This window comes from Lissotriton helveticus, chromosome 6 (assembly GCF_964261635.1).
Source record: "Lissotriton helveticus chromosome 6, aLisHel1.1, whole genome shotgun sequence".
Taxonomy (NCBI): Eukaryota; Metazoa; Chordata; class Amphibia; order Caudata; family Salamandridae; genus Lissotriton; species Lissotriton helveticus.
The window spans coordinates 768,939,994-769,943,797 of record NC_136067.1 but is presented as its reverse complement, the minus strand read 5'-3'; the positions used below and the strand labels follow the sequence as shown (position 1 = coordinate 769,943,797).

Genomic DNA, 1,003,804 nt, shown 5'->3' with positions numbered 1-1,003,804 from the left:
GAGAGACATATCTTAAATACTCACTATTCATTGTGTGCCAAAACACACAATGACAGTTTACGGTATGTCTCTCAGTCTGATTGCTTCACTGCCAGAAAACGTGTTTGAATTGTTAATTAAATATTTATCTGGTTATTAAACCTGCCACATTTATTTTAAACAAAATGTTATTGTTTTCAGCAGAAATAAGCAATCATTGTATAATAACAGTGATTAGTAGAAATTCCAAGGCATATGGCAGTACATAGACATAGCATCATACAGATATCTCAATGGATGTGAATATACACTTATGATAAGCTGTCAGCCGCCAGTACCAAAATATATTGCAAGTCACACACAGTCATAATAACATTCCCTCCCTTCACCCCCTCCTCCCTTCGAGTATATGCAGAGATCGTGTGCCACTGTCCACTCCAAATTCAAGTGCAGGTTTTCCACTCACATCAAACCCAAGCCTAGTCTTTCAGCACCCCTCTCAAATCATCCATTGACTGCTAGTTATCTACGTGTGTATGGTCTGTAGCTATGGAATTATTAGGGTAACCAGTTCTAGGCACCCGCAGGTACTCCACCAATGTGTCCCAAGCTTTGGCTTTATCAACCGTGGTATGCTCCCTTCTCATCTCCGAAACAAGAGCTCTCCTTCATAGCCCGCCCACTTCAAATGGACAACCCTCCACTTTTGGAGTTGGGGACTAATGGAGGCCTTCCATTTAATCGTAATTTCCTGTTTCACCTCTATTACTATTATTGCTAAATCAATTAACTTGGAGGTGTGTGGTAATGTAATCCTTTGGCTTAGAATGTCCAGTAGTTAGAATGTGTCATGAAGTCACTGAAGCTCTGCATTCTGATTGTGAGCAGTTGCTCTAGTGCCCCTTCATGAAGAGACCTGTCTCCTTAAATAAATCTACAAGAACCACCTTTGACTGCCTGAATTCATCTTTATCAGATTGGCGACGAGGATGGGATAATTTTGATGCCTTTCACACAAGCTGGATGCTGAATTATTAATGAAAGGGGCCAGAGAGCAAGCCGGTAACTATTCTACTTTAAAGATATTGCTGTTCACCAGTTACCGAACAAGCAAGGTGAGATATTTATATTTTCATTTTTTTGTCACTGTCTCACCTCGTCATACAGCGGAAACCTGTGAATTTGTTTAATTTCGCACTGTTTTCAAGACTACTACAACGCTTAAAAATGTTACCTGGCAACAAGCTCGAGCATGGCTATGTGTCTCAGCTGTCAATTGCTTTGCCTCTAGCGCTCTTTGTCTCGCGCTACAACATTACGACATATCAGCTGTTAGAGCCATTTTCTGCTTCTACTGAGACAGCAGACAAAGTAGAAATGTCAAGCGCATTCATATATGCTTATCTCGCACTTCATCTTGATTGAGTATTTCAAACGCACGAGAGCAAAGTCTCTGCCTGTGTTTTTTAAGAAGTTCATTATATCGCCTTGCTGTCACTATCTGTGCCGTGTGAAGAGTGCAACCATCAAATTGAACATTATCTTCGGTTATTAGTGAAGACTCTTTTAAAATTTCTCCTACCTGCCGTTTTCTGCTGTGCTTATTCTGCTTCAGCTGTCGTCATCAACAGAAAGTGTATTTTCTCATACTTTCGCACTCTTGACACCCTGCTGTCATCATGTGGTTACTTGTCGTACTTCATCTTAAGCAACATGTTCCAGTATTAAACAGCAGCTGATCATACTTTTGCACTCTTTCCTACTGGCACACCATCGAGTTCTTCTGTGATATGCACACAATTTTAATCTCCGGTGCAGATCCGAATTCTTCAACAATTTACAGTGTTTGTTTTTATTCTACAACGCTTTACATGCCAGTGCAGATCTACATTTCAGTGATTTGCACACTCCTTACATGCCAGTGCAGATCGACATTTCAGTGATTTGCACACTTTATCCTGTGATGTGCACACAACCACATCATTAAGTGCATATCAATATCACCAGCAATTTTCAGGCTTTGTTTTTGCATAACTTCCACCTGCAATTGCACACTTTCTTCTGTGATGTGCTCACAATTATTTCATTAAGTGCAAATTAACACTCTTAGCGATTTGCACGCTCTACGCAACTTTATTCAAATATATATACATATATATATATTTTTTTCTTCTTTTCAACAAATTGCTCAATTTTCCAAGAACCATGCAGAGTATGCCACCTCCAGCCCCTTTTCTACAAGAGCCTGGTGACCCCATACTTGAGTGGAAACTATGGATTTGTTCTTTCAATGCATATTTAGTGGCCATTGACGGCACTAAATTCAAACCAGATAGAAAAAAAGGTTTAATGTATTACCATTTAGGAGTTGAGGGACAGAACATTTTTGACCATTTACCGGACTACCCTGATATAGATGAAACCGATCTTGATGAATATCAACTTGCTACTGCCCAACTTGATAAATACTTTTTGAAGTAAAAAAATCTGGTTGTTCATAGATTTAAATTTGTCTCCAGAGTACAAAAACCTACAGAGAGTATTGACTCATATGTTACTGCTTTAAAAGTTCTAGCGACAACTTGTGAATTTGAAGATTTCACTTCACAGTTGATAAGGGATCAACTGGTAGTTCGTTGTAACTTAAAAAAATCCAAAAGCGTCTTCTCACTTGCAAAAACCCATCTTTGGATAAGGCTGTGGATATAGCCAAGAGTATTGAAGGTTCTTGTGAGGATGTGAAGTTTTTAGAAGAATCACTTAGCAAAACAACTATCTCTGGCGCTGTCATCAATAAATCCATTCCTGTTTCTCATATAGGTGACTACAAAAAGAACAAAACTGTCTTTAAACCTATATCTCAAACCCATCCTTTTTCCCAAACTCGTAAGATTATTTGCTTTAGATGTGGTTCACCAAACCATGTTTCTTCTTTCAGGTATTGCCCTGCTCTTGTACAACAATGTAAGAAATGTGGGAAAATAGGACATTTCTCCAAAGCTTGTAGGGGGAGTAGTTTCAACAAACCTAATCCTGTTCGCTGTGTAGTTAACGAAGACCATGATACTGATGATAACAACAGTGATGTTTTGATTAAAGAATTAACTTTAGGTGTCAGATGTGTTAAACAAGAAAAAATGTCTTCAATTTGTGATCTTGAGATAGAAGTAAAGATCAACAATGTTCCTACTACACTTTTAGTAGATACTGGAGCACGCATCACTATTATAGACCATATCAAATATTCACAGTTGTGGAGTTCACAACATCTTATGCCACCTGATGTTATGACAGTAGCTTGTGAGGGCAGTAAAGTAGATTTGATGGTTTATTTTTGGTCTTTCATCCAACTATTACACTCTTCTATAAGTGGAAAAGTTTATGTATCACGTAAAGGCATAAATGTCTTAGGACTCATTCACCAAGCTGAGTTTAATCTAACTATTAGACCTGGTTCTGATAATCCGATCACCATTGAAAAACATGACATCAAATCTGTTTCCAACATTGCCAATGACTGGGAAAACAAATTTCCTAAGGTATTTCAAAGCAACTTAGGGAAAATCTCAAATTTTGTATATTCTGTAAAAGTCAAACAAAGACATCATACCTGTCAAACATAAATTACGCAATATTCCTTTTAGTGTCAGGGAAGATTTATCCAACATGCTGTCTGACATGTGTACTCAAGGTATCATTGAGAAAGTAGAGGGCACTTTATGGCTTTCTCCCATAGTTTTGACCAAGAAGAAGACAGGTGAACTGAGAATGTGTGTAGACTTAAGAAGTGTTAATGAGGCTATCTGGGTAGACAACTTCCCCTTACCCCGAATTGAAGACCTCATTACGGAAATTGGTCAATCTAGTTGGTTCACCAAATTAGACCTCAGATCGGCTTACCATCAGGTGGAATTGGACAAAGATTCTCGTCACCTTACTGCATTTGTCACACCTGATGGTACCTTTCAATTTTGCAGAATGTCCTTTGGTATAGCCTCTGCGGCAGCGTTTTTTCAACGATTAATGTCTGAAATGTTTTTGGGTATTTCACAAGTAGTTGTCTTTCAAGATGATATTCTATTGTTTACTAAAAATGAATCTGAACATGACATCTTAATCACAAAAATGTTAAACATACTTCAATCCAGAGGCGCTACTCTAAGAAAAGATAAGTGCATATTCAAAGCTAAAGAAATCAAATATTTAGGACATGTATTCTCTGCTCAAGGAGTTAAACCCAAACCTTGCCTTGTCAAGGGTATCACAGATGCACCCGCCCCTAAAAACCGAGAACAATTACTCTCCTTTTTGGGAATGTGTAAATTCTACGCCAAATTTCTGAAGAACTTTGCCAATTTGACAGAATGTTTTAGACCTTTATTAAAGAAAAACACAGGATTCAAATGGTCAGAATCATGTGATCAATTTTCAAGCTAATCAAACAAAGAATTGTAAATGTACCTGCTTTACAACCTTTTATTGAAGTCAGAACCACCATTGTAACTGTTTTTTTTTTTTAAATATGTTTTATTGATCGCTCAATATACAGTTACATCACTTTGGACATATCTGAATGAGGAAGCATAAATCAGGTTAGCATGTGCATTACAGGTGTAAACATAAACAGCAAGTATTCCGAAGAGTTCAATCGCCACATAACTGGGCCGTTAGCATCAATGGGAGAAACTGACAATTGTATCAAATAGCATTTCCTCGTTACACATCATTACATGTGGCGTCATCTATCTCACCAGAGTACCCGGTGTATCATGATGTTCAGGGCGCGATCTGTAGCTCGCTGCCCACTACGCACCCCTCGTTTCCATACTCAGTGTTGCGGAGTGATGTTTCCCTGATAAGAGACCTCTCTGGGTGGACCGGTCCCTTTGTTCGGTATGGTGATGTTGCTATCTGTGAGCGCATCATGGCTGCTGTGTTACGTCAGCGGAGTAATGTGGTATGTGTTGCCGTACGTTATGTACCTGTAAGTGTGCTCGTGAATCTTGAGAGTACAGCGCTGTCAACTGGGGGGCAACAGTCTGTAGAACCAACCTCCGAACAGAGGGAAGAAGTAAAGAATATCGGGGAGGGGGCAAACATTAACTCAAATGAAAGAGGGTGCTGCGTTACGATTCTGGTCATCAGAGTCCCGTAGTCAGGTACCGTGTCCATGCGTGTCGCGGATGTTCCGCAATTGCGGATCGGTGTGTGTGGGTGAGTGGTGGGGTGCGTCTGATGTCGGGGAGTCGCATTTCTGCATCGGTTAGATGCGAGATCGGTCATTCCCGTGGGGAGGGGGGTTAGGGGGAGGGGGGCAGGGCCATGCAGTGACTCCGCGTCCTGTGTGTGTGTATGCGCTCCTCGCTATATCCACCATTGTAACTGTTGACGCTTGTGAGTATGGTCTCGGAGCTGTTCTTACCCAAAATGAAAATGGACGTGAATTCACCATAGGATTTGCTTCCAGAACTCTCAGACCTGTTGAACGTAAGTACTCGATGATTGAAAAAGAACTACTTGCCTGTGTCTGGAGCGTAGAAAAATTTAAAGCATATGTTTGGGGTATACGCTTCATACTCAAAACTGATCATTCTCCTTTGGTAAATATACTTTCTGGTAAGAACATTAAACGTACAACAGCTCGTATCTCAAGGTTGGCAGCAAAACTTCTTGAATTCTCTTTCTCCATCCAATATATTCCTGGTGGAAATAATTCTCGTGCAGACTGTCTCTCCAGACTTCCTATTGAGGAACATGAAAACCAAGAGTGGGAAATAGAGATTGAGGAGGGTTTCATTGCATACATAGAAGATGCTACTTTCTCTGAGAAAGAGTGGATTACTGCCATCCAATCTGATCTTATTCTTAACCAAGTCATTTATTTTGTAAAATCTGGATGGTCAAAAAAAAAACCTTGCTACAACATGAACTTCAAACATTTTGGAAAGTTTTAGACGAACTATCTCTTGAAGGTGACATTTTAGTTCGTGGAGAGAAATTAGTAGCTCCTTCTTGTTTTCATCAACGCCTAATCAATTTAGCGCATGGTGGTCACTTAGGATCCACTCTTACCAAGAAAAAGTTTAGAGAGAGATTCTGGTGGCCTCGCATGGACTTTGAAGTTGAACAATTTGTGTCCAACTGTGCCAAATGCAAAATCAGTGACAAGGTCTTAATAACCGAGCCTGAAATTCAATCAATCAATCTCTGTCCCATGAAAGCTTGGCAACGCATAGGAGTAGATTTTTTAGGTCCTTACCAAATTCTTCCAAACTACATGAAGTACTTTATTGTAATGGTTGATCACCTATCTAGATGGGTCGAAGTTGAAGCAATTTCTGAACCTACTACTAAAAAAAGCAATTGAATGTTTTCAAAGAGTGTTCTCAAGAGAAGGTCTTCCTGGTGAGATTCTTACCAAAAACGGAGTCCAGTTTACTTCAACTGAAATGTCTTCTTTTTTAGAAAAATGTGCCATAAAACATCTTAGAACACCTCTCTACCATCCCCAAAGTAATGGTCAAGTCGAACGTTTTAATAAGGTACTTGTGGAAGGCATACAATCATCCATCAAAAGTAATTCCTGCGTTGCTAAGTCCATTCAGGAACTAGTTTGGTCTCATCATACCACTCCACACTCTGTGACAGGGAAGTCTCCTTTTGAACTGATGAGAGGTAGAGAAGCAATAACTAAACTTTGTCCGTTTTGGACCACAAAGATTTCTAAGAAAGATGGAACTATAGATGACTGGTGGAAATCAGCTGAACTTAATTCCAATCTCGCAAACTTTAAAAGATCGACCAAAGCCAACCACAATTTAAAGAAAGAATGTAGATTAAAAATTGGTGATTGGGTTTGTGTGAAAAACCCAATTCTTCTCAGTAAAGGTCTGTCCAAATGTAAAGATCCTGTCCAAGTTTGTCAACTAGGAAAGAACTCTATTAAGCTTTCTGATGGAAATTGGTGGGGTATGTCTCGAGTAGCACTTGTTCCTCACAATGTTATACCTAACAACACTGAAAAATGTTCATTACAACACTCTTCAAAGGACATCAAAGCACATCCTAAAAATAATTTAATCACTAGACAGAGTTTCTGTACATCTGTGCGACCTAAGAAATGGAATGATTTTGTCAGTTATTGATGTTTTTTTTTCTCTTCTTCTCTTTCTTGTCTTTATCCTCTTTTTCATCTCTTTCCTCCTTGATTTCTTTCTCTATTTTTAGGAAGGGGGGTATGGTACAATGTTTTACAAGTATTATACTTTTGTTTAGAAACTTCTTTGTTCTGTAAATAGGGAGATGTGTGGTAATGTAAGCCTTTGGCTTAGAATGTCCAGTAGTTAGAATGTGTCATGAAGTCACTGAAGCTCTGCATTCTGATTGTGAGCAGTTGCTCCAGTGCCCCTTCATGAAGAGACCTGTCTCCTTGAATAAATATACCAGAACCACCTTTGGCTGCCTGAATGCATCTTTATCAGAAGGTGTTTTGTGTTTAGCAAGTCTGGGGAATCTCCCAAAATACACACCAGTGGACTACCAAAAATCTCTTAGAGCAGGTGGACCATCTCCAACCCCTAATCTGCGTATCGGGGTCATGCCGGTTTGGGTGCTCTGCATATCTGTTTTATTTCCCCCGGGGTTAGGTACACACTATGTAGGTAATAAAAGCTGATTCAATTAAATTTGGCATTTCGGGAAACTGTGTGTTAGTGTTGCGGACCAGGGTGATTCTGTGATCGGTATCCCTAGGTCTTCTTCCTACTTCTGTTGCAGTTTATATCAACCCTCATTTCTTGATAAAGTAGGGTTTCTGCTCTACTATTCCTGGTTGTGGTGCATGACATTGGACTGCTGTGATGGGTGGGAGGGTTCCACTAGTCACATTCGCCAATGGTCCCACATGATTGCAAAAATTGTCCTGGAGGTAGGTCATACTGTTCAAATAACACTTCAAATGACATCAAGGTGCCCTCCTGGTATACGTCTCCTAAGCGGGTAATACCCAGTTCCACCCAATCAACCACTCTCTCCAGCGCTCCCGCTTTATTTAACACAGCTAGGCATTGCACTGGAATGTCAGGTGAATATGGTTGATGAGTGTGCTGTAAGTAGTGCCTCCAGGCATGCCTCGCAGCTCACAATTCACCCGAACACCAGGCAAAGAGTGGGCAGGGGTCAGGAGGATTTGGGAGAGCAGAGACTGCTTGGGCACTCCCGAAGCAATGATCCGCGGGGGATGTAAATGAATGTGTAGCCATTGGTTAAACCTCTGAGTCAGTGCCACTATATATGTCTCAAAATCAGGGGCCGTCCGAGGTAGGTTTCTACAGTTTGGCTAAGACCTCCCCCTGAGTGTCTCCTGGCCCCCCAAGACCAGTTCCCCCAACAAGGCGTCTAATTCTGGAAACATTCCAGGGGAACCACTAGGGGTAATGTTGTGAAAAAATAGTAGGCGGGGAAGCGCCACCATCTTCGAGATCACTATGGGACCGGCTACCGACAACGGAAGCCTGTTCCAGAAACCCACACTGGCCCGCAATGCTCTAATTGCCGCCTTTACATTGCCATCGAGCACATCTTGCTTATCGTGATATAGTTTGACTCCCAAATATTTCACTTAGGAGCCCTCCCATGATAGTCTCTGTAAAGCGGGCGGGGCAGGCATGCTATGCATAAGGAGAAAAATGTATGATTTCTGCCAGTTAATGCAGAGACTGGAATGGATCCTGAATCGCCTCAGAAAAGAAATCGCCCCGAGTAGATCCCCCTCTATATTCTTCAGAAAAAAAGAGCATATTATCAGCATAGAGAGCTATTTTATGGGATGTTCCACTCTGATCCAGTCCACTGTATTCGTCCCCCAAGCATGCTCCACTGGCCAGTGGCTCAATCTCAATGGCATACAATAGGGGGGGGGGAGAGAGGGCATGCCTGCCTGGTACCACTATCCACTGGATACATGTTGGATATCACCTATGAACTTTGAACCCTACCAGTACATACTCTTGCGGTAGGATTGAAGTATAGTAATTTGGTCCACTGGCTGAATCCTCTTCACAGCCCCATTTTATCCATCCCCTGATAAAAGAATGCCTTTTCTATGTCGATCGAGACAATCACCGCTCTATCCGCCTCCTGAGGGAACCTCCATGATCGACAGTAAGTGAACATTTAAAGCTATGTTGTGCCCTGGTATGGAGGCACACTGATCAGAATGAAAAGTGTTTGCATATATGTGGGAGAAGGCGAGTGCCTAGGAGGTGACTCAGGGTCTTATAGTCCATATTTAATAATGAAAGTGGCAGATAGAACACATGTCTCGAGGGGCCCTGCCCAGCTTCAAAAATGGAATTACAATTGCCTTGCTGGTTGTAACCAGAAGTCTAATAGCTTCACAAGCCGAGTCACAGAATTCAACTAGTCTAGGAGCCAATTCTTTCAGGTGGGCGGCATAGAGTTCTGTCAGTCCCTTGAACTTTGCCACAGGCCATGTTATTAACTGCTGTGCATATCACCTGGAGGGTTATTTATTTATTTATTTATTTATAGGCTTGTATAGCACTGGACTCGACTCCCGAAAGAGTATCTCTGCGCTTTGTTCGCCCAGCAGGTAGAGGTATGGTGTTCACCAATTCGGAGACAGGGAGATAATCAAAACAGAAAAGTCTTCAGCATTTTTCTAAAGGCTAAATGATTGGTACACTGTCTGAGGATAGAAGGCAATTTGTTCAAGAGGGCGGGCCCAGAAATGAGAGAGCTTTTCCGCCCAGTCTCGACCTGCTTATAGAAGGAACCTGAAGAAGGTATTGATTGCTGGAACGGAGGGTACGTACTGGGTTATACAGGACACATTTCTCAGCCAGGTACAGCGGACAAGAGCCATAGATACTCTTGTGGATTATGCAGCAAGTTTTAAATTGTAACCGTGCACAGATTGGTAAACAGTGCAATTTATCCAGAAGAGGGCGAGAGGGGGTTCTCGGAGGGGCATTGAGAACCAGCCTTGCAGCGGTGTTCTGGACCACCTGAAGCCTACTTAGCGAGTTTTCGGTAGCTGATATCAGTAACCCATTGCAAAAGTCCAGGCGGCTAAGCACTAGAGCCTGGACCAAGGTCTTTCTAGATGTATCCGGCAATGAGGGAAACACTCGTCTAAGGAGTCCAATTACATGCAGGCAAGATCCAGCTGTTTGGTTGACATGATCTTTCAGCGACAGTCCCTGATCTAGTCGAACCCCCAGGTTCTTTACAGTCTGCTTGGGAATAGGGACGGGACCCAGATCTGATGGCCGCCAATCCGGTGACCACAGCAGTGGCACATCTCCAAATAGCATGACCTCAGTCTTCCCTACATTACATTGTAGGAAGTTTGCGGTCATCCATTGGGACACAGCCCTCATCCCTTCCGAAAATGAGTGTTTAGCTGCAGTTGTCAGGGTTTTATAAGGAAAAGGAGCTGAGTGTCATCCGCGTATGACACCGGGATAAATCCATATGATCTCATGAGATCCACTAAGGGGGTCACATACACATTGAAAAGTGTGGGACTTAGGCATGAGCCCTGTGGTACCCCCTTAGTGAGCTCTATCGGAGCCGAGCGAAAGGCACCCAGATTGACACTCTGCGAGCGGCCAGATAAGAAGCTCTTCAGCCAGGACCAGGCCAGACCCCTAACCCCCATCTCCTGCAATCGACCGAGTAAGATTTCGTGTGATACCGTGTCGAAAGCCGCGGAAAGGTCCAATAGCACTAGAATCACTGAGCTCCTCCCATCCTGTGACATTCTGATGGTATCTGTCACAGATAGGAGTGCTGATTCCGTGCTAAAATTGGGCCTAAATCCGGACTGGGAGCGATCTCATCCTCCGGACAGCTCGATGAAACTCGACAGGTGGATGTTAATGTGCTTTTCAGTTATCTTACTCAGGTAAGGAAGGAGAGATATAGGGCGGAGGTTGGATAAGTCCGACCAGGGGAGAGCAGATTTATTTCGGATTGGGTTTACAATGGCCTTCTTCCAATCCCGTGGTACCTGGCCCTCTGCAATAGAGCGATTTACCAGAGTTTGGATCAGAGGCCCAAGGGAGTTGCCCATGGTGGAAACAATTCTAGCCGGGATGAGATCTAGCGGAGACCCTGTCTTGATAGGACCAATAAGTGCCTCAATGTCACTTAAGTTGGCAGCTGGAAAGACTGTGAGTGTCTCCGTGTCCATAACCCGGAACTGAGGGAGGGCCGTAGGAGAGGAATCCATAGGACAGATTGTCTTGGAGATTTTATCATAGATCAGCTCTATCTTATCCTTTAAATAGAGAGAGATGTCATCACATAGGGATTGTGAGGAGACGTCCAGACTTTCACAAGCCGTAGGTTTTGTAAAGGCTTGTAGAATCTGGTATAAGGCCTTCGGGGAATTGCCCGCCTCTGCAAGTTGTGAGGCAATGTGATTTTTCCTTGCTGATCTAATGTTTTTATGATACATGGACAGGGCAGCATAATAGCCTTTTTGTCTGCTTCCTGATGACCTTTCCTCCATATTCTTTCTAATTTCCTACAGGCTTGCTTGTCTAAGCGTAGTTGGTCAGTATACCATGCTTCATGACGAGAGGAGGGGCGCTGTTTGCATAATTTCAGAGGGGCCAGTGAATTGATAACAGTTGAAATTGCTGAATTAAATTTGGATAAAGCTAATTCAGTATTGTCAGAGGCAGTTATAGAAGGTTCAACTAGAGCTCTCTGGAAGTCCTCTGGTGTCACTTTATGCCATTGTCTACGCCAGAGTGAGGGAAGGGGAGTCCTTTTACTAGGCTTATCCAACCCAAATAAGGAGAAATCAATGACAAAATGATCTGACCAGTTCACCTGGGTGGAAGGATGGCATACAATCTTAGAAGAATTCGAAAAGATCATATCCAATGTATGGCCTGCTAGGTGAGTAGGGCCTTTATTATGCTGTGTAAGCCCTAATAATGACAGATCTGCAAATAAGGATAATATCTCAGGGTTATTTGAGAGCTCCCCATGCACATTGAAGTCCCCTAAAAGAAGGAAATCAGTTCCGGTTTTAAAGTGCGGGGCCAATACCTCCACTAGGGAGAGTGCGAAATTAGCACTTGGTCCCGGTGGACGGTAGACAAGAGCTCCCTTCCAACGGTTATTGGATCTGGTATTGATCCGAAAGATCATAATTTCCATCAAAGGAGTACTTTTTTGTTCAACTATTGAGACATTGATCCCCTCCTTATAAATGATGGCAATGCCACCCCCAATTTTAATAGGACGGTCCAACCTTACAATTTTATATCCCACCGGGATGCCCAGCGTAATGGCAGGTACTGTGTGGGGTTTTAGCCACGTCTCTGTCAGAAAACATATCTCGGGCTGGGCAGTGGATATGAGATCCCAAATTTCCGTATGGTGTTTCGGTAGGGAGCGGACGTTACATACATAAAAAACTCTTCCAGCCAGTCGCCTGGTGTGTTTCTCCCCCGTTACATCCCGGCACAGTGGACAGGTGGGAGGCCTGAAACCGGCAGTATCTACACGAGATAGGGCCTTCCAGACTTGGCCAAGAATCACGTGCACAGCCAGGTAAAGGCACTGTCTGAAGAGTTACTAATTTGTGAGCTGAGTAGGTAATACGGTTAACCGCTACAGGATCTATACTAACCTGGACAGGGTCCATGGCCCCTGGCCCCATCCTGTCGCGGACGGGTGCAGACGGGCTACTCTTTGGCTACTCTTCGGCGCTTCCCTGCGCGCAATCGCTGCGCGCTTGAAGACAGCCGAGGGCTAAATAGCCCAGATAGTCCTCCAACTAGAGCGCTAACCGCTCCAGTGTCAGGGCGGAAGTGCCTGGCTCTCCCTGACCCGCCCTCCGCGCAACGGTACTGGCTACCGCGTCGGACCGGGGCGGGCAGGAGTAATGACTGAGCCCAGGCTTCCAACAGTTACTGGTGAGTGCCAAGCCCCCCTTTATATTTCCCAAAAGGCACAGGTATCGTTTTTAAAATAATCAGCTTGTGAGCAATGAAGAGGCAGTATTCAACACGATAAAATTTCGATTTAAAAAGCAGATTTCAGTTTTGGAAAATCACAATGTCAATGTGAGGAGCAGCAATTTATTACCTGTGGCGCACAAGCGGGTCGGGAAAGACACTGCCACCGTCTTCCCTATGGGACCCCCCTAGTTCTTCGTAGGCATCTCTATTAAGCTGCAGGAGTTCAACAGGGTCCAAGAATTCCCTGAGGGCCTTTTGCGCCAGAGGGAACACATACAATTCTTCATCGAAGGTATCATGGATATCAGCCTGTCCATATAGGAATACCCCAGTCGTCGATTTGATCTCAAGTATTAGGGAGTACCTGAGTAGGGGATTAGCCAGCCACGCCATGCCAATAAGGTGCCAGTTTTGTCACGTTCCGTGAGGGCCCTATTCATAAATTCAATAAAATCATAAATTTGCGAAAGTGGAAGCAGCGGAGCTTCTCCATACAAGCAGCCAGCAATTCCTGTGCCTCCAATAGTGGGCGCTTTAGGTCCTGTCGCTCAGGGTGCTCCCTTTCCAGCTCCTGTACTGCGCTCTCCTGCTTCTCTATGTCAGAGATCAGGGTGCACCTAACCCCCACCACTGCTGAGATTGAATTGCCCCAAATAACAGTTTTAAAGGTATCCCACTCAGTAAGAGGAGAAGCCGTGGTATGGGCGCTATCTGCTAAATACAGGCTGATGGCCTCACCTATAGTCTATCAAAATACTAGGTCCACCAGTGTTTTCACCTTATGATGCCAGTCAGTGCTCAGCAGACGCCCTCTGTGCCAATCCAGCATAATCTTGATCGGGTTGTAATCATATATCATGTGACAGAGATATTTCGCACGGCGCACACAGCCCAGTACATCAGGGGAGCACAGAAAGGTGTCCAGCCGGACATGTAAGTCATGCATCCCCGATAAAAAGGACTAATCCCACTGTCAAGGTGCAGCTGCCTCCAGGAGTCCACTAGGCCCCATCTCTGTTGCACTCTTTAAAGGCCCGGCTGTTCTGATCACCCAGGAGTGGATGAGAACAGTTTAGGACTGGATCGATCATCCTATTGTAGTCCCCTCCCAACAGGATAGGTTTAATGAGGTGCGTGGCTGATGTTCCTGATAAGTCTGCAAAAAAGCCTCCCAGGGCAGTGTTAGGCATATATTTCCCTACCTCACGTGCGCCTACAAAATCCTCCACAACGCTGGACCTGCATACTTAAAAAACCACCTCTCCTACACTACCGCCAGACTTCTCCACTCCACCCAACTGGCCCTGGCCACCATCCCACAGATCCTAAAGACTACGTCTGGAGGAAGATCCTTCTCCTACCTCGCTGCGAAGACCTGAAACCTCCTGCCTCTGCACCTCAGGCAATCACCATCGCTGCCGCAATTCAGGAAGCACCTCAAGATCTGGCTCTTCGATTGAACCACAGATCCGCCCCCTCCCCCCCATCTGCGCCTTGGAACCCTTACGGGTAAGTAGTGACGCTTTATAAGAAACTTGATTCATTGCTATGGTTAAGTCATGCCCAGCCAGTCTACCAAATACCACCATATAACTCCCACTGGGGTCTATGTATGCACTTGTTTTTTTGAAATGGGACACCAAGCCTAATCCACACCAGGACACCCCATGCAAAGGCAGAGTATGTGGTTGTGAACACCTGCCCTCTCTATGTCTTATGTAATGCATCTTTCTCTGGACCAGTAAGGTGGCCTCCAGCAGGATGGCACTTGGGCACCTCGTTGTTTGAGTTAAGCATGTACCGTGTAACGTTTAGCCAACCTATGCAGCCTGTGATATTCCAGCTAATAAACGTATAAATCATGGGGACGCCATAAGAGAATGTCACTAGGGTGTGTTGTATTAACTGTAAGCAAGGGTTGAGCTATGACGTGGTCAATATGTGTGTATTACCATGTGGGGAGGGGTTCCACGGGGGCGAGGGGGGTGCAGCAAACGATCCCTGTAAACTTAACTATAACAACCCAACTCCCAAATCCCAGGACAAGAAGAGGATTAACCCCCATCCAAACCAGTCAACAATCTGACAACTTTTGTGCGATATTCTTTCACACAACTATGTAGTGCGGGGGTGACTTCACTCTGGCACCTCCTAGCTTCGCTGCACACCATCCCATTGTACAATAACAATGAGCCTCTTTTTAGCCATCCCACCCCCTGCACCTTATTTAACGATAGTGACCATACAAACCGTGGAGACCAGTAACACTCCCTCAAGGTATCGATACAGCTCATTCAGTTCAAAGTCATCAAATCAATTCATCTAGGGAGCCAGGCATGACATGTGGGGGAAACATGTCTGTGTTATGTGAGGAAATTAAACACAATCTGAGCCAGAGTTCTCCTGTTCCTCCTCATTCTGTTCTTACAGTGGGCTCGAGCTCTTCCCACTCATGGCCACCACCACCTCGATCACCCTTTGGAATTCCTGGAGAGCCGGAGACTGGGAAGGAGCTGCTGTTACACCGCTCTTCATCTGTTTTCTCGGATGACTGTGGGCCTCTGGGCAGGCCCCTTTGCTGGGTTGCGCATCCTGTTGGACTCGAAGGAGAGCAGGAAATAGCATGGCATATTTGATTTCCATCTACCGAAGCCACTTTTTAGCTTAATTGAAGGATGAGCGTTGTTGCTGTACTTCCCTTGTGAAGTCTGGAAATATCATCACTTTTCTATTCTTGACTATTATTTCCCCTTTGAGTCGGCCCTGAGTCAGGATATGATCTCTAGCTTTAAAATGGAGAACCTTGGTCACTACAGATCTGGGGCCCGCACCTGGCTGTGAGGGTCGTGCAGGCACACGATGTGCACACTGAAGTGCGAAACAGGGGAGAGGCCCTCCAGAGCAAGTCAGAGCGGGTCTAATGTTCTAGGTAAGTGGTCTTATCTGCCTGCAGGCCCTCAATGCATTCCAGTAGACCAATTGTACCGATATTGCTCCATATGGCTGTTTTTGGCGCCTTCGGCTAGTATTTCCAGTCTTTATCCTGCGTTCCATAGTGGCCAATGATTCTCTCAAGGTAGTGACTTCTGGCTGTCCATCTCCCAGCGTGCGCTCTGTGGCGGATACTCGTTCCACCAACCTTTTGTGGTCTTCTCTTAGGAGGCCCTAATCTGCTACCAAGGTGTCTATTTTGAGTTTGAGTGCCTTGTGTGATGCTGCTATAGCTTGCAATGTAATGTCCAAGGTTGCTCTTGAGAGTCCATCCTGCAATGAGTGTAGCACCATGGTCTCACTGTCCGATGTGTTAGGAAGAGTCTCTTGGGACTGTGCAGGATCTTGTGAATCCTTTTTCCTTACATATTAACCCTTGCTGAGGTCACTCCTTTAGGTCCTGTCCCTTGGGGCTCAGTTTCACCACTCCCACTACCCTCACCACACATAGCCTATTACAAACAATACAGTGCTCCCGTGTATTCACAGGTCGAAGCATGTCCCGCCCCGTAGAGGGACGGGAAGACCCCAATGATGAAGCATGACACTATGGGATTCATAGTGTGTGAGGGGTATTTTAAAAACACATAGTGCTTGTCTAGGGGAACTCCTAGATCAGCATTTTCTTTCACACACATCACTAAAAACTAAAAATATATAAAAGTATAGAGGATAGAATCTTTTTGGCATCCAGGTGATTGTCTTACCAATCAGTTCCAGTCACATCTGAGAGGGTGGGCCCCTCGGCACTTCGCAGGGCCCATCTTTCGCAATGCCAAGGCACTTGGATGCAGCGGAGGTCCTCCCGTCTTCCTCCCTACTGCCTCACATTGGCGTCAGGTACCATCCCATGGGCTTCACTTACTTGTGCTTGGACCTCACTGGGCCACACTTCTCAATGGGGTGGGGACTCAGGTAAATGTGTGCCACTATATTCTTGCTGAAACTTGATCTGCTCCCATCGCCAGGGAGAGACCTGTGCAGCCGGGTAGACTGGCATGCCAGTGAACCCAGGTACTCGCGCGATGTCAGGGATACAGGCTCTCACAGGGCCTCCATGGCTATGAAATGGCCGTCCCAAGTCTCCTCTGCACTGCCACTCGGTTCCTCTCCTCTGGTGCTTGTCAGATGGGGCTGCTCGAGCGACTTTGCGTTGCCACATTCAACATGCTTCCAATGCACCATTTGCAAGGGTAGGGTCACTCCATCTCTGCTGTTGCTTAGTAATTGCCAGCAGGACCGCACTGTGCCGCAATTTTGCACAGCAGCCACTGCTAGTAGCACCGGCCTCAAACACCTCTGCTTATGCTGACACTGTCCAGACTGCATGTCAACCTTCCCCAGAGCACACCATGCTCAACACTAAGTGTTGTTCGGGGTGAGATCTGCCCACCGAGGCAGGATGGCATAGGTTGGCAGTGCTCGGCTGGGAGCACAGTAGTTTCATGTATTACTTAATTGGCATTTGGCCACGCCCCCTCATAACAACTGTCATATGTAACAAGATGGCAGCAGACTGAGAAGGAGCAACCCACGGACACTCCCAAGGCAGGGATAGCAATCTGCGTAAATCCCTCCGAAGCCCAGTGCATCGAGACTCTCCTTTTTAGCATTAAAAAGCAACATAACAATTAGCAACAAAAAAAATCAAAGACAAGTGGATATCAAGAGCATTACTGACCGGGCCCCGGCCCGGCACCCATGACGACAGAGAGGCCAGATAGGACAACAACAGCTGCTGTCCACCCCTACGCTCCCGTGACCTGGAGATCCGGAGACCAATGCACCCGAGGCAGAGGCATCGTCACTGCTGCTAAGGTGAGAGCCCACCGCCTCCAGTGTCTTGAATTGCCTGCATATCAACTCTCTCAGTTGACTCCAGTGCCTCTGATCAACCCCTTTTACAGGTGCTGGGACGAGCTTAGCCCGATGTAACCATAGAGTGACCAACTGTCCATAAATTTCACGGACCGGCCGTAATTTGGACCTTACATCCGTTGTCCGTGAGGATCCGATTTACAGACTACTTTTGTCCGTAATTTTGGGCCTTGCAGGGAGTAGAGCTGTTCCTCTGTGAGAGGCCTCAACTCCCTGATGGGGCCGACTCTCACTCATCCTCGGAGCACAAGAGCAGCCCCACCCGCCCACTGTCATTCTGTATACCGGCTGATTGCCACATACAGAATGACAATGGGCCAGTTTAGGGTTTTACAGCATGTGGTGGGTCTCCTCCTGCTGTGGTCCAGGGAAGGGCATTCTATTAGGGTTAGATGGAAGAAATGTACAAAACAAATCTACAAAGTTAAAGAGAAGAGGTTATAGTTTTTACACAGTCTCATCATTGCAGAGCTGAAGCATTTTTATTATTATATAAAACAAAGCCATAGTTGCTGCTTTTTTATTTATTTTGTGCAACTAACATCCATTGACGAAGCCAATAGTCATGGCTTGTTGTAGGTCTAATGTTACTGGATGCAATGATAGAAACAGCAAAATACCACTCAGGAGGCACATTATGCTCAGCACATATTTTTAGCTGAGGTGTTTTGAGCTACACCCTTAATTACATCAGACACGCCCCTTGGAGAGACCCCCAGTTTTTTTATCACACTTAAAAGCCTTGGAAACAACACCATGTCAGATTAACCTCACATCCTGGCACAGTGCATAATGCTTGACTCATGACTTCCAAGTTTTCAGATTGCTTATGTGCAGGTGCATAGTGAACCCTCCCCCATCCCACCCCACCCCAAGCTTTAGGAACTACAGCAAGGGTGAAGTTCTTGATTGGCCTCTTCTGTCCGCAACTGGATTGGTGGGTGGATAGGTGAAGGGTGGATGGAAGGATGGGTGGCTAAGTGAAGGGGGAATGGAGAGAGAAAGTGAGGATGGATGGATGAGTGAAAGCATGGATGAATAATTGACAAAATGGATGGGCGAATGGGTGCATGGATGAGTGAAAAGAAGAATGTAAAGATGGATGAGTGAAAGAATGCATACATTAGTGAAAGAGAGGGTGGAGAGCTGGAAGAAAGAATGGATGGATGGATGAGTGAAAGGGTGGATGAATGAGTGACTGGATGGATGAGTAAGTAAAAGGATGGGTGAAAGGGTGACTGGTTGGATGGATGGGTGGATGAGTGAAAGGGTGGATGGATGAGTGAAAGGGTGGATGAAGGGGTGGATAAGTGAAATGATGGATGGAAGGATAGATGATGGATAGGTTTCCAAATGGTTGAAAAGGTTTGGATATGGATGGGCACAAAGATGGAAGGACAGAATGAATGGTGAAAGACTGAATGGTGGATGAAAGAATTAATAGATGACATAATGTAAATTTGAAATGGTGGTTATCAGGGGTTTGATGGAAGGATGAATGGCTAGCTCCATGGACAAGAGATCTCTTCTGGGGAGGGTTGTGATGACTTACTTTGCTTTCTTGGTGCCTTAAGAGCTTTAGTCCAAAGTAGGAGGCATTTAGATTTTCTGTCTACTCCCTTGCCTACGTGTTACTGTTCTGTATTTGTTCGGTGCTTATGTTTGGGATCTATACATCATGCATAGACATTTTCAGTGACACCCAACTGCTACTTGAATGTTACACTAGTAATTGCAAATGTTTGCATGTTTTGTTTTAGGTGGAAGGTGTTAGGGAGAGCCTCATAGTGCTGTGCGCTGTGCTTGAGATGTATATTGTGTTTGTAGCAACAGGCAAGGCATAAAAAATAAACTATGTAATAGTGTATCAACAGTGCATTCTTAAGAGACCTGCAGGGAAAAGCACCTTTGTGACTTCTGTCAGCTTGTTCAACTCTCTGCGAAGCCCCCATAAGCATAGTCAGATTCCATATTTTAAGTTCCACTTCCTGAAACACCCATAAGGTGTTCCCTATAGAGGGTTCATCACAGCAATCCTCCCTTTAATTCACCTATGCGTGCCGCTTTACATCTCACAATGGCACTCAGCTATGAGATGCTAGTAACAAAGTCTATCCAAGCAGATCTTCCTGACCACTTCTCTCACCAAACATGTCTGCTCAGGACCATGAGTTGTAAACTAAATATCAGACTGGACAACCCAGTGCAGTAACCATATAAATAGATTATTATCATATGAAGTACCACAAAAAGGCCTGCACAGTTACTCAAAGCTGCACGAGTACCGAAAAAACGTGAAGTGCATGATTGTCTCAACCTAATATAAAACTTATTTTGACTTGTACTTAAGTGGTTGGCTATTTACTTACTTTTATGCTACAACTTCCTCTGATGTGTCTGTAAAACTTACATATTGTCCTGAAGTTTTGTCCTGAATTTTGACCTTCTGGCCTGAATTTTTGCCCTGGATTTTGACCCTCTGTCCTGAATTTTTACACTTACAGTCCTGAATTTGCAACCATGCCAGTTGGTGACCCTATGTAACCCCCGCACCTATGTAGGAGTCCGGGACGATATTATGCTGACTGCCCATCAATTAAGGTTATTTTCAGGTCTCAAAAATATCCAGTTGTAAAGGAGTTAGACACTACTGGGCTGATTCTCAAAGAACTGTGAAGAGGTCTACACTGCGGGCACTCAAAATGTGAATCATGTCAAGAGAGGGGAATCTGAATTTATAGTGTGAGGGAGACGGCTGCGGTATGAAATCAGTCAATTGTGTAGAATATATCCTTACTGCTGCAGTCAACAATATTCACATTTCTCACTTTCCATAACCTTAAAACACCTGGTATATTGTAACTAGATGCAGTGCATTACATCAGGCTTATATCATTGATTTACCAACCCTCCGCCATGCAATAGCCCATCTTCCCAATTGCAGATTTACCTATTCCTCCTTTCCAAGCTAATGCAAATTATACCATCCCGTCACATCACTCTACTACGTTCACTAATTGCTCTGGTGCAATTCCTCTCAACACTGAACGAGAACCAACTAGAAAAATGTAAATACTTGCTCCTAGTTAGTATGCCATATATTTATTCATATGTTTGCTTAAATATACGTCCTTCCTTTGTTGCATCAACATTCTCCTGTTTTCTTTCAGTATGTACCTGCTTCCGGTCGTTTTCACACCAGGCGTTTGCTCTTTATCTCAATTTGAAAAAATGTAAATACCTGCTACTAACTTAGGAAACATCTATTGTCTTCCACTTAAATCATCTCTGTTCCCTTATTTTTTCTAAACTCTTCAGTTTTCTCTCAATTTCTACAGGTTTTCTAAACCTACCCCCACCCAGTACTCACTTTAGTTCTTTACCTCAGTCTGTCTCTCTCTGCCTCAAGCTATAGTTCTGTTTTCTACTGTTTCTAAATCAAATTGTCCTATGTATAAAACTTCTATATCATATGGCACCTTTACCGCAATGTGCTATATAAATATTTTAAATTATATTTCTTTATTTGTAATTTTCTAGGCATTGCATCCAGACTCGAGAAGTTTGGAAGAGAGGACAGGTCGGGAGATGTAAAAAATAAATCTATCTGAACCCAATTCCCTCAATAAATCACAAAGCAGACACATGTGTGGAAACATATATAAAATATCGAAAATGTAAAAAAAAACAGAAGGAAAAACCTCTCCTTCAAAATATTTTTCTATTATGCTAATTGGAGAAAATGGCATCCTAATGTAATTTAGAAACAGTACATAAAAGACTTAAAGGGAAAGCTGATCTATAGACAAGTTACGAACATGAAGGGCCCAGGGTGGAGCAAATGAACGTACAATACATAATGATATGTCTTTATTTCATCAACAGAAATTGTGTCTAGACAAAATTCAGTTAACACGAGCAATTCAAATGAATGAAAATCTTTTTTTGCACAATACTGTATTTACAATGAATAAATGAAGTTTTTAATTCATTAGTTGATAGCAACATATTTTTTCCCAAAAAGGTAAAAACTCTTAGTAACAGAATAAGCATAAACATCTGTTTCATTTTTTACAATAAAAACCACAAGAAACCACAGTCACCTAGAAAAAAATAAGACAAGCTTAAGAACTAGTACAATAAAATGATGCATTGTATTAAGTTACATAAATCGCATAGAATCTGTGTAAAAAGTATGTAGAAAAACACCTGATGTAACCTGTTACAGTCATTGACCAGTTATGAGAGGTACGGAGGAGTATACAGGTAGATATGTGTGAAAACTGTCCGTGCTGTTTAACCAGGGGAGAGAGAGGAAGGAAGTGACCCCCTTGCATACGATGAATAGAACCCTGCTTCGAAAGCGGCCTCTGGAGCTTGTAAGGCAAAAGAGAAGAGAAGAGGTTCTCTTGTACACAACTGGTTCTGGAACAAACGGGCAAAAACTTTATGTTGACCCTGAAACTGAGGGTGGGGTCTAATCTGCAGTCGGCACCAGAAGGTAACAAAATAACGGGAGATCGCCCAGGGGGGTTCGTCTTGCCAATGATAGATAAAGGTGTCTCTTTCTGGATCAAAGAGCAACCTCAGAACGCAAAAAGTGTTTTCTTTATAAAATTCCCTCTTTATGTTAAAAGTAAAAAAAAAAAAAATAACCAATTCCACCATGATTGTGGATAGCAAAACAATTCTCACTTTTGGCCGCCGGAGAGTTTCACTCTTGAGAATGTGAATGCAGCATTTTTGTCAAAAATGTTCCCTCTTCTGCTCTCCAAGCCATATCTGAGATTCTGCAAAGTGGATGCATGAGCTGCTACTTGTTCACTTTAAATGATGCATTTGCCGAAAACAGACCCCCAAACGCTGCTGAACACTACATTACAAAATGTTATAACAAAAATAGTAGGCCAAAATGTGATAACAGAAAAAATAGCAGTTAGTGATTATCGCACATGCTTGCCATCTCCTTGTTCACACGAGCATATAACAGTGTCCTTAATTTCTGTAGAAGTCACAATAAAGAATTTAGTATCAAAATCATATTCCATAGAAAAGTGGAAGGGTGGGGCAAACTCCCCAAAAGTCAACGGCTTCAATGTTTAGTAGCTAGCAGCATTCCAGTCCGCTTATAATGTATAAAAGGGATGGTGCGGAAAGGAGGCAAGTTTCAATTCTTGAAATCTCAAAAGGAGGGAAGTTTCAATTCTTTAAATCTCAAACAATCTTTTGCATCACAGATTAGTTTCAGGCAAATCCAGTGAGTACACAATGGGCAAACCAATTTCCACTGTAAAGCCATATGGCTTAATTTATTTGGCGGACGAGTTTCTCCATCACAAACGTGACGGATATCCTGCATTCCTTATTAAAAGTGCCATATAATACAATGCACTTGTAATAAGGCGTACAGGATATGTGGCATATTTGTGACAGAGTAATCCATCAGCCAAACTCTAAATCAGACCCTTAGTCAGTTAACTCAATGGCTCATATGCTTTTGATATTACTAATGGAATTTGGAAGGAAAATAAATGACCAGAAGCTAAAAATGTTAAATAGACTAGAAGTTTTCTTTGAATCAAATGTTCAGTGTCTAGCAGGTGCCATCTTACGTCCACCTAATCAAAAACATAGCAGGGATTTGCCACCTCCATACACACTTCTCAGATTCCTCAATAGCTTGAAAACTGAAACCTGTACCAATCCATTCAACTTATTATTTCACCATGTAGGGCCTTCATTAACTATCAGTCCATGAAATATTTGCAAAACACTCTGGTGGTTATACAGTGCCACCCCTTGAGATGCAGGAAGTCCTCTGACATCTGAGGACAGACTCCCTTGATCATTGAAGAGGTTACCACCTCATCTGGCCAGCTCTTGGTCAGAGTCTGTTCAAAGCATTCATGGGAGACCATAGGGCCATGGACAGGACAAAGGAAATATTCTGAAAATTGTGCATTTAGCTTTTGCGCTGGAAAGAATGAGGTCAACAAAACTATATACACATATGCATTGGGCAGACTCATCTAATTTATTTGTTAATCTTTGAAAGACACAGCTAAATCTATTAGTTTTGAAACTGGCCGACAAATACTAGGATTATACAACTGAGATTACTAATCTTACCTCCGCTCTAACCTCTCCCCTGCTTTCACTTTTACCATTGGTTAAATGTGGGACCACCCACCTCTGTCCTTATGTCAGCCCTTACTTAAACAGCATTATTTCGTTCACTTACTGCATAGAATTTCTTTTAGTACCAGTGCATCCCACAGTGGAAGGAGTTGATGCAGTGTTTAAAGTAAAATAAGTTTACTCCTTTAAAGAAAGCTTTAATTCATAAACTCTTAAGGTGAAACTTAAGAGCCACATTCAGAGTTTTGAAAGTGGAGAGAGTGCACTTATCCTGACATGAATATCAGTTTTGGGATTCAAGCACCTTTTGAAAAGGTGTGTCCTGCCCTTCTTAGGACAGTCAGCTGCTACAGGCCAACAGTCAGTCACACACATGCATGCCCTCACCCACACATACACATACTTACACACACACACACACACAAGTGTTTTTATATATCCATTATATACATGCATAGCACTGGCAGTTTCTGCTGAAATACATTTTTGGCAACCTGAAGTAGGACCTCAAATGAGGCACTTGACATGGAATAAGGATGGAAGGAGTTGCCCTGCCAAACGAGAAACTTCTAAGTTTATAACCTAAAGAATTATCTTTTAATGTCCTCGGCAGGGCAAGACATGATCCTCGTCTGGTCAAATGTACACCTGCTCAAAAACCTGGTAGTCAAATCATATTTTAGCAACCAAAAAGACTGTAGGAGTTATTAGTTGTATATGACATTGGCAGAGCGGCATACCCTTGCAAAGGTAAGTGCATTCAACAGTTCATATCATTACTGAATTAGTCTATTATTTACACTGAATACAACATTCAAAGTTAGAAACACCAATGAATAAATATTGTCATCTGAAATAAATAGTTGCATACTCTCATAGAACAGAGATGATGATCTTCATCTACAGTATACCGTGTTTCTACAATGCAGAGAGTTGCAAACAACATTATCATTATGACGTACACTGGCGGCGAGGCTCTCTGACCAAACAGCTTGACATGAAGCAAGTGTAAACATGTGTGACTCGTAAAAGTTTTGAGATGTGATCATGCAAGGAAATAACCAATCTCACTGCCATATTTTCCCATATAACGGATGTTTAGACAGGGCTACAATTTTCTCGTTTTATAGCCTCTGGAGAGATGTCACCCATCACATGTTTTTAAAACACGTACAAAGCCATTGCTCCATAGGCCTTTAAACAACTAACTATATGCACAAAAAGGGGAGGTATGACTTTATACACCAGAGAGAAGTCTATACAATTTATAATGTTTACATCCCGAGACAAAATTTCTTGTACATCATACCTATTTGTTAAACTAAAAAACGTTCCCATCACACACTTCTACTTCATTTGCCACGTACTGTGCACTACTTGCTACTGCTCTGAGACATTAGAAGCCCCCCATTTTCCACATTAACCACAATCTCTTCATTGACATTTCCTACTTGTGTTTAAATTCAGATTGCCCACCCTGCAAAACAATTTGCTGAGTTTACTAAAATCAAGACATTTTACTAATTTTATGTTTTTAATTGTGCATTGTGGCTCAAACAATTGCCTTAAACACAGCATACAGGAAGACATCTTGTTCTTGTCCTTATCATTACAGGAGTCCCTTCATCAATAACTTTTCCCCTTTTCTACATCCTGATCTGTTTTGCTAGAAAATGTATACTAGATTAAAGAAAGGAAGTGGGGACACAGTACATTTGCCACACTCAGTTGGAAGCTGTAACATTCAGCCCCTGAATGTGAGATGGCTACAGTTGAAAAGGCAATTGCTTCCAACTTTAGGATTTATCTGTCAAAAAATAACATAATTTGTTTACCTCTTCTTGTTTTGCCAGAAGCGTTACACCTTTATGACTTTCCCCTAACATGTATCTATCTTCCTTTGTGTGTTTTTTATTCCTACCTCCAGGTTCCATCCTTATGAGTCCAACTAGCTGTGTGCTAACAATGCATAAATGGAAATTTATAGTAGGGTTAACGTAGAATAGTGCATAGCTGCTTGTCTATAATTTGTAATTACCTTAGTACTAGAGTTCTCATACAAGTAGGTATGGAGGGTATGCACAGAAGAACATATAGTAGTCAGAAAAACTTCAACTAAAAGAACAGACCTGGTGAATGCACAAAAATCTCTATATGTCTTTTCTTTATGAATCTGGCAACAGATTAGCCAAAAATGAATAAAACATTCATTAGAGAACACACTATTACAACCATCTAATACACTATACTCAAAATCACAGGCAACTTTCAAATTTCGAATTACTGCCACCAATAATTACACTGTGATACAAGATGGCTCCCATGATAAAAACAAGAAATCAATATGTGGCATTGTCACTGTCAGTGGAAGGAATAAAGTCTAGATACTGTAAATCAGACAGCAACAGCAAGAAAAAATAAGGGCATGCCATTGGTGTGGTAGGGGAATTGAGCCTTCTTGTCAGTTGACAAACATCACCAAAAAGTGCAACAAAATGTGCAAACATCCTCCGAGTGATGATGGCAACTAAATCCCAAAAAGTGAAAGGGACTGAATATAACATACTTTTGTATTACATTTCAAATGTCCACAGCATGTTTAATGGACATTTGACTGTAATCAGAGATGAGTCCAACATTTAACCAGAAAATAACAAGAGCAAACTTTGCATTGTTAACACATTTTTCATTTTGCTGCCAACAATAAGCCTTTTAAAGACTCCACTTAATAATTTGCCTTTGTAAAGGCTATTCTAAGACCTTCCTCACTGCATTGAGAAGATGGATACAAAATTTCACCTCAATTGAGCTATTGACAAGTATTTAAAATGTTGCAGAAACTTGTAAGTGCTAATTATCAGAATCGAGAGACTGAATCACTAAGAGAGAGCAATTTATTCATGGTCATACGGTGTGCCAAGTGTCAAATCTGGCACAGGCATCACCAATTCGCAACTTCACACCCAATGTGGTACTATCTGGACCGAAATACGAGTACTAATTTCTGTTTGCAAAACCCATCTACTATCTCTTACATTTTTCAAACTGTTTTAGTCAATATTAAAAAGATGGTCAAATTTCCCACTGTGCACATTTTGGAATTCAGTCAAAATATTTTTACCCCATATATGTTCTTCCTCCTGGAACACTGCTAAGACATTAGACTAAGACTACTAGGTATAAATGCTACTTAAGGTTTTACCTAAGGTACCTAATGCTCCTTTTGCCACAAGCACTTCCTTTATGTCCCTCATTGTGTTTTCAGTACTTCCTATATCAATTTATTCATGTACCCCTAAATTTCTGTGGACTTTATAGCAGCCAAAATGCAACACCCAAACATGAAGCGGACCACAACTTGTGCACATGACATGGTCAAGTGCAGTGCCGAATGTTTAGAAAATGAACTCCAAAAAAGTCAGCATCGCAAAAGGATGCAGCAAGCCCAGCTTATGTGTGGCTATTGAGTTCTATCAAAACGTTATTACAGGAAGTTAGTCCATTTAATGAAAATCGTGTAGGAAAGAAGGCATTTGTTCTTGGACAATGTAATGCAAACTGATCCCATCAAACCTAATACGATTTACTTTTTAAAAGTCCAAAAGTCCTGTCACAATTTCTTATTTTTTGGGATAAACAAGTACATCATACAGTCCACTGAGAAATTCTGCATGCATGATGCCAGACCACAGCTGGAGTTCATCAGTGTTTAAGAATCACCCTAAATTAATATTTTCAGGTATGCGTGACTGACGCAACTAGCTTAAAGAAATATTTGAATTTCAGTGCAAAAGAATGCACTTGTTAAATAGTTACGTTCAATAATTTAACTTTCCACTGGTTCAACTAGAATGTTTGATACATCATCCCAATTGCTTGACAGTGCTTCAATTTAACTTAGATGGATCTATTTGATACTGAAGAATTCACAAATAAAGACATATTTTCCAGCAACAAATGAGTGATTCTATGAAGAACTGCTTATAAAGCAAAAAAAACGTATAATGCACTGATTGATTATATGAAGAAACCAGTATAACCAGAAAGAAAATTCATGAGAATGCAAGCCTTACGCTAACTCCTACTCCAACCCCTGTTGTTGCACCTAATGTTAAAACAAGTCAGAGCCCTATTCGAAGCCCTAGCCACTATTTTCCTACCCCGGAGTTTAACTCTAAAGCTATTGTGATTTGTAAACCAAATGTAACACTACAATGCAAACATCATCATTACCATAAAACACTTCTTAGCCGATTTATTGTTTACCCATTAATAAAACTACACATTACAATTCGGAATATTCATCTGGTTTCATTTTCTAATTTCCGTTGCTTTCTACAGGATGGTTCCTTCATTTTTACATAATGCCGGTAGGTGATAGTGTGAAAGAAAAAAAAATTGTTTGAAAAAAACACAAGTGGAAATAAATAATTCTATTCATATTATTAAAAAAAAAACTCAAAACTGTATTCAGGCATGGTGGAAATCCGAAAACTGCTAAAGAGCTGTGTTTTGCCAAATAAAAGTAAAATTCTTAAACCTATGGATCAATTGCAAGGCATATTTCTACACACTCTTTCCTCAAAGTTATACGGTTAACATTTTTAGACTGAAATACAAAAAAAACTGTAGCAGCATACATTCGAACCTGAAGGTCCGAATGTCACATTACAGAGGAGCAGAAAGTAGGGTATTTTCGGCAGATTTAAAACCGTCTTTGCAACACAATACAATTTTTGGGTGGGTGACTGATTCACTGTGTACATTCTGTGTTTTAAACTTGAGACGACATGGTTATTTCTCTTCTTGGGGAAATAAACATCCATTTTTGTTTACATTTCTTACAGGAGCATCCCTAATAGATGTTTTACATGGATACTTTTTAATTTCTTATTAAGACTTGCCTACATCATTTTATTGTCTGTTTTACAAACGACAAACAGGACGCATGCAAATAAAGGTACGAAAATCAGTTTTAGGAGGTCATTTGCTTTGTGATTATTTTTTTTTTAAGTTTTGTGTTCAATGGCATAGAGAGAATTATAGAAATATAATGGGATTCTGATCTGCATGTTGCTTTAAAATCTACAATACAGCTTTCTGAGTCAAGAATTTGAACATTCAAACCAAAAAGGCAGTGAAGGAAAATCAACAATTGGCTCCCACAAGTTTAAGTCTCATTCTGATTTTTTATAGAAGTCTCAAGGAACTCTATGAGTTCTCTACAACACTATGGTTTTATAGGAGGGAACACATGTGTACAATTTACTTACGCAGTATTACCACCAGGTGGAAAAGTCTACATATGGAACAATGACACCGGTATTCACCAGCACATTTAACTTATTTTTTATTTGTTTCTCTCAGTGAAAATGCCTTTCAAGGAGGAATCCCCTCCTTTTCGCTTCCATTAAATATGGGGATATTTCCTCCCATTCTCACTCTGGAAATGCACTTAGTCCTATTATTTGACAGGAGGAAGTTAGTGACATGTACAGGGTGAGAAATACTAGCAAATGGATTGTGCATACAAACCAACTTACGTATGTGTGAGTTTGCTGGTGAGACCCTCCTGCCAAGTCCACAGAACTGCCATGGACACTAAATCTGAGGATGCAGAATTTCTGTCAAACTGGCATAATTATTTCCCAATCCACAGATCTCAATTCACCACTGTGAATTATATGAATCACTATTGGGGTTCTACATTTGTAATCAAATCTATTTTCACATAAAAAAAAATTATAAAAAAATCTATTTTCACATTTAAACTCAAATTAAGGGTGTAACAATCTTTATGAACTGGGCCTTAGAGAGTTAATTAGGAAATTAACATTAAAATGTCTACATTAAATATCTCATCAATTGACTCTTTCCTAATTTCCTAGTTTATTAAGTTAATAGGACAGCGGGTATCTAAGTGCATCAGAGTTCTAGCATTCACTACCAAAAAGAAATAATTTATTTGAAACTTATTTTTGCTTTAAAAAGTGCTGAATTGTTAAAGTGATGTGGAACAATAGAGTAATCTGGCTGCAAATCGAGAGAGCAGTGATGATATCTGTAATGCTAACTTGCGTTGTGCGCTATGCGCTAATCACCTATGACCCTAAGCTCATTAATTATAGGCCATGATGGTGATAACTTAAAATGTGATGCACTGCTTATCAGAATTCGCCTAAGTGCTTTATAAGGATTATAGGAATGGGGAGATGATCCTATGGAATTGGAATGATGAATAAAAAAACACCCACCATCCACAGAGATCACAGTAAACCACGAAATGTGATGGTAGAAAGACATACAAGACGACAAGCCCCTGTTGGAAGCAAAACTTGGACATTGTTCAGATAAAAAACTCCGGAATTCCTTTAGGTAAAAGAAAGTTACTGGCCATTGAGCAAAGTTTTATATCTTCATCTTTTCGGATACCATGTGCATCCATACTGCTTCACGTTACGCCTGGGTACATAGGTGAAAAGAAAGTGTTGTCCAGAAACCCTTGTATTCATAGCCTTTTTGTATTAAACCTTTAGAGCACAAAAAGACACTGAATGTTTTTATCGTGTTTTCAAGTAGATTGCTAAAGAGGATTTTACTATTCGCAAGGAAGCTTCAAAGCTTGAATTTAAGAATCATTATATTTGCCCTTGAAAACAAATTGAAAACATTGGCTTTAATTAGGGAAATCTGCAAGCCCTGGCTATTATCAATCATCTTCTGGTGTTGGGAGGCCATGAAAACAGGAACTGAGAACAAAGAAAACTAAGAGCCTTATTTACTTTCTTATCTTACTCTTTTTTTAACGTTATTTATTTCCTTGACCTCCTCTAAAGCCCTCTCCAGCAAATAGTAGGCTCTGGATGGGCTAAAGGTGAGATGTGGAGTCAAACCTATGATGTGATCAAAGGTTGTGTGATGTCCCTTTCATGACCCCTCATATGTTGGTGAAAATGTATCGATACTTATAACGCGGTTTGACCATGATAACTTGAAATTTCTTCTGAACCTGTTCACTTATGAACCCCATGAACAAAAGTAACCTTTTTTAAATAAATGAAGGAGACAAGCAGGGATCCTGGTGAACTCACAGCAACCAAATGTACAACCGTGTGTACCTACAAATGAAGATCATATCAGTATAGAGAATAACACAAGGATAACATGAAAAATAACACAATGGTGCATTGCCCAAAACAACACACCTTACTAAACACATTTAATAAATTAATCCTATAATACAAAAAAAATAATAGGGTTTATTCTACAGCATCTACTGCGATGCCGGAGTCGCATGATAAAAAGCCAGCATTATAAATACTAGGGATCCATTGGGAAATTACCTGCACATAAGGTTTTGCTGCCATTTTGTTCCAGAATCAGTTTGAAAAGAACTTCAGTCTATTTTTCCTAAATCAAGGCACCCCTCGAAACAGCGAAGACAAAGAGATGATGGTGCAGTATTTACTGCACAAAGTGAAGCAAGCTCAAGTGAAAATGGTGGGAAAAGATAGATGACAAAAGCAAACGGATGAGGGACACAGGTGACAGAATACTGGCCGAGTCTACGGATGCAGACGGCAATGAAAGATGCTGCACACGTACAGTCTTCTATGCTAAATCATTTTGCTCCTACTGTCCAAGCACTTACAATACATTGTGTTTTTTATGGTAAAAGGTGTTATGTGTATAAAGTTGGCACCATAATCAAAATTGCAGCTTTTGGATTCTACTTTACGGTGTAGGATTTAAGCCTTCTCTTGACCTGCCAACAAACGCCTACAAGAGCAAATTAAAGTCCAACCTTCTATCACATTCTGCAAAGGTGTCTCCCTCTAGCTGCCATAGTAACAGTTTTGACAGATGCATGGTTCAGGAGAGTAAAACGACATATAATGTTACATAGAACCATGAAACAACTGCACTGTGAATGTTCTTTAACATGCTTGAATGCAAACATATAATAGTTTAAGCAGCAGTTTCAATACATGGCCCCACTAACCAAAGAAACAGAGGAAGCCCAGCTGCCACACCCAGTTCATAAGCACGCTACACCAAAAATAAACATCCAGGGTGATCCACAGAATAACAAGTTGGCATCTTTCATTGCAATCAGCACAGGGCCAAGTCTATCAGTTGCACTTGAGTTGAAAGACAATCAATATTCATATAAGAGAGCTGGCAATGCCTTTTCCTCATCCGTGAAAATACACTACAGTTAAGAATAACAAAAATAACCACCAAGGATTCCCGCTGAAGGTAAGCTTAAAAAACAGGTAGGGGCATTTTAAATACTGCCTGAAAGGCCTGCCATGCGTCTCCCGCATCACTGTCGTCGGCACTTCAGGCTCTGGTGTGATTCACATTTTAGATTTTCTAGGCTAGCTTGAAACACCAGCTGACTGATCCTAAAAGTCCCCTGCAAAACATAACACCCGCACCACAGTAGGAGAGCCTAGCATTATTAGCACATTCAAACAACATAACACAACTTTTTATAAATAGCTTATACTTTGTTTCTAAAAGAAAAAAAGTTGATGACTTGTTTAACTTTTAACAGCTTTTTCAACCATTTCTTCCTAAGAGCATGATACTTAGCTAGCCCCTTTCCCTTCTCCCTTCATCCTTTAGCTAAAACCACAGGTTCAAGCTCTGTTGACTTTCTCTCCTAGTAAATACATTAATGGCAAGATGATATTTGAGGCATAAAGTGTGAAGAGAGAATCAAAAGCTGCCCATACGTTTTTCATTGCTAACACTTCTTTTGTGGAATCTAATCGGATACACTTATTTTTAATAGTCCTATCCCATGCCTCACTATCTTTTGGAGACAGGAAATCAACAATTGTTTCCCAAATAAAAATAATTACCAATGGTGATCTGGACCAGCGTAAACATTTTCAGTCAGAACCGAGAATATTTTTAAATGGTGCCCTTGTAATAACACCATTATTACACATGTTTTAACATGCAAATCTAACATTCAGAAACACAAGTCTCGCTCCTGGAAACCAAACAGGCCCGCCTCCTTTAATTTTATTGTAGATGCGCGGTATGGTTCCCTTGATCCCAACTGTCCAACATATATAGTGCGGAAACCACTGCAGCAGAAGCATACTGTACCTTGTTGGTCCTCTCTTCCTTAGTGGCAGGTTTGTTAGAAGAGATGCAGTGCAACACTGTTGCCAGACAAGGTGGCTCCCAGAAGAAAATTAAATATCTGAAGGGTGATAACTGATTCCTCATCCACGGGAAGACGCTAGTGCCCGCAGTGCGGGGTCGAACGCTGGGAGCAATTTGGCTTCATGTAAACACAGAAACCCACTGCCCTTGCCGGCTACAGAAAAAAAAGCTGTCTTACAGGTTTACTTGCAATGGGCCGAGGTCAAGGGTAGGCGGTGAGAAGCACCCACAAGAAGGGCACAATGACAACAACTACCAAGCCCCATTGCTTCAAAAACAGTGGGCCTAGAAAGCTGTATTTCAACCTAATCGGAACAAAATATTGTGTTTTTCATTTCAACATTTTGTGCCAGATTGTCACATATTTTACTTAGAGATTCTCAGGAGCTGACTGGACCAACATAGAGTTTCAAAAGACATTTCTGCCACACCATTCATAAAGGTTGTTTTCGCAGCAAGAGGGCAGAAGCTTACAGTCTTTCATGGGAAAAACTCCTGTTTTTTTTGGCTCTGGCAAGAAATGCATCTTGGAGAAGAAAGGAGGTAAATAAAAAATAGGCTGGAGTCTATAAAGTTGTCTAGCATCTGAACAATGCCCAGCCTAAATACAAGCATATTTTGGTCCTCAGTGTTAGCTTCAGTATAATGCAACCTCAAAAGCCTCCCTGGAGGCAGTGGAAAGAAGGGGGCCCGAGTTACTTGGGCTCAAGGAAGGCAGATGTTATACCTCATCCCCCATCTGGCCTTCAGGATTAGCCGGGCAATGTTTCTGAATAGGGAATCCATACCTGCAAAACAGCTGCAAAAGGCATGACGGGTTGCCTTAAATAGTAATACAGATCATTATGGCATTTTTGTATGCCACAAAGGGTCTAGAACCAAAGCTGTGGTCACGTTTTGGATTAAACAAAGGGCAGCATGGGAGGACAATGTTCGACTGTTTATGCAATGTATGAGGAACCGTCTATTTGGCAAGATCCAGCTCGGACTAAATAACTGTCTCCTGAGTGCTATCCTATTGTTACAGTTGCATTGAATGCTTTTGTACAAAGTACCAAATTTCATAATGTTTGATCCATGGAAGTCACACCTTGGCTTAATAAAAAACAAAATAAAACGTTGACTCAAAATCTCAGTGCATGTGGCAACACTGACCACTACTGTACAGTTTATGCCAGCTAATAACACCAAAAATGTTCAAATGGCACCCTAAGAATAGCTGGGCCAAAAACTTCAAATAAGTATCCAACAAGAACTTTTTTCATAAATAAGGACAAAACGAATGGTACTGATGAGCTGTGGAAAACAGTGATCCAAACCATAGCAAGCTGCTCAAGTCAGTAATAGCATCAAAGACTAAAAAGATGAAAAGGGAATGTTAGAAATTGCCCATACAGCTGAGATTCCAGTTTCAGAATGAGAATATTAAGGGGAATGGGGGACTTTGCATATGGTGCAAGATATTTAAACTATTTACAATTTAGCTATAAAACTTTGATGTGTGTATAAGCGGTCTTCCAAGAAAAAACTGAACATTCAGAAGAAATTCCTGAGATAGGGTTGTGTGACATGGGTCACTGAGAATAAAAGCTGCTGTAGGGTCCTCGGAGGTATCGTGTCCAACCTCTGTTAAGTTTTGAAATTAGCATACAAAACAACACACACAAAAATTGAAAATAAAAAATGCTAACAGTGTTGCCACTGTTGATTCCCTGCCGGAGCAAGGCATAGCACCATTGTGAAGAAAAAGACTCCCCACTTTCACGAGAGGAGGGAAATACTTAGACTCAGTATTGCTGCTAAGACCATTGTAGTGTGCACCAAAACTGGTTCACTTGGGCAACAAATGAACACGTCACTGGCCAAATGCAGGTACCCCCCTCCTCCTGACTAGGGGGGACATCAGGTCAGTAGTCACGAGGTGAAGCCTTTCTCGGGCAGTTCATCTGTTGTACACTTTTCGGTCATTTCCTGACAGAAGTCCACGGTCACTGTTTGGCTGTTCTGTTCAAGAGATAGTCCCCTCTCTAAATATGTCCCATGGTCAATGCCGTCCAGCCTTCGCCCTGTTGTACAATGTTCAGATCCATCACTGGGCAGCCAATGTGCTCCAATCTGCATGGGGTCTTGCTCAGAGCAGCACTGCATACTTTCTGCAGGAGCTTGGGACCCTAAGCTTTGATCGGCTCCGGAGGGCGAAGAATTGATACTGGAAGCAGCGGGAAGATCCACAGGCCGGAGAATGGGGCAGTATCGGTGAAGGGCTTGTATCTGTTCTGGGCTTTGCATATCTCTACATACTTCTTGGGAAAGGCAGGAGAAGTTATCCAGCAGTTCACCCATGCATGCTTTTAACTGGTTCCTCTCTGTTAGCAATTTTTCTTTTTCGCATACCTAAAAAGAAAGAAAACACTTTTAACATTTACAACATATGGCTCTTAAAACAAGGCAAAACAATGAATGATCATTTCCTTTTTTACTGGGATACATTTCAAGATATAGAGATGACGATAAACAACTGAGTCTCAACAGTTGCAACATAACAAAACCGAAAAATACTTAAATCATTGCTTTAAATATTTTGAGACCTGTGATCCACAAGTCAATCCGTTTAGAAACCCATTAGAATAGTACAACATTTTCAAAATAGTCCTTCAGTAGCACGCTGGATTGTTTTATGCGGGATGAACAGAAGTTTACTAGTTAGGGTTAAATCCCTCTCCACTATTTTCAATAGCGGATTGTTCTTGCGAACTAGTACTAGTAGTGTTCCAACAGGACTCGGTACCATTTGTCAACCATAGAAGAAGAGATATCAATACCCACTCAGGTGTCTGTCAGATGATAAGCAGAAAATCGTAAAAATATGAAAAAGGAACATGTCTCACCGTCTGGGATATCAATGCTCAGTGCAACAATACAGAAGCGGTACAGTCCAACAATGATCCCTAGCTGTCGCTCACTCTATGTATTCTTTCAGACTAGGGGTGGGGTGGGTAGTTATTTTCCTGTAAGGATGCATGTCAATATTTTCCCCCGAAGGGTTCTGTGGTGCTTGAATAGTTTAAGAACTATTCACAAAACATGCCAGTTGTTACAAATTACTGGGTGGGGAGAAAGCGCAACTGAGACAGACTGGAAGCAGGAGAGACCAGTATAGGGATGGGGGACATGGGCACCTGGACAGGGACAAAGAGACACTCGAACCGGAAGACAGAGGCAAGGCAGAACGTTGAGACTGGGAGACACAGGGGTTCAGACAGGGATAAAGGCACAGCAAGGCAAGGGCTCTTACACTGAAAGGACTCACGCTCTGGGCCAGGGAGACTCAGACACATGGGTATGGATGCAACCCAAAACACAGATCAGAGAGATGCCGCCTTAAGGTCAGACATAAGCTCGCACTCGAACAATAAGGCATGGATGATGGATGACATAGGGAAATAGGGGTCACTGGGACAGAGGACCTCAGCCACTGAGAGTGGGAAATACTGGCCTTGGGACTGAGAGATGGCAGAGTCTAGGAACCTCGGGCACATATGTTGGGAGAGGGTGACACGGACTGGGAGATACAGATACTGGACGCAGCATTAAGGCAACTGGAACAGAGAGAGATGGAGAGTAAGAGAAAGCTAGATGGGCATAAAGACAAATGGCAAGGCCAAAGAAGCAAGGAAATACAATGAAACAGGGCAACAGGGGTTCCAAAATGGGAAAACCTTAGCTACTGTTAACATAACTACATGACACACTGGGTATTAGGGAGGCTTACAAGATCCAACACTTTTTCAGAGCTTCGGAAACCTATTTTACTGTACATATAGTGTACTAGCCATCCGTAAATATACACACACACAGACACTTGCACACCCACACAGTGCTGGGAAAGCTCACCAGTCAGTAAATACTATCTTGAAATGTGCAGCAAAAAGTATCAAGGGCAAAGGTGAGTTTACACTGAAAGATTTCAGAAATATGGTACGTGAAAATTGGGAACTTCGGATAACATTGCTGCTGGCATACCAAAACAAACCCAAAAACCTAACAGACTTCGACTTAAAAATTCCAAACTGTTGTTCTCTATCTTCAAGGCTTACCAGGAAAATAGGTTGTACTCAATTTTCGTGTTTGAGTGATTGCTAGCCCTTTTTGGGCCACGCGTTATACAGCACGCATGGATAGATTTCTGTGACCGACACATGGCAACTGAACACAAGCTACTGTGGCCGATGAACAGCTTGTACGCATCCAAGATGGCAGTGTTGGCGATACAGTAAAGTGTGAAAATCCCATCCAAGGAACCATGAAGGACGGCTCATCTGTGGTAGGCTGCATGTGAGCTAATATACAGATGGTGTGCAATTTCAATGCTGCAGAGTTAAAACTGGAAAACAGCCAACACGTCTTACCTCATGATGCTCAAGTATAGTTTATCACGCATTTTGATTTGAACATGAATATAAGGCAGGGCAGATTTTCCTCCGAACTGTGCTGACTTTTGAGTCCAGAGAACAATTCTCCATAAGTAAACATATGAGATTAGTAAGAATTGCAACTAAAACATCCCTCTTCCAGCTTATTCCTATTTCTACCTTTGTCATTGGTGGATACATGTGGTGTTTGTGTCCAAGCCCCTTTTATGAGGCAGGCGGGCTCACGCATTCAGTGTTTGTAGGTGCTGATGTTAGAGAGCCCAAGGCTAAATGCCTGATGCCACTTTTGTCTTCCAGGATATATCTGAATTGGCTTCATTCATAGTCTTCTTTTTTAGTAGTTGCCATGCTGTGGAGTATCAAGGCTTTGAAGTGTGGAAGAATAGGAGGCCCCTGATATGAATCATGGTGTTCTATAGGCCTAACTCTCTGCCAGCTGTATTAAAAGCCAGCCAGCCAGTCAGTAAAACTTTTTTCGGTCGAATCTGGCCCTAAAATATATCCATAGATTAAATATCCAATTAAAAAACACATTCTGCAAACAATATAAAACTAGAACAGTACAATACTAGCTAAACAATCATTTGCAATGCAATAGGTCTTGCATTTACGCGAGTTTGAGCTATTGACATTGCAAATGACAATGCCTTTTATTTTTGTTTTCGTTTTTAAAATATAAATAAAAGGTATTGTCATTTACAATGCCAATAGCTTAAAGTCGCCTAAGTGCGAGACCTATTGCATTGCAAATGCTTGTTAAAATATGCAATGGCCACCGCAAAGTGAAAGCCCTGCCCTTTGAGGTTACCCAGGAGCAGCGATGCCACATTGAGAAAATGGACAATTTGAAGGGTGGAGGAGAGGGGACAGAAGTAATAGAGCCTGGATGGTGGTTAAATTAATGAGGAAAATAGACTCTCTCTGGAAGCTGGGCTCAGCCTGCAGCGTCGGCAGTTCCTCGCGCTCCCCTGTGCCATGGAGCCTTGAGACCGACCAGCCCACACATGCCTCGGCTAGCTATGTACACACAGACATGCTCACCCCCACTCAGCGCCACTGCACAAACCTCTGTCACCGGAGCTGCCTCACTCACTCCCCAAGATATAGATAGTACCTTTTGAACTTACCAGCAGTGTGAGACTTCCTGTGACTCGGCTCTGCACAGCTCCAGTTGATGCTCAGGGGGTGTCAGGCCCAGGAAAGAGAGGGGTGTTCAGTGCAGCCCTTGGGATGCCGGCAGACAGACAGCTGATCAGTGGTCCGACAGATGCTGTTTTTCGTCCGATAGTTCTTCTGTCCTCCGTGCTCATGCATATGCTCTTTGGTGCGCATGCGTATAGTGTAAGAAACCCACATAAGGTCAATCGTCCATGGCTGCAGATGTGATCACGCACAGCACAAAGCATGCAGGGTTGGACCTCCTCCCTGTACCAAGAAACCCGAGGAGGCGAGACTAAGGCACGGAGAGGAGGGGAAAGCGTATGGAGAACGAAATCAAAACACACATCACTGCATACACCGGTTGGAGATGGTCCACCAATGAGAGTGCTTATCTTCCATTCGCTAACCAATGAGATAGCCGACTAGTGCGTGCTCCAGGCGTGAAGGCAGCGTTGTTGCAGGAAGCCTGGAGCGTGCAGTACACGTGACGCCTCTTAAAGATAAGAAGTTCATTTGGAACACACGGAAAGCAGACGAGCCAGTCCGGGTAGGTCGTACCAAAAAGCGACAGGGAGGCAACCTAAACAGCTAATTTCCAATGGCAGCCCACCGTTTACCATAAACGGTGACGCCAGCCAATGGAAATGAGGGACAGGGCTTCAAGCCCTCTTCTCAAAGTCCTCGTTCACAATAGATCTCGCCGAGCGCGCAGCACATGCGCTGCAACGCTAGATGCCACCTAAAAACGGCTTGAGATAAAATGCAATCTTTTGCCGCAAGAATAAAACTACTTCTCAAAATCTGGCAGTGATAAAGCCTACAATCACTGTATTGGAACAGTTCACTGATAGGAATCTAAAAGAATAATCCGCACCGGGGGAACTAACCTTCCAGCATCTCACTGCAGGTTTGTTAAATTAACTGACCCTAAAACAAACATCAGGGCTATTTAAGAGCTGAAGGTGAAATAAAGCGTTCCTACATTTACGATGCCCTACAGAATTTAATACGGGGGTAAGAAAACACAGAAAAAGAGGGTAAAAAATGTTACCACAAAAATATAAGAAATGCAGCAAGGTTTGGTCTGCCAAGTCACATTATCTGAGATGTACTGTAGGTTTAGGTTTGAACGCATGATAACATTTGAGCTGGGGGGGAGATAAAGTAACCTTCGGCAAACTCGATTTTCCTCATCTTGGAAGCGTTATGATGCCCCCAGATCCCTTCACCATTTACAGCAGCGGAGACACACTGAATATTATATATATTTAGAAGAAGGGAAATGGTCTCTTTCCCTACAGCCCCTGGTAGGTTGAATACTGCTCCGGCCACTCTACTAAGCTTGAGTCATAAACTGTTGAGCTGTGGTTGCCACGAGCCCATGGAATTAAAAAGAATCCCTAAATAGCTGAATTTACTCATGCTACTGAGCGATTTACCTTTCACTGTAAGCTTGGTTGTGGTTTTTTAACCTGGCCCACAAGCCATAATGTGTTACTATCCGTAAATGGTTAACAGATCGAAGCTGCTCATAAAAAAAATACAAAGCAGTCCGCTAGTACCCAAAGAGCAATTGAGGTTCTTGCTAGTAGAATTGCGATGCAGGCATATAATCATGCGAGCACCTGTGTGTGAGTGATTTTAGGGATATCTACTGAGGCCTTAATCAGGGAGGAGCACAGTCCGTTAATATAAATGATAAAAAGTAATGGGGCCAAAACACATCCTTGTGTCACCCCTAGCACAAGGGAAAAACATCTGACATTTCACTTGCCGGGTAAAGCTGGCACTTGTTGCCATAGGCCAGTGTAGGTCGTGAGGTGCCCACAGTGGAAGGGTCTCAACAACTGCCTCACTATTTTCAGACCAAGATTGCGAATATTCAAGCCAGCCTCCTTCCCATCCAAGCAGTTGGAGGAGACCATGGGGAGCTTGTTACACCCTAGACCACAGCTTGATTCCTCTAGGGCTCTCGACAGGTTTACCCCGATCTCCATGGAAGACTCTTTTACAGCAATCTGTACTCTTATGTCCAGCTCCCCATCTGACCCGTGTCCCCCTAGCCTCTTGGCCTTAGAGGCAGGTATCATTAAACCTCTGGCTAATAAACTTCTAAATGCTTCTTTGTCATCAGCCGTAGTGTCGGTGCTCAGAAGCAGGCACAAATTCTGCCTCTTCTGAAGAAACCCCAGACGGACCCTGGCAAACCTAATTACAGCTTGCCCTCATGAAAGATTTGGAGAAGCATGTTAATTACCAGCTCTCCCAGTATTTGGAAAGTAAAAACTTATTGCATTGATGCCAATCTGGTTTCCACCCCAGTTTCAGTACAGAGCTGGCGCTAGTGGAAGATTACATCAAAGCTGCCCTGTATGTCAGGACAGGGCTGTGTGGATCTGCCAGCAGTCTTCGACACGGTACCCAACTCCACTCTGCATGCCCGCCTTCAAGCCATTGGAATTAGGGGGCTTGCATGGGGCTGGTGAGCCTCATTCCTAGAGGAAAAAGGTCAGGAGGTATGGTGCCCCCCTTGTTCATCTGGGTCTAGTGAGCTGCAAGTGGGAGTGCCATAGGGCTCGGCTCTGAGCCCGACACTCTTTAATATCTATCTCACTCCCCCCTTGCTTTTTGGCAGAGGCACTGGGAGCAAAAATAATTTCCTATGCTGATGACACCCAGGTACTATTTTCATGGGGCAGGGATGAAATGTTTGGGGTTGATAAAATTAGAATCTGCTTAACAGCGGTCTTTTTGGGAGACTTTGAAGTAATAGGGGACCCTCACGTTCTGGAGTAGAGACCCCTCACACATGACCTAGGCTGAGAGCAGAGAGGTTGAGTGACTTCAGCGCACCACATACTATGAAGTGGACATTAGCCAGATAGTATTGCTCATCCCCGAAGGTTTTGAAGCACCCTCCCACCCTTGGGCTTCCGGCCAGAGGGAGCAGGCCCTGGCCACTTCGGGACCCACACACCTAGACATTGGAAATGTGATGATTAAATACTGGCTGATTGTTTCCCATGTATGCGGCTCTCCTGATTTTTGTGTTTTGTTTCTTTTACATTCACATTGTTCAACATCGTTTATTGGCAAGGTTTGTTACTATACAGATGGCAGCCTAGTCTTCTCTACGTGAACACTCGTAGCACAAATACGATACCCGAATGTTCCTTCTTCGTAAAAGTAAGGGGATGCTCTCGCATACTAAATGTGGTGGTTTACTGTTTATATTAATTGGACCTGTTTTTGGTCATATTAACAAATGTAAATGCAAAGGCTGTAAAATGTATGTTTTCTGCTGTGTTTCGATTTGTAAACTACTGAGATGACATGTAATAACATAAAATGCCAATAAAAATATCTACACAAACGAACTGCGGTCTTTCAATGGCTGACTCACCATCAGCTCAAATGTAATGCAGAAAAAACTGAGATACTCTTCTTTGGTGTAAGGGCGCAAGAGCCCTGGCAGTCCGTTTGGCTGGTGGATGCTCCTCCTCCACTATGCCATGCCAGTACGATGATTTTAGGCATTAAGTTTGATGACGAGCTATCCTTTATGCCTCAGGTTAAAGCTGTGGTTGGGACTTGCTTTAGTCTACGGAGTGTGTTAAGGAAGTTCCTGTGCTTTCTCTCTTTCTCAGCAAGGAAACAGGTTGTTCAGGCCTTAATAACATCTAGGCTTGACTATGGTAATGCACTGTACTTGGGCCTGCCTGAGTTCCTGATTAATACATTGAAGGTGGTCCAAAACACAGCAGCCTGGATTCTTCTCGGTCTGCCTTTAACCCCTTAATTGCTGCCGTCGGCCAACGGTCGTCACGGCCACTACCTCCCCAGTGCTGCGCACGACCGTTGGACGTCCAGTTCAGCACTGGATAATGGACAGCGCAGCACTGGGGAGGTTTGTTTACAAGCTCTAAAGGGGTTAAGAACATGTTTCCCCTTATTTAAGTGAAGTGCACTGGCTTTCCATAAGGAAGAGGATTATTTTTAAGACCCCACTACTTATACATAGGGCTCTACATCAGTCTGGTGCTGCCTATCTTAGAGCAAGGATAGACTTCAATGTTCCATCCAGAGGCCTGCGCTCAGCCAACCTATTTTTGGCCAAAATTCCAAGTTTCCAGTGGTCCAGGACGGAAGGCAAGTCCGTTTCGCTTTTAAGACCTACATTCTGGAACAAACTCCTTTGGAATTATGGAACATTTCAGCCACCACCCAGTTCCAAAACAAATTGAAAACTTGGCTTTTTAATCAAAACTAATAGTGTGGAGTGATAGAGTGCTTTATAAATGCCTGTTACATTACAAAGCAGACTTTCGAAGCTAGATTTTCATGTAGAACATGTAAAATTTCACTATTGCCACCTCCACCACAAGATACAGTAACATCAGCCACAGCTTGGTTCTGTTGCTGCAGTCAATGGCTGGGGAGAGGGCCGTAAAGGCTGCGGAGAGATCCATGAAGTCCAGGTACAGTGGGCAGCGTTTGGCGCTGGTATATTTACTATCAAATTCAGATTAAAACACTGCTCCACCATACCCAGCCCAGAATGGAAGCCAAATTGGAAGGGATATAGGATATTAATATCTTTGGCCCATAGGATGTAAGGCGATTGAAAACTACCCTGCCAATTAATTTCACCATATAATCAATAAGGGAGATGGGGCGATAACATTTGGGCGACATGTGATCCCCTTTTTTGAAAATGGGTACGATGGTTGATAAAGCTCATGTGCGAGGGATGTTATTGCTCAAAGAGTGGTAAGACATTGATGATCTGAGGTGCGCATAAAAAATACATATACCACAAAATGTGGTCCATTGCTATCTCATCTGGCATAGGGGCTTTTCCACCTGAACTCTGCCAAACAGCAACCTCTACTTCCAGTAATGATACAAGAAATGGTGCTGAGTGGGATAATCTGCCTGCAAAAGTTTCCCCAGACTCTTCTTTTCCTCTAAATAGTAGGTGGCACTAATATGCGAGACCCACTCTGGACCCAAGATGCTACAACGCAAGAGTGGGTATTCCGGGGCATCCCCTTTACCTAATTTTCTTGACTGTACCAGAACATCTTGCTATTGTGTGCTACCGCGGCATTTTACAGGAACTCCCAGTCCTTCATGTGCATTGCATCCTTCCTTGCCTTCAAGGTGTTTTTATAAAACTTCTGGGCTTCTCAAACCTTGTCCTAGTCTTTCGGGCTAGCTACAAGGGCCTTCCTTAATCTCCGGTTGGCTGCCGAGTAGTGTATCAAACCACTGGTGGCCCCACTGGCTAGACTGAAAAAGTTTCGTAAACAGGTGTCTGATACCCTGGTTTAAAGTTACATAATGAGCTAACATAGTGTCCCCACTTGTGTCTGACAGACAATTAAGGAAAAGCCTCAGTTGTCTCTTCAATAATGTGGCCAGGGTATCCCCTGGTTCCTCTTTATGTCAGATAAGCCTGAAACCGTCATTATTATTATTATTATTATTATTATTATTATTATGCATTCTTATATAGCGCTCGATTACCCGTAGGCATCTCGGCGCTTGCCTTGGGAACCCGTCCTGGCTTTTTTCCCTGTGAGATACCCGTACTGTGCATCCCCAAGGTGAAAGCCAGGCATCCCGCCGCAGGGGGCCGTAGTGGAGATTAAGCAGCTAATGCCCAGAGCTGCAGAGTGTGAACCCGTGATTCGAGTAGGCACCGAAACGAGAATTATCGAGTCCGTGGATATTTGGGCTCAAGACCCTGCCGCGTCGGGAATTGAACCCTGGTCCCGGGTCTGACCTCTGCTTCAGGGTCTGCCTCTTCTAACCAGTGAGCCACACTTCTCCATTAGAATGTGGGGTGATAGAGATGACATCAATAGGACGACTGATCCTACTAATCGGGAGCTGGCCCATATCTAAAAAAGCATTATGGTCCCCCCATTTTGTCTCCATGACCACCTCCTTAGAGAACCAGACAGAAAGGTTCCTCATCACGAACATATAGCCCATGATCGAGGCCAAACCATGTCCTCTGTATGAGGCTATGGGTAACCCGTCCCATCCAAACATATTGACAAGGTCACATGCAGCTATATATGTACCCAGCTCCTCAACTCTACTATCGTATTGCTCCCTGGATGATGCCTCATGTAACAGCCCTTCAAACTTTGGGTAAACTGCTAATTTCGCATTGAAGTCCCCACACAAAAAATAATAGGGCTGGACGTTAAGCCAGCCCCTAATGGCAGTAAATTTGAAAGGAAAGCAAACAAATGAGTAAAATGAACACATACAGTAATAGAAAAATTATTATTGTAAAAAGGAATTAAATAAAAATAAAAAGGAGACCATTTATCCTGAATGAACAAAACTAAAAAGTAGGAACTCCCATAGTCAATGGTAGTCACTTCCACTCGCAGGCTCAAGTTAACCCATATTGAGAGGCTGTCCTTGGCTTTGCCACAGGAGGAAGGGATGGTGGGGCAAGAATAGCAAGCATAGCCCTCGCAAGATAACCAAGAAGTATCCCAGGTTTCCTGCATAACAACAAAGTCAAACTTGGCAATATAGGTGAGCTAGGCTGGGTAGGTAATCTTGTTTTTAAGTCCTGCGATATTCCAGCTCAGTAGAGTGAAAGGACAAGTCATACTTTTCCCCAAAGGTTCCTTCTTTGTTGCCAAAGTTTCCTGGATGCCAATAGTTGAAACACCCTGTATAGTACCATCTGAAAGTCAGTTTGGTCTGGAAAGGGCTTCACAACTGTTTGCACTGGGGATTAGAAATTGATTCCTTTGACTTGGGGTAAGAACTGCCGCGCCTCGGGCCTGACCTACCTTTAAAGGAGCTAATGCAACCAGGGTGGCAAAGGTTGCAGATTCCTCACTTTCTTGTTGGACCGGGTTACCGTGGATTCCAGATAGTAATCATTTGACTGTAGATAAGATACACTGGGTTTGTAGAAATAGCCTAATGAGACAAAGGTAATATTACTCTCTGCTGTGGTGCAACTACAAGGCCCAAACAGGAGACTTTGCATCAAAAAAGGGGATCAAAGTTCACTGTCACACATTCCCCTGGTGGTTCAACTGAATTCTGCCCAATCCAATCACACCTACGGGTCAGTAAAATGCCTTTGGCATAATGGAAAGGCAGCCCTCTATAGCGCACAAGCCAATGAAAGGTCTTGTTATACAGCTCCTCATTGTTTACCTTCTGCCCAATACGTAGATTGGGAACCCCGATAAGAACAATCTTGTAGGGGCATGGGGGAGATTAACTGTGACCTGGTTGGAAATAAAAGATGGTTCACCGTTCAAATGCCCCATCCTTCGTGAATTGCTCGGGGCACCATCAGCTTCCTCTCTGCCTGAGTGGAGTGATAAACTTAGGACTTGGCTGAGCTGCGGCAAGAGAGCAGGCTGACTGATTAAGTGGTTTCCTGTGATCGGCACTCTGGTCGTTCGTGGGCAGATAAGTGAAGGGATAGAAGGAAACAACTATAAAAGCTATGGAGTGGGTGCCTGTGGGATCTCTCTGACCGAGCGATATAGTCGGCAACGTTTGGAAGAAGCGAGTTTGGTAGGGCTGCAAACTGGGCTTCAATAGAGCCAAAACGAGAAATTGAAGGCAACATTTTAGCAACCAACAGTGCCCCGAGTTTCTTGAAACAGCCCTCTATAAAATGTTCCATACATTGAGGACTGAGGTTTCCACAGCCCCTGTTGAGGGAGATGGAGAGGTAGAAATATCTCTGACCTCCATCTCCATAACCAGTGTTAAATTTGCCTGAGATACTTTGGTGGTATTAGCATTATTCTTAATGTGAGTACCCCTCTCGCTATCTGTATCGTGTGCTACCATAGATGTTGAGTTGGTAACATCAGTAGAGAAGCAGTAAAAATGGAAACAGTTGTAGTGGAATTGGGGGAGCCATCGGGGGCCCAGAAACAATATCAGTCGTAGGCATACCACACGCTGCAGAAGAACTGCTACCTTTGATGTAATCCTGTAATCTGCCAGGAGCCCGTGGTAGCTGTAGTCCCAAGCACACGCAGCAACAAACAGCAACCCGCAGTGGAAAAGGCATCACATGCTGCAAGAGAACTGCTGCTTTTGATGTAGCCCTGTGTTCCTCCTGAAGCACCTGGTACCTGTAGTACCAAAAACAGGCAGCAACTAACAGAAACCTGCGGTGGAAAAGGCTGTGCAAAAGTACACCAATTAAGTGTTTTCTAGTGTTTTCTACCTTCACAGCCAGTTCAACAGCTGCTGATCAGCTGTCCCAGGCTAGCCATGTAGGTACAAATACACGTATAATAGTGTGCATGGGATCCACTTCTGGGCATAGATGTCCTACTTAGAGCGACACACTGAAGGGTAAACATCGTTTACCACGGATGTGATACAATGCATGCCATTACAACGACCGTGATGTTACATCACATGCCATTACAACGCTAGTCATTACAATGACTTGCTGTAGGGGGCAGAAGGTGTTGGATTTAAAATCCAACACCTTCTCTACTGTTGCACAGACTGGAGTGGAATAGTAAATTATACTAATCCAAAATACAGATTCCCCCCAAGCAAGTGATTGTAATGACTTATGTCGTAATGGTATGCGATGTAACAATGCAGTCGTTGTAATGACCGCGTTGTATGCGATGTAACGTTGCATAATCAATACTGAAGTATACAAAAAGTGATGGATGGATTGGAATGCTTGAATTACTCTCGCCCACTGGTAATTACCCAGGCTACATCCTAGTCCCTCGTTATTTTGCACACCATGCCACCTCAGTTTGGGGCCAGCCATATGCAAATCAGCTTTGACACTGCTCGAATGGGAACAGTCCCAGCCCCAACAGTAAGGCCAGGTCCTTTTCCTGAACTGGAACATAAGCAACCTAGGGCCTGTTTAATCTTGGTTTGAGCTCATCAGCCAGGTTTAGCTTGGTTCCAATGACACTGTATGAATAATACCTACATCTGGGCATTCTTGTGCCACTAAGGGCAACACACTAAAGTATACAAAAAAGTGATGGATGGAATGCTTGAACTAAATTGATGCGAATTGGCAAATGGACCACAGGAGGAGAGAACTAGGAGGCGAAAAAAGTAGGAGTAGGTGAAAGGCTGTCAGTGATTACTGGACTAGGCTAAATCCAATTAACATGGCCACTCATTAGGTCCAGACTAGCTATTAATTTAACATGTACAGATGAATATCAATTTGGCTAAATTCTGGGCTTCTTGAGGTCGGCCCAACAGCAATACCAGGACAAGTATACACCTGATTCTGAAGCTAGCAGCTGCTCCACACTGTTGTGCTTTAGAGTATTACCAACTTAATAATACTAGGGCGGCAGGACAGTTCACAGCCTGCATTCAACACATAGAGGATCAGCTAAAGAAGGCACAGTTACCACAAGAAGGGAAATGCACTCAATTCCCAAACATGCATTGCCAAGCTTTTATTCTGGGATACATAGCTGCAAGGAACAGCACTCTAAAAATAACAAGCATTTACAATGCAACGGTTTCGGCTTTGCCAAAATTAGAGCTATTGGCATTGTAAATGACAACATTTTTATTTATGTGTTGGTTTTGAAAACAGATAAATGGCATTATCATTTACAATGTCCATAGCTTAATCTCTCGCAAATGCGAGACCTATTGCATTTGCACCCACCCACTCACCCACACAGAGCCACACACACAGAGCCACACACACACAGAGCCCCCCACACACACAGAGCCCACCACACACACACACAGAGCTCACCACACACACACACAGAGCCCACCACACACAGAGCCCACAACACACACACTGAGCCCACCACACACACAGAGCCCACCACACACACACACACAGAGCCCACCACACACACACACAGAGCCCACAATACACACACACAGAGCCCACCACACACACAGAGCCCACCACACACACACACACAGCCCACCACACACACACAGAGCCCACCACACACACACACAGAGCCCACCACACACACACACACAGAGCCCACCACACACACAGAGCCCCCCCCCACACACACACACACACAGCCATTTGTCAGTTACATAAAGGAGGAAATGATATCAAGTACGCGATTATTACTGTTAAACCTTGTCTTACCTATTTATATTCTAGTTTAGATGAGTTTATAAGTCGTTTCCGGAAAATAACTTTTCAGAAAATGGGATTCTTAGGTCACCCGATGTCAAATTCTGTGACCACGTAAAAGCCAACGGATATGCGTGACGCAATTTATTGAGCTTTTTAGAAAAGCCTGGCAGCAATTGCAAAGTAAAGTTATGTATTCCAATAATGTATTGGACATGAACGGTTATACTGAACAGGGTGGAAGTGTTAGGTCTGTTAATGTGCGTCACTAAACTATTATTTGTTTTACGAGAAACTATTTTAATCTTGTTCTTGTATTAGCAATTGTTCCACTTTTCTGCACGTAGCACCTGTGACAGTAAAAAAATTAATTGCACACAAAGCGGCTCGTCGCCCGTCAGCCTTGATGTTGAGGCCCGTCTCATTTAATCAGAGCAAGAGCAATAATCACAACAAAGACCGGTATATCCTTGCGACCAAGCCCTTTCACTGTGCATCGTTCTACTGTTCACTGCGTTTCTTCAATCATTCCTTCTTATAATCTCATCAAACAACCGCCAAGTGTTTTTGACAAGACATATTTGAGTGAGTCAAGCTTATTTTAGAAAGGTTCTGTCGAACAGCCCAGCATCCCTCCACAGCCCCAGCATCCCTCCACAGCCCCAGCATCCCTCCACAGCCCCAGCATCCCTCCACAGCCCCAGCATCCCTCCACAGCCCAGCATCCCTTCACAGCCCGCAGCATCTCTTCACAGCCCCCAGCATCTCTCCACAGCCCAGTAATTTTCCACAGACCCATCGTCACCCCACATCCCTAGCACTTATTCTTAGCCCTACATTTTCTTCACATTGCAGCGTCACTCCACATCCCCAGCGTTTCTTTCTGACCCCCCCCCCACCCCCGCCCCCCTTCTCTTCGCAGCACATCAGCTCTCCTGGATCCACGGATCTCTTCACCCCTCTACAGCCCCGACATCACAGCACGTAGGATGAATGGTTCATAGCACACATTTTCCCTAAACTAGGTTTATATTCGTAGAGGATGAGGGGCACTGGGGCAATGACAGCTAAGCAGACACGAGGATGAATGATGGGGGCCTCTTCTAAGAGTCGATAAAGGGGGGGGGGGGGGTTTGTCAGTTTCCCGCCCACCCCTATCTCTCGCCTCAATTGGGGTAAGGGTCAATCCGACCTGAACCCAGTTTAGCTGGTCTGGGGTCGCTCGAATATCCCCTGCTGCCCCGTTGGCTGAGAAGCCGCTTTGATGGCCCCTTCACACCTCTTCAGCACCTGAGAAGTGCCCGCCCAGGTGTGCCCGGCGCCTCGAGGCTGAGTGACGGCTTCTGGCCGCTGACAGTCCTAGCAGGGGGTGCGGGGACCGCGGTGCGACCCCCGCAGTGGGCACCAGTCTGGCTCAACCCGAGCCCTTAACAGCTGGCACCTTCACGGGGGCACACTCGGTGATATTAAAGAGCTTCTGGCGCTGCAGCGGCGTCTTAGTTTATTTGATGATGCTGTGCCCTAAAAATGTATGGGCAGATTATGTTAGTAAACGTATATCCTCTGGTGTTGTTACAGAGACGCCTCCTTTAACGTCCCTGCTGCACTCGACATCCCCAAAGAAAGAATTGAACATCCCTCGGCTCCAGGAGCGTGGCTAGCATTTGGTGCAGCGGGTGCAGTGGCACTGGCGCCCAATGAACCTGGGCAATGCTTTAGTTACTGCCCGAACTGCAGTCAAAGGGAGCATTTTTCTTGCTTATTCCCTGGACCCCTGGGCAGACATCCCTGCTCCCCTAATGCTCGCCCCTCTCTGTGCATTTTATGTATAGCTCTGCAACCTCCGGCTAGTGATACCCAAGTACTAAGTAAAGTAAGGAGTGGATGGGTTAATGGGGAGGGAGACGCAGTCTAGGGACTGGTGACAACCATGGGCCATAGTTTCTTAACTTGGATGACAAGATACACTTGTGGTTGTAAAGAAGCACCACATTAACAGGCAGCTGATCACCCATCGTGAGGGTGACGGTCAGCAAGCCCTGGTTTTTCAGGCCGCATTCCTAAGCATGCTGGGACTTGTAGTGTAGAAAACCATGAGAAAATGCCTCAAAATGTAGAATCCAGCATCTGAGGCTTGGGGTGGCGAGAGGGACCCGGAGTGATACAAGCAATACTCCAAGCCCTTTGTTTGTCTCCTTGCTCGCCGGGACATCATGTTTCCAGTTTCTTACTCTTGCTTGACAGCCCAGTGGTTTATGGGGATTGTAGTCCGAGTTTGCTTGTATTGGCACTGTTGGTCAACAAGGGCTTTCTTATCTCCACGCGCGAGAGTATATTTTGTTTCTTTGCATTCTGGTCTTTATAGTTGTGGTTTTGTCATTTTAGAGAAACCACCGCCTGACCGAGGCACTCCGACAAGTTTGGGAGCTCAGTGCTGTCGACGAGGAGAGGGAGCTATTATATTATTTATACAGCGCTTTATACCACTTTTTTAGAGGTCGAAGTGCAAGACAAGGAGACATTTTTCAAGACAAATGTTGATGCGTTGCATTTTCCAGTTGACTTAGAGGCGGAGGGACGACTTATTTCGGAGGCAGAAGTATAGAAAAGGAAAAAAAACAACTTTTTTGTTTTTAGCCCAACCCAGTTGTCTTCCGTGTCTTCAGCGGTGATGCTGCACGGGCCTGTTGCGGCCTTTAGCACTGTACCGCCGTCCCGGTAATGTACGCATTGCCGTCCATCTCACTAATACGTAGTTAGCCTTACGGGGGCGGGGGTGGAGGCAACGTAAACAACCGGAAATTACCATTTTAGAGTTCTAGATTAATGCACGTGTGATCTGTATAGTTTAGGCTCTACTCTTGTGATAATAACACTTGGCCTATTTTGGGGAGGGGCCCGTCGTCACCCTAACCGGCACGGAGCAAAATACTATTGTCTGCTCACAGCCTGCGGATCGACGATGCCTGCCTGTAACTGCAGAGACAAAAACGGCTTCTTGCAACAGGCCCATCACCAAACCACATCTCCAGAATGTATGCTAGCAGAAAAAGCTCCCTCACGGTAAAGGCCTCTTATCTTGGAGCCAACACTCACCGCAGGCGGCGCGGGGCATCGGTGCACGGTTAAGACCGGCGGTGGTCGGGGGGGAAATGGCAGAACAAAAGCGCCGCCATATTCGCGATTCAGGGGCGTGTTTTTAGCAGTTGAGTGAAGGATGATGTCACGGCTTAAAAACTGCAAAAAACACGCCCCCGAATCGCAAAAAGACGGGGCTTGAACTGAGTGACGCCCCTCTCCTCCAATGGATAGCCTCTGTTTAGGAAGCCAGCCAATGGAGAAGAGGGGCGGGTTCAAGCCCCCATATTGCCAAAACAAAAAATCTCGGACTCTGCCCACTGCTTACGCAGTGCGACGCTAGTCCGAGACCTAAAAATGGCACTCACTAGGGCACTGGTTTCTTGTTTTTTGCCAGAAAGTTAGCCTCACTCATCCCTCGACTTTCTTGGCAGATGTGGATATACAGTCATACCCTACACCGGGGAGGGGGGAGTTGCTGGAGGGCATGTCTAGGTACGGTATCACACACTTACCAAAGCTGCAACAAGGATTTCAATGTCCAGCTTGAAAGCTAGACACACAACCCTTAATAGTAACCCAATAGATAATAAACTGATCAGAATATGTCATATGTAACACCGGTTACTGAAATGGTATGAAAGGCATGAAGCACTAAATTGGACTTATTACCTATATCTAGACTCATAACAAGTTAAGTCAAGGGCGCGAAGCTCCTGGATTAAAATGATAACGAAGGAAGAAGAGGAAAGTTGTGCTTCAAGAGGTTAGCTTTAACTACACATGACCAAATTATTCATGATAATATATTATAAAATAAAGCTTATGTTATTTCCTTAGGACTGTACATCACAGAGTGCTGACAGGTAGTTTCCTAAGATGTTAACCAAAGGTATACTCACGGGCATTAAGAAGCTGAAGAGAAACACATGCATATGCGCATGAGATGTTGGAAATGGAAATGTATTGAAAACTGCATGTACATAAGTTAATATTGTATCAGTTTCAGTCTTAAACTATAATATAGTGAACACCAGATGGCTGGAACTTACTGAATGCTAATGATTTTCTAAGTACCTTTGAGTATTAACTCTCAGATATGTACAAGTTAAAGAAATGTGTTAGTATAATTGTATGCTTATAAAAGAAAGACAGAGTGAAGATTCGTAAGGTCAAACACCATGTAAGGATTATTCCTTGAAAAGATGCAATAATTGACAGCTAAGGGGCAGAAATGTCTCAAACCAATCGGTAAAAAGGTATCAGCCAAAATGCATGCTACCAGCATTTGGACTTATAAAGGCTGGAACGCCCAAGTAGACACGTCAATTTACAACTTCAAGTGCTTAATATACAGTGCTAAACTGAGGAGGGCAGCTCCCAGTTCTGTAAGACAAAATACTTACCTTCAAGATCTTCACCACTTCAATATACTACTGCCAACCAGGGACATTTGGTGGCTTAGGATTCTCTCCAAAATCGATATGGCCTTACAGGTCTTTGTGTGCTCGGGTAGAGTAAGGTACCAGAAGCAACAGGAGGCGGGAATTCAAGACAAGGCACAGGGCCTTCAACTCCAGCAAACAGGTGTGCATAGCTTTGTACTCCTCTGACATGAAGTCATGGCTTATGAACAAGCCACGGTGTGAGTGCTTCAGCTAGCTAAACTGATTGTTGTGACAGAGGCGGGAGAGTCTGGGGCCTAGGGGAAATCACATCTGGCGTTGTTTTCCTCCAGGACCCACTAAGATTGTGCTGAGAGGATATCAAGAGAAACTGAACACATTTTAGTAAAAGGATTGTGCATTTAGAAAATGTGAGGTGTAAAGTCTCTCATTTCATGACTTGGAAGTGGAACATGACTACACAGGATCATCATACAGAGGTTCTTACACCACCACCTTGGTTTCTGAGTCCCCGTCTTAACATGAGAGATAAGTGAGTTCTCATGTCATACATCTCCAGACAGGTGGTAAACTCGGGTAGTCCGAGGCAGACGCCTTTGGGAATGCTCCAGCGAATATGCTGACGTGTTACTGAAAACTCGTGGGGACTTGTCAGCAAACAGGTCTCTCAGCCCCACTTTGCTCATGTGCTTAGAGAGTCTCCCCTATACTTGAGCAAGTACCTAAGAAACAGAAAAGAGTAGGTGCAGTCGCTGACTGCACCTACTCCCTTGGGAGCCCCATAGGGTCCCCCTGAAAGCCTGAGTTGAATGCTGTCCATGGATCAGCACTGACAGCACCATTCATTGCTGCACAGGTGAGAACTGAACCTGAGACGTTCAACTCTTACTGAAAGTTTCTAACTACATTCAATTTCCCTGAGAGGGGTTCACCAGGGTGTTTCTGAAGCTCTAGGTACCCACCTCTCACAAAGCACACAGGACGGGTGTGGCACATGTGATACCCCTCCGCAGAGGTGCATATTCAAAGTGTCCCCTGGGCCTCACCGCCATTTGGACATCCTTCAATAATATCAGCAAGAACACGGGTAAAAGTAATCCCTTCAATTGTATACGGCATTAACTTCTTACAAAAGAAGGCATATTTTATTTTAATTGTGCACCTGCTCTGGCCTCACAGTTGCTTTTTAATCCATTTGTGCCAGGTAGGCTTTTATGGCCTTATGCTCCTAAACACCTCACTTCTAAGAGGCATCACCTATGCGGGGTTTGATAATCTGGGTCTTACTCTGGTATGCCAACTAAGCCAAAGTGCATATTTCTGAGCAATTTAGGACAAGGGATACATTCAGAGGGAGCAAACAGGATCAGCCAGGGCTGGTGTTTTATGTATTCACCAGATGAAGCCATGCTCAGCAATGGGTTTTTCTACCGACACAGCACAACACCAGGCGCACAAGGAGGTAATGTATATTCCCCCAGCTTGCCAGAAAACTTCAAAGTGTCACGGCAAGTTCCGTGAGACAATGGGCAAGTAGGTGGTCTTGTTAACAGATGTCCAAGGACAACCTGGAGGGAAACCACCCCCATGTGCAGGTATAGCCTGTGTCCTCAACAGATACTGCACACGGTTACAGTCATGGATATATATAAGCCGTGCCACACGCAGCACACTGCACACAAAACAGCATGGTTGAACGTAAGAACCATTCAGTTAAGCAGATTCCGTTGCTTCTAAGCAGTAAGGCTGGTAAGCCTTCCTCCTTTCCTCAGTGTATTTTTTTTTCTTACAGCCTGTGCTCTAAAATTAAAATTAGCTGCCAACAAAAGTCAGCCTCTAAGGGCCCTATATAAGGAGGTAGTCGCCACCCTGAATAGCACCGAAGAACGTGAAGCACTTGCCAAACACTTACAGACTGTCAAGTCCACTTGGGGGAAACACAGGTCAGGTCAGAAAAATGCCAGGGGAGCACTTCTTCCAGAACTATGTGAGGACTTCTCCTGCCCATATACTGCTGAAAAGGGAGATGGCGGTAGTCAAGTTTGGAAAAATTCCGAGACTGAATATGTATTTTTTATGTTTTTAGAGCCTCAATGGGCTGAGACAGTATGAAGGCATGAACAGACTGGAAGGTAGCAAATATCAGCTTAGAGCTGAGACGAGGTTTCGCTGTGAAATGACTCTTTTGATATTAAAAAGCTTTGCCTGTGATTAGGGAAAGGGTGATCAACAATCTTGTCTGGGCTTTACAGAGAGGGAAGGAGGGAGAGAGATCGGTCATAGTTTCTGAATAACATTACTCGGTCAGCCAAGCACATAACAATGTATTTATTTATTTATTTGTAGAGCGCAACATTTATCCCGGGGGATGTCACGGCGCTAAGGACTATGGTGATAGGTGGGGTCTGTGGGGTTGACCAGGTGTCAAAAATCATTCTTTAGGGAAGAGGTGAGTTTTGAGTTTCTTTCTAAAGATGTTGTAGTTGTTGGTTAGCCTGAGTTCCAATGGGAGTTCATTCCAGTGCCGTGCAGCCAGATAGGAGAAGGTATGTCCTCCCGTTTTGGTTTTGGTAATTTTCTTTGTTTTAGCAAGAGCGAGGTGTTGTGATCTTAGCGGTCTGGCGGGAGAGTAGAAGTGTATTCTGTTGTGAAGAATCGTGGGTCCTGTGGCGTTGAGTGTCCTATGGGCATTACCGATTAATTAGAAGCAGGCTCTTTGGCGCATGGGCCGCCAGTGAAGTTGTTTTAGGCATTCTTTGGCAGAGCTGTATTTGCCTTTATTGCATACTAGCTTAGCTGCGGCATTCTGCACTACCTGCAGTCGCTTGAATAGGTAGTCTGGCATGCCTACAAAGAGGGCATTGCCGTAGTCCAGTCTACTGACCAGCAGGGCCTGTGTGACTGACTTCTTGCTTTCCAGGGGGATCCATGGGAAGAGCCTTCTCAAAAGTTTCAGAGTGCTAAAGCTTTTTCCACACAGGGTTCGAATGTGGGCCGGCATGGATATTGTGTTGTCAATTGTAATGCCTAGGTTTTTGGCCGAGTGCTTGGGTGCAGGGGCGTCTCCCAGTGTAGAGGGCCACCAGGAATTGTCCCATATGTGTTTTGCTTCGCCGAAGAGCAGAATCTCGGTTTTGTCTGAGTTTAATTTGAGGCAGTGATCTCCCATCCATGTGGCCATTTCAGTAAGGCAATTGTTAAGTCTCATTTTGCTGTCTTCATACCCCTTCCCTAGCATAATAGTGAGTTGCGTGTCGTCCGCATAGGAGCATACACCAAGACCCCATTTTGTTCCAATTCGTGCCAAAGGTGATACATAGGCATTGAACAGCGTGGGGCTGAGGGATGCTCCCTGCGGGACCCCTCATTTCAGTTGTTTCGGATTGGATAAGAAGGCTCCTAGTTGTACTGTTTGTGTTCTGTTATGTAAAAATGAGCTGAGCCATTCAAGGGCTTTCCCGCTTATCCCTTTTTTTTGTAGGTTTTCTAATAGGAGGTGGTGGGAGACCGTGTCGAACGCTGCCGACAGGTCCAATAGGATCAGAGCCACAGCTTTGCCCTGATCCAGGGAATTTCCAATGCTGTCCGTGACAGCCAGCAGTGTAGCTTCTGTGCTGTTTGTGGCTCTGAAACCTGTTTGAGTTGTGTCCAATAGATTATTGTCTTCTAGATATTTTGACAGCTGTCTGTTGATCAGTTTCTCCAGCACTTTAGAGAGATGGGGTAGTTGGGAAATGGGTCTGTAGTTGACTGGGTTTGTTACATTTGAGACTGCTTTTTTAAGTAATGGAGTGACTATGGCTTGTTTCCATATCTCCGGGAAGACCGCTGTTTCTAGGGATTTGTTGAAAAGCTGAGTGATGGCTGTGGTTAGGATAGGTATGAGCTGTCTAAAAATAAAATGAGGGCAAGGATCAAGAGGTGAGCCAGATTTGATTTCCATCATGGTACTGGCAACTTCTGCTTCTGATATTGGGGTGAAGCTGTTTAAGTTAATTAGGTTTTTAGGAAAGGATGCAGATTCTTTCCTACTGGTGTATGAGTTAAATGTGGCGTATATTTCCTCTATTTTAGCTGTGAAATAATTGTTGATCATTTCGCAGTTCCCAGTTGAGGGGTCCAGAGTTTGGGACAAGCAGTTAGGTTTGCACAGTTCATTTATGATTTTATATAATTCTTTGGCAGAGTTGCCATTTCCGTTTATTCGTTGTGCATAGTGTATTTGTTTTGCATTCTTTTTGGCTAGGAAGTATGCTCTGAGCCCAGCTTTATAGGTTAGTTTATCAATGTCTGAGCGGGACATTCTCCAGGTATGCTCCCTTGTTTTGCAGTTTTTTTTTAGAGCTTTGATTTCTGGGGTATACCATTTTTGGGAGATGATTATTTTTGTGGATTTCGATTTGATTTTGGGGGTGCATAAGTCCAGAGTGTTACTAATCTCTGTTTCGAGGTTTCGGGCACTATTGTTTGTGCAGGAGGTGCCAGGGAGGTCTAGACCGTTGTTTGCAGGCCAGTGGTGTTCGAAGACTTCTGGGGTGACAAGTTTCCAGGGTCTATAGAATTCTGGCATTGGTAGAGATGGTCTGGTGGGTAGTGAGGGTTGAGCAAATGAGAAGGAGATTAGGGAGTGATCCGTCCATGTTACTGGTTTAATCTCCTCAATCGAGGTGGTATCCATGTTGGAGAACAGTAAATCCAGTGTGTGGCCTGCACTGTGTGTGGGGCCTTGAATCCACTGTTTGAGCTGGAGGATGGTCATGTCATTGTTAAGGTGTGTGACCGCTTGGCTGTCAGATTTTTCGAAATGAATATTGAAATCTCCAATTACCATGAAGTTTTTATATTTGAGGCAGGCAGGGAAAATTTGTGTGAGTAGCCTCGCACTGAAATCTGCATGGTGACCAGGGGGATTGTATATTACAGTTCCTCCTAGAAGGATGTGGTTGTCTTTGGACACTTGAAAAGCTAGTAATTCGTGTTCATCATACAGGGCAGTTGTGATGGGGAGACAGTTTAGGGTGTCCTTGAATATTAAGGCGAGTCCCCCTCCTCTTTTCCTTTGTCTGTCCTGGTGTATCTTGGGGGAGGGCAGAGGCAATATCAGGGCAGTTGTTCTCACTTAATCAAGTTTCGGTGATGAAAACTAGGTCGGGATTATCATTTTTTATTTCCTTTCCATTGCTCGAAAGCACTGGGTACGGTTCAAAATATATCAGCCGGTCGGAGTAGAAAACGTGCCAGTGTTAAGAACATACGCTCACAGTTTACTTTCTATTGGTGTTTAAGCGCATCAATGCTTGTATTCTAATTTTTTTAATGATGGTTGAAGATTACCCTCACCAGTTCTCGATGTTCAGTAGGCTTAGGACCATCTTTATTTGAGCAGAGACTGTCAAATAATCTAAACAACCTAATCTTAAACAAATCTTTGTGAGAGTGCATATATCCGAACTAACACGGTGCCACCGTGTGACACACGATATCGGCTCCCATACCACGGTCTTCCATTGAGGAGCTGATATCACACAGTGGCAGGAAAAACGAGCTGAAAATCACTGTGAATAGGAAACTGTAAATAGTGGTTTTCCAGCTTGTTTTGGAGGCTTTGAACTGTGACGTCCACTAAGGGATATGACAACACACCAGGACATCAGCACCAGTCTGAGTAAGTTCTTTTTAGAGAGAAGGGGGCAGGGTGTGGTTCACCAATGCCTTGTCCCCACCTCACACGGTGAGATTATGCTTTAAGTGGGCAGGTATGAGAGTGAACAAATGATTTGCAGCCCTCCCCACAAGGTAAATCCATAATCCATGGCGAACAGGGCTTATTGTTCCGTTTTTTTATACTTTGTTCTTTAAAGATAATTAGAGCATTAATTTGGAGTTGTTGTGTGGCCCGTGTTTATTAGCAACCAGAACACTAACTCCGAGGAGGAAGGGGCTCACCAGGATATCGCTGTTCAGAGCAGAACTATCCCGGCAGTCTGTTTAGTAACAATGCAATGAACAGAGGGGTGACAGTGGTCTATCATTCAGGCACTGATGTTCTGAATGACCTTCATGAAAGAGGCTACGTAATTTAGATGAGATGGGGTGGAATTGTGTTATATGGAATAATACTTGGCCACATATTTATTGGAAGTGTGAACATTTCTAGGATGCCACTACAGAGGACTGTAGCATGGTCAAAGAGGTATGGTACACAATTGAGTAAAGACACTTGCACTGGGTGTAGGGGGCCACAGCACTAGGTTTCATGCTTACGAATGCTCTATGTGCATGTCGCAAGATATTAAGGCCCTGGTTAGATCTAGTGGGGCAATCAGGTACACTCTGCAGTTTGCGCTGTACGGGTGGGGTACAAACTGAGCCTTGATATGAGTCTGCTCCTGTGACTCATATAAAATAAAACCTACTACAAGTCACTGGGGCAAACTGCATAATTACACCTTGCACACTTTGAAATGTGTATTTTTTTTATCAGATTCATGGATCTGTACTTGATATCATGTACAAATGGCTTAATGTCGACCCATTATAGCAGCATGTAGTGGAGGTGTATATTGCAATTAAACTGTAAAATACCCTTTGATAGGACGCAGTCTTCTACATCTCTGCGAACCATTCCTCATGCAACAGCAATTGTGGAGAACGTCAATGTCACAGAATACAAATCTTGGTAGCTATAAGGGCAGTGACAAGCAAGTGACCGGAATGGCGGGACATCTCAGAAAGGTCCGATAACTCATGGAGGAGAATTACCAGGTCTGGAAGTTGTGAGGGCAAATTCATCGATTCACGGAGCGTAGATCCCATTGCTGTCCAGAAGGGGCGATTGGCGGGACAATCCAATAAGATATGAACAATATCACAAGGCGCATGACGGCATCGTCAGCAGGCAGAGTGAGGAAGCAACCTGAAACCATGTAGGGGTTCAGTGCCAGCGCTAAATAATCTTAAAAAGACTGAGCTTCATCCTTGCCTCCCGAACTCGTCGTTCCAGGGCCTCCAAAAGCTCTGCCCAATCCTCTTCATTATATTCCACCTACAGGTGGACCTGGCTGCCAGGTCGTCCTGAGACTAGCCAATTGTGGCTGGGAGTAGAGGTAGCGAATCAGTAGGTTGTAGAATCCAGACATCACACTTTAATCTGACCCCAAGTATTAAGGTAAGAGAGCACCAGGGAACAGTGGATGGTTCAGGGTTGGGGCGCCAGTTTGCCCAGCAGGCAATGGCGTAGTTGTGTATAGCCCATTGTTGCATATGTAGCAGACCAAATTCGCCCGAAGCATCTCAAAGGACTTGAGTTCGCCGTCTGAGATCCAGTCTGTAAGAGTCAGGATCCTAGCTCTACACCAATGGCCCCAATCAAGCATGGACCTCTCTCTATGCGGATACCTGTATTGTTTCAAAGTGGAGCTTTCTCATGGAGATACGCAGCCACAGAAAAGAGCTTGTGAGCCTGCATCCAGGTGGCATACATGGCTTTCAGGATGGGATTGGAGGACCCGGCGGAGGCGGGGCTAGTAAGATAAGAGGGCCTGTAGTCTCAACGAGGCCTTCTGGAGTCTGCGTTCGATCACAGCCCGTGACAGGGGGTCTTGTACCTGGGGGTGCATGTGTGCCAAATGCAGGACTAGACAGTAATGCTCCACAGAAGGCAGAACCAGTCCTTAGCTGACCTCTCAGTGATAAGCTTTCAAATTGGCAGGCGAGATCTCAATGAAGCCCAGATGAAGACCTTAATGGTTTAGTCTATCTGTCGGAGGGTCGAGAGGGTTATTAATTGGGGAAGCATGCCCAACACGTACGTGAATCAGGGGAGGGTAACCATTTTCACTGCTTGAGTCTGTCCCCAGAATGAGAGATTCAGGTGGGATACCTTTACAAACTTTAATCGCATTCGCTTCATAAGTGGGTCAGGTTATCTGCCACCATGTACTTCAGACCTTATGATGCTCCTTGCTCTGCCTATTGGACAGGGCAGCATCCCTCAACAGTTGCTCCCTGATGGTCACCTTCGATGCCGCCCACAACATCAAGGAAGAGTCAACTGAGCTGCCATTGTGCTCTGGTACGCATGCAGGTGGATTTAAGCTGGCTCTTGCCCATGGGTGGTTGTAGCAGGACAAGTTGAGACACAAGGGCTTGAAAATTGGCTGCGACAGACCCAGATTAGCCTGCAGGACAATAGGGGAGAGGTCTGAAAGTGCACCCTCTAGTATTGAAGTCTCGCAGAGAACTGGAACAAGGAGATGGCCTTCAGGAAATAATCCAACCGTGATTGCGGGCCATGAACCGGTGAGACGTATGATTATTCCCGGTCCCTCGGATGCAAGAGACGCCATACGTTGAGAAGGCTATGATCAGCCCAAAGATCTCCCAGGAGGGCTGCGTCCGCATTATTGGAAATGTCAATTGGACTGAAGAGGTCTAAGATCGCATCCTGGACCAGGTTCAAATCCCCAACTACCAGGATGCTAGCGGTATCTATCTGCCAACAAACTGTTCTAAGATTTGGAGTTCTATCTTGCAATCTGTTCTGGGTTTGGGAGGCCTTATTGAGTACTTATAGCTTTGGTTGAAGATTTCTTGGATAAGGTCTAAACAGGATTTGTACTTCGTTGTTTAGGTGCGTTATTGGACAGCTAGGGCCAAATAAGGTCTAGTGTTTGCACCTCCGCACGTACTTGTCCCAGCAGTTCTTGTGCTGGGCTATAATCCTGTTGACCTAGCCAGATTCACGCGCTCAACTAAGCAAAGTACATACAGTGTGATTTATATGGGAAGGAATGTCAAACCCACAGCTCAAGGCTGACTGAAAGACAGTGGAAATTATATAGCCCAAAAACCTTTGGCTCACCATGTGATTAGACAAAGAAAATTAAAAATCAAAAAGCTAAATTTCTATTTTATTCACATTCTTCCCATACTAGACTTGTATTTAAATTAATAAAGCTGAAAGCTTACATTCAATCTTAGAAAACTGCCTTCAAGGAACCCTGAGATCTGTTAGGTGGGGAGATATAGACGGTCGTAATGTGGGGAGGTGTAGAAGACTGTGAGGTAGGAAGGGAGAGACACAATGCAGCCATGGGCATGCTCACCAGCTTGTGGATTTCACATTCTAGGTTCTGGATGCAGTCTAGCTTCCGCTTGCGGCAGCGCTGGGCGGCGATCCTGTTTTTGCTGCGGCGGCGGATGTCATGGATGAACTCGAGCTGTTCCGAGGTCAGCTTATGCATCTTTATCATCATCTGGAAGTCGTTCCTTGGAAGATCTGTGATTTGATCAACGGGAAAGGGGAGTTTCACCTATACAAAAAGAGATCAAGAAAAAGATGAGAGAAATACAGGTGCACTTTGTGCCCACCATGATGGGCTCTAAACAACAATGGCCTTATTCAGGGAAGATCAATGTTAGAGAGGGAGCTACCCTTTTGACAGGAAAAGGATTGGGTCAACAATCTTATGAAAACAAAAAAAACTCCTTCTCCTGAGTTTGGCAAATGATTAGTAATGCTAAATTCCCATGAGGGCATTTACATCAGTGGGGAGGACTAAATTATTGCGTAGGTTACCAAATTTACACCTCAATATGTATCAGACAAAAAATTAGCATGAAAATATTGCAAGCACAAAAATTAAAAGTTTCGTTCATTTATTTTAAAATAATTTACAAATAATAACCACACATTATTACATCAAAAACAATTTTGTTGAATGCGCAAAAAATTGTTTTTGATGTAATAATGTGTGGTTATTATTTTTAAATTATTCTAAAATAAATGAACGAAACTTTTAATTTTTGTGTTTGCAATATTTTCATGCTAATTTTTGTTTTCATAAGCTCATTCAGGGAAGAGCCTTCAGCGAAAAAGCTTTAACCTACTTTTTAATTCTCTTTTTTGTTTTCAGGAAAAGGCAACAAGTGTGTTAGAGAACTATTTTTTCTAGGCGTGCTCTAGTTAGGAATGTGCGAATAGGCTAAAAAACATTCACGAGTAGGTAGTGTAATTCTTGCGATTGGATTTTACTCATGTTCTGTGAGAGTGGCAATCAGTGTGAAGACGGAGACTCTCATGACACTTTTAACTTGCAAGACTCTTATTTTCACCTTCTAAAATGTGAACATACTTGACCTGTGTACCTGACAGACTGACAGCTGCTAAACACAACCAGTTTCACAGTTGCCACAAATTCATGCTCAAACCAACTGTCCGTTGAGATAATAGTATGATGTTGGCATAGCTTATGGTAAACAAGAAATTATGCATGCTATGAGGTTATGCTCACATAACAAACATTACACACAGGCCAAACTCTACCTACCAATAAAGTGGAGAAAAAACCTTGAAATATACACTTTTTATATAAGACCTTGGAAACAGGGTGCCCTGGAAACATCATTTTAGCATTTTGCTTTTTGCCCAGAAGATGAGTCAAGTATTCATCTACTGGTAAAGCACGAACTATTGTTTGCAGCCATCCTAATGCTGGGACAGCATAGAACCACAAACAAATGAAGGAAACACAACCTCACAAGCAACAGAGGGAAAACATCAGCTGGACAAACATAGCGGCACAGAAGAAGGACAGAAAATAATGTAGCAACAACCACAACAAAACAGAGAGTTTTCAGCTTTCCTAGAAATCTGGTGGCAGGTGGTTTGACCAAGATCAATGTAATCTTTAGGCCCAAGGATTCGGAACGACGTTAACCTCATTGGGCCTTGTGAAAATGAGTGCTTTAGAGCAATGAGAGGGATCCTTATCTAAAGAGCCTGCGTCAAAGGCAGGGTGAAATCAAGGAAAACAGGAGCTTTGGGCTCTTAGATAGTAGGCCCAATGGACCAAGCAGAGAACCTTGAACGAGATACACTGTCTAACCGACAGCCAGTGCAATGCACTGTGGGCTTCAGATATATGACCGAATCTCTGAAACCCAGCCGCAAGGCTCAAATAGGCATGTTTTAGATCCTCTGCAACTTGCCAATATAAAAGTCTGTTATAGTCAGAGGAAGAGCACTGTCTTAGTCAACTTGAGATAAGATGATCGATCTGATCACTCCTGTCCTCTTGTTCCGAACAAGAAAGTATGTGATTTTCATAAGGGCTTTTAGTGCCAAAAAAAGCATGGCTATGTTTTTGGATATGGGTATTAAATGAGAGGCCCTGGTAACACCAGACCTCAATATTTTATGATGTTGACACTGGGCTACGGAGCAACCAGAGCTGAGGGATAGAGGTCCTCCAAGCATAGGGACTGTCACAGAAAATAAAAAATTCAGTTTTATCAGTATCCAACTTCACAAAGTGAATCCATGCTTTTACACCTATAAGACAGTCTCTGGGAAACGGGATCTGATCAAATTGGAATATAAAACTTGACAAATAACGTGCTGTTTCAGCAGAGGTCAACAGGTTAAAATCAAAACTCCAGATCGTTGTTCTTAAATGTTGAAATTAATCTGACAGAAGGAGGAACCTTACTAAACTCTTCACCACCCCAGTCAGGCCTTGGCACAGTATGTGGCCAGACAGAGCTTGAGAGCACTATTGTAAAAAGCAGATGAACCAATTTAAGGCTGATTCAGCCAAGCCAGTTCTCCACATAAGATTCACCAGGATGGAGAGGACGCCCAAATCAAAGGAAGTGGAGCGGTCCAGCAGCAAGAGGGCAGCCGGGACAACAAGATCTTAGTTTGAGTCAGTGGCAGTGGACAATGTGACTTCGGGTGCTGTGTCCTAGCTGGAAACGTGCTTGATTGGGTCTAGCCAAGGAGATAAAGAGAATCCAGGCTAAATGCAAGCCTATTGGCAAGGACATTTTCCATGTTTTTATTTTAGAGAAAAATAAGAGCAGAACAACTGGTCTAAAGTTCTTAAGATCCTTAGTACTGAGGTCAGTTTTTGGCTAATGATACCCTTTATACAGGAGCAGGGACATGCCCAGAACTAAATAGGCATTTGTTAGCCTCACAGAGAGTTGGGTGACTTAAGAACAGCTGGGAGACAGTCCACTTTGAAACCACCCTCTCCCAAACTACTCACCGCTACCAGTGGAGGCCCCTAAATAGTTTGCCTCCAGCCTGTTTTAAGCCGAATCCTTGGCCTTCCTCGCCCTTAGACAATGAGGTTCTAGATCACAGCCCCTGTTGCGTCCTTCCCTGGCTGTTTGTTTTCTTTTTAGGAGTTGGTGGGAGGAAGGGTGATTATCTGTTTATTGTTCCCTGAATGTTACCACCTTCCTTTGGGACTATGTCATCCATTCGTGCTTGTTGACTCAGCTTCTGATTGTCGATGTTCCGTACTTTGTTTTATATATTTTTTTTAATGTTAAATAAAAAGATTTCCAACAAGAATAGCTGGGAGGCATAAGGGTATTCAGCTGGAAACAAACACAGAGAATAATTGTTAATACAAAGAGGGATTTATTTTTCTAGCTTCCCAATTTTTATGACAGCACATAATGAGTGCAAGCAGTACACAAACACTGATGTGTCTCCCTATTTCTTTAATGTTCTTTCTTTGTCATCAAAACTTGTCCAATTAAAACATGACCAAAAAAGTAATTACTAGCCAACAAAAGTTTGACTTCAGTTTATCAAAGTAAATATTTTTGAATGCGAGGGATTTTTAACTTAATAAGCACTTGAAAATCCTGTCATTACAACCTGGCTTAGACTAAAGTCCGTTCCTGAAGTAAATGTACAAAGCAGAATATCTAGTTTTTCTTAAATAAAGTTTGTCAAAATGTGTATTTAAAGCTAAACTTTGAGCCACCTCTCTTTTAAAGTGCTAGGCGTCGTTCTGCACTCTGGTGCCAACAGACGGCTCTTTGGGTCATAAAACATTTAAATTGATGTTTAAGACTTCTTTGACTTTGGTCGGAGACACTGGTCTCCAAAAAGAAGCTCATAACATCAGTGCAAAGGTTTAGCAGGATAGAGCTGTGGGGTGGGGGAACACATGGAGCAACAGAGCATGGGAGGAATGGAGAGAACAATGAAGATAAGGATGGATAGATAGAGAGAAGCAAGTATGTTTGGCATTTTTGTCCGCTCAGTGTCATTTGAGATATAGTTCAAAGCGGTGGTATTTTATTTTTATGGCTACCTCCTCGGGCTCAATCAATGAGACAGCTCGTTGTGATGCAGCCGAAAGCCTACCATCTTGTGGAAATACCTCAATAAATTGTACACTCGGCTAATTAGAACATTTTGTTGCAGACTGGTAAAGATGCAACGTCTACTGGTGCACCAAGCTTGGACGCACATGGAAGCCTGTACGCAACCTAGCTTTAACTGTGAGAAAGTAAAATGGGTCATCGTTAATAACATAAACATCATTAGAGTATAAATGCAAAGTGCATTTCACACATTCAATATACATGCTCCAGCTGTGTGAAAAAAACTCACACTATTTTCCTCAGTGTATGTATCGCTTCTCCCTCGTAGATCAATCCAGGGCATCATGTGCTACTTTAATATAAACACACGGTGGCGCTACACACCCATTTCACAGGTCTGACCAAAAATGGGAATGTTTGACGCCAGCTGCAGGACACAGTAGCCGAGGGTGTCAGACACAACTGGGTGATAGAAAATCAGGTCACAGTACGTTACAGATTAGGAGCTTGGTAGAAGCAATTTAGAATTACGTGTGCCTTTTACACCCGCCAGCACACCCATTCCTTCGGTTTCTTCACCTCTCACTCCCTTCCTCCCAGACTCATCTTTAAGTCTCACAATTACCGTCTGGAATGACAAGGCAAATGGGCAACCACGTTCCTCTCAGCTACTTTTTCACACTCCACCCCAGAAGTGAGTCCATACTTCAAACAACTCAGTGCTTTCACTGCACTGATTTCAAACAAATCAGTGCTTAATTTGCAAAACAAAATTAAGTGTCAGGGCCTTTTTCGGAAGGCCACTGCAGCCTGCACCACCCATACTCTGCCAGCATTGCCAATGGAAGTACCAACATAACACCTAACCATCACACTCCTACAAGTGTGACAATTCAGACTATTTCAGGCCACACAAAGCCATAATAATGGCATGAGAGGCTGTTGTGCTCATTTCACAATTAAAAAAACAGCGCCACCATGTGGTGGACTGTCAATAGAGCCGGTGCTGACAATTAAGCGCCAGAAACCACCTGCCCAAATTAAGCACTGCCATAATTCCATCATCTGCACTCTCCACTGCCCCCCCTCCACCCCCTGACTATACTCCCCGAACGAAAGAGTGCACTCTGTAAAATATCTTAAGGACTGAACAGCGAAATTTCTTCCATCTACGACATACATTTTCTAAGGGAAAGAATTAATGATAAATTCTAATGAAACCGGAATTTTCAGTTGAACTAGTCTGCAAGTGCCCACCAAACACATGGCCATAAATGACATAGTCTTGCTTTTACTGCTAGTATTGCTGCTGACTAATTTAACATTTCACAGAGCTAGAAAAGAAACAGAGATAACTGTTTACAGGAAAAAATGGAGAGTCAAACTAAGCTGTTATCAATAACATCATGGAATGCGCCTGAGATACAAAGCAGGTACGGACAAAACTGTGGTCAACTAGGATTCCATATTATTGGAACAGGGCCCTACGTTGGACGATATCCACCATAGACTGCCGTTGTTGGGTATTGTACTCAAATCATGACACAGAAGCTTTGAATTCTTATGAGTAATTTATAGACACTGTGGTAGAAGACATGCTGCTTGGTATATTCAAACCTGCATCACACCTCGCTAGATGCAGGTGAGTCCCTACTCACGTTTGATAGCTTATTTTTTGGACAGCGCTGGATAGCTCCTCAACTTGAATTTATTTTGTTGCGATTGGCATGTTGCTCATGCAAGCATGTAATTAAGGTACTAACAAAGCTTGTTATTCATTTTCAAATGTAAACTTAAATAAAGATCTTTTTTTAAATCAATGAAGAATTTGATTAAACATTAGAAAGTACTAGCCTATCACTTTTGTATGAAACTCATTTGAATGAGTCTGAATAAGAAAAGCTAAAACACAATGGGTGAGGAATGAGGACAACAATTGCTTAATGTTCATCTCAAGAAGTTTAAGCTCTTTTTGAAAATAAAAAACAGCTGAATTCACAAGCAATATGATGACAAGGCATTTGGAAGGAAGATAGGTAACTGCAAGTTACATGCCCGACTTCTAAACAGGATTTCGTCCAAGAAGAGGCACAGAATTTGCCCTCATCGCCATCTGGGATGACCTTAAAAACACAGTAGGAACATAGGAACTGGGTAGCTGCACTACCTCTCTAGGATCTTTCAGCTGCCTTCGATACAGTTGACCATGAAACTCTAATCCAAAGATTCTACAAAGGCGGCATAGAGAGGACTGTTCTTGACTGGGTCACATATTACCTACAATACAGGACAAATGTCTTCCATACTCCCCATTTTCATCTAAACCATATTCATTAAAGCAGATGTCCCTCAAGGCTCTATCATCTCATACATGCTTTTCAACATAAAGTCAGTACCACTAATGATCAATGAATTTCAGCTCACATGCTAAAACTATGCAGATGACGCATAAACACTTCTCAAACTGGAAAGCCCAAAATACATTGGAAACTGAAAAGTCTTCAGTTGCCTCAGAGTTGTGGATCAGTGGATGACATGGACCCACCTCAAACTGAATGCTTTGAAAACAGAAATATTCACATTAGGCAATTAGAAAAATTATGATCCACTTTACGCCTGGCCTGACGATCTGGGAGCACCTCCTAAAGTAGCTAAGGAATTAATAAACCCGGGAATTACCATAGACTCCAAATTATCAATGAAAGCCCAAGTAGACAAGTTAGCAAGATCAAGCTTCATTACCATGAAAACTCTGCAACACATCTTCCCCCATTTAAGATTTCCACACAAGGTCCAAGCCACTGTCTCTCTTGTACTGTCTAAACTTGATTATGCCAATGGCCTCTACCACGGCTCATCTTTATCAACTATGAAAAAACAACGAGAAATTCAGAGCTCTGCTGCCAGACTACTCCTACATGCAAAGCCACAAGCTCACATCTCCCTGTCTTGAGGACCCTACATTAGTTTACCGTTGCCAGAAGGTCCACCTTCAAGATGCTTTGTATCACCGAGAAAGCAAGACTTGGAACAGGACCGATTTGTTCCAGGAAGAAAGGGGCATATGTATCAAAAAACCACAAGCCCAGAGGTCATGTATGTGCGCCACATGGCACTTTGAACAAGCATTTACAATGCAATGGTCTCTGCATTATTAAAGGTAGAGCTATTGGCATTGCTCATGACATTTTTTTTCATTTTTTTTTTAAAAACATAAATAAATGGTATTGTCATTTACAATGGCAATAGGTGAGCATTAGAGAGTAGTAGAGAGTATTCGCGGACACAGAGCCACACACACACATACACACACACACAGAGCCCCACACACACACACAGAGCCCCCCACACACACACAGAGCCCCCCCACACACAGAGCCACCCACACACACAGAGCCACCCACACACACACACAGTCACCCACACACACACACAGAGCCACGCACACAGAGCCACCCACACCCATACAGACCCACACCCATACAGAGCCACACCCACACATAAGCCACCCACACACAGCCAGCCACACATAGCCAGCCACCCACACACAAAGCCACCCACCCACACACAGAGCCACCCACAAACACACGGTCTCGCCTTTGCAAAAGTTAGAGCTATTGGCATTGTAAATGACATTTTTATTTATGTGTTGGTCTTGAAAACATATAATTAAATGGCATTGTCATTTACAATGCCAATAGCTTAATATCTTGCAAATGCGAGACCTATTGCATTTGCACCCACACACACACACACACACAAAGCCACACACACACAGAGCCACACACACAGAGCCACACACACACACAGAGCCCCACAGACACACACACACACAGCCACACACACAGAGCCACACACACACACACACACACAGAGCCACACACACACACACATACACACAGAGCCACACACACAGAGCCACACACACACACACACACACAGCCACACACACACAGAGCCACACACACACAGCCACACATTGCAATGATTAATAAAAATTGATTGTCATCATTTTTTTTCAATAAAGCCTTATAAAACAATAAATACACTGTGCCTCTGAAACTCCTCATTTGCATTCTGTCACCTACCATGAAGAGTGCCTGCCACCCCGGACTGGTTTGTACCTGCTGTTGATGACAAGTAGAGAGTGCTCGCCTGTGATCGGAGCCAGATATAAGCATCAGGTGACCGGGAAGTAAGAGGGCTTTCATGGTAAGAGTAAAGGGCGGTAGTAACCGAGTCCCACAACCAAAGGAAGCAAATACTAGAGCAGCATAGTTGTATCATCGCATCATACAACTGGTACAAGTGCCCCTGATGAGGGAGTTGGGTTAAGTTTGGCGAAGGACAGGATCATAACCTGTGAAGGACAGCATACCAAACATTGAAAATCAACCAAAAATTCAAAATATTATAACGAACAGGGCCAAAAGGCCCTAAAAATATGCACAGCAAAGCAACCGCTCCCCCACCCCAAAAAACATCAGGAGACATGCCAAAGGGTAGAACACACCACGCACCACAAAGCGAGTGAGGCAATGCTCATATGTCCAGAAACTCCCAAAGGAGCTGCATCTCTAAAGAGACAGTCCCCTAAGTAGCAACAACTAAGGACTAAAGGTCTTCAACCACTAAACCATATAGAACCCCACGACAGCAATTCACACACTAAGGTACAGAGAGACAGATACACGCCCAAGGTAACAACGTCCCAAAGCACAGAACCTCCAAAAGTCAGCACTAGATTGACTATAGCTCCGCCCACAAGGTGGAACGCCCCCACGGACTGCACCCCTCTAACACCACCTCCTGTGGCATCCCAAGACCCCTGCCAGCCTCACCTTGCGCACGCCTTTGTAGATATAGAAGTAGAGCTCACGGCCCACATTGAAGCAGACCAGGTCCCCGTTGCCAGACTGGTCGTTGACATTGACGAAGGAAACCTTGACAGGGTTGGAGCCTTGCGAATTAAAAGGCACCCGGTTGGGACGGCTGTACTCGGAGTGGCTCAGCAGCTTGTAGAGGCCTTCTCGCGTGGTGAACTGGGTCTTAATCTCGTTCATCTCCTTCCGTCCTCCCTCCGCCGCCATATTGGGGAGCAGCATTCATCCTGCCCTATGCCCAACACTAACACAGTGCACGCGCAGATCTACTTTGCTTCACTGGTCAATTCTATAAAGGCATGGAAATGGAAAGGGGACACGGATGCGTAGCTTACAAGCTAAGGTTTTTAATAACAAGCTTTCACCTTAGCTTCCCTCTTGTCCCGGTCTGCGCATCACTGCCGGCCGTGTGTGTGGCTTACAAACAAGCACAAATCAGGGTCAGTAACACCTACCCCTAACAAGTCCAGACACCGACACGGGGTGATGGTATTTTTATGTATTTAATGCTTTTATATATAGCGTGGACTGTACCCGAAGGCGTCAGAGCGCTTCACAATAGGAACAGTAATGATACATGAGAAGATTACTAGTGAACAAATTACAAAAGCAGACGTATGTTAAGTTACATAAGGCAAAAGTGACAATTGTGAGCAAACAAAATACAAGAGGTAGCAAAAGGTACATTACAGGAGGAATAGACTGGGAGCTCGGCGAGAGGGAGGGTGTAACGCCCACCACTAGAAAAGGGGCGGGGCTTACAAAATAGAAAGACGAGCAAGAAAACACCCCTGAATCCGAAAAAGACGAGGCTTGAATGGAGTGACGCCCCTCTCCTCCAATGGCTGGCCAGCATTTACGAGGCCAGCCAATGGAGAAGAGGGACGGGTTCAAGCCCCCTAACTAAGAAACATTAAATCTTCGGACCGAACTGCGCAAGCGCAGCCTACGGTCCTCGACCTAAAAATGCAAAAAAGTTAAATTTTCAGGGAAATCGCAAATTACCACCAACTTGAAGTAGGTGGTCATTTGCGATTCCTTAAGGCCAAATATGTTCAAGTGTTTCCAGAATAGTGTTTAAGGAATCTCAATTTGAAATTCATTAAATGCATTCACAAAATAGGGAATCACAAATTTTGAGATTCCTATTTTGCGATGGCCTTTTGGGATGATACATCCCAAAAGGCTTTTTCCCGCTTGCGAACGGGAAAAAGGCTTGATACGTATGGCCCAAAATCACCAAATACATACACCAAAGGAACATCTACTCAAGATTGCACATATGGAACTTTACGCAATACAATTTTAAATCTCTATATTATTTTCCTTATACATGTATACCTTTTCTATGTAGTTCTATATGTACATATTTATTACATTACTCCTACAGAGGAAAGAAAGAAAGCAAGGAAGGGAGAAAGAAAGAAAGAAAGAAAGAAAGAAAGAAAGAAAGAAAGAAAAAAAGAAAGAAAGAAAGCCTAAAAAACCTTCAATTGACTCCAATGCACTACTCCAGAGGTCTTCAAACTTTTTGATGCTGAGACCCCCTTGTCAAACTTTTTTAGGGCTAAGGACCCCCTTCTGACAAAAATTTCTAGAACCATGTACTCTTCATCATCGATCACTATCGACAACTATAAACGCCCCCAATTCCTACAGCAAATAATCTTTTCTGTGGGGAAATAATATTAACAGTGTTTAGCAAACCAAAGGTAAGTGAGCGTGGGGGTGGGTATCCAAATGGGTAGATAAAAACAAAGGGCCTAATTTATGAGGAATTGGCGTATTTATGAATATGGTGCATTCCTGTCCTTTTCCCTTGCGTTGGTGCACAAATTGCACCAACACAGGCAGGATTGTTTTTGTACAGGAAAGGGCACCTTCCTTCACAAAAACAATCCAGAGAGGCGTCTTTCTCTTTCTATGTGAGCTGCAGAATGCAAAACACATGGAAAGAGGAAACAACTAGGAGAAATAAAACCATCTCACCTTGTTACACCTCCACTGGGGAGGCATCTGTTTTTTGAGCTCCCCAGATTTACATGATTTTGCAAATATGGGGAAGCATCAAAATGCATGGGTGTAGCGTGGGAACCACACACATAGCCCATGCAACACCTCCTTGACTCAAAGTATTTCAAAGCAGTGACTTGGGCTGCTATGTCTTACTCCATATCTAAGAGCCCATGCAAAGCCATGCAGGGTGACTTTGCCCCGCTCATGGGTATGGTTGGGAGGCTTGCGCCACTGGAGGGGAAAAAGTGATGTTCTAGCAATGCGAGCCTCTCATAAATAAGCCCCAGAATATTCTGGGCCTTACTTTTGAAGGCTTGCCACACTTTTTCGCCACCATTGTGTCACTTTTTGGGACACTGTGGCGGCGTAAATAATGCGCCATGGTGCACCATATTTACAAAGGGACACATTTAATCAGATGTGTCACTTTGTAAAGGCCTGAGCTACATTATACCCATGTCAGGTATAATGTTCGTAGGGTGGGCGTTGCCCCGCAATAAAGGGTTGTAGAAGTGATGCAGTGAAATCTATGAGATTTCACTGCAACACTTCTAGGACACTACTGTGTCAATATCTTACACCTGGCTCACAGCAGGCGTGAGACTGACAGAGGCCCTTTCACATGGGGCTTGCCCCCATGTGAAAAGCCCATTGCTGGAGTTGCATCTATTTTTAGACACACCCCAGCAATGTCACTTTTGCCCCTACATATGTTAGAAATACTGTAGTATCTGTAATTTCTTCCAACATGGTGCACCGTACATTAAATGCGGCACATCCATTGTCACAAGGAGGGCACAGTGAAAACTGTTGCCTCGCTGTTTTGTCGCAGCGATGCAACAATTTACATAACTGAGGCCCTCTGTACGTTTTTGAGGTCTTTCATCATCATGTATCGAAATAAAAAACTAATGGGCAGCCTAAATAAATAATACATTGAAAAGTTGTTACTCAGTGCGAAATGCACTGTAGGAGATAATGAAACCTCTATTAGTGAATGCACTGCAGAGGTCTGCGTGTAACCGGAGAGCCACAGAATTACATCTTGGTAGGTTCAGTGGAGAATAGTGATGTGGTCACCTGCGTGGGTCTATTGACATCAGGGGGAGGTCTGTCCTTAATGAGAAACGCTACCCCTAGCCGCACCCGCTTCGCGGGCGCCGCGTCGCCTGTTTCACCAAGGAGCTGATCCCTTGAACCCCACCTGTGTTCCTGCTGCCGTTTGTTCTGCGGGGGTGTTGCTGGTTTCTGGCTGTGAGGAGAACTGTGCCGGTCCTCGCAGGGACTCAAAGATCCAGGAGTCCCTGCTCGAGGTAAGCGGAGACACCTGAGCACGTTTGCCAGCCCCTCCCACTGGACGCCTCACGAACTTAAAAGTGCCCAGTTTCAATTCCTCTGCGGTCACCTGCGTGGGTCTATTGACATCAGGGGGAGGTCTGCCCTTACTGAGAAACGCTACCCCTAGCCGCACCCGCTTCGCGGGCGCCGCGTCGCCTGTTTCACCAAGGAGCTGATCACTTGAACCCCACCTGTGTTCCTGCTGCCGTTTGTTCTGCGGGGGTGTTGCTGGTTGCTGGCTGTGAGGAGAACTGTGCCGGTCCTCGCAGGGACTCAAAGATCCAGGAGTCCCTGCTCGAGGCAAGCGGAGACACCTGAGCACGTTTGCCAGCCCCTCCCACTGGACACCTCACGAACTTAAAAGTGCCCAGTTTCAATTCCTCTGCGGTCACCTGCGTGGGTCTATTGACATCAGGGGGAGGTCTGCCCTTACTGAGAAACGCTACCCCTAGCCGCACCCGATTCGCGGGCGCCGCATCGCCTGTTTCACCAAGGAGCTGATTCCTTGAACCCCACCTGTGTTCCTGCTGCCGTTTGTTCTGCGGGGGTGTTGCTGGTTGCTGGCTGTGAGGAGAACTGTGCCGATCCTCGCAGGGACTCAAAGTTCCAGGAGTCCCTGCTCGAGGCAAGCGGAGACACCTGAGCACGTTTGCCAGCCCCTCCCACTGGACGCTTCACGCGGTATATACCCAGCGTATGATACACGCTGCGCGTGAGCGCGCGGGAGTGCGCCGGGCTAAGCCCGGGCAAAGGGCGGGCCCTCTGTGGCCCTCATAGGCCTGAGGAGACTGGACTGGCCCACGGCCCTTGTATCTTTTGGTAATATTAACAAGTGTGTCTGTGGCATTTTCTGCTAAGTCTTAAACCTCTGGTTAGCTTTGTGTTGGCAATTAGTATTGCTTGCTGTTCCCCCTGAGGATATCACTCTGTTCATTGTTAAGTCCTTGTACACTGCCTTTTGTTAGGGGTGAATCTATATCATTATAGGCAATCATGTCTAATGTTAACAACCCTACTAAAGGCCAAGGAGTCTCTACCTTAGATAACTATCTTCTAAAAGTTGTTACTAAAATTAATAATGACCGGAGAGTCTCCTTGGGGAAATCTAGTTCACCGGGAGTTTCTCTTCTGGATTCCATACTTGTAACATCTCCTGTCACTGTTGTGGATAATATGGATTTGGGTTGTAAGGATGTTTTTGCTGCAGATGTTCAGGTTCACCCTCCCCCACCAGCATCTAATCTAAGTGTTGACATAGAGGTGTGCGTAGATGACCCAGTGGACACTAAGGAGAACACCTCTAAAGGTGCGAGAGCAGTTCGAGCCTGTAGGAAAATGCCACCTAAACGTGGTGGCGGTAGACCTAGAAAGGCTTTAGATAGTGTCCCCCCCACGCAAAAAGAAAGGTAAACAGGTAGATGCAGAGTTGTTGGATCCTGTTCCTAGCTGCAATACGGACACAGTGTCCTTGGAACGGTTGGGTGTTTTAGAAGTGAAACTGTTGGCAAGAATGGCAGAAATCATCATACCTTTGGAGAAAAAAATAGATTTACTAACACTGGAGGTTGATAGATTAAGTAACCTCGTTTCAAGACAGCCAGGTCAGACTGATGAAGGGAGTGCCGTTAACAGGGCCCATGATGAGAGGCCGAGTCAGGTGGCCTCTAGTTCAGCTCCACTGTTACAGCAAGCGCCAATACTTGGTAAAGTGTTGCAACATAAAGCCAAGATTGTTCCAGCTACCCAAGGGCCAGTAGTGTATAACAAACCTAGTGATTTTACTCTAGTGGTAAATAGTGGCGCTCAAACTAGAATAGATCTTCCTCCAGAGGCAGCACCCTTTGTGTGTATTTTCTCAGGGGTCCCCGAACTTAAAGAAGGGAAGACTGAAAGTCTTCAGGAGTTAAAAAACAAAGTAGCTTTCTGGCTTACAAAAAATAGACCACTCCCCCCTGCAATTGATGGTTGTATTCTAAATGTACGTAGGGTGGGGTGGTTAGGCCATATGCCTAAAGATATTCCAGGGGACTTGGTTATTATAAACTTTAGAAATAAGTATGTAGTACCCTTTCTTAGAGGTTGGAATTCCCAGGCCAACGATGGCCCTATCGTAACATGGGTACTCTCGGATTTTTATCCAAAACCTCGCCCCTGTCCTATGGTGTGCCCTTCTTTGCCACCACGGCCAAACATTTTCCCTTCTCTGGGCCCTGTTAATACGTTTTGCATGGAGTCCCTGATCGCTGCGGGGAGATATGCACCATTGACCAATTTGGATGAAAAGGATTGGCTCTTTGTTGGGCAGGCTTTAGGTACCTCGGGGGTAGAAAGTGGTCCCGTTAATATTGTTAAAATCACAGAGGTTCCATCTGTTGCCCAACGTTCGAATTCCACCATTACAGCTATTTTACCATTGGCATATGATGATAATGGAGTTCCTCTATTACAGGATGTAGTACCCTCCCACTCTAAGGCCGAAACTCTTGTCCTGGCGGTTTCAAACGGCACCAAGTTTGGTAGTTGGAATATAGCTGGGCTTGAGTCCCGTATGTGTATCCCGGACTGGGTGAATTTTATACAACAAGGTGATGTTTGGTCATTTCAGGAAACCTGGGCACTCTCATCGGTGTTCCTTGTGGGTTATTTAAACTTCAGTAAACCTGCAACTAAAGGACGCAGAGGGCGTGCTATGGGAGGCTTGACTACCTGGGTTCGCCAGTATGAGGGCGTCAGAGTGGAGGAGGTTCCAATTGATAGCCCTGATATATTAATGGTTAGTATAAGATCTTCTAAAGGCCTTAATATTCTTTTGATTAACATATACGTTAGGGGCATCCAGGGCGGAAGGGTCTCTCCAACCCTCCGCCTCCTGGATGACTTCTTATCAGGAGCATCTGTAGACGGGTACACGGTTGTGATGGGGGACTTTAACACCTGTTTTGAACCCCTGAGTTTAGATGATGGCTCACTCACTGAGGTTGAAGATATGACCTGGGGGATTCCCCAGCTTGAGTTATCCCCGATTGGGAAATGGACACAATCCGCAACATTTATTAAAGGGTTGTGTCTGGACCAGGGACTGCGAGCATTAAATGGCAGAGTGCGATCAGATAGGACGGGTAGGCATACCTTCAGCAACGGCAGACACAGTAGCCGTATTGACTATATTCTAGTCGATGTGAAGCTGTGGGCTGCAGTTGTGGATATGGTGGTCATGACCCGCCCGGAAAGTGATCATGATCCGCTGGTGGTGGAACTAAGGGACCACAGTTTCCTTGGGTCTGAGAGCTGTAGGTCTAACGCTGTTCAGGATGAAGTCGTACTCAGTAACGATATGAGAAGGGTATGGTGGCCAAAAATTTCTGCTAATGTAGAGGCACGTAAGGAGATTAGATCCCTGGTGTCTAACTCTCTGGAAGAAATATCTAGTTGTGGGTCACAGGATGATATTATTGCTATAATCACTAATATTCACACACGTCTATTTTTGGAGTTGAAAAAGCTGTTTGTGAAGTCTATCTCCAAGCAGGATAGGAGGGGGGAACCTAAAGTTATAACCTGGTATGATGAGGAGTGTCGTCGGACTCATGGGGATTTGTTTAAAGCAATAAAGCAAAAAAACCATAGCCAAATTAGGACTTGTAGGAAGGCATATAAAGATGCTAAGCACAAAGCCAAGATTAATTGGGATGAGGAACGGTGGTTATCACTAACCGAAGCATGCAGCTTTCGAAATATGCAACAGTTCTGGCATCTTTTAAAATGGGGTAAAACCCAGGAAGATCGCCCAAGCCCTGCTTCGGTTGGCCAACATCAGTGGGTATGTTATTTTGAGGAGCAATTTAGGAACTATAGTAGTGCCCAGGTTGACATTCCCTGTCTTGCCCTGGTTGATCCCCTTAAGTTTACGAGTAGTGAAGTAAAACATATTTTGCAGTCTATTCCGAGGGGTAAGGCACCAGGCCCGGATTGTATACCTGCTGATTTATTTCAGCAGGATCAGGATCTCTGGGTCCCCTATATAGTCCATTTGGCTAATGCTCTGGCCTCTGGAGCTAAGGTTCCCGAGTCCTGGTTTGGGGCAGAAATTCTGCCAATCTACAAGAAAGGCGATCGGTCGGTTCCTTCCAACTACCGTCCGATCAGCCTCATAGATGCGGTGCAAAAAATCTCATCCCGCCTTGTTCTTGGCAGGATTCAGGACTGGATCAGTGAGTTCGACATTCTTACACCACTCCAGGCTGGTTTTCGGTCCCATGTGAGTACTTTAGACCAGGCTTTTCGGTTCATTCTTCTTTATTGGAAGACTGTTATCCTAGGTAAAGGTATACTCTATGCAGCCTTTGTGGACTTAAGGTCCGCGTTTGACCTTGTCCCAAGGGCAAAGTTGTGGGATTGTTTAGTGAAGCTGGGTATGCCAGCTCCCCTTGTACGTCTCTTGGTGAATTTACATGCACAAACTTTTGCCCAAGTACGCTGGGGAAAACCAGGGGAGGTAACGGATAGATTTCCAGTCGCTAAAGGTGTAAGGCAAGGGTGTGTCTTAGCTCCTACCCTGTTTTCTTTATATATAAATGGGGTTACTAATTATTTTGCTAATCACCCCACTGATGCCCCGTCCCTGGCTGGAATGAAAATCCCTTTGCTCATGTTCGCTGACGACACTCTTTTAATCTCCAAGACCAGACAGGGTCTTCAACAGGCCCTGACAAGGTTTGAATTGTTCTGCTGCGAGCATGAGCTTGAGGTGAATGTGTCCAAAACAAAATTCATGGTACTAAGAGGACCCACTCCGATCAAAGCTAGGATTACTATGGGGGGCACAACCCTGGAACAGACTAAATTGTTTACCTACCTTGGAGTTACGTTTAGCGAGACCCTTAGTTGGTCTCAACAGGTTGACTTATTGGCATTAAAGCATGCGCAGATAGGAGGAGCCCTTCTTAAAGAACACAAAAGCTCCTATACCCGGCCTTTGTCCCCATTAATGAAGATTTATGGAACGAAAGTTATACCCTCTGTCTTATATGGGGCGGAGCTCTGGGGCTACAGCAATCTCGATCCTCTGAAAGTTGCCCAAAACATATTCCTTAGGGTGGCCATTGGTCTCCCGCAGTCAACACCGCGGATCCCACTCTTGTACGATCTTGGGTGTCAACCAGTGGAGGACCTAGCCAGATTGCGACCGTTAGCGTTCTGGCGCCGCCTTTGGACAATGCCCAAACTTTTGCTTTATGCAAGAGCATGCATTGAGGTCAGGGATCTTCCTGGCTCCTCTAACATAGGTTGGTTCAAAGATTTAAGAACTACATTGTGTGCCATGGGGCTAGGAGAACTATGGTTAAACCCCGATACTGCAACTTTCCCCCCCAAAAAGGAGTTGAAGTTACGATATTGGGATTGGGTTGTAGGAAAAAGACATTCAGGATTGACCGTTAGTAACCTTATTGGTACTTTTGTTGTTATGAAGGATGTCTCCTGTCTTGAAAAGTACTGGGATGTTATAACCAAGCCCCTGGACCGTAAATTATTTCACCAATACAGATGCGGTTCATTGCCATTAAGGGAGTTCACTAAAGCGTGGGGTAAGGGTGGGTCTGGGTACTGTCCTATGTGCTCAGGGCAGGGTGAAAGTGTAAATCATTTTCTTTTTGTTTGCCCGCTGTATGTTGCCCCAAGACTAAAGTGGTTAAGTCCAGTTTGTAGAAGCTTGGGAACTCGCTCAGCAGCAACAGCCAGTAGGATATTAAAGACAGATCTGTCGCCCGTGATTGTAATTGGAGTAGCAAAATACTTAGGCTGGGCTTGGATCTTAAGAGCAAGGTTTATCAACTCGACTTAGGCCCTAGCCTAAAAATCATAGGCCTTTTATTGACAGTGTGCAAATGTGTAATTAGTTAGTGTGCCCAAATTTACTATGGTTATTTAACTAAGGATCTATTGTAAATTTTTAAAATAACTTTCAAACGAAGTTCTGTATAAATGATTTAATATGGTCTTAGATTGTTTTTAATACTATTTTAAATTATTTTGATAAATAATACATGTATTTTAGCCATTGTAAATTGTGATGCATGTCTTTTATGATGTAATAATCGAATAAAGACTTCCTTGAATTGAATTGATGTGTATTTTTAGTGCTACGAGTTCATCAGCCTGTGACAGAAAGCACTGTGAATTGGTAAGTCATTATTTTATACTTACATTACACACAGTGTAAGATATAATGCTGCAAAAGGTATGATAAAATGGTGCTCCCAAAATGTAGATTTTAGTAATACCAGAGTGTATGTAATGCAAACTTTTCTCCCCCCATAGCTGTCCCTTCAACACCTCTTTAGGGGTACTAAGGGCTATGTAAATGCAGTTCAAATAATTAGAAGCAAACACTTCCCAGCCCAGTTGTTAACGCTTTGCACTTCCACTCATAAAAACACATTGTTTACCACCACAAAGCTTGGAGGGATTTAATTAATTAAAGCCAGAACTGCTCCCAAGCATCCCTTACACTTTTACATTTGCATTTCATCCAGAGAAGCAGCTGATAACAATCTAAATTAGCCATCTTAGGAGGGCTGTCTTTTTTCAAAAGGAAAGTACACATTTTGATTTGCAGGGAGAAGTGAATCTGGGGAATGCGCGTCCCCCTTGCCAGGGCTCCAAGGCCCCCCCTGGGGGTCGCGCCCCACAGATTGAAGACCTCTGCACTACTCTATGTCTCATCCTATCCTCTCTCAATATATACTCTACTTCCACTCTCTGACTCATCCCACATTTCATTCTACTACTATGATCCCCTAAGATCCTTTCTTGATTCTTCCCTCCTCTATCCCTCCTTGACTCACCCAAAACTCATTTTTCTACTATGATCTCCTGAATAACACTATCTAGACCCTTCCCTCGTCTATCCTTCCTTTAGCCTATTCAATCAAACAGACTTATATGTTTATCGCTCAAATTAACAACTTATATTTCCCTATACAAATCCACCACTAATCCTTTGGGTTCTAGAGTAGCATGCTACTTACTGAAAAGCACTTCAATGCCTTGGCAAGGGTAGTAAGCACTATTTAAATACAGTTACAATTACAATGTATAAATGATAAAAAATAAGAGTGGTAAACATTTACTATCTAACAAAGTAACTTAAAGTCTTTGTCTAATACATTAAGAAGAAAATTGGCTTCTTTTTTAGAGGAAATGATAATTATCGTACATCATTTTAATGTTCTTTTGGACTGCTTGTTAGATAGAATTCCCCAAGGACAAGTCAGAGATCAGAAGAATATGCCAGAAGTGAAGATATTGATGGCAGAAGGCCATCTGATTGATGCCTGTAGATTAGACAAAACAAAAGAAAGACTATACATATTATTCCATGGCACACAGCTGCTCCTCTTGTGTAGACCAAATTTTGTGGAACAGAAATATTTTAGAAGTGGCAGACATAAGACAGAAGTAAACATGTAGCAGATATGGTGCAATAGTACACATGGAAGCTCTATGAATCATAATGGGAAATTAAACATGAACACAAAAAAACTGAGAAAGAAATAAGTTACACATTGAGAATGACACACAAGTGAAAAAAGTTTACCATTGCTTGGAAAACCTTAAAAGCTTCATAAAATCTTATCTAAGTACGACTGTCATAGCTTATGCCTCGAGGAAGTAAACCATAATAAAGACAGAATTGGAAAAGTTGCACAACGATTTGCCATCATTAGAAAAATATTTCAATTAAAGACTCCCAGATGGCACTGTGAGAAAGAAACTGACACAAGTAAAATTTGAAAAAGAAAAATACTCCAGCAAGAATGTAGCATTTGCTTGGAAGACTGTTTGCTCATAAGATGAATAAATTAGCTAACTCCAAAATAGCCTCAATGAAAGGATCCAACTCATAATTAGAAATAAAGACGCTGGTGGTAAATTGATTTTTCCCCAATTATTTGCATAACACCAATGTATGCAATGATCAATATATTCGTGCTTTCATTAAAAACAGACTCAACAGGATGTAACTGGATTGAGAATAAGAAGGGAACGTGAATGTTATAGAATAGTCAATCATGTGGTTGTGAAATGGATAAGAATTATGCCGAGATAAACAGGAAGTCAACATCAAAAATGCACGAGGAGCAGGAAATGACATGATGTAAGTGCCACGTACCCATGCTAAGTGCCACGTACCCATGTATTGATTTCAGTTAGACAAAGTGGATAATTATATTGACGGACTTGTTGCACTTCCTTGAAAAAGGAATGTAAAGAGGTTCGAAACACGATGTGGGATGGTTAGCTAAATACATACAACATCGAGTTAGAATATCACAATTTGGGTTTTAGAACATGTTGAAAAATCATTGGAATGTCATGCAAATATGTACAAAGCTGTAGCGTCCTGCTACAATAAACACAGACGCTGTGGTGTGTTCTTACTGGAGCTTTATTCATGCACAACTTCTCTTGTCCCTGTCCCTACTCTGACTGCCCTTTCCTATTCTGTCCCCTCCTCTTCCCCTCTGCCCACCTAGCTCCGCCCACCCCAACTACTGAACTGCTAACTTCATTACATCTCCCCCTTTCTTAATGAAACAACAAATGAAAGAAATAGAGATTAGTCCATCTCTGCAATCAGTCTCTTAGGAGGCTGCACGTAACGGCGGGGTCTCGCCGGTGCGGACACGACAACTGCAGGCGAGAGTTCTTCTGCACGTGAAGGTTCAGTGTCAGGTGTGACAGTCCCAGGGTCGCCCCTGCTTTCAGGTGTGGGGACTATAGGTGCATTTTCAGCGATCTCAGAAGAGCACTTCTTGAAATGAGAGGCGTTGCGAGTGACTCTTCGTGTCTGTGATCCGGCCGTCACCATGGTGCCCTTTTGCCGGGTGATTGTTAGGGGCTCATCTTTGAAACGACAATCAGTCTTGTGGCGTTGTTCTTGCTTGACAACAACTCTGTCGCCTTCCTCCAGGGAGGGGGACCGGGCCCTTCGCCTGCGGTCCGCATACTCTTTCATTTTATCCTTGCTGTGTCGATCGGTTATGGCCATGTCTCTGTGTTGTTGGTCGGACGGAGGTTTTCCCAAGGCTCCGTCCCATGTGGGGATTCGATTCCTCATTGTCCTCCCCAGCATGAGGGTCGCGGGGCATTGGCCTGTTGTGGAATGGGGAGTGGTTCTATAGGCACTAAGGACCTCATTTAGTGCCGACTGAAGATCTTTCTTTTCGGCCGTGGCTTGCTGGAATGTTCTCTTAATGGTGGACATGAATCTTTCCACGGTGCCGTTGGCCTGAGGTCAGAGTGGCGTGACTTTGCGATGTTGAAAGTCCATGTGTTTCGCAAAGTCGCTGAACTCATGGCTGTTGAATGGGGGCCCGTTGTCTGTCTTGATGATCCGGGGGACACCCCAAGTTGCGAAGACTTCTTCGAGCACTTTGAGGGTGCAGGCGGCACTGGTGGATGATATGAACTGGGCCACTGGGAATCTGGAGTATCCGTCCAGGATGACGACCACATATTTCCCAGAATGCAGGGGGCCATAAAAGTCCATGGCGACTTCTTGCCATACTCCATTAGGCAATGGAGTCATCTGTAGGGGTGCAGGTGGATTGCTGCGGCTGGTCAGTTGACATGGGTGGCAGTCTTTCAGTGTGTCCTCAACCATCTGGTCGAGGGCTGAGAACCAGACACGTTCTCTCAGCGCTCTCTTGGTGGAGACGACTCCTCGATGGCCTTCGTGGGCCAAATCAATTACTCCTTGTCTCAGGGTCGTTGGTATGACTAGTCTGTGATCTCTAAGGAGGAGGTCGTCACTGGTTACAGATAGTTCGTCGGAGACATGCCGGAAGGCTCGTAGTTCTTTCCTGACAGCAGGACTTTCCTTTTCCTCCTGCGGGTGATATCTCCACCTGTTGGTTCGGGTGCGCTCAATCACCGTTTGTAAGGTGCTGTCTTGGCTGGTCGCTTCCCGAATGGCGTGCATGGGGATGGCTGGTGGACGAGCATGGTTGGTCACAAAATGAATGTATTCTTCCGCAATGGAAGGCACAGTCTCTGATGAGTCTCGGGGGTGGCGAGACATATAATCGGCCGGATTCTCATCCTTCCCCGGTTTGTGAATAATTGAGAATGTGTACTCTTGCAGCCGCAAGCCCCATCTCTCAATCCTGGGAGGCATTTTGCACTTGGGATTGCCATAAATCGTGACGAGCGCTTGATGGTCAGTTATGAGCGTGAAATGTTTCCCATAAATGAAAATGTGGAAATGTTCGCACGCCCACACGACGGCTAGGCTCTCCTTTTCCGGTTGGGAGTACCGTTTCTCGGGGTCTGTTAAGCTCCTGCTGGCATAGGCAATGATTCTTCTCTGATCCGACTCATGGTCGTACTGTGCCAGGATGGCCCCTAAGCCCACCGGGCTTGCGTCCACGGTGATCTCTGTCTTTCTCCTCGGATTGAAGTAGGAGAGGCATTTGGCTGATTCCACAGCGTGTTTGATGTCCTTGAAGGCACGCTCGCACTCCGGAGTCCACACAAATTGTGCACCAGCTTTCGTGAGGAGCCTCAGAGGGTGACTCACAGTGGCGTAGTCACGAATGTAGCGGGCGCAGTAGCTGGCCATTCCAAGAAATGAACGCAAGTCGTTGACGTCTGTCGGACTCTTGGTGTTGTTGAGTGTGGCGATTTTGTCTGGGTCCGGTTTCATGCCACTCGCAGAGAAGATGTGTCCGAAAAACTTCAGGGTCGACTGATGAAACTCACACTTCTCTCGGTTGAGAGTCAACCCAGCCTCCATCAGAGCGAGGCAGACACGATCAAGGGCGGTGTCATGCTCCTGCGTGTCTGAGCCGTAGACCAGGATGTCGTCGCTGTAGTTAAGCGCGTTGGGGATGTGGTGGATGACAAGACGTATGGCCTCCTGGAAGATCTCGGCGGCCGAAGAGACGCCAAAGCTGAGGCGTTTGTAGCGGAAGAGACCAAGGTGAGTGGCAAAGGTCGTGATGGGGCGGGAGCTGTCATCAAGCTCGAGCTGATGGTAGCCCTTGTTCAGGTCCAGTTTTGAGAACACGGTCGCCCCGTTAAGGGCCGTGATCATGTCGCTCAGGAGCGGGCCTGGGTGCCGCTCCCGCTCAATTGCTTGGTTTGGCAGGCGCATGTCCACGCAGAGACGGACTTTGTTCTGCGAGCCTTTCTTGGGGACAATAACCACCGGGGACACCCATGGGGTGGGGCCCGCCGTGCGCTCAATGATATCAGCGTCCAAGAGGTCCTGCAGTTCACGCTCGACAGCGGATTGCAAGTGGAATGGCACTCTTCTCGGGTGTTGGGCCACTGGTTTGATGTTTTCGTTAATATGCAGGTGGATCTGACGGCCTTTCAGCTTCCCCAGACCTCGGAAGAGGGAAGGGAACTTTCCAGCGCAGTCCGAGATGTCATGGACGTTGAAAAGGATGTGTACCAGTTGAAGACGTTCCGCCGTGGGGAGGCTCAACAGACAGTCAGCTTCAGGACCCTTGATCACGTGGATAACTGCTGGGATGGAGAGGTCGCCGTGTGTTAGGGTGGTGTCAAATTTGCCCAAACATTGGAGAGGTTTCTTTGCCATCCAGGTGTAGACGCGGACAGGTGCGAAGTGCAGACGTGGCTTGGGGTCCATACGGTCGTGTTCAGCAACAGATATGTAGTTAAGTGATGCTCCGCTGTCCATCATGAACTTAGCTGCATGATTACCCACTTTGATGTTGAGGCGTGGATAACGTTTGAACTGATCGTGGTCAGCAAAGTTGACATATTCGGTGGTGTAGGATGAGTGCCTGGAGGAGGACGATCTTGAGTCTTTTGAGGGGGAACGACGGTCCCAGCGGGAGCGCCGCGAGTCACGACTCGAATGCGAGGATGTGGGAGATCCAGAAGGCTCTTCCTGGACAGCTCTGATGTGGTGACGTTTGGCCTCCGAACGTGAGGGCCGCTGTGATCCTTCCCGTCTGCCGCCATCATTGCGTTTTTCTTTGTGGTAATCCCCACACATGGCCTCAAAGTGGTTGGACCGTCCACATTTCCGGCACCGTTGGCCCATGGCAGGGCAGGAGTCAATGTGAGGATAGTCGTATCCGCACCTGAAGCATCGTCTCGTGCGTTCAGGCCGGCGGTCTCTCCTATCGGATTCCTTTCTCCTGTAGTCCGGGCGTCGCCTGGGTGAGTATTTGGAGCGCCTCGATCGGTCTCGCGGGTGGCGCCGTCCACTGTCGCGCCGATCCTGCCGTCCCTGCCGTCTCTCAGTGATGCGGTTGGCGTGCTCACGGCTGGTGCTGGGCCCTGTTTCAATTTCCGCTGCATTTTCCTCGGCCTGGTCGTACAGTCGGGAGTTCTCTTCGATTTCCGCAAGTTCTTGAGGTTTTCGCAGCAGTCGCCGTCTCAGGGACTCCGAATGGCACCCCGTGATTATTTGAGATTTGATGGCTGCATCCGGCGAGAAGTTGGTAAAATCACAGTGTAGGGACTGCCTCCGCAGCCGATGTATGAAGGAGCTCAGTGGTTCTTCCTTACCCTGGCGCTGCTGGTGGAATTTATGCCTCTCATAGTCGACGTTTCTTTTGTGCAGAAAACGATTGTTCAGAACAGTTCTTACTTTGTCATATGTATCACCATCTGTGGCGGGAATCTCTCGTACGATCTTGCTTATTTCACGCCCCCCAATTTTGGACCCTTCGATGTAGTCCTCAAAGTCCTCGAGCCATTCTTGCCATTTTAGTCCCATGCTGCTTCCTGTCGTAACTGACAACGGCTCTGGGGCGCGCAGGTGGGTACCTCCCGTGACATCCTTCTGCGCGGGAGGGTTAGACATCGTGGCACTGAGCTCGGACGCTTGCGTCTGCCTCTTGCGTCAGCAACTGACGTGCGTTTCCAAGTTTCGTCACTTGTGGCTAGCAATGCTTGTTTGCCTCTTGCAACTGTCAATGCTTGTTTTCTCTCTCTTCTTCCTTTTGCTGCTTCCAATGCTTGTTTTCCTGTATTATATGTATATTTCCTGATGCCTGACTTCAAAATGGCCGCCTCTATTCTGCACAGGGAGGTCGTCCCAGAAGGCGCCTGACTTAAAGATGGCCGCCACTAGGGAAGTCTCGTGTCTCACAGAGTTTCATTCAGGCTCTCATTCTCCACTTGGCACTCACCGGCAGCCAGCCTCTTCATGCAGCTCGCCCTCTGCACCTCTTCAGACGCTCCTCGGGCACCAGAGCGATCGGACGCGATCCAGGCGAGCTCCCTGCTTACCGCGCGTCAGGTAAGCGATGTCTCACGCATCGGGGGTGAGCTTTTCCTCCGTTTTGGCGCGAACAGCGCTCGGTTAGCACCGCTTGGCAGGCGGTCTCCGTGGGGCGCCGTCCTCCACGCGAGGGCACTTTCTTTCCTCTGTTGGGGTCTGGCAGGGTCAGGGTAGGCTCCTGGCTTCTGTTCTTGCAGCGCTGGCTGGACACCGCGCTTTCTTGCACAAGTCGCGTTTTGGCGCGACGGGGTCACTTCTGCCTCGGGCGTTGCGACGCCTGGTGCCTTGGCTCCCTCTCGAGTCCCTCCCAACTATTGGGGGGGGGACAGGGTCACCTGCCGCTGGTCACACTTGACTGGTCACAGCTTCGTCTTTCTGGTCAGCGTTGCCGGCTCCTCGAAGTACGCTGGGGACAGGGCTCTCTTGTGAGGGTCTGTGGGGTTCATGCAGATCCCACCCTCGTCGCCAGCTGTAGCGTCCTGCTACAATAAACACAGACGCTGTGGTGTGTTCTTACTGGAGCTTTATTCATGCACAACTTCTCTTGTCCCTGTCCCTACTCTGACTGCCCTTTCCTATTCTGTCCCCTCCTCTTCCCCTCTGCCCACCTAGCTCCGCCCACCCCAACTACTGAACTGCTAACTTCATTACAAAAGTGAGGTTATTAATTTAGGGAATGATGAGTATCAGATTTAAATTAATAAATGAAATAAGAATGAGTAAATATTTTGGAACATATTTTAGTAGATTTAAATCTAAAAGAGAGTAAAAGCAGTGCAGGAGGGCACTAAGCGGCTAGCTAGGTGCATTAAACATTCCTAGAGGAATTACTCACACCTGCTTTAGATGATACTGATCACAACATGTTGGAAGCTAATATTATCGATGTGGAAGGTAAAGGAGCTTCCAGCACGATATGGTTTGGCTGCCCTTTGGAGCTGTGATGCATTTTCAAGGACATGTTTATAAAAACTTTTTTATTAAATACTTCATTCCTATGTAAAGTTTACAATTTGAACAAAAGCAGAGGAATATTAAATATTTAAATGAAAAGCACATTTACATTAATTCCTACCAGAAATCCGTGCGAGTAGACGGATTATAGGCCAGACTGCTAGAAACCTGATGCTTAGAATTAGATTAAATGATTTCGTTTGGTTGTTGGTAATCTGACAGTAAAGGTTGCCCTACATTACAGAGAAGATGAAGATGTTTACTCAGAGTGTGGAAAGAACTCAAGAACTTCAAGTGTGGGTTTGGCCACTGAGAAAACCCAAAGTACCAAATCCAACTGTGACACATTGGCTGGGGTGCGCAATGTGGAGTCTCTATCTATTGGACCAGTCAGGGTGCTTTAAGATCTCCCTCTGTGTTTATGCATGGGAGGGCACTGGGTGACCCCATTTCCCTGCACATAGTTCACTTTTTTTCTTGACGTTAGCCTTTTCTGTCACTTTGTTTTTCTGCCCCTTTCCACCACCTGCTTTATTTTTGCAGATGTACATCATCCACGATCCTCTTTTTTTTAAGGTCGCAGTGAAATGGATGTAGCAAGCGCTTGAAAACAATCAACATTTCGAATGAATTGTTGTACATTTCTGCATACATTTTTAAGATTTCTATAATCTTCCAGACCTGGAATATTATTCCAGCTTTTTGATGTTTCTATTGGTTTTTTTCCGTTACTGGCTATTCAAATGTGGATTTTATCATAAAATCATTATTGATATTTTGGATTCCGATACCTTGTATTCTCGTGATTGATTTTCCTAATAACTCACATACACACAAATTATGATTGTACTCAGGACCTTGACGTACAAGGGTGCAGGAAACTCAAATACATCATTGCTAACTTAATGTGGTCCCATTTAAGAAGAAGCAGCACTATCATTCTTTGGGCATTCCATAACTCTGGGGAATTAGCACTCCTAATCTCGAACACATCACAGACTTTGCAGATCTTATCTGTGCTTATTCCAGTGTGATCTGTGCATTGCAGTTTCCTAATACAGCTCAAATTAGAAGCGTTGTGAGGAATGTTCTTGGTGCGGAAGAGTGGATGAGCATGGTTATAAACTTTCTCCATAAAGTAAATTATCTCTGGTCTCTGCTCTAAATAGTGATCCTCACCAGAAAAGAAAATTGCTTTCAATTTACTATGAAAGGTGGAGTTGAAAAATGAGTCTGGAATAAGCAAGAAAGGCCATTTGTAACTTGGAATTGTGATCTGAAAAGTTCCTATCCTCTTATGGGAGTGTTAGTTTTGCAGTTTTAAGTTGAGCCAGGGCAGAGCATGTGCTGCTCTGTGAGGAATGCTGTATTCAAGTATGGAGTTGAAGCTCCGCCCATATTTCTCATTGGCTTGTGTCATTGTCATTTGTAAATACTGGTTTCAGATAGGCTTGTTAGGGCCTCCTTAGTACCGCCTTGTCTTCATTTGTAACCTCCCATGAGGACTGGTCCTTTTACTTCTGTTGTTACAAGGTATCTCTTATTTAGTCTGTAAGCACTATTTTCTTTAATGAGATTCTCCTACTGCAGGCATGACATGCTTTCCGCCAACATTCAGCACGCCATGCAGGCTTTCACTTTCCAAGCAGCCCGGGACAATGGCGGCGGCTTCTTTGAAATGGAATAGGTCTCGCATTTACAAGAGCTTCAGCTATTGGCATTGTAAATGACAATGCCTTTTATTTATGTGTTAATTATCAAAACAGATAAATAAAAGGCATTGTCATTTACAATGCCAATACCTTAAACAAATGTGAGACCTATTTCATTGCAAATGCTTGTTTCTTCTGCCGACCAGCAATCCCAGAAAGGGCACAGGCTGTACGATTTATTTATAGGGATTATTAGGGGCTTCATTTCATTGAGAACACACTATGGGGCAGGGCACAGAATATGAAATGTGAATCTGTCAGAAACTAACAGGAAATAAGCTATCATCACACTTTTGGTGCTGATATGGTCACTTTTCTGTAAGCTATTCGCTACTCTCTGAACTAGATAAAGTATTTAAAGGTTTGTTTTGGATGACCTCACTCCGAGCCCGTAAAGGCATTACAATAGTGCAGTTGGGCATTAAATATGTGACCCCTGCCACAATAGGCTGGTGAAGACTATGTGTACTGTCATATATGTTATAATGTCTGTTTTTTAGCCTTTCCCGCTTTTATTATATGTTATTGTCGACTATTTGGTGTTTATATAGTTTCCTCCGTTTTTTGGGTATTATTTATTGTACATAGAAATTGTATAAAATGTATATAGACTTTCTCTGTTGTATTATGAAATGATGAAGGCACAAATACTTTACAATGCAGGAAACTGATGAGAGTATTTGTTTTTTATTGTTCTTTCAGCCCTGAAGAAACTCCTTGGTAAGGAGTGAAACGCGTTGGCTGAACTCGTGATATTTCGTATTGATAAATTGTATTTTTATGGACAAAAACAAATAAAGGACATTTTCATACTTATTATACTTTGGACTTCTATTTTTGGTGCGCCACCAACAACGCAAAAAACTATTTGATTGATCTGGAGAACACAGCGACGCCATACAGCAGCTGGTGTCGGGGTTTGGCAGCACAGAAAAAAAGATAATTGGAAAAATTGATGATTTTTTTGGAACTGAAGCTTAGGTGCGGCGATTTTAGGTCCGCTGCTGTTCTTTCATAAACATTTATTTGTTATCTGGACCAGCAAGCACTAACAGTCATCCAAAAATAAAAAAGGAACTACTATGGCCAATTTTGACGATAAACGTGAGGAAATGGCGCAGGATCTATTCGGGAAAGACTCTTGTACAAATGCCAACAAACCTAATACACCGAAAACTGGAGGTCTAAAGGCATTATTTCAAAAATTGGAAAGATTAAGAAGACAGGAACTTTCACGATGGTGGGACGGTGTAACCTTACAACAATATATCCATCAGAAAAAAGCACCACGTGGACTACGCATCTTAATCTTCCCAACATTCGAGGATTTGAGTGAAGAACTGTTAAAGGACTGGGAAACTAATTTGGAGGGTGCGTCATGTGTTATGATGCAAATATTAATCAAACACGCTGAAGAGAAGGGGGCCAAATTATTGGTTGAGATAGAAAGTGTAGTTAAGGAAATTGAGGCGTGTGGGAACCCTGACTTGGCTGAGAAAAACTATGAGATTTTGAAAAAGGTAATTGATAACCACCAGAATTATTTAAAGGACAAAAAACTAAGGAAAATAAAACGAGATGATAGGGACTACCGCGATGGCCGTATATACACATTCGCGAAGAAGTTTGATAATGTAACCATAGATGATCCTAGTAAAAAACGCATGAGGGAGGACAGTGAAGATCTCAGATCAGTGGATAGTACCTCTCTTTCTTCATTAGATAGTGTATCCTCTGCAACTGCCCCAGGTGGACTCCCTTTAGAAGTAGGTCCCTCAACCTTCCAGAAGGAAATGGAAAGATTAAGAGTAATCGGGAATCAGGCCAGAAAAGCACAAAACCAAAAAAGACAAGGAGGGGTGGTAGGAGGCACCAAAGGTCCAACAAGAGAAGAGGGGGAGGACCAGTTGAGGAGATCAGAGAGGGGGAAGAACAAACTCAAAGAGCAAGCGAAGCAATAAACGGCAGCGAAGGGAATGAAGACACAGAAGGCAACAACCAGTCAGAATTGAGAATAGTTAACCTTTCTGATAGGTGTTTGGATCTAGATGAAAAAACTTTATTATGCAAGGGGTTGGGGTTTTGTCCTACACAGGATGGTGACTTTTCTGATGTACATGTAGACCTGTTTAAATTCACACGACAGTTGAAATTAAAAGAATTTTTTTGCAACAAACCCATGTGCAACTCAATATCTGAGAACCAGGGGTTGGAAGTAGAATCTGTGGGTATGTCGATTGCCGAGATAAAAGGGTTGCAATGCCTAACATCACTGAATGAGGATATGGAGGTGGGCATAGACACCATCCGTTCTGAATGTAAGATCTCTGAAAACTTGTCTGTTGATAGTGGACTACATCTCAAATCCAAGTTTCTCCCCGGTACATACCATCAAAACATCGACTTATTCAATGAACGTGTTACCTCTGGCCTACATAAACTAGAAAGGGAAAGTAGGGCACAACGATATAAGGATTCCAACCTCACCAAAGGGGAGAGAGATGCATTAAAAAGACTACGGGAAGACACTAACATAGTAATCAAGGAGGCCGATAAAGGGGGGAATATCGTGATTATGAACAGAAGGGATTACATTCTTGAGATAGAGAGACAGCTGGGGGACACGGAATGTTACGAGCGGGTGCCATTCAATCCGACGGGGCAACTTACTATCGAAATCAATTCCAAACTACTGGATTGGAAAGATATGGGGCTCCTCAGTGACCAAGAATACCATTACCTATTAGTATCCAACCCAAGATCCCCCTGCATCTATACCCTCCCTAAAGTACATAAAGGGGGTCCTTTTCCACCCGGACGCCCCATTATCTCAGGCATCGGCTCACCCACTGAGAAAATATCCGAATACATAGATCTCAAACTCAATAAACATGTCCTAAATCTACCCTCTTTTGTTCAAGATAGCAAAGATATTCTGAACAAATTGCAAGATTTCGAATGGTCAAATGATCTTTTCTTTGTAACTCTAGATGTTACAAGCCTGTATACGTGCATACAGCACGACACTGGCCTACGAGCTAGCGAATTCTATTTAGACAAGGAAGGGGCGGACCTGCTCCACAAGAACCAAATGGTTTTGGAAATGATGGAATTAGTATTGACAAAAAACTATTTCCTGTTTGAGGGCACGTGGTACCACCAAAAGAGGGGTACTGCGATGGGGACCAAATTTGCCCCATCGTATGCCTGCCTCTTCATGGGGCAATTTGAAAGAGAACATGCTTGGAATCAGAGTGCCTCCCCCTGGACAAATAACATCGTATTCTGGGGGAGGTACATCGACGACATCATCTGTCTCTGGTCAGGATCAGAACCTGATCTCCTGAACTACTTCGGTTACCTGAATAAGAATCACATGAATGTGAAACTTACGATGGAATACAGTAGAGAGAGCATACATTTTCTTGACTTAAAGTTCTATATCAAGAACAATAAAATTGAAAGTACTCTCTACCGCAAGGAAACCGCCTGCAATGCGGTATTGCACGCAAGCAGTGCACATGCTAGTTCCACAATAAAGAACATACCATTTGGAGAAATGGTACGCATAAAACGCAACTGTACGGAAGAAGTATTTTTCGATACCAATCTGGAAACACTCAAAAGTCGTTTTGAAGCGAGGGGATACAGTGAAGAGGTGATCCATAGAGCTGAGAGCAGGACGCGTAAGATCCCTAGAAGTGAGACCCTTAAGACGAAGCCATACAAAAATTTGAAAACCAATGCAGATGTAAGATTTGTGACGAAATATACTAGACACAACAGCAATATATTCAAAATCTTGAAAAACAACTGGTACCTCCTAAAAGAAGTCCCAGGACTACAGACACATGTGAGAAATAATCCATCAGTAACATACCGTAGAGGTAGAACACTACGCAATCAGCTATGCCACAGCTACTTAGAACCAAAAAGTGACACTAGTGCAAACTGGCTACCACAGAAACCGAATGGCTTCTTCACATGCAGAGACTGCAATATTTGTGAATATGGTAGGGACAAAACAAAGCAATTTGCATTCAATGGCTCACAAATGTTCGATATTCTATCCTTCGTCAACTGCGCAACCACCTTCGTGGTGTATGTACTGGGCTGTACCTGCGGACTAATATACGTGGGCAGCTCGAAACGCAGTTTGCGAATAAGAATCCAAGAACATAGGCGAGCAATTCTAAATAAGGATGTCAGATATGCCCATACTAAACACTTCTGGGAGAAACATGGTGGCAAACCCGATTTCTGGTTCCATGGGTTGGAACATGTACACACACTCACTAGAGGAGGGAATCGGGAAGCACTCCTTAGACAGCGGGAGGCAAGATGGATATGCAAATTGCAATGTATAAAGTACGGTATGAACTTGGACAATGAGATGTACCATTTTCTGTAAGTTTGTGATAAGAGAGTTTACTCCTTTCTGTAGAAAAAGCCTTCTTATATACACACTTCTTTTTAATTTTTTCTTTTTCTTTATTCAGGTAATACTGTAAATAATTCGCTGGTATCAGATTCAGATACACTTCAAAATTTTGGGTTATTGCTCTCCCTCTCCTTACACCTTTCAGGAATGAGCACACATATGGAATATATTATAGGCATTGGTTGATGTGACTACCTCGATCTATATACAATCAAAAATCTATGGTGAGCACATGTAAATCGTCACTTATTTAGAACTGGAGTATCCCTTAAAATAATGCAGCGTGACTCTGTTTGCAAAGAATACTTAAAACAACAATAAAAATAAAACACGAATAATATTCTTGATACTGGTACTAATTACAAACTGAGCAATCACCCGTTAGGAATTTATATATACTAATATTCAAGATCTACCCGGCTTAAATTGGGAAGACACTAGACTCCCTTACGTAATTTACCACTCTAAGATGGCGCCTGCCGATAGAGACAATGGAACCCAGTGGCGATCGCGTTCACTATTACTAATATACTCTGCAATGTTCGCCTTAAAACAAAAGGACTGGCAGCTAAACAATACACGGGGGCCGTAGTATTGAAGGATCTGGCGCAGATATGGTAGCCTAATATATGAATAGGACGGAACATTATAATCTGATGTACTAGTGTGCACACAATCGAGCAATGTACAGAGTAACGATACGTACATTCCAAATAACAATACCATTCGGACTACCTCAACATACATTGTTTTTTAGCTTTTGTGTATATATATATACACTTCGTTAACTGTGTGGGTATTAGAACTATGGCCCACCCAAAGATGGCGCCTATCTATGCCTATGCCGAGCCAGGCATTTAGTGCATTTCCAAGGCGGAGAAGCGTCTGTCCAATAGGTGATCTCGCCCTTTGAATATAAGGCGAGTCTTGCAATGGCTACGGCAGCTTGGAACCAGCCATGCCGAACCTCTGAAGACGAACAACGCCACAACAGGTGAGAGATTAGAAACCAGCAGCAGGGGATGTTTGTCATAGCGTAAAATGGGGTCTTTCAAGAAAATAGAATACAGAGTATAGGAATATGGCGGTGTTTTGCTCGTGCAACTTAGCTCTAAGGGGCATTCGGGAGTGGGAGGGGTTGGCGGTCGTCGCAAAGACAGTGCGGCGCAACGCTCTGGGTCCCCCCCCCCCCGCCCCCCTACTTGGAATGTAACAGGCTATCTTTAAATAACTGTGGGGCACGTAGTCGAGCAATATGGATGGAACCCTTCCCATTGCTCATTATAGTTACGGGTAGTCACGGATGGTTGTGAGAGTACAACAGAGAGTTGATATTGGCATTGGATAGCATGGCTATACGCGATGGGCAGCACTTATATGAAAATACTGCCCGCAACCAGGTAATATGGGCTCGTTTTGAGCCGTCATTCGTGATGTTTTACAACCGGAATAGGGCCCGACTATCTATGCCTAAACAGCTTTATATATATATATGACTAAGGGCAGCAACTTACAATTTGCCTTCTCCTCTACTTAGTATTACAGGGACTCCTGATCCAAAACAATAGTGGACCACTCGTTTTATTGCAAGAGCAGGAGAAAACAAAACCACAGATAAGGGACAACAGGAACCATAGCTCATTCAGGTATGCAATAAGGGAAAGATGGGTGTACATATCCCTATAGACCCTTACAAGCATAAAGAAATTATATATAGATGCAGACAGTCTAAAACAATCTTTTCTTTGACTATGCAGGACTATGTCTGGGTGATCAAAGAACCAAAGACCTATATGATCAACAGGAAAAATAAGAAAAAACTAATGTACCAACAGTGGAAACCCCTGCAATAGAACATTCCAAAAAAGAACCTTATTGGTAAGAACCATACATATACTATATGGATATAGTTTTTATTACAAAAAAAAGACTGCACTTTGTCCCACCAAATGTGACGCATGGAGGGGCCCCTGGCTCCAAACTTGGTCCTTTAACCCAACGTAATGGTTGCCCTAAATCAAAGTGTACAGCTAAATACAATCTGGTATGTGGACGTGTATTGGTATTCTGTGTTACGCTGACGCAAATATATTTTCTGTTGAGAACCACAAACTGAAGGGCGTCATTAGGATACGAATCTGAAAAACGATTTGAGAAACCACAATGTGTGTTGAGAACATGTGAGAGGGTTCGTTTTGTATATTTTACTTCTTGTCCTAGAAATTGGTTTGTTATGTGCTCTGGGTAAAACGTATGTCACTTCAGATTTCAGTGGTGATAGATGTTTGATATACTCATCCGTGGCTTCCACTAGAGGGCCCTTTTTGTAACTATGTCTGTTATGTGCATTAGGCAACATATATATTTTTGTTAGGACCTATGCAATGATAGATCTGTGACATATTTGTTTTCGACTGCCACTAGTGGACCCTAGCTCTAATTACCAATGTGGAGTGGTGTCCTTATGGGCATTCGTTGAAAAAGGTGTAATTGTTTTGCTTCTGTGTGACAACTGTCAACTGTTTCAAGTAGGTCTGGGTGGTGTTGGTGCACTCATCCCTGGAGGCTTATAACAGCCCAATAAGCTATCTCTTAACGTTGTTTTCTCTTTTCTTGACGGTCTTCTATACCACCCTCTTCCCCTTCTTTGGTGGTTAACTGTTCTTGATTTGGGAAAGGAACGACCCGCAAAATTGAGAGAAAAAAATGTGGTGAAGACTATGTGTACTGTCATATATGTTATAATGTCTGTTTTTTAGCCTTTCCCGCTTTTATTATATGTTATTGTCGACTATTTGGTGTTTATATAGTTTCCTCCGTTTTTTGGGTATTATTTATTGTACATAGAAATTGTATAAAATGTATATAGACTTTCTCTGTTGTATTATGAAATGATGAAGGCACAAATACTTTACAATGCAGGAAACTGATGAGAGTATTTGTTTTTTATTGTTCTTTCAGCCCTGAAGAAACTCCTTGGTAAGGAGTGAAACGCGTTGGCTGAACTCGTGATATTTCGTATTGATAAATTGTATTTTTATGGACAAAAACAAATAAAGGACATTTTCATACTTATTATACTTTGGACTTCTATTTTTGGTGCGCCACCAACAACGCAAAAAACTATAGGCTGGAAACTGTTAACAATGAGTTAGTGAACAATCCCGTCGACATTTAAAAAAATAATTATAACATAATAAAACGAATTTGGAAGTGAAAGGACATTGCTGCTTTAAAATAACACCCAGTATTTTGACTACACCAAGATAGAAGTGAGTAGCTCTAATAATTTGTTTTGCTGGGTGTAAAATTCCGCTGCTCTCGCAGAGTTTGCTGAGGTTTTCCCACTACGCGTAGAACACGGCGTTCCGAAAAAACTCTGCGTAGTGGAGCTTTTCCGCTCCCATGGCTCGAGTGCGTGCGAGGAAAATCCAATGCAAGACCACCTTCTGGCGACATTTCTCAACGCGGATGGTCGCGGTAGGTCGTTACCGCTCGTGCTGAGAAACCAGTCACTCGCGTTGAGGAAGCTGTCCCTCGAGTAGAATATCTACTCAAGCAGAAGAAAAAAGCTGCACCCTCTTGCGTCCTGCGTGATACCGTTCATGCTGTTTTTACAGAACGTTACAAAAAGGGGGGTTGAACCCATGCAGTCGCGGGGACCTGGGCGCTATGTGGTATGTGTCAAGAAGGGGTCCCCGCAAGGAGAACGTGTTGTGTACACCACACACTAACATTGTATAACACAAACTTTAGTCAAAAACCATTAATCAGAAGGACTTGTAACAGGTATTTTCCTTTATTTTACAATACCAAATTTCAATCATTATGAAAAACATTCACATTTAATGAATAGCCCCAGTTGGGGAAGGGGAGAAAGGGAGGGAAGAGTGTGCTCAGGGCGGTGTAAAGTCAAAGAAAAGTAAACACAGTCAAAAAGAATGCGAATTATAACAATCTTAAATGAAAATCAAAACAAATCAGATATAAAGAGCCTAAACTATTAAGGCATCCATTGAGAAACTGTTCAACTAAGGACATTCAACGGTCACATACACAGTTCAGAGTAATCAGGGGCATGTGCCGGAGGTCCCTGATTAATTATCACCCCAGAGGTATGTCACAGTACTTTTGTGCTTTCGACTAGGTTGGTACCCTTCTCTAGCCTGTTACCAACATGGTCTTAATTGTATCCTTACAGCGACCTATAACGTTGCAAATTGTTACCAGGAACAACGTCTCAAGTGCAAAGACTACCAGCGCTTTTCACCCCTGCATGTCGTATCTAATGTAAGTTATGAGGTGACCTACACGCCACAATGTTGGCTTCTGTTACGAATATCACCCGACTAATTCAGTCTTATACCCTTTTGTCAACCCACAGCCTGTGTACTTTAACGGCATCTTGCCCTTTGGGATATCGACGACTGGGATTGTACCCCACAATACTTTCACCTTGGCTGATAGGTTGCAGCCCATGTGAGTTGAATCCCGATATTAAACCAAATATGTAATTATGCTTGACAGAATAATTTCTAGAACATCCTCTAATTGGTTGTTCCTATCCCACATTGGTTAATTCTCCCCTTTTGTTACGATTTGATATCGCTGAGTTTGACCATGACCATTGGCTTGGTCTCACTCAATTCCCACGTTCAGAGGCCTGTTTTTGGCCCGGACTCCATGGTAATTTGTAGATATTGTATTGTAGTAATGTCAAATAGGATGACGTTTATCAGCTCTTGCAAATACATTAGTCTGACCTTTGGTTTTAATTTTCACAGATAGGACCGCCCCTCCTAACTCCTGCCTCCCCCCCCCCCTTTTTCCTGCACACGTCCTGATGAAGACCCCGTTTAAGGATCTAACATAGCCTACGGCTAGGGGTCGAAACGTCGACGGCTCTTTTTCTTCACCTTGGACCTCCGGCACATGCCCCTGATTACTCTGAACTGTGTATGTGACCGTTGAATGTCCTTAGTTGAACAGTTTCTCAATGGATGCCTTAATAGTTTAGGCTCTTTATATCTGATTTGTTTTGATTTTCATTTAAGATTGTTATAATTCGCATTCTTTTTGACTGTGTTTACTTTTCTTTGACTTTACACCGCCCTGAGCACACTCTTCCCTCCCTTTCTCCCCTTCCCCAACTGGGGCTATTCATTAAATGTGAATGTTTTTCATAATGATTGAAATTTGGTATTGTAAAATAAAGGAAAATACCTGTTACAAGTCCTTCTGATTAATGGTTTTTGACTAAAGTTTGTGTTATACAATGTTAGTGTGTGGTGTACACAACACGTTCTCCTTGCGGGGACCCCTTCTTGACACGTTTTTACAGAACGGACCAAACTCATGGCGCTAAAAATCAGCACAAGCAGCGCAACTTACCTCACTCCACAGCTTGTGGAACTCTGCGGTGTGCTGCAGTTTGTCTGTCACTTCACAGAGTTGCACATAGTGGAACTCCGTGAACCCACCCCAGGACTAATCATTTGGTATTTCTTTGGTAGTCATTAAATGTAGGGGGTTGACGGAAATTGTATTTAACATAAAATCAGCGTTGGTGGGATTTCAAATTTTGTGGGGGAAGTGCATAGCTACCAAATTTTGCAGGAACAACATAATTAAGATTTCTCCTACTTCTGCAGTCGGATGTCCTACCAACGTGGACAGGAAATCAGGTTGCAGGAATTTATGTTTCGCTTCTGTCACCTGAGTGGAAGCAGGGAAAACACAATGGTTGCCACTCAGCCATACCACTTTTCTCTGTTCCTTAAAACCCTGTCTTTGACATCCAGCAGCCGGGACGGAGATAGAATATGGTACCACGTAGGAAACGGTTACCTGTTGCCTCTCTAGAATCTCTGCTGCAGCAGGAACTTTCCTGGTGCAGTGCAGGGACCATTTTAGGTTATATTTTTTAACCGCGTGGTTTATGAAGCTGGATAATTTTAAAAGTAATATAAACGGTTGTGAGGCCTTTCCATTGAATTTTATGAATTTATCATTATTGTTTTTATTTCCTCTCTTACAATATGGTAGGTCATCTTGTACATTCGGTCTTGCACCATCCACAGAGCAATTGTTGTTTGTGAAACAGTCAACACAGTTCACATTTATTTTCACTTTACCTCCTTGGGTAGTATTCTGTTCTGTACATATTGCTAATCTCGAGTAATTTATATGTACCCTTGATCAATGTGCTCTCTAGGGAGTTATCCCAAACCTCAAGTAAGGATATATTCAAACTCAGCCATGTCAACTTTTAACTAAACGTGTTTTTGGTGTGTCTCCCAGTGACCCCCCCACCCCCCCGCACTCCCCAAGTCCGCGCTATATTGCTTCTTTTAATAAGGATTATTTTACTGTGGTTCGGCTGTAAAGTGATCTGTGGTCGTCTTCAGTTGGGTTGAGTAGGCCTTTGCATCTATGTCGACCATTAGTTCTTACCTGCCTTCGCACTTGCTTTGAGTAGCTGTTGGCAAAACCGCAGCCAGGCGGAGCTTGGTTTTGCTGTCTGAGCAGTCTACTCAAGCTTCCCTGCCGCTGACCTTTGGCATCATTCCCTCTTCACTTGTGGAACTTCCCCTATCAGACAGGTTACGTAACCCTTCCACTGTAATACGGCAGACTTTGCACACGTCCAGCACACCATGTCAGAAGAACTTCCAGAGAAAACAGTGTCTGTGGTTACGGGAACACTGACCTTAGACCTGGTGATGTGGCTCTTTTTTTCGTTGGGAAACATTTGCTAATTTTTAGGTATTGGGTGACCTACCTTTTCAAACAAGATTTCAGTGCCAGCCGTGTGAAAATCAAAATAATCTGTCTGATAAATATATCAGTTTATTTCTACATTAGGAAATTATGCTAGAGCTTCGAAAACTGGAGGCTTGTTGGCCGCTGTGCATTCAAGGAACATTGTTATTTGAAGTAATATACTTCAAATGAAATTCCACCTACCTGCTGGAAAAGCTTAAATTCAGGTGGACTTAAACAGCGGAAGGTTGAACAAGGCAGCAGCAGACGTTTTTAAATAGAATAAAATGTTCTGCTAGGAAATGTAAATATTTATTACTAATGAATCTATAGTCATCAATTCTATAGGTAGAGAGTAGCCAAAAAGAAGAACGCACCCTCATGATATTTAAATTCATGTGGATTCCGTATTTGTTAATGTTGGAAATTGAGCCGGTCAGCTGTTTTTAAATGTACGAAAATGTTACTCTAGTAAAAATATCGTTTTTCTTATACACAAAATAAAGACAAATTATTTTGCAATGACTAAAAATTGCTAAAGCGAGGACTCAGAGATCTGTAAAGGAAAAAGAAGGAGTCTAATGCTGAGTTTCTGTTAATCTTGTTTATAAATCCGTAAAAAGGTTTAGTTAGTTAATGTGCCCTAACCAGATAATTGTGGGCAGGCAGGGCCAACTCAGGCTTTCGCTATTTCAAGGTCAATAAAATGAGCACAGCTGAACTGTTTTACAGAAGAACCTTCTATGCTAATTTCCTGTTGGCATCACCAGAAAAAAATCAAAGGTCTAATAATATAGGGTTGTCTATGTAAGTCGGTTGCAGTTTGAGCGAAGTTTCACTGACAAGTTTAGAGACTTGTGGAGTTATTGTAATCTCGGTGAGCAAAAATTCCTTTATCAAAGCCCTGTTGAGGCTCTCAAAGAGTGCCCTTTTACTCCCGCTAAGGTTTGATCTAAAACGTAGACAATTCTCTGACATTGCAAACACAACAAAATGATGGACGGAGTGCTGAAACTTTTCACCCCCAGTCACGAGATCTGGGTTTAATTCATGATTCTTTTGCTCACTATGCCAACCCAGTGTGGACCCAGCCATATTCAAATCAGTCTTGACCCTGCTTCTTATGGGAACAGTGCAGCCTGAACTGCCAGGCGAGGTTTTCCATGGACCGGAAACAAACATCCTGGGACTGGTTTTGGGTATCACCCCTCATCAGTCAGGCTAGCTTGAATTCAGTGGCACAGTGAACAAGGGACCCACGTCGGGGCATACATTTTGCCCCTTAGAGCGAGCATAACAAACACAACAAGAGGAGAGATGGAGCGCTGACCGTTTTCAACCACTCACCCGGAGTCATTCTTCGGACATTGCCTGTTTAAAACCCATTTTGTATTGGGTCAGGCTATGGATGACAGAATAACTAGAGCCATATAGAGATTGCCTAAGGGAGATACTGGCTAACAATTGAGCACATACAATCCTCTGGCTTTTGCATGTAAAAACCTGGTTTACTAGGCTAAGAATGAGAGAATCCTGTCTCTCCCCTACTACAATCCCAAGCTATTTGATATTTGAGGGGGTATTTCTAAAGCGCAGCGTTCGCTCCGAAGGGATCATCATGGCGGTCAGAATCCTGAAGGCCCAGTCGAGGAGGCTGACGGAGGCTAGATGGCTGCTTTGGTCCAGTCGTCGGGGAGGTTAAAGATCCAAGTCTTTAGGAGTTTTCTGAAGGGTTTCTCAAGGGTCTGTTGTCTCAGGTGTTTGGGCATGCTATTCCAGGCTTTAATGGCCAGGAAGCTTAAAGTTTTTCCACCTTTCGTCTTCAAGTTGTACCTAGCGGGGGACATGAGGTTGTCTTGGGCAGAACGGAGGGAACGGGTCGGGATGTAGTGGGGAAAACGTCTGGTTAGATATTTAGGACCAGTAGTGTTAAACGCCCGAAAGGCGATGGTAAGTATTTTGAAAAGTATTCTTTTATGGAGGGGGAGCCAATGCAGGGATCTAAGAGCTGCAGAGACAGATGATTTACGGGGTAATTTTAGAACCAGTCGGGCAGCCGTGTGAAGAACGCTTTGAAGTTTGGTCAGAGTAGACTTTTTTGTCCCTGCCAGGAGGCCGTTACAGTAATCTAGGCGTGAGATTATGAGGGCTACTGTTACTGTTTTCCTGGCGTCAAGTGGCAGAAAGTCGAAAAACTTTCTTAGAGATTTTATTATACCAAAGCATCTGCCGGCAACATTCCTGGCGTGCTGATCGAATGATAGATCTGAGTCGAATAGTACACCAAGGTTTCTAGCTCTTGTTACGGTCTGGGGAGGGGCAACAGAGTTATCCGGCCACCAGAGGGCTGGGCAGAAGGAGGTGTTCTTTCCGATGGGGAGGATCTCTGTTTTGCTAGAGTTACATCTAAGATGGTTAGTGTCCATCCAGTGGAAGACCGCTGTTAAACAGTTTTTAAGATTGAGCTCAGCTTTGGTTGAGTTGTCCTCTAGGGGTACAATCAGCTGCGTATCATCGGCATACGAGGTAACCGGTATGCCGAATGATTCAATCAGGGATAGGAGAGGGATGAGGTAAATATTGAAGAGAAGGGGACTCAAGATGGAGCCTTGGGGTACTCCTGAGGGGACCTTTTTCTCTTTGGATTGAAAGGGGCCAAGAGCGACAGTTTGGCACCTGTCGGTAAGGAATGATTTAATCCATGATAGGGCAGTATCTGAGATCCCTATGTCCGTCAGTCTATTGATCAAGATTGAGTGGGATATGGTGTCGAACGCTGCTGTGAGGTCGAGAAGAATAAGAATAGCCTTCTTCCTCTGGTCTTGCAGCGTTTTTATAGTATCTGATAATTCAATCAGAGCTGTTTCGGTTGAGTGTTTGGGACGAAAACCCGATTGTTGCGGGTGAAGTATATTATGAGCTTCCAGATAGATTTTTAGTTCTCTGTAGACCAACTGTTCGGTTATTTTTCCCAAAGCCGGGAGAAGAGTGATCGGGCGGAGATTGGTCAAGTCCACCGGGGATTTGTTAGCCTTCTTCATGAGAGGTTTGACTAAGCCCATTTTCCATAGGTGAGGGACCGATCCGGTACTGAGTGACGAGTTGACTATGTCATTAATGATAGGGTTCACCACGTCTATGAGTTGGTGGAGAATCTAGGGAGGGCAGGGGTCGGAGGGGGAACCGGACTTACATAATAGGATAGCTTCTCTGGTTTGAGCTAGAGTGACAGGGGTGAAATTTTTAAGTCTACCAGCTGAGGATTCTAGTTGGTCAGGAATAGGAGGCCCTGGAGGAGTATGTGGAGGGGGGAAGTTCATTTGGATGGAGGCGATTTTTTCGTCGAAGTAGTCTGATATTTTGTCGCAAAAATCTTGGGATGGGGGGATTTCAGGTTGAAGTGCTTTAGGCTGGGTAAATGATTTAACTATTGAGAACAAGGTTTTTTGTTTCTGACTAGCTTTATTAATGGCATTGACGTAGAAGATTTTCTTAGCAGATTTAATGTTGGAAAGGTAGTTTTTCCTTTGTTGGATAAAAGAGCGACGGTCGTCATTGTCGTATGTTCTGCGCCATTTACGCTCAGCTTTCCTGCAGAGTAGGTGAGCGGTAGCTAGGGCAGGGGTAAACCAAGGGGCATTGGTTTTTGTTATTTTATGAGTTCTACAGGGGCGATTGGTAGGGTTCCGGTTTTTGATTTCTTGTGAAATCCAATTATGGAAGAGGTTTGCGTCCAATTTGATGTTACCAGATAAAACGGGGAACTGGGATTGAAGGATGGGGTTAAGAGTAAGGTTTTCTTGGACTGTTTTCCAGTTGACGGAATTGACGCGATGTGGAATTGTTCTATTAACGGTTTGAGGGTGTACATTAATAATATGGAATGGGAACAGGCTGTGATCTGTCCCTATCTGGGGGAGAGGGGGTGAGGTGATAAGTGAAGGGAAATTTGTGCAGACACCGTCGAGGGTGTGTCCAAATAAATGAGTTGGCAAAGTGACACTTTGTTGAAGATTGTAGATTTCGAGGGTCTGTAAGAAGCTATTAGTTTGTGAGTCAGATAAGGACTCAAGGTGTAAATTAAAATCCCTAAGCAGAGTAAAATGTGGGTAACGAAGTAGGAAGTGTCCCAGAGAGTCGCTCAGGGAGTCTAGGAACTTGGAGGCGTTTCCGGGAGGACGGTAGATCAAACCACCTGAGAAAGAGGAGGATTGACTGAGTTTAATAGAGAAGCCCAAGCCTTCTGTGTCAGTTAAAGGGTCTAAATTAAACGTGTGACAGGTGAAGGTATTTTTCAGTATAATTGCGATACCTCCCCCTCTTCCTTTTAGTCTATCTTGTCTAAAGAAGGAGTAACCCTGGGGTAGGGCACTGGCTATATCTGGGTTGAAGTCTTCCGTTAGCCAGGTTTCCGTGATCAGAAGACAGTCAAGATCAAAGTCTAGGATGAGGTCGTGAATGTCTTGGCTATGCTTACACATAGACCGGGCGTTTATCAAACCGCCTTTAAAGGGCGGCAAGGAATCCTTGGGAAGGGGTAGGGGGGTGGAGGAGTGGGCTGGGTTTAAAGTGAAGGGCCAGCGGCAGTACTTGCAGCTTACCGAGCCGGAGACATTGGGCAAGTCAATTTTGCAAGAGCAGTAGTTGTTACCCAGCAGTAGGTGGAGGGCGCTAGGAAGGTACCTGATGTGCGTGGTGGATTGGGCAGAGTTTCCTGCGCCTGTCGCGGTCTTGGCGCGGACGGGCGCAGACGGGCTTGCCTTAGGTGCGCCTTCGGCGCGCAAACGGCGCTCCCGCTGCGCTCGTCCGCTGCGCTTCCTATGCATGCACATTTTCTAGCAGAAAAGGGGGCGTGGCCTGCACGGGGGCGTGGTCAGCGCGCACGCCTGGGCTGATGGCGGCCGTTTAGGGAGTACGAAGAAGGCGCGACAGTTTGCAAGATCAGCTGTGCGCTACAAGCGAAGATTGCACAATTATGAGAGCAGTATTTTAAAAACACAAGTAAGTGACACCACACAAGATATTTCAATTTTTAAAAGCAATGTGAAAGGATTTCACGAGTACCGCCAGCTCCCGGCTTTCTCGCCTCAGGACTGGGACAGGAGAGTTCTGTCAGCCGCTAGTGTTCAGCGGTTAAGTAGTCAGATAGGGGGCGTGGCCTGCACGGGGGCGTGGTCAGTGCGCACGCCTGGGCTGATGGCGGCCACTTAGGGAGTACGAAGAAGGCGCGACAGTTTGCAAGATCAGCTGTGCGCTACAAGCGAAGATTGCACAATTATGAGAGCAGTATTTTAAAAACACAAGTAAGTGACACCACACAAGATATTTCAATTTTTAAAAGCAATGTGAAAGGATTTCACGAGTACCGCCAGCTCCCGGCTTTCCGCCTCAGGACTGGGACAGGAGAGTTCTGTCAGCCGCTAGTGTTCAGCGGTTAAGTAGTCAGATAGGGGGCGTGGCCTGCACGGGGGCGTGGTCAGCGCGCACGCCTGGGCTGATGGCGGCCGCTTAGGGAGTACGAAGAAGGCGCGACAGTTTGCAAGATCAGCTGTGCGCTACAAGCGAAGATTGCACAATTATGAGAGCAGTATTTTAAAAACACAAGTAAGTGACACCACACAAGATATTTCAATTTTTAAAAGCAATGTGAAAGGATTTCACGAGTACCGCCAGCTCCCGGCTTTCCGCCTCAGGACTGGGACAGGAGAGTTCTGTCAGCCGCTAGTGTTCAGCGGTTAAGTAGTCAGATAGGGGGCGTGGCCTGCACGGGGCGTGGTCAGCGCGCACGCCTGGGCTGATGGCGGCCGCTTAGGGAGTACGAAGAAGGCGCGACAGTTTGCAAGATCAGCTGTGCGCTACAAGCGAAGATTGCACAATTATGAGAGCAGTATTTTAAAAACACAAGTAAGTGACACCACACAAGATATTTCAATTTTTAAAAGCAATGTGAAAGGATTTCACGAGTACCGCCAGCTCCCGGCTTTCCGCCTCAGGACTGGGACAGGAGAGTTCTGTCAGCCGCTAGTGTTCAGCGGTTAAGTAGTCAGATAGGGGGCGTGGCCTGCACGGGGGCGTGGTCAGCACGCACGCCTGGGCTGATGGCGGACGCTTAGGGAGTACGAAGAAGGCGCGACAGTTTGCAAGATCAGCTGTGCGCTACAAGCGAAGATTGCACAATTATGAGAGCAGTATTTTAAAAACACAAGTAAGTGACACCACACAAGATATTTCAATTTTTAAAAGCAATGTGAAAGGATTTCACGAGTACCGCCAGCTCCCGGCTTTCCGCCTCAGGACTGGGACAGGAGAGTTCTGCCGAGATACTGTTAATACTCATTAATGGGAATTTTCTGTTTTGTTCCAAAATTTCATCAGTGGCTTCGGGAAGCTTAACAGACTCTTACCTGTCCTTTAAATGTGCCCCTGAATTTGAGGAATTCATGGATTACATCCCGTCTTCACGAACCCTTATTATTATATTTAGGTAAGGGGTTTGACAATATCCTCCTTTACTAGTTCATGGTCTAAAAATGTTACTGGCTCTACCTTATGTCCCATGGGCTATAACGACGTGGAAAACGGCGAACAACTTTTTTTTCTGAAGTGTTTATGTAAAGTGAGAGTTATACAACAATGGGGTAACCCGAAAGGCCACTGGACCCGGGTAATTTGCGGTACAGAAAAATAACGTCACAGTGGGAAGCAATTATATACAGAGCAAGAGAAAATCATTACTACTTCAATCAAAATTAGACACCACCATTAAGTCATTCCATATATGGTTATGGGTTTATTACATCACAATGTTCGATTGTATCAAATCTTATGAACAAAAATTTATTTCTCAAATGTTTTGAAGAACAGGTGCTCAAGGGACGGGTGGTGAGTGCATGAAGGGGATAGTGAAAGTGATGTGAGAAAGGATTGTAGTGTGCATATATACATCAACATTTAATATTTATAATCTATCCAGCAAGATGCCTTGCAAATACACGAATGATAAATCATAACATAATATATTAGATTCAGATAATACATCTCTGTCATCTGATGTCTGAACATAAAAGGAAAAGTCTATGTTTCGACCCATAAGCAGAACAGCGAACTTTACGCCTTGGGAGTGGGGTCTTCATCAGGACTGTGGTGGAGGAAGTGAAGGCACCGTGAAAGACAGCAAGAGAACTTCAGGGTGAGGATTTGATAAGCTGGGCCTCGTTGGTGCTCAAAGTATTCACAGTTGTTTGTGGATAACGAAAGGATGCCAAGGTTGATCAGTAACCTCTGGCTTCTGGATGCTTAAGAATTCCGTCATGACAGTTAGCTGTATCTTCATCTAATATATTATGTTATGATTTATCATTCGTGTATTTGCCAGGCATCTGGCTGGATAGATTATAAATATTGAATGTTGATGTATATATGCACACTACCATCCTTTCTCACATCACTTTCACTATCCCCTTCCAGCACTCACCACGCTTCCCTTGAGCACCTGTTCTTCAAAACGTTTAATTGAGAAATACATTTTTGTTTAATAGATTTGATACAGTCGAACATTGTGATATAATAAATCCATAACCATTTATGGAATGACTTAATGGTGGTGTCTAATTTTGATTGAAATAATAATGATTTTCTCTTGCTCTGTATATAATTGCTTCCCACTGCAACGTGTTTATGTAAAGCAGCACGCCTGTTGGATTGCTCCTCTCTGTCGGCTATTTAAACTTGTAAACAAACACTATGCACTAAGAGTCTGCAAGTCAGATAATGGGAACAGTATTGAGTACTCAATATCCAAGCACTTAAGTTCAATTTGGCAAATTAGAGTGAAATGTGTTGGTAAGAACATGTGGTTATATGGTCATATTGTTTTATTCTATTAACGTTTTTAGACGATTTTATGCACTATGTAAATCAATTTTGACCAAGTTTGAAAATATCTGAGAATTATTTCGCAATTTGCTAGGCCCTATAACATCATCCCAAATGGCATAGCAGACCCAGCTTTGAGTCCATTCTTGGTCTCACATTGAGGTTTTTGTGTTCAAGTACCAGAGATAGCATGGAGGTATATCAAATTGTAGTTGTTCTAAATGAATAAATCATGATTTTAAATGGCTACTGTATGGACTTTAATGAACTATGGCCCTATTTTGTATGTTTTATGTCTTTTTACTTGTTTTATATTGTACTTTTATGGTTCTATAAACCGAAATAAAGTTAATTAATGATGATGGCTCGATTCACAGAACTAACTTAAGACAAAATCATAAACGTACTACCATTTTGGTGTTCACAGAAGGCACTTACTCATTTTGGTATTCACAGAAGGCACTTACTCTTTTTGGTATTCACAGAAGACACTTACTCATTGATGAGTAAGTGCCTTCTGTGAATACCAAAATGACTAAATGCACTTACTCATTTTGGTATACACAGAAGGCACTTACTCATCAATGAGTAAGTGCCTTCTGTGAATACCAAAATGACTAAGTGCCTTCTGTGAATACCAAAATGAGTAAATGGTAGTAAGTTTAGGATTTTGTCTTAAGTTAGTTCTGGGAATCGGGCCCGATAAGTTTAAAAACTCTTCAAACATTATGGAGAATTAGAGTTCTAATAAAGCTCAGGGTAAAAGGATTATGTCAACAAGACTGGCATCAATGTGAGGCATTTCAGATACTAAGGTTGGATGCAATCACTATCAACGTATGAAGTTGAATCTTGGATTTACAGGACATTGTCTTCCCAGCTTCCCCTTCACCCCCAGTCATTCAAATGCGCTGATTTGTTTGATTGAGGGCATTCTCATTAGGCATTCGTTGTCGTAACATCATGTTGTTTTAGTACTGATCCCCACCAAAACACGCCTTGCTGAGGTAGCACTTATGATATTTCAAGCTGATCTCACTACTGTCACGCTCTTTGGGCCAGACGTTGAATTACATGATTATACAGTCCCGTTCCGTGCACTGATTGATACTGAAGCATACATTTCAGGTTTATATTTAAGCATGCAGATATGGTGTTGATTTTAATTATGGGCCGGTGAAGGCAATTTCCTTCTTGTTGATGGAATTCCCAACTATAACGGTAGCGGGCCTTTTAACTCCCAAGTTGGAAGACCTGTCTGATGATCCTACAGAAAACCTTAGTAGATCTCCGAAGCATCCATGACAATCACCCACTTTGCTCATGGCCTGATTCACAAAAATGGTTATGTGCCATTTGATATTTCTATAGAGTCTTCCTAAATTCTGACCCAACAGTAAGTGCTCCAGTTGAGGTTAATGGCCTTCCACCAGATTTCAAACAGCGGAGTGGACTCAGTTTCCTTTTTTATTTTTTTTTTATATTTTTCAACTCAGTTTCCTTTTTTGATTTACATGAAGAGAAATGGAAGTTTATACAAAGTCATTAGACATTCAGATTATCAGGGGAAACATCTGCCGACTTCCGTAAATCCAGGATATTTTTGTTTTTCTTGACATTCGTTTTTGACCTTAGCTAAGGTTATGGTCCTCTGCATCTTTTCTAAACCATTGCGTGTGTCTCAGATTAAACAACAAACATGTGACCATAGCACAATCCTGACCTGTAACACAGGCCCAAAGGCCCAGAGGTGCTCTGGAATATAAACTTGTGTGATCGAAAATTCTTTCTCAGTTAAATAGCAATCTTCTGAATAAATTATAAAAATCCGAAGCGCTTTTAACTATCTACTCCATAAGGTTGCTCTAATCCTGCTGGAATTTGATTAAGTCACAACTGAGGCACATATGGAAAGTTTTATAGACCGCAATATTTGTGATTTTTGAGTAATATATGGAACTTAAACTTTTGCAACTCATTAAGTGCATTCACTAGACTGGAATTGTTCCTAGAAACGGCTGCTTTCTGTTGTTTTGAGATTCCAAAAAGAGAAGCGTGTTCATCAGCGCAGGATTAAGTGGACGTTTTCTGTAGGAAGGCAAGATATCTTGTAGTAGCCGGCCATGTTCTACAGTCTGATCAGTGACTCGAGCCAAGCCTGTAGATGGCTACAGGCAGCTACTGACACTTATTCACACTTCTCTGCCGGTAATCATGTTTCTTGGTGAGTGAAAGTCAAGTGAGATTTGGATTTACAGTAAAGCATATCATGAATGATTTACTCACACATGCAGGTATGGTTTAATTTTAGGGAGATATACCATCGGGTTCTTAAAGGATCAAGGCTTAGGTATTTGCATAAATAGTGCCAATCTTCAAACACTTAACATCCCAGAGGTCATGATTCTTGCCAACAATCCCACTGAGTGGATCCAGCGCCCACTGATCATGTTTCGATCTACAGGGGTGCCTTCATTTACATGGACTTTCTTAGACATCTTGAGAATGATTTGCTAAGCATTTGCGTTGAGCTCGGATCTGGAGACTTCAAACTCACGTTAGAGTTCATCTGTGACCTGACCTCCTCCCCTTCTATTAAGTGAACACAACACCGATATTTCTTTTAAAAGAAATACATTTCCACAGGCTAATATGGTTTACTTACAAGTTGGCTAGTTCCTTGATTTGGTCCCACTAAAGAGTGAAAGCTCTGCTTGAGCAAATTAAAACTCTCATCTCTAGTTTGTCAGTGACTCTTTAAAAATCCTTACTCAATCAATTTGAGTAGTGCTGCTTATGGCCAAGAGCAAACTTGGTATTTTAATGGCATAAATGTTAGCCCGCAATCAAGTGGGCATCAAAGTATTTTACAATCTAAATAATATAAATATTGTCAAAATGTAATTAGGAATTTAGTTTGCAGTGTCATTAAAACCTTCGAACAACATACATTAAAATGTAGGCTAAAGAAAGAATGAACTCTTTTATAGATTTCTATATATGGGTTAAATTCTCGGTGTATCTAGGAGTGCCAAACTTGAAGCACAAAACTTCAGTTGGTCGATCTGAACTGGAAAGTAGGATTAATATTGCTAACTTCTATACAGGACAAATTTGGCCCTCATAAATATTTGGCTCAATAAACACAAACGTTTTGTAGGCATAGTGGACAACTAATATTGTATCACAAGACCTCAGAAGACATCCGAGCAGACACTAAGAGTGGAAATTAGGAGCTCAAAGCAAGAAAAATCTTTGCAGGCACAGAGCTTCATGCCGCATGAAATGGAGCTTCTACAATAATTCAAGTGGACATTATCACTAAAGACTAAATATATTGTTATACTGAGAGCTGCATAAATGAATGGAACACGAGCCACATAAATGAATGCATCTTAGGCACCACCTAACACAACCTCACGTGGTACTGTGAGACCATAATTACAATTTCTGTCTAGTCAAAATTACATTTTAACCACTTCTGCTCCCCAGATGATTTGCACCACATGAGTCAACAAGGAATTTTTCACAACAGTGCTCTTACAATAAGTTACATATTTGTACAACCTGCATATTATTTGCACTTTAGATTATGCCACTGAATGATGGCCACCAACAGTGTCACATTCACAATTAAGAATAGGTTCCAGTATATCATCTCAGAGAACCTATTGCTACTTTCCGGGTTGTCCTTCATAGAACAATGACAGTCCACTGTACAGCTATCTCCCCATGTAGCACCACTCAGATAACCTCACCCATTTCAGCAGATGTCAAAACAACACGAAATCATGAACTGTGCCTACAGATGTAATGCTTACCGACACAAGTATAACAAGACTGCCCCATGTCATCTCCCAAAATAACAATCTGATAGTGAGACTGGCACGGACTATACTAACATTAGTACGGATACCAATATTAAATAATATTCAGATTTAATCACTCAAACACAGTTCAGACTGAACTGGGAGGGGCAAAATGAATCGCAATATCCATTCCCACTGGCCCCCTGAAATCAAACAGTGTAAAAACCAATCACATAACCAAAGTAGAATTAAAAAACAACCAGAGGAACAATTTTGCTTGGCACGCCTTATGCAAAGAGATCATCTTTAAAATCTCATTCTGCTGGCACCGCACCGCACTGGACTCAACACCATTAAACCCACACTTCCTGATGCTTGTCAGAGGAGTTGTGGTGAGGTGGGCTCCCTGTTGCACATCCTATGGTCCTGTACCAGGCTGGGAAAATTCTGGGATAAGGTGTTTGTGGTAAAATGAAGATCCAAATCAGGAACAAGTGTTGAACAAAGCCAAAGTTTATTTTCATAAGATAATTAATCCCTTCGACGCTCATGACGAGCTCAGCTCGTCATGAGGGGGTCACCTCTCGTACGCTCATGACGAGCTGAGCTCGTCATGAACCGCGGGTTTTTTAAATTTTCAGCCCACCGCGGAAATCTGCACCGAGTTGATGCGGTTAACAAACTACAGTCTTCTCCGAAATTGCACAGATTCACAGCCACAACACAGACAAACTGCCCGAGATTGCTCTGCTTGGCAGACCATCAGAGGGTATGTACCCACTTCTTTCCATGGCACGCAAAAGGATCTCCCACCTCTTTTTGGCATCCACACACACTATCTTATCCTTCTGGGGTAAGACCACTACACCAACATATGAGCTCTGGCTACATAAATTAATGGAACTACTGGGACATGAGAAATTAGAGCACGACCTAGCAGATAAATCTGAACTTTTCAACAGGTTATGGACCCTGTGCCGATCTTGTTTAAACAAGGACAACAGACAACCTGCCCGCACTCTTTGAGGACTTTGGGACTTATTGATCACACTATTGTTTCCTGGTTTGGAATGACTGTGGCCTAATAAGACTGATATGTGATGGAACTCTCAACTGTGTATGCATGAGTGGTTTAGGGTGGAGGGGTGGTGATTTGAGGTTCAGGGCGTTGGGGGGGTTGTTATCAGTGGATGCCGTTACAGGATGGTGATTTATTTTGTTTAGTTGTCCTGCACAGGAAAATAATAAACACTATTGAAACTAAAACATTTTTTTCAAAACACAGATATAAAACAATTTGGGTCCAAGTGCACAACTCTACAACTTTGCAAGCCCAGATCTGAGGTATCAACTAAACCTGGCTACACTAAAAAATGAAAACTTTTAGGACAAGCCTCCTTGGAGGTGTTTCCTGCCATTCCTAATTTCGATGCCTCCTTCTCTCCTGAGATACAAGCATCCACCAAACAAGAATAACGTCCAAACATCTTAGAAGCCACAATCTTAAAAGATGAAGACTTGTCTCCCTTATCCAGGAGTTTCAAAAAACTCCTAATGCAACGAAGAAGAGACTCACATGGTGGATTTTTTGGGCAGAAGCTACCAATTTAAATCACAATTAAATAAATAAAGGACATAGGGAAATATTGGACCTGAGCACTCGTGGCTGTGACAGGCAGATCCAAGCCTCACACTTTTTGGTGATGGCACAACATAATATTGCAGATTGCAACCCCATCACTGGCATACAGTGGTACATGGGAGCTACAGAAACCAGCTCTGCTGGCCTGACTCCCTCTATGGATAGGTGTGGAACAGCAGCTTAAATGTATAACAACACGTTTTTGGTTACTAGAAAAACATCGGAAAAGGTTGTAGATCCTGATTTTTTGGATCAGAATCAGAATCTAGTCGCCTCACGCTTTTTGCACAAATCACTGTGATTTCCTTATGGAGAAAATTTTGAGAAATATACCATCACTGATTTTAGTCCTAGATGGTCTTCACAGTTTACGAAATGTGCTTTAAGGAGCCGAAAGGACCAGATTACTGAGGTTGATGCAATATGTTTTGGCATCTTGAAATTTTTCTAGAATAAAAAAAGAACACTGTGACAAAATGCCATCCTTTCAAATCTGTTTTTGTGATGAAGGGACGCTGCATTGAGTACACACCGCACATTGGAAGTTAAAGCTCTTAAAACGTCTTGTTCTTTACATTTTCCTCAATGTAAAAACTTTGGATAAGACTGAACTTCGTGCACTATTTAAGATTTGACAAGAGGTTGGTTACTATCCGCCTGATTCATCAAGCTAAATTGCACTCGCAAAGGGCAAGATTCTCAGAATCTTGCCTTTTGCGAGTGCAATTTTTGCATTTGGGATTCATCATCCCAAATGCAAAATTCGCTATTTAAGAATTCGCACATTTGCAAAGAATTGAATTTAAGGAATCTCTATTTGAGATTCCTTAAATGCAATTCATGAAGCATTTTAAAATTGCGAAAATGCAATTTTGGGCCGCTATTTACCGAGAGGTCAGACCTCTCGGTAAATAGCAAAAACTTAGAAAAATGCTTTTAAAAGCATTTTTCTAAGTTGCATGTTGCACACACACATGTCCTTTGGACATGTGTGTGCGCAACACCTGTTTCAATTTGCATTTAAGGGGTGCTACAGGGTGTCCTTTGGACACCCCTGGCACCCTTTAAATAGCTATCTTATTTGCGATTAGCTAATTGCTAATCGCAAATAAGGAATACTCCCCATTCATTCCTATGGGCCTTTTGGCCCATAGGAATGAATGGGGAGTATTCCTTTTTTGCGATTAGCAATTTGCTACTCGCAAATAAGGAATGTGTAGGAATCGCTATTTATTTAGCAATTCCTACATGAATACCGTTTTGCGAGTCCTTAATAGCGATTCGCTATGAATCGCTATTGGGGGCTCGCAAAACGGCCCGTTGATGAATAAGGCTGCAAATCACCTGAATTGATGGGCTACATGTGGACAGAAATTAGTACCTGTTCGAGTTCCCACTGTATGACATTTGAGGCAGCTCTTCATTGGTCTTTTATTGGCAAGACTGCTTTCAAAACAAAGGGCGCACGGAAATGGCCGCATGGACAGACTTTCTGCAAAGATACTGCCTCAGGGTAGGTCAAAGTGATTGCATCACCCAACAGACAGGCGGTGGACTTAGTAAAAAAAACACAAATCAATGTGATGAACTTTCCCCTGCATTCAAGAGCTAAACTCAGACGGCAACCTGTACTTTGCCCACTTCTAATCACAACAACAAAACGTGACCGGGCAATGTGAGCTGGCCTCCACTTGGGAACGCGTATTGAAACAATCTGAGCTGGCTTCCACTTGTGAAGTTTCAAAGTAGTCAAAATCTACAGAATCTCTACTGACTTCATGAGAAGTTATGTTATAGGCCATTATTTAGGGCCAATTTGCCATTAACATGGACTTGTAGCGATGTCCGGGGGTGCCTTTCCCCACAATTTCAAAGATTTTATCTCAGACTAGAGTCAGAGTCATGAGTATTTTGTTTCGGCCTTCATTTGGGACAAAGTGGGGCAGTATAGGTTGACTGGTGTGTGTGGTTGGGCGTTGGATTCATGTGCGAAAGGAAGATCTATGGTCATTTTTGATGGGTGGCAGGTTCTAACTTATTGGGTTTTAGTTGTGTACTTTCAAAGCTGGAGAGAAGTGACTGGATGGCTACACTAACTGCTTATGCATCTCATAGGTCATGTCCACTTCCCAGCAGTCTGACAGCGTTCGACACATCTATAATAATCCCACAAAATGGCACCCTACAACTAATAATACTTGAATGCCACAATGAATATGAATACATTCAACTGCAATCAAGTTTTTTTATTTACCTTCCCTCAAGTTCAATTTGACCCCAATTGTCTTCTTTACTGTAACCTTTGCCCTAATGCATAACTTACTTAAACTAACCCTTAAAAAAACCTTACATCTAACCTCAACTGTCCCTCTTCAACTTAAGTGTAACTCTAATCGCAATCATAAATTATCTATGACCCAACACTCATGCAAACTTCATACCCTAGTAGTAAGAGTAACTGAAACCATATGGAAGCTCTTTACCTTATGTTAGTTAAAACAATAATAATGGTTAAACATTTATAGAGCACATGGCTGCCACAGCAAGGCTTCTCAGGGACAACTAAGCCAGCAACATGAAAACAGAAAGTTCATTGCTCCAAAGAGCCAGATTATAAGCAACTTCTTAAAATGGTCCCACTGGGGCTCATGCGTGACAGGAGTGGGAGATAATTCCAGAGTTTGGCAGCTAGAACCTGAGAGGAGGGGCTGCCCGTACGGGCTCTGCTCGCACTCGGGACATAAGAAAGCCTGAGATTGTCTGACCGTAGGGCCCTAGACTGGTTGTAGGTTAACACATAGACCTCCTTGCTACAAGAGAAGAATCAATTCTAATGAATAGCCTGATTTTTTTTTTCCAATGACATATCGTGAGTGGCGGATTTCTGGAATGGGTTTCTGTGACCTGGATTTTTTTCTTAACATAATATAACCTGGTTTGATCGTGGTGTTGCTGGCTATCTGTATGTATGAGCTATACTGAAGATTTGTGTGATGTTCCGTCTAATGTGGTCTTGTATTTGTGACTGATATGTCTTCTTAGTGTTGTTAGTGTCCAATATTTGTTGTGAACCGATATATGCTGAACGCTCTCTATAATGCATTTTGTGTGTGACGGATAGTATACTAAGTACGGACCTGATACTCCGCCTTATGGCATATGTGTGTTCTGGTGGATGTTTGTCAAGTGTTCCGTTTTCCAAGCATTAGGTTAGTAAGAAATTTAATGCGGTGTTTCTGTGCATCATATTTTGGTGGTTAATAATATTGGGAGCTATTTGGGCGCTATCAATGTGGTATATATTGGTGCAGTGTTAGGTGCATGTGTGACACTCTTTCTAATATGCTCTTTGGGGGATTCTTTTCTAAAACACCTTGTTGGCTAGTGCTGTTGGGAGTAACGTGGAACAAGACTGTATGCGCAAGCCTGTGCTCTGTTCTATATAAGTGAGACTTGACACCTACTGCATTCTATAGGACACTTTGTGCCATATCTTGGTGGCAAATGCAGCTGGGTTCAATGCGATCTCCGTTGATATGTGCTGTGCTAGATGTCTAATGTGGTCTGCCGGATGTTTGTGTTTATGTTTCTTACTGGCTAGTCCTCTTAGGAGCAATGCAATAGCCGACTACAAACCTTATCCATGGTGTGGTGTTGAAAAGTAGTCTCTAAAATGTGAAAGTGCAGAAAAAGGAAAACACTTCAAATAGCCGTTGTGTTGTTCTGCTGTCATAAGTATGAAACATGGGTACAAATGATGGACTTACCGTAGTGTAAACACATACACTCACGTTCAAAGGCAGCTGACAACGCCTACAAGCAGAACATTTTGAACCTTCTAGTGTGTGCATCTGAAGCATGTATTGCCTTCCAAGCACTTTTATATAACCACAGTCCTTGCTAAATATATGTTTTGTGCAGGATGCAAGGAGTTTAAAATGCACTCACACCTTTTGCTCTGTATGAGATGCAGCCTTGGAGAAGGAAACTTCACACACAGGAGGATGAGGCTTGTAGAGCACAATGAGAGTTAGCTTTTCTGTGGAAGTATGTTTGTGCATTCAATGCCATCTGAATTTCTTACCTCAGGTCCCCGGTCCTGTGTAGGACAAGACTCGCTATCTGCTTCAGAGAAGGACCCAGATTCATCGCTGGAGTTCGTCCCATAAGATTGCTCACATTTAATCTGGGGTCGGACTTGGTTGAAGAGTGTGTCCCCCATCATGCCCGTTTCTTGATGGTCAGCAGCCAGGAACCGGGGTCCTTGCGAACAGGGAGAGGAGGAGAACTCGCACAGCGGGAGGCTGCAGGGTGAGCCACCGCTGCCGTCCTCTGCATACGAGTATGAGGAGCAGGAGCTAGATGTTCGCGTTCGTGTCTCTAGTGGGGGAGACCGGGGGCAGACTTTGATTGGCACAGGGCAGCTCGTGTTTGGCCGCATCCTTCCAGGCAAGTGATCGGAGAGTAATCCGCTGTGGCAATAGGTATGTGAACTGGGAAGAGATTGGCTAGCTCCTGCCCAAAGACCCTTTGGCAAATGCTCAGGAAGTTCTTTGTCTAAGCTGTTCACACCAGGGTAGGACTGCACTGGGGTGCCTATTTGGTCACAAGCACTTGATGAGAAAATAACACTCCTCCGGTCCAGTTCACCTTCTTGCTTACAGACCGGCTCAAACCCAAGCCCCTTGAGGGGTGACCCCACCGTGAAGTTGGCTGCATCCCTTTGAGGTGTACGGGACCCCCTATAATTACCAGTGAAAGGGCCGTGGTCCGTTTTATGGTCACCCTGAGTTGCTCCCTTGTCCACAGGGCATGATGGGCTCCTGACAAATTGCTCCTGGGAAGAACTATGAAATCCAGCCAACTCCACCCCTTTCGTCCTCTTGAAGAATGATCTTAAACAGGAAGGGGAGGAACCACTTTTTGAGCTATTGATGCAAGTGGGACTAGGCTGCTTTCTGTCCATTTCCATGTCTCCTTCTTTTTCCCTGATTTCAGACTCATCGGCAGACAAGCAAAGAGTTATGCTCTCCTCGTCATTCTCCTCAGTCTGAGGTTCGGTCTTAATATGGGCCAGAGGCAGTCCCGGCGCGAGGCCATTGCCAGGACTCGTGTCAACTAATGTGCTTGGAAAACCTGAGGTACTAGTGTGTGAGGCGTCATAGATATTCTTGGTACAAGCCAGCTGGTATTTCTTATATCTCGGGTACCGCGTCACGGGGTCTTTGTCTGCAGGCCCCTTGCCATCTTTCTGCATCTCGGAATTGGGCAGCATGTCTTCCTCCTTATCCGCCAACCTGCTCGTGGGCTCAGAGCTGAAAGGCTCCAGGTCCACTTTGTCCCTGGGGCAAGATATTTTGGAGGTTTCAGACTCCATGGTCTCCTCCTCGCCATCGGAGATTTCTTCCTCCTGCATTTTCTGGCAGAAAGTGTCTTTTTTGCACAGTAACAAGCCATCCTCATGATTCAGCAGCTGCGTCTGGAGAAAGCGGAAGCAGGAGTCTTCCAGGTTGTGCATGCGCAGGAATTCAGCACAGCGGATGACCTCCTGGATGTTTTCTCTGCTGAGTAACAGCTTAGCAGTGTAGGCAAACTGTAACAATGGACCAAATCCCCTGGCTGTGACCTGCAAAAAAGAGGGAAATTGCCAGCATTAGTATCAGCACTGCTATTGTTCCAAGTCCCTCAAGTGTAGTTAGACAACCCGACAGCTCTACTGTGCCCAGATAAATACTGCAAAGTATCAGCTAATCTTCATCGTGGCCGAAGCCATACTACTTACATTCACGAGTGCCGCCTCCATACGGGATGCTGCTTTTACATTTCATCATCCCCAAGGTAATAACAACAAGCACTATTAAGTGGCTCGTTATAAGGGTGGTCATTTATCTATGCTGCTTAAAGATCACACTTTAGAAACAACCATTCATCATGCAAACCATGAAAGGATAACATGCACAGTTATTATGACAAATAATGAGATGCAGAGCCACTAACAAACAACCGATCACTTTTAGTGTAAGTTTACTATTTTTTGCTATTCACAAACTACGAGTGTAGTTTTACGTGTATCTTTACCACTTCAGTGACTATCTTTTTACATGCGGAGTCCTCCACAGTTGTAAAGCTACTACACTAAAACTACACTCGTAGTTTGTGAATTGCAATAAAATAGCAAACTTACATCAAAAGTGTAAGTATACCTTTGTGATTAAGGCCCCATTAGTATAATGTTAGGTTAGCTCCTCTACCACAGATTTCTCTTGAAGAGTCTACATTTTATACCGTGGAGAGCAGAGCAAAGAAGGACATGTAAAAGATCCTAAAACTTTGTCATTAAATGCAACAAAATGGTACATGTTCCAGCAATTTAACAAACAAACTTAGCGGAAGTTGGACTTGTCTCCATTTCTACTTACCTGGTTGAAAAATCAAATGTTTAGCAATTTCGCCCACAGCTTTGCCCCAGGTTTTTGACCACCCCTTGTAAATAGGCATCCACGCCTCACTTCATGAATAACGGTTAGCAGTGGGAACAGTCATTGGTGCTACAGGGGTTGCAGCTACGCCTTTATCAATATAATCTGTTACAAAACACTTGGTGTGGGCTTCCCTCTTAGGACCCAAGACTGTGGACCTTTTTACGTGTGAAAGGAATAGGCATAGGGGGAAGAGTTTCAGAGTGTCCCGACTGGGCACCTGTAAGCAGACCCATACCATGCTATTGACTTCACCATTACACTTAAATCCTACCTCACTTCATCTCGAGACAGAACAGAGTTTTGGAGGGGCTGAGTTTCAACCCACACTTGCTAAGCCACTGTAGTGAGACAATCCCTTCCTTCTTTCCTAAAAGCCACAGACAAACATTTCAGGATGTGATGTTTTTGTTGTGAGGTGCCATTATATGACATATCCTGCAAGAAATATGTACCTCCTTTTCTGTTACCTTTTTAACCCTACACAGCATGATAAGCATACATGATCGGGGCCTTTAAAGATTTAGGGCCTACCCGAGATTCACCGTCGCCCACCAAATTAAATGTTTTTTGAAGTCTGGTGGGTGGGCGGCGTGGAGGTCCTGTGGCTGTGATGTTTAAAAGGCTCATTGTGAGCCTGACACAGCACCGCTGCGGGCCCGCCAGTGCGCGTTCCTGCACAGGAAGAAATACACATGTTGTGCATTTCTTCCAGTGCAGGAACTGGGGGTGCAGAAATACAGGGGGGCACATGTGCCCCCCTGCATGTACCTCCATGCACAAAGGCAAGATCACCGCCAGCCTTTTCACTCCATACACCGCTGGAGGTGAGGAAAGTAGTAATATGCTTGGCTGCAGCGGTGCAATGGCGGTCAGACAGCCAGACTCGTAATAAAGCCCTTAGAGACTAGACTAATCTCTATTTGCAATGGCCCTACAACAATCTGGGCCTGTGATGATTTTCTCATGTCTGTTTGAGCTTTCCCGGAAAAATCCCACATTGCTCATAACAGTCCATCTCAGGGATCCATAAGACTACCAGCACCACTGCCAGAGCTATGCATCAAGAACATCAATTTGGAATAGCCAGGGAGCAGGTGCCACATTTTGGTATCTCCGACTCTGCTATTGCTATCCCTTGTCACGATAGTCAAGTGGACAGGCAGAACCAGAGAGTAATTCTAAAAGCTCAAATTATTTTCTGTAACTGCCCTTACTCTAAACCATGGGTACACACAAACATTTTCCCGGGAGCCGTAAAGTATGGTCTTTGGTGTAACTGAGGGCTGCACTGATGCCAGCAGGGAAGGAGGGGGTTGTGAAGTGGGTGTAGGGGAAGCAAAGCATGTATATTTACTGACTGAACTCAATTGCGCAGTGTGCAACCAGAAAACCTGGGATAAATCCCGGCTTCCACACTTGATCAAATTGTGTTACCTTGGGCAATTGCTTTATTTCAATTTCCCTCCTTTTTCTTCATTATCACATGTAAAAGGACCTCGAAATATATGACTTCAGGATGCGTGCTGTACAAAACCATCTCCTGTGCTTGGATGTAATCACTAATGGCATTGTTATTGGGGCAGGGTGAAAAGCATGAACTTTTCTAAATTCATGTTTGAAAAACATCACTTAAAAAAATACTGCTGAATGCACTGCTATAATTTGATTTACTAAGGTGAAATAGTTCTACAGGTCAACGAAATACACTTTTTGAAATTTTCAAAAGACTATCATATTTTTACATGTTTGCGCTCTTTGAAAATAAAGGTGTTCCTAAAGTTAAAGGCCAAGTTACTTCCTTTTGTTTAACTGCAAATAACCTTAAAAATGAGTGTATGCTATATATTTTAAAAAATTGCTTTAATGTTAGTGCTGAGTCGAGTAAACAGCAGCCCAGTGCTGCTGCTGCTCAGGGGCTGCATTTAAAGGTCAGGAGGGCCGCATGCGGCCCCGGGCTGTACTATGAGTATCATTGCTCTAAACTATGAGTAGCAAATAGGAGGTTGTTGATGTGCCAGGGTTGAGGCAAGCGATATACTCTAATGTCATTCTGGGTTAAACCTGAGTGAAGACACATGTGAAAACTGGCAATTTTGAATTAATATCCATCGGAATGATCAAGATCATTTTCGGCTCGTACCTGACAGCATAATTTGGTCAGCCAGCAGTGTCTCTGGATCTAAGGACCAATCCTTACACTTCAGGAGGTGTGTCAATATTGTTCTGAGGTAACATCTAATGGCTATCACGCAACTGACTAAAGAAGCAGCTTTCAAATTCAGTTTTACTTTGACATAGTGGAGGGCCACTTGGTTTATCCTAGCCCTGTAGTTTTCAAGCTTCTGTGTGAGTTAATAAGGCACGTTAGTAAGGATAGGAAATCTTAGCTGGCTTCGAAAAATCTACTTACCCACTCGATGTGGCGAGCCAGATTTTATCAGGTCGGGCTATTATTAGGACCTATTCATCCATCCTGTTGAGTGAATTTAAGCTACAAAGGAACAGGTGTTCTGAGCATTGAGAAAGTGAATGAGTAATAAAGATTGTTTAAATCTTGTTTTTATCTTGACACATTTGCTGCTGTTTGTTAAAGGGCAGAGGTCAAAGGTCAGCCTTTCTTTTTACTAATTGCTGCTCATATCATCCCGGAAAATGGTGTTTACTTTTCTCTCTCTCAATGCATTTAAAGGTGTCAAGTGAGCTGTCTGACATTCATAAAAATAAAAGGCTGTAAGATGTCAGTTGTTTCTAACATATTTAAATAGCTTATAAATGGAAAGTATAAATAATTCATAATATATCAGGAATTACAAAATCACTTTTTGTTTGTAATTCAGAAGTGTGATGCAAACAAAGATTTAAATAGGAGCAAAACAAATAAGAACACTTTACCTGGTGATGTGCAAATGAAAAATATTTGCGGAAACTCAATTTCCAAACATTATTGTTTGTACACTATATAGTTTTATCAGAAAAACTGCATGCTACAAATCCGTGAGAAAGTTTGTGGCCATTTCAATGGGAAAATCTGCTGACTGCAAATGACAGTGTGCTACCACTTTATGCTTAAGTTATGTATTTAGTAAAAAGTTAAGTTTTTTAAACTTAATTTGGGAAACATTGCTGGCCCCTCCCAGATGACCATACTGTTAATGGACTAAAAAGTAGGTCAGGGGTCACGTATATCCTATATGTGGCCAGATGTGTATTATATATGGAGCAAACGTTTAGTCTATTAAATCAAACAAATTCTTTTTTTTCAGCAGACATGCTGAACTTGCACATTTGAAAGGTGCTCTGATATGTGCTAATGAAGAAAATGGCAACTCAGTGAATTTAATTATTTGCCCACGATCACAGAACTTGAAACCAGTGTATAGGTCAAGAGCATTACAATTAGGGCTAATAAAATATTTAAGTCAATAGACCTGGAGGTCTAGTAACAATTTTATGATTTTTTTAGGCCTGCTTAAGGAACATCCAAAATGTCTGTTACAAGTTAGCATAATGCAAGCAAGGCTGCTTGGCTATTTGTGAAATGACTTCATATATCCTCTGTACTAGCAACTGAATCAATTAAGTCAAGTTGATGAAAAGCTGAATTGAGAAAGCTGCAGTCGAATGAAACCAGAGGGATTTAACCTCAAATGCATAAAATGTTGTTGAGATCCACAAGTTCTTTATTGCCAAAAACTGCACGCTATTCATCAAAATGAAAAGGACCTATATTAAATCCCAGGTCTGACAAAAAGGACAATATCAAATAAAACTTACAAATGTCCAACAGTTTTGCAAAATACAAAAGGGAGGATTTAAAGGATAAATTAGGTAAGAAACAAATATGGGGAAGAAGGAAGTTAACAAGCATTTGCAACGCAATAGGTCTCGCATTTGGAAAGTTTGAGCTATTGGTATTGTTAATGACACATTTTTTATTTATGTGTTGGTTTTGAAAATAGCAAAATTTATAGCTTTGTCATTTACAATGCCAATAGTTTTAACTTTAGCAAATGTGACACTTATAGCATTTGTAATGCAATATGTTTTGTATTTACGTGACTTAGATGTATTTAGTTTAATAATTAATACTTCAATAAAAGTTATTGTAATTTATAATGGCAATAGCTTAAACTTTTGTAAAATAACTTTTGTGAAGATTATGTTCAGTGTATTTTATAGTGACGAAAATTCTAGAACAGAAGTTAAATATTAACATCTTTTTGTGACATTTGTAATAAAGCTTGAAACATTGAGAGAACAGATTTTAACCAGTTGTTGTTGAGTGGTGGCGACAGAGTGATGCTGTGAGGGTGACAGAGTGAGGGAGATAGAGTGAGGGCGATAGATAGAGTGAGGGAGATAGAGTGAGGGCGATAGATAGAGTGAGGGCGATAGATGGATAGAGAGATAGAGTGGGGCTGAAGCCATTTGAGCCCAATGGGGGTTGCATGCCTGGCAACAGCAGATGTGGGGAGGCGCACATGGCACAAACACATACCAACAGACCAGCAGTACTTCGATTTCCTTTGGCAGCAGCCATAAAGATTAGATGCTTTGACCCGGCCCCCATAAATCCACCAGTAGAAGTCAAGAATGCAGACAAGGTAAACAAAGCAATGGGGGATGGAGGGGCTGCAAACAACGTGCTGGAGAAGCAGTCTTCCATAAACACAATTACTAGCTACATCTCTAAAATAAAGATTGGTAATGGCAAGAAAGCGAATGAAGGCAGCACGATATCCAGTCCTGAACTTTTCATCTAGAAATTCATGATTTCGGGGATGTTAATCTAATTGTCTATAGATTCCAAACAACTACAACATCCAGTATGCTCTATTGGGTAACACAAAAGTCCAGGACAGGAAACTACTTGCGTAGTGACCTGGAGGACAGTGGTAACTCTACATGCTATTTTGCAAACTTCTTAAATAAAATTTTAGTTAGCATTAAAAAGCTGAAATACTTATCCAAACCTTGGCAAATACTCAAGGACGGCTGTTATCTAAAAGTTAAAGTATGAAAAAGAAGGGTGGGTGGGGGCCGTACTGGAGCAGCAGCTATTTGTGAGCTAGGACGGTAATCCAGAGGTAAAATGGAACCAGGCTCAGCTCACGGATTGGGATCGCAAGGCTCATGGATGCGGGTCTTAAAGATACAATTCTTCATGCTGTGTGCTTGCAGCAACAATAGGATAAGTTAGAGTCTAATGCATCAGCACCCTTCCAGCTACTGCGAGAAAATATTTAAAAAAATAAATAAATAAATTGCAGCTGAGGCAGACTGCGCTGGAAAAAATAAAAACAGACTGCAGCCTCAACGTGGGAGTGGTGTGGGAAGCAGGAGCAAGTGAGGACGGGAGAGGAGGGGAGACAGCCTGCTAGAACATGCACACTCATGGAGCACAATCGCATCTGCCTCCCCGTCCCCACACACAGATACAAAGAAACACACACACACGTACACATTTGAAAACACAGACACCTGCAGCACAACACACACAGATACAGACACACACGCGCACAAGAGAAGATGCATTTACACACGCATGCACCAATACAAGCACACACAGGCATTCCTACATACCTATGCATATGTGCACACTGAGACAACATGCATCAATTAATGTACATGCACATAATGTTGTGTCTGTGTCACTCTTTCAAATGAAGTGATTACAATTAAATATTTTACACGTTTGAAAAATGAAAGCATTTTAAGTGTTCTGACTGGGCAGTGGGAGGGTGGAAGCAGCCTCGATGTGGGAGTGGTGTGGGAAGGAGGAGCAAGTCAGGACGTGATAGGATCTGCAGCGGCCCCCTCACGAGAGCCCTGGCGCAGAATTCTTTTTTCAAATTAAACACTACTGAAGATGGCAACATCTCGCATTAAGTCCAATTATCCTCCTAGTAATCCGCCGCAATAATATTTGCACATGATGAGTTAACATTCTGCCTCTTGGGTTTCACTTTTAATTGGATTGCTGTCTGCTTTCTTAGCTGCGGTTACCTTTGGCTAGGGACCCTAAATTCATCGTGCACAACTTTCCCACGACAAAGTCTGACTTGAATTTCCAATTTAACGACTATCATTCGTAAAGGGCTAAAGTGAATTACTGCCTTTGTAGTCGGTTGCTTTTACTTTCTGCTAGGAAAAGGACACTACTAAAAACAAGAGAGCGTAGGCTGGAATAACAAGCAGCATCCAAACACCTCTGAAGGGAACCATTCTCGTCACTCACCCGTGTCCGGCATTGTCTGCTTCGTGACCGAAAGAGCTAGCGGAAGTCAGGCAGCCTTCGTTGGGACGTGGGCGGGCCTGCAAAGAAACAGGAAGGAACTGCCGGGAGAACGTCCTGGAACCCTGCACGCTGAATGCTGGCTGCCGAGGGACACGCGGAAAGAGCCCGGTGAGTGGAGGGGGAGGGGGGTGTACGCGTGTGGGTTTGTGTGTGTTCGAGTGTGTCTGTGCGTGTGTCTGTCTGTGTGCGCGTGGGTCTGTTTAAGGGGGGGTGCGTGTGTGTATGCAGTGTGTATGTGCCTGTGTATGCGTGTGGCTGTGTATGTGCGCATGCGTGAGTGTGGCTGTGTGTGTGTTTGCGCACGGGAATATGAGGCACGAGATGGGCACGGTGCCGTGCGCGCCCACGAGGTGAAATCTGCGCTCGTGCCCCTCTCGTGTCTACATTCCCAGAAACGGATAACAATAGTCGTCGAGCAGACGCAACGTCTGCTCGACCTAAAAAAGCAAGGTCTATTTTTTCTGTTGCTACCACAATAAAGGGACAGAGTTCAAGCGTTGGGAGATAAGAAGGGAGGAAGAAGCATACACACACACACACACACACACACAAGTTTGCAGGCATGCGTATATTTATCAACAGTACCATGGAGCAGAAGAGAAGAGGGGTGTAAGCCTGAAAGACATGGACAAATAGGAGATATTAACAAGGGAAATGAGGTTGCAAAAGACCAACGATCCCCAAAGACTGCAAAAAATAGGATTAGATAGAAGGAGAAGTCAGAAGGGAAGGTATACAAAAAAGATAAAGAAAAGGAGCAGGGCTTCTTCTCTTCTTTGCATTGGAGAAACCAAAATCTATTGAACAAAATAAGCATAAACTGTTTCGTCAACGTGGCCAATGCAACCAAAACCAAAATTTGTTTTGTAGAAATGGATTTGGGCAATCTTCTTAAAAAATTTACTTCAAACTGCTCATATTGGTTTTCTGCTGAGCCCCTAGAGGTGAATGAGTCAATAAATTAATAGGAGGAGCCGAACCAAAGCCGAGCTAGTGGCCTGGTTTGGCTCTAAGAGTCTATGCATCAACTGAGCCCTGAAAATATGTATCATAGAAATCCTGCAACACACATCATGTAAATATGTTAGTCTCCTCAAAATTCAAAAAAGTGTATTTATTTAACGTGTAGAATCCTTTCAGCTTAGTATATCAGATCATATCACTGCATTGAGACATTAACATAGCAACCTACATGCCCCTCTCACCCCGATGACAATGCCATTAGGGAACTAAAAGGCAAGAAAGAATACACCTGGACCCTATTTGAACACCATTGCAGTCAAATAAATCAAGCACAAGAGTGTTTTACACAATTCACATACTGACTCAAGTATTTGAAGGTGTCTCATACGTGATAATGAAGAAAAAGGAGGCTTGGCAAAATAAAATATTCACCTAGGATAACACAATTTGGTAACGCAGGGAAGTCAAGATCTTCTGGTTTCACACTGTGCAATTCAGCCACTAGAATGGCATCTCTTTCTCTCTTCTGTTTTAAATGAAAGGGTATTTTCTTTTATCTTGGCAAGCAGAAGCCACCTGAAAGCTTGCCTTGTTTTTGGACGCCAGAGGTCCTCGAGCTAAGTCAGAGTCAAGCATCTGGCTTGACAATCTCTGTGAACACCGAGTACCTAGGAGTTGTGTAGGCCTTCTAGGCCCATATTCAGTTCACCTCCTTGCTTCTGGTGACGTTTAGCATTGGTTTGCAGGACGTCTGCTAAAAAGCATTGTCCATAAAAACCCACAACAAAATGTCAGAGCCTTATAGCTGCTATAACATATTTTTTTTTTCTTTTTCTTAATTGGATTGTACATGTCCAGCAGGTTATTAATGGGGAGGTAGATTTACAACAGAGAATGTAACTTTCTCTCCAATATAGAAATCATAAAATAAGTCATAAACAACTAATTTAACACTCCCTGAAACTGAATTTACCAGTAATTTTATTTTTCAACAAACCAAGTGGGTGGGGTGGTGAAAAATATCATAACACAATGAACATTTTAGAATTACTGTATTACTTCTAACTAAACACAACAAAAAAGCACCCAAAGCTGTGTCTATACATTAAGTATATGAAGTGTAGAATCTGGACTTAAAAAGTTTTAGCTTCCAATGGCATCTCAGATAGTGTAAATCCAAACCTTCCATTTATTTTATTTATGTATTTATTTGCTGGTTTTTATAGCGCTATGAATAGACTCCCGTAGGAGTATCTCCGCGCTTATGACAGCCGGCCTGAGAAACTATAGAGGTGGCAAAGATATTGAATTTTGATTTTATTTGTTCAAGACAGAATCCGAATAAACGGGAAATTAGCTAAAATAAGCTAAACAAACACGTTTTCAGATTCTTTCTAAAAAGAAGATGGTTGGAGCATTGTCTCAATGACAGTGGGAGCATATTCCAGTATTGGGACCCACCACAGACAAAGCCCTACCGCCAAGCCTGGTTTTACTGATCTTAGGTACATTTAATAGCAACTGTTCGCTGGACCTAAGGGTACGGACAGGAACATATGGGACAAATTTTTTTGACAGATATTCAGGTCCTAGTTCGTGAAGACCTTTATGAATAGTACAGCAGATCTTGAACTTCACTCGTAGACGTATGGGCAGCCAGTGAAGTTTACGTAATAGAGGTTTAGATGGAGATCTGGGGGGTGCATTAAGCACCAACCTGGCTGCCGTATTCTGCACTACCTGCAGACGGTCTAGAACCTCTTCATTAGCGCCTGCTAACAGACCATTGCAGTAATCAAGACGGCTGATCACTAGAGCCTGAACTAAAGTTCTTCTGTGGGAGTCAGGGAGGAAAGGAAATATCCTACTGAGGAGACCTATCACGTGGAAACAAGATCCCACAGTGATGTTGACATGCTGTTTCATGGTCAACTCCGGCTCCAGACGTACCCCCAAGTTCTTGATTACTGATTTAGGTTCAGGGACTGGGCCTAGTTCCAGAGGCCACCAATCAGGGGACCATTGGACCCTGGCTTTACCGAAGAGCATCACCTCGGTCTTCCCAACATTACATTGAAGAAAGTTGGAGGACATCCATCGCGCTACTGCCTTCATCCCATCGGAGAAAGATTGTATAATCTCCGAAGTAAGTTGTTTAAAGGAGAAGAGTAGCTGCGTATCGTCAGCGTAGGACACTGGGCAGAAGCCAAAGGCTCTGGTTATTTCTGCCAAGGGAGCCACATAGGTATTAAACAGGGTCGGGCTTAAACACGATCCCTGCGGGACCCCCTTGGTGATCTTAACCTCCTCAGACCTAAATTCACCCATGGTGACGCTTTGGGTGCGGTTGAAGAGGAAGCTTTTAATCCAACCCAGTGCCTTACCGCCGATGCCACTCACAGACAGTCGTTCGTTCAAGATGTTGTGTGAGATGGTATCGAACATTGATTACATTTTAAAGACACAGCCCCATTGAAAGATAAAAATGCACATAACACGAGAGATGCAATGCATAGTTTTCATTTTCCTTAAAGTTCCTATTTGAACACAAACAACCCCAAATGGTATTGCATTGCATTTATGTGGCATTTACTACCCTGACAAGTAATTCCAGCACTTTACGGCTAATAGCAAGCCACTCTGGAACCCAATTTTAGTAGTTAATCCAGTGGTTATTGCTTTCTGGGATTAGTATTGTGCTCCCAAGGAAACCATTCCATGCATTTAACCCAATTTATTTGTGGTAGATTAAATTAATATGAGTTAGGCGTAATCATTCGTGGGGGCCATGTTACTTTAGGCAAATGGTTAGTGGGACGTCTATACAGGCACAGAGTAAGTAAATATGTTGCAGGGCTAAGGTTCCAAAGAGGGAGTGATTGTGATCTATGAAATGAGGTGAATGCGATTTGCAGTAATACAACAAAAGTGATTAAGGGAGTCGATGTGATTTAAGCATGGACGATATTTAAATTACACTGGTATAATTTGCGTAATTTCAGGAATTGAAATTCCTGAAATTACGCCATCATGCCACTTGACGTATGTATGCACCATTCATGGTAAAAATGTGCTGCTAGTGGCACAATTTATTGCAACCGCATGAGAACAATAGCACACAAGTGACTGTTTGCGATGCTTAGTTGAAATGTATCCTCGCATCAAAAAGTTGACGTAAAGATGCACTTTGCTCTCACAGATAGAGCAAAATAATGGATTTGCATTTCACATAATTATGCATAATTGCTTATTTATGCAAAAGCAAATCATGCACATTTTGCACACCTACAACAATACTTCGAATTATCTGAGAAAGGAGCCATTCAGAAGAAGGAGGGTAAGAAGAGGGTCCTTTGATTTGGATCCCGGGGATCGCTATTGTGCCTCTTGGAAGAACTTGGGGAACACGTTCCGAGAGAAACCTCCATGGGGTGGCTTGTTTGGTGGAAGTGAGAGATATCGCTCGCCAGTGGGAGTAACCTCGCCCCCTCAATGTTGTCATGGCAAAGAGGGGTTGACTGGTGCGCACACCAGGAGAGCCAATATACGCGACGCTCCAAAAACATGATACATTTGGAGGAGGTGGTGGGCATATTATGGGACACCATGTTTGAGAGGACTACCAAATTCAATATTGTAATCCTAAGCTGCTATAGAAATTATAATTGTGTAGATGTGCATGATGCGTGTACCATTAAACATAATAAAATGTGGTTATAAAAAAAAGAGGGTCTTTCCATACAGATAAAGGAGAGGCAACAACCGAAAGTTTTAAGTCAGGGTTAATTATTCATGCAGGGTTTTAGGAATACAGAAGAGGCTTTTGAGACAGCATGCAATCTAAAGTATGTACAAATGTAGGAAGAAACAGGTGTTTAAGATGTCATAAAAAACAAAGGTTTCAATTTTTACTTCTGTAAAGTGTTATGGTTACTACTACGAAAAAACCCTGAACTATATCGCGCGTGGGGCTACTCAGATGTACAACCCCATGTCGCACATGTTCAGAAAGGGCACCTGTGCAGTTCTGTTAAAATACATTTCAACTCCCCTCGGCAGCCTTCGTTTGCTATAGTGCGAACAGCTGCTGTGCAACATGGGATTCTCTATATTTATTTTGCACTGCTGGTCTGCTATAAAAATCCCCTTCAGCACATTAATATCTAGTTACATTTGCTCTTCGTGCTCACGCGGAGCTGGGATCCTTTACTTGCGCGAACACATAACAAATGACGTCGAAGTGGAGACCCAAAGAAACCACTAGGTGGCGCACTTGCCAAACCTCTAAAGCTCTCGACCTGCATTCCCATGCATGATATGACATAGCGCTTACACGGCTTTTTCAAAACAATGACATAATTCTAACAAATATAAACTCAGGGGTGTGGACAAACATTCGCAGCGAGTAGATTCCCCTCGAGCCTTCGCAACATGACCGGCTGAAGAAATCGTCATAAAGACAAAAGCAATCAAGACTTCATTCAGGGGGAGCACAGCTCCTACGATATCGGGTTTTCGCCACGGGGCACCAAACCCCTTACTAATTACGTCAGAAGCTTGCCCTAGATGTTTTTACTTGTTGGCCACGTCCAGCTTGCATACACTGAGGGTTCTGTAGTGCGCTTGGCATGAATAGAAAACAGGCTTCTGTTTCATGCCCGAATACAATGTCAACTGCCAATGAACCTAAAACGTGCTAAGGCCAACTGGGGCCAAAGACAAGGACCTCATGTAGAAAAATGACTCCATCAAACAAGCACAGCAATGAGAACAAAACTATAGCCTTTGGGGGTCCTGATAGCCCAATTTAGTGCGCGATTCTCAATCTGATTTACAGGGGCGGCTCCTTCATGAGGGTGGCAGAGCGTCGCCCCACTGCTTTCTCACAGTGCGAGGAACAGAAACATAAAATGGTATTATAAATACCATTTTATGTTTCTGCTTCTGGCACAGCGAGAAACTAGAAGAGTTTGGTTGGGGGTGGGCGGTCCTGCTCTAGGGCAGGGGAGGAGTGGCTTGCCCACTCTGAGGGTGCTGACTGTTGGGCCGACCAAACCAGTCATACGCCCTCTGCCTTTTCTCCGGAGTAAATGGCCTCCTCATAGACCCCTGTGTGGTTGGCATCACAAACAATCACTACGCTGTCATTGCAGCGCTGTGATTGGATTAGGGGATGGGAGGGAGGGAGGCTGCCTGCTTCCTGTGAGGAGCAGAGAAGACGCCAGACAGGACTGGGCTAAGGTAAGTTAACTTTTTTTTCTTTTTAAATTAACCCCCCGCGTGACATTAAATTCCTTCTTTTGATAGCACATCTTCAAAAAGAGCATACACTAACACAGATTGTTGGAGACTCCAGGGTTTGAAGGTACCCTGGGGCTGCCAGGGGAAAATGGCGTGGGAAGAAAGGTGGCGGACGGGCAGGGATGGCAGACAGATCGCCACCGCCTGCATGGCGGTGGCGATCCGTCCGCCGTCCTAATAGACCCCATGGTTTGAGAATGCTCTACTGGTGTAGTCTGAAATCTCATTAAAATTGCCCCCAAGGATACATTTATAACCATTTTGCAGCGAAGCTATAAGTTCCTCAAGTCCAAATATTAAATCAGACAGCACTTTAAGGTAAGAAATATGGTTGGAGTCAAAATAGCCATTATAAAAATGTATTAGGACAATACATATACCCTTCCTAATAACGAGTCGCAGAGGCATGTATGATTGATAGTTTAACGCCTACTTCAAGTAGGTAGAAAACCAGTCGCCTTTGTGAATGGTAGCGAAAATGTTTTTAAGAGTAGGCAGTGGTACCATGGACCACTGCCTACTCTTGAAAAATAAAAAGGAAACTTTTAATTTTTCTTTTTTTAACGCATCTCGTCTTCCTTTAAGGAAAACAGGCTGCATTAAAAATAAAATGACTTTATTTAAAAATCAATCACAGACATGGTGGTCCGCTGACCTCAGCAGGCCACCATCCCTGTCATTACAGGCCATTCCCAATGGGTTGCAAATTGTGACCTACCTCATGAATATTAATGAGGTAGATCATATGCAACTCCATTGGGAATCACTGAATGTGTCTGAGACACATAGTACATTTTACTTTGCGACTCACAGACCTTGATGACAGCACATGGGAAACTGGAGCACCAATAAAATGACTATTCTTTCCTGACCAGGGTGTGAGAAGATTATGTCGTTCCCATGTCTAGTGTGGGACCTTTAGCAAATGTTGTAGTGTGCAGTGTGTAAACAAACATGGACAATGGACTTTCTATGATGGTGTGACCAAGGGTTTGTCACCGATGGACTTTATGGATAATATATTGTTCACCCTGGCTTAGAACTGCCCCAGAAGGAGAACTCTCCAGAGCTTTGCTGAACCGTCTGCAGATTTCTTTGCTCAACTCTCCTTTCTGCAGATTAAAGTAAAAAAAGTAAAGTCCACATTTGTAAAGCGCACAATCACCCGTAAGATTCCATGCAGAACTTCTTCTTGGAACTCTTTTCATAATTCCTCACTACCCCTACCCCTTGAATGGACTTTGAGATGTTTAGACTTCTATGCTTCTTCCGGATTCTGCCTTAAATGTGGTAATGGCTAACAATTATCCCTGACCCAACTAAGACACTTGACTGAGCTTCTGAAATGCTAACAATTGATCTACTTAATTTACCCTGCCCAGTCCCTGTTTCCTACATGGAACTCTTTGATTTCTAAGACTATTTAGATTTACTGAACCATCTTTATCCTTTGGACTGTGCTTGGGATATTTAGATTACTAAAGTATCGACAGGAGAACCTAAGATTTTTTTCTAAGCATCAAATACTGATGTTGTTATTCTGCATTGCCACCACTAAATTGATTGTCTGTTTAATTCTGGTCTGCCTTAATTTCTTTTGGAGACTTGCACTACCGGTTGTAATACTTTAACTTTAAAGCATGGTATTGAAAGTGATCTTTGATTATTAATTTATAATAATCTTATTAAAACTTGGCTACAGATTCCTGGTCCTCATTGTGCACACAAGTGGGTTGCACTGTAATATGAATGAAATTTTCGTTATGAAGTACTAACTCTCTCGCCCCTCAGTGCGACTAAAAAGGTCCATAGGAGGACCAAGAGTAAGTAAAGTTTTGGCCCAGAAAAACGCTGGATCAAATCCATTGCTGTTTCCAGCCAAAATGCGTTGATGTTTGTCGCCAGCACGAGGAAGGGATTGGTTGTTAAGTTAACGCTCTTGTAATTATATCTAGCTATTTAATGCCTGCACTAAAGGAATGACTCCGAAATGTGAATAAATTGCTTAAACTATGCAAGTCAACAATTGATCACCACCTGTAAATTACTGGTATTAAAAAATGTATGACAAACTGCCTTTCCAATACAACAGTGTACCAAATGCATTCAAGATCGTATGAGGCTCGACAAAATAAAAATTCAATAAAGTGTGTTTTAAAAAAAAAATTGTCACTAGCACTATGCATGAATAAAATATATTGCACCATATATTGAGAACGGGTCTTTACTGTATGTATCACAGTCACGCCATAGGGGTTCAGGAAGGAACCGCCATGTTTTTGTGTAATATATATATATATATGTATATTTTGAGAGTAAGAGACGGATACACACACTGTTGTGATAACATTTTGGACAGTTACTAATAATTAAATGTCATTTTTCAATTAAAAGCAACTTTCAACTAGGTTTACTATAAATTAAACAAAATAAAAATGGTAGTGAGTGTAGGTAATTTTTCTCTAATTTTATTATTTAAAAATTATTTTACAAGTTAAATACCCATGTTTTTTTTTTTTTTAAAGCAAGACTTTATTAATGAGTTCAACAGAAATACACTCACGCGCCTACATCCCGGAGGCCGGCTGAAAAAGCGTCATATGTACGATATGTAAACAATTACGTCTATCCCCCCTGAATGTGGCCTGTCTACGAATCATTACACATGTTGTTCCTCTAAAGCGCGTGGTACACAGATAGTAAAGCCGCTTGCATTTTATATTTTCTATAAATAATAAAGAGAAAAACCAAAAAACCTGACTCAATATCAACACCCTCAAGTGTACCTATGCGTTCCCGTACCTATTACCTGCCACTGTGCAGCGCCTCTGTATGTTTCATTCGAACCCCCCTCCCCTTGTGTCCAGCCCCTTCCCGTTGCATATCCTGTTGCACAGTCTACCTTAGGCTCGCATGCACGCTATAACATAACCCCGTGTGATTAAATATTGTCTATCTCATCATCAGAACTGTCGCTATCGTCCTCAGGCAATGGCTCGCATATGTCCCCTCTGTAGGAGTTCCACTGTAGCCATACCCCATTCCACTTGCGTGGGTTGCTTCTCATCTTATACACTGCCCTCTCCGTTACCATGAGTGTGTCCATGTTTCTGCTCCATTGTGCCAGTGTGGGGAGCTCTGCCGTCCCCCATTTTTGCGCAATGTCTCGTTTGGCCACCATGCAGCCTATCATGACCCAGAGCTTACCATAGTGTGTCAAATCCGTGGGCCCCCAGATATTTAACAGGCATATATGTGGGGCCAGGGCCATAGTGGTGTTTAGCGTCTGTGCGATGGTACGGAGTACCCGCTGCCAGTATCCCATGATGCGCACGCAGCTCCAAAGTGTATGTACGAAGGTGCCCTCCTCACCGCACCCCCTAAGACAATAAGGATGATCCGCCCTCTGCAATTTATGTAGTGCCACCCTCGTGTAGTAAATCCTGTGCAGGATTTTCAGCTGTACCAGGCGGAACCTAGCTGATATGCCAGCTTCGCGGGGGGATGCAATAGCAGCGTTCCAAGCAGACTCATCAAGATCCCCAAGGTCTTCCTCCCATTTATCCTTTAGCTTTCCCAGTGGATCACGTAGATTATTGAGTAGTTTACGGTACGTTAGGGAAGTCGCTCCCTCCTGCATACAGTCTGTAAGTAGACGGTCTTCCAGCGGGGAGGACTCCGGGGGCGTGGTGCCCGGTGGGAGCACTGCCAGGAGGGCATTTCTGATCTGTATGTATCTGTAAATACCCATGTTTAATGTATTTTTGACTGCGGTGCAAGGTTAATTTAAGAAGTAAATGTTCTGTAACCTTTGTTTTATTATTTCTAGGTTAATATGGATGATTTTAAATTATTTGACACTTATTTTTCATTAACCCCTTGCATGTGGCGTGAATTTTCGCGCTGTGCAGGCAATTTAAATAGTGGGCGGGATTCGGACGGCCCCTGCCCGTCCTCCGCACACGCCCACCGTGATGCATGACGGCCGGAGGCTGTCATGAGCATGCAAGGGGTTAAAGTGCACATATACTGTTACATAAATAAAGTGAAATACATTTCCCTATCATTTCACACAGAGAAATCTAAACTAGCAATTGAAAAAGTACTTACAGTAATGTTACACTTATAAACTCTGTTGTAGGAACGTCCACCACTTTGCTGGCGGGGCTAGAGAGATGCAAGTCTACACCTAGATGTAAATCTCCACCTGGAACTTGTGAATAGCAGAAAATGGAGAGTTACATCCAGTTGCAGGAGTAGATCAATATGTGAGCAAATCTACACATGATATTTAGTTTGTGAATCGGACCTATGGTCTTCTTTAGCATGTCTTGCAATTTTTTGATGGTGGCCCAGGCCCTTGATAAACCCAGTGTAACATTAAACTTGCCTGCTTTATGGAGAGTATTTAAACGTATATGACACATTAATTATAATATTTGAACAAGTAACTACTCCTTTGCCTCTGTCCCAGACTACTGCTTTACCCATTCCTCCTTTCCTCTTTGGTTATTTACGTATTATTTAACAATAAAATGAGTTGATAAAATGATGTTTTCTATATTTGTTATCAAAAGTAGGAATCGCATAGCTAAATATACAATTTAAATTGAAGATATAAGCGCTGTTTTGTGACAGCGCGCTTGCCTCACTATAAAGAATCGCGGTCATTTCAGGGCACATACTGCAGAGGTGTTCTAAATGTGTGTTCTGTTTTTGTCAAATCCTTTTTCAGAGCAATGTTGCGGTTTGAAATAATATGTTGCTGCTGTGGTAGTGATGGAGCAGGATTTTCACAAAATAAACCTGCTTGGATCAAAACTCGTTCTTCGTAAATTTATTAACAAGAGTCCTGAAATTAACCGAACAAAATATTAACACAGGGTATTTTGATTTCTGCAGGTCGCAAATAATTTCTGCACAAAAGGTAACAGAGAAATAATGTTAAGATTTGAGCTTTCATGTGCAAATGAGAAGAGACTAATTTTCTTTTATGTACATTAGAAGTTACACAAAAACGTGGAGTGCAAACCAAATAAAACGCGTTATTAAAAAAGAGCTTTACGTGAAAGATGTTCTTTACATATATATGAGAGTATTAAAACGTAGTATAGAAATGTTTGAGAATATTTGCGTCTATATTAGAACAGAGGACTAAAATGAATAACTTAGGAGAGCATTTTTCCTCGTGAACAATTAAGTAAAATCTGTTTATTTTTTACTAGAGAAATGGTAAACTTTACAGAGAAGGCCTCAAATCACGGTCAGAATTAATTTTCTTTCTAAAACGTAGGCTGCAAAAGAATGTATTTTGTCCTTCACTTAGAGGTAAAGTATTTCTTGTTGGCAGGTAGAAGAGATATCGGTGGAACTTCCTTACTGTTCAGGGAAATTGTTTAGTTTTGTGGACAACGGCTCTAGTAAATGTTGCGAGTGTCTGGAGAAAATGAGCGTGAGCTTCCGAAGGAGAAAATCTTGATTTCCTTTTGCTGAAGGGCGATGACGACAGCCTGGCTTTATCAAAGAACTCATGAAAATTAGATGCGATGGAAGTGGCATGACAGTACACCCTATGCTCCTGAACCAATGAAAACTGTGGATGCTCGGGATTTTGATACAAGGTAGGGATGGACTTTAACGTTAAGGTTATAACTACTAGTGTTAGAATGTATTCTTTTAGGAGAGGCGAATGGCTAAATGGCTGATGGCTAGATGAGGCGAGAGTGAAGCTGTTTCCTGTGAGGATAAGATAAGATAGCATTTATAGAGCACACTATACCCATAGGTGTCAAGGCGCTAAGCAGATACAGTAGGGAGTAGGGCACACGGCCACCAGTTAAGAGGAAAAGCTGTGTTGCTGTTTCCTCCAAGCTTCTCTATTTAGATGGCTGCTATCTCTAATCCTGACTCTTTAACTTTGCTCCTCATAGCTTTGTGAGGTTGCCTCAGCAATTCCCTTCCGGCTGGATGGTTATCTCTTCTAACTATTAGCACGCTGTGTAATCGTTATTTCTTGGGTTCATGTGATTTCCTGAAATTGCATTAACTGCATGCGTGCGGGCGGAATTCCGCTCGTACGCTGACTTTTTTAAAAGCGCACTTTACGTGACGAGCTGGGCTCGTCATGAGCGTGCGAGGAGGCTACCTCATGACGAGCCCAGCTCGTCATCAGCGTCGAAGGGGTTAATATTAGTGCAATGCTCTTTTATCTCTTCTCCTATCCACTCACATGCGTATTGTTAGAAGATTAATTATTGAGTTTTACAACACCTAACATATTCCTAAGAGCAGTGAGACTTGACATCATCAAACAAAGAAATGAAAGGAAATAAAAGGGTGCATGTGAGGTAAGGCCCTTGAGTGTGCAATTCATTTGAAATAATTTAGGTTAGTGATTCTAAACTACCCTCATGACCTCTGGTCCCCTCGTCGCCTACGGTCATGTTGAGCTGTGTCAAACTGTGGCACATGTTTCAACAAAAGCGCACAACTAGAGGATCAAAACAGCTGGCCTATTGCTGGGAAGTTAGGTTGTACCCCAAGCGCGACCTCCACAGAAGGTGAGTCCATTGCTTTATATTGGCTATTAAAGACACTAGAAATCAGGTAGTTTGGTTGCACTCATGGAAGACGAATGAGTGTTCTCCTGGAAAGGACTCAATAAGAAGGATCAAACTGCATGTTTGAGGGATCTAGGATTTCAGGCGTGGTTGGGCTAAGCTCAAGAATCGCAAGTTTGTCAACACTTTTAACTGGCATCTTCCTATTAGGTTCTAGGTGTATTTGTGCTGTGGTGTCTCATGTGGTGCATACTGCTAATGTTCCTGGAAAAACTAAACAGGACAGTTTCTTTAGGTAAATCAACATGCAGCCAGAGCACACACGAAAGACAATATAACAGCCTATGGCAATCATATCATGGCACATAAATCCAAATCCAGTTATCTTCTTCTTTATTTTGTTCTGTTTGGTTGTCCAGCCAGCATGTGTTTCGTCATCTGGATCAATCACCCACGACTTCCTCAGGGCTGTATTGATATGTCAAAATGTTTTGAACCTCTGTACCGGTTGTACTTCTGTCCCGGCCAGTAGAGTAGTATAAATCAGAAAAGTTCTACGAAAGTTTCAGATGCTGAAGACAATTGTGTCTCCACGTAACAATAGGCCCCAAATGCGATACATCTCCAAACATAAACCTCGCACCGTGTATCCGTAAATACTCACGATCTAACACGGACGCGGATCCGCGTCTCGTAGTCAGTAATAAGCAAGGAAAGGGCACTGAGTACGGCCCAAACAATGTAACCCTCTTAAACGGAGGCCTGTCTACATCCTATCGGCTCAGTATCTCCCACCGTGTTATACTGCACAGTGAGAGATACTGAGCCGACGGGACGGAAGTACAACTGGTACAGTGCCACAGCACCTGTCACGTAGTTTCTAGTTTCTTTTAATAAGTTTTACTGCCATAAGCACAATACATAGTATTTTAATTCTGCTGTTCACTTAACAAATATTGGTGTTTGATTTAGTCTCTACTTGCTCTTTAATGCCTGATGTCTAGTCTGAAACTCTGAATATTTCTAAAGGCTACTGAAAATTCTAAACTATTAAGAAAAATGTTTGCCACACTTCCTCCCATCCAGTTTAATGATTTTAAAGTAGCAGGAAATCCATAAAATACTTCTGAAAACGTGCTCAACAGGAAGTCCCAGAAACACATCGTTTTGCAATCGTTTTTACTTATTGCTGTTTCCAAAATCGACTTCCACAAAGTGCTCAACCAATGCTACCTTGCTATATGGTATCTTAAACGACTCCTCTCTTCCCTTAGGAAACTACCTTTGTTCCAACTTGAAACATCCAAATGGAAGACTCTTTGCAAATGACCTCATGGAAGGAGGCATTGTGTAGAATGGGCAGGGCATTAAAATTATAATCACTCCAAACTCATCTCTAGTTCAAAAAACCTCTTCAACAGTAAAAAAAAAACGCACTAGTGGCGCGGTACTGCCATTGAAAGTAAAGGAAGAGAACCTTTAGACGCCATTTCATGAACTTGTATTTCCAATAATCAAACCTTTAACATTGGCATGCAAATCTATTAAGGACTGTCTAATTTTCTATTCCTTTATTCTCATATTCGGGCCATTGTACTGTTTTAATACTATGAATAGTTGGTTTTGAGTGTATACAGGGCCTGCTTTAGGGCAGTGCGACTGGTGCAGCCGCGCTGGGCGCTGACCTGTGGAGTGGGCGCTGACCTCAGGGTGGAGAGCTGTGTTTAGCAATAATTTATGATTGGAGAGATGATAGGCACTTTTGCTTGGTGGTACTGGGAGAATCCGAGGAGCCGGTCATGGAGTGTGGGGGCGCCAAAAATGATTGTCGTACCGCGCACCACCAGCACTAAAGCCGGCCCTGAGTATGAATATATGTTTGCCAATGCCCATTTTCAGAAGAAAAGTTTTAAGATGTAAGCTTAAGGTGTACTGCCATTTCCCCCCAATTTTGGCCACTCCTGAATTGAAAGTTTTGGACTGGTTTTCAGAATTGTATGGCGTCTTATTGCATGAAAACCTGAAACTATGATTCAAACTTCTTTGAGGAATGTTTTAGCAATATAGGTTTTGGTGACGAACTGAACGGGGCCACAAGTTTGTAGTGGCTTAATTTCTAGTGTTTACACAACAGACAAGTGAGGTAGAGTGTTTCAGGGCCTCTTAAGGAGAAGCAAACAAATTTTAAAAACAGCTTGAGGCTTGCCAAGGAAGAAGCCATTTCACTTCTTGACCAAGCAATAATACCACACGCATGTGGTTATCTATGTGCCATTTCTTGCTATGTTATTTATTAATTATAGAGCGCTCATATGCAAATGACCTAAAGGTGATAAAATAGTAACGTATTCTGCCATATTGTGAAATGAAAGAAACAATTTGCTCTGTAAATATACATGAGAGAATTCCAACTCCTAGCTGCAGCTAGGGAGACCTATCTATCATCATAGGTGACTGTCCATGACTCAGGGAGAGCAAGAAGGAATTGCTGGGCTCATGTCAGACAAAGTTAGAAGACATGAAGTTGAGGGGAGCTTTGGTGAACTGTCCAATGTACAATGGCCAAGGATTTGAGGACTGCATCATGAGCCAGTCCAGTTGCCTCAGTATGGAGGTGTTATGGTTGCACCTGTTCAGACCATTAATCGGGTGGGCAGCAGCTTTCTGCACCAGCTCCACAATGTTTATGGGGCCACAAAAATAGATAGCATCGTTGGAGCCCAGCCTTCACTGTACCAGGGCATTGATATCTGGAAAGGGGAGGTGTATTTCAAAAAAGGTAGAATTGTTTCCAAAGTCTTTAGTTGAAAAACGCAGGAGCTGGACACCTTAGTGACTAGGGTGTTAAACACCAGATTGGAATACAGATGGATGCCCGGACTTGGTACCGAAGCAACTGGTGTGAGAGGGGCTTCATTATTTGAGGCCAGAGAAGAGTTTGTAATAAGACTGAGTCCTGTCTGGTCTTTAAGAACTCTGAAGTGTTGATCTTCATGCAAGTTGACACCAAGTGTCAGTAATGACGGTCGCCCACAGAGATGCCAATGTGCAGCTTGCATAGAGGAATGATCCAGCCCATAGAGTTGGGTGCCATCCACATTGAGGTACAATCGTGCCATAGCAAGATGTCGATTTGCTGATTGTTAAACAAAAGGGCTGACAGAATCAATTAACAACTGATACCTTTGAGCTTATAGCAGGATGGAGGAAGAACAACTGAATACTGGCAATCTCCCAAGAATGTTTTAGTCATGTTTGAGCAGTTCCTTTAACGTCAGAATTAATCTTGTGGCAAGAGTGATTTAGATGATGGCTTTGAAGGCTGCTGATAGGTCTGGAAAGATCAGAGCTCTGACACCACCAGCACCCACAATCTGCAAAGGTCATTCAATACTGACACCAATACTAGCCCTGCACTTCTGTCAGGGCCAAAGCCTGCTTGATGGGAAGCTAATAAGGTATTTTGCTTCATGAACCTCTGAAAATAGTTTTATGATAATTCCGCCAGCAACTTGACCAGATGGGAAAGTAATAAAAACAGGCTGAAAGTTGTTCATATCTGCAGTATTTAGAGGAGATGTTCTTGTATCTAAACAATTATTTGTAAACTTTATACAGCCCTGTGCTTTGCATTTTAGTATCGAAAATGACCAACCAATTCTGCCTGCACTCTTCTGGGGGTTCTCTTTAGGAATTTATGATGAGCTTACACAAGGGCTGTCTTCCAAAGGAACAAAGACAATTTATGGAGTGTTTAAATTTCCCAAATGTGCACAAGTAGCTCATCCATTGAGGGGTTTTTCTTTCCGTTCTGGTACTTTCAAGTCCTGGATTCATAAAATGATGTATAAAAATGCAAAAAAGAAACCCAGACTTGATGAGCTATTCACGCATGGATCTTGGAGGTCTGCACATTGTGTTCTTTAATTTTTCGTAGCGTAAAATGGTGAACGCTGAAAAGCAAGACCGCTCCAGACCAGATTGTTAATTTTTCCTCAGCCTTGCAAAAAGATATTTGAAAATAATTGTGGGAAAGTTTTGAATTTTTCCAACTGACCTTATGGTAGTCAATAAAAAGCTTTCCCTGTATGGTGCATATGCCATACTACTTGAACACAAAAGTTGGCTTGCAGGAATAAAAAACTGGATCTTCTCACTTTTCTTATGCAGGCATGACCCGAAAAAGCATTTGAAAGGGTCGCAGGTGCTAAGCACACAATGCAAAGAGAGTGTATCATCAAAGACGGGAGAATTGTAGGCAGTGCCTGGATACATGGTGCCGGGGAACAGCTCTAAGTCGCAAAAGATCAGGTTTGTTGTGGGATTGTTTGCAAGACAAAGAGATAGGTTTTCATCGCTTTCCTGATGGATAGAAGCGAAGCACATAGGCAAAGGGCTGCTTATCAGTGCGCACAACTCAACTCCTTAGAATGAATGTGAGAATCCTGAGTGGAACATTATGTGGTAAAAGCTGCAAACACTCTATCCCTGAACTGCAAGACCAAGGCTAATAACGAGGTAAACCTGCAGAGAATGTGTGCAGCTTTGGAGAATGGCATACACCCCTTCATAGGAACACGCACTTTAGACCAACAACCTTTCTACATATAACCATAGGCTGTTTTCTGGAGAACGTGGCACTCTAGAATGTCTGGAAGAGCCTGCTGAATAGTACAATTGGATGGACTTTGGTTATCTCTGAACAAAAAGCTAAAAGTTGCTGTTTCCAATCTTCTCTGACACTAGAGCTTAGTTGTCCGCACCTAACTGTCTTTTTCTGAATTTTAGGTTTGGTAGGAATCAACATTTGGCTAGTGGAAAACACACTTGGATATTTCTCGGACAAGAAAACTTTGCCACATGTGTAAATCAAATTATGTTCAAGCTGATGGACGCATCCTTTGGGAATATGCTGAATTGAAAAACTTACCCTGCAAATTTCTAGCTCATGATTTTAAAGATTTTTTATAATTTTACATGCCAGAACTTTCTGGTCCTTTTTGTGTAAATGTGATTAGTTTCCAGAATGAATTTGATCAGTTATTGAACATCTGCTAGCTACTAAAATGGTCACTTCTTAAAGGAATTTGTCAGTGATTGATGCCTAAATGGATTAAGATGTGGAAATATTATTTTTATATTGTGCCTTTTTTAAATTAGTAGTTTGAATTGTTTGTTAACTAATCAGAATAAACTAAACTGAATATTCAGATATCTAGCCTGAAGTTAGCTCTGCTTTCAAAATATAAATACCAGAGCCATATAAACCTTGGAAGAAAAGTTCCAGTTCAATTATTTTCTGAGATAAATTAAGTGTGACCATTGCACCTTTCTACCAATTACCACATGATATATATATATATATATATATATATATATATATATATATATTACCTACTGGCGGTCGCCAGTAGGTATATATAGTTAGGATTTTTTCTCTATGGGATTTTTGAAAATTCTATGTCTAATAACTTTGGCGTTTGTGGACGGAATTGGCTGAAATTTTCAGGAAAATGGCACATTTTGTTTCTGAGCAGCCCCTGAAAATTGGGTGGGGGGTTCGTCCAGGGGGGGGGTCGAGAAAAAAGGGGGTCCCAAAACGTGTTTTTAACATTGAGTTTTCCATAGGGCGGTTGGCCTCACTTTTAGCCCGAACGGCTGAATGGATTTGCACGAAACTTGGCAAAATTGTAGGGACTGGTAGCCCGATGTGCCTTTTGTAGGTCTCAATATATGTGCTACAGTGGATTTTGAGAAATTAACGTTCAAAAAAAGATATATATCTGTAACAGCGGACCGGGCAGCGCTCCAGTTCGCGGACTTTTCGCGCAACGGATCTTTGTGAAGCGAAGCTGATTGTTTCTCTGGCGTCTGTGAACATTCCAAACAGTCCGTAGCAGCCGCCATCTTGTCTCTCGGTAGGATCGAGAGACAAGAGGAGGCCAAAGCGAAGGGGCAAATGACCATAAGGGGGTATAGTAGATCCTCGCTGACCCCCTAGGTTTGATGTGGAGGTTTTAAAAGGGCTCGCGGGGCAAAAAAAAATAATAATAATAATAATCGAACGGCTGAATGGATTTGCACGAAACTTGGTAAAATATTAGGGACTGGTAGCCCGATGTGCCTTTGCTAGGTCTCAATATATGTGCTCCAGTGGATTTTGAGAAATTAACGTTCAAAAAAAGATATATATCTGTAACAGCGCTCCGCTTCGCGTAACGGAGGTTTGCGAAGCTGATTGGTTCTCCGGCGTCTGTAAACATTGCAAACAGTCCGTAGCGGCCGCCATCTTGTCTCTCGGTAGGATCGAGAGACAAGAGGAGGCCAAAGCGAAGGGGCAAATGACCATAAGGGGGCATAGTAGATCCTCCTTGACCTCTTAGGTTTCATGTGGAGGTTTTAAAAGGGCCCCGCGAGGCAAAAAAAAAAAATATATTAATAATCGAACGGCTGAATGGATTTGCACGAAACTTGGCAAAATTGTAGGGACTGGTAGTCCAATGTGCCTTTGCTAGGTCTCAATATATGTGCTCCAGTGGATTTTGAGAAATTAACGTTCAAAAAAAGATATATATCTGTAACAGCGCTCCGCTTCGCGGAGATAAAATTATATCTGTATTACCTAGCTGTTGCTAACACCAGTTGTGGCGGCCATCTTAGGTGAGGGGTGTGCGCTCCAGTGGCTCAGGCGACGGACTCCTCTTAAGGGAGGTAACCTAGAGGCTCGGTCTTTCCATCCTCAGTCCTGCTGATTGCAAGCTAGGACACGAGACCTACCCTAACGCTGCTCGGCGGCTCGCTGTGCTGAGGCGCGCATTCTGGCAGCATTTTAGCGGCGCTTTTAAATAATCCTTTCTCATTATTTTTGTTGAAGTTTAATTCATTCTCCCCTGTTTTTAGCTTATCCCCACTCACCTGCACCATAATTGTGCCCTCCACCGCGCTTTTGCGGGTCCCGGTTCCTGTGGGCGGGCTGTGTGTGGAGGAGTGCTTTGTGGCGGCCATCTTAGGTGAGGGGTGTGCGCTCCAGTGGCTCAGGCGACGGACTCCTCTTAAAGGGAGTCATGCTTACGCGCAGCGGTTACGCGCTGCGGGTACGCCGGATCACCGCCGGAGTCACGCCAGAGTCTAGCCCGTCTGCGCCCGTCAGCGTCCCGGAGGCGGGCGGGGCGGTGGCTAGGACTCTTTCACCTTCTGACTCCGGTATAGACTTGTCTCGGCTTCATTATACATCTGGTGAGTTACGCTCTCTTTGCCCTTTTCCCTCCCCTCAAGGGGGCTGCCGCACCGTTTACCCTGGTCGGTTTCTGGGTAAGTGCTGCTGCCCTGGATGCGGCTGGCGTTTGAGCCGTGCTGTGTCCTCCTCCCCCAGTAAACCAATCATGGATGATGGCCACCTGTGCATGCTGCTTAACACCAGATCTCTCGCTAGACATGCGCAGGAGATTTTTGACCTTCTAGAGCTGGAGAGGCCCCTCTGTCTCATGTTAACTGAGACGTGGCTGGGGGAGTTTTCCAACCCTGACGTGGTTGCGGCCATCCCTCCTGGCTATAGTATTTACAGGCAGGATAGACCCTGGGGTAGAGGTGGAGGAGTGGCCCTGGTGGTACAGGAAAGCGTGGTTTGTTCCATCTTGCCGATTGATGACATCCGGGGCTCTGAGTCCCTTGCTTTCTCCATCTCCCTGGCCCCTCACCAATCCTTTAAGGGTTTGTTGGTGTACAGACCACCTGGCCCTTTGGGCACTTTTCTCGAAGATTTTGAGTCTGTCCTATCTGGGTTGGTGTTGAAAGCGGCTCAGTGTATTGTTGCGGGAGACTTTAACCTTCACATGGATATTCCATCAGACCCGGATACTATCAAACTCCTGGAGGCCACCGCCCCCTTGGGCTTAACACCGTTTCTCGTGGGGCCCACCCATGTGAAGGGGCACACCCTGGATCAGGTTTTTTCTACCTTTCCCCTCGAGGTGAAGGAGATAATACCGGTGTTGTGGTCTGATCATTGGTTGGCCAAATTTTTGGTCAAGGGTGTGATGAGACCTGTTAACATGGGGTCTCTGCAACAGCGGCGCGCCCATCGGGCCTACCACTCTGTAACACCAGCAATGCTAGCGCAGGCGGCTCTTGAGCACCCGTGCTTTTGCACAGGGAATCTTGAGAAGGACCTGGAAGCTTTGCAGGGCTGGTTAGTGGATAGACTCAATGATCTTGCCCCAGTGATGGCCCCCCGTTCTACGATGAAACGGGTTTCGGCCCCGTGGTTTACGGCGACACTGGCGTCAGCCCGGCAGTCTTGCAGGGCGGCGGAAAGAGCTTGGCGTGCTCAATACGATCCTGAGGCTAAACTGCTGTATAGATCTGCGGTGAAGGCCTATCAACGGGACATCCGTGTTGGAAAAAGGGTTTACCTTGCTGGGAGAATTGAGGCTGCCGCTAACTCCTGCAAGGAAATCTTTTCCATAGTGAGGGAATTTACAGCTCCTCGCTCGAATGTTGTCCACGATACGCCCCCAAAGTCTTGGGCGGCGGACCTTGCCAAGTTCTTCACGGACAAGATTAAGCTCATTCAGGATTCTCTCCACCTGGTGGCGCCTGTGAGTGCAATCTGGATAAGGGAGGACCCCCTCCTCGCCGCCACATCTGGCCCGTTGTTGGCAGTCTTTCCTCCCCTGTCGGCCGTTGAGTCGTTAGGACTCCTGGGTGCTCTTAAGTCTGGCTCGCCCTTGGACCCTTGTCCGGCAAAGTTTCTTGCTAGAATGGCGGAAGTTCTTAATCCTCTGGTCAACCCTCTGCTCAACATTTCATTGAGCCAGGGTTTGGTCCCATTAGCCTGGAAGCAGGCGATGGTGATCCCTTTATTGAAAAAGCCTGGCCTCGACCCGGAGGCATTGGTCAATTATAGACCAATTTCACTCTTGCCTGCCTTGATGAAAATCCTGGAGAAGCACATTCAAATGGTGCTCTCCAATTTTTTGGAAGGGCATGAGCTTTTGCATCCGTCCCAATCAGGCTTCCGCCCTAATCTCAGTACTGAGACCGCACTTCTGGAGGTGTCAGAAGACATCAAAGGAGTTTTGGACTCCGGAGGCAGGGCCATGCTGGTCATGTTGGACCTGTCGGCGGCATTTGACACCGTCCCCCATGAACGCCTGCTCTCGAGACTTTTCGAGATAGGCCTCAGGGGGACGGTGCTCAGCTGGTTCTCTTCATTTCTAGCCGACCGCCGACAAACGGTCTGGACCACGCCGGAGTCTGCTGTGATGCCGCCACTGGGTGTTGGGGTTCCTCAGGGCTCTATTTTGAGCCCGACCCTCTTTAACATCTTCATGACCCCTTTGGCGGCTCTGGCGGAGTCTTGCGGGGCCCGGATCGTGTCCTACGCAGACGACACTCAGCTCCTCTTCTCCTGTGAGAGGGGAGGAGATTTTAATGGGGAGAGCATCCGGGATTGCCTTGGGGCTGTTTTCAGATGGTTTAATCTGAGTGGCCTCAAGTGCAATCCCGAGAAATCTGAGGTGCTCTTCTTTGGGTGTACGTCTGATCCTGACTGGCATGACTGGTGGCCTATAGACATGTCTCCCCCTGCCGTTCCATCTGCAGTTGCCAAGAATCTGGGTGTCAAGATGGACAAGGGTCTGTCAATGAGAGCCCAGATTCTGGGAGTGACGGGCACCTGCTTCGGTCTCCTGAAGGTATTAAGAAAGTTTCTACCCCTGTTGTCGGAAGAACACCGGAAACTGACTGTGCAGGCTCTGATTGGGTCCAGGTTGGACTATGCCAACGTCCTATACCTGGGCCTGCCGGAGTATCTGCTACAGCGCCTTCAGGTGACACAAAACGCGGCGGCGAGAGCCATCTACGGTCTTAATAGGCGAGCTAGGGCGTCATGTCTCTTGCAGGCCCTGCACTGGCTGCCTATTCGCAAGCGTATTATCTTTAAGACGCTGACTCTGACCTATAAGGCCCTACACTCTGGAGGTGCAAAGTACCTCCAAAGGAGAGTGTCCTTTTACCAACCGGCTCGGGCACTTAGATCTGAGTCACAGTTTTTGGCGGTTGTGCCGCGCGTTCAAAAAGCCCGCATTGGGGGTCGCTCCTTTGGTCTGCGTGCCCCCCAGCTGTGGAATGCTCTGCCGCTGACACTTCGTGGTGCCACTAGCTTGCTGGCTTTCAGGAAAGGTCTTAAGACCTGGCTGTTTACTTTATAGGTTTCTTTTTCTGTTCATCACATTTTCTTTCTGCTTTGTTGTCGTGTTGTGTTACTTTCTGTAGGTCTCGCTGTGAAAGCGCCAGGATACTCTTTTTGAGTCGCTGTGCGCTATACAAATAAAGTGTAACATAACATAACATAACATAACAGTTAGCGACGGCTAGTAGGAGATAGCGACCATCTTGGGCCCCACTTTGCATGTGAGTGATATTTATCACTAATGACATGCAAAGTGGGCATGCCAAGATGTTAGCGACTGGAAACAGTCGCTAACATCGCTATCTCCTATTATCAACTTTTGGAAATATTCGCGATAAGCGCGAATATCTCCAAAAGCTAGCACCTGCCCTGAGCAGTTCTAAGGCATGTTATCCAATGGGAGGTGGATAACATGGCTAAGAGCATTAGCTCGGTAATGCATGAATATCGCTGAGTTTTCAGCGATATTAATGCATTGCGGTCGTTTTTTATCGTATTTGCGATAAACCTTGATAATAGCAAGGTTTATCTGCGATAATTTCTGACGATGCTTAGCGGTAAAAAAATCGTTGCTAAGCATCGTTAGGGATAAATATCGCTTAACTTTGGTAATATGCCCCAACGTCTGTTAACGTTCGATTCGAAGGAAATCAGGAAGTGTTGAAAAGATTGTCTGCGCCATCTTGCCTTTTTTCAAATGCCACACTTTTGTCGTGCACGGCAGCCATTTTAGATGCCTTGACCAGACCCACTCTCTGCACGCTGTCGATCCTTAGCATGGCTCCCCACCCTCGCAAGCATCTCCCCCAGGCAGTGGTCACCCCCGCTCTCTGTCTTATGCATGGGTAATAAACCACCCCCCATCTGCGCTTCTCTTCCCTGAGAATCACACCCTGTGCCCGCCCGACACCTCCCTTTCGCCCTATTCACTACCGCACCCTCTGACACTCCTTTTCCTCTGTGTCCGATTGTCCAGGCCGGTCCTAGGGTATCAGCTAGCCCTGCAGATGTAGTTTATGGCCCCAGCTGTAAAGAATCACCCCTCTTCAAAGGAGTTATAGTAGATCAAGGCCCACACTCGATGAGATCCGTCACAGCAGACGCGTTCCTATTATCTGAAAACCATCCTGTATTGTGATTGGGGAGGGGACCGAGCCTGAAGCGGAAGATTCCAGGGATGACTCTTTGTACATCAAAGTTTTTACAATTATGTGTCACATTAAAAATATATAGCACTCCAACAAAGTAGTAAGATTATAAAACTTTAATAACTTATAAATATATACAAGAAAACAAAAACAGTAATAACATATAAACATTTTTAGGGAAAAACAACGAAGTAGCGGTCGGCTGTGCGAATAGTCCCAACGCAGCACAACGTCCAGATTTCTGGCGTGGGGCGTCGCGGGGGTGGGTCATCAGTAGCAAACTGTTGTCCGAATAGTTCCAAGGCAGCAGAACGATGGCACCAAGGTGATGTCCAGTAAGTTGCCGCACTGGTTTTGGTATCCTACAATGCTGCTCCGAATAACGGCGTGGGGCGCCCCGGGGGAGGCGGCGTGAACGGGCCTCTCCAGGTGGAGTGTCATCTGTTGTAGTGGGGCGCCCCTTTACCGTTTCAGTTGCCATTCCGTCCGTTTTTGGTCCACTGTGTCAAAAGCCGCAATTCAGCTGAGTTGCGCCCACTCTTGCGATGCAGCGATAGGCGGCTGTCACAGGACTCTCAAAATGGCGGCAGGCTCTTTTCTTTTTGGGCCTGGTCCACTGAAATGGCCCTGGGACACCTTGGAAATCGGACGCTTGTCTGCTAGGTCTTGGACCCCATTCTCGAAAGCGTCCCCTCCGCCTTGAGGATTTATCAAAAGTTTTGGGGGCCCCCGACTCCTGTAGGCTTCTGGTGGGGAGCGGTTGCCATGATTGCTCGCGGAATGACCACGACGGAGCTACGAGATGGTGGTGCTCTCATGCTGAAGCCAGCTTCAGTCTGAAGCATCCAGAAACAAGGTGGGGCTTTCATCGTTTGGGAAAAAAAAAAGTTTTCATCCAATGAAAAGTGTTGTTTTTAGGTCATATGATCAAGCCTTCCATCATTAGGAAACCAAAAGTAAAATGAACCAATGAAAAGTTTTATAAACAAGTCACATGACCTGTTATGCGGCATAGGGTATAAAATGCGGAGAAAATACGTTGGCACGTGAGGCGGCATCTGTAGCGGACCGATGTGCGAATAGGCCGAAGGCAATACAACGCGCCAAGATCCGGATGGCACCGAGGTGGTGTCCAGCAAGTTGCAGCACTGGTGTGGCCATCCTACAATGCTGAAAGTCGGCGTGGGGCGCCCCGTTGGCCTGTGAGTTTGCGTCAGTAGCGGACCGATGTGCGAATAGGCCGAAGGCAGCACAACGCGCCAAGATCCGGATGGCACCAAGGTGGTGTCTAGTAAGTTGCCGCACTGGTGTGGCCATCCTACAATGTTGAAAGTCGGCGTGGGGCGCCCCGTTGGCCTGTGAGATGGCGGCAGTAGCGGACCGATGTGCGAATGGGGCCAAAGGCAGCGCAACAATATTTTCGGAATAGAAGACACCACAAGGCGCTGAGATGCCAAGATCCGGATGGCACCGAGGTGGTGTCTAGCAAGTTGTGGCACTGGTGTGGCCATCCTAAAATGGTAAAAGTCGGCGTGGGGCGCCCTGTTGGCCTGTGAGATGGTGTCAGTAGCGGACTGATGTGCGAATGGGGCCAAAGGCAGCGCAACAATATTTTCTGACTGACACCACAAGGCGCTGAGATGCCAAGATCCGGATGGCACCGAGGTGATGTCTAAGTTGCGGACCGATGTGCGAATGGGGTCAAAGGCAGCGCAACAATATTTTCTGTATGGAAGATACCACTAGGCGTTGAGATGCCAAGATCCGGATGGCACCGAGGTGATGTCTAGCAAGTTGCTGTACTGGTGTGGTCATCCTACAATGCTGAAAGTCGGCGTGGGGCGCCCCATTAGCCTGTGAGATGGCGTCAGTAGCGGACCGATGTGCGAATAGGCCGAAGGCAGCACAACGCGCCAAGATCCGGATGTCACCGTGGTGGTTTCATAGTTGAGAGGCACTTCATCTGCAGTGGGGCGCCGAGATCCGGATGGCACCGAGGTGATGTCTAGCAAGTTGCTGTACTGGTGTGGTCATCCTACAATGCTGAAAGTCGGCGTGGGGCGCCCCATTAGCCTGTGAGATGGCGTCAGTAGCGGACCGATGTGCGAATGGGGCCAAAGGCAGCGCAACAATATTTTCTGAAGAGAAGACACCAAGAGGCGCTGAGATTCCAAGATCCGGATGGCACCGAGGTGGTGTCTAGCAAGCTATGCAGTTGAGTTGTGTGCGCACTTGCGGCGAATAGGTCGAAGGCAGCATAACAATGTTTTCTGAATAGAAGACACCACAAGGCGTTGAGATTCGGTTACCACCGAGGTGATGTCTAGCAAGTTGCCGCACTGGTGTGGCCATCCTACAATACTGCTCCGAATAACGGCGTGGGGTGCCCGAAGGGGGGGGGTGGGAGGCGGCGTGAACGGGCCTTCCTAGGTGGAGGCTCGTCTGCTGTAGTGGGGCGCCCCTTTACCGTTTCAGTTGCCATTCAGCTGAGTTTCGGCTGCTCTTGATGCTACAGCGACAGGCGGCTGCAACAGGACTCTCAAAATGGCGGCCTGTTCTTTGGATTTGGGCCTGGTCCACTAAAATGGCCCTGGGACACCTTAGAACTCGGACGCTCAATTTTTTTTTCCTTTCCTGTACATGCAAAAAAAGGTAAATGCCCGGTACGTTACACGCTTCATCTGCCACGATGAACTCTCCAGAGGAACCGAAAAAAAATATAGTTATGGTAACTATACCATGCATCGTCATATGGAGAGGTGGCACCAATTAATTATAGTGCTGCATAAAAGAGAGATTTGGAGGAGAACCCCTGACCTGCTAGTACATTAATCAAAGAAGTGGCACTGACAGCATCAGAGGGAAGGGAAACGGTCCCAAATATTTAGAAGAACTTTGGAAAGATTAAAAAGACATGTTTAGATTGTGGCAAATTAATTTCATGTGGACAGATGAGTGTTACTCTAATAAATACAGCATATGAACATCATCATAGTCGATGGTTGGTAGAGACATTTTGACTATATCCTGGACCTGCCCGTCCTCGCCCAAAATGGCGCCGGAATAAATGGGACTCGTAACTCCTTGTTGTGTACTGGTTGCAGAACCTTGAAATCACGAGATACGTATGCAGTTTTGAAGCACATGGCGGGCGGGGACGAGAATTGATTGAATATTTCGACATCCCTATTGATATTAAGTTCTGATGTGTTATTGATTACTGTACTATTGAAAGTTCGAATTAACGTCACCCATGGTACTTGCCCGCAAATGTATATCTAGATAATTTTATTGTAACTGGCCCTGTCGTATTTTAATTATAAAATGTACGTCCACCGATTCCGTAACTGTTAGACACCTTAGTTCTTGCAACCTAATGGCCCGCCCGTTACGTTCCTCTACAGTGTAAATGTCTACTCATCATATACGATTACAGTTTGCTCCGTGGCCGGCCCACGTGGTTATAGGCTCGTATTTGTATAATGAAATTTTCACAATAAAGGTTTTTAAAAGAAAACATGGTAGTAGTATATACATTGGTAAAGTTTTTAATAATAGTCACTGTTTTAGAATCATTAAAAGGCAAGTGAAATAAAGCAGACCAATTACATGAAGGGTAAAAGGTATAATACGAAGGAACGCAGTAAAGATAAATGGTCAAGGGCTGTTGTGTTTTCTATTCCTGCAACATAAAGTGATCGATAAGAATCTCATATTCAGGCGTATCGGCGACTAAGACAGCAGGTCGACCCTCTTTTGCTCAACGGCTCCGTCATGGGACGAAGAAACGCTCTTTTTCTCGAAAAAAGAATATATTTTACTTGCAGGACAGTTGTAAATTTTCCGGGAAAGTACATTAGCCTGGAACATTATAACATATATTTAAGAAAAAATAATGTTCGGAAGTAATAAAAAGCGTAATTTTTAGGTCATATGACCAAGCCTTTCATCATTAGAATAAGAAAAGTAAAATGAACCAATGAAAAGTTTTATTAACAAGTCACATGACTTGTTATGCTTACGTTACGCGCTGCGCGCCCCGGATGACTTCCGGATGCGCTAACGCGGCGCGTCATATGACGCATTACGCGACAACGCAGGTCCAGAATATAGTCAAAATGTCTCCACCAACCAGCGGTCGGAACACAACCCCTTTCAGCAGGCTAAATAGTTCTGTTAAATGACAACAGAAGGGACAGGCAACAAGAACCATTAGTCAAAGAGGGGAGGGCTAGTTCTTCTCTACCGGGTTACATTGGGGCGCTACCGGAACTGATCGAATTGGTAGTCTACAGTGTTTCTGGATGTTTCAGACTGAAGCTGGGGTTAGCATGAGAGCAGTACCATTTCGTAGCTCCGTCGTGGCCATTCCGCAACCAATCATGGCAGCCGCTCTTTATCGTTATTTTGGGCGGGGTGGGTGGCGGAGCCGAGCTGTTTTGCAGCCATCATTGTGTGGAGTTCAGTTCATTTCACTAGTTTTGTATTTGTCATGAGGGGTTGTTCCTAATGTTTCTATTTTAGCGAGGTAAAAAAGAGATCCCGTTAGTGGCCTACTGATTTTGCTCGATTCCTTTACCTTTTTTTTTTACACGATTTTTCGTTATCTGCAAAGACTAAACAGAGTATTGCGACTCTGTGTTTGTTTGTAAATAGAGAATGAACCAAAGAGAACCACTTCTAAAACAGTAAATACTTGGATAACAATCAATCAAATGGAGAGAGAAGCAGGCACAACGTATTACAACGGGGGCAAAGGCCTGCGTTAACTACCCTTCACTATGTGCAAAGAGAGAGTACTCCTAATAGAAATGAGGGGGGGGGGGACACCATTCAAAGCAGATCAGTGTGCATAAACACGAAAATGTTTTCACTTACCACGTACTTGACATTCGACAGCTTATGATATTTGCTATTAAAAAACCATTGAAATTCACTGAAAAAACCATAGGTTATAGACCATATATAGTTAGGAATTAGCATTTACAAAACCTTGAAAATTCACTGAAAAAACCATAGGTTATAGACCATATATAGTTAGGAATTAGCATTTAAAAAACCTTATTTTACTCACACAAAACCATTGAAATTCCATATATAGTTAGTTGCACTAACTATATATCGCGCACCCGCAATCCACTGCTGATGATGTCACATATTACATCATTCATGACATGGTCAGTGACATCACTGATGACATCACTGATGACATCTCAAATGACATCACTGATGACATCACTGATGACATCTCATTTGACATCAATGACCACATCACTGATGATATCATTCATGTGACAATACAATGCATCTCCTCATATTTTAATATAACCTCTGTTTCACCCAGTGTTAAATACAGAGTATAATTTTTGAAACCATTGACACACCAATACTAGTTACTACATATGTACTCACTGATTCCTACGTCTACACACACATTCACTCATTCACCCATACAATCATTCATACATACAATCACTCATCTTTACAACACTATCATATGCACTCATACACCTATACAGACACTCACGCTCTGCCACTCATCCATGGAGTTACTCACACACCTAGTCAGTCCTGTAAAGAATCAATCACACTTCCATTTTCTTGTCTATACAGTTAAACATAGAGCACCTTATATTTTCAAACATATACTAACACATACTTACCTTGTTATACAATCATTGATATAAGTACACATTGATCTGCACAGAGTCACACACCTCCCAGCCAGCCACACACACACTCAGTCTCCCATACAAATACTTGGACAATCAATCAATAACCCATATAGTTACTCATATAGCTATTGATCAACACATGCAACAGTTTACAGAACAATAGACATAATGATGCACAAATTAAGACAGTTTAGTCACTAACCCATGCACTCAGTGAGACACATTTAATCACTCACTCATACAGTCAGTCATGCACCTACTAAATCCTTCATCCAGACACTTCTACATCCACTCATTCTTCAATATGTAAGACATATTTTAACTTTACAGAAACATACAGTCACTGGATGTTGTCATCAGTGATGTCATCAGTGATGTCATTTGAGATGTCATCAGTGATGTCATCAGTGATGTCACTGACCATGTCATGAATGATGTAATATGTGACATCATCAGCAGTGGATTGCGGGTGCGCGATATATAGTTAGTGCAACTAACTATATATGGAATTTCAATGGTTTTGTGTGAGTAAAATAAGGTTTTTTAAATGCTAATTCCTAACTATATATGGTCTATAACCTATGGTTTTTTCAGTGAATATATATATATATATCTCAACAATGCGCTCCTGCCCTTTCGGAAGGGCTCACCATGGCGCACCCTGACCATCCGGCCTTTTGTTTGCTCCCTGATGACTTCCCAGCCTCCCTCCAGTTTGATTAAAAAGGTCTGACGCGTTTTGGGGCAACAACGCCCCTTCCTCATGGACATTGACACAGAGGCATACTCGGCTCACCTTTGGAATTCAAATGCAATTTATTTGAAATGGTCCGCCCACGGATGACACAAAGAGCACAGAGGCACACAACCTACTTAAGGCAAATAATAAACACTCACCTGCAGGACTACAGTTACCAGCAACCCTGGCGACAGAACCTCGTGAGCCACACCCACTAAGGGCGAACCAATTCAAATAAATTGCATTTGATTGCATTGCATTTCAGGCTGGTTTCGCTACACATCAGAAGAGTCTTTTTTCTCAGCTTCAATCACCGTCCTGAAGATGGTCTGATGGACTGAAGCCGCAAAGACCGAAATGTCGACTCCACCCTCTATTCCTAGGAAATGTTGTTATTCCAGAGCGACACATATTCTCATTATGAGATTTGTTGCCCATGATTAAGTTGGAATAGTTGTTTGTCATGTACTGCTAGGCTAATTTGATTTTACTTCTTTCCATGACTTTTTGCTGATTGATTTTATTTGTTTGTACTCCTTTTATATTGCTTACTATACATAAACATTTATATTTTCTAACTATTAGGTCTTCCCGTGTTGTCTATGCTAACAAATTTCATTGATTGATGTTGTCTAATGACACTTTGGTGTGTTTCGTAAGGACTAACCCTCTTAATAATCGTTTACCAATACAAGTCTGTTTTAAATCAATTCCCTTGTAGGCACCTCTTACCTTTTATTATCAGCCATGTCAGGCAACATTACCATCAAACCTCTTAAATTAACCCACTCAGTACAGAAGAGGATGGACACTTGGGCAGATCAGCCACATACTTCATGCATCTTGGAGGACGTTATTACAGTCCACCTGTGCAGGTCATGCTCCCGTCCCTCATTAGATTATCACTGGACACTCTAAAGAATTACAATTCTTTAATAGCAACTTATTTAACAGGTAACTGAAGTAAAGACCCACCAGGCAGATCTCTGTCCTTTTTCTCTTCTCTAGACCTTCAAGATTTACAAAGTGATTTTCTAATTGCTGTATACAGCAAGCGAAGCAGATTGCATGCTTTTTGGTAGTGACAATAAACCAGACACAGCGTTTGCAGAGTAACCTATAGCAGCGAACTATAGTAGCGAACTATAGTAGTTTAAAATCACTCTATCTCTCACTCATTCTTCTCATATTATAAAGCGTGAGCTGTGTCCTAAGACACTATAGGTGCATCACTTTGGTCACTCACGTACAACACCGAAACGCTTCCCATATAGGCCCACAAGTCCAACACCCTTCCAATGAAGCACTTACTCATGATGGAGCATGCCACCCATCCAATAATGAGATTCAGCACCACACAATGGGGTTTGATGTGCTATCCAAATGCAATTGGAGTACAATAAGATATAGGCTAAATGGGCAGGAATTAGGTTCTACAGTGAAAATAGAGAGGAAGGTTGATATTTAAGAGCAAGCCATTCTCTGGTCCCACTCAAGGCTTTGCTTCACTGCACATCAGTTGCATCAACTTAGTAGTTGGAGTGCATGTGGAAGTGGCATTGAAGAAGGGAAGGTAGACTGGCATGTTGCTGGCAGTCCTGATTAGAGGCAGATATAGCACAGATTAAACACTGAAGTCACATCTCTCACAACATGTATTACTGTGCCTAGCTTATCTGGGATCTATAATTCAATCTAGTAACAGCACTGAGGAATAGGCCCACGCTACTGAGCATCAAATACAAAGCTTGTTTCTGCAGTTTTAGTTGTATTTATCACCTAAATATCATAGTGGTTGTCATCATAGCTGCACATAAACAGGCCTTTGCATCCGAAGCCTATATTGACAGACTGCACACAGGCAGGCATCGATGCACAGAATATGCCATCCACTCCCAGGTTTGGCAATACCATCTTAGTGTATTGTCTCTCTGCAGAAGGAGGCAAAGCTTGGCATGAAAGGGTAGTAACTGTGAGAGGAGCATTAGGCAGTGCACTCAATCAGCATGGAACCAACCCTATAATCAATGGAGCTGGCAGCCAATAATGTGCTCAATAAAGTCATGGTCTGTTTGCCCCACTGTGAATTCTATATAAAACCCACTTCCACTGAATCATGTAATCTGAGACGACAAAATAATTTTACTGATAATTAAGTGGCAACATACAACAGGAGCCTCATGATAGTTGAGATCAGCACCAAAATGTACTAAAATACACACAAGATATTAATATAATAAATTCTAATGTAAGCAGAGCGCTAAAAACAAATCCAATAATGAAAGAGCGTCCAGGAATTCCTTCCTCTCAGCTTGTCATTGCCAGGGTCACCTGTGTTTTCGGTGACCTGAAGATAAAACATGTTTTCTTCATGTATTCCTTCCTATTTGTTACAATAGTACTACACTTATAGCCAGCAACAAGGTAAGAAACACTGCTGTAAACTAGAACAAGTGTGCCTATTCAGCGCACTACGGAACATACCAACCACTTGGCCATTCACTTAATGTTGGTGTGGCCCTAATTGACTGTGAGTTCATTTGTTGTTATATTGACATCTCTGTAATATAATATCTCCTATTTATTTACAGGGAAATAAACAGTGGCAGTACTAATACAAGGAACAATATCTCAAGCGGATTCACTGAGAAAGGCAAGTATACGTGCATGTACAAGACATTACAAGAACACGAATAAAAGGAGAGACTCTCTGTATCAATTGTAGAAAGTGCAAGTAGCATCATATATTAAAATCACATCTTATACAGGACAGTTGTGAAAGTACTGTTGGCATAAAATGCGATGGCAACCCAAGGGGGCTTTGTGCACTTAGTGCTTGTGAAACAAAGAGTGACGGCGCGCGTGACAGGTGGGAAAACCCAGCGAAGGACGCAAGGTGACAAGGTGAAAAACACTATGTACAAAAGCAATGGTTCGTCATCACTGAATGGGTAACAGATATACGTTTGGGAACCAAAGTTGAGGGTGCGCCGTGAGTCGCACTGTACGTAGGGTCGACGGCGTCTCGATCCTATCTAGTCAGGATCTTCATCAGGACCTGGTTGCCAGTTTGGACAGAGCTGTGTGGGAAAGGAGAGGTAAAATAAGGATAGCGGCCGGGGGAAATGGGAGGTGCTAGCGCTATGTATTTGGGGGCAGAAGTGAGCAGGGGCAAGAGAAGTGGATCAACTACTGGGGGACTGGGAGTCACAGGGTGCTAGGCCCATGAAGTACATAGCAGGTAGGGAGAAGGTGCAGATGGGAAGGGGGAACATTTTTTTTTGAGGGCAAAGACCAGGTGGGGGGTGTAAATGGGGGTGCGGGCAAGGAGGAGGGGTGAGGGGGAAGGGGGAGGGGAGGTGGGGGACAATGTTGCAGGAGATCTGGTGGCTTACAGGCGGATGCCAAGGACTGCAAGGGATCAGGCGCGATGAGTGGGCCCCAGGCGGTGCACATTACCTGGGTGTGTGGGGTATCACGAATGAAGGTGTTTGTGTGTTGATTCAGGGGCCACGGGGTTGCGCTGGGCTGGGGAAGGGGGATAGGGAGGGAAGGGGACAGACACGTGAAACCCGCGAGTTGGTTGGGGATGTCAAGACGGTCAGGGCGGGACACGCGGGAGAAAGGGAAAAGGCGGTGTGGGCAGGAGGCCCGCCAAGGACTTACATGTGGGCAATAAGCAGTATAATATGTACTGTCTGGTGTACCGTTCATTGAGGTTAATCAAAAAGGGCCACCTCACATTGGGTGGATGTGTATCCAGATGTCATTGGAATACACCATCTTTGTTAAAATACCCCTCACACACCAAACGGGCCCTTGGTGTCATGCTTCATCATCGGGGTCTTCCCGTCCCGCTGCGGGGCGGGGCAGTGCTGCGACAAGCGGATACGCCGGAGCACCTTTAGATGGAGGTGCTATGTGTTGGGAGTGAGTGTCAGTGGGGTCAGGAGTGATATAAGTGTGGGTCGTTAAAAAATACCTGGCCTCGTGCTTCCTCCTTCGTCTGCGGCTTCCGTGGATGTCGGCGAAGACGAAGGAGGAAGCACGAGCGTGCTAGGGGCTCATTGGGACCCCACCATACCCTTCTGTCTTAAGCTGGCTCATGAGGCATTGATTCCTCCACTGATAAGCATACTACATTATTAGTGTGGTAGCATATATGTGTTGTAATTATTAATTGTAGTTACTCACATAGTCTATTTCCTTTTTTCACTTTTTGTACATACACTTTTTTCTACCTCTGTGGAGAAACACTAGTGAGTGACAGGGGGATCTCCCCTATGTCCTGACGAAGAGGCCCCGCGCCTCGAAACATGTTGACCCACTGAGGAGAGAGAGCCCATTAACCTGCTCCATCTCTCCGCTTCACTTTTCTTTTAATAATACCAGCCAGTGTTTAATAAAATTCCTTTTTTCCACTAGGCCAGGTATTTTTTAACGACCCACACTTATATCACTCCTGACCCCACTGACACTCACTCCCAACACATAGCACCTCCATCTAAAGGTGCTCCGGCATATCCGCTTGTCGCAGCACTGCCCCGCTCCGCAGCGGGACGGGAAGACCCCGATGATGAAGCATGACACCAAGGGCCCTTTTGGTGTGTGAGGGGTATTTTAACAAAGATGGTGTATTCCAATGACATCTGGATACACATCCACCCAATGTGAGATGGCCCTTTTTGATTAACCTGTATTCCTGATAAGAGGAGGACGTGCCCACCTCGGTGCCCACCGGCACCACCTCTTCACTCCCTCTTTTGATTTCCTTAGTACCGTTCATTGAGACAGGCGGTTAGTAGGGGATGTCAAGGCGGTCAGGGCGGGACATGCGATGAAAAGGGGAAGAAGCGGTGCGGCCGGGAGGCCCCCAAAAAGACTTAGGCAATGAGCAGTATACTTTGTACTGTCCGGTGTGCTGTTCTTAAAAGCTCGGGAATACCCGATGCGGTGTTCCTGTGAAGTGAGAGACAGGAGTGAGTGCGAGCTGCTAGGGGGGGCAGGGGTGAGGTGCTACGGGCGGGTAAACTTACATTTGAAGGACACGATTTGGAGAACAAAGGGTGGGCGGTTGGCGGAGGTGCAGTCGGGTGGCTATGAAGTCTCGATAAGTGATTGCAGTCACGCTTGGTATCCAAGTGAAGTGGCGTGGCCAGGGTGATCAGTATGGTCTCTTTGGGTGGGCGTGGCCTCCGACCCGGGGAAGTGCATGTAGGGAATGAGGGGCTGGGAACAACCGGTCACGCGCTTCAGAGGCGAGGCAATGGAAGAAGGACTGCGCGTGATTGTCGAGAAAAATAAGCCATGGTCAGGAGTAGTCAGGCGTGTGAAGGAGGACGAACGCATTTGGCTCATGAAATATGTAATATAAGGGTACAGGTTTTGGATTTGTGAATTAAAGAAGAAATTATTTCCATGAGCATTTTGATTATACGCATGTAGTAAATACGTTGTGGCTTATGAATACGTTTGTACACACAGTGGTTATGTACACAATAATCAAAAGTACAAAACAATTACATAAATTACATTATAGCAATGTGCTCTAGGTCGCTGCAACGATAAAAGACTACACCCCCGCCAACCCTTAGGAGTAGTCAGGCGTGTGAAGGAAGTCGAACGCATTTGGCTCATGAATCACTCTTTGTTTCACAAGCACCAAGTGCACAAAGCCCCCTTGGGTTGTCATCGCATTTTATGCCAACAGTGCTTTCACAACTGTTCTGTATGTTTTTAAAAACAACTGCTTTACTGTAGCCATCTTTAGGCCACGCGTCTGTACCACATCACCCAACACCTGTAATTCAATCCCTCTACTTTCATCAACTCTCTTTGGTGCAGTCCTTCAGACAACTCCATCTCTTAAGGCCTCGTCATATAAAATTGGAAGAACTTCTAAAAACAGTCAGCAAAATTCCTGTACACTCTATTAATAAATGTCCTTGTTTGGCCCCAAAAGGCAGGCTGAGAACTGCCGCATAATGTGACCATTGTGCACACTTGCTATTCGCACTGCATTCAATGCACGGCTTGGCTTATCCCTGCTGGGGCTCATGTCTCTGAAATATACTTCCTTGCCTGACCCACATCCTCATTCTTCACAACAGCACAGGATGATGGAAATAAATGCACCACAATTTACCTTAGGTACCAAGGCATCGGGGACAGCAGCCTCATCGTACCACGCAAACATGACTCAAAAAATTATTAATGTCCTAGGTCCTTGCTAGCTTTTATTAAAATTGCTGGTAATGCGATTTTTATTTACCCTAATCATGAAAAAATGGTCTCTGAATGGATGCATTTGAAGTGGCTCCAGCCTGAAGCCTGGGTGAAGGCGGGGCTCCTGGCTTGCAAGCATAAGAGCAATCCATTTGATTGCAACTGCGTGAAACATGTCCCTGGCAAGCGGTTCAGCCATCAGACTCTCGGAAGCCAGAGGCTGCCTAAATATTGATTTGTGCTCCAGTGTGGATAACTCCGCAGTGTAGCAGCTTATATTTAATTCATCGCAAAACGAACAACATAGCAGAGCGCGAACTCGCCTGAATTATTTCACATTGCAGTACGTAAATCCACGAGTAATTTAAAATGTGCATGTCAGAGGTAATTTTTACTGCCAAACATGCAGGTGCCGACGTTGAAAACAATCAGATCAAGTGCCCTCTGTAGGAACTTGTTACACCTACCAACGAGCCAGGCTCTCATAAAGGCATCAACTGTGTTACTACTTGGCACCCTCCACAGAAGCTCAACCACAGAGCAGCCAAGAATTAACGAGCAGGGAATCTACTCTCGCCTAGATATTACGAATTGTCCCTCATGTGAATTATGACTAATTCACCTCGGTCGTATTGTAAACTTGGTTTCAGAGAGCAGCTTTATGTAGAAACTATTTTTATCAATTGTTTCAAATGTATAGAGAGCGGGCTTTGACTCCATCCACAGGACTATCCCGCTCACCTAATCCTAATGGCCATTTAGTGTATCATTCCGGCTTCCACTGAAAAGCATGAAGCACTATTTTACATTTGAAAAGTACCCTAATCATTAAAGTGTTTTTGTTAATGTTAATGTTAATGTTAATATTTATTTATTGAGCGCTCGTACGCCCTAGGGCTTCATGGCGCTATAGGAAGGAACTCGACCCAGCAGTTAAAAGTAGAGACGGAACAGCTCAGCAATAAGCCTGGGAAAAAAGCCAGGTTTTGAGAGAGTGTCTAAAACTCAGTGTGTTACCGCTCAGTTTCAATTGAAGAGGAATAGAGTTCCAGAAGTTGGCTGCAAGGTGATCAAAGGAGCAACCGCCTAGACGCTTCCTCTTGTAAGAAGGGACACTCAAGAGGGATTTGTGAGCGGAGCGAAGATTGCGAGAAGGATCATATCTGATGAACAGATCTCTGACAAACTTAGGGCCAGAGTCATGTAGGGACTTAAATAGAATGCACCCTGTTTTGAAAGCAATTCGCTGCTCAACAGGCAGCCAATGTAGCTGTTTCAACCCTGATCTGATAGACTGCCTTTTAGAAAGGTTCAGAATGAGTCTCGCAGCCTGGTTTTGGACCAGCTGGAGGCGTTTTAGCTCTCCAATTGGGAGCCCGAGGTAGAGGCTGTTAGAGAAATCTAGTCGCGACAGGACCAAGGCAATGATGATCTGGGTAAGGGCATCCGAAGAAAAGAAACAGGCAATTTTCTTGATTTTCTTTAGTTGAAAAAAACTGGATGACACCACCGCGCCTACCTGTTTTTTCAGGGACAGATCCTCACTAATAAGTACTCCCAGACTTTTAACTGAAGATGACTTGGAGGGTGGCGCCCCCATGCTGGATGGCCAGAAGCCTGGGTTCCAGCTAAGTACACTCTGCCCAGGCAAGACCAATTCAGTCTTGCCAGGGTTAAGTTTCAAATGATTGCAACTCATCCAACCCTGGATGTGAGACATGGTATTTTGAAATACCTCCACTGAGTCCTTGGTGTTCAAAGGGAAGATGAGTTGCAAATCATCAGCATAATTAAAGATGGTGATTTTCGCTTTTCTTAAGGAGTGCAATAGGGGGCGTAGGTATAAATTAAAAAGTAAAGGTAATAATGATGAGCCCTGGGGTACTCCAAGTGGTGGAAATGGTAGGGGCTGTAAAAGAGCCCAATCTTACCGCTTGAGTGCGACCAGAGATAAATGAACGAATCCAGCTCAACGCAGGGCCCCTAAGGCCAGCTTGCTCGACACGGTTGACCAAGATGGTGTAGTCAACCGTGTCGAACGCGGCCGAGAGGTCCAAGAGCACCAGAGCCTGGTGGATCCCGTTATCCGCGTTCCGCCTCAGAGTATTTTGTACCGCAAGGATGACTGCCTCAGTCGAGTGACATGGGCGAAAACCAGCTTGGTTGGGTTCGAGGTATTCACTTTCTTCAATAAATTTAGACATACTGTCACAAACATAAGCCTCCAAAAGTTTAGCACAATACGGCAGCAATGATATAGGCCTATAGTTAAGCGGGTCGAGCGGGTTTGCTCCGACCTTCTTAATGAGGGGAATGAGTAGCGCCTTTTTGAGGTTGTTGGGGACTTTTCCCTGTGAAAGAGATCCATTCAGCATAGAGAGTATGCCCTCAGGAATAGCAGTTCCCACCTCTCTGAGGATGTGTGGAGGGCAGATGTCATCGGGTGAACCTGATTTCACCCTAGTAAGCAGCCTAGATAGAGTATCACCATCAATGATGGGAAATGATTCCAGGGTCGAGGAATTATAATACACATCAGCCAAAAGGGGGGAGGGCAGAGTAGTGGAGATACTTTGTTTTATAGTGCCGATTTTATCCAAAAAGAAGGAATTAAGTGAATTACAGAGGTCCTGAGTAGGAACCACAGGTTGAGTAGTTCTATCACTGCCACTAAGACCTTCCACAATTTTAAACAGTTCTTTTGATTTGTTATGGGAATTCAGATTTTTTTTCGAAAAGTAGTCTGTTTTATGTTTTTGGACAAGTTTCAGATAGTCCTTTCGAGCCCTGCAATAATTGGCTTTATCTAGTGCCGAGTAATCCATTCGCCACTTCCGCTCCTTTTGACGAACTTTAAGTTTTAAAACCTTCAGGTGAGGTGTAAACCACCTGTGGGCGTCATTGGGGCGGGAGCGGGGAATATTAGAACAGGGAGCATGGGCGTCAGCTGCTTGACGCAGCCAGTTGGTAAAGGCTTCTTCAGTCCCATCAATGTCCTGATCCAGAGGGGGGAGGGATGAAGTCAAGGTGTCAATAAAGGCTGAGATGTCAATATTCTTCCATACTCTGACTTTCCCACCTTTCTGGAAAGGCTGTTTTCTACTTTTCGCAATGGTGATAGTGAAATGTATCAAAAAGTGGTCCGTCCAAATACACGGAGTAATGGAACGAATATTCAAAGGGATATTCTGTGACCATATTTGATCGAGGCTATGCCCTTTTTCATGGGTGGGTAAATGAATGTGTTGAATCAGGTTCAGGTCTAATAGAATCTCTTTCAACGCGGCTGCCTGGGTGTCCAGCGTAGTCGAGTTCAACCAAAGATTAAAATCACCCATCAACACGATTTTTTTGTGATTGATAATTAAAGGGGCTAGGTATTCTGCCAGAGATGCCGCAAAAGTAGGCATATTTTGAGGGGGGCGATAGATAAGGATCATTAATAATGATCCACTGTCAGTGTCCATTTTGAAGATCATGTTATCTGATCCTCTAAGGTCCAAAGATGGTAAGAGTGAAAATTTGTGGGTGTTGCGAATAATACCTGCTACACCTCCACCTCTTTTGTCAGCAGGTCTATTAACATTTAAAATGTAGTAATTCACATTCAATTCAGAGAAAAACAATTTTTTGCTATTTTCCCCCAGTAAAGTAAATAGGCCTGGCTTCAACATCCTAAACGGCATTTAAGCGTGTAATACTTGGAAATAGCATTCGTGCATGCATCAGCACACTGACCCCAGTTCGACTGGCTTTGCCGATCCTTGTTTTCTATAAAATCTGGTACTTTTTTTAGTCGTGATATCGCAGGGGGAAGGAAAAATGCAATTACCAATATGAATAAAGGCACTACATGAAGTAGCGCCACTGGACGAGGGACAGCTTGGCTATTCTGCTGTCTAGACCACGAGCAGATGTTTTCACCCCGCCCCGGTGTTGGGCCTTTTTTAAGGAAACCGAATTCAGACCTGCACTCCCAACAACCATATTTGATCACATTTGGCCTAAAATGGGTATCATGATGAGCAAACAAAAAATCCCTAGTACAAAAAAATTATTGGTGCAGGGAACCTTCTCACCATCTTTGTTTATCGAACACCAGCTTGCCCGCACGTTCAAGACATTAGTAATCGCCCTCTCAATGGAGAAACAAAGAGGATGCTCACGTTCCCTCCAAGCCTGGTGAAATATTCATGGTTTCGCTCAGCTTTCCCTACTTCCCAGGGCTATGATTACAGCAATATAAAACATGCTTGGAATATACATGGAGATGAGAAGCAGCCAGCATTGCCCTGTTTTGCTTCCAAGAAGCTACCAAGAAGCGAGCATGCCCCTTCTGGAGATTTTATGTTTTTACCTTTGTCAGAGTTGTAAAGATGTAAATGGGGATGAACCGGAAATCTCGACATAAGTGATAGGAAATAAGAACAAAAGAATTCAACAACAAGTAGAAAAATATTAAGTGAGTTTCATGGCCATTGAAATAAATAAAACAGTACTTTAGAGGATGCCATCTCTTTCGGGGAATCCAAATTGGTGACCTGATCCAGCTATTGGGGTTGACTGCGTCAAACACATGGCCCCGAGTGTAGGTGCTATCACACCTGGTAAATTACAACGCCAATGGGTCCTGCATTAAGCAAGTGCTTCACATAACATCTATTTCGAGTTTTGGGAAATAACATGCAGATTTTGGTATTTAACATAACAAAAGCAGCATGGAACGGTAAATATCGTTGTTTGAAAGAACTATCCAACACAAACTTAGAAGGTCAAAGATGACCGCTGGGGATCTATGTTCACAATCAGAACTGATAACCTACTGCGATATGTGCAGAAGACAGCGAAGCTCGATGCAACAGGGCGCAAATGGCTAGCTGCTTCACCCTTGCCCAAAATCCACACACAGTATTGTCTTAATAAGACTCAATCGAATGATAGATTGATGCTAATGGTTTATCCAGGAAAATGCATCCATATACATCTACAAAGAATGTGGCTTTACTATCTGAATAAGGAGTTATATCCTTCTGTAATATAATAACTGATCAGAAACAGACTAAAATTAATAATCAGCCATGCGCCCTACACTGTTTGGCAATAAAATCGAAAGCAGTAACAGATGTATACTGCAAAGCTGTATACCTCGAAATGACAGAACTACGCATCAAACAAGAACAGATGTCTGATCCTGGAATAACTAAACTGCTCAGTGCCAAGGAGAACAGACAACCAGCATAAGCAGTGAAAAGACAATTTCAAAAGCACGAATACTCTTAAGAGATGTCAAAAAATGTATTGATTCTTTGCACAAGATTCCTTCTTGGATAATCAACCTATCAGGATTAAAGGAAAGAATTACATATTGCAAAACAGGAAGCAGGCTTTCCATGCTCCCCTTATGTATGTACATACAGTACATATTCACTCTAATTCCCTCTCTTTCTCTCTCTCGCTCTCTTTTTCTCACTCTCTTTCGCTGGGCAGTGGAGGCTGGGAAGATAGAATAGGCAGCTAATGAGTTTAGACATACTTCATGGTTAGGTGTTCATTTTCGGGTTGACAAAGAAAGTATTTAAATCACTCATTTCAGCGAAGAAGCTATCTAGAAACTATTCACTCTGTTGTATTGGTCAACTTCCTGTTTAGTTGGTCATCCAGCTTTCTGTTTTTACACTATTTCCAGCACTCCTGGGTACCCACAGGTCCTTAGGATACAGATTAGCAGATTTTTCACTGTTTCGGTTTTATTTCTGCTTCTGGTTTGGTTCTGGTTTAAATTTCTTTGCTCCTTGGAGTCTTGGGATTCTCTGTAGGCCTAGGCGGAGTTCATGGAGTTTTGCAATGCGGAAATCCACGAAGTGACCAAAAAACTCTGCTGCGCAATGTGGAGTTCCGCAAGCGGCGGAGTGCGCTAGGTCTGGCCGTTTGCGCAGATTTTTAGCGCAGGAGTTTGTCAAGTGTTGGAAAATCTGTGTGAATGGCACCATGCGTAGCATAAGAGGGCACTGCTTCTTTCTGCCACTAGCGTAGAGGTTCTACTGGAGCGGCAGCTTCCTAAACATGAATGTAAGTATTCTCAACCCGAGCGGTAGAGGCCATCCGCGACCACCCGCATTTAGAAATCTCACCAGTAGTTGGTCTGGAGTGAGATTTTCCTTTCGCGAGCAAGGAAAAAACTTTGCTCTACGGAGAGGAGGTTTTTGGAACTCTGCGCGCTACGCAGAGTGCAGATAACTCTGCAAATGTCACAAAAAGAGCATAATTTCACGCCCAGGCCTAGTTCTCTGCCAGTTCCTAGTTAGTGTGAAGGCTCATCAGTGCTCCATCCAATTTGGAGCTTGGTAAGTAATGAAACCTGCTTCCTGTGTAATATGTCTATGGATTATACTTAACCAGTCTTACATTTGTGCTACCTTTCTTGTGGTGTGCTAACAAACACCATGAGGGCTACTTATATGAAGACTCCGGGACTGAACCTTCTCACTCTGAAAACGGCTCCGGTGTCTCTTTCCCTTCCCTTTTTCTCCTCACATCTACATTAGTTGTTTTTGCTAGGAAACATCCTTTCGAAGAGCGGGTCGGATTTATATCATTTGGCAAAGCTTGATACAACCTTATGATGAAAACAGACATCTAGGAATAGACAAGACTCTTTAATAATAATAATGAAATTCCATTGGCCATACCCGGAAAGAAATATGTAAGATTACAGCAAAAAATGTATTTGCTGCATAGAAAAAACAATACCCAGGCCAGCTGTACCTACTTGTAAAGTTCAGGGTGAATGGACTTTGTGTACACTGACCTTGTATCATTATAGATGAATCATAACATTCTGGTGATGAAAGATCATATTTCCAGATATGCACAAGAAAAAAAGAAAAAGAAAAGAAAAAAGAAACGTACTTGGTCGCGCCAGTCGCCAGCCACTGCCATTCCTCCACACAGGAACCAGGAAGCAAGCACCGAGGATCCCAGCCAATCACTATGCTGCAATGCAGAATTGTGATTTGTCCGAGCACTGTGGTTCGGCGCTCAGATGGGGAATGGGAGCCTGGGCATGTTCTCCACCCAGGCTGTAATGCAGAGGGCCGACCAAACCTACATGCGCACATAAGGTGCAGCCACCACTCCTCCTCCCTGTGCTACGGGGAGCCCAGCCCAACTGCTTGAACTGCCAACTCAGTACAAAAGATTAAATAATGATAATGTAGCGTTATTATCATTGAATTTTTTTTATTGCATTTGCAATTGAAGCGGTGGGGTCTCGCTCCTCTGCCTTAGCGGAGGAGCCACCGCTGATAAAAGGCACAACAGAAAACTGTCAAATATTTTAAGTACTACAGTGGAACCTGTTCCAGCTGAACTGAACGCAACGAGAAAGCTGTAAAAGGCAAACTGAGAAGATTAAAGATCAGATAGAGGATGAGAATTCAAGCCAGCATAATGAATCTGAGTCTATGTTTGTTGAGGTCTTTAAGATTTCAATGTACCGGAGCCACCAGCAATGGAAACCTCATTCACTGAATAGGCATGTGATAACCCAATGATGGAGGTGCATATGTAGGTTGATAGTGAGTCCCCTGAACTGGGATTCCAATAAAAAATAGCTAACTTGTCTAATGAGCATAGGCTAAGTAAAAAAATAATAATCTGAGGATGAAGTTCCAAAGCTAATGTGAAAGATTGAGAGGGAAGTTAGGCATGCAACCTGGTATCATCACCTCAACACAAAACGCAAAGCTGCACTTGGATTGTGCTGATCCAGCCATCCTTGGGCTGTTAAAACCCGAACACAGAAGGCAAGTGTTGGATTCTGCTGCACTTGCCCAACTTGGACTGCCAATCACCAAAAGCAGCTCACATTAGGAAATGCATAGGTATATTGCAAGAAGCATCAATTCTCATCTGGAATCAGCATTATCAAGACAAGACCCCCGAGTTCAGCCCATGACAGGTTGCAATGTCAATGAACTTTTGGTCAATAGATGGTCATGGACATATAACACAGGGTCTAGCTACTGCATCTAAGCCGCAGACAGGCCAGACTGTGATTTCCACGTGTGAATGCTGCATTAAGAATATCTCAAGCCTCTTTTGTGGCCGCAGGAGTTTCCACTGATTTACTTGGCGGGAAATGTCATCGGAAGACAGAGAGGTGTTGGTTCGTTGCTTGGATTAAAATGTTTCCCGTTCTGAGGATGGATATGACAACATCTTTTGTGAAGCTCAGTGAGGGGCAATATTGAGGGGTTCCATAGGGAATTTTGGTTATGTTTGTTATATAGATGAGTAGAAATACAATTTCTCCACTTCACTGGATGTTTTGAGTAGAAACAAAATCAGTCTTTTGAATACCCTTGTTTAGTTGTTCTGGAAGTTGTTTGAGGAGGTTTATGATTGAAAATTTTCATAGCAGCTTTGGAGATATTTCTTAGATAATTAATGCTCCAAGAGTTTAGACCGTATCTCTCAGTGACAGTGGTGTGAAATTTGGGATCAGAGCCACAGCATAATGGTAGTACTTAGTAATGGATCTGCATGCAGGTGAGTGGTGATGAATATGAGAGACAAAGGACTGGGCAGTGGGAATGAGTCCCCGTATGTCTACAGTTGGACAGAGTTATGCATTTAAAATGCAACGGATAGCTGTTAATTAGTGTGGCAGAGTAGGCTGGTGAGAACGATATCAAATGACTGCCCCTCAGCTAGGCCTCTTTTGAATTCACTCCTCCGCTCTTGTGAGTAGGGGCCTTCGGGTAGTCCTCTTTTAATTTCTGGCTGGAGGAAGTCACTTCCCCTCTCTCTAAGGTGGGAGTCTTCAGGTAGTCCTCTTTTTGTGTTTAGTTGTAGGAATTCCTCTTTCATTAACAAATTATCTGAGGGGGAGTGTCTCTCCTCCCAACAGTAACTACTGTCTGATAGTCTTCATACAGATCTTTTATAGGAAAAGTCCTCTTTTTTTGTTGACTTGTGGGAGGGGGAAGTATCCCTCCTCCCATCAGCATCATTTTCTCCTGCGCCCAAACTCCCATCCCTGGCCCATTAGTGCTCCTCACTTCCCAGTTTAACACAATTGAGGAGGAACAAGAGAAATGTACAAATATGTGGCAGATAGGGCTGTGTCAAGAGCATCGCCATTCCCGCCGTGAAGCACAACATTCAGGGCAAAGCAGTTCGGGCATAGGCACTCCGCATTCCATCCCTCCCCAACTGAGCATGGTTCCGTGAGTCAAGGTGGTGATGGAGCGGTGATTTAATTGTTCAACTCCCTGCTATACTAGATTGAGGTACGTCAGGCATGTGTAAAGATCAGTCTTGGGCTAATAACAACTGAATGACCAGATACCCTAAAAAGACGGTAAAGATTTGTTCCCCTTGTTGTCTAGAGCTGAGTCGGAACAAACTAGTCTGTTGCAGGTTGCTTTCAGTGAATGACCTGAAATACTGAATTTTTACTTTACTGCCACTCCCAATTACACAATTATATTTGGTATACATTTGCTCCAGTGTCACTAGCAACCTAAATTGGAGACATAGTCAATCGCTATGACAATAGCACAATATTGTTATACCCATTGTGTTAAAAAGGGTAGCCTTTAGGGACTTCAGGAAACTGCTGTCAAAGATGAAAATGAATAGGATGTGAGCACTATAGCCTCCTTATCTTCAGTTCTCAAACACGTTCTGGGTTATCTGATGTGTTTGTCAAACCTTCAGAAAACTTGCTTCTACTGCACAGACCATACGATCCTGCTTCAGAGACTGATCCCAATGCAGTAATACCATTTGGTAGAATATATTAATTGTAGGATGTAGAAAGGCTGACTGTCAATGAATATCTTAACAATGATATCACTACTGCTTTCATTGTACACTCCTGTTCTCCAGCAGTAGCTCTCTTGTTTTTTGGTACCTAAAAACACAAGATCTTGTGTTATATATCCCGAAAATGTATGGATTGCATCTTTTTTTACAATATGAATCAATTTGTCATCATCTGTTTAGATGATATCTTGTTTTTTCAAGTTAAAAGATACATCAAAAGAATGTAAGAGAAGTACTTAGCAGACCTCGTTCACATTATCTATCTGTGAAACCAGAAAGGTGTAAAAATAATACTCTGTCAAGTATTTGGTGTTCTTAGTCATTACCACTAGATTATATATGGATCCCTAGAAAGTAGAAGCTTTCTTATATTGGCCATTGCCATCGAATAGAAAAGACCATGTCCTAGGGTTTTGAAAAGTGTATAGGCCATTCATTCTAATGTTTTCCCAATATGCTTGTATTATAACGCCCCTTCTCGAATCAAAAAGCCAAAAGACCCTTCAGGATCTTAATGAAGACACTTACTTCCGCTCCCATTCTTTTCCAACCACATCCTTAGAATAAATCTGCTGTGTATTCTAACCCTTTTCAAATAATTGTTAAACCGTACAACAGGATGGAAAGACACATCCAGTGCTTTACCTATCACACACTGTAATCTCTTATGAAAAGATGTATCCAATAATTGAAAGAAAATTGTTAGTTATAAAGCATGATTGTACTGAATGGAGACCCCTATTAAATGAAACCAAGGAGCCATTTGAAATCAGGACGGATCATCATAATTTATAGGAATTAAGAAGTGTTCACAATAGAAACAGCAGACAGGCAAGGTTGGCAAATTTTTCACCCATAATTATTTAGATGTGACCTATATTCCTGAATCTAAGAATGTTGCTACTGGTGTTTTATTTAGACATTGTCCAAAGGGTCAAGAACCAGAACAATGCAATATCATTCCAAACGCTAAGACTGTTGGATTGGTTCAGTCAGTCTTCAAGAAAATCAAAACATCCTTTACTGACAAATAAACCAAGCATCTATAGGAACTAAGAACTACGATACTGTTGACTTTAATCAATGGGATATACTTTAAGCAGAGAAATATAATCTTACCAACCAGTGAGCTATAAAAATAAGAGACTTGGCTCCATGGCTTTCCTGTAGCTGGCTGAGTCGAGCCACTTTGCTGCTTTTGTCTCAGTAGTTTTAGGGCCTACAGTGCAGAATGATATTGATAAGTGTGTTCAATTTTGTGCTGTTTGTGCTCAGAACAAGTCAACACAGAAGATACCATTTGGATTATTACATCTTGTGTCTGTACTTCCTGAACCGAAGTACACTTCAGTTCATCAATGACATAGCCCCATCTTCAGGTTACAATGCAATCAGGTTAATTGTTGATACCGTCTAAAAAATATCACATTGTTTTCTCTATGAAGGAACAGCCTGCAGCTACAGAATTGGGACATAGTTTCTTGAGTGACTTTTTTGTCTACATTATTTTCCCATTGTGATTAATTCACATTGCAGAACATAATATACTTCTGGTTGTTGGAAAGCAGTTTGTCGTTTCTTAGCAATATCTCAAGTTCTAACCTCTGGATATCATCCACAGGCCAATGGACAAAACAAGCACACTAATCAATCTTTAGAACAGTATGACGAATCAAGTACAAATCAAGGTCCACTGAAACACAGACGGAAACAGCGATCAATTGACAGAGACGAACAAGTAGGTAAGAACTATGCAAATTTTGTATTTTAGAACGTTTTTGAAATGACGTTTTTTTAATAATTTGAAACCATGGTGGAAAGCTCAAACTGTGAAAATAAAAAGCTATTTTTGGCAAGATTTTCACAAAGAAGGGTTAAATGCTGCTTTGAAGTATGCATAATTGAAAATTCTTAACTGGGCACCAATGCTGTGCTGAAAGCTATTTGTTATATACTGTAATATACATTAAATTAAAACTGGAAAATCAAAACTCAAGATCAACCAGGCTATAAAAGAGAAAGTTTAGACTATTAATATTTAAACCTACATAGTGTATGTGTGTTCATGGCGAGGAAACATTGTTGAAACACAGAGAGAAATACACAGAAAAGATTAGAAGATGTGCATAACAGCAAATGTGTGTTGATTTAATACATTGACTGAACTATAAAATTGCAATTAAAGTAATAAGTTGGCACATATAGTATTTTAGAGCAGTTGAAATTTATTAAACTGTTTACTTTTATTTTTTCAACAATGCTAATGAATTGAAATATTTATTTATATGTTCTTTAAATATGTTTGTGATTTTAAATATTAATGTTTACTCTGCTGCTATGTCTGCATACAGTGTTATTTAAAGGAGACTTGCCGATTTTTGCATATGCATTTGTACACAATCTTCAATATTGTTTAGTCACATCACTGTGGATGAAGGCATGAGATATTTAGAATCCTCCTGCTTTACAAGTGCTCATGCTATGTACAGAATTTACCCTCTTAACCTCTTTGCTGCTAGGCCTTCCCCCACCCCGTGCTAAGCATTTTTTGGCTATTTGGGGTAGTTTGCTCTTTGGGCCCTGCAACTTTTTGTCTAAATAAGTGTCCATGTCAATTTTGCACACTTGTCTTTTAACTTCCTGAGGATCCTAAAGGTACCCAGGGTTTGTAGATTCCCTGGGAGGGGACCGAGAAATTGGCTAAACTACAGGTATATTTTGGGAAAGATGAGAAAAAAGTGCTGCAGAAGAAAGCGCCTGATTTCTTCACTGCAAATTGTATCAACAAAGGATTTGCGGTGCTAAAATCACCACCTTTGTCGGAGAACCAAATGTTTCTACACAGTTATGGGATTTTACTGGGACATAGCCTATTTTTCCTATTTGGGTGTTTTCAACCGCCTTCCAGTTAGTGTTAGAAATGGGTGTGAAACCAATAATGGATCCCAAGTAGCGATACATTTCGGAAAAGAAGACAACATTCTGAATTCAGCAAGAGGTCATTTGTGTAGATCCTTCAAGGTTTGCCTGTAGAAAGTAACAGTTCAAATACAAAAATGTTGAAATTGAGTTGGAAAAAACACAGCCATTTGTGCCTACGTTTTCACCTGTAACATCTTCTAAGTATGGCAGTTTTTTTAAAGCAATATACCGTTACATCTGTTGGACCCTTCTGGTTTCGGGGATATATAGGACTTGTAGATTCACAAAAACCTGAGCTACCCAGAGCCACTTACTGAGCTGCACCATGCAATGGTTTTTTATTGTGTTTTGGACATACAGCAATTAATTTGGTAAAATATAAAGACTGAATAGTAGGTATCAAGGAAACCTATGTATTTCCGAAATGGGAACAACATTCTGGGCAGCCTAACCCCTAAATATTGTCAAATTTGTCACTGGTGTCTAGTGGCAGATCGGGTTGTTGCCCATATCTGCCCACAAGGGGAGGGGGGGAGGGCAGGAAGACTGCGCTCATTTTGTTGGGGGGGGGAGTTGGGGGCATTAGCCCCTACCACTGCACAAGGGGGGAGATTGGAGGCTATTGCTGTGATATGCTACCCGGGGGTGGGGAGGGGGAGGTCGGAAAGAGTGTGCCCCTTTTTTATGGAGCTGGGAGCATTTGCATGCCTACTCTGGGCAGCCCCCACCCCTACACTAAGACAATACTAGTCCCTAGTGCCCAGAGGGCTTTCTGCCCCCTCCAGGGGGCAGATCGGGGGTTATTGCCCCCATATGCCTCCGGGGAGGGCAGAAAGTCTGTGCCCATATTTTTCGGGTGGGGCATTAGCATGCCCATGTGTGCAGCCCCACACCATGTTTATAAAAAAAAAATCATCCCTGGTAGAAGATTGGTGGCTACTACCCCCTTCTGCCCTCAGAGGGGACTAAGAGACAAAATATGCCCATATAAATAAGGGGGAAGCAAAGGCCCTTGCCCATGGGGCCACTCCCCCTTCTCTGGTGTCTAGTGGTGGATCCTTGCTTGGGGATCGCCCTCCTGCCGTGATCCCCATGCAGGGATCTAGTAGGGAAGGGAACCATTGTAAAGGGGAGATTCTTCCCTTTCAAACAATACCTCTCCCATGTGTTTCAGAGCTCGGGGGCTGAGATAGCCCCGTGAGCACCGAAGCAGAACCTGAAATGAGACGATCGCCTCATCTCAGTTTCACTTTCAGTGAATGACGTCAGCAAGACATGCGTGAACAAAAATACCTCAGGAGGTTGGGGAAGCTCTTCCTCAGCGCCTGAGGCTCAAAAAAGGCTCAAAAACAAAAAGGAAATTCCTCTGCTGTTTACAGGAGAGGGATTTGGTGGTAGCGTGAAAAGGACCGAACGGTTCTGTCCTTGGCATACGAGCACCATGGAGGAGAACGGAACAGTTCGATCCTTTGCACCAAAGGGGTTAATAGTTGTTCTAATGCTGGAAGAGCTCAGGTCAACCTATCATCAGTCTAGCTGAGAGCACAATCCATGGCACAGAATACAAAATAATCAAGAAGGCCATGGGGGGGAGGGGTGAAAAGAGCTGTTGTGGTAAACAGAGACACCCACTGAATGCTAACTGAACATACACTACAGAATAATGAAGGGCCTGGCGCATAAGTGACCTTCGGAATCATCACACAGGCTCAAAGTATTGACATCCTGCGCCAAAGGATATAATGCTTTCATTCAGATTAAAAAATCTGCATAATATAGTTCTCAAATGTCGCACATTCGGGAGGTCCGTCAACTTAGCTAGAGGCATATCTGACCATTCACCGGTATGGGCTCATCTACTCGTAGATCACACGCGGGTGGGTCGGGTCGCCCCAATCAACCCCTGGCACCTTCGTAATCCCAAATATATGTAAAGAGCTCCTGGTCACCACGGACAACTACTTTATGGGTAATGTAGGCACTGTGTCCTCTTGCCAAACACTCTGGGAGGCCTTTAAGACGGTGATCAGAGGGGAAGCCTTGTCTTTAATATCAGGCCACAAGAAAGAGCAGCAAAAAGTAGTGACTGACATAGAATCTGACATCCTTCGGATAGAGGAAGAGCTGGTTAACAGTGACTCCCCTGATCTGGTCCATTTACTCCAGCTTAAACAGTCTGAATATAAGTCCCTTGTTACTGACCCAGCCCGTGCCCTGGGACAGGAAAAGCTTGAGCGACTTTATGACTTGGGGGACAAGGCAGGAAAATTGATAGCTTGGTTAGATAAGCGGGAGTGGTCCCAGTCCTCCACGATGCATTAAACACCGACATAGTGGACCCCCAAGATATAGCTTCTCGTTTTGCTACACACCTTGAGGCGGTTTATAGGGCCGGAACGCCTTACACAGAGGCGGACTCTGCCGGCCTGCTAAAAGATATTGCATTGCCCACCCTTACCTCGGCTGATAGACAAATCCTGGACAGCACTCTAACTACGGATGAAATTACCCAAGCCATTAGATCGCTCCAATCTGGAAAAGCCTCTGGCCCTAATGGTATACCCATAGAATTATATAAGCTCTGTTCGGATAAGCTATCAGCGCACCTGAAAGTCATGTTTGAGGAGAGAGGGAGCTGGGGGAACTTCCACTGGACCAGCGCGTAGCTAACATCATCGTTATCCATAAGGAGGGCAAACCGAAGACCGACTGTACTTCGTACTGGCCCATTTCTCTTCTTAACCTTGAACCAAAAATCCTTTCGAAGGTCCTCGCAAATCGCCTGGTTAAGGTCATATCAACTCTTATACATCCTGATCAGTCAGGCTTTATTCCGCACCGGAACACGGCACTAAACCTCCGCCGAGTCCACGGGATACTTGGGAGAGCAAACACGATATGTGAACCGGCAATCTTGGTTTCTTTAGATGCTAGGATGGCGTTTGATATGGTTGAATGGCCTTATCTCTTCGCTGTACTCCAAAAGCTGGGATTTGGCCCAACTACATTGGCTGGGTCCGCCTTCTGTACACGGCCCCATTAGCAAAGGTAGTTGTTAATAACAAACAATCAGACACCTTCGCTCTGAGCCGAGGCACCCGTCAGGGTTGCCCGCTCTCCCTCCTCCTATTTGCCCTGGCACTACAGCCACTAGCAGCCTGGATTCGACAGGATCTGATGATCTGAGGATTCCGCTGGTCGGCGGACTGGGAAGACAGGATTTCTCTATACGCCGACAATATCCTACAATATCTCACCAACCCTCGAAGATCTTTGATAGTCCTAATGGACATATTGGAAATCTTTAGGAGGTACTCTGGATTCAAAATCAATTGGACCAAGTCTCACCTGTATCCACTTCAAGGGGGAGTGCCCGTTCTGCCCTCCAATTGCCCAATTCAAATCACTAAATCGGGGTTTAAGTATTTAGGGATATTCGTATCCTTGAATCCTGCACTCCGCTATAAGCACAATCTCCTACCTCCTTCCCCCTCTCCACCGTTTGCAGAGGGATATTGCAAGTTGGCAAACTCTCCCATTATGCCTATTGGGGAGGGCCGCCCTTTTTAAAATGATGTCCCTCCCCCGCTTCCTCTATGCCCTGCAGTACTAGCTGGAGGCCGTTCCCGCCACCTATTTCAAAGAAATTGAACGACTTCAGAGAGAGCTTCTGTGGGATGGGCTGCCACGAATAGCCTTCAGTAAACTGACTGAAGTGGTACGATGGAGGAATTGCCCTTCCTGACACCAAGAAGTACTATTGGGCCGCCCACCTGGCCGCCATCAACCATGGTACCTATGGATCACCTGACGATCCTGGCTATCGAATGGACAGGTGGCTACTCTAGGGAGGTAACTATAACAGAACTCTATATTCTAAACCCGTTCGCCCAGCTTTAAATCGGCCCCACAGGGCACTCAGTGTCCGTTTGGCATGCCACCAACAGATCTCTTGGCTGGGAGGGTAGACTGACGCTGGCCACCCTCCTTTGGGAGTCAGCGAAACTGGGTAACCTATGGCAAACAGGTTTCGACAAATGGGACATGATAGGCATCTCCCGTATTCAAGACATGTGGTACAAGGGAGACATAAAAAACGTTCGCATCCCTACAAAACAACATGAGCTGGCCAACACAGAAGGCTTTCGCTACACACAAATACGACACGCCTTGCTATCAGCTGTTCCTGTTGGTTCATCCCCCCCTGAGTCCTCCCCACTGGAATCTAGGGTATTAGACGGGCGCCTCCCGGAGAAATCGATCTCCTTGATTTATAATAAACTAATACATAATATGGAAGACCCCCTTGCACAGCTTCGGCAAAAATGGGCAGCAGACGGTTTCGAGCTAGATGATGAGGACTGGCAGGAGGCTGTATCCTCCCCCAGAGTGGTGGGTATCTCTGCTAGACTGCGCCTGGACCAATTTAAAATCCTACACAGGATATACATGACCGGACCTAGACTGGTGTTGATGGGCAGGGCACCTACGGGGGATTGTTGCAGGCGATGTGGTCAGTTGGGAACGTTCCTACATACCATCTGGGAATGTCCAGTTGTTCAGTCCTACTGGAGGGAGGTCCACCGAGTAGTGGGGACGGTGTTGGGAGTCCCCCTGCCCATGGAGGCACGTAGGTGCTTGCTTAATGTGTAGGAACCCACGGACTTGAAGACGCACCAAGCAAAATGGGCCACGCTTGGGTTTATGGTGGCCAAAAGGAACATAGCCCAAGCTTTAGGGGGCAATTGACCCTCCTTCGCTACGAGACTGGAAGGCCAACATGGATTTAAGCATGTTCCCTGAAAAAAAAGTCTATGTGGCCCGAGGCTGCCCTAGGAAGTGGTCCCGGGTATGGGGGCAGTGGAACCACTATAGAGGTGACATCTGCACTCCACCATTGCAACTGACCCCCGAAGACATGCATTCTCCTTGATTTATCTCAATGACTGTGATGTGTTATAATGTGATTCAAAACTCTGTGTCCCGGATTTAAATGTCTATATGAATATACTGTGTGCTATTTCCTGACTGTAGTCGATGATTGTTAATAAAAAGATTTTTTTTTTAAATCTGCATAATAAATGTAATACTAGTTCATTTCTCAGATAGAAACATCTGTGCCAGGACAACACAGCTCAGTGACTTCTAAAATGTCTCGTTCTCCCTCTGATTCCTTCTGAATTAACCTGGTCTCAAAACCTAAACACAACCTTTGAGCGCAAAAGGACAGTTTCTGCTTCCCTTTCTTATGGGGAGATGAGATCTTTCTGGGCCAGAACCAATGGATACAGAAATAATCAGAATATGGGATGTGAAAGGGAAAGATGAATTCTCAAAACATGCTAGTAGTTGGCCTGTGAGTGAAGCCGGAGGTGACAAGTGACCCTCTAGGATAAACACCACTGCAAGTTGTACCCACTCATATGCAAAGACAGAGCTGTCTAAGACAACCGATGAGAGCACTCACAGTACTCAAAGCCATTGGAATTTGAGGGCTCTCTACTCCAACGATGTTCTACCTTTAGTCATTCTAACCAACCAATTTTAGTCTATGTGGAAGAAGTGTACACTGCCACCGCAGAAGACAAAGGCAAAATCTGTCACATTTGCCAACCACCGCGATTCCTGAAACCATGCTGCTATTACTAGTCTTATCCATGCTACCGCAGGTAAAACAACTGAAAGGAAATTCAATAATAAATCCAATTCATCCTTTTAAAAATTTTAATTTAAAGAAGGCATTTGTAAGGGATGTAAGAGCTTTGCACATTTCAGCAGCCTCTCACCTTAACTAGAAAACACAGCTTGAAAGGGCTGGTGTTTCATCTGTTGTACTACTTCTGGGTGAAAGATTGCTAAAAGGTTTTATGAGCTGTCAGTGTTTGGTTGCAAAGTCACATTTTATATTAGGATAGTAACGTTAGCTTTTCCTGGAACCACTTAGGCCAATAAACATTAAATTCTTCAATATAAAAGTCCGAGCTGAAATCCCTCAGTAGGTCTGCAAATTGGCTGCAAGTTATGAGGATATTTATGGACATTCAATGTTTTCTACTGTGCTTCAGGCGGATCAAACTCAGTCGATCAAGTTTTACACATTCCGCGTTGTCCTGAGTCAATGGTGGATATCACAGCAAAATGTGTATAATGACACTGAATAGTGAGTCACATCAACTCTCCTGGTTTACCTAACACCAACAAAAGCCACCTTGCATGTAGTGTTTCCTTTCATTTATGCTGATCTTCCACTTGTATTTTCTTGAAAAGGACATGCAAAAGCCCGCAATTAGAAACAACCTGGTGAAGCTTTCCACCCCAATTCTCGTGGCCCTTGTAACTGGGTTTGTGTAATTGTGAATGTTGCTTCATTGTGCAGTATTTTATACTGTTCGCATAGGAGCCAACTCGCCTCGGGATAATTGTGGTGAAGGACATCAGGCACTTCTAGCCACAAAGGCTCAAGACCCCATACTTCTCCAAAGACAGAAGAAGCCAGACATCCCTGAGAACAGACTCCAGCTTTGGTTCTTGTCACTACAAAGTGTGACCAGGGATCAAAAGCGATGTTTTTTATTAAGAGAGTTTTCGTACCTGCTCAGCATACTGTGGGGTGTTTTTTACAAGAAAATCTGCTATGAACCTACCTACCCTGTGAATGATCCAATCAGTCTGATAGCAAAAAGAAAACTGAAATGTGAATGAATTAATGTCTCTGAAATGAGACAACTGCTCCTGTCAGTGAATTCTGCATGCGTGGTCAGTTACAATACAAAAAAAAAATCAAGCCATAAGTCTCCAGGCTTGGAAGACTTCTCCATATAAAGATTATTATTTTGTTCAGTGTTTGAGATTCCTGTGCTGAATACAGCCCTAACGTGGCAGGAAAAGGATGCTGAAAGGTACTCAGCGGGAGGGAAAATTGTTGTTTTGCAGACTTTCTACTGCACATCACAAAAAACATCTAAGAGATGAACTTGCAATCAATACCACCCTCAGTCATCTAAAGGATTTGGTAGATATGAGATGATAATCATACCCTTTTGATCATTGACAGTGAATGTATATTTGGCTAACGCAAGCTTTGTGGGCCTAAAACGTATTTTATTTAAGACTTTTTACATAACAGCAGCATGTTGCGTTCCTGCCGCTACACGGTACCTAAAATGATGAGTGTAACAGGTTGAGGCAAACGATTGTAATAAGGAAATCTTCTAGCAATGGCAGCTATCTCAAGAGCATCAACCTCTTGGTATAGAAATGGAAGATTCATTTCAAGTTGCTGATCCTGCTTACTGCTGGTTTAGATGTCAGATGGTTCTAGAACGCGAGAAGGCACTACTAAAGTTTGATATGTTGAACCACGAACTGCTGAACTATATGCTTTCACTACTGTGGCAGACCACCTCAGGCAACTATCAAAAGCTATGAAAATCCAAAGGTGTTTGGCCAGAACCCAGTTAAATGTACAAACTAGGGCAGTGATCAAATTATGTTTGCTTAGTGAGGTATGTACTACTGGAAATTAGATGTGTAAGCATTGACATGACGTTAGCTTACTGATGCTGATTCTGACTGGAAAACATTAAACAGCAGAGAGCCTCTGTGATTTCTGTGGCCGTCAATAGTATATGCACTATTCAGCTTTAAACAAAACAATGTAATACATATTTACCAGAATTACAAGTCTGCGTTCCCACAAAGATTCAGATCAGGGCTAAATAAAATTCTGAAATTATAGCCACATGGAAACAAAAGCAATGACCCGATTGGAACTACTCTGTTTCAATCAACCCAAATCAATACATTAGTTAAACATAGTGTGGGAGCCCAAAGGGGGTAACCCAAAATTTAGATACCCCGAAATTTACATCAATTAGAGTGGCAACATTTCACTGGATCGCAGACAGTGTTTAGCCACAATTCCATGAGGCATTGTGTCCCCACGTTAAGGCACCTCCCAAAGCATCAAAATCAGAAAATACAATTCATTAAGTAAACGGATAGGCCTTCTCAAAACTGTTTTCTAGATCAATAAACATAAATGGTTTTTATTACAGAAAGTGGTACAGAGTCAATGTTATAAGGGCTCTCAGGGCTGAGTTTTACTGAGTATGCAAAAATCTGAAATTATTATATGCCCCAAATGAGCAGCAAAATCAATATAAAAACACACGTAAAGCATCCCTAGCAGCATACAGGTCTTGAGAAAAATCTTTTGGCTCACCCTCAAAATGAAGGGAGTTTTATACATTATTCTTGCAAATAAAATTACAGGAATCGCAGTTTGACTGTGGTTTGAGCAAATGTAGCCTTTCATCAGCATATCAGAGAGCAGAAAATGCTAACGTCGCATTGCCTTAACAAATAAGCACTAATCCACTCTTTGAATATTTGTTCAGCACCCTCTATGCTAATGTAATCTAGAAATGCTCAAACAGAACAAAACACATTAAAAACGTGTTATGTGACTGAATAGATCTCAGTGAACAAATGGAAGGATGTTGCAAATCTTTTAGCTTATAACTAAACTGTGCCGGAACCTGTGAGGAGAGTAGGTTAGCAGGCAGGGACGCACAGAATGAGTGCAACAGTTATGACTTCCATTTTGAACAAGATGGAGTTTGTACAAAAATGTGGCCCAATTAACATATCAGAAAAAATCAATTCTACTCATCATGATTTTTTTAAAGTGTTTTCAGGGTGAGGGAGGGAGAATTATTGTTTCTAAATTAATGTTTAAAAACTATCACTTTTAAATTAATACTTCTCATTGTGCTGATATAATCTGAGGTACTAAGATGAAAATGTGTTTCTGTATGATAATTACATTTTTTTTGATTTTGAGGAAACTTTGTCATATTTTTTAACTTCTGCTGAATGAATAAAAAGTTATAAGCTAAAGAGAATGTGGGTCGTCACATACATGCCAAAATTTTGGAAGCGGAAAGTGGGAGATTTAATTTAATTTTTTTTTTAAAAGAATGTATTTGCCCTATTGACTTCTATTGAGGCAGATTACATTTCAGGAGGGAGACAGCCAAAATAAAGCCATTTTTGGCATAGAAACTGGGAATGTCCCGTCTGAATCGGATCTACTGGTTTGTATGAACTAGCCACTGGCTACAGCTAGCAGTGAGGCAGCAAAATGACAGCCAGCTAGCAGCGTCTCACAGCTTTTCTACACAGTGCAAGTGGCAATGGCGCCTTTTCTCCCATCAGCAGTGCGCCATTCTGACAGTAATTTCCCAGGTCAGAACTGTTGACAGCTGCGATTACCTTGCACACAATCAAAGTGGCTAATGTTAGGGTGGTCCAGGGAATTACAGAACATCTGCAGCCCCTTAGCCTCTACGTCTCATCCTTTGTGGTAAAAGAATATCATTCTACATCTGCACAAGTACGCCTGCTTTGGCCTACCTGGATCACCTTCTAAGCCTTGCCCAGCTGAAATTAATTGGCAAACGAGAAACCAAGTAACAGCAGTAAATTATTAGAGATAGGAACTGTAGAACCACAGGCAATCTCCAACTGACAGCAACTGTCAACCCCTGGAACCTCCTCACCAGAATTCCTTTAAAGATTCCATGAGTCCATTCAATTAAAACATTCATTAAAGACACCACATCATCCTTCAGCCAACCAATACCAAGCAAAGCATTCCCCATAAATAAAACAGATGTACAATGATATACAAGTACCAGCTCAGACAGCAGTAACATTATCACAATATAAACTTATGTCTAAAGTACAGAGTGAAAAGAGAAGCATAATGGAATACCATAGGATGGAATGCTCTAAATATAAGGGATGTGCACAAACATTAAGTCGTCAATCCATATTATCTTCAACACCATAAGTCTAATTTCAAAACCCAGTCAGATGTCAACCAGCACAACATCATCTTTCACCCTTGCTACTCTTCTTGGTGCATAAAATTTGCTTTAACCAACCTGCCAAACCCTGGACCCGACCCCCCCCCCAACACACCCATTCTGAATCCCATGGAAGACTGTGTATTTTTATTCAACTCTTCTTTGGCAACTGGAATTGTGCCTACGTCTCGGCTCAAGCGGCCTACCTTGGACCATTATTAACTGAATATTCAGCCGATTTACTTATTCTTCTTTGGTCTTAGAAAAAAGTAGTAATGGTTAGGCTGGAAAGCTTTGTTGAGAATCAGGGCCGGACTGGCTACCGGGCATTTTGGTGTGCTGCCGAGCTGGGGGCTAACTTCGTTGATAGGGACCTGCGTGTGTTGAACAATGTTCGTTTTGCTTTTTTTATTTCAAAGGGCACGCAGGTCCCCATCAACGAAATCAGCCCACACAGCAGAGAAATTAGCCCCAGCTTTGCAGCACACAAAAAACGCCCGGTAGCCAGTCTGGCCCTGTTGAGAATAATGATATCCGAGACCACTGCCAATCAAGTTTCAGACCTGGAGGAAGCAACAATCTTGTGGCTTAGAGGTCTTGGAATATGTTTGACAGGAGGTAGATGAAGATGGAGTAAGGGTCCCGATTCTTCTTGCTCTTTCTGCCACTTTTGACACAGTTGAACACCTCCTACTAACCAAAATTATTTATGACACTGGCATTGTACACTGGCATTCATGTCCTGACTTTATACTTGATTACTTTTTTTCCTAAAACGGAGTTCCTTTCTTATTGACCATACTCAGAGGTTGTATTGTGGGTGGGAGGCTCTTCCTCCCCTACAATGAGTTAAAATGGGGTGTCCAGCATGGGGCAATCTCACTGCCCCCCATCGTTTAATAGCAACTTGCAAGCACTGAATTGTCTTGTCTCGAACTGTGGTGTTACATTTAAGGAGAGGACACTCCTCATGAACTCAGCTGTTCATTTAAAGACATACCCAAAAGTGAGTTGTTGGATGTCAGCCAGCTTTTCAAGCAACATCAATACAAATCGGAGGATGTTTTGACCGACTTTCCCTTCCTGCTTTGGTTATCCATTAGGTGGCCCTCTGCTAGGAGACGCCATGCCAGTTAAGTCAATGAGGAATCTACACATTTCCCTTAACAGTGAAGGTGACAAGTTCCTGATTGCTGATGATACTCATCAGCATCCATCCAACTCTCCAAACAGTCACTTAAATATTCTGCCACCTTGACGTCGAAAGAGCACCCTACACAATGTCCTAGGCACACTTCCAAAACAGCAGTCACCCAAATACAATGCTGAACAGTGGCCAGGTATTGAGGAAACAACAGGACCATCCATACAGTTGCGGAAGTGTTTTTAAAATCTATATTTGTGTGCCATAAATAATAATTAATATTAATAATTTCTATGTTGAATCCAATATGGTAATGATGTGTTAATATGATTATAGTTGAAATGAGATTGATATGAGGTATAGAAGTGAGTTTATTAACATAAATTAATTGTGCCACAATTATATAAAACTCCTTGGATAAAATGGATGCTGATTTAGTAATTCATTCCTGCATTCACACCCTCCCATCGTACTCCTGCTCATCTTCTCTCCTCACAAGTTCTGCAGAAGTGAAGACAGATGATGTATTGATCCCCACTGCTGTTTAGAGTACAAGTCTTTTCAATAAAATGTCTAGTATTCCTGATATGTCGTAACATCCAAGGTCTTTTCACAGTAGTTCCGCTGGATAAATAAATTCCATTCATTTGTATGAACTGATACTTTGAAATGTTTCATATTTGGTTTGAATAACTCTAGTTGGCAGTAGCACAAAAGGTGCTGGGTGCTTTTTAAAATAGTGCTAATGTGTCAAGGTATTGACGCTATTTCTTCTGATATGCTAAAACTTTGTTACTAATGATCATGCTATGGTGAATCTGGACTTTTAGCTAATTTGTTATGCAAGAATTGTGTATATGAACCCCTTGATTTTGGGGGGTAAACCGGAAGGCTTTCCCATTCTATTAGGGATACTGTCCAATTTCTTTGAGATTTTTGAGATTTTTAGAAAAGACTCTCCCATTCTGCTAGAGACACTGTCCAATTTCTGAGATTTTTGAAGGAGAATTTCCCATTCTAACAGAGACACTGTCCAATTGTCTGAGGTTTTAGAGAAGACTTTCATGCTCTATTGGGGATGCTGACCAACCCTTTTTTCTGAATGTACTGCGTATTAGGAACTTTGAATGATATCTGACTAGTCTGTAATAACTCTGCATTAAAACATTTCGCTTGATTTTGACATTTTTTTAAAACAACTTTTAACTTTTGCTTCAGTTATAGAACTCAATTAATGAGTGGTCCCAGTTACCTATTTTCAGTGAAGACGCTCCAAATAGGGTAAATGAACTGTGACTTATACAAGGTCAAATAGCAACTCAAGGAGTCCACACTGAGAGGCAGCTGCAATAAGGTATGCACACGTCAAGCAGGTCCACACATGCAAGTGGTGAAGGTCATTGTGACCTCCCAGATGCACTCAGCAAGTGCTGCTGGTTGTGGTTTTAACATGCAAGAATTACACAATTCTAGCAGATTGTTTGAAATCAGTGAGGAAAAGTGGATGCTGACAGGTAGCACTGCCGCCGGAGAGCATGACGAGCTCGGAGGGTATGATTCCAACTGGATGCTGAAAGATCCCACTAGGCAATCCAGAGCCATGGGTGTTGTGCTTTGAGTCTGGGCAGTGGGCCAAAGGTCCCTATGTTCTAATCCAGCATTATTGGTATAGTAAGCACATTGCATATTATGTGTGCTGTTCAGAGGCAGCTGAAGAGGAGAGGTGGTAAAGAGAAGGCAACTCTACTACTGGGACATTCTGAATATCCCAAAGTTCAAGAGCCTATGATTGTCGTTTTGGGTGGCTTGATCTGGTGTGAACAAGTCTAAGGAACGTTGTCTGTCTCTGTAAGTGTGTCAACAACTTTTCTACCCTTAGAATGATAGGAGGGTCTCATCAGGACTGAAATTGCCTGGGGTTGGCTGAGATTGTTGGAGCGCTGCTCAACAAAAACCATTAAGGGTTTTGGAATCAATCCTACTAGGTGAGCTAGCATCTACCCTGAATTGGAACCTTGATACAAAGATCCTGTATCCTGTATCCAAGAATTTGCCCTGAAGACTATTTTAGACAGCTACTAATAGATCCCAGTGTTTTAGCAGATGTCAGGATTTGTCACGAGGCAATCATAGATTCCCGAGTAACTAAATAGCTGTTCACACAACCAGCTACCGACATTTTCAAAGAGCCTCTCACACTTTTAGCCACCTACTCCTCTAAATGGACAAATGCAAATGTTCCAGTGCATTCAGTCAACTGCACTTTCGTTGAGATACCCGCATGCTCAGCCACTTACTCCCCCACAAAATGAAATTCACACATTCAGGTGCTTGCACTTTAAAATAGAAGACAACATTCAGTCAAATACACAGACGCTTAATAAATCTGACACCCACACTTTCAAAGAAACTCAGCAATCTACAAAGAGGGCAGGGGACAACTGTTTAGGTATTTATTGGAGAGTTTGTAGACAACTTTGTCTTGCCTTCTGGTAACTCTACAGCGCTACTAGTTGTCAGCCCGGCCCAATATTTTTCATCTCAGTTCCCACATGCAGAAGGTTAAGTTGAAAGCAAACCACAAACAAGGCTTTTATTGAAATGGATCAATAGGGCACCGCACACAGATCTGGGGGTCAGTGGATTCCACAATTTATGGGCCCAATATATCATGGTCCTGTCTCCGTGCGTGATCAGTGTGAATGCCCTGAGATGAATTAGCCATATAGAGGTGGAGCATAAGATCCTGTTAAGCATATAGTGATAGCCTCTTTGTAGACGGACGTATTTGCGCACATGCATCACCCCAGCATACAGCAGGATGCAGCTACCATTTTGTTCAGATGGCGAATGTTAATCTGAAAGTGGTAAAAAAGAAAACTGAAGTGTGCAAAATTGTTTTTGAAAAAAGTTGCGGCCAGGGAGCTGTCAGATCCTCTAAAAAATTTTAAAATATTTTTTTCAAAGGACGAAACGAGAAGGATGGGAGCAGGTGGAGCAACGGAGGAGTGCTTTGGGTATATCCAAAGGAAGTGGAGAGCGGCAGGAGAGCAATGGAGGCGTTTGAGGTGGGGGGGAACATATTTTAAAAAGCAAAACAAATACTGAAGAGGGCTGGGGCAGAACTGGACGAGCTAGGGATTGGGGGAGAGGCATCAACTAAGAGCACACAGAAGGCAGTACACAAGAGAGAGCGCAAGAAAACACGCAATGAAAGAAATATAAAAAAGTACCCACATGAATGTGAGCAGTAGAAGGATAAAAGTCTTCGAATCAAAAGGCTACGAACGAAGCTATGTACAATGGAGGCGAAAGGGCAACCACAAACAGCGGAAAGAAAGTCATCAAATAAGCAAGCAAAGGAGACTGACAAGAAACCCAATGACTGGTAAGCAATAGGCTGGCCGTAGACCCACTGTCAGGTTTTGGCATTGTCCACAACTAGCCTTTCGATGACAGACATAGAAGCTTGTCTGAATGCAAGAGCTGAAAATGATCATCGACTAATTGTGGAGTATAATGCAAGAAAATAAAAATCATCCTCGGCTAAATAGTTCACCCCACATTGCATGGTGATGATGTCCATAGGGAAAGAGCTACCAGCAAAACAACCTTCTCAGAGTGAATAATTGTACAGTAAAACAAAGCGTCGAAATACGATCTCGAGGACTGCAGAGTCCAATGTAAACCACTGCACCGAGCTCACAAGCTCCCTCACAAATAGGATTATTTAATTTAAACCTCAGATCTGTCAAGCGTCATTACTTCAGACGGAGCTCGGCGTTGCTCGAGTTCATTAGGAATCAGGATTACATTACAATCAGGCCGGGTAAAAGCTCCTAGACTAGCTACACCAGGACAACCCAAACAAAAAAAAAAATTACGCAGCAGTCAGTAAATTGAGCAAAGTCACTGCGCTACACTGCGAGAGGCAAAAAAAACACAGCCAGCCTGCTAACTGAGGATGCAGGCTGTCCTATCAAAAGCGAGCGCCAGCCCGCCACTAATAAATAGAAGGCCTCTGGGAAAAGTGCTGAGCGCTCGCTGGCTCTATTTTCAGCTTGCATCAGCAGCTGTTGCTCCTGGGATCACATCTTTACGCGTACCCAGCACCATATGCAATCACTCCAGTGCTGCAACCAGGAAGATAATGAAAGAGCGCCGCGCGCCCCGCGACTGGCGCGGAATACTAAATGACGGGGAATAGCACAGAAAGGAGGGGGGATAAAGCACATTTCCAAGTCATTAAGACGAAAGACTGGCATATGAAGTGCTGCTACCATTAATAGCACTTATCATATAGAGTGGAGACAAAGAGACAAATTAATCAAACTGACAGAACTGGGCCATTTTATGCTAATGCCGGCTCCTGAGTTGGAGACTGTATTCCTCGGTGCCACTAAAACTGATACCATTACAGGGCAGGAAAACTGTACCAGTGGCGCGCAACAGATCAGAAAAAAAATCTGCGCTGCAAGTGCAGAGTTGCCGACAAAGACCCTGAAAAACACAAGGATGGTTGGAGGGCGGGGGTTAGCCAGGCTCCTAGCGCCTGCTAGTGAATACAGATCAGGACAGGGATGTTTCTATTCGTACATAATGAGTAGAAGGGGCCTGTGCCTCCAGCGACATGCAGGAAAATGCAGTAGGGAAAGCCTTCACGACCTGAAGATGGGGGTGGGGCTATGAGGGAGTGCCAGGAAAGCTTTTGTTTCCATTTGTAAAGGTTCTGCTGAATGCTCATTGTAATCCACTACCAGATATGTTATTCCGATACGTAAAGATAATTGCATTATGTACGTGATTCAGAGGACAAGGCATTGTTGGATTGAACTCATTCCTAGTTGTTCACCCCTACAGACATACGCACAGTTGTACTATTCCAAGGTTATATACTATTAAAAAATTAATACAAATATCCTACAAGCACTGTGTGGCAAGATCACCTGGAGATTATCGTGTCCAATGCCCCCCAGAAAACCTATAGTTCAAAACTATGTTAACGTACTCCTTACTATACTTCATTATATGTATTAATTTATGTATGCATTTTCTATAGCGCTGTATGTTAACCTTTTGGTCACTTCAAAGCGCTTAAAGGATTGCCTAGTTGCTACAAGAACCTCTGGTTACGAGCATCTCTGTTTCGAAAGCAGAAGAATTTAAACTTTCTGACTCCTCCCCCTAGTATTATATGTCAAGGAAAATAACTCTATTTGAGTGGTATTTATACAGTGTGCATATTATATCCGCCGGATGAAGGAGAACTGTCTTAAATTAAATTTGGATAAAATGGAGGTATTGCTTTTTGGGAATGAGACCTCCTTCTGGAATGCATCCTGGTAGCCCCAGAAGCTGGGTGAACTACCTAAGCCGGTTCAAAAGGCTAAAATCTTGGGAGTCATCTTTGACACCAAACTATGCTTTGATGCTCAGCTCAATGCAGTGACCTCTGGGGGCTACTTTATGTTACGGGTCTTCAAAAAAAACCTTCCTTTCATTCCAACCGATCTTCAGAAGACCGTAATGTCGTAATGTTGGCCCTCATTGGCTCTAAGCTAGACTACTGCAATGCACTTTATCTTGGCACCTCGAAATACCTGGTAAAAAAATTGCAGTCTCTACAAAATGCGGTGGCCAGAACCCTTCTGAATATCCCCAAGTTTAAACCAGTGTTTCATTTATTACACAGCCTTCCCTGGCTACCAGTAGAGAAGAGAATCTCATTTAAAACTCTGCTTAATGCACAAGGCTCTCCACAGTACTGACCCCCTTTATTTCCAGGAGCCATTTACCTGGTATGCGCCCATTAGAACACTTAGATCTCGCTCTGCGCAAAAGGTCGAGATTCCCAGAATTAAACGAGTAAACTGGGGCGGCAGAACACTGACATTCCAGGGGGGGAAGTTATGGAATTCCCTTCCTCTAGCCCTCCAATCCCAACACAGCCTGAAGCTGTTCAGAAAGCAGCTAAAGACTTGGCTTTTTCCTCCGGTAAATAACAAGTTCTCTCATACCTAACTTGGTTGATGCGCCCACCTCAGCCCTTGATCCGCCTAGCGCTAAGACACCGTCGGGTATTGTGCGCTCTATACAATTATTTCATTCATTCATTAATTAATATGGTCTTGCAGTGCCCCTGGATTTCATTATCTCATCACAATGATTTTGAGGATTCAGACATAGTCCAGAGTCTGATGGGTTAATACAGTGTAACATCAATAGGGTGTTGGTGGTACTCTTGTTAGGTCTTGCCTAAGCAACATATGCGCTGTCTCGTTCGAGGCATGCTGTATCTATTCTGCTGGGTTTCATTATGCCCCTAGCTTTTAATTGGTGCTTTTGTGTGTCTTTTAAACGCTGTTTTTTGGGTGGAGAAACCGTCCCAATTGTCCCGTATTTGTTGTCTTTGTTTCTGCCCATGACGACTGGCCCTTTCACATGTTTTCTTTCTCCTGTGTGCATTTACGTTGTTTTTGACTGACTCCTTTGTTAGTTTGGCTAATTTTTTTAATTGGTACCGTGCTGTTTGTTCACTGGGAGAGACGATTCCGAGACTCGTTCCGAGGTTCCCTAGTCCCAAAGACGACAGCCCTGTATGTTATGCCACATTCCCTCAGACCTCCACCCTGAAAAACAAACTTGCTTTGATGAGTATATCCATTTTTAATGCCTCTCTCCCTTAAATTTTCATTAAAGTGCTATTCTGCATCGAGCGCATGAGTCATTTCAGCCCCTTGTGCTCCCGTATTTTTTTAATCTCCCTGCATCTTTGCCTACCTGTCCTAAAAGGCAGCAAATGCACTCGTCGATTTTACCCATAGTTGAGCACGCTGTGAGTAGGTAGTGGAACAAGTTTAGGGTTAGGTATTTTCTTATGCTCTGGGATCTTTAAAACCCAGCACATGTGGGTCTAGTACATGTTTTCTATTTGTCACACCAGGCCCGGCAAAAGCCAGAATATGCATTATAGCCAAATCTGGCTTCCTTCATGTGGTGGGGAGCCCCCTGTGCTGCAGCTGTCCTCTGAAACCGCAGCATGCTATTTGAGAGCAGATGAAGGGAGGCTCTTTTTTTATTAGCTTCCTGCTCGTCTTTGGCTGCCACCTTCCCAATGTTTTATTTATCTCACCAGCCTCCCAATGATCTCCCCTTTCACACTCCTAAATGACATCACTCATTATATCACTGATGACTTCACCCAAGCTTTTTTTGTACACATTACTCTATAAACCTGTGTTGCATTAGAGGCCTGAAAGTATGTACAAAATAGTTCAGAATAATATGAAGCATCATTAATACCATCACAGATACAACTTCCTTAGGTGTAGCAATCATGTGTAACATTGACCCTATACCATACACTTCATGGGTAGTCTTGTCCACATTAACAATCAACCACCGATAGACCCTTATTTCACACAGTGTTCAAACTGTATACAACTACTCAGAGAAAACCAAGTTCCTCCAGATACTCAACTTCTGTTTCATAACTAATGCCCTTCCATGGATAGGATTTATCTGCATCAAACCCTTCACAGTCAGCGAACCTACAGTGGGAAATGAAGTGGATATGAGTAGAAAAGTGGACACTGTTAACAGTGTTTACTCTATCCCACACTATTTGAAGACCATGACACTCTCTTGAGTAATACACCTTAAAGTATTAAAAAGTATCTACTAAGAAAAAAAGACAGAATTCAGTTAAAATAACCAAGGCCTGAAGGTGCTAAAGATAATACTACCTGCAGCCTTCATACGTTGAAAACTTTACACATATACCATTTTCTGAAACAAAAGAAGCACATGTACATAGGTTAAGTCCCTGGTGCACGCAATCTTCTATGTTATGTAGAAAGTGTCATGCTGAGACAATTCTGTCTAATAACTCAAGGCTGCTTACAATACTTAGGGCCAGATGTAGGTAATTTTTATTTACCGACCTCTTAAATACCGAGTCATACCGACTCGGTATTTAAGAGGTCGGAAAATAAAAATACCGAGATGTAGGTAATTGCAGATGTGCAATTACCGAATCGGAAACAGTCGGTAATTTCCGATGTGGTAAATACCGACCAGTTAATGCCCATGCATTCCTATGGGCTTTGAAGCCCATAGGATTGATTGGGCATATACCGGTCGGTATTTACCACATCGGAAAATACCGACTGTCACAAGGGTGCAGGGGGTGTCACTTTGACACCCTCTGGCACCCCCAAAAGAGGCTCGGGTGCCATGTGGCAGGCATACCTGCCCTAAGGGCAGGTCTGCCTGTCATATGGCATAGGTGTGCATGCACACATGTGCATGCACACCAGAAACGGTATTTTACCATCAAGTAGTATTTGATGGTAAAATACCGATGTGGTACTGCTTGTGGGACTCAGAAGAGTCCCACCTACATACCAATTGTCCGGAATCAGTAATGATACCGACTCGGTATTTTACATACTCGGTAAATTTACCTACCGGTAAATTTACCGAGTCTGTAAATTACAGGGACCTACATGTCAAATTGCTTTTACCGGGTGGTAACGGCCGAATTCGGCCGTTACCACCCGGTAAAAGCCTACCTACATCTGGCCCTTAGTATCTACAACATAGAATCTTTGCCCTGTGGGAAACTTCTTCAGAACCAAAAAACCTGTGTGAAACATTCCGTTTACAAGTTATCAACTGTCATCTGCACACAGAGTTACTCTTCAATACAAAGACTTATAACATGTACATTACCTCTACACACATGATGCATTAGCAGAATGTGTGTTTTGTAAACACTTGCACCATTTGCTAGACATGGGTAGTACAAAACTAGGTAGAGAAGCAATATGGTAGTTGCCCACCACTATGTAAACTATGAAATAAACTAGCACACCCCTATGATAATGTCATGAGTGATGTCACCAAGGTTGTAATTTAAGATGCCATCAGTGATGCCATAAATTATGTCAAGGAACATGTCATGAGTGATGTAATAATTGAGGTCATAAGCAATGCATGGTGGGGATATAAGTGGGTGAATGTCTATGGTTTTTGAGTACAGAACGTTAATAATGTCACTGACATATTCACCTAACTATAATGTGACTTTCATTTCTGTTTTGTTTTTCAGTGAATTTTTAAGGTTTAAAAAAACAGGTTTTTTTATCACACAACTATTACATCAACCTTCGGCTTTTTCAGGATATATATATATCCAGTGAGTGTTTTCTAAAACATGTTCACACTGAATAACATATACTGACGTACTGCATAATTAAATTCATATTTTTTTATGTAATACTAATGAGTTTTAGTATTTTTGACATATAGTATATTAAGTATAATTTTGCTTATAAAGTGGGTGTAATATTTACCAGTGGACTAGTCTGTACACTGACGTGTCTCCTGGTGATCTATGTCTATGGCAGTATGCTGCAACAGTCTAATCTGTTCATTAAGACTTCACTCTATAGTGGTGGCTCAGTATAGTTCGGTTTTATGACATACCGACTAGTTTCCTTAGACCTGCTTCCTTTGTGATGAATAACTGTAGTAGTAGGTTATTAAAAATGTATTTCTTTACTAAGACCTTTCTGTAGGATGATGGCTTAGTGTAGTAGACTTTTGCAAAAGACTTACCTCTCTGCTCACACCTTTCTCTAGTATCAAGAATGAGGTTACTAGTACTTTGTGACATTGTGCTTTGTCCACTAAGACCTAAGGGTGTGTGTTGTAGTGCTATGTGTAAAACAGAAATATCCACTAAAACCGCTTTCCACATTGATCAATGATGGTGTTCTAGTTTGCGATAGAGTAACCTGTATGGTTTTAATTGTTACTTTGTTGATTAGTTATTAGAAAAATGAATTTCAAGAGGCAGGACTATCAGCAAACAACACTCTCCTGGGTAATTGCTGTTTATAGTACCTGTTAAGTGTACAGTGAACCCTGTGCTGTATGTCTGTCATCTTTTTTTTAATTAATTATTTTTTAAAACAATGTAATGGTATTATATAAAATATATTGAATTTTACGTTGGTGGATGATGTCATCAGTGATGCCATCTTTGGGTTTTTTCTGTGAATTTCTAAGACTTTTACATTTTTATTTCCTAACCATAATGACCCTGCAACCTTTGTTTTTTTCAGTGAATTTCTAAGTTTTAAAAAAAAATAATTCTTTACTATAACATCCCTCTACCCTTTGTTTTTTCAATTAATTTCTGACAAGAGAGAACCCACTCATCACAGTCACTACAGAAGAGATTGGGCTCCGATAGATCAACGATGCATTCACCCACATCAAGGAGTCAGATCTTTTTTCAAGGTGGAATTGCCAAGAAAACACACTTGCTATGCCTTTACCAAGCCCAAGAAGTTAGGGTAATTTGTCCTTTACAGGAGGGGAGCTACAACTGGAACACCTGCTATGTATTTATTTGTAGGTGCTTACCGTTGAGTTTTAATTTCTTTGAAATGATGACCAGGGCCAGAACGAAACATCACCTGCCCATTTACCCAGAAAGAGTTCACAGTTTTGCACAAAATGTCTACCCATCTGGAGTACTTTTTACTGGTTATTTATTTAGTGCTACCTCATTGGGTAAATGTGTAGTGTATATTCTACACTACAGCTGTGTAATGGACTACGTGCAAATGTGTCCAGTGACTGTGTGTGAGTTTAATTTCGTTGATGTGATTGTTCCTCGAACGTCTTCTTGCAGAAATCTGCGAAAACATGAATCCTCATATAGAGAAGACCAGGAGACCCCCAAGAGGGTAATCTTCAACAAAAAGGGTACTTCTTTTAACTATATAAAGTAACTGCTTCTTTGGTGGAGATGTCCTCATATTCATCCCACGCTACCAAAATCAGCGAGAAAATGCTTGTGGAGACTTTAGGTAAGCTGTTCATCAAGCTGGGAAAAGGCAGGAAGTCTTTTGCCTACTACTAAGGAGGATGGTGCAGGGCCAAATGGGCGTAGCTTGTTAGTGATTTTGCGCATTTGCATACTCGTACAAAGAGTAAGGAGAAACACTGACTTAACTCGCACCAGAAAACAACAAGAAGAACCCACTTGTCACTACAGAAGAGATTGCTTTCCAATAGATCAACTATGCATTCACTTCCATTAAGGATTTCAGATCATTTTTCAAGGTGGAATTGCAAAGAAAAAACACTTGCTTTGTCTTCACCAAGCCCAAGACGTTAGGATCATTTGTCCATTACAGAAGTGCAGCCGGCATTGCTCCTGCACGCCGGGAGTAGCAAAAAATGCCGGACCTTACGTGCAGGAGCAATTTCTTCATCTGTTTCCCTGCCCGCTTCACTGCAGGCAGGGAAACAGATGAAAAGTTCACTCCTGGCACGCAGGAGCATTTTTACTGCTCTGCGCCCGCTGGGAGCATACTTACTGTTTGCTCTGACTTGACTAGGGCTTCAAATTGATCCTGCCAAGCAACAGCAAACAGGCGGGCACGGAAATAACTATGTCCGGTGGGTGGACACCCCGGGACATAGCTGGAGCCTGACCCTGGGGGATGGGTTCCCCAGGGTTATTATTGGCTCCGGGAGAGGCGCTGAGCAGCCCCCCTCCCTTTTCATGGCATGGCTGGGACCCGGGGGTTGGGGTCCCAGGGAGTGGGGTTGCATGGCCCACTCCTTTCGCAATGCATGGCCGGGCCTTGGGGGAAGGGGTTCACGGGGCTGATCGTGGCCCGAGAGGGGGGCTGTGTGGCCCCTCTACCTATGTTGCATACTGGCTGGGCCCCAGGAAAGCAATTCCTGGGGCCGAAATCGGCCCAGGTGGAGAGCTGTGTGGACTTCCCTCCCATGTCCTTGCACAGGGGAGTCGTGTTCCCAGGGCCAAAATCAGCCCGGGAGGGGAGTTGTGGTCCCTGGGGCCGTAATCAGCCTGGCGAGGGCGGCCACATGCGCCCCTTAATATAAAAGGTGTTTACCCCGAACATGTCCCACCTGGGGAACAAAGCAAGCACGGGAGACCGTGTTTTTTTTTTCCAATTTTGTCGTGGGTTTGCGGATCCACCGCGTATTTGTGGCAAAATTGGGAATAAAAAATGTTTGGGCCCCTGGCGGGTTCCAAGTGTGACCTCGCCACCAGGCCTAGGGAGTAAGGGTATTCCTACCGTGTCCCCTTTTGTTAATATTTGATTTTTTGGGGGGACTCGGGGAGAGTCTCAAGTCGCAAGATGGCTGCCAACACTTCCTGGTTGAAGTGCTGGCAGACAATCAGATCTAAGCATGAGATCTGTCAGATCCACTGAGGATTTGCATCCCTAGATATACTAATTTATTTTTCCTTTTATAACTCCAAAACTCCAGAAGAGATTTACATCAAATTACAAAAATCACTCTTTCTGGACAAAGATCTAGCTTTCTGCCAAATTTGGAGTATTTCCGTTCAATAGTTTGGGCTTTATACATGTCTAAATTCTCTAAGGAAATTTCTATGAGGAAAATGTGTTTTGGGACCCCCATATTTCTCGTGCCCCCACTTCAGGAATCATCCTGAAACTATCCAGACAGCAGCTGAAATGAGTTCCATACTAGTTTTGAAAATTTATATAAATATATGTTTCCCAATGTGCCTGAAGCTATTTCGGGAGGCACACGACAGTCCTCCTCCCCTCCGGGCTTCACGTGCAGTGCGCCTCCCCACCTGGCATTTCTGTAGCCCAACGCGTTTCTGGGAATTTCACCCGTCGTCAGGGGCTTTGCAACCAAGAAGCACTCGTATTTACACCATATTTACGGATGAGCCAATTAATACAGGTCCCTTGGTGGGCGTGTGTAGTCCATCTTTATACCAAGATTCTTGGGACTTGTAGTCCGTTTTTGTGCAATATCCAATTAAGTCGAGTGTCTTTAGGAATTGAATGTATCCTTAAACTGCCTATAGTAGGCGAGTGCTTCTTGGTTGCAAAGCCCCTGACGACGGGTGAAATTCCCAGAAACGCGTTGGGCTACAGAAATGCCAGGTGGGGAGGCACACTGCACGTGAAGCCCAGAGGGGAGGAGGACTGTGCCTCCCGAAATAGCTTCAGGCACATTGGGAAACATATTACTGGCGGCCGCCCGGTCGTGGGAGAGCACCATCTACCGCAGTGATAAGCAGCTTTACTGCGGCCGAGGCAGAGTTTCCAAACAAGTTGGAAACGTGAGCACAGGACTCCCGTGATGATTTTCAGCGTGCCAAACCACCCGCAGCCTACTATAGGCAGTTTAACGATGCATTCAATTCCTAAAGACACTCGACTTAATTGGATATTGCACTAAAACGGACTACAAGTCCCAAGAATCTTGGTATGAAGCTGGACTACACACGCCCACCAAGGGACCTGTACTAATTGGTTCATCCGTAAATATGGTGTAAATACGAGTGCTTCTTGGTTGCAAAGCCCCTGACGACGGGTGAAATTCCCAGAAACGCGTTGGGCTACAGAAATGCCAGGTGGGGAGGCGCACTGCACGTGAAGCCCAGAGGGGAGGAGGACTGTCGTGTGCCTCCCGAAATAGCTTCAGGCACATTGGGAAACATACATATATATATATATATTACCTACTGGCGGTCGCCAGTAGGTATATATAGTTAGGATTTTTTCCCTATGGGATTTTTGAAAATTCTATGTCTAATAACTTTGGCGTTTGTGGGCGGAATTGGCTGAAATTTTCTGGAAAATGGAACATTTTGTTTCTGAGCAGCCCCTGGAAATTTGGGGGGGGTTCGTCAAGGGGGGGCCGAGAAAAAAGGGGGGTCCCAAAACGTGTTTTTAACATTGAGTTTTCCATAGGGCGGTTGGCCTCACTTTTAGCCCGAACGGCTGAATGGATTTGCACGAAACTTGGCAAAATTGTAGGGACTGGTAGCCCGATGTGCCTTTGCTAGGTCTCAATATATGTGCTTCAGTGGATTTTGAGAAATTAATGTTCAAAAAAAGATATATATCTGTAACAGCGGACCGGGCAGCGCTCCGGTTCGCGGACTTTACGCGTACCGGAACTTCGCGTAGCGAAGCTGATTGGCTCTCCGGTGTCTGTCAACATTCTAAACAGTCCGGAGCGGCCGCCATCTTGTCTCTCGGTAGGATTGAGAGACAAGAGGAGGCCAAAACAAAGGGGGAAATGACCATAAGGGGGCATAGTATATCCTCCCTGACCCCCTAGGTTTAATGTGGAGGCTTTAAAAGGGCCCCGCGGGGCAAAAAGAAAAAATTTTTTTTTTTTGTTTTTTTGCGTGGGTAGCGCCCGGTTCGCGAACCGGGAAGCATTCTGGGCAGCGTACTTCCGGGTGCGCTAATGCAGCGCGTCATAAGACGCATTACGCGTCAACGTGATACGTCGCGCTTCCGCGACGCGTCACGATGTTGATTTCTAACGCGGCAGTTGCGCTAACGGAACGTTTACCGGTTCGCGGACCGGGTCGCGGCATCAAATTGAGCTAACGGAAAGCTTCCCGGTTCGCGAACCGGGAGCGAAACAAAAAAAAGATTTAAATTTTTTTTATTAATAAACATATAAAATATATTTCTGGATTTAAAGAAGAATACATTTTACAGCTATAGATATTAGCTTTTAAAAAACCAATGAAATTCACTGAAAAAACCATAGGTTATAAACCATATATAGTTAGGAATTAGCATTTACAAAACCTTGAAAATTCACTGAAAAAACCATAGGTTATAGACCATATATAGTTAGGAATTAGCATTTAAAAAACCTTATTTTACTCACACAAAACCATTGAAATTCCATATATAGTTAGTTGTACTAACTATATATCGCGCACCCGCAATCCACTGCTGATCATGTCACATATTACATCATTCATGACATGGTCAGTGACATCACTGATGACATCACTGATGACATCTCAAATGACATCACTGATGACATCACTGATGACATCTCAAATGACATCACTGATGACATCACTGATGACATCTCAAATGACATCACTGATGACATCACTGATGACATCTCATTTGACATTACTGATCACATCACTGATGACATCATTCATGTGATAATACAATGAACCTCTTCAGACTCTAATATAACCTTAGATACACTCAGTGTAAACATACACTCACAGACTGTCACTCATCCATGGAGTTACTCAGACACCTAGTCAGTCATGCAAAGAATCAATCACACCTCCATTTTCTCAACTATACAGTTATACACACCTTACTTATTCAAACATATACTAAAACATATTTACTCTCTTATACAATCCTGGATACAAGTTCACAATGATGCATACAGCCACTCACACATTCACTTGCTCCTATGCACAGTTATTTATATATGTCAACTCTCACATGTACTGTATTTTACATATGTACTTACTTTGACATGTAGCACTGAGATATCCATTCACTCACCAATACACTCATGCACACAGTCAACCGCCCATACAGCTGTTTCCACATGCACTTTTGAACCCATACATCTAGTGAATCAACTGCTCACACATATATGCACAGAGTCATACACCTCCCAGCCACCCACACACACACTCAGTCTCCCATACAAATGCTTGGGCAACCAATCAATAACCCATATAGTTACTCATATAGCTACTGATCAACACATGCAGCAGTTTACAGAACAACAGACATAATGATGCACAAATTAAGACAGTTTAGTCACTAACCCATGCATTCAGTGAGACACATTTAATCACTCACTCATACAGTCAGTCACGCACCTACTAAATCCTTCATCCAGACACTTCTACATCTACTCATTCTTCAATATGTAAAACATATTTAAACTTTACAGAAACACACAGTCACTGGATGTTGTCATCAGTGATGTCATCAGTGATGTCATTTGAGATGTCATCAGTGATGTCATCAGTGATGTCATTTGAGATGTCATCAGTGATGTCACTGACCATGTCATGAATGATGTAATATGTGACATGATCAGCAGTGGATTGCGGGTGCGCGATATATAGTTAGTACAACTAACTATATATGGAATTTCAATGGTTTTGTGTGAGTAAAATAAGGTTTTTTAAATGCTAATTCCTAACTATATATGGTCTATAACCTATGGTTTTTTCAGTGAATATATATATATATATATATATATATATATATATGTCAAAAGACGCCATCCATCATGCTCCTCTCCACAACGGCAGCAAAAATAACGTCAGAGCGAAACCGCAGATAAGTGCACATTTTCAGTGCTTTATTTGTGATCTAAATTCCAGCCAGCAACTGTCATGACGCGTTTCGCCTCTCGAAGAGGCTTAATCACATGATGTGTCAATGACACAAATGAGGGTATATATAGTGGAATCCACTTAAACCAACAGCAGCTGTGTGACATATTCAAACAGTAGACATAATAGAAATACTGCCAAAAATGTTAGCAGCAAGCAGCATATTCAGGGCATAGTGCCCAAGGTAATGTAAATATATACCTTTCAAATGCTAAGGAAAACATATACTATATACAAATAAATATGTGAAAAATAGACGATTATTAAAAGCCATTTTTACATATTAAAAAAACCCATTAAATAAGTCATATTTACAAGGCAATCCAAAATTTCATATAACTTAATATTTACATTGATTTTACCAGAATAATGCAGAGCCTGGTGAGGATAATGGGAGGAGTGGATAGTCTTGAATGAAATAGTATCCTGCCTCGCAATCCCAAAACCCCACCATTAGCCTAAAACTGTTCTGATCTAAAGATCCTAGTCTCTGAATGTCGGCTAGGATTAGTGCATAGCTGTTGGATATCCTAATATCCCCCATAAGAGTACTGGGAAAGCCACCCAACGTGAATGGAATGTGAATGTGGTTTAAAAATAATTGCATTGGGGAAACAGACACTCTAGGTATATCATTTTGACTCTATCTGGTCCCAGATATGTGAGTCACAAACCAAGAGTTGATAAACTAGCACGTAGGCTGTCATATTATTGAAGATATTGTTATAGACAGGTGTACATATTCTCACTGGCATTGAGGCCTCCCGGATTCTTGCTGTTAAACTCCAGGATATATCTAGTCTCCAGTAGTCGTAATTTCGCATCCCTATTGCCTCCCCTCTTGAGGGGCGGGATTGTGTCGACCAGATAGTATGTTAATCCATCCGGGTTGCTGTTATTGGTCGATTCGAAATGCCGTGCTACTGGATAAGATGGATCTTTTCCTGAGATGGCTCGAAGATGCTGCAAGATCCGTTTGTGGACGGGCAGTCGAGTGCTGCCCACATAGCAAAGCCCACATGGACATTGCAGCACATAGACTACATACTCTGTTTTGCATGTAAGTCTATGCTTTATGGCAATTGGTTTGTCGTGAAAGGGAATGGAGTAGTGAGTCTTGTTAACACCTTGTCGACAGGCTTTACAAAATGGACACTTTTTGAAACCCTTATTAAGGTCCATCCAGGTCCCTGATAGTGGTTTGTCCAAGTTGTTGCTCACTAATGCGTTTGCCATTGTCGAAGACTTGCGAAAAGTCAATTCCGGCCTGTTGGAGACTAAATTACCTATTATTGGGTCTCTTTTTACCAGGTTCCAATTTCTACTGAAGATCTTCCTAATCTCAGCATGTTGAATGCTGTAGGTGACAATGGCCCTTGATTGTACAGATTCGGCATTTGCCACAATGGTCTGGTCTTTGCCCTTCAAAGTTTGTTCCCTGGGGATGCTGCGTGTTCGTTCTATGGCACTATCCACTAAGTCAGCACTGTACCCTCTCTCCAGAAAGCGGATCTTACTCTCTCTTTGGGCTTTATCACATTCCCAGTCGGTACTACATAACCGTCTCATACGCAGCATTTCCCCGTAAGGGATGCTGCGTATGAGATGTCTAGGATGCTGACTCGTGGCATGCAGCAGTGTATTCCCCGAGGTTTCCTTCCTGTGCAATTTTGTCTCCAAAACATTGTCCTTGATATACACTTCTACATCTAGGAAGTTAACTCTCTCCTTATAAATCTCAGATGTAAACTCTAAGTTGTAGTTGTTAATATTAAGTTTTTTAACAAAGTCAGTTGCCTCCTTCATGGACCCCTTCCAAATTAGGAATAAGTCATCTATGTACCTCAAATACATGATTACATTGTTACTCATTATAGCTTCGTGGTCCCCCATGAGGACCCGCTCCTCCCACAGTCCCATATGCAAGCACGCGAAACTGGGGGAAAAGCAGGCCCCCATGGCCACCCCTCGTAGCTGTTGGTATATCTGGCCATAAAACATAAAGTAATTTTGTTCAAGACAAAGTTTTAACATGCCAATAATCATTTTGTTGTGGTGTACATAGTTCATAGGGCGTTTGTTTAGGTAGTGTTCAACTGCTTTGATACCATCACTGTATCTGATGGAAGTGTATAGTGACTTCACATCTAAAGTCATTAACAAATATTCGTCACTCCAAACCACTTGTTCCAATTTGGTTAAAAAATCTGTTGTGTCTCTCACATATGATTTTAGTTGTATTACCCATTCTTGCAGGAAATAATCGACGTACCTCGAAATATTTTCGGTGGAGCTACCAATTGTTGATATGATTGGCCTTCCGGGTGGAACAGAAATGTCTTTGTGCATCTTTGGCAACAGGTAGAAGGTAGGAATTACTGGATAGTCTTTTTTCAGGAATTGAAATTCATCCTTGGAAATTAACCCACCACTCTTCCAGGCAATCAATTTGGAGTTTTGTTCATTCCAGGCAGCTCAGTTGCTCTTCCTATAGCAGGATGGGTCCCCCAACTGCCTTTCTGCTTCTTTTATGTAGAGGTCTCGCTCCCACAAAACAATGTTGCCGCCCTTGTCGGCCTGTTTTACTACGACACTTTTATTCACACTTAATTTCTTTATTAAGTTTTCGTAGTTTTGATTTTGTCTGTAAATAGCAGAGTATTTTTTGTTTGTAGTTGTGTATAGTTTTTTCAAGTCCTCTATGATAAAGTCATGGTAGACATCCAAGTTGTCATGGGGCATAATTGGAAGGAAAGTTGATTTTGCCTTGAACGGTGTTGTGCCAGTCCCTGTCCCAGCACCTGTTAGTGTAGTTTCCATAAGGCTAACATCAGCCCCTTCTTGTTGCAATGACCAGATTTCCTGAAAGGAGGATGCATCGCCTGCAGTGAGGAGGGATGGGCTCTGGGGAGGTACATGCTTTGTTCTTTTATATGGTTGCATGCGGTGGAACTTGCTCAATTTTAATTTCCTTATAAATCTAAAGGCATCCATGCGGGTAGTTGCATAGTCAAAGTTCCTGGGGGGGCAGTATGATAGTCCCAATCCCAGGATGGCCACCTCCTTCTCAGATAAAACAATCTTCGTTAGATTTATAATGGTTTTAGCCCCAGAGCCACTTATTGTGTTTTCTTCCAATTTCCGCGTTTGTTTCTCCTCGTGCCGCCCCTGTTTGAATTTGTGGCGTTTGCGGCGCTCGAGCCGCTTGCGATTGGCTCTTTGACGCCTTGAGTGGCATTGGCATGTGTCTTCTGCCGGGGTCTTAAAGTGTCTCTGCGGTTCTCGCATAGGCAGCTTACTTCCTGAGCGAGAGAAAGTTTGGTAAACCCCAGCTGTTCCGTTCTTGTGGGGTCACCTTCTGCATCACTCTCAGCTGCTGAACTTAAGTCGATTGAAGAAGCTGAAGTGGATATTGTTCCTTGTACTTTTTGTGTTACATTGCCAGCCCTTGCCTTTATGTTATCGTACCTGCGGGCAAAGGTAAAGACCCGGCCATTCAAGTAGTCCAATCTGTCCCTTTCAAATTTGAACGCCTTGCGTTTCTTAATGATATCCTCCTCTTTCTCTAGGCGCTTCCGCATATCCTCCCTCATTTTTTTGGTACTTTCGTCACCGCCCATTTCTTTCAATTCTTCCTCAATGATTTCAATCTCGGATTGTAACTTCATCCGATCTTTCTCTGCAGATTCTACCAGAATCCCCATTAATCTGGCAGAGTGTTCCAAATTAGCCACTGCCCATCGCTCAAGCATCTCTGGATCGGGATTGGCGTAGCTCGGCGCTAAAGTTATTCGCAATCCCCTTGGAACGCGGCCAGCTTGTAAGTAGCGTGTCAGGGACTTTTTTCCCACCACTTTGCCTGTTCCTTTTTGATCTGTTTCTCCAATTTACGAAAGAGATCCTTAGCTGTCGGATTAACGTTTGCTTTCTCTACATGCTGAGTAGTCCATTCCCCGCCCCCAGCCGGGGGCTCAAATACCGATTCCGAGGCTTCCTCCCTCTGTCTCAACACATCAGCAGACATCGTTGCTTGGAAAATGGCTTTTTCACGTGTGCACTGCACAGAAAAACCGGTAAAGACACGGGTCCACAATGTGAAACAATGTCACCGGGCACACTCCCCACTGCGCTTTGCGTAGGCTTTCCCTACCTGAGCCAGGCTGTCCGCAGATTCACGGAGAAAACATCCTCGGTGTTGTGCCGACTCCTATGGTCTCAGGCGGCGTGTGCCTATCTCGCAGGGGCTCTCGCGGCTTCCTCCTACCGGAGTCAACGATACGGTTCCGGGTTACAAAACCACAGCTTCCTGCCGCTTCTTGCCCACTCAGGGAGGGGTTTCGCTCGCACCACGGACGCTGTTAGGTGATGATTAAATGTCAAAAGACGCCATCCATCATGCTCCTCTCCACAACGGCAGCAAAAATAACGTCAGAGCGAAACCGCAGATAAGTGCAAATTTTCAGTGCTTTATTTGTGATCTAAATTCCAGCCAGCAACTGTCATGACGCGTTTCGCCTCTCGAAGAGGCTTGATCACATGATGTGTCAATGACACAAATGAGGGTATATATAGTGGAATCCACTTAAACCAACAGCAGCTGTGTGACATATTAAAACAGTAGACATAATAGAAATACTGCCAAAAATGTTAGGTATATATATATATACATATATATATATATATATATACCAAAGGGATTGGTTATGCATACTATACATTTTGGTTCTAGCTGCATGCACCATGTGCAAATTAGAGTGTACATTTTATGCCTTTACACAGTTCACTAATATTTGTTAACTGTCAAGTGATAAACGTTGACAAATTCACAGAAAATAATAGGCAGGCTTATTTGTGGGGATGATGTTCCTCCTATAGAGGTTTATATACACAGCCTCACTATGAGATATAGTGACAGCCTTTAAAATGCAAATCAATGTGAAATAGCCCAGTCATTATGGATTTCTGTTACAAACACAGTGTGGTTATTGCTGTTGACTGCATCCCTCACATCAGTTGGTACGCCAGTAAGCCGCATAGATATTTTCCTTGGCACGGTTCCATGACTACATTGTGTTGGTGTTTCTCTGCGGTTGATGGGTAGCTGTGCAGAGATGAAACGCCACACCCTTGTCCAGGAACCCAAACCAGAGTAAGGGTTTCTGCCCAGGAGGTGGTTAGGGTATATGACACCACCACCAAGTACATGATCACCACTACCGTGAACAAATACCATGACCACCTCTCAAGAAAGCGGTAAATTTGCCTCAAGCCTTTCATAAACCCAACTGAATTCTGCATACTGCATTACCACGAGCCCTTTTGTGATGTACCACGAGCCAAGGGCTGCTAGAGTGACTGGTGGGCTCACCTCCCGTTTCGGCTCTCCTCTCCCCCGAGCTCTCCTCTTTCATGGAGTCTCTATTTTCAGGAAGAAGGCAGAAACTAGAGAGAAAATCATTGCTTCCCATCCTTTTGGGCTCTATGTCTCGCTGCACGCGGCATACTACGATTCAGATTTCCTGGCAAATATATGGCATGAACAGCAGAAAAAAAACAGAAAAGCTCTTCTGAGAAGCAGTGGCTCTCCCTCGAGTGAAGCAGCATTACACTACGAGTGACTCCGATCATCTACTGAAGAGCTATTACTTGCAATGATGAAACGACGCTAATTGGATAATGGCTCGCTGCCAGCTAATATTGGCATGACCTACAATAACCTTGGCTGAGTGCCACGTATGCTGCGCGCTAACACCTTTAAAAAAAAATCTGTATGGGGAATGGAAGCCATTTAAAAAAATCTCCCAAGTGGTATTTAACTTCTTATCATGAATTAGAAGCTTAATTAAGTGCCTTGTTAAAGAAGGCAGGGTTTCTGCGATTAAATAAAAACGAAATCGCAGGCATGAATACTGATCAAATGAATAACTTTGTTGCCTCAAACATGTTTTGGGATGCGCTCGGTTAGTTATTGTAAAATTTCCGGAATAAAAAACATGCTAAAAGTGGTAAACAATGACCATTTTAGGCTGTGTTCTAAATGCGTGCTTTTAAGACAGAATTTAAAAAGGGGTTAGTTTAAAGTTCACTGATAATACTGCACACCACATCATGTCATTAAATGAATTGGGACAATGACTGAAGAGAGGAGAAGCTTTGAATACTTCATGATGCCCCTCAATGATTATATAAAGCATATTACCCTCTTCACAGCTGCATTGATGGTTTGTGCCATGGCATTTTTTCATACAAATTAGATTTATGCATTTAACCAAAACCAGGATGCAAGGGGGTAAATTTGTCCCATAAAGTAATATGATGCATGGGAGCCCGCAGTTCCTGAATAAAATCATGTTTCTTCTGATGTCTCTAGTCACCTGTAATAATTAAATGACTAGCCGCTCAACTGTAATACAGTATTACAGTTGAGTTCTGACATCATAATGCCAACTGCCAGAGCTAGCTGCAAAACAGGATACAAAGGGTAACTGCAGCTGCAGATTCAACAAGCATTGAAAATGCAATAGGTCTCGCCTTTGATTAAGTAAAAGCCATTTGCTTTGGTAATGGTATTGTATAGCAAAGCAAATAGCTTTAACTTAATCAAAGGCGAGACCTATTGCATTATTTTAATGGATTTAAATTCCATCTACATGTCCCTCACAAAGTAATTTGATGAAGACCCTTTTCTTAAGGCCTCCATATGGGTGGTGACTGTTCAGTAATGGTACGCAGAAAATGTAAGTTTTGTTAGGCCAGAAATGGACACAGACCTTCAACCCTTATTTTGTTAAATCAAATTGTATTAGCATGCTGTCATATTTATGCAGTTAATTGCATCACTGTAACGCTTGCTGCCGGGTTGCATAGTAAGGAACTTGAACAAATCGGGTGGCAGGGTAATTGTATGTGAGGGGCCCATCCCTTGTTTGTTGGGTGGGGGGCTCTGCTCGCTTTACTGTGCAGAGGAGCCTCCTAAAGTCTTGTTATGACACTGCCCTCAGGCTTCCATTTACATGCAGTGCACGCGATTACAAACAGTGAGTAAACTGTTGTCTAATTTGAAAGAAATACTAAACTAATGCTCAGCCCAAGATGGGATGAGCATGAACTTCTAGCTAGTGTGTGCATTGACGCTCCAAGAAGCACCAGTGAGGGAGCAGGCCTTGCACTACGCTAAGGAGGACCCAGACTGAGAGGGACCCACAGTAATAATCAACAGAAGGTGCGTCGTTATATGTTTCTACCAGCAGAGGGCAGCTTTAGACAGAGGAACAGTTTTATAGCTTTGCATTAGCATGCATGGAAAGTACAAACTGAGAAAGCTGAAGCGTTCACACAGGCATTCAGAAAAGCAGTGATTCGCAGTTATTTATCATCACAGACAGGCGGGCGGGCCGGCGGGCGGGCGCACGCGAACACCTGCTAAGCACAGGCAGACGCACACAAGGCTGGGGTCGGAAGAAAAAGTGTAAAGAGGGATAAGACCGCGCAGTCAGCAGAGGCGAAAAAATGGTAACTGAGTCCAGAGCAAGGAAAATGGCACGCTTATCCCGCAGCCGTGAGAAGCTTTGATTTTTGGTGCAGTAGGCCACACATACCTGGCCCTGGTGCCACTGGACATGCTGTATTATTGATAGACACGCTTCTGATAGATGACCACAATGGTCTTTCACACTAGCAGTGGCGTGGGTGGGGCACAAGTCTTTGGTGCGGCAGCCTACCCCCTTACCTGCGGTCATCGAGGGGCGGCAAAGGCAGGTATCGCCACCAGCCCCTTACACCCGCAATTACATTCAGCCACCGCAGGCGTATAAGGCCTAGCAAGGCCACTGTTTCACAGGCATCCAGAAACACAGAGGCAGAAAGGCAGAAGAAGTAACACTGTTACATACACTGTAATTAGCAAATGTACTTATACTGGGCACAGACACGATGGCTAGCACACAAATTAACATAGAGGCAGAGAGATTGTGTATATTTTCTCCTCTCGAAGGTTGTGGGACTTGAAGGGATTTCAATTCTTTAGTTTTCTCCTGGGAAGGCCTCTTCGCGAGTTTGGGTGATAGCTATTGGCGCGGCCGTGAAAGCGATACGCTAAGTGAATGCACGCGCCATGCGAGCGTGTGTGAAAGCTATTGGCACAAGCAAAACAAGATGGCGTTGGACTGTCCACTGTCCGTACGTACACGTGCATATGTTGCTTTGTGTCAATGGCGAGAGCAGCCCTGTTTGTCCATCTGTACGTGTGCATGTTCAGCTTTGGCTAAATTGATCGCAAAAGGCCCTCACGTGGCGAAGGCAGCTCATGCGCGCTGCTAACGCCAGGCGAGACCTAAAAAGGCACAGATACTAGAACTGGCAGTCCATTCTTATGGTCCTTTTTTCTAAATACTGTGAAGAGAAGAAAGATATTTATGGCAATATGTTTATTTTTGCATACTCATCTCTGCCTTTTTCTACACATTCCAAGCCTCACTTTTTAAATCTGACTTACACTAGATTGATTTGGTCTGTTTTAGTCCTGAGGAAGACCCCGCCATGATGTACAGTGAATAACACTTGATCACAGGATCGAAACGTCGACGAAATTACGTTATGTCCTATGTCAGCTATCCTTGGAATATGTAAAGAACATATAAGGATACACTGAGTAAAACATTTTTGGGACATTTGATTATTTGTGGTTCCAAGGTCTCATGTTTGTGTATGTAATCACCAGGAGATTGGTAATTTTCACTATGTATATGTTAATGTGATGTATTGTTCTTTATGTTCTCTGGACAGCCATTGAAAAGAAAAATATGGAAAGAGTTAGATATACATGTTTTGATATATGAAAATAATATATTTAAAACAAGATAATGGTTGTGTTGTGTCAGTGGTTTTTGTAAATAATTTGTCTTTAAAGATTTGTGTTTTATGAGTATGAGAAGTTTCACACATGTTTGAAGGATCCTTTATAGGCCCTTTTAGCATTTAATGAAAAACCTTTTACAATTCCACTTGAGGAGATTTCCTTCACCCGACGGAACTCTTTGTAGCTCATAACTGCATATCCAGGTTCTGAGGGACACAGGGTAACACATTATATTTAATGGTAGAGTGAAGTTGCATCAAATGTGTCAGGCAATTACCAAACTACACACAGTGCATGTATTTCAAGTTCTGTGACATTCCAAAGAGAGTCAAAGTTAAAGAGAAGGCGAATTTTTTTTTTGATATAGTTATAACTTTGTTACGGGTTGATGGATCTGCACAAAGGTTTAGAACTTATCATGTGTAGCCTACTTTTCTCAATATTATGGCATTTCTTGGTGAATCTGTAAAAAATTCAGAAGCTCGCAAATTAAGCCTAGTGCAAGGCCAGGGAGGCCCTGCAATGAACCTCAGCCGCACACAGCCAAAGGGAGTTGGGTGCACTGCAGAATGGGCACATAGCAGGTGAGTGTGGTACATCATACAACATGCAGGTGTTTAAAGTAATCCCGAAAAGGTGAAAGCGAGGACTGGGACTTTTGAAGAATCTTTAACTAAAGAGACAGTTCCACCATGCCCTCTATTGGGGACAATATGCCATCTCTTTGGATGACAAGAGTCTCCCAATAAATGTATGTAAGTGTGGATGTTATGTGCTGCTTGACATTTGGCCTCTCCAGGCACCCACTTCCAACACTCCTGGACCTGGGGATGAACAGAGGGCTGGACCTGCTGTCTCTGACCAAAGAGGAGTCCTGCAGGACTGGATCTGCCCTCTCTTGTACCCAGGACCAACAAGTGGATTCCAAGGGTCAGTAGGCTGATCTTGTCAAGCTACAGGGACACAAGCTACAAGAGGCCTTTCTTCCAACTGCCCAGCTGACCAGTGACAACTGGACCTGCTGTTGGTCTTTGCCAGACACCCTGTGAGTCTCCAAGGGGCAGATAACGAGTTTGGCGCAGTGGTGCCAGCTCTGCTGCACCAAACCCGTGCATGGACTGCCACCCGTATTAGGAGTTGTATAAGTACAACTCGTAATATGGTTGCCTTTCCCATGCGTAGCCTTGAAAATAGGCACAGCAATGGGAACAGCCAAAAAGTTCCAGCACGGTATGGACGGTGACGTCCATGCTGGGCTGGAACTCGAGGGAATACAGACATGGGGACACATGTTTTGCCCCCTTAATGTATCCGCATGGCGGGGTGGACATGGGACCCTGTGGGATCCCCTTTGTTCCTGCACCGCCCGTCTTTTCATGGTGGGGCTTCACCATGAAAAGGCTGGTGGTCCAGGAACTCAAAATATGCTGCCAGCATAATACGTTGTGGTGCTCCTGCGCAACCACCAGGGAACGTCTGTTTCCTGGCGCAGCCGGCGGTCCACTGCAGATAAGACTTACAAAGTCGTAATCAGCAAAACGGTGGACCACCACTCCGGTGCCAAAGCGAGTCTGGCGGTCGCTAGACCGCCAGACTTGTAATCAGGCACCAAGTGCCTTGCTTAGGTCCTGGGGAGACTTTAAAAGTTTTCTCCTATGGTCGATTGGGACTTAAAGGGACTTAGAAAGTAAAATGTTTGACCAGGATGAACCTGGTTGGTGTAACCGACCTGCGGTCCATCGTGGTGAGCCTCGAACTGCACATAGGTCCAGTCTATTGCAACCACTAACACTGGCACTTTATGCTTCTTGGTACTATTCTTCCCTAAAACATGAAAAATTCATATCGCCAGTTTCCCTTATTGGAATGTTGTCGTTTTTGTGTCATTACATTTATTACATTTTACTCTATTTATTTTCATTCTGTTTGGGATTTTTATTGTTTTGCATTTCTACTTTATTACTGTTTGATTACTGCATAAATACTTTACACATTGCCCCAAGTCAAGCCGGTCTGCTCTGCACCATAGTTACCATGGGGCTAAGCTCAGGTTAATTTAGTGACAAGATGTGTGATAATTCCTTGAGGTGGGTAGTTACGTACCCCAAATAGTAATCCAATTCCTTACACTCCCATGTTAGGCTTTCGCTGTAGTTAGACACCCTCAGAGTACACAATGAACCTCTGACCTAACCCAAGACCTTCACAGAGCTCTCACAGCGTGCCTCTTTCCTGAAGTAAATCGCACACCTTGGTACTGAGACGATCACAGCAATCTTAAAAGTAATGTTGGCACAACACATTTCAACGGAGGGTGAAAGTACGCCGACCTCTGCAGTAAGATAGCTGCATAAGAGAAAGCACCCACTGCAGAAAAATGCCTAACCTGCACGTTCAGAGATAGGAATCTTGAGTGTGCTGACTCGCCTTTTTGTTTGACATTACCACTCCTTTGGGTCTCGCTCCTTCGTTGTCGGGCTCGACTCATGAGCAAGGGCATACATTAGATCAGGTGTTCTCCTCTGTTCCCCTGGTGAATATAGAACTCCTCCCTGTACTTTGGTCAGATCATAGACTGGCCAGATTTTCCATTCAAGGGAGTGATCTGCCATCTGGCAGCGCTCCGATCCATTCTGGACCCGCTTCGAGGGGGTTACATAGAGTCACGCCGGATCTGCTTGAGCAGGTATTTGCTGACCATCCCTGTCCTATCGTGGGTGACTTGGACCGGGATACGGAGACTCTGCAAGCATGGCTGCTAGAGAGGTTGGATGACCTGGCCCCTGTAAGAGCTCTTCGATCAGGGGGTGAGCGACAGTCTGCGCCGTGGCATACCGGGGCGCTGCGTACTGAACGCAGCTTGTGCAAGGTTGCGGAGAGGGCATGGCGCTCTCAGTACGACGCGGAGGCCAGACGCACCTATCGGTTGGCGGTTAAAGCGTACCATCATAACATTCTGTGCGCAAAAAAAGAGTACTTCGCCAGGAGGATCGAGGCGGCCGCCAACTCCTGCAAGGAGATTTTTACCGTGGTTAGGGAGTTCACAGCCCCCAGGTCGAATCTTCAGCAAGCTGTTCCATCTGAGACCTGGGTCAGTGACCTGGCTAGGTTTTTCACTGATAAAATCAGAATGATCCAGGCCTCCTTTTCTGTGGAGTCTGTGGATGGGGCTGGCGGCATCGGGGAGGGACGTATTCCATCGGCTACGCCAGATGTATTTCTGGCGGAGTTTCCGTCGGTCTCCCCAGATGCTTCCCTTGCACTGTTGGCCACGCTCAAGTCTGGGTCGCCACTCGATCCCTGCCCGGCCAAATTTTTGGCCAGGATGGCGCCGCTGTTCAACCCCCTGGTGAATCCTCTCCTGAATTCATCTTTGAGAGAGGGGCGGCTCCCTCTGTCCTGGAAAAGGGCGATGGTGATCCCCCTCCTCAAAAAGCCGGGATTGGATCCCGGGGTTCTGGCCAACTATCGGCCAATCTCTCTTCTGCCGGCTCTTGCGAAGCTCACGGAGAAGCACGTGCATGGCGTGCTCTCGGGTTTCCTCGAGTCCAATGATCTCCTGCATCCCTCGCAATCCGGCTTTCGGCCTAATCTGAGTACAGAGACGGCACTCCTCGAGGTGTCAGAGGTCATCCGCGAGACTCTGGATGCAGGGGGGAAGGCTGTGCTTGTCATGTTGGACTTGTCGGCGGCCTTCGACACCGTCCCCCACGAGGCTTTACTCTCCAGACTCTATGACATCGGTCTGAGGGGGACGGTGTTCCAATGGTTCACCTCATTTTTGGAGGACCGTCGACAAACGGTCTGGGCTACTTCGAGCTCCGCTGAGATGCCGCCACTGGGAGTCGGGGTCCCACAGGGCTCTGTGTTGAGCCCGACCCTTTTTAACATCTTTATGACCCCTCTGGCGGAACTCGTGGAGGCCTCGGGGGCCCAGATCGTGTCCTACGCGGACGACACGCAGCTTCTCTTCACCTGCAGGAAAGATCAATCATTCGACGGTGAGAGCATTCAGGGTTGTCTGAAGAGGGTCTTTGGCTGGTTTCAGCAGAATGGTCTTAAGGCCAACTCTAGTAAATCAGAGGTTCTGCTTTTTGGGTGCGCGTCGGAACCGGAATGGCGTGACTGGTGGCCGGCTGACATGTGCCCCCCCGCCCAGCCGTCTGTGGCTGCCAAAAATCTTGGTGTCAAGGTCGATAATGACCTCACGTTCAGATCGCACATTCTTGGTCTGACGGGCACCTGCTTTGGCATCCTTAAGATGCTACGGAAGTTCCTACCCCTGCTCACAAAGGAGCATAGGAAGATCATTGTCCAAGCTCTTATAGGATCTAGACTGGACTACGCTAATGCTCTCTATTTAGGGCTTCCGGAGTATCTGATCCAAAGGCTGCAGGTGGCGCAGAACTCTGCGGCTCGCGCCATCTACGGCCTTCCTAGGCGGGCAAGAACATCGGGGGTGCTACAGTCACTCCACTGGCTCCCTATCCGAAAGCGGATAATGTTCAAAACGCTGACGTTGGTGCATAAGGCACTTTCTGGCTCCGGTGCTAAGTATCTGCAGCGCAGACTGGCCTTCTACCGTCCGGCCCGCTCCTTGCGGTCGGAATCTTTGTTCCTTGCCGTGGTGCCCCGTGTGAGGAAGGCTCGCATCGGGGGTCGTTCTTTCAGCTTTAAGGCCCCCCAGTTGTGGAACTCTTTGCCCCTTGCTCTACGCAGCATTCCGAGCCTGCTCCTGTTCAGGAAAAACCTGAAGACCTGGCTTTTTAATCTTTAGGCTATTTTTCTTTTCACCTCATTTTTTGTTTGTTTTTTGTCTGTTCTCTGTTATGTTTTTTTAACTGCTGAGCCGCCCTCTGAAAGCGCCGGGACACTCTTGTTGAGTAGCTGTGCGCTATATAAATAAAATCATAACATAACATAACATAACATTTTCATCCTTTCGAGGATGATAACATATTATCAAGTTGGTAATTAAACCTCGAGTTAATTTAGGTCGAACGTGCTGAACAAGGTCTTTCTATTTCATTGCGGAGCAGATTTCTGTACAAAGCATTAAACAGAATGGGTTCAACTTGCCCTGCAAACAAATGGAGGATTCGTTGCAGTGATCACGCGAGACAGCTCTCTGGGGTAAAGGACATGCTACAGAGATCAGGGTGTAACTGCAGGTTACCGATTCTGATTCAGGAAAAAAAAGGCTAATGTACTAAAGATATCCGGTACACAGCTTTCAGTGTGACTTGCAGCTTGAGGTGCAGCACCAATGAGGTGGTTCAGGGTTACATTTTCTGCTTTGTAGTTGCGTGCAATCTGCAGTTCCTGGTTGGAACCTCGGCAAGGTAACTCACCGGGTTAACACGCCTGCTGCCAAGATCTGTATGTGTTCTGCAAGTAAACTATTGCAAACCCCAGTTATTTAGTCTAGAGTCATAGTGTGCTCGACCCTGGGATATGTATGTGAAAGCACGACATGTGTATTACATGGAGCTCGATTACAGCAGCAACAATATTCTAGAAGATGGTCACATGTTGGAAGTGTCTTACGATCAAAAGTTATTTATCAAAGTCACATATCGTTCACCTACATCTGGAGTATATCGCAATGTCCTATGTTGTAAAATCTGCTGAAGATGCGGGTGCCTATCTCAAATCAGTAGCTGTGCACTGGTTTCCGGAGGTGCTCGTGTTTTGGCCTTTGGTATCAGTCATTCACATAGAAGTACAATGAACTTTTTTTTTTATTAGTGGGCCTCTAACGGGCTGTCAAAATGTATGCAATTCGAGCCAAAGGACTAGTCTAACAATCGGTTGTCACTTTAAACATCCTCTCAAATAGTTTACCAAAATCATGAAAATGTTGTCTTTGTCTCTTGGTTGCACCTAGATACTACCCCACACCCCCTCCCGGGATAAATTATGCGTGTTATAAATTAAAGTATCATAAAATAAACACAGAAAATGTTGGATTTGGGAGACTTTTGGAAATGGCTGGCAAAAAAAATGTCCTGCTGTATTTCAAAATAATATGGAAACAATGCATCGATCGGGGGACACTCTTGTCATTCACCAATGTGTGGCCTAAAATATTTAATGCCACAATCTTTCCCAGGTGGAAGATGGACACGCACAGTCACTCACAAAAGGATGAAGGTTTGTATTTCGACTATTTACAAATAACTATGGGGTTCTGGGCTGCCGTGAAATCAATGGACTTGAATGAATGAATGAATGAATGTTGGATTTATAGAGCACGTGGTTACCCTGGAGTGTCCCAGCGCTGTACCACTGGGGAACCCGTCCTGGCTTTCCCTGTGAGATGGTCCCTTCACTGGGCATCCCCAGCGGTGGTGGGGCCGGAGTGGAGATTAAGCAAGCTAGCCCAGAGTTGCAGCGCGGGACCCCATGGTTAGAGTGGCACAGAGTCGAGATTTATCGGGCCCGCTGACATTGGTCCTGCACCCGGCCGCGTCGGGAATTGAACCCTGGTCCCGGGCCGACCTCAGCCTCCGGGTCTGCCGCCTCTAACCGTTGAGCCACACTTCTACACTTTCCTCCTGCCCCTTTGTCTTCCAGAGCACACCATCATGCTCATTATCACAGTTGGCGCGCACAGAAGCAATGTGCAGGTATTGTTGTCCCTGGTGACACTTCACTTGCAAGTTTACTGTACTCCTACACACGGTCCCGCCTCTTAGACAAAGAAACATTGATAATTGCTCCACGTGCCTGGCCCATGTAGTTTTGTGGTTGTTATTCATGTGGGATCAGAAAGTCTGAATTATGCCTGTTTATTTCTCGCATAACGCATAAACTACTATGTCACAACTGATACATCTCCTTATGGGACTGCCTGCCTCACCCGGCCTCCTGGCCACAATGTCCAAATACATTTTCTACTCATTTTTCCAGTGTGCATAAATACCAGATAAACCCAGAATCAGTCCTAAGGAAACCCCTGAAAACAGTGAGGGGTTGAAAAGACAACCTGAAGAAAAATATGAGGAGGCTTGATGCTGGTTCTCCGCCTCAACCAGTCCCAGCCACACCAAGTTCCTTTACCTGCTTACAGGAAAGAGGCGCTTTGTGATTTAGAAAACTTTGTTTTCCATTTTCCATCCCCCCAGATGGTATTGTAGCTTGACATTACTTGTCAAAATCTGTACTTTTCTGGCTACTACAATTGTTGGATTTATTGATGTAATGGAGGGTATGAGTGATTTCAACAACATTTAGCTGTTTGGTATGTACACATATTGGGATGTTATTTTGGTAACTATATATATATTGAACTGATGAATTAGATTTTTTTTTAAATCCAATCATCAGACTTCTTTTAGTTATATTCATGTGCCCTTATTATGGATCAGCCAATGAGAGGAGGCAGCAGTCCCTTACTTGTCACAGAGTGGGATGGGGTCAGTGACAACGCTGGCCCAACCCCACTCTGTGACGAGCGTCGCTGATGGACTGTCAACCCTGGGCATTTCAGGGCTTAAAACTAAAGTGCCAACGTCTGTATCTACCTGTGATGGGCTCCCTCATCATGAGGAGGGAGGACCACTAATCACTTGCCTGGCTGAAGATGTCACGCCCACAGGGCTGTGAAATTATCAGCGATGCAGAGTTCAGCCCAGGCAGACAGACGCCTGTGCATTTAGCCCATGTATACTGCCTGGATGCCTGAGTCCAACATAAAGAGTGTCAGGCTGACTTTTATTCTTCCTAACAGACATTCTTCATATCTCTAAAAAGATGGGTGGGAAGGCCTCGGCCCTTAAGGACGGGCCACTACTGGTGCCTGAACATTTTCAAGTTATTTTACAATGTTATGAAAGGAGGGAAGCACAGAATACCGCCTAAATGTACATTGAAGGCAAGTTACCATATACCACAACAAACGTACATACTCCCCTTAACCGCTGTTTGTTCTCTACTGGGTCCTGCTATGTTTTAGGGAAGAGCCACAGACGCGTCAGAAGTGCTAGCAGGGGATGTGGTGGAAGAGAACAGCAATCCTGGTAACAGCAGCAGCATCTGAAGTCTTTGATTGACAAAGAGCCCACCCTACGGTGTCATTCAGAAGCCAGTATATATGCCTGCATGGATTTTGTAAAAATCTGGATTTTAATGTACGTGTGCGCTTAGCTAGCTAAGCCGAAGGGAGACTATCAGAAAATGTATTGTGTTCGCATGTTCGCAGTACAGGCACGCGTCCCTCTCAGTCCCTCCTTTTCTTCCTTCACATGTGCCGCAGAATGTGCTGACTGGCCCCCAGGGCAATGATGCGGAGCCGACACATTACAGGGAATGGCATTGCTGTGGTGTTGCCATGGTTACAAAGCAATTATGCTGCAAAAAATGTCGCTGAGACTATATCCCTGCCTTTGTACTGTCAAGCATGCTAAACTGGGTTGTTCTAGCTGCAATTAATTTGCCCTGATTGTTCCTTTGATTTTCTAAGTCCAGTTGCCCAGCTAAAAAAAAAAACAGAAAAATAAATGACCATGCTTAACCAGAAATCAAGGTCATGCAAGGAGATTAACTTATCTTGTAGATTCAAGCAACAACTGGGCAATAACCAGTGCACGTCAGTACTACTGTCATCACACCCCCATTACAGAGGCCATCAGTGACCATCGATGAATGGCCCCTCAGCTGTGCATTTCACAACTACTTAAAACCATTTTTGTGGTGCTATATTTAGGCACATAAGTGTATTAGAGGACACACCTTAGTTTAAAGCAATACAGACATTGCACAAAAGAAAAGATTTGCATTTTTTTTCAGGTCAGATCATCATATGAAAACGTTGATATTAATAAAACCTACTATACACCCCCGTAATTGTACCATTCCTACTAAAATAATTATTATCCCAAAGGATATACCCACCATCAGATAAAAGATTTTTGACATAACATCGAAATTAGATTATACCTCTGTTGCAACTGATACAGTCAGCAGCAACTTACACACACCTTATCAAAAATACAAAAGTATTAAAAATACTGCAAAAAAAATCAAATGGCAACTCCTGCTCCAACAGTTAGACGGAAAAGTATAGGCTACGCGGAGAAAATCCATATATACACTGCACAAGTTACACTATCCTGAGGACAGTAAAGAAATATTTCTTGTCATGTCTTATATCAGTTTCTTCCAATTCCACTAGAGATAGTTTCCAAATACTAAGACATCTTCCTGGTACACAGATGGATGCATCTCTTTATTAACATAACACACAATAAATGTGAAAAACAAGAGTTCAAATCCAGCACATGTCAATGTTTTGAGGTGAAACCATATATTGGTCTGTGACACTTTATTCCTTCAAACCCACAAGCATCACTACTACCATTAAGACAAGAGAAACAATAACCTAACATAAAATGTCTCTACCTCTACAAATGTAGCAGCCGTTTCTTGATATTCCTGTATTTGGCAGGTATAGATAGGTCTTAAGCTGGGTGAATGTTGCTCTGCTTCACCGGGGTTGCAGGTGAAAGTTACACCCCTGAAGATCTGAAGACACACTGTCCAGGTGGAGTGGTCTCCTTGGTTGTGTTAACGTTTGTTCTGCTGAGCTATACCCCCCTAGCCAAGTTACCGTTCATACTTGTGCCTTTCCTTCAACATTCCATGATCAGAAAAAATGTCTCAGATTTTTTGATGTTCTCTTATATGAAATTAGCATTTGCAATGCCATTGGTCTTGCATTTACGTGAGTTTGAGCTATTGGCATTGTAAATGACATTGCATTTTATTTATGTGTTGTTTTTAAAACAGATAAATAAAAGGCATTGTCATTTACAATGCCAATAGCTTAAACTGTTGCAAATGTGAGACCTATTGCATTGCAAATACGTTTGGCACCCGTGCTATAATAAAAAAGCAAAAGCATTAGTAGAGAGGGTGTCCTGCCTGCAATAGCAGGCAGGACAAAGCAATTTGGGAAAATAGTGTTCGGAGGCTGTAATTAAAGCCTACTGAGTAACAACACCTGTAACAGAGGGTGTCGCCATGGGAGGTTACAAAATGAGACACGGCGGTACTAAGGACGGACTACTAAGCCTACTGACCAATGAACAGCCACAGTTTACAGTGGACACTGACACAAGCCAAAGAAAAATGTGGGCGGAGCTTCAAGTCCCTACCAGAATACAACTGACAGCCACGCACAGCACTTGAGGATGTAAATGGTCTGTCTCTTTGAACTGGATGACTGTGTGATTATTGCCGTGCTAGCCTACTTAGATGTGTGCTGTTTAGGATGCAACAACGGCCATTACACCATCCTCTGTTCGGGAACTACTGTGGGTGGATGGGATAGAGGTGCAGTATTTCTTAACTTAACTCTTGTATGTAATCAAGGTTAGCTCTTTGGCTTCTGCTTTTGTTACATTAAATTATATGCTAAAAACAACTCCCCCTTGCAAACTTTTGTATATTGTATTTGTATTGCCCCTCCGCAGCCTGCTAATTTTTAATGGAGTGCCTTTCCATAGTTACGAAGATTCAGGCCAAGCTTTCTTCAAAATCAGTCACAACTAAAAGAATTGATTGCACAGTCTGCCACTGTGCAGGGACACCATCAAAGCTCTGATGAAGAGTGATAGGACAAGATGCAACTCTGACCAGGCAAGCATAAATAATATTTTTTCCAAGATCTAATCTAAAATAACACTTGCGCAGCTTTCCTAGCCAGAGGCAAAAGGAGATCCCCTCCTGATTTGCAAAAGTAAACCAGTTTGAGATGTTCCTCAGTTTATGGTCTATTCCAGACACACTATTATAACTCTCAGTACTGTAAGTTAATCCACTGTCCCTGTGTGAGAGGTGGAAGTACTGCCCTGGACATGTAAGCAAGTAAAGGGATAACAGTAATGGACCATCTTCTGAGGATTCTGATTGGCCGTCCACAGACGGCCTTCCATTCAACTGTGATCATTTGTCTTTGAGTACAGAAAGGGTCCTTGACACCATGATTGGAGGACAGTCACTGAAAATGTGTCTACATTTAAAAAAAATACAGCACATCTTCTAGTTCCACTCATAATGAAGTCATACCTCATCTGGCAGGCTCACAACCAGGTCAAGCTCCATCTGTCCAACAAGAGCCTGAAAGAAGTAGTCACTGCACGCAGCGAGTACTGCCCGGTGGGCCCGAAATTCTTTTCCCTCCACGATCAAAGTCACATCACAGAGAATGCCTTGCTTCTGCTGGTCGTTGAGGCACAGGAGGATATTGGTACAATGGACTGTTGACTCATACACGTACATGGGCGATTCAGTCTTCTCATCTACCGACATTCCGTTTAGACCCTGGAAGAGAATTAGCATGACAATGACATTGCAGAAAAATCCAGCCAAGGGTGAGACAGTATCTGAGGTCTAACATCACAGCATTAGGGCTACATGATCACTAGCAAAGGATTATACGTTTAATTTTAAACGAGAAAGAGTAAACTTTTTTAGATGAATATAGGAAAATCCCCAATATAATTATAGAGTGGTCATCACTAAAAATTCACAAAATGAGAAAATGTAAGTCCCAATTTTTTTTATTACTACTGCTGAGAGAATGGGTGTACCTGAGATAAAAGGAACATATATGCAGCAGCATGTGATAATGTGCATGATTGGGAGCTGCAATCTTTTATGAATAGCGCAAAGAGTTTGTGGTGTGAAAACTAAATATGCCGCAATGTGCAAGAAAAAAACAGATGGGGCTATTTGAGGAAGGGGTAGAAGTCCAAAGATGATGTGGTTTCAAGTGAGTGGTTGCAAGTATTTTTTATTTTATTCTAAAGAAAAACAACATAAACGGAAATAGAAGAACGCTCAAGAAACTTTCTGGAGATATCAAGAAGGCTTCTCTACCCTGAGTTCTTGAAATAATTCCAGCAAAGGGCCTCTCCTTCAAGATCCCACCCACCTCCAAAGATATGCCACAAATAAAGAAAAATAATAACCAGGACCGATGGAGTAATATGTTTCCTCAACCAAACTGCTTTTCACATAATTCTAGATTTGCTACATTTTAAATCTGCAACATCTTCTGCAGATTTCAACAAAAGTGCATTTTGCTCACTCAAATGAACTTTCAAAAATGTTGCAGATGAAATTAAATTCAACTCGTGGTGCTTTGCAACAGTTAACGATTCGATTTCCACCAGTTGAGTACTATATTTGTCCTTAAAGATTCAAGACACCAGACTTTACTTGAAGCAAATGTTTTAGAGAGCCCTCGTTAACTGCTTTGAGTTGAGTCTAAACACGAATTGGCATCATCGTGACAATGAACGAACCCTTCTTTCCACCCAGTTTTAAACATATTTAAAATGCAGGGTTTTCTTACTTGCTATGGACAGAAGCGTTCCCACACCAATCTATTTATTAGGGATTTTACGAACCCCGGGGAGAAAGTTCCAGCTCTTTAGTGCCTTATTGTGACATTGGAATGTTGGGAGCTCCATTGAAAATAATGGAGTGCTCCGGGCTTATACTGGCTGGTATAAGCCTGGAGCTCCAACATTCCAATGTTTCTTTGTTCACAGCTCTGGCTGTGAACAAAGGCTTCAGGGAGCCTGAGGGGATTCCAATCCCCTCACCCTCCCATAAGGCGTTGTTCTTTTTGTTAGAACATTCTGCCCTCTAGAGGCAGAATGTTCTAATAGCCTTACAGCCCTTCGTAGCTGGGCTATAACGGCTATTAAAGTCCCTCTCACTTGTTAAAGGCCCTCTGGAGAGAGCCTTTAATAGCCGGTATAGCCCTCTACGGCGGGCTATTAGGCTATATGAAAGACACTGGTATAATGTTTAAGTTACATGTGCCACTATTCAGCAATTTAACATATTTCTTAGGCTAGAAAGAAGAGGTGCATCGAGAAAACCCAGCATGAACACAGAATAAGCCAAATAGTAAGCTTAAGGACAAGGTTTTTTAAACATAGCTATGATGCACAGATTGGGGTAGGCATAGTGTTTATCACACGAAGAGTGAGGAGTGCTACTTGTCTATACAACTGACAAAGTATTATTCTCTAGGGGACCGAGAAGACAACAATAATAAAATGGGGATTGTGTGCTTTCATGCAAGCCAAAATCATTTTTGAGTGAATTACATTTAGGAAAGCCTTTGCTTAATATGTTATGTTAATAAAATTTATATAGCGCATTGCTGCGCCATTGAGCCACCAAAACAAGTAGAAGCTACCCAGGAGAGAGGGTAGCCATCCTCTAGTAAGCAAAGAGCCAGCTTTTGAACTTTTTCCTAAAGTGAACATAGTTCTCAATATTCCGGAGCTCGAGAGGCAAACTGTTCTAGAGGGCCGGAGCTAAAACTCAAAATGAGCAGCCACCCGCTCTATTTGTTTGGGACCGTGGGATGACCACCAGGTTGAGCTTGCTGAGCGAAGTGCTCTTGTTGGAACATTGGGTTGCATGAGATCTGGCAATATGGGAGCACCTGATCTTATGTGCCGTACTAAGGGATTTAAACTGAATACGTCTCTCAACAGGGAGCTAATGGAGCCTGTAAAGAAACCTCAAAGTAAGACAGAACTTAGGGAGGGAAAACAGCAATCTGGCCGCCACGTACTGGATCGATTTTAGCCTCTTTAAGATTAATTTCTTACTGCCTAGATAAAGAATGTTACAGTAGTGCAGTTAAGATAAAATGCGAGATTGAATAATCATCTAATATAGCTTTATAGGCCGCTGTAGAGGGCTATACCGGCTATTAAAGGCCCTCTCCAGCGTTAAAGGCCCAAGCCAAAGGCCTTTAACAAGGGAGAGGGGCTTTAACCCCTTCGACGCTCATGACGAGCTCAGCTCGTCATGAGGTACACCTCTCGTACGCTCATGACGAGCTGAGCTCGTCATGAACCCATAGGTTTCCGTTTGCGCTTAGCGAAAATATGCGCCGCACCGATGCGGTTAATAGCAGGTATAGCCCAGCTACGAAGGGCTATAAGGCTATTAGAACATTCTGTCACTAGAGGGCAGAATGTTCTAACAAAAAGAACAAAGCCTTATGGGAGCGTGAGGGGATCGGAATCCCCTCAGGCTCCTTGAAGCCTTTGTTCACAGCCAGAGCTGTGAACAAAGAAACATTGGAATGTTGGAGCTCCAGGCTTATACCAGCCATTATAAGCCCGGAGCACTCCATTGTTTTCAATGGAGCTCCCAACATTCCCATGTTCTAAAGAATATGAGGTTGAAATAGGCCAATAACAGGTTTCAATCCTCCCAACAGTCCAAAACAGGTGCCAGCTAGAGTAGTTGCTTGTGTCTCAACTCTGAGCGAGTCAACCAACCAGATGCCCAGGTTTTTCACAGATGTTTTCGGTAAGAGAGGGGGGCCCCACTCGGTCCGGCTACCAGGAATCTCCCCAAGCTCGACTATGTTTACCAAACCGCAAGAATATGTTTTCTTTCTTCAGAAAGCTCTGTATTTTCGAAAGCATTTGTACCAACTTATATCACCACCTGTGTGCCTCATATCAGAGGGCGCCTTTCACTCTAACTCTCTGGTGGGAGGTAGCTTTCCAGTGATTTTTACCCTCTCTGGCAAGGTAACATGCCAGCTTTTGAAGCATTTTGTGGAGAGGGTTGTATGATTATTTTTTCCTCCAGTGTCAAGGAATGTTAGGAAACCTGTTTCGGGTACAGTTATAAACACCTGGCACTGGCAGTGCCAGTCTTGGAATGTGGTATCTGAAGAATGCAAGGTCTAAGATGTTCCACAGTTAGTTGAAGACCATCCTATCCAAGTGTCAGGTACAGCTACAGAGTAACTTTCATTCCATGTCTGCCAAAGTAGTACTGGCTTTCTCCCCTATGTCCTGCCTGGACTTGATTTATTCAGAACAACGGTGTCTCTTTCGATGGGAGCAAGGTGGAAGCGAACACTAGGCAATTTGGGCAGCTGGCGCGGCTGGATAGGCAGATGGGGAGGGTATAGGGAGAATTACAACCTTTCAATATAACTAGGATAGAGGTTCAGTGCTGGAGAAAGTGAGCACTTACTTCCGATATTAACTCACCAGTTTAAGGAGAGAGCAAGCCAGAATGCTTTGTAGATTCATTTAGGAGAGCAAAACCTTGTATAGCTAAAGAGGATTGCCTGCTGGATATGAAAACAGTTCCTAAATTGTTGAAACAGTTGTGGGGAGGGACGATAGTGATATGAAACCAAACTGATTTTGAGAGCATGAGAGCCACAAGCGACAGACAAAGGTTGATGGAACGTGAACTGCATAGTGAAATATTTTGCAGAGGAATGGTCTGCAAGAGCACCACGCAGAGAATTATGTTGTGAGGACTATCATTTGCTTCATTCCGACAGGGTACATTTTTTGTTATTTGGCAATGGAGTCATATTTATTAGAAATGGGATTCAAATTGACAATGCTGTTAAGGGACAAGGCTTAATGTTGAGTATAAAATAGAATGTGGGGCAGAAAAACTTGTAGGAAGAGCATTTTTTGAGTGGCAGGTTTTAGAAGGACAGGCTTCATCTGAAGGTTGTTTTTCCATTAATATGCTAACAAGCTGAAAGTACGGGAAGGAGGTTAAAAGGAAATTGACAATGATGATTTTTAGTTTTGATAGATGGAAATTGGAATAGCCAAGTGATTGGATAATGGAGTGAGGACAGATACTCTTTGGGTTAGGTAGGTAGCATTTGGGAAGTTCACAGGAACAGAATGTTGAACTGTTTAATTCAATGGAGAGGTTAAGGTGAGGTTTAAGGGTTGTGGATTTGCTAGGTATGTTTTATGTATTGTGAGGTTCTTGTTAGGATGTAAGGCACTCACCACTGTTCTTATGGTTTATAATGCACACCTGTCACTTTAAAGTAGCATTTAACACATTACTGACAGCCCTGTTGTACTTGCGTCTGATGATGTTCGGAGCAAGGCCATCTCGAGAACCAAACCACCAGGCAATTCACCAGGCAGGTGGTGTGTTCATGGGAGGGGATTGGGTGATTCATTGGCTTAGGTGGGGCTTAAAGGCTACAGGGAATGATGAGGAGGTGAGAGGCCTTTTCTCTTGCCATACCTATCACTGCTCACCCTCAGAAGTTAATTTCCCACCTTTTTATTAGTTTTTTTCCTGTTGGGATTAGTTTTTGCTTCAAAAGATGGAGCGACTATGGAAATATGGAGCTGATGTGCAGTGTAGTGCATTACCTAGATGAAGAGGCTTTTTATGTGACATTTATTTAACATAAAGCTAGATGCGTTTTCCTGTGAGGGAGAAACGTCCCCACTGTGCACTCTACTGAATTATTTGAACAAGTTTGTCCAACTCATCAAATTTCTCTGGTACTTCTTCAATTTATCTAGTCAATTATTCACATTGCCTAGACACTAGGCATGTTATAACTTCATTTAATGACAAGAATTCTTCTGATCACATATCCCATGAATCAATCTTCCCAATGCATTTCGGGACTATTCTGGCCGGATTTTGTTTCTGTCAAGCAGCATCAGCGTGCAGTTTAATTTAGTGTTGGTCTCCGTGTGGTTCCATCTCCAATATCTTGGGGCAGAAGAGCATGGCCAGGTGCTGAAACAAGGTCCCTTGGTCAGAGGGGAATACCCGTATGCACCCAATACTCAGTACGAAGGTGGACTCATCTTCCGTTATAGTCTTCAGTATACAATTTAGGAGTTCGACTGTCTTTTCATTAGTATAGTTATTTAACAGGAATATGTGTTATTGTTGTTGCTGGTGAGCAGGTAAATTGATTGATTGTTAAGTTTAGAAAAGGCAGGTTTTAGAAGGACAGGGTTCAGTTGCAAGTTGGTTTAGGTACTGATCAGCTGAACCAACTTGATGAGGGAGAGTGGGAAGACTGATAACAACAGTTTTCGAAGGAAGTCAATGAGACTAACCAGAGGTTGGGAAAATGAGTGAGAGCACAATACCTTTAGGGTGAGTAGATCACGGTTAATAGTCTGTAGGGAACATGATTTGGAATTGGTTGATTTAAGGGAAAAGGTTAATGATTAAGGGTTGTGTGTTTTTAGGTAATGTTTTAAGTATTTCGAGGCTCTTGTTAGGTTTTAAGGTACTGGCCATGGTTTTAATAGTTTGTGATGTGTTTGTCATTCCTGCTCAATGGTGCGCGAAAGAATTTGTCAAACTATGCATTTGTAATGTTAGTTTGTAAACTGTGCAAGTTTAATTGCTTTTAAAGTCCACTGAAACGCAGAATGTGATTAGCATATAAAAAGTTATGGTGGAGGCATCTGGTTATCCTCCAATCTGCTCATAAGTCCCTCGTTGCCCAAACCATTCAGCAGAAACCAAATACCCCATACCAGAAGGTTTTGCTCCAAAGGGAAGCCGCCTACTGTTCAGACCTGGGCTAAAAATAACTACAAATGTACAGCACCGTATGTGAAGAAAGACTCGGTAGGGTAAGTGTCTCTACTAACCAGGGGAAAATAGAAAAGGAATTGCTAAACAAACACAAAAGCTTTTAAGAAGTCAGCAATTAGCGCAAAATGTGTATGGTTGTGTGACTTCAAACAAATCTATATATCCCTCGCATCATTTTCCAAAATCTATACCAGTGGTGTGATTAATATTCATTTAAATGTCAACAAGAAGAAAGGACATGACATTTCTCTGTTAATTATACATTTATTGAACCAAACTGATATCAAAGGGTTAGCAAAATAAATATTTAAAAAATCTAATTATAGGATAGAATCCACAGACTTCAAAGTGTTGGAATTCAGCCCTGTAATAGACACGGCAATATTTGACAAAAGTGACTTAAAAATCAAAATATTTCACATATTCCTTAATCTCACCAAATGTACAAATGGACATCTCTAAAATAAATTTGTTGCTGACACACAATTTCAGAAGTATGTTGGACGGCTTAAAGGCCCTGCTGACTTATTTTAAATATGAGACACATATGTAGCATCCCGGTCTGTTTTGAAGAGTAAACTATAGCTGCACGTGCAGGTACAGAACCTCCGTGTGCGTTCAAAGAAGCAGACACAATATTGCTACAGCAACATAACTTGCGTAGATTTAACTCAAAAGGATCATTGTTTCTTGGCATAGCTAGTGCACAGAAGGCTTCACGGTTCCACAAGTCTCCTTCTGCAGATTTTACAATGAGCCACACAGCTCCCTGAAAGAAACTACACACAATCATAGCAAAGTTTAACAAGGCGGCACAGTCAGCGCTTTCAAGGAACCTGAAGCTTCTCAGGATTTTTTGGAAACCAATTTATTATCAATTACTCAAGCATAATACACTAGCACAATTAAAGAAATAATGACATTTAATTACACATCATTCTGGTGAATGCCTGCAAAACACTACAGAGCTGATTCTGATTAATAATTCATTCCTCACTAAAGTTTCAGGAAGGATAATTGTACAGTGCGGCAGTGCACACACTGATTTCTGTAATTACAGATTACAGCAGTGGAAGCAAAAGAAAATGTTGGAAAACTATAGTAAATTGCAGTCTCAGCCCTTCGCCCCAAAAATGGAAGCGCACTTTTTTTCTGAAAATCACAATGAACAGCTAACAAAATCAACCTTCTGCTATTTTCTGGAGCAGACAAGGACAATCATCCAAACAAACAAGCATTGCTCAATAATTAAGTACATTAATATTTTATTGGTTATGTACCCTCTTCTGCAGAAATAAAGAGATACACCTGTGTTAAAAATTCTTTCTACCACCCTTTCTCAATTTCCACTATATATAGATCTTTCAAGAGCCCCTTTCAGAGGGCCACAGGGCAATCACGAGTTACTAGACCCAACCGTGCTGGTTGAGACTTTTTACTCCTAATTTTCCAGGTCCGGCCTTCTATGGGCTCTAAGCAACTGGGCCAGGTACCTCTACCGCCCTTGACAACGAGTGATAGCGCGAGTTTAGCGGTTTAAGGCATCTCAGGGAGGAGGCAGGTGTAAGATGAACACCGGCTAACAACCCAATTCAATAAATGAATGTCCAGGAAATACTTTCTATTATAAAAATTAGTATTTATATACACAGAAAGCAATATAAGGTACAAACTAAATATTCGCACACTCTTCATAAGGTCTGTATTCTAGCACTGTCAGCACAGGCACCAGCGTTCTGCTTTTCTAGCTGCAGATTGAGGATGCTCCCTATTTACTTGAAGCAACATCCAGGTTAGGCCCAACTAGAAAATATAAGCCTTAGAAGTCCCACAACAGCTATTAAAAGTCCAAAGTATCTCAGCGCCTTTGGTGCTTCAGTCAGAGCCGATTCCCCCACAAAGTCTTTGTGACAAGGTGCAGTCTTACCCACTCCCACTGGAGATAAAGTAAGATAAAATACGCAGGAGTGTTCAGTGGTCCTAGGTTGTGGTCAATGTCAGTTGGTGAAGCCGATCAGAGGTAATGGTTTCACGGCCGGTATAGGGTCTAGATCTCCACGGCGCGCCTCCTCTGTCACGGTAAGCACAGTCTGCCTCCGGTTACAGACCTGGGGTTGCAGGTCTGAGTTCACAGATGACAGCCTTCGGCTTACATTGATGCTTGCCACCTGGCATACGGGGTGTAGTGATTAGACTACTCCGGGCGTTGTCCCTCTCTGGGCCACAGCTCTGATCAGGGCAACACCCTTATTTTCACCACAGCATCGCACCAAGGAGATGGTCCTTAATATTCACATTGGTACCCACCTAACATAATGGGGACGCGTTCCACGAACATGGGTGGGTGGCCCGATTAGCGCAACTCTCCAGACTGACCAAAATCTAACACTGTGCTCTGGGATCCATTAGGCAGGATCCCCACTGGACCTCACTGCCTCCAGGCAATTTCCTTCTCCTCATAGGGTCCATCTGGTGTTAGGTCAGGCAGAGGCTGATGCCCCAGGAGAGTGTTCTTGATTCTCCAGGGTGATGTCCCCTCAGTCAGAATGAGACACTGGCAGACCCTCAGTCCCCAGTCTTGGTCATAACTAGCAGAACTCTTGATGAGCTTCTCTGCACTGATGTACAGCTTTAGTTTGACAATTTGGAAATTTCACGCTCCCCATTCTATAATCCATTTCCAGACACACATGTGATTTAATGTCTCTGTCTTTGAAGTTCATAACCTGAGGGTTGCCCACTTTGAAGTGCCCACTCTTCTGTTGTGCTCTTCCTACAGAAAGCCATCTATTACAGCCGGAGTGTCGCCATACTTGATAGTCTGAAACACATGCCAGGGGAGTGGCAAGAGGATCACACCTGGATGTCAGCCTCAGTGATATGTGTATCAAAAGGTCTCAAAAGCCATCTTTCCTTCTCTTTAAGACTCTATTATCAGTCCCATCTCCTTCCTGAATGTGTCCAGGCCCTTTCACAAGTGACTTCTTTCAAAATCACAGAGTCCAGCGGCGGTGTACTGAAGATCCTGGTTCTTCCTTCCTCTAGTGTGTGTGTCCCACACAGCTCTCAAGAATGTAGTAATCTACAAATCTTTCTGCGGAGCCCCTTTACCTCCACATGTTCTTCCTGCAGGCCCTGGGTCTCCCAACATGGGAGCCGCAGGCCCTCATGCACTGCACCCCTCACAGGCACCTTTGCACCCATACCGCTGCACGGCACCACTGGTGGGCACATGCGCATACCAGCGTGATGCACACTAACCTGTACGTATTCTCTCCATGTGCTGTAGCTCTCACAGGCCCACACACACACCAGCATGGTGCACTAGCACCTGCAAGCACTGTCCCCATGAACAATAGCACTCATAGGCTCATGCACATACCAGTGTGGTGCACTCCGAGATGCACGCGCTGTCCCCATGTACTGTAGCACTTACAGTATCACACACATACCAGCGCAGTGCACTCACATGTGCACGCATTGTCCCCACATCTTCCCTTATGTAGGCCATGGAGGGGCTGAGCACATATCAGTGGAACATCTATGAGTGGACAGTATGCCCCACTCCCATGACAGAGGTCAGAAGGCCGGGCCATATTACCGGATCACTCACTATAAAAACTGTATGCTGCCACCATCACACAGGTGGTCCTCCGATCTCGGTGAGGGTGCTAGCCCTCCACCACACTATGAGGGTAGTGTGCCCATCTAGGTCTACTCAGACTGCAATCTGTGAGACAGGCCTAGGTCCTGGCACACATGCATGGTCTGTGCTCGTTCATGATCAGAAATTGTTACCAAGAACCCAGATATCATCGCAGTTAGGGTACACAAAGCGACGGTTCACGTCTACTACCATGGAAGGGACTTTTCTGTCCCAACAGGATCGAAGTTATCCCTTTCAAACCTGCTTCATTCACAACAGCATTACTGTTGGTTACAACTCTACTTGTTGGCAGAATTCCTCTGGATTGTAAAATCCAATAAGGACCATGGACAGGAGCAGCTTTGTACACATGTAGGCGTTCTCTACAAGTCCAGAGTATTAACAAAATACAAATAACCAGACACTCTCTCATTAATTTACACTGCCGAGTGAATATCCGACTAGTCGAGGATGCCAATTTGCTCCTTCGTTGGCAGCCATGCTGGGTTTATCAGAATTTTCCGAAAGAAATCAGCTGAAGATAACTAATAACACAGGTAGTTACAAATTTGGATAATTAAGAACCAATTGGCTATCCTTTTACACTATAATTCATAAATTTTTTATCACTATTTACATTTCATTTTTGATTACAGTGGTTGCAAGTATTTTATATACAACTGCTTGTTCATTTGAAGATAATGTTTTTGAATTTTATTGTGAGCAGAATTTATGGTGTGCGGACCAGACCTATGAGATGTTTGAAGCAAGGGACATAGGAAAAGGGAACATATAACCCACATGTGAGGTTACAGAAGCATGTAGAGTATTTATGGCAATTCTAAAAGATTTTTACCGCGAGAGGAGGGCTACAGTGCGTTGGCAAGACCTGTGATAATTAAACAGCTGTGGGGTATATTCTATCACTGATGAAAGGCGCAAGTTATACTCAGCTGTGTAGGGAGAAGACCACAGGTCTTGTTGGGGCTTTACATGTAACGTGTGTTCCAGAAGTGGCGTAAAGACCATCAAGATACATGATTGTGTGATCGCTGTGATACAAGCAAGCATCTTTAATTACAAAATGGGTATCCACTACTTTCAACAGACCTTCATAATAGATGCCAGCAGATATTTAAAGCAAAAAAATGGTATATCAATGTTATATTTGGTGTTCTTCTGACCACAACAAAACCAGTAAAGCTAATAGGTCTGGCATTGGCAGCCAACTTTTGGCTTTGCCAATAATTGCATATGTATATATTTTTGTAAAACTGAACAGAGACTACTTTTGTGTATAAGTGCACATTGCGCAAGAACAGAATGTTGTCACTCACAGAAAGGGATGGAAAGGACTGAAATGGGTTGACACCTTACCACATGCTGTATGCGGAGGTGGGTGGAACAAAGAGGTGCATTTCACACTAACAAGAACAAGGGATGAATACAGTTGGCTGAAACCAACTCTGGGTACGTTTATTTTACATACAGAAGTTTTTCAAAAATCAAAAGGTCTTGGCCTGTGCCAAACCTTCAAAACGCTTTACATGCCTGGCAACCCACCAGAGATATCTCCACACAACAGCAGCATTCGCCAGCACAGCGGTCCCTTCTCGGATGCAGTTCTTCCTCTTGTAAAGATGATAAAATGCTTTACAGTCCATCACAGGGTGAACGACAGTTCACAAGCGTCCCCTAATAAAACAGTTCAAGTTCATTCCTTTCGCGGCGAGGCTTTCAAGCCGTAAATCGCCGGGCTGCAGCTGGCGGTGTCATGGCGGGTAATTAGAATGGGCAGCGTGCTGCACGCGCATCAACGCAGGAAGCGCGTCGGAAGCGGCACCGGGAGCACGTGCGCCGCTCCCCGCGCCCTTGAACCCAAAGACGAGGCCCGCAGTGATTTACACCCGCACATTCAAGTGTCTCCATCTCCCGGCCGGTGAGTGTGTGTCAAAACACAGTAAAACCCCGAGTTACGCGCCCATCCTCCAGTCTGTCTTTCCAAGCATTGGTCCATGCTACATTTTCCTTTTTTAATTGGAATTTTTGAATGGATAGACGGTCTAAATCACAGGAGACTGCCAGCTTCAAGAAACTACGTTGTATGTAAGCAGGGCAGGCGAGAAATCGCGCTTTTGTCTGAAAACGTCATGACCAAACCGCGGGTTTGATTTAATGAAACTCCACATAGAAAGTCTTTTCCCCTTTTTGCATGGCTTGGACGAGTCTCTGCAGCTGCCCCGTTGGATTGAACCAAACCTGACCTTCTCGCTTCACTGTGGTATCATACACTTCAAAATCTTGAATTTGTCAAAAGGCGGGCAATATTTATAAACAGCAATCAGAAATCCATCGCCGAAGTGGTGGCTCGTATATGTACCCTGCATCCAAGTGAGGTAACAGTTGAAACTATTGTAACTTGTTTGAAAGCCAGTCTTACAATACATATAAGTATAAACTAATTCTATCGTTAAAAGGCCTCCAAGTGTACGCAAAATCACGAAATAATCAAAAATTGGCAGGGTCTCTAGTTCGGCCTTTGTGTCCAGGACAGAAAGCTTGCGTTTATTGAGTACTACAAAGGTACCGGGTCTGCAAATCCCAGCATACCTCACCCCCTTGGAAGACCCGTTTTCTATCCTCTCCCATGGACTGCTGTGCTGTCCCTGTCATGAGTGTTCGGCCTCACAGACAGTCCATTCCAGAGAGCTCACCAGTGGGGTAACACAAAACAAAGGGGGCCTCCAGGACAGCGTGATGGGATACCCTTGGGCTCTCATATCTCACATATAGTCATATCCTGAGTGGTGGGTGGGGGGCTGCTACATCGCAGGGCTGCAGGGACCTGTGTTACATCCCTGAAGCCCACCTACCTGTCACAGCTCAGAGGTCTGTGAGCAAACCTGCATGACATTCATTAACACTCTAACCGGAGACACAACAGGTGGAAGGTGGGGACTGGGCGGGGAGGAGTTGGGGGTACGGGAGTAATACAAGCGCTTACATTGTGCCACATGTTAAGGAACCAGCACTAGAGGCAGTGTGCTTCTAGTTTAGGCAGGTATATATATTTAAGGCTGGACTAGCCTGCCGCCCCTTTGTTGCTGTTTGCTTTGGACGCGTGCTCTACAGCACTGAACATCCCACAGATACAAACCAACAGGGAACCCACCTTACAAAAACACAGACTGAGGCCTCCATGAGTGGCATGCTCGGAGCATGGAGAGACATATGCGAACCTATCCACTAGGTTACAAAGGAACTCCCCCTCAGCTTTCTCTCATTCTTGGGACTTCTCATCCCTGTCTGATCTTAAGCTGCGACCCATCTACCAAGTCTCTAACTCTATGTACGGGGAGTCAAATAAAGAACAAAACACACACACATTCATTCAGGTAAGCAGGCAGACAAGACAGTGATGAAGAATGGTGGCCCCTGCGGTCAGCAATTCACAGGGCTTTGGCGTGGATGAAGACACATGTTGTTTCAGGTGGTCTATTCTAATTGTTTACTCTTGGTTTTAGGTCTTGTGCTGTGTCTATAAGGAAGGTATTTAGAAAGAACACAAACAAAATTAAAGAGAGGATGTGGATGTTGTGAGTAAAGAACATTGGTACAAACATTACTGAATAGTTCACTAACATCAAACGGGTCACAAATATAAACCATGTATATCGCATTCACCTCTACTCAAACATCATTCTGCTTGAGCCGTCTACAGTCTTTGACACTGCTGACCTTAATATCCTCTTTCAATCAGCATAAAACCTGTGTATTAAACAGTGGCTGCTCCTCACTGCTTTTCAGCAATGCAAAGAAGGAAAAATAAAATGACAACAACACAATGTTCTTATTTAATTTTTCCGTGCTGAAGCAGGTTTTGGGGCAGGGGGTGCTTGGCTGTCGTCACAGTCAACAGGGGGAGGAAATATGTGGACTTAAGCACCTATGGTGGTTTGGCTGTCCGTCTTGGGCCAGCCAACCTGTCATGCACACTTAGCATGTCCTCAACTGGGCTGTATTGCACACTCTGGGTGGGGAACATACCCAGGCTCCCACTGCCTGTCTGAGTGCTGAACCACGGTGCTCAGACCAATCACGACGCTTCTGTCATGCTGACAGCAGCGTCATGATTGGCTCGGGGAGCCTGTGTGCTTCCTGACTCCGGAAGAGAAGCAGATGAGAGACAATGTTGGAGGAGAGTCGACGGCCTTACAAAAGTACGTGTTCTTTATTTTTTTAACCCCCCGTCCCACCTACCCCATTTAGTACCAGCCTTCTCATTCTATCTTGACTATCAGTCATAGAAAGTGTCTTGGTGCTCAGCAATATGGTACCAGACACTCTTTCTGTAGGAGTTTCCTAGAGATCAAAGCTTAGTTTCCCCTATTATTTTCCATACCACTCTTCTTTGCCCCATCAATACCTCATTCCTGTTCTTATGCCACCATTTTCTAATGACACCTTCCATCCCTATCCCTCACCCCTCAACTTCAGAAGTGGGTTACTGACTGCCTCACGGTTATTAGAACAGTTTCCTTCATTTTCATTCACACGGACACAGTACTCCTCGGGCCCTGAATCTGGGAGTTCATTACGACTGCATAATGCACCCATTCACTACCATCATCATCACTCTTGCAACTCGACATCCATTCAACATAAAACAAGCCTGCACCGACTTCCCATTCAGGTCAGCCAACATGTTCAACAACATTGTTCCGCTCAACTCTTTCTTTAAATAAACTTGACAGTTTCACTTGACTCTTCCTCAGACTCCCGCCACATGTAAAAGTGTTAAACTTGACCATCTGCACCCTATTCAGTCCACAGTCTGGCAGCTCGGTGAATCAAGTGTTCAGTGGTGCAGCTGTGTAAGAGCTGCAGGTCACAAGTTCTAATCACAGCATGACAGATTTAGTCCTTCCCCATATGAGACAACAGTACTGGAAATGCAAGATTGACATCCTAATTATCAATATTATTGTTATTATTACCACTACTATTATGGCCCAGATCGAAAAATCCCCTAGTCTTATAGGCACCCAAAAGGCCAGTTCTCAGAGAAACACTACACAATCCTCACTTTTGTAAACAAAGCTATTTAGTAAGAACTAGACCCTTCTAACCTCCCAGAAATCTTATCACCTGCGCCCCCACCTGCTCATTGCACGTCCTCACCAAACACCCATTTATATAATCCCAAAACACTGAACCAATACAAATTCAGATAATACGCAGATTCCGCCTCACTCCACTGGAATGCCTGCTTCCTGGAACAAAGACCCAAACCCCTTAATACGACAACTTCAAAATGGCAGTAAAGGCACACTTCCTATTTATCGAGTAATGGTTTTCAAACGTTTTATTCTGAGCTAAGCTGGAGTAAAATAATTTAGCCACAGTTTCTAACCCCCATGACATGACTATGTGCTCATAAATTATATATAAAATATTACTCATTTCGATCAACTGGTTGACATCAGAGAACATTAAGTCCGAACAAGTAGACACATTCATATTTGCTGGATTTGATACCTATTGTCAATATAAAAATTGTACGCAAACTCCAAATTTGAAGAAGGTCTGAGGGAGTGGTAGGCGCCTTAAAAGAAAAGTCTTGAAATTCTGTTCTGAGCTGAATTTTTTTCCTCACAAAAATAAATACAGTGGAATTTAAAACATCTCTGAGCATTGGTGGGCACAATGGGATAGAGGGAGAGCAGATAAAGACCATCCTCTGGGAAATGTTTATATTCAATGTGAAATTACAATTTTTTAACCTCTTCAGCGCGACCGCGATTCCCCCTCCGGTGCTGGGCCCTAATAAAAACGGGCGTGGTCATGACGGAACGGTTCCGTCATGAGCACAGCTCAACCGTAGCTCATGACGGAACCGTTCCGTCATGAGCATCGAAGGGGTTAAAGCACACAGCATTTCAAACATTGCAATAACGTGCAATTAGCAATTAAAAATACATTTTGGCAAGCACTCTGTTCGTTATTAGTTTTCAAAGAGTATTATGGAGCGGCTAAGGTATAATGGTTCCTCCTTGCTGCTGGGCCCTCAAGTTCCACAAGATCATGCCTATGTGTCTCTGAGTCCACCAGTTTCAAGAACATTGAGCCTCAACCACTAAAGAGCGTACTGTCCCATTACACACCATAACAAATTCTCATATTAAGTTAATTTAGCAATATTCTCTGTTATTTAGATGTTGGTTCTTGTTCAATGTACAGAACTTGGTGAATCACACACAAATAGACAAGAACAAATTATCGCCCCTCTTGCCAACTATTGAGTGTCTCAAACTGCTCCTTTCTTGGGAAAAGAGCTGAAAACGGTGGTACCTTCCTACTATAACACTGTCTTGACAGCAGCGACTTTCTCATTGTTAACCATATTGAGATCAGATGCGGAGCAGGGGGTTCTCTTGCACATATTGCTGATGAGCACATTGGGTCAGAAAAAGTGAATAAAACTTGAGAAGGTTTTAGGACCATTTCATCAGAAATTTGAGATTTTCCAATCCAATATTTCTGAGGTCAATTAAGGATCAAATAGGGCATTTAAATGCACATTAGCACAATAACGTTGGTGAAAACATGGTAGGACTTAAAAACACTGTATATAGGTTATGGTATCCCCAAAGATTGGTGGTCTCTGATGCGTTTTCAAGCACATTATCATTTCGGAAGCATAAGTTTTAATTTCATAGAAGTGTAAAGTCCTCTTTGCATAAGGTGTGGGATTTAGTTTTGTAGCTTAGTGGTGTGTGGTGCTTTTTAAAACGCGTGGCCACCAACACAGGTGAAAACTTGGCAGGACTTAAAGATCATTTTACAAAGGGTTTATGGCCCTTCCCCAGTGATTATATGGAAAGTGTATTGACACATGGTACATTTTAAAGTACATTATGCAAGTAACACTGGTTAAGAGGTGTTACTTTTTAATTCCAATTTTAAGGGAGATCAGGGTTTTTCCCACAAAGAATCTTCCCTAGCCATGTGGCACACATAAAAGTGCCATAAGGGAGCTATAAAGCAGCAACGTTTGTAAAAATAAAACTGGTAGGATTTGAATACTATTTTAAATGGGTGGTTTACTGGTTTCCATTACTGTACTAAGAAATGCTTCAATTGTTTAATGGTAAATTGCAGATTTTTACAAAACTTGATCAAAACTGCCAACCACTTAGCTGATTATACACCAGCGGTCTCCAACGTGTAACAAGTAAACAGCAGAGGGTCCCTGAAATCTCAATCAGGAGGAAGAGAGCAGGAAGATAAGCACAGGCAAAATACAAAATCTTCCCCCTAAAAACTATAACAGTATTGATGATTCATCCAAAATACATTTATAGTTGTTCCGCAGATTCAAAACATTAAACATTTTATTATTTTGATTTTATCAAAAGTATGGCACAGTGAAAAAAACGAATGTTTAAAAATAATTATTTTCTTTTCACAAACATTTGTCAACAATAAATTCATACAAATGTAGAAGTACGCATTAGTTATAGAACAAGACTTGACAAGGAACAAATACAAACAAAACAAATAACCAAGTCTCACAAAACAAAAATAAGTCACCCACATGAACAATACACAATACAATAATGCAATAAGGTGGTAATGCAAAAAGACAATACAAAGAGACAAAATGCCGACGCGCGTTTCGGAACACTAAGACACATGCATAGTTCTTTCTTCAGGGCGTAAACTTTTTAATGCTTTCAATATTGTAGGGCCATCTGTATGCAGTGAAGCGACCACTGAGTATGTGGTATGAGAGCTCACAGAGAACACAAATTAAATTTTAAAGGAGCAAAAGCTTGGAAGGGGAATAAATCTTCCTGCTCTTGGTATCACCAAATATCCATGACCAGTGGTATAATAACCATCAAAAGTTAATGCAGGACAGAGGATCTAAAGGGGGTCCAGAACTAGTATGCCGATAAACACTTCTAATCATGCGGTACTAAAGATCTCTCGCGATGCGATCCATGAAAGTGAATAATAGAGGCATAAAATAGTGTACTCCCAATATGGTATCTTGGTTAGAAGAAATACGAAGGGCATGGGGAGGGATACCCTGGTACTAAATGTTACACTCCAAACGATCTGACTCTGAATAATAAATTGAGGATCACAATTACCTGTGAGGCCGTACGCATCCCTGGCCACGTAAATCAGGAGTTGCTGGCAGTTTACCAACTCACTGGAAGTAACTTGGGGAAGAGAAGCCCAGCCCATTAGATCATATATAAGGCCTGGCAAGTTGAAGAAATTGATGCTGCGCTTCTGCAGACCTTTGGAATCGCAGCCAGCTGAACCAATGGCTGGGCTCAACGTTAACAGACCAACATACACTGTGCAGTCTGGGAGTGGGCCCCACTCTATCAGTCCAAATGAGTGAGTGAACATTGGGTCAGGAAAGAATAATGTCAGCAGTAGCCAGAGCAGAGTCGCTTGACTGCCGATGGTGGTCAATAACAATATTTCCACATGAGGGGGTCACAGCTGCAATCCTATTGGATACGGTCTCTATTGCAACAATGATAATATCGATAAGTAGTTCAGAGTTCATAAGTTGCTCTTACCATAGAAAAGGATAGACCCGCTGCTTACACAATAAAGTATCAGCACAGTCTGCAAGTTTTCATAATGGCCTAGTTAGCGTACAATAGTTTTTAAGATAACATTATGTCCCCATTACACACACTTTGCAAATTCCATGAAACCAAAGGTAGTACTTTTTAATTTGACAAGTTTCCAAAATGGTTCATCAAGCACACTTTGCAGTTTTACATAATACTTCACAGCATATTGTGATGTTAGCTTCCATAACTCCCTATTTCACACAATTTTACATTTATTCAATGCTCCAGCTACCTCACTTTTTATTTTCTACGAACTATCAGCTAGCAAGATACACTATTCTCCTTGAAGCCCAAGTCAGCATTTTGACCGAGACGGCATGGCTTTTACCTGGCAACCTTTAGTGAACTCCTTGTTGGTAGGGTATTTGCAGCTCGACTGGAGTAAAACTCCCTGAGGTGGAGATGGGATTTCGGTGTAGCTGAATGCTGCAGGGTCCACTTAAGAAGTTCTGGGTGGGAAGGGGGGCGGGGGGGGGTTCTAAAGTTAGCCTGACTATAGATGGCTGCCTGATCTGGGGACCACGCCAGCCCAAGGAGAAGCTGCCAGCCCTGGAAAGCCCCAAGCAGTGTGGCAAACGGGGGGCTGGACGGCCGGCGGAGAAGAAGCAGTAACACTTTCGATCTGTCGCAAATTCTTCCAAGATACTTGGCCCTATGACCGCCACAAGCTCTCGACAACAGGGAAATCTTGTGGCCAAATCGACAGAAGACCAAGCCACATTGCCTGGGGCAAAAGAACTTTCTGCCAAGGCACTAACCTGTGAATTTGTGTAATAAGAGCAGCCGCTCAGAGGGCCACCAATCAGGCAAGGTATCACATCCTTCCCGTAAAAGTAAACAAAGGCTTACACCAAGCAGCACTCACTAAAAGCACAGAGGGACGCATTCTCTGTGAGAAACATTTTAGATGCCTTGAGCATGCCACACACAGAGGGCAATTAACTTATAATAAGAAGGGATGCCAGTTACAGTTGTACAACACCATAACAATTTCTTGACTGTATTTGTCTAGACATGCTTTTATCTTTTCAGTTCTGGATTTTGTAAACTTTCACTCTCGCCAGTGGTTGTTGTAAGGTAGGATGGTTTATTATTTTACATTTTTATGTAGTACATCTGTACTAAAAGCAGGTGTTACTGCGCTTTACAGAATTAACATGCATGGTGGGATGAGGAATGTCTTACAATGAGCATTTACACAAGCTCAATGGACACAGAACAAATAAGGAACGATTATTAGAAATACAAACACAGTCTATTAGGGTAGCATATTAAATATGGAGACGGCTTACTGGCGGATACTAACAAGAGTGTGCATAATAAAAAAGAGAAAAATGGAGGCTGGAAGGGGAGAGGAGGGAGGCTACAGCAAGGAGGTAGTGGACACTGATACACGATCTTATGCAGGGCACAAGTCCTAAAAAAAAGAAGTGGGGGATGCTGACATCACGACAGAAAGTGACATCACGAAAGGTGGCTTGCACTCAGTTGCAGTTTATAGTTATCGAGCTCCCAGGAAAATAAGTGGGTGGTACCCCGACTCAAGCCCCGATCTTATGATAAAGGGAGACAAGATGGGGATGGAAAGAAAGTAAAATGAAAAACAGATGACAAAGCAGGAGACACTGCCAAAGGAACAAACAGGGTGAAGCAGCAAGTAAGGCAAGTTAGGGAAGATGCGGAAAGCGGGTTGGCCTAACGGCTAAGGCGCTCGACCTCGGACCTGGGGATCTGGGTTCGAGTCTCGGTAACGACGCCAACAAACCCCTGTGATTCTGGGCAAATCACTTAATCTCCCCGTGCCTAAAATGAAAGTGTGTCCTCATGTAACGTAACTGGTGCTATGTAAAGCGCTCTGATAACTGATTCGGTTCGGTTCTAGTTCGCGCTATATAAAACTCTGCAAAAAAAAAAAAAAGCAGTGGAAAAGAAAGGCGACATGTTGCGGCCTTGCCCAGAAGTTCCTAATGCATCATGGTAGACAAAAAAACATAAAAGTTTAATGAAATTGTATGAGATCTTTTTGTCATCAGAGGTCTGCCAATCAAGAATTTCACAGGCAGTGGTAACACCAGAGAAGGACAGGGAATTAGGATAATTCTTTGATTCAAGCCTGAATATATCTGCTTTTGAGACTTTTCTCCCCACTGTAGGTATTTCTTGAGGATAGCATGATGCTATTTATTGTAAATAGATTACTTTAAAGGTGATGCAAGCAAGTCTGAAAATGATTCTGGCTTCTGTTGAAAGCCAGTGTAGGCCTTGAAGGATAGGTGTAATGTGGTGGAATATCTTGCTCATCTAACATATGATATAAAATGATATGATAAAAATTATTTATACAGCGCACGTACACCAACGGTTTGTTGGCGCTTCAAGGACAGGCTGAGAACAAAGCAGCGTGGTATGATCCGTTAATTGTAGGCTTGGGAGAAGAGCATGGTCTTCAACGCCCTCCTGAATTGGGGATAGGAGGGGGTTAGACGAAGAGCTGGAGGGAGTGAGTTCCAGAAGAGTGGAGCCTGTGAGGAAAACCTCAGGCCACCATGTTTCCTGCGTCTAAAGGTGCATGTTGACAACAGGTTTGAGCATGAAGATCGTAGGACCCGAGAGGGAACGTAACAGTGGATCAGAGACGCAATGAAGGCCGGGCCTTGCAGAGAGAGAGCCTTGTGATGGCGGCAGAGTTCATTATGGCCTTAACTTGTACAAAGGAAGACCTGCACATACCGGGTGGGGGGCATTTTTGTAATCCAGTCGTGATAAGATGAACACTTAAAACGAAATGTAACGGGGTACAAGAAACGGGTTACATTTTCTTCGGCAGATCGTAGGGTATTTAGAATATGAAATGGCATAGAAAGCTATGGGTCTAACCAAAACCCCAGAGATTTTTCCTCACAGGTGAGAGTTGAGGTGAAGTCTTCAATGCGAATGAAGATTAGATAAAGCCTGATCAAATTTCAAATCTTATTGGCGGCCTAAAAGAATTAACACAGGGTTTAGCCTGAGAACATTGTTAAACAACCAACTACAAAGGATAGAAAGACAGTTTTTAGAAATCAAATGTCAGCAAATGAGGATAATTACACTTTCATGGATGAACTTTAAAACAATACAGAGTACTTTACATCAGCTTTGACTGCAAAGAATAAAGAATAAAAAAGCACAAGAAGGGATACAACCAGTATCAAATAAAGTGCAAACAGGTGCACAAAGCAATATTGTTTTCTACAGTAAGAAGTAGAAAGGAGGGTGGAATGCAGAAGAACATTCAGAATTTCACAGCGCATTATGGGTTTTGCTAGTACAGAACAGTGATTGGTAACAATTTTTTCGTTCGCAAGCAGATGCTCTATAGAGCAGCTTACTGTGTTAGTGTGAAGCCGACAGGTGGTGTATGCATAATTATCCACGACCTAACACACCGTACTCGCTTTTTTTTAATGCATATTAGCATAAACTTGTGCTAAGCAATTATGAGTATGCAATCCTTTCTGTCAACAAAGATGTGGCTTCGACCTTCCTCTCGCATTCATGTAACAGTAATGCTGTACTCCTCCATCAGCGAATCACATTGAAGAACAGATGAGCAGAAACTCATGTGCATTCAAAGATGGCGGCATTTACTGAACTCTAGATATTGTCGCCAAGCAATGTGGTCCCTGACTTACAGCATAATAGGCACAAGTGACACAACCATCTTGCCAGTAAAGGACATCCAATTACAGTCAATTCCACCTGTGAGAAAGTAAATATACGGAGAGCAAAGAAAGCATGATATATATGCAATGCTGACTAAGACATTTTCCAAATATTGTCTGCAGCCCAAATTATGCTGCTGGCCTTATTAAAGAGACAGCAGCAAAGCACCAACCTCAACGAACAGGCAAAAATGACAACCAGTTAAAACGTGGTGCTTCACAGACCACGGTTTGTTAATTCCAAATGGAAAAGATGCACTGCTGCTCATTAGTGAACATGTCTCCGGTCTGTAAAGCATGCAAGTAATGGAGTCCTCTCTACTTGCAAACTCCAACTTCTTTGAAATTCAAATCCATTCAGTGTGCAATAAGGATATGGTCTATCTATCCAGTCTGTAGCCACCAACAAGAGATGTGTTGCACCAGTCGAGGGTAGCCTGTATCTCCCGTTGCACACATTTAACTGCTCTTTACACCCGCATGCTTGTTTTGTCCCAACACTTTACATTAAGGAATCTTACTCCTGGTTCCATTTGTCCTTCAATCCACTTATTGAATGAAAAAAACTTTTTAGTTATCGTGTGTGGACCCGTGTGACCTAGCACATTTTTAAGAGAACCTTTCATCAAAAGGCTATTTTTAGCACATAGTGGTTCCTTGGTACGAAGAACTGGCACCGGCCAATCTAAAAGGAACAGAGTAATGCAGCAAGACATTGTATGATATATGGTCAGATTGAAAGCTGAATCTCATTAAAAAGCCTATAAAGTATAGAGGGTTTCTGACATGCTAGATCACCACTGAGTCAACTTAATGATCACATTATGACTTTGTGACCCAGAGCGCTGAAATATTTTCTTGCCGTACCGTTTATAGCTGCACCTGACATGGCTGCTTTCAGTGACCTTGGTAACTCTACAAATTTACAACAATACAGGCATAGTGATTCATTTCTGACCTCCAGCGAGAGGTACACAATGCTTCAAACAGATGCAATATAAAGCACGCACATGCATTCATGCGAGTTTAACATGCAAGAAGACACATCGCTGATCCACAGAATAAACCAAAGGGGTCTGTTCTCATTTTCATTGTCGTCTTGGGAATTTCAGGATATAAACAACAAAACCTGTTTATCAGTAATTAATGTGCACTCTAAATCCACATCATCATTTTCTTACTCTCCCAATGATGGAAATACTATGAAGAAAATGTGAGTGAAATCTTAAACTACGGACTTTTTTTAATAACCGAACAAGGGATTGGACAGTGGTCTTTTGACCCCTTTCATAAAATTGATGTATTACTTGGATGCCTCCATTAGATTCACAACTAGTCTGTAAATTATGTCATCTTGTGGTCCCCAACATAATCTAATATTCCTGCTCAAAAGCACATAATTGAACTCCTGGCATCAAAACACAGTTGAGCCCACACTTCCCTTACTTCAAAATTCCTACATCAGACAGATGGATTTAAAGAAAGCTGGATCCAAAGCTGTGTATAGGACCACAACTGAGCCAAGACTACCTAGATTAACAAGTAGTCACCTTATGGAAGGTACACGTATATGCAACAGGTTGGGACAAATTGTACAGTGAAAGAATGTTGGTTCGTACAGGCTGGGCAACACCAATGAGTCGCCAGGCTAAGAGATTTTCACTCCATATCTGACCAAATTGTCTGTAAACTCATGGCCTGCGTTTAGAAAGTAGTGTTGGCAGAATACTAGAGTCTAGCTAACGGAGCTTACTTATAAATCATCCAGACAGGGATATACTTTTGAATTGTCATACATGAGTCAATCTTAGCAAGACCTGAGACTTATGTAGCACCTGCTTGAGGCATTGATGCGCCTGACTATCCTAAAATAAACCACATTGCAAGCTCATTTTGTCTCTACACAAAGAGACTCAATGAAATTCCTTCAACCTCTCTTATTGAACCTATGTTATATGTTTGAGAATTTCCACATTCATAGCCTCTGTGATTTCTGGTGTGAAAACTGTGCTAAAGAATAAACACACATTTCACACTACTTGCCTGCTATTTTGTGGCACTAACGGGAACAATAGACACTAGCTAATAATTCTATATAACGCTAATAGAAGCACAGTGGAATGTCTGTTTTAGTATTTGCCAGCATCGGAGACATGACATTCCAATTGAGGCACATGCCGGGCAAACGTAAGGTAATTTACTTTTGTCTAGGGTTTCTTTTAGAATTTTTTCTGAAATTGTTAATGAAGATGAGGGTATCCTCAAGGAGATTCTAAAATCCTGCTGTTTAAAACCAACTGCATCACAAATGAGCTGAAATCGGATAGCTGGCGTGGGGTGTCTATATGTGCTTTTGCAGTGGAAGAGGCAACATCTGAGAAGAGCATCTCAGTGGGTTGAATTTTTCCATTTTACCCACCCCAATGATATGGCTTGGGAATATTTAAAGCTAAATCACAAAATCAAAGATTAGTTAGCTATGTCATGCCAGAAATATCCACTGACTTCCGGTGTGGGTTGACTCATCAAACTATGGTAAACCTTCTTGACCGTGCCTGCTTGCACATTAGTCTCTACACTAAATAGGCTGGAGAATTGAGAATGAGCTGGTATGTGGCCTCCACCCACGGTGAATCACAAGAAAATCACAAATCCAAGACAAGCGAAGCCTTGTTCAACTCATTTAGATTTACTACTTGCTTCATGCATTAGTCCAACAGAATTTCAAGTTGCCTTTCCGTGTAACAAGCTGAGGTATGTGCTCCTCATTAAGGTATGCTACCTCTCAAAGAGGACGTACAAGAGGAAATTGCCTCAAATAATATGTTGTTGTATCATTCATCCTCATGAAAGAGGAATTAGAACATAACATACTTTTCCCATTAAATGGGGATTACAACCAAGAGGCATTTGGTATTTTTGAGGTTACACCTAAGACATTTAAAACAATCAAATAACAGGTCAGATAGATATAAACTGACATTTATTAATCAAATTGGCTTTCTACTCACAGCACTACTAACTGGAGCTGAATGCGCATTGCCTTCCTCTTCTCCCTTCTGTGGAGCAGGACAAACGGATAAGCACAATGCAATTCCAAAATGGACGATATTACTTTTTAGTACCCCTAGAATTTTATGCCCATCCTTCATGAGATCAAAATGTACTTCTGTATAGTTTCACCCTCGATGCTGAGAAAGCACCAAGTCATTATTTCTTTTAACTCTGTTCTCTCAACCTGTGCTTTTAATTGTTCCTCACTTTAAAAAAACACAGTTCTATCCACCCAGGCATTTCCTCGGGTGTTAATTTTGAAATACTTTTTTTGTTCATCTAACGTATTGGTTCCCTAATAAGGCAATCTACTGACATTTAACCCTCTTTCCTGCAAAGTATTTTGTCCGTATCTATTGTATTGTCCTCCTTCTTAGGGAGATACTCACAATTGCTCTCAAATCCTATAAGACGTCTTACTGTTAATTTAATCCCCTCAGATATGTGTTCTCTGGTATCTAGGACAGACAACAAGAAAAGCAAAAACAAATACGACAGAACATATGGGCAACATCAGGGTAAAAATGTGACATTACTAGTAGTTAAGTATTTTATATAAGCATTTGATAATAGCAACTACATTCGGTTTCTGATTTGGGAGGTTAAGGAAGCGTTACCACGAGAAGAAAACCGTAAGAAAATTTGGTACCACAGGAATAATTTTTAATGGAAATTAACTTTGAGGGTATTAGATAAACAGCAAGACTTATGCTTCATATTTGATCATAACAAGTGTGAACCGCTCCATAAGAATGAAGGCGCTGCAACATAAACAAATTTCTATCACCAGTAAATACACATTGTTTGTTGTCAGCATTTCTATGCCAGCACATCACCACCTGCTTCTCCTCCCACAACTCATACTGAGCAGAATAGCCGCTTCGCACAAGCAGTACATTTTCATTCACCTTTTCTTCAGACTATTTATGTGGTGTGACTACATCAAACTGGGAGCCTGTGTCTTTGCTTAATTAATGAGTGTTCCTATGTGCCCTGTTGGCTTAGTGGGAGGAGATGTAATGAAATGAGGAACAGGTCTTCTTTAGGAAAATAATTTGAAAAACATTGTTGCCTGTTGGTTCCACCCATTTAAACCTCCTGTTGCTTAGAACTATTACCATACAAAGCAAGTACCACTTTTACCTAAATTATCCCCATAACTTGGAAACGGAGGCTTCTTTAAAGGTCCAGCAGCGTCAACGCTTACCTTACTGTTGCAACAACTATCTATAATCAGATCATCGCAGTTTGCAAAACAATAGGTGTCAGTAGAAGTTAGCATCAATTTCATTCGCTAGTGGGTGCCCACTCTTAATAGAGCTGGCCGGAACAGCTGGTATGCATTCAGTTAGAGGAAATTGTCCGGTAGGTAATGTGAACGGGATCTGATGTACTTTTCTTGGCCTATAGCAAGGACTACAGGATGGCCAAAGTTCTGCTCAAACCAAGCAGAAGTACTCAAACCGAGCAGAAGTACCAAAGAACAGAATCCCAGAAGTCACTGGAACTGGAGAAATATTACATCAAGACGGCAACCCTCATTATCTTCTACTGTTAGCATCTGCACCCAGTGAGAAAATGAAATTAGAGAAAAAAACGGATGAATTAATTTTCCTGAACTATAAAGCAGACAAAGTATGATTCAAGTCAAATTTTGCTGTTATAATAGGATGACCAGGAGCGACCCAAACACGCCACCTCACTGGATAGACCTGAAACCATGTGTAAAATCCTTCTGTATAATCAACAACAAGGAATGTGGGATAAACTATACCATAACAACATTTTTTACCTAAAAGAAATTGCCAAGTGGGGCTGGAGGTCTTTGGCCTGACATGCACATTACTCTTATCCAGATTATAACTCCCACTGTAACTTAATTCTTCATGTAAGTTAGTAAGTTAAGAGTTGATATACCATTCACCCAACTCGCAGTCAAGCCTAGTTCCTCCCAAAGAAGTGACTGTCCGATGCGACTTTCAATAAGCCAGTACTGCTACTAGCCCAGCCATTCCTAGTTGTAACTAATAATACCACCGTTGACCACCGCTCCTAAATAGGGAACGAGTAGTACATGATTATTATTCAACATTGTGTTGTACAATAGAAAAATTGTACCAGTGCACTTCCCTACTCGTTGCTTTTATCCAATTGACATTCAAATCAGATCATCCAATAATCGACGAACGCGGAGGAGAAACGCCCTGCGAATACGCGACATTTTCGCTTTGGCGATGCAACTTATCATGGCTCCTTAATAGCTCTTATCAGACGTGCCGAACTGATTTCTAAATGGAACTTTTGCACAAAAACTACATGGACCGATCTTCACATCTAAAACTTTAGAGGCTTCAAGGACTAATGACTAAGAGACCGACCTTTTTTATTATTGATTCGGCTGAATCAACGCCACTCACCATACCAATTTCTCTTTGCCTTGAAAAAGCCCGCGGAGGGCGAAACGCGCGTCGGCTGTGACGATGTGGCAAGAAAGAAATCAATAAATAAGAATATTGAATATTAATGGACTTTGTACTCTTTGAATATTTTTTGTGGACTTGAAGAAGATTGAAATTATTGGATGATCTGATTTGAATGTCAATTGGATAAAAGCAACGAGTAGGGAAATGCACTGGTACAATTTTTCTATTTATATGGCTCATGAAACTCTACCACACTTTGAGTGGGTAGAATATCTTGGCTAAATTGCTTAAGGGTGAATAAGCATGTTATCAGTTGAGCACTCCTAGAATGGTGATCTAATTTGTATTGTATTTACTAATAACAAGGGAAATATTCAATATTGATGTGCTGATGATCGTAGTAAGCAAATTCACCCTTTGTTCTTTTGTGGATATTGTGTTGTACAATCACGTGAGAAGAACTTTTAGTGATCATCATGCCTATAAAGGCCAGCATGCATCAATGATTAGTCTTAATGGCCCAAGTCCACCAGTCCATATTAACTGTGGCTGACAATATGGCACACAGCGGGAATGCCTCAAGCCACCATTGTGCACCACATTCAACACACACTATGAGCTGTTGCCCACGCATTTGGAGTGTCACCGTCTATGAAAATTAAAATCCCTCGCCGCTCCTGCAGATGCTCGACTACTGTATCTTGTCAGACAAAAAAAAATCTTCCCCTCAGAGCTTTACACACTGGATACATTTTCTTCTTAAGTATAGCTGAGTGATTTGATTTTTGGGGGGAGTTATGCATAAGTGAACCAGTATCAAATTCTGGGAAACTGGCTTCCATCTACCGGGGAGGAAAAAACTGGTGAACCGCCGCTGTGCAAGAACAGCATGAACCGCCAATTTTGAGGGCAGTTCGGGTGATTCATCCTGGACCTCGGTTTTTGCAGCCCAATTTCAATCTGCAGAAGAATTTAAAATAAGCTGTTGGATTGTTTATGTTTCACAAAATAATTTTCGCCCAGCTCTACTAATTATATAACTTCTTGTCGGGGGACACAATGATCCAGTCCTACAGGTTCCTATGTAAACAAAAGTAATCTGCAACTTTTGTCCTATCAGTTCAATGGTTATGAACTAAGACTACAATCCTCCGAATGCATTAGGTTATTATAGACTGCAGCATGAAGTCGCCAAAGATACTGACTAACAGATAACCATAGTCTTAAGGGTAGATAGAGGAAACACCTCTATTCTGAATATGCTGCAGTGATGGCAAAGAAAATGGGCAATTACTAACCAGTACTTCATTACCCCAATTCGGAATCCTCCTCATTCCAGTCATAACTTGTGAGGTGTTTCCACCTGTGACGGAGATTTCTACGCTAGGGATTATCAATCCCTTCTGTTTAAGCTGTCTTGTATCTCTATGATAGAAGTATAAAGCCCCTCACCTCCCGCACATTGTCCTGTCTGAGAAAAAACCTAGTGGAGGCGCACACAAGGCCGGGAGGGAGGGATGTAGACTGGGATGAGAAGGAGTCCGCATCATGGTAATAAAAATTACCGGTAATTAATAGGCCATTACCCCCTCATTTCCATCCTCCTTGTTTAAGTCCTAACTTGTGAGGATATACCAAGCAAGAAGTACACTGACACAAAATCGGATGCAAAGGCCTTTATTGAAAAAACAACATTTATTCCATTACCGTTTTTAAAACAGACATTCCAAAAGAATGCTCAGCCCCAGACAAATCAAGGCAATATTGACATACAAAGGTCAGCTGGGAAGACCAAGTTAGCAGCACGCCAGATCTGAATAGAAGAGCCACCTACCTCAGCCCAGGAGGGCAGCTTGCCACTGCCAGAGAAGAAAGCCCCTGAACAATGGAAGGAGAAAACTCATCCGCAGAACTATAAGTCTGAATGATAGCCTGTCTGATCCATCTGCCTATAGACTGGGGACAAACCTTGGTACTCTGATTGACTTAAGCAAAAGAAACAAACAAACTCACAGATTTGCAAAACTCCTTGGTCCCAGACAAATAGACAAACAGTGCTCAACCCACGTCCAGGGAAGATGGACCCCCTCCACATCAGAGGGGAAAACTGGCAAGACAATCTCCTGAATGGGAAGAAGAAAAAAGTACAAGGAGGGAAAAGAGGATAGAAGAGCCCCTAGTTCACCCAAACGCTTTGCAGATATGATGGTCACCAGAAAAGAAGTATTAGCAGACAGCCAGGAAAAAGGACAAGAATCTAATGTTTCAAAGGGAGCCAATTGGAGACCCATAAGAACAGTAGACAAATCCCAAGAGGGAACGGAGTACGTCAACACAGTGACGGTAAGAAGGACACACAGGAGGGAAATGAAATCAAGGGAAAATAGCCATCAGAACAATGTCACAGGTGGATGAGGCATGTACACACAATGCAAATCAATAACACATAATGAAGACACTCCCAATACATTTTCACATGTGAAAACGGGGGTAGTAACAAACAGGTCCAGATATTGTTAACGGGAAGCACAGAAAATTAATGTAAGCTGAATTATTCGTTTCCATCTGTGCCCAGCTCATCCCCTTCAGAAGAGGAGCCAGAATGAGAGCCCATAGGATCAACGAACCTGGTGAGGAGAAACACCCACACCCCCAGAACCTCCTCAGCTTTATCATCTGTGTTGACGTGCTCCGTTCCTTCTTGAGATTTGTCTACAGCATCTCAAGTGAAAACTAAAGCATAACTGCTTAGTGTGAAATCCTTTTGAGTAGGGTATAGAGCAGATACCTTTTTGACAACCTCATTTACTGCACTGTGTCACGTGACAAATAATGGAGACAGGAAATTCTCCTGCCGCACAGACCGACGATGACCCCGATTAGTAAGTCAAAGGGAACGAACCTTGAAAATCCTTAAAAAAGCAATATTGGATCAGTAATATAATGTGCAAACAAAATTACTCTATCGTTCTTTGGAGCGCTCTCATACTCACTCCAGTGCAAGGTTCATATCTGTGGAATCCTTTCCCAATGCACCTCAGCCTGGAAACTGGCTTTGTTAGATTCAGAAAGTTGCTAAAACCATATATTCAGGCAGACATGGGTATTCTATAGCAGTGAGCTTGTCCCTAGCTGACTCGTGCTTCATCTGAGGCCTAACTTACTGAACGCCTCTAAGTCAGAATCCCCCCTAAACTGTAACGTTTACCCAGCCCAGCTTCAACCTTGGTCCCTTATCTGACGTAGTCTTCTTACTCACTCTACCAAGACTCTAACGTCAGTCATCTCGTGGTCAAGGGCTCTCTTTAATCTATTTCCCATCACCTGTACGCTGAACTGCTTCATCCGATCCATACTGCGCCAAGACTACTGTTTATTTATTTATAAAGTTTTATATAGCGCGAACTTGACCCAAGAGGGTATCAGAGCGCTTTACATTTAGGATTGTTGCGTTACAAGTTACATCAGATACAAGAGCATAGTAAGGTACAGTACACATAAACAATGTTTCAATATTTCGTAGGAGGGATTGGAGGAAGGAGTAATAGCGGGAAGACGAGGAGGAACAATGCCCAATGTCCGGCTGGGTAGGTGACGGTCAAGGGGGAAACCAATGCCAATCTCCTCCTTAGCTGTCAAGCAGCTCCACCGGTAATCAGCCATGTTGCACAGGTCTCAGCGTTCAGGAAAAAACTGTTTTTATTTTATTTTATTGCGAAGGTTATATAGCGCTATCTAGACCCGGAAGTATCAGAGCGCATAACCAGGGGAACTTTGCATTAGAAGGTACATAAAAAGGATTATAAAGCACTGGCTAGACCCGAAGGTATCAGAGCGCTATAACAGAGGAATATTGCGTTACAAATTACATCAGTTACAATAGTGTAGTAAGGTACAGTAAACAAACAACGAGGTTGAGAGAATTTATAGGAAAGGAGGGGAGGAAGGAGCCATAGCAGAGAGACGAGGAAGAACTGTGTCCAATGTCCGGAGAGACAAATAGAGAGGGAAAGGGGAGGGGTGGAATGAGAAGGGAGAGGACGAGAGGGAAGACGGAAAAGAAATAAAGGGAAAGTCAGCCCAAAGACCGAGTGGTTAGGTGACAGCCAGGGAGATAATCCAAAGCCAGTCTCTAGGAAGCTCCAACTGGCATGGGTCCGACAGCTGGAAAGAAAGGCGACGAGGAGAAAGCAGAGCGCCAGAAATATTAGGAGGGTTGTAGCAATTACTAACCCCACCCCAAATAAATAAATAAATAAATACTCTTAAAATATGTGTTCTTCATTTCAATGTAACCGTACATCAAAATATGTTCTAGAGTTTCAGAGAAGGCCTGTTGTTCCTCGTACCACTTCAGCTGGCTTCCAGTCACATATTCGATATTTAATTCGAAGTATTTTATTCAGCCTTGTTTGTGAAAGAGAACTTTGAAATGTCAGCGCGCGCGGATTGCTTCACAATGACCCTCATTTGAAGACTAGATGGTTATGTCAAAGATGAACAAGGGAAGGCATTGTTTGGTGAGCAGATCTTCAAACGAAAGTATACGCTCCGAGGGTATTTGCATATTTGCTACTATGTCAGAACAAAAGAGCCTTTTATTGCAGTAGGGGGAACTTCATGCAAATGGCAGTTGTAGGCATCCGTCAACTGTCTAACAGTATTGAAATAACACATTTAAAGCTATCAAAAATGTTCACGAGATGGCTTCTTTGATAATTTTAATATTTAGAAAAATGGCGAGCAGCAGCCTCCGGCGCGAACCATCACAGTTCAGGAAAATAATAAACTCATTTCAGGGCAGGATTAAATATGTTAAAGTTGCTAAACACCAAAGCCAGTGCACTCATGGCGTTCTGGTATGCCTTATTTTTTAATTTAATTGTATTCGTTTTCGAATATCAGGTCTTGCCCCTCTATGTGGAATGTGCCTGCGCTTCACAAAAAATATATATAGTTTGACACAGTATTAGAGTTAACCAGACACACGAGAGAAGCAAATTCAACAAAGTGGTACAGTTACAGAACACAAAGAAATATATATTCAGGGCCCTTGGGCTAGCAAAGCACAGCCGAGTAAACTGGAAGAACGTCTCTAGGCAGTAGTTATTCTTTTGACCGGTTACTGACCTGAAAAAGACTGCTGGTGCTGAGGCAAAAGGCATCACTTAGCCACTCACTTGTACATCTTTGGATGAAGAAAGGGGACACATTTTATATGTGCAGCCATCAGCTGATGTAGTCCCAACCTGAGCTCCTATGCACAGAATCTGCAAGTCTTCTGGAATCCTCAAAAACTATCATACTCTTCATCCCCAGAATAGGCCTGCTTTGCTAGTGGTCTCAATGGGGAGGTGCATATCATCTGTGACAAAAGGTTCTGGAATGTCCAAACTAGGCTTTGGTGTGAAATTTCTCTCCGCTCGCGGAGTTTTTCCCACTCCAAATAGCGCGTGGAGTTCCAAAAAATTATTTCCTCGCGTTGGCGAGCAGGAGGGAGGAACATCCTACTCCAGACCACCTCCCAGTGAGGTTTCTCAAAGGGGCAGTCACGGATGGTCGCTACCACACACAATGGGAAACCTTCAGTTTGAGTTGAAAAAGCTGCAGCTCGAGTAGAACATCTACTCAGGTGGCAGAAAGAACCAGCGCCCTCTTGCGCTGCACGTGGGGCCTTTCGCGTGGGACAAACATCCGGTGCTAAAAATCAGCACGAATAGTGCAACATAACGCATTCTGCCGCTTGCGGTACTCCGTGTAGCGCGGTTGAGTTTTTGGGTTAATTTGCAGAGTCCGCATAATGGGACTCCGGCCAGGCCTAGTCCAAACAAAAAGCCACTGATTAGTGAAGAGAAAGGCACTGCAAGAATGTACGGCTGAAAACATTACTTAGTCATTAGGCTATCATTGAATCTGGAAGACTCCATGTTTGTAGTACACACTGCATATAGGCCAGCACTATATTGCACACAGAGAATATGCTTGATGCAAGGTATCAAACAAGGCGCTAATAAAGACGTACAGGCTCATCTTACAGACCTACGACTCACGCAGGAACAGACAAAGGCTGTCTTCAATGGAGCCACTGGAAGGAGCTGTAATGCAGCAGTGGCCAGTATCCTCCCATGATACAGCAACACCAATATATTCTTCTGGAGTTGCAATCTTGCAATGTTCATCTCAGCAGAAAGGGCAAGAGCAGAGAGAAAGGAAGTGCCCTGCTATAACATTGAAAAGCGCTGCAGCAAAGACTTGAATCACCAGCTTACAGGGAAAATGGCATCACTCTAGTTCTGTTAATGGGACATCAAGTGGAAGGTTAGTAATAAATAAATTGAACTGCTCCTCTACTCAGGGCACTTACGGTGTTAATTGCCTGCCTTTCAATTATAGAACCAAGAGGATGGGGCAAAATGATGGTGGAAGGTAATTAACAGCAGTTAACTTCCAGCCACACAAGTGCACCTCAGCTATCAGCGCCCATAATCTACACCTCATCTGCACATGTACACATCACCCGGAATTCATGTGCGTCTGCTCTACTCTTTTACTCCAGAAAGTTTAGAACATACACAAATAGTGATCAACATACCAGAATTCTTAGCCTTCTTATTCCATAACCCAATACCAGCATTCCGTAGAGCAGCCCTCTTCAATGAGTAGCTCCTGAGAAACTGCAGGCTCTCCTGCTGCCTGGAAGAAGCTTTCCAATAAGCAGCCCAACCTACGTAGTTTAAAGCTTGTGCTTGGATGGAGTCTTATATGTATACCAAAATTACAAAACTAAAATATGTGCATTTTCACTACTCATCAGCTTAGATTTGAAGAATATGGTTACATTTCACAAAAATATTTAAAGCCGATATTTGAATGATAAATCATGCTGCACTGGAAAGACGTATCATTAATATCCTTACCTTGGTGCCAGGAGCATTCTAGTTATGGCTAAATATAACCTATGCAGAAACATTCTAAATTGGTAAATCTTTTTTTACATTACTGGTCGCAAGCCTGACAGATGCACTAAAGTGATCACAGCTGGAAATCTAGTATATGGGGCCACAAACATGATCCCTGTCACACAATGGACAATATTAGTTCGTAGCTTAGGATGTTTTTCCTGGAACGTAAGTGCATGTTGTTAATGAAAATCCTTTCTGAAGAGGGTTTTACCATCGACCCTATGTTGTTAAACACACTTTGAATTTTAAAAACAAAATTTCGAATCTGCAGGTGTAAAAGAAAAGTTATGCAAGGAGGGACAATTGTGTAGTAACAAATATACTGGCATTTTTTTTAAATATAGGCACTGTGCATACTGCAATATATACTCCATGTCTACAATGTAACCCTCTCCATTGTCCCACCCTAATTCCTGCTTCCCACAGCCACATGTTCTCGTCATACACATTCATACTGGGACACTTTTTAAATAACTGTTACTAACTTAGCGGCATAGTAAACAGGAATGTGCCCTGGCATGTGCATAGAAGCAGCTGTTTAGTGAAGGGACTGATTTTCTCTGCTGCCTTTTTCATACCAGAGACATGCACATGTTATGAAAGCAGTGTTTCAAGTGCATATGATTGGCAGAAGAGCCCCACTGAGTGCAGGATCAAGGGGGTGCAGCCAGCTAGTCAAATACTGCAGTAGAGAAAATGCATTGGGCGAACCTGGAATGTCAGCGGTAGTATGTAGTATTTGTATAGCACAAACCTAACTGAAAGGCAATCGATCACTGCACAGGGTCAAAGCCAAAGATACAGTCAATGACTATTTCAAATGGAAGCTAAGTTCTAAGAGTCGGAGTGAGCTATTACTTCAACATGGTAGATGTAATAGTGTTCTTAAGAGAGGTGCATCTTCATCTCTTTTCTAAATTGGAGCAGGGTGCTAGCGGTCCTGATAGATATGAGAATGCCTTAACCGACCCTGGGTGCACAGTCAGAGATGCTCAGTTGCTTTGTTTTATTTTCTCTCTCTGTTGCCTCCAGTCTGATGGTTCCTTCCTGGCTGTGGGTGTGCTAAGATTTACTGGAGATGGTCAGCTTGTTAATTAAGTAGGTGAGAGTGCTGGTCATGGCGACTTTGTAAATGATGTGATCAAGCAAGGGGATTCTGTGGAGTTCTAGCAGGGTGAGGGTAATGTGGTCCTAATTCTTTGAGCCTTGAGACTGTGCCATGTAAGATGCCCTGAAGGGCATCTGTGTGGAGCCTTAGAGGACCGGGAGCAGGGTGATGCCAGCGTCCAGATGCAGGAGTACAAGGGATTGAACAGAAGCTAACTTATATTGAACAAGCCAAGTTTTGGCACAGCTATACCAGGTTTATCTTTTTAGGTACTTCTCGTATAACTAGCAACTCAGCATCTGTGTTAACGGCATGGACAACTGCAGGTCAAAACAGTCTTATGGATTTCTTCCCAACTTTACACCCCACTCTCTGGTGTATAAGTGAAACACAGATATAGACATTACCACCACAAGTTGTGCAACTGTCTTACAGCGTTGTACCACAATCAATATAAAAGAAGGACACATAATTTTGTGGCTGATCATTGACAAATCACATTGCAAGCCATAGATACTTTGCCAAATTATTTCAAATTAATCGATCAGTCCACTGCCTCTCTTGAGCATAAAAACAGTCGCAAAAGAGCAAGCATAGCACACCACCAGTTTTGAGAGTGGGTGGGTGTTATATGAATGCTCAGTACACCCTATGTCCATTTCCTATTGAGAAATAAGAGGTGGGGGATTTAACTGCACTCCTAAATTACATTTAGCACAAAAAAATGTAGGCCTGGTGAAGAGTATTTCCATCCAGATTTAAATGTCAATTCCCTATGCAAATATATGCTTTTGTGAATCAGAATGTATTTGCTGTATTATAATTAGACAACTCAGAATGCGTGTGGTGAAAAGGTAATGAGACATGGAATAGTGAAATATAAAACTTTGTATATGTGTGTCCATAATGGGCCCACACAGAGTAACATTGAGAAGGACAGTATATGGAGTATGTGGTAGAGCTGGAACAACCGGTGCATATTTCATGACGAAAGATACTGAGCTATCAATCCTAAAGATCCAACACTGGCCACTAGAGGGAGACGGGGGCCACCTTGCTTCCAGGTTCAGATACTGAAAATGTACAGCCTTGTTACCAAGTGCTGGATGCAAACCATGAAACTCCCACAGACTGTGGAGGCTCTAGTGCACCCTATCAATGCCAGGATTCAGTTTAGCTCTGGCAGAACAGTCTGATCAGCAGCAGCAGGCTAGAAAGATTCTAGGTAGCCAACTGGACGCCTCAAACATCCTATTGGAAGCTGTTTTTCGCAGCTCTGCACACTGCGTGCATGAGCAGTGCTGGGGTGTCTTTGACAAGCCAGTGTTTGTTTACAAGGTGACTATTTATTTATTTATTTAAAAAGTTTTGTATAGCACGAACATGACCCAAGCGGGAATCATAGTGATTTACGGAAGTGCAACTCACAAACGGGGAATCAGTGGTGGCAAAGCAACAGCAATATACAGCAAAAGGAACGGGAACGTAAAGACAAAATAATGGAGGGTATCGGAGCCATGACATTGCAAAATAGCATAGGTCGGCAGAGGTGCAAAACAAGGACGGCAGAGCCTAAGTTTTTAGCGCAGAGTAGTACTCATAAGTAAAGCTTTCACTTCCCTTTTGAAGGACTCTGTTGATGGAATGAGTCTAATTTCTGTAGGTAGGGAGTTCTAGATTCTCAGGGCAATACCAGAGAAGGCTTGATTGTAAGTTCTCATTTTATTAAATGTATTTGGTTTAAGTAACAAGGTACTGGAGCTCCTGGAGGAGTGGGTACCTAAAGAACTAGCTTATTTGCAAGGTACAGAAGAGTGTTGAAATGAAGTGCTTTGTGGGTCTTGCAGGTAAGTTTTAGCTGTATCCTTGCCTCAAAAGGTAGCCAATTTAGACATTTCAAATCCGGAGACATGTGGCTGGTTTTCTTGGAGCCTGTGATGATCCTAGCAGCAGCATTCAGTGAAGAGCTGAGAGGGGCAGTCTGTACCTTGATACATCGCAGAGGGTTGCACTGCCATATTCCAGTTGAGAGATAACTAATGCTTGCACAGCAGATTTGAGGTCATCGGGGAAGGAAGGGTTTTAGTTTCCTAAGGATGCTTAATTGAAAGTTCGCTCCTTTTGTAGATGCGCTGATGTGATCTTGTCTGTTCAAGTTCTTATCCTGCACTATTCCAAGGGATCTCATAGAGTCTAAGATGTGTGGTGTGCAGTTGAGAGCGGAGAGATTTTTCATATATTTCTCCACAAAGAGGGCTTGCTTGGTTTGTGAGATAAGGAGGAACTCCATTTTGAGGGTGTTTAGTTTGAGATGGTTGAAGGTTAACCAGTTTTGGGTTTTGTGCAGGGTTCCGTTGACTGTTTTGATTTCGTCCGGTGGAGAGATATTCATGATTAGGAGAGGTTACAGCATAAATGCTGTCCTGCAACACACGGCTTTAGGAAAACATTTTTTTGCCTTCACAGATGCTGAGAAGGAATGTGAACACCAACAGTGAAGCGATCCTAAATTGTCAGGGCATCAGACCTACACAGTAGTGGAACCAGACCCAAAGTCTTTAATGTCGCTGAACAGTCTAACTCTGCCACTAAACCTAGGAGGAGGCTGCACGTTCTTCATACCACACATGCACAGCCTATTTCAGGCACTAACTAATCTCCTGCTAGAACATGCATACATTACATCATTAAAACGTGTATCCATTCCCATTCAACTATTATTTCTGTCTTTTGCTTCATTTGAAGTTACATGAGAGAAATAATGAGATATGAGGCGTATAAAAGATTTCTGGTGTAAATAATTAGAAGTGTGTGAGTCACTGAAGGCTCGAGCCAGGTTCAAGCCTGATGTCCGGCTCTGGCTCAACTCGAGATCCTCTAGGATTCTGAAGCCGAAAAGGAGTCAAGAATACATGTGGATTCTGCATGCCACCCACACCATAATGGTATGCGCCAAGGACAGAGAAAGAGATGCCAGACTAGTGGCTGAATTGCACAATTGGAAACTAGAAAACCTGTGATCAATCCTGGCTTTCCTGAGTGTCCAAATTGTGTGATCCTAGGTGAATATTCTATTTCACTGGGCTTCCTTTTCCTTCATGATAACACGAAAGAGCAATGTGAAATATGTGATTTCACCGTGTGGGATGAAAACATTTCTGATGTTTGATATAATAAACTATAATATTTCTCCATGTAGGTCACATATGGGTACATATAGAATGCTCGGGTCGCCCTGTTAATTGTAAAATAGAAAATTCTCGGAATTCGTGATGGCCCAGGTGGTTGTAATGTATCCAGTTCTGGGTATTTCTTTGCATTCTAACTCCAGCTAAAAAGAAGAATGCAAAGCAAAGAGATATTGGGTGATCTACTCGCTTCTTTCGTGGATCACGTCTATCACTGCTAATCAATAGATTACAGAAATGTAAAAAAATTACGAACGTTTAACGGCAATTATTTCTCATACAATAAAATATCACTGCCTCCAGCAGTCAGTCCTTCAGTGGTTCTACTCTGTCTCAAAATTCCATCAGATGCAAAATAAACTCATGAATAAACAAACAAAAACCCGATAAGACAGGCACCCATGCCTCCTTCGTCAACCCCTACCGAAAGCACGCACTTCCAAGCCTGCAGCCAGTTGTACTGTAATATCTTCTGCTTTGTGCTGACAACCTTTTCTTCCTGCACTCATTCAAACACAATGCCTTCGGGTCTGTCTAAGTAATGTAATTTACTGGAGTGGAATTCCCTGGGTACCTTCTGCAGCACTCAGTGGCAGTCTCATTTATACTCGATGCTGTCATGGCGCGACACTGATACATGGGGCTTTCGCCCTGCCGCGCGCGCAGGTTCACCTTCCATCCTGCCCTTATGAACAGCACGTGCACACATTTGCTCCATTCACCCTTAATTGCGGCGCGCGGCCCAGGAACTGGGTGCCGCGCGCCGCAGCGCCAGTGCATAATTTCCTAAAGACGTGAACAATTGGAGCAATACACCTGACGGGTTGGGCCAGGTGAGCTCGCGCAGCACAGAAGCATCGCGCGCCCCCTAAAATACACGGTCAAAGCCAATCTCCTGCGTCAATGTTTTGCATTATTCAGATGAAGTCATAACGAGTCCACGGCGACAGGCTCGAGCTTCCGCCTCCCACCCCGGCGCGCGCACAGAGGCAGCCACGCGCCTGGCTCTTTTCTGAATTAAAAGCGATGGAGTCATCCGTGTCAAGACTATTTAAGGCTCACTCTTTTGGTGCGCGCGCCTCATACCACGATACTCTGCTTCACTCTGACAAACGCAACCTATAGACAGAAAATGTAGTTGCATTTTTGTAAACCATATTTTTTTTCCGTTGAAAGTTTTTATCTAGGGTCCTAACGTGCCATTCCAAAGTAACTCTTAGGCCTTTAGATCTCTGGCACATCTAAGTGATGAATAGGACAACTGTAGGAGAGAGGGCGCCCAGAGAAATAAACTGGCAGTGATTTCAGAGGAACAGCAACGTTGCCTCAGGGCTGAGGAAACATAAAGGCACAAAAAAAGACACACGACTAATATCCCTCGGTGTGCTGTAACAAGGGAATTTCCATAACCCTTTGCACTGCCAGAAGGGTTTTTACTAGAGACCTCCCCCAACAAGAATTTACAGAATAAAATTCCCAATTCACTTTACTTTAGCTGCTGCATAAGAAACCGTGTGTAAAAAAAAAGTCATTTTATTTTCTCACTTTAAAGATCGGTTGTCATGGCGATTCATATTTTTCGTGCAATGCTGTTTTTTTTCTCTGGCAGTTCAAGATCAAACAAGCGACTGACTGCAAAACATGCATAATATTTCTAACACTAGCAATTCACTAGTCCCCGCCTAATAATACTCCTCATATACAGTACACCTCTACGTAGGGTTAATTGCTGCAAATGTATTTCTTCTGTATAATCGAGTAATGCTAACATCCTAGTCATTTCAGACGGCTCCACGTTAGCAGGACACCATTTTACCAAACAGGATGATCGCATTTTGTAAACCACTGCCATCAGGTGTGAGAGTCCAACAGATTTAATTGGCGCTCCCAGGTCATACAATGCACTGCTTTGGTAAAGGCTATCACAGGCCTGGAAACACAGTGTCCTATTGGCATGAGCATTTTAGTGTTCTTTGGTGTGGCAAGAGATTGCTGTATCCCTGTTTGGGATCCTTCCGAGACTTAACAAAGGGAATGTCACTATTGCTTCACTGATAGGAATGTTATAACCAAGGCCTTCACAGTGCCAGTAATAATTACACTGGTTTACCTCAGCCATAAGCAGTTTCTACTATGCAAAACATGAGGTGGAAGGAGGCCTGCTTCTCCTCAGACGGCACCAGAGCGAAACTGAATTTGGCGCCCTACACAAGCCACCTTCCCCACCCTTTCCCTCAGTCCCTTCTCACATTGATGATCCTGGTGGGGGCCCTTTTGTACTCATTGGTCAGTCCTTGCTGAATACCTCAGACCAGTGAACAGCCTGTTAGCACACAATTGCCCCTTGTCGCCTCACATTAATCAACTGTTCAGTTGCTAAACTGGAGGTGAGGGTCAATGTGATGAAGGGAGAGTCCATGTGAGGAGGTGATAGTCAATGGAAGGAGGTGAGGGTCAATGGAAGGAGGTGAGGGTCAATGGGAGTAGGTGAGGGATAATGGGAGAAGGAGAGGGTCAATGGGAAAGAAGTGAGAGCCAATGGGAGGGAGAGAAATATTGGGAGGAGGTGAGGGTCAATGTGAGCAGGTGAGGGTCAATGGGAGGATGTGAGGGTCAATGGGAGGAGGTGAGGGTCAATGGGAGGAGGTGAGGGTCAATGGGAGGAGGTGAGGGTCAATGGGAGGAGGTGAGGGTCAATGGGAGGAGGTGAGGATCAATGGGAGGAGGTGAGGGTCAATGGGAGGAGGTGAGGGTCAATGGGAGGAGGTGAGGGTCAATGGGAGGAGTTGAGGGTCAATGGGAGGATGTGAGGGTCAATGGGAGGAGGTGAGGGTCAATGGGAGGAGGTGAGGGTCAATGGGAGGAGGTGAGGGTCAATGGGAGGAGGTGAGGATCAATGGGAGGAGGTGAGGGTCAATGGGAGGAGGTGAGGGTCAATGGGAGGAGGTGAGGGTCAATGGGAGGAGGTGAGGATCAATGGGAGGAGGTGAGGGTCAATGGGAGGAGGTGAGGGTCAATGGGAGGAGGTGAGGGTCAATGGGAGGAGGTGAGGGTCAATGGGAGGAGGTGAGGGTCAATGGGAGGAGGTGAGGGTCAATGGGAGGAGGCGAGGGATAATGGGAGGAGGTGAGGGTCAATGGGAGGAGGTGGGGGTCAAGGGGAGGAGGTGAGGGATAAAGGGAGGAGGTGAGGGATAATGAGAGGAGGTGAGGGATAATGGGAGGAGGTGAGGATCAATGGGAGGAGGTGAGGATCAATGGGAGGAGGTGAGGGTCAATGGGAGGAGGTGAGGATCAATGGGAGGAGGTGAGGGTCAATGGGAGGAGGTGAGGGATAATGGGAGGAGGTGAGGGTCAATGGGAGGAGGTGAGGGTCAATGGGAGGAGGTGAGGGATAATTGGAGGAGGTAAGGGTCAATGGGAGGAGGTGAGGGTCAATGGGAGGAGGTGAGGGATAATGGGAGGAGGTGAGGATCAATGGGAGGAGGTGAGGGTCAATGGGAGGAGGTGAGGGATAATGGGTTGAGGTGAGGGATAATGGGAGGAGGTGAGGGATAATGGGAGGAGGTGAGGGATAATGGGAGGAGGTGAGGGAGAATGAAGGGATAGTGGGGAAAAGGTAATTGGAGGGAGGGTTTCGAAAGCATAGAGTCTGCACTGCGAAGGTAATGAATAGAAGGGCGGCCTGGAATGAAAGTATTAGTAATGGCAGCTCGGGAGGTGAACTACGTGTGCGCTTATCAAACTGTAGGCCCAGCTCACCTGTATCTCCCCTGTGCCTGGCTCATCCATGCCAAATGCCGGCTTTGGGTGGATCACACTATTTGTTAATATGAACCACTACCTCTTCAACTCTACAGAGGCTCTGTACGAGCTCCTATCTCTCACTGGTGACAGAGGTGATTCTAAATCTAGACGATCTCCAATGCACCTTAATTACCTCACTGTTGAAAAACAGCTTTGCTAGGTCTTAAGGGCATACTTGTCGAGTTTCTGCCAAATTGGCATTCTGCTCTACATTACTAAGCAACGCAAATTAGCGGTGACAGAACAGGTGAGAGATGTTTTGATGATGAGACTTGGCCTTCCCGATAGTTGATTTTAGTATACTGATGGGTTATCGGGTTTTGCCAAGGCACAATTTTTTTAACACATTTATTAGATTTTTATACAAAGACAAGCATATCGATTGACAACTGTGTACACCTGTCTTTGTCAATCGTCATTTGACTACCAGCCCGGGTTGGGCCCTAAAATCACACAGTACTTTTAAATTTGTTTCTAGTGGGCCGACTTCAGTGGGCAGTTCCCTGACTGAATTGCATTATTTGCATCTGGAAGCATGCAAGAAGGAGCAATTAGTCTTGAACATCAGCATGTCATATGGCATGGGTACTCCCTAACATTATCCCAGGGGCCACAAAGTTTGGTCTGTGATGTGATCGAGGGCCGCATTGATGCCAGCAGGGTGGTGGTTGGGAGTGGGGACGAGGGTGTGGTGACGTTAAGTAGGGGTGTAGGGAAAGTGAAGCATATACACCTAGTGTATGAATTACACAATGTTAAACCTGAATTTTGGGAATAATCTCAGTTTCTCAACTTAACCAAATTTGTGTGATCCTAGTCAATTGTTTTATTTCACTCTTCCTCCCTTTTCTTCCTAATCGCATGAGGACCTCAACATACAGGACTTGAGGATGTGTCCTGCACAAAAACCATCTCCTCTGTTTGATTTAATAAACTATATTGCTGTTCATGTATAATAGAAACACATGCCACTGACTTGCCTCTTAATTCATTGTTGCCATTTATTGTCAGGGTGCGGTGAAAAATGAGTGTTTCTAACTTCATGCTTGAAAACTATCATTCTTTAAAAAATACTTCTTAATGCACTGATAGAATCTGATGTACTAAGGTGAAACAGTTCTGTATGTGAATGAAATACATTTCTTCACTTTTGAACAAACTTTATATTACTTTAACATTTTTGCTGCAAGATAACTTTAGAAATACCTTCATTTTTAAAGGCAAATGGTGCAGGATACCCTAGTTACTTCCTTTCTTTAACTTAAATCAACCATTAAAAAACGCTTGCCCGTTTATTTAATCTCTTTTTGACGTTGGTGTAGAGTTGAGTAAACAGCAGCTCAGTTCTGCTGTTGATGAGGGGGCTGCATGTAGAGGTTAGAAGGGCCGCATTTGGCCCCGGGCCGTACTGGGAGTATCACTGGATAGGGTACAAGTCCACAGGGATTTTTATGATCTCGTTCTTAGTTAATCTGACAACTGGGCATGCTCTCTGCTTCCCGCAGCTCCTTATATTATACTCGCATCGCAAGAGCAGATCATCTTTAGGCCTGCTGGTCATGATAGATTGTCAGCATTCGGACTCAATGATTGCCTTAATGCTGTCAGTAAATAGATGAAAACCCAATACATGAAATCTAAAACTGATCAAATGGAAACAGAATATGGTGGTTGAACACCTATTTTCTGATCCACCTCAATAATCTCTGCTCAGTCTTAATTACCAAAGTAACAAGCACTGGCAAAGCCAATAAGTCTGGGGTTGCCTGCAAGCCTTTTGCTTTGTCAATAATTGTTTTATTTTGTATAGTTTCTGTAAAACGTTATTATTGGGAAAGCTGCCAGGCCCTTGTTAATCTAACAAAACTGTAGAAGTAAAAATATTTTTTGGGTCTCAAACAGCACTTAATGCCATATTAGTCTCTGGCACTTAATTAAACTACTTTGTGTGAAGTTGTGCTTCTTGTAAAAGGGCAGAATGCCGCCAATCATAGTGAAGTTAGCCAATGACTCAAGTGGGCTGACCTACTGCCCCATGCCGTAGTGGGGTGGTAGAAAAATGTGAATGACACAACAACAGACCGATGGATGATGAGAGCTGGCTTAAAGCCCCTAAAAATAAGTATACTATTTATATAATTTTAGTAAAATCAGAAGGGTGTCGGCTAACACCAGACTTAAAAGGGCCATCTTTATCAGGGTCCACTATCTATACTACCGCAAGTAAACACGCTGACTGAATAATGCAGTTTTACAAAAAAGAAAATCACTTTCATCCACAAAATTACAGCCCGAACACAAATCTCTCCAGGTTAGATTACCAAAATGGTGTATGCTTGGCACTGCCAGCATAACTGTCATCTTCAGGACATCCAAAATTCTGAATCTACCTGAAATATTTGGGTCTGATGGCTCAATGGACTAATGCATTAATTGCAGGGATCTGTCTCTGACCTAAAGGCCAGCGGGTTTGAATCCACAAGAGTCTACTCAGTGTTTTATCCTCCTGAAGTTGATTACATGAGTTCTATTAAGTTAAGTAATCATAGAAATTAGTTATTCAGCACCTTGATCCCACGGATGAACACAAGGTTTACATATACACACTGGGTTCTGTAGTGTCTAATACAGTAATCACCAGGTAAAAAGAGACTCGATACATTTTGCAAAACTGCTAGGAGCTATGTTGCATTGCTTAATAATCTTAGTAACATGCACTCCATTTGAGTAAGAGAGATTGTTGCTGTTGCAAAATGTAAATAATGTGGATTATACATTATTTGGCCAACCATAATTTGGAATTTACCACAGCACTGCAGAGTTCCAATGAACTAGTCAAAGGTCTGGTGCATAGCTGGCATTGTTCAAGAGCACAGTACATGCAATATGGTGATCAATACAATCTACATAATCATGCTCTGCCCATTAGTGGAGCAGAGCTGGCTCCAATCTATACGCTGTCTTATGCAAGATGGCACTCTCAGGCCCTTTAAATACACAAAGATGCTTACTAAAACGAACACTGGTTGCTAAAGGCAGGACAATCTGCAAAGCAGACACGTGTCTTAATAAGCATCTGGGCGAACAGACATTTGTATTGTACACCACCTACATATGTATGTATGGGGTAAGAGGAAGAGGGTGTGTGTGCATGGGTGTCTGTGCGTAAAATAACACAAACACCTTCTCCAGAATGTCCCATAAGATAGGAGCTATTCTGAGGTACTCTGTCTTCCCCTTGCCTACGCTGCCTCTGCAATCAGCAGCGAAGGGGGAGCCAAACCCTTCAGTGCCCCATCTCTATTCAGCCTAAGGCTTATGCATGTCTGTGAGACATGGGTGTCTCGGAGACCTCTCACTACATTCTGCAGGGGAGAAGGCATCATCTTGCCTTACGCCACTGGCGATCAGTTCCGTGCCGCCCTGAAATCGCAAAGTAGTCAGGTGTCCTCCCACACACTCCACCCGGGGCCTGTATTATGTAATGGATGCACATCCCTGCTGTTTGCGTCAAAATGCACCTTTAAGCAGGTGTGCCGGGTGCAAACAGAGACGATGCGTCCCTACTACAATCAATGTACAGCCCCAGGGAAGCTGTGAACTTGTGCTGCCTTGGGGGCAGCACATTCAGTGAAGTACAGAGCAGATGCTTACAATCCGCTACGAGTTTCACAGTATGGGCTGCACTTTCAAGAGCGGACAGTGAGTGACTGCACCCGCCTGTAGAGGGATGTCTATGGGTCCATGGGATCCCTTTGCCTGCTCTAGAGGGCTGCGCACAGTGAGTACACTGACAGTGCACCACTTTTTGTGGCCCACTGTCAGTGCGTCTTATAAGGAACTGTTTGCCTCTGTGCTCGTGCCCATAATACAGCACAGACACTGAAGCAAAGTGTTTTCTCTTCTCTGGGTATAATAGGATGCCTACTCTCCCATCCAGATCTTCCTTACCCACTCCCCGGGTCACCCTCACTCGCTGCACTGCACTCCCCACATAACCTCGCCTTGTTCTTTATACCACCTGTGTTAGCCCATTTTAAGTCGGTCATTCAGGGTCCCAGTACCACGTTTGATGACCCGCCTTCAGAATACACACCAAGCTCTTTAGCGCATTCTATTGTAGCCCCGATTGCACTGGGATCCTTGGTTTGCTGGATGGCCTCAGTGAGTACACAATGGTTTGTATAGACATGTTCTTTTTTGCTCCTGTTCAGGTTAAGTTCATCTGGATTGAGATCAACAAGATGGGCACTGTGGACTCATTGGTTATGTTCATGGAGATGTTATTGTGCCTCCTGTTTGTGTTATGCATTGCAATGCATTACTCCACTCTATCCGTTCTGGCAAACACTGTTGTGACTGAATGCATACTGCTGCCTCTCATTTTGTTCACGAGTGAATTGTAACTCATGCAAATAAATATGACAAAAAAAGAGAAGCAACGCGCTATCAGTATTACAGAAGGTGTCACACAAGCGCCTGTAGCCCCGTCTGTAATACCGCTGCCCTATGGGGGCACACAAGGCAACTGCACACGCCCATTGCATCCCATGGAATAATGCATATTATGGTCTCTGAAGTCTCTTTTGCCATTCCAAGGCCAGTGAGGCTACATGAAGTAACACTGCTCCCTACGTTCTCATCAGCTATACATTAATAGGATTTCTGCATTTTCAAGGGCACCACCCGACAAAAAGAACAAGCATATGCTGGCTTCGTGGCACCTGGACATAAAAATCTGATCACCACGCGGCCTTCATAAAGAAAGAGCTGTCTGTGCACAGCTGAGCGCTACAGCGTCACCCCCTATGGAATGGCAGCCGCTGGCACCTCAAGGGATTCCATCAACTCCCTCCAGCTGTGCGCGAGCAGCAGGTACAGAAATGAACACAGATGTCTAAGCAAGAAAATCGGCTATAAAAAAAGTACATTTGAAGGGTCGTGAAACGAAAGCAAACACAACGCGAAGGAATTCCGCATCACAATAGCCCTGAAAAAACATACTGAGTGCTAACGTGCCAAGTTTTTTTCTAAGAGTGTTTTATTTTTAAATCATCACAAAAACAAGAAAAGGTTATTACTGCCCAGTCATTTTAAAGCTGTTAAGAGAAACATCACAAAGCCAGCAGTCCACCAAACAGCTGTTGCCACTATACATATTTGAGTAACCCATGAGTGACACAACATTAAGGTCAGAGAACGTTCTTGTTTTTTCCAATCACATTATTGTTGGTGCCATATTTGTCTGGGTCACGAGTATTATTCATCCAATAACAAGCAGAGCCCTTTTCACACAATTCACCTTATAACTATTCAAGAAGGCCTAGTATCCTGTGGTTACAAAAGTTACTGGCGAAAGGCCGTCTGTTCTTTCAGGCCTTCCATGAGTTTATCATGCTTCCCAAAACATGTTCGATGTCTGGGTGTCCATGGGATCCCTTTTCCTGTAGCTCATTCATCAAGGGCTCTAAAACACTCAGATAATGTAGGTGATTCCACACTCACCTGTTTAACAGCAGCTCTGTGTTTAGCCTGCACTAACGGCAGTAACATTGTTTTCGTTTTGTTCGAGATTTAATTTTCCTTGTGGATAGTCTGAGTACACTTGCTTTAGATGTGATCACAAGCAGTATCACGGTCATGTCAACAGTTCTAGTTAGAGTGGCTCTCCAGCCTTCAACAATACCTGGGAATTTCCATAAAGTGTGGTTCAAAGAAATCTCTAGATGTCCACACTTAAGGCAAATAATTTCCCATTTTGAGTTCCCTCTTAATTAGGATTTTGGTCCTTCTTTCCTCAGTGCTTCATATAATCGATATAGCATTTTCACGCCAGTTTCCAAATCTATCATGCAAAACTATTTTAAGAATTTAATGTTATCTACTTTTAAAAATTACTGCAGTTCAGAACAATTAGCAATCTGCAGATAGAACTCCTGTAATAAAAAAAATACATAACACACTGCTATAAATCTCTCTGTCTCCTGTATCACCACATTACAACTCACCTATTCCTCACCTACCGCCTGAGTAATCCCTCCACTGTATCACCACCACAGTCTGGTGATACAGTAGGTGCATAAGAGCCGAGCAATAGAAAGAGGCAACAAATATTTTCAAGATGATGAACAGGTTGCTCCAGATGAAGTATTCCTCATTCATTAAAAATTCTACGTGGAAGGGATTTCAGGGCTTAGACACTAGCTACTGAGGTTGGCAATCCCCAATTTAGCCTCATAATGCCAGGATAAGTATTCTCTGCTACTCAAACAGCCACAGTAAGGCCATTTTCTTGGCACACCTGGCCTCTTGGATAAACTGACACAGCAATACAAGACAACCTGCTCTGCAAGGCATGATGTATTAAGGTATGGACATGAAGCTCCGTCCAGTTTGTCATTGGCTTGTGTCACTGTCCATTTTAAACTGTGTTTTTTCATTAGTCAATAGGGTTAGTAGTCCCTCCTTAGTACCACCTTTTCCCATTTTGTAACCTCCCATGAGTACACCCCCTGTTAAGTGTGTTGTTGCTCGGTAGGCTTTAAACACAGCCTCCGCGCACTATTTTCTCAAAGAGCTTTGTCTTGCCTGCTCTTGCTGGCAGGAAAAGGCGGGGCACGCTCTCCCCTAATACATTTGCAATGCAATAGGTCTTGCATTTTGCGAGAGTTCAAACTAGTAGCATTGTAAATTACAATGCCCTTTATTTTATTAATTTTTTTTAAACATAAATAAAAGGCATTGTTATTTAAAGTGCCAATAGCTCAAACTGTGGAAAATACGAGACCTATTGCATTGCAAATGCTTGTTAGACAGAGTATCAGCAGGTAGAGCTTGTGGGCTTCCTGGGGCAAAAAGCATGGCGATTTTAATAATGGTAAGACACACCTTCAAGTTCCTACTGTAGAGTTGATTTCAAACGGATGGAAAACTGCGATTCTATTACAGGACCGGAGGCTTCTGATTATGCTTCTCAATCTTTACTGCATTGAACATAGCAGCCAATGAAAATGTATATTTTCACAGTAACAGTAAAACAAAACTTCATTTCCCATGAACACCCATGGCATAGGCACGCGCCCACAGTCCATAAGAACCCCTTGCGTGCACTTCACTTCCTCTTTCTTTGCTGCTCAAGTCAGAGTTAAGTGCACCTCCCCATTGGTCCCCTCACTCTGCTTGTTGTTGTTTGGGGTTGTATTGGGGTTATTGTGTTGAATAGTGTACTGACGGCGGGTCGATCCGCTATTTAATGTATTCATGGTGCTGTAGTTTGCCAACAGTTTAGTTATGACAGTGTGCGCGTAATGGCTAAAGCGCTACTGCACTTTTCTGACATTTAATGGGCGTACTTGCAGTGCCGATCGTTTTCATTGTGATGGCTCCCGCGGGACCACGCGCTTCGTGAGCGCCGACATCTACGGTCTTTGACCGGCAGGGGGGCCGCCGCGCACCTCACATGAGCCCGGTACCGGCAGCCTGAAGGCGCGCAGAGGCTTCCCTTGTACGCCCTGACGCTCAGGCCGGGTGGCTCTCGGCCGACGCGCGCGCCCAAAACGCTGACTAATTGGGCTACTTTTTGGTAGGATTAGAAGCGTTTGGGCTGCGCGCCTCGGTGTGACTCCTCGGCTTCCTGGAACGCGGAATTCGTTCGTTCCACACACCGGCTGGACCCCCTGTGTGATCGCCAGCGCTATTGAGCGCTTCGGTTGTAAAATATCTGTGTCTCAGAGTGTGCACACGCTCAGAGAATTGAGGAGCCTTGGTCACTGACCTTAGACTACAGCTTTGCTGAGGGGGTTTGGGAAACGTTACCATCATAGTCATTACACCAGTGTGCTTGGGCTGACCCCCCCCCCCCCATTACCCCCCCTGAGTGTGCAATCCCTGCAGTGTTTTGCCTTGTATACTGTGAGTACCTTCACCATGGAAGAGTGGGTGCAGTACCCAGATGAAGAAAATGCTGATGGGGAGGAGATTGTGGATAGACAGCAGGAGGCTGTTCTTGAGGACAATATAGTAGAAGCTTTGGATGCCTCGGTCCAAGCTTCAGTGACTCGAGCTATGGAGACGAAAGTCCCTCAGACAGTGCAGCAGGCACTTGCGGTGGCTCTGCGTCCCATACGGAAACAGCTGGAGGGTTTTGCAAAACGACATGGGTATGAGGGGAAGAAGAAACAGAAGCAGGCAGCCTCTTCTTCCGCCACAGGCTCGGCCGAGCAAACTCAGTGGCCGCATGCGCAGTCTTTGGCCTCCCTGCCAGCAAGAGGATCTTCTGATCGTCCTTATTTGGGTGGAAAGGCGAAAGCTAAGCACCCAGTTCAAGTGGATACGGATACCACTACGACAAATACGGACACAGGTACAGACACTGATACCTCGGAGGAGCAGTCTCCTCCTCCGAAGAAGGCCAGAATCGATCCCAAGTCGGCGGAAGACAAGGTGGTCAAAACATTTAGCTTTGACCCTTCGGACATAGTTCACCCTCGGTCTTCGGACTGGGTCCCGCCCCCAGCGGTCTCCGAATACCTGCACGAGAACCTCAGGAAGGGCTTCAGTAGGGAGGTTCGTAACCGTTTGAGGTCGGAGTGTCCGCGCCCAGAGGTTCCGGATAGTGTGGCTGACACGCCGGAGATTGATGCAAGCATGCTTACATTTTTGAGGAAATTTTCAAAAGATCCCAAGAGGGGGTTGGACAGGGCTTGGCGGGGCTGCCAAGACAAGATGCTGGACGTCGTTGGGCCCCTGGCGAAAATATTGGAAATGGCCCTGAAGGCCAAGGAAGGAGCGGTGCCAGTGGATCCGGATATCTTGGCGGGCTGGGCTCAGCGCGCCATTTGCCTAGTTGGCAACGCGAATTGAGCGATCTCTTCGGAGAGGCGCAAGTCTTTATTGCTCAGGATGGACAGCAACCTGACGGAACTTGCGGAAGCGGAACCAGGACCCCTGGCTGGTGGTTTTCTGTTTGGTGACAGATTCGTCAAAGATGTCACAAAATATGTAGGGACATTCACCGCATTGGATAAGGTCCAGAGTGGAATAAAGCGAGCCGTTACTCAAGGGGTTTTCAACAGGGCCGGGCGAGGCGGGGGTCGCTCGTCAGGCCGAGGATTCCAGCAAGGCTCCGAGCGTGGAGATTTTGGTCGCGGACGTGGAGAGTGGGACTCCACCCGCGGTGGAACATTCTATCCGTCTAAGAGAAAATTCAACAGAGGACGTTTCCAGTCGGGAAACAATAGAGCAAGCTTCAAGTCGCATCAGAATTCCGGTGAGTCTCAAAAATGTTTCCCTTCTTCCATTGGGGGGGCGCACGCAACACTGTCTGGCGCAGTGGCAAGTTTTGACGCAAGATGCGTGGGTGTTGCAGACCATCCAAGGGTTTCAACTGGAATTCTACTCCCGCCCGGCGCAAGCGTTCCCCCCGCCTCCTCTCCATTTTTCCCAACTAGATCACAGTTTCATTGGCGCAGAGGTGGCAGACTTGCTGAAGAAAGGCGCGATCGCTCATGGCCAGAGGGGTCCTCGAGCTTTCTTCAGCAACGTCTTCCTTGTCCAGAAGAAAGGGGGTGGCAACAGGTTAGTGCTCAACCTCAAGGATTTCAACCAGTACCTAACTTACAACCATTTCAAAATGGAAGGTATTCATCTGCTAGCGGATTTGCTGCAGGAAGGGGATTGGTTTGTCCGACTGGACCTCAAGGATGCATATCTCTCTATACCGATTTTTCCTCCACACCGCAGATTTCTACGGTTCATGTGGGACAACCAGTGTTACGAATACTTGGCTCTTCCCTTCGGTCTCTCCTCGGCTCCCTGGTGCTTCACCAAAGTGATGAAACCAGTGGTGGCATACCTCAGAGAAAGAGGGGTACGACTGATCATCTATCTAGACGATGTCCTGCTCATGGCGCAGGATCAGCACAGTCTTCAGCGACAGCTGACCATGACTACTTCGCTACTCCAGAGTTTGGGGTTTGTACTAAATTTAAAGAAGTCTGTGATGGTTCCGACACAGGTAATAGACTTCCTGGGGTTCACGATCAATTCCCAGACAGCGCAGCTGTGTCTTCCCCAAGTCAAGTTGAGGGAATTGAAAAAAGAGATAGTGAGGTTGTTAGAAAAACAAGTGGTCACTCTCAGGACGCTGGCCAGAGTAGTGGGTATACTGGCATCGTCCATTCAGGCCATATTCCCGGGGCCTCTGCATTACAGGGCCCTCCAGCGCCTCAAGATTCAGCATCTACGGAGGGGGCTCTCGTACACCGACTCGGTTCCCCTATCGGAGGAAGTACGAACGGCGCTGCAGTGGTGGCTAAGCCACGTGGATACCTGGAACGGCAGGGCGATCTTCGGATCCCAACCAGAGGTAGTGATCGAGTCCGATGCCAGCAGGTGGGGCTGGGGCGCGCGCTGTGGAGAGGTTTCCACAGGCGGCAGATGGTCAGCACAAGAGCTCGAGTTGCACATAAATTGCTTGGAGCGGCTGGCGGGGTCGTTTGCGATTCGCACGTTATCCCCGAGGCAGACATCTTGTTGCATCCTCCTCCGTTTGGACAATGTGTCCGCGGTGAGGTATATCAACAAGTTGGGCGGCACGAGATCATCGATGCTTGTCCAAATAGCCAAGGACTTTTGGCATTATTGTCTCCAAAACCAAATCTCAGTTGTAGCGGAATACATTCCGGGACAGGCCAATCAGGTGGCGGATTGGAATTCCAGACACCTGAGGGATTACAGAGATTGGAAGCTGCTCCCTCGTGTCTTCCACTGGCTACAAGCGAAATGGGGTCCGTTTCAGATGGACCTGTTCGCATCCAGATTGACGTTTCAGATTCCCGGTTCTTCAGTTGGAGACCGGACCCCTGGGCGACGGCGACAGATGCGTTTCTCCAGGACTGGTCGCAAGGGACTCAGTATGCCTTTCCCCCCTTCCTCTTGATTCCCAGGGTGATGACTCAGGTGGTCAGGCAGAAGGCGGAAATAGTCATGGTGACTCCGTGGTGGACGTCGCAGGCATGGTTTCCCAAACTTTTGCAGTGGAGCTGCGACCGTCCACGTATGCTACCGGACTCGAGGTGGTTGTTGCAGGGCCCTCTTCAGGAGCAGCACCCGTTGCTGTTGGAGGGCAGACTATCGCTGATGGCATGGAGGCTTTCCGGGAACAGTGGCAATTGCCGAGAGTTTCGAGCAGGACTGCCGAGTTCATCAAGCAAGCATGGGCGCCTTCCACCAGGAAACGTTATTCCACGGCCTGGAAGAACTGGGTGGATTGGTGCGTGGGACGACATTTGGATCCCGTGGGGGCAGAGTTGTCCCAAGTCTTGAATTTTCTGTCGGAAAAGGCCGGAGACGGCTTGGCGTACCGGTCGGTCAATAATTTTCGTTCGGCTATTTCGGCGGGGCATGCTCAAGTAGACGGGAAACCGGTAGGCATGCACCCGGTGGTGTGCAAATTGCTAAAAGGCATCAGGGTGGCCAACCCGCCCAAATCCAAGTATACCGGGTTGTGGGACGTGTCTCTAGTGTTATCATTGCTCAACAGTTGGCCGGTCAATGCCCTTCTGTCTAGAAAGCAGTTGTCGGCGAAATTGGCTATGTTGCTGTGTTTATCTTCTTGCAGAAGGTCTTCGGACGTGAGAGCACTCGACGTAACAGGTAGAGTGTTTACCCCGGGAGGGGTTTCTTTTCATATTACAGGTCGTACTAAAACTTTGTCTCGACACATTTCATACAATTCTTTTCCTGACAATGAAAAATTATGTATGGTTCACTGTTTGAAAACGTACGAGGAATGTACCAAGGCCTTGCGGCCGCAGGGTTGTACTCAGTTATTGATTGCTCTTCAAAAACCCTTTAAGCCAGTGGTAGCTGCCACGATAGCTAGATGGCTTCGCTATGTGATGAAAGAAGCTGGTGTAGATACACAGATCTTTGGTGCTCACTCTGTGAGAGGCGCTATGGCGTCAAAGTCATATGGATTGGGGTCAAGTATCCAAGATATAATGCGTTGTGCAGATTGGTCTTCTGAGTCAACGTTTAAAACGTTTTATTACAAGCCGGTGGGTGATATTACTTCAGTGGTATTTAATCAGCGTTAAACTAGCATAATCAGAAGCCTCCGGTCCTGTAATAGAATCAAAAATCTGCTAGCATTCGCGACAAGAATTTTCAATTCTATTAAGGACACGGAGGCGAGGATTATCCCACCCGGCTTAATGTACAGTATGTCATACGCTTGCCCACCCGAGTATTCAGTGATTACGGTGGTGTTATTTCCTTTATTTCAGGAGCTGAGAAAAAGTCGGACTGAAAGACGATGGACGTCAAGATGTTAATCTGAAGTTGTTCTTCCATGTTGGAGGATTTGTTATTGTTCAAGTTATGGACTTATCGCCTCAAAGAAAGAGGAAGTGAAGTGCACGCAAGGGGTTCTTATGGACTGTGGGGGCGTGCCTATGCCATGGGTGTTCATGGGAAATGAAGTTTTGTTTTACTGTTACTGTGAAAATATACATTTTCATTGGCTACTATGTTCAATGCAGTAAAGATTGAGAAGCATAATCCTCGCCTCCGTGTCCTTTATAGAATTGAAAATTCTTGTCGCGAATGGTAGCACATTTTTGACTCCAGATCTAGGTTACTGGCCTTAGAAAGCAGTTGGCCTTGAAGCAGGGAAATAACCCGGAAGCCGACACTCACATGGCAGGAAGTGTATTACTCTGCTTTACAATGTAGCCACTGAAATGGAACAGTAAGTCACTTTTTTGTTGCGAAACGCTTCCACTATTGACACTGTTGAAATCAAAGTCATTAAACAATTCAACTAGAAAGAAGGTGCTGATAACCCTGAAATATTGCTCATTATATAAATAAGACGTTCAAATTCGTTTCTCTTAAATGTGAGAGGACCTGTTACAGAACGAGAGACAGAATATGTCTGTCCTTCTGAGGTTGATAACATGATGAACAATCAGACTTTTGTTAACGTATCCGTCTCTATAAGCATCGAACTAAGATACATTGATCATTGTATAATTTAAAAAGTATGACGTGGCACTAATAAAAAAAATAAATGGCAGCGTTCCTTTAGAATTCTGGGTCGCTTAAGCAGAACTCTACACTGCCACTGTACACAAAAGTAACAAAATAAAAAAAGAAACACAACAGGAAGTCGGAGTTCTCTGGTTTCCCTCCGCCTGACTCGTCGATACCAGGCCGCGAAGGTCAGCGCTGCGCACCGGAGGCCGCGCGTCCCCCCACGGGCCCGTCTGCGGCGCTCCGGCTGCCATTGATTTCTCCTGAGGTGGCCTCTGCCCGTCTGACGCCCAGACTCCGGCGCTCCATCACGGTCACGGCGAAGGCAGGAAGCTGGCAGGGCCTGATGTCTGCCAGACTTCGGACTTCTGTCAGCACAAGTGGCGCGTCTGGGAAATCCGTCCACGGGGGTAATTTGCAACGCTGGTCCTGAGAGCCAGCCAGGGGACTTCCCTTTGTCAAGCAACCGCTCCTGTTCAGGCTGGAAAGCCACATTTTTTTTACTACAGGCCTGCCCGTCTTTCTATGCTTTGCCTGCACCCTACAAAAACAATGCTGCTGAATTTCATTAACAATTCTCTAAAGTCTGCTGCTTCAGGGGCGTTTGTGAGAACTATGAAAAGTGAAAGAATTAATTACGAGAGAGAGAACGTTGGAAAGTGCGAGTTTTGTTAGAAATTCCACGTGCACCAAAGTACACACCATTTAATAAAAGATAACATAAACTAATAGAAGGATGACGCATTTGTCTCTGTAAGTACACCAGGTATAAATAACTACGTCTGCAGAGAGTTTTACGTTTGGGGGATGGAAGCAGACAAGACTACTTAATACAACAGGCAGTGTGCATCAGGCTGCATGGCTCTGAACTCTTCAGAGCTAGGAGAGTACCTTAGTTAAAAGTATAGTTTGATCATGAATGCAGTAATCTAACCGGGTGAACCACTGCAGGGACCAAGCCCTTTTTGAGGTAGCTGAAGTAAGTGGAGGTCCCTCCGCAACAAAACGAGGAAGGGATATATTTTGAGGACTGCGTTTACTTCAAGTGGAAAGGAGAGGTTGCAGTCACACGTTACTCCAGGCAGGGCCGGCTTTGGTGGCGCCCTGTGCAACAATGTTTGTTGGCCCCCCCAATGACCACCACTGACACGGATTCCCTCACCACCACCATTTAACAGTGCCCCATAAGTCTCCATAAGCACACTCACTCAGATTCATTTCATATGTGTGTAAATAAGTATAGAGGAAATGCTACCTACATATAAGACTGAGGACTACAAGGTGTAGGAGTCCCAAGTCATCCATACCGGTAGGCAGTATAGTTTAACAGTGCTTGGTTTGGAGACGCACAAACTCAGAATTTAAAATGTTACACCACTGTTAGGGGTTCTCTTTAATAATAAGAATTGATTTCTACCCAAATGAACCCTTTTTACAAGATTAGGATAATGAAAGATGGGGCAAAAAAACATAGCTCTAATACATTCCTTGCAGTTTACATGCAGCTCTTTGAAGACAGTTGCTCACTATTTTATATTAGGATTTTAACTGACAAACTACAAGTAACAAAAGAGTCTCTCTGACAAAAGCAGTAACCCACTAACCTATTTACATTATATGCACTTTGTGATCTGCATGGCACACATTCTTTGCAGCAGGCACATTAACCCTCCGCGCTTCCTTGTGATGAGTTATAACTTCCACTAGACAAAACTCTGGTCTCTCTCTAGGAAAAACAGTAATCACCGGAGTTATGTTGACATTTTTATTGATTCTTGAAAATTGCTGGAGGCAAGGAACGCGACAGCAGGTGCTTTTAAAACGATAATATATTTGTCAACATGGCGCCCCCATCCCAAGTCATTGCCCAGTGTGGTGGCACTGGTCGCAACGCCCTAGAGCCGGCCTTGATTCCAGGCTTCATATCTTTTGTTCAGTCATATTCTGTCCAAGAGAAGAGCTGCTGGCTTTTTAGACTCATAAGTAATAGTTCTTACTTTTAGGCAATAAGGTAGAAAAAGTATTATTGCATTTACCAGTCAATGCGTTTCAAAAGGATCGCCACTTGCACTGGATCGTTTGATCCCTCCGGAAGTGATGGTATTATCAGCAAACATGTGATAATCAATGTTTTAGACCCCAGGGATACAGGACAACTTCCCCTTGTAAAGGTTGAAGTCTATTAAACAGAGACCATTCAGAAGCAGGTGATGATAGTCTTGGACAGGAACGAGTCCAGTTAAATTTGTGTGTGTTGTATTTCAGGATGGAAGAGGATTGTTCAAGTGGGGATTGATAATCCATTGAGCCAACCAAGCAGTGTATCCTGGCCAATGGTATCAAACTCTCCTTCGATGGCCCGTAACAGGAGCATTGGTGCATGGCCACTATCTGAAGAGGTTTGAAACTCTGGTCTTTCTACAGTGGTGTGGGTCTCATGTGAAGAGATTTCAATATTTTTGCCATTTTTGTTGGGTAGCCTTATGTCAAATCTAATCATCCATCCTACATTTCGGCAGTGAGTTTTACCTTGCCTTGCTCTTCTTTCAAACTTTCAAACTCAAATTATAAAGTTATAACCATAACATCAACAATATGAAAAATAACAATGATCGTGAGGTACACATTGCAATTACCATATTTAAGCACCAATAGTTAGGGAATAGTAGTATCTGGTATTTATTCAGTTTCAAAATGGCAGCTGTGTGGCATTAAGCAACATCTAAAAAAAAACAGTCAGACAAAATTGTCATTATAATGAAAATAATACTACGAGTTTGCGTAATGGGTGCTATTAACGATCCTCTCCCCAATATTCTAATGTTTGGAGGAAGAATGCTATTTAAAGCACTATAAAGAATTACAGGACACGTGTCTGCTAATATTATCAATTTGCTTCTACGTTGCCTTGGATCCCGAAGTCTTGCTGTAGTGTAGCACTCTAAATAACCGGTGTTATTAACATCCAACTCAAATTTACTTCATTTATCAACCCTGGCACGCTGAAATGCTGAGACATCCAACCATTCAAATCTACAATTTGCACAGAGACATTTGCAGCATGTGCATAAATCAACTAGGCTATTTTACAGGTTTTTCCTTGTGCCCATTGATCTAACCCCACTGCCATCTCTACTCAATGAGAGCCGCCGTTAGGTGGAGGCTGCCTGCACGCAGAATAAGCAGCCTTCCAGCTACTGTGGATTGCAGAAGCAAATGTCTCCTTAGCATTCACAGGGGGTTGACAAGAGCAGAATAGAAATGTGCACGGTAAGCTGAGCACATTCATGACAGGTGCGCTAGCATGCCAGCGATGGGGCTCACGCTTACTCTGTCGACACCATAGGAAAGACAGGAGTACATGAGCAGGTGTAGCATTGGGTGATTCCACCTGTGCGCCGTAGCACTGCGTGGGAAAGATGTGCACCGGTGCCATTTAATTGTAATCTGAAGCCACCCGCCTCTGCTTCTGAAAAAAATGATCTTTACTAAATTCTATCTGCTTTCACAAATTCTATCCGTAAAGCAACTACAGTCTAATTAGCTAAAAGAGCCACAACATTTCATTCATTCATAGAGACAAATCATCAGCAATGAGGGATATCAGAGGTGCAGATCTACAAGGGATAGAATCTAGAACTATTCAGAGCTAAAGGACAAACTCTTACCTAGGTAATAAACCCTTAGCTAGGGAAGTCATTTCGAAAAATGTTTTTTCCTGAGTTTATGAAAGGGATCCTAATCACTACAATGAATTCTTTTAGTTAAGGTGATAAATCGCAATTTGATGTAGAGAATTCCCCTGGTAAGGGCAGATCGTTTAACTGGTAGAATTTCTGATCACAGAAGGGACTTGGATAGAAGCAGACACATTCTCATTTATTACACCACCTAAGCAATAGACTCCTGTTCGATGGTGCAAAAGCCTGCCTCATTCTTTCGGTGCAATTCCACCCAGATGTACCCAAGTGCTGGTGCTCAAAGCTCTGCTCAGAAGCTTGTGACCGGAATACTAAGGCTGCATAGTCTGGAATCGACCTCATGCCTATTTAATCGACTACGAGACAATCACTGCTCTTTTTATATCACTCTAGCAGGTTCCTGCATTCTTAAATTTGTGACTTTTTTCAGTCATTCTTTTTCTCCTTCTTGCATTTTCCCTCTCTTACTCTCAGGAAATGGCTGATGATGAAAAATAAGCGCTGGTCCAAAAAAATGAGTGTCGGTGGCCCCCACCGCCAACCACCTGCTCAAATTAAGTAGTGAATGAACCAAAGAGAAATGCCAGCCTTCTCTGCTTGATGGACCACGAGACATTTTGTTTTCAATTAAATTGAATTTGACATTTTCTGAATTATATACATAAATAATTCTTAGGAACTGGAAGAACTCACTAAAACATCGGCTTTTACTTTCTTTGAACATATTTGAAAATAGTTAAAAAAAGAGAAACTATAAATAAGAAGACAGAGCAAAAAATAAATATAGTGTTAGTGCTTTGAAAAGCTTCAAAATTTGCAAGTAAAAATAGACGGATACTTCTCTTCCTGCACCTGCACTTATTTATCATACTATTAACGTCAACAGTGTTGACACAAACATGTTCATGTATCATCATAACTTACACACACACACTTCCCACCTCCCAAACATAAATAGCACGGTCTGTAGTGTTTACTCACGATATTGTTGAGTATTGCCATTGCCATTGCTGTGTATTGCTGTTCTGGAAACAATTTAATAACTTACTAGAAAAACATAAATCTGTAGTTTTCACAGGCGATTTTTTATTTCCAAACTAAAGGGATACGAGGTTTCTATGGCCCAAAATTGTATTCCGGGTCTATATCTGATCAGTACAGATGTGAAATGAACCATTACTTTAGTTGGTGGTGATTGAATGTATTATGGCAAAGTGTAAAATTATGTTGAGTATGAGGCGCTCCTCGGGTGCTGTATCACTGATTATGTATGCGCTCTAGAGACCAATGGGTTGATACACTTTGGGTTGCTGCACATAAATACGTGACCACAAAGTACTCCACAACAGCAGGCCTGCATACCTTAACCACCACCTCTCCTTCTACACTCCCACATTGACTGAACCGCCAGTCAGTTATCATTGCTCAACAGTTGGCCGGTCAACGCCCTTCTGTCTAGAAAGCAGTTGTCGGCGAAATTGGCTATGTTGCTGTGTTTATCTTCTTGCAGAAGGTCTTCGGACGTGAGAGCACTCGACGTAACAGGTAGAGTGTTTACCCCGGAAGGGGTTTCTTTTCATATTACAGGTCGTACTAAAACTTTGTCTCGACACATTTCATACAATTCTTTTCCTGACAATGAAAAATTATGTGTGGTTCACTGTTTGAAAACGTACGAGGAATGTACCAAGGCCTTGCGGCCGCAGGGTTGTACTCAGTTATTGATTGCTCTTCAAAAACCCTTTAAGCCAGTGGTAGCTGCCACGATAGCTAGATGGCTTCGCTATGTGATGAAAGAAGTTGGTGTAGATACACAGATCTTTGGTGCTCACTCTGTGAGAGGCGCTATGGCGTCAAAGTCATATGGATTGGGGTCAAGTATCCAAGATATAATGCGTTGTGCAGATTGGTCTTCTGAGTCAACGTTTAAAACGTTTTATTACAAGCCGGTGGGTGATATTACTTCAGTGGTATTTAATCTGCGTTAAACTAGCATAATCAGAAGCCTCCGGTCCTGTAATAGAATCAAAAATCTGCTAGCATTCGCGACAAGAATTTTCAATTCTATTAAGGACACGGAGGCGAGGATTATCCCACCCGGCTTAATGTACAGTATGTCATACGCTTGCCCACCCGAGTATTCAGTGATTACGGTGGTGTTATTTCCTTTATTTCAGGAGCTGAGAAAAAGTCGGACTGAAAGACGATGGACGTCAAGATGTTAATCTGAAGTTGTTCTTCCATGTTGGAGGATTTGTTATTGTTCAAGTTATGGACTTATCGCCTCAAAGAAAGAGGAAGTGAAGTGCACGCAAGGGGTTCTTATGGACTGTGGGGGCGTGCCTATGCCATGGGTGTTCATGGGAAATGAAGTTTTGTTTTACTGTTACTGTGAAAATATACATTTTCATTGGCTGCTATGTTCAATGCAGTAAAGATTGAGAAGCATAATCCTCACCTCCGTGTCCTTAATAGAATTGAAAATTCTTGTCGCGAATGGTAGCAAATTTTTGACTCCAGATCTAGGTTACTGGCCTTAGAAAGCAGTTGGCCTTGAAGCAGGGAAATAACCCGGAAGCCGACACTCACATGGCAGGAAGTGTATTACTCTGCTTTACAATGTAGCCACTGAAATGGAACAGTAAGTCACTTTTTCGTTGCGAAACGCTTCCACTATTGACACTGTTGAAATCAAAGTCATTAAACAATTCAACTAGAAAGAAGGTGCTGATAACCCTGAAATATTGCTCATTATATAAATAAGACGTTCAAATTCGTTTCTCTTAAATGTGAGAGGACCTGTTACAGAACGAGAGACAGAATATGTCTGTCTTTCTGAGGTTGATAACATGATGAACAATCAGACTTTTGTTAACGTATCCGTCTCTATAAGCATCGAACTAAGATACATTGATCATTGTATAATTTGAAAAGTATGACGTGGCACTAATAAAAAAAAAATGGCAGCGTTCCTTTAGAATTCTGGGTCGCTTAAGCAGAACTCTACACTGCCACTGTACACAAAAGTAACAAAATAAAAATAGAAACACAACAGGAAGTCGGAGTTCTCTGGTTTCCCTCCGCCTGACTCGTCGATACCGGGCCGCGAAGGTCAGCGCTGCGCACCGGAGGCCGTGCGTCCCCCCACGGGCCCGTCTGCGGCGCTCCGGCTGCCATTGATTTCTCCTGAGGTGGCCTCTGCCCGTCTGACGCCCAGACTCCGGCGCTCCATCACGGTCACGGCGAAGGCGGGAAGCTGGCAGGGCCTGATGTCTGCCAGACTTCGGACTTCAGTCAGCACAAGTGGCGCGTCTGGGAAATCCGTCCACGGGGGTAATTTGCAACGCTGGTCCTGAGAGCCAGCCAGGGGACTCCCCTTTGTCAAGCAACCGCTCCTGTTCAGGCTGGAAAGCCACATTTTTTTTACTACAGGCCTGCCCGTCTTTCTATGCTTTGCCTGCACCCTACAAAAACAATGCTGCTGAATTTCATTAACAATTCTCTAAAGTCTGCTGCTTCAGGGGCGTTTGTGAGAACTATGAAAAGTGAAAGAATTAATTACGAGAGAGAGAACGTTGGAAAGTGCGAGTTTTGTTAGAAATTCCACGTGCACCAAAGTACACACCATTTAATAAAAGATAACATAAACTAATAGAAGGATGACGCATTTGTCTCTGTAAGTACACCAGGTATAAATAACTACGTCTGCAGAGAGTTTTACGTTTGGGGATGGAAGCAGACAGACTACTTAATACAACAGGCAGTGTGCATCAGGCTGCATGGCTCTGACCTCTTCAGAGCTAGGAGAGTACTTAGTTACAAGTATAGTTTGATCATGAACGCAGTAATCTAACCGGGTGAACCACTGCAAGGACCAAGCCCTTTCTGAGGTAGCTGAGTAAGTAGGAGGTCCCTCCGCAACAAAACGATATATTTTCGAGGACTGCTTTTACTTCTAGTGGAAAGGAGAGGTTGCAGTCACACGTTATTCCAGGCAGGGCCGGCTTTGGTGGCGCCCTGTGCGACAATGTTTGTTGGCACCCCCCCTCCCCGATAACCACCACTGACACGGATTCCCTCACCACCATCATTTAACAGTGCCCCATAAATCTCCATAAGCACACTCACTCAGATTAATTTCATATGTGTGTAAATAAGCATAGAGGAAGTGCTACCTACATATAAGACTGAGGACTACAAGGTGTGGGAGTCACATGTCATCCATACCGGTAGGCAGTATAGTTTAAGAGTGCTTGGTCTGGAGCAGCACAAACTCAGAATTTAAAACGTTACACCACTGTTAGGGGTTCTCTTTAATAATAAGAATTGGTTTCTACCCAAATTAACCCTTTTTGCAAGATAAGGATAATGAAAGATGGGGCAAAAAAACATAACTCTGATACATTGCTTGCAGTTTACATGCAGCTCTTTGAATGCAGTTAATAGCTCACGAGTTTAACTGACAAACTACAAGTAACAAAAGAGTCTCTCTGACAAAAGCAGTAACCCACTAACCTATTTACATTATATGCACTTTGTGATCTGCATGGCACACATTCTTTGCAGCAGGCACATTAACCCTCCGCGCTACCTTGTGATGAGTTATAACTTCCACTAGACAACACTCTGGTCTCTCTCTAGGAAAAACAGTAATCACCGGAGTTATGTTGACATTTTTATTGATGCTTGAAAATTGCTGGAGGCAAGGAACGCGGCAGCAGGTGCTTTTAAAACGATAATATATATGCCAACATGGCGCCCCCGCCCCAAGTCATTGCCCAGTGTGGTGGCACTGGTCGCACCGCCCTAGAGCCGGCCTTGATTCCAGGCTTCATATCTTTTGTTCAGTCATATTCTGTCCAACAGAAGAGCTGCTGGCTTTTTAGACTCACAAGTAGAAGTTCTTACTTTTAGGCAATAGGGTAGAAAAAGTATTATTGCATTTACCAGTCAATGTGTTTCAAACAGATCGCCACTTACACTGGATCGTTTGATCCCTCCGGAAGTGATGGTATTATCTGCAAACTTGTGATAGTCAATGTTTTAGGCCCCAGAGATACAGGACAACTTCACCTTGTAAAGGTTGAAGTCTATAAAACAGAGACAATTCAGAAACAGGTGATGATAGTCTTCGACAGGAACGAGTCCAGTTAAATTTGTGTGCATTGTATTTCAGGACGGAAGAGGATTGTCCTTCTGGTTCAAGTGGTTCAAGGGGGGATTTATAATCCATTGAGCCAATCAAGCAGTGTATCTTGGCAATGGTATCAAACTCTCCTTCGATGGCCCGTAACAGGAGCATTGGTGCATGGCCACTATCTGGAGAGGTTGAAACTCTGGTCTTTCTACAGTGGTGTGGGTCTCATGTGAAGAGATTTCAATATTTTTGCCATTTTTGTTGGGTAGCCCTATATCAAATCTAATCATCCATCCTACATTTCGGCAGTGAGTTTTACCTTGCCTTGCTCTTCTTTCAAACTTTCAACCTCAAATTATAAAGTTATAACTATAACATCAAACAATATGAAAAATAACAATGATCATGAGGTAGCACATTGCAATTACCATATTTAAGCACCAAAAGTTAGGGAATAGTAGTATCTGGTATTTACTCAGTTTCAAAATGGCAGCTGTGTGGCATTAAGCAACATCTAAAAAAAAACAGTCAGACAAAATTGGCATTATTAATTGAAATAATACTGCGAGTTTGCGAAATGGGTGCTATTACTGATCCTCTCCCCAATATTCTAATGTTTGGAGGTAGAATGCTATTTAAAGCACTAGAAGAATTACAGGACACGTGTCTGCTAATATTATCAATTTGCTTCTACGTGGCCTTTGATCCTGAAGTCTTGCTGTAATATAGCACTCTAAATAACCGGTGTTATTAACATCCAACTCAAATTTACTTCATTTATCAACCCTGGCACGCTGAAATGCTGAGACATCCAACCATTCAAATCTACAATTTGCACAGAGACATTTGCAGCATGTGCATAAATCAACTAGGCTATTTTACAGGTTTTTCCTTGTGCCCATTGATCTAACCCCACTGCCATCTCTACTCAATGAGAGCCGCCGTTAGGTGGAGGCTGCCTGCACGCAGAATAAGCAGCCTTCCAGCTACTGTGGATTGCAGAAGCAAATGTCTCCTTAGCATTCACAGGGGGTTGACAAGAGCAGAATAGAAATGTGCACGGTAAGCTGAGCACATTCATGACAGGTGCGCTAGCATGCCAGCGATGGGGCTCACGCTTACTCTGTCGACACCATAGGAAAGACAGGAGTACATGAGCAGGTGTAGCATTGGGTGATTCCACCTGTGCGCCGTAGCACTGCGTGGGAAAGATGTGCACCGGTGCCATTTAATTGTAATCTGAAGCCACCCGCCTCTGCTTCTGAAAAAAATGATCTTTACTAAATTCTATCTGCTTTCACAAATTCTATCCGTAAAGCAACTACAGTCTAATTAGCTAAAAGAGCCACAACATTTCATTCATTCATAGAGACAAATCATCAGCAATGAGGGATATCAGAGGTGCAGATCTACAAGGGATAGAATCTAGAACTATTCAGAGCTAAAGGACAAACTCTTACCTAGGTAATAAACCCTTAGCTAGGGAAGTCATTTCGAAAAATGTTTTTTCCTGAGTTTATGAAAGGGATCCTAATCACTACAATGAATTCTTTTAGTTAAGGTGATAAATCGCAATTTGATGTAGAGAATTCCCCTGGTAAGGGCAGATCGTTTAACTGGTAGAATTTCTGATCACAGAAGGGACTTGGATAGAAGCAGACACATTCTCATTTATTACACCACCTAAGCAATAGACTCCTGTTCGATGGTGCAAAAGCCTGCCTCATTCTTTCGGTGCAATTCCACCCAGATGTACCCAAGTGCTGGTGCTCAAAGCTCTGCTCAGAAGCTTGTGACCGGAATACTAAGGCTGCATAGTCTGGAATCGACCTCATGCCTATTTAATCGACTACGAGACAATCACTGCTCTTTTTATATCACTCTAGCAGGTTCCTGCATTCTTAAATTTGTGACTTTTTTCAGTCATTCTTTTTCTCCTTCTTGCATTTTCCCTCTCTTACTCTCAGGAAATGGCTGATGATGAAAAATAAGCGCTGGTCCAAAAAAATGAGTGTCGGTGGCCCCCACCGCCAACCACCTGCTCAAATTAAGTAGTGAATGAACCAAAGAGAAATGCCAGCCTTCTCTGCTTGATGGACCACGAGACATTTTGTTTTCAATTAAATTGAATTTGACATTTTCTGAATTATATACATAAATAATTCTTAGGAACTGGAAGAACTCACTAAAACATCGGCTTTTACTTTCTTTGAACATATTTGAAAATAGTTAAAAAAAGAGAAACTATAAATAAGAAGACAGAGCAAAAAATAAATATAGTGTTAGTGCTTTGAAAAGCTTCAAAATTTGCAAGTAAAAATAGACGGATACTTCTCTTCCTGCACCTGCACTTATTTATCATACTATTAACGTCAACAGTGTTGACACAAACATGTTCATGTATCATCATAACTTACACACACACACTTCCCACCTCCCAAACATAAATAGCACGGTCTGTAGTGTTTACTCACGATATTGTTGAGTATTGCCATTGCCATTGCTGTGTATTGCTGTTCTGGAAACATTTTAATAACTTACTAGAAAAACATAAATCTGTAGTTTTCACAGGCGATTTTTTATTTCCAAACTAAAGGGATACGAGGTTTCTGTGGCCCAAAATTGTATTCCGGGTCTATATCTGATCAGTACAGATGTGAAATGAACCATTACTTTAGTTGGTGGTGATTGAATGTATTATGGCAAAGTGTAAAATTATGTTGAGTATGAGGCGCTCCTCGGGTGCTGTATCACTGATTATGTATGCGCTCTAGAGACCAATGGGTTGATACACTTTGGGTTGCTGCACATAAATACGTGACCACAAAGTACTCCACAACAGCAGGCCTGCATACCTTAACCACCACCTCTCCTTCTACACTCCCACATTGACTGAACCGCAGATCCAGCTCTTCCTCCCACCTAGCGCCTTGAGACCCTCACAGGTGAGTAGTCACACTCTACAAGACACTGATTGATTGATTGACTAGAATTTGAAACTACTGTAGCCTCTATCTTCGGAAAATAGGTTGGTGCATCCTTTGTATCCTGGGCATAGTCTCTGGGAATAGTGATCCCTGTTGGAGTTTATGAGATACAAGGTTTTGATTGATAGTGCATGTTTCGATACATCCATGTCCATAGAGAATTTCGGCTTTCTCTACTTGTCCTGGACATGATTTGCAATAATCCCAAGTTGATCCCATGCCAAATGGAAACAGGAACACGTACAGAATGAAAGGTAATGATATAGAACAAGATCTCACCTCCGGGGAAGAGGGCAAGTACAGCAAGTATAAAACTCAAGAAAGAAAAGACCACACAAGGTTCTTTCTTCGACCCCGAAGAATTTTGGAATCACTTCCAATCTCTTCTGTTCGTAAGTATCTTCATGATATAAGCAATGTTCGAAGGCATAGCCCACAAATCACGACAAGAAGTTAAACGTGCCCTCAGCAAACAAATATTTAAGCAGCACCATTTTTGCATGGATCTAATGTACTAAAATATTTTACATGCTGTATTAAGTGAATTGAAAACTTGTAACTCTTTGTCACTTGATAGTGACAATTCAGAATGATTTTGCAATGGACTGAAATGTATTTCCTTGATTGAAAAAAAGAACTAGGTGTTTCTTGTAAGCAAGAAATAGGTCATGCCCAGTCCCTAGATTGGAAACATAGAAGTGCAGGAATTCACTACTACAAGTTATCTATTTGATGCTGTGAAGTGCTAGTACTCTCCTATTGAACGTTTTGAACCTCTTCTGAGAACTGCAGGTACTCTCTCTTTAAAATTAAAGAAGTGTAGGCACTCAGTACCAGACAGTCCCTGCCAATTTAAGGTACTGGTCATGCTTCTTCAGACTGGTTCTTATTTACTTTTGTTGTGCAAGTAAATAAGCCGGAACTAGCCACAATAAGCTCCATTATGTGTAGTTCAAACACCTGATCAGGGCCATAAACATTTAAACAAAATATCTAAGGTTGGACAACCCATTGCAGCAAAAAGCTAAGTGGGTGATGATCATAGTAAATACCATGAAGGCACTGCAGAGCTGCGCAAAGCTGCCAGCTCAAACTGTACATCTATCGCTCACACCTCTTTGTCCACCACACTGCAAGGTGCTGCGTCCCACAATATGAGAGAAGCACCTTGGTAGCCATCAAACACAACATGGAAACACTTCAACCAGATCCCACAATACAACAGAAGCACCTTGGTAGGCGCCACACACAACATGGAAACACTTCCACTATAGGATAAAAAAAGCCAAAGACAACACCCTTTAAACCACACACTGTGCATGGCATATGATGCTCCTCATAGAGAGTAAGTGCTTCAGTGCACCACATAACAGTAGCAAGCACTACATAAATATTGCAATACAAATGCATTCTGCCAAGAGCTTTTTCATACAACCCAAGTAGCCAAGACAGATGAGTGTTTCTCTTACCTGTGCTCTCTGGTACTGCAGAACCACCCGGGTGATGGCTGTGACATTTCGATGGAGTGACCTCACAGATCCACCCTCTAACAAGCTTGGTACGCGCAAGGAGAGGTGCTGAGCACTGGCTGTATATCGATTTTATCTCAAACAAATCTCTGATCTGTCCTGTAAACCCGTGGGCTCCTGGTTATTATGAATAAAATGGGTCACAGCAGACAGCGCAATACGCCACACCGCCCCCAAACATGGACAGGATGACTGTACGGCACTGCGAAAACCAGACAGGAACAGGCGTATCACCGAAAGCACAGCCTTCATGTGGTGAGACATGCTTCAAGTTTTCACTGCTCTGGGTTAGAGAAAGTGGATTTCACTCTCATTTCTTTAAGCCAACTGCTTTTCGGTGTTTTCCTTTTCTTACAGATTTATGAATGCCTGCAGCTTTCTTAACTTGCCTCTCCATCTGGCAGGAATGTAGATGTTCGACCGGGGTCGAAGTGCATTAAAAAAAGTACGGGAACTGTGATGCTGCATGCAATGGGGGTGGGGTCAGAGCACGTGGGGGCGGGCTCGAAGGTGTGGCTAAAAGAGACAATATTCTCTACTTTTTTGGGGTAGTTTTCCTTCAGGTAGGTACATTTGAAGTAAAACGCAGCTTAAGTGAGAAATATATAAATAAAAATGTAAGTTAATCCATGGGAAATACACAATATTACGTAATGAACCCTCTATGAGTTAATGCACTGCAGATGTCTGTGCCTGTACCCAGACAGCTACAAAGGTGAATCCTTGTTGCTGTGGGTAGTAGTGACTTGTGTAGGTTTAGGGTTACGAGGTCAGCCTGTGACAGAAAGCCCTGTGGCTACATAAGGCATTATTTTAAACTTGCATTACACACAGTATAAGATAGACTGCTACAAAATGCACAAAATATTTAAAGGTAAAATAAATGGTGCTTCCAAAATATAGATTTTAGTAATACCCAGACTGTACGTAATGCAATTTAAAAAAATACAATTGTCCATTAAAAGCACGCACTCTACAGCTCAGCTGGTAACTCTCTTGCACTACCATTCAAAAACAATACATCTTTGTCCTCACAAAGCTTCAAGTGATTCCAATAATTAAAGAAAGTACCACTTCACAGCACCTTTTATATTTTCAGATTGACAGTTACATTTCTTTCAGGCAAACAAGCACTATGGCAACATGGCTTGTTTATTGTTTAACTGTCTGACCCTCCCTCGGTTTCACAGCACAATGACACTTTAAAGCATTTAAACTTTCAGAATGAACCACCCCGGGACGGTTGTCTTTTCACAAAAAAGTAGGGGAACGTGCACCCACGCAGGATAGAACGTTTTCAATTGCTGCAGTTCAACATCATATGAGAAATTTAAATAGGACGAAAGTTTACATATGCTGCATTACTTTTCTTCTTTGTATTACTTCCGCTGATGTTTCATATGGTTTCTTTGACACTTTCTGTTTTGGTACAGATATTTGTTTACAGATTTTTTTAATCACTATTGCTAACATTGAATAAAGAATTGAACTACAAAATAAGAATAGGACGAAAATAACATTGTAGCTTAAGGACTTTGAAGAAGAAGACGTCAAATATAAGCTCTACCTCTAGTGAAAAACCTGTGTACAGGATGGAATGAACGCTTGCTTGTGCTGCATATTATTGGGAATTTGTAAAGCGCACGGCTGCCCTAGGGCTTCCCAGCGCTAAGCAGTCAGGTCCTGAGTAAGGGCAGATCATGCCTTACAGATATTGCATAAACAGCCAGGCATAACACGCCCATGCTCCCCTCTGCTGCTGTCACGTAGCAGGGGAAATCCGTAAAATTGTTCAACCATCCTGCTGATCTGTACTGACATTTCATCACCAGCAATCTCGCCGCTGCTTGTGCAAGTAAAGGTATTTCTTCTTTCGGTTCTATTTTGGTAGCCAGCATCGAGAGCCGAGGGCGCGGCACCATCAAGGGCAGGGTTATCAGGGTGCTGGTGTTTAAACCGAGACTGAAGGACCTCGGAAGAAGGCACTAATTCTCTGCAAATCTGCAGTTGCAGAACAACTTCTGTTCTAAGGCATCGAAATCAAACTGCTGATGAAGACGACACCCCTTCAAAGTGGGGTCGCCTTCCCGACAAGAAAATCCGGGCAAGTTGGTGTATTTAGTAGAAGTGGGAGAGACAACACGTTAACAGGGAGAGCAGAGCCGAGCCAATGGTCTAACTTGGATCTTTAGAGCTCGTGCACGAGTCGAGCCCTATAAATATGTATTATGGGGCTCTCTCATTTATCGCCGGCCCGTTTCTAAAGCCAGCTTTTTAAACTCCATTAGCTCCTCACTCGAGGCAGATATCTGCAATGCCAATTTTACGGTCCTCTGGGATTTAAATTTTTATTTAGAACAAACAGAAGACAAGGATACAGTCTCATTAATAGAAATCATGAATACCTTTGATCTTGAACTCCTTAGTACAGATCCCACTCACCGTGGTGGTCATACGCTTGATGCGCTGTTCTCGAACAACAATGATATCTCTAGTCTCAAAGTACTTCCATTGATCTGGTCCTGTCACTCTGCCATCTTCTTGAAGATACATTTCCCTATAACTAATACAGCCAGAATAAGAGGTCTATATCAGCCCAGCACAGATCCTGGGCAAAAGTTGATCAAAATCAACTAGAGTAACTACTGATTATTTCACGCCCCCGGTGGTGGACAATTCTGAACTCGCAGCTGAGACTTATTCCACCTGGCTCAACTCTGCCTTTTGTCATTTAGTCCAGACAAAAATAAGTTGCTTAAGCAGGACCCGTCTGTCTGCTCCCTGCTTCTCAGAGGTCCTTTGACTTGAAAACAAGGTTGTAGACGCCAAGAGAGGAAATGGAGAGTCCAAAATGACTCCACGATAAAGAAACGTACAAATGCTCGTTAACTTAATATAAAGCCCTATTGGTCACAGAAAAGGCAGCCTACTTCTCATCGCAAATTGAATCTGCCAAAAACTCTATCAAGTCATCAACAAACTTACTAAAAAATCAGAGTATAAAAGGGATTGGGTTAGCCAGTCCTTTTGCGATGAGATTGCTTCGCACTTCAGGGGTAAAATCGACTCAATTTTTAACTCATTCGGTCACAGTGGTAATCTTTCGCCGTCCACCAGCCAAGATATTGTGGACACCGTTTCCGATAATGATTTGTCCACTAATGGCTTCAAGTCATTTTCCCCTGTCTCTAGGTCACAAGTAAAAGACCTCATCCTGACCATCAAGTCAGGTTCTCCGGACGATCCATGTCCGCACTCATTGATTAAGCTGGTCCCTGACATTATTGCAGTCCATCTTTCAAACCTGTTCAATAACATGTTCAGAACTGGTATCTTTCCATCCCAATGGAAGCGAGCCTCCATTCTGCCTTTATTGAATAAAACTAATCCGGACCTCGAAGACCCAGCCAATTATCAGCCTATTTCTAGACTTCCTTTCCCTACTAAAATAGTTGAGAAAGTGAAGAACACTCAATTAAATCAGTTCATTATGGACTCTAACTGCCTCGATCCCACTCAATTCGGATTCAGATCCAAACATAGTACAAAGAATGCCTTGATCAAGGCCACTGATGAGCTTCAATTCATCGTGGATGAGGAGGGTCCGCCCCCCTAATCCTGCGGGACCTGTCTGCGGCATTTGATATGGTCAATCATTCCATGTTGATCCACCGTCTGAAAGCAAAAGGTATAAAAAATCCTACCTTGAAACTAGTCTCATCCTTCCTGTCGAACGGGGAAAACATAATCAACATTGATGCGGTCTCCTCAAGCTTGTTTCGCCTGCCCTGCGGGGTTCTGCAGGGATCCTCTCTTAGCCCTACTCTTTTTAATATATACGTTACTGCTCCTCTGGTAGAATCCTTCGGGTTCTCTCTCACATCTTATGCGGATGATGCACAAATTGTGCTATGCGCCTCCAATGATGCCAACCACACTTGTCTTTGCATCCACAACTGCATTACATTTATTTATGGCTGGATGAACAAACACCGCCTTAAGCTCAATGCTGGAAAGACCAAGGTGATTTTACTCAGCAATAACCCCAACTTTTCTGGATGGTTCCTTGCTGGCCACCTGACATGGGCCCCCTTCCTGCACCCACCAGGAAGACCAAGAGTTTAGGTGTCATGATTGACTATCGTTTACTACTAAGCAATCAAATCAATGCAGTGGTCTCCTCTTCGTACAATACCTTGAGAAGACTTAAAAAAATATTAATTTCCCTGCCCATCTCAGTCAGAAAATCAGTCCTCTCCACCTTGGTATTGTCCAAGATTGACTACTGCAACGGGCTCTACATTGGCCTACAAGCCCAATACATGAACAAATTGCAAATACTTCAAAATTCGGCGGCCAGACTCCTATTGGATTTGCCTAGGCACCACTCTTCATTGGTTGAGAGTCAAAAACAGAATCAAGTTTAAGGCCCTCGGTTTGACATATAAAGCCGTCCACGCTGCAGGTCCTTCCTTTCTGAAGAAAGCCTTACCATAGTACATTCCAACAAGAAACCTAAGATCAGCAAGCTGCTTCAGAATAAAATGTAAAAATGTAAATGGGGTGGTAGCAGCGTTGCGGTTAGACCAGCCCTATCCTGGAATCTTCTCCCACTCAATCTTAGGTCAGCTCCTTTCCTGCCCCAGTTCAGGAATCTTTTGAAAACTTGGCTCTTCAATAAGTAGGTATTCTCTTCCACTCATCGTTGCTTAAAAAACATCAGTGCCAAGACACCTCCGGGTATATGCTGCGCCTTACAAAAAGCTTAACATAACATAACAGATGAGCGAAGAGTCCAAATTCTGGATGACATGGAGATGGTATAAAAGATAACCCAGAAGACCTAGCTAGGTGGATTCGAGGCAGCACTGGAGTGTGAGTGTGCATTAAATGCTGATGCAGTTGGCTTAAGAGAGAATGGGGAGAGATGCTAAGCAGGAAAATAACCAGACAGACCAGGGTCTACGGAAAGGGGCTTGCTTCTTGGTGAATCACACAGGCTCATAAACAGCCTTGCAAATGGCTTCTGCAACAGGGAAAAGCACAAATAAAACCCAAACATTTCAAAATGTTTTTGGTGTGCTCCCAAACCAATACACAGGCAGTGATTTCAATGTCTGTAATTTTCAGAAAAAATCTCGGGAGGGATTGGACGATGCATCAGTTAGTTTGCATCAGATGAACAGTGGGTTTCTGCTGCTACATGGGCCTTATTGTGAGCCTACCCGTCCTGCTTGAACAACAGCTCTCCATCACTACTTGCCCAACTGTCATGGGTATACCAACATGGCGTAAAGAGAAGGTCTCTGGCACCACCCGCCTCTTGTCATGGACCTATCGTCCTGCATCAACAGCAGGCCTCTGGCTCATCCACTCCAATTTTATGGGCCTACTCACCCTGCATTAATGGCAGTTCTCCATCACGAAATACCCACTTGCTGTGGGTCTACCCACCCTGCATGAACAAGAGGACTCTGTCACTCCATGTTGTGGACTACCCACCATACATGAACAGCAGGTTTCCATAACTCCATGCACATACACTGTTGGCCTACCCACCAAGTATGAACAGCAGGTCTCTGTCACTCCATGCCAACTTGTTGTGAGTCTAAACACTCTGCATGAACAGCAGGTCTCTACCACTCCATGTCATGAGAACAGTGCTTAATTTGAGGCGCTGGTTTCCAGTGCTCAGCACCGGGACTTCATTCTTAACGCAGGATCTTTTGACAGTCTGCCAAATGGTGGAGCCGTTAGGCTATTGTTTAGATAAGCACACCAGCTGTTTACTCATTCAATATACATAAAAAATGTATATTAACTGATGACCACGCGATTCTTATACCTTTGGGTCTCCTGGAATAGTCTTGGGGTTAGTAGTTGTATTGGCACTGTCTTTGGCAGCGCTGGCAGGGGCAATGGGTGGTGCAAGCTGTAGTGGCCTCCTGAGAAAGGTCCTGGCACTTACTTTTGAACAAATTAAGCACTGCTTGGGACTACCCATTTTGCATGAATAGCAGGTCTCCGGCATATCCAAGCCCCTTGCTGCGGTGTTCCTCGCTCTGCATGAACAGGGACTCCACATGTACTTACACATTCTTCTAGGAATTGCCAGCAAGGACTGTTGTTTGATCCAGATTGAAATCAAGCACTGGACTGCACAAAGCCTTATTAACTAGTGATGCCCTCTCACTTACTGATGGACAGCAGTACGACTGTTAAACATGTTTTTGTAATGTCGCACTATGTTAGAAAGTAAATTAATGCACTTTTTTTCATGTGTAAGCGTTCTTTGGAATAGAGTTAAGTTCTGTTAAGCAGGCCTGAACTGAGAAACTAGATGTGGTTAATTCAGAAAATTAATAAGTAGAGCAAAAAGGCTTGGTCCTGAAGCCAAAGTACGAGCTGATTCGTCAAAGTATTCGTCCTTCAAAACGTTCTACAAACTTCATGTCAAAATATGCTAAAGATGCTTTAACATTTAAAAAAAGTATTCTACTTTAAAATTCGGCAGTGATTCAATTTATTGTATTGGATTAGATTACTGAACTGAGAGAAAATGATTAAACGTGGTATTCTACTTTAACCTGAACTTAGAAATATTCTTGAATTCCCCACCTCCTCCTGAAGATGACGCATTAATGGCCCAACAGACAAGTCAATCACCCCCCCCCCCCTCCCCAATGTGTTGCGCTTGTCATTAAAGATGGTGCAACATTATAGTTCATTGCACCATATACAAGAGGGAGCTTATATAGTGTATATCTTACGATGAATTAATTTAAAGTGCTCTCAAAAGTGCCAATCAAGAAAAATTTGAAGTTAAGTGGTTTGTTTAGATTGACGCAATATGGTTAAGTGGGGAAGCCAAGCTTTGTACCAGGTTTCCTACTTACAATATGTAACCATTCAATGGACATATTCCTTTACCAGAGTAACCCCCAAAGGACAATGCTATGTGTTCAATTCATCAAGGAGCTAATTGGTGTTAAATAAATATGCATGTTACATGTTAAATCAATCTGACAAAAGAAGTCTTTCAGGTAAGAAGTACAAAGTTGATGGAGCACCTTTTTTTGTTTCTATCGACAACTTTTTCTTACTGTATACATAAAAGAATTGCAGAAGGGGATGAACACCTCAATAACAGTAAAGACATATATTATCAAAACAAAAAGATGTCTTGGAGCCAGAAGACTTAATTTAGAATATCGCGGATCTGGACATCTGCCAAAGAGTCGAGGATGTCCTATCTGCTCTACTTAGGAGTACAGAGAAGGCCTAAATGCTCTAAATAGGGCAGGTGGGTTAACTGCTATCTATTGGCAGACGTCCCACATCCACCAAACTCTAAATAAAGCCCCGAGTTTGCTCTTGAGTTTCAGGTCTTAAGTGAGAACCAAGTGCTATGAAAAGGTTGGCAGCTGTATGACTTTTAGGCCCATGTTCTGCATTTGAACAAACAAACAAGCACTGGCAATGCCAAAGGAATGTTGGATCATAATGTGATGCATTATCAGTAATTAGCATGGGAATGTAAACATAGTCTGTGGAAGCAAACAACTGTAAAATAATATTGGTATAGGTTAAAAGGTCATGCGACAGTTACACTGTCAAGCCAGACCTAAACATCCATCTTGGTTATCTACAGTCCTCTGCTCATCTGTGCTGCTGCTTCCAGATTAAAACAACATAAATGATCTTGTTATCCAAGACACATTAATAGCATTACAATGTCATGTGTGTGCCCCTGAAAGTTCAAGCTCGGGAAACTGCATAAATAAACAAAATGATCCCAGCTGTGTGGAAGGTAAGCACTTTTTGTGGAAGCACACATCTTCTGTCCAGTCAAAACATGCACTCGTGACTCCCAACATGTGGGCAAAGAAAAGCCATGCTCACTTAATTGTCTGATGACAGACCATAAAAAAAACATTGGCACTAAGCAGTTTTTACATTTTTAAAAACTGAATGATGTTGGGAAAAGGACTGTGCCTGGGATGCCGTTCTGGCTCTGTTAGGGCTTGCGGTCATCATGGGGCAATGGTGGGGCCACAGCAAAGTATTCAGCCTGAACCTGACTCAAACTTTGCTTGGCTTCCCAAAAACAAATCTTTAGTGTAACATACCTTCATTGATATGTCCATAAGAACGTGTCCAGAAGTGTGGAAATGCCTAAATTCACACTGAATGTACTTAACAATGTGTTATAATATGTGTGTTATTGTATTTAATGTCATAGGTACTTTACAGGTGTAGCATCGACGTAAGAAGCTTTGGCATGTAGTGCACACAAAAAAAATTCAAAAAACATACATATAGCTGGTATGCTGATTAATCTTAGCCCAGTAGCCAATTTCTGGTTTAGTATAGAGAAACTCTAGTAAAAGAGAGGGACCCAGTCACCCAAAGGAGTAGGGTACCAAAAGACAAATGTCAGAAAATAATTCCCCCTTGGGCACTATTGAACCTAGGCATTCATTCAGCTCACCGATATCAACATAAAAACTTCATACATCACATATAAAAACAACTGAGGAAATGCAGAAAATATGAATGTATAAAAAGAGATACACAATTTATTTAGACAAGTTAAAACCAACTCAGGCTTGTATCCAATGAACCTGATAAGAACATATTTATACACATACATATATATAAGACATCTTCATTAACAACTGATCAAAAAAGATAAAAACAAATCTCGGGACAGAAAATAAGGAAAAATTGATTCCTATTAATAAAGGGAGAAAATACACAGGTAAATCAGAGATCAAATACTGATCATTATTATTATTGTTTCATCAGATTTTTTTCTCCCAATACTCAGAGTAGTTCTCCCTTTCTTGTGCATCGACGCGTTTCGGTGGGCAATCAATAAGTTGCCATCACCTTCTTCAGGAGAATAGAATAACCCATCCCATTAAGAAACAAGCCTTAAGCTTTCTCTTTCACAGTCATACAACTAAAAACACGCCCCTTATCTGGTGGGCAGCATCCTTACTCAGGGCATAAACAATGTCTCAGAGGTATACTCGTAGCGCTCTTTGATGAATCTAGAGCGATCTTAATAGTAATATCGCCAGAAAATATCACCAGTGTAGAAACGGCACGATTGCGGCACAAATATTTATCTGGAACACAGAAGAGTCAAGATATCCTCATTAGCGAACCCCCAATTCAGGTGGAGTTCTAAAAATACTTGGCAAATCGGACGGGGCATACGCCTCCAGGCCAGGAAACAGCTTAAAAGATTATTAATAGGAATCAATTTTTCCTTATTTTCTGTCCCGAGATTTGTTTTTATCTTTTTTTATCAATTGTTAATGAAGATGTCTTATATATATATGTATGTGTATAAATATGTTCTTATCAGGTTCGTTGGATACAAGCCTGAGTTGGTTTTAACTTGTCTAAATAAATTGTGTATCTCTTTTTATACATTCATATTTTCTGCATTTCCTCAGTTGTTTTTATATGTGGTGTATGAAGTTTTTGTGTTGATATCGGTGAGCTGAATGAATGCCTAGGTTCAATACTGCCCAAGGGGGAATTATTTTCTGAGATTAGTATAGAGAAAGCCAGCGGCAGCCACTCCTGCCACCAGCCGCAAATAAAATGGGTTTCTAACCCAATTTATTTCCTTGTTATTTTAATCCCCCTGGACCCGCCACCCCAGGACTCTGATGAGCCTTGCGGGCAGGTCCAAGGAGATGACACTGTGGTGAGGGAATGCTTTCACTGCGCATGAGGTGTTTGGCCAGCTGTTTCAGGCCAGCCAAACACCTCATGCGCAGTGAAGGTTTCTCCAGCCCCAGCTGCATTGCTGAGGCTAGAGAAAGCAGGCACTGTCTCCCAGTCTGCCTGGGAGCGCCAAGTTGTTTCGCTCAGGCCAATCTCCTGCAGCGTCATGATAGGAGGCAGTGCAGTCTGGGAGGCTAGCCTCTCTCAGAAGCAGGAAGAGGGGGATGGAGCGGAGGTGGCTATTAAGTAGGCTTTTTTTTACATTTTTATTTTGTTCCTGAGTTTTCCTAATCCCCCCAATAGCTCCCTCCTCAGACCCGCCCCGCCAGTTTGGCAGGGGCGGGCTGTGCCTGGGGAAAGCATGACCCCGGAAATACTGTTACTGCTTATGATAAACTGCTGTTCCCCTGTGCTGTAGTCTGATTGATTTTTCATCATGCCGTGCAGAAAACTAATGCTTGATGCCTCGCTTTGTGGATTGAAGTATCTTGAGTGACCGATTCCTAATCCTGTTTTTGCTGAGTCCTTACTGGAGGAAATGTACCTCGAAGATTCAGATTGCTGTACCAGATTCAATCATGGCTTGCTGAGCTGTGTGAATTTTAACAGTTCTAATGATGACCCCAAGGGCTAGCTTCAGTGCTGGTGGCACCTGGCGCAAAAATCCATTATGGCGCCTACCCACCAATTACCTCCTTCTCCACGGATTCCTTTACTACCACCCTGCAAAAGGGCCCGTCATCTCTCCATAGCCACTCTCTCACATGAACTTCATTTGTTTTATAGTGCTACTCATACCAGTGTAGGATGTCAGTGTACTTTACATCACCCACACATTATACAGAGACAATGAATCATACATTTTAAATCAGTGTATAGAAATGCTACATGAGATAAAGAGGATGACAAGGTGTAGGAATCACATGCCATACTACCAGTCAGCATATTTTTAGAGTGTTTAATATGAAAAAACACAAAAGCAGGACGTAAAACATACCCCAGTGGCTGGGGGTTGGCTTTACTAATAAGAATACATTTCTACCCAAATGAACCAGTTTTAGCAACATTAGGGTAATGAAAGACGGGAAAAATAATGTTCCAACCTATACTATGCAGCTTGCATGCAGCTTTTTGATGACCGCTCATTGAACTACAAGCTTTATAAAGAATTATAGATGGGTAACAGTGAATTATGGGGATGTTTTCCACCAAGGTGTTCTGAGTGACATCAAATAGACAATGAGAGTGAAGCTCGAGTTGTCTCTGACGTTACTCAGTACCCAGGGTGAAAAACATCCCTGCAATTCACTTTTGACCCATCTATGATTTTTGTTATGTATAGCCCCCAAAATAATTTGCCCCTGTCTTTAACTACTGAGCAGGGGCAGAGGATAATGAAAGAGATAAACAAACATTCCCTCTCTTACCTGATGCAAACATAAAAAATAAGTATCTTACCTGCTATCCTTAACCAAAATCCACTTATTTTCCTGCTTTCCTTCCTCCCTCTAGCAGCTGTGCTTTCTGCTTTCAGTCAAAGCAGATAAGTTGAGCTGTGCTGTGATGACGTGCTCTCAGAGAGCCATGTCACCTCACCTGGAAGGCCTTATGACATCACAACAGTTAATAACCAATTTTGTTTATTTTTAAATGTTAATTGTTTTTAATAGTGCAAACATGACCCTTGCGGGTACCAGAGCACTTTACAAAATTAATGCATACTGAGTAGTCAAAGCAGTAGTAACATATTCATTACAAGTTCACTAACAGTCGAATAACTGTTGTGATGTCATAGCAAGGAATTATGGTTTTCAGAAACTGAAATAAATGGTAGAGGCAGAGCCATACATAACAAAAAGATCTCTGTGGCAAAAGCAGTAACCCACTGATCTATCCACATAAAATACATTTCTGTTATCTGCATGGTACACATTCCTTGCAGCAGTCATGAACCCTCTGTACTACTTTATGATGAGTCAAAACTGCCACTAGACATAACTTCCCCTCTCTACAGCAGGAACATTAATCACCAGAGTAATCATGACATTTTTATTGTTGCCTGAAAACTGCCAGAGAAGTCTGCAGCAGGTGCTTTTAAACAATTAAGGTTAAACACAGCCCCTTCTCCCAAGTTCAGGATTTGGCTGCACCGGTCACCGTACCCTAAAGCCAGCCCTGATGACCAATAACAAGGCTAGCGCCAAAACGTCATTAACATAAAGGGCAAGTGGAACCTATATGATTGTATCCATTGATGGACCGAGAATGAAATGGACTTTAATGAACATCGATTATCTGCACTTTGGGTTCCTTTGCCCATTTTATTTGTGTATGCACTGTGTTATTTGTTTGTCATTTATCACTGTGTGAAGAATCATGAACACTGAACATTGTTTGTTTAGCAGTACAAAATTGGGATACTTCTTTATGAGTCGCTCTCCTTCATAAATTGTTTTTGAAATTTTGTTGAAATCTGTAAAAGAACACATTTCTTATTAAATGAAACTGTTGTTGTTTGTCTAGCATATGCCACAGGTTATAGGTATTATAAGGACCGCCCCTTTTCGTTAATTACTGTCCACCCAGAGGCATTTTAGAAAAGATGACAAGGAAAGATACAAGTGACATGTAATGATGTGCAACTCCCTTTAAGTTGCATTTTGTTTTGATTAGCTGTAAAATTAATTTTAGAAAGCTATTTAAAAAAAAGAAAAGATGCCAATCTATATTACTCTGACATTAGGGCGTTCAATTCTGCATTTATGGCACAAAAACAAATCCGTTCCTTCTACACGATCAACCTTGCTTCTATTGCCTGTGATATTAAGTGACAGAAAGTAGATTTAGACATTTTAGCTGCCATAGCAACTGTCCCCTGGAAAGCTCCTGTGGTGTAAATATAAAAGACAGACTAAAATGTTACTAACAGTGTCACTGTGGTGAGACGTTGGAGCGGGGTTCTAGTTTGGCCTTTATTCTAGCCAAGACATCAAGGAAGGTGAGTTCATCCTGTTGACATTTAGTATTAATTCCAAGAATGTTTGAAATAAGGAAGTAGTTTACGATACATGAGTTCCTCACTTGATATTTGATCATGAAGCAGTATATTATCATCAACAGGTGCATTAAATATGAAATGTTGTTTTATTTTTTGAAGCCATGATTAGGATAAAACTGCAAAATACAAGTTGATGGAAAGAATGGTTGAATTAATCTCATTCACTCAGGCTGCATCCCTGATCATCGTTTCTCACCCACTGTGCAATTCTAGCCAGGAACTGACCTTATGCAAATCCAGTGGCGGCTCCTCCATAGGGTTGTGCGGGCATCGCCCCACTGTGCTTTCTCGCAGTGCGAGAAAGCAGAAGTGCCTGGTTGACGGTCCTGCTTGAGGGCAGGGGAGAGTGGCTTGCCCACTGTTGTGGGTACTGACTGGGCCGACTAACCCAGTCATGCGCACTCTCCCTTGTTCTCTATGTAGGCTGCCTAAATAGAGAAAATGGCCTCCATATTAGGCTCCAGGCTGGGGAGTTCTCCACTGCGCCTCACAAATCACAACGCAGCCATTGCAGTGTTGTGATTGGCTTAGGGTTGGGGAGGGAGGCTACCTGCTGGCTGCTACCTGTTCCTGCAAGGACACCGGGGACCCTGCTGCACCATTACACTGGCCAGGAGCGGAGGCAGTGCGGTACAGTACGTAACATTTTATGTATTTATTTATTTTATTTTCCTCCCGCGAACACCAGCGCCCCCCCCTCCCTCCACCTCCCTCCTGCGAGCATGCCGACCGCAGGTGGAAAAAGCTTGCTACAGCAGCAGGCTATGGTGGAAGTGTTATGGGAGATCTCGCACAGCAGCGCTCAGTGGTTGGTTATGATAGCAATCAATCAATCAATCAATCAGGTCATTTATATAGCGCACTACTCACCCGTAGGGTCTCAAGGCGCTGGTATGGGGGGGGGGTGCCGTTACTGCTCGAACAGCCAGGTCTTGAGCTTCTTCCTGAAGGAGAGGTGGTCTTGGGTCAGGCGCAGGTCGGTTGGGAGTGAGTTCCAGGTCTTGGCGGCCAGGTAGGAGAAGGACCATCCTCCTGTTGTCGCTCTTCGGATGCGGGGGACGGCGGCGAGGGCGTGGCTGGTTGATCTGAGGAGGCGCTTGGGGGTGTAGAAGTTGATCCGGTTGTTGAGGTAGCTTGGGCCTTGGTTGTGTAGGGCTTTGTGTGCGTGGGTGAGGAGACGGAAGGTGATTCTCTTGTTGACCGGGAGCCAATGCAGATCTCTCAGGTGTCCGGAGATGTGGCTGCGTCGGGGGATGTCGAGGATGAGTCTGGCCGAGGCGTTCTGGATCCGCTGGAGTCTCTTCTGGAGCTTGGCGGTGGTTCCGGCGTAGAGGGCGTTGCCGTAGTCCAGTCGGCTGGTGACGAGGGCCTGGGTGACCGTCTTCCTTGTCTCGGTGGGGATCCACCGGAAGATCTTGCGTAGCATGCGCAGGATGTAGAAGCAAGACGAGGAGACGGCGTTTACTTGTCTGGTCATGGAGAGGGAGGAGTCCAGGATGAAGCCCAGGTTGCGTGCGTGGTCCGTCGGTTTGGGTGCAATGGCTAATGAAGCAGGACTAGTGAGTCAGTGGCAGGATTGTGCACACGATGGTATAGGAGGGAGTACGGCTGAGCTATCTAGCTAGGGCGGCAGCCCCCGGAGGCATGTCTGTGAGAAGGTGGGAGGAGGGGCGGGGGTTCTTGAATCGGGCTGGGGACCTTCACCAGGGCTTTTGGGGCCGAGTTCGGGCATCGTGAATATGGTGGTCTGAAAAAGCATGGGACTAAGGTGGAAAGGATCGGTAGACAGACTAGGAAGGTTGAGGCGAGGTTGGCAGTGGCACTCATCTTTATGCCTCCATCAGCTCGGCTGAAGAGACAGGGTAACAAAAGACTCTTGTACTGTACGTTTGTGAGTGCTTCTGTTTACAGCCCTCTGCAGATCCAAAACCTATGTGTGGATGACGTAGTTATGTTTCTTGTTGATGTCTATGGCGCGGTATACCACCGCGGGGTCACATCAAAGCACTTACTTACCGCATCTTTCATGTCACTAAAGCATCATGAGCCCTCGTCTGCGGGGTCCTACTTCCAACCAGAGGCCAGGGAAGAATAGCCTTCCACTACAGGGCAGAGGATGGAACCCCCCTGTAACAGGGGTCGCCGGTCTGGCACCTGCTTTCATCACAGACTAGATTGTAATTACACTGAAATGTAGGGTGTAGTTTATCTTGGCCCACAAGAGTCGAGAGGTCTGACTGCCCCACCATGTTAGGGCTATATTCTTGCATAGCGATATAAGGGTGTAGCTGCCCTGAACATGGGGATTACAGATTGCGCCTGCGCTCCATGCCCCTGTGTACGCATGCACCGAGGACGTAGGAGTAGTGACTGATGGCAACAGCAGAAGCAAGGTGCCTGTTTGGCTCCATGCACTGGTTTCCAGCTCGTATTGGCCCGACTGCCCTCTGCCCGTGCAACGGTTGTTTCCTAGAAGGAGGCGGTGAGGAGACGGCCGCCGCCATTCCCCCATGCAACTGCTCAGCTTCTGCCCAGAGGGCCGCCACTCCCGCTTGTGGTAGAGGGTTGATGTTGTTTCAGTAAAGCCACATTTCCCCTTGGTATGCCAACCCTCAGAGACTCTGATTTCTGCATATTAATGTTCACCCTAGCCACTGAAATCCTGAAATTCTCAGATAAATGGTCACTATAAATGATGGGGACTGCTTCTTTCAAAGTTTGGTGGTCCCGAATGGGAAAATTCAGAAATAACCTCAAAACTCTGGGAGAAAACTTCCAGCTGACAGTCATTTGTTTTTTTGTTTGACAAAAACAAACGGACACTTTGAGAGTTTTTTTTCGTAACGCTAAAACATTACTGTGCGGGTAAACTGAACAAGGCGCTGCACAGAAAGCTTCAGCACCCTCAGAGGAGCTGCTGTGGTGGTGACTCTTCTGAAGACTCAGACGTCCGTCTAGCAGGTGGAGATCGCCAAATATGGCAGCCTGCAGTCTGCAAGGGCAGCTGCGTGCATCCCTATGCTGCCCTGGCAGAGTGGCGCCCAGCACACCAAACTCTAAATAACCCCCTAAGTTCTTTACTTCTTAACTGTATTGTTGTTTGGTGAGTTATGGTCACCTGCATTTCACTGAGAACGCCTTGAAGCAGTAGTCGACTATGAAAGATGAGCGAGACATTGCTCGTAGATACCCGGTAAACATTTTTGGTTGAGGAGCACAGCCATAGCTCATATGAGGCACAAAGAGGCCTCAAAGGCCAGTTCACAGCGTTCTGAATTCACACAAGCAAGCAGTGGTGAGCACTGTAAGGTGCTTGAGGGCAGTGTGAAGCTGGCACTGGTGGGCAGAGGTGAGCTGGCTCTCATGGGCAGCGTGTGAAGGTGGCATTGGTGGATAGTGTGAGGTGCCAGAAACAGTGGATACTGTAAAAGTTAGCACAGGTGAGCTCTCTCTTCCACACTCTATCTTGCTGTCTGTTACCATAATTTTTTTCTGCTGCACTCTCAACATCTCTGTGTGGTCCTCTGTGTAATAACCTCCCCAAAAAAATCCAACACCCAATCAATCAATCAATCAAGGACATTTATAGAGCGCACTACCTACCCGGAGGGTCTCAAGGCGCTTGGGGGGGGGGGGGTGCTGCTACTGCTCGAACAGCCAGGTCTTGAGCTTCTTCCTGAAGGAGAGGTGGTCTTGGGTCAGGCGCAGGTCGGGAGGGAGGGAGTTCCAGGTCTTGGCGGCCAGGTGGGAGAAGGACCTTCCTCCTGTTGTCGTTCTTCGGATGCGGGGGACGGCGGGGGACCCAGCAATATCTTAAATAATTCAATCGTATTGCTTTATCGACCTTCCTGCATCCTCAAGTTTGCTTGAAAATGCATCATTTGTCCACTCTTTTTTCAAAATTGCCTCGGGGGAGAACCCCCCCCCCCCCGAATCCCCTGTAGGTTGTTTGGGTTCGCTCGCTCGCCATAGTGCAGTACGACAATAATGTTACACCCTCACCACTTTCAAATGTCACCAGCCACCACTGTGCAAATCCGCTCGAAAATAATCAGTATGACCTGAACTGCCAGGCTAGGTCCCCTCCACATGAGAGCGCAAGCTAGCCCAGACCAGTTTTTTACTTCTTAGGTCTCATCACTAAGGTATATCTTGAGTCCTATGGCACAGTGAGCATGGGACCTACGTCCATCACATTTCAGGCATATATTACAAAATAGACAGGACCAAGACTGACTTGCATAACGCATGTCTCTGTCTAAAATGGCACAGTGTGTGAAACACGATGGACTGGAGTGCAGCCCTGAGCGATTGCCAGGGGCTGAGATTAATTCAAGCATTCCTTCCATCACCACCTTATTTTTTAAGGATAACACTGCGGCAACAGTTCCATATTCTCAACGTCAGTTCCTTCACTGCAGAACAATGCCAGTGTTATGTTGTTCATTTACCAAGCATATTGAATTAGGAAAGCTGCACAAAATTGCTCTTAGTTAATCACAGAACAGTCAAAACGACATAGAGATGCCAAACCACAAATGTGTCAGAGTTTCCATGAACATTGCACTTGCAAGGCAAACGGGTGGAGAAAATACAAAAATGTGGCAAAAGGAAAGAAAGTACTACACCAGGCAAAGTTGCATATCAGCTGGAAAAAAAGGACACTGGTCACAAAAATAAAAGCTAAACAGAAAACATGCCCACAACAGATTAACTCCCATTCCTAAATCGGAACCTGTCCAGATATCTATATTACTGTGGATTTGTTCAACAGGGAATTATTTGTTTCATTAAATTACTGCAAAGAGAACAATTAATGCATCTACAGTGCAGAGATCTGGACCCAAATCCATCTTTTTTTGCTCACCACGCCATTCCAGTTAGACCCAGCCATTTGCAAATCAGCCTTGACCCTGCTCCCAATGGGAACAGTCCTGTCCGAACTGCCAGGCCAGGTCCGCCCTGGACCAGAAACAAGCATCCTGGGACCGGATTTGGGGTATCACCCCTCATCAGCCAGACCAGCTTGACTTCAGAGGTATGGTGAGCGCGGCAAGGTTTGCTTCAGGTCCAGGGAGGAACAGGCCTGGAAGTTCTATCTGGACTGTTTCCATGGGGTTCAGGTTCAAGGCTTAATTGCTTATGGTAGGGACCGAACTGGAGCAAAAAACAGTGGATTCAATCCAGATCTTTGACTGGGGGTGAATGTTCGAATTGTTCAGCATTCCGTCCATCATTTGTTCTTTTTGCGTTTGTCACCCTAAGTGGGAAGGGTATGCCCTGAGTGGGAAGGATATGCCCAGACATGGGTCCTGTGCTCACTGTGCCACTTGATTCAAGCTAGCCTGGCTGATGACGGGTGATCCTGCGATCCGGGGCCCAGGATGCTTGTTTAAGGTCCAGGGAGGACCTGGCCAAGCAGTTTGGAGTGGACTGTTCCCAGGGGGTGCAGGGTCAAGACTGATTTGCATATAGCTGGGTCCAAACTTGGGTGGCGTGATGAGCAAAAAACTATGGATTAAACCCAGCTCTGTGACTGGGGTGAATGATTGAATTGCTCAGCATTCCGTCCACCACTTGTTCTTTTTGATAATTAAATTACTGTACAATATTAGTATCAACTATTTACTGCACAAAGTGCACAAAAAAGACCTAGTAATTCCTTTGTGCTCAAATAATAATATAAGCGTAAGCAGCCAGCTATATTATGCTCATTGCCCTCGAAGGTTGAAAGGCTATGTTCCCAGGGGGTGCAGGGTCAAGACTGATTTCCATATGGCTGGGTCCAAACTGGGGTGGCGTGATGAGCAAAAAACTATGGATTAAACACAGCTCTGTGACTGGGGTGAATGTTTGAATTGTTGAGCATTCCGTCCATCACTTGTTCTTTTTGATAATTAAATTACTGTACAATATTAGCATCAACTATTTACTGCATATAGTGCACACAAAAGACCTACTAATTCCTTTGTGCTCAAATAATAATATAAGCGTAAGCAGCCAGCTATATTATGCTCATTGCCCTCGAAGGATGAAAGTCTATGGCCTAAACTGAAATTGTCGCATGGCTCTGAGAGAAAAAACAGTGCAGCAGGTGCATAGCCCACTGGTCTATGCTTGTCAATGGACCAGACGAGAAACAGCATCCATGGCAAAGACTTTTCTCTGTTTTTGGTAGAAGATTGGGTGGGGCATTTCAGGTACAAAATGCCAGGTGCTGGAGGCCCTCTTGGTTTTAAGAACTGGTCAAAAATGTATCTATCTTTTACTATCCGTCCAAGAGGCAGGGGCCCATTTCCATGCTTGGTTTTGCGTCACGACGTTCTTGCTGCGTCACTGCACCGGGCCCAGCAGTTATCCGGCCTCCGTGATTGCGGGTCTGCTGCTGGCCACGCGGCCCCCCTCAACGGAAGCGCCGCGCGCCTTCACGCGCAGCCTCCGAGAAGCGCTCGCGCTCCGCGGCGTGCGTTGCCATGTCTACAGTTTAAGGACAATAAATAATGTTTCAAGGTATGTAATTTGCGGCGCGTGACAAATATTCTTGTTCAGGAAAGTACTGCAGGTGGGCGGAGAGCGCCGCCGCTTTCACCGAGCGCCTTCATCATTACTTTTGATACCTGCCTAACAAGCGCGCGTCGAAATCGGTTGTTTTTCGCCTCATCTCATGTTCCGTTTCGTGCTTGTTCCAAGTACCGCTGTTCTTTCTACCCACCTGCACAGAACACGCCGTGAGCGCACCCCACACAAAACAAGCATTTGTCGTTTCCGCTGAAGAGATTGCCGTCCAAAGTCGGAAATTCGCGCGGTTTTAGCAGTGATTGCTTGTGAGGGTTTAGTGACAATGGGTACAGACAGACTGCGATAAACAAGTGCGCCGTCCCATTATCGACCGGGTAAAAAAAACACAAAGGATTCCAGCACAAGGACCTGGTGAATATAGAATCGCATACATGTTACATTAGAAAAGTTTTTAGAAAACGTCAAATAAGCCTTCAATGAGCTGCGAGACCAGAGAAAAGAAAGAATACATAGATTAAAGGGTTTTATTATTTTATTTTTAGGGGCAGATTTATAAGCCCCATGCGCCACTTTTGCGTCACTTTTCCCATGTTAAAAGTGACGCAAAAGTGGCGCAAGAGGCTTGTAAATCTGCCCCAAAGAGAGGAAGCAGACAGACTGGCTGAGAGACCGTGATGCGTGGATCATGATTCATGACTGGATGAGCACGTTCTGCAAAACCGTTGTGTTTTTGTTTGTGTGCGGACCTGCTGGCTGCTTATTTTGACTTCCTATAGACTGAGTGCAGGTACACAGTGTGGCGTATCCGACTGCCAAACACCTCACACAGGATGTAGAAAACCTAATCCAACATTGGAGCAAATGTGCATTTTAGGTTTCGGCATCAAGTGAGATGGTAGCGCCCACCAAAAGGAATGAGTTAGGCGCGTCAATTCAGCAAGCCCTATGGGACCCATTCTTTACTTTGCAACAAAAATATATATATATATGTACGGGGACCCAAAGTGGTTTTTTTTAGTGCTTGCTGTCAGTGATGCAGAATGTATGATACATTATGCCTACAACAAGCCAGGGCTATTGGCTTTGCCAAGGGTTGTTAGTTGCACAAAATAAATAAGCATTAACTATGGCTTTGCTGAATATAATATTGAAAATGCTTCAGTTCTGAAATTATGAGACTGTAAAAGAACTAAAACGATTCTCTTCGGAGTTACGCCAAAGGCTTTGAGCAGTGGTATTGCTAGAGTAATGGTTTGTTATTCACCCCGAGGGTGAGGGCAAAATTGGAGAGGCCGATAGGGACCCTTCTCAGCACCTGGTCTTAAGAACTGCCGGTGCTGAGCACCCGCAGGACCTGGCCCACTTAAAGCCCTGCCTGGGTTGCTGAAAACAAAACTGCCTACTCTTGATTCCACTTCATGACTCTTTCACGACCCTAGAGTACCACCCCAGTGCCTGATTTATGAGTGGGTTGTTGTTTTCCGACCCCTGCGTACACCCGTTTGCTCAAGGATCAGAATTATACGTTTGCTTGTATTCAACACATCCAATAATTATCAGATGAATTAAATACATCAACCTTCGTTAAATTTCTGCAGGTCAAAGCTACCGAAATCTAACAGGGGAAAGTCATCCGCTATTTACTGTACCATGCACATTTTGGTGGGTTAAACATCATAATCTGCATGTTGTTCCCCACAAACTTGCAATAAGTGTTATTTATTTCGCCCAATAAATAACATACCACATGGTATTGTTATTTATCAGGTCTAACAAAAGCCCCAATGCTTGTAATTAGGTCCCTTAATTAGTCATTACACGAATCTCAAATAAGGAAAAATTAGATCGCATTTGATTCTGAATATCTGCATGCAGAAATGACAGAATGGAAGAAAGAAATACAAGTCTTGAGCTAAACTTTCATGTCCCAGAAGCATGGACCTAGATGACGGCTGAGTAAGCCGAAACTGGATTATTGGTAGCCATTGACAGACTAGCAACTACGAAGCTAAATTGTGGAGATCAGTTTACACAAAGCAAGGGAGCACTAGGACTGGATTCCTTCCAACTCTTTTTTAGTACAAATCCTTAACACTTGCTATGTTCTGTAAAAAGTTTCTATATGCCGCACGTGTCTCTCAGGGGAATCCTGGCACAAACAGATGTTCCGGGTCCTGGCTGAGACCTAGTTGAACAGCTAGGTTTTGAGTTTCTTGTGAAACTGAAGGACAGAGCTAGAGGTCAGTGGTTGTAAGGCATAAATACACGTTTTTTCTCAGCTCTGTTGGTATTTTTGGCAGAGTGCTGAAAGGTGGTGAAAGATCTCACTGGGTAAACATCTCGCATGAGCATACATATATCTGTCACCATTTCATTTGACATCTATCAGTTGCACTCCAAGTCTTACACGGTTGTATGACACTACAACGAATGCCCTTACCATGCATATGCCTTTACCACGCATGGCTTTACCACGCATATACCTTTGCCATGCATGCCTTTACAACAAAATGGTAAGTATATATCAGGTAAGTGAATTATACATATACACACTCCCTTATCAACCCCTAATCCCTAAATGCATTCACCCCATAACCCTAATAGCACCCTTAGCGCCCAATACCGTTGCTCACTTCTAAACCATAATACCACCCTTACCACATAATACCCTTACCCATCCCTAAACCCTAAAAACACCTTTTCCAAATCCCTAAAAAAACCATATATACAAATATATATGCCCAGTCGAAGGCATCATACCAAAACGCGTTGGCCAGAAATGATTTCTTTTTAACTTTGCACGTTTGTGAAGAGTTGGGAGCACCCAGTGGAGTTCAGTGCAAACTGTTTAATAAATCAATCTTAGCACCCGAAAAGGAGTACTGTGGTCTCTGGTTTCGTCGTGTTATGAGTCCAGGGAGTGAGGACCTGAAAGAATGAATATAGTGATTGCGTGGTAAATGCCGCATTGTAAAGACTGTTTCCCGCCTTACAATGACCTTTCCACCACTCTTCCCCTAGCGTGCAAACCTTCTGCCTAAAGATGGCCTAAAAATCACATCGGTGGCAGACTGCTCAAAGACACTGACCTGACTTCGCCTTCCTCTAACTTGTGTGCACAAACATGGCGCTCGTGACGGCAACATCACGTTGTCGACCGTGCGCCAAAAAACGTGCCTGTCATCCTTTGAAGTATATCCAAGTGGCGCAGATATTTTCGTCACAATAACAGGACAGGGAGCCAAAGCTAGTCAACAAAGGAAGTTATTTAAGAGTTCCTGTTGCTTTTTTGTTTACTCTGATTGCTCCACCAAGCGAGAGTGCGGTAACTGAAAGAATTTACTTTTAACTTGTATTTGCTTGACGGTCCACGTCATTTTACAGGGCTTAAGGACGGATGCTCGTACTATTATCTTTTAAGGTTGTGCTCTGAGTTTAAAATACCAAAACATCATTTATAAAGGCTTTGTAGATCAATGGAGAGAGAGGACAGCCATCATATTTTTTTTAGCGTATGAGTGCTATGAGCAATGCTACCAGAAACATTGTGCTTAGTAACAAGTGGTACAGATTAGGAGAAGAAATTCAGGATGAAGGAGGAGGTTACGAGTAAAGATACTGACAATGACAAAATATCCCGCAATATAAACACACAAAAAACGGTGGCACCAATGCAGTACATCACCTGACACAAAAGAGTTGCAGGGAATAGGCATATTTGGCTTGTCTTTCAGTAAATGACTTGTGTGTCATGCATACTCATGAGGCAATCTGTAGTGGCTACTGAACCACAGCGATGACAGTTAGGAGCTCATGCTTCACTGGGCCTCAAAATGGCAGCAGATTTGTTATGGTGGCAGTTGCATTCTACTGCTTCATCAGTCGCTATTCTAGAAGCCAAATGTTGTGCTTGGAGAAAAGTGCAAAACTTGGCGCTAACTTTCCAGGCATAAATAATTTCTTGGAACTATGGCAAAGAAACGCTGCCGCACCATGTGAATCCCCTTGGACTTAGCTTTGCTTCTTGGGCTGGAACACAGACAGATGACTTCACAAATGGTCTGATTCTCCTCTTCACCAATCTGAAGTACGAACCTACATATATGAATGAGTAAATCACATTCGTACTTTATTGGTGAGTATAACCCAAAAGCATTAAGAACCGTTCTCTACTGGCACTAACTGGTGGAAACACCAGTCTTAAATGCCAGCACATTGTATTACAAATTTAACATAATTAAGTCACTTAACAAGTCCTGATACTGAATGGTTCTCTTCTCTAGTCTTTAGCTATCGTGGTGCTTGGAACAGAGTTGGCGGGTCTTCAGGGCACTATTAAATAGTCATAGGGAAGAGACGGCTCGTGGGCCTCAGAGATGTATCTCTACTTGAGGGTTCCTGGGTGGCAGAAGCAACAACACCTTAATGGATCCATGGTTACTTAGTGAATGTAAGTTGTGATATGGGGAACTTACGTTTCTTGTAGGCGTCTAATGGTGGTCTTTTCAGAGCAATATCTGGAGCAGTCCACTCAAAAACAGTGGAGATTAGATTATGAAACCTATAGGATGCATTATTTTTGGCAGATCACAAGCCGCAGCAGAACTCTCCCAGGAGGCTGATCTTCATCAGGCAGATAAGGAAGGACGGGCGGGGGAATCCCTCCATCACCAATCCAGGGCACGGAGTGGTTTTGTCTGGAGTGGAGGACTAGTGGCAGTGGTTCATTTTGATACAGTTTAATGTTCAAACACTATTTTTGGTGGGGAGGCGCAATCTGCTGAGACTTGTTCATGAAGCTGCAACCAAGAGGAGTAGCCAAAGCTCCCAGGCCGCCTGAGAGTATGGATGCCCTAAGTGATAAAAACAAAGCTCCAGTGGCATTGGTGGACTAGCTACATCTTCATATGAACCAGTGGGAGTGAGGGCTTCATGGCAAAACGCGCCCAGGGCCTATAAATAGATAAAACACAATGACATTGTGGACTTGGTTCTGATACTTAATCTATTTACAGTCCATTAAGATTTTGTAATACCTCTCAAAGGGAAAGAGTAATTGCTGCATGTACATATGCATTGAAACGGCAAACAGCCCAAATGACAATTAGATCCAAAAACCGCTTTGGAGAGCTTGGGAGCAGGGCCAATAGGCAAGAAGATTTTGAATGAGTCACTTTCTTGGCCCTTTTTCATGCTGTTAGCATGTTCAGAGGAAAAGAACCTGTGAGGAGAAGCACACTTTGCTGTAGAGAGCTCAGGCTTCTAATCACTCCCATTTTGAAGATTAATACCCAAGGCCCATGGAGAGGTGGTAAGCCGCCCAAGATACCATGACAAAGTGGTTGGATGTTAGCCTAATGCGCCCTTAATCCAGCAACTACTAATGAGACCATAGCTCTGCTCCTTTGTTCCAAGAGACCTTTATATTTATCAACTCACCCATTTAAGAGTCATTAAGTGAGCAGATACTAGACCATGCTTCTCCATTTAATCCACGAATGGCTTGCCCAAGACAACATTGCTAACTGTGATGAAATGTTTGTTTCTTTCTCTGGCACTTCCAAACAAAACACGGGTAGACAAGACTGGTATTTAATTTTGAAAGGCAAAAACAACGTATACTAAATGCCACCGGCTTTTGTTTACAATAGCAACCAATGCTAGGGCGGCCATGTGTGCCAGTTTTTAGCTGATATTTTTTTAGTAGGTTTTCGCCCAGTTTTCTACACGTCTTAAATAGGTCAGGTCTACTTTATTTTAAACTCTGCCTCTTGACTGAGCTCCAGTCAAGTGAGAAACAGCCCTGCCCAGTTTAACAGGTCCATGCGCGATGTCCCGCTCCAGTCGATGTTTTTTTTCTATTAATTTTGGATCTGTAGTCTTGTTAATTGCATTATGAATAAAACAGGACTACACATTCCAGAATTCAAAGGAAAAAACCTGGACTGGACCAACACATCACACAAGGACCTGGGAAACTTGACAGCAATAGTGAAAGCGACACCTACATTTGTTATTTCAACTTGTATGGATTACTGAGCTAGCTCCGAGCCCGAGTCATGCAACTGTCTTTGTTTTAATTTATTAGAATGTACGCAAACCAAAACGGACAAAATAAATGCGAAAAATCTACCTTTAACATAGAAGTCATATCCATTTACATTTAAAAACAACTCCCTCTGCTCCTCGATTAGAAATTAATTTGTTAAGCAAACTGGAGTAAAATTACAAAAAAAAATCACAATTTTTAAATTAAAAAAACGGCATTATTTAGAGTTGGGCAGATGCAGGGCACCTGTCAAAAATTGGCAGAACTCGTGTTTTTGTGATTAACAGTGCATAAACGTCAAATGCACTCTAGAAACGGCTGACGGAACATCTGACTTTCTCTTTCGGATGTCCTGCTATGCAAACTCCAGCCAGTTCGAGCTGGAATGAATAGAAATTCTGTTTCTGTGCAGAAAATTTGGAAGTCCGAACCATTAAAGTAGCTTTTTTTTTACCAAAAACTAGGAAAAACGTTCTTAAAGATTCGATGCCTAAATAAATTTTTTGGGACCCAATACATACAAGATTTGTTGACAGAGATAAGGACTCGTAAAAGGGGAGCACAGTTTTCCAAGGCTGCACCAGAGAGATAGGCCTGCTGTACCTGCTGAGAACTGTATTCCAAGTCCTTACAAGGGGGCAGCGTGTATTTTACGTGGAGTCACAAAAAACACAAAGTAATCTACGCATCATTGCAGGCTCCCACCTCCAGTGTCTGTTGTGGTAATACGCATCGGCGAGTGCAATTTTGCTAACCCACACTTAATCTTTTTCCATGTGGGGAAATACCTTAACCCACAGCCCCGAAAATATGCTGGGAGATGTAGGAGACCTATTCACACGAATTTGCACACTTAATTATGATTTTTTTAGCAGAAAAGTTAAGTGTGCAAATAGGGTGTGCAAAGGCAATGGGACTGCTTGTGAATAGCGACAAAGGTCTGATTTTGGTTGTTCACTACCCTCTCGCTCAGCAGTGTGTTGGTGCGGAGGAAGTGCATAGCTTGCCCTTAGGTACACTATCCGCTCACCATCAGGTATGATTTGAAATGCAAGAAATAAAAAACAATACTGTCTCAGCATGCTTTTATGAGCCTTTGGGCAAATTAATCGCTAGTGAAAGGCACTGTGGTACAGCCTATATAAAAAATATTAAAAAGTGCCTGTTCTTATATACCTTTTCAGCACACATGTACTTCAGTGTAGCAAACACACAGCATTGCTGGCTCTGCGCAGACTAAAACTGAGGCCACGGTGGAATAGATTGGGAGTACAGTCCTGTAGGCAGGCAATCATTGCGGCATTGAACCCAGAGAACACCACTTTAAACATAAGTTTTACAATCTTTATCCACCTTGCATATCGCAAGCTTAACAAGCCAACTCTAGGCCCTGTACAGAAACCAAGGAACGTGCACAGGTGCCTAAAATAACGGTATATCTACGAAGCAGCATCCTAGCAAAATCTGTAAACTCTGCCCCTGTCACAATACAGAACGCGAACGTAATGACCTGTCATCGAGTACTGATAATTGACTGCTGTCATTCTGAACTGTACATAAACTTTGGGACACTGTTTTACAACTTGGTGCTTTATCTCTAGTTTTTAGAAGTAACCTCATTTTCCTTTTTTAATATTATTGTTTTTAACCCCTCCCATGCTCATGACGAGCTGAGCCCGTCATGAGCCACGGTGCTCCGGTGCTCATGACGAGCTCAGCTCATGACGAGCTCAGCTCGTCATGGCCCATGGAACGCTCAGGTGCGGGGAGAATTCCCCTGCTGTGCTGAGTGTTCCACGGGAGCCGGTGCATCTGTGACGAGCTCAGCTCGTCATGAGCACAGGAGCGCCGTGCCTCATGACGAGCTGAGCTCATCATGAGCATGCGGGCGCTGTGCGCGTCCCCTCGCCCCCAGCACAGCGGGGGAATTACCCCCGCAGCGAAGGGGTTAACGATACTATGTTGCCATGTGGTTTTACGTAAGTGATGGTTACCTTGTATTAGAAGAAATTTTATATCAACTACTTTAGTGCTTTATTTCAATTGAGGATGATGGGTGGTCCCTAGTGAAAAAATAATTTTAATGTTTTTCTACATTTCGTCTTTTTACATGTGGATTGTAATGATTTAACAAATCAAACAATAAATACATATATACCAGGATACCTGTCGGGTGAAAAATGATTTTACGATGTAATTCTCCAACACAAGTGTAATGCAAATCCGCAGTAGTAATCCCAAAGCAAGGGATGGAGATTGGGAAGAAAATGGCGTGGTTTGCCTTGTCAGTCTGTGAATGCCCCTTAACTCACGAGTTTGGGAGCATTAAGGGTCTCCTATCTGACACTTTACCACCTTGGATATGGCAGTGCTTTACTACAGGAGAGGGTGGGAGTTAACTCTATTCCCACGCTGGAAAGAAAACTGACCAGCCTCAAAACCTGGTGGGGATTTAGTGGAAGGGATTTCTCCACAAGGAAAAATGTTTCCCCCGTGAGCCAAAAACAATTAAAAAGAAATCTGCCTTTGCACATCGAGCTGCTGTACATTAAACACTTGGGGGCAGATTTATGTTGCCTGACGCATCTCTGCAAATCAGCAGAGATGCACCAGGAACGATGCGGCACGCAAGTTTATCCTTGCACCACCCATGATGCGCCGCATTTACAACGCGGCGCACCATGGCGCTGGAATAAACAGATGCGTGTCGCATCTATGGCGTGAAGTTGGCGCAGTGCTGAAGTTGTGTTGCATGTGGCACGCAACTCCAGCACTTTTCCAACTTGCCCTATCTGTAACGTGGTGCATCAAGCCTTACGCCTGCTTCAAGCAGGCGCAGGGTTGGTAAAGTGACTCAGAGAAATCTTGTAGATTTCACTGAGTCACTTTTCAGGGGCGTTCCTGCGATGGAACGCCCCCCCCCCCCCCTGTGTGGAAACGCCCACATGAAAGCTGACGCAGGTTTCATGTGGCGCAGGGTTTTACAACGTGACGCATCTCCCAGATGCGGCACGTTGTAAATACCCCGCACCATGGCGCATCTTTTGCGCCGCCGCTGCGTCACAAAGTGACGCAACGGCGGCGTAAAAGAGGCGCAAGGGTCTTGTAATTCTGCCCCTAAGTACAATTTAGAGCTGGGGAAATAACACCCCTTAAAAAAAAAATTCACAAACTCAGCAGGACGCCCATAGCGCTGCTCCTGCTCCCAAGCGTACTACTACAGAGTTATTTTAGACTGAGGGAAAATAGTAAATCTTCAACCGTGAGGAATAGTCCTTCTGTAAACACAGATTTACAAGTTGTTTCCGGTCGTACACTGAATTACCCCACTCGGATCATCGCCAAGTTCTTGGCAGCCGACAGAACTCACTCTCTGGCTCTCAGTTTAGCTGTTGCCTTTAAGCCTCACGAGAGCTGAAGAGGCTTTTAAGTGCACATAAGCTCACTTTCGCGAAAATTAAACCTTGCAAACACAATCGCTAAAGTGACTTCTTTCCCAGGTGTAATTATATGAACGCTTGGTATGTGGAAATGAATCCATAGCTGTGGAGAAAACATTAAAGGGTTGCATTTCAAGTATGCTCTCAGGGACCGAGCCTTCAATTAACTCAGCCTGAATCATAACAGAAAAGGGAGAATGCAAGACAATAAAAGGCAAAGAATATTAGTCTGGGAGCTGAGCACCGGGCACGACTCTGCCCACGGCAGCAAAAGAGCAGCACACATATGGCTGAATGTGTGCAAGCGGTTGCAAGTAGCTGGCACTGGAACTCATTTTTGGCGACTGGGATCTATTACTCGTCATTATACTCTGACCCGAAGCAACAGAGAGAAAGACAAAATGGGAGAAAGCAGGAAGATAGATGTGGGGAAAAGGAGACAAAGGGAAGGAAAAGAGATTAAAAAGAAGCTGCAAAAGTGACATAAAGAGACTGATGGTGCAGTACTGTGATGGGAGAAAGAGCCAAGAGGTGGAATGAAAACTAGGCAGAGCTGTATTTGGCCCCTGTATTTATTTGTTTATTTAATTTTTAGCAAATTCAGCACTGAACACAATATTGCGCATGTGATAATCTCAAACTCTCCTGAAGAAATGGAGAATGGGAAATTATGCACAACTGATTGCAACTTTCGGACCATGGAAATGAGGCTCCATCTATTTCTGTGACAGATGATACAGGACAGACCCGTGCACCGTTTTCCCTTGACAAATTTCAAAAGGTGAACCTGTTTTTCCATGTTTGCAGATTTTTCTGGCACATTCTGGAAGTAGATAATCATAAATTGCAACAAATACTTAGAACTATAATAATAATTTTAGATTATCGCCCGCTGCCGAAGGCTATAACAGTTGTTAAAGGCCCTGAACCCGAGTTATTGGCCTAAGCTGCAGGTGTGGACCTGTAGCACTGGAGAATGCCTTTAACTACTGGTATAGTCCAAGCCAGAAAGACCATAATACTATTAGAACATTCTAGTCACTGAGGGTAAAATGTTCTAACATAATATGTCTGCAATAAAAACTACTTAAAAAAAAAAAAATAATAATAAATACAGAGAAACAAAAACACAAGCATTAGAATGTTGGAGCAGGTCTACGCCATCCGCTATCGGCCCCCAGTTGTTTCGCTGTCTTCATTGGCACTCCTGACATTCTAATGCTCTAATACACAGCTTGCTACATTAGTCGGACCTGCCAGGCACAAACTGCTAATGTTTTGGAAGGGCTTCAAATTCATTTCTAAGGTCATACGCAGTGACCTTGCAGAGCCAGGCAATCAGGAATCAATGAGGCAGGCAACAAATTAAAGTATATCCACAAATCTGACTCTGTAAGGATTAATCAAGACCGGTCTGCCCTGGAGCTAGTGATCTAACAATATGGTGGTGTATAAATTCCCACCCCAAATCACACCATGTCAGAAAGTAAAGTGACCAAATCTGGCTTCCTCTTTGGGGTTTCGGTGAAGGCCTTGAAGGTGAAACTCTCCCGCACCCCAATATAATTTTTTTAAACATGGGGCAAAATAGTGCATTACTATGTTCACATAAATTAATTCAAAAAGCCCTAGCTAAGAGATACTCAGGAGATATTTTGATAGTGTGCCAAGCAAGAGTCACCACCACCTTCCTTCAAGAGTGTTTAGTTTTCACTCACAAGAAAATGTTGATAAACGATGGCAAAGTTATGCATTTTCAGGACACAACGCCCACAATTTCATAAATGATACAGGCAGCTCAGAAAATGCAATTTTCAAAAGACCTATTATATTCATGGCATCATCTATTACTCTTCTACTACTGCCACTTAAGAATAGATTCTGCCTTTTATATCTGAAAAATCCAACTCCTTCCATAAATGCCCCAGAATTACCACCATTATCACAGGGTGCTGTTCTATGGATGGATACTCACTTTTGTAGTCTCACAAAATATCCTTCGCCTGAGATCGAGACATTTAGTTCTTGGTTTAGTCCTGCGATCTGCATATGGCACTGCTACCTTTTGAAGACTGTGTCTCAAAACCCACATACATTTATACTGAGTCCTGGTAGAGGGACGGACCCCGTCTAGCATCTTAACTGTATGCTGGTCACCGATTCGTTTTAAAGAGGTTGCTCCAAGCAGCGTTGACAGCTTTCTACAGGATTAATTAATATCATCATGATTAAAGGTCATCATTCTCTGGAACACCCAGATACCCCTGAGGCGGCCCTTGGAACATAATTTATGTCCAATTATAATGGTTTTGATAATGTTATTTACTGTGGTTTCCTGATGAAGGCGCCAAGTTCGCCGAAACGCGAATCGACACTTTGAAGAATCAGCGCCACATTAATCAATCCTATTTATTGTTTGTTCTCCCTATGTTCTGTGGCTCACTATCTGCCTTTGTACTGTTTTTATCTATTGTGACCTTTATCTGTATCTAAGTGAGTTTTTTGTGACTACGAGATCCAAAATCATTTATAGTTGCATCATTACGAATAGGTATACAATTTCCAAGTATTATGATGGTACACTGTGTTGTCATTGTTAAAACATGTTTCGCTTATCAATTGCCGACTTTTGAGCCATGCTTTTAACAGTTTTCACTAACAAAAATGAGATATTTTATAATTGTTTGGTACATTGAGCTAATCTTTATCAATGGTTAAATTGAGGTTGGCTATAATTTCCAGTAACCCACACATTGCCTAGTGATTTTGGGTTGCCAATTAAATTTTCCATGTCCTAGGACCTTATACTCGTTTCAGGGGGTTCTTATTTTCGCATTATGGATACTCACTTTATGCCATGAAATACCACTATTATGTTAGTCATGACATTATAAAAGGGGTGTGTGCATCTCACATATACAGCCAGCTTTAGCTCTAGTGGCGCCCAGTGCACCAATGTTTTGGCACCCCCCCATGACCTACTTCTCCACAGATTCCCTCACCACAACCACCCTTTAACAGTGCCCCTTATGTATCCATACCCACTCTCTCCCACGTGCACTTCTTTTGTTTCGAGTACAAAAGTGGGGGAGTGATTCAGTTCAGGGATACAGAGGCTGGAATCAATTTGATAATAGCTAAACAGAAAATACCTCTGAAACTATAAATGAGACATTACTTATGCCACCGTAGTCCTTTTTATTAACTCTGGGATTCATTCATTTGAATTATTTTCAAACTCTATTCTTGGAGAGCACAAGAATAGAGTTTGAAAATAAATCTACGACCTCTCTAGGACCTATGAAATAGACAACATTGAGGAGACAAACGCAAATCAGTAGGACAACAAGTTCTAATGAGAATCTTTTTCTTTTTTGAAAAACTTTTGTATAAAAAACTCAGAGGTGTATGTGTTAAGGTATCACGTGAAAGGAACCTTCACTTAAAACAATGGAAAAATAATTCAAATGAATGAAGCCCAGAGTTAATAAAAAGGACTACTTTGGCATAAGTAACATCTCATTTATGGTTTCAGAGGTATTTTCTGTTTAGCTATTTCTTTTGTTTCATAGTGCCACTCATACCAGTGTGGGGTGTCAGAGCACTTTATATCACACAAACACTTTACAGACAATGAATCATACATGAGTAAATCAGTGCACAGGAAATGTTACATAAGACAGAGGACTACAAGGCATAGGAGTCGCATGTCATCCATGCTGGTAGATAGTATAGTTTAAGAGTGCTTGGTCTGGTGAAGCATAAACTCGGAATTTAAAATGTAACTCCATTATTTGTGATTTCCTTTACTGATAGGAATTGATTTCTACCTAAATGAGCCCTTTTTACAACATTAGCATAATGAAAGACTGGGGGAAAAATCATAACTTTCTAACTCATACTTTGCAGTTTGCATGTAGATCTTTGATTGTATTTATATCGGTACTAGCGACCATCGATTGGGGTTCTATCCCAGGACTAAGTGGTTGTTGTAATTATCTCAAGAACAACCAGGTTTTCACCTGCCTTCTGAGCTTTAGATGTTCCTGAATGCTTCGAATCTTGGATGCGCTGAGTTCTAGAGTTCGTTAGCTTGTACCCAGAGAGCGGTGTCTCCTATGGATTTCTTATTGTAAAGAGGTATGATGACTCATGGTGGTAGCCCTGAATGCAAAGTCCTATTTATTTATATTGCTTACATTTAATGTTTAGGTATCTTGGTTCTTTTCTTAGGGTGGCTCTGTGGATGATGCAAAGAGCCTTGCACCTTGAATAATCAGCTACAGGAAGCCTGTGGAATGCTTGCAGGACTGGTTTTCTAGGGGGTGAAGGAGGAGGATGAGTCTTGCCTCGTTTTGGACTGGCTGTATTTTGCAAATGATGAAACGGGACATTGGCATATTTGAGCTTGGAGTTCACAGGAGTATGGGTAGTTTGTATTTTGGTTATATATCTACGGTATAGAAATATGCATTGCAGTGCATTAATTGTGTAGAAGGTGCTCCTTCAGCATATGGAATCGAGAATAGATCTGAGTCCATGGTTGCCCCTAGGTTTCTAACCTCTTATCTTGCCATTCATTGTTCTAGCTGTCCCGGTACCTCCTCTACTGGACAGGAGGTATCTTTCTTCATTGACGGCCCGATGCCCACTCAATTCCTCTCCTGAAATCAAAACAAACCTGCACTGTACCCACCGAAATACTGTAGCACATCAGGTCCTGTTATCAGGATGCCTTTGGTTCCCCCTGCCTCCAACCCAATATGCCTTTCTAGTGCAGCTAAGTTCCTTACTCAGGTGCCCAACAACTTCATGTTTGTCTTTGATTCATAGAGTCCATCTAAACCCATGAGGTCATTAGTTCTTTCATGTTGCAGTTGAATCAGCTTTCCTCTTCTACTGTCAATTCCTTATATTTTCTTGCACACTCCGGCTGTACCTTCAGCACAGTCCTGGGTACAAGTGATCATCAGCTCCATCGGTTTGGTTTATTCCCCAGAAGTTTCAAACCGCTGCTCACTTTGCAATGTGGTGGCTTGAAATGATATGCTGCAAGGAAGACCCCAGCAAAATATGATTTCCTTTGGGGTAGTGCTCTTCCACCATGGATGGAAGGTTTTCCTCTTGAGGAGGGTAGTCTGAGCCAGGACCAACAGAAGTAGTACGTCCTTGTTAAACAACACCAGGCTTCATTGTCTAATTGCCTGAGCAACGTATTTAATTTCAGGTGGGTTGTTTGTGTAGTGCTCGGGCAATATTTAGCTTAGGTCAAAGCACTACAAGGAAACAGGTGAAGTAAGGCTCAGATAAAAAGGGCAAGAATGCCACAGAAAGTGGTAAGTAGGAACAGGACCCAGGGTAGGATTGTATACAGCAGATAGAAACTGTGAACATGAGGTGAAATCATGTTAGTACAATTGGGCAAGCCAGATAATTGGTGGGAAGAGCCAAGCTAATGCGGAAGCAGGGGCCTGGCTTTGCTCTAAGATTTAAACCAGGAGCTGAGCTGGAATAAAAGTATCGGGTAAAAGCTTTCTTTCAATATCTATCCATCTTGCTGTTTGCTTCTCATTTCCTTTACTGCCTCTTTCCATCTCTATCTCTCTCTATCGGTTTCTACTTCTCCCTCCTTTCTTTCTGTCTGGTGTTGTCAGAATAAAGCCCTTTTTAACATGTGCATCAGTGGTTTAACTGCACTTCTTTAATTAGGCAGAGAGAGTGCCTGCACTTGTGCAATGCAGTTAATGGGAAAGTATCAGCAATTCTCAGAAGTAAATAGGCACTCTGGGGTAGTGAGTACATTTGAAGCACTAATGTGCAATGCTTGGTAGTCAAAGGGGTATGGAGCAAAAGTAGTGCCATCGTATTGATTTCTTTATGACTAGGCACTCCAAAGCAATAGTATGTTTAGAAAGAAGCATCACCTATTTTTTTATGCGTTCTATTACACTTCTGCTAGCATGTATTTTGTACACACACACATTTTCAAGACTAATATTTCACTGTAATGCAAACAAATGTATACAGGCTTTTGATATAATTCATCATTTCAAGCAGTTATTGATTCACACCATCAAATGAAGAGTCCTCCAGTTCTAGGGTTGACCTTCCTATATCCGCCCGAAATAGTGTTCTGAGAGCATTACAATGGTGATTAACTCTCTACAAATAGAAATAACATAACACATCACGAGAGAACATAAAATGAATGGGACCAGTAGAGCCACAGCAGTCACTATCAAAAGACATTTTCATTATATGCCCAGAAGTGCAATCATACCCCTCTCTCACAAACATGCAGTAATACCACCATGCATATCCACACACATCTGTACATGTATACCCTAGTCCCCTTCATGTTAAGTCCCTGCAGCATCATTTGATGTTCTTCTCCTGTGCTCGAGCCCTGTCACAGCCATGGCCCAGGGTGCAGAACAGCACAGCCTCTCACTAAGTTTGTTGGGCCTGCACCCGGTGGGTTCTCCTTCAGAGGAGCCCACCACTATTCCCAGGTTCTTACCTTTTTTCCTCATTGGCTGGCAGGGTGCATGGAAAGAAGTAAATCACATTGAGCATGTCCACCACTCCCAATAACATCTCACATCTTCCCTTTACTAATCCATCTCAGTTAACCTATCCCTATTGAAAACACTAGAGTAAATGCATGAGACCACAAGAGCACAAACGCACCACAACCTATTCTAAACAGGAAAATGAATAACACATTACTAATCTACTACCTAGTTACACCTTACCTTGGGTTCCAGATTAGCCACAAAGCGCTTCAGTGTATCATCAGAGTAAGCACTATATAAATATAATTTACATTTGTCTGACTTCCAGCCTGCAGCAATGGTCTAGGCTCCTCCCATAATTTACATATATATTGTGCATGAGTGCTATTGCCAGTACTGGAGACCCGCCACACAAATGCAACGGTGATTCCTCAATCATATGCATTCGAAGCAATGGGATATGTCTGAGGATGTCGTTCACATAGTTGTGAGAGAAACTAAACTGATTGTCTAACCTGTTTAAATGCCTAGTCGTCAGTAACCAATGGCTGGAATAATTCGGGAGAGGGAAGAACAGGGGCGGAGCCCAAGCTGCCCAAATGGGACCAGCAGCTCCAGGCACACTTCTTTAAAGATTGTCCTGCCACTAACTTGTGTACTCTTTAAGACAAGTGCCTCTGTCATCTTGATGGCAGAAGGTACATATCTACAATAGATCCAGGATCGTGTCAACTATACATTTTTGGGGAACCGGGTTCCTGGAAACAGTAAATGATTTGCCTTTCCATCACCCATTTTATATTCTCAACTATATAATGCTTTTGTATGTTAAAAAATGCACGTACAGCGGCCAGTAGGTGTCCAGGCACATGGGCATGTTTGTAATGTTCTTAAAAATGCAAATAAAGAAATGCAAAAAAACAAACTATACCATTTCTTTTCTTGAAAAATGGCACAAATGTGGTTTCTGAAATAATCACCGGACAAAAATTTCCAACTGCCAGCCTTAGCATCACAACCATCAACGTGCCACAGACAGATTTTAATTTCTATAGGACTAGTTAATATAAAAAAGAGTTTATGTTGAAGGGTCTCAGTGTGATGAACAAAGACAAAAAGACTTGGCAAAATCCTATACGCTTGCTATATGTGCTCAGAGATAGAGCATGGGGTGACATCTCTGACTGGGTTTAGCCAGAGAGATGAGAGAGCTACTGGAAGCAGGAGGCAAGTCAGAGTTTGTAACATAAAACCTTGGATGGACAACATCGAGCAAGACATGTGATGATCGACATACATTTGGCACTTATCTACATTTTCAAGGACAGAACATCAGACTTTAAAAAAAGTTAGACGTCTTTCTCACTCTCTAATCTAAGGCTCTAAGAATATAGCACCAGATTCCTACTTCAGGGAAGCTAAGGAGTTGTCAAAATACGCTGGTGCTAATGCTTTGTTGGGGTCCTGGGTAAGTAACTACATCAATAGGCTGCTTTTGGCTCTTGCCTGCAGACAGCTTTAAATGGGTTCGGCTCCGTCCATTGCTTATCACTGGTTGGCTTTTTGGTCAGTTTCATTTGATTCTCATTTAAGGCTTTACTTCCTCTTCTTGTGTTTATTCCTTTACCAGAACATAACGTATTTACCATTATTTTCCCTGGGTGACTTGCTTCCTTCTATTGCTTACATTCAAGGAACTACATTTATCTTTTGCCTTCAGCGGCCCATGGAAGTGATGTTTTCTTGCTTTCTCTTTTGTGTGTTGCTTTCCTTTAAATCTGCCCCACGTGTGTTGCTCCCGCCTTCTCCCTCAGCTATTCTGTTGCTTCTCCCATCCTTACCTGTCCAGCTTTTTCCTAAAATTTTAAACTCCACACATGTCTATTGCTACCCCTTCCACACTCCTCCAGCAAATCTACAGTGTAGATTTGGTCCTACCACTCACTCCTCAGTTGCCCTTCTGCCACTAACTTGTATCTACTTGTCATTATCTTTAAAAAGAAAAGTGTGTATATATCGATATATCATGTTGGTAGGGCCGGATCGGTCCTCATAGCGTGGGTAAACCCTGACAAAAGCAGACAAACACTTTGTGAGGACCGATGTGTTAGGAAGACCGGTCCCGGTATTGTGTTTAGGTACTTTCGAGTGAGTGTGTCAAAAAACTAAAAGTGCAGTTATATTTGCCTTAGTCCGCTTTATAACCTACCTTACTATGCGGGCCAGCAGCTGCAATTTGCTACCTGACTGCTCCTTCCTTATTCATGTGCTTTTGCACCTACTTTTAAAATTCACTTCCCAAGATTAGGGGCTGCCATCTTCAAACTGTAAATTAAAAATTTATAATAATCGCCGCGCAGGGACATAAAATCAGCGTTGACAAAAACCACTGGTAAAGCCAGTATGTCTGCATTGACGAATCCAAAAAGCGAGACTGATTGGCTCTGCAAATGCTTGTTTCATTTCCTTCTGCATTATCTACAAGTCAGTCCCAACCCGCACAGCATTCTAATTAGTGGAAAAACTCAACATCCAAGGTGGCCAGTGCAACATGCATAGAAATGTAAAAAGGAAAGGACAATAAAACATGCTATCTCAAGTTATGCACCCAAAATTTAGAGCATTTCATTACAGATCAAGCTGTCTCCCTCATTACTCCAAATCAGAAGACAACTAAAAACACCAAAAAAGTTAATTCTAGTTTATTTAGATCTAGAGGCAGTACTGTGAAGATAACGCTTCCTCTCCCCGGTACTGCTTTCCGAACTCATTCCCTAGCTGTTCAATTATATGCAGTGCTATGTTGTTATATAGCTTGATGTGTTCTACATACATTCCAAAGCATGCCTCCAAGCATACTTTCGTCTAGGTCTCACTACATTTATTCTCTGTTTATCTAGTGTCCAAAGTGCTTACTTCTATTGAACTTTAGTGCCATCTGGAAAATACTTTAAGGTAGCATCGGTCACCAGGAAGCATCCAGTATATCTAGGTTTTCACAGCCTATGAGATGATGCAAGATTTAGCTTATTGCAATGGTCCTGAAAACCCATAGAACATAACTGCTGATTGCGCGATATGTCCTAGGGTAGCTTCTGCAAGCGAGGAACTAATGTGTGGTTATCCACATCCTCAGTCTCCATAATTAACAATTCATGAGAGAGAGTTTGTGTTAAGTAGGTAGAGGTAGGAAGAACAAAGTCAGAGTTGTTTAATATCAAACCTCCTGAAAAAGGGTTTTAGGTTTCATCTATTAAGTGGTATCAATGCCCATCTCTGGAAATGATATAAAACTACACATATGGTCACTTCCTGAATAAGGCTTTTCAGATCTTATTTTAGATTATTCCATCAACTTCTAGTGGTGTCAAGAAACAAATGCTCATGCAGAAGCAAAATCCAAGAATGATGATACTTATGTTCAAAAGATTTAGGAGCACATGAAGGTATTTTAAAGATGATTTTCTGAATCATTAAAACCAACATCCACCAAAAACAATTTTGCATTGCGGCATGCTTTGATCAACTAATGCTTTGTTATCTGACCAAAACTATTAATATCCCATCCATGTAACTCCGAAAGCCTTAAAAGTAAATTTACAATGTATGTTGTTCTCAGCATGTACTGTGTAGAGTTATCAAGATATCAGTAGGGGGACATTACCAGATAACTCTCTTGCAATCCTAGCACACCTTGATATTTTGTCTATTACACAAGTGTGACTCATCTTCCACCACTCCCGCACACAAAAGCGTGGTGTCCCTATGCTGTTCCACACAGTTTAACAGTGGAAAGGGAGGGAGGGTGGAGGAAACCAGAACGCAGTCTTTTAGCTATTTTTACAATAAAATATATTTCCCTTATTCTCTTGCTCTCCCACGCACAACATCCTGTCTGCCAGCTGAAGGAGGGGAACTTGTATGCCGCTGCCCGCCCACACATGCCCTGCATTCTGCAACTAATTTGTTATGGGGACCTTTCTGACCTTAAAAAACCTATATGAAGTTATCAAAAATTTCACAATCACAACCCTCAGATAAGGGAAGAAGAACCAAATTCAGAGGTCTCCACTATCCACTCTCCCCTGTGCTCATGGATTCATTTCAACCTGAGATACAAGTGACAACATGAAGATTGCATAATCCTCCGGCATAAAATATTACGCTTGGCTGCTACTGTAGTTTCATACACAGCAGTTACTTCAAAACTCCTATTTCACATGAATTATGTCCAAACTGTAAATTATTTCTCTGTATATGTTTAGAATTATACAATCATGTGAATTACAGATTGCAATGAAAAGAAATCCTATATTATTTTACTTTGTAATTTTCTCTGATCCCATAATCACATCTTTAGGCTGTGGGGACATTTGCAAACCACTCTCCCTATATATTTATGATCTATTATCGTGTCACCTAATGCCCTATTAAAATTAGCATTCTAGGACCACAATAAATGGTTTGTCTTTTTAACTGCTTAGTGTATCCTTGAGCATCAAGCCTATACGGATGACACATAAATCTATCTTCAGGTGCTATCTACGCTGAACTACTGATCCCACTTGCCAGAGTGCCTTGGCACCAATATGGATTTAACTCAGAATTGCTGCAAAATCTGAAGTCATCTTAGATCTCAAGGGAGAAGGACTAATACATTCAAGTTTTAAAATGCCCCTCTTTCTGGAGCTATTCTGGAAAATGTGACTCCTTCCTGTAGCGGAAGGCCTCCTTGTTTACATCTTCATTATCACTACTTGTTAACCAGCCCTGTATTTACAATGTGCCTGTGAGCTCCATCAGCAAATGTTTCCAAATCACACCACAAGACAAAATTCCACAATTCAGATGTGCAATCTAAAATAAAGTAAGTATTGAAATATGTTTATTATAAATTATTTATAACCATCATTGCCCTGGCAATCAAGCAAGTTAAAACTGTTGATTGAGCTTCAAATACTGAAAGTATGAATCTCTTGTACAGAATCTAAAAACCATGTTAGACCATAATATGGACTTCTTGAGGAAACAAGAGAGAAATAAAATAGCACAAATACCAAAGGAAGTAAGCAAATTCTTCAAACTTTCTTAGCATGTTCAATGAGAAAGCTTTAAGGCAGCACAAGCAAAACGATGCGAGTTCACAGTAATAATAAGGCTATTAAATACAAATTGATTGACATTTTTATATATTACATCCATATATTCAAGTGGTCTTGCAAGCACATGCAATTTTCCCACTAAGGCAGGAGACTTTTATATACTGTCTTAGTGGAAGAATGTATTTATATAACAAGCATTTACAATGCAACGGTTTCGCCTTTGGAAATGTTAAAGCTATTTGCAATGTAAATGACAATGGCAATTATTTATCTGTTTTCAAAACCAACACATAAATACAAATGTTGTCATTTACAATGCCAATAACTCAAACTTTTCCAAAGGCGAAACCGTTGCATTGTAAATGCTTGTTTGTTTAGGCTGAAACAAAATCTAGGAGGCCTGCTGTCACACGGGGACCAGACGTAGAACAAGGTTGGGAGGAACCACAAAGGAGCGGTGGGCTGTATGCTATGGGCTTTTCTAATGTGGGTCTGTGGAATCCTCTTGATGTCATAGGCACTGCCTGGGGGCCTTGGGCGGTGACATCACGGGGTTCCATGTCAGTTTGCGGAGCGGATTAGTAAAGTGCCTGGCAATACAGACACAGGTTGTTTGCTGCCATTACATTTTAGTGAAGACTTCTTTAAGCGTACTTTGAATTATTATTGCAACAACACAAGAAAACATGCTGCAAAAAGGAACAAAACTCATTGACTCAACATGGAATGTCAATAACAAAAGAAAAAGTAAGCCCTTGAATGTTAGCAGTGGGAGAATACAAGCCATCCAATCAAGAAGACGGTCCATCAAGGGGAGAGACAAACAGAAGAGGAGGAGGAAAGCAATCGAATTAAAATCAAACAAATGCGAGTGACCAAAAAAACAATAGTAAGCAATAACTGTAACCCCCCTTAAGGTTTGATAGGGTCCACGAGTCTTTTGACAAATCACAGCTAAAAGCTGTCTGTAGGAGAGACCCAAACACTAAAAAGACAAACTTGTCTTTAACTCAAATGATAATTAATTTTCCCATTGCTTATTTAATCGGCGGTTTCTACTGGCACATAGCCTCCCTTGATAAATGTGGCTGTTCTTTGTTATCAACAAAAACGTCCCGTTATGATGAAATGCGGAGCAGGTCTGAAGTACCCGAAAGAATTCTTGGAAGACAGTGAGTGGTCCTGTCAGCTGAATGCTGTCGATCTTGCAGCTTTGACTCCGTACAGCGGGTGAGGCACCCTCCTTACCGCCAGGGGAAGCGACTGCTGAAATTTACTTCTGTACGGGACACCCAAAGCAGTGTGTTTTCTACTCATAAGGTGTCTCCTCACTGCATTAACTCCGGGGTCACAGACCAGCGCCGCCAGGCCCTCGCCACCTCGGTGGCCTCCCTCTGGGGCAGCCGGGCGCTCTCTGAGGACAACCTTCTGCCGCCTGCTTCTAGAATCTTCTATCTCTGACGTATGAAGGGCTGCCTTATGACGTCACGTGACGTACTTCAAACACTTTTTTTTCTGAGCGGTGTTATTACATATCCTCGGTGGTTAACAGCGGAGTGTTCTAGCGAACACTTTTTACCCCAGTATCACGAAAGTGGCTGTGGTAGTCTGTGACGCGCATGTCTACATACATGAGGCAGAATCAGTCCTGCTATGTTTCCTATGTCGCCGCATGGCTAGCTGCTCCAGTCCAGGTGTGCTTTTGTTTTAGATGTAGGTTTGTGTATTTCACTACGAGTTCTAGAATTCAAAGGAAAACAAGCACCTACGAGGACACAGGGGTCGGGAGACGACACGGAGGGCGGGAGATGACACGGAGGGCGGGAGGGGGGCGGGAGACGACACGGAGGGCGGGAGATGACACGGAGGGCGGGAGGGGGGCGGGAGACGACACGGAGGGCGGGAGATGACACGGAGGGCGGGAGGGGGGCGGGAGATGACACGGAGGGCGGGAGGGGGGCGGGAGACGACACGGAGGGCGGGAGGGGGGCGGGAGACGACACGGAGGGCGGGAGGGGGGCGGGAGACGACACGGAGGGCGGGAGGGGGGCGGGAGAGGACAAGGACGGCGGGAGGGGACACGGACTGCAGGAAACGTGCACAGGACAGCGAGGGTGGGGCGGGGAGGCACACGGAGGGGGCGGGAATGGACAGCGCATCTCCGCCCAGGGAAAAAATCTCGGGAACGCCCCCGAATCTGGTCCGGCCTTGACGGACAGATCCGGCACTCAATGGCTAGCCTCCATTTATGGAGCTAGCCAATGAGAGCCGGGGGACGTTCCCGAAGTGCTTAGTGTAGACATAGGATTTCACCTGCGCTGAAAGTCTGCGCAGAGCGCAGCCTTTCGGCAGGCGAAACCCAAAAAAGCTTCCACTGAGGCAGTATATAAATGTTTCCTAACAGGTAAGGACACCCACCACAAAACCACAGACTTTAGAGCTGTTCTAAAAGATGAGCACATACACAAAGCATGTCCCATGGATTTCTTCCTAGGCCTACATTTACAACTCTTCCACTTATGGACCTTTCCACGGCTCCCAAAACTATAGTGCTAGTATTAATACAACCCTGTCATAGAAATGCATGCCCTGTGAGAGGAGACAGTGAATCATGAAGAATGTAATATGATAACATCCCATCTGAATAGCTTTTAAGTACACTGTGAGCATGCTTGCAAGGCTAAAGCTTATATTGACAGGTAAAGACTTCAACACCAAGTTACTAACAATCTTTCAGGGATACATAATTAGTTCCAGCATTCCACCCCTACTCACTTTCCAGGTTCTTGAGGACAGCCTGTAGACATCTTAATCATGGGTTTATATACTCACCGTCTGCCTTAATGGTCTCCTACCAGATCTGTTGCCTCGAAGATCTGTCTTTAAAATGCTTGATTATATGGCATGATTTATAAACCAAGCTTCACCAGCTAGCATTAGGTTTTGTAAATAGATTTCAAGCTAGAGTAGAACTTGAATGGAGGAATCCGCAATACTGAATAATGATTTGATGCTGTTTCTTTGAATCGGGTACAATCAGTCTAAGAGTTTACCTGGAAGGCTTTGCACCCATAGACCAGAGAAGCTTAACACAAATAACTAGAGAAACAGATCTCAGACAACCAATTCTTCCACAATGTCTTCTTCCATAAATCCTTCCCTTCAACATCCAATAAGGAAACTGAGCAATATTTGAAAGGAAGTGAAGAATCAACCTTTTTAACAAGCATTGGCAAAGACAATAGTCCCAGCTTATGAATGAAATTGCCTTTTGTGTCATTGATGGGTTTAGACACTCAATAAGTAATGAAACATGCACTCTGTCACTCATCCTTGCATTCATGCATCCCTTCATCCATCCTCTGACTCCTCCTTTCATTCGCCCTCTGACACAATATCAATAAAACACACACAGACTCAACAACATATGCAAGCTAAATTAAAAGAATAAAGTAGCTAAATGAAAACATACTGCAGTCTAGTCTCAGCAGGAATATTCTTGCAATAATGAAAATAAACATAGTAATGGTATTGTACATCATCTATCATTGTTTTGAAAGTTCCAGATTGGCCACCAAGTTTAGAACCAACGTGTTGGACATCTTGGAATGGTAAAGCAAATATACCCTTTGGGCAACAGCTTCCCACAATGGTCACTTGGTTTAGAGATAGTGGCCATAATGGTTGCAGTGCCCTGCAGATGAAATGAGCAGCATGGAAGTGGCCCTGTAGCACTGCCTGTGATGCTGTAAGTTGAGAGCTATAATATCCTCTTAAGAAAAATTAGCATAGGAGAAACAAATAACTGAAAGTCGAACTATAAAAGGAGAACATTGAAAATTAAAGAACTTCAGGTGTCAAGCCAACCAGCCTGACACTGAGGAGCACTCATTTTCAGGAAGATGTGCACATGTGAACAGAAAATAGTGTACTTATAAGGGCAAGAGAGTTAATGACTTATGTGGACTGTACCATAACCCCATGCAGTACATTGTAATTGATTGAAGCAGAGTGTAAATAACATTCGGATAGAGCCATGGCAAAAGAGTTCGGAGCCATAGGCTCTCAAAGCATCCATATTAATACATATCTATATATTGATGTTGGTACTATTTAAAGATATTTGTATTACAAGATACTGACTGACAGATAAACCAGTCAGCCATTACTAAAATATTCTAGCAAGTATTATTACAGTGCAAATCTTCTACCGCTAGTGTTTGTCAAAGGGGGTACCAACACAAGATTCTTTCCTACAAAGGTAATCTGTGAGAAAAAACTGATGGCAGGCTTCAGCACAGTGCAAAAACAATCCGCCCTTAAAGACCTATTGGCTTTACCATATGTATGCATAGTAAATAAATCAGGCTTAATGCATGTGTCATAAACTTTCATATCAACAGCTCAGACTTATGGCATTTGAAATACTTAGGACAACAGCACCTCCAGATCGTGCTGTAGAGTTACTGTGTAAATACTCTAACACAGCTACTAGATGTCTCCCTTGGATTATGGATATATTCTGCTATGGTAGGGGATGCCTGAGTGTAGGTATTCTTAGGACAGCCACTTCTCTCTTGCACAAACCCCTATTGCTGCTATATCCTTAGAAACCAAAGTTTTGAGATCGGGTGAGCAAGTAACAATCTACAACTCCCTCTGTTCAAAGTTTTATAGTTGTTGGTCAATTTTAAAACAGGATGGATGGATAGCACCAGGCACTTAATCTTTTCTTTAAATATTTAAAACAGGTATTTGATGAATGGCGCACCAACTGTGATTCTTTGATTGTCAGCCACGTGGCTCTGTAATCTGATGCAACAAAGGTATAACTCTGTAAGATGCAACAAAGTGAACATATCTTAATATATGCTATGCACCAGTTAACATAAAATAATAAAAATAGTTTTTGAAAAAATATCTTGTGCTTCCCCTAGACACATCATCAGGGTGAAATATCAATCTACAATACATAATGGAATCTCAAATTGCTGAAGGGTAATCTACAGTATGAGATTCCCACTCACCTTTGGTATGGATAGTGCAAGTTAAATTTAAATGCTGGTATCCCATGGCGCTTATTGAACCATCTCGACCAGGACGCTCTGTAATTGTGCCTAAACTGTCCTTCACCAGGCAATCCTCCACCAGAGACATCTCGGGTGGATTTGGCCCTCACCTTGTCTGCCACTGATAAACCTGCTAGTTGTTACTCTTTGTTGAGGTCTCTTCATTTGTGTACGTGTGTGGTGTTATATGACATACCTAACTTGGGTTGTTGCAAGAAACATTGTTGCAGGCGTTAACTGTCTAGACAAGTGGTTCTTTACCTATGCTCCAGGGACACTTGGAGGTCCACAAAACCTACTCGGGGGTGGGGGTCTGCGACTGCTTAGAAAATTAAATAATCTTAACATATTAGTAAAGTCTATTTCAATACAGCAATATATGAAATTGACAATTTTAAAACTTATGTAAATATGAAGAAGAAATTTGAAATTGAAGGCACAAAAGTAAGTTGCAATACTCAAGATGAATTCATGGGAGCAATGCAATGCAAATGCATCAAAAAGACTATTGTATGGATGATAAGTGGTCTAACTTGAATTTAGAAAAGCTTCATCATTCTCTTTAAAATTAAAAACATATATATATTTGTTTGTGAATTAAATATTAAATAGTTCATCATTTGGTATTGTTTGATGAATGCTTCTTTCTGTATTTTTCAGTGTATTGTTTTGGGTTTAAATCATTGAAAATGCTTAGGTTGGCTTCCCGGCTTCTAGTAATGACTCAGTGGGGGTCTCCAGATTCCAATAATGATTTAGTGGGGGTCCCCGGGTTCCAGTAATGATTAAGTGGGGTTCCACTAAGTCAAAAAGTTAAGAACCACTGGTCTAGACGTTGGTGGTTTGGGCGCTATCCTATCAAGTCTTGTAGGTACTGTAGAATTCCCCAGTTTACAACTGATGTGGGCACCTCGTACCACGTTATATGTTATTAGCTTCCCCAAAGTCTAATTTAAGTGGTGTGGAAAAGGCACTAAGTGAGTGTAGTGTCTCAGTTACAGACTATTGTATGGATTACACTACTAATATTTTTCTGCTCTTAGTAATTAAAGGTGGCTTTTCACCATCTTTTTCAGTTAATTTCAAGAGTTTTGTATCCCAGAAAGTTACTTGAGTAGATTTCTTACTTGTCTTTTGTTGCACTGCCAGTGCAAAGTTTTCTGCTTCTGTCCATTTAGGAGGCTCACTCTTCCAGTGTGTCACCTGTGGTGTCCTATTTGATTGGTCAGTTGTCTCTGGGACAAAAGCAAGGGCAGGTCTACGACTTTGCAGTCAATGTTTTCACGCCATGTTTTAGGATTACTGATAATTGTCTTGGTGTCTATTGTCTTATAGATATCTGTCCAGTGTTGCATTAACACAATGAAAATCTAAAACATGTGCATCAAGTTTCATTGTTACGTCTTGTAGATACACCGGGTATCGAGGGGAACATTTTGTGTGGTCATCTGGGTGTTATATGCATGCTATGCTTTATGTTATATTGAATTAGTCAAAATCTGGCAATTCCCGTCCCATGTCTCTCTGAGCAACTGAAGGCTGAGATACCACTCGTTTGCTAGCACGCAACTTGCATATTACTTTCAAGACAGAATGCACCCATAGCATGTCCATTCCACAGGACTGAAATAAGGCCATCTTGCATCTTCGCATACTAAGCATGCAACAGTGGCAGACTTTTCTGACCATCCCCTAAAGCATGCTGCATACAAGGGAGAGTGCCTCATTTATCTGTAACCCGGGTGCAGGTCTAATTTTCAGTATAAGCAGAATAACACATCCTCCTTTCCCACCTAATTTGGCAAGGAGGCATACGTTATTATAGTTGGTCGATCTGAATGTCGTGTTTAACCAAGCAGCCAGTTAAGCGACTTCACACAAGCACTCAGGGTGGAAACCATGTTGTGAAAATGGAATGGCTGGCAGTGCTGGCGATTGTCCCATGTTTCTCTAACAACTATAGGTTCTCTTTGATCAGTAGTTCTTGGCATGAGGGGGGTTAAAGTTACATGTGAAGGAACTGAGAAAAATCATGTCTGGCTCTCTTGAGGTGGAAAGTTCAGAGATTTCTTCTTAAGATTTCCTTAAAGTTAGAGATTGTGGTTAAAGACGTCCCACACTCAAATCTCCTGGTAAGGAACAAAACTCAGTAGCTATATCTCCTGCGACCATGTGCTGGGATTTGGCACAGTGAATGTACACTTAAGCCATCGAGCTAGAGCAAAAGGAGCAGATGCCTCGTAATCTACCTCAATGGCACTGACCGGCTTTTTGGTCAACAGGCCACAGAAAGTTTGGGCAAAAGTTAAAAATAGCCAAAGAAGTAGGAGTGTTTTTTCCTGTCATATGTTTAACCACCTGATTGATTCTTTCAATATCCCTGGCCCCTAGGCCTGGCTGTACAGAGGCTATATTTCTTTTCAACCAGGTATGCCTCATTCCACACCCATTAAAAAGAAAAATAAAGTGTAGATTTCACAACCTCTCACCCACCTGCAGCAAGAAGAAGCCAAATGCTCTTTTGGCCCTTTGCCATTAGGACTACTGACAACAGACTTACAGCAGTTAGCGCACTTTCTCATGCGCCACTGACAAGCTGTTCCTGTGGGCATTAGACTTTTATGAAACATTTGAGTATAGCATGTCTCTAGCACACTTCTCAACAGTGCTCCTTGTCAACCCCCACTGTTGCTCCTTTAAAGGTCGGCCATGTTGAAGTTGAAGCTTGTGATGCAAGATGATAACCACGGAAGAATGTGATGTGTACAAAATGCATGTGGCTTTAGTTCTGTAAGTGCTGCTCTTTTGTGGGCATTGGGATTTTAAGGACACCAGGAGAGAATCACACGAAGGCACAATTCTAGAGAACCTCGCCCAGCAATAGTGCCTGCCCTTTCTAGGTGGCTCATGACTTTTTACAAGATTATTCCTACGATAGAAACATTCTTTCCAGGATTACGAACACTATAGCAGTGAAGAAAAGCTGCTTTATACAACTACTGGCAATTGTACATTGTTCACAGCAATCTCTTGTAAATGATAGAACCTGAACAATTTAAACAGAAAGGCAAACTAAACAAGCACCTGTAATACAAAAGTAAACTTTTTACTGGAGATAAAAGAATTAGAAGGATGTTTTTCAAGTGCGGCATTGCCAAAATGTTTTAATTTTACTAAATGTATAGGCTTACTTATAGGGGCTTTCAGTTAGCCCTCATCATTCAATGGTCTGTTATGTTATTCACAGTTTTCTTCTGCCCACTACAGCACACAGCCTGGGGCAGTGAGTCATCCCACTTCAGTCACTGGCTAACTTCATTGTGAGCGACATCATTCTGCTCTTTAACTAGGAATACATCCTCACCTAAAGTTGTTATAACAATTTGTAGTGCGCACTAATACCCGCAGGTGTCTAGGCGCTCATGGTCTACCATACTGTGTCAGGCAACGCTAATTTCTAAAAAGCCATGTCTTGAGCAGTTTCCTGAACTCAAGTAGGGAGGAAGTCTTCCTAAGGGAGAGCAGAAAGGAGTTACATTCCGTTATTATATTGTAACTGAAACTCCTTCCCCCCAATTTGTCCTTTTAACTCTGGGGGTGGGCATCAGGTGGGCATTTGCAGAACAAAGCAATCTATTTGGAGAGTACTAGCTAAAAAGGTCCCAAAGAAATTGTGGTCCTTCTCTGTGCACGGCCTTATGTGCAATACTAAGAGCCTTGAATTAGACTCGCTGACCAACTGGTAGCCAATGTAATTCCTGAATCCCTGCTCTGATAGAATGGTATTTGGGAACATCCAAGACCAGTCGAGCTGCTGTATTTTGTACTGCCTGCAACCTTCTGAGTAAATTGGATTGCACATTAAGATACAACCCATTACAATAGTCCAGTTTGGATAAAACTAGGGAGGTCAGTACTGTTTTTCTGGTATTTAAGGGGGTAAAAGGTAGTATCTTGTGTAAGATTCTAACAGTAAGAAAGGAAGAGGACACTACTTTGGAGACTTGGGACCGAAGATTGAGTTTTAATCTATAATGACTGCCAAAGTAATGTGGCAATGTGCTTTTTGAGATCCCAATTTCTTTTTTTTGTAATGTTCTTATTTGGTTTTTGCCTACCTGACAGCGCAAGGTGTCAGGTTGCGAAAGAATACTGATAGCTTACAGTGGTCTTGCAGCTCACCCATTGTTCACAATTGGTTGGCGTTATTGTCACTTTTATTTGCTTGCTTTTTATTCAATAGTTTGTCTTTCTCTTCTTGTGTTTGTTCCTCCCCTGGAGCATAGCCTCTTAACGATCCTTCCACTTGTATCCTTCCACTGTTCTTATTTAGGGAACATTTTCTTTCTTTTTCCTGAGCATGCATGTGTTTTCTGGCTCCCATCCTCGTGTGCTGTTTCTCCCCTCAAATATCATCTGGGCTATCTTCTGGGCTGTGTTGCTCCCAACCCTCCCTAGCTTGCCTGTAAAAGCACAGCAACAGGGACAATTTACTGGAGTATGGCTGAAGAGCAGATTTTAACGGTTGTTTTTATTTTATCCCTTACATTCTACACACTGCATGAAAGCACAGGCCTTGGCACACAAGGCTTTCATAGAACTGGAGGAAGCACCACCTGCTGTACTCCCTCAGCTGATGTCTGAGGCAGAGGGTGTACTTACCATGACACTTCTCCAGAGGCCCATAAATATGCTCCCTTCAAATGACTAAATCCTTTGGAAAGTAAATTAGGCATTGACAAGAATTTCCCTTTGCAATCTGACACTTCCTTATTCTTTTATAAATATTGAAAACATTGAATTCAATGTTCCGTTTTTGAGATAACATACAATATGTGTTTGCTTTTACTCCAGTATCTTGATTTTTGTGCGTTTACTTTTTTTAAACAATACTTTGTAGACAAACAATATCAAAGCCAAAAGCTCGGCACTCACATTGTGAAGATGAGACATATTGCTTTGCCAATACTTGTTTTATATTGGTGAGGGTTAGGCAGCCCCTCAACATTAAAGTTTAAAAAAGACAATAACCAAACAAGCATTAGTTTAAGTTTAGTTTAAACTAAGTTTACTCCCTCTGACAGCTCGCTGTCCTGATTACTTCTTAACACAAGGTAACACATAAGGCACAAAAATGAAACTAGAAAACCCAGGTATTTCCTTCCTTACAAAGACCTGGGCTGATGCTGCCTCTGACACAGAATTCTAAACAGCCATTCCAGAAGGTTATGGCCTAATCAGAGGTCAGACAAAACAAGCGAGGAGGTGGAATTACAGTTATTTATCGCAACCACTTCAAGGCTACCTTCAAGCCCCTCTCACACCTGAACTGTGAAGCCCTCATGTTTAACTTACAAATGAACAATACTTATCCCTTCAATTACCATTTGGTTTATCACCCTCCAGGCCCCAGGGAGAATTTCACCTGATAATTACTGGAGCTAATGGAATCCTGTATAGATTATCCCAATTTCTCAATTTTGGGGGATTTTTATTTCTACTTGGAACGTACAGAGGACAAGGATACATTGTATTTAGTATATAGTTGTATAGCTCCCAACCTACCAAGTCAATCATAAGCTTGAGGGAATTTTCACAAATAACCCCCGTCCTAGTGGTCAAAAAACATGTGTCTCTGATCTGGTCAAAACCATAGGGCGATAATGTTTAAATTAACAATCCCGATGAAACTCTTTAACTTCTAAGACACCCATAATACTAAAATATCGCTCCTGGAAAACAATTGAAAATATGAAATTAAATAATCTGCTGAGGGAGTCTCACTACATAGTTAACAGTGACATTGAACAAGCCTCTGCCCACTTTGTTGCCTGGATTGAAGCAGCTGTCACCAAGTTATCTCCCCTCAAAACCAGGACAAACCACAGGTCCATGCCCTTGGCACCATGGTTCTCCCAGAAGCTTAGAGAGTTTAAGCAGGAGTGCAGGCGTCAGGACCAACTCTGAAGACTCATATACAGCCTGGAAGAAAATAAAATATAAAGCCTGGATTAAGGAATATAAAACACAAATAGGCGCAGCCAAAACTAAATTTTTTACAGGAAAAATGTATGCAGCCAGTAAATCCACTAAAAAGCTTCTACACTGACGACACTCAGATAGTAATGTCAGTCTCTTTCAAACTAGAAAAAGTAGTCAAACAATTCAATATCTGCATGGGAAACATAGCTGATTGGATGCAGAAGAATTGTTTGAAACTGAATTCTGTAAAAAAAACTACAATATCACTCTTTGACAACGACACCTCTTTCTGGAATATTACCTGGTGGCCCCCTAACCTGAAAGTCGCTCCAACCTCCAGTCCAAAAAGCAAAGAATTTAGGGGTTATTTTCGACCCCAAGTTAGCATTTAAAGACCATATTAAACAGGTAACTTCTTCCTGTTTTCTTATTTTGAAAATCCTTAAAAAAATTCTTCCCTTCCTTCCAATGGAGTTGTGGAAAACACTTACAATAGCTTTGGAAATTTCAAAATAGACTATTGCAATGCCTTTCATGTTGGCGCCCAAATTCGCCTACAAAATAAACGGCAGACACTTTAAAACGCAGCAGGCCGTGTGTTGATGAATCGCCCTAAATTCTCTCAAACCATTAATGATCTTTATTGGTTATCAATCAGGGAGCGAATCAAGTTTAAAGCCCTGTGCGAGGCTCACAAGACCCTGCACAAGGAAGGCCCTCTCTTCTTTCAGAAGATCTTCAAATGGTTTATACCTACACCTACCCTGCGGTCAAGCGCGGCGAGACAGGTAGTCATCCCGAGAAATAAGAAGGCATATTGGGGAGGAAGAAATTTCACTCATTCCACATGCAAATGGCGAATGCGATGCCTGAACACCTCAGAACACAGTCAAACCTCCTAAAATTCAGAAAACAACTGAAAACCTGGCTTTTCTTCCACTGCATAATTGCTCCTTCTGCCACCTTTTTCCTTAGGGTTCATGTCTGACAGTGACACTAGCGCCAAAATACGCCGATTGGCATTCGCGTGCTTTACAAAATATTAACCTAACATAACATTAGCAAAGCCAAAAGGCTGCCAGGCAACACCAAACCTATTGGCTTTGCCAGTGCTTGTTTACCACAACCTGACCTCGTGGGGGAGGAGGCAGAGTAAAGAGGGTTTATGGAGCTGTTAATACGTCAAGGACTGCCGTTGTTTTTGGCGGTTCTGCACTTCTGCAGCACATCTCTTCCGCCCACGTGCACTCGTTTGGCTCTGCGTGGTGTTGTTTTACGTCACTTGTTTGTACTCGGCGCGCTGCCGGCATTCATTGTGTTTCTAATCGGCTCCTTAGCCTGACTCAGTCGTTCTGTCCAACACCCTGCGCTGAAGAAATAAACTTGCACCATCACAGTAGTACATTTCCTAATCTCTCTTTGTTGCAGAATCAACACACACGCTGTGTCTGTCCTAACAAACAGGGAGCCGCTGAGTCGAATAAGGCGTCACTCCCGTTTTATGCTGACAAAACCAGCATCCATCTGTTGAGAGCCGAAATGTGTCTGACTTCCTGAATGACTGTAAGCAGATCAACCGGGCCCTGAATAAGCCATCGGCTCAGCTCACCCTGACATTCTGCCAGCCCCAGCTTAGATTTAATCAGGGCAGTTAAACAACACAAAAACCCTGACGCTTCTTTTCCTGGTTCATGCCTCGAAAAGCAGAAGTGGAGTAAAACGTGAAGGCCCGCAGGCAAAACAAACAGGTTGTAGCTGCCTTTCCAGACTCATTGGCAGATTTGCTCAATCAAGCACACTAGGGACAGAGTGTTGGACCAATAACATGAAGTCTTCGGGTAGAAGCGGTCTATAAAACTAACTAGGTGCCCCCAATTCTCTAACCATGCATTCACTCATATGCCTCCATTTCTCAAAACGATCATGGGTCAGCATATCGACTACAAAAATAGTATTCAACCAAATCATTGTGGCCTGAATATTGACTATGGATTTACTATCCCTCAGATATATCATCACAGTACATTAAGGTGAGATTATATATATCTATAGTTATACTTACCTTCATATCATTGTGATAGTCAATATTTTGACAATTATATGTTTAACATGATATTTAACACACACTAGTCGGGTAGAACACTTGTCAAAATTGTTGCAAACACACATTTTTGCGATTTTTAAAATTAAAATGTATTTTTGTGACATTCTGTACCTTGTATACACATGACTCAAGAATCGTGGCGCAGGCCACAAGGCCATCCTTTTATACTTAGACTAAGCACGTCTACACACACACAATCGTACAAGAGTTGCACACAGCTGAACGTGGAAAAGTAACTTTAGAAGAGCAATTTGTGAGACCCTTTCTTAGGCATAATGGAGTTCCACTCTCAACAACGCAGCACGAGAAACCACCACCCAGCGAATGAAAAGTATAAAGAAAATATAATTGTGCCCCTGGCCAAAAAAACCCATAGTACCCTCATTTGCCTCCAGTAGGGCAATCACAGTAAAAGGGCGGCTGAATCAGGGAAAAAGGACTGCATGTTTGGGGACCTCTGGGAAAACGAGGCAACGCCGACGAGATAAACGGATGTATGACGTTATAACGCATACTATTACTCTGCAGACCATTACAACGCGACTTTTACTCCGCATACCGTTACAACGCATAGCGCCTTGGGGCGCTGGATAGTGGTAAGTATAATTTACTATTCTAACTCCAGTCCCCGTGGACCCTAGGGAAGGTGTTGGATAGTAAATTATACTTATTCCCTATCCTAGAGCGCCCCCCCAGCGCAATGCGTTGTAATGGTATGCGGAGTAAAAGATCCGTTGTAACGGGTGTATACCGAGATAAACCAAAGTATAGATAGGAACATATAAACAAGCTTCTGAGATTTAACCCCTTCCATGCTCATGACGAGCTGAGCTCGTCATGAGTTGCGCCGCTCGCATGCTCATGACGAGCTCAGCTCGTCATGTAACGCGGCTTTTTAAAAAAAAGCCACACAGCGCGAAAAAAGCCGCCGCACGCATGCGGGTAAAACAATCAAAGAGTGAGCCATTGTAGGAACCTCTCTCCCTCCAGATACATTTACTGCCTCACTGCATGGAATTTGACCATCTTAAATTATAGCGGTATGGATGCAATGCTCTTGACAGCCACCCATGTACAATTTTAAGTTCTTTGTGGTCCTCAGAATTCTCTTCCTCTTTTTAGCTGATCCCATGGAGCAGCAGGGTGGGAGTAAGAAGTCGTGGATGAACCATACACAATATGGCGTCAACCTCCTCCAGAATCCTTCTTCTCAGCTGTACTTTAAAAATGTACACTTCGTGTTCGCCATCCTGTGCCACCATACTCTCCCGATCCCCTGCCAACATGTTTCTTAAAAAACGCACCCTTGTGACCACCCAAAGCATGACCCTGGCCTCTCCTCCTCCAAATTGTCTTGCCAAACTCCCTCACCATCACGACTTTACCCTCCAGTCACTGCATCCCTGGGTGAGGCAGCTGACCAACATCCTCCTAAGCACTGCCTATCGGAGGCTGTTTATTTGTTGCTACATTTATATTAGAGCAAAGAAGAAAAAAAAACTATTTTTCAGTGTACTTACATCAGAGCAATGAATAACCAGGTTTCAAAACCAGTGCTTACAATTCGGCTCAGATAAGTCTTACCTAACAGAGAATTGCAAATGGCCGGCTATCAATAAAAGGCTTATTTTCCAATGTGGGGTTAAAAGTGATATCAAGTGAGCAATGAGAGGTAAGTATCTGAGATAGCTGTACTTATATTTTAAACAACTTGTACAAATCTAGATTAAACTACAGGACAAAATGATGCCCCACCCTCCCCTGCAGACTGTGGTATGGTGCCTCTGAGCCTTCCATATCTTACAGATATTTATAGGCCTGTGGCAGAAAGGGGGCTCCCTGAAAGGTAGGGTCCCCTTTGTACCCCAGGGGCCTGCATTACGCCCCTGCCAGCCAGTCTGCCTTGAGCTTTTAACATAGATGTAAATGGAAGAAACGTGAATGCAGGATGTAGGGCATGCTGCAGAACAACCCCGACAAAGCCTACTGTGCAACACAACGGATCCACTGATTGTCCAGAAAAGACCAGACAGCATTCTTATTCGGCAGTCCTTTGCCTGAATCAAGAGGTCCACACAGTTCTTAATCTGAGCCGGTGGTTTCCGGTGCTCTTTATCAACACCAATGCTTTTCATGAGCACCAGTTAAGGACACATTCATTTAGGGGGTGATTAAGTGATTGACCCAGAATCACAAGGCGTTGAGCCGAAGCCGAGACTCAAGCCTACTTCACAAGCTTTAAAGTCAACAGCTCTGGCCATTTCACCACATCCTCCCCCCACTTTCATGGTTAGTAGTGGTTAGTAGTTGGTTCTGTTTTAGGCGGCGCTAACAGGAGAAATGGGCTGGTGCAAGCTGCCTCCTCACGAGAGCCCCGGCACTTATTTTTTTTTTACAAACTAACCACTGGGTCCTCACCCCTGCTACACAGGCCAGGTCGTCCTGCGCACCTGCTCCTATGGACTCTGCGACTGTCAACTACATCCAGTGAACAAATCTACTCAAGAATGTCCAGGGGCTAACCACCTACTGGACCACTTACAAGAAGACTACTCCAGCAGTCCCCGCACTAGCCAACACACGGAAAACCAACACTGCACCATCACACCATCGGTCAAACAAGTGATCCGACGTGGTCTCCAGGTCCCACGTAAAAAAACAATAACATTATCAAAATATACATGTTTTATCATCCAATGATGTAGCCTAGGTCCCAAGGGCCCTAGTGCAAGCGAGAAGACATGCACCCATCCCAGAATTTTGTAGTAAAATTGTGGTATGAAAGGTGCTTCACAATCCAGAGCCCCGGTATCGCTGCACCTGCAGCACTATTGACATCGATCATTGCATCTGAGTGAAACAGAGATTTGAGGACAAGAACTGACTATCGTGCTCTGTTTCGGGAAGGCTGGCAAGATAGGAATAATGTGCATGCAGGTCTAAGAACAGAGAGAGCATCTCTTTGGAGACGGTGGGTCACATAGAAGGGCGTGTGGGTGTGAGCACACTCCCGTGCAGGAAAAAATAAACACTACAGGCCATCTCAGATGTAAACACGACTGTCACAGGCTCGATGCACTACAATAGACAGTCTAGGAATATAAAACGTACCCAGGCGTAACACACCAAACACCAGCTAATAAAGGTGTGCACTCCAAAGCACGAGGCACAGAACTTGAACTGGATTAATGAAGTTATGGGGACAGAGCGAGAAGAGGGCGGGAGGCCGAGGGAGAGTGAAAGTGCGCCATTTTCCGTGGAGCTCGGCTCCTGGAAGGCGTGATTGATGGCTGCTGCTGCTAAAAGTACGGGACCACATCCCTAACATGTCATTCTCGTCCGCTGACATCTTCCGCCCAGATTGCTCCCTCTGCGCCTTAGATAGCCCTGCGGTACACCGGATACGCGCGTGGGCACGGCATCAACAGAGAGGCAGCCATCATCTCACGAGGCACAGATTCACACGAGGACAGAGGGAAACCCAGGCCGTGCCTACTCCCTGAGTGCTGGAAGAACGCCCCTCCTATGCTCACAACCGCCCCCCACAAAATTTGCATTTCTACCATCATCAAATGCATACTCAACACACATTGGCAAAGCCAGTGGGTATGACCTTGGTAAGCTGGTGCAATGGCATGATTTGTAAAATTATTTTTACTGCAAGCTTGCATCTCAAAAAGTAACAAATCCGACCAAAATGTGGCTCCAGAATGCTTGCAATAAAAACTTAAAAAATATATATTCTTATCAATGTAATAGAAAAGTATGGGTGCTTCTTAGAACAGAGTTTACATAATAGAGGCAGAGAAATCCGTCTGAGTTTTTATGCACATCGCAGAAAAATATGATTCTTATTGGCACAAAGAAAATGGCACTATTGGCTATGACTACATACTGAAGACATAGTTTAAGGACAAAGCAATGACTAAAAGAGGAAAAGAATGGAAAGAAAAAAGCACAGTGGAGTAATGGTCTACCAGCCCTCGCATTGAAGAGCAGTTCATTTTAGGCTGATGTGCACGTGCACAAAACACATGCAGTCATTGAAAGGACAAGAAAGGCAACAGCTGAAGTAAGCCTACCCACCGCTGCTCCCTGCTGTATGCTACGGTGGGCGGAAGCAAAATGTGAATGACAGCTGAACAGGCCAATGGATGAAGAGGGCTGACTCAAAGCTTTTCTTCTGAATACATGAGGCTGGCTAGACAGCCAAAGCTATTTCTAGACCAGACGTTAAAATGAGGAAGAAAATGACATGACCTCAAAGTCTAAGCAGTTCACCCAATAAGATGAATTAGCCGCTTTTGCAAGCAACCATACCATCAAAATGGCACCTGTGGATAGCATCACAGAGGAGTCACTTATACTGGGCCAAAAATAACTTCTGTATATAGTATGTAGTACTGAAATTTTGAGGGCAGTGCCTTTAATGATAAAAGTCAAAATGTATAGTGTATATTACTTTTGTCCGAAGGAGTAAAAATAGCTTTTCCATGTGATAACAAAGCTATATGAAAAGCTGTTTGCACAAACATAGTCCATTTGTGTAAAGGCAAATACTTAGAAAGTTCTTTATTTTTTTTTTAGTTTTATATAACGCGAACTAGACCCAAAGGTATCTGAGCACTTTACTTAAGCTCGGAATCATAGGATTTTGATCATCCCTGCCGAGAAACCGGTTCCCCAGCTTCGAGGTCGACTGTTCTAGTTGTTAGGTTCGTTAGCACATTTGAGTCGGGAGCGCCCAACGTCAACCTTTGCCCATCTTTACAGCAGACCCCGTCAAACCTATAAATAAACCCAATATAGAATATGTTTCCTGGATGGCTTCATAGGGGAATACATGGAACAACTATGAGCAAATCTTCTTAAGAATTACACATTTGACCAGGAAGTGATGCAAGACTTCCATATCTTGGAGATATCACACAAGATTACTAAACACAGTGGTGACTCCTGCATGGCGATCCATGGAACTGCTGCTCCACCATGTAATTTTCACCATTTACCTATAGGTGGCCTGTTGCTCATGGCAGGTTTTGTTATTAACTAATATCAGGCGGGTGTTTGTGCATGGATGACTTTGTATGGAGCAGTCCCAATTAAATATGGCCATGACACCGTATTATACCCACCTCCAGACGCTGCTGACTACTTATCCCGAATTAGTGTTAGAATAGATACCTGACACTGACGGACCACGCCGCCCCCCTTTGTTTGAGAGGGCTTTCCACAGCAGTGTTCCGAGCAGCTAAAAGGATCAGAACCTTGTGGGAGCATGTGGCAGTATGTGCAAGGCGAGAAGGTGTACATTGGCTGATCACAGCAATCAAGCCCTGCTTAACACAGGAAACACTATAAGTTACATGCTCCACATGTGTTATGTCACAAATTTGGTGAGGTATGCTGTGCTGAGAGATTAATCGTTTCGTGGACTGGGTAAGTAGCTTGTAGTATGTCCTTTAATAAGCACATACCATCAGTGGTGGCTTCTCCGCTAAGGCGAAAGGAGTAGCGCCACCCCTCTCAGCACCTAAAAATGGGAACAAATAAAATGATAACTTAATGTTATTATAATTTTATTTAAGCGTACTGGCTCAGTTGGTTTGGGGGCGGGGGAGGAGTGGTAGGCACTTCCTAAGTGCGCATGACATTTCGGCCGGCCATTTGGGACCAGCCAAAACGTCATGCGCACTCTGCATGTTCTCCACTCAGCCTGCATTACAGCCTGGGTGGAGAACATGCCCAGCCTCCCAGCCCCTCTATGAGTGCCAAACTACAGTGCTCAAACCAATCACAATGCTGCTGTAAGGCAGCTTAGTGATTGGTCAGGGGAGTCTGGGAGGCTGCGTGTTTCCTGTTGCCCCCGGAGAAGAGGACTGAAGAGAGGCGGCCGTCTGGCCGCATCCAGGTAAGTGAATTTTTTTTTTCCGATTCCCCTCCTCCGGTCCCCCCATACCCGTTTGGTAGCAGTTGCTACTGGATACCATTTTGGACCGGTGTGGGTGAGCACTAAAGTTGGCTAAAAATGGTATGTGTGGTGAAATTGCTAATTCTGTCATTAGGAATAAACACAAGTTTAGAAAAACCTTTAGTATCCTGCTACAGACGTTGGTTCGGTTTATCGGTGTCGTCCCAGAGCAGCCTCTGGCCCAAACATGACCTACAGCTGACAGAAAGAGCAGCTAAAAATACCTTTTGCTTTACAACAAATTGTTTGTAGCAAGATGGCTGAAACGAGGCTATACTATGACTTGCGGCCTGTGTTTTCTCTCTCTAGACAGTGCATGGGTGCGACTAAGATGCAGCAACCAGTAATTGGGACATAGACAAATCTGACAATTTTGATGGGGGCGTCTACAAAGAATTTGGTGTAATGGAATATTGCTTGAAGCGTTGTGTGTGCAACAATAAGCAACACCACCTACAAGACCAGAACATTGCCAGTAAATATAGAAAGTCTACTGTCAAAATACTTTTTAGAGTACTGAAGGAACTGCCATTGCTGGAAAATAGCTTTCCAAAAGGGCTAATTGGAACCCAAAACAAAAGGTAAAATGAAAGCACTGAGGAGGATCTATATTGTTTTATCATTTCAGTAGAGACAAAATAAATTGGAGTGAAGTTGTTCCAAGTGTCACGAAGTAAAGACCCAAGCTGAAGAGGGCATGAGTATATCTGATAATGCTTACACCCTTTTCAGACTTTTTACCTTTAGAGTTGAACAGATGCAGAAGTGTGTACCCGTGGAGTGTACAGTTTGAAAGCAAATTACTTCTATTTTTAAACCCTGACATTCAAACTAAAAAGTACCTAATATGCATCATCTGTACTTCAGTTGAGATGGCAAATCTCATATCCCTCTCTGTGACATGGAAACTCAAGACACCAAAATAACCTGTAAAGTGTTAGTTTTTCCACTGTTCTTACTTAATCTCCATAGTTATTGCCCCACATCAATACCACTGCCATGAACCCTTTCACTGGTACCCACACATCCTTCCTTCCTCTTATTTAACAATAACTTAAAACAGCTGAAGATTTAAAATGCAAGAAATAAAAAAAACTGGCGGTGCCAATCTGGACTACAAATGTGTATCAGTAATCTCAATCAAAGTCCCAGGTTATCCTCTCTGGACACTGGCTCAATTTGGTAACTGTAGGATTTATCTACCAAACGATGAATCAGCCACCGCAATATAAGAGGATTAGCATTACCCACCAGGTTGAGACAGAATCAAAGGTCTATGTAAGACCAATAAGGTTGTACAGGGAATTAGCAAGTCCAATGAAGTTATTAGAGCAGAATGCTATTGCCCTTTGATTAGACAATGGCACAATGCAGATATTTTGAACCTGGCAATGAACGACACACAGTTTTCTAATGAACCTTCATATCTTCCCATTGCTGTACCCGTATGCTCACAATATGGCTGTTCTGCAACCTCCATCCCTTCCACTCTTAGTAGATCAGTTAAACCTATTTGTGCCAATGTCAGACACTTCCCACAGTAGATGAACCTCATATGCTTGAAAGCAATGGATGGATCAGTATTAGATTTGATGCAACATCACTAATGAAAAAAAACTGAGGAAAACTAGGAGGCTACTGGGAAGATGCCAAAAATTGAGCACCTCAGTCTTGTCCAGGTTCAGTGCATTATATTTGTAAAGCAGTCAGTAATGTCAAATTACCCTATCAGGGGCATATAAGGAAGGGCTCCAGTCCCAATACCTATGTAAACCCCCAGCATTTACCATAAACACTTCAACAGATGTCTACTGACAAAGGGAATGGGTGCCCTTCTTGTGCCAGTCGATGATGTAAGGAATCTGTGCATCAAAACAGATTCCAGTTTGTCCCTCTCTAACCTCTGATCTCACAAGTGGTAGCTACAGGGCCCTTCCAGATGAAGAACTTGTAGGAATGTCCGACGTCATCTAATTAAGATGGGAAAAGATTGGCTGTGTCACCTATTATAGGCTCCATGCTTGACTGCACCAATTCAGTCTATCTTGGTTTACTACATTATCTTTTAAAAGGGATTAGAGCTCTCCAAAACCATGCAGCCCAGATGGATTTGCGTGTCCAGAGATTTTGCCACACATTACCTTTCCTTTTCTACCTCCGCTGGGTCCCTATGAAAGAAAGCATTTGTGTTATAGTACTATGTACTGTCACAGGGCCTTATAAGGCAAAAGAGAAAAATCAAGTTTTTCGGACCACCCAGAAAACACTCAGGTAAGCAAAAGACATCAGCTTGTCAGGGAGCAGCTTCCAATATCTGGTTGCTTATGCAGAAAAACTATGGAGGTACAACCTTGCTATAAGAATTCAAGGAGTGAAGCGCTCCCCGAGGTTTATACTAAACATTTAGGCCTTGCCTTGCTGGTCTAAATTTTCATTGCATCTACAAGATGCCTTTGCATACAGCTAATCTAAATAAGAATCATTTACATAGTAAGTAGTCATCCAGATTATTTAGCATGGTTTTCTGGACAAGTGTCTCACTCTCTTTTCCGCAAGGATCTCAAGACTTGGCTCTTTACAGAGACTTCAGTTTGAGCTCTTCTCTTACTTCTGCATGACAGTCCCTCCTGCAGAGCCTGGACGCCTCTGGGCTAAGTTTGCGCTTTAGAAGTCTAACATTCATTCATGCATTCATTCATTGTGGACACACTTGATCTATATGGGTAGAGGTGTTGTGCAGCATCCAGAGTGGCTGACTTCGGAGTGCAAGGCTCACGTTCGATTCCCGGCACTGGCGGCAGCTCGGTACTCTGGGCAATAGCTCATTTAATTTCCATGACAGCCCCTAGTGGCTGGAAGCCTTACGGGTGATAAGTCGTGCTTTGCAAAAGTGTAATCTATTTTATTTATATTGTACTGATCTTCTCCTTCTTCACAGGCTAGGTAGGATATTATCTGAACAAAAGAACTTTGAGGTTAAGGATGTGGGTGCAAGTAAGGAAGGGGAAGGAACACTGTGGGTGTACCAAATGTTGCAGCGGCTGCAATGGAAACATTGCACGTATTGCAAGAGTTCAAAGGGCAGCTCGAGGTGAAGGATGTTACAAGTAAAGACATGCGTGAAGCCTCAGCTCAGACTGGTTAGAAAGGAACCTTTCCCACAGAGAATGGGAGTTCCTTTCACTCAGATATCTAGTTCCTTGATGCCAAAGAGACCATGTGAAAAAAGACAACTATGTGAAAGAGTACGCCAGTGGCGAAACGAAACTTGCCCCCCCCGCCCCCTGCAAAGTGCATAGAGGGAGCCCCCACACTTGGCTCTCAGGCCCGCCCGTCCACAGTGAAGCAGGGAGTCCCATGGAGCTCGCCACCCCAGAGGAAAGAAAGGAAACCTGCAATATTGCACTGCTAGACAGCAGTGTACTAGTGAATGGGCACTCTTGTCAAAGAGGTTTGAAAGGAAAACATATTACCAAGAAAGGGGGAAATCGGAAGTTCTCTTTATTATGACCTGCTAATGCAGATTCATTAGGTTGGGTGCATGGCAAATGATTCACCCAGGAACATGGTCTTTAAATTGAACCTACTCTGAATTTCACTCTCACATTTCATCACTTAACTAGAATAACCACTTAGTGGGAGAGCAGAGGTGGCCATAGATCAGGAAGTAATGCCTAGTCTTCATAGACTGTTCCCTCAAAAGTGGATATGGCTGAACTCTCCTCATCGTGCATGGATGGTTTCATGACGACTATTGCAGATGTACCCACGTTTTCTGCAACCAACTACTAGAAGAAGTAACCTTCCTTTCATTACTGTATAACTGTTTGCAATTCCTGCAACCATGGGCCAATGATCCAGAAGGCTCTTCGGTACATGGCTTTCTAGCTTTTTTTTTTTTTTTTTAAAGAAACTCTCTGGCTATCTCTGCTGGCGGATGTTTTGACTCTTGAGGTGTGGACCACACTTTAGACTTCATATGCAAAGATACTATGAGACTTTCACATACTTCAGCTGTCCCAATCACCTAACAGGATCATTTGTTAATAAACCCTCAAGTAGACCCAGACTTCTAATGCCATCGCAACTAGTGGCCATGTTAGAAGGAAGTCACAGGAGTGCGAAAAGTTCAGCATAATTACAAGATCTTGGTTACATTAGATATCTTCCCTGGAGTAGTTACCTCTGACCCTGAAACTCCTCTGTGACTCAGAGGCGGTACTTTAAAAAAAAAATGTTTTTAGAGTTTAATATAGCGCGAACTAGAACCGAGACATCGGGTATCAGAGCGCTTTGCATGGCACCTGTTTCATTACAGAAGGGCACATTCATTTTTGTTAGGCACGGGGAGATTACGTGAATTGCCCAGAATCACAGGATGTTGAGCGTCGTTGCCGAGACTCGAACCCGGTTCCCCAGCTTCGAGGGCGACCATTCTGGCCGTAAGGCTACATCCTCTCCCCAATTAATTTAAGCCTGTGGTTTCTGGCGCTCGGCACCAGCACTTAATTGTCAACACCGGCGAGCGTGACAATCTGCCAAAAGTTGGCACAGTTTGGCTTATTTAGAGATGACCATAACAATAGTTAATTATTAATTCAATATACGTAAAAAATGACTATTACGTGCCGCCCAAGCCATTCTTGTAGCTTTTGGGGGCCTGAAATAGTCCGAATTGTCAAACTTGTAGGAGTCTGACTCTGATGGTGCGTAGTTGTGATGTTACTATCATTGGCAGCGCTGGCAGGGGCCATGTGTGGTGCAAGCTGTAGTGGTCTCCTTATAAGAGCCCTGGCACTTTTTTTCTGCTTGTTTTTTTTTTTTACAAATTAAACACTGCTCGGAGGGTATGGCTGTGTAAATACTCAAATATGATCAATCCCACCAAATTAAAATGTGAATCTTACAGGTGTAAACCTACATCCCGCTTAGAAACTAAGCTTGCCTCTAATTCTGCGGAGTGCATTTTTTCCAAAAGCAAGCAGAGGAACCTAAGCACAAGGCCGTATTGCCCGGAACCCATTTTATTATCGAGCAATAAGCACGCTGCAAATGAAAAGCACAACATATTTACATATTTAATATTGTAAGTGCCTCTTACTGAGACAGCTACGCAATCTGTTTAAAGTATGCCAGAACTGGTAGAAGATGTAGGGAAGCCTTAAAAAGCAAAGAAGCTAACATTTATGATCCTATTTCCCCACAAGCACCCATATTCCCTTGGAATTTTCTACAAAACGTTTTACTGGTTTTATTTGCTTAGAGTCCTCATTTTCAGATCAATTGACTAAATGTATTATTACCTTGAAATCTGGCTCTTAGTTTGATAAATTGCACACTAAGATTCTCGACGGAACTGACAAATGCACACATGCATTGTGTTAGTCATCTACTGGAAACTGCCCAACTGTCTGGAGCATCTGGGACGCACTTAAAAGTGATGGAAGTCGCTCAATGACATATTCATGGGAATAGTTTGCTTCATTTAGAGAAACTACAAATTCACCATCCATAGTGTTCGTGAAAACTGAATTAGAGCTTTTCTTATATTCCAGAAGAAGCTCAAAACCTTGCCTTTTACCTTTGTATGGGTCACCCTAACTTTTGTAGCAAGATCTGTTCAGAATGCATTTTAAAAAAGTACATATAATTTGATATAACCCACACAGGCGGCACTGAAAAAGTGCTCAACCAAGCATCTGCAGTGGTCCTGAGAATACTGTGTTCTCATCACTCATTCATCTATATGACACTGACAACAGATTAATTATTCAACCACTTTTGAACATCATAACTCCTATATTCAGTGAGTAGCTGTGGAATGATTACACGGGGTCCACTCCATTATAGGAGTGGAGTTTAATGTTGACTACAGTTTCTTTGAATCAGAATATAAGGTCTACATTAACAACAACTGTGTTTGCGTACCCTTGACGGTGCTGTGTGGCACTTCCAAATAGAATTCTTGGTTCCATACCTCCATCTAGTCATCAATCTCTATCTAGCTACTTATCCCTCAGTACATTCTCCATTTAGCTATTATTATCAATCTCTACAATATAATTCCTTCTTACTGATCAACCTATGAACTTGACTATCGACCTACCTGCTTGCCAGTAAAGTATCAACCTGCCTGTCTGTCTATATCTATCAATCTATATAACTATCAATATATTCATTTATCTAGCTCCTTTCTCTCATTCCCATTCTACCAATCCATCTAGTTATCCGTGTTATTAATCTGCTTATCATTCTATTTGCTGATCCACCTATTTCAGGTTTCCCAAGCGAGTAGCTCCTGAGCTACTGGTAGTTTTTCAGGTACCCAGAAGTAGCACTCCTGTGTGTAGCCAACCCTACTAAATTAGAAGTTATTGCTTGGCTAAAATAATTTACCTATACCAAAATTAAGAGTATGTATTTGAGATGAAAATGTGTCGATTTACAGAACTCATGGGCTTATATTTTAAGGCAAATGGCTGAATTGCCAAAATATATTTAAAGTTGATATTGCCATATTAAATCATGTGGCATTGAAGAGACATTTTGCGCATGTTATTACCTTGGTAATAGAGGCACTACAGCTATGGCTGGAATGTAATATGCATGTAGAGGCATTTCATACTGACAAAGGCGTTTTAAAATTACTGCTGGCAGCCATGCCTGATGAACTGAGGTGATTGCGGATAGTAAACCGCTAGAACCTTGCATATGGTTGCCACTATTACTATGCTAATATTAGAAGCTCTCAATAAGTTTCATTAAACATAAGTAGCTCTCAATACAGAAAAGTTTGGAGATCCCTGACCCATTCCATCAGTCTTCAATCTATTTTTACTCGTCTGCTCAAACTAGCTAATGGTGCAAATCAGGACAAGTGTAAACCTCGTGTGGCTATGATCCTTTCCAGTTTTGCTGGTCGCCTATTGATGCTTCCTTGAAGATTCTTTCTTGGGTTATTTTTTGTAAGATCAGTAACTGCATCTGAAGGTAAACATCATGTTGTGAACCTGACCTGCCACAGCAGGGCTGTACAGGATGCATTAGTGCAAATCTCAGCTGAAGTATTGGACTCTAATCACTCATTTATTCTTTCAATATCACCACAGCGGCCCTGAAATCAATGCCGCAGTTAGCGCATCAGCAAAGACATATTGCCAATAGACATTCACACTCATCTACGCCCACTCTTGGCTTCATATCCAGCGGATCAAAAGGTGTGGCAAGTCCTGATGATAATACATTTGAGTGATAAACACATATTTGTGGCGAGGGGAATTTTTGTAAAATTAACTGCCTTTTCACACATTGTCAAAATGCAAAACTGGAATCCACAGTCCTTGTACCAGCCCTTCTTAGGCTCTGCTTGCAGCACTGCCAGCTGCTTCTTCTATGGTGTGATATAGACTGTTAAAATCTAAAGATTGAGTGAACACCCATGTTTCCACTTGAGCATTTAATTCTACGATTAAGACACAGGACAGAGCATGGAGAAGCCAATTATCAGGATTTCTTCGCCTGCCAATCAATGTGCATGCCCCCTCGACATTATTTATTCGCCATCATATTGAAAAGGGAGAGGCCGTACAAAAAGCAAAGGCCCTATGTCAGTGAGCAAAAAATACATTTAAATAATTGTCTTGCAAAACACTAATCAGTATTAATCAGTTCAACAAGACATCAACAAAATCAAATTGAACATGATCACAAAAAATATTGACACCTGAAGTAAAATATGATCACAAAAAATATTGACACCTGAAGTAAAATATGATCACTAAAAATATTGATACTTGAAGTAAGCCCGACAGCTTTAGGCCCTCATGCCAACCACAGCTTTGGTCAGAGTAGTTCAAGGTTACGGCAACGTTTGTGCAGGGTAACTTATCAAGATTACACTCCCAACGTGAGTTAAATGCAATTTTCATTGACTGACTTTGAGGACTAGCTTTTGTTTGCACTGATTCTACAGAGAGGCTCAAAAGGTCTACTCCCTGTGCCGACACCACCATTCACTCAAGGCTGTTTCCTCGCTGTTCTGCGTGGGTGGGACCAATGATGTATCTCCTGTGCAGAAACAGAGAGTTGAATGCATACAAGTACCTTTGTTTGCCTACGTTTGGAACAGAGAAAGTAGTCTATTATCCCAGCACCTCCTGAAGTAACTGGGAGCCGGAAAACAAACACCTGAGGCCTAACTTTCAACAGGCCCTTCAGATGCCCAAGTCACGCGCAGAAAGCCTCTGACAAAGAGCGACTTGTGCGGCGGGAACCGCTCTCTTAACCACAAACACAGCTTAGTGCGCACAAAGCCAGCAGTGTAGTTTAGGATAATTCCACGGGGGAATGTAGCAATGTTTCCTTTTTTTTTATTGGTGTAATGACCTCACAACTACCGACATCCTGTCTCACCTCATTATTCCAACAAGTCCTATCAAACATCACAGCAAGATCAGAAGGAACGTGCCTCCGTGAACTCATGCACAAGGAATTCAGGTCTTGATCCAGAAATTATAGGTGCCAGACACTTCTGACAAGGTTCAGTGGCAGAGTTATTCTGCGAGCACCATCTGATCAAAGGGACGGGACAAACCAAGCTAAAAATGAAACCTATAAATGCTATTTAGAGGTAATTGGAAAAGAATGACTTTGTGGTCAGCATATGATTTTGTGTTTCTTGTTTTGAAGCTGTCACTTCCTGCCGCTACACCGAAAGGGCCTCCATGTATCGCTTTCTGAGTCACAACCCCGGAGGCAGAGGATCCAGAATGACTCATACCAATAATGACGCGCAGCTTAAAGATGGTGGCGCCAATTTGATGGCAGCGGGACCTCATTCAGTTAAAAACACTACATGCGCTCTACTGAGACAGCGGCAGCTGTGGCAGCCACGTTTTTTTTAGGGCTACTTTGGCCACACAATTTTCTAGAAACCACTTGTAGCACAGATCACCACTGATGCGCACAAATGCATGTGCACACAATCACAAACACCAGACTACCATTCTGAGTCAGAACTCTAGAAAGCCAGTTCCGGCATCTGAAATTCTTAACATGGCAAGAACTTTCGAAATAAATCGGAGGGCGTTCTACAAGCCTTAATCGCAACACATTCCTGAAAAGAAGCGGAAATCCGAAAACAAGAGGTGGCGGAGCTGCTCGTTTCACTTATTAGTCCCCCTGACAAGTGCAGTTGCTTTCGCTCTTCTCGTTGACATGCATCCTGAGACGCTCATGTAAGAGCCTTCTTCAATCTAATTACCTTCAGTAAGAGCTGCGCAGTGATCGTGCAGCGATGCTATTTCGTGCATCCATTAGCAAAGTTTTACAGGCACACAAAGTAGTTACTGCGTTGTTGTGGTACGCGCCATCTCATAATGGAGTATCATCACAATGAGTGGCAAAATGAACAATTTTGAAAATAAAATGGATGCAGCGGCTTGATGTAGCATGAGCTCCGTGAGAACACTGTGGCCTTAATCTGTCAAGGGCAGAATATTTTATACTTTGTTTTTATGGAAACCGCGTTGGGTTCAAACTCAGTTTGAGAAAAGGGAGCTGGCAAAATGCCTAGGCGAAACGACGTCATAAAACCATGCTTGAAGAATCTATAATGCATGCCCAACGCTACCAATTGACTGCATGATCACTTGCTAGCCAGCGACAACATTCAGGGAGTGTGCCTACCATTGTCAGGCAACAAGCATTTTACTACCCGCTCCTACTGGATATGCATGGAGACAGAAGCTTTGCTATCCAATGTCTACGCTTGCCATTGCTTATGTGTTTATTCACATCCTTTTGCAGACATTAAAAAGGAAAGAAAAGTAAGAGGCAAAAAAAGGAGTAAGAGGTGAACTGTATTGTGGGTGTGTGAATAAGCCAGTACACACCACTACATTAGTGCCAGCTTTGGAGGGTTTTGCAGCAGGAATAACTAACAATGGGTTGTTCGCCTGGCTTGTGACCATTGAGTGCGGCGTTAAAGACATTAGGTCATTGGCGTGCTGGTGTACACAGGTTCCAAAAGAGGCTCATCCGCTTCCTAGTAATACATCCTTTCTATGCTCTACACAAGTTATACAAATTCTACAAGATGTGCAAGGCAAGCCAGGAGCCCATTTTGTCAATGTTCAGCCTTCTTTAATGAACCTTTATCTAAAACAGACACATCAGATCATAAGGCAAGGAAGGACAGTCGAACAGGATGAAATGTTACCTTTAAATGGTGCCTCTCTCTATTAGTAAACATTTTCTTGCAGCCCAAGAAATGCTACTCATGTAAGAGATGGCCTTGTTGCTGAAAAGGTCTGCTCCTGGACGTCATTGTGGGCTCATGGAAGACTTGGTCACGGCGTCCAGGTTCAATGATGTTGCAGCATCTACAAGAAATGAGAACAAGGTTAGACATTTGAAAATAGAAAATATGGAGAAAAAAGAATCAAAAAAGAATCAGTTAAGATGGAATATAGCTACTACACTGACAAAGTCTGCTACAGAGAGAATTTTTTTTGGGTTGGCATCAATGAATGAATTGGCATAACTTAAGCCTATATCAAACTATTTACCTCGCACTTATCCACCCAAGATTTTAGAGGCGTTCTGTCATCGCACAGGAAAAACCTCCAGATCACACCACGCTGCTGCTAGCATGAAAATGATCTATGCGTTCCTTTGGCTTTTCATCACTATGTTTGATCAGACATTGTGTGGAGGTAGGCCAGCCCACTCAGGATGATTAAACGAAAGGTCATGCAAACCGTGATCACATGTGGCTTGTGTACCGTCGCAGTGTAGGTTGATATCGTCTTGAGGCTATGTAGAACGCGGCAAGACCCTAGTGGGTGTCGGAGCGTGGTAGATTTAGGAACGAGGGTGTAGGGAAGGCATTAGTGTGTCAATGTGGGCCAGGTGAGACAGAGGGCTTTCTCATAAGGCAGTCGTTTTCTGTCACCATTAACCACATTAGATGAAGTGAGAAAAAAGGCTGGTTTCACTTTAGAATGTCTACAGGCACAGTGACTCCTGGACATGAGGCATCTGCACAGCCGCGCAACACCCATTGGCCTCAAAGGGCTTCAGCCCCCCCACCCCCCGTTGTGTGTGGCAGCCTGGGATGATACACTTCTGGGGCCCGCTCACAGCCGCACCCGAGCACTTCACAGGTCTTTAAAAGACCTTGTGCATGATAATGGGGCTTTGTTGTTGTTTCTCCCCTTCTAAGAGCCCCTGCAGCTCCACTCTGCCCATTGCCTAAAGATTCAGCCCCCCCCCCGAAATTTTTTCTTAGCCCCCCCCCGAAATTTGACTCTAGTTGAGCCTCTGCATCTGCACTCCAGAGCCAAGGAGCTCCCTGGCCTGGGGAATAGGCCATCTACCTGCAACCAGACACGCCTCCTGCCATTTGCTCACGGGGTGGTGAGAGAAACAATGAGATGGGGATAGAGATGTGCATGAGTATGTGTTTGTGTGCACTGTCAGTCAGCATATTGGTTTATCCTGTTTTTTCTCTATGGAAAGCCTTCTGTGATCCAGAGCAGTATGCTGGTTCTTCTCACACACAGCCATGTGGGTTTCACATCCCCAAAGTCCAAGCACTGTACAAAAAAAAAGCCAAAACATGGAGGGTTTGCTCAGCTATCATTGTATTTTAGGACTACATATTGGTACATATTGTTAAAGATTGTGGAAATGATCTATCAGGATATGCATGGTAGAACAGAAATGCACACATTTTAGCTGTGGTTAATTTGTAAAAAAAAAAAAAGTGCCGGGGCTTTTATCAGAAGACAACTTGCGCCAGCCCATTTCTCCTGTTAGAACCGCCTAAAACACAACTATGAAAGCAGGGAGAGGGTGTGGCATAATGGTCAGAGCTGGTGACTTCGGCGCTTGCGGACCAAGTTTGAGGCCTCGGCGGCGGCTCAACATCCTGTGATTCTGGGCAAATCACTTAATCTCCCCAGGCCTACCATAAATAAATGTGTCCTTAACTGCTGCTCAAACAGCTGCTCATGAAAAGCGCCTGTGTTGATGATTAAGTGCCGGTGCTAAGCACTAGAAACCACCTGCTCAAATTAAGCACTGTATTCCAGTTAGGAAATAAGAAAATATATGCCTGGCTGAACCAGGGTGCTGATCAGGAATCAACAACTTTTAATCGACTCACAGCCAATTACTTTGAATGATTTTGACATCACATGATAAATAATGAGCTGACTTCATCTGAAATTAAATCTACACATCAGAGGAGTATGGCACCAACAAATTGAGGAATTGTGTAAAAAGTAGAGACCGTAAAGCCAGGTTGCACTCCAAGGTTAATGAAACATACCACACCATATTTGTAAGTAGCTCTACCATGCAACTATCCTATGTATAGTTGTTTTACTATTAAGTTTTCTCTATTGTTGACTGTGGCTGCTTTGGTTTATGTACTCCATCATGCCTACTTAACCATGTACCATTATTGTCCTCACTTAAGACATTTCTTGAAAACATCATATTACTTTTTTCAAAATAAATACATGAAGGTTCCACATGCAATCGAAAATATACCCAATCAGTGTCGGCGACAAGTGCGGGTATGTGAGTGGAAAGTAACAGTGGCAGAGGGGCGTGTTCTCACACATGAAATCAAATAAGTACCTGTGCGATTTAGAAACACTGAGTTAGCATAACTGTAATAACCGGAGCAGGTTTCTTGCTCAATGCTTTTACAATTCTATCGAGCTGTGTCGTATCTTACGCATACAGCCTCACTCTCGTGCCTGGTGACATAGACGAGAATTCTTAAATAGCTTGTCAGCTTCGAAAGTTTACAATTTTATCTCAGTTTTGAAGGTGGATTGTGTACTGTCCCATGATTTCAGCTTCTCCATCTGCACTGCTCTTTCATTTCAGCTACATCACATGACTTACATTTGAGTCCCTTAAATGAAGACCTATACATTTGTATTCTGTGCATGTGTTTTAACTTTATGCTCACAGCGTGCCAGTGGACCCCTTCTCGCTTGGCTATGCGATCCACTGACTATTTTGTTTTGATAAAAAACATTTTCAGACTTCAAATTTGGCATGAGTGCTGATGTCTTTGAAGTACCCTTGTGATGCTAACGCTATAGGGTAGGTACCTAAAGCAGCAGTGTGGCTGCACAGGGGTCTCCAAGTGCCTTACTTAATCTTTGACAACTGCCACCGATCTAGTAAACTACTTATTGTGGTGTATTCAGGTTTTCACAAAGCGGATCTGTCCTACACCCCAGGATTGTCCTCCTCACTCTGAAGACAGAGTTGAGCTGGTAACTCCAGTGTATCCTTCAAGGGGAACATCAACGTAAGGAATCGCTTCATCTGGAAGAAGACTCTGCTCCGTGGAGCATCTCCAGTGTTGACACCACAGGGTCCCAGGATGTTCCGTGGTATCGTTGCATGCACCTTCCGCACTGTAAAGTACTTTATTAAATCTATCTATAACCATCAGGCTTGTGGCATCACTGAACAACAGGTCTTCCAAAAGCCTATACACTTTTTCTTAGTAGATAATACAGGTAACCCCCGCCCAAACAGTATTTATAGCATGTGCCAGGGAATTCTCCCACTTACTTCCTATTTCGACAATGAATACTGCCGTGAGTTTCTAAAAAGCCCCCACTCCACAATTACTGCTCTCACACATTTTTCCACAATGAAGGGTGAGAAGTTATTCTCTCATGGGTCAGCGGGGGAGCGTCAGAGACATGGACCAGTGTCAACAGGCAGCCACACATTTGAAGCGGCAGAGAAGTACTTTATTATGCATCTGTGTGTTTTGCTATTTTGTTATTGTGGCATGAGCGCTCCATTTAAAGTAACAAAGTAACATAGGCCTCCCATTTACTTCTAATGTGTCAATGCGAGAAAGATAGCCATTGTCAAGAGTCAACTTTCGGCTGTGAAAGTGTGCAGAAAGTGAAAGAAGTTACAATGGATCAAAATAAAACAAAATGTTTGGCTCTCTCTGGGGTTTTTGTTTTTGGGCCTATCAATGGCAAAAAAGTGTTAGTTGTAACTTCCTCTTTAACAGCAAACTACAAACCTCGAATATTCACTTTTATTTGCGACGATCATTTAACCTAGGGGAAGAATTATTTTCGATTCAACCGTGAAAGTGCAACAAGAGACGTCCTCTGATAATCCTTCGTGATACTGAAGCAGCAGAGGTGGGGAATACAAAAGGTATTTAATAAGTGGAAGGAGTGGTCTCACCTCCTCTGATACAAGCACTATCCGAGCATGTGAATGTTGTATATTTGACCCCCAATGGGTGACTTTGCTCTCAAGATGGCTGTGTTTGTATTTGAATAATGCCATTCATTTGGTGATGGCAGTATCCATAGAAGAGTTCATTGTTTCTAGAAGGTTCTAATGTAGCTAACCCTTAATTGCAAGCAGGCTAGTTGTTGTTAAAGTGAAAGTAAGCAACAAAGAGGTGTTGCCAGTAAATCTTTTTGTCTTCTAGAGGATTAGCAGCTCTTTTTGTAACCCCTCAAACGAACATTTTTCCTGCCACACCTCCTTTATTTATTTTTTTGCTGCAGTTTTACCAAAATGATTGGTAAAATGACTATTCTTTTGCTTTTTGGCGCGTAATCCAAGGAGGTCCTTTCTTTCACACTCCTGGACTGGCTCGGGTTTGCCAATTTCATATGAATAGGCCTGTGTGGGCTTAATCTGATAAAACGTGCGCGCATGTCCTGACATTCCAGTTCAGCTGATGAAAGAACCTGAGAAGACATCTTCAAGTACAGTCAAGGGTTCCTCCACAATCTACTCCAATGCACAGGTAGATCAAAGGACACCGAGGGGCTGATTGCCTGCACCCCGATTTTGTTCTTAGCAGACAAGGTCATCCACCCATCACTATCTCTTTACCCCCCCCCCCCCCCTCCTCCCCCAACACAGAAAGGAACAACAGTTCTGCCAGTACTTCAGGTGTCCATTTCTAAGTGCTCCATCTTTTCAAGGTCATACTTGAGTAACGTATTTAGTGCTAGTTTTGTTCTTTCAAGATTGGTCCTTGTAGTGTTATTTTTCTCATATCTTTTAAATGCAAACCCAAAAGCTCCAGAACGCAAAGAAAGAAAAAAGAACTAGATGGGATTCTGATATCTGACACTGAACAACTTGATCGCTGCCAGCCTCAGGCAAGTCACAAAGTGCCCATCACCCTTCTCGAGTGTCCTCAATGGAGAGGCGTTGGCCTTCCATGGCAAATAAGCCAACTCAATAAAAGAAGAAAGTAGAGCAGCAATTGTTGTCCATGTCCAGGGCAATCACAGTGGAATCATGTTAACCCCAGGCTAGGCCACAAACACCAACCACAGGAAGCATTGAAGTTAATGTTCAACATCTCACAGCAGCACTAGTCCCCCGCAGTATCAAAGCAAACACTAATCAGAGAACCAAGGGATCTGTGATGGGTGCAGGCCTCCCGCAGATTAGGAAAGTGCTTCAGAAGCTACCTAGGAAATAATCTTTCAGCATGCAAGATTTGAAAGTCAACTTTTAAATACTATCCTTTTTTTTACCATCCTCCTTGAGCTTTCCTCAAATGTACTTTTACCTTTGAAAACCGTATATATTTCCCAACCCAAAGTTGTATAAGTGGAAGAGTGGGTATGTAGGTGGTGGAGTATAGTTGTGTAGGTAGAAATGTAAGTTATGACAGTTGTTGGGTGTGAGCGTAAGGTTATAGTGAGTGTGGATGCATGTGGTACATCAAATTTAGGCATGAGGGTGCATGTGGCAGTGGTGGTTTTCGGGTGATGGAAAGGAAACAAGATGTTAAGGGAGATGAAATGCAGTGGACAGCAGTAAGATGTTGGGACAAGCATGAAGTTGTGTACAAGTGGCATTTAGGCTCAACTAAGTGTTGTAGCTGGTTATACAAGTGGTGGTGTTGAGTGCACAGGAAGAGCCGGTGTAAGCTAAGGTGTGGTGGAGGGCCAGGGTACTGATTGTTTTGGTCATGCGGTGTGAAAGATGTACAAAGTGGTGCAGGAAGTGGTGGGGTAGCACAGGAGTGTATTTGCATTTGTAGTATTTCTAAAGCGCTATAGACCAGAAGGCATCAAAGTGCTGTGAGTGGCAAAGACCAGTTTGAGTGGGGACAGCCCAAAGCAGAAGGAACCTCAGCAATCCAACTACTAAGAGAGGGGACTAATCAGCGAAAAGCCACATTTTAATTGACCTACGGAACATAGGGAGCAAACTTAGGCTCCAGAATTTTTCAGGAAGTGAGTTCTAGAGCCTGGCAGCCGCCACTGTGAAAGCACATTCCCCCACCAGATTTTCTTGCACAGAGGAATCACCACCATATATCATCCAGCTGATCTCAGAGGCCTCCTTGCTGCATTCCAGTTCTGGGCCGTCCTTGGAATAACTCCACCCTGGAGATTGAAGAGCTTTGTGTGTCAAGCAGTGAGTTTTAAGGGTCTCCCGCTTCTTAACTGGGAGCCAATGAAGGATCTCAATCCTTTCCTGATAGGCGAGGCGTTTAGGTACTCCCAGGACAAAATGTGAAGCAGCATTCTGAATGATTTGGAGCTTATTTAAAAAGTATTGGTTGCCATTTAAACATAGAGCATTACAGTAGTCAAGGTGAGAGGTGATAAGTGCAATGACGACTGACACCCTGAGCTCTTCTGGGAGTAAAGGCAGTATTTTCTTCAAGATCCCAGTCATCCAGTAATAAGAGCTCACTGTTCTATTAACCTGAGTGACAAGATGTTATCAAAATGGGTGAACATATGCTTTACAAAAGCACATGTTATTTTATGTCTGCAGTGCGTAGGAGCAGGATGTAGTTGGTGTACAAGTGGAAGTAAAGGGTTCAAGATGTAAGTAGTAGTCTTGGTCAGCCCCAACCCCTCACTGCTGCCTTCCATTTCGTTCTCTAGAGGTCTTAAAGTATGAGTAACAACTACTGAATTCTTCTATATAGATGAGTGGTTCATATGATATCAAGTTACCAGGAAGCTGCAAAAACCACAGTGTAAAAAAACACAACGGGAAGAGAAACCCAATGACGACAAGAGGGCTTCAGTATAACTCCAAGTCATCATTGCAAAAACCAGATTTTCTTACTGCTACTCGTACATTACATTTAAATATGAGAGGCCACTTAGTAGCTTGATTCCAATTATCTAAATGCATACAATGAAGAATAATTGTATTCACACACCCCTCATCAATAAAGTTGATAGTAAATCGCATGATTTTATAAATGATGTTGTTGGTGTTTATCGTGCCCCTTTAAATCAACAGGTTTGTGGAATGTAGAACTACTAGCGAAAAAGTGACGCCCCTTTAATAGAAATATATAAATGAAGTATTCCTTGCAGCCTTAACTCAACCAACTTTGTAGGAGTTTGAGTGAGCAGGAGACCTTGGTGTGCGGCTAGTCTGCATAGGCAATGGACTCAAGGCCGCATATCAAGATATTTGCTATACTGCTCTTTGGTCGAATATATACCATCATATCCTTCTCCCTTGGCAGTGTGATCCGCAGTAGGCCCACCAAAAATGTTCTGTAAATTTGCATAAGTCACACTATTACACATTATGTAAATTCAACAAATTGACCAATACCTTGAAAGTGTAAAATGTGTACGGGTTTCAGCAGGAAGTGGACTGTCTCGCAGGAGAGATATATGAGAGTAAAATATGTCACGTGACACATTTTCTCCATGCACAAGCTCTCATGCTGATATCTCGGGCAGTTATTGAATGTGTGTAAGCATTATTGCATAATTTTCACTCAAGAAACCCGCAAAAACATTTTCGGAAATGTGTGTAATGTTCACTTGATTACAGTACCAGAGGAAGAAATTACAAGATTTCACACCCTTAACCTTCACTTTAGGCTGGGACTGAATACTAGTTGTGTCTTTTATATGTCCATGGTCAATAATGAGATCAACAGAGTAGCTACCACTATGTGAGTGATAGTTTTGCTAGTTGTATTCCAAGGTGACAGTATTTCTGTGTGTATGATCTGCTGCCGATAATTAAACTATGGGAAGAGGATGTGGTGTAACGGCCAGAGCTGCCGACCTTGGAGCTGGAGAACCAGGCTCGAGTCTCAGCATCGTCTCAACGTCCTGTGATTCTGGGTAAATCACTTAATCTCTCCGTGCCTACCAAAAATGAATGTGACCTTGTGTAACATAACTGGTGCTCATGTAAAGCTCTCCAATACCTTCGGGTCGAGTTCACCCTAAATAAAACTGCAAAAAAAAAAAAAAAACTATTTGGGCATCATGGCTAAGATTTTTCTGAAATATAAATTAAGTATGTTCAACAAGATATATATCACTGTTACGGACTGCAGACACCCCTAATGTCTAGGTCTGAGCATCCAAAAAAGAGATGCTATGCCTCTGTGGAATCAAGCGCCATGGTTCACAATGCTAATGTATGGTTTGGTTTGTACTGGTTTGTTTTGGTACCTAAAAATGACTTAACCATCACTTCCCAGGCCTCACACCTATCTGTGAATATTTCTCCCTATCTTTTTTTGGCATGGTTTTCATCTGCGAAAGCGTGCCTACCAGAGATTATGTGCTGGGTGTCGAACAAATATAAGAAATGAGGTTGCTTGTGAATTCACTAGGGCAGCCGTTCTTAACCTGCTGACGTCTGTGTACTCCCAGTGAATGACTAACGGAAGCTGGAGACCACTGCCTAAGAAATTTCTACGATTTGAACTTCAAGACAATGCACAAAAATACAGAAACAAGTACACATCAAACAAGCACAAACATTCTGAAACATTTTATATAATTCAGGTATAAAAGTATGCAAAAGGTAAAAATTATACTTCAATGGGAAGGTTGGAGCTTTTCAAAATGCAATTTTATTTCTAAACGACGAAGGATATACTAGACTCCAGCTATCGCTATCATTTTACCTGCTAATGCATGTTCTCTTTTTGTCAGAGCATACTAGTACTTTAGTTGAATTGAGCCACCAATCGGCTGTACTAGATTTCGTTTGCTTTGCTTGCACTGTTCCCATGAACCAAACTAAGGACACCTATTGAAATTTTAGTCTCCAATTTCAAATGACTTCACATTTACATAGTGTTAAACGTTTTAAAAGTTTTTTTTTTGTGTGAAATGCTTAAAAAATGTGCTGTTAACATTTGAGTAGGCGCATATACCCCAGGTTAAGAACATCTGTTCAAGTGGAATTCAATGGAAAAATTTGAAACTTAATGCTATTTGTATAGTTTTTTGCTTCAGGACATCAGTGTAAAAATCCTGATTTTTTCCACAATGTATCACATTTTTAACATTATAAAAAATGTTGATGCTGATGTTATGCTCTGTAGTAAACAGGTAGTATGTATCTACTCATTAATGAAACTGTAGCTAAAAAAGCTGATCAGAGCGTAAATTTGCAGTTTAAATAATGCATATATTTTCCATCAGTGGACTAAATCAAACTACAGTACTACAATTATAAGTTTGGCATTGCTGATCCCAAATAGATGGACAATTATTTTAATGTGTGGATGACAATCGTTGTGTGTGGAAAGGGAATTAAAAAAAGTTACTCAAACTAGGTGAAAAACGAAAATTTGAACCATTGCCACAATTTGAGGGTACGAAAAGATTTTTCACATAACTACTAACATCCTTTCGCTGGTAATGATTCTCACACTTTTAATTTTCTAGCTGCCTTTTAGAAGATATTCGTGTCCAAACTAATAATGGAGATGATAGATGCACGTCTAATTTTCTATTCATTAAAGTTTATCTTTCAAATTTTGAAAGAGAAGATTTGGTCTTTTGAGAATTCTACCTAAGTGTGCTTGAAACATCTTTTTCCCCATGTAACCGAGGAAGCTATAAGCACTAAGAGCCTACCTGTAAAATGTACTGGGTGTTATCACAGTAGTCTTAGTTAGCAAAAATGAGATTGCTTATACCATCTTCCAGAACTCACCCATTTATCCCATGAGACGTCAACTAGCACAAGTGTTATTAGCGAATACGACCTGTGCTTCTTTGCAAGTCATGTGTCATATTTGAGTGGAGCTATCCACAATACTTGCTCTGGGGCTACCCACTGTTTGGGTATTTTATGGTTGCTCTTAACAGTACTGCAGTCTAATAATATTATATGGTTTTAGATCTTAATCACCAAAATTTGAAATGGGGCCAAAGCATTGCTAAATATCCAGAGGTTTTGGGAGCAGTGATCGCCTTGCAGTCATCTGAGCTACTGAGAAGTGCTCTGAGAAATGCATGACTCATGGGGGCTATGCTTGTGCTCCCTGCATACCTCAAATAATTAAAATGTTTATAGGGCATTGTAGCTGGTACAGCTTAATCACCAACAGATTGTGCACCAATTTTTGTTCTGCTGAGGTATGACATTTCCTCTAAATACATGTGCGGAGCATATGTGCATTAGTGGTGAACTAACAATGTGGCTTATCCTTTGAAAAACAAAACAATGTAGAAACCAGAGAGATGCATCCAGCATTTTTCAGCCAGAGAGGGAGCTCTTTTTCTGAGTTTAGGGTGAGGGCACACAGAAATCCAGCAGGTAATTTCTGATTTCCTATTCACAATAGGATTAGCCTAAATTGGTTTAGCATACATCATCCAAAATTATCATCTCCAATTTGCAGTTTCAAATTAAAAAAAATGGACCTTGATCACGCCTGTGCGTTCTCACCAATAGGCAGAATCACTTATAAATCAGTTAGACGATCTTCCCAACAACCTCCAAAGGACGGAGAAAGATGGATAAAACCAAATGTGCACCATTAGTAGAGAAAGAACTACTGTCTCGACCCAAACAACTATTAATATTCAAAGGTTCTTGCCCAAAAGTTGGAGAAACTCAATAAATTGAAAAAGTAAAAGAGGAGCATAACATAACTTTGCTACACTGCACAAAGACTAGCACACTTTAGTTAAGTGTTGCTGTGTGTTACTAGAAATGTATGTAAATACCAGTTATGGTTGCTGACTCTCTGTAATAAGTCAACAGCTGCCCTTAGAAATCTTAGAAGCAGCTATGATTAAGAATAAATGGGTGCAAGTGAGTGCATTTGTGCAGTTTTACTAGATGCCAATTATTGACCACCCTGTTCTTCTGGTATCTGTTCAGTGGATGCTCTGATTGGACCAGAGATCCGTCAGTTACTATACCGTGACTGCAGATTGGCCAAAAGCATAATTTGCTACACAGAAGCATTCAGACTTGATAAGGAATAGACGGAAGTTCGAGTGAACATAACAACCCAAAAATAATTGCAGCAAATTGCAACTACCGAGCCCTGCACAAAAGTTAATAAGAAAATAAATAGAGAGGCAATGGGTTAGGGGTAGAGGAGCAACAAAGCGGAGGCAGGGGGCAGGACAAGTAAAGGCTGCCGAGTGGCCAGGGGCAGTAAAGAATGAATAGAATTACATTAAAAAAATTACAAATGTACAGAGGTAAGGGAAGCAATGGATGAACTTGTGTGGGGGTGGAGGTGGCGGAAAACTCAGAGATTTGTAGGTGGATGGAGAAGTGAGGGGTAAAGTAGCCTTCGGAAAGATAGTATGAAAACATGCACTACCCAGGCGTGCAAAGGAAAAAGTATAAAGTAGTTCCCTGAAAGTGAGCAGTGGACGTGTACAACTCATACAAACAGGAAACGTGCTCTAGGGAGAGGAAAAACACAAGGAGGAAAGCTATTTAATAAGAAGCAAGAAAATGAGAGTGCAAGAAAGCCAACCAGTACCGAAGCAAGACGTCCTACGAGTTAAAATGCACCGATTGAGAATCTGCTGGTCTTTAATCTGTATATAAGGACTTTTCCTAGCATTTAATATGTAAAAACGCAGCAGAACCGCATAAAAGTCAGGGCAAATAACTTGCCATTTATTTTCTGATGGTGCTTGACTGCAAGCTCCCCTCTCCTTTTCAATTACAGTAACCAGCTGGGTAGACCAAGAAATCCGAACATCTATTGAGTTGGAGGACTATGCTCGCCAAGACATGACAGAAATTCAGATTCTGCAATGGAATAGATACTGAATAAGAACCAAGTAAAACAAAACGCTGTCATGGGAGAACTTTTATTTTATCAAATTCTATAAAGACCAATTGACAATTTAAATGTAGAATATGTGTTTCTTGTTTGTTTCAGAAATTCTTAATAAGGAGTTGATTTTAAGTTTGTATATTGTATTCATTTTCACCCTCATGTCTCACACGTTCTTTCAGTTCCTTGACCCTTCCTCTTTGAGTGAGGCCAGGTTGCTTATGTGTCCCTCACTCAGTCAGTTGTAATAGGTTAACACTTCTGCAGAGTTCATTGCTCATGTCACTTTTTAATTCTGCGTGCATTCCTAAATGCCATTTATTTGGTAATTAGCTCTCCTCTTTCAAGTCGCTCAAACACTTGGACAAAATCTGATGGCCCGTCCCAAGAGTTATTGTGTAAAGGCTTGGATCCCTCTTTTACTAATCTCAAGTCCACCATCAGGACTAGAGCTGAAAATGGCAAAAAGAAAGTTTGAGAGAACCCAACCGTGAACAACTGATGAGCAGATCAAAGTTAATCCTCCCTCCCACGTGTCCCGTCTCTACCCACCATCAAGTGCGTCATGAGGTCTGCGGTCCTGTACTACAGGGTAGGCCTCTCGAGGGTGGCTATAGTAGAATAGTAGCTTGCACAGGGAAGGCATTTACATGACATAAGTTAAATACTATGATTTAAGGCTCTTGCTTGCAAATTAATATTACAGAAGTACTTGGCCTACCCTTTTCCCATCAGCTTGTCAGTTGTTCGTTAGTTGCCCTCAGTGAAGAGACTGTTCCGCCTTACGATACATGTTCTAATTAGGCCGATAAAGCATTTTATTCTGCTCTGCTCAACTGCGTATGTTAACTGGCTTTTACTTTGATGTGATTTAGTCAAATACAACAAATGAACACAATCAGCCAAAAGTAACTCTTTTTCAGATTATCCAGGCCATCCAAATTTAGTGCTTGAAAATGGCTGGTTGCACAAATTTCTTTACTTTAGCACGAGGAATGGTACTTAAGGATTACCTAATCCTTAAGGTAAAACTGGTAAAAACAGAATACATAAAAGTGGCAGTGGAAAAGCATGGCACAAGTGTATTTGCATCTGACAGGGGAGGTGTATACAGGCAGCTTTTTTAAACAAAAAACGTAGTCTCTAGAATTTGCTAAGATTTCATTAAAACTAATTGTAAACATTTCAATGTAAAAGTTCACTAGCAACCTAACACCGGATGGGACTTAAGGTTTACACTCTAAAATATAAGTAAGATAGTATAAATGTTATGAGAGTCAACAGAGCTGTGATTAGACGGCAGGTAATCTCCTGTGCCTTTGCACTAAAAAATGTAAGAAGAGCATCTGAGGTCACACAAGTGGTGTCTGAACTCATCAAACACAAGAATGAATACCTAAGTGCAGATGACCCAGAATCAGGCAACCTTTGCATCTTAAACACCTGCAGTATCATGTACTGTCCCGCTATGACACATGTAGCCTCTTCCTGGGTATTTCAGAATAGACTATATGAAGTAGGGAACAAGGCTGGCAAACTACTAGCATGGCACTCTGGGGGAAGACAAATGAAGATAGTAGATGGGTAGGGGAAAGAAACACTATTGACAGCAGCCTGGCACAGGGTAATGTTGACACTATGCAAGCATTTGCGGAACACTTTTACTCTATGTACACTACTATGCTGGGGTCAGGGGACCCAGGCGTGGGAACGTTTGTGTCTGACCTGCCAGTCACTGCATTTGCTGCCTGGTGGATGCATGTAGGAGCGAGGGGGCCTGGGGTTGCTGGACATTCCCGCAATGCTGCCCCGCATGGCCGCATGTAAGAGTGTGCCGCCCGGGGCAGACCTCCCCCCTTGCTATGCCACTGACAGGAATTTGCTGGAAGTAGACCACTCTTGTGAAGAGGTGATAGACGATGCAATCTGGGAAGGCACCCCGGCCTAATGGCTTACCATCAGAGATTGTCAAGAGACTGTCCATCAAACTGACTCCATAACCCCTTGGCACTGTTTGATAACCACAAAGGAGGAGGAATAACTTTCTTCTGATTTGCAGCTGGCCATGGTGGTAGTCACAGACAAAAACGGGAAATGTGAGAATGAGTGCTCATCAGACAGACCCATCTCTCTCCTCAATGTGGAGAGTAAGATATTTGCAAAATTAAGGTGGACACCTGCCTGCGTAGGGTCATAGAAACCCTCATACATCCTGACAAACCATGGTCCATACCAGAAAAAGCAAGACAATGAATCTGAGGGGGTTTTACAGATGTTATGGCAAACACAGAGAGGGTTGTTAAACTGGCATTGATCCCGCATCCTTACGTGACTAGAGCCTTCATCCCTGTCGAATGGACATACATATTTGCACTTGTCATGGCTTAAAGCACTGTAAATGCAGCCAATGACTAGGGTCAAGGTAAATAGCATACTGGTAGAACCCTTTGTGGCAGGGGCGTCCCTTCTGTCCAATGATATTTGCTCTGGCACTGGGGCCCTTGATGTGTTGGGTCAGGAGGGATGCTTTCATGCATGGCTTGAGATCAGAGGACACATTGGACAGATGAATATTGCTTTATGCTGATGACATCCTTCTCTTTATTGTTGAGCCTGATAATATCTTAAATAGACTGCTGAAGATTTCTATGATTTCTGGACAATATTATAACATCAGAATTAACTGGGGTAAATCTGTCTGACTGATGTCCAAAGCTGAACTACGTTTGCCAACTCGTCATAGATCAAAAGGGTTTCAAATATCTAGGCATATAAATCACTTGTGATAAATAAGTATTTTTGACCACAACCTCTATATGGCATTAGATACGCTTTGAGAAGATGTGCACCACTGGAAGAAATTTCTCCCCTTGGCAAATCAGCCCTGGACCCCAGAGGAATGTTTTGAACAGTCAGAAGTTGACTTGCACCTGCTGCTCTGGGATGGTGGCACTATGCAGATTTCTGCCTGGACGTTAAGTAGATGGCTGTAGGATGGAGGGATAGCATTGCCTAACATTTGTAAAAATTACTTGCTGGCCCAATTAGTGATGGCAAATTAATAGATCTTCCACCCCAAGGATGAACCCTCCTGAGAACAGACAGGCATGATATGAATCTCCAGTCATATAGTAAGAAAGGATTTAAAGTTCTTGAACACGCATTGGCAGTGGTAAAGGCATGGAAAATCATGAATGGGCATCTGACCAGATCAAACACCCTGACAAAAGGTACCCCCACTGGGAAAAAGACACCTTATTTAATAAATTAGACTATTGTAAGGATTTTAAACATGGGATGTTATAGGACTCAGCAGGCTGGGTGATTTCTGGGATCATACTGGATTGGCATTGTTTTGTTTTAGCAGACACCAAAGTGTTTAGATCTCTGCAACTTGGGGATGCCCTGGAAGTCCATGGTCTGGACAACACCATACTAAGGGATAGCTTCCCAGTAGAAGACAGAATACTGGTAGAGCAGTTGTACAGAAAAGCAAAAGCGTACATTTGTAAATAGATAATCAACAACTCACCAATTACACTGAGGAAGCTCAGAAAAAAATGGGCAAGTGAACTGGGTGAACTTGAGGACTTGGACTGGGAAAAGGCTGCTCAGTGCCCAAGGAAGATGGCAATTAAGTAAAGTTTTAGACTTGTCCAAATTAAACTTTAGCACTAAGTTTACCATATGAGAGCTCATAGTCGAATTTAACTGACCTCTGCCCCGGAGGATTCAGTCAGGTTGGAATCTACTTTCACACTCTGTGGTAGTGTACCTGCTTACAACCCTTCTGAAAGGGGATCCGATGTAGCTTGGCAATGGTGGCAGAAAACTCCATGAGCAACAATGCTAATCTTTCTCCAGCTGGAAGTTGGGGGCAAAGATCCTCCTCCCAACTATGTGATGCTCCTATGTAACTTGGGCCTGATGATAGTGAAACACAATGTCGCTCACCACTGTGGGAGCTGCTGGTTCCCCCAAAGTAGATGAGTGTAAACTCAACATGGACTGGTGTATCAGCAGAAACATATGAAGGTACCCGAAGAAGTATGACAAGATTTGTGTCTATGAGGTGAATATCTCAGTCTACCTGACACTTGATTGTATCAGAAGGTGGTAGTGATGTCCTGGTCCGGATTCCCTGCCCCATTGGTCTGAATACCATGCTGCTATGGAACTGTGAAATGTCCTTCTCAGTGTGTACATGTGAATTTAAATTCGAAATATGTGCACACTGTCATCCATATATCATGGGCAATGCCTACCTGTGATGTTTCATTTCTTACTGAAAACTGTGTTTGCAAAAAATAAAAGAGAGTGGAAATATGCTCCAATTATAAACTTGATACTAAATATAGCCCTGAAGCTAACTTGACCCCTCTTTTAAAAAAAACCCAGAAATGGCTTTACTGTGTTGACTGCAAAAGCCAATGAAGTTTTTGATATAAAATAAGTCCATTGTGAATTGCATAACATAGTTAAATGGTTCTTCAAAAAACAAATGTATTTTTCGCTAATACAGTCTTGCCCAGCAATGCGTTACATTGTTTTACGGCAAAACCTATACTAAGTAAGCTGGAGTCGCTAAGCCGTCATGAAGGCAATAGCATTCCTGAAGCAATGGCCAAGTTGAAGACCAAGTAGAATTTGTAGGTTTAGACTCAGGAGAAGAAAAAACACTACATATTAATTAAAATCTGCCTTCCAGCAACCAGGGTCAAATCAAGCAGAGCCGGCCTTAAATGGACCTTAATAAACCTCACGGCTGCCCTACATGCCCAGGGATCACGCAGATTTCTCCCATTTAGAGTGGAACTGCGCACCAATATTAGCATTTGGGGGGAAGTTTTTCACCTTCTCGCTTTGATGACTGACTGAGTTAACCCCTTCTCCATTAATGGCTTTGTTAGGCTATATTAAGCCATTGAATGCTGGTGTTCGTCGATTCACTGCCATCGCCTTGCTCCTCGCCAAGAGGCACATTTCTAAACACTGGGATATCTCCACAGTCCCAACAGTTAAGGCCTGGATGAGAGATTTAATGTATTGTGACACCACTAGTGACGCTTATGCTGCATTGCAACCACTTACCTCCTGGCCCAAAAATATCTGGCAGCCACTTCGCTCTTATTTATTACTTCATCCAGAGGAGACGGAATAAACGTGTGTTTGGTTAGATCTGGTATGTTGGCTCGTATATACATGTTAATGGAAATTGTATACATTTTATCTCAAACTTTGAAATGCAAGCCTTATCCTGTATGATGTGATAATCTTGCTTTGATACGCACTCTTCCATTGAGCCATGACATTTGGTCTACCCTTACCTCTTGATTAAAGCCAAATTACCCCTATTCTGACCATGATGTGTTTAGTACGAAGAGTGGCGCTAATATTGAGGTCGAATGTGTCATTTTGGATATCCCTGTGTGGTTCTTCTTTGTTCTCCCTCCCTCTTTCTTTTTAATACTCACCTGATATTTCTTGAAAAAATGCTGTAAATAAAAAAAAGTTTTTTAAAGCAGAACCGGCCTTTAGCATGTGTGAGCTGGGTCCACGACCAGGGCGCCAGACTCCAGAGGAGCGTTACAGCTCCCTAGCAGCAGCCTTCCTACGATTAGGTCCAAAGAAAAGTGTGGGAGGGGCACCACATTTGGTTTCACACAAGACACCCTCTAAGCAAAGGCCAGTTCTGAACTCAAGCATATCTCATAATTCAAATATAAACCAAAGAATTTATGGAAAGGAAGAGACTAGACTAGTAAGTTGGTGCAAATAATTTTCTCTTATGGGAAATAAACTGTTGAAACTAAGCATGTACAGGAGTGGTAGATTACAAAAAAATGCTAACCTGAATATAATTGGAGATAACAAAGAGGCCTTCAGGACAAAATCCATCAAAAATGAAATTGACACAGTCAGTCTAAACAATTAATGACAAAAAAGGACACAAACTATTAAATATAATATAGTTCCCTAAACCTAAGGCAATACAGACACACATCAAGTAATATTTCGCTGAGGTTTGCTTGCAGAGCACGCGGCCTGCACGCCAAGATCAGCAGCACACACTGCAAGTAGAGCGATGACTGAGAGGCACGCGTAGCTGAAAATCAATTTATTTCTGCAGCACTTGAGATCTTTTATTGTGTTCTCTGAAATGTAAATGATTACTCTCTGAAATTAAATGGAAGCGATGCAGAGACATTGAGACGGCTACTTAGCGAGTGTTCTATACCCTTACGTCATGCAGCCTGCTGGGAGGACATTATCAGCAAGCCCAACTGAAGTGATATCACCCATGCTCAATTAGTCTAGATTACATCTCCAAATGCAAAACAATCAAGTGAAAGAAGTCATCAAGGGGTTATAAATATTAAGAGGACCTCTGATCGCATCCTCTTCCGCTGGCCCCAGCCCAGCAGCCTGGCAACTGGGAGCAAGAGTGCGAGCCCGCCCATCTGACTTCATGGGGCTGCAAATTGCTTTGCAACCATACCCGGTTTTGTACGACTGAAACTACTTATTGATCGAGCTGTTCGCTGATAAGAATGCTGGAGTGAAAACCATGAATTAAGCGATAATTATTTTTATTGCACCGGCGCCACTCAAGCTGCCAGCTCCATCTGTGTGGTGCCAGCATTTCCATTACAAGCCTATTACGTTTCAAGTCTTTGAAATCTATCAGTGGAGCGGGCGCCCTAAGACTACCAGTAATTATATGCATAGAAATAGTCAGACAATAATGAGTTAATGCTGTTGCATCAAGCACTACTTTCAGCTGACCTTCAGAAGAAAAACCTTAGGTCATAGTTTCTTATTCCTCAATGTGCTTTCTTATGTATGCAGAAATTGATTTGATATGATTTAGGACTCTGTACAAGGTATTCACTTCTTTCAATCATAGTCCAGCCTTCTGGATTGGCCTATATTATTTCTTCTTAAATGTTTGATTGTCCAATTTAATCCCATCCTTGGGTAATTGGTCTCCCCAACTTTGGCTCTTCAGTAAATACTGCATAAGTCAATGTAGACGGAGACCAGAGAACACAAACAAACAAACAAACACACATGAACATTCTAATCTCTGTCCTTTACTGAACGACTTTCAACATGTATCACTTATTCATAGTTTGTTGATTGCTGTAGAAATGGCTCAATGAAGTCCTAAGAATGAGGCATGAAGGCCGACATGAGGCGGTTCTCATTTTTGTGATAGAATAAACCTCACATTGGTATTTTCATCAATCTGATATAACACTGATCCAGATTTATAGGGTAATTGTTGTGGTGGGTCAGTGTAGATTTGAGAATGCGAGTGAGTCTATGATTGTTGAATGCTAAAACTGAGTGAGATTTAAGGGTTTTCCGTAGAACATTTGTGGAGTATGCCTTTATTACTTACGACAGTTATTGCTCCAAACAAAGGTTTTAAAGAAGGAGTTGTTTACTCCAGGCTTGGAGAAGGTGAGAGTAAAGTGATTTTTTAAGCTGTAAAAATGCCATTTTTATTCCAGATCGAGTATTATTTAAAAAGCATATTCACTGCGGTTATTCACATTTTCTCTATAACTTGCAACTTATGCAAGTAATAAGGGGTCTTTTTCACACTAAAGCCTCGCTTCAATTTTGGCACAACAGTATTAGAGCATATTTTTGTGGCACACCACTTCATTTCTAACTGACCCAGGTGCATATGTAGGGCAGTACAGAAGGAGGCCTGGGCACAACGGTTTTCCATCACTTCCTATTTTTTAAGTTAAAGCTTTTGTTCGCCTTATTATAAAGAGCAAACACATTGGCAAAACCAATAGGTCTTGGCATCACATCACAGGAACCATCTGTCACACTGTAAGTGTATTTTAGCAGCAGCCCAGCAGCAGGAGAGAAGGTACTGCCGGGTATCATGAATCTTATCAGTGGCTTGGCGGTAGAAGAAATCACGCTGCGGGGAGTAACAAATGTGGTTGCTTAGGAGCCCAAAGGGTCATTCCTCTAATGAAAACAACACTACCACTAAAGGAACTGGAGGACTATGGCATCCCCAGCAACCACATCCTGTCACTGAAGCCAGTCACACGGCATGGAATGGAGCACATGACATTATCAAAATCACTGGAGGTGTGTGGGGGTTCTGGCATAGGTGAGAAAATAGGGGCGGAGCAGCATGAGGAAAGAGGGTGCGGTTATTTAATCAAGTGCTATAACAACTATCTTACACCCCATCGCCAAATCCTCATTAGAAACTCAATGGCACTGTACATGAAAATGAAATGCTTTTAGCTTGACAGACTTCAAGCAACGACAGTCCATGAAAAATACGAGAAAGGTAATGGCTGAAGTGGGCTGACCCAAATCCCACTCTTTCTCTATATTTCTTTTTATTATTCTTTTGATCATTTATGACATGATCTCCTGTAGCAAACACCTAAAGCAGAGAAAATGTATCATTCGTGGTCCTGGAGCCTCAGACCTGTTCCAACCAGGCGGCATCTGTTGGGGACTCTCAAGTGCGTTTGAAGAGATCAGACAAGATGGGAGTACCACAGGGTTCCATCTTGGGTCCGACACTTTTTAACCTTTATGTGACCCCTCTGGCCAAAGTGATTTGATCCTTTGGTTTTGAGGGTTGCCGACGACACTCAGGTCTTGGTCACTCTCGGTCCAGACACTTTGGAAACTAAGTCACGCTTCAAAGACTGTATGTCTCAAATCGAGAAGTGGATGTGCACAAACCATCTTCAGTTGAATGGTGGAAAAACCGAGATAATGCTGTATGGCAAGGCGGATGAGTATTGGACACCTGATTGGTGGCCCTCTAGGCTTGGCCTCTGTCCTACTCCAACTCAGTCAGTGCAAAACTTGGGCTTCTCAATGGACAATAAATTGTCAATGAAAGACCATGTTAATAAGACCATCTGCGCCTGTTTTGGAGTTATGCGTAGCCTGCGTAAAGTTCTTAAGTGGATTCCACTGGAGGCAAGAAAACCCCTGGTCCAGGGATTAATCATCAATCGTATGGTCTATGGGAATGCCCTACTGGCTTCCAACAATGAAAACCTTCTAGCAAGGATGCAGGTTCTGCAGAATACAGCAGCAAGGCTGGTACTTGATCTTCCACCTAGATCTCCATCGGCTCCCAGTCTGAAACCTTTACACTGGTTGCGGAGTTGGTGTCGGTCGCGGCCTCGGGGGTCTTGGAGGAGGGCGGCGTTCAGGTGCTCCTCGGTGACCTTACTCCAGTTCCGTTGCGGCGGCCGTGGGGCCGGCTTGGGAGCGGTGGTGGTGTTGGAAGTGAAATGGACGCCGTGGTGGTCCGTCCAGAGGGCCTGGGTAGTGTGGCTGAAGATTTTAAGACTCAATTCAAATCTCACCAAGAACATGCTTAACTATTTTATTTTTCTATCTCCTATCTAAATATGATATACACTATAAAGAACGGATGCCTTAGGGTGGAGGCTCATGGGGAAGCTCTATCAAGAGTAGTTTCCTGTGCTACCTAGCAAAGGAGCCTCAAAGAAAGTGAAAGGAGACTTGGGTTCGGAGGTCTTTCGTACAGGTATGGACTGAGGTTACCTCACGGGGGCGGGGGAGTGGGTGGCATTATCTAGTTTGCTTTCTCCTTTAGCCATCTATATTATTTTCATGTGAAATATAGTTCTTCACATTTCATGTACATTTGGTTAGCTCTTGGTGCCCATTTGTATAGTCCCGTAACGTTTTTGGAATTAGGATGCTTTATAACCTTTCTGAGATATTTGCTGACTGCAGTCAAAGTGGTCCAGTTATGTTTCAATTGGTTTGTTTGTATTGTTTCGAGGACGGCAATATTGAAGATTGGCTGTAGGGTATTACACTGTTTAGTGATCTATTTATGTTAACATCTTCTGAGACTGTGGCATATAGAATTGTGAGCAGTTGTGGACATGTCACTGAGAAGGCAAAAGCTCTGCCGGCTCTAGGGCTGGGAGCTGTGCACCTGCTGGTGCCAGATGTGTTGAATGTCTACAATTGGTTTAGTGTAAAGTACGAAACTAATAGTGCTATGATGCTGATGCAACACAGGCTTGGCCAACTATATTGCTTGGAGCGGTGTTGTGAATATGACGCAGATGTTATGAAAGGTAATACAATAGAAACAAGATCACTTACTACAGGTGTCTGGTGACACTCCCTCACTAACACATGCCTCGCCTCTTCCACCTTGCTCACTCTCTATGCCCCTGTAGTGTTCCAGGTCAGTTAAAGCTTAACAATGTCTATAAAACAGCAAAGGCATCTTACTATTTACAGACAATCCTTTCAGAACCCGACATATCAAAGACAATTGTCTCAGTAATAAACTAGCTCAGAGCAACAGCAACACAACAAACTGAACCTGGATCAGTTGTTTGTTGCACCCTATTTATTGATTATTTTATGGATAAAATTCAAACTACCAAAGATTCCCTCATCTTTGATTCCACCTCTAACAGGCTTCTGAGGTATACCCAGTTCACTCCATTAAAGGAGCAAGATAACAAAGATTTGATAAAGATCTGTAAAGCTTAAGGCTCAACACTTGATCACCTTTCCAGCACAATTCTATAGAAAGACATTATTAACTTTACAATCTCATGTTCAGGCCATTATTAATTCTTTTGTAATCTCTGGTATTGTGTCAAGAGATCTGAAGAAATCTCCGGTAGTCTACTTAAAAAAACAAAATCTACAAAAATCCAGTCTCCAAAAATACTTCACATAGTGCAAGTTGGCTTTCGTGCTGGCTGCAGCAGAGAAGGCATGCTGATATAGATGATCTACGCCAGTGGCTCTTAACCTTTTGACTTCTGTGGACCCCTACTTAATCAATCCGGAAACCCAGGAACCCCCACTGAATCATTATTGGAATTCAGGCACCATCACTGAGCCATTACTGGATACCGGGGAACCCAGCCTAAGCATTTTCAACGATTTGAAATGCAAAATAATACACAAACAACAAAGAAACAGGCATTCATCAAACAAATACACAAACAATTAAATAATTTATTTAGTTTACAAACAATAAAATAAAAATAGAAATTTTAATAGGAGGGTTGTAGCGTTTCTAAATTCAACTGACGCCACTCATTGTCCATACTATATTCTGTTTGATGCATTTGCACTGCTCCCACAAATCAATCTGAGAATACTACCAACTTTTAGCCTCCAATTTCAAATTTCTTCACATTTACAGAATATTTTTTCATTTTGTACATTTAGCTTCTTAATATATACACACTTGTCCTGGTTTCTAAGTTTTAATTTGGATATATGAAGGTTTAAATGTATCCCCAAGTATCAGATATAAAGCCTGTTTTGTATGAGGTCTCACAGCGATCACCCTTACTTTTTAACCTATATATGTTTCCACTGACACAATGAATTCAATCATTTGGCTTCACACTGTCTATCTATGCTCATGAAAGGCAGATCATCTAGGAGGTTTACAGTCCTCCCAAACTAAAGGCCTATAAATGTTATGAATGCATGCCAATTTCAATCTTTATTTCGGCCAATTTGACCATCAAAGATGTACAGTAAAACACATGTGATACAATATAAAACCTTGCCAACGAAAAAATAATGCTTCTTAAGTAACAGTAGATGAACAATAAATAAACGATCATACATTAAAATGTATTCTTGTACTTAAATAGTCAACTGCCACTTTAAAATACGGGTACGGGTATGCCAGACGCTTGTAAGGAATTTAGCTAGTGCAAACACAGTTGATCCAGAGACATCAGTTTTTAAAATTCTATACATCGGGAGGTATTGCCTACAACCAAGGTTTCTGATAAGGGGTAAAAGCCAATATTTCCTAGCGGCCTTATAGGTTGGACAAAACAGAACCACATGTAGGTCGCTTTCCTCGACACAAGTGCATGCCGGGCATTGCTTGGTGGAGGGCGGTGACGTCCAGGAGCTGGTGTATGACCGGAAGGGCAGTGTGCCATATCTCCATTGGAGAAATAGCTTCCTGGTCAACCCCAGAGTCATCCCATCCAAGACCCTCTCCATCCTATAGGAATCCTTGCTTTGTGTAAATGCAGATGTTAATGACCCCTCGCGCTGGGAATCTAAAACAATAGCCAGCTTCTGTTCATAATAAGCCTTGGCCAAGACTCTTCGGGGGATCATAAGTGACGCATGTGTTGGATCGGACCATAGATCTGGGAACCCTAATCTCTCACAGGACATTTTTATATATTTTATCCAGGGAATCTGCAAGGCTTTAGGGTGGGTTAGAAACTCCCTCAGTTCTGCCCTGTAAGTAAAGAGCTCCTCACTGCTCCATAGCCTTCGCCAGTTCATCTGCTATGGGTCTCAGGCCCAAGTCCATCCTCAAAGGGAGGAGCGGTGTACTAGACGGGAGTGCAACTATCTGTCTAATGAATTTATTCTCGGTTATAGACAAATTGTGGGCAGGTGTATGGCCCCACAATTCCGCCCCATATGTGATGGCACCCCTGGCCTGTGCCTTGTAGATTTGAATGACCGGCCCCAGTGGTCGATATGTGGAACTTTTCATCATCCGTGCAATGCCACCTGTGGTCTGCACTAGTTTGAGGTTAGCCCTAGTCTGGTGTGTTCCCCAGGGCATGGTTTCATTCAATGTTACACCCAGATATTCGAAGGTGGAGACTCTCTCTAAACGTGATGATCCCAGCAAGGGGTTCGGACGTGATCTTAGGGTTGGGTTCAAGACCATAAACTTAGTTTTATAGCATTGATCTCTAGCCCCCTTTCTGTGCAGAAAACCACAAAAGAATCAAGGATCCTCTGTATCCTCATGGGGGTTTTGGACGGCAGCAGGGTATCATCTGCAAACATAATTGCAGGTACCCTGCTGCCGTTCAGTTTGGGGGCATCAGTATATTCCGTGCCATTGAGATGAGCGATTACCCCGTTGACAAAGAGGCAAAACAGGGTCGGTGCCAATACACAACCCTGCCTCACCCCTCTGCCAACGGGGAATCTATCCGTTAATTCCCCAAGCTTCCCACACCTAACCCGGGCATAGTTATTTTGGTGCAGTCTCTGTAAGGTTACCAGAATGTCCGGGGGGACCCCCATCTCGGCCAGAACACTCCAGAGTTTCCCTCTAGGCACCAGGTCGAAGGCGGCCCGCAAGTCCACAAATACAGTGTACAAGCTGCCGCCTTCGAATATCGCCGTCCTCCAGTAGATAATATTCAGACGAAAGACCTGGTCTACTGTGGAGACTCCCTTCCTGAAGCCCGCCTGGTATGGGCTAAGGGCGTCGGTTTCATCCACCCAATCCTGGAGACGATTCAATAGTATCCTACCAAAAAGCTTCTGGGGCACGTCAATCAAACTGATTGGCCTGTAGTTGGCTGGGAGCAGAGGCGAGCCCTTCTTAAATATAGGAACCACCTCTGCCCCCAGCCAAGTACTCGGGATTTCCATACCTTGCAGGACTGCATTAAATACAATAGCAAGGTAGGGGGCCCAAACATCGGGCTCCTGCTTGAACAGGTCCCCAGGGAGACCGTCCAATCCTGGCGCCTTGCCCGATGCCAGTCCTGCAATTACTGCCTTGACCTCCCCTACTGTGATCAACTCCCCGCCAAACTCAGCCAGGCCATTATCGAATATAATGGGGGTTTCTCCCGGCTCTGAACTATAAAGTGACTGGAAATGTGCCTGCCACACCCCTGCTGCAATATTTGGCTCTATTGCCGAGTGGAGGCTCCCCGATCCCCCATTTACTACCCGCCAAAACATTCGGTAGTCCCTTGTTGCGAGAGAGCTGGTAAGCTCCTCCCACTGGCCCTCCTCCCATTCAGTTTTGGCATGGGCAAATGTCCGGGGGGACCCCCATCTCGGCCAGAACACTCCAGAGTTTCCCTCTAGGCACCAGGTCGAAGGCGGCCCGCAAGTCCACAAATACAGTGTACAAGCTGCCGCCTTCGAATATCGCCGTCCTCCAGTAGATAATATTCAGACGAAAGACCTGCCCGCCTATTTTCACGTAACTTCTCTCCACCTATTCCCTCCTTGATGCTTCTAAGAAGATCTCCCTTCGCCTTCCTACAGGCTGCATTGTACCATGAGAAATTGTGTTGTTGCCTCCTCCTAGAATTCTGTACCTTACTAAAGAGCTCACATGCCGCTCCCTTTATAAGATCCTCATGGGCCTGATATAGTTTATTATGGGAATCTTTATTGCCCACATCAATGGCTAAATCTCCCACTTTTTCCAAAATTGGAATTAGTCCTGCGTAGAGCCTCGGGAGTTTCTCTTGGCTCGTGACTAATTTTTCCCACCTGATTCTTCTCCTGTTGTTACCCAGTAGAAGTTCAGGTTTGTTCTCCTCCTTACTTGAGTTAGAGGCTTCCATACCAGAGTGGATAAGATCTAGTTCTAGGGCGTTGTGGTCACTATCTAGTCTTTCGGTAACCCTAAAATCAAGAATGGATGACCAGTTCGCTAGCTGAACAAGGGCGTAGTCCAAGCGGGACTCTCTTCCCACTCTATTATACGTGGGTTTGCTTGGTATGTCAGACTTAATACGCCCATTGCAGGCTCTGATTCCATGCTTTAAAGTTAGGGCAGTAATCTGGAGTGCTAGAGGTGTCCATGCCTTCGGGGGAGGTGCTACTACAGAGGGTACTGACCACCTGACCTCTTCTTCCATGGGAATCCCTCCAGAAGGCCAACCAGTGGCTCAAAATGAGAATTTAAGTCCCCTCCAACTACATAGGGGGTGCCCCTTGGGATTTCACATAAATGAGCTGAAAGCTCGCCTATAGTGGGAGATTCTCGCGAAACCCCCACTGGCCTAGAATAGATGTTTATCAGGGCAAGTTTCGCTAGATTTGTCCATGCCAATAGGACCACTAAAATGTCATCCGATGGCACCGGTATGCATGAAGCCTGGCACCCAAGATGAGATGCCACCCAAGTTGTAAGTCCACCCGAGGGGCGGCCCTTACCCTCCCACCTTGCCGGGATGGAGAATGAGAGGTAACCCTGCTTATTATATTCTTCCCTTGCCCAGGTCTCCTGGAACATACAGACGTCCCCAGTCTCGATATAAGTAGCCCACTCTTGTGAGTCCAGCTTATTAGCTAGACCGGCCACATTCCACCAGATTAGCCTCAGGTGTGGTAGTTTGAGGGGTGCGAGGTTGGTGGACGGATTAACTGCAACTACTCCCATTGACGCACCATTATTATTTTTATTGGGCGCGCCCTCTCTTAGAGGCCCTGTCCCCACGTTTACCCGTCTATTAACTTTTTTGGCTCGCTCCTTCCCACATGTACGGCCCTGATCGGGATACAGGGCCGGTGCTTCTTCTATAGGCTTGGGATCTGCCACATCCCCCACCCTTGCGTGATCGCTAGGTACCTTCAGTGCGAGCTCTGGGTCCTCCCCCCATACTATCTGGGGGCTAGGCAAGTGTAGCAATGCATCGCCATGCAGAGGGGGGTAACTATGGGGGAGGGGACAAATGATGTAATAGGTAAGTATAGGGGACTTCTTTGTTTGGTAATGGTGACAGATGCTAATGGTCAGTCCACCCAATCTAGACATTCATACCTGTTGGCTAGTGGTGGACCACACCATCCCAATGATTGAACGGGGGGCAGGTTCCTGTTCCTATTCCCAGCCCACCCCCCCCCCCCCCGATCCCCGCGTCTATCCCAATTCCCTACTTGGGTCCACCCCCAGACTGAGCCTGTATTATATCCGGGTGCTGGGGGATAAAAATAAGACAACCTATTTGTCCCTATCCCATCCATGGTTACATGGTCACCCCACGAGCAAATGTGCTCCACCGTATTAGGATCCACGAAGTTGACAATAATGCAGTCGCCCTGAATGTTTTTGAGCACAGCGCCCAACCATGCTACCCTTCTCACTGACGTGACTCTGCTGTCCACGAATGGTGGAAGGGGTCTATTCGTGGACAGCCAATGCATCACTTTATTTTTGAGCGACCGGGGAGTTTCGTGGGCGTCTCCCACCAGTTCAGGGACACCGGTCATGATTACCACATATGGGGTGGATTCGGGGGGAAGATGAACAGGTAACACTCCCCTGTTTCTGTTTCTAAGAGTGGATTTGGGAGCTGCAGGTGCCTTAGTTGTTACAGGGGTAGGGATTTGGAGAGGCGCAGGGGCCTTAGGGGGTGGTGGGGCCTGGCAGTTTGTGCGGGGACTTTGGGGGGTGGCGGTACCAGAGCAGTTTGTATTGATGGTTTCTTCTGTTGCACTGCTCCGGTCACGCTGGGTTTTTTGGGTGGGAGAGGCAAGCCCTCCTTTGGTGTTTTTGGGTTAGTTTTAGGAGGGGCAATTTGTGTGGCCCTAGCATCTCTTTTTACTGAAGCTAGGGTCAGTTCCGCCAGCTGCTTTTCCACCCTCTGGAGGGACTGCTCTAGCGGTTTTAAGTGAGTTCTAATTAGGTCCCAGATTTTTACCAAGAGGAGATCATTGTTACTACATAATTTGCATTCCCCATCTATGCTAGTGTCGCGACTACTCACACTTTGATTAGTGTTGTCCATGAGCGTAGGAGTTACAGTTTGTGCAGGTGGGTCAGTAGCTCCCTCCTGCGACAAACCCACACCTACAAGCTGCGTGGTTGCAGATAATGTATGGAGGGGTTCAGGGTTAAGGCAAGTCAGGGGGGAAATGGTTTTACGGGGGTTATTCCCTTTATTATTGCCCTTTTTCCTTGTCTTGGGGATTGCACCCTCTTTTAACCCCCTGCTTGACTGCATGGTCAATGTGCAAAGACAGATGACCCAAAATCAACTTAAGCTAAATGGTTCAAAGACCGGAATCTTGACACCTTTACAGCAAACTACAATCTGGAGCCATCTTTTGTATATATCATCATATAGGCCAAGAACCAGAACCACTGTACTTGGTGAAACGTTTAGGTGTTCACACAAATCATCACCTTACAATGAAAGGCCAAATACATTCGGTGTTAATTCATATTTTTTTCAGATGTCGGATGTGAGTCTTAAAAAGGATAACACATCTACAAATCAGAGAATTCAGATCTTCAATGCATGCACTTGTGTAATCAAAATTAGACTATTGTAACACATTGTACCTCACACTTCCTGCAAAACAGGACAGAAATTTCAATGTGTGCAAAATATTCCAGTTATAATGGTACTGAATTTAAGAAATTTTGATTTACTGGGATCTACAATGACAAATCCACACTGGCTTCCAGTCGCTCAAAGAACTAAATTCAAATCCTTATGCCTTGTGCGTAAAACCCTTCATGACTCCCACCCAATCCTCTAGTAGGAATATTTACCTTCTGGAAACCCAGACAGTGTCTGAGGTCAGAAGAGCTGCTCTTTTTCAATACTCTAAAATTGAAACGAGTCTGCAAAATTGTGGAATAATTGGTCTTTTGATTTATGAAAAAAACAACCTTTTTAAATTCAGAAAGCTACTGAAAACATGGCTTTTAAATGCTGTAATATAAAGCAGCATTTTATGATAGCAATATTTTCTGTAAAAAATGGGTTTTTGTACCAAGGTAGCTCCGAGTGAACGATGCACTTTATAAATTACACAAATAAATGTCATTAGAGAAGATGAATTATCTTGACAAGAAGCTTATCTCGAAAAGAAACAGTAAAAAATGTTTTTGTTGTTGCAACATTCGCAAAGGACTATGGATATCTTTGTAACTTAGGCAAGGTTGCAAAATGTTTTGCTTTGCCATCTGCACATGGAAATCAGGCCTTCCGCATCTCTTTGTTGCACGTCTTTATTTAACTCTAACAAACTGGTTCTGTATGAGATGTGTTTCACAGGAAACGGGTTGTCTTCTTTTCCTATGTAACGCCATTGTGCGTAGAAAAGCTCTGCAAAAGTTTTTAGAGAGGGTCGACTTGAAAACGGTGGGAGGTGCCTTTTTAGGTCTCGGCCCGCGAAAGACTGCGCACATGCGCAGTCGAGCTGGCGAGATTTAATGATATAGGGTATTTTCTTCTAGCGAGGTTAAGCCCCGCCCCTCTTTTCAATTGGCTGGCGCCCTAAACGGTGGCCAGCCATTGGAGAAGAGGTCCTAGTGACGTTCTTCTTTCTCTGTAAGCCCTGTCCTTTTCAGACTGACTTACTTGACTTTCTTCTGCTGTAAAAGATTTGTTATCTTTATGGGGCCCACCCCATAACAATTAGAAACCTTTTACAGCAGAAGGAAGTCGGGGGAAGAGAAAGGCTACGTCAGACAACCGCTACGCGAGCGCTTGTTCTGGTTGGCTTACCCCACCCCACTTCGACCACTCCATTTCCTGCTTGCTAAACAAGCATTCCTGATTTTGCTGCTACTAGTTTGTAATTCAAACAGTAGCTTGAGGGGCACTTTACTTTCCTGGCAAAGGACTGGACACACTGGGTTCTCTAGTGGTTCAGTCACCTAATTCCATGGTTACTGTCCGTCCGATCACGGGGCTGCGTTGGCACCGTTGCCGCATCAGACGGTCCTGTGTTCTGTGTCCTATTTTTACCGCGTTTTGCGGCCTGTTGTTTCTCTCACAAGTTCTTACCTGCACGCGCCAGCGCACCTGGCGCAATGAGTGCTGTGACAGACCTTTCCAATGTCGCCATCTGTTGGCAGTGTCGCCGGCCGCACCTGCCCTCCCATGGAGTCGCTGTCGAGTCCGTCCAGTCTGTCCCCGCGCTACGCCTGCCCTCGCCGCTGCTCCCGGGAGTCGCTGCAGGGGTTGGGGCAGAGGCCGATGCTGTTGCCAGAGAGGTGGAAACTGCGGGTTTCCTTCTCGTGTTTGTGGTTCGCGTTGTTTCCGATCACGGGGCCCATCTAGGCGTCTCTCCTGGGAGGGAAGCGCAGCTCCGTGGCCCAGACGGGGCCGGCGCGTGGCGTCGGGTGCGTTTTTGGCTTGAAAGTGACATACTTTCGGTCCTGAGAGGAGCTGCTGCTCTCAATGGAAACTCACATTTCACCTCCTTTTCACCCCTCTGCGTTTTTTCCTTGGCAGAAATCCCAGCTGTTTGCTTAACCCTGAGGTGCCCGTGGGAGCCGGGCCTGCAGACTGGGTGGTGGGGGTCTCTAGACAGGGGTTTGACCCCCTGCTCCTCCTTCACCTCCCATGGTGCACTTCGGTCCATTCGATGAGGTGACATGGTGCTGGGACACTAAACTAGAAGGGCAGAAGTCACTTTATAAACTCGAGAACGGGGCCTATTGCTGCGTCCCTGAACGTTTCATGCTTGGTTTGGCCTGCAGGCTTGGGTCGGAAGCTACCGGCCTTCATCCTTACTGCGCTGTGCGACTGTAGGCGTTTGTAAGTGCTGGCTACATTTATTGAAGTGCCTCAGGTGGAATGTTCACTCACTGGGTGGCTTGTGACTCGTGCATCTCGCTGGGCAGGTGAGGTCTCAGGCCTGGGAGGCTTGTGACCCCCTGCACGTCCCTTGCTTGGCAGGTGAAATGATCACGCACTGGGTGGCTTGTGATAACGCACGCCCCTCGCTGGGCAGGTGAGGTGTTCACACACTGGGTGGCCTGTGGTTTTTAATCCGGTAAAGTTGGGGTACACACAGCGTCTAGCGCTGCCTGCTTTCCCTTGTTTTGATGAGTTTAGCTCGGCGCTGTAATCTCTTAGGCTTAAAGTCTAGCACCAGTCTCTCAATTTCTGGGAAACTTTCAGAGCCCGGAAGCCTCCCCACCCCATGAAGAGTGCCATGGATGTTATCCCCTCTGCTTCTGTTCTAGAATGTTCCCAGTATCTGTGCTGAGTGAATGCACCCCCCCCCCCCGTCTCCGGTCTGCACATTTCCCTGTCTGTGCACAAGTGCAGGTCTCTGTACTATCAAGATATCTCGCTCTCGGCGACTCCTTCGTTCGATCCTAGCTGTTGGGCCATAAGCTTGTTGCATTCTGGGACTTGTAGTGTCTTTTCGCGTTATACTGTAAGCCTTCAATTCCAGCATGACCCATGTGGCTGCGATATTTGAGGGGTCCTGTAGGTGGCTAAACTAGTAGCTAAATCCAAAGAGCCCCCAGCTCTGTACTGCGGGGGCTGCAAGCAGCTCTGGGTCACACGCTGGTGACCGCTTGGTTTTCCCTCACCCATTTTCTAAGAATTTGCTTTTTCTGCTGTTTTATTAGATATCTGGTCGCGGTCCTCAGTTTACTAAAACCGTATTCTTGGTACAGCATGAAGCGGTTTCCGTTTTTTTGTCTAATTGCGTAGTTTGTTTTTTATTCTTTGCAGCATTAACCGTATTTCAGATTTTTCTACGATAAATCCCTGGGACCATTGTTTTACATATACCAAGGGGGTGCGCGCACGTCATTCACAGGGCAGGGATCAGTAAAAGGACGAGAAAGTATAACTCTTCGTTTGGATTGAGCGCCACTTTTTTTTTCAATCGACCATGAATGAAAATGAAGCAAAGGAGCTGTCAGCGCCTCCACGTAGCCCTGGATGCTTCTTCACAAGTAATTTTCTAACTACATTGGCTCTTGGAATTATGCTCTGTGGCTCTGTGTATGTGTGTGTAGCTGTGTGTGTGTGTCTCTGTGTGTGTCTCTGTGTGTGTGTCTGTGTGTGTGTGTTTGTGTGTGTGGCTCTGTGTGTGTGTGGCTCTGTGTGTGTGTGGCTCTGTGTGTGTGTGTGGCTCTGTGTGTGTGTGTGGCTCTGTGTGTGTGTGGCTCTGTGTGTGTGTGTGGCTCTGTGTGTGTGTGTGGCTCTGTGTGTGTGTGTGGCTCTGTGTGTGTCTGTGGCTCTGTGTGTGTGTGGCTCTGTGTATGTGTGTGTGGCTCTATGTGTGTGTGGCTGTGTGTGTGTGTGTGTGGCTCTGTGTGTGTGTGTGTGTGTGTGTGTGCACATGCAATAGGTCTCGCATTCGCGAGAGATTAAGCTCTTGGCATTGTAAATGACAATGCCATTTATTTCTCTGTTTTCAAAACCAACACATAAATAAAAATGTTGTCATTTACAATGCCAATAGCTCTAACTTTTGCAAAGGCGAGACCGTTGCATTGTAAATGCTTGTTATGTTTACCAAAGCAGGGATAGCTAGCAGCTGTTATAAGAAAGCAATTTAATTAACAGGCATGCTACTGCCTGTATAAGTTGTATTTTATTTATGTTCTTACTGACTCTTCTGTAATTCTCTGGTGAGCGCTGTCGTTCTGTGCACTTTGTTGAAGTACAATTGTAGTCCTTCTATTTTTGTGAAATGACCCGGCTTTTGGCTTTAAATTTCTGGCCGCCCTAAACAAACAGATCTGATAAACATTTGCTATTGTACATTGAAAAGTTATGTTTGCAATTTTCAGCTTGTCTGTGTATCATTAGAGCGAAAATTATTTCGCCACAAGAAGATTCTTCTTACAATGTGGTAAAAAGAAAACTGCTCAGGCAAAGGTGAACTGGGAAACTGTGAACACTTAGTGATGTGTGAAAATCGGGAACTTCACTGGTTAAAAAAAAAGCACCCTTTGCATATCCAAAATGAAGAGCCGAGTGGAGTATTGAACAGTAATCGTGCAAGCCTGATTTCTTGAATGAATTAGACACAATCATTTCAGCGCTCGGGGTGTGCACTGTGCCTGTAACATCTGCAAAGCCCGAGCAAGCATGAAGCATAACAGTTCATTCTCTCCAACCCTGCAACCGCCTACCGTTCTATAAAAACAGATGCTAAACAGGAAGTAACAGTGTTTACATTCACGGTGGCAAGCTTCCGGTACAGCAGTCAGGTGTGCTGCAGCTGAGCTGTCAGCCGTGCTTCAAACTGCTGCCTCATGCTATTGGGAGCGAGGTCGGTGACTGACCTACTTTCGAGGAAGCGCATTAATTTGTTGTGTTGGCAGGGAGGCTTGCAATCAACGTCGGAATGAGACAGAAAATAGTCCCGGGCACCAAAACCGAAGTGGCCCCATTAGTGCATTAGTTCGCTTAAAAAGTGGCCCACGTTTACACATCAGGGCAGTTTTGAACTTGTAAGGACGCGTTGAACACGTGTTTTGCAAAGTGTGGGAAGCTGTATATATTTGTGCTTGCTGCAGGCAATGTCTGTGGTAATATCAGGGAAAAGAACAGTAAAAATAGTCCCCACCAGACACAAAACATGCACACACACTAAGCTGTCAGACCAGCCCTGTGGGTATTGCCAGCTTGCCCTGTTGGATAGTGGGAGTCTGCTTTCTCTATCAGATTGTGCTCAATCATATCAGATAGCACACACATATTTAGGGCCTCACTGCAAGCATTTAGGATATTACAAGATCTGCAGTAACTGCTGCAGATCTGAAAGCAGTTGCTGACTTAAGTTGAAACTCGGGGAAACAATTAGGTATCGCCAGGGGGAATTAGGACCTGAATTACTGATTTCCCCGTAAATTCCTCACTTCTGGGGACCCTCAGGGTCTCACTTGTAATACCCTGCAGTTCTGCCCCTAATCCCAAAAACTACCAGTTACCCAGTATCGGTAACTTCGGGGGCAGAGACACCGGAGAAGAGAACGGGAACGTCATAACGAGGTCCTTAAAGACAAAAAAAAAGTAACAATGAAATATTTTAATTGTGAGACATTTTAGATTTAAACCCAGTAGTAAGTCTGTTTTTTACCAGAATTGCTATCATTTAAAACAATGTATGCATTACTTTTAGGTTCAGGTTAATATCAGCACTAGACTTGGGGTCAGACTCAAAGCAAGGGTTCTTTTCAAGGTTAAGATTAGGTTTCGGCTCAAGGTTAGTGTTAATCATTGGCTCATGACACAAGTTAGGGCGTCACTGTAAGGTTATCATTGTACTTATGGCCAGAGCTATGGTTCGTTTCAGGCTTCTCATTAGCCTCAGGTCTGGGATTAGTGTTAGCCTACAGGTCATTGTAGGAGAGTGCCCTTTTTGTATGGTCACAGCCCCCACACTTTTTGTTCCAAATACTGATGGTTATGACTCAGATCGTGCACTGGATTCTGCTGCCAGACCCCAGTGCCTGTGCTTGGGCAGGAAAGAGGTCCCACCACCCTTCTCCCAAGCAGGCTAGTGAAGTGGAATATCAAGGCGGTGAGCTTCAAAGTCTGAACCGCCTCTGATATCAGGGATGTGGAATTCCTATAGCCCGACGCCCATGACATATACAAGGGGGGGCCAATAGGCCCCCACGCAAGCATGGCGGGGCCCGGTCCCTCCCATAACCCGTCCCCTTCGGGGCCGCGTTCCCCGCCCCCCTCGCCCCGGAAGTACTGGTGTGCTTCCGGGGCGAGGGGGCGGGGTCGCGGCAGCGAAGGGGTTAAGAGCCTGGGGAGCGCGGGAAGCGGCCTCTTTGTGCCCGCGCTCCCCAGGCTCGCTCCTCGCCCCACCGTGGGGCCGTTTAATTTTCTTTGTTGTAATTTCAGGTGCTGTTCCGGCTCGTAGCTGCGGAAGACTGGATTACAGGCCGACGCGTCTCTGAAGCGGAGCGGGAGTGGTTGCCAGGAACAAAGCGGGCGTGGCGGTCCGAGAATCCTAACTTCGGGGGACTCCGGTGTCTTTTTTCGAGGAGATCAGCCCGACGTCCGTTGGAAAGCGGGGCAGGGAGAAGTCGCCGTGAGCAACAGTGACCTGAGCCGAGCAACAGCCCGGACTCGATTGTGCATCGGGACACGAGGTATTTGGCGGGGCGGGCGACTAGACCGAGGCTCATCGGAAGAGCAGAGACAGCCGCTTGGTAGCGGGTAAATATTGTGGGGCTGGTTTAGCTCAGCGGTTTAGAACGTGGTGCTAATAACACCAAGGTCGCGAGTTTGATCCCCGAGCGGGCACTGATAGGCGGGCAATAAAAACGCACGGAGGTGTGATTTAAACAGTATTAACTCGAGTAGGTAATTAAAGACGGTACAAACGAGTCTGGCGAGCGCTGTTTTGGCGGGGGTGTGCTAGATTTGTTTTCTGTTTGCGCATATGGCAGAGTGCCAACGAAGGTAAGCCGTCTGCATTGTTTCAAAAGCGCTGTGTAAACGAAGGGTAAACGCGCACAAAATTTTAACCTGCTTGTCTGCCGTCTGCATTGTTGTGAAAGCGCTGTGTCAACTGAGGGTAAACGCGCTCGATTTAATAAACGCGCTCGAATTTATAACCTGCTTGGGGCCCGTTTTGAGATCACTGTTGAAGCGCCGTGTGGACTCGCATGACCTGCCTGGGGTGAAGGTTTAACGCGAGGCAAAGCAGGGACAGCTAGGGCACAAGGTGGAGGGGAGACCAGAGTGCGTCTGGCTAGAGGGAGACGTTTTTTATGGTTTAAGAACGTGCTTTTAAGATAAAAACATTGCAGGTGATCCACTCTGTCAATAGACAAAATTGAGTGGGTTTTTTAACTAGCAGATATTGTAAGTTTATTAGAGAGCTATTCAACTGTTTAGTTGCATGCTAATGAGCAATATTACAAGGAGCAAGATTTAAGTTATTGGGGTGTTATTTAACTGTGGTAGGGGCTGATTGCCTGTATTTGCTTGTTTAAATAAGAAGTAACGTACTTTCTAATTTCAGGGGGACAGCTTGGGACCTAGGTCTGTGTGATCCAGCTCGGGCACCTCCAACTGGGTCAGGTACGGAGCACGGTGTGCTCATAAATATGTCTCAAAGAAGGGGGCGTGTCAATCCAAATGTGGGTATATTGTTACAAAAAATGATGCGGAGAATGTCTGCAATGGATAAGAGACTGGGGAAGGTTGATAAAATGGATAAGGCTTTAGCGGACCTGGGGGCCAAAGTAGATGCCCAGGCCGGTCCATCTGGAAGACCCAAGCGGACGATAGTACCGCCCAAGCCAAGGGGCGTCTTTGTGACACCACCCAGGCGGGTAAGAAATAAGAGGGTGGGGGGGCAGCCACAGAGTATTACTCCCATCCTACCTCCTGCTGCACCAATTCTGCCACCACAGGTACCCCCTGCTGCCCCACTCCCGCCACCTCAGGTCCCGGTGCCCGTTCCAGCCCCGGTGCCCCAGTTGCCAGTGGCACCAGTGCCACCCGTCGCGCCACCACAGGCTCCGGTGCCCCTAAGTGCGGGTCCTGCTCCCACTCCCGCGCCAGGGCTCGCGCCAATAGACCTGGCAGCTCAGGTGGCAGCTATTCTCCCTTGGTTAGGGGGGGGTGCGTTGCCGGCCAATACCGCTCTGACAATGGAGCAACAATCATTGGTGAATCAGATATTGTTGGCTAGTGGTAGGGGCGCAACGCCGCCTGCACCGGTTTCTCCCCAAACAGGTCCAGCGAATGATGGAGGCGGTGCCAAGACCGCGGACGCAATGTTACCCAGCGACAATGGGAATGGTAAGGAGATTGCCCTGCCTTTGCTGGGCGAAGGAACATTGCCCTCTAGGGGTGAGTGCTTAGCGCAGCATGTGTCACAGTGTGTAAAGGAAATGATATGGGCCGACAAGTATGTGAACATGTTTTCTTTGCTGATAGATAACAGGGAGTGGGAATATGCAAAATCACAGAAGGAAATGTTCTTGCCCAGTGAATGGAGAGCGAAGTTGTACAAGTTTAGGGTGGAAGAAAACCTCATCAACTGGCTGAGAGCTTTTGCAGTGTTCGGCGCAGTAATGGGCGAACGTTTTAAGGGGATGCAACCAGCCATGAACTGCTACCAAAGTAGGATAACAATGTTCCATGAGAATCATGCAGGGGATGTATGGAAGGAATATGATGTTGCTTTCAGGAAGTCCAAGGAATTTGATAAAACTTTATCATGGGACAAGGTAGACTCCATCTCATGGCACAATCAATTCGAGAAAGGCCAGGGGGCAAGCACAAGCACAAATGCGGGTAGAGGGTATTTACCCAGGCCGCAGCAGGCGTTTCAACAGCCCTTTCGATCTGCACCGGGAGGGGAGACGGCCCAAAAGCAGAAAGCAAATGGAGGGGCGAAGGGAGTATGCTGGGACTTCAATAGGCGGACATGCAACAGGGCACCAGGTACCTGTAAGTTCAGGCACGCATGTAGCGTATGTGGCCACACTTCCCACCCCGAAACAACATGCCGAACAAAAAATAGTGGTGCAGGAAGCAGGGGTAGGAGGAAACCTGAATAGTATGATCCATCCGCTGATAGCACATTCACCCATCCAGCTGTCAGCAATGATCCCCTGGTTGAACAGGTACCCGAATCACACGTCCGCTAGATTATTACAAGAAGGTTTCACACAGGGTTTTCGAATTCCTGCTGGGGGGTATGTAGGGAGACCACAGTGTAGGAATCAGCTATCAGTCTTTGCCAATCCAACAGTGGTGTCAACAAAAATAGCTAAAGAAGTGCGTTTGGGGAGGGTAGCAGGACCATTTCACGGCATTCCCACGCAGAATTTTGTGTGCTCTCCTCTGGGGGTGGTGCCTAAGAAAGAACTAGGGGAATTTAGGCTCATCCACAACTTATCCGCACCAAGGGGGGCATCATTAAACGATGCTATTGATGATACGATTTGCTCAGTGAAGTATGCGTCCTTCGATCAGGCAGCGGGCATGCTGAGGAGTTTGGGTGCAGGTACACTGATGGCTAAGTCAGACATTGAGTCAGCCTTTAGACTACTCCCGGTTCACCCACAGGACCAGCACCTGCTGGGTTTCTCCTTTAAGGGAAAGTACTACATGGATAAGTGCATGCCCATGGGTTGCTCAATTTCATGTGCTTATTTTGAACAGTTTAGCTCCTTTTTGGAATGGACATTAAGACAACATACGGGTCACCAGTGGGTGATGCACTACCTGGATGACTTTCTTTTCCTGGGCCCGGCGGGTTCCCGGGAGTGTGCGTCGGCATTGCAGGAATTTTGCGTGCTCATGCGCTCTTTCGGGGTCCCGTTGGCACAGGGGAAGACGGTTGGACCAGTGACATGCCTGGAATTTTTAGGCATCGAACTGGATTCGGTTGAGGGGTGTTTTAGATTACCAGCAGAAAAGATCCAAAAATTCAAACAGACTCTAGAACTGTGCTTACAAGCGAGGAAGGTGAATTTAGGGCTGTTGCAGCAGACAGTGGGACAGTTGAATTTTGCGTTGAGAGTAATTCCTATGGCTCGCCCATTTTCACGCTCAATTGCACAGGCCATGAGGGGTCTTCGTGAAAAACATCACCGGACACGGCTGTCTGCTGAGGTGCGCCAGGACATGCGGATATGGATGGCATTCCTGGCGGATTTCAATGGAAGAGTGCTGTGGGGTGCACCCACGGTGTCTTCAGAGGACATTGGTTTATGGACAGATGCGGCGGGCAGTGTTGGGTTTGGGGCCATCCTTGGCAAGAAATGGGTGGCGCAGAAGTGGCCCGCCTGGTGGGAGGAGAACGGGCTGACGGTGAACATTGGTTTCCTCGAGCTCTTCCCAATCTGGGTGGCACTGAAAGTCTGGCCAGAGGAGCTGGCCAACAGATCGGTAATATTCTGGTCAGATAATATGTCTGTGGTTGAATGCATCAACCAACAAGCTGCAAGGTGTCCACTCATTTTACGCTTGATGAAAGAGATTGTACTGTGTTGCATGACAAGGAATGTACTTTTCAGAGCAAAACATGTCCCAGGGGTGTTAAACAATGCAGCTGATGCCCTTTCTCGCTTTAAGATGCAGGTGTTCAGGGATCACTTGCCGGAGGCAGAGACAGCGCCAGCCCAATTCCCAGCGATTCTTTGGCAAATTGGTGCCCCCAACTACATGACCTCGTGGCAGGCAGCCTAGCACCCAAGACCAGGACGGCATACGAAGGGGCGTTCAGGTCTTACTGTCACTTTCTGGGACAGGGCTGGGAGAGTAGTTGGACTATGGAGGCTAGCTTCAATGAGTATTTAGGCAGCCTACACAAGGAAGGGCGCACGGTGGCAACAGCCAGCAGGCACAAGGCCGCTATCTCCTTTTTCGCACGGGCACGGGGGGGCAGGGACCCTACACACAGCTTCCAGGCCCACAGGGCACTAAAGGGATGGCGGCGCATGCAGCCCCCCTCCATAGATTCCAGGAAACCCATAGGTTTTGAACGTCTGTCAGCTGTTCTCCTTGCGCTGCCGGACACTTGTAGCTCTACATCTGAGGTGGGCCTATTTAAAGCGGCTTTCTCGTTAGCCTTCTATGGGGCATTCAGGGTAGGTGAACTCGTTGCGGCCAACAAAGGTGATAAGATAGGCGGCCTTCAGCTGCATGATATCAGCATAAGGGGCGACACTATGTGGATCAGCATCAGAAAATCTAAAACTGATCAGGACGCTAGGGGCCAAAGTTTGGCGTTACATCGGGCAAGGAACAATCCCTGCTGCCCGGTGACACACGTGGAGGAACTAATAAGACAGCGGGCACAGGAGTGTGTGGGGTCACTACTGATGCATGGGGATGGGACTCCTCTTACCAGGTTTCAGTTCCAGAGGGTACTAGCAATGAGCATGGCAAAAGCTGGTTATAACCACAAAGAGTTTGGGACACACTCCTTCAGGATAGGGGCAGCCACAGAAGCAACAGCTAGGGGTTTGACCACAAAGAGTGTGCAAAGAATTGGGAGATGGTCCTCAAGCGCTTATAAACGCTACGTGCGGTTGCACATGTTGTGAGAGCTGCCGCCTTATGGAGTATTGCTAATACCTGCTGTTTTTCTGGTTATTTACAGTTTCACGGGCCTGTGACGCAGGACGGAAACTACCCATGGAGCATCAAGGCAACTCTACTACAGCATGGAGGGACCAGGAGGACAGACAGAAGACCGTAGTCATTTGGGTAGTGGGGCATTCATATGTCAAACGTGCTAACAAACTTTTTCTTGCAGGTTCAGGCAAACAAAGGGTGGAAAGGAGGGGGTGCAGGGTCTCCTTCCATGGCAGGGGGGGGCTCCGCCTCAATCAGTTCAGGGACTATATGTCGGACTTACTAGCGCGACATACTACACCACCCTCGGCGGTAATACTTCACTTAGGGGGGAATGATCTGGCAGGTCTGGGCAGAAGGGTCCTCCTGGAAGAAATTATATCTGCAGCGGGTTGGCTAGCAAAGCGGTTACCAGGTAGTGTAGTAGTATGGTCACAACTGATACCAAGGATGCAATGGAGGGGGGGAAACTCAGTCAGCGCATTGAACAGCTCGTTAAAGAGGGTCAACAACAAGCTGGACAGGTTATTTAGGACTCCGGTCTTACAGACCATCCCTCACGGTTGCATTTGGGGGGAACACTTCTACTTGCGGGATGGGGTGCACTTAACAGAGGAGGGGAATGCCCTTTTTATAAGAAACATCCTGGCATGGGTGGAAATTTTTGCAGGGGGAGTATGACCTTTCTAGAAGGGGGGGGGTTTTGGGGGGGGGCCAGATAGTCGGTTAACTATCTGGCCTGTGGCGGTAAGGTCATTAATCGGTGAGCAGCATTTTAAGGTCCTTACGGGGGGGGCGGACCCATTCACGAAAGGGGCCGCCCGCGGGAGGGGCCATTTGGTCTCTCTCAGAACTTCAGGGGCAGGAGATGGTCTCCATTAATTTAAAGGGTGCGGGGGAGGGAGTCTACGCTTTCCTCAGGCTGGTAGCCACCCCTCACAACACTATGACGTCACTAAGGTGCGCGAGTGTCTGGGCCCTCCTGTTATGGTTAAATGGAGTTCGGGGAGCGCACGTGGGTGTAACGTGCCCTGGGTTGCGCATGCGCATCTTCAACGCGAGAGCGCAGCTGTAAAAGGATCTGACACCGGTTGGCGACCTTGCCGTAGGCCTTTATTAAAGTTAATAAAAAGTTATTAAAAAGTAATGGAATTATTAGAATGCAGTTTAATTTTCAGGATGACTAGATTACGTTAGGAGACACGCTGTATTAGCTATTTGTTAAGGTTAGCCCATCATACCATGTCGAAACGGATGTCAATCTAATATTCTGAAAAGTGTGCATTTTAATAATTGTCAGAAATGTTTATTTGATTAAAATTTTTGATTTGTTTTTATATTTTAATAAATACGGCCAGGGGGGGGGGCCCCGTACCCCCCCCTTGACTTCCAAAGACCCCCCATGTGTTGACTGGTTGAATTGGGTAATTCAGTCGGTGTTCAAGGGGGGAGGTGGCCGGCAGTCCAAGACCATGATACAAGGGGGGGCCAATAGGCCCCCACGCAAGCATGGCGGGGCCCGGTCCCTCCCATAACCCGTCCCCTTCGGGGCCGCGTTCCCCGCCCCCCTCGCCCCGGAAGTACTGGTGTGCTTCCGGGGCGAGGGGGCGGGGTCGCGGCAGCGAAGGGGTTAAGAGCCTGGGGAGCGCGGGAAGCGGCCTCTTTGTGCCCGCGCTCCCCAGGCTCGCTCCTCGCCCCACCGTGGGGCCGTTTAATTTTCCCCACCCTCCATCCCTTATTAGCAGACCTTGGGGCTTGGCAAATGGTGAGTATCAGGTTTTGTCAATGTGCCGGTACATAGATATAAGGGGGACTTGATCCAGTAGGCCTTGAATTTCCTGTTTACTGGAAGGAAGTACAGAAGTTGAACGTGGGTGCAGTGCCGTGATTTTAACCAGTTCCTTCCTTAGGCCCCTTTTTCCCGCTTACAGGAGTAACTATATATGTAGATGTTTATGCTTTGCTGTGTGTTAACAATTTTATCCTTAGGCCTTTTTTCCTTTTAGAATAGCATTGTCGTATTTATTATGTGTGTCTGGCGGTAAGGTCATTAATCGGTGAGCAGCATTTTAAGGTCCTTACGGGGGGGGCGGACCCATTCACGAAAGGGGCCGCCCGCGGGAGGGGCCATTTGGTCTCTCTCAGAACTTCAGGGGCAGGAGATGGTCTCCATTAATTTAAAGGGTGCGGGGGAGGGAGTCTACGCTTTCCTCAGGCTGGTAGCCACCCCTCACAACACTATGACGTCACTAAGGTGCGCGAGTGTCTGGGCCCTCCTGTTATGGTTAAATGGAGTTCGGGGAGCGCACGTGGGTGTAACGTGCCCTGGGTTGCGCATGCGCATCTTCAACGCGAGAGCGCAGCTGTAAAAGGATCTGACACCGGTTGGCGACCTTGCCGTAGGCCTTTATTAAAGTTAATAAAAAGTTATTAAAAAGTAATGGAATTATTAGAATGCAGTTTAATTTTCAGGATGACTAGATTACGTTAGGAGACACGCTGTATTAGCTATTTGTTAAGGTTAGCCCATCATACCATGTCGAAACGGATGTCAATCTAATATTCTGAAAAGTGTGCATTTTAATAATTGTCAGAAATGTTTATTTGATTAAAATTTTTGATTTGTTTTTATATTTTAATAAATACGGCCAGGGGGGGGGGCCCCGTACCCCCCCCTTGACTTCCAAAGACCCCCCATGTGTTGACTGGTTGAATTGGGTAATTCAGTCGGTGTTCAAGGGGGGAGGTGGCCGGCAGTCCAAGACCATGATTGTTTGGGGTCAAGGACAACAAGTTTTAATGTGTATTTTGTCCTTGGGACAAGTAGGCACAACCCCCTGCAGCACAAACCCTTTGGCTGCCAGTTTTCAGTAGCACATTATGGGCCAGGGAAGGGCACTGCCTGAAGTTAAGTTATTATTTGTGTGCCTATGTTAATGCTGTTCAAACTTGTATTTATGGTTCATTAATTGAAAGCCTTTATTATTAGAGTGCGCGCTCTAAGTAAATGTAAGTTCTGACTGCACTACTGACAGTGGTTACAGTATAAAAATGTGTACTCACGGTTTCAAAGTTTAGCAATATGAGGCTATGCATAATGCTCCTAGAATGCTCTCTGATTAGATGCAAATATTTGTAGAAGCTTGATAGCAAGATTAATGACTGTGCTTTCAATATCAAATATTCCTATAAAAATGAAAGTAGGAAAAAAAAACATTTGCTACACTACTGTGAAATGTCAGGTACCGTTTCTTTGCAGCATCATTTAGTAAGGTGTGTTGATGCATGTTAGTATTTTGCAAAAATTTTCATATTGGAAAATCAGTGTAACCAGTTTCAATAAGATTATGAGTAACAAAAATAAACAAGCATTGGCAAAGCCAGTAGGTCTGAAATTAGTGGTCAGCATTTTAGTTTTGCCAATATGTGAATTGTTTTGGCATGGTTTTTGTAAAGCCTTCTTGATGTGAGAGCTGCCGGGCCCTCACCATTATAACAAACATTGGCAAAAGCAATAAAAAAATTGTTCTAAAAAAAGCACACTGCCACATTAGTTACTGCCACTGAACAAAACTACTTTGTGTTCCAATATACTCCTTGTGAAAGAGCTTAATGCCGTCACTCATAGTGAAGCCAGTCGATACAGAGAGAGAGAGAATTTTTAATAAACACAAAAGGTTGTGGTTAACACCAGACCAAATTAAGGGCCCCATTATTAAAGAAAGTCTCAAAAGTGCACCCTTGGAATATGTTCTTGCATTAAGTGCAGCTATATAGCTTTCGTGAATTTACAAGAATTTATAGAAGTAGGGCAAGAAATGTACACCTCGAAAATATTTGTGAACTGCAGTTTATCATGAGCAAATATGCATGTGTAGATTTGCTCATGCGAAAACCCGAGTGTTTGCAAGGTCATTTTCCCATCAACCACTTTTTTCCCAACCCTGGAAGAAGGTTTACGTCTGCCATTGTCAGGAGTAAATTTCCAACATTTCTCAGTATGGGACAAGATTAGAGAAGAGTTAATGAAAACCCTTAAACATGCAAGTTAGTAGATTTGCACAGATTTAAAGGGCATTCCAACCCTGGAACTATTGCTTACCACTACCTTCAGTCCCAGTATGTAAATCTGCAGAAACGTGGCAACATAAAGGGATTGCTAGTATTCAAAAACTACTACGGTATGAGTCCTGTCATAATCAGAGAGGCTATATAAGAGCTCTTATATAATGAGATTGCTGCCATAATTTGTCACCGAGCCACATGGCACCAAATGGACAAGTGGATTTTGTTACAGGACAAGTAGATTTATTAAGCAACTTGCCCCATGGACAAGTAGATATTTCAATAAATTCCACACCCCTGTGATATGCATCAGGGTTGATTCCAATAGAAGAAACAGCCCTCCCCCTGTCCCAGGCACATCTGCACTCGGGTAGGTAGAAAATTAGCTAGAGTGAGCAACCTGATCTTTACACTACAATTTGATTTCTGCCATATTTGGAATGGCATAATAGAGGGTTCTGGGTAGAAAAGGTGACCCACACTACCGGATGTGGTCACCCCAGAGGCTGACTAGCTGCAGGGACCAGCTGCCCATGGGCTACTAGCTCCCACACTCCTAACTGCTCTAAATCTAGGATTTAAGGGACCCTCCTGACACCAGAACCTTAGTTCTGAATAACGTGCATCAAGGAAGGACCAAGAAGAGACCAGTGACGGCGACAACAGTACTTTGCTCGCAGCACCAAAGCAAAAGACGGATCCTTTGTCCCTGTGGCAATAGCCTTGGAACAGCGTGACTGAGCATCATCCTTGGCTAAAACTTGGCACTTCCTGGCAGAGGGACCCCTGTGGAAGCCAGAAGCACCCTGAGACTCCCAAGGACTAGTGGAACATGTCTCCTGCAAAATGCAGGTAAAAACACTCATCGGATCAGAAGAATCGCTGACCTTCGGACCCTCCGTGGGATCGCCCAAACCAGATGGTCCAGTGCATTGTGGGAGTTATAGTCCTGCCTGCCATGAAGTTTCAGACCGCTAACTCGCTCCCCATGACCCCATGAAGTGCTTTTTACTGGGCTTCCCGCTGACAAGGCTTTATGGTCACCAATCCGGCAACTAGCCCCCACACGCGACGCTGCACCTACAGGGAACATAACGTGCAACCTTCATCCAATGTCAGCAGCCGTGAATCTGTTGTGTTTTTGCATTCTGTTTTCTTGCAGTACTGTGTAAGCGGTAAAACCAACACCCCTTGGTTCCCGTTCATCACTACGGAAAACCAGACCAACTCTGCACCCGGACTCCATGGGCTAGGTACAATTTAACTGACTGTCTTGGCCTGGTCCAGGGGCCTGCATGACCGTAACCCTGTAAGTGTTTCATGTAACTCAACCTGTAAGTGACAGATTGTCACTAGTGTTTTTCACATTGACCTCAATGTTATATTTCTATGTATTATTTTGGACTGATTTAATATTGCTTCTAAAATCTGATTATCTGTACGCTATTCTGCTCGTTTTGGTTTCTAAATTAAGATAACAATACACTTTATTTTTATAAATTGGTGTCGTATTTCTCTCGAGTTGTATCAATTACTTATTGCCCATGCAGATATTCTGAAATGCTTAACACATGTTCGTCTTGTAAAGCCTCACTGCTCTTTGCCACTCTATCAAGACTGAGTTACGGATTTATTAGTGTGAAACCAAGGACCACCTTTTGGGTATTGTGATAGTCTTACATGGTGAGGTCTAGCCCCCACACCCCATAATACTCCACTTTCCTCCAGTCATGGCACAAGCCCACAGTTCCTTTCAGGGTTAGGTTGGGCATACTGCACAGATACCAAGATGACTCTCCTACAGTGATTTGTATTCTTTCTAAAGTTTCTGCTCACCGACAATGGAGAGACTGCCTGACCAAAAGTAGAGAATTCATTCTAATATACCTTTGAGCAAGGAAGAATGTAGCCAATGCAACAAGGGCAGATGTGAGCCTCAATAGGAGCACAAAAGAAGAAACAGGATGAAACATTAACAGTTTGACAGTAGAGAGAAGATGATTTAAGCATGTATATGCTAAAGTGACTTTCTGCCATCAAAATTAGGGAAGATTAAAAGGTGGGGTTGGTGGCATATACCTTATATGCAAAGATTTTTGCATTGCCGAAAAAGCTCCTGGCCAAGCAACCTGAATGCAGATAAATTTAAGGCATAACCAGAAACATCAGCCAGGATCCCCTAGTCACTGTTTACATCACCAGATGTAAACAGTGCCTTGGTTCTAGTAATCTGGCACTTAACTCTTAAACCCCACAGAAAAGGAAAATAAGCCTATACCTATCCTCGAGTTAACATTTCACTTTAATTTTCTTTAAATGGCTTCAGTGGCGATAGTAGGAGTTAGTGCCTCTATAGCGCCACTAGGTGTCCTGCTGAATGAGCTGGTACCAAGGCATTACCTTCAAGATTCCAAAGAGACAAGCAATAACCAACTGTAACATCTAGTGTGGAATCACCCTTTTGTCAATTCTGAGGAAAATCCTAGCAACAATCAATATACAGCGCACTTCTGATACAGTGAACAAGCAGAAAAGAATAGGCTTGGTTTCACAAGCGCAGAGTGAGTGTTGATCAGAGCCTTACTCTACACAACAAAACACTGCACGGATTGTCAGACAAAACTATACATCAAATTCACTATGAGTCCTAGAGAAGTTCTGAACCCTGCTAAATATCTTTCCAGACAAGCTCCTCCCATTCCCTTGGCCTGTTACACCTCTGGGGTAGACAATTTCTGTCCATGGGTGAAACAAGATAATAGATGTAGTCTGTCTGTTATGGAACCAAAGCGGACTATAACAAGACAAAATCTCTACATATCTTCCCAGATGGATCTGAGGTCCTTTTATTTTGCAAGCAGGTGTCTTGCCACTAATCAATGGTTTGGGAATACACTGAGTTGCCTTCTGCTTGGCCATCGTCATGTATTTGCAAATCGTCGATAAGCATGTGAATTGATGTTATATGAACAAGCCTACAAGATCACAAGTTACAGAACGCTTAGACGTAATATGACGATTTTGTTAAAGAATAACTTGCTGGTAAGTCCGACTATGTTTATGCAGATTTCTTTCAACGCAACTAAACTACTTTTTATGCTAGTCGAGTTTGTAATTACATTTTATTCTTCTTACGTTTAGTCCTTGTGACAGGGTCTTTTCAAATGTCACTCTCTGGAACGTATTCTGCAGCCTGAAAACTCTTTGCGTCACTCATTCATCCGGTATTAGTGAGGATTCCTAGCTAATTATAACATTCCTAGCTAATTATAACATCTTGTTTGCCTACATTCACATGGCAGTATGTGAACTCTTTTATTGAGTCACCATTTTTCCACATTTAACCATGGTCTCTAACCAAAATGGGCTCACTCTCCTTATATTATCTAACTTACCACAGTGAGAAGACGGTTAGTTGCAGCTTCTAGTATCACTTATTCAAGGGCAAAGCTTGATTTTTTTTACGTTTCTGTCTTATGTGACTTCACTTTCCACATTTTACGTAGGTCTTTACCTACCATGGTCTCATTCTTTTAAAATTCCCTTAAAATTGTATATTTCACCACATTGTAGAGACAGTTAATTGTGGCTTCAATTATCACTTACTTCAGAGCATCACCCTCACTATTTTTCTCAAGCTATGACGAGGCTACTCCAGTTCTTAGCCTTCTTGGTCTTTCCCTCACAGATTCATCTATCGTTCTCTTGAATAAACAGTACTATGCGGCTGCTATCACGACTACCTCTAATACATTATAATCAATACATTTGGGTCTATGCTAAAATAGAAATCTTTTTCCTTACTCCCATTTGATATTTATATGTAATTCTATTATATCTCTCCTTTTTGCTTATGCACATATCGGAGTAAGGTTCTGTGCTCAGCGCTGTTTGGACATGCACATCCAAGGAACACAGGAGTCTTCCAATTGGGCCTATACTGTTGAGTGACTAAAGAACAGGTATTGTTCTGCTTCTTTTTCATTGTTACACTATGTTGGCAACACAAGGTGTTTCTGAGGGTTCTCTAATATAGCGTTTGCATTGGATTTGAACAGGGCATATTTCCAATGATTTAAGTCTGTACTTAAATTCTTCTTGTTATGGGTCTTTATGGCCTATCCTCTATTGGTATGCAAATCGTGCGTACCCGTCAATCGGGGGCGTCCCCTCAGGCACAACCCGGTCCCAATGGGGTTCCTAATGTTTTCAAATACACACCCACAGTGCACACCAAACTGTTTAACCTATGGTCAAATTTCAAGGCTGTGCGCGATCCACTACAATTTTGAACTATCCTCTATAGGGTCATCTGATACTATGTTTTGGGGTAATCTTTGAATTGACTTTTAGTATATTTCTTTTCGGACTGTCATTTTTACCTATTTTTTTTTTTGCTTACCCGCCCAAATAATGCTCTTCTAGATAAAAGAACCAATTAAGACTGTCCTTCTACGTGTCAACGGGTTTCCTCCTCCAGTCATACTTGGTGAGGAATTTTCTCAAGTGCAGCTAACTGTCAATAATTATACACAGTATAACTTTGTCACTCATATTTTTCCTCAGTGGCAAATATTAATCCCATCACAAACCAGATATTAACTCATGCTTTTAACCTTAGTCCTATATTGAATATTTGGGTGAAACTGCATCCATATATGGACAGCCCTAGAAATAATGAGTATTAAATCTAGATTTATCATGAATTTTTTAAGGGCTCTTCCTGTTTGCAACCTGTTGAAATAGTAAGACTATAAGAAACTAGAGCAAACACTATTAAACACTATTAAAATCATGAATACATTCATAGGGAACCACCGCATTAAATATACTAAATTGTTTTTAATGATCTGTGAGTGTCATTTGAATGTGCATTTATTATGTATCCGTTTTGGTAGAGTGATGTTACTAAGTATTATTTCTGTCTAACAGCCTTGAAAAAAGATGACAGGCGTCATGAAAAAGGTGTTGGCTGCATTGGGACTTGATACACTGAGTCATGACTGTACTGACAGTACAAGTAAATAATTTGTTCAGAATTCTTACTGCCTGATTGTGCAGATCGCTTTGTAATCTGAAAGAAATCTGATAGATAAAGTAACTTGTTCTGTAAAAATTACAAAATGAGTTCGATCACAATAGTACAAAAGGCTTATTGTTCAGTCATATCATTATATACCTCTAAGTGGACTACAAGCTTATATAGCACTATGGCATTCAGTTATTTAATGTAAATGTATAACAAAAAGGATGACCTGCATTCTGGATTATTTACTTTAGGGGTCGCTTATAATTATGTATACACCTTTTAAAATGATTTGTTATAGAGGGGTAACTATCACCTTAGAGCCGCCTTGCGCTGGGCATCAGCTCTGTAATTCTATCTCCCCTTTATTTACTAACATAGTAATGGGCGGAGTTATGCCCTGGAGATGCTTTTCTAAACCACCGCTGCTGTTTTCTTGACGTCACACTATGACACAAGTATTAAGGCGGGGTAATGCCTTCGGTGGCTCGTGCTACGGGGTAGCTAGACACTTATTTGGTAATGTTGCCGCAGCCCTCGCTCTGCAGGGTGAAATGTAGTTTTACAGCTGTCCACGTTGCAGCGCAGCCTGAGGGTCCGGGGAGCGTCGCTTGCTGCTATTTTTAGACCTGAATTCATGGCGCTGCACGGCAGTCCCGCGCGCGCAGTGCACTCCGCCATTATTATCGGAGGAGAATGCCTAGAGCGAGCAGTGACTGCTGGGATGTGTGCCTTGCTTCCTCGGCAGCGCAGGACTCCCTGGTGTGACGCACAAAAGAGAACTTCCAAGATTAGGTTTAGAGGCACCTTTCTCATACTGGTAATTTTGATGTGTTTTGGAGATCTGCAAGGTCCAGGAGATAGCACTTAAATACAATACATTTTATATTTGTAAAATCCTCATTTAAGAAGAATCTAAACAACATTACAATTCATGTGGAGTGTTTGGATCTTATATTTGGGGTATTCAATTTTTTAGTCTTAAGGGGAAAACCCCCCAGATAATAATGATTTTCTTAACTTTTTTACCTATCTTAGCACATACATACTGGCCAGGCCGGAAAATGACGAGTGGCAACCCAGGCCCGAGACGAAGCAATAGTTAGGACTCTGTTTGGTTTTAAATATGCCAACGTAGTCTTGCACACCCCAATTACTGTCCTACTCTTTCAGCTTTCCCCCATGCCTACACAATAGCACAGTTTTCTCCTGCGAGCGTGAGTTGGCACCAATAACTCAATACCTTTCTGTATGCAACTGCATAACCAGGTTTTGCGCCGATCGGCTCTGCTAAACCCATTAACCTTTACCTCTAGTGCAGTGATATACCGTATCCCGCACCGCAGCTACTTCCAGCCCAGGAGCCCGTTCCTGAGTCCCACCTTACATTATACTTTTCCCTGCTGTTCGACGCTTGGATGTTTGTTCAGGTTCCTTAAGGAAAACGGTCGCTTACCCACTACATTCCCACACCTCCTAATCCTCCTCAGCATTTCATTATTCGGTATGGTAACCTCTGCAAGCTTGGCCACACTGGATGAAGGCCAAGGCCCATTCAATGCTTCTAGACTCTGTGGGGATCAGAAATGGACTACCAGCATCCTGCGCAAGCAATCCGAAAGAGTCCCAAAGTATGTGGTTATTTCTCTCATTTTCAAGTGTCCCACCTGTTCCATCACTCTAATTTCAATGTCCTACATATACCATGGTGGAGACTCACTTGCGCTCACCCTGAATTCTCACCTTGCTATGGTGCTACTGAAAATATCCTGCAGACTGCCACACTTGGAACCCATCGCTTATATCTGTGTTTTAGAAGCAGAGATCGGACATGTTGGAAAGGACTCAGGCCCCTTAGTCAGCATGCTTTGCTAGAAAAACCAGCAGTAGGGACAAAAACCACCATTAAAAGATTCTCTATTGCTGCAGACCCTGACCAGCTGGTGAAGTGATTTCCATTCTCGTCTACAAAGACAATATACGTCCTACCTTCATACTAAACCACCACGTTGTGGCCCTCATTTAATTCTGTTAGTTTTACACCGAATGGCTCACTATTAAGTGGCTTCAATGTCTATAACTCCACTGGTGGGGCTCAAGGAACACCTGGTCTCAGTTTATTTAATAGTTCATGCTTTCTCCCAACTCTTATTGAGGTACTTGCACCACCATGGATGTGGAGACACATCTGTAGTTTTTAGCCCCATAGCTTTTTTTTCGCCTTTGCTATTTAGTCTCAGTTCTTAGGTTTTGCCGTGTGGGAAAAACTGAGCATCTACATTCTATGGAGCCTCAGGTTGTAGGCTCTTGTACATGGATTCAACGGGAACAAGCTGGGGCCGAAGGGAGAAATCAGTGGGGCTGCCACTTCTCCCATAGTAGGAAAGGGATAGTCAGTCAGACACGATCTGGTCTTAGTTAGAGGAAACGGTACAGGCGAAGATTAATAGAATTATACAGGCTGATTAGTGGTGAAGAACACAAGCCGGGCATACATTTGAGGACTCTGGATCCAGTGTTCTGAGATTCTACGCTATGGTTGTGCCTACTCTGAGACACAGTTATGGAAACTGCATCTGTCGTTCTCTCTCTACATCTCCTGGGACCTCATTGACGATTGAAGCACCCAATACTAGAGGAGGCCTCCACTGACACTGGCAAGAGATTGATCCATACATCTGAAATGTGTACAGCAGGAAAGAGGGAGGACTTGGTACCAAAGCTGTTATCGTCATTTACATAGAGCACAATTGCCTAACCCTCTTCTCCTTTCTGCCCATGTCCTGCAAGGAAGGTGGGAGCTTACTGTGGGGCGAAAGAGGGCTGAATATCGAAATATGGCAAAGAAACGCCAAACTTCTGTAGACTCCCCTTCTTGGTTTGCTTCTTACGCTTCCACTGAGCAAAGGTTAGAGGAAGTATATTTAAGAGGCTTGGCCGAGGCCTAAACTACGCAAAAATATAGTGTCTTTCAAATGTCTGATGTAGTGTTTTTTCTATCTTTTTGACGTCAATACCTCTGACATCAACATTATAAAGTGTGGTTAGGTGCTTAGTCAGCTTCAATGACTGTTTAATAAATCAGGTGTTCCATTTTGCAGGGGTGAACTAGGACTAGAAAAATACACACAGCCCGAGCTCTGAAGGCACCCTTTTCATACCACACTAGGCAATCATCTATTTCTAAAGGACTATCGTTCTTGCTGCACTACATGCACGCAGATGAGCTTCCGCGATTGCTTCTGAACCCCGTGGTGCTGCTGGCAGGTGCAGCACGCCAAAACCGCACACATCCAATTGCTAAATCTAATGCATATGTTTAGCAACTGAGTAGGAGGGTAAATAAATAGCGCTCCTCTCTGATTGGGCTTTTATATAACCTTCCCAAGGCTAGGACCATAGACCCAGCTCTTATGTGTGGGTTAGAGCAGATAAAAAAAAATCTACCCCAAGTAATTTCCTTCTTTTGCTTCAATGCAACCTCGTCAAACCAGGAGGAGGATGCAACACAGGCATGCTGCTAAGCCCACATCGGCTGAGATGCAATAACTGACCACTTTAGAGATTTGCACACCCGCAGGAGCGCTTCACAAGGCCCTTTTCAAATGTAAATGAGATGCAAAGCGACCACCTGCGAGGGGATACATGCTGATGGTTGATAAAATGGATGCTAACGGTCAGGATTTCTGGAACTCTTCATTGACGGGACCGCATTTTTTTTTTTGTCACTGAGCGCGACTCTACTGATCCTCCTACCTCCATTTTGAACATAACTAATTTGTTTAGAAGTAGGGTGCTCAGATAGCTCCAGAAGACTAGAATCCAGAAGACCAGGTTTCTAGTCCTGGGCTTTCATTAAACATATCAGTGCCTTTTGGGAGCGGAACTCTAGCCTCACAATGACCCAATCTGTTTATGAGTCCTAATATTTTGTTAAATCACAGCGTACACTGCGCGATCTGTTGCTTTGGAGCCATGAGTCCTTCTCACTCATGACTTATAACTGATTGATCAAGGCTCAGCAGGCAACACCATTAAAGTCCTATACCAATGCCCTGTAGCCCCTATATATGTACGTACAACTGCACAGAGGCCCAAACTCATGGGTTAAAGAAATAACACTCTGTGAAAACAAGAATCTCTAACACCAAAGAAAGTTCTGCCTTGCAGGGTCATAAAATAGGTTCCATGGTCACAATTTACAGTCTCCACTTAAGACACTTTTTTCCATTGGTCCTTTTCCTGCTCCTTTAACCGTGACTCCTGGAAATTGGCAGAGGAACAAATGAACAGGTGCTGTACTCATTAGGTAGAACCTACCAGACAGCACAGTTGTCTGGCTGCGCAAGACATATTGTGTCCTTACAAAGAACACACAGGGGCTTGCAACCCACCCATGGTTTACCATTTGTTGGCCTTCCTGACACTCTCATGTATCTGCTTCTTATTCGTGTCCCACTTAGTTAGTCTTGGGTTTATTTCTTCCATTGATCATAGCCTCTTTACCATCCCTTTTGAGTGGCTGGCTTCTATGTTTTTACTGCTTGCTTTTCATTTAGATTAAGAATCCCATGGATTGCATGTGTTTTTCAGCTGTCTCCTTCATGGTCTTCTCTCCCTCTGTATTCCGTGTTGCTCTCTGGTCTCCGTGTGCTTCTCCCCACCTCCTCCATATTGTGCACGCTCTTGTGTAATTCTCACATCCCTGTTCTTCTCGCCCACCCTTTCCTGGTTGGTCTTGCGCCCATTGTTTCTCCTCCCGGGCTGCGCGCCCTGTGTTGCCAATTCCCGCATTTCAAAAAATGCTTTTGTGCATTTGTTTATTTTTATTTGCCAATCCAATGTGGATCGCAAATACATTTTGTAGGAGCATGCATGTCTGTGCGGACACCCACAAATTGAGGCAAATGGCTGTATCATAGGCTTTTGTCCTATTTGGCCATGCTGCATAGTATTGAGAATGTTTGCCACAACATTTGCACCAGTGATCACCTCAGAGCAACAAGAAAGGTTGTCTGCAGTAATGTAAAAAAGGATTTGTCAATTTGGAATGTCTCTACCTGAGTAACACATAAGTCATAGCTGCAACATCCCTAGCACGAAGGTAATAATATTGGAAATAAGCCTTCCAAACACAAAATAAGTTATCACTCAAATATCAGCTTTTAGTATATTGTGGAATTTCAGCTATTTCTTCTCCAACATCAGCGTAGTAGTTCTAAAAAGACACACTTTTCAGTTTTGGCATACATATAATTCAGCCAGACAAAAGCTTCTAGTTGAGTAGGCTGTAAAACACACAGGAGAGCTACTTAGAGGTACCTGGAGAGCTACCAGTAAATAGCTCACGAGCTACTCCTTGGAGAAGCCAGGACTAGACCAAATGCAGATTTCTGTGGCAAATAGGGCATCTTGTCTGCCAAAACCGGTGCCGCTCGGCAACGGGCAACACCAAAGCCCATCTGAATAGCTGTACTAAAAACCTGGGCAATGCAGTGAGGACTACTGATACCAGGCGAGGAATGTTTCCGTTCCTTCTGCCCTCACTTTTTCTGTAGTTCATTCCTCTATGCCCGCTGTAGTTCTAAGGCAGCCTAGTAAAGCAGGGCGTGATGACAGGTAAAGGACACACACTGTCTGAATTGTCAAGTGAGACGAAAGACTCAAACTCACCAGGTATATCTAAATGTGGACTGACTCACTGACTGACTTGTACATGGGGAAGTTTTAGCTCATTTATCAGTACGTTTCCAAGCTGGCCATGCTCCCCAACTCAAGTCTCACTTAAAAAATATACACAACGTGTCTGGAATGCTGCATCTTTCCCCCGCTTGAGCCAGGGAGCTTGGTTGCTGGTCAAGACATGGGAGATAAAAAATATTCAATGTGCAGAGGGAGAGTACACATGTATGCCTGGCCCCCAACCCCTTGTTGAGATGAATATGAGGAAACTCCGATTGCAAACAGAGTTTATACTTGCTTTCACAAACACCTTAAATTATTATATGGAGCTCATCGTACTCAATAAATCCGGCTCAATAAAATTTCCAACCCATTTTATAAAATTTGTATTTCAGCAAAGCTCTTAAAAAGTAGAGAAACGCTCCTGTGTGGTCCTACTCGATAGTCCCATGAGGCCACTGAAGTTTACTAGGTGTCCATTAACTGTTCAGAAGGCTTCAGAAGTTGTGTCTCAATTGTATCAGAGAACACCCTGTCCTCCAGGCAGCTTGCAGGTGCACCCTACATGGTTTCGAGATTTACAGGCATATACCAAAGGCAGTATGAATGGGCAGTTCTGACAGCGGAAACATACTCTTGTCTCCGTGGAACCTTAGTAAAACATGTTCAGAAGTCCAGGATAGAAAAGGTACTTCCTCCTTCAGTCTGGTATGCTGGTTGCAGACCATTAGAAAACTGTGGCAAGTTTGCACCCACGCTCCTATTCTGCCTCATGCTCCTTTCTATGCACTGTTGTTTTTATGCACAAGAAGCTTAATACGCACAGCTGCACTCTGCACAATTACCTAATGGCAACAGACCTTTATGATCAAAGGCAATCTACTAAAGTGCTATCCGTGGCCAATGTTCCTTATGCTCAAATCTTGCCCTTTGTGTAACTGCACAGAGCTCCACAGTGAGAGTGGTTCCATATTCCAGGTTGTGGGATCGAGCACGGCGTGCTGGAAGGGGATTCTCACACCGCGAAGTTAGGGGCTCTGCGTGGTTGGCAATAGGCTGTTATGGGATCAATAATGCACTCAGATCAATCCATCAAGAAATCATAAATAATTTGGCCATGTTAAAAATGGGGGTACTGGGATCACTACACCATATAACCGGTACTGGGGTCACAACACTGTAACCTGGGAAAACTGGGCCACGTTAGTAAAAAGTTTGTCTCTTTTCTGTACCTATCATTACCTCTTTTTGGTCTCTCACTTCTATCATTACCCCTCCTCCTCCTTTATACATCTCTCCACCTCTTCTCTCTCTCTACTTCTTTATCGACATCACATCTCTCTCTATCTCAGCCTCTCTTGCTTTTTGTCTGTATGAACCTCAGAAAATATTTTTACTTCATGTTTTTCTACTTTGCCTATTTTTACACTATACCTGTTTTCTTATTTTACCCATCTCTCTCTCTCTTTTCAGTTCTCTCTGCCTCATTACTCCATCTCACTATTCTGTATATCCAACCCATATTTATATACCTCTTTTCATGTTGCTCCTCTTTATCTGAGCTATCGTTGTATACCTCTTTTCATGCCTCTTCTTAATGTGCACGTCTCCTCTGCCAACATCAAGTCTTTTTAAGTTTATTTCACTTTTGTCCACACAACTCTCTTTCTATCTGACCCTCTCTTTACCGCGCACCGTGGTGTACAACACTTTGCTTCCTCTCTTACATTTTCCTCTCCCTAACTCTAACTCTTTATACCTCTCTGTCCTACTCTAACACCATAACATTTTCTCTACCTCGCTTTACCTACCACTTCCTCTTTCTACCTCTCGGTATCTTTCCCTCTGTCTACCTCATGTTTCTCTATGTACCTTATCACTCGCTTTCTTTGTTTACCTATCTGTCTACCTGGTCTCTATCTCCACCTCCCTATTCTACTTCACCTCTTTTTCTAAACAGTTTTTTGCCCTTGTTCTATCACCCATGCCCTCTGGTTCTCTTATTCAGTAGAGTCTGAGGCAAATGTCTAGCCACAGAAGTGCACAAATAGAAAGAGGAGAGGAGGGACAAGACAGCGGAAGAGAAACAAGGAGAAAATGATCAGATTTAGCACTATGCAATGGTGAAAATTCTCACAGCAGAACTTTGATTTGCACTGCTGCAGCTAGAACAGCAGCAGTGACGTAGGATTTATTTCTCATTATGAATATCTGGCAACTAAAGCTACAATTTGAACCACTATCTTCATATGACTTAGTTTGGTATTATTCTCAAGTGCACTAAACATCCTCCACGCTACCCTTACCCTGTCTTTAGTACAATGGAAGGAAAATGCTACTTAGACACCGAATTCCATGTAAAATATTGTTGCTGGTAAAAAAAAAAGATCCAAATGAAAGCGGAAACAGCTACATCAATGCTTGCTTAAGCTTTCTTTTAGTACTGTTGGGCTGGTAGATCTCAGGCAGCTTCAGTTTTTGAGGTGAGTGTATAATTAAGGTATAATTACATTTTGTTTGGGATCATAAGGGCTTTGGTCATAAAATTCAAAGTTGTGCCAAACGGAGGACCCCAAAATATATCATGCCCAAGGCCCAAAAATAAGCTGCTCCTGGATACGAACGCTTCACAACCCTGATTTTGGGTTTGAAGTGAACGGAGTTGGACCACCCAGATAGGTCTTTGACATCACACAGGAAAAATAAATAAATGTTTAATCATATACAAGTGTCCCTTTTGAGAGCAATACCTCTTTTAGAAAAAAATATTTAACGAATGAAGCAAGTTTCAGAAATTGGGTCTCTTCTAGAAACCGCTTTGAAGAAAAAGTAGAAAGCTAACATAAATTCGAGAGTTTGGAGTGATCTTGAAATAAAGAGACATGTTTTTAATTGAAGCCAAGAAAGTATAGTTTGTAAATTAACTGGCAAGACTTCTGTTTAAGGAAGATTCTATAGTACTATTTCCTAAGTGTTGCTTTCATATCCGTTTTAAAAAAAAATATATATATATTTTAGCTTACCCTCCTCTGAACCATTTATGGAACATGTTTTCTTTTTAAATGGTTCTTAAGATACATTATGCTTCTTCCCTGGCCATCAACATTTGTCATTTAAAAAAATATGACAATGTTATTATGAATATAAACCAAAATACAATTCTGCGTAATGTCCCGGAGAATGAAAATGCAATCTCTTTCAAGAGCAGCACAGCATTACTAAAACCCTCTGATCAGAAGCAACGAGAAGGGGCAAAAATATCCATACAGACCACTGCAGAGCACCAAAATAGAGTATTTATAAGAAACTACGAAACAGAGACCGAGTTTCTCCTTCAAGCTATGCAAATGGTTATCGACAGTTGGACTCAGACTTCAAACATCTGTGCTTTCATTCTGCACAGAACGGGCCGTTGTCGTGGGCTCTTCCTGAGGCTATAACTGCGGATCGCTTACTTGGCAAAAGCAGATGCCGTTAAACTGAGCGCAAAAGTCAATTACGCCCACTCAGCACTGCCTTCCGTTAAGTGAAGACGAGCGTTAGTTAATATTGGCATTGATCTTCAGTGCTGGAGGGGTCTTGGGGCCCTCCAACCTGAAGAAACATTGTCTACCAGCCAGATCAATGGGGGAGGTGGGACTAGGTTTCTTTTCAAGATGGTGAAGAACATGGGAGTGGTGCAGGCTCCAATGAGGACCTTCTGCTACTTCGAACTGAGTCCACGTGTGATAGGGTTTTCAAAATCTCATGAAAACCACATCAGCTCTTTCGTGCATCCTTACATAGTCGGAGCAGCTGAAACAAGAAGTAAGGTCTCTTACGCTCAACTTTCCTAATTGCAGTCAGCAGCACCGGATCTATGTGCTCGCTGATTAGTTGGGTAACACAAAAACCTGAATGCACCATTTGTAAATCAAGTTCCAAAAATGGTTGTCGAAATTAGTCTGAGCCACTTAAATATCACTGTTAGGGTAACTATGTATGTTAATGGATTACTAGAAAAGTGCCAGTGCCCAGAGACGCGAAGGCTTTCTATGAACTCTGTCAAACTGGGCGTACAACTTTAAGAGTGGCTGTGAAAGTATGATCTCTAAATTAAGTTGTAAAACTGTTAACACTATACTTAAAATCCTTCCCTATAAAATAAATTAAAACTCTTTACACCCAGTACATGGGTACATTACTGTTCTGTAGTTGAACAAGATCCTTGCTGACTCTTGATGTGACGCACAGGTAGGTAAAAGCTAGCGGAAGGCGGATTGAACGTTGTTGAGGTCTATCTGCACCAGTCGCAGCGGAAGAATTGGCCTCCTGTTCAAGACACACCCATTTTACTTTATGCAACTGCAAATTAACGCAGATGCTGATTATAACAAAACTACAGCAGCTAAACGCCAGCTGAAAACAGGTGGTCATGTTTACAAACACAAGACCTTCTGTATGCATTTTTGACCAAAACAACAAGCTTTCATTCCACTCCCTCTTGGAAGTCATATCAGCTGCGAACACTAAAACAACCTTGGCGGTTTACACCGTGAGGGCTTACTTTCTGATAGGTAGGGTCTCACTAAAAAGAATACAACTGCCAAACGTATGGAGATGCGAAACTAGGGACAGGTAGGCAATTGTAAACAGCATTATGTGAAAATCATAAATGTTACCAAGAACACCAAAGCCATGACTACTCCCCACAAAAACATAAGCAGAACAGTAACAAGTGGTAAATATAATGACAACAAAAATGTGTGTAACATGGCAGCTGGATAGAAATAGAAAGGTAGCGACTGTGGAATCAAAGAAAAAGGAAGTAGTAATACAGTAGGCACCTCCCCAAGATTAGGACAGATGAGGCAGTAAACAGTTCTGGTCGTAGTTGTTTAGAAACCCTAGCACACCACGGTTTCTCTCACATCAGATCAACTTATCAAAATCAAATCCAATTAGATCTATCAATACTTCATTGCAGAAGAAAATGTGTACACTTTTTTCTTGGTAAAAAATAGTTGCTACACCTACTTGGAATGGATTTTGATTATTTCCATATATTATGAGATTCTCATGGTGTGCTAACATTTCTACACCTACTTCTATTAAGCATAACTGTAGGCTTTAAGCTCTCCATCCAATTATCAGTAAACAAACCCTGCCACACAGCTAGAATTTGTAACTTTTTCAATTACGCTCCAAAAATATTCAGTAAAAGTCCTTGTTTACGTATTGTATTGCACTGTAGCATTTCTATGGCACTTTACCACCTCTTGTCAAGTAATGAAAACACTTTTTGATAACCAGTTACTCCATTTGTTGTGTACTGTCAAGAGAAGGTGCTGGTAGAGGAGTCTACTATAAGTAGTGTGTTTTAGAGTTGTTCCTGAGGTCATTCCCAATATATTACAATTCATCTAAATATTCCAAAGCAGCATAGCACTACATTGTCAGCTTCTCTCCAAACATAAACAAGCATGGGCAAAAGCCAGTAGGTCCAGTGTTGCCTGCCAATCTTTTGGCTTTGTCAATGCTTGTTTTAGTTTGCCAGTATTTACAAAACGTTATTGTTTGCAAAGCTAAGGAGCCCTCAGCAAGCTTAAAGAAACATTGGCTGGAAGCAAAAATATTCTTTAGTTCACAGAAAGCATGCATTGCATATTAGACTGTGGAACTGAAGGAGACTATATTGTCTGTGGAGTTGCTCCTTTTGTGAGAGCAGAATGTTGTCACTCACAGTGAAGTTTGCCAGTGGTTGAACTGGGTTGCTCCACTGCCCCTTGCTGTATGCTGTAGTGCACGGAAGAAAAATATGAATGTCACAATTAAAGGCCAATGGATTGATGAGGTCTGGCGGAAAGCACCTACAAGTAATTACTTATAATTTTAGTACAATCTAAAGGCTTTGTCTAATGCCAGACCTACAAATGAATAAGTGCAACATATTTGTATTTGGGAAAATTTTAGGAAGGGATTCTGGAACTATAAAATACTTGAAGAGGGTGACGGTCATGAGACAGGGTTTGTGAGGTGAAAGTCCCTACAGACAGTCGCTAAACAAGCATTTACAATGCAACGGTTTCGCCTTTGGAAAAGTTAGAGCTATTGGCAATGTAAAGGACAATGCCATTTATTTATCTGTTTTCAAAACCAACACATAAATACAAATGTTGTCATTTACAATGCCAATAGCTCAAACTTTTCCAAAGGCGAAACCGTTCCATTGTAAATGCTTGTTAAAGGAGCCATCCAGTTGATGATGGCAAAATGCCTCAAAATCTCAGAGACGTCATTAAGCAACACAGTATTGTAGAAAACTTCTTGCTCGTGATTGTTAGTGATGCTGTAGTGGGTAAAGAACTTTTGCTATTGCTCTACCCAAAAAGGGCCCTTTAAGCCTGCTGTGGGCGAGCAGTAACTCTTGCATCTTTTTCGGCACCAAAGCCCTGCATTGTGTTTGCTCCAATGTCTACTGTGTAATCTGCGTGCCCATTCTGAGGTGGAGTTGCAGAATAATCCGAATACAATAAAGACAGCCAGCAGTGATAAACACGGAAGGTAGCCTCAGTTTGATACTCGATGCACAAAAGGCCTTCACAGCGTGGGATTTTCGGAATAACGCCGCAGTGCTCTAAACCAACGGAGAGATTTCAGAAGTAGTTGCCCTCCGAAGAATCTAATAACCTTTAGTGAAATAAGAGACTGTGAAAGATTTATCATTAAAGTTCAGAGAAAGATTGTGTTTAGATTGAACGTCCTGAGATGATTAAAGAACAGACTGTCAACAAACCAACTTCATTGCACTGTGCAACAACACACGCAGCTTTCCGCTCCACAGGAGTGTAGACGCTATTTTGAGGTAGGATCAAGTAATGTCACTGCTATTTACATAGTAAGAACAAAACTGTAAAGCTAACTATTTCGTTTTCTGTTATGGCTGTACAGTTAAACGGAAAGTAAAGACTACAAAAAAGGAATTTGCTTAAAGTCAGTTTTTAGTCCTTTAAAATCCACATTTTGCATCTTTTTTTGGCCCTTCAAACCCCACGCATTTTGTTTTTTTCATCTAAGCTGGGAGAGCGATCATGTCGATGAATAACTTCAAGCCAGTCTCCATCAAGGCAATTTGTTTGAGTCGGTCTTATGTAGATAATTAATCCATGCTCTCTCGCAGTACATTCTGGCTGGGACAGCGGCCATTGTTTCAACGTGCTCTCAGCGGTCTAGTCGGCCAGGAAGTGAGCCGCTGGAGAGACAACACTGTTTGCCAAGGACAGGCGCCTCTGGCTTCTGCAGGCCGAAACTCACACCAGCCTTCTTCTCTGGGGCCAGGTGTAAGATTACCGCGTCATCTGCTCATTTTATGTGTCAGCAAGCACTGAGAACGTCGCCTACCTCCCTAGAAGCAGCTTTTTTTTCCCGGCTTGTGATATATTAAAAAACGTCCAAATGCTACTACATACACAAGTGCTTCGACGCCTCGTCAAGGGTAGTAAGCGCTATATAAATGCAATTACAATACAATACATGCACTGCAGCTGAAAACGTTACTCTCGCCTGAAGCTGTCTTTAGGTGAATTTAGAAACCCGATTGAAAGCACATCACTTAAGTATAGTGACTGTTGATTGGTGTTTTCTACAGAGCCACGCGTGCGGCATTACTTTTCTGCGCAAACACACACCGTGGTCTCTCCTATGTGCGATTAGTGAAGGTTAGATCGATGTGAATATATACATAACCTGACACATTTCTGAGCAACTCAATTGTGTGTGTTCTGCCTGGGACTGTGGTACAGGATACTGTTTGGGTCGCAGGCAGTTGGGAGCCACGCCACAAATGACAAACAGACATCACACTTGAACTATTCAGAGTGGGCTAACAAGAGAGCAACCCCTTGTTTGCCAAGACTGCAATTATTCACTCCCAACTGTCAGTGGGAGTGAATAATTGTATTCTTGTATGTTACCCATTAGCGGGCGCCTATCTGTGGAAGTTTCTGTTTACACGTACTCATGTTATCAAGTGTGCAGGCAAAACTGAAGAAATTTCACGCTGAGAAAAGTGCGCTTGGAGAAAAGCCTGAACTGAGCGAGGCAGCGAGCTCCACGTAATCACAGCCGGTCCCCGGGAGACATGTGCGGGTGGATGGATGGGAGAGCGGCGAGGCAGGCCGAGAACACCATCGGGAACCTTTACTGTGGGTAAACAAACAGCACTTAACAGGAGGCCAGTAGGCACGGAGGAAATACTTCATCCTTACTTACTACCCCCGTTATTACTCTCAGCTTATCTCCTTTCCAGCTCATGGCCCCTCCCCAAAGAAAGATTAACTCGCACTAAAAAGCTCTGGTCCGCCCAGCCCTGAATCCCATCAGGAGTATCATTCCAGATTACTCTTCACTGACATCTAACGCCCCTCCCTCCCCTATAGACGAGATCAGCATCAAAAGTTCAAGGGCTAAATACCACACATGGAGCAAGGCTCCGGCCAAATCCACACCCATCTGCTGACCCACCCAGTCTATGCTCTCTTCTAACCTTCTCCAGGGTTTGAGCCACCTCTCCCGGGCTCCGGCCCACCCCCGATAGAATCAGATGTATCCTTCCCAAATCCGAGGCTCCCTCCAAAGTTGCATCTTCAAACCCCCACTAACTGTGCTTTTTAAGTCATCCTCTCTTGTTCTATTATTTATTTTTTTATTGCGATTTTATAGAGTTGAAACCATCAGTTAACTCTGCCTGTGCTCTGAACCCAATGACTGCGCGACATTTTCCTATATTCCGAATATACATCCGCTCCCGTCTCCCGGCGGTGCTCTTACCCATGCTGCTGGCGGGCACCGTCCCTTCGCCAGCCTCCTGCCCTCGGTGCTGCCCGCTCCTTCCTCCAAAGCCCCCAGCCGGGCGGGCTCAGAGCTCCGTGCGCGGCTTCCTAGCCAGGGAGACACAGCCCATCCGTGGCTGCCCTGCTGACAAACACCACCCACGTCCCGTCGCTCCCGTGCCCAGTCGCTCCGGTGCGTTCCAATCACCAACAAGTCAGGTCCCGGGCCGCGCTGTGATTGGCTGACGTCACGGGGGTGTCCCGGGCCGGCAGCCAATCACAGCGCGGCCCGGGAATGACGTCACGGGGGTGTCCCGGGCCGGCAGCCAATCGCAGCGCGGCCCGGGACAAAGGGGCGGGGCTTAAAAAAAGCACCAGAAACGCCCCCGAATCGCGTTTTCGTGAGAAAGCGCGATTGACAGCCTCTGCCTCCCAATGGCTAGCCTCCATTTATGGAGCTAGCCAATTGGAAACAGAGGCTGTCCTAACCTCACTACTAACAACAAAAGATTTCGACTGGGAGGGGCTTCGCCCCTCGCCAAAAGTCGAAACCTAAAAACCAACTGGTGTGAGGTAGCGAAATTGAGATGAGGCACTACATAATAACGGATGGTGCTACGCTAAAAGAGAGGGTGATTTGGGGGAATGGGTTTCTCCTAAAATAAGGGAGCAGATGTGGCAAAAAACAAGCAGAACACATCATTGTTGTCATGGTGCTCTTTACTTCTGGATTGTTGTTTTGATACCTTCGGGATATTTTTTAATACAATGTTGTTAGTGGGAAGGACCTTATTACAAGGAGATCCATTTCAAATACTAACCTCTACTCTACCTTTTTTGCAAAAACATTAAAGAGATATGATAACTTTATAAGATGAGGACGGGGTTAATGGCATCACTTCCCATGGCTTTGGCTGTATCTGCTCTGCAGTTCCGCCACTCTCTCTTTCTGTGAGTAAATAGAATTGACAGTTTTCCCAATAAACCAATTAGTCATTAATGAATGAATTTCTATATTCTTCTTGGATATATCATATAACATCTTCCTTCATTTTATTAATTCTTTAAAATTTCAAAACAGGGATCTTCTGTTTTACTTTGAATCGAGATTATATCAAATAATACTTTTCATTCACCACTCATAAATAGTGGCCTGAGTGCTGGACTAAACTTTCTTATCCTATCCGTAAAGAGGACTGCAATTACTTGTTAACTTATTTCTTTGTCATTATTATTACTAAAGTTTCATATCGCGCGAACATGATCCCGTTTATGCTCATAGGCACACGAAGAGCTGCATATAAATTGTCATATCTAGATTTATTTATTTATTTATTTTCAAAGTTTTATATAGCGCGAACAAGATCTTCACAGATATCAGAGCGCTTTACATAGAGGGGTACATGAGGGAACATAGTTAAACAGTAAATCAATAGATCATACAGTACAGATAGGTGGCTGCAAAGCCCATCACGTGAGTAATAAGACAACTCAAGACTATCTTCTTCAACCCTAAATGTACGCAAAACTGATTTTTTGTCTATTTGCAATGCACTTCCCCCACTCAATTAGAGTGCGTCAATGTTGATCATCTCTAACCAAATCCTGACGGATTACGAAGCAAGAGACTATGGAAACCTGTGACTAGCAACATCCATCTCAGAATCAGGAACAATAGAGCTGCATTTCCGTTTAAGGGGAATCAATCAAATAATTGTGCTGAAATGACATTGCTATTGAACCAATCTCCTACGGAAACAACTGCAGAGCAACTAGGCTGCAAAAGTATGACATCATCACTGCGAACCAAGCAAAGACTTCCCCACCAAGCAAACATACTTTAAGTTGCACCTTAATTTTCACATAATTGAATGGTTAGGGGTAGTTTCTCCATAGAATCGTAGGGGTGTTGACCCCCTATCTGCGAGCCATTACATCCCACACATACCTTTTTTACTACAAGTGGATTCCTGTTCTTCTTTATGTGGCGGGGCTACCAGGAAGCGTCTCTTGCTCTAGGTGTTGTTTATTGCACCGACCAGCTGGGGCTGTGTAACTTAACTGCACATGTTAGGTTGGCTGTTATTTTGCTATCGGCCAGCCCAACATGCGTAGTTCAGGCTTCCCCAGTCATTGCTGTAAAGGTGTCATGTAGTTCCTATTAATCTATATAGGATCTGCGTGTTTAGACAACATAAACTGTGGTATCGGTGTCCAGAATGATTACAGACACCCCCACCGGATATGTTCGCCTGTATACCAGCTAGCTCACAGTGCCACTATGAACTCCTCTTACCAAGGAGAGAATGGTTTTGGGCAACTATCGAACATGAGTACCCTGACCCCTCAGGGATTGTGGAAACAGTACAGTACTTTTCGCTCAGTCGCTTGTGCTCACTTTGTCTCAGAAAGATTCACAGAATAAACAATGGGGACGTTTTCAATAAGCATTTATTGAGCTAGCGTCATTCTCGTGTAAAATATGTGTGCTGCAACAACCATAAGACAGAAACAGATATAAACGATTATAAGCACCAAAAGAGTAAATGGATGGTAGATTTCTACCATAGTGCTAAAACAATGGATATATGCAGGTATATAGATCGATGACAGTAAAAATGCGTACTCCTACGATGCTAACCCTAACTAGATGTACCTAGAGGGACCCAGCATGTATGTAGGTGTAGAGCCAAGAATCCCCTTAGGATGAAACCAACCCCATCACCCTCCTTGGTCTCGAGATGGACCCGCGAGGGATGTCAGACCACTGCGTGCTGGAGTGCTGGAGTGTCTGCATGCAGGAGCTTTAGCATCTCGTGTCAGCATGGATATCTTTCTCCTCTGCCTGCCCCAGCAAATTAATGTGCTTATATACCCAAAAGGTACCCTCAGGGGTTCTACCTTGCTGTGTCATGTCGGCCGAGGATGACGTAAAGGATGACCCTTATAGATAGTTATTGTGCAGAAGATGGTAGTCCTGCTGTGATTCTGAGAATCCTCATGCATAATAAATTAGTCTCGTTTTCGGAGAAAACCACATGAAATTTATTCAGCACCTAGCTAGGTAAAAGGTCAGCACAAACCTGTTATCTAGTAAAATGGCACAGTAAATGTAGGTAAAAGGTTAGGTGACTACCCAGGCCTATATTGGGGTACATTACAAATCATAACAAAGGGAGCTGGGAAGAAGAGACACAGCCACATCTGGAGCACTGTGTTCACCCGTCACAGCCAATTCTTGCACAGCTCTTATGCTATTTACTATTATAAAGACAATAAAAGTAGTGCTTTCACTGGCTGAGATGCGTAATGCTTTAGTTTCCGCATGCCCGGCATTCTCAATGCTTCAGTACAGCCAGGCGGGTGAATTTTGATGAAGATCGGCCTGTGGGAAACAAGGAAGAGTATCGCCAAGGAAGGATTATTTTTTAAAATATAGTTTGGAAAGTATTGTAATTGGTACTCACTCATATAGTGTCTGTTTGAGTTTGCGTAATATGTAAAAACTGCACAAAAATAAACCATGTTAATGCTTGGTTTGAATGCTAGGGCAATATCTGTGTGTTTGTGACTGTGTGCGCTAGTAGCGTCATGACTTGTTGCCAGTTAATAACAGATATATCAGCAGAATCCCAAAATCCGGAATGCACTCAGATACATTTGATCCCGAAATGTGTCTGACTCTGCCCAGTCCCGCCCACTTCTCAGATAAAATGGCGTGTCAGAAACTCTGGAGATCTCACAACAGCCTGGCTGCCTTGGCCATAACCTTCGGAAACTGACTTCGCATAGCCAAAACTGCCACTTTTATAATGAAAACGTGGGTATTCGCTAATTTTTCTAAAACTGCTCCCTCAGCTTTTTGGTGAAGTGCCTTGCAAGTCGGTGTGTTGTACATCTGAGGGCGCACTTTCCTTTCTGATGTTAATTATTACTGCTTCTGCTAGGTGAGGGGGTGAAAGAAGATATATCTACCCTCTATATGAGAGACGGGGTGCAGAGGGAGGTGCAGCCTGCAGCCAGGTAACCCCTCAATAGAGGACGTTGTCAACACTCTTGCGAGCAACGAACAATCACTTTTGATTGTGTGAGGCCATCATCCCGGTATGACCCCTGAATCCAGACAAGAGATACTTTTACAAGGTAACTGGGTGTCACTGCAATCACAACGGTCCAGCGGCAGCCTTTCACTTTACAACCGGCACCATGGTGCCAACAAGCATTTACAATGCAATGGTATCGGCTTTGTTAAAGTTAGAGCTATTGGCATTGCAAATGGCATTTTTTCATTTTTTGTTTTTTTTAAAACATAAATAAATGGTATTGTCATTTACAATGGCAATAGGTGAGCATTAGAGAGTGGTAGAGAGTATTAGCGGACACATAGCCACACACACAGAGAGCCACACACACACACACACAGAGCCACACACACACACAGAGCCACACACGCACAGACACACACACACACACACACACACACACACAGAAAGCCACACACACAGAGCCACCTACACACACAGAGCCACCCTCACACAGAACCACCTACAAAAAAAGCTACCCACACAGAGCCCAACACACACACACAGACAGAGCCACACACACACAGAGCCACACACACACACACACAGACAGAGCCACACACACACAGAGCCACACACACACAGAGCCACACACACACACAGACAGAGCCACACACACATAGACAGAGCCACACACACACATAGACAGAGCCACACACACACACACACACAGACAGAGCCACACACACACAGAGCCCAACACAGAGCCCAACACACACACACAGATCCCAACACACACACACACACAGATCCCAACACACACACACAGAGCCCAACACACACAGAGCCCAACACACACACACAGAGCCCAACACACACACAGAGCCCAACACACACACAGAGCCCAACACACACACGCACACAGCCCAACACACACACACAGCCCAACATACACACAGAGTCCAACACACACACACACAGAGCCCAACACACACACACACACACACACACACACACAGACACACACAGACATCCCTCAGTCTAGGTCAGCCACACGCCCATCTCTTCCCAGTAACGCCCCAGGGAACAGAGGCACTAAAAAAACGATCACAAGCAGGGAACAGAGGCACTAAAAAAACGATCACAAGCAGGGAACATAGGCACTAAAAACACACACAGAGCCCAACACACACACAGAGCCACACACACACACACAGAGTCACACACACACACACACACACACAGAGCCACACACACACAGAGCCACACACACACACACAGAGCCACGCACACACACACAGAGCCACACACACACACACACACACAGAGCCACGCACACACACACAGAGCCACACACACACACAGAGCCACACACACACACAGAGCCACACACACACACAGAGCCACACACACACCCACAGAGCCACACACACCCACAGAGCCACACACACCCACAGAGCCACACACACCCACAGAGCCACACACACACGCACAGCCACACACACACACACACAGAGCCACACACACACAGAGCCACACACACAAACAGAGCCACACACACACGCACAGCCACACACACACACACACAGTGCCACACACACAAACAGAGCCACACATCTGCAGCCCACCCAGCAGGGCACAAGGCAGGAGGCAGTGCCACCAGCCTTCCTGTGCCAACACCAAGGGGAGCCAAATGGGCGCTGGGGAGGGTGTGCCAGAAAACAAGGGTTTGGTAGACAGGGGGGTTAACGTGTTGTCCATATGTAATAAGCATTCAGACAGTCGGATCTGTGACACCTCGGGAGATTGTCTGATTTTCTTTTGTCATGCGAGGCTTCAGGTTTGCCATTGCCTCGGTTCTTTCTCTTTCTCCCCCACCGGTGGCCGCACCATGGCTTTCATCAGAAAAGCTTACCAGCATGAACTGCATGTTGTGTGCTTGCGTCTGATACAAAGTAGCTGGCCTGGTGATCGTCTGCTCTACCACACATTATCTCATAAGAAATAAAACAATCTCAAAGTTGCGCGGGGTGCACTTCCCCCCGCCCTGGCGCAAGGGCTTCTGCTACGAAGTTCGACTCGTGCGTGGTCAGAAAACATTGTTCGAGCCCCTCCTGCTCTGCTCCTTTCGTGGTTCATAAACTGGAAACAGCCGGGGGAGGGGGCTACACTCTTCAAACAAAAGGAATCACGTGTTGTGTAAAGGATTTGCACAGTGTCACGGGGTTAATTCAAGTGGCACGGCGCTGGGTATGCAACGCTCACAGACGAGCCCGTTGAGAGGGCACAGCACATTCAAGGCGGTGTGCAAGAAAAAACTGGCTGGTGCAGTACATACATACTACTTACCATACATGCCAACGTGGAACTCTTTGGGCACTGAACATAAAACACACTCTACGAGAGGTGGACATGCCAATGTGAAACCCTTCGGCTACAGAACTCGCTTGGACAGTGGAGAGCTACGTGCCCATGTGAAGCTATCTGGGCAAAGTCCTTCACATACGAGAAGATAAGTGCACACCAATGTGAAAGAATCTGGGCACAGGACATACTGCACATGCAAGGAGACATGCATGTTAACAAGAAACTACCTAGGCACAGGACAAACATCACAATGCAGCAGTCGTGCATGACAATGAAAAACTATTTTGGCACAGCAGAATCATAAGTTAGCAAAGCATTTGGTGCATCGGGCCCTACTGCGAGCAAGAAGTGCCTCCATTGTGCCTGCTTTAAATTGTGATTAAAAAAGTGGGGGCCTTTAAAAGGGGCGTGGTTAAAGAAGCATCACACAGAATCTTTTACAGGAGGCATAGCCTACAATTAAGTGTGTGACAAAACTATGGGGAAACAAATCCCGTGCTTTATACACAATGCTACCTGACCAGTACTTAGGTGCCTTTCTGTGAGTTTCTGTTAGCGCATCCAGGCATGTTATACAGCAACAAATATATGTACCTAAAATAAGCCAGCCCTATTGGCTATGCAAGTGCTTGACAGCAATAATTTTCATTCAATATCAGATAAATAGGTACCAACCGTGAAATTGTCATGAATTGCTCAAATTCGAACTATTTCAATTCTGAAAACACAAGACTTTGAATGAAACATTATAAAAGTCCATGGAACAGGGAGTAGTCTCCTGGGGAGTCATTCACTCTTGTTGTCCCTTTCATATCACTTTCCTCTGCGATCTCTCACTCTATATTAGTCTCTTACCGCATTTTTCCCCACTATATCTATCTTTCCGAAATCCCGAATCTGCATTTCTCATTTTTTATCACCCTCGTTATCGCTACTTAACTATTTCCTTCTGCATGTACTTTCTTATATCTCCCACCTTTCACCATTCTCTCTCTTAGCACCTGGAAACACAGCATTATCAGCACCTGTTAACACAGCATTTTATTTTCCTTTGGTGCCAAGAATATTCCAACATCTCCTTCATACGCTTTAGCTAATAATGGTAATTGTCAAATATGTGACCATAGTTCTGGCTCACTGCAGAGAATCCAAGTATTGGATGAGCATGGAGCCTGAGCACCTCATGGCCCACTAAAAGGCACTGTAAGAAACTCTCACTGCCTTCAGCCTCAACTCTAGAGCTCTCCATCATTCATCATTCCTAGTTATGAACATCCATCCACAAGGTAAATTCACTCTGGCAACCACAGGCACCTGAGAAGTATGATCTATGCAAAACTCTTAGTAGGCATGAAAAACAAAATTATAGCAAGACAACATCTGGGAAAAGCAAATGCTCCTAGGTAATGAAAAATGAAATACAAAGTGTGCACTGTAAACAGGGACAGCATCACTGGCATGGATGACCATAAGGGTTTGTACAATTGCTATAAAAAGATATGTGCATTGCCTGAAAACTTAAGGACATGAAAACACTGTCCGAACTTGAATTACTTCCACTGTAGAACACTGGCAAGACCTGCTCCACTTGAAGCCCTATCCATGTGTCCTTGGTGGGTAGTAAAACGTAGACATATTTGGAGTGCTATAGGCCCCTCACACACATGGGCTTAAGTGCCACTTTAAAGCCTTAATGATCACAACGACCCAAGGTGTGTGGATATGTCAGCATAAACTAACTGGGCAAAGTATCCACATCGCTGACTAGAAAAGACGTGTTTATAATTGTAAAACTATATGTACACAGTACATACAACGATAACTAGGAAACATACACACGACAGCCATCGAGACACAGTGTAAGCACTGTTTACTAGGAAACGTGGGCATGCCAATAGAAAACCAGCTGGCACAGCACATACAAGGAAAGATGTACAAGCCAACGCAAACCTACCTGGCACGGTGTATGCAGCACATGCAAGGAAACATGCGCGTGTCAACGCAAAACTACCAACGCAAAACTACCTGGCACCATGCATGCAGCACATGCAAGGAAACATGCGCATGCCAACACAAAACTATCTTGCACGGTGCATGCAGCACATGCAAGGAAACATGCACATGCCAACGCAAAACTACCTGGCATGGTGCATGCAGCACATACAAAGAAAGATCCCCACACCTTTCATACCGGGAGCAGTACAAAAAGCACTTACAAAGCAAGATTCGAGTGCCAGTGCTAGGACACAGTAGGCACGGCACATCCAAGGAAGGATGAGCGAGCTGACGTGAAACTATATGGGGCAGAAAATTCTACGTGCCAACGTAGAACTATCTGGGAAGTTAAACTATGTGGGCGCAGTACACACAGCTGGTAGGAAGCGCTGCCCAGCACTAGTGCCAGTCCAGTCCGCACAGTGCTTCCCAGGAAGAGATGTACGTGGACCGAAAAGTTGCCCGAGAGCCGAACAGAAGCTGCTCATACAAGGTGAAAACCCTACAGAATCAGAACAACACTGCCTGCTGGGTCTACCTATCCAGCCAGTAACACCCGCAGCGGCCGCTGCGGCAGCTCCGGGGCGAGCCGCCTGCTTGGCGATGCTCGCTCACATCTGAACTTCTGCGCGGTGCCCGGAGGTCCCCAGCTGCCCCGGAGTGGAGGCGCCTTACCTCGGAGCTGCAGTCCGCCTCCTTGCTGTGTCTGCCGGCAGTCATCCCAGCCTCGGAGCCCACACGAGACATTCACCTTCAGCCAGTGGGGAGAGCCCGACGAGAGCCGGCTGCAGAGACGAGGAGAGCCGGCAATGGAGGACGGTGGCCGCACGCACCGAGTCCCGGCAGAGCTGCCTCCGCATTTTCCAAGGCCGTCATGCCTTGGAAAATGAGAGCTTTATGTAGGGGGTGCTGGGGGTCAATCCTCCTTCCTGTTTTTGAACACGACCATGCCATGAACACGACCACGTTTCTCCGAGGCAAAGCAGCGTCATTTTCTGATTCGGGGGCGTGGTTTTCTTTCTCTCCTCTTCCCATTGGCTGGAATGTAAAATTCCAGCCAATGGGAAGAGGAGAGAAAGCAAACAGAAAGAAAGTAAAAAACACACCCCGCATCCCGTCTTCGACGGAGTGACGCCCCTCTCCTCCAATGGCTGGCCTCCGTTTAGGAAGCCAGCCAATGGAGAAGAGGGGCGGGTTCAAGCCCCCATACTGTAGACATAAAGTCTCGGAGCGAGACTGCGCAAGCGCAGCCTTCGCTAGTCCGAGACCTAAAAAGGATCCTCTGAAATAAAACCAAACTACAACTCCCAGGTGCATTAGGTTTCTATATTATATTGCATTGCACTTTATTTTGCATATATAAAGCACATTGCTGTCTCTAGTGTGGTATTGAAAGGATGTGCAGACTTCGTCCGTTTTGCAAGGTGTGACTTGTCTGCATGAAAATCCCCAACATTGTGGCCTCACTTCCCTAAAGATAGATTCTTTCAACAATAGGATGTGAAATGCTGTAGGAGAACCCCCTACGCCTGCCGGTCTCCGTGTGAATTGTGTTTGCAGCCCCAAAGACTCTCCGCATTGTGACATTAGACACAGTGGTGGCTGGTGACATTTGAAAGTGGTGAGACGGAAACTTTCTGTCAGAGTGCACCGCGGCGAGCGTTTACTTTGTATATCTGACCTTTTTCAAAATCAGATGAGAGTCAGTGAGTGTATAGGGAATTTCACCTTCCCGGTTCCCTCAAAAAAATGTTTTAATGTGAAGTGGACACACAGTAATAGAAAATGGCTTTTGACAAACCTCACAATGTTGTTTACTTTGTTTGCTGTATGGATGATGGAGGCAGACAAAAGTCTTCTGTTTTTTAGTTTCAGTAAATTAATTAAGGAATGGGTCAGTCAGTACGAGTGAGGCCATTTCTGCTGTATAAGAGGGGCCTATGTGTGCTAATAAAAGCCTGCCCTTTCCAACACCTTTGTATGCCCCAGAAAATCCACTTTATTTGATACTGCGCAAGGCACATGATAATTGCAATTGTCTCTGATGGTCAGAGAGGAGGCAATTAGAACAACTGCAGGACAGTTAGTCGCACAAAGCATATGGGTCCCTTTCACTTCCTTGAAAGTGTTGCGCTTCTGGATCACAACCATGCCTTGACTCCCAGCAGCAACTAAAAGTCCATGGAGTCAGCTGCATACATTATTTAACACACTTGTGCCCTGTACCCTCTTTCAGCTGGATGGATGTAGTCTGTATACTTGCTACATTCAGAGAGAGCATCCTACTTTGAATGACAATTGGAGCCTGTGCTGTGATCGAAATTACCCAATCTGCAAGTGCAAAATACTGCGTCAAGTCAGTGGTAACAAAGGGGGCAAAATATACTTAAAGACCATTTGCATACGTCCTTAGCCTTGAACTAAATTGGGAAGGGGAGGGGGGGGGGGACCATCAGGAGCATCCAACACAAATATTATTTCTATCAGGGTCTAGACTGAAATGGCCTCATGTCATGGTTTGACCCTTTAGCCAGTCCTCAGTCAGTTATTTCTCTTTGTCAAGTGATGTGCTCATGGGGCGGTTTCTGTTTGAAAAATGTATTCTTTTATTGTCAAACCAGAATACCACGCACTGCCAGCGTACAAAACACTGCCGATGCTCAGCGCGCCGCTCTCCGCGTTGCTTAGTTTCACCCCTGACCTCACTCAGTCAGTCAGATCATGAAGATCTTATTTTGTGCTTTGTACTAAATTGCGCAGCAAAAGTAAAAGCAGATCCAAATAAGAAATAATAACCTCCGAGTCTCACATACCACGGTGAAGTGACACTGCACACGAAGTCACACACTCCCATTAGGAGCCCGAAGGGCTCCTAATGGACATGCGCAAACAAGCGCAAACACAAGTGCGCATGAGTGGGCACGGTGCGAAAATTCGCCCTCCGTCCACACTCATGCGCACTTGTGTTGTGCTGCTGCCTGTTCCCCCCACTGGTCTGACAATCATGTCAGTCAACATGACGCCAGACCGCCCACCCCCTTCAGACTCTGAAGGGGTGGGCGGTCTGGCGTCATGCTGACTGACATGATTGTCAGTTCTCCCTCGGCGTCTTTGAACTTAAGTAAACTGAGAGTTTACTTAAGTTCAAAGACACCGAGGGAGCTGCGGACGGGGGGCTACGCCTCAATGGACGCACCGCGCCTGATTAGACACCAGAAGAGTGCAAAGACGGCAGCAACCATGGACCTCATACTGAACAGGTTGAGTCCTGGACTGATCATCAAGACCCAGCGGATTAACGGATTGATCCACAATGCAAATGTAATGACGGTTAACATGAACAAATCTTCTGATTAAGTGGAGTGGGCTGAAGGAGATGCGACCAAAGGGAAAGAGATAAATAAAGAACAATGCAGCAGCAGCAAGTACCCAATGAGTGCTCCACCATTTTTGAGAGCCACCAACCGCCACTATGAATGGTACCACATAAATCAATCTAGACACTCCAATCACAGGTTGCAAGACTCATGCACTAGTCGAGGTCTTCAGCCCAAAGGCAAATGATGCAATCACACAAGGCTGCAACAAAAACAACCAGAGCCACAACACCGCATTCCCAACAGTCAAAGCTACCATAGGCAACGTTCAATTCCTACTGCCCAATTTAATGCAAAATCAATGACATCAACTTACCAGATACCTTCACCTGGTTTGAGAATGTAACTGGGCAGGCTTTACCCATGCTACTCTTCCAGCAAAAAGAACATGCTCCGGACAGATCACAAACAAAAATCTGCATGCCAGTAATAGACTAATACATTCAGAAAGAATCCCACGATAGGTCCTGGTCTGCAAAAGTTACTCTACGGTTTTATTTTATGTGAACACCAACTTCCAAAACAAGGGTAGCATTAATCCCTCATAATCAACAAATACTTTACCTAATCCGGAAACAGAACTTTGTATCATACACAGGCGAGCTCTGCCTGTCAAGTGAGTGCCCAGATCTCTGGTTTTATCAATGTCTTCATTAAAAAGACACTACCGGTCACATGTATAAAATGTTATTAATTGCCTCATCTCTAAGGAATACACCCTACCTACTTTACTCCAACAAACAATAGGCTCTTTTCGGTGGCCCCACCTGCGGAGGAGACAGGCTCGAACTCTCTGGCAACCGCCATGATTGCCGAAATGAGATCTGGCTTCAAAGCACTGGACGCCCGCTTTGATGATCTCGATAAAAAATTGGCAGATATGGGCGTTAAAATCCAAGGCCACGACCGCAGGCTCGATGTGGTGGAATCCAGGGTCTCGGACCTTGAAGATGGCGCTTCTTCATCACTGAAACGACTGGAGAGGGTCGAGAAAATCCTCAAGGATGTAGCGATGAAGAACGAAGATTTGGAGGCAAGGGGCCGGGGCAGCAACATCCGCCTTCTTGGCGTACCGGAGACGGCGCCCACTGGTCGGCTGGACATATTCGTGGAGAAGCTCTTGTCCGAACTATTTGGTAGAGAGACATTCACACCAGGATTTGTAGTTGAACAGGCACATCGATCACTGGGCCCTCGCCCTCGCCCGGGCCAGCCCCCCAGACCGATTATTGCTCGTCTAATGAACTTTCGTGATCGGGACTCTGCCCTCCGAGCGGCTCGTGAGAAACGGAACATCCAATGGCAAGGTAACAACTTATCCTTCTTCCCAGACTTTACGCTTATAGTACAAGAAGCTAGAAGGAAATAATAGAGCGTTAAGGCCATGCTGAGAAATCTGGGGCTCCGGTATGGCATGCTCTATCCTGCCCGGCTCCGAGTGGGCTTGGATGGCAGACCTAGAATATTTGACTCTCCGCAGGTTGCACAGGAATTCTTTCACAATTTTAAACATAAAAAAAGTGGTCAAACGGCTCTTTCTCGTCCTCCCTCCCCGTCACAGCAGTCTTCACAATCCAGCGTAGACCTTTTTACCCATTCCGGGAGTGCTGAATAATTGCTTCCGATTACTCCCTTGGTTGACCAAATGTTTGATGGTTGTTGCTCGTTCTAATGCATAGTTACCATTCTACTGTTTAAATGCTCTAAATGCTGGTTGCCTGACAGGCGTGGCGTCGCCATGCCCCATGGTGAATACCTCCATGGTTTATTTTTGTGGGAGCGATGTTTGGGTATTCTTCTTTCTAGTTAGGGAGAAGGTGGGTGGCGGGTGGGAGGGGTCCTTCGTTGTGGTTATTTTTTTTCTTCCTTTTTTTGGTTCTTTTGAATACCTATTGTAGTTTGCAGAGCATGAGGATGTTACTGAGTATTGTGGGTCACCGATGCTTTTCTTCCAATTGTGCATTATTCTTAATATGGTTGTGCTAGGAAATGTACCCGGTCCATCCGGACTATCCTTGTTAACTTGGAATGTACGGGGTTTGAACGATAACCGGAAGCGGAGACAAGTCCTGGGTTATGTCGCACGTCATAGAGTAGACATCCTCTTTTTGCAGGAAACACATTTAACTGCCGCCTCGTCCTGCGGCCTTGCCTCAGGATGGGGCCCACATAGGTGTTTCTCTGGTTAAAGCTCGTATTCACGAGGAGTGGCTATCCTAGTACATAAGCGCCTCCAATTCACACACCTTGCCACCCACTGCGACCCAGACGGTCGTTTTATGATCGTCACGGGTCAACTACTAGGTCATAGGTTATCACTGGTCTATGTTTATGGCCCCAACACTGACACTCCCTCTTTTTTTCAATCCCTATCCTCCCGTCTCCTGGCAACAGACACAGGCCTCCTGATTATTGGTGGGGACTTTGATCTGCTCCTGGATCATGATAGGGACACTACCGCCTCCACCCCTGACTCCAAACCTCATTCCCGCCAGGCCCTTCAAGATATCTGCACTCATTACTCCCTAGTAGACATTGAGGCACAATCACATCCGATCTCCCCCGCCTTTACCCACTACTCCGGATACCCCAACACTTGGACCAGACTGGACTACTGGCTAATATCCCTTACGATTGCTGGCTGGTTGGGTTCAATCCACACTCTCCCTCGCACTCTCTCAGATCACTGCCCGGTTGTCCTTCGACTGTTGGTTCCAAGGAAGGGAGGATACGAGAGAAGTTGGCGCTTCCCCGGTAGGGCATTATTAGATCCCGTCTTTACAGAGGAGGTGCGCCAAGCTATAGAGTACTACTTTGACTTAAACACTGGCTCTGTGGACACATGGGCGGTCCTGTGGGAGGGTTTTAAGGCATATATCAGAGGGGTGTGCATCTCAAAACACGCTGGGATCCTCTGGGACCTGCGTTCCAGCTTAGATAAACTCGAAGACGACATTTCCGCCATAGATCGCGAAATTCTCAATGCCCCCTCAGAAACACTATCAGACACTCGCCTAACACTTTATCTTAAGTTTCGTGACGCAGCAGATAGGGAACTCTCCTTTCTAAACAAGCACTGCGTAGCGCGGCGTTATGGAGAGGGCGAGCGCCCTGGTCGCCTGTTAGCTAACGCACTGCGGCCTCCTAGAAGCCCAACCTGTATCATTTCCATGTTGGGACCAGATGGCTCCCTAATACACTCCACGCCAGCAGTCTGCGAGCTCTTCCTCGCATACTATAAGACCCTTTACACCTCACGCCTCTCCGGGAATCCTACTGAGCAGGAGGAATATCCATCAGAGGTGGCCCTTGTGTATCTGGAGCGCTACATGCAAGAGTTCCTTTTAGTCTCTATTACCTCAGACAGCATCACTGAGGCCATTGATGCCTTACGCGGCTCCTCTGCCCCCGGATTGGACGGCTTCTCTGCCGACTTTTACAAAACATACAAGGACCTCCTGGTGCCTCGCCTGGTTGAAGTCTACGCGGAGGCCCTGGAACTCGGTACCCTCCCTCCGACTTTTCGGGAAGCAGTGATAATTCTACTGCCCAAACCCGGGAAGGACCCTCTTCTTTGTGGCTCATATAGGCCGCTGTCGCTGCTGTACATAGACTACAAAATCCTAGCCAAAGTAATGGCTATCAGACTGTCGCTTCTGATGGAATCCCTCATCTCCCCAGTACAGTCAGGGTTTGTTCCGCATATATCTACTTCCCTCAATCTCCGTACCTTATTTACTACCTTACACCGTATCGATCCTGCCACTCCAGCTGCTGCAATTTTACTAGATGCGGAGAAAGCATTTGATTCACTGGAATGGCCTTTCTTTCTATCGGTCATGCGCCGTATGGGCATGCCAGAGTGCTTCGTCGCGACCATATCTCTTCTGTACACCAGGCCCACTACACGGCTGCGGCTTAATGGCACATTATCAGATCCCTTTCCTTTGTCGCGGGGTACAAGGCAAGGCTGCCCCCTCTCCCCTCTTTTATTTATTTTAGCGCTCGATCCATTGGCCAGGCAGTTCCAAGAAAATCACCTCCAGCGCGGGCTGCAGTTCCGAACTGGCCCGTTATTGATGTCTATGTATGCCGATGACATGATTCTATACGTCAGACACCCCCACAGCAATCTATCACCGTTAATACGGGAAATTATTAGATTCGGTACATTCTCAGGACTAAATATTAATTGGCACAAATCGGTCATCTTTCCACTTACCGCCAGCACCACTCCCTGTCCACTTGAGTTTCCGCTGAATTGGTGCCAAGATTCCGTTAAATACTTGGGAATACATATCCATCTAGACACTGCACTGCTGATACGGCTAAACTATGGCGCTGCAGTCTCCAAACTGGAGACACAGATCAACAACCACTGGATAAATTTACCCCTCTCCATGGCAGGGAGGGTCGCAATCATCAAAATGGTGGTACTCCCACGATTTTTATATTATTTTTTTAATATACAGGTTCCCCTAACCAACACATTCTTCAAACAACTTCGCTCCCTTCTTCTGCGCCTGGTGTGGGGTGACAGCACTCCCCGTGTCAGCTGGAGAGTCCTGACCATGCCTGCTGATAGAGGTGGGCTGGGTGTTCCGGACTTCTATTTGTATTATTTATTGGCCCAATGCTCCTATTCCTATGCATTGTTCCACCCGGATGCACGAATTCCATATCTACGTCCGGAGGCAGACTTAGTTCTCCCTAGACAGCTACTCACAATTCTCATCACGGGCTTCCCCCGAGACCCTAGTGACATACAGATGGTGTCTACCACAAGCTGGGCCTGGGTCAAACTACGTAAATTACTGGGGCTGACCGTACTCTATTCGTCTGCGCTTCCCCTTCCTAACGCTTGCCTTCTCCCCATTACAGAGGAGGAGTTAGTGAAACGCACGTTAAGGAAATTTGACATTAGCACTATCGGCGACCTCTTCCCCGAGGGTCACGTATTCTCTGTGACGGAGGACACCCGATTCTCTGACCGCTCCTTCATGGACACGTTTGTCCTCACACGGCTTCGATCACCATTGAGAAGATGTTTCCCTTCCTTTCCTCTAGCCCCTGACGAGGTTCCCCCACTTACATTAGTGATACAGAGCACATCCAATGCACACTTAATATCAAGGTTATATCAACAATGCACTTCGCTTAAGCCTAATGATGACTCTAAAATTAGAGCCGACTGGGAGGCAGATCTGGGCGGTCCTATATCAGATGAGCAATGGGCATATTGCTGTAGAGCCACGACGGAGGTCTCCTTAAATAGCCGACACAAGTTACTGCAGTTTAAGTTTCTCTGGAGACTGTATTTTACCCTAGCGCGTGCCCACCGGATAGACAATTCCCGGCCCCATCACTGTCAGAAGTGCCATTTCCCCTTCGCTGACTTTGCACACCTGACATGGACTTGCCCCAAGATACAGCAATATTGGCTGGAAGTGCACTCAGTCTTGGGGGATCTACTCTCTATTCCTCTTCTGCCCACACCTGAGATTGCTCTGTTGGGATACGTCGCAAAGTTTCCCAAGGGCATTCGTAAGCTGGCAGCAATTTGCTTTATGTTGGCTAAGAGGGAGATAGCTTTGCACTAGGGCAGTGGGAAGGTCCCCTCCCTCCAAGCGTGGCTACATAGTTTGGCATTTTGTGATATTAACTGTGTAGAATACAGCACCCTTCTCCCCCCCACCTCCCGACCGGTTGATATATGGGAACCCTATCGCGCCTACATTTCCCGGCAACTAATAGCACAGGAAACCCCGACACAATCCAGCATCACCCCGACTGGGGTAGGTTGACCATCCCCAGTTTCTGTATCAGGGCAACACGATACTGACTTCTGCTTACATATCCAGCTGGCATTGCATTTATAGCGTTAATCGATTACTATAAGTCATTGTAACGTTATGCACATTCCCATTCAGTGTATCGCCCTGGATGTCATTTCAAATTTGAGTTAGCAGTATACTCCCTCTGCAGACCATTCTTTCGCTATGTGTCGATTCTGTTTTTATTTTTTGACCATGTATTGCTGCATTATTATTATTGTCAATGCCCAATGTAGTTTTGTACTGCTATCGCTAATCCATGACTGTATTGCTTTATCATGTTTTTTTATCTCTTATGTTTATTTGCCAATTTTCAATAATCTTTTGCTATGTACATGCTTCTATAACTTTAAATAAAGGTTAACAAAAATAAACCAATAGGCTATTTTAAAACAGAACTAGCCTCTTTCTGAGACGAAAATGTGCCTTACAATTCCCTCACTGACTTGCCAACCATATTGAAATTCAATGTTACCATTTCCAACAACCTGCACCTTCTGGCTCACACTGATAGATCAACCCCATATGCCACACAACATGCAATGGCATGACAATGCCTGATGTGTTATGAAGAAGAGCATTAACGGAGAGTTAAAAAAACAAGCCTGACTAACCGATGCACCCAGAACATGGTTCTACGATGATGGGCAAACTCCATGCCCCCTCTGCCCTTGCTGCTGCACCCTGAAGCAAACTCCCCCACTGCTCATTCTTCTACCCCGCCAGTGTAGAGAATCTTGAATCGCTACGTGCCCCCAAAATTATGAACATCACTCAATTCTTTTTGTACAGGTATATTCTACCTAATTCACCACAGAAACAAAACATACGTAGAACTTTCTATGACTTGTGCACAAATGTCTACACAAACTTGAGAAAAAGTGTAATGATCTTGAACGTCTCTGAAGTCATCTCAAACATATTCCCATCTTTACGAAATAAATGCACAACATTATTCGGAAGATGTGACACGATATTCACCATGATGACTGCGAGGATTACTATGTCACTGGGACACACACACATCAAGAATACCAGACCTGAAGAAACAAAATCTGCTGACTGCCGACCCCAACCAAGTGAAGATTCAAAGGGTGAGATTTAGTAGGTGAGAAAGCTAAACTTGATGGTTACTCTACAGCCTTGCATTGCAGTGAAAACTGGGGTCTTGCCCCATGCCTGAGTTATGTGGTACAAGGGAAGCATGGGAAGCGATGGACAGATGTCAGTGGATTAAGAGTTCAGGAATTGGATTATCTCTCTCTGTCTCAGCAATCTTTAGTAAGACACTTTTTCTCCATTCACTTTATGGGATTATCCAGAATCTGCTATGCTGGCAAGCAGTTGTTCTTTACAGTTCACAGTTATAATTACATTGAATATGGGTAATAGTATATATACTTATGTTGGTAAATACCCTGGGCTCTGACCTTCACTAATCTCACGAGTAACCGATTTAAGAGACAAGAGGAGAGATCCAAGAAGCTTCAAAGAAAACAAGCATTGGAGAAGCCAATACTTCTAGCCTTAGAAAGCTGGTATGATGGTTAATATATTTTTAGTTTTTGTTTGATGAAATTTAAAAAAAGAAAATTAAGGAAGAGTATTCTAGGGGCCTTTTATTGCCAAAATGAATATATCTTCTAGGATCTGTGGAAAGAAGGTGATTTGTATAAAGACCGTCCTGGCACCTGCACCAGGGGAGCATAGCGAGAATGACAGCATGCAGTCTGTGGTGTGTAAATACAGTTTGTCATACTGGGTGATGGAGGCAATTGGATGGGTTCTGTTGACTGCTTTTTGTTATGTTGGTTTTTGAACTTGCTGACATACACACATGACTCCCGGTATGATTTACACATCAGTTCCATCTAGGTGGCTGGACTGTTTACCACCACTAGCCAGAAAACCAGTGCATGCTACACCATTCAGACATGGTGCAGCACACACTTTTCAACATTGTTTGTAAACACAGGTCAAGACGAGTAGGGCTGGGTCGGGTACGGCTGAGAGTACGCACTACTAAGCTTTTTCCTTTCCTCCCCTTACTACCTCTATTTGTGGTGCTTTTTAAGGTAAATTGCGCTTGCCTGACTACACTGGCTTGTCGGCAGAAGTAAAGTTGTGACAATATTTTGATTGTCAAATGCACTGCAACCAATATTTCTCATGAGGCTCCCTGTGTATCTACTCAAATATTGATTAAGTGGACGCGGTCCCAAATCATTGTCACTTCTCTGTGTTTCCGTTGTGGGGGCTTGTGGAATTCAGCCGCACTTTATGAAGACTATATTGAGATTCCATGCATGCTGTACAGGAGAGACCCAGACAGTTTCTTGCACCACTCTTCTGCTTCTTGACAGCTGACTAAGGATGGACTGCAATCTCAGTGGGACAGCATTCCTACACCTCTGACTTCCTCTCCTCTTAATGCAGCTCAGAAACTATCATCGACCATCCTTTATAGCCTGCAGTAGCTTGGTTTTGATTCCTTGACCAAGTTGGAGGGCCTTGTTTGGACAGCAATTCCATCTTCCTCCTCCCTCTAACTGTCTCTGAACCTTCTTCAGCCAGGACTCAAACGATTACTACTCATAAGCGTTGCCCGGATTCTTGAATTCCTCCATTTGAATCCAGGACACAGATCCCTCATAGCAGTGGAGCTCACAGAACAGGCTCTTACTTCTCAGACCTTTAGTCTACAACAACTCTTATCAAAATATATATATAAAAAGGAAAATAACAATGATATACTAAACATGTAAACAAGAAACACATGTAGCTGGGTGCAGTTAGACAGAAACAATATTCTGCTCGGAACAACTCTGGTCTTTCCCAAACCATGATCGGGAAATCTGTGTAGTCTCCCGGCGCTGGAAGAGCCTGGCTCCAGTAGTGACTACATATGTGAAACTCCTGTGTCCTTTCATGAACCCTTGAGCTTGCGGTGGTCTGGTTACTGGCGAACTAATTCTGGCCTGGACATCTCACACTGGATTAATCCACTCTTTAGCTGCGCTCCATCTCTAGTCAGACTTGGCAGACTGCCTCTTGGGCCTTCGTCAAGAATATGGCTGCAGCTTTCCTGACATATGTGGAGCTTTCTCTTCTAAAGAGCTTAAAATAAAAGGAGATTGCATAGTCAAACAACAGGCAGGTGTCGATAAACAAGCGCTAGGTTCACTTGCAGAGGTAACAGTCAAACCAGACACAAGGAGTAGCTTTTGCGGTCATTTGCTTAACAAGACACGTTTCGGCCAACTGAGGGATTTTAGGGGACCATCACCCTGCTTAGGAAAGGCCAAGGATTTCAAAATGAATGAACACGTAAAAAGTAGATTGGTTGATACTGCAATACTCACACCACAAAAGGTCATAAATAAGGTAACTTGCTGATGAGTGTGCAAAACCTGTTCAGAAACATTTGCAGCCCGGTAGATCAAAAAAGGATGAAAAGCCAGTAGGTGAGATCTAAACATTTACATCTAAACACGATACATGCTTGGACAGCAAGGACAGATAATCTTTGCAACATGCTGTAAAAGAGTAAAGCCCATGAATGGTATACCATTATCGATCCTGCGCTATTTCACACACTGGCTGAGCATGCATTACTTAGTGTTCCAAGTTGTTAAGGAGGTTTCAGATTTCCAGAATCATGGTCTGATAGTCTAACGTGTGAAGTTGTATTCCGCATTATGGTACAATGTAAATTACGTGTATAAGAGTGTAGATATTTCTTCCTGACTCATAGCTGTGGGAGTCAGGGGATTCCATGTTTACTCAACAAACCTTCTGTGAGACGGTAGGCTGGGCTGTGCAGCTACTTGGCAAACTCAACTGAATGAAGACACAAGTTTCGGATAGAGTATCTATCATCACAGTCCTTACAGCATGCGAGGTATACAATTTTCACCTAATCTAAGTTGCATTAGGATTCCACATCAGCGAACTTTCCCCCGTAGTATCACACTGGCAGCCCGTGACAAGTGGAGATCCAAAAGAGGATCCTTGACTGAGACTTTGTAGGGCAAGCAGGAACACAGAGGCAGCCCTGAAATAGTAGCGACAAAAAGCCCTTTTACCCTCCAAGTCCGCTTGCAAGGCTAAGACTCATGAAGTTGGCTCTCTTTCCACCCTGCAGGCCTCTTGGACCCAGCGAAGTTCACTGCATTTGGTCCCTCAGCCGGCGTGTCTAAGATGTGCGCTGAAAAACCAGTGAAGTTATAAGTGAAGTTTTGTAGAGCAACAAGCACTCATTTATCATTCGGAAACCTCTCTTCCCTAATGGTACTCAGCTATGTAAAGCCAAGCCACCACCTGCACTCCCGACACTCTTAACTCATTCTAAGGGTTATTTTGTTTTGTTTCTACCTATGGTTTTTGACATTGTTGGAGCCGATGGAGAGTGGGGTTGATTTCTTGAATCCTATGCTTTTTTATAAATTAGTCATCAGGTTACAAATTAGTAGCAAAAGTTAATTCACCTACGTATAAGTAGTCTAAAAAAAACTCCATATATATTTTCTGGACTCCTTTTTCAATGTCCATGTTCTGACTATGTGTGTCTGGATAGTGGAAACCGTTGGGCATCACTATAATTTCCAGTAGGTTGAGTGTGTGAAATTATCCCTTCTTTTGCCGCTGGGTCACACTTACTAATCTGCTCACCAACATGTACACTAGTGGGGCACTCCAGCAGAGACCATTTTCTATTTGAATGCAGAAGAAGCATCACAATTCGTGTCGATCATTTACACTGACAGGTGTTTCCTCTCAGACAGAATCTTGTGCATGCACAGAGGCGATAGACATCCAAAAAGAATTTTGCGGTTGCAAACCCTGTGACTCACAGAATCCCTTTGTGTAATTTAGAAAAACCATTTTGTGAATCTGAAAAGTTTTTCAGAATCCTAAAATGGGTTTTGTGGCCCATACGGAGACGCAATTTGATAGAAGCTTGAAAGGTGAGTTTCTTCCAAATTGCAATTCTGTATGGTATGTTTCAATGGTTTGCAGCTGCAATTCCGGTTGCAACCCACTGAAAAGTTACAGACTTCTCAAAGGCATTTGATTTGCAAAATGGAAGGAGGCCACTGTAAACACCTTCCCTTGTGGGAACTGGGGTGGCAGTTGCAATGGTCCTGGAAACAATTGCCTGCTCTCCTTTAGGTTAAGGTTTTCTAAAACAAAAAACGTTCTTTTTGTTCAAAGCAGCACCGGTTCCTTTAAGGAAAATGTGTTGCAAGGGCTGGTGGTCTTCGGTCCCTTGCAGGACACCATTTCTGTGATTGAAACCAATCACAGGGAGTCGCAAACTGTGAACTGCCTAATGCATATGAATTCGCCATGTTGTTCTGCAACCCCATAAGAATGGTGATTTTGCGAACAGACCTAATATTACCTAGGTCAGTTCCATCCCCAAAAAGTCATTGTGCATTTTGCAATTATAATTTGCTAATTGAATCTTTGTACATTTATTCCTTAATAAATTAATTACATGTGTGCTCTACTTATCAGAATGTTTTGCGAATCATCTAATTAAACAAGCGTTAGGAGGGTACTGTCACCTCAAGAAACAACCTGGTCAGAAAAACGGGGCATCTCCTGCTAGCCCTGTATGGCGACAACCTCAGGCATAATTGCAGAAACCTAACAAGAAACATCACCAGACACATCTTGGGAAAAAGTAATGAGGGGTATCCCCAATTGCTACAGTTCCTGTTTCTTTCTGTTCTGTGTTAAGGCGGAGTTTTGAAACCCGGTCTCAGATAAGTTTGCTTCATACAACATTGTTATTTTAATTTATTAAAGTGTTCATTTTAACTGTGTGTTTCTACCTACATTTTCTCAGGAGTTTCTGCCCACTCCCGATGACTTTACACCTCAAAGCATTGGTTTACAGTGTTCTATTGACATAATAACCCTACTGGAATGCCCTGTATTCCAAGCTGTCCTTGTACCTGACAAGGATCTTCCACCCAGCACCCGTGCTTCATTTGAGCCAGTGGTTGCTGGTCGGAGCCACCAACCCTTACTTTTGGGGACCAGCCCTTATTGGTCCACATCAGATATCTAGTAATGGAAAAACACACAAATCCGAAAGCTGGAGAAAGAGAAGGACGAAAATCTGTCACAAAGGGAGCACGGGGAACCTACAGGAGTGAGATGAAGGAGCAGGGAAAGTCTGGTAGTGAAGGTGGATATGAGACTATCAGCCTTGGTATTCAGCACGCCGACTTTTAATTAGACTGACCACCAACTTCTAAGCAGTACTCCAGGCACCGGTACTCTTTCTTTTACAAATTAAGTACTGCCCACCACAAAACACAACAGCTTATTTAAAACATATCACGCCCACCTGCCTCCTTTGTGTCACATTGACGCTGCTGATGCAGCGCTACTCCAGAAATAATTTCTAAAATCATATCATCATCATCATAATTCTTTATTTCGGTAAAAATTTTCACCATAAAAGACATTTATAACATCGATAAAAGTACTTAAAAAATAAGATTTATACTTTATAGGGTCACCCATGACCGTTAAAAACAGAGTTTCGTAGTACAAATGTCACATTCTTGGTACGTTAGAGTCAGTGGGCGGCCTTAAGGCATTTTCTTCTCAGAAACCAAATGGCACCCAGGTATTTGGCCACTGCAAAAACGATGTGGTCCGACAGATCTGATTTCAGAACTCTAAAGGCAGCTAAACACTCTCCAAATCCCAAGTTTCTGCATAGATGGACTATCCATTTCTTGCGAATCTCATGGTAGACCGGGCAAAAAAAAGAGTATATGGAGTTCGGACTCATGGGACATTCTACAGGCTGGGCACACACTATCTGATTGTTCTCTCCACTTGCTTGTGAGTGCTCGAGGTGGGAGGGACCCGTGCCTCCATTGCAGATAAAGTTTCCTAAGCAAGGGAGGATACAATTTATCTAGTACTGGCTCAAAGCTGTAGGTGTCCTTAATAAGTAGAAATGACTCCGTTAGTAACCCGGAATTTTGACGGTGTAGGAGTGCCATTAATTTACTATCATGGTATACCTTTGCTTGTGTCCTTTTAGGAAAAAGTGGACAAGTGGATAGAGGATCAGACCACAACTTTGGGAGGCCCAGGCCCTCCAGCTCTGATTTAATAAATTTCAATCATTTAATTTTCCCTGCATTGGGCATAGCGAGCACCTCCTGGAGTCCCTGTCTATAGCTGATCAGTTCGGGAATTGCCCACAACCTACGCCAATAAGCCAAGGGTCGAAAAGCCAGTTCTTCATCTAGGGGTCGCATCCCTAGATCTAGCCTTAGAGGGACAAGAGGCGTACTGGGGGGAAGTGCTACAACCCTCCGAATTAATTTATTCTCCTCTTTTACCAGGTCTGGGGGTACTGCATGGCCCCAGAGCTCAGACCCATACATGGCTGCCCCCCTTGCCTGTGCCTTATAGATCTGTATGGGAGGACCAACGGGCCGAATGGATGACTTGCTTTTACCCAGAAGCTTCATGGTGCCCCCCGAATACTGAACCAATTTGAGGAGTGCTTTCTCCTGGTGCGTGCTCCAGGATAGTCTCTCATTTAGCAATAACTCCAAGGTACTCAAAAGTTCTCACCCTTTCTAATCTACTCTGTCCAATTTTAGGGCTAGAGCGAAATTTCGGTGGGGGGTTAAACACCATGAATTTGGTCTTTAGGGTGTTAATTTCTAGACCATGTTCCCCACAGAAGTCCGCAAAGCCGTCGAGGACACGCTGGATGCCCATTGCAGACTTTGAAAGCAACAGGGTGTCATCGGCGAACATGATCGCCAGCACCCGGATACCCGCCAGTTTTGGAGCATCGGAGTTAACAACCCCATTCAGGTGAGAGATAACCCCGTTGACGTAGAGGCAAAACAGGGTCGGTGCAAGCACACAACCCTGTCTTACCCCCCTGTCAACGGGGAACCTATTCGACAAAGCTCCCTCCTTACCGCACCTCACCTTTGCAAAATTGGCATTGTGGAGCCGAACAATCATCTCCAGCAAGCCCTCAGGGACCCCCAGTTTGGCCAACACCTCCCAGAGCTTTTTGCGGGGGACCAGGTCGAAGGCCGCCCTCAGGTCCACGAATACAGTGTAGAGGCTGCCACCCTCCAACTGCACCGTTTTCCAGAAAATGAGGACGAGCCGAAAGACCTGATCTATAGTTGAGACCTTCTTCCTAAAGCCCGCTTGGAAGGGACTCAGAATATCATATTCCGTCATCCATTCCAACAGACGGTCCAACAGCAACCTGGCGAATTCATATCACCTTTCCCTGAATCACCAAATCATGCATTTACTCATCAGTGGGGCCCATAACACTGTGAGCTACTCACAAAACACTTCCATCTTACTTCATGGATCGGTGAGTTTCAAAGGAGAGCTGCTGTATCATAGCGGAGTGTCTAAATTAAAACTAACTATTTATATTATTTACACCTGCAGTTTTAAAGAGCTTTATCATGGTTTTTATTAACAAAACATTTTTCTTAGACACACCACCATTATGGTTGATGAATCTGCTAGTAAAAAATTAGGCGTAGGAAAATACAAGACCAGCTTTAATTCTCCATTTATCTAATTTTTATTAAAAGCAAAGTTTAGCATGTCTAACAGTGTATTCACTTTATTTATTTCTTTACTCAAAAGATGACTTTAAAAGAGTAAAAGTTTTACCTCAATCAGTAATATTAATTTTTATTTCAGAGGTTCGAAAATAGACATTATTATTTTAGATTTCAGAACACAAGTATTAGCAAAAGACAGATAGTTCCCAAAATTCATTTTCTCCTAACTTCCCTAACTAATAACCTCATCTAAAGCTCATTTCTTATTCAAAGAAAATAGCCAATTATTCAAAGTCTTACATCTCAGGAAAAATCAGCATACCAACAGCATTTCAGGAGGAAGTCGGAAAAGAGTTTTCTCTTAAAGAAAATCAGCACTTTTTATACCTTTTTCACTAACTTTATCTATCTACAAAAGTAACTATCAGCATAAACTCGAGTTCTGATTGGACAAATTTGGGGTGGATGAGCATCACCTCATCATTCTAATATTCAATTTCCGTTGCGTCAGCTGAATTTTAAAGAGTCCTTTGTTTAAGAAAGTCTTTGGCCTAGTCACATCCTCAACTAGCAACTCCATGAACTTTTCCCACGTTCAGTAACTCAAACGTCCATTCTTTTTGGCAGTCATCAGGACTTCCAGGGCATGTTGTCCTTGAACTGGTTTCGTTCATGCATAAGCAGCTCACATTCAAACTCTGACTTGGGCTGCGCATGCTCAGTTTGTCTTCTATTCACAGTTAATAAAGCAGCCATATTTTCACTAGGCCTCACAGGCCAGAATGGGAACTATCATAGAAACAAACACAAATAAATGTTAATTATTGAAATATAGCCCTTCTGTTTACCTCCCCCATACTAAGGTTTCCCTATTAGTTGTTACCTAGCAAAATAAGCAACACATATGCTCACCTGTCTTCATGTTTTTGCCACAAAATACATAAACAGAAAGCACATTTATGCCGCTTTTAATTATTTCAAAGCTTTTGCATTATTTCACATCACAACAATAACATTAATTAGTTATATTTTCGCCATACAAGCAGATTGGTATTCCCACGTGTATTTGTGTGTGTATTTTATATTATGTTGGTTAATGTTTTCCACATCATGAAATTAATAAAGGTTACAGTTAGGAGGAAATTATTTTGCGAGGGGTATACTAAATTTTGTTTCTCCACCTCGCTCCATCACTGCACATATTGACTTTCCAAATTTTGCCAAGTAAGGGTTCTTTGTATCAACGGTCTCGTTTGATGAGCCTGAGGACTGGACGCTACAGACGCTGGTCATCCAAGTGTGTGCGCTTCACCATGGGCAACGTTTTTCATCAGAGACTACCAAGTTTAATTAGTGTGGCTCTAACAATGGCCAACATATTTCTACCTAAACAGAACAGCTTCCCTAGCAAAGCCTCAAGAAATAATGTTTCCGTTTATGAAGAGTACTGTAGCTTCACGCCAAAGAAGTAAAACTATATTTATGTAAATTGTCGATTGAAGCATTGCAGTGGTATCTGTATTAGTGTGAAAGGTTTGGCCAGGATAACACATCCTGCTAGAGAAGGTGATCCTAAGACAAATAACTGGGACACAAGTTTAACTAAGAAAAATACTATGTATCCCCAAATACACGTGCTTCTGCTAACCAATCATCTTTATTTTGGTGTCAATTTGACACACTTCTGCTAGGTTACCATTTGGACAGCCATGTCCCTTCACTTATTGTACTGTATTGTAATTGAATTTCTATAGCGCTTACTACCTCTCCCGAGGCATCGAAGAGCTTTTTCGGCGAGAAGCACACTACTCTGAAACACACATAGGATTAGTGGTGAATACTTATGGTATAAGCAACAAACTGAATTATAGCATTAAAATAAATATTTGCTGTTCACAGGAAGTGACGTCTCTATAAGTAAATTTTATGGAGTGCGCACATTGGGCAACAGAAATATTTACATTTGACTTTGTATGTGTGCCTATATATCTATGTTTAGATATATACATATATAAAATGTCACATTTAAACACTTTATGCAGACAACACTGCTTTTCCATCAAAGGGGGTTGGACAAACTAATGGGGTGTGTGGTAAGGCGCAGTGTTTATTTTTTCTGTCGCCTCTTGGTACATACAGGAGCTCTACTGGTGGAGCACAGAGTTGGTTGCGAACAAATAGAGTTGGGGAAGGGCCCCTTCTCCCTCCCTCCCTCTAGAGACTGCACAGTGCAAGAATCTGTGAAGTCTCCCAACCACTGCAGCAACAGTCTATTCCAAATATTGAATGTAGATGCTGGGGCAGTACTAATGATTCTATCTCGTTAAAACAGATACATGTTTTACTATCCCAACAAGCCTCTTTTTCAGCTCATTTGGTATGTGGACTCCTGATAAGCCAGTCTTGAAATGTGTACATTGATTGCAGTGGTAATTAGATTAACATTTAAAATTTGTTTTCTATTTTTAGAGGGAGGGGAAACACAACGGGTGAAAAAAGTCTTAGAATATCAACCCTAAATCCTACAATAGTAAGGATGCTGATCTGGTTATAGTGACTCGGGTGAAAATGCCTGTAGCCAAGGATATTTCATGGGACAAATGGACACACCAAAGGAGATCTACAAACCCCTTCCACACACAAGGATTGCTCATTAAACCTCCCATTTCCAGGTCGCCATCAGAAATAACTTCCCAGGTCGATCCCCAATACATACAACCATTGCATGCCAACCAAGGATTCCTGTCTGGTGGGAATGCATAGTAATGACAGTGATAAGATGATCAACGGGGTTTTCCTAAGGGCAGTGACTAGTAATGAGTACAGACCATCTTGATCACCTTTCTTCTATATGGGGATTCAATGCTTTAAATATATTTGATAACAGGTGTACCAGAAATATATAACAAGCACTGATAAAGCCAATTGGTATTTAAAAAACGAGTGCCAAACTATATACTTTGCTAATGATTCCTTTATTTGACAATGCAAAAATTGAAAAAAAATTGTAAGTAAGCACCAGTGTATCACCAAACAGGTGGCTTTCTGGGAATGCTTTTATTATATGAGAAAACTATTCTAAGGAGGCCACCAGGGTGTCACAACACACATGCACATATGAAAAGCCATTTTGCAATGGCTTTTATCATGTAGACAGATGTGCAAGATGGTTGCCCATTTGTACGCATGGATGGTGATGCACCAAAAGGTCATTTGTGTCACTTTCATTAAAAGTTAAAATTATCATTCCAAGATGGCCATCAGCTATTTAAAACATTCATTCAATAAACAAAACGTATGCACAAGAGCGCATAACAATAAAAGGAAGTGGCCAGGTAGTAATATGCAGCTGCTGGATTTTAATAACTTTAAAACTTTTTTTTTTAAAGAGTGAGGAAATCCATTGGGCTCCCATGGAGTGCTAACAAACAAAAGTAAAAAAAAGAATTCTGTGAAGTGAGGAGTGGAATGATACAATTCATCCAGGCAAAATGCTGGTACAAAAGCTATGCTTCAGCGGTGGAACAAAAACACGAATAGGGAGGAAAGCCACCAAATCAGAAGCACTGAACTGAGATAGACAATGCCATCCAATCATAAGCATAAACAAAGTGGAATCCACTCAAGGTGGTGGTGATCCTTAAAGTGATGGGGAGACACACAGTGTTGTTTAAATGCCCCACACACACCAACAGGCCCCTTGGTGTCATGCTTCATCATCGGGGCCTTCGCACCCCTCTACGGGATGCGGCGTGCTACGACTCGCGGATACGCAGGAGCACTTTGAAGTGAACTATGTGTGGGGGTGTGTGTATATAGATGTGAGTGAGGTGAGGTGAAAAAAGTGAAAGGTTAAAAAATACCTGGCACGTGGGAAGAAAAATTATTTAATTTAATCCCCGGCTGGTATTACTAAAAGAAGTGCAGGGCGTGGTTAGATAGATACGAGTTAAGGTATCAAAAACCACTAGTAAAGTGTCAACATGTTTCGGAGGTCACAGCCTCCTTCTTCAGGACAAGGGTTGTGCACTTACCCTCCCCTTACTCACATGCAAAATGTAAAAGTGTATTAAAAAATTAACAAAATTACCACAATGTGTAATATTCCTAACAGTGTTTTATAGTGTTAGCGAATGCAGTTGCGCCCAGTTGGCGAAGAACCTGTGGAAAGAAATGCATAGATAAATACATGCATATGTCACAGACAGGTCACTGGAGAAGAAGAAACCTTCTCTGAGTGTCACCAGGTCAACCAAAAATAATGGGACCCTGTGAGGAAAAGAAAAAACACACAAGTGGACATACCAGTACTGAAACACACACATATATACAAAACACAGAATTACTCTCTGCTCTGATGGAAAGAGAGCACTTGATAAAAAGGAGAAAGTCTTACTTAGAGTTCTACAGTATAAGACCTCATGAGCCTAAGCGTGTATTGGGGATCCCTCCTTCCTGCTCAGGAAAAACCTAGAAATAAACTAGGTTCAGTTGGAAAAAAAGGCAAAATATTCAATCTACCAGACTACAGGGAAATGCTACTCCTTTGTCACCCATAGACTCACGGTTACTGCATTGGCAAATCGCCTGCCTTCCCTCAACGCGGCTCCGATGAAGTGAGCCTGTGTAGCGTCAGGGCCCTTATATATACTGTCCCTCATAGTAATTGGCGATGGTAAATTGGTTAATTGGAATCGGTGTATGCCCAAATTCGGAACAAGGAATCACAGCAGGTCCGGTGTTGCGCTCACGGTGAACGCTATTGGCGCGCATGCGCACAACACCCTGTCTCATGCGCATGCGCGGCCGAAAAAGGCGACCGCGCATGCGTGGGGCAGACGCGCTACACATTATGCCGCGATAGACAAGCAGGAACAAAACATGCATTGCCTCTACCTTGCTCACAGGAGCGTAGTTTATAAAACGGGCAAAGGTCTCATTTTGGAATTACGAGGGACAGTAAAGTGTGATGTTAGATAGGTATTCAATTAGCACAATACTGTGAAGAAGAAGCGTCTAATACACAGTAGTGTAAAAAAACCATAATACCTAGACCCCAGAATTGATTCAAACAGTGGAATACCGTATTCTAAAAGGTTGTAGGGGGAAAGAAAGGAGAGACACTGCCAGGGTTGGTACCCAGATGGAAGTCAGTTGCAGGGCATGGAGGCCATGCGCACATGATGAGGTGATGGCTATATAACCTGATAGACCAAATGCATCATGATCTAGGGTGTGGGCAGAACAATGTATAAGAGATAATCACTATCTCAAAAGGCTCCAAGGGATGGAGTCATTAAGCCCCGTTGTGTCAGTTCCCAGCCTGAACACCCACCGTTGTTCCTTTTCCAAAAGGCCCACCTCTGAGGGTAACTGTTCAATAACAGTCCACTGCAGCTCATTCACACAGTGTTGATGTTCAATGAAGTGGGTTGACATTTTGGTAGTGAGTTTCTTACATCTGATGTTACTCTTGTGTTCATTTAATCTCACTTTAACAGGTCTTGTTGTCATACCAACGTATTCTTTTCCACAGGGGCACGTGATCAGATACACAACATTCTTGCTGTTGCAATTTGTGAACACACGTTGCTCCCATTGTGTCCCATTTGAGAAGGTCAAGGTCAAGCTTTTTTTAGTGAGGTGGCAGTTGTTGCAATTACCACATGGATGGTGACCATGTATGCCCTGAAGTCTTGTTTGATCTTTTTTTATTGGAGGGGGTCTTGTGTGGACCAGCATGTCCCTCAAGTTCCTACCCCTTCTATGGGCAAACAGTGGCTTCTCCAAAGTTAAACCGCTACTCGTCAGAGTGCGCCAGTGTTTGTTCACCAACTTTGTCACCTGATTGGTAACTGGACTATATGTGGTGACACATACTGTTCTTTTTTCGGCTCCCTCCCTCCGAGGATTATCCTCAAGGAGGGCCTCACGATTGTTGTGCCTCGCCCTTTTCGATGCTTTTCTGATTACAATTTCAGGGTATTTCCTTTGTCTCAGTTTCATACTTAGATCTTTAGCCTGAGATTTGTACTTGGCAATGTCACTACAGTTCCGCCGAAGACGCAGGAACTGTCCATAGGGAAGGTTCTCCCTCAGATGACGCGGGTGGAAGCTGTCGAATCTGAGGAGACAGTTCCTGGCCGTTGGTTTGAAATGTGTTTCTGTTTTGAGCATTCCTGCTTCACAATAGATATTTAGATCCAGAAAGACCATGCTTTGGTTAGACATCTGGTGAGTAAATTTTAAGAAGGCATTTTGGTTATTAAGCCAAACGGTAAAGTCAGTTACCGTAGTCACATCTCCTTCCCAGATGACCAAAATATCGTCTATATACCTCCGCCAGGTGAGAATCCTCGTCCTGTATGGGTTGTCCGGGTGGAGGATTTTAGTGGACTCTAGGTGATGAACATATAGTCCAGCCAGACTCGGGGCAAAAGTACTACCCATACTGGTCCCATGTTTTTGCCAGAAGAGGGTGCCCTCATACTCAAAAAAATTTTTGGTAAGCGCCAAGGAGATGCATTCCAGTACCACACTTCGTGGGGTATGGTATTTCCAATTTGTAGAGTATAATACCTCCTCAATGATTTGTAAAGTCTCCTCGTGTGGGAGACTCGTGTAGAGGCTCTCCACATCAAGACTGAGGAGCATCTGGGAGCTGGGATCAAAAGTTTGGTTGTTCAACAATTGAAGTACTGCCTTCGTATCCTTCAAATATGTGTTAGTGGCCTGCACAATTGGTCTGAGAAAGGCATCCGCAAATTTGGACAATGGTTCCAGAATAGATGAGATGCCAGAAACAATGGGGCGACCGGGAGGGTTGTCAAGGTTTTTGTGCACCTTGGGTATGGTGTAAAAATATGGAGTACGTGGGTTCTTTTGTATAAGAAACTCCGATTCCTTTTTGGTAATCCAATCATGGGCCAGCGCCTCTTCCACCATGCCTCCTATTTGAACTCTCAGTGATTCAGTTGGATTTTCAGTGAGGATCTGATAGTTCCTATTGTCAGAAAGGAGCCTCCTGCATTCTTTATCATAGGCTATGGTGGTTTGAATAACCACTGCGCCACCCTTATCCGCGGGTTTTATGATCAAGTTCTTATTCATCCTCAATTCCTTGATGGCCTCACTTTCTAGTCTCGACATGTTTTGAAAAACCCTCTGTTTATTTTCAAGACATTTTAATTCTTGCATTACGGCTTTTTCGAAGGCCAGGACCTCAACCGGGAGTTGATTATCCAATGGTGTAAAAGTGGATCTCGGTTTCAAACCGGTGTCAGAGGTCTCTGTGGATGGTTCTTTGTCTTTGAAAAACGCCCGTAGTTTAATAGTTCTAATAAACTCTTGCATTTCTTTGTGCAGTAAGAAAATGTCTGGTTTGTTCGTGGGGACGTATCCCAGGCCTTTGTTCAGTACCTCCCTCTGTAGATCTGTGAGGGGCCAGGGAGTTATGTTAATAACTAGGTCCCCCTGTTGCTCGATGACGCTTGATTCGCAGTCATACTCCTCGTCATCACCACCCGTGGGTCTGCCTCCTCTGTGGGTTGCCAATTGACGTTGTTGCCCTTCTTGTTCCGCCCTCTGCGGGGTCCTGGGCCCCAGGATAAAAAAGGCTGTTGGTTCTGGGGAGCATTGGTTTGATCCGGGACCCATTGGGGGTACATTTGTCCCATTTGTGGTGGTACAAATTGGTATTGGGGGAATTGGAAAGGTGGTTGATAAGGATTAAATTGGGGTCCTTGGAAACCTCGCCAGCCTCTCTGGCGTGGGAATTGGGCCCTTTGCTGTCGGAAACCTCCCCGTTGTTTTCTTTGTTGAAAACCTCCTGACTTATTGCTTGAATTACTGCCATCAGAGTTGACACTGTCAGTATCACTCGAGTTATCCTTCATGACATAGTCAGCTCGGGTGTAGGGGTAGGCTCTCTCAGGGGTAAAGCGATCTTTATCTTTTTTTAATTTATTAAATTTGCTTTGTTTTAAGGTAGCCTCAAAATCCTTCATTTGTTGATTTAGCTCCTCAAGGCCTTTTTTTAAATCTGCAGGGGAAATGAAAGCTTTAAGCTGTACTTCCAGTCTTTGGATCTCAACTTTTAATTCCACTGACTTCCTTGCGGCGGTTTGGACTATGAGTACCAGCCAATCCCTGGTACAGTGCCAAGAGATGAGTGACCACGCCTTTTTAAAAACGAGGTCATCTTGGAAAATAAATGGTTCTGTCTTGACTAGTAGGCCTTGTGGGGCCATCTTGCTTCGTAGGTACTCCCTCATAAGTAAGCCATGGAGGGCTGTCCTAATTTGGGTTTTCCGGACATTCATTAATTCATCCCAATCAGCCACAGCAGGGCCAGGGTCACTGTTGCTGAGGCCTTCAAAAGGTCTGTCATCAGCCAAAATACGGTCGATGTCATCTTCACTAAAGGTCAATCCATGTTCATCCTCCATGTTGTTAGGTGAGGAGAGCAGGAAGGTTTTATGGAACTCACGTGTTTTTGTATGTGTGTCTAGGTACGCCCAAAAGTGAAAATAAAGATGGGAAGGGGCTCCCACAGCTGTGCGCTGTCAATACACGAAATATAACAGAAGGGGGGAGAGAGAGAGTCAGTGGATTCAGTCTCCCTGAACGTATACATAAACAAAGTGGAATCCACTCAAGGTGGTGGTGATCCTTAAAGTGATGGGGAGACACACAGTGTTGTTTAAATGCCCCTCACACACCAACAGGCCCCAAAGACTTCAGGGCATACATGGTCACCATCCATGTGGTAATTGCAACAACTGCCACCTCACTAAAAAAAGCTTGACCTTGACCTTGACCTTCTCAAATGGGACACAATGGGAGCAACGTGTGTTCACAAATTGCAACAGCAAGAATGTTGTGTATCTGATCACGTGCCCCTGTGGAAAAGAATACGTTGGTATGACAACAAGACCTGTTAAAGTGAGATTAAATGAACACAAGAGTAACATCAGATGTAAGAAACTCACTACCAAAATGTCAACCCACTTCATTGAACATCAACACTGTGTGAATGAGCTGCAGTGGACTGTTATTGAACAGTTACCCTCAGAGGTGGGCCTTTTGGAAAAGGAACAACGGTGGGTGTTCAGGCTGGGAACTGACACAACGGGGCTTAATGACTCCATCCCTTGGAGCCTTTTGAGATAGTGATTATCTCTTATACATTGTTCTGCCCACACCCTAGATCATGATGCATTTGGTCTATCAGGTTATATAGCCATCACCTCATCATGTGCGCATGGCCTCCATGCCCTGCAACTGACTTCCATCTGGGTACCAACCCTGGCAGTGTCTCTCCTTTCTTTCCCCCTACAACCTTTTAGAATACGGTATTCCACTGTTTGAATCAATTCTGGGGTCTAGGTATTATGGTTTTTTTACACTACTGTGTATTAGACGCTTCTTCTTCACAGTATTGTGCTAATTGAATACCTATCTAACATCACACTTTACTGTCCCTCGTAATTCCAAAATGAGACCTTTGCCCGTTTTATAAACTACGCTCCTGTGAGCAAGGTAGAGGCAATGCATGTTTTGTTCCTGCTTGTCTATCGCGGCATAATGTGTAGCGCGTCTGCCCCACGCATGCGCGGTCGCCTTTTTCGGCCGCGCATGCGCATGAGACAGGGTGTTGTGCGCATGCGCGCCAATAGCGTTCACCGTGAGCGCAACACCGGACCTGCTGTGATTCCTTGTTCCGAATTTGGGCATACACCGATTCCAATTAACCAATTTACCATCGCCAATTACTATGAGGGACAGTATATATAAGGGCCCTGACGCTACACAGGCTCACTTCATCGGAGCCGCGTTGAGGGAAGGCAGGCGATTTGCCAATGCAGTAACCGTGAGTCTATGGGTGACAAAGGAGTAGCATTTCCCTGTAGTCTGGTAGATTGAATATTTTGCCTTTTTTTCCAACTGAACCTAGTTTATTTCTAGGTTTTTCCTGAGCAGGAAGGAGGGATCCCCAATACACGCTTAGGCTCATGAGGTCTTATACTGTAGAACTCTAAGTAAGACTTTCTCCTTTTTATCAAGTGCTCTCTTTCCATCAGAGCAGAGAGTAATTCTGTGTTTTGTATATATGTGTGTGTTTCAGTACTGGTATGTCCACTTGTGTGTTTTTTCTTTTCCTCACAGGGTCCCATTATTTTTGGTTGACCTGGTGACACTCAGAGAAGGTTTCTTCTTCTCCAGTGACCTGTCTGTGACATATGCATGTATTTATCTATGCATTTCTTTCCACAGGTTCTTCGCCAACTGGGCGCAACTGCATTCGCTAACACTATAAAACACTGTTAGGAATATTACACATTGTGGTAATTTTGTTAATTTTTTAATACACTTTTACATTTTGCATGTGAGTAAGGGGAGGGTAAGTGCACAACCCTTGTCCTGAAGAAGGAGGCTGTGACCTCCGAAACATGTTGACACTTTACTAGTGGTTTTTGATACCTTAACTCGTATCTATCTAACCACGCCCTGCACTTCTTTTAGTAATACCAGCCGGGGATTAAATTAAATAATTTTTCTTCCCACGTGCCAGGTATTTTTTAACCTTTCACTTTTTTCACCTCACCTCACTCACATCTATATACACACACCCCCACACATAGTTCACTTCAAAGTGCTCCTGCGTATCCGCGAGTCGTAGCACGCCGCATCCCGTAGAGGGGTGCGAAGGCCCCGATGATGAAGCATGACACCAAGGGGCCTGTTGGTGTGTGAGGGGCATTTAAACAACACTGTGTGTCTCCCCATCACTTTAAGGATCACCACCACCTTGAGTGGATTCCACTTTGTTTATGTATACGTTCAGGGAGACTGAATCCACTGACTCTCTCTCTCCCCCCTTCTGTTATATTTCGTGTATTGACAGCGCACAGCTGTGGGAGCCCCTTCCCATCTTTATTTTCACTTTTGGGCGTACCTAGACACACATACAAAAACACGTGAGTTCCATAAAACCTTCCTGCTCTCCTCACCTAACAACATGGAGGATGAACATGGATTGACCTTTAGTGAAGATGACATCGACCGTATTTTGGCTGATGACAGACCTTTTGAAGGCCTCAGCAACAGTGACCCTGGCCCTGCTGTGGCTGATTGGGATGAATTAATGAATGTCCGGAAAACCCAAATTAGGACAGCCCTCCATGGCTTACTTATGAGGGAGTACCTACGAAGCAAGATGGCCCCACAAGGCCTACTAGTCAAGACAGAACCATTTATTTTCCAAGATGACCTCGTTTTTAAAAAGGCGTGGTCACTCATCTCTTGGCACTGTACCAGGGATTGGCTGGTACTCATAGTCCAAACCGCCGCAAGGAAGTCAGTGGAATTAAAAGTTGAGATCCAAAGACTGGAAGTACAGCTTAAAGCTTTCATTTCCCCTGCAGATTTAAAAAAAGGCCTTGAGGAGCTAAATCAACAAATGAAGGATTTTGAGGCTACCTTAAAACAAAGCAAATTTAATAAATTAAAAAAAGATAAAGATCGCTTTACCCCTGAGAGAGCCTACCCCTACACCCGAGCTGACTATGTCATGAAGGATAACTCGAGTGATACTGACAGTGTCAACTCTGATGGCAGTAATTCAAGCAATAAGTCAGGAGGTTTTCAACAAAGAAAACAACGGGGAGGTTTCCGACAGCAAAGGGCCCAATTCCCACGCCAGAGAGGCTGGCGAGGTTTCCAAGGACCCCAATTTAATCCTTATCAACCACCTTTCCAATTCCCCCAATACCAATTTGTACCACCACAAATGGGACAAATGTACCCCCAATGGGTCCCGGATCAAACCAATGCTCCCCAGAACCAACAGCCTTTTTTATCCTGGGGCCCAGGACCCCGCAGAGGGCGGAACAAGAAGGGCAACAACGTCAATTGGCAACCCACAGAGGAGGCAGACCCACGGGTGGTGATGACGAGGAGTATGACTGCGAATCAAGCGTCATCGAGCAACAGGGGGACCTAGTTATTAACATAACTCCCTGGCCCCTCACAGATCTACAGAGGGAGGTACTGAACAAAGGCCTGGGATACGTCCCCACGAACAAACCAGACATTTTCTTACTGCACAAAGAAATGCAAGAGTTTATTAGAACTATTAAACTACGGGCGTTTTTCAAAGACAAAGAACCATCCACAGAGACCTCTGACACCGGTTTGAAACCGAGATCCACTTTTACACCATTGGATAATCAACTCCCGGTTGAGGTCCTGGCCTTCGAAAAAGCCGTAATGCAAGAATTAAAATGTCTTGAAAATAAACAGAGGGTTTTTCAAAACATGTCGAGACTAGAAAGTGAGGCCATCAAGGAATTGAGGATGAATAAGAACTTGATCATAAAACCCGCGGATAAGGGTGGCGCAGTGGTTATTCAAACCACCATAGCCTATGATAAAGAATGCAGGAGGCTCCTTTCTGACAATAGGAACTATCAGATCCTCACTGAAAATCCAACTGAATCACTGAGAGTTCAAATAGGAGGCATGGTGGAAGAGGCGCTGGCCCATGATTGGATTACCAAAAAGGAATCGGAGTTTCTTATACAAAAGAACCCACGTACTCCATATTTTTACACCATACCCAAGGTGCACAAAAACCTTGACAACCCTCCCGGTCGCCCCATTGTTTCTGGCATCTCATCTATTCTGGAACCATTGTCCAAATTTGCGGATGCCTTTCTCAGACCAATTGTGCAGGCCACTAACACATATTTGAAGGATACGAAGGCAGTACTTCAATTGTTGAACAACCAAACTTTTGATCCCAGCTCCCAGATGCTCCTCAGTCTTGATGTGGAGAGCCTCTACACGAGTCTCCCACACGAGGAGACTTTACAAATCATTGAGGAGGTATTATACTCTACAAATTGGAAATACCATACCCCACGAAGTGTGGTACTGGAATGCATCTCCTTGGCGCTTACCAAAAATTTTTTTGAGTATGAGGGCACCCTCTTCTGGCAAAAACATGGGACCAGTATGGGTAGTACTTTTGCCCCGAGTCTGGCTGGACTATATGTTCATCACCTAGAGTCCACTAAAATCCTCCACCCGGACAACCCATACAGGACGAGGATTCTCACCTGGCGGAGGTATATAGACGATATTTTGGTCATCTGGGAAGGAGATGTGACTACGGTAACTGACTTTACCGTTTGGCTTAATAACCAAAATGCCTTCTTAAAATTTACTCACCAGATGTCTAACCAAAGCATGGTCTTTCTGGATCTAAATATCTATTGTGAAGCAGGAATGCTCAAAACAGAAACACATTTCAAACCAACGGCCAGGAACTGTCTCCTCAGATTCGACAGCTTCCACCCGCGTCATCTGAGGGAGAACCTTCCCTATGGACAGTTCCTGCGTCTTCGGCGGAACTGTAGTGACATTGCCAAGTACAAATCTCAGGCTAAAGATCTAAGTATGAAACTGAGACAAAGGAAATACCCTGAAATTGTAATCAGAAAAGCATCGAAAAGGGCGAGGCACAACAATCGTGAGGCCCTCCTTGAGGATAATCCTCGGAGGGAGGGAGCCGAAAAAAGAACAGTATGTGTCACCACATATAGTCCAGTTACCAATCAGGTGACAAAGTTGGTGAACAAACACTGGCGCACTCTGACGAGTAGCGGTTTAACTTTGGAGAAGCCACTGTTTGCCCATAGAAGGGGTAGGAACTTGAGGGACATGCTGGTCCACACAAGACCCCCTCCAATAAAAAAAGATCAAACAAGACTTCAGGGCATACATGGTCACCATCCATGTGGTAATTGCAACAACTGCCACCTCACTAAAAAAAGCTTGACCTTGACCTTGACCTTCTCAAATGGGACACAATGGGAGCAACGTGTGTTCACAAATTGCAACAGCAAGAATGTTGTGTATCTGATCACGTGCCCCTGTGGAAAAGAATACGTTGGTATGACAACAAGACCTGTTAAAGTGAGATTAAATGAACACAAGAGTAACATCAGATGTAAGAAACTCACTACCAAAATGTCAACCCACTTCATTGAACATCAACACTGTGTGAATGAGCTGCAGTGGACTGTTATTGAACAGTTACCCTCAGAGGTGGGCCTTTTGGAAAAGGAACAACGGTGGGTGTTCAGGCTGGGAACTGACACAACGGGGCTTAATGACTCCATCCCTTGGAGCCTTTTGAGATAGTGATTATCTCTTATACATTGTTCTGCCCACACCCTAGATCATGATGCATTTGGTCTATCAGGTTATATAGCCATCACCTCATCATGTGCGCATGGCCTCCATGCCCTGCAACTGACTTCCATCTGGGTACCAACCCTGGCAGTGTCTCTCCTTTCTTTCCCCCTACAACCTTTTAGAATACGGTATTCCACTGTTTGAATCAATTCTGGGGTCTAGGTATTATGGTTTTTTTACACTACTGTGTATTAGACGCTTCTTCTTCACAGTATTGTGCTAATTGAATACCTATCTAACATCACACTTTACTGTCCCTCGTAATTCCAAAATGAGACCTTTGCCCGTTTTATAAACTACGCTCCTGTGAGCAAGGTAGAGGCAATGCATGTTTTGTTCCTGCTTGTCTATCGCGGCATAATGTGTAGCGCGTCTGCCCCACGCATGCGCGGTCGCCTTTTTCGGCCGCGCATGCGCATGAGACAGGGTGTTGTGCGCATGCGCGCCAATAGCGTTCACCGTGAGCGCAACACCGGACCTGCTGTGATTCCTTGTTCCGAATTTGGGCATACACCGATTCCAATTAACCAATTTACCATCGCCAATTACTATGAGGGACAGTATATATAAGGGCCCTGACGCTACACAGGCTCACTTCATCGGAGCCGCGTTGAGGGAAGGCAGGCGATTTGCCAATGCAGTAACCGTGAGTCTATGGGTGACAAAGGAGTAGCATTTCCCTGTAGTCTGGTAGATTGAATATTTTGCCTTTTTTTCCAACTGAACCTAGTTTATTTCTAGGTTTTTCCTGAGCAGGAAGGAGGGATCCCCAATACACGCTTAGGCTCATGAGGTCTTATACTGTAGAACTCTAAGTAAGACTTTCTCCTTTTTATCAAGTGCTCTCTTTCCATCAGAGCAGAGAGTAATTCTGTGTTTTGTATATATGTGTGTGTTTCAGTACTGGTATGTCCACTTGTGTGTTTTTTCTTTTCCTCACAGGGTCCCATTATTTTTGGTTGACCTGGTGACACTCAGAGAAGGTTTCTTCTTCTCCAGTGACCTGTCTGTGACATATGCATGTATTTATCTATGCATTTCTTTCCACAGGTTCTTCGCCAACTGGGCGCAACTGCATTCGCTAACACTATAAAACACTGTTAGGAATATTACACATTGTGGTAATTTTGTTAATTTTTTAATACACTTTTACATTTTGCATGTGAGTAAGGGGAGGGTAAGTGCACAACCCTTGTCCTGAAGAAGGAGGCTGTGACCTCCGAAACATGTTGACACTTTACTAGTGGTTTTTGATACCTTAACTCGTATCTATCTAACCACGCCCTGCACTTCTTTTAGTAATACCAGCCGGGGATTAAATTAAATAATTTTTCTTCCCACGTGACAGGTATTTTTTAACCTTTCACTTTTTTCACCTCACCTCACTCACATCTATATACACACACCCCCACACATAGTTCACTTCAAAGTGCTCCTGCGTATCCGCGAGTCGTAGCACGCCGCATCCCGTAGAGGGGTGCGAAGGCCCCGATGATGAAGCATGACACCAAGGGGCCTGTTGGTGTGTGAGGGGCATTTAAACAACACTGTGTGTCTCCCCATCACTTTAAGGATCACCACCACCTTGAGTGGATTCCACTTTGTTTATGTATACGTTCAGGGAGACTGAATCCACTGACTCTCTCTCTCCCCCCTTCTGTTATATTTCATCCAATCATAAGCAACAGGCTAACCCAAAGCCCACTCCATGTATTAGTGTATTGTAGAAAATGGCTCCTGGATCATAACTAGATAAGCTGTCTGGTGACCAGACCTAATAACATGTATGTGGATGTTTACTCCCATATTTCCCATCATCCCATAATCGTCCATTTCCTCACTCTTCTGTGTCTGCCTATTTTTTGCCTGTCCAGGATTCCCCTGGTATATCTGTGTTTAACTCATGCATCCTCATGACTCTTAACACCATCACCACCAAATTAGAGATATGGATCTTTTTAGGCCTGGGGTTTGACAGTGCAGATGTCAGAGACCAATTGTCTCTAATATATTTAGAATAGACTTTGGGTCTGTCACTTTCAAATTTAGGCTTTTTTTCGGACTAGCCTCTTTCGGATGTTGGATTAAGATTTTGTCAATCACATCTTAGCCTAGAGCATCTGATGCTAGTGGCTGTCAGGTTGTATCTCCCTAGCTCCAATAAAGAGATTCCATAGAACTGCATGACGGATTATTGTACATCTAGAGGAATGGTGTGCGATAGGCCTCTCTGTCAATTCCTCGATATTCGTTCCTACATATTCCACTTCCCATCTTGTATCTGCTCCTGCTGGTTTCCTCTCACCTCCCTTTCCTCTTGTATCAGCTCCAGTCGGCTTCTTCCCACCCCTCCCTCTCTCCTGTGGGCCTCGCTCCTCATTCCTCCTGCTTGCCACTAACTATTATTCCTACCTTTTACCTCTCCCTCTTGTGTTTAGCTCTTTCTCACACACAATACGCTCTCTAGTTCCTGCTTCCCACCTTCCCTCTTTTCCTTTCATGTTTCCCTGCCCTCTGTTCCCTCCTGGTGGCATCTCAGCAATACTGTTTGGGTTAGGTATTTTTCATTTTCATAAACGCAGACACGCAAGGCTGTCTGTATTGAAGGTTCTCCACGAAACCCTCCATGTCACAGAAACCAAAGCTGAACTATAAATACGGCTCCCAGTTTTCTCTTTAAACTGATTTTTACTAATAAATACAGACAGAAAATAATTTGTTTCCTTGTCTGCATTTATTTTTAAAAGCTGAAAAATACAGAAAATTGGTCTTCTTATGATTGACTCTCCATGCTGGCCTTCATGAACTCTGGGCGAACAGCTGAGCAGATAGACAGCATAGGGAGTCAAAAATACAGGATGAGATTACCTTAAATGAAGATATGTAAACATATATTTGTATACTATGCTAACATTTACCTGTGGTGTAGTGTTTTGTTATATTTGGCTGCATAATTTTCTAAAACTTCACAGGCATCAAAGTATAGGTGCATGTTTATCAGTTACATGTGGAAATGTACCATTTAAGGCTCCATTTATTTTCAAAACACAAAATAAATATGGATAGATATACCACTAAGATGACCAAAAATTAGGGGGAGTCCGGCCAAACACAGAAAGATTTGGGGCAAATGGTTGGGCCAAGTGGAATGAAGAGGTTTTCCCTTTCGAATTGTAGATAGGTATGGCTCGCTTCTTAAATCTGTGCCCAGCTGGTGATAATCAATGTATCAAATTGGGACTGCATATCAGTGCTGTGTGTTACTTTTGTTTTTCCAAAAATCAATAAAATTGTTAATTAAAAATAATGACCCAAAAATAAATATGGATCAATACAGACGGAAATCTTTTAAAAAAATGCCATAAAACCGGGAGCCCTAACTATAAAAATTATCTCTTGCCATCTGACCATAATCTGACCCAGAAACAAATACAGAAGTGGTTGAAAGGCAAAGATTGTTCAATATAGACCGACTTTCGTTTGTTAAATGTGCATGGCTTTACCATATTAATCCCAGAACTACTGCTTTTGCCAGTTCTTGTTTTTTCTTGGGTTAACAGAAACCACATAGTCCAATTCAATGCAGCCCTAATAAGAAATAATGAGAAAGAATGGAACCTTACACCTTTTGACCTACTACGATCGAGTATCCACTCCAAAAAACACAAAAAACCTCAGGTGCCATTCATGTATTTTTCCTAATTTGACCCTGCAGAAATTGGTTCCTTTGAGTGAAGCAATAAGGGCAGATCTCCCATATATGCCAACTTTAAATCTACCCTGAAACTCAAAAGTTGTTACCGTTGGCTCAGCAACGGTTTCGTTAAGGCACATTAGTGCGAGGGGGGGAACATTGCTATTTTCCGTAATGACTGAACTACACTCGGTGCCTTTGTGCGGCTGGGCTCGCATGATACACATTATTAAAGCCTATTAAAAGCCTCGCTATTTGGCAACATTAGTAACTCGCCTTTAGGGAAATTATTACCAAAGTCAGCGTGGTTCGAAGTACAAGTGTTCCACATTCCTCTGGCGGCTCTGCAATCCGCAGGCCTATTTTTAGCTGCATCCCTCTGCCAGAATGGTATAATCCTATCCTACGGCCGTCCACAACCTGAAACCCCCTTTGTGGTTGTAAACAGAAAAGGGCGAGTGCAGGGGCAGGTCGAGTTTTACGTTGATGGGGCTTGTTGATATTCTTTCCACTGGTGGTGCGGGCGGCATTCGCTTCCCCTCGTTCTGCTAGAACCGTCTTTTATTCCCGCCGGACCTTACCTTAAATGGCTCTCGGCCACTAGGCCTCGATTCCAAGAACGGAAGGAAAGACGTGTATCCAGACCAAGGCCGAAGACAAAGCTGTTCTTTGAAGCACGGCTGGGCTAGCCGTTAAAAAATATACCATTCACTCAGGCATTACGCTTGGAATAAATGCAAGACATCGATTTGACACCTTTTTCAACAATTGCTTACATGCAAAGCGAACATGGTGGTTTTTCAGATTGAGAAAAATTGTTTACAAGCAATACAAGGGAAAATCTTGATTTCGTTTAGCTTCTAGCAAGCCTTTGTACCTGGAACAAAATATAAATAGGCCTAAAACGAGCTACTAATGTAAGAGAACCTATTACACATATGTACAAATATGATACAAAATAGGCAGCCACTCGTCTGGCTCCAACATGGCTCGAGTTTCTATTTGAACGGCAAGTCAGGACCGAGCTAGCGCTGGTCTTTCTCTCGCTTCTCAAATTGTATTGTATTGTATTTTAATGTAATTGCATTTATATAGCGCTTACTAATCCTGATGAAGCGTCGAAGCGCTTTGGATCATATCTGTGGTATGGGATTTGGGATGAATGATTGAGTGGATTTGGAGGATATAGTGATAGATGCAGTTTTGTTACATTAATTGGAGTTGTTGCAATGCAGAATAGACATAATTTGAATCTGAAATGTCTGTTTTTCTGGTTTCAATTAAATGACCGTTTTAAATAAATGAAAATATTTTGCTTTGAGCATGGGCTGGAGAATGCAGTCAAAAGTCCCTTGCTCAGATCAGTGAAAGCCTACAGTCTGAGACGAAGCTCCCCAAGACATCTACAACTTCTTGATCCCACATGGTTTGCCTCCCTTGTTTCCAAAAAGATGTATTGTACTGTGGCAGGTTGATTTATGACAGGGTTCTCCAAAGTCGGTCCTGGAGAACTGGATCCAATCCAGATTTTTAAAATATCTCCATTTACATAAATGTAGTTATCTTAAAAATCTGGCATGGATCTGGCCCTCCAGGATCGACTTAGGAGAACCCTGATTTATGACGTGATGAATATACTATGCAAATCTGCTTAGTTGAAAATAGTGCAAAAGCTTTGTGCTTTGTTTGTAAATGTAGAGAAAGGAGGCACTACAATTTTTTTTTTTTGCAGAGTTTTATATAGCGCGAACTAGAACCGAACCGAATCAGTTATCAGAGCGCTTCACAGGGCACCAGTTACGTTACATGAGGACACACTTTCATTTTTTAGGCACGGGGAGATTAAGTGATTTGCCCAGAATCACAGGGGTTTTTTGGCGTCGTTACCGAGACTCGAACCCAGATCCTAGGTCGAGCGCCTTAGCCGTTAGGCCAACCCCTCAATTGTGTGTCTTATTTACAAAATGTGTGACGGAGAAACCTGGGCTGAAATTTTAAAGATTATTATTACATTTCTGTATGTCATCTGTAGCACGATTTACCTAATCATTTATTTGATGGGTTTTACATTCTGTTTTAAAGTATAACTAGATCACTTGCTTGACTCGCCATTTAATGTTTGTGGCTCCTAGTAAATTATATTGAAGAAAATTACGGTGAAGGATTCAAAGTACTTTGCATAACTAGTGCGCGTAGAAAACAGCACCTTCTCTGGTCCACATGATCACATACTCGTTATGAATCCAGCGAAGGCACGCTCGCATCGAAAAATGCTTTAAAGTCGGAAAACATTATCTGAATCATAATTAAAGACGAAATGAAGCCAATTTGGAGACGCAAGTTTAATTATCAATTATGATAACATCTAATTATGCATTCTTTAGGTCTGGCTTGGTAGACATATTGTTACCAATTTGCAAGTAAGCCACAGACACTGAACCCGGTCAAGATTCTCCCAGGTTTCTAGTTCCAAAGACAGATGTGGTTAAAAAGCACTTTCTAAGAAGGGTTCTAGTCTGGGTTTTTGATATGCTAGGAAAAATTAGACAATAGTTTAAGGGGAAACGTTGTGCTCCTATCACACATTGGTGAAAGCAGATCATCATGAGACTGTTACAGTTGAAATGCTAAATTAGAGGTTGAAAACATCTTGCAACAATAGAGTACAGGTGACTAGAAACACAGAGTTAATACATACAGATATGTGGTTGTTCACACATGTGAACACACTCCATTGGTCTCAAGATTAATTCACACTTGGCATCAAAGCAGTAAAATTCAGGAGGGAGATGTGAGCTGGAGTGATTCAGCAGCCACTCACATGGTGTTCAAAAACAAGTCCTTCTCCTACTCTGTCAACATTTCAATGGCCAACTTTTGGAACACCTGCAGTGTTTTTCCCCCCCAAGAAAAACAATTACACGTATTTATTTATTTATTTATTCAGTGTTTTGTATAGCGCGAACTAGAACCCGTAGGATATCAGAGCGCTTCACAGTACATGACATGATAACATTTTCAGTGCAATATTCTGTATAGCAATTGATGTATTAAAGTACAATTCAAAACTGTCATATCCGCTTCTCATGCTAAATACTATAACACATTCACAGTAAGTAAGACTATAGGAACCATATCGTCCGGGGAAACAATATTATGAATAGTGATTGACATATTACGGTACAATTCAAAGTTGTCACAGACCCTTTTCTTGATAAATATTATTAGCATATTTACAGAGTGTGAGACTAGAGGAACCCTATCATATCATCAGTGGAAACAAGAGCTTGTTATGAACAAATGAAATTAGTTCTGTGCAGAAACAGCTAGTGGCTTTAAGATAGCAGATTTGGGTGAGTCTTACGTGGTCATGGTTACGGTAGGTACTTGCTCATTAGATAGATCTTGGTTTCTTTCTTGAATCTTGCGTGGTTTGGTAACCTTCGGATGTCTCGAGGTAGCGAATTCCATATTCTCGGTGCAGCACCCGAGAACGCTCTGTCATAAGTTTTTTTTTGCGGAAAATCGTTGGCTTCAGCACTAGGTCTCTGGCGCTCCTGGGTTGTCTGCTTCCCCCCGAAATCTCCAGTTTCTGAACTAGATATCTTGGTGACTGGAAGTGTGGAGCTTTGTGTATTATACACACCAGTTTGGGCTGAATTCTGGCTTCATAAGGTAGCCAATTTAGCGCTTTCAAGTGAGGAGATATATGGTCAAATTTTTTTGAACCTGTTATGAGCCTTGTTGCTGCGTTGAGGCATGCTTTTAGAGGTGCTGTAGCAATTTTGGGGAGCCCAGAAAGTGTTGTGCATCCGTATTCGATCCTCGAGATTACTAATGCCTGAACTGCCATTTTGAGGTCTGCAGCTTCGATGAATGGTTTCTGAACTTAGACCACAACATTCCATGAAACAATTGTCACTTATCTGTTATACACTTTGGCATAGAAAAGAAAAAATCTTTCTTCACCTAAACCACAACTCCCATCTCCATGACCTATACATTTTTATTTTGCGTGATGACTATGATGGCTTTTGCTATTATGATGCTTATTTCTGCTTCAGTAAGGTGTTTGTTGCCATTCCTCCTTACTCCCTGCCTTAACTACACAATATACATAAAAAACTGTTTGTGAACCATCTGACAACCCTGGGCTTGGTTGGCATTATCTTATACTCTGTGGGAAGAGGATGAAAGTAATAAAGAGAGGCACCCGTCCATCGACTTTTCAAATTCACATTTTCAAGCTTAATTGTCAAAGTATTCACCTACAATTTTCAAATTACTTCTCAAACATGTCCCAAGTGCTGTACAGAATATAAATTCCATCCAGATATATCATTAGATACTTCTTAAAGATGTCAGAGAAATTACAACCAAAAGAACCCCTGTAAAGAAGCTAGGGTGCAGAACACCCAGTGGGCATACTCCCATGTTCACAGTAACCAAAGGAAGTTGTAAATTCCATTTTTCCTAATACTTACTACGTTAAAGGAACAGCATACATACAGTTTAAGGGAACAACGGTATCAGGTTCAAATATATAGCACAAGGATATTACTACGTGAGGACAAGTGGTGCTGCTTCTATAACTTGACTCAACATAAGAGTAACACTTTAAAGAATCTTAACAATGGCAAGCCAAAGCTGGGTGGTGTCTTTCTTACCTTTCTTCTAAGACAACAGTGGCCGATTCTTTCAGTTAGGCTGACCTCCTCTTTGGAGACAGGTAGACCAGAGAAACAAGAGAAAACTGAAACCAGTCGGAGAAGAAAGTGTCACTGACAAAAAAGAGGGTATCAAACCAGAAAATAATCGGACATATCATGGACAGTGTTTAATCATTTCTTCAGCAGACACGAACATTACTGAATAAGAGGCCAGCAGCAAAAAGGGATGAGAAGACTACAGATGGAATTAGAAGTTGGCAGCAGTAGGCACAGATAGGGGCCTCCAGCTGGAAGGTAAAACTCACAGCTGCAAGCAGAGAAGAGGACCTTCACCGGAGAAGGACAAGCTGACAGCAAGAGACACTGAGAAGTGACATTTATTGAGATTCTTCAGGCGCGAGATAACAAGTAAATCCAAAACTTAAAAGTGTTGTTTGGATGCGATGAGTATTTCATGCCCAAATAAGGGTGTATTGAATTTAAAAAAAGTAATTCTATTTGAACTCCCTGCCCACTGCTTGACACAGCCAAAGGGATATCATATACACAAATGCCTTGAACCCCAGTGATATAAAACACTTCAATACGTGAACAGATGGCGGAATACCCAATTGGTCTATCCCAGTTCACAAGTGGCCAGAAATAAGGTCTACCGCTACTGTGTTCTAGACTTGCATGTCACATAATTAAAATGAATATAGGATTATCTACAGTTTGTATACGCCTCTTGGTAAATTTTGCCTTTTTTCTAGACATTCACCCCAGAGCAAATTTCTCAGGTTTTTGCAGGTGATCTGGCACAGAAAAGTAGGGGAGAGTGGTAATTATCACACTACTCTTAATTCCAATATCAGTGAAAGCTCCTGTTTACACCGGGATCAGAATTTTCCCCAGTACTCAGCATAGGCCATGTACCTTTGTCAAACTCAATATATGTGGTTTATTTTACAACTTGCTCAAGTTCATGCCACTGAAAATTCCACCATAAGCCTTACTAGTCGCTGTGAGAATGATCTTGTTTTCTTTTCTGCATACCAAAGTCACACACTTTGCTTGAACCCTGAGACAAGAGAATGGAAAGGATGTCCTTTGACCACCAAGACTTTAAAAACACGGCCTTTAAGTGGGATTTAGGTGGAAAAAAATCCTATGAACGGAAACATCCTCCACTTGTTACCTTGTTGCATGGTATGCTTCCAGTTCAAGCAGGTTGAATTTAATGCTGCAATGGCACCTGTTGTACTGAACAGGGGCAGCAAAATGGCCCACAATGAAATGTGTGCAATGCCGTCACAATGCAGCGCTAAAAAGCTCATCTCCTGCCGGCTGGAGGTCACGGTGAAATATCTCACACAAATCCACAGTGGAAGAGCCATCTTCCACCACCTCTCATCAGGTGTCTTTCACAGTCAAAAGAGAAAGTATAACTTTCCAGAGGTCCAATAAAAGATCACTTCCAGGCCAAAGAATAAATCCTCAATCCCACTTCCTCCCTTCTAGTTGGGTTAGAATATTTTAAAGACGTTTTCTAATCCGAAGACTAGGCCTGGGAAATAGTCTCCACGTTGGAAGAAAGTAATTCAAGAGGCATAGAGAATATAATATGATAAATGTACAATAAAGAGAACAAGTTGGGATTAGGTAATGGTCATTGAAGGTTCCATGGGAATTCAAGCCATGTGGTTGAGGAAAATTGAATTTTGCCTTGTCATGTGTGCCTACGTGTTCCCCATCCTATGTTATATGTGCATGATCGATATGCATATATCCCCCTATGATCGATTAAAGACGCAATTATAGTTGTGTCCAATGTTAGTATGCCAGTTTCCAGTTCTCGTGAAAGCAACGAGTATTATGCCTATGTTGCCAACGTTTTATATTATGCACGTTAATTCATCGAATTGTCCCCGTTACTAGGCCTCAAAGGGCCTGAACACCAGATTCAAGCTCCAGTCTCCTGAACCCACTCCGAGGAGCGATGCAGCCCCTCCCGCATCCCTGACCCTTCGCTTACTTCTTGCCGCGCAGCGCGGTGCCCGGCCTGGCTCTGCCTGCCTGTCTGCCAAGAATATGTTATGCCTCTAGTTATCAGTTCAGCTCTCCGTCTTCACATTCCTAAGCTAACGAACTGCATAAACATCTTCAGCTATAGTCTAGTCTTTCTGTCTCCATGCAAGAGAATTACTGTATTAATATCCATAGAGGATTCATAGCACACGCAATACACGTAGAATATATGCATGTACCAGCCTTAGTGTCAAGTAGCCTTTGCCCTGATAACTTTTAGATTCTATCAACATGTTCTCCAAACACCAGATACCAGATATGCTATAGGTACATGTCGTCCTGACATCGCAGACTTTAGTCTCCTCTTTTAGTGCAGAAGTCAGAGCCCCCAGCTCTCCCTAGTTACACGTCATGGCCCGTTTGCGCGCACCGCTAGGTTAAAGGTTCCAGCTGCCCAGGTAGCCCCCTCCATGTATCCACCCATTTATGACACTTCTGTGACGTTCTCATCACATGTCTACGTGCACGCCCTGTGCGCGCCTTCTTTGTACGCCCATTTGTTCTTATCTTACGTTTGTCACTTGTTACGCCTACTGTATTCAATGTAATTGTACTGTTTTACTATATATATCATGTACTGTTAATGAGACGTTGCAGCTGCCATTCCATGCCATTCTATTACAGGCTGTTCCGATCCTGTCCCTTCCCTTGTGCCTGATTAAAGCCTGTTCAACTCAGATACCCCGGATCCTGCCTCTTATTTTATTGAGCTATCTGTTTTATTTAATGCATAGAAAAATAGTACCGGTAATTAATTATTTATTTACCACATAATGGCGCCCGAATAGGGACGAGCCTTTTCCCCACGCGCCGGCGATGTAACGCAGGCCCCCTGACCTTCTACAGCCGTGACGGAACCTCTACTGCGCACCGGCAGATATTTCTGCTCAAGTCTCCCTCAGGCCCACGGAGGAGACGGAGACTGCGGTCCGGCATCCAGACGAGGCGGTGAGGAATGCGGTTCGTCCCGACCAGAGCCCAAGCCGAGAGAGCAAGGTCCGAGGTATCCGGAGGCCCACCTGTTTCTGAAGCCCGAAGTTCGAAGCGCATGCGTAGTAACCAGACGTCGTAGCAGTCCAGTCCAGTCCGAGGCCTTCAAGTTTTGCTTCCCGGTGAGTACCGTTGCTGGGGGAGTATCTAGACGGGGTCATTAGTTTGTCTCCGGTCCGATGGGTTTGGGTACACAGATCCAGTCCGACGTGTCCATCTAGGTGGATACGGTATGACGTGTCTCTTTATGAGACCGGTATGTTCTGTACTGTTTTAGCAGTGCATCCAGTAATTCTAGTAAGTCCGTTCTCGAGAAATTCAAGTATTATGTTTTCAATGTATCAGGTAGTATTCTGTTCGAACTGTTATTAATGTATTTTTTTTATGTTGTGGTATGAGTGATTTGTTTGCCATTTCATTACTGTGATTATTGTGTATTGTGTTTAGTTCAAGTAAGACTCGATTATGCCTCTGTTTTCGAAATTACGCCAGATCAAAACCAGAAAAGGGTTACTCGAAGAAGCAGTTCCTGTCCCTCCTAGGGACAGTCCTGGACATTTTATGTATCACAAGCATGGCTTAGATGCCATATTATATCTAGACTTATGGGTAGATTATACAAAGAATCTTGAAGAGAAATACAGATGGCCTGTATCAGGTACATGGGATGCCGAGTGCATCATGCGAGTAGAAGAAGCATTATGGAACAAGAAAGCTAGACAGTCTCAGAAAGATGCCATCGAGTTATGGCGCAAAGAATCTCATAGAAGAACCGAAAAAGAATTCAGAAAAGCAGAATTAAGTAGAGAATCCTCAGAAAAAGCCCAAGAAAGGGAACTTCTAGAAGAAGGTGAACGAGTTGGAACAGAACAATCAGACAGACAGAGAAATGCCCTAATTAAAGGTATGTATCCTCTTCTTGCCGAGGGCTTGCCGAAGGCAACCCCGGAAGCACCCTGTAATTTACCGCCACCATTGGTCCCGATTAAGCTACGTCATAAACCGACTGCAGCTGAAATTTTTCTTTCGTCCTACTTGGACGATACAGTCCCAGAATATGCAAATCCTATTCCGCCTGCTCACCCGCAGCACCCTGTTAATAATGTAATTCCTGTTCCTCCAGTCACTGGTCCCGGGGACCACGTTAATGTGCCAGTACCCCCGGACCAGCCCACATTAAGTGTGCCCGTTTTGCCAGTCACTTTACCAGCACGTTCAGTATTAACTGACGATTCCAGTTCAGGAGGAGCGGGGGGAGGTGCTCCTATCACCCCGCCTCAAGTAAGACGACTGACGCCGAGAGAAGCGGCGTTACAGCGTACGCCAAAAGTGGCTACATACGCAGACCTCAAGCGACATCTTACTGACTGCATATACGATTCAGTTCCAGGCGAAGATCACATGATATTATATTCAGTACGTTTAAGGCGAGTTGCCAACTTTTTGGCCACCCTGCCCGACATGAAAGAACATCTAGACAGAATATATCATTTTGTCCGTACAGGAGAGAATCCCGGAAGTATTCACGAAGCTATGGCACACAGGAAAGCCGAGATTCAAAATATGATTTTACAATTCTTGATTAACTGTTTAATAAGAGAACAAGATTATCCTGATAAAGACAAAGACGAGATGAAAGCCCTGACTAGGTGGAGTGACAACATAGCCGAGGGAAAACACAAGACACAAGGTAGTATAGAAAGTATGTACAGGAAAATTCGTAAGGAAATTATAAGTATACACCAGAAGGAGGAAGCAAAAAGAGCAACCGAGAAAGAGAATGACTCTTCAAGTGAAGAGGTAGACAGCGAGAATCCCAGCAGAATAGCGTATGTAGGTAGAACGAGACCGTCAGATAGACATTCACGTCTAGATTACAAGAAAGTTTTTCCTCCTCCCGTACCAGAACAGTGTTCTCTTGAACAAGTATTCCAGGCTACCGATAAGGTTCTGAAACTACGAATAGGTTACCATGAACTTAGTACCATGCATGAACAAGAACTAGCCCGATCAGCAGTCCGATGGGTTAGTGATTCTACCACGTTTCCAGACGAAGTAGTGGCTCAAATGTTTCTGAAACTACCGCCAGCCGAGCAGCGACTGGTGGGTATGTATATGATCCAGCACCTCATCACACTGTATGAGGATCAGCATTCTGATCCAGGTCCTTTACATGATGTACTGAACGAGTTACTCCTAAACAGATGGAAAGGTCTAGGTACCGATTTAATTAGTGTTATTTTAGAACAGCGCCACAAATACAGAACGTTCCTGAATCCACATTTTGTTCCTGTTCCACCCCCAGTAAGAAAATCATTCTACATAGACAGACAGAATCCGTTGCGAGAAGTACATCCTGTTAAAGGAACGGGGGTGAGCTCGAACGAGTATTTGTTTACACCCCTATCACGAAAATAGAACTACTAGAAATGAAAAAGTTAATACCCTGTCACGATAAAGATCCAGCAGGGTTCCATCGTGAATTAAAGGACATGCTCCGTATGGGAGAATACACGTATCCCGATATCATTAAAATGTTAAAGGTCCTGTTGCCTGCGGGCATATATGAAAAACTCAAAGAAAAAGAATGGGAGGTGGGAGAGAAAAAGATTGATTGGACCGCATTAGAGACTGAAGATAACACACGAGTTCCAGGTACCGGTCTTGGGGAAAAAGCTAAAGCATTGCCCGAGTTGTTAATACAAGTCTTGCCAAGATTACTAGCCACGAAAAAGGAAGACTGGGATGCCATCTCAGCCTGTAAACAGAAACAAGATGAAGACACTAGTGATTTTTATTCTAGATTTGAGAAATGTTTCATTATAAATAGCGGCCTGAAAACAAGTAGTGAATCGTATCCACATCTTTTTGTTACCAAACTAGTTGAGAATTCTTTACCGCAAGTTAAAAATCGAGTACTGAAAGTCGAAAGTACTTGGCAAGCTAATACTCCATCACAAATGCTCCAGATGCTACAGTATCACCAGAACAGAATCAGGGAAGAGCAGGAACATGAAAGGAGACGTATGAAAGACACGAAAATGAAAGTACTGGTTGCACAGTCTGTTCCACAAGACAGTCAGAAGAGGGTTCCGAATCAAACTAGTCATTCTACAGCTCCCGTTAAAGAAACCTGCAATTACTGTAAACAGCCAGGTCATTATATAAACGAATGTGCAGTTCTGAAACATAAAATAGCTACAGGTAAGACGAAAGAGAGACCACGTCCCCCTAGACAAGAACATGTGCCGCAAAATGCCCAGCCACCGCAGAACGCACAACAGACAGTTACAGTACCGCAGCCTATAGCTGCCACACAACACGTAACACAGCAGATGTATCAGTACGCACAGTCAGATTATCCAGAATATCAGCAGTATTCATGAAACAGCCTAGAGAGGGAGGTTGGCTTGCCTCTCATCGAGGTTCCTGTAGATCAAGAGGGTCCCTATGTACACAGTCAAGTATTAGGGAAAGACAGAAAGTTTCTGATTGATACAGGGGCAAGTAGGACTACCATCAGTCATGACGAGGTTCCAGGGGCTCCACTCTCAGGCTCTAGAAATGTTTCCCTTGGATTTTCAGGAAAGCCTATTGTTAATGAAATATCGAAACCAGTTTCCCTAGAAGTTGGTCCATTGTCCCGAACTACAGACTTGTTACTTACGAAATCATGTAAGGAAAATTTACTAGGTATTAGGACCCTGAAAGAATTAGGAGCAGTTATATGCTGTTCCCCAGAAGGCGTGAGATTGTTTTTACGTGATTTTAAAGGTCATTATGTATTGCGTGATTTTGATCCAAGACTACTGAATGTACCACAGCATTTATGGGCGCAAGGTCCAACTGATGTAGGTTGTATGCACATTACACCCTATCGTGTCACTCTGAAGCAAGGTGTTGTATTACCACGAATCCGACAGTACAAATTGCCACCTGAGGCTGTAGCAGCCTTATCCAAAATTATTGACGAGCTCATTGCTCAAGGAGTGGTTGTAGAAACTGACTCCAATGTATGTAATTCTCCTATCATTCCGATTCTTAAACGTACTGATCCAAATGCACCTCCAGTTTATCGATTAGTGATTGACCTTCGAGAACTTAATAAATGTATCATACCCCAGTACCCAGTGGTTCCAGATATCTCTTCCCTATTGACTGCCATTGATTCCGAAGCTACGTTCTTTACTGTTATTGATCTCAAGAACGCATTCTTTAGTGTCCCCATTCATCCAGACAGCCAGTTCCTTTTCGGTTTCTGTTTAAATGGAAGAAGCTATAAATTCACACGAGCTCCTCAAGGTTTCACAGAAAGTCCTAGCATTTACAGTCAAGCGCTTAAAAGACAACTAGACAGTATTCACATGCCAACTGACACTGCCCTGCTCCAGTATGTCGATGATCTATTGATCACAGCCCGTTCTGAACGTGACTGCGAACGTGCGTCACTTACAGTCTTGTATTTTCTGGCCGAGATGGGGCACAAGGTGTCCCCTTCGAAACTGCAATTCTGTGTCCAGCAAGTGGTCTACCTAGGACACTTACTGTCCAAGAGGGGTAGACAGTTGACACCTGACCGTATCCAGTTAATAGCACATCTTCCACAGCCCAAGACTCAGAAGGAGGTGCGAGCTTTTATCGGCCTCACTTCTTACTGCAGACAATGGATCCCTCAGTACGCATATCTAGCCAAGCCACTGATACAGTTAACGACACAGGAGGCAGCCACATCGACTGTCCTCCCTTGGACCCAAGAACATACACTTGTTTTCAATGAGTTAAAGAAAGCTTTATGCCAAGCACCTGTGTTAGCGACACCAAACTACAGTAAGCCTTTTACACTTTTTGTCACTGAACGTGATGGTACTGCATTATCTGTCCTCACACAAGATCAAGCAGGACAATACAAGCCCTGTGCTTATTTCTCTAGCACATTAGATCCGGTGGCCCAGGCTCTGCCTGCGTGCCTCAAGTCAGTTGCAGCCACAGCCCTAGCTATCAGACAAAGTGATTCCATAGTGTTAGGACATTCCCTGACAGTACAAGTTCCACACTCCGTGGAAGTTCTTTTGAACCGAACACAGACTCAGCACTTGACAATTGCACGTTTAACAGGTTATGAACTGACATTGTTTCAGCCACACATAGAAATCAGACGCTGCAACATTTTAAATCCCGCTACACTATTACCCTCAGTTACTTCAAATCCTGCCACACATGACTGTGTGGAAGTTGTTAACACCATGACAAAGCCAAGACAAGACTTGACAGACATTGCATTACCTGACCCCGACCTGACACTTTATGTGGATGGTTCATGTATGAGGACAAGTACAGGAGAGTTAGTAGCCGCGTATGCAGTGACTACTGAAACTGAAGTTATAGAAACACATCGTATTGACACCCTGTCTGCTCAAGCAGCAGAGCTCATCGCTCTGACTCAAGCCTGCATACGAGCCAAGAACCTGAAAGTAAACATATACACAGATTCACGTTATGCATTCGGAGTCGTTCACGACTTTGGAGTACTCTGGCAAGAAAGAGGTTTCATGACTTCTCATGGAACCAAGATTCAGCATGGCCCCCTCATTCAAGCTCTGTTAGACGCAATACATTTACCGACAGCTATCGCTATCATGAAGTGCAAAGCACATACGAAAGTCACTGACATCATTTCCCAGGGTAACGACCTGGCAGATCGAACAGCCAAGCTTACAGCTCAGACTCCAGACATTCCAGTTAACACGATCAAGACAGACGTTCCAGTTCAGACGACTTGTATGACAGTTAAGGACCCTACACAAGACGTACTAGATATACAGTTACATGCTACCCCAGATGAAATCAAGAAATGGTCTGAACAAGGAGGGGTCCAGACAGATCAAGGATGGTTGACGAAGGGAAAAGCCACATGGTTTCTCCCCGACTCTATGGTTCAAGTCATTATTAACACCGCACATAGTCCAGCACATTTAGGAGAAAAAGCCATGTTAGACAGCATTCAGAACCTCTGGTTTAACAAGCATTTACGAGCAGCAGCCAAACAGAAAGTGCGTACCTGCATGATATGTTGTCAGTTCAATCCAGGTAAAGGTGTTCCGGTGGAACAAGGTGGATTCCATCCTCCTGACCACCCTTTTGAAGTCCTCCAGATGGATTATATTCAGATGGATCGATGTCGAGGTTTCAAGTATGTCCTCGTAATTGTATGCGCTTTGTCCAGATGGACAGAAGCATATCCAGTCCCAGATTACACTGCCGCGACCACTGCCAGGCAGTTGGTTCGTGAGTATTTCCCTCGCTATGGATTACCGAGGGTCGTGTATTCAGACAACGGCCAGCCATTCTCCTCCGAGCTCATGAAACAAGTATCCCTTCTGTTAGGGTACCAGTGGAAGTTCCACTGTGTACGACATCCTGAAGCAGCTGGTCTCGTAGAGAGACATAATCAGACCCTGAAAATCCGCATTGCAAAGGTATGCGCAGAGAAAGGTGTAGATTGGATGGTAGCACTGCCAGTCGCCCTTTTTTACATGAGAATGGTCGCTCACTCCAGTTCAGGTCTGTCCCCTTACGAGGTAGTTTTCGGTCGTCCCCCGAACATGTGGGGTACACCAATGCCACGTAAAATAACTGATGTTGACAGTAATATGCTGACAGATTACCTGGCTTCCTTGATGTCTGCACTACTCTCTTGTCGTTCACAGGTTGCCGCTGCTTTTCCAGACAACACTCAAGTGAAACCGCACGAGGTCATACCAGGCGACCTCGTTTTGATTAGGAACTTTGATCGTTCAAGTCCGCTGGAGCCCCGCTGGAAAGAACCGAAGCTCGTACTGATGACAACAAGGACTGCGATCAAGGTGGAGGGCCGCAAAGGCTGGTTGCATTCCAGTCACGTGAAACGTTTCCATGGACTCCGTCCAAAGACTTTTTCCGAGGACTGCCCCGTTCTCAAGGACTGCCCAGACACTGACTCTAAACTTCCCCTGTTAGAGAAAACTCCACAGCAGGAATATAAAGAAAAATTAAGGTCTAGTAAGTCAGCCAGTTTAATTGTCTAAGTCCCTCTCGGGTGAAACGGTTAGACAGGTTCCTGACATGTATGAGATAGACCCCCACAGTGAGAGAGTTAGTGAAAACTCTAAGAGAATACGTTATTGTAAGAATCTTCGAAGTCGATGCATTGTTACTCTATTATTCATGTTATTTCTGAGTCTTATGGTTTCCTGCATAAGTTATGCCTTACATCTATGTTTTCCTATCGTTTCACATGTACATTTGTCTTCTAATGTTACAGTAGAGCACACATTTAGTGAACTGCCTCCTCACGAGTTATCCTATCGTCTTGCTATGCGCAATAATACTTTTATCCGAATGTTACACTATTCACACCAGACTAGCAATGCCACTAATTGTTGGGTGTGTGGTCGACTCCCCCCTTTCCAGACACCGAAGGGAGTTCTGCCACTCTTTCCCTATCCGTTTTCACACAATGGTTCATGTGGAGCATGGTTTACGATAACGTCATCCACAAACGATATGTCCCTTCTGAATAGAACATGTTTCCCAGACAAGGAAGGTCTTTCCCATAGAACACGGTTAGATCTAGAAAATGAAGTATATGATCTAGGTAATTATTCCTCAAATTTCATGGTTTTGAATGTTCAGTCCGAAACTACTCCAGATTTGCCAGCTATTACAGTTCTACCAGTGAAAGGCGAATTATGTGTCCGAAAGAATGGTTCAGTACATCTAGGACACAGTGATTGTATTACTGTGGTCGAGTATAGTGACAGTGGGAAATCTATTTTCAAAGCCTCACGTCATTCGTATTTTGTATGTGGTCAGACCGCATATGTACGTTTGCCCCTAGATTGGGATGGAACATGTTACATTGCCTTCTTACTGCCACCAGTTTTTCTAGCCCCATCCGATTATCACAGAAATACACATCTAGTACACATCAGACATAGAAGGGAGATCGAGTCCCCCATTGTCGATCAAACGGAAACTGCCTTAGAACAGTATCAAGACTTCAATAAAGGTTTCTTTTTCTTCATAGGTCCTGTCCAGAATAGTAAGCTAATACGTAGGCTAACCAGAACCCTTGAAGCAGTAGTGAATGAGACTACTTCCGCTCTAGGTAACTTAACTGAAGAACAATCTGCTATGAGATTTGTCGTGCTCCAAAATCGTCTCGTCCTTGACGTCATACTGGCCGATAGGGGCGGAGCTTGTAGAGTCATCGGATCTAGTTGCTGCATTTTCATTCCTAATAACGCACCGTCTGTATATTCAGCTATAACCCAACTTCATAAAATAGCCCATCAGTTACACCAGAATCCAGGCACCTGGACATGGTCCGGTTGGCTCTGGAGTATAATATCTGCCTGGGGATGGAAAGTATTGTCATTCCTGGGTATAGCAGTAATGATCATATTCAGTTGCTGTCTTTGTTTACAATGTGGCCCTGCGATTTGCGGCTTGTGCGCTACATCTTGTATTCCTAGTCCTAAGTCCCGTTCCAAGAAGATTCGAGACGAGCAAATGATGCTCTATGAACAGATAGATGGTATCATGAATATTGATGTTTCCTGATGGAAACGTAGGGCACAAGGAGGGAATGAGGAAAATTGAATTTTGCCTTGTCATGTGTGCCTACGTGCTCCCCATCCTATGTTATATGTGCATGATCGATATGCATATATCCCCCTATGATCGATTAAAGACGCAATTATAGTTGTGTCCAATGTTAGTATGCCAGTTTCCAGTTCTCGTGAAAGCAACGAGTATTATGCCTATGTTGCCAACGTTTTATATTATGCACGTTAATTCATCGAATTGTCCCCGTTACTAGGCCTCAAAGGGCCTGAACACCAGATTCAAGCTCCAGTCTCCTGAACCCACTCCGAGGAGCGATGCAGCCCCTCCCGCATCCCTGACCCTTCGCTTACTTCTTGCCGCGCAGCGCGGTGCCCGGCCTGGCTCTGCCTGCCTGTCTGCCAAGAATATGTTATGCCTCTAGTTATCAGTTCAGCTCTCCGTCTTCACATTCCTAAGCTAACGAACTGCATAAACATCTTCAGCTATAGTCTAGTCTTTCTGTCTCCATGCAAGAGAATTACTGTATTAATATCCATAGAGGATTCATAGCACACGCAATACAAGTAGAATATATGCATGTACCAGCCTTAGTGTCAAGTAGCCTTTGCCCTGATAACTTTTAGATTCTATCAACATGTTCTCCAAACACCAGATACCAGATATGCTATAGGTACATGTCGTCCTGACATCGCAGACTTTAGTCTCCTCTTTTAGTGCAGAAGTCAGAGCCCCCAGCTCTCCCTAGTTACACGTCATGGCCCGTTTGCGCGCACCGCTAGGTTAAAGGTTCCAGCTGCCCAGGTAGCCCCTTCCATGTATCCACCCATTTATGACACTTCTGTGACGTTCTCATCACATGTCTACGTGCACGCCCTGTGCACGCCTTCTTTGTACGCCCATTTGTTCTTATCTTACGTTTGTCACTTGTTACGCCTACTGTATTCAATGTAATTGTACTGTTTTACTATATATATCATGTACTGTTAATGAGACGTTGCAGCTGCCATTCCATGCCATTCTATTACAGGCTGTTCCGAACCTGTCCCTTCCCTTGTGCCTGATTAAAGCCTGTTCAACTCAGATACCCCGGATCCTGCCTCTTATTTTATTGAGCTATCTGTTTTATTTAATGCATAGAAAAATAGTACCGGTAATTAATTATTTATTTACCACAGGTTAGAATAGGAGACGTCTTTCAGTAGCTGATTGAAAATGTGAAATAATGGTGGCAGCCCTGTATGTAAGGACACAGTAATCTATATTTTTAATTCTTGTGCAAATATTTTTGTACCTGGAACCAGGGAACTGTTAGCCCAAGGTTACTGACTAAGTCTGCTTCCCCCTGTAGAACTGCATGTTTGGGTACTTGGGAGAGTTATTCAGTAGTTCACTTTCACAATCAAGAGCAAGAGTACCTGGGATGGAACTGCCATTTTAATATCACCATCGGTAGTGAAAGACTTCTATTGTTTGAGAAGGTTTAGTTGGTCGAAGATGTTTTGGATAGATTTTTAATATGAGGTTGTAGACAAAGATTTTTGTCTGGCATGAAATCTAAGGATTTGGCAGAATCAACAATTCTGGAGTAATGCCAATCCCCTGGAAGGCATTTATCTGGCTGTTAATGGAACTGCATTTCTTGTATGGTAATAGCATGAGTTATCCTGCTTTGATGTCATCTAGTCTTGAGTGCCAGGTTCACAAAGCTTTTATTTGGATAAAAAGTTTTTCAGGATAGCTGTTTTCGTATCATGTGTGTTATTTGAATCTGCAATTCTGTGAAATCAGTTTATTGCATGACATTGAAGAAGAGTTCTTTTATGAGGGGCTCAACATAGACGTAGGACCAGACAGATGCAATAAGGGAATTCTTCAGGGCTCTGCAATCTAGTAAGCTCCTCTTTGAAGATTAATTGTTTATATTTTTAATTTTCAATTGGAGAAGTAGGACTCAAATATTTTATGAAGTTTCCAGTGTCAAGGCAAACAACAGATTGCATAGAACGAGAAGGCAGATTTCATTGTTGTCAGCCTTGTGGAGTATGTGGTCACCATGTTTCAGGGTGGTTGTTCGTGTTCTGTGGCATTAGCGGAAACCAAACTGATATCAACTGGTCTGAGAGAACCAAACCACCTTTTTTTAGACAGATTAAAAAGGTTGGCTCCTTTTGCTGTGGGGGATTTTTTTATGTTTTGACAGGTTGTGGTAGGTAAAGAAGGCTTTGAGATTTGGTGTGGCTGTCTGTTACCTTATAGGTTTAGTTTCAAGTTAAAATCCCCTACAAATAAACTGTTTCAGCTGGTGCAGGGGGTGCATAAGGAGGCTTACAGTCTTGAACCTATTTCAGAATTTTGCCAAGACAATGGTACTGGGAGAGAAATCCATTGGGGTGTGTGGTTTTGAGCTTTATTTCATTAAGAAGCCACTGGAAGGGCATGTTTGTGGGATTACTGAAGATGGAACAGGTTAATCAGGTCTTGTGGATAATATCTACTCTTCCCCTTTTTTCTTTTATGTACCGTTAATGTTGTTGTAGTAAGTGGCATCTTTCTGGGAGGCGGATGTCAGGTAAAGGGTTGAGATATCTGGGGTAAGGTCTCAGTAAGGAATAGACGATTCAGGTTGTCATTTTTAATAATATCAGCTATCTATGCTAGAGCCAGTTAACAGTTTAGATTGGCAACGTTCAAGAGAGTGAGGATGTCTGGTTTTGGGCATTGCTTGGCTTAGAATGCTGATAGAGCGGTTGGCAGACGTTTGGGAGCTAAACTCTGTTTTGGTTTCCTCTCGTTACGATTAACAACAAGATACTGAAAGAAAGACGTGCTCTCTTGTAGATTATATGGTCTGCTGTCACAACACTACAGCATATGTAGAGTTTAATCAAAAGGTTGTGATGAACTGACATAAGGCCCCTCTCTATATGTACAACACACCGCCTTGTTTGACAGCTATACCCAAAGGGCAGTCACTTGCTTTAATCCCCTTCATGTACACAAAATGTGAGCTCATGAAGCACCAGCACAGACAGGGCTAGTCAAGAAAGAAAACCATGCAGATGTGGTCTTCTTTTAGTGTCTGTTTAATCAAAAGACGGAGGGAGAAGCAGAGATTCATTCTTGTTCTGCCTATAACTTTTCAAGGAGACGAATGTTGCTCCTTCGGGGATGGAAGAGGGGATTCGCCCTATGTGATGTCTCGTTGGCGCTTCGGCTGACTCTGTCCTTCATGCCCCGGAAACAGAGCAACATTTGTTTCCTTGAAAAGTTATAGGCAAAAGGTGTACCTATAACACACATAAGAAGTTGAGCGATTGAGCTCACTGATGAAGAGGGGTAAGTGATTCACTTACTCATTACAAGCGACCTAAAAGGTAGCCAGCTTCACTTTTGATCCTGAAGAAGGCTCACAGACCCGTCAGGGCAAATGAGGGCCAAAACATGTTGACCTACCATGACCTAACACCAGGCGCGGTGGATCATTAACACTTCCACCATAGCACCACCCATCCGTTTCTAATATTGCCCCTTCCTTTGTAAATGAAAGACTGAACAAAGGAATAGAGGTAATTTAAATTTTTCCCCACCTCTCTGACATTTTTCACTCTATAAGCATAACTGTCTAAAAAGCAGGTGGAGGAACGCAGATCACTTGGAGAACTGAACACTCAAGTGATAAAAGACCCAATGATGATGCTATTCACAAAACCCAGAGGGCGGAGAATCAACATATACCGCACCCCGAGTTAAATGTGAATGTGGGTCTCCATAACACAAGTTCCTGTGATTCATTCCTGACTTTTTAATAGTCATCATCGACAATCACATTCGGCAAAGCATTTGAGCTTTTTATAACTATAAATTCATTACAATGATGCTACGAATATGAATAAAAACTTCACACAGTTAAAAAAATTGGTCCGAATATGGGACATTTAATTTATATAGAACTAGCAGCCCGTCCCGACGTTGTCCGGGTATGAAATAGAATGTGTGTAATGTGTGTATTTGGCAAGGGCAATTTATTTCAAAATCTCGCGGTAGACAACATTTTTGGTTTCATTAGAATAGGGACGGAGAAGGCCCAGCTGCAGCCCTGGTTAATGTTATCAGGCGCGTGTAATTAGTGTACTGATCTGCCGCCTGAGCCCGGCTAGAGCCCTGGTTGATGGTAGCAGGCGCGTGTAATTTCGTTGAATGAGAGAGTTCAGTAACAGCGCGCAGGAGAGGCTGCAGTAACGTTACTTACCAGGCCTCCAGGTGAACGCGTTTGTCACGGCCACAGCAGACGAGCTTCTGATTAATGTACGACCCACATGGCATGAAGGGCGGAACGTACCACACGCCCCCAGCGTTTCTCATGCCCCCAGCATGCCTCTTGATGCAGCGCAATTGCGTTCACAAAGCATGAAGGCCGACACACGCCCCCAACGTTTCTCATGCCCCCAGCGTGCCCCTTGATGCTGCGTAGCAACGTAATTGGCGCTTGTATGTACGACTCACATGGCATGAAGGGCGGACACACGCCCCCAGCGTTTGTCACGCCCCCAGCACACGCCCACAGCCCACAATGTGATGGCCGTACCACACGCCCCCAGCGTTAGTCACGCCCCCAGCCCAGGCCCACAGCACAATGCAGACACGCCCACAAGGGACTACTTTGATGGCACGGTTCTTTTACCTTTTAAATGTATAGAGGAGTTGGCCTAACGGCTAAGGCGCTCGACCTCGGACCTGGGGATCTGGGTTTGAGTCTTGGTAACAACGTCAAACATCCTGTGATTCTGGGCAAATCACTTAATCTCCCCGTGCCTAACAAAAATGAATGTGTGTCCTCATGTAACGTAACTGGTGCTATGTAAAGCACTCTGATACCTGATTCAGTTAGGGTCAAGTTTGCGCTATATAAAACTCTCCAAAAAAATATATATATATATGATGGCCGCCTGCATAGCCTATGTCCTTCTGCTGCAACTGCCCTTTCCAACGCTGTATTGGGTGTTGTGATAGATGCTGTGATACTGAGATTACCCGCCTCAAAGGTTTGGGCTCTCTCTTTATAATATTATAGTATAAGTATAAGGATATGGATTTCATAAGTGGAAGTAAATCAGAAGGTAGGAATGCCTTTTTATAAATAGCAAATGATCAATCCCCGAATAAGGATTTCAAATTAGAAAGACTGTGCTACATCGGATATTAATGAAGGCACTAACTTTCATAGCAGTTAATTACAGTAATAGCATCTTAAATGAGTTGACTAGGAGTGCTAAAAGCCATAATGCCTCAAACATTTAGTTAATACGCAATTAGGAGATAAGTTTAGAAAAGGGGTGTCCAAGGTATGGCCAGCAAGACGAGATCTGTGACAGATATTCAGGATAACTGTTAAGTAATTTTTTTTTCTTAAGAATCACAATGTAAATTTATTTTATATTAATGTAGTGAAAATCTGGCATGGATCTGGTCCTCCTGTAAACAAAAGACGTTTACATCATTTCCTCAGCTATGGAATTCTTGCATAGTTCTGTATGGCAACAGCTGGAGTAATTTGAGGAAACGTTTGGATTTAGCCAAGTAAGTTGCAAGTTGGGGGGTCTCTAGATTTGCACAAGTAGTGTCTTTAGGGCCAGATGTACAGAGCATTTTTCTGGTCGGAAACAGTTGCTACAGAAAAAATGCTTTTTTAAATGTGCAAAATGCGATTCGGTAACTTGTTACCAAATTGCACTTTGCATTTGCGATTCGGTATTTGGAAGGGACGTGTTGAGGGTGTCCCTTCCAAAATTCTGAATCGGTATGATTACTGTTTTGCAACTGAATTGAGGTCACAAAACAGAAATACTTTACTACGAGTTTAAAACAGGTGGTAAACCATTTGCAAAAGGGCTTCCCTTTGCAAACGTAAAAAAATATATATATTTGAAGAGTAGGCAGTGGTCAAACAGACCATTTCCTACTCAAAAAATAAAACTGCAAAATTTCATTCTTTTTAAATACATCCGTTTTCGTTTAACCCCTTCTGCTGCCGACGGCCGTTGGCTGTCGCGAGCACTACCTTCGTAGTGCTGCGCATGTTCAACGGCCGACGCAGCCCCACCCACGCATGGAAACGCCCGCACCGCGGCAGGATTACCGCCACGGTTAACGGGTTAAGGAAAACAGGCTGCATAAAAAACAAGCATTTGCAATGCAATAGGTCTCGCATTTGGAAAGTTTGAGCTATTGGTCTTGTAAATGACACCATCTTTATTTATGTGTTGGTTTTGAAAATAGCGAAATTAATAGCTTTGTCATTTACAATGTCAATACTTTTAACTTTTGCAAATGTGACACCTATAGCATTTGTAATGCAACATGTTTTGTATTTACGTGACTTAGATGTATTGATATTACAAACAAGAATGGCTGTTAATTTTTTTATAATTAATACTTAAATAAAAGTTATTGTAATTTAATAATGGCAATAGCTTAAACTTTTGTAAATAACTTTTGCGAAGATTATGTTCAGTGTATTTTATAGTGACGAAAATCCAAGAACAGAAGTGAAATATTAACATCTTTTTGTGACATTTGTAATAAAGCTTGAAACATTGAGAGAACATATTTGAACCAGTTGTTGTTGAATGGTTGCACAGATTGATGCTGTGGTGGCGCGGATTGATGTGGTGGCGACAAGTGATGCTGTGGCGTTCAGTGATACTGTGGTAGCGCATAGTGATGTTGTGGTGCCCCTGAGTGATGCTGTGGTGCCCCTGAATGGCCCCTGAGTGATGCTGTGGTGCCCCTGAGTGATGCTGTGGTGGTGCGATCGATAGAGTGACGGCGATAGAAAGATAGACAGAGTGAGGGCGATCGATAGATAGAATGATGGCGATAGATAGAGTGAGGGCGATAGATAGACAGAGAGTGTGAAGGCGATAGATAGAGTGAGGGCGATAGATAGAGTGAGGTGGCCTCGTGGTGGACGTGGTGGTGGTGAACATGGTAGTGGTGGAGGACGTGGTGGTGGATGTGTTGGTGGAGGACGTGGTGGAGGACGTGGTGGTGGACGTGGTGGTGGACGTGGTGGTGGAGGTAGGGGTGGTGGAGGTAGGGGTGGTGGAGGTAGGGGTGGTGGAGGTAGGGGTGGTGGAGGTAGGGGTGGTGGAGGTTGGGGGGGGTGGAGGTGGGTGTGGTGGAGGTGGGCGTGGTGGTGGTGGTGGACATGGTGGTGGTGGACATGGTGGTGGTGGACATGGTGGTGGTGGATGGGGTGGATCCGGTGTTTGTGGACGTGGTGGTGGATGTGGTGGATGCAGTGGTGGTGGAGGATGTGGTGGTGGACGTGGTGGTGGTGGACATAGTGGACGCAGTGGTGGTGGATGCGGTGGTGCCCAATTTTCAGAGGGGACTGGCCCCTTCACCCAGCAATAGTTGTGTTTACACAACAGAGCTGCTGGTTGCTCTGCCAGTTGTTGTCAAGGGTTGTTTGGGTTTAGAAACCGGTTCTGTGGCACTTCAAACAAGGTGTGCGTAAACAAGCACTTTGTACTTATAGCCCTTTCTTATGAGAAGCAAAGCTGGCAGTCTCTGTTACTGACAGCCTTGCGTATCGTAAGCAAGGCTTATACGTACAAAGTGCGTGTTTATGCACCGCTCCAGTTCCCAGCATTGCAGGTGGGTGAGGAACTACACCCACATTACGCAGCTGCTGCTACTTAATGGTACTCACTAAAGACATCTCACCCAAGTCTGTGGATATTTTAGCTCCCTTCACGTAAACCCACAAAATAAACTAATAGACACGAACACTGCCAAGAACGCCATTCACCTCAAAATTAAAAAATCTCCACATTAAGCAAGTCACACAGCTTAATCATCGTGTAATATACAAATGGCATTTAAATGTGTACGCATGAGACATACAACCATTTTGGTTACTTTGGCTGAGAGACAACTGGATATATTGTGCAAGAACATCACCAGAAGCACCCCATCACAGTGATCGGAAGTACATGTACTTGACGTCTTTCAATACCCATGTAGAAGAGTTATACAAAAGCAGGTTTTTTTTTAAATATATGTACTGTTCAGTTTCCAGGGCTTTAAACATGTGCCATTCACTGACAAGTCCCAACACCATTATGAAATACGATGATACAAAAATTAACTGCGACTAGTACAATATTGTGCAAGAACATCACCCAAAAAAATGAAAACATATTTCACAGTGGGGACGCCACATGAGAACCTCAAACGCTCAATACCAAACGGTTAAGGCGCTTTAGGAGTGTACCAGAACCGGACATTCTGTATTGTGACTCAATTCTGCCTGTGCTTAAGAACAGAACCCGTAAAATGTTATGAGCCTTTAAGGTTTAGCAAGGGGAAGAAGATGTCCGTTTTATGTTGTGACATGACACAATCACAGTCTACGAATGTACAGCGTGTCCTTCATGATGTGGCTGCAATGGTTCTTTCAGGACATAAAACACAGTTTTGGACACCTCCCCGCAAGCCATCGCGCAACGCTGGCCAAGTCCCCTTTCAAAAGCCTTTGTAACAAGTCTAGTGGAGGTGCCACGCAATCAATGGTCCATCGGGACGGTTTGGGACAACGTGCAAAGCGCCTACCTGAAAATGATGCGCCTTATGGCTCATCGCACACTCATTTTGCTCCTCCGAGCGGCTGGGTTTACGCAGCAGAGGGTGCAGCTCGGCGCAGGCCAGCAGCTTCAGCGGCCGCCACAGGCCACCTGACCTGGATTGACCCCCCAGGAGGGTGGCCAGCAGTGCGGGGCCCCATCCAATGTCCAGCGCCCGCCGGCCCCTTCGGCAGGGCTCCTCCTGCCGTCTCTGGCTGGACTCCTGGCACGTCATCAGGCAAAGTATAAATAACGGAAGTTCCGGAGCGTCACGTCGTGGGGCGGGACGTCCGCTTTTTGCGGAAAGCCCGGCCCACGGAGAGCAGCGGTGGCGCGGGGCTCCCAAGCATGAGGGAAGCCCCGCATGTGGTGATGCGGCGGAGAAAACACCAGGGGAGTGCGGAGCCTGTAGAGCGCAGCGAGGCGACGCGACAAAAGAACACGGTGAGTGGAGGGGGGGGATAGGTGTGTGTGTGTGTGTGCGCATGTATGTGCGTGTGTGTGTGTGTGCGCGCGTGAGCCCATGAGTGGTGGGGGGTGCGTGCGTGGCTGTGTGTGTGCACGCGCGTGAGCCCGTGGGGGGGGGGGGGGGGGATGTGTGTGTGCGCTTGTATGTGCCTGCATGTGTGTGCCTGTGTGTGTGCCTGCCGGCGTGTGTTTGCGCGCTTCAGGGAATCTGAGGCAGGAGATGTGCACGGCGCTGGCCTGGACGTGCGCGTCCACAGATACCAATCCCCGCGCTTGTCCGACCCCTGTCTCAGATTCCCAGGAGGCGGGCAACATTAGTTGTCGAGCTGGACGCAATTCAGCTCGACCTAAAAAAGGATCCCACTTTGCTTTGCCGTTAATGCTGAAAGGCATACTTTAAGGTTCTTTAAGACCTTTACCATCAAAAGATATACGCAACAGCATTTGCAAAAAAACCCATTATGATGTTTGCATTACTTACCCAGTATATTCTCCCAATTTGCTTTGATCATGAGGTCACTGCTTTGTACAAGCGCAGCCTAAAGCTTTTCATATTTTCCTGTATATGTGCCCGTTATTACTTACTTTAAGCTTAGAGTTGATCAGCAGCCCTTGTTGAAGGAGGGACCTAGCAATAGCCTGGCCCATGAACAGGCTGTTCGTCTGATTTTAGGGCCTACCAAAGGTGATTAATATAGCAGTACCACTCATGCAAATAATGGAGTTTCTTTCTACATTTTTGCATCCTGAGGAGTGGAGGCAATCTCAACTCTAAGTTTCTAAAATTCTGCATGAAAATTTTGACCACGACTCAAAACTTCTGATTGTTGCCTTTTCTGCTTTCTTTTCATTCTGCATGCCTCCTCTCTATGAGAACAGCCTACTTTAGGGCCATGTCTGTCTGAATCTCTGCTATTGTATTTTCAGCAAATTTCTAACATCTCATTTCAAAGATCATAACCTGTCTTTCTTTGAAGGTTAAACCTTGCAATCGAGCAATACCCACTTTCTTCTAACTGACCTACTAATCCCACCAACCATTTGCATTACCTCACATACCCCCCCCCCCACTAATGATCACACCTAATCGCTACTAATTTAATCCACTGCAGAGACACTGAAATAAACACACAGAATTGTCTCCTTCAGAGCACAAGACAAATCCAAATAATAAACACTGCATTCATCATTACATTTTGGGTCTGGACTAGTGTGTTGACCAGTGTAAAGCACTTTAACACCTCGTAAAGAATAGTAAGCACTATATAAATGAAATCACAAGTGAAAAACTCTGCTGCTCCAGTAACAGACAGAAAGGCCTATGGGTGGGCATAAAAGAAATCACATTGATGCAAGTCTTGAAAAAAAATTGGCAGCATTATTTAAAACTTCTGGCAGCTGTTGAATTAGCGGATAACAGCATGTTTCTGCTACAACTTCCTAACTAAATGTCTCACTGAAACAAAAGTATGCTAGCTCTGAAGTCAAAATAAAATATAAGCCACTTTCCAGAATAATGTAGTGACTAAGAGAACATCCTTGACACCCACTGTTCAATATTTACGTGTATTGCAGTCCAACAACATTGTCCATTTCAAATAGCATGCTGATGACAAACATCAAAATTCAAATGGAGAAAACAACGGGAGCAAAAACAAAGATCACAGGCTGCTGTAAACCACGTACAGTAAGTAGTGCATGAAGAAATAGCTTGTCTGCGCCAAGGAGCACAAAAACCTTTTAATTACAGCCAGGTATCTCAAAAGGAACCTACCTAGACCCTCAATCTGTAGGATAAGGGCAACACCAACACCTGTCTGCAGAGTGGGAAACATCTAGGTAATCTTTGATTTCACTTTTCTTTGTAATCCAACATAATACAGCAACAAAGGGAACGAACAATCAACTGGATATGCTCCAAAAAGGTAAGAGCTGTCTTTTTAGCGCTGTGTGCACACAACACAGTGTAGGTAGGGCCGGACCACTCCTCAACAATGATCCCAAGAACAAATAAATAAACGATACTTGGAACAGATCAGAGCTGCAAGACAGTGCTTTCGCCTCAATAACACATGGAAACAGCCTGGAATTAGCTTCTTTGGCCCCCAGCAGGGAAACCTCGAGTTCAAAACCATCCACAATATGCAGAAAGCATTTCCACAGAGGAGCCAAATAACCTTAAACCAAAACAACCCCAAAAAAGTCTGTGCCATGCTGCAACCAAACTTGGAATCTGGATGTCAAATCAGCAGTCCGTCAAAAAACATCCAACAGGACAAGACATAGCTGGGTCACTCCTGGTAAAAGGCCCCTCCCTCCCTGGCTCTGCACAGCCATAGAACCCCACTCACAGGTCAGGCAAGTCGGTAGGAGCCAGCCAATCAAAATAGGACGGTACCCGACAGATCATAACAGGTAAGACGCCCTTGGCTAAACAACTGCCGCACCACAGCCTAAGGACCCAAAAAAACTATGTGGAGTTCAGGACACTCAAAGACAGCTGCCTGAACGAGCAGAGCCGACAGACGCTGCCTCTTGCATCGTACTAAAAGGCACTACACAACTTAAATACTGAAGTCATGTATCCCTGTCTATACCTCGTAGCGACTACTAGTGCCTCCCCATATATGCGTTTGTCAACACTATGTGAGTGCCATTACCGCAAGATAGCCTGTTAGCACTACACGTCTAAAGCTACTTTCTGCAGCCACCTTTGCAATCTGTACTGCATTAAAAGATACCCTCCTCTTCTCCTCACATTCTTCTGTAATGTGTGCCCCGTTAGAAAGTGCACGCAAAATGCACCTTCAACCCTCCTCTGTGTAAGAAAGGACAACGTTAGCCTGCGCACCTGCCTCCATGAGAGGAGTAAATGCCCGCTACTTATGCCACCCACAATCCTGCCAGTCAGCCCCCGCAGCCTTGATAGCATGGATAATAGCAGAGATCGCATGAGAGGGGGCTCCAATGTTGGGCCAAGCACATCCTTGGGAGAGAATGAACATTTTGCCAGCCAGTCACCAGCAAGGACAATATCTCCGAGAGCGCGAGGCGCCCCCTGCCCTGTACAGGTGTCAGCTTTAGACCGCTGGCTGCCCCTCTATTAGACTCCGTCCTCTCCACAGGGCCTAGCGCTCTGTTTCTGTAGGAGTTTCAGGACTCCCTGAAGGTCACACAGCTCCAAGATCACTTATTAACTCTTTACTGCGCATTTGAGCGGTGAATGACTACCCCACAACCCCGGCTGCAAGGGGGGAAGGGAGGATGGGGGAGGGGAGGGGAGGATGGAGAAGGGCAAGAGAGCACCCACCTGTGCTGTATGTCGGCCGGGTAAACTCAACCCCACCCTTCACAGAGCAGGAGAGAGTTCCGACCGATCTGCTCCAAGTTAACTATTATTTACGCTCCGGGGTCTTCGCATCTCCAAGGGGTGCAGGTGTATTGGAGAACAAGGGTAGGGCTCAATGCTGAAGGTGTGGGAATGCAGTCTGGGGCAGCTAGTTTCTCCGTGGGGTGGGGGGCGATGGGCCGTGCTGTTCGAGGATTTAAGGACGTGCACGAAGAGGAGAGACCAGCCTTTCACAACCCCACCCCCTCCTTACCTGGCTTTCTCCTCCCGAAGAACCAGAGGTTCGGGCCCCAGGGCTCCTCTTGCGCTGGGCCTTGCCCATGGCAGGAGGGCGCTCTCACATGGTGGGGGGAGCTGCAGCGCCACAGGGGCCGAGCGGCACGGGAGCAACAGCCTGAGCGCTGTCCCTGTACACCCCGCCCTGCGGAGGGAGCAACAACCTGCAAGTTCCCCTGCGGATCCACCGTGCAGAGAGGGAGGGGCCGTGCATCGGCACAAGCTGAAGATCGCCGAAGACAGCCGACCTCCGAGTCTGCCTGCTGCCGAGACGGACCTGCTGCGAGGACACGTGGAAAGAGCCCGAGAGAGAGAGCTCGACCTAAAGAAAAAAATGGTAGCGGACCAGAGAGGGAGCATCTCTAAAAGGAGTTCTGCCTCCTGATTGGCTGTAGAGGAGCCGACGCGGGAATCCTGATTGGCTGTAGAGGAGCCGACGCGGGAATCGAAACCTGTGGTGCGCGCGCACCAGAGGAGCGGGGGCAAGGGAGCGCGAAGACGCCGAGACGAGGTAGGGGATGTGCGTGTAAGCGCCTGGGGTTCTCTGTGTATGTGTGTGTGTGTGTGTGCGTGTGTGTGTGTGTGTATGGGGGGGTTCTGTATGTATGTATGTGTGTGTGTATGCGGGGGGGGCTGTATGTGTGTTGTGCATGTGTTGTGAAGAGCCTGTTGATGCGCGCGACCTGATCCCGGCAGGCTGCTGCTGCTGCTGCTGCGTGCGCGTGACAGTCTGTTGTCCTCTCCGGCTCCCTTTCAGTCCTTGAAAGCCGGAATGATAACAATAGTCTCGCTCTGCGACAGCAGGCCTTTGGCCTGCAATCGCAGGGCGAGACCTAAAAAGGATTGCTTTATCAAAAAGCAGTCACAGACATGGTGGTCTGCTGACCTCAGCAGGCCAACTATCCCTGTGATGGCTGCACTTCCTAATGGGTCTCAAATTGCGACCTACCTCATTAATATGCATAAGGTAGGTCTCAAATTGTGACCTACCTCATTAATATGCATGAGGTAGGTCTATTTGCGACCCACTGGGAATTGCTAATGAAACTAAAAAGAGTTTTGTACATTCGGAATTCGTAATGTTAGTACATCTAACCCTTGGTCTCTAGCAATATAATATGTTTGAGGTATGTTCTAAAAGACGGAGATACAGATGTGTGGCTAGCATGGTGTAAAGATAACTTTCTGTGAGCACTTGAAAGATAACATATGAACAGTTAAACTTGTGAAAATAATGTGTATCTGAGAATGTAGAACGTTGCCATGTCAAGACATGTAAAATCGCACCCTTTCCTGAGTTACAGAGAAGCTTACATAAATATATGCAATATAACTTGATTTCTTTCTGGGAATCAAAAACTGAAGATTTCTTCCAGAAAGGGAAGGCAAGGAGCGCTGTGGCAGCCAGCATAGATCTGGCATGGTGGGATGGGGAGGGGGGGCGAGGGGGTAAGGTGGTATAAGTGTAAAAAAAAAGATAAATTCACGTACCTCCTCGCCGCTCTGTCCCATGTCGCCTCTCCTCCACCGAACAGGAAGCAGCAAAGCTCCCCAGAGCCAATCACAACACTGCAGTGCAGCACTGTGATTGGCTCCCCTAAACCAATCACAACGCTGCAATGCAGCGTGCGTTTGGTCTGAGCGCCATGGTTCATCACTCAGACAGGAACTGGGGGCCTGGGCATGTTCTCCATGTGGGCTGTAATGCAGCCTGCATGGAGAACATGCTCAAGTGCGCATGCCTGTTTGGCCGGCCAAGAGAGCCAATCAACGCATCATGAGGCCTTAGTGTTTCTACCACTCCTCACGCCTGCTCGGTCAGCAGAGCAGGCCCACCCGCCCTCATGCTGCAGCAGCAGGGAATAAAAAAATTAGAATAACATTGCGTTATTATAATTAAATTTTCCTTTCTTTCACTGCTGCTTCCGCCATAGCGGGGGAGCCGCCACAGGGGAAGAGTTGTAAAGCCTCTGACACACCCTCTTCCTAAAAGCAACTAGTTACCAGTTCGCACAAATGCTGAATATGTGTTTTGCAGATAAACAGCCCTGCGGCCTCCCCTTCTATTATCACTTTCTCCAAATCACAGTCTTGCCTCATTGATCAAAGCCTGCAGCCTAAAATGGCACATATGAGGGAGGCAGTCAATTCCCCCTCAACTGGCAAGTGAAATTTTTTTTTTATAACCAAATTAAAACCCAGCATTTGTGTGGGTTAACTTAGTTGTTATTTTGGTTTCCCCATTGAGCAATGTACAAAGCAATTGATGACAAATATCCCCATGGAATTTGTGGGGAAATGAAAACTCATCAACAGAGAAAGAAGAAGGTGTTGCCCCAGGCAAAAAAGGGCCAAATGGGAACTCTTTGTGCGTTTGACGTCGAAAAGTACTTAATGTTGTCCTCGGAGTTCTGTAAATCATAGCTCATACCGTTTCCATGGAAATTCTGAAATAATAGGTTTATGCGTGTATCTGTAAAGTTTTGTGGGTCAAGTAATTATTTGCGTGGGAATTCATGAAGAGAGATTCTGAATACCTTAAGGAAGACAATAATAATTATTAATAACAATAATTATAATATGCAGGAGGGAGAGAAGTGGGCTCTAGGGGGGGAAGGTGATCTCTCAGAAACTTGGTCTTCCCAAGGTTTAGAAAAATGTTCAATTCCAGAATCAAGTGTGATATATGTTTATATATATATGTGTGTGTGTGCGTGTTTGTATATAAATTTGCATTGAAAAAAGCAATGGTTAAAGTGACGTTATAGTTAGGTGTTATGATGTGACATGAGCTAATGCTACAAATCACAAAAAACACTGAATTACGCCAGTTAAAGTTTAGTGACCTAAACTATAACTTGCACACCCATCATACACTGCTTATGATCTTATATATTGCACCACTCATGACATAATAAATGTCATGACATCATTGATGACATCACTGATATTTAAATAACAGCATTGTTGAAATTACTACTGAGATCAACAAAAGAGTCTGAGAGCTTGCTATAGGCTTTGTGAAAGAGGAGTAATATAACAATATCAGTCTGATAAGCTAGTCTGTAAGCTTTTGACAGATGCAGAAAAAGGTCTATATACTACAGAAGTGAAGCCCTTTTGATAGATGGCCTATTGTTTGTATTCAATCAAAAACTGAGAGAAGTGGGATTAGTCACTTCTGGGGAGCTGGCATCTGAATATCACTAACAATTGGTTAACCCTTGCTGTGAAGAGTTGAAGGCTGAGCAAGTATGTGGGGTGTGAAGTGGTCATAGATGGGTGGGCGCAGGGCCTGGCTATCCCACTGCTGAAGATCATGCCCAACAGTGGTTGGAAACATGTGTAGGGTTGGGGGCAGGGTCTGGCATTAGGGCAAGCCCACCACCCAACCCCCTATTGTATGTTGAATGCAGGGTCTGGTGTGATACCAGGCCTTGCAGACATCCTCCACGGATTAGGTCCAAAGTGTATGCATAGTGGGGATTGGCTGCTTGTGGAGGGGTAAGTGCAGACCCTGGTCACAAGCTAAGCCATGTGTCAAAGGTATTCTATGTATGGCTGAAAATCGTGTGCAGTGGAGGTTTGATTCTTGAGGAGAGTTGAGTGCAGGGCGTTGCCTAGCCCTGGGCCCTCAGTATAAGGCCAGATGTGGATTGGATGCAGGGTCTGGCCAGAAGAGAGGACTGAGACGTCACAAGTCAGGTCATCAATGGTGAGATTTTGTGAATCTTGTGATATATGAGGTCATAAGCAGTGCCTGATGGGGGTACAAGTTATAGTTAGTTCACTAAACTATAGCTGGCGCATCAGGCAGGAAACTCATTGACTTTTATATACTGAAGCTGGGTCTATCACACATTTATGTTTGTGCTTTTTTTGTTCTGCAGAATATGTATCATATACGGCATATTATTGGGTGAAGGATGTCTTTGCAGGATATCATTGGCAAACCATTAAACTTTGTTCCCCATTTGCCCACTTGAGCTTGACTATAGGAGTAATAAGCCTGGTGTAACTAAGATTGATGGCCACAGGCTTGGCTAGCAACATGGCCGAGTGAGTCGCACTCTGCGCCAGCTCCGGCTAGCCAAACTAATCCGACATCAATAACTGGTTCCACCGACTTCTAAAAACCCACAAGCTGTGGCGAATGCCTGGCTGATTCCAGCGGCTGCCTTTGCCATTCCTCCTGAGCCGCGAGGACGCAGAAATCACCGAAAAACAGCGACCGGGTCCGGAGCTCGAGCCGGATTCAAGATGGCGGCGGCCGCATCGGATTCCCGATTCCCCAGGGTTCGGACCTGAAGGCCGCCTGAGGAGCTGTGGAACTGCGGCCCTGTGGCGTTGAACAACTTTGGGGCTGAGAACTGCCCCGGAGCCCTCCTTTGACATACCGGGACCGGCCCGGACATTACGGGGGCAGCGGACCAGAGGAGCGAGACCATCAACTGCCCCTCCCCCCCGTGCAGTGCTGGGGATTGGTGGGCGAGGTGCCCCGGAGCCGGCCCACTGTCAGGACCCAGGAGTGCGGGCTGCGGTGGAGGGACCCCCTGCGAGCTCAGGAGGTGGGGCCCCAGTTGTATCCCCGGGGTGAAGAGACGACTTGGCCTGCATGCGCCCAGAGCCACGGCGCACCCCTGACGAGAGGAGGCTGACCCCGCTGCTGCTCGGAGACCGGAGGAAGAAGGCAGGTTAGGAGGTGTGCGGCGCGGGGATCTTTCTGTGCAGCCTCGTGTCGCACTTAATATGCCCAGTGCCCATAATACCCAGAGGGCTGAACCAGACCGGGAGACTGCCTAGGAACAGGCGAGCACAGCCGCATCGAACACACGGACCACCTGCCCCTTCGGCTGTGCCCCCCCACAGGGCCGAGAGACACCCCTCTGGACCCGGCCTAGCCAGTAGTTCCGGCTACGCCACTATCCCTGCCCACCGCGCACAGAAGTAGATTGCTGCGGTCTGGGGCCCTCGCCTGCCGGGCCACTCCCTAGTGACTGCTGGCGCTCTCCCCCGTGCGCCCTGTTGGGCCCCCATTCCGAGAGCACGGTGGAGGGCAGAAGTGGTCTTCGGGCTAATACTCGGTCCTTGGACTCTACCCGCCCTCACCCTCCCTCACCCGTGACAGAGAAGCCAGTCCGCCATGGGGAAGAAGGAGGCGGTCGCGAAGGCACAGAAGCAAGGACTCATAGACAAATTCGCAGTGGCGCATCAGACTGGTGGCGTGATGCGACGGGATCGGGCTCGGACACAGCTCTCCTGATGAGTGCGATACAGGCTTCTAGAGCAGACATTCAGGTGTCCAGAGCGGCCCTTGAGGTGAAGATCGGTGAGGTGGGGGTGGAGGTCAATCTACTGCGGCAGGACTTTAGAAACCTTACGGAGAGGGTCACCACGGCGGGGACGCGGTTGGGGGAGGCGGAGGATGTCATACACAGCCTCCGGAAAGACGTTAAAGACTTACAAGCGGCCCACAAACAGCTCCTATGGAAGGTTGATGATGCAGAAAACAGGGCAAGGCGAAACAACCTCCGTTTTGTGGGATTTAGAGAAGGTATCGAAGGGGCCGAAATGGCGGCGTTTCTACGCACGTGGCTGATGAGACTATGTCCCGGCCGCACTTCTCCAACTGCTTCATCATTGAAAGGGCGCACAGAGCACTTATGGCCAAGCCACTGGCAGGGGGGCGGCCAAGACCGGTCATCGCAAGGTTCTTGAACTTTGCTGACAGAGAAATGATTCTGCGAGGAGCCAGAAAATTGGGAGAGATTCGACTTGAGAATGCACAAATAATGATCTTCCCCGACTACAGCCAGGAGGTACTGAAGGCTAGACGCTCCTTTGACACAGTAAAGGACAAACTCAGAGACTTGAAGATACAATACATGCTCCTCTTCCCGGCGAAACTAAGGGTCATATATAAGGACAAAACGTACTTCTTCGTCCATCCGGATGATGCATGGCAATGGTTGGAGGAACGCCCACCTCTTCGCAGGCGAGAGGGGAATAAGATGACTGCGCCGAGGACGGACCCTGTAGTCGGAAACCTGTTGGAGCGAGTACAGCCACGGAGGAGGCATAGATCACGGGGACTGAGGAGGACACAAACAATGCCATATCCATTGCAGAAGGGATCCCCTGCTAAGGAGCAAGACTCTGGCTCATCACGGCTCGAAGGTCCAGCGGGATCTAGGTTCAGCGCCCTTCCTGTGGAGGAGCGTATGGAGGTGGAGAGTGAGACGGGAGGAGAAATATCTGGGGCTGAGGAAGGAGAGGACCAGTCGCCCCACCCATTGGCCCTATGCATCACGTGATCGCACCTCACAATATTATGAGTGTATTTAAAAACGGCGCTCGCGGCTGGTACGTGCCTGATATTTCTCGTGTGGGACGCCGTTTTCTTGACACAAGCTCCAAGGTATCGGATACAAATACCTGGAACTTTACGGAGCCCCGAGACTTCATATTTTGAGTGGCTTTATATTTCACCACCTTCCATTGGTTTGGACTCCCTAGTACACGTTAATAGTCATCGTCCTGACTCCACGGATGACTTATTTTCAGATACCTATTACTTGATGCTTTTACATATTATGCATCTTTGGACTGAATGTTGTGAAGAGTTGTGAATATACATCCTTTTAACTTGCCTGTAATTGTCTTGACCTTATGGATGATTAACTGACAGACACTTATTACTGTACGCAACTGCATATGGTGCATTTCTGAAATTAATGCTGTGAAGATTTGAGAATATTCATCTTTCTAGCTTTCCTGGAATTACACGACTTCTGCCTTTCCTTCGCCAGCTTGTCTCCACAGCAGACATTATCTTTTCTTCAGCCTTGAGAAAGTTATGGTAATTATTTAGTACCTACGAAACACGTGTCGGCTGTTTTCATTATGATGATCTGAAGAATAAAAAGAAAAGAAGATTCTCAGATTCTGAAGGATTTTGACTGATTTTTTCTGTCCTGTACTATTTATTGACATAAAATATATTGTTTAATGGTGATTACTAGATTCTCTATTTTTATTACTGCTATTTAGGATGGTGCACACTTGACCCAGTTCTTCTTTCTTGATACTTACTTGTTGAGTTTCTTCTCAACATATTGGTCACCCCTGGTAGTGAGTGACGTGGGTTGTTGTTGCACTCCGCTAGTATCATTATACTAGTTTAATATTTATTGTCCTTCAATTGTTCTCAACACTACATGTGCCTGTGATTGTGCTGATATTCCTCGTAGAGGGACACCACTACCTTCTTTTCTGTGTTTTTCTTGCTCAACCCATTGGCATTGGCCATCCAAGAACTGGAGAGTGGGCCTGCCACAGATGGCCCCGTGACGGCACTTGACTAGTCCGGATGGTGGATGAGCACGTTATCGGCTAGAACGCATGGAAGCACGCACGTGACTCACACGCACCTCTAATTTTTTGTTCAATACTGAGTTATTTTTGATTGTTTTCTCTTGTTCTATCTTCTTCCTATAGAGAACTTACACTCAACGCTGTGGACTTTGGAATACCAGGCCGCTTTGGCCATTGTTTGATTAACGAGTTCGGGTAGATCTACAGGGGGGGAGATACCGGGGAGGACGACAGACCTTTTCCTGCCAATAAGGCCTATCGCACGGGGAGGTAGACAGTGGGCATGTTGGGGGAGGAAGGTGGGGTGGGAGGAGAGGGGAAGAGTTGGGGAATGTTTCTGAGTTGGCTTAAGCACGTAGAAGGCAGCACACGGGGAGGGTGAGGGTGTTGGGGGGAGTTGGGGGGGGGGGAAGGGGAAGGGAGTCCCACAACACGAACGATGCATTCACTTATCAGGAAGGCTCGCGCATGGTGCAACACACTCCACCGCAATCAGTCAGATGTTCTCCGATATTACCTAGCATACTCTACCGGACGACGACTTAGAGCCCGCATCGACCGCCCCCACTAGATATCCGGGCCCTTATTCACTCAGCGCCAATATGATGATGGGGAACCCTGAAGGAGACACTGGACTTAGGGGGGAATTTAAGGTGATGACATGGAACGTGAACGGCTTGGGTTGCAGGATTAAACGTGGCCTAGTCAATAATTACGTCAAAAGGTCTGGGGCAGACGTGATACTCCTCCAAGAAACTCATCTGCAAGGCACTAAGTGCGCATTTCTGGCGAGAGGACAGTATAAAGTTCTAGCACACGCAGGGTTCACTTCGGGATCCAGAGGGGTTGCAATAATGATTAAAAAACACCCACCAATGAAAGTGACACAGGTTTGGACTGACCGTCAGGGCACCTACGTGGGAGTAAGAGGGACATGGGGAAGGAGAGAATACACATTTATTTCAGCCTATGCTCCGCTTAAACTACAGGCGGATACTATGAAGGGAGTGTCAGACATCATACTCAACACATCAGACACGATCAAATCATTGGGGGGGGACTTCAATGACGTGAAGAGTACGGCTGCAGACAGAACAGGTGACCGATATAGACCCCACACTATGGCCCCACTAGCCAAAGTTATGACGACACTAGGCCTTCTGGATGTGTGGCGCTGGCTACACCAAGACACACAGGCATACTCCTTCTTCTCGGGAGTACACAAAGTCTACTCCCGCCTGGACTATATCTTTATGGCAAGACAGGCACTACAGGTGACAGACTCAGCGGAATATTATGCCCGAGGGATATCTGATCAATCACCCCTGGCGATACAGATTGGTAGGCGGAGGAGGGAAGGCCCACACTCCTTAGACTTTCAGCTTGGAACTTGCAGGACCCGGATATCATAAAGGGGATGAGAGCTGACGTGAAGGTGTACCTGGCAGAAAACGTGGGGACCGTGGACTCCCGGGTAGTGTTATGGGAGACGCTTAAAGTAGTGCTTCGAGATAGGGCTCACTGTAGACTGGCGGAGGCTAGGAAAAAGAGACAATCTGAGATCCAGATCTTGGAAGCGCTAATATTGCAGCTGGAGAGCGAACACCTACTCAAGAGGGATCTAGGGACACAACAACGCCTTGTGGATACACAGGCCCAGTACAGACAACTAGTGACAGGGGAGGCTAAGACGCAAGCCCTAGCCACTCTCCACCGCATCTATGATGTGGGAGATAAATCTGGCAAACTTTTGGCATGGCTTAGCAGGAAAGAGAGAGATGAACGTTGGGTCGACAGACTGCAGGTGGCTCAGGTCGGCTGGGTATGTACCGACGACAAGATAGCTGAAGCATTTGCCGACTATTATGAAACCCTATACAAGGCCCATGACTTGGGATCCAAACTGGAGGCATTGCAATACATGACAGCCATCAACCTCCCGACTCTTGAAGACACTGACCGAATGGATCTAGAGTCCGATGTCACTGAGGAAGAAGTTAGGGTGGCTCTGACTAAAATCCGAGTGGGAAAAGCCCCGGGCCCCAATGGATTCCCGGCAGAGTTTTTCAAGAAGATGGCTGACCTCCTGACCCGACACTTACAGGGCCTCTTCCGGGATGTTGAGGAGGAGGGACAGTTTCCGCCGGACATCAGGCAGGCCACGATTGTCCCAATTCATAAGTCAGGGAAACCGGCGGAGGATTGCGCATCCTATCGCCCCATCTCATTGCTGAACGTGGAAGCGAAGATCTATGCCACGATACTGGCTCTTCGTATGAGAAGGGTCATCCCGGGGTTGATCCATATGGACCAGACGGGGTTCATCCTGGAAAGGGCAACTAGGTACAACCTGCGAAGAACACATAATTGGCTTCGTGAGGTGGAAGGCAGAACAGACCCACATTGGTTGTTGTCATTGGACGCAGAAAAGGCATTTGATGCTGCCCATTGGCCTTTCTTGGAGGGAGTGCTAGAACAAATGAGCTTTGGACCCAAATACAGACGCAAAATTAGTATACTATACGCAGGCCCTAGTGCCTGTGTAAGGGTTAACGTGACAATGTCAAGGGCCTTTCCCATCCAGCGGGAAACTCGCCAAGGGTGTCCCCTATCGCCCCTGCTCTTTGCCTTGACTATTGAGGTGCTGGCCTGCGCGGTACGACAAAACGAGAGGATCACGGGGTTCCGGGTGGGACAGGCAGATGTACAGGAAGAGAAATTATCCTTATATGCCGATGATGTTCTGCTATATGTCACGCAACCGAAATGCACAATACCGGCGCTGTTCGACGAGCTGGCAAGATATGGCGCTAGGTCAGGATACCAGATAAACTGGCACAAATCGACGCTCTATGTCCCCCGAGGACGTAGAGACTGGCCCCATTTGCCACAGAGGCTACAGACGACCGAAGACGGATTTCAGTACTTAGGGATATTTGTCCCAACTGACAGCACCGTCTCATATGAACGAAATGTTAACCGAGTTATAAGTGACTTCAAACTTGATGCCGGTAGGTGGCAAACGCTCCCATTGACAATACTTGGAAGGGCAGCAATGTTCAAAACGATCTCACTCCCAAAATTTCTCTACGCCTTTCAAAATGAATATTTCCCAGTACCTCCTAAGACTTTTCGGGACATTCAGGCAGAGCTCCGGTCCTACCTATGGTTGGGAAAACACCCTAGAGTGGCACTAGCAACATTGCAGCGACACCAATATGACGGAGGGAGTTCCCTCCCGGACCTTGAAGCTTACTACTGGGCAGAGCACTTAACCCCCATTAATGACTGGATACACGCACCCGCCACACATCCCACATATGCCCTAGAAAGGTACACCATGGGTACACATTCATGCCTCCACTACGTATATGGTGGGAAGGGTCAGGCCAGATTATTACCGGCTACTAAAATCACGCTGAGGGCATGGAACAGAGTCTCGAATATCACTGGGTGGGCACATAGACCTACAAAGCAGACCCCACTGTGGGAATGCTCCTGGCTCAAAGAACTTGGCAAGTTGAGGCGTTTCCACTCTGGGGGCTGTAGCCAAAAATGGAGAATTAAAACCCTTTCCCTCCCTACATGCTGAATTTGGACTACATAAACATAACGGTGTGATAGGACCCAGGGGAATATTTAAAGACCAAACTCTAGGAACCAGCCCCAAGAATATATGACAACAAAAGAGTTCCAGAGGGTCAAAAACAGAGTGTGAATCTACAGTGAGCAGAGAACAATCAGAAACTGAATGACCCCAAACCGACTATTAAGGCGGTCCACAGTGACAACCTAGTGGATAATCAGGAATACAGTGGATGCCCGAAAATACCTATCAGTCACCACTCGAGACCGCCCTTCATCATTTGGGATTTTTTGAAACCATCCATATAAATAGGTAGTGCCCAAAACGTGAGGAGACTAGATGGTAAATAGTACTCCCCCGCTGAATAGTATAGGTATGGTTTATCACTTACTAAGACTGGTAAGTGGTTAAGGCGTGGTGTGGCTGAGGGTGTGCAGTGCAAACCAAAGTTAATGTGAAAAAATTAGAAGAAAATGTGTCTAAAATTGGATAAGGGAGCATGGAACAGACTTTATTGAAATAATGCTCGCTTTGCCAAATTAAAAGTTATTATGTGAAGACAGTTTGAAAAATGCGCTGTCAAGAGGTGGAACCAGGCCAACATGTTTCAGCAATTCACGGACATAGTTGTCCTTGCTTTCATCAGGACCTCATAATAATCAAGTGCTACTGCAACCAAATTAAATAAGTGAGTGTAAAAAAGACAAATATTACAATTCACCTGCAGTCTCCAGGTAAAAAGAGTTTTGTCCTAACTCACAGCTAGTGTCGTTCACTGTAAAATCAAAAAGACACGGGTCAGTTCTCTGACTGATTAAATGCTCACTCCAACTCACATACAGTGGAACTAGGTATACATAGTGTAGACCTTAGATCAAGTCAAACAAATAACTGCTCATACTCTTAAAAGTAGTTAGGTTAAGTACTCAATATCAGGATATTAATTTGTATGCCCAATGGAATAAAGACACATCTTACCATAGTCTGTGGGACGTGAAGACCTCACCCCCACCTGGCACCGCTCTAAGAAACATGCAAACCAAGGGAAAACATGTTTACCACACTGTGCAAACAACCTTATATCAACAGAGACCCTCCGTCACCCCACTAGAGGGTAGAGCGAGTCAAGGGTATTATTTCACCGCCCAATGTTTTAAAAGTAGTAATAGGCCTAATAAAATTATCAAATGATGCAGCGCCCAGTGTAAACACTGATGCGTTCTTTACTGAATTCTGGGAACCAAGTCTCTATACTTAAATAGTACAAAATCTGCTAAGATGGGGACGCGTTTCCGCGTAGACATTCTTGTGCACAACCAGCGAGAATGGATTATAAAAAGCTCAAATTAGTGCAGACTAAACTCAAAAAATACCCAAGTATTGGTTCGCGCTAGTACAAGACTCACCTAACCGTCGGTACTTCCTAGCCGGCGTCTGAACCGACTGGGGAGGCACCGAACGGCTGGGAAGTCCATTGTTAAAAGGAGAACGTTGATTGGCTCAGCGTTCACGTGACCGGCATATACTCGGTTCTGATTCGTTGACGCGAGTAAAGAGATCGCGCTGGCTATTGGTTATTAGACTTCACCATGGTAACCGAAGTCAAAATAATGCAATCCGACCGATTCTCGGTTGTATTAATCGTATGTAGTAACTTTTATTGTCACATGATGGAAGATATATCATATGAGTCAACCAGAATACTAGTGAAAATAGTTGTTATTGTTTCATCTTTAGAAAACCTTGATTAGCTCAGCGTTCACTCGACCGGTCTATACTCGGTTCCGAACCATAGACATTAAAAAGGGAGAGAGAGATATCGCGCTGGATGTTTTGTTGATAATCATCACCACGGTGACCAGAGTCAAATGGTGCAATCCGACCGATTAACAGTTACATTATATCGTATATAGGAATAGCTATTGTTGTCACATGATGGTGGATATATCGTATGAATCAACCAAATACGATCATCACAATATTTGTAAAAAATGTTTTGTTAAATTCCCTTCTTTTTAAACAAGAGGAAAATAAGAGCAAAATTAACAGTGAAGCCTGGCAGGTATACAGAATAGTAAATAATGGTTTTATAACTATTTGCACCTCTCAGATGCTTATTACTGTTCAGATAACCGTAGACCCATGGGCAGTGACACTGATAGGGAAGTACTGCTATTCAAAAGTGTTTCAATTTGAAACTATGAAATTATAGCTCGAAACTGCAGCTCAGAATTACAAACTGGACCAAGGAATATCGTCATTGAGTCCCTGTTTATGAGTATTAAGCTTCAGGACCCATTTTTGTTCCTTGACCAAAAGAAATTTAGCTACATCTACAGTGTAAGATGGAATGAAAGGTTGTTCTAACACAGTCCATTCAAATTCGGTGGGCAGATGATTTACTTCCAAAAAATGGTTGGTCAGTTTGGTAGCTTGTCTCCTGCACCGGATAGTGCTTTTATGTTCCGATATTCTAATTCGTATCTTTCGAGTGGTCATCCCCACGTACTTGAGTCCACAAGGGCAAACGATCAGATACACTAGTCGGTCGCTGTTGCAATTTGTAAATTTCACTTGTTTCCAAGGTCTTGATGATCCTATATCCAGCTCCAACGATTTGTTTGTTTGTGGACATGCCTGACATGTACCGCAGGGATGGTGTCCTGCAACCGGAGGGAGATCCCAAAGTGATCTAACGGCCCTAGGTTGGACTTCAAGAGGTCTGGTGTGGACTAATCTGTCTCTCAGATTTGAACCTCTTTTAAAAGAAAACAAAGGCTGCTGTAAAGTCAATCGTCCAGAATTAAGAATGGGCCAATGTTTTTTGGTCAATTTTTGAATTCTGTTCGACATAGTTCCAAATGTCTGGACAAACGTGAGTCGTTCCAGTGGTGCTTTCGGAGTCTTGGGCTCTAGAAGGGCTAGACGGTTGTTGTTCATAGCCCGTTTCATAGATTGTTTATCCAGCTTCGGTGGATAATTACGCATGATCAACTGATCGCATAAGGTGTTTGCATGTTCTTTATAGGCTGCAGGTGTAGAGCAGTTTCTTTGAACCCTCAAAAATTGCCCAAAGGGAAGATTTTCCTTCAGGGATCTGGGGTGGTGGCTATCGTAAAGTAGAAGTGAATTTCTTGAAGTTGGTTTTCTATACAGTTCTGATTGTAAACCCTCCGATGTAGCCAATATTAAGAGATCAAGAAATGCAAGTTGGTGACCACCTATCTCGATGGTGAATTTGAGAAAGGAGTTCCTGGTGTTGAGCCAGTCGAGGAACTCGAGACATCTCTCCCTGGTGCCACGCCATATTACTAAGACGTCATCGATATACCTTTTCCAGGTTTTCAGGTTATCGATGTAAGGGTTGAGATTGTTGAAAATATGTTGCTGCTCGAAGGAATGCACATACAGGTTCGCTAGACTGGGAGCGTAAACGCTTCCCATACTGGTGCCTGATACTTGCAGGTAGATATTGTCCTCAAATTGAAAAAAAATTCGTTTCATGGCCAAGGTGGCACAGGCCATGATGAAGTGTACCGGTGTTATACTGTTAAGGTCATGGGAGTCCAGCAAGGAGTGGATCACCTCTAAGGTCTCATCTTGAGGGATGGAGGTGTAAAGCGCCTCAACATCGAAAGAGACAAGTAGATCTGTGGTAATCTCGAATTCGATGTCGGGTAAAAGACGTAATAAATCCGTAGTATCCTTGAGGTAAGTGGGCATCCTTTGTACCATCGGTCGTAAAAAATAATCCACAAAAGTGGAAACCGGTTCCAGAGCTGATCCTATGCCTGAAATTATCGGGCGACCAGGGGGAGGTCGTTGCTCTTTATGAACCTTGGGCAGGATATAGAAGTAAGGCATTTTAGGATGTTCATTATATAGATACCCAGCTTCTGCTTGGGTAATCCAGCCCTCGGTTACCATGGTGAAGTCTAATAACCAATAGCCAGCGCGATCTCTTTACTCGCGTCAACGAATCAGAACCGAGTATATGCCGGTCACGTGAACGCTGAGCCAATCAACGTTCTCCTTTTAACAATGGACTTCCCAGCCGTTCGGTGCCTCCCCAGTCGGTTCAGACGCCGGCTAGGAAGTACCGACGGTTAGGTGAGTCTTGTACTAGCGCAAACCAATACTTGGGCATTCTTTGAGTTTAGTCTGCACTAATTTGAGCTTTTTATAATCCATTCTCGCTGGTTGTGCACAAGAATGTCTACGCGGAAACGCGTCCCCATCTTAGCAGATTTTGTACTATTTAAGTATAGAAACTTGGTTCCCAGAATTCAGTAAAGAACGCATCAGTGTTTACACTGGGCGCTGCATCATTTGATAATTTTATTAGGCCTATTACTACTTTTAAAACATTGGGCGGTGAAATAATACCCTTGACTCGCTCTACCCTCTAGTGGGGTGACGGAGGGTCTCTGTTGATATAAGGTTGTTTGCACAGTGTGGTAAACATGTTTTCCCTTGGTTTGCATGTTTCTTAGAGCGGTGCTTCACTCCAATCCTGAGCCGCTGCCAGGTGGGGTGAGGTCTTCACGTCCCACAGACTATGGTAAGATGTGTCTTTATTCTATTGGGCATACAAATTAATATCCTGATATTAAGTACTTAACCTAACTACTTTTAAGAGTATGAGCAGTTATTTGTTTGACTTGATCTAAGGTCTACACTATGTATACCTAGTTCCACTGTATGTGAGTTGGAGTGAGCATTTAATCAGTCAGAGAACTGACCCGTGTCTTTTTGATTTTACAGTGAACGACACTAGCTGTGAGTTAGGACAAAACTCTTTTTACCTGGAGACTGCAGGTGAATTGTAATATTTGTCTTTTTTACACTCACTTATTTAATTTGGTTGCAGTAGCACTTGATTATTATGAGGTCCTGATGAAAGCAAGGACAACTATGTCCGTGAATTGCTGAAACATGTTGGCCTGGTTCCACCTCTTGACAGCGCATTTTTCAAACTGTCTTCACATAATAACTTTTAATTTGGCAAAGCGAGCATTATTTCAATAAAGTCTGTTCCATGCTCCCTTATCCAATTTTAGACACATTTTCTTCTAATTTTTTCACATTAACTTTGGTTTGCACTGCACACCCTCAGCCACACCACGCCTTAACCACTTACCAGTCTTAGTAAGTGATAAACCATACCTATACTATTCAGCGGGGGAGTACTATTTACCATCTAGTCTCCTCACGTTTTGGGCACTACCTATTTATATGGATGGTTTCAAAAAATCCCAAATGATGAAGGGCGGTCTCGAGTGGTGACTGATAGGTATTTTCGGGCATCCACTGTATTCCTGATTATCCACTAGGTTGTCACTGTGGACCGCCTTAATAGTCGGTTTGGGGTCATTCAGTTTCTGATTGTTCTCTGCTCACTGTAGATTCACACTATGAATTTGGACTACACCGCTCCCAGTTCTTTAAATACATACAACTGAGACATGCATGGCGGGCAGAAGTAGCACTAAAAGAGCCGCTCATCGAATACGCGCCACTAGAGGGCCGCTTATTGCAGGAAAGGATCCCGAAAAGGCTGTATCCCTGACCTACAAGACGATCATGAATAATAAACCGGATAAACTGGAGGGTCCTCGAGTCACATGGAAACAAGACGTGGGGGCGATGGATGATGTAGACTGGGGGGTGATTCTGATGCACCCTAGGGAAGTGGCAATCAAGTCACGCCTACGCCTGATCCAGTTCAAGGTCCTACACAGGGCAGATTATGATAGAATACGGCTCTTTAAAATGGGGAGAGTCTCTGATCCTAGCTGCCTGCGTTGCGGACATGATAGCGGGGGTTTCCTACATATAATCTGGTCCTGCCCAAATATTCGGGTGTATTGGGTTGCGATTACCGCTGAATTAAGTGGAGTACTGGAGATAGACATTCCGTTAGACCCGAAGCTCATCCTCTTGGGAATGACTAATGATGTAGACTTGGCCCGGCCACTGCTAATCTTCCTAATGTTAGCCTTAGTAGTGGCTAAAAGGGACTTAGCTAGGAAATGGGGGGTGCCTGATACACCCCAGCTAGAGGAGTGGAGGAGGGGTCTCGACCTGTACATGGCGGCTGAAAGGGTCACATACAAAGCGAGAGGATGCCCGAAGAAATGGAATAAATGGAGACACTATCATGGCTTAGACGGTGGCCTATGAAGGGACCCGAGCATACACATGCTGACCTATTGTGGGAAGATATGCTGTACGAAGTCGAGATGATGGGTGGAATTATGGGATATACTGCTATGAAGGAACATTTGAACTATGATGATGGGACATTGCAATCTTACAGACATGGAGGGGATGTGGGGTGGGGGGCGCGGGGATACTGCTTGATGGTGACATGCAAGTTCTGTATTTTTCTATGTGGAAAAAACAATCAAAATGTTTAAAAAAAAAAAAAAAAGATTGATGGCCACAGTACGTTACAATGAGTGTACATTATGGAATTGGGGATAGCGCTATGCAGAGAGAGGCATTTTGAGTCAGGGAATTCTTAATCAATTTTGATGTAAAAAATGTTTAACTTTTCTGCCACAGAATTCGTAGTATGTTGATTAAGTTATTATAATTTCTGCGGTGTCTGCACTTCCCATTTGATTTTTGTCATGAAAGATGATCAGGGTGGTATATTCCATTAGAAATTCACCACCCCTGGATCTTTCTAAGATGGCCCCAACAGTGACCGATGCACAGTTTGTCCTTTGTTGGTTTTGTTTCACTATTTGACTTGTACTGTGTTTGGTGGTGCCATGTGATCAAGGCCACAAGAAGGTCGAAACGCACCGCCGTTTGTGCTGCACACAGAAATATATATATATAGGTGTGATCAAGGGCATTTGTGCCTGAAACGCGTCACCTGATGCTGATTTGGTAATAAAGAAATCTGTTTGCCGATGAGAGTGGTCTGTTCTCTTACTTTGCTGGTTTCATTGGGACTGGAGGTGGCTCTGAAATCGTTTCTGATATATATATGTGAAGCAACAATAAACTAACTGTACAAGTGAACCCAAGCGTCCTGGTGCTTGTTGTTTATACAAGCAGGCGTTTTAAGGATATATATATATATATTCCTCCACTGCTTGCTCAAATTCGCGGTTCTGGCGCTGCTTGGGGCTGTGCGTTGCCCCGCGGGCGAGCAGCCCGCTTCCATGTATATCACACTTTTCCTATCCTTGAAAAGCAACGGGTCGCACACCAGCAAACCAATTTTCCTATCCGAGTTTATGTCTCTAAATACATGTTTGCATGTATTTAGAGAAATAAACTCGGATTGGAAAAAAGGTTTGCTGGTATGCGACCCGTTGCTTTTCAAGGAAAGGAAAAGTGTGATATATACATATATATATATATATATATCCAACCAAACAAGTTGCCTGTGATGGAAGGGCCCACACAGGTAGGTTTTGCCACAATTCTTTAATGAAGGATGCCATGCGGGTACAGCGTCATGCCACACAGAGTTACAGTCCAGCCACCTGCGTTTTGTGCTTACGAGCACTTTCTCATGGGCTGTGGGCTTGTGAGGAAAAGTAAACGGCAGTTTATGGCATCTTTTCATTTAAAAAGGTGCCATAAACTGCTGTTTACTTTCCCTCACAAGCCCACAGCCCATGAGGAAGTGCTCGTAAGCACGAAACGCGTCAGGCTGGACTGTTACTCGGTGTGGCATGACGCTGTACCCACATGGCATCCTTATTAAAGAATTGTGGCAAAACCTACCTTTGTGGGCCCTTCCATCGCAGGCAACTTGTTTGGTTGGATATATACATGTATTTATAAAAACACAAACACACAAACACAAACACAAAAGTGGCAGCCACTGTGTAGTTTAGTAATCCTAGAGTTTGCATAGTAAGACTTGACAGATCACCCTGAAACTTGCTATAGGAGCTGAGATGGATGAACCTTCTTTTTGTAAAGCTTTGGGAAGATATGTCAAGCAGCACCAAAGTCATTAGCAAAACAAAAAATGCTCTTTCTATGGAAACTCTGACCACATTGAAAAGTGCCATTGTGTAATTTATATAACATGTTAGGAAGCTTTTAGAGCACAAAATGCAGTGACATAAAGCCCATACTTCTTCGGGATCTGCCAGACATGGATATATTTTAAGATTCTCTGTGAAATATGTATTTTGTCATCATAAAGCAGAGCATTACTGTTGTCAGGGCTAGTAGGATTATGTGGCATAGAGCACCAAGTTCTGGCAAGGTTATCTAAATTATGTAGCACAAAATGCAAATTACGCTGTACATTCTCTGGCCCTATTATTTTCATACATTTGAGTGAGACATTTTTTGAGAAATCTGTAAACTATGCAAGTTATGTGGCAAAATATGCAGCAAATACAGTAAATCTATACTTGTATAATAAAGACTGTAGGCGCAGAATTGCATAAATCTACTGCTCTCATCGCTGTCCATTGTTTTATTAACAAGTTATTTATGAAATGTAAACAAAATCTAAACATTTTAATTACAATCAATGCCCAATGATAGCTGCACTTTGATTAAAAGAGCTTTTCCCAAACATCTACGCAAAATAAACATGTAATATGTGGGATACAATATACCGTGCAATACATTTGAGATGTCATCAGTGATGTTACTGACCAGGTCATTAGTGATGTAATATCTGAGGTCATAAGCAGAGCATTGCGGGGCCGTAAGTTATAGTTAGCTCAATTTCACAGTTTTTTATGAGTAAAATCTGAGCCTAACTATAAGATCCCAGTAAGGCTGTATAGGTCAGTGAGTGGAGGTGTGCATGGCTGTATAGATCTGTGAGTTAGTGTGTGAGTGTTTCGGTGTGCAAGTAGTTATGTGAGTGGTTGTATGCGGCGGTGAGTGGGTGTGTGAGTGTTTTGGTGTGTGAGTGGCTGTATGGGTCTGTGAGTGGATGTGCGAGTGGCTGTAAGGGTCTGTGAGTGCTTGCATGGAGCAGTGACTGGGTGTGTGAATGGCTGTATGGGTCTGTAAGTGGGTGTATTGGTGTGTCTGTGAGTGGGTGTGTGAGTACCTGTGTAAGTGTGAGTGCATGTGTGGGCCTGTCAGTGGGTCTATGAGTGCCTGTGTGGGTCTGTGACTGCCTGCATGAGTGGGTAAGTGAGTGCCTGTGTGAGAGAGTGGATGTGTGAGTGCCTATGTGGGTTTTTGAGTGCCTATGTGGGTTTGTGAGTGACAATGGACTCTGCTCTCACCAGGAGACGACAAGAAAGAAACTACTCATCAGAGTCTTTACACATCGGATTGTGCTCCAATAGATCAATGATGAATTCACCTCCATTATGGATTTCATAAAGTTTTTCAACGTAGGATACGAGAGTCCTTTACAGAAGTAGAGCTTCAACTGGGGCACCTGCTATGTTTGTATTTGTAAGTGCTTCCTGTTGAGGTTTAATTTTTGTGAAATGAGTATCAGGGCCAGAACTGAACCTCACCTGTCCATTTATCCAACAAGAGTTCACAGTTTTGCACAAAATTTCTTCCCAACTGGAGTACTTTCTACTGGTTAATTAGTAAGTGCTACCTTGTTGGGTAAATGTCTAGTGTGTATGCTACACTACAGTGCATTAATGGACCATGAGGAAATGTCTCCGGTGACCTTGCTTGCGTTTTGGCAATGTGATTGTTCCCCGTGCATCTTTATCCAGTAATCTGTGATACATGAATCCTTCTATAGAAAAGACAATGGGACTACAAAGAGGTAAATCTTCACCAAACAAGGGTCCTTCCTCGTAACTATATGAAGTAAGTTTTTTGTTTGGTGGAGATGTCCTCATAGTCCTTGGCATCAAGAACATGTCACCAAAATCGGCAGGAAATGCTCTGTGGGGCCTTTTGTTAACCTGTCCATCATCCTGCCAAAGGGCGGGAAGACCTTTACATTCTACTAAGGTGAACAGGTGGGGCCAAACGGGCAGGGCTTCCAGGTGATTTGTACATTTGCATACTCGTAGTAATTTAAAGGGAGACCATGGACTCTGCTCTCACCAGAACAGAACAAAAAACTCACTTGTCTAACCATCGGGGAGGGGGGGCCGCAGGCGCCCTTCCCCGGGCCAATTTCGGCCCTGGGACCCCATCCCCGGGACATGGCAAAAATTCATGGGGGAGGGGGAAAGCGTGCCCCACTTCCGCTAGCAGGCCAATTTCGGCCCATGGGACCTCATCTCCCAAGTCTCAGCCTCTGTCTCATGGGTGCCCTGAAGCTCACCCAGTGTACTACGTTGGGGACTGCGAAGGAAGCCTCAATGCCCCTGTGGTCCCTGTCGGCTCCCTGCTCCATTGCTCCCACACGTAGAAAGCAGCAAAAAAAGCTGTCACTGCATGTGGGAGCAATTCTGTCATCTGTTTTCCTGCTGTGAAACGGAGGAGAACTCCGCTCCAGCAAGCTGGAGCAGTTTTATGCTTCCACCTGCTGGTAGCGGAGTTACTGTTTGCTCTAGCTTAGCGAGAGCTGTCAAAGTTTCTGCCAAGCGAGAGCAAACTCCTATCTTCAGACGGTGGACACCTTGGGAGATAGCAGTAACCGGCCCTATGGGTGGTCCCCAGGGCCATTAATGGCTCATTTCTGTTTGAAGGTCCTGCCCCGGGGAGATGGTCGTCCCCAGGGCCATAAATGGCCCAGGAGGGGCCACGCTGCCACCCTCCCCCTTTCAATTTCATTCAGGCCCTGGGGAGGTGATGACCCCTGGGCCCTTAGAGGCAAAAGGAGAGAGTCTGCACACCGCCCTCCAATTTTATATTAATCCCCCAGGGCGGTGGTGGTCCCCAGGGCTCTTAAGAACACATGAAGGGGGTCAGTGTGGCCCCCTCTCCATTATTTACATAAAGCCCTGGGGAAGTGGTGTTACACGGTGATCAAAAGAGCACCGCCTTCAAAGTTTATTACATATGCAATGCCCCTGGGACCTGGCCCACCCAGGGGCTAATCTTTAAAGAATCAGGAGGGACCACACTTGTTTTTAATTTTTTCTATTTTTGCTGCAAACACTTGCGATTGCATGGCAAATCTTTTTTTTTAATGCTTTTTAGCCCTGGCGGGGTCCATGGGGAACCCCAGCATCAGTGCTAGGGTGTCAGGGTATTCATACCCTGCCTCCTTCTCTTTATTTTTATGTTGTTTGTTTTTGGGACTTGGCTGAGGCAGAGTCCCAAGATGGCAGCCGAGCTGAAATGATACTTTATTTGATTTAAAAAAAAAAATCATAAAAGGGTGGACTTCCCACCATGCAAGCGGCATTTACATCATAAAAACAACACAAAATCAACTTTAAATCAAGTTAAAAATTAATATCATAAAATATGCAAAATTAGCGGGGAAAGGTCTAAAAGGAAAAGAATAAAAGGAATAATGTGAGTTCTTTCTGGGGACACGTTAATTTTGACTCATGATGAAAGGGAAAGAAGTAAAAAGAATAAAAGAATAATGGTAGTTCAAACAAGAGGCACGTTATTTTTAACTCATGATACAAAGAGATAACCGTTTGGAGAGGAGGGGAAGAGAGTGGAAAAGTCCGTGGCCTGCCAGAGCCTGGCCTATTGTCCGGAGACCTCTTTGGTTGCTGCCCTTTTTTCCAGCTCTATGGCGGCGAGATTCAAAAATTTTATGGTATTACATGAGAGTTCTATCCAAGATCCACTTAGGCATCTTATCACCGCCGCCCTGCAAGTTCTCACCTGCGCTTCTCTTAGAAGTGATCGAAGAAGCGATTTTCTTAGATTATGAAGTGCAGGGCATATGCATATAAGGTGCAGTAAAGACTCTGCGCCGTTGCCACAGAGGCGGCAGTCCGGAGTTGCCCACAAACGTAGAAATTTAGGAGTGAGGTCTTTGGACGGGAAGCAGCCCAGCCTTAAAAGGCTTAATTTTCTTTTGTAGTGGTCCCTGAAGCATTCTTTCAAATATTCCTGAGGTTTTAGGTAGGTATATGACGGCAAAACGATCCAGGCATGGCTTTTGCCAGCCACTGCTGCTTTATCCATGAGTAAAGATGCTTGTTTGACTGCTTTCTGGGTTATCAGCTTGAAGGCGGAATAAGTCATGGGCAAAAGCCAAGATTCTTCCAGTTTTAATGCCTCCAAAGCTTGCCTCAAGATCTTGTATGTTGAGTCTGGTAGCCCGGCCTGTTTTTCAACCTCTGACCAGCAAAGGTGGGCCAGGGATTCGTCTTCTGCGTCCCTCATGCGCCAGTAATATTTGGCGAGTGCTCCTTGTCTTGCTGGGAACTGGTTAGTAAGACCGAACTCCAAACGAATTTGGGCTTGCGAAATATGTCTCGGGATTGAGAAAAGAGTTTTGAAAAGCCTGGATTGGGCGAGATTTAACGCTGCGGCATCCCAGATTGCCAGTAATTCAGAGCCGTATGTTAGTGATGGCAGAAATTTAGCGGCTGCGATGTTAAGAATGTGGCCGGTGGAATGTCTGTTTAATTGCTTTTGAACAGTTTTGAAAGCAAATTGAAGCTGCTTAGCTTTGGATTTCCCCTGTTCTAGGTGCTGTTTAAACTTTAATCCATGGTCCAATACAATTCCCAGATATTTATAATGGTCTACCTGGATTAGAGGGGTAGAATTTATCTTCCAGACAATTTTTTTTTTTTCTGGAGCCACAGAAGCATAGGATGTTAGTTTTCTTTAGATTTATAGTCAGTTGTGCGTTCGAGAGGTACTGCGACAGTTTGGAGATCAAGCGTTGTAGACCGATGGGGGTTTTCGAGAGGAGCACAATGTCGTCTGCATACTGGAGACTTATTATAGGTGAGTGGGCCAATTTTGGTGGATCTCCCTGGATGGTACTTAGGTCACTTTCTAGGTCCGCGGTATAGATGTTAAAGAGGCTTGGGGCCATTACGCAGCCTTGCTTTAAACCGTTGGTTGTATGGAATTTCCTTGTCAGGCGTCGACCATCTCCTTTTTTCACTTGGACCCAAGTGTCTGTGTAGAGCTCAATAATTGCTCCCAACAACTTTGGCGGCACGCCCCAGGCTTTCATTTTGGCCATAAGATTAGATCTGGGCACTTTGTCAAAGGCCGCTTTTAGGTCCAGGAAACAAGTGTACAGCGGGGTGGAATTGTAGGTAGCTTTGTTAACAAGGAGGGTTAACGCAGATAGATTAGTCAAGGTGCCCAGTCCTGGCCGGAAGCCTGTTTGTGTCCGGGGGATTATCCCTGTACTGCTCACCCAGGATTCCAGTTCTACCAACAAGTTGGAAGCATAGATCTTAGCCTCCACGTCTGTTAAGGCTATTAGCCTATAGTTGTTAGGGTCTGAGCGGGACCCGGATTTATAGATTGGATGCAGAATTCTACCTCTCCATGATTCGGGAATGTTCCTGGTCTTGAAACTCTGACCAAATAGAGGTGTTAATTGGCTGGCCCAAAACAATGGGTCTTTCCTAAATAAGGCGTTGGGAAGCCCGTTTGGTCCGGGCGCTCCGTCTGCTCTCAATGATTTTATGGTATTTGAGACCTGCTTTAATGAGAACAATTCCATGTCTCCTGTATTCTTTGGTGTCGGTAAATTCCCAATGATTTTTGGAACTGGCGTTTTACTCAGGCTGGACCGGAAATGCTCCTCAGGACGCTCGGCGTTTTTATCCATAGGTAAATTATACGAGGAATTGTATAATGAGTCGATGTGACTACTCCAGAGCTGGTCCGTCATATCTGAGTTAAACTGGCGATGTTTGCCATTTAGCATAAAGTTTATTTTTGCCCAAAAATCTTTTGAATTCTGCAATTTACTTGCATGGAGTATGGAGCATCCTAGTTTTTCCCTGTGCATTCGCTTGGCCAGATTAATTTCTATTTTTAGTTCTTTTTTTAGAGATTCGATTGTATTCAGCGTGGGTTGTGAGAACTGAGGGTCTTTTTTTGCGTTCGGCCCTGAGGAATGCGTTTATTTGCCTTTTTAGTTGGCGCAGTTTCGGTGTGTACCATTCCCCACCTCTTTTTCTTATGGGTTTGCGTCCTCTGTTGTTGGATTGGTGTTTCTTGTTGATCTCCATTACAAAGTTTTCCCAGGTTTTAACTATGTCTCTCGATGTTTCAGATGGTTGGAGCAATACGTGGCATGATGCCATTAGGATAATCTATCGTTTTTTTGCACTCCACACCACCCTGGGTTAGACACTGGCTATATGCAAATCAGCTCTGACCCTGTGCCTCATGGGAACAGTCCAGTCCGAACTACCAAGCCATGTCTTTCCCAGACCGGAATCAAGCATCCAAGGACCGGTTTCTGGCTATCAGCCTTCTTCAGCCTGGATAGCTTGACTCCAGTGGTGTGGAGAGCCTGGGACTCATGTCTGAGCATCCCCAGCCCACTCGGGGTGAAATTGCAAAAAACACAGTTGATGGACAGAATGTAGAACAATGTCATACATTCACCCCAGTACAAGGATCTGGGCCTAAATCCATCGGTTTTTTTTGCACTCCACACCACCCTGGGTTAGACACTGGCTATATGCAAATCAGCTCTGACCCTGTGCCTCATGGGAACAGTCCAGTCCGAACAACCAAGCCATGTCTTTCCCAGACCGGAATCAAGCATCCAAGGACCGGTTTCTGGCTATCAGCCTTCTTCAGCCTGGATAGCTTGACTCCAGTGGTGTGGAGAGCCTGGGACTCACGTCTGAGCATCCCCAGCACACTCGGGGTGAAATTGCAAAAAACACAGTTGATGGACAGAATGTAGAATAATGTCATACATTCACCCCAGTACAAGGATCTGGGCCTAAATCCATCGTTTTTTTTGCACTCCACACCACCCTGGGTTAGACACTGGCTATATGCAAATCAGCTCTGACCCTGTGCCTCATGGGAACAGTCCAGTCCGAACTACCAAGCCATGTCTTTCCCAGACCGGAATCAAGCATCCAAGGACCGGTTTCTGGCTATCAGCCTTCTTCAGCCTGGATAGCTTGACTCCAGTGGTGTGGAGAGCCTGGGACTCACGTCTGAGCATCCCCAGCCCACTCGGGGTGAAATTGCAAAAAACACAGTTGATGGACAGAATGTAGAACAATGTCATACATTCACCCCAGTACAAGGATCTGGGCCTAAATCCATCGTTTTTTTTGCACTCCACACCACCCTGGGTTAGACACTGACTATATGCAAATCAGCTCTGACCCTGTGCCTCATGGGAACAGTCCAGTCCGAACTACCAAGCCATGTCTTTCCCAGACCGGAATCAAGCATCCAAGGACCGGTTTCTGGCTATCAGCCTTCTTCAGCCTGGATAGCTTGACTCCAGTGGTGTGGAGAGCCTGGGACTCACGTCTGAGCATCCCCAGCCCACTCGGGGTGAAATTGCAAAAAACACAGTTGATGGACAGAATGTAGAACAATGTCATACATTCACCCCAGTACAAGGATCTGGGCCTAAATCCATCGTTTTTTTTGCACTCCACACCACCCTGGGTTAGACACTGGCTATATGCAAATCAGCTCTGACTCTGTGCCTCATGGGAACAGTCCAGTCCGAACTACCAAGCCATGTCTTTCCCAGACCGGAATCAAGCATCCAAGGACCGGTTTCTGGCTATCAGCCTTCTTCAGCCTGGATAGCTTGACTCCAGTGGTGTGGAGAGCCTGGGACTCACGTCTGAGCATCCCCAGCCCACTCGGGGTGAAATTGCAAAAAACACAGTTGATGGACAGAATGTAGAACAATGTCATACATTCACCCCAGTACAAGGATCTGGGCCTAAATCCATCGTTTTGTTTGCACTCCACACCACCCTGGGTTAGACACTGGCTATATGCAAATCAGCTCTGACCCTGTGCCTCATGGGAACAGTCCAGTCCGAACTACGAAGCCATGTCTTTCCCAGACCGGAATCAAGCATCAAAGGAGCGGTTTCTGGCTATCAGCCTTCTTCAGCCTGGATAGCTTGACTCCAGTGGTGTGGAGAGCCTGGGACTCACGTCTGAGCATCCCCAGCCCACTCGGGGTGAAATTGCAAAAAACACAGTTGATGGACAGAATGTAGAACAATGTCATACATTCACCCCAGTACAAGGATCTGGGCCTAAATCCATCGTTTTTTTTGCACTCCACACCACCCTGGGTTAGACACTGGCTATATGCAAATCAGCTCTGACCCTGTGCCTCATGGGAACAGTCCAGTCCGAACTACCAAGCCATGTCTTTCCCAGACCGGAATCAAGCATCCAAGGACCGGTTTCTGGCTATCAGCCTTCTTCAGCCTGGATAGCTTGACTCCAGTGGTGTGGAGAGCCTGGGACTCACGTCTGAGCATCCCCAGCCCACTCGGGGTGAAATTGCAAAAAACACAGTTGATGGACAGAATGTAGAACAATGCCATACATTCACCCCAGTACAAGGATCTGGGCCTAAATCCATCGTTTTGTTTGCACTCCACACCACCCTGGGTTAGACACTGGCTATATGCAAATCAGCTCTGACCCTGTGCCTCATGGGAACAGTCCAGTCCGAACTACCAAGCCATGTCTTTCCCAGACCGGAATCAAGCATCCAAGGACCGGTTTCTGGCTATCAGCCTTCTTCAGCCTGGATAGCTTGACTCCAGTGGTGTGGAGAGCCTGGGACTCACGTCTGAGCATCCCCAGCCCACTCGGGGTGAAATTGCAAAAAACACAGTTGATGGACAGAATGTAGAACAATGTCATACATTCACCCCAGTACAAGGATCTGGGCCTAAATCCATCGTTTTTTTGCACTCCACACCACCCTGGGTTAGACACTGGCTATATGCAAATCAGCTCTGACCCTGTGCCTCATGGGAACAGTCCAGTCCGAACTACCAAGCCATGTCTTTCCCAGACCGGAATCAAGCATCCAAGGACCGGTTTCTGGCTAGCAGCCTTCTTCAGCCTGGATAGCTTGACTCCAGTGGTGTGGAGAGCCTGGGACTCACGTCTGAGCATCCCCAGCCCACTCGGGGTGAAATTGCAAAAAACACAGTTGATGGACAGAATGTAGAACAATGTCATACATTCACCCCAGTACAAGGATCTGGGCCTAAATCCATCGTTTTTTTTGCACTCCACACCACCCTGGGTTAGACACTGGCTATATGCAAATCAGCTCTGACCCTGTGCCTCATGGGAACAGTCCAGTCCGAACTACCAAGCCATGTCTTTCCCAGACCGGAATCAAGCATCCAAGGACCGGTTTCTGGCTATCAGCCTTCTTCAGCCTGGATAGCTTGACTCCAGTGGTGTGGAGAGCCTGGGACTCACGTCTGAGCATCCCCAGCCCACTCGGGGTGAAATTGCAAAAAACACAGTTGATGGACAGAATGTAGAACAATGCCATACATTCACCCCAGTACAAGGATCTGGGCCTAAATCCATCGTTTTGTTTGCACTCCACACCACCCTGGGTTAGACACTGGCTATATGCAAATCAGCTCTGACCCTGTGCCTCATGGGAACAGTCCAGTCCGAACTACCAAGCCATGTCTTTCCCAGACCGGAATCAAGCATCCAAGGACCGGTTTCTGGCTATCAGCCTTCTTCAGCCTGGATAGCTTGACTCCAGTGGTGTGGAGAGCCTGGGACTCACGTCTGAGCATCCCCAGCCCACTCGGGGTGAAATTGCAAAAAACACAGTTGATGGACAGAATGTAGAACAATGTCATACATTCACCCCAGTACAAGGATCTGGGCCTAAATCCATCGTTTTTTTGCACTCCACACCACCCTGGGTTAGACACTGGCTATATGCAAATCAGCTCTGACCCTGTGCCTCATGGGAACAGTCCAGTCCGAACTACCAAGCCATGTCTTTCCCAGACCGGAATCAAGCATCCAAGGACCGGTTTCTGGCTAGCAGCCTTCTTCAGCCTGGATAGCTTGACTCCAGTGGTGTGGAGAGCCTGGGACTCACGTCTGAGCATCCCCAGCCCACTCGGGGTGAAATTGCAAAAAACACAGTTGATGGACAGAATGTAGAACAATGTCATACATTCACCCCAGTACAAGGATCTGGGCCTAAATCCATCGTTTTTTTGCACTCCACACCACCCTGGGTTAGACACTGGCTATATGCAAATCAGCTCTGACCCTGTGCCTCATGGGAACAGTCCAGTCCAAACTACCAAGCCATGTCTTTCCCAGACCGGAATCAAGCATCCAAGGACCGTTTTCTGGCTAGCAGCCTTCTTCATCCTGGATAGCTTGACTCCAGCGGTGTGGAGAGCCTGGGACTCACGTCTGAGCATCCCCAGCCCACTCGGGGTGAAATTGCAAAAAACAGTTGATGGACAAAATGTAGAACAATGTCATACATTCACCCCAGTACAAGGATCTGGGCCTAAATCATCGTTTTTTTGCACTCCACAGCACCCTGGGTTAGACACTGGCTATATGCAAATCAGCTCTGACCCTGTGCCTCATGGGAACAGTCCAGTCCGAACTACCAAGCCATGTCTTTCCCAGACCGGAATCAAGCATCCAAGGACCGGTTTCTGGCTATCAGCCTTCTTCAGCCTGGATAGCTTGACTCCAGTGGTGTGGAGAGCCTGGGACTCACGTCTGAGCATCCCCAGCCCACTCGGGGTGAAATTGCAAAAAACACAGTTGATGGACAGAATGTAGAACAATGTCATACTTTCACCCCAGTACAAGGATCTGGGCCTAAATCCATCGTGTTTTTTGCACTCCACACCACCCTGGGTTAGACACTGGCTATATGCAAATCAGCTCTGACCCTGTGCCTCATGGGAACAGTCCAGTCCGAACTACCAAGCCATGTCTTTCCCAGACCGGAATCAAGCATCCAAGGACCGGTTTCTGGCTATCAGCCTTCTTCAGCCTGGATAGCTTGACTCCAGTGGTGTGGAGAGCCTGGGACTCACGTCTGAGCATCCCCAGCCCACTCGGGGTGAAATTGCAAAAAACACAGTTGATGGACAGAATGTAGAACAATGTCATACATTCACCCCAGTACAAGGATCTGGGCCTAAATCCATCGTTTTTTTTGCACTCCACACCACCCTGGGTTAGACACTGGCTATATGCAAATCAGCTCTGACCCTGTGCCTCATGGGAACAGTCCAGTCCGAACTACCAAGCCATGTCTTTCCCAGACCGGAATCAAGCATCCAAGGACCGGTTTCTGGCTATCAGCCTTCTTCAGCCTGGATAGCTTGACTCCAGTGGTGTGGAGAGCCTGGGACTCACGTCTGAGCATCCCCAGCCCACTCGGGGTGAAATTGCAAAAAACACAGTTGATGGACAGAATGTAGAACAATGTCATACATTCACCCCAGTACAAGGATCTGGGCCTAAATCCATCGTTTTTTTTGCACTCCACACCACCCTGGGTTAGACACTGGCTATATGCAAATCAGCTCTGACCCTGTGCCTCATGGGAACAGTCCAGTCCGAACAGTGTCTAACAGTGTCTAACCCAGGGGGGTGTGGAGTGCAAAAGAAACGATGGATTTAGGCCCAGATCCTTGTACTGGGGTGAATGTATGACATTGTTCTACATTCTGTCCATCAACTGTGTTTTTTGCAATTTTCACCCAGAGTGGGCTGGGTATGCTCAGACGTGAGTCCCAGGCTCTCCACACCACTGGAGTCAAGCTATCCAGGCTGATGAAGGCTGATAGCCAGAAACCGGTCCTTGGATGCTTGATTCCAGTCTGGGAAAGACATGGCTTGGTAGTTCGGACTGGACTGTTCCCATGAGGCACAGGGTCAGAGCTGATTTGCATATAGCCAGTGTCTAACCCAGGGGGGTGTGGAGTGCAAAAGAAACGATGGACTTAGGCTCAGATCCTTGTACTGGGGTGAATGTATGACATTGTTCTACATTCTGTCCATCAACTGTGTTTTTTGCAATTTTTATCCCGAGTGGGCTGGGTATGCTCAGACGTGAGTCCCAGGCTCTCCACACCACTGGAGTCAAGCTATCCAGGCTGATGAAGGCTGATAGCCAGAAACCGGTCCTTGGATGCTTGATTCCAGTCTGGGAAAGACATGGCTTGGTAGTTCGGACTGGACTGTTCCCATGAGGCACAGGGTCAGAGCTGATTTGCATATAGCCAGTGTCTAACCCAGGGGGGTGTGGAGTGCAAAAAAACCGATGGATTTAGGCCCAGATCCTTGTACTGGGGTGAATGTATGACATTGTTCTACATTCTGTCCATCAACTGTGTTTATTGCAATTTTCACCCGAGTGGGCTGGGTATGCTCAGACGTGAGTCCCAGGCTCTCCACACCACTGGAGTCAAGCTATCCAGGCTGATGAAGGCTGATAGCCAGAAACCGGTCCTTGGATGCTTGATTCCAGTCTGGGAAAGACATGGCTTGGTAGTTCGGACTGGACTGTTCCCATGAGGCACAGGGTCAGAGCTGATTTGCATATAGCCAGTGTCTAACCCAGGGGGGTGTGGAGTGCAAAAAAAACGATGGATTTAGGCCCAGATCCTTGTACTGGGGTGAATGTATGACATTGTTCTACATTCTGTCCATCAACTGTGTTTTTTGCAATTTTCACCCCGAGTGGGCTGGGTATGCTCAGACATGAGTCCCAGGCTCTCCACACCACTGGAGTCAAGCTATCCAGGCTGATGACGGCTGATAGCCATAAACCGGTCCTTCGATGCTTGATTCCAGTCTGGGAAAGACATGGCTTGGTAGTTCGGACTGGACTGTTCCCATGAGGCACAGGGTCAGAGCTGATTTGCATATAGCCAGTGTCTAACCCAGGGGGGTGTGGAGTGCAAACAAAACGATGGATTTAGGCCCAGATCCTTGTACTGGGGTGAATGTATGACAGTGTTCTACATTCTGTCCATCAACTGTGTTTTTTGCAATTTTCACCCCGAGTGGGCTGGGTATGCTCAGACGTGAGTCCCAGGCTCTCCACACCACTGGAGTCAAGCTATCCAGGCTGATAAAGGCTGATAGCCAGAAACCGGTCCTTGGATGCTTGATTCCAGTCTGGGAAAGACATGGCTTGGTAGTTCGGACTGGACTGTTCCCATGAGGCACAGGGTCAGAGCTGATTTGCATATAGCCAGTGTCTAACCCAGGGGGGTGTGGAGTGCAAAACAAACGATGGATTGAGGCCCAGATCCTTGTACTGGGGTGAATGTATGACATTGTTCTACATTCTGTCCATCAACTGTGTTTTTTGCAATTTTCACCCCGAGTGGGCTGGGTATGCTCAGACGTGAGTCCCAGGCTCTCCACACCACTGGAGTCAAGCTATCCAGGCTGATGAAGGCTGATAGCCAGAAACCGGTCCTTGGATGCTTGATTCCAGTCTGGGAAAGACATGGCTTGGTAGTTCGGACTGGACTGTTCCCATGAGGCACAGGGTCAGAGCTGATTTGCATATAGCCAGTGTCTAACCCAGGGGGGTGTGGAGTGCAAAAAAAACGATGGATTTAGGCCCAGATCCTTTTACTGGGGTGAATGTATGACATTGTTCTACATTCTGTCCATCAACTGTGTTTTTTGCAATTTTCACCCCGAGTGGGCTGGGTATGCTCAGACGTGAGTCCCAGGCTCTCCACACCACTGGAGTCAAGCTATCCAGGCTGATGAAGGCTGATAGCCAGAAACCGGTCCTTGGATGCTTGATTCCAGTCTGGGAAAGACATGGCTTGGTAGTTCGGACTGGACTGTTCCCATGAGGCACAGGGTCAGAGCTGATTTGCATATAGCCAGTGTCTAACCCAGGGGGGTGTGGAGTGCAAAAAAACGATGGATTTAGGCCCAGATCCTTGTACTGGGGTGAATGTATGACATTGTTCTACATTCTGTCCATCAACTGTGTTTTTTGCAATTTTCACCCCGAGTGGGCTGGGTATGCTCAGACGTGAGTCCCAGGCTCTCCACATCACTAGAGTCAAGCTATCCAGGCTGATGAAGGCTGATAGCCAGAAACCGGTCCTTGGATGCTTGATTCCAGTCTGGGAAAGACATGGCTTGGTAGTTCGGACTGGACTGTTCCCATGAGGCACAGGGTCAGAGCTGATTTGCATATAGCCAGTGTCTAACCCAGGGGGGTGTGGAGTGCAAAAAAAACGATGGATTTAGGCCCAGATCCTTGTACTGGAGTGAATGTATGACATTGTTCTACATTCTGTCCATCAACTGTGTTTTTTGCAATTTTCACCCCGAGTGGGCTGGGTATGCTCAGACGTGAGTCCCAGGCTCTCCACACCACTGGAGTCAAGCTATCCAGGCTGATGAAGGCTGATAGCCAGAAACCGGTCCTTGGATGCTTGATTCCAGTCTGGGAAAGACATGGCTTGGTGGTTCGGACTGGACTGTTCCCATGAGGCACAGGGTCAGAGCTGATTTGCATATAGCCAGTGTCTAACCCAGGGGGGTGTGGAGTGCAAAAAAAACGATGGATTTAGGCCCAGATCCTTGTACTGGGGTGAATGTATGACATTGTTCTACATTCTGTCCATCAACTGTGTTTTTTGCAATTTTCACCCCGAGTGGGCTGGGTATGCTCAGACGTGAGTCCCAGGCTCTCCACACCACTGGAGTCAAGCTATCCAGGCTGATGAAGGCTGATAGCCAGAAACCGGTCCTTGGATGCTTGATTCCAGTCTGGGAAAGACATGGCTTGGTAGTTCGGACTGGACTGTTCCCATGAGGCACAGGGTCAGAGCTGATTTGCATATAGCCAGTGTCTAACCCAGGGGGGTGTGGAGTGCAAAAAAAACGATGGATTTAGGCCCAGATCCTTGTACTGGGGTGAATGTATGACATTGTTCTACATTCTGTCCATCAACTGTGTTTTTTGCAATTTTCACCCCGAGTGGGCTGGGTATGCTCAGACGTGAGTCCCAGGCTCTCCACACCACTGGAGTCAAGCTATCCAGGCTGATGAAGGCTGATAGCCAGAAACCGGTCCTTGGATGCTTGATTCCAGTCTGGGAAAGACATGGCTTGGTAGTTCGGACTGGACTGTTCCCATGAGGCACAGGGTCAGAGCTGATTTGCATATAGCCAGTGTCTAACCCAGGGGGGTGTGGAGTGCAAAAAAACGATGGATTTAGGCCCAGATCCTTGTACTGGGGTGAATGTATGACATTGTTCTACATTCTGTCCATCAACTGTGTTTTTTGCAATTTTCACCCCGAGTGGGCTGGGTATGCTCAGACGTGAGTCCCAGGCTCTCCACACCACTGGAGTCAAGCTATCCAGGCTGATGAAGGCTGATTGCAATTTTCACCCCGAGTGGGCTGGATATGCTCAGACGTGAGTCACAGGCTCTCCACACCACTGGAGTCAAGCTATCCAGGCTGATGAAGGCTGATAGCCAGAAACCGGTCCTTGGATGCTTGATTCCAGTCTGGGAAAGGCATGGCTTGGTAGTTCGGACTGGACTGTTCCCATGAGGCACAGGGTCAGAGCTGATTTGCATATAGCCAGTGTCTGACCCAGGGGGGTGTGGAGTGCAAAAAAAACGATGGATTTAGGCCCAGATCCTTGTACTGGGGTGAATGTATGACATTGTTCTACATTCTGTCCATCAACTGTGTTTTTTGCATGTTTCTTGAAACAGCAGTATTTTGAATTGGGTTATAAACTCAATAAAGTCGTCTTCCTCCAGCTTTGTCTTTAAACCATTGATGTTCCATGAGCAGATCATGCAGCCCTGCTTTTCCCCCATCGTTGGTCTGCTATCAATTCAAGCTGCGTTCCTGTGGGATTGTGCCTGAATAGCGTGTTGGGGCCATTCGGGCATATCTGCCTCTTGATGAGCGAAAGTGATTGTAATATGTCTTAGTCGCTGCGCTTCCACTTCGGTGCTGCTTCTTAAATCTGGCCCTTTGGCATTTTTTAAAAGGCTTGTTTTTGGGTTTTGTTTTCGCAGCGGGCTGGTATTTCGGGCAGGCTCCACTTTTTTTAGTTCAATGCCCCATGCGGAAAAAACCTCCCTATGAGACAGGATTAGATCTGTGATGGTATGATTGATCCAAGTTGTAATCGTCGAGTCTGATCCTAATTGAAGAGGGTTTGGTTTGAACTCTATTAATTCAAGGTCGCTCCATTTCAGGTGTTGTAGGCCTGGGAGTTCTTCTAGAAGTCTTAAAATGGCCCCTCTATTCAAGATGTCATGGGACCCTCTTGAACAATATTGTGGAATAAACTCGATTTTGTTACTTGACGTGGACCGCTTTAGAATTTTTGATAGTCTGCTCTCTTCATTAAGTGGAGCGGCCGTTCCTGCCTGGTCAACCTCTAGCTCTGATGTGTGTGAGTTTGCCATCTGTACGCTGTTGGCGAGGTCATGTCCGTTGGGGACTAGAACATGAAGTTCGCCGCCCTGTGTGTCTCGTAAGTTGACTCCATTGATCTTTGCGGCATTAACTAAGATGACTTGGCTATTGATGTCTGGGACTTGGCTAGATGAGTTGTTGTCGCTTAATTCCTTCCGTTGATTGATGTTTATGTTGATTCCAGGCTCTTGAAGTGGTACCTTACAATCTGGGTTTTGTCCCGCAGGTTTAAAGATGCTGAACACTTTTAATGCATTCTGATGGCAGCCAACACTTCCTGGTTGGAATGTTGGCAGCCAATCAGATCTGTGCCCAGAATCGGGAGTATTCGCAAAGTATTTGCAATCCTAGATATACAAATTTTGGATTTTCTTTAATATATCCAAAACTGCCAATAGGATTTACACCAAATATCAAAAAGGGCTCTTTCTGGACCAAGGACAACCTTTCTGCAAAATTTGGTGTAATTCCATCCAGCGGTTCGGGATGTACTCATGTTCAAATTTCCATTTGGAATTAACATAGGAAACCCACCTTATTGACCCCCCTTTTTCTCAGGCCCTGCTTGACAGATCGCCCTGCTACTTTCTATGTACAATAAGACCCAGTGACAAATGTTTTTGGGAAAATTTCGTGAAGCTTCATCTTATGGAGCCAAAGTTATAGGCAGTCAAAAACTCTTTTCCTATGGAAACTAGGTCCTAACTATAATTACGTACTGGCGACCGCCAGTAGGCACTATTAGTTTATTATATATATATATATATTCTGAGAAAAAAAACAGACGTTAAAGTAACATTAACTGAGGTGAAAATGACACTGATAATGTAACATTGTAAACTCAAAAAACTCTGAAATTCACCAGTTATAGTTATATATAGTAACATGGTTACATGGGCTGGTGGGAGGAGACGATTGGCAGTCACATTCATCTCTTTAATGAACACATGGTGCTCTGGGCGAACTACAAAGATGATATTTTTATCATATGGAAGGGATCCAAACAGCTTGCAGTGGACTTTGTCCATGAACTGAATAGTAATGACTGTAATTTGAATTTTACAAGTCAAATTCACAATACATCATTGGAATTTTTTGGTCTTGAGGTTTGCAATTCTAAGTTGGAGACTAGGCTGTTTCAGAAGAAAACAGCCGGCAATCGTCTGCTATATGCTTCAAGTAATCACCCGAAGAATTCAATTCAAATTGCAGCTGAGATGTGGCATTTCAGGAAGAAAAGAAAGTCTTGCTTGACAGATTAAAAAAAAAAAAAAAGAGGATTAACACCTAATATATTGATGAAAGCAGTGCAGAAAATGGACAAACTCAAAAGACAGGATCTATTAGTAGAGGGAACTAAGAAGTCAAACGAAGCAGAGTCTATCAGATTTATCAACACATATAGCAATAAGACACAAAAGGTCAGAGGGATTTTCAAAAACATTGGTACGTTCTACACACCGATGAACTATTATCTAAACATCTAGCTAGGCATCCTAAAATCTCCTTTAGGAGGAGCAAATGACTAAAGGATATTTTGTATAAGATACTGATGATAGACAGGACACTGTTGGATTTTTCACTTGTAAAAAATGCAAGGTATGTCGATTCAATATGAATGTGAATAAATTCACTCTATTGCATATAAATCATAATTGTGTCTTTAAATGTACTTGTAACAAGTACTATGTAGACAGTGCTGTCCACAAAGCGAAAAAACGAACCTTGGAATACGTGAGGGCTATCACCTGGCACGATGAGCAATTTCCGGTAGCTAGACACTTTGAAGAACATCACTCGAGTGATATTAGTCCACAGCAATTTTGCGTGTTTGACAGGAATATTCATGGGGCAATAGAATTTTAGATTTGCAGGAGTCTCAGTGGATTATTCACTTTACCACACTGTGCCCTTCAGGGTTCAGCCTGGATGAGGAATTGGCTGTCCATTTGGGTTGATCATTTTGTTTATTGCCATGATTGATTTGAAATGTTGTACAGTTATAGCAGTTGCTCTCTAAATTAGCATGCAGGTGCTTTAAATTATAATTATTTTTGTTTTCACACAGGTGCACTTTGTTGTCTGCGACAAGGACACTCGGTCTATTGAGCTAAGAAACCAAATTTTGTTTATCATTCCGTACATTATTTGATTTTGCAATTTTGATCCATGTTGCTATGTTTTAATCTGTGAAATTAGGTCCAGTTGGGCTTGCTAATTGATGTATTCGTGCACATGGGTCATCATGATGAATGTATAAAATGTGTCCACTTGGGGGTGAGTCATATGATCATTTTGATGCTTTGCCATGAGAATATTCATATCAGGGGCGGCCTTAGGCATGTGCAAGCTGTGCACCTGCACAGGGCTGCCAAACCCCAGGGGCCACCCCACCAAGATATATATCCTTATTATAATAATCCTCTGAGGATGGATACATATTTGAGTGGCGTCACCTGACAGGGAATTTTGCGGCCTCCGGCTCTGTTTGACTTCAACATTTAATTAAAACACCTTCCTGAGCTCTGGGGGGCTCCGCCCTGCCCGGACCCCCTCTTCCGGGACCCCCTACCTACGCTCCCTGCCCAGGGCTGCCATGAGCCTAGAGCCACCCCTGTTCATATACCTGCAATTTATAGAGGGGATATTGTGCATGATGTATCATTACGATTTAAGTGATTTTTAATCTTGGGTCATGTAGAGTAAATTGCCACTAAATACTGTATGATTAATTGTAACTAGACATGGGAGCACCAACAGGGTGTTGATTGGTAAATACGAATAATTGAGAAAAGTGATGCTGCAATATGTTCCACAATTAATCATACCCGTCAGGGTGGTCCTCATTGCATCGAGAATATATATTGATTAGTTGGCAAACTAATTTCATTATTTATGAACCGATACTACATGACAATGAAATGTTCTGCATTTTAATTTAATTTCTTTAAGTAGGCGCCCTCTTTTCCATAATATCGGACTCACTAGTTGCAGTCCTTTGTTTACGTTTCACTTGAGCGCTTAAAATATCTGTTTTTTACTTTCTTAACCATCTTGTGATCAAGGTGGTCCACGCCAAAATGTGTTGCCAACTAAAGAATTCATAATTGGATTTGCACTATTGAAGTGTGCATGCCTTTTGTCTTACAGCGTTAGAAGCTGTTTTAATATATTTCGGGTCCCAGTCACGTGCTTCTGCCTCGGGGACGAAGGTCACTGTGGGGTGAAGCTTGTTTGTATGTGTAAGAAGCAGAGAACTCTGGGTAGTTCCCATATTTAGGTGGAGAGCATCTCCTGCATAGAGAACCCTTCAAGACAAGCATACTCTTAATCTACTGACCGCAACGGTCGGTTTTTCTAGAACAGCTTTTAAGCATAGGATTAGCACAGTGCCCTCCACGCCGAGCTAGAACGGGACAAAGTTTACATTTTTTGCGTAATTTATGCAGCATTCTAAGCATGAAAGGGTATTGTTTTGCTATATAGTTATATATAATTTCTTCTCTAAAAAAAAATGGTAAAGTAACAATATACTTAGGTGAAAATTTCAGTAATAATGTAACGTTGTAAACTGATTCACCTGTTATAGTTCTCTTAATTAACTATAAGTCGTACCTTAAAGTAACTATAACTCACACCCCCCACGATGCATACTGGTGTCATCAATGATGTCAGTTCAACTGTCATCATTACCGCTATCAATGATCTCACTGAACATGTTATGAGTGCTTTATTATGTGAGTTTATAAGCAGTGCATGTCGAGGGCGTGAGTTATAGTTACTTTAGGGCATGGGTTATACTTATATGAGATAACTTTAACATGTGAATTTCAGTGGTTTTTTTTCAATTTAAAACTTTATGTTGTCAGTGAAATTTTCCCCTTACTTGTATGTCATTTTAACATTTGCTTTTTTCACTGAATTCCTGAGAATCTTGTCATGTAAAGTAATATTTTTTTCCATATGTCAAGCTGAGTATTGCGTGGGGTTGGCCCCCATTGCGTGGGACTGCTGCCAGGTCCTGCATCCAATCCCCCTGTGAGCAGGCATCCCCGCCACACACAGCCAAAGCCCTGAGCCCAACCTCCCACTGTGTATGGCTTATGTTTAGCAAGGGGTTAGGTGCAGGACCTGGCAAACACATCCCTGTGGGTGCACATGGTTAAATATAAGGGGTGTCATTTTAAGCAAGGCAGAGCTACTGACTTTGTCAAAGGGTCAGACCACCAAAACATAAAAAGTGGGCCAATTGGCTTTATGACGGGTTAGAAAGAATATAAACATATTTTTGACAGAAAATGACCATTAATTATAATGAAATGTATATTTCATTAATTCACGGAGTTCAATGTTTAATAAAAGTGATTGTCATTAAAAAATATTTATAATGTTTTATTTAATAAAAAAGTTAATGTTTGATTTCTTTAAGTCTTTTTAAAACAGTTTTCAGGCTACAAAATGCGGCCAAAGACCCAACCACAAGGGGGCTATGCACCCCAGCTAAAGACCACAAAGCTCCATCTAGGAATGCTTTAAAGAAATATGGTAAACTCTCCTAAGGGCATGGATTTAATGACCCAGGAGACTGGGGGCTGCTGCATTGCCTACAGCTATAAAAATGCTTAGTGGTGCCCCACTCTATTCTAGTGACACCACCAAGATGACAAAAAGATTTTTTTTTAAAGCCCTCACAATTCTTTATGGGATGCTCCTTCAAGGAGCAGTGAATAATAAATGAGCGTCTCCTGCCACTCTTTATATATATTTGTATTCCGGGGCCCACCTGAGATGCCCTTTTTATCATTATTGGGGAGGAGGGCCCCACCAGCTCCTCGCACACAGCCATGCTGGGTTCAGAGGGAGCGGCTTTGCTCCCACCTGGTGGAAGGAGGTATTTTTCATTGCTCCTGCCGGGAGAGAAGCAATCTGAGGTTCCCTGCACACAAAAGCACTGGAAGCAAACAGATGTCTGCTCTCAGCTCTCGGTGGCAGACAAGTTTTCCCTGCCCATGCTTTTGTGGGCAAGCAAACAGTGTCCAGGGGTGGGCTCCCCAGGACACCACAACACAGCTGGCCCAGGAGCCAAAATTGAGACAGGTAGCCGGGCTGTGTGCCCCACTCCCCTTGTATATTTATGCCGGGCCCCAGGGGATAGAGACATCAGGCCATGATCGGCTTACGGAGGTTGTAGCGCACCCCCTCCCTACTGAATATTGGGCTGGGTACTGCGGAATGGGGTCCCCAGAGCTGTGATAGTCTTAGGGGGGGCTGAGTGCCCCCTCCCCTTTCAATATTTTGGAGAACTCTAGTGGATAGGGTCTGCTGGACCGTAATTCTGCTCAGGGAGGGGGGCTGCGTGCCCCCCTCCTCTTTAATGTTTATGCCGGGCTTTAGGGGATGGGATCTCCGGAGTCATGATCAGCTCAGTAAGGATAGCTTTATGCCCCCCTCCCCATTCATAAAGATGTCAGACCTCAGGGATGGGGTCCCCGGGGCGAGATTGGCTCAGGAAGAGGTGGCATGCATGCCCCCTTCTCACTGAATATTGTGCGAGGCCCCAGGAGATGGAGTTCCCGGGGCTGTGATTGGCTCAGGCATGGGGCTGTGCGCCCCTCATCCCCACTGAATATTGTACCGGGCACCAGTGTATGGTAACCCTGAGGTCGTGATGAGCTCTGGCAGGGTGGCCACTCGCCCCCTCTACTTTGATTATTGTGCCGAAACCCAGGGATTGTGGTCCTTGGACTGTGATCGGCTCGGGGAGAGGGGGCGATGCGCCACCCTCCCCTTTAATATTTATGCCGGTCCCGAGAGGATAGGATCGCTGGGGATATGATTGGGTCTGGAAGGATGGCTGTGCACACCCCTCCTCTTTCATAAATATGTTGGTCCCCAGAGGATGGGGTTTCTGGGGCCGTTATCGGCTTGGGGACAGTAGCCCCACACACATCTACCTCTCCAAATATTAGATTGCATTGACCCCCTGGCCCACCACAGGTGTCATATCTATTTTTTTAAATGGCAACTGCAATTTTGCCCCCCCCCCCCCCTGCAATCATGCGGGAGAACCGTGGAATCATGGAAAAATGTAATTTTATCCCTACCCTGCCCTTTATATCTTTTTATTTTTTAAATTCTGGACATGGGACTAAATACCCGAGGCCTGTAACAGCTGCCGCAACATTTCTGTACATGCTGTGACCAGCCTATCAGAGCCCTCACTCCTGCAGGATATTCACTCCTACGGCAGCGAGATGGCCCAAGGGGAAAATGATCCCTTATCAAATCTGAACATTCTATTTTTTTTTTCTTTTAAATGTGTTTCCTGGCCTCTTACAAAAGGCCCTCAAACCGAACGGTCCAGATATAAAAATATCTTGGTATCTAAATTTATTTTAAACTACTGAACAGATTTACAGCAAATCACAAAAAGCATGGTTTCTGGACCAAGGTCTAGCTTCCTGATGCATTTTGTCTAATTCTGTTCTGCCTATTTGATTGTAGCCCTTTTCAAAAATCCCTATGAAATGTGCATGGGAATTTTGCATTTTGGGAGCACCGCTTTTCCTCGACCCCCGCTTCACAAATCACCACAAAACTTTCCATGAAGAAACTAAGTAAAAAAGAACACTTTTTGGAAAGTTTTGTGAAGATTAGTCAAACAACACCAAAGTTATTAGCATACGAAAAAAGGCATTTCCTATGAAACGCAGACCTAACTACATGTGGTGACCATATATATATATATATATATATATATATATATATATATATATATATATATATATATATATATGGGAGGGACCTTCACTCATGACAGTGGTGAAGCTTTAAGTGTGTCATAATGCCCCTTATCTCTCCTAACAACTGTAATAATTAGCATATTGCGCGGTGGATCTGTATGTATGGTTTATGCCACGCTACTTCTCCATGTCCATTACTACTATGAGCTAAGGGACTGATAAGCAAACCTATTCAAAGCTCACAAACTCCCTGACTCACAGTTTCTGACTGCAATTTAGATTGTTGCTATGCATCAATCACATTTTAGTAGTCTGTAAAATTTAACTGACTGCAACTCCATATCGATTCTCTGTTTGAAGTGGCATGTGTTGCAGGCGTCCCTTCCAAATACCAAATTGGTAGGAGAAGCATCAATGTTTTGCAACCAAAAACGTGTGTTGCAAGACATTGTAAACTTACCAAAATCAGATTTGGTGTTTGCAAAAGGGAAGGTGTTCCCTTGTGGGCCTCTTCCCCTGTATGAATGTAAAAATGAAATTTGATGGTGAAAAGGCAGTGTTCAGGCAGTAGTCTTAAACCATAGGTTGGATCATGAACTGCTCCGAAGAGTAACTTTAAGAAATAAGATATTAGTACACAAGTCAGTTCATAAAATTGTCAACTGGTTGCAAAAAATACACGTCACAAATTGCAACCAGTTTTTGTGACCGGTATTTCAGATTTTGGCTTTAGGTTATTTAAGCAGTGTACAGCCTGAAGGTCTTCGTACAGCAAGATCCAGATCGAGAAGCCCCAGAAGAGGCAGGTCTAATATGAAGAAAAAAACCTGGATTTGACTTTTGCAATGAGGTAATAAATGCAGTAGCGGCTGCTACTGAACAAGCCTGGGGGGCGTTGGAGGGGGGGAATAAAAAACAACACTTACCTGGATGCGGCTTGCCAGCCAGCTGGCTGACCTCCGCCTCTCTTCCGTCCTCTTCTCTTCTACCGGGGCAGCAGTAGGCACGCAGCCTCCCAGAATCCCCTGACCACTCACAACGGTGGCTTACAGCAGCGTTGTGATGACCTGAGCGCCGTAGTTCGGCACTCGTACAGGGACCGGGAGGCAGTGCATGTTCTCCACCCAGACTGTAATGCAGCCTGGGTGGAGAACATGCGAAGTGCACATAACATTTTGGCCGGTCCGAGACGGCCAGCCAAAATGTCATGCGCAATACTTCCTACCACTCCTCCCCCAGCTTCTTAACAGCCCGCTCCATCCCGCGCCTCCCCCAACCAACTGAGCTAGTACGCTTAAATAAATTGAAACGTGAAATTATTTTCATTTTATATTTTCTGTTCTTAATTGCTCAGTGGGGCGACGCTCCTCCGCCTTATTGGTGGAGCCGCCACTGCATAAATGGCTGAACTGCTGTTCAACTGTACGCTTTCTTCAAGTAACATACATATATTATGTTCACGAAGTTGTGCTGTTCAACTCTCAATTAAACATCGTGGGAGTAAATCTTATTCAGAGTTCTTGCAGTTAATGTTGTCTCCTACACTGTCAAATGGTGCACAGCCATCACACTCCCCCACAATGCCCCCTCCCCCTGCAATCCCTCTTAGTGCTTCTCTATTCATGCTAACATCAAAAAGAACGGATTCCAATTACATCACTGAAAACCCCAATTGAATTTCTCCTGCAGTTGCACATTTCCTGCTAATGGAATCCTGTGCTGTCAGCAGAATGCCCTCCGCTTGGGAGCTGTCTTTTTGTGCTTTGCTTTTTTTTTTTTTTTTTTTACAACTTGAGTCTCCACATTTGTTCCACTCGCGCTGCGAGCTAGACATTACCTTATACAAGAATGAATCTGCTGCATTCCTCTGTCTAGCTTCCTCGCAGCACATTCCCCACACTCACCACTGCCAGACCAGCCGAGGCCGCCGCCCCCTCCTGGCCTCCCCCTTCCTTCCTTTCCCTCGCTGCCCGTGTGTGTTTTTTTGTGTGTGTGTAAATGATCTCACATGACTCAACAAATCCAACTGCCTGCAGCAGGCCAAGTTCGGAGCCTTCCCAGGAGGGGAGGGGAGGGGCCGCTTTGTGGAAAGGACCTGGAGCTCTGCCCTTTCTCTGGCTCAGATTACCCGCCTGTCAGGCCTGACGGATCTGGCTAAAAATAAAAGGAAGCGGCCCTTGAAAAGCAGATGAATGAGCACAGCAGCTCCCCCACACAACACGACTGGTGCTGCAGCCTACAACCTTCTGGAACATCAACTGCAAATGTTTCTCATTCATGCAGGTTTAACAGTGCAAAGCAGGCATTATGAGCCAACCTAACCAGGAAATGCAGGAAGATAGATAGATAGATAGATAGATAGATAGATAGATAGATAGATAGATAGATAGATAGATAGATAGATAGATAGATAGATAGATAGATAGATAGATAGATAGATAGACTATTTTTAGTTATTTCAAGTAACTGTAACTCACCCCATCGCCATGCAGTGTTGTCATCAATTATGTCATTCCAGATGTCATCAGTGATGTTATCAATGATATCATAGAACATGTCATGAGTAAAATAATATGCGAGGTCATAAGCAGTACATGGAGAAGGCGCGAGTTATAGATAGACGAAATAATTAAAACTGGTGAATTTCAATGTTTTTTTTTCAGGGTACAATGTTAATTAAAACGGACAATTTCACCTAACTCTAATGCCACTTTAGTTTTTTTCAATGAATTTCTTAGGTTTTTCTTTTTTTTTTAAAGAAAGTAAGATATTACAATACCTAACTATAACATCACTTTGACCTTTTTCTTTTTCAGTGAATTTCTAGAGGACTTTTTTAAGGTATGTTACCATGCATAACTATGCCAACCCCCACAACCAATGTATAAAACAAACAATATCTCAATTGGATTCACTTGTGTAACAGATAAATTTGCATGTACAAGACATTACAAATGATCTGGCCTAACGGCTACGGCACTCGATCTCGGACCTGGGTTCGAGTCTCGGTAACGACGACAAATATCCTGTGATTCTGGGCAAACCACTTTATCTCCCCGTGCCTAACAAAAATGAATGTGTGTCTTCATGTAACGTAACTGGTGCTATGTAAAGCGCTCTGATAACCCGATTCGGTTCAAGTTCGCGCTATATAAAACTCTAAAAAAAAAGAAAGAGAGACTCAGAATTTTACGTTTTTGAAAGTGCATATAGCATCATGTATTTAAGGACAATTTTATCAAAACAGTAAGAAAATTAATATATAAAAAATCAAAAGGCAAAAGTTAGGAGAACAGCACTTAAGGAATATAATGCGGTGGCAACCCAAGAGGGCTATGTACACTACGTGATAGTGAGACAAACGGTGACGGTGAAAGTGACATATGGGTGAAAACAGCAAAGGAACCAATAATCTTGTATATATTGCTTTTATTTTTGTCACTTTGCGTCCGTCGCTGTTTTCACCCATATGTCACTTGCGCCGTCACCGTTTGACTCACTATCACGTAGTGTACATAGCCCTCTTGGGTTGCGACCGTATTATATGCCTTAAGTGCTGTTCTCCTAACTTTTGCCTTTTGTTTTTTGATATAAATATTCTGACTGTTTTCGTAAAATTGTCCTTAAATACATAATGCTATATGCACTTTCAAAAACTTAAAATTCTGAGTCTCTCTTTCTTTTCTGTCCAGATCATTTGTAACGTCTTGTACAGGCAAATGTATCTGTTGCGCAAGTGAATCCAATTGAGATATTGTTTATTTTATACATATGCACACCCAGGTCTCAATCTGGCCTACGGGAAATACTCCTGTTGCATCCGCTTCAGGGGCATCGCACTTTCTTTCGCTTTTTTTTTACATTTAAACTTGAATGCTGATTGCGGCGCCTGCTTCAGGGAAACCACGTGCTGTTTCATTTTTTGTATGTTTTACTTTCAAGGTGAGCGTGGCGCCCACTTCAGGGGCACTGGGCTCTGCTTCATTTACTTTAAAAAAAAAAACTTTAATACTGAGCGCAGCGCCCGCTTCAGGGACACCGTGCTCAGTTTTTTTTAAATTGTTTTTTAACTTAATGGTAAGCGTGGCGCCCGCTTCAGGTACATCGCGCTCTGCAATACAATAGGTCTTGCTTTTGTCAAACTTTGACCTACTGGTATTGTAAATGACAATGCCTTTTGTTATTATAAAAGGCATATCCATTTACAATGCCAGTAGCTCAAAATATCGCAATCGTGAGATCTACTGCATTGCAAATGCTTGTTTTAAATGTTTTTCTGAACCGCAGGACTCTTGTGAGATTAGGGAGACCGGGTGGTGCCCACAAGAGTCTCCCTGGAGCGCAGCAACCCAAACAAAATTTAGGATATATTTAGCCCCACCACCATGCCCATGGTGTCAGGATACCCTTGCCTTGTCCCCTCGCACCGTTTTTTTCAGGAAATGTTATTTCACCCACAAAGTTATATATTTTTGCTTTTTCGTTTTCTGAATGTATCACATTTTCCTTCACTTTCGCAAGTGTTTTACTGCTTGGCAACATTACTTTCAGCCTGATAGTGTAGCAGGAGTCACAGTTGTATCACGGATGTCTCGAACTGTAAAACAATGTAGCATTTTGCAGAGACCACAGAAAGGCTGCCTAAAGAAACTTGCACAACTGTAGTAAAAGGATAAGATAGTCTTAAAGCGCCACAAGACCACTGTCCGAGCACAATGGTCAGGGTGTTCAGCCTTCTTTCAAAAACGATTTGTCATCATTGAGTTCTAGAAGGAGAGAGCCTTCCAGCGTATACAGCCTTGCTTATCGAGCAACCTTCCCCTAAAGTCAGATATAAGACGTTGTTGAAGTCCAAACTTAGGTGTTCAGATGTTGTGGCAGCTTTGTCATGACGTTAGGACTATACAATCATTCAGACACAATATGTAGAGTTTTGAGCTTGATTTCTGAAGAGCCTGAAAGAAAAGTCAGACATCAGTTCCTAAAGGATTACTCATAGGAAATTTTGAAACATGTTTCAAGTTGAAACAGATTTATATTTTTTATGGTTTTACAAAGAATTAAGGGAGTAATCCAGGAAATCTACAGCAATCGAAGATTTCCTACAGTACTCTAAAACAGAAAATTTACTCACATAGAATTTGTATAAGGTAGGAAATTCTCCAAGCATAAATGTAGTTCAAGCCTACTTCTTCATATGCAGCATTCTTCTCCTTGACAAAATGAGGGTTCACTCTTTGAAGAAAGGTGCTCCTCTAACCCTTCATTTAATATGAGGGTGTTCCATTCCCACACCCAATACGGAAAAAAGCACACTGCAGCCTTTTGCAGGAGCAGATTTGTATGTGTATCCACAGCTAGAAACTACAGTCCAAGGATATGGGAATGCCTGTAATTGTATAAGTTAGTCGGTGATACCTATTTTTGCCCACCATCCACCATCCTGCACCTTAATAAACTTCTGATCCCGCCAAAAGACTCATGTCTAGGATCCAATTCATGGAGACAGGTGCAGAGCCCAATGATTGGATTACCAAACATGAAGCAGACTTCTTGGTTAACCCATTCTCCTCTACATTTCACCAAAAATACACAAGGGGTCCTCCCCCCTCCTGGAAGACTGATAGTCCCCTTCTTTGAGCAGCTGGGCATGTTCTTTGACCACTTTCTGCAGACACTGGTCGCTTAGACTTTCTAAAAGATATTAGGGATGTGTTGAACCTGATCACAGATACCAACCTTCAACGGGGCATCGGCTTACTGGTAAACCTTGACAAGGAGGGCCTTTATACAAACATCCCAAGATGCCACCATTAAGGTCATCGAGGTAAGCCTTTGAGCAGAAGTCTGAACTTCACCCACTCCTATTGCTTTCATTATTGAGTGTGCGACAATCGCACTGAAAAATAATTTCTTCAAGTTTAAAAATCGTTCTCATCAGAAACAAGGACCTCTATGAGGAGTACCTTTGCCCCAAGCCTAGCCTGTGTGTATCTAGCTAGTTTTGAAGGAGAACATATCTTCACAGACATAAATCTCGACAGGGCATGTCATGGTGTCATGGTGACGCTACACGGATGATATTCTCATCTTCTGGAAGGGCAACACCACTATCAGCCAAGAATTTTGCCTATGGATCAATTATGTGAATCGATTTCTGAAATGTACCCAGTCTGTCTCAGATAAGAAATCACCTTTCCTAGACCTACTGATCTCCATCAATGAAGGTACTCTATCCAGCCATACTTTCAAGAAAAGCATGTACTGCAAGTCTACTTTTGTTTGACAGTCACCACCATAAGGCCTTGCTGTAAAAATTACTGTATGGACAATTTCTCCACCTTCGAAGACATTTTTGTAGCATAAAGGACTATGACATCCAGGCCTAAAATCTGAGGACCAATCTTGAATCCCGCAACTACCTTTCTAAAACCATCAACAAGGCCTGCAGAAGGGCATGGAATAACCACAGTGAGGCCTTGCTAGAAACCAACACCAGCCCCTCAAAGGATGTTCTGACCTGTGTAACCACCTTCCCTCCCAACTCCAACTGCATACAGCGTATCATCATGAATCACTGGGCAATTTTAAATTCAGGGTCCTTAGATATTCTACATCCAGGCTTTGCCTTCAAACGTACCCAGATGTAGAAGGATCGTTTAATACACACTAGACTCAGTACCAAACCCATACTAAAGCAACACTTTCTCTGGACTCACCCTCCAGTCAGGGGCTATAGCCATGCGTTCTTGTGGGGTATGCTACCTGACTAACTGCAACTGAACCAAAAACAGATTTAGACACAAAGGAGTCACTCTAATTGCAATATGAAGAATTGTGTCACCTGCCCCCATTACCAACAATATGTGGGCATGACCACTATACCAGGTAAAAACAAGACTGATGAAATATCACAGTAACATCCAATCCAAACACAACACAACAAAAATGTCTGCCCACTTCTGGAATTCCAATCACATCCCTGATGACCTTAGGTGGACCATTTCGGAGGCTGAGAATTAATGGAGTAGTACAACACTCTTCAGAAGAAAGCAACAATGGGTTTTCTGCCTCTCCACCATTACTAAGGGACTAAATGATGATATACCATGGTGTGAGTAGTAACTATTTGTAGGACGGAATTCCCTCACAGACATACTGTTGCGTCTGCAGAGCCAACCCTCTAAAGAGGGATCTTCCAATGGACTTCTGCCCCATCAACACCATGTTAGTGAAGCTATTCATGAGCCTATATACCACTTAAAGATCTGAGTCACTGACACCTTCTGGGTTTTCTTGTGTTGGGTGATGAATACACAAGCATCATCATGTGTCTTTTCAGCATATAGATACAAATAAAAATACATTTCTTGACTTTTCTTCTGCTATACATTTTGACTTATTCAAGCCCATACTGTGCTTTTTATACAGGTGCACTTTGAACTGATTGGCCTACAATGATGGGGTAATTTTGTCTAAACCCACTTAAATGTGGATACATTTATGCACCGATTGTCCTCTCTATCAGCTTTCCAATAAGGGGAATACACCTTTGGAACACCTTCTAATGTTGCATCCCTTTTTTAAACTGACTTTCATCTTTAATAACACTTTGTTCATACATACGAGCCACCGCATATACGGTACCCTGCCTGGGATGATGCTCTGGCCTTTTCACCGCTTATATATGACATTTCTAATATGGCGGCCTTTCAAACGTTGTTGTACGTTCACCAATCATGCGTCTTTGCCCATGCACATATCAGGCCACAGTCATACTGATACCCCTTCCCCTGGGTAGGCAATTGTTTGCTCAATAACCAATGATGCATCATTACCTTTTATACCAATACGGTTAATTTCCATGAAATCACCTCTTACAGTCGCCCCAATGTAAATGTATCCTCCTATTTTCTTCAATATTTAAGCCACCACATATACGGCCCTCGGTCCCAGAAGGGATTCGGGCTGTTTCACATCTGTGCGCAACATACCCAACACGACGGCCTCATTTGGACATTGTTGTCCATACATCACGCATGCATCTTTTCTCATGCACATGCAGGGACACAGTTGCACCAATGGATCTCCCCGGGTAGACAACTGATCTGCGGCAGCGACGCCCAATCACAATATGATGGCCCACACCAGGGACACCATTAGGAACACCTGGCTACAATTATGGGGGCTAACTTCACCTTAAATGCCTCGTGCTCGCTATGCTGCATTCTGATACTTATTCACTGTATCTTTCAGTCTGTGTGCAGCAGCGTGCAATCCTATGCTTCTGACCAAAGGGGCCAGATAGATTAATTCAACAGGATAAGATCCTTACTCTCACCTATGGGGATTTCACTACACTATACTTATCTATGTTATATGTTGTATGTCTTTATTATGTGAAGTTTTTAAAGCTTTCACGTATTGTCACTTGCCTGGCCTGCTGTATGTATGAGCACTTACCACTTGATGATGACTATTTAGCGTCTTTGAAGTATGATTATGTCTACCATGAGGAGACTTCAGCAATCAGTGTAATACACTAAGCAGCATCTACTTACAAATGTTATAAGCCTGTATTTATAACGTCTATCTACTTTATCTAGGTTGGACAGTCATATACTGAGGTATTTTCCTTTTATGGGAGTATCTGGCACTACACATCCCTCTCTAGGTGTAGGATAGGGACCTTCTAGGTCCTGAAGTAATGCCAAGAATCTAATTGGACCAACAGGCGTGAAACATGTTGACCTCACATACTCGCTACGGCTCATGACAACCCCTGTTTCATTTTTAGGTCGAGCCTATGCATTTTGTTCCTAGACGATGGGCATTAAGAACCGCCCATGTTTTCAATTGGCTTCTCTTATTGTCCTTTGTAAATGCACTCTTTTGATAGGTGGATTGGCTTATTAGTCCCTCCTTTTGGGCTTATGTATCCTTCCCTGAAGACTGCCCCTGTTACTTGTGCTAATAAATATCCCGTTATTTCCTGAACTTCAACAGCAGTCTTTGGTTGCCCTGCCTCTGCTCATGCTCCTGACCTGAAGCCTTCAATGCCGCTTATTATTATTTTTTTTTAGCTTGTCCCATCACTTAATCTTTTAATCTCCTTGTGCCGTTCCCTACACCACCTCAACCCTCCCACAACAGGGCATGCCAGCCCCCACCAACCCTCCGAGGTTGCTGCATCTTCCGACTTATGGTGGTGCTTTTTCAACGAGACCGATTTCCTTGCAAGCTCACCACGGCGGTATGGATCCCTACGTACTGCACCGCCACAGTATTCATCCCACAACTACAGGGACCGTGTAGTAAGTATAACAGTGTGGCCATTGCTTTTATGCTCCTTACCATGCCCCGTATAATTCCTTAGACAATTTGCAGTCCTTAACGGTATATGGCACTTAACTGTCCGCCTTTGGGTGTCATTTGTCCTGGGCCCACACCCTTACTGGGATGGCACCTTTGTGAATGGAGCACTTCCACAAGCAACGGTTATATCTGCAGATGGTAGAATAAGCATTTGCAATGCAATAGGTATCACATTTGCGAAAGTTTAAGCTATTGGCATTGCTGCCAGCAGTTACTGCCAGCATTGTTTCTCGTAAGCAACGACTAGAAGTACAAAGTGCGTGTTTACGCCCTGCTTGCAGGTTTTCAAAACATGGCAATAAAAGGCATTGTCATTTACAATGTGAATACTTCAAACTCTCGCAAATGCGAGACCGATTCCATTGCAAATGCTCGTTTTTATCTTTGTCGAGGGAACAATCATATTCAAACTAATTAGGCATCCCTTAGACAGTTTTAATTTGTTTAGCACTTCATTTGCACTCACTCCACCCTACACATTCCACATCCTCACACACCTTTGTCATTATGGCTAAAAAGTTCTCTGATAAAGAGCCCTCTTGCAGGGACATAGGGCACTGAAGCACCGGCCCAATGAGGAGCACACCCTATGATTAAGCATAACGTCCATTTGGATGTGGGAGGGTATCAAGGAATAATCAAAAGGAATATCCACTTCCAACTTAGCTTTCCTCTTTCTTTTCTCTAGGATCAGTACCTTCTAGATTCCCTGTTAACAGACTTGTACCAGACACTCAGGGGTATAAACAGATCAAATGTTTAAGTGCTTCAGAAGTCCAGTCTTTAGTAACTTTTTTAATATGGCTGCTATAGCTGCAAAGATGGCCACTGTGGTTCTGGCGTCTCTGTGCCTGAAACAAAAGAGGAACCATGGACAAATGTCCATCCCTTCAATCCACAAGATGAGGACAAGAAAACAGAATGTGGACTCCTGGATTTCCTCTGGATGAACCAGCACCATGGGGATTGCCCCCTGACACCTGCAGGAGTGCTGTATTTCTGTATCTGATGTCCCCCATGTGTAACCTTAGTCAACTGATGGGACTGAATGGTGCTGTCAAGGAATACAGAGGCAAGATATACCATGTACATCGTGGGGCAGATTGGTCTCTGTAATTAAGCCACAAAAAGAAAATAAATTCAAAGCGTCAAAAGACAAACAAGGTTATTCCACCCTTGAAAGCACACAGAAAGGCAGGTGACTGGGGTACCTATACAGGAGTATCCAATGATAGCTAACTTACTATAAGGAAAGTCCTTCTGAATGAATTACTGAAAGTCTCAAATGCCACTACACAAGCAACAGAATGCCCAAGAACAAAAATAACCTTAAGTCCTAGGACTCGAATCTCAGCAGAGACAAAGACTTGTGTCCAGGGTCATGAAGAGTAATTGGTAGCTATGAAGGGCAGTGGTGAGCCACACTGTGAAGAAGCTAAACGAAATGAATCATTTAGAGAGGGAGCAATGGTGGCTGTTGTGAAAACAGGCTGAGCCTGAATGGCTTGAAAATATATTGAAGGCTCAACAAATGTCATACTTGACTCTTAACCATTTCCTGGGTTTGAGTACCAGCTCCTTTGCCTTCTACAAGTTGAAGTACCTCAGAGTGAACCAACAACCCCACTGAAGATCCAGAAATTCTTCAGCATTCCTTTGAGAGAACCTGACCGAAAAACCCCAGGAGCCAGCACTACCATTGCGAGCTTGAAAATTCTAATATGTCCTTGATCTCAGATGAATGACTCAAAGGACTCAGCAAGATATGTAGCCTAAGGAACTGAGCTTCTTTGTGGAGTATACTTTTTCACTCCGGTTCAAGCTGCCAGAGACTCTCTAGACTCTAAATGTGGAAAGTATTCCACCACTCACTCTGGGGGCTCTGTGATTTGATTGATTTAGTAGTGGCATGTGACCGACATAATGCAAATTTTTCACCCGGTGATGAGTTGTCGGAGAGCTAAAGTTTGCTTTCTTGTTGATGTTGCATAACATGTTGTGTTCCTTCTGTCTCTGCCTTTACCTCCCACTTTCCCCATGTGCTCCTTTGTCTACCAAATATGTGAGGGTGGGGATTTTGACCACTTTTTTTCAGTGTCTAGTAAATCTAGTTTTTAATAGATTAGTATGCTGTATTTATAGGAGTCTCAAAAAAAGGAACAAGGGAACTCCTATAGTCAAAAGGGACCAAGGGTAATAGTAATTATTAAGAGACAGCGGTCCCTTACGAAGTGAGTCAATATAGGTAGCACAAAATTGCAATCAAGTTTGAGTCTGTTTGTGTTAAAATAGACAGGTTACAATTTTAATAAGCATATAATTAAGGCAAAACAATCCTTAACAAATAAATGAGCAGGTATGAAGGGGTATTGGGAAATCAGACTATTTTCTTACCACAGGCAGGTGAATTAAAAGTGACTTGTACGGTGAAGATGAAAATAAGCTGACCGTGAATCGCATCGCAGTATCATGGAACCTGCCAACGAGCCTTGTTCCCCACGTCCCATCTTCCGTCTTCATGCTCTCGCTGACCCCCCACCTTAACCAAGGTTGGTTTACCCTCCGGGCACACCATTACAGCCCTCACCGACACGGGACGGTCACTATTATTTAACCTCAGGAATTGCGCGACTTCTTCCCCCGCCTGAGGATTACTTCAGACCTTCCATACGGCCAACCCTATCCCAGCCCATTGAACTCTTCCAGCTGCCATTTATCTTCACTGCTGCAAGTCCGTGACCTCACGGTGGTTTGCGATTATACAGGACTGACCGCCCCAAGCCTCATTCGAGCAAAATCCCAGGTATTTTCTTTACTTCTCAGTCCGGATGATGATCCCATAACCAAGTTGGGGATCCAAACGTCATCGACATTTGCATCTTAAACTTTAAACTGTAAATTGTGTATTTTGTGGAGTACAAGATGTTTTTGTAATCGTGACTTCAGCATATTTTCATCTTCACTGTACATGTCACTTTTAAGTCACCTGCCTGTGTTAAGAAAATCGGCTGATTTCCCAATACTCCTTCACGTCCTGCTCACTTATTTATTATGGATTGTTTTGCCTTAATTATATCCTTATTAAAATTGTAACCTGTCTATTTATACACAAACAGACCCAAACGTGACTGTTATTTTGCGTCTATCTATATTGACTCACCTTGTATTTATATGAGTGGCAATCTGAACAATGTGGTTACATAACTAAAATTTCTGATCAGCAACTCAATCCAAAGATTTAAACCCAATCCGACACAAACCATTTGGTCATGCACTCTGACGCCTGAGTTCAGAGCCTGACCCTGCACCAGCCCCATACTACCTCAGACAGCTGTGATCAGCCTTCATCCATTCCCAGACTAAGTCCAGGCACCTTCTGCAACTCTCCTTCAATCAAACCCACTGCATGTACGTGGCTTTTAGCTGTGTGCAGTGACTTTGTGGTGAAGGGCAGGTAAAGCGCCAAAACCTCTCTGATGCAATTAAGCTGCACAAGGACTTCTGCAATGCCTAATACCTGATTGGTACAGGGCTTGGCCTACAATCAGGCACTGCAACAGTCCATGTCCCACCTAAACCAGCAACACAATGCCTTTAGCCAAGTGCATCAGGCCATGGTAGTAGGGCTTGGACAGAGCCCACGATCCACCTAAATAAGCTTTGCACAGCCTTTAGCAGTGTAAAACAATATTAGTAAGCAGGGCCCTGCCTATAACCAAACCTTGCCCTAGTCTCTTTCCCATCATAATCAGGTGCACATGGCCTTTTCGCCATGGGCTACAACCTCAACACAGTGTTGGACCTATGACCAGGCCTTGAAGCCATTCACACGGAACCAGTGCAACTGGCCTATGACCATGCACCAAGGGCCCCAAGGGTTCTGGAGACACTTGCAAACCACTCGGTGTCTGGCCTTGTGGTTTTTGAGGTCCTCGGAATCACTCAATGGCAATATAGGACCATCCACTACTCAAGACCAAGGACATCTAAATGGCTAATAAACCTAACAGATAATACTTCTGATAGTCCACCACATTGAACATGAGGCTGTGTAGTCAGATCTACCTGTCAACATATAGAAAGGCAAAAACATGGCACATTAAACACCACAGGGAGCTAGGGCACGGCCTAGAGTTGCAGAAAAATGGCTTCTGGAGTTGTGAGAAATGTTTTCATTTACAATATTCACAAATGTAGGTGACTTTAGGCAGACTAGTGCAACCGCATGACAATAACATTGAAACATTTTTATCCTAAATTTCCATTTTAAAGGGCTAGAACTCTTCACCAAACTGTTTAAATTATTTGGTCGACTAGAATGTGCATAAGGAACACGGGTTGAGAAGGCAATACTTGTAAGGAGGGATGTTCCTTTTCCAGATCTAAGTGGAAAGTGCATGGCTGGAATGCATGCAGTGCACAAAAGCTAACTATTCTCTGTGCTTACTGCAGACAGGTCATGACCACAGTTCATACATAGAGTGCACAGACTAAGGCTCGTTTACTGCAGGTAGGGCAGGTTTAAAGACAATGCCCATTATGACTGGTGTAGGTTGTGCCTTGTGTAGTGTGACTTATGCATGACTATAGTGTGTACAACACAAAGGGTTGGGCTCTATGCCCGGAGCGTTGCTTACTGCACAGAGGTACGTAGGAAAGGAACCAATGCAAAGTTCACAAAATCAAATGAACGAAAAAGCTTAAGGGGCGTCATGAGGTCTATACTGAGTACACATATACTAAAAAGTTTAAAAAATGTACATTACATTAAAAAATGCAGCTGACGGGTCGTTAAGGTTGCAAGACAAATGAGAGAGCGCAAACTGATATAAATGTATGAGTACATCACACTTACCTATAGTAAGCACAAGTCATGATGAGAAATGCCATGAGTGCTAATAGTATCTGAAATTATATTCTAAATGTATAGCTAATATAGAGATTTAAGTAGAAGTGGAACTAATACAGAAATGTGTGACATTATATGATTTTATTAGACGTGATTATTTTGAATCTATGTCGTGTAGCTGTTAACATATAAGATGGTCTGTGGTAAAACGCAGAACGTGGTAGGCCTCAGGGCCAGAGCTGGAGCTAAAAGGGAAGGTGTTTCTTTTCACGACACAGATTGTTTAACGTTTTTGGTCATTGCATTAATGGGCCATGATTTAGAATAATGTTTTCTAAATAATAGAATAAGAGTTTAACATGCTTTAATTAAATGAAGAATTTGAATGCTATAATCATAATGTGAAATATTGTAGGCCTGAAATGTTTTAGCAGTGATTTACACGTACATGTCTGGGCTGAGAAATGTTGCAAGCCTTTTTAGAAGTCTATGAGAGTTGGGTTCTTGGCGGCAGATATCTGTCTGCAACAGGAAAGGGGGGATCCAATTATAAGTGAATGAATAGAGGTCTGTTCAGTAGACGGCCCAGACATGGAGGAGGGTTCTGGAATGTTTAAGGGGTATCAGCGGGCCGGAGAAGAGACTGAGAAGCAAGGTCAACTCTAACGTCTGAGGCCCAATACAAAGCATCATGGAAAAAGCCTGAAGTTGCACCACGTGAGAGGCGTTTCGCAAGGGGCGTCTCAAATGTTGTTGACTGTTTTGTATTAGGGACAGCACCCCTGGGTGGAGTTAGAGCAGAGACCTGAGGACCCTTTAGAGAGCGGATGGGTAGGCAGTGAGGGGTCATGACTGGAGAACTTTAGGTTTTCACCAAGAGACTTAGAGTGGGTGACTTCCCTTGGGGGTCATTCATTGCTGACACCTTTGTTAGGTTGGGATTTGGTTAAGTAGGGATACCATCTAGAACAGGGTAGGGACGCCTAACCTGTGTTTGTTTTCCTCCAACCTAAATGAAGGAGAGATATGCGTCTATGCTGATAGCTTTGCTATTTTTAGAACTTGTGTTAGTGATTTCTGTTGCTCGTCTGAGGGCTTTTCGAGAGCACATGTATGTAATTGGACCTGTGTATCTCGTGAATCTCATTCTGAGATGCTTGTATTTGCAGCTCATTATATCTTTACAATAAACTTTTGAAACCTAGAAGTTGTCCGTGATCTTTAAGAGTAGAGTCCTTTATTGGGTGAACTAACTTGCAGATAGGTGTACTGTTTCCTTCCAAGACAGGCAATAAAGGTTCAGTCGACCAGATCGAGGTTTGGATCAATAGATATAAGGTATCGATCAAAATCTCGCCCTTTCAGTTGGTAGCTATAGAGGATGGTTGCCTTCTTGAGGACGGTGACCTAGGCCAGGTTAGCTTACCCCAAGGCCCCTAGAAATCGATGATCGGAAGAACAGCCCGCAGATGAAGATCCGGATGACGTGAGACAGAAAAAGCAGCAGTATCAGAGAGAGTGAGTATAAAGGGTTATGCGTGTTAGATTGCGGTGTTTTGTATTGTATCTATGTTGTAATGTCTGGCGGAGTTGAATGTCTGTAGAGTGACTGTGGAACAGGTTGTGAGCGCGCGCAACCGGTGGAAATCTTAAGTTCAAGGAGAGCTTAAGTGGTTCGGGTGTATCGGACACCCAGAGTAATTGTCAACTAGAGTGAAGGGGGTCATGAGGTACCATTGATCACCCGAGAGACCGAGATAGGGGGAACGTAAGAGTGAGTGCGTGAGTAACGGACGCTGGTCGGAAGTTACTGTGTGTGTAAGTAACCTATCAGAAAGACGATAGACATCTCGTCAGTTGTGTTGACAATTACAGATAGACTGTGGACGTACAGTCGAGAGAAGTGACCGCTTGGTCGGAAGTAGTCATTTTTCAGTGTATGAATGGGACGCATGCATAACCGGGAGACGAGTTGAGAAAGGAGGGGTGCTGCTGCGAAGCGGAGAAAAGAGACGTCAGGTGGTGTCGCGCAGTGATTGGCTGACCGGAGAAAGACCGCGCTGTGATAGGCCAGCTAGCGAACACGTCATACAGGGTCGCGACGTGATTGGCCAACAGGAGAAAGACCGCGCTGTGATAGGCCAAGCTAGCAAAGCCGCGACAGGATTGGTGGATTGTCATCAGGAAGTAAACAGAGTAGCGAGGCTGGATTTTGTGCGCATAATTATGAAGTGTTTTAAATGGTTGAAAGCGCTGTTTAAGAAAGAGAGGCGAGGATCGTATGAAGGGGAAGAAGCCCCGCCGGAGGGTACGCCAGCTCGTTATATGGCAGTAAATGTTGGGTTGCATACGATCCTTTGGATATCAGAGTGGAGTAAGATTACTGAAGGAAACGAGGAACTGACGTTCCCGAAGTACGGGACGTTCAGATTAGAGGTGTTACATCGATTGAAATCAGTCATGACCTCAAAGAGACCCTTGCCTAGACCAACCCAGTTTGAAGCCCTTGAGGCATGGCTTAGGGCAGCGCATGAAAGGAATATGAACAGACGACAAGAAAGGGTGAAACGCTCGGTAAGGGCAGTACAGGATGCCAGGTGGGATGCGGATGCTAAAAGATGGAGAGTGCATAATTTGGAAATAAATAAACTGTACCCAGTGTTAGAGGCGCCAGTAAATAAAAGCCCCCTAGAAGAAGATGATGAGAGCGAAACAGAGGACAGCCTGATAAACAGATTACTGACAGACAGGCCACCCCCGTATAATAGAGCAGGGGGAGAGGTCGAGAATACTGAAGGAGAAAAGGGGGGCAATGCAGGAGAGCATAGACCGCTTCCCAGTTCACAGTGGGATCCTGAGCCAAAGAAAGAGTTGCTCCAGCCTAGTCAGGTGCAACAGGTGGTCGGTAGGTTTGTGGTACAAAGAGCGCCGGAAACGGAAAGCGCCACATCCTACCCATTGCCAGATGCACTACAGGTACCTGTTACCATAGGTCCTATAATATCGATATATGACCAAGAGAGAGCAAAAGGGGAAGAACGGAAACGGAAAGACAGAGAAAGAGCAGAGCAGGCAAGGAGGAACGATACCACTAATTCCCCAAGTCAGATGCCAATACCCAGAGAGTGGAGTACCCCGATGCACACAGCAGGGGACCCAGGAGGAGATCCTGGGGGCCCTAGATGGCCAAAGGATCTGAGGGGATCTGGACGAAAATCCTTTCAAGAGCTAAATGAGTACATGAAGCAGTGGGATGAGGCAGTGAAGGCTCAAAAGTGCATCAATGCTGCAGAAGCAGAAAGGGAAAGTCAGGACAGCAGAGCACGAACTCACTGCGGGGCTGGGGAGAGTAGCCCGGAGTGGGACTGTAGAGGGAGTAGGGGAGTCACCCATTGGGCCCGAAATGGAGGTAGAACAGACCTGGAAAACGGGGGCCCCGGGAGTGAAGGGGTGGCGTGCCCAATACTCAGTGAAGGGGAGAGGAGAGCGCAAGAGTACAGGAACAGCTTTAAGTGTCCACACTGTGTGCCTGGCACCAGAGAACAGAATGGGAGTTGTGAGAGGTCGCACCATAGTCCCTGTGATGACAGAAATGAGCGCAGCCCAGGGAATATGGGGAACCAGGAAGGATCGTATCGGATACTGAGCGATACGAGGCAAAGGGAGTGTAGCGACCAGAGGGAAAATAACAGAGAGATGTGCGGTGAGAGGAGAGAAGAAGACGAGAGTGGGCAGAGAGAGAGTAGGGATAAAAGGCCCGTGTTCCATCACCTTCCAAGATTGGATGGCCGAGCATGGGACCTGGAGAGATGGGAGCAAGGGAGGCCACCCATTAATTCTCCTGAGCCCAAACGCAGAGCTCGAAGTTGGGATGGTAGGGAGACCAGTGAGCCCCCTTCAAAAGACATATTGCGAGCTGAAATAAAAGCCAAGAGACTTGATGTCTCCAGCTTAAGGTCAGATCTGGATGACATGGTAGATGGTACCCTGCCTTTAGAAAGAATGGAAATGTATGAACAGGATGAAATACTGTATATGGCAAAGGACATCACACGAAAGGCGAGAGCAGTCCATGAGATGGTGGACTTGTCAAGAACCAAAGCATTACAGGGTAACCACAGGCTACATTACTCAGATCGGGACCTAGATGAGAGGAGAACGATTGGGCTGAAAACACACATAAGGGAACTGATTACTGGAATAAGGACATGGAGGGCACTAGATAAATGGGAAGAGAGGTGGTCCAAGAAAGGGACCGGCAGAAGAAGCATGATTGGTATAACACCAGGACAGCAGGGAATAGAAGCTTACCCTTTGCGTGAAGTTGCCAATGGGAGCTATGTACATGTCCCTTGGAGTAGGGGAGATTTAGCTGCTTTTACCACATCTTTCCCCAAGTTACGAGAGAGCCCCGTGGAGTGGTACAAGCAAGTCGAGAGGTTTGTAAAGATCTCAAAAGTCCTATGGATAGATCTGAACACGCTGTTTGACATTGTAGTACCAGGAGATCTGTGGACAGCATGCAAGGTTAGCGCTGAGTGGCCCACAACGGAGCCAGAGAGAGATGCTAGGACTAATGGGCCGTCCGAGATCGTGATGGCAAAATTCGAGAGAGTGATGACTTGGCTGAAAGAAAAAGTGCCAATGCAAGACATAGATTGGGTCAGAATAGACAGAACGAGACAGGAACCCAAAGAGACAGTCCATGAATATTACGAGAGATTGCTGAAGGCGTTTAAACAGTATAGCGGCTTGGATGTAATGGATCCAAAGGACATAGGGCAATTTGTGTCCAAGTTCGTCCTGGGACTGAGACCGGATATTAGTTTAATGATTCAGCAACACTCGATTTGTTGGCAAAGTAGACCCCTAGATGAAATACTGAGATATGCCAGGTACTGCTGTGATGAGGTAGACTCCAAGGCTAAGAAACTAAAAGAGAAGCTGATGGTGGTACAATTGCAGGCAGCAGGAAAAGGGGGACCGCAACAACAGCAGCAAGGGACAGGTACAGGAGGTAAGAAGCAGTACAGTCAGAACAAGGGTAATGAGGAGAGTACTACCTTCAGACCCAGAGTAGACATAGCTACCTTGAAGAAAACGACTAGGTGTCACCAGTGCAACGAGTTGGGGCATTGGAAACGCGAGTGCCCTTACAATGTAGAGATAGGAGAGCAAGAGATAGAGGAGGAAGAGGTCCAGAGCGCACCTATGAGAGGGGCGACGCCATACCAAGGAAAGGTGCTCAAAGGGGGGGGGGCTCCTCCCCGAGCCCAGTTCCCGCAACCTCCTCGAGTAGGGAGTATGGGTAAGACCTATAGACAAATGCCCCTGTTTGTGGAAGGTGAAGAATGCTATTATGTGGACCCATTAACCGGACAGAGAGTGGAAAGAGAAGACTGCACCCTTGGGGCAGCCTTAGAGGTAGATCAGAGGGGACCCTATGTGGAAGCAGAAGTAGCAGGGTGCCCTACGACATTTCTGGTGGACACAGGAGCCACTAGATCCACGATCAGATCAGCTGCAGTTCCAGACCTGCCCATGTCTGGAGAGACCATACAGGTGGTAGGGGTCGCAAACAGGAGAATAACCAGCCAATTGACAGAACCGGTACAGGTGAAAATAGGGAAGTACAGCGATGAGCACCAATTTGTGGTTTGCGATTCAAGCCCTGTGTGTCTGCTAGGAAGAGACCTGTTGTGCAAATTGAATTGTACTATATATTGTACACCCCAGGGAGTGGAGGTATTGACTAATGATGATGATGCAGATTTCAAAGTTGCAAACTCAAGAATATGTGTGGAGCTGTACCCTACTTTGACAGTAGACGAGCTTCCCTGGGATTTGAGAGAGACAGTGGCATCAGAGGTATGGGATTTCACTGGGGAAGAGATTGGATTAGTCAAAGGGGTGGACCCAGTGAAAATTGTAGTGAAACCGCATGCTGAGTTCCCAAGAACACCCCAGTATAAATTGACTCCAGAAACGATTGCAGGCATAAAACCCGTGATCGAGTCCATGATTAAACAGGGAATACTGAAAGAAATCGTGGGTAGTCCATGTAACTCCCCGATTATGGGTCTGCAGAAACCAAATGGGAAATTTCGGATAGTGCAGGACCTTCGAAAGATTAATAACATAGTCGTTTCATGTTGTCCAGTGGTACCGAATCCATCAGTGATACTGTTTCAGATTCCATTCCAAGCAGAGTGGTTCACTGTGATAGATCTTTGTCAGGCTTTCTTTTCGATCCCTTTGGACGAAGATAGCCATTTTCTTTTCGCATTTAAGCTGGAAAATCGCGTCCTAACATGGTGTCGTATCCCTCAGGGGTATACAGAGAGTCCATCGATCTTTAACCAGCTTCTGAAGAAAAATCTTGAAAGTCTAGTGCTGCCCCAGAAGTCAGTTCTGGTCCAGTACATAGACGACCTCCTTGTGGCGTCAGAAACAGAAGAAGCTTGCAGGGAAGATTCCATTGCTTTGTTAAATCACCTAGCTGCCAATGGGCACAAGGTGTCCCCGGGAAAATTGCAGTACTGCCTGACAGAAGTACAGTACTTAGGACACAGAATTGAGAAAGGCAAACGAAAGGTGTCACCAGACAGGATAGAGGCGATCATGAAAATGAACGCGCCTCAGACACAGAGAGAGGTCAGGATGTTCCTAGGGATGGTGGGTTATTGCCGACAGTGGATCGTGAACTTTTCACTGAAAGCAAAGCCCTTGCAAAAACTGACGCACAAAGAGGTGAGTGATCCGGTACCATGGGACAAAGACTGTTTGATGGCGTTCCTACAGTTGCGAGAGGACCTGTGTCGTGCTCCGGCATTGGGAATGCCTGATTACAATAAACAATTCTTTCTTTACTGTTGTGAGAGAGAAGGTTGTGCGTTGTCTGTGTTGGTCCAAATCCATGGGAATGCCCGTAGACCAGTTGCTTATTTTTCAGCTACTTTAGACCCAGTAGCCGCAGCGTTGCCCGGATGTCTCAAATCCGTTGCTGCAACGGGTGTCAGCATTGAGAGATGTGAAAATATCGTTATGGGGCACCCGTTAGAGGTGTGCGTGCCACATTCTGTTGAACTGTTGATGACCAGGACCAAAACACAGCATCTGACCAATAGCAGGCTCACGCGCTATGAGCAAGTTATTCTTGCTGCAGAGAACGTGACCCTCAAGAGATGCTCTGTTTTGAACCCTGCTACCTTAATGCCACTTCCAAATGATATTGATGATGATGATGAATATACAGACCATGACTGTCTCGATGTGACTGAACTATGCACCAAACCCAGACCCGACATCGTGGATGAGCCACTGACGGACCCAGATGAAGTTTTCTTTGTCGATGGCTCATGTGTAAGAGACGAAGTTGGGCAGTTGAGAGCAGCTTATGCTGTTTGTACAATTGAAGGAGTTGTGGAAGCTGGGTGCCTGGAAGGAGTACACTCCGCTCAGGTAGCCGAGATTATTGCCCTAACACGTGCTTGCTTAGCAGGCAATCAAATTCGAGTCACCATCTACACCGACAGCCAATACGGGTTTGGGGTAGTTCATGATTACGGGCAGTTATGGTCTCAAAGAGGGTTCATGACTTCTTCAGGCTCTCCCATTCGCAATGGAGAGTTTGTGCGCTTGTTGTTAGAAGCATTGCAATGTCCAGCAAGTATCGCAGTTGTAAAGTGCATCGCACATACCAAAAATGAGGACTTTGTTTCGAAAGGCAATAGATATGCTGATGAAGTTGCGCGGTATTGCGCAGAACAAGGTTACTCTTTCACAGAGGTGGATGTGGGTGGAATAAATGTGAGAACTGAATTAGCCATGATACTGGAAACTGTTGATACTTGGGATGAATTGTCAACCATGCAAGAAAATGCTCCTGATTCTGAGAAAGAAACATGGGAAAAGGCAGGATGTGTAATGGGTGAGACTCATTTTTGGGTCTCAGCAGACGGCAGAGCAGTGTTGCCCAATGAGATGGTGAGTCCAATGGCTAGACTCATACATGGTCCCGTACACTTAGGGAGAGATGCTATGCTGAGAGTGTTTAGACAGACTTGGTACAATCCTAAGTTTAGAATAGCAGCAGAAGCAGTGTGCCAGCGTTGTGTGACCTGCCAGCAGCTGAATGTAGGGAAAAGAACACCAGTTGCACTAAGTCACATAGGAAGGTCTGGAGGTCCATTCAACAGAATGCAGATAGATTTCATTGAAATGCCAAGATGCAACCGCCTCCGCTATGTCTTGGTGGTTGTTTGTGTGTTCTCCAGATGGGTTGAGGCATACCCTACACGTAGGTGCGACACCCTCACAGTGGCTAAGTTACTGCTTAGAGAACTTATCCCTCGGTTCGGGGTGCCGGCCTTTTTGGAATCAGATAGGGGAACACATTTTAACAGCGAGCTTGTGAAGATGATTTGTGTTGCACTGAATATCGACCAAAAACTCCATTGCAGTTACCGACCAGAAGCCTCAGGAATTGTGGAACAAATTAATGGCACGATCAAGTCCAGAATAGCGAAGGTTTGCTCCTCAACGACCCTGAGTTGGCCTGACGCCCTGCCATTGGTACTCATGAGCCTTCGTAGTACCCCAGACAGAAGAACAGGGTTGTCACCACATGAGGTGTTAATGGGGAGAGCAATGAGACTGCCATCTATTCCAGCTACTGCACTGTTAAATATCACAGATGATATGATCCTGGACTATTGTAAGGGGCTGTCTGACGCCATGCGTTCTGTGTCCCTTCAGGTGCAGGCTGCAGAGGTTCCAGCGTGCCAGGGCCCTTGCCATGACCTGTATCCTGGGGACTGGGTCCTGGTGAAGAAACATGTGAGAAGAAGCTGCTTGGATATTCGTTGGCGTGGGCCCTACCAGGTTATCCTGATCACAAGTACAGCTGTAAAGGTGGGAGGCCTGCCCAACTGGATACACGCGTCGCATACGAAAAGGGTTCCAGCACCTCTGGAAACAGCTCCTCTCTCGGATGGACGTCCAGCTGAGGACCAAGAAGCCATAGAGGGGGCTAGCCAAGCTGTAGAGGTGCCAGTGGAAGCAGGGAACGAGTCTGACCAAGCTGAGGACGGTCAGTACAACAGCGAAACAGAAGACGCTACAGAAGGAGAAGACAGCTGGGAGTACGAGTCTGACCCTGACAGGTCTGAAAGAGAGCGAGAACAGACCAGAAGGAGAAGGAGTAGAAGGGCACGTGGAGAAGCAAATTGGCCGCAAAGAAGAAGTTCTAGCCTGAGGTCAACTCCAGAAGCAACCCTTCCTCCGATATCAGAAGACTCAGACCCAGAAGAAGGTGCTCAGGGCGCTGAAGCACCAGACCGAAGAAGGTCAAGAAGAGTGCGTGTGCCTAACAGAAGATACTCCACACCTGAGTGGACATATCTGGCGACAAATGTCTGTGAAACCGGAGACAGGGAGGATCCGAGCGGTGGTGGTGTCCAGTTCTGAGCCCATTATCACCGTGGAAATACAACTGTTGGTACCCGGTGTCGAACAAGAAGGGTCACTAACATTCGTGCTCCCCAGACCTCCCCGCCTCAGCAAGTTAAAACACATGTTTCTTACAGAATTGAAATTCCCCGACTTTGGTACCACGATAACAGCACATGAAGAGCATACTCTTCGCATGGAAATATTGAACTATGCTATTGAAGCTGCAACCACAAATCTAATAGTCGATTGTTAAAGGACTTTGTAAATAAAGCAAGCAGAAGAAAAGAAGATTACCTAGCGCCCAGGAAGCAGAGAATTTTAGGGAACCCCTTGAGTGGATGGAGAAGGGCTAGGGTTGTCTTTTTGAACTGTGAAAGGACTTTTTTGCGAAAAAGGCTGTCAGCCTCCAGCTGTGTGGATTCTAAAGACAAAAAGGGATTGAAAGAGACTGTAAAGGAACGAGAGGAAAAGAACTTTTTGCAAAGAGAAAGGGAAAGCTAGATTGTCTGACGAAATGGAGGCCGGCACCCCGAACCGCAGAGCTAAATGTATAATAGGTACACTAATAGTAGGAGTGATAATATTAATAGCTTTAGTGGTAACAATTTCTTATGTAAAGGGACATGAGGAAGAGGTAAAGGTAACTGATGCGAATTCTGTAGTAACACTTACACCCACTGTTGCAGGTGAGAAAAGGGAAAACACTCAAGAGAAAGCGTTATTGGCTGCAGAAGCCCGCAGGTTACATGTAGACGAGTCCCAAGGAGACTTTAGGTCAAATGCTTATGCTAAACTTTTGTATGAATACGTGGATGCCATGGAGGTTAAGGATTGCTACGTCTGCATGCAGTTGCCTGCGTCTGTAGATGAAGGAATTCGATATCATCACCTCCCTCTGACATATGGCATTACATGTAGCTTATTGCTTAGTATATTTTATGAGAGAGATAGTTTTGAATACTATTTCTCCAATTATGATTCTGTGTTGCCAGAAGTCCCGAATTATAAGCAGATGAATAAATGGGATTACTGGAAGAGTGAAGACAGATTGGCCAAATTCTTCATTCCTTGGATTACCTTAGATACTTCACATGCCCGTAGAAATAATCTGACATGCAAGGTGTCAGAAGTCGAGAAAAAGTTCATAGGGCAGGTGGATGATCGTTACAGGAGACAAAAGATTTTGAAAAAATCAGGACAAGGGAAATTAGATTGGACCGAGGAAGAGAAGTCACATAAGAGAAAGGGTAGTAGTGGTCCAATAGCTTTAGATAAAGCGCAGAAAGGAAAGTTATGTCTTCACCGAGCCAAAACGTATTATGAAAATGTATACGTGGGTGAAGTTGACTGTGAACATGCTTTTAATTTAGAGTACTACACTAAGGATTTCCTGAAGGGAATGCAAGTAATTCCAAATGTGTATTTTGTATGTGGAAGAAATGCTTACGTGAGACTACCTGACAACTGGTATGGATCATGTTACTTGGCAATTGTCTTCCCCAAAATATATCATGCACAAGACTTATTGATCATTGAGGGCCAGACATCATCGAGGGGAAGGAGAGATTTAGGCGATGCAGAAATGGTTGGAGATGTCTTTGGAGCTATGTTCCCTCTTTTGGGAATAATCCTTAATGATGTTAAAATTAGACGACTGGCAACAGTTGTCGACAGGTTGTCTGCCAGCACTGCTCAGTCCTTAATGCTGGTAGAAGGAGAGATGCAATCGATAAGGGCTATGGTTCTTCAAAATCGGCTTGCATTAGATGTCTTATTAGCAAAAGAGGGCGGAGTCTGTAAGGCTTTGAAGGTTCAGGAATGTTGCACTTACATTCCAGACCTTTCAAAACCCCTTGAGAAAGTTATTAAGAACATAACTAATATACACAAAGAGATCGAAGACTTGAGTAGAGAAAATGTCTGGGAAAAGGTGGGCCACGGAATGAGTACAGTTGGAGGGTGGTTTTCCACCTTAGGCAAAAGCTTTATTTGGTATATCCTAAAGCCTATCATCATAATATTGATCTGTGGGATAATATTGTGGGGATTGGTGAGGGTATTCAAATGGTACAGAGCAAGAAGGTCAGAAAGGGCCCAAAGAGAACAGTTGCAGAGATTGGCTGCCATACAAGATAATCAGTACAGGAGCCTGAGAGCTCTGGAAGCGCAGAGAATGCCAGCAATAACTGCAGTTTAAATGTTAGTGATGACCCCGAGAGGTCATCAAAGGGGGGAACTGAGAGAGCGCAAACTGATATAAATGTATGAGTACATCACACTTACCTATAGTAAGCACAAGTCATGATGAGAAATGCCATGAGTGCTAATAGTATCTGAAATTATATTCTAAATGTATAGCTAATATAGAGATTTAAGTAGAAGTGGAACTAATACAGAAATGTGTGACATTATATGATTTTATTAGACGTGATTATTTTGAATCTATGTCGTGTAGCTGTTAACATATAAGATGGTCTGTGGTAAAACGCAGAACGTGGTAGGCCTCAGGGCCAGAGCTGGAGCTAAAAGGGAAGGTGTTTCTTTTCACGACACAGATTGTTTAACGTTTTTGGTCATTGCATTAATGGGCCATGATTTAGAATAATGTTTTCTAAATAATAGAATAAGAGTTTAACATGCTTTAATTAAATGAAGAATTTGAATGCTATAATCATAATGTGAAATATTGTAGGCCTGAAATGTTTTAGCAGTGATTTACACGTACATGTCTGGGCTGAGAAATGTTGCAAGCCTTTTTAGAAGTCTATGAGAGTTGGGTTCTTGGCGGCAGATATCTGTCTGCAACAGGAAAGGGGGGATCCAATTATAAGTGAATGAATAGAGGTCTGTTCAGTAGACGGCCCAGACATGGAGGAGGGTTCTGGAATGTTTAAGGGGTATCAGCGGGCCGGAGAAGAGACTGAGAAGCAAGGTCAACTCTAACGTCTGAGGCCCAATACAAAGCATCATGGAAAAAGCCTGAAGTTGCACCACGTGAGAGGCGTTTCGCAAGGGGCGTCTCAAATGTTGTTGACTGTTTTGTATTAGGGACAGCACCCCTGGGTGGAGTTAGAGCAGAGACCTGAGGACCCTTTAGAGAGCGGATGGGTAGGCAGTGAGGGGTCATGACTGGAGAACTTTAGGTTTTCACCAAGAGACTTAGAGTGGGTGACTTCCCTTGGGGGTCATTCATTGCTGACACCTTTGTTAGGTTGGGATTTGGTTAAGTAGGGATACCATCTAGAACAGGGTAGGGACGCCTAACCTGTGTTTGTTTTCCTCCAACCTAAATGAAGGAGAGATATGCGTCTATGCTGATAGCTTTGCTATTTTTAGAACTTGTGTTAGTGATTTCTGTTGCTCGTCTGAGGGCTTTTCGAGAGCACATGTATGTAATTGGACCTGTGTATCTCGTGAATCTCATTCTGAGATGCTTGTATTTGCAGCTCATTATATCTTTACAATAAACTTTTGAAACCTAGAAGTTGTCCGTGATCTTTAAGAGTAGAGTCCTTTATTGGGTGAACTAACTTGCAGATAGGTGTACTGTTTCCTTCCAAGACAGGCAATAAAGGTTCAGTCGACCAGATCGAGGTTTGGATCAATAGATATAAGGTATCGATCAAAATCTCGCCCTTTCACAAACATGACACAACTGAGCCAATGCTACCATCGGGCCGCAGCACGGCTCATGACCTCACACACAAAATACCACAAATGCTTTTTAAAAGAACTCCACTTGTCATGTTGCTTCTCTAAGGATGAGGCAACATTGTGTTGATCTGGGGGGCATGGCGACGTCGAAGGTGCTCTGGGGGGTTCAAATGAGTTATTGCCTTTTCAGGGTCGTTCTAGAAGGAACTCTCTATGTCCTGTCGGCCGGGGTTGGTGACAGAAGTGTGGCACTTTAGCAAAATCTAATAAAGCTAATTACGAAGACAAAGGGGAGGGGCGGGTTCTCCGTCTCTCTCAGAGGGGGCGCGAGGCGTGGAACTGAGGAGAAGAGAAGTACAGCACGCGCCACAGATAGGGAGGTCGATGCTTCACCTCCGCAGGCTCGCGCTGCTGCTTACGCTGCAGTTTCAGCGCGAGGTCCTTGAAAGCCGCGCACCGCATGATGTCAGATCCGCGCGCGCTGCCAGCGCGGGGCTAAGCGTCGTCTGTGTGCCGGTGCCCGCAATAGGCATTAAGCACTCACTCTGGCAGTGACATAACGATCCGTAATGAGAAGCTTTCCGCACAGCCATGGATCCGAGAGAATTTTTTTTCTAACCATTAACCATATGCTTGGCTTCGCCGCCATGGAGCGGGCGTTCCAGCTCGCCATCTGGTTCCCATCCACATACGTATCCGTGAGGCGCACTGCATTCCCCCTTCGTAGCCACACTACCGCCTCTCCCTCTCCCCCAATGCCTTCTCATTCACCCCGTTCCATACTTCCAACCAAAACCTGCCAGGTACCGTTTATTTCAAGTAATCTATTTACATACAGGTAACGTAAGGTACTTTAACAACATATGGGCCTGATTCACACACTTACACTTTCGTGTAAGTCTAAAATTACTTACAATTCACAAATTTACGAGTACTTTATTTACGAATGCGGAGTCTCTGCACATAAATAGACCTCTGTTTTCATATGTGGAGACTCCGCACTCGCAGTAGCGGCTCCTGGAGGGATTGCTACGGGGCGGGGGAGGAGCAGGGTGGGGGTAGTAAACTACGGCATACGTCCGAATGGAGGTAAGTAAACAAATAAATAAATAAAACTAATTTCATTGCGCGCGCTGCATGGCCAAATGCAATGCAGCACGCGTAATGAAATTTATTTATTTATTTGTTTTCGTGCCTCTGTTCGGTCGTATGCCGTAGTTTACTACCCCACATCCTGCTCCTCCCCCGCCTGCCCCCAGCATCACTCCCTCCAGGAGCCGCTACTGCACACTCGTAAAGATACTACTCATACTCGTAAATCCCTTTGTGAATAGCAAGCACTCGTAAACGTACACAAAAGTGTACGTTTGCCTTTGTGAATAAGGACCATAGTCTCTACTCATCACAAACTGTGCGCTATGAGGCACACATGGTTATATCACGTGTGCCTCTATCACGCATCCCAAATCACAAAAGTGTCTTAACCACGCATTACTTTACCATGCATCCCTTTACAACGCAATTGGATTGTAAAGGCATGAATGGTAAGGGGGCATGTGTGGTTAACTTTGCCACTACCCGCCCCCCCGCCCTAAGTCCTAAATTACAAACCCCCTACATGCCCCGCCCGAGGCCCAAAACCTGCCCTGAAAACTCCACTTTTCCTCCCACTGCCCTGAGGCCTAAAACCCTGCCCCATAACATACACTACCCTACCCCGCGTGCTGTCCCTCAAGCTACCCCAACACCTTCCACTGCCCTGAGGCCTAAAACCCTGACCCCAATTAAAAAAACGACCCTGATCCCCGCCCTAAACCCTAAAGCAGCCCCATTCCTAAAAAACTTTCCCCAAACCCAGCCATTAAAACTCCCCCAACCCCATCAGCCCTAAAAACCTGCCCCTTCTTAAAAGTACCTCGACCTCCTACCCAAGCCCTAAAAACTGGCCCCCTTCCCAAATGTACCTCGACCTCCCTACTGAAAGCGACCCCCAGACGTGGCCCCAGACCCACTTTCCTGGCTGCGTCCGGCGCTACCTGTTCGGACGCTTCTACCCGAGTCCCCGCCCATCCTGAACACTAGAGCGCATTTGCCTTAAGCACGCATATTCATGGTTAAGGCAGATGCGTTGTTCGGGCAAGCATGGTTAAGCTTGCAGTGTTCCAGGATGCATGGCTCTAGCCCCATTGTTCCAGACGTTTCTTGCGTGCCATTTTAATTGTTCACTGGTTTCAAAGAAAAGTTTGTTGTCGGTGCTAGCCCAATCTTAAGCTATAAAATAAACACCCCAAGTCGCTAAATCTTTTGTTGGACCAACAAAAAAATAAATATGCCAAAGTAGTTTAATGCATAATCTTACAGAATCCTTAAAGCAACTTATTCACAAACACACAACCACAGTTTCAAACACATTTTACCTCATAGAGCGCTAACCATGCCCACCCACCTCATGCCATTCCTATAAATAACCAAGAATGCATGGATGCAGGGCTGTAGTATAAACAAGGAGAGCAGGCTGGCATTCCTATTTGTAGACTGCACAAGCCTAGGCGCTCCCTTTGCATCAGATAAGGGAAGCTAGCCCGCCAACTCGACACTTGATCCTGCGAGGTTAAAAACAGCAGCACATTCTTGGTACATTCATGGGTTGCTGTGGCGCGCTTCATACTCCATTCGCATTCTGGGAACTGGACTTCCAGAAAAAAGTCGGACAGCTTTTAGCTGGTATTACTTCTGCTCCCAGAGCATGACACTTGAATTTTGAGAACCTTTATAGAACCACTGTAATAACCAGTATTTGGCTAAACCCAAACCTGTCGGGGTCCGATGTCAAGCCATTATCATTACACCTATTCTTGGGGTTATTCAACAATGTTTATTCTAGCCAACTGGCCATACAGAATTTGAATGCATGAGTTTTTTTCACCAAAATAGAATTCCACAACAAAAACATTATAGAAATTAATGAGGGAAATATGGATCATGAAAACTAAATAATTGGAGGGCTTTGTTGGTCAGCAAGGCGTAAACGAACTAAGATACATTTTGTTAGGTGGAACTGGATTAATAGTTGCCAACCACTGCAGTTCTAAACTCACTTTAATGCTTTTCATAAATCCCAACTGAACAGAAGTAATTGCTTAAGTTACACGGCAAAACTCGATATAGAATAGTAAGCGTCAAATGTCACAGGTCAACATAAGTCAGAACTCAATGTACATTTAATCAACATCTCAGCATAACATTTGAGAAGGGAACAACGTAACACATGGCATCAAGTGTCACAGCTTAATATAGGACAACTCACAGTCATATATCTTAATACTGGAAAACAAAAATTGTACCTCACATCGTGTAACAAATGTCACGATTCAACAAAAGTGTAACAAACAAGACTGCTCAACAAACGTGATTGCGCATCACAGTTCAAACACATCAACAAGTGTCACAATTTAACATAAGTTGCAATCCCAAAATACATAACTTGAGCAGTGCATTCCCAATGCTTTTTATCTTTAAGACCAAATTGAACTTGATAAATTCATAAAATGTTAACTAATAAAGGTGCATTAAATGTAACTGTTGCATGCACTGCGAAATGCAGTGAATAAATATTTAATTTACTTATTTGCCCACAGCATAAGAAGGTAACACAGATAATTCTCAATTCCCAGTTCTGGAGTAGGACTCTGCTTGTACGTCATAACGTACATTTTTTAATATTGTCTCATGATATTGTAACACAAATGTCAACAACCAAAATACAGAGACGGTAAGTATAGATTTACTACACTTAACTTAACATCTATGTATCTATAGTGTTAAGGTATACATATGTGGAGGTAAGTATAGTAATCCAGTAATTACCTTATTAATATTTTGGTTGTCAATTTATTTGGTATGAAACTATGGTAGCACAATTTCAAAGACTCAATATTATGGTCCATTAAAAACATCCATTACAATCTGTAGGGCAAAATTATCTTCAGCAAGAGGAGACAACTTTCCTTAACTGTTAGAAAATTAGTCCTTCATCAAGCAGTCAACATGTACCATTGATCCAAGGACACATGTAGTGCTCACAGCCAAGATAACTAAAGCCCCAAAAAGAATCCTGATGATTCTTTGGAAGACCACACAAATGGGACCTCCAGATACGGTGATCCTTGGTGTGTCAAATCAGAGATTTAATAGTCAAACTTGAGTACTGAACATCTGCAGATCTGGGATCCGGGAGCCGGTTTGGGGCCTCTAGTTTCTTGGACGAACAGAAAACAGAGGTATTTTATCCCAGGATCTTCCTCGTTGAGACGTCCATCAAGCGTAGAAGGGCATTGTTTAAAAATCAAAATAAAAAACTTTGCCATCATGACAATGGATGTGATAGGAAAAACTGCACTCTTGAAAGAAACCAGTGATTGTGGTCCCTAGAAGTTCAGATGCATCTTTAGAGGTTGACGGTTCACTCTCCTAGGAAAAAAGATCTTGAAGTATCTGCCTCAAGACTAGAAGTCAGCTAATTACACTTCTTTAGCGGTCTCTCCAACACATATTTTACAGCTGATCCTGGACGCCGCCACTGTCTGTTGCTGAACTGATAAGTAATTAGTAATATTAATAAGCCGCTGATAAATTTTTCCTTAGTAGCTTTCATACAATTGTGCAAACCGGATGTATGACGTTACAACGCATACTTTTACAACGCCTACCTTTACATCGCATTTTTTACAACGCATACCATTACAACGCATAATGCTTTTGGGCGCTGGATAGTGAATAGTTTAATTTACTATTCCAACTCCAGTCCCCGTGGACACTAGGGAAGGTTATTGGATAGTAAATTAATCTATTCCCTATCCTAGAGCGCCCCCAAGCGCTATGCGTTGTAATAGTTTGCGTTGTAAAAGTTGCGTCGTAATGGTAGTGCGTTGTAAAAGTTTTGTTGTAAAGGCTGTTCACCGTGCAAACCTGAACAAGAACACCGGGTGGCGCTACTTCATATCATGCGCGAGTGGAAGACAAATAGCACTTACTGTATAAATGCAGTCCATTAGCAGGGCTAGGGTACTTGAGTATATTTCAGGATACTAGCTTACAATGAGAATCTAAAAAGCGGTACACTGCCACAAAGGGGCCTCCCGACTCTCTGTAGTTCGTATTGTTGTTATATGTACACTGTGCTTCACGCCCACAAGCTCCCTGGCTCTTCAGAACACTTTATGATCCCCACTGCTCCTGCAGTCAAGAGGCCAGTTAAGCGGGTTCTATGCAATAGAAAGCCATGAATTACACTTTACAAAAGGGATACAAAAAATAACGCACAAATAATACTTTCAACTCAGCAGGAACACCAAGTTGGCAGAAACCTTCCACCCACTCTAGGGAAGCTTTGTGTGGGCCATCGTCCAAAAAGTTACAAATATTTTTAAAAATTCCCAATCTTGTTGTCTAAAAGCCATTTTTGAGTGCAGAAACTAGGAACCCTGAAACTAGTCTATACATACTGCAAACTCAAGACTGACAACATAATGACAATAAAATGCAAGAAGACAGAATTGAGGAAATGCTGTATTGGGCTGTGATGGGCAGCACATGGAAAGAAGAAGACATTGTGTGTAAGCTGAAAACAAAACAGTAGAAAACTAAGCGAAAAAATTGAATGTTGGCTAAGAAAACTTTAGTGTTAATATTCAGGGCGATGGGAAGGTGCAAGGTAATGAGAAAAACTGTGTAAATCAAGGCAGAGTAGGTTAGTGCATGACAACGGAAAAATTAGGGGATGGGAAGGAAGCACAGAGAAGCAAAACGTGAAAGCCAGAAGCGGGAGAAGCAGGTAGAAGTCAACTAAGTTAGCCTAAAGAAGCTTCATCCAAGCAAAGTAGATTGGTTGCAAGAGTCCGTCCAGTAGCAGACCTTATCAGTGGGGAAGGGAAACAGAAAGGAGGAATCTAGAAGAAAAACCAGGACGCATTGAAGGTGAGATTTAATTAAACCTTCGAGATTTGTGTTACTCGAGGAAAGGTCAGGGAAGATTATTTTTTATCTAAATTGACTGAGATGGTACGTTTTTAGGAGACTAATGAAAAGTCCAGTTAAAGGAAGTCTCTGAAGCAATGTCAGGGCACTTGGCAGTGGACGACACAGTGACAGCACAAGCAGACAGGTGAGCAAGTGACCTGGACAGAAAGGGTCTCCATAAAAGCCGAATGTGGAATCGAAGGGAACAAAAAACAGAATATGGTAAGTTTGAGAACCTGATGTCCGCAGAGCTCCACGGGCATTAGGAGTAAGTGGAAAAGGAGCAATATTTTAAATAGAAGAAACCAAAGGCATCAAAGTTTAAGGGACAAGAAAACAGAAATGACTAAAATAAAAACGCTCTGAAGAATATCAAAGAAAAGATACTGAGGAGGGGAAGAATTGGCTTTCCAGGGAAGGACACTGTGAGGAGATTGGAGAATAATTAGCAAACAAAGAAATTAACATGAATGCAGATTAGAAAGGTGTTCCATGAGGTTAAAAGCATGAGTGATAGGGAAAAAGTGTTGTATGTGTTACCATGCATGGTGAAGGGCGTAAGATTCATGGGCCAAAAGTGTGTAAAGAGAGTGCAACTCGAAACCGAACGGATAGCGAAAGGAGTGAGGATGGCTCAAAGAACTACAACAGGTAGTGAGGAATATATTTCAGGATCTTGAAAAGAAAGTTCAAAAGAGCAATACAGGGCAACGATACGAGTAAGATTCTTAAATTAACTTTGGGCACAGTTCAAACAGGTAGATACGACCTCAACCCAAGCGCACTGGGCCACCGTCGTATATAAAATTAGATACATGACTGAGCGAACCTCGCCACCAACAAAGACTATGTGAGAATACGCTACTGTGCATAACTTAATTAAAACAGGCTGAATCCTCTTAAACTATTATTATGTAGAGTGTTTCTGTTATGGATGAATGGTATGTCATCTCTTATCAACCCCCCTCCCCTTCCTCATCTGGCCTAGACTAATCTTGCTCTAGGCAGTTAAAAATGGGGACTCTGCATAAGCCAAAACAGAATAATGTACCTATGGGCTGAAACATGTTTGAAATTAAACAGGCAGTTCTGGATTGTGTAAATCTCACTGCTGAGCCAAGGATGGAGTATTATTTTTATCCCACTGCGGGGAGTCAAATCTCACAGCATTTAAAAAATGCATTCGATCTTCTCATGGTGTCATTTCAAAGCAGATGCTGGCTTATTTTAGTGAGCGTGCTGCGATTTTCTGTAGAGCAACCTCTTCTGTAATTAATTTTCAAAGAGTTATATCCAGAATCTGCTAATTCAAAGTAACTTTTCTAATAGAAAGACAGTTTGTTGCCATGTGGTATTGCCAAAGTAAGAGCTGTGTCAACAAGGAAAGAGTTTCGCTTGGGAGGGAGCTTAGAATCCACTTTAAAATGTCAGGAAAAGTCTAGGGTCAGCGCTAATCAGAAACTTTACCTTGACTGTGTAAAATCAACAGTATACAGAGAAAAGAAAATCTATTCAAATTTCAACTTGACTCTCTAAATTGATAGTTGCAATGAGACTCTTTACTGGGTTCTTCATAGATCCATAAGCAGAAAGGTGCGCTCCTTTCTTCCTTTAAACATACACACACTATACAGGCCAAATGAACTTCCTGTGTACTAGTCTACAAATAAATGGCTCAACTCGTGGACTTAAGTTTTTATCTTGCAGAAATAATTATTTTAGTGCCAATCCCAATCATGTAAAGAGTCACTTCTTATGTGGGAAGAGTTTAATGTTGCATGCATCTGCCAGTTACAGGCCATTTAGGGCTTTTCCTGACATATGTGTTGGTGGATGTCGGTTTGACCTCTAAGGGTCGTCTGTGGATGACACCCCCTCCAACCCCCCAGCTCCCACCCCTCCATCGCTATCTTACCGCTTCGTGCTATGTTAAAGTTTGCATCACGCAGCATTTTTTTACCAACGAGGTTCCAGGTCTTCAGATAGGTCTTTAACGCTGTGTTTAATGTATTTTACACTGATTGTATTCAACATTATCTTACAGTTATTCTGCTGCGTTCCTGTTTCTAAGGCTAGTCTACCCTTTTTGAATTTCACATTGAACTTACACCTCCTGCTCACTTCTTCACACCTACCCCACTTGCTGCCCTACATTTCTGACCAGAACTGCACCCTGCAGCACTTTTGTGGTGTATAAAGGTTGTGCTGAAGTTCAAAACTTGTACTGTTATTAGTTAAATGGAAAGGCGGATAGGGTGTGCCTTTAGGGGACTTCTGAAATATCGCGAGAAATATCAATGAAAATGGATGTTTGTGACACAGCCTGTTTATTCCTTAACAAACGTCTCTTTTATTTTCAAGGCCTAAATATTTCACAAAGTCAGGATTTGCATATGGCAGTGCCTCAGCTGTTTATTTCATGACATGCCAACGGTAATAACTAATAAATGACGTGGGGCAATAAAGACGTGGCATCAATCTTCATAGTAAGTTCAAAGACTGCCAACAAAGAAGGTCACGTGCTTCGCGTTTCGAGCCTCTTCCTGTTCCACCTCGGCACATTTATACCCAGAGCCAGAGAGTGTTTTGATTTGGGAATGTTTTGCTCCCTGCGTTTGGAAGCTCGAAGCATACTCATTTCTTAGAGAGCAAAAAACAAATTCTCATTTTTGAGGATAACAAATATTTTCCCTGTAAACCATGGGCATGCTTTCCAGCAAGCCGTGCTTTCTTTGTAGCTGGTAATTTGCATACATTAAGCAATGTATTTAAAGCCAAGCTTCAGAGCGGGCCACAACAACAGTAAAGCGACTCATTGTCCCCAATGTAGACACACAAGTACAGAAGTGCGGGTGACAGTTTGGGCAGGCCGCTGTGTACCAGCTTCGCTATTTGCATGTTGGCATTATTTCTGCGAGTATATAGTGTAAAACATGCCAGGAAGCTGCTTATCTGCTGGTTTGACAATGCCCATGAAAAGATCCTAGCCCTGCGAATTGCTGATCGCAGGGGATTCCCACAAAATAGTCAAGTTACTGCCTAAACTTGAAAACTGATAATTCTGCAGTGGGCAACACCCATGGGGCAGTTGTAATCTACATTTCAGGGTACTTGTGCCTGGATTGATGCAGCGCTTCATCACCCTGAAGATAAGGGTAAGAATGTTGAGAACTAATGTGGCTTGACTGATCAAATCACCTGGATTGGCTTGAGGTTTCTATGACCGTCCTACCAGAATGGATAGAATTTTTAAAGTGCCAATATGTGGTTTAGCACTGATTGGTCGGAATGTATGCTATTAGCTGGTTGGCTGGGTGAGAGAGAGGCTCTCAGGGTAGGAGTAGTGTGTGGAGATTGTAATAAAGCCTTTTGTGTCCACTGATCTCCTCAGAAGGCGGTCTGTGCTTTTAGTTCAGCCACCGCTGTTTCATCCTCTCACAAAAGCTTGACACAAGAATGATGGCGCGCCCCACCATGAGCCTATCAGTGGGCTGGTCTGATACCCAGCCTGGTCAGGCAAGCGGATGGAGCGAGAAACAATATCCTATAGAGAGAAATGTACATTACAAAACAGCAATCCAGGCGTGAGAACAGATGCCACGTCTACCCCCCCCCCCCCCCTTTGACAACAAAGGATGCATTTACAGTACTCTCTTTAATCAGGACTCCAGACTTAATGCTACCAATGCACACAATTCAGACAAGTGATCTGTACAATCTGGACTCGTGCCTTTTTTGCTACAGTCCTCAATGACAAAGTGAAGGACCCACAATATGTAGAATAAGTGACATCACCTGTTTCCATAGCAACAAACTGATGTCACGAACAAAGGGTTAGAATTTTCATTAAAGGATAAACCAGGAGAAGGTGCTTTGCAAGCGAGGGATTTATACCGAGAAATCATCTTCAACGCGCAGAAAAAAGAAGAAAAAAAACAGGTCAAGGAGCTTTGTTTAATTGTCGCGCGACATTGTAGTGCTTGAGCTTAAACAGAGGATCTGACATATGAACCGTCCTTGTCGGTCGGCTTCCCATGTGCTGATAGCGCTCTATCTGAACACATGAATTACATTAGCGCGCGACACAATCTGCAATCACTTAATACGTCACCAGAGGCTCGCGCTCACTTCCCTAGCACTCCCGCACGCGCCAGTGCGCCGGAGGCCCGTGCGCTAATGGCGGCTCGGTGGACGTTGATGGAATGCTGGCCGGCCCACTAGCCTCACCACGCCTCGAGGAAAGAGAAAATGAGAAACACCGAGTCTGTATGAGGCCACCAACCCCAGTGAGATGGTGGAGAGTGGGGGTGTTACTGAGACTGCTGCGCTGAGGCTTGTAAGCATCCTGGGGCTTAATTTGTAACATTTGTAATTTGTAAATCAATAAGTGGCAGGACCCTTGTCATGAGGCCACTACAGCTTGCATCACCCATTGCCCATGCCAGTATGGCCAGTGACAACTGCTAACCATCATACTCTGCCTACAGGTGTGACAATTCGGACTACTCCTGTTCCCCAAAGTTATAAGAATGGCTCGGGCGGCAGGTGACCGTCTCTTTTAATGTATATTGAATTAATAAACAACTGTTCTTGTGCTCATCTGTCAATTAGACAAGCAGCGCCATCATGTGGCAGACTGCCATAAGTGCTGGTGCTGACAATTAGGTGCCGGTGCCAAGCCCAGGAAACAGCCAGCTCAAATTAAGCACAGACCTCAGTTAGTAGGTGTGGCTTATGGCTGGGAGCAAGAGACTGCACTGAGGCTATTCATCAGCCACAGTGAGACAGCACAGCGCGCGATCTGGAGAGGGAGACTGCGCTGAGGCTGGTCACCAACTGCAGTGAGACGGCCCACGTGGGACTGGGAGCTAGAGGCTGTGCTCAGGGCCGCTCTGGCCGCAGCGGGCACCAGGCATTTCCCCGGTGGGCCGCCAGGGCTGGGGCCGGTTTTGGGCCCCTGGGGGGGCGATATTGTTACAGGGTCATTTTTGCAGCATAGCTGCAATATCAGCCGCTGTAATGAAATTGCCAAAACCGGCTGTGGCAAACTGGTGTGCCGTAGGGTGCGGCTTGGGGCTGGGAGTGGGAGACAGTGTTGCAGCTGGTGCAATGTGGGTCTGGGAGCGGGAGACTGTATTACAGCTGGTGCAATGTGGGTCTGGGAGTGTGAGACTGTGTTGCAGCTGGTGCAATGTGGGGCTGGGAGTGTGAGATGGTGTTGCAGCTGGTGCAGAGTGGAGCTCGGAGTGGGAGACTGTATTACAGTTGGTGCGGGAGACGGTGTTGCAGCTGGTGCAATGTGGGTCTGGTAGCAGGAGACGGTGTTGCAGCTTGTGCACAGTGCAGCTGGGAGTAGGAGACAGTGTTACAACTGGTGCAGAGTGGGGCTGGGAGAGGGAGACAGCGTTGCAGCTGGTGCAGAGTGGAGCTGTGAGTGTGAGACGGTGTTGCAGCTGGTTCAATGTGGGTCTGGGAGCGGGAGACGGTGTTGCAGCTTGTGCACAGTGCAGCTGGGAGTAGGAGACAGTGTTACAACTGGTGCAGAGTGGGGCTGGGAGAGGGAGACAGCGTTGCAGCTGGTGCAGAGTGGAGCTGTGAGTGTGAGACGGTGTTGCAGCTGGTTCAATGTGGGTCTGGGAGCGGGAGACGGTGTTGCAGCTGGTGCAATGTGGGTCTGGGAGTGTGAGACTGTGTTGCAGCTGGTGCAATGTGGGGCTGGGAGTGTGAGATGGTGTTGCAGCTGGTGCAGAGTGGAGCTCGGAGTGGGAGACTGTATTACAGTTGGTGCGGGAGCGGGAGCGGGAGACGGTGTTGCAGCTGGTGCAATGTGGGTCTGGTAGCAGGAGACGGTGTTGCAGCTTGTGCACAGTGCAGCTGGGAGTAGGAGACAGTGTTACAACTGGTGCAGAGTGGGGCTGGGAGAGGGAGACAGCGTTGCAGCTGGTGCAGAGTGGAGCTGTGAGTGTGAGACGGTGTTGCAGCTGGTGCAATGTGGAGCTGGGAGTGGGAGACAGTGTTGCAGCTGGTGTAATGTGGGTCTGGGAGTGGGAGACGGTGTTGCAGCTGGTGCAATGTGGGTCCGGGAGACGGTGTTGCAGCTGGTGCAGAGTGGAGCTAGGACTGGGAGACAGTGTTGCAGCTGGTGCAAAGTGGGGCTGGGAGTGAGAGACTGCGTTGCAGCTGGTGCAGAGTGGAGCTGTGAGTGTGAGACGGTGATGCAGCTGATGCAATGTGGGGCTGGGAGTGGGAGACTATATTGCAGCTAATGGAGAGTGGGGCTGGGAGTGGGAGACAGTGTTGCAGCTGGTGCAGAGTGGAGCTGGGAGTGGGAGACGGCCACCCAAAGACACCAAATACATGCATTCATCAAACTTCTAGATTTAAACTCTGACTGAATTTAGACTAGGGTTCCAGAAGGCCTGGTGTCTGAAAAGTTTAGAGCCTGAATGAAGAGGAGAGTTAACTGGTGGTATTTCTAGAGATTATTCTTTAAAGAGTAGGTCACGAACATGCCATGGAAGTCAAATCTGAATTGCCCAGTGCCAAGATGTATATGAAAGTACATCAAGGAAGGATAACACGTGTGAAATGCATCACCGCAAAACTAAAATCTTTCTTGCAAGCTGAGGGAGTGTTGGGTTTATGCAACAGGCTTCTCCTGGGTGCAGATAAAGATGTTCCCTTTAGAAAAGGTATCATTATCAGGGCCTCTTAATTATGCGACTGTGCGGTGATTTTTGCATAAGTATAGATTTGCTGCATTTGCTACATAATCCATCGTCCTGTCTGCAGATTTAAAAAAAAAAAAGTGGTTTGTAGCCTAAACGGTTAAAAAATTACTTAAAGCGCAGTGACACGTTTTGCTATGCGATGGGAGTAATGAGATGCACCCAATGCCCAGACAGCGTTAACAAGTTTATAATTAAAGAATGAAATAATATTACCCAAAAAAGGGCCGCATTTTGCCACATAATTTGCCTGATCTTTCTGCATAATTTCCTCAACCATGCTGCATACTTTGGCCATCCCCTGCCGCATAATTCCAGTTGCCCTGATCATTACTAACTCTCTCCATGACATCTAAGTAAACCCTCACCAAGATACAGGTACAAGAGGTGTTTTGGCAGCCAGCAGTGCATAATGGCGCATACTTGCTTTATCGAGAGCACTTAACACTATAAATCTGAGGCTGGAATGATTGAATGGCCCGCATGAAAGGCCAATCTGCAGTGGGATTTACTCGGCCAAAGAATGTTCTCATTCCACAGTTCAAATATGCAGTTGTAAAGAGGTTTAATTATAGCATATGGACAGAGGTCAAGTGTCTGTCTATGTTTACAGAGATCACTTGTGATTTTTGCAGAAATATTCACATGGGAAGATTACTCATAAAGGACTGCTTGTGACAATGGAGTTAAATGTGTGTCATTAAGTGGTGAGAAGTATGTAATGCCCTGGGGAATTAAACATACCTACACTTTTTCTTGCATACCATAGTCCAGTTTTTTAAACTGAATGGAGCCCTACAAACGTCTCCAGGGTTTAAAGGTACTGCATCTTCAATATTTTCTTCACACCTGCAACCAGCTCGCAAGTCAGGCGGGTGGACATCAATAAGCCATGTTTGTTCAGCCAAAAGCACTGAGCAAAATAGGAACATTCTTACTATTATTTTTAGGGCCTAAAAATAATGCCCTTGGGTGTAAAACCGGGAAAGGCTGAAAGTCAACCTCATAACGCGAGGTCAGTAGAAAACGTGTTTATTCTGGTGGTTGGAAGGAACGAACAACGTTAAGCATGGGTGATCGCCGCTCGCCTGCAACCCACTGAACTGTTTACAAAACAAAGGAGCATGAAGTAACCATGACTCATGTGTACAACCAGGCTTTCTCCGCTCTTCATTCAAGAGCCACCCACTCTTAAAACCCAGCGCGGCCCAGATTAGCACATGCGCGCACTAGTCTTTGACAAGAAACAATGGACCCTTTTATGCCTCGTTGCATTCTGGGAAGAACACTGGGCCACCGCGCCATGGGAAAAAAATATGAAGGAAACACCAGCCGAATGTATGTGGAAAACACTGCTTACATCATGGGGGAGGGGAGAGCCAGAGGAGGAGGGTGGAGGGCCAGGGTTTGAGATATTCATCAACTCACACTGGTAAATAAAAGGACACCCTACAGGTCGGACAGCCACTGCCCTATGGAATTCCATAGTTGGTTGTTTTTTGCCGAGTCCACAGAACAGTGGATGAGATAATGTGGCAATTAGGACATGCTAGGACACGAAGAGCACAAGATAACAATAATAAAAAAAATGACATCTCAATCTGCCATCAGATTACGCAGAGATAAAAAAGAATACGTAGCGCTGATGTTTCATCGCCATGCAACAAGACCAATGTTATTAAAGCAATTGCACAAATGCATAGAAAATAAGCAGAACAAATTAAATAGGAGGGTAAAACATAATTCTTTCTTGGAAGTAAATTAGGTTGCAGGTTTATTAAACAAACTAATGGGTTAACTAACTGGAGATACAAAAGCAGCCAGGGATGATACAACCTAAGATGGCTGCCAGACTTATTGACCAATACGCTTCAGCGCTACTGGGTTTACCCCGCACTTGAAGACCACAGTCCAGGAAAACGTAGCTACCACCGAAGGAGGAGCGCTCACAACTGCCTATGGGAATATAGGGACGCCATTGATTTCTCTGGGGCCCGCCCAATTATTACAGTGGTATTGTCATGAAGCCCATTCTTTTGGGCACATTTTCTTGTCTGATTTTGAGTTGGCTGGCCGTGTGACTCCACCTGCAATGCATAAAACTGTACACACAACAAGAAACTCAAGATCACAAGGAGCATGCACATTAATTATATGCGTAAAGATAAGAGGGTGGGTTCGATGCCTGCATCCAAAGAGGCTGGACCAAAGCCTCAGTCTTAAGCGCCCAGGTCCCAATCTAAGTAACCTAACCAGGAGGAACGGCCAGAAGGGTCATAGGGCACAATTCTTGTCTTGCTGCAGCCCCATTTTTGAGTCATTCAGGAGAGGTGTAAAGGGAATGCTGTGCTAAGCTGCTCTCAGTTAACTGTTTCTCCTTGCCTGAGACGTGGGTATCCACAAATGTTTGAAGAACAAAACTGCACCTTTAGTGTAATTACCAGGCTCTTTAGCTGTAATGTGCAGCTGAAAATTTAAAAACATGACCACTATTTGAAGAATACAATTGGTAAACCAAGAAGTTTTCACTCCACCACGAGTACCACAATCCATACTTATGTCAAGTATAGAAGCTCATTGTGGAAAACATGTTTCGTTACTTCATGTGACCAAAACAACACTGGTTTTATTAAACCTGTCCCGCACTATATCTTTTTAATTCTTACCTCCTCCAGATCATTATTAAGAGTGTTCAATGGTGGCTGATCACAAATGGAGGTTACACTCCAAGTTATCACAGCTGAAGGTACAAATGGATATAGTAACCTTGAGATGTACTTAATCTCTGGTGTCAGTGCCTTTTGGGATGGATTGTCACTGACTGGTTTCTTTTGCTTTGCTCTGTTTGGTGGGAACTTCATTGTGTTACCCTTAGCAAGGTGTTATCGCGGACCCCTGATGCACCTCATCCTGGCTTCAAAGAAGAATGAAATAGGATCAACAAGATTCTGAGGATGAGCCTCAAATTCAGGACCACTCTCGGAATCAAGTGGATAGAGAATCAGAGAAGTAGAAAACAAAGCCAGACCAATCTAACAGGAACACTTCTCTCAGAAAGAGTTCCCTGCACATTCAAGTAGCAAAGTGCACCTGCACTTCAGCCTGGAGGCAAATAAGCGCATCATGGAAACCCACATTGTGTGAACAATGGGGAGTTTGCTGAATTGTTCAGCTCCCATGCTCAAGAGGCTTGAACATTGGAAGCAACCACTAGATATATGGCTGACAAAGCCAAGATGTATACTTTGAGGGTAGACAACTGTTGGTGGGAATGAGTGCGCACATACTATTAATGTACAGCTAAGGCAGCGGAGCAACATTTGCATGCTGTGCATGGATGGTAGAATATTTTTTTTTTTTAGATAAGAAAAGCAAAATGCAAGTCCCTAGGACAACACTGGTTGTGCATCTGCAGATAACATATGGCATCATCTCAATGCTCAGAGGAGGCTCCAGTGGTGGGAAAGGTAGACCAAGAAAATCAGATTTCTGGTACCTTTGATTGATGACATCAAAAACCTCTTCAGAAAACAGAATACAGACAGACTGAGGGTCAGGCACCGGCCGCTTCGAAATGCCAGATGTACCTGCATCATCCTCATCTTGAGAAGGTTCTTCAGAAAATGCACCTGTTTGCCTGATCAATGGCAATCACTGGCTCTGGCAGCGTGAAGACCATACCACGCTGGACTGCGCTGACAAAGAATAGACTTTCTGATGACCGAGAGAAGACTTTGCCACATTCAGAGCCAATCAGACGAGGAAATGCAAGATAAAAATCCACTTTAGTGAGTCTAATAGATTCCAAGGACAGGGGACATAACTGACTAGTGATCTAGAAAAGGGCAGATGAACACTCCTTCCTCATGAAGAAAGGCAGCTACCTTATGGAAGAAATTAGGCTGGTCTCTACCCAAAGTCGAACATTATGTACAGGTAGTGGATAGCCTTATGTCACAAACGCCCTCACATTGGCTATCATGAAACACTAATTGTTAAGGATGATTCTGAATGAAAAATATAGGCGTCAAGTATGGTTTGGTTTTTACCTTTTACAGTAGATATTCTCCAAGAAAAAGAATATGAAGATTAACCAAACCTTACTGAACTTCCACCTGAAGGTATTGAAAGGCTGCCTGGGAGGATTTGGGAAATTGGTGGAAGGTGATAGAAAGTCTGACTTCTTTACCCACCAGCAAATGGAGTCTTGTGTCCCAGGTCATGGACTTAAAACCTTCAACTGAAGAAAGGCTTTGCACCCCCAACATGTGAAGGATGTTTCCTGACCCATATAGGGAAGTCAGTTTTGTGCCTTTCACTCAGTAGCAGTAGATGTAGTGTCATCCTCTATGGGCTGCTGGGATGATCCTAAAGAAATCTGCGGTGGTTAACCCAAGAAACCCCTGCAAGCAGCAGTGTATGACTTGTAAGAAGACTTCCCTATTCATTTGAAGGGTTTCAAGGTTGGCTTTGAGGAAATAGCAGGTACCCACAGGGTTATAGTAGCTTCTGATTTACATGTAGTTAGCTTTTTGTCGCTTAACTCTAGAAACTGCTCTTTCCCATCAAAGAGAAAGTACAACATCAGCTCCTGATCTTCCTGTTTACAGTATGGCTTGCTCAGGCAGCCTGACAAGGATCCCCCATTCCTAGATCCATGCCCCCAGCAGCAGTGCTGACATGCCCTCAAGGAGAACTGAGCAGAAAAATTACATCCTGCTGCCTGTCACTCAGAACATTCTGAAAATATCCAGGGTCATTTTGGTAAGACAGGTGAAAACCATCTATATCTGACAGTCTAGTGAAAGTCCAAAGAGGCATTGGGTAAATATTCTTGACAATGAGTTACTCCTACTTGTGCAGAGGGGCTGAAGTCAAATATGTTGGGCTCTTGCATCTGTTCAGGGCTGTTGCAACTGCAGGACTGTACCGGTGGATGAGTAACCATTCAGCTACTCTGTCCTGAGATATGCCTTTGTTTGCAGTTTATTTTCTTACTGAATGGTGGAGATGAGCTGAGCCGATGTATTGCTAGAGAAAAGAGTTTGGAAGCACCACATACTCATAGGCTTAAATGAGGACTCTAGTGTGACTCATGCTGTGTGCAATAGAATGCCCTGACCTGTGTTAGGGTAGTAGTCATTCTCTCTGACATTAGTATAAATATACATCACTGTACAAAATACTCTGCTAATAGACTGCATTTGTCATTCGAAGCATCTGCTAGAGTGGACTTATCGGAAAAATTGAGCAGGGAGTGAACAATATCAAAGATTTATTTGGCAGAATTAGGACTACGTTCAATTTTTATCACATTATTATAGTTTTTTATGGCAGCTGAGTAGATTCTGTTGAGGTCATATGATCTATGCAACGCACGTTCAAGAACTTTATAACTTTTTTTGAAATCTATTATGACATTGTCAAACCAGGAAGCAGATAGTTTCGATTTCAGTTTGACCACTCTTTCAGGGATAATTGTGTCAAGCACAGTGATGATCCCAAAAAATCATTTCAGTCATGTATTCTTCAGAGTTAGAGTCTATCACCGGGGGAACATGCATTACCAACGTACACATTTTTTACTGCTCAAACGTATTCCAGAGGCTGCTCACTTGGGATCCAAACATCTTCCGAGATGGTAGATTATTTATCACCAGCCTTTGAGGGACCGCGTAATGACCCATCCAGGTTAGTGGAACAGGGGTCTAAACATTCAAGGAGGCTAAGTTAGAAAAGACTGGGTCCAGAATATGTCCTGCTGAGTGAGTATAAGCTTTCACTAACTGAATTAGCTGAATGGCTTTTAAATCACTGACCAGAGATATGGGCACAATGACCAGAATCAAAACGTAAAGCCAGATCTCCTAATACGAAATTGGCTGATTTCATTGTGTATGGTGCAATACCCTTTACCACAGTTTTTAAAAAATTATTTGCGGGACGGGGGCGATGCACAAGAACTCCAGAGAAAGTAAAGTTCTTAGAGTAGCTAATAGAAAATGAGGTGCTCTTACAGTCTAGGATAGTAAGCTCCTCTACTGTGCAAACATATCTCTCTTTACAGATTATGGCTATAACTCCGCCACTTCTACTGATTCTATCCAGCCTCCTAATGCCGTATCCTTACAGAAGAGCAAGACCTGCATCATGGTAGCCCATTGGATAAAGCCATGTGTATGTTAAAAATTAAATACCAGAACCATGGCCCATAATGAGATAAAAAAAATATCAAAGATTGGCAATTAAGACATAACATAACTGGTGTTCATGCCTCCATGGCCACAATCAGAATTAATTCAGGGTTTTAGCAAAATGTCACGCACATTACACTGATTTTCCCACTTGCCAGGATTAATAGAGTGCCTACAACCCAGCACCAAATTAGGGTGAAGCACATGTAACTGAGCAGAAATATAATTTATCTTGTATGTGGGGAAGCAGACATAATGCTTGGCCACTGGTGCCATGCGGTCATAGACTGGTGTAATAGTCTTGCCTCTGGCACGCCCGCTCCATGCATCGATGCATCGGCCTTCTTTTTAAGGGCAGTGAGGACAACTAGACCGCACACAAAACAAAATGTCAGTTGGAAAAGGAACAACCAAAATCGCTGCTCTCGCTCGGACTCCCTTTGCAACTGGCGCAGACAAGGGAGTAGAGCAGAATGTGACTGCACACAGCAGCAAACAGTTAAAAAACACAGTTATCAATGTCTTGTCAGAATCGAAATGACACATATAAAACATTTCACAATGCAAAAACAATAATCACTTGTTCAGCATCTAGCTGCCTCACCTCCGGTAAAACCTCTTCAACCATGGGTGATCGCTGAGCAATAACTACAGGAATTTAACATCTAACAAAATGAAGAAACTGTTTTGTGACAATATGAAACTCACACCACTGAAAAAATAAATTGATGTATGTGTGTATGTATGTGGTATTTCCATATAAAAAATCTAGTCAAAGGCAGAAGACCACTTTAAAGGTTCAAATGCAAAATCGAGCTGGCAATACACATAGGGAGGTTTGAAGTTCGAACTTCAAACTTCTATGGGGAGAGTAACAATTTGTCTTCCTTCCAAAATTAAAAAAGGAAGTCTGAAATGTTCATAGAATTGCCCTGACTTGCGACCTTGACAGACTATAAGTCAATGTCAATAGTATTTTTTTACCCGTTGCTGCCGTACTCTCAGACCTACATCTAACCCCATTCTGTACACTCTCTGAAGTGCATGCAACTGTTCAAGCTGACCAATGTAAGTGTTAAAAAAAACCTGATACATCACTATGACCCAGCATGGCGTAGGTCACTCATGAAGCCTACCTCTAAAAACAAACCTACTATCCAACAACCAGCATGATAGTGCTGGGAGTTAAGCACTGGCGGCTTACATCTGTCTAATCTGAAAATTAGTGATTCAAACTCCGACATGGAAGTGTCAATCATTCATCCTTCCCAGACCAATGATCGGCGTGAATAGTATTTTTAACAATATGAACTATCGCTCTTCCACAATAATAACCAGGAAAAGAAAAATTAAATAGGAGTAAGGAAATAGAGGAAATCACCGGACCAAGCAGACCCGCTGACAAAAAAAAATTACATAAAGATCTGAGCAGCGAAAACGGGTTATCATAAGGTTCTACAAGTGCCGTTACCTTTTTAACCTCAACATCACTCGCTCAACTGGGTTCCCATTTTACATTTGTGCAGAGGATTGCCCATGCTACAGTGATAAAGGCCAGATATTGAAAACGCTTGTTGTGGTTTTTTTTTTTGGGGGGGGGGGGTTAATTCGCATTCTCTTACTGAACATTTGGCTGTAAAAAACTCGTTTTCAGAATCATAGGCAGGGGCAGGCAGGGACTGCCATGAAAAACAAAGCTATCCTTCACCTGAGGGCTTCTGCTGCCGTGAAAAAGAGCCTTGAAAGGTCGGATAGGTTTGAAGTGTGCACACCACTCCAAAAACAGCACACATTTTACTTCACAGCAAATAAAATATAAATATTTTGGTTAGAATTAGGAATGTTTAGTTAACAGTGAAGGGAAAATAGGTAGGAATAAAAAAAAACACATAGTAAATGAAATCATAGCCCTAGGGGCAGGCAGCAGTGAGAACAAGTTTTGGCGGTGCAGTCAGGTTTTCATGATATTTTCTTTTTTTATTGGAAGTTTTTCTGCGATTTATATTTCATTTGATGTTTTGTTCGAGTTGCAATGTTGGACTGGGTTATGTAGCATGATGTTTTGGTATCATGTCCAGGGTAACATAACGGCAGTGACTTGCAGAGTATTTTGTGCTCGGCGGGACACTGTCTTAAGTGATGTTTGCCATTTTAGAGCTGTATGTTGTAGATTTTGTTGTTTGTGCTCTGTGGTGTTCTGAGAGGAGGAACTGAGCACTTTACTTTAACACGCCGTTGTCTACATGCAATAGGAATGCTAATACATGCCACAAAGCACAGTATTTCAAGCCTAAAAACAGGAAACTGCTTAATTTATCATGGTTATGAGCAAGCAACAGGGATTTCAGCAAGGGAGAAACGCCATATGATATTTCCTTGTGCTATGATTGAATTCTAAGATGGCCACCATATAAGAACCCCACTCCAATCTGGAAACTGAACACAAACACAATTTCAGTAGGTGCATTTCCGAATGCAGCCCCTTTCTATCAGATGATTCCTGTTCTAGGACCAGCCCCTTCCTGTCAATTGGTTCCTGTTTAGAGACCAGTCCCCTCCTGTCGGTTAGCTCCTGTTCCGCCAGTATGTGAGAGCCTCTGATCAGTGTCTCAGTGTGTTGCCACCCCCCAAGTTTTTTCCAGTAATTGGACTCTCACCCAGCCCTAGCCCTGTTTTCACCCAGATCCAAAACTTGAGCATTGGAAGATCTGGCTTACAAACAGAATAGCAGCACCTTGAAGGTTGTTTTGTTTGGATTTGGGCTTTTTATACCCGATTCTGTAATAAAATACTTTCCTGAGGGCATGCCTTCTGTATCTCATGTTACACCTCGTGCAGACAGTGTGGCTATTGGAATCGGTCGCCATTTCCTCAGAGCTTCAAACAAAGTTGTGAAGAACCGATCCTCTTCATCATGCCCTTGACATCACTGCCTTTCAATACATTATCACATAACAGTGGGTACCTCAGTCTTATGTACTGATAATGTGTTAAGAGATTTCAGCAGCTCACAGTTGAATAACATAAAATGGCCATTTTACCAAAACACCATAACAGGTGTTGCAAAGGCCTGGCCTCTCATTTAGTACTGGGCAGTATATGCACACATACATTTTTTTAATTCGATAGAGAAGGCGAGGTAGAAGACAAAGGGGCAGAGATAGAGGAAGGTGATTGGATCTAGGTTATCACGTGACTGAAGGTGCCTGGCAAACACAAGAAACAAGAGAAGACAAGAACATCAGATGTACTTTGTATGATTATCATAATCACAATAGGTTGTATCATAGCCCACCACTAGAAAGATCCCAAAAACCACCCTAAAAAAAATGTGCTACCACCGCTGTGCATCCCTTTCCTGCATCATATTTATGCCACGTAGTACGGCTGCAACTTTGCTTCAGTTTTGTGGCCAAAACAATAAAACAAGTGTACACTTTAGGTCCTGCTAAAAGTAGCCTGACAATAGAAAAATGACTTCACCATCATACAAGAAGCCAAGGTTCAAACTCACAAAAACACAGAATCACCCACATTCCTAAAACAGAGCAGGTCTTATTTGCTTTGGCCGACCACCAACTTCCTGGTGTCCTCGTGGCCTGACCGCTCTACCTGCATTAATATAGCGAATAAACAAAAAAGTATGTACGCTTGCAAACCAGCGCCAGTCCCACGCCAATCCATCAGATGCCTTAACATTACTACTCCCCACATAGAATTGCGCCTACTCAGTGCTTCTGCTATCCCCACAATTCCCCCAGCACCTCAAATCCCTACAAACTTAAAGAAACAGCATCTAATGGCTGGGCTAGCTTCACTCTCAAACACAACCTGCCACACCACAGAGGCGTTCTCCCCTTCATGTCTGTGTGCTGGAGTGTTAAAGAAACCCACACAAACTTTCCCCAGAGATTCCTTCACATAGATAGCTCTCTACCAAAACACCACATGATACCAATCCCACTGTCGCCTTTCAGTGAACCTGACATTCAGACAGCTCCTGATTAGATTACAGGCATGAGTTATCTGGAAAACACGCCGGAATGCAGCCACAGCCCTGAGTGAATTAGGCACAGTTAAAAAATGATAACCAGAGCAGACCGACATAACGGTCAAAAATATCCAAGAAAAGGAAATACCATCTTCCCTTCTCCCAGCGTGAAAGTCCTAACTTTACAATAGTGCACACTTTAGAGCCAGGCACTTGAATACTGCCGAGAAAAACCAAAGGGAATGGGCCGGGTTCCAAGGAAAAAGTAAACACACAGAAGCTTCCCGCTACGCTGACACGATGCAAAACATGGGAAACCCGCATTGTCAGATCAGGCGCCATTTTAATATCCGACATTAGTAAGGATGTGGAAAGACGTTTTAATTACACCAATCAAGCCGCCCTAAATACAATTATGTAAAAAGAGCCGTTTGGCTATCGATTACATAAAAAAGCGCCCCCACCCACCCGAGAATCGTGGGATTTTTTGAGTTATGCACCAAACGTCACGATATTTTACCCCCCAAAAGACTTGTTGATGGTTTTTACCTGATGTTGAGCTCCAATGAGCACCTCTCCAGCTCAGCAACTGAACACCCGGCGCAGCCCTGCATTTGAGTCCTCTCCAGGCTGATGTCTTCAGTTTATCACCAAGCATCACCTATAGAAAGGAACAAGCGGTTAGAAAGCTTTACCTTCAACAACTGATGAATTCTACGGATATCACACACGCGGTCCCTACAAATGAATCTAAAACACACTGACGAGTAAACATAGTGCGATCCACAAGGCCCACTGTGAGGTGAACACACATTAGAGTACGCCAACATTAGAAAATGTTCTGGCCTCGCAAGTGCAACCCATCATATATGCTAACCACAAGGAATGTGCCCCCTTTAAATGTATGCCATATTATTTACAGAAATCACATGGGAATAGTTCGTTTTGAAAGTTAACCAGGCTACCATTAGCCACTTAAGCATGGCTGCCTCAGACCTCACAACATGAACCTTCCTATGGACTGACATTATGTTGTACTATGGTGCGGCAGTACGCAGCACTTGCTTATTTCACCTGTGCTTTCCTATACCATGTAGGAATCATTTATATAGGGTTCATTTTTGGAATCTGTAAAATCTGGCAGTCATCAGAGGCATATAGTTCGATTGCTTCATTTAATTTGTTTATGTAGTGGTGGAAGGAGTGTGGGACGTTATGGGGGGTCAAGTACAAGTAGCCTGTTTATTTTGTTTTGACAAATGTGTTTGCACCTTCCTTTCAAGGTAAACAACCTTTACAACGCAACTTTTACATCGCAGAGCCTTTACAACGCAACCATTACAACGCAAACTATTACAAAGCATTGCTCTGGGGGGCGCTCTAGGATAGGGAATAGGTTCATTTACTATCCAATAACCTTCCCTAGTATCCACGGGGACTGGAGTTGGAATAGTAAATTAAACTATTCACTATCCAGCACCCCAAAGCACTATGCGTTGTAATGGACTGCGTTGTAATACTTGCGTTGTAAAGGCATGCGATGTAAAAGCATGCGTTGTAATGTCATACATCCCCCTTTTCAAACATCCGTTATGTTGTGAATTTTTTCAGAAGACCAGTCATTTACTTGTCAGTCTTTTGCTGAAGTTTCCCCTGTGGTTTGAAGCTCAGCATATAACCAAGAAATATGTAGTAGGCAAAGAAGTCGACAGGATGACAGAATGTTGGTGTGTTGGTTTGAAGGTATTCCCAATCCATGGTGTTTAGGGTGTGAGGGGAAGGTCCACTTAACAATAAATCCTGGAGCATTCAAGGTTAGTAATGGAGTTAGTTAACCATTACTTATTTGTGGCCCCTTTTTAATGGTAAACCATGCAGGGACTGCAATTACACAGAACTTCATAAATATAGATTCACTTTTGTTCCATGCTGCAAAGTTTTGCACAGATTGGTCGGGAAGTGAAAAGTTATGGGGACTGGGTTCCAAAACAAAAAGGAGAGGTGTCTACGAATTTTTATGATTTTTTTTTTGTAAAAGTCTTGCGAAAAAAACAGCAAAACAGAAAACTAGCAAATTGTCACTTTCTTCTGTGTGGTTTCTGTGCCACTGGTCCCATTACATGTAACACTTTTATTGCATTTTCATATATACAATGCTTTTCATCTGGCCAGGAACAGCAGATATTCTGCAAACATCCACAGACATGAGGTCCTGCAGGCTAATTTGCTGCTTGGAGATGAGATGGTTTTGACTGATCATGTTTAAAGAGGTGGACTAGAGTCCTCAGACTTTATCTTGCATACGGGAGGTATGCCAGGTACATAATCTCTACAGAGGACACCAGGACTCACTCTAATGGAGAAAAATGCCATAATTCATCACAAAAAGGCCCCCCTTCATGCTCTTGGGTCTGCGGATATCAAAACAAATGGCTAGATGTTCAAAGAATGGACATGTTAAAGATGTTACCGATTGTGCAAGGTCTTTTACCGAATTCATTCTGTTTTTGCAAACTGACCTAATTATTAAGTCAGCTAGCAAAAACCCGGTTGGTATGGGCCGTAATGCAACCTACTTCATGTAAATTAATCAGGAAGGTCACAAATTGCGGGCGACTATGAATGGCTGACATGACAATGATGGTGGCCTGCTGAGGTCAGCAGACCACCATGTTTGTGGATTGCTTTTAAATAAAGCGATCATTTTGCTTTAAACGAAAACGGGACACTTTTATAAGAAAATGTTTAACATGTTTTAAGAGTTAAATTATGTTTTCTCAAAATTCACAGAGCTGAAGCGGGTCACTGGTGGACCCCTTCCAGTTTGCGAATGCCAAACCACCACCTTTCAGTCGTAGGTAAAACATGAACGTTTTTGCCCTCGTATTTCAGTCGCAAAACATTAATACATATCATTCATATTCGGTATTTAGAAGGGCCCCCTTAAACACAGGCCTTCCAAATATCGAGTCGGTATGTAGCCGCAAACCCAAATTGCAATTCAGTAACGTGTACTGCAAACAACCTTCGTTACTCTGGCCCAAAATTTTACAAACTTGGAAAATGACAGGATATGAAAGCATACTTGAGGACTTTTAATGTTACTGTTACTGTGATTATATAATTACAGGAATAATGCACTTTAAATGTAGCAGTGAGGCGCATAAATATATAACTACAAAACCCAGCACTCGAAAAAAATATTTCATGGGGATATTACAGTTTAGCAACCAGGGCTTTAAGTGGGATGAAAAAACTGGGGGAGGGGGTCTCTCAAAGGGGCTTGGCAGATTTAATTAAGGGCGTGGCTAAAAACACGTAAGCTAAAAACTGTGCTCAGCATAGTGTGCCACCCGACATGTCTTTTGCTGTTTCTGTCATTGGATCCAGATATATGATACAACAAGTAACATCCTACCTACAACAATTCAGGACTATTGGCTTTGTCAACGTTGTTAGTTGCATAAGATAAATAAGCAGCAACTATGGCTTTTCTATAATATTGAAAAAACTTCCACTTAAAGCCCTGGTGACACCATGACAATGTTGCTGCTCCTGCATTTCAAAAAGAGCAGGAAAATCCAGAGGGAAAATGACTCTCTTTAAAGGATTTCCCTTTCCCTTCCCCTTCAACGCTCACCTGGCACGACGTCATGCTGTAACTTGTCCACTAGTGAGAAGTGAGCAGTGTGAGCACGCGCACATCGACGTGCCTGCTGTCACTGCAGTCCCCCTGTGCCAGGGCACAAACCAGTGCCTGATAGGGACCCGTTTCGAGGCCTCCTTTAAACAAGCACTGGCGTTGCCAATAGGTCTCGCAGTAGGAAAGTTGGAGGTATTGGTTTTGTAAATGACAAAGCCCATTATGTTTTTAAAATGAAAACAAAAATAAAAGGCATTGTTATTTGCAATTGTAATTTGCAATGCAATATGTCTTGCATTAGGAAAGTTTGAGGTATTGGTATTGTAAATGACACAATTTTGATTTATGTTTTGGTTTTGAAAATTGCGAAATTAATAGCTTTGTCATTTACAATGCCAATAGTTTTGACTTTTGCAAACGTGACACCTATAGCATTTGTACTGCATTATGTGTTGTATTTACATGACTTAGATGTATTAATATTACAAATAACAATGGCTTTTTTTATAATTAATACTTAAATAAAAGTTATTGTAATTTATAATGGCAATAGCTTCAACTTTTGTAAATAACTTTTGGGAAGATTATGTTCAGTGCATTTTATTGTGATGAAAATCCAAGAACAGAAATGAAATATTAACATCTTTTTGTGACATTTGTAACAAGATGGCAAGAGAGAGAAGGAAGGGGGGAGAGAGAGAGTGAGGAGAGGGAGGGAAGGGGGAGAGAGAGAAGGAAGGGCCGAGAGATGGAGGGAGGGAAGAGGGAAGGGGAGAGGGAGCAAGAGAGAGAGAAGGAAGGGGCGAGAGAGGGTAGGTAAGAAGGAGGGGGAGAAAGAGAGAGAGAGGGGTTGGAGGGAGGGAAGAGGAGAGAGGGAGAGAAAGAAAGAGAGGGAAGGAAGAGAGCAAGAGAGTGAGGGAAGGAGGGACGGGAAGAGGGAGTGGGAGAGGGAGAGAAAGAAGAGAGGGGGGATCTAAAAAAATTACTCTCTCTCTCCATCAGAAAATACTTAGAAGGTCCCAAAAGCGAGACCTATTGTCTATGCCAATGCTTGTTTTATTTTCAGTGGGAAGAGGCTCAGAGGAAGCAGCGATGGAGGAGCTGGGTGTTGGGGATGTAAACAAATGGGGGGGGGGAAGCATTTGGTTGGAAGAGTAACATAGAGAGCGGGGGCAGGGATGTGAATGGGCAAGCAGCAGATGGCGAGGAAAGAGCAAAGCCAGAATTGCAGAGGAGCATACGAACTGTCCCTGAGGTGAAGCCGGGCACAGAACTCTACCATGTTTTGTTACAATCATCATCTAAGCTGGGTAGCAGTGGTTATTTATGGCGCTTAAATAGGGAGAGTCTTGCACCAGCGTTATATGTAAATACATTATTCTTTCTATAATGCTTGGTTACCGCCGGCTTCCTTTGTTAACACAGAGCACACTGTCTGCTCGTGTGCAATGGAATATTTACTAACTCATCTCATATAAACATAGCGTTAAATTCCCTTTCATCAACACATAGAAGCTGTTTCATAGGAAGCGCCTAGAAAGCAATTTTATCCATGCAAACTCTGTTTCAAAACATACTGTATTTTAGATTGTCCTTGCTGCCTCTGGGCGCTAGCAGGCGAAAGGAGATAACTGATCTCTCTACCTTCTCCCAACCTTCCTTATATCCATATGTTGACGAGTCGTAAAAAGCGCCTAAGGTTGCTTTAAGGCGGTTTGGGGAAGAGCGCTTGTGTACAGCAGAGTTCTTCACTGGGGGTGTCACTGTGCGGGGGAGCACACCCGCCTGGCAACATTTCCCATGCAAATATGATTCGATCTGTAAGGGGCTCTTTGACAACTCCGAGCAGCGCTTGGAAGGCCTGCTATATCAATGCAATTACAATACATGTACGTAGAATCAAATGCTGCTTTGTTTCTAGCATTTTAAACATGTACAATAACGTCGTACTGCAGGTGTGAATTATAAAAAAAGCCTGTACGGTACAGGGTACTTACCTCCGGGTTGCAAGCCTCGCTTTGGCATTGCCCCTGTAAGGGCCTTTATGCTGTGGTGTAGCGCTCTACATATGCTCGCCTTGGAAGTTAGCCGCCCATTTAAATGGAGGTATAAAGTGAGGCCATTCATTCAATACTGGCGTGCTATTACCCACCTCGCGCCCACCGCCGTAGGCGCACAGTACAGTTGTGCTGGTGAGCTAATGGCCGGGGTCGATGTAATCACAGTATACGCTGACCTCTGGGGAGTGCAACGGGAGCCCCTCTAGGACTGTGCGTTGCTGACCCCGGTAATTACAGGAGGTCAGATCTCGGTAGCGGTGAGGAAAGAAGTTGAAGGCTGTGCTTAAAGTGAGCTAGCAGCTCGATCGGACGGACAAAAAAATATAAAATGTTAAGAAAAAAACTAGCGCTGTGCGCCTATGGATGCAGGGTCCCGAGGCACCCAGATTCCTTATGTTGCAGCACCACTGACCCATCCTAGACAATCCCTAGTGTGGGGTTGTCTTGCAGCTTGGTGAGCAGAGACCTCCTGTCTCTGTGTGTACCATTGAGCACCGATGTTGGGCTTTACCTCTGCAATGTGCAGTGCACTGCACGGCTCCGCTGTTGTGCCCGGTGCACACCGGATAACTTTATCTCTGCTAATAATTGCCTTTTTATTGCGGCGCTTTCTATGACTTCCTGTTTCCTCCTCTCCCTGGGGCCCTGTCTGCAGGGCTTCTTTCAGTGACCCTGTCCAAGCAGCAGATGGCGAGGAAAGAGCAAAGCCAGAATTGCAGAGGAGCATACGAACTGTCCCTGAGGTGAAGCCGGGCGTAGACACACCAGTCAGTGTGGGGGGTGTGGCGTACGTGTATTGAATTAAAGCGCTTCAAAGCCATGCCAGGGGTAGCGAGCGCTATATCAATGCAATTACAATACATGTACGTAGAAAGGCTGTGTTTGCGGGGAGAGAGAGGGGAGGTGCTGGTGTGGGAGGGGGGAGGTGCTGGTGTGGGAGGAGTGCTGCTAGGGCAAGGCTGTGTTTACGGGGAGAGAGAGGGGAGGTGCTGGTGTGGGAGGGGTGAGGTGCTGGTGTGGGAGGAGTGCTGCTAGGGCAAGGCTGTGTTTGCGGGGAGAGAGAGGGGAGGTGCTGGTGTGGGAGGGGTGAGGTGCTGGTGTGGGAGGAGTGCTGCTAGGGCAAGGCTGTGTTTGCGGGGAGAGAGAGGGGAGGTGCTGGTGTGGGAGGGGGGAGGTGCTGGTGTGGGAGGAGTGCTGCTAGGGCAAGGCTGTGTTTGCGGGGAGAGAGAGGGGAGGTGCTGGTGTGGGAGGGGGGAGGTGCTGGTGTGGGAGGAGTGCTGCTAGGGCAAGGCTGTGTTTGCGGGGAGAGAGAGGGGAGGTGCTGGTGTGGGAAGGGGGAGGTGCTGGTGTGGGAGGAGTGCTGCTAGGGCAAGGCTGAGTTTGCGGGGAGAGAGATGGGAGGTGATGGTGTGGGAGGAGTGCTGTTACGGCCTGGGGGAAGCTGGCTGGGGAGGGGGAGGAGAAATGCAAGTTTATGGCCCAAAAGCGCGTGCCTGTGGCCATGTGAACGTCATGAAAACCGCAGCAAAAAGCTAGTGGTTTCATGAGGATTTTGAGCACTTGAATTCTCGATCCCTCAATGCGCTTGCGCGCATTGTAGGTCACGAGACCTAAAAACTGCCTGCGCTCAGCACCGGTGAAACCCATCCAAAGCCTTGGCTCCAACACTAAAAACAAATGAAATGGACTCACTATGGTCGCCACACATAACGCAATACCCGTACTATGAAAGCAGGAATATTATAGGTGAAATGTTGGCCACAACTAGATAGAGATTTTTGTAACTATGCATAACCACCTTTAGCGTATGTTTTATTCATAAACACACACTATACCATATCAATGCAGATACATCTAGTTGCGAAAAACAAAGTATTTGGAACAATTACTCAAACAAAAAACGCACATTCACAAACTCAGACCTCAGTGCAAAGATGGAATTCATTGTTCATTCACTTAGTACAAACTTTCTAACTTGAGGCATCATTCGCTGGCTCCAATATCCCAGGTTAAAATCATTTTACTGAGGAAAGGCACTGAGCCCATAATCACAAAGGCTTTTTGATGATATATGGTCTTATTGTATGCATGTAATCCCTGGTGCAGTAATACTTATTAATCACATTTTTTCCCACATATTTTCTACACATGAAACAGCAGCATAGAATAAACCAAGGGTCTCCACACTTGTCTCTAATAAGAGCTTTTTATGCTGAACATTATCCCATGCTACTAGTATTATTAGTGTTGGAATCGTGATCACAGCAGCCAAGATTTACATTAGTGCCCACCTTCTGCATGATTACCATGGTGATCTCCTCAGTGCATCAGGCAGACCTGCCAGTAATAATGTGAAAACGCTTTGCCAAATTAAAATGCCTGCACGTGGGGAAGGCCATAGCTGCAATGCCATTAGTACCAAGGTAATAATATAAGTAATATGTCTCCCAAGTGCTGTACAATGTATCCCTCAAATATCTGCTTTAAATATATTTTGGGAATTCAACTATTTTTCTCTAAATATCAGCGGTTGAGTTCTGATAATGCACAAATGTTGGTCTTGAACACATGCATTTGAGTTTTGATATGAATGTATTCATTCTATCAAGAAAACAAGTCTAATTTAGTAGGTTGCTCACAGCAGACATACTTACAGGGAGCTGGAGAGCTACTAGTAGATTACAAGCTACTCGTTGGAGAAGCCTAGAGTAAACCATATGTGACTATCCGCTAAGAATAACATGCAGTTTATTTCCAATTTTGAAGACAGGGGTACCATTGCGTACTCAAGGCCACCCTCACACTCAGCAATGCTGCTAGCATATTTGCACTTTGCAAATATGCATTTATACGAATTTCTCGCACAAACATTACAACTACCAATTACATGCTTCAATTCATTTACAGAACGAATAGCAATTATTTTTAAACCCATCATTCAGAGGAAAGATAATTTGTGGGGGGGGGGAAGAATTGCTGTGACTTCTGGAATTTATCCAAAGGGAAGCGAAACCTCAGTCTATCTTGCTTCTGACCTTCTAAAAAATCTCTAAGCACAACAATGCATGTAGTTGAAGAGAGCATTAAAACACACTGTCCGCATTGTTTCCATGAAGGGTGACCAATATCCTGAACATCCTATCACAATCAGCCCATTGTTAACTGAGTGTTGCAGACTGCCGCTCCAAAACCTTGCAGATCTACAGACAAATGGACTCAACACAGTCAATAGATTTTTCAAAAACTAATATAGAAACCAGAGGGAAACGCCTTCTTCTCGGCTACAGATGGAATTAAGGTCATTTATAAGCCTCCATGCAATTCCTTAATCCTAGGATTCCAGAAGCAGGAAAATAGTACAAATCATCTCATTGGTTGCCCTTTGTGTCGGAAGGTTCCCTCTAACGGTATATTTTCATCACCAGCGTCTTGCAAGAAGCAACCTTCACCACCATGCCACCAAAATTAGTGCACACTTATTATCTGTAAATAAATTCCTAGGTTTACTTTGTGGGCTGACCCCCTCCATATTTTTACCCTGATTGTGTATTATTAGCAATTATTTATTTCTTCTGGAAAAACACATGCATATAATTAATTATTCATGCTAACCTTCTCCAATGTTCTTGCCGAATAGCAGCCTTCCATAAGTAATAGTCAAGCTTAGCCAATACCATGTATTTCTATGCAAGCTGTCTGATTTCATTATCACATTTGAAAATGTTTGGTGGATCCTAAGAATTCCACTGTCTTACAATCACAAGTTCAGCACCTGTATACTCTCATGGGGGAAAAGTAGCGCTCTACAAATCTACTGATTGATTGCTTGATAGATACCTTTTAACACTGTGAGGCCAACATTATCAAAATGAGTGCAACTAAAGATTACACCTGAGTGCAAATATTCAGAGTGATCAATACAAAAAATTGTACAAACCAGAGCAATATCTGATATACTTCTTAAGAAATGCCGAACTTCTTGCCAGACTTTATTGCGTTGAAGACATGTTGCAACACGTGTAAATGATCGGCATTTGATGATCTACACCTTGGACAACAGCTATTGCTCTTTTTGAATATTTCATTCACCTTAGACAGGTAATGCAAGAGTGGTGTATTAAAAAAAAGATCTGCTTCCCATGCTTCATATCTGTCAGGGTGGGGTGCTTTAATGCAATACCTTTGCACCACAGGAGGAGGCAATACTCTGCTTGTCTGACTGAAATTTCCAATCTGCACACTCTAGTCACCAGAGGACCTTGGTTCCTGTAATTTTCAATGAAACGAATAAATTACCTTTTCTGAATGCTCACAAGCATAGACAGCTGAAATAAATGGATGTTGAGTTTTCTCCAGTTCCAAGCAGATTTTATCTGCCCCGACCATAAAATTATCTGTGATTTGGTATTTGCCACTGAGGCTCGAATAGATCTCCAGAGCCAGAAGTAAATTAATCAGCTTTAATCTACTCCCCCAGAAATATAACAAAAAATATAGGGTGGGCTACACCAGCTTGCTTTAACCTATGTGATTATTTTGTGAGATGAACAGCGGTTTTTGGTGGCCGAAGTAAAGGCATCTAATGTTGATTCTTACCTTGGAAAGAACGAGGTTCTGTCATAAACCGGAAGATGTTAAACCAAAGAGATTAACTTTGGTAATATTGTGAGTTTCACAAATTTGACCCAGTCTTTATTTGCTATTTACCCTAAGGTATTTCACATCAGGTTGTACTCGATTATGCCAATTTAGCACAATCTGGCCTCTAAATCAGGTCATAACTTCAGACTTTTCATTTATCCTACACCCTGAGAAGTTTTAAACTCAAAAGATCCGGCATCAATGTTGATAAAGTACTAATATACTAGTTGAAATGATCAAATTGCTACAATAATGCTGATATTACACAGGGATGTCTCTCAGCTGGAATGGTGATATCTTCGTGTTTGAGTGCAAATTGATCGCATGAGGTTCAATGCAAGGGGTAAATAGTAGTCACACAAGTCACCCTTGACATGTACCTCTACAAACTCAGAACTGATAGCTTAAATGACCATTCATAACCAATCTGTCCCGAGGATTGGAATAGAAGGAGTATTAATATAACTTTCAGGGAAAGAAAAAAACCTCTAATGCCTGCCTTATGTAATCCCACTATACCATGTCAAAGGCCTTTTCAGCATCAACCAAAAACCCTAATATGAGACAGGAGAGACAGACTTGTCTATGATGTGGTGATGTTCTGCTCTCGTAATGCCCCCCCCAAAAAAAACAAATTGCCCTACATAATGCTTCCTCTTAGAAATAGGGGTATCTAATTGGCAGAGGTAGATTCCTTTGTCTAAGTAGGGGACTTTATTCCTAGTCAGGATAAGGAGTTACACTCCTAAAGTAACGCCTGCTCCCCCCCTTGGTAGCTTGGCACGAGCAGTCAGGCTTAAATATATATATAAATTCCTGTACATTTACATATCTCAGAGGCTGTATGTAAAGCATTTGCGCATAACCAACAGTAATACAGTGAAAACACTACAAAAGGACACCACACCAGTTTAGAAAAACATTCAATATTTGTATGTATCCAAAACAAGACCAAAACGATAAGAATCCAACATACAGTACTTAAAAATATATAATTGCAGAAATATCTCAAAAACACAATTCTTCTGAGTCGGTAGCTCAGTCCGTTACTGCGATACTGAATCCAACAGTTCCGTCTGACCGCGTCAGTCGGGGTGTTGGTAGACTCGTAAACAGTACCTTTTGTGTTGCGGCTGACACGTTGGTGCGAGCCGGTATTGGCAACCGTCGTGGTTGTGATGGGAAGTGAAGCCGTGGAGCGGGCAGTGCCCTCAAGGCACAGTGAAGGCAGCTGCACGGTGACGGTCGTCCAGCGGTGTCGGTGAGACCAGGGCTACAATGCGGAGTGAGGCAGTGCTCGTTGCGTTGCTGGTAGGTCATGGTGCAAGTGATAGAGCCAGTTAGCAGGAGCTGGCGTTAGTCGGCCCAGCTGCATTGTGGGACGAAGGCGGTGTGACGTGAAACTTATGATCGGTGCCCCCAGACACAATGTGGCCCTGGGTGTCGAAGTCAGCAGGCAACGACTGCGTCAGTGAGACCAGAGTGGTGAAGTGAAGCAAGGCGTTGCGGAGTGCGGTTCCCACAGGTCACGGTGCAAGCAGAGACTCGGTGGCGGCGGATTTGCCGTCGTTTTCGATGAGACCAGGGTTGCGGTGCAAAATGTGGCAGTGCCTTCAGGACACAGAGCCAGCGACGGAGTCAGTTGCCTTTTCCTTCTCTGTGGCAACTGAAACAACGGTTCCAGAAGAGGTACCCAGAGATTGGCGAAGTCTTTGCAGTCCCAGAGATTTTAGAACAGGAGGCAAGCTCTACTTCAAGTCCTTGGAGAGACTCATCACAAGTAAAGAAAGTTCAGTCTAGTACTTTCACAGCCCAAAGCAGAAGTAGAAACTGCAGGTCAACCCAACAAATCAACAACACAGCAAAGGGGCAGAACTCCTCCGGCAGCTCTTCCAGCTCTTCTTCTTGGGAGGTTCCTTGATTCCAGTGGGTTCTAGGGCCTGGGCCCCAATATGTATACTCAAAATCCCTTTGTTCTCTCAGTCAGAGAGTGTCTGTGCTTAGTCCAAAGCTGTTTGGTCTTCTCTGGCCCAGCTTCCTAGCAGGAGGCGGAGACAGCATTGTCTAGAGCAGACCAGGCACATTCAGGAGCAAGGAAATCTCCTCTCACTACTCTAAATGCAGCCCAGGCCTATTCAGCCCAGTCCAGTACATGTCCCACCTTTAACATACACAGCACCCTGCTCATAGGGATACCTTGGGTCTTCCTTGGGGGTGACTTACATGAAAGAAAAGGGAAGATTAGGGCCTGGCAAGTGGGTGCACTTGCCTGGTCGACATGGCAGTTTACAAACTGCGCGCAGACTCTACAGTGGCAGGTCTGAGTTTTATTTAACCGTCTACATCTGTGGGTGGCATAATCAGTGCTGCAGGCCCACTGTAGCATTTGATTTACAAGCCCAGGGACTCTCAGTGCACTGTACTAGGGATTTACCAGTAAATCAAACATGCCAATCATGGAATCACCAATCCATAAACACAATTTACAGGGAGAGCATATGCACTTTAGCACTGAATAGCAGTGGTAAAGTGCCCATAGTCCAAAAACAGTGGGCCAAAGAGCCAAAGGTCTGGGGGAAAACCCGCTGAAAAAGCCACGTCTATCACTTTCCATGGTCTCTTGCAAGGGGCTTGCCAAAATTGGTTGGACATTAGGTAGGGGGAAGATAAATATATTTTCCTGGCTGTAATAAAAGGATAATACTAGCTTCTTGTCAGGATACCAGGAAATTCCCTAATAAGCGAATGTCTTGTCAAAGCTGATGGATTTTCATAATTCAGCTGGTAAACATTCAGGTCCATGGATTCTCAGGTTCTTTGCTTCCACTACACTGATCAGGATTTCCTGACACATGATGGATTCATCCAGGCAATTTTGTTCCTCTGATGCCAGAGATGGGATGTTTAAATCAGAATGAAATTGGCTACAAGCTAACTGATTAAAGGTCTCAGGTAGACTATAAATGCCAGTCATATAACTAACTAACTCCTATTGATGCTGCTGTCTTCAAACAGACGGGACCGTGTACATAAAGACATGTGATATGGTTTCTTCTGCCAAGACTTCTCACCTGCCACATCAGCCTTTACCATATTTTTAAGAGAGTTCATGTAACTCATTCTCATGGCCTGCGAGTCTCTTACTTCTACTGATGTTAACACACTCCTTATATGTGCCCTTTTAGGTGTTTCTAAAATAATCTTTGGTGTTATCCCTGTGTCTGAGTAGTTAAGCATGTTCTTTACTACTTGGTGAAGAGAATTAAAAAAGATGCTTTCTCCTTTTTCTTATGTATGCTTTATTCTTTTCCTACTGTATGCTCTGTGATTAAGCCCCTTAGAACCACCTTGCGTGCGTCGCATACCATGAAGATATGAGTGTCCTCCACAAGAGTTTGGACCCAAATGTATTGCATAGCTCTCTAGTCACCAGGCCGCTGGACTGATGACTCCACAAGGTATGCTCTCCTGGGACAGATGCAGACCAGCAACCCACTTACCTCCAGCATGGAGTTCCTCTTTCTGAAGGTAGCGTACAGTTCTGTTGCACAGGTCTTTTTTCACATTGTCGCTGCATAGAAGGAAGCCAGCAATCATAGATCCTGGCTCTGGATCAAAACTGCTATGAGTCTTGCTGGTGTTGACTTACATAAATTTCAAGCTCATTCCTTAAGGGGCGCTATAGCCAGTAAGTCTCTCTGGTCTGGAGGTAAGTTAGATGACATCCTTAAGGCTGCGGATTGGTCTAATGCAAGTACATTTGCTCGTCATTATTGTAAACCTATTGAGCACATGTCTAATGTTGTTTTAGAAAGCTACCAACATGCATAATGTAGCCTCCGGTCTTGTTATGAAATTGCGATTCTCATATTTACATGTCTAGAGAATCTGGATTTCATTAAAGACACGGAGGCTGACATTATCCCTCCCTCCCACCCTCTGGTGGTGAGTGTTATAATCGATATTATTGTTTGTAATATTTTTTCTCTAAATGCAATATTTTGCTATACTGCTTTGTTATTTATTACATTTGATTGTAATGTATTCTTTGTTGTATTGCCTTTCTGCAAATGTGTTCTCCGGAACTTATTTTCTGATTTCCTTTTCAGAAAATCCTTGATTCCTGCTTCTCTTCATTATCTTCGTTGGATTTCCTTCCACCATCTTTATTATCTTCGTTGGATTTCCTTCCACCATCCATTTACTCATCGTTTACACTCTTCTTCATTCGTGTTTGACCTGGATTTTACAAGTTTCTGAAGTTCTTCCTTTCTTGGACTGTTCATTTAAAAGAGGCAGATTATTGCTGTCTCATGGGCTTTATGTGTTGCCATTGTTCTGTTTTAGAGCTTAGTCTATTGTGATGTATGCGGCTGCTTGGGTCTGCAATAAAAGACTTTGCATAATGTCAGCCTCCGTGTCTTTAATGAAATCCAGATTCTCTAGACATGTAAATATGAGAATCGCAATTTCCGCCCACACTGCAGGGTAGGTTCTGGCATGGGTCAATGAGAATATAAACAAATAAATGAATCCGTGCACAAGCAATTTGCAAAAATGTTCAACGTTGTAGCGTGCAACTTGAGGTATCACTCTCTAGACCATAGAGTGTGAACCGAACATCAGTATATGGCGTCCTTGAACCTCAAGGGCGACCCTCAAGGCACTGCAAGACTGCGCGCAAGCGCTTAAATCATTGAATACCAAATGTTCTTGGATAGTTTGCAAAGCTTTCCTTCAGCTTTATTTTCCAAATTTTTTAAATTGTAATGTTCATATCATATGTTCATTATAAATTCATCAAATGAAGTTAATCCATTGAAACAAAGCAGTATTCAAACAAGTTCCCAATGCATTTCGTGCGTCTAGCGCACTTCATCAGGGGAATCTGAAAGTGAAAATAACTTGTGGTTAGGATGCATATCCCCGTCATTCCATTTAGCAACATATAAAATTAGTATAGTCTCAAACGAAACTCTGGCATAGCTAGACATTGTCAAATTAAGATAGTACCATGATACAATGAAGCAGGAAAATTCAGTCACATAAGAAAATACCATAAAACAAGATAAATACCAACAAACCAACTCAAATGCATCTTGTGCTGTCTTATAACTAAATGTAAACATTGCCGCATAGTCATGAGCTGATGTTTGTGAATTACATGTAAGTGTGCCCAATTAAAAACAAAAATGCAAATGTATTTAACTCAGGAAGACTTGAAACATGAGAATATAGGCATCTTGACCTGGGTAACTACCCAGTATTAATCCTAATTTTGTAGGCAACAATATGGATTCTAGAGATATCGGACCAACAATTAGGAATTGCTGAGATGAGTGAAGGAGCAAGGTAATGCTACTTTTAGCCATTTAGAGCACTGTGTTGGTAGTTCAAATGGTACACTGCAGCCTAGTGGCTCAGCTGTTTATGTGAGAAGATACTGCTTTTGCTGTAGATACTCACTGGCCTCACCATGCCCTTATATGCAGGTGAGGGGCAATGCAGAGGGAAGAGGAGACATTATTTCATCATGTTGGTAATAATATAATGAAAGGGAGTGGGCCATTAAGCAGTACTTCTTGACTTCTCCCTATCCCTAATAACTATTGATGGCATTTTGCTTTTTGCTAAAAAAAAAAGGCAGTAGTGAAGTGGTCAGTGCCGTGTATTGCACCTTGATGGAATTGCCCCAAGCCTTTGACAAGGTCAGTCACACTTTCCTGTGGTGTACACTACTGCACTTCGGGTTTCTGAGGGACCCAGAGGCAATCAAAAAAGACACAGGTCAGAATATATGAACAGAGAAGGAACTCAAGTTTAAGAAACTGATCAATGGTAGCGAAGACCCAGCAAGGATAGGCTGCGGTACCACTTTAGCTAAATCTATATCCTACATTACAATCACCTTACAATTAACTTTCTAGCCAGATTTAATATGCGTTTATCTGGTATCTGGTGGACGACTATTCTCAGACCTTACATCTACAGGTCTATAACAAAGTTTTATTGCATTAGAGCAATTAAGCAAAGGGATACATTTAAAATAAATCAAGAGAAAACCAAAATAATGATGTTTTATGAGAAGAACCCTACATTTAAATGGAAGTTGGGTGATTCCTAGATTGAGACAGTTAAAGAGTGGTCATGCCTTGGCACTATGTTATATCTAAGCTTAACCTGGCACAAACATTTGCAGCTGATAAAAAACAGAGCCAGAGCTGGGAGTGATGCAGTTATGACTCCGAACGTGCAGGACGTTACTTAGTCTTGCCGAATATTAGGGGTGAGGTACTTTTACACAACTAAGTGGAGTAAATGAATGGTAGAGACAATGGGGTCGATTACGATGCCGTTCAGAAGGGTTTCGAATCGGATTTGGGTTTGCTGAAACCGATTCGGAAAACTTGTTTCCGACTGAATCGTACACAGTTCCCAACAACCGATTATGATGCCCGGAAACCGTTCGGGCTGTCCGATTGGGTTCTAAAATGTGTAGTACAAAGCTTATTGTGTAGTTAATTAAACCCATGACAATATAACACATTTAAAAGACATGTTATACAAAGAACAGTGGGTCCTTGCGATGTCCTCTAACATGACTGACAAATAGTACCTAAAGATAAACCTCATGATGTGAGTCGCCTTTAATTAGCTCTAAGGTAAGTTGGCTGTTTCAAATCCATTATAGATACACCAAAGTAAAAGGTATGTCAAAACAGTAAAAATAGTTTAAATCCACTACATTTAGGTTGAATACATACAAATTGTTAAAACTTGATTACAAAAAGGTCAGACTTTGCTATGCCTAATGTCCGTAGTAAAGGAAGTAGGAGTTATCACTCAGCAGTCATCTCTGCGCTTTGTTGTTTATTTTTAAGAAGGTCCTGCACTGCTTTAAAAAAAATTGCTAATTCTTGCCAGTTCAAGGGGAACCATGGTGCTAAAAAGACAGTTCAATGCGTTATTACATGTTCTTATGCCATGGATTTTAAAAAGTGGCTTTAATAGTGTTAGCTGAAAGTGGAGCAACGTCGGACAGCAGCAAAGTAAATGTGTAAAACTTTCAGATTTATAGCCGCATAGTCTGAACTTAACAATCTTAGAGAGCAGTGGTCCATTTGGCTTCACATCTTTAATTTATAATGCCAACATCCTTTCTGCCAGAATTTGGGTTAGGCAGGTTTTGTCGATTGCGCAATTAAGATAAGATTGTGCCTGATGGCCAACACGGCAGTGATTGTTGTGTGATGCTGTCAGGGCCCTTAGCAGCAGTGTGGACTTGATAATTTCTATGTCCGCGATCTTCGAGAGAAATGTTATCTGTTTTTTCAATATACTTTTTAATGCAGTGTGCGTAAGTGATGAAGTGTTTAAAGCAGTCAGATCTATTTGAAGAGTGGCTGCTGCTGCTGTTAAATAAGTGAACCAAGGGTTATTTTTATATTTGAATATATTTTGCAGAATAAATTTCAACGTGCATTCAGACAGGTCGAGTCTTTTGGAGCCGAATCGTACAGCTCTATGGACACAGTTTCAGAGCGAGTGATTACGATTACCGATTCGGACAGCTCTTTCGATTCGGTTTGCCTGAAATGAAAGGCCTGTCAGAATATGTCTTTGGGGGCAAGTAGCAGGCCCCCCTTCACCCGGGGCCTTCTGAATCGGGCCTGTGGGGGTACCCAAGGGACCCCCCTGTCCAACCATGCACAGTGTGGCAGGCACCATGGGGTGTCGGCCACAGGGTGCACGATTTTTCCCAGCCACCCCTTTTTTCAATGGGAGGCTGTGTTCTTGTTTGGAACACAGGCTCCCAATGAAGTCAATGCGAGTCTTACCAAATCGTATCCGGAAGCATCACAATGCATTGTAATCGGTCAGTCGGACTAACAGAACCCGATTCGTTTGTAAACTATTCTGAAACCGATTCAGTCAGAAGGGTTTCCTAACAAGATCGTAATCCCCCCTATGTAGTTATCCATCTGAAAAGAAGTTCTTTATTTGTTAAGCTCAGAATCACCAAACCCACAGAGGAGGATAACACAGCATTCAGACACAGCGAGTATGCACTTGACAGTTCCTCTCACCTACTCCATAACTGCCCTTCATCCAACATCCCAGAATGCTCAACACAATATCGAGAAATTTGAAACAAAAAGCCTCAGTATGCGCTGCTCTAAATCACTGGTAGAAGGTGGACATATCAAGCTCATGTGTGAAGGATTAAATTGGTTTTGACTTAGTTAGAGTGAATCAAATGTATAACAGAAAGAGAAACTAATCATGAAAAAAATATCAAGATGATGAGGTCTGCAAATTGGAAGATGTACATTATATCATGAGGAAATAATGAAGGGTATGCTTTACAAACAAGAACATAGCACAGGAAGATGAGTTCAAAGATGCATGGTATCAGTAATTAACAAGTGTGAGCACCTGACACTGAGCCAGCAGAATGGCAACCACTGCTGTTGCTCCAATGAGGAGACAAATATTCATGTAGGTTTATTATTACATTTTAAAGGAAAAGAAATATATACCAAGAGAAAACTATAAAATTCATAACTTGTCATGGCATTAAGTGGGATGTTCCACTCAACATGTTTCTGGGCACGGAATTATGGACCAAAGGGAATCATTCAGTTATTTGATTGTTTTCAATGCAACTATTGTCACCTTTTCAGGTCAAGTCAAGTGAATGAGAGGCACATGTTTTTTAATTTTAATTGAAGCACTCACACCATTACATAGGAGGTTCAAACCACTTGTAGAAGTTAGCCATTTTCATAAGTCTTGCGCCTCTAAGTTTCATGTAAAAAAAAAAGTGCTACAAAACAGCCACACTTCACTGGGTTATAGCACTTTTTTATTTTTTTACTTTCAGCCGTGCTGCACCTCAGACACTAAGCTGTACAATACGGCTTAAAAAACACTAACAAAGCCAATAGATCTTGCATCGGCGAGACAGGCTTTGCCAAACCTGGTTTTAAGTAACTAATTATGCACCATAATGCACCACACAGAGTAGCATGCTAAAGTATCCCCTTTCACCTCAGTATATGCAATCAACGGTCCGGTGGAGGAAAATGAAGTGTGTTTCAGTTAGAGGTAAGAACGATGGGACATGATTATGACAGACATTAACCTTTTAAGTGGGCAGACTAGGGTTGGGCATGAATGGTTGGGTAAATGAAGAGAGTGACTGACAACTTCTGTTTTTTAGGTCAAGCTTTGGCAGGCATGCGCTGCTCTGCGAGGCATGCTGTATTCAGGTAGGGACTTGAAGCTCCGCCCACTCTCTGCCCATATTTTTCATTGGCTTGGGTCATTGTCCACTGTGAACTGTGGCTGTTCGTTGGTCAATAGGCTTAGTAGTCCCTCCTTAGTGCCGCCTTGTCTCATTTTGTAACCTCCCATGAGGACACCCCCTGTTAGGTGTGTTGTTACTCGGTAGGCTTTCATTACAGCCTCCAAGCACTATTTTCTCAAATAGCTTTGTCCTGCCTGCTGTTGCAGGCAGGATACACTGTCTCCTAATGCTTTTCCTTTATTTTTATAGCACGGGCATGGACGCATTCGCATAGGTCTAGAATTTACGAGAGTTTAAGCTATTGGCATTGTAAATGACAATGCCTTCTATTTATCTGTTTTAAAAACAACACATAAATAATGGCGTTGTCATGTCATTTACAATGCCAATAGCTCAAATTCTCGTAAATGTGAGACCTATTGCATTGCAAATGCTTGTTAAACAAGGCAGCAACGATGATGGGAAAAGCAAGAAAAAAAACAAATGCAATTGGAGCCTACATCGGTTATTTAGGCCACATTTTCTTTTATTGTCTAATTTACTGTGGCTCCACATACGCTCGCTTTGAATTATAGTTCGGTATAACTAATACAATAAACATCAGTAAGCACAGCAGTTCACTTAGTGGGTCCACACAGCGTTACCATTGCAGCAGCCTTGTTACATAAAATTCGAAAAAACTAATATTACGCAGAGGCTGCCCTCTTCTGCGCTGCCACTAAATTCAAGTCCAGACTAGTGTCACTGTAAAGCACTATTTAAATGCAGTGTATTCTCATTTAGGGGTATAACACAATGGTAAACATAAAATATAGTCTAGAAGGTAGCTTTGATTCTGCATAAATAGGGAAGTGAGCAGCAACAAAAACAATGGAACAAAAAGAAGCTAACACAAGAAGAAACAACAAGTAAGCAACAACAACTGGGAAAGGAAGAAAAAAGTACCTGAATTGGAGAAAGGGCAGCGGAAGAACACTAATAAAGAAATTAGTCAGTACTTGGTCATGCTGCATAGGATAGGACAAAGACACGACGAGAAAGTGAAACCGGCATACGCTAACCAATAAGAACCATGGAAATAAGAGTAACTATTTAGCCAAGCAATAGTAAAGTAACAGGCTGTCTCTAGGTCCCATTTAAGGTTTAGTTAATGAGAGGTCATGCAAGTGAGACCTAGCAAAAAACATGCAACGAGGCTGACTATACACAGAAAAATGTTTGATATAGCTTGGCGCAGCTGTATCCGAAGATTTTAAAATTGTTTTTCAGAAGCTTAAATTAATCTCAGCCACTGGTAATGACTCTGGGCAGCCTTCTAGGCCATTGTTTGTTTACTGTGCTACTACAGACAGGAACTCACCATATGCAAATCAGCCTTGAACACACCCAATAAAGATGCGTTATCACAAACTTTTAGACTGCCGCCCAGCTGTAAGGAAATTGAAATAAGTCTTGAAATGGGGTTACTCAGTGAAAAGAACAAGAAAGTGATGGATGAATGGAATGTGTGAAATCATTTTGGCCAAAGGTAATTTTTCTAGGCTGCATTCGAGTACAATTATTTGTTTCATCCCAATGCCACCAACAGACAGACCCAGCAAGGCCAAAAGATATCTGAGGCTGATTGTGCTCCTGTTCTGAGTGAGGCTTGGCCAAAAAAAAGTATGTTAGACCGCTGCTTTAAAGGAAGGATAAAAAATTATTTGCAGATGGTTGGTGTAGTGTAATGGCACAGGCGAGCTAAAAGCTACATAGCACCCTACCCAATGGGCTACCTAGGGCCATAACAAAATATTTGATGCCGCTAAGCATGAAAATGTTGAAATCAGTGTTCAGATATAGTTTCACACAGTGGACCAGTTAAGACTTTAGACGGTACTCTGTGCGATGAATTACCTGGATGACAGGCATTAACGAGTCCTGAGAAATAGAATGCCTTCTGATGAGAAATAAAATAAGCTAACCTTAGAATGCCAGAATAAGCATGGGTTCCTTGGGGGCCTTCGAATATAAGAATGGCTAGTTGGCAAGACATGCCTATTAAAAAGGATATGAAAACTGCGCTTCCAGGTGGAATTTAAAAATTGAGGTGTGATTTCTAAAAGTTAAATGTTTGATTTAGCAAGTGTGCGTTGTTCAGCTAGAATGTTTAGGCTTTTTGTTCATTTCAACAAAAATAAAAATGTAGCTGGAACTTGTAGCTCTGCCACATTTTCTTAACCAAGAATCAGTTAATCTACCAACACAATACAGGAATATCAAGGAACAACTTAACATTATTTCACCCAAAGAGACCTCAGTAGAATATTGTTTTAGGACTAGAGGGCCTGAGACTGGCAAATATTGGGTTTGCGCAAACAGCGCCAAAGAACTGATGATGGCAGTCATCCCTTTCTTCCACCATCTCCGATGAAGTGAAATAAATTCAGATGCAGCACAAGAGGCAGTCATGCTGGGGATAGAATATCCTCTACATCTACTGAGGTCTGCCAACACTTCATTGCAGTGCCTGGGCATTGAATGACCAGTGCAAGTGACATCATGCGCTGATGTCATCCCAGGGTTAAACCTTTGCTCCACGCTCAGCCTCCTATAGCTTTCCATGGACAAAGATTGATAAACATGGAAATGGAGCCCTCTGCACTTTCTTTTCCTGCTGCTGCCTTTGTGAGCCCTGATGCCACGGGTAGCAAGGTCACTTGCCGGGGTTCCAATGGGCGAACTAGGTGTAGCATATGCTAGCTCCGTATATTATTAACCGACATCCGCCCTAAGATGCCTGCAGAAGAAAACAGTCCAATAGCAGCTGACAAGGTTTCTCTTCCTAAAGCCCACAAAAACATAGTTCCCTGGCGAAGTTGCCTGAGGAAGGTATTAGGACTAGTGGGGACCATTCAGTGGCTTATCATTATTTTTTTTCAAAGCATTTCACCCTTCAATTGTCAAAGTTAGTAAATCTATTTGCCTTGAAAGAACTGTACTTCTGATTTCTTGTAAAATAATTGTTCACAGGAGGTAACATGACCACTGTCCTAGCAGGCTCCTCTTTATTTGGTGGGTGCTGTGAAGCCACTATGTCTATGTGGGATGTAATGCCACCTCTGTACTTTCACTCATCAAGCTGGCATCTAAGACTGCCTTAGATGTGAGGCGGAAGCCCACTGCTCGTGAAAGCTGGGGTGTAAGTCTCTTTTTACAGAAAGGTATCTAAGCATCCATCCCATCAAGGAATCACAGACTGGATGTCTCATTCATGTGGAACAAAGACGCTCTAGCAAACACAACAAGATGATGGACGGAGTGCTAAAACTTTTCAAACACTCCCCCCCCACCCCCCAGTCAAGTGATCTGGGTTAAATTCATTGTTCTTTTGCTCACCAAGCCACCCCAGTTTGGACCCAGCCATATGCAAATCAGTCTTGACCCTCCCCCCCATCGGAACAGTCCAGACCGAACTGCCAGTCCAGGTCCTCCCTAGACTGGAAACAAGCATCCTGGTACAAGTTTCAGGGGATCACTCCTCATCAGCCAGGCTAGCTTGAATCCAGTGGCCCAGTGAGCAAACTTTACAGAGGAAGAGGTCTGTTTGAAAGCAACTTGCTTTTGATGGCATCTGCCACAGGAATGTATGCCATGGTGGGATTAGATCAGCGTTCTCCAAAAGTTTATAGGAGGGCCTGTTAACATTTGAGGTGTTCAGGATATTCACTTAACATGTTTCACACACATTTATTCTAAATTGAAGTCATTAACTTAATCAGTGATTATCTGAATTAGATCAGGTGCTTGTGCTGTATTAGTGCTTTGACACAAATAATGATGTGTTTGCTTTTTTATTCAAATAATTGTATTGATATTTAGGCAGTACAATAAAACACGTGGGTAACAAGAACATACCCTATCCATTCCGTGGAGCCCCCCCAGTGCCCCTTTTGCCCTTCTCTCAGATACACTCTTACACAGTGCCAGCCGCAGCCGGCAGTGGCAGTACTTGCAGGGTAGTGATGTGGTGAGGGGGAGGGGCAGGGTGGGGGGTAGTAATGTATGGATTACGGAGCTTCCCAGGTAAGTAAACATTTAAATAAATAAAACGAATTTCGTTGAGTGCACTGAATCACCAAATGCGATGCAGTGCGCGCAACGAAATTCGTTTTATTTATTTAAATGATTACTTACCTGGGAAGCTCCGTAATCCATACATTACTACCCACCACCCTGCCCCTCCCCTTCCCCACGTCACCGCCCTGCAAGTTCTCCCACTGCCGGCCATGGCTGCACAGTGCTTTAAATGGGCCGGTACTGTCCAGTGCTGGCACTAACTTATTTCGAGACGGAGAGTACCGGCACTTCTCAAGAGAAATGCAATACTTTTAAATGGAGAGTACAGGCACTTCTCAGAAGTAATCGGGTACTCTGGTTACAGAGTACCTGTACTTCTATTTTTCCATTTCAAGCACTGCTCTTACATGTATTGTCTACTCATGGAAGGCTCTGTCCCAACATATTGCTCCGCCACTGCCCAAATACCTATAGCAAAGCAGTTGTGGTACAGATGTCAACCCATTACATAAATAATTGCAAGGCCCTTTATCTTAAGTGGAGCAAAGTGTTGATGATCAAGATTGGTCGACCTCGAAGCTGGGGAGCCGGGTTTGAGTCTCAGCAGGGATGCTTAACATACTGTGATTCTGGGCAAATCACTGAATCTCCCCGTGCCTCACAAAATGAATGTGTCCGTCTGGCAGGGTTGGATTGGGATTGAAAATCGGCCTGGGCACGTTAAAAAAAACAAAAAAAAAACGGCCCACATTTGCATAATCACTCCTCAAATCACTGTTTGGCGTAATCTTATAAAAAAAACTTTAGGAGGCTGGGGCAAAAACATGCATGCGTTAAGTTTACAGTGGTGAAACAAGTGAGGCCACTTCTACTCAGGTCCCTTGCCACCACTCAGTATGTGCACACATTAATGGGGCAGCCAACGAGACAAAGGGAGTGACACCTCTTGCTAAACGGAGGTAATGAGCACCCATCTGCCTATAGAAAGGCCACTTAGACACCTACGGGGCCGCTGGCTGATTTCGAACAATAGAGACAGCGCGTTAATGGCCCCCCAGACTGCTAAAAAAAGAGGCCCACAGCAGCACTCGGACACCGGCCCCTCTGGCATTGCCCGAATGCCCGAGTTACCAATCCGACGCTGCCGTCTGGTGCTCATGTAAAACTCTCGGATACCCTCAAATACAGTTTGCGCTATATAAAACCCCCACCCCCAAAAGTCTGGATAAATACTGTATCAGCGTGGACCATATGGCTGCAAACTGGTTTTCTGCATGGCTCAGATCGTGTGTTCATTTTTTAAGAGCCAAGAGTCTCAACAGCTTTCCCATCTAATGCGCCATACTCGGCATGGTATTCTTTTTCCAGAAGGTAGCTAATAGAGTGCTTGCCGCTCCCAACAAGGGCTATAAGAACATTATATCGCTAAATGCAGCGAGTTCAAAATGTTCCCCCTGAAGGCCCAAGAGCACTACCCCTGGATTGATGTGGTTACTTTAACATGTCACCACCATGTTGGAACCAAAACCACAAATGTTTAGTGGAGAACCTCCAATTTGCGTCACAGAGCTATATATAGCAGGGCCCTCTAATCGAAAGCAGCAATTGCAAACGGTCTTTGAATAAAATATGACCACTCAGGTTCCTAACTGTCTGTCTAGGCTGTCCGATGAACCATCCACTGTACAATAGCATTCAGGCATTTCCAGTGACCATTCTCACGCATTATTGCACGCTTGCCAACCCCCTGCAGAGTTTTTTTCATCTCTTAGGATACGAGCACAGAACCCTGGCATGCATATACATATGCAAATTCCTTTACTAAGAAACGCCCACATGTGCTTGGAAGTCTGCTTCAGAAGACAGTCTATGCATGTTAAGAGCTCCACGTGTTAAACGGTACACTGGCAGATGGCAACGCATCCTCCCCCGGGTCTAATGGAGTATTGCTAGAATGAAACCTGGGAGCTGGCTCACACACCCTTCCGTCAGGCTTCGAGTTGTGGGGCGGAGGCGGCCGGTGATTGTGTCAGGATGGGACAGCAGAAGGGGAAAGCCACCCTCCGCCGAGTGCGTTGAGGTCAATGTGGGGGTAAATGGTGGAAACACCAGCACGGAATCACAATGCATGTGAAGCGCATGCGCAGAGCTCTCAAGTGACGGGGCACGAGGCCGACTTGAATATGTAAATGTAAATCTTTTTGTACTTGTATAGCGCACAGCTACCTGCAGTGGGTTTCCCGGCGCTTGTACGAATACCGCAAGGGAACCCTTCCTGGCTTTCCCTGTGAAGTGTCCACTCCTGGGCACCCCCATGGTGCAGACCAGGCATCCCTCGCGTTGTGGGGGCCGTTGTGAAGACTAAGCAAGCTATTGCCCAGAGTTGCAGCGTGGGACCCATGATCAGAATAGGCACTGAGGCGAGAATATCCGGTCAGGGGAATTAATGAGCCCGAGACCCGCCGAGGCGGGAATCGAACCCTGGTCCCTGGCAAGAGCTCTGCATTGAGGTCTGCCTGCTCTAACCATTGAGCCACACTTCTCCACAGAGTAGTAGTAGGTGAGGTAGGATGGGAGAGGGAAGACGGTCGCAGGAGGCCCTGGGCTCGAGTCGGGGTACCACGCGGGTGCACGGCGTCCCCCCACTTATTTTACCGGGAGTTCGATAACTGGAGCAAATGGAGTCACACATTCACTCTTTGGCCTCTCTGGGGCGAGATCGGAGCACATTCCGAGCGATGCGCACGCGCTGGCTTCTCTGATGCAATCGCATCTAAGGGGTAAACGAGGGGAGGCAATGAGTCTGATGGTGCAAGCCACCTTTCGTGACGTCACTTCCTGTGGTGACGTCAGCGTCCCCCCACTTCTGTTTTTTAGGACTTGTTCCCTGTGACTGGAGGCCCTAACCAGCTGTGGAAGTAAAGGGGCACCTAGTGCTAATAAACTGGCGTGAAAAGGGGGATCTGCTTTTGGAGGAGGGGTTGTGTTGTGACGAAAAAAATCACAGACTGAATCTCCACATCAGATTTCAAAGTCAGAATTCAAAGACGTATATAAGCATGAAGTTTAGACATAGGGTCGGCGTGTTTAAGAGCCTAGCTGTGAGGGAGAGGAGGGCGAGCCCTAGTGATCATACTCTGGTGCCTGGGAAGTGGTCTTGCTTGCCATTTTTTTCAGGTTAGCACTTTCGGTGACAGGTTCGTCATATTTTAGTCCTTGCCTGAGGTTCACTTACACTGGGCTTCAGAATGTGACCACCTGAGGGGAAGGTGTGTATGGTTAGACCTGCAGGGAGAATGCAATAGGAGCTGCTGACTCAGCTGGCTGCCCTAGATGTTGGAATCCCATGCAGGATCTCCAAGGCAGGGAAAGAAGGTCGGACTGTCAAAAAGTGCCTGATTGGTTTAGGAATAAGCAACAGGAACACCACGAGGCTACCCAGAGGGAACCAGCTTCCTGGGCCTTCGCCAAGCAGATCAGGCGATGAGGCAGCAGTTGTTCGATCACAAGAGATGGATCGGACCCAGTTGAACTGACACCTTAAAAGTTGTTGGGGGCAAGGGGTGAATCGGGGCACAGTATTCAAGATAGTTGAGATGTCAAGTCACCAGGCAACACACTTCACAGAAGCATACAGAGTAGGTATACCTATGGGGCGAGATAATCCATCAAGAGGTGGGCTGAGAGGTGAGGTTGAACCATCAGGCTACAAGGCGAGTACAGTGTTTCGGGTCCCTGTGGGAGTAAAGTGTTGGCGTGGACTTAAGGAGTTGTGGTACAACCTTCGGCCACAACAGCAGCCACTGGAAGGTCCAACTGAACTAAGTGCCTGGATGGAAGCCTGATGCAGGTGGAAAAGGGAAATAAAGTCATAAGAAGGGTATAAGCTATTTAGTGAACAGCAAGGGTAGAAAAAAAAAGACTATGGTTAAAAAGGAGAGTAAATAAGATAGCAAGAGGAAGAATGCGCCTTTCAGGACCATGTTACTTTAAAAAGGCTGTGATGTACATTTTCAACTTTTCTCACACATTAGTAAATGCTGCCATGTTTGGAGCAGAATGACATGCAGGTCTACACAGCAGAGAATGTTTCATGTGAATTGAGCAAAAATATGGTCATAATACAGCAATGCAGCATTTAGGGCTTTGTCACTGCCTTTTGTTGAACACCTGCTGTGAACAATACAATATGTACGAGCATTGGCACATCCAATAGGTCTTAACTATGCAAGAGCTTTGACAATGTGTTTTAAGCATTATGTACACCAGTGTGGCTGCTGATCAGCCTGGCTAGAAATCAGTGCCATGGGGTGGGGTAGATTGGATTGCGGTAGAGTGGAATGGGGTAGATTGGGGTAGAGTGGCGTAAAGCGGAGTGGGGATAGACAGATAGAATGGAGTGGGGTGGATTGGGTAGTGGGGGAATTGGGTAGATTAGTGGGGCAGATTGAATTGATTGGGGTAGATTCAGGTGGAGTGGGGTAGACTGTGGTAGAGTGGGGTAGACTGTGGTAGAGTGGGGTAGATAGGAGTAGGGTAGAGCGAGGTATACTGTGGTAGAGAAGAGTGGGATGCATTTGGTTAGATTGGAGTGGGGTAGATTGGGGAAGAGCGAGTGTGGTGGATTGGGGTAGAATGGAGAAGAGTTGGGTTGACTGCAGTGGAGTCGATTGGAGTGGAGTGCAATAGATTTGGTGATAATAGTAGGGTAGAATGGACTGGAGTTGTAGACTGGGGTAGTTTGGAGTGGGGTAGATTGGGGTGGAGTGGTGTAGATTAGGGCAGTGTGGTAGATTGGAGTTGTGTGGGGTAGATTGTAGTGTAGGGGAGTGGAGTAGATTGTGATAGATTGGAGTGAGGGAGTGAGGTCTATTGAATTGGGTATGATTGGGGTCAAATGGAGTAGACTGAGGTAGAGTAGGGTAGATTGGAGTGGAGTAGATTGGGGTAGAATGGTGTGGGATATTCTTGGGTAGATTGAGTGGAGTGGGATAGATTGGGGAGGAGTGGATTGGGGTAGACTGGAGCAGAGTAGGGTGGAGTGATGTAGATAAGAATGGAGAGGATTAGAGTGGAGAGGGTAGATGAGGGTGGAGTGGGGTGGATTAGAGTCAGACAGCTAGGAGTGGATAGTGTGGAAAAGGGTAGATTGGAAGGAGGCAGATTGGTATAGGTTAGCTTGGAGTGGGGTGGATTGGGGTGCAGTGGGGTGGATTGGGGTGGAGTGGGTTCGTTTGGGCTGGAGTGGGGTAGATTTGGGTGGCATGTGATAGACTGGAATGAAGTGGAGTGGGGTAAATTGGGTAAAGTTAAATGGACTGTGGTAGATTGGGGCAGAGTGGGTGGATTGCAGTGGGGTAGATTGGGGTAGAGTGGAGTGGGGTCGATTGGAGTAGAATTGGGTGGAGTTGGATAGATTAGATTGGAGTTGGGATTGTAGTGGAGTGAGATAGATTGAGGAATAGTAGAGTGGGGTAGATTGGATGGAGTGTAGGGGGGAGATTGGAATGGAGTGAGGTAGATTGAAGAGGGATGATTGTAGTGGGGTAGGTTGGAGTGGGGTGGGGTACATTGAGTGGGTTGGATTGGTGTGGGGTGACGTTGCAGTGGGGTGCGGTGGAGTGAGGTAGATTGGGATAGAGTGAGGTAGAATAGGGTAGAGTGGGATAGATTGGAGGGGAGTAGATCGGGCTAGATTCGAGTGGTGTGCGGTAGATTGGGTGGGGCTAGATTGGGGAGAGGTAGATTGGGGTGGATTGGGCTAGATATGAGTGGAATCGGGTAGATATGAGTGGGGTGTGGGAGACTGGAGTAAAGTGGAATGGGGTATATATGGGTAGAGTGGAGCAGAGTATGATAGAGTGGAGTGGGGTAGATTAGAGTGGAGTGGGGTAGATTGGAGTGGAATAGGGTAGATTGTGATAGATTGAAGTGGGGTAGATTGTGGTAGATTGGAGTGGGTAGACATCAGGTTCAAAGCTTGCCGTGCTTACCCCCCTGCCCCTGCTCTGTCCTAACACTTATCATCAGGTTCAAAGCTCGCTGTGCTTACCCCTCTGCCCCCGCTCTTTCCTAACACTTATCAGGTTCAAAGCTCGCCGTGCTTATCCCCCTGCCCCCCACTCTGTCCTAACACTTATCATCAGGTTCAAAGCTCGTCGTGCTTACCCCCCTGCCCCCGCTCTGTCCTAACACTTATCATCATGTTCAAAGCATTCAAGCATTGGCATAGCTAATAGGTCTCGCTTTTGGGACCTTATAAGGGTTTATCCATGCAACAGTTGATGTTGGTGCACCACGGATATTGTGCTGCATTACAAAAATACTTATAAGGTCCCAAAAGCGAGACCTATTGGCAATGCCAATGCTTGTTCCCATTGGCTTGCGTCATCTTTCATGCTAAACGCGAGCTTTCGATTGTAAATGAGGCTTCTTAGTCCCTCCATGTTACCACCCGGTCTCCTTTTGGGACGACCCATCCGGAGTGGATCTTTCACTTGCGGCATTATCCGGTCTGATCTTTGGGGAAGGAGGTGATACGTGGTGCATGTTAATGCGACAGGGGCAACGGGTGCTGTTAATGCGTTTGCTGACTAGATCGTACCCTGTGGGGAGCGTGTCCCTCCACTGCAAGGGATCGCTCTACAATTACCATCAAAAGGGATCGCTTTGATGACACTGGCAGTGCGTTATATCTTTAGCACGCAGCACGATCCGTGACCGGAATCCCTTCCAAAATGGCGGCACAGTGAGTTTTGTTGAGCTGCGTAGGTGGACAAAGCGGCACCTTGTTCTCCCGCAGCTCAGGTCACGCTGGCGGGGGGGGGAGCAGTCCTACAGAAAGAAACCTCACCGGAGCGGGTAGCCTGACTCCAACATGGCGCCCTCATTGGACAATAATAACCGACAACTCCAGCTACAGCACAGGACATCCAATATCCTGCTGCCTGAGGTTTTATACTCACAGCATCCGGGTTTAGGGAGCCTTTTTGAGCAGGCATGAGTGGGAGTGGATCGGCGTGAGGACCTAGGCATTATCGAGGGGGAGGGCCATGCCTGACCCTGAAATTGAACTGGCCTGACTCGAGGGAGGGCATCTACATTATTTTACTTCCAAAGAAACCCAAGCAAGTCCTTTTCTTGCTTTCTTCCTTGCCTAATGCAATCAAGCCCTTTCACCTCACCAACCTCCGTCCTGCCTCAGATGCTTGACCTTAATATGGCGGACCTTCCTGCAATCAACCACCACCAAATTGGTCTTCACCCACCCCCTTCTCGCTCCACAGGGCTGCAGCAAAGAGAGAAGCCCCTCCAACCACACCGGACTACATGGACTACTGGCTCTCCGAGCTTACACCAGCGAGCCTAGGGATGCTCTCCCACCATCCTCCCCCACTCGGATCACCCATCATTACACTGAATATGCGAGTCATCTCTTTTCTTTAAATGTTTTACTAGTAACTGATGTAACTTTTTAACTGATGTTAATTTTGTAACATTTTGGAACCTCTTGTACAGCGCTCTGATACCTTCGGGTCTAGCCAGCGCTATCTCACAACCCTAACACCCACCTACCTTTCAACAAACAGCTCCTCAAGACCTGTCATCATTTTTTGTTGTGGCTAATTTATCGTTAATTGAAGAGTAAGAGGGATATATTTTGGGCAGATTTTTCCCTTCGTCTTTCTGTCGTATCTCCCCCTACCCTGTTACCCCACCCCTTACCCCTCTACATTTTCTCTGACCTCCTCCTCCAAGATCTCTATATGTTCTCCCTTGCAACCGAGGTAACCTGTGACTGATGTAATTTTGGAACAAAAAGGATGTCATGTAAAGCGCTTTGATACCTTCAGGTCTAAGCTATTTTATTCCTGAATTTTGAGACCCGAGCAACATTGCTGATGCTGGTGGAGCTGCTAGACAGCTAAAGAGGAGATTGGTCCTGGTTTCCTCCTCGACCGTCACCTACCCAGCGGACATTGGGTACAGTTCTTCCTTGTCTCCCTGCTGTGGCTCCTTCCTCCCCTCCTTTCCTTCGAATTCTTTTAACCTCGTTGTTTGTTTAATGTACCTTACTACGTTACTACGCTATGGTAACTGATGTAGCTTGTAACACAAAGTTCCTCTGGTAAAGCGCTCTGATACCTCCGGGTCTAGCCAGCACTATATGAACCTATCAAATCAAATAAATTCAAAACTTGTTCCACTGTTCGCGGAGACCTGAGCAACATGGCTGATTTACGGTGGAGCTGCTAGATAGCTATTGAAGAGATAGGCCCTGGTTTTCCCCCTGATCGTCACTTACCCAGCTGGACACTGGGCACAGTTCCTCCTCGTCTGCCTGCTACTGACTCCTTCCTTCCCTCCCTCCTACGAATTCCTGCAACATTATTTTTGTGTACTGTACCTTTCTATGCTCCTGCAACTGATGTAACTTTTAACGTAACGATCCTAAATGTAAAGCTCTCTGATACCCTCTTGGGTCAAGTTCGCGCTATATAAAACTTTATAAATAAAATAAAATAAATTATTTACATTGTCTCCTTTATTATTGGGTAAGCACTCTTTTGTGCTCATTCTGCTTTAGCAAGGCCGCTCACGTGTCATGGGCCGCCATGTACCGCGTTAGAGCACAGTGCTTGTGTTTTTTTTATTGTCTAATGCTTCTTTTATTTATTTATTTACTTTGTTTTTCACTTTGGCGGCACATGCTCTTTACCTTCAGCGATGTTAAGCTAAAGTGCGGGTGCCGCGATTGTTCAAAAAGTAAAGAAATTGATTTTTTTCTATTTGTTTACTTTTGCTACAATCGCGGCACCCGCACTTTACTTTAACATGGTTAAAGGTAAAGCACAGGTGCTGCGATTGTTGATAAAGTAAACAAATAGAAAAAATCTATTTCTTTACTTTTTCAACAATTGCGGCACCCGCGCTTAACTAAAGTAAAGCACGGGTGCGGCAATTGTAGCAAAAGTAAACAAATAGAAAAAAATCTATTTCTTGACTCTATCAACAATTGCGTGCCAGTCTCTACAAACAGCTGAACGCTGCTATAATTCCAAGAGTGAAAATTAAAAGTGTGAGAAACTCAATCCATTCCTAAAGGTTCACACAGCGACTCTGCCCCCGCTCTATTGACAGGATAGGGACTCCCATCACTGTATTTCCCAGGGGGTAAACTTTGCCCTGACGAAAGTCCAGGACCTACACGGCCAACCCAGGACTGAAACAGGTTGGCACTAGGGTCTTAAGACCATAACACTCCTATAGACCCGTTTTTAAGATTTTTTAACAACCCTGACAGACCCAAGAATAAAGGGAAACCAGGGGTCTGCCTGAGGTTTTTTAATCTGTAATATCCCTGGTCTTCATTTATCAGAAGAGCTCCCAACACTGGTTGAGCCCACCTCGACTTGTAGGCGTCGGGGTGACCCGATGATAAAGCATGACACCACTAGGGTGTGTGAGGGTAATTAAACAAACAGTGTTTTCCTTCCTCCTGTTCAGGTTGAGTTAGGTGTATCCTTACAGTTGATAGTTCCCCCTTTTTACAGTTTGACAATCTGTTCTACTGACCACATGCTGGTTCATAGGAGTATTTTTTGTGATTTAATGTTTTGACATAGGGAGGCATACTCCGACAGAGAATCCTCTCAACCCTTCAGGTACGGGAAAGTTCCCCTATAACCTTATTGTACACACATAAATTATCTCCCTTTGAAGTCAGAGAAAGAAAAGTAAACACCAAGCCCCATCAGAAGAGAGAGCTTGACATCTGACCAAGATAAGAACAAGATTTAAAGGCCTGTTTACAGAGAGCAAGTTTGTGAAAGAATACAGTAAAGAAGGTTTGGGCAACAGGAAAGACAAATTCAAGCTGGACAGCCTAACGCAAATAAAGGCAGCAAATAGAAAGCCAGAAAATGTGAGTCACAAACCCAATGGTAAGGAATGGGCGGAAGACATTCCTATGTCCTCAGTATGTCTTTAGCTGTATGGTACGCTGCAACCAAAAAAGAGGGCTTTAGGGAAGCCCCTATTTTGTGATTGGGCATCTTTATAGTCTACGTTCCCGGCTCTTAATTTGATGTCTTTCCACCCTATTTTTGCCCCTTCCTTGGACAACGGCTTCTTTACCATCCGTTAGATATTGCATGAATTGTATTCATCTACTCCTGACATTTTTTTAGCCATCCATCGGAGAAAATGTTTTTTCTTGCTCTCTCCCTATCTCCTCATTTGCCTCACATCCCCACCCCCTGTCTAGATGCTGTCCACCTCCTGCTCCGTCCTTTGGTCCCTAGCCCTGACTTTCCTCTACTGTACGCCTTATCTATTTAAAACATTTTTGTAAAAAAACAATTGCTGTTGCGAGGGCCTGACAGCTGTACATTACTGCTGGGCTGCTCACTTCTTTTTCATTGCTTTGCATTGTGCGTGTACTTTTTTGGGATTTGGGAAAACAATTACTATTCTAAAAAGGCTGCTGGCTTTCTTGGAACAAAAAATGTAAGTTTAAAACAAAATACCGAAATGGCCACTGGTGCATCACAATGCATGGTCCTGCCCTGGTGGCCATTTGTTGACGTTTTTTCTTTATAACGAAATCCAGTCCAAGATGGTCACTATTGCAGACTAAAATATCGTAGGCCACCTTGAAACGATTCTTCTCATAAAGAAAAAACATTCCAAGATGTCTGCTGAAAACTGCACATGCACTGTGAGGCGACAGAAGATATTTTGGATTTTTACTTCCAGCAATGGAGACAGGCTTTGGCAAAGCTAATAGCTTGCCAATTGTCTGTCAAAGGTGAGACCTATTAGTTTAAACAATGAGCTATTCCCTTTGCTGATGCTGTTGCCAGGGAGAAGAGAAAAGGATGAGAAATGCACCTCACAGTTCAAGGATACGTATTTGGAGTGAAAAAAACTCCTAAGAAACAGTAACTGGAAGTGTGGTAGGTAGGTAAATAAGCAGCCCTGCCAAGTACCATGCATCAAGCGTTAGACTAACACATTTCAGTGTGGTGGTCAGCATTACTGCACTGAAATGTTAAGTCACGAATAATAGTGTCTCCTGAGCGACCAAGGAGTGCTAGTAAATGAACATAATCAAGCACCGAAATTGGAGTGGCAGCGCGCTGTGTGCAGTCCTCTTGAGAGGCTGGCTCGGAGTCCGCAGCTCTCAGCTGTTAACCATTTAAGAATATAGGATCATTGACCCCCCCCAACACCATGGGTATAGGGTATATTTCGAAACATAAAACCGCTGTGAGCCTGAGTGCACATTGGCTACTACGTAGACATTAATCACAGCCTGGGGGTGAGGTTTGTGGCATACACAACAGGCGGAGGTGAGGTCACGTGAAAGCCTGCCTCCGCGGCGGCACGACCAGCATACACTTTAATTGAATGAAGTTTTGGCAAACTGCGGCTGCAGTGGCAATGGAAGCGATGCTCCTTCCATACCGCGTTATTTGTTTAAAAATGATACAGCAACCGAAGGGACCCGTCCAAACCACCAGACACTCCAGCGACTGAGTAAGTAGCCTAGAGCACAAGTTCGGCCAGCGTTTGCCACGGAAGCAATCGCCGCCCCCATGAGGTGGACCGCACAAATTGCCGCTCCCACGTCTGCCTTAAGTAAAACCAAGTAAGTGACTGCTCCGCGTAATATTTGCCTAACCATAGCGCCAGCGTGTGGCAACCACACCAGCGATGGTCTAACCCTCCGCACAGCTGGCAGCAGCGTCAGCTAAGAGCCCGGCGTTTGTAGTGACCTCATGACAGCCACCGGAGCGATTCGGCGTTGCGGGGCTGGGCAGTGGCACACTCCACAACTAGGCCAAACTATCCTGCGAGGCCCCAAAACCACTTGCCACAAAATCTCCCGAGCCACTTTGGGATGCAGGCTCGAGCTGCACAGCTATTCATAGAGAACTGGCATGAGATACCTCCTCCCAGGACCAAGAGAGCTCCATAGCCCCAGGCAGCCCTAATCAGTGCAGCGCACGGTGACAAAACTGGTGCCTGTCAACTTTCAGCTCACCCGGCATCACTTAGTCTAAGTCAAAAGCCTGGTGTTTGTAGTAGCTGTGTGACAGCCGCACTTGCATCCTACTGGTAGATCTGGTGCTGTGGGGCTGGGCAGCAGGCAGCAATGAGCTGACTGGGGCAGACACCGCTCAGCAGTGCTGGTAATCACTTTTATCAGGGTTGAACTAGCAGTACAATAGTCAAGTCTAATGCAGCGTCCTGACTGGCTGTAATGTGTGCCTCGCTCTCCTGATTTCTGGTGCTTTGCAGTAGTTTTAAGATCTTAGTTTCTCGAGGCTCAAATGGGTGTAATTTCTGATATTTAGGTTTCCTTTGTCTTCATTGCTTGATATTGTTTGTGAGAAAGTGTCACTCAGTCGTTGGAATGTCACTCATAATTACACTGAAATTATGAAAATTTCACAAATAGCAATCTGAAGCCTTGGCAGCTGTGATGAAGCTTTATTTAGTTTTGAATCAACTATAAAAACATACAAATATTTAAGATAATGAAATACATACATTCAGAGATATGTGCAATATATTATCGGCTGATAACTGGAAGTGTGGCTGGTCCATCATGACACTTGTTGCTTGAGAAATTACCGATCATGGTACCTGGCTTGCCATAAAATCACGAAGAGGTTCATAGATTTTATCAATGCAACATGGTGCATGACAAGAGCATGGTAAAACACATGAAAATAGGGATGTACTGGCAGTTGAATGTTCAGCAGTTTAGGCCGGGGGCAGTGCGAAAACTTTGCATCAATGCACTAGGTGCATATTGAACATAGAGATGCGATGCACGAGGAATCCTCAGAACAGAAAAGCGGCCTACAATCAAGTAAAAAAGGATGGGGTATTAAAATGGCACTTTCAGAGTGGGCAGATAGGTTTGGTCTTTCCGAAGAGGTTAAGTGGTGTGAGATAACGTGATTCAGGTGGTGCAATGGAATGTTTACCAACCCTAATAGAAGCAGAAGCCATTTGGAATTCTACACATCAAAGAAATCATAATCAGCCAGGGAACATACCAGTGGGGGGGATGGGGGGGGGGTGAGGAGGGGTGATAATGAAGCAAATCGGTTTGTGAAGACCTGGAGGTCTTTTTGATAAAATACTGTTCCAAATATTGTGTCATTGCTGAGCTTCCCACCTAAAATGAAGCCAGTGAATTCAGGATGATACGCCACTCGTGTCACCCATAGGTAAACTCAGTACATCAGCATCTGTATAAGGTAGACTGTTCTGTGCTGTATACTCTTCTTTTGGTGAGGCTTTTGGAAAGTGGGGGGGGGGTCAACGCTGTGGTTGTGTCAGGTTTCAGGTAATCAGTTCAGGCTTAACATGTGTTGTGTGTTTGTTTAGTAATCAGAGATTTCAGTACCTTCCTAGAGTGGTTGGAATTAAGGAAAGCTTTATTGTTTGTGGAGAAGAAAGACAAGGATGTGTGAAAGGCTATGGGATCTCACTGGCACCAGAAAAATATAAGAGTTCTTTAACTTGTTTGCCCTTCCTGAGAATCAAGAGTGATTCGAGTAATTCCGTGGACAAGGCAGGGGCTTCCAGGGATGCTTTGTCATGCTGCATGCTTGCCAAGATGGTGGCTCTTAACCAAGTGCAGTCACTCTTGGATCAGGCTATTTTTTGCCAACAAGGTGAAACCCTCGGGATGCACTTTCAAGAAGACGGTTTACAGAAATGATGGGACGGCAGCAAAGCTCGCACCGAGCAAAGCTCCAGGTGTGAAAGGAGATCCTATGGGACTTCATTGTTGTTGGAAGGAGAGAAGAAGAGTAACAAACAGTTATGGTTACAGATGAGGCTGGCAGCCTCGACAGTGCTGGGAAATAAATGATATATAGTGAAGCAGCCTCACTGGTTGAAGAAGAGGGTGTGTATGGAACAACTGCTCATCGTTTTCTGAGCCTAGCAAAGAAAAGAAATGGACTTTGAAAACAGGACCATATCAGGCCCTCTACTCCATCCCTTCACCTCCTAAAGAAAATATTCACCCTCGCAGGGAAATAGCACAAGCGAGTCCTGCTCTGACTTTGGGTAAAGCCAGGACTAGATGTCAATGTCCTGGACCATATCTACTGGTGGCAGGAGTGCTGTCTCCTCGCCCAGCCGAGTGGACGTGAGGTCAGATGTGGCATCACTGCACCCAAGTGATTTTTTTTGTACCCTTATTTCCTTGCTGGGGAGGACATCCTGTGTGAGCATGATAGTATGTTGCGGGTCCAGAAAAATGCACCACTGTATCCCGTCCAACAAAATAACTCAAAATAGTCTCCAAGGACACTGGACTGGATAAGAATTAAACTTACCAGCGCACACTTTAAAATGCACTATACAGGAATAAAAGGCAATGCCTTTTTTAAATAGCATATTCAATGCAATCTGAATAAATTGCACAACATTTTACCATTACAGCATGTTTTGGTTTTCAGCCCTTTTACGATTCTTTGCATCATATACACAGCTTACAAGGGCAAGGGCCAGAAAACCTAAAAAAAAAGCCCCATAAACACTACTGCTCAGAACCCCACTTCCAGCAACACTAAGTCAGTCTGCCAGACACACTGTGTGGAATAAGGTACAGGCGAATGCACGGTAAAACACTATATAGGAAAATACCTTGAATGTAAATCTCTTACAGGGAAACCCTTGGGGCACAATCTCACTGCTTTCATTTTCAGGGAGTCCTTCAGCATACCTGCGCATAGGAAGGCCGAGATAATGCACAATGATGCACTAATTGGTGATGCCCTCCCCCGCCATAGCAAAGAGAAGAGCACATACATTTTTACAAAGACATGACAAGGGAAAGCAACCCAAAAGAGGCAGAACAAAGCAATAAGCATAGTATTAAATGCACACTGTCGCCACCATTCTCATGTATCGCTAAAGGTGGCGCACCAAAAAGAGTGTTTATTAACTATACGACATTATGCGCTGAAATGTGTACAAGGAAGTAGCTGTAACCATGGTACATGTAACCTAGAGAATAATTCACCTGTCTTAATAACCTGAGGCCAAGGCCAGGCAGCAAAAAATAGAAATGTGTGCTGGATAGGCACATTTTCACAGGTTACCATAGAAACAAGCCAGGTATAAGCGCTTACATTACATTTGCTGAATAATTAACTTATTGGATTGTTTGCGTAAGATGATGGAGGATGCATTCACCCCGCTCTAGCCACAAAGCATGTTTTAAATAGTAAAAATCTGTGTATTTAAAAAGCAGATTTCACATCCACGGTTATCTTCCGCTGCAGAACAACATCAACAAAACAACCTCTGCAGGGTTGTTAAACCGATAAGACATAAGACCGTGCTGTTTCAGTACTGCATGCACATGTGAACAATAATTGTTCAGGCAGTAAAAAACAAGCTGAAAAACAATTATATTCCGTGACACCGAGTCCTTACTTGCCTCCACAACATTTTTTCGGCTGTGCATAAAAAAAGAAAGTCACTTAGCTCACAGCAAGCCGGAAATGTGAGTGCACGTGGCAGTAAGGACCAAACAATATCCTGCCTCTTTGAGACAGGCGGCTTTTCTCTCTAACGTAATGTATCTTCCTAAAAACAAAGTTTCCTCTAATGCTGAGATCGGTTCCTGAACAAAAACAAGTCCCAGGTAGGCTCTGCGTGATTTTTCATCTCATGCAGACGTGTGTGGAAAAATATTAGCAAATAATTATTTGAAGAAAAGCGAGAGAGAAAGCGTAGATATTAATTGAGACCGTTGGTTGTAGTTCCATCATGATTTCACTTGCGAGCTCAGTAGCATCAAATGACTCCTATAGATGGTAACTGCCCCAAAGTTAAGTGACCTGAAATCAAGGGTCATGGCCAGCCCAGTGATGGAGAGTGGACTGACTGCCTCTTGCACTGGACAGAATTATCTATCACCTGCCGTGCAAAACAGTTCCAAATACTCACTTCAACTGCACATTACATTTTATTCACAGACTTCAACACAGTTACACAAGCATTGGCAAGATTCATTTGCTAGGCATTCATCTTGCTTGTCTTGCCATTCACCTAGAAAGTCTGCAAGCTGTTTGCATCATTTGACTAATGTGGCCAGGCAAACAGTATACAATGAAATTTATGTAACATCTTTTTTTTTTCACACACAAAATTCTGACGGCTTTATTATGTGAAATGCTGTGACTTAACACACTTAACATCATGTAACCGAGGACCATGGCCAAATAAGGCATTGTGTCTTCTTGCTAAACAAACTTTTTTGTAATTGAGTTACCTGATGAAATTCATTAATAAAATACAATGTTGTATAAACAAAACACTGACTATGCTGAACAATGTACAATTTCAAAATAGCTATTCATTATTTTCTTACTGTGAACCGGGGTCTTAATAGATTAATTTTATTTCACCTGTAAACTTCGTGAGCAAATCAGAAAAGGTAAGCAAACCGGTCAGGAGCAGGGTTGGTAGGAACTTTATGGAGGCAGCATCTACAGTTCCCTTCCACAATCAACGCAATCATATTTTACTGCTAACCTACTTAGATGGTCTATGCTTTCGTTCTCCCAATCTCATCACAGTGTCCTATGAACCGGAAGCTGGCACTGCGGTACAGAGGTCAATAGTGGAAGCTAAGCAAAATGGCTGCTCTTGTAGTAAGGGTGGGAATGTGAGAAAGCGGAAAATGTAAAACTCGCAGTATGCCTGGCAAAAGCTACTCTTTTACTGCAGAACCCGATCTCAAATCTGAATGATGCTGTCAAACAGCAGCATAAGCTCGCCCGCTGAAGGAATGGAGGGCTGCATGACACCCCGGCACAGCTCTCTGCACACTGAAATTCTTTACCGAAGGACATCCATGTTGGCTAATGCTTGAAAAGTATGGATATATGAGGGAGTGTCACAGAGTAATGGCACTTCTTCAATTAAAGAAATAGTAATTATCTCTTAGGCCAACATTACTGTAACCAGTGGAACTGAGAGAAATCAGCACATAACGCTCTCTCACCAGGCTAGTCTATAACCCGTCTTTGTCTAAGACTGATGGGTGGCACCAGGAATCCCCAGCCGCGTGATAACACCCAAGTAGGATATACTAGTGGAAAGGTCTAGCTTTGTCCTAGCTACATGGCAACTCTTTGAACCCACTTGGCTTTGGCAATGTTTGTATGTAAGGTGGAACCTTGTAATATTGTTTGACGAACAACATCTAGAGCGCCACTTCATGTCTCCGGTCATACACATTTTTTATACACTTAAAACTTTGAAATTCTCTCAAAATCTACAAAAATGTATAAAGCATGAGATTATGTTAGTAACTTTATGGGCATATGGTGCGAAGAATAGAAAGGAAACAAGGAAAATGTAAACATAATAATGCATTTGATACTTGGACAAAATTTAAATAGCTATTTCTCATTTGAAAGGGGTACAGATCGATTGACTTGTCCATTTTGTTTTATTTGGTAGGACAGTTGGTGGTGTCCCCAGTTACAGCTCTGGACTTTTCGGTAGGCAGAATGGTTGTTCACTAGACAAAAAAAAAGTTGCCCAGTCAGACCTTTGTCCTGGATGATGGGCCAGAAGACACAGCAATAGGAAGCACTGCACCCATTCGCAGGCTGATGAAGATGGCATGGGTAGGATGGCTCGGTTTCCCGTGGCTTGCAAAAAGTGGGCAACAAGGTCTACTGACACGGACAAATGCTATCCTGCCAAATGCACAAGCCTACCTCTCAAGCAGATGAGCCAGGCAGGTTACTTCCTAGGCACCAGCCAAGCAAGGAGATCTGAATTATCATGCAATGATGGGAACATTTGTATTACAAATGTCTTCCGAGATCTAGGCTATTTCTGCCACTGGTGTTCTCAGGTCTCTCTAGTTCATCTGGGATCTTACATCAGTGTTGCTTTCGGAAAGCTCTGCCTGTCGATTTGCTTTGCCTCTTCCCTTCCAGTGCAATACTGATCGGACCCAGGAATGCAGTTGGACTCACATTATCAAAAATCTACCTACACTACTCGTGTCAGCTGTGTGGGATTCCAGATCCGAATTGCTCTTGCTAATTAATACCTTTTTTGCATTGCTGCACTATTGCTTCTGCCGGGAAGTAAATGCTGCTCTTCCAACTTGCCAAGTTTGCCCTTTTGACTTGCGTAGGCACTTCTGCATCCTTCCTGAGTTTTTCTTCTTACTTCATCTGCAGTTGTCACCATACCAAACATCACTAGCTGCGGAATAGAAGCACAGTGTGTTGCCACTTACAACTACACAGAGCCAACCTCTTGAGATCCATACTCTAAATTCTTTATAGCTTTTTCCTATGCAATCCTAGGACACCCTCCTAACTTATTCCTTTCCTGTGCGGTAATCTTTTGTGTAATTCCAGGCTTTAGAGGATGAGTAATAGGAATACTGGTTGGCATTAATCACGGACGTTACCTCTTGAGTGTGATCTACAACATGGGGGTTGCAGAAACAAGATGCCAGAACGGAAACTCCAATCATGCCGCTTATTTCAAGAAAGCTTCATCTTCTGTGCTTCTTTGCTTAGTCACAGTAGTCTAGTAAAACAAATTAATACTTATACCCAGAAATTGAACTTGAAGGAGACTAGTGCCAAAGATGCACCGAAAGTGCTTTGCAGATTAATTATTTCTAAACAGAAGTTTGTCACTGCTTTAGCTCAATCTCAGCATACGAATACTCTGAATCACAACAGCCTACTTCATACTTCATACAAATAATATAGTATGCTAAGGTGATCCAAGTGTAAGCTTTCAAATTTCCAAAGATGTCTTCAGGTGTTACGAACTCATAGCCCAGATATTTAGCCAATAACTAGAGGAGTGGCTCTGGGTAGATCCCACATTTCCAGGTAATACCTGGTGAATGAGGACTATAATTAGACACAGCTTCCATACTATCCTCTAGCGGACTGTGCATTATGGTTCATTCAAACCAAGCCGATGCACCTATTCATGCATAATCACATATCCTTCGGGTTCATGTACCCTCTTTCAACTCTACAACGGGCTACAATAGAAAACATCTGTAAGAACTGTTACTATTCCCTTATTCGCATTTACGCCTGTAATCAAAGATATTACTTTCAATTATGTTACAAATAGTTGAAAGAAAATTATTGATCGGAAAATACACAACAAGTTTTTCACTTCGCTTTTGTTTTTAGCAAAGAAAATACCCAATTAACGGCAACACAGCAAAGCAGCACTTTCCAGTGTGGTATAAGAATATCATTCAATCAAAAACAGGGGGAGGTAGAGGTTAAGGTTAGGTTCCCCCTCCTTACTGAATACAGTTCCACACCATCCGGAATACCGGCATAAGAAACCTAACCATAGGAGGAACAGGGATTCCACTGAACATGTGTGAAAAACCCTGTTTCCAGAAAGAAAAATTATTTTCTATAGTCCACTCACCCACCAGGGTTGCCCCTAGGTGGAATGCTTCATCATTGGAGTCCTCTCAATCCGCTGCAGATTGAGGCGTGCTGCAACTTGCGAAATTATGTAGGAGCAAGTCGCAGCACGCCTCAATCCGCAGGGGTAACCCTGGTGGGTGAGGGGACTCAAGAAACTAATTTTTCTTTTTGGAAAGAGGGTTTTTCACACATGTTCAGTGGAATCCTTGTTCCTCCTATGGTTAGGTTTCTAATTCTGGTATTCCGGATTGTGTAAATAGGAATATCATTGCCAGAATATAATTTAATAATACTATCATGTCCTAGATATCACCTACATAAATAACCCCCCATTGGAGTTAATACAAAAACTACACCAATGGGCATGATATTTTTGTAGACTATATTTAAGATATGGTATTTACGTCAGACGATATTTCTGTGTACAGTATTCTGAGATGCAACCCATTTTCCTTCTGCATATATGCTAAGAGGGAGGGCAGGGGAAGACAACTGCACAAGACACACAAGAGGTCCTGTGGAAGTAGAGGGCAGAGTAATCTGCCTTTTCCCTTCAAAACGAACCAAAAAATATGATGTTTGGGGGTAACGAGTGGAACTCCATCTTTCAAACAGAACAGATGACGCAGACTACTTCAGCAGCCATCCGCAAAAGTACTAGTTTTCACTTCAATTAGAAGCGTTCGAGTTATTTAAGGCATACAATGTTTTTTATTAAGTATTCCAACATAGATCAGTTTTAAAAAACAAACATGCCAAACACTTCTACCTGCACTTTGAAAATTTTGAAAACCACAGCTATTTACAAATTTGCGATCTAACCAAATTAAATATGAAAAATGTCTATCAGAAAAACGAGCTAACTTTAGGATGGTCTAGGGTTCTAATGGTTTTTTCATTCTCTGGTCTTCAAAAGGTTAAGGTTCCACCTCACATCAACACTCGCTTCTTTAAGTTGTACAAAGACTTCACTGAACAGCGCTTTAAGAGCTTCTTTTTTTTCCACAACGTGCCAAATAGTTAAAAATTTGCGGACAGCCGTTGCTGAGAAGCACAAAACATACTGGAGGAAAAAACAAGCTAAAACCGTATAGCAGGCTTAATGTATGAAAGATTCAGAAAAATAGACATTTTAAGAATGTAATCTGTAGCTCTGCAATGTTATAAAATTGTTAGATCTCTGAGAATTACAAATCTCATGAGTGGATTTATAGTCTTAAATTGTTGCTTCAAAATGTATTTTCCAGACTTCGTTTGTTAAAATAGTCTTTTCAACGTCAAAAATTTGTCTTAATGTGGTTGATCACAATCAACAGAAGAATTGTTCTAACTACCACCAGTCAAAAACTGTAACAAAAAGGTGTCTTCCCAACTAGCTAGCAATTGTGGAGATTCTAATATTGGGCTTAAATCTCATGGCAATTGATTTAATTAAGCCAGAACTCATAAAGTCACAGAATAATCATTTGTTAAATTAATAATTAAACACTGGGTAATGAACTCTGTAAAACAGGACAAATATTTAACAACAGTTTATTACAACCACTTTAACAGATCGGTGCTCCAATTATTTAATTGTCTCAGCAATTTCAGTCTCAATAAACGTTTGCCAAAATTGAGAAACTAGCAAAAGCCTCTCACATTGCGAACAAATTCATCAGTATATTCAGCTTTCTTTTATCCCAGTAAAAACCCTAGCTGCTTAAACAGCTACCAGTATTGTTCCAACTAATGCCAAGATGTGCAGAGTGCAATAAAATATGAGAACAAGTGTCCATCTGGGCTGCATTCTAAAACCTCCACCACCTTTCAGATCTGGGTATGTGTTTCCAGGCACCAGTCATTTCATTGGCTGGAACATGAACTAATGAGAAAGAAACTAACTGATTGATAAACCCTCTCTCTAGCCATAAACAAATCCAAATATTTAGGTTTTGCATCCCAGAAATGTTGTTGTTATACGAAATCTAAAAGCTCTTACAAGAAATAAGCTAGCAATCCATCCAATAAGGAAGCCACTGCATTTATCTTAAAGTCTTCAATATCAGCAAATACATCAAGCTTCCTGTAGTAAAGAGTGAGTTATGACACAGATGAAAGAGCTTTATTTGAAAGTAACCCAATAAGGCAAGCAATTCCAGATCACTTAATAAAGGTTCTTATTGCATCTGAACTTGGGGCAGTGAGATATTTGTGACACGAAATGGGTCAACGTGACTAAAGTCACAACTGGAAGAATCAAACCAGATCTCCCTGCCCTTACAATGACTTTGTTTTCAGCAAACAGGATAAAAATCTATCAACCATGTGGCGACGCTGAAAAATACAGTTGCTTGCATTACAGAAAAAAAACTAAACAGCTGGAAAATTAAACTCACACCACAAGACCTGCAGTTGATCAGGGGTCGAGACCGTGGCCTTATTTAAAATCCTAGGCTTTTTTTAACACAACTAGTAAAAAGACATCAAAATACATAAGTCAAACTTTAAACACATGCGTGATCTGTTCCACGTCCAGGACTGAATGTTCGTTCTAAAATGATGTTTTGCCTACAAAGCTGAACGCAGTTTTATTAGCTGGCCACAGTTATGGAGCACAATGCTAGAAAAAAAGTTTAAAGCTCGTCTGTTCCAGCACCATTTATTCAGGTCTGCAAATATGGCCGGTTCAACAACACAAGCGCTTGGAGAGACTGAGGGGCTTATTTATGAGCGTGCGTCACTTTTTGTGACGCACCAGCAGGGTATAAAAATGCACCATGTTGCGTCATATTTACAAAGTGACGCATCTAGGTAGATGCATACCTCTGTAAACCCCTGCACCACATTATACCTGCGCCAGGTATAATGTATGCAGGGTGGGCGTTCTGACGCAAGTAAGCCTCATAGAAGTGAGGCAGTGAAATCTATGAGATTTCACTGCCTCACTTCTAGGAGGCAAATGCGTCAATATCTTACACCTGCCTCACAGCAGGCGTAAGATTGACGCAGGCACATTTCACATAGGACTTGCCCATGTGTAATGACCCATTGCTGGAGTTGCGTCAATTTTATGACACACTCCAGCAATGCTTCATTTTTGCACCTACAGATACGTCAGAAATACTGACGTATCTGTAACTCCTTGCGACATGATGCGTCATACTGTAACTATGACGCATCCAGCATGTCTCAAGGAGACCGCAATGAAAATTGACGCATCGCTGTTTTCACGTAGCGATGCGTCACTTTTCCTAAATGAGGACCTGAGTTTGCAGTGTGCCCTGCATAACCACTCATATCAAATCCAGACAAATGTCTTTAGTGCCAGTTTCAAGAATTTCATGTTTGGTTATGATTTACAAACAGCTTTTAAGATGTCAAATTACATATAGTCCAGGAAGTAGCGGCACGTTCATATAGGCTGAGGGGCCAAACCCCCACCTTTTACCTTTTTCCCAGCAAGAAGAGTGTCTGCTTAACAGAAACTCTTCTTATTCAGGTCAGACAGCCAGGAGCTAGACACGCACTAAATGTGCAGGCTCCTGGCTGCCTGAGCGGAACTTTGCCTGGCTGAAGATTTCACAACCCTGTAGGTGTGACCTCCTCAGCCTGGCAAAAATGCCTCGAGGGCCTCCCCCTCATGACGAGGGGGAGACACTTATTGCCACGGGCCTGGGCGCTTTAGTTTTAAGCCCTGAAATGCCTAGAGCCGTCTGTCTATCAGTGACACCTCATCACAGAGTGGGGTGGGGTCAGCAGTCTCACTGATAACATCCCACTCTGTGACGAGTGAGGGACTGCTGCCTTCTCTCATAAGCTGGCTTTAGGTCAGCCAATGTGAGATGGCAGCAGTCCCAACCCTCCTGAGACCTCTGAGGCCTCCCTCTCTACAGTGAAGGTAAGTTTTATGTTTTTTTAAATGGTTGGTCCGTGCGTGTATGTATGTGTATTTGTTAGTGAGCTTTGTGAATGGGTGTTTGCATGCGTGTATGAATGAATGGGTATGAGTTGGCATCCCTGGTAAAATTATCAGCCGTCACCGAGTCCTGGTGAATATAGAGGACGCAAAATAGATAGAATCCCTAAACTACTGACAGCAATTAAACATTTTTTTCCCCTTTTTTAATCTTTTGGAACTGATGCTCCAGCTGCGCATTCATTTCTATTTTTTTTTTCTTTTTTAAGAGTTTTATTTAGCGCGAACTAGACCCGAGACATCGGGTATCCGAGCACTTTACATGAGCACCAGTTTTGTTACAGACGGACACGTTCATTTTTGTTAGGCACGGGAAGATTAAGTGATTTGCCCAAAATCACAGGATGTTAAGCGTTGCTGCGAAGACTCAAACCCGGTTCCCCAGCTTCGAGGTCGACAGCTCTAACCGCAAGGCTACATCCTCTCCCCATTTCTTTCTCTCCTGATGATGAACTTTTGATTATTTCAGTAGGGCTGAAACATCGATAATGCAACTGACCAGGATAAATTACAATTGTTACTGTTACGACCGTGCCACACTGGATACACTGAACTATCTCTGATCTCCTCTTACATCAAAAGTTACACAGACAATGAATTTGTTGTGATTGTTGTTCTATGCAGAAGACCACGGGAATAATAACATTATAACACAATAGCTTCAAATTGTTAATAAATATATGTTTGCATTACAGGTCATGGTTTCCTGTTCAATAACCCATTACATGATTCCCCTCCCTTTGAGCATAACACATTTCGACTGGGCCCAAAATACATGAGTAACCCATAGAAACATACAAGAACACGCTGTTAGTTGTTCCTGCAAAGAGAGAATAAGTCTATTGGGGCAATTGTTGTTCCCTTCACCCAAAATGATCTGGCCAACCGTGAGGGCCCTGGCTCCGCTCCCTCATGGACTTGGCACATAAACACATTGCTGTGTAATGGTTCCCACTCTGACAGACATGCACAATTGTGCAGATTTGTTCGCTCACTGCAGTTAATGTCAGCATGGAAGACCAAGACTATTTTGGTCTGTGGTTTCAACAGCACTGGGCGGCAATGGGATTCATTGAGCATTTCACGTCTGCAGTTTTGTAATTTAGTATTTTGTGGGGGTTCCCCTGAATCACATGTGGTTTTTAAAAGTTCAAAAAATCCAGAGAAAATAAAAACGTCACTAAACAAAAATCAAAATGAATTCTGCTTTCAGGTATTGTCACCTATCAAGTGAAAGGATGGTATAGGTTTTCTTACTACAGCAAGAGAACCAGATTAGAACAAGCATTGGGAAAGCCACAAGGTTTTGCCTATCTGAGAACTACTGGCGTTGGCAATGTGCTGTTGCACACCAGTGTGGCTGCTTTTCAGCATAGCTAAAAGTTAGTGGCAAGTACTGGAGTGAGGTAGTTTGGGGTAGAATTCAATAGGCCGGATTGAAGTAGAATGGAGTGGGAAGCTTGCGGTAGGGTAGAGTGAGGCAGATGGGAGAAGGGTAGATTGGGGTTGAATGGGGGTAGATTAGAGTGGAGTGGGTGGTTTGGGGTAGGGAAGATTGGAGTGGAGTGGGATAGAGTGGAGTAGGATAGAGTGGGGTAAAGTGATGTGGGTAGATTGGGATGGGATGTAGAGGGGAGATTGAGTGGGGTGGCTTGGGGTACAGTAGATTGGGGTAAAGTAGACTGGAGTGGAGATGGGTAGATTGAAGTGAAGTAGAGCGGGGTAGATTGGGGTTGGGTGGAGTGGGGTACATTGGAGTGGAGTAGAATGCGGGAGATTGGAGTTAGGTACATTGGGGTCGAGTGGAGTTGGATAGATTGGAGTGGGGTAGATTGGAGTGGAGTGGAGTGGGATTGATTAGGATGAGTGGGGTAGATTAGGGTGGAGTGTGGTAGATTGAGGTGGAGTGGAGTGGGGTAGATTGGTGTAGAGTGGAGTGTGGTTGGTTGGAGTGGAGTTGGACAGAGGGTGTAGAATGGGGTGGAGATTGGAGAGGAGTGGGGTCGATTATGGTGGAATGGAGTAGATTGGGTTTATTAATGTAGGGTAGATTGGAATGAAGTGGGGTACATTGGAGCAGGGTATATTAGAGTGGAGTGGGGTAAATTAGAGTAAGAGAGGTTGGAGTGGGGTAATTGGAAGTGGGGTAGATAGTGGCAGATTGGAGTGGAGTGGATTGTGGTAAATTGGAGTGGGCTATATTGGAATTTGAGTGGGGTAGATTGGAGTGTGGTAGATTTAGGGTACATTGAAGTGGAGAGGAGTTGGGTAGATTGGAGTGGCGTGGGGTAGATTGGGGTGGGGTAGATTGGGGTGGGATAGATTAGGATGGAGTGTGGTAGATTGAGTGGAGTGGGGTGGGGTGGGGTGGCATAGATTGTTGTAGAGTGGAGTGTGATTGGTTGGGGTGGATTTGGATAGACTGGTGTAGAATGGAAATTGGAGAGTAGTGTGGTAGATCAGAGTGGAGTGAGGTAGATTTGGTGGATTAATGTGGGGTGGACTGGAATGGAGTGGAGTAGATTGGAGTAGTGTAGAGTAGGGTAGACCTGAGTGAGATAGGTTGGAGGGGGTAGTTTGGAGTGGGGTTGGTTGTGGTAAATTGGAGTGGAGTGGGGTAGATTGGAGAGAGTTAGAGTGGAGTGAAGTTGGGAAGCTTGAGTTGGAGTTGATTAAAATGGGGTACATTAGAGTAGAGTAGGGTGGATAAGGGTGGAGTAGGTTGGAGTGGGGTAGATTGGGGTGGGGTCGATTGGAGTAGGGTAGATTAGAGCGAGGTAGACTGGAGTGGGGTAGGGTGTGCATTCGGGTGCAGTGGATTAGACTGGAATGGGGTAGAGTAGGTTAGTTTAGGGTAGAGTGGAATGGAGTGTGGTAGATTGGGGAAGGGTAAAGTGGAGTGGGATAGTTTGTAGTGGAGTGGAAATTGCAGTGAGGTGAGCTAAATTGGAATGGAGCGGGGTATATTGGACTGGGGTAAATTTTGGTAGAATGGGGTAGACTGCAGTGGAATTGGGTAGACTGGAGTGGGGTTGATTTAAGTGGCGTGCAATTTTCTTTATTTATTCAGTGTTTTGTATAGCGCGTGAAGTCGGGTAGATTGGTGTGCGGTAGACTGGGATAGTGGAGAGGGGTTGGGTAGAGTAGAGTGGGGTAGATTGTGGTGGAGTTGTGTAGATCGGGATATATTGGAGAGGGGTAGATTGTGTGGGATAGGTTGGGTTGGAGCGGGGTAGGGTTGATTGGGTTAGACCGAGTGGAGTAGGGTAGACTGGAGAGGAGTGATGTTGATTGTAGTAGGATACATTGGAGTGGAGTACATTGAGGTAGATTAGATTGGAGTGAGTGGCCTGGGGTAGATTGAAGTGAGCTAGATTGGAACATAAGTGGAGTGGGGTAGAGTGGACTGTGGTAGATTTAGGGTAGATTGAAGTGGAGAGGAGGGGGTAGATTGGGGTGGGGTGGATTGTGGTAGGTTGGTTTAGACTGGATTGAAGTGGAGTGGGGGAGATTGAGATGTATGAGGTAGATAGGAGTGGCGTATATTGGAATGGAGTAGGGTAGATTGGAGTGAGGTGGATTGGTGTGGGGGAGATTGTATTGGGGTAGAATGTAGTGGAGTAGAGTGGATTGAATTGGGCTACACTGGAGTGGGATAGATTGGGGTGAAGTGGGGTGGAGTGGGGTAAGTGAGGTGGAGTGGGGGGCATAAAGTGGAGAGGCAGAGAGTAGAGGGGCTTAGAGTGAAGTGGTGTAGAGTATAGCGGTGTGTTGTGGCAAGGAGTGGAGGGAGGTGTCGTAAAGAGTCTTAGAGTGGGGGGACGTAGAGTGGAGCGGCATGTAGTAGAGTGAAGTATCGTAGAGTGGAAGGCCATAGAGTGGAGTTGAGTGTTGTACAGTAAAGTGCTTTAAAGTGGAATGGCGTAGTGTTGAGTATGCATGAAGTGGTAACCTACATGCATTAAAGACAGCACATTTTCAATTGAAATTGACATTACATTTGCAGAGACCTATAGTTTTACTGCGCACAAACGATAATGTGTGGAAATGTCACCAGCTAATGTACTGATGTATTTTGATCTTATTCAAATATTTGTTTTGACCACACTTCTGAACTGTTAAAAATATGCTTCATTTGTACTGTTGTAATTCTGATATATTCTGAAATATTAACACAGTAATTTCTTTTGTTGTGTGCTAGAAAAAATACCATCTTATACCGTCCCCTTTCACATGGCGACTCAGCAGGATTCTCACATAAATTCTCACCCTCTGAAGTTAGACAAAGAAAAGTAAACACCAAGCTCCCTCAGAAGACAGAGTCTGCCATTTGACCTCTCTCTTTTAATGCATAGCACAGCAAATGTGACAAGACAAGAACCAGATTTAAAGGCTTGTTTACAGAAAACAAGTACTCGGAATAATACAGTAAACAAAATATGCTCTTGGGAGGAACAAACTCAAGACGGACAGCCTAAAGCAAATAAAGCCAGCAAATAGAACGCAAGCAAATGTGAGCTACAAACCACAGAGCCAATGGCAAGCAATGAGTGAAAAGCATTTTTATGGAAACTTTCAGAATGCCCACTAGAAGTTGTTAGCATGCCAGACAGAGGCTCTGATCTAAAAAGTCAATTAAGGGCGAAATAGAACATCTCTATTAAGTATTGAGAACTAGTTCTGAAAAAGGCAAGTGTGAGAAAGTACATCTATGCTCACTATGAAAAAAGATAATCTGTTTTGAAAAGGGCAAACAAGTAGAAGACATTAACTCTTTACTCACTTTAGCAATGAAAACCAGTTTTGAAAAATGCCACTTAGGTTTGAGACACTTATTTCCAATGATCAGTTTGAGGGACCAGGAACTAAAAATGACAGAGTGACCCATTCTCAGTTCTTGTATGACATGGCAAAGGGATCAGATTCTGAAATCCAGAACTGAAGGGCCCATCCCTAGTAAAGTACTTGCACCTAACATGATTTCACATGACACATACAATTATCATATCTTGAACTTAAAAATGATAGCACACCTATTGACTGCTTTAATCTTCATAAATTTAAGGCGAACCACTTAGCTTAGGTTTAGTAATCACAAGTTTAAACACTGCCAAACATATGATTGTCTTTTAAAACCAAAATTCCCCTAGAGGTTGCCCCACAATCTTTTCGTCCCAGAATGCACTGCACTATGGATGATGCAAATAAATTGCAAAACGTATTTACAAATAGTTTTCACTCGTAAAAATGTTGCATCGAATGCTGGTAATACATGATTTTATTTACTATGCAATGGCATATGCAGGAAACAGATTCACCAAAAGTCTTAGGTGGGAGTAGTATTACATACCAAAAGTAGCAGTCACTCTCTCATATGCTGCCTTGCATCCAGGATTTCAGAAGCAGCTTGAGGAGGTGTAGATTAATACCTAGAGCCAATCCAGAAACCAGAGTGCTTATTCAACCATGGAACACTCTCTCTAGAGAATTAATTTATTGCCATCTTCTCTTGGTAGCGCGACTAAGGTCAGGAAACAACAATATCCAGTTGTTTCTAAAGGAAAGGTCTTTGTTCCAGGCTGCAGCCCATGTCACGTAAATTACTATTCCAAACACTGCCCTGGCTCATTTGGGAGCAATGATTTTGGGATCAGATGCTGCTCAAAATTGATGTAAGAAGATATTTTTGGATGATCTTTATTTTTCCACTTGTGATTGGCTACTCAAAATGCTGATATTTGCCAAAAGACCTGAAACAATAAGACTCATCTATAAACCTAGAAATGACAAGCTCATAGATCCGTGCTTTTTTTGATACCCATTTTAGAGATGAGGGTTGAGCGTAATACAACAGAAGGTCGTACATAGGAATCATACTACAGTGTTCAGCTACAGCACAAATTCACTCTTTGGGTTATCGAATGGCATTGGTGATTTTAAGCATTTTAAGCTTAAGTAATAGTATTAAGCTAGAAAAAAAAATAATTACTATTCTTTTAGATGCTAAAAAATGTCACTCAATTTGAGCAACATCACCACCAAAACTCATAGATTGAGTAGTGAGCCATCAGACAATATGGTCAATATACCATGTTTTGCTAGGTGTGAGAAACCTTCTCCGTCAAATGAGATCACATGATAGAAGTGGTCATAGAAAACAGTGCAGACACAGGCAACTCTAAAAACCGCACTTTCTTGCATTCTCTTTTTTCTAAATTTAAGAAATGTGTTTGCAAAGAAATGTATAAATAGTGCCCCTTGGTTCTCACAGAGAATGTGCATGTGAAGATGATAAATGGGAACAACTGTTGGCATTGCCAGAACGAAAGAGGCATGCGAGTACATATCTTCTGGACATGAGAAATGGTTACATATTACTACGGTGGCATCTCTGAATACATTTCGTTAGAGAGACAGATCAGTGGAAGCTAAATGGAAAGATTTTTTAGCTGGGTCATTGTTGGTGTTGACAGAGAGCCTTGAATGTGGCAGGGTGAAGCAATGACCAAGCTATTTTAAGGGATATAGTAAATGCCCATGAAATCATGGTTCATGAGTATGATGTTTTGATTATAGTACTTTCGCCAACATATAAAGTGACATGTTTTTATTAGTTTCTTTGATCAATTTAAATATAAGATTGTCTGATTTTACTTTCTGCGCCTTGGTCCTTGCATAAATAATGTTACTGTAAATATAAATGTTTGAATTCCTTTAACAAACAATGAACTATGCACACAGACAATAAAACCCCAAAATTCTAACAGTATGCATTCAATAAATTTGCTTTTCCAACTTCACATTCTGTTTAATTTTACAACCCATAATTAATTGTTTTTTTGATGTTGTCTTTCTCATGCATTATAGCCCAACCTTTCAACTCTTGAAATGCATGGTCGTGGAAACTGTATGCTGTCCTGCAGAAAGTTCACCTCTTTTTTTTTAGATCAGTTGAAGGCCATTGTATGTTTTATTTATTAGTTGATTATCTTTCTATTTAAACCTGTTGCTACTGAAGGCAGCTGTTTGTAGATATTTGATAAAAGGGTACACAGGATGAATATTAGATCAGATGGCCTATATATACTCCGACTAGGTGAAAACCCTGGCAGGGTATACTTGGGTCATCTGACTTAAAATGACAGTGGTATGGGTTTTCCCAGCATCTAAGACCCACCTGCATGATGGTACATGTTTTGTGCAAGCAGATGACCCTATTTGCATTGTTACCTCTTCTGCTTTTCAAGAGTATAACTCTGTGACAGCTATGGAAAAGAAATATGCTAGTTATTTTGTCACTTCCCACCTACACAGCATGGAAATCAATTATTTCTTAGTCATTCAAGTAGTGGACACCTTACTGTCTCATCTGCAGAGTACTATTTAGAGGCATGTGTGTCCCTACTCTCGATGTTGCGTACGTCCACGCCAGGATTTGACAGTACTGTAAAGGTGCAATGGATCCTGTATCTGGACTGATAAGTGTCAGTAGGCATGTGAAGCCCTAGAGCGACGATTGAACTTTACACATATATTGCCGGTTTCGGACTATGGTCAGGCAGTGTACAGATAGACAATTCTGACAAAGGGGTTATGGAACTAATGGCTGAATTTGATGAGAAGAGGAGGGAACATTACGTCATATTTGGCTTTTTATTGACATTCATCAACAAAGCACAAGGGTCTGCTGGCAGGTGGGCCGCCCCAATTGAGTCTCACCCACACTTAGTTGAGTGGTTGCTGCCCCATATCACACAGTAAGGGGAGAAGGTTGGTAGAAGATGATTACAATTAACCTCCGGTGGAGAAAAGGCCAAACTGGGTCTTTTCTGTAAAACAGCCTCTCTCATACTTACGGTTTCAGAGAGACAGCCTTTTACAGTCACAACTGATGCAGTGATGGGTCTTTTGAATGCCCCATGTCACACAGATGCAGCACCTCACCAAACAACCACCATAATTGTATCTGGGGTTGGATAGGTAAGCCTGCGAAAAGTGACCCAATCTTCTGTGTTTTGCGTCTTTAGTCATTTTAACTTCTATGCTTTCTTATTGTCAAATAAAATACATTTCATATTTTAAGGTTTGGCTCAGGCTGGAGATTGAGTTTACTGACTTTATTTCCTGGTGTCACACACTATCCAAGTTCCAAATCCTTTACAATCTCCAGAAGTAAACTATCGATGCTGGTCAATGCTAACCATGCATAATCAAGAGAATAACTTGGCTTTCCAACAGGAGAGAAATAGTACAAAAGGCCTTCCGATGCCAATGGTAACAACAGTGTATACCATGGCTTCTGCCCTGCCGCAAGACACTTAAATGCTCCTCTTTTATATCATTCCTTGCCTGCTATGAGCTGCCTAGCCCTTTATTAGTGGTCTGCATAAATGCAATGAAAACCCATCTTTTCATGTTTGGTTTTCGAAAACGTGCTTGGAGATTAGGCCATTGTCCTCCATATAACAGTGTACACATAGTGTATGAATTAGGTTTTCATATTCAAAACTCGCTTATACTTTGAATGTTGATTTTGTTTTACTACTATAGCTTCTTTGTAATTTCAAATGGTTCCCATACCGCTTTTTATGGTCTGGCTTGACAGCGCAGCTGTCACCGGACAATTACATGAATATCACTAGACAGGGGATTTGGCTCTGCCCACATTTTGGGAGCCAGGAGTGCATGTTTTGATTTCGAGGAAGCTGTGCGCTTCCACCAAAAAAGTGTGTGCCCTCCACGCTGCTGTGATGATTTTGTTTATTTATTCATCTGCCTACATTTGAAATTTCAGGGGCAACACATGCCACTGGAATGCTATTAGAGCGTCTTAGATAACTAGATAATGTATGTTGATTTTCTCTGGCAGCGGCACAAATACGACGAGGGCAGTCCTTGCCCTAAATGGATTTTCAGGTCTAGCGTGACAGTACAACTGTCAACTGATCTTTTAACCTACAGCAATATTATTCTATAGTTCTTTTCTTCCACATAAATGCATATCGATTTGCATGCTTTTTTACTTGCAATGCTTCACATTACCATACAACATTCCTTTAATGTCAGACCTCTTGCGTTGCCAATGCTTGTTCTTTTTTATAGCACAAAATGCCCGCCAGCCTGTAAGTCTAGTGCACTTTTCAAAAAAGTCAAGACTAAATCTCATTCTTAGGGCAAGAACGACTGTGCCTCGTGCCAAAGCTTTGGCAGAGATTTGTCAGAGAACAGTGCCACTCTCAACCCAACTACTTGATAATATCAGTGTCCTCGTAACAGCCAGACAGGAGGTCCCAGCCTGATTTAGGAAAGAAACAAAATACAGGGTGCAGAGTTTACAATGTGTCATAGGACCAAACCAATACACAATGCAGCAGCTTTTTTATGTTCATGAACTGCTCTGTTCTATATGAGTGACTTGTCTATGGGCTAGTGCTCATGTCTAGAAGCTTCTTCGGTGGAGGATAGAAACAAGCACCTGGGATCATTCATGAATGTCTAATCATGCTGCCATTTCCCAGAAGTACACTAGACGTTAGTCCAGATGCGGTTTACTCACAATGTGATCTGTTTTCATACTAGTATCTGATGCTTCTGAATAATCAGTTCCACAGGGACTCGAAGGCCAAATCACTGTCATACATAATACCTTTCCGTTTCGAAAATTTCAAAAGCTATTAATGAACACAAGAAGTTCAGTGCGTCAATTGAGACGCAAGTGAGAATAGTCTATTGAGAGTTTAATCAAATATTTTACAGTTGGAACCGCATTTTTTAGTACCCCAAGATCAGCAGTGTTGTGAACCTGAGTCAATTTTCAATATTTCCTTATGATTGCACCTTATGATAGGTTGAATTTTCCCAACATAATCACACAAGATGACCCCACCAGCTTTCTGCCGTCCCACATGGCAGTCATGACCTACTGATTTGAGAAGCTCATGCATGGAACACAACGCCAATCACCAGAATGGGAAATCAAGAAAGGGAAAGGTGGCCTGCTTGAATCAATCCAGTCAGTGATAATGAACTTATGCATCATTTCAGTGTGCAAACTTTTTTTGTGCACGATGCGGCTCTCAACAGAGACCAGCAATATGAAAACCGGGTTTGGTCCAGCTGCAATACAGACAGCCCATCCCAAACTGCCAAATCCGTTCTCCTCTAAATGCTAACAGGCAACCCCAGACTGGTTTCTGGCCTACATAGAGAGAACATTCCCCAGCAATTCAGACAAGAATCTTCCTACCTACTGGTGCAGCACCACTGCTGATTAGCATGTGGAGGGTCTTGGTCTAAATGGGGGAAAGAATGGATTGGAACGTAGCCAGAGTATCTACCAGTGGCTGAAATTAATTCACACATTCCAACCATCACTTTTTTCTTTTTGTATGTGAGATGTCCTAAGTGTGACAAGGTGTATGTGCATTGTTCTCATGCTCATTGTGCCATTGTCTTCAAGCAGTACCTCACTGATAATGCACAATAGGCTAAAACTGGTCTCAGCTCTGCCTGTCTGGATTAGAACCAGGTCTGATTTTCCTGATGTGTCTTCGTTTAGTGTGGCATGGTAGTCAAATAACAAAATCATGCACAGTAATGTGGCCAAGAATAATTATCAGTGCTGAGATTAATCCAACCATTCCATACATTTTCTTTTTTTTGTTTTTTAAGGGAGACAACGTCAAAATGGAGTAACTGCATATAAGAGTTCTAAAGGGGGGGAACAGCCGTCAAACAGTTGGCCACCTAGACCACTTTTTCCAAAACCAAGAAATAAAAACGTGGACACCTTGGACATTTTTGCAGAAACAGAAGAGTTCAGTCAGAATGAGCTTTCATCTAGAGATGAAGGTCATGAAACATTTCCAGTTTTACACCTATCACCAACCACCTTGTCCACCATTAGGTCTTGCATTAAGAGAAAACACGGCCTTCTGCACTGGAACTAAGAAAGTAGTTGACAGAGTTAAAATTAAACTGGTTCATATTGTTAATAATATGGTGGTAGCAGAAGCTAAACATATCCTGAAGTGTCCCACATTTTTATAGTGTCCTCGTTTTCAGAAGCACTTTCTCGTTCATCATTGTATTTCAATTTTCTATTGCCCTTGTTTTTCTGTTGTATACAGTAGCTGCTGCATAACATTCACCTTTACTACTGCTAGCAAACCCAGAGCTTATCATGTCGCTTTAATACCAAATGCGGATCCTAAGATTTGTCAGGATTAAAATATTTGATAAGGTCATTGTCTTTGACTAGATCACTGGTTAGAATATTGGCAACTCTATTGCATACCAAGTACCATTGAGTTGGGAAACAATAAAAACCTGTTATTCAGCACCAAGATGCCCACGGGTGATTTATTTAATGAGCAAGCCCCAAATACTGTGAAGGGACGGGGACACGGTATGTCCACTGGCCTCTGATCTGCCACATTCTAAAACATGGAACAACATAAACACTCATTCAAATCTTGCACCACCGGCAATTAACATTACATAGATGAAAAGGACCACATTATCAGAATTTGAGTTTAAAATGGGCACAACGGCCATTCCCCAAAAAACTAAAATTATTGTGGGATTTGGAGGTCTTCTGCACTCCAGCTGTGTGTTGCGTCTTCCGTAATAAGATAATTTTTGCATTCTGCTCATCAGGATTCATCAGTGTCCTCAGATCGATATCTCTTTTCACCTAGACATCATCCCCTTTGTTTATTTTGTTCTACTCCTTGTCCTGCTCACTGCTACTGATGCGTCAGGCACAGCAGTTTTTATTATATTGACTCATTCGGGTGTCAGTCATAGGTTTACCTCCAGTTAAAGTTTACTGATAGTTAAGGCTGTGATTGTGACAAAAAAAAGAGATGTTGAAAAGGTGGATGACTGATACAACTCCTTCTGTGGAGAACTGGCTCTTGGATATAAGAACAATTTTTTTTCTTTCAAAATGTGTCACTTTCAGATAAATATGAAGGAAATCTTTTTATTTTGAATGAACCACATGCATAATACGTTTTTGTGCATATAATCTTTCATATTTAGGTCTTGCCTAAAGACAGCTTTCGTTGAAAAACCTATTCTGGACACTGCCAATGCTTTCAGTTGGCTTTGGACTATTCCACTGCTTAGCATTGGTTGGCTTGCTTGACAATCCTATTTGCTTGTTTCTTATGTGATGGCTTCCCATCCTCTTCTTGTGTATGTCCTCCCCTAGGAGCATAGCTTCTTTACTATACTTTTATATTGAAGGACTGTTATCCTTTTACTGCTTCACATTCAGGAAATCACTTTTTTCTTTCTCTTTTAGCACTTCAGGGAAGAGCACACATGTTCTTGTTCTCTCCCTAGTGGCCTCTTTTGCTACTTGAAGGATTTTGGTGGTTTCCTAAGGTCATATTTTTCTGTGATTTCTGTATCAAGAGCGGGTATATCTATGGGTACATTGTTTCATGTTGGCTACATTTTGCTCGTTTGGCAAATCTAAAAGTGGAAACATTCAAGAAGTAATGTCAATATGAAAGGTGTGAGAAAATGAATGACTTGAATGTGAAACAAATAAGCTGGGAAACACATGCTGGAAAATGAAAGTGCATGCCTAACCAACGAATTCTGTGACAAGCACAGAAGCAATGACAGCAAACGCCTGCACCCACGATGGCTACTGTGAACAACAGCCTCTTTCAAATAAGGTGCCAATGGCATGGCGAAATCCCCATTAAAGCTAGACCACAAATCGCCATATAGCATGCATTCCTTCCTCTCAATTTACCTTTAACTGAACTGCTCTGCCGATAAAGCCAAATATACACATATGATAAGTTAACAAACATCTCTTTATCACGTTCACTGCGTCCAATCTGTAACAAAATAGAAATACATCCATGATGCCAAAAGAATGAAAGATTTCTTAAAGGGGGATGATCTCAGCTTCAGTCTACTGAAACCATAATGCAAAGTGAAGTATCATGGGGGGGGGGGGGGTAAAAAAGACATGCACCGCTGATAGATGCTAGTACCACACCCCTACATGAGAACCAGTGCCATCTGAACATTGCACAGGATATCGGCACATCCATTGTCATTGAGCATATTAGTACGCAATCTACATCAAACTACATTAAGGTTTGCCTCACTCTCGGTCTCTCCCTCAAGCTCTCTTCCTCCTAAAGTGCTGCTGAGACCTTCTAAATTAATTAACCCTATAAAACACACTGGTTACAAGCAACTAAGATCTGGAATTGACTACCAGCCAAGATTGAAAACATCCAAGAGTATTTACAGGTCAGAAAAAGGTGGAAATAAGGTTGTATCCAAGAAAGGTACACCATCCCATAACCCTGAGAAATCGTAATAACAATCCCTCCTTCAAATGAAATCTACAGTTCCCAGATATGGGAAAACTCACCCAGCATAGTCTCTTCCCATTGGCAAACACGTTCTATGTCAAGGTAAGTTCTTAAGGGCTGACCCGTGTCGAGCTTGGATATTATAGACTAATATAAACTCATACATGACCCTCCTAGCCATCACAAATACAAATACCAAGACACTTGACAGTCAAGCAGCGCACTGTAGTTCAAACAAGCTGCAAATGAATACCCTTATACGGTTGACTCTCTTATACTTACATAAGGAAGAGCCAATACAGGTCATGTCTGTTATTACTGTACCATTCCACAGCAACAAACCACCTATCATCAACTGAACAGGCATGGAATAACTGAAGACACGTGCCACTGGCTATGACGGCAGGTTCCAAATAAGTACATACTGTGACAGCTCCATCACATCTCACAATGACAATCATACAAGGGATGACCGTAATGAAGTTAATCTCAGAAGATCTCCTGATCACCTCTCTGTCCAACCGATGCCTGCTCAGGACTAAAGCAAAAATCTCAGAATAGGCAACCAAGTGCGGTAACCAGCTTAGCGGGCTACTCAAAGCTGCCAGCTTCCTGAAAACCATAAACTGCATGTCTATCTCTAACACTTCAGCACCCATCACACTGGTGAGCACTGCATCCCATTACATAATTGCACCCGAGTAGTCATCACTCACAACATGGAAACACTTCCCACAAAGTAACAAAACAAACACAACACTTTTACAACCACCCACTCTACCCGGAGTAGCATTCTACCCATGCAAGCAAAGGTTTCAGCACCAAACACAGAGGTAGTAAATGTCATATAAATATTACAATATGATACACATGTTCACATATAGCTGGCATTCAAGTTAAGTTTTAAGAAAGATTAACAGGTTTTATTGTTTGTATTTGCAGTGTTGAATTGCCTAGTAAGCAGGACTGCCTTGCCTAAATATTGCAGTTAGCAATGTACCTACTGTTCAGAAAGAATAAATAAGTCCTCCTTTTTTTCTCACTATTTAGACTATCTAAGTCCTATTGATTCCTTACTTTTCTTGGACTTACCGTACTTCATTATTTTCAAAATGTACAATATTGTTTTTACCTTAGTAAATCTGGATGCGGAAGACGGTAAACGGTAAAAATGAACCAATTTTCTCTGCTGGTCCCTGTGACACGTTGATGCATAGTGCAGTTACTCAGGAGGACAGGAAAATCCAATTTGCCTGGATCTAAAGCACCCAGGAAACCCAATTTTCCAAAGGAGAATATGTATGTTCCTCCTTGAAAGAAGAAAATGGAAATCTGGCGACGAATGGCGTTTCGGAAATGCCACTCCAGAGGAAAGGCCGAAGTGGCTTCAGCGTTCAGACAGGACTTGAATGCGAAACACAGCTATATCCCCCAACGGAATACTTTCACCACCCCCAGTCCATTCTAAGTCGACGGCGGAGGTGCTGGTCTGATGGATCTTGGTCTTTTATTTAAACCAGGTTTCTATGTGATATTGCTTCTCCTGAGAAGTAGATGATGCCTCATTATAAATCGCCTGAAAAACGCACAAGCAGCTTAAAAATCATTACTCAAAAAAAGCAGCGGGTTTGCCCGGTGAACCACGGGGAATATGGATCAGAAATGTTACACTTTCCAGCAATTTTGTGATACTTTCCAGCAATTTTGTGTTGCATTCTAAATTAACATTTCAGCCAATAAAATAGCAGTTTGGGACCGGGAAGAACACAGGATCAGAGTTCCGGGATAAAGTAGAAAGTGCGGGGTACCAAAAGGTGGCGAGTAAGGTGGATGGAAGTACAGGAGAAAGGGTCAGGCACGAACTAAAGAAGGGGAGGTGATGGGGTAGGAGTGAAATGGGATGAAGATGGCCGAAAACAGTCCATGGAAACTAAATAAATGTGAATTAGCCTAAGGTGGGGACAAGGGAGATGGAAGTAAACATTGGGAGACCCACAGAGGAGTTGCAAGAAATGAAGATAGAACAGCAGCAGACAGGAGGCTGCAAAAATCAAAGTGGGCTGAGCATTGCAATGAAGCCGGGCAAGAGAAGCTATCAGGGGGGTAGTAGGAATTAGGGAGAAGAAATTTAGATTGGTAGAGCAGTAGGCCACAGAAATCATGAAACAGAAGGAGAAAGGAATTTTTCATAGCGCCAACACATCAACTAACAGACACTTCAGAGACCTGTGTGGCAATGCAACATTACAGAAGTGACGTATGACAGAGCAATCATGAAAGCCATGCGCTTGGCTACACAAAGTATGCCTCTGCTTCAAGGGTCATTGCTCATGTATTACAGTTTGTTTCAATGCACTTTTGAATGAGTTCCTATAAAACCAGCAGCAGATTTTGATAACCTCCAGGGAGACCCATTTCCAAATATCCACAGAAAGAAAAGCAAACAGATAGTCTGCATTCTGATTCTGAGGATAACCATCATAATGAAGGAAATAAGTTGAAAATGATTGAATTAAAATGCATGCCCAAAAGAAGAAAGGGGGGGAATGGACAGAGGTTCTCCTACTGCCCTGAAATGGAATAAACCACTCAATGCGGAGGGAATCATGAATGAGCCCTCATTCCCGATTCCCGCTAGTATCACGCCATTTTTTGGCCCTTGCTTGTTTCATTCCAGCACCCACGACTGACTATTGCAGGTTCCTCACAGAAGTCCACTTTGGCCCATGGACCTGTTACTGCCTACTCCACCCTGGTCGCGTCTTCTACACCCAGACCAGGACACTGCCCTTGGTGCACAGTGCAGCCACACCTGCTGCTCTCTTCAGCTGATTTATTCCATTCTGACTTTGGAATTCTTGGATCTCCATCTGGAACACTGAGGATGTCCAGCATATTTACCACATGTAATATGCTCCTTCAATTTCCTTCAAGATAGCCCATAGGTGGACTTTCTGTTATTCTAGTTCCCCAAATCACCTCCTGCTTGAATGATAAGTGACATAGGATCCGCTGAGTGCTCTATCATTCTCTCCGTCCTGATGACGGAGTGTTGAAACACCACTGCCATTTATAGCAACAATGACGTCCTTAATGAACTCATTCCATATAGAGCATAGGGATTATAGTAATTTGGACTCCATTTCAAACCATTCTCTGACAATCATTTCACTTTTTTATATTCTGCCTGTTTTTACATTATGTACGCTCTTATCACATTTTCGGGCTATAAGTTTTTAGGTCATCACTATCACTGTGCGTTTGCCATCCCATTTGAACCCTATTTTTCATGATTGCAGCACATGTTTATTTTCCAACCATAAAGTTGATATTTTTCCCTCTATCTTTGGTCTAACTTGCATATTATTTACATTAGGTGCATTGGGATAGACGTCTTTAGAATATCCCTTACTATGAATTGTTTTTGTTATTTTGAATGTTACCTAGTTGGACCTTGTTGTTATGATACCTACCCATGTCTAACTTGAGTGTAGAAGTTGCTCCTGTGGGTTTTTTTTTATACTTCCTATTACGGAATTATTTGTTAGGTTAAAGCTGAAGGTGTGAGCAGATCGTATAGCCAGTACAAAACCTGATAAGACTGCGATGAATGGAGATTGGATTGAAATGTACATAAATCTAGTAAGCGTTGCACGTAAGAAAGAAACACGCCTTTTAGCTAAATGAAAACTTTGAAACCGATTTACCGACACCAAAGAGAAGATAAACTACAAAAAATCAAGTGTTTTCCAAAATGGCCCAAAATGTATTTGAGTAATTTCAAAAAGGTACAGACATATAGGATACTGGCGTATAGTACCATGATTGTTTTGTGAACTGAACGCAAGGCGAGATGTTTGGGTGTGAGTCAAAACATGCTATTCAGACACAAGAGAGGAATGCGTCGTTCGCCCTTATCGTTATTTAAATGAAAACGTCCTGTTTATTCACAGTCTTGTGAAGACCCGGTGCGTTCTGAAACAATAAGATATGTCTTACAGTCAGGTTCTTATGCCACGGAGGTGTGACGTGCTGATACAGTACATATAAAGGGGGTTTTATTATAACGACAACTTTTAAACATTTTACCAAGCCCAGTCTCTTACATCAAGGAGACTTTTTTTGGCAGAGAACTCTTCGACCAAGTACAAAAAACAAAGCACAGTCCAATACAAACAACTAAAATCCTTTCTATGGAAAGCGACATCATAAAATGCGCCTTGGCGGTCCATGAAAAAGGCAGTGTTTCTAGCCCGTTCCAAGATAGATTTCATTAAGGGACTGTGAGGTAGCAGATAACACTTTCACACTTTTGGTAGTGGATAACAGATGGCAGGCTCGTGTGGCTCTCTAATTTCGTAATCGTTTAAAATTCCTTTCAATGATGATAAAATGGGTGCATAAATAGAAAGTAATCTGTGACTTCTAGGGGTCTCCACACAGCACAGTAGGACATATCTTCTGCCAGAAGCACCAGATGGCAGTTGCTATAACAAGATTTGAGTGACAACCTTCCTCATCTGGCTTGGCGTTTACTTGGTCAAGGCACCCAACTGGGCTTTTTGCGCGTTTCATTTCCTTCTAACAGCTGCCATCTTACTCATGAGTAAGCTGTGTTGAGGTGTTCCGCTTTCCTCGTACATGGCTATAATAGGTTTTCTTGGCTAGCAAAACATGACAACTCTTCAATCCCAACTATTATCAGCTTCTCCTACAATCAATCAATCTAGGTCATTCCTAATGATGGAAGATAAAGAAACTCCCAGTGGGCTCTCTCACTCAGGCAAGAGTTGCTGGGTTCTAAGATACATCCAACATGGCCTAGATAAACCACATAACTGCCTATCACTGTATCACTTGCCACCAAGACACCGACAATGCTCACCAGCCTGCCCACGCTTTCATCATCCACGCAAGGTACCATAACCCGTATCACGGATGTACTTCTTGCATACATAACAGATGAATGACCCAAGTAATGCAGGTCCACTCAAGTCCTTGGATACATAGGACCATTACGTCGTTTGGATTAGGCTCAAAAAGTGCATGTTGACTTGTCCTTTTGGCATGCTTTCTCGGTGTACTGTTTCTCCCTTTATATACCTACAGGGATACACGTGTGAAATTATGCATGTTTGCTGCATTGAGGAACAAACATTTGCAAAGCCATTAGGTCTCACCTTTCTGTCCTTATGGATTTGCCAATGCTGTTTACCGATGCTGCACAATATCAGGGGGGGATGGAAAAAAGGCGCAACAACGTGATTGCTGTTGCCAGTCGCATCATGGAGTAGGCACACACATGCATCACCACTCATGCACACCATTTTCCTCTTTTTATTTACCATTCCAAAATGACGGATGCTACTTGGATCGCTAAGTAAAAAAAATGGTGAAGCGGATGGAGGAGATAGGGAAAAGCAGCACACGAGGAAGAGAGCAACACAGGAGACAGGCAGATAATCACACAACGGAGAGAATAGCAAGAAGCCCATGGGTGGGGGAGAAGTACACTAGAGAGAAAATGAGCAGCACACAACAGATAGAGAAACAAAGGGGGAGGGAGGAGAGGCGTCAGGGGGCAGGGGAGTTTGAGGGAAGAAGCATATGAGATAGAGAGGGCAGCGTGGAGGTGGGGGCAAAGCACAGATGGGATGGAGATGGGAAACACATTCAGTCTCATGGACTGCTTACCCAAACAGAAAACTGAAATTTCCTAAAAGTCAGCGGCAGAAGGTTACAAGTAAACAAGCCAAAAGGATGGTGAGGAGGCTGTGTTCAATGGGAGGAACAAACACCAGAAGAAATAGACTAGCCAACAAATAAGAAGCAAGCAAGTGAGACTGACTATAAAGCCAAGCAATGGTAAGCAATGGGCGGGTTGAAAACCCAGTGCAAGTCTTTTGTAAGCCTAGGACAGGTCTTTTGCAACCAGACAGCTTGTGCAGTCTACTAGGCAAGACCAAAAATGGAAGCGGACTACTCAGGCACAGAGTAAATGGTCCTTTAGGCTGGGAGATTATCCTAGACTCTTAAAGAGATAGAATATGAGAAAGAGTGCAGCTTGAAGCTAGAGTTATCAACTAGAGTCTAATGAGGCACTATCTGAAGCACTATTTGAATCATAGAGGTGATTGGGAACCCTACCATACAGGGTTATATGGCCATGCAGGAGAGAAAGCATAATTTAGTGGGCTAACTCCATGACTCAACAAGGAGACATTATAATGACACTTAATTATTTTTTTGAGTGGACAACATATTTTACTGTTGGTGTCATCCACTCCTGTAATTACCCATCAGAGGCAATGTGGTCGAGCCTAATGAACAAGTCTAACCAAGCATTTTCTTCTCTGGCAAGAGAAATAGCAACCCCACAGAGTTTTTGGGGGATGGGCGGCGAACCAAACTTTGGTTGTTGAAGTTGGACATTTATGTGATCTTATGAACATTCACGGGGGATCCAGATGGTACTTCAAGAAGTCTGTTGGAATACGATGGAACTTAAAAAAGGGGTTGTCTCAGGGCCCTCCAGAACTGAGGAATCAGGGAAGAAATTTCTTTTAATAATGCACTTCTTTGATATAACTAGCTTTACCATGGACACACAAGAAGGAGCTCACATATACCTTTATGCTGATCCCGTTGGAGATCAGCATTCCTGTTAGTACCTCCATACAGCTCAAAATGCAATATTGACAATATGACAGACTGAAGAATCTATAAAATGTGGTCGGACGTACTACCACTCAATAGCGGGCTTATTAATTGCTTGCCTTGAATAAGCATGGTTTTGTCCTGTGAAACATGTGTTAGCCATGTAGTATATATTGAGCTGTTTGGATGTATTTTTCCTATTGAAGAAGTCAATAAGCGAGATTCGCATCTGTTTTGCAAATGTTGGAATGATTGGATATACAGAGCACATCAGAGTTATTAACAATCAGGAATTGCAACTATTCGGTTCCTTTTTAAATGCCTGTGACAAAGGGCACTTGGACAAAAAAATGATTTTTAAAAAATATTTTTTACACTGTCTTACGAAACAGATTAACACACAATATATAGTGTATGTTTGTATGATGTTCCTGCAAAAATGTTTCCTTACATTAGAATATTCATGTTATGTTGTCAAGGAATCATGAACATCCTCTTGCTAGAAAAACAGATTAATACATCTGAGCTCAGAAAAATAACTTGGAGCTCAAGAAAATGGCTGCACAACACGCTCTCTTCAGGCATATCATGATCTTTGGAACATCCAAGGGGAATCTGGATGGTACTTCAAGAACTATGATGTAACAACATGAACTCGAAAAAAGTGTCTGTCTCAGGGTCCACCATAGCAGTGCTTCAAACCAGAAGAGACAGAATTTCATTTTAATTTACTGAAATTAGGATCTTCTTTTGTGTCCCAATAACAGGCCGCCAAAAACCCATGTGAAAGATGGAATGAGCTACATGCAGGCAGAAGGCCATCAAGCAGTCTGTCGGTGAGACCAAGTAGACGGCATATTGTGAAACGGATGTCTGCTTCAGTAATGTGGTAGGTCATCAGCAGGGACAATAGAAGCTATTCTAGCCTTTGGTATAAGGCCGATCCTGTGGCCTGATGCCTGTGAGTTAAACAATGAACAGATATGAACTAGATGGCAGGTACAATACCCAGGTGAAATGGTGTCCAGAAACAGCAGTGGTCTGTGAAATGGAAAACAGCATTCTTTTCAGTCATCTAGGTAGCTGAGTTTGTGGCCTTCAGAGGGATGATGTGCACTGGCAAACCAGCCAGTACTTTGGAAATGATACATAGAATAGTCATGATGGAAGGGCCCTGCATAACAGTGTGATGGTGGAAAGATCTTGTATAAAAGAATGCTAAGTTTTTTCCCTTGAGAACTTTTTTACAAACTCTGGAAAACTCACAAAGGCTGTGATGTATCAATAAATCAATCAGGGGTTTATAAAGTTTGGCTACTCAATCGCGAGGGTCTCAAGACCCTAAAAGATGGGAGGGGGGTACTACGTAGCGTGCTGGGGTAAGTCGAAGAGCCAGGTCTAGAGGTCTTTCCTGAACTGGGGCAGTGTGGGGGTTTGCCACAGGGGCAGGTCATTCCAGGTCTTGCCTGTGAGGTAGGAGAAGGAGTTCCCTCACGTTCTGGTCTTGTAGATGTATGGGATGGTGGCCATAGAGAGGTCAGCTAATCGGAGGTGTCTCATTGGTGCGTGGAAGGAGAGACGGTAATTTAGGTATGCTGGTCCGATGTTGTGGAGGGCCTTGTAAGCATGGGTTGTGGAGGGTCTTGTAAGCGTGGGTGAGGAGCTTGAAAGTTATTCTTCTTTTGGTGGGGAGCCAGAGGAGATCGCTGAGGTGTTGGGTGATGTGGTGGTGGCGGAATTTGTCTAGGACTTATCTGGCTGCTGCGTTTTGGATGGTTTGAAGCTTGTGAAGTAGTTTCTTTTTGATTCTGGCGTACAGAGCATTGCCGTAGTCCAGTTTGCTGCTGGTGAGGGTGTGCGTGACCATTTTTTTGGATTTGTGTGGGATCCATCTGAACGTTTTTCAAAGTATGCGGAGGGTGTTGAAGCATGCAGAGGATACGGCGTTGATCTGGCGGTTCATCGTGAGCGCTGAGTCTAGTATGATGCTGAGGTTTCGTGCATGGTCTGTCAGGGTGGGGTTCTGAGGGCAGAGGGCCACCAGGTGTCGTCCCAGGCGGAAAGTGTGGAGCCATGGATGAGGACTTCCGTTTTCTAGGAGTTGAGTTTCAGGCAGCTCCTCTTCATCCAGGTGGCGATGGCTTTCATCCCTTCTTGAAAGTTCTGCCCGGTGATCTTGTGCTCTTTGGTGAGGGAGAGGATTAGCTGGCTGTCGTAGGCGTAATAGACTATGCTGAGTCCGTGGTTTCTGACGATGGTTGCGAGGGGGGCCCTGAAGATGTTGAACAGGGTGGGGCTGAGGGAGGATCCCTTGGGCACTCAACATCTGGTCTCTGCTGGTTCAGAGAGGGAAGGCTAGAGTCTGGCTAGCTGAGTGCTGCCCTTGAGAAATTAACATATCCAGTCATGGGTCTTTCTGCAGATGCCGGCGTCGTGTAGTCTGGTGGATAGTGTGCGGTGAGAGATCGTGTTGAAAGCAGCTGAGAGGTCCAGGAGGATGAGGGCTGCTGTTTGGCCCTGGTCGAGGAGAGAGCGCATGTCATCGGTGGCGGCGAGTAGGGCAATCTCTGTACTGTGGCTGCTGCAGAATCCGGATTGGGAGACGTCCAGGACGTTGTTGGCTTCGATGAAGATTGCCAGCTGGGTGTATATATTATGGGGAACATTTAACATTGTCGTGCAGTGAGTTTAATGGAAAATGTCACTTTCTGTGGGATATGCCTTTCAAAGAATAGCTTTGGAAAGAAAACTGTTCTGAAATCAATGTTTTTCAGAATTGCAAAAATGTGCAAGCTCCACTGGCAAAGTGTATATTTTGTTGACCTCTGTCTTGTAGAGAAGGAGGGTAATCACTACCAGAATTTTCAAATATGTGTTTCCCACGTATGCAGTGCCCAGTAACACATTTGTTTGGAGTGTTCTAAAACAAAATACAGGGTAACAGTACTAAATATGAGTTTGGTCTGATTTTGAGAAAATAAGCACCAGACTGGAGGAATCCCACCTGTATTTTTTAAACTACGATTTAACTTTTTCATTAGAATAGTTTTGAATGTGTTGAGTAACTTGAACTGTACCAAAGGGTGCAGCAGTTTTACAGCACTTCTATTTTGACAGAACTGGCTATCTGCCTTCTTTATGGCTTTTAACACAACTAGTGTTATTACAAAACTCATTCAAACCAGTGCTTTTTAGCTCCAATTCTGAGTGGCTACACAAACACCCAACTTTTTACCTCACCAGAAAATATTATGGACGGCCTAAGCACTACAAGCACATACCAATGGCATAATGTGCGATATTCAAATGGAGTTGACTATGCAACTGAATCTCATTTAAATACACCGTATGAATAAATCTTGTGGCTATTTTGAGAATCCGACATCAATGTTGCCCCTGTATTGTATCACTGTGTATGCATAGTTGTGATAAACTGCACTGTGTTGGAAACCTGTAGTGCCAACTGCAAACTAAACTGTTACCGGGCACTGCAGCAGATGCCAACAATCCACCGGAAAGCTAGATTTGTCACCTGGCCGTGTTTTTTTACCGGGCACCACTGGTAGTCCCAGCCGTCACAAAGATAAGCAGAATTACCTAAAGCCAGTATATGTACATACTTCAAACAGCAAATATAAATTGAAAGCCCTTCTAAATGTGTTCTAGAGCTGCGCTAAGGGGCCCTGATTAATAATTGCAGGAAACCAAGGCAGAAAAGTCCTTTTACAAATAAATACCTACGATTTTGATAAAGTCATATGTAGTATCATGTACGGGCCTCTTCAGACGACAGCCGGACAGTAGTTTTCTGTTAGAAAGGAAGCAACCCTGGGAAGGGCAAAGTGGCAGTCTTTCTAGAACAGATGGGCTTTAAGGCCTGACAAATGCACATCAGAGATCGAATTTTGAAGAGGAATAGTAGCAAGAAATTCTTCAGCTGTGGTTCGGCGACAGAGAAACATCTGCCTTCTCTGGAACATCCAAAACTAAATAATCAGCAGAAACACGCAATCAGGTGTTTAATGCCAGATATTCCTAAAACAGGTTGTGACTTAATTCACAAAGACATTTAAATGTCAGTGAGAGTAGTTTAGATTCAACTCACGAACAAGGTGGTAGACAAGTAATCGATCTAAAGAAGGCATGAACAAGAGTGTGTTTCTTAAACCAAGAAATCAGACAACCATTAGTATGGTTATCAATAAACAAAACTCCAAATTCCTCTCTGAGATTAAAGCTCGGTAGAATTTCAAACAGGAAATACCGTGTTGGAATCCATCTTTGTAAACAAGTTTCCCTCACAATGATCTATAAATGTCACCGCTTTCCTCGCGCCCCCCACTGCGTTATCAAGTGTTTTCAGTCCAGTATCAAGGTGCAAGCAATGAGTATGAAGTGTAGTGTTTACGTTCTAGGCATTTTAGAGTAACGGCATGAAAGGGGGAGGGTCACGTTCTACCTCGGCTTCACTTCCGGAAGGTCTCCTAAAGCACGACACATGGCAGGCTTGAATTCCAGCATAGCTTCTTTTACTTCCGCTTTGTTCAACTGGCAGAAAATTGCACCTGTTTTAATTATTTCAAATAGCATGTGGTACCCGAAACTTGCCTCGTGAGATTATCAGGGCATCCTGTTGTTCTGTAACAAGCAGACTTTTACTGAATGCGTTCAGCTTTGTAAGACAAGATGGCTACACCTGCAGCTTTGCAATACACCAACAGAGGCACTTCATATACTCAGCTGATCTTATGTTAGCATGGTGGGCTGGACAAAAAAAATACGGCCGACTCGAAAGTCCCTTCAGTGACCAGAGTTTGCCAACCTTAAAACATGCTTTTTTACGTTCTCTGTGGTGCCCTCAATGTGACTGCGTAGCTCCTCAGCCACTAAGGACAGGCCATCACCCACAAGAAATTATTTGGGAAACTCCAATAGTTACAAACAGGGGCGGCAGTTTTCTTCCACTAAATGCTAAGTTTCTTTACCCATTTCTGAATCTATGATGGAATAGAGGAGATATAAAATTCGAATCAGCACAAGCAAACTCCCTCTGTCCTGTGCCAACAAGGGACAGGCAATATGTGTACATGTATAGCCAAAGTGGAGGTGAGTGGCTAACGCATGTAGAGGAAAGGTGTGAAAGGTGCACTAAACAACACGCAGAAACATTCTGGGACCGTACTCTACCCGTCTCCCACCAGTACTGGACAGACGATACACACCTGTCTAAATCTCAAGCTCTCAAACATGTGATGATTTCTTATCAATCTTCATGTGCATCTCTGGCCTCCTGCAACCATGGTCCACGATACACAAAGCAACCTATTTTTATGTATTCAATTACCTTAGCAATTCGTGGCAAAGAGATTTGTACCGGAGTGAAGGTAAGGAGAACACACTGTGCTGCATGTTCTTAGACACCTCTAAAACTAAACGTTAGTCCATATAGATTCTCAAAACGTCCCCTCTTTGCAGCTGCTTATGTGCTGGTAAATGGGGTATGCCCTCTCTTTTACTTCCACATGCTCAAACAGTTTATTGCAACAGCTAAATGTTTCGTCAACCAAAGAACCATTTCAAACCCCCTAATTACATTTTATATGTTAATCCACTTGCATTGCTGTTTATCATTGTCAAATTGAAAGTTTGATCACTTCAGGCTGTCCAGCATCATTTCTTTAAAGTCAGGTGGCCCAAATTACAGTAGGAAAAGAGAATGGGGTCACACCGTCCATGCACCGTACCGAGCTTCTAGTAAGGGCACAAACGTACAAATGGCCACTCATTGAACACGAGGGCTCTCCGATAAGCACGATCCTACTCTTGCACCATGGTGTTGCGGATGGATAGCGAAATGCCATACAAACTGGAAAATCTTAGCTGATAGCTGTCTATATCTTCTGGACTAGGAGGAAAGAATGCTGAAGGCAATGGACAGCAGCAGATCAGGAGGGATGTGGTTTGCAGGGCGGGTTGGATCTGCTCAAGGCAAACCTTTGGTAGACAAGATTTGAAAAGTTTGCACTACTAAATGCATCATAATATCAAGTTATATAGTCCATTCAGACCAGAAACCCAAGTCACAGCTTTTCTGATTTCACCACATACGGTGCTCTGTTGAAAGCAACAAGTAATGTATTTGTCTTAGAACAATGAGCTTCAAAGACCTTCCTGCATAGATTTGGTGGAAGAAATTAATTCAATATTTCTTCCACAGGAATAGGAGCTCTTTATTGGCACTTCCTTCAAGTACCACGGAAAGTTGTTTTAAAGGAATGTAGCACCGAAGCATGGATCGATGGCCCATCAGGCAGCAACAATGTATAACAGAAATTAACTCTCACAAGCAGCAATTTGGCTACATTCTAAGGGAACTCAGGTCCCACCTGGGTGTAACTAAACAATATCTTGAGTATTTCTCACAGGGGGTTAGGCCGTAGAGACCGCCTTGAAGTGTAACCAGGCGCTTTAGAAACTCAGAATTATTATTATTATGGGTGATTCTCATCGCAATGGTATGTTTTAAGGTGGAGGAGAAAGAATGCTGACACTCTGTATCCCACCTTAAAGAGGAGCAAACACAAACCCGAAGTCATTGAAGGAAGAGGCCAGATGTCCCACTGGCATGTGGTTGACTAGGGCTGTAGGGGAGCAGGTGAGACCTACCTGAGTGAGCGAGCACAGTGGCTAGATGACCACATTGGTCCCTGATTGTGGAGGGTGAAGTGCAGTGGAGACGCTTGCTGCTTCTGGTCATCTGGATGGGGCATTGTGTTCAGCAATGCTGGGGTCTGTGAATTGTGAGAGGCAAGCAACAAGGGCGAGGAGATCTCAGGAGGGGCTCCCTTGTGTCCATTCGGCAGACTCATACTAAGCAGGCAGCAGTGAAAAGGGGCCGATGGTGCAGATAGAAGCATTGTGAGGGCAGACACATGAAATCTACTGAAGATTATTGATCCTGAGACTGTGGGTTGAGAACCCAGTAAAGGGGAGGAGGATACGCAAGAAGAGAGGGAAAGCGGATAGCCCACATTCCCTAAGGCAGTGGTGAGCAAAATTAGACCACAGTCAATCTCTTTCCTTTATAAGACATCAATAAATATTTCTCATGATAAACTGGATTGCCTGACATTGAGACGTGAAAGAGATGTAGGGTCACTTGAAAACGTTGACTGTCAGGATGTTCAAATGCACCCGAAAGATGTAGCAGAAAGGGAAAGATTTTGTCGTTTCCGTTTAAAATACTACACAGAATTTAATAATCTAGGATTGAGACGCAGTTATTTGACAGAAGTTCCACAGCTACAGACTTTGCAGTGCGGAAGGTACTTTCTATCATATCCACCAGCTTTATCTGAAGATCCCAGTTTTCTCCGACAACATTAGGAAGATGCTGTTTAAGATTTTGACAGTGCCATTGGACCTGCAGATAGAACATATTTTGTTGGTGAAGAGTCTGACCTGCCAAGATACTGCAGGCTGTTTGCTAACCTACCCATGCTGGTGACACACAAGAATGTTGCATGACTTTGGGGCTACCGACAGCCTTCTCCGTTTGAAGCATTGTGTTTAAATATGTACTGGTACACAGCACTTGAGATGGCAACATACATGAGAAGAATGTACCTCAATAACTGGCAGAAGATATGGGACCCTGGATGCACAATTTAGGCCTTAAATGAACTATACTGTGCAATCGGATAAAGCATATTAGGTTGATTGGTGGTGCTAGAAAGAATCGCTTATTGTATTGAATCAGCTTTAATGTATACCATTGTGTGGAAGTCTTCAAGAATTTGTAAAACTGAACTTTTCTACTGCAGGAGTTGTGAGTGAGATTCACTGTCACACTGCAGTTTTGTTGCTATAAAACAATTAGGTTGTTGAAAAAAAGAGAGAAAGAAGACAATTTATCAAAATCATAAAAACAAAAAGAAATGCACTTAAATCTGAATTCTGGTTCCAAGGATGAGGAGTCTCGAATAACCAATAAATCAAATGCGGGTTCTCATACGCGAACTCCACCTTCATTGACCCTCTTATAAATTATATCTAAGGTCCTGCTTCTTGCAGCAGAATGTCTAGAAAAAGCTCGGATCAATCCTTTCCTATAAGATATTAAGTTCTAACTCATGCTCAATAGTTTGGGGACTTGACTTTCTTTGCAATTTGAGATATGGAGATGGGCGTTTATTAAATTGTTGAGGAAAGCTTTTAAAGTCTGCTTTGACAGCACAGTTGCCTGCAAGACCTACTGTAACCCATAGAGTAGGATTTTGCTCTGACCAGCGGAGTATTTCTTTCTCACCTCATGCTGTTGGCTGATTGTAATTGTATTGTATTGTAATTGCATTTATATAGCGCTTACTACCCCTGACGAGGCGCCGAAGCGCTTGTTTTCGGCAGGCAGCACGCTACTCCGGGACCCATTGAGGATTAGTGTTGAATTAGGATAGTGAAACATGCAAGTACATTTTAAGTGGTGGATAGGTTAGTCAGTTATTTGGATTTGGAATGATAGCAGAAGGATAGAGGAGGACAAAGGTTTGTATTTATTTATCGCTTGTTGACGCACGTTATTCAGGAAGCCTATAAAGGATTAGTGGTGAATTTATATGGTGAAATATGAGGTCATTTCAGTGGTGGATATTAGTCTGTTAATTGGAGTCAGAAGGATAGCGTAGGGATAAAAGGGGAAGAAAGATTTGCATTCATATAGCACGTGTTACCCCTGATGGGTGTCGAAGCGCTTTTCTGGCAAGTAGCACGCCACTTCGGAACCCATAAAGAATTAGTGTTGAAAATTAGTATAGTATAAATATGAAGTAATTTGAGTAGTAGATATGTTATTCAGTTATTTGGGCAGCATATTAGTATAGATGAATATGGAATTTGAGAAGTGAACATGTTAGTCTGTTAATTTTGATTGAAAAGGATAGTGGAGGGGTAAAAGAATGAAAGATTTTTTTTTAGGTCTTAGCAGTAGGAAGATGCTTTTGGATGAGTAAAAAAATAAAAAAGAGTTTTGGAGTGGAGGAGTCAGAGGGGAGAGTTTAGAAAGGTTTTTTTAGGGGATCGGTGTAGTAAAAAGAGGTGTCAGATGATGCAAGGGGGGTAGAGCAGGAGAGAGTCTAGGAACGGTTATTTTGGCGATCATAGTAGTGGTATGGGGTTTGAGATAAATGAGAGAGTGGATGCAGAGGATATATTGATGTATAGGATGAGAGATAGGGTAGTGCATTGGAAGGAGTAGTAGAAAGAAGTTTGAGATGAGTCAGTAGGTTGGGATAGAAGATATATTGAGCGAAGTATAGGCTGAGAAATAGGGTAATGCATTGGAAATGATAAATTAGAAGAAAGTGATAAATATATAGATCCATAAGTACATTGAAAGTATATAGATACATAAAGGGAGTAAGTATATTTAGATTAAATATATTGATAGAGGCACAGGATGAGAAATAGGGTAGTGCATTGGATATGCTTTTTCAGGAGAAAAGTAACAGACACACAGATCCAAGTACATGGAAGGTACATAGATGCACAATGCTCTGTTTGTGGAAGTGGATGGTGTGGGCTGGGTATTGCTAAATGAGAAAAAGGGCAGCATTTCTGGCCCTAGTCCCGACCAGTCTTGAACAGGCTCAAACAGGCAACTACTCTTGTCCTCTTCGCCCTTAACAGGCTCAAACAGGCAACTACCCTTGTCCTCTCCGCCCTTAACAGGCAACTACCCTTGTCCTCTCCGCCCTTAGCCTCGACGTCCGGGTTGAGACACCCTAACCCTGGCCATTTATAGCCCTAGTAATCAGGTGACCCTTTCAGCCAATGGGAACCCTAGCCCTAACACTATCCAATCACAACACTAGCCCTAAAATTTAGAACCAATAGGAGACCAGGACCTTACAGCCAATCTTAGCCCTAGTCCAAGCACCCAATCAGTTCAAAAACCCTGATCTCTACATCCAATAAAGGCCGTAGCCCTACCAGTAGTCCCAACCCAAGTCCAAGCAGCCAATGGTACAGGTAGCCCTAGTCCCTACTTCCAATAGAAAGCCTAACCCTACTCTTAGTCCCACACTAGTCCAATAACCAATCACACCAGAAGCCCTAAATAGCTACTTCCAATTAAATGTCTAACCCTAGCCCTAGTCCCACCCTACTCCCAACAACAAATAACGTAGGTAGCCCTAGTCTCTACTTCCAATAGAAATCCCAACCCTAGCCCTAGTCCCAACCCTACAATGATTGAATCACAGACCCAGAAAACAATAAGAACCCTCAAATACCCAACCAAGGAGGACATTAACCCTAACCCAATAGAAACACCAGATTCAACCGCCAGTGTACACATGTGCCAACCACTAGCAGACCATATAAGGTCCCAGCGACCTCAGACAAGGTTTGCTGGCCAGGGAGTTGGAAGCTGCTTCTCCTGTTCAGAATCGCCTAGGAGACAGACAGGCTCAATCCACACTTTGAACTTCTGCAGGTAAAGGCTTCACTAACTCGAAATCTAACCATACTGTTTGAATAGAGCTTTACTCCCCCTGCTGGTCAAAAAACAAAGTGCACAGGCCCCAGTAAATACAGTTTAGAAGCACCCTCTGATGTAGAATATCCCTGTTTCCGGGGGGGCGGGGGGGCAGGGGAGCTGGCCTCACTGGCTTGTAGCCTGGACTCAAAACACAAAACAGACTTATTGGTTTTGCCAATCCTTGTTTAAGGATCTGCCATGAATGATTCCCAGCTCAAATGTAAAAGGGTGATCTGCTTGTTTTGTGCCGGGTCAATTTGTAAAAGCATAAACTTTAAAAATTAAATGTAAAAAAACAATATCTGCCGGGAAAATAAGCACAAGTTCGGCCAAATAACTCAAGATACAGGTTGAAGTTAAACAATAACACCTCTAATAACATTTATAAAACGAAGACAGTAATGACAGTGCTTCCAAAGAAAATTCCAATATGTCTGAAATGTTAAATAGTCAAACGGCCCTTTAAGTGATGTGCATTCTTTGGTGAAAATTGCAAAAAACACAGTTGATGGACAGAATGTAGAACAATGCCATACATTCACCCCAGTGCAGAGATCTGGGCCTAAATCCATCGTTTTTTTGCACTCCACACCACCCTGGGTTAGACACTGGCTATATGCAAATCAGCTCTGACCCTGTGCCTCATGGGAACAGTCCAGTCCGAACTACCAAGCCATGTCTTTCCCAGACCGGAATCAAGCATCCAAGGACCGGTTTCTTTTCCCATGTGGCAAAGGGTCAGAGCTGATTTGCATATAGCCAGTGTCTAACCCAGGGTGTTGTGGAGTGCAAAAAAACGATGGATTTAGGCCCAGATCCTTGTACTGGGGTGAATGTATGACATTGTTCTACATTCTGTCCATCAACTGTGTTTTTTGTAATTTTCACCCCGAGTGGGCTGGGTATGCTCAGACGTGAGTCCCAGGCTCTCCACACCACTGGAGTCAAGCTATCCAGGCTGAATGAAGGCTGATAGCCAGAAACCGGTCCTTGGATGCTTGATTCCGTTCTGGGAAAGACATGGCTTGGTAGTTCGGACTGGACTTTTCCCATGTGGCAAAGGGTCAGAGCTGATTTGCATATAGCCAGTGTCTAACCCAGGGTGTTGTGGAGTGCAAAAAAACGATGGATTTAGGCCCAGATCCTTGTACTGGGGTGAATGTATGACATTGTTCTACATTCTGTCCATCAACTATGTTTTTTGTGCATTCTTTGGTGCCATTAACCATGAGTCACAAGATGACAGTCACATTTTTTTGTTCTGCTTTAAAACAATACATCTTTGAAATACCAAGGACAAATGTTCGAAAGGCTTGCTGAGGGTAAAACAGGTAAAGTGAAAAAAAAACACTAACACTCCAAACCATATCTCAGATTTCCATACCTAAAAAGGGCATAATAACCACACTCAAAAGCCCTCGAACTAAAGCAGGCAGAGGAACAGTGTGTACCTCAAAGCAGGTCATGAAAAAGTTCGAGCCGTGAGCGTGGCTTACAGTACGTCACGGTGCGTGCGGCGCAGGAAGTGGGTGTGCCCCCTCTGTACTGTAACAACAACAATCCCTCTGCCCTGCCTGAGACTCCCCTCACCGCGCCTATGTGACCACCTGTGCCGGTCTAAAAGGAAGCAGCAGGGCCCCCCTAGCCACACGCCTCACAAACTCACATACATACTTTTCAGGGCATCGTTGCTCTGTCAAGCAACCACTGTGGTAAAAATAGGCTCTAAAAATAAACGTACCAACAGACCAGCACCATAAAAAGCGTACTGACAGTTCAATTCCAGGTCACAGCCAACTTCGGAGTTCATCTCTCACACACACTGGTAAACAAACACCCGTCTAAATGGCTCACAGTACAGGGCTTAAATTTGAGTCACTGGTCCCCACTGGCACTTATTTATGGGCACCAGCAGTTATTTACCCCCAATCAGATATTTACCAAGTGCAAGAGCACAGATCGGGAAGGCGGAGGAAGAGAACGAGGGCAAAACTGTCCCAAAGGGAGAAAATAGGAGTCTGCAAGAGTGAGCAAAAGGGGCAGGGAGTGTCTGGTGGAGAATTAAAGACTACTAGCCTTGGTATCTGGTGCACCGACATTCAATTTCACAAGCCGCAGGATCCTTAGCAGAGCCTGGTGCACCGTCACCCTTTCTTTCCCAAAGTGCTTTGCTTTTTATGGAAGACCCAGATAACACCAGTAGCGGCTCCTCCGCTAAGGCGGAGGAGCGTCGCCCCACTACCTTAATACAGCAAAAGAAAGGAAAAAATAAAATGATGATAACTATCATTTTATTTTGTCCTCCTGTTGCGGCATCTTGCATGAGGGGGCGAGCGGCAGAGCAGGGGTGGAGGGTACAACCCTCCTAAGTGAGCAATGACTGTTTGGTTGGCCATCATGGGCCGCCCAAAACAGTCATGCACACTTTCCCTGTTCTCCATGCAGGCTTCATTACAGCACCTGGCTGAGCGCTGTGGTACGGTGCTCAGAACAATCACAAAGCTGCATTTCAGTGTTGTGATTGGGAGCTGAGAGCGTAGGAGCCATGGCGCTTCCATGGCGCTTCCTGCTTCCTGTTTCTCCCAAGAAGGAAGAGGAAGCAGGAGAGGCGGCAGCGGTCGGCCAGCAAGGAGGTAAGTGATTTTTTTTTACCTGATCCACCCCCCTTAGCCCCACCCTTACTCCCCCGCCTGCCCCACTGCAGGTGGGAGGTAGCAGCCGCGAATGGAATACACATAAAATAATTCAAAATTAGAACGTTAGCTGATTTCATTGGCGTTCATCGATAATTAAAGGAGTACTTTGGGGAAGCTGTAACTGTTTCAGCTTTTTAATGATACTCATATGCTTAAATATTTACAAACTTAACTAAAACAAGGGTCCATGTATACATGCCTAAAAATAATGCACTTTAAACCTTTTATTTTTCTTTTTCCTCCGCCATCGAGATAAAATCCCTTTACTGATACCATCACAAAATTTTAAGACATGCCCTCCCTGTTCCCACCCTGCATAGGGACTAGCTCTCACTCTTGTCAGGAGTAAATCACCACTAGGATACACAGTGGAAGTTTGTTCGCCAAAACTATTTTGTTGGCCAAAAGTATTTTGGTCTATGTCCTTAACCCGTTCCATGCTGATGACGGAACCGCTCCGTCATCAGCTGCGGTTGGGCTGTGCTGATGACGGAGCGGTTCCGTCATGGCCCCGCCGCCGCGCCTGCGCGGCGCTGATTTCGCGCCTGCGCGGCGCTGATTTCGCGCCTGTGTGGCGCGTTCTATTGAGCGGGCGGGGCCATGACGGAACCGCTCCGTCATGAGCAGAGCCCAACCGTGGCTGATGACGGAGCGGTTCTGTCACCAGCATGCGGCCGCCGCACGGCCGCCCCGCCCCCTTAGCGCTGCGGCAGAATAGCCGCCGCAGCGATGCGGTTAAACACCCACAAATCACCTCGAGAAGATCTGCCCACACTTAATGTTACATTAGACTGGTGTAACCCTACATGTGAGCAAATTCATTTACAATATTATGTTAAAACATTTTAACAAGAAGTCATCACTTGTAAATACAAGCTGTTTGTGCACTAATCTTTATCTTAGCAGGGCATATACCTTTGTGAATTAGTTCCTACATGGCTTGAACCCAAAAAAATATTGTCTCCACCAAGAAGCTTAAATACATGAGCCAAATAGTTTTATGGCCTCTATGAAGTCCTCAAATGGGAGGCAACATCAAAATTCCAGCTGAAAATTATTAGTACTTAAAATGGTGCCCTCTGCTAAAGAGCAATGGGATGAGTTGGCATAGAAACAAGACAATATTTCCACCCGAAAGAGAATGCTTCGAGACAGAGGGAAGCACCGATGGTGAAGTGCGGGAAGGCTTCTCTGTTCAGGATTAATCGCAATTTTCTATAGAAATATCCGCACACCACTTAGCTTGTGGACTGCTTTATATTATAAAATTATACTGAATAATTTGATCATTCATCCATCACTGAAAACGTCCATAACTTTAGCTCTTACCTTAGTTCTGAGGTGGAAAAAAACACAATATAGGAATACAGATAAATGCTACAGTGTCCTAAAATTTATGGGCAGGATTCGTGCCTACTAAATAGCCCGAGTAAAGCAGCTCATGGAATACTGCCACCAGACCATAGCTACATTTTAGAAGGCAAGTCCCTAAACTGGTTCAACATCACTGAATATTTTCAGACAGCTGTATCATAGCATAATTGTCTCAAGCACCACTCTGATGTACCTGACTTTAGACCCATACACAATGCTGTGGTTGCAATGGAAAGTGAGCAACGATCTCATAAACTGGATCAAAGAGAATTCCTGCAACAATTACTTGTGACCATATCACAACACAACCTACTTTGTCAAAGCTTCTTGTTTCCTTTGTACAATGATTTCCATATTACAGAGGACCACAGACCAGTGGGCTTCAAGCTAATATAAACAGCTCACACTTGTGTGGAGTCTGAGAGTGAAGAGAACTAACCTGACACAGAGACGTGCTACTGTTACCTCAGGCCATGTTGGCCACCAATTTCTGTCACAGCAGCCAAAAAGGTGAGGACGCAAAGCTTTGTTCCCACTTTCCCCCCCTTTTGCTTCAGTTCCTTGTATAGTAGTCTTCAGTGGAAACTGCCCCGCTCCTGGTTCCTTGATCTTTCGATGGAAACCGGAGGACTCATCTGATGTCGGACAAGGATCAGACAATTTTGACATCTCAGTACCACTCATTCTAGGACAAAGCATCCCAGAGACCTAAAGCATGTCAAGGGGCAATTGCTCACCTTGACTTTAACCCCTTCCGTGCTCGCGTCGGCCAACTCCCTCCCTGGTGCTGCGCACGACCATTGGCCAACGCAGCCCTGCCCACCCTTTAGAACGCCCGCACCGTGGCGGAATTTTTGCTGCGGTAAATGGGTTAAGGCAGAAGAGACCAAGTCAATAATGCTCCATTCACTGACATTTCTGCCTTAAAGTTTGAGGTTGGTTGGTTTGAAGAAGCTTAATATAGCTTGTGGTAGTTTAATATTCTGGACAAATACTTATGATATACATTAAGTTATGCATGTTAATGCTTGCTCTTCCTCTCACATGCATGTATTTATTCATTTCAATGATAAACCTCTAGTCTCTTTCTCAATCGAACTTAGTTGAGGGTAAGTCCTTATTCAGTTTTGCCCTTGCTAGAATTCACTCACTGCTCTTGTTATCATCTGCATTGTTGACTTGCACCACGCATACCGACAGAGCAATACAGGTGGGGCTAAGTGACAGAAATCATAAATTGTTAGGTTCAACTTGAAGATCACCCTGATTAACATGAGTCGAAGACGGGTTTGAACATGTACCTGAACGGTTCGAATAGCCAGCCATGTCCAATTTTAACTCAATACCACCTCCCACGGGCATCTAGTACATATTTAGAATGGTTTGCTAGATTTTATACTTGTTTTTAAATAATTATGCGATTTCAATCACAGGAGATGTAAACTTGTTGCTTGAGTATATTGACATTACCTATCATAGGACATTTCTGAGACCCAAGAGGTATTTGGGTTCTATTAGCCTAAACTTATCACACTTAAAACGACAGAAATCATATAGGACTGACCAAAGAAAGCAAAATAGTGATCACTGCACTTGCAGTTTAAGCCCCTATGGTGTCATATGATGTTTGCAATAAAATAATGCTATTTCAGCGATATGCTTATAAATATGTCAATTAAATATTATTATTGGCTGGCTAAAGGACTCCAACCCAGAGGTCACTTGTTAAGATCGTTGCACTTCTCACTCAAACTTTTACCCTTCTGGTGCAGATAAAATGAGTAATATGACTTGCATTTTTGTTATAGTAAATTCCTTAGAGCTGCGGACGTTATTCCAAATACTTGTGCATCACCTGATAATAAATTCACCAGGTGCTGGAGGGCCTGGTTGTGCCTTGGCATATTGTGACATCATTATCAGTACACTAAAGAGGAAAAGCCTTACAACTGATAAACTCCTAGTGTTTTAAGAGGTCTCAATATATATCAAAGTGGGAAGGAACCTGCCCCCAAGGGAATCGGTGCAACCTTGCATTAGATTATGTACTAGTAGGGCCCTCACCCACTAGTACCACCAGGTGCATGCTTCATCATCGGATCCTCACCCATTGCATCGAGTGTGAGTGGGTGGGCTCTACGCGGTTTGCAAGCGCATTCCGTATTAAAACCTAAGTGCAAGTTAAAAAAGCCTTCAGGAGCCCAATTCTTGTTTATTAATGAGGTCCTTTAGCTGGGATAAAAACACTGTGATGTTCTATGAGTGCAATGACCTCTAACATCTATGGCTCAGTAAAGTCGACATGTTACAGCCTGTTACAGGTGCCACTCAGGGTCAGCAGGCTTTCTTCAGGACTATTAATGTTCTTTACAAAATTTGAAATGAAACCATCACTCTAAATTGCAAATTTTATAGCATTTTATGCAATAAGTACAATATTCATAAAGAAAAACCATCAGACAAGTGCATTGTGTCTCAAGTGAAAACGAACCACCCTAAATCAATGATATGGATATGTGTATATGATTGGACAATATACACACAAACAACACTTATAAGCTCGATTCTGGAACAGGCTTAGGCTTATTATACTTAAGGACTTTCTAAAAATACTTTAGTTGTTTGTGGAACACAATTTGTATTCATCATTATTTGGGTATGTTTTAATTGTTGTTTTAGAGTGGTTAGTTTTCACATGAGACACAATGTGCTTGTCTGATGTTTTTTCTTTATGAATGTTGTACTTATTGCATGAAATGCTATGAAATTTGCAATTCGGAGTGATGGTTTCATTTCATTTTTTTGGAAAAGAACATTAATTGTTTACAGTCATTGTTGCTGACCAAATTGAAATGTTTGTGAATATTGATGCCAATGCGAACTGTTGTGTTTTGAATATATTGCATACGCAGGTTACCATGGGAGTAAGGGTTGCCTTTGTATGACATGTATACTAATGGAGGGACAAGCACATAAATGGAAGGCGAGCCTATGGAAGCTGACAAAAAAGAAGCCATCAACAACGACAATGAAGTCAACCAATGATAAGCAATGCATGCCTTTTAGGTCCCCGGTAAAGTAACAAACGTATCACAAGAGACAGAACATACTCGTTCTTAGCCGAGACCTAAAAAACAGTGCAGCCATGATGTTTTGGTGGCTTGCTCAAAATATAGAAACTCCAGTTCTCTATGTGTAGTAACATTTGATATTTCCATTCTATTTCCCTTTAGTGATGATGTAGAGATCCCATTTCTGTGTGTAAGATTCATGCATTTTGAGTGCTATGGGGAGGGGGGTCGAGAGGAAGGGAGGATGAGCCTGTTCTCCTCTTCTGCTACTGCTCCCCCTTGCATGACTGTTCTAGCCATTGTTTGGGAGCTAAGGGAGAAATTGTAAGACATTTAACTTTTAGTAGTTGCCTGTTGGGCCAGCTCCCTCCTAACCTTTTCTAGCTCCCTAATCCATTCCAGTTTCCATCCTCCTCATTATCATGGTCAGTGCTGTACAGCAGTGACCGCCATAAACAAAGGGTGGTCCGGTGGAGTCGTGCAGGGGTTAGAAATACATAACTTTTTTTAAACGTACCTTTTGCCACTGGCCGCCTCCAGTGTTGAGTCACGTTCGCCGCCTCTCCTCTTCCTGGGTCGCAGCAGATCCTGGGACCAAAACTCCCATCCAATCCCCGTGCTGCAGAGCTGCGCGGGGATTGGTCTGAGAGGAAAGAAGCCCTGCTCAGACCAGGGAGTCTGTGGAGTTTCTCCAGCCTAGCTACTAAATGCATCTGGGCTGGGGAAAACCTAAGTGCGCATGTGTTGTTTGGTCAGCCTGAGACACCCCTCCCAACACTGCTGGCTAAGAGCTGGCAACTGCAAAATAAAACGATGCAAGAACACCGTTTTATTTGACATTTGCTGGCTCTGAGCCAGACAGTGAAGCGACGCACCTCGGCCATTCAGGAGGAACCACCACTGGTGCTGTACCAATCTTTTGCAAATGGTTTACTACTCAATGGGTGACGCAGAACAACACATTTGTAGTTTGTGGTTCAAAATGACATGAGATAGATGCGATTTAAACGTTTGTTCAGTCGTACACTGGCAGCACAAAAGCTAGGCCAAATTGAGATCTGTGGAACAAATGCTATTGAAGGAACATATTACACTGTGCACGTTTTAGTTCACAAACGTTTAATTTTAGCTTGAGGTTCAACCCTGCACCCACGCAAATCGTATGAAATATATATATACATATACATATAGCTCCCCAGCGCTTCCGCTTGATGGAATTAAGCAGGGGGTGAGCAAGGAGAATGAGGTGTCTATGCCAAACTTTCCTTTATTTTAAAAAACTACTTCCATTTGTTTGACCCAAAACCCCATATCTGGAAAATGTTGTGCACAGAGTTTCTACGCTGCAGAAGGCAGAGCGCCTAGAGACTGTCATAGCGCATGCAGAGGCTGGAACAGTCACGCCGAGCCATGATAACAGTTCAAAGGCCTCCGCACTTGAGGTGCTGCGAGGCTCAGAGGTGCGAAAGCTGAAGAGTAATATTTTCCGACCTTTCACCATGTGCTGGGGCCAAAACCACACACTTTAAAGGTCTTGCACTCTTTTATTATTAGAAACAGCTACTCTATTGATACTCATGAGTCACCTGTATTGGCGGAAACTGAAAACACCCATGTTCTTCAAATGCTAACACGGCGCTCAGTGCGGTTTTTTGTTCACCACTATGCATTAAACAGACCGAGAGAGAAACAAAACAGATGGGAGATTAACCTTTATGCACACCGGATACTTAGTAACCTTTGACTCGTTTGTATAACCACGGGGGAAATTATACTTTTGTTGCGAAAAAATTGATAATGTTATCAAATGCACACTTTAAAAATGCAGATTTCCGCTGACACTGTTCTGCCCGTCATGCAGCATTATTGTGCAGATCAGTGGTATGCCTTAACATACAAGAGGGTTAAAGTGAATTTACATAGTTTTCAGCAGATTCCTCTAACAATAGAGCCGTTTCCAGATGTTATTTTTTATTGTAAAATACATCCTTTAGAGCCAGATGTACAACCACGGGTAATTGCGACTCGCAAATTGCGCCAAATTGCGACTCGCAAATTGCGCCAAATTGCAACTCGCAATTTGCGAGTCGCAATTGCCAATGTACCACAGTGTCTGAGACACTGTTTGCTATTCCCAATGGGGTTGCAAATTGCATGCCTCATGCATATTAGTGAGGGTGTCGCAACCCCATTGCGAACGGCTGGCACACCCAGGGATGGTGGCCTGCTGGGGTCAGCAGACCTCCACGTCTGGGACCGCTTTTAAATAAAGTATTTTTTTTATGCAGCCCGTTTTCCTTAAAAGAAAACAGGATGCATTAAAAAAAAGAAAAAAATAGTTTTTGTTTCATTTTTATAAGGGCAGGTAGTGGTCCCTGGGACCACAGCCTGCTCTGAACTAATATTTGCGCACCCATTCACAGAGGGGAAGGGACTCCCCTGGGGACCCCTTCCCGTTTGCAAATGGTTTACCGCCCTCTTGATGAGGGTGGTAAACTGCGAGTGTTTTGCAACCGCAACTGCGGTCGTAAAACATTCTTACACAGGATTCAGACTCGCTATTAGAAAGGGACGCCCTCAGAACGCCCCTTCCTAATAGCGAGTCGCTAACCCTATTTTGTGAGACGCTATTTAATTAACGACTCACAAAATAGGGTTGGTAAATGGGCCACAGCTTTTTTTGCATGCGCAAACGGGTCTTAAACCAATTTGTGCATGCAAAAATCCATCGTACATCTGGCCCCTGGTTCTCTTCACACCACTGATAACATTCTCGAACTGACCTACCTCACAAAACGCCATGCTTTTAGTAGTATTTGTGGGTGTTTTTTGGTGGTTTGAGAAATTTCTGTAGGTTTCTCATTACTTATAGGGAAGAGGATCAAGCATTGCACTCAAGTTGAGGTATCTGCTGGGACTGGATCCAGTGTGAAGGCGTGCATCACTCTGGATAGGTTATACAGCAATGACGAAGAACGTAACACATAAAATAATTGGTTGGAGCTCAACAATGTGTCCCCTTTTTTTGAAGTAATTTGTAGTGGAGATTTTGCGGAAATCAAAATAGTGTGATTTTCACAATATCTTTCCCGATCTGGAATGACCGTAATTTACAAACAATAATGCATGAATACTTACGTTTTTGAATAAATGTGGCTGTTTGCACTGTTTGCACCTTAAAATGTGAATGCAAAAATTTTTTTAAAGATAGTATAGTGTTGTTTGAGTTAGCAATGATGGAACCCTTATGGCTCCTGATGGACTCCGTAGAACTGTGACGTAAGTGTTAGAGTGTAGTGAAGCGAATACAGGTTTACAATGTTGGGTTTGCAGTTACACACAGATGAAAAAAGACACGTTATACAAAGTTGTGTGCATGGCGGAGTCATTAGCAGGAACCCAGAGTGGGGAGGACTCTACAATTGGCAATGAGATAGGGGATAAGTAACCGAAAGATTGACAGTGCTCTGCCAGAGAGTTTGCCGTGGTCCAGCAAACTGCTTATGTATGCCACGTGGCCCTCCTTCAAAGTGACGAATCGACGTTTGTGAATGTGGAGTCAAAGCGTAACTCCAGCCTGTGTAATGCATTAAAAGATAATGAAAGCTTCACTAAGAAGTCTACATATCGTTGGCCAAAAACCTGCTAGTAAGTCCGTAAAGAGAGGTACTGTGCTACTGAACAACTTAAAGCTATACATCATACGGATATATAATGTTAAAGGCAGCGATCAACCAGGTGTCAGCACAGTACAAAGAGATGACTAAAAACAAAGCAAGTCAGATACAAGGAATAATCATCCGCTTAGCAGAACTGAGTAGAGAGTCATCATACTGCAGCACTGGGTGGAGTGGCCCTCTGAAGAAGTCCCTTGTTGTGCTTACGGAGCTGTCCATTCTCCAAGTAGCACAACATCAAAGCTGCTGGGCGGCAGCTCAGAACAACTCCAGAGGTCTCCAGAAAAGTGATGAGCTCGAATGGAGACCAACAGGGAGGTCAAATTTCCACAGGCAGGCTATGATGACCCAGAGACCAGAACATCACATGATCGTAGAGATCGTATGGATGAAGCAGGTCCTAACAGACAGCAGACTGTGGCAGGGAGAATTCCACTCTCAGTGTCAGGCAATCTCATAAATGATTACAATGCCGCCACCTTCATAAACCACCATCATTCAATACCGTTAAAAAGGTGACTATTGGAGACACATGGACTGATTGGATAGAGACATTCGATGATTTCATTGATTCACTAAAAAAACAGATAACTAGAAGATCATTAAATACTACAAGAATCTAGCTGGTGAAGGTGTAAAAGAAGTAATACAGAAAATGCTGTGAGTTGACGAAATTACATACCTTCAAATCAAAGAAGAGTGAATACCAAGTTCAATCCAAAGCTGAATATAGATTATGAAAGGTACATGTTCAGTCAAGAATGACAGAAAAATTGTGAAACCATTGACAAATTAGTTGAGAGACTGTATACACTCAAACACTGTAAGGTCAATGGATTTAATGATGAGGAAGCTATCCATCTTAGAGTTGACGGATGCCTGTCAGATTCATTACAACGACGAATGTAAAGAAACTCTAAGTCTGGAGCGAGTATTCAAGGCTGCCAGAACTGAAGTGCGTGCTGATCAACAAGCTGCTGGTATGGAGGTCGGAGGTGCCCAGAGTGAGCCAGTCATAAACATGAAAAGTAAGCACGAGGAAGAGGGACACAGAGTGATGCTGCCACGAAAAAAGAAGTTGTGCCTCTGGCGTGGATTTTCATTTTCCACATGAAGGCAATTATTATTATTATGATTATTACAAAGTCGTATATAGTGCTCAGCTACACATACAGGGTTTCACAGCACTTTAGCAGCAGGTTGGGTATAGCCAGGCCCCAATGACTCAAAACATACAGGCCTCAGCTGTTTTTGAAAGATGGTCAGCGAGGTGCAGCGTCTTAAGGGTTCCGGTAAGGTATTACTCAGCCTGGGACCCTGGTATGTGAAGGACTGGCTTCTGATGTGTGTCCGTTTGACTCTGGAGACAGTGCACAGGGATAGGTTAATAGAACGCAGGGAAAGCTGGCTGATATGGTCTCACCATTTCGTGAAGGTGTAGAGGGCTGACCCATGAGCTTGCCCTGTGCACATAGCACAGGCTTTGAATTGAATCCGTAAATTTCTCGCTACTGGACAGGTTTGCAAAGGCAGCGGGAAGAAGAACCGATCTGCAGGGCGAAGGAAAATGTAAGTGAGTCACGGCGCATAGACAAAATGGCTGCCCGAACACTTTAGAAGTGACGTTCGGTGCAAACCCACATGGCCAAGAGACTACTGAGGCAAATCGACACCTAACAAGTCAATCGTCATCTAAATCATCATCAACAAGTTATTCAGCATTAACATCAAGTGAAAGTGAAGACAATGGTTGTGCTATGTTGATGTTTACCCTAGAAAAATGTGTGCATGTTGGACTGGCCGTTTGTGAAGGAAAATACAAATTAAACAAAAATCGACCTGGAAAAACACCAAAGTCATTCAAACATTATCCGTCCGAATATTACACTAAAAGTAAAGGGTTGCTCAATAACTTTTATTATCAACAGTAGTGCGTCGATAAACATTATAACTGAAGAGAAATATAATGAATTATCTCCATTGCCACGGCTTACCCCATTGAAAACGAAAGTGTGTACAAGGGCTGCATCTACGCCATTAAAGTCAAGGTTTATTTGGAGCAACGATGAAACATAACAAATCAAAAGTAAAAGCACCCATTTCATGTGCTTCAAGGTACCGCCGTACCTTGAAGCACAAATGCCTGTTTACTCAGTTTGAACACAGCTGCTGATATTGGACTGATATCTGTGAACTATAACATGAATGCTAATCACAAAATAGTGAGTCAGCGCTCTTTGTTGTTTCATGGGTTAGGAAAACTTAAGACTATGAGAGTACAATTTACACATTCGTGAGGACGTTCATTCTATCGATCAAAGATACAGACAAACTGTATTTCATTTACAGGAAGCTGTTGAAAAAGAACATGAACCACTGCTCAAACATGGTATAATTGAACCTTCCACTGGACCAACACCTTGGGTTTCCCCCATAGTGGTAGTGCCTAAAAAAGACAAAGGAGCTGTACGCATCAATATGCATCAGGAGAACAAGGCAATTGACAGACAACGACATTCAGGTCAGTATATAGCCGACATTATAACACAACTGAAGGGAGTGAAGGTCTTCTCTTTCCTTGATTCGAATAAAGGAAATCATCTGTTCGAACTTGAGGAGTGCTGCAGGTACATTACAAACTTTTCTACACATATTGGTCTATTACGAAACAAAAGACTACGTTTCGATGTGTCATCAGCTGCAGAGCTGTTTCAAGATGTCATTCGACATATCATACAGCCTGTCATGAATGAGTTTAATTATCGTAATGACATATTGGTTTTCGGAACTACACAGAAGAAGAACGATAAAGCTCTCACGCAAGTCGTTTACTTGTAGATGCAAGTTTGACTTAGAATGCCGATAAATGTGAGTTCCATTAGACAAAGCTCAAATTATTTGGCCATATCTTTTCTGAAGGGGGTATGACACCTGATCCAGAAAAAGTACAAGTGTTGTCAACTGCCAATCCCCCACAAGATGTTTCCATGTTATATTCATTCCTTGGCATGGGCAGCTAGATACATTCGAGACTTTGCCACCGTAAGTGCTTCTTTTAGAGACTGGACGAAAAAGAATGTTTAATTTCATCAATCATGTGAATACAAGCAAATTTTAAAGAGAATCAAACAAGCTATTGAGAATGCTACTGAAAAGGAATACGTTAATCCAAAGCTCCATACAGAGGTTGTTGTTGACGTTAGCTCTGTCGGGTTAGGCACAATCGTTGTACCGAACACCGGGCACTCACATGCTCAAAGACATATTGTGGCATATGCAAGCAGAAGTTTGTCCCACATTGTACGTGCTTATTCCCAACATGAGAAAGACAGTTTAGTAGTGGTGTGGGCTTGTGAATATTTCCACGTATTCTTATATGGAAAGCCTTTCACGCTTGTGACGGGTCATCAACATTGTTCACCATCTTTGGAAATCCAAAGGCCAAGATACCTCCTTGCATTGAACTTTGGGGTCTGTGATTACAAGAATACAACTACACAGTAGTCCACCGTCCAGGGGAAGATCAAAACCCTGCCGACAACTTCTCAGGAGTGCCTCTACAGTGTAAAGGTACCCCTTCCACGACGGCTGAAGCCCACATAAATTCCATTGTGAAATCAAGCACACCAGCTGCCTTTCATCCATCACTCAAGAGAGTCACCGAAAGATTAGATGGCATCTTTGTGACATGGGGTGTTCCTGCGAACCTATAATCTAACAACGGCCCACCCCAGTTGAGAAATAAGAGACTTTCTCAGTCCTCTTAATGTGAAGCATCAGAAGAGCACACATCTTTGGCCACAGGCCAATGGCCTTGTTGAATGTTTCATGAGTACTCTCAAAAAAGCTGTTCAGGGTTCTGTATTGGAAAAGCTCGACCTTAAAACTGTCTTGAATGTTACTCTTCTAGCTTACTATTTGACCGCTCACTCGACTACATGTGAAAGCCCTGTAACCTTGATTTTCAGTAAAGCCACGATGACCAAGTTACCTCAATGGACCAACATAAAAAACACATATAAAGTCTTAGATATTAAAAGAAAATGAAGGTCTATACAGACAAGCGTCAACATGCAAAAGATGTTACTTTTACTAGAGGAAATCGAGTGCTTGTTTATCAGTCTAGAAAATATAAATCTGATGCTACCTTGATGCGGAGACATATCATGCTGCTGCCAGCATGGGACCCATGGTGGCTGCGTAACGTCTTGGGAAGTCCATTACGTGGGATTTCTGACATTTCCGACATGTGGCTCATTGCTCGCAGGCACTGATGTCATTGTAGAGACTGGGTCTGAAATGCCAACGCAGATCATGGACACTTCGATTGCCTGTGACCCTTTTCCGAAGCCACGATTGGGATGTGTGATCACAGCATCAGGAAGACTCATTGAGAAGCTATGGCTGTATATATTTGTAAAAATAAAATGTTTTATTTAACAGAGGGGGGAGATGTAGTGTTCTGTGAATTAGCAATGATGGAACCCTCTTGGCTCCTGATGGACTCCATAGAACTGTAACGCAAGTGTTAGAGCGTAGCAAAGTAAAATAAGAAAACCTTTTTATTAGAGAAATATTTAACAAAGCTTTGGTTTCAGGGCTGTCTTATTAGGATTTATTTTAAAGTATAATAGGTTCATCTTCTTACACCAGCTTCGGCACACACATTCCTACTATTTACTGCAAATGTTCACCTATTTATGCATGCTTACTATTTGCTCTCATAGCTTTGCAATTTTTGAACTGTCTAGAATTCTTTTGGTTTTGCCAGCTTTAAGTCTGAATTTCTTTTTGCTCGGCTAGAACATAACCTTCTTTTGGCAGTCAGCTATCCGGCTTTTTTTATATTCTGCTTTGCTTCGTAGGGATTTCTCTAAAACAGCTTTTGCTGAGGCAGGTCACCCCTTATCTGATAGGGCTCCAAAGTGACATGCAGAAGGACCAAGAGGAAGAGACCTATAGCACTCTAAGATACTAAAATGATGCCCTCCATAGAGTGACAATGCATGCCTTTTCATAAAAAAGGGAGATCCTTTAATTCAATGTCTATCCGTGTGGAGCTGCTCATGTGTCTTCTCTTACAGCGAGGAGTAGTATAGTTCACATATATGTTACTGACTTGTATTCTGAAGCCACGTTTTTATGGTTTAGTATGTGTACAATCAATCAAGCAAATACTTCATTTACTTAAATAGGACACGAGTAAGACAACCAATGAAAAATACTAAACCACAGCCAAATGGTGTATCGCCAGAATCACAGCTACTATTAAATCCAACTTGGCCCACCACAAAATCCTCATTACTGTTAAGTGGTTGATGTTATTTAGGTCGCATTAACTAAGATAATTATTCTACAATGTTGGTAGCGTTAACTGCATAGCAAATAACTATTCACATTAAAATGAATATTAGTCAACTCACTACTCTTGTAAGTGGACTTAAAAAGAGGGTATCCATTATGGAATATACTTCTACATCTCTATTGCTTATTCAGATTACCACAATTTAACGCTCAAATAGACAAGAGGTCTTTACTGATTTTCCACCTGCCCTGTCTCTACCCTCCCAGTTATAAATAAGTACAATATTTACAAGTCCACATGGGTAAGAATCAACAAAGCAGATACGTACCAGCAGATTTCCAAGTGACATCAGAGAAGAAAGTAAAGCTTCATTTGATATCACATGGTACCATGAGTTTGGATATTATCCACCATGTTTATTTTATATATTTATTTTGTTGTTTTGTGTATAGTTAGTCTATTGTCAAGCAGCCACTTCATAGCAAAAGAACATTATTTGAAGAAGGACATCACAAGTTCCATGGAGGAGAAGATGCAGGGTGTAGGGGGGGGAACTTGTCTCATGCTTTGAATGGTCTCTCTTGCTCTCTTCCACAATTCTGTGGCTAGTCTTTCTCACCTCAATGAGTTGTCCACAACAAGCAATGGAAGGGGTGAGGAAATGAGTCATGGGGTGTCCACAAATATAGACAACACACCTAGTACTTGTGGTTCCTTTATGGCACTGCTAATGTCCCATCTCCATTTGCAATATGTTCTCCATTTCCTTCAGGCTTGTGGGGACCAATGAGATGTGGTGGAATGGCTTGCAGGCCTTATGATGTCACAACAGGTAACAATCAATTTGGTGGTTCATGGTGTTACATTACAGTGATTGACAGCAGCGAGGTTCTGCTGTTTTGCTTGATGGATTCTAATTATTTTTCTATGAGAGGTTGACTCGCCACCTTCCCTCCAGCCTAAGACAAAACTGAGCAAATAACCAATAAGTGAGTACATAGGTGCTTTCTTAGACTATTAACTGAATTCCATATCAATTTATATTGTACAGGATGGATGATCTGGTAAAATAAAATGACTCAAGACTTCCCTCCCAAGTCTGAGTAGAAAATCATCACGCAGTGGGTCTGGATATCGACGATCTTTGCCAAATCCTAGCAATTAGAAAACAGTGCGACACTAGATTTAGTACAGAAAGGTGACCAATAACAATTTTGTCTCTGGGGGCTGATTTGAGCGGGTTCAATAATAATAGATTTTCAAAAACTGTTAACCTCTCCACTGGACTACAGATTACCCCAGCGAGCTTCCCACGCCAGCACCCATGGAAAAATACCAGTTCTTTCAATGGAAATTGCAGTGGACAAACATAGGTCATCTGATGCTACTCACCGTAGAGATTATTTCTGCATTAGTTAGGAGATTCATTGCCATCTATTCCTAACTCTGTTTTAACAATATATATCTTCAAGGTGCTTAAAGGTAAAGTTAGGTATAGTAAATTAAATCTATAGTTGTGCATATATACTTGGCTTTGCAGGTTAGTGGTAGTCAATATTTTGTTGTTTGCTACACTTTTTTGCCAGGCCGATATTTTTGCCCTTGAAATTCTGACATAGAACCATATTTTACTTCATGTTTTGTTCGAAAAACTTGGGATCTATAACACAAGATCTACATAACTGAGTATTTTTTAGATGATGAACCCTGGAGCATGTCTGTTGTGTAACCCTTACCACTGGGATCCCTTGCCTGCAAAAACTTTGTCAGGGTTCTTTGGATAAGAACCATTCAGAGGATATGCACCTACATAGACACTTTGAGATGATCATAGATACACTTCATGACTGATGGGAAGAAAAGAAACAAAAAACATTTTGAAGCAGTGGAGGGTTGATGGAGGATAGCAGACCCAATGCCAGAAAAACAATACGGTGAGCAAAAACATAACTCTCTTGAACATGGCCCATAGTATTTACCAGTAGCTTAGATTATTGTTACTATTCCACCAATCACTTCTTAGGTTTAGATCCACTACGTTCCATTGGTTGTCACTCTCATTTGCTCACTTCTTATTTAATAGCTTGCGTTGTCCATCTTCTGTTTGTCCTCCCCTGGAGCATATCCGCTTTACTCATGTAATTTCCCTGCTCCCTTTTTGCATTTTTTTTTTGCTTAAACACTGCTCAAGACTGCATGTGCTTTTCAGCTGTCTCCCTCTTGGCTTCTATCTCCACACCCATGCTTGTGTTGCTCTATCGCTGGTGTGCTTCCCTGCGCCTTCACCTTGCTCGTTCACATGTGTGCTTCTACCCCACTCCCAGCTCCACACTGCTGTCTCGCCCAGTGCTTCTCTGCCTCTCCCCCAATTCTAACTCCATGTTGCTCTCTCATGCCCATGTGCTTCTCCCAGCCCTCCCTGTTGCAAAGAATCCACAAGCCTTAATAAAAATTTTCTCCATACGACCATGGTCACACCTTATAATAAAGTAGAGTACACAAATGCAGCACTGTTTTGGGCTTGTTTATGACCCGTTATGTTGCAATCTACAAACAACACTGCTATTGCCTATAAATTGATGATTACTACATTCAATCCTGGAAGAGTAACAAGCCTGATAGGTAAAATATGGGATTCTCCTCCTAGGAAAAAAAAAATCACGCTCCTACTTTTCAACTTATGAAGGGATTTCTCTTCTACATACACCACACTGATTTATTTAAAGGTGGGGGTTTCATTAGCAATATCTTCACTGATTCTCACCTGTCTGCACCAGTAGATTGTGTTTTGTCCACTAAACAAAATGCAAAAAGTAGTACCTTTACCAATACATTTTTGAAGCGTTGTTTAACCACTAAATGTAACAGTATGAACCACAGGGTCTTATCATGAAGAAGTATTTTACTTGTAGTTGCTTAACATGGCTGTAATTGATTTAATTCATGTATTTTCTACTGACCAGTCCAAACAGAAGCGGTATACTCAAAAACATCATACGCTGGTTGTATTTTTTTTACTAGGAGTTACCCGTAAGCTGAAACACGGTACAAAAAGCAGGATGTGATAAAGACAAGGTATTTCCCCAGGTGGCAATTCAAGCCTTTTCTCCATCTGTTTTCATGCACTACCCTCTAAGGCATGGGTACTCACAAACTTTCTCTCGGGGGCCAAATTTACAGTGTGATTTGTGGCTAAGGGCCGCACCGGTGGGGGCGGGGTCAGAGGGGGAGGGGGCTGGATTAAAGCAAACAAAAATTGTGACCATGAGGCTAAACACAGGTCCCTGCAGCAGACGCCTTCGTCCACTGAGCCACCAGGCCCAGCATACGCACATCTTTCTCTCTCTCCCTCCTTCTCTCTCTCCCTCCCTCCCTCTCCCTCTGTGTCGCCCTCCCTCTCTCTCCCTCCCTCTGTGTCTCCCTCCCTCCCCCTGTGTCTCCCTCCCTCACGGTGTGTCTCCCTCCCTGTCTCCTACTCTCCCTCTGTGTCTCCCTCCCTGTCTCCCACTCTCCCTCTGTGTCTCCCTCCCTGTCTCCCACTCCCCCTCAGTGTCTCCCTCCCTGTCTCCCACTCTCCCTCTGTGTCTCCCTCCTAGTCTCCCACTCTCCCTCTGTGTCTCCCTCCCAGTCTCCCACTCTCCCTCTGTATCTCCCTCCCAGTCTCCCACTCTCCCTCTGTCTCCCTCCCAGTCTCCCACTCTCCCTCTGTGTCTCCCTCCCTGTCTCCCACTCTCCCTCTGTGTCTCCCTCGCTGTCTCCCACTCTCCCTTTGTGTCTCCCTCCCTGTCTCCCACTCTCCCTCTGTATCTCCCTCCCAGTCTCCCACTCTCCCTCTGTCTCCCTCCCAGTCTCCCTCTCCCTCTGTGTCTCCCTCCCTGTCTCCCACTCTCCCTCTGTATCTCCCTCCCAGTCTCCCACTCTTCCTCTGTCTCCCTCCCAGTCTCCCACTCTCCCTCTGTGTCTCCCTCCCAGTCTCCCACTCTCCCTCTGTGTCTCCCTCCCAGTCTCCCACTCTCCCTCTGTGTCTCCCTCCCAGTCTCCCACTCTCCCTCTGTATCTCCCTCCCAGTCTCCCACTCTCCCTCTGTCTCCCTCCCAGTCTCCCACTCTCCCTCTGTGTCTCCCTCCCTGTCTCCCACTCTCCCTCTGTGTCTCCCTCGCTGTCTCCCACTCTCCCTTTGTGTCTCCCTCCCTGTCTCCCACTCTCCCTCTGTATCTCCCTCCCAGTCTCCCACTCTCCCTCTGTCTCCCTCCCAGTCTCCCTCTCCCTCTGTGTCTCCCTCCCTGTCTCCCACTCTCCCTCCGTGTCTCCCTCCCTCACTCTGTGTCTCCCTCCCTCACTCTGTGTCTCCCTCCCTCCCTCCCTCCGTGTCTCCCTCCCTCACTCTGTGTCTCCCTCCCTCACTCTGTGTCTCCCTCCCTCCCTCTGTGTCTCCCCCCCTCCGTGTCTCCCTCCCTCCCTCTGTGTCTCCCTCCTTTGTGTCTCCCTCCCTCCCTCTGTGTCTCCCTCCCACCCTCTCTGTCTTCTCACCTGTGTGTGTGTGTCAGCCCTCAGCCCGGTCTTCAAAAGACCATTTACATGTTAATTAGGCTTTGTTGAATTTCACCTCTTAGGCCCCTGCAGCTCCCCTCTGACAATCACTGGAATCCCCCGGGCCCCCACAGAGCAGAGTCTGAGCCCGCGCTGCTGCGGCTGTATTTGCCAAAACTATTTAATTAATTTAATTTTAAACACAGGTGTCTGCAATGTCCGCGGGCCGCCCAGGAAGGCTTGCCGGGCCGCCACCGGCCCGCGGGCCGTACTATGAGTACCCCTGCTCTAAGGGATCAATGACTGGGGTAGGTGGAGTGTCGCATTTCACTGCGCCTGCAAGTAGAAACACCCTTTAACAGAAGAAAACAAAGAGAAACCTCTGTACTGTAGTAGCCACACCTGGAGAGCTTTTACAATTCTATGATAGGCAGTATAAATAAAAAAGCACCAGTTACAGAAACCCCGAACGTCATGAGAAACACCATGCTTATTAAAGTAAATGCTTGTCTCTGCTTTCGTGTTTTATTTAGGGTGATTTATGGGGCCCTACATGCTGCAGTGACCCGACTTTTGGATATAGCAATTTGGTTACCGTGCTAGACGACTATCTGGCCAGCTACAGGGGGAATGGTGTACGGAAATAAAAGGCTAAAATATTACAAGGCATTGGCAAATAATAGGTACTTTATAGGTTGTTGAACAATCAGCCGTGGGTTAATGTGCAAGCCCTGCACTATTAAAAACTCCAACACAATCAGTGAATCAGCACTGGCTTTTGCTTTTGTAATTTGCTGCACCGAGACTCAGAGCGACGACCCACCTGCTCCAGAATAGTAAATTTGTTTAAACTATTTGTTTAACTAAGAAATGCAGTTATTTCATAAAGATTTGATCCATGATAGAAAAAAGTTTTTTTTTTTTTTTAAAGCAAAAATATCACAGCGTCATGGTGTTGCCAACGCAAGGGCTTTTCAAGGATCAAGTGAAATGTGTCATCAATTTTGGACAGGTATATTTGTCCATCTCTATGGCTGTGCTAGTGGGCACTTTACCATTCGAAATGAGATATTTGGCGTGGTTGTAAAAATATGAACGCTTTTACAACATTTGGAGAAACAGCCGACACAAAGCATTTTGCGTGGCGATGGGGGAGGCACATCTGTTCGACTATCCAAGCCAGCTGGCAACCTGTGGGGATCAGGATTAAAGGAAACCCCATGTTTGTTTACAGGCAACACGCACAACAAAGAGAAACACCTGCAATGTGAATGGTGTTTATGAATCCAGCTACAGCGGTTATAACAAATGGTCATACAATGTTTAATAAATATAGAGCACAGTAAAGTGGGACGCAACACTGAATAGTGCACAAGACACTTTGCGGGAAAAAAATGAGGAACAAAAAAAAGGCGCCGAATTGTACAAAACACGAGCTGCAGCAGGGGGCAAGTGAGGTAGCAGGCGGCGGACAGAATGATGCAACGTTCCCCCGGCTGAGGTGAAGCGTGGGGAGGAAACCACTGGTCTGGGAACACAGAGATATTTTAGGGAAGGGAAGATGGAACCGCGGTGGTGCGGCTGCAGGTGGCTGGAAACCCTCTGCAGGCGGCGCATTCTCCCACCCCGTGCTTCCTGGCCGCCGGTGGACACCGTAGCGCGAGGGCAGCGCCAGACACGTGAGTCAGCAGCAGCGGCGGCGGTGGAGGCGGGAAACTGCTGACAGAAGAGCGCGCGCTGACAGCCAGCGGCGCTGCGCGCGCCTCAGCCTTGCACAACAAGCCTCGGGAGCATGCTAATGACGGCGCACAAATGCCTCACCTTCACGCGCGGTTCCTGTTTTCCTACTCAAGGGTGAAATGAAAGCAGCGCGCATTACGAATCAAGGATGTATTTTTCCTCAAGAGGAAAGTCGCGAGAGGGTAGGGCCAGCTGCGCCCGAACCTCAAAGGATGCAGTGTAGCTTTTGCCGAAGTGGTTTCATCTGTGTTTCCTTCCCTAAGACCTTAGGAATTCGTTCTTCTCTTGACCGCAATTTAATGCGTAGTCACACTCAAAAGCAGTTGCTGTTTTTTCAGAGGGGACTTTTCTCGCGCAACCAACAAAATAAATAGAAAAGGGAAATGCATATGCATAGTAGAGCTCTTGGACGGAGGAGTACTTTAAAAACTGATATTAAAATTGAATAAACTGTTCCACTCAAAGGTAACTCTTAAGAATATATTATACTGACTCAGAGGTACCATAGCAGCATCCAGGCTTCAGGCTGTTTTCTTTAGACAGTAGACAAACACAAACATAGAAGATTTCAGACAGTATAGAGGTCTGCAGGTAAGTGAGAGGTATGCATCTTGGGCACAAGCAGGTCGTTGAGTTAATAGTGAGCACCGTGGTGTTCTCAGAAGTATTTTCAAATTACAAAAATGCATTTTTTTTAGGGTTTTATATAGTAGCGCCAACTAGACTCGAAGATGTCAGGTATCAGAGCGCTTTACATGAGTACCAGTTTTGTTACAGAGGGACACATTCATTTTTGTGAGGCACGGGGAGATTAAGTGATTTGCCCAGAATCACAGGATGTTGAGCGTCGTTGCCGAGACTCGAACCCGGTTCCCAAGCTTCGAGGTGAACCGTTCTAGCCCTGAGGCTACATTATCTCCCCTTGCATTTAATAAAAGGGAAATAATAGACAACTAACCATCCAGTATGTTCACTTCAGTACCTCTTGAAGCTCTTAGGAGCCCTCTTTCCTCTCCACCTTTATCCTAGCTGTCCCAAAAGTGTCTCCAAAATAGGATTGCTGCTGCTCAACCACAAAACAAATGCTGGGCCGTGCAGCCAGCACCTGCCTTTTACTTGACCTCATAGGACACTTATTCACAGAGGCTTACAGTCATGTATCTATCAATAACTCATCTCAGCTATTTGATGCAAGACCTCCACATTGAATCTGTCAAAAACGCCTACCACTAGGGCTTTAAGTGGGGTGGGGGCCTGCTCAATGTCAAACCCGGCAATGATTAAAAACTAACTTTGAAACAGTATCCTAACAGGCTCTATATTTGTGTCCTTATCTTTACTGGCAAAAATATTATTTGTCTACAATGACTGTAAAAACTTTTAAAGTATGCCATATCAACAAAGCAATCTCTGTTTACGTCATTTGTTTTACTTCATAGTTCATTCCCTAAGAATATTTCCTTTTTTTAAAGATGTGTTTCAGAAGTTTTCTTTCAAGTAAAGATTGGCTCTTGTATAATGCATACTTTGAACTATGTCACCTCCAGGCATCTGAGTGAGTTAGTTAGTGGGTGAGTGTTCATGACGGCCTGAGTGAGAGCTGTGGATTTTAGCCAGAAAATTGTGCAAGTGTCTCATAGGGCATGAGAGTGAGTCATGAAGGAGTTCAGGCTACATACACATCCAAGCATTGGCCTCCATGCAGAGCACACAGACTGGTGGCCGCATGTGTGGCAAATACAATTGTGCAAAAGTGTAAGGAATGATGTGGGGACAAAATTTACACAAGTGGCTAACTGTGTGGGATACTGAGGTAGAAAGTGGTGTTAAGCAGTGAATTAGAGTGGCTGAGTCACTCCAAAGACCTCTACACTCCCAGCAACCTTGGTAATAATTAAATCAGAGTCTCAGATTTTCAGAATTGGAACATTTTCAATTATTCTCAATAACATTGTTGTTATACATTTATCTGATACAGCAAACAAGCACTGGCAAAACCATTAGGTCTAGCTTGTTTTTCGTATGTGTTGGTTGATTGGTGATATTTCTGGATGCAATAACAGAAAGCTTGCAGAGAGGCAACCAAATTCTGGTCAGGTGGCATGCTGTGTGAAGCACAAGATTTTGTGTGACATGTTTAAAGCCACTCCCTTATTGCATAAGACATGACTTTACTCTTGGAAAGTTTTTCTAGTTATGCTTCTTTGGCCACATCCATTTTAGAGACCCCTCCATCCCAACCTTTTCAGCCCCCTTAAACTACTGCCGACCACTTTCTCCATCTTCTGTGGTACTTGATCGCTATTGTCCCCCAATATATGCCCACTAGCTAGGACCTCAAAATTATCTCTAAGTCATGCATATTTTGAGTATGAGATAGAAGACCATACTCTTGGACACAATTGTGAAGTCCTATTTAAAAAGGAAAAACACTAGATAAGAACAAGAAAATATCAACTCCTGTCAATGCAACCATGAAAAGGCAGAGAATAAACTTGGAATACATTCTCATCTTCCCCAAAGACAGGGGACAGATAGTTTAGCATATATGTTGTAGAGCCTAAGGGTAGATGGTGGTCTTAGTTTTACCACCCATGTAATTTCTTCTTTCCTCTCCTTTTTAGGTTTCGCCCTGGCGTTGCAACTGCGTAGCAGTTGCTCCGCCCAGGGCGAAATCTCATGATCCTACATATGGGGCTTTGGTCCAGCCTCTGTCTCCCATTGGCTAGCTCCATAAATGGAGGCTAGCCATTGGGAGACAGAGGCTGTCAATCACGCTTTCCCGTGAAAACGCGATTCGGGGCGTTTCTCGGTCTTTTTTTAAGTCCCGCCCCTTTGTCCTGGGCCGCGCTGTCATTGGCTGCCGGCCCGGGACACCCCCGTGACGTCATTCCCCGGGCCGCGCTGTGATTGGCTGGCCGGCCCGGGACCTGACTTGTTTTTCATTCCCACTTCCTTGTAAGTTCCTGGTTAAATTGAATAAAGAACATCAGGCTTGGTAGACTTGCTCGCTATTATAAACTGCTGGAAACAAAATCACGCGTGCATCTTGCCAACCCCCCCCAGGCTCCGTTGCCCACGTGTCTGATGGCCCGGGACACCCCCGTGATGTCATTCCCCGGGCCGCGCTGTGATTGGCTGGCCGGCCCGGGACCTGACTTGTTTTTCATTCCCACTTCCTTGTAAGTTCCTGGTTAAATTGAATAAAGAACATCAGGCTTGGTAGACTTGCTCGCTATTATAAACTGCTGGAAACAAAATCACGCGTGCATCTTGCCAAACCACCCCCCCCCCCCCGAGGCTCCGTTGCCCACGTGTCTGATGGCAAAATAGTCATTTCTATCAGGCCCTCCGGGCAGCCCGACTCAGGACCCTGGTTGCTTGGCGACCTGCCGTAGCTGGGGAGGAGAGGGGGGGGCGATGGGGAAGTGAACGGTGGATTGTGGGGGATCTGATATGGGGCAGGGGGAGAAGGGCAGAGGGCGGGAAAGAGGAGACTCAAAGAGGAGTGAAGCGGCTGTGGTTTAAGGAGACAAGACAGCAGGTTAGGGGACAAGGGAAACTGGGACTTGAGGGAAAACAGGCTCTAATCTGAGTGACCAGGGCACGAGTAGGTGAGAGAGCACAGTTAACCCAGACATCCCAGAGCAGGGCATTCAAGACAAGTCTAAAAGCTAAAGGGACAAATTAAAGAAAAGAACACCGACATAAAAGACTACAGAGAGAGTAGGAGACGTACACCGCCTCACCGACAGTGAGATAAGAGACGCAGAGAGCCCAAGGGTCGTTGACTGGAGTGAGGACACGGGGTCAAGAAGTGAACCGACGCTCACTAAACATACTGTGCCAGGGATAGACAGCCGGCGAGAGAGATAGAAATCCAGCAAAAGGGACAGACCCAAAGAAGAACAAGAGAGACATGTGAGCAGGGCAAAAGAAACAGTGAGGGGCGGAGACACACGAAAGAGGCAGCAGGAGGCGGTACCAGAGACAGCAACAGGCACGAGGAGAGCGAAAATAGAGTGCCAGTGGAGAAAAGGCAGCAAGAAGAGACAGACGAGAGGGCAGGGAAATACGGCTAAAGAGGATCTAGGAGAGCAGATCCAGTGCTGTAAGTTCAGGGCAGTATCTGCACACACATAACCATGAGGATGGCAGCAGACGAGCCACAGGCCAAGAAGATCAAGCTGGACGAAAAGGAGAAGACCGAGGGGGACGGGTAAGTTCTTTAATGGCGGCCTCGGAATGCACATTTTGATGCATCTAGGGGATCGGGGAGCGGGGTGGCCCGGCGGCGTGCTGCCCAGACCTTGGCATCCACATGTGTGAAATTTCCAGGGACGCGACCAAAATATCTGATGTGAACACAAACCTGATTTCCAAGTGAGAAATGCTGTGTCCTTGAGGCTGTCAAGGAGTGGGACTGCTCTTAAGCGCGTGAGAGTCTAACCCAGAGGGTTTAAAACGCTTTTTATTCCCCCTCCAAAACTTAATGCAAGTATTTTGGTGAGGGGGCAGGGCTGATCGTAGGATGTTGGGATTGTGCAGTCATTTCAAGTGTACTTTTCTGTAGCTCACAATCGAGAGTAGATGTGGGACTTCCAAAAGAGTAAACATGGCAAATAAACCCATAAAGCACTACTCTCCATAATCGGGGTGCTGTGAGCCCCTGCACTCTTGGGCCCCCAAAAAACTGCACACGGTGCCCTAAAAATAGCTGTGGCCCTGAGAAGCAGACTCTCCCTTAGTGGTTAATTTGTGAAAAAAGTAAGAGCCAGGACTCTCGACAGGAAACAGCTTGCACTAACTCGTTGCTCCTATTAGAGCAACTTATAACTGAACTAACTACTAACAATGAAACACTACAAGTGGCGAGAGGATGTGGTGTAACGGCCAGAGTGGCTGACTTTGGCACTGTGGAACCAAGTTCGAGTCTCGGTGGCTCCACATCCTGTGATTCTGGGAAAATCACTTAATCTCCCAGTGCCTACCAAAAATGAATGTGTTCTTAACTGGTGCTCATGAAAAGCGTTCCAATGCCTTTGGGTAGAGTTTGCACTATTAGTGCCATTAATGACGATTAAGTGCCGGTGCTGAGCACCGGAAACCACTGGCTCAAATTAAGCACTGGCTTAATTTCTCATCCTCATCTTGCCTGACCATCATTTCAATCTTGAAAAAGGCCCTAGGTCCCTCTTAGGAAAAAATGAGCTCCTGCATATTTCCTCCCTTCCACGTTTTGTAGCAAAGGCACCCTGTGCCCTTAATGCTAGCCAGGAAAATATGCTGCAAAGCTCCCTTTTTAAAGAAACACATTCATAATTGTGGTGCCCCTCAGACCCCAGTGCCGCTGCACCTGTTAAACTAATGATAGCCACTGCATTGCAAAGCAAGCTGTCTCCTTTGTCCTTCAACAACATAGGCTCCTATCTTACACAATCCTTCTCCCATCTCTCTGATTCCCAAACCAAGGTGTCTTGTCTGCTTCAATTTTCTTCTCCTGTGGACCATTGCTATGAAGCCCTAGTATGCACTGTTCCCGAATACTCTCCAGGCAGTATAGTAAAACTGCTACAATCTGCAGCTGCAGCACCAATGATGACTAGGCTTTGCAAATCAGGCTGTTTACCCTGACTACTCCACGGGACCATCACTCCTAGGCCTATTGCTCAAAGTAGGCTTTCTGACGCTTTGTCTAACTAAACACCTGTTCCGTGCGTACCAAGAGTGACCTGGGCCCTAATGCTGCCAAGGAAAATGTGCATTAATGCTGCTTTCCATAGGAAGGCAGCCATTACTAGGGCCCAGAGGCAACTTACTCCCCTGACCCTAGTGCCACAGCACCTGCTGCACTAATATCTATAATAGCCATTAAAAAAAAAAGTAGCCACTCTAAATATGGCCCTGTTTCCCAGAGGCATCTCTCCGAAAAAGTGGTCTGACCATTCGTAAACAAAAAAAAGAGCCCCCACATAGTGCCCTCTCTTTTGTGCCATTTCTTTGATACTATCACTGTATCTCCTGCTTTTCTTCTTGGGCCATTACATTGAGGCCCCAGAGGTCCAGAGGATCAGATTTCTATATCTCGAATACAACCCTACTGGCCTACTCCCGTCAGCACCTTGTCTCGCCTTCTTACAAAAATAACCTGCCCTGAACATTTAATGCTGACCTTGAGGTGACTCTGACGGCGGGAGGAACTCCTGTGCTGTGAAACAAAGAGAGAGATTGAGAGCTAACCCACATTTATTTTTCATTAAGTGGGATGCATGTTATTCTATATGTCTTTACCTGAAGGTGAAAAAGAACAAAATATAGAATATTTTGGTTTTTTTGCCTCGTCTTTGATGCCCCCCATCTCCACACACACCCTTCCCAATTGCAGTCAGTATTACAATTCCCTCACTTTTTTTTTTGCACGCTTCAAATGCTACATGTAAAGGTAGACAGCCTGGAAAAGCAAAGGTCGCGCTTCGAGGCTCTCTTCATTTACAAGCGCTTGCTGATGTATTTTTGCCTTCCTGGGAATTCAACCATGGGACAACAGGGGATGAGCCCCATAGTTTGAGGACCTCTTGTTCAAACCAATGAGTAGCGCATGGTGTCTCATTCTAAATCCTCTAGACCATCAATGATCATATCCATACACTAGAGTTGGCAAGAGGGCATCCATCCCTATCCAAAGGAGTTGCCAATTCTTTGTAAAGCTTGCCACCTTAATGCAACCATTTTCTGGGCTTTACCATTCTCTGGGTTGTTTACGTTATGAACGTTGTTTCAGTAATATTACTGTTGTGACCTACAAGCAGTATCTCAGGCTGCTAGTACAGTCACTTCTGGGTAAGTGCCAGATCGCAGAAGTCTGAAAATGCGATGGGAATATTTTAGTTATCTTGAGACTACTGCAATGGGGACAGTTGTGTGTCACTTTCGTATTCTAGTCAGCACCTTAGAAATCCCTGTAGAATGTAATGCCGTCAGCGGTACGTAAAACACAAAAGTCATAATAATGTTAGTGTTGGCTGAACAGATGCTGGTAGACAGCTCTTACAATTCCACAACCTAGATCCACCACACCTTTCAGCGTACAATGGGTGTGTGCATTTAATACATACTACTTTGGACGACCAAATACCCTGTCCATTATGACCAACACATCACAAAAGTAAACTCATGTGAAATAACAAATACAGACCAGCCTTCTGTCACAAGAACCACTTGACACTAGTGACTGTTCATTGCAAATCTCACAGAGGCAGCTCCTAACTCCAACTCAACTGTGACATGTTTTGTCGAGGTGTGCCCTGTATCAAAGTGCTTGTGTGTAAACTGGGTGGCTGAGATCTATGGAGCGGAGCAATGAAGATAACCCTGAAGTACCAAACCCTTACGGTTTGTCTCACCCCCACAACTTGAACAAAAACCATGTAATCAAAGTCAATCTTTCTACATGTGCTCCAGTTTGGCTGCCTTTCTGCCAAAGTGTGAAAAGTTGATAGTATATAATGACACTATGTAAGCTCACTTTGAGTGCTTGGGCATGCTAGAAGTGCTTCAGTTTAAGGTGTTTTTTTTTAAACTTCTCAGTTACCTGTGGAGCAAATGGCGAGGCCCGAGTGACATAGAGGCCACAAAGACTTCTAGGAACGACAGTCACAAACATCTGGTTCTTGGCCTATCTTTAAGTAGCTGTTAGAAAGGACTGCTGACAGCTAGTGGCCAGTACAGAAACACCATGATGCTCTGCTGGGCCTAATCCACTCTTTTAATGAGACAACAAGCACATTATATATTACTGTACCATCATTGGCGTAGAAACATCTGTACAATAATTCACCAGTTTCAACAAGAACCGTAACTTATGCATCACATCAACACATATCCGCACTCTGGGTTTTTACATGTTTTTAAATCACATTTGAAAATAAGTTCTACAGTGAACCCCGTTCACAGGGCAGTAAAACGTATACAGTATATTGATGACAATTTTTGTTGGTGTTGTAAGCCTGTCCTGCTATTATATGCACCTCCTCGGCGAAAGATAGAATGAAGGACTAAGGCATGCCGCGTAACTTTACTGTGGTAAATCGGTCCATTGTGGGATTCTTTTAGTTTCGTATTCACACAGTGAGGAAGATGTGCTACACTTTTAGGGCTGCAGCACAATTAAGTTAGTCCTTTCAGGGCATGGTTTATAAAACTGGTCATGGAAGTGACCCACTGATCACGACTACCATTTTGCGACTCCACTGCTTAAAATGTTAACACACAGAAGTCTGCTGTAGGCAGACGGCACCATTGCAGCCTTCTGCCAAGCATGACATAAGTGGCACCAAAGCCCTACTTGGCTCGTGCACCATAGGGTTCAAAAGTCCTGATGTTAGGGAATATGAGTAAAGACAGTAGACATCATATATAGTGACAATGCCATTTATTTATCTGTTTTCAAAACCAACACATAAATACAAATGTTGTCATTTACAATGCCAATAGCTCTAACTTTTGTAAAGGCGATACCGTTGCATTGTAAATGCTTGTTCATATTAGTGGTGGATGTTTGGCACTTTGAAGGCCTCCTATTTAGGTTTAAATAATGTGGAGAAAGTCGGGCTTTACATGGATTGTCTTATGGGAACACTGTTTAGCTGTCTGACTTTAGAGATACTGCCTTAGCGTAACTGCAGTAATGGCAGCCACATTTGCTCAGTGCTATAAATCAATCCTACCAGGTTGTGCCCCTCTGTGATGTACAAAGCATCATTATCATGTCTGGCATCGAAGGCGACAATGTTCTAATAGCATCCTCAGCTCTGGAAGTTTACATTCTAGTATCAGTTTGAAGATCGAGCCTGTGCTATGACACACTTCCAGTTTCTGCCACCAGTAAAGGTCTTTGTGTCTCTTTCGTCAAAGGATCTCCATTGGCTGTCCCGAATATGAAAATGTATACATTTGCATTCTGCTTTTATCCTCATGGGATGCAGAGGTATCCCCTTCTCACTCCGTTGTTTCACAGATTATTTGTTGTTAATAAACATTTTCAGACTTCTAAGGTCAATATGAGCGCAGATTTCTTTCACAGCTGCTCCACTGTTATAGCAGCCACAATTTACAGTTGAACCTTACAACATGCCAGAAAGAGGTTTCACAAAATGTTACAATACTAAACTGGTTAGGTCCGTATGGCAGCCATTTATCCAAGAATACTGTAGTGCACATGCCGTGACCAGACCAATCTCTAGGAGAACATTTAATTTGTAAGAAGTAGGAGAAGGCGGAGTGCAAGTTCCGTAAAGAGTGGTGGATGCCAATTCCTTCCAAGTACAAAGTGGTCCTTGACCATGATTCTGTTTATAAAGGCCATTCTTCTTACTGCAGATTTTAATGATCGAACAAGACAAAAGTGTTTTTCTGTTTTGGCAATTTACGTTGTTTTTCTCTCTCCAGAAAATGAAACATTAACATCCAGTTTTTGTATGACTATAAATAAGCTAGAACCCAGAACAATATCAATAAGCTAAAACCCATAAACACCTTCAACTTGAAAGCAGTGTGATGCTAGAACTAAGCAAGTCACTTGCCACCCGCCTTGATTCGTTCGCCATTTCCTAATTTATCTTCAGGCAAACATCTCCACTCTTCCAATAAAGGCGCTTCAGACTTGAAAGGGAGGCCAGGGGGGGGGGGGGGGGGGGAGGGGCCTGCTATAGTTAGACAACAGAATGTCCAGCTCGGGCTCGCCTGTCACTCAGACATGGAAACGCTAAATTGTTTCTAGCCTCTTAAAATTCCTCTTCTTGAGAGGCGGTAAAAGAACTTTGAACCTTAGTTTTTACGTGACTCAGTGAAAAGCATTTTCCGTCAAGGCTCGAGGACAGAATCCTCAACTATCTGTGCCTTCTGTTATGTGCTTTGTGCCGCTACAAAACGTAGCCTGTAAGAAATTTCTACCAGGCCCCAAAATAAGGTAACAAGGCAGTTTATCCGATTGCACATTCTCGGAACGCTAAAAAGTGCTCCTTTCTTTTAAACTTGAACATCTTCTTAAATTGCACTATAAGGTCACGAACTAAATCTCTGGTGATCGAAGATAGAGCTCAAAACACAATTCGTTGTACCTAAATTTACATGCTGGTACCCTCTGAAAGAAAATGTTTTAAAAAGTAAATGCAGTCCACAACAAATGTCTTCCATTTTCGGACCAAAGTACCATACAGCAAGCTGATCTGCTCTAGACACAAATGAACAAACAAATTCATTAATTAGGACGTTCATATTGCGCACACCATCTTAATCAAGGTCTCTTGGCCTTGAACGGGTTTTGAATTAAGGCCGGAAACATTTTCATCATTTAATGTCTTCTAGTTGTTGAAGGACACAAAGAGACAACAAAAAGTATGTAGAATAGGGAAGATCTGGGCGAGCATGGGCCAGCTACCTCTTTACATAGATAAAAGTGATGAACAAAGACCCCAGGTCCTTTAAGCGTAATCGGAATAGGAGATTTCTTTTTTAATACTGATCCAGAGAAAGGTAAGTTAAAAAAACCTCATTGGAAATCTTGTGCTGCATCAAAAATGTTCTGTTGGCAGCGGCAAGTCAAAGAATCTCTTAAAGGTTTGGTATCAAAATATTGTTTTCAAAATATCGTCTGACATTAAAATAGAGTCCTGAACCTTGTCAGCAAAAAGTTTACCTCACTACTGTGAATAATATAAAAGCTGCAATTATGTTTGTAAACAATATTTAAGAGATGCTATTTATTTTAGAGGATATTTTTGTGTATAACATTCTGACATACAGCCCTCTAAAGGCATGGTCTGTTGTGGAGTGTTACAGAGATGAGGTTTTGCCATTAAATAGGTATGGGGAACTAGTGTTTCATGCATGTAAAATCTCTAGGACTAGCACATTTTGTTTAAAAGAAAACAGAAACATCCCTTCCTGTCAGCAAACAATGGGATCCAAACAATGCGACAACCAGCTAAAACTAATAAACATGAACATTTACCAATGGACCTATTTTGGAATAATACCTTTATGAAGAAATACCTTTACAAAGCAGTCACTTTAAAGAAGGATCAAAATAAAGTTTTTAATTAACTTTAGGTGGACTGCAATATTGAAACTTCTATAATGCGTTCTTTTATGAAGAAAATCCATTTCAACAACCCTCACCCGTACAAACCTCTAAACCTAAATTATTACAGTTACATTTGCACTAATCCTAACCCTAACCATTAATCATACCATGGGTAACACAGTCCATTTTAACCTATGAAGCACTTTATGTCGCTTTTTATTGACGATAGAAAAATATTAATTGTAACTTATTTTTCTCCATAAATTAAATGTTTTTATTCTGTTAAAAAAGTTAGGCTTTAAAGACAAGTGTGTAAACATTAAGAAAACTGAACTTGAAAATGAATTGTAACTCCCTTGTATGACTGGAATAGACAGTGTTAGTTGTCCCGCCAACATCATGTTTTCGAGCTAATAATAAAAATGTGTATATTATATATATATATATATATATATATATATATATATACACACACACATTTTTTTCAGTCAACTTTCTGCATTCACTGGTCTATTCAAGTGTTATTCGCATTCTGCTTACACACGTAACTGTATACGGCATGGGGAGTTGGGTCAATCCACTTCGTCCATTGGCAGTCTTACACTTTAACTAACAACATTTTATGTGATCAAAAATGCACAGCCATTTAAAAAAAAAAAATTGACTTCAGCACCTGAGTTGGTGTGCCTGGATGTTGGCCAAACATTTTTGGATATTGCATAGGTTTGCAAAATAATTAAATACATCACAGTGACATATTCTATTCACCTACGCCATACCTCTTTAAGAATCCATATAACTTGGCTTTCAGGACATTGACCGTAGCCACGAGTAATTTAACAGCAGGGTGTTTCAGAGCCCAATTGCTGACTGGCAAAGCACTTAATTGATATGCACTGAGTGATGGCAGCCTGCCTGTAACAGAAACTAATGGATGTAAACTCTCCCCTTAGCGGGGCTACTGAGGCGGCCCAGGCCCTTTGAGTTGAAATGATAAGATGCCCCAACGACAGCCCTGAAAATGTATGCAAGGGTATTTATGCCAGAAAAAAATGTTCCATACTGCATACCTCTCAAAGGAATATAAAGCGAAATAGATTCTCACGTGTGGCAAGCAGCCCAACCGGAATACATAGTTAGATTCTAGATATTTTAGGTTAAAACAAGGGAAAGGCTAAAATTGTGCAGAAAATGTCAGAATGGGGGCCTAATACAAGCCCTTTCTCTGCAGGACAGCATTCCACCATGCCACCGGCAAGGCTTTTTATCAGCATGAAATATCTTACCAGACATCATATGTACAATATAGAAGACAAGCCCTTTTTTGGAGTTACATACAGGATTTAAGATCATATATAGAAGCATTGTTTGTTCTATTTTCTATGCTAAATGGGCACACAGGTGCACTTAGAAAATTTTATGAATTGTGTTTAGTACGTTAAGATAAGTGATATATTGAAAAACCCAGGAAAACAATAATAATTATATATCGTTTCGTTGCAAGCTGTGGAATCTCCCTGTTGAGTTTGGGCTGCTTATAAGCACTCCCAATGCTAGGAACTAAGTTAACCATTGCACAGAGCAGGAAGGAGACTTGCTAAGGGTCACAAAAGCTAGTCTAGTGGAGGAAACACAGTGCTGTATCTTAGCTTGGAACGTGATAAAGGCAATGTCTCCTGGCACACAGTATTCAGCTATAAGATCACAGTCATTGTGTTCATCCATACATGATCCCAAGAGTCCACCCCCATCACCAAGATTCAACTATAGAAACAACAAACCACAAAGAATACAACTCATCCACAGGCTTGGAGAAGTGACTACAGGAGACACAAAAACAAGGATCCACGGCACATCGATTGCACATGGACACCAGCCAGCCAGATAACACGACAATCATTGCAACCAGGTGATAAACTGAATGGTAGACAGCATGAGACATGAGTCAATAAACAAGATGTTAGAAAAGAAAGATTTAAAGAAGATACATGAGAGAGAAAAATGTAGGAAAGACAAAACTCAATGGAAAAAAAACTTACATGAGAGTTTTAGAAATGAGTCAAAGGTATATAGAACAATATATTTAAATTCAACAGTTTAGATATGTTAGAGTTATGCATAGATCTTCGGGTTTTATGGTATTTATTTTTTTGACATTTCCGTCTGTATTTATCCATATTTATGTGTTGCTAATTTTATCTGTATTTATCCATAATTATTTTGGGTTTTGTGGAGAAATGAAGCTGAAATTAGTATATTTCCACATTTATTTAACTGATAAATATGCACTCATGCTTGAATGCCTGCCAAGTTTCAATTTTGTGAAGATCCGCAAAAGATAAATCAATGAACTTATATAAAAATATCCAAATTTCAGTATCAACCATGTGCATAACTACTGCTCTTAAATCCTCTTTGTTAAAGTTCCTTTCTTTTTTAACTCCCTTACCTATTAATCCACACAGCTATTGGCCTGGCACTCATGGCAGACAGTATTAAGATTTACTCAAAAGGCAACACAATTTCCATTTTTATCCACATTTACAAATAAATAGACAAGAAAACAAATGTTTTCTGTTTGCATTTACCTGTACAAATCAGTAAAAATGGAAAAAGGGTTCCTTAGTTATGCACAAGGACAAATAGACAGAGTTGTATTTGATGCATGTTTTGGACAGATACAGGGGTAAAGAGATGGTACATCCCTAAGATAGTTGGATGAAGGTATGATGATGCAGGAGCTTAACTATTATTGAAAGCTTCAACGACATTACATTAGAACTGTGCTGCTTCTACTCCACGTGACCTCGATGGACACTTACTACTCATCCCCCCAAAAAGTCAAAACATTACACTGCTACTTAACTTGACCACTCACTTGTCATAGAAAGCCAAACCAATGAAGCAACACCTCTCTATGCCTTTTACACTTCTTAGAACTGGACAGAAACACAAAATAAGACAGCAAATTAAGACCGCCAAGCTCAGCCACTTTACATATTTAATTCTACTCGGGGCCTTCCCTGTGGCAAGGCATGGAACCAGATGACCTGGGGCGGGGGTACTGCCTTATGGATGATTGCACTAACAGTTAAAAAAAAACAGGGGATGATATTGTGCATAGCCAAGTAGCTGTTGTCATTTAATGATAGTTTATTTGTATATTTCTAGTGGCAAACACGGAATAAACTTAACACCCATCTCCTTTCAAATTTGCCAACGATGCCATTGTGCACAGAGCAGTAAAGTACTCATGGACCTCGTCAAGGCTTTTTTTAATCAATTATTGTGTCGGTCTCCACCACTTCTGCTGCGAGGTTGCTTTTATCATGATCATTTTGCTAAACTTGTTTTTTCTACTGTTATTTCCAAGTTTCCCTGAGAGTTTCATATCAGCATTTTGAATTGTAGAGAACTTTATTACAGAAAAATTATTTTCCCAGCACAAAAGAATAGCTACCAGCCAAAAAAAAAGGAACTTTTGCAATGACAGGTAAGCGTGTGTTTCCTCAGAACACAAAGAACTTACCCCCAGATGCATCAAGCATCCATTTTGCGATTCCTTATTAGCGAAAAATAAGGATTTGCTAATAAGGAATAGCAAAATGCTATGCATTAAGAAATCGCTAAAAAAATTGCGATTTCTTAATGTTCCTTAATTGCGACTCCTAAATTGCGAGTCGCAATTAAGGAATACCTCCCCATTAATTTCTATGGGCCTAGAGGCCCATAGGAATGAAAGGGAAAACATTCTCAATTTGCGATTAGCAATTAGCGAATCGCAAATTGAGAATGAAATTTCAAGGGTGCAGGGGTGTCCAACGGACACCCTGTTGCACCCCTGAAATTAATCTGTGTACATGTTGCGCACACACATGCCCTAGGGGCATGTGTGTGCGCAACATGAAACTTTTTTCAAAGTTTTCGCAAATTACCATGAAGTTCAACTTCATGGTAATTTGCTCCCCCTATTAGCAAAATCGCTAATCTTTTTACTTTGTTGCATTGCATTTAAGGAATCTCAATTTGGGATCCCTTAAATGCAATCACAATTTAAGGAATCTCAATTTAGAGATTCCTTAAATTGCGATTTCTGCATTTGGGATGATGCATCCCAAATGCAAAAATACCGGTCGCAAAGGAGCAGATTTTCCTTTCATGCATCTGGGCCATACTGTAGTATATAACTTCAGTCACTTTAAGCGGATAGGGTCTACCTCATAGATTGTTTCACAAACAAAGGTCAAAGCCTTAATCTTAGTTCTCGAATCTACCATCATCCTGTGTAATGTCTTCAGAGAAGGAGATTTGTGCTCACATTGAGGCAAGTTAGCCATTGCATAGGCTGCCGACCTGTGGACAAATGGCCTTTTGTGGATACTGTCTATGGAAGTACCACTCAAGAGGGCATTGCTATAATCCAGTGCTTGGCAAAGAAGGCCCTAGTAGTTGTGAGGATGTGGGCATCCATTCCTGGAACACTAATGCAAGCCCTTAGGGTTTAAATCACACCGGATTTTACTAGCCCATCTCTCTGGCCGTGTTTGATCTTTCCAGCAATATGGCAGACAAAACTTAACACAATACTTCAGAGTAAGGCTTTACTTCCAAGGAGTAGCATGTTAGCCCCGCATACCTATGTTTACTGAATCGGCCTCTCACTGTTCATCTCAACATTGCTCTTGCCCTCTTAGTGCCTTTTAATGTTTTAGACACTTTTGGATAAATCAGCGTAACAGCAAGATCTCTAAAGCGTGCATCTCATCGTGTTCTGGTCCACAGAATGCACATGCCCCAATGAATTACTTTTCATGTGCATTGTCAAGCTGGGCATCCCCTGAACAGTGCTTTCATTTTTGAACATTGCGTCTCAGATTATCCAATCCATTTGTATTATCAATCTGTTGCCATGCCTTTATCTTTTCTGGAATTTTGAAAACTTTACTTCGCATATTCTTCTCCATTGTCTCCCTTAAAGACAAATCATGTAGATATCATGTTAGGACTCCTCAGCAATAAAGCAGACATACAGAACATAAAGATTCCCAGACTGCTTCAGATAATAGAAGAAAAATCACCACCAACAAAAAGACTCAAACTACCTTTTCAAACAGGGAATCCACCTATGTGGCACTCAAGGATATATCAAAGCTAAGCTACAGAACATGAAACACACTATTCAGGCATCTTCCAACATTTATGAAAAGCTTCATGCCGCCTTCCAAATCAGGAAGGCTGACGAACTCTTCCACCAACATGACAATTATAGTCCCCAAAGTAGAAAAATGTAACAAGAGATGTGATCAATCTCATGCCCTGTCGCAGAGGAAAGGAGCAATATCCCCTTTGTCATGGGCAGAGTTCCACACCACGAGCGCCTCCAGTCTTGCCATGGTCATCATCTAAAATCAGTGCCCAAACAGATGCCCAAAAATAATATGCAAAAGAACAAATCTTTTCAAAGATAGACTTCATTTTGGTTTGTCAAAACGAGATCAAGAGAGGAGAAATTAGAGAGAAATTATTGTATCTGCAACGTGATAATTTCTACATGTATTTGCAGTTAGGCACTAAATAGACACCAGTAAATCTTTCCTACAAATTCGACAAGAATTACTCAATAAAATAACTCAGAAACAAAGCAAGCCTTTTGTTAACAGAGATCTTCACAGTTGATTCCGTGCACATACTGCAGAAGGCGTAAACAGTCGCTTTAGGGCTTTTGTAGATTACCGTCTATATTTAAAAAAAAAAAATCTTATTTTGCCCTTAAAAGCCGATTTTGTGACTTTATCTGCTGGAAAACCCCTCATCTTACTTTAGCCTCAACATATTACATAAAACGAATACTCCTCAGGTGTGGTTTTAGGCAGCTATCGTGTAGCCCCTCATCACTATTAACCACTAGGTAAAAAACACACACACATGTACAAAAGAACATAGGAGTCTGAATATCTAACATGCAGCCAACAAAGTACAGATATGCCAAGTAGCTAGGTATCAAGTGTCTCAAAACAGCAATTGACAAATGTACACCACACACAAAGCAACCGAATATCAGGCCCACATCCATGATAACACTGATATGTCAAACAGTTGACGACTGCTGTGCTCACAACCAGTTAACCAGAAATGTTACACAAACGTCTACATCTGCTGGGCAAAGGACAGGCCGAAAGCGTGAGTAAGCAATAGACACCAAAATCATACACCTGCAGCTCAATGTATGAGACACAGCCTTCTAACTAAGCAATGCACCTCAACACAAGATCAGTAGCACGCCAGCACACGTTGAATAGGAGTCCATTTTGCAACAGAATCTCTAAACCATATGTGAAACTCACATATACGACAAGGCCCCACCAATGATAGTTGTGCAACGCATGAGAAAAGGCTGATGAGAGGAAACACACAGAATCAACAAAATACAGTGTACATAAAGCAAAGTTCAATCTTCAGACGTTGCGAGTCTTTTATTTTTCAAAAGTCCTTTGTATACATGTGGAAAATAGCCAATGTGTTTCACCCTTCACAAGGTCTTCTTCAGGGCAATATAAGGTAGCCACATTCGCATATCAATTTATTGACTCCAGCAAAGAGTAATATCTCAAAACATCCCTGTTGGTGGACGTTGACTCCACAAATGAGTACCCGTATGTCCTCAGTCCAATCAGAAGCATACGTTGCCTTCAACTAGCGAAGAAAAAATTCTTAAGGCATTGGTAAGTCTCCAGTGTAATCAGTAATAGTACTTTAGCAATCCTTGCTTGGTGTTCTGAAAAAGCTGTGTCCGGCAGCAGCGCTGCCACTAACATAACTGTTGCATGCATGTGCTCAGAGGGGTAGGTGTTCCAACAAATGTATTACTGAGCTATAAACCCAAGGCATCAAATATAAATAAGCATTCCTGCAAACAGCTAATTGCAATCCCAAAGGTAGAATGTTTATCAGCAGTGCTTATTGGAAGAGACAAGAGCAGTACATGGAACCAAAGTATCAACAAAGATTTCTTTCTCCAAAAGACACCATTCAAGAATTTTAAAATATAAGACTGAAGGACATTCAGGCTACAGAGCAACAGACCGCCCTAGATAATGGATACACATAGCTGACTTCCAATATTGGGATGTGGCACAAATCTTCTAACGGGCATGGGTTTTTTTGGGATACCAACTGTGGGTCGTGATACTGGGATTTTCAAGAATACGCTGATAAATGAGGCGGTTGATTTAATTTTACATTATGTATACTCCTTTGTAAAACTGTACGGTATCCAAGATCAGTCTGGTCAGTTATCCACTGAAACCGGGTAGTAACACAGGCTATTTCCTGAACATTTCCTTACATAGAATACGCTCAGCCCAACTACGTAGCCAGCTGCTTAAAAATGCCATCTCAAAACATGAACAATTTAATCGCAAAATAAAAGCGTACAACTTAACCTCCTAATCAGACTTTAAAAGATTGATAGTAAACAATGAACACAGTTGACTGACCCAAGCAAAAAGAACAAATTCATGGAAAGAATGCTGAGCAATGTCAAACATTCACCCCCAGTACAGAGATCTGGGCCTAAATCCATTGTTTTTTTGCTCACCATGCCATTCCAATTGGACCCAGCCATATAAAAATCAGTCTTGTCTCTGCTCCCAATGGGAACAGACCGGACCGAAAGTCACATTACCTGCAAAAAATGCTATCCTAATAGATATAGCTGCCCCTCCTTTCGGGACACACACAGATTTTGTAAAAAAAAAAAAAAGTGTCACTTGTTCATGTAAATATTGATTTTAACTTGTTAATGACTTCTGGTGAAGTGCTTTTCCATTAACAAATTAAAAACCACCAAACACCTTTTTCCTCTTCAGATGTCTCGACCACCAACAAAAACAAAAGGTTACATCTGAGCAGTATAACTAACTTTATTGTGAGCTGAAAATCCTTCCATCTAATCCTCACAGGGCAACTGCAACAACCTAGCTGCTATTTCTGTTCGTTTTATTTTTTTCATTAGGCTCCACACTGTCCCAGAATGTTTATACAAATCAGTTAAAAAGAAGAATGGGTTTAATGATGGATTCTGCTTTTTTCCTACCCTCTATTTCTGCTTTCCTTTTACCACTAGGAAGTGAAATGAGCGAACCAGGGGCACTGAAGAGATGAAGAGGAGTTAAGGAAAAGTTATAAATGAGGAGCAGATAAAAAATTTAAACAAAGATTTCCCTTTGAGCCCTACACGCTGGTCACCGAGTGAACTACTACATGTATTTACCATTATGACCTCTTTGAAAACACATGGGATTCCTATACCAAAAAACAATGAGAAAACAAAAAGGATATTGAACACAGTGGTGTAGCTAGTCCTTTTGCCTCCTGTGGCGGTCCAAGCCTTTGCTGCCCAGCGAGAGCAGTAAGATCGGAGGGAGGGGCGAGTGGGTAGAGGCCATCGACCCCCCAAAAGTCTCCCCCCCACCCCTTGCTATGCCACTGATTGAACACCAACAAAGCAGTTTCAACTATCAAGTACAACATATTAACAGTAAGACTGCACGTGTCGTTTAACCTTCAGCAGTGTCCACTTGATGGAGCAAGGTTTCGTACGTAAAGAAACTTGCTCGGATTCAATCCTCTCGACATAATATGTAATAATGTAACCAACATGTTTTGTAAGTACTGATAATTGCATCACACGACATTTACTTTATCTAGGGGAAGCTTTTAAATGTGCTTTACTAACAAGTAACCCGAGTGACTAAAGATGGCGACTGAAAACGCAGGAACTCTTCTGCGCATGCGTCTACTGCATCTATGTAGTATGACGTCTTTCGCTTTGGCGGGAAATCTTTGCAGCTGCGCAGTAGTACTTAAAATGGCTGCTTGAAACGCACATGATAATGCACATGCTACACTGAAATTAAACCTTGCTTGTCTTACTAAACTGCTAATGCGATAGCTAAACTAAATTAAGGGAATTAGAGTAGGAATACGTTTTATACAGTGCATTCATTCATTTTATTCTAATATGTTTTTCCTTTGACTTTATTATTAGTTTGTATTTGGGCCTGGAGGGTGTCTGAAAAGTGCCATCTTGTCATGGGGGACGCAGGCGCATTGAACGTTGCAAACTTCACGAAATGACATCGAAAATCTGCCAAAAGTACAGTGACTGGAAGATGCGCCTGGGAAAAGCACCTCTTGACCCGGAGAGGGGAAGCAAAATATAAAAGTTTGCATACAATATTGTAAACCCAATGTGAAATGCGGGTGGGAAAGAATAAAGCATGGGAAATAAGTAAGGGGAGGGAACATAGAACAATGAACCTAAGAAAATGTGACATTACATAGTATGGTGTGATGACTTCTCCCCATCTCATTGTCCAATCACCAGTAGGGAAAACACCAATATTGAAATGTTGGGGGCTCGGCCAGTTAGATTGTCACCGACTTGTCAGACTTGCCATCGACCTGTCACCGACCCATCATTGCTGCAGAAGACGCCGGAGGCCACGGAGGTCAGAGACGCTGTCCGAGAACTCTGACAGAAGAATCGAGAACGGAGATACGGAGAGTGAGAAGAATCGGAGAGATTGCTGAAGAAGACGAACCTGTCCATTTAGAAGGGGAGAATCAAGAGCAGTACCAGAGAGGGGTGTAACGCTGGCATTGCACTTAGAAGAGGTTACCTGTCCTGAACTGTTGGCTCCTGACTACCCTGGAGTCCCTTTTTCCAGCCCTTGGCCAGGGTTGGTCCTCACACCATTCTAGGTAAATATAAATCTGTGTGGTATGTCCTTGTACCGTTTCCTTTTCCACTCATCCCAGGTACCAACGTCATGAGATTTTACTAAATCTTTATATCTTTACTTAAATCATTATTTCTCTTCGAAAGTTTGGTGTTTGACATGTATTGGTATTTGACTCACAAAATGATTGCATAGATAAAAGTTTTAAAACTCTCCTGAGTCTGTGGTCATTCAGATAAAGGTAAATGTCATTTATGCCTATTATCCTAACAACCTGATCTATCGACCAGAGGAAATTGAGAACTAAAAGTAATAAGGTATTGGTAAGAATTGGTGTACAGGTATAAATTCATTATAAGGTAAAATAAGCCCTGATCGCCAGCGCAAGATTGCCAGTTTATTGTATGAATGTTGTATGGGCCTGGTGAGTATGGTGTTTTAGAATTAAACCCAAGCTGGTAATCCCGCTCCAACACACTCCCTTGTTAATTTAATTTAAAATTACATTTGGCCAACATTTCTCAGATATCCAGGGAAATGTGATCTCACCAAAGGACTGGGACTAAAGAAATTAATTATATATTTTCATGACACACCATGTATAGTGAAGGGCCATTACATTTTTTAAGTATTGCCATGATCATATAAATAAATGCATTTTGGAAAAAGCGGTCACTGTCTTGGACTTGCAATCGACATTGTTTTGCTTGTTTTATCTGTTATGTGTGTTTGTTCTATTTAGCAGATATAGTGGTTAAACACTGAAGGTTAAACTGCAATGCAGCAGATTTGAACTGGTTGGTGTGAATTTCAAAACAGTGAATGGAATGTCTACAATGTGTCAGTGTGTGAACTCGAGAAGGCAACAAACAACCAGTATGTAGTTTGGGTTACACTTTCCAGCTTGGTTTTTCCTTGTTGATAGTTTTCCAAGAAACCCGAGAATGGATATGTATAAAAGGAGCTACATTTTGAATTGTTAATAGTTGTAAGTTTAAAAGATATACTCTGAAAAGTGTACACGTTTTATTGAATTAAACGTACACTCATACTTGTGTAGATTTTCTCCCAGGCCCTAGTGGTTTTTATTATATTTAAATGTTTTTTTTAGTTTTTGCTTTTGAGTTTACATTTTTAACAGTCGTTTTGTTTTTTTGCAGCTCGTTACTGATGTCTTAAAAATCATGTCAATGGAGTGGGGTGACCTCACTTGCCCCCTCTACTGTGAAAGTACTCGCCAAAATGTTTAACTTGAATAACACATTATGACTCAGAGGGTAACTTCAGGTCCAGACGCCAGTACTCTCTTATTATTTCGAAAGGGCATTGCTGCACCCACTTGATGAAAAAAATATATATTTTTACTGTCTTAATGTCAAAAGTGAGTTTCCAGCCTGGGCTACAAAGTTACACAATGTTGCACATTAAATTTTTTCTATTAAGCAAGCTTTCACTGTTTGCATAATGTAAACATAGATGTGTTGCTTTCAGTTACCTCCTAACAAGTCTTAAAGCAGCAGACGCAGGCACTTTTTATTTAAAGACGTTGTGTATTGCACATAAATTCGGCAACATCCGGAAATGTGTATAACAAAAAATGTTTGGCATTCAGAACAGCAGACTTCTTGACAAGCCATCCGTCCTCATGACCAGAAAAAATGAGAAAAAGTAATCAAAATGATATTTTAATTTAAAACATTTTTTTAAATGAGCCTCATTGAAATATTTTACAACATGGTACAGACCAAAGCGCCATATCACAACTGTGATTTATTCTGTGTGCTACAGCTTCACTATCAACTAGCCCTAGAGGTGCAGGGTCGAGATTTAGACCAGGTTTAGAATGTTGTTCATATTTAACCCCTGAAATCTGGTACATTCCGAAGCCGCTCCTGACATTGCAAAAGGCCAGCGCTTCTGACAGACACAACAGTGACAGTCGGCGGGAAGGGCGGGGCCTGCGGAGCGCTGAGTAAACTGCTCCCAGCACACTCTCCCGCAGCCCCAGTGGGTCAGGGGTCACCGGCGCCCCGCGAGGCCTGGGAGCTGCGCGCGCCGTCTCGCACACTTGCTGCTCTCCGCATCAGCCTCTCTGGCGTTCAGGGTCAAAAAAATGCAAATCCGCTTTTGTTTTTCTCGTGCAAATAATATAAAATAACAAAAAGAATAACTTTATGTAAAAAGAGGTCAGAGAAGCCGATTAGATGCACTGGCGCTGAGGAGAACCGACCCTAGAAGAACCCAGTGGAAATCAATGAACTGTGCTCTTCATAAAGAGGTAGTAACGGACGATTGTTTCCAGGTGTCTGCATTCGAACACGTAAAATAATCACATTTCCAAGTAAATAAAATCACATAATCCATATGTTGTCGGTTCATACTTCTATTTTGCCAGTTTGTTATTTATATGTAAAAACAAGCAGTTTAGGGGGTCTAATTAGCACTCAATTTCCCCATTCATAGAAATAAAACTATAAAAATAAACACTGGTATAAGGGAAAGGCCGTTTTGCGCCTCTTCAACTTGAAATGTCGCATTTTCGTGCAATTGAACGTGAGCAGAGAATTCTAATTTTACCAAAGAAATGGCGCACATCTGCACACCCATGCATCGTTAGCAGCTGTCAGGAACAATCTGGGCCAAGCAGCCCATGCTGCAGAGAAGAGTGCAGCATCATCGAATGTGTCACTGGTGTGTAACGTGCCGGTGCACTCACAGACCTCCTTGTATGGGCAGCGAGGTGCAGATAGCGGTGCATCGGCTGCCGAGGCGCGCGCGGAGCCCCGCGTGCCGCTCACTGCGCGCCCGGCGTGTTTGCGCGAGCCGCAGCGAGGCGAGCGCGCGCGCTGCGGGCTCCGGTTGTAAGAATGAGAAGTAAAGTGTAATCCCCGGGCTGGGGCGAGCTGCCGGCCTCGGGATTGGACGGCGATGATCTCACGCTCACCGGAGCCTGCGATAGAGGCACCAAAAATAGCCTGATCCTGAAAAGGAAGAGGAGAGGAGATGTTGCACAGTCAGCCGCCGCAGAGCGCGGGCACACACACACATTACCACTACTGTGCACAGGGGAGCCCGGGCACCGCCCAGGGGCTTTAGGTGCGGAGACTCAAGTACGGCTCACTGGACAAACAGCACGTTCAATATTCAAACCGCATATTGCATACTTACCTCGCAGCTGTACGCAGGGGCAAGCAGGGTCAGGGAATACACCCCCGTAGAAATACATTTAGCACACTATCCTCGTATGGGAAAATAAGAAAACGCGTGCACGTGTTTTTAGATCCGCTACAAAATAGTGTGTAATTATAGCTATTCTTAAAATTACATTTTAATGCAGTGCATGAAATTAGCTATTTTAAAATAACACATTGTGTTGGGCGTGTGTACACATAATATCTATTTAGAGCGTGTGCGGAGTGGGCTGTGGATGCAAAGTGCGCCCGCGCACCCCCGCCGGCCTGCGGGCTGTGGCGCGGTCCGCGCTGACCTTTCAGTTTCCGTGCAGTCAGCAGCACGCGACAGGTGCAGTGACTGCGCGGTGTCAGAGCTGTGCGGGCTGCAGCCTCATTCCGTGATCCAGCACTCCCTCCTCCCATGACACAGCTGAAGGCAGCCCGGGAAAGGATGCGCCCGCACACACCATGCGTGCCCCCTGGGACAGCGTCCGCGGTGCACGTGTCCGGACATCGTAAACAACAACACTGCACGCACCGCCGCGGCGTGTAGGATCCCGTTCAGATTCGATCTCGCACTTCAGCCATCACCCATAGGCAAGCGTGACCCGAAGAAGGGCTGTTGTTCAGAGATCCATTCTACACATGACCTGCAGGGTGATGTAAACAAAGCAGCGCGAGGCTGCTGAGAGGAGGGGAGTGCCTCTATTCCCTTGCAAACTGAAATAAAAACAAAAGCAGCTTCCTAACCGTGATTTGTCACACCGGATGTCCGTCCCGTCACAAGCCCGGTTGTGACAGGCCAGACAGCTGCCCCAGACTATGAATAGCCAGCAGGATCGATCAGCATACTGTATGTGGTGCAGGCAGGGTGGCAATGAACTCCTAGGGGCGGGCAGGGGGAGGTGGGGGCAATTCTGTTAAAGGTCTCTCAATCTGACAGCTGCTTGCACCAGAAGCACACAACAGGAGGCAGGAGCACGCCCGAGTTATTAATGCGTCGCCCCTCCCCCCTGCTGCTGCTGCTCAAGAAAACATCCATCAGCATGCAGCACAGCAGCCAGGGCATCCCTAGCCGCCCCCATACCCGGCCCGAGCGGCGCTCCGAAGACCTGCCCGACGCTGGGGCACACAAACAAGCACCGGCACCAACCACAGACCGGGGAGGCTGAGGGGAGAGTGTTAGGGGCACAACCCAAATGCATAGGAGTATAAACATCCAAACAGCAGGGTGTATTTATATTTAGCAGCCACGCACACCGAGTGGAGTGACCGCGAAACTTGCACAATTCCCCTCCAAGCGCCCACATGAAGAATACACCGAGACCAGAAGGCAGCGCTCAGCAGCGTCAAATTCATACATAAGATCTGTCTACCAGCGGCTACTCGCGCAGAAAACAACCCGACATTCCCATGCTCCACATTTCAGCACAAAACACTGCAATAAAAAAAAAAAAAAGGAGGCAGGCGGTACTCACCAGCGACACATCCTGATTTCACTTTCTGTTCACACCCTGCTGCTGTCCGCGGGGCTGGCGATGGCCGGCGGCCGTTTATATTTTTTATTGTTTTTGGTTATCAATAATAAGAGAAAGACCTGGTCACGTGGCAGTGCGTGTCTGTGCGTGTGCATGCCCTCTCCAACCTCGGGGTGCGTGCTGTGCCCTCGGATGCCCCCTCCCAGCCGCCGAGAGAGGGAGGCTGCAGAGGTGCGGCTGGTACTCCTCCCCTGTTGTTGTTTTTGCTTCTCCCCGGCGGCTCTCACTCACGGAGGGGCTGCTGCTGCAGGGCGCTTGTTGTTGTGTGTAAATGGTGGCTCGCGCTGCCGCTCCTCCCGCAGCGCGTGCGGATCCTCTCTGATTGTTACTCGCGCGGCTGCCCGTCCCTGCCGCCCTCCCCCGGCGGCGGCTGAACACGCCTTCCGCCCGCTCCTCAATCGCTACATTGTTGACATTCGCAGGGTGACGTCACCCCCGCCAGCGCTCCATTCACAATAAACTTTACGCTCAAAAAGGGGGAGGAGGAGGGGATGAGGCAAGGGGCGGGTGAGAGCCTGGGTGGGGCAGAGTTGTGGAATCGAGACTGGCATCGCCGGGCCAAAAAGAGGAAAAGACTCAGAGCACTACGGCCGTCTTGAGCAGAAAATACATTTATCAAGAGGGCGGGAAATTTGCTGCAATAGGTACAATTAGCCATGTTTCGAAAATGTGAATTGAATAGGAGCCATTTTTATCCAACGCTTTAATTATCATGGTGATTTATACGGTAGAACATGTTTTACAATAGGTCAGCTGTTCAAATGTTTCAATATAATTTAGATATCTTATTAATGTATTACTTTTGATGGATTTGCTTCTTCAGCTCTTTAATCTTGACATGTTTCTCATTGGTTTAACCGGTAAGCGGGTCATTCCAAGATGGCCGTAGCGGTGAACAAGCCTTTAAGTACTTTGCACGTGATGTTCTTCCACAGCACCTCACTTCGCTTGTACGAGCCCCTGCCTCTCATCTGCTTCACGTCAATCACACCGTTCAATGACTCAAAACAAGTAAATGACGCGAATAACGACTGCTTCTATAGTGCCACCAGATGTGGTTTGTTCCTGGCCTAGGGTTTTTGAGGCTCTCTTGTGGATGAATTCACCGAAGTAACTGGCAACTGAATGAGCGAGTGGAAAGCGTGTGTGTTTTTGTCACCATTTGTCAACTTTGTTAAGTTATGGAGAAGTAGAGCAGATCCCTTGTTAAGTCCCTATAACCTCCTATTAAAAGTGTATCTTCCAAAAAAACGCGGTACCTTTACACCGCGGCGGTGACAACGCAAGTCGTTACCACGACTTGCGCTGGAGGGCGCTCAAGGTCTAAAAATAGTTAATTTACTATCCTAACACCTTCCCTAGGGTCCACGGGGACTGGTGTTAGAATAGTAAATTAAACTATTCGAAATCCGCGCCCCCCCAACGCAAGTCGTGGTAACGACTTGCGTTGTCACGGCCGCGTTGTAAAGGTATGCGTTGTGACGGTACGCGTTGTACCGTCATATATCCAATCTAGCATTCTAAGGACATTTCAGAAAGTTAAGTCACACAACATTTGCCATCAGTGATTACAACACATTCTGCATTAGTGGAATATCTAACCCAATAAATGTACAAGGAATAAAAGGCGTCAAAACCTCAGAAGACGATACTAATTCAACTAACTCAGTGGATTACGTATACAGAAGTCTACACTAATTAAAATACAGAAGTATTTTTTAGTTGACTGTGGTAGAAAAACACAGGCAACCTTCTAAGTAAGCTTTTAGTAACTGCTCTGGTCACTAGTGTATCCCATTCAAAAACTATCGATGTAGAGCCATCCTTGGTGCAGAGGCAATGCACGGCCACACTCTCGCCTTCAACCCATTTTACCAACTCCTTTTGCCACATTGAGACTTTTGGTGCGTTGTGAGATTTCCACTGCATTGCAATATTTCTTTTTATGGATAATAGAGCTAAACCTACCAAGCTGACTTTTTTATTTAGACCTTGGCAGTAACTCACTCAGACAGCCTTCACATTTACAAGCAATTGCTCGTTCCACAAGATGCAGGATTTATCTAAAATGACATACCTGGGCCCCTGTACAGAGGGGTAGGCCCAGAAATTATGTATGAAATTGTCCTCTGAGGCGACACACCATGGGAATTTGAAGAACTGTGCCAAGTAATGTATGCGGGTGGCCCATGCTGTTCAACTTCCACTCATGTACTGGTCTGGGAATTTGGAAACTGCAGCATCTCTATGGGACAGAGCGAATGCAATGTATCTATTCCTAAATTTACCAATCAATTCCCTTTCCTGTGTGTAGTCAAGTTGGAATTCCAAGAATAATCTCTCCTTCCTGAGTATTGTTTACCCAAAGTGGTACACAATTTGAACTTACTGCATCTGTGGAAATCATGCTTCCGTGTGGCTCCCAAAGTCCTGGCCTAGGTCCTGTTATCCTGCTTATGTTAGGCCTGTTATCAGATATGTTGCTATGTGACCACTTGCACTGCATGAGAGGTGGACAGGATGGACATTTCGGTAGCTGCTCTAATCTTGCTTATCTTGACTCCAAGCTGCAGAACTGGTCCTTCCAGGTATGAGACCCTACAATTTACTAAAGTACTTGATGAGGTAGTGAATTTGACTGCAAATGCCTCTGAGCTGGCAACCAATAAGGTGGTGGTGACTCAGCTACTGTGATCTTACAATAACGAACAGCCCTTGTTTTTTTCATAAAAAATATAAGGAACAGGACCAGCCCATGTAAAACACTTAGATCCAGTGGTAATTTGGCATATTCAAACCATTTTACCTAGTGTACGAGGACATTACATAAATAACTTAGAATAAATCAAATAAATAAATCATCAACACAAACACATGTGGTTGTAGCAATGTTTTTTATAAAGAATGAGAACTAATTGTTCATACTAAGTGCTCAGTGCTCAGTTGAGCACCAAGTGCAGAAGAAAAAGTTCAAACAGAATCTTGCTGTTTGTATAGTACAAATAAGGCAATGGTACACAAATATTGTCTTGACGTATTTGGCCATAAAAACAGTAACTGTCCTTAGCGTTAATACAGCAAAATCAATGGAAGATGAACATAGACATTTGCCAAATAGATGTCAACAGCGTTTCGACCCTGCTTTGTGGTTTTAGAGTATTTATCAGGACATTAATAATTCATCAGCAGAGCACTATTTTTTGAGGTTCTGTATAGCACAGTAGTTAAAGCCGGGAGTGTCCCAGTCTAAAAACAGGCAAAAAAAGATTCAGAAGAAGGAGATAATGGTAGAGCAGTCCTCCAAACACTCATTCAGTAGAATCATGGAAATAAATCCATGACAAGATGGCTGCACAGTAACCGCTGCAGAAACCAAACAGAAAGCAACAGCATACTATTCTTCAACAATGTAACATTATAACTGGGTCATGCTGATAGAGCGCGCAGGTCACCCGACTATAGTTCTACCACTTTTCACCTGGGCCCATATACAATTATTTCCATCAATTTCTTAGAACAAGTAACCTGTGCGCTGGCTATCAGATATTTGTACTTTCTAGGTCCTAAACCCTTGACTTACACTCCTGGTCATCGGTATCTGTGAACCTATGGGATCAGGAAGTCTAGCATAATGGGTATGGTAGCAACAACTATATGCACTCATATAATAACCACAGACTCAAGAAGTTTTGAAAACCTTTATCTAGTCTTCATCAAAAGTCATGATCCATAAATTGACAGAAATTAAACTCTCGATAAGCAAAATCAAAAATAGGATGTAACTATGCAAAAGATATATGATGCCAACCATTTAGAATTCTAATGGTAAGATAAGAACAAGGAACATACTAAATTTGAAATTGTAGAAAACAGATTTGCGATGATTTTCTAAAGGACGGGAAAGATAAGGAACATGCTATAAGTCACAGCTTAATTGATTTTCAAGAGGGTGGGTAAAAAGAGGGAACACAAAATATAATAACGAACTAAATTAATCATATCTATAGTGAAGGTAAGAGAATGGAACACGCTAATATTCAGAATAACCACTTCAGCTCCTTAAAGGGAGGGTAAAGAAAAGGAACATCTATATATTCATGGACAGTACTTTAATATTCAATCCTAGAGGAGGGGAAGAATTGGAACATGCTAATAACAGCAAGTATCACGCTTTTATTATTTTATCACAAGGGAGGGGTAAAGAAAAGAAACATATGCAATTATGACTTTAGCAAGATTCAGGGAGGGTAAGAAAAGGAATCATCAAATGCAAGCACTATGATCAATGATATGACATCAAAGGAGGGGGAAATAAAAGGAACAAATCAATTCCAAACTCACACAGATTTATAATTACCTAGAATGGTGTGAAGACTAACCCTGGCCACGGGTCAGTTAAGGACAGAAACCCCAAAAGTTATAAACGCCAGTGGGCTAGCAGGTGCAGGTCAGAAACAGGACAGGAAAGCCAGATTTGGATCAGAACCGGACCCCCGAAAGTTGAGACCAGCACCCGCAGTTCGGTAGCAATACCTGCGCTACTACCTCTCTGCAGCTAACAGTCAGAACCCCGATTGGGTTATAGAATTCCCCAGCAAAGTGCTTCGCCAGCACTTCAGGTCCCAGAACCCCGATTGGGTCAGCGAGTCTTCTGACCGAGTGCTTCGCAGCACCTCTGTTCTCGATCAGTTATTGAGTGCGTTGGGTCAGTGACAGGTCGGCTATTCGGACAAGTCAGACAATTTCTCTAGCTAAACCTATGCTAGTTATATTGTTTTCCAGGTCAGTGTACCACCCCCCAATGTTGTAAGTGTAAGGATCCCCAATTTCGATTGGACAAGAGAGGAGGAGAGGTCGACTCACCACCTAATATTTTGATACTTCAGCTTTGAATATTCATTTTAATGTTCACACCCATCAATTTTACTTTCACATGCCCTCTGTATTTCCCTAACAATGGTCGCTTCATTAACAAATACAATGTATTACAACAGGTACACTCGAGCTTATTCGACCAAGGGGAGAGGTCAGCTTCCCAGGCGCATCTTGGCTTTGACCATTCTTGGCTGGATTTCAATGACTAATGACTTCAGCCCTCCTCTGGTAGAGTGCCGTGTGCAAGAGGATTTTCAAAATGGAGTATTCCCGTCCCTCTGGCACAATGATTACGATACATGAAAAGTAAAAGGAAACAGTTTTAGAAAACAGAATAAATGATTACACTGTATACCATGAATCTCTACCCTATACCCATTACATTATAATAAACTATAGCATTATGATTAAGCAGAACGAACAGCTTCGCAAAAGCATCAGTGCAATCTTCTTGCATGTGAGAACATAGAGCAGCCATATTAGCTCTAGTGCGCAGAAGCAACAAATTCCCTCCAAAGCAGCGAGTACGTCATGACACCTGGGTATGCCAGACGCATGCGCAGTAGAAATTCCCACGTAGCAGCGGCCATTTTAGTTGCAAGCGTATTAGGATTAGTAGACACATAAGCAAGCTTCTCTCGGATACCCAATAATGAAAGAAAAAGGGCAAATTAGTAAGACAAACATATTGATTAATTTTATTAACGTTATTCGAGGTTCTTGAGTACAAGCAAGTCGCTTCATATGCGAATCCTTGCTCCATCAATCCCCTCTTTGATGATATTTTATATCATCACAAATTAATGAAACAGATGCCAACTTTTCACATTTCATCCTTCTCAATCTCTTCAAACTTTCTGTTTTGTTTCTTTTCGTTATTGTCGTGAGAATTTTTCATCTTTTTATATATCTGGCTATTCAATTCTTCTAATTCGAGTTCTTCAATATTTCTTTTTACTCCTCGCTGATTTACAGTGTATTTCTTTTTATGTTTTCGACATTTGCAACAAATCATTATTCCCAAAACTAATAATCCTATTCCCGCTATTGGCATCAGTATTTTACTCACAAGACTTTTACCTAGATTAGAAAACCAACTACCTACTGCGGAGAGACCATCAGTAAGCCTCTTCCATGCACTATCAACCTCCAGTGGTTTGAGCTCTTTTTCCAATTTAGTAATATTTTTCACATACCTTTTAATTTCAACACTTTTGTCTGGTATGTAAATGCAACAAAGTTGCGCTTTCAACATTCTACAGACTCCGCCCTCTTTTGCCCATAACGTGTCAAAAGCAAGTCGATTTTGTAAAACCATTGATCTGATCGCAACCAATTCGGTATTGACCATCAGGAACCCTCCAGCAGTGTCAGTTGATAACCGGTCCACTACTGTTGACAATTTGCAAATTCTGTGTGTATTCATAACCACTCCCACTGTAGGTATCAATGCACCAAATATATCTCCTACAATTTCACCAACACTAGCTCTTTTGCTACGTACTAATGCATTAGTATCTTCATTGCTTCCAGTGATTTTGTCCATATGATAGATTTTTGGAAAGACGATTCCGAAATAACAGCTCACATACCAGTGATCTGGTAATTTGTAATAAGCCTTGTTTCCACATATATAATAGACTCCGGGAAACACAGGTTCAGTTCCATCTTTGAAACCCCAACCCCCAATTACCTTATAATTGTGTTCGCATACACTGGAACCAAGGAATATATTGTTATAATAACTAGTTCTTTCTCTGTGGAGACAGAGTTTCCCTTTCTTTTCGAAATCCAGCAGCATAGCAGCATTAGCCCCACCCTTTGAAGTGTCTTTTATTCTTTCAGTCCATTTAGGAACTTTATGATTCTTGTCCTTTGCCTTTCTTTGGGAACTCTCTCTTCTTTTCTCTACCATGTTTAAGAATATTTTTTCTTTTTCTTGCAGTGAGCAGGTTAGATTTTTTCTATGTGCTTCAGCTATAGCTATTGTACCCATTGTTAGAAAATAATCACCCATGTAACGTGCGGTATCTCTAGAAGTATGTACAGGATTAAGGTTTCTACGCACAGGAAGTTCAGAGAAAATTACGTCTAGATTGGAATAATAATATTGTACAGGTCCTTGCTTATAGAATCGACTTGTTAAAATACTACAGGAAATTCCATAGGTTAGTGGTAAATGGTGGTAAGTCACACCTTCAGCTACCGAGGTAGGCAGCTTCATACAGACATAACAGTCTTCTACTTCCATAGTTTCTACATAATGAACTAATAAGTTTGCAAATACATTTAAATGAGTTCTGTTTTTATTCGGGTGTAATGCAATCCTTCCTCATCTGGTGCTTCTAAGTCTACCTTTGGGTGTCTAAGGCTAAGTGCTCTCTCTTGTATATCTACTCTTTGCGGTGTATCTCTAGTTTGTAGCTCTTCAGTGTCTTTTGGCAATGGACTAGTAGGGTACAAGTTTGTGTCTTTACTCATCATGTAAGGTATTGCTATTGTTAGTCCTATCCAAACTATGAGTACTATTGCTATACTACATAAACATATTTTACAACCTGTCTTTAAGCAACTTCATTTCGGTCTTCCATTAACAGAATGATCAGCCATTTCTGACTAAAAGGAGATTCAACCCCTCTTTGTAACTTTACACAGCCTTTTACCCTGTGTGGATCTCAGGTCGGTCTCACTTCTTCGTCAGTCTGGTCAGTAATCAATTCTTCATCACTGTCATCACTTATTTCCAGGTTTTCAAAATCTTCCAACACAAAATAAGTCCATTCAGGGCTTTGATATTTATTATTCAGTCTTTTTATTCGAGCACTCCTTCTTTTGTGTTGTATCCCAGGTCTATCAGTGTGACTTGAGACTTCATTCACCTGCTCAGGTTCTTCGTTAATTGTCTTTAGTCGCAGTCTCAGTCTTTTGACAAATCGAGGCAATCTATCTCCTTTTCTGAGTCTTTTGACTGGCACTGTGTCTTGGCTTTCTTCAAATGCTCTTTTATTTTCATTCAGTTGTGGCACATCAATTTCAATGCTGTTTTCTGTTTCCCTCTCTGTCTGACTAGGTCCTGGTCTTATTTCTGTTTCTTCTGCCTGGTCACTAAACTGGCCTTGTTCAGGCATATGCTGGATTTGGCTTTTGCTTGTTTCACCTTCTTCGTCCTGAACACAATTGTCTATTCCTGTCTGGTCCTGTTCAAGCTCTTCGAACCTTTGATTGTCTTCCGCTTGAACTTCCGCCATAATTTCTATCTGTCCCTCCTCTGGCTCAGGAGTTCTTGGAGGAGTGTCGATTACCTGCTCTTTCCCTATCTGGTCCCCAAATCACTCTTGATTTGGATTTCAATGATATGAGTATTTCCCTCTACACCTGTCTCGTCCTCACTATCCCACTGTCTATCTAAATAGGTTTGTCTTCTCGTTCTCACAGGATCTACAGTCAGGTCGATTACTGGGACCCAATCATCTTGACTGGTGCATGGTTTTTCCTCTTCAGCTACTTCGGGATTGTTTTCTTCGAACCCCTCAGCTGGACAACCTTCAGCCTCAGTTTCATCAGGTTCAGTCAGCTTCTTCGTGTGACTGGCATGAATCCAGTGTGGAACTCCTGCACATTTCACAGCTGTGGTGGTTACCAGTATTACTTGTCGTGGTTTCCCCCACCTGGGTGCAAGGCAAGTTTTCCGAGTATGTTTCTTGAGCACTACCCAGTCACCTGGGTTCAGGTCATGTGCTGGAGTTGCTGGTCTGGCGACAGCGTCTTCCCCAACCTGGTGAGAGATAGAACGCACTTGGTCAGCCAGTTCTTTGCAGTACTCCAGTACTAAATCATCAGATATGCTTATCAGTTTGTATCCTGGCACCCATGCCTGCAGCATTGCTCCTCCCATCAGTATCTCATGGGGACTTAAGCCTGTGTTCTGGTCTGGAATACTTCTAAGTCACATCAGAACAAGGGGTAAAGCATCTGGCCACTCTATTCGAGTTGACTCACACATTTTTCCCAATCTTGATTTGATAGCGTCATTCAATTGCTCCACCACTCCAGAAGTCTCTGGGTGATATGCACAGTGCAGTTTTTGCGTAATTTTGAATGCTTCACAAATTTGATTTATTATTTCACTATGGAAATGTAACAAGGTATAAGTTCCCTAAGTAATAGTTTGACTACAGTGATGCTATCATTTCTGCGTGTGGGGTAGGCTTCCACCCATTTTGAAAACAGGCAGACAATGACAAGTATGTACTTCATTCCTCGACATGGGGGTAACTGAATGAAATCAAGTTGTAATCGAATAAAAGGACCCTCTGCCTTTCCAATTTTTCCTGGTCACACTACTGTTTTCTTTCCTGGGTTAAATTGCTGACAAATCAAATACCTCTGGCAGAGTGCCTCTGCTATGTTTCTGAATTTCGAGTTAAACCATGACTGTCTAAATAGGCGTATCATAGCATCTCTTCCCAAATGTGTGTCTCCGTGAATCAACCTAGCCATAGGAGTAAGCAGACAGTCTGGTAACACAGGCATTCCATCGAGGTAAACAATGACACCATCCTCAACCCTTCTCTGACAACCAAATTTCCTCCAATCTTCCTTTTCTTTTGGTTCTGCTGCATCCTGTAAGTCTCTCACTTCTTCCCATGTGTTCACACCTTCTAGCATCATAAGTTGGCAGCTGTTTCCGCCAACCTCAACCTTTTTATTAACAGCCATTTTGTACTTTGCACAGTGTTGGGCTAATTGGTCAGCATATCGATTACCTGCTGTCACTTTGTCGTTGCCCGATTTGTGAGCAGCACACTTGACCACAGCCAATTCTTTTGGTAACTGGATTGCTTCCAGCAAATCTTGTACATATTTTCCATTTCTGATAGGGGTACCTGAAGAAGTCAGAAACTCCCTTTGCATCCATAATTGGCCAAAGTCATGCACAACCCCGTAACCATATTGGCTGTCTGTATATATGGTTACTTTCCAGCTCTTTCCAAATTTACAGGCTCTTGCCAATGCAACCAATTCAGCTACTTGTGCAGACTTGACTCCAGGTAAATGGGATGCTTCAACTGGACCTGCTAATGTGCACACCGCATAAGCAGCGCTTAGGCCTCCTTCCTCATGTCTCATACAGGACCATCTACAAACAGTTCACATTCTGCATCAATTAAGGGCTCTTCTTTTATGTCTGGGCGTGGTTTTGTGCTATACTCAGTCAGATCAATACAGTCATGTTCAACTTCTCCCTTCACTTCTGCTGAGAGTGAGTTAGGTAGCAGTGTCGCTGGGTTCAAAATGTTACATCTAGCAATGGTTACATTTCCTGCACCTACAAGGATTCTCTCATACTTAGTCAGCCGACTAGGTGTGAGATACTGGGTTTTCGTTCTTGTCAGCAAAATTACAACTGCATGTGGAACATACACCGTTACAGGATGTCCCATAATGATGGATTCACTTTGATCAAGACTCACGCATGTTGCAGCTACTGCTTTCAGGCATCCAGGTAATGCAGCTGCCACTGGGTCCAATGTGGAAGAAAAATATGCCACAGGACGTCTCACTAAGCCATGAATTTGGGTCAGGACTGAAAGTGCACAATTGTCTTGTGTGTCACAAAACAGTGCAAAATCTTTGGAATAGTCAGGCATTCCTAACGCAGGAGCTGTACACAGACATTCTCGTAATTTTACAAAAGCAGTCATGCTTTCGTCATCCCACTTTACTGGGTCCTTTACTCCTTTCTTTGTCATTTTTATCAATGGTCTTGCTAGAACTGCAAATCCCACAATCCACTGCCTGCAATATCCCACAACTCCAAGAAACATCCTGATCTCTTTCTGGGTATGAGGAAGCTCCATGTTTTGAATTATTCTGATTCTTTCTGAGGTAACTTTCCTGACACCCCTTTCTATCTGGTGCCCCAGATATTTCACTGATGATGTACAGAACTGTAACTTCTCAATACTTCTTGCAAAATGCCTGCTTCTAGCAAACGTTTTATTTCTACTGCAATACCTGCCTTTACTTCTGCACTCATTTTATACTGTTGTGTGTTTGGGTAAACTGCATCTTCTTTTATGGTTATTTTAATTGGGTCAACATTTGCCATCAATCCTACATCCTTTCCAGTAAAGTCCCACACCTCTGGTTTTACTGTCTGTTGAAGTTCTTCTGGTAAGTCTTGTATTGTCAGTCTTTTAATCTCTGCTTCCTGTTTTGCCAACATTAATTTGTAAATTCCGTCTTCGTCTGGGGTTTGAATTTCGATGCCATTTGGAGTGCAAAAGATGGTACAGTTCATTTTACACAACAAATCCCTGCCTAGTAAGTTCACTGGCCTCGAATCACACACAACAAATTGATGCATTTCTTTAAAATTCCCTATTCTAACTTCCATTGGTTCAGTAACTGGTGTACTAATCTGTTTATTAGAAACGCCCACTACTTGGATTGCTTCTCCCGAGAGGGGTAGGTTTGGAACATCTGCTGTTCTCACAGTAGAACGGGTAGCACCAGTGTCCAACAGAAAGGTGACATCATTTCCTTCAACCTTTCCTTCAATGTATGGCCCTGACTGGTCTACCAGCAAGGAGGCGCCAAGCACGCACTCCTCGTCCTCCCCCCTCAGGCACCGTCAGTAAGGTTCGTCACAAAGGAATGTGTCATTCAGTAAAAATTGTGAAGTTGCTGTATCTCTTCTTTCCCTTCCTTCCCATGTTGTGGTATCTACACTCTATTGTGCTTTGCTCCTAAAATTTGGCATAGGTGCGGGAGGCAACTGATTCTGTTTTACCTGCTGCTGGGTCTTCCGTGGCACCTCATTCTGCGTCTGTGGATTTAAATCATTAATTTGCACATTACCACTCTGCACAGCCTACAGCCTTACTCGTCTTTCCAGTGCCCCAACTTCCCGCACCCGTGGCAGGGGAACTTCTTCCTTGCCTCTTCTCTACTCATTTTTCCCCTCAGCTTCCCTCCATTCCCGGTTCCCTGACCCTGGTTACTAGCCATTTTGTTTAATTGCTGTTCTTGTTGCTCTGCTAATTTTACCTGTGCCCACATGACTTTTTCTTTCAAGTCTTTCCGTTTATTTTCCAGCTCATCTTTTTTTTGTAAATATATTTTTATTGCACATGATCGTTACACATTTATTCCGGTCAGGTTTTACATAATCGTCATTTAGATTCAACGACATAAAGAAATATAGTGTACACAGCCATTTAGCCCACAACCCGGAGGTCGGGCGGCAATAATCAGGAATATAATATGTCCACGTGCTTCACATTATCATTGTCACAACCGGCAGTTAAGGATCTTGCATCTGCTTTTCTGTTCCTCCCGGATCCCCAATAAACAAACTGTTCTACCCCTATAGTCTACCAGTAAGATATCTACGTAGCTGTGCCCACTTGCTCCCCCCTCCTGCTCGGTCCCATAAGTAAAGCTAGATGTTGCCGTGTGAGGTGCCCCTGGTCAATTGGATACTAATCCGAGGAGGGCTTCCTTAACCAGTCCACTGTATCCTTGCTGTGTATAGGAATAAAGATTGAAAATTACCCTCCCCCCTCCCTCTTGAACTCTGCCATCGGTGCGTCGTTGTTAGGATAATCATTGTAGGTCTGGAGCACTGGGATCATCAGCTAGAAGATCATGCGTTGAACCTGTCGTGTTACGGGGAGACAGTCTGGTCGTTACCCCCGTCCTCTGAGTCACTTCCTATGTCAAAATCTCGCAGCGCTTGTACTAAGGCCTCCCACGCCTGCGCAGACTCTAGAGCTTTAACATTCTGTTGTCGCCACGCTAGTTGAAATCTCAGAGTGCTCTCCCCCCAGCCCATTTAAGGAATTCGTTGCGCCACCCAGCATCCGCTGGACCCGTTCGTGCCTTCCAGTTCCGCGTGATTTCACGTTTCGCTAGGATAAGACCCATATCTATAAATTTGCTAGTGACTTTGTTTTAGGGGGTATGTGGGAACCAGTGGAGTATCCCAACTGCCATGTCAAACTGTAGCGCCCGCTCTGTCACCCTATTCAAGGTATTTCCCACCGAGTTCCAGTAGAGGGTCAGACTAGGGCAGGTCCATAACATGTGGCCAAGCTCCACTCCAGCAGCTTGACACCTAGGGCAAGCCGCGGTGTCTATGGCAAAGTATTTTTGTATTTTTCCCGGGGTCAAGTACGCTCGGTGCAAAATATAGAAGTGTACTAATTGAAACCGCGCATTACGTGTACTCTTCCAGGCCCGGCGCATCAGCTGAGCCCATGTTGTTTCAGGGATTTCCTTTCCTATATCCGCTTCCCATTTACCTCTAAGCGCCTCCAGCGGAGGAAGTCCTTCATTAAGCATTTTGGTGTACAGGCATGTGACTGCCTTAACCGTCCCAGCCGCCATCATAGTATATTGGCATACCATTGTTGTCTTTGGTTCTTCAAGCCCTCCCTTCCAGTGTGGCTGTATTGCCCGTGCGATCACCACGTGGAGTAGGAAGTCGCCTTTGGGAATGTCAAAGCGATCTAATAGCGCTGGAAACGACAGTAGCAGCCCGTCTTCGTAAAGATCACCTAGGACTTGAATCCCTGCTTCCTCCCAGTTCTGCAGTTGCGACCAGTCTCCACCATGCAGTAATGCTGTGAGCATTCCCAGCGGAATTTCAGGGGCATAAGGGTGGTTCACTCCCGCTTTGCGCTGTGTTCGGTTCCAGCATAGCCTAAGTGTACGTTCCTCTTGCGTGAGGTCTTTGAGACCTAATCTCTGCTGCATTGCTATGTAGGAGAGCACGTGTCTAGGAATTCCCAGGCCCCGTGATTCCTCAGGTCCTCGAAACTCCTGCGCTATTTCTTGTGTGTATGTCTGTAACTGCGCTGCTAGGTAATACGCTTCGAAGTCGGGTACCGCCAGTCCCCCTTCTGATTTAGGTCTCATCAAAGTTGCAAGTGCCACTCTATGACGGCCCGTCCCCCAGAGAAAGGACACTATCAATGATTTCAGGTGCCGAAACACAGCCGGCGGGATCCAAATCGGGAGCGTCCTAAAATAATATAGCAGGCGAGGTAGCGCCACCATCTTGAGCAGCGCTATACGACCCGCTACCGACGGTGGGAGGGTGGCCCAAAAGATCATACTGCCCTTGAGCGCTCTGATGCTACGAGAGATATTTCCCTCCAAGACGTCCGTCGGGGTGTGATAAATATATACCCCTAAATATTTCAGACAGTTAGGTTCCCATCTGATCGCCCTGGTCGTAGTGGGCTGGATTTCACCCTTGCGCATTGGGAATAAGCACGTCTTAGACCAGTTCACCCGTAGGCCCGATATCTCGCTAAAGGTGGTCAGAACGGTGTCAGCTCCCCTTAGAGCTCCGTCTGCGTCTTCCAAAAAGAGCAAACGGTCATCTGCATATAGGGAGATGTACTGCTGCCCTGATAAGGACCGTAACCCTTTATAATGGGCTCCCATGCGTATCCTCATCGCGAGGGGTTCAACTGCCGGTGCAAACAGCAGTGGGGACAGCGGGCATCCCTGTCTCGTACCCCTTTCCACTGGATATTGTGGGGATATCAGCCCACCCGATCTCACTCGCCCCAATGCTGATGCATATAGCACAGAGGTCCACTGAAGATATCCCTCTCCCACCCCATAACACCTAAGTGCTCTGTGGAGGTACTCCCATTCTAGGCTATCGAACGCCTTTTCCAAGTCGATCAATAGTATCATGGGGTGGGGGGCCCCCCCATGTTCCTCCTCTAACAAACAAATCAGACGGCGAATGTTCATGGTGGTGTTTCGCTTAGGAATGAAGCCCGCTTGATCCCCATGAACCAGCATGGGCATGTGCTCCAGCAATCTGGAGGCTAAAATACAGCTCAAAATTTTATAATCTGTCGTAAGCATCGACAACGGTCTGTAAGGCGCCGTGTCATTGCTCTCTTTATCGGGTTTAAGCAGGGGGATTACTAATGCCTCGCGCATAGTGCGCGGTAGGCAACCCAGTTGTCTCGCCTCTTTGTATATTATCGTAAGCCGAGGGGCCAACAAATCTATATATTTAGCGTAAAATTCGATGGGTAGTCCATCTAACCCTGGGGTTTTATTTCGTGCCATCCGTTTTATGGCGCATCGGATTTCCCCGAGGTCGATGTCCTTGCCCAAATCCCGCGCTCACTCGGGTTCCAACTGCGGGAAAGGGAGTCCCTCTAAGAAGTTGTCTATGGCCGAGTTATCAGTTGTCAATCTACTCTGATATAGCGTTGAATAATAACTCAAAAAACAGTGAAGAATTTCAGGTTGGGTGTATACTTCGGTACCCTCAGACGTGCACATCGAGACTGGGGGCGAGCTACGTTTCATGGGGTTGGCCAGCCAGGCAAGCAAGGCTCCCGATTTGTCTCCCTCCGCAAGGGACCTGGTTATATAAGTCTTATGGTTAAAACTGCGCAGCCTTTCCACCTCAACTGCCACCGCTTCTTTTGCTGCTGTGCACTGTTGTTGAAGTTCAGGGTGCCCAGGCCGCAATATCTCCACCTCTCGGAGTTTTTTATCAGCTTTGCTGAGGTCATCCAACAGCACTCTACGCATCCCTACCTTCTTAGCTATACAATATCCTCTCACCACTACCTTAAAGGCATCCCACTCCGTTGCCCTTTCCCTAGACGTACCCTCATTCTCTGCAAAGTAATTAGTGATCCTTTCCCCCAAATCCTTGTGGAATATTGGATCCTCTAGCATTTCGGGGCGTAATCTCCAAATAGGAACACAAGAGGCGCCCGGAAACCACCGCACCTCGACCAAGAGAGGATTGTGATCTGAAATCGTCCTCGTCAAGTATTTGGTGTTGGTGACCATGGGCGTCATCGTTGTAGAGCATAAGAGCGCATCCAATCTCACATGAAGCTCGTGCATTCCCGAGAAGTAGGAGTAATCCCGGGTATGCGGATGTTGGGCCCGCCAAACGTCAGTTAGTCCCCACTTTGTTTGCCATTCCAGTCTGCCCATAGCTATTCTGTGTGTTAGGGAGTCTGCCAATGGGGGGTGTGATCTATCGAGGGCGACATCCGCCACTGAATTAAAGTCACCACCCATCAGTAGTGGCCCCACTAGGTAGTGGGTCAGAGAACCCGACAGCGTCGCGAAAAAGGCTAACTGGTCCACGTTAGGTGCGTAGATGCTGCAAATATTTATTTCCCTGCCTCCCAATTTCCTGGCTATGGCCACGAACCGACCCTCAGGGTCCATTATGTGTCTGGTCACCTGAAAAGGGACTCCAGCTCTAATCCAAATCAGCGCTCCCCTGGCATAAGCTGAATATGTAGTGTTGTAAACCTGTCCCCTCCATCTGCGTTGTAATGCTAGTCCTTCCGTCTTTGTTAAATGTGTTTCCTGTAGCAACGCTATCTGGACTCCCCTGCGTACCAGGTAGGCATGCACTTTGTGTCGTCTTGTCATAGTGTGTAGTCCCCGCACGTTCCAGGTAATGCATTTTAAGTTAGATATTTCACCCATTGTCCCACAATGCCCTGTGCTCGCTTCCCAACTCTAATTCCATTTGGTTTAAACATGTAAAACCCTTTGCACCGATGGCTTGCCCACCCTCTAACCAAACAACATTTCCAAATTCCCCCACCCCCTACCAGAACAGGACCCAAAGATCGCAATCTAGTTCCCATCCAAACTCACCCAAAAACAATCAAGAAAACCTGACGGTAGTCACCGCAGGTGTGCCTTAGGGGCAATGTGGGGGGTCTGGCGCCGACGAGAAGCCTCCCTCCGTCCGAGCCTCCTGTGTGCGATCGAGCTCTGTTGACTTATGGCTAGCGCGATGCTTTGCCCACCACCCAACTAGCAGCCGGTCAACAATCCCCCCTTGTGATGCACAATTAATCTCCCGCAAAAGTCCTTCCCTTTTTTGAAAAAAACAGCTCACCAAGAGTCTTCATTGTCAGTCGGTTATTCCTTCAGCCGTCTCCGGAGTGATCGTGGGCAAAGGCACACTGTCAGTTTCGGAGTACTCCGTGTCCGATCGGTCATCGCCTCTGCCTGACTCTGTGCCCTCCGTTAAGGGCATCTCTTGTGGGCCCGATTTACTGGACACCACCTCCAACACACCTCGCCTCTCCGCTGCTGTCTCCAGTAACGAGGGACGCCCAGCTCCTCTGCGGCCGTTGCGTATCCGTCTGGACTGCCGCCGTGGTCGTTCTTCAGTGACAGTTGGAAACAGCGAACCAGGGCCGTCCTGTCCTGCTCTGTACAGTTACAGCCAGTTACAAACCTCATCTGGTGTATTAAAGAATTTTGTGGTGCCATCCACTATTATTCGGAGTCTGACTGGGAACAATAGGGAGTACTGTATACTCTCGCTTCTCAACTCACGCTTAATTGCCAAGAAGGAAGCACGTTTGCGTTGCGTGTCATAAGTATAGTCCGGGAAGATGTTGACCTTCCTGTTTTCCAGCTGGAAGGGACCATTCAACCGGGCATTATGTAACAACAAGTCTCTGTCTCGGTAGTGCAGCAGCCTCGCAACCACCGGGCGAGGAGACCGGCCCTGTTGCCACGGCCTAGACGGGACCCTATGTGCTTGTTCAAGCGTGTAAAAAGAGGACAGCCCTTCTGGCGCCACCACAGTCTGAAGCCATTCCTCCAAATAGCGGACCATATCTCCCCCTTCAATTTTTTCTGGTAGCCCCACTATTCGGATGTTGTTCCGACGATTGCGCCCTTCAGCGTCCTCTGCCCTTTTCTCCAGAGAGTCCATTCGGGCCAGCACATCCGTCATGGTGACCGAGAGTGACTTCTGTGCCGGCTCCAGGGTTCGAACCGCACTTTCGACCTCCTTGACTTTATCAGCGCGCCGGGTCAGGGCAGTAATAGCCAAGGTCTCCGATCAGCGGGGGGTCTCCACCCAGGGCGGTTGGTCAGGCAGCAGTAGCGTCCGCGCTAGGCCCCCCAGCTGGTTTCAACCTGCCATGACCCTCGTACCGTTCACCCCTGTTCCAGATGCTGCCACCAGCAAACTAGTTGATAGTTCTCATCAGGTACGCATGCCTCAGCTTTTGAGTAGGGGCCTGTCCAGCGCCTGCAATTTTATCAAGCGGAGTTCATCTGTGTAGGTTCGGGGCCGTCTCGACCACCCCACCGCACGCCCGACCTCGGGCTCTTTCCTCCGATCTCCTGGGTCTCAATTAGGCACTGGGCGCCAATCGCTCACCACCGCCATTTTGTGCTGCCACGGCCCCCAGTTCATTATATAGGCTGTAGAGCCTCCCTAGCTCCCACACGCCTCTTCCGGCTCTGCAATTGAGCGGGGGGGGGGGGCGACCGGCAGCCGTTCGCGTGTCGGCTGCACCTGGCTCCAACCTCAGCCCCGACAGCAGCAACTCCCCGCTACGGTTTCCTCGCTGGTCGTCCCCCCGGGGGACCGCAAGCCGGCTCACTGGAGTCCCGCTCCGTCCGTGCAGCCCCGGGTCGCTCCGCCAAAGTTCACTTCAGGTGAGGGGGGGGGCGTCACAGGACCTCAGCGGCTCGTCCTTCCGAGGCTCAGACCCGAAGCACAGCTCCCGGCGCGAATCGCGCGGCGGGCTTGTGGGATAGCCGCCGCGCCAGAGTCACTGATACTCCCCCCGGTGTCCGGGCAGCCGCCGCACTCCGCTCCAGTGGGCTGGGGGGTCTGGTGCAGGGCTCAGGCTCCAAGTACCTGCTGGGCGTCTGCAGTGACTCGATGACGCCGGGCCGCCATTTTAAGCGTTGCTCCGTTCCGGGGCGTCGGAACCCGCTCGGCTTCTCCCCCTGTCCCCAGGTCTCGCCAGGGAGTTCCACAGTCTGCCGCCAGCTGCGTGTCCCCTCCTATTCGGCCTCCTGTGGGTCAGGGCTCGGTAGGCGCCTTTGTTGCAAGATAAATATTGGCTCGATCGCGGAGCCGAGCTCTCAGGCGACCACCGCCATCGGCGTCCAAACCACGCCCCTTCCAGCTCATCTTCACAGTACTTAGTATATTTAAGGACTTCGTCAATTGGTTTAGCTTGCCAACAGATTTTATTGTCTTTAATCCACTGTGAAATCTCAGGCCTTAACCCTAACACAAATCGATAAATGAAATGGGTCATGTCTTTCATTTCAATGTTGTCCAGTCCACTGTATTGCTTAAATACCTGCAACAGACGTTCATAATATGCATGTACAGTTTTATCTCGGTTCTGAGTGGTTCTATCTATCCTAGTCCAGTCAGTGTCTTTTGCAGGCACCTTTCCTTTTAGGTACAACATTACCTGATTATATTTTTTCATTATATCTTCGAAAGGAGCCCCTGTCTTTGGGTCTCTGGGGTATTCTTCAGTAGGCCAATCAAGAGCAATTTTACATTCTGTCCACAAATCTACGTGGACTACAATGTCAAAAAATCCGTCTAGATCTTTCAAAAGACATTTTTAAACTTTTACAAATCTTTCGACCTGCCTGTACCACTCTACAGGTTTTTCGCGCAGTCTTGGGAAATCATTTGTAAATGATACAATATCCTGTCGGGACCATGGAACATGTACATATCCTCCACCTGGTACTTCTCGCATAGGGTATAATTTTTCAGCCTTGTCTGCTTCTTTTAGGACATATTCTGAAGTTACCTGCTTTGACCGAACCTCTTCTTTTTTCTTTGCCCACCTGGCTTTCCATTTATCTAAGTCTCCCCATTTTTGCAATAATGCTAGCAGCTCTCTTATCTGCACTTTTCTTCCAGACACATTCATGTTTTCTAAATCTTTGTCAGAAAATTCTGCTCGATAGGGCTTTTGCAACACTTTAGATTTACCAATGTCAATTCCCATACTAGCTGCGGTGTCCATTAATTTTTCATGGTACACCCTTGTATTTCGAGTGATGCTTTTACAGATAAACAACAGTTCATCCTCACTAAGAGTATTTAATCTGTCCAGTCCCACATTTCCAGCCATTAGTTCCTCTAATTCAATTCTTAATTTGTAAATGTCCAATGGTTTCGGCTGGGTTTTCGGTTTTTCTATTTCTCGTGACCATCTGTCTAATTCTTGAGGAGTCACTACAGTTGCACTTCTCGTACCTGAGGATGTCTCCATCTGTATTTCTCTTGAATTAAATGGAGTGGTTCTTCTAATTGAACTACTCTCTGGTTCCCTTATTGGTAAGCCCATTAAAGAGATTACGGACTCACATTCACTTGCCTGGTCGTCTATTATTAGGGGCTCTTTTCTTGGCTGAACTACTGGTGTAGTCAGAACGGGAGGTTTAGAACTGGTCTGTTTGTCTCCTTATAATGAAACCACTGGGCCAATAGTTACTGGAATTGTTAGGGCTTCAGGACTCGTATTTAATTGGGAAATTTTCTGAATCAGCTCACTTCTCTGTTTATTTAAGGCTTCTTTTTCTCTTTCCTGTAGTACCCTCTCTATTGAGGTCTCGTGCACCATTTGCGGGATCAAAGGTAGCTTTAGAAACGGTGCACTTGGATTTGCGGTACTAGGTCCCTCATTATAAGGAGGTAATCATCGTCTGAATCACCACTGGTCATTAAATGTTTTGTTTTTTCAGTCTTTTTACCTCCAATAGACTCTTCTAAAGTTAATACAGGACATAATCCTTCCACTAACATGTTCTCTCTCCAGCGTTTCATTTGTTTGTCTTTAGTTTCTCGTTGGATTTTAGGGTAAAATTGACTCAACCCTTTGTCAATTCTGGGTCTGTCTCGCTCAAAAGCTTCTATTTCCCATTCTTCTAGGGCCTCATACTGTGTCAATCTAGGTCTGGGGTGTAAATCATTCATTTGAATCTTCAAATTGAACAAGATTCTTCCATTAAATGTACCTTCTAGGGGAAATGCTAAAATTCCGTCATCTTTAGTATATTCCACCCAGTTCTCTAACCATACACAAGAGTGGTAACCTCTATCAAACATCATAAATGATGCAGGAGTATTCGGTGGTGGAATAATGACTCCTACTCTAGTTTTAATGGGCTTGTCTTTTTAAAAATAATTCCTGACTTTAATCCTCAAATGACATTTTTCTCTTGCTTCCGTACATAATGCGAGGTCTGCCTCTTATCAACTGATCCCTAGCAAATCCTTGATATCTTGGATCAGGTCGAATTTCTGGATGACTTGGATACCACATATAATTTACGTACTTTGAAAAGAGTAGTGGAAACCTGATTTCTGTTTACTAAATACTTCCAATAGTAACACGTCTATTATTTCCTTTCAACCAATCAGCTATGTGATTTCAAATACTTTTGACCAATGATTGCGCGGCTTTTCTCGTGAGATGAGTTCCCACGCTCCTACGCTCACCCCTCCTTTACAATTTCTATCTCAGCCACACACCCGCTGTCTCAACCAATACTAGTGCGGCTCTGATTGACGTCAGTGCAGCTCCGCAGCCGAATCCCTCCTTCACAAGGTAAGGTCAAATTACATTTTTTATTTTAAAGTGCAAATGCTCTGTTTATTTAACAACATGAAACATTCGCCACTGTACTCGAGTGACTAAAAAGGAAAGATTTATTTCACTGCAAGTAAATCCCTTCCGTTTACTTTTCATACACTGCGGATAGACCTCTTCTGCCTACCCTTCACCCAAGCATTAGAGAACCTGCTACTCCATCGGACTCATCCACTCCGGGATATATACTGAGGCCAAAGTTTCACCAGCGAACCCCTTTGCTATCAATCAAGCTCAGAGGAACCTGCTACTCCTTCAGTGTGACCCTTTCTAGGTGATATCACAACAAAAGTTTTGTCAGCGAACTCTTTGCTATCATTTATTCATACCTAAATAGTGCTTCCGGTTCTGCCCAACCATGCACTAACTTCCCTCAAGTAAGTGACCTCTCTGCGATGTGGCTTCCCTTTACCACCCGCTATTCTGCCCCCGGGGATTCCAGACAAACATATAAAAGGTACGAACGGGTTTGGTTAATACATAAAATCAACACAGCATAAATTTTGAAAAATATCAAAACATTTCATATTACATTAAACATTTCATATTTGATCGATCAATACTTTTCATTTAGCAGCAATTTATTTTCCCTTTTGGCAGCAAATTACCTACCTACCTATCTTAACTAATCCCTAACCATCCCTCTGCTACCAAGGAAATATACTGATAGAGCGCGCAGGTCACCCGACTATAGTTCTACCACTTTTCACCTGGGCCCATATACAATTATTTCCATCAATTTCTTAGAACAAGTAACCTGTGTGCTGGCTATCAGATATTTGTACTTTCTAGGTCCTAAACCCTTGACTTACACTCCTGGTCATCGGTATCTGTGAACCTATGGGATCAGGGAGTCTATCATAATGGGTATGGTAGCAACAACTATATGCACTCATATAATAACCACAGACTCAAGAAGTTTTGAAAACCTTTATCTAATCTTCATCAAAAGTCATGATCCATAAATTGACAGAAATTAAACTCCCGATAAGCAAAATCAAAAATAGGATGTAACTATGCAAAATATATATGATGCCAACCATTTAGAATTCTAATGGGAAGATAAGAACAAGAAACATACTAAATTTGAAATTGTAGAAAACAGATTTGCGATGATTTTCTAAAGGACAGGAAAGATAAGGAACATGCTATAAGTCACAGCTTAATTGATTTTCAAGAGGGTGGGTAAAAAGAGGGAACACGAAATATAATAACGAACTAAATTAATCATATCTATAGGGAAGGAAGAGAATGGAACACGCTAATATTCAGAATAACCACTTCAGCTCCTTAAAGGGAGGGTAAAGAAAAGGAACATCTATATATTCATGGACAGTACTTTAATATTTAATCCTAGAGGAGGGGAAGAATTAGAACATGCTAATAACAGCAAGTATCACACTTTTATTATTTTATCACAAGGGAGGGGTAAAGAAAAGGAACATATGCAATTATGACTTTAGCAAGATTCAGGGAGGGTAAGAAAAGGAATCATCAAATGCAAGCACTATGATCAATAATATGACATCAAAGGAGGGTGAAATAAAAGGAACAAATCAATACCGAACTGACACAGATTTATAATTACCTAGAATGGTGTGAAGACCAACCCTGGCCACGGGTCAGTTAAGGACAGAACCCCCAAAAGTTAGAAACGCCAGTGGGCTAGCAGGTGCAGGTCAGAAACAGGACAGGAAAGCCAGATTTGGATCAGAACCGGACCCCCGAAAGTTGAGACCAGCACCCGCAGTTCGGTAGCAACGCCGGCGCTACTCCCTCTCTGCAGCTAACAGTCAGAACCCCGATTAGGTTATAGAATTCCCCAGCAAAGTGCTTCACCAGCACTTCAGGCCCCAGAACCCCGATTGGGGTCAGCGAGTCTTCTGACAGAGTGCTTCGCATCACCTCTGTTCTCGATCAGCTATTGAGTGCGTTGGGTCAGTGACAGGTCAGCTATTCGGACAAGTCGGACAATTTCTCTAGCTAAACCTACGCTAGTTATGTTGTTTTCCAGGTCAGTGTACCACCCCCCAATGTTGCAAGTGTAAGGATCCCCAATTTCGATTGGACAAGAGAGGAGGAGAGGTCGACACACCACCTAATATTTTGATGCTAGAGCGTTGAATATTAATTTTAATGTTCACTCCCATCAATTTCACTTTCACATGCCCTCTGTACTTCCCTAACAATGGTCGCTTCATTAACAAATACAATGTATTACAACAACAGGTACACTCTAGCTTCTCCAACCAAGGGGAGAGGTCAGCTTCCCAAGCGCATCTTGGCTGTGACCATTCTTAGCTGGATTTCTATGACAAATGACTTCAGCCCTCCTCTGGTAAAGTGCCGTGTGCAAGAGGATTTTCAAAATGGAGTATTCCCGTCCCTCTGGCCCAATGATTACGATACATGAAAAGTAAAAGGAAACAGTTTTAGAACACAGAATAAATGATTACACTGTATACCATGAATCTCTACTCTATACCCATTACATTATAATAAACTATAGCATTATGATTAAGCAGAACAAACAGCTTCGCAAAAGCAGCAGTGCAAGCTTCTTGCATGTGAGAACATAGAGCAGCCATATTAGCTCTAGTGCGCAGAAGCAACAAATTCCCTCCAAAGCTGCGAGTACGTCATGTCACGTGGGTATGCCAGACGCGTGCGCAGTAGAAATTCCCACGTAGCAGCGGCCATTTTAGTTGCAAGCGTATTAGGATTAGTAGACACATAAGCAAGCTTCTCTCGGATACCCAATAATGAAAGAAAAAGGGCAAATTAGTAAGACAAACATATTGAATAATTTTATTAATGTTATTCGAGGTTCTTGAGTACAAGCAAGTTGCTTCATATGCGAATCCTTGCTCCATCAAGGCTTTTGTGGTGGTGACCAGAAAGGGAGGCAAAGAGAAACATTCTGCTTCTCCTGACAAAACACCTGTGTGCACAACACTGTGCCAAAGGCATCTGTGTGAAGTCAAATTCAGCTTAAAGATACTGGGAGGCTAAAGGGGAGTGGATCAACCCCTCCAGAAGAAAGCACAGGAGAAGGAAACTCCTATTCTCACAGCAGCACCAAAGGCATCCGCGTGCAATCTAGTGCAGAGGCTGCGAAATGTGGCATATGTGCTGGAAGTGTAACTGAGGGCTGTATTTTCAACCTCAATATTTCTGTAAGTGTTCATGAACAAATTGTGACAATATGTGAACGTGTCAAAGATTTACACCCTAGTAAATAAACTTGGATTTTGAAGGTTAAGAGCTCTTGTCACAGATGAAAAGCAGACGAGGGCAAGTTGGTCTGTGTATGTTTTAGTAATTTTACCTGTTGAGCCACATGTACCCGTGGCCTTGCCAATAGAAATATCCTCTTTTGCTGGTTTACTGTGATCTATTATGCTTCATTTTACTAGGGGAAGTCTGTTAACGCAATCAATTAGTTCCAAAGCAACTTCATCTCAAATATGCTTTGAGATGTGTTTTGGAGGAATATAGTTGTGTATAATTTTCAATAAATGCTGCAAGGATGTCCTTGTGAGTGTAGAGTTTAACATTTTGGGATGTACATATGGATGAGAATAGATCTCATGTTGTCTGGGCGAATTGTCCATGCAAAGATTCTACTGGTTCACTTTCCTCCATCATAGCTCCTAGCCTGCCTGCGCTTTCCTAGTAAGTGAGCCTCCCACTCTGTAAAATCCCTGTTCGAGGTCAGCAGTTCAATAATTTCTGCCTGGATGCCTAGACTGGAGATGGTCCCTTCTCCACGTAGAAGGAACATGATCGTCTTTTCTAGTAGGTGCATTGTAGCTAATGGATTTCAAAACCCCTCCATGCATTGATATTACTATTCCCCTTATGTAGGTCACATACACCGTCCAGACCATAAGCTGCCTAGTTACTGAGACTTTATTTATGTCAAAGAATTCTGTAATATTGGAATGTAACTCTTCTTGAAATACAGCGCCTAAGAAGGCTTTTTGGGAAACTTCTTGTCTCAACACGATGGTACACCAGTCGGGTGGACAAGAGTCAAAGCCACAGGTGAGAGGTCAGAGACGGTACGTGGGTGATAGTCCACACAAATCAACTAAGTAGCAGTCTGTTTGGGGAGGAAGCATGTGTCAATATGTGAATATGAGTCATGGCCTGTCGAGCTATCGAGTAGTATGAATACTGTCTCCTATGAGTATGACCAAATTTCTCCCTTCACGCATCTGCCAACAAAAACATGTCAACAATCTGGGATAGTGAGCCAGTCGCTTTTGACAACTGTATGTCAGTCGTACTCGATCTATCAATGATTGGTTCAAGCATAAGGATAACATTTCCACCCCAGATCAAATAAATAGGTTCATATCTGCTGCAGAAAGCATAGATTACCTCAAAAACCTCTGGCGAGTCCACATTCTGTGCTTAAACATTGATCAGTGTGACATAGGTGTCATGCAATAAACCTTTACGTCCAAGAATCTGCCTTGTGGATCAGCAATGCTCAACTGTGTTTTAAATCATAAAGCTTTACATATCAAAATTTCCACTCCACAGGCTCCGGTGTTAAAGGAGGAGAAGTAGCAAACTGGATCCCATTGCATGGCAAGTTGGGAAGCAGTGGCAGGGGCTACATTGTTTCATGAAGAAACACAATATCAACCTCTTACCTATCCAGTAAACCAAGTGCCATATAGCTTTCCCGTGATTTTTAAGATCTTTCAAATTCAATGAAGGTAACTTGAGTGTGTGCTTCATTTGGCTTTCACCTAGTATGTCAGGCATATGTCAATGGCCTGACAGGAATGCACATACTGCATCTGCAGGTGAACATCTAAGCATGCCTAAAATTGTTTTGTGAAAGGATACTAACAGAACAACCATCCACACCCACCACCCACACTGATTCTCTCACCTGAAATTGCTAAGTACCCAGAAAAGAGCCCCAGCAAACAAAATAAAACAAGTACGTTGAATACATACATACATGTGGGTCATTGCCGTCCCCTCACATGTCAATTTTCACAAATGAGTGCATCCGTTGGTGTTAAAACTGCAAAAGAAAGTAAATACTAAGCACTATAACATAGCAGTTATAAATTGCACAAATGTGAAGACAGAATTAGCCTTATTCTACAGGACCTCTTGTGGGATAGACAGTCCCACCTCTATAAGTGCCCTTTGACTCATCAGCAACATAACCTAAACACAGCAAACAACTGGATATATTTAGTCATTCACACTATGATCTCCCTCCTCTGATGACTTCTTGAGGGCACAGAGCCAGGATCTTTCCACGTATTCTATGTCTAGAGACATTTTTTTTAAAGTGTGAGACAACAGCTGTGTTAGTGAAAGCATGTTTTTTTCGTTAATGTCTACTTTCAGTTTAGCTGGTTGTAACATGGTGTATTTGATTTCAGCCGCCGTGAGCTTCCCCCTGCCATTTTAGCTTATCGGTACAAAAGGGGGTGGTGATGGACGGAGCATCAGAACCAATCAAACACTCACACCCAGTCAAAAGATTTGGGTTTGATCCATCACCGTTCTTTAGCCCACTCTGCCACCCCAGTTCAGACATGACTATATGCAAATCAGTCTGACCCTGTGCCTCATGGGAACAGTCCAGCCCGAACTGCCAAGCCATGCCTTCCCTGGACCGGAGACAAGCTACCGAGGACCGGTTTCTGGCATTCCAGCCGTCTTCAGCCGGCTTGCTTGAATCCAGTGGCAAAGTGAGCAAGGGACTCACGTCTGAGCATACCCTGCCACACTTATGGCGGCCAAAGCGTTACAAAAGGGGGTGGTGATCACCAAGGGACTCACGTCTGAGCATACCCTGCCACACTTATGGCGGCCAAAGCGGTACAAAAGGGGGTGGTGATCACCACCCCCTTTTGTACCGCTTTGGACGCCATAAGTGTGGCAGGGTATGCTCAGACGTGAGTCCCTTGCTCACTTTGCCACTGGATTCAAGCAAGCCGGGCTGAAGACGGCTGGAATGCCAGAAACCGGTCCTCGGTAGCTTGTTTCCGGTCCAGGGAAGGCATGGCTTGGCAGTTCGGGCTGGACTGTTCCCATGAGGCACAGGGTCAGACTGATTTGCATATAGCCATGTCTGAACTGGGGTGGCAGAGTGGGCTAAAGAACGGTGATGGATCAAACCCAGATCTTTTGACTGGGTGTGAGTGTTTGATTGGTTCAGATGCTCCGTCCATCACCACCCCCTTTTGTACCATTTTAGCTTATCTGGCATTTTGGACTCCTGTAATGAAGTAAGGAAAATGGAGCGTTTATTTCCTTAATACTGCTGTATGTTCATGAACAGGTTAGTGCTAGTTCCCAGTGGGGGGTTCAGAACCACCCCCCACAAGCTTGTTCTACAAAACATGTGCTGGAAAGTGTCTTTTCCACAGAGATCAATGAGCAAGGATTCCCCAACAGCTTGACCCTTACCACTGCAGTGTACTCAGGGATCCCTAGCTCACCTCACGATCACCGTTCTTAGCTTTAACCTGGCCAGGGCTTTTCCAGTGTTTTGAATGATGTTGCTTGTGGGGTGTACAAGTCTCTTCTAAATGTTAAATCCTGCTTCTGATGTCACCCTATTCCTTACTTTGTGATCAATTATGAGGAGGAATAGGTCTTTCAATCTTTCTTTAAAGAATGCAAAATTAGTATTTGATGAGATGTATTAGACTTGGCATCTTTTTTTAAAAACATTTTTATTGGCATTTCAAAGTTTAGCAATGACAATTTGCATCAAACGTACAGTACATAACTGTTTACAACTCCAGTGCATTACAACACTCCTCCTCCAACAGTACAATTTCACGTCCAGTATGTATAGATACTATACAAGCAACACATCTTTGGTTCACCCCTAGTATAGCTGATACAACTTACACTTGTGCATCGTGCTCTTTGAGAAAGGAAATGAGGTATGTCCATTAGTTCCTGGGTCGCGATCCGCGTGGTAGTTCTTCTTCGTACGTTGTCAATGTGTCTCTGCAATAAGCAAGGTCTTGTATCCAGTGCCTTTTCTGTGGTACATTTTTACCTCCCCATGTAATCGATACTCTTCGCATTGCCATCAAGAGAGCTATCACACAAAACCTTTGTTTCAATGCCCGCACCCCCTGTACCAACCCCAATAGACATGTCTTGGCATTGCAGTCCAATGAAACACCCATCATGACACCTAGTGTACTCACCACCTTTTCCCAATAAACTGCTACTCTCGGACAGGACCATGCGAGGTGTATAAAGTCTGCTGGCTCAACACCGCACCTTTGACATTTGGAGTCCTCTCGTAAGCCAAATTTATGCAAGCGTGCCGGGGTATGTGAAGTCAGGTGTAAATATTTAATGTGTATCATGCATAAGTTCCCATTTGACGTTAACAATTCTGTGATAGTACCCGCAGTGGCCCACTCCTCCTCAATCAGTGGAGTATCTAGGCAGCCGTTCCATTTGCGTATCGCCTTGTGAGTCGTGTCCCCTATTTCAGATTGCAGCTCTACATATAATTTGGATACCAAATGTGTAGGTGTGGGAGATGTGAGCAGTATTTGGAGTGTGTTCGACAGTTAGGGTTCGTCTGGGTACGTGGAGTACAGGGCTTTCACTGCTCTCTGTAGACGGTAATACGTAAATTTAAAGAGCATTGTTTGGTTCTGTACGTATGTGAGATCCTCCAGTGTTCTAAACCTCCCATCCTGAAACAGGTCACCCATGGTATCTATCCCCACCTGCTTTAGTAACTCCATACCCACTGGTTCCTGCGTCACCAATATGTTCGGGTGATAGTGCAGTGGCATGCGTGGGGCATATAAGGGTAACTTGTTTGTCTGTTGACCTATAATTCGCCAAGCTTGGTTTGTGGCGTCTATTGCATTAATGTCCAATTTGTGTAATAGGGGTCTTGTAGTGTAGTTCCTATCTTCCCAATAGGCTCTGCGCATTGGAATAATACCTACAGCAGTAAAGGCCTAGGCCAGACGTTAACTAGGTCTACTACTGTCGATACTAGACTTAAGTTTTGGGTTTGCCAGCGTAGCTCAGAGTTCGCTAGAAACTTTCTCGAATGTTCAGGAAAGAATTAACTCCCCTGATTAGACAAGAAGGGATTTAGTTTCTGACAACCATAGAACATGACAACTTTGCTCTCCCCTAATCAAGAGTGTATCTCCAGAGTCGTGTGAGCACAAGGCAATTACTTTACTCAGTCAGTACGTGCATTCTTAGTCTCATCAGATTGTAGAGAAAAGGAAGAGACGGGCGTGTTCAATAAAAAGGTGTTATTTATTGATCAGTCTCTTTTCTCGTACAAGAGAAATGGATCGATATTATTGCAATACTTATAGTTAAGTAAAGTGCATACATTAAAAGCAATAGTATAAAATAATACTGTAAAAACATTGATATGGTTTCTGAGCCATATGATGTTTAAAATGATTAAAATATATTTACATACACATATACATTTGACTAAATGTACTCAACTGGTGTTTCTAAATACGCCTACCCCGTGTACCTGACCTAAGTCTAATGCGTGGGCGGGAATAGAAAGTTACAGTTTAAGTTAAGTTTGTTTTTGCCAAGTGAATAACTAAAGAATTCTCTGTGAGGGGTTATTCAGTTCTGTACCTGGAAGTTAGGATGAATGAGGAATGGTATCTCTTTCTCTGGTCTCGATATTCCAGGCTGCCTGCGAGGGCTGCCCGAAAGCGCCGGTGCTGGGTCTCTCGGTAGGAGATAGCAGCGCGTCTCTCAGCGCGTCAGGAAGGCGGGGCTGCTGCCAGCGGGGTCTGCTCTGCTTCTGGGCTTCGGCAAGTATGGCTGCTCCGTCTCGTCACCACGCGTGTGTTTGCATAGGGCAAGATCGGCAATATTTATACCTTAAAGGTGCCGAGATTGACGTAAGGATGGACATAGATGCGTCAATAAAGATGTCATACGACTTGCTCGTTAGCACATTCTTTTACTGAAGTTCTCTGTGAAATCAAAACAATGGCCGCACGGATTTTCCAGGTTGTCATAGGTTTGATTTGTTATGAGAACGTCGTATGCCTTATCAGGGGCTGGAGGAATGTCGCTTGTCTAATTAGATCTCAAGCGTTATGACCTAATCAGATAACACGTTCCTGTGCCGTAGTGTGACTGCGTCAGATAACGGTATCTGCATCATGGGGGCTTTTCTTGCCTCATGGGCTGACTGTTAGTTAACTTGATAGTTAGTTTAACCAGAATAGGGTCAGGAATAGGGGGATTGATTCAGAACCTACAGGAATACATGACACCCACTCCACGCTAACTATGGTCATATTTACTAATCTATGCATAGTATAACATAGTACAACATACTATAGAGTATAGTGTATACCTTACCACCCCAAAATACATAAATGCATTTTGAAATTTTCAAATATACTGAAAAATTGCAGTCATATATATTGTATGCACTTAAGCTATGAATTAAACGCTAAAGTAAACACGCATTTGTAGACATTATTGCTTATTTGGTATATGAGAAATACACATGAAATGGCTCTTAATATGGCTATACAGAAAGTAAGTTCGAGACCATTTCATCACATAATAAAATATTTGTGAACATACCAGCGGGCAACTAAAGTTTATAAAGTATCTAAAAATAGAAATCTTAGTTCTCTAGGAATAGTTTCTTACTTTAAGCAGAAGATAAGTGTCCCGAAAATTTTGTACAAAATAAATTGGGGCTGCTAAAAATTGCTGTCCGTGAACTGGTGGGAAAAATTGTTCATGTGACTTTATTTTTAAAGTTGAAGGCCGAATTCAGGGAACGCCGTGTGCGAGCTTGCTCAAAAGTCTCTATTTCTGTTCCGGAGAGAACATCATATCATTAAGGCTTTCGAAAAAACTGTCAACAGCTTCATGGGAAAGTTCCACTAAGTCGGAAATAGGTGTAACCATGCATTCGTGCGCATGATTGTCTCCATTGACATTCTGATTCGCATTGCTGACAGAAGGTCGTACCTGATTAATGCTGCTTTCATCTTGAACTTCACTACTCTTCAATCGTAGTGGTGAAGACTCCACGAATGCCGTCATCAGGATTGGCAGCCTTTGAGGGCAGCACAAAGCGTGAACCTTGGTAGGAACCAACAATGTATCTGCATCCACTGGCGCATCCGATTGTAGCGTCAGACAGGTGTCTAACACGCATTCTTCTCCGCATAGCAGACATCTCAATACAGGTAAGACACATCTTTGCCACATTGGTCGAAATGATAGAAACCAAGTCATGTTCAGGTCTCTAAGCCGGGAGAGTCCCAGGATTTTTGATATCCGGTCCCGGTATCCAATGGCTAGGATTGTATCTTCCATTGTCGCAAGAGTTTGATCTGTGACATGGGTTGCCATAACGAAAAATAAGGACTAAGAATAGGATTCCTGCAATTAGTCCCAGGATCAGGGGAAGTCCGCCAAAAATCGAATGGACGAAATCTGGAAAAATACCCAGTATGGCTTTGAATGGTGTTAATGCCATCGAAAATACTGTCTTAAATACCTTTGAGACCCCAGTGGTATCAGAAATATTTAAGATTTCGCTCAGGATTTCCGCGAAATGTACGGGGGAATTAGTTGATAATAATGTATGTATCTCTGCAGTCGTCCTTGCGACTTGTAGATCATACGTTTCTTTTGATGACGTGAGCCTTGTAGGCGTCTGAAGAAGCACTGTTTTCATTCTGCTTAAAGTATCTATTCGAATAGAAGTAATTTTCAAACTGGGCCATGCCCTTGCCTCCCTGTCTGGAAAGGAGCTGGGGAACAAAGAACGTCCACAGCACTTGACCTTCGCAGTCGTAGTGACTAGATAAGGAGTCCCGGGCATAAGACTACAACATTTGCGGTCTACAATAAGAATGTAACTCCCATTATAGAGTCTTTGAAAGAATGGTTCTATTTCAGTTGCAGGTGCGCCTTGCTGGTGACATGAAAGGTTGTATGAATTCCCTTCACAGGCTCCATGCAAACTAATTCCGTTACACAGAAGCGTGCCAATTAGTGACATAGCACAATTGTTGCCACTAAGAAACACTTTCTGTCCTTTATTACTGACACATGCATGTGAATAGGGCAGGTTCCAAGTTGTTTTAAGGTACCCCTTTCCCAATTTCTCGTACATGCCAGCCTGTATATATTTTTGGCAGTATTGAAACCTGAAGGTTGAGATTGGAATATTTATGATTCCGTGGATTATCCATTCACTGACAGGTCGTTCTGACATTGTCATTGGTAATCTTTCTAGTTTTTCAATGCTCAAGATTGTATAATCAGCACCCTTTTGCGCCATACCGATTTGTCTATCAGTAAGGTTAAAGATTTGGAATAGTGACGTTGTGTTGATTAAACGCCAAGGCACATAGCCTGAACGCAGATTTTGTAACGTCCAGCCAAGCTGTACAATAGAACGCAATTGTGACTGACCATGTTGTAATAACAGTAAGTCTTGCGATAATATATCGATTGCTGAAGACACAATGCTGTCCAATGAAAAAATTCTGAAGGACAGAGTCATTAACCCATTGTCCACTACAGAAAGTGATTTTTCCAAATTAATACGGTCAATTTCCCGTATTCTCTCTGCTGTTTCAATTTGATTAACCTTCCAGGCCTCATTGTATTCTGCATATACAGAGGCTGCTATGAAACGCTTTTGACGCTGTTTGCGTGGTCCCATTATGAAATCACGCAAGTCAGCACCATCAGTAAGTAAAGTTAGGTGTTGCTTAATTTCAGGCAGTGTGGAAGTTTGTAGCCATTGAAGGCATAATTTGCCCACACTGTAGGTTGTTATTATCCCTGGGTGATGTCTTTGGGGATATCTAGGGTCTGGCCTGGTCATTTTGAACCCCTGTGTTTTATTCAGGAATCTGTCTTGACAGTTATTTGTATCTGTGGGCTAGATCAACCATTGTTTCCAATCAGGATGTGTTCTGATTTGGTTTAATATATGGTTTACGTCTATCTCTTCATCCGTATCAGAGCTATTGCTAAACATTGTTGGCTTTGGAATAGACGGTTTATTTAAATCTTTGATTTTGGCTAGGCCAAGACAGGTGGTTTGTTGAACAGTGTCATTTAAAAATATCATTTGTTCTGGGATCATGCAAGCTCTAAACAAAGCTTCTAAACCCTGTACTTGCCATTCTTTTGTACCCCAAACACTTTTCAAATCAACATTTTTGTCCCAATAATTAAATCCTAAAGTATTCATTTCTTCGAAGAATGAATCTGAATATATCAACTTTGTGTTGGTTATCATGGTTTTCATCCCTGTCTTGTTTGACAATTTATAATAAAATGTTTCAGCATTACTTGTGTTAAAACCTGAAAAATATGAATATTTGTCGTAAACGGTTCTTGAGCTCCCTTTTGGAGGTGTTGCACAATGTTCCCATTGATTATAATTTAAAACATTTCTAGGTTGTGCAGATTTATGTAAAAAATGGTTACCATAGTGGTTATAGCAATACATACTATCATAATTTGTAGAACCTTGCAAATAATCATGTTTTGTAAATTTAGCAGACATTACTAAGTCAGACATCATGTTATTAATGCTTTCGAAGTCCCAATCATCAGCAAATGAGTTTGGTTTTGCAAAGTCACTCAAGGAGATCTTGATTTGGTGTGGGTATTTCAGGATCTCGACCGGACCATAAATTTCATAGTCAGTGTTGTCCCAGGCTACCCCACCAGGTATAGGATTGGCTGTGAAGTTGGCTGAAGAAAGTTCTCTTTTCTCGACGTGTGAAGATGTGTGTGGTTTGAGGACCAAGTTGATGTTCTGACTTGCTGTGTCCATTTTAGCATATTTTCCCTCAATGAAGCGTCCCAAAGTTAATACCATGATGAGCCAAAGTATGAGGATAAATGCACCAAAACCCACCCAAAATTCAATCCATGGAGAAATCAGATATGTTTCTTTCAGTTGGTTCAAAAGTTCCTTAGCTTTGTCTTTAAAGGATTTTGATGATGGCTGTGTCTTTGATTCACTGAGGCTTTCAGAGGAATCATCGAAGTTGATGAAGTAGCCGGATGCAGTTCTGTCAATTGTTCCAATTGCTTCAGGATTTTTGTTTCTTGCATTTTCACTTGGTACTTCATTATAGATTGGTGTGTCCCTGCTAAATGTTTTTATTTGGGTTTTCAGAGGTCTGAGTTCTATTGCATCGTTGCATAGTCCTTGTTGTTCTTCTGTAGGCGTTTCGAATGTGATGAGCCTCTTCGTTAGGACCTCTGTACTGGTAGCAAACCTTGGTGTTCTGCTACTTATTGGGAGTCCACTTGGCCTACTGTTTGTTATCGGCCACATGTTGTGGTTTTACCAGGTCGATGGATACAACTCGGTTCTCCTTTTTACCAGCAAGTGGCGGTAGTACAACTGATCTTGTCCCGTTGACAGACAAGACAGGAACTGCTTTTCTGTAAGAAGGCCCAAATTCCTTCTTTACCGCGATCTTCTCCCTGACTAGATCCCTGACTTTTGGAATCCAGACAGGTCTTGCTGGGACAGGTGGTGATTCTTCAGTGGTTGTTGGCTGTTGTTTCAACTGTATGTTGCTCAGGTCTTTTCTTGTTTTGTTTAAGTCCTGCAAAATAGCCAAACGGTCTTTGACATCAAAGCTTTTTTCTTTAACCACTGAAGTCTGACTGTCGAGGTCAGAGATAATCATTCTAGTTCCAAATAATAATTCGTACGGACTGAATCCCTTCAGAGAATTTCTTGGCAAGTTATTTAGACTACGTTGGACACTTATTAGATGTTTGACCCACCCAGCTCCTGAACCTAATATCCTTTCCATTATAGATTGCTTTCTGCCTTGGTTTTTTCTTTACACCATCCCGTACCCTCAGGAAGGAAGTGAGAAGATTCCCGCTGGGCTGTGCTCATTTGGCCATGTTTCCCCCCCGGCCGGAGGGCTAGAGTGAAGACAATGGTCAAACGTAACATGCTCTTAGCGTATATGCCATTTAGACTCGCAAATCTTTGTATAACAGTCCGGACGTCAGCCGAGTGCTGGTGATCTACATTATAAGTGGAAACTAGCCTGTATATGTTAATCGCAAGCCCTGCTTTTTATTGGTCATATTATCTGCCTTGATACGACGAGGTATTAAACTGTTTCTCTCCCCACTGCAATCTCTGTTGCAGTTTGGGCAGTTTTTTACAAACATGGTGTAATGCAGGCTCATGCCTGGCCACCAGTACCGTGATTGTAATTCTTCCAGAGAATCTTTCAGTTTGAGGTGTCTGAGACCCTCGCCCATGTGTGCGTCTGCGATTAACAAGCTTCTCCTGTCCATGTTTGGAATCACTCTATCCCCCACTCCAGGGATTCGAGCAAAAGGGACGGAGTTTGCATCGATTATGTATGTATAATTGAGTGGATAGTTGATCGGTAACGCTGAGCAGTCGCCTTTTGATGACGTTTTCACCGCCAGCATTGTTTCACCGTCAATGTATTTTAATGTACGCTTTTTTCGATCTACGGGAGCCGGTTTAGTGGCTGCCGCTGCGGCTGTTTCAGCCAATGAATTCCCTACAATGTGAACGCCATCACGCTGATGACTCAGTGAGTGTGTCACGTGAGTCTTTGGTAGTTCTTTTTGTAAAAGAGCTATTTGTTCCCAGAGCAATTTCTGCTTTATTGGTGCATCTGTGTCATCTTTGTAACCGTTCTGAATCCATGTCTGCAAATCCTTGTTATATGCTTTGACGCAGTAATACGAATCTGACACTATAAGTGTCGGGAATTCGCGATCCGCATTATCTAGCGCCATTTTCAATGCTATTATTTCAGTTTGTAGTTCTGAATTAGTTTCAACTGAGTGTGTTTTTGTTAATAGAGGTCTTAGTTTACCTCCGCGCCACACTTCTTTTGTAATCTCACATGTGGGGTTGTATGCATGTTCTCCCCAAACGGAGGGTTGAGCATGTCCGTCTGTATAGATTACACAGGCGTAATGTCGTAGTGGCAGAATGTCGATTGGCAGAGGATACGTCTTTTCATATTTTAGATTTTTTAATTCTTCTAGTTATTTAGAAAATTGTCAACCAGGCTATACTTGATAATTCATATCCTACGTATAAGACCGTTAAATGGGCAATTCTGGATTTTTTAAAGTTGAATTTGTAACCCTCTGCTGCGAACCCAAGTATTATGGTGTTCACTCTTTTCAAGTGAGTATCCAAGTCATCATCTGTTAAGTAAATGTCATCGACATAAGATAATGCTTCATTATCATATAGTTGTAGTAATTCTGTTACTCTCGCTGAGAATACCCCCGGGCTGTTCTTGTACCCCTGGGCTAACCGACAGAATTGCTTTTGAGTGCCATTTACTGAGAATGCAGTTAAATATCTGCTCTCTGGTGCTATGTTTTGACAAAAGAATCCATTGGAGATGTCCAAGGTTGTTTTGTATTTTTTGCGCACTATGTTATTCATTAGTGCAGCACTGTGTGAGTTTTGCACTGCAAAGGTTTTGCAACATGTGTTAAGGTGTCGGTAATCCAAAACTAGACGATATGAATTGTCTGGTTTGGAGACCGGAAACAAAGGATTGTTCATTTGTGAGGTGCAAGTTTCAATCACCCCCTGGTATTCTAGCTGATCTAGTATTTCATTTACCTGTTTTTTAGCTTCTTGCTTAATTGGGTACTGCCTTTGTGCAGTAGGTTGTGATTTTAACTGGATTTTGTGAGGAGGAGAATCCTCATCCCATCCTACATGATTTTTATATAAAGCAGGTGCTAAGGCCACTGCCCACTTTCTAGCAAGTGTGTATTTTTTATGAATCGGGATTTGATTCGAGAAGGCAGGCATAATTACTTCTTCGCCATGAGGGCACTCCCTGACAAACTCTGGTGGCCAGTCTTTTTCAGCTAGAAGGATGTCATGGCCCTTGGAGAGGTTATCCCAAAATAGTCCCCTTATTTTCCTAGTCTTATCTCCCTCTATACGTAATGTTATCTCGTATATCTTGTGGGGTTTGCTAACTCTGGTGTCTGCAGTTTCCACTTGAAGATATTCATTCGTGTCCACTGTCTCCAGATGATTCATAAGGACTTTGCGAGCTATGCTCACTTCTGCTGCGCTGTCTAGCATTGTCTGAGCCCACTCTCCGTTTTTCAGTTGTGTCCTCAGTATTCTCGGCATTGTTAACTACCTTGATACTGGCTACCTTCTTTTTTGGAAATTGTAATTTCTTTTTTTGTTGAGCAGGTTCCTTGTCTTTGGACTTGGCGTGCTCTTCTCTTTGTTCTGATCGTCCTCTTCTTTCCGATTTCTGCGAGGAAGTCTGAAAAGATTGAGAGGGACGTGTATCAATGTCTTGATATCTATCAGGTTTTTTAATATTATCCCTATTTCTAAGGTTATATCTTTTCCCAGAGGGGTCATTCTGGGGTGACCTGTGTCTCTGGTTCGGAGATTTCTCCCTTCGCCTAGGAGACCTTCCTCGGGACTGGAATTTCTTTTCTTTTGGATTGGATTGTTTGTTTCCATCCCAGTTCTTTTTTGGTGAATTATTATTAAAAAATATTTTTTCTGGACTTTCAGTCAGTTGCGGTTTTACTGGTATTCCACCTAAACTATCTCTACCTAGTTCTTCATAAGATTTTTCTATGATTCTGGCAATTTCAGCTGGTTGGTCTGCTATATCTGTCTCTTTTAACCTCTGGCGGATCGCCACGTTTGCTGCTTCACCTTTTATGTTGGCTAATAATATAGCCGAGACCTGCTTGAAGTCTTTCAGTAATTTCATACCAAGAGTTAAAGCTGGTTCTGGACCGTATTCATCTTGAATTTGTTTTAGCACATCTGGTATTACCAAAATGGATGGAACACCGTGCGTTTTTGTGTAGATTGAAGCAAAGACTGTACCCCAAGTGTCACAGTCCTCTATGTGTGGTGCGATTCCCATTGGGAGACATATAGTCAGAATCCTGTGTTTTTCTAATGGGGTGGTGTCAGGAAACACTGCCTCTATTTGGGTGATTTTCTGTGCCAACCAGAATGGTATTTGTTCCCGTTTAGCCGGAACTTTACCTAGGCAGGATTGGATGTTCTGTGGTGTAATTTTATTTGTGTTCCCCTGGTGAGGGGTCAGCTGTGGAAGTTTAATCGCTGGCTGAATTGTTGAAGTCCGCATTACATACTGGACTAATTGTCTATGAATTTTTAGTAATTGTTTTAGCTGTATTAACAGCTCTCCTGTAGACATCCCTTCGATGTCTGGGTGTGGTGTGTATCCGGCTAAGACCGGCCACGTTGCTCCTGGTCTACCTAAAGGACCGAGCCTTGTAATGTGATTGTTATGTATTAGGGCGCCATCAAATAAGAGCAAATGCTCTTGGAATTTGAGTGGTACTTCCACCTCCTCGAAAGGAGTGTAAATGTCGGGTGGAACCTCTATTTTGTAATAGTGGAAGTACTTTGTTACAGCATTTGCTGCTGGAAAATGTATCCATGTATAGTATACCTCTGTCTGCCGATATTCGTGTGCCTCAATTACGAATATGACTGTGCCACCTCTAGGTGTCAGTCCATTTTCTATAAGTTTTAAGGTTATAGATTTCCTTTTGGCGACCGGGATGAGTATTATATCCCCGTCCGCATCTAGTGCTGCAGTATCAGCTGCTACTATTTCAGCTGCTAATCTAACTGCCTCTCTTTCTTCATCACTGTCTCCCATTTTACCGACAGGATGGTATTATGTTTGTTTGCAGATCAGGTTTCTTAATGGAACAAAGATTAGATGCACAATATTTTGGAACTGTTTATCCTTCAACGTTGACTATACCAAGAACTTTACATAGGAGTTCCCTCCTGCGAGGTTTTGGAGGATATTACCTTTCACCCACTCCAGACGTCTTTGGAGTATTTGGGAAAAGGGGTCTGAGTGAGAAAGCACGACTGAGTTACTCTAAATGTCTTACGTTAGTTTTATCGCCCTTTCCAAACGCGTTGGGCGCCATGTAGTGTAGTTCCTATCTTCCCAATAGGCTCTGCGCATTGGAATAATACCTACAGCAGTAAAGGCCTAGGCCAGACGTTAACTAGGTCTACTACTGTCGATACTAGACTTAAGTTTTGGGTTTGCCAGCGTAGCTCAGAGTTCGCTAGAAACTTTCTCGAATGTTCAGGAAAGAATTAACTCCCCTGATTAGACAAGAAGGGATTTAGTTTCTGACAACCATAGAACATGACAACTTTGCTCTCCCCTAATCAAGAGTGTATCTCCAGAGTCGTGTGAGCACAAGGCAATTATTTTACTCAGTCAGTACGTGCATTCTTAGTCTCATCAGATTGTAGAGAAAAGGAAGAGACGGGCGTGTTCAATAAAAAGGTGTTATTTATTGATCAGTCTCTTTTCTCGTACAAGAGAAATGGATCGATATTATTGCAATACTTATAGTTAAGTAAAGTGCATACATTAAAAGCAATAGTATAAAATAATACTGTAAAAACATTGATATGGTTTCTGAGCCATATGATGTTTAAAATGATTAAAATATATTTACATACACATATACATTTGACTAAACGTACTCAACTGGTGTTTCTAAATACGCCTACCCCGTGTACCTGACCTAAGTCTAATGCGTGGGCGGGAATAGAAAGTTACAGTTTAAGTTAAGTTTGTTTTTGCCAAGTGAATAACTAAAGAATTCTCTGTGAGGGGTTATTCAGTTCTGTACCTGGAAGTTAGGATGAATGAGGAATGGTATCTCTTTCTCTGGTCTCGATATTCCAGGCTGCCTGCGAGGGCTGCCCGAAAGCGCCGGTGCTGGGTCTCTCGGTAGGAGATAGCAGCGCGTCTCTCAGCGCGTCAGGAAGGCGGGGCTGCTGCCAGCGGGGTCTGCTCTGCTTCTGGGCTTCGGCAAGTATGGCTGCTCCGTCTCGTCACCACGCGTGTGTTTGCATAGGGCAAGATCGGCAATATTTATACCTTAAAGGTGCCGAGATTGACGTAAGGATGGACATAGATGCGTCAATAAAGATGTCATACGACTTGCTCGTTAGCACATTCTTTTACTGAAGTTCTCTGTGAAATCAAAACAATGGCCGCACGGATTTTCCAGGTTGTCATAGGTTTGATTTGTTATGAGAACGTCGTATGACTTATCAGGGGCTGGAGGAATGTCGCTTGTCTAATTAGATCTCAAGCGTTATGACCTAATCAGATAACACGTTCCTGTGCCGTAGTGTGACTGCGTCAGATAACGGTATCTGCATCATGGGGGCTTTTCTTGCCTCATGGGCTGACTGTTAGTTAACTTGATAGTTAGTTTAACCAGAATAGGGTCAGGAATAGGGGGATTGATTCAGAACCTATAGGAATACATGACAGTCTATTGTGTGTCAGTATGGCATCCAGCGGGACTGGAGCAGCATCTCCTTCCTCAATCGCCACATGTGTGAGGTATGGTACTTTATGGAACCAGTAGTGGGCATATTGGGCTTGGGCACATAAATAATAAAGGAAGAAATCAGGCGCCTTGAAACCGCCTCTCGAGAACGGCAAGGTTAGCGAGTGTAAGTGAATTCGAGCCGTCTTCCCAGCCCAAATCAGGCGTAATGTTACTGATGTTATTCTACGAAATACTGCCGTGGGAGGTTTGATGGGGATGTTATTAAATAAATATAGTAGTTTAGGGAGGATCACCATTTTCACTATTGCCAACCGGTCTGCTAAGGACAAAGGTAATTGGATCCATCTTTCTATTTTCTCCTCAATCGCTGCGACCACCCTGCCATAGTTTGTGCGAATAACTACCTCGGGGTCCCTGTGAAATCAAATCCCCAAGTATCTTACTGGGTCTGTTTGCCACTCCAATGGATAGTCTGTGGTGAACTGCTGAGTGGTATCGGTCAGTGGTATGATTGTGGACTTTGCCCAATTTATTCGAAGCCCTGACTGTCGCCCCAATTTAAAGTATTCTCGGAGCAAGGGGTTCAGGTTAGTAGCCGGATCTCTTACATATAGCAACATGTCGTCCGCATATAGCGATATGTGAAGCGGGCTCTGCGGAAATTGTAGCGCCGAATAATGGTGTCCCTGTCGTCGTTTACAGGCTAACGGTTCAAGGGCAATGGCAAACAGTAGCGGGGACAGAGGGCATCCCTGCCTGGTGCCTCTTTCTATATGTATTTCTCCTGATATGTGTTTATTGATGAGTATTCGGGCCGTGGGCGCAGTGTAGAGTAGTTTTACCCACTGAAGGAATATCGGAGGAAATCCCGTCCGCATATAGCGATATGTGAAGCGGGCTCTGTGGAAATTGTAGCGCCGAGTAATGGTATCCCTGTCGTAGTTTACAGGCTAACGGTTCAAGGGCAATGGCAAACAGTAGCGGGGACAGAGGGCATCCCTGCCTGGTGCCTCTTTCTATATGTATTTCTCCTGATATGTGTTTATTGATGCGTATTCGGGCCGTGGGCGCAGTGCAGAGTAGTTTCACCCACTGAAGGAATATCGGAGGAAATCCCATCTGTGAGAAGGTGGCCTGATATATGATGCTCACTAGTTCTAGTGATCACCTTGTATCAGTCCAAACAACCCTTATGGTGATTGGTTGTAAGTCAACCTTATAGACCAGCTATCCTAATGATAGCATGGACAAAGCAGTCTTAGGCTAAACTCTTTTGGCATGTGAAGCCAGCTGTTTTACCACAATATAACCCCTTGAATACCAAGTGAAAGGACACCACACAGGTTGTTATGAAAATAAACAGTATATTTATTAATAACAACACCTCTGAACTCTTTGTGAGGTCAGAGGGCTAAGCACATGACAATCTCTTACGAAACATACTACAAGTTGCACAAAATTACAATGGTGCCCTAGGGGCACGACAAACCATATACTAAGTAAGTGGAATGTGAGAGTCAGTAATCAGAATGGAGCTGTCCAGAGGCTGTAGGATCGATGGGACCACGCTATACTAACTTCAGGTAAGTAATAGGAGGCCCACGGAACGCGTGTGCAGAGTGTGAACTCACACGCGAGATGCGTAACAACGTCTATGGACAGTACAGTTCAACTTAAAGGTGAGTACGGACAATCCTGACTAGGTAGGACTAAAACGACTGTGGAACTGGACACTAGGACAGTTAAACTACCCTTGAGCACCGAAATGCTCGTGTTACCTCACCCACGGGCCGCGGGTGCATAGGTGTCAAAGTGCGTCGGGTTCTCGCGTTGAAGTCAATGGAGCCTGAAAGAAAAGATGCTGCAGGCGACCAGGAGGAAGATGTCCGGTGCAATCCAAGGGTGGATTATTGAAGAAGAAGACCTGAAAGCAGAGGGGACAATGTTCACAGTCACTAGCCAGTGACTGGAGTGGAACCAGGAAGGAACCAGATGTCGTCGTCGCGATCAGGTGAAGAGTGGACGCTTGACTCTGCAGCCACGTGGACCAGGAGGTGTCTTCGACGACCAGGATGGAGGCACGAGCTGTCCCACGCAGGCTCTCGCTGTCGGCGGTGTCGGATCCGGGATTGGACTCAACAGGCCTTGGCAAAGGCAACCCACGCGGTGAGTGAAGAAAGCGTCTGGTGCGGACTAGGAGAGTCCGGGGTGCCCCTCTTTTGGAAGGGAGCAAGGGCCAGTCTGGAGCAACCAGACCAGCAGTGAAGATGCAAGAGTTCATCGTCTAGGAGGCCATTAGCCAACCGGCAAGTGACCAGACAACGCGTCGAGCAGCAACAAAGCAGAAGGGCCCCACGCAGATCTCGTGGATGCTGGAGGGCTGATCTTCGGTGCAGGGGCTGTTCGGGGTTGGGGCTTCTCAGTCCCCAAAGCACTTGGTCGAGTTTACCTCGGGAGTCGTGCTGGAAGCGAAGTGCAGTTTCTTCCAAGATGGCCAGTCCCACGTGTCTCGTCACACCCACGGGTCTCGGCTTTGCTGCAGATGTAGGTAGAGGTCGGAGAGGTCTGGGAATCCGGGTCTCGTCGGGCTCTGAAGTCTGGATTCTCGAGGGAAGACGACAAAGGGAAGCCGCTGGACGCTTGATGGTGCCTGCAGTTGCAGGGTGGACACTCCTTGTCCACAAGGGAGATTCTTCAGTCTTCTGTGGAGCAGAACGTCGAAGGCCAGAGTTTCTTCGTTTTGAATAGTTCAGGATAATCTAATTTGGAATGGGACCAGCTCCTACCTTTATTCTCCTAGAAGGGGCTGCACTACTGACTAGGTCCCTCCCCTGGGTGGGACCAGGAAGGGTGGTGGCTACACCCCCTATCCTTTGTCCGGTTTCCCGCCAGAGCTGGGGCACGGATGCCCCAGCAACTGGTTTGAACCGGTGTATGCACAGGGCACCTTGTGTGCCCCAGGCATGTCTCATTCCTTTCAGGCCTCTCTACCTCAATACACAAAATCCTGTCTGGGGTGCTGCTAGCACCTCCCAAGGCAGGAAACCCTTTGTCCAAGCCATCCTCGCTGGAAGGACTCCCAGCAGCAAGAGGTCAGACTTGTGTCTGTGGTGGCAGCATCCATTTTGTGATGCTGAGGCTCGAGTTAACTTTAACCGGGGTTCAGAGTTACATACATGTCGTGTCCCTCTAGAAGGGTGGAATGCTACCCCCGTCGCCAGAATTGGCGAGGGGGTAGTATTCCAAATCGTATGACACCTTACTCGACATGTTTTGATAATGTTATACCAGAGTTGGCATTTAACCGCGAGGTTGATAATGCACTTAAGAGTATATGGTATAGCGTTATCATGGAACAGCTATTAGGGCTTGGTTCCGCAAGCTGCAAACGGGCTCAGCTCATGCCAGAGCACCATCTCACATAATTCCAAGCACTCTGCCATCAGGATTTATAAGGCCTTCCATAGGAGTGACTGATAGGAATATATGTGTCCATTTTAGGGTTAGATATAGGTATACTATATCTACAGCAAAGGGTGTTTACACCACCTTGCCCCAGCTGTCATGCAGCCAGTTGTGTCAGATTTAGATGGCCAGCCAGGGGTGGCATAATACATGCTTCAGCCCCTGGTAGGCCCTGGGTACACCTATGCCCTGGGTACAGGGACTGATAAGGTGGCCCAGTACCAATTGGTAAATGCACCTAAAGTACATGGATGTCAATTTAGAGAGAGAACAGCTAGGCTGTGGGTCTGATTAGCAGGCCCACAGCCAGGGAAAGTCATAAACCAGTGAAGCAAAAAGCAAACATCTGGGGTCACCACAGGATTGCAGACCCCACTCTCCTACATAACCCCCCCAAACTTAGGGACATTAAACTAACCTTGACCAGGTGAGTCTTCCTGTTCTAAGTGGAAATACCTGGAGAGACCATCTGCATTGCCATGGTCAGTCCCTGGTCTGTGCTCCACTGTAAACACCATCCCCTGTAAGGAAATGGACCACCTAAGAAGTTTGGGGTTTTCACCCTTCATCTGATTTAGCCATAAGAGGGGCTTATGGTCGGTCTGAATCTTGAAGTGAGTTCCAAACAAGTATGGCCTCAACTTCTTCAGGGCCCAAACCACAGCAAAGGCCTCCCTCTCAATTGCTGACCAACGTTTCTCTCTAGGGGTCAGCCTTCTGCTTATAAAAGCAATGGGCTGGTCATGACCATCAATATTCAGTTGAGAAAGAACAGCTCCCACACCCAACTCAGATGCATCTGTTTGGACAATGAAGGTTTTGGAGTAGTCAGGACTCTTGAGAATAGGTGCAGTACACATGGCCTGCTTTAGGTCATCAAATGCCCTCTGACAGCTAACTGTCCACTGAACTTTCTTTGGCATTTTCTTGCTTGTCAAGTCATTAAGTGGTGTCACAATGGACCCATAATGTTTGACAAACTTCCTATAGTAACCAGACAGGCCCAAGAAAGCTCTGACCTGTGTCTGGGTGGTTGGAGGAGCCCAGTCCTTTATGGCCTGTATCTTGCTCTCCAATGGTTGAACCTGGCCTCCACCCACAATGTGGCCCAGGTACACAATCTGACTCTGCCGTATCTGGCACTTAGTAGCCTTGATAGTGAGGCCTGCCTTTTGCAGGGCCTCCAAAAGTTTCCTCAGGTGGATCAGGTGATCCTCCCAGGTGGAGCTAAAGACAGCAATATCATCTAGATATGCTGCACAGAAGTCATCCAACCCAGTGAGAACTTGGTTCACCAACCTTTGAAAAGTGGCAGGTGCATTTTTCAAACCAAAGGGCATCACCACAAATTGGTAATGACCTCCTGGGGTAGAAAATGCTGTTTTGGCCTTGGCATCCTCAGCTAACCTGATCTGCCAATAACCAGCTGTTAGGTCAAATGTACTTAAGAAAGTTGCAGAAGCTAACTTGTCTATCAGTTCATCTGCCCTTGGTATTGGATGGGCATCTGTCTTAGTGACAGCATTGAGACCCCTGTAGTCTACACAAAACCTCATCTCTCTCTTACCATCCTGGGTGTGAGGTTTAGGCACTAGAACTACAGGACTAGCCCAAGGGCTCTCTGAGGGTTCAATGACTCCCAATTCCAACATCTTTTGGACTTCTTTCTTTATGCAGTCCCTGACGTGGTCAGGTTGCCTGTAGATTTTACTCTTGACAGGCAGACTGTCACCAGTGTCCACCTCATGGGTGCACCGGTTTGTCTGACTGGGGGTCAGTGAAAACATTTGCCTGAAGGATTGAAGAACCTGTTTACTATCCTCTTGTTGATGGGCAGAGAGGCTGTCAGAAAAGACTACACCATCTACTGACCCATCATCAGGGTTCTGAGTGAGCAGGTCTGGGAGAGGGTCACTCTCTTCCTCCTGCCCCTCATCTGTGGCCATGAGCAAGCCCATGTCCTCCCTGTTGACAAATGCTTTGAGCCTGTTTACATGAAGCACCCTGTTGGGGCTCCTGGGAGTTCCCATGTCCACCAAGTAGGTGACCTCTCCCTTTTGCTCAATGATGGTATGGGGTCCAGACCATTTGTCTTGGAGAGCTGCTGGGGCCACTGGCTCCAACACCCACACCTTCTGTCCTGCATGGTACAGAGTTAGGACAGCCTTTTGGTCATGCCAAGCTTTTTGAAGTTCTTGGCTGGCCTCAAGGTTTTTAGATGCCTTCTCCATGTACTCTGCCATCCTGGAGCGGAGACCAAGTACATAGTCCACTATGTCAAGCTTAGGCTTTTTGAGAGGTAACTCCCATCCTTCTTCACCAGACATAGGGGTCCTCTTACAGGATGCCCAAACAGAAGCTCAAAAGGGCTGTATCCAACCCCCTTCTGTGGGACCTCTCTGTAAGCAAACAGGAGGCAGGGTAAAAGGATATCCCATCTTCGCCTGAGCTTCTCAGGTAATCCTTTTATCATCCCTTTGAGGGTCTTGTTGAATCTCTCAACAAGCCCATTGCATTGTGGGTGATAGGGTGTGGTGAATTTATAATTGACACCACACTCCTTCCACATAGCAGTCAAGTATCCTGACATGAAGTTTGCACCTCTGTCAGAGACAACCTCCTTAGGAAACCCCACTCTGGCGAAAACTCCAAGTAGGGCCCTGGCCACAAGAGGAGCTGTAGTGGTCCTAAGGGGAATAGCTTCTGGATACCTGGTGGCATGATCCACTACCACCAGTATAAATCTGTGCCCAGATGCTGTTGGGGGGTCCATTGGTCCAACAATGTCAATCCCCACTCTTTCAAAGGGAACCCCCACCACAGGTAGTGGTATTAGGGGGGCCTTTGTCGTGCCACCTGATTTGCCACTGGCTTGGCAGGTGACACATGAGCGACAACACTCTTTTGTGTCTTCAGACATATGAGGCCAGTGAAAGTGTGGGGCAAGCCTGTCCCAAGTCTTGTTCTGGCCTAAGTGACCTGCAAGGGGAATCTCATGGGCTAAGGTGAGAAGGAAACCCCTAAGAGACAAGGGGATGACCAGCCTCCTGGTAGCACCAGGCTTGGGGTCTCTTGCCTCAGAGTATAGGAGTCCATCTTCCCAATAAACTTTATGGGCGCCTGTAGCATTCCCTGCAGCCTCAGCAGCAGCCTGCTGTCTGAGGGGTTCAAGAGAGGTACAATCTAATTGGGCCTGCCTCAAGTCTGCCCTGGAAGGTCCCCCTGTCCCAAGAAACTCAACCTGATCAGGCTCAAGTTCTTCTAGGACAGTTCCTTCTGGGGTCTCTGGGTCAGCCTCCTGAGAGGGCTGATCCTCAACCTGAGACAGGGGGGAAGGCTCTGCCTTAACCCTACCATTCCTTCTCTTGGGTAGTGTCTGGTCCATTCTTCCAGGATCCAGCACTTGTTCAGCTGGGCATCTGACCACAGTGAGGATTCCAAATCATTGCCCAAAAGACAATCTACCGGGAGGTCTGAACTAACTACAACCCTTTTGAGGCCAGTTACCCCTCCCCAGGAGAAATTAACAACTGCCATACTGTGATTGGTAGTGACATTGCTAGCATTGGCCACTAGGTAATCTGAACCTAGCATGATCTGGTCAGGGTCCACAAATGTTGGTGTCACCATAGTGACACTGGCACATGTGTCCCTGTAGGCCTGAGCCATTTTTCCATTGATTAAAGGCGTTTGCCTGTATTTGCCCAGAGTACTAGGACTTACATTAGGGGTCATATCCATGTCCCCAGTACAAACAAGAACTGCCTGAGTAGGAATTCTAACTAAGTCAGAACCCACCTCAGTTCCCAGGGTTAACCCAACTATAGCCTTGGGAGGTACACTACCACTACTAACGGTACTAGTGGGTGCAGGTGTCTTAGGGACAGTAGTGGTAGGAGTTTGGCCTTTCTTGGTGCACTCACTAAACCAGTGAGTCTTACTTTTACAGTATTGGCACCATGGTTTCTTAGGACCATCATTCTTCTTCTTTTGGGAAGTTTGGGACCCACCCTCCTTAGGTTGTTGGGGCCCTGTTGAAGACTTCTGGTCATTTTGCTTATTCTCATTACCCTTCTGGTCTGCTTTCTTCTGGCCACCACCCTGGTTCTGGTTCTGCTGCTTGACCCTTGTCCTGACCCATCTGTCTGCCTTCTTTCCCAATTCTTGGGGAGATGTCAGATCTGAGTCAATCAAGTGCTGATGCAACAACTGGTTCTGACAATTATTTAAGATTTGCTCTCTCATAATTAGATTATACAATCCTGTGTAATCAGTAACTTTACTTCCCAGTAACCAGCCCTCCAGAGCCTTAGTGGCACAATCAACGAAGTCAGTCCAATCTTGAGCCTGAGTTTTCTGGGTATCCCTGAACATCAACCTGTACTGTTCAGTGGTTAAGCCAAACCCATCAATCAGAGCAAGTTTCAAGACTTGGTAATCAGTAGCATCCTCATCTCTAACAGTGAGGAGCTTGTCTCTACCTTTACCTTCAAAGGAGAGCCACAATATAGCTGCCCACTGACTCTGGGGTACCTGCTGTACTTTGCAGGCTCTCTCCAAAGTAGTCATCCACTTGTGGATATCATCCCCTGTCTTATAGGGGGGCACTATTTTACTCAGGTGTCTATTATCAAAACTCCTGTCTCTATCCCTAGGGATAGTGCTGCCACCAGTGGGGACTACCCCACTTAACTGTTGCTCTCTAGCAAAGGCAAGCTTCTCCTTGGCAAGGGCAAGTTCTTCCCTCTGGATCCTCAGATTAGCCTGTCTCATCCTTGCTTCATGCTCTCTCCTCTGAGGGGAAGTCATTCTCCTCTGGGGAGAAGTCATTCTCCTCTGAGCAGAGGCATGAGAGTGCACAGATCTATTGGAGTCCCTAGAATGAGACCTATCTCTTCTAACTCCATGGTTAGGCCTGCTCAGGGTCAGTACTGGGGGTCCCCCAGATCCTTCCCTATATAGGTCTAAGTTGGCCCTTGTGAGTCTGCTGACTATCACAGAACCATTGTCTGCCTCATCCCCAGACTGTTCTTCTTCTTCCTCCTCCTCCTCTTCCACATTCTCTGTTTCAGGGAGGTCTGGATCTCCAAGAGTACCTTCTAAGGGGGGCATGCTCCCATCTGTGTTAGAAGCCTTTCTAGCATCATATGTCTCTAAGAGACCTAACAGAAAAGGAGTGGTAGGGTTAGAACCCTGTTTCAATTTCCTGGAGGTACACAATTGTCTCATCTCCTGGAAACTGAGAGCTGCATATCTGGAAAGGACCTGTGGAGGGTCACTAACCACTTGGGGAGTCTCTGAAGACTCTCCATGGGTAGACATGCTTTCTAGTGAGGTGTAAGTGGTGCACGTACCTACACTATGGGGTTTCCTACTGATCCCTTGCTAAGAGTTGTAGTCAGGGTGTGCTAGGCCCTTTCTACTATAACAGCTGGTTCAGTAGAACTCAGAGTATTTTCAAGTTTGTTATATGTACCTAGGTACCTTATGTGATCTTTCAAATGATATTTCAAGATTATATGTGGTAAAAACAACAGAAAGCTCAAATCCCAACCGCTGCACACCAATGTGAGAAGTTGGCCTGATATATGATGCTCACTAGTTCTAGTGATCACCTTGTATCAGTCCAAACAACCCTTATGGTGATTGGTTGTAAGTCAACCTTATAGACCAGCTATCCTAATGGTAGCATGGACAAAGCAGTCTTAGGCTAAACTCTTTTGGCATGTGAAGCCAGCTGTTTTACCACAATATAACCCCTTGAATACCAAGTGAAAGGACACCACACAGGTTGTTATGAAAATAAACAGTATATTTATTAATAACAACACCTCTGAACTCTTTATGAGGTCAGAGGGCTAAGCACATGACACTCTCTTACGAAAAATACTACAAGTTGCACAAAATTACAATGGTGCCCTAGGGGCACGACAAACCATATACTAAGTAAGTGGAATGTGAGAGTCAGTAATCGGAATGGAGCTGTCCAGAGGCTGTAGGATCGATGGGACCACGCTATACTAACTTCAGGTAAGTAATAGGAGGCCCACGGAACGCGTGTGCAGAGTGTGAACTCACACGCGAGATGCGTAACAACGTCTATGGACAGTACAGTTCAAGTTAAAGGTGAGTACGGACAATCCTGACTAGGTAGGACTAAAACGACTGTGGAACTGGACACTAGGACAGTTAAATTACCCTTGAGCACCGAAATGCTCGTGTTACCTCACCCACGGGCCGCGGGTGCATAGGTGTCAAAGTGCGTCGGGTTCTCGCGTTGAAGTCAATGGAGCCTGAAAGAAAAGATGCTGCAGGCGACCAGGAGGAAGATGTCCGGTGCAATCCAAGGGTGGATTGTTGAAGAAGGAGACCTGAAAGCAGAGGGGACAATGTTCACAGTCACTAGCCAGTGACTGGAGTGGAACCAGGAAGGAACCAGATGTCGTCGTCGCGATCAGGTGAAGAGTGGACGCTTGACTCTGCAGCCACGTGGACCAGGAGGTGTCTTCGACGACCAGGATGGAGGCACGAGCTGTCCCACGCAGGCTCTCGCTGTCGGCGGTGTCGGATCCGGGATTGGACTCAACAGGCCTTGGCAAAGGCAACCCACGCGGTGTGTGAAGAAAGCATCTGGTGCGGACTAGGAGAGTCCGGGGTGCCCCTCTTTTGGAAGGGAGCAAGGGCCAGTCTGGAGCAACCAGACCAGCAGTGAAGATGCAAGAGTTCATCGTCTAGGAGGCCATTAGCCAACCGGCAAGTGACCAGACAACGCGTCGAGCAGCAACAAAGCAGAAGGGCCCCACGCAGATCTCGTGGATGCTGGAGGGCTGATCTTCGGTGCAGGGGCTGTTCGGGGTTGGGGCTTCTCAGTCCCCAAAGCACTTGGTCGAGTTTACCTCGGGAGTCGTGCTGGAAGCGAAGTGCAGTTTCTTCCAAGATGGCCGGTCCCACGTGTCTCGTCACACCCACGGGTCTCGGCTTTGCTGCAGATGTAGGTAGAGGTCGGAGAGGTCTGGGAATCCGGGTCTCGTCGGGCTCTGAAGTCTGGATTCTCGAGGGAAGACGACAAAGGGAAGCCGCTGGACGCTTGATGGTGCCTGCAGTTGCAGGGTGGACACTCCTTGTCCACAAGGGAGATTCTTCAGTCTTCTGTGGAGCAGAACGTCGAAGGCCAGAGTTTCTTCATTTTGAATAGTTCAGGATAATCTAATTTGGAATGGGACCAGCTCCTAACTTTATTCTCCTAGAAGGGGCTGCACTACTGACTAGGTCCCTCCCCTGGGTGGGACCAGGAAGGGTGGTGGCTACACCCCCTATCCTTTGTCCGGTTTCCCGCCAGAGCTGGGGCACGGATGCCCCAGCAACTGGTTTGAACCGGTGTATGCACAGGGCACCTTGTGTGCCCCAGGCATGTCTCATTCCTATCAGGCCTCTCTACCTCAATACACAAAATCCTGTCTGGGGTGCTGCTAGCACCTCCCAAGGCAGGAAACCCTTTGTCCAAGCCATCCTCGCTGGAAGGACTCCCAGCAGCAGGAGGTCAGACTTGTGTCTGTGGTGGCAGCATCCATTTTGTGATGCTGAGGCTCGAGTTAACTTTAACCGGGGTTCAGAGTTACATACATGTCGTGTCCCTCTAGAAGGGTGGAATGCTACCCCCGTCGCCAGAATTGGCGAGGGGGTAGTATTCCAAATCGTATGACACCTTACTCGACATGTTTTGATAATGTTATACCAGAGTTGGCATTTAACCGCGAGGTTGATAATGCACTTAAGAGTATATGGTATAGCGTTATCATGGAACAGCTATTAGGACTTGGTTCCGCAAGCTGCAAACGGGCTCAGCTCATGCCAGAGCACCATCTCACATAATTCCAAGCACTCTGCCTTCAGGATTGATAAGGCCTTCCATAGGAGTGACTGATAGGAATATATGTGTCCATTTTAGGGTTAGATATAGGTATACTATATCTACAGCAAAGGGTGTTTACACCACCTTGCCCCAGCTGTCATGCAGCCAGTTGTGTCAGATTTAGATGGCCAGCCAGGGGTGGCATAATACATGCTTCAGCCCCTGGTAGGCCCTGGGTACACCTATGCCCTGGGTACAGGGACTGATAAGGTGGCCCAGTACCAATTGGTAAATGCACCTAAAGTACATGGATGTCAATTTAGAGAGAGAACAGCTAGGCTGTGGGTCTGATTAGCAGGCCCACAGCCAGGGAAAGTCGTAAACCAGTGAAGCAAAAAGCAAAAATCTGGGGTGACCATAGGATTGCAGACCCCACTCTCCTACACCATCCGATACAGAATCGCGTGTAGATAGTTCCAGGCTATGGTGCCAAATGCTTTAGCCGCATCCAACAGGACAGCGGCCACTTTAGTAGTGGGGGTCAGGTAGTGTGATAGAGCAAATAGCGACCTGGTGTTATGGGATGTGGAACGCGTGGGAATAAATCCGGATTGGTCAGGAAGAACCAGTTTTGTCATTAGGTGTTGCAGTCTGTTAGCTAATAATTTAGATAACATTTTAGTGTCAACGTTCATGAGGGATAATGGCCTGTACGAGTCACAGTCTTCGGGGTCTTTGTCTGGCTTAAGTAGGTCTAGGATCACTGCTTCTCGAAGTGTTTGCGGCAATATCATCTTTTCATGAGCATCTCCTAGCATTTTCACTATGTAGGGGGCTAACTGGTCCACATACGCTTTGTAAAATTCTCCAGTATACCCGTCTGGGCCAGGGGCTTTACCGTTTGGCAGTGTCTGAATTATCTCTGTGACCTCCTCCACTGTTACGGGCAGGGAGAGGTACGACCGCTGTGCATCTGACAGGCAAGCTAGTGCTATGTCGTCACAATAGTGTGCAATTTCCTCACCCGACGCTGTGTCCTCCTTTGTGTACAATTTCCCATACGTGTGCATAAAGGCCTGTAGTATTCCCTGCGTATCATGCCTAAAAGCGCCCCCAGCAACCCGGACTGCCTGCACCACTGGCGGTGGTTTTTTAGCACAGATTTTGTCTGCTATGACTGCTCCTGGTCTGCCTCCCTCACCATAGCACCGGGCAGTATGGCGTTTGGAAATGTATCGGAGTTCCTCGTCTGCACTCACTTGATATTCAGAGATTGCCGTTCTAATGTCCCCCAACAGAGCTGGCTTTTGTGTTTGTGCCTATTCTACTTCCAGGGCCCTTATTCTATTTTCCCGTTGTGTTATCTGGTGGCGCAAGTCTTTCAAAATTCCCGCCGTGGTGCTAATGCAGATCCCCCGGATGGAGGCCTTAAAGGCTTCCCACAACAGTCCGGGGTCATCCGTGGATGGTTCATTCAGCTCAAAGTATTCAATAATGGCTTTCCTGATCGTTTCCGTGTATAGGGGGTCTAGCAGCGCTTTCCCATTAAAACCTCCAACTGAATGGTGGGGGAACATAGTGCGGTATCTTAAGGATGAGAACCACCAGGTTGTGGTCAGGCAGCGTGCGGGGCAAATGAGCAATGTATTCCGTCCATAATGAAATCTCTAGGTAGCTCAACCAGTAGTCTATTCTAGACCAGCTACCATGTGCCGCCGTCGTGTGTGTGGCCTCAAGTTGGGTTGGATGCCTCTGCCTCCACAAGTCTATTAGATGATTATCCAGCATGATATCTCTCACTTTTTGCAAAGCACGTTTATGTGTTTCCGCCGACGCTGGCGACCTATCCATCGCATCATTGATGGCGAGGTTGAAATCCCCTCCCCACAACAACGGGGCCTATGGGAATTTTTGTATTTCCTGCCATAGAGTATGGAAGAAGTCTGGGTTGTCTATGTTTGGTGCATAATTGTTTAGTAGTATAACTCACTGTCCTCTGAGTATGCCTGACACCACAATGTACCTGCCGTCCTTATCCGGCGTGATCTGTTCAACCTTGAAGTGCACCCCTTTGCGAATTAGGATAAGCACTCCTCTTGAATATGAGGAATATGCCGCCCCATGCACCGATTCGGCCCATTTCAGTCCTATGCGGTTGGATGTGTGCGGGTCTATATGCGTTTCCTGGAGGAAAGCAATGTCAATGTGGAGTCTCGTGAAGTATGCTAGTATCTGACGTATCTTTTTCGGATTTTTGAGACCTCGCACGTTCCAGGTGATAAGTCTTATTTTGTCCAACAGCAGAGTATGTCTCATTTTCCCAACCAATTCACGATCATAACCGCGTGTAGCTGTGCTGTATTGTCTGTTCGTGTTAAGGGCGACCTCCCCTTTGGATCAAGGGCATGTATGCATGTACTCTGAATTGCGGCAGTCCGTCTCAAATGCAGTAGAACCAAATAAAACCCCACATACCCCCTCTCCCTCCCCCCACCCACTTTAGCATCCCAATTATGCCAAAGACATTTCACAGTGCAAACATACAACTTTTCAAAACTGTAGTAGGGGCTCACCATATTAGGGGGTCCACTAGGGTCACACAACTGCATCCAACATGGTGGATGTGGCCAGGTTTATAATCATAAAGCAAGTAGCAAATCTTCTTCTCTGCTCACTTGTCAGCTGGCAGTCTTTGCGAAAAATTTGCCAGAATACCCTGCCCCGTGATTCCCAAATCATCCACGCTCCATTACCCTCATCCCACATCCTCCACATTAATGTTATGCAAAGTCCCACACAGTTCTCCACTTGAGGAGTAGGAAAAGTTCAGGATCAGTGGAGACATGGGCAAGTCCCTGATACCAGGCGTCGGTCAGTGTCCTGTTCACTCCATAACCGCCAATTGCTGTTAATCAGGGGGCCACTCTCACAGCTCCCTCAGCAATCAGACAATTCCCCACCTGCTCAGTACTCACTCAGTGATCTGTGGCACTCGAATACCGGGAGTCCACCGGTCACCCCGTCGACAGTCCGAGTCGGTGCCGGAGGGGGCCACCCGCTGACTGTTCCCATTGTTCAGCAGATGAGGGCAGCTCGCCATTGTCCAGTTAGCTGCAGTTGAGTTCGGCACGGCGACAGGGTAGGGCTTCTGTTAGAACGTGCATTTAGTCCGAATCTTGCTGTTGTTGTCCGGTTTTTCGTTGGTCTCTCTGTCGTCTCCCGATTTTCTTGAGGTATTCCTGCGCTTCCTTCGGTGTCTGACATATCAGGTGTTAACCATCCTGTGTTATCCGAAGCCGGGCGGGATACAGCATAGCGCATTCAATGCCTAAGTCTCTCAGTTTCAGTTTTACTGCTGCGTATTCTTTCCGGGCCATTTGAACGTTTATTGTGACATTTGGGTAGAATTCCAGCTTGTTTCCTTGATAGTCAATTACTTTTTTCTCCCTCGCCAGTCTCAGAATGACATCCCTGTCCCTATAGTTTAGAAGTCAGGCAACTATTGGCCTCGGTGGTGCTCCTGGTTTCGGTTTTGGGCGCAAGGGACCTGGGCGCCCACTCGACTATAAATACCTCAGACAATTGAATATGTTTTTCATCAGCTCCTCCACGTAACCTTCCATCTTTCCAGTGTTCGTCGACTCCGGAAGGCCTGCGATCCAAACGTTGTTGCGTCGGGACCTCGCTTCTAGGTCCTCCGACTTGTGTTTAATGACTTCCAGTAGTCTGTCCATCTCAATGCATTTCTGCGTGGTGGTGTGGGATTCATCTTCTACTGTGGACAGCCGGTTCTCTGCTTCCTCGAGACGCTCGCCGTGTGTATCTATTTTCGCTGCCATGTTATCCACCCTTTGAGATATAGTATCTAGCTTGCCGTGGACATCCTGCAGACTTTTTTGTATAGTTTTTAGGACTTGTTCCATACCGTTGGCTGGCGTCTGCTCATTATCAGCTTCTGTGTCGGACTGGGACGTTGCACCCTTCACTGGTTTTTTGGCATGGAATGCCAGCGTGGATTGGAGCTTCTCTGGCTTACCCATGACAGCAGCGCTCCAATGTCACAGCAATGGCGGGCGCCGCATCAATGTCGTCCTGCGTCACCCCCTTGCACACGCCGTATACTGTGTGTACCACGACAGCTTCAGAGCTGTGTAACCTCCCACACTCAGGGCCACAGTAGAGATACACCATGCGGGATTGTGGAATACTTGGCCACCCGAAGACTCTATGGTCATGGCAGTTACGTTTTCAGCAGTCCGGTTTCCCGGGGTAGTAACGGCGGGGCGCCACCAAGGACAACATACTTGCGCAGCTCGCTCCGCACCTCGTGCTTGTTCGTGGGTCTCTGGCACCTGGGATCAACCCGACACATTAAATAGGCAGGATTCCAGTTTCCCGCCCTCGATCCGTGGGTCAGCGTTATCGCATCATATTATGGCAGCAATTATGTCCCGTCGTAGGGTGCCCCGGTGTCTCCCTTCGTCCACACTGCCTGCTTGTGTGTTGCAACTTCAGCCCCCCTTTGACCCCTTCCGACGCTTAGTTGGCCTCACATTTACAGGACACCAGGGGCTCTGCAATCAGCAGCACCCTCCTCCTCATTCGATGGCGCTACACACCATGGGCGCCGCCATTTTATTTCACAGTTTCGCGCCTTACTTGCTGTGTGCCCGTCTGGGAAATATTGGTATGTGCAGCTTGACCTCGGCACGGTAGTGTGGAACCTGAATCCCGTTTTTTACACACGCGTTGGACTGATGGTCATTTGTTTTGCAGTTCCTGCACCGTTACCGGCATCTCTCAGTTTCCGTCCACTGTTCCCTCAGGGCGCCGCCATTTTGATGGACCCGATCACGCTGTCCCGCAGTACAGTCACAAATTTTTTAAGGCACAGGATTGACAACGTGTACTTCCAGTACGCTCCTCAGGTTCCCGATATGTTCTGACGCAAGGGGCTTCTTTTGCCGTTCTTTGGAACACTCGCTTTCCGCTAGTATTCGCCGTAGATGAAACCTGGCCGGCGGAGCTGTCTTACAAGGCAGCCATTCCGCTTTGTGCCCTCTAGCGCCCCCCCACTTGGCATCTTTGGCGTGGTTTCCCCTGACTTTTTGCCTCTACCTCCTGTATTTTTGATGCTGTGCTGTGATTTCGTTTTTGCTGGCTTAGATTCTTTAGGCACTTTGCCACTGCTGATCAGTGTCAACGTGCAAGTGCTCCCTGGGTAAATTGTTGTTACAATTGGTTCTCCCTGATTGGCATATTTGATTTAGTAGTAAGTCCCTAGTAAAGTGCACTGAGTGTGCCAGGGCCTGTAAATGCAATGCTACTAGTGGGCCACCCACATGAGTAGCTCTGAAAAGATAACTCAGGCCTGCCACTGCAATGCCTCTGCACAGTTGTTAACTTCCATGTTGACTTGGTAAGTGCACTCACTTGCCAGGCCCTAACCTTCTCTTATTTTTTTTAGAGTTTTATATAGCACGTACTAGACCCAAGTCATCTATACATGAGCGCTATACATGAGCACCAGTTTCGTTACAGAGGGACACATAATTTTTTTGTTGTAAGGCGGCACAGGGAGATTAAGTGATCTGCCCAGAATCACAGAAAGTTGAGCGTTGTTGCCAAGACTCAAACCTGGTTCCCCAGCTTCGAGGTCAACCGCTCTAGCCGTAAGGCTACATCCTCTCCCCTTCTTACATGTTAGTCACCCCTAAGGTAAGCCCAAGGTACCCCTGTGGGCAGGGTGCAGTGTATGTGAAAGGCAGGACATGCCCTCGTGTGTGTGGCATGTCCTGATAGTGAAAAACTGCCAATTTCGTTTTTCGCTATTGAAAGGCTATCTGGCCCTCAGGAAAATATGGGAGTTAATTTATAACATCTTATAACTATAACTTCCCACTGGGACCAGATAGGAAAATAAAGTTTAGTATGCCTGAACTCAGAATCTAAAGATGCATCTTTTAGTAAAGATCATATTTACATTCTGTGTTTCAAAATACCACTTTTTCTTACTTAGCCATCCAGTGCGCCCATGCTAGGATGTGTATTGCCTTTCTGGCTGTAGAGTGACAGGTGCAGTGGCTCCAGTGAGTCTGAATGAGTCAGGGCTAGGCTGAATAAACATGGGCTGCATTTAGAGTAAGGGGAGGAGATTTCCTTTTACCTGAATGGGCCTGGTCTACCTTCCACAATGCTGTCTCCACCTCCTGCTGGGCAGCGGCACCAGAGAGGACAGAACTGGTTTTGGCTGGGCACAGACACCATCTTGTAGAGGTGGGCCTCAGCCAGGCCTACCAGTGCTAGGGTTTGCTCGACTCTGCACGCAAGTCCTCAGACAAGTAAATAGAAGTTGGCACTGAAGCTGAAAGGTTAAAAGATATATTTATTAAACCTCATGAGGTGGAACTACATTCACACAACACCCTTTCAGTAGTGTATGAAGTAGCACAAGGAACAGAAGAACCATGGGTCTTTTATACCCACACAGGGGCTCAAAAGAGGGCGGTACTAGCACACATAGGAGAGCTACATACATAGATGGTCATACAGAAATGCACAGTCAACAGTAAAGGAAGAGCCAGCAGTTGCTGATTCCGGTAAAAGCAACCTGACAGTTACAGACTAAAACATATGCATGGACAGTTACAGATGCCTCTGCGCATGTGCAGAGTAGCAGAGTCTAAGTATAGCCAGTCCTCTAAACAGGGCACAAGGGTAACCGACAGTGAAGAAGAAACAGCATGTGGTGAGCACATGGCAGACAAAATGGCTGCCGAAAACAAGATGGCTTCAGCTAAATGCTAACATCGATCACTGTCAATTTTCCACAGACTACCCTTTTAGCATTAGCTGAAGACATTTATGATCTAGGATAATCAGTGTATACATCTTGTATATCAATTCGCATCATATTCTTTATTTCTTTGTCTAATATATTCTGGGCATTCATTTGTACAACATTACGTTTAGCAGGTATACAGGCAGTATTACAGGTGGAGCAAAGCATCGGACCACATTGTATACAGAAGCAGCATGTCAGCAAAATTACAAATATGATACACAAGATGGTCAGTAACTTCCAGCCCCAGATAACAAGTAGTGTCCACAACCAACTGGCGAAAGTCCATGTGCCAGTATCTGGGTGAATCTTAGCAGCAATTTTGTGCAGTTTAGAGATCGCATCAAAAACTGAAGGGGAATGATCGGGAATGTAAACACAACAGCTACTTCCGATGATGGAACATGCACCATCTCGATCAGCTAAGATTACATCTAGGACCATTTGGTTTTGGAGCGCCACAATCCTTGCAATTTGCAGTTCCTCTGTAATGTTCCCAGGTTTTCCTGCTGTTTAGAGCAGCACCAACAAAGAAGAACAGTCCTAAATTGAAATCGACATGTTGCTGTAATGCAGTATCAGTTCTGATCCACCTTCTCATTGCTTAGTGTTCTCTTATATCTGTTCTTAGAGAAATTATTAAACAGTCGATAGTCCTTGTGATATGACGCTGGTGCCAAAAACACAGGAGGTAACAAAAAGGACATGTAGCATATTCCGGACCATCCAACAGGTAGATGGTAATATCCCTTATTACCGCAGACAAAGTAGGTGTTATGCGAAGATATGAAACTACTATTATTTACACCTTCAATGGTCAAAACCAGAGTACATTCACTTCTTCCTACTGGGATTCTCCCAACACTGCTTATACACAAGTCTGCTCGGGCTCTAGTAACAGATATTACAAATGGTCCATTACCCTTGATAGTTTGCATATTTAGGAAAACATAAAGCGTAGAAGCATTTCCGGGTCAATACTCCTCCTATTCCCATTTAGTCCCTTCAGCCTGGGGATTGCCATCTTCATCTGGGTAACACACTTTATTGAGATGATAGTTTATTCTCCCTACAGCCATTCTAGTAATGTTAGCTCTGGATCTCCAAGAGTACCTTCTAAGGGGGGCATGCTCCCATTTGTGTTAGAAGCCTTTCTAGCATCATATGTCTCTAAGAGACCTAACAGAAAAGGAGTGGTAGGGTTAGAACCCTGTTTCAATTTCCTGGAGGTACACAATTGTCTCATCTCCTGGAAACTGAGAGCTGCATATCTGGAAAGGACCTGTGGAGGGTCACTAACCACTTGGGGAGTCTCTGAAGACTCTCCATGGGTAGACATGCTTTCTAGTGAGGTGTAAGTGGTGCACATACCTACACTATGGGGTTTCCTACTGATCCCTTGCTAAGAGTTGTAGTCAGGGTGTGCTAGGCCCTTTCTACTACAACAGCTGGTTCAGTAGAACTCAGAGGAATTTCAAGTTTGTTATATGTACCTAGGTAGCTTATGTGATCTTTCAAATGATATTTCAAGATTATATGTGGTAAAAACAACAGAAAGCTCAAATCCCAACCGCTGCACACCAATGTGAGAAGTTGGCCTGATATATGATGCTCACTAGTTCTAGTGATCACCTTGTATCAGTCCAAACAACCCTTATGGTGATTGGTTGTAAGTCAACCTTATAGACCAGCTATCCTAATGGTACCATGGACAAAGCAGTCTTAGGCTAAACTCTTTTGGCATGTGAAGCCAGCTGTTTTACCACAATATAACCCCTTGAATAGCAAGTGAAAGGACACCACACAGGTTGTTATGAAAATAAACAGTATATTTATTAATAACAACACCTCTGAACTCTTTATGAGGTCAGAGGGCTAAGCACATGACACTCTCTTACGAAAAATACTACAAGTTGCACAAAATTACAATGGTGCCCTAGGGGCACGACAAACCATATACTAAGTAAGTGGAATGTGAGAGTCAGTAATCGGAATGGAGCTGTCCAGAGGCTGTAGGATCGATGGGACCACGCTATACTAACTTCAGGTAAGTAATAGGAGGCCCACGGAACGCGTGTGCAGAGTGTGAACTCACACGCGAGATGCGTAACAACGTCTATGGACAGTACAGTTCAAGTTAAAGGTGAGTACGGACAATCCTGACTAGGTAGGACTAAAACGACTGTGGAACTGGACACTAGGACAGTTAAACTACCCTTGAGCACCGAAATGCTCGTGTTACCTCACCCACGGGCCGCGGGTGCATAGGTGTCAAAGTGCGTCGGGTTCTCGCGTTGAAGTCAATGGAGCCTGAAAGAAAAGATGCTGCAGGCGACCAGGAGGAAGATGTCCGGTGCAATCCAAGGGTGGATTATTGAAGAAGAAGACCTGAAAGCAGAGGGGACAATGTTCACAGTCACTAGCCAGTGACTGGAGTGGAACCAGGAAGGAACCAGATGTCGTCGTCGCGATCAGGTGAAGAGTGGACGCTTGACTCTGCAGCCACGTGGACCAGGAGGTGTCTTCGACGACCAGGATGGAGGCACGAGCTGTCCCACGCAGGCTCTCGCTGTCGGCGGTGTCGGATCCGGGATTGGACTCAACAGGCCTTGGCAAAGGCAACCCACGCGGTGAGTGAAGAAAGCGTCTGGTGCGGACTAGGAGAGTCCGGGGTGCCCCTCTTTTGGAAGGGAGCAAGGGCCAGTCTGGAGCAACCAGACCAGCAGTGAAGATGCAAGAGTTCATCGTCTAGGAGGCCATTAGCCAACCGGCAAGTGACCAGACAACGCGTCGAGCAGCAACAAAGCAGAAGGGCCCCACGCAGATCTCGTGGATGCTGGAGGGCTGATCTTCGGTGCAGGGGCTGTTCGGGGTTGGGGCTTCTCAGTCCCCAAAGCACTTGGTCGAGTTTACCTCGGGAGTCGTGCTGGAAGCGAAGTGCAGTTTCTTCCAAGATGGCCGGTCCCACGTGTCTCGTCACACCCACGGGTCTCGGCTTTGCTGCAGATGTAGGTAGAGGTCGGAGAGGTCTGGGAATCCGGGTCTCGTCGGGCTCTGAAGTCTGGATTCTCGAGGGAAGACGACAAAGGGAAGCCGCTGGACGCTTGATGGTGCCTGCAGTTGCAGGGTGGACACTCCTTGTCCACAAGGGAGATTCTTCAGTCTTCTGTGGAGCAGAACGTCGAAGGCCAGAGTTTCTTCGTTTTGAATAGTTCAGGATAATCTAATTTGGAATGGGACCAGCTCCTACCTTTATTCTCCTAGAAGGGGCTGCACTACTGACTAGGTCCCTCCCCTGGGTGGGACCAGGAAGGGTGGTGGCTACACCCCCTATCCTTTGTCCGGTTTCCCGCCAGAGCTGGGGCACGGATGCCCCAGCAACTGGTTTGAACCGGTGTATGCACAGGGCACCTTGTGTGCCCCAGGCATGTCTCATTCCTTTCAGGCCTCTCTACCTCAATACACAAAATCCTGTCTGGGGTGCTGCTAGCACCTCCCAAGGCAGGAAACCCTTTGTCCAAGCCATCCTCGCTGGAAGGACTCCCAGCAGCAAGAGGTCAGACTTGTGTCTGTGGTGGCAGCATCCATTTTGTGATGCTGAGGCTCGAGTTAACTTTAACCGGGGTTCAGAGTTACATACATGTCGTGTCCCTCTAGAAGGGTGGAATGCTACCCCCATCGCCAGAATTGGCGAGGGGGTAGTATTCCAAATCGTATGACACCTTACTCGACATGTTTTGATAATGTTATACCAGAGTTGGCATTTAACCGCGAGGTTGATAATGCACTTAAGAGTATATGGTATAGCGTTATCATGGAACAGCTATTAGGGCTTGGTTCCGCAAGCTGCAAACGGGCTCAGCTCATGCCAGAGCACCATCTCACATAATTCCAAGCACTCTGCCTTCAGGATTTATAAGGCCTTCCATAGGAGTGACTGATAGGAATATATGTGTCCATTTTAGGGTTAGATATAGGTATACTATATCTACAGCAAAGGGTGTTTACACCACCTTGCCCCAGCTGTCATGCAGCCAGTTGTGTCAGATTTAGATGGCCAGCCAGGGGTGGCATAATACATGCTTCAGCCCCTGGTAGGCCCTGGGTACACCTATGCCCTGGGTACAGGGACTGATAAGGTGGCCCAGTACCAATTGGTAAATGCACCTAAAGTACATGGATGTCAATTTAGAGAGAGAACAGCTAGGCTGTGGGTCTGATTAGCAGGCCCACAGCCATGGAAAGTCGTAAACCAGTGAAGCAAAAAGCAAAAATCTGGGGTGACCATAGGATTGCAGACCCCACTCTCCTACACCATCCGATACAGAATCGCGTGTAGATAGTTCCAGGCTATGGTGCCAAATGCTTTAGCCGCATCCAACAGGACAGCGGCCACTTTAGTAGTGGGGGTCAGGTAGTGTGATAGAGCAAATAGCGACCTGGTGTTATGGGATGTGGAACGCGTGGGAATAAATCCGGATTGGTCAGGAAGAACCAGTTTTGTCATTAGGTGTTGCAGTCTGTTAGCTAATAATTTAGATAACATTTTAGTGTCAACGTTCATGAGGGATAATGGCCTGTACGAGTCACAGTCTTCGGGGTCTTTGTCTGGCTTAAGTAGGTCTAGGATCACTGCTTCTCGAAGTGTTTGCGGCAATATCATCTTTTCATGAGCATCTCCTAGCATTTTCACTATGTAGGGTCCACATACGCTTTGTAAAATTCTCCAGTATACCCGTCTGGGCCAGGGGCTTTACCGTTTGGCAGTGTCTGAATTATCTCTGTGACCTCCTCCACTGTTACGGGCAGGGAGAGGTACGACCGCTGTGCATCTGACAGCCAAGCTAGTGCTATGTCGTCACAATAGTGTGCAATTTCCTCACCCGACGCTGTGTCCTCCTTTGTGTACAATTTCCCATACGCGTGCATAAAGGCCTGTAGTATTCCCTGCGTATCATGCCTAAAAGCGCCCCCAGCAACCCGGACTGCCTGCACCACTGGCGGTGGTTTTTTGTCTGCTATGACTGCTCCTGGTCTGCCTCCCTCACCATAGCACCGGGCAGTATGGCGTTTGGAAATGTATCGGAGTTCCTCGTCTGCACTCACTTGATATTCAGAGATTGCCGTTCTAATGTCCCCCAACAGAGCTGGCTTTTGTGTTTGTGCCTATTCTACTTCCAGGGCCCTTATTCTATTTTCCCGTTGTGTTATCTGGTGGCGCAAGTCTTTCAAAATTCCCGCCGTGGTGCTAATACAGATCCCCCGGATGGAGGCCTTAAAGGCTTCCCACAACAGTCCGGGGTCATCCGTGGATGGTTCATTCAGCTCAAAGTATTCAATAATGGCTTTCCTGATCGTTTCCGTGTATAGGGGGTCTAGCAGCGCTTTCCCATTAAAACCTCCAACTGAATGGTGGGGGAACATAGTGCGGTATCTTAAGGATGAGAACCACCGGGTTGTGGTCAGGTAGCGTGCGGGGCAAATGAGCAATGTCTTCCGTCCATAATGAAATCTCTAGGTAGCTCAACCAGTAGTCTATTCTAGACCAGCTACCATGTGCCGCCGTCGTGTGTGTGGCCTCAAGTTGGGTTGGATGCCTCTGCCTCCACAAGTCTATTAGATGATTATCCAGCATGATATCTCTCACTTTTTGCAAAGCACGTTTATGTGTTTCCGCCGACGCTGGCGACCTATCCATCGCATCATTGATGGCGAGGTTGAAATCCCCTCCCCACAACAACGGGGCCTATGGGAATTTTTGTATTTCCTGCCATAGAGTATGGAAGAAGTCTGGGTTGTCTATGTTTGGTGCATAATTGTTTAGTAGTATAACTCACTGTCCTCTGAGTATGCCTGACACCACAATGTACCTGCCATCCTTATCCGGCGTGATCTGTTCAACCTTGAAGTGCACCCCTTTGCGAATTAGGATAAGCACTCCTCTTGAATATGAGGAATATGCCGCCCCATGCACCGATTCGGCCCATTTCAGTCCTATGCGGTTGGATGTGTGCGGGTCTATATGCGTTTCCTGGAGGAAAGCAATGTCAATGTGGAGTCTCGTGAAGTATGCTAGTATCTGATGTATCTTTTTCGGATTTTTGAGACCTCGCACGTTCCAGGTGATAAGTCTTATTTTGTCCAACAGCAGAGTATCACTCATTTTCCCAACCAATTCACGATCATAACCGCGTGTAGCTGTGCTGTATTGTCTGTTCGTGTTAAGGGCGACCTACCCTTTGGATCAAGGGCATGTATGCATGTACTCTGAATTGCGGCAGTCCGTCTCAAATGCAGTAGAACCAAATAAAACCCCACATACCCCCTCTCCCTCCCCCCACCCACTTTAGCATCCCAATTATGCCAAAGACATTTCACAGTGCAAACATACAACTTTTCAAAACTGTAGTAGGGGCTCACCATATTAGGGGGTCCACTAGGGTCACACAACTGCATCCAACATGGTGGATGTGGCCAGGTTTATAATCATAAAGCAAGTAGCAAATCTTCTTCTCTGCTCACTTGTCAGCTGGCAGTCTTTGCGAAAAATTTGCCAGAATACCCTGCCCCGTGATTCCCAAATCATCCACGCTCCATTACCCTCATCCCACATCCTCCACATTAATGTTATGCAAAGTCCCACACAGTTCTCCACTTGAGGAGTAGGAAAAGTTCAGGATCAGTGGAGACATGGGCAAGTCCCTGATACCAGGCGTCGGTCAGTGTCCTGTTCACTCCATAACCGCCAATTGCTGTTAATCAGGGGGCCACTCTCACAGCTCCCTCAGCAATCAGACAATTCCCCACCTGCTCAGTACTCACTCAGTGATCTGTGGCACTCGAATACCGGGAGTCCACCGGTCACCCCGTCGACAGTCCGAGTCGGTGCCGGAGGGGGCCACCCGCTGACTGTTCCCATTGTTCAGCAGATGAGGGCAGCTCGCCATTGTCCAGTTAGCTGCAGTTGAGTTCGGCACGGCGACAGGGTAGGGCTTCTGTTAGAACGTGCATTTAGTCCGAATCTTGCTGTTGTTGTCCGGTTTTTCGTTGGTCTCTCCGTCGTCTCCCGATTTTCCTGAGGTATTCCTGCGCTTCCTTCGGTGTCTGACATATCAGGTGTTAACCATCCTGTGTTATCCGAAGCCGGGCGGGATACAGCATAGCGCATTCAATGCCTAAGTCTCTCAGTTTCAGTTTTACTGCTGCGTATTCTTTCCGGGCCATTTGAACGTTTATTGTGAAATTTGGGTAGAATTCCAGCTTGTTTCCTTGATAGTCAATTACTTTTTTCTCCCTCGCCAGTCTCAGAATGACATCCCTGTCCCTATAGTTTAGAAGTCAGGCAACTATTGGCCTCGGTGGTGCTCCTGGTTTCGGTTTTGGGCGCAAGGGACCTGTGCGCCCACTCGACTATAAATACCTCAGACAATTGAATATGTTTTTCACCAGCTCCTCCACGTAACCTTCCATCTTTCCAGTGTTCGTCGACTCCGGAAGGCCTGCGATCCAAACGTTGTTGCGTCGGGACCTCGCTTCTAGGTCCTCCGACTTGTGTTTAATGACTTCCAGTAGTCTGTCCATCTCAATGCATTTCTGCGTGGTGGTGTGGGATTCATCTTCTACTGTGGACAGCCGGTTCTCTGCTTCCTCGAGACGCTCGCCGTGTGTATCTATTTTCGCTGCCATGTTATCCACCCTTTGAGATATAGTATCTAGCTTGCCGTGGACATCCTGCAGACTTTTTTGTATAGCTTTTAGGACTTGTTCCATACCGTTGGCTGGCGTCTGCTCATTATCAGCTTCTGTGTCGGACTGGGACGTTGCACCCTTCACTGGTTTTTTGGCATGGAATGCCAGCGTGGATTGGAGCTTCTCTGGCTTACCCATGACAGCAGCGCTCCAATCTCACAGCAATGGCGGGCGCCGCATCAATGTCGTCCTGCGTCACCCCCTTGCACACGCCGTATACTGTGTGTACCACGACAGCTTCAGAGCTGTGTAACCTCCCAGACTCAGGGCCACAGTAGAGATACACCATGCGGGATTGTGGAATACTTGGCCACCCGAAGACTCTATGGTCATGGCAGTTACGTTTTCAGCAGTCCGGTTTCCCGGGGTAGTAACGGCTGGGCGCCACCAAGGACAACATACTTGCGCAGCTCGCTCCGCACCTCATGCTTGTTCGTGGGTCTCTGGCACCTGGGATCAACCCGACACATTAAATAGGCAGGATTCCAGTTTCCCGCCCTCGATCCGTGGGTCAGCGTTATCGCATCATATTATGGCAGCAATTATGTCCCGTCGTAGGGTGCCCCGGTGTCTCCCTTCGTCCACACTGCCTGCTTGTGTGTTGCAACTTCAGCCCCCCTTTGACCCCTTCCGACGCTTAGTTGGCCTCACATTTACAGGACACCAGGGGCTCTGCAATCAGCAGCACCCTCCTCCTCATTCGATGGCGCTACACACCATGGGCGCCGCCATTTTATTTCACAGTTTCGCGCCTTACTTGCTGTGTGCCCGTCTGGGAAATATTGGTATGTGCAGCTTGACCTCGGCACGGTAGTGTGGAACCTGAATCCCGTTTTTTACACACGCGTTGGACTGATGGTCATTTGTTTTGCAGTTCCTGCACCGTTACCGGCATCTCTCAGTTTCCGTCCACTGTTCCCTCAGGGCGCCGCCATTTTGATGGACCCGATCACGCTGTCCCGCAGTACAGTCACAAATTTTTTAAGGCACAGGATTGACAACGTGTACTTCCAGTACGCTCCTCAGGTTCCCGATATGTTCTGACGCAAGGGGCTTCTTTTGCCGTTCTTTGGAACACTCGCTTTCCGCTAGTATTCGCCGTAGATGAAACCTGGCCGGCGGAGCTGTCTTACAAGGCAGCCATTCCGCTTTGTGCCCTCTAGCGCCCCCCACTTGGCATCTTTGGCGTGGTTTCCCCTGACTTTTTGCCTCTACCTCCTGTATTTTTGATGCTGTGCTGTGATTTCGTTTTTGCTGGCTTAGATTCTTTAGGCACTTTGCCACTGCTGATCAGTGTCAACGTGCAAGTGCTCCCTGGGTAAATTGTTGTTACAATTGGTTCTCCCTGATTGGCATATTTGATTTAGTAGTAAGTCCCTAGTAAAGTGCACTGAGTGTGCCAGGGCCTATAAATGCAAGGCTACTAGTGGGCCACCCACATGAGTAGCTCTGAAAAGATAACTCAGGCCTGCCACTGCAATGCCTCTGCACAGTTGTTAACTTCCATGTTGACTTGGTAAGTGCACTCACTTGCCAGGCCCTAACCTTCTCTTATTTTTTTTAGAGTTTTATATAGCACGTACTAGACCCAAGTCATCGGGTATCAGAGCGCTATACATGAGCACCAGTTTCGTTACAGAGGGACACATAATTTTTTTGTTGTAAGGCGGCACAGGGAGATTAAGTGATCTGCCCAGAATCACAGAAAGTTGAGCGTTGTTGCCGAGACTCAAACCTGGTTCCCCAGCTTCGAGGTCAACCGCTCTAGCCGTAAGGCTACATCCTCTCCCCTTCTTACATGTTAGTCACCCCTAAGGTAAGCCCAAGGTACCCCTGTGGGCAGGGTGCAGTGTATGTGAAAGGCAGGACATGCCCTCGTTTGTGTGGCATGTCCTGATAGTGAAAAACTGCCAATTTCGTTTTTCGCTATTGAAAGGCTATCTGGCCCTCAGGAAAATATGGGAGTTAATTTATAACATCTTATAACTATAACTTCCCACTGGGACCAGATAGGAAAATAAAGTTTAGTATGCCTGAACTCAGAATCTAAAGATGCATCTTTTAGTAAAGATCATATTTACATTCTGTGTTTCAAAATACCACTTTTTCTTACTTAGCCATCCAGTGCGCCCATGCTAGGATGTGTATTGCCTTTCTGGCTGTAGAGTGACAGGTGCAGTGGCTCCAGTGAGTCTGAATGAGTCAGGGCTAGGCTGAATAAACATGGGCTGCATTTAGAGTAAGGGGAGGAGATTTCCTTTTACCTGAATGGGCCTGGTCTACCTTCCACAATGCTGTCTCCACCTCCTGCTGGGCAGCTGCACCAGAGAGGACAGAACTGGTTTTGGCTGGGCACAGACACCATCTTGTAGAGGTGGGCCTCAGCCAGGCCTACCAGTGCTAGGGTTCGCTCGACTCTGCACGCAAGTCCTCAGACAAGTAAATAGAAGTTGGCACTGAAGCTGAAAGGTTAAAAGATATATTTATTAAACCTCATGAGGTGGAACTACATTCACACAACACCCTTTCAGTAGTGTATGAAGTAGCACAAGGAACAGAAGAACCATGGGTCTTTTATACCCACACAGGGGCTCAAAAGAGGGCGGTACTAGCACACATAGGAGAGCTACATACATAGATGGTCATACAGAAATGCACAGTCAACAGTAAAGGAAGAGCCAGCAGTTGCTGATTCCGGTAAAAGCAACCTGACAGTTACAGACTAAAACATATGCATGGACAGTTACAGATGCCTCTGCGCATGTGCAGAGTAGCAGAGTCTAAGTATAGCCAGTCCTCTAAACAGGGCACAAGGGTAACCGACAGTGAAGAAGAAACAGCACGTGGTGAGCACATGGCAGACAAAATGGCTGCCGGAAACAAGATGGCTTCAGCTAAATGCTAACATCGATCACTGTCAATTTTCCACAGACTACCCTTTTAGCATTAGCTGAAGACATTTATGATCTAGGATAATCAGTGTATACATCTTGTATATCAATTCGCATCATATTCTTTATTTCTTTGTCTAATATATTCTGGGCATTCATTTGTACAACATTACGTTTAGCAGGTATACAGGCAGTATTACAGGTGGAGCAAAGCATCGGACCACATTGTATACAGAAGCAGCATGTCAGCAAAATTACAAATATGATACACAAGATGGTCAGTAACTTCCAGCCCCAGATAACAAGTAGTGTCCACAACCAACTGGCGAAAGTCCATGTGCCAGTATCTGGGTGAATCTTAGCAGCAATTTTGTGCAGTTTAGAGATCGCATCAAAAACTGAAGGGGAATGATCGGGAATGTAAACACAACAGCTACTTCCGATGATGGAACATGCACCATCTCGATCAGCTAAGATTACATCTAGGACCATTTGGTTTTGGAGCGCCACAATCCTTGCAATTTGCAGTTCCTCTGTAATGTTCTCAAGTTTTCCTGCTGTTTAGAGCAGCACCAACAAAGAAGAACAGTCCTAAATTGAAATCGACATGTTGCTGTAATGCAGTATCAGTTCTGATCCACCTTCTCATTGCTTAGTGTTCTCTTATATCTGTTCTTAGAGAAATTATTAAACAGTCGATAGTCCTTGTGATATGACGCTGGTGCCAAAAACACAGGAGGTAACAAAAAGGACATGTAGCATATTCCGGACCATCCAACAGGTAGATGGTAATATCCCTTATTACCGCAGACAAAGTAGGTGTTATGCGAAGATATGAAACTACTATTATTTACACCTTCAATGGTCAAAACCAGAGTACATTCACTTCTTCCTACTGGGATTCTCCCAACACTGCTTATACACAAGTCTGCTCGGGCTCTAGTAACAGATATTACATATGGTCCATTACCCTTGATAGTTCGCATATTTAGGAAAACATAAAGCGTAGAAGCATTTCCGGGTCAATACTCCTCCTATTCCCATTTAGTCCCTTCAGCCTGGGATTGCCATCTTATCTGGGTAACACACTTTATTGAGATGATAGTTTATTCTCCCTACAGCCATTCTAGTAATGTTAGCTCTTTCAGAAGCGATTAGAAGTGCAAACCAGGCTTGACAAGAACCATTATGGGAGAAGGGAAGAGGAATGAAAGGTGTTATTCCCTTTTTCTGGTGAGCAGGTATCATCCCACACACCCAACAGTCAGTAGTGTTCGTAGCCTTTTGAGTGTGGTGTAACATCTGGATGAACGTGTTGTTCAAATAAGATTGTCTATTCTTCTGCTCATGGTATGGAAGAGTAAAGTAATAGTGTTCAGCTGGTACTGGGGTGGTGGCAATCAGCAGTTGTCGAGCAGGAGCCACTTCCTCTATAACCCAAGTTATCACTGCCATAGCAACCACAGTGACAACAAATGCAGCAATGCACATAATCTTTTTGTCACAAATTCTTGCAGCAGTTGATTTTCTCTCAGACATGATCGCAGCCGTTGATTTCTTCACTGAGGGTCAAGATGGGTGTCACGATGTTGGACTGACCCCCCCCCCTTGCCACATCAGCTCCCTTTCACAAACCCAGGACGGTAGCTCAACCAGTCTTTTTCAACAATGGAGATTCTTTCCGGGGTCTCAGTTGGTATCGGGATACGCCAGGGATTGTGTGGTCCGGGAAGACTTCCTCAGGTACGTCAGGTGATATGGCTTGGCCTCTTTCCGTATCCAGGACATCTCAATGGTTTATCAAGGCAGCAGGTTCCACCAGGGTAGACAGCACTTTTTTACAATGGGTAGAATGCACCCAGTTCCTCCTGTTCGTCACTTGAACCGCAGTTCTGGTTGATAGGAGGACCTGCTCTGTGCCGAGCCACCTAGGCTCCAAGCTGTTCGACCTCTGAAAAGATTGAACCATCCCAGGGCCGGAGTCCATGACTTTTTACCTGTAGACCTGTCAGGAAGAGCTTCTTGAACCTGTTGATGAATAGAAATCAAACGGTCAATCATCTGTTATAGGTAGTCACTCATCAATACACATGGCAAATCATGTATGGGATGTGGCTTAGGAATTCTCCAAATATTCATAGGTCTTCCAAATACCACCTCATATGGTGTAAGCCCAGATCGCAAATGTGGCACAGATCTAATGGACAACAATGCCAAAGGTAATGCATCAGGGCATTTCAAGGATGTGAAAGCCTGAATCTTAGCCAGTTTCAACTTGAGTGTAGAGTTATACCTTTCCACTAGCCCTGCTGATTGTGGATGGAAAGCAGCATGGAACTTGTGTTTGATTCCTAATCCCTTCAGGACATACTCGACAACTTGCCCAATAAAATGAGGTCCGTTATCACTCCATAAAAGTTTGCAAACACTGAATCTGGGAAAGAATTCTTTCAGAAGTACCTTTGCTGTAATGAGAGCTGTATTATCTTTCAAAGGGTACGCCTATATCCACTTACTGAAGGCACACACCACTACTAAAACATACTTTAAGTTGTTACAACACTCAAGCTGGATATAATCCATTTGCAAAACTTCAAAAAGTGCGGTTGGTGTAGCAACCCCTCCTGTAGGAGTCTGTGTCCCTTTACCAGGATTGTACTAAAGACAAATCAGACAGCACTGCACCATCTTTTTAGCTGTGCAGTCAATTTCTTGATGCTCCCAAACTTGCGTGAGCAATTTCGTTATCGTGGAGGCTCCAACATGTGCCGGCCCATGTGCCATATGAACCTTAGGCTGTAAATAGGCTGTGGGCAATTTCCACTTGGTTATCTCTTTATTCCTCAAACAGCCCTCATCATACAATGTTCCCTCCTTAGACCATTGCTCAATTTCTTCTGCAGAAGCAGATCTCTGCATGTCTAACACATCCTGTTTGGTATCATGCCAGCATTCAGCCTGTGACTTCACTACGTACATAGACGTGGTGCTTCACTGCGTTGCAGTTTCACGGGCTGTGTGATCTGCAAAAGCATTGCCTTGTCCTATCTCATCAGTTACTTTCTTTTGTGCACTATATTTAACAATTGCTATTTTCTTTGAGTATGCCAAGGCAGTCAAAAGGTTATGTACTAATTCTCTGTGCATTATTTGCCTCCCGTGGGATGTAAGGAAGCTTCTCTCCTTCCAGAGCAAACCAAAATCATGAGCCACTCCAAAAACATAGTGGCTATCTGTATAAATGTTCACAGACAAGTCAGTACTAAGTTCACACGCTCATGTCAAAACTATCAACTCAGCTGCCTGAGCTGACTTCTGTGGAATACGAGCTGTCTCAACTACCGTCTGAAATGTTGTAATTGCATATGCAGCTGATGTTGTGCCATCTGGTAACTTCAAACAGGACCCATCAACCCATAACTCCCCATCAACGCTTGAGAGAGGCGTGTCTTGCAAATCAACACGACCCTTTGTCTGTTCCTCATTAAGGAATATACATTCATGAGACTCCTGTGGCTGAGACTGAGTCACTGGGTACGGCAACAAAGTAGCTGGGTTCAAGGTTAAACATCTTTTCAAAGTGATATGAGGGGCCAAGAGTGTTAATTCATATACAGTCAAACGAGCACTAGTTAAGGGCTGTGTTTTGGTTTGGTTCAGAAGGGCGGCAACTGCATGGGGTACTAACACCGATAGTCTGTGTGACAAAACTATCCCTTCACTCTGACATATAGACATAGCTGCCGCTGCAACAGAGGGGAAACACCCAGGCAATGCACGGGCAACTGGATCAAGAACAGCTGAAAAATATGCACAAGGACGCTGCTTATCGCCGCGTGTTTGTACTAACACTAAAAGTGCGCAACCATCTCTCTCGTGTACATAGAGTGTAAAACCCTTAGTGTAATCCGGAGTGCTTAATACTGGTGCAGAACAAAGGGCTTGTTTCAATTGTTGAAAAGCATTCTGGCATTCAGTCGTCCATGGAAGGGGCATAAAAGTGTCTTTAGTCAAAAGAGTCAACAAGGGTTTAACAATGTGTGAGAAGCCTAATATCCATTGCCTGAATAAAGAAGTAAGCCCAATGAATGCACAAACATCTTTCTGAGTACGAGGCACTAGTGCATCTAAAATAGCTTGAATGCGGTCTGGTGTGAGTGCACGTCCCTCCTTAGACAGAAGGTGACCTAAATAAATGAACTTCGGTCTACAATACTGCAATTTCTTCCGTGAAACTTTGTGATGGTGTGATGCAAGGAATGAAAGCAAAGACAGTGTGCCTTCTACACAATGTTCAGGTGTGTCAGATGTCATTGACGTATTGTATAAGAGCCACTCCCGTAGGCAAAGGGAAAGAATCCAACTGTCTCTTCAATGCTTGGCAATAAATACTAGTACTCTCTGTGTACCCCTGAGGAACTCTACAGAATCTATAAGAACAATTATTTGAAGTGAAGACGGACAACTATCGCTGTCAGGATGAATAGGAAGTGAAAAGAAGGCATTCTTTAAATTGATCACACTAAAGGTGGTCACTGACGGAGGAACCATGGTAAGGAGTATCGTAATATCAGAAAGCACCGGGTATTGTGGTACCACAATCTTGTTAACGTCTCGTAAATCAATGTTAAACCTGTAGATATTAGTGTCCGTATCTTTCTTCAAAATAGGAAGGATGGGGATATTGCAAACATTATAAGGAACTTCTTCCACAAACCCCACTTTAATCAGATCATGAACAATACGTACAAGTGCCTCTTCACCTTCTCGAGAAATTTTGTATTGAGGCAATCGTGGCAATGAAGCTCCCTCCTTGACACTAATATGCACTGGTGGAATAACCATTTGTCCTACATCAGTGTCCGAAGTGGCCCACAAAGTACTAGGGAGTGAAGCCAATGCAATATCTTCTCTAATAAGACAAGTCTTTTCAATCACTGGATAGTTATCATTCAAAATAACACGCACACCTTCTGGGGAACAATGTATCGTAGCCCTAAAATACTTAAGCATATCACGACCCACAATATTGTCCGGTGTGTTAGGGGAATGCAGAAATGGACATGGAGCAGTAAATGTATCAACATGGAATGTAAGTGGTTGTGACAGTGGGCTAAGGGAAGGTGTCCCATCGAAACCTATCGATGTAATAGTTAAGCCAGACAGGGGAGCCCTTGGAACCAATTGTTTAGACAAGGCGCTACGAGTAGCTCCTGTATCAACCAGAAACCGATCAGTAGAACCCAAAACATGTGCTTGGACATAGGGACCCTTCTGATCTACTGGGACTTCAACTGATTCCTTACCCCATCCTAGGCATTCCTATGCATAAGCGGAGCCCTGCAAATCCGATTTCAAATAGTCAGGTATTTGATACTGATTGCGCCTATCAAACGTATTTGAAGAATTCGAAGGACGCCCACCACTTTCAAATCTAGCACGATCATCCATACCTCCCCTATGTCCTGGGATACCTGGGCGGCCTCTCATTTGCCCCGACCACGCTGATACTGTAAAGAACGCCAATGAGGACACTCATAAGCCCAATGTCCAGTCTCCTGGCAGTAACCGCACTGATCAGCAGACACAGTAGCTCGGGAAAAAGGGGGTACACCAGGGCGGTACACTGCACGTCCGCCTCAACCACTATTTCCATAAGAGGGACCATAAACCTGAGCAATCATAACCTTTGTTTTCAACTCCTTATTTTTCTTATACTCATTTCCCCTAGCTTCCAGTTCTTGTCGTTTGTAATACTGAGCCATAATCAAAAGAGAAACTGGGGAGGACATAGTCCATGAACTTTCGCTGGCCTTCAGGCGACTAGCTATTCCTGGCAACATGTGTCATCTGTCAATGAGTGGCCACTAAAGTCGTGGAATGCCTCCTCAAAACGTGTAAAGAAATCAGAGACCGATTCGCCTGCTTTTTGCTTGCAGGATGCTAATGTAGTCCAATCTATCTTTTTAGGACGAATAAGAGTTTTTAATTTAACTACAATGGCTTTTGGAAGATCTAAGATTTGCTGTTGCGGTTTCTGTGCCGCTTCCCTTTCTGCATCAATCCTTTCTAGCTCCTTCCAAACATCCCCAAAAGTTGTATGGTCATCGACTCTACGAATAGTTCTCCACATATCAGGGGGTAAAATAAGCCCAAAAACATATCAATATCAGACAAAGTCATGGTACAAGAAGTAATAGCTCCCTCAACTTCTTCACAAAAAGCGGCCAGATTTTTCTGCGGGTTGGGCAAAGCAGCCTTAAGAGTCATAACATCTGCTCTACTCCAAGGAGTATAAACCCAATTCGTATCCACAGAACTTTTATCGTCATCTGTTTCCGCACCCTTAAGAGGAACATACAAAGGTGCAGCTTCCCGCATGGGTTTCCCATGAACTACAACATTCTTATTTGTCTTGGAAGCGTCAGCATGCAGCTTGGTGGTCTGGAGTGTTTGTCCAGCTGCGGCAGCTGCCTTTTTCTCTTCTCGCAAACGGAGAGCAACAGCACGCAGTTTAACCAAACGTCTAATTAAGTCAGGCACCTGAGAGGAGAGAAAAAGACCGTCACGCAATTGTTTATATTACTTTGCTATATCATCAGGCTCCAACTCTGTGGAATGCTTCCTAATCCGTTCAATTACCTCTATGGCAAACATTTCCATGAAATATATGTGTTTCCTGTCCTGCCATTGTTGCACGTCAACTAAAATATATGGGGCAGAGACTTCATCATTACGAGCAACTTTATGAGCAACAGATCTAAGGTCAGCCGCACGCTCAGCGGTCAGCATAGAGCGAGTCTCTCGCAACTTATCCTGATCTGAAGGAGAATCATCATCATCAGAATCATGGGCAGGAGCAGAGGTAAAAGTATATGGAGGCGTAGAACGATCTAGCAAAATGGAATCATCCTGCGCCGGATAGGGAATTGCCCATTTACCTGTAAATGACGTTCCCTATCCTCCCTTTCTTTTATTTCCTGCATCTCTTTATTTTTAAGTTCCAGCGATTTCGCGTGAAAACTTTTGCGTTGTTCTTTTCTATCAAAGCTTGCTCTCTTCTCACTCATTCACGCGCTTCTTTCTCCCACATTCGTAAACAGTCAAACATGTCTTGTCTACTTTTACGTTTAAACATACATTGCTCCACATACTGAATCTTTTTAAGATCAAATGACCATGGCATAGGCCAGCACAACTCAGGATCCTTGCTAGTATATTTATTCCATAATGTGCTGTACATTATAGAAGAAATACCATTTTTAATATACATGTCCCTATTAAGCGTCCTCTCAGGGGGAGCCAACTGATTTCTCTCTAGACTCACTTCGGTACCAGCACAGAAAAAACACATTCTAAGAAATGTGTTTGAAACAGGCATGTCCAAGAGTATTTTAAGATATACAACACTATATAGCAGTGACACTTAACACAGAATGTGCTATAATTCACAAATTAGAGAAAAATCTCGGCATTACCTACCTATATAAATAGCCATTTATATATATATACTCCCATATTTCTCATCACTTGGTATCACTTTGTATCACTTTATCACTTTGTATCACTTTATCACTTTGTATCACTTTGTATATTGCTCTATATCACTTGTCTATTTCACTTTATATCACTTTTTATATCTCACTTTGTATATCTCACTTTTCATTTCTCATTTAATATTATATCTCACTTAGTATCACTTTTTATATCTCACTTTGCAGCCGGCACACTTCTCTCACTGTCTCACAAATGACCTTACCAAGCATAGGTCTCCAGATTCCAACTGCCAAGTTCTGAATTGACCAAATGGTCTCTGCACGGCAAACACCAGAAGAGATGTCAGTCGAGGACCCGCACCACTGGAGGGTCAGAGCAGGAAGAGAGGAGAAAACTCTGTGGTTGCCAAGATGCGGGTCTCCTCAGGCACCGATCGCCGCAGCAAGATTCCAATCCTCCATTTTGACCACTCCTTCGGGCATCCGCGTCTCCGATGAGCCCCACTGATTGGGCACCAATCTGTAGAGGTGGGCCTCAGCCAGGCCTATAAGTGCTTGGATTCCCCCTTCTCTGCACGCAAGTCCTCAGACAAGTAAATAGAAGTTGCCACAGAAGCTGAAAGGTTAAAAGATATATTTAGTAAACCTCATGAGGTGGAACTACATTCACACAACACCCTTCGGTAGTGTATGAAGTAGCACAAGGAACAGAAGAGCCATGGGTCTTTTATATCCGGACAGGAGCTCAAAAGAGGGCCGTACAAGCACACATAGGAGAGTTACATACATAGATGGTCAACAGGGCACAAGGGTAAATGACAGGGAAGAAGGAAACCGCACGTGGTGAGCACATGGCAGACAAAATGGCTGCCGAAAACAAGATGGCTTCAGCTAAATGCTAACATCGATCGCTGTCAATTTTCCACACTCTGCCTTCAGAGAACAAAGACATTTACTTAATAAAAAGGGGGGCTCAGACCCTAGAACTTTGGACTTCTGGAATCAAGAGGAACCTTTGTCAAGGAGAAGAGCTGGAGAAACTGAGGAGAAGTACTGCCCTTGCTGTGTGTCTGGGGTTGACCTGCGGTTGCTTTTTCTACCAAGGAAAAGAGAAGGACTTTGCTGGGTGCTGAATCCCCTGCTTGAGGAAAGTCTCCAAGGGCTTCAGTAGAGCTTGCCTACTGTTTTGACGTCTCATGAACACAAAGACTTCACCCCAGCTCCCCTGAACTTCCTTGCTGGGAGTTCTGACCTGCCAAAAAGTGCCTTTGACTGTGTGGGGCCTCTGGAGGTTGTTTCTGTTGTTAGGAGCTGGAAAGCAACACAACAAGAAGAAAATCGACGCATCACTCTTCTTGTGACAGTTTTCTGATGCAACGCCCTGGTGCGAGAAGAATCTACAAGCATCGGTGCACCACTGCTGAAATTGACGCAGCATTAGTCGCCGCTGCAAGAATCGACACATTGAGGGATCGCGGCTGAAGAAATCGATGCAGCGCCGCTTGACGCCGCCGCATCGTTCATCGAGGCATCCCAGATTTCCACGCATCGTCCCTGTGTGGCTAGTTTTCCCCGACGCATCACCCATGGATCAGAGTCATCTCAGAATCGACGCATCACTTCTCCTACAAACCGGACCCGATGCACCGCTCCTCTGTGCCCAGTGGAACTATCACATTGCTTTTTTTTTATCAAACTTTATTAGGGCATATATCCAGCCAGTTACATTGTATACATCTTGATCTTAACCCTCTACAATACAATACCTATATCAATTACTTAAGGTTAATTGGCATGTATCCATGGTCCCTCTCTATCCTGATCGTAAAAGGCATCATATATGGGACCAGGCGTGTAGCGACTTATACTCATGATATCCCGTTCAATGCTTCAACATTAGCCCTAATGTGTCTTAAACCTAACCTAACTTCCCCCTTTCTCCCCCCAGATGTGTCACATCTAATTATTTCCTGTATTTACCAAGATCAGTGAAAGGAAAAAAAATGCGCAGTCAATGGGCTCCAGTACTCAAATACTGCGGATTTGTGATGGTTGCCACTCTGGTCTTACATATCGTAACCATGAGGAATGTGGGCAAAGGAGCACAACTACGCGCTTTAAAAGGCCTATCCTATATCAGGGGCTCCCAGTTCTGCATCATCATCGCTCATATCATCTGGGTTTTTCAATAAATCCACCAAGTGTCCCCACGCTCTAGCCGCTTCTAGTGGTCTGTCATTCCCCGCTCTTCTTGCTAATTGTAGTCGGACTACTCCGTCACATTCTGCCCATTTGATAAATTCCCTTTTCCTTATATATAAACTCAGGGGCCCACTCGCCTTCCAATGCATCGTAATTTCCCTTTTGGCCAGCACCAACCACATGTATATGAACTTATTGGTGATCTTTGTTTTAGCCTTGTGGGGGAACCAATGCTATATACAAGTCACCACCGACAGTTCCAACTCTCTATGTGTCATCTCCTTAAATAGTGCGAGCACTGCAGTCCAATAACCTGACAGTAGTGGGCATCCCCAGAGCATGTGGGGAAAGTCCGTGCCCTCTCTCCGACATCTTGGGCATTCATCCGAATCTGCATTAAAATATTTTTTGATTTTCGCCGACGTGAGATCGGCGCGGTGCAATATGTAGAAATGAAGCAATTGAAAGCGGGCGTTCCTAGTGCTTTTCCACGCTCGTTCTGCCACCTCAGCCCAGGCCCTGTCCGGGATCTCTTTTTCCACATCCACTTCCCATTTTTGCATGAACGCATCCAGAGGGGGCAACTTCTCAAGATTCATACGCTTGTGCAGGCACGTAATCGCTTTTAACTTCCCGCTGCAGTTACTATATATTGGCAACCTAACGAAACCCTAGGTTCCGCTTGGCCCTCTTTCCAATGCGCCCGTATGACCGCGTTAATCGCTGCATGGGGCAAAAAGTCCCCTCCCCTCAAATAAAACTGCTCCTGCAAAGCACAAAAAGGCAGCATGGTCCCATCCTCATTAAAATCCCTGATGGTGGTCAGCCCCTTCTCATCCCAATCACTCAGGTCCTGCCAAGAACCCCCGTGAGAAAGTGCTTCGCACATAGAAAGCGGTATATCAGGGGCATACAGCACTTTTAAACCCGCCCTCTTAAGACTCCGCCTCCAGCATTGCTGTGCTGTCTTAAGTTCCTCTGAGAGAGCACCTATCCGTATAGGAAGGTCCAGCACTATTTGAGACAGTTGCTGCAGTTCTGGGGCTCCCCCTCTCTCCTCTTCCACACCTCGCAGCCTCAGTGCTACTCTTTGAGTTAACCATTGTAGTTGTGCAGCCAAATAATAGGTTTCGAAGTCAGGGACCGCCCAACCACCCTCTGACCGTGGACAGATCATCACCTTCAGGGTGACCCTTCGTCTCCCACTGCCCCATAGAAACCCTGTTATCATAGATGTAAGTTGCTTAAATATCCTCTCTGGTATCCAAACTGGTAGGGTCCCAAAGTAGTACAACAGTTGGGGGAGGGCCACCATTTTAAGCAAAGACACATGCCCAGCAACCGACAATGGCAACGTCCCCCAGAAGTCAAAACTGCCCGCTAAACCCCGCACCACCCTGCCAATGTCGCCCTCCAAGATATCTGACCTGGAATGATAGATCTGGACCCCCAGATAGGGAAGCCACCTGCTTTCCCACCACTCTCCCGCTACATCTTGTAGGTCGCGCCCATTACCGTCAATGGGGAACAAGCAAGATTTAGCCCAATTAACTCTAAGGCCAGACATCACCCCTAGCTCGTGCAATACTGCCTTCACCCTCATTAATTCCTGCTCCGTGTCGCCCAGGAACATAAGCAGGTCACTTGCATATAGGGCTATGCGATGAGTTTGACCCTGCACCTGCAGACAACGGAAATACCTCCCCGTCCTAGCTCTCGCCACCAGAGGTTCCATGACTAATGCAAACAAAAGAGGGGACAATGCACATCCCTGTCGTGTGCCCCGGGTCACCTCAAAGGCATCCAATATCACCCCTCCCGTACGAACCCGCACTGTGGAGGACTTATAAAGTAAAGCTGTCCACGCTATAAAGTCTGCTCCCAGTCCAAATCGGGCCATGACTTGGAGATAAGGCCATTCCAAACTGTCAAATGCCTTTTCTATATATTGACGGCAAATATCACGGTAGTGGCACTGAGATAGATGTCCGCCTCCAGCACACACAGCAGCCGCCATACATTTAAGGTCGTATTCCTATTAGGAATGAATCCAGACTGATCACAATGTATCAAGGTGGACATGTACGGCAACAGGTGAGTGGCTAACACCCCGCTGAGTATCTTATAGTTGTCTTAAGCACAGAGAGCGGGCGATACGCCGTTCTGTCCCATGCTGACTTGCCAGGTTTCAGGAGCGGTACAATAGCCGCCTCTCTTGTGGATACAGGGAGGTAGCTATTCCCTTGCCAGCAGTGATATTTCGTGATTGTCAAACTCGCCCCCATCGTGCATCAATCCACTTCAAACAATGATATCCGCCATCTGCAGTGTCACCACAGGCATCTGCTCCTCGCCAGTTAAAGATGAGTCTGAGTCCTGCTCTGCTGAGCCATCAGTGGCAGTGCCCTTCTCGTCTTCAGTTACAGGAGCACTGATTTGCGCCAGCTCCACCACCGCCTGCAGGGCCGCTGTTCGCTTCCGAGCCGCCTGAGCGTGGGTTTCCTCTGAGATCCATTGTGGTTACGCCATCTCGGTTGCACAGTCCTATTAGGCAGTCGGTCTCGCACCTCATTCAGCGCCCAGCCCTCGGGGTTTCCTTCCTCCAGCCAGTCCCATGCTTCTTGTGGAGACTCCACATAGTGCGTATTCCCATCCAGGATAATGCGCAATCGGGCTGGGAACATCAAGGAGTATATGAGTCCCTCTTCCCGTAGAGCTTTCTTGACTTCTATGTAAGAGGCGTGCCTCCTTTGCACCTTCATCGTGTAGTCCGGGAATTGCGTGACCGTGGCGCTGTCCACCGTGAAGGGGCCATCTGCTCTCGCCTTTTGTAGCAACAAGTCCCTATCTCTAAAATGGAGTAGGCGGGCCACAACTGGTCTCAGGGGCCTACCTGGGGCCAGCGGTCGGGCCGGCACTCTATGGGCCCTTTCAAGCGTATAAAAGGTTGTAAGTCCTTCTGGGGCCACTACGGATCAGAACCATGTTTCCAGGAAAGACACCATGTCACCCCCTTCTGTTCCTTCCGGCAGCCCCATGACCAGTACGTTATTCCTTCAATTGTGGCCCTCTGCATCTTCGGCCCTACGTTTCAGTGTCAACATCCTATCGTCAAGGCCTGTACTTGCTGTGCCACATCTTTATGCGCCGGCGCTATCTCCGCAATGTCGAGTTCTGCTTTCTTGACCGTCTCAGACAATTTCTTGTGCTTGTCCCGCAACAGGCCAAGCCCCACTGCAACCGTTCTAATGTCCTGATGCAGGGTCGCTTTCGTGTCGGCTATGGCGGCCAGGATCTGCTGCAGTTGTACCTGCACCGGGTCCTCCGAGATACTCCTCGGCGGTTCCTGCGAACCCCCGTCAGGCGGCCTCTAGGCTTGCCCATGCCTGCATGGATTTCTCTTGCCTTCGCCGCTACTTCCACGCGCTCTGCTGAGGGTCCTGCAGTTTCAACACCAACACACCCCCTCGTGCAGCAAGGGCCACCATTCTGTCTAGTGCAGCAGGGATTTGGGCGCAGTCCACTTAGCTCTGCAATAGGTGCTATAGCACAGGGCGCAGGCCGTGCCCTCTACAATCACAGTTCGTCAGTCAGGGGCCCCGGTCGCCTCTGCACCGCCACCGTCTCTTGGACACCAGCAAGACCCCAATTGTGCCGTCCAATAGCGGGCCCTGCGCCTCTTGGGTGCCCAATCTTACCGCCAGATAGCTAGGTGGCGTTCTCGTAGGTCAGTGTATGCAGGCCCAACAGGGGTGCAACACAACAGCTGAGTTACAGGTCCTTTGATCACTTCCAAAATGCCAAGCGTCCTCCCCCAGCCCCCTTCCAGTCAGCGACGCCGCTTCTCCCTCCTAGGAGGCCCACCAACAGCCAGCTTTCACCCCAGTGCAGTCTCCTAGCAGGGATCCTGCTCAATGGGGGGGGCTCCCCAGGAAATCATCCCCCAGGCCACTACTGCTGATCAGGGCCAGTGCAGGAGGACCCCTGCACAGTTACCCTGCCCTTTGTACCTTCAACAAGCTGTCCCCTCATTTTCCCCCGCAGGGCCAGCTGCGTAGGCTTCAAGTTCAAGCAGGAGTCCATGATCCTCTACCAGGGCCCCAGGTAGCACCCGCACTCGCTGGGGCCTCCGATCACCACGTTGTTCGCAGCCCTCTCACCGCCGTCGGCTAGCCGCATATAGTACTCCGTAGGCAGCCATCAATCGTCCACGCTGCGGCGGGGGGAGGGGGAGCGGGCCTAGACTCGGCTGCCCTCCACATTTCTGTGGTTCTCCGCCCTGCTAGGTCCACGGCCGATGTCCTTGCTCTGCCACACTGACACAATGACCCCCCTCAGAGCTCCTCGCGCTCACAAGCCAGCGCTCATTGCTTCTTGGCCCTCTACTCACTCGGACGCTTTGTCTCCGTGGCCATTTTATGAAGGCTCTGCGTCCCAGAGCCTGCCTCACCCCTCAGTGGATCCTGGCAGGGCACCACCCCTCACTCCATTTGAGCCTCACCGCTGACGCTTGGTCCCGTCAGAGGGTCTGATGGGGCAAAATTCTGCCCCGGCTGTGCAGTGGGTCAGGATAATATCGAGGCTGAAGTGGAGTTCCCTGCTCACACGTCCGCCATTGCTGCTGGCCAAGCCACGTCCCCCGGAACTATCACATCGCATCCACGAAGGTCTCAGGAAGCGATGCATCTCTGAGTTTTTCGATGCTTTCCATCGCTGCGGCTGTTTGGCTTGGTGAATTTTGTCACAACAACAGGTACTTTTGTAAGAAATCACACATCCATTGTTTTCTATGGGTTCAATTGCTAAAACCTTTTGAAAGTCATTTTTCTTAATATTTGAATGTTGGATTTTTGTTGGTTTTTTTATTTTTATTTATTTATTTATTTAATGTTTTCTATAGCGCGAACATGACCCAGTGTAGGGTATCAGAGCGCTTTACAGTAGCGTATCATCAAAAGAGTACATTAGTGGAAAAACCAGAACATACGAGGACAAAACCAGTCATTACAGAATCACACTTCAGTATAGCATATCAACATAAATACAGTCAATGTTTGAGTGACCAAGGCACATCTAAATAACAGGATCATCTTTGTACCAACATTGGATAGCGGAGCACTGAATGCAAGTGAGCAATTAATATATAAGTGATCAAATTATAGACAAGCTGTCGTCCAATCAGTCCTATGGGAGAAATTTGCTCATATAGAATGATTTTGCTTTCTTTTTGAAGGTTGCGATGGATGTGATTCTTCTAATGTTTGGTGGGAGTGCATTCCAAATTCTTGGTGCTGCTCCTGAGAATGCTCGGTCATAAGTCTTTTTCTTGCGGAAGCGAGCCGGTTTCAGAAGTAAGTCTGTTTTGCTCCTAGAGGGTCGGTTAACTCCGGAAAGAGTAAGTTTTTGAGCCAGGTAACCTGGAGTATTGTGATGGATTGCATTATGGGTGATGCATGCCAACTTGAAATGAATTCTTGCTTCGAAAGGCAACCAGTTTAGCATTTTCAAGTGAGGGGAGATATGGTCGAATTTTTTGGAACCCACAATCAGCCTTGTGGCTGCATTAAGACAGGCTTTCAATGGGGCCGTTGTATTGAATAAACTACACTTTTTACTTGAACCACTGTACTCTAAGTCATTTGAGTCATCAAGATACAAAATTGGTTTCACTCGTACCACTTACAGCTGAACCCGGACAATACTGAATTAACATTGTTTTGTCTAAAAAGTAACCACCTGCTAATCCAAGACTAGCTTAAGAACCTGGATGCCATTATTTGCTCCCTCGCCCTCTCTGACTGGGTAAAGTCACTAGGCATTACCCTGGACAAGAACTTGTCAATGAACGACCACATCAAAAACTCTGCCAAAGGTGCACTGTACTCTCTAAAACACCTCAAGAAAATTAAACCTTTCATCCCCCAGGATGATTTCAGGACCATAGTTCAATCCCTAGCCCTCTTTAGACTGGACTATGGGAATGCCATCCTAACAGGGACCCCAAAAACCCACCTAGCCCCACTAAGGTCAGTCCTAAACATGGCAGTCTGGCTCATAACAGGTATTAAATGGTTTGAACACATCACAAAAACCCTTAAATCCCTCAACTGGCTTCCTTTTGAAGGTAGATGTATTTACAAGTCTGCATGCATCACACACAAAACCCTTCACACACATTCTCACAACTACCTAAAAAGCAAACTTGTGAAAGCAGAAAGAGCCAGAACTCTGTGAAGCTCTAACTCCCTTCTTCTCATCCCTCCGAAATTGAAAAAGAAAACCACCCAGTCCCGATCTTTCTTGGGTAATGTACCCAGGAAGTGGAACGCATTCCATATTGAACTCAGATGCAACCCCTCGTTCTCCTGCTTCAAAAGTGACTTGAAACTCCATCTCCTCGAAAAATACTTTACAGACAAAGACTCCTGATCCAGGCTCTGATAGCTTATTTGGCTCTCCTTAAATCTAGACCACCAAGGATTGGTGGTCATCTGACTGTTTCACCTACCTAAGCTATCACTCACCCCCACCGTTCCCTCTAAGGCGCGCGCGCACCACACCTGACCTCACCGCCCACCACCTAGCGTGGAGTGCGCACACAGTCAGGAAGTCGCTCCACCGGCCGCTTTGAAAGAAGCGAGTGGCGCGAATGCGGCTGATCGGTCGTGAGGCGTGCAGGTAAGGAGGTGAGGGGAGGGCTTGTGGCGCTTGAGGCTATGAGGGAGGGCGGGGTAGGCTCTGGCCTTTTGTTTAAGTATTGCTGTTAATCAGAGCCCCTTCACGGGCTCCGATTAACAGTAATACTTAAACAAAAGGCCAGAGTCTTCCCCGCGCTTTCCTAACGCTTTTGTTAGGAAAGCGCGGGGCAGACTCTGGCCTTATGTTTAAGTATTACTGTTAATCGGAGCCCGTGAAGGGGCTCTGATTAACAGCAATACTTAAACAAAAGGCCAGAGTCTACCCCGCCCTCCCTCATAGCCTCAAGCGCCACAAATTGCTATGTGTGACATTTTCATAATTTCATTGTAATTTCGAGTGACATTTCAACAACTATGAGTGACACTTTATCGGAAGCATTCAATCCCTCGATAATTGATTGACAGCCCATACTGTCTGTTTGGGAACGGTGTCATTTTTTATCATTATATTTATTATTACTATTATTAATAATAATATAACGTATTTAAACATAGCTTTTTGTATAACATATCTGCATTTAAAGGCGCTATATCAAATGCATTCTTCCAAGCACTGATGTTGTTACAGATATATAAATCACTCCAAGTTTGCCGACCTAGTAAAGATGGAAGGCTGAGCCTGCCTGCCTGGTGTGTCTGTTCCTGCGTGTGCATAGGCAGTGCCACTTTTCCTCGTGTTTATGTGTGTTGCTGCCACTGGCCTCTTAATCTTTATTTGGGAGTGTGTAGTTTCTTTCCACTGACGCACAGCAGGAGAAACGCTTCTGTGGAGCTGTTATCAGAACCCCTTCCCAGGTTGAGAAGCTGGGTAAGGTAGGTGGGTGGGAGGTAGGTGGGCGATGGTGGGTAAGGCGGATAGAGGGGCTAGTTCCTAATAGCCGTTTGAAATGCTCTAGGGCACGGTGAGTTCGCTGATTCTCAGTGTTTTCTGGAAGTTTATCTCGCTGTTCGTCTTTTTCCAATTTCAAAATTATCACCTGTTTACTTTAGTGAATGGCATCGATGCGCGGAGACGGCGGAATCCAATGAGATTTTAGTGTCGCCTGGGTCTATCGCAAACATCTCAGTAAAGTAGCCTTTTTCCGCCAAGGTTGCTCGGTGTGTAAAGCCCCTGTCGCGGGAGGGAGCTCGGGAGGGGATCGAATCGCGGGCTTCCAACTCTGCCCGACACCCTTCAGAGTTTGTTCAAGTCAACTAACTGAACACGAGTCCATTGAGTAATAATATTAAATGTTCTGCCGGTCTGTCGCCGGAGTTACCCGGTTGAAATGCGCTAACCAAAAGCGAGTGGGGCAGAGGGCAGGAGGGCACCAAAAGCGAGTGGGACAGAGGGCAGAAGGGCACCAAAAGGGAGTGGGGCAGAGGGCAGGAGGGCACCAAAAGCGAGTGGGACAGAGGGCAGGAGGGCACCAAAAATGAGCGGGGCATAGGGCAGAAGGGCACCAAAAGCGAGTGGGGCAGAGGGCAGGAGGGCAGCAAAAACGAGTGGGGCAGAAGGCAGAAGGGCACCAAAAACGAGTGGGGCAGAGGGCAGAAGGGCACCAAAAGCGAGTGGGGCAGAGGGCAGGAGGGCACCAAAAGCGAGTGGGGCAGAGGGCAGAAGGGCACCAAAAGCGAGTGGGGCAGAGGGCAGGAGGGCACCAAAAGCGAGTGGGACAGAGGGCAGGAGGGCACCAAAAGCGAGTGGGGCAGAGGGCAGGAGGGCACCAAAAGCGAGTGGGCAGAGGGCAGGCGGGCACCAAAAGCAAGTGGGACAGAGGGCAGGAGGGCACGAAAAACGAGTGGGACAGAGGGCAGAAGGGCACCAAAAGCGAGTGGGACAGATGGCAGGAGGGCCTCAAAAAACGAGTGGGGCAGAGGGCAGAAGGGCACAAAAAGCGAGTGGGCCAGAGGGCAGAAGGGCACCAAAAGCGAGTGGGGCAGAGGGCAGGAGGGCACCAAAAGCGAGTGGGACAGAGGGCACCAAAAACGAGTGGGACAGAGGGCAGAAGGGCACCAAAAGCGAGTGGGGCAGAGGGCAGAAGGGCACCAAAAGCGAGTGGGGCAGAGGGCAGGAGGGCACCAAAAACGAGTGGCATTTGGCACCGCAGACACGCGAGGTTCGGTTCCTGGCGCACATAGCCATGGTTGCAGCGCACAGAGACCCTCCACTGCCACACACAGAGGAAAACAATTAGAGGGAACATTGCTCACCCCTCTAATGTATTCTGTATTCTAATGTGAATGTTATGCCTATCTCATTATGTATCCTTAAACTATGTTTTCACCATTCTATTTTATTCGTTTTGTAAAGCGCTCTGATACCCATGGGTCTAGCTAGCGCTATGTACAACTTATAAATAAAAATAATGTGTGGAGCAAACTGCGGTGGCCTCCTGACGAGTGCCTTGCACTTATGTTTATTATACAAATGAAGCACTGGTGCAGTGTATTTAAAAAGTAGGACATGTGCTTGTAAGGTTTACATGTCTTGGTAGTGAAATACTCTTAAATTCCTTTTCACTACTGCAAGGCCTATCTCTCCCATAGTTTAACATGGGGTTGCCTTAAAACATCTTTTAAGTGCAAATTTCCATTGGGAGCAGATAGAAAATTGGAGTTGGCATCTCTGGACTCACAATTTAAAACCACATCTTTAAGTAAAGTGGTTTTTTAAATTGCAGGTTTGAAAATGTCTTTTTTTAGAAAGTTGCCATTTCATTTTCCTGCTGTAACTATTCTGTGCCTCTGCCTGTCTCTGAATACACATCTGGGTTGGGTGACAGCTGGGCTTTGTGAATTCCTTCTACAGTCACACAAAGAAAACTGTGATATGACAAATGCATCCTGATTACCCATCCCCAGGCTATTGGGCCTTCCGGAAGTAAATTGGGAGGGAGGAGCTTACACTTGCAACTGAAAAGGGCTGGGCCTGTCCGCACACAGAGCTGCATACCCCCCTGTAGTGTGTATGGAGCCAGGGCAGGCAAGGCAGGGCCGTGTGATCTTCAAATCTCCTCCACTTCAAAGGCACATTTGGGTATCAGTACTGGACCCCTGTCACCTCCAGATCACATCTCTTAGAACCAAAGACATTCTGCCTGGAAGAAGAGCTGCTGTACTGTACAATGGACTGCCACTTTGCCTCTTGCTCTGCTGTGTTGGCCTGCTGCCTGCTGATTGCTGTTCTGCAGGAGAGACTACTATTTTACAACTTGCTCTGCTGTGCTGGCGTCCTGCTTCCTGCTCCTTGCCTGGGAGTGAGAGGGACTGATCCTGCTGAACCCAAGTTTCTCCAAGGGCTTGCTGGCTTGCCATCTGTTTTCAGAAGTCTCAGGGACACAAAAAACTTGCAACTCTGCTGGTGCTGCTGGACTTTGAAATCTGTGAGTCCTACCCTTGCCTGAGTTGGCCCCTACAGTTCTTGGCCCCAGAAGTGGATTCTGCAGTTGATTGCGTCGACTGCGTGAAAATTTCTGCCGCATTGCCCTTTGACGCCAACGCAGAGGCTGTTTGGCAATGAAGAATCCACAGGCTGCGCGGCTCGATGTCGACAATCAGCCCGGCTCGACGACAACGCATTGCATTCACTTCAACGGAGCTCAACGATGAAGTGGAACCCCCTTTGCAACTGTCCCTCGCGACTTTCTGTAACCTTTTGTCCGCTAGTGACTTATAAGCACTCCTTTCACATTTAATCATGAAAAAAATCATATCTCATGTTCTACTTGTTAGATTTTTGTAATTTTGGTCTTGTTTTTATCATACAAATATTCTATATGTTTCAAAACTGGTGTGGAGTATTTTGTGGTGTTTCACTGTTGCTGTAATTTAAGTGTTTCACAAATACTTTACACATTGCCTCTTAAGTTAAGCCTGACTGCTCTGTACCAAGCTACCAAAGGGTGAGCACAGGTTTATGTAGGGTATGTATCTGATTTGCCCTAACTAGAGTGGTGGTCAGGGTACAAACCTCTGCCAATTAAAGATCCAATTTCTAACATTGGTGATCAGCGGTGAGTATAGGACTTGTGTTTGTGCAGTATCTTACAATAATTTGGTGTACACTACTACCCACAGCTAGACCAATTCCAATCAATTGTCTCTGATCCACATTGGCATTCCTTTTTTACTTCTCAATTGGCATATGTACGTTTTTAATTCTCCCTTATTGGCATGTTTGCTTTTTCTTCAAGTCATGTCTCTCATTGTTGGTTCTGCATCTGCACCTGCAAGAATGGAGTTTGAGCTGGCCAGAACTGAGGGTTACGCTGTGGCCCAGCTCAATGACTTATGCAAGTAGTTTGGGCTTCCTGTAAAAAACACAACCAGGAAGGTGCAGCTTGGCACGAAAGCCTATTCAGAAGCCAATGAGACACAGGAGTTAGGTGAGGCTGAGGAGGTGCTGGATGAGGAGGATGACTTGGACCAGGGTCTGAGAGGAGGCCTTGGACCGCTGACTATGGGGGGAGGAGAGCAACTTACTCCCGGAAACAGGGCCCCTTCCAGGGCAGACAGCCGTGTGTCATCCAAAGACCTGTCCCAAGAGGAGCCGTAGGACAGACTGGAGGATAGAAATTTTAAATTAGAGCTGGCAAAGCTCGAATTGGACAGAGAGAAGGCCTGAGAAGAAAAGAAGCTAACCATGAAAATGGAGGTGAATAAAAAAAGATTGGCTATGGATGAGGAAATGTCAAAGAATAAAAATATCCCTTGTGTGGAACAATCGAACTACCACTCATACTTCTCATTCATGCTTCACCTTTACCTATTCTTTCTAACATGCATATACTCAATGGTCCTAGATATAGGTCCCCCCTCAGTTCTAAGTATACAGTCATGGGTATGTCAATTTATAGGAATCAAAGTCGCAACCCCCAGAATCAAATAGATCCGTTCTGGCACGTTGTTCCTTAAATTTAACTTGCAAAGGATGCGTCGACGCGTTTCGGTGTGTTGCTTATTGTGCACCACCTTTATCAAGACTAAATGTTCTGTCTCTTTCGTAACCCACAATTGAACAAATTTTATCTAACCAAAAAATAAAAAAGATAAAAACAAAATTGCACATCAGATATTCGAAACTGTTCAGGCTATGCTATAAAATATTATTAAACAATGACTGTGTAGAAGTAATCAAATTGGATTCATTATTGTTTTACATTGCTTTTAAAAAACTAATTGCTAATTGTCCTCTATTCATTTTCAAAAACAGATGGATACTCTTTTCTTCTCCCACACTACTATTGTATGGCTACATATGATACACATGACAAATCTTGTTCCCCAAACCACAGTATTACCCTAGTCTGCTCGGCTGCGGCGTTCGCTGGTCTCGAGTACGACCGGAAGCAGGAAGTGCCAGCTATTGTTGCTAGGCAATAGCTGGCACTTCCTGCTTCCGGTCGTACTCGAGACCAGCAAACGCCGCAGCCGAGCAGACCAGGAGAAGTGAATGCTCTTGATTTTTACCGCGATTCAGTGGATGAGAAAATTAAGCATTATTTAACGCTAGAAGTTTACTCCCCTACCCGCGGCTGCCGCTCTCACGAGGCAAGACTAAACATCGTTGGATACGCCACAGCATTTTCCTTCATATCTCTCATAGTTACTGTCCCCAGATACACTGTCCTGATGAGACCCAGTATCTAGAGAGGGTCGAAACGCCGTCGACGAATACACAAAAAGAGACAGCCTGGAAATTTTATCTTAATATTCATGTTTTGTCCTTTTTTTGAAATCTACTGATAACCGTTTTTTTTATGTCTGAATATGTCACTTAAAGGTTCACTGTAAATATGGTTATGGTCACTACACTTGGGGTCTTGACATCAGTTTTTATGTGAAAAAATATTAGAAAAATCAGTAAATTGTGTTTGCTATATTAGTTATTTTTTGTGCAAAATAAATGTGCCTACTTCGGCTGAAGTCAGGTATAATTGATTGAAAAGTTTTTGTGAGCTTGTCTAGAAATATTTTTATGATTTGTTTGATTGACACGTGGACCCATAGAAAAGTCACTCATCACATATTTGTCCATGTAATTTAGCATTGCAATTATTTAAATTGCAAAAATTGTAATTGATATTTAAAATGAGTTCCTTGTGAACATTGTTTTTGTTCTCACGTATAATTTGTTTACAACAAAGCACTTGTTCAGTCTTTGCTTACCAGATCTGCACCAAAACCTCGTTGATAGTAAGCTCGACTGACCCCAGAGAGTTTGGTATGGAGGCGGACTGCTGGGTCAGCACCAGGGTCCACAGGAAGGTATCTGAGGGAGCTCACCACAAGGTCCACAACAAAGGAAGGAGGGGAGGACAAAAAAGAGCAAGGGGTTCACTAAAGGACCCCAAATAGTTTGTGGGTCAGGGTTCCCAACCCCCTGCCGAAAAGAAGAAATTATTCCCTGCTTGTTATCCTACAGGAAAGGCTCCCTTTAAGTGCTATGAGTGGCAGCAGTACCTGCACTACAACACGGACACGTAAGATCTCGCTAATCTTAAAATTGATGTTTTACCCGTGCATTCTTTTGAACAAATCTTGTTTATTTGCGACATCCTACCAGGCGTGTTCTGAGGTGTGCATTTTTGTATGTTAGCTTGCACTTGCCTTTCTTTTGTCTTTGGGTTCACATGAGAGAGCAGAAAATGTTTACCGTATGCACTGTCATGTGAATGCCGTATTGCACTGTCCTTTTTGAGATCGGTACATCTTGCATAGGATGTTAGTGGAATACGAAAAAAGGATATTTGTTCACCATGGTCTAAGCATTTTGTAACCAGAGAACAAACCTTGCACTTGAGGCAATATTTGCACGATAACTGTATATTAAGCTCGGATCCTGGACGCATTTTGCTGCATTTTTAATTCACTATGCTATAGATAACACTTGCCATACGGTAACACGCATTAGCGCAAGTGAATTGTACTGTTAAAAGTTTCAACGAGCCCAGGCCCTAAAAGAAGGCTAGCAAGAGACTTATCACAGCAGAAAACAAAGACCGAAGAACAATCCCACAATACTCCAGCAAACAGGATTAAAAAGTATTTAACAGGTCCAAGCTCACGGCCAGAACTGCTGACCTTGGAATTGGGGAACCAAGTTTGAGTCTCAACAGAGACGCTCAACATCCTGTGATTCTGGGTAAACCACTTTATCATCTTGCTCCTACCAGAATAAACGTGTCCTCGTGTAACATAACTGGTGGTCGTGTAAAGCGCTTCAATACATTCGGGTCAAGTTCACGCTTCACAAAAAAACCTGCAAAAAAAAAGCTCCTACGAGACATCTGGTCACAGAGAGAAAACTACAAAAAGAAAGCTCTTCAACAATCCCCTTCCATAGAAGTGAAAGAAAAGAATGCGCCCAATAAACCCAAAAAACAGACAAGCATAGCAACCATAAACTTAGGGAAGATCACAAGGAACCACAGCCTTGGAGTACCTCATCTTCAAATTGCTTTTAGACAGCTATTCTGAAAAGTTAGAATTCACGCAGGAGCTAACCAGTTTCTGTTGTGTCCTGTAAAGTGGTTTCCTCCAGCACCTCTTATTTTTTACACATAATACAGACATCGGACCTCGCCATTTTACTCTGTCATTTTCGCTGTAAGGGCATGAGTGGACCACCTGCTGGAAGTGACTTTTAAAAGGTGGACTTGCACAATCCGAATTCTATTTAGGTTTAAATGTTTTTATTCATGCTGTTTCAGTAACCTTTACTTGTTTACTCGTAAAGCACTTGCTTGCCGCAATCGTACAGTGTCACAGTGCTGCATATAATGGATGCCACTCTTACAAAATACAGTGGTACTCTTTCCGGCAGTGAATGGCTGTACGGCATGCTGCTTTTAAAAAATTGATTTACAGGTAACATCAATGCAAAGCCACTGGAACAATGTGTCAGTCTGCTGCAAAGATAGTACCAGTTGATTGCGTTGATTATTATTTTGTCCGTGTGCCGCTGGTGGAGGCCCCCACAGTGTCCAGGGTAAAGCGCTGTCTTTACCTGCTCGCCTGGTGACGAGCAGGCCTATGCTTAAAGTTTTTTTTTTTTTTTTTTTTTGCAAGACCTTTATTACAATTTTTCAATTATACACAGCCACGTGCCTACAACCCTGGGGCCGGCTGCAAATCAATAGACAGGATATAGCGACGTGTTATACATACATTTCTAATCATAATCACGTCAATTCCGGCATTACAGTGCAGATCATGAGGTCTTAAAGATTTTTATAATTTTGTAGATTGTCAACTATGAACACAAAATGAACAAACTAGTAACATAAAAATGAGACTCTCACAAGCAACCTTGCTTATTAGTAGTATGAAATTGTATCAGGGTGTCTATAGACATATGGGATCGAATGCTGCACAACTCCCAGAAAGTAGTTCTCACATCTGGGTCAATCCTCCTCGCCTGTATTTAATGACAATATATAGTCTGTGAGATAGCACCAGAAGTCTTTGGGCCTGGACCTTGCTGGTAACTCTTCTTCGTAGGTCTGTAGTTTGTCTCTACAGCTGGCCATATCTAGCAACCATCTGGATATTTTGGGTACCTGCTTGCTGTGCCAGCATTGTGCAATCTGTCTCTTGGCCAACAACAGGGCTATGGCACAAAATTTACGCCGCGTAGCTCTGAGTTGCGGAACTACCCCCAGCAGACAAGTGCGGATTGTGCCTTCTATCTCAACCTCCACCATAGTGGATAGTGCAGTTACCACTTCCATCCAATAAGCATGCACCGCAGGACAGTACCAAGCCAAGTGTGCAAACCCTGCTCCCTCTCCCTTACATCTTTTACACCTGTCATTATCCTGTAGTCCAAATTTGTACATGCGTGCGGGTGTGTAATACGCCTGATGCACAAACTTGTAATGAATAATTCTTAAATTACCGTTTGGAGTAAGGATTTGTGTTAATGCACAGGTTTGTTGCCATTCAGTTTCGGATAATGGTTCCTCTAGTACCCCGTCCCATCTTGCCTTGGCTTTATTAGTGGCATACGGTATCTCAGCCTGTGCTGAGGAGTACAATCTAGACACTAGGTGGGATAGATCTTGTGTTGTAATGACCAGCTGCAGTGTGTTCAGGCTAGCGGGTTCAGTAGGAAATGATGGATAGTGGACCTGCACTGCACGCTTCAGTCTATAATGCGTGAATTGAAACATGGGCGTTTTATTTTGGATAAATGTCAGGTCTTCTGTGTTTACAAAGGAACCCTCATGAAACATGTCACCCATTTTCACAATACCTACTTGTTGCAGTAGGGACATGCCCACAGCTTCCCCCGTGACCGATATAGCGTGATGGTAATGTAAAGGCATCGCGGGCGCGTACAGTGGTGTCTTATGGGCTAATTGTCCCAATTTTCTCCAAGCCCTAACGGTGGTGTCAACTGTGTTAATGTCCCGCGCGTGCAGGGGCTGTCGGATATGAGTCAGTATCGACGTCAATGGTATCGGTGACGCATCTCCCTCCTCAATAGCAGTGTGTGTGAGGTATGGTATATTGTGGAACCAATATGCCGCGTATTGCGCTTGAGCGCATAGGTAGTACAATGGGAAGTCCGGCACCCCGAAACCTCCCCTGATATACGGAAGTGTTAGTGTCTGAAGGTCGACGCGTGCCTGTTTCCCAGCCCATATCAGTTTCAGTACAAGCGATTTTATACGGCGGAAAACTTCCGCTGGTGGTTCAATAGGGATGTTGTTAAAGAGGTACAATAGTTTAGGTAGTATGTTCATCTTCACAATCGCTATACGATCCGCTAATGATAGGGGCAGTTGTATCCAGCGTGTTATCTTATCTTCCAATTTGGATATTACCGTGCCATAGTTAGATCTGATAACCACTTCGGGGTCTCTATGGTACAACACTCCTAGATACCTCACAGGGTCTGACTGCCACTCCAAAGGATATTCAGTGTCGTCGGGGGTTGTCGTATCTGTCAGGGGTATAATGGAAGATTTGGACCAGTTTATGGCCAGACCTGAGTGTCCACCGAACTTGATATATTCACGCAATATTTGATTTAAATGTGTGTTGGGGTCGCGGACATATAGCAGCATATCATCGGCGTATAGTGAGATATGTAATGGCCTGGATGGGAACTGAAGCTCCGATGTTTTGTAGTTTTGACGAATTACACAGGCTAGGGGCTCAAGTGCCAACGCAAATAACAGGGGTGAGAGCGGGCATCCCTGCCTGGTGCCACGCCGAATATGGAAGGAGTCTGATACATAACCATTGATACGCACCCTGGCACTCGGTTTGGTGTATATGAGTGACACCCACTGTACAAATCGTTTGGGGAACCCCATTCTATGTAAAATAGCAATTAAATATTCCCACTCAATGGAGTCGAAGGCCTTGGTGGCATCTAGCATAACCGCCACTGCCTTTGTGGTTGGTTGAAGATAATGTGAAAGGGCGAATAATGATCTAGTATTATGGGAAGTGGAGCGCGTAGGTATAAACCCTGCCTGATCCGGTAGGACCAGACTTGTCATTAATGGTTTCAGTCGCGTGGCCAGTAACTTCGCCAGTATCTTAGAGTCGGCGTTGATAAGTGAAAGCGGCCTATAGGAGTCACATACCTCTGGGTCTTTGGTAGGCTTGAGGAGCGCTATTATTGCCGCCTCACGTAATGTTGGGGGTAATTCCGACTGTTCAAACGCTGCTCCATACATTTCTACCATGTGCCGGGCAACAAGGTCCACATATCTTTTATAAAATTCATTAGTGTACCCATCAGGGCCTGGTGCTTTCCCATTAGGGAGAGACCCAATTACTTCAGTTACTTCCTCAACCGTGATGGGTGATGCTAGCAGCTCCCTCTGTCTGTCCGACAGCCATCCTATTGCCACATTCTCTAAATAGTTAAAAGTGTCGTCCCTTGATGCTATTGGCCTTGACCTGTATAGTTCCTCATATCCTTCTGCAAAGCATTTTAAGATGTCTGTAGCCTGTGTATGGAGCGAGCCATCATCCGCTTTAATACGTAGTATAGGAGTGTGTCCCTTGCCATCACAAATTTTGGCTTCCAGTACCCTGCCTGGTCTGCCACCTTCGCCGTATAGTCTGGCTGAGTGTTTCTTATCCAAGTACTTAATTTCGTCATCGACGAAAGTCTGATGTTCCGAGTGTAATGTTCTCAGTTCGCCCAAAAGGGTGAGATCTTGGGTGGTCTCGTAAGTCAACTCTAATTCCCGCATGCGTGTTTCACAACGTTCGATTTGCCTCGGATATCTTTTAAAATACCTATCGTGGTGCTCATGCATACTCCACGTATCGTGGCCTTGAATGCTTCCCATAATAGTCCCGGGTCTTCCACCACAGGTTCGTTTAGTGTGAAGTATTCTTTGATCGCTTTGTGAATAGTGTCTGCGTAGACCGTGTCTGTGAGTGCGCGGGAATTAAATCTCCAATGAAATGGGGGCGTGGTATAATTCGGGAGTACGAGGGCCAGCATCACAGGGTTGTGGTCTGAAAGTGTCCTGGGTAGGATTCTTATCTCCCGTGACCACAACGTAACGCCGTCTGTACCGAGCCAGTAGTCTAAGCGTGACCAGCTATGATGGGCTGCGGAGATGTGTGTGGCTCCTGGGTTATCAGGGTATTTGTGCCTCCAGATGTCTGTCAGTGATAAGTCCGAAAGTACGTGCTGAAGTTTAGCCCTGGCCTGTTTATGGGGTTCAGATGAGTGTGCAGAGCGGTCAACCCCCTCCCCCATCATCACATTCCAGTCCCCCCCGCATATGATATGGGTGTTCGCTAGCTTTTGGAGATGCACCCACAGTTCTTGAAAGAAATCTGGGACGTCCGTATTCGGACCGTACACATTGAGAAGTGTTACCTTTTGCCCACGTAGTGTGCCCGACACAATAACATATCTGCCATTGGGATCACTTATAACCTCATGGACTGTGTAGTTCACGCCTCTACGGATTAGCGTGATCACTCCCCTCGAGTAAGAGGAATAGTTAGCCATGTACGAGGACTCCGACCAACGCCCTCCCATTAATGTATATGTGTTAGGTGCAATATGTGTCTCCTGCAACACAGCTATATCCACCTCCCATCTCTTCAAGTAGGCAAACACTTGTCTTATTTTTTTGGGCTGAGTTAAACCCCTGACATTCCACGTGAGGAAGTTGAGTTGATTCCTACTGGTACCTCCAGCTACCTGCGCCATCTATAAAACTGAGGGGTCCATCTCCGTAGTAAACGATAATCAGATACAAAACATAGCTTCTTACCCCAAGTTGAGAACAATTGTGCCCCATTAGTCCCCCGTCCCCTGACACCTCGTACTCGAACATGTGGTATCTGCTTCGGTCTCAAAACTTGAACAACTCTCCCATGCCCCCCACCCCCACCCACTCCAGCAACCCAATTCTGCCGAAGCCACTTTCCCATCGTAAACCTCCCCTGAAAATAGCTAAATACAAACAACTTTAGTGGGGGTTACCCTTTTGGAGGTCCGCTTGGGACACAACTCTACACCCAACTTAATGAGTGCGGACGACTTGCATTTTATGTTACATACATGTGTAATTTGTCCATCCATCCCGGTTCCACCCGCAGACCCCGGTTACTCTGGTGAGTCAATGTAGGTCTCGGCAGCCGGTGAGCCCAACTGCACATCTGAGCAACGTTTCATCATCCCAAGGTGAGGGTGGGCCCGCAGTACCAACATAACCTTGAAACATAGTGTCTTATTATTTGGATGTCTAGACACCCCCATTTTTGGACATCCTCACAGTAGAGCGATATTGCACCGCCTCATCATACATCACGGGTCATCAGTGTAAATGGTCTCGCAGATTAACAGTACAGAGATATGGGACCATGACCCCTGCGGTGCAATCGACTGTTAATTATCAGTGCCTAGCATAGAAATTAAACGGGTTGCAAGGATGCCAAGCTTGGCGGGTTGTGTTCGGCCCCAATGGTCATTGTTACTTCCTCTCGAGCCAAAGTAGGATCTGTGGGGGCAGCAGATAATCAGAATCATAAGGTGTTCGCCCCTGCGGGTCCATACCTGCCCCGCCACCTGGTTCTGGAACCACATTAACCTGACCCCCCGAATTACCAATCCCATGTTCTGGTATTCAGTGTCCTGCGTTATATCTGGGGTTCTGTGATGTCAGGACGGTACCTCGTAGGAAAAGACCAAGGCAATTGGCACTAGTATCATGACAACAGTTTGCGCGTCTTGGCTTCCAATCATGTACCCACCCCACTACACAGATAAGAGCGTTAGTGCCCCTTTAGTGATCTCCTTTATGTGCCTATGGCTAACGCCATCATTACGTGTATGTCGCTCAATCATTTTGAACTAGGTTAGAGGGCCAATCGTCAACCTGTAGTTAGCCCTGTTTGTGCGAGTCCGGATTCGGGCCAGTCCCTCTGTACTTGATCAAAGAGCCTCCAATTCTGTGGACCCTTGGGTCTATGCCGTCAGGTCACCTGGGGAGATAGAGAAAGTGAGTCTTACCATAAGTCTGCAGAATTACACCCCCCTTCTTACTCTACTCCGTCTGAGTCCGTGTGCTGATTGTCTCTTGCTCGCTGCTTGTTCTGCGGCATCACCTTTTTAACGAATTCCTGGGCAGCTTTTGGGGATGGTAACACCACTACTTTGTCATTCCAAGTTACCCGTAGCCTCGCTGGATACAGCATGGAATATCCCACGTTCAAGTCTCTGAGTTTGGCCTTAACGGATGCAAATTCCTTCCTCGCTTGCTGCACCGCCACCGTGTGATCCGGATAGAACTCTAGGGTGTTCCCTTGATGTGTGATCTTCCCTTTTTCACGAGCCAACCGCAGGATGGTGTCTCTGTCACGGTAATTGAGTATTCTTGCCACAATCGGTCTTGGCGTCGCTCCTGGTTTCGGTTTGGGCGCTAAGGATCTGTGGGCTCTCTCGACTATGAAAATGTGAGACAGCGCCTCCGCACCAAAGATGTCTCTGCATAGTTGCTCTATGTAGATCTCCATTTTGCCCGTGTTTGTGGACTCTGGCAGGCCCGTGATGCGCACAATATTGCGTCTGGAGCGCGCTTCCAAATCTTCCTCTCTTGCTTTAATCACCTCCAGGACGCGTTCCATACCTGTACACTTGCTAGTCGTGGCGTGCGATTCATCCTCCACTGTGGATAGTCTGGATTCGGCATTATCCAGTCTTTCGCCATGCTTCTCAAGCTTGTCTGTCATCCCGTCCATTCTGCACGTCAGGCTGTCCAGTTTTCCGTTGATATCTTGTACATTTGCTTGTATAGACAGCAGTATCTTCTCCATGTTGGATGTAGGTTCCATAGTTGGCGCCCCGTCCCCCTCAGGCGCGTGTTCTGTGCTTTTTGGTGTTTTCCTGTTCTCGAAGGAGATTTTCTGTTGTTGTTTATCCGGCTTCCCCATTCTGGATGTTCCAGGAGGGCCTGTAATCGCCAGTTGTCGCGCGGATCTGGTGGTCCTGATCGTCGATTCCGCAATTGCACTTTGAGTGGCGAACCCGGGGGGCACCACCGCACAGCAGTCTTCAGAGTCCACCGTTGCTGTCCCTCGTCCCCTATCTATCAGGATCCGTCAGGGAGCCTGTCTGGCTACGTGTGTGTATGGCTCTTCAGATTTGGGTACCTGCCTTGATCAGCCCTATTAATGCAGCTCAACCCTACGCACTGCTCCGAATTGTGTATATTAAATGTTCACTTGGCTGTCAACATGTAATTCTTGCCGATGCAACGGTTCTGTTTGCACAACATCTCTGAGTGTAGTAGCCTTTGATTGCTCAATGCCCTCAGGTCTGTGGGTTGTCCGTGCCAGTGGCCTGCTTCACGTCGTGAATATCCTCCCTGCACCGGCTCATGCTCCTCCAAACTGTGCTGAGCCCACTCAGTAATCTGCTTCACGTTGCCACAGCAGTATCGTCACATGACCAAAGCATCCGCCCGGATCTCTGCACCGCAATTTAATGACTCTGCTGCTGTAGGCAATCGCCGGCAATTTTTTCGAAATTCAGGCGGCAGCCTCCAAGACTCAAACTCCGCATTTACCCGGATTCAGGGGTTTGCACAGTGTCCAATGGGAGGCAGATGTTAATGGATGCGCGCCGTACCTTCTCACCAGCGTACAGAGTATCCCGTGTGCCAGTGGTCGAGAGTGCATGAGTCCCTCGCCTCAGTCCTCTCCCGAGCTGCAGACATCACTTCTGCTCCTGTCCCAAAGAGCTGTTCTCTGCGGGAAGCGCACTAGGCCACAGCGTCATTTCTATTAGATCCAGCTCTGATTTTGCATGTTTCGGGTCAATCAACAACAAGTCGCGCTATGGCGATGGGCGCCGCCATTTTGTGCATCGCCGGCTAGGATTTCTTAAAGGAGCCACTCAGGATTTCTATATGTCGTCCCCTGGTCACCCACCATTGGTACATTCAGAGATCCAGTGTTCATGTGGTTAGTACCTGCTGATCATTGTTGGGCAAGCCGTAGGTGCCCAGAGGGTCGCAGCATCTCGTTGGTTAGCAGACGCTCGCGGCGCCGGGCGCCATCTTGCCAACCTGCGCCGGTCACTTCCGAAGTTGTCGCCGGTGTAAGTCAATGGCTCGCCGTGCAGGTACCGTCGTACTGCACATTCAAGGCTAGATGTTCTTACATCCCTGAATCTGCGTTTTTCGGTGGTCTTGAGGGGCAAGATAGATAGTTTAAGACGCGGTTTTGCAAGCCGTCCGGCGGAGCTGAGCAATCACCCAGCCATTCCGCTGTGCGCCCCCTAGCGCCCGCCTATGCTTAAAGATTTGCTACTGTCACTTCTATCTGATTTGATTACGCCGCTAATTTACGGAGGTGTCTGTGGCGCAGTTCTTCTGGCGGCACATTTCACCACCAACACCTCCTTTTCGCCTTCTCTTTGTGTAGGCCTTATTTACTCATGTTGCCTTTCCTGGTGGTCTGCTGCTCAGAAGTAGGCCATTTTGGCCTTCCATGTGTGCCGAGGGGGCTGGGGCATTCTTTAAAGACCTGAAGTCCTGTTGTTTTCGGGAGCCAGGGAGGCATTTGTCACCCTGTGGTACTTTAGTGGAGAGTGGGCACACTACCCCTGCCGAGAGGTAGCCTGTTTTTTATTTATTTATTTTTTATTTTATTTAGAAAGTTTTATATAGCGCAAACTTGACCCAAGAGGGTATCAGAGCGCTTTACATTTAGGATCGTTCTAATAAAAGTTACATCAGTTACAAGAGCATAGAAAGGTACAGTACACAAAAATAATGTTGCAAGAATTCGTAGGAGGAAGGGAAGGAAGGAGTCATTAGCGGGCAGATGAGGAGGAACTGTGCCCAATGTCCGGCTGGGTAGGTGACAGTCAGGGGGAAACCAGGGCTCGTCTCCTCAATAGCTGTTCAGCAGCTTCACCGGATGTCAGTCATGTTGCTCAGGTCTCAGCGATCAGGGGAACCAGAGTTTAGTTTATTTGGTTTGATAAGTTTATATAGCGCTGGCTAGACCCTGAGATATCAGAGCGCTTAACCAGAGGATCGTTGCATTGTATGGTAAATGTAGAAAGATTATATATAGCGCTGGCTAGACCCGGAGATATCAGAGCGCTTTACCAGTGGAACCTTGAGTTACAAGTTACATCAGTTACTATAGCGTGGTAGCGTAGTAAGGTACAATAAACAAACAACGAGGTTGAGAGGATTCGTAGGAGAGGAGGGGAGGAAGGGGCCATAGCAGGGAGACAAGGAAGAAATGTGCTCAATGTCCGGTTGGGTAGGTGGCGGTCGATGGGGAAACCAGGGCCAATCTCCTCATTAGCTGTCTAGTAGCTCCACCGGGCATCAGACATGGTGCTCAGGTCTCAGCATTCAGGATTAAAATAGCTTAGACCCGAAGGTATCAAAGCTTTTTACATGATATCCTTATTGTTCCAAGATTACATCAGTTACAGGTTACATCGGTTGCATGGAGAGCATATAGAAATCTTTGAGGACGAGGTCAGAGGAAACGTAGAGGGGTAAGGAGTGGGGTACAGGGTAGGGGGGAGATACGACAGAAAGACGAAAGGAAAAATCAGCCTAAAGTATATCCCTCTTACTTTTCAATTAACAACAAATTAGCCATGGCAAAAATGATGACAGGTCTTGAGGAGCTGTTGGTTGAAAGGTAGGTGGGTGTTAGGGTTATGAGATTTATGTAGCGCTGGCTAGACCCGAAGGTATCAGAGCGTTGTACATGAGGTTCCAAAAACATTACAAAATTGACATCAGTTAAAAAAATTACATCAGTTACTAATAAAACATTTAGAGAAAATAGATGAATCACCTATTCATTGTCATGATGGGTGATCCGAGTGGGGGAGGATGGTGGGAGAGCATCCCTAGCCTCGCTGGTGTGAGCTCGCAGAGCCAGACCATGTAGTCCAGTGTGGTCGAAGGGCTTCTCTCTTTGCTGCAGTCCTGTGGAGGGAGAAGGGAGTGGGTTGTAAACTCTTGTTTGCCTTCCAGGCATGTGTTACAGGCGGATGTTTGTTGTTGTAGTAAGAACATTTGGAAACAGGATGGGCTTGTGTTAAGGGCAGTGCACTATGCCAAGCAAACAACAAGCATTGGCATAGCCAATAGGTCTCGCTTTTGGGACCTTATAAGTATTTAGTTATGCAGCACAATATCCTTGTTGCAACAACACTGGTGGTTAAACACTTATAAGGTCCCAAAGGCGAGACCTATTGGCTATGCCAATGCTTGTTGTGTTTAGCAGCCTGCGTGTGTTTATCTGTGTGCTGGGGAGTGCATGAGTATGCCTGTATGACTGTCTTTGTGTGCGTGCCTGCGACTGCGTGTGTTTATGTATGTTAGCTTGCATGCCTGAGCTCGTGTTTAAGGGTATGTGCTCATGGATGATTTGAAAGCCTGTGAAGGTATACGGCCCAGGGGTTGGCAAAACCTGAAGCTGGGTGCTATGGAGTGCTTTTGAACTCTGAGGCGTTTGCTGCTGTATTCCCAGCCTCACCACTTCCAAAATCCACCAGCCACCACTGCCACAACCCCTGGCATTCAGTCCTTTATTGAGAAGTGAGGCTTCTTGGAGGGCAGTGTGCTGGTGTGTGAGGGATATAACACGCCCAAGGGATCCACAGATGGACAGAAAGTATACTCTGGTACTGTTCAAGGCAGATCCAGTTGGAGATTCAAATGTAACTAGTCCTGAAAGGGAGTAGTAGCTGAAGGATGCAGGTGCAAGTAAACTATTGTATGGCACTTGTGTGCTAAGGACCAGCATATTAAACATTAAAGTATAAAACGTGCTTTTCTGGTCGTTGGGTGGGGCTGTAGAGCATGTATATGCTTGTTGGCCCCCTCAGCACTTTTGATGTTCCTGTGATCTTTCGCTAACCTATCTCGGAGCCTTGATACTGCTGCTAGCCTATGCCACAGCTGTCATGGTACAGGCGCACACAGCTTGTTTGCACTTGGGTTTATGTACTAGAAGCATTATCATTAAAAAAACAAGCACTGGCAAAGTCAATGACCTTAGGAATCTAGTGAAATGGCATTTTTTTATTGCAAGCCTAGACCATAAAAAGACAATAAAAACAAAACAAGCATTTGCAATGCAATAGGGCTCGCATTAGGAAAGGTGAGCTATTGGTACTGTAAATGACATTTTTTATTTATGTGTTGGTTTTTAAAATAGCGAAATTAATAGTGCCAATAGTTTTAACTTTTGCAAATGTGTCACCTATAGCATTTGTAAGGCAACATGTGTTGTATTGACGTGACTTAGATGTATTGATATAACAAATAACAATGGATTTAATTTTTTTTAATAATTAATAATTGAAAAAAGTTATTGTAATTTATAATGGCAATAGCTTAAACTTTTGCAAATAACTTTTGTGAATTTTATGTTCAGTGTATTTTATTGTAACGAAAATCCAAAAACAGAAGTGAAATATTAACATCTGTTTGTGACATTTGTAATAAAGCTTGAAACATTGAGAGAACATATTTGAACCAGTTGATGTTGAATGGTTGCACAGATTGATGCTGTGGTGGCACTGAGTGATGTTGTGGTGGCGATGAGTGATGCTGTGGCATTCAGTGATGCTGTGGTAGCGCATAGTGATGTTGTGGTGCCCCAGAGGGATGCTGTGGTGGTGCTGAGTGATGCTGTGGTGGTGCGATAGATAGAGTGAGTGTGATAGATAGAGTGAGGGCGATAGATAGAGAGAGGGCGATAGATAGAGTGAGGGCGATAGATAGAGAGAGGGTGATAGATAGAGAGAGGGCGATAGATAGATAGAGAGAGGGTGATAGATGGAGGGAGGGCGATAGATAGATGGAGAGAGAGCGATAGATAGATGGAGAGAGGGTGATAGATAGATGGAGAGAGAGCGATAGATAGATGGAGAGAGGGCGATAGATAGATGGAGAGAGGGCGATAGATAGATGGAGTGAGGGCGATAGATAGATGGAGTGAGGGCGATAGATAGATGGAGTGAGGGCGAGAGATAGATGGATTGAGGGCGATAGATAGATGGAGTGAAGGCGATAGAGAGATGGAATGAGGGCGATAGATGGAGTGGGGGCGATAGATGGAGTGAGCATGAGATAGTATGTAAAAGAGAATTACTGGAGTCCTATTGTATGTGCTCCAAAATGCCTTTGTAGATAGGCCCCACTGTGTATCATGTATATGCACATCCACCTCTCAGAGGCACCTAGAGTGCTGTTAATTAGAATATTCAGAGAAGGCTGCTGCTTGCATTCACGTGCACATTTATTACATGTAAAAAAATAAAACAAGGTATGCAGTCATCTGACTACTAAAGATGGCATCTGCTGCCCTTGCACTTTATCTGCTGTAATTAGTGTGGCATCTCACCAGACCTGGCCATTGAGCATTTGAGAGCCCTTCTAAGTGGATTGGGAAGTTTCTTTTGCTGTTTTGTTTCTAAAATCCATGTGATCTAGCTATCCCGGGTTCGATCTGAGCCACTGGGGCAGCTTGCAGTAGAAGAGGCTCCCTGAACTGTATTGAGGTGTTAACACGCAGCACACTCCAGACGACTGCCTACAAGCAGATCTTATCAAGCCCCTTTCATATTCAGGGACGCAGACCAATTGGTTCTGAATTTACAAGCTCTAAACAAATGTCCGCTTCCTTTCATCTTGGGAGGGCGGGGTGACGCAGGAGGCAGAGCGAAGCGACGAATAGTGAAGTATGTGACTTTTACAACTTCCTCTGGGCAGGCAGCCTTCCAGTGAATTTACACAAATTAAGCATTGCATAGTTCGGATTTAAAAATAAGTGGATTTACTAAAGGATAAAGGGGAAAGAACTTTAAGGAAAGCGAAGGTTGATTGAAGGCGCTGGCAGCGTCCAGTTGCTCATTAAGCGTTCCCGAGTGACATTTGTAGTCGATTTTGGTGGAAATGGCGACTGTATTAATAACCGACACCCGATTATCATGTTTCAGTATTTGGCTGCAGGAAGTTCTAAATGCATTTTTTTCTTGCCGTGCGAGACGCACGCTTTTATTTGAAATACATGTTTAAATTTCCATCAAAAACATACTTTAAAGTGGCTCTGTGTGCACATAAATCTTTTGTCTGCAAATTTCAAAGGAAACGTGCTGCTGCAGCATTTGAAATGCTTTTAAACATCCCCGCGTTCCGTTAGTCACCGGTTTATATTAAGCACCAGAGTGCACGTGATGCCTTAATTAAATAGTTGCCAAAGCTACCTTCTGGAGAAGTTCGCGCTATATAAAATTTGTAAATGGAATTCCCATATGCATTAAGTAGGTGAACTGCTCCTGGCAAGAGCCCCGAGAATGTTGGCCCCAGGGGCCGAGACTCAAACGTGGCTCCCCGCTCCCCTCAGAACGGAGATGCAGAGGCTCTAAAACGGGTGACAACACTGCAAAGCCTCGTTAACAACTGAATGGTCTTTCACCGACCTTTGAAGTACTCGGGTGCGGCTGCAATCAGACAGTCGCCAGCCCTGGGAGCTGTCTCGGCTCGGGCTAGCACACACAACGGGAGAGAGAGTGGTGGAGATATGGCTCTGACGCATGCCATACCTATTTTGTCCCTTTGTGGAGAAAGTCTGTTACAAACACAAATTACCAAGGGCTTGTGTGTGTCCAAGACTAATATGCGAGATTGTTCCTTTGGGAGCACTTTTTTTTTAATGGTATTGTACACTGTGCGCCCCACATGTATTCAGTTGGGGGGGGGGGGCTTCCAGATGGGAGAATATGTTCGTGCGGAAAGCAGCATGCAAGACACCAATTTTATTTTCATAAAACGTACATACCTGTTTATGTAAACATGTGCAATAGGCTGTAAACTATGTTGCACTGTTTGTAATGGTAACAAGGAAATATTGCATGAAATGCTATTATATTTTAATATGATAGTGGAGAAAGAAATATTTTTAGGGAAGTGGTAATCTTGCATTGCACTGAATAGAAATCATTTCCATGCGCGCGCTTTCCGACATGGTTTTGAGGGACTGACTATTCATGTGCTGGAGTTCTTCAGTGCAGTCCGTCTTCAACAAGACTAGTCTGGACTTGTTGCTACCAGACATGCCAACCCTCCCGATTCAGGCGTGAGACTACCGATTTGAAGGCTAGTCTCCCACCTCCCGATTCCTACAAGCCAAAACCCGATTCCTTGGGGGTTTCAGCTGACAGGGCTTGGTATTGTTTAAAGTGGTAATTCTTGCAGCAAAGAGTGGCGATGCAGGGGCTCTCGATGGGGTGAAAAAAACAACAAAGCGCCATTAACAAGGGAATGGTCGTTTGAAGACCCGTGAAGTACTGGGGGGGGCAGCTTTGTGTGTGCAGGGGAAGCTGTTTCAGCCCGGGCTGCTACGGGGTGGGGTGGGAGTGGTGCATGCACTGCCAGAAACCTGTCCCAGGCCAGTGTAGAACACTTGCATCACCCTCTCTCATGCCTGCCATTATGCTCCATACTTCAGAAAGGTAAGAAAAAAACGTGCATTTGCGTTTCAAATGTCCGATCCTGCAGCAGCACACTTCCAAAGCCCATACATGCCAGTAACCCAATTCAAGGCCCCATTCTCCCGATTTTTTTTTTTAATCTCCCACTTTGCTCTTCTGAAATGTTGGCATGTATGTGCTACAGACCTCGGAAGGAGGCATCTGTACCCACAGGGGTCGTTCACATGACCCTGAGGTGCAGAGCACTGAATGAATTTTAACCTTTGAAGCCGTTCTTGTCAGTGCGCGAGCCTGTGAAGTACAGGTCCCACATCGGCCAATCTCCTCCTGCTCCGTGAATGAGCCATTCCAAGACAATGACTGGAGTCTGATACACCCCCGATTCCAGAGGTCAGGATACATGCAAGCTCTGCAAACAAGAACACAGACCAAAGAGCGCGCATAAAAGTACCTGGCACCGCACAACGTAAGGAAGGCGCTAACCCTGCACTCACAGAGTGTACAAAATAAAAGTACAAAATAAAAGGATTTAGAACAGGAGCCTCTGCATGGAAGAGTCTTTTCTCTAATCCTAGATACGGACAACCTCAGTACTGAGACTAAGCAGATATCTATCAGGAGAACAAGACACAGTATTAATCAGGGCTCGAGTCGGGGTACCACGCTGGTGGACGGCGTCCCCCCACTTATTTTACCGGGAGCTCGATAACTGGAGAAAATGAAGCACAATCTTTGGCCTCTCTGGGCGAGATCAGAGCTCATTCAGAACGCTGCTCACCTGCTGGCTTCTCCGATGCAATCGCATCTAAGGGGTGAGCGAGGGGAGGCAATGAGTCTGATGGTGCAAGCCACCTTTAGTGATGTCACTTACTTTCGTGACGTCAGGGTCCCCCCACTTCTTTTCTTAGGACTTGTGCCCTGGTATTAATACAAGTTCACCTTCGAGGAGGAGAGTAATACAAGGTCACCCATGAGGAGGAGCGTAATACAAGGTCACCCATGAGGAGGAGTTGGCCCAACCCCTGGAGAGTTTCAAAGAGTTTTCCAGCAGATTAGGAACAATCTTAAAAGCATTGTGGGTGATGAGGGAGCAAGCTTGCATAACTCACAAAAACAAGTTTAAATAGGTTATTGTTTACAAGATAAATCCGTTTCACCAAAGACTCAGTACCCCTGTCCCTGGCTTCGGTTTATCATCATAATGCACTCTGGGGGTGCTGAAGTAACACATCTGAAAACAATGATTGATAGAAAAGTCCACCACTGGTCCTCTGTGTCCTTGGTGATGTGATGTTTTCTGCTAACATTATGTCTGGGTGAACGGCTTGGTGGCCTTTCTTGTTTGCACAATGTTAGGTAAATGTTTCGTTTATATAAAGCTCATGTTACGAGGCCTGGTTTGTAAGATGGTGTTCCACTGGCCGCCAAGAGCACTGGTATGAAGTAATTTGCCCAGAATCACACGGTTACATTGTTAAAAAAATGTGGAAGCCTAAATCATAACTCAGGTGCCCTCGCATCACAGCTGACAATTTAGCCACCAGCCCACATCCTCTGCAGGGAGGTGGGACGCTGCACATCACATGCCTGTGACAGAGCGTCTGCACGCCCCAGCCGCAGCCTGCACCCCCTCCTCCGCGCTGCACAGCCGAGGCTCACATCCTGCCAGCGGGCTGAGTCACTGTTTATACCCGTCCTCGCAGAGCAGCTTTCTGGGGATAAACAGAACGTGAGACCTAAGGAGTGGATTAACCTCTCTCCAGCCAGCTGGGCGCTCTGGACGGTCTCTCTGACAGACACATAACAAAAAAAAAGGTCGTTATAAAGTTTGCTTGCGATAGAAATCTGAGAATACATCATTGTAGCTTTGATATCTCGGAGTTCGATCAGACATGCAAGGGGCACGAGGGAAGACAGAAATAACAAATGCGTCAGAGCAGACACCGAGGCTCGTCAACGCGGCATCAATTCAGGGGGGGCTGTACAGAGAGCGCCCGTGAAAAGGGATCTAAGAAAACAAAGCAAAAAAGCGGAACGTGCTTGTACATTGCTGGTGCTGGTGTACATCTGAAAACATGGACACCTATAGGGAGGTATGGGTGAATGTCCTGAAGGTACCTTCGGTCTGGGACAGAAAATAGGCCCGGGCTCTAAAATAAAAGTGCCTATCATTAGCAAATCAGGAAGCTAAATAAAAAGTTGCCCACATTCTCCAACTCAGGGCAGTTCGGAACTTGTAAAGACACGCTGTGTTGGCGTTTTGCAAGGTGCAGGAGACATCATGCATTTGTGGTTGCTTCTGTGGTGAAGTGATCCCCTTGGTTCACGGCCGTGAGGGATGTTAATTAGGGGGGAGGCGAAGTAAGTGAGGCCGAGCCCGCTGGGGGAAGCAACAGATGACTTTGGTGTGAACGCGCTTCACACGCTGGATGGAAAGCGCGTGCAGCAGGGGGCGGTGTGGATCCCTTTGAAGTGACGGTTAGAGTTGCATCAGGAATGCTAAACCAACCGGCGGATGCGCGTTCACGATCACATGCACTTGTGGAAATCCGCCGGCTGGTTTAGCTTTCCTGATGCAACCCTATAATTCTCGCTATTCATTCCTTGCGGAATGGAATAGCAAGACCTAAAAAAGGTCACAACCTAAATGTGGTGGCCAACTGGTCATTAAAAAAAAAAAAGCATAAAGAGCAAACCGTGGTTATATTTTTGTTTAGTTTTTTGTCATCTGTACCTTGTTTGCCATAAACGTCTTTGGGAATAACATTATCTGTAAATTTATAAATACCCTATTTGCAGTCTATTTTTTTTTCATACCAGCAGCTTGATTGTAAGAGGAAAATACACATCACCTTTATTCATTGAGTTTGTGTATATTGTAGCTGCCATATACTACTATCAAGAGCTATTTGGCGTTCAGTCGCTCCTAAGTGTGCGGGTAGTGTATATTAAGTGCAGCCGACTTTGGAAGGGCTCAACATCCTGTGTTTCGCAGCACATCACTTCATCTCCCCAGTGCCTAAAAATATTGTGACCTTGTGTAATGTAACGGGTGCTCTTGCAAAGTGCTCCAGTGCCCTTGGGCCGAGGTCGTGATGTGTAAAAACGGACAAAAAAGGGATGGGCCTTAATTTCATGCAGGATAAACCTGGGCTAAGGGACAGCACGCATACCATTTTGGTTACATTTAATTGTCTGTTGCCAATTAGTCATGATCTTTTTGACACCCCGGGCAATGATCTATTAATCTGTAAATGTTGATAAACAATGTATAACTATTGATGCGAGTCTTAACTTCATCAGGAGCAGACGGGTAGCACGTCATCCTGGGCAGTCTGCTCCTGGTACCATCTGGATGTATTACGCAGCCGAGGTGCCGTCTGATAAGCATTTGATGCTGACGTTTTCAACTGAGGTGCAAACCCCAGCTGGGACAGTTCAGCCCTTCTTCCTTTTGAGGTCCATTAAAGATAAGAATACGGTACTTTTAAGTTGGGCAATTTACCCGGTTCCATTAACCAAGGCCGCAGGCCGCAAAGAAGCAGCATTGTGTGCGAATTAGCGGCGCTATTTAAGCTGGTTGTTGTTTGGTATTGATACGACGCACAGTCTACAAATAGAATGGTGTCTTTTTGCTTTTTGTAGTCCGGGGATGTCTGTCCCGGTGATGTATCCATGGTTTTCATCGCAGATATCCAGGCAGCCGTAGCAATAGAACATATTGCTAAAGCTGGGTGTTTTCGGCGTGTGGGCAAAAGGCTCTACGTAAACATGCCAGAACCAGAAAAACATCAGTACGTGCATGAGAGCGCCCTTATCCTGACCCCGATTCTAGTCTGGCATTTCACACGTTGCATGATTTTATTGTGCGTGTGTGTCACTAGCAAGCAGCGGATTTGGTAATCACTGGAAAAGGGATGCTGAGAGGGTGTGAGCTATCTCTCCTGCCGATGCAATATAGCTGGGTATATTTAAGGAAGGAGAATGAAGTGAAAGTGATCGCGATGAGCGATGCAAGCATTGGTTGCGCGCGCGAGCGGAAGCCAGAAGCAGATGGCGGCTGCGCGCGTGCACGCTCGAGGCCACCGACAGCATGTGGTGTCACTTTCAAAAGCCGCTTACTAAATGTCTCGCAGAGCAGCGCATGCGCTGGATCATCAAGACCTAAAAAGTACGATAGATCAGAGGGTTAAACTGCTTGCTGGTAAGATCTGTCTACTGCCTGCAAGCCGCGTGGGTGAGCACGTGGGATTTATGCTTCTTTGTTTGCCAAAATGTGCTGAGAAGACATATTGCTAGTGTTTAACCCCCAAATATATTTGGGCAGTTTTATATAGCGTGACCTCAAACCGAAGGTATTGGAGCACTTTACACGCATGCTACATTAAACAAAGACACATTCATTTTTTTAGGCACCAGGAAATTAAGTAATTTGCCCAGAATCACAAGACTCAGATTCGCCAAGACTTAAACCTGGTTCCCTAGTTTCAAAGTAGACTGCTCTTGCAGTAACGCCACATCCTCTCCCTGTATATATATGTATGTCTACATATGTATATAGTCATTCATTCATTTATTCACTCTTTCTTCCCTCGTTAAGGGCTTCCAGCAATTCATTTGGAATATATTAATCCCTGTCACTCTAAACAATTTTAAAAAAATCGGCTTGCCTGTGGATTTAAGCTCTATGTACCTGCTGTTTCAGGGGTATTGTTCAAGGTCCTTTGTTTTTGAATCCTCACACTTATGTTGGGGCCCCAGCCTGAAGCATGCACCAAAGCCTGTAACAGCTGTGCCCAGGTGTTCATATCTGAAAGAGAGAGGACGCAGTGTTTATGGCCCTTTCTTTCTTTCCTTTTTTTGCAGTTTTATATAGCACAAACTCTCCCTCACACAGCTCCTCTAGATTTCACTCCCTCACACAACTCCCCTTCGCTCTCTCATTCAGAATGTTGTAGTGAAGCCACTGTTGCACTTTTTTTCTTAATGGCGTTTTTTGCATGAAAACAGAAAATTTATTTAAGGAAATAGTGTAATCATATTGATGTACATCACTACACAGTCAATGAATGGATTTATTGTATAGTTAAAACCATTACAAGTGTATCCGTGTGTTCAAAAGTTAATATAGCTCATAAAAATTGGCAATTTCTTAAATGATAAATAATTCAACTGTATTGCTTTATTAACCTTCCTGCTTCCTCAAATTTGCTTGAAAACGCACCATTTATCCACTCTTTTTTCAAAATGTTTTCGTGGGGAGAACCCTCCGAACCTCCCATAAGCTGTTCAGGCTCGCTTGCTATGCTCGCTCGCCGCACTGCAGTACAACAATAATTTTACGCCCTACCACTTTTGAATGTCACCAGCCACCACTGCATTAGCACCCGGTTTGAGCAGGTTGGAATCAACATTGTGGGGGCGCTGGATCCCAATACAGCCATGGGCAACAGATTAATTCTGGTCTTGGTGGACCATGCCACCCGGTACCCGGAAGCTAACCCTTTGAGGATAGTGACTGCACCTGTCATGGCTAGGGCACTGATGGGGACATTTACCTGTGTGAGGCTCCCCAAGGAGGTGGAATCTGACCGGGGTACCAGCTTCATATCCAACTACATGAAGGCTATGCGGGAGAAGTGTGGTATTACCTATAAGTTCACAACTCCATACCACCCATACCAATGGGTTGCTTGAAAGATTCAACTGTATCCTCAAAGGCATGTTTATGGGTTTACCTGAACCCATAAGGCGTAAGTGGGAAGTCCTCCTGCCATGCCTTTTGTTCACCTACAGGGAGATTTCACAGAAGGGGATTGGCTTCAGCCCTTCTACATGGACACCCTGTGAGAGGACCTCTCAGTTTGGTTAAGGAAGGCTGGGAGCAAGCTCCTAAGAAGCCGCCCCAGGATATAATTAGCTACATGCTGGCATTCCACAACTAGGCAGCCCGCTTCCAAAGCTCACACAGGAGAACCTGGAAGCTAGCCAGGGGGACATTAAATGCTGGTATGACCAGAATACCACTCTGGTTGAGTTTCATCCTGAACAAAAAGTGTATGTGGTGGAACCCATGGAGCCTGTGGAGCTCTGTGATCTACAAGACCACTGGTCTTGGCTCTGGCAGCAAAAGGAGCTGTGCAGAAGAAACAGGATGGAAATGAGAGTGTCTACCAGTGATTGGTAGAACACACTTTAATGACATGAGACTGCTGGCTATTATAGTAGGCTTAGCTCAAGTAGGCCAGTGCCCCACATCTGTTGCATTTGGGTGAGCCTTCTTCTCTGTTTCTTCTATAGTCCTGAATGAGCTCTCAATATAGTGTATTGGTTTGGATTACATTTCTTCTTTCGGTGGACTTGTTTGTAACGTTATTAGGGGAGTTGTTTGACTGATTGTAGAATTGGTAAAGGGGCAAAGACAGCGCTAATGTCAGTTTAACTGTAGTATTGCCATTACTGTAGAATTTCCCATGGGAAGGTTTTTTGCTAACTTCCGGATTAAATGGCTACATCAGAGCCAAACTGATCTCCTATATCAAGGTCTGACATGCAGCTCCACTTAAGTACTGAGGTCAGTACTAAGTTTGGGTAGTGGTTGCAGGTGGGGCTCATCAGCACTCATTATTTGGATACTTGGACTTATTTTTAATTATTTGACTTTGACTCAGAACAAGAGAGTGAAAAGCAGCAATGGGTGGGAAGAAGATGGAAGAGAAAGACAGAAAAACAGTGGCAGACAAAGAAAGCAAAGATGAAAAGGAACATACACTGTGTGATATAGGGACAGAGATAGTCTATTGGTGGATGAAGAAAACATGAGGTGAAATAAGGACTAGACAGTCTTGGTATTCAGAAACTCCAATATTCAGCAGCAGCGACATCCCCAGGTTTTCTACACACTTTTCCAAACAAGCATGGATTAGCATGCTTGAGGGCTAGCTTGATGTACTATTGATGAGGGTTGTCTCCGTAGGATGTACAGCAACTTTAGAAGAACAAGAACAAGGGTTCATCTATTGCTCCTCTGAAACCTTGGGTGGCGCTGTCTGGTTGTACAACACAAATAGAGGTCGTCTGTCAAATTATTGAGCCCACTAATGGACAGATCCAAGATGTATCCCATGCAGGTACTACTGAAACATTTTCAGGACGGACTTATTCAGGTTGCTATCCTACATAGGGAACTTGTGGAGCATATCAGTCTGTTAAAAGCAAAGATCACCCTGAGGACTGGCCTCCATCAAGCATTTGCAGGGAGGGCATCTAATGTGAATCTTTCTAGTGTGACATCCACAGGCGCTCTCCACTCCTATTTTAATGTGGGCATGTCGTAATTTGGCAGCAACTGAATTAGCATTTAGCTCAGCTACACAAACTTTCCCTGTTAACTTGACCAAACGTGCGGGGGCCATTTTGTATTTCTTGGCTTCCATTTTGAATGAACATGCGGCCTCGTGGTCAGCGTGCCCTTTTGTCCTTCCTTCATGCCAATGACCATTTACCCTGCCCGGCAACAGGCTATTTTTAGCACTGGTCAAGCTCACGCATGCGTGCTCGAACATTTGAAATAATGAGTGGTCACCTCTTAGGAATGTTCTCCAAAACTGACCAGTGGTACTAAACTCCTCCCACATGTTGGCTGTGTTCCAAAAATGCCCTTATATGTACCTGAAACTGTTCAAATGTATACCGCCTACCTTTTTATTACTGTTAAACTTATATAAAAGAGGTCGCGCACCGATGTTCGGTGTGATACTTCTCGCATTGCCGAAGGGTGCTGTAGGAATGTACCACCACCCCATGGGGTCTTAATAAACTTGTCTTTTGCATTTCCAGTTTCCGTGCCAACTTCTCTTTTATGGTGTTCGAGAGTTTTTGCAGAGTATGTAGACCTGACGGAACCCAACACCACAAATTGGCGCCCACGAAGGGACTCATCGGCGACTCGGATGCCCGAAGGAGAGGTCGTGACGAAGGACTGGAAACTCGCCATGGACGCGTATGCTGCCACTGAGTGACCCGAGTCTTGGCACCCACGGTGTTTTTTCCTTCCCTTCTGACTCGACCTTCCAGGTGGCGCCGGTCCTCGACTGAGATCCTGTTCGGTTGGGTTGTCGTGCAGTGCCCGTTTGGCTGATTCGATTAAGGAACTTGGCAGTTGGAACCTGGACGTTTGAGAGTATTTGGTAAGCTTGTGATTGGTAAGGTAGTCTACTGACACTTACTGTGGCTTTTTGAATTTGTTTGAGTTAGCTAACGTTTGGACCTATGATTTGAGTTATATGTGGAGTGCACCTCACATAGACAGGCATGTAAAGATATTTCTCTGACTTTGTATTTGTTTGAACGGCACACCGTGTATAAGACGTATTTAAGTGCCATTTTATGTAATATCGCGTTTTCGTGATATTTTGACATGCCTGTTCTCAGCACACTTCGAGGAATGTGCTGTTTTGGAAATGGTACCAATTATCGATTAAATGAATCTCAGCCGGCTCCCCCAAAGGGAACTCCTAATCGCGATATGTATGTAAAATTTGGCCTTCCTCCCATAATGTATAGTACATTATGGCATAAATATACAAAAACTGATCGTGAATTACAATGGCCTCTACATGGGTCGTTTGATTTGCGAAAGGTTCAATATGTGGAGCAGTGTTTGTTTCAACGTAGGTCTAGACAGGATATGTTTGATTGTGTGCGTATGTGGGAGAAAGCGGTGTGTGAACAAATGAAGCGTGAACAAGCCTTGGCGGACAAGGAGCAGCGAAAGGCTGCTCGTGATAAAGCTTTACAGTTGCAGGAAAAGGACATGCAGGCACAGAAAGAGAGGGAGAGTCGAGAACGTAATTTACAGGTTAATGGTCAGTTTCCTATTCGACGTCCTCTTTATCCTGTCCTTACTAATGAGTCGGATGATTTTTCATTGTTAGATCGTTGCCCGCCTCCGTATGTTCCGCCTACAGCTCCGGATGAGGAATCGGACGAGGATAATCAGGATAAACAGCGTACCAGGTTAACTACCGAGCGAATGACGGAACTGCGTTCGGTTGCTCGTAAACTTAATTCAAATGATATTACTGTTTCAGAGATCAATGATCTTATGAGTAGGTGGTCTGAAAAGGAGCGATTGTATTTTTTAGATCATTTTGCAGATGAAGTTGTTGACCGATTTAGGAAGCATTCTCCCGAGTTGGAGCCTAAAGTTATATCAGTTGGTCGTGAGAATTTCCGTAAAGGTCTTTTTGTTCTTGCAGATGCGGAAGAGTTTCTCCAGCGTTTGGTTCAGCTACGGGATGTGGCGACACGGCTACGGGAAGCGAAAAAGGCATCAAGTTCGTCTACAACGGGGTCAATGGAAGTATCCAAAGAGTGTCCTATCTTTGGAACAGATAAGAGCGCTGCGGTTAATGTTATGCCTATGCGAGAAGCTGCGCCTTTGTATATCCCTCCTAAAGGGGAAGGCACAGATGATGATAAGAGGTCTAAAGATGCGAAGGGTTATTTTGTGTATAATTGGGTTTATACGCCATGGAATAGAACGGACGTTATGGCACTCAAAAATGCTTTGCCCGACCCTCGCAAAAATCCGGCAGCTTTCTATGAAGGAGTGGAGGGTGCTATTTCTTCATGCATTATGACGTTAGTCGATATTGATCTATTATTTGGGTTAATATTGCCCCCTGATATGTGGAGAGCTATTCGTAAGTTTGATGATCGAGCGATCTTAGGGGCAGATTGGAAAAACTTAGCTCAAGCTGATTTGGATAGGGAACCCGCATGTAAGCCGTGCCAATTGATTTTAGACCTTCCGGCAGCTATTTTTACTAAATTAAAAACACTTGTTCATCCTAAGAAAATCGATTGGACAATGCTGGCTGTAAACAGAAGCCGGATGAATCGGTTTCTGACTTCTTCTCACGTTTTGAGGAAGCATTCCATGATTACAGTGGGCAATTATTAACAGAGGACACGGGCAGACATTTGTTCGTTGATAAGTATGTGGCTAATCTCCTACCGGAGATTGCGCGGTGATTAAAGACTAGTGAAAGTTCATGGACCACGGCAACCCCTGCTTCTTTATTAACTATGGCTCAGTATTACGAACGACAGGAATTGGAGGCTAAAGAAAGTAGTGATAAGAAAGCGAAGGACTTGAAGACTAAGGGGATGTTGGCTCAGGTTTATGCGACGCAGTCGAGAGGGAACGAAAGGGGTAGACGAGGATCATATGGTACGTTTTCTACTCGTGCCGATATTTCCGAGGATCAGTGTGCATACTGTAAACAGTTTGGACATTGGGCTTCGGATTGTCCGGTGCTTCGAGAACAGCGTAATCAGCGTGGACGAGGGAGTGGAAGGTCACGGAATAGTTATGCGGGACCGAGAGGTGGAGCGAGTGATCGTGGTAGGTCAGAAGCGAGGGGTCGTGGTCAGGCTGATTATAACACTTTTGATCGACGGAATCAGTATCAGATAGCTGAAGGAGAGAATAGTGAGTTACAGGATAATTGTTATGCGTAGGATTGCGTAGGATGGGGTGTGGAATCGGTTGAAGTACCAGTCGATCAAAGGGGTCCATAAATATCAGCACATGTTTTGGGTTCTACTGATCAGTTTCTGGTCGATACAGGAGCTACTCGTAGTGCTCTGTCTAAACACTTGGTTCCAAGGGCTCCCCTGTCTGGCGAAATGATTACATCAATAGGGTTCGATAGAACACCTTCTCTTAGCCCATTGTCCCAACCCCTCATATTTCACATTGACAAATTCACTGCCCCATGCCCGTTTTTGTTATCCCCAAATACACCAGATAATATTGTAGGACTTGACATGCTTAAACATTTTCGTGCAACGATACGTTGCGCCCCTGAAGGGGTGCGGGTTATTTTGAATGAGAATTACCCAGAGGTTGAGAGCGTGTCTCATGCAGGAGGCCGATGCGTTAGCGTCTCTTCCAAATACTTTATGGGCCACTTCTTATACTGATGTGGGACAAATGATTATTCCTCCTGTGCGTATCACTGTAAAGGAGGGAGCGTCTTTGCCTCGTGTCCCACAGTATAAGATTTCTAGTGAAGGCGAAATGGCTCTGCAACACATTGTGAATGATTTGATAATGGCAGAGGTGGTGGAGAAAGTTCCCTATAATGTTTGTAACAGTCCAATTCTTCCGATCCTAAAGAAAGACACAGACACTAAGATCTATCGTTTCATTATTGATTTGAGGGAAATCAATAAGATAGTTGTACCCCAGTATCCGGTGGTTTCTGACATTACTACCTTACTCACCTTGATTCCACCCACAGCTACTACCTTTACAGTAATCGATTTGAAAAACGCTTTCTTTTCGATCCTTATTCATCCTGATAGTCGATATTTGTTCGGCTTCACGTTAAATAACAAATCATATAGATTTTGTCGAGTTCCTCAAGGCTACACAGAAAGTCCTAGCATTTATAGCCAGGCTTTAAAGAGGCAGCTTGATTCCTTTGATTTACAGTCTGGGGTGGCTCTTATTCAATACGTTGATGACATTTTACTTGCAGCAGACTCGCAGGAACAATGTGAGGAGAGTACTCTCTCCCTACTTTCTTTTCTTGCCAAGAATAATCACAAGGTCTCGAGGAAGAAGTTGCAATATTGTAGACCAAAGGTGACCTACCTCGGTCATCTTTTGTCTAAGGAGGGGCGTGCATTGACATCAGATCGAATTCAAGCAATTTTAGGCACGCCAGTCCCTTGCACTCAGAAGGATGTTCGTGCCTTCATAGGTTTGACGTCCTTTTGTAGGCAATGGATACTAGGATTTTCGCATATTGTAAAACCTTTGTTAGCATTGTTGTCTAAAACCACACCGGTTCCTCTTGAATGGACAGATGAATGTCAGAATGCTTTTGAACAATTGAGACAAGCTCTTTGTTCTGCACCAGTGTTAGGTACACCAGATTATACAAAGATCTTTACACTATATGTACATGAGAAGGATGGGTGCGCATTGTCAGTTTTAGTGCAGACACACGGAGATAAACAGAGGCCTTGTGCGTATTTCTCAGCAGTACTCGATCCTGTGGCTCGAGGATTGCCTGGATGTTTTCGAGCAGTTGCAGCAACAGCAGTAGCTATACGACAGAGTGAGGGAATAGTTTTGTCACACAAATTGTCGGTGTTAGTTCCCCATGCGGTAGATGCTTTATTGAACCAAACGAAAACGCAGCATCTAACCAGTGCCCGTTTAACAGGATACGAGTTAACGCTGCTGGCGTCACATATCACATTGAAGAGGTGCGCCACATTGAACCCCGCTACTTTATTGCCATATCCTGTTGCTGAGACCCAGAAGGAAGAACAACATGATTGTGTTTTTCTGACTGAAGAACAAACAAAGGGTCGTATCGATTTACAGGATACGCCACTTGCAGATGTAGATGGGGAACTGTGGGTTGATGGATCGTGTGTGAAGTTGCCAGATGGTACAACTTCCGCAGCCTATGCGATCACGACACTTAAGACAGTGGTAGAAACAGCACGAATACAGCAAAAATCGGCCCAAGCGGCTGAACTGATAGCCTTAACGAAAGCATGTGAGTTAAGTGCTGGTTTATGTGTGAATATCTACTGATAGCCGTTATGCTTTTGGAGTAGTGCATGATTTTGGCCTACTCTGGAAGGAACGAGGGTTTTTGACCTCACATGGAGCACACATCATGCACGGAGAATTAGTACGTGACCTTCTGAATGCACTATTATGTCCAAAGAAAGTAGCGATAATTAAATGTAGTGCACACAAGAAGGTGACAGACAAAATAGGACAAGGAAATGCTTTTGCAGACCGCATAGCGAGAGAGACGGCCATGTTACAAAATGTCTCTCCTATGTATGTGGTGAGATCGCAAGCTGAGCGATGGCATGATGCTAGAGAAGAAATTTTAGACATACAGAAATCAGCATCTGAAGCAGAACTTGCAATCTGGGCAACAGAGGGAGTGCTGGATGATGAGGGTTGTTGGCGTAGCAAGGACTTGGAGAGATGGAAATTGCCTGCCGCTTATTTGCAAGCAATGGTTCAAATGACACATGGGTTGGCACATGTTGGAGCTCTTGCAATCACTAAATTGCTTACATGAGTTTGGGAGCATCCTGAGATTGCCAGCACGGCCAAGAGAGTGGTTCAGACCTGTCTTATATGCTTACAGTACAATCCTGCTAAAGGGACTTATACTCCTAAAGGAGGGTTTGTTCCACCTACTGCACCATTCGAAGTACTGCAAATGGATTACATCCAGCTTGAGCGCTGTAATAACCTCAAATATGTCCTAGTGGTTGTGTGTGCCTTCAGTAAATGGATAGAGGCCTACCCCACGAAGGATAATACAGCATTGACAACAGCTAAGGTGTTACTCAAAGAGTACTTCCCATGCTATGGTGTTTGTAAATTTTTGTGGAATGATAATGGTCCTCATTTCGTTGGGAAAGTAGTGGAGTATGTCCTGAAAGGATTGGGGATTAAGCAAAAATGTCATGCTGTATTCCACCCGCAGTCAGCAGGTCTAGTAGAAAGGTATAATGCGACTCTGAAGTTGAAGTTAGCAAAGATCGTGGCAACCACGTCTTTGAAATGGCCGGACGCTTTGCCTTTGGCATTACTGTATATTAGATCAGTTCCACATTCCCGATCTGGCCTCACACCCTATGAAGTGGTGTTTGGAAGGCCTATGAATATTTGGGGAGTTCCAAAGCCTCGTTTGATACATGATGTGCCTTGTGTAATGATGAACGATTATTTGACACGATTAACAAATTATTTACTTTCTATTCATCAACAGGTTCGAGAAGCGCTCCCCGACAACTCCATTGGAGAGGCTCACGATCTCCGTCCTGGGGACCACGTTATGGTCCGCGTGTTTGAGAGAACCAGCAGTTTGGAGCAGAGGTGGCGCGGCCCTGAACAAGTGTTGCTGGCAACGCGGACAGCTGTGCGTGTCACGAATAAGAAGCGGTGGGTACATTCAACTCACTGCCGTCGTGTTTCTCCGGACCTGGTGAACCCTGCGGTGCTGTCTGATTACCGAGACATCTTGGATGCAGAGAAGAGCCCAGCTGTTACGCCTCACGAGTCGGAGGGAGCCTTCCCGGACCACACTGTTTCTGGTGGAACGAAGTATAATCTACAGCCAAGAAAATAATATTTTGTCCTATATTTTTCGAGACTGGTTAGTAACCCTTCCGAGGTTTGTGAAAACGGAAGCCGGGAATATCAAGGGGGGGGATCAGTTCTGGCCAGCGTAGCGACACCCGTTTTGAATCTCGGAGAAGAAACCAGCGGCAGCCTCAGTTCTCAGCACTAATATTTTTATTTTTTTAGTTTGATTTTTGAAACTTTGTTCTTTTTATTATGGCACCTACGACACTGAGAAACAGAAGAATATTGGGTGCAGTTCTTTTTGTTACAACTATAATGGTAATAGCAGTAATAGCTTGGACTATAGAACGACTGTTTCCTGTACGAGAATATTTACTGCCTACCACTCCAATTCCATCTGAGCATTTCCATTTTACTTTGCCCTATCATGAAGAGAGACATAGACAGACTTACTTGAATAATAGTTTTATTCAAATTCTACATCATACCCACAACATGACAAATACCTCTAATTGTTGGGTATGTGGAATGTTGCCTGGACATCAGAAAAGAGGAGGAACTCTGCTTATTCCTCTTCCGTTCTCACATAATGGTTCTTGTAATGCTTGGTACACTCTTCTTTTTACCCTAAGATGGCCAACAAAAGGTGGACTACTCTTTCGATTGAATAAAGTCTGTTACAATGACAGAGATGGGTATCCACAGGCAGAAGGAACTAAATTTGAGTGGGAAGAATATCGACCGGACAATATGTCTACACCTCGTATTTTCACCAATCAAAGACTTATAAATATGTCCAATTTACATGTGATCACGGTTATTGATACTAAAGCTGATCTGTGTATTAGAAATAAAGGAACAATTCCGGTAGGGAGAAGTGAATGTAATACTACTCTAACATTTGATACACCAAATGGTATTACTTTTGTAGCCTCACGAAACACTTATTTTATCTGTGGTAATAAAGGATATCATCGTCTTCCCATTGGGTGGTTAGGAACTTGCTACATATCTTTTGTACTACCCCCTGTATTTATTGCCCCGCCTATGTACCATAATGATTTTGTACTATATCATGATTTCATATTGAATAGGGTGAAGAGAACATTAGAAACTGAAAATGTCGACCAAACTGACACTTCCTTACAACAATATGTTGATTTTAACTTGGGTTTGTTCTCTTTTGTTGGTGCTGCCTTAAACAGCAGGAAAATAAGACGGCTAACACGTGTCGTGGAAGCTGTTGCTAATGAAACTGCTTCTGCTCTAGGCAACTTAACTGAGGAACTGATTACTAGAATTGTAACACTTCAGAACCGAATGGTTCTAGATGTAGTACTGGCTGATCGTGGGGGTGCATGCCGTATTATCGGGAGTAGTTGTTGTGTTTATGTTCCAGATAATTCGCCTTCCGTGTATGATGCCATTTCCAAATTGCATAAAATTGCTGCTGAAATACACCCTGAAAATGGAACATGGACATTTTCTGGTTGGTTTTGGACTTTGCTCAGTACTTGGGGTTGGAAGCTGTTAACGATTCTATGTATGATTATTGGAATACTCTTTTTCTTTTGTTTATGTATCCAATGTGGCCCTACCCTATGCTCTGTATGTATTACAGCCTGTATCCCATCCAAACGAGCTATTGTAAAAAATTAACAAATAATCAATGCAGAAATGATGAAAATGATGACGATTAATATTGATGACGAGTATTCTGATTACTTCCGTTATGAGGTAGCTTCAGCTAAATGCTAAAAGGGCCGTCTGTCGTAATTTGGCAGCAACTGAATTAGCATTTAGCTCAGCTACACAAACTTTCCCTGTTAACTTGACCAAACGTGCGGGGGCCATTTTGTATTTCTTGGCTTCCATTTTGAATGAACATGCGGCCTCGTGGTCAGCGTGCCCTTTCGTCCTTCCTTCATGCCAATGACCATTTACCCTGCCCGGCAACAGGCTATTTTTAGCACTGGTCAAGCTCACGCATGCGTGCTCGAACATTTGAATTAATGAGTGGTCACCTCTTAGGAATGTTCTCCAAAACTGACCAGTGGTACTAAACTCCTCCCACATGTTGGCTGTGTTCCAAAAAAGCCCTTATATGTACCTGAAACTGTTCAAATGTATACCGCCTACCTTTTTATTACTGTTAAACTTATATAAAAGAGGTCGCGCACCGATGTTCGGTGTGATACTTCTTGCATTGCCGAAGGGTGCTGTAGGAATGTACCACCACCCCATGGGGTCTTAATAAACTTGTCTTTTGCATTTCCAGTTTCCGTGCCAACTTCTCTTTTATGGTGTTCGAGAGTTTTTGCAGAGTATGTAGACCTGACGGAACCCAACACCACAGGCATGTCCACCCTGCTTTTCCAAATTTTGTTTTAGGAATTCAGAAGCTTTTAGGACGTTGTTCAACCAACATAAATTGTACTTCCTGTGCAAACCACAAGCATTCCTTAACACACCAGCTAAAGATGCATGTTTTTACCTATCTGGAATGCACAAAAGTGTGCATAGAGTGGGGCAGTGAACCATTTTGCCAAGTCATCCCATACATGTATGGGAACACAAATGTTCTAGCCCTCTCGGTATCATTCAGCTGTTCCTCGGGAGTGATTGTGCCAATCCATAACTTTGGACCCTCCTAGCCCTCTCGGTATCATTCAGCTGTTCCTCGGGAGTGATTGTGCCAATCCATAACTTTGGACCCTCCTGAGGCACAGCCGGGAGTAGCAGGAAGACAGAGCATTTCACTGTTTTTAAAACTTGAAAAACTGTAAATTTCACTTGGATTTTAATATCACTCACTACTCCTGGGACACAACCTCTGTGTGCAGGCACCCTTCCCCGCTGAAAACGAGCGCTGGTAAGGGCGAAATCGCCGCTTTCCCGCCTACTACATTCCCCTCGCCCTGATTGGGACACGCCCACTCGAGGCCACGCCCCCTCATCAAAGTTATAAAAAACGCGCTGATTTACAAGCTCATAGATAACTTTGGACCCTCCTGAGGCACAGCCGGGAGTAGCAGGAAGACAGAGCATTTCACTGTTTTTAAAACTTGAAAAACTGTAAATTTCACTTGGATTTTAATATCACTCACCACTCCTGGGACACAACCTCTGTGTGCAGGCACCCTTCCCCGCTGAAAACGAGCGCTGGTAAGGGCGAAATCGCCGCTTTCCCGCCTACTACATTCCCCTCGCTCTGATTGGGACACGCCCACTCGAGGCCACGCCCCCTCATCAAAGTTATAAAAAACGCGCTGATTTACAAGCTCATAGATAACTTTGGACCCTCCTGAGGCACAACCGGGAGTAGCAGGAAGACAGAGCATTTCACTGTTTTTAAAACTTGAAAAACTGTAAATTTCACTTGGATTTTAATATCACTCACCACTCCTGGGACACAACCTCTGTGTGCAGGCACCCTTCCCCGCTGAAAACGAGCGCTGGTAAGGGCGAAATCACCACTTTCCCGCCCACTACATTCCCCTCGCCCTGATTGGGACACGCCCACTCGAGGCCACGCCCATTGCCTATTCCCTCCCTACAAAAATGTGCATGTTACGGAAGCGCAGCGGGCGCGACGAATGTGCGCCGAAGGCGCGCATAAGGCAAGCTCGTCTGTGCTCGTCCGTGCCGAGACCGGGCCTAGTGCCAAAACCCCTGATCATACCCAGCGATTGTATCCCCACATCTACCCCAAATCTATATTGATGGCACTGCGCACGCCCAATGCCGACTGCGCCCAATATAATCCACACCTATGGTCGGATACCACAAAATTTACATGTCCTCTCTGCAATGTAAAGTTACAGATAACCAACGAAAAAATCAAAACGCATGCCGTCACTGCACCTATATCCACCGACATCACCGCTGCCCTAATCAATGCTCGATCCCTTGTCAAGCACAGGCAAGAAATACATGACCTCATTGTCAACAACAACCTTGATTGTCTCTTTGTCACGGAAACATGGACGGATGGCGCATCCGACCCTGACATGGTTGTTGCGACCCCCCCCAGCCTATAATGCCTACTGCCTAGATAGAGTAGGGCAGCGCGGAGGAGGACTAGCCATCATCGTCCGCGACCACATAACGGTCAGAATATCTCACATCCCCTCCACCAGCTGCGAAGCCCTTCCTATTGATCTTAAACTCACCCCTTCGTATCATTTTAAAGGCATCCTCCTATATCGACCACCTGGCCCTCGCACCAACTTTCTAGCAAATTTGGGCACAATATTAGAAGCACCATCGCTGGAAGATTCATTTACAGTATTGGGCGACTTGAACTTCCATCTTGAGAATGCATCACACAAGGACACCTGTTCCTTGATATCAGATATGCACACTATGAGTCTTCGGCAACTGGTAACCACCCCTACCCATACAGCTGGTCACACGTTAGACGGCATCTTCTCTAACATGCAAGGTGTTAATATAATAGACACCTTACCAATGCCATGGACCGATCACTTTGCCATCCTAATAAAAATATCAATCCAATTAAAAAGACGCAGACCCCACTCTGTATTGAAACCACAAACCATCAAAGTTTGGAAGGACATCGATCAAGTTGAGCTAACGACCTTACTTGATAAAAGCCGTCCTGATTCAACAACTGATCCAAACTTGGCCACCCGACAATTTCAGGATTGGATAGGTTCCGCCACCAACTCCTTAGCCCCTACCAAAAAACTCTCCAGAAATAGAGTAACGCCATCAGCCCCGTGGTTTACAGAAGAGCTACGCATTAAGAGGCAATTCTGCAGAAACAGGGAGAGACACTGGCGCAGATCTTACAGCGCCGAAAGCAAGACCAGTTATAAGGTAGCACTTGGACATTACAAAGCCTTAATTGTAGAAGCAAAAAAATTCTACTTTACCGAACAAATAAATTCCGCTAAAAACTCAAGTAAAAAACTTTTCGACATAACTAAGGCTTTGGCGGGAAGCGCACCGGACCTTAATCCCCCACAATCCCAAGCTTTTTGTGATTCTCTGGCCAATTTCTTCTTCACAAAGGTGAACGACATATATCAAGCATTCTCCACGAAAACAGTAACCAGCTCTCCCATATCTAACACCCGGACCAATAACACCGAACTATCTCAGTTCTCAGACCTTGGAGAAACACAAATTTCAGAAATAACGGCCACAATCAAATCAGGATCAGCATTAGATCCCTGTCCTCTTAAAGTCATCCGTCCTATCATGGACTACCTCTCCCCTGACATTGTATCTATCTGCAATACAATGTTCAGCACTGGGATATACCCAGACTCCCTTAAAAACACCTTGCTCAAACCCTTACTTAAGAAAGCCAATCTGGACAAGGACCAAACAAAAAACTACCGCCCCATAGCCAGTCTTCCCTTTCTTGCCAAAGTGGCGGAAAAGGCCATGAACTTACAACTCTCAGAGTTCATAGAAAACCACCAACTGCTGGATAACACTCAATTTGGTTTCCGCAAATTCCATGGAACAGAAACAGCCTTAATAAAAGCTACAGAGGACATAAGAGTGATCCGGGACCAGGGAGGTACAGCAATACTAGTATTGCTTGATCTGTCTGCAGCCTTCGACACGGTCGACCACAAGATCTTGGTTGACCGTGCCGAAAACCTAGGCATCCGTCACATGGCTAAAAATCTACTCTCCTCCTTCCTGGCCGGGAGATCACAGGTGGTCACACTGGGGCCCTTCCAATCGCACAAGCTGTCACCACCGTGTGGGGTTCCCCAAGGCTCATCCCTCAGTCCGACACTATTCAATATCTACGTGTCGGACCTGGCCTCTGTCATCAAGGCCTATGGGATGAGCCTTACCTCATACGCGGATGATACTCAGCTTGTGCTGGCCATCAATGGGAATGGAGACAAGGTAGCTGAAAATTTCCAAGAGGGCATGCGAGCGATAGGTGAGTGGATGGCCTCCAATTGCCTAAAGCTAAATGCTGAAAAAATGGAGGTCGTCATATTTGGACACCTCTCCCCCGGGTTGGTCAAACACCTGGTGGCCCCCCACGCACGGAACACCACCTAAACCTGCCATCACCGTCAGAAACCTGGGGGTGACTTTTGACGATAAACTTAATTTTATGGCCCACGCTAACAAAATAGCAGCAACAGCCCACCATAAACTCAGGCTGATCAAGAAAATCAAGCCGTTTCTACCAACCTCAGCAGGCAAGACGCTGGTAAGCGCTCTCGTGTTGTCATCTCTTGACTATTGTAACGGCTTATTCACCAACGCCCAAGCAAGAGTGACCAACAAAATGCAGACCATTCAGAATGCTGCAGTTCGTCTCCTGTCTGGAGTCCCAAAGTTCTCACCAATCTCTGACACTATACGGGACTTGCATTGGCTTAAGATTCGAAACAGGATCTAGTTTAAAGCGCTGTGCATACTTTACAAAGCTTTGCACAACTGTGGTCCACATTTCCTGAAATCCCAACTCAGATACCAGTCCTCCATAAGATTGCTCCGATCGAATAACCTTAAAATGCTACAAATACCACGAACAAAAACTGTCAACTGGGGCGATAGACGCTTCCTTGTGGCAGCTCCCAGATTATGGAATTCCCTGCCGGTTTCCATCAAAGACAGCCCACCCCTGATGCATTTTCGCAGAAAGATAAAAACCTGGCTGTTCGATCAAGAATAAGTTACCGGCCAAACCTTGGGAATGCGTCCACAGTTTTCTAGCGCCGAGACGCCTACGGGCAATTGTATGCGCTGTATAAATCTCAAAAATAAATAAATAAATAAATAAATCCTGCACACACATGGCTCCACAACAGGGTTCGGACCTAGCTAAACTGAGCAGCTCTTCTCAGCCAATCAAATTCAGAGGTCATACCCGCATGCCAATTTTCAGACATATTGTTGGGCTGGGGGGTGGGGTGGGGGGGAGAGAAGTGAGAGAGACAGGGGCCTGCATTGTGTCTAAATAAATATTATGGAGAGACAAATATAAGTGGGTGGAGGCCAACCCCCTATGTACTGCTATGTGTACCAGGTATCTACACACCCAAGAGTCGTGACATGCACCAGAAAGGTTAAGAACAAATGTCATGCTTAGGGCAGTTTGCAAACCTTCCTGAAAATACTCTTTTTCTATGTGAAAAATTCCAGCAAGTCAGTTTAGGACGAAGGATGTCCCATAGAAAGAGTTCTTTGGGTGTGTCAAATTAAAAATGTATATGAAGGTTTGCTATGAGTGACGTGCCAGACCCTGGCACACTGTTTAACAGCCAAATGCTTCCACTTAAGTTAGAGGGTGAACCCATATCCAGTTTCTCCTATGCAGATGATCTTATGAGCAGTAATCTCTGCAACGTTACAAATGGAGCTGAGTGCTTTAAATAAACATGCATTACAGAATGAATTAACTGTGAATTTGAATAAAACACAGATTCTGCATTTTGGACACGTGACTAATGTTGCCATTGGAAACTGAAAAACACTGAGCATTGTCATAGAGTGTCATTATCTGAGCATGGTGTTGGATAATAATTCATCAAGGGGGCGTTGATTCAAGGAAAAAGGCTCACTGCTTCATGTTTTAGATTCAGGGCTCTGGAATTAAGTGATTCTGCGTCTTCACCGTTTTCTGCAAAATTATGGATTTGCTAAATAAAGCATAACGCATTTTTTTGCAGATTTAAACAAAACAACATTTTGTCGGGCAAAAGAATTAAAAGTTACAAAAATGCGTCCACACCAGCTGCCACACAGTGGCAGGCCCTATGAAACTGTCATCTGGTCACCATTCAGTTGCTAATTGCTATATTTAGATGTTAAACTGATACTAATGAGCCAACACATTTGTTCATGCAGCGTTAGAATACAGAACAATGACAAAAGAGTGAAGTTATACTGCCACAAAATATGTCACATTTAGCCACATAATGTGCCTTTTCATGCTGCATAATTTGATTAACCCATCTAAATAACTTATTTTGCCTTTGTCACATAATTTCAATGGCTCTGCTTATATCAACTTAGATACGTTCCTTACTGACAGTAAGGAGTGCCCATCATTCAAAGGTATTGTCAGCATGGGCAGAGGAGGCGGTGGTATAATTCCTTAGTTCCCTGTTTAAACTGGGGACACTGACCAATTAAAGACCATATTACCGAGCTTGGTCACTCCATTTCTCGTGTAACCTAAGGTCAAGTGTGTGGCCACATCTCGAGTAGCTAAAATAGTGGGCTACTATTACTCCACAACATATAAGCAGGACAAAAGTAAAATGGGGGAAAAGGTTTGTGTAGGGAAAAAACAAATGTCGATTGTGCCAAATCCATCACATAAACCCACCTCAATAGACCAGATGTTGGCGAAAGCTCTGGGTGCTGTCACCACAGAAATAGAGAGGACAGAGAGACGCTTATCCATTACCCCAAATCTAGACTTAGAACCAATGACCCATAATTTCACGGGTGATACAGAGGTAACACCATTAGATCCCCCTACCACTCCAATCGTAGATTTAGAGTCTAGTATAGAGTCACTGAGGGTACCCACCAGGAAGCAACCGGGTAGAAGTAATAAAACAAGATCAACGCCCAAAGCGAAACGTCAGGCCAGAAGGAAAACACAACCTCAAGCCCCTACCTCTTTGGAAGAACCTAGGCCTGATGACACTGATGGGGTCCTCACTGACCACACTAGTGAACAGCCAGGGTGGGTATCAACACTGGTGAATAACTTACACACGCATGTGAGGGTCATTATCAAGGAGGAACTTAGTACTTTAATGGATATGATAGAGGGGTTAGCTGCAAGGGTGGACCATTTCCTAAAAAACAAAGAGCAAAATACAGCTGTTTCCAATATAGGAACCAGCCCATTTTGTCTGGCCAATGGGGCTACTAATCGGGCTGAGCCCGTCACGAGCGCCGAAAACCAACCCCCCTATAACAACCCAGGCCATTGTTCACCAAGACAGGAGGGTAAACTACCCCGTATCCCCCGTGGTACAGACAAGACTAACGAATGTTAGCCAATCATTGCCTGGAAATAACAGGGAAGCCCAGAAAACCCGAAGACTGAGTGTCCAAGGAAATGGTTTAACCCTGCCCTCTAAAACGAAAACATATGTTCCGCCAATTATTAACCTCCCACCGGCCTCATCCCAATATGTTGTGGTGCTTGCTGGGGTTCCGGCTATAAGAGATGGCCTGCTGGTAAGCCACCAAGAGCTGAAAAACAAATGTATTAATTGGTTAGTGAATAATACCACCCAGGGTACGAATTCTCAGAAGTAATCCTAACTACTAGAAGAGTGGGCTGGATAGGCGATAGAAGTAAGGACGTATCAGGAGATTGCATAATAATCAATTTTAGGAATCCCTATACAGCACATAGTATTTTAGCTAATGAGTACAGGAGGAATACGAGTAACATCCCTCCCCTTCATCTAAGTTACTTTTGTCCCCCTAATAGATTTCGTAATCAGAACTATGTTCAGAGGAGGGGTAGGAGCCTTCCACCTATACACAATAGATTAACTTTGCGAGGCCAATACTGGACAACTGATCTCTGTTTTAATGTCCCGACGGGTAATAGATATAGCCCACTAGATGGGGTGGACTGACTAAATAGAGCATCCCCCCGTAATAAGGAGAACACCCCTTTCTACCCCAGGCTAAAGGGACAAAGCATAGTAGGGCGCACTCTAGTAAAAGGGAGGTATCTGCTAGTAGAAGCATGAGCGGCTCCCCTAGCAATAGTGATACTATCCCTAGAGGAGTTTCTGCTCAGCGGGACTCACCAGATCCTCTGTCTCCCACTAGGTCACTAGAAGAGGCAAATACCGGCTTGACAACTCACACGTCGGTGCCTCCTCTTATCACGCCACCCAGATCCCCCCTCAAGATAGACAAATAACTAAGGTCTTGTCATGGAATGTGGCAGGTATTAAAAATAAACTGGGTGATCCAGATTGGGGGGCTTTTATAGACCTACATGAGGTATGTATGTTCCAAGAGACTTGGGCCTGTGAAGAGACAACTAATCCAGGCTATGCCATCTTTAGTATCCCGGCAACAAAAGGTAGTGTAGGGAGACTGTCTGGCGGGCTTATGACCTGGAAAGGGATCCACCTGGGATGTAAGGTGGTACAAATCGAATCAGGGTCCATTGACATTCTCTGCGTTCAATTACAGTTTCCATATAACCCTCCAGTTATTTTAATTAATATATATTCCAGACCAACCCCCAGGGGTAAAGAATCTACCACGGTTGAGAGGCTATCTAATTTTTTATGCTCTATAGACCCAAAGCAGGTGATTATAGTTGGTGGGGACTTAAATTGCCAATTTGAGCCTCTCGAGGGCTTGTCCCTGGAGAACATTGGGGACGAGGACCTCACTTTGGCAATCCCGGAAACCAGATGCGCACTAGTTAAACATTGGTCTCCCCTAGCGATTCAGCTGAATTGCTTGGTTTTAAGACATTCCTTAAGAGCATGCAATGGGAGATCAAGTTCAGATTCATCCACTGATTATACTTTTTATAGCAAGAAGTGTGGGTCTATACTTGACTACATTCTAATAAATTCAAACTCCTGGGATAGGATGATTAATTTTAAAATTATTTTACGACCGGACAGCGATCATCACGCTCTAATAATGGAAATAAAGGTTACCAGTTTACAAAATACCGCTATAGAAGGTCCGAACAATTCTGGTCTAACTGTTTCCAACTGTAGTTGGACTAAGTTCCTCCAGTCACAAGATAGGATGAGCAATCTATATGAAGTGCTCATTCCTGTGTTGGAAGAGGCGTCAGCTTTGTATCAAAGCAATGCGGTCCTAGATTTGGGAGCTGTAGATAAAAACGACAGCAAATTAATGGAGGCATCATTGACTTTTTTTTCCCTAAAGTTTCCCCCAGATCAAATAGGCCGCCCAGCCATCCCTTGTATAAGAGCGAATGCCGAAGGGCCAAAAAGGATCTTTTGGATTCTATTAAAAGTAAAAACCATTCCCGTATTAATATCTTAAGGAAGTCATACAAGCAAATGGCGAAACAGAGCTGGGAAAGGGAGAACTGGGACTTACTCAAAACGGCACTGGGAGACAGGGATATGAGGACGTTTTGGAGCATTGTCAATACAGGTGCCCCCATGGCCAACACAGCAATTGAAACAAACCTGAATGAAGAGGTATGGCGGGTGCACTTCAAAACCCTCTACACTAATGAAAACCCTGGTTCAGTACCCTCAGAGATGGGGTCACCTCCAAAGATAACTTTACCAGAGGAGAATAGTGTTAGCATTCTGGCCTGTGATGCAAACCCAGGTACTACCACCTGTCCATTTATAACCCTAAAGGAGATCAAAGGTGCCCTATTAAAAATAGCCCCAGGTAAAGCCCCCGGCCTGGATAAGATCCCTGGGGACTTATACAGGAGCGAACCATCCATCTGGGCCCCGTATTTCTTTGGTCTTTTTAATGCCATAATCCAGGGTATGAAGATTCCACACAGCTGGCTGGGAGCGGAGATTATTCCAATCTTCAAAAAAGGATCTCCACTATTGCCAACAAATTATAGACCCATAAGTCTAATAGACATATCCCAGAAACTATTCGCTAGGGACTTGCTAGCCAGGCTACAACCTGAATGGAAGAAAACAGGGTCCTATCCCCTCTCCAGGCGGGGTTCAGAGAAAAGATCTCAACTCTGGACCAGGTTCTTAGCATTCAGCTTTTATATTGGAAGACAGTTTGCCTACGGGGGGAAGTTTATATCTGATATTTGTAGACTTGAGGTCGGCTTTCGACCTGGTGCCACGAGGAAAGCTATGGACAGTTCTCTCAGAAATGGGGGTCCCTGCATATCCCATCAATCTCTTTAGGAGATTGCATGATGACAACTATGCACAAATTAGATTTGGGAAGGACGGCCAACTCACTGCCCCAATCCCCATTAACCGTGGGGTACGCCAGGGGTGCGTCTTAGCGCCAACATTATTTAGCCTCTATATCAATGGGCTGATTAATGAACTTGCAATGGTAAAATATCTAGATGCACCCAAGATAGCGTCCCGTCATGTTTCAGCAATGATGTTTGCTGACGACACCCTCCTGGTTTCAAAATCACTCATGGGGATTCAGAGGGTCTTGGACAAATTTGAACTTTTCTGTACAGAAAGAGGGCTAGATATTAACTTACAGAAAACTAAATATGTGGCGTTCAATAGCCCAAAAAGTTCTCGTTCCAATCCCCAATTAAATGGGAAACCCCTGGAAAGAGTATCATCTTTTATTTATCTGGGCTTTACCATCGCTGAAAACATGAAATGGGAGGCTCACATAAATAAGAGCACACTAAAACTAGCACAATCAACTGGTGGTATATTAAAGGCCTATAGTAAATCAAGCAAGGGAGCGGTTAGCCCAGCCCTTGAAATGTTCAATGCCCAAGCTAGATGGGGAGTACTCTATGGTGCAGAGTTGTGGGGTCACGCTAAATTACACGCCCTTCTAAAGGTAGAAAATCAATTTTTGAGGCAGTTGTATAGACTCCCAATGAGTACCCCGCTGATCCCAATACGACTAGACTCAGGACTAATGGCGATAACAGACACTTCAAGCCTTAGACCAATTCTATACTGGCGGCGCATTTGGACTACCCCCGAACTAGAGCCATATAGGGAGGAGCTAGCGGAGGTTATGTCAGCTAGGGGTGCAGCAAACCTTCCCTGGTTCGCACATATAAAGTCTGTACTAACCAATCTGGCTTGGGCAACTGCTGGTCGGACCCAGAACATGCTTGCCCTCAAACCACAAGAAATGTTATTAAATCCCGGTTTGTAGAATATAGAAGTGCACAACTCTACTCTTGCCCCAGGACTGGCAAATTAACCATGGCTTTCTTGGAAGTCAAGGACGTTGCCCGTTTTGAGCCAATACTGGACATTATTTCACCGGCAAAGGCAAGAAAGATTTTTCTACAATTTAGGTTTGGTGTCCTTCCACTCCGTTCCTACACGATAAAATGGAGTAAGGATAGTGAGGCACAGTGCCCTGCTTGTGGTTCCCCAGCTTAAAGAGTTCTACATGTGTTCTTTGCTTGCCCTGGCTACCACAAGGCTCGAAAGCGATGGCTGGTACTGATCTGTAGAAATATTGCCTCCAGGAATCATCTGGAAGCTTTTCGGATTCTGAAATCAGACCTCAGTACCCCGATTGTGTTTTCAGTCTCTAGATTTTTGTTTTCCATGTGGTGTACTAGAAGGGCCCTACTAAAAATTACTCAATAAGGTTCAGGGCATGTGGCAATTATTTTACCAGAACCTTTTACAATTGTCTTTTTAAACCATGATTAAGTTGCTATAATGTGCTTTTAACTTTTTTCAGATTAGTAGTTTTTAATTATTTATTCACTTTTATTATGCAATTCCAGATTTATATAGTATAATTCGTCTGTCTTAATATAGTCTTTCTATTGTAAAGGAGAACTGAGCTTTTAAACTATTGTTGTACCCCCATTTTGATATTGAGAATTTACTATATTATTGTCATGTTTATTTTAGCGCTTCACTTTTTAAGGTCGTAATGACCGAAATAACGTTTTTCTGAATGAATGAATGAATGAATTCCTTAGTTAGTACCAATTTAGATCTACACCCAGTTAAATGGGCACTCTGCCAAAGATTTTGGAATTCGAAGAAATCGACCTCTTTGCCGCCATTTAACTGAACATTGATTCGAAAACTATCTGGGTTGCTTTTCTGGCTGCAGTTGTAAAGTGATACTTTGGAATTGTATTCGTACTGATGAAGAGTACTCGATTAGGTTCATGTAAAACAATCAAGAAGGGAATTGTGGGCAGCTGTGAGAATCACTCAAAACTGTTATGTGTTGGAGGTACCTTTTATGGACCACCTGGTTTATTTTCCCCTTCAGAACTCAAGGGTTATTCATTTGCAGTAAAGATGACCACTAAAAGTAACACATTCTTAATAGTATGCTCTAGAATGTCCAAAGGGGTGGAAATGCAACAATAAAAGAGTGTGGAACAATTTTTCATAATTATTAAAATGCAGCAGTATTACATTTTTGTAGGAACTATATTTAGCTTCAGCGGGTTATGAAATGGTAGTTTAAACGTGGATGGAGGCGGATGTAACAAATATCCTTGTATGGAATTTAGGCATTGTAGCTGTCACTTAATAAATTTGTATGTACATTATTTACTAAATTGATTTGTGTGAAAACATTGGGGTGGCATCTTTAAGAAGAGCTTCTGAGTTACGTTTTATGTTGAAAATATAAATTTCGTAATAACTCACTGTTCATTTTTTTAAATATAAACTGGAACTAGCATTGTGAAAAAATAGTGTTAAAAAATACTAAAAGTTTCCCAGCAGACACAGATTGATGTCAGGGGCAAAGGATAGGCTTCTCAAACCAGCATTTCCACCTAAGATCTTTCTAAAACCGTCCAAAAAACTTCATCCAGTTCAGCAACTGTGCAGCCCCCAAATGTATTGAAACCTACACATAAACAGTGTCCAGTGGCGTAGTAAGGGTGTCATGTGCCCCAGTGCAAGCAATGAAAACGCCCCCTCCAAACTGTCAAAAATACACCATTCATCAGTTGTCAGTGCACCACTCGGGGGACTTGGTCCCGGTGCCACTGCACCTTCTGCACCACTGGTAGCGACGCCCCTGCTCGAATCCTCATGCTTAGGCGAATCAGGAGAAAAAACTATGCAGTTTTACGCCTCTATACATGGGTTCCAAAGAGAAATTAGATTTTCAGGTGAAGTTGTAGGAATGCTGAAATAATTCCCTTTCTCCTTGAACTCTCGATATGTGAGGCCTGCCAACTACAAATAGATCCCTCACCATATGATCAGAAAATGTTGTTTTTCTAAGTTTCCCTTATATCTGTTGCCAACCATGGGCGGCTCCTCCATGTGGGCGGAGGAGCATCGCCCCACTGCTTTCTTGCAGTGCGAGAAGCAGAAACATAAAATGTATTATAAATACCATTTTATGTTTCTGCTTCTCGCACTGCGAGAAAGCAGATGGGTTTGGTTGGGGGCGGGCGGATTGGCGGTCCTGCTCTAGTGCTGTGGAGGAGTGGCTTGCCCACTGTTGGGCCCTCTGGGGCTGACCAAACTAGTCATGTGCCCTCTGCCTGTTCTCCATGTTGGCTACAATGCAGCCTACATGGAGAAAATGGCATCCCCATAGACACCTGACTGATTAGTGTCTCGACCAATCACAACGCTGCCATTGCAGCATTGTGATTGGCTTAGGGGAGGGAGGCTTCTTGCTTCCTGCTTCCAGGAGAGGAGCAGACACGACGCAGGACCGGGCCGGCGAAGGTAAGTTAACTTTTTTTTTTTTTAATTATGTCGAAGTGTATAGCACAAATGTATTACCCGTGAGGGTATCCAGGTGCTGGAGCAGGGGGATAGTCCGGGCGGAGCTCCTCGTTGAAAAGCGAGGTCTTCAGTTTTGTTGCGGAAGTTGAGAAGTGAAGTAGCTGTCCTGATGTGTTGAGTTCCTTCCAGTTCTTGACGGTGATGATGTAGAGGGGGGGCCCTCCTGACTTGCTTCTGTGGATCCAGGGGACCTGTGCGAGGGTGTGAGAGGTAGAGCGAAGCTGTTTAGAAGGTTGGTAGAGTTGAAGTCGGTCGTTGAGGTACGCTGTTCCGGTGTTGTTGAGGGCTTTGTAGGCGTGCATGAGCAGCTTTAATTGGCAACGTTTCTGGATGGGTAGCCAGTGTAGTTCAGCGAGGTAGGGAGTGGTGTCGGCACTTCTGGGGATGTCTAGAATGAGTCAGGCGGCTGTGTTTTTGGATGGTCTGGAGTCTTTGAGTGAGCTGTTTGGAGATGCAGACATAGAGTGCGTTGCCATAGTCAAATAAGCTGGTTATGAGTGCCTGTGTGACCCTGCATCTTGTGCGCATGGGGAGCTATTTGAAAATCTTGCAAAGCATTCTTAGAATGAGGCATCAGAATGCGGTCACAGCATTGACCTGTTTATTCATCGTGAGTTTGTCTTCTAAGATGAAGCTGAGGTTTCTGGCATGGTCTGTGGGGGTGGGACCTAGTTCTGATGACCACCAGGAGGAGTCCCCTGTGGAGCTCTTGTTTCCAAAGATCAGGATCTCTGTTTTGTCCCTGTTGAGTTTAAGGCAGTGCTCTCTCATCCAGTTGGCCAGGTTGGTCATGCAGGAGGTGAAGTTATTCATGGTGGTGTTGTTCGCGTTGGTGAGGGAGGGAATACGCTGTGTGTAGTCCATGGACCCTTGAGTTCCTGAGTCCTGGAGTCTGGCGATGAGGGTGCCATGGGAAACAGGCCGCAGAGAGGTAGAGCAGTATGAGAGTGGCATTTTCTCCCCCGCCCACGATGGACCGGAGGTCTTCTGTTGTTGCCAGGATGCCAGTTTCCGCTGTAGTTGCTGCGGAAGCCTGACTGAGTGGAATCGAAGAGGTGGTGCTGTTCTAGATGGGCGGAGAGTTGCGTGGTGATCTCTTTCTCTAGGACTTTGGACAGGAAAGGAAGGAGCAAGATGGGTCTGTAGCTTCTTAGTTATTTTGGACAAGATTCTTTTTGCAAAGTTCTCAGAGTTAGGTTAATGTCTCCCTTTAATAGTCCTATGATCATTGTTACTGCCTCACTCAATCATATAGAGCCTTCCAGGAGCTCTATATATAATGCTCTACAGTAGTCAAAGCATTCTGAGATGATAGCATTCCCCATCATTCCTTTATGTGGGAAAAAAGCAGATGGAATATTCTTTTCAAAACACAAAGATAGAAACGCAGGCACTGAGCCCCATACAGATCTGGGTTTTGGGGTCAATACCAGTGTGGTGCCACTACTGTTAGGGGCAAAATTTCACAATTTGTTCCTTTTCCTCATGAATGTGTATTTCTCATGTGAAGAACAAAGGTGTCTGCAAGGAAATTAGAACTTGCATAATGGCTTTTTATCGCAAGATCTAATTTTCACCATATGATAGGGAAATGCTGGTATGTCCATCGAGTTTCTCTGAGTTGCTCTATGAACGTTGCTAGGACAGCACGCGTATTGGCAACTGCTTTGACAGTTCACACATTTTCTACATTGACGTATGTGTTGTGCTAGAGAAAGGAAAACGGGAATCCATTTCTTAAGATCCTTGTATCTTAAGACATGGATTTGCGCGTGCATAGCTTTGATTAGCGCCATCTGTGAAGTTGAACCCAGAAGGTCCTTCACGGTTGCCACCGACATGTTCTTGAGCATAGGAGGCTGAAAAGAAATGTGTTCTTTTGGAGAATGTTTCTTAAATTCTAAAGACCACAGCCAGAAAGTATTCCACCCAGCAGATTCCTTGTGGCGAGTGGAATCAAAAATACATGGTTTTGGTAAGTTTCCCATCTTTCGTTATGTTGATATAAAACACCAAACAACAAGATCACCAAACCATCATTACTTCTTGAATTTCTTCTAAAATTACCTTACTGCCTAACATCCTGTTTAACGCCATTTGCCACCCCAAACCTACTGAACATCTATATTTGTCTGATATCGCAACGTGCAAAAGATGGAGGGAAACACATATGTGGATTCCCCATAAACATAGAAAATATCTGCAGTGAAGAAGGCATAAAAGAAATATGATGCTTTGGAAACGTTTCCAGGAATTCTGCAAATGTCCATTTTCAAGGTCCTCCGGCCAGGCCTATCACGAAAAGAAAATGTTGTTACCTTCTGCGTAATACCTTATGTTGGCTGAAATCTAAAAATATGGGCTTTATAATACTTGATTATAGTCCAGAAATTAATGTTTGTCACAAAAGCACAGGAGCCACAATCTAGCAAATATGGTGTTTTTTATTCTGAAATCTCCCACTTGTATTGTGTCCAGCATATTACCACAAAGGGACCCCACATTTACTGAAAACCTAAAAATGCCTGGCTTCACCATGTTCTGGAAATCTACATAGAAACATATGAGGCGTTTGCATAGGGTTTGCAAAAGTTGAAATCAACTATTATCATATGTTTCATACTTGTCTGAGGTTGATATTTGTAATCACTTCAGTTCAGAAAACCTGTATTCTATTTAAAAAAAAATCATAAAACTACAGTTGCAAAATACATCATACCTAAAACTGCAAAGTAGGGTACCTTTCTGTGATAATAAAGTGCATACAAACAATATAGGAACAACTTTCTGCTGGGCAACTCCAAAAGTACTGAGCGCATAAGGTTGAATAACGGCAACATGTAATAAAGCAGCATATACTGCCTGCTACTAAACAATTGTGCTAACAGAAACGTCTATAAGTTTAGTAAGTAACAGAGTTCAGTTTGAGCTTATGCGGGAAAACCTTTAAAGGCACAACTATAAGTCCCTAAACCAACCTATGGGGCAAACCAGCTAACTGTATGCGTAGAACAAGATGCAGGGGTAACATAATTAAAATACAGAAATGGAAAGTGCTAATATATTGGTAATCAAATGAACAGTGCACCATAATTAGCCACCATGCCTGAGTTTCCTGATTAGTGCATATATTATGTATGAGGCTGTGCGGTCTGCAGTGGAAAACTTTATTAATTATTGGTACGACCACACCCAGAACACTCAGAACAACACGTACCTGTGAAAAGACCGGATTATTGTGTAATAAGTGGGGTTCAGAGGCCACTCTATGGAACTATGCGTACACTAATGTAAAGTTGCAACCCAATTCAGTAAGAAAACTGAAAGAAAAACGTACTTTTCCACAGGAGGCCCTGTGGGTAAAGATGCCCATGGCCGAAGGTGGTGTGAAGTTGAGGTTGGATGCAGCAGGGGTTGGTCTGCCACAGTAGTTTCAGCACAGAGCTTGCCCATGCCCTGTGGACAATTCCTACTTTGCAGTGCTTTGTTGCCCACTATGGGTAGAGCATAGTGCTGGGTCTGAGGCCAGCGCCTGTGGGCTGTCCTTGGTGGTTTGGACACAGGGCAACCTCTGCTGCGCACTCCCAATGGCCATGCATAACAGGAGTTTGCAGGCCATGGTGAGTTGGGAACACGGTCTTTCCGGGTGCTATAATTAGGGGCAAAATAAAAACAAACTCTTGAAATTCACTGAAAAAACTAATGTTAGAAATGGAGTTATGGATCTGGCTTAAAGTAGAAACACCACAGAAATTCACTGGTTATGTTTTGCAGCACAAACCATAACTCATGCAAACCCATTGGGCTGTGCATGACATCACACATGACATCACTGAGGACATCAAAACAACTATTAAAATACATTTTGAAAGACAAAAACATTGAGACAGAGACAGATTGCAGTTGTTAAGCAAGTAATACAAAAACCCAATTCAGTGAAAGAAACATTGTAGCAAGCAAACACGGTGTCAATTCAGACTCTAAAAAATATAATAGGGTATAACTGATAGAGCGCGCGAGGTCACCCAGCCAATGATTCCGCCGTTTCCGGCTTCAGGGCCCATATACTTTCAATTCACATTACTCATTGACAGGGCGACTTCACGGACTGCTACCAATTGTGTGTGTTCCCTACTGTTATCACTCAGTGTACCCGACTTACCATCCACCGACACGGGTACCTATGACCTCAACGGATCAGGGGCCTAGCTGTAAAAGGAAAGGCAGCCAATGCAAATTCAAATGACATTCAATACTGTTGTATAATGACCACGGACAACTGGAAGTTTTAAAATGTTTATCTAAAGTTCGTTTTCGTCAAGCATTAAACTTACAAGAATAAGGCAGTCAATAACCAAGATAATAAAAAGTACATAACTATAGAGAAATAAAGTCAGGGTAACCATTTAAATGCAATTATGAGATAAAGAGAAAATGCTATGCGTTCAAGGCAAGGAGTTTTCAGACAGTTTAAGTAAGGCCGTTCTAGACCATATCAGAAAATGACAAACTGCAATGCAAAATATGATTTCCAAAAGGTAGGATAGCATAGGAACAATTTAAGAATATATGCACTTGACTTTATGATTCAATAGTTTGCGGCAAAGCATGGAAAAATCAACATGTGCAAAGGTGTGTCTTTATTAAAGCAAAGTCAGAAAAATAGAGAGGTGCAAGTTTAAAGAACTTAGAGCAGTATTTATCTAGACTGGTGTAGAAACCAAACCCTGGCCACGGGTCAGTTAAGGACAGGAAACCCTCAAGGAAGGATACCCCTCAGAGGACAGCAGGTGCAGAATGGACACCCAGGACAGGACAGGATACCCTCAGATTAGGAATCAGGACAGGACCTCAGGACAGGACAGCAAACCCTCAGGACAGGACCGCTCAGGACAGGACCGCACCCGCAGTTTGGAAGCAACGCCTGCGCTCCACCCTCTCTGCAGCTATCGATCAAGACCCCGATTGGATCAGCGAACTCCCAGCAAAGTGCTTCGCCAGCACTTTAAGGTTCAGTAGAACCTTAGTCTATGGTCAATTTCGGACAGATTGCTCCGCAGCGCTCTGTATCTTCAGTCACCTATTGAGTACGATGGGTCAGTGACAGGTCAGCTAAACCAGACAAGTCGGACAATTTCCCTAGGTGAACCCAGGGTAGATATACAGTTTGGGGACGGTGTACCACCCCCCAATGTTGCAAAGTGTCAGAATCCCTCAATTTGGATTGGTCCTAAGGTAGGATTTGGGTAATACACCAATCATAACACCCTATTTGGATGCTTCATTTACATATCTGGGTACCGCCTAGCGAGATTGGGGTTCCCATGAGAAACTGCATAGAAATACAATAGATATATTACATTGTTTCGGAATAAGAACATGTGATTCCGTCCTGCTAGGGTTGCAGGTCAGTTCTCAGGAGCATCTTGCCCATCACTGCCAACTGGCGGTGTTCCATCAGCCAAGGTTGTCGGTGCCCCAGAAAGTCGCACATGCGTAGAAGGGACCTCCAAGATGGCTTTTGGTGCAGTTAGACCCCCATTCCCCGCGGTACATGAAAAGTAAGCGAAAACAAATTAATACATAAAAATAACATTATGAAAACACATCATTTGGTTTTGTACTTTCAACTTATCACTATAAAATATACTTATGCAGTCTAAATGTTAGCTACATATAACAGGCACAAGAGCAGTGGCACGAGCAGTACCACGTTACTGGCAAGGCTATGTATTACGCATGCGCATAAATTTCCCTCCAACTCTGCAGACACGTCAGGACACGTGAGTGTGACTGACGCATGCGCAGTAACTAAAATACAAACAGCGGCCATATTTTATGGACATGGATTAAATGTATTAGGAATACACATAGGCAAGCTTCATAAACTTTGCTTAAACTAAATATAAACGTTAGTAAGACGTACACTTATTACCTTGTTACACACAGACGAGGTTCATGAATACAGCAAGTCGCAAAATATGCGAAGCTTTGCTTCATCAATCCCCTCTTTGATGATATTTACTATCATCACAAAATTTTAATGGAACCAGATGCCAACTTTCTTTCACACTTTGTACAACTCTATCTCTTCCAGCAATTTCTCCAGCTTTTCCCTTTCAGTTTTGGTAGGGTGAGAATTCTTCACCTTTTTATAGATCTGATTATTCACTTCCTCCAATTCGAGCTCATCCACACTTCGTTTCACCCCTCTTGCATTCACTTCATGCTTTCTGGTGTGCTTACGGCATTTGCAACAGACAAATATGAAAAATAGGATGAGACCTATAATTCCAATTGGCATCAGTACTTTAAACAATAAGCCTTTACCTATACTAGCGAACCAATGACCTACATTTGAGAGACCATCTACCAGTCTCTTCCAGGCACTATCAACCTTGAGTGGTCTGAGTTCCTTTGCCAAATTAGTAATGTTTCTCACATATCTTTTGAGCTGCACACTTTTGTCCGGAATATAAGTGCAACAATGTTGCGCCTTCAACATCCGGCAGACTCCGCCCTCTTTCGCCAATAAGGTATCAAGAGCAAGTCGATTCTGTAAAACCATTGATCTGATCGCAACCATTTCGGTATTGACCAGCAGAAATCCATGAGCTGTCTCAGTCGACAACACATCCACTATAGTGGACAATTTGCAAATTCTGTGAGTGTTCAGAACCACTCCCACTCCAGGTATCAGTGCACTGAAAATACTACCCATTATTTCACCTATGCTTTCTCTTTTACTACGCACTAAGCCATTAGTATTTTCACTGCTTCCAGCAACTCCATTCACATGGTATATTTTCGGGAAGACAATGCCAAAATAGCAACTTCCATACCAGTGATCCGGCAATTTGAAATAAGCCTTGTCCCCACAAATATAATAAATTCCAGGAAACACAGGCTCTGACCCATTTTTGAAACCCCAACCTCCAATTACCTTGTAATTATGTTCGCATTCACTGGAACCAATGAAAATGTTATTATAATAGCTAGTCTTCTCGCGGTGAAGACATAGCTTGCCTTTCTTTTCAAAATCCAGCAACAGAGCAGGACCCGCCCCACCAGTTGAGGTGCCTTCCATGTTCTCTGCCCATCTTGGCTTTTTCTGACTTTCGTCATTAGCCTTCTTTTGTATTTTAATTCTCCTTTTCTCTGCCATGTTTAGGAACATCTTTTCCTGCTCATGCAAAGAACAAGTCAAGTTATCTCTGTGTGCTTCACCTATGTCAATATCACCAATAGTCAGGAAATAGTCTCCCATATATCGTATCACGTCACTTTTGGTATGTACAGGATTCAAGTTCCCACGTATAGGAAGCTCAGAAAAGATCACGTCATTATTAGAGTAATAGTACTGTAACGGTCCTCTTTTGTAAAATAAACTAGCTAAAATGCTACAGGAGATTCCGTATGTCAGCGGTAAGTGATGGTATGTCACGCCTTCAGCTACAGAAGTGGGTAGCTTCATGCAGACATAGCAATCTTCAATTTCCATAGTCTCTACATAGTGTATTAACAAGTTTGCGAAAACATTTAAGCGTGTCCTGTTTTTAATTCTATGATAATGTAGTTCTCCCTCATCTGATGCTTCTAAGTTTTGTTTTGTTTGTCTCAGTGCTCTCTCATGTCTAGCTACACTCTGTGTTGTCAGCTCTTCACTGTCAGTATTTACAATTTCAGTAGGGACAATATTAGTATCTTTGCTTACAGCAAAGGGAATGAAAATTGTTAGTCCTATCCAGAGTAATATCAGGACAACTATACTACAGGCACATACCTTGCAGCAAGTTTTGCAACCGCTGCGACTAGGTCTACCATTCACGTTTGAATCAGACATTTTGGCTTCAGAAGAAGTTTCTCAACCCCTCTTTGTGTCTCTACACAAGTATCTTACTTTGTGCAAATTTACGGTGGCTCTTCTTCCTCTTCGTCAGAGTACTCAGGGACGGGCTCTCCGTCGCTTACGTCAGTGATATCGAGATCTTCAAGTTCTTCTAACACAAGTGTCCATTCAGGTGACTTGTACTTTTTGTTTTGTCTCTTTATCCGATCACTCCTTCTTTTGGAAGTGTCTTCTGGTTGTTCTGCTATGCGAGCACTTCTCCTTTCTTCTGCACGTTTTTCTTCTACTGTTTTTATTCTTAGTCTCAATTTCTTTATGTATCTAGGCTCAAGATGCTTTCTTTTCTTAAGTCTTTTTGTTGGTACTTGAACTTCGTTCCCTTCTCTTGCCCTTTTGTTCTCATTAACTGTTGGCAATTCTGTCTCAGTTTCTTCTTCTTCTATCTGACTAATTCCAGGGCTAGCATCTGTTTCTTCTGCCTGGGTACTAATCTGGCCCTGTTCAGGTAAATTCAGTGTTTGCTCTTCAAGTGTCTCTGACTCTGTTTCCTGAACACGTTCTTCTAATTCTATCTGATCCTGTTCAAGCACTTCGATCTCTGGACTTTCTTCTGCTCGAACTATTACACTATGTCTAGTCTGTCCCTTCCCGATATCAGGTGTCAGTGGAGGAGTATCAATCACTTGTTCTGCATTCCTCACTTGTTCAGGATCCTTCACTTGTTCAGTATCGGGCACCGGCTCTGCAGCATTCACTTGTTCTGTATCAACCACGTGCTCTGTCCCTGTCTGACCTTCTCCTTCCTCAGTTTTGATGTGAATCTCAAGATTCTGAGGTTCTTCGCCTGTGCCTTGCTTTTCCTCTCTAGTCCACTCTCTACCTTCCCAAAGTCGTTCACTTGTTCGAATGGGGTCTTCGGTGAGATCAATCAAGGGAATCCACTCCTCTGGCCATATGCTCGGCAGCTCGTCTTCAGCTACTTCTGGCTCAGCTTCTTGGACCCCTTCAGCAGGCTGCGCTCCTGGTAGTTCGTTGTCAACTATTCTTGGGCCAACGTCTGCTGATTCTGTAGCTCGACTGGTACTGGGCTGTACGTCGTCAGCTACTTCTGGTCTGGCTCCTGCAACATCCTCTGCGGGACGTCCTTCTGCTTCAGGCACTTCGTCTGGTGGTACCTTCTGGGTGTGGCTGGCGTGTATCCAACGCGGAACCCCTGCACACTTGACTGCTGTGGTAGTAACCAGAATCACCTGTCGTTTTTCTCCCCACCTTGGCTCCAGGCAGCTCTTCCGAGTATGCTTCTTTATCTTCACCCTGTCCCCCGGGACCAGTTTGTGGAGAGGGGTCGTTGGATTGAGGATGGCGTCTTCTCCGATCTGGCGAGAGATAGAACGCACTTGGTCACCCAATCTCTTGCAGTATTCAAGCACCAAATCATCAGTAATACTCAACAGTTTGCTTCCAGGCACCCATGCTTGTCTCATCACTCTTCCCATAATGATTTCATGGGGACTTAGGCCTGTCTTGCGGTCAGGAACACTTCTGAGTCCCATCAGGACCAGGGGCAGGGCCTTTACCCAAGTCATGCCAGTTGCATCACCCAGTTTTGCTAGTCTGTTTTTGATAGTTCCATTTACTTGTTCCACTATTCCAGAAGCCTCTGGACGGTATGCACAGTGAAGCTTTTGTGAAATTCCAAAGGCTTTACAGAGTTCGTCGATCACCTCATTCTGAAAATGTCGGCCTCTATCTGATTCAGTAGTGACTGGAACCCCGAACCTAGGTATCAGTTCTTTTAGTAAACACTTAGCTACTGTTATTGCGTCATTTTGGGGAGTAGGGAAAGCTTCCACCCACTTTGAAAATAAACAGACCATGACAAGGACATATCGCTTCCCTTCACACCGGGGCATGGTGATGAAGTCAATCTGTATTCGTACAAAGGGACCCCCTGACCTCCCAATTTTCCCCAATTCAACCATTGTTTTCTTTCCTGGGTTCATCCTTTGACATGACAGGCACCTCTGGCAGAGGGACTCTGCTACTTTCCTGAACTTTTTACTGTACCAAGTCTGTTGGAACACTAGAATCATGGCGTCCCTACCAATGTGTGATCCTTCATGTATCAATCTCGCCATTGTGCTAAGTGAGTGTCTAGGTAACACAGGCATACCAGTTGGGCCCAGAATGACACCATCCACTCGTCTTGGTCTACATCCATCTTCCTTCCACTTCTCTCTTTCTTGCCAAGGTGCCGCCTGCTGCCACTCTTTCACTTCATCCCATGTAGGCACTTCTTCAAACACCTGAAGTTGGCAGCTGGTTCCTGGCCCCCCTCGTTTTGGATTTACGATATACCGATCCCTTGCGCACCATTGGGCCACTCGATCAGCATAATCGTTTCCCAGTGATACCTTGTCCATGCTCTTCTTATGAGCAGCACATTTTACCACTGCCAGTTCCTTTGGTAACTGGATTGCCTCTAAAAGGTCTTGAACAACCTTTCCATTTCGAATAGGGGTACCTGATGAAGTCAGGAACTCCCTCTGTAGCCACAACTGGCCGAAGTCATGCACAACCCCATAACAGTACTGACTGTCAGTATACACTGTTATGCGCAGGTTCTTCCCAATTTGGCAAGCTTTTATCATAGCAATCAATTCGGCTACTTGTGCAGACTTGATATGATATAGGTAACCTGCTTCCTCAATTTTCTCTAAGGAGACTACCGCATAGGCAGCACTCAGGCCTCCTTGTTCATGCCTTAGACATGAACCATCTACAAATAATTCTTTGTCATGCTCAGGCAATGGCGTTTCTTTTATGTCTGGGCGTGGCTTGGTGTTGAATTCTGTTAGATCAATACAATCATGGTCATCATCCACCCCCCCTTCCATATCCTTTGGGTCGGGAAGTAAGGTGGCTGGGATCAGAATACTGCACCTAACAATGTTTACATTTGCAGCACCCACAAGAATCCTCTCGTATTTAGTCAGCCGACTAGGGGTGAGATACTGAGTTTTTGTTCTGGTCAACAAAATTACCACTCCATGTGGGACATACACAGTTACCGGATGTCCCATGACAATGGACTCACTCTGCTCTAAACTTGCGCAGGTAGCGGCTACTGCTTTCAGACAACCTGGTAATCCAGCAGCCACTGGATCCAGGGTGGCAGAGAAATATGCCACAGGCCTTCTCGTTGTGCCATGATCTTGTGTCAGGATCGACAATGCACAATTATCACGAGTGTCACAGAACAGGGCAAATTCTTTGGAATAGTCTGGCATTCCCAATGCAGGGGCTGTACACAGACAATCTCGCAGTTTCGTGAAGGCTGTTAAGCTTTCATCATCCCATTCTACAATATCTGGTGTTCCTCTCTTGGTCATTTTTATCAAGGGCCTAGCTAGGACTGCAAATCCCAGAATCCACTGCCTGCAGTATCCTATCACTCCCAGGAACATTCTGATCTCTTTCTGAGTACGGGGTAACTGCATCTTTTGAATTATTCTCACTCTTTCTGATGTCACTTTCCTGACCCCTTTCTCTATCTGGTGCCCCAGATATTTCACTGATTTTGCACAGAACTGTAATTTGTCAGGGGCCACTTTATGTCCCTTTTCACACAGGTGATTCAGTAAGGCAATGGTGTCAATCACACAATCCCTATGACTTTTAGACGCCACCAAGAGGTCGTCTATGTACTGCACTAAGACAGAGTTTCCAGGTAAGACCAAAGTTTCCAAACATTTTTTCAAGATCTGATTAAAGATAGAGGGGCTCTCTGTGTACCCTTGAGGGACCCTGTTCCAGCAATACACATGACCATTGAAGGCAAATGAAAAAAGAAATTTGCTATCTGGATGCAAGGGAATGGAAAAGAATGCATGACATAGGTCTATCACAGTGAACCATTCAGCATCCCAGGGAATCTGATACAGAATCACTGCTGGATTCGGGACAATAGGGCAGCAGGGGACCACTATCTTGTTGATTTTTCGTAAATCTTGCACTACTCTGTACTTGCCACTAGGCTTTTTAATGCCCATAATCGGGGAGTTACATGGGCTACTCATTACTTCCTGTATGATGTTTCCTTCTAGCAATTTCTGTATTTCCAGAGTAACACCAGCTTTCACTTCTGCATTCATTCTGTAGGGTTTTGTATTGGGGTATACCGCATTGTCCTTGATGGCTATCTGTATGGGGTCCACATTTTTCATTAACCCTACATCTTTCCCAGTAAAGTCCCACACCTCTGGCTTCACTGCTTCTTGGAGTTCTTTCGGTAAATCCTGCATGGTCATTCGTTTAATTTCCGAGTCAGGGCGGACTAACATTATTTTATAAATGCCGTCTTCATCTGGGGTCTGAATTTCAACACCCTTTGGTGTGCAAAAGATGGTACAGTTCATTTTGCACAGCAAATCACGTCCCAGCAAGTTCACTGGACTGGTGTCGCAAACGACAAATCTATGCATTTCCTTAAAGTTTCCAATTGAGATCTCCATGGGCTTGGTAACAGGAGTACTAATCAATTGATTAGTTACACCCACTACTTGGATGGCTTCTCCCGAGAGGGGTAGGTTTGGAACGTCCACTGTTCTCACAGTAGAACGGGTAGCACCAGTGTCCAACAGAAAGGTGACATCATTTCCGTCAACCTTTCCTTCAATGTATGGTCCGGACTGGTCTACCGGCAAGGAGGCGCCAAGTACGCACTCCTTGTCCTCCCCTCCCAGGCCCCGTCAGTACTGGTCATCACAAAGGAAGGTATCATTTAATAGATACTGCGAAGTTGCTGCATTTCTGTTCTCATTGCTTTCCCAGACTTCTATCTCATCTCCCTCTGCTTGTTTTCCCTTGTATACCTGCTTTGGTGCGCGAGGCACCTGCACTGTCTTTACCTGTGGTTGAGTCTTTCTTGGTCTTTCTTTCTGCGTCTGTGGAGTTAAATCAGGTGTTTTGGGGTTATCATCCGGCAAGTAAGGACACTCGTTACGCCAGTGTCCAATTTCGCCGCACTGATGGCAGGGAAATTTCTTCATAGCCTCCTCCCTGCTCATTCTTGGCCGGGGCTTACTTCCTCCCCCACCCCTAGGACCTTCGTTCTTAGCATTTTTGACCATTGTACTCAACTGCTTTTCCTGCTGTTCTGCGAGCTTCACCTGAGCCCACATCACTTTCTCCTTGAGAGCCTTTTTCTTTTCTGCCATTTCATCCTCGCAGTACTTTGCATACCGTAGGACCTCGTCTACCTTTTTGGTATGCCAACAGATTTTATTATCTTTTATCCACTGACAAATTTCAGGCCTTAAACCGTTTACAAACCTGTAAATGAAATGCGTCATATCCTTCATCTCGATGTTGTCTATACCACTGTATGTTTTAAACACCTGCAACAACCTTTCATAATAGGAGTGCACTGTCTCCTCTCTTTCCTGCGTTGTTCTATCTATCCTGGTCCAATCAGTTTCCTTTGCTGGTACATTATTTTTCAAATGCTGAATCACTTGTTCATATTTTTTCATCACTTCAATTGACGGCTCCCCTGTGGCGGAGTCCCTCGGGTACTCCTCACTAGGCCAGCCTATGCCTATTTTACACTCGGTCCATAGATCGACCGGGACCACAATATCGAAAAACCCATCCAGGTCTTTCCACAGGCATTTCTGCTCCTTCACGAACCTTTCCACTTGCCGGTACCATTCAACCGGCTTCTCGCGCAGTTTCGGAAAACCGTTAGTAAAGGACACAATATCCTGTCTGGACCATGGAACGTGCACATACCTCCCACCTGGTACTTCACGCATGGGGCATAATGTTTCAGGCTTGTCTACTTCTCTTAAAGGAAACTCAGGGGTAGCTTGTCTGGATCGAGCCTCATCTTTCTTCCTTGCCCACCTGCTTCTCCACCTTTCCACATCTCCCCATTTTTGCAAAACTGCAAGCAACTCTTTAATCTGCAACTTTTTCCCTGACACATTCAGGTTCTCTAAATCCTTGTCTGAGAATTCAGCTCTGTAAGGCTTTTGTAAGGGCTTGGATCTTGAAATATCTACCCCCATACTAGCTGCGGTGTCTGTCAGCTTTTCGTGGAGCACCCTGGTACTTCTGGTAAGGCTTTTACACATAAACAGCAACTCTTCTTCAGAATATGTGTTTAATCTGTCTAACCCCACATTTCCTGCCATCAATTCCTCTATTTCTACCCTTAGTTTGTAGAGGTCTAAAGGTTTCGTTTGCGGAGCCTGTTTTTCTAAATCACGACTCCAACTTTCAATCTCTTCCGGAGTTACCAAGGAAACACTCCTAGTCCCTGTTGCTGATTCTAATTTAATTTCTTTCGCATCAAAAGGATTATGCCTCTTCTGCACTCCCTTTCCGGTCTGTTTGTTTGGTAGATCCAAGAACACCACTTCGGACTCGCACTCACTGGACTGATCGTCTATCAGTAGGGGCTCTTGCCTCGGCGGGGCCATTATCGGGTTCATAACTGGAGGGTTCGAACTTCCTTGACTATTCCCATACAACGGGACTACTGGTCCGATCGTTACCGGAATAGTCAAAGCTTCAGGACTGGTATTTAACTGGGAGATCTTCTGAATTATTTCTGTCCTCTGTCTAGCTAGGACTTCTTGCTCCCTTTCATCTAGTACTCTTCCTAATGTCCGGTCAGGTATCATCTGTGGGGTCAGGTGAGGGGTAAGACTCGGGGCAGTAGGATGCGTTTCACTTGGTCCCCCGCCATAATTTGGTTTTGGGAACAAAGTTCCTGTGCCAAATGACCTACGCTCTTCCCCATATGGAGGCTGCAAAAAGGGTACTCCTGAACTTACGGGCTTTTCTTCGTTTTCATACAGAGGTCTGGGAAAAAATGTTCTTTCACGGGAATATTTTTCCTCTGAGCTCACGGGCATTCTAGGATATATATCGCGTACCTCTGCGGGTCCGGGGTTCTCAAAATAGGGCAACACCTGGCCACCTCCCCCCCTACATAGGGATCTGTCCTCCTCCTTAATAGATGGACGCTGGGGATTCTCTCCTGTACTGGAAGGTCGGGCTCCCTCATTATAAGGGGGCGGACTTCTCGTAAAGATGTCATCTAACAATTCATCGTCCGACTCCCCAAGGGCCCCCCAATGCTTACTCTTTTCTGTCCTTTTCTCTCCCACAGGAGGGTTACCTGCTGGCATCATGGGAAACAGACCCTCAACAATCATGCTCTGTCTCCACTGTTTCATCCTTTTATCCCTGGTCTCTTGTTTCAGCCTTGGGTACCATTTAGTCAGACCTTTGTCCATTCGGGGTTTCTCTCTTTCGAAAGCCTCAATCTCCCATTCCTCTAATGCCTCATACTGCGTTAGTCTCGGTCTGGGATGTAATTCATTCATGCGGGTTCTCAAATTGAATAAAATCCTACCATTGAAAGTACCGTCTAACGGAAAAGCCAATACTCCGTCATCTTCTGTGTACCTTACCCAATTCTCCAACCACACACAGGTATTGTACCCTCGGTCAAACATCATGAATGAGGCAGGAGTATTCGGTGGCGGGATAGTAACGCCCTCTCTAGATTTAATCGGTTTGTCCGTTTTGAAATAATTCTTTACCCTATTTACAAGGGACATCTTTCTCTTAGCTCCGTACATAATATCGTATCTATTAGCTTTCCACTGATCCCTTTCAAACCCTTGGTTTCTTGGATCGGGTCTAGTCTCTGGACAATACGAGTGCCACATACGATTTCTACGCTTAATTCTGTTTACAAAGTCACTTCCAATCAGAACGCGTCTTGCAATTCCGTGCGACCAATGAGGTGCACGCGTTCAAGTATTTTCGGCCAATGGGTGCGCGGCCCCTTCGTGAGACTGTTCTCACGCTCCGGCGCTTCACCCCTCCTTTACAATTCCAGCCCCGCTACCCGCCCGCTGCTTCTACCAATCCCAGCGCGGCACGGAGTGACGTCAGAGGCGCTTCGCGACTGACTCCCTCCCTTCACAAGGTAACGGAAACTTTCTTTCCTTTTAAAGTGCTCAGTGCTTGGTTTATTTTACAACAAATACACATTCGCCACAGTGCTCAAGTGTCTAGACAGGATAGCTTTGTTTTACTGCAAGTAAACTACTTCCATTTACTTTTCACGCGCTGCAGGTAGATCTCTTCCGCCTACCCTTCACTCTAGCATCGGTGAACCTGTTATTCCCCTAAACTCATCCACTTCTTCGGGATATATCCGAGTCTAAGGTTTCCCAGCGGACCCCACTGCTTTCACCCTAGCTCCAAGGAACCTGCTACTTTTCCGATGTGACCCTTACTAGGTTACGCCACTATGGGAATTTTGCCAATGAACCTCGTTACTGACATTTATTCACACATGTATTCAGAAAACCCTAGTTAGTGCTTCCCGGTTATCCTAACCTGCACCTAACTTTCCTTAAGCCTGTGACCTCAGGACAATGGATTCTATTCACCACTTGCCCTTTCAATTCCCCGGGGAGTTCGGACAACAAGAAACAATACGGTTTACAAACGCATGGATTAATACATATAACAATATAAGAACAAGAATAATAATGAAAAAACAATTCATTGATTTCAGCAGCGTATTCACAAGAGAGTGATCGGTCCCCTCGGAACAGCCGCTCTTATAGCAGCATTAATGTACTAGCAGCTACCGACTTAACTAGTCTAACTAGTCCTACCTAACCTTTAGCTAGTCCCTAACCATCCTCTGCTACCAGAAAAACTGATAGAGCGCGCGAGGTCACCCAGCCAATGATTCCGCCGTTTCCGGCTTCAGGGCCCATATACTTTCAATTCACATTACTCATTGACAGGGCGACTTCACGGACTGCTACCAATTGTGTGTGTTCCCTACTGTTATCACTCAGTGTACCCGACTTACCATCCACCGACACGGGTACCTATGACCTCAACGGATCAGGGGCCTAGCTGTAAAAGGAAAGGCAGCCAATGCAAATTCAAATGACATTCAATACTGTTGTATAATGACCACGGACAACTGGAAGTTTTAAAATGTTTATCTAAAGTTCGTTTTCGTCAAGCATTAAACTTACAAGAATAAGGCAGTCAATAACCAAGATAATAAAAAGTACATAACTATGGAGAAATAAAGTCAGGGTAACCATTTAAATGCAATTATGAGATAAAGAGAAAATGCTATGCATTCAAGGCAAGGAGTTTTCAGACAGTTTAAGTAAGGCCGTTCTAGACCATATCAGAAAATGACAAACTGCAATGCAAAATATGATTTCCAAAAGGTAGGATAGCATAGGAACAATTTAAGAATATATGCACTTGACTTTATGATTCAATAGTTTGCGGCAAAGCATGGAAAAATCAACATGTGCAAAGGTGTGTCTTTATTAAAGCAAAGTCAGAAAAATAGAGAGGTGCAAGTTTAAAGAACTTAGAGCAGTATTTACCTAGACTGGTGTAGAAACCAAACCCTGGCCACGGGTCAGTTAAGGACAGGAAACCCTCAAGGAAGGATACCCCTCAGAGGACAGCAGGTGCAGAATGGACACCCAGGACAGGACAGGATACCCTCAGATTAGGAATCAGGACAGGACCTCAGGACAGGACAGCAAACCCTCAGGACAGGACCGCTCAGGACAGGACCGCACCCGCAGTTTGGAAGCAACGCCTGCGCTCCACCCTCTCTGCAGCTATCGATCAAGACCCCGATTGGATCAGCGAACTCCCAGCAAAGTGCTTCGCCAGCACTTTAAGGTTCAGTAGAACCTTAGTCTATGGTCAATTTCGGACAGATTGCTCCGCAGCGCTCTGTATCTTCAGTCACCTATTGAGTACGATGGGTCAGTGACAGGTCAGCTAAACCAGACAAGTCGGACAATTTCCCTAGGTGAACCCAGGGTAGATATACAGTTTGGGGACGGTGTACCACCCCCCAATGTTGCAAAGTGTCAGAATCCCTCAATTTGGATTGGTCCTAAGGTAGGATTTGGGTAATACACCAATCATAACACACTATTTGGATGCTTCATTTACATATCTGGGTACCGCCTAGCGAGATTGGGGTTCCCATGAGAAACTGCATAGAAATACAATAGATATATTACATTGTTTCGGAATAAGAACATGTGATTCCGTCCTGCTAGGGTTGCAGGTCAGTTCTCAGGAGCATCTTGCCCATCACTGCCAACTGGCGGTGTTCCATCAGCCAAGGTTGTCGGTGCCCCAGAAAGTCGCACATGCGTAGAAGGGACCTCCAAGATGGCTTTTGGTGCAGTTAGACCCCCATTCCCCGTGGTACATGAAAAGTAAGCGAAAACAAATTAATACATAAAAATAACATTATGAAAACACATCATTTGGTTTTGTACTTTCAACTTATCACTATAAAATATACTTATGCAGTCTAAATGTTAGCTACATATAACAGGCACAAGAGCAGTGGCACGAGCAGTACCACGTTACTGGCAAGGCTATGTATTACGCATGCGCATAAATTTCCCTCCAACTCTGCAGACACGTCAGGACACGTGAGTGTGACTGACGCATGCGCAGTAACTAAAATACAAGCAGCGGCCATATTTTACGGACATGGATTAAATGTATTAGGAATACACATAGGCAAGCTTCATAAACTTTGCTTAAACTAAATATAAACGTTAGTAAGACGTACACTTATTACCTTGTTACACACAGACGAGGTTCATGAATACAGCAAGTCGCAAAATATGCGAAGCTTTGCTTCATCATAACCATCAAAGACATCATCAAAAAACAGAACCACAAGCCAAACAAAAATAGTAGACTGCTATAATAAACGCCCTTAAAATGAAAAAAAATCACTTCATAGCATATATACGAAAATACAAGAAACACTGAAGTGCCTTCATAAATACACAAGTCTACTTAGAGAGATTACGAAATTTAAAAAATACAAAATAAATTATAAAAGGAGATAAAACACAAACCACATGCGAAAAAGAAGACTACAAGAAAAAATAAACAAAGCTAACTCTTAACACTAAATCGTCAAGCAAAGATGCTATTTGTTGTTTTTGAGCCAGAACCAAAACTCGCTTTCTAAGTGTGTTTTTCTGTGAATTTCATGAGCTTTTCTTGCACCTATTTATTGTCTATTACCAGGCCCTATGCCCAACCTGCCGCCGGTGCCCAACCACTGCTCCCTTTGGCTGTGCACAGTTGGAGCTGCCAGCCCTTGGTGACCAACCTCCCCATGCTGGTCACAGTGGGGTTTGCCTACATGGCCTGGCCTCCAGCCAGATCCTAGGTCCAACCACCCCACTAAGCATTGTGGAGTGGGGCTTGCCTCCAGGGTAAGTCAATGCGCACAACCCACTGCTGAATTTCAGGACAAAAACGGAAGTGTATTGTACTTTTTGTAGCTTCTCCATTACCTAGAAGTATAGGACTCTATTGCAGTAACTGATTCTGGAGATAACCACTGATAAGAAAAGGTGTCTCCTTTTAGATAGGAACAGCAGGCGCAAGATTTGATAGCAGACAATTTTCTGTGATGTTGTTCATCTGGAGACCAGTGACAAGTGTGAGTCATAGATGACTGTTAAATTGCATATTTTCCTAGGCAGTTGGCAACAGAATTGCCACAGAAAGCAGTCTGTAAATTGAGAGTGTGGCTGGGTCTCTGCTCCCCAGTTGTAGGGTATCAGCTTTGGAGGACTTCCAGCACAGCCAGTTCACGGGCATTCAACTTTGGATGTGAATCGGGCAGATCATTATGAGCTGCTCGTTCCTTGGTTCACTGGTTGCCTTGTGTAGCTGAGTGCCATCTGCCTTCAAGTGGTAGCCCAAGTTATACTGTCAATAACACTGCATAAGGATACCAGCTAAGCTTTGAAGCTAAAAAAATGGGTCTACGTCTATAGGTTTATTGTTCCAAGAAAAGCACAAATCTAATCCAGCCTAATTTGAGAGCATATTTACAGGAGTACTGTAACTCTAGACTGGATTACGTCAATAGCCCTAGTCTGAGTCAAGAATAAGCTGGCTCATAGAGTTTAGGTGTCCCAATACATAGAGGAGTGTCTGAAATTAGAAGATACCTTCACTGGCAGAAAGTAAGGGTTTGAACTGAATTCAGGCTTAACTTCTATATCCCCCGAGTATGAAGCCACTTAGATCTTGTGATAAAGGCCTCTTGAGCCTACTCCAGTCTGTATACTCTGTTTACAGTGGGGGTCAAAGCCTTCATTACTAAGGGGTTTCATCAGCAAAAACCCTTCCGACCAACCTAGCAAGTGGACTTTCTTAAACTAAATTTAAACCTTACTAAAAGCATATCTGTATAGTTTGTCAGTTTTGATACAAGAAACAGGCTGTACAGTGCCTAATTAGGTGCAGTGTACTTTACATATGCTTTCAACATCATCAATCTTTCTCTTGCCAAACTTTACTCATGTCATATGCTTCTCTTCCTATGCCTTTTTACCTGTGTCTCTCGCCCATGTCCCTCTCCCGCTGTCTGCGTAACATGATAAGTAAGGCCTTTAATTTGAACAAACCCTATTGATGCGTATGTTTTTGGGTAATTGTAACATTTATTCAAGTTGTGCTTTTAGGTGTACAGTATGTGTTCTGTTTAACCAATCACACTTCATCTGTCGTGGTTAGGACAAGTGATACAGACATATTTCTTCTCTGAAAAAAAAGTGCAGAGAATGTTACAGCTCTACTTTTCTTTCTAAAGTCTCTTGGCGAACCAATATTACAATGGAGCAAGTGGAAAAACGTTTTTATGAACTATTCAAGAGTCTGTGGCACTAACATGAGTGAGGAAAGGAAACATGCCCTTCTGCATCATTGTCATGGAGCAGACGGGCAGGAACCTTTAGAAAATTTGTCGGAATTGCCCCCTAATGAGGCGAGAGATTTAAATGAGTACGAAATAGTGTTAGCAAAACTGGATGCACATTGTGTACAGAAAGTAGGTAGAATATTAGAAAGATATCATATCGATCTGAGGAGTGGGGGAGTGGGGGAAAAGAGGAAACTGTGGAAGAATTTGTGTCCAGTCTCAGGAAGTTGGCATCAACATGTAAATTTGGTGGAACTTTGGAGCGAATTCGGGACGAGTTTTTACTGAGATGTAATAGTGGTAACATTTGTTAAGAACTTTGGGTGAAAGATGAACCACCTTTGGATCAGATGCTTATTGTGGCGAAAAACGTGGAACACATGCTAAAGTGGTCGAAGAATTGAGCAATGGGAAAAAAATGAATAGTTCTGATGATGTTTTGAAAGAAACAGTTTCTGATGTATGTATGGTTAAAGCAAAAGTCAGCCAGAAGAAAAGTCAATCAATCAATCAATCAAATAGGATTTGTAGAGCGCTGCTTGTAACCCCTGAGGGTATCCAGGTGTTGGGGAGAGGAAGATGCTGCTGCTGGGATGGATTAGTCAAAGAGTCAGGTCTTCAGGTCCTTCCTGAACTCCTGCAAAGTGGGGGATATGCAGAGGTAGAGGGGGAGGACATTCCAGGACTTGGCCGCTAGGTGAGAAAAGGCGGGGCCACCGCTCCTGCTTTTGTGAATGTGGTGAGTGTGGTTTAAGAAGAAGGATGAGGAACAAAGGGTACGGGTAGGTTGGTGGAGGTTCACACTGTGTTTGAGTTAGGCAGGTCCTTTCTTGTGAAGGGCTTTGTAGCAGTTTGAACTGGCATTGTTTGCTGATGGGGAGCCAGTGCAGAGCTTTAAGGTGGGGGAGGTGTGAGGCGACCTTTGATTAGTTCGAGGATGAGCCTGGCTGCTGAGTTCTGGATGGTCTGGAGTCTGTGTAGTTGAGTGGTTATTCCCACATAGAGGGTGTTGTCGTAGTCCAGGTGGCTGGTGATGAGGACCAGGGTGACTGTGCGTCTAATGTTGAAAGGCAGCCATTTGAAGATTTTTCTGAGCAGGCGGAGGGTGAGAAAGCAGAAGGATGAGACAGCGTTGATCTGTTTCCTCATTGTGAGTTTGCTGTTGAGTATTTTTCTGAGGTTTCTTGTGTGCTTTATGGGTGTGGTGTGGGCCGAGTTCTGTTGGCCATCAGGAGTCGTCCCACAGGAAGTTGCTGTTCCCAAAGATGAGTATCTCTGTTTTGTCTGTGTTGAGTTTGAGGAATCTACTTTGCATCCAGCTTGCGATGATGCTAGTCATGCACCTATGGAAATTGGTGTTACAGAGCTCCTGTTAGGAGATGATTGTGTTCTCCATGGCTGTGGGGTTGGAGAATTCCTTGATGATGCAGAATAGCTTTTGCTGTGATTTGAGCTGCTGTCCATCCGAAGGGCCCTGGCATTCTTCATGCTGGTTTTGAGTTGATGGTGGTATCTTTTGAGGGCTATTTTGAAGTTGCTGTGATCATTATTTATTTTGCTGAGGCACCAGATGCTCTCAAGCCACTTACAAGTGCACTTGCAGGATTTGAGCTCTGGTGTGAACCAGCTGTGATGTTTTGAGGATCTGACTATTTTGTTGGGTTTGAGGGGGGTCGAATTTGTTGGACCATGTGTTTATCCATGCATTGTCAGGGGAAGAGGCTTTGAGGGAGTTGGTCCAGAGATCTTCTGTTACTTTACTTCAGCTCTTGTAGGGACTTTTGGGGAGCAGCAGGTGTGGAGAGGGTGGTTGCGGTGGGCAAGTGGACAATGGAGAGGTCGAACCAGGTGTTTTTGGTGGCGTTGCTGTACCTGATTCTGTCGCTATCTGAGAGTATAGGGTCCAGGATGTGTGCATCATTGTGTGTGAGATCCATGACCAGTTGGGAGATGCAGAGGATTTCTATGCTCACAAGTAATTTGGTAGTGTTGGTGCCGGTGGGGTCTTTCAGATGGAAGTTTAGGTCCCTTAGTAGGAGGAAGTCTTTTTGAGCTGATGGCCAGTGGAGCGATGAAGTCGGTGATGGCTTCGCAGCAGGCAGGGCCTGGTCTCAGCGAGGCAAGGGAGTCTCTGACCGTTACCTTGCAGTTGGTGTTGTTCTGAAAATTGAGGTATTCCTTGATGGGGGTGTAAGGTGTCTGCGGTGGCTGTGCAGTTGAGGGACTCTTTGTGGATGAGTGGCTATTCTACCATCTTGTTTGTTGGTGCAGTCCAGGTGGATTACCTTGCATTTGTGTGGTGTGGCGGTGGCAATGTCAGATGCTGATGCCGGGTTAAGCCATGTCTCATTGAGGAAGATGATATCCAGTGTGAATGAGGTGAAGGTGTCCCAGATCTCGTTGGCGTGTTAGTGGAGTGATCGGGTGTTGATAAGCAGGCAGTGGAGTTGATTTGTAATGATGGCAGTAGGTGGGTCTTCGGAGCTGCGGGTTCTGTGTTGCAGTGGAATGGGCAGTTTCGGCAGGAAAAAGGTCCTGCTGTTGCTCGCGGGGAGGCTAGGTTGCAGTTGTTGTTGCGTTTTCCAGGGGCGAGGGCTATAAGCTTGGTGCTTGTGTATCTGTGAATGGGAGGGTCACCAGGGGTCCGGGAGTTGTCCAGGCATGGACGTGCGCAGACAGGCTTGCCTTTGGTGTGCAAGCAGCACACCCGCTGCATGCGTCCGCTGTCCAGCCATGCTGCGGCCTCCATTAGTAGGTTACCCGGGTGGGGATCAGGGTGCTGGGCGGGTCAGTGGATGGCAGGAAGGAGGCGAGGGAACAACTGGGAGGGAAGCTGGGCAACGCACAAAGGAATATATGGAGAGAACGGGTTTTAAAAGGGGAATCTGTGAAAAAGCGAGTTAAGGCATGAGGGGAATCTGTGTAAAATTAATTAAATACAAGAGGGGAATCTGTGAAAAAAGCGAATTAAAGGCAAGAGGGGAAAATCTATGGAAAAAGCGAGTTAAAGGCAAAAGGGGAATCTGTGGAAAAAGCGAGCTAAGGAGAGAGGGGGATTCAGAGAATGGAGTTAGTTACGGAAGGAGGCAGCGAGGAGTGAGTTACGGAGGAAAGAGCGAGGACCTGCTTTGTTCAAGCAGCAGGGGAGAGCTGGCCTGGCCATAACAGAATTCAAAGGGACATGTTTTAGGTATGGTCACAAGGTCACAGAGCAAATGTGAGGTCAAGGGTCATTTTAGCAAATGTTGCAGGAGCAAAAACAAAATGTTCTCTAGATCCAAGGTGTCTGAGGTGTTCCAAGAACTAGTGTTACAGGTGAAAGGTCCAACTATGAGACATCCAACAGGAGTGTTAGTGATTGATGGAGCAAGACTTCAATGAAAGTCGATTTGTGCTCACAGATTACTATCCTTTCTAATGAAACTTTAAGGGAGAAGTTTCCTAATGGTAAAAGCTGTGCAGTATGGATGTGAAGCCTGGGTGTTATAGTGGTTCTGTGAATAAAATGTTTGGGTATCTGACATTGAGGTTGGGAACAAATCCACAAAAGGGAAAGTCTACATGTCGCATGAAGGAGATGATCTTTTGGGTTGGGTACACCAAAGTAATTTGGGAGTTAGTTTGAATCTCAATAAGATTCAGCAAGTTCAAATTGAAGAAGTGTCAATAGAAAATATTGAATGTGTGAAAGAATTCAGCAGTTTATTTGAGAACAGGCTTGGGAAACTTGGTGAATATAAACATAAAATCAGGTTGAGAGAGTCAGCTACGTTGGTGGTAGCAAAAGTGAGGCATATTCTGTTAAGCATGCAAGATGCAGTGACTGATGAGTTGCAGAAACTGTGTGACGCAAGAGTCATTGAATCAGTGGAGGCCACAGAATGGTTGTCACACATTGCAGCTGCGAGCAAAGGGAATGAGGATATTGGTCATTGTGTTGATCTGAGGACTTTCAACAAAGAAATAGTGGTGGACAGGTTTCCTTTATCCAATATAGAAGAAATGATCTCTACTGATGCAGATGCAAAACTATTCACTACTCTAGATTTGGTATCAGCAAACCATCAAGTAGAATTGTAGGGGTCATCCCAAGAGCTAACGGTGTTTGTGACCCCAACAGGTGTGTTCAAATTTAAAAGAATGCAGTTTTGTCTCATTGCAGCAGCAGCTGTTTTTCTGAGGGCCATGCAAAATATTCTGAAGGGTATTTCTGCCTTCAAATGTTACCAAAATGATATTATAGTCTTTGGGCCATCTCCGAAAGAACATAAGGAAAAGGTCTGTCAAGTTCTTGGGAGGCTGCAAGTAGGGGGGCTTACATTGAAATATGAAAATAATAGGTTTGATGTGCCTGAAGTCAATTTTCTGTGTTACAAACTTTCAGGGGAAGGTATTCATCTAAAAGAGGAGTTGGTTAATACTATCTTGGAAAAGAAAGAACCCTCCAGCAAAGAATAATTAGCATAGTTTCTTATCATGGTAGAATTGTATAGTAAATTTGTGCAGGAATTTGTGAGTAAAACATTTCACATGTGGAGACTTCTCAAGAAGTAAGTTGAATTTCAATGGAGTAATGAATGCACGGAAGAGGTGATGAAGGTGAAAAAGGAACTGAGTCAAGTTCCTTCACTGTAGTCGTTTGAACCAGAGAGTGACGGTAAAGTGATTTGTGATGCAAGTGCAAAGTGTTTGAAAGCTTTACTAGTTCAAGTGAGGAATGGTTGAGAGAAATATAGTGCATGTGTTTCAAGAGCTCTGAAAGAGACAGAATATAATTATTCAGTTATTGAAAGAGAATCACTAACTGTGTTTGGGAGGTAAAAAGGTTTAAGCAGTTTTTGTGAGGTATGTGATTTTCAATGGAAACTGATCACAAACCATTGGTGAAAGTCTTTTAAAATAAAGGTCTTGACTGCACCTAGTTGAGAATACGCAGGTGGGTAGTGAGTATACAAGAGTATAGTTTATTTGTACGGTATAGACCAGATGCAAACAATTTTTCGGCAGATTGCTTCTCAAGAATGGTAAATGTGGAGGAGTCAAAGGAGATGGAAGTGGAAGAGAACCAGTTAGTATCTGTGAAGTAACTTAAGGAAGTGTTAGTGAGGAGGAATGGCTATTGGAACTAAGAAAGGATCCAGAAGTAAAGAAAAAAATGGACTTGGTATTACGAGGGGTACCTGATGACCAGGAATTTAAGAAGCGTAGAGGGTGTTGGTGGATAGTTAGATGCAAACTATCTGTTGACAACTGTTTTCTTTTGAGAGGTACACAGTTGGTTCCCTCACAAGGTTTACAGCAAAGACTGTTACATTTGGCACATGAAGGCCACTTGGGTATAATGTAGAACAAAGGAAGAATATGTAGGGATTTCTGGTAGCCAGCACTAGATCAGGATGTTGAACAGATGGTACGTAAGTGTATTGAATGCATAGCATCTGACAAGGATTTAAGACCAAGCAATGTTCCCATGGTTTGCAGAAACGTATCTTCTCAACCTTGCGAAGATGTAACCATGGATATTTTTTGACCAATATGGAGTAAACATGCAACTACTCATATGATCGTTTTAATGGTCTTATACTCAAAGTGGGTGAATGTCTAATGTGTTAGAGGTATATCCTCAATAGCGGTTATCAAATTCCTGGATAATATTTTCAGAAGAGAAAGTTTTCCATGCTACTTACTAACTGACAATGGGGTGCAGTTTTGCTCTGCTCAAATGAAAGCCTATTCGAAAGAGTGTGGTGTCACACACAAAACCTCAGCACTATATCACCCCAAACCATCAGTGCTGTAGAGAGGGGGATCAAAACAATTAAAGAAGGGCTACAATTAACCAGGGTGAATGGTCTTGACTGGAAGATGTCACTATCTAGGAGAATGAGAATAGCAGTGCAGTGGCGGCTCCTCCGCTAAGGTGGAGGAGCATCACCCCACTGCTTTTAAGCAGTGTAACAAAGGAAAAATAAAAAGATAATAACTCGTTGTTATTATCATTTTATTTTTCCCAACTACTTTGTGGACGGGGCTGCTCTGCTGTCCAAGCAGGGCAAGGGAAGAGTGGCTTGCCCACTCCAAGTACGCATGAAGGCTTGGCTGGCCCTCTGGGGAGGCCAAACAGTCTTGGACCCTTTACATGTTCTGCACCAAGGCTGCATTACAGCCTGGGTGGAGAGCATGCCCAGGCCCCCAGTCCCCATCTGAGCGCCGAACTATGGTGCTCAGACCAATCACAACGCTGCATTGCAGCATTGTGATTGGTCGGGGAGCCTGCGTACTTACCAATCACAATGCTGTATTGCAGCTTTGTAAATGGTAATGGGAGCTTGGGTGCGGTTCCTGGTTCCTGTTCCAACGTGGAGAAGAGATGGAGCAGATATGCTGGATGCAGCAATATGGTAGGTGGTTTTTAAAAAATATACTTTTTTACATTCCTCTTCCACCTCTCCCACCACACCACCCCCGATCGATGCCGGCCGTCCCTGTAGCAGGGTATTGTGTGTCTCCACATATAACTACTGGAAAGTCTCCATCTGAATTGTACAAGGGCAGAACTCCTTTTACAAAAGTGTGTCCTGCTTGGATGTTTTGGAACAAAGGTTGTGTAAGCTATGGCCAAGGTGAGTAGAGAGAAATTGACTTACAGATGAAGAGAAAAAAAGTGAATGATCAACACCAAAAATGAAGGAATGGGCTTGTTAGAGTGGGTGACTATGTGAGAGTGAAAGCACTAAAGGGCTGTGCTGAGTGGTCTAAATTCACAAGAAACTTGGAACTAGTCAAATTGTTTAAGAATTCTGTAAAGACAAATGATGGCCAGATCTGGAACAATAGTTGAGTTGTTGTTGAACATCTTCCACAGAAAAAGATGTGCAAAGCAATGGGCGTTGTGATGCCAACAAGGAAGGGAGGAACGATGGTCCAGAAGCTGTGTCGCATAAAAAAGGGACTCACATCAGAGAGTCTCGAAGAGCCTAAGGGTCAGAAAGAAGCCCTCCCATTTGCTGGATTTTGTGGACCAGGGATAACCTTTTTTTATTAGGGATTTTGGCGGACCAGTTAGAAATCTGGGCACTGTTCCTATTCAGTGGACATTAATCTTTCATTTATTAATGTATTAATTGTTCTTTCTTTGGCAATTATGTATAAAACATATTTTTATGTGCATGTTCTCCATTAGTTCTGTGCTCATATCTTTAATATGTTCTATGAGTTGATAGGTGGTATAGGTATCATTTTCATTTTGGATTTATCTGAAATTTTGGCTAATGGGTTATGATATGGGAGGGATGTGTGTAGCAAGTTGGCTTATCTTACAATGACATAATGCAATGGAATGTGATGATTTAGGTTACTTGGCATGTTGGGGATGGTCAGTTGGCACATCAGCAGTTGGTGGCTGATGTGCTGTAATAAAGAACTACTTGCTCTTATATGAGTGTTAGCAGTTCCCTTAAGGGTGATACCACAGTGACCATGGTATGGAAATCAGCGTTTTATGCAGCAAATGTTTCAGAATAATTACATTATAAGTACAAATTGCACACTTTATTGGCTCTAGTACTGGTAGTGTTAAGTTCCAGTTATACACACTCAGTGAATGTCAGGGACCAGCTGCCGGTGGTATGGGAATCGATTTTGTCCAACACAAAATGGGTTAAGAAAGAAGCCATTGTATATGCCCAGTCACGCCCTAGTCCACACCCGTTGTGATGCCTTCTGTCTTCCAACCCACAAATCACAAATGTCTGTCAAGAGAAGGCTAGAGACCACCATGGCAAGGCAAGCAAGTGAGTCATTGGGAGCAAGGGGACTTAGGAGTACAAGTAAACATGCCGTTCCTGTGAGTAACTGATGCTTACGGATAGATCCACCCCAATTCTTCCAAACTTTCTAAAGGATTACAAAACGTTTCCAGTTGACTGACCTTAGGAATTTATTGGAAAACCCCAATGTACTTTCAAATGGTTATTCCCACCTACAGTCTATTATAGATCAGCGTTCTCTTAACAGAGGTCAAATTACTCTGCCTAGCTTCAAATGTACACAGCAGTTGAAAGATATTTTATCTTTCAAGTATCTAAATCACTTCAGGCCCTATTTAGAATTGGCTCAGTGGACGTGTCACCAATAACGGAGGATGGTCCTCCCTATTCAAATATTGCTTTGGCTGTAAGGGGATGCCGCCATGTCTTCATCGGTACAGACGCAGTCTTTCTTTACTCTTCCATATCACCCCCTATTTCCCCAGGGCCTTCTTATCCAGGTACTTTATTTAGACAGGCACCCGGAGGTCCTAGACACTAAGGAGGCTTGGACCCGCAGCCAAGGCGTGTTTTCAGTTGTACTCCTGAAAAAAGGGCACTACAAGTGCTCTGACTCACCTGTTTGAAGGCCAGGACCGGGGTTAGAAAGATACCAAAACCCCATGGTACATGAGATAGAAAAGGAAGAAAACAGGTCTGAGAGAACCTGGCTATCTTCATTTAGAAATCCGGAAGATGGGGTGAACCCAGGGACGTCTTAAGGATTTAGGGGACCCTGGGCCAAATGCATTTCGGGGGGTCCTGTTCGGAACAGTTTTGAATTTATGATTCAATTTCAGCTCTTTCATGCCCAATTTGACCAGGTCACTGGCAGTGTACAGGAACACTAGATCAAATTCTAAATGTATTTACATTTAATATTCAGGGATAGTGACATGTTTTCCATATTGTAACACAGCAGCAGGTCACTGATATCACTGAAAAAAATCTCTGTGACACCCTCCCATTTCTCAAATGTGAGATCCTATTGTCATCTAAAAGAAACTTTTTTATAGTTGATGCATGAAACATAAAAACATTTCTCTGCAAAATGTTTGAAATAGACTCTCACTTATCACCCACAATAAAATTAAATGAAAGGAAAACAGTATTTAAAACAAGGTGTTTAAAAATTATTCAAGGTCATCAGGGCAATACTCTCAGCAGAACAGAGCTTCCTCTAACAAGGGCCCTAAAAGACTGGGCTCTGGGCCAGAGCCCACTTTGCCCATGCCTTAAAACATCTCTGGTTGAACCAAACAATCACAGGGGTGGAACAGATGAGGGAATGGGGTTGGTGACCTGAGGGCAACATGCCTCAGCACTGCTGCAGGGGCCCTTTCAATAGTAAAAAAGTTGTACAAGGCCAGAATGAAACCTTTAATTTTCGTCCAAACAGAGGGCATGGAAAGAGCGCACCTCGAAAAACGCAGAGGGCAGTCTTCTGGTGAAAATGGTGCCATAGAACCTCATTCAAGCTAGTTTTCAGCGCTCAAGTGAAGGCATGTGTCCTGAAGTATACATCAATAGCAGAACACCACAACTTTGGATCAGCAAAAAAAATTGCATAGATGTGGGGTTACCACTTGTAGAGGGACCTCAAATGACCAAAGCCATAGACGCATAGGATTACATCCCTAAACAATAAATGTGGCCTACAGTGTTCAAGTGCCGCTATAGACTGATGCCAAAAGCCTAGGAGGACCTCCCATACAGAGCCTCGCAGTCAGACTCAATCTGAGGTGTGATGGATGAGCAGTGGGTTATGGAAGCCTACCCACAGAGTGTGAGGGTTAACCCAAAGGCCACTAAATGCCTTGGGAGGAGCATTCCAAAAGAACAGCCACTGGGCAGCCACAGAGAGTTTTTCAAAGTTATGTAGGGGCTTTAGCCATACTTGAAGATAGCCTCAGCTTCTCAAAGGCAGCTCTCATTTTGAAAATAATAAACATATAAGTACAATGGCCCAAATGTTTTCTGAGGTGCTTGCTGTGCCAATGCTATCTAATCTTGGTTCCACCTCATGCCTCTTTCTTCCAACACCCTACACTTCCTGTCTCTTTTTTTTTTCTTTAAATATTTTTATTGAGTTTTTTAAACAGACACAGATTACAGTTAACATTTAAACAATTCGCATTGTCAATGCAGGGTAACAGCTCATTCGGCTTAGATGCTGGTAGCAAAGATTACAAAAGGTTGAGCGACCGTGATAAAACTACCATAAAAACATAGAACATATATCCCATGGCGCTTTGAACGTAACACTTTCTTGCAGGTTCTTTTTCAACCCTAATTTCTCAATTAGCCGTGTTTTCTTATCTTTTCGTTCCTTCTCCTTTTTCTGCCTTTCCCTATTTTCCAGTGAGTCAAAGTCAGATGAAGCAAAACAAGTCCCAGACCAAAAAAAATGAGTGCTCATGCCCATCACCTGCAACCACCTGCACAAATTAAGCATGCACTGCACAAAGTCCTGCAGTCTTGGCTGGCACCTCGGGACTCTAGCCGGTGCACTAAGAGAGTACCAGATATATAACGATAAACATATAGCTAAATGTCCCCAGAGACCTGTTTCAAGGCCAGCGAAAACACCCATCTCCATCCACCTGGACGAGTCTTGCACTGGTAAAAGAGGAATTACCAATCCCTCTCTTGAGAACCTCTGTTTCTAAACCCCCTGAAGGCAAAGACCCTGGAGGAGAGACTTTAGGAGAAGATGTCCAGAACATCTCTTTTAAAGGACGTTTTCTAGACATGCTGGGGTTGACATTGAATGAAAATTCAAGAAGCAAGACCCACCAAATAAAAAGTAAAGTTCAGGAAACCATGGAGGAGGTAATGTGATACTATAGACAAAGCAGTGTATAGAGACCCCAAATAGGATGTTCTCATAAAGTCTAAAATGGCTTGTGCAGCTCATAAGAGCACACATTATTTTGCTCCATGATCTGCACCAGAGCAACCCATGCCTTAACTACGGATATAAGATCCATACTTTATGTCCCAAATGAAGTTACAGGATGTTTTGACTAACTGATATGCCAACGCTTTTTAAAGGTAGACCACTGATCCCCCAGTGCCATTCTGTACCCGCAATAAATTGCCTTTTATGGATAAAACGTAATCAAACCTATCAACTGGGATGCAAATCGCCAGTTGTAGCCCTGCAAAATCCTTGTAAGGATGCCCCACTTTCTACGAACCTGTGCATGAATACATAGTTCAAAAAATGAATGCCAACTTTTTCAGTGTAAATTCATCATGAGGTTTTACTATTGCTTTGTGAATAGCAGTGTCCTTATGACGCCTATTGTACACAAATGATCCAGTAATTCTGGGAATCTGTCTCAAGCCACAGGGAAGTGTATCAAACTTTTGAAGTAATGTTTCTGTTTTTTTGTAGTTTTGGGAATTGTTCATACTATTGTAATGCCATGTCCTAATGGTGGTCTCATGCTTGCCTGGCAATCAAAAGACCAACAGAATGGATATAATGTGCTGGTTTCACTAATGAATACTGACTTTGTGATAATGACTGACTAATATCAGTGTTATGTTAAAGTTTCAGGTTGGAAACACCACAATAGAAGACACACATGTGTTTGTAATTTTGTCATATAATGAATGTTAAAAGTTGGTGCTTTTAAGGGTGTTACTAGGTCGCTATTTATTAAATAAATATGTAATACATTTCAAGTTAATACTAGATTTTTCCAAAATTAATATGTTCACTGTTGTGTTTATCCTCATTGAGATTCGTCTAAAAGCTAAAAATAAATCAAAATGATTTAATTTGAAGACACATTGAGTAGTCACAAAATAAAGTCATAAGACTGATATTCGGGTTATCCCTTTAGGAATATCGAAAATCCGTTTTTTAAATTTGAGAAAGCCTATATACTAAGATGGCAAGTGGATTACTATGCAGATTGTACAATTTCGAATAATGTCTGTCTTCTGCCATTGCCTCAATTGGCTGAGAACAGGTAAATTGTATATTTATGCTGCTTCATCTTGTCCTGCAATACATTTTATGTACTACTTCTAGCACCCACTTCAATTTGCGAACATAAACTTGCTGGATCGCCATATTACTTAAGAGTGATGACCTTACTATACACTTCCCAATCCCTGAAGAATTTAAAACTTGCCTATTCAGACAATAAAATCTTACTTTAAGGCAAATTCGCTGGGACATAATTATAGTTGTCAGATACAGAGGCAAGAAGTCCTGGTAAAAACATATGAAGCTCTCAATAGATGTCTGTTTCACACATACTTGCATATTCTGCAATCTGGAGGTCGGACTTTCACATTTCGACAGCCTCTTAAACTTTTCATCAAAACATCTGACATACATCAGTGCCTTATAATTGCCCAGCTAGCTGTGAAGAAAGTCGAGTTCTGGACATTTTCCAAACAGGTGTTGTTTACTGGCGTTTGTGGAGTACTGGGTATTGGATTTCTAGTATGAGAAAGACTTGTTTAATGGGGCCATTAGCATTCCAGCCTCACTATCCGCTTATTCTGAAGACTGGACTGCCTCACAGCACCCAGAAAATACACCGAAGAAGGAATTTAAATTAATATATTCTCATACCACTCGGCCCTTCACTAAAACTGGCTGCACCACACAGCCTTTTAAATATGCGGAGGCCATTTCCTAATTTCTCTTTTCAGAACCACTTTTTGTTAAATCATGCACTTTGTTGCATGGAATATGAACCGGATAACTGATGGTCTGGAATTGTTCATCATTGCTATGTTTTTTAATGTTTCACTTTCATACAATAACAGACAAAGGGCCCGATTCACAAAGCTAAACAGAGACGAAAGTCTAACTTTACCACTTTTGGTATTCACAAAGGGCATTTACGAGTACGGCTTTTGGTATTCACAAAGGGCATTTACGAGTAGTAAAGTTAGACTTTTGTCTAAGTTTAACTTACGTTTTGGTCTTAAGTCTAAGTGAGACCAAAAATTAAGTTAGACTGAGACAAAAGTCTAACTTTACTACTCGTAAATATCCTTTGTGAACACCGAAAGTCAAGTTAGACTTTCGTATCAGTTTACTTTTGTGAATCGGGCCCATTGGCTTTTAGTTTCGAGCTTTCTATGAAAGACGTATGGACATGTAAGTAAGGAGGTCTGCTCTGCTTTCTATAGGGGCTGACATGGATAATGCACCAGCGTGTGTTGTACATTTAAACTTTTTGAATTTGTTTTGCAAAAGTCTCATTTTCAGATCATGCAGACTATCTGCAGACACCTACAATATATAGTGGCTGTTTACGGTTAAAAAAGGTGGTGGGCTGGTCCCCCAATAGAAACTGCCCATTCCAAATTGCTAGGCCATGTCCACTCTGAACAGCAGCAAAAGCAACTTGACTGGTTTTGGCCTTGTTAGGACTCATCGAACAGGTAGCAGGAGACCCACCTCTGGGCATACCCTTTTCTTGGGGCATCTAACTGCAAAAAGCAAAGCTGTTGAAATACATGAAAAATCAGCCAATGGCAGTCACTGTGGCCAGCTATATTACATTCATTTATTTTTACTCATTGTGACTCGACAGACAAGGCCCAACCTTATTCAAATCAAGCCTGGCTCTGCTCCAATGAGAACAGTCCTCTTCAAACTGCCACACCAAGTTCCCTGTGTGCAAGAACACAAGTAAAAAAAGAGCTTTTTTGGCCTTCTTTGGCCTCTTCTTTTAAATCGCCGTTGTGTCCTGCAGCACAACCAGCCTGAGACCCCTCTCTCAGTATACCCATCACAGGTATGGCAACTCACTGATAAAAACACAAAACAGTAATGGGTGCAATGTCTGAATTAATCTGAGTCACTAGCAGCTACCCTAGGACACAATTCAGTCCATGTTTTATGTCTGCTATGATAATACTGACACAGTCCTACAATATGCAAATTAACCCTGGTCCTTCTTCAGTAGGACCAGTCCAGTTCGAACTGCCTGGCTACAACTCCCCTCTCCCCAAGGAATAGGAAGAAAAGCATCCCAAGAAGGGATTTGGCCATTGAGCAAGAATCAGCGGAGTCCTTATCCATAGCGAGCACAGGTTCCGTGTCTACGAATACCTGTGCCATATAAGGCCTTTCACTGAGAACATTGAAAAAAATGGGTGGAATGTTTGAATGAATCTCAGCCATTGTGCAGTCTACGTTTTTGTCCACCGTACCATTATAGACCGGAACGAGCCTTATGTAGATCAGTCTTGGTCCAGACCATAGGACTCGAGCGGCACCTCAGCAAGGAAGAACCCAGTCTGAGGCAGCTTTTGTCATCATTAAGAGGGGATATGTCCTGGCAGTTCTAGTCCTGTCCTGTTTAGTCCTCTGCCTGTTTCCTTAAGGTTTCTGGACTTGCTGCCCCATGTGCGTCTCAACATCAAGGAGAGAGCAACTCAGCTGCACACCTTACCCTCGATTAATCAGAACAGAGACAAAAGGAAAGAGAGAAAGAGAGAGAGAGAGAGAGAAAGAGAGAGAGAGACCCGGCCTGCAAGCCACTATATACATTCCAATCCCCAGGATCATTTCAGGCAGTGACAGCGATTGCCCAGAAAAAGACCTGCATGTCCAAACAATGTCAGTGGTGTTCACCTCTTAGAGTTGTCTAGTCTTGGATCGGGCGAGGGAAGGAAAGTACCGACATCAAGAATTAATCAGGGAAGGCTGCTCTGTTCCTTTCTCTATCCACTAGTCTTCACAGTGATGCCTGCCCTAGACCTGGACCTTCCTTGGATCACAGCCTCAGGTAGTTTTCCAGTGTGCCCAGGGAGTTATTGTGATGGGTGGGTTTATTCCACTCTGCGCAGAACAGTCGGAGCAGCACCAGAGAAGTCGCATCCCCTGGGGGAGTTGAATGGGGAAACAGCCTTTATAGTGCAGCTCGAATCACGCTATGCACTAACTGCGCGGCCAGAACCACAGATGTGTCTTTATGACGCATTCCTTTATCACACCAGTCGTTAAAGTGACTTGCATTAAGGAAAGCGTTGTTGGATTAATGTAGAACTTTAAGTCCAACACCTTCCCTACTGTTGCATAGACTGGAGTTGGAATAGTAGATTATACTATTACAATTCAAGCGCTTTCTCTAAGGCAAGTTGTTGTAATGACTTGCGTTGAACAGAATGCGCGGTAACAGATGCATTCATTGTTCAGATCTTGTTATTAAGGCAGGCGTGATTAACGCCTGTGTGGTTCTGACATACAACCCTTTGAAGGACCTCCAGTCTTCTTGTAGCCCTTGCTCATCTAATAGAGAAACAGGGGATGGGAATCAACCCAGTCTCCTTAGACTTGTCCAGAGCTAAGCCGCAAACTAGATGGCAAAGAACCAATTCCTGCAGTTCAGATGAGAACCATGAGACTATGAGAAGGCGGTAGGCTGATGGAGCTGGCAGGGGACAGATGATCCTTTCAGACGGTAAGTATCTCCAGCAAAACCTTTTACACTTTCTTAAAGTGCAATCAAAGCTATATCATATGACTTTGAAAGAGTTAAACTGTAGATTGCACTGCAAGACAAAATCATTTGTTTTACAGCGCCTCTTTTACAGTTTCCTTCTGCCTTTTATTTACACTTCCTGAGACGCCTCTTCAAATCTGAATTACTGTTCCTACGTTTTTTTTCTGCAAGCTAAACCCGTTTCTATTGTTACCACAAGCGTTGGTGTGTGCACTCAGAGCTCGCGCCTCAACTGTTCCTCCATGAAATGTCAAGTGCGATATATCAGCTATCATAAGCAGTTTATCTTGTTTTAACCACTCTGTAAAGATCTCGTATCTTTTGCCTCCTGGAGTCTTTTGTTCGCACCTATGTTCTGGCTTTCGAGTCACCATGCTTTCACTGGACAAGAATCCACAAAAGACTCAGAAGTTAAACTCCTGTCACATAAAGTGAGGCACACTTCCAAAACAGCACCGCAGCCTCGTGCTTTGTGTTGTTCGAGAATCCAAGACCCGGCTGGTGTTCAAAGCAGCCGCGGCCTGTGCAGGTAAGAGCGGTGAGGCAGGGTTGGGAGGGGGGCGGGCATTGTTAGACCGACGACCACAAGGGAAAATTAAATAAATAATTTCCCCTCATCACCGTCTGTCGAAATCCGGCACCACCGCTCTTACATGCACGAGACAAGGTTGGTTTTAAGCTCCCTGTGTGAGCTCAGCAGGAATAACTCAGGGTCTGATTTATAGGTTACTGGTCACAAACGTGACAAATATATAATCTGCCGTATTACAAGTACATTATATCCAGGGCCACTGGAATTATGCGGCAGTGTTTACTAAATTATGAGGCAAGAAGAGGCAAATTATGCGGCATAATGCAATTTTTTTTGTTATAGTATTACTATATCATTTTGTAATTTATTCACGGGATATTACCGTCTGGGGCAACGTTGTCACCTCATGAGTACCATTTTAACACCCAAATACAGTATTAAGCAATTGTGAAAGATGCCTAGCTAACTTTGCATATGGCCTTCAACTGGGCGGCAGCACAGGTCACAGCGATTTTAGTAACTTTTGATCTGTTTGAGCTAGAAACAACTTTTCTTTTGTTAAAACAGCTGGTTACACAGCAGATGATGGATTATGTGGCAAACATGGCATATCGATATTTATGCAAAAAGAGCATTGGTCGCAACATTGCATCATTCCAGTGACCCTAATTACATCCAGTGGCACTTGTAATGCAGGACGCAATAGCCATCATGTTTGTGACGGGGTAACTTGTCCCCTAACTCTAAATGAGGCCCTCTGTTTCTATTCTTTCCCTCAAAAGCAGAGGAGAGGCGTATAAATATAGCCAAATATTCGTGGACAGAAGCATTTACCATACTGACTCCCATCGTCGAATATTTAAGGAAGGCATATTTTAGGGTCCCTTGCCATAGTATCAGCAAGCACGGAGGGTGAAAATGTAGGGATATCAGTGCACATGCGTGCAGTGCCTTTGTATGCTCAGCAAAGATGGTAGGGGACTGAAAGGTAGCTTAACCACCGGGAACGCCTGGCGTTTTAATGTCAATGTGGAATCTAAAGTGACTCAAAGTTATGCATGTATTAAAATCAGGGGCACTAAACTGATGCGGCAGAGGAAGACCTTATTGTGCAGCAGGGTTGACTAGATTATGTGGCAAGAAGAGGCAAGTTATGCAGCATAGTGTGTCAAATTTTGTGATACCATTACTTTATTATGTCATTTTTACAAACGCTGATACTGTCTGGGCAAAGGTGTCCACTCATTAGTACTAGTTTAACACCCAAAAAGAGCAATAAGCAACAGAAAGGTGATCAGTCAACCTTTGCGAAGTGTCTTCCACTTCCCTGCAACATGGGCAGCCGATATGTAGTATCATTTGATCTATTTGAGCTAGAATAAAAAAATCTTCAGATTATGCAGCAGCTGATTGATGGATTATGTGGCAAAAGTGGCAAATCCATAACTATGTGGAAAACACTGCTGCCACAAAATCACACAATTTCAGTGGACCTAAGTATAATGTGTTTGTGCTTTGCAAGATAGTACCGTAGAAAATCCACAGCAATGTTTTTTTATACAAATGCAGATAACTGTGTGTCTTGGTCGTAGAAACCTTATTTGTGGGAAGCATAAGATTTGTGCTGTGCTAATCTCACAGGATAGTCATGCCATAAATTTAATCTGCACTAAACCATCTTAGCTTTCCCTCCTTAAGATGTTGGTACATTGTGTACCAGTAATTTGTATTATAGTGCCACAATACAGGGCTAAATCAATCAATCAAGATTTTGTAGAGCGCACTACTCACCCGTTAGAGTCTCAAGGCGCTGATGGGTGGATGTGAGCAGCTCCCTTGGTATCATTTGAATAGCCAGGTTTTGAGGTCCTCCTGAATTGGGGCAGTGTCGGGCTTCTCTGGAGTTGAAGAGGGAGATCGTTCCAGGTCTTGGCTGCGAGGTAGGAGATGGACCTTCCACCTGCTCTGGTCCTGTAGAAGAGTGGGACAGTGGCTTGGGAGAGGTCAGCTGAGCGGAGGTTTCTCTTAGGGGCATGAAAGGAGATGCGGTTGTTGAGGTATTGGGGTTGTGGAGTGCCTTGTAGGCATGTGTGAGCAGCTTGAAAGTAATTTGTCTTTCAACCGGGAGCCAGTGGAGGTCATGGAGGTGTTAGGTGATGTGGTTGTACCGTTGGATATCGAGGATTAGTCTGGCTGCTGCATAGTGGACAGTCTGGAATTTGCAGAGGAGTTTTTTGTTGATTCCGTCGTAGAGATCATTGCCGTACGTAATCCAGTCTGCTGGTGATGAGTGTAAGTGGCAGCAGAAGTGCTATATGAAGCACTGTAATAAAAAGCAGTGTATTAAGGATAGTAAATCACGGAAGGGCATGAACCCTTTAGAGCACAAAGCAACAGATTCCTTTCTGTAGCCTGAGTGCAGGGCATACCCCAAAGTTAGGGTTGTCTCACAGTAGATTTGGGTGTGAGACGATTTATAATTTTAGTGTCACTCCTGTTTGCTTGTAACATAACTCTAACAAACACCTCAGTACAGATCGGCAGAACTCTCTGATCTGTTAGAACTCGAGTCAACCAACAGATCTAGCACTGCACCGATGTCCTGATCTACAACACCTGTACTGTTCCAGTACTAGGATCATGCAGCTTTATCAATGCACCACAGTCTTGACCAACACCAGCCCTCCATTGTGCCATTGCTAGAAACTGCACAGAGCCAGTGTCAATGCCTACTATTCTAAGACTGGGCTCCACACAACCATGCATATGCACCTCACCAACTTCTTGCAGTTGCCTACTCATACTAGGGCACCGCATCAGTGACAGATGATGAAATTGGGAAGTGGTGGGACAGAAAGAAGCAATATATATTGTTCTGAGTGAAAAAATTAGCTTGTTTTTCAAAGGCGCGTGCAAGAAGTTTAGAATTCCAGCTTGACTTACAATTGGCTGAGAATTGAGGCTAATGAGGACAGCTACTGTTATTAACCCGATCACAACAATCCCTGTAAATAAATAAAATCCGATAATGCATTTTTCCAGGTAGAGGATAAATGCATGTCGTCAAAAGAGCTGTGGCCAAGGGAGAATTTCACACAGCATCTACTCACTGAGTAACGCTCAATCACCACTCACTCATCCAAACTACTCCCAGAAGCTGCCACTACCAGCTACTGAACCATCCCGATACTGTACTCAATATCTCCCTCCAAACCCCTATCACCTTCAACCGTTCAGGAAGTCCAAAATCTACTGCAAGTAAGCCACCAAGGACCCATAATCAATCCCAAATCCCTTTTACATTGATGTTCAAAGTGCCACAAAATAGTCGATGCTGTACATTCAATAGAAATCTAATTGTACACTAACCCCTGAAGGAATTATTTAACACTAGAACATTTGATTCCTTGGGTGAGAAGGACCTTCAGTATCCAATCACAAAGATCAAATCCCCTTCTTTTTTAAAATAGTTATGTATCAATCATTTTAGGATCACAGAGAGGCGTATTCAGTGCATAAATATTCCACAGTATTTCATTCATAATAACAACTTTGTTAATACAATACTTCTTTACACTTCTTATAACAAAGAATGTTTCTTGGATCATCTGAAAGACACGATACGACTGACTCAAAAGTCACTAAGTCACTTCACAATATAGTAGTGACAGAGTTCAATTTAGGAAGTCACCCAACCAGTGTCAAAGTCCTATGTAATTAATAATCAAAAGGCTTGTAGTTAAATTCCATAAAGTCCACCAAGGTAGAGTTGAGGTGAAGAAATATTGATGTCGACATATGGTACATGAGACCATTATCAGGGCAGGGCGTTCATTAAAGACCCAAAAACTATCATTTACATATGCAGATTAATGTATTTATATTCTTACTTGCCTGGAAAGATGAAAAGGTCATGGCCAGGCCTTGTTGTCATCTTTTTGTTATGATAGACAATTATTTTATCTGGTGCCTTGGACTAGAGCATAGAGAACATCATAGATCTGTCCAAAGGTGAACTATTTTTCAAGAAGGGGAAATGGCTGTGCATGAATGGGGTTGTGGTGCAGTTGTTCCAGCAGTTTAGTTGCCCCTTAAGCTTGTCAGGAATCATGGTCTTGTGAGACAAGTAGCTGCAGCGGGTCCATGGTACCCAGCTGTGGCATGCCAAGTATACAGGAGGAGTTTCATTGGTGCTGTATGACTTGTGGAAAGGGGAGACCCTGGTATTCATTTCATCTAGTGGCACGTTGTCTTATTGGATTCCCTATATAATAACACAGGCAGTACATGGAGTCTGAGAAAAGCTAGCTATGGACTCTGAACTGTGATCTCCTTTGTTTTGCTCATATGTATACTGTGTATAAAGTTTTATGAAAAAGTGCATCTTCTCACGGACTTGGGAATTCTTGGTATCCATGTTACCTGGGTCTATATATATCTATCTATCTATCTATCTATCTATCTATCTATCTATCTATCTATCTATCTATCTATCTATCTATCTATCTATCTATCTATCTATCTATCTATCTATCTATCTATCTATCTATCTATCTATCTATCTATATATATATATATATATATATATATATATATATATATATATATATATATATATAATTTAGATGTATATATATATATATATATAAAAATATATATATATATCTCGGCGGATCGCGGAAATCAAGTCGCTGTGATCCCGACAGGTGCAGAAGGCGCACCAAAGAAAGGGATATTCCCTTACATTTCTGACCTCTCTTCATGGCTCCAGCTTGCTGCATTGGGAAGTGGCACGCGTGTAACCCTTGTAATTCTTTGAGAGTGATGTAGGCAAAGGGTTGGGGGCGTAGGGTAAAGGTTGACAGATATTAATACCTTGCAGTCAGGTTGCCTGTGAGGTAAAAGGCGCGCCAAGGTTTCCTTTCCCCTATCACTATGAAGTGAGTGGAGATGGTAGACTAAAAGGAGGGGTTTGTTTTCCTCTGGGTGTACTCATGAGTCTGAGAGAAGGGGATTGGTTCTTCTTCAGTGTACGAATGAGTCTGTGAAATGGATAAAGCTCTTTAGGTGTGAGTGCCAGACAGAAGCAATAGACAAGTGTATGGTTGAGAACCTTCCCTTCACCAACGTTTACTCACATGCTAAGGAAATACATGACGTGTGTTTTAGAAGGCATGAATGTGAACGCAGATTGGGGACCTGTGGCACTGGGAAATTCCCCAGGTGAGACACAGAGGTGAATGAGTGGTGGCACCCTCATTCGAAGTTATGGGTAAGTCTAACATTAACAGACAAGGCACAGCCCCGAAGAAACGCCATCTCTTGAAATGTCGACAAACGTTGGAATACACACGTTTGTGGTTGAAAGAATGGCATGAGCTCACGGAAAAAGGTCCAAAATATTCAGTTTTCTAAATACATTTCTTTGGAATTGAGACATTTGATTTATTTGTGGAAGTGTATGAATGAGTGAAAAAAACTGTCTCGACTTGTGGAGGTGGAGGCTTTCAATAAATGCTAGCAGCGTGTGATGGACACACTGAATGAGAGAAAGGTAAAGGGCAGGTGTGTAAGATGTTAAGTTCTAGGTGAAAAGAGGTTTTACAGAAGTGAAAGATTGGGGGAGAGAATGCTGAGAAAGAGACTGACTACTTCTCCCTGGTGGTTCCTTTGGCCCCGTTGGAACCGGAGAATAATGAAGTCTGTCTGATCGAATATTTGTTGAATGTTTGCCCACTTCCCCCATATCATCCTAGGAGGCAACTTGAAAAGTTACCAGAGGAGAAGGGGAGGCCCTTGGAGTCTTACATCGGACAGAGTAAAGTAGGGCTGGTATCAGATTGTTTGAACAGAAATGGACTGATCAAACTAATAGCACATATAAGTGATCTAGCAAGGGAGTGGCAGGCGAAATGGGAGTTGATTTGCAGAAAAAAATAATACACATTTGAATGAAATGAATTTGACGAAAGAAAGTCTGATGGCTTTGTGGCATTGATTCGAATGTTTGTAAGAAAAGATAAGGAAATGGGAGAATACAGAAGGATTGAAGAAACAATGGAGTGAAGAGGTGCCTGAGGATTGGGTGAATGACGTCCTAGGCTGGAGATGCTACTGCTCACTAGTGTGGAACTGGAATACTCTTTAAGGAAATTCCCGAGAGCATCCTGTGCATATTCATGTGCCCTGGAACAGATGTGACTTGTTGTCTTTTACTAACACTAAGGACCTTCTAAATCTGTGGGAAGCTCCTAAGAAGTGGTACACAGAAGTAGAGAGAATAGTGACATTGGCAAAATTGCTGTGGGTAAACTTGGATGCTTTGTTTTCCATTATGGTACCTACGTGTCTATGGAACTCTTGTAAGATGTTAGTTAGATGGCTGGAGGCTGAGCCTACATGGTTAGCTCCATAATATGAGCTTTCCCAGGTTGATGGATAAGTACAAGGGAGTAATGTGGTACTGCAAGGAAGAGGTACTAGTAAATCATGTAAATTGGTCCAAGATTATGCAGACCACTCAAGCCACAGATGAAAGTGTACATGCTTATTATAAGAGATTGTTACAGGCGTACAAACAGTATAGCGGAATAGAAGATGCTAACCCGCATGGGATACCAGGAACAGTGTCACCCTTTGTATTTAGGCCACGCAACAATATTAGTACCCAGATACAACAGTACGTGGTGTGTTGGCAAGGTAAGCCAATTGAAGAAATGCTCGCATATGCACTCTATTGCATATGCGAACATTTGATTGGAAACAAAAGTAGGTCAAAGATATACTGATAATGGTACAAGCTGAATTTTTCAAACAAGGTTCACTGGCCCGCAGGTGGTGGGGGTCCTGGGACTATTGAGATAGTCTTTGAGGAGGGGCCAGGAGGAGAGAGGAAGGGGAAGGTGGTGACATGGAATATCAACAAAATACTTCCTTTAAGTGTGGGAAGCTTAGATACTGAAATAACGAGTGTTCAAAACTAGGAATGGAAGGGGTGTGGGGTTAGTCTTACATATTCAACCTGCTCCTTCTGGGAAGTTAACCGCCTTGGCCCACCTACTGCTCCCGCCCCCTCAAACCGCAGTTCTATCCACCAATTCCTATCCTAACCATGATGCCTCCGAACCACTCAATATCTGTATTGAATGATACATTTTCCCATTTTGCCCCAGCTACAGAGGTATTGACGGGCCCTAGGGCTACAGGGGTATTGACGGGCCCGAACTACTCACAATAGTGCTGTCCAGGAGGGCATGAGTGCTTGTAAGATCCTATGCTTTCATTTGATCAGGAAGGTCCTTATGTACAGAGTAAGGTAAATGGACACCTTTGAATTTCCTAGTTGATGCTGGAGCTGCTCAATCTACTGTGAGTCCAACAGATGTTCCCCAATTTCCCCTTTCAGGATAAATGGTGCAAGTAGGCAGCATTTCAAATCCTGCCATTAACCATTCATTTTCTGCCCTTGTACCCATTACTATAGGCCCTGTTATGGAAGAAAATGATTTTTTCTCAGTCACACCAGCCCTGTAAATCTGTAAGGGAGAAATCTCCAATGTAAATATAACTGTATTGTGTATTGAACATAACGTTCTGTTCTTATAGACAGGAGACCCAAATGCATATTTTACAGTGATATATCTATTGAAAGTGAGAAGTCCTCTCTCTTTTGAGCCATGTGAGATTCGAGAAGTACTGTGCCAGATGAGCTTTGGGCAGTGATGTGAGGAGAGATGTGATGGATGGGGAGTGCCCAGTCAGTGCAGGTGAAATTGAAAGAGGGAGCAAAGTTGCCCATGATCGCCCAGTATAAACTGTACTACAGGGCATTATTAATAGGATAAAGGCAAGCCCCTTGAATACTCCCTTTATTTCCACTCAAAAAATTGATGGTGTTTCTTGGAAAGTGGTGCAAGATTTAAGAGCTATTAATGATATTGTGGTTTCCACTTTTTCCAGTGCCCCTAATCCTGCTGTGATCCTATCTCAGATCCCTAGTGGTTTACAGTTGTCGATTTATGTTCAGCATTCTTTTCCATAACATTGCATGGAGGGCTGTCAACACTTATTTGCATTCAGATGTGAAACAGTGATGTTCTGTTGTGCAGGACTTCTTTAAGGCTATACCGAATCGCCCTCCATCTTCTCCCACGCTCTTAATGATGGTTTGCAATCCCTGCAACTTACACATGGGTCTGTACTGGTCCAATACAGTCATAGATCATTTGGGTGCTTCCCCTACCAGAGGAATTTGAAAGTGGGTTACTATTGCATTGATGGACCCTTTGGTGAAGGTTGGACACAAGGTCCCTCTTTCAAAGTTGCAGTATTGTTAGAATAAAGTGAGTTATTGGGACATGAATTAGAAAGAAATGTAGAGTTTGTCCCAGGAGAGGATATCAGCCATTGTGCAAATTACACCACCAAAGAGAAGTAGGTGGTTTATTGGAATAGTAGGCTATTATGGGCCATGGCTTCCGAATTTTCATTTCATGTCCCAGCGTTTTCAGCAATTGACCTGTACAGGTGTATTCAACCCCTTGCCCTGAAAATGAGTGCCAAAGCGTATTCTTGGAATTAAAACATGCCCTGGGATCCCTAGACCTAGGAATGCCTGATTATGATCAAAAAAGTTCCCCTATATTTTACAGAAAGGGAAGTGTGCTCATTTTCTGTACTCTCTCCGTGTGTTTGCTTTGTTTGCCCTAAGTTGGCAGGGCATGTCCAGTTGTGGGTCCCTTGCTCACTTTGCCACTGGATTCAATCTAGCCTAATTGATGAAGGGTGTTACCCAGAAACTGGTCCCAGGATGCTTGTTTCCGGTTCAGGGAAGCTCTGGCTTGGAAGTTCGGGCTGAACTATTCTCATAAGGCACAGGGTCAAGACTAGTTTGCATATAGCTGGGTCTGAAGGTTTCCCGTTTTTTCGGCGGCCATTTTAATGCATTAGAGTTACTATTAGTAAAAGCACATAGGCAATCTTCCCCTAGATGCTAGAAATGTTGTGTAGTGCAAAACATTAGTAAACAAAACATGTTGGGTAATATATTACAGGTTATTTAGAGAGGGCTGAGTACAAGCACGTTTCTGTATATGTGAAACCTTGCTCCATCAATCCCCTTTTTGTTGATATTTTATATCATCACAAATTAAGGAACCAGATGCCAACTTCAACACTCTCCCAATTCAATTTCTTCAATTACTTGTGGAGTTTTGTTTTTACCATGATTCTGATAAACTTACATTCTCTTATATATATCTCCCTTTTACTCTTCCATTTGAATTTCATCAAGTTTGCGTTTCTTCGTTTTCTCATTAATGGGTTACCCTTTTCTATTTCTGCAGCATTTGCACCAAATAATTATAACCAATATTATTAGTGATATTCCCATTATTGGCATCAGTACTTTACCTACAATACTTCTACCTACATTAGATATCCAAGTACCAATAGAGGAGAGACCATCTGTAAGTCTCCTTTATGCACTATCAACTTCCCATGGTTTCAGTTCTTCTTCCAAATGAGTAATGTTCCTTACATACCTTCCAATTTCGACACTTTTATAACGTATGTAAGTGCAACAATGTTGCGCTTTCAACATTCTACAGACTCTGCCCTCTTTTGCTATTAATATGTCAAGAGCAAGTCGATTTTGTGAAACCATTGATCTGATCGCAACCAATTCGGTATTGATCAATAAAAATCCTCCAGCAGTGTCGGTCGATAAGCGATCAACCACTGTAGATAATTTGCAGATTCTTTGTGTATTCAGAACCACTTCCACTGAAGGTATCAATGCACTAAATATATCACCTACAATTTCTGCAAAACTAGCTCTTTGATAATGTGTTAATTCATTTTCATGTTCATTGCTTCCAGTGATTCTTTTTACATGGTATACTTTCGGGAATACTATTCCGAAATAGCAACTCACATACCAATGATCAGGTATCTTAAAGTAAGCTTTTTTCCCACAAATATAATAGACTCCAGGAAATACTGGATCAGTTCCCCCTTTTAGTCCCCAACTCTCAATTATGAGGAAATTGAGTTCACATTCACTGGAACCAATGAATACATTGTTACACTCAGTTTTCTTTCTATGGAGACAGATTTTCCCCTTCTTTTCAATGTCCAAAGACATAGCAGCATAAGGTTTGCCAGTTGCTATAAATTCCTCCCTGTCAGCCCATTTGGGTATCTGCGGTTTCGTTTCAGTGGCTTTTCTCTGAAAATCCTGTCTCCTTTTCTCTAAAAAATTCAAAAACACTTTCTCCTCTTCGTGTAAACTACATGTTAGATTGTGTTTGTGTGCATTAGCTATATCTATTTCTTTCATTGTTAGGAAAAATTCACCAAAGAATTCGGCATCTTTAGCACTAAGGACAGGATTCATTTTTCTACGTATAGGAATTTCAGGGAAAATAACATCTATGTTAGAATAATAATACTGCAACCTTCCAGTTTTATAAAACAAACTAGTTAATATGCTACAGGAAATGCCATAGGTCAGGGGTAAATGATGGTAGGTAACACCTTCAGCTACGGAAGTAGGTAATTTCATACAGACATAACAATCACTAATTTGCATAGTCTCTACATAATGTACTAATAGACTAGCAAATACATTCATTTCAGTTTCGTTTCCTCTATCTTGTTTGTGATGCGCTATCTTTCCATGTATACTAGTGTCATTTTGCTTAGCAGCCACCAAGTACGGTATTGCTATTGTCAGTCCTAGCCATACTATAAGTACTATCAATACACTATATATGCATATTCTACAGCATGTCTTTATACAACTTATTTTCGAGTTTCCAGTAACTCTTTTATCAGCCATTTTTGATTAAGGAGGCGTAACCCCTCTTTGAGAATTTTCACAGAATACACCTGTGTTTTATCTCAAGTTGGCCTCACTTCAATATCTTGATCAGCAATCAATTCTTCATCAATTTCATCACTGATTTCCAGATTCTCGAAATCTTCAATGATGACATGTGTCCATTCAGGGTCTTTGAATTTATTGTTCAGCTTTTTCAGGCGTGGACTTCTCCTTCTTTGATTGCTTGTGGATGGTTCAGTTTGACTAGTAACTTCGTCCACCTGTTCAGGTTCTTCATCTATTGTCACTAGGCGATATTTCAGTCTTTTAACAAAACCAGACCATTTATCACCTTTACTGAGTCTTTTAGCTGGCACTGTGCTTTCTGATTCTTCAAGTGTCCTTTTGTTTTCTTTAAGTTGTGGCATAACTTGATTTTCGTCAACTTCAGGTTTCCTCTCTAACTCACCTCCCCCAGGGCTTAGTACAGTTGACCCTTCTGCCTGTATTGATCCTTCTATCCTAATCTGACCTGATTCAGGATATGGCTTTGTTGGGGCTGGAAATATTTCTTCATCCTGTATCGGTTTTACTACTCCTGTCTGGTCCTGCACAGGTCTTGCAATTACTTGATTGTCTTCCAACTGTGCGTTTTGACTAGTACCTATCTGTCCCTCCTCAGACAATGGAGGTCTGGTAGGGGTTTCGTTGGTCTGAGTATATTGCTCTTTCCTTATCTGGTCCTCCTCATGATTACCATTAGCTTGGATTTCTGTAATCTGAGTACGTTCTTCTATTCCTATCTCGTCCTCACTATCAGTCTGACTATCTAAGTATGTTTGGCTTCTTGTAATCACTCTGATTTCAGGTATGTCAACCACTGGGATCCATTCATCCTGACTGGTGCTCGGTTGCTCTTCGTCAACTACTTCAGGATCAACGTCTTGAGACCCTTCAGCTGCACAACCTTCAGCCACAACTTCGTCAGGTTCCAGTTTGGGATTCCCTTGCACTTTACAGCTGTGGTGGTAACCAATATCACTTGCTCTGGCTTTCCCCACCTTGGTGCTAGGCAAGATTCCCAAGTGTGATTCTTTATCACAACCCAGTCTACAGGGTTCAAGTCATGTGCTGGAGTTGAATGTCTGGCTTCTGCGTCTTCCCCAACCTGGTGAGAGATAGAACACACTTGGACAGCCAACTCTTTGCAGTACTCTAACACTAAATCATCAGATATAGTTAACAGCTGATGTCCTGATACACATGCTTGCCTCATTGCCCTTCCCATGAGTATCTCCTGGGGACTCAAGCCTGTTTTCTTGTCTGGAATGCTTCTGAGTCCCATCACACAAGAGGTAAAGCATCAGGCCATTCTAATTGGGTAGATTCACACATCTTTCCCATTCTTGCTTGTTCTACCACTCCAGAAGCCTCTGGGCGATATGCACAGTGCCGTTTTTGCTCAATTTTGAATGCTTCACAGATTAGACTGATAATTTCATTATTAAAGTGCCTTCCTTGGCCTGATTCAATCGTTACTGGAAAACCAAACTTGGAATGAGTTCTCTTAAGAAAAGTTTGGCTACTGTTATGCTATCGTTCCTGCGAGTAGGGTATGCTTCCACCCATTTTGAAAACAGACAGACAATGACTAAAACATATTTTAATCCTCGACAAGCAGGTAACTGAATGAAATCAATTTGTAGTCTAATAAAAGGGCCTTCTGCTTTCCCAATTTTTCCCGGGCACACTACAGTTTTCTTACCAGGGTTTAATTGTTGACATGTAAGGCATCTCTGGCAAAGACTCTCTGCTATGTTCCTGAACTTTGCATTGAACCAGTCTCTTCTAAACAGTCTCACCATAGCATCTCTCCCTATGTGTGTGTTCCCATTGTACATTCTAGCCATTGGTGCAAGCATACAGTCAGGTAACACTGGTCTCCCATCTAGGTAGACTATTATGCCATCTTCAGGTCTCACTCGACACCCTATTTTCTACCAGGCTTCTTTTACTTTGGGCTCTGCCTCACCTTGTAAATCTCTCACTTCCTCCCATGTATTCACACCACACAATAGCATAAGCTGGCAGCTGTTTCCACACGTTTCAATTTTCTTGTTTATTGCCATTTTATATTTGACACAATGTTGAGCCACTTGGTCAGCATAATGATTACCGGCTGTCACTATGTCAGTTCCAGATTGGTGAGCAGCACATTTGACCACAGCCAATTCTTTAGGTAACTTAAACGCTTCAAGTAATTCCTTTACATATTGTCCATTTTTTATAGGAGTTCCTGAAGAAGTCATAAACTCTCTTTGCATCCAGAGCTGGCCAAAGTCATGCACAACCCTGCAACCATACTGGCTAACAGTGTAACTGGTTACTCTCCAATTTTTCCCAATGTGCAAGCTTTTATTAAAGCAATCAATTCGGCTACTTGTGCAGACTTGACTCCTGGTAAATAGTATGCTTCGACTATATTCGATAATGTGCATACAGCAAAACCAGTGCTTAGTCCTCCTTCCTCATGGTGCATACATAAGCCATCTACAAATAACTCATGGTCTGGGTCTTTTAAAGGTTCTTCCTGTATGTCTGCGCGAGGTTTAGTACTGAATTCAGTTAAGTCGATACAGTCATGTTCGACTTCCTCTCTGACTTCCTCAAAGTGAGAATTGGGCAACAAGATTGCTGGATTTAGAATAGTGCATCTCACTATTGTCACATTTTCTGAACCAAGGATAATTCTTTCTATTGTCATCCGACTAGGTGTTAGGTGCTGAGTACGTGTTCTGGTTAACAGAATCACGACTGAACGTGGAACATACACTGTTACTGGATGTCCCATGACAATGGATTCACTTTGCTCAAGACTCATGCATGTTGCAGCTACTGCTTTCAGACAACCTGGCAGTGCAGATGCCACTGTGTCCAGTGTTGACGAAAAATATGCCACAGGTCGTCGCATTAACCCATGGGTCTGGGTTAGAACTGAAAGTGAACAATTGTCTTTCGTGTCACAAAATGGTGCAAACTCTTTTGAATAATCTGGCATCACTAATGCTGGAGCTTCACACAGACTGTTACGCAATTTTAAAAGGCAGTCATGCCTTCATCGTCCCACTCGACTGGATCTTTTGCTCGTTTCTTTGTCAACTGAATAAGTGGTTTTGCAAGCACTGCAAATCCCACAATCCACTGCCTGCAGTATCCTACAACTCAGAGAAACATTCTGATTTCTTTCTGAGTTTGGGGTAATTTCATGTTTTTAATTATTTTGATTCTTTCAGATGTCACTCTCCTGACCCCTCTTTCTATCTGGTGTCCCAGATACTTTGCTGAGGTTGTACAGTATTGAAATTTCTCTAGGGATACTTTATGTCCACCTTTTGCTAAATGGTTCAGTAATGCAATGGAATCGATCACACAGTCATTTCTTGTTCTCAATGCCAACAATAGGTCATCGATATACTGCACCAGGACAGATTTTCCGGGCAGTACCAGTGATTCAAGTCACTTTTTCAGAATCTGATTAAAGATGGATGAACTTTCCGTGTACCCCTGAGGGACACGATTCCGAACGTAAACATGGTCATCAAATTTGAACAAAAATAAACATTTGCTATCTGGATGCAGCGGGATGGAAAAGAAAGCATGGCATAAATCAATTACAGTCAACAATCCTGCTCCCCATGGTATCTGATACAGAATCACTGCTGGATTTGGTACTACTGGGCAACATGGGACGACAATTTTATCAATTGTTTGGAGGTCTTGAGCCACCCTGTACTTTCTGTTTGGTTTCTTTATGCCAATTATAGATGAATTATAAGGACTGCTCATTTCTTCCAAAATACTTTGGTCAACCAAAAGCCCTATTTCTAATGCAACTCCTGCTTTTATCTCGGGACTCATTTTGTACTGTTGAATATTTGGGTAAACCGCACCTTCTTTCACTGTCACTTTTATGGGATCGACACCTGCCAAGGCCTACCTCTTTCCCAGTAAAATCCCACACATCAGGTTTTACAAAAGTCTTTAGTTCTCCGGGTAAATCTTCTAGAGACATCTTTTTAGCTTCTGCTTCTTGTCTGGCTAGCATAATTTTATGCACTCTGTCCTCATCTGGAGTCTGAATTTCAATACCATTTGACGTACAAAAGATTGTGCAGTTCATTTTGCACAGTAGATCCCTTCCTAGCAAGTTTACAGGTCTAGAATCGCACACTACGAATTTGTGCATTTCTCTGAAGTTACCAATACAAACTTCCATAGGTTCTGTGACAGAGGTCCTAATTTGTTTATTAGAAACACCCACTACTTGAATCGCTTCTCCCGAGAGGGGTAGGTTTGGGGTGTCAGCTGTTCTCACAGTAGAACGGGTAGCACCAGTGTCCAACAAAAAGGTAACTTCATTTACCTCCACTGTCCCTTCAATGTAATGCACTTCTCCCATCGGACACAATCTTTCGACTTTTTCTGCTTCTTTTAGTAAATACTCAGAAGATGTTTTAATTGACTGTGCTTCTTCCTTTTTCTTTGTCCATCTAACTTTCCACTTGTCTAGAGCGCCCCATTTTTGCAAAAACGCCAACAATTCTTTTTCTGTAATTTACGACCTGACACATTCATGTTTTCCAAATCTGTGTCAGAAAATTCATCTCGATATGGTTTTTGCAACGCTTTTGATTTGCCAATGTCAATTCCCATTTCCAAAGCCAAATTCATTAATTTTTCATGATATATTTCTGTTTTGCAAGTAATACTTCTGCATATAAACAATAATTTGTCTTCATCAAATGAGTTCAGTCTGTCCAATCCCACATTTCCTGCTACCATTTCTTCTAATTCTACCCTCAATTTGAATATATCCAATACTTTTGACTGCAATTTAGGTTTTTCATTGCCCCTGGTCCATCTATCTATTTCTTCTGGACTTACTACAGTTGCCTGTCTCGTTCCTGAGGATGTCACAATCTGTACCTCTTTTGAACATGGGGGAGTAATTTTTCTCATTAGGTTATTTACTGGTTCTCGTATAGGTAAATCCATTGGGGAAATTACCGACTCGCATTCACTTGCTTGATCATCAACTATTGAGGTTTCTTTTCTTGGCTGACTTATAGGTGTAGTCAGAACGGGAGCATTAGGACTAGTTTGCTTTTCTCCATATAAAGGAACCACGGGACCTATTGTTACGGGTATTGTCAGGGCTTCAGGACTTGTATTTAATTGGGAAATTTTCCGAATTATTTCACTACGCTGTTTATTTAAAGCTTCTTTTTCTCTCTCTTGAAGTACCTTTTCTAATGAGGTTTCATGTATAACCTGCGGAACTAAAGGTGGGTGTAAAAACGGAGCATTAGGAGTAACTCTCTGAGTTTCTTCTTGATAAGGTGGTGGATTTTTCATTAACAAGTCATCTAATAACTCATCATCTGAATCACCACTAGTCATTACATTTTTCCCTGTATTTGTACTTCCTGATGGTTCTCCTGTGGTAAAAACAGGATATAATCCTTCTACTAGCATGGATGGACCACTTTTTGATTTGCTTATCTCTGGTATCTTTTTGAAAACTGGGATAAAACTTACTCCAGTTTCTGTCACTTCGGGACCTGTCTCGCTCAAACGCCTCTGTTTTCCACTCTTCTAGAGCATCACATTGTGTTAATCTTGGTCTGGGATCTAATTTATTCAAACAATTTCTCAAGTTGTCCAAAAGTCTACCATTAAAAGTACCAAGTTCTGGAAATGCCAAAATACCGTCATCTTTGGTGTACTCTATCCAGTTTTCTAACCACACACATGTGTGATATCCCCTTTCTACCATCATGTATGATGCGGGCGTATTAGGTGGTGGAATAATAATCCCTTCTCTATTTTTAATAACTTTGTCTTTTTTGAAGTAATTCTTTAATCTTTTGAAAAGTGACATCTTTCTTTTTTCCTTGTACATGATATAAGGTCTTCCTCTAATTTGTTGTTCACTTGCAAATCCTAAATATTTTCTATCAGGACGGTTTCCTATAAATGCTGGATCTAAATGCCACATATACCGCTATTTAATTTTGTACGAAATGTCAATAAATTCAGTTTGTTTACTTTGCAGAAAGATTTCTCCAATACCAGCTCGTCTCTTAATTTTAATGACCAATGAGTTTTAGACTTACAAGCAGCGTCAACCAATAATTGCGCGGCTTCTCTGTGATGTGAAATCTCACTCACTGCAATCACCCCTCCTTTACAATTTTCTCACGGCTACACACCCGCTGTTTCTACCAATCTCAGCGCTGCTCTCTGTGAAGTCAGTGCAGCACCCGCGACTGACTCCCTCCTTTGCAAGGTAATACAACAATTTAATTTCTTTTCAAAATTCAATTATACATTTCATTAATTAACAACATGCAACATTCGCTACTGTGCCTGATTGACCAAATTAAAAGGAAAGATACATTTTGTTCACAACGAGTAACCCTAAATCCGTTTACTCTTCATGCACTGCGAGTAAAAACAACCTTCTGTTTTACTCTTCACTTAAACAAAAATAACCTGCTACTCCTTCGGATTTACCCTTTCTAGGTGATATAGGACCAAAGTTTTACCAGCGAACTCCTTGCTACCAATCACTCTCGCAATTATACTTAGGAAAAAAAAACCTTACTAGTGCTTCAAGTTTTACCTAACTTTACGCACCTATTCCTTTAGGCAAGTAACCTCACAGCAGTATGGCTTCTATTTGCCAACTGCTTTCTTTATCCCTGGATATTCCAGACAACATTTAACAATACGAGCAGTTCTGTTTTAGCACATAAATCAATGAACTATCAATAGTCAATACACAACTAACTACCTAGTATTAACTAATATCTAACCATAATACTGCTACCAAGAAAAGTACACTGATAGAGCGCGCAGGGACCTACTAGTTCAGTTTACCATACTCACCTTGGGGCCATATAACATTCACACTTTGTTATGTTATGTTATGTTATATCTACTTGTAGCGCGCACAGATACTCATGAGTGTCCCGGCGCGATGCCAGAGGGGTGAAGAAAGAAGCTAACAAACAAAAAAGTGGGTCTTAAGTTTCCTTTTAAACACAACAGGGTTCTGAATGGACCGCAAAGGAAGGGGGAGGGCATTCCAGGCTGCACTAGCCTTCACCACAAAGGAGCTACAACCCATCCTCTGAAGCTTAAAGCGAGGAACCCGAGCGAGACGCAGGGACATAGATCGGAGCGCACGCGTCGGAAAGTAGAAGGAAAAGTGCCTCTGAAGGTAGAAGGGGCCAGACCCAAGGAGAGCACGATGGGCCAAAACTAACAATTTGAACATAACCCTGTCAGCAACAGGAAGCCAGTGAAGAGAACGTAATTGAAGGGCCAGGCTGTTCCTCGCTGAAATGGCCAGTAGCATTCTGGGGGCCGCATTCTGGACTACCTGAAGCTTTTTAAGCAGGTATCCAGGGGACACAGCAAAAAGGGCATTGGCGTAATCCAAGCGAGATAGAATCAGGGCACAGGTAACAGTTTCTCTAGCCGCTTGAGGAAGAAGCGGAAAGAAGGTCCTCAGAGTCTTAAGGAGGCCAAAACAACATCCTGCCAGTTTTTAATATGAGTTGTAAAGGAAAGACTCTCGTCGAACCATACTCCCGGGTTTTTTACAGGCTGTCCCGATGCAAGGGGGAGCGGGGAGTCAGGAGGCCACAGCTGCTCGCGAATATCAGCGGGAAACTTGCCATAAAGCAAGATCTCGGATTTTTGTTTGTTGCATTTTAACTGTGCATCAGCAGCCATTTAAAGATGGAAACTAGACACTGTTGCGCTGCTGAGACGGAGTCAGATGTTTTATACCAGGTAAACAGCAGCTGCGTGTCGTCAGCATAGGCCATCACCTTAGCACCGAGTTCCTCTGCCAGATATATCAGTGGCGTAACATAAATGTTAAAGAGGAGCGGACTAAGGGAGGAACCCTGTGGAACTTCAGTGGTGACTAGTTGGGGGAGGAAGAAAAAGGGGGGAGCCAAATCTGCTCGACCCGTTCCTCTAGAAAAGACCTGAGCCAGCCCCAAACTGCTCCCGATACCCCAATCTCCGCAAGTCAGGCCAAAAGGAGAGCATGGGGACCGTATCGAACGCGGCCGAGGGGTCCAGCAAAATTAATGCTGCCCTCCCGCCGGCGTCTAGACACTCCCGGATAGCCTCCATCACCTCGACTAAAACAGACTCAGTGCTCTGAGAGGCTCGAAACCCTGATTGTGCTGGGTGCAGGAGTCCCTCTGTCTCCACATACTCTGTGAGTTGATTATTATTAACCTTCTCACAGACCTTGGCAATGGCCGGAAGGAGGGAGATGGGACGATAATTCCCTGGAATAAGGGGATCCAGAGAAGCTTTTTTGAGAAGAGGCAAGATCTTAGCCTGCTTCCACCCCTGAGGGACCACTGCTGTCTGAAGGGACATATTAACAATACAGTTCACCTCTGTATTCACACTCTCTGCCACTGCTGCCAGAAGCCTAGCTGGGTAGGAGTCCGAAGGAGAACCGGACTTAAGCCCCCTGAGGATTTTGAGAGATTCCAAGTAGCAGTCCTGCCTAACCAATTACTAATTTAGTTACCCTATCAGTTTGCCCAGAGGTCCGATTAGGACATACCTGTAAACCATGAATTACTAATCCTTGTCACCTAATTATAAGTCCTGTGAATCAGAGGGAGTTAACATAAACAGGCAATATTTATACACATGTATCTTGTTATAATAAACATAGACTCGGGGAAAGTTTTAAAACCTTTATCTATGATACATTTTCTGAGTCAAAATGAAAAGGGCCACAATCTCGTGACCATAAATTTTACAAGCAAGAAAATAGCCAGTAGGACATAAAGTTTGTAAGAAATCACAGTAACCCCTTTAGACATTGGTACCTGGGAAGGGTGAGAAAAAGGAAATAGCACAAGGATATACCACATGGATTATATTACCTAGAATGGTGCAATGACCAATCCTGGCCACGGGTTGGGGCAGAAATATGGACCAGGACCATGCTCCTGACTAATTAAATGCCCACGGGACAAGACAGGTGCAGATCAGGACAGGTGACCTCAGCTAAGTGCAACGTCAGCGTCACACCCCTCTCTCTAGGAAAAGCCAATTGATACCCCAATTGGGTAATCGATTCTTCTGACAGAGTGCTCCGCCAGAACCTCAGCTCTCGATCGCCTATTGACGGCGTTGGGTCAGTGACAGGTCAGCTATTCGGACAAGTCGTACAATTTCTCTATCTAAACCTACCTTAGTTATACCATTTCGAGGGCAATGTACCACCCTAAATGTTGGAAATCAATGTGTTTTCCTTCAGTGATTGGTTGGAAAGACGAGGAGAGGTCATCACACCATACTAAGATGATGTAATTTCAATTCAGTTCATATTGATTGAATCCCCACCCACAATTTACTTTCCCATTACTTTATTCCGCCCAATAATATTGGCATACAAATCATATACATTGTATTTATTTGAGTCTTCTTGCTTCCTCTTTAGAGGTCAGTAGTGCAGGTTCCCAGGAACATCGTGGGTAAGAAGGGTGTTGGCAGACATTCAATGCCAATGCTTCAGCAATTTCAGAGTCAAAGTGCGCGTGTGCGGAATCGTCCAAGATGGAGGATGTGACAGTAATCAGGCCCAAAGTATGAGCTAGTAGCAAAGTCAAAAACAAACGTATTAGAATACAAAAATAAATAAATGCACTGTATACCACTTATCTCTACTCTAACCCCATTACTTAATTTTAACCTGTGCATTAGTAATTAAGCAGAATGAACAAGCTTAGTACAAGTTGCAGCATAAGAATTAGCATGTGAGATTTAAAGCAGAGAGGTATGTCATGCCACGTAAATGTGTCAGACGCATGCATTAGAGTTACTATTAGTAAAAGCACATAGGCAAGCTTCCCGTCGATGCTAGAAATGTTGTGTAGTGCAAAAAAATAGTAAACAAAACATGTTGGTTAATATATTACAGGTTATTTAGAGAGGGCTGGGTACAAGCAAGGTTCTGTATTTGTGAAACCTTGCTCCATCACAGGGTCAAGACTGATTTGCATATAGCTGGGACTGAACTGAGGTGGCGAAGTGAGCTAAAGAATGATGATGAATTCAACCCAGATACGTGACTGGGGGTGAGTGCCTGAAAAGTTTCAGCACCCCGTCACACCTCATCTCCTTGTGTTTGCTCATTTTCTGTACTGACACAACGTTGTGGTGATCAATAACGCCCAGTTGCATATGTTTCAGCTTTTCTGGATCCTGTTGCAGAAGGTCTCTGGGGCGTTTAAGATCTATTGCAGCTGCAGCGGTGGAATTTGAACTGTATGATATTATTATGTTGGGACCCCCTGACATTGTGTATGCCTAATTTAGTTGAAATGTTGCTCACCCAGAATTTGCCTGATGCCTGGGTTACTCACTATGAGGTAATATTGCTGTCTCCTCTACAATATCTATTAAAATATGTGCTGTTCTGAATATTGTCTATGTCCTCTCAGTGGGCGGGGGGAGAATAAGAAGAACAAATAAGTATTCAGGTAATAGAGGTGTGTACCAAGCCCTGACCAAACATTACAGATGAACACCTGAACATTTTGATTTATGTGCTATTTGTAAATGGCTTTTGTAAGAGGGGCAATGCTAGAATTGTGAGAGCCGCATATGGTGTTTGTACAAATGAAAATATTAATGAAGTTTCTTCTTTAGTAATTGTACGATTCATACTGACAACTAAACTGATAGGTCTCACAAGGGCCTGATACTGGGCCAAAACTGTCAATGTAACCATTCTTACTGACCTATGTTATGTTTTTTGGAGTTGTCCATGATTTTGGTCACTTATGATCTCAGAGAGGGTTCAGAATTTTTTTAGTACATCAATACGCAATGGCCAGAGAGTGTTGGATTTGTTTCAAGCTCTGCAAATGTTGACTTTTGTGAAGTGTTGGGCACATCATGGACGGTCAGATGGAATTTCAAGATGCAATATGTTTGCAGAGCTGTGGCTTGCTATAATGCATTGAATTCCCCAGTGGGCTTGGCTGCTTTATCTGTGGTATTGACAGTCCCTGAGGTTTCTACACAAAAGTTTAAGGAGATCATGAACATATAGGAGAAAGTAGGTTTGTGATGAAAGTAGTTTTATGTATGTATATTTCTGCTTTTAACTGAAATTCTTTAGTATTGAAACGGTTTTAATTAACTATGCAAAATAAAATAACTGCAGTGGTAACTGCAGAGTTTATGACTTCAACATCCAAGTAGGTAATGTTATTCTTTTCAATCTTATGTGTGAACTTAATCCTGGAATTATTTGTGCAGTGGTCCTCCAACAGATTTTCTAACTCCCATTTGTGACCTCTCCAGATGAGAAAAATATCATTAATGTATTATCGATACATGATAAGTTTCTGGGTCCAGATTTCCGTGGTGAGCATAATATGTTCTGTTTCAAATTTGAACATGAAAGATTTGCTTAGCTGGAAGCTCCTGAGAATCCCATCGATGTTCAATTGATTTCTAGGTAATAACTCTGATCCAATCAAAGTAGCTATGATAAAGACAGAACTGTAATAGTTCTAGTAGAAATATCTTGTTTGCTTTCATCTCTGGTGCTCTAAGCATGCCCACTCCGTAGCTTCAAATCTTTCTTTATGTGGCATTGAGGTATATAGGGGGGGGTTGTAAAGATTTATTTTTTCTTAGGAAGCAAGAGGTCTTTTTAAAATGCTCCAAAAAATAGCAAAAGCGCAATTTTCTCGTGAATTTGTATAATGCTATCTCATTAGCCAAAGCATTGGTATGAAAGGTTGGAACAAACAACGTACCGTTATTCAAGACTGCTATCTGTGATGTGGTTAAATTCACTGATGAAATGTTGATCACTAGTGTTTCTTCTGTCTTCTTGATGATAGGCTTTTTGTTAAATCTGTGACCTCTCCGGGTTTTGCTGTGTCCGGAACATGAGATACTATTGGCGTAGGTGGATTGTTTGCCACAGGACTTGTCCCTAAAAAAGTAACCTCTGAGGTGGATGGATCCCTTGTAGCTGTCACTGGTATGTCTTTAGGAAGATACTCGAGTAGTGGTGGATGACTGGGTTGGGTTTCAATAACAGAGGCTAAACTCTCTTCAGAAGAAGTATTGGTCTGTCTCCTGAAACCCCTTGAATGCTTAACAATTCAAGGCATGTTGTAAAATGTCATCCTGTCAATATTGCACATAATGTCTTGAGCAAACTGAGATGTTGCCAAAAGTTTGCTCAAGATGTTATGTGCAATATTGGCAGAATTACATTTTACACCATGCCTTGAATTTTTAAGCATAATTCAGTGGAAAGAGTTGTACCATAGTTGATGGGTTGTTATCTTAAGCAATTTTGCATGGCAATTACAGTTCATGGATCAGAGGTCTGTGTATTTGGATTGTAAACAGCTCTTTGTAGTTCACGTAACCTATTTTTGGACGGACGTGTAATGTGTGAATTTCAACTACATGTTTCTATATAATCACCTTTGCAAGACCCGTCCAATTGAGGATATGTATCTATTTGTTTGTAGAACTTTCGTGAAACCTTATTGATATCCCAAGATTGTACACTGTTTTTGGAAAGTCTGTCTTTCCTTTCCTGTACTCCTTGTAGAACTTTTGTGAATCTTTATTGAAATTCCAAGATTGCACACTGTGTTCGGAAAATCTGTCTTTTCTTTCCTTCACTCTTTTACGTCAGGGCTCGTACTTCATCCAGTTTGATCTCAGGCAGCCCTTATTTTATGGTGTTCTTGCGTTTGGTTGAGCACCTGCTCAACACAGGTTAGTGTAAGCTCTTTGCGTCAGGAACCACAAGGTTACTACATTTAGAGAGTTTATGGATGGGATATTTTAAGAGCACTGTTTTTTTATTTATTTTTTGACCGGATTATGCATTACTTTACTTTTTTTTTATTAATAAGGGATCCGGACACTTTTGGACTATGGCTTTATGCTTAAAATATCGCAGTTCCATAATCTCTTTAAGGTTAGAGCTTGGTTTCTCGTTTGCAGGTCGAGCCTAGGCAGCGTGCATGCGCTGTATGCAAGACCTGTTGTTATCTCTTCTATCGGCTTTTGGCATGCCAATCAATTGCCATTTGTTTGTTGTTGTACCATTTAGAAATACATTGTTTTTATTGGTGCGTTGGGTCTGTTTCTCCCGACTTTGCATGCTTGGGTCACGCCCAGGCAATTTCACTCATTGTTTGCTCGTGTTGGCCATCTCAATATGTCTGCGGTTCCTCCTGGTCATCCTGATCTGCCTTTTTATGTTGTAGGCTATCAACATCATTTTAGGCTTTCAGCCCGTTTCACGGAGCAATGCTCTGTTCGGCACCTACAAAGTGCCAATTTCTGTCCGTTAGCTGTTGAGCTATACCAATAGCTCTAACTCAAAAATATGCAAGACCTTTTGCATTTCTCATGCTTGTTTTAGCATGTTTTCTTAGCATACTTTTCACTGGTCACAAACAAATCACTTGTTTATATAATTTGATGTTTACGCGTATTCTTTGCATGCTAAAGAGGATCATTTGTTTTCCAAGTTGCACACTATGCACCGTCCGACAGGTTCAAGTTTCTCTTTGGTGGTAAGGGTATCACCCGCAGTTGGTGTGAACAACAGTTTGAGATGGAGAAAGCACCATAACTTATTTGCCTTTCTCTATTTTTCACCATTCTCACCATAAACACATGGTTCATAACCATATTGGCCTTTTGAATTAACAATGACTTTCACGATATGAGGTTATAATATTTTATAACACTAATTCTTTTAAAACATTTGTTGTCTTTAATAGGTTCATGGCTTAAATGATGTATTTTTGTTTATAGATACCCCTGATGAAGGGCCTTGTAGTGGCCCAAAATGCACTGCGTTTGAAATGATTTGTCAATCTCCATGAAAATAAAAGAAGTACCATTTAATTGGATGAATTATCAACAACTATGTTTTCTTCGTACCATTATTTACTGGACTATTTTTCATTTTGTTCATTCTGTTCTTAACATCCTGGAAACGTTTTTGCTTTCCGCCTTGTTACCACTGATTTTCACTTTTGTTGACAACGATTAATTGAGTTACACCGCGTAAGAAACCCTCGAGGGGGACTCTGTAGTGCACCTGGTGTCTAGACCAGTGGTTCTAGATATTTTCAATTTGAACGATAAGGGGTGGGGTGGAACCCCTTCACCATGTGCACAATAAGATTTACAAGCATGTATAAATAGTTTAAGTTGTTTTGGGTTAAAAAAGTATAAAAATGAGTGCATCACGACCAACATTCATTATTCTGGAGGGGTGCAACATGTTCCCATCATTCTCTGCCATCATACATTTGCTCAAAATGAGGCAAACTTCATTTGATCCCCAGAGAACTGCAAGTATCATCATCATTTGAAAGTGCATGTGTTGGGTTATCAGCAGATATTCTTGCCCATGTACTAATTTCAGGGTGTTCCATTTTGTACTTTCACTTGCATTTTGCAAGTAACTTTTCCCTTTACAGTATTCAGCTCTGTGGGATACTTACAATGGTACTTGAAAAAATACAATTGCCTTTTGAGGAAGGTCATGCATAGGCTGTCATTGGATTGAGACTTAAATGGTTTTCTGCTGACAGGGAACAGTCCCAATGCCAGTGTCAGCCTTCCATGCATTGTCAATAGTAGGATGTTGGAGCTGGTAGATGTCTACGTCAATCTGTGTTGCAAGTGCAATCAACAAACATTTTGGAAGGTTTAAGAGACAGCCTGATGTAACTGGCCTTACTGATTTATCATGGGGCTGGCATGGCCATGTGACACAGGTATGCTCACTTGCTGAATAACTTGTTGCTGGGACCTGCGGAGGACTAGGAGTCCTGTTGTAACTGTTGCTGGGGCTGCTAAAGGACGCCTACAAGCGCCGCACTCGCTCCACCGGAGTGCCGCTGATTGCTGCTCTACCGCTGCGGGACTGCGAAGCATTAGAAACAGCTGTAGCCTCTTCCCGCAGGGGCCACGCCCCCTTGCCTGCCGAGTCCATAACCTTTCGCGGCACCCGCTTCGCGGGTGCCACTCACTTGCTGAATAAATTGTTGCTGGGACCTGCGGAGGACTAGGAGTCCTGTTGTTACTGTTGCTGGGGCTGCTAAAGGACGCCTACAAGCGGCGCACTCGCTCCACCGGAGTGCCACTGATTGCTGCTCTACCGCTGCGGTACTGCGAGGCATTAGAAACAGCTGTAGCCTCTTCCCACAGCGGCCACGCCCCCTTGCCTGCCGAGTCCATAACCTTTCGCGGCACCCGCTTCGCGGGTGCCACTCACTTGCTGAATAACTTGTTGCTGGGACCTGCGGAGGACTAGGAGTCCTGTTGTTACTGTTGCTGGGGCTGCTAAAGGACGCCTACAAGCGCCGCACTCGCTCCACCGGAGTGCCGCTGATTGCTGCTCTACCACTGCGGGACTGCGAGGCATTAGAAACAGCTGTAGCCTCTTCCCGCAGCGGCCACGCCCCCTTGCCTGCCGAGTCCATAACCTTTCGCGGCACCACTTGCTGAATAACTTGTTGCTGGGACCTGCGGAGGACTAGGAGTCCTGTTGTTACTGTTGCTGGGGCTGCTAAAGGACACCTAGAAGCGCCGCACTCGCTCCACCGGAGTGCCGCTGATTGCTGCTCTACCGCTGCGGGACTGCGAGGCATTAGAAACAGCTGTAGCCTCTTCCCGCAGCGGCCACGCCCCCTTGCCTGCCGAGTCCATAACCTTTCGCGGCACCACTTGCTGAATAACTTGTTGCTGGGACCTGCGGAGGACTAGGAGTCCTGTTGTTACTGTTGCTGGGGCTGCTAAAGGACGCCTACAAGCGCCGCACTCGCTCCACCGGAGTGCCGCTGATTGCTGCTCTACCGCTGCGGGACTGCGAGGCATTAGAAACAGCTGTAGCCACTTCCCGCAGCGGCCACACCCCCTTGCCTGCTGAGGGCTACAAGAGCAGTCCAGGCTCTCCGCGAAGCGGGACGCGTGCGGGACGAGGCACGGGACGAAGCCCGGACAAAGGGCGGACAGTCTTAGACAGTCCGAGACTGGCCGCGACTGGACTGGGCCGACCACTCTGCCCCCATCAAGTTCGCGGCATCTTCATGCAGTAAGACTATTCTGCCTAACCTCACTAAATCTCATAGAGGATTGTTGTCTTGCCCCCCCCTTTCCTAGTTAAGTGCTGCTTATTCTGGGCAAAAAATTTCCAATATTGCTGTGAGCGCTAATTTGTAACTGTATAGCATGCCGAAAAAACTAGCTCCAACCACGTCCAACACGATGGATAATTACATGGTCCAAGTGGTAACAAAAATTAATAGCGAAAGGCGACAGTCATTAGGCCTAAGTCAATCCCCAGTCCTCCTTCCTATGAGTCCATCTCAATCATCCATCATGGTTGATACATCTCTACAGGCTGCTGGTAGTGATGCTCCTGAGACTGATCTCCATGCCAGTGGCAAGTATGATCAAAGCACACTCCCAGCGGTTGATTTAGAAATTGACCCCGAAATTAGCCCTGAAAGTGATGATGATTCTGATTCTGAGATACATGTCCATGTCCATGTCATAGAAGACGATCTTTCCACTGTAGAACAGGAAACTAGGACAGACAGACTATGTAAAAAGACCCAACCCAAGCGTGGCGGGTTACGCTCAGGGTTAAGGAAGAAAAGGGCTTCACCTCCACGGAAAATTAAGGACAAGAATACGGATGCTGGGGAGGACAGCGCAAAGTATATTATGGATGATGAGCTATTTCTTAGGATAGCAGATATGATCGAGGGTAAAATCAAAGCTATTATTAAACCAATGGTGGCCAAAATTGATAAGCTCACTGCTGAGGTGAAAAAACTGGATGGGATTCAGAATAAGGTAAATGGGGAGGTTGGTAACATAGCAACTCTGGTCTCAAATCTAACAGGCACACCTGGGGAGAATGGTGTGACTGTGGTAGAGGTTGAGAGGAGTTCGACAGCAACCACCCCCTCTGGTCAGGTACCAGCAAATGTAGACATTCACCCTGCTGTTAGAGAGCAGGTTTTGCCGACATCAACCGTACAACCTGTATTTTGTCAGGAAACAGACCCTCCTCAATTTATAGTAGAAGCTTCACCTCTGGTGTTGGTACTGGCAAATGTTCCACCTCTGGTACCTGGTACCTGGGCAACCAGAATCCCCAACATCTCTCTCTAGTAAAGTGCTGCACTGGCTGTCAGGTAACATGCAGATGGCCCCTGGAGGGAAACAGCAGTTAGCAGGGGAGATTACGTCGGCTAGAAGGGCAGCCTGGATAGGGGACAGACAGAAAAAGTTTTGCGTAGTGGTGAACTTCTCCCATTCGGCTGTGCTCCCTAATGTTTTGTCAAATATACTCCCCCCTCAACGCAGGAGTGGCACTATTGTTCCCCTCACCTTAAAGTTTTTTTACGGTGAGCGGCAAAATGTGACGTATTCTAAGACTCCAGGGCCAAGGTGGGACACCATGATGAATAGGTGGGTAGCGGGTGCTCCATCTAATGAATGGGGGATTAGCCTAGGAAATAGGTTTGGGATTCTGTCAGGCCTAAACGACTGCGATTGACTCCTGGGGGATTGCAACATGGCATGCATTAGATTATCTCAGGCCTGTGGAATGGACGATACTATAGTTCATAGCGCTGCCATTACAAGTGACAAGTGACATTTGCTCGCCCCGGACCAACATAATGGGCAAATGTAATACCTCAGTGGATCTGGAAGGGACTAATGGTCCAAATCAACCACGTGATTGTATGGTTGACAATATAGCTCAAAACAAAATTGATTTCAATCAGGAGGCATTAGTCACTAGTCTATGCGGGGGTTTATCACCCAAAGAATGCAGAGTTAGCGCTGACCCACACACCAAAGTTGACCGTACGAGTTCCCTTACCTTATCATCTCTGGTGTCATGGAATGTGGCAGGGTTGAGAAGTAAGGTAACATCTCTGGATTGGCTAGCCTTTCTGGATAATAAGGATATAATCCTCCTTCAGGAAACATGGCAGGTAACTCCTGAATTTAAGCAAGGCTATCTAAACTTTTATACTTCTGCCATCCCTAGCTTACGGGGAAGACCGAAGGGAGGCTTGCTGGCATGGGTTAAGCAGGACAGTAGATATTCTGTCACTCAGCTGGTCACAAACAGCCCAGATATTTTGCTAATCAAACTTAAAAGCTTAGACTTTAAGGACCTCCTTGTCTTTAATATTTATTCCAGGGGGCTCCCAGGTGGTAAACCTACCGAAGTAGTTGATCAGTTAGATAGTCTCCTTGAGCGATACCGCTCAAAAGGTAATATTATTGTGGCAGGTGATTTTAATTGCTGTTTTGAACCCCTAGACAACTATGATATGGATCTTACAGTGGAAGAGGACTACATTTGGAAGATCCCTCAGCTGACAATACCACCTATTAAAAAATGGTCAGAGGCAGCACTACAATCTAAAGTCCTCTGTGTGGAGCATGGTCTACGTGCCACAAATGGAAGAATGGGTTCCGACAAACAGGGTGTCTCTACCTTTAACAACGGTATATCTCATAGCCGCATAGATTATATCCTCACGAATAAGGAAAACTGGTCTAACATGGAGCATATGCGGATAGAAGAACGGGTAGAGAGTGATCATAACCCATTAATCCTTTCATTCAGGCTATTTGATTTATTAAAACGCGAGGGCCTGGGTGATTGTGTGGAAATAGCCCTCTCAAATAACCATAGACGAATCAGATGGGCAAACTGTGTAATAAATGAAGAGGGTGCTGCTGCCATGAGGGATCTGACTGTTCAGGCTATAGTAGAGTTAAGGAACAATTCCACGGTGGAGGCAATCGTGTCAAATACTAGTCGGATTCACAACAGTTTCTTTACTCAATTGAGATCTTTCTTCGTCAAAAAGGTGACCAAAAACAGAGTAGGCCAGCGAGAAAGGAGGATCAATGGTATGGAAAATCCTGTAGGGTTGCATACAGGGCCCTATCAGATGCAGTAAAAACCAAAGATATAGTTAAGATCAAGACCGCCCGAGTCACGTACAAAAAAACACAACTTAAGGCAAAAAGTGACTGGGACAATGAATACTGGAGGGAGCTCCTGAGTGCTAGTAAAGAAAGATCGATGTGCTCCTTTTGGGATATGGTCAAATGGGGTAGGGGGATTAAAAGGGGTGAACCAACCAATTATGTTTTACCAAATGCTTGGGTCTCTCACTATGCGGCCCAGTTTGCCACTGTGGACGAGGTGGGAGAAGAGAGCGAGGCTCTTTTAAAAGCAATTGAGGGTACAAATCACCTTTCTTTTACCGAAGTTGATACCATCAAAATTTTGAACAATATCCCTAAAGCTAGGGCACCAGGCCTGGACTCCGTTCCAGCAGACCTTTTTATGCATGATAAGGACCTTTGGGCCTCTTATATCCATCTGTTAGCTAATGGCATTGCGATGGGCTCACCAATACCGGAGTCCTGGAAGGGTGCCGAGATCATTCCAATTTTTAAAAAGGGGGAGTGCTCGGACCCAGGAAACTACAGGCCAATTAGCTTGATTGCTTGCATGCAAAAGGTAGTGGCAAGGCTCTTACTGCAGCGTATTCAGGGCTGGATAGAGGAAAAGGATATTCTGTCGCCTCTACAGGCAGGGTTTCGCAGTCATACCAGTACCATTGACCAAGTTTTTAGATTTGTTTTATTATATTGGTGTGTAGTGCTACTAGGGGGGGTATGCTCTTTGCAGTTTTCGTTGATCTTAAATCAGCGTTTGACTTGGTGCCTCGCACTAAGTTGTGGGCAGCCTTACAAGAGCAGGGCATCCCACTTGATATTTTGTCACTTTTAATCAGACTGCATGAAAATAATTATGCCCGGGTCCGCTGGAACCAGCAGGGAAGTGTAACTGATAAATTCCCTATCGCCAGGGGGGTTCGCCAAGGGTGTGTACTCGCCCCTACACTCTTCTCACTATACATCAACAGGGTGATCTGCTATTTTGAACAGCAACCAACTGATGCCCCCAAGTTGAATGGCAAGCCGATCCCCCTGTTGATGTTTGCTGACGATACGCTATTAATTTCAAGGACACAGCAGGGCCTCCAAAAGGCTGTTGGAGTCTTTGAAGTTTTCTGCAAAGACCATGGTCTTGTCATTAATACATCAAAGACAAAGTTCATGGTCCTACATAAAAATAAATTCGTCAGAGGGAAGATGGTCATGGATGGGGTTCAACTGGAGCAGACCCAAGTATTTAATTATTTGGGCATAACCTTATCATCCAAATTAGATTGGAAACAGCACACTAACCAGCTGGTCACAAAACACGCACAACTGACAGGAGCACTCACTAAGGAATTTTATTTATCTCACACTAGGCCAATCACCCCGGTTCTAAAGATTTATGACGCTAAAGTTGGAGCAGCAGTTCTCTATGGGGCGGAACTGTGGGGGCTCAGCAATTTGAAAAGGCTGACGGGAGCGAAAAATACATTTTTGCGCAACATTACAGGCTTACCGGCCTCCACTCCACTGATCCCTCTCCACTACGACCTAGGGTCTCATAGCCTCGAGGATATGGCCAGATATAGATCGGTTGCCTACTGGAGGAGATTATGGGTTACTCCAGAACTCTCCCAGTATGCACGGGCCTTCCTCGAGGTTAGAGACTCCGATAAGGCTCATAAAATAGTATGGTTGAGGGAGGTAAAGGCAATTTACAAGGCTATGGGATTATCTCCATTGTGGGATGACCCAGTAGGGAATCTTTTTCCACCTAGAAAAACATTTCGAGACCTGTATTGGAACATGCTTGAGGCAAAGAGATTTGGCCGCTGTATTGAACCATCCCGTACGGCAGATTTCCTAGAACTTAAGCATTCTCCGGCCTTTGAGGCATATTGGGATTGGATTACCATCCCAGGGTACAGGAAGAAATACCATCAGCTTAGGGTGGGGACATTACCATTAAATGCTTTCACCGCTAAATGGCAAGGGTGACAGGGATCGGCCTGTCCCTTTTGTCCTGATCAGCGGGAAGTCATTGGGCATGTTCTCTTTGCCTGTCCTGAATATAAGGTTCCTAGGAGATCTTGGCTAAAACCTATTTGTGTCCAGTTAGGTCTCAAAACGGGTTGTGAGGCAGTCAGGATCCTACGTACTGACAACTCCCAAGCCGTAGTTATAGCCATAAACGCAGCAACACAATGCCTGCACCCCTCTTATTTAGTAAACCATGATTATTCAAATATAGACCACACCATTAATTCATTTAGGTCGATCCGGTACCTTAATTTGTACCATTTACTTTTTATTTTAGAAAGAATTTCATACGTGTGTTCATGCACAGATAAACAAATACACTGACATGTCTAACTTACTAACTACATATATATACACATTTCATACAAAAAGAAAATTATATTCATAAAGTGAACAAAACACATCCTAACACCATCATAACAACAACATTTCACATTTCCATCATTGTTTTTTACTTGATGATTTATCATCAGACAACGTCAAATGCCCAGGAACGTTAAGAAATTGTTCACAAAGTCCTAGTGTATATTTAATATACTAGTGTGTTCCTGTTGGTAAGCCGACGCGTTTCGAGTTGGGGCCACCAAGGTTCCCAAACTCTCATCAGGGCCTTTTGATTAATCTGTGTAGGAAGTGAAATAATAAACACTATTTAGTGAAGTCATATGTATCGTGCAGGTCTTGTGCCATACCTCAGTCATTGCCTAAAATGTACCTGTAATTCGATTCACTGTAGGAACGGTGTATTCAGGGTCTTCTCAGTGGGAAGGGCTGTCTCTCTTAACTCTGCCCATATCGCCGTGCCGGTGCACTACTGTTTCTAGAAGGGGGAGATGAATGAGCCTACCATTGTACATCTAATGGATACAAACAATCATCTTTACACCAAGTCATTAGTGAAAGAACATCCTACCTTGTCTTGAGTGGTGAACCACTCGTGAGAATTTAGTTGTGCAGGTAACGTCTTGCGTATATTCTTAACCTACTCAATGAAAACGCGTGTTACACTATACACGGCAAAATAAAGACTCTCAACGATTTGTGGCGATGGTATATTAAATTACGTTCGCCAGGTTCATACCTGCGCACATGTGTGCTTGCCCTGCCGCTTTGCTTCTTATGGCATTCGTTGCTCAAAGGACGGGAAACAGTACTCCTCCCGATGGCGTCTCTGTAAAGTAAGTGGAGCCGGTAAACACTTGCGTGTTTCACCTAATTGTGACCTTAGTTCAAATGAACGAACAGGCAACCGCGTGAGGCTTACTTGTTAGTATGTTCTTTGCAAGCGCACCAGCGTCCGCTCCCGTCTGCAGTCAGGAACCATCTGACTGATGCTCAATGTAGAGGGCGCCATATTAGGCAGACATTGTGGGTGGGCGCTCAGTGCTCAAGGATTGTGGGAGATGTAGTTTTCGCGAGCTAAGCCGTGAAAGCAATACATTAATTTGCTCATTCCATGGGACAAGGTATGGACGTTTCCATGTACATGCAGGCAGTCTGACTAATTTTACCCCCAGCATTGCAGACGTGTTCACACCCTGAATAGTTCGGACATGCTGTTTAGTCCGGTTAGAGTGGTATTGAATTTCAAAATTAAATATGCTTCTTTTTGAAGCAACATGCTGTCGACGTCACCAGAGCACTGTGTACTATTTATTGTAAATAATACGGACCATTCGAAATCGTTTTCATTGTGTGACTTTTCAATGAAGTGCTCGACCATGGGGGCAGTGAGCACCTTCCTTTTGAGCCGCGATTTATGTTGGCCTATGCGTGCATTGACCTGTTGGTTCGTCTTTCCAATGTAGATCTTTCGACAAGGACAAATTACCACATAGATTAAATTTTTTGTTTTGCAGTTGGAAAAAGTAGAATGCTTCCATTTGACATTCATATGTTCAAACTCATTGCCCTCGATCGTATTGGCACATGCCACACAGTTACCACATCTATGGTGTCCCTCCAATGGTTTCATATTGCAGAGGGATAAAAGATCATGTTTCTGTTTTGGCCTTGGAATGTCCGCACGGACAATTTGTTGTCCCACACTCTTGTTCTTTTTGTAGGCAAATATTGGCTGGGGGAAGGGGCACTCCAATCCCTCAAGCAGATGCCAATTCTTTAATACTGTCTGCCGCATTCTGTGCGTGTCTGGGCCAAAAGTGGTCACGCAGACAGGCCGGTCTAGTTCTGTCTGGCCTGTAAAAGGCATTCACGTGGTGTGAACCGTGCCCTTTTGTAGGAATGTTTTAGGAGCTTTTTGGAATCTCCTCTGTGCTTCATTTCATCACAGAACTTCTGTGCATGATTGGCATAATCTCCTATTTCGCTACAATTCCTACGGATCCGTAGCAGTTGTCCGTAAGGGAGATTTGCTTTGAGGTTTCTTGGATGGTAGCTACTATGGTGCAAAATGGTATTTTTGTCCGTGGCTTTTTTATACAGGGATGTTTTTAAGCACCCTTCGGAACAAGTCAATTCGACATCCAAGAATGTCATTCGGGTCGTGCTCGCCTCCATTGAAAATTTAATATCTTGATGTCTCTCATTAATCCAACCATGGAACGCCAATAGCTCGGTCTGGCTCCCCTGCCACAGGAGCCAGACGTCATCTATATAACGCAACCATTGGACAATGTTGTCAGAAAAGGGGTTATTCCTTTCAACGAATCTCTTTTCGTATTGTGCGATATACAGCACCGCCATCTCTGGGGCATAAGGGCAACCCATCGCGGTTCCCTTTATCTGCATATAGAACTGGTCGTTAAAAACAAAATAGTTATTTTTAAGCGCTATTTCTGCTAGTCTCAAAATGAACGATGTGGGCACTCTGTCTGGCCGTGGTCTACTTTCTAAGTAGTACTCCATTACTTCAAGGGCCTCGTCCTGAGGGATCTAGGTATACAAGGACGTTACGTCCATTGTAACCATTATTTGAATCGATGGATCAAATGGTATCCCCTCGACTTTTAACAAAAAGTCGGTTGTGTCCTTTAGATAGGATTTTACATCTTTGATAAAAGGCTTGAGAAAAAAGTCCACATATTTAGATATGGACTCAAGGCAGGAGTAACAACCCGAAACTATGGGTCGGCCTGGTGGTTCATTTAGGCTTTTATGGATTTTGGGTAATAGGTACAAGACTGGTGTCCTGGGGAATTTCTTATTGAGGAATTCAAATTCCTTATTTCCCAAGAAGCCTTGTTCCTTTCCCATCTCTAGGACGACATTAATCAGCCCTTGGATCTCCTTTGTTGGATCTTGTGGTAGCATCCGATACCATGTCGCATTCTCAACTTGTTTGAGCCCTTCCGATAAATACATATCACGGGGCCAAACCACCACCGCTCCCCCTTTATCCGCCTGCTTGATGACCACTGAGCTGTCATCTTTCAGACTCTGAATTGCATTGCGTTGTCCTTTAGTCAAGTTCTGCTGTATATACCTCCTATCTTTCTCCATTTTATTGATGGATGACAGCAGAATTTGTTCAAATGCTTTTATTTGTTGCGGGATATTTTGATGGGGTACAAATTTAGATTTATTCCTTAACCCAGTGGTTTCAATGTTAAGAGTTGTTTGTTGGTTGAAAAAGAATGCTTTTAGTCTTAATTTTCTACAGAATTCCAAAGTCTCGACCTTTAGTTTAGTAAAATCCGTTTGTCTACACGGGACAAACTTCAAGCCTAGATTCAATAAGGATTCCTCACCCTTTGTTAGATTCTTCTGAGACAAATTGACCACTGTGTTGGGTTTTATGATTTGTAAAACCGGTTGCGCGTCCTCATTTCCCATGGCGCTTTGAATCGTGTTTTTGTTTGTGGGCCCCTTTCTAAAAAAGCAACCTGTTTCCTAGAGTTGCCTCTCGAATCGGAGTCCGAAGACTCAGATGAGGAAGTCTCTGAAAAAGTAGTGAAACGGTTTCTTGATCTTCCTTGGTAATTAGACAGTGCCCTGCGTGAGTCAGACGAGGTATAATAGTCCTCTTTTAAGAAAGGATACACTTGTTCGATCTTGAAGGACTTAGTGTCTCTCTCGTATTTGGTAGTTTTGTCGTTTATTGAATTGTCTTTAAATACCTGTATCTCTTTTTCAATCTTTTCCAGAAGTGCTTTGGCGTCTGCAATTGTGGGGTCGTTTTGAATAGCTTTCGTTAATGTCTCAATTTCCTCCTCTTCTTTGCGGCACAATCTTTGGGCAGTCTCTATGGTATGGACCATCAGGTCCCGACTGCATTTAGTGTTTATATAACTAAATCCCTTCTTATATTCTTCGTCATCTGTGAAGATAACGGGTGTATTCTTAATCTGCAAACCCCAGGGGATGGTTCCACCCTTCAGATGTCTTAACAGGAAATGCCCGTGTCATTCTGTCCTCACACGTTTTTTGCAAAGTCTGACTAATTTCTCTGAGTCATTCTGTTGTTTAGCACTGGTGCTTAAGGCAATCGAGGAAAATGGCGACGAGGCAATAAGTGACTGAATGTGACTTTCACTAAATGAAAGTGTATCTTTATCTGCCATACTTTGTGAAGGACCAAATGTCCTTCAACACACAAATGGAATATCTTATTCCCTTAGTACTCTCGTGAACTAGTGTCCGCTCTGAACTTTGAAACCAAAAGGAGTTAGGTCCTGGCGGGATAAGGGCGGGCTGGACCATTCATAAATAAACGCAGCAACACAATGCCTGCACCCCTCTTATTTAGTAAACCATGATTATTCAAATATAGACCACACCATTAATTCATTTAGGTCGATCCGGTACCTTAATTTGTACCATTTACTTTTTATTTTAGAAAGAATTTCATACGTGTGTTCATGCACAGATAAACAAATACACTGACCTGTCTAACTTACTAACTACATATATATACACATTTCATACAAAAAGAAAATTATATTCATAAAGTGAACAAAACACATCCTAACACCATCATAACAACATCATTTCACATTTCCATCATTGTTTTTTACTTGATGATTTATCATCAGACAACGTCAAATGCCCAGGAACGTTAAGAAATTGTTCACAAAGTCCTAGTGTATATTTAATATACTAGTGTGTTCCTGTTGGTAAGCCGACGCGTTTCGAGTTGGGGCCACCAAGGTTCCCAAACTCTCATCAGGGCCTTTTGATTAATCTGTGTAGGAAGTGAAATAATAAACACTATTTAGTGAAGTCATATGTATCGTGCAGCTCTTGTGCCATACCTCAGTCATTGCCTAAAATGTACCTGTAATTCGATTCACTGTAGGAACGGTGTATTCAGGGTCTTCTCAGTGGGAAGGGCTGTCTCTCTTAACTCTGCCCATATCGCCGTGCCGGTGCACTACTGTTTCTAGAAGGGGGAGATGAATGAGCCTACCATTGTACATCTAATGGATACAAACAATGATCTTTACACCAAGTCATTAGTGAAAGAACATCCTACCTTGTCTTGAGTGGTGAACTACTCGTGAGAATTTAGTTGTGCAGGTAACGTCTTGCGTATATTCTTAACCTACTCAATGAAAACGCGTGTTACACTATACACGGCAAAATAAAGACTCTCAACGATTTGTGGCGATGGTATATTAAATTACGTACACCAGGTTCATACCTGCGCACATGTGTGCTTGCCCTGCCGCTTTGCTTCCTATGGCATTCGTTGCTCAAAGGACGGGAAACAGTACTCCTCCCGATGGCGTCTCTGTAAAGTAAGTGGAGCCGGTAAACACTCGCGTGTTTCACCTAATTGTGACCTTAGTTCAAATGAACGAACAGGCAACCGCGTGAGGCTTACTTGTTAGTATGTTCTTTGCAAGCGCACCAGCGTCCGCTCCCGTCTGCAGTCAGGAACCATCTGACTGATGCTCAATGTAGAGGGCGCCATATTAGGCAGACATTGTGGGTGGGCGCTCAGTGCTCAAGGATTGTGGGAGATGTAGTTTTCGCGAGCTAAGCCGTGAAAGCAATACATTAATTTGCTCATTCCATGGGACAAGGTATGGACGTTTCCATGTACATGCAGGCAGTCTGACTAATTTTACCCCCAGCATTGCAGACGCGTTCACACCCTGAATAGTTCGGACATGCTGTTTAGTCCGGTTAGAGTGGTATTGAATTTCAAAATTAAATATGCTTCTTTTTGAAGCAACATGCTGTCGACGTCACCAGAGCACTGTGTACTATTTATTGTAAATAATACGGACCATTCGAAATCGTTTTCATTGTGTGACTTTTCAATGAAGTGCTCGACCATGGGGGCAGTGAGCACCTTCCTTTTGAGCCGCGATTTATGTTGGCCTATGCGTGCATTGACCTGTTGGTTCGTCTTTCCAATGTAGATCTTTCGACAAGGACAAATTACCACATAGATTACATTTTTTGTTTTGCAGTTGGAAAAAGTAGAATGCTTCCATTTGACATTCATATGTTCAAACTCATTGCCCTCGATCGTATTGGCACATGCCACACAGTTACCACATCTATGGTGTCCCTCCAATGGTTTCATATTCCAGAGGGATAAAAGATCATGTTTCTGTTTTGGCCTTGGAATGTCCGCACGGACAATTTGTTTTCCCACACTCTTGTTCTTTTTGTAGGCAAATATTGGCTGGGGGAAGGGGCACTCCAATCCCTCAAGCAGATGCCAATTCTTTAATACTGTCTGCCGCATTCTGTGCGTGTCTGGGCCAAAAGTGGTCACGCAGACAGGCCGGTCTAGTTCTTTCTTCTGTCTGGCCTGTAAAAGGCATTCACGTGGTGTGAACCGTGCCCTTTTGAAGGAATGTTTTAGGAGCTTTTTGGAATATCCTCTGTGCTTCATTTCATCACAGAACTTCTGTGCATGATTGTCATAATCTCCTATTTCGCTACAATCCCTACGGATCCGTAGCAGTTGTCCGTAAGGGAGATTTGCTTTGAGGTTTCTTGGATGGTAGCTACTATGGTGCAAAATGGTATTTTTGTCCGTGGCTTTTTTATACAGGGATGTTTTTAAGCACCCTTCGGAACAAGTCAATTCGACATCCAAGAATGTCATTCGGGTCGTGCTCGCCTCCATTGAAAATTTAATATCTTGATGTCTCTCATTAATCCAACCATGGAACGCCAATATTTCGGTCTGGCTCCCCTGCCACAGGAGCCAGACGTCATCTATATAACGCAACCATTGGACAATGTTGTCAGAAAAGGGGTTATTCCTTTCAACGAATCTCTTTTCGTATTGTGCCATATACAGCACCGCCATCTCTTGGGCATAAGGGCAACCCATCGCGGTTCCCTTTATCTGCATATAGAACTGGTCGTTAAAAACAAAATAGTTATTTTTAAGCGCTATTTCTGCTAGTCTCAAAATGAACGATGTGGGCACTCTGTGTGGCCGTGGTCTACTTTCTAAGTAGTACTCCATTACTTCAAGGGCCTCGTCCTGAGGGATCTGGGTATACAAGGAGGTTACGTCCATTGTAACCATTATTTGAATCGATGGATCAAATGGTATCCCCTCGACTTTTAACAAAAAGTCGGTTGTGTCCTTTAGATAGGATTTTACATCTTTGATAAAAGGCTCGAGAAAAAAGTCCACATATTTAGATATGGACTCAAGGCAGGAGTCACAACCCGAAACTATGGGTCGACCTGGTGGTTCATTTAGGCTTTTATGGATTTTGGGTAATAGGTACAAGACTGGTGTCCTGGGGAATTTCTTATTGAGGAATTCAAATTCCTTATTTCCCAAGAAGCCTTGTTCCTTTCCCATCTCTAGGATGACATTAATCAGCCCTTGGATCTCCTTTGTTGGATCTTGTGGTAGCATCCGATACCATGTCGCATTCTCAACTTGTTTGAGCCCTTCCGATAAATACATATCACGGGGCCAAACCACCACCGCTCCCCCTTTATCCGCCTGCTTGATGACCACTGAGCTGTCATCTCTCAGACTCTGAATTGCATTGCGTTGTCCTTTAGTCACCCACCCACAATGTCAGCCTAATATGGCGCCCTCTACATTGAGCATCAGTCAGATGGTTCCTGACTGCAGATGGGAGCGGACGCTGGTGCGCTTGCAAAGAACATACTAACAAGTAAGCCTCACGCGGTTGCCTGTTCGTTCATTTGAACTAAGGACACAATTAGGTGAAACACGCGAGTGTTTACCGGCTCCACTTACTTTACAGAGACGCCATCGGGAGGAGTACTGTTTCCCGTCCTTTGAGCAACGAATGCCATAAGAAGCAAAGCGGCAGGGCAAGCACACATGTGCGCAGGTATGAACCTGGCGAACGTAATTTAATATACCATCGCCACAAATCGTTGAGAGTCTTTATTTTGCCGTGTATAGTGTAACACGTGTTTTCATTGAGTAGGTTAAGAATATACGCAAGACGTTACCTGCACAACTAAATTATCACGAGTAGTTCACCACTCAAGACAAGGTAGGATGTTCTTTCACTAATGACTTGGTGTAAAGATCATTGTTTGTATCCATTAGATGTACAATGGTAGGCTCATTCATCTCCCCCTTCTAGAAACAGTAGTACACCGGCACGGCGATATGGGCAGAGTTAAGAGAGACAGCCCTTCCCACTGAGAAGACCCTGAATACACCGTTCCTACAGTGAATCGAATTACAGGTACATTTTAGGCAATGACTGAGGTATGGCACAAGAGCTGCACGATACATATGACTTCACTAAATAGTGTTTATTATTTCACTTCCTACACAGATTAATCAAAAGGCCCTGATGAGAGTTTGGGAACCTTGGTGGCCCCAACTCGAAATGCGTCAGCTTACCAACAGGAACACACTAGTATATTAAATATACACTAGGACTTTGTGAACAATTTCTTAACGTTCCTGGGCATTTGACGTTGTCTGATGATAAATCATCAAGTAAAAAACAATGATGGAAATGTGAAATGTTGTTGTTATGATGGTGTTAGGATGTGTTTTGTTCACTTTATGAATATAATTTTCTTTTTGTATGAAATGTGTATATATAAATGTAGTTAGTAAGTTAGACATGTCAGTGTATTTGTTTATCTGTGCATGAACACACGTATGAAATTCTTTCTAAAATAAAAAGTAAATGGTACAAATTAAGGTACCGGATCGACCTAAATGAATTAATGGTGTGGTCTAAAATTGAATAATCATGGTTTACTAAATAAGAGGGGTGCAGGCATTGTGTTGCTGTGTTTATTTATGAATGGTCCAGCCCACCCTTATCCCGCCAGGACCTAACTCCTTTTGGTTTCAAAGTTCAGAGCCGACACTAGTTCGCGAGAGTACTAAGGGAATAAGATATTCCATTTGTGTGTTGAAGGACATTTGGTCCTTCACAAAGTATGGCAGATAAAGATACACTTTCATTTAGTGAAAGTCACATTCAGTCACTTATTGCCTCGTCGCCATTTTCCTCGATTGCCTTAAGCACCAGTGCTAAACAACAGAATGACTCAGAGAAATTAGTCAGACTTTGCAAAAAACGTGTGAGGACAGAATTACACGGGCATTTAATGTTAAGACATCTGAAGGGTGGAACCATCCCCTGGGGTTTGCAGATTAAGAATACACCCGTTATCTTCACAGAATATAAGAAGGGATTTAGTTATATAAACACTAAATGCAGTCGGGACCTGATGGTCCATAACATAGAGACTGCCCAAAGATTGTGCCGCAAAGAAGAGGAGGAAATTGAGACATTAACGAAAGCTATTCAAAACGACCCCACAATTGCAGGCGCCAAAGCACTTCTGGAAAAGATTGAAAAAGAGATACAGGTATTTAAAGACAATTCAATAAACGACAAAACTACCAAATACGAGAGAGACACTAAGTCCTTCAAGATCGAACAAGTGTATCCTTTCTTAAAAGAGGACTATTATACCTCGTCTGACTCACGCAGGGCACTGTCTAATTACCAAGGAAGATCAAGAAACCGTTTCACTACTTTTTCAGAGACTTCCTCATCTGAGTCTTCGGACTCCGATTCGAGAGGCAACTCTAGGAAACAGGTTGCTTTTTTAGAAAGAGGCCCACAAACAAAAACACGATTCAAAGCGCTATGGGAAATGAGGACGCGCAACCGGTTTTACAAATCATAAAACCCAACACAGTGGTCAATTTGTCTCAGAAGAATCTAACAAAGGATGAGGAATCCTTATTGAATCTAGGCTTGAAGTTTGTCCCGTGTAGACAAATGGATTTTACTAAACTAAAGGTCGAGACTTTGGAATTCTGTAGAAAATTAAGACTAAAAGCATTCTTTTTCAACCAACCAACAACTCTTAACATTGAAACCACTGGGTTAAGGAATAAATCAAAATTTGTACCCCATCAAAATATCCCGCAACAAATAAAAGCATTTGAACAAATTCTGCTGTCATCCATCAATAAAATGGAGAAAGATAGGAGGTATATACAGCAGAACTTGACTAAAGGACAACGCAATGCAATTCAGAGTCTGAAAGATGACAGCTCAGGGGTCATCAAGCAGGCGGATAGAGGGGGAGCGGTGGTGGTTTGGCCCCGTGATATGTATTTATCGGAAGGGCTCAAACAAGTTGAGAATGCGACATGGTATCGGATGCTACCACAAGATCCAACAAAGGAGATCCAAGGGCTGATTAATGTCGTCCTAGAGATGGGAAAGGAACAAGGCTTCTTGGGAAATAAGGAATTTGAATTCCTCAATAGGAAATTCCCCAGGACACCAGTCTTGTACCTATTACCCAAAATCCATAAAAGCCTTAATGAACCACCAGGCAGAACCATAGTTTCGGGTTGTGACTCCTGCCTTGAGTCCATATCTAAATATGTGGAATTTTTTCTTAAGCCTTTTATCAAAGATGTAAAATCCTATCTAAAGGACACAACCGACTTTTTGTTAAAAGTCGAGGGGATACCATTTGATCCATCGATTCAAATAATGGTTACAATGGACGTAACGTCCTTGTATACCCAGATCCCTCAGGACGAGGCCCTTGAAGTAATGGAGTACTACTTAGAAAGTAGACCACGGCCACACAGAGTGCCCACATCGTTCATTTTGAGACTAGCAGAAATAGCGCTTGAAAATAACTATTTTGTTCTTAACGACCAGTTCTATATGCAGATAAAGTGAACCGCGATGGGTTGCCCTTATGCCCCAGAGATGGCGGTGCTGTATATGGCACAATACGAAAAGAGATTCGTTGAAAGGAATAACCCCTTTTCTGACAACATTGTCTAATGGTTGCGTTATATAGATGACGTCTGGCTCCTGTGGCAGGGCAGCCAGACCGAGCTACTGGCGTTCCATGGTTGGATTAATGAGAGACATCAAGATATTAAATTTTCAATGGAGGCAAGCACGACCCGAATGACATTCTTGGATGTCGAATTGACTTGTTCCGAAGGGTGCTTAAAAACATCCCTGTATAAAAAAGCCACGGACAAAAATACCATTTTGCACCATAGTAGCTACCATCCAAGAAACCTCAAAGCAAATCTCCCTTACGGACAACTGCTACGGATCCGTAGGAATTGTAGCGAAATAGGAGATTATGACAATCATGCACAGAAGTTCTGTGATGAAATGAAGCACAGAGGATATTCCAAAAAGCTCCTAAAACATTCCTACAAAAGGGCACGGTTCACACCACGTGAATGCCTTTTACAGGCCAGACAGAAGAAAGAACTAGACCGGCCTGTCTGCGTGACCACTTTTGGCCCAGACACGCACAGAATGCGGCAGACAGTATTAAAGAATTGGCATCTGCTTGAGGGATTGGAGTGCCCCTTCCCCCGGCCAATATTTGCCTACAAAAAGAACAACCTGCACAACTAAATTCTCACGAGTAGTTCACCACTCAAGACAAGGTAGGATGTTCTTTCACTAATGACTTGGTGTAAAGATCATTGTTTGTATCCATTAGATGTACAATGGTAGGCTCATTCATCTCCCCCTTCTAGAAACAGTAGTGCACCGGCATGGCGATATGGGCAGAGTTAAGAGAGACAGCCCTTCCCACTGAGAAGACCCTGAATACACCGTTCCTACAGTGAATCGAATTACAGGTACATTTTAGGCAATGACTGAGGTATGGCACAAGAGCTGCACGATACATATGACTTCACTAAATAGTGTTTATTATTTCACTTCCTACACAGATTAATCAAAAGGCCCTGATGAGAGTTTGGGAACCTTGGTGGCCCCAACTCGAAACGCGTCGGCTTACCAACAGGAACACACTAGTATATTAAATATACACTAGGACTTTGTGAACAATTTCCTAACGTTCCTGGGCATTTGACGTTGTCTGATGATAAATCATCAAGTAAAAAACAATGATGGAAATGTGAAATGTTGTTGTTATGATGGTGTTAGGATGTGTTTTGTTCACTTTATGAATATAATTTTCTTTTTGTATGAAATGTGTATATATATGTAGTTAGTAAGTTAGACATGTCAGTGTATTTGTTTATCTGTGCATGAACACACGTATGAAATTCTTTCTAAAATAAAAAGTAAATGGTACAAATTAAGGTACCGGATCGACCTAAATGAATTAATGGTGTGGTCTATATTTGAATAATCATGGTTTACTAAATAAGAGGGGTGCAGGCATTGTGTTGCTGCGTTTATTTATGAATGGTCCAGCCCGCCCTTATCCCGCCAGGACCTAACTCCTTTTGGTTTCGTAGTTATAGCCATAGCAAGATTTCTTCACTGGATGTGGATAATTCGGGCCCGTAAAATGAGCCTACAGTAATTTTGGCCTAATGATACTTGAAACTGCAAAATGTATATAATGAGTAACGTTCCTGGTGATGAATTTTGAACATTTTTAAAATATTTATGTCTTCCTTTTAACATAACTTATTCAATGATTTTAATCTATGCATTTTATGTTTGGTGGCTGGCCAATAATAATTGTTAATTGTGAGACGAAGTGATGAATTGTGGATTCTACTAGCTGTTAATGAAGGGTAATTTAATTTTTTTTTCTTCTTCTCTTAAATTGTTAAACCTTTTGAAAATGTTTAAGGTATTGTCTTTTATGATTGAAAAAAATCGAAATAAAGACTTTTTGATTTGACACAGGTATGCTTCATCTTCATTGAGCTGCTTTTATGTCACAGGGTTTCAGATTGTAATATATGCAGTCAGCAGTCCCACATGTTGTGTGTTTGGTACGTGCTGTTGGCTGAAAGTGCATACATGGAGGTGTGAACACAGTGTATGAGCTAAATTATGACTGCCACAAATTTTGGCCACGGCATCACTCTCTCATGAGGACATACCGGTACATTGGGAGGGTTCATGTTGGTACCATATGACTATGGATTATTGGTCCTGGGCTACAATTGTTGTTGCTGTGGTGTAGGTTTTTTAAATTTTAGTCTTTTGTTGGGATCATCACTAAATGTATTTTCCCCATGTCCTACGTGTTACCCAGCATCTTAGTATGATTTTACCACATGCCTCATTTCACATGATATTTATTTATTTATTTTGAAAGTTTTATAGAGCGCGAACAAGTCCCTTGCGGGTATCAGAGCGCATTACATATAGTAAGGTTCTTTATACATCAATTACAAGCAAGTTAAACAAGTCACCCAAGAGTCATAAAAGCAACATAAAAACAAGAATAACACAAGAAATTGCAGTGGCATAAATACAATTGGTCATCATAAAATTTCGTTAAAACTAATAATAATTCATAGTTTTAAAATACATAGAAAAAGTTTCAAGATACTTGGGAGGTCCTTGCCCTATGTGGTACGACACACAGTGGAAATTTGGCAGCGATTTGTTGAGAAGGTATTGAGACTGGCCCCCTTCCATAGAGAGCTGCCGGTGTGGATTTTAGCCCCGGTGCTCCGGATGGAGGAAAGTGTGTCCTACCGGGACTGGCGGGACGGCGGATGTGAGACCTTGGCGGACCTCTACCCGGATGACTCCTTTGTGTCCTTTGAACGCGCCACGGAGTCCTTCGGATTGAGCAGGGGGCAGTACCTGCACTACAGAGGGCTCCAGGAAGTAGCTAGAATGACGTGGCCTCAGTTCCCGGAGGCTCCTCCGCTGACTCACACCCTCGACATCCTCTTGTCGTGTGGTAGGGGAAGGAGGCTGGTCTCCCTGTTGTACTCTGCCATGCGACGGGATTCGACCCCGCCGAACGCGCCGTCCTGGGCAACCTGGGAGGCAGACTTGGGGATGGCTCTGGAGCCAGGACAACGCAAGCGGATTGGGCTCCTGACCCGGAAAGTCTCGTGTAATGCACGGTTCAAGCTGATACATTTTAACTTTGTCCACCGCACCTATATGACCCCGGTCTCTCTGAATCGCATTTCTGCGGATAGGCGACACAACTGCCCTAGGTGTGGGGCGGAGAGGGCGGGATTCTTCCATCTGGCCTGGGAGTGCCCGCAGGTCGGTACCTTTTGGAGGGAGGTGGTGGACCATATTGGTCGTGCTACAAAACTCAGGATCACTTTGGATCCGCTCCATTGTCTCTTGGCCCTGGTACCCAAGCCCAAGAAGAGGAACTTGTCCTACAAGTTTTTACAATTATTGTTGGTGCTGGCAAGGCGGCGTGTGGCTATAACTTGGATGGGGCAGAGGGCTCCCGAGATATCCCTCTGGCTGAGGGATGCTAGGGAGTGGTCCCTGGCTGAGGAGACGCATATGCAGCGCACTCGCCGTGATGGGAAACTTCAGGATGACCTGCTCGCCTGGAGGTTGATGTGTCTAGAGGGGTTGACAGATGATGACTCAGATGCCACCAGTGCCGAGTTGTTCACCCCTGGGGGGTCTGGTTCTGAGAGTGACGGGGAGGGAGACGGGTTGGAGGGCCCTGGTCCGGGTTAGTGCCCTGCTGGACGCACGCCAATGTTCCCTGTTGTATATAGCTGTGATATGCTTTGATTCCCGAAGGTCTACTTCTAGATGTGATGTCTGCGCCTTTTCGGGCCTCACATGGATAGCCTGACTTATTCACGCACTTTTGTTTTTTGATCTATGTTGAAATTGTGTTTTATTGAAAAGAGTAGCTATCCAGAGGGATAGGAGTGGGATTGCATGAAGGACATGGGAGAGAGTGTATATATATGAAAACCAGCGGATACAATGATGTATACATATTATTCATGTATGGCTGTGATTACTTGAGACATGCTCTGAACCTACGCCGCCCAACCTCCGGGATGTGGGCCCATATGGCTGTGTTCTGTCCTGAACCTTGCATGTAAATGATCTTTGCCCTCGGTCGATCGGAGTGGCTATGAGGACCTGTGCCTTCTATGTTTTCGCAATAAAAATATATATAAAAAAAAAAGATACTTGGGAGGTTGCCAATGTTTAAAGAGAAGAAATAAAGTGCTTGAGCGTCATAGTGTCTCCAGCAGTGATGTTAAAAGTTTATTGATTTGGCTGCTGGCTGAGGGGTTAAAACTACTACATCTTCTTCACAAGTGCTTTTCTTCGTATCAGCCACGCTTGGCCCTAATACCTTGCCATACAACAAGCTATAAGAGGTCTAGTGTCAGTTTTAAGAATACAAAGTGCAGCATGGTGATCCCGTGTTCCAAACTACCGGTAAATCGGACTCAATCATTTTTCCAGCGGCAGTTTGTACGCTGGACAGGCAAACAGGATGTGTGCAATGCTTTCGACAGGGGCCTGACAACTAGGGCAATCATTTCCATAATTGGAGGACCATTTTACTGTCACTTCCCCTACTGGGAGGGAGCCGTACCTGAAGTGCATATAGAGTATTCAATCTCTCTGCACTTTAATTAAGTTCAGGTAGGGCTTAAAGTATCTACATCTACTTTGCTTATGTAAGTAGAACTCAGTTGTCAATTTACCCATGTTAGGTCTTCTAATATCACGTTGGTCCACCCATTCCCAGTAAAGGCATATGAGATCCTCCCTCCTTGGGGGTTCCTGGCTGACCCAGCAACCACTGAACCCAATTGCTGTAAGCATCTTTTCTGGTATAACGTATCCAGCCTATTTTCCCCCCAAAATCAGGCCTAATAACCTCAGTGAGTGCCTCTGCGTATGTTGAGAGCTCAGGTGTCCTCCTAATGCGGGCCCAGAATAGTAAACGGCGCAGCCTGGCTATGTCACTTATCGACCGCCTACCCATGTCCAAAAATAGCGGGGTAAGGGCGATGTATTTTGGTGCTGACACTAGACCTCTTAAAAAGTTATTTTCTGCTATGGAAAGCTCATCCAGTTTATCATATCTCCAAACTTCGGCACCATATAGGGCAGCACTGACCACCTTTGCATTATATATCTGAAGGGCTGGGGCTACAGGTCTTGAGTGGGAAAGGCGGTGATCTTTAGCCACTGCACCTGCTGTACGCTTGTGGGCCATCAGCAACTTGACCAGGGGCGGCCTCCATGACATTTTATCGGAGAACCTTACGCCTAAGTAATTAAAGGTATCAACCTTTTCGAGAGGAATCCACCTAAAAGTGGACCCTTCCTGCATGCTCTATGAGGGTTGAAGGCCATAAATTTGGTTTTGCTGGCATTTATGAGAAGGCCCCCGGGTTTCGCAGAAGAGATGAAATCTGTCAACTAGACGCTGTAGCCCTGCCGGGGTCTTAGATATCAACAGCGTGTCGTCCGCAAACAACAAGGTTGGTATCTTTTTCCGCCCCAGGGTCAGTGAATCCACTGGCTCCTCTAAGAGGAAGTCCACTACCCCACTCACATATAGGGAGAACAGGTTAGGTGCCAAGACGCAGCCCTGTCTTACACCTCGCTTGATAAGAATGCGCTCTGTAAGTTGACTCTGGTCTCCCCACCTAAGTTAAACAAGTATACATAGCGTCATATAGCAGTGAAGCGGTAAAGTAAAACAAAGAAACAATCCAGTTGAGTCCGGTGAAGGATAGAAATGATGATTATTAACTCTAAATGGGCCATTGCATTAGTAAGGAATAGTAGCGGGGTTACGTATGGTCTCAAAATTTCTTTATATTATGTTCACTAGAATTTTGGCATGAGAATCGATTTTACTTCCTTTTTGAAAGATGCAGAAGAAGAGTTAAGTCTGGTTTCTGTGGGTAGGGCATTCCAAATCCTGGGCGCCATTCCTGAGAAGGATGGTTTGTAGCTTTTCTTCTTGTTGAATCTTTGCGGATTCAGAAGTAGACTTTCCGCACTTCTTGGGGATCGTTTCCCACCAGAAATCGTCAGTTTCTGTGCCAGATAGCTGGGTGCCTTGTGATGCAGGGCTTTGTGCGTCATACATGCTTTTTTCAAATGAATTCTGGCTTCCAGTGGTAGCCAATTCAAGGATTTTAGGTCTGGGGAGATGTGGGCCCTTCTTTTAGATCCAGTGATGAGTCTTGCAGCAGCATTTATTTAAGCTCTTAAATGTGCAGTTGTGACTTTCGGAAGGCCACCCAGAGAGACACTTCCATACTCTATTTTGGGAATAACTAGAGCTTGAACTGCCTGCTAGAAGTCATTGGCTGGAAGGAAGGGTTTCAGCTTCCTCAGTGTGTTTATCTGGAAGTTTGCTCCCTTTGTTGCATTGCTAATATGCTTTTTGCATATTGAGGTTACTGTCAAGGGTTATTCCGAGGGATTTCGCAGACTCCGCAATAGTTGGTTGAACGTTGAGTGCCGTAAGATGCTCAATCCATTCTTGCATAATGGGGACTTTGGCAGGAGGAGCTATTAGAAGGAATCCAGTTTTTAGGGCATTCAATTTGAGGTGGTTTTCCGCCAGCCATGTCTGGGTAGTCCCTAGCGTTGAGTTAAACAGTTTGATGTCTTCTATGGTGTGGATCTTAAGGTATAGTTGCGTGTCGTCAGCATACATGTGATTTTGTTCGTTAGACACGTGTAGCATTTCGGTGAGGGGTTCCATAAAGAGATTAAACAGTGTTGGGGGAAGTGAGGACCCTTGCGGGACTCCCAACGTTACTGGGACGGGTTTGGACAAGGTGTTGTTTACCTTGAATTTGTGTGTCGGTTTTGGAGAAAATAGGTAAACCAGTTTAGCACTGCCCTAGACAGACCCATTCTGTGTTTAAGAAGCTCTATCAAGTTCTCATGTTTGATGGTATCAAAGGTAACACCCAGTGAAATACTTCATGTGGTTTAATTTCATGTGAAAAAACTTGAAATAGCCGGACCATAATTACTCCATGAAACTATGCACTAATTTTATTTGACACAAGTGGTAATCAGGACCATAGCTACTTGATGCCAAGTAATCGATGCCAAGTAATCTCTGCCATTCCTTCCTTACAAATTTCTTTTCGGAGTCCAGTGCAAAATCTTCAGGCACATGAGACTCTATCTTCTTATTTTTCTCCTCAACTATCAATATTTAAAATTTGAGCTCTTGATTTCCTCTTGTGTAAAAAAATGTTCTCCATATTATAGACTTTATGGTACTTGTGTATAATTTTAAAACATTTCTTTGTCACTCCCCTGACATTTTATCGGAGAACCTTACGCCTAAGTAATTAAAGGTATCAACCTTTTTGAGAGGAATCCACCTAAAAGTGGACCCTTCCTGCATGCTCTATGAGGGTTGAAGGCCATAAATGTGGTTTTGCTGCCATTTATGAGAAGGCCCCCGGGTTTCGCAGAAGAGATGAAATCTGTCAACTAGACGCTGTAGCCCTGCCGGGGTCTTAGATATCAACAGCGTGTCGTCCGCAAACAACAAGGTTGGTATCTTTTTCCGCCCCAGGGTCAGTGAATCCGCTGGCTCCTCTAAGAGGAAGTCCACTACCCCACTCACATATAGGGAGAACAGGTTAGGTGCCAAGACGCAGCCCTGTCTTACACCTCGCTTGACAAGAATGCGCTATGTAAGTTGACTCTGGTCTCCCCACCTAAGTTAAACAAGTATACATAGCGTCATATAGCAGTGAAGCGGTAAAGTAAAACAAAGAAACAATCCAGTTGAGTCCGGTGAAGGATAGAAATGATGATTATTAACTCTAAATGGGCCATTGCATTAGTAAGGAATAGTAGCGGGGTTACGTATGGTCTCAAAATTTCTTTATATTATGTTCACTAGAATTTTGGCATGAGAATCGATTTTACTTCCTTTTTGAAAGATGCAAAAGAAGAGTTAAGTCTGGTTTCTGTGGGTAGGGCATTCCAAATCCTGGGCGCCATTCCTGAGAAGGATGGTTTGTAGCTTTTCTTCTTGTTGAATCTTTGCGGATTCAGAAGTAGACTTTCCGCACTTCTTGGGGATCGTTTCCCACCAGAAATCGTCAGTTTCTGTGCCAGATAGCTGGGTGCCTTGTGATGCAGGGCTTTGTGCGTCATACATGCTTTTTTCAAATGAATTCTGGCTTCCAGTGGTAGCCAATTCAAGGATTTTAGGTCTGGGGAGATGTGGGCCCTTCTTTTAGATCCAGTGATGAGTCTTGCAGCAGCATTTATTTAAGCTCTTAAATGTGCAGTTGTGACTTTCGGAAGGCCACACAGAGAGACACTTCCATACTCTATTTTGGGAATAACTAGAGCTTGAACTGCCTGCTAGAAGTCATTGGCTGGAAGGAAGGGTTTCAGCTTCCTCAGTGTATTTATCTGGAAGTTTGCTCCCTTTGTTGCATTGCTAATATGCTTTTTGCATATTGAGGTTACTGTCAAGGGTTATTCCGAGGGATTTCGCAGACTCCGCAATAGTTGGTTGAACGTTGAGTGCCGTAAGATGCTCAATCCATTCTTGCATAATGGGGACTTTGGCAGGAGGAGCTATTAGAAGGAATTCAGTTTTTAGGGCATTCAATTTGAGGTGGTTTTCCGCCAGCCATGTCTGGGTAGTCCCTAGCGTTGAGTTAAACAGTTTGATGTCTTCTATAGTGTGGATCTTAAGGTATAGTTGCGTGTCGTCAGTGTACATGTGATTTTGTTCGTTAGACACGTGTAGCATTTTGGTGAGAGGTTCCATAAAGAGATTAAACAGTGTTGGGGGAAGTGAGGACCCTTGCGGGACTCCCAACGTTACTGGGACTGGTTTGGACAAGGTGTTGTTTACCTTGAATTTGTGTGTCGGTTTTGGAGAAAATAGGTAAACCAGTTTAGCACTGCCCTAGACAGACCCATTCTGTGTTTAAGAAGCTCTATCAAGTTCTCATGTTTGACGGTATCAAAGGTAACACCCAGTGAAATACTTCATGTGGTTTAATTTCATGTGAAAAAACTTGAAATAGCCGGACCATAATTACTCCATGAAACTATGCACTAATTTTATTTGACACAAGTGGTAATCAGGACCATAGCTACTTGATGCCAAGTAATCGATGCCAAGTAATCTCTGCCATTCCTTCCTTACAAATTTCTTTTCGGAGTCCAGTGCAAAATCTTCAGGCACATGAGACTCTATCTTCTTATTTTTCTCCTCAACTATCAATATTTAAAATTTGCGCTCTTGATTTCCTCTTGTGTAAAAAAATGTTCTCCATATTATAGACTTTATGGTACTTGTGTATAATTTTAAAACATTTCTTTGTCACTCCCCTCAATTTCCAGTTGAGGGTTCTAGAGGACAGTTGTAAGGGAAAAAACCTTAAGTGTAACTTGGCTAAATCCAAATTAATTTGCAAAGCATTATCAACGCAGAGCAACACCACAGTTAAAGTTACAGACTGATTGACTGGAAGAAATGTAGGTGTACTCCTAGTGGAAGTCCAAGTGGCAAATCCCTTAAACCGAAAATCGGAAATTCAATCTGGAGAGATGAAAGTGGAAGGAGCAGGAAACGCGATAACCCTCTTTGTTAGGAGGAATAGAAGCAATCTCTATTTCCAGGTGGGCAAAACTTTGTTGGCAAAGTCTGGTAGTAGTCTCAACTGTAATGCTATCAAGAAAGGTATGAACAAGATGGATATCTGGAAGAAACTGATCATGTTTCCTAAGAGCTTCCCTTCAAGAAGGAATTTTACATATATCAATGCATAAAAGTGTCGGGCTGGCCTGCACAATAGCAGTCAAGCGTATGCCCACTGCCAAAGATAAAGCATCGGATGACTACATGCATATGGAAAAACAGTCTGAAATCTTCATGATATCATGGCTGTTCATGGTATCATGGCATTAACACACAACTTGCATGTTCCTGGAAAGCCTACTGATGCCAGATTTCCTTTAAGCACTGTAAATAAGTTGCAGTTGAAGCAATCTCTTCAAAGTAAAGAGAAAGCAGAAGAAACCTGAACCATTGAGCTTACTTGTTCCAAGTCATATGCACAATGTCAGCTAAATCGACAGCAAAGGCAACTCTTTGGAGAGTAAAAATAATCGGCTTACAAACTAGTTCGGAAGATGAATGTAGAAAGTGGGTATGCACCCTGAATATCGACCCAGAATATCAATGGAACACAATATCGAGAACAAAATATTGAAAAATAATATTCGGTAATAGTAATATGTCTAGGTTTTCTATACCTAACACCACATATATGTACCTAAGCAGTACATATATCTTCAAAACATGCAGCTGTGACATTCAGAGTAATCTATTCCTTTTGTTTTGTTATTTGTCCCTCAATGTTCTGTACTCGTTATTCTGGTACCACGATATTCTGAGGGTCGATATTCAGTAGTACAATCGAGACACTAGGATGTGTTGTAGATATCATCTATAACATCCACAAAGTTTTTGGTATTTTCTCTTGATTTGCCCTTGGTAGGCAGATTTGAGCCTTAGCTGAAATGAAAGCTTGCACTATAGGCACAGCTACAGCTGTTAAATACTGTGTTACAGGACTCTTTAATTACACAGATGGTAGACCATGTCCTGGCAGTCGAATGAGAAATCTGAATGACAAGGCACCATGGTACCATGGGTGAAGGCACATACTGTAAGGGCTGCAAAGAGACTCAGGAAAAGGAGATGAAGCCATACAAATAATTCAGAGACTCATGCAGTCTTTTGGATAGGGGGTTCTGAATGGCCCTTGTGCATTTGGAAAGATACAAAGTGTTGTAGGACAATTTGGAAGAGAAGATACCCTCCCTCCCAGCAGACCCAGAAGCAAGAAGGTCCCCTGGTTCACCGACGAACTCAAGGACTCCAAGAAGACCTGCCGCACCCTCGAGAAAGCCTGGCGCCTCGACCAGACCACTGAGAACATGACCGCCCTCAAACACGCCACCCGCAAGCACCACCAGCTCATCCGCATCGCCAAGAAGAAATCACTGAAGGAGCGACTGGACAACAACGCCCACGACAGCAAGGAACTCTTCAGCATCGTCAAGGAGTTCTCCAACCCCAGCACCGGCAACAACGACATCACTCCTTCACAAGATCTCTGCGACTCCCTCGCCTCGTTCTTCCACCGCAAGATTGCCGACATCCACAACAGTTTCGGCACACCATCCACGCACCCTACCGTCGAACCAACGCACTCCACCGCCACCCTCCGCACCTGGACCACGGTGACCACCGAAGACGCAGCCAGCACGATGAACACCATCCACTCCGGATCTCCAACTGACCCTTGCCCCCACCACGTTTTCAACAAGGCCGACTCCACCATCGCACCCCAACTCCGGAACATCATCAACACCTCCTTCAACACCGCCACCTTCCCGGAGAGCTGGAAGCATGCCGAGCTCAGCGCCCTACTGAAGAAACCAACAGCGGACCCCACCGACCTCAAGAACTTCCGCCCCATCTCGCTCCTCCCTTTTCCTGCCAAAGTCATCGAGAAGATCGTCAACAGACAGTTTGCCGCCTTCCTCGAGACGAACGGATCCCTCGACCCCTCGCAGTCCGGGTTCAGAGCCAACCACAGCACCGAGACCGCCCTCATCGCAGCCACCGACGACATCCGAGCCCTGCTCGACAACGGGGAAACAGCGGCACTCATCCTCCTGGACCTCTCTGCAGCGTTCGACACTGTCTGCCACCGCACCCTAGTCCAACGCCTCAGCAACACCGGCATCCAAGACAAGGCACTGGAATGGATCATCTCGTTCCTCGCCGGAAGAACACAGAGAGTCCGCCTCCCCCCATTTCGCTCCGAGGCCACCGAAGTCATCTGCGGCGTCCCGCAAGGATCATCTCTCAGCCCCACCCTCTTCAACGTCTACATGAGACCCCTTGCAGCCATCGCACGCCAACACAACCTCAACATAATCTCCTACGCTGACAACACCCAGCTGATCCTCTCCCTCACCAGAGACCCCGACACCGCCAGAACCAGCCTACGCGAAGGGATGAAAGACGTCGCCGAATGGATGAAGAACAGCCGCCTGAAACTGAACTCAGACAAGACGGAAGTACTCATCCTGGGACCATCACCCTCTGCCTGGGACGACTCCTGGTGGCCTCAATCCCTGGGCACCGCTCCCAAGCCAACAGACCACGCACGCAACCTGGGCTTCATCCTGGACTCCACCCTCTCGATGACCAGACAAGTCAACGCCATCTCCTCATCATGCTCTCACACCCTCCGCATGCTTCGTAAGATCTTCCGATGGATCCCGACCGAAACCAGGAATACGGTCACCCAGGCCCTCGTCACCAGCCGACTGGACTACGGAAACACCCTCTACGCCGGAACCACAGCCAAGCTACAGAAAAGACTCCAACGGATCCAGAACGCCTCCGCCCGACTCATCCTGGACATCCCCCGACGCAGCCACATCTCCGGCCACCTGAGGGACCTGCACTGGCTCCCCGTCAACAAGAGGATCACGTTCAGGCTCCTCACCCACGCACACAAGTCTCTCCACGACCTGGGCCCCAAGTACCTCAACGACCGCCTGACCTTCTACACGCCCACCCGCCAGCTACGGTCTACCAGCCTCGCCCTCGCCGCCGTACCATGCATCCGAAGAGCCACCGCCGGAGGCAGATCCTTCTCCTACCTGGCGGCCAAGACATGGAACTCCCTCCCCATCCACCTTCGGCTGACCCAGGACCACCTCGCCTTCAGGAGACAACTCAAGACCTGGCTGTTCGAGCAGTAGCGGACCCCCTCCCCCAAGCGCCTTGAGACCCTCCGGGTGAGTAGCGCGCTATACAAATATTATGATTGATTGATTGATTGATTGAAGATACCAAGATCAAGAACAACCACCAAACTATTAGGAATGTCTACATTATAAATTACTGCAAATAGAGAGGGAGATGAAACACAGAGGAGAGTGTGTTTGTATGCAGTAAGTGATGTCATTATGAAGTAGTTTGTGGAGAGTATTCCTCAGCACTCCCTGGCCCATGTGGCTCTGAAGTGCCTGCTTTTTTGCACTATTTATAGAGACATAATATCTATTTTGGGTGTGTGCTGTGCTTTGAAAAGAGGCAAATATCTTTATAGATGGATGGATGGATGGATGGATGGATGGATGGATAGATGGATAGATAGATAGACAGATAGATAGATAGATAGATTGATAGATAGATACATAGATAGATTAGATAGATAGATAGATAGATAGATAGATAGATAGATAGATAGATAGATAGATAGATAGATAGATAGATAGATAGATAGATAGATAGATAGATAGATAGATAGATAGATAGATAGATAGATAGATAGATAGATAGATAGATAGATAATGTATTTGAATATTAGGTATTTCTAAAAATGGCAGAAGAGAAAATGTGGTAAAAGGGAAAAGGGCATTCTCATCAAAAAGTGAAAGATGAACAGCAGATATATTCTGAATCCACAGAATAGTATGGATAGTTATAGTAGGTTTACTAGCAGAAGACTGACACAGTAGAAAGGGAGAAGAAAATTTCAAAAAGCAAAAAACTGTTCATAACGGTTAAACCTCACATACACTTGTACCCAACCAAAATCCATTAGAATTTCGTGAATTGGTAAAGTCGTTGAGGCATGCTTTAATCATGAACATTTTGTTGTTTCATTCCCCAACACCTGCAAATTATGTCTCCGTGGGTTACCAATAGTGCTGGCAAGTAATATGAAGTCTTCCCTGTAGGCGTCTGATACACCCAGTAGCTTAAAATGAGATCCATTAATAACGGTTTCATCGAAAATATGACTGACCTAGTCACTATAGGCATGGGTAAAAATCTTGCTAACCCCTGATTGGTGGAGAAGATAATGAGACAGAAGAATGACACTAGAAGCAGGAAGAATGTCGGTGCCTGCGCCACTGCTGACAGTGCCCCTTGTAACTTCTTACCGGGCTTTAATTTGTCAGGAAAACCCCGTTTCAATTCCTTTCATTAGAACAGCAGATATATAAAAAAAACACACCAAACCATTTGGGAGCTGGAGGTTTCACTTGAACTGCAAAATGGCATGAAAAAGTAATTCACTTTTCACCGCCATAATAGATACGGAGGCCTATCAGGTCCCCAAAGCTCTGATGTTTAGACTTCAAGGACAATACAATAAAAGCTGTCAGCGCCGCGTTGATGGATCAAACATGGCCGCAATTTTCCTTTGAGCTATTGTCACTAAAAACTGTCACGGTGAGAAAAAAGGGAATTTGTAACCATCTGACGGAAAAGGCTCCTGCATTTGCCCTATTTTTAAACACATCAATTTTGAAGAAAAGGAGCAGAATCCAACCTTCCCTTTTAATTAAATATGTCGCTGTGTGTGCACTTAAGGCGCTTCTTGACACCGTGAGCACTCTACCTGAAAGCACACCATGAAAAAAACCGCATCAGAGCAAAGAACGTGAACAGAAAAAAATGTTAGGCCCAGGAGCTGTGCTCCTGTGCATGTGTCTGTGTGAGTGCGTGGTACAGGGACTACTTGGGTATGTGTTAGCAAGTGGGTAGTTACTATTGTGGTACATGGATAGGCGTGCGCACATACGTGTTCTTGTGTTTGCAGGGGACGAGGCACATCTTCTAATATTAGACGTAGAAATTGCTAACGGCTTATTAAAAAAAATGTTCAGCTATTAGCTGACACTAATGGCATTACATTAAGATAACTTATAGAGAAATATCGCGTTGGCGATTAAGAACTTCCTTCCAAATGCTATAGAACAGATATTTGAAGTAGTCAGTACATTTTCAGTAGGCAGTTTTAATGTGAAGGTATACCGGCGTATTGTGTAGCTATTTTGGGTTTAAATGTATAACTACATGTCGGGAGATAAAAGGAAGTAGAACTGATGATTGCATGCACCTAATGTTGCAATCTGAAAGGGCGGGCTGATTAATTTATTTATTGATCTATTTCGGTAAAGCGCCATTAAAGATCCTGTGCGCTCAGAAATTGCAAAAAACAGACAGGAGCATTCTTTCAAATTCACAGCAAAGAAAGAAGGCGCCATGGATCAGCTGTATCAGCAAGGATTAATTCCTGATTGATATAGATTCATACAAAGTGGTGGTGATAAAGACAAGCAGCCAACCCTGAACGCCCAAGTACCCACAGATCAACCTTACGCTTTGTGTTTAATAGTTGTACTTTTGCTCTAAGTGATTTAGGGGCATATGTATCAAAGGATACATTTGCGATTCTCAAATAGCGATTTTTAGAGAAATAAGGAATCGCTATTAAAGAATCATTAAACCGAATGCACCAAAAAAAATCGGTAAATATTTGAGATTCCTTTAAAATCGATAACATATTTACCGATTACTTATTTACCGAATCTGTATTTGCGAATTCGCAATTACAGAATCGGTAAATGCAAAAGCGCCAATCGTCTCATGTAGATGACATCACAAGCAGGAAGTGATTCCCAGATTCCACACACCTGTGCACAGGGAGAGACTGAGGAGGAGGAAGACTGTTGGTGCTCAGCCTGGAAAACACTTCTTCCTGCAGCCGAGACAAACAAACACCATGGACACAGCAAAAAAAAAAAAAAACAGCAAAAAGGAGAATGCAGGAAGAGGAAGATTAAATTCAGCAAGAGGGAATTGGAAATACTGACTGAGGAAGTTGTACAAAAACATGACCAGCTGTTTGGTAAACTATCCCTGCATGTTGCAGTCAGTGAAGAGGAAGATCTGGCTTGGGATACAAGCCAGAGTTAATTCTGTGGGGGTAACACACCGTGACATCACCAACCTACAGAAGAGATGGTACGACCTTCGCAGCCGGGCAAAAGAGAGAGTGGCTCAAAGGCTGGCCTATGTAAGTAAAACAGGAGGGGCAACATCCACTCAGTCTGCAAACACACAACTGGATGACCTGGTGGAATCCACTCTGCAGCCAGATGCAGTTGTCGGTATCACGCAGATTTACACCTCAGGACATGTTATATGTTATGTTATGTTATGTTATAACAATTTATTATGCGCACAGCGACCCCAGCGAAGGAGCATCCCGGCGCTGCGACAACGGAGCAACATAACATAACAGGGAGACAATGCCACAGAAAAAGAGGCTAAAACAGGAAGGTCTTGATGGCTCTACGGAAAGACAACAGGTCCTCAAGCAGCCGGATTTCAACTGGAAGGGTGTTCCAGATTAACGCCGCTTTCACCCTGAAAGAACGACCCCCCATCCTGCTGAGCCTAAATCTAGGGACAACAGCAAGGGCCTGACCTTGAGATCGGAGGTTGCGGGTGGGGACGTAGAAGGAAATAGAGTTGGCCAGAATCTCAGGGCCTATGCCTCTTAGGATTTTAGGTTTAAAGTATTTTATTGCATTTCCACAAACAAGAAAAACAGGGCAAACTAGGAATACAATCGTCATGGTGAGTATCTGCCCATGCCCCTCCCCACATAACCAACTGAAAATCACATATCGGCAGCTGCCCAGTCATTGAGCCATAGTTGTTCGTGAAAGGTCTGAGACGACGTAATCCAGAGCCAACAACCCCCCAAACTCCCCCCTCCCTCATCCACCCCCCCAAACCCCCCCCTCCCCACCCTCACCCTTTGTGCCTGTGCAAACGTCTCATACAGCTCACACTTTCGCGTAACATTCCAGCCCTCCAACGTACCCACACACTGTTTCGATTATGCAATTGGGGTCGTGAGTCGCAGCAGTCTAAGGTAGCGCGGGCAGGTAATCTCCTTGAACTCCGATTGCAGTAGTGTTATGAAAGGCTGCCACAGTTCGTCAAATCTATCCACCTCCCCTGCCACCGTGAGAGATAGTTTCTCCATCCCCAGAACGTGCCATAACCGGTGCAGCCAGCCTACGGAGCTAGGGAGTGTGGTGGTACGCCAATAAATGAGTATGTTTTGGATCGCTGAGCCTAAAGCAATCGCTATCTGTCTGCCCTTCCTAGATCGCAGAGGGTACATCAACCCATTGGGCAACCCCAATAAGACATAAGCAGGGAGGCGAGGCAATTCAATGCTAAAGCACCGGTCTATTTCGTCTAAGACGTCGTTCCAGTACTGGTCCAGCAGCGGACAATCCCACAAAACATGCGTAAGCGTGCCTATTTGCCCACAGTTGCGCCAACAGGTGTCCGGGACATGATGATTCATTTCGTGTAACCTCTGGGGTGTGTAATACCAGTACGTGGAGACCTTGGTAAAGGTCTCTGTTAACCCAGTGTGGTATGCAGAGTGTCGCGCCCTGTAGGAGATGTCATCCCACTCTTTATGGCTCAATTCCCTCCCCAGCTCACGCTCCCAGCGAGCCCTCCCGGGACTATAGATGTGGTAAGGGGGGGGCTGCAAGAGTCGGTACAGGTCAGATATAAGCTTGGCGTCCGAAGAGCGCGTCGCTAGCCACAGCTCGTACTGGGTAAGTTTCCGATCGGCCAGCTCCCGGACCTGTGGCTGAAGCGCCCAATGGCGAACTTGCAAATAGCGCAACCGCTCAGTCTCAGGTAGGTGGTATTCCCGACGAAGGTCTTCGAACGGCACGGCTCCTTCAGGGCCATAGATATGGACTAGCGCGCAGCATCTAGCCGTCTGCCAAAGCGAGAACGCTCCGGGTTCCGTTCCAGGATGAAAGTCTGGGTTCCCCACCAACGGAGTAAGCGGCGACGGGAAGGAGGTAAGGTCATGTTTAAGATTCACCGCATCCCAGACACGAAGCGGGACCTGGGTGACAAAGGACGCGTAGAGATTGGGGGGTCGGTGAGCCCTGCGAAGGAAAGGCACCTCCTGTAGAGTCCTCCCCGCCACCGCCTGGTCCTGGAACAACCAATGTCTGTCAGACTCCCACTTGCTCCACTCAACCAGGTACCGCAGCTGCGCCGCCTGAAAATATTTGTGGAGGTCCGGAATCCCAAGACCACCGGACTCGGGCGCCAGCGTCGACAGGGACTTCTTGAGTCTGGGTTTGCGGCCCTGCCAGACAAACCGAGCGATGTCGGCCTGAGCCTGACGTATCCACCCCCTCGGTGGCTGGAGTGGTAGGGCCCGGAATAGGTACAATACCTGCGGCAAGAGGGTCATCTTGACCGCGGCGACCCGTCCCAGTAAGGACAGCGTACCTTTGCTCCAACGGAGCAGTTTCTCCTTCAGTTTCTTACCCAAGGCCGCGTAGTTAGCGGTAACCATGGCAGGTAGAGATGGCGCCAGCAGTACCCCCAGGTATGGGATCAGACCCCTAGACCATTGCATGGGGAAGGCACTCTGCAGCTCATGCCGTGTGGCGGGGGCGAGCGAGATGTCAAGGGCCGCTGACTTTCGGATATTCATTTTAAACCCCGCCACCGCCGCGAAGGCGTCCAGCTCAGCAATGCAAGCGGGGAGCGATTCCTTCGGATTATCAAGCATGAAAATCACATCATCCGCGTACAGACTGATAGTGTGGACGTAGCCCCCCATCCGGACACCGGTCACCTCCGGATTGCCCCGGATCTTCTGGGCAAAAGGCTCCATGTAGAGAGCAAAGAGCAGGGGGGAAAGTGGGCACCCCTGCCTGGTCCCCCTTTCTATCGCGAACCGGTCAGAGTCGCAGCCATTCACCCTCACCACCGCCGTAGGAGATTTGTAACAATTAAATATGAGGGTGCGGAACTTTTCTCCTATACCGAACTTGGTGAGTACGTGCTCCAGGAATGGCCAGTGCACCCGGTCGAACGCCTTCTCCGCGTCAACCGAGAGTAGCATGCGCTCTCCGGGGACGCGGGAGGCCTTTTCCAGGACGTGGACGACTCTTTTAGTATTGTCCACCGTCTGACGGCCCGGGACGAACCCCGCCTGATCTGGATCCACAAGACCCGGCAGGTGTGGTGCCAAGCGCGCCGCCAGAACCCCGGTGTAGAGCTTGAGGTCCACATTGAGTAGCGAGATCGGCCGGTAAGAGGCACACTCTGCCCGGTCCTTCCCAGGCTTAGGGATGACTGTCACCGTGGCCCGTAGGAGATCTGGGGGGATGGCCCCAGGCTCGGCAAACGAGTTAAAAAGCCGCGTCAACAGCGGCGCCAGCTCTAGGCAAAACACCTTATAAAAAAGTGGGGTGTAGCCGTCGGGACCCGGGGCCTTCCCATGCTTGAGGCGGGAGATAGCGCTAATCACTTCCTCCGGTCGAATATCGCGCTCCAGGTGTTCCGCTTGCTCCGGTGTGAGGACGGGGAGGACGACCGATGCAAGGTAATCGGACCCAGCTTGGGCGGAGGAGGCATCACTTGTATACAGGTCGGCGTAGTAACGGCGGAATCCGTCTGCAATCTGGGGGTCGTCCGCGGCTACTAGACCGTCAGGGGTAGACAGCCCCGTAACTCGCTGACGCAGACGTTGCACCCGGAGTTTATTCGCCAGCAGGCGGCCGCAGCGGTCACCCCCGGTGTAGTACGCATGTTTCATGCGCAGCGCCGCATATTCCGCCCTATCCATATCGAGCGCGGAGAGTGACTTCCGGGCCGCTTTGAGTTGTCTCCACACCCTGGGGGCCCCCGTCCTCCGATGCGCTTGTTCTAATTCCCGCACGGTGTTGGTTAGCTCGTCCCTCTTTTTTTGGCGGTCCTTATTCTCCGCCGAGGATATGGCGATAAATTCCCCCCGCAGCACCGCCTTCAGGGCAGCCCATTGTGTCGCCCGGGAGGTGTCTTCGTTCTCATTGTGTTCCCGGAACCCCGCAATCGCAGCGCGCACCTGTTTCAGTACCGCTGGTTTGTGCAACAGGGTATCACGGAGACGCCAGACCCCGCGGGACCGAGGCTCCGACGGTAGTCGGAAGGACCCCGTCACCGGAGCGTGATCAGACAGGGAGAGGGCCCCTATCTCAGAAGTGGACACCAAGTCCGCCATCGGTCCCGTAACCAGGAGATAGTCCAGCCTCGCATACGTCCTATGTGCATGGGAATAATAGGAATATGCCTGCGTAGTGGGGTGGAGGCGTCGCCAAAGATCGTGCATGTCCAGATCTTTGAGGTGGGAGGAACTCAACCGCGAGAACTCCCCGGCGTGTGGGTGGCGCTGTACGGACCTGTCCAGGGAAGAGTCAAAGACCATATTCAGGTCGCCCCCAACGATTATGTGTCTGTCTGGGGTAGTGGCAATATCGTCCAGGGCAGACTGTAAAAAGTGGTCTTGACGGTCATTGGTGCTATACACTGAGCCCACAGTGAACAGAAACCCCCCTATCCTAACCCTGTATGCCAGGAGCCTCCCCTTCTGTTCTGCGAACTTGGACAACACCTCCCCCTTAAACCTTCTGGATAGCAGGATAGCTACTCCCGCCGTTTTAGCAGCCCCAGAGGAGAAAAGCTGAACTGGAAACCTCGGGGACCGCAACCTGGGACAATCTCGGGCCAATAAGTGTGTTTCCTGCAATAGACAGATGTCCGCCTGGGTGCTCTCAAGCAAGGACAGTATAGCTCTGCGCTTAACCGGATTATTCAACCCTTTGACATTGAGAGTGACAACTCTAAGAGCCATGGCGAAACATCAAAAAATTAGCGGCAAGTGGGCTTGAGACAGCAGAGGGACCAGCACAGGCCGGCAGTGCGGGACGGGGCAAAATCCACCCACAGCAGGCACGACATCCCACCTCCCCGCCCAACGCAAGAGGGACATGGCGACAACAGCAACAAGAGATCAGAGCATTAACCCAGCATGAGTTCAGAAATCCCTTCAAAGCAGGCCCCTCCCCGTCCCAGTGAGGCGACATGAGGACACAAGAAACACAGCATGAGGCAATAGTGGCACGACCCGAACCCCGAATCCTTCCCTCCCCAACTCCCAAAACAATCCCCGAACTCCCAAAACAATCCCCGAACTCCCCAACTCCCCCCATCCCCACCCCGCGTCCAGAGCCCCACCCCCTTCCCTTCCCGCACCCTGCAGCAGCAGCCCCAACTTTGCAGAAATCCCCAATGTCCCAGTCCAGCCCCTAGCGGGCGAGTCTGTGGTAAAGTGTCCGAGTGGACGTCCAGCCACCATCAATGCCCCCCCAAAGCCCCCATCTCCCCCGGAACCCTCAAACCTGCAGAGCCAGTGGTGCTAAGACGATCTCCCCCCGGATGATGCTCAGGCCGTCAAGGCCACGTCACTAGTCGATGTGGAGCCGGATACCTCCCGTATGGCGCTGTCCATGTCCGCCCTGATCGTGGGAGCGTCCGGGCGGGGAGGCGGGAGCGTGGTCCGAACCGCTTGCCAGCCCTCCCTAGAGGTGCGGCGGCGTGGCGTAGGGACATCATCATCCGCAGCAGTGATACCCAGCACTCCGCACGCGTCCTGAAGGGACCTCATTTGATGCAGTGTTCCATTCCACCGGAAAATAAGCCTGAAGGGGTGCCCCCACGAATACTGCGTATCATGCTCTCTCAGAAAGTCCGTAGCAATCCTGAAGGACTTGCGCTTCTGCAACGTGATTGTGGATAGATCCTGAAATAAAGCAATTTGGTGACCTCTGAAGCTCACCGGCTGTTTCTGACGTGCTTCGCGGAGGATCCGTTCCTTCAAAGGAAAATCCGGCAAAAAAGCTAAGATATCTGGGGGTGGCGCCGAGGCCCAGCGCGGGAGTCCAACTCTGTGCGCTCTGTCGATTCTCACCGGAAAATCTCCCGCCTCGCCCAGAATATCCCGAAACAGGTCTCGTAGGTAGGCCGCGATGTCTTCCCCTTCCTCCTTAGACGGAACGCCCCGGACCCTGATGTTGTTCCGCCTGGACCGATTCTCAAGATCCTCGGCATGGGCCTGGAGGTCGATCTGTTGATCCCGAAGCCGTAGTACTTCCTGTTGCAGATGCTCGACCTCCTCGTCTCGGGATTGATTAGCGTCCTCCATGGCGGCGACCCGGTCACCAAGCGAGTCGACCTCTCTCCTCACCTCTCGGACCTCGCCAGCCACTTCTTGTTTCAACGTCTGGAAGTCCTCTCTGAGGGTGCTGAACAGCGATTCCAGAAATGACCGGGTGACCGGGGGCTCACCCCCCTCCGCCCAGCGAGAGCCGGTCGAGGGACTCGGAGTCGGCTGGGACTTGTCCTGTCTTGGGGCGCCCCTGACCAGCATCTCCGGCAAGGTGCGATCCCCTTTCTTTCCCCCTCTATTGCCTGACATCGCCGAGGTAGGGGTGCGTCGCAGGGAGAGGAGCGTGAGAGTGGGCTGTGCACCACGTGGGCCTCCGCAGCAAATCGGTCTAGCGCAGTCTCGGGTCCCGGGGTAGCGCCCCACGCCCGGGCGCGGCAACCAATGAACCCCTGCAGGCGGGCGAGGAAGGGTAACCACTAATATCCAACTGCAATGCCCTCGTAAAGGTCCCCTGCGGTCCAGAAGCAGATCAGCACAGTGTCACAAGGGCTTCGGGCGTTTCGGCACTCAACCGCCACTGCCCGGGCGTGCCCCGCCGCCCGGTAGACTCAGTACGGACTGGGCCCCTCCAGGCCAGCATGCACCAACCGATCAAGTGTGTGAGGGGCCCCGGGGGCAGCGCAGCGGCTCAAGAAGCCCACCAGGGAGTGAGGCCCGGCAGCGCAGGGACAGGGGCCAACAGCCCGGGAGTGAGCAGGATCACCAAGTCTCGTTGTGGCCCTCCGTCAACTGCTCCCAAAGCTGTGTCACAACCGGCCGGGTAGGCAGAGGCGTCCACCAGGCCCTCGCACGGCTCTCCCGCAGCCGGGGCCCCCAGAAAAGATGTCCGCCGGCGTCTCCGGCCTACAAGTCCTCTCGGCTCCGGCAATCCCCGGGGTCGCGTAGCGCGCCTCACCAGCTCCTTCTCCAGTCAGGCGTGGGAGGCGCGCCGTGTTCTTCTCCACCTCCCGCTAGGGTGCCCCGGCGTCACAGGAGGGGGGCACAGCAGGCTCCTCGCTGGTCGGCGGCCCGGGAACTCACCACAGCCCCGGGTCGCCGCGGGGCGGCCGTTCTACTTTCGGTTCGCCGCGTCCGGGCCGCAACGCCCGCCCGGGTCAGGGGCTAACGCAGCGAGACGTCGCTCTCAGCTCCAACGCCTCCGGAGGCTTCAGCACAGCTCTGACCGGGCTCTCGGTCGCTTTCGCCTTCCCCTGCGCTCGATCTGGGGGAGATCAGCAGCGTAGGAAGGGTCAAGGGCTCCGGGGCTTCAGGAGCTCACGGGAAGAGCGTCTCTTCAGCCCGCCATCTTGGCCACGCCCCCGCCTCTTAGGATTTTGAAGGTCAAACACAAGACCTTGAAAAGAATGCGCTTCCTGACCGGGAGCCAGTGCAGGGAGCGAAGGACGTTAGTCACCGGGCAAAACCTAGGTAAGCCAACATGCGGGGACCTCCCAAGGTAAGAGCACAACCAAGCATATTTTTTTAGAAATGTAACCCAAACTGCCACAAATGCAGAGCCTGCGTAGTGTAGCAGACATGAGTCCAGTCCATCTCTTACCTGCAACCCCCTAATGCATTGTGGGAGTTGTATGCATACAAATGTAATGGCAAAACATGGAGGGAGTAGCACAGCTCAACTGCATCAGAGTATAGCAATGCATTGACAACAGTAGACTTTCTATATCACAGAAGTCAATTTATTAGACCCCTGTAAGCACAATGTCACAAACATGTGCATTTTTTTTTTAATTTTTCTAAAAAAAAATGATCTTGCACTGTTCCCCTCACAGATGCAGCACAGGAGAGTGATGTGCCAGACGTCCACGATTCTGAGGGACATACAGAACAGCCAGATGAGGAACTAGAGATGCAAGCATCCTTGCCCCTACCTGTTCCCACTCATCGCAGGAGAAGAGTCCAACCACTGCCGGATTTGGATAGTGATGAGGACACCCAGACAGGAGCGCACCCACAGGCCCATACACCACCACCCCCAACACCAGAAGGAACAACCCCGCAACATCGCAGTCCGTTCCGCAGGCGAAGGCCAAGTGCATTTCTGAGGTCTGCTGGGAACGATGGTGAAGCTGCCTGCAGTGTGCTGGTGTCCAAGATGCTGAGGGTCCAGCACCTGCAACAAAAGAACATGCGTATTATGCAGGAGCAACTGGGAACAATGGTCACACACATGGGTGGTATACATGACTGCATGAAGCAGCAGACAACTGCAGTTGTTGAGGGGCTCAGGGCACACGGTGAGAAACCTGACTGTGTAGCAACAGCCATTGAACAGATGTGCAAAGTCATCCAGGCTGAGCATGTCTCTAATGCCAGGAGGCAACAAGATTCTATGGGGCATATGCGCGGATACACTAGGGCAATCAACAGGCTGAGTACTACAACAGCTCAGCTTCACAGGCGTGCAGTCGGCATGCAGGTTGAGATGACCCAATGCTGTGGGGATGTGGCCAGGGGCCTAATGCAGGTCACCACTGCTGTGGAAGGGCTACAGACAGCAGCAGCCAGTGGGAACAGAAGGCACCATGTCGGAAATAGCTGGGCCTACTACACGGGCCACAGGAGGGCGTCACAGGAGGAGTTAGACATTTGGATATTCAAACAATCTGGTGAGGCAATCGGATTTGCGTTGCGTATTCACATTGCAGTTGTAGTCCCAAGGCAATGGAAAGTAATTGTCTGTACATGGTATGTGTGCATTAACACAACTACACAACTGTCACATTAAACCTTCAAGCAAATACTGTGTTGTCATGTGCTTACTCTCCTCAGAAGTAATGTTGCGTGATTTCTGCTCTTCTTTGTTTGCCCTCTGCTGCATTTGGGCCGCCTGCTGCATGGGGTGGTTGTGTTGGCTGTATGCCCTGTTCTGACTCGCTATCAGAGTCCACCAAGGGTATGCCTCTATTAGTGGCTATGTTGTGCAACATAGCACACGTTGCCACAATCGTACAGCATTTCTCCGGACTATACTGTAGTGCACCCCCGGTCTTGTGTAGGATGCGGAATCGTGATTTTAGCACCCCAAATGTTCTTTCTATCACATTGTCGCTATGTGTGCACGATTGTAACATCGCTCCCTTTGTGTGGCCGGATTCAGGTATGAGGTGAGTATGTAAGACCTCACAGGGTATGCGCTATCACCTACAGGATGTGAGAGATGAACATACATTAGTCACCTGCTATGTGTCACTATGGCAAACGGTTTTGAAATAAAGCATTACAGATTTTTACCTAGAAGATATCCTTCTCCAAACTCCCCTGCAAGTAGACATCTGTGTATACAACTGTGCCGAAAGATGTAGGCATCATGTGCACTGCCAGGGTAACTTGCCACTATGTCAGTGATGATTGTTTTGGAGTTGCATGTTACCTGTATATTGAGTGAATGGTAAGATTTCCGATTGCGGTAGATAAACTCATTCACTGCAGGGGGAAATATGGGTACATGCTTCCCATCGATACAACCAATCACATGTGGAAACTGTGCAACCTGATGAAAATCTAATTTGGTTTGCATCAATTCCTGTGGTATCGTGGGGAACCTGGTGTGGTGGTGTATCCTCTGCAACATGGCATTTAAGAAACTGTTAAAAAAGCCCGATAGGGCACTTTGGGAGACCCCTCCAGCTGCTGCAATTACTCCCTGGAAGGTCCCTGAAGCTAGGAGATGCAGGGAAAACAGGACCTGCACATGGGTGGGTATGGCATGTATCCTGCGGGTCTGTCGCTGCAGTATGGGGTCTAACTCAGCAATTAGATCTAGGATAGCTGCAGCATTCAGCCTATATTTATCATAGATCTCCTCCTCTGTCTGCCCTTAGCAATGTGACACGCACGCTAAATATTCTCTCCTGGATCCTTCTTCTCCTGTGTGCTGCTGCTTTCAGCCTCATCCTCCTCGCCACGACGTAGAGTGCTGCCATTGTGGGTCATTGTGATGCATTCTGGGACTGTTTAAGTAGTTTGCTGATGATTTCCGCCTGTTTTTGCTTATGTGTCATTTTTACCACCTGATTTGATTTCTTCTAGTTTAAGGAATGCAAATAGCGAATTTTGGCTAGTTCTGTATTTACGAAGACGTGATGCATCCCATGTAGCAAATTCTTAATTGCGCTTCATAAAATACAGAATCGGTATTACCGATTCTGTATTTTACGAAGTGCTAAAATTGCGAATAACACTAATTTTTGCAAATTTGCTTAATGCATCAGAACAAGCTATTTTGCGATCGGAAACTGCATTTTTTGCCGATTCACAATGTTTCCGGTCGCAAACTGGCTTGATGCATGTGGGCCAAAGTATGTAGGATTTGCAAATAATTTAGCGAATCCTACATATTCCTTAAATGTGAATCGCGATCGCAATTAAGGAATACTCCTCATTCATTCCTATGGGCCAAGAGGCCCATAGGAAATTCGCTTAATGCATCAGAACTAGCTATTTAACGATCGGAAACAGCATTTTTTACCGATTCGCAATGTTTCCGGTCCCAAATTACCTTGATGCATGTGGGCCAAAGTATGTAGGATTTGCAAATAATTTCTGCTCTTCTTTGTTTGCCCTCTGCTGCATTTGGGCCGCCTGCTGCATGGGGTGGTTGTGTTGGCTGTATGCCCTGTTCTGGCTCGCTATCAGAGTCCACCAAGGGTATGCCTCTATTAGTGGCTATGTTGTGCAACATAGCACACGTTGCCACAATCGTACAGCATTTCTCCGGACTATACTGTAGTGCACCCCCGGTCTTGTGTAGGATGCGGAATCGTGATTTTAGCACCCCAAATGTTCTTTCTATCACATTGTCGCTATGTGTGCACGATTGTAACATCGCTCCCTTTGTGTGGCCGGATTCAGGTATGAGGTGAGTATGTAAGACCTCACAGGGTATGCGCTATCACCTACAGGATGTGAGAGATGAACATACATTAGTCACTGCTATGTGTCACTATGGCAAACGGTTTGGAAATAAAGCATTACATATTTTTACCTAGAATATATCCTTCTCCAAACTCCCCTGCAAGTAGACATCTGTGTATACAACTGTGCCGAAAGATGTAGGCATCATGTGCACTGCCAGGGTAACTTGCCACTATGTCAGTGATGATTGTTTTGGAGTTGCATGTTACCTGTATATTGAGTGAATGGTAAGATTTCCGATTGCGGTAGATAAACTCATTCACTGCAGGGGGAAATATGGGTACATGCTTCCCATCGATACAACCAATCACATGTGGAAACTGTGCAACCTGATGAAAATCTAATTTGGTTTGCATCAATTCCTGTGGTATCGTGGGGAACCTGGTGTGGTGGTGTATCCTCTGCAACATGGCATTTAGGAAACTGTTAAAAAAGCCCGATAGGGCACTTTGGGAGACCCCTCCAGCTGCTGCAATTACTCCCCGGAAGGTCCCTGAAGCTAGGAGATGCAGGGAAAACAGGACCTGCACATGGGTGGGTATGGCATGTATCCTGCGGGTCTGTCGCTGCAGTATGGGGTCTAACTCAGCAATTAGATCTAGGATAGCTGCAGCATTCAGCCTATATTTATCATAGATCTCCTCCTCCGTGTGCCCTTAGCAATGTGACACGCACGCTAAATATTCTCTCCTGGATCCTTCTTCTCCTGTGTGCTGCTGCTTTCAGCCTCATCCTCCTCGCCACGACGTAGAGTGCTGCCATTGTGGGTCATTGTGATGCATTCTGGGACTGTTTAAGTAGTTTGCTGATGATTTCCGCCTGTTTTTGCTTATGTGTCATTTTTACCACCTGATTTGATTTCTTCTAGTTTAAGGAATGCAAATAGCGAATTTTGGCTAGTTCTGTATTTACGAAGACGTGATGCATCCCATGTAGCAAATTCTTAATTGCGCTTCATAAAATACAGAATCGGTATTACCGATTCTGTATTTTACGAAGTGCTAAAATTGCGAATAACACTAATTTTTGCAAATTTGCTTAATGCATCAGAACAAGCTATTTTGCGATCGGAAACTGCATTTTTTACCGATTCACAATGTTTCCGGTCGCAAACTGGCTTGATGCATGTGGGCCAAAGTATGTAGGGTTTGCAAATAATTTAGCGAATCCTACATATTCCTTAAATGTGAATTGCGATCGCAATTAAGGAATACTCCTCATTCATTCCTATGGGCCAAGAGGCCCATAGGAAATTCGCTTAATGCATCAGAACTAGCTATTTAACGATCGGAAACAGCATTTTTTACCGATTCGCAATGTTTCCGGTCCCAAATTACCTTGATGCATGTGGGCCAAAGTATGTAGGATTTGCAAATAATTTTGCGAATCCAACATATTCCTTAAATGTGAATCGCAAATTGCGATCGCAATTAGGGAATACTCCTCATTCATTCCTATGGGCCTAGATGCCCATAGGAATGAATGGGAAGACATTCTAAATTTGCGATTCTCTCAATTAGAGAATTGCAAATTGAGAATGCAATTTCAAGGGTGCCAGGGTGTCAAAAGGACCAGCTGCGGCCCATGGAGGGAGTTCCGTGGGGTGAAAAGGCGGGGCGAGGGAGGGACAGGGTGGGGGGTACTAAATACCGTAATTTCGTAGCACGCGCTGCATCGCATTTTGCGATGCAAGGCGCGCAACGAAATTAGTTTTATTTATTTAATTGTTTACTTACCTCCAATTATCCATATTCCGGTATTTAGTACCCCCCGCCCTGCCCGTCCCCGCCCGCCTTTTCACCCCACGGAACTCCCTCCACGGGCTGCAGCTGAAAAGGACACCCGCTTGCACCCCTGAAATGTGCATGTGTGCACATGTGGCACACATACATGCCCTAAGGGCATGTATGTGCGCCACATGGCACTTTGAAAAATGCAAAAAAGTGAATTTTTCAAAGAAATCGCAAATTACCACGAAAGTGAAGTTGGTGGTAATTTGCGATTTCTTAAGGAGAAATCACACAACTTGGATGCTTTTTACATCACCTTTAAGGAATCCCAATTTGCGATTCCTTAAATGCTTTTGCAAAATAAGGAATCGCAAATTATATAAAATGGGGAAGTGGGTCGGCGGTTGCGCACACCGCTCCGTTAAAGCCCCTGAAGAGAAGCATATGGAGCTTCGAAACGCGTCGGGCAGATCCCGTACGGAGCGGGTGTACGAGTGGATCCCCGTCCTCACCTATACATAAACCAAGCTGCTGTTCGCGTGCTACTCAAAGGTGGACACCTTCGAGCATTGATTTATACGCGGCCGTCCAGCCACGGAGTATGCACCACCCCGGTACCCTGGGGGTCACAAAAGTGAAGCAGCAGTCGTACTTGGAATCGAGGACGGGCCCACTTGTGGAGTCCATACAGGACTTGATTGTGTGATTCCCAACCACACTTCCCAGAATGCACAGTCTCATTTGAGCCTCCCATCGGTGGGTGTGTTATATATACAATGGGGAAGTGGGTCGGCGGTTGCGCACACCGCTTCCGTTAAAGCCCCTGAAGAGAAGCATATGGAGCTTCGAAACGCGTCGGGCAGATCCCGTACGGAGCGGGTGTACGAGTGGATCCCCGTCCTCACCTATACATAAACCAAGCTGCTGTTCGCGTGCTACTCAAAGGTGGACACCTTCGAGCATTGATTTATACGCGGCCGTCCAGCCACGGAGTATGCACCACCCCGGTACTCTGGGGGTCACGAAAGTGAAGCAGCAGTCGTACTTGCAATCGAGGACGGGCCCACTTGTGGAGTCCATACAGGACTTGATTGTGTGCTTCCCGGACCACACTTCCCAGAATGCACAGTCTCATTTGAGCCTCCCATCGGTGGGTGTGTTATATATAAAAGGGGGAAGTGGGTCGGCGGTTGCACACACCGCTTCCGTTAAAGCCCCTGAAGAGAAGCATATGGAGCTTCGAAACGCGTCGGGCAGATCCCGTACGGAGCGGGTGTACGAGTGGATCCCCGTCCTCACCTATACATAAACCAAGCTGCTGTTCGCGTGCTACTCAAAGGTGGACACCTTCGAGCATTGATTTATACGCGGCCGTCCAGCCGCGGAGTATGCACCACCCCGGTACCCTGGGGGTCACGAAAGTGAAGCAGCAGTCGTACTTGGAATCGAGGACGGGCCCACTTGTGGAGTCCATACAGGACTTGATTGTGTGCTTCCCGGACCACACTTCCCAGAATGCACAGTCTCATTTGAGCCTCCCATCGGTGGGTGTGTTATATATAAAATGGGGAAGTGGGTCGGCGGTTGCGCACACCGCTTCCGTTAAAGCCCCTGAAGAGAAGCATATGGAGCTTCGAAACGCGTCGGGCAGATCCTGCACGGAGCGGGTGTACGAGTGGATCCCCGTCCTCACCTATACATAAACCAAGCTGCTGTTCGCGTGCTACTCAAAGGTGGACACCTTCGAGCATTGATTTATACGCGGCCGTCCAGCCGCGGAGTATGCACCACCCCGGTACCCTGGGGGTCACGAAAGTGAAGCAGCAGTCGTACTTGGAATCGAGGACGGGCCCACTTGTGGAGTCCATACAGGACTTGATTGTGTGCTTCCCGGACCACACTTGCCAGAATGCACAGTCTCATTTGAGCCTCCCATCGGTGGGTGTGTTATATATAAAATGGGGAAGTGGGTCGGCGGTTGCGCACACCGCTTCCGTTAAAGCCCCTGAAGAGAAGCATATGGAGCTTCGAAACGCGTCGGGCAGATCCCGTACGGAGCGGGTGTACGAGTGGATCCCCGTCCTCACCTATACATAAACCAAGCTGCTGTTCGCGTGCTACTCAAAGGTGGACACCTTCGAGCATTGATTTATACGCGGCCGTCCAGCCGCGGAGTATGCACCACCCCGGTACCCTGGGGGTCACGAAAGTGAAGCAGCAGTCGTACTTGGAATCGAGAACGGGCCCACTTGTGGAGTCCATACAGGACTTGATTGTGTGCTTCCCGGACCACACTTCCCAGAATGCACAGTCTCATTTGAGCCTCCCATCGGTGGGTGTGTTATATATAAAATGGGGAAGTGGGTCGGCGGTTGCGCACACCGCTTCCGTTAAAGCCCCTGAAGAGAAGCATATGGAGCTTCGAAACGCGTCGGGCAGATCCCGTACGGAGCGGCTGTACGAGTTGATCCCCGTCCTCACCTATACATAAACCAAGCTGCTGTTCGCGTGCTACTCAAAGGTGGACACCTTCGAGCATTGATTTATATGCGGCCGTCCAGCTGCGGAGTATGCACCACCCCGGTACCCTGGGGGTCACGAAAGTGAAGCAGCAGTCGTACTTGGAATCGAGGACGGGCCCACTTGTGGAGTCCATACAGGACTTGATTGTGTGCTTCCCGGACCACACTTCCCAGAATGCACAGTCTCATTTGAGCCTCCCATCGGTGGGTGTGTTATATATAAAATGGGGAAGTGGGTCGGCGGTTGCGCACACCGCTTCCGTTAAAGCCCCTGAAGAGAAGCATATGGAGCTTCGAAACGCGTCGGGCAGATCCTGTACGGAGCGGGTGTACGAGTGGATCCCCGTCCTCACCTATACATAAACCAAGCTGCTGTTCGCGTGCTACTCAAAGGTGGACACCTTCGAGCATTGATTTATACGCGGCCGTCCAGCCGCGGAGTATGCACCACCCCGGTACCCTGGGGGTCACGAAAGTGAAGCAGCAGTCGTACTTGGAATCGAGGACGGGCCCACTTGTGGAGTCCATACAGGACTTGATTGTGTGCTTCCCGGACCACACTTCCCAGAATGCACAGTCTCATTTGAGCCTCCCATCGGTGGGTGTGTTATATATAAAATGGGGAAGTGGGTCGGCGGTTGCGCACACCGCTTCCGTTAAAGCCCCTGAAGAGAAGCATATGGAGCTTCGAAACGCGTCGGGCAGATCCCGTACGGAGCGGGTGTACGAGTGGATCCCCGTCCTCACCTCTACTTAAACCAAGCTGCTGTTCGCGTGCTACTCAAAGGTGGACACCTTCGAGCATTGATTTATACGCGGCCGTCCAGCCGCGGAGTATGCACCACCCCGGTACCCTGGGGGTCATGAAAGTGAAGCAGAAGTCGTACTTGGAATCGAGGACGGGCCCACTTGTGGAGTCCATACAGGACTTGATTGTGTGCTTCCCGGACCACACTTCCCAGAATGCACAGTCTCATTTGAGCCTCCCATCGGTGGGTGTGTTATATATAAAATGGGGAAGTGGGTCGGCGGTTGCGCACACCGCTTCCGGTAAAGCCCCTGAAGAGAAGCATATGGAGCTTCGAAACGCGTCGGGCAGATCCCGTACGGAGCGGGTGTACGAGTGGATCCCCGTCCTCACCTATACATAAACCAAGCTGCTGTTCGCGTGCTACTCAAAGGTGGACACCTTCGAGCATTGATATATATATATGGCTGCAAACAAAGCGTGGCAGAGACTTTCAAGAATGTGTGCCTTAATATTTTTTGACATTTAGACTTGGGGAATGCACCTACAGAGGTTTTAACAAGGCGCATACTTCATCTACCAGAATGCTCTGAGGCCACGCCCACTGGGGCGGTAGTAGGTATTTAAGAACAGTATGTGCCAAAAAACGCCTCCCCCTTGCCTTCACAAAGCCACTGATGAAAGGAAGAAACCTCCTGAAACGCGTCTGGCATGATTTGGCATGATTGATGTTATTGCCTTCCTGAAGGATTCTCTGCTTGCATGCTGCTATTAAAGACACCCAGAGCTTCACTTTGTCTCCGTGTGGCTCTTTCCGAAGTAGGCTCTGCAAATGTGTTTGATATATATATATATATATATATATATATTACCTACTGGCGGTCGCCAGTAGGTATATATAGTTAGGATTGATTTCCATAGGGAAATCGCAACATTCTATTGGGAATAACTTTGGCGCCGGTTGAGGAATCTGCATGAATTTTCCAGCAACTTTGCCTCGTGGCGCTCCGGTCCTTTCCTGAAAGTTTGGGGGGGATTCGTAAAGCGGGGGCCGAGATAAAAGGGGGCCCCAAAACGTGTTTTCCCCATGTTAATTTCCATAGGGCGGTCTGTCGCACTTTTAGCTCGAACGGCTGAATGGATTTTCACCAAACTTGGCAAAATTGTAGGGACTGGTAGCCCGATGTGCCTTTGCTATGTCTCAAGATATGTGCTCCAGAGGATTTTGAGTAATTTAGGTTAAAAAAAATTTATATATCTATGGCCGCGCCCCGGTACGCGCACCGGAGAGCGCTCCAGGCGCGCCACGCTACTTGCGCACGGGAAGCTGATTGGTTCTCGGGTGTCTGTAAACATTCGAAACAGTCCGCAGCGGTCGCCATCTTGTGTCTCGGTAGGATTGAGACACAAGTGGTGGCAAAAATCAAAGGGGGAAATGACCAAAAGGGGGCAGGGTAGACCCCCCCTGACCCCCTAGGTTTGATGTGGGGGCCATTAAAGGGTCCCGCGGGGCAAAAAAAAAATGTTTTTTTTTCCGTTTTTCGCGGGGGGAGCGCCCGGTACGCGCACCGGGGAGCGTACCATGGGGAAAAATAGTGAAAAAAATTATATAATCATAATAATAAATAATAAAATAATCATTTTGAGTGATTACAGGTAGGGTAGCTCTGAAAAGAGCTTTTGGTTCTGTGGCTGTTTTAGGTACCTACAAGTACGTCCCACACACACCCACACGCACACAACCCCACACCTCCACACCCACACACTCCCCACACACACCTCACACACGCACACCTCCACCCACACCCAAACACCCCACACCCCCACATCCCACACACACACCTTACACATCCACACCCACACCCACACATCCCACACACACACACTCACACACACACCTCACCCCCCCAACACACACACACGCACACACAGACACCTCACAGACACACCCACACATACACACACATCCTACACACATACCCCCCACACCCACATACACCCCACACACACCTCACACACCCACACCCCCATCTACACCCAAACACCCCACACACCCACACACACACCTTACACACCCACATCCCCACCCACACCCACATCCCCCACACACCTACACACACCTATACACCTCATCCCCCCTCAGACACACACCCTCACACACACCCCACACACACACCCACACATCCTACACACATACACCCCACACACATACCCCCACACACACACCCCACACCCACCCCCCCACACACACACCACACACACACTCATTATTTTTTTATTTTTTGAGGGGGTGCCCCACACACATACCCCGACACACACACCCCACACCCCCCCCACACACACCCCCACCATACCTCATACACCCACACCTCCACCCACACCCAACCCCCCCCCCACACACACACACACACCATACACCCCCACACCCCACCTACACCCACACTCCCCCACCCACACACACCTCACTCCCCCCATACACACACACACACCTCACAGACACACCCCACACATCCCCCACACACACCTCACCCCCCCACACACACACCTCACACACACACACACCCACACCCACACACACATTCCTCACCCCCACACACACCCACACCCCCCCCACACACACACACCCACACACACCCCCCGCACAGACACCCACACATCCTACACACACACACCAAACACATACCCCCCCACACACACCCCACACCCACCCCACCACCCCCCCACACCACTCACACACACACTCATTATTTTTTTTCTTATTTTTTTGAGGGGGTGCGCGCCCCGGTAAACGTATCGGTACACGTACCGGTACGCGTACCCTGGTGAAAAAAAGAATGTAGCATTTTTATATAAATTGGAGGTAGTTCTGAAAAGAACTTTTTTTATTCTTATTGTTGTTTTATATTTTTTTATTGTTTTTTTGTACCCCGCGACTTTAAAAAAAACAAAAAACAATTTTTGCCTTGGGGGTCCTTGTGGGACCCCCTGAGCAGGCCTAGGGGGTCAGGGTGTTTCTACTCTGGCCCCTTTGCAAGTTTCACACCTTTGTTTCACTGCTTTCTTGTGCCTTGGTTCGAACAAGGCACAAGATGGCTGCCAGGGACACCCAGTATGCAAGGGGAATTAGTTCCCCCTCTTCAAACATGCACGGGGGCTGCGTTGCAGAGAGGTGTAAAAAAGGGTGTGGCCTCATTACACCTCTATGCAATGCAGCCATCTGGCGCATACTGGAGATTCCTGGTGGGCTTTCAGGTCTTATATAGTTAGGAATTAGCATTAAAAAAAACTTTGAAATTCACTGAAAAAAACATAGGTTTCAGGCCTTATATAGTTAGGAATTAGCTTTTAAAAAACCTTGCAAATTCAATGAAAAAAACATAGGTTTCAGGCCCTATATAGTTAGGAATTAGGCACAAGAAAGCAGAAAAACAAACGTGTATATATTTATATATACACTCATTCTCCAATGCAAATTGCTATATATATAATGCATATTTAAATAACAAAGCAAACCACATTCACTGGATGATGTCATCAGTGATGTCATCAGTGATGTCATTTGAGATGTCATCAGTGATGTCACTGACCATGTCATGAATGATCTAATATGTGACATCATCTGCAGTGGATTGCGGGTGCGCGATATATACTTAGTACAACTAACTATATAGGAGCAATTTCAATGGTTTTGTATGAGTAAAATGTCCAGCTAACTATAACACCACTAAAACTTAACTATATAACTCTTGAAACCTATGTTTTTTTCAGTGAATTTCAATGGTTTTTTTAAATGCTAATTCCTAACTATATAAGGCCTGAAACCTATGGTTTTTTCAGTGAATTTCAAAGGTTTTTTTAAATGCTAATTCCTAACTATATAAGGTCTGAAACCTATGGTTTATATATATATCAATAATTTAAAATATAGAAAAACAGTCTACAATAAATTAAAAAATATTTTAACATACATTTCCCAATACAATCAGTGCACCAGCAGGGAAAGTGTTGGATAGCAAAATAATGAAATTTACTATTCCAACTCCAGTGAGTGCAACAGTAGGGAAAGTGTTGTATAGCGTAGGGGCAAACATGACTATTCCCACTCCTGTGAGAGCAACAGTAGGGAAAGTGTTGGATAGCGGAGGGGTAAAAATTACTATTCTCACTCCAGTGCGAGCAACAGTAGGGATAGTGCTGGATAGCGGAGAGGTAAAAATAACTATTCGCACTCCAGTGAGTGCAACATTAGAGAAAGTGTTGGAGAGCGAAGAGGCAAAAATTACTATTCCCACTCAAAGAGTTAAAACAAAAATAAAAAAAATATTAAAAATCATAAAAAATCATAAAAGTACATAAACAAGATTTAGAAATGAATAATCAAAAATATTAAATATATAAAAAGAAAACATATTATAATATTAATTACATATAAAAAAAACTACTAATAATATAAAAAGTAAAATAATAAATACATCTATTTAAAAAATCTTTTAAATTAGAAAATATTTAAAAACAAATAAATTAATTAATACATAAATGTATTTATTGTATTTCTTACCCTATAATTCCACACCAATAACAAAACACTTCAAAAATGTTTAATTACATTTTCTTACATTAACATAATTGATAATCAATTAAAAAAATATTATTAATTAAACAACAAATAAACATTAATTGACTACACAAACTTTAACTCTATGATATCCACAACACACACCTAAATTAAACTGTAAAATAATAAAACACACTTAAAACTTACTTATAAATTAAAAACTATTACTATTAACAACTAATAATAAAGTAATGAAACTGTATTTAATACCCAACCTTAACCCCTTTAAACTAGGCCTGGGCGAAGCACTACGCTACATTCGCGTAGTTTGCGCACCTTCGCACTACGCAAGCTGCACCTAGCAAAGTGCGAACAGGCGTAGCGTAGCGTGGTGCAGCGGTCATTTTTTGCTTGCTCAAGTTGCTTGATCAAGTTGCTGATCGCGAACGTGGAAAATACACCTCCCTGCGAGATTCTCAATGCAGGGGGGTCTGTTTTTTCATTGCGAGTGATCGCGTATGCTCGCGAACGCTCCAATGAGAAACTACCAGTCCGCGTTGAGAAAGCTGCCGCTCGAGGAAAAATCTCCTTGAGCGGCAGAAAACTATAGCTCGCACTGTGCAAGATGCCGTTTTCAATGATTGCACAGTGCCGGATGCTTGTTCGCACTGTGCAATCATTGAAAACGGCATATTGCACACTGCGAACATGCTACTAAGTAGTTCGCGTAATGCTACGCGTAGCTCACGTAGTGCGAAGAGCACTTTGCGTAGCTTTGCGAAGCGCTACTACGCAAACTACGCCCAGCCCTACTTTAAACATAAATACAACAAACAAAAAATAAATAATTACCGAAAATACATATCAAATAATTAACATTAATGAACAACTATATATTAATTAATTACATACAAATTACTTCCCACCCTTTACTCCGATAAATACCAAAACACACACCTAAAATTAATTACACAATTACCATATTTAATTAACAATTAATTAATGAAAATTAATTGACATCCCATTATAGTCATAGTCAAAATACTTTATTCGGTTTTAGAAATGGTAAAACCATAAAAGTTACATTACGTTCAATAAAATTATTAAAATTAATGGGAGCTCATATACTTATTTCAGACTCACAATGCATAAATAAACAATCCTATAGGGGTAAGGGAATATCTGTACAGTGGAGAACAGTCATCTATAACATACCTATAGGCTCTCGGGGGATTGCTACTAGAATGACAGCTACAATGTGGGGATATGTTACTTCTCCATGCAATTTCTGATTTTCAATGAGGATTTCAAATAACCAACCACAAATAAAGTACATTCTGGCTTCAGCATTTGTAAGAAGCAAAGGTCGGGCGGACCTGGGTAAAATTCAGCTTTTTTAAAAGTGGCTTTAAAAAGAACCTCCGGGGAGCATCATAAAGGCGACAAAAAAACATGAAGTGCACCAGATCCTGAGGAGACACACCGTCACAGCCACAGGATGGTAACACCTGGCCTCTGTGGCTTCCCTTTGGTACTGCAAGTAAGAGATGGAAATAATCCATTCGAAACCTGGTTAAAATAAACCGCTCGTGGGCCGACAAGGGCCACAAGAGATATGACTCAGTGGATGGCGTGGTCTTAAGCATCACAAATTTGCGAACGCTGGGTTTGCACAAATCTACCCCATCTCTGTTACATTTTTTAAGTAAAGTGAAAGACTTCTTTACGAACTCCACATCTGCCGCGGTAATAAAATCAGGTCTTAAAAATAGGTCCGGACGCCCCAGCTCCGCAAAACAGTCTTTTATATATTTTAGCCATGGAATATTAAGCATGTGATCCAGGCACAAGGCTTCTTTCAATAACTGGCGGTTTAGGACTAATTATTTACCCAACCAGCAGTTAAGCCAGAAAAGCAGGGGACACATTGCCAAGGTATCACAAATAAATGGTAGCCCTGTTTCTTCATGAACAACTAGATTTGAGGTTCCTTTTGGTACCCCCAAAAGCTGTTTTAAAAAGTTGTTCTCTGCCACCTGAATACCCTCGGATGCTGCATAACCCCATAGCTCACTGCCATAACTAGCAATTGCGACACTCTTTGCCTGATATATTTTCAACATTGCAGCAACTGGGCGCTTACCCATCTTTGAGGCAAAGTTGAAAATAGCTGTGTTCGCTCTTATGATCATCCCCCTTTTTCTCTGAGCTAGAGCGCCCCAATTTAAACAGTCATCAAAAAGGACGCCCAGGTATGAGAAGGTTGACGTTATGGGCACTTTCTCATCATTCACGATAAAAGAGTACTGCTTCTTCGGACGTGACCCGACCTGCATTATATACAATTTAGAATTGTTTATGGCTAAGTCGCGTTCAGACATGAAGCAACGAAAGGTATTAAGTAGAGACTGCAAGCCTTTAGGGGTTCTGGCAAGGAGGACCGCGTCGTCCGCATAGAGCAAGGCGGGCAGACCCCTATGCCCCACATAGGGGAAATCGGACCAAGTTTCTATCAGAGTCTTATCAAGGTCATTGATGTACAAAATAAAAAGAAACGGGGTCATAATACACCACTGACGTACTCCCCTTTCACAGTTAAAATTCCTTGATACCCTATGATCCTGGGCGAATCCTGAATTTGCCTCTGTATCCCTATGCAGGTCCCTCAGGAAGTCAACCAGGCTAGCCTACTCCCCCAAGGCCCTCATGGACTGCCACAGTTTCCCCCGAAAGCGGAGGAAAGGACCATTAACGCCATGTAGATCGTGCCCTGTCAGGCCAGAGTGTACTTCCCGAGGATCATGTACAGGTTGAGGCATTGTGTCAAAGTGGAATGACCGGGACAAAACCCATATTGGATGTCAGAGATAATCCTATTACCTTCTGCCCAGTCTGTTCAGAACAACTCCGCCCACGTCCTTGACCACGGAGTCATTAAGGGAGATCAGTCTGTAACAAAAAGTACAGTTACGATCGCCCTTCTTGTATACCGGGACAATTGTTGAAGTGCCCCATGACTCTGGGCAACCGTCCCTTGCCGCTGCATTAAGCATGGCCACGAGAACAGGAGCCCACAAAAATTGATTTGAGTTAAAAAGGTCCGGAGGAATACCGTCCGGGCCTGGGGCCTTATTACACGTTAGCCCAGAGATACCTTTCTCCACCTCATGCTGCGTAAAAGGGGTCAATGTTTCGTTTCGTCTGGGTCTTTTTCCTCCCCATAGTTGTTACCCTAAGTTAATATCCAAGGCCTCGGAGGGTGAAATGGCCCCACTGTTTTTATCAGGTTTGCCACACAGCAGATGTTAAACAACAGTAGCTATTTACCTTATTTTTTATTTTTATAAACAGCCCCCAGAGAAATCCACTTCTCCCACCTTCAAAAGCTCGGGTAATGCGTTCTACCCGCCTGTAAAAACCTATAAAAAGCAAACAATCTACAAATAATTTAACAAATTAACTGTAAAACTTTCAACAAAAATGAAAATAGGATGTCCTAGCCTGGCCTCTTCTGGCCCTTGATGGGCACAGAAGGGCCCGCCCGGGCTTCGCCTGGGCGTGACCCGGGCACGTCTACGCACGTCCCGCGCTGCGTGTGCCCTAGCCCCCTTTTGAGCACCTCCTAGTGCTCACGGTGCGGTGCGCAGCGTGCATGCCGCATAGAGTGCTGGGGGATGTAGTTTCTGGGCAGGCGGGCGGGCAACAATGGCGGATCTCGAGCGACTCGCACCTGCCTGCAAGTTTGTGGCTCCACGAACGAGGCCCGGGTCAGATGTCCCATGGGATCAACAGCGGAAAAAGAACAGTCCCAGGTACAGCAGCCGGTGAGTTTCAAGAAGGACATCCCATAATTAATTCATCAATAAAAATTAAATTACTTTCCACCCTTAACACCTATAAACACCACAACACACACCTAAACTTAATTACACAATTACCATAATTAGTTACCAATTAATTAATTTAAATGAATTAACAGCCAATTATTAATCCCGCAATTAAAAATAAATTACTTCCGCCCCTTAACACCTATAAAAACCAAAACACACACCTAAAATGAATTACAATTAAATAATCAAAATGAACAACCAATTATTAATTAATTAAGGATAAATTACTTTACACATTTAACACTATAACATCTCAACTAAACAAATATTAATAAATAAAAAATAATCAATACATTTAATATAATTAAATTACTTCCTCCCCTATAAACCCACAACCCACTACGGAACTAAAAATGCAAAATTCAAATATTTTTTTAAAAATAAATTTAATATAATTAAATTTGTTCCCACTCTATTCCTCTATAAACCCACAACCCGCTACGAAACCTAAAATGCAAAATTCAAATAAAAAAAATTAATAACTACAAAAATGTATCACATATATTAAAAATATAAACAATTCTTATACAAAAAACATTTAACACATACATATAAAATATATACTACAATACATAACATTAATAAACAAATCATATTTCATATTTTTAACAACTATATTTTTGCAAACGATATTAAACACTTCGATATTTTTTTTTAAATTTTTTTTTTTTTTTTTATAAAAGACCTTTATTGCACATTTAAATCAAGACACAGTTGAATGCCTACAACCTCTGGGGCCGGCCTCAAACATTTCAGCGAGAATGATGGAAATTGGAAATTTACACAGCCGTTTAGCCGGCATCCCTGAGGCCCGGCGGCAACTATTCCATGCGTGCATCTTTACATTGGCAATTTTGTCGGAAGTCACAAAGGTCTGCATTTTAACCGTAGAACCAAACATCACCAAACAAGAAGAGCACAGCTATCAAATACAACCACAAAGTGTACCCAAAGGGTAGACAGATCCATAGGTGTCATCAAACCATCTGAACATTAGTGACGTAGTCCATGACCCCTCCCGGCTCCCCCCTTTCAAGCAACAGCAAGCGTCCACCAAGGCCAGCGAACTCCACAGCACACACTCCCTCGTTAAAATTCTAAAACTCAATCCGACAAACCCTCATCCAAATCATCTCCCGGAGGTTCGCAGATGTCTCCCCTGTACTTGTTCCACGCCCCCCAGATCAGACCCCATTTCCTGGGGCAGCCTCTCCGGACAAACACCGCCCTCTCCGCCACCATTGCGTCATCCATATCGCTGCACCAATCCCTCAGCCTGGGTACCACAGGTGAACCCCACAATTTAGCCACATTACGCTTCGCAACCATCAGGCCCAACACCACCCAGTCCCGCTGCCGATGGGTCAAGTCCGTGGCCTCCCAAATGTTCAGCAAGCAGCAGCGCGGGTCTAACTGCAGGGAAACATTCACAGTCTGGGAAATAGTGCGGAACACTGCTGTCCAATACCCTGCCAGCCTCCCGCAATCCCAAATGGTGTGGAAGAATGTCCCCCGCTCTCCGCATCCGCGGAGGCAGTACTCCTGATCAGCCCTTCCTATTTTGTATAGAACCGTCCGGGTATAGTACGTACGGTGCAGGACTTTTAACTGTACCAGCTTAAGCCTGGACGGAATCGCCGATTCGCAAGGTGATGAGAGAGCCTCCTGCCACTCCGAGTCATCAAGGTCCCCTATGTCCGCTACCCAACTGGAGCGCAATTTGGTCAACAAGTCAGGGAGATTGTTAACCAGTTTCCTGTACGTGTATGAAGTGGCTTTTTGGGGCATGTGCTCGGTCAGCAAGCGGTCCTCAAGAGGGGTAGATTCCTGCAGAGACGCATCTGCCGGAATGGCCGCCCTCAGTGCGTGCCGTATCTGCATGAATCTGTATCGTTCGGACTCTCCCATACCATATTTGGCCTGTAAGAACCCAAAATCTACGATTCTGTGATTTTTCCAGAGGTCCCCCACCACTGAAATTCCAATGTCGTCCCATGCCTTAAACCCTTTGGTATTGCCCATGTAACCCAACCTGTGTGAGTCCCATAGGGGCGTCATCTGTGTAACAGTGTGTGCGCAGTGCAAGTGCCTGTGTGCTTTATACCAGAGTTGGATCGTGTGACGTGTCGGGCCCTGTAGCCCTGACGGGACGGTGCGGCTATAGAGGTTCCTCAGCAGACCCCTGGGTTCGATATTCTGCCTGTCCGCCATGTAGGCTGGGTCTGTGTGTGGGACATGTAGCCAGTAGTTGATCTGTTTAAGGTGGGCAGCCCAGTAATACAGTTCAATACTAGGGAGCGCTATCCCCCCATCGTACCAGTCCCGCACCAGCTTGCTCTGCGCAATGCGGGCCGGCTTTCCATCCCAGAGCAGAGTAGAGATTGCCGCCGAGATGGCCTTAAAGTAGGCGGGGGGCACCGGAAACGGCGTATTCTCCAGGAGGTATAAAAAACGAGGCAGAGCCATCATTTTGAACAGGGCAGCTTTGCCCAAAAGAGTAAGCGGAAGGGAGCGCCACACCCTGACATCCCGAACAAACCGCTCCAGGGGGGGTCTCAGGTTCAAAGTATGGAAGACGTCTGGACTAGGAGTAATGTAAACCCCCAGATATTTAAAGGGGGCAGTAGTGTACGCTAACGGACAGCCCCTCGGAAGTGGGGGGGGGTGGCCAGCAAGAACGAATAGCACCGACTTCGCCCAGTTAATCCTATAGCCGGATACCCTCCCAAACTTCTCGCAGACATTGAGCAGTTCCGGGACAGATTTTCGCGGGGCGGTGAGGTAGAGCAGGACATCGTCGGCGTAGAGCGATATCCGATCTTCCCACGTTGGTGACCACTGGATACCCTTAATTGAGGGCTCCCATCTCACCCAAATCGCCAATGGCTCGAGGACTAACGTAAACAACAGAGGAGACAACGGACAACCTTGTCTCGTCCCACGCCCAAGCGGGAAGGTCCTAGAGATGTGGCCATTTGCCACAACCTGCGCGAGGGGGCTAGTATATAGAAGGCGGACCCACGCACAAAAGCGAGGCCCAAAGCCCATGCGTCGGAGCACCGCGAAGAGATAAGGCCACTCCACCGTATCGAACGCCATAGTGGCGTCCAGGGAGAGCAGTACCGCTGGTTCTCGTATACTCTCCTTGCGAGCCAGGACCGCCTGTAAACGCCGCAAATTATGCGAGGTATTGCGATTCTGCATGAAGCCGGACTGGTCCGGGTGAATTAGAGTGGCAAGGTGGGGGGTCAATCGCAACGCCAATAACTTGGCGAGTATCTTTGGCTCCGCGTTGAGCAGGGAAATGGGGCGGTAGGAAGTACATTCCTCCGCCGCCTTACCGGGTTTATGGATCGGGATGATAGCGGCCAGGCGCTGTTCACTCGGCAGCATTCCCAAGTCTAGGCTGTCCTCGAGCATGGTGAGAAGATGGGGGGCAGTCGTCTGGGACGTCTGTTTGTACAATTCCACCGGGATGCCGTTGGGTCCCAGGGCTTTCCCAGACGCCAACACCTCAGTCGCGTCCCTCACTTCCTGCACGGTAACATCGGCCTCTAACAAGAGTGCCTCTTCCGGCGAGAGACAGGGGATCGTCAGATCCTTGATGTAGTCGTAGGCCTCCTCCGTCGTGAACCCCGCCCGAGGAGCGTAGATAGTGATCCGCCAGCAGGTCGACAATAACCCCGGGGTCAGAGGTCGCCCGTCCGTCAGGCAGTGTCAGTTGAGCAATAACCCTGCCAGCCCGCTCCTTTTTATCGAGCCAGGCCAACATCTTTCCCGCTTTATCGCCCAGTTCGTACACTCTATGGCGGGTGGCCTGGAGTGACGCCCTAACCGATTCTCGCTGGTACGCCATCCATTCTACTCGGCACAGCCGGACCGCTTGGGCAGCTCCCAGAGATGGATTAGATTCCTGTCTAGAGATGGCCACTGTGAGGGCCTCCTCCAGGGCGCAGAGTTCCTGCTGTTGTGTCCTCCTGTGTGCCGTCACCGACGCAATCGCTTGCCCCCGCAGCACTGTTTTAAACGCCTCCCACAGAGTACTCTGGGAGGCCACTGAGCCCACATTCTCCCGAAAATAGTGCTCGGCAGTGGTGGTGAGTGATTTTTTCAAAGGGGCATGTTGTAAATAACTCGCATGGATCGGGAACGTACGGCACCTGTGCGCGCGGCGACTCGTGTACGTGAGCAGGAGAGGGGAGTGGTCGGAGATACCTCTGGGGCAGATGGCCACCTCTTCGACCCCGCCAAGCCCTTCACCGGACACGAGCACATGGTCAATCCGTGATAGGCAATTATGTGTTGCTGAATAGTATGTGTAATTTCTGTCGAGGGGGTGTTTGTAGCGCCAGCAGTCCGTCAGGCCCAAGGCGTCCAACAGGCCGGAGAGTCGCCCGCCTCCCCGCACCGTCGCAGCCTGTGGGTGTCTGTCAAGGGTATGGTCCACCACGTCATTGAAATCTCCCCCTACAACCAGTGTCGCTGTCGGTAATGCGAGGAGGAAGGAGGCTAGAGCAGTATGAGCTTCGGTGTGTAAATTAGGCGGGATGTATACTGACACGAAATTAAAGAGCTGGCCTTCCCACTGTACTGTTACCGCTGCGAAGCGGCCCTGAGTGTCCACCCTCGTGTGTGTGCACACTGTGGTAAATAAATAAATAATACCCTATTTTTGAATGCATAAATGAATAACAGATAGCTCAATAAATAAGAGTCAAGATTCGAGGTAGTAGGAGTTTTTGCAGGTTTAATATAGCATAAGGACAGGAACAGGACGACCTGCACGGGAATAGGATGGCAGCTGCCGGGGTCAGGATCGGGACAAGGGAACGGATAACTTTTTAATAACAGTACATGAGCATATATACATAGCGCAAACACATAGCATTACATTGCAATAGGCGTAGCAGTGGGTGGAGCAAGAGGCGTGACGCGTAGCAGTCGCGAAAGATAAGGGTGAAAGTAGGTGTAACAGGGTGTATACATAGACATGTGATGCAAACATAACAGAATATGTCATGAATGGGGCGGAAACCATGGAGGGGGCTACCTGAGGAGCCGGGACCTCTAACCTGATGGTGCGCGCAAACTGGCAATGACGTGTTATTAGGAGAAGCTGGGGGCTATGAACTCTGTGCTAGGAGCAGAGACTGAAGTCTGGAGAGTCAGGGCGACATGTACCTAAGCAGTATCTAGTATCTGATGTTTAGAGAACATGTTGATATAAACTAGAAGTCAGGAGGGGAAAGGCTAACAGACTCTAAGACTGGAGCATGCATTATTCTACATGTAGTGCGTGATGAAGAATATTAAATGACCACTAAATGCAGTATTTCTCTTACATGGAGACGTAGAGGCTAGACAATGACGGAAACTATTGATGCGATTCAGTAGCTTAGGAATGCAGAGAAGGAGGGCTGTACTGATAACTCGAATCATAACATACTCTTGGCAGACTCAGAGGCAGAGCCAGGCTGAACCGGGCACTGCGAGGCAGGAAATAAGTGAAGGGTCGAGGATACAGGTGGGGGCTGTATCGCTCCTCAACGAGGCTCAGGAGACAGGAGCTGAAATCTGGTGTCCGGGCCCTTTTGAGGCCTAGAAACGGGGACTTTACAATGCATTAACGTGCACACTGAGAAACGTGGCAACATAGCTTTACATAGGCCTGATATTCGTAGTATTCACGAGAACTGGAAACTGGCATACTAGAGATGGACACAACTGTAATTGCGTCTTTAATCAAACATGGGGAATAACATATGCATATTAATCATGCACAGATAACATATGATGGAGGACGCGTAGGGACACAGAACATGGCAAAATTTACTTTTCCACATTCCCTCCTTGTCACTACGTTTCCTTCAGGAAACATCAATATTCATGATACCATCTATCATTTCATACAGTATCATTTGCTCGTCTCGAATTTTCTTGGAACGGGATTTAGAACGGGGCTTGGGACTAGAAATACAAGAGGTAGCACAAATGCCGCAAATCGCAGGGCCACATTGTATACAGAGGCAGCAGCTAAATATGATCGCTACTGCAATACCTAGAAAGGACAAGACTTTCCATCCCCAGGCGGAAATTATATTCCAGAACCAACCGGACCATGTCCAGGTGCCTGGATTTTGGTGTAACAGATGGGCAATTTTATGAAGTCTGGTTATAGCTGAATAAACAGACGGCGCGTTATTTGGAATGAAAATGCAGCAACTAGATCCGATGACTCTACAGGCCCCGCCCCTATCGGCCAATATGACGTCAAGGACGAGACGATTCTGGAGCACGACAATTCTCATAAAGGATTGTTCTTCGGTTAAATTACTTAGAGCAGAAGTAGTCTCAATTACTACTGCTTCAAGGGTTCTGGTTAACCTACGTATCAGTTTACTATTCACAACTGTACCTAAATAAGGAAAGACACCTTTATTGATATCTATATATTGTTCTAGAACAGTTTCAGTATAATCGACAATCGGGAGGTTTCTCTTGTGTCTAGTATGTACTAGGTGGGAATTCCTATGGTAGTCGGGTGGGGCTAGAAAAACAGGTGGCAGTAGGAAGGCAATGTAACAGGTTCCCTCCCAATCGAGGGGCAGACGAACATATGCGGTCTGACCACAAATAAAATAAGAATGACGTGAAGCTTTGAAAATAGATTTCCTACTGTCACTATACTTGACAATAGTAGTACAATCACTATGTCCTACATGTACGGAACCATTATTTCGGACACATAATTCGCCTTTGACTGGTAGTACTGAAATTGCAGGTAAGTCTGGAGTAGTATCAGACTGAACATTCAGGACCATGAAATTCGAAGAATAATTACCTAAATTATACACTTCATTTTCTAGATCTAACCCGGTTCTGTGGGGGAGACCTTGCTTGTCTGGAAAACATGTACTGTTAAGAAAAGACATATCTGTTGAGGATGACGTTAACGTGGACCATGCTCCACACGAACCATTATGTGAAAACGGATAAGGAAAGAGTGGCAGAACTCCCTTCGGTGTCTGGAAAGGGGGGAGTCGACCACACACCCAACAATTAGTGGCATTGCTGGTCTGGTGTGAATAATGTAACATGCGGATGAAAGAATTATTTCGCATAGCGAGGCGGTAAGAGAGTTCATGAGGAGGCAGATCACTAAACGTGTGTTCTGCTGTAACATTAGAAAACTTATTTACATGAGAAACTAGAAGATACAGGTAAAATGCATAACTGGTGCAGGAAATCATAATGCTGAGAAATAAAACGAAACTTAGAAAAACGATACATCGGATTGAGTTTTGACTAACTCTCTCACTATGGGGGTCTATTTTATACATGTCAGAAACAGTCTAACCGTTTCACCTAGGGGAGGACTTAGACAATCAAACTGGCTGACTTATTTTACTAGACCGGAGTTTCAACTTATACTCCTGTTGCGGAGTTTTCTCTAACAGGGGAGGGTTTGTAGCAATGTCTTTTGCGGGACAGTCCTTAAGAATAGTACTTTGGCAATCCTTCGAATCCTGGGAAATGTTCTTTGAGATGGGTTTCAGTCCATAAAACTTCTTTACGTGCGAAAGGTGCACCCAGCCTTTGCGTCCCTCCAACTTCACGGCTGTGCGGGTGGCGAGGAGGACCTGTCGGGGCTCCTTCCAGCGTGGCTCCAGCGGACTTGAGCGGTCAAAATTGCGAATTAAGACCATGGATCCGGGAACGATTTCATGCGGTGCCACCTCGGTATTGTCTGGAAATGCGGCGGCAACCTGTGAACGACAAGAGTTGAGGGCAGACATCAAGGAAGCTAGGTAATCTGTCAGCATATTACTTGAAACATCGGTAATACTTCGGGGTCTGGGTGTACCCCACATGTTAGGGGGGCGGCCGAAAACGACCTCATACGGGGACAGACCTGATCTGGAATGTGCGACCATGCGCATATAGAACAAAGCGACTGGCAGAGCTACTAGCCAGTCCACACCTTTCTCTTTACATACTTTGGCGATGCGGATTTTCAGGGTCTGGTTATGTCTCTCTACGAGACCGGCTGCTTCAGGATGGCGTACACAATGGAACTTCCACTGGTATCCTAACAAAAGGGAAACGTGCTTCATTAACTCTGAGGAGAATGGCTGGCCGTTATCAGAATATACGACCCTAGGGAGTCCATAACGGGGGAAGAACTCACGAACCAACTGCTTGGCAGTGGTCGCGGCTGTGTAATCTGGGACTGGATATGCTTCTGTCCACCTGGACAAAGCGCATACAACTACAAGGACATACTTGAAACCTCGACATCGCTCCATCTGAATATAATCCATCTGGAGGACTTCAAAAGGGTGGTCAGGAGGTTGGAATCCCCCTTGTTCCACCGGGACACTTTTACCTGGATTAAACTGGCAACATATCATACAGGTACGGACTTTCTGCTTGACTGCAGCTCGTAAATGCTTGTTGAACCAAATGTTCTGGATACTGTCTAACATAGCTTTTTCTCCTAAATGTGCTGGACTATGTGCGGTATTGATAATGACTTGAACCATAGAGTCGGGGAGAAACCAAGTGGCTTTTCCTTTCGTTAACCATCCTTGATCTGTCTGGACCCCTCCTTGTTCGGACCATTTCTTGATTTCTTCGGGAGTAGCATGTAACTGGATATCTATGACATCTTGAGTAGGGTCCTTAACTGTCATACATGTAGTCGGATCTGGAGTGTGTGTCATGTTAACTGGAATGTCTGGAGTCTGTGCTGTAAGCTTGGCTGTGCGATCTGCTAGATCGTTACCCTGGGAAATAATGTCAGTAACTTTCGTGTGTGCCTTGCATTTCATGATAGCAATGGATGTCGGTAAATGTATGGCATCTAACAGAGCTTGAATAAGGAGACCATGCTGAATCTTGGTTCCATGAGAAGTCATGAAACCTCTCTCCTGCCAGAGCACTCCAAAGTCGTGTACGACTCCAAATGCGTAACGTGAATCGGTGTAAACATTAACTTTCAGGTTCTTGGCGTGTATGCAGGCTTGTGTCAGAGCAACTAGCTCTGCTGCTTGAGCGGACAGGGTGTCAATACGGTGTGTCTTAATAACTTCGGTGTCGGTAGTCACTGCATACGCGGCGACTAGTTCTCCTGTACTTGTTCTCATACATGAACCATCCACATAAAGTGTCAGGTCGGGATCTGGTAACGGAATATCTGTCAGATCTTGTCTTGGCTTTCTCGTAATATTAACTACTTCCACACAGTCGTGTGTGTCCGGACTTAAAGTAACTGATGGTAACAGTGTAGCAGGGTTCAGGATGTTGCAGCGTCTGATTTCTATGTGTGGCTGGAACAGTGTCAATTCATAACCTGTTAAACGTGCAATTGTCAAGTGCTGAGTCTGTGTTCGATTTAAAAGAACTTCCACGGAGTGTGGAACTTGTACTGTCAGGGAGTGTCCTAATACTATGGAATCACTTTGTCTGATAGCTAGTGCTGTGGCTGCAACTGACTTGAGGCACGCAGGCAGAGCCTGGGCTACAGGATCTAATGTGCTCGAAAAATAAGCACAAGGCTTGTACTGTCCCGCTTGATCTTGTGTGAGAACAGATAATGCAGTACCTTCACGTTCAGTGACGAAAAGTGTAAAAGGCTTACTATAGTTCGGTGTAGCTAGAACTGGAGCTTGACATAGGGCTTTCTTTAACTCATTAAAACTGAGTGTATGTTCAGATGTCCAAGGGAGAACAGTCGATACGGCTGCCTCCTGTGTCGTTAACTGTATCAGTGGCTTGGCTAGAAATGCATACTGAGGAATCCATTGTCGGCAGTAAGAAGTAAGGCCGATAAAAGCACGTACCTCCTTCTGGGTCTTGGGCTGAGGAAGACTCGCTATTAACTGGATACGGTCAGGTGTCAACTGCCTACCCCTCTTGGACAGTAAGTGTCCTAAGTAGACCACTTGCTGGACACAGAATTGAAGCTTCGAAGGGGACACCTTGTGCCCCATCTCGGCTAGGAAATACAGAACTGTGAGGGATGCTCGCTCGCAAGCACGTTCTGAACGGGCTGTGACCAGTAGATCATCGACATACTGGAGCAGGGCAGTGTCAGTTGGCATGTGAATGTTGTCTAGTTGTCTCTTAAGTGCTTGACTGTAAATACTAGGACTTTCTGTGAAACCTTGAGGAGCTCGTGTGAACATATAGCTCCTTCCATTTAAACAAAATCCGAAAAGGAACTGGCTGTCTGGATGAATGGGAACACTGAAAAATGCGTTCTTGAGGTCGATTACAGTAAAGAACGTGGCTTCGGAATCAATGGCTGTCAAAAGGGAAGAGATGTCTGGGACAACTGGGTACTGAGGAATAATACATTTGTTAAGTTCTCGTAGGTCAATCACTAATCGATATACTGGGGGTGCATTTGGATCAGTACGTTTCATGACTGGAATGATCGGAGAATTGCATACATTGGAGTCAGTTTCTACAACTACTCCTTGAGCGATGAGCTCGTCAATAATTTTGGATAAGGCTGCTACAGCCTCCGGTGGTAATCTATACTGTCTGATTCGTGGTAACACTACACCTGGCTTGAGAGTCACACGATGGGGTGTGATTTGCATATAACCAACATCAGTTGGACCTTGCGCCCATAGATGCTGCGGAACATTGGACAATCTGGGATCAAAATCTCGTAATACATAGTGACCCTTAAAGTCACGCAGGAACAATCGTATTCCCTCCGGGGAACAGCATATAACTGCACCTAACTCTTTCAGTGTTTTAATGCCTAATAAATTCTCTGGACATGACTTAGTAAGTAACAGGTCAGTAGTACGGGACAATGGACCTACTTCTAGAGTAACTGGCTTTGATATTTCATTTACGATGGGTTTTCCTGAAAATCCAAGGGAAACATTTCTTGAGCCTGAGAGCGGAGCCCCTGGAACTTCGGCGTGGCTAATTGTGGTCCTACTTGCCCCTGTATCAATCAAAAACTTTCTGTCTTTCCCTAATACTTGACTGTGAACATAGGGACCTCCTTGATCTACAGGTATCTCGATGAGAGGCAAGCCTACCTCCCTCTCTAGGCTGTTTCATGAATACTGCTGGTACTCTGGATACTCGGACTGTGCATACTGATACATTTGCTGTGTAACATGCTGCGTTGCAGCGATGGGCTGCGGTGCTGTAACTGTCTGTGGTGCATTCTGTGGCTGAGGAATCTGTAAAACTTGTTCTTGTCTAGGCGGACGTGGTCTTTCTTTAGTCTTACCAGTAGCTATGTTGTGTTTCAGAACTGCACACTCGTTTATAAAATGACCTGGCTGTTTACAATAATTGCAGTTCCCTTTAACGGGAGCTGCAGGATGACTGGCTTGATTCGGACCCCTCTTCTGACTGTCTTGAGGAACAGATTGTGCAACTAGTACTTTCATTTTCGTGTCTTTCATACGCTTCCTTTCGTGGTCCTGTTCTTCTCTGATTCTATTCTGGTGGTATTGGAGCATCTGTAACATCTGGGACGGGGTATTAGCTTGCCAGGTACTTTCGACTTTCAAAACTCGATTCTTAATTTGTGGACTTGAATTCTCGACTAATTTAGTAACAAAAAGGTGAGGGTATGACTCACTACTTGTCTTGAGGCCACTGTTGATGCTAAAACATTTCTCAAATCTAGAATAAAAATCACTAATGTCTTCGTCTTGTTTCTGTTTACAGGCTGAGATTGCATCCCAGTCTTCCTTTTTCGTTGTTAACAATCTGGGTAAAACTTGAATCAATAATTCAGGTAATTCTTTACATTTCGCTCCAAGACCGGTACCTGGTACTCGTGCCTTATCTTCAGCTTCTAGAACTGCCCAATCGATCTTTTTCTCTCCCACCTCCCATTCTTTTTCCTTGAGCTTTTCATACACCCCTGCGGGCAACAGAACCTTTAACATTTTAATTATATCTGGATACGTGTATTCTCCCATACGGAGCATGTCTTTTAATTCTCGATGGAACCCTGCTGGATCTTTATCATGACAGGGAATTAATTTTTTCATCTCTAAGAGTTCCATCTTTGTAATCGGAGTGTAAACAAACACTCGTTCTAGTTCGCCACCCGTTCCTCTAACTGGGTGGACTTCTCGTAACGGATTCTGTCTCTCCATGTAAAATGGTTTACTTTCTGGGGGCGAGACATGAACAAAATGCGGGTTCAAAAACGTTCTATATTTGTGACGCTGTTCTAGAATGACACTAATTAAATCGGTACCTAAACCTTTCCATCTATACTGGAGTAACTCGTTCAGGATATCATGTAACGGGCCTGGATCAGAGTGCTGACCCTCATACAATGTAATGAGGTGCTGGATCATATACATACCCGCCAGTCGTTGCTCGGCTGGGGGCATTTTCAGAAACATTTGTGCCACTATTTCGTCTGGAAAAGTGGTAGAATCAGTAGTCCATCGGACTGCTGATCGGGCTAGTTCTTGTTCATGCATAGTACTTAACTCACTGTAACCGATTCGTGATTTCAGAATGTGATCGGTAGCTTGAAACACTTGTTCTAGAGAACCTTGTTCTGGTGCTGGATGATGGAAAGTAGACTTGTGTTCTAGGCGTAAATGGCGATCTGGAAATCTAGATTTTCCTACATACGCTATTCTGGCGGAATTTTCGTCGTCTACCTCTTCAGTATCAGAGTTACTTTCTTTCTCGCTTACTTGTGCTGCTTTACGCTGTTCGTGTAACTTTATTATTTCTTTACGGATTTTTTTGTACATACTCTCCATAGCACCGACGGTCTTGTGCTTACCCTCGGCTATATTATCACTCCACCTTGTCAGGGTTCTCATTTCGGCTGGATCTTTAGACGGGTAATCTTGTTCTCTTATTAGACAGTTAATCAAAAACTTCAGTATCATGAGCTGGATCTCGGCTTTCCTTTGAGACATGGCCTCGCTAATGCTTTCTGCATCATCCCCTGTACGGATGAAACGATATATTCTGTCTAGGTCTTCTTTCATATTCGGTAGGGTGACTAGATACTCGGCCACCTTTCTTACGCGGAATGAATATAAAACCATATTATCCTCGCCTGGAACTGGATCATAGCCGCATTCATTAAGGGCTTTTCTTATTTCTGCTACAGTCTGATGTCTGGGCGTACGCTGTGACGCTTGTGCATGTAATTCGGCTGACGTTAAACGCTTATGTGGCGGCGGGGTCTGAGGAGGACCTCCTCCTGCGGCCCCTAAACTAGAGTCGTCTACTGATGCTCTTCGTACTAGTGTGGCAGGAAATTGAAATGCGGGCTGAACTGGTATGGCGGGCTTGACCGGGGGGACCGTAACAGGTACTGCAAGGGGTACCCCGGTGTCTGGAGGAACGGGAAGTGCCTGATTTACAGGGACTGGCGGAGCGCGAACAGGATTTGCATATTCTGGGACTGTGTCGTCCAAATAGGACGAAATGAAAATATCAGCTGCGGTCTGTTTGTGACGTAGCTTGGTCGGAACTAGAGGTGGCGGAAAGTTACTGGATGCCTCCGGGGTCGCTTTTGGCAGGCCCTCGGCAAGAAGAGGATACATACCCTTAATAAGAGCATGCCTCTGTCTGTCTGACTGTTCGGTTTTAACTTGTTCACCAATCTCGATTAATTCCCTTTCTTGGGCTCGTTCTATGGATTCTCTACTTAATTCTGACTTTCTGATTTCTTTTTCGGTTCTTTTATGAGATTCTTTGCGCCATAACTCGATGGCATCTTTCTGTGACTGTCTGGCTTTCTTTTTCCATAATGCTTCTTCTACTCTCATGATGCACTCGGCATCCCATGTGCCTGACACAGGCCATCTATACTTTTCCTCTAACTGTTTGGTATACTCGACCCATAAATCTAGATACAATATGGCGCTTATGCCATGCTTCTGATACATAAAATGACCTGGACTGTCCCTAGGCGGGACTGGAACTGCTGCTTCCAGCAGACCCTTTCTAGTTTTTAACTGACGTAACTTGGAAAACAAGGGCATGACTGAACTGTAATCTAGACACAATACAATACACAATGAACACGATACTTATTCCCCATTCATACCACGACATTAAAATACATGAAGAACATTTAAAATAACAGTTCGAACAGAAATACCACCTGGAATACGGAACACAGAATACATGAATTTTCTCGAGAACAGAACTGACTAGAACAGAAACTAGATGCACTGCTGAAACAGTACGAAACTTACCGGTCTCATAAAGAGATACGTCAGGACCCGCATCCACCGAAGTGGACACTTCGTTTGTGAGTCTGTGTACCACCAACCCACAGACCAGAGACAATTAAATTGACCCTGTCTAGATACTACCCCAGTAACGGTACTCACCGGGCAGCAAGAACGGAAGGCCTCGGACTGGACTGGACTGCTACGACGACGGACGACGAACTTCGGACTTCAGTTACGGGTGGACCTCCGGATACCTCGGACCTTGGACTCTCGGCTTGGGCTCTGGTCGGGACTCGCCGCGTTCCTCCACCGTCTCGTCTGGATGCTGGACCGCCTCCTCCGTCTCCTCCGTGGGCCTGAGGGATACTTGAAGCAGAAATATCTGCCGGTGCGCAGAAGAGTTCCGTCACGACTGCAGAGGGTCAGGGGGTCGGCGTGGCTTCACCGACGCGTGGGGAAAGGGCAAGTCCCTATTCGGGCGCCATTCTGTGGTAAATAAATAAATAATACCCTATTTTTGAATGCATTAATGAATAACAGATAGCTCAATAAATAAGAGTCAAGATTCGAGGTAGTAGGAGTTTTTGCAGGTTTAATATAGCATAAGGACAGGAACAGGACGACCTGCACGGGAATAGGATGGCAGCTGCCGGGGTCAGGATCGGGACAAGGGAACGGATAACTTTTTAATAACAGTACATGAGCATATATACATAGCGCAAACACATAGCATTACATTGCAATAGGCGTAGCAGTGGGTGGAGCAAGAGGCGTGACGCGTAGCAGTCGCGAAAGATAAGGGTGAAAGTAGGTGTAACAGGGCGTATACATAGACATGTGATGCAAACGTAACAGAATATGTCATGAATGGGGCGGAAACCATGGAGGGGGCTACCTGAGGAGCCGGGACCTCTAACCTGATGGTGCGCGCAAACTGGCAATGACGTGTTATTAGGAGAAGCTGGGGGCTATGAACTCTGTGCTAGGAGCAGAGACTGAAGTCTGGAGAGTCAGGGCGACATGTACCTAAGCAGTATCTAGTATCTGATGTTTAGAGAACATGTTGATATAAACTAGAAGTCAGGAGGGGAAAGGCTAACAGACTCTAAGACTGGAGCATGCATTATTCTACATGTAGTGCGTGATGAAGAATATTAAATGACCACTAAATGCAGTATTTCTCTTACATGGAGACGTAGAGGCTAGACAATGACGGAAACTATTGATGCGATTCAGTAGCTTAGGAATGCAGAGAAGGAGGGCTGTACTGATAACTCGAATCATAACATACTCTTGGCAGACTCAGAGGCAGAGCCAGGCTGAACCGGGCACTGCGAGGCAGGAAATAAGTGAAGGGTCGAGGATACAGGTGGGGGCTGTATCGCTCCTCAACGAGGCTCAGGAGACAGGAGCTGAAATCTGGTGTCCGGGCCCTTTTGAGGCCTAGAAACGGGGACTTTACAATGCATTAACGTGCACACTGAGAAACGTGGCAACATAGCTTTACATAGGCCTGATATTCGTAGTATTCACGAGAACTGGAAACTGGCATACTAGAGATGGACACAACTGTAATTGCGTCTTTAATCAAACATGGGGAATAACATATGCATATTAATCATGCACAGATAACATATGATGGAGGACGCGTAGGGACACAGAACATGGCAAAATTTACTTTTCCACAACACCATTGGGAAATTTTTCCGTATAAGGATTCCAGGCCCTCTAGAACCGGACGAGAAGTCCGCATGGGTGACGAATTTGTATCCCCACCTGTCCATCGCTCTAGAGGCCGTGCCCACTAAATGGGTCTCCTGCAGCATAACTATCGCCGGCTTACAGCGTTTCAAATATTGTAACACCAGGCCTCGCTTCACCTTATCACCCAATCCCCGAACATTCCATGTGAGTGCCGTCAGTGTCATAGAGCGGGAGGGGCTTGTCATGTGGAACTCAGGTGTATCCTGTGAGTGTGTCGCCATCTGTCAGGGTGCGGTATGAGTCCAGGAGGAATGAACGTAGTGGAGCAACGTCACCTATGACCAGGTCACCCTCATTCAGTGCAGAGAAGTTTGTGCTGTGCCCAACATAACAACGAAGAAACCAAACAATACAACAGGTAAACAAAAAATCTAGCGCCAAAAGAATCAACCATCCCCCCCCACCCCCCTCCCTGCCTCCCTGCTGTACGGGTCTGAAACCACCCGCCTCCCCCAACTTAGCAGAGCGCTTTGCCCCATCCCAACCCATTGTACTTGCTTGTCGGGGGTGTGAAGCTCCTCAACCCTACGGCAGCTCCATACGATCTCAGCTGCTCGGCCCTGTACTGGGCCCAGGTGACCACAAGCAATACATGACACACGATCGTCAGTCCTCACTCCTCGGAACTTTCTCTCTCCTCCAGACCCGGCTCCGCAAACAGGTCTTGACTATGGCCTTGGGAAGGCTCCTGGTCCGACTGCTGCTGGGAGCCTCTGTCGCGTTGAGTTCGTCTATCTCGCCTCGGCGCCTCTACTCGCCTCCATCCGTCCAGCCACTCCCCCGCCGCATCCGGTGTGTCGAAGAACCATGCCCTGTGATTGTCCACGACCCTCAACCGTGCCGGAAATAACATAGAGTATGGTATGTCCTTGTCCCGCAGGCTCTTCTTGACGTCCATAAAAGTCTTACGTCGTCGGGCCACCTCAGCTGTATAGTCAGGGAAGAACGCTACAGTGGAGTTCAGCACCTTGATTGGGGCGGAATTCCTGGCGGATTGGAGTATGGCATCCCTATCCCTGAAATTGAAGAGTCTGGCCAGCACCGGCCGCGGAGCTGCCCCAGGTTTCGGCGTCCCCCCCGGGACTCGATGCGCCCTCTCGACAGAGAAGAACCGGGAGAGGCCCTTCGGCTGTAGTTTTTTTGTGATGAGCTCCTCCACATACAAATCCATCGAGCGTTTGCCTTCAGATTCCGGAATGCCCAGGATGCGAACGTTGTTCCTTCGCGACCTCCCCTCCTGATCGTCCAGGCGGTCTTGTAGTTTCTTGGCAATCGCTTCTAAGCGCTCAGTGGCCAGCTGCAGTTCAGAGGTGTCCTCCACCAGCGATTTAGTGACCACTTCCACCTGGGCCACCCGCTCCGTCATTTTGTGGAAGTCCGCCCTCAGCAGCCCAACGTCAGTAGAGATTGCTCCCACTGTCGCTTGCACGCTCGTGAGCATCTTCATCAAGTCCTCCAAGGTCACTTTCTTAGTGCCCTCACCTTCCGGACTCTTGCCCCCCGGGGGACGACTCTCTGAGATATTTGTGACGCTTTTTTCAAAGGCATATTTTTCTAGCTTCGCCTGTGCAGCTGCACTTCTGTGGCCTCTGTTCGCCATGACTGCAGGCCGTCAGCACGTGAGGGGCCGCTTCAAAGGACTCTCGTGACTGAAAAATGTCGCCAAACGCGGAAGCTCCCCCACTCCTCCGGGTGTGTTGCTCAAGAGCGGCGTTGGGCAGGGGGCAGCGGTCAGAGTGAACCTTTCTGGCGCGCGATGGCCTCCGTTGGATCTCGAAACCCAGGGTCCTATGTCTCTCCAGTCGACTGCCGTCGTTACCGCCTCCTCCCTCCCACGGCCAGAAACAGAGCCGGGCAGCTGCAGGCGCGGAGGCGCCAAAAAGGGACCAAGTCCTGTGGCTCAGGCCAGGGGGGGTGCTGTCCTCACGCCCAAAAGTCCGGGACTCTGGCGCAGTGCCAGGAATCGTCGTCACTCACAGCCCTGTGGGTCAGGGGCACCACACGCTCCCCCGCACTACCAATCTATTGCGCCCTCCGTCTATGGACGCTCTACCTGCTGCGCTGCCATCCGGTATGTAGGCGCTGTACTGCCACCAATGTCCGCCGAGTACTCAGCCCCACAACTCCGCGCTCTCGTTCTCCCGGCCCCCTACCCTCCGCCGGGCTGGTTTCAGTGTACTCACGGAGCCTCCACGCCCCTGGGCAATCCGGACTGCGAGGGGGGGTCACTCCGTTGGGGATCCCCGTTCACTATGGCCCAGCACCGGTGGGGGAGCAGCAGTCACTTCTGGGGAGGGTCGGCGTCTTGAAGACCTCTTTCCGGTGTGGCTGCCCGTCTCGCGGCCACTTCCGGGCGGGGTGCAGTGTTACGGCAGGCCGGTGCTTTCTCTCCCGGCAGGGCCGCCACCAAGCCACACACGCCCCACCGGCAAACCGAGTCCAATTTCAGCCGGGGAGACGCCAGCCGGCGTCGCAGGATTGCCTCACTTCGAATCCGTCGACAGTGGTATGCTGGAGGCGGATTCTGTATCGGATCAGTGGCACAGGAGCTGCCTCGGTGCGAGAGCTCTCTCGCTACACAGCCATCGCGGTCGGCTCGTAGCCACGCCCCCCCCACTTCGATATTTTTTAAATCAATATTACTTACCTTAAGTCGATATTCTTGACCAATATATTCTTGACCGCGATATTTCTGACCCACGATATTTGCAACTCAATATTTGTGCAGCTCAATATTTTTGATTCGATATCCTGTCTCTTCACCGACATCAGCGTCAGTCGTCAAGCACATTGCCCTGCACATACCTCAAACAAATTAAACACATTAAAATTGAACTTAAATATGCTGGTAATAATCCAGAGAAAGTCAGAGAGCTATGCACTCACTCACAGACCCATTTAGACACTCACACACCCACTAAAAGTTGTGGGAAAACCTAAGAAATTCACTGAAAAAAACAAACGTTACAGGGATGTTATAGTTAAGATATAGAATTGTTAAAACACCTTAGAGATAACTGAAATAAACTAAGGTTACAGGGACTTTATAGTTAGGTTCACATTTTATTCACACAAAACCAGTAAAATTCATCAATTATAGTTACCTGAACTAACTATAACTTACGCCCCTGCAATGTACTGCTTATGGCCTCACATATTTCATCACTGATGTCAGTGAGATCACTGATTACATCTCAAATGACATCACTGATGGCATCATCCACAAAACCACTTACACACCTATTCATCCCCCAGAGAACCATTGCTACACCCACTGCCATACAGTCCCTCACATACCCATACCAGTACTCATACAACCAACCACTCATCCATACAGCCACTCATCCACCCACGCAGTCACACATACAGTCATACAGACAGTTAATTTCATTTTCCTTTCAAGGTTCTTATAAAGCACATGGCTAGCCCAACACGGGCTTCCCAGCTCTAACAGGTAACCTGAATGAGGAGAGCTGAAGTCACCTCAAGAAGACCCTCTTGCTCATTTCAGCTTTGATGTGTCCCTGCATGCACACCACCCTCATTGGGAGATCCAATGCTGCAAACTCATCTAGGCTGTAACATCCCATGATGGCGACTATGACAGTCCCGGCGGTGGAGGAGGGATGCACGGGCTCTGGCCGCCATTCGTGTCACCTCTCCCCTACGAAGAACTCCTGCGTGTATTGCTGAACCAGCACCCGTCCCACGAGCTGAGGAGCGGGACCCTCTATGATGTTTTCTTTCCTCCCCTGGTTGTCAATCATTGATCTCCCTAGGACCTCAACCAGCCTTCACCCGCCCCTGTACCCGCCCACCCACCTGGTCCCTGCTTACTTCCCTAGAAAGCTGAGACCTAGCTACTTTTGTATGATGCCCGGTGGAGCTAACTCGCGATCTATAGGGGAGATTGACTTTTGGGTCCCTCCTTTGACTATCACCTACCCAGCCGGACTTCGGGCAAACGCTCCCGCGTCTCTACTGACCTTATCTCCCCCCTCTCCCTTCCCCCAACCCTCCCCCCTCTCCGCTCCTACTCTTTCCAGCTTCTGTCCTCTACCCTCAAATGCCCTTGCCCTTTGTCCCCAACCAGTTTTTCTGTGAACCTCTTCCCTCGCCACTTGAGACCGAACTATTTTGTCTCGTGCCCGATGGAGCTACCTGGTTTAGCTATAGGGGAGATGGGCTGTGGATTCCCTCCTTGGTTGTCACCTACCCAGTCGGTCTTACGACAGACTTCCTTTCGTCTCTATGGTTGTATCTTCCCTTATCCTCACTTTCTCACCTCCCCTACCCCCACTACTTTCTCTCTCCTTTCTCTCCTCTCCTAATGTATTGCTGATTGTTTGATATTATGTTTACTTGTTAATCTTTTTCTAGTATATTGTTGAACCACATTGTTGCACTTCCTTTCGTCTCTCCTGTCGTCTCCTCCCGTATCCTTTCTCTATTTATGTCTCTTCTTCTCTCCTCTCTCAATGAATTGAGACTGAACTTTTTTGTCTGATGCCCGATGGAGCTACTTGGTTTAGCTATAGGGATGATTGGCCGTGGATTCCCTCCATGGTCGTCACCTTCCCAGTCGGTCTTTGGACAGACTTCTTTTTGTCTCTCCTTATTGTCTCTTCCCTTATCCTCCCTTTCTCACCTCCCCTGCCCACTCCACTACTCTTCTCTCTTCTTTCTCTCCTCTCCTAATTGTATTGCCTATTTTTTGGGATGTATTGTGTAATTGTTGAACTTTTTCTGTTACATTGTTGATTCTCATGTAAAGCGCTCTGATACCTTCGGGTCTAGCCAGCGCTATATAAAACTCTTTAAATGAATAAATAAATAAATAAACAAATAAACAAATAATTATCTTCCGTATGGGCAGCCAATGTAGGCAGAGTGAGATTTAGGGATAGTCAGCAAGATTCTGGCTGTGGCATTTTGTGTCACCTCTAATTTTCTTGTGACAAATATAGGGCTCCCAAGATAGAGATAATTACCATAATCCAGGCCTTACATAATGAGTCCTTGGATGAAAATTCTATGAATATCAATGGGGAGCTATTTAATAGTCTTCCTAAAGGCTCTTAAAAGTCCAAAGCATGATCCAGCCAATTTCTCGGCTTGTGCTGCCATGGTGAGGTTCTTATCAAATACTATTCCCAGGCTTTTGATCTCATCTTTTGGGGTGGGATGATCAACCAAACCTACCAGCTCAATGCTTTTTCCTTGATTCCTATCATCTCAAGCCTGCTTTGCAGAATCAGGTGGGAAACAGTATCAAAAGCTACCTTAAAATCAGAAAGGATGAGTGCAGCTGAGCCCCCTTGTCCCAAAATTCTCCTAGGATCTACAGTGGCTGCTAGACGAGCTGTTTCTGTCCCATTTCCTGATCTAAATCCTGTTTGTGATGGAAGGAGTAGATCATGAGATTCCAAGACATTGGCCAGCTGGCTATTGACTGACTTCTCTAGAATTTTGCTTACACACGGAAGCAGAGAGATAGGTCTGTAATTCTCTGACTTATTGGGATTAAAGGAGGGTTTCTTCAGCAGTGGATTGACAATCGCGTGTTTCCGCCGATCGGGGACCTGGCCTTTTTCCAAGGAGAGTTAAATGAGTTAGTCAGAGTTGATAGAATAATATCACCTCCTTTCAGTAAGATGTCTATAGGGGCAGGATCTAGAGGAGAACCCGACGTAACTGTCTTTGCTATTCCCTCAATAAGATTATTTTTTAGTTGAGAGAATACTCACGGTGGGAAGGTCTGGGCTAGCTGGGTTGTGTTCTTCTTTGGTAGTATGAACCCTCTCCGGGTTTGATATGTTCCCTATTGAATCATAAATGAGGCAGTACTTATTACCAAAGTAACAAGCAAGCTCTTAACAGCACTTTTAGAGGGAGGGCGCCTGTCCCTGCGACATTAGGTTTTAAGAAACAATTCACTATGCTGTATATTTCCCTTGAGCCCTGTGGAGACTGTGTAATTCTCTCAGCAAAATCTATTAATCTGGCTTTCCTAAGAGCATGTTGATACTTTTTCACAGTTTCTTTTATAAATGTCTTTTTTGTCGAGCCTGTAATTTCGTCTACAATTCCTTTCCTCCCTTTTGCAAAGTTTCTTAAAGGTCTCTGATTTCTGGTGTAAACCAGATGACATTTGACCTGATATTATGAGACTTCAACATTTTCTTTGGAGCCTGAGTCTCCAAAGATGATTCAATCCAATTTTCAAATGCCTTATAAGGGGCATCTTGTGAGCACCCTAGGTCCTGGAGAGAACTTATCTATTGAGGAATGTTGATTTTAGACCATTGCCTGATTACTTTACAGATTCATACATACAGAAACTCATTCTCTCACTCACTTACTCACTCACTCACCCATTCACTCACCTTCTCACTCACCCACTCACTCACTCACTCACCATTACAGCCACTCGCGTACCCACTCAGTCACCTATACTGCCACTCACTCACCAATACAACTACTCACACACCCACTCTCTTACCCATATAGCCACTGACAGAGCCACTCACTCACCCATACAACCATTCACTCACACAGAACCACTTATATAGACATTCACAAATCAATACAACCACTCACCCCCACTCATTCACCCTTACAGACATTCACATAGACATTAACTCTCCAATACAGCTACTCATAACCACTGACATACCAATACACACTCTCAAACAGCTACTCACTCACCCATACAGCCACTAACGTACCCACTCCCTCACCCATACAGCCACTGTCACCTCCACTCAGTCACCCATACCACCACTTACACACCCACTCACACACCTCTGCAGTGACTTACACAGCCACTAACTCACTCATATAATCACTCACACACCCACTCACTCTCTTGTACCGCCACTCATACAGCCTCTCACTCACCCATACAGCTACTCACATACAGAGTAATACATCTATACAGCCACTCACTCACCCATACAGCCACTCAGACATCCATTGACACACTGATACAGACATTCAAACGGGCACTCAGATGAGATGTGTTAGAAATAGTATGACTAATTACTAGCACTTGAAAGAATAGTAATTTAACGTATGCTGGTGATTAGTATATATCTTTAAGTGTCAGAAACATTTACGAAACACACTCAAGGAATGATGTCATCAGTGATGTCATTTGAGATGTCATCAGTGATGTCATTAACCATTTCATGAGTGATGTAATGAATGAGGTCATAAGTAGTACATTGTCAGGCGTAAGTTGTAGTTAGCTCAGATAACTATAACTGCTGAATATCACTGGTTTTGTGTGAGTGATATCTGAGCCTAATTATAACGTCCCTGCAACATTTGTTTTTTTTCAGTGAATTTCTAAGATTTTTTTCAAATTTTTTATCCTAACTATAATGACCTTATAACCTTTGTTTTTTAAAGTGAATTTCTAAGGTTTTTTAAATTCTATTTCCTAACTATAATGTCCCTGTTACCTTTGGTTTTCTAAGTGAATGTCTATGTTTCTTTTAACTATTAGTCTAGTTTGCAGAGTGGTGGAGAAAGGGAGGGGGACTTTGACCAGCTCTCAGGAATGCTGCTGTGTCTGACTTACTGGAGGCAATAGCAGGGCTTCTGGGCTGCCAAGAACCCTTGGCATGCAAGAGGACTTCATCTCCCAACCAGAGGTGCATCTGCACAGTGGTGGAGAAAGGAGGGCTTGGCCTCCTAGGTCCTCTCAGCAATCATGCTTTGTGGGACTTACTGGAGGTAACTGGAGAGCTTGTTGGCCCACAAGGACTCTCTGGAGCCAAGGGGACTTCATCCCCAAACCAGCAGTGCACCAGGAGGTGCATTTGCAGAGTGGCGGAGAAAGGGGGAGTAGTCTCTGACAACCTCACAACAATCCCGCAGTGTGGGACTTACTGGAGGTAACAGGAAGGGTAGTAGGCCACCAAGGACCCTCAAGCCCCAAGGGGACTTCATCGCCCAACTAGTAGTGCACCAGGAGGCAAGTTTGCTGAGTGGTGGTAAAAGGGTGAGGTGGCTCTAGCGACTTGCTGGACAGTTTTTTTCTTTTTTTGTTTTATTCCTTAGGGGAGGGGCCACGTGGCCCCCTTCCCTGTGTAGTTTTTGGCCCCGTGGACCCTGTACACCAGGGCCAGGCCTTTTTCAATGGGGAAAGGGGGGCCTTATGGCCCCCCTCTATGGGTCAATTTCATCTCGAGGACCGATCCCCAGGGCCTAGCCTCTCTTCTGGGTGCCCTGGTCCCACCCAGGGCACTCAGTTATGTTTGTTGGGGACCGTGGGGGAGCCTCAAGGCCCCCACAGTCCCTGGCTGCTCCCAGCCACTTGTGGGAGCCTGCATTGCTTTTACAGAGAGGGAGCTGCTAACATGCAGCTCCCTCTTTGTAAAAGCAATTTATTTTTCTCCGCTTCTAGCAAGCGAGAATATTTTTTGTGCTCTCACTTGCTAGAAGCGGAGCACAGTTTGCTATGGCAGAAGTGGTAAAGTTTGCGTCAAGCCATAGCAAACATCTATGTTCCGAGGGTGGGCTCTCCGGGACATAGCAGGAGCTGGCCCTGGTGGATGATGGTTCTCAGGGCCATCTATAGCTCCTGGAAGGGAGGCGCATGGCCCCCCTTCCTTTCTTCAATTTTGCCCCAAGGAGATGGTGGTCTCCAAGGCTGCGGGGTTAGGGCACGCTCTCCTGCATTCCATTTTACAAAAGCCCCAAATAGGTGGTGGTCTCCAGGGCTGCGTGGAGGTCAGTGTGGCCCAGCATTAATTACAAATAAAGCTACAGGGAGGTGGGGCCCCTGGGGCTGTGGGGGGATCCCGGAGAGGTGTGGTCCCCATGGCAGCAGGGAAGGCCGTGCGCATGGGAGGTGGTGGTCCCGTGGCATCAATGAGCCCCAGGAGGGGGGGCATGTGCACCCCCCTTCTTTGTTTAAGTACCCCTTGGACGTGGCCCACTCAGGGGCCCATGATGGGCTAATTAATAGCAAAGCACAACCTTTTTTCTTTCTTTCAGCAGAATATGTGGATCCACCGCGACTCCCACCAAAATGTTAAAAAAAAAAAGCTTTTTGGGCCCTGCGGCGTCCCTGTGGGACCCCCCCTCCCCAAGAGGCTTGAGGGTCAAAGTGTTCCTACCTGCCTACTTTTCTTTTTTCCAATGTTTTTTTCTGTGACTTGGTTCAAACATAGCCACAAGATGGCTGCCAAAACATCCTGGTTTGAGGTGTTAGAAGCAAATCAGATCTCAGTATAAGACCAGGAGAAGTTGCAGAACCCCCCCTCTTCCGTCTATACACAACTGGAGCATTCTTTAAATAACTCCACAACTATTGAACTGGCTTACACCAAATCACAAAAAGGCACTTCCCTGAACCAACATCTACCTTCCTGCCAAATTTGGTGTAATTCCTTTCAGAAATTGGTTGTAGCAGTGCCTAAAGTTCCAATGGAAATTAACATGGGAAAAATGAGGAAGCCCAGCTGAGTCGAAAAATCCCTTGAACGCTTGAACACAGTCCCCCATCTGTGAGCTGCATTACCCAGGAAGCACCATCTTGGCTGGCAGGTAAGCGTTAAATGTTGACTCATTTCCCTAGAGTAGGTGCTGGTGAACTTAACAAAGGCGAGCGTGGATGCAGGTAAAAATGCCCGGTATGCCGGCTGTACAAAGGCTCTCTCCCAGGACCCCTACCATCTCATCGCACAAGTCCAGGTCCAAGCAAATGACGGAGACACAACTGCCATGAGCGGGTCTCTGCGTGAAATCACACACTGTCTCTCACAGCGGCACTACAATGTACTGGGGGTGCGGGGGCCGAAGCTCATCCAATACCTTGGAGAGAAAGTTGCTGTGAAGCGGTTTGCCCTTACAGCTCCGGCCACTTGCGACCCGGGTCCCCCTTTAGCACATCTACATATATATTCACTGAAAAAAACGATAGGTTTTACAGACGTTATAGATAGAAATGAGCATTTAAAAAACCTTTGAAATTCACTGAAAAAACCATAGGTTTCAGAGACGTTATAGTTAACTGGACATTTCACTCATACGAAACCATAGAAATTCCACGGTTATAGTTAGTTCAGCTAACTATAACTCGGCCCCCGCAATGGACTGCTCATGACGTCACATATTACATCATTCATGGTATGGTCAGTGACATTACTGATGACAACTCAAATGACATCACTGATGACATCACTGATGACATGATCCAGTGACTGTGTGTTTCTGTAAAGTTTAAATATGCTTTGTATATATGCCAAGGTGCATTGAAAAATGAGTGAGTGTATAAGTGTCTGGATGGGGGATTTAGGAGGTGTGTGACTGATTGTATAAGTGACTGAATAAACATGTCTTTCTGAATTCATGGGTTAGTGACTAAACTGTGTGAATGCCTACATCTGTCTGTCTGTTGCTGTGTGAGCTGGTACATAGGTTGGTCAGTAGCTACATGAGTGCCTATATGGGTTCTTGATTGTTTGCCTGAGTATTTGTATGGGAGACTGAGTGTGTGTGTGTGGTTCGGTTGGAGGTGTGTGACTCTGTGCATAGATGTGTGAGTGGTTGATTCACTGGGTGTATGGGTTCAGGAGTGCATGTGGAAACAGCTGTATGGGTGGGTGAGTGTGTGTATGGGTGTGTTGGTGAGTGAATGGATATCTCAGTGGTACATGTGTGAGTAACTACATATGTAAAAGGCAGTATATGTGAGTGATGGTGTATATAAATAACTATATGTGAGAGTGAGTGATTGTGAGAGTGGCTGTATGAATGAGCGTGTACTTGTATCAGTTATTATAAAAGAGAGTAAGTATGCATTACTATCTGTATGAATTAGTGAGGTGGTGTGTGTATAACTGAATTGGTGAGTAAATGGGAGTATGATTGATTCTTTGCATGACTGACTAGGTGTGTGAGTAACTCCATGGATGAGTGGCAGTGTGTCAGTGTCTGAATAGGTGTATGAGTGCATATGATAGTGTTGTATTGATGAGTGATTGTATGGGTGAATGAGTGGATGTGTGTGTAGACCTAGGAATCACTGAGTTTGTATGTAGTAATTAATATTGGTGTATCGATGGTTTCGAAAATGGTAGTCTGTATTTTACAGTGGGTGTATTAAAGGTTATATTAGATTGTGAGGAACTGCATCACATTTTCACGTGGATGATGTCATCAGTGATGTCATTTGAGATGTCATCAGTCACTGAACATGCCATGTGTGGAAAAGTAAATTTTGCCATGTTCTGTGTCCCTACGCCTCATCCATCATATGTTATGTGTGCATGACCAATATGCATATGTTATTCCCCATGTCCGATTAAAGACGCAATTACAGTTGTGTCCAACTCTAGTATGCCATTTCCCCAGTCCTCGTGAATACTACGAATATCAGGCCTATGTAAAGTTACGTTGTCACGTTTCCCAGTGTGCACGTTATTTCATTATAAAGTCCTCGTTTCCAGGCCTCAACAGGGCCCGGACCCTAGATTCAGCTCCTGTCTCC

The 1,003,804-nt window shown here is 44.3% G+C and overlaps 2 protein-coding genes across 2 annotated transcripts; both read right to left on the bottom strand.

Annotated features, from left to right (window-relative positions):
- Positions 1 to 30,781: 30,781 nt before the first annotated feature.
- Positions 30,782 to 719,155, bottom strand: BACH2 (BACH transcriptional regulator 2). Its single transcript, XM_078648259.1, has 7 exons — positions 718,846 to 719,155; positions 593,824 to 593,935; positions 363,766 to 363,928; positions 224,721 to 224,975; positions 119,289 to 120,830; positions 62,482 to 62,688; positions 30,782 to 35,567 (listed from the first exon to the last, which is right to left on the bottom strand). Exons 3-7 carry the CDS (start codon positions 363,796 to 363,798, stop codon positions 35,088 to 35,090), a joined length of 2,517 nt encoding a protein of 838 aa, XP_078504385.1. The 5' UTR covers positions 363,799 to 363,928; positions 593,824 to 593,935; positions 718,846 to 719,155; the 3' UTR covers positions 30,782 to 35,087.
- LOC144761313 (WD repeat-containing protein 20-like) lies at positions 70,797 to 71,595 on the bottom strand. Its single transcript, XM_078646753.1, has 2 exons — positions 71,347 to 71,595; positions 70,797 to 70,865 (listed from the first exon to the last, which is right to left on the bottom strand). The coding sequence occupies exons 1-2, from the start codon at positions 71,593 to 71,595 to the stop codon at positions 70,797 to 70,799; spliced, it is 318 nt and encodes a 105-aa protein (XP_078502879.1).
- Positions 719,156 to 1,003,804: the final 284,649 nt, after the last annotated feature.

Excerpts from the sequence above, each read along its gene's own strand:
- LOC144761313 (XM_078646753.1), bottom strand. The coding sequence starts at position 71,595 with ATGGCGGCGGAGGGAGGACGGAAGGAGATGAACGAGATTAAGACCCAG. Across the intron at positions 70,866-71,346 it reads TCTACAAAGGCGTGCGCAAG|GTTATGATCCTGTCCTTCGC; the intron begins GTGAGGCTGGCA and ends TGTCCTTCACAG.
- BACH2 (XM_078648259.1), bottom strand. The coding sequence starts at position 363,798 with ATGTTTACTAATAGAGAGAGGCACCATTTAAAG. Across the intron at positions 120,831-224,720 it reads TTGTGAGCCTGCCAGATGAG|GTCACAGCCAGGGGATTTGG; the intron begins GTATGACTTCAT and ends TCTTTTTTGCAG. Across the intron at positions 62,689-119,288 it reads CACAGGACCGGGGACCTGAG|GTGAAACTCCCCTTTCCCGT; the intron begins GTAAGAAATTCA and ends CTTTTTGTATAG.